We start from the raw sequence: 810,505 nt of genomic DNA on the forward strand, positions 1-810,505 counted from the left end.
AGAAGGCACACCAGTGGATAAAGTTTCCATCAGATTTACAAACTATAAATGAGGTCAAATAGGTTGTGAAATACTTACAGTCATCAATGTATTAGACTGCATTAACATACAAATTTAAAACTTTTGGTGTTTAGTGATGATTATGTAAACTGAAAATGTTTTCCAAGCATGTCTGGAAATGTACATGATTCTGGGATCTGCAAACAGAATTCCATATATAAGACCATTGCAAGATTCCAGGGTAATTACTGCTTACTTGGAGAAAGCAGATATGGAATCGCCCCATGGTTATTTCATTTAAAATCCCCATGGCCGAAAGTGAGAATTATTCAACATAATGCACTCAAAGAAGAGAGTCCTAATTGAAAGAGTATTTTGACAACTCAACAAAGATTTCCCATTTAGGGTAGCAAAGTGTGAATACATTTAGAAAAGGTTCCAAAAAGAATTGTATGCTGTGCAGTTTTACACAACATTATCTATTTTTTACAAGATGACTTGGAGTTTACAGAGAAAAGTTTAGAAGACAGCTGCGAAGAATACCCAGGTGGAATCGAAACACCACGAAACACGTCGCTGTAATGAAATAATGATAATACTTGGTTCTCAGTACACTTAAAATGAAGGAACTGTCAGTGTAATTACCTTGAATTATGTCATAATATACCTTAATATAGTTTATGTATTCATGCAATGCAGTAATAATAATTAGACCGAGCTCGATAGCTGCAGTCATTTAAGTGCGGCCAGTATCCACTATTCGGGAGATAGTAGGTTTGAACCCCACTGTCGGCAGCCCTGAAAATGGTTTTCCGTGATTTCCCATTTTCACACCAGGCAAATGCCGGGGCTGTACCTTAATTAAGACCACGACCGCTTCCTTCCCACTCCTAGCCCTTCCCTGTCCCATCATTACCATAAGACCTATCTGTGTCGGTGCGACGTAAAGCAACTAGCAAAAAAAATAATTAATAATTAGAAGTAGTGTACTACCAATTACATTAAAACAAAATATGTTTTACAGAGAGTATGTAATAAAATAAAGTACCCTGCAGGTCAAAAGTATATTGTAACATGAAAACATTAAAAAACACATTTGAACAAAAAATAAACAGTATAAAAATCGAAATAAAATTAAAAATTATAACATTACCTAAATGTGTATATACGAGTGTGCAAGCATGCATGTCTTTGGGATACTAGGCTGGTACTCTACGCACATAGACGTTTTCTCTCTCACAGACATATGCTTCTTTACGTGGTTGTTATTTTTAGCATTTTTAATTGTTTAATTTTTCTTTCTTGCTGAGGTAGAGACTGCTATTTTTTAAAATTTAAATACAGGGTACTAGTACTTCATATTTTTGATACATAAGGGAAAACTCTCTAATTGTATTTGCCAAAAGAAATTTCTAAACAGTACAATAAATAAAACAAAGTCAGAGTAAATTGGCATAAAAAAGACAGTTACTATTGTTAACATAAATCTTTCAGGTTGACGAATTCTTGTAGGTCTGTAAGTATGCCAGAATCCAGTCGTGTCTCACAATTTATTGCTGATGGATCTAAAGGTTGTGATAGAGCAGTATGTACTTGTATCATCTATAATCTAGCAAGATGTAATTGTTCTAGTAGAACAAGATGCTGCAGTTCTTGGGTTGATAATTTTTCAATTTCTTCTATTTCCAACTTGAATTTCTTCCTTAATGGTCGCTTGTTTTTCTATTCAGTGCTTGCAGTTGGAGAAAGTTGTGAGAATGTCCCTTCTTCTGAGTTTCCTGGAATACTGTTCTCTTCTATATATCCAGAACCAACAGCACAAGCACCTGGAATTCTCTTGAAAACTGGATTGCTTCCAAGATGTAGAAGTTCTAAAAGTCGTTTCGCCCACTCACGTAACTTAATTTTTTTGTTTCCTGTTTCATTTTTAGATCATCTGGTTCAAAAGTGCGACAACTAAAAAATTGTAAATTTTGTAAATTTTTTAGGCGCTGTCTGATTGAGTACCTACTGCAGTATGTCTTATCACTAGTCTAAACCAAACTAAACCAGAAAAATTACTATAGAAATGTCCTCAATTTTTGTGTTTCGAACTGGAACTATAATTGTCATTTTTATTCAGTGGCTCAGAAGGATAAAACGATAAGAAGCTACCAAAAATGTCTGATTTTATAGACACACTTACAATTTTAGTCTCATGTAACTCAGAACTAATTTTTTTTTTTTTTTAGATGGTTTACTTTTGAATCAGACGATCTTGTACTTTATATTGTATTATGAAAGAAAGGTTGGTACTAGTTTCGACGCTCATTGCGCGCCATCATCAGCCAACAAATCAATTGAGCAAAATGCAACTTATCGAATAGCAATATATAACACATGATAGCACCTAAAAGACAAATGTTAAACTATGACTAGTTGAAATATAAAACACATGACAGCAAATACAAGGATTAATGTTGAAAGCTAAATTGTCAAAAGTTAAAACAATGAAATCAAAACAGAGAAGATAACAATAGTTAGGGTATGATACCGGAAGTAGTCCAGCTTGAGGTTTGTAGAACATAAGTCGTATCTATACACAACATTTAAATGCGCCGCGTAGTACCACTATGTTGGGTACCAAATAGGTTTGTGATTACTAGCAAACGAGAGCGCGACGGCTTTTACAGTACCTGTGATTAGTAGCACTATATGAGCGACACCATGAGATGAGGGAACCCATGGTTCTGGCTTGCCTATGATTAGTACCCACTATATAAGGAATACCATGGGATAGTACCCTTATGTGACGAACACCATAGGTTTGTGTTGCCTGTAAATGGTGCCGCAATCTGCGAAACAGTGTAGGTCTCTAATACATGTGCGAATTTCATTACCCAGAGTAGTACCATAATGATAATGTGTGGAATACCGCGAGTCTACACTACTCTTGATTAGTACCGCAACATGACATATACCATGGTTCTACTTTCCTAGCGATAAGTACCACCATCAGGGGCCGCTGACTTGGATTTTGGACCCCTTTTGACTACAAGTATCAATGATTCATTATTGTGCTATCGAATCTGTCCTTTGGCCAATAACACTCTTGTTCTACGCCAGCTTCTGTGCATGTGAGGCACTGTGGGTCAGTTACACTGATCGTTTTAAATTCATATCCATCCATTCATTCATTCATTCCTTGTCCTCACGTTTTGAATTGTGGTCAGTGGATGTTTTTGGGCTTTTAATTTGTCATTTCATTTCGTCTCATTTTGTACCATTAGGGGCCGTTGACCTCAATGTTAGGCCCCTTTAAACAACAAGCATCATCATCATCATCATCATCCTTCCTTCATTTTCCTTCTGAGTTGCTCTGGTACGGTACATGTTACGTGTAATCTAGTACGCTGTGAATCCCCAGCAGCTTATCAGTGTTGAAGAGAAGTCATTATGTATTTATTTATGAGTGTATTCTAATATTCTTGTACTGTACAGCAGTTGTTACTTAAGATTTTGATCATGTGGTGTGCAGCGATACATCACAGCGTGACTTGTACTGATACAGAAATTCACTATGATGTTTATCTGTGCTTGGTTTTGTTATTTAGCTTTTGTTTCTTAAGCGCATTTTATTTTTGCCACATTTTTACCACTTTTTCACAAGCACATTTAATTGTTACCATTCTTTTCATGAGACAATGTGACGACACAGTAGTACCTGGCATTGCCTGGGCAAATTTATTAAATGCAATTAATTGCATCCCCACCCCGAACCTATAAAAATTATCTGTTGTCTATTTTTTCCCAGTTTGCCTTGAATTTCAATACTAAGGTTTTGTATGTGCAGTAGTTTATCCATGTTGCTGTAAAAACTGAAATAAGCCCCCCACCCCCCTTAAAACCCCTGTACCCTGTATTTCAAAAAAATAATTTGCAGCTTACTTTATTCCTTCTTTTTATTTTGAACTCAAGTACAGAGTTTCACCAGTATATATACCACAGTTTTCCAGTAATGCTCTTGAGCAGAACCGTTCGATATGGCAACCTTGTTGTCATAAGAGCAATACTGTTTCTTAACATGCAATAAGCTATAGTAAGAAATGTAATTAAATAGTTTATATGGGTACTGTATTTAATTGTATCTTCTTTCAATTAAACTATGTAATTTTATATGGTTTTACTGTAACATCTTCAAATTTATATATGATTTTACTGTAATATCTCAAATTTATATATGATATTATTGTAATAACTTCACATTTATGAACAGTAAAATTATAACTTATGAATTATTTAATTTTTATAAGATTTTACAAAATTATTGTGGTGATATTTGTGAATAAATTTTGGGAAATTAGCTGAATGAAGTGAAATATGTCAGTATTTGTTATAACAAAATTGTCATTGCTTTATGTGATGACTTAAATGTATGTATAGGAATAAGGTTTTTATTGTTACATCTGTGAATGCCAATGTGCTTTAAAATGAAGTACTATTTGTCCATAGTAAAATCTGTATAGATAAATTTAGTTCCATTTATGATAAGTAGAATTAGAAATTAAATCCTGCTAAGAGGTACTTTTTGTACACATTTTATTACCTCAGTATGATTTTATACAGTACTTACCACTGGTTTGTCACCAAGACAGCTCATTTCAGATATCTCCCTATGCATCTGGGAATCTTGACATGAAGAAATCACATCCTTATGTTTTGAATTCCATGTTAAGGTAGAGGTTCTATGTTTGTAATCATCGTTATTAACAGTTGGGTAAAAGTAAAAATGTTATTTTTCCTTTGTTTTTATACGAGGGTGTACCTGAAAAAATGGAATTATTTTTTAAAAGCAATATATTTTCAAACTTTTTACAAAACCACCTTATTCCCTTCAAAATACTCTCTATTACAACTATTACATTTGTCCCACCGGTGTTTCCACTGTTCGAAACATTTTTTAGTAATCTTTAGAAATGGCTGACAGCTTCTCCCTCATTTTTTTATTGGCCTCTTCAATGTTGTCAAATTGGTGTCCTTTCATGCCCCTTTTTATGTGTGGGAATAAGAAAAAGTTGCACGGAGCCAGATCAGTCATGGGGCAGCAGAACCACGCCATTTTTAGCCGAAAACTGTCTCATAGAGATGGCCGTGTGTGCAGGTGCGTTGTCGTGGTGGACGAACCAGTCTCCTGTCTGCCACAAATTGGGTCTCTTTTGACGAACACTGTTGCGCAATCTTCTTAAAACTTTCCAATAAAAGGTTTGCATGTTGTTCATTTAAACTTGCCATCATAAAAAATGAAACTAGATCAAAACAGCGCTAGCAAAACCCATCACTGCAGATGAATAGAACAAGCCAGGTCAACAACACAGGCGGCACTGAACTGGCAATGAGTTGCAATATACACGCCTAGCAGCACAAGTTTCACCCATGGCAATGTTATTCCTGTTATTTTTGGGTACCCCCTCATACACTGGCAAACTTCAAGCATGATTACTTCGCTGATTAACTACGTTTATTCATTTTACATTGCTCTGCTTAGATTTTAGTGTCCAATGCAGCTATTATTCTGTAAGCTTCTTTCCTAGTTTTGAAAATTATTATCCCGAGGAAATAATGTTCGTGCAAAGGCGGAATACATCTTCAAATAAATGTCTCATTTTCAGAGTTTTAAATTAATATAAATAAGTTGCCTACATTTATTGCCAAGTGACCTGAGTCATTAAGAAGCTGAGTGATTTGAACTAGGGCTATTGCTATGAATGTGGATTTCTACACTTAACTCTCAATAATATGGAGATAGTTCCTTTACATTCTAAAATTTCTGTCCCACTCCAAAACCAAATTATGGTGACTGCTCACACTTCCATGCATACCACTCCAAAACCAAATTATGATGACTGCTCACACTTCCATGCACATCACAATAATTTAAGTTGTTTGCAAGTTTTCATACTTCTGGTCATTCCTTCTGTTGTCAAATGGACCTTGTCACTTCCTAGTCAATCTTTTTTCAAGTGTGTCTCTGGTTAGTCATGTGGATCATTTCCAAATGTACCATATGTTCTTATACATCAGTGTAAATTGTTGTAAAAAATAGTTTTTAAGAATAGTTTTTAGTACTCCTATATATGCTGAAAGAATGTGTAGATGTTTTGATTTCCTCTTGACTTCATTTGCCATCCCAGTATCACCATTATGCGAGTTGATTTGATGTGAACATGAGTAGGACGTCCCATTAGAACTTTAAGACAGATTCGGCCAGTTCGCTCCAAATATGACCATGATGTTCTTGTCATCAGTGCAAATTGTTGTAAAAAAAAATATTAATTTTTGGGAATAGTTTTAGTATAACATCCACTCAGAGCTCTGACTTGGAGTTGAGAATTTAGGGCTGATGATGCCTGCAATGACAGGTGAAACATGTACCATGCTTAAACTTGAATATAATGATTGTATCATAGTCTTAAAGACTTAAAAGTATTGAATAGGTGATTTTCAATAAAGTAATTGATAAACATTTTTAATATAATACAACTTGTAAAACAAAATGTTCGGCAACCTGTTTTGTTCGTAGCAGCTCATTCAGTTTTGGCTAAAAGGTTCATTTTCATTTGAAGGTCAGTACTGCCTTGTTTATGTTTTGCCACCACTAACATTGAAATCTGTGTCACTACAGTTTTAATTACAAATGTCTGCAAGCACTAACAAATTTATCTGCACACAAAGGTACAAAAATCCTTTCCTAACACTTTATCAAATTACAGTACACTGCCACAGAACTGAATCTTCATATCTCCAACTGGGAAAGAACTAAAAAGTAAACTTGTGTCCTCATCCCGTGGTGGTGCAGCTCTTTTCAGACAACACCCCCCTTTGGAGGTGAGCTGCATGTACCATTTCAACCACATACCAGCCCTCCTTCCATTCTTAAATTTCTACCAATACCGGGAATCGAACCCAGGCCCCCAAGGACGGCAGCTAATAATGTTAACCGTTATGACATGGACACTGGGAAAGAACTGACTTACATGTAAGGAGAGCGACTCATTAGATATTTACTGGCTGCAATATAGGCACATCCGTTACTGGACCATTTATATTGGTATCGAGAAGGAAGCAAATCTCACAGGTGTTCTCCATGTATACATGCTAAAATTAAATCTTCTCACCAGCAGTAACTTTTCTCTTGCTGGTTCTGTAAAAGAAAGGCTTAAGTTAAAGGACTGCTGCGCTTGTTCAAAGTTATGAATTTTGTGTTAACCAAATGAACTTCCATAAGGATGTGTTCCAACTGGGACCAAAGTTTATGTTGAAGTTCATGTTAAGCAAGTACATGTTAATGAGGGTTTACTGTATTTAAATTTCTTTCTTCCACTTCAGATAAAGAATATTTGCAATAAAAATAAAAAGAGCTTAAATGGTATGTTACACTGTTTGATAAATTGAAGTTTTATGTAATCCTCGGAATTTATATTGAACTTTTCAGTGCAAGAACAGCCATTTCTTGGTTTAATTGAGTGAAAATAACATAAAGAAATTTAGGAAAATTTTGGAATAGTTCCAATGGCTGCCAGATATTAATCTCTAGTGTGTATTTCTTTTTGAAGTATCCTGCTTTCAATTCATGTATTTTTTTCTTCTCATGGTCAGCTTCTTGTGGCTGTTCAGAGTTTATTTCAAATCATATGGTTCGATCGATTATGAAACTCAGCTTGTTTTTTTCTTGTGGAATGCAGTGATGTCCACTCTTCTTGTAATCCCATTGTCACCAATGCAGTAGACTTCCTCAAATACTTCATAATTCTTTTCAGAAAGAGAAACTACTATCTTGCTCCTAATTTGAAGGTGACATTTTGTTAAGAAGGAAACCATAAAGTATGAAGGCTTTCACGGCCAGTGTCAATATAATAAAAATCTTCCGGGCTATTATGGCGTGGTCCACTCCTCGCATTTCGCCCAGACGTTTCGACTACTACTGCAGTAGTCGTCTTCTGTGGCGTTGTGTAGATACTTTCTCCTGTATCCCTCTGGCGACTGCATTGGTTGCTTGAGAAGCAGCTGTATTTATATGCGAGTGTGTGCGGCCTCCAATTGGTTCGCGCCGTGCAATCTGACGTCTGATTGAATATCTGAAAGCAGACCTCTGATTGGGTCGCGCGGAGTCTGACGTTTGGTTGGGTCTCTGAGCACAAGACCTGTGATTGGTTCGCTCCGTGCAGTCTGTCATCAGGTTGAATATATGAGGGCATGAATTCTGATTGGGTCGCGCCGAGCAGTCTGAAATCAGATTGGATCTCGGAGTGCACGACCTCCGATTGGGTCGCGCCGAGCGATGGATCCTCTGGTTGGTTGACTGTGATGTCCCTGATCTTATTTAGTTTAGGCTGTAACTTATGTAAGGGGGTGTACCAGGCCTTGCTGAGCTTCAATCCTTCCTCCTTTCTATTAAAGTTATCCGGATGTTTGTGTATTTCAATTGCTTCCCTGTAGAAAGGGGCGTGGAAGTGGGATGTTGTGGCCAGTATGTCAGTATCCTCGTAATGGATCTCATGCTTTCCATCAAGCAGTGCATGCTCCTCTACTGCTGACTTGTCGTATTGCCCCAAGCAACAGTTCCTTTTGTGCTCCGTCAGGCGAGTATTGACACTTCTGCCAATCATCCAATATAAAAAGCTCCACAGCTGCACGGTATCCTATAGACCCCAGTAGATGTTAGAGGGTCACGTGGATCATTGGCAGAATGTAACATGTTTCATAGCTGTCAGGTCAGGTGAAAAATGGCCTTAACATCGTGTTGTTTGAGGAGCCTTCCAATACGATCCGTGACGTCCCGAACATACGGCAAAAAAAAAAAAAGTTCTAGTTTTCTGTTAGCGGGCTGTCTGCTGGGATGGATTGCCCTCCTGACCTCTTGTACCATGTAGCCATTGGTTTGTAAGGCTAGATCAAGATGCCATAGTTCTTTCTCCAGGTACTCTGGTTCACAGACACGAAGGGCGCGATCCACCAAGGTCTTCATCATGGCGCACTTCTGGCCAGGATGGTGATTGGAATTTTTGTTTAAGTATTGGTCTGTGTGTGTTGGTTTTCGACATACGTGATGCCCTAGGGATCCATCCTTCTTCCTCTTCACCAGCACGTCCAGGAAAGCTAATTTCCCATCCTTTTCCTTCTCCACAGTGAATTGTATACGAGGATGAATGCTATTCAGATGTGTAAGAAAGCTGTCAAGTGCCTCCTCTCCATGTCCTCATATCACAAAAGTGTCATCCACATAGCGGAACTAACAGCTGGGTTTATTTACCGTAGTCTGCAGAGCTTCCTCTTCAAAAAACTCCACATAAAAATTAGCAATAGCAGGGCTAAGTGGGCTTCCCATGGCAACACCGTCAGTCTGTTCGTAAAATTCATGTTTCCGTTGAAAAAATGTTGTCGTAAGTACATGTTAAAATAAAACTATTGTCTCCTCTGAAAAGAGATGTTGAATATGTTCTAGAGTATCCTTGATTGGTACCAAAGTGAACAGCGAGATGGCATCAAAACTAACAAGTATATCCCCCGGTTGTACTCGCAAGTGTCGCAATCTGTTTATGAAATTATCAGAGTCTCTGATGTGAGAGTCCTTAGTCCCTACGTAAGGTTGCAATTTACTGCAACATGGGTCTTGTTTTGCTTCATCAATCATAAGTCTTTCTTTCTGTTCTCTGAACAGTTTTTTTTCTATGGTATCTGTATCTTTATATTCCCTTCGTAGCCTTGTGTAATGTTCTAACAGTTGTTTTGTCCGCTGCATTTTTACCTCATGCAAGGCTTCTAGGGCATTTTTCCTTGCTCTAAAGCATGCAGCTGTGACCCAAGGTTTTGCTGTTCTGTGACTGGAAATTACTGGTAGTACAGCCTTCTTATTAACCTCTTCTTGTTTTGCTGCAGCATCAGATTCTGCTATGTTTCAAGAATTGTCTGGTTGTCTTGTTTCTTCTATCAGACACAAATCTATTAACCTGCTTACTTTAAATGGTTATATTTCTTTACTGGAAATGATGTTGATAAGTTTAAATCTTGTTTCCACTGTTAAGTGTTTCTCATCAATTTCTAACCTTTTGGCTGATCAGAATTAATTTGGAGTTCATAAATACAAGATCTATTGTACTCATGTAACATATGTCCTCTGTTCCTTATTATTAACTAGCTGAAGACCCTCTTCTTCCAGATAACTCATAACTTCTTCTGTTTTCTGATGTACAATGTTAACACGGCAATTATGATATCTTGCAAGAATGATGGCATCCTCTTTATTCGCCACGTTCAAGCAAAGGCTGAGTTCTTCTATGATATCTGTTGATATGCCGGCCCTGCTGTGTAGGGGTAGCGTGCATGGCTCTCACCCAGAGGCCCCAGGTTTGATTCCCGGCCAGGTCAGGGATTTTTACCTGTATCTGAGGGCTGATTTGAGGTCCACTCAGCCTACACGATTGGAATTGAGGAGCTGTATGATGGTGAGATGGCGGCTCGGTCTAGAAAGCTAAGAATAACGACCAAGAGGATTCATCCTGCTGACCACAACACCTCATAACCTGCAGGCCTTTGGGCTGAGCAGCGGTCGCTTGGTAGGCAATTGTCCTTTGTGGCTTTTGCACCATGGTTTTTTTTTTACCTTTTTTATATATTGATATTGTATCTGGTTGAAAATATTCATAAACAAGTACACAGTCTAGTTCATACTACAAGAGCATTCTTAGACTTGCACAGAACAATGAAATGTGAAAATTTCTCATTGAAGAAACATATGATACCCCCTTTTGGTCTTCTACTTGGCCCTTGATCTGCCAGGACATGTACTGAGTAATGACTGTTAACATTCCACTCTGATATCAAGAACAAATATTGCAACTTCGCATGCTTCCACTGTAGTTCGAACAGAATGCGCAATTCCTAAAAGTCCTCCGATGTTCCAAGACAGCAGATAATTTGTAAGTAAACTCGTATCCTCATCCCGAGGTGGTGCAGCTCTTTTCAGCCACACCCCCATTGGAGGTGAGCTGCATGTACCATTTCAACCACATACCAGCCCTCCTGCCATTCTTAAATTTCTGGCAGTACCGGGAATCGAACCCAGGCCCCCAAGGACGGCAGCTAATAACACTAACCGTTACGCTACGGAGGCGGACAGCAGATAATTTGTGAAGGGGTAAGTTGTCTTGTTGATCAATTGCGGTTGAAATGAGACTCATCGACTCCTGTAGCGGGGCGAAAAGAAAATCGCCTAACTAGAACATTTTTAGGCCAGTTGTTTTTTTTTTTTTTTTTTTAAGCTAGTGGCTTTACGTCACACCGACACAGATATGTCTTATGGCAATGATGGGATAGGAAAGGCCTAGGAGTTGGAAGGAAGCGGCCGTGGTCTTAATTAAGGTACAGCCCCAGCATTTGCCTGGTGTGAAAATGAGAAACCACGGAAAAATCATCTTCAGGGCTGCCACTCACTATCTCCCGGATGCAAGCTCACAGCCGCGTGCCCCTAACCGCATGGCCAACAGTGGTTTTTTAGGCCAGAATTCTGATCAGTTGATGGTGGTCAGATGATTAAAATTAATACCCACTCTGCAAGCATTGTTGATACATTTGGTATTGAGTTGGGCACAGGAAATGTCACCTGTAATTCCATTGTAATTGAGAAACTTACAATGACCTCTGTTCCTATCATTGGATGAAGACTGCCTACATATAGCCAAGCTACCTTGTCTGCCACTCTGAGATTGGCACCTTGAGTTTATTTAAATCCTCTAATAATTTGTCTTCTAGGGAGGCTGTATTCGACTACTTCTGTCCAGACTTCTCCCACCTTATCTGAACTAACATTCACATCAGCTATTCTATCACTGATATCTGGAGCAATGGGCTTGAGTTCATATTCAATTTCTTGAAATTGGTCTGATTTATTTCTGTACTCTTCAATAAACCTATCTTGATCATTAGATATTTGATTTCTTGACTTCATATTTGGCTTTTTTTTTTTTTTTTACAAGTTGCTTTATGTTGCACCGACACAGACAGGTCTTACGGTGATGATTAGACAGGAATGAGCTAGGAGCGGAAAGGAAGCGGCTGTGGCCTTAATTAAGGTACAGCCCCAGCATTTGCTTGGTGTGAAAATGGGAAACCACGGAAAACCATCTTCAGGGCTGTCGACAGTGGGGTTCGAACCCACTATCTCCTGAATACTGGATACTGGCCGCACTTAAGCGACTGCAACTATCGAGCTCGGTATTTGGCGGTTTAGAGGCCCGTTTTGTCTTAATCATCCTCCCTCCCTCTTTTTCTTTCTCTAACTTATAGAAGACATTTGATGACATCGGAAGTTTACTTGCTTCATCCTGCTCTGAATATGGTAGAACTTTTCTAATTTCATCCACTACAGTCATTTTTATAACATCTTTCAAATTTCTTATTTCCTTCCAGATTGCCTTTAACTCATCACACTCCTTGCATAGCCAAATGAGTGAACAACCAGTCTTCTTGATTGTCGCAAACTCGCCTGCACTGATTCCTGCACTGTCTGTACGGTACCGTTGCTTGCAAGAGCCGTCACATTCGATCGCTACGTGACCTAATTCCTACAATCTCTTTACAGTATGGTAGTATCTAACCGAACAGCTTCTTTACCTGACATTTCGAACATGGAAACTTTCATAGAGTAATGTTGATATCAAAGGTGGTCCATTATTTACACATGACAATCTTTGTTACCCATTGAAGCTTGGTTATTTGAACAAGACCATAAAAATGGCTATTTCACATTGCATCACACTTGAGTTTTCTAACAGATTCTATTACACAAAGACCACATTATATTTTCTGTAAATAACACTACTTAAAGTACTGATTGCATGCCAAAAGCCTGGATTAAATTCCAAACCTCTCTACAGTGCTCATAGGGAGTGAAGGCATATGATTCTGTTGATGGTGATTTATCTGCCGGATGGGAATGTTAAGCCTTCAGCAGATCCTTTGGTGCTATTCGGCAGGACTAGCCTATGTACTGGAACCGGGTTTCACCCTCTCCCTTCCTACTATCATACATCACGTCATTGATTTCATTTCATTAACTCCTCTGATGAGGTTGACGTCATGAAGGGCATCCAGTCATAAAAACCCACCAAGACAGATTCATCTCACCTCATACCCAACCCTGTAGTGAAACAGGACAAGGGTTGGATAAACAACACTGCTTGAAGTATGTCACTTTATACAGATAGTAATAGAATCAGTATACTGACACAACACTCAATAATTCCCAATTAATTATAATAGAACACAATATATACCATCAACCTTATTATGTTATTCATTTAATGCCATATTATCATAGTTGGAATAGTAGTCTGTTGTAATATACACTTTTTCAATAAGATTGTACTTCAGCAGTGCACTATTTGAAAACCTTAAACAAGATTCTCACATTTTAAGTGCAGTCAAATTTAAGAACAGGCTCTGCTAACAAGATGCAAGATACAGTAACATTATGCAAATCTGTACTTGGTTAAAAGAAGTAAACTTTTCTTAAAATATATTGCAATAGTTAGAGTTAAGTTTGATGGAAACTGACTGAGAATTTGCTTACAGTATACCTTGTTTTCATCAGTTAGTAAATGATAGATTTTTGAGACTAAATTTCTGATTCTATTGCTTTGGCAGTTCTAATTCTTTTGGATGTCAGTCAAGTATAATTGATTAAATGTTGTAATGTTTCTTAATATAACATTAAATGACTTATTAATTTCAACTGTTAACAGAATCCCTTAGCAGGATTGAGTTTTGGTGATGTAATGGTACAGTGCCAGAAAGAGGAGTAGCTTTGTACATGTTCCATGTGGGCTGGCCCCCAATAAAAAAAAAATTTAAAAAAATCAAAAAAATATTTGAATAGCCTTTGAAGGAAGACTGCATATGTTTGTTACAGCATTGTTTATTTGCTTTTATTAAAAATAAAAAAGATCCTACTATGTAATAAGGTTGTGACATATATTTCTATGCACTTTTATGTGTATAAAATGTTAATGATGTATTAACTTCTAACCAAAAAGGAAAATAAATATTTTTTTGTTTGTTTCATCAATGTAAAGGATTGTGTGATCCTTCACTCCACCTTTTTCATTACATTACATGTTATTAATATTATTTACTTTGCAAGTTCATTGCCTATGTTCTTTATTGCTTTATTTAGTGTATGGTTTCTAGTGCTGGAAGAGTCCGAGAACATGTTCAGCTTGCCTGGTTCAGGTCTTTATATTTGTTGCTCATGGGTGATCTGCACGCCTGGGTGTGAGATGATGATGATGATGATGAGGAGGTTGAAAGAAAGTGAAACCTGGTGCTGACACATAGCCTACTCCTGTTGAATATCACCAAGAGTTTTGTTCAAGGCTTAATGTTGTCATCCAGCGGACGAGTTGCCATCAACAGTGTGATTAGAAATTGTATAGCATCACCTCTCTATCCCACCAGTCAGCATTCTGATAGTGAATTTGTTTCCCCACCAATGGGGCTCGAACCGTCTAACCATGGTGTCAAACCATATAGACGTAAAACCTTCAGGATAATGGCCTTCAGGCAGGCTATTTGTTGATCATGTTATGGTACTGTACCGTTCCCGTCTAAAGTACAGTCTTCCAGCGCCGTCGGAGAGCTGCATGTTCGGTTCGTAAAAATATGATCAGGGCTAAAATAAAACAAATATCTCAGGATAAATTATACCATGGGTATGTGAACGGGAAACAGTAACATAATTCTGAAATAAAATTCAAAATAGGTGGTAAGATAGATTTATTATCTAAGAAACATTATTGAAATCCGCAAAATAAACAAATTAATATGTTAAACGATTAAAAATATGGCTCAAAAAAGTGCCAAAAATTCCAATATGTGCTGTGCACATAGTTACACAAAAGTTAATACATGTCACAAAAGACGGGCAATGTCCCGTGTTAATATGTAAATACAGTAGAAGTCCGTTATAGCGAGTAAATTTTTACAGTTGCGAATTCTCGCTATAACGGATTGTCGTTATATCCGATTTTTGTATAAAAGTCGGAAAACCCTTCATGCACTTTAAAATCGGTATGAAACGGCAATTCGTTTGTTCAAAACTTGCGTTTCCGCAGATGATATCCACACTGCGGCTTACTTGTTTGTTATTTTTCGTAATCCGATACTACGTGAAAATATTTGTTTAATTTCATTCAGAAAAAAAATATAGTTCCGTATTTCTCCGAATCCAAGATGAACCCCACTTTTTCCTTTAAAAAATTTAAATCAGGCTCAAAAAGAAGTTTGTAAAATCATACAGGCCTACGCATTTTTAGACTATTTTTAGACGCCGAACATTAACTTGCGTCACGCCGTATTTCTTTTTTTTGCGGCTGCACAATTATTCTTTATTTCCGCGGGTTAAAGGACCATTAACTTAACATTGGCATCATAATGTCGAAGAGAACTCGTAGAAAATTTTCCGGCAATAACTATTCCATGCATCTCTACAATACAACGATCCATCGAGAAATTATTCTTGCTGTCCATAAAACTGTTACTTTTACGCACCGTCAGATATAACCGGCTACCGCTACACGCACGTCTCACTCGTCGGGTGCGGCCACATTCAACGGCTAGCGATGTATAGGCCTAATCGCGAACGTTGAAAGTCAACGAACGAGTTTATTGCGCCACGGTATGGCCAACCGCCCTTGCGTTTTTCGTGCTCATACCTCACAATTACATCATCGACTTCTTTAAAGCGTCCTTGTTGCGGACCACTGAATGCATTTTCGTACAGTACGCATTTTTTTGCCTTTTTGTCTTCACGATAACTCCAAACATTAGCTTTAGTTAGGCCTTTGCCGTATTTTCTTGCGGCTGCACAATTTTTCTACATTTCCGAGTGTTTAGTAAACATTAACTTAAAATTGGCACCATAATATCGACTAGAATCCGTTGAAAATTTGCCAGCAATACCTTTTCCACGTATCTTTACAATACCACTATCCATCACGAAAATATTCCTGCTCTCTATAAACCTTAATTTTACTAAGCGTCAAGTACAATAGACGCGTTATGACTGCCACTGAGTAGACATGGGGCCTGTTACACGAACAAACTTTGCAACTTTTCAACTTTGCACTTTTCACTTTTCAAATTTTGCAAAGTCTTTCTGTTCCACCATGGTTGTACTTTTCAATTTTTTCGCAAAGTGAAAAGTCTTTGCGAATGAGTGATACGATCGAGTTTATTCCATGAGCAAACTGTATAGTCCTAATACTCTACGATTTTAATGTTTTACTTTTCGCGGCGAATTTGACGGTATAATTGTCGTACAGTTTACGTTTTTATCATGGGAAAAAAGGTTATTACAAGTAGCTGGCTGTGCTGGAAGTTGTCAAGGAGAAACGTGACATACTTTTTCGACAACTTTAAAGATAACCTCTCAAATTATGACACATCAATATTAACGAGAGTAGGCTGCCGTCAACACATTCACACACAGAAGGAAATTCACCCTTCATTAGAAATGCCGTCGCTATATTGAGTGGATTATCAGGCCAACGTACTGTTAGGAAATATTACATTTACTATAACATCTACGACTTTGGTAACAGTTCGCAAATAATTGTTTTGATGTCACATGCATTGGTGTTACACCGTGCAGCTGGGCACCATTTACTAACCAATGTAAGCATATAAGAATTTGTTCTTTTCCGGAAAGGGATTGACTTCTTTTTGTTACATGTTTCAATAAATGTCCGATCATTTCAAGAATATAATGAGCCTGTGTTGGGGTAATACGAAATCACTCGCGAAAGTCCGTCGAAGTGAGGTTATGAAAATTAATCTCGTCTTTGTACGTTCTCTTATTGTATTCTTCATCACTGCCCTCACTTGATGCTAATAAAAGCTCACGTCGTAACGTGTTTATATCACTAAACCAAATTCTACGCCGAGAAACTAGTGTACATACTTGTTAATTAACATATGAAAAGGGAATCATCTCTTTGCAAGATTTAAGAAAACTTTTCACTTCATTTCTTTGCACTTTGCATTTCTGTACCAATGGAGGAACATAACAGGCTTGAAAAGTGAAAAGATTCCTAACTTTTCACTTTTCACTTTGCAAGTTAAATCTGAAAAGTGATGGTGGAACAAAATCTGAACTGAAAAGTGAAAAGTGAAAAGTTGCAAAGTTCGTTCGTGGAATAGGCCCATGGTTTTTCTAAGAATTCGAAGGGTCGCATGTTTTGATGCCATTTATTTAATTTATTGAACATCTCCCTTGGAATAAATTTCCAATTTCTTTGAAGTCATTTAGGAAAAGGCTAGGAAAGCAACAGATAGGGAATCTGCCACCTGGGCGACTGCCCTAAATACAGATCAGGATTGATTGATTCATTGATTGATTGATTGATTGATTGATTGATTGATTGACAGACACTGTACACTGTACAACCGGTAGCGATGTGTAGTAAAGAGGCGGTCGTTTATTGTCAATGAGTTCTGTGCGCGTGTGAAAAGAAGCAGCGTGGTTACCGCGGTAGTTGCCAGTGGTATCCATTAACTTACTGTTAGGCCGCGAATGCAACAACCCTTGAGTTCTCGCATGAGATTCTGAGGGGAAAAAAGTCTTGGATTCGGAGAAATACGGTATCACTCCAGAGATTTCTGTGGCAAACACCTCAGCTTTCTTCTTCAAACAGCGTCACCTAACCTAACTTAACCTAACCGTGTATGTAGCCTATCATGAAAACATATTTGAAACGCATGTAGAGAAATAACCTCCTCGCGAAAAATTTACATGTAAATAGCCGTAACTAGACGCGAGAAGATATGAAATATTCTCTGAAATCAGTGATGTACTCTGCCATATCTTGAGGTGTATGACATTCTCAGGTAATTTTCGTATATAACACTAAAATTAAGATATCGTTTATTCAGTCTTTATTTTTACGAGTTAAGAACTGCTATCGGCCACGTTATTTGCGCATTTATTACGAAAACGTGTTATACTCTTTCATTTCGAATTTTCTTTAGAGAACAGCACTCGATGGGTATTACTAATCAACTCCATCGCCTTTGAATGTTAACGAGAGAGCTCGCAAATGCACAAAGTGAGAAAACTATACCGTACCGAAGATGATCGATCGCATTTTGTTGCAAACGCTTCAGTTTTCTTATTCAAACAGCGTCACGTATCCTCACTTTACCGTACTATACGTATGATGAAAACACACTTCAAGCGCCGGTAGAGAAATTATACCTTTCTCGTTATATATTTTCATAATAGCCTTTCCGTAATTTAACCAGACGCGACAAAATACAAACTAACCTATGAAATCAATTAAGCACTCTGCCATATCTCGAGGTGTATCCCATTCTTACTTAATTGCAGTATTTAGCCTCAAAATTAAACGGTCGTTTAGTCAGCCTTCATTTTTAACGAGTTAAGAACCGTTATCGGGCACGTTATTTACGCATTTATTAGGAAAATATGTTCTCTTTCATTTCGAATTTTCTTTACGGAACAGCTGTCGACGGATATTACTAATCGACTCCGACATCGCCTTCGAATGTCGATGAGAGAAATCGCTTGTGCACATAGCAAGACCAACTACAACCTATCAGACCTTAATGCAGAATCCAACATGGCGGAAACATTGGGCTCACTGTCTGCTGTGGGAAACAGCTAGGCATTAATTCCTAACTAATAAAATTAACGCCGATACCGTTCATAATTCATAATCGTAAAGAAGAATTAGTACATGAAATATAAATCATGTTTCCATAGTTATAAAACACGAAACGGTTTAAAATAATATACCAAAATCGAAATAAGTATTCAACTTACATAACCCTACAATGACAAAATGTAAGTACCGTAATTAATATTTGTTGGTAAAACAACCACGCACAACACATTACAAAAAACTTCATAAGAGTGAAATGACACACTGTGCTTAGTAAATAAGATATTTAGCAACCAGGTCAACTTTAAATATCACAAGACTCAGTAACATAACCCTGCAACACTTGAAATTGACAACATTTAATAAATATTTGTTGGTAAAACACAACAGTGCACACGCAACACATTACAAGAGACAAAACTCATAGTACTGAAATAGTGTACCGTACTCAGAAAATAAGAAATTCAGCAGCAAAGTCTACTTTAAATACTCACATGACTCACTAACATAACCCTACAGCCAGTACACTTGAAAATGACAGAATTAAAGCAGCATTTGTTGGTAAATCACATCAATACACAACACGTACGTATGTTAAGTGCTCAGAACTGGAGGCTGGTTTGATCCTCCCAGTTCCACCATCAGCTGTCAGAGGTGGCCTAGGGAAAGTGAAGTAGCTCTCCGTCGCTTTCCTCGTTGAGCCAAAAGTTGCTATTATATATCAGTCTGCCAAGCCCACTAAAATGAACGCACGGACTGACCCTATGAGCAATATTTTCACACCGTCCATCACAGAGACTGGCTGCATAAGAAATGGCATTGCTAGCATCACTCATACCTCGGTCACTTTCATGTTAATACCAATATTCTTGGTCTGTTATAGGACATAATAAATTCTGCAGCTAACTCATTCCTGGTTGCCAACGTTTTGCCCCAGTGTGCTTAGTTGGGCTCACCAGTTGGTGAATAGCACACCTACCAAGACGCATGGCTAGTGCATACCGTGGAGGTCACTGCGTAGGCTACTGGAGCCACTGGCAGTGCCAATGCACTATGAGAGACTTTGTCTCATTTTCAAAAATTGATGCCTGCCAGGCCATCATGTTCCCTATGGGAATCGACATCTATATCACTTTCATGTTGTCAAAGCCAAGGATGAGACTGAGACAGGTTAATGGAAGTAACAAAATTGCTCTAGTCCATACCAGAAGACATTGTGCACTGAGAACACTAGGTCTTGCCAGCAAAGGCATATTACATGAAAAATACAAATTAACCAGGACAGTGAAATAACATGCTCTACAAATACACATTCACCAGCTACATTGTACTTTAAATATGGAATTAAAGGTATATTTATAAGAACATCAGGTTATTTTCAATTACACTAATCGAGATTAGAGACAAACTTAACTGATACATTTAAAAAAGCTTTTCAATTTGTCGAGCACACAAGTTAAATATAGGCTAAATATTGCACTACAAGATACCTGTAAAAAAAAACAAATTATTAAACAAAGAATGACTTGTAAACTGGTGTAGCTAGCAATGCACACTAAAATCCGCAGTGTTTCAAGGGGAACCGTGATGTGAACTACTTCTTCTAATGCAGACTCTAATGCATCTAAATTATCAATAATTCCATCATGGCTATTGTTATGGACATTATGGGCAAAGTCTTTCAAAGAAAATTCACCAAGTTTTGCAGACCTCATCTTCAATACTCCTAACACTTTGAGCTTTCTTTCAGACTCAAGAATTTGTTCCACAGAAACATTATAAGTGCAACCACTCAATCTTCTGTAGGCACCAAATCTTCCCTCTAAACTGTCTATCTGCAATTTGGCAGTAAGCACATAAGACCAGTGGTACTTCCTGAAAATATATTTTCACAGTTCTACCACTGTGGTAAGAGTATGTGTCAAAGCAGTATACGTTTCACTTGTTAATCTTCCTTCTGTTTGTGACATGTGCCATATGTCTATGTATGTTTTTAAACATGTAAGAAATGAAAGTTTCTTGTCATCAGGCCCAATAATTGGACTAGCCTCTTCATTCCTGGTATATGTACCTTTCATGGGATGCTGTACATTACAGATTGACCACCACTTTTGAATTAATTTTACAAACTGGATTGTGCCATCAGAAACATCCACACCTTGACTTTTAAGCAATTCCAAAGCAGCAATATTCTTAGGATCAAAGATTTTTACTGCTAACGATACATTTTGTCTCTCTATTGGTGTTGGATACAGAGCCTTTCTAGATAAATTTGGAGCCATTTTTAACAACAATCTTTTCTCTGAGTGAAACAACTCTCTGAGGTCTGAAAATTTGGCCTCAGTAGTTGTAAATTTACAGACTGACTCTGTACCAACATCAACGTTCACCATTTCACTTAAAACAGCAAATGTCTCATCAACGTTTGGTATAATGAAGGTTTCATCTGATCTGTTCAACCAATTATTTCTAATGCACTTTAGAATATGTACACTGTCAAAAAGAAGAAACAAGGACTTACATGGATCTGCTGGATTTTGAATACAAGGTTATTACTACCACATAAAAGTTCAAACATTTTCCTGTTGGTGCGATGGTTGTCAGCAATCAAGCAGACAACATCAAAACCTAATTCAACCATGACTTTTAAAACCTTAAGTGTGAGATCATGCAGTGTTTCAGAGTTCATATTCTTCACCGGAAAAAGACCAATTACATCTTTATTACCAGAATGCAATGATGAAGCCATAAATACTTGCATGGTAGATGCTGCATCATACTCTGAACTATTTTCAGCCATTCCTACTAATTTACCAGCTTTATATGAGATTTTTGAGTTTACATGAACCTCGTCAAGCATTACTGACACAAACTTTTCATTCTCCTTCAAAAGTTTGCTTTTTTCTCTCAAAAAAGCTACCTGTGCAGGACCTATTCCTGGACTGCTGGGGCCTATTTTTGATAAAAAAAAACTGTCTTAAATATACATGATGAGGCAATGTCATTACATTTGTTTTACGCAAAAAATTGTATGCACCAGGGTACGAATAAGAGAAAGTCGCAGCCCATATCAGTAGTTCTGGGGAGTATCGTATTTGATTGTTTATAGAGAGCTCTAATTGTTCCAAGACAAAATGTATTTTACTAGTTCTCTCTTTACTAATCTCACAGTCTAACTCAAGTGCATTTTTCACAAGCTTCATCAAAAAAGAAAGTTTATCAGTGAAACCAATATTATCATCAGAATAACTTGCGAGGTGACTTACCAAAGTGTCCAACTTTGTCCATCTGTCACACTTCAGGTCTTCACAACCATCAGATTTCAATATAAATCTAAAATGCTCTGTCGGCAAACACACATTTTTGTAAAACACTTGAACTGTAAAAGAACTGGAAACCTTAAAGCTCACTGAAATGAATGGAACGTTAGTAAATGACTCATCATCCACCTTCACAAACAACACGTAATCTTCCTTCACTATTGCAGTGAATGGTTTAACACATTTTTTCTCGACTTCACAGATGAATGTGCTAAAATCAGTAATTTTGTCATTTTCTCACCACTTATTAAAATTCTCCTCATCTCTCCTAATAAGCTCTTGGACCCTGTCTTCGGGATTTGTCCTTTGTTTTGAAACACCAACAGTGTGATAAGAGGGCTGATTAGGAAATATAGTGGGGTATGCATCAGAAGTGAGTTTTGGTATTTTTCTGGGCACTCTAATGGGATCACCGTTGAGCACAGGAAAAACATCTTCACTTAAAATAAACTTAGGGTCAAAATGTTTAATGCATACCGAAGTATTATCAGTAACCTCAAAATGGTCACGATGAATATTCCTAACCCATTTGTCTCGTAAAACTATGTCCTTAGGAAACCTAAAAGTTGTAGTATTGGAAGATCCATAATTTGATCGACAACCAGGCACAGAACATTTACGACCCATTGTACTTATCTAACACATTTATACACTCCACCAGACCAAACTCACCGAAGCAGCAGCAAATAATATACGGCACTAATAAACTCTAAAATACTAAAAGTAATTCCACTCCACCAGATCAAACTCACTGAATCACCAACACATTACATACGGCCGTAATAACCTCTGAATACAACTAAAAACATCATTAGCACTTTAAAAAATAACTAGATAACAAATAAAAGGACACTGAAACATTACTTAACACACAAACATATTCGGTGGATAATTAATTTGGGAATTCCAGTAGCAAGATAACCTCAACGAACTAGACACGTGCTGAGCTTACACCAAACTGAATGTAAACATGGCCCTACATGCCGGATACGCGTAGCCCAATGGGGCGGCCATTTTGTGACGTATCGATATGTGCCTTCAGGTCTGATAATATTGTAGTTGGTCTTGCACATAGCGAGGAAACTATGCCGAAGGTAATCGATCGCATGCAATATCATCGCTGGGGTGAATAAATATCGGTAACGGAAAAAATCGCGCGTGCTTAATCGCTCGTAATAACGAATGCGCCACTGTTAGTGTTCTCGCTGTAACCGAAAGCCGATACACAGTTTAATATAGGAATTTTGAAGGGACAGAAAATGTCGTCGCTATAACGGAGTTCTCGCTATATGCCGTACTCGCTATAGCGGACTTCCACTGTATTTGCAAAATAAAACATGGGGGAAAATAACACTCTTCGCATCAAGTCAATGCAGTTAAATTTATGTTATTGATTCCTGACGGACATCATTCAATTAACGTTTATAGGACATACCGTGGCAGAATAAAAGTATGCTAAATCCGATCCATAATAACAATATGTACAACACTTATCAACAAATCGATGTTTCAGGGTACCTGACATATATACACTGAGTTTACTAACAGACCGTTCTGTTGCAAATTGGATGGCTCGAAAGTCTACTTCCCAATAAAGTGAACTCCGGACTCATATTTAAGAACAAGTCTTTATCAACGATGACAATGACATAATCAGCAAAAATACATGTAACACAATTCAATATAAACAAAACACTTCAAAGAAACCTGTAAAATTCATGCAAATAAAATAAACAAAACATCTGTGTATCCATTATCTGAAATACAAGTAACAAGATGCTAAACTCCTTCTATAAAAGAAACTCGGAACTTCTGGCTCGGCTACACATGTTCTTGGTCATTCACCTAGCCCCCCGTATTATAAATCAACTGACATTTCTAATAATCCAGCTATGAGACATCCTGCCTCGCAAGAGAAGACACTAACTAATTGGATTTGTAATTCCTGCCTGAGAGATTCTAATATATCGGGGAACACATATTAACGCTGCAAATCACTTCTCTGTTCATTAAACTAACAATAGGCCTCGAATTCAACTTGAGGCTTCTCAATACACATTTTACGGCCTTAAATACACATTTCAATTTAACACGACTACTACATGTGACATACGGCACATTCAAGGCAAATCAAGCCTCTCTCTCACCACGCAGTTAACGCCGTTATATTTTCCCCTTTATTCATTACTAGGCATCAACGTTCTGTATTAACACACATTGTATAATCTCAGTATCAGGCTAATCTTGCCTTTTTCTCATAATTTCACAACACAATACCAATTAGCTGGTCCTCTTTGTCGATCTAAAAGACACTAGTTCAACGGTATACTTTCACGCTGGTTACATCTGCCATGCACACCTGTAAACATGCTGCATGCTTTAAAAAACTGTTCCCTGCTGAAATTTATTCCCAAACAAGCTTTAGGCTGTGCAGCCTTCTTAATGAAAGAGTCTACATTTTATTACAAAAATTGGAATACACAGTTACCTCTTGACATACATATATCCTCAATTACACCTAACATTTCCCTCTTTCCCATCTAATTAAAATTTAATAATAAACAAACATCAGAGCTGAAACATGCATCTTCCCTGAAACATGACATAAAAAGAAAACATAGCTCATTCACAAAAGGACTCACATTTACATTTAACATATCAGATGTGAGGCTTTTCAGGCGTTTGCTCTATTAACCAGCATTTCGTCTTAGGTCTGCCACTAGACTCGTCAGAGTGGGATATGTCAGACCCTACACACTGACGCTGGGTGTATGCATGTGAGCTTGCTTGCTTGAGAGGTTTTCATTCCCCGTCCGAAGGCAGGGCGGGTCGCCGAGATCGTGTCGCGATCTCTCGGGCCGGGAGAAGGGAAAAGAAGTAGGAGGTGTGGTAGAAGAAGAAGAAGAAGATGGGTATTATCTAGCGTTGGAGGTGGTTGGTGGAAGAAACTAGGTGGGGAAAGGCGTGGGCAGACGGGTGTACTAGGTTGAAAAGGAGGGGCAGGGCGGGGGCGGCAATATGGTGGGTTGAAATGTTGGCGAATAGGTTGAGGTGGGGAGAGAGAGGGCTCAACTTTATGATGATGGCGATAGACGTAAGCTCCATTGGCAATAGGTCGTTGGACATCTTCGGCAGTTGGAAGGTGTACGCGGACCATATACGTCGGGCCGGAAGAGTTCTTGATCCGAAAGACGCGACGGGCTGGGACGCCTTCGGCATGAAGTTCCTGGAGAATTGTTCGAGCTGAGATAGCAGGATCCACTCCGCGTATCACACAACTGTACATGGTGTGACAGGTCGAGGAGGACTGCGTGGATGGTTGTGCGGCAGAGGCTGCTGCGTCGGCGGCGTGCGTAGATGGTGGTGACGAAGGCAGTGCTGCAGCTGTAGACGGAGATGTATCAGTGAGCTGGTTTGGGTGTTGAGGTCCTTCAGGGGTAGGGCAGACAGGGAGGGAAGAAGTCATGAGAGGAGAAGGATGGCATGTTATAACAGTTGTGACTGGGACAGAAGGATAGAGAGGGATGGAGGGCATGGTGGCCGTTGTGGTGATGGTGGTGGTAATGGGAGTTGTGTAGAATTGTGAGGAAGATGGTTGGGACGGAGTCCACTGTGGTGGTGCCTCATCGGCAAAGTACGAAGGATAAGACGTCACTCGATGGATCTGGCGGTCCAAGTAGATTCCGCTGGCGAGAAAATTTGAAACGGCGTCAGCTGAGTGGAGATGTAGCAAGACCCGATGTGTAGGAACGAAGTCTTGCAGTATCCTTGAGACGCCTCGGGCTGGGACGTGTGCCAGTTGGAGTTTGGCAAGTAAGTCCTGGTCAGAGAGGGCGGGATCGATGTTATGGAGCACGCAGCGAGAAATGGTGCTGGGAAGGCTGACTACCAACTAGGTGTCTGCCCAATATGCTGATTGAATCGGCGGGTAGCTAAGTTATAGATGGTGAGCCACCCGGCCGAGCAAAGATGATTTGAAGGTGTGACGGAGTTCGGTGCAATCCAAGTCAGAGCGCATGTGAGCTGTGTCTGTCGAGAAGTTTTCATTCCCCGTCCGTCGGACGGGGCGGGCCCCCTAGATCGATACGCGATCTCTCGGGCCGAGAGAAGTGAGAAGATCTGGGAGGTGTGAGAAATGAAGAAGGTGGGTAATGCGAATCGATATTAGGTGGAGAAGTGATGAGGGTCTCTTGGTTGAGGAGATGTTAGGAGTTAGCTTGGCTGGGGAGATGAAAGAAGTGAGGATTTATACAGGAGTATCGACATGGAAGTTGCGAGAGGAAATAAGGTGGTGTAGTGTAGAAGCTATGTGGGAAAGGACAGTCGTGAGTTGTCTTAGATGGTCTAGTAGAGGTGGGGGGAGTGAGATATGAACAAAGGGGGGTAAGTGGACTGACGTGTTGCGTACGGTGAAAAGGAGGAGGATCGAGCCGGGTGGGACGGCGAGATGTGGATTGAGGATTTCGAGCGTGGGGAAGGGAACGAGAAGGTTCAACATTATGGCGACGGCCGTAGAGATTGACACCATGGGAGATGAGGTGGTCAACTGCTGCTGCGCTGGTGAGCTGGAGACGGATTAGATAGGTGGGGCCGTGGGTGTTAAAGATGCGAAACGCCCTCCAGATGGGTATGCCTTGACGACGAAGTTGATGGTGAACTTCCGCTGGCGAGGTGACGGGGTCGACGCCGCGAACGACGCAACTGAACAGTGCGGGTGGAGTGGATGTCGATGGCGTTGAGCGGTTGGCAGCTGCTGCAGGAGCGGTTGAAGATGGTGGTAACACTGTTGAATGCGGTAACGCAGGTTGACGGGCTGTTGCTGGTGACGCTGTGGATGGCGGCAACAAAACTTGATTGGCTGCTGTTGGTGCGGCTGAAGATGGTGGTGACCTAGTTGATGCCGATACAGATGGAGTTGGCGTAGACAGTCGGTAGATGCGATGGGGGTCGGGGAGGAAGGTTGACATAACAAGCGATGGATGGGACGATGTAGTAGTGGTGAGGGAATGAGAAGAATAGGTATGATAACAGAAGTATATGGTGGTGGTGATTGTGGTTGTAGGCATGGTGGGGCAAGGTTTAGGGAGGCTAACGTCCAACGAGGAGTCGGCCTATATGCTTTGTTGGCTCGGCGCGAGCGGATTGTAAAGATGTGTAGCCACCCGGCCGATCAAAAATAGCAGGAGAGTCTTCTGCGACGAGTTCTGTAGTCCACCTTAGAGACGTCCCTCGTTTTGAAGGGAAACCAGAGCTGGCATGTGAGCTTATCAGAAGCCTATATATGAGGCACAGTCTGATAACTGCATACAGGAGATAAATCTCCACAATGGAATTATTGCCCGCCTAGCAATATCGAAGGGAAAATTCTAAATTCCCATGGAGGGAATTAGATATTTTTCACCAATAGAGCATGTCAAAAACATATCAGATGTAAGGCTTTTCAGGCGTTTGCTCTATTAACCAGCGTTTCGTCTTAGGTCTGACACTAGACTCGTCAGAGTGGGATGTGTCACACTAAGACCAACTACAATTACATCAGTCCCTAATGCAGAAAAAACATGGCGGACATCTGCGTGCGATATGAGAGGTTGAGGGAAAGGTTATGCATGTTTATTCCTGGTCACCTAAAGAAAATATCACAAGTCGAACCTCATGAAATGCAACTCACTAACTCAAAATATGAATAATTAAACACCATAAGTAGCGTTATCGCTTATTGCAAGTCTAAATGAAATTTCACAGGGGAAAAACGAATGGGGGATTCCATCGTTAGACACGTGGGGAAAGTGTGTGGAGGAAAGGGAACCAGGGTAGAATGTTATCCAGGAATTAGATTGAAGCAGATGTTGAGGAAAGTAGAAGAGAGGGAGGAGGGGAAGGAGAAGGTGGTAGTGTTTCACGTTGGTACCAACAACGTAAGGCAAGCTGATATAAGTACCAACATAGTTGGAGATGTGTGGGATCTGGTAAATGCAGCACGGGTGAAGTTTAAGAAAGCGGAGATTGTTATTAGTGGAATACTGTGTAGGAGGGATACTGACTGGAGGGTGATTGGGGATTTAAATGAAACTATGGAGTGGGTATGTGGGAAACTGGGAGTGAGATTTCTAGATCCTAATGGGTGGGTAGGAGATAGGGATCTGCGCTCGGATGGCCTTCATTTAAACCGCAGTGGTACGTATACGTTAGGAAATTTGTTTGGAAGGGTAATAGGGAGGTACATTCAGGGAAACGGGATGGCCTAGGGAGCGGTGATAAGGGAACAGGGAACTGGAAATCAAGTAGGGATGACATAAAATTGTTAGTGTTGAACTGTAGAAGTATTGTAAAGAAAGGAATAGAATTAAGTAATTTAATAGATATATATTTACCAGATATTGTAATAGGAGTTGAATCATGGCTGAGAAATGATATAATGGATGCAGAAATTTTCTCACGGCACTGGAGTGTGTATCGTAGAGATAGGATAGGAAAGGTGGGAGGGGGAGTTTTCATTCTGGTGAAAGAAGAATTTGTAAGCTACGAAAAAGTTAAAGATGAGACACATGAAATTCTAGGTGTAAGGCTGATTTCTAAAGATAATAGGCAACTTGATATATTTGGAGTGTACAGATCGGGAAAGGGTAGCACTGATGCGGATTCGGAATTATTTGATAGGATAGTCAGCTATGTGGGAAACGACATGGAAAGAAATGTGATTGTAGCGGGAGATCTGAATTTGCCAGATGTCAATTGGGAAGGAAATGCGAACGACAGGAAGCATGACCAACAAATGGCAAATAAGTTAATATGGGAAGGACAGCTGATTCAGAAAGTGATGGAACCAACCAGAGGGAAAAATATCCTGGATGTGGTGCTGATAAAACCAGATGAGCTCTATAGGGAAACTGAAGTAATAGATGGTATTAGTGATCATGAAGCTGTTTTTGTGGTAGTTAAAAATAAATGCGATAGAAAGGAAGGTCTTAAAAGTAGGACTGTTAGGCAGTACCATATGGCTGATAAAGCAGGTATGAGGCAGTTTCTAAAAAGTAACTATGATCGGTGGAAAACGGTAAATAAAAATGTAAACAGACTCTGGGATGGGTTTAAAGAAATTGTTGAGGAATGCGAAAACAGGTTTGTACCTTTAAGGGTGGTAAGGAATGGTGTTGCTCCACCACTATATCCCAGACCTTAACCGACCTATCGAAACTGTCCATAATGGCGGCAGCTGGAGTGCTAGCATGCGTTTGTTTTGATTTGTGTAAGCCGTGTTGTTACCAAATATTTATGGAAACTTTGATATTATTAATCGTACATGATATTTATTTATGGTCTTACGAAGATTATAGATCCTCTTTCAGTGCCGTAAGAAGCTGTTTGTTCCCAAAGAGCTTCTTTATTCTAACAATGTCGGTGGTGATTAGGTTAATTTGATTCGCGTGTTCTTCTCCGAAAGTACTTTCTTTATTTTTAGTTATCTATGCAATATGTTTATAGTTCAATATGCTGTGTGCCTGGATGTAAGTAAGAGCTCAGTGTTCCCGTTTCCAATAGACCTAGTATTAAGGCAAAATTGGGTTAAGAGCATTCAATCAATCAATCAATACTGATCTGCATTTAGGGCAGTCGCCCAGGTGGCAGATTCCCTATCTGTTGCTTTCCTAGCCCTTTCCGAAATGATTTCAAAGAAATTGGAAATTTATTGAACATCTCCCTTGGTAAGTTATTCCAATCCCTAACTCCCCTTCATATAAATGAATATTTGCCCCAGTTTGTCCTCTTGAATTCCAACTTTATCTTCATATTGTGATCTTTCCTACTTTTATAAACGCCATTCAAACCTATTCGTCTACTAATGTCATTCCACGCCATCTCTCCGCTGACAGCTCGGAACATACCACTTAGTCGAGCAGCTCTTCTTCTTTCTCTTCGAATGATTCCTCTTTCCTTGATATGAGCCTTCGGATCAGAGGGTCCCGCGTTCGATTTCCGGCCGGTTGGGGATTTTAATCGCTTCTGATTAATTCTCCTGGCTCGGGGACTGGGTGTTTGTGTCCGTCCCAACACTCTCCTCTTCATATTCATACAACACACTACACTATCCGGGAGATAGTGGATTCGAATCCCACTGTCGGCAGCCCTGAAGATGGCTTTCCGTGAGTTCCCATTTTCACACCAGGCAAATGCCGGGGCTATACCTTAATTAAGGCCGCAGCCGCTTCCTTCCACTTCCTACGCCTTTCCTATCTCATCGTCGCCTAAAACCTATCTGTGTCGGTGCGACGTAAAGCAAGAAAAGTACTGCTTACATGCCGCCGCTATTCTTCGACCTTCGCACAACTTCTAAAGACTACACTCGGTTTTGTTCCTTTGCACAGTCATGTGTTGCAATGATAAATGTCAAAACGGAGGGTGTATTTTGTTCATTGCGTTCATTGTTTAGCTAGAACAGAATGACGTTCTGTCTGATGATTTGCTTCGGGTGCATACATCATATTCCGGACTTCTAATCTTAATACCCTATTTTATACCTGCCGAAAGTATGATGTATGTATAAACTATTCACCTGTCCACTTTGTGCTGTATATTTAATCTTTGTATTGTTTTGTATACGTTACCATACGCTAATAATAATCTGTCCACTCGGACGATTGTAGGCATACCGTGACAGTAAAAAAAACAAAAAAACATGGTGTATGGCTTTTAGTGCCGGGAGATCCCAAGACGGGTTCGGCTCGCCAGGTGCAGGTCTTTTGATTTGACTCCCGTAGGCGACCTGCGCGTCGTGATGAGGATGAAATTATGATGAAGCAAGACATACACCCAGCCCCGTGCCAGGGAAATTAACCAATGATGGTTAAAATTCCCGACCCTGCCGGGAATCGAACCCGGGACCCCTGTGATCATATCAAACACTCTAACAATTTAGCCATGGAGCCGGGCACCGTGACAGTGATTTTAAATAATAATAATAATAATAATAATAATAACAATAATAATAATGTTATGAGTTGGATCCCTTCCTTTTTTCTCTCTGATTAGTGTTATATTGTACCGGTAACGGCGGTACAGACTAAGTCCCCGTTATGAAAATCGTAAACTTACGTGTTATGCTCCGGACCGCTTACGAAGAACTGACTAGAGAGCGAGCAACAGCTGCGCGCGTGTGACGTAGCGAGCGGGTGACGTCACAGCATGCCTCGCTGCACTACAAAGCCTGGATTGATGTAGAATGTTCTACGAGTTTCGGATCAAATATAAATACGTGCCGCTTCGCTCGGCAGATCAGTGAGTGTGAGTGTGTTGCAGCATGTTATAGTGAGCAGCAGTGCGCTGCAGAATGTGATACCAGTTTGTGGCCGGAATTTCTATAAGCACACTAGACTGTAGTATTCGCACCGTCAGTTCGCGGGTGCGGTAATCGAGCGTGAAGCCGCTGCTAAGTTTCAAGTTCGTGGACTTTAATATAGTCACGTTGAATGTGGACTTATTCAGATTTCCTTATATTGTGACAACCTTTTACTCCGATAGGACGTGAGGTGAATTGTGTATCGTCTGGACATTATTTTTTGACTGTTACTCTATACGAGTGTCCGAGACCCGCAAACATTTTCGAGTGTTCGAAATTGAAATTTTATGGACTTGAATCTGATTGCTCCTTGCCGAGGACTCGATACTTTAAGTTATCAACTGTGTTTAATCCAAATTTAATTTACCAATCCGTAAACTGTGGTCATGAACTGTGAACTGTGCAGGTGTGAACAGCGCATCTCTATTTTAATGAACAGTGCATTTCCATTCTAATGAACAGTGTACATTTAGTTTACGAACAGTCAAAACCAAGGACTGTCAGTACTCAGTTAATTTCGTCTTTTGGTTTCAACACGTGAACGAGTTTGATTCACGAACGGAACATCTTTATTTCATTTAAATTGAACAGTGCTTCAATGAACTTACTTCACGTTGTAATAGGTGCAACAAACTTTCAGTAACTTTAAATCAGTTCCGAGTGGACTTTATTTTGTGAATGTTTCTTTCACTTGACACGTGATAAAGTTAAGTGACATTTCACCGAGACATTTGTGTTTGGACTTTGTCAAAAGCTTTTATAAACACTCTATCATCTGTGCAGAAGCAGCCTTTGCACTAACTCGCCCCAGAGCTGAACGATGTTCATTCATGTTCACCATTTACAAGGACTACCTCGACGCCATAGATCTTCAAAGCACCGAATAGATCTTCTAGAACTTCCATCGGGGGACGAATGGTGGTTCGCTGCTATGGAAAATGGAGCTGCCGGAATCCAAGGACATCGCCAGCCATAGGACGAGGAACTTTTTCGACTGTATACGCTGTACAGAGGTGATATTGATCTCAATTTTTTAATAAACTCTGAAACAAAGTTTTTAAGATTTCTTTTAAACAAACCCTCTCCCTCTGTATGCACTTCAGCGACTGGTACACGCCCTGCGTCTTATCTCTACCGAAGTACCAAATTTACTGTTACAATATAGAGGATGGTTGCCTAGTTCTACTTCCTCTTTAAACAATAATCACCACCACCACCACTTTTACGTCCAACTACGTACATTTTTATGGTTTTCGGAGATGCCGAGGTGCCGGAATTTAGTCACCCAGGAGTTCTTTCATGTGCCAGCAATGCTACTGACACGAGGCTGACGTATCTGAGCACCTTCAAATACCACCGGACTAAACCAGTATCGAAATTGCCAAGTTGGGCTGAAGGCCAAAGAAGCTATGCTATCATTATTAGAATATAGGGCATATTCAGTGGAGTGGGTGAGAGACGCCGTGAACGGATATTTTCATACTTTATTATGCGTATATAGTTGTAGTATTATCTTTCGCAAGTCATCATCAAATTCAGATTATTTATTTATTTTCTCACTCGGTAAGAATATTTATATCGTACCGGTCCATCGCAATCCCACAAAACCTCGGCGACCACTTGTACATATGCTCCATCCATCCAAGAGCGGGCGAAAGAGCGAACGTGTGACGTCATGCTGTCATCGAGTCTTCGCAAGCGAAACGAGCCCGAGCCTGGACTCGAAAGGGTCGAGTACCGCGATTCCAGGCATCACTCGCGCACATCACTACTACCCACTGACGCTGGGTGTATGCAGGTGATTATTCTTTATTCAAATAGTTGTTTCATTCTCCTCGTGAGGGGAGCGGGCCACCAGTCCAACAAAGGGACACTTTGGCCGATTACATGTACAATAAATTGGTGTGAAATGTTTTATATGAGTGTGTGCTAATAGCACACGTTTTACGAAAGTAAAAAAAGTAAAAAAAAAAGAGTCTTCTTTTGTAAAACACATCATCAGAAACAAAAGTATGTTTCTTGAAGTACGATGCACTACAAACTTAACATAAGAACAGTTAACATTGTTTTCTTGAAGAGAAAGAATATGGAATGAAATGATAAACAAGAGCGGAATTTAAACGTACAAGCAATGACATAATAGTATTAACCGATTCTTGTCCAAGTGAAAAAGCCAAGTCGTCATAAGTTCTGAGAGGTCACACATATACTGAATACAAATGTAATCAGAGATGGCGGTGGTATCGCCTTTAATTCCACTAAATGTGTAAGGTGGCAATGGAAAAATAACCGGAATAAGAACCTCAGTCAGAATTGTGCGATCTGTAGTGGTCCATAACTTTATGTGCGTTTAGCGTTAGTTGCGGGCTGAGGTCGATGGTGGAAAGAGGTGTTTGATATGAGGTGTTGGTTGGTTTTTAAGGATGGTGGTGGCGAGAGGAGAAAGGCTAATTGCTTCTAAAGGTTCAGATGAGCTGCGGGAGACAGCATTCTGTAAATAGCGAAGACGAATAGAATGTAGATGGGAAAGGATTGTTGGGAATGTATAAAGATGATTTACTACTTCGAGTCTAGTTTCTGGTCTGAGACGATAAGCCAGTCGGATGGCGTGACGGTCTAGTTTTAATATGTCGAGGTATCGGAGAAGGGAGGCGGAGATCCAGGTTAAGGAGGCGTACGTGATAACAGGCCGAACAAAAGCTTTGTACGTATTAATAATCTGTGTTGCTTTTAATCCCCAGGTTTGACCTAACAACCAGCGGAGGAGGTGAAACCTGCGGGATGCCTTTTTGTAAATCTGGTCCAAATGTATATTCAATTTTAAATTATTTTGAAAAGTGATGCCTAGGTAGGTAAGAGTGGTGGTTTCGGTAAGGAGTTGATCATGTAAGGATAGGTAAATTTGGTTAGTAGGACGGCAACTACGTTTACGATTGCGGAAAATTATAAATTGTGTTTTACCTACATTGATTTTGATGTGCCAAAGATTCAGGCATTGTTCGAGCTCATTTAAGTAGGTTTTTAATCGGGATTGCAGGTATCGGTTATTAGTTCCTAGAGCCAGTATTGCTATGTCATCAGCAAATTGATATAATCTGAGTGGAGGAAGAGGTTGGGGAATATCGATACAAAACAAGATATACAAAAGCGGTGACAATGGACTACCTTATAGGACTCCTGCTTTAATAGGAAAGGTGTAGGATAATGTATTATGGATATTGATTTGGGCTGTGTGAGATTTAAGAAAGTTGGCGAGGAAACGGATGATCATCAGAGGTAACGGGAGGTGGCGAAGTTTAAATATCAGTCCGTCGATAGCCTACATACCTTGTCAAAGGCTTTCTCAACGTCTAGACTGATAAGGGCTGCGCTGTTTTGGGGAGGTAAATATTTTGTGAGGGATGCCGTGAACTGAAAGAGGTGGTCATGTGTGGAGTGCTGAGGACGGAAACCGGCTTGAGATTGAGGTATGAGATGGAGGGAGTTGAGATAGGAATATATACGGCGTGCGAGGATGGTTTCTAAGATTTTAGAATACACTGTTAGAAGGCTTATAGGACGATATGACTTTAGGAGGGATGGTAGTTTTTTAGGTTTTAAAAATAACAAAATATTAGCATGTCTCCAATGGGCAGGAAAGAATCCGGTATGGAGAATGGTAGTATATACTGCACTTAGGAGTTGTAGGAAGGGATGTGGAGCTTCTTTGATGTGTCGATAAGTGATCTGATCTAGACCAGGGGCAGTGTTCTTTTTGGTCCTGAGTACGTCTTTTATGTCTTGTACTGTAATAGGAGCATGTAGGGGATGTTGGGAATCAAAGGCGGAAGGAGGTTCAAAGCTAGGTCGAAGAGGAGGTTTAGTGATATCCGCATATTCGGTTATTACGGCGTGGTCAGGATGATAGAAATGGGGGTCGGAAGACGGCGAGAATATTACTCTATAATGATCTGCGAAAATATCGGCCTTTGCTTTAGGATCACTGGGAGCGGATTTGTTATGTATTATTGGATAATGGGGGTAGGATTTCTTTATGTGTGTCAGTTGTTTTAATTTGGTCCAGTATTTGCGAGTATCGGTCGTGTTGGAAAATTCAGTACAGGTATTTGCCCAGGCTTTTCTTTTCATAGCTTTGATGAATGAACGAGCATGTCTAAGTGTAGTTCTATGTTCGCGAAGGGTATTTGGGTAACGGGTGCGGAGATATGCCTTGTAAAGGTCATGGGAATATTTTAATAGCTGGAGTGCTTTAGGTGGGAGGGGAGGTTTGGAGGGATGGGAGGTGTGGCGAGGAATATGGAGTCTGTCGGCAGTAATTAGTGCGGATTCTAATGTCTTAATTACGTCCTGTAATTCATGCGGTGATGTAGATGGGTCAGTATTGCGTATTATGTCTGTTATTGTTTGCCTGTATGCTGCCCAATCTGTTCGATTATACTGTCTGACTGGTGGAGTACGTCGGGTATGTTGGTATGGATTAGTTAGGACATTTGTGACGGTTAATAGGGCAGGAACATGGTCACTGCCAATTGAAGGAAGCATAGTAATGTCACAGTTCGTTGCTAGGTTAGGGGAGATTATTAGAATGTCGGGGGTCGTTTGTGATATAGGGCGGGTGGGGGAGGGGAAGGGTAAGTCAACACCCCGGATATCATGTAATAGTTGGTCGTAAATGGTTTGTTGTTGCTGCGTATATGACGTAATGTTAAAATCTGCGATAATAATGTACGTACTGTATTTACGATCGATGTATTCCACAAATTTTGTTGGTGGGGAAGAACCTGGAGGTATATAAATTGTTGCTAGAGCTATTATTTGATATCCAATCATGATTTATGTAATTAAGTTTTCAGATGGATATTCATTTAGATAATGATAATGTTGTGAGGGAATGGATTGATGAATACTAATAGCTACCCATCCGCGGCCTCTGGTGGGGCGATCGGAGCGGTAAAAAGTATGGTTTTTAAATTTGGACTTTGTTTCTTTGTTTAAAAAATGTTTCATTAAAAATTATGATATCCGGTTTGTGTTGATCTATCTGCAGATCCAGCAGCGGGCGCTTGGCCCTCAAAGAACATACATTATCGTAATAAATTTTCATTTACTACATTAGTGGACTAGGATCAAGGGGAAAGAATGCACAGTGCATTCTTGTTCCAGAGAACGTTGCGTCCAAGTGAGTCTGGAAGATCAATCGCGCCGCTAACTGGACCTGATATAGAATATTAGGACGTTGGAAGGGTAGAAAATTCTGGAGCACCATAGTGATGAATCGCAGAATGTTCTCAGTGGAGGGAGGGGGAAGAGTGGAAGAGGAAGGCGGGGTAGGAAGGTCAATAGGAGTGATAATAGGTAGGACGGTTTCTGATTGAGTGGGGGAAGGTAGAGGTTTACCCTTGCATTTAACTGAAAATGTTGGATGAGCTTCCCCGCAGGTGCTGCATTTGGGTGATCCCTTATTCATGCAAGCATGTGAGGCGTGTTGACCACTACAAATCGCACATACCTGATCGAGAAAGCACGGTGCAGTAGTAGGATGATCGTAGGATTGACAGCGATCGCAGCGCCGGCGCTGTGTTGGAGATGAGCGGGAGGCCTCCACACAATGTCGCTTCGCGTAGATCAGCACACCATCCCTCAGTAGCTGCTCCAATGTTGCGGTATCCCGGGACAGGATACGCATCAGCGAGGTCGGTCCGTTGGCATTCCGGATACGAATGACCCGGAAGATTTGATGTCCCTGCTGCTGGAGTTGGGCAGCGACCTCGTCCTCAGTATAACTGCGATCGACCCCGAATGCCACCACTGACAAGGTGGGGGCTGGACACGAAGGTGGTTGTTGAGCCAGGTTCTGTGCTGCACCGTGGGTTCCAAAGTGCGCCATTCTTATGGAGTTGACTAGGACTGGGTAGAATGGTCTAGAAGTTTTGATATTGTAGCCGTCTTTGCTCCATTGAATTTCTAGATTGTATTCATGTATGGCGTTGGGCAGAAACTTGGTGATAATATGGTAGATTGCTTTCGGATGGTTGATGTCCGGGTTCAGATGCCTCAACTTCACAATGTAGAATGGGGCAGGTAGACCAGTGCTTTTTGCTGTGCCACTTCGCTGTCGTACTTGGTAGGGAAGTGCAGGATTTTTTGCTGCCCCTGCACAACTTCTAATATTTGATGGCATAAATTCCGGAAACTGGTTCCCAGGTGGCAAATGGAACTGTGCTATAATATCACTCTCTTTGATGTTTAGAAGTGATATGCCGCTTGGAGATGCTTCGGGATTGGCTGACTGTGTTGTATAGGTACTGCCAGTCGATGCACGGGACCTGTCATTCTCAGGAGGAATGGCGATCTTTTTACGATGAGTGGGACTCGGAGAATCGTTGGATTCAAGACTCCTTGCTTGTTTTATTGTTTCCTCGTCCATCACGGTTTGTTGTCCTCGTGGTGGTGGTGTAGAACTTCCGGACGCCATGAATGTTGCTTTACCCGCAGGTGGTATATTTTCGACGGATGTTGCCCTCTGTTGATCTGCTGCTGATATACAGGTGTTGCCATTCGTTGCTGTTGCCATACGGTACACAAGTAGCTGAATGTGATGCAGGTGAGCTTATCAGAAGCCTATATATGAGACACAGTCTGATAACTGCATAGGGAGATAAATCTCCACAATGGAATTATTGCCCGCCTAGCAATTCCGAATGGAAAATTCTAAATTCCCATGGAGGGAATTAGATATTTTTCACCAACAGAGCATGTCAAAAACATGTCAGATGTAAGGCTTTTCAGGCGTTTGCTCTATTAACCAGCGTTTAAACTACAATAGGATCGAATTAGCTTAATTTTTTCTGTCTAAGCATGCCTATAACTTTTAAGATAAACTTAACTGGTGTCTCAGCATTCTTGTTGGTCCCAGGCCACTACGTCTGCGTAAATTACGCCATTATTGCAACAAACTGCAAGGCGTTACAAAATACATTGCTGGTCTTTTCTTCCATCGTCTTTGAGATATGGTGCTCTGCACACACCATTAAGTTTTACCGAAACGATAAACTATGATTCGCACTCGTTCTTCGCGATACCGGACGCGAAACGATCACAGTATTTGCATTACATGGATGCAAATTACATACACGGGTTTGGAGATATCGATAATAATAAATACGATATCGTCTTAATTATTGACAATACCGTGCCAAAATCGCACTCTGGCATACTGCAACATCATACGTGATCTTATTTATAGCAAAGGTAATTGCTTTGTTAACTGTGCAATACACTTTCGTAATTACATTATATCACTTGCATTTAAGCAATGCATATTCTCATAAAATAACGTTTCAGCTTTCACACTAAGTATGTCTACTTGGTTGATAATATCGTCACTGTTAAAGTTACTATCATATAACACTATCTTAATATAACGCAACGTTAAAGCAGAGTGATCGTCCCATCTCCTGAAGCTACTGCGTTCACCAGACTTCCGGTATTAGTAATACTATCGGGGATTTCACTGATGTGATACGCCATGGATCAACCGCTTGCTCGGTAAAAGCGCTGACACAATAGAAACATATTTATTACCTTATTAGTTCAGAATTAAATACTGCAACTCTCTACAGGTAGTTTTTAATATATAACTTACTTCTATTTCATATCAAAAACGTGGAGTATGGCGTTATAACAGATTGCCTAATTAAATCAAGAATAGTGCAGCACTGTAAATCTCGAAGTTGGTAGTTCTGACTTCGTTTGTTCTGAATATCCCTTCATCCCGCAATTTCGCTTCCAGGGCTGTAATTGGTCTCTTTTGAATGGATCGCTTTCAAACACACTCGTAAATTCCCCGATTGAATTATAAGGAATACCCGAGTTGCTCGCTGTTACTATGGAAGATAACAAGTTATTTCTGATGTCACGCGCTGCCGAGATCTTGTATTAAGCAACTTCCTTATTGCACCAGAACTCCCTTCGTGTATTAAATGCACAATATTACACCATATTACCTACTTTACTATTTGGGGAATATATGATATGGCACAGTACAATGCTGAAAAGAGATTTAAAAATTAATATTTACAGTGAACATGGGTGGCTCTTAACGATTCCAGAAATACAGGTATCTAAGATAAGCTTAGTTTTTGGAGTTCAGAGATTCAAATCTTGGCATTGAGATGAGCTACCTTGAGGCTGGAAGTAAAACACCCTTGTTATGGGATACTATTCTTAGTCTGTTATTTACCATTGAACAGATTTCACAAAAACATTGGTTTTCAATTCTCTGCTTTCATGTGAACAATTCATGCATGGGGTAACCAACTAAATTGAGCGACAAGGTAGGACATGATCCAGTGTACACTATAAGGGAAAATAATTCATAAATAATTTCTTTTCCAGTTTTTTTATTTTCTTTAACTTAATCCAGATATTTCTAGGATCCCTGGAGACACCCAGGTAATAATTTTTAATTTTTCAATTTAAGTTTTTGTACTCAAACTAATGACTAAAAATGAAGTAATGTCTGTGATGAAATTTCACGAATAACAACACATCAGCAAAACAGAGTTACAAAGTTCCAATCTCCATATTAAGTGCAACCCAACAGCAATTTCAATTTTCATAACAAAATATGAAAATTCGACAAGCTTTTTCAAATTACTGTTTGCAAGTACTGAATGGAACAGTTGTACATAATTTACTGTTGTAATTGACAAGAAAGTGCTATATGAATGAAAGTGTTTTCACAGACAGCCTATTTCTTTTGCCGAGTGAGTGGTTGTGCGGCTTGTGTCACGTAACTCTCAGATTGCATTTGGGAAATAGTGGGTTTGAACCCCACTTTCAGCAGCCCTGAAGATGATTTTCCATTGTTTTTCATTTTCACACCAGGCAAATTGTGGGGCTGTAGCTTCATTAAGACCACAGCTGCTTCCTTCCCACTCCTAGCCCTTTCCTAACCCATCGTCACCATAAGACCTATCTATGTTGGTGTGACGTAAAGAAAATTGTCAAGAAAAATAGTTTAAACTCCATTTCTTTCATCTCTCCACTGAATGTTTATAAGGGAAAGTAAGCATTCATCACTTGCATTGGTGAAAACAAGGACAGAAATTCTCCAATGAACTCTACCTGGTATTTACGACTAATAAATGTATATATGAAAGCGTATATAATACAGAATTGACAATAAAACTGAAGGAGATGTATCGAGAACTATGTGGGTAACAGAAGTATGACTTTGTAGCAATTAAGTAGGACAATCAGGAAGTACCTGTATATCATGAAGTATGACTGTCCTACCTAAACACTTGGTAACCGTATATGGGGCTGATGACCAAAATTGTTTTAAGTAAATGAACAATGCCATCCCACCACCTATATATTACTACGCGTTTGAGAGAATGGCTGAACCGATTGACATCGTAAAGCATTCTGATGATGGCTCTTGGCCTGCAGATTTCCAGTGTGTCTTTAAAAGCATAAACATTTCTTGTATATTTTTAAATTGTTAAAGAAAATGTAGTATTCTGATTGGCCAAATCCCTTGCCAGTACACTAAGGCCACCTGCTGGTCCCCTGCTGGCCATGTGTGATAGGAATTCAAAAGGGTGCATACGCATTCGTCATCTAGTATGATGTCTCCTCGCTGTAGTCTGCTTAGCTGAGCGGTCAGTCGTGGACTCGTTATTTGTCAAGAGTATTTCACGTTGACTACACAAACGTTTATCATCAATTTTCAGCTCCATTCTCCCAGGTGTGGTGTACAAACGCTCACTAATTCTATCGGTCAGAGTCGAGTTTCTGTTCCTCTACATCTTCCCACCCTCAACCGAGGAGACAATGGAGATTTATGCAGTCATTGTCATGGATGGTGATGATGAAAAATAAGAAAACGACAAAACTGTGGATAATTGAAGGTAGTTGACCGAAAGAAGGGCAAGCAGTTGTCCTGATTTTGTTGCGCTATCAATCCACACAATGGCACTATTGCAGTGGAACTGCAATAGATATAACAATCGACTAGCTGAGATATTACATGTTACAAATCTCATGACAGGTAAATATCGAAATGTACATTAATTCAACAATGATACAAAATTTTATTGACATCTACCTGTTCAATACACATTGGGTTCTTAAGATTTACGTCTTGTCATACTAATTTAACGTTACATGTTTCGCTCATTGTATGGGCATCATCAGCCGTAATCTCATGCCTAAAAGATAAAGATCAGGATCCTGATTACTCTAGTCAAAATGTTACATAGAGAAACAAGTTTGTTATAAAAATGAGGTAAACTTGTTGTGAGTTCCTAAATGACAATTTACACAATTAAAACATGTTTAAAAATATGTATGAGAAAAATGAGTAATGTTGGTGCAATCTTACATTGAAATCTTTAAAACATTTTAAAGATAGCCAAGCTGTCCTTATTTACATGAACGGTAAGAAAGTCTACGGCTAAAATTATGGCCTTGAGGTACAAGATCAGAATGAATGGAATCTGGTTAAAGACAACCCAATTTGAAGTCGTAGAATGGTTACAATGAACCTCAGTGGCTTAATCATATGTAGAAGACATTAAATATTCTTGTAGAAAGCTTAGAGTATTATCATAGAGTATGCAGCTGTGTGACTGATGGAGTTGTTGTTGTTGTTGTTGTTATTGTTATTAAACCCGTATTTGTGAGGTGATTTTTGTTGAAAAAATTATAAAAGGTTCACGGCTTAGTGTTGCCGTGTGTGTCTTACAATCAAGACACAAACTCACGAATTTCTATAGTAAAATGTGAACGCTCATGCTTGATGTTGGCTATAGCTTGAATGTTGAGAACGACTATTGATGGATGTGTGAAGATTCTATAATGAGAGGAGGGTAGAAATATTTAAGTTTAAAGAAAAGATGGCTGTATTTGGCAAGAAACGCTGTGTATACATTTACTTAACCTCTCGATTTTTGTGGTATGAACTAGTTGCCTTTGTAGGTCAGAACGAGTGACACTTGCATTTCCTGTATTGTATCTGTGTGGAATTGAGGGAAAGGGGTGTGGTGCTGGAGAGGAGATGGGCAGGGCATTAAGCTCATCCTACCAGTATGTATGTTTCCTAAACTTGTTCTTCTTTTTACATTTAGAGAGTGAAATGCATTCTCGTGTTAGCTTTCAATTATGTAAATTTAACGTACAGTGATGCTTTCTTTTTGTTGCTGGTATTCCATGTGTTCTAACTTTCGGACATCGCTGGTTTTGAGGGGAAAATGCATTGAAAGTGTTTTTATTTTGTGTTTTGTACCCACTGCTTTTATTTTGTGTTCCGTATATTGAGACTGGGTTGGTAAGTAGCATTTCTTACAGCACTTCATGATGTCTGTGCGTGACTATTTTGATTTTTGTATTTAAAAGTAACATTCTGTGAACTAAATGCCTCTTTTCGTTAGCTGCCGAATTTGTGACAAACCTTTGACCAGAATATACAATTTAAAATGACAAATTCCTAACGTTCATCGTGGAATGGAATATAATCCACGAGAAAGTATAATAAACCCACCAGCGCCAGTAATAATCCATTTAGTTGTCAAGTTGGTGACAAATCCTTCCACACAGGTTTCAATTTAAAACGATACATTTCTAAAATTCAACCTGGAGGTGAATACAATCCACTAGAAACTGTATCGTGCCGTTGTAGGTGTGCAATTTTTCAGCAAGATTATTAAGACCTTGACAGTTACAAGGACGATGTGTGTGAGGCCTAGGGTATTACAATCAAGACACAAACTCACGAATTTCTATAGGAATTGGAATTTTACACGTGGAAACAAACAGTTGAGTATAAAGACAGTTCATCCTTTGTGATACATAGACAGGGCATGACTCTATGCAATAATTCTTTCGTTGTAACACTTTACTTCCATCGATCGGGGAAGTATAATACAAATGTTTTGTCAGAAAGTAGATAAAGAGAATTAGAAACACCGGGAACTTCAAAAACAGATGCGGAACAAATATCCAGCATCTCTGGAAATCTTGAGAGCCCGTAGTGGGGAAAATATCTTCTATTAAGTTATCTCTTAACTACACCACAAATAAAATTTGAGATGCGTTATTCCGGACTGCAGGTTGACTATATACCTGTGTTAATTTCTTGTTCCCAGAAAACTTTGTACACAGCAGTCATCAGGTTCTAGCCTCATATTGTTGAAAGTACTCATCCAAGTATACTCTCCCCTTTAGACAGTTGTGGAGAAAAAGAAAATTGAGGACCAACTCAATATAACAGCCAGAGTTCATGGTCTCTTGAAAACGAGTGCCCTATTAACGACACACCGAACACCAATAATATTGGTGAAGTAGAGTGTCATGAATTAATCATGGTTTTCGCAGGACCAATACTGATTATATTATGCATTCAAACACTTGTTCAAATGTAATCACGCCGCATCAGAAAATATTACCAATGCTGGATTTAAATCACCACTGACTACTGACTGATGGGACCAATGGTAGTTGTTCATTCTGGCGCAGGATCTCCCCGGGACAATTTTTGCACATTTGCTGCTTAATACTAAAGAGACTCCATTGAGAAAGTCTGCTTTCTTGGCTAACAGGAGGAGATGTTTAATGGTGGGAATCACACCGTCCTCTGCCCCTGGGAGGGAGTATATAACTGCCGATACTTATTACTATCAAGAGCATATGGTGCCTGCTAATGCAAGAATGGGACTCAGATATAGAAATTGAAACCAGCATGTCGGGATATTTGATGTTTTGGTGTTGGTCATGTTCTATTGTGAAGCGTAATTGTAACCTTAAGAACAAAAAAAGAAGTGAAGAATGATCAGTCCTTGTAAAAATTGTAGTATTCCCGAGTCTAAGTATTGCATTAAATGGATTGAGATACCTAATTATTACACGACATATATGATATGTTCAAACATTAACATCTGGCGACCGTGAAAGGACAGTTCTGGTCTTGTAATACCGGTAATTCTATGAAGGTAAAATAAGAGAAAACTTGCTTCGCGGTACACCTTTCGATTTCCACCGACGTAAGGACATGGCTGCTTTAAATGTATTATTGAAAGCAAGAACACAGTTACGTCATTTATTTACAAGAGCGTTTAACGTATTCCAGAACAAGATTGCTGAGAGAAATGTGGCAGAGGGAGATGTTTTCACCAGTTTTAAGGTACTCGAAGATAAGGCCGATCGACTGTTTACACTTGATGAGAGAATCCATGAAGCTTGGCATACCAATGAAGGCACGGACGAAGTTGTAGCTGTGGAATATGAAGAAGTCGAATCATATCGAGATAAGTGGACAACAGTGAAATGTAAGTACGAGAAATTCAATGAATGTCAAATAACTGTAATGCTTCTTCCATAAGCTCGAGTATTTCTCAGACTAGTAGATTGGTTAGTAAATTGTCGAAGTTATCGCTTGTCAAGTTCTCGGGAGATATTAAGACGTGGTTATCATTTTGGGCACAGTTCAAAAGAATACACGAAAGTAGCGAGCTGGATGATGCAGAAAAGATTCTCTATCTAAGAGAATCTATGACCCCTGGGACAAGGGCTTATGAATTTGTGAATGGTTTTCCACCTATTCCTGAAAATTATAGTAATGCTGTTCAGTTGTTAAAACACGTTATGGTCGAAAGGATTTATTAATAGAGCTTTACGTAAGACACATTATAAATCTAGTGGCTGAAAATCCTTCCCCGTCAATGTTGTATGATCGAATTGAGGTTAATGTTAGGTCGCTAGAATCAATGGGTCTAACCACTAACTGCTATGCTGCATTATTATTTCCTCTCGTGGAGTCTTGCTTCACTGACGAATTGATCCGAGTATGGCAGAGGAGAGGAGATAGTATGCAAGAAGCTGGGTTACAAGAAAAGCTCAAAGGACTGTTAGAATTTCTGAAATCTGAAGTAGAAAATGAAGAATACTTGCAGCTAACTAGGAAGATCAGTGATATTAGTGTGGGTAAAGCTCAAACATCAAAACTTTTGAGAAAATCGTATGTTCCAACTGCTCAAGGTTTAGTTTACGCTGGTGGTGTAGGTAATGCATGTGCTTTCTGCAAAGTGGGGACTCATGCTTCATCGCAATACCAGCAGGTAAAAAGTATGACTCTCGAAGAAAAGAAAGCTAGACTCTCCCAGAACGGTGCATGCTTCAAGTGCTTCAAAGTTGGACATGTTGCAAGAAAATGTTACGCTCGCCTCTCCTGCAATGTGTGTAAGCAGCAACATTATCCGATCTTTCAGAGAGGAAAGTTGAGAAAGAGTCACAGGCTTCAACTCAGTCTAGGTCAGTAACTAATTTATGCATTACCTGTAATTCCTCGTGTGTCTATCTTTAAACTGTCTTGGTTAAAATAGTGCATGGATATAATCAGGAACTTGTGCGTATCCTTCTGGACACTGCTTCGCAGCGTTCTTGCGTGAAAGAAGAACTGACAGAGAGATTAAGTCTTCAGGATATTAGAAAAGTGACTATAAGCCATGCTGTGTTTGGCGGTACTATTGTGTCTCCTGTAGAACATCGTGTATTTGAACTTGTTCTTCAGAATCTTGATAATTGCAATCAGTTGAGACTGACTGCTCTTAGCCAGCCTGTTATTTGCAGTCATGTTCCTCACCTTACAGCAGAACACGTGATGCAACTAGAACTGTCACACCTAGATGTGGGGAGAGGTAAAGAAATAGAGATCCTAATCGGAGCAGATTTCCTAAGTTCAATACTCTTGAATGAGCGTAGAATAGTGGGAGATTTGACGGCATGTTCACTACATTCGGCAGAAATCAGCGCTCAGGTTGTGATGAGAGGGAAGCGACACCTATTCTGCTGAATATAGAGAAAGTGAGTGACGTGTGGGAACTGGACGTTTTGGGGATAGAAGATCCTATCTCAGATAAGAAGAAATGTCAACTGGAAGAAGAAGCAAGACTAGATTTCCTGGAAACCGTACAGATAAATGAAGGTGGTAGGTACGAAGTTCGACTTCCATGGCCAAAAGATCATCTGCCCTTAGGTCCATCATACGAGACAGCAGAAAAGCGGCTAGAAATTACAAAGAGAAAGCTTGACAGCAACGGGCTCTTAGAAGAATATGATAAAGTTTTTCAAGGCTGGCTTGATGAAGGGATAATTGAAGAAATTCCGGATGAGCAGGCTGGAATCTGTGGGCATTATCTTCCTCATCGACCTGTTATCAAGAATTCTGCATTAACACCAGTGAGGCCAGTCTTTGATGCTTCCGCGAGGAGAGATAACAATCCTTCCCTCAACGATTGTCTAGAAAAGGGTCCCACTCTCATCAAACGAATTCCTTCTCTCCTCCTACATTTCCGAAAGAGGTCAGTTGGGGTTATTGCTGATATCCGTAACGCGTTTCTACAAATTTTAATAGCACCAGAAGATAGAGATTTTTTGAGATTCCTGTGGGGAAAGGAAGAAGTGAAAACCTATAGGCGCAATCGAGTAGTTTTTGGAGTGACATCGAGCCCTTCTTTACTGGCAGCGGTGATTGACCACCTTCTAGACCAAGCCTTGCTAGATGCTCAAGTTGAAAATAAAGTGGCTGTTGGTATTATTAGACAGCTTAAGGACAGCTTTTATGTTGATAATTTTGTGACAAACGTCTCAAATGAGGAGGAGCTGGAACTATTTGTCAGTACTGCTCAAGAGTTTTTTCCAACACAAGTTTGAGCTCAGAGGTTGGGAGAGCACTGATCCTTTGCTGGAAGATGATGGTAAGTTGTCACCTGTCCTTGGAATAATGTGGAATCGCAAGAAGGATGTGCTTCGTTTGAATTGTGAGCCTCTGGAAAATATCTCACAAGAGAAGATAACTAAAAGGATAGTGCTGTCTACTGTCCATCGGATTTATGATCCAATAGGATTTTCGGTACTCATTATGCTGCCGCCGAAGCTTTTACTACAGAAAACAAATGAGGTCTCTTGGGACACGGAAATACTTTCGAAAATGAAAACCATATTTGGAAAATGTCTTTGAGAACTTCGACAATAACATCAGTTGGAGATCCCCAGAAAATTCCCTGAGGTATATATAGAACGAAGCCTTCACGTCTTCTGCGATGCGAGTCGAGATGCATATGCCGCAGTGGTATTTTTACGTACGCATACGGAGTCAGGAGTTTACGTCCAGCTCCTTCAAGCAAAATCAAGAGTAGCTCCTTTACCGTAGCCGACCATTCCTCGACTCGAGCCCATGGGAGCAACAATAAGTGCTCAATTGTTGTCAACTGTGAATTTTTTTTGACGCTGAGTCAGTTTACTTGTGGACAGATTCTACGACAGTGTTGACATGGATACAGCGTGAGATCCTTTGGTCAGTCTTCGTTGAGAACAAGGTAAGGGAAATAAGACACCTGACTCAAAAGGAATCTTGGAGGCATGTGCCTGGTATAGTGAATCCTGCTGATCTGCCTACTCGAGGATGTGGGACAAGAGAACTTGTAACCTCCAGATGGTGGGAGGGTCCATCCTGGTTGTACCTTCCAGCGGGAGAATGGCCTTCAGATTGCAGCGTCAGGAATGAAGATGAAATTATGCAAGAAAGAAGAAAGACTACCACAAGCCTCGTCGTCAAAAAGGTCCATTAAGGTCAGACTGGTACTACAAATATTTTTATCGATTTCACAAGATAGTGAGATTGATTGGTTGGATCAAACGGTTTATTTTTAACTGTAAGTCTAAAAGGAGAAAAGTGGAGAGCTGAGTTGTTCAGAATTGGAAGACTGCGAAAGAACAGTTATTAAACTTATCCAGAATGAGAGTTTTCGAGGACCTGACGATCAAAAGCTAATTTCAGTAGTACCAATCCTGGACGAACATAGTATTTTGCGAGTGAATACAAGAGTATCAGAGAGGGAGGATTAATTTGAGTTTCGTCAGCCCGCTGTATTGCCAGGAGATCTACCTGCTGTTCAGCGTCTTATTCATGGTACTCATGTTCAGAATTGTCATGTAGGCCCACAGACTCTGTTAGGTATCTTCAGAGAAAGATTCTGGATCTTGAATGGAAGAAGAGTGTGAGATCATGTGTGCGAAAATGTGTTATTTACAAGAGATATAAGAAAGAGAGACTACACCACCTCTACCTAACGATCGTGTGAGAGATGCCAAGATTTTCGAAGTAGTTAGTGTTTACTTGGCTGGCCCGTTGATTGTGAGAGGTAATCAGAAGATGTGGGTATGTTTGTTCGCATGCGCTGTGTACCGAGCAGTACATTTGGAACTGCTCGCATCGCTATCTACAGACTCTTTTCTTCAAGGACTATGATTTATATCACGTAGAGGAAGGCCTTCGACAATTTATAATGACAACAGAACAAATTTTAGAAGTGCGAGTAACATTATGGCTAAGCTTAACTGGCAGCAGATGGAGTCTTATTGTAGCATTCGAAGAATTGCATGGAAACTCAACCCTCCCACAGCCTTGTGGTAGGGTGGTTGGTGGGAGAGATTGATCGGACTGATGAAAGACCTGCTTCGTAAAGTTCTGGGAAAATCTTCCCTGGCATCTGAAGAATTAATGACTGTTTTATGCGAGTGTGAAGCGGTTATCAATAGCCGCCTCTTGACTTCAGACACAGAAAATCCTGATGACTTGAGACCAATCACACCAGCGATGTTTTTGCAAGAAGCCCATGAGATAGGTGTACCGGGTCTGGATGCGATAGGTGGATCTCAACTGAGGAAGAGAGCAGCCTATCGACTGCTATTGAGAAATGCACTTCGTCAGAGATTTCGAAAGGAGTACCTTGGCCAACTTCAGTTGAAACAGAAGCAGCATAACAAATTTAGCAAAGGAGATGTTGCGCTCATTGAGATGGACAATCTTAATAAACTAGAGTGGCCGCTGGGCATTATCGAAGATCTGTTACCTGGGAAGGACGGTCGTGTAAGAGTTGTGAGGCTTCGTTCGAAGAGAGGAGTAGTCATGCGTCTTGTCCAACGTCTGATCTCGTTAGAATGTTCCCTGTCATCAGTTGAAGAGTCCGAACACACAATTGATGCCTCGAAGAGAGAGGTAGACCTAGAGGTAGACCGTACTAGATGTGGAAGAGTGGTGAAGCGACCTGCACGGTTTATGTAATGAATGACTGATTGTTGCAATTTTGTTGAATGGCTGAAAATTGCAAGGTGTGAGATTGTCGGGATATTTGATGTTTTGGTGTTGGTCATGTTTTATTGTGAAGTGTAATTGTAACCTTAAAAACAAAAAAAGAAGTGAAGATCGATCAGTCCTTGTAAAAATTGTAGTATTCGCGAGTCTAAGTATTGCATTAAAAGAAATGAAATACCTAATTATTACACGACATATGATATGATATGTTCAAACATTAACACAGCATTAACACTGCAAGAAGAGTATTCCTTGGGTGCGAACGTTACCTCCGATTTTAAAATTGTTGGGGAGTTGTGAATTGTTGATTTACCTGTAATGCTTTACAGTATGGAAATGTGAACCGACTCTAATTTAGTTGTAGCAAAGAATAGTGGAGATTCTTCGTTATGCTTGGAAATAATGTGCATTCTCTAAACTCGCAAAACTTAAGAAATATGTCGGTACAGAAGGGACAGATGCGCACGGGCAGGGAAGATCACACTGGGCAGGACCTTCTGTGAGTAGTTCGACGTCTCCGATAAGATATCCCTTGAGGCATATGAGTCTGAATACATTTGGTATACTGTGACGTTTAAAGAAACCACTTCTTTGAGACATGGCATCTGGCAAGGGATTAACTTCCTTGCAAACCACTCCTCTACACCATCTTTATAGTGTAAATTGTTTTTATTTTTGACAACAGGAATTTAAATTTGTTACTGATTAAGAAGCGTGTGTTTTTGTTTTGTTTTCCAGATGAAGCATAAAATTCATTTTTTTCACCACACACAGGCTAACAGGCAGTGAAACGTTTGTTACTGACAGGGACCCATACTGTATCCTACATTACTTTCTTATCTGTCTTCCTCTTTAAGTGATCATCTTCCTGCTCAGTGTTAAATGTGAACCCTTTGAAACTATTTGTCCTCTTGTACCAATTACATTGAAGTCCAACTCCATACAGATAACAATAATCATAACAATGATCTTCTTTCAGCTTTCTTGTTTTCCCTGGTAGGGACCGATAAATTGTTATGAGCCCTGGTTGAAAATGTAATTCTTTAAACTATATGTGACCAGTTGGCTCTCTTCAACACTCGAAGGCCTTATATGAGGAGACCTAATTGAAGGAGATGAGAGAGTTTGTATTGCTACGGTGATAATTGTCAGAATTATTTTCTTACATTTGCTATTGGATCTCCCATCTGTGATGACCAATTCTTCATGGGTTTTAACCCCTTCATTCCTGAATTTCTTCTCTATATTGATATTTCATTGCACCTAAAAATTGTATCAGCTCTTCGTACGTCAAGATTTACATTTCAGACTTTGCATATGGTTAGTATCGCCAGAGTATGGGAAATAATTTTACCCTATTTAAGTACATTTCCTTTCAGGTGCCGGCGATTTTCCAACTGTCGCCTCGACAAACAAAGTATTGCTGCTGGGTGAAAAAGGTATTTTGGTATTTGGCAACTCGATTGATCACTGGCAAAAAAGTTCGTTCTGTACACTGATATATTTATGACTTTCCAGTGTACATTTCAGTTTTGAACACATGTGTGTGAAATCTAAACATATAAAACGTGTACTTCGTTGTGCGGTTAACTTTTTCTTTTTCTGATATATTTATGACTTTCCAGTGTACATTTCAGTTTTGAACACATGTGTGTGAAATCTAAATATATAAACCGTGTACTTCGTTGTGCGGTTAACTTATTCTTTTTCCATTACCATTAGTGTGATGAGGAGAGATTGACCCACGAAATTTGGTCGTGTAAACCGCGTAGCATTGGGGTTTCCGTAATTATATGTAAACTGACCAGGCATCGCAGACAACACACAACAATCCTGTGTTTGGACATTTTGTCCTTTCGATGAAGATAAAGGTTTGCTTCACAATTGCTGAGGCCTCGTTTTCAAATATCACTGCTCTGACGATGGCTGTCAAATAAATCAGTTATTTCTTGTTCTTGAGCAGTTCAGTCGCATGAATGCATATTTTGTTCTACTGCGTACAGTCGGTCTGAGGTCAATTTACCAAGCGAGTTGACCATGCAGTTAGGGTCGCGAAGCTGTGAGCTTGCATTCGGGATATGGTGGGTTCGAACCACACTGTCGGCAGCTCTGAGGCAGGTTTTCCGTAGTTTCCCATTTTCACACCAGGAAAATGTTGGGGCTGAATATTAACTTAGGCCACGGCCACTTCTCCCACGTTTAGACCTTTCCTATCCCATCGTCGCTATAAGACTACTCTGTGTAAGTGCGATATCAAATAATTGTGAAGAAAAGAAAATTGTATGCAGTAAATTGCTTTTCGGTTGAAAGGATTTTCTCCCACATGAACAAAGTGTTTATTATACCTAAAGATTTGTGCTAAAATACAACTCTTAAATTTTAGAAACTAGATCTTGGCTCTTTTGTTTTCAAGCAATTGTTTGATAGTATTCGCAATTGTTATACAGCATCAAGTTTGAACATCCTTTCTTTACAATTTGCTACATGTCCCCCTGATATAAGTTAGGTCTTAGGGCGATGATAGGATAGGAAATATCTTGGGGTGGGAAGGAAGTGCCTGTAGCCGTAATTAAGGTGAAAGCCGAGCATTTTTCTGGTATAAAAGTGGGAAACCACGGAAAACTTACTTTGAGGCTGCTGAGAGTGGGGTTCAAATTCACTATATCCCGAATGTGAGCTGACTTCTAGATGACGCAAACCACTCAGCCACTAGTTCTGATAAGTTTGAATCATAGACAATCTTTAAAATTCAGGATTAAAAATGGGTAAAAATAACATATACGTATTTGTATGTGATTTGTGCCAATATTCAACCTCTGAATTTTTAAACTGTCTCAGTTTGTCCCTCCAAAAGTTGTCAGTTGGTAGCTATCATCTACTTTGGGTTTTCCAAAATACTTAATTCTGTTTTATATGATTGTTACTGCCATGTTCATTAATCGAAGATTGCATTACTGCATTAGAGATTTGTCTCTAGGCGGAAAATTCAAGTAAAATGGTAAAGTTGAAAGGATGATAAAGACTCTTGTAAAGGAAGTATTATCAATGTATAGCAAAGCAAAGCAAAGCAAAGTCATCTCCCTACAGGCCATGAAGGCCCTTGGAGTGGTGGAAGGTAAAGGCTTCCACTATCCATAACCTCGACACTTGATGGGGTGGAGTGGTTAGCTCTACGCCCGGCCACCTTTGCCCCCAGGAATTAACCTGTACTCATTTTTGGTGTACGCTGAGTGAACCTCAGGGTCATATGCACCTCCAGATGTGGAAATCCCGTTTCTTAAATTTTACGACTGTTGTCACCTAAGTCCAATACACGACTTGTCATAAACAGAGTTCCAACACACGCAAAATTTTAAACTTCAACTTAACTGATTATCTCAATTTCCATTATAAAGACCTTGTTATACATTAGAGTTCACACGCGCACAGTTTATAACTTCAACACGACTGTCAGAGTTTAAGTCCCACATGAAGAATTTGAATATTCGAAGATGGCCTCGGTCAGCTCTCCGACGAACAACAACACTGTAGTGTGGAGAGTCAGGCTGGCCTCCCAGCTACGACTGTCTGATCTGGGTAAAGTGAGCACTCCTTATATTCAGATTGGGGCTCCTACGTCATCACAAAACGTGATCTCTTTGAAGCTGTTAACGGGGAACATTAGCATACATAGTAATATCAAAAGAATGAAGAGTGTGGTGTTTGGATAAATTAAAGTGTTTAATATTGTTGCAAGATTCTATGGAGTTATTTACTGATGTATTGGCTTGAAAACTATAGTGTGACTTGAGGAACTTGTGAATGAACCGAGATACCTCATAGGGGTGGACTGTTTCTGAAATTGATAATGGGTCTTATGGGTATTTTGCTTTATGGATCTTGGGTAGCGCTTTAGCTGTGGGAAGCTTCAGATTCATGATAATCATTTTGGATTTTTCAAGGTCATTAAACAGAAATGAAACGTTCTTAATGATGGTTTTTAGGTCTCTTTGTATTGTATTAGTTGGATCTTTTTAGAAGTTATGAAGTTGTTGTCTGCAAAAAACGTGTGTGTTTTATTAAAATAGTCACTTTTGTCCATGGTTACGGTAGCGTTCCGTTTGTCGGCTTTTGTTATTATTAAGTTATTATTAGGTCGTTTTTGAAAGAGCATTTCATTTTTTCATTTTTCATTTTTGTCAAGTGTGTTCTGTTTCGTTAATAAAGTGAGGTTAAGTTTGTTAGAGACCTGTAATTGAAAAGACGTCCATTCGAGGGGGTAAAGGGGAGTGGAAACTTCTAAATGAGTTTCATGTAGTTTGTGGTTCAGAAGAGATTTCTTTTTGTTGAGAAATTTGATTTCATCTTTAATCCAGATTTTATCAGTTTTAAGCTGAGTCGCGCGGGTTTTTCTGTGTTCCTATGATTTTTTGGTAAATTTTTTGAAAATTGGGGGTTATGTTATTGATCAAGCATTTTTTCAGAAAACGTAAGTCTTGTTCCAATTTGGCAAAATTTACTTTGGGATTGCAAAAAAGGTAGATTTCTTGCCTGCTTGGGTGGCATTTCCATTACAAGATGTTAGTATCATTCCGTATTGACGGTTTTCACTTACAAAGGTGAAAAAATGAGTGTATCCTCCTAATTCAGTACATATATATTCCATCATTAGACGGAAAAAACAAATTCAAACATGTTTCGGCTCGTTTGAGCCATCTTCTGTAAAAATGAGGTTCTCGAGAGCATCCACATTGATTTAGATCTATTTATGAACCCCTCTCACAATTCAAATACAGTCAACGAGAAAAAGAACATTCTACTTGAAACATTCATTGCATATATTTGTCAGAACATCCATAATACAAACAAACCCCGCCTCCACCTCTCCAACTCTCCAACTCACCACAACTCCCCCTTCCCACATCAGTTCTACACCGACACGCCCCTCCCCCCACGGTCCTTCCATCATCTCAAACACAGCCGAACCAACAATGGATTCGATCGCGCGAACTAAACCGTTACTTTGAGAAGGCCAGGCCATTTGAGAGGACAACCACCTGCTAAACATCGTAAGTTTAAGCTTTCTACACACTTCTCATACAACCTCATATTTTTACATTACAGATTGGAACTTCATTGACGGTTTCCACTAGGTCACTTACAGTTTACCAGGTATCTGTCATCTCCCTAACACAGCTTCTCAATTTTATGTCCCCGTCCTTCCGAACTTTTGCAACCAGGCAAACCAACCAGCCAACATTATGAAACGATAATCAAGAAAGAGACCGCTAGATTGAGAAGATATTGAGAATGCTGCTGTTCTAAAGCTTTAAATTCCATCTGTGTCTTTCCTTGTCACATGCTTTTCGCCTGCACGTTATATGAGGCTTGGTTTCTCAAACTTTTTCGCTCCCGCTCCCCTCCTAGCCAATTTGATGTGGTGGGTTTCTACAAAGATAGATTTTCTGCCTGAATTTTCGACAGTGATTTCAATCTGTTTTGTTATTGTTACAAAACCAATATTTTGTAAACTATGATGTCCACAACCTCATTATGTACACTTATTGTTCTTTTCCATCTGTATCATTTGTTTTCATTTCTTTTTTCCTTAGGTAGCACAGTTTTTAGTTTCAATTATTGTTTTGTATTAACACCTCTTTCACAGAATTTTTTCGCAGTGAGTTGTTTTTTGCTCCACACAATGATGTAGATATTGTGTATTGTGCTAATTTTATTTTGTTTCCGTCGAGGCTCTCTTTTGTTTTTTCATTTGTTCCTTCATTATGTTTTGGCAGTTTTAACTTGTATTATGTAAATTACTTCAATGCCCTCATTTTTCACTGAAGACGGGTCAAACGAGCCGAAACTTTTTTGAATTTGTTTACTGCGTCTAATGATGGAATATATTATGTATAGAATTACGAGGATACACTCATTTTTTCACCTTTGTAGTTCAACACTGGTGTCCGACAGGATGATGGACCGTCCCACATACTGTTCAAATTTGCCCTATAGAAGGTAGTCTTAGAAAGGGATAAGACAACTAGTGGTGGACTTCAAATGGGATCGGTACACAAGGGTATCAATATCAAATGTTTAGCTTTCGCAGGCGGCACGGCCTTACTAGCTGAGACGTGAGATGAAGTCAAGGAGCAGTCCATCGAACTGCTGAAGCAAACAGAGCAGTTAGGTCTCAAAATTGCTCTTGGAAAGACCAAAATAACAACCTATATTAAAATCCTCCAAAATATTTGAAAATGGGGGAACAAAAAAGTAGAGATCGTCAAGGATGGCAAATACCTTGGTGAATGTATCAGTTGGAATGGTCTTGAGATGAAAGCAATGGAATCTCGACGACCCAAAATGCCTTCTAGCTTACGAAAGACACTTGGAATTCTAAGATCAGACATTATAATACAGTATTCAATCCTGGAGCCCTGTAAGGTGCAGAAAAACTGTCTATAACTACATGTGGTCCAATGGAAGAACTGGAGAACAAGGAAAGGAAAATACGACACAAAATTCTAGGCCCCATATTCCATAATAGCGAACTTTCACACATCGGCAGTAAAGCCCTTTACAGGAAAACAGAAAGTATTTCCGACACAATATTGAACCCGTGTGATAGGGGTCGTAATTTAATAATGATTTGATATCCGAAGTAAAATATGGTACGCGTATTGAAATGAAGAAAATTGGTTGAGAATATTAAGACCTAGGTAATGTTGAAATACTAGCTGTGTACGTGACATAAAGGAGCCGTGAGGATTAAGCCTGTCCCAAAGGGTAGAGTGCTGTCTCGGCAGGGGGCCTATTCATTTAGCGACCAGAAGATACGGATGTCCACAAATATGTTTCGTACGAGAAGGGAAAGGCAAGCCAGAAACCAATGGGGCGGTTGCAACATTAGCGCTGCGAAGGTATATGTATGTCGAGCAGAAACTGTCCGTGACGTCATGTATTCTCGGAATTGGAGAATGGGCCTCAGGGCATATGTTGTCAAGTTGTTACAAGGGAAAATTCAAATGAATCGCTTGTTCTAGTCCAACTACAAAATTAATTTGGCCAGCCAGGAGTACCATCTTGAAAGATATGAAATAAAGGGTCAATTCATTTCGAATGTAATCATTAATCAATTATTGCAACTATATAAATCAAATTAAGGGGATGTTTAGATGTCATGCGTAGACGAATAATAAATAATAAGCTTCAAATTAAATAAAATGAAGCCTGAATTTCTTTGAAACAGGGGATCTCAAATGCTATTGGCCGAAAGATGACCGTGAGAGACACTACGAGACCCGGGAAATATTGTGGAGCGATATCAGTCCATATCTCCGAAATCTGCGATCATTAGATGATATTAACAAGGTGTATGTTCCAGATGAGGGGATTAATTTGATATCAGTTATAATTTCCAGTTCGGAATGCAAGTGCCAATTTGAGAAATCCACCACCCTCGCTCCAAGACATGACGTCAGCTAAGCCACCAGGAAGGCCTTCATCAATAAATACGAGCGCAAGGAACACTCACTCCATTATTCTGAAATAATTTTGACGCTAACTCGTCGTGCGACGCTGATACAACATTCATTTTTACGGACGACTGCAGGTACTACATAATGTGCTCACGCTCGGGCGAAGTTACTTGTGATATTTAAATCAGGTCGTTATGTTCCAGTCAGTCAAGTAAAGTTAGATGCTCCAGATCATGTTACGATCTAAGCTTCCGAGTTATGTGTAATATGAAGTCAAGTAAATAGACAGTATTTGCAAGGAGTGAGAAATATAATTCGTCTTTTAAAACAGTAAACGCAGAGGCACGATACTGTGTGACGAACAGTACAAGGGAATAACAGTAATTAATTGAGCCTGTACTTTAGGCAGTCGAACCGCCGTCATAATGAACGCTTCAAGAGTGCGACGTGATTCGGACGTGCCGTATTGGACGATCAAATCGAAACTCCGCCGTTTGTGTCCATTCCTTTTGTGCGGGAAAGGGACGAAGATAAAATAGTGTAAATAAATTAATTTGGGTCTAGGGTGCTTAAGTGTTATTATATTATTCAAGTAAATATCAATGTATCATTGTTAATATCTGCAATAGTAAATCAGTGTTGTAATTATTTAATCGGGGTAATAATGGCGGAACGAAGGGAAATCAAATGTGAAATGAAGCCAGCCGTTATGGAGGAGTAAGCAGCAAGGGCCAAATAAGTCCCTCGTCAGCTAAGCCCGCCAAGGATTTCAACTACAAGATGAGTACCGCTATGTAAATATATTTGGGAAATGTTACCGTGATTAAGGGAAGGGAAGTCGTTTGAATTTTGAATTTATTACGTCATGTAACAAAATGGATCGCTTCCCGATGCCATTCTAAATTTGTATAACGGACGGGATTAAATGATAATAACGTAAATGTCGGGTCGAATAATTTATTCATTTTGTTGTACATATAATCCGTTAGTGAGTTAAGTCAAGCATGTATTATCATATTCGATAATCGAGATTTATCGGCATTTGATTTTGCGTAATGTTCAATTCGACCCGGAGTTTGCTTTTATGTCAGTCATTTGAGGACAAGTTATATAATAAAGTTTATGGAAAATCCAGCCATGTGTCATGCCAGCTGTGGTTGTGTTGTGTTAATATTCTCTAATTGACGTTGTCAAAATTTGTAGGAAATGTCACAAACTAATAATGATACTAATAATAATTCATGAGATATCGTCTTTCTATGTGAACAGTGGGTAATATTAAATTTTGAAGGGATGATATGTTGAGATTTTCGGGAATCGTTAATGACGGTATAGTTTTCTAATTCGGACTTAAAAGGTGATAATTTAAATCGGTGAATTAATAATCATGAGAAATAATATCGGTGCTAATAAACCTTAAATATTAATAAACGTATTGTTTCAAATACGGTCCAATATTTTATAAATAATTGTCAGATATCTAATTTGCAAGTATTAGCCGGAACACGTGGGACTAACATTTACGTGATCATGATTATGAAGTTTGGCGAACATTACTTCGGGCTGTTCCGATTATTTGTGGAGAATGACCTCAGAAGTAAATTAGATCTGAAGAGAGATGTTATAAAGATCACGCAGTCAGGATGTAAAATGTCGTACGATGTCGTCGATGAGCAAATAAGTCAGTTGAAAACTCTGTGATTGATAAACGAATAAAATAATGTTGAGAGAGGAAGAGAGATAAATTCCGTATGGGAACACTTACCGTATAATGAAGCTGTGTTGAAATATAATGTGATACGAAGAAAGGTACGAAATTAATGATAAACACAGAGGAATGTGTGTACAAGTACGGGCAATGTAACAGAGAAAAATTGAATTACGTAGACTTCGTTGAAATACTACGGACCTAAGGATAACGAGAGGTTCAGATTTCACCTAAATGATCGTATGTTGTGATAGTTAAGAATGACGAGTGATGATAATCATGATACCGTAATAATAATAATAATAATAATAATAATAATAATAATAATAATAATAATAATAATAATAATAATAATAATAATAATAATAATAATAATAATAAATATTGCAGATCAAAAGTTGGACCGTGTTAAATAAATGGACGATGATAAATGTGTTAAAAGGGAATGTGACTGATGATGTGAAACCGATAATAATAATAATAATAATAATAATAATAATAATAATAATAATAATAATAATGTTAGGACGTAATAAATCGTCGTGGTCAGAATAATAATTATTATTCTCATAATAATAATAGTAATGGCAATCTTCTTGTTGATCATTGAATATTTGTAAACGCGACCGTTATATTGAGGCGTTTGCGGACGTGACCAACTCATAAATAATAATAATAATAATAATAATAATAAAATAATAATAATAATAATAATAATAATAATAATAATAATAATAATAATAATAATAATAATAATAATAATAATAATATCAGAATAATATTAATAATAAATCACATGAGTGATATCATTATAATAATGACAGTAATAACATTTGTATTTTGCATCCCTTAATAATATTGATCATAATCAAAACGTGGCAGTGTCAGGAATAGTAGAATATAATAATAATGATAATAATAATATTCGAATAATAATAATGATGATAATTTCGTTGAGGAAGGATTATTCTAATAATAATGAATTGAATTATTGACGACGACATCCCTCAGTTTGAGATTTGAATGGGAATAATAATCATATGTTGTCTTGAAACTAGCCGGCTCAGCGCTCAGGTTACCGTAATACCCTGTTTGTTTATTTTGTTCGCGGGGTGAGAAGAGGTTTTCGGCCGGGATTTCCGTTACATCATTTGTTGTGGCAGATTTACAGTAACCTACTGAGACCATGTTGTCGAGCTGGCAGTAATTTAGATCACGTGTAAATAATTTGTAGATGATGGTTCCAGGGGCATGGCATCAGCTTGATGTATAATATAGGATCCGTTCGTGAATGGCACTTTCCTAAAGTAATCGTAACTTTACCCATACCGAGTGCCGACCTAGGGAAATGTAGATAGTCGGAGGTACTCAATCTAATTTGAGTCGAGAAGCCGACGATAAACCTGGTTTATGCTCGGGCTCTCGATCTGAAGAAGGCTCGCCCTTGTGGACCATCAGGTCATACGGACACGGGTTCGATCCTAACGTGAACGATCAGTGAATTATAACCCACAGTTGTATTTCCTTTCCAGGATGAACATTATAAACGCACTGTCACCACTTGCGGTGAAGTGACCTGTCGATTTAATGTGTTGTCAAATCAATTGTTTTTATCAAGTGTATAAAAATTCAGCGCGCCGGATGGCGCAATAAATTGCTCCTTCTAGCAATTATATCAAAGGAAACCATTCTCATAATATTTTTCTTGTAGTTATGCCCTTTTGAAAGTTAAATTTCACTTCCTAGTCCTATCATGGAGTCCTTAAATTCATGCTTATAATTGAGCTTTCCCCACCTTTTATTTTTATATGCCCCGTTCATCCGTGTGTTCGCTGATGCCTCTATATTTATATTTTGATGACTTAAAAATGAACCGGCACCCCTGAGATAAATGCTAGTCTGGGACTCAGAGGCTGGACGGGTGCAATATGGAGAAGGAAAATTGACTTCTATGGCCACATCTTAAGAATGGACCCGAAAAGGGTAGCTAAAAAATCTTCGACTATTTCCGCAATAAGAAAACCAAGCCGAACTGGTTTAATGAAACTGAAAAGGACCTACGAGAACTCCAAATTACAGAAGAGGTGCTTGTAGATGGATACACAAAGAAAATAACCGAAGATAATATAAAGAGTTTTCAGGACAGGGTGAAGCCGAATGACTATACCGAATTTCTGAAGAAGAGAGGAAGGCTAGATCTGAAAGAATGAAAAAGTACAGGGAGGACAGGAAAACACCACTCAGTAACGATTGCTTGATATATCGTACGCCAAAGTGGGTGAAACGGACAACAGTAGAGATAAAGGAAACCTATATTGGTTTATTTCCTTCTTACAACAGGCCTATCCTCTTTCCTGACTACATTTATAATTGTGCAATTGTTTGCATATATCAAGTAAAGAATATATTTTACACGGCATATTTATTTCTTTTACTTATTTTATTTATTTTTATTTTATTTTATTTATTCTTAAGTATATTTTTAATGTCATTTATGTAGAGAGTAAAAAGTAAGGGTGTAAAATGAGACCCTTGGGGAACTCCACTGGTAACAATAATAGGCGCAGAAAAGTGATTCCTTATTTATAACAATCTGCAGGCGATTTTTAAGGTACGATTCGATCCATGAGAGGAGAGGCCCATTAATTCCGTAGCCTGTTAGTTTTTGCAGCAAGATATAGTGGTCGACAGTGTCAAAAGCATTTGAGAAGTCTGTATAAATGCAGTCCACTTGGGAGTGGTTCTCTATTGCATCCAATAGGAACTGATAGAATAAAAGAAGATTGCTACAGGTTGACCGTCCTGAAAATAATCCATGTTGTTCATCAATGATGATGTTTCTAAAGAGAGGTGTGATTTTGTCAAGAATTATTAAGTCAAAAATTTCGGAAATATGAGAAGAGATTATAACCGGTCTATATTGTTTTACGTCAGTTTTATCACCATTTTGAAACCGGACTAACAAATCCTTTCTTCCATTCCTCTGGAAAAACTTAATGAAAAGTTGAACAGATAAAGGAGTGCTACACAGCAGTACTTGAGCAGGTAAGTTGAAACACCATCAGATCCTACAGTTTTCTTTAATTTCAGAGATATCAGTTTGTTGTAAATTTCTGCCTTACTAATGTTTATAACTGATAGATTGACAGAGAAAGGATAATCATATGACATACTACTACCATTCTGATAATAAGAATAAACAGATGAAAAGTGGTTAGCAAAAAGGTTGACAATATTTTCTCCAGTATCTGCAGTAACTTTCTAAAGATGCATTGTTGAAGTAATATTATCACATGACCTTTTAGAACTGAGATATTCAAAATCAAATAAAATCAAAATCTCTTTATTTGCAAATGAGGTGTCTACCTCGGAGGCAAATGGTACACTAAAATACATTATTGTCAAGCACTAAATATTAAATTAACAAGAAGAAAATTTTCCTATAATACAATATAATACATTTTACGCTAACAATTTTTTCTATTAAACACACAGCTCATCCTTAATAAATTCTACTTATACTATCTCCTGTACTACTTCCAAATATAGTCAACTGATATACAGTATGTGGAATTACTTCAAATGATACTATACAACTGGTATAAGATTGAAATTTATATTGCATTCATTATTATTATTATTATTATTATTATTATTATTATTATTATTATTATTATTATTATTATTATTATTTACCCATTCTGGAACCTAAGTATCATAACAACCTGTTGCGTCTTAACCAGAGCTCTTTTTGCCACCACTTTTCAGGGTTCCTGAAGGGCCATCACAGCTACCGTAGCGGTCCCAGGGCCCTCGAAGTCCCCACTATACTTCACCCCTACATGCAGTCCCCTACCTTGGCTGTCCAAATTCCTTATACCAGGGGATGGAATTAATTTCTTCACACACAATTTTATTTACATTAAACTGCACTGGTCGAATACCCACTAACATTTCTTTTATTTTCTCTGTTCCTGTTAATTCTCTTCTTGAATATCTGTACAGATTTTGGAAAAGGATCAAACACTACCCCTGGTAAACTGTTCCACTCCTTCACACCCTTCCCAATGAAAGAAAATTTACCACAATCCCTTCTGCTAAATTTCCTTCTAATTTTATATTTTTCGTCAGTCCTGCCGATATAATTATTTTCCAACTGAAGCCTCTCACGGATATCTCCCCGTGCTTCTTCTCCTGTATAGGCTCTATATAATCCTATGGGTCTAGTTTTCTCCCTTCTCTTACTAAATTTTCCCACCCAAGTTCCTTTAACATTTCTGATACACTACTCTTTCTCCTGAAATCCCCTGTTACAAATCTTGCTGCTTTCCCCTGCACACTAACTATTTCTTTTATTAGGTATTCTTGGTGAGGATCCTAAACACTGTTTGCATATTCCAATAATCGACGAACCATACTTAAGTCACTTTTCTCTTTTAATTCTTTGTTGCATCCTTTAAGTAGCCTCATTATGACATGTAATGATCTGTATGCTTTCCCAACAATGACGCCCACATGACCCTTCCAGTGCAAATTACTTTCAAATCTCACACCTAAGTATTTGCACTTGCCATCTTTTGGGATAATTACCTCATCCAAAGTATATTCAAATTCAGTTCTAAACTCCTGTTTGTAAATGTTCTAACAGTTGATTTACCACCATTAACCTTAATATTATTCTCTTTAACCCATTGTTGGATACTCTCAAGGTCCTTTTGTAATTCTAAACAATCCTCAATGTTATTTATTTCCCTATAAACAATTATGTCATCTGCATACAATCTTATTTTTGATGTTATATTATTCCACAATCATTTACGAATATTAAGAAAAGTAACGGACCGATTATACTACCCTGTGCAATTCCCTTCCAAACTTTCTCTTCCTGCGATACATTATTTCCTACTTTGACTTTCTGAAACCTTGAATTTAGAAATGTTTTTATCCAACGTGTAACCCTTACGTCCAATCTTATTCCCTCCAATTTCTTTAATAATATTCCATGTTCCACTCTATGAAAGGCTTTGGAAAGATCTATGGCCATGCAATCTAACTGGCCTCCTGAATCCAGTTGATCTGATATATCCTGCTGAAATCCCACCAGTTGTGCCCTCACAAGAAAATTTCTTTCTAAATCCATACTGGCTCCTCATGAACCAATTTTTATCATCACATATTCCTCTGATGTACTCTGATATTAAACTCTCCAGTATTTTACAAACTATACTGGTCAGGCTGATTGGTCTGTAGTCCTCTGATTTCCTTTTATTACCTTTTCCTTTATAAATTGGTATTATTATAGATTCCTTCCATTCCTTTGGTATTACACTATTATTTATGACATAGTCAAAGAGAAATTTTAGATAAGGCACTATGTAGCACCCCATTGTCTTTAACACCTCCCCAGTAATTTGATCACTTTCTGCTGCTTTTCCTTGCTGAAGCAGTTGGATTTCTCTGAAAATATCTTCATTTGTGAATGAGAAGCTTCTTGTTTCCATCTGTGTCTCTCCCTCTCTATCTTCTGTTTCAGTTTCCAACTCCTGACAATCATCTACTGAATCTCGAAATTCCCTACTAAGTAGGTTTGCTTTCTCAGTATCTGTTAAATAGTGTTCACCCCTTCTCCCACCATTGTAGGTATTTGGATTCCTTTTCCTTTTGATTCCTGATATAAGAATACAGCCTTTTCCTTTTCCCTTTGTGATCATTACCCTCTTGAAGTATGCCATTCATATAATTCTCTTTTGCAACCTGTTTCACTCTATTAAGTTTCCTCATTAGCTGTTTTCTAGTTTCTCTACTCTCCCTACCCTCTCTGATTTTCCTGTTTACTATTCTAAATTTTCTTTTTATTTTTCGTATTTCCGTTGTATAATAAACAGGGTCTGAGTTCATTTTATCCTTAACAGGTACAAATCTCTTCTCTCCTTCCCAAATGATTCCTTTAAATTTAGCCCAAAGTGTATCCACATTACTCCCTTCACTTATTCAACAATAGAATTGTGATTTAAGGAAAGTCCCAAATTCATCAACTTTAGTTTCTCTGTACAATTTCTTGTCTTGTGTGATTCTCTTATTAAGTCTTTTTGATACCAGTCCTACATCTATTATTACAGCCTTATGGTCACCTATTCCTTCAATTACCTCAGTTTTATCAACAATTTCCCATGGTTTAACCAAGAACACATCTAGTAAGTTATTGAGACGAGTTGGTTCTTGTACTACCTGTGTAAATGCTCCCTCCTAAATTAACTTATTTGCCAGTTTCTGCTCATGAGCTTCACTTGCAGCTCCATTCCATTCCACTTCAGGCAAGTTTAGAGCTCCCCCAATTATTACCATATCATTATTATTGCTTTTATGTGTATAATCTATTTTTTCTCAAATATTTCCATGTCTCTTTCCTCTTTTCCAGGCCTGTATATTCCTATAATTCCCACCTCCTTCGTATTATCACAAACTAATTTTATCCCTAATATTTCATTCCTTTCATCGGTAAACCATTCATGTGAACAATAAGTTTGCTTCACCAGAATAAACTACCCCATACCTATTTATATCCTCGGTCTCGACGATAGACTGTGTACACTTCTGGAAATACTTCTCTATTACCCACCCCTTCTCTCAACCACGATTCCACTCCTATCACCACATCAGTCTCATAAGATTCCATTAATGTACTGAATTTTAATTGTTTATTTACTACAATCTGACAGTTTACCAAGAGCAATCTCAGACCTCCTTCCTCCCTAAAACTTGACTGTTGCAATTGGGTAACTTGAAATTCCTTACTTTTCTGAGTTTCATTTTCCAGTTGACTGAGCCAGCATGAAGTACCGCTGGCTCTTTCTACTAGTTTTCCTGGTCAGTATTATAACTCAAGGGAGTTGCCTTATTTTTAGTACATATCTTAAGATTAATAAAATTTGGAACAATTTTTGCTATCTTTCGTTTACGTGAATTGTTTAGATGAAGGCCATGCTTTGTGTAACAGTGTCTCTCAAAACTGTTGCTATCAATTACCTGTGTATTACGAAAATGTTTACAAATTTTAGCCACATCTGTATTAACTTTGTCCACTTCAATATTCACACACGAGTCTCTAATCATATCATGCCTGTGGGGCACGTTCACTACAAAGATGTTAGTGTGAGTCAGCTTACCCCTTTCAGACCGAGTACGCACAATTGTGCGGGTTCTTATTTTAGTTATCCCTGACCGTATTTGATGTTTTTTCGGCGCTACACCGGACTGCAGTGATTGTGCAGGACACGTGGCGTGTATTTCAATTGATTTTAGTATGCGCTTGACCGCTAGGGCGAAGGAAGAAGAGTTTAAAAAGCACAGTTGATCGGCGAGATGGCAGGAAGCAGTAGTGCCGAAAGTAAGTATTTATTTACTGCGTTTATGTTAATCTAGAAGCTTTACTGAATACCGGAATATATTCAATGAAGTGTGTACATTGGTTAGTGAACGTAAATTTTGAAGCTACACCATCGTACGTGATACAACGAGGTTTTGAATTTTGATACGCACAATTGTGTGGGTCCTGTTTTTCGGATGTTAGTTTTTATTTTGTAAAATAAACTATTAATATGTGTATTGAGGAGCATTTTAGTCAGTTCTTGACGTACAAACAAAAATTCACACCTCCAGTTTTCTTTCAGGTCTGAAAGGGATATCTAAAGTACATTTAAGTTGAGAAATGACATTCTTAGCGTCGTTGTGAGCTACGTCGATCGTCCCGCCGACGATCACTACTGCATGACGACCTCCGAGATTTCTTGCTGCCTGTTCGTTTATTTCCAATACCTTCTTGATTGGGGCCCCAGGATAGATGACGGCGATGCTGCAAATTCTTCATTGTTCATTTTCTCCGCAATTCCCCTCGCCTGGCTATCACCAAATATAACAATTTTCGACTCTTTCGCCGGTGCACTGTGTGGGATTGTAGGCCTAACTTTGCCGCTTCTCGTAACGGATTTTGCGCTATACGTTTGACTGCTCCCCATATGGATAAGCCCTTGCGTATCGCTTACTTCCCTCAGGGCTGAACATCTATTTTTAGTGTCATTTACAAAGTTGTCCTTATTTAATTGTACACTTTTCCTTCTAGAATCTGAAGCAACTTGACACCGCGCGCTAGAATTCACGGAGCCACCTCTGTTCTGAGTGTTTATTGGTACCGGTATTTTCGATTCCAGTAAACGTACCTTCTCCTTCAAAATCTCATTCTCCGCTTTTAATGCTCGTAAATCCTGTTGCAATGAAGAGAGAATTACAGGTACATTATCATTACCTCCATCCTTCAAGTAATGAGACGCCAGCGATCTGTTGACCGTTGTAGGCCTAGGTTTGTTACCGCTATTAAAATTGCTCTCGCTACAGCTCACACAGGTCCACGTATCTTCATTGTTAGCGAAACCAGCACTACATATACACTCAAAATGGTACCAAATTTAACACTTTTCACACTGGATACCATTCTTCACTCGTTTCTTATTCACGCCACACTTATTCCCGATTATTTCGCATGAGAACTGGGAGATATTTTCACTTACATCCTTCGCTGACGCCATCTTGGAAGAAAAAAATAATTTCTGTGGATTGGAAGTAATACTTCGTTCACAGTTGGAGACATACATTGTAGAGCAAGATTTAATTCAGACTTGCATTCATTTCTTAATTTCGAGAAATGCTGATAATCACTATTGAGACCTGATACTTTGTATCGCTTGTGTGCTTTCTTCTTTTCAATAATCACGGACTTCAATTTATGAATAAAAACACTTTGGGAATTTGGGAGTCTTAAAATTCCGTATAGGGATGTAAAGATCCATGCCATAATGTAGTACTGAATAGAAGATTTCTACTGCTTTATCAACTGAAAAATTTGGATCATCTCCTTCCAGCTGAACTGTGACAGATAATAATTTAGTCCATTATAGTCACCATTTAAAAAGTCAAAATAAAAACAATCAGCAGGCAAGTAATTGTATAGCTCATTTATAGGTAAAGAAATCTCTAATGCTGGGTGGTGTCTATCGAGGGGGACAATGCTTTCATTACTAGATTTTACTTCAAAGGAACTGGAGTTACTGAAAACCAAATCAAGAAAGTGTTTCAGAAAATTTTGGATAGCATTAAACTGATTTAAACAGAGATAAGAAAAAGTGTCTATAACTAAACTGGACTGCACAGTGTGGTTACCTACTGACATAAGGCCAGAAGACGTTTCTTCATTTACTATCCAATTATGATGTGGTAGACTGTAGTCACCAACAATGAGCAATAAATGGCTGTCAAGATTTGACATAATTTTTTCAACAGCACTGCAATGTTCGAAATATTTTTGGACAGGAGACTTGAGTGGAATGTATACAGCCCCAATGATTAATTTTCTGGTGTTAAAAGTCAGGGACCCAAACAACTGTTCAACTCTGTTAATGCACGGTATCAGAGTAGGTTTAAACCTCTTGTTAATACAGATAATTACCCCCGCATGAGATGCCTTCGTACTCGTTAAAGAAGACCTATCACATCTGAAAATTGAATACGTTTCGAGTCCGAGTTCCGCAGCACTAATTTCATCATTTAAGTTTGTTTCGGTTAATACCATAAAGTCATAGTCAGCTAAACGTGAAGAAATTTTAAGTTCAGTTAGTTTGCTTCGAAGTCCATTTCCATTTTGATAATATCCTCTAAAGTGTTCAACTAACCTTTTGATTGATGTCTTTGGTGCTTTCTTAGTATAGTGTATCTGATCTCTATGAAATGATTCCCTATCTACATTTTGTATTGTATTGCTGATATAAGCTGTACTTTCAAAATCATTTTCTGTATCACTTAAGTTTTTGCCATTAGGATTAGCATCCCCCTCATTTTCTTAATTAGTTTCCCGAGAGCATTCTACTAGATATTCTATTGAGAAGTTTACCAAACTTAGAGGTTCCTTTTCTGTTAAGGTGTAGCCCATCATTTCTAAAATCACTACCTCTAAGCCAACTATTACCATCGACAAAAAGGACATTTCCATTTCGGCATAACCAGTCAAGAGTGGTGTTTACAGCATCTATATAGCGATAATCAACATCATGCCGATATAAAACGCCATTGAGACAAATTATAATCATGTGATTAGAAAAGGGGATACTAAAAAAAGAAATGTGGAAGGCAGTTAAGCTGATACTTGGTAGAACTAATAGTAAACCAAAAGTTACAGAACTTTAGTATGAAAATGTTCAACACACTTCTAGTCAAGATATTTGTAAAGCTTTTAGCACATTTTTTGTTAATGTAGTTGAAAACTTGGTTATTAAAGATCATGGTCCATGTAACCCACCTTTGCTGTCTAATCGCACGATCTGCAACTCTCTGTACTTTAGGCCAACAGGTGTTATAAAAGTTAAACAAATCATAGAAGCACTAGCCAACAAGAATAACTACACAGATGACGAAATAAATAACATACTTTTCAAGAGGTGTGTAAATCATCTGGTCCCCTAGCTCACTGAGATAATTAATTTGTCATTGCAAACAGGAGTAATACCAGTTAAATGTAAAATTGCAAGAGTTGTACCAGTTCTTAAGAAAGGAACACAGTCTGAACCCAATAATTACAGGCCACTATGTTTGGTATCTTCACTAGAAAAAGTACTTGAAGTAGTAATAAAACAAGTTTTGAATTTCCTAATAAAAACACATTTCTTCTGCAAATTTCCGTATGGCTTCCTACCCAAACATAGCAAACTTTGAGTTGCTTTTGATATAGTGTCCCTTATACAGAATGCATTAGATAATAATTGCAACCCGACAAAGATAATAACAGGAATGATAAAAATCCCCATAAATATAACCAAATGTGCACAAGAAGCAAAATACTTACCATCGAGCAGGAGCAGTATTAACAAAACCAGCGTGGAGGGCACAGAACATAAGGGAAAGGACAGGATCGAGCTAACTACTTGAGGGGTTGCCAGGTCAAGATTGCTAAATGAAAGCAAGATTAATGTTTAAATAACTTGAACTTTACTACTTAAAATTAGGAAAAATATAAACAGAATTTAGGAATGAAAACTGCAGAGCAAAAAAAAATAAATCTGTAAATAATGTCTTTAAATTATAGATAAAAATCAATTTTCAAAGCAAAATATACTATGAGTGCGCACTCGGATAACAACGTAAAATAATTTTTATGTAGTAATAAATAAGTAAATAGAAGAAAGATAAAAATTGTAATAATTTAACTCATTAAATTAGGAGACAAATGTCTATTTTTTAGGATAAATAAAATCGTGAAAACACACTCAGATTACAAGCTACACTTTGCCTTAGAATAAATGAATGACAAATGTTAAAACGGATCCGTGCATTAAATGTTAATTACATAACTGGCCAGCTTTTCTTGGTGAGTAAGTATACTACAATTAATCACAATAAACTGGAATTTGCTTCCGGAACCAGTACACAAGGATTTCAATCACCCCGAAACACGGAAACACACTCAATATTTAAGCCAACGATAGCAGACCCAAAAAAAAATTCCACACGAAAATAATTGAAAGGACACAAGAAAAAATCGCACGAACCCGAATAAAATATGTCTCAAATAAACTACAAATTAGGAAGGGAAACACTTAAAATTTCACAGACAACAAAACAATGGTACACACGAAGCATACAGCTTCCCAAAACCGAAGCCAACATCCAACTAAAGAGACAATAGGCAAAGCCCACACAAAATTAGCGTACCGGAGATAAGATAAAAACATGGCACGCAATAATGAAAGAAGAAGGAAAGAAAAACGGACCCGAATAATCTGAGGAGGGCAAAGTATCATCAAGAAATAGGGAACAAATTCCAGTTTATTATAACCAGAATATTACAATAATTATGTATAGTCTTTTAAATTTAACATTTCTTCCAACCAAAATATTAATAGAGGATTTAAATGCCGGTTACACAATTTTAATTTTAGGAGGCCTTGGAAAACGGTAATGGCCGAATAAGACCAGAAACAAACCATCCCATTTAGTAATTAAACAATGAGCCATTACGAAAACAATACTAGTACATAACGTCTTTCCAAAACGTTGTCAACAGTCCATCGGATGCCACAAATATGAACCAAGAAATGTAAAAAGTAATCCACCAACAAAATTAATAATAATAATAACTTTAAGAAACAGAAAAAGGCAGCACAACGATAATCTCAGTTAAATTAAAGTAATGGAATAATAGGTCTCTCACCCGCGCATATACCATGTTCCAGAATTACTTCATAAGAATAATTTGGATATAGAACATTACCAAAATCACGTTAAGTTACATTTTAATATTTAGCAGATACAATTTATATCATTAAAATGTCCGATGAAGAAGAAAGTCCAGCTTAATTTAATGCATAAACGGTGGTCACCAGGTCCATAAACTATAGGCCTAATTTCAATTACAGTAGCGGAGTAGAGACGAAGTAATATTAACAGCGTTGCCAAAACATTTCTTCTAATATAATAGTTGTCGCAGATAGCTTGATACACACGTTCTTCTCCAAATAATCCGGCAGCAGAACAGTTTCGAAACAATTAAGTAGATACTTGTACTTACATTTTTGGGTGTCCAATTTAATATACTGTAATCCAATAGCTTACATTCTAGCTCATTTTGTAATGAAGAACCCTCCTTCAGATAGTTCGGTCACACTAATTTTAAAAAAACAGTAAATATGAAACACACAACATTATTTCGCTATAATTAAGGCAATGCCTTAATTAACGAGGCTATTAGCCTGGTTTATCAAACTCCACTCCAACAACTTTCAATCGCATTTTGTACACAACTTCTCCAAACGCGTCCATCTTGGCGAGCTGCTGGTAACCGACTGGCGTGCAGGCCGGACAAGCCGCGCGTCGCACAGTTGAAGCTCGACACTGCGCACACTCAAGTCTAAAATTTGGTTATTGAGCCAATCAGAATTTCGAAGCAACCGACGTAACAATGGCAAGAAAATACATTTTAAATCGCCACAGTTTCAGGCACATAATTTAACGGCAATGCAAACAATGGCCGAGAATTGCAGATTAAAGTCCCCAAACACAAATGTATATGTCCAACAATGAGGGTATCGTAAATTATTGTCTCAATAATAAAATAGCACCTGGAATTCTCATAGATCTTGTAAAGACATTTGGCACAGTTAACCATATCCTACTACTTAATAAACTAGCAAATGCAGGGATTAGAATAATAGCCTTTGAGTGTTTTAAAAATTACTTCACTTATAGGAAGCAATATCTTAATATCGATGAAACTAAAGGGCCCGTCTACAATGTTAAACATGGTGTCTCACAAGGGTCAGTGCTGGGACCATTTTTGTTTCTAATATTTATTAATGATATAGGTTATCTTGTGTTTACTTGTAAGATATTCCTGTTTGCAGATGATATATTTATATTTTATGACAGCAGTTGCGAACAGAAGATTATGGAGTATGTGCAAAAAGATCTGGAGGTACTAACATCATGGCTGAACAAAAATAATCTAGTAATAAGCACCTCAAAAACAAAATACATGATATTCCATAAACCAATACAAATTATCAATGCCTGTAATGTAGTAAAAATTGACAATGAGCCCATTGAAAGAGTAAAGCAGTTTTCATATTTAGGCCTGGCTTTAGACAATAATTTAAGATGGAATGAGCATATATTAAATCTGAAGAAAAAATTATTGGTGTACTTGGAGTACTAAAAATATTGAAATAGTGTGGAATAAACAACCAACATTTAAGGAACATATATACCTCCCTCATACATTCACTCCTTATGTACATAAATATAATATGGGGAAATTGTACACAGGAAGCTGTAAAGGAACTAGAAATACTCCAAAAGAGAGCTTTAAAAATTATGTATGGATATGATTTTCTAAAAACTTCTGTGGATGTTTTTCAGGAAACAAACATATTACCAGTACAATGTCAGATTAAATACTCTCAAGCTTCATTTATGTTCATGTATAAAAATGATATGATTTCTGTTAATACAGAACTACCATACAGCAAAGATATTCACACCCATAACACAAGATCAGCAAACCAGTTTTACAAAGATTCCGAAAACACTACCAAATATGGCGTTAAAAGTATTTCTTCTTCAGCAAGCACAGCCTTTAACAAGCTACCTCCAAAATTGAAACAAATCAATAAGTTGTACAGATTTTGAAAAGAAGTACGCAGATACTTCCTTAAACAACATGTTGGAGAATAAATCGGTAATCACTCTGTACCTATTTTTCCACCTACGTTTTGTTTATTTTGAGTATCTTCGTTTTCACATGTAAAGTAATGATATTATTATGTAAAACAATGTTCGTAGAACATTCCTTGTTGTATGTGTAGGCCTATCCCTCACCTTGTAAAGGCCAGTCCTTCCTAGAGCCAATAGCTCATTCGGACATTCTGTAATAAATAAATAAATAAATAAATAAATAAATAAATAAATAAATAAATAAATAAATAAATAAATAAATAAATAAATAAATAAATAAATAGGGTCATAGGTATCAACCTAGGAGGGATATTCACTGCCCTGGTAAATGGGAGTGAAATGCGTCGTTGCGACCATCTGCAACAATAAACTATTGGTTTCAGCAAGAGAATCGAACTAGCCTCTTTCACTCCAACTCCAGCACGTAACCTGAAAGAGGCGCCACTGTTTAGCCGAGCAACCCAGTGGAAGGTTGGGTAACCAATCCCAGCGGGAAACTGGGTCGGTGAACCGATCAGTGCTGGGGGCTCCAAGGCTTACAACCTTGGTAGTACCTTGGTCGGTGCGAAATATCACCGACCCCAGTCTACAGTTTTTCAATTGTGAAAAAACATGGATGAAATTTCAGCTAAAGCTACTACCCCAGGTGGTAACCAATCCGTCGTGTTGTACGACGTTAGCGGGCCTTCGGATTCTGGGGAGCCTGCACCGACATGCACGGAGGTATCGGAAACTCTACGAAAGATCAAACATAGAGCCAAGAATTTGTTTGCTACCTTTAATGCCAATTCTATCCAGAAGGTAGGAAAACTGAAACAGCTCACAGATATGCTATCGGAACAGCAAAATTTGATTGTAGCAATTCAGGAAACGAGATTTACAGATGAGCAGGTCTTTGAATCTGAAAGTTACAGGATCTTCAAGGGTAAACCTGGTAAACGTGTCCCTCACCTCGGCACAGGATTTTCAGTCAACAAAATGATTCTGGTCTCGATAACAAATTTCACCTCTGTGAATAGCAGAGTCTCGACTCTGCCCTTTCGAAGCACAAACAAAATGTATACTATTGTGGACGTCCATGCGCCGATCAACCATGCAAACAAGAGAGACCCAGAGGGAACTGATAGATTCTGGGAAGAACTGGAGAAGATTTTATCCAAGATTCCAGACAAACATACTCGTGCTTGAAGATTTCAGTGGCCAGGTAGGAAAAGAGAGAAAGTTCCGAAACATCGTTGGAAACTATCCTGCTCACCAGAGAACAAATCGTAATGGAGAAAGGCTAATAGAGCTGTGTAAGACATTTAATCTCGTAATGAATTCTACTGCTTTTAAACACCTGCCCAAGAAACAGAAGACCTGGAAATCCCCAAAGCACCACTTTGGTGAATTCCAGATTGATCATGTCGCGATCGCACGGATGGCTCAAAGAGAAATTCATAATGTGAAAGTTCTAAGACAAGAAAAACTGGACTCAGATCATTATCTATCCAAGATAAAAATAAAACTGCTCCCAAGCAGCACAAGGAGAGTTCGATCCGAAAGGATTGAAAGATTTGATAGAGAAAAACTAGGATTTAACCACGAGTTCACTCAGAAACTACAATCGGTTGATATAGAGAACTGGCAACAACTGCGCGAGGCACTGGTCAAAACAGCTAAAGGGACGTTTCAGCTTACTAAGCACAGGAAGCGTGGTTGGTGGAACAGTGAATGCGATGCAGTGATGAGGCAAAGACAGTTCGCCTGACTGAAATGGAACCCGCTAAAAAACCAAATCAACTGGACAAACTTCTGAAATGAGAGAAAGTGTGCAGCAAAAAACATCCGCAGCGTTAAACGTACTTTTGATAAACACCAGTTGGCTCAAATTGAGCAGGATTTCAAGAAGAACAATACACGAGACTTTTATAAAACATTTAAAGGCAACTTGAGGAAATACGACCTACCGACCCTACAGTTCAGGGATTCCAATGGAAAACTAGCCCATAACGACAAGGAAAACTGCCGGATCCTTGCAAAATACTTCGAATCTCTTCTTAACTACAAGGCCCCAATGTCCAGATTCACATTTGAACATAAAACAATAGTCCACCGAGATTCAGCTCCACCTACGAAAGAGAAAGTCAGACAGATTATCCAATCCTTGAAGAATAATAAAGCGCCGGGTGAAGATTCGATAATAGCCCATAACGACAAGGAAATTTGCTGGATCCTTGCAAAATACTTCGAATCTCTTCTTAACTGCAAGGCCCCAATGTCCAGATTCACATTTGAACATAAAACAACAGTCCACCGAGATTCAGCTCCACTTACGAAAGAGAAAGTCCGACAGATTATCCAATCCGTGAAGAAGAATAAAGCGCCGGGTGAAGATTCGATAATAGCTGAATTGTTGAAGTTTGCTAGTGACAATGCAGTGGAGAAATTAACGGACATCATACATGAAATCTGGAATACTGAAAGACTTCCAAGTGACTGGACATCTGCCCTAATCCACCCACTTCATAAGAAAGGCGACAAGTCGGATGTTAACAACTATCGCGGTAACTCCCTCCTACTTATAACCTACAAAAATCTCTCGAAAGCTCTTCAAATCAGGGCAGAAGAACAGGTAGATCCAGAGCTGGGTGATTACCAAGGAGGTTTCAGGAAAGGACGGTCATGTGTGGAGCAGATTATGAATCTGAAATATGTCCTTTCATATCTTAAGCTAAGGAGCAAGCTTTTGTAGTAACGTTCATCGACTTTAAGAAGGCATATGATTCAATTGATAGAACTTCCCTACCTCAGATCATAAAGAATTTGGCTTGAACGGTAAAACAATAGTGATCATCCAACACACTTCCTTCAACACCATCTCAAAAGTGAAGTTTAGAGGAGAGACTTCAGATGCCTTTGAAATACGTGAAAGGAGTTAGGCAAGGAGGTGGTTTCTCACCTCTGTTGTTCAACTGTGTTCTTGAGAATGTGATCCGTGAATGGCGCAGAGAAATGAGTTATGAAGGAGTCGAAAGCGGAGTCAGACTAGGCCACAAGTACAAGAACCTTTCAATTGACTGTCTACCATTTGCAGACGATCTCGCAATTTTCGCTGATTTCTTGGATGTAGCCACGAAACAGATCAACCAGCTTCAAACACAAGCTCAAAAGGCGGGGCTCCAAATCTCCTTTGAGAAAACGAAATTCATTACAATTATCAAACTGGCGCCAAGTGAGCTAGAAGGGGCTCACGGAGAAGTCAAGCGAGTTGAAAAATTTAAGTATCTTGGTGAATGGATAGAACCTAACATGTCCGAAAATGAAGCCTTTTCTTCACGCATGAATAAAATGGAAATGGCTTACCATCTGACTAAAAATGTCTATAACAAAAGATCTATATCTCTGAAAGAAAAAATCAAATACTATTGCACTGTCATCCGGCCAGAGGCTCTATATGCAGCAGGATGCGTCGCCATGAACAAATAGGCATGATGGAGAAATTGGAGGCCAAGGAAAGAAAGATTTTGAGAAAAATCTTAGGTCCAGTCAAAGACAACGGCGAGTTTAGGAGACGGCACAACCAGGAGTACTACTCGCACGTGGAGAAAATAACCGATGTGATGCGAAAAAGGAGGATTACTTTTTATGGACACATGGTCCGAATGAATTCAACACGGCTAACCAACCATATTCTCACTTTCCTCCCAGAGAAAAAGGCAATGGAGGTATGGCTCAGTGAGGTACAGAATGATCTGCAGGAGATTGGGATCTCATTTGAAGATATCCAGGAGCGTGTCCCACTTAAAAAAAACTCCAAGAATGAATAAATGAATAAATAAACAAAGAAAGAAAGCAAGCAAGCAAGCTCTATGTGTTGTTGACATATACTGGCATTAATTTTTTCTGAAAGGTCAGCTCAGCATTATTTCGAACATTGGACGTTCACCATGTGACTGATGAAGAATGGGAGATAGTCTCAGGGTTCAATTAGTTAAACTTATATGTCATATGTATTACTAAATTAGACTTGGCTCTGGTCAAGAAGTAGGGCACTGTAATAATAATATTCTTGCATTGACCACTGCCTAAGACTTAAGTCATACGGTCAGTCTTACTACACAGAAGTAACTCAGAGAAGTGCAAGTGGTTTCAGGCAACACATTAATAATATTTTAATTTTTAAGGGACTGTGATCGTGTGTAAACCGGTGTAAACTGTTCATCATTCAACATGGTGATGTTGAGCAAACAGTGTAAATATGTATGATAGGGAATCTGCGATACTTATATTGCTCTTGTTGTTATTGACATTATTCAGGGGATTAGGTTGTTTATCAGTCAATTTCCGTTTATAATTATAGTGGACAAATCCGTTTACGTAATGTTGACACGTGTTTTGCCGTACAGAATTGCGCCCACGGATGGTCCAGATTGGTTGCGCAGTAGATGTTGATTTTCCCTCGTCCTGCTCGTGACGTCATCACAGGAGCACCGTGACTGTGTAGCATACAACCGCTCGTGTATCTCATTTCGTAGTTTATATATGTCTGACTTATAAAGAAAGGATTTCCACGTAATAACTATACGTAATTTCATTCCGTATATTACTGTTGGTTTATATAGTGGCCTACTGTATTTTGCGTAGTGTATGTGTCGTAGTTCGTTTCTGTGAGATCTCTGTTAAGTTCCTGTGTTTCGTGCAGTGAGGTGCACTTATTTTCTTTTCGTTAGTTGCGTGAACAGTGTAATAGTAACTGGAGTGAAATTTATGTGTTAATTGTACAGTATCATTGCGATAGAAACCTGTGCCGTTAATGATTCACCGACGGAGCTCGATAGCTCCAGTCTCTCAATTGCGGCCAGTATCCAGTATTCGGGAGATAGTGGGTTCGAACCCACTTTCCCATTTTCACACCAGGAAAATGCTGGGGCTGTACCTTAATTAAGGCCACGGACGGTTCCTTCCCATTCCTAGGCCTTTCCTATCTCATCGTCGCCATAAGACCTATCTTTGTCGGTGCGACGTAAAGCAAAAAAGAAGAAAAGATTCACTGCAATCTACAGCGACACCTGATTGTTCAGCAGAGGGATTTCGGTACCTCGCCGGCTACATCGCCGACCGTGAAAGAAAATTTGACAGGCCAGTGCGAAGTCCCACTGGGGAAATGCCTTCCATTTCTTCTGGTACAGTCCCTGTGGGATGGATATAAATGTTATATCGGGGAGGTCTACTCGTTCCATCTTTAGAATGGTAAACCAAATAAAAATATTTGAGATAATTTTCAGGGACACTCACGGACGTGCTGAACTGTGACGCATACCCAACAGTATACGCAAAGTGTGTCAAATAATTAGCAGTATATTGTGCCATTTCACTGTTATAAGAAGTTCCGTTCGTAAGAAGGACAAAGATGGAGCCCAGGTATCTTAGAATAATTAATGTCAAAATGTCTGACCACACCGCAAGCGAAGGCAAAAGTATTCACCTCAGGCGCTAGAGAAAGGAATTTAGATCCAGAAGGCAGTGAAAAAGAACGAATGTGAAGATTGTTACTAACAATTATTGAGGAAAAATTAGAAAAACGAGATTGAATTGCTACTTTAAAAATCCGAGTTGAAGACGAAAGCAACTACGTCAGAGTTTAAAGAGGGTATCGACAAAAGATCAGCTCAGCGGAAACAAAGAACAGACTTTTAGAAGCTACGTCGCAAATTAAGCAGAAGATTAGTAATTTCGTTCCGCGAACTTCAAGATACGTGGGAAGTTGAGAATAAACTTCGACAAGCTTGCGTCACGGCAGTCTCTGCTGACGTATTACTCGATATCACCAAAGTTAAAGAGTTACAGAAGTGGGAATCCTGTAATAACTCCGGGATAGATAGAAGAAAGAAAATCTGTTTGTTTCAAATCATAGAAATATACTACCCCAAAAATAATATTTGACAAGTAGATCAGCTCTTTCGAAAGAAACAATCTTTCGCATTAGACAGTTTATCACAGTTGTTCATGATGGAAATGCTAATTGATCTTGTTTGCTATTCTATTCCAACTAGTCCAGAGATGAGCAAGGTGTTCTAAGAAGATGAAAGGCCAGACTGCCCAAATGGGTGCCGTCGGATTACGTTGCCTGCCGAGAGATGACTAAGCCCAGAGGAGAATTATGCCAATATTTCCCATTCACCTAGGGAAATAAAAGGAGGTGTATCCGTATGTCCTGTCAGCTGGACATATGCCGACGTCTGGAGCTGCTGAATTCAGACAAGCCTTACTTTTAAATTAGTGTAGTATTGTTTATATATTCATATGTAAGTGTAATATGATTTGTTAATTGGTTCCGTGCGAAATAATGAAGCGACGAAAGTGGTGTATTGAATTAGAGCAAAGGTGGATAGGTAATCTTCATATATGAATGTCAAATCCATAGATAGGTAGTCAATCAGTGAAGAAAGCCTACGTTCGAGATGTGATCCATGTAGTGTGAAATACTGAGTTTGTTAAGGTGACAATGAATTGTATGTTATATCAAAGAGAGATTTAGGTACGTGTGTACATTGGTTATGACCAATGAATGTCAGGTTAGGAACCAGCAGTAGGATGTGCTTCCTAAATAGACAAATGTGTTTACGATAATTGAAGGTTATGATGGAATGAACGTCATAATATCGTGAAATATGTCCATGGACCGTGATTTAAATAATAAGGGCCACGATTGAAGGAAGTGGACATGTATTTAGTAAAGGAGACGGAATATATGTTTGAAAGTATAATAATGATTATTTTAAGAGAAGTTGATATGAGATTGATAATTTAGAATGGTGATAGTTATTGATTCTTCGCGAATGTGAGCACGGTGACGTAGTAGTGGACTTAATGGTTTTCATGTTGAGTTTTTCTAAAAGGGAAATGAATATGTAGCAGATTCATGTAATATTTCTCTTACGAGCAAGCATAAAAGTTCAAGTAAGATTGGAGTGACACCTGTTGGTTAGCGTGCACACTTGGTAGTGTCAACGAAATCTCACTTAGGAGGATGAATTAAACACATGCACTGTGTCATGGATGTCTTCTAATTTTGATCTATTCTCAGGCGAAAGGAAATGTAATAACTTCTTAGGCAACATCCTATCACTGATGACTGACTGAAAATGTAGGAATTATATTTGTTGGTCAAGTCTTCACACAATGCAGACCACATTAGCTAGTATATTTCAGATGAAACTATTAGAGTAGTCGTTAGAATATATAATGTCGCACGTATGTTCAACTTAAATGATGAGAAGATTCAGATCTTAGAATGGTATGTGGATCTTAGTGGTACTTATTGAACCATTTATAAGAATTACATTAATTTAAAAGAGGACTTATCAATATTCACGCAGAAGAAGAAGAGGCAATAAGGAGTATGAATATTCAGAATTGTAAACCAAACCAGTTACTTGTAGAAATATTAGGGAACTATCCTCCCAGGTTGATATTTATAGGTATATATTGATATGTTGCGAGAGATAGGAATAACTATATGTCAAACTTCATAGGCAATAGATGAGAATTCCAATTCATGAGATATGGTTTTAGGCCTAAAATGCGTACTGTATATCTTGAAACCACCCTCAGTCTACACTCTAGCTTGTAAGGACTCATGTTGTAAATTTTTTTTTTCTTTGCTAGGGTGCACCCAGATAAGTTTTAGTTACTCAATATGTTTTAATTACTCATACAAGTTTTAACTCCTCAAATATGTTCTAAACTATTTCACAAATTTTAATTATCCAAACATATTTAACTTAATCGTTTCAATCTATTAATTTTACACTTTATTTCGATTTGATCATTTCTTTAAAGGTCTAAGATGGTGAATTTGACATTTTGGACTCATGATTTTTAAGTTGTTAATTACGGGCTGGATGATAATAATGTTCATCTGAATAATTGGTTATACGGACTTCAATAATTTACCGTATATTACATTCTATCCTTGATTTTTGGGCAATCAAGATTTAAACACTTAGTGCAATGGATTTCAGTAGATTTAGATTAAAGGATGACTAAATCGAGCAACATTTCATTTTTAATGCATAGTGGGTGCCGGACGGGTCAATTACCGGCAGATTCTAGATAAACATCGCTTGCATATATTTTACCCGATACTGACATTTCTTCGATTTCTTCTTACGCCAGAAGTGTGGAAGTATTGAGTGAAAGGGTAACATGGAGAAGCTAGAAAAGGAAAGAAAATGATTAATTATGTATTCGAGTAAAAGTAATAGGTAGACCTAAGAAATTGAGGCCATGTTTGCTAGAAATGGACGAAATAGTCAGATGAACATGCAGTTTCCTCTATCAGATTTTTTTAGGGAGGATAGATTAACATTCGACCTTTGGATTGGAACAATTATATAATAAACAAGATATGTAAAAATTTAAACAGTTCTTTCAATGTGTTTCGTAGCGTAGAGACTTAGATTTAAGTGGATGAATGCTGCAACAACTTGGTAGCGTAAGAAATAAAATAGGCAACATATTAAAGTTGTTTCTATGTGTAATTTAAGTTTTCTTTGGCTCCGTATGGTATGTCTTTCTCTTATCCGGAACTCATAGCCCAAATGATAGAATTATGTTAGTCGGAAGGATCGTAATTATGCTAGCCTGGATCTTATGCGTCCCCTCAGGGAGCCGGGAACGGCGCAATATATATTAAAAATGTATGTTAGAACGAGAATATTTATACGCATACGACAAATGAACATTCGGACAAGAAATGAAAAATCTATCTCAGCTCATCGGCGAAAGGCACGACAGTGGATTCCATGACATCTAATAACACAGGTAGAACTGTGTTCTAATGAAGTTTTTCCTGTTCTTTTAATTGTTTAATTTTTTAAAAGTAGACTATATATGCGGAGCCTCCGTGGCTCAGACGGCAGCGCGTCGGCTTCTCACCACTGGATACCGTGGTCCAAATCGCGGTCACTCCATGTGAGATTTGTGCTTGTCAAAGCGGATGCGGGACAGGTTTTTCTCCGGGTACTCCGGTTTTCCCTGTCATCTTTCATTCCAGCAACACTCTCCATTATCATTTCATAGCATTTATCAGTCATCAATAAATCACTTTGTGAGTGGCGGCCCCATTGTAATAATAGCCTATATATGGTTCATTCATTACATCTCTGACCCGGTCAAAGACTGGAAAACAGGTTGTAGGTTTTCCAGGACTATCTATGCATGGTTTCATATATGAACTTACTTCTGTTGCTGTTATAATATGTGTTAAGCTTTAAACTCGATACCTGCGGAAGTGAGTCAGTATATCGTATGTTAACATACGGTAGTTCCATAACGGAATTTCTGCTGTAAAGATTTAATATGACAAAGATTTCATATCTCTAAATATTTATGTTTACAGATTCGAAAGCGCGTAACCTTCCTCAAACTAAATAGAGGAACCTGGAAATGTTAACAAATTTCAATCGTTGGTCAGTGTGCCGTCACGTTACATTTACGCCTTATTCGTAATGGAAATAATGAAAAGTTACTATGCTGTACTCTTTTTCAATCCTATAACAGCAGTAATCTTTATGTCTGGTCTGCAATTAGTTCCGAGAAACTGTAATGTTTGCTGATATGAGATTCTTACTGATTTGCGCGCTCTGGGCTTTGCTTTGCTCGTACTGGACGTGATTTCGTTAACCAATAGCAGCTTGTCTCGCGTTGGGCCCAATTTTTAGTAGTGTTTAAGAACCTTGAATTGTGCCATTGCCGGCTCTACCAACACCTCCTAGATAATATCTATAATATCTATAATTATCTAGGAGGTGTTGGCTCCACTCGTGTGAGTTGAGTCTGCTCGGAGTATATATAATACATCATACCTTAATTTTCTCTGATGGGCTGAAAGTGTATTATGTTGCCCAACCTACCATTTGCGAGCAATGGATTTATTCCATGGGTTGTTATTACGGTTGTTATGTACTATGTAGTTCTGTCATCTTGTGTTCTTCGCGTAGCAGTTGCATAGTTATCTAGTTGTAGAACGGATTATCATTCGTTGCTATGGATGAAAATATAAAGATGTTTTAAACCATATATATTCGTATTTATCTGAATAAAATGGCGAGCAACAGTGAACCCTGGAAAGAGTGTGCAGAATGGTTAATAAGATGTGAAGTGTTGAGGCCTGATCATAAAGCAAATTGGCCTGATGCCTCAGTTGCAGATTTGGCTTACACTTTGAGGGATGGAGTTTTGTTGTGTAACTTGTTAAACTTATTAGATCCAGGCTGTATTGATATGAAGGACGTCAACCAGAAACCACAAATGGCCCGGGTAAGATCCCTATGGTCCCTAGTTCCTTAATGTCTTGTTTTTCTAGTTTAATGTAGAATGTGGAGTGTGCCTTCTAATAGAATTATATGTTCAGTATTGGCTGTTCCATTTCAGTTTGGTGCAGCTGTATTAACCCCTTACAAATGCACCATCTTGATACAACCTCTTTATTTTGTTTCTTAAAATAATGAAGGAAAGGGGTGGGTGCACTTTGTGGCTGGGTGGGGGTGAGGGTTTAGAGGGAGGGAGATCACTGCAATGTGAATGATGGTATCATTAGCTAGTAAGGTTCTTCAGTAGGCCTATATGCCGTGTATATGTTATGCTATGTATAATATTCTAAATCATCCATTTACACTGTTTCGACCCTAGTTAAAAACATTTGGTTGAATTCTTGGTTGATGAGAGAGTGTTGAATATCGTGATGGCTATTGAGTAATGGAATCATCAAAGCTATGACTGACTTCATGTGGAATATAAAGGTCAGATGTGCTGACTACCGAACCATATGCTTACGGTACTGGCAATGAGCCATGTCTTAAAATTATCCTTGTTAAATATTTCACTCACAGATGTTCTGCAAAATTGGAGAACATTTAAACAATATGTAAACCATCTTGGTGTAAGAGATGCTCTTTAATGTCTGACAGGTTATACTTAAGATTTAACAGTATTGACATTACCACTGGCATCTCCTTCAAGCAATTAGTTCTCCCTGAGAAATTGAAAGTTACAAAGTACTAATGAAATGTGTGTCCGTATACCTCCAGTGCACTGGTACAACTGTCATAGATTCTGGCACATAATACTTCACTGCCTGGACATTCCTAGAAAAACATCATGACGTGGAAGTCTTCCCACCTCCAAAAAGTGCACCGACTGCTCCAGTCTTCATTCTCTATGTACCTGAAGGAGAGGTCCAGGAATTAAGGTCCTAAACTGTATGTTTAAATTTCATCTGTTAGTGTTTAGCCTGATACTTTCAAAGTCAATGAAGCACATAAATCTTGTGAACGACATCTGTACACTGTAAATATACTTCAAGTACCTACTAGTGTAGCCTAACTGTTCGGAAAAGATATGTCCGAAGCAGGAGTTGCTTCTAAGCTTGCTAAGAATTCTGCCCCAAAATGAGGGTAGTCCTACTTCCAACCAATAAATGAAGCCTGCTCAAGCGAGGACTGCTGAACTGGTGCAACAGGGGAAGTAGTTTCCATCCTCGCAAAGATAGGCAAAACTCTGCTGGCAGGAGATTCTGCCCACCAAAATGCATCCCGGGTATATATGGCCGTCCTTTCATCTTCAGATACCTTGTTCATTGATGAGGTAATGGAGGTAGAGGGATCGTCTCTGTCCTTTAATGGAGATTGACATTGTGGGGGTCAGTAGACAGCCTGGTACAGAAATCCTAGTAAAAGTCAGGGAGAGTCCACATTATGGCACTGTTACAGTGGAACAGAAATGGTTGTGGTGGGTATAACTTAGTCTGTGTGCAAAAAATACATTTCTGACCAGATCATCTTACAGTGTTAAAAGATTTCAGAATTTACTGAGAAAGGAGGGGGATAACACCAACTAGGTATATTCAGCTAAGTCAAGCTGGAAGCAGTAGTGGTTTGTGTTTCCTTGCCTGTTAATGACTACAGTTCGTAATGTATCCAATTGAACCTTTTATGTTACTGATCTACTCCCCACCCTCTTCCTCATTTTGGGTTATTTTAATGTCCATCACCCATCATAGGGCTACCACAAAAAATACCTTGCCCTAGAGGAAGTTGCAGAAGCTGATAGGACATCTAGATGTATGTGTATTGGGAACCCATTTATTGTATAGTGCATGGGACATTTTCCTTAATGATGTTAGTCTGTGCTCTGCAGTATAAGCAATAAACTTCAATTTTGAGGCCCTTATTGATAGATATGACTTTATTTATTTAGAAAGGATTTTATTTTCCACCTAATCAATATGTTGATATTGTTGCTTGTCATTAATTTAAAAGAAAAATGTTTTGGACTAGTTTCAATCAGTTATACCTTCAGCAGTTTTTTTTTTTCCGAGATAAAATCTGAGAGAGAGATATAACAGTGTTATATATAACTTAAAATGTCCAATTATAAAGTCAAGTAAGAACATGAAAACTTTCAAAGGTTTTATACACTGAGTCAAAAATGATATACATTTGATTAAAATCTTGATGTATATAGGCCTATAGTGTATGATTATTTTCTTGATGAATCCGGGAGATAGTGGGTTCGAATCCCATTGTCGGCAGCCCTGATGATGATTTTCCGTGGTTTCCCATTTTCACACCAGGCTTTACCTTAATTGAGGCCATGGCTTCTTCCTTCCCTCTCCTAGGCCTTTCCTGTCCCATCGCCACTGTGTTGGTGCAACGTAAAGCAAATTAAAAAAAAGAAAGAAAAAAAGAATCTTGTTGAATCATTAATGATAAAAATAACAACTCTAACACTCAATTAATCCACTGGACAAGTATAAAACTGTGCCCAGGCACATGCAATTTGTGGATATGCAAAGAGGCAGTCTTTTTGAAAGTACAATGCTGCTGCATTGGGGGGGGGGGGGATGAGGCCCTTTTTTAAATCAAGGAACACCATCACCATACTTCTTACACATTCCCAATGTTTTTTCATTAACTGGCTCATACTGAAGATAGGGTTTAATGTCGATCTTCCATTTCGAAAGCCGTATTGCTCTTCTTGTAATTGTCCTCCAACCTTCCTTCTCATTCTCTTTTCAAGTACCCTTTCAAATATTTGTGTTATCTGAGATATGAGTATAATTCTCCTGTAATTGTGTATCAATCACTACTCATCTGCCCAGGTGGCGAATTACCTATCTGTTGTTTTCCTAGCCTTTTCCTAAATGATCGTAAAGAAATTGGAAATTTATTGAACATCTCCGTTGGTAAGTTATTCCAATCCCTAACTCCCTTGCCTATAAATGAAAATTTGCCCCAATTTGTCCTCTTGAATTCCAGCTATATCTTCATATTGTGATCTTTCCTACTTTTAAAGACATCACTCAAACATATTCGTCTATTGATGTCATTCCATGTAACATATCATCTTTCACTTCTTTACTCCAGTCTTTAGGTTCCGTTTTTTCTTTACAAACTAATTAGCCTGATACATTGTAGACCAATGGGTCCTGCCACTTTTATCATTTCCACACACAATTTACCCAGTCCCACTTTTTTTCCCACTTCCATTTGACAGCAGTTTCCACCTCTTCCATTGTATAATTTCACTCTCAGATTCTGTCTCTTCACACTTCACGTCTGTCATCTTGTATGTTATTTATTTATACCTTTATAAGTGGCAAAGTTCAGGCACTTGGTCCCCTCTTACACTTAACTATCTTCTAATAATAATGTTACTGGCTTTACGTCTCACTAACTACTTTCTTGTATGGTTTTCGGAGACGCTGAGGTGCCAGAATTTAGTCCTGCAGGAGTTCTTTTACGTGCCAATAAATCTATTGACATGGGGCTGACATATTTGAGCACCTTCAAATACTGTACCACTGAACAGAGTCAGGATCGAACGTGCAAAAACTGCCTCTATGCTAAAGGTTAAATTGTTTTCCTTAGTAATTAATAAGATGATGATGATTAAGACAACGATGATGATGTGGGAGAGCAGCTATTAACAAACAATCTGCTGTGAAAAAAAGTGATATGTGATAACATTTTGTGTGTAACTAGATGACAATGGGTAATAATGATGATTCTAATGATATTTAAAAACCAGCAAGTAAGTTATAATATACACCACTGGTTCTAGAGTTAGGTAGGAAATAAAGTTCACGTGACTTAGTGCATCTTAATACAAGTAACTTATGAGTTTATGTAAATGCTGTAGTTAAGTACTATCTCCTTCATTCTCACATTCACCCATGCATTCATACAACCTGGCTGTGCATGTAGGAGGATATCCTGGTAAGATCTTCTAAAAGAGGCTAATGTCATGTGGTTCCTAACTCTCAATGGTAGAGAATTCCATAGCATGGTACCAGATACCTGGAATGAATGGTTATATGCTGATGTACGATTTATGGGTATAGTAAGAGGGGAGTTAGATCGAGTGTAATGCTGATGGTTGGAGGAGAGGTAGCGAAGATCTGAGGTGAGGTACTCTGGGGTTGCTTCATTTAAAGTTGGAAAATGAGTGTAGCAATGTGTAAATATCGCATTGGCTTAATCTTTAACCAACCGAGTGTGTCTTCACCCCTTCTCACATTCACAAATTCATCATAGTAATCCTTTCGTCTTTTCCGTACCTCCTCTGGTTGTGTTATTATCCCTCCTTCCCCCCCCCCCCCCCTTTCACCTGCTTTATGTAGAATCTTTGTTTCCTCTTCCTTCTTGCAAGTCTTTTTGAGCCTTGTCTTCAATTATTACTTTTTTTTTTGCATCTTCTTTTCATTTCCCACCGGTGAGTTGGCCGTGCGGTTAGGAGCGCGCGGCTGTGAGCTCGCATCCGGGAGATAGTGGGTTCGAACCCCACTGTCGGCAGCCCTGAAGATGGTTTTCCATGGTTTCCCATTTTCACACCAGGCAAATGCTGGGGCTGTACCTTAATTAAGGCCATGGCCGCTTCCTTCCCATTCCTAGGCCTTTCCTGTCCCATTGTCACCATAAGACCTATCTGTGTTGGTGCGACGTAAAACAACTAGCAAAAATATTTTCATTTCCTGATAATTTCTTCTGATTTATTGTTGCTGCATACTTACCATGCTCCTTATTTTTCACTGTTTCCTTTATCCTCTCCTTCCATCATGGGGTCTCTTACACGCTTTCAGGTATTCTGCCACAATGCTCTCTGCACAATTTGCAAATTCCCTCTTGAAAATGTCCTATTCAACTTCCATACTTATACATGCAATTAAAATCTTGATGTAGATATAGTGGATGATTATGTTCAGTCTTGAATCTTGATGAATCCGAGAGATAATGGGTTTGAATCCCATTGTCGGCAGCCCTGAAGATGGTTTCCCATTTCCGCACCAGGCAAATGCTGGGGCTGTACCTTAATTAAGGCCATGGCCTCTTCCTTCCCACTCCTAGGCCTTTCCTGTCCCATCGTGCGACATAAAGCATCATCTCCATCAAAGGCTACTTCTACCAATGCTGTTACATCTAATAACTAACAATTTAACAACTGTCTTCGATTTGCTCTTTCCGCTAAGAAGTAGTCAGTTACTTTGTCCTTCTGTTTCTCCATCTATATCTTGTAATCTTTCTACTATTCTTCTTCCTGAACCATGTATCTCCTAAATTTAACCCATTTCTCACACAAAAATCCAGCAAACTTTCTCCCTCTTCATTCTGCTTTCCGTATCCAAAGGTCCAGTGACTTCTTCCATTCATTTTCTGCCACATCCCACCATTGCATTAAAGTTTTCCATGACAGCCATTTTTACATTCTTTATTTCTCTCTCGAATGTCTGCAGGAATTTGTCCATGTCTTGTTATTTGCATCCAGTCCGTGATGAATACACTTGGATGAAATCATTTACTGTATTCTGTGACAATGTGCAACCCAAAGTTTGTAACATTATAAGGAAGTGGAAATCATGCAATTCTTACTTGAAATTGCTTGTAGAGGAGAGATGTGTTAATTGCGATGTCTAGGAACCCACCATCCCACCTCCAGGAGTACATTTACTTTTATAGGCCTAACCTAAAGAAGAGCAGCACCTGCCATTGTCCATTGCTTTAGTAGCTACTTGTAATCCTATTGGCCAACGTGAAAAGAATGTGATGTCATTGCCATCAACAGTGATAATTAGATTGCGTTACCAATCCCGGCTGAATAAAAGCACAAATGAAAACACCATGTAAAGGAAAAATATGAAATACAAAACAGCAATAATTTCATGTGAAACTTATCTTTAATGCAGTGGTGGATACACGGCTGCGGCAACCTTAAGGAATTCATGTACCTCATGTCTAAAGGGGAAGAAGATCTTAAATAGGGATTCGCCTGTCGCCTTAGGTAAAATAAAATGCGCTCTTAAAACCCTACAGAATGCTAGAGACCTAAAAGCCGCTTCACGGCCCTAACCTGGGGCTTACGCCCCCAGACCCCATTTGCTTGGTCACAGTCCAATGGTTTTGTCACTAACCGGACCTAACCAACCCAAACCAGTGGTTTTGTCACTAGCCGGACTTGACCAATCCAGACCAATCGCTTTCTCACTGACCCCAAATATAATTAATCCAACTTTTCCACACTGTCCAACATAGCACTGCTATCGCCCTACAGAATGCTAGAGACCTAAAAGCTGCTTTGTGGCCCTAACAACGATGTTATCTGTTTTACATTTTTTTTTTTTTTTTTTTTTGAAACCAGAGTATCGAAGTTTCCGTCTGGCTCCTGCATAACAAGAAATAATTTAGGGAACAAAGAGCCATCCATACTGATTGTTTTCTTTGTGATATAAGAATGTGTGAGTGAACTAAGCGATTGGGCTATTGTGTGTATGCGTTTCTCACCTACAAAAGATAATTCCTTTTTGACCACATTTCGCATGGAGAAATCGCTCTCGAGTTGCCTCTAGCCTTATTCTTTTGTTTTTCGTCCTGAATATGCAAACGGGATACAAATTTAGCAATTTCCAATGGCCATAGGCTTAAATCTTCACCACATTTCACCTTCCCCTTCTTGCCCCCTGGAAGGAAATGAGAATAGAGTTTTTCATACATATTTTTTTTTTTTGATGTTCAATCAAACTTGCCAACATACCCGCATTTTCCAACTGTTTCTTTCACAAGTAAAGATTTCACTCTGACTTCACTAAAGTAAAGTATTTGCGGACATGTGAAAGTGATGATCGCTTTTTACCACCTTCGTTAAGCCAGAATTCTTTTCCCTCCTCTTGTACTCCATACTGATGTTTCCTTGCTCACTGTTTATGGGACTAGGAACATAAGCAGAACTGGACAATTTGCATGGTGACAAACTTGTTGCATTACTAGATTCCGGGGAGTCATATTCTAGTTTTGAAGTTGGACCCTGAACTTCGCTTGTGATTGGCAAAAGGTTTTGAGAAATGGAATCACTGTAGTCGCTTTCACTGTCATCACTGTGTACATCAAGATAAACCTCTTCAATACGCTGCACTCCTCTGTGATTATTTTTCATCATATCAATCAGATATTATCCCATTTCTTTTTCTTTTGAGCTAATTTCTCCAGAAAATGAATACCCCTTTTCGCAGAAATAACATTACAAACTCTGTTAATAGGATGTTAATGTTAATAGGATTTAAAATGTCATCCTCCAAGGAACTTATTTTCACATCTTGCTTTCTTTAAAACGACCATCATTATGTTACGCAGTGAAACACCTCACAGTTGACTAGCACATGGGGCTCTGTTTATCACTGGCCTTGTGTATCTGGGCCAACAGGGTTGTCCACTCCAACTAACATGCACAGTACTCGTGCTACTTCTCATTGATCTATTTGAGAGATTTGCCCCATGATTTTGGAGACGTGCAGTTACATCTGGAGGCTGATTTTCCGCACGATGTCCCCTTATAGTACAATGATTATGTCAAGATTTCAAGATGGGTTTCAACCTTTCTTACCTGTTACTTCCCTTGTCAGCAAATTGTTCAGTAATTATCTTTATTGTGTAATCTGATCTACAATAGACCTGAAAGCTGCTTGTTCTTGGCAGTCTCTCCTATAAACAGCATTGCTTATTCTTTTCCGTATGACTTTTGGCATCACTTTTCCCCCTCATGAAAGCAGCGTTATTCCTTTCCACATACCGTATTACAATCTGAGAGGTCACTTTTTTTTTTTTTTTGGTGTCTCAATGAGGACTTCCTCCTTCCATTCCTCAGGAAGGTATTCTTTGTTCCATATTAGTGTTAGAAGTGGCCCTATGATTTCTGCTGTTAGATCTGGATCTGCCTTTAGGGCTTCTGGGACATTGTTACCTTCACTGAGTGCTTTGCCACTCTTCATTTGTCTGTTTGTGCATTCTGTTGTCATGTTGATGGTTCTACCAAGATATCTGGGTCCTCCAACATGGTTTCACTTTTTTCAGTTCTTGTTTTGTCACTGAGATTATTGAGTATTTCTATGAAGTGCTGTCTCCATCTTTCTGGTTGCTGTGTATCAGATGTCAAGGCTATACCAGTAGATGCTAATGGAAGAGATCAAAACTGCATATCTAAGAAAAAGGGAGAAATAATAATAGAAATAGTTTCTTGTGTTTTGGTATTGTTGGAGGAAACAAATCAAATTATATACATTACTAAATTTGTACCCCGTTTGCATATTCAGGACGAAAAAGAAAAGAATAAGGCTAGAGGCAACTCGAGAGCGATTTCTCCATGCGAAATGGGGTCAAAAAGGAATTATCTTTTGTGGGTGAGAAACGCATACACACAATAGCCCAATCGGTTAGTTCACTCACACATTCTTATATCACAAAGAAAACAATCAGTATGGATGGTTCTTTGTTCCCTAAATTATTTCTTGTTATGCAGGAGCCAAACGGAAACTTCGATACTCTGGTTTCAAAAAAAAAAAAAAAAAAAAAAAGAAATGTAAAACAGATAACATCGTTGTTAGGGCCACAAAGCGGCTTTTAGGTCTCTAGCATTCTGTAGGGTGATAGCAGTACTATGTTGGACAGTGTGGAAAAGTTGGATTATTTTATATTTGGGGTCAGTGAGAAAGCGATTGGTCTGGATTGGAACACATAATAGGACAAACAAAATGGCAGTGTTGTATGGGAAGAGCGAGCACAGAAGGAGGAGACAAGGACAAACAAAAAGACAAAAGAGCAAGGGGACAATCTCCACATCTTCATACATTGCAGTCTTCAGATATATAGACTCTCTTCTCTTCAATCCCAGTTTTTGTACATCCATTTCTTCTCAGATCCCCAACAAGCAGGTTTCTGCTTTCCACGTTCATCAGGAGAGCAGGCAACAACACTCATTGAGGGGCTATCTTGACAGATCTTCAATCTTGACACGGGAAGTGTACAATGAGAAGAAAGCCATATAAATACAGGAAAATGGAAGAAAGATGATAGTGGTTATAATAATAATAATAATAATAATAATAATAATAATAATAATAGATTTATTGCTGCTAATAACCATTAATAAAAATTGAAAAAACAAAAACAAAATGATTGTAGTAAAAATGAAAAGGTTATTCACCACATAAGACTTACGAGACCCCTGTATCCTACTACACCACTCAACGTGATATCGTTCAATTTCTGTCCATGTAGTTCACAGGTGGACTGTAAGGCTTTGGTTTTACTCACTTGAAAGTGGAATCCGTGCACTAAGAATCGAGTACCAAATGTCGAAGATTATAGTCGGGCACTTTTTAGTCTGAAGATGTCATGGCTTCAGTTGCATAGAATTCAGACCATATTTCTTTCTTGTTAGCTTGTAGCTCTGTTAGCAGGTCTTGGTAGGCGGCTGTGGATGGTAGGCACATCTGTAGTCTTGTATCCTCTATAGAAAAGGATTCTCTGGCTAATTCATAAGTTAGTCTGGATGGGGCATATCGTTATTAATACAATGGGCTGATTGCAGAAACGATGACTGTTTTTAAGCCTTAGACAACGTCTACCTAAACAACGTCAAAGTCAAGCACGATCTTCCTTTGCATAAGCAATGTTCAGCCTGTGTTTAGCTAGACGGTGTTTAAAGTTTCAATATTGGTTCGAAAGTGGAAATAGAAGTATCTTCCATGCAACTTTTTGAATGTCGCAACCAATGAAATTTGTCCGTGCGTGCGCCAAACGTTAGTCAGCTGTCATCTTCCTACAAATTACTCGGATACGGCTAACCATGAGTGTGATGCATTCTAGAGAGATCATACGTTCGAAACGCACCATCAGCAGCCCTGAAGATTATTTTCTGTAGTTTCCCCATTTTTACATCAGACAAATACTGGGGCTGTTTTTATGGCTACAGCTCTTCCTTCCCAGTCCTTGCATATTCCTATCTCATAGTTGCCAAAAACTTGAATTAGCGTGATGATTGTCCGCAAAAAGGAATCCACACACAACCTGCTTTTTAGTGCCCCTATTATGTGTGCTTATTTTGCAGTAAATGTAGTGACTGAATCCCTCCCAGTTGATATATGTGACAGCTCTCTGACAATCGGGGCACATTATTCTGAAATGGGTGTAATCGAAGTGACCTATAATTCCGGGGAAATTGTCCCAAATATAATAAAATATATTGGTTGCCAAGAATTGTAGTCAAGTTGGCAGTTACTGGACTGTCTCTTGTGTCATATGTTTCATGCTACAAAATCTCTGATTGCGATTCATTCCTAAAATTTGAGGTTAAACAGTGTTCTTGGCAGTGTTTAAACATGGCCGGTTGAACATCAGTTTTAGACAGTGTCTAAGTGATAAAATAATGTCTTTGCAATGCGGCAGCCATACTTTGACATTGTTTAACCGTAAACATTGTCTAAATACTGTTTCTGCAATTGGCCCAACATCTTCAGAAAAGTTACCTTTGTTTTTTTCAATTTCTTTAAGGTTCTTCTTGGTGAGATGGGGCCAGATGAGTTGTATCTCATAAGTAGCGATGTGATTAAAGATGATCTTCATAGCCATGTCAGTTGATAGTCTTTGTAGCAGTTTGATGTAGCTTATTGTTATTACTGCTGCTGTCACCCTCATTATTATATGTTTCATGAAGGAGCTTCGGGAGGTCTGCAAGGTTACACCAAGATAGTTGAAAACATTAACAATTTTAGGATGCCTTGTTCATAGGACAGTTGATCTGTGGCGGCAACTCTGCCACTCCTCCTGAATATCATGTGAACCGTTTTGTCCATGTTTAGCTGGAATTTGTTTCCTTTTGCCCAGGATACCAATAAATCCCAGCATTTCTGTAAGTCTTCTAAATTGGAAGAGCCAAGGGCCATGACATCTGTACAGGTATGTAGAGAGATTTGCCCTTCAAATCCCTTCAGTATTTCCACGATGTGTGCAGTAATGAGGTTAAATAAGAACAGACTAATTGGGTCATCCTGTAGAACACCCCTCGTCTGGATGTTAGGTTGTGAAGATTGAAGATTGTCTCTTAGAGTGACTGTACTATCCTGTAAGATGTTTGTCAGATAATTTCCTTCACCTAACATTTGTCCATTCAGTAAGAATCTGTTGATCTAGCAGGTCGAAAACCTTTATGTAGTCTATAAGGATGACACGGTATTTGCCTCTTTTATGTCTCAGAGCTTCTCCGATGTCTTCCAGTAAGTTCTGTATCGCGTGTAAAGTTGACCTGCCTTTCCCAAACCCATATTGTTGATCGGGGATAATTTCATTAGTTAGCTAGGTGAGCCTATCCATTAGGATCTTGGAAAATACTTCCAAGATTGCATTTTCTAACTCAATACCTCTATACAAGCACAAAAGGAGCTAAATGGATCCCAAAAGGATAACATCAGAATTGGGAATGAACAAACAAGGGTGTCAAATCAAGTCATGTGTAGAGAGAAAGAGAGAGAGGAAGGCAAACAAAATTACCCAAGAATATGCAGTTGTTGGCAGTTTTCAGTTTTTCATTGCTAATGCTCAAAATTCTCTTTCTGAACTTTTTACTCATTCTTTAACCCTCGTGGAGCCAGGATCGACTGTTCACCATCAGCTGGAAGAAGCCGGGGCTCTGCCTCCACTCTACTACTGTAAAGTGCCACACCGTTTTTAGTGGAAATAGATGTGCACTTCAAGATTCACATATATCTATCGATGCATGGCAAATACCCACAAGAAATTTTCTATATGTCGACTACATAGAATAAACTAACCTGTTGCAGAGAATTGCATCTCTTATCATTTACATACCCGCTAATGGAGTGTACGTGTGACATCCAAACATTTCTTCTGGGTGCTTCAACATTTTTTGTCAGGCAGTGTATTTATGCCTAACACAACTTTAAGAACATCAGAGTATTTTGTTGAAATAGGTTTAACTTTATTTTGTTGAAATAGGTTTAACTTTATTTTGTTCATTTAGGGCACTTAAGTGCTGCACATATACACTCATGTTCATAAAAATCAGAAAGGCTTGAGGTAGGAAGTTCATATTCACAGGACATGTGCATTAGTATGTTCTGAAGAAATGATTAGCATTTGAACCATGTCGGCCCTCAGGTTCAAGGTCCACATCGATATCTCTGTGCACCACCACCGATTGGTAAAATCTGCCTGCGACTCTCGTTGTCGCTATAAACCGAAGGTAATGGATCAGTGTGACTTGAGCAGACGTACAGGATGCCTCACAGACGTATGCAAGAACCGTACTGTCAAATGAGTTTGAAAGAGGGTACATTATTGGCATGAGAGAACGTGATGCATCCATATGGGAAATTGCTGCTCGTGTGAGACGAATAGTGTCGGCAGTGCAATGGGTGTGCACAGAATGGTTCATAGAAGGCTGTAGAACACGACAATATGGGTCTGTTTGCACCATCCAGACAAACCCCCTAGAAGATCGACACCTCATCCAAATACCATTGCAGGACAGACCTGCGTCCTCCTCGGCTCTGGCGCAACAGTGGAACTGTGTAATACAGAGTGACAGTCCGTTGCTGTTTATTACGGTCTGGGTTACCGGCCGTCGTCCACTTCTCCGCGTACCTTTGACTAATGTACATAAACATGCTAGACTGCAATGTTGTATGGAACAACATCACTGGGAACAGGAATGGTAGCAGATAGTATTTTCAGATGAATCCAGGTTCTGTTTGTTTGAAAATGATGGTCGGATATTGGTTCACCCCTGACAGGGGGAGAGGCATCACATAGTTTGTATTCGCACAAGACATACAGCACCAACTCAAGGCCTTATGGTGTGGGGTGCTTTTGGGTACAACCATAAATCACAGTTGGTGCGTGTCCAGGGCACTGTGACCAGTTTGACCTACGTGAATGACATCCTGCGACCCGTAGCCATACTCTTTCTGCACGACACCCCATGCCATATTTCAGCGGGACAATGTGCGACCACATGTTGCTGCATGAACACATGCCTTCTTGTCGTCATAGGATGTCAGACTGTTGCCCTGGCCCACCTGATCACCGGACGTGTCACCAGTCGAAAATGTGTGGGATATAGTGAAACGACGGGTGCGGCGCTGTCACCCAATGGCAACCACCAAAGATGACCTGTGGAACCAGGTGAATGCAGTATGGGTGGCTATACCCCAGGATGCCATTCATGCCTTATGCACGTCGATGCCATCATGCATGGAACAAGTTATCAGTGCCCATGGAGGACCCAATGCCTACTAGGCAACAGGACACATGCTGAACCTAGGTGACTGAAATGCTAATCATTTCTGCAGAACATACTAACGAACATGTCCTGTGAATATAAACTTCGTATCTCTAGTCTTTCAAGGTGTTCTGTTTTTTATCTACATGAGTGTAGTATGCAGGCCTTTCTTTATTACTCTTGGCACGCACAGTTCTCAAACTCTTCCTTTGTTACAGAGAGCCACATACAATGCACTGTCTTTCTAATTTACCAGGCAAAAGTTTTATGCCATACACAGGAATAATCATGTTAATTTTTTGTCTGTTCTCAAACCATTCAACATTCAGAGATTCAATTATACTGGAATAGAAGTGGAGCCTGGTCACTTTCTTCCCGTTACACAGCTTTCTAAATAGAACAAATACGACTATTCTTGAAATTAAAGGCTACTCTTTTTCCAGAAATTCAAATGCCTACATTCATGTAAATAAAAGTACACCATCATGTTATTTGTATTAATGCCCCCATATAATGATAGTAATTCAAGATGAAATTAGGCCTTCTTGGGTTGATTTTTTGTTTCTAGCAGTTGCGATTACTTCTGTTTCTGTTGTAACTCCACGTAGCCTATTTGACTCCCTATATCCCCATTAATTTTTTTAATGCTTATCTTCAGACCGTTTCCCTTTGCTTTTATGTTAATAAACTTAATTCATTTAAATTGACCTCTGGTCTGTGTTATTGTCCCTCTGTTTTGGGGACATGCCTTTTACACTTTGTTCATTAGTCTTAGAGGCCCGGATTCAGCTCCTGGGAGTTCTTAGCCAGTTTCGACCGATCCATAAAAGGTAGGTAGTGGCACTTCGTCACTGAAGATGTCAGAGCAGACTAGGGTACAAACGCCTTCCACAGCTACTCTGTCTTTAAAGTAAAGACTATATCCTCTCATGGTAGTGTCGTGTCCAGGTCTCAAACAAGACTCCTGTAGACAGGCTATTGAGGCTGCAGAGAAGGATATTGATGTAACTCAACTAGATGACAGTGATAAATAGTGCTATTGTGTGGATAGGTAGCGCAACAAAATTAGGACAATTGCTTGCCCTTTGTTGAGATCACTACCTGCCAGTTTCTGCCATCCTTGTCGGTATTGTCATCACTGTCCACGATAATGGGTGGTTCAGTCTCGATGGTTTCCTCAGAAGAGGGAGACGCGGTGACTGAGCACTCCACGGACTGTGATCTCACTGATTGGGAGCGGTGGGCCTTCTTCCTGGGAGAACTAGGCTCCCCAGAAAGTACCCACCATTCCCAAACTTTTTGGAGGAGAGCTGGCAGATGATTTGCCAGATTTCTTTGGTGATCCCAGAACCCCCAGTCTCGGTGGAGAAGTTTTCTTCTCTAACCGTGTAGGGGAGCATTAGGGCTTCCCCTTCTCCTCATTCAGTCATGAATCACTACTGATCTGCATTTAGGGCAGTCACCCAGATGACAGATTCCCTGTCTGTTGTTTCCCTAGCCTTTGCTTAAATGATTACAAAGAAATTGGAAATTTATTGAACATCTCCCTTCGTAAGTTATTCCATTCCGTAACTCCCCTTCCTATAAAGTTGAAGGAGGGCTGGAAGGAGATTATCCAGCCCGTGCCGAAGAAGTCTTCTCCCCTCACCTTTGTATGAGAAGACTTGCCAGACGTATGTGTCTGGGAAGAGTATCCAGTAATCGGGAGATAGTGGGTTCGAGCCCCACTGTCGGCAGCCCTGAAGATGGTTTTTCATGGTTTCCCATTTTCACACCAGGCAAATGCCGGGGCTGTACCTTAATTAAGGCCACGGCCGCTTCCTTCCAATTCCTAGGCCTTTCCTATGAGAACTATGTCTCATTTTCAAAAATAGTGCATTGGCACTGCTGGTGGCTTCAAATAGCCTATGCAGTGGCCTCCACGGTATGCACTAGCCTTGCGTCTTGGGTGGTGTGCTAAGTCCCAACTGACGAGCCTAACTTGGCACACGAGGGCGAAACGCAGGCAACCAAGAATGAGTTAGCTGGAAAATTTATAATGTCCAATAACGGACCGTTATATTGGTATTATAAATTTACTCATTCAGGACAAATATTTTAGGTTCCCTATGGGAATCAACATCTACATCCATCTCCATAGTGAATTTTATTGAAGGATGTTGCTGATTTAGGTGGTTTAGAAATAGATGAAGTTTCTCAGGACCTTCTGTCCAGACCACAAATGTATCATCAACATACCTCTACCATATCATAGGTTTGACGGGCGCCGAAGCAATAGCATCCTCCTCAAAATGCTCCATAAAGAAATTAGCCACTATGGGCAAAGGTTGACTTCCCATAGCCACTCTGTCCATCTGTTCGTAAAAATTCCCACCCCACAAGAAATAGCTGGAGGTCATGCATTGGTAAAATAGCATAACAGGCATAATCCCTGGCATCATGGTATGGGGAGCCAAAGGATATGCGTTCAGGTCACCTCTAGGGAACAGGTGTTCAATGAGACACATGACCGAGTCAATTGGCACTTTAGTGAACAAGGGCTCCACATCGAAACTCATCAAAAGTGCATTAGGTTGAAGGGTTATGGTTGACAGCTTGTTGATGAAATACCGAGAATCCCTGTCGTATGATTCAGTACGTCCTATGTGTGGCTGAAGCAATTTGCGATGGCACCATCCTGTTGTTGATAAATGGGTTACCAGTCAACTGCTGTGAGTCAGACAGTTAAGCAAGACGTGCAGAGAGGACCACGTACAGTACGAAGCACCCGCAAGGTCTCGCAGACGTGTTAGACAGCCTATTCACCAATTGACAGCATTTGACAGAGGCCACATTGTGGGACTGCACGAGGCTGGTTGGTTGTATTGTGCAATTGCGAGGCTTGTGGGCCATTCAGATGTCACAATGGCCCGATGTTGGACTCGATGGGTACATGAGGGCACCTAATCATGTCATGCAGGTTTGGGTCGACCAAGAAACACCACCCCGAGGGAAGACCGTCGTATGGTGCACTAAGCATTGCAGGATCCCGTAACTTCGGCACCCGCCATCCGCGAGCATGTACTGGAGACTCTTCAACATCCTCTGAGTTCCCGCACAGTGTCTCGGCGACTCGAATCCGCCGGATTGGAGTCCTGCGTTGGTTGCCATTAATACCAGAATACTAACGCCTGCGTTTGAAGTGGTGCCTTGCCCGGGAGGCATGGACAGAGGACGGCTGGCTTCTCCATAACCTCCAATGACCATCATTTGCAGGTTTGGCGGTGTCGAGGGCAGATCCTGCCCATATTGTGGAAAGACACACAGGCATAATCCCTGGCATCATGGTATGGGGAGCCAAAGGATATGCGTTCAAGTCACCTCTAGTAGTGCTTCAGCAGACTTTGACGGCACAGTGATACGTCCGCACGTCCTACTCCTTATGGCACAACACCCTGTGACAGTGTTCCAACAAGATAATGCATGTCCACACACAGCACATGTGTCTGTAGACTGCCTAGAGCATGTTGAGGCCCTCCTGTGGCCAGCAGTATCCCCGGATCTCCCCATCATTGGATCCGTGTGGGATGACATTGGAAAGGGACTCTATCTCAGTACCAACCTGCGGGATCTGGAGAGATAGCTGCAACAACTGTGGACGAACTTGTCTCAGGAGAGGATCTAAAGGCTGTTTCACACCATTCTGAACTGCATAAGGGCACACATTGAGGCCAGGAGCGATGGGGGTGCGACACCATACTGACCTGGCACCAACATTCCACGTGTAACTGCCAACGGCCTTGTCTCTTTCATCCCATATTGTAATCAGTTCAATAAAGGCACATGGTCTTTCAGCATGTAGTTACATTCACTTTTCAACCACTCGTGGGTTCGTAACTTCTTTTGTCAGGCAGTGTATCTTAATACTGTTCTAAGAAACTTGTAAATTGTGAAATGTAAATAGCGAAGTTGAAAACTGTCGTCCACAACATCAAATTGTACAATTTTTTAAATGTATTAACCCATTAGTGTATAAAGTTAATTTGCTGTGTTTTATTTCAATTTATATACATTTCCACTCTTAATAATTCCAGAAACACGTTCCAGCAATCAGAAAGTTCATACAAGTGATAGTTTTATTTACACAGGCCATCCGATATATCGGACGCTATGCACTCAGGTCAGTACAACACTAGTTACTCAGCATTATATTGTACAATAATGTTGCAAGCTAGGTAGTGTTAGAGAGTTTCATTATCATATCCAATTTACGCTGTAAAGTAGATCTACAATTTCCACTAAAGACTTATCACAATATTGTATATGCTATTTACGGTTATGTATTTACTGATTATGATATCCACAGAAGCATTTCAGGTGAAGTCCAAACTGGTCAAGCTGATCCCCTCTTCGGATGCCACTGTAGAACTTCAACAGCTTTCATTGCAATACAGACACTTTGCATACTTTTTAACGCTTTACCACCTTGATTTACATCTCTATCTGTTTGTAGTTCGTACAGCAGTGACAACACGGTTGTCATTACAGTGCACTAGCAACGCACCACCAAAACTCCTGCAATCGTATAATCCCTTTCTTCTTTTCCCCGTCTGCCTTACTTTGAAAGGGGCACTTCTCTGTCTGGTTTTCTAGAAATGTCCCTGTTGCACTTATTCCCTTTGAAGCTAGATGTCTTACCAATTTCAGGAACGTAAAATAGTTGTCAAAGAATATTGTATGCCCCATGTTTGATTCAGTTCCACCTGCATCAGTGAGGGGTAGGACTTCACTTCCTGCAAGTCCAAATTATTTCAGCCTTTCATTTTACATTGCTGTATACACTTGGAAAGGTGGAAAGGTATCCTATAGCCACTGGCGGAGAAAGAAGTCTAGCGGAATTTCACTATTTCGCACATCATCTGATTGTGGAGGAGGCGGGAAGACAGGAAAACAGTCAGTCGCCAAATGAGATGTAGATTGTGATCTTGTCCACTTTGGAGTTGCTGCTTTTGTCTTACAATTTGACCTACTAATGCTTTTGAATTTTCTATCAGGGGTATCGGAAACAGGGGAACTGTTCCGATCTTCTGTATGACTATTTTCGTATGACAGATTCCTTTTGCACGGTTTTCTGGTTTTTTCAGTTCCATTTAGCCTTCCCTTTTTCGTTCTTTTTTCAAGCAACTCGCCCTTCACATTTACTCATCTGTAGGTTTTGACCAAGTAATTTAGATTACCCTCATACTCATCTCTATACTCATCTGTAGGTTTTACCAAGTAATTTAGATTACCCTTGTATTCATCTGTAGGTTTTACCAAATAATTTAGATTGCCCTCATACTCATCTATAGGTTTTACCAAGTAATTTAGATCACCCTCACACTCATCTGTAGGTTTTACCAAGTAATTTAGATACCCTTGTACTCATCTGTATGTTTTACCAAATAATTTAGATTACCGTCATACTCATCTATAGGTTTTACCAAGTAATTTAGATCACCCTCATACTCATCTGTAGGTTTTACCAAGTAATTTAGATCACCCTCATACTCATCTGTAGGTTTTACCAAGTAATTTCACCCCCATACTCATCTGTAGGTTTTACCAAGTAATTTAGATCACCCTCATACTCATCTGTGGGTTTTACCAAGTAATTTAGATTAGCCTTGTACTCATCTATAGGTTTTACCAAATAATTTAGATTACCCTCATACTCATCTATAGGTTTTACCAAAGTAATTTAGATCACCCTCATACTCATCTGTAGGTTTTACCAAGTAATTTAGATCACCCTCATACTCATCTGTAGGTTTTACTAAGTAATTTAGATTACCCTTGTACTCATCTGTAGGTTTTACCATATAATTTAGATTGCCCTCATATTCATCTGTAGGTTTTACCAAGTAATTTAGATTACCCTTGTACTCATCTGTAGGTTTTACCAAATAATTTAGATTACCCTCATACTCATCTGTAGGTTTTACCAAGTAATTTAGATAACCCTCATACTCATCTGTAGGTTTTACTAAGTAATTTAGCTTACCTTTGTACTAATCTGTCATTATCAACTTTTTCACATCCATCACCAGGTTTGATGTGCTGCTCCCCTCCAAATGTCAGTTTTTCCTCCAAAACTTCCAATATTTCACTCACCATCAAACTAGTAAGAGTATGCAAGTGTCTGAGACAGTAGGACTCCCTGTGCATAGCATCCGATTTTCAGGACAGCTATATTTACAAGCCTCTGTCACGTCAATAATAAGACATAATTGACATCTTTGTGTGTCAGCAGATTCATAGGAGTGTCAACATTATGGTCCATACCAAAGTTTACAATTATTGGAAATATTTGCTGATTCATAAATAAAAAATTTTGACTGTTGAACAAAACTCTGTACTATCTTGCCGCCATGCTCCCAATAAGTGTGATTCAACAATAAATGGTAAGGATAAAGAATGATGTATTCTTGGCTCTTGTTAGCTAAGGCCTTTCTGAAGCACAAGAAAGTATTGCGGGCTTGAACCATGCATCAATCTCTCACAATTTTTTTTTTTACGATGTCCGATTTTTTGCGTGCTATACACTAATAGGTTAATCTGTCATGTTAAAGGATTATTAAACATTATTTATCTACCTATCTAAAAATATGATACAAGGAACAACCCATAATTTACAAGACATCCTTATTGTACTTTCTGTGCTTATGCACATGCCTAGGAGTTTCGTATGCTGTCAACATACGAAAATAAATTCCTCCAGAATACATTATATTTCACTTTACAATAACAGCTCTGTTAAAATAATAAATTTAATAGCAAAAGAGATTCTATTTTGATTCATGTAATTTACATTTGAGTTATTTTTATGCCGGTAATACTTTATTTATGATAGGTTTTCTCTATGCTGAAACGTTCGTAATTAAAATTATTTTTTCTTCTATTTACCCAGAGGGATCCAAAAAAATGTAGACACACTTTCATAGTCAGTATCAGTGGAACAAAATGACATACAGTTGCAGTTCTTGTAGGGGGGAAGGTTATTTTGTGTGTTCAAAGTGACCCCCATTAGCAACCAAACATCGTCGATGTCGCTGAACTGCTCACCGAACTATGGCTGTCAGTGTTACCGGTGTGATAGCTGTACAGGGCGCCTCGATAGTTTCCTGTAGCTTGTTCAGTTTATTGTCGATAAACTTAATTTTTCAACGTCCCCCATAGGTAGAAGTCAAGAAGTGTAAGGTCTGGAGACCGTGGTGGGTACTCAACAGCTCCTCTTCGACCTATCCATCGTCCAGGTAGATTTTCATCCAAGTAGGCTCTGGCATCTCTGTGGTAGTGAGGCGGAGCGCTACCTTGTTGTCGATAAAATCTTTCATTTCCAAACACCTCTCAGATGACAGATACAATCGATGTTTGCACCAGTTACAGTACCTTCAAAGAAGAATGGTCCAATCAAACAGCACGATGACAGATCACACCTCGCATCAACACCGGGTAAATTAACATGTTTGTCCATGTGAACGTGAGGATTTTCAGGTGCCCAGTACAAGCACTTGTGGTGGTTTACAGTACCGTTCAGTGTGAATTGCACCTTGTCAGACCAGATAACCATCCCTGCAAACCGTTCATCCTTGCAAAGCATGCCTTCAAACCACTCGCAGTACTTCATCCTTTGATCCGGGTCGTCCTCTTTTATAGCGTGTACCAAGCTCGATAGCTGCAGTCGCTTAAGTGCGGCCAGTATCCAGTATTCGGGAGATAATAGGTTCGAACCGCACTCTCAGCAGCCCTGAAATTGGTTTTCCATGGTTTCCCATTTTCACACCAGGCAAATGCTGGGGGCTGTACGTTAATTAAGGCTACGGCTGCTTCCTTCCCACTCCTAACTCTTTCTTGTCCCATCGTCTCCATAAGACCCGTGTGTGTCTGTGCAACGTGAAAGCAACTAGCTTTTATAGCGTGTAGTGATCTTGTAATGCACACTTTCCACTTTGCAGCCTTCAGAATTCATCATACGGTTGATCGGCTTACCCCGCTTTCACGTGCACTCTGATTCACAGATTTTTGAGGTGACCTAGTAAAATGTTGCAACACAGCAGTGCTGGAAGCTGGACTTGTTGATGTTTTTGGTCAGCCAGACCTTTTCTTATGCATGTCCTGAACAGTACTCTCGGCTTTATATTTACCCCAAATACAATAAATTGTTGTACTTGTTGTTGGATGAGTTCCGTACATACACTGTTGCCGTTGTATCTCCATGTTTTCGTACTTCCAATACCACTTCAATATGGCCTTGCGTTGCTCAAACGACAATCTTACTTCATTCATTGCTGCACTGTCATCTGCTGGAAAATGCGCGCCAAGATTTTCGCGCTATTCACATGACCATCATCTGTTCAGAAAACAGTGCATTATGCTACCATGCAAGAATTGCATTTCTACATTTTTCTGGACCCATTTGTATAGTGTGGTCTTGATTATTATTTAAAATGGCAATAACGTTAATATCAAAGCAGAAATCACCCATACTTACCAAGATCCCCACCATTACCTAACCTCATTCTCTTGTTCAACTGAGGTCGATAAATCATACAGAGTGTCAAGGGATTGTTTGTTATTACTGGAGACGAGAATTATAGGCACTAAAAAAGTTAAAATAGGCAGGCATATAGGCTCTTAAGTTAGCCAAAGTAGGCATTTAAATAGGCACTAACGTGTAAGATAGGCAACAAAATAGGCATGAAAAAATTACTTATAATTTAATAACACACTCAATTACTATAAAAGGAATTTACAAGCAATGTTTCAATGTTTTCCGGTAACAACCTTGTACTCCTTTCATGCATAATGTTTTTGTACTGAGAGAAATATCTCTCAACATCACATAAAACTTCACTGAAGTCACTTCATCGGGTTTTATTTCGCCGACAGCGGCTGCCTTCTCAGAGGTTCGGACAAAACTTCCCCTGACTTCTTCCACAATCCTAAATGAATCCACCAGGGGCATGCCACTCTTCTCCAACTTGTTGATTGCTCTTGGTAGCTTGTTGAAATTTGAAGATGCTCCGGTTTATGCAGTGGCATATTAGCTCCCAACATTGCTGTGCATAGTTCTGAAGAAAATGGTTGTTGGTCGCTGCACAAAGTGGACTAGTAGAAAGGCTGCGTTGATGTAGATTTCTGTACTCGTATCAGATGCATCGCAGTATTTATAAGTTAATCTATCTGGTATTTTTCTCACATTTGATCTGAAAAAGAATAAAATTGAAATAAATTACATTGCCCTTATATCTTAAATTTTTATGGTTGGGCTAATTGGCAATAATGCTTAGTATATATCAGGGGTGGCCACTAACGTTACTTCTGGGAGCCGCAAATTTAGGAGACAAAAAATTGGGAGCATGTTTTGAAAATGGTTTGTAAAATGAAGACATGTTTTTCATTTTATAACAAATGAAGGAACATTTATTTTCTACACTACACATAACATTATTTTTCAGGTACACATCAAGGAATGAGATTTTACTTTTGAGAATTGCTTTTTCTGAGTGTTCATTTTTGCTGTTAGTTTTTTGAAATCTGGCTGATAGTTGGTAAGCGCAGTTCGCACAATTTCACTTAAATGTTCATGAGTTCATTTAGATCGATATGTAGATTTAATGAATTTAATCGTTGAGTACAGTGATTCACACACATAAGTAGTCCCAAAGATTGAGATTAGTCTATTGGCACACTGTTTTGTTAGTGCATATTTTTCTTCTGGAACATTCTTCCAAAATTCTATGGTAGAAATGCCACTTCGTTTGAGTCCTTTTAATCCCTTGCAGTTCTTGTAGCTCCAACTCTACAGCTGCTGTATCCTTTGTTATTGGTGATGAAACAGGACTGCCATCGCTCACAACATCAACAGAAAAAGGATTTTCCAGGAATGATCTCAAATCATTAAATCTGCCATTGATTTCTTCAGCACAGCACACGACTGCCTATACGTGAACGCGACTGCTTCACCTCACGACACTGGCTCACTGACACACACTCCCGCTCAAAGCACTATCAAATGGAAGGCGCCGGAACTATCTTCACCTCCCATGTCTTACCACTGACCTACAGCGCTAATAACGTTAAGCCGCACATCACTGCTATTGACTGACACCAGCCGCGAGATGTCGTTAGATTCCATTAATTATATGATTTAATTTAACTCTAAGGTTGGTGTTAAGAGCCGCACAAGACTGACTCAAGAGCCGCATGCGTTGTGGCCAGCCCTGGTATATATCATGCATTTGTTTCATAAAAAAAAGACTATTAGAGATGATGTTTCTAGAAGTACAAAACTTTAAAGTAGGAGCAAGAGAATTAGTAATTTACATGGAAATATGTCCTCAAGGACCTTCAGTTATAATTTGGCAGTATCATGTGAAGTTCACGGGTGAAAAATATAATAAAAATTACGTGAAATGATACCGGAGTAGCCTAGAGGAGAGATCTGTCGTTTATGCTTGCCAAGGACCTACCAAGCTGGCCCTAGTAGTATTCTTACTTATATAGAAGAGAGCCTGACAATGAATAAAAAGGGTGAGCTTCAACATCTCAAAAAAGAAAAGGAGAGGAGAGTCTTAAGGAAAATTTTAGGACCACAGAAAAATGCCGATGGGGAGTGGAGGAATAGAAAAAATGATGATTTCTACAAATACACCGAAAAAAATCTGTCACCATGCAAAAGCGAAGGCTAAAATTCTATGGATGAGAATGGATGAGAAACGGCTAACTGAGAAAAAGTGGACTTACAATGGATATGATTCACAATAGAAAATAATTTAGAAGCCGAGTGTACACCATCAAAACATTCCAGGAGAAACCACCAAAATATAGACCCAAATTGGTCATATCTGAGAAAGAAAGGAAGATTAGAAGTGAAAGGATGAAGAGGTTCTGGGAGGAGGAGAAGAAGAAGAAGAAGAGGAGGAGAGTAGTAATAATAATAATAATAAGAAGAAGCCGTAGGTTCAGTGCGGTCCATAGGTGGCCAATTTCGAAAACAAGAAGAAGAAGAATGAAAACGGAGGCACTATAAGTCTCAGATTTGTGAATATTTTATTTGTTTCTATTCGCCAGCTTTGGTCAGCCAGGTCAGCTGTCATGATGACTATTTTCTGTTGCCTGCAATAGATCCTGCATCATGTGTGCCCACAAAGCCGCCACCCTCGTTGAAAATTAAAAACCGCGTAATTTGAAATTGTTGTGATGTGCCCATAACCTTATTTTTGTCACAATTTAGTAAGACTCTAGAGGGGATGCTAGAGGCTTGTTAACCTGGGAGCTTACACCCTCAGACTCTCTTTGATTCCCCCTCCACCGAGCTTGATAGCTGCAGTCGCTTAAGTGCGGCCAGTGTCCAGTATTCGGGAGATAGTGTGTTCGAACCCCACTGTCGGCAGCCGTGAAGATGGTTTTCCGTGGTTTCCCATTTTCACACCAGGCAAATGCTGGGGCTGTACCTAAGTTAAGGCCACGGAAGGCAGCTTCCTTCCAACTCCTGGCCCCTTCCTGTCCCTTTGCCCCGCCATAAGACGTATCTGAGTCAGTGCAACGTAAAGCAACTTGTAAAAATATATATATATATATATATATATTCCCCCCCAGGCACAAAGGTTACTAACTGGACCTCACCAATCCAGATCAACGTTTTCGCTGGCCTGGTCTTGTAAAGATAGTCTTGGCAACCTCGTAAAGCACGCTGTGGCATCGTCCTAGCCGGGCTACATTGGATCTGCAATCTGTGTTTCACGAAGGCTTAGCAGAAGTGTAATAGAATTCCCGATTTTTTTGTTTTTTTTTTTGTTTTTTTGGCAAGTTGCTTTACGTCGCACCGACACAAATAGGTCTTATGACGACGATGGGGCAGGAAAGGGCTAGGAGTGGTTAGGAAGCGGCAGTGGCATTAAGGTACAGCCCCTGGTGCGAAAACGGAAAACCACGGAAAACTATCATCAAGGCTGCCAACATTGGGGTTCGAACCCACTATCTCCCGAATAATGGGTACTGCCCACACTTAAGCAACTGCAGCTATCGAGCTTGGTTCACAATTTTTAAAGGGAGTTTTAAAAATTTTATTTCACTTGTAAATCTCTATTTTCACAGGAAATGAATCACAGTTCAAAATACCGATTTAATTTTCATCCATTCTGTGACAGACTACCGGCATTGTAACTCCTCGTTCAGTAATTTAATGATTATTTACATTTTAGCAATATAAAAGAATAATTGAATGATCACGACGAATACAACATTGCGACAAAACAACTTTCCACAATACATAAATTAATAGGCCTATATATGCTACAATGAAATGCGATCATAGTTCCCAATCACAAAAACGATAAAAGGAACAAACGAACTTACCTCCTTACTGCAAGGTTGACAGACTACCCTTCCATCCGTACTGAAATTGGGATCCCTTGGATCCACTGCTTCAGCCAGTAGGACTTCGACGATTTTTCTTTGGACATTGCTGCAAACACACTTTTTTTTCTTTTCTTCCACTTCACAATAAATCACAACACGTTCTGAACATGAAACATACGTGTACAACAGTTCACATCGAAAGGGAGGTAGTGGGCATAGGGGTTGTGCAAATAGTTCGACATTGACTGGTTCTCGCATATGTCTTAGAAGGTTAGAGGGGTTGAAGGCTTTGAGATCAAATTGTTCCTTGTTTCTCCAGATGGAAATTTCCCTAGAACTATTTCTGGTGACTTCTGAGAATTGCCATTTTTGTTCGTGGGGTAAACAGATAATGAAAAAGGAGAAGATAATTCACTGGTAGAAAATTGGCTTTTTTAAAATATAGTCAAAAAGCATCAAATAGGCATCAAAAGGCCTACCATCAGTCACAATCAAGTTGGGGAGTTTTCATTATAATGGCATTCACTTACTCTCCACCTGCCTTTTTACACCCTCAAAAACTGTCTTAGTGGTTTTCCCAACTGAAATCAACATGGGTATTTGCAATGACGCCAGTAGGAATGTCACGATTAAAAGCAATTCTATCACATGAAATACTCAATACTCTAAATAGGCACAAACCCGTGAAATAGGCATTTATAGGCACAATAAAACCAATGAAATATAGCTAAAAAGACCCTGAAAGGATTTATATCTCAAAAGCCTACGTTTCTGAACACAGGAATAAAATAGGCAAATAGGCAAATTTCCGTATCTAGTTATTACATACTAGCTGATGTACTTGTGTTTTGCTATGGAATTCTACATTGTATACAGAATTGTAGGTTAGGTAGTATACACGTTGTGTGTAAGATTGTATTAAATTGCATAGCTCTTAACGTTACCCTAGAAACACGACGAGGGAGTCTCCAAACGTCTTTTCTTATCTGAAGATTTTGTTAGGAAATTTTCATTGTAATGTTAGTCCCTCTTGCCTACCATCAGTCACAATCAAGCTGGGGAGTTTTCATTATAATGGCAGTCACTTACTCTCCACCTGCCTTTTTACACCCTCAAAAAGACTGTCTTAGTGGTTTTCCCAACTGAAATTGCAATGACGCCAGTAGGAATGGCACAATTAAAAGCAATTCTATCACATGAAATACTCAATCAAATGAAAAACCACACATTTTCTCACTTTTAACGAACGGTACTACACTGTCGATCTAAGAGTCCAAAGTTTCAGAGCTGACCAGGCCACAGACAGCCATGAGCCATGAACACTTCAATTTCGGTGGGGGATAGTGTAGAGCCCCAGGGCAAAAGCTATGTCTTTTACTCATCTGTTTAATAGGAGTACCCGATGAGTCTGAAAATATCAATTCATTACTCTGGCGGGGAAAAAAGACCCTGTCTGACTTGGAGGCAAAATTTTTCCTTCTAGCCAGAGGAGATACCCTTTCTTTGCTGCTAATTTGGAATAAAATGAATGTAGAATTTAATAAAAGTGAAGAGGAAGAAGCTTTTCTTAAGAAACGGCTCTTTTCAGTGTCGAATTTTGAGTTATTTAGTGAACTGTGGTGCTATAATTTGGAATAGGCTGAAATGGTAATTCTAAATCAGATCATAAGTGAGCCTCTGCCTATGGCTGGAATACTATGATGAACCAGTGTGTTATGTACCAGCAGTATTAGAAAATGTATGAACCAGAGGAATGGCGTGCTAAAGGCTGTTTCCAGCCAATATTCAGGTAGGCTGTTTATACTCTGTACGCAGCAGTAATCCCATCTATTGGAGTTGAGTGGCAGCATAAGAGACAAAGAATATCGCAACAAACAATGGTCAATATAATGTTATTGTTGATCAATTTTGTGAGCTTCCGATATTGTAGGCCTTCACATTTAGTTTTCTTCTGACTCTGAACTACCACTCTTATCATAGTCAGTACGGTAAAACTGAATAAAACGATCGGTCCAGGGTGAATAAAATTGTTTATAGCTTAGACTTTAGTTTCTTATTCCCCGACTCTATATACCGATTTTCATTAAATCATTAAGCGTTGATATGGACTTAGCAACAAAAATACAAATTATGAATATCTGTGTTATCATAGCCGGTACGGTAAAAATGTATAAGGCATAAATGATTGGTAAATTAATTCTATATAACTTTAGTTATGTAGTATTTATCGTTAGGACCACTAACAACATAAATATTTGAGAATTAAATGTTAGGCCTTCCCCTACACTACCATTTCACTCAGCGTGAATAAAATGATTTATAGCCTAGATTGTAATGGCTCATTCCCCGACTTTACATACCGATTTTCATTAAATTCTCTTCAGCCGTTTTCTTGTGATGCACGTTCATACATACATACATACAGACAGACAGAAATAACGGAAAAGTAATAAGTGTACTTCCTTGTTACTGTGGTCATGACCGATAGAAAAATACCATTCTTTTAAAATTCTGAGCAATGTACAGACAAAACTATTATTTTATATATATATATATATATATATATATATATATATAAAGGCAGAGATTATACTCAGCTCAAAAAAGAAGGGACCAATGAAAGAACTTTAGGCGCCATGACGACCTGGCGCGCAGGATTCATCGTGCCCTGCACTACACTCAAATCCTCACTATTATTATTCATGTCAGAAGCACTTACAATGATTGAAGTTAATTGGTAATAATAATAATAATAATGCGTAATATGTACATGATACAATATAACATTGAATTGAAAGTTTGTTTACACTTTTGCCGCCCAAAAATTAGCAGCATCGATTGCATTTGGTGTAGCACTAATCAGGTCCTCCAGAGTACATGATGCCGGACACAGACTACACTGGAGCAGATGGGAGAATGTCTGCACCTCGCCACACTCACATAGCGGCGACTCCGTATGGAAACCCCAATTCACCAAGTAGAATAAAAAATCATGAATACCACACTAATGAATCATCAAACATAACTTCTATGAACGTGGGTGAAGTACTATAGGTCGCTTAACAAGAGAAGCCCTCCTTGGTAGACAAATACTGTATTTCTGTCGCCGGACAATTCTACAGTAGAATAACAACTCGGAGATATTCGCTCCTTATGCAGCTAAATCAATCTAGGATTCCACGGCAGCCTGGTCATCGTAAGGTTGGCACATTCTCAATGTTCATTACCATTAAATCCAATCTAGCAGCCATCTCCATTATACGCCGCTCTCTAGAGTCCAGTCGAGGCATGCTCCATTCCACCGGCTGGGCATTGAAATCGTCAGCAACTACTAAGTTATTGTTTATTCCTTGTAAAGCATCCTCAAGTTCATCAAATTTCATCTGGAAGTCTAATATGGTCTCATTTGGTGTAAATTAACAGTTCACAAAGATGACCTTACCAATTTTAACTCAAATGAATCCATTTCCACATCTTTGATCTATAACTGGACATTTTCCAAGATCTGGTATCCAAATTGCAGCTGTCCCCAAATTGTCCGCAAACCATCCTAAGTGATCGTTATCTTGATACTGTTCACTCATAAGAAGAATATCTGCTCCAAACTCGTAGGTCATCTGTGTCTATAGGTCATTGGCAGTATGACTCCTATGCACATTTGCCTGTATGATGTTCATCATTTACTGCTGTTTTTGACCTTTTCAAGAGCTTCACGAAACACAACGCACTCGCCCGAGCCAGAAACATGTTTTCGTTTCACTTCTTCAAGCTCCTTGTCTGCACAAAGTATGCATTGTGTATTTACATTACAGCCTACTGCCTTGTACCTAGCTTCTCCACACCTAAAGCAAAGCTTACTTCTGTCCGCACCTTTACAATTTCGTGCATAATGGCCATATGATAAACATCAAAAACAACGGGACGCTACAGTAGTTCTCCGCACTCTACAGTATATTCATCCTATTTTAATGCTGCCTACATCCAAGAGTTTCTGAGCATCTCTGTCTGCTATGTCTACAAATTAGCAAGTTTCTGCCCCCTGCTGTTTGGGTTTAATATTGGGATTTTCAATTCTACGTTCTGAAGATGTTTTTCTGTAGTTTCCCATTTTCACACCAGGCAAATGCTGGGGCTGTACCTTGATTTTTCTTTTTTTTTTTTTTTTTTTTTGCTAGTTGCTTTACGTCGCACCGACACAGATAGGTCTTATGGCGACGATGGGACAGGAAAGGGCTAGGAGAGGGAAGGAAGCGGCCGTGGCCTTAATTAAGGTGCAGCCCCAGCATTTGCCTGGTGTGAAAATTGGAAACCACGGAAAACCATTTTCAGGGCTGCCGACAGTGGGGTTCGAACCTACTATCTCCCGAATACTGGATACTGGCCACACTTAAGCGACTGCAGCTATCGAGCTCGGTGTACCTTGATTAAGGCCACGGCCACTTCCTCCCAACTTCTAGCCCCTTCCTGTCCCATCGTCGCCATAGGACCTATCTGTGTCGGTGCGACATAAAGCAAGTAGCAAAAAATAAAAAATAAATAAAAATAAAAAATTCTACATTAGCACTACCAAGATCTTGCCTTACAGCTTCTTCTACATCTATAACTGTGGTACAGTCCATATCCCAAATTTCTAGTGAAGTACAAGAAATTAAAGCCATCACATCACCGTCCTCTCCAATGGCATCTCTAAAAAGATTTATTAAAATTTTCCCTATTCCTTTTTTGCGTGGTTTTATTGAATTCAAGACGAATTGCTCCAGCTGCAGTTTTCCGAATTGATCGAATGTCTGTCCCACTATCTTCTGGCTTTACCGTACTCCGGATATCTTTCAAAACATCAAAGTAGGTCTTACCAGTCCTAGGTTTAATAAGTAGTGCTTCTGGACAACTTGATACTCCCATCATTTTGTTTCTCATACACTTTTATACTGTCAGTAACCTCTGTTTCTCTTGAATCGAATCCATCCTGCTGAGTTGAAATTTCTTCAAGCTGCTTCTTCTTCTCCTCTCTCTTAGTCTTCTTAGACATAGCCTGCATCCATCCTTTCTCATCAGCATTTTCTTCCTAATACCAGTAACACTTACTGAATAAACAGAGGCATGGTTGCCATTACTAAATGGCCTTAATGGCAAAAAAAAATAAGGTTGATTGTAACCAGCCGTAAACAAAATGCAAGGAGGCAAAACTCCTGTGCACTCCTTTCAGAAATAGTTAAAATCCTAAGTGGGCTTATGGCCCAAAGATACGGAGGCTAGTCCTATACTACACTGGGGTGACTAAATGAGAAACATTAATACCAGATAAGTATTTAGAGGTTTGGAAACTTTAGTCACCCCATGTCAAGTTGAATGGGAACCAACAGAGGGTAATCACTCTTTGTTCTCTTACATTACGTATTTCCCGGTAGGGAACAGAATAGAGTCCTCAGACTTGCTGAAAATTCTACATTTAAACTACCAAATTTAGAAATTTTCATTAAATAAAAGAGCTCAAACTATCTGCAGGAGCTATCACATTTTTATGAAAATTCTGCCATTACCTTGAGTCTCTGGGCCTTTCTCATGCCAGCCGCGTCCCTGCCTCCTGGTTCACGTCAATTCACCCTCCTCACACTGGAGTAATTCAGACAATACGGCCCTATAGTGCCCAGCTTTTATAGTATTTTTAAGGGCAAGCTTCCGGAACTCTTTCTGATAGGTTGGATTCCTGTACACACCCCCCAATTTTAATTGGCTAGAGAAAATACAAGTTTCTGACAGGTTGATTACTATTGAAGAAAGAACTAGCTGAAGTGTTGACAACTGTGATACATAAACAAAACAATCCTCCAAACCTAAGGTTTTCCGACTGCAAAAATAAATATTCGTGTGTAATGTAATTAGAGTTTGTCCTGCTAGAGGGAGCAGTTAAAGTGATGCTAGAGACATCTAACAGTTGAATACAAAAGTATCTTGTAGTCCACCAGTTCAAGTTATAGATGGCCTTAAAGAAGGCACATGCTTTAACTGGCAGGGGAAGGTGTACTCAATGAAGACCATCCAAATAAAATAAACTGACAATAAAGGGCAATCATTCCCCATATGCACTGCCATATGGCCATGATCAACCCTTACTAGTGATCCATAGACCTTGGCATGCAATGGGCATAAACGATTAAAGAAAAACAGGGTAAATAAACAAAATAATAATAATAATAATAATAATAATAATAATAATAATAATAATAATAATAATAATAGTAAAAATAAAAATAATAATCAAGGAAAAGGAAACATGATTCTCCTTGGACATGGCATGAGGTCCTTCGGATACTTCGGATACTCCAAGATGCAGGTCACCACAGTAGTCATCTTCTGCCCCTCATGGCATGTCCAATGTCAGCAACCTTCTTGTCCGTCCTGTCTTGTCACGCAAACCTTTGCACATTTCATTCTTCACTTGACCCAGTCTGTCTAGCTGAGTCAAGACTTACATCACCAGCCACTTATGTTGCAATTTAATCCTTACACTAGTACTCTTTGTTACAGTTATCATATCTCATCATGCTTAATCTCATTTAAATACCCAGCCATTCTCCACATTATATTTGCCATTACCAACTCCATAAAATAAACACAATCACGCTTCCTATAAACAAGCACCACTTATCAAATCTCCTCCCTCTCAGCACTTAAATTCTGCCATTATGTATTCCACCACTTCTCCATAAACATTTCAACTTATTCCCTCCATACAGATAGCATTATTTATATCACTAACATACTCTCTCCAACATTTACCGACTCAATAATATATACCTCCTGCTCCACCTCATCCTCACCCTCTCTCTCTCACAATGACACACATCAAAAACACATTTCACCAATACTTTCACCTGGCAACAATTTCATCATACTTCCCAAACACATTTCATTCATATTTTCACCATAAACCACCAGTCACTTACCAAATACAGCTTACTCAAAATACCAACACCTACCTCCACAAACCATCAGTTCTGCCTCATTCTCATCCTCTCGCTAACCCTAAACACATTTCACCAACAATTTCATCATATCCACTATACTCAAACTACAAACACCTACCTCCATCAACAATTTCATCATAATCACTCCTCCAAAACATATTCCCTCCATACTAATATCATCAACTCACCATTACTTCTAAATCACAATTTCCATCCATGTGCCACTCTAAGCACACCTGCAGAGCACATTTCACCAACAACTCATCCTACTTTCACCATAAACCACCGATCACATACCAAATACATCTTATCCACTGTAGTCACATCATCATATCCACTATAATCTCTCCTCCAAACGTATTAACTACAACTACTTTCTAATATTATTAGAGTTTTTGCTTCTTGTTACAATACCCGCATCATTTCTTTTTATTCCCCATAGGTCCCTTAAGCTCTTGTTCCTTCCTAAGCCCAACTTGCTTCCTCTGCTCAAACAGTTCATTTCTCTGCGTGGGTACCTCTGCGTTGTCCTTTTCACTCTGCACATCTCTTACTTCACTGCATTCACTTCTCTGATTTTCCTCTTCACTTGCTGTGCCCGTAGCTGTATCCCTAAACCTTCCTATTCCCACCCCATTGTCCACTGCTCTTCCCTTTTCACTATTCACGATCACACTTTCACTAGGCTCCACTCTCTGTCTTTCTTCATTCACCTTCCTGTTTTTCTTGGTATTTTCCTTATCGCCTTGTCCATCTTCTCCAACATTGCTGTGTATAACTTGCCTTTCTACCACTCCGTTCCCCATAATTATCTCCTTATCTTCCTTCTGTGTCGTCTTTTCCTCCAGGTCCAGTAATTTGGTCACGGTCCAAATCCTTTTCCAGCAACCATTTGTCACTACAAGTTCCTGCCCCCTGATAGAAGCTCCTAAACCTTGGTGTCTGGCCCGAATCATATGCTTCTTAAGAATTTTGGCATTCCTGATCCCTTCACTTCCCATATCTCTCCTGATCCATGTTTTTTCCCTCTGTATATTACCCACATTCCCATCACTATATCTTCCATCAAAGTGGAAAACAGTTGCACTTTAATCGGCCTATTTCCTTTTACTCTCCCTATTCTCGCCACATCGTCTATGTCTACTTCACTGAAATTAATTTTCATTTTCCCTTGAATTAGTTCCACCACTTTATAAATTGTAAGCAGTTTGTCCTCCCTCTTCTCCTCGGGCACATCATTTTTAAATAGGCATTTCTTTCTATGATTTTGTGAACTGATTTCTACTTCTGATTTCAGCTTCAGCGTTTCCTCTTCTAGTCTTCTTATTTTCTCCCTTAATGATGCCACTTCTTTGGTGTTGTTTCCCACTTTGGCTGTTGTGTCATCTGCCTTCTCTCGAAACCATTTCTTCATTTTCTCGAACTCCTTCGTTTGCTCTTGAATCAAATTTTTAAGTTGCTCAAATGGGCACACCTCTTCAACCACCTCTTTTACAACTCTTTTGATTAGCTCCAAGTCTTCCCAACTCATACTTCCGCTGGAGTTCGGCCCGGGGTTCAATTCAACTCCTCCGATCCATAATATTACTATAATCACCGCCGCTGTCAGCATCATCTCTCCCTTCATTTCCAATACCATTCTACTCCCTCCTAATTTCACTTCTTCTTTCTTCTTTCTCCCCAGCCATCTTCCTATTACTGCCCTGTATTGTTCAACACCAATCATCATCTTAAAACTCCTCACTTCTTTCTTACACTCCCCTCCTTCACTACCGGGACCGTCTCCTCAATACATCCTCGCTTTTCGAGTGCTCAGGCTATACTGGGGAAGGTGTACTCCTGGTACATTTTTCACTGACATGAAGATGAGATTGAATTAGGAGATGTATATTAACAAATTAAAAATTAAAGAATGGTAATCAGGGTAAAATTAAACTTGCCATATAATTGTCCATCCAATTCTGCACAAAGAGAAATATATATTTTCCATGTGTAGATTCTCTGTGGCTAAATTTGCTGCCATTTTCATTTGTATGTTTACTTCATCATCAAAGAGTATTAGGACAGACAATTCTTCTGATAAACACCACATATGGTCACTAAATTTCTTTAGAGCTGCTTTGAAAATTGTGGAATTTATCCTTTCATATGATTTTTGAACTTTCAAGAAGCAGATATATTGATAAGGAACCTTTAAAGTTGTACTGCACTGAAGCCATGGTTTGACATAAACATTTACAATGAACACAGAGACATCTCATAAGGCATTTTCATTTACACTGGATAATTTAAGTTGTGATCTTAGCAGAAACATTTTTAAATAATAAATAGCTCTTGTCATCCATCCAGCTTGATGCAGTACCCCAGGAGGGCATATTTTTTAAGTTTTTTTTTCCAAAGTGTCCTCCCAAAAACATTTTAGAGAGCTCTATGAGTTCATGATAATCGCTTCTCAGTGTTAGTTTATGTTATTGACAGATATATCTTAGTTGGGAAATATTCCAGTGGCAGTGATCACTTACAGTAGTATGATAATGAAGTAAATTTAAAACTAGCTTAACATTACAACTCTGTCATATACAAATTCACACATACCTTAAGTATTTCAAATTTTTTACACTAACTATTATTTTACCTTTGTAAATACAACACTTTCATATACAAGTTCACACATACCTTAAATAATTTAGATGCTTTAATATCTTAATACTACGATTTACAGTGGATTGAGCATTACATTAAAATATGATACCATCACATAGAAATTTACACACAATTTACAGAATCTATTCTTGAAGCATCTTAAATTAATTTTTGGCAAAAGGCTCTAAGTCAGCTGCAGGTAATGAATTCCAATCATCAATTTCCCGATTTACGAACAAATATTTACCATAGTTAGTTTTCTGCAATCTACCTTCCTTCTTCTTCTTCTTCTTTGTTTTCTTCTTCATTTAGGCCTACAATGGACCACGTGGTTCTTAACTCTGGTGAGCTTTTTTTCTTCTTAGTCCAGTAATTCTTCATTGTAGCACTATGGATGTCTTTTCTTTCTTGAGTCCATTTCACTCCTACTCCTGGACGCAGTGATTTAGCTGTAAGTGATTGGAGAGAGTCAGATGTCTTGATTAACTTTCTGAACTTTTCTCGGTTGTAAATGTCAATGTGATCAATGTTTATGTATTGTAGGTCTTTCTGAACTAAATTCGTCCATTTGGCATTTGTTGCTTTCCATCTAGATACAATGTTGAAGATCCTTGAAGTGTCTCACCCCCTGTGGGTGGGGGACGCAGACGAAGAATACACCCACGGTATCCCCTGCCTGTCGTAAGAGGCGACTAAAAGGGGCGACCTAGGCGCGGACATGGCTTGCGGTTTGATATAATGTGTTGGACCTCCTGTGGATGGGAGAGGCTGAATACATCCACAGATAATCCCTGCCTGTCATAGAAGGTGACTAAAAGGGTCATATGGCCATGGTCCCCTCTTTATTTTCTATTGTTTTTCCGAGGGTCAGTTGTAGACCATTTTCAAATTTTTTATGTGCGTGCTGTTCAGCGATGGAGCTCCTACGTGTGTGACTACGCTCGAAAGCCCATGTCAGTAACCACCCAGGAAGCCACGGGTGGGAGTGTCGTACCCGGGCAGTAGTATCCGCCTGACAACACAGGTCCCCGCACAGCTGAATGCCAGAAGAACATATTATTAATTATATTTATTTTTCCCTATATTTAGTGCTCTGTACACGCTATGGGGTATATGCTATTGCGGGTGACTGGAGGAAGGGAGTCCTATTGCTCATTGCCTCAGTCCTCCTGTATTAGGCATCGTCCAACATCGGACCCCGGGCAGTACCGGCTATGACCAGGTGGGTATTGCCTTGGCTGCTTGGTTCAGCTAGAGACCCCTGATTGGAGTGGGTGGCATTCGGGGAGGATGATTTTGGGCATGGCGTCGAAACAACTTCTGCCTGCCACCTCTGGTAGTTCGCAACCCGAGTATTTAACTTTTGATTCCCTAAAGGGGGTAACTCCTTGGGAACAAGCGCAGCGTATTAGTCTGGGTTCCAGCTTCCCTAGGTTCCTGGTTGCTACCAGAACCGATGGGCAAGATTTCAAGCTGGTTAAATCGATACTTTTCAGTCGACACATCGAAGGTGTATATGGTGAACTTGAGGATCTAAAGAAAATGCGCATTGGTGGTTTGCTTCTGAGGATGAGCATTGCGCTCCAAGCCGATCAGTTGCTTAAGTGCGATTACTTTGGCGACATCCCCGTCAAAGTGGAAGAGCATAAAACCTAGAATCTGGTTCGTGGAGTTATTTTCCATGGTGATCTTATTTTGAACACTGACGATGAATTGATGGAAGACATGAAGCACCATGGCGTGACACACGTCCGGCGCATTAAGTGCAAAGTCAACGGTGAAGACGTTGCCACGGGTGCGTTCATAGTCTCCTTCAAATTGTCAGTATTGCCAGAGAAAGTCAAGGTAACAAACTATCGTTGCGATGTGAGGCCGTACATCCCGCCTCCTATGCGGTGCTATCAATGTCAGAGATTCTGACATATGGTATCTCATTCGAATCAGTCTGTGTGTGGTACATGTGGGAAAGTAGCTCCCGGCACGGAGGACTGCACACCTCCGTACAAGTGCACTAACTGCTCTGGTGTTCATTCTCCTTGGATCGGAACTGTCCGACATATCTGCATGAGAAGAAGATCCAGGAGATGAAGACCCTGGATGGTCTTTCCTACCAGGAAGTACACCGTAAGTTTAATTCTCTGAATGCACTGGCCAAGACACTAGACTTCAGCATGATAGCACAGTCTCTCCCAGGTTCGTCATTTTCAACTGGAACACCTTTCCAGAAGATCGCTGCGACCAAGGCGGCAGTTGCTCCTGTGAACAACGCCGCAAAGAGAATGAGCTCGAAGGCGGGTCCATCCCGGCCTTCAACCACCAATAAGCCTGTGCCGGTTAAGAAACATACGCCGGCACAGAAGGGGAAGAAGGCAATGTCTCCAGGGCTGAGAAATCATCTCCCAGCCCGTCTAAACAAGAATCTATGGCAGGGAAGAAGAGCACCCTTACCAGGCGTTCTTCCACATCTCCAAATGCGGCCTCATGCCCTCCACCTGGAGGGCCTGATTCTGCGCCAGCGGGTCATCCTCCTGGAAAACCTGCGCACTCCCCTCGTAGGAAGAAACCCCCTCCCCTGGACTACGTCAAAGAAATTCAAGGCATGCATCACCTCGTCTGGTGATGAGGTGATGCACATGGAGCAGTTATCTCCATCTTTGGATGTGGATGTGAGTGTAGGTTAGGTTAGGTAGCATTATGCTGCTCCTAACCTAAACCTCAGAAGTCCACACCCACAATATGGCACTGTTACAATGGAATTGTAATGGTTATGATAGGCATCTTGCTGAGTTGCGCCAGCTCATTAGCGAGTATTCGTCGAGTATAGTCTGTATTCAGGAAACAAATTTCAGACCAGGTCATCATACGGTCTTGAGACATTTTCGACTATACTCGACAGAACGATATTATGCTCACCGGGCTTCCGGTGGCGTTGGCATTCTTGTTTGTTCTGATACCTACAGCGAAAAGGTTCCATTAAGAATTCCGTTGGAGGCTGTAGCTGTTCGTGTTCCGCTGCCTGTCATAGCAACAGTGTGTAATGTTTATTTTCCACCAGGCCAGCCTCTTAATATAAATGATGTCACTGATCTTATAGATCAGCTTCCACCTCCCTTTCTCTTATTGGGCGATTTTAATGCCCATCACCCCATATGGGGCTCTGAGACGCCTTGCCCCTGGGGAAGAGAGCTGGAAACATTAGTAACAGAGCTGGATTTATGTATTTTGAACACAGGGGAACCAACTCACTTTAGTGTACGTTATGGCACATATTCTCGTATAGACGTAAGTCTTTGCTGCCGAACATTGGTTCCGCTGTTTCGGTGGAATACACACGACGATCTTTGTGACAGTGACCATTTTCCCATCATCCTTACTTTGATGAAATAAAAATCCGTCGAGGCTCCCCCTCGATGGATTCTTAAACATGCTGATTGGCCAAAGTTCACATCCCTAGTTGTCTTTAACGACGATATCAGGCAGAGCGTCGGCGAGGAAATAACATACATCATCCAAGTTATTCTTGCTGCTGCTGAGGAGTCCATCCTGTCCTTCTCGGGGACTCCTCGCCGAAAACTTGTTCCTTGGTGGAACGAAGAAATTGTAGAAGCTATCAAAGAACGCCGGTGTGCCCATAAATGTTATCATAGGCAGCCTACTGTGGCCAACTTGGTAACATTTAGGAAACTCCATGCTAAGGCGCGAGTTCTTATTCGTCAAAGTAAGAAAGCTTCGTGGGAGAGTCATGTGTCGTCTATGACGTCACATACTCCATCATCTCAAGTGCGGACTAAATTTTGACGTATTTCGGGTATCCAAGGATCATCTTCTGTACCGGGAATTTCCATTGCAGGAAATATCGTCACTGAACCGCTCTCGATTGCTAACCATCTAGCTCGCCATTTTGCGGATGTGTCTGGCTCCGAGAATTACCATCGTGATTTCCTCGCTCTGAAGCAGGAGGCAGAACGTCATCACCTCAGTTTTGCCACTCAAGCTTCAGAAGACTATAACGTGTCCTTTATGGAGCGGGAACTCTGCAGCGCCTTAGCGCTCTGCATTGACACGTCTCATGGACCAGACAGTATCCATAACCAGATGTTGAAACACCTTAGTGAGGATAGTCTATTATATCTCCTTTGTGTGTTCAACCGAGTCTGGATAGAGGGTGATTTTCCGTCTCAGTGGTGAGAGGGCATAGTTATTCCAGTCCTCAAGCCTGACAAAGATCCTAAGAATGCAGGAAGTTACAGACTGATTTGTCTTACAAACTGCCTTTGTAAGCTATTTGAGAGGATGGTAAATTGCCGACTTGTGTGGTGTCTGGAGAAACATGGTCTCTTGTCCGAGTACCAGTGTGGTTTTCGAGCTGCTCGCTCGACCACTGACCTCTTGGTACGACTGGAGAGCTCTATCCAGGATGTGTTTCTCCGCAAACAGCATTTGGTAGCAGTTTTCTTTCACTCAGAAAAGGCCTATGACACCACCTGGTGATACGGTATCCTTTCAGTCCTGCATCAGTGGAGATTCCGAGGTCACTTGCCGGTATCTGTTGCGAATTTCTTGGCCTTCCGTCTATTCCGTGTCCGAGTAGGGAGGACATATTCGCAATACCACGTTCAGGAAAATTGAGTCCCATAGGGATCGATCGGTTCTTAGTGTCACTCTGTTCACGATTGCCATAAACGGTATTGTTGCTGCTGCTGGTTCAGCAGTCATACTGTCACTGTATGTGGACGATTTTGCTCTGCACTATAGCTCGCATAATATGGCAGTCGCAGAGCGACAATTACAGCAAGCTATTTGGAGAGTGGAGCAGTGGACCTTCGAACATGGCTTTCGGTTTTCCACCACAAAGACCTGTGTTGTCCACTTTTGTCGACAATGTTCTCTTCACCCTCCTCCTGAACTTTATTTAGGAAATGTAGCTATTCCTGTAGTTGATACTTACCGATCTCTTAGGCTCCTTTTCGATAGCAAATTATCATGCGAGCCAAATGTGCGGCAGTTAAAAGTGCAATGCAGTAAGAAGCTGAATATCATGAAGTTTCCTAGTAGCACTAATTGGGGGGCTGACCGCATGGTGCTCTTACGATTCTATAGGCCACATATTTTATCACGGCTAGACTACGGTAGTGCAGCATATGGCTCAGCAAGACCAAGCGTCCTTGCGAAGTTGAACATCATCCACCACAGTGGGGTTAGGTTGGCGACGGGAGCTTTTCGTACAAGGCCCATTAGAATGGAAGATAGGAAAAGCCCCATTAGTAGCCTGCTTTGTGAATTTGGTGTTCTGCCTTTACAACTGAGATGCCAGCAAATGCTTCTATCGTATGCTGTAAATTTGCAACAGATGCCACTTCATCCAAGCTATCCTTGCGTATTCAACAATGGAAACAGTCGGCTGTACGCTGCTTGTCCTCAAGCAACATGGCCGGTTGGAATACGCTTGGATAGCAGTCACAGATTGTTTCATGTATCTTTGGTTCCTTGCCTTGTCAGTCAACCAAGTGGGGGTACCTCCGTGGGTAGTGTGACAACCTGAAATACTCCTGGATCTGCACACTGGCCTGAAGGAAAACATGAACCCTTCGATTTATTGAAGGCTCTTCCTGTCCGTTGTTGGCAGCTATCGAGGTTTGGTCGTCATTTACATGGGTGGCTCGAGAACAGACACGACAGTGGATTGTGCGTTCGTTGTGGACAATGATAGGTTTCTTTTTGCTCTCCCGGAAACTTGTAGTGTGTACACAGCGGAGCTCTATGCCATCTGTGAAGCTCTGCGGTACGCACTGTCCGATGAGTGCCGACACTTTTTTCTGTGTGGTATTATGTCGTCTTCGGATTGGCCACGGTATCCTGACTCCTTGAGCTCGCTACAGTCTATTGATACCTGTTTCCCTCGGCACCCTCTGGTGCAGCGGGTCCAGGACCTGCTGGCCGGGTGTTCGGATGCCAGCACCAGAATTACGTTTATGTGGCTCCCAAGTCACATGGGTGTAGAGGGCAATGAATTAACAGATAAGGCTGCCAAGGAGGCAGTTATACTGCCTAACTGCCTCCGTTGCCTTTCAAGGTTCCAGCAAGTGATATTCGCACTCAGCGGAGATGTCTGGTTATGTCCCATTGGGAGATGGAGTGGCAGGCCATCCCACTTCCAAATAAGCTGAAAGCAATAAAAGGAACAACGAAGGTATGGAGGACTTCCCTTTGGGCTTCGCAGAGTTAAGCAGTGGTATTATGTCGTCTTCGGATCGGCCACGGTATCCTGACTCACTCCCGTCTATTGAAAGGAGAGCCCTCTCAATTGTGTACTTGCAGCGATAATCTTACCGTGGTACACCTCCTTACGGAGTGTGTGGACCTGGTCGATCTGCGCCGTGGTCTTAACCTCCCGAGTACTATCTCCCTTATCCTGTGAGATGACGAGCAGTCAGTAGATCTCGTCATCTGCTTTATGAGGGATAGTGGTCTTTTTTATTGTGTGTAATGATGTCCTTTGTCCTAGTGTCTTTATGTTAATTGCGCTTTTATCCCATTGATCTCATTTTAGTTTGTGTTGTGTATTTTAATGTGTTATTTTAACATCTAACGTAAATTATATATATATATATGTACTTCCATGCAATGCCTTATTCCTTTGTTTCCTGTATTTTCTCTTATTTTATTGGATAATAAGGCACTGCAAATTAGATCCACTGATTGTTTTAATCTCATACTCATTTTTCTTCATCACCATTTTTTAAAAACCCTAGTCAGTTGATAAATTTTAAAATTTTAACGATCATCTATCATGTCGTCCATCTCGTTCCATTAGGGGCCGATAACCTTCAATGTTAGGCCCCTTAAAACAACAAGCATAATCATCATCATCGAAGTGAGTCTCTGGTCCATCCTGACTATGTGACCATAGAACATTAGTCTTCTCGTCCTCATAGCTGTTGTAACGCTTTCTATTTTACTGTACAGTTCTTTGTTGTGTCTGATTCTGTACCCATGTCTTTCTTTAATGGGTCCCATAATCTTTCTGAGGATCTTTCGCTCTTTCAGTTCCAGTTTTTTGAACTGTACTTTCCGGGTCGTGTTTAGGCATTCTGAGGTATACAGTACAGATGGTCTTGCTATGGTGTTGTAGTGTGTAAGTTTGAGATTCAAGGAGAGGGATTTAGACTTGTATATGTTCTTACAAATATGATAAGCTCTTTCTAATTTAAAGCATCTACTCTTCATTGCAAGGTCCTCATTTATATTTGGGGTTATCCATTCTCCAAGATATTTGTGTGAGTTGGCCTTTTGTATTATTTAGTCCCCCAAAGAAATGAAGTTGGGTGCTTTTCTGATGTTGGTCAGCGATCTTCAGTCCTACTTTAGCTGCTATGCATTCGAGGGAGGATAGCTGGTACGAAGCTTCTTCCATACCTGAAGCTAAGAGTGTGATGTCATCTGCGAAGGCTAAGCAAGTGACTGTTAACTTGTCTTTTTTGTAGCCGATTTTTAATCCAGAGTTGTCAGCTAGTGTATTTGTCCATTCCCAAATGACCTTCTCCAGCAGACAGTTAAACTGTATGGGGGACAAACCATCTCCTTGTCTAACATCTGTTTTGATCTCGAAGCTTTTTGATAATACCCCTCATGATAGATGAAAGACGAAAGGTGCTCTCTTACTTTGGGTTATAGTATTTATTCATTCACCCACCTTCTCTTGTCACTTTATCCTTAATCAAGGACCAAGTCCCACCTCGTTCAGTCATTTTTAAACATTAGTGTGACACTATGATTTCATTGGGTTTAATTTAGTGTGTTGATTTCACTCAATTTAGACACTCATTGTCTGCACCAATCATCTTAGGTTCCTCCCACACTTGCCTCATGTTAGGCGTCAGGTAGTGCGTCCCTTAGTGTTTCTATTGTCTTTCTAGGTTTCTCACTGGCTTCAAATATAACATTGTTGAGGGCATTCTGGCATGAGACAATGGCTGGCATTCCTTTCTCTCATAACAGAAAATCACTTGCTTAACATTCCTTCCAAACAGCCAGCACCATGAGCACCCGGTCTAGTTGCCACATATGTCATAGAATGAAATATAAAATTATGCGGGCTATTATTTTAATGTATCTGTTATTTATCCTACAGTTTTACCATAGTAATTGGCCTGAGTATTGAATAAGAGCTCAATATAATGTCATTTTAGCTTTCAATGTTACTTATTTATCCCACAGCCGTTGCCTTACTTGGTGGTAAAATTGAGTTGCCTTGCTAATTCAACTGTCCACCTCATGTTTTGCAAGGTTCTATTTTGATACTGTAGTACCCAGGTACTTAAACTTTGTAACACTGTCCAGTTTTGTGTCATTTGGTCTAATTTATGGTTTGCCATCTCCCTTCTGTAATTTCATCACTACTGTCTTAGACTTGTTGATATTTAAATCATGTCTCTTAAACTCTTGGCTCCATTGCTGCAGCTTTTCCTGCAAATCATATGTTTCTTATAGTGCATACATATACATTCGTTAAATGATTATTATTAAACAGAAATCTTCTATGCTGTTTTTTGGTACAGTATTGCTGAGGACGAGGCACTCACCATTGCTCAGGTTGGAGCTGGCTGGGAATTTAAGACCTTGTATCTGCTCAGGAGTAATCTTGTCATATAGGATGGAATAGACCATGTAGCCAGTGACCCAACGTTGAGCATTAGGTGGCTTGTAAGTATCCTAACAATTCATTCAAGGCGAACAGTTTCAGGAAGTGGAACCTCATTCAAGGTCATGATGGGTCTAGCTGTGGAAAGCTGTAGAAATGCTGCTGGAATCCATAACTGAAAGCATCTGATCCAGAGGGGGCTGTAGGAAATTACTTTTTGATAGTGGGGTGGTCAGCAAACTTTGAAAAGACCGTGAGGTGTTGTACAGTGAAGAGGATATAGGCAATATGGAAGACTACTTGGAAGAGTGAAGTCGGGTTCATGAAGCCAGGAACGGTCCACCAGTATCTTGGAATGATTTAGGTGTTGCACTCTTAAACCTCTGTGACATTACAGCAACTGGTACAGGTAATATTCCTGCGGAAATCATGAGATATATAGGTATATGAATGAAGGCACAACTTTCTGAAATTCTTACAGTATGTTATGAAGGAGCGATACCATGTGATTTTGTTCAGAACCTGATAGTCATGCTGCAAAAGGAAGAAAATGCCTTGGATAATCCTAGTTACACAATTTTATCTCTGCTTTCCCGTACTTTGAAAATACTGCTGGACGTGTTAACAAATAGAATAAAAGGAAGGGTTGAGCAGTATTTGGATGATGAGCAGTTTGGCTTCAGTGCTGACAAAGGGCATCAGATAATACAGATATTGATTCAGATGGGAATTGATTCCTAGCAGGCTGGTGGAGAAGGTGTGATGATCTGGGCAATGTTTTTGTGGGACACACTGGGGTCTTTTATTGGGGACCAAGTCCATCTGTTCATGTCAACAGTGTTCCCCGATGGCGATGGCCACTTTCAACAGGAAAATGCTCCGTGCCATACACACTGCCAGGATCGTGAAGGACTTATTTGAGGAATGTGATGATGAATTAGCTTCAATGCCATGACCCCCATGTAGCCCCAGTATGAACCCAATTGAACTTATTGAGGTTTGACTTGGGAGAAGGAATAGGTGACCATAAGGCTGTAACAATGGATGTAGGACTGGTACCAAAAAGGCTTAATAAGAGGGTCACACAAGACAAGAAATTGTACAGAAAAACTAAAGTTGATGAATTTGGGACTTACCTTAAATCACAATTCAGTTGTTGGATAAGTGGAGTATGTGGATACACTTTGGGCTAAATTTAAAGCAATCATTTCAGAAGGAGAGAAGAGATTTGTACCCATTAAAAAGGGTAAAATGACCTCAGACCCTGTTTATTCTACAAGGGAAATAAGAAAATTAAAAAAAAAGTAGCATAGTAAACAGGAAAATCAAAGACAGTAGGGAGACAGCTAATGAGGGAACTGAATAGAGTGAAAAAGGAAGGAAAAGAGAATTATATGAATGGCATACTTCAGGAGGGTAATGACCACACAGGGAAATGGAAAAAGCTGTATTCATATATTAGGAATCAAAAAGGAAAAGGAATCCAAATTCCTACAATGGTGGAGAGAGGGAGAGACACATAGGGAAACAAGAAGCTTCTCATTCACAAATGAAGATATTTTCAGAGAAATCCAACTGCTTCAGCAAGGAAAAGCAGCAGGAAGTGATCAGATTACTGGGGAGGTGTTAAAGACAATGGGGTGGTGCATAATGCCTTATTTAAAATTTCTCTTTGATTATGTCATAAATAATAGTGTAATACTAAAGGAATGGAAGGAATCTATAATAATACCAATTTATAAAGGAAAGGGTGATAAAAGGAAACAGAACTACAGACCAATCAGCCTGACCAGTATAGTTTATAAAATACTGGAGAGTTTAATAGTAAAGTACATCAGAGGGATATGTGATATACCGAGCTCGATAGCTGCAGTCGCTTAAGTGTGGTCAGTATCCAGTAATCGGGAGATCGTGGGTTCGAGCCCCACTGTCGGCAGCCCTGAAGGTGGTTTTCCGTGGTTTCCCATTTTCACACCAGGCAAATGCTGGGGCTGTACCTTAATTAAGGCCACGGATGCTTCCTTCCAATTCCTAGGCCTTTCCTACCCCATCGTCGCCGTAAGACCTATCTGTGTCGGTGCGACGTAAAAAAAAAAAAAAAAAGAGGATATGTGATGATAAAAATTGGTTCATGAGTAGCCAGTATGTAGAAAGAATTTTTCTTGTGTGGCACAACTGGTGGGATTTCAGCAGGACATATCAGATCAGTTGGATTCAGGAGGCCAGTTAGATTGCATAGCCATAGATCTTTCCAAAGCCTTTGATAGAGTGGAACATGGAATATTATTAAAGAAATTGGAGGGAATAGGATTCGATGTAAGGGTTACACGTTGGATAAGAACATTTCTAAATTCAAGGGTTCAGAAAGTCAAAGTAGGAAATAATGTGTCACAGGAAAAGAAAGTTTGGAAGGGAATTGCACAGGGTAGTATAATCGGTCCGTTACTTTTCTTAATACAGTATACACAAATGATTTAGGGAACAATATAACATCAAAAATAAGATTTTATGGAGACGACATAATTGTTTATAGGGAAATAAATAATGTTGATAATTGTTCAGAATTACAAAGGGACCTTGAGAGTATCCAACAATGGGTTGAAGAAAATAATATGAAGGTTAATGGAGACAAATCAACTGTTACAACATTTACAAACAGGAGTTTTAAAACTGAATTTGAAAATACTTTGAATGAGGTAGTTATTCCAGAAGATGGCGAGTGCAAATACTTAGGTGTGAGATTTGAAAGTAATTTGCACTGGAAGGGTCATGTTGATGACATTGTTGGGAAAGCATACATATCGTTACATGTCATAAAGAGGCTGCTTAACACATTGGAGACGGCCATATTTGAATGTGCTACCCTCCAGAAATCGCAAGATTTTTAATGGTTTTTGAACATTTTTCAGTGCTAGGGTAATCCATGATTATAACTACTTTTGGAATGTATAGAAAGATCACACTTTCTTGTACAGAAAAATGAGTTTTAATTATCATAAAAGTGCAGCAATTTTTAAATATAAATTTATGAATATAATAAGTTCTACAAACGAAAAAAAATCTGACGCAGCTATGGATGCCAGTTCGGTGAATATTTCGAAATTTGTCTTTGTGGGCACATCTACTAAAACACACTAATACAGATTCTAACCTAATTGGTAAATTGGCACCGGTATCCTTGTTTACAACGAGGAAATTACATTCCCACTGTTCTTTGTTTGATAACGGGGTGGCATCGAGTTGCTGCAGGTACATGGGAAACACCCACATTTTTAGGAAGTGGTGTAAAACAGTATTACATAACCCACTTCAAGGAAGCGATATAAAACTACCTTTCACTTCACATCAATTTGAAATTAGCTCATTTTCTACATTTACTAGCCTGAAGCGCCAGAATCATCATGTTTACTTAGTGTGTAATTGTTGTCCTCATCCTCATTTTCAGAAGTTGTCTTCCATAAGAACATCTATTATGGATTCATTGTCGAAATTTCGTACACTTGAATTAGACATGCTATATATTCACAAGAATTACACAAACAAGCCTGCCTCTCGAACACACACTCTTCCTGTCTACATGTAGCATACGTACTTTCCCGCCCATTTCACAGCTGAGAGTCAATGATGACGCAGCCTTAGGTTATGTAGGAACGTGGCTGTGCTATCAATGCCTTGAAGGAAGAGCTCTCGACTTATAACTAGTATATTTTATGCATATAGAAGTATTCAACAGTATCCTAGTGAGGTCACAGCTCGCTGAAACGGCGGCTACAATTTTTTAGCTACAGTGAAATCGTGCCCGTAGATTCTCCGAGCTCCGTCAGCATCAATGAATTAGCGCGCCCGTAGTTTCTACAAGCGGTTTCTCCAATGTGCTAAAGGATGCAACAAAGAATTAAAAGAGAAAAGTTACGTAAGTATTGTTCGTCCATTATTGGAATATGCAAACAGTGTTTGGGATCCTCACCAAGAATACCTAATAAAAGAAATACATAGTATGCAGAGGAAAGCAGCAAGATTTGTAACAGGGGATGTCAGGAGAAAAACTAGTGTATCAGAAATGTTAGATGAACTTGGGTGGGAAACTTTAAGTAAGAGAAGGGAAAAAACTAGACTTAGGATAATATAGAGCATATACAGGAGAAGAAGCATGGGGAGAAATCCATGAGAGGCTTCAGTTGGAAATTAATTATATTGGCAGGATTGACCACACGTATAAAATTAGAAGGAATTTCAGCAGATGTGATCGGGGTAAATTTTCATTCATTGGGAAGGGCGTGAAGGAGTGGAACAGTTTACCAGGGGGTAGTGTCTGATGCTTTTCCAAAATCTGTATAGACATTCAAGAAAAGAATAAACAGCAACAGAGAAAATAAATGAAATGTTAGAGGGCATTCGACCAGTGCAGGTTATTGTACATAAAAAATGTGTGTGAATAAATTAATTCCATCCCCTGGTCTAAGGAGTTTGGACAGCTGAAGTATGGGACTGCCTGTAGGGATGAAGTACAGATGGGACTTCGAGGGTCCTGGGACCGCTACGGTAGCTGCGAAGGCCCTTCAGGAACTCTGAAAAGTGGTGGCAAAAGGGGCTCTGGTTAAGACGCAGCAGGTCGTTATACTACTTAGGTTCCAAAATGGGTAAAAAATAAATAAATAAATTCAATGTAAATTTTAATCTTATACCAGTTGTATAGTATTATTTGAAGTAATTCCACATACTGTATACGAGTTTACCATGTTTGTAAGTACAGGAGATATTATAAGTAGAATTTTTTAAACAATATATATTTATTAAGGATGAGCTGTGTGTTTAATAGAAAAAATTGTTAGCATAAATTGTATAATATTGTATTCTAGGAAAATTTTCTTCTTGTTAATTTAAAATTTAGTGCTCAACAATAATGTATTTTAGTGTATCATTTGCCACCGAGGTAGCCACCTCATTTGCAAATAGAGATTTTGATTTGATTTGAAGTGGGTTTGTGCTACATCACCACCGCCCTGTGTTACACCAACTGGAGGACCTACTGTTGTGCTTGTGGTACCATCTTGTTGAATTAGTGCTTTGCTGAGTGGCCGCAATTCTGCTAATTATGTAGGTGCTATAAAATTCATTTTTGTTCTATTGAAGTGCAGTTATAAGAAATAAATTGACAATTGACCTTTTCAATACTAGATATATATATAGTCATTGGACTATAACTTTCCTTCTGAATATTTTTATTCACCCCACAGGTGTTGGAAAAACAGTAGGAAAAGAAGAAGAAGCAGCAGAAGAAGAGTTGATTTAGATACATTGGTTAAACGAACAACATGGAATAGTATACTATAAATGTAATATGGCCTAGAGAAATCTGTTGTAGCCTGACCATGTCATTGTAGATACTATCCAAAGAAGGCAGCCGTTGGTCAGCTGAACTGCCACAGAGTTTTTTTTTATGGAGGGGGTGGGGGTGGGTGTGGGTGTGTTTTTTTTTTTTTTTTAATTTTCCTTGTGCATATTCCAGGTATTTGTGGGATAACTGGAGCCACTGGGAGAGAAGAATGCACTGCCTAATACGTGACTTTTCGGGTGAAAATTCCAGGCTGGGATCAGCCGGGATTCGTACCTCTGTCATCTGGATAAAAACCCAGCAGCTAAGCTGCTGTGCTAATAATGTCCTCCTTGGGTCTAGAAAGTTTTTGCAATTTAAGATGAGTAAATGTACTGTGAAAACAAACCAACCAATCAATTTATCCTAGTAATCTTTTGATGAGTTCTGTAGTTTAGTAAAGTTAAGCCCATTAGGAAGATCCAGCACATTATTCTAGCCCAACTTCAAGATGACAGTTACTAATATCTGTTTTATAGGGATTGTTTGAAAAGTCATTGGATAATGGGAATTACTGGAAGTAGCATTGTTGTGTATAGGTTGTCTGCTATGGGCAGTAGTATGTGGAATGTGCAAAATGTAATTTATGGGTAAAGTTATTCAGGGAGATTATAATGAAATGGCCTTGAAGTTGATTTTCCATGGTTTTCCATTTCCACACCAGGTAAATGCTGGGGCTGTACCTTAATTAAGGCCACGGCCACTTCCTTCCCACTCCTAGCCCTTCCTGTCCCATCATCGCCTTACCACTTATCTGTGTCAATGCAACACGTAAAGCCAGTTTAAAAAAATTAAATAATTAATGAATTGCTTGTCTTCCACTCCAGGTGTGACAGCAAGATAAAAATATTTGGAAGGAAAGTTATAGTCCATTGACTTACCTCGTACATATTTAGGAAGGGACTGTCAGAGTTGATGCATTTAGAAACTCTTCATATTCAGATTTATGGAATCATATGTAGTTGAGTAAATCAGTTGTTTAAGGAATGAATGTGTGCAATATTACAAAATCTCTTCTTTTGAATCAAAGGATTTGTTTTCTCAGTGAAGTATAAAACTGCTGAGTGTTTTTGTACAGTTTTGTAAGAAGTTAATTATTTCTGTATTTTTTTTATTTTTTTTATTTCATTGCCTTATTCAAGCTCTATCCAGCTTATTACAATTTAATTTTTATTGAATTTTTTTCTTGTTCCAGTTTCTATGCCTTCGGAACATTAAAACTTTCTTACAGACATGTCAAGATATTTTTGGTCTGAAGGAAAGTGAATTATTTGAGCCGTCCATGCTATTTGACCTATCTGACTTCTACTGGGTCCTTAATACTCTATCCAAGTTATCTAACTGTCCAAAAGTCCAGAGGAGAAAGATTCCGTAAGTCATGCTTCTGAATTCATTTTCATGTAAGAAAGGTAATTTTGGAAGTCAAAATACATTCATATTTCATGTTTCAGTGGATTTTTCATTTTCATGTAAGAAAGGTAATTTTGGAAGTCAAAATACATTCATATTTCATGTTTCAGTGGATTTTCTGTTCACAAGAATCGAAGTGTGTCTCAGGAAGACATTTACAGAAAATTGAATTCCAAGTAAGTACTTACAGTATTGCTTTACTGAGTCAGTATCATATATGACATTTTTGGATGCTGCAGTAATAGGGTATTTTTGAGGAATTATATTTGTTTTAGACATTAATTATAATTACATATCACATGGTTATGTGTTAATGAGGCATTGTAAAGATTAAGCTATATTTAATATTTGAAAGATAATATTTTGATTTATCACCGAGCTTGATAGCTGCAGTTGCTTAAGTGAGACCAGTATCCAGTATTCGGGAGATAGTGGGTCCAAACCCCACTGTCGGCAGTTCTGAAGATGGTTTTCTGTGGTTTTGCATTTTCACATCAGGCAAATGCTGGGGCTGTACCTTAATTAAGGCCATGGTCGCTTCCTTCCCACTCCTAGCCCCCTCCTGTCCCATCATCGCCATAAGAGCTATCTGTGTCGGTGCAACGTAAAGCAACTTGTAAAAAAAAAATTTGATTTATCAGTTGCTGCTTGGAATCCTGAATTTGACAGTCTTTTGTGTTTGAAATTAGATTAACTGCCTAGAAATCTTGACATTTCATCAAGATCTTTGCCTTCACTCTTAAATTTGGAATCAGTTTCTTTTTTACCAAACTGGGTAGCTCAGGCGGTTGGGCACTGGCCTTCTGAGCTGAAGTTGACGGGTTCGATCCTGGTTCAGTCCGGTAGTATTTGAAGGGGCTCATATATGTCAGCCCTGTGTTGGTAGATTTACTAGCATGTTAATGAACTCCTGCAGGACAAAATTTTTGTAACTGCTTCTCCAAAAACTGCAGAAGTTGTTGGTGTGATATGAAACCAATAACATTGTTATTAGTTTCTTTGTTATCGAGCTCGATAGCTGCAGTCGCTTAAGTGCGGCCACTAGTCAGTGTTCGGGAGGTATTGGATTCGAACCCCACTGTCGGCAGTCCTGAAGATAGTTTTCCGTGGTTTCCCATTTTCACACCAGGCAAATGCTGGGGCTGGACCTTAATTGTGGCCATGACCGTTTCCTTCCCACTCCTTGTCCTTTCCTGTCCCATCATCACCGTAAGACCTGTCTTTGTTGGTGCGACGTAAAGCAGCTTGTAAAAATATAAAACAAAAATTATTTGTTGGTCATTTGATGAAGAGATACTCTATATACTCATTATAGATGATCACTATACTGTTGGAAAGAAACAAACAGGTGTCAGTTCAAGTCATGTAGAATTTAATCATAAACTTCGTCTAGCCACTTCCAGATATCGCGTGTTCACATTTGTACATTTCTTTTTAACATATATATGAAACTTACCATCTAAACAAATTGAGATTTATGCACAATAACGTCTAGATGATACTTAACAAACTCCACAAGTTGTACACCCGATGTATGCGATTTTATAAAATTTTAAACGTAGTGATTGGTGTTTACTTGGAACGGACTCTTGACTTTACATACCTTCACGGTTTTTCTAAATTCTGCGAATTGTGGCAACCTTCATTGATAATGTCAAGATATTGTTTACAAGAAGGACAAAGGTACATTTTGCAAAAAACCAAATGTGTAAGTTGCGTAATATCTGTGTAATATAGTTAAAGGCGATCGTCGCGTGTTTACTTGACAGCGTCGCGGGATTACACATGCGAATCAGTGCCATGGTGACACGGCTTGAGGGGCTAATAAATCTTAAACTCTGCATCAAATACGATCACTGAATGATAAAATATATGTTTAATGTTGCAGTAAGTAATAATAAAGAAGGGGTGTGATGGCGTAGCGGTCAAGCTGTTTGGAACCATCAAGAAGGACTGGGTTCGAGTCCTGATGAATGCATGTGTGATTTTTGAGGTGAAAGTCGTGTCCGGTGGTTTGGATTTTGCGTAAAAAATGAGTTCCTGTGGCTTATGATACTGAAATTATCGCTCACATAAAACTTCATTCCTCCTTCTGAAAATGAAACTGAAAAAAATTAAAATCCACAGCCTGTTTCCAGTCATTCGATCGGCTCAGGAATGGAAATAATAAATGTGAGAAATTTAGTTTAACCTCAACCTATTCAATAGAGTACAAGATGTTAACGTGTTAGTTAAACATCATTGAAATAGTTGAGACATGTTTCGCCCCTTTTGTGGGGCATCATCAGTCATATCAATACCTCAATGTTCTATCGGACATCTGGTTAGAAAATTGTAAAAAGTTGCATAAGTGAATACATTAAAAAACTGTACAATATTCTATCATTAACAAATATCAATTGATTAAAAATATGTTGCACATGATTGTGAATTTTCACATAAACAAGGCTGTCATATGTGTAGTAAGTGACAATAGTGATAGTCTAAAATTTTATGCGATGCTAAAGTTCGAAGACAGTTTAAAATTTATGTACAAATATTGGGAATGAATACAGAATACATACATTTACAAATACTATACACGTATTTTACATGTGAAATGATGTGGAAAAGCATTCCAAATTCGTGCTAATTTCACTTAAATTTGATCTTAATATTACGTTCATGATGTGGTCTAATGGAAATAGCTTCAAGATGTGAAAGTTTGTTTGTGATTTATAACCAGCTCATGTGAAAGCGTTGCATTATGCCAAGTTGTTTCCGAGGAGTCCCTCACCTGTCAAATGGGAGTGGGACTCCGTTACTCCCATAAGTCCGCAGCTTGCTTAAAATTTTTCTGAGCTTGGTAAATTCATGAAGTAGGATGTCACCCTACTTTCACATAATCCAAGTGAGGATCTCTCCTCTAACGGGTTATGGACCACTGGTGGTTTGTATAGTCCTAGCCGCCTGAGTACAAGGAGGGTGATGACTCGGAATATGTCTGAGATGCCTACTCCCATTCGATAGCAACTGGTATTCCGGCTCTCAGGATGACTTACTAGGCCACTCAGCCATTGCCCATGGTTCACGAACTAGGACGTGACTACGGTATGACTTACTAGGCCACTCAGCCGTTGCCCATGGTTCACGAACTAGGACGTGACTACAGTAACCCACACCATGAACCATAATCTCATTCTAGTATAGGAGAAATCACACATCTAGGTGCATTGAATGACAAGAATTTCTATGGCGATTGCCAGTTCAAAATAGTTTCCTGGGGAAGGATTTAAGGGCGTTACCCTGTAGCAGTCCTCTCCCCCCGAAACTCACAATATTCACTAATATAGTTCCTTGTTTAGGTTAGTGGTCAAGAAACAAACTAAATTTCAAATCATGTTCACATTAGATAATGACCACTAATAGCTACTTCGTTTACCCATAACTACAGCATGTCAAATTCATGGTAGTTGTGGCTTGAATTTTTAAGTAACCAGTCACTTTTCACTGATCATCTACGAAGGATACATAGGTAAATTCACACTTGTTTTAAGGAGTTCCTTTCATTGATGTTCATGACAGATAGTGTTAATTGAATTCATACTCTTTAGGCGTCATGCCTCTTAAGTTTTGTTGTATACTACAGTTCTAACGATCAGGTTTCCATACCAAAGAAGTCCGTAGTGTAGTTCCTTTTCAGTAGACAAATTAGCATAAACAGGATAACATGAACCCGAAGGTGCAAAGGAAGACCCCAAGAAAAAGGTTTGAATTGGTGAATAAAAATCTATGGATTATCAAAATCCATATTTAGTTGAGTTACACTCGATTGAGCCAGGGCCAAAGTATACCACTCAAAAATGTAGAGAACCAAATGTACACTTACAAGAGCAGTGCGTAAGAGGAAGCGTAAGAAATACATAGGGTTACCTACAAAACTGGAAAGAGCACAATCAATATAAGTGCATAACTCCAAAGGTCTAAAGAAAATCGTAATGTCAACACCCAGTTATTCATCAATAAATGAGCATCAAACATTACCTAAAATATCATGAACGCGGAGTTAAATAACGACACCACACAGAAAGCCTAACTTGGTAGACACGGTAAAGCAAAGCATACTTCTCACGTACATCAAAAGCCTGGTCATAAACTGACCACAACAAGATAAACATATCACAAACAGATGTAGATCAAGAGAGAACATTTCCAGACCAGAAACACATTACACTGGCAGAATCCCAGGAAGCAGGATTAAATTCAAAATTTTAGAACATAACAGGCTCAAAACTATGACTTGGTGAGGAATAAATCTTCAAAAATTTCTAAAATACACTAACAAAGTTATTAAATAAATTTTCAACTTACACTGGTTCAACTTTCCATATCATGCCATACATAATCTAATTGAAAAAGAATAAGGATGAGAAACAGTTACACGAATTAATCAATAACACATACCATTTACAAGGTTTAGTAAAATATTGATATCCTATAGCTCATTCCAAGTTAAGAAAACAGTATTGCACTTACAGATCTACAAGGAGTGAACACACCCCGTCTGAGACACCCATAATTTCTCGTGATTAAGGGATATTATACTGTACTTTGTAATGTATTATGAAAGATAGATAGAAAGGATGAGGCAATTTTGCTCTGAGTTATTTTAATAACTAGCCAGCCCCACGGTGTTGGGGTAGCGTGCCTACCTCTTACCCGGAGGCCTCGGGTTCGATTCCCGGCCTGGTCAGGGATTTTTACCTGGACCTGAGGGCTGGTTCGAGGTCCACTCAGCCTACGTGATTAGAATTGAGGAGTTATCTGACGGTGAGATAGCGGCCCTGGTCTAGAAAGCCAAGAATAATGGCCAATAGGATTCGTCGTTCTGACCACACGACACCTCGTAATCTGCAGGCCTTCGGGCTAAGCAGCAGTCACTTGGTAGGCTAAGGCCCTTCAAGGGCTGTAGTGCCATGGGGTTTATTTTAATAACTACATAAAATTTTCTTTTTCATAAATACATTTGTAGGGAGGAAGAACAATAGCAAGAACAGCCATCGCTTCGTTGCCTTTCTTCATTTTCCTTCTGTGTTGCTCTGGTACAAGCCTCGTGTAGTCCCTCACTCTGTGAACCGCCAGCAGCTCACTTCTGTAATGAAGTAATCTACAGTATTTACTTGTTGCATAAATTCTAGGCTTTAAATCAGTGAGTAATTGTATTGCATTGAGTGAGAGTTATGCGATAGGCCTACGTGTATGATTTCTTTCTTTAACATTAATACTCTGATCTTTTAGAGTCATCTACAGTATTTATTTGTTACGTCTGTTTTCTAGCCTTCATTGCCTGGATAAATTTATTAAATGCAATTAAATACATCCCTCACCCCTCAAGCCTATAAAAATTGATTGTCTCTTTTCTCCTAAATTTGTCTTACGCTTCAGTGCTGAGGTTTTTATTTGGTTAGTTTACCTCTGATTCTGTACAAACCAAAAATACCTCTTGTTAACCCCCCGTCCCCTTTAGTTCATAAAAATAATTTGTAGCTTAGTTTCTTCCACTTTTTGTCTTGAACTTAAATACTGAACTTCACACATTTATGTGCCGCCATTTTCCCGTGAAGTTGTTGAGCAGAGCCATTCGATATGGCAACCCTGTTGTCATAAGAGCAATACTGTTTTCTTAACATGGAATGAGCTATAGGGTTTGAGTTAATTATATTCAAGACAAGGATAACATTGGCAGCTACAGTTAGAGACTTCTAGTTCATCAGATGGTGGGTACGCTTTTAAGTTTGTCATCGACAACCGAACTAGCAGCAATACCAGGCCAAGAATAATACAAGGTTGGAGAACAATAAATTCATAATAACAACTTCATTACCACTATAGGAATAATGGGACAAAAATGGTTAAAAGGAAATTCAGGTGGGTGAAATTAATCTGAAGTCACATAACCCCCAACTTCACAGAATTACCAAAAGTATACCTTCAGACAGCACATCCGATTAAATTAAAAGAAAAGGCGATAGCATACACCTCCAACCAGATGACCAACAGGAAATTAGGAGCAATGAACCACACAACATAATCTACCTTTTGCCAGTCAAGGTCTCGGCATTATCCGGTCTATTAATAAGTTATATCTCCATCACCCTGTAGCTTCACGGCTAGACAGGTACCTCCTCCTTTCCCCCAGGAGACCAGGTAAATAAAATATAAGTAGTAGATAATGAGGCAGGATGATAGAAAATGCTCAAAAGACAAGGAAGAAGGAAGGAACACAACCAAGAGACCCCATAATCCCTCAGCTAGTCGACTTCAGTACCGTCTAGAGAATGGTAGCTAATCCCATACTTAACTAGTAAACCCACAGATCGGTAAGATGACCAATCAACCATGTCAACAGACACTAAGAGATCCACTCAGGAAATAAAGAACACCATAAAGTGGTAGATAAACATTAAACAAGCTTTACAGTAATACAAATGTAATACAAGACGTCAGACCAACAGGTAATGCAGGGAGATAGAAAATGAAGAAATCAGGACACACGAAACCAACAAGTTCCTTAACACAAGATAAAGTTATTCCCTCAGAGTTATAGACCCATGCAAGTGTTTATTCCCAAATCTACTGGGACACACAGGTAAATTAAAGGCAACACCGCCCATACCGAAGTGCCATAACCACCCAATTACACAACACAATAATAACAACACAACCATAATGAACCTCAATAGACACGTGTCAGCCCAAAAGGAATTAAAGGACCACTCACTATCCTCAACAACTTGCAATGAAGCCATCATGCCACCCAAAATATAACCCCAAAAACGAACCCACGGTACCATAACAACACCACCCAACACAGGACCAGAACCATACCTGCTAAGTTTAAAAGGAGCTGCTCTCCTCAGGTTAAGGACCTTTCTTGCATAATGCAACACCACAACAACAAGTAGATAAGGTAGGGATAGATGGAATCCACAACTCAAAATGGAACCAGACCAAATATAGGTTAACAGAATTTTTCACATTTCCCATTTTCACACCAGGCATATGTTGGGGCTGTACCTTAATTAAGGCCACGCTCGCTTCCTTTGCATTCCTAGGCCTTTCCTATCCCATTGTCGCCATAAGACCTATCTGTGTTGGTGTGACATAAAGCAAATAGCAGAATTTTTCAGAAGAAATATTCCAGGTACATGATGACTACGGCAGTGAACAAAACCAAGTATGCAGAGAACAATGAGTCACAAGAAATATCAATACATCAACCAACACTTACACCAAGAGGACAACAGAATAAATATTTCAGGATAGACAAGTTAGGTTAATTGATCACCACCAGAAAATTAATGAGCAGGAAAACTTGAGGCAGCCCACTCACCAGATGAATACTCTACAACCAGGTGACTGATCACACTAAGAAAAGGGCACACGACACATTAGAAATAGGTAAACACAAGCAACCAATAGTTTAAACAATCAGTCAATACTGATCTGCATTTAGGGCAGTCGCCCAGGTGGCAGATTCGCTATCTGTTGTGTTCCTAACCTTTTCTCAAATGATTTCAAACAAATTGGAAATTTATTTAACATCTCCCTTGGTAAGTTATTCCAATCCCTAACTCCCCTTCGTATAAACAAATATTTGCCCCAATTTGTCCTCTTGTATTCCAACTTCATCTTCATATTGTGATATTTCCTACTTTTGAAGACGCCACTCTAATTCATCTACTAATGTCATTCCATGCCATCTCTCCGCTGACAGCTCAGAACATACTACTTAATTGAAATAATATCAATAGGTTATTAATTTGACCTTATCAATACAGTAAATTTTTTCTTTGTTGAATTACATTGACATCTTAATTAAAATTAAACATACAAATTTACATTTACATATAAATATTTATATGTAAATCAGGTGCCTGATTTTATTTCAAGGTTAAACCCATGGCTGATGATGCCTATATGTAAGGCAAAACGTGTACCACTTTAATGAACATGTCAATGTAATTCATGCCTAAATGTAAGGCGAAACATGTACCATTTTAATTAACATGTCAGTGTAATTCAACAAAGACAAGCTTTATTGTATTGATTAGGTGGTCAAATTAATAAAATAACTTATTGTTATTATTTCAATCAAATATCATCAATACGTGTCAAAAATTATATTTATCACATGTAACATACAACTTATTATAACAGCTCACCTTCTTTCTCCCTATTATTCCCAGCCAAGACTTTGCAACATTTTTGTAACGCTACTCTTTTGTCGGAAATTACTCAGAACAAATCAAGCTGCTTTTCTTTGGATTTTTCCAGTTCTTGAATCAAGTAATCCTGGTGAGGGTTCCATACACTGCAACCATACTCTAGTTGAGGTCTTACCAGAGACTTATGTGCCCTCCCCTTTACATCCTTATTAGAACCCCTAAACACCGTCATAACCATGTGCAGTGATCTGTACCCTTTATTTACATTCCCATTTATGTGATGACTCCAATGAAGATCTTTCCTTATATTAAGACCTAGATACTTACAATGAACCCCAAAAGGAACTTTTACCCCATCAACGCAGTAATTAAAACTTAGAGGACTTTTCCTATTTGTGAAACTCACAACCTGACTTTTAACCCCGTTTATCAACATACCATTGCCTGCTGTCCATCTCACAACATTATCGAGGTCACGTTGCAGTTGCTCACAATCTTGTAACTTATTTATTACTCTATACAGAATAACATCATCTGCAAAAAGCCTTACCTCTGATTCCACTTCTTTACTCATATCATTTATATATATAAGAAAACATGAAGGTCCAATAATACTGCCTTGAGGAATTCCCCTCTTAATTATTACAGGGTCAGAAAAAGCTTTGCCTACTCTAATTATCTGAGATCTATTTTCTAGAAATATAGCAACCCATTCAGTCACTCTTTTGTCTAGTCCAATTGCACTCATTTTTGCCAGTAGTCTCCCATAATCTACCCTATCAAATGCTTTAGACAGGTCAATCGCAATACAGTCCATTTGACTTCCTGAATCCAAGGTATCTGCTATATCTTGCTGGAATCCTACTACTTGAGTTTCAGTGGAATAGCCTTTCCTAAAACCGAACTGCCTTCTATCGAACCAGTTATTAATTTTGCAAACATGTCTAATATAATCAGAAAGATAGCCTTCCCAAAGCTTACAGGCAATGCATGTCAAACTTACTGGCCTGTAATTTTCAGCTTTATGTCCATCACCCTTTCCGTTATACACAGGGGCTACTATAGCAACTCTCCACTCATTTGGTATAGCTCTTCCATGCACTCAGTAATCAAATAAGTACTTCAGATATGGTACTATATCCCAACCCATTGCCCTTAGTATTTCTCCAGAAATCTTATCAATTCCAGCCACTTTTCTAGTTTACAACTTTTGTATCTGATTGTAAATGTTATCATATGTTCATTTTAATACTTTTTTAGCATTAGTCTTCTCCTCTGTCTGGACATTATACTTGTAACCAACAGTACATAGTGCTGACTGAATACTTCTGCCTTTTGAAGATCCTCACATACACACTCCCCTTGTTCAGTAATGATTCGTGGAATGTCCTCTTTGGAACCTGTTTCTGCCTTAAAGTACCTATACATACCCTTTAATTTTTCACTAAAATTTGTATGACTGCCAGTTATGCTTGCCATCATGTTATCCTTAGCTGCCTTCTTTGCTAGATTCAATTTCGTAGTAAGTTCCTTCAATTTTTTCTTACTTCCACAGCCATTTCTAACTCTATTTCTTTCCAATCTGCACCTCCTTCTTAGTCTCTTCATTTCTCTATTATAATAAGGTGGGTCTTTACCATTCCTTACCACCTTTAAAGGTACAAACCTGTTTTCACATTCCTCAACATTTGCTTTAAACCCATTCCAGAGTCTGTTTACATTTTTATTTACCGTTTTCCACCGATCATAGTTACTTTTTAAAAACTGCCTCATGCCTGCTTTATCAGCTGTATGGTACGCCTAATAGTCCTATTTTTAAGACTTTCCTTTCTATCACATTTATTTTTAACTATGACTAAAACAGCTTCATGATCACTAATTCCATCTATTACTTCGGTATCTCTATAGAGCTCATCTGGTTTTACCAGCATCACATCCAGGATATTTTTTCCTCTAGTTGGTTCCATCGCTTTCTGAATCAGCTGTCCTTTCTGTACTAGTTTATTTGCCATTTGTTGGACATGCTTCCTGTCGTTCACATTTCTTTCCCAATTTACATCTGTTAAATTCAGATCTCCCGCTACAATCGCATTCTTTTCCATGTCTTTTCTCAGTTAGAACAGGGAGAACCAGTAAAGACTCAAAAGTCCAAGCACAAGGCCAACCGGTCACCCATTCTAATACCGATTAACAGTGCTCAACCATAACCAATAACCACCCAACAAATAGGTGACATAGGTGAAATGCCTCCAACTACCACCTAGCAACACACCAACACTCACTAATTATAAGAACAGGGTAAAAATGGGAAACCATTCATGCAATACGCACACACCAGCCTCAGAATCAGCACTGGTGAGCAATTCTACAGCAGAAATAGGAACACATCACTAGCGATAGGTCATAGAATATCAGTATTAATCACCGACAGGTTGATATAAGTTCAACACTTTGTTAAGATTTCACACCAATAAATAAATAACGTTTTTGAGCCACGAGTTACTGCAGTGGAATTAATAAGCTTTAGCAATTCAGGAATAGCCACAGGTCAAAGGTTGCTAAAACATCATGGTCCACATTTATTTCATAACCTGCTTAAATAATTCACAAGTATTATACATTTAGAAAAACCAGAACTAGCATGAAAGCAATACTGAATTAGGCCATAAGTTAGTAGCAGCAATTAAATATACATGTACAACACAGGTAAAATGATCACACACCAACCACATAAAACCATCAAAAGTTAAAAGAGAGGGTCTCGGATAGTAACAATGGGAGGGTGTAACGAATCGTGGGAGAGTGTAACGAATCGCTATATAGTTCAGTACCGAATCACATACTCACAGAAACAGACAGAAGATGGTATGCCTAAGATTAGATTAAGCATCGATAAGGTTCACACACCAGTAGCAACGGAGTAGAAAATATTAGAGACGGTAGGTTCTCATGTAATAATTTAGCACATACACTGCCCTAGTGCGAAGGCAAGAAATAATAACAACAGCAAGACTGAGAACCAATACTAAACACCAGGACCATAAATAAGGTATTCCCAGAGTGCAGGTCATTAATCGTAATTCAATTCACCAAATGAACTTTACATGTAATGTAAATGCTCAAATCAAGTAACTCAATAAAAATAGAATGAATTCGCACACCAAGATGATTTTCAAATACACTGGTAGGCAGTAAAACATAGGATAGATTATCTGCACAAAAATACAGTGGTACACTTCTGGCCCTGTTCTAATCGGTCAGTACTCAGCTATTAGTAGTTCAATAATTTCAAACTCAACAACCATAATATCAAACTGGGAATAATTAATGACATGCAAGACTCACCAATTTAGGAAGATGCAATAGAGGATAAGATGCAGGGCACCTGAAAACAGCAAGGCAGGAAGGAAGTGTACACAGCAACATACCATCAACTTTGACACCCCAGATAGTTGATACTTAAGTTAACACAGTTTTGCGCAAGGACAAGATGACATGAAATAGTTAATCAAAATGTTAAACCAGAGAATGCACTTCTTTTCACAACCTGCACATACAATTAGTATACTGATTCTTCTCTCACATCTCTGCAATTCAACGCTATTTCCCGAATGATTATCTATGAAAAGGGGGAGAAATATGACAGAACATGGTTAGCAGCAAGCCCAACAAAAAAATTAAACCGATCTCCTGCTACGACTAACTAATCCGCCAGCGCAGTTATCACCACCACACTAATGGTTAGCAACAAATGCACTGGGCGGTACTACCTCTAAGCCGGTGGGAAAAGCAACAAGGAAGGAAGTTAGAAAAACCAACCACAAAGGTAAGAACAAACACAGAACAGGTACTTACCTAACAATAGGCCCATTAAAAAACCCAGAGGAAGTGGAGAAAGTTTACTTGCTTCACCGTTGAATTACGCAAGATTATGAAAGAAAACTTGTGTTTCAATCAAAATAAGATTTTAATCCAAGAAAGAGAAAAAGAAATTTATCATGATAACCCAAAATGAACATCGTCCCATTTAAGAAAACAATAACTGAATTAAGTGAACTGTAAACAATAGGTTAATAGCTGAAAAACACGGGCCCGTCTACTTGATTTACTTAAATAAGTTAAAATAAAAGGAAACCTTGGGATTAACCATTACTAAACAACCTTCCAGTGAAAATTTTTAGTGAGTATTCCAAAGAGCATTGAATTCTAGCCCAACAAATTAATTACAGGGGCTCAAATAATTTACAAATTACGGAAAACACATAGGGAAAACAGAAAATACGTAAATGTGAGAGATAGAAAGAACTGGGAAATGCTTCACAAGATCTAAATTTATGAACAGTCATAGGTCACACAACCAACTCGCAAAAACAACAGGGCCACACCCACTTCAGAAAAAAATCATTGCCATAGCAACAAATAGCATTAAATTGCTAGAAAAACAGATTTAAAGGAAAGTTTAAAAGACCAAATAAATTAAAGGAAACTAGAATTTTCATGCCCCTGCAGAACCTCACATAGTTTTTAAACCACAGTATACGAAAATATTGATTTAAATTTACATCATCAGTAATAGACTTTTAACTGGTGAAAAATGATAACTAGAAAATTAATACATTTCCTACTTGAAAGAAATAACATGTCTATCAATTTGGCATATTTTTGGAATAAATCTCACAACAATCAATTACTACCTTTAAATATTATTAAACATTCAATAGCCACGACGTGAAGAAGGTTGATTCCAAAACACTTAGGATCACACAGATTTTCTTGTAGTTAATTTCCCAAACGAATTTTCCGTTTCATGATCACAGAAGATAAGTTTGAAGCACTTACATGGGCAAATCCAGTGCTCAGCCATGGTGAGTCAGATTGTTGAATACTTACAAATGAATTTGTTTTCCCAGGTCACCATTAAATAAGAACATCATACTAGTAGATAGATAGATATGATTTATTTTAACTGGCAAAGTTAGGGACACGTGTCCCTGTCTTACACTTAACCAGTGAAATACATAATTAACATAAAAATATATAACATACTGAATAAATGAAAAAAGAGACTGAAACAAATTACTACGGTACTATGCTATCCTGCTGTACATAAAAATAACTATTATAATACACAATATAAATTAACATTTTGCTTTGTACGAAGAAATTAACATACAACAAAGAACGAATTACAATTTTAATAATAATAATAATAATAATATAGATAAACCTACTAATATTTACAATTAATTTGTCCAATTCCAGAAGTATATCACATTGACGAATGTTCAGTTTTCATGTGTTTATTGTGGGTGAAAAACATTGCCAAATGGGGATAGGGATAACTATGCTGGAAACCACAGCTGAGTACTTTCTAACACTATTGAATAATAATAATAATAATAATAATAATAATAATAATAATAATAATAATAATAATAATAATAATAGTAATAAGACAAAGAAGAAGAAGAAGAAGAAGAAGAATGACCATGAGAAGAAGAAGAAGAAGAAGAAGATCGTCACACTACGAGCTCGTTTCATAGAGATATTTTGAACACATACTTTTAAATCTTCCGTGGTTTGATATCCCTCTGAACTCCTGCAGAAGGAAGTTCCATTCACGGCTGGCCACAACAGTGAAGGAATTGTTGTAGGTTGAGGATTTATGCTTAGGAATAGCGAGCAATGTCGAGCTCAGCGCTCTGGTGTTTTTAACATGGTATTCAGAAAGGCTATGAAATCGTTCATACAGGTAAGATGGGGATTGTAAGGTAAGAATTCGGTGCAATGAAGTCAGGGTATGCAGCTTGTGTCTGTCTTCAAGGCGTAGCCATCCGATGTCGACGTAAGACTGGGTAACATGATCTGAAAATTTCAGATTACATATAAATCTTACACAGGCATTCTGTGCACGTTGTAGTTTGTCTCGAAGCTCGGTTTTCACATCTTTGTAAACTACGTCACAATAATCGAATATTGGAAGAACGAGGGTTTCAACTAGTTTCTTCTTTAAACTGAACGGAAAAGTAAATTTGAAATTGTTTAATGTGTGCAACGTAGCAAAAACTCATCTACTCACAGATATTATCTGATCCGTCCACGAGAGGTGCTGGTCAATGGTTACTCCGAGATTTTTTACGCTCTTGCAAAAGGGCAACACTTGATTTTGAAGTTTTACGTCGGGAATGGACATGCGGAAATTGTCGGAAATAAGTCTTGGGTGGGCAATTACTATAGTTTGGGACTTTTTTGGGTTCAAAATAAGTCCATGCTGGTAAGACCATTTACTTATGGCCTCTAGATCCGTGTTAATTTTCTCGATTGCTGTCAAAACGTCTGTTGGTTTTGCATGGATGTAAAATTGTACGTCATCAGCATAGATGTGACGTTTACAATGTGTCAGCTGTTTAGCTAGGTCGTTGATATAGACAGAAAATAGCAAAGGAGCAAGGGTTGACCCTTGTGGGACACCTCCTTTTACATATTGCCACGAAGAAAATGCACCGTGATTGATGACACGTTGTTGACGTTCCTGTAAATAAGCTCCCAACCATCTCAGAATACTGTAGGAGAACCCTAGGTGATAAAGTTTGGATAGGAGCAACTCATGGTCTACAGAGTCAAATGCTTTGCTGAAGTCCAATAATACTAGGATAGTCAGTTTTTGCTCATCAATGGCCTGTCTTATATCGTCAGGGCGATGTCAAATGAAAATAGGTTTTAAAACCCATGGTTCAAGACCCTTATCCTGAGTCTATATTCCAGTCGGACGCTGGCATCTGGAGAGACCACCAAATGCATCCACACGCCACGGCTTCCTCAGACCAAGTCAACTCGCATCATGGCCATGCTGGCTCTCGAGCGATGTGGCCGTGCTTCCATTGGTCGAAGAGTCGTAGGAGGGACGACCTGTTTAGATAGCTAGCGCAAGATCGCAGCACTCTGCAGATGGCGCATGAAACAACCAGTTCAATTAATACAAATATGTAAGAATCCTAGGAGTTTGCTATGAGTCCACAATCTGAAACATAACTAATGTGAGACGAGTATCTCTAAAATCATATTGTAGTACAGGAGAAATCGCACATCTAGGTGCATTGAATGACAAGAATTTCTACGGTGATTGCCAGTTCAAAATAGTTTTTTGGGGTAGGTTTTAAGCACGTTACTCCGTAACAGATTGTGTCGTCCGTGAGCTGCCTTTTTTCTTCTACAATACTGTTGATCACAACCACGAGCTCAATGCATTAGTTTTGCTGCACAGTGATTCTCACCACTATCCTTGGTGAATGTACTATATGTCCTAAGTACTTGAATTGATCTACCCGTTCCAGTTTTGTATCCTCAACCTGACATTCAGTTCTCTTCCCTACGGGCATCACTTTCGTCTTGGAAATGCTTTCATATCATACTCACTGCACACATTTTCAAGTTCCAAGATAATAGATTGCAGGTTTTCAACACAGTCTGCCATTAAGACCAAGTCATCGGCATAGGCCAAACTGCTTACTACATTTCCACCTTACTGAACCCAACCCTCCCACTTTACACCTTTTACTGCTACCATCAGTTGTCGCTGAAGTCCGATTGTCAAGATAAATGCCTTTGATTGCTTTAAGAAATCTACCCTTAATCCCATAATCTGCAGTATGGTTAGCATCTTTTTCCTTGGTACTCTTTAATATGTCTTCTAGACATCTACAAAACATAAGCATAACTGTCTGTTCCTCTGGTAGCAAATTTCAATTATTTGGCTCATACTGAAAATCTGATCTTGACAGCCCCTCTGTAGTTTGAAACCAAACTGGTTTTTATTCAGCTTGATGCAAGTGTAATGGACGAGTATAACTTGGGAACAATTCTCTAAACCCATGAGAAAATAGTAGAAATAACGAGCTTGATTAGTAGGTGGTGTTGTTGCTGTTGTTATTATTATTATTATTGTTATTATTATTATTATTATTATTATTATTATTATTATTATTATTATTATTATTATTATTATTATTATTATTATTACTTGTGAGGTGTGACTATGACATTGCTTATGTCTATTATTATTATTATTATTATTATTATTATTATTATTTACGTAGTTGTGTATGGACTGTGTTTGGTATAAATCGTGGTCGTATCATTTATTATTATATGATCTGTCTTGTGTAACAAAACAAGTGAGGTTATGTCACGACACGTCTGCTGTATGTATATTAATATGACTTTATTAATGTAAGAACACGTAATTAATAGTATATAATTTATTATTACCTGTAAATATGATATATAAATGTAATGTTGTGCAACACATGCATCTTTATCACTAGAGGTTTGTAGAATGTTCAGTCCATTTGTACATAGGTTATTGGAGACTCGAGAAGATTTGAGAAAAACGTGTTGGGTCATACTTTTCTTGAAGCCTGGCCAGGCAATTTATATAAAGAGACAGTCTTGGGAGATGGTGTAGAGTTGTTAGCGAGAGTTGTTAGTGAAAGTAGTTAGTCGAGAGTGTGAAATCATGGTGTGATTTTGTTATGTTGGTAATTGGTTGACATGCTAATGTAGCAGTCAAATGTTTGTCAAGATGGCGGTTCATTAATATAATTGGCAAATAAAATATTGTACACAATTGACAGCATCTCGTGTGTGCGTTTTTGTGATTAGAACAGTGGCGACCGTGACAGGATTTGAGAATAATTTCCCGGTAGTGAATAAGAATGTGAGTGGAAATCAGATTAAAATGCAAGTGATACTGGAAAATATGTCTGTAAAACAACTTCAAGACGAAGTCGCAAAACAAAATCTTACAGTGAATGGTGGTAAGAGTGTATTGAAGACATGGATAGAAGAAGACCTCGTTAAAAACAGCGAAGATCCTGAAAGGTTTCCCGTCGAGGTGGACGAACATCCGGACTTGTAATCGGAAGAGGAGGTAAATATGACAACAGTGTGTTCCAACTTAAGGAGCATGATACAGGCACTCAATAGTAAGATCTCCGAAGGTAATTCTATCTTAACAGAACAGATTTCACAAGTTAATTCCGCCACTTAAAAAAAAAAGAAAGGTAAAAATAAATAAATAAATAAATAATGGACAGATTTCCGACAACATTCTGAAAGTAAATGACAGAAGTTCAGACGTCAATTTCGCCTTAACAGAACACATTTCCAAACAAATATTGAAGGTAGGTGACAAGATTTCTCAAGCTAATATGGTTTTAACTAGAGAAATATGTCAACTGTGTACACAGGTTTACTAAGTAGAACAGTGTCTAGATCAAACATTTCAACCATAGATGATATAATTTAATCCCAAATTAGCAACGTCACCAACCAATTGACACAGGAGATATCGGACGTCAGGTGAAAACTGGGTCAGGTTGAGCAGATCAGTAGTACGGTAAGCCAGCTGGAAGGGGAGGGACATCTCGAACCTCAAGGAGGAGGTGGAAACTCAGGTTTCTGACATCAAACAACAGGTTGAGGGGAGAATTTCTACCGTCGAGGGAGATTTGGAAGCCGTATATCTGCCGTTGAGGGAAATTTTGGGAGCTCTATTTCTGCCATTGAAGCAGTGATTCAGAATCGAATACCTGACATTATATTAGGTCATGACTGTTTGGTAGAATACAAGTTGTTCGTAGACTCTGCAGCTCATGAAATCTTTTTGGAAAAAGATGTTTGAAGGTCGCCTGGCGCGATGGAAATATCCGAACTCACAATGACGTGGAAGTCGACATAGACCTTGGAGATATCCAGTTAAGGATCTTCAACCAAGTGAAGAAGAGAAGCTGGGACACATTTTGAAGGACTTCCCAGAAGTCATCACCAATAAAATAGGCCGGACTACCACTGTAACGCACACCTTTGAATGCAGCATTTCCCCACTCATCAAGCAACACCCATATACAATCTACCCAGATAAGCGCAACTTCTTTATTCAGAAGATTCAACAGATGGAAGGGCAAGGTCTCATCGAACCCTCTACATCCTGTTGTGCTTCGCCTATCGTCCTACCAAAGAAGAGGAAGAAGAATTGGGAGTAACGACTGTGTGTGTACTTCCGCAAGTTGATCGAGAAGACCGTTAGTGACGCCTACCCCACGTCTGACCTGAAAGACTCGCTGAAACAAGTGGATCTAGGGTTTTCAGCACACTGAATCTCAACGCTGGATACTGGCAAGTGGAGGTCGAGGAAAGTTCTGGGCCACTGACCGCCTTCGTGACACGGAGGGGATTGTACCAGTTTACAGTAATGCCGTTTGGACTGAAGAATGCTCCTGCAACTTTCATGCGACTGATGGATAAGGTATTGTCAGGATATGTTGGAGATTTCTGCCAAGTGTATCTCGACGGCATCTTAACCCACAGCAAGAATTTTCAAGAACACCTTGTGCATCTGAAGAAAGTGCTGGAACGGCTGAAGATTCATGGACTGACTTGCCAACTGGAGAAGTACCACTTCGCCTCGTTCCACATAGAATATCTTGACCATGTTCTAACATCTGAAGGTTTAGAAGGCAACCAGAGAAGAATCGAGCTATTGAGCGGACCAAGCGACAAGTACGTTAGTTCCTTGGCTTGTGTGGATGGTATAGCAGCTTCGTGCCACACTTTGAAGAGAAGGCATTTCCACTCACTGATCTACTCCATAAGGCAATTCCGATGGACCAGCAAGGAAGAGGCAGCATTCCAAGGCATTAAGGCTGCGATATGGAACGCTCCCGGTCTAGCCCATCCCGACCCTCAATGGAAGATGTGCCTGCAGACGGATGCCAGCGACTCCGGCTTAGGAGCAATGTTATTCCAGGAGAGGAGTGACGGTGGAAGGGACATTGGGTATGCTAGCAGAAAGCTATCTCTCACCGACAATGTTACTGCACTGCCGAGAAGGAAGCCTTAGCGGTGGTGTGGGCCATGGGAAAATTCAGAGGCTACTTGGAGGGAAGGAAGTTCCAGCTCTACACCGATAACGCAGCTCTCAAATGGTTGAACTCAGTCTCTGGTTCAAAATCTAAACTGATGCGATGTTCTCTAATCGCAGAATTTGATTTCAATGTGTTTCACGTCCCAGGATGGACGAACATAGGAGCAGACAGTTTATCCAGGCACCCGGTGATGGAACCTGAAGTTAGGTGCACTATTGTCGAGACGGAGTTTCCACAAAAAAACTCAGAGTGAACCCAGTGAACCTATTCTTATGACCATCAAGAAGGATCTTGATCTGGGAGTAATCAAGCAATGGCAAGAACAGGACAAGCCCTGTAAGACCATGATGCAGTGGATTAGAAGACAGAACACCGACAGTCGACTCGTCCAGAGGGAATTCAAGATGTGCTACAAGAACTTCCGGCTTGACGGAGGACTCTTGATGTACACATCTCACCTCTCCAACAGTCCTGCAGTAGTGGTGATCCCTAGACAGCACACGATGGACATCCTCGAGAAATTCCATGACAGCACTGCAGCCTGACATTCAGGATGTGAAGAGACATATCAGTCTATTTGATGAAGATTCTTCTGGGTCAATCAACATGCGGAAAGGCATCCTCAACTATGTGAGAGGGTGCTACATCTACGCCTACACCAAGGCGAGCAACAAGAAGGCAGATTCCAGCCAACGAAGAAGATGGCCACAACGCCTGTAGGAGGTCATAGCCCTGGACTTAATGGGTCCTTACCCTAGAACACCACGGGGTAAAACAGGACTCCTAGTAATCACCGACCTCTTCACAAGATGGATTGAGGCCTTTGCGATACCTGAAGCCACGACTGGACACATCACCAGCCTGCTACAAGACGAGGTATTCAGCCGCTACGGTTATTCAGGGTGCATTCTGTCAGACAACGGGAGTCAGTTCACGTCAACGAAGTGGCAGCAAATGATGACAGAATGGAGTGTGGAGCACTGGACCACCCCTATCTACAACCCAAGATCCAATCGAACGGAACGACAGAACCAAGAGCTAAAAAGGATGCTACGGGTCCACCTAATAGACAAGGAACATAGACCGTGAGACCATCGGATACGGCAGTCACTCTTTGCCCTGCGACGACGCGTCAGCCGTGTCACTGGTCATTGCCCAGTGGTGCTGTTCCTTGGTCGACAGCTATACGGCAACGGGGATTGGGAAATTCGTCCACCACCCACTTGGGGTCAAGATGAAGCAGCTGTTTCCCTAGCCGATTGACAGCATAAGCAGCAGCAGGAAATCAAGGAAAAGCAAGCTTTGGCCAAGAAGAGATACCTTACCCAGGCCAAGGCTCAAGATGTCGAAGAGACCCAGATCTTCCTACGAGGCCAACAAGGACTGCGACGTAACCACCCAGTCAGTAATAAGATTGGATTTCATGCAGGTCTCACACCTAAGTGAGTTGGTCCCATCAAGGTCGATAAGCAGCTGGGTCATTGGATCTACTTACTAAAGACCAACCCTCTTGTAAAGGTCCACACATCGTGGTTGCAGTGAGTCACTCAACCGCTGCGAATACAGCGTAAGCCTGGTACTGCCTCGGGTCCACCTGGAGGAGAGGCTACTATTGACACAGCACAATCTGGTCATTGGGAGGAGAATCCATCGACTACCACCGAGGAAGAGGCTGGCAGCAAGGTGACACCGACACCCGACATGGCACGATCCATTCAAGAGGAGGAGAGCATGTCCAGCGATGTCAAGGAAGGGTGAAGATATAATCTACGACCAAGGCAAAGTCGATGAGTGTGATAGACTGTTGAAATTGTTTCAAGTTATAGGGGGGATATTTATGCATGTGTAATGGACTAGTATAACTTGGAAACAGTTCTCTGAACCCATGGGTATATAGTAGAAATATCAAGCTCGGTTAGTAGATATTATTATTATTATTATTATTATTATTATTATTATTATTATTATTATTATTATTAATAATATTGCGTTAGAGCCTACTAGGGACCACATTCTGATTTCAATTCTTCTTCTTTTGTTGTTGTTCCTTCCTTTTCCAATATTCCTTCATTTTTTCACTATGTTTCTTTTTTCTTTTTTCAGACCACTTTGTGCCGGTTTTCTTTGCCTCCCTCCCTTGAATCCTGTCATCTTTAAAACTGCTTCCTGAAAAAATCCCTTTCCGTTACTTCTTCTCTGATGTTGTTTCTTTCCAAGTCTTTTTTGATCTCTTGAATCCAGGTAGTTGTTGACGTTTTCTTCCAACGATACATGAAGATCTTTTTGGTTAGTCTATTGTCGTCCATTCTGTATATATGTCCAAAAAATAGCAGTCTCCTCTTCCGTACTGTTATAGATATGATTTCTATGTTCTGATAAATTTCGTTATTACTTCTTAACTTCCAAAATTCTGTAGTTTTAGAGGGCGTAATATTTTTCTTATAATTCTTCTTTCTAGTACTTCCAATCGTTCAAGTTTATAATTGAGTACTAAGCATTCACTGGCATATAAGCATTATGGTATCACTAAACATGTTTTGTTGTATGTATTTTATGTTATACCATATGATCTTTCAATTTTGTGTATCCTTGCCTCTGTAGTATATTTTTCCAAACCATTTTCTTGGATTAATTCCCCCAAATATTTGAATTGCTTTATCCTTTCAATTGAACCAACTCTGTTCCTAGCAGTTTTGGAGCATTTTTTATATTTGTCATGAATGTTGTTTTCTCTGCCAAAATTATTAAGCCTGCCATGTTGGCTGTCTCTTTCAGAAGATTTACTTGTATTGCTGCATTAGTCAGGTTTTCAGAGAATATGGCAAAATCATCTGCAAATGCTAGGCAATTTATTGCAACACTTTTGTTCTTTCTCCCCAGCATAAGTGGTATATTATGGTGCTTCAGTTTTTCGTTCCAAATTCTCACAACTTTTTCCAAGATACAGTTGAAAAGGAGTGGAGATAAGCTATCACCTTGTCTGACACCTGTTTTGATTTTAAAAGGTCACGATATCGCACCCATAAATTTAACTTTTGAGACTGTGTCTGTAAGGGTTTTGTTGATCAGGTTTGTCAATTTGGTTTTAACTCCAAACTCACGTATGGTTTTATCTAAGATTTCTCTATCACCAGAGTCAAAAGCTTTTTTAAAATTGATGAATATAATGACTATATCTTTAAAGTTCATTTGTCTATGACAAATTACTGACTTCAAGTTGAATATCTGTTCAGAGCAGGACCTGCCCTTTGTAAATTCAGCTTGATATTCACCCAGTTGACTGTCAAGTGTATGTTGTACTCTGTTGAGTAATATCGTTGTGCATACTTTATAAGCAACTGGTAGAAGAGAAATACCTCTATAGTTGTCGACATCTTGTTGTTACCCTTCTTGTGTAATGGGTTTTTTAGAGCCACTTTCCATTCTTCTGGTATCTTTTCTGTTTTCCAAATTTCTTCAAAAATTATTTGTAAATCTTCAATGATTTTTGGTTCTGACCATTTCAAAAGTTCAGGTGTTATGGAATCTTGCCCACTAGCTTTATACGTAGATGCTTTGAAAAGTTCTCGGAATTTACTAGAATTAAGTGTCTTACCTTGGTGGAACTGCTTTTATTTTTCAACATAGTCTCCCTGTAGACTAATGCATTTGGTCCAGCGATGTTCCAATGCCTTGATCCCATCTCGAAAATGAGATTCCTCCAGGCCTGCAAAATACCTCTCTAATTCGGCTGTCAGTTCTTCCCTTGTAGAAAATCTCCGTCCACCGAGGAAAATTTTCAGCTTGGGGAATAGATGAAAGACTGATAGTGCCAAATCAGGTGAATAAGGTGGATGTGGCAACAATTCGTACCCCAGTTCATGAAGTTTTGCCATGGCAATAACACTTGTGTGTTGCGGAGCGATGTCCTGATGAAAGATGACCTTTTTCCTTGCCAAACCAGGCCTTGTTTCGCATATCTTTTCCTGTAGTTGGTCTAGGAGGTTTGCATAGTATTGCCCCGTAATTGTTTGGCCAGTAGGAAGATAATCTATTAACAGAATGCCTTTTGCATCCCAGAAAACTGAGGCCATGACCTTTCCGGCCGAATGCACTGCCTTTGCTTTCTTTGGTGGTGGTGAATCAGCATGTTTCCACTGCTTTGACTGTTGTTTTGTCTCTGGGGTATAGTAGTGGATCCAAGTTTCATCTGTAGTCACAAACTGGTGCAAAAAATCTTGTTGGTTACACTGAAAACAGGCTAGACTTTGTTCGGACATTTCCAGTCTGGTGCGTTTATTGTCCAATGTCAAGAGCTGCGGCACCCATCTTACGTATAATTTTTTCATACCCAATTCTTCGGTTAAAATATAATATACCCATTCAGAAGACATCCCTACAGCCTCAGCAATCTCCCACACTTTCAGTCGACGATCCTCCATGACCATTTTATGCACTTTTGTGATAAATTCTGGGGTTGTAACACTTTTTGGCCGTCCACTACGCAGATCATCATCCAAGCTCTCCTGACCAAATTTAAACTCACTGGTCCACTTGGCAACAGTTGAAAATGAAGGAGCAGAGTCCCCCAGTGTGTTCTGAAAGTTGGCATGAATTTCCTTTGCTTTCATACCTTTCTTTACAAAGTATTTAAGCACTGCTCGAATCTCAGTTTTTTCCATTGTCACAAATCACTATGTGGAAACAACAAGAAAGAGTTGTCACTACCACACTCCTGCAGCTAGAGCACTGACGCGCCACGTGTTCACTCACAAAGGATGTGTGATTATTGCGCGGGAACCTCGTTGCTCTAGCACTGACATCTAGCGGTGATTTTAAGATATTACCAAAATTTATTAGGATCAACCTATTCAACACAATAGAATTTACAAAGTTAGGACTTACATCCTATTAAACTAAAATTTGAAGGGACATGTTTCGCCCTTTAAAAGGACATCATCAGCCTTTTTACACATACTCAAAGATAAAAATCAGGATCCTGATTGTCATGGTAAAAAATATAAAATGAGAATATAAGATTAGAGTGAAATTATACAATGTGAGAAATTGTTATGAGTTCTTAAATAACATGTAACATGTAAATCAAGTTGCTTCCAGCCGAATTTCACTCAAACTTTGATACGGCAACTTTAGCCATAGACCTTCTTGTTATTATGTGGTTAAGGCCTAGTTAGTCTAATTTATAAAATCATTTTTAAAATTACTAGTGTAATATCATACCAACTTCAACTTTTTCTTTGCAAACATTTTAAATGAAGTTTTAATTGTAAATTATTATTTAAGAACTCATAACAATTTCTCACATTGTATAATTTCACTCTAATCTTATATTCTAATTTTATATTTTTTACCATGACAATCAGGATCCTGATTTTTATCTTTGAGTATGAGTGTAAAAAGGCTGATGATGCCCTTTTAAAGGGCGAAACATGTCCCTTCAAATTTTAGTTTAATAGGATGTAAGTCCTAACTTTGTAAATTCTATTGTATTGAATAGGTTGATCCTAATAAATTTTGTTGATATCTTAAAATATACATTTCAATACAGACCAAATATGAAATTTGTAACATGTAATCTAGCGGTGATTCCAAGAAATTTTCAAACCATCCTCGTATTTGTTAGAGATTTAATTGCATGTTTAATCTCTTCGACAGTTGGTGGCAAATTGGATTATAGGTTTTCATGAATCTCTGCAAATTTTAATTTGTGGTTTGGTTACAGAGAGTACAGAATGTTTTCAAAGTGTTTTGCCAGTATTTCACAGTTTCCTGCATTGTTAAAGCCAGTTTTACCATTTTCATCTCTGAAACAAATACTCGGAGCTTGATAGCCCTTCAAGTTATTCTTGAAAGTTTGGTATAAGTTTCATGAATTATTTTGTATGAAATTATCCTGTATTTCCAGTAGCTGTGATTTTTCATAGGATCTTTTGACACTCCTTATAATTCTTGCTCTTTCCTTCCTTTGTAGTTTAAATAACTCATAATGTTTATTCTTTCTAGAACATTTCCATATTCTCCATGTTTTTGTTCTTTCCGTTAGCACTTCGTCGCAAGTGTCATTCCACCAGACCTTTTTTGTTTTAGCTGACCCAAATATCTTTCTTGCTGCATTGTTAATTTGTTTTGACACTTCTTGCCAATTACCATGTTGAGTTATTTTTATTTCTTTTTGAAAATTCTTAATTGCTTCTTGGGAAATGTTGAATTTATCTGTATTATATTTCTATGTCATTATTTATTTATTTATTTATTTATTTATTTATTTTGTGTGTTTTGGCTGGTAACAGTTTTAGCTTAATTTTTGAAGGATAGTGGTCAGAGTCAAAATCCCCACTTCTTATTACTTTAACATTGTTTTGAAAAATTTGTACATGGTCTAATTGGAATTCGCCTAACATCGGATTTGGAGATCTCCGGGTTTTAGCTTTTCTTGAGAGTTTCTTGAAGAAGGTCGACATTAACTTAAGTTGGAACGATTTACACAGATTAATAAGCCTCAGGGCCCTTTCACATGATCCACTGCTTTCCACGCCACTCCACTCCACTCCACTCCACTCCACTCCACTCCACCAGAGGTGTAGAGAAAGGCCGGTAGCATTCACACGAGACACTTCGTGTAGCGCAACCTCCGTCCACTCTCGTCAACAGCAGGCTTATGTCAATCGGCCTGAAGTGTCTTCTACTCTGGTTGACCGGAAGCTCACTAAATCAGATTAGCTCGTTCAGACGGTCAACATATGAGTTACAAGTTCGAAGATTTCGTTTCAAAATGTCGGTTCCATTCATAGTGAAAAGTTAATAATGGAAATACAAAATCGTCCTTGTCTGTGAGATTAATAAACGACAGACTATTCAAATAAAATTAAAGACTTCAAATGTGGAATGAAGTTTCCCATGAAGTGATTCCAGATTTTGCCAAATTGGACAACTCCAAAGAGAGAGAAGTTGATAACTACAGTAATAGGCTATATGTGTTATATGTTAGCTATTTATTAGATATTACAATTACCATAACATGGGTCATTGAAAAATTATTAATCAATGTTTTTTGGCAGTCTTTATTTCAAAAGAACTGCTTCCAATTAAATTACATAATAACATTTTCTTATTCGGACAGAGCACGAAAGCTGCAGTCGCTTAAGTGCGGCCATTATCCAGTATTCGGGAGATAGTGGATTCGAACCCAACTGTCTGCAGCCCTGAGGACAGTTTTCCACGGTTTCCAGTTTTCACATCCAGGCAAATGCCGAGGCTGTACCTTAATTCAGGCCACGGCCGTTTCCTTCCCACTCCTAGCCCTTTCCTGTCCCATCGTCGCCATAAGACCTATCTGTGTCGGTGCGATGTACAGCAACTTAAAAAAAAAAAATCTTATTTGTGAGAACTAACAGTGTTTTATTTACAGTAGTTAGGTGTAGGTAGCAAGGCCATACTGGTAGCTCACTAAACCAGTCGTTCAAACGGTCAACATTGTGTGAGTCACAAGTTCGAAGTTTTTGTTTCAAAATATCAGTGGAATACATTTTCTCATGTTGGTGTCCTGACGCTGTAAACTTGCTTCAAGGATTGGCAACAATTCAAACAAATTCCCACTCATATGAAAGCAATTAAAGAAAATTTTTGGATCACTGGTACGTTCATCTTGAAGAACGATGAGCTCCTCAATCTAGGTGATATGAAGTCAATGGATGGAGCCAATGAACCTTAGTTCTCTTCTTTCACATCAACCTTCTTTTCGTAAGAATAAAAATCCTGGTCCATGGACCAGATTCAAACCGAGACACAAAATATGTGGTGGGGACTAGAAGTTGCTGGCAAGTTGACGAAAGTGGAAAGTGGACAGTGGACAGCAAGTGTCTGAGAAGTGGCGTGGCGTGGCGTGGCATGGCATGGCATGGAAAGCAAGTGGACCGTGTGAAAGGAGCCTTATACCATTCATGTTGGTTTCATGTTGGTTCTTCTGTGTCCTGGATGTTCCCCTACAGTTTTTCTGAAGATCTTTCCTCTGCCTAATTGAGCATTAAAATTATTATTATTATTATTATTATTATTGTTATTGTTATTGTTATTGTTATTATTATTATTATTATTATTATTATTATTATTATTATTATTATTATTATTATTATTATTATTTATGTAGTTATGTATGGACTATATTTGGTATACATCGTGGTCATATCATTTATTATTTGTGTGTTGTATGATCTGTCTTGTGTAACAAAACCTGTGAGGTTATGTCATGACACGTCTGCTGTATGTATATTAATATGACTTTATTTAATGTAAGAACATGTAATTAATAGTATATAATTTATTATTACCTGTATATATAATCTGTAAATCCAATGTAATGTTGTGCAACACAGGGCAATAGTCCAGAACAATGTATCTTTGTCTCTAGAGGTTTATAGAATGTTCGATCCATTTTGTACATAAGTTATTGGAGACTAGAAGATTAGAGAAAAACATGTTGGGTCATACTTTTCTAGAAGTCTGGCCAGTCAATGCATATAAAGGGGAAGTCTTGGGAGACGGTGTAGAATTGTTAGCGAGACTTGTTAGTGAAAGTCGTTAGTCGAGTGTGTGAACTCATGTTGTGATTTTGTTGTGTTGGTAATCGGTTGACATGCTAATGTAGCAGTCAGATGTTTGTCAAAATGGCAGTTCATTAATGTGTGTGTGTAATGCGTATGTAATTTGTAAATAAAATAGTGTACACAATTGATAGCATTTCGTGTATATCTTTGTGGTTACAACAAGCTTACTCTCAACCATTGATCACACCTCCATTCCAAAAAGCCAGTCAATCTGCCTGGTATACTCGTCACTGAAATACCTCAATAGTTATTGCAATCCTTCCTTGCTTATGGATAGGTGTAATTACTGCTTTTGTCCAATCTTTACTAACATTCCATGCTAATCTCATTAATCTTTGAAACAATTTTATCCCTGCCTTCTTGCTATATTTCACGATTTCCAGTCTAATTACATCTATTCCTACTGCTTCCTCAAGTGTAATTTCACTAACATTATTGTCCCCCCTTATGAACTTTAGTGTTTGTGATGTAAACAGAAATATTTCCTTTTACATTAGAATATCCCTTCGACCTGTTCTGTGATTCCCTGGGATCTATATGAGTTCACCTGATTTATCAAAACACTATTCAATTCCTTTTTCCCTGCAAGGTTCATTATTACTATTCAGAAAGGCTTCCCTGCAACTTGACCAAGCCTTTCCAGGTTATTAACAAAATCTTCCCATGACACCTTGGATTAAACAATTCTTTGTTTTGTTTCTTTCATCTATGAACACTTTCTTGTCTGCATCAATCCTTTGATGTATCCACAAAGATGCGCACACAAAATGCTGTCAATTGTGTACAGTTTTTTAATTTACAAGTTATTTACACATATTTTATACACACACTAATAAACTGCCATTTTGAAACAAACACTACTACGAAGAATAAGAATAAGACTGCTCCATGAGCACGTCAACAGAATCGCAGCACGAGTTTACGACTTCCATACAAGTCTCTTAAAACCAAAGAGAATATTAAAACAACTCAACTCTAGCCTGACATTGCCTGGCCAGGCTTCTAGAAGAATATATCACAACATGTTTTGTTGTAATTTTGAGAGTCTCCAATAGCCTATTTACGATGTAAAGATTTTTCTACAAAATTCCAGTCGCACATTATGTTGTACTAGACTGTTACAGTGTGTTGCACAATATTGCAGTGAATTATACATAATATAAAAATTATATGCTCCAGAGGGCATACTATATCGTTTTACACTTCATTTTTTCCTACCCAAATGGAGTACATAATACATCAGTTGTTACGTTCACCTTCTCAACGTAATCTCCTTGTAACTGTATGCACTTTTGCCATCGAGGTGTCAGTCTCTAGAGCTTCCTGAAACCATTCTTTCGGAGTGTTGCATTCCCATGCCTTGACAGCTATGTCCAGTGCTGCAAAATCCGCAAAACTGTGACCACGCAGAGGTTTCTTCATGTTCCCGAACAGGTGATAATCACTTGGTGCCAAGTCAGATGAGTATGGTGGGTGTGGCATTATTGCATCGATTGTTGTTTTGTTTGTGGCTCATGGTAATGGAGCCATGTCTCATCATCAGTGACAAGCCTAGCCATGAAGTCAGCTGGATGTTGATCATGGCATTGCAAAAGTTCTCTGCACATGTCCACATGCCTCTGCTTTTCGTCTGGAGACAAGAGTCTAGGTGCATACATGGATGACACCTTTCCCAACTGTATGTGGCCTTGCATGATCCGCTGCAGGGTGTTTCAGCTAATTCCCGTGGCTGCCTCCATTTCCGTAAATGTGATGTATTCGTTTCCTTGGATGGCCTGTTCGACCTGGGCATTGTTGGCTGGTGTTGAAACTGTCACATTCCTTGCAGAACTGGTTCCCTTGTCCACAGATGTGCTCCCGGTTTTCCAACCTTCCACCCAGTTGTAAACTGTTTTCTGCGATGGTCCATGTTCTCCACAGACTGCCACCAAGCGCCGATGAATTTCAGCAGTGGTCATGCCTTCTTTCCATAGGAGCGAGGTGTTATAGCGCTGTCCCTGACGGTTGCTTGCCATGTTATCTGCTCCTACGCTGGCAGTGTTGTTATGAAATGGCTATGACGAGTGCATTCGTTGGCCCCTGTGTAAGTGCTGCTACCAAACGGTAGAACAAGACTGGTTACACGTCATCACCTTCAAAAGTGCAATGTGAAGCATACCTAGACATACAAAAAATAAAGTGTAAGACAGTATAGTACGCCTCTCAAATTAATTACGTGTTCTTACATTAAATAAACTCATATTCACCCTCTTAATGTCGGCTCCCTTACTGCCGTGGTTGCTAAGAATGCCGGAGAGAAAATGACTATTATGCAGCACCGAAGATAAAAGCATATCCTATCCTTATTTTTCAAGATATCTCATTGTAGTTTACATTTTCTTGTAGCTAAGTGATCCCTCTCTTCACTCATTATATTAACATCACGAAAATAATTCATACTTCCAAGCAAAAAAATTAAATTGGTTCATGCAATTTTTGAAAAATTTTAAAATTCAAATTTGGATCTCAGTACATCCTAGTATTTTGATCGTACTCACCTAAATTTAATATTCCTGTGCAAATTGATGCATTGTTTACTAGTTTGTAAAATATCAGTGTTTTAAGAATAATAGTTCTTGTAAAAATGGATTAAAATACTGACTTGGTCGAGCATCAGGAAGAGGTGCACGTTTAGGACCAGACGCCTCAAGGAATGCAGAAGAGGGCTAAAATTGCCCGTCGTGATCGGACTGAATTTTACGGAAATCGGGAATCTGGCCAGCATCGTCATTACTGTCTCCGTCAATTCCATCATTATTCCTGTCATTATCATTACCGTCTTTATCGAAAATTTCATGCATCACTGTCACACTAGTAAGTCGGATAACATAACCACTATCGTCATTGTTTGAAACGTTACCGGCATTATTATTACTTTACATGTAACTAATCTCATGATTGGACTATATTGTAAGTATTATTATTACTCTCAGTATCATCTGAATCATCACCTCACTCGATATAATCAGAGTAATCACTCAATTAATCAATATACTGTACCAAATCGTCATCAATTTCAAAAACAATAAGAGAACTAGTCGCCATTATTACGAACACATGGTCTATAGGTACGCGCCAAACAGCTGAAATAGAAAAATCATAACATCAACACGACATGTCGCACAGAGATTCTGGTGGTAGATTTAGAAACTACGTAGTATCTACTACAGAGTGATGCCGACTGGAGCTGCCATCTGTCAGATATGTGCAAGCTGTTACGACTTACATAGACAGCTGCAACATGGAGCACGATCACACTCCTGGCACTTTTCGCTAGGCTACAGAGGAGCACGATTGCACTCGCTGGCACTCTGAGTTAATATACAGTATATACAGCAGATGTTTCATGACATAACCTCACAAATAATACGATCACGATTTATACCAAATAAAGTTCGTACACAACAACGTAAATAATAATAATAATAATAATAGATGTAAACAACTTAGCCATACCTTGCAAGTCGTAGTAATAACAACAACAACAACAAGTCCTCTATATTTGCATTATTTACCCATAGGTAAAAAAATGATATTTCCAAGTTATACTCATCTATTACACTTGCATCACCTTGTTTGGAGCCATTTCTGATACACCATCTTTTTATGCTTACAAGCTACCCTCACTTCATTATTCATCATTCCACTAAAATGTTCGCTGTTTCCCATCTTTACACACCGTTGTTTCTAGCTTCAGCTATAGCATCCCTGTATGCCACCCTTCCTCTTTCTATATCCTGAACTTGCTTGCTGTCTATTGTTTGGCTCTTTTCATTAATCATGTCTATGTACGTCTGTCTAATTTCCTCGTCCTGGAGATTTTCTACCCTTATTTATTTGCAGACAGATTTCACTTTTTCTATTCTAGGCCTAGAAATACTTAATTCACTACAGATCTGCATCATCAAAACATTCCTGGAATACCCACGTATTCATAACTGATTTAGGGAATTCAGAGTCGGTTTTATGCAGTAGTCTATTATGTATCTGGTGCCCCTACCCTCCTGTGTGTAGTTGTGAATAGCCTTATGGTTGAAGAATGTACTTGTAATATTGAAACCTTTTAGATGATCCTCATATAAAAATGGACATGCAAAAGCCTAATGTTGATATATAATAATTTAAAAATATGAAGCCTAATATGTAATGGGACATCAATTAAGCATATTATTTCTGCTTACCTACTATTTTGAATAATGTTCGACTTAATCTAATGAATTTAACCTATGTTATCACATCTATAGGACTTTCAACATATCATTCTTATAACTACTAACATATTTTTAATTAGATGAACGTATTTTATGGCAACAAGAAGATATTTATATGTGGATCGGACCAAACCTCATGTAATGAATGAAACCTTAATTTATCTTCATAATTATCCATTTGCTTCTATATTATATTTAGACTACTTCAAGTGAATAAAAAAAAAAAATGGTTTCTTAGGGAAACTTGGACCTATCATTTATTAATTAATTTATTTATTAATGAGCACAATTTGTACAAAATAAAATTACAAGTACACATCTCTGTTAAATTATGTGCAAAAGATAAGATACACTTCAGTTTATGCAGTAGTCTATGATAGGTTTTTATCGATTCCTACACTTAAGAACGTGATAGCATTCACAAATTCTGTCACACAGCTCACAGACACAAGTCGAGTTTGGATTGTGATATAATTTTGTCCTGTGCGTTTTATGATGGAAGCCGTGCACAGCTAAAGAGGTCACAAAGTGACGTAAGTCCTAATTTGTGTCCATCCATGCTTTGTTCATTATGGCCTCGGTCAAGTAGAACTCGATCAAAATTTCTCTTCTTTTCAATGTCCTTTCTTCCAGCACCCTCTGCCAGTTCATGAATCAAGAATCTTTTATTTGCCATTGACCATATACAATGAAATAGGCTCAGTCAACTGATAATAATTTAGTTCTTAATATTAACAAGACTAAATATAGAAACACCTTTTATTAAAACTTCATTATCCATTTCTAACAATTCAGAGGTAATATAAGATGGATTTTCTATTAACCAATCATACAATTTCCTTTTAAAATTCCTTATAGCAATGGACCATGCAGAATGGGGTAATTTATTAAATAATCTTAAACAGCTGATTGTATATGAGTGAGCAGTTTTTGACAGTCCATGAATTGGGATGTCAATGTCTGCTTTGCCCCGAGTATCTCGAAGGTGAATGTTTTCTCTAGTACTGAATTCATTTATGTTGTTTCTAACATATGTATTAGAATATTATATACGTAAGAAGAATGCCTCAATAATACTAGCCCATAAGTAATGTGTGACTGGAAGAGATCAAAATATGCCATCGTTAGGTATTCACTGCTAACTAAATCTCTCAATTTCCATATCAAATAGGTTGCTTTTGATTTTCTTTTACAAACATGATCAATATGTGTTTCCCAGTTTAATTTGGCATCAATATGAAAACTCAAAAGTTTGACTGACTGACTTTCAATATCTTTGGACAAACTTAGTGTGTTAAATTGAGTTTTATCCTAGTTGCACAACAGCCTATCAGATGAAAACCAATGCATTGTAGTTGCAAGAGCTTCCTGCAACATTGATTCAAACCTGAGATGCTGTGGTGTTTTGTAACTAACATTGTATCATCTACATAGGATATAAGAGCTGTGACATTTTGCGATAAATCATTGACTGCCGGAATGAATAAAAATGGACTGAGGACAGAGCCTTGTGAACACCAGTTGTAACTTTTTTCAAAGTGGAATACCTATTTTTAATCGAGACAAACTGGTATCTGTTATTTAAGTATGACTTAATTAAGTACAGTGAGTGATACTTGAGACTATACATCTCAAGCTTTGCAAGTAAAATTTGATGATTAATACAATCAAAAGTTTTGCTTAGGTCGCATAACACCAAAGAGATGGCCTGCTTGTTTTCAAAAGCTGTTAATGTCTGATTAACAATTCAAGAACAGCAGTAGTAGTACATTTACCTTGTCGAAACCCAGACTGACTGTTGGATAGGAGATTGTGAGTTTCAAAATAGTTGCCAAGTTGAATGTACAAAAGTGATTTGAATATTTTAGAAATTATTGGAACAATTGAGACTGCACAGTAGTTCTGAGGAAATTGTTTGTCCCTGATTTTTACTGGAATAATTTCAGAAATTCTAAACAAATCAGGAAAAATTCCAAACTCTAAACACTCATTTTAAATAAAACTAGAGGTTCAGAAGTCAAATATATTATTCTTTTGATGATGTAATTAGACAACTGACAACAATCCATATTCTCAGAATTTGATAATTTTAAGCTACCTTTAATTACTTCATCAGGTGTGATTTATTTATTTATTTATTTATTTATTTATTTATTTATTTTATTTATTTATTTATTTATTTATTTATTTATTTATTTATTTATTTATTTTTTACTGCCAACAGACTAATTAACAAATGTAAACTTTCATAATAAAATATAACAAACATAACTAAAGATAACAAGATCAGGTACACAGCCTATTAATAACTGTCCAAATCGAAAACCATGAAAAAATCCATGTTCTTAGCCAAGTCATCGTGGGTCAAGATGGCAGTGTAACCACTTCATATCATCTTATCCTTAAGAGACTATTCACACCCCTCTCAAATATACTTTTATTGATGAACTTAACCATAAGAGGTATTTTTTTGATCCTGTATTGACTTGTCTGAATCTATTAAAGATACTATTCAAAATAGTTCATGTTGGGTCCACGTTGTCAGTACACTTTTAATGATTGAAAATTATTTATTTTATCATACATGTTCGAGGAAAAATATCCATTCCCTTCATCAGTGATGTCAATTCAAGGAATAAAACAATATAACACTATATTTGGTTTTTCTTACAATTTGAAGGAGTATTGTATCCTAATTCACCATATCAATGAATAAAGAAACTAATGAAATATAATGAAAATGATCGTTACATAAAATTTAATATTTTAATGAATTGAAATGAGAATACTTAAATAAATTTAAGATCTTCAAGTTTTCTTTTTTTCTTTAAATGATCAAACACTAGTCTATACAATGAGTTCTCTTCTGTACTTCTTTCATTTAAACTTGATTCAAAGCATGATAAATTTCTAAACATTCCAAAACATTCATGAATTTTCCCTTTTTCTCCAAATGTATTAACTCCATGTCATTAGAAATGTCTGTAAATTTGTAATTCTTTTCAACCATATGCCCTTCCATTGCCAAATATCTTTTATGTGTGACTGCATTAACATGTTCTTTGTACCTTATAGCCAAACTTCTTCCAGACTGTCCTATGTATCGTTGTCTCTATGTTTGGCATGTCAGTTTGTAAATTCCTGATTTATTAAATATACATTTATTCTATATTTTATCTGAATTGAAAATTATCGTATTAGTATCATTATCAGTTTTGTATGTGACATTGATATTCCTTTTTCTGAAAATTTTAAAAGAGTGCTTATTTCGAAAAGTTAGAACTGCGAATTTCTTTTTCTCCTTTGCTCTTTAATTAAAGTTGTTTTTGGATCATTTTTCATTTTATTTATTGTTCCATTAATAAATTTCTAGAGTATCTATTGTTACGAGCAATTTGGTGGATTATATTATATGCAATGGCGTGTGATGCAAAACTATGCAGAGTGGCCAGGTTTGTTAGACAAGAGCCACCTGGTAGAAAGCCATGCTGATTGAGATATAGGGCGAGGTGAATGCAAGGAGACGCTTGTTGTATTTTTTTTTTTTCAAAGATAAAGGATAGTGTGAGGAGAATAAAAATTGGTCGTTAAAATTAAATATTAAATTTGTTGCCTGGTTTGAGTAGTGGGAGAATATTTGCCTGTTTCCAGGTCATAGTGCCGGCCCCGTGGTGTAGGGGTAGCATGCCTGCCTCTCGCCCGGAGGCCCCGGGTTCTATTCCCGGCCAGGTCAGGGATTTTTCTTTTAGCCTGAGGGCTGGTTTGAGGTCCACTCAGCCTACCTGATTAGAATTGAGGAGCTACCTGATGGTGAGATGGTAGCCTCGGTCTCGAAAGCCCAGAATAACGGCTGAGAGGATGCATCGTGCTGACCACACGGCCCCTCGTAATCTGCAGGCCTTCGGGCTGAGCAGCGGTCGCTGGGCAGGCCAAAGCCCTTTCAAGGGCGTTAAGTGCCGTGGATTTTTTTCAGGTCATAGGAAAATAGCCCGCAGCGGAACATCTGCAAAATAATTTAGAGAGGGGAACGCAAAGGCTGTTGGCAGTGTTTTTCAAGAAAAGAAGTCCTACAGTGTTAGGACCAGTAGCTTTGTTGGTACGAAGAGTTTGAAGAAGGTTATGAACTTCACTTGGTGTGGTAGTTAGGCTTGATAGTTCTGTTTGAAACTGTACCTATGCAAGGGAACGGTTCTTTTTGTGAGGGAGGGGAGAAGTTGGAGAAGAAATACCTGTTGAACAGTTGTTTGTAATCGGCGCCGTCTGCTGTTGCATCGTTATGCTTCACTTGGGTCCATTCTCAATATATTTTTTTGCAAGTTAAAGTTTTGGCATGGATTAGTTTTCTTTTGTATAACTTGTTTACAACTAAGATAAGCTTTATACACACCATTCTGCTCGGGTCCTCCTTGACAAGCGTTTTTATAAATTCTGTACAGCAGAAGCATTCTTTTTCTATATTGACTCAATTCATCATTATACCAGTTAAACATTTTGCTTTTAAGTTTACCATTATAACTAATTTTTACCAGTGGTGAACATATATGCCACAATTCAACCAACTTATCTAAAAAGTTTCTGGCTGGTTAAGATATAATGATATTAGCAAAACCCCCACCAACAAGGCTAAGTTTATACATATCTCTTGAAAAATTTACAATAATATTATCCAAGCATCATTATTATGTGTAGGTAGCTTGTTTGTGCAAGTTAAATTTACAGTTCTTAGCAGGTTCAGAAGAATTTGCCATCTCTATATTAAAATCCCTCACAAACAGCAACTTTTGCTTTAAACTTTTAACATTTTTTCCATTCACTAACCAAAATTCTTAAGAAATACATAAGCATCTGCATTTGGAGATCTATACAAACTAACAGTTATAAAATTCTAATCGCCGAGCTGAGTGGCTCAAATGGTTGAGGCACTGGCCTTCTGACCCCAGCTTGGCAGGTTCGATCCTGACTCAGTCTGGTGGTATTTGAAGGTGCTCAAATACGTCAGCCTTGTGTCAGTAGATTTACTGGCACATTAGAGAACTCCTGCGGGACAAAATTCTGGCACCTCGGCGTCTCCGAAAACCGTAAAAGTAGTTAATGGGACGTAAAGCAAATAACATTATTATTAAAATTCTAATCAGCCAGCTTTATGCAATTAATTCTCCTTTAAAAGCCTTTGAGTTAGATTAATCTTTACAAATTTAAAACACTTTCTCACCAACATCCCAGCTCCCTGATTTTTCTCATTACTCCTACAAAATATATGTGCAACAGTATATCCACAGGGCACAAAATATTGTACTTGTTTCAGAAAGCCAATGTTCTGATACACAAATCAGATCAACTTTCTCAGTTTTGCAAAAGTGTTCTAATTTTAGCAAATTATTTCTAAAGCAGTAAATTGAAAGATTTACCCTTGCTATCCTTCTTTTGGATGTTATTTTACCTCTCAGCAACTACTTTTTGTATCACTCATTAATGGTGCAGATTTCTAACCTGATGTTTCATGTACCATTATTTTATGAATTGGAGAATAACATAGCTCAGTTTGGCTACTTATTAACTATAGAAGGCAAAACAAACTTGAATCTGAAGTCCTCCATTAAGAAGGGATTCCGAATGAGCTCGTATACTAACCTTGAGATACACCAAGGGCAGCCTTCGAGTACCTAGCTTCATTGTTCGAAAATCTCCAATGTTTAACTTATCTCAAATTACTTCTATGCCATACGTGAGTATTGGAACGATTTTGGCATCAAAGAGGGCCATAGCAGACATCAGGGACGATCTTGTAATGGCTCTGATATAAAATATAGCCTTTGTAGCTGCTGTCATTCACTGTTTTATATGGATATGGAAAAGTTCAATGTCATTTGTAAGGTTACACTTGGATATTTATAATATACTAGTAGCTTCCCGCTGGCTCCGCCCGCAATGTACAAAGTATGGTGTTGTTCGTTACTATCCTCACGGATGTATTTGCAAAGTTTCTAGTTAATAAAATAAAGCACATGATCTGCTGTGGTAATAGAATGTAATATTATGTTAACAAAACACTTGAAAATACATCACACAATGAAATTGAATTAAACGTTCCTTGGAACAACACTACGCGCCGAACTGTTAAAAAGTCCTTCAAAGGTCTTCGTCATGGAGACAAATGTACTGATAACTTTTCTCAGAATATACTAATTTAAGTAGTTATTACCTCAAAAGAAAGCGCTTTATCCACTGAATGTTTTTAGATCAAAACAAACTGCGTACCTCAATTAGAACGAAAGATATGATTGCTTCAATGAGAAAAAATGTTGAGGAAATGAGACGTCAAATTGGATGTGCACTCATAACTTTAATCAGAATCAACCAATTTGAATAGTTAAGAGCTGAAATGAAAGAGCTTGATCCATTGAGTGTTCTTAGGCCAAAATGAACCCCGTATCTCAATTAGAATCAAAGATATGATTGCTTCAAAGAGACAAAAATTGAAAAAATTGAGTAATTTGAGGAAGGCGGTAGTTAAGTGATTTCCAGTACCTGATGACAAATCTGCGCATGAGTACTTTTCAGTTAAAAAAAGAATGAAGGAAATCGACCAAATAGAATGGCCGGACTGACAGACTTTAGTTTTCTTAAATATAATATAGATGAATTTATTGCAACTTATGTTAAGCATTAAACCAGTTCAACACACCCTTCAGATAAGATAATCTCTTTACCGATGGTCATGTCTAATCTGATACCAGCACAGAAGTTCAATAAACACTTCCCGTTTATGTTAGCTTCCATTTCTTCCCCACATTTACCCATTACCTTGTTATATCCTTCAGTTCTATTTCCAAATCTTGCATTGAATTAGCCCATTAACAGTATTGTATCCATTTGTTAATCCTGACTATGATATTCCTCAGTGCTTCATAAAACTTGTCAACTTCATTTTCATCTACACCCCTATATAGGGAATACATTGAGACAATTCTCGTCCTAGGACAATTCCAACAATCCATTGTAGAAAGAAATGTTTTTAATAAAAGTTGCTTAGTTTGTTGAGGAAAACAAGAATATCAAACTTTTAAAAAATCATATTTAAAATACTAACGCTCTTTTCCCCCTCCCTGGAACTCACGCACGAGTGCGCATGTGTGAGAGAAGAAGCGGGCACCCGTTGAGGCTAGCCCAGTGTGGCTGAGCAGGCTTGACGTCACTGCACCCAGCTTTTGCGTTAAGTGTATGTCACAGTGAAGCGAGAGAGTGAACATATTACATAAAATCAGCTTCATGGTCCGTATCGCACTTCAATAGATTCACAATTAAGTATTTATTTATTTTCCACCTAGTCGATACAATGATTGCTTAAGGCAATAACTTAAGTTATTTGTTTGTTTTAATGTTGTAAATCTTATGTTAATTTTAAGGACACTTCCTCTAAAGCATTACTTTGTCAATTTATATATTTTTCATCTAAACAGTGCTCGAAACATGTACCATTTTTAAGCATTAAAAATTGCCTTAAGCAATCATTGTATCGACTAGGTGGAAAATAAATAAATACTTAATTGTGAAAAAGCGAACATATTCGATATGGCAAAGGAGGAGTGCCGTTCGATTGTGACCGCAGAACTTTCCTCGCACCATTTTCAACGAAGTGTTGCTTGAAGTACAGCATAGAGAAAGACACTATAACCACAATAAAAAAACCTTTTTTTTTTTAAATATTCGTATGTGATTTATACTGTGTTCAGTATTAACAGACATGGTTTTATTTTTCTGTATTTACACATTCAAAGAAAACGTAACACGTTACAATGTACTGCACCTGTCCAGGGTTCTGGTGCATGACAATTTATATTAATTGGCTTATGAAGTGACTGAAAGGATTTATTTGACGAGACCCTTTAACAATCCCTGGAATCGAAGACCATCACCCCTACTTGAGTCTTTCCTCGGCTTGCTCAAGAGCTTGGGTACGTGGTATGTCCGGAAAGGGGCTTAAACTGTTTAATTCCAAGTAGGGGGAAAGAGTCTCGGACATCATAAGAATACGAGTATATCAAATAAGAAGGGAGATAATATATATATTTGCAAAAACATTTTTTTATTATCTAAGGAAACACTTGTATAGTACGCTACACACACATATGCCGGGATATTTATATATGCCATAACATTAATTCCTAAATTAGGTTTGAGTTTGAATGTCCATTTCTGTCCTTTCAGATTTGCATTTTACACCTCATAACCTTCAAAATTTATTGAAAATACATCGAAAGGGCGTCCCCTTCCAGAACCATTTAACACACGAAGACCTTATCAGCTAACACATTAAAACATTTTATACATATTTCACCAAGACATACCTCCCTTATGATATGAATCATTTCATTCAATTTTATCCTTCAATTTATATATCATGTTAGCTGAGGTTCACTACGAAATTTCTTGAGCGCATTTAAACCACATGACAGCTATGTCACATTCTCTACGTTAATAACCTCCTCTAATTTATCATACAGAGTATTAACTCCTCATAACACCTGCTTCATACGGATTATCTATACACTAATATGACATACGACCTTTCGAATTCAACGGTGTCCTTAAAATAACAGGCATACCAATCGACAACCAATAGATTACATCATAAACATATAATACATTCACTGGAAGAAATAACACAATACCCTGCCTGGCTTCTCCATGTAAAAAAAAAAAAAAAAAAAAAAAAAAAAAAAAACCCAGGATCTTGGCACGGCCCATCTCAGTGGCCACAGATGGGCAACAATCTCCTTCGGAATCTGGGGTCTCGAACCCAGGACTTACACATGTGGGGTGTAAAAACCTGAAAGCCCTATAACGGTTTTTATTTTTAATAAAGAAAATAACAAAGATGGGAGGGTTTCATTCATTTGTCAAACCTGAGATATGTACGAAGATGTCAATTTCTTGATTTATGCATGTCTTCGTTCTACTACGGAAAGAAAGAATGAACTGAATGCATCCCCTTACAGAGTGGCCAGCAAACTTCGTTCGCGCCCCACTGGGCCATAAAACTGTCAGACGAGTCGGCTCTTCCATTCCCTTTTTTTCTTTTTCCTTCCCCACAAAGCAGATCTTTTCACGTTACTTGCTATTTTTAAATACTCATATTATCGCAAAGACATTCTTTCTCTTCAACACACTGCCCACAGCGTAGCATTAAATATTAGCCTACCTTTGGCTTCAATTATTTTACTTACGAGGCGGCATTATACATCGCCATACATATACATTCAACAGGGGAATTTACATATTTAATCACCACTGTATATTCACATTTACCGGCCTACCAATCACATACTGTCCTCTCAATCCTCATATCCCCGGGGACATGCATATTTAAAGAAAGGACTCTAACCTTCAGGATAAAGAAAATTCATAGTTAACCGCGATCTATGTTATTGTGTTACACCCTACACTTGGCTCTTTGTCGTCTTGGAGTACGCAGCCTTAAATCTATACAGGAGGAATTTCTACCATTTTTGGTGACGTGCCATCCAGAATAACTAATTGGAAATTCTTGTGATGAATCATGGCATTTACACTTAGCCTTGGATGATCAGATCATATTACGAAACTTTATTCCTTTTCATTTACGTCACGTCACCTGTAAATTATACTAGGGCCTTATTTACTACCATGCACTATATTCCCTAATTAATGAAATGAGTGGTTCAAGCCACAAATCAATCAATCAATTCTGATCTGCATTTAGGGCAGTCGCCCAGGTGGCAGATTCCCTATCTGTTGCTTTCCTAGCCTTTTCCTAAGTGATTTCAAAGAAATTGGAAATTTATTGAACGTCTCCCTTGGTAAGTTATTCCAATTCCTAACTCCCCTTCCTATAAATGAATATTTGCCCCAGTTTGTTCTCTTGAATTCCAACTTAATCTTCATATTGTGATCTTTCCTACTTTTATAAACGCCATTCAAACTTATTTGTCTACTAATGTCATTCCACGCCAACACTCCGCTGACAGCTCGGAACATACCACTTAGTCGAGCAGCTCTTCTTCTTTCTCTCAATTCTTCCCAACCCAAACATTGCAACATTTTTGTAACGCTACTCTTTTGTCGGAAATCACCCAGAAGAAATCGAGCTGCTTTTCTTTGGATTTTTTCCAGTTCTTGAATCAGGTAATCCTGGTGAGGGTCCCATACACTGGAACCATACTCTAGTTGGGGTCTTACCAGAGACTTATATGCCCTCTCCTTTACATCCTTACTACAACCCCTAAACACCCTCATAACCATGTGCAGAGATCTGTACCCTTTATTTACAATCCCATTTATGTTATTACCCCAATGAAGATCTTTCCTTATATTAACACCTAGATACTTACAATGATCCCCAAAAGGAACTTTCACCCCATCAACACAGTAATTAAAACTGAGAGGACTTTTCCTATTTGTGAAACTCACAACCTGACTTTTAACCCCGTTTATCATCATACCATTGCCTGCTGTCCATCTCACAACATTTTCGAGGTCATGCTGCAGTTGCTCACAATCTTGTAACTTATTTATCACTCTATAGAGAATAACATCATCCGCAAAAAGCCTTACCTCCGATTCCACTCCTTTACTCATATCATTTACATATATAAGAAAACATAAAGGTCCGATAATACTGCCTTGAGGAATTCCCCTCTTAATTATTACAGAGTCAGATAAAGCTTCACCTACCCTAATTCTCTGAGATCTATTTTCTAGAAATATAGCAACCCATTCAGTCACTCTTTTGTCTAGTCCAACTGCACTCATTTTTGCCAGTAGTCTCCCATGATCAACCCTATTAAATGCTTTAGACAGGTCAATCGCGATACAGTCCATTTGACCTCCAGAATCCAAGATATCTGCTATATCTTGCTGGAATCCTACAAGTTGAGCTTCAGTGGAATAACCTTTCCTAAAACCGAATTGCCTTCTATCCCATAGGAAAATCTTACAAACTATAATCTCTTGAAACTTGTGTTGTGCTCAAATAATATTCAAAGTATTTACATGCAAGCCATTTATCTATATGAATGTGACTTTAACTGTCATGCCAAAGAAATTCAAATGTACTCATCACTCATGGTATCTGCAACCAGCTTTCCTCAGGGAATACAGCTATCAGCTTAGGCTCTCATTAGGGCGTTCTCACTTGCGAAGGTTTCCACAGTCGTTCTATGTCGGTTCGCCTGCATGCTGGTTGAATCCTCGGCTGGCGTCAGAAGGTCCAGAGTATCCCTGATGCGTTGGTGTGACTGTACAGCGGACCGCTAACCAGGTCTCTTCAAACCTGAAGTTCTCGGAGGTCAAATATGCAAATGAGGAAGAGCGGATTTGTTATAAATGCACTAATTGTGTCATGCACTATAACTTTGATATGACTAAGGATACTCATAAATTTAAGCACCGTAGCCCCATATCAGAGTTTGTTCTGCAGCCAATATCGATACCCTCATTTCCATACAATAGTTCTCCACAATTTGTTCGATCTCGGAGTACCACACACAGACCGGTCGCACTCACAGGAAATGAATATTAGGTTTTATATATTTTTTTTATCGGTCATCAATTGACCCACTCCACTTCACCAATCATCAATACAATGTACAACTCACTGCGTTAGAGAGAATACGGAGGACGCTGCCTGGTCTACAAAATGATGTCTGATAAACCGCTCACTGTTAGCGTTGGTTCAGGTAGTACTGTAACACTGTGATCGAACTATCTCTTTATTGGATTACTTCCTTCATTTAACCTCGTTTATATATATCTCGTATAATGCGACACAGTCCACTATATTCACTTAGATCAGTTTCATAACTGTGCACGTTACAATTTACTTCAACCGAGCACCTCTTTTTACCACCCCGCGCCTCTCTGACACGTAATCACAGTAAAATTCCTTTCACATCCAGATCGTAGCAAACTGCCTTAAGGAATTAATAAATATTTAGTACGCAGCGCACTATAATTCACTGAGTATTGTCATTTACCAACACATAACACTGTTCTATAAGGAATCTTCACACTGTAAAACACTGAATATTAAACTGACTGTTCACTAACGAATAGGTCTGCTGATTAGACCGAATGCACTGGATGTACTGGAATACACTGGCTTCTTGCCTCTAGCCTATATAGCAGAAAGACTTATTTTCTGGAGGGGGAATCAGTCCACGCCCCCTTGTCAAACATCACTCCACTGGCAGGTGTATTTACACTTTGAATTTAATATCAAATTAAAGCCTGTACATCCCACTTTCCACTGATCAATTTTTGTTTCGAATCCTTCACAGGTTTGACTGTAATCATCAAAGCGTCAGTATCAATTCCCAGTAGGAGGAGCCTTACTCCGGGGATTTTTTAGTTTTCCTGGTCCTGTCAGAGCCGGGCATCTGGTTTTACTCACTTCAGGATATTCACTACCTGCGCACTTCCCATTATTCTTATTATGTAGAATAGTTCTCTGCATGATAAATCCGCATAAAATCTCCTCATTCATCGAAGCTATAACTCGAAATTATCTGTCAAGTATTTCCGAGTTATTAATGTTAATACCCTCGAAACAGTTGACAGCCGCACATTGGTGCCACTTGATATTTAGGGGAATACATGGGGGGATATCGTCTCGTATGTTGAGACGACTTCTTTGAGGCTGTTTCGTGACCTTACTTCTTAGTCATGTGACATCTTGCTAGCTCCAGCTCTCTCGCTCAGAGAAAGACCGAACTCCACTTACAGGCGCTTGTACTCCCTGTTTTCCCAATTGCGCGCAATGAGAGGAGGGGCGCGCGACTCTACGGGGAGCGACTCGAGTCCCAGAACCATCAAGAGTATCCTCGTTTTGCGGCTATTTGACGTAGAACTGCGCGGAAAACGGCATATTCTCTATACAGGATGTCTTTATATACATATGACGAGGTCATGAACGGTCACAGTACAGTCACTCAGAAAGAGAATGAGCACATGGTATGTTATGTTCCTTGCACTTAATATTTTATCAGACTTAATTTTTATCATTAAATTCACATTCCGTGCAGATAAAAGCCCTGTGGATACCCAAAACAAACATTATATCTACAGGTTAAATTGTTTCTGAAAAAATGTACCTGCAAGGAACGTTTACGACCCCATACACTCTTTTTCTTTTTTGAGCGACTGTACAAAGATACATTGTTGAAGCGTGCAAGCTTTGATTTACAATTTCTTAGATGAGAATGACAGAATTTCCAATATGAAAAGTAAAATCCCTATTATTCACTCACTAGAAAGTAATATGCAAGTCAAAAAGTTTTATGCTTGATTTTGCGCAGTATTCTAGTGTTTTGTGATTTTTCCTGTTTGTCAAGTTTCAGAACATAGTATTTAAAATCTGTGTTACCAGGCGAGTTGGCCGTGCGCGTAGAGGCGCGCGGCTGTGAGCTTGCATCCGGGAGATAGTAGGTTCGAATCCCACTATCGGCAGCCCTGAAGATGGTTTTCTGTGGTTTCCCATTTTCACACCAGGCAAATGCTGGGGCTGTACCTTAATTAAGGCCACGGCCGCTTCCTTCCAACTCCTAGGCCTTTCCTATCCCACGTCGCCATAAGACCTATCTGTGTCGGTGCGATGTAAAGCCCCTAGCAAGAAAAAAAAAATCTGTGTTCACTTATTTTTATTCGAACATCCCATACAACACTAACATGGAAATGAGCATATTTCACTTTGTAGCGGTTTTCTACATTATACCTTTTCAATGTAGCAGACTGCCCTCACAATAGGCGTTTTACATGATTTACAAATCTGTTCTTCCCACTGGGTCTCCTGCAGAGAGATTCGGCAAGGCCCTTTCTTTTTCATAATTTTCTGTCGCTGTTTCGAATTTGGGTATCGCTGCAGTATTAGAGTCTGACTGGCAGGTCTTCGCCTGGCACTAACCATCACGACCTCTGACACAACCGCAATGTCACTATGGCCGAATAGCCTACACTCATCGATCGTCTGCCCGTTTACAATGCTGTGTGCCAAGGAGAGCAATAAAACTTTGATTTCCACCTATTTAGTACATTAAATACATTATTTTATTGTTCTCCTTTAACAGACCTTTTTTTTTTTTGCTTTACGTCGCATCGACACAGTTAGGTCTTATGGCAACGATGGGACAGGAAAGGGCTAGGAATGGGAAGGAAGCGGCCATGGCCTTAATTAAGGTGTGAAAATGGGAAACCATGGAAAACCATCTTCAGGGCTGCTGACAGTGGGGTTCGAACCCACTATCTCCCGAATACTGGATACTGACCGCACTTAAGTGACTGCAGCTATCGAGCTCGGTTAACAGACTTTCAATACGGAAAAATGAGGATAGTCTCTTGCAGTGCTGTGCGCCTTGCGGGACAAAATGCCCAGCATGAGCACCTCTTGTATAGACTAATAAATAAGTTACAGGAATGTGAGCGACTGCAAAAAGACGTTGGTAATGCGAGATGAACCAGCAGGCAATAGTAGGATGGTAAATGGGGTGAAAAGTCAGGTTGGATGGAAGTTTTACTAAGAGGAAAATTCCTCTCGGTTTGAATTGGGACGTTCTCTACTAGTAGCTTTACGTCGCACCAACACAGATAGGTTGTATGGCGACGATGGGATAGGATAGGCCTAGGAGTTGGAAGGAAGCGGCCATGGCCTTAATTAAGGTGCCTGGTGTAAAAATGGGAAACTGCGGAAAACCATCTTTAGGGCTGACGACAGTGGGATTCGAATCCACTATCTCCCGGATGCAAGCTCACAGCTGCGCGCCTCTAACTGCACGCCCAACTCGCCCGGTGAATTGGGATGTTGATGGGGGAAATTACCTCATGGAGATCACTGTAAGTTCCTAGGTGCAAATATAAGGAAAGATGAGGGCTGTAAATTAAGTAGTGGGAATGCTGATAGAATGCAATATAATGAACTATCAAGTACAATTGCATTACATTCCTTCAATGTAGTCACCTGCAAAGTCTGTTACCTTTTGCCAAACGTTGGGAAGCTGTTGGGGACTGTTGGCAAGGCGTTCTCTGTTGCACCCTTCTGCGTGGAGTACAGATGCCACATTAGGAAATTGGCGACCCCAGAGGGGTTCCTTCATCTTTGGAAACAGGTCGAAGTCACTAAGACTCATGTCTGTTGAGTATGGAGGGTGTTTAAAGTCCTCCCATTGTCACTGTTGCAATAAGAGCTTGACATTGTTTGCAACATGACAATGTGCGTTGACATGCAACATGATAGTGTGATCATCTCGCAATAAACATGGATATTGGGCCGATGACCTCGATGTTAGTCCCCTTTAAACAACAAGCAAGCAAGCTCATCAAACATGGATGTGTGCGCCGCATAGCACGACGCAGATGTTGCTCCAGAAATCGGCAGTAGTAGTCACTGTTGACGATTTGTCTTTCAGGCACAGCATGCATAAGAATAACACCCTTGTAGTCATAGCTTCACCCGACCGGGTTTCTGTCAAACTTTCTGTAGACGTGGCGAACGTGGATGACGCCATTCATTCCATCGATTCTTTAATTCAGGCTCGTAGGCTCATGCCCATGTCTCATGATGACGGCAATACACTGTAGAAATGCGTCTTATTCTTAGCAGAATCTGTCCAGGTGGATGCCAGCCAGTGCATACTGGTGCCATTTCTGTACGTCAGTGAGTTGATGTGGAACCCAATGGGATGCAATTTTCCTCATGTTAAGACATTTTGTTAGTATGTGCCACCCCGTTTGATGACTGAGACCAACCTCTACATATAATTCCCGGACAGTCCATCGATGGTCTATGGAAACAAGACTACTCACAATGTCAATCCAATTTTGAGGAATGGATGGCCGACCTGTGCGATGCAAATCCGCAGTCTCATCCCAACTTGAACGAAATGTCTTGAGTCATCGTGCAACCGTCCTATACGGTAATGTATTCTTGCCACAGGCTTCACGTAATCCTCGATAACAGTCTGATGCATTTTTGCCATGGGCAACCATGATTTTAATCCATGAACGCTGATCACCTTTTGAAAACATGCTTTAGAACAGTGAAATCGACACTCTTCACTTCGTTGCAAGTGATAAATATCATTATGGATCCGTATTGAAGATGCTATACTGTAAGTTGCTAATTAGTTTATTATTCAATACATTAATTCAATACATTAAATGTATTGAATAGGTGATATTATTAATAAACTAACTCTTCACTTCAACGCCACACAGTAACAACACTCTGAACTGGCTGCCTATCAGATGCACACTACACAGCGCCACCTGACCGCTCCCATTTCCTGTTTGCCCATGTCCGATCTCCTGCAAGTGTCCCATGCGGACAGATGTTTAGCCTCCTCTTTTGGAATTGAAGACTGCCTTAATAGCTTCATGGTGGCATTGGACACACGAGTGGTGGGGTCACGTGAGCTCAGGCTGTAAACAGCATACAGTGATGCATTTGTCACTGAGCTGTAAACAGCATACAGTGATGCATTTGTTACTGAGCTCACGTGACCCCACCACTCGTGTGTCCAACGCCACCGTGAAGCTCTTAAGGCAATCTTCAGTTCCAAAAGAGGAGGCTAAACATCTGTCCCTGGGGGATGCAGTGCCACCTAGATTATATGGACTGCCTAAAATCCATTAAAAAGTTGCTCCCCTCAGACCTATTATTAGTGCGATAGGTTCTCCCACGTATGCTCTGGCTAAATACCTAAGCAAATTGCTTCAGCCACACATAGGACGTACTGAATCATACGTGAGGGACTCTCCGTATTTCGTTAACAAACTGTCAATCATAACCCTTCAACCTAATGCACTTTTGGTGAGTTTCGATGTGGAGTCCTTGTTCACTAAAGTGTCGATTGACTCGGTCATGTCTCTCATTGAACACCTGTTCCCTGATAACATTACTAAGCTATTTAACACTGCATGACTTCCAGCTATTTCTTGTGGGGTGGGAATTTTTACGAACAGACGGACGGAGTGGCTATGGGAAGTCCGTTTTTGCCCATAGTGGCTAATTTCTTTATGGACCATTTTGAGGAGGATGCTATTGCTTCGGCGCCCGTCAAACCTATGATATGGTGGAGGTATGTTGATGATACATTTGTGGTCTGGACAGAAGGTCCTGAGAAACTTCATCTATTTCTAAACCACCTAAATCAGCAACATCCTTCAATAAAATTCACTATGGAGATGGAGTCAGACGGATGCCTTCCTTTCTAGGATATTCTAGTAAGAAAGAAACCGGACGGCTCCTTAGGACATACCGTCTATCGTAAGCTTACCCACACAAATCGCTATCTTCATGCAGATTCTCACCACCATCCAGCACAAAAACAAGGCATTCTCACGACACTCGCCAAGAGGGTGAGACAAATTTGTGAGGTATCAAATATCCAGGTGGAGATGAACACGCCCAAAGTCACGTTCAAGGGTAATGTTTACAGTGAATTGCAGATTCATAGAGCCCTGCATCCCAGAGAAACGACCAAGCAAAGCTCACAGAAGGAAGAAGTGAAGGGAACTGCCTACTTGCCTTACATTCACAACACCACAGATCGAATTGCCAAGGTCCTCCACAAACACAATATAAAAACTGTGTTTGGCACCGCCACTAAAATTGCTCACGGCCTGGGTAAAACCAAAGGCTAATTGTCCCCACTTTCACGTCTTGGGGTGGACGAAATTCACTGTACTTGTGGTAAGGTATTGTAACCGTTCGTGGGTGGTTAAACTAAGGGTTCGAAATAATGTAGATGCGCCTCGGCTGGTGTCAACAGAGTTTCATGAGATTCCACTCACGGGCATGGACATTCGACGAGCACTGGTTACAATCCATTTCTATTCAACATCAGGCTGTTACTAATATAATGAGAATCCATTCCACTTAACTATGTAAGGCTATGTTGATTCTTAACTTCAGCATAGAAGTTTTGCAGGTCACAGGCATCAGATAGTCTTTGCAGTTCTTCAGCTTTTTGTTGCCACCAGTTATTCTTCATTTCCGTAATTTGTGCCTGTCATTTTCCATTAAGTTCCAAGAAATGTAGACATTTTTTTTAGAATATCGAGAATTTTAGTTTCTTTGGAAGGATATCCCAATTTAATTAAACATTTGTAAAACAAATATAACAACAATAATGTTTGACATTACAACATGATTGGAAAATAAGAAAATTAAATTAACATTATATGCTTTGTTGGTTTTGCTCATCATAAAATTAATAATATGTTGGCAATTGAACCAACTTTAACTCTTAATTTCTATAGTTTATAAATCCAATATGAAACTTGCTGAAGGCTTGATTATCAAGAAAATTTAAATTATTATGTTATTCTTTTACTGTCTGCCAATAACAAAATAATAAACATTTAAATTGTTCACTCATATTTGTCACTCATTAATCCAAGATCTTGTCCTCCCATATTCCATCAATATTATAATTCATCACCTGAATTAATTATCGATTTGACAACTTGAGTATCCCATAATAATCTATGTCCAACGTTGTCGCTTCTTAATAATGTAATCATATGCTATTCAAAGAAACTGTAGTTAATTCCAACAAATAAATTCAATCATATGGCAGAAACAGCACACTACTGGAATCCTATGCTCTGCCGCACCTGAATATACAACACATAGCTACTAACATCATTAATGGATAAGAAGATTTTGAACTGATTCCACAGCATCTGGCCTCATCCATAGATTTTCCTGAAAAGTATGATGATCTACTACTGCCTTTATTGTTTATTATTCTTGTCTATACATCTACTACTGTCTACGAATTTCAAATACTACAAAGCAACTACTCAAAATAAATGAATCCTCTAGATTCAAAATGCTCTATATCCACTTCTATAAATTGTTCACCGGGCGAGTTGGCCGTGCGCGTAGAGGCGTGCGGCTGTGAGCTTGCATCCGGGAGATAGTAGGTTCGAATCCCACTATCGGCAGCCCTGAAGATGGTTTTCCGTGGTTTCCCGTTTTCACACCAGGCAAATGCTGGGGCTGTACCTTAATTAAGGCCACGGCCGATTCCTTTCAGCTCCTAGGCCTTTCCTACCCCATCGTCGCCATAAGACGTATCTGTGTCGGTGCGACGTAAAGCCCCTAGCAAAAATATAAATTGTTCAGGAAGAGACATTTTCTTTGACAGGTTATTCTTGAAATGTTATTGAACAATTTATGTTATCTAAACATGCAAAGAGGATCCAGAAGCAATTATAAGTTATATAAAATGCATTAAGAGATATTAATATGCAGTAAAATCAGTGTTAAATATGAATGTAGGGGGTTTTGAATCTCAAATACTAACATAGGGGATTTTGAAACTCATAATCATGAATACTACTGGATATGGAGCACTTTGAAACTAACTCACTTTACTTCAGCTCTTGTCACGAAAATGATGTTAAACAATATAAGATCACTGAATCACATTTTATACAACTGTTTTGCATTCTTGGCCTAGTGATCATGAATAAAAACTTCTAAATCACAGTCAACAATGTAACTATAAGCACTTCAATAATACTTTAATCGCTAAATATTATTCACCTTTCTCGCTTTTCCCTAGACCTTTTCCAAGTATCCACCTGCCGCAACCTTTTTCGCCCTCTTCCTGGAGTTGCTTTAGCAACAAGAAAAGTTTCGTCCCTCATTTTTCAATAAATGATGCCAAGGAAATGGACAACAAATCGCTTTCTCCTTAATGCACTAGGTAGCCACCTACTATCAGAGTAACGCATATTGCCAACATACTGCTTTAGAATTCTCCTATCCGAGGTAGAAAGAACGGACAACTTGTCCTTTCTCCAGTGAATAAGCCTTTTACTCTAATCAAAATTCCCGTGAATACGTTCAAATTATCCTCTGACAGTCGCACTGTTTTGTCTTCATTCGGGTCCATTAGTATACGAAAATCTGTACTTAAGAGAAGATCGCAAGAGTTGGCTGCACTGCTAAACAAGTGACGTAATTCTTATTCCTCAATATATCTGAAATTTCTCATTGGTTGATACACATTGAGGCTTTTGAACGTAACTGTTGGTGGATATAGAGGATTTTGAATTTAAGAGTGATTTTCAAGTAGCTCGTTCTATGTAACTTACCGAGTTTTGAGATTCAGAGGTTCACCAACCGATCGAATTCATCCTTGGAAATCTACTACTATGCTTATCTCAATTTTTAAAAAAATGGTCTTTAGGGGGTTTTGAAACTAGAGGATTCAAATATATGTTATGCACTGCTTCAGGTGACAATAACATCGTTTAAATATGAAACATCTCATTACTTCACATTAGTGTTGTTTTGTATCGAAGATCATCTAACAATGATCATCCACATAAATGGGTAAAATTTGCCTCCTTACCGTGCCATGCATTAACATTCTGACGACTGTTCACACGTTTCAATACTCATAGTTTTCGGAATATCTTTTAAAATATTATCATCCAATCTTAGCACTTGTCTACTTTCAGTACCATTCAAAAACATCGCATGATGAACATCATTCTTATCTAACTAATCTCAACCTTAAATTCATTGAAATTCTCAAAGACTACACTACGTTTCCATAATGCTTATTTTCTATGAACCACACTATTATAACAACAGCATTTATCAACATAATATTCTATCTATGATCCTATCATTTATAATTCTTTATCACCTTACATGCGCACCATGCCTTTCATAATCATCCATCCAAAAATATACAAGCACATGTCCAAAGAAACTATCTCATAACCAAATACGTGTCAGAACCATTAACATTAGCCTGGCAAACATAATCATATCTCATAAAATCATACACGTCACACAGAAATTATCCTATAAGAAAACCTCAATGCCGACATATGTTAATAATTTCTCATCATTTCACAAGAATTAACCATAGTAACTAGTATGTCACCTCAGTTACGAAGACAGTATCTCTTGAACATACGGACAATCTGTAGAAAATCCGAAGTAATTACCGCTATTGCATGCCTATTACTAGTTGAATAGCTTCAACATCTCCATATCAAGAAATTTACTATTCACAGACATTATGAAATATTTGCGATGATCACATTATGTTATTCAAGTTGTAGCTCAACCTTATGACAACATTAAGAAAATCTACACTGCTACAATGCATTCTGCATGATAGAATAGAGGAAAGACAATATCTCGGGGTACTTATCGTTGATGGATTCTTGTAGATCATCTCCATCTTCTCAATTGCTCGAATCTCAGATATTACTTTCATCCCACATAATTCCAGGCCTGTTAGGACACTAATCATGATTGAGCCTGCATGATTGTCTTAATTGAAGTATTACAATGACAATCTTTCACCTTCGTAGACATTCTGACCTGAAACTTGTACAGTTGGAATTCATACAATATTATATAATACACACAATATTCCAGTGTTAATCCACAACACTCGCCTTGTTCCCTTATGTTAAATGCTAGATTTTATGTTAATGCAATTCTTTCCTTATTCTCATACAATAATTCCTCAATTCTTATAATTTAGATCAGCTTCCTTCTTAACGTGTAGCAGTTTCTCTGTTATATGATCTTCAATCTCTATTTTTACCATGTCATTGTTCATATAAAACAAAATCCTACTTTTAATATTTCAAAAATAACATTGGTTCGCATTTTCATAATTCCTAACAAATCGCTGGTCTGCAATTTCTTTTCCATCTGTTTTTGACATTTGAGGAATGATATCTGTGACAAGATTACTCCCTTAACTGAGAATTCATGCAAAGGAACACGCTTAATCATTCACTTTATCTTCTTAACATGTACAATCGATTATTTCATAAAGCCTTCTTGATCACTGAATTTGCATCATTCAAACCATTCCATGGTCTCCGCCGTATATGTCATTGCTGGACCTGAATGTCGCATATAAAGAGTTGCTTTATTCTCCCGCTGATATGTGATCTTTTCATTTACTGGTTTTCACTTGAATTCTAGATAATATGCTTCTGGACATAATTATAAAAAAACCATGGGGTTCTGAGCTTATGAATTTATGCATTCATCCCATTGCCATCAACATTTCTCTTCAAATGAGCGAGTTAGCTCGGCCTACAGGCATAGCTGGGCGTATGGTGACTGGACGTATAACAGCTGGATGTATACTTTCGTATAATTTCTGTCGATTTCCTCCAACCTTCAATGGTTCCTCTATCTCTGATCCGGAGACCATTGGAAGGTTATAGTATATATCGGCCAAACATGTCGGTCCATTGGTACCTGTATCAAGGAACGTGAACATAATATTCGTCTCAACCAACTAGACAAATCAGCAATAGCTGAGCACGCTCTATCATCGGGTCATGATGTCATGTTCCAAGATGCTCGAGCTCCTACCCATACTAGACACTACAGGTCCAGGATTATATCGGAAGCTGTGGAAATATGTAGAAATCATAAGAATTTCAACAGGGACACTGGCTGTCAATTAAGTAATACCTGGTTGCCAGCCATTAAGGATTTACGTATGTAGTTCCCTTCCCTGTCCCTTCACTTTGTTATTTCCTCTCGGTGTTTTCCAAATTCATACGTTCCTCATCGCCAGATGTTTCATTCTAGGCTTGTGTCAATGTCATACACCTGTCAGTGTCATATGTTACGTACACATGTTATGCAACCCTCTTAGACTGATTCTGATGGTTCCGTCAGCTTCTGCTTTGAACGCTAGCGCTGTACCGTGTCCGGGGAGCCATCTGGTGACGAATGAATGTACCATTTCCACTTCTATTATAACGTTTAAATTTCAAAGCTCATTGTTTAAGAAGCCTTTCTCGTGGACAGTCGAAATTTTCTTCTGATGACGCAGAGCACAGTTCTCTGCGAAACGTAAAGAATTTCACCCAAAAGCTGTATATCATGTCTATCAGTACGGGCTGTGAAAGCATCAAAGGCAACGAATGTAGACTTGTTGAAGAATATTCTGCAAGACTGCAGCCAAACAAGCCATCTGTAGTTGTGCTTATAGCAAGAGTTGGATGTTGTTATAATTTAGTGTAGCTGTTACTAACCTGGTGCATCCATTATAAGCCAGACCATCCAGTAAAGGTGGGTAGAATCTTCCATGCATAGAATACTGCGTGTTAGTGTGGTGTAGAGTAATGTTGTGAGGGAGTTAAAGGAATTTTTGAGACACCACAGGAGCCCAATCTCCGAGTCAAGAGAATTAAATGTTCATTATTAAAATGTCACAACCTGGGCAGGAAATGAGCCCAGCCAAGGCCAGAAGACCAGTCTTTGACTTTGATGACATTGGCTTTAATATCTTTTATTCTTAACTTACAACAAATGAATTTTATTTTGTAAATATTGCTATAGCCATTTGAGTGTTGTGTTGTATATGCACCAAATAGTCTAAATCCTTTCTGGTCATTATACATTAATTTTATATTCAGGCTCAAACTGTTATGATTGTTGACCAGTGTGGTTTTAATTTTTGTGGTATGTATTTTTAATTTAGTCTATTGATTGCATAAAGGATCACAATTACAGAACAATACTTTGGTCTCCTTCTTTGAAAGTAGCTTTCCATCCACACAAAATATTTCCTACTTCTGTTTCATAATACTAAATGTGGGATTGCTTTTATGTCACATTGACATTAAAGCAAAGTTGTACAGAAAAATAATGATGTGTATAGATGTAGATACGGAGTTAATTAATGACTGATGTGCTAATATTGCCTCATTATTGGCTCATCCCTGAACTGATGGTATCTTTATTCTGCACATGATGTAATCATCTTCCTTTCAGCAATGGATCCCTTTTTCCATTAAATCAAAATCTGAATTGGGATTGCAATGACCGTAGTTGGATGCACTTTACCATAAAATGTCCATGGTTTGAAGATCGAGAAGAAGAGATATATGAAGATCTTTGTTATGTTACCTTCTCTTCTTCCCCTCCAGAGGTACTTTGTGGTCTGATCAGCCTTGTAGAGAGTTGTTCTTAGTTGGCTCCCAGCTTGTTTGTTGAATGTATATCTGCACCTTTAATTTTGATTATTTTTCATGTTTGCCTTTTTATTAATCACAAGTTAAGATATGGAAAACCATTTACTGCGTTAGAAAATAGATATGTGTGAAATATTTTGTAATATAATTGCATTGAGGGTGCTGAGACAAGATGCTTAGTGTGTCCTCTATGCTAAGGTTACCAGATGTTCCCATTTGCTGCTTTTTGTCCCCGGAGGAAATTTGTTGCTGGATTCATTCATTCCATTCCTGACCCGGTCGAATGACTGGAAACAGGCTGTTGATTTTCATTTTCATTCTCCCTGAATTTAACCACTTGTCCTCAGAAATCCTTGGATTTTTGGTGTTCATTATTAGTGTGGTTTTAGGTAAACAGTAGCATTCTATATAACTTTTTAATTTATAATTTTGACCCCCTGTGGGTGGTGGACGGAGATGAAGAATACACCTAAGGTATCCCTTGCCTGTCGTAAGAGGCGACTAAAATGGGCGACCAAGGGATGATGGATCTTGCAATTAGTACCGCTATGTGAGGAACACTGTGGGTCTGTGATTAGTATCATTGTGGGTGGATCACTATGGGTTTACAGTACACGTGATTAGTACCACTACAGTATATGCTGAATGCCATGGGTTTATGTTACCTGGGATCAGTACCACTATATGAGGAACACCACAGGTCTGGATGGTGCCTGTGATTAGCACCACTATGTGAGGAACACCATGGGTGTACGTTACCTGTGATTAGTACCATTATGTGAGAATCACCACAGGTCTGGGCATTGCCTGTGATTAGTAGCACTATATGAGCAACACCATTGGTCTGCATTGCCTATGATTAGTACCACTATGTGAGGTACATCACAGTTCTGGGCGGCTCCTGGATTAGTACCACTATGTGAACAACACCATGGGTCAGGGTTGCCTATGAGTGGTGCCATTATGTGAGGTCTGCGTCACCTGTGAGAAGTACATTCCCTGTGATTAGTACCACTATGTGAGGGACACCGTGAGTTTATGTTACTTGTGATTAGTACAGCTACATGAGGAACACCATTGTTCTACTTAACAAGTGATTAGTACCGTTATGAGGGGCCGGTGACCTGGATTTTGGACCCCTTTAGACAACAAGCATCATTGATTTAGGATTTTGTTTTGGAAGCAGTATCTTGTTCAGTTTATACCATTGTTTTAAGTTATTTTATGGGAAGGAAAGGCATAGCGGGTCGGTTCCATTGATTGTTTCAAGTTCATAATCCTTGTTCATCGTCTTTTAGAATTCTAGCCAGTGGATGGATTTTGAAATTATTTTAACTTTCAATATTGAGTTGGATCTGCTGATTATTTTACATTCAAATTCATTCATTCATCATCATGTTTTGAATTCTGATCAGTGGGTGGATTTTGGAATTTTAATTATTGTTGCATTTTGTCTCATCTTGTACCATTAGGGGTTGATGACCTAGATGTTAGGCCCCTTTGAACAACAAGCATCATCATCAGCATCATCACTCGTCATTTTTATAAAAAAAGATACACAAGTAGTATTTATGGTTTCCCTTCTGTGTTCTGTCTGGTTGCAATCTCTTTGATCTACTCCTTGCACTCATGTGCAGTTCCGTAGTGTGTAACTTCTGCTTAGTTTGCAGCAGTTTGCAATCTCTGTTATCATATCATGCACCTGCATGGCAATGAATGTTATATTAATTTATACAGTTCGCAAATATCTAAAGAAATGATAGTGTTCAGTAAATGATTCGATGCTGAAGGAGTTTCCTTTTCCCCATCGAGGTGTAAATGAATCTGCTGCCCTTCGTTCCTTATGCCAAATAACTTTTAGTTGTAGAACATGTGGGAACAGAAACATATGAAAATGCTTTGAGTGGTGATTGTGCTGACATGCAGTAAATAAGTAAGTAGTATGTAAGTAGAAAATATTTTTAGAATGTAAGTAGAATGAGTATTTTTATCCTGTAGAAACTATACAAAGCAATGTAACTGAATGGCACACTAACCTACAGCACAGTACAAAAGTAGTTTTTACTTGTGTTTATAAATGTCACCAGAAATTGTGAAAAAGATCTGGTAACCTTATTCTATGTAAATCTAGTCCAGGATTGGCTGTGTTCTACTTATATAGAATTAAAAGGAGGGAGTGGGGGGGGGGACCTCTTTTAAGGTGAAGAAGAGAAATTCAGCCTACATCTTCATGGTGCACCATGAATTTTGTTAATTAAGGTGTGTAAGATATTTCTTTTTGTGCTGTCCTCCTTTGTGCTCTTTCCTATTCTTTAATCCTCAACTGTGTAAATAATTTTTTTTTTAAAATACTAGTAATAGATTTTTATGCTTACCAGCAGTCAGCTGGCAAAATGTTTCCATAGCCTCTTTCTACAGCTAGTTTAGCCATACACCTCTTACATCTTTATAAAAAGTGTGAGATCCTTTTGCTGTCTTCACTTCATTCTGTTAGTTTCTGATGTTTTGAACCCCACTGTTGGCAGCCCTGAAGATGGTTTTCCGTGGTTTCCCATTTTCACACCTGGCAAATGCTGGGGCTGTACCTTAATTAAGGCCATGGCCGCTTCCTTCCCACTCCTAGCCCTTCCCTGTCCCATCGTCGCGATAAGACCTATCTGTTACAAGTAACTATTCTCATTTTGGCTCCGTATTGAAGTTGACGTATGTCTCAAATATTATCCAAGAAATACAAGAATTGTATTGAACAGGTGGACTTAAAAATATTGTAATAATATTTGAGACATAAGACCTATCTGTGTCGGTGCGACGTAAAGCCACTAGCAAAAAAAAAAAGTTTCTGATGTCATCTTTGTACATACCTTTACATCACCCTGCTTATTACTAAATTGACTTGTATGGGGAGTTTCAATCAGTATGTTAATTTCCGCCCGTAATTGCCCTTTCACCGAGCTCGATAGCTGCAGTCGCTTAATTGCGGCCAGTATCCAGTATTCGGGAGATAGTAGGTTCGAACCCCACTGTCGGCAGCCCTGAAAATGTTTTTCCGTGGTTTCCCATTTTCACACCAGGCAAATGCTCATACAGTATATGTGAAAATCTTTTGGGATTTTGTTATGTCAAAGAGATTACATTTCACAGACACTTTGCTCCACGTCTTCAGAAGAGAAAACATCTCTGTCCATGAGGAAGACTTCTCTCCCATTATCCTGTCTATCCGTACAGGCCCTGAAAACATCAGTATAAATATTAGGGATGTTCACATTGGGTGAAGCTGTTCATATGATCTGGCTTCAGTGGGGAGATCTGTGAGGCAAATGGAGGAGGATAGCTTACCTAAGAGACTAACAGAATCAACCATGGAGAGTAAGTGAAGCTGAGATACCAAGGAAATGATGATTTGTTTTTAATGAAATAAAGCGACATGGAAGCAAATGAGACCACAGTAAAAGAGAAAAGAGAAAAAACCTAACCTATAGCCCATACAGTTCCTTCAAGGATTTGAGTGTATAAAGGTGACTTGCTTAGCCAGATGACCTGCTGATGAAATGAAATTGCGTATGGCTTTTAGTGCCGAGAGTGTCCGAGGACAAGTTTGGCTCGCCTGATGCAGGTATTTTGATTTGACACCCATGGGCGACCTGCGCGTCGTGATGAGGATGAAATGATGATGAAGACGACACATACATCCAGCCCCCGAATCAGCGAAATTAACCAATTAAGGTTAAAATTCCCGACCCTGCTGGGAATCGAACCTGGAACCCCTGGTGCCAAAGGCCAGCACGCTAACTATTTAGCCATGGAACTGGACGACCTGCTGATATTAGGGTGCTATGTGCTCAGCATGATGACCTCAGCTGGCTTTCTTGCCTGGGGTCACTGCCTTTCATATCAAACAATTTCTCAGTTGACCAAGTGAATCTGGTTCTGACCCTCAGCCCAAGATCAACATACGTGTATAAGCTGTGAATGTAACTGGAGCCTCTGAGTAAGAGATAGATACACTGCCCTTACAGTGTCAGGCTGGCTTATGTGACTGCTGAGCTAGTTGCAAATAGAGGATAATTGAAGTATTTAGTTCATGCACAGTAACCTCTTATACCCCCCCCCCCCCCCCCGTCCACAATCCTTCTAACTGATGGTACTAGGATGGTCTGATAATAAAGATAGAGGAGTTAGTTATTAATAACTTGTGCACAACCTTGTTGGTCAAACCTGTTATAGAATACACTACAACATTTTAAGACATGAGAGGTGAAGTAAAAATGGCTATTAAACACAGAATGACCGAGCTTGATAGCTGCAGTCGCTTAAGTGCGACCAGTATCCAGTTTCGGGAGATAGTGGGTTCGAACCCCACTTTCGGCAGCCGTGAAGATGGTGTTCCGTGGTTTCCCATTTTCACACCAGGCAAATGCTGGGGCTGTACCTTAATTAAGGCCACGGCCGCTCCTTCCCACTCCTAGCCCTTTCCTGTCCCATCGTCGCCATAAGACCTATCTGTGTCGGTGCGACGTAAAGCCAATAGAAAAAAAAAAAACAAAAAACAACACAGGATGGCTTGTTTCGTCCAATCAGTTACTCAGCCTCAAATTCCTCAAATCACATCTGTGTGTAACCATACATACATACTGTGCCTGTACTAGTCAGCAGATCGCAAGCGAGTTCACCAGAGGTGGTAAGTCCGTGTGTCTTTTGAGCGTATGAGAATAGGGAAGGGGATTCTCAAGGAACACCTATTCTTGTGAATGCAATTATATACAAATAATTAACAATAAGTAAAAATAAATAAAACTTTATTCACAGTCAGAACATGGAAAGGAAATTGTCAACTGATGTTAATTAAGCAGAATATGAAATAAATCACCTAAATTCTTCATAAGACTCTCATGTAAAAATCATTCTGGTGAATCGTCTAAGTTCCCAGAATTAACGTCTCTTCTACCTGTTATTTCTGAATACTTTACAAATCTACATTAATCAGTTATGAAAGTTATCTCACAACAAATTGAATGTGACACAAACAAATCCTTCCATTATTCATTTAAATAAGCATTGGATTTAACACTTCTGGCATAATTTTTTGACATGTGGCTACTGGATTAACCATAAACTAACATCTTACAAGAACATTGAACTTGCTGTAAATACTTCTTGAAATATTATTACACTCATACCCAAAAAATTCCACAATTCTTCCTCTTTCATATCCTGTTATCAGTTTTGCCTTAATGCCATTTTTAAAGCTGTAAATGTTGGATTTAAAGGGTAGTGGTGTGGCCTGTGTAGAGCAAGATCACGTCCTTTTCTCTCACACTGTCAGACAATATTGGCTTCAAAATTTTTCGGACTATCATTTCAATGATACCGCTGGAATATATTTACCTTGTAGTAGGTGTACGGTGTGCATAAGAGGAGAAAGAAATCCAAGGGAGTAACTGTTAGTCCATAACAGTTTTAAAGCAAATAAGTTTCCTAAAACTTTCAGTTGCATTTTTCTAGCTTAAAACATTTTCAACTCTTTGCCATGTATAAAAAGAGTTCTTATTGGATTTACCTGAAATTCTCAGAGAATGTTTCAGAATGTAAATTACAAGTAGTTCTGCATTTTATTATCAGTTGGATATTACCTTCATATTTTTGCTCCTACAATAGCACCAAACTAGATTTTTGTCTATTGTATGAATATTAAAAAATAGAAAAACTTATATCTCCAGTAGTTTATACCTGACTGCTAAACCCAGAGTTATTATTAAGTATATACGAGTATTTTTTACAAATGTGCCACATTGTAGCCAATAAATAAATAAAACTGTGCTGCAAGGAGCATTTTCTATGCAACATAATTAAACATTATTTGTTAATAATCTTGCAACAAATTAATCCCTCCATATGGGGTTGGCAACAGGAAGGGCATCCAGCCGTAAAACAGGACCAAATCCACATGTGCGTCACGGTTCGTACCCGCGGCCCCACAGGTGTGGGAAAAGCGGTAGAAAAAGAAGAAGAACCTTGCATCAAATATAACCAGTGAATGCCAAATTTTGTGTGGTGCTATATCGTATTAATATATGCTTGTGTTTGATTGTGATAAGTGGTAAATTGTAGAATTTCCAGATTTCAGTCATGACTCATCTTAATTTGAACACTGTTTAATTCAAACACTATTGTTTAGGCATCCTATCAACATAGTGGTGATCTTGCCTGTATGCACACAATATTTCATGCTGAAAGAATCTAAAATAATACCATCTTAAACTAATCTTATTTCTGGAAAGCAAGTATCATCACTGTTGGACAAATACCAAAGAGATGCATAAAATGCAGTCAGCACAAGTCATTACAGAAAATGACTCTCAAATACTCGAGAATTAATAATAATGTTATTTGCTTTACGTCCCACTAATTACTTTTACGGTTTTTGGAGACGCCGAGGTGCTGGAATTTAGTCCCGCAGGAGTTCTTTTACGTACCAGTAAATCTACTGACATGAGGCTGACGTATTTGACCTTCAAATACCACCAGACTGAGCCAGGATCGAACCTGCCAAGTTGGAGTCAGAAGGCCAGCGCCTCAACTGTCTGAGCCACTCATCCCGGCAGTCAAGAATTATTATGATGGGCTGAAAAATAAACATGCTTAAAATAACATAGCTCACTGCAAAATCCAATCACCAAGGATCCTGGTTATTTAAATCCTGGTTTATGTAATGCAAAATACAATTATTATTATTATTATTATTATTATTATTATTATTATTATTATTATTATTATTATTATTATTATTATTGTTGTTGTTGTTGTTGTTGTTGTTGTTGTTGTTGTTATTATTAATTTCTACAATGAGTTAAGGAAATATCCTCTCTGAAGACATTGAACAGGGTTAAGCTAGATTATACACATAATTTGTGATGAAAAACCAACCAGTCTAAATCAAACTACTAGAGATAAGTGGAAATAGGGAGAGAAATATGTGGAGCAGATCCAGAATGTTCTAATACACTACAACTACAAAGAATGAAAGCGAGAACAAAATTACAAATTAGAAGGTGATATAAAAGTAACTTTTCTACTTATGATAGATGTTTTTATTTCAACACATGGTCTCTTCTGCTCCTCCGTGGGTTTTCACTTTCAGGCTAGGGCATTGCATCGACTTTAGCCATACATCTCTATTCCAAAGGTGTAAATGCAGTTAATAGTTCAACCACATCTCCATTGACAGAAGATGCGTAGATTTAGAATGCTCTAACATTTCTCCTTTAACCGGGCGAGTTGGCCGTGCACGTAGAGGCGCGCGGCTATGAGCTTGCATCCGGGAGATAGTAGGTTTGAATCCCACTATCCCTGAAAATGGTTTTCCGTGGTTTCCCATTTTCACACCAGGCAAATGCTGGGGCTGTACCTTAATTAAGGCCACGGCCGCTTCCTTCCAACTCCTAGGCCTTTCCTATCCCATCGTCGCCATAAGACCTATCTGTGTCGGTGCGACGTAAAGCCCCTAGCAAAAAAAAAAAAAAAAAAAGTTCTCCTTTGGTTGCCTGAAACTAAGACAACTAGGCCCTATCAGATTATGTCCTTCTTCTCATATCTTAACCTTTTGAGCCCAATGAAAAAAAGCTAAAGTTGAAAATTTATTTTATTCTCAAAATGACTATACAATAGGTACACAGAATCATAAAGCACACTCAGTTTGTTCGTCACAAATACAGGGTGTCCATACCAGGTGTGGTTTCATCAGGAAACCACTGGGAAGATAGTGCACTTTTTCACTTCTTATGATTCTCGCCAAAAGAGTTTCTTTCATTGTTCAGGCACAAACCTACGTCACATACAAGACATGCCCATTTGGTTCGGTGGGGATTTGATGTAGTACTGCAATGATCACAGCGTCGTGATGTACACTTAGTTGGCATGTGGTTGGCTTTGTCAAATCACATTTCTGGTGCCACGTACTTCTTGAATTTGTTCTCCACGCGTGGGGTTTTCTTGCCTCTAGTTGAGTTGATCCGGCACCAATCATTCGCGCAACCACTGACATTCGGAAATCTTTCAGAGTTAGTGTGGCACCACCTTCACTTCTCTCCTTGAATAGGATGTAAGCATTCACAATCCATACATCAATGAAGTCCCAGAATATGCGCAACTACCATCTCTTACCTTGACGGAACGACTTCAACATGTCAGCCTTGTCCACAAACCCCATGTTCGAGTTATAATCTGAAACCATTACCGGACAATTGACAGTAACTTTTGTTCCATCTTTCATTTTTCGTGAAACGGTAGTTTGCTGCGACAGGTCATCAAAGTTTGAAAGAAAAAGGATTCCTTTCTTGCCCTTCCAAATAAGTGTCACAGTACCACTACTAGTACATCTAAAATCGGAAGCACCGCGTTCCAGTTGTTTTTCGTTTATTAAATCTTTTGGCATTTGTACTCTGCCCTTCCTCACCGTACCACAAGCAAAAACTTTTTTTTTTCTTGCAGAGTTTGCATTAGTGCTTCGGAGGTGAAATAATTGTCAAAATAGACCTGGTGGTTACGTCCTTCGAGTTTAGCAGTGAGATCTTCAACTACACGTTTACCCAAATTTCGTTCAGTATCCGGACCAGTTTTTCCTGTGTGTATTTGAAATTCAGACATATAACCATTTGCATTACCCCTGACCCACACTTTGTACGCTCTTTTTATTTGTTTTTGAGGCACATACTGACGGATAGATGAACATCCTTTGAAACGAATCATTGATTCATCAACTGATTGGCACTTGGTGGGTTTATAACATTCAAGGAACATTTTAGAAAGTACATCCAAGAAGGACCTAACATTGTACAATTTGTCGAACTCTGGACTCTCCCTCAATGGTTGGTGGCTATTATCATTGACATGTAAGTAACTAAGGTACCACTCAAATCGATTTCTTAGCATAATAGAAGAAATATATTCATCCCTAATCATAGGATTAGATGACCAGCAGTTCTTGTAACTGGAAAAGTTTCTTTAAACCCATGAGAATGTTTATTGCTAAAAATTGTCATCTCCTTTGTAGTGGCTTTTGTGAAATTCAAACCCCCTCCTTGTTTCTGAGTGGCTTAAAGATTTGTTTGATGTGTCAAATGTTCCAATTAGATCCTCAGGAAACAAACAATGTAGAACATCAATAGGAGATTCACAATTTTCACTAATATTTGGTCCAACGTCTTCTGTGAAAACTTGTGCTGCTGCTGGTGTATAATGTGTATTCCAATTGACATCTGTTCTAATACGTTTTGCAAGTGTCCCTGGTAACACAGTGACAGTTGAAGATAAAGCCTCTTCATCATCAGAATCACTGTCATCCTCTAACACAACTGAATTGTCATCACTTGGAATCTCATCTAGTATAGTAAGTATATACTCAGGGTTGTTACAAGCTTCCATGATCTGCAAGCATACACTGTGATATTTGTAGTCACATTCCCAAAATGTAAACAATGAACATAACCTGCAAAAATGCAGATGTGTGGTGAAAAAACAGAAAATAAATAATAATAATAAGAAGAAAAATGCAGTTAACCGTACATTTTTCATTTATAAAAACGTAAACTATGTTATATATGCATTACAATTACAAAAGGTTTTACATATAATCTATAGAGACGATCTGAGTAAAAATATTGCGTATGTTCCCACTGGTTTCAGGTTGAAACCACGTATATTTCACATAGAAATAGAAAATATTTCTATAATTATAAACTGAAATACCCACAAACTTGTTAATTAGGATTTTAGCAATTAAAAAATGAACAAATACTTACGGTTCACTAGTACACAAGTTGTTATATATAATCGTAATGAAGAGCAAGTAGGCAAGGCGCCATTACATGAACACCTCCATGAACTAAACACTGTGTGCCAACTGCAAAACAACTTCAGCTCCCTTATTAATTTCTGCAATGAGTTAAGGAAATATCCGCTCTAAAGTCATTGAATAGGGTTAAGCTAGATTACACGTAATTTGTGATAAAAAACCAACCAGTCTACATCAAACTACTAGAGATGAGTGGAAATAGGGAGAGAAATATGTGGAGCCGATCCAGAATGTTCTAATACACTACAACTACAAAGAATGAAAGCGAGAACAAAATTACAAATTAGAAGGTGATATAAAAGTAACTTTTCTACTTATGATAGATGTCTTTATTTCAACACATGGTCTCCTCCACTCCTCCGTGGGGTTTCGCTTTCAGGCTAGGGCATCACATCGACTTTAGCCATACATCTCTATTCCAAAGGTGTAAATGCAGTTAATAGTTCAACCACATCTCCATTGACAGAAGATCGTCTTCTGCGTAGCTTTAGAACGCTCTAACAGTTCTCCTTTGGTCGCCTGGAACTAAGACAACTATCAGATTATGTCCTTCTTCTCATAGTTTAATATCTTTCAACAGAGCGGCTACTTAACTTGGAGCTCTCACTAGCTAGCAAAGTAAAGAGTGAGAGCGATCCCATCGCCCAACTCACTGAAGTTCGTCATCCTATGTGACGTAATTAGCAGAAGAAATCTTACCATTGGTTATTGAAGGCATCATGCATAATAGTTCAGAAGCTTATAATTTCTACTCAGAATTTACCTATCTTTTCTAATAAAACATGCACACACAGTGTCTTCCTTCTCGATATGGGAGGAGCTTTTATCTTCTTTTTATTTTACAACACACCGATAAAACCGACGAGATGTCGCAGGTGTTGCATGGCCTTGCCACTAGAGGCTCCTTCGAGTTCTCAGTGTCTAAAGCACTTCTGATGACAGAGGTTATACTTGCAAACAATGATCGCTTGCCCCTTCTTAAGACTAAGACACCGAGCTCGATAGCTGCAGTCGCTTAAGTGGGGCCAGTATCCAGTATTCGGGAGATAGTAGGTTCGAACCCCACTGTCGGCAGCCCTGAAGATGGTTTTCCGTGGTTTCCCATTTTCACACCAGGCAAATGCTGGGGTTGTACCTTAATTAAGGCCACGGCCGCTTCCTTCCCACTCCTAGCCCTAACCTGTCCCATCGTCGCCATAAGACCTATCTGTGTCGGTGCGACGTAAAGCAACTACCAAAAAAAAGACTAAGACAGGGACAATTTTCTTTTCAAGCATAATTCTCTTACCATATGTTTTCTTTTTTCAGATAGTTTACACATTTATTTATTCAAAAGTAGTTTAAGCAGACTGATGAACCTAACAGTTATGAATTAACTGAATCAAAACTGACGTGATAAGGATTCAGATATCGCAGGAAAAAAAAAGAGAGAATCCTTCATCTTCGGCATAGATAGTTACGCGTTCGAGAATTTTGGTCTGCTAGTCTCTGTGAATGAACTAAGCACAGCTACAATTCCCAGTTTGCAACTTGCTCTGTGACTTTAAGTTCTACACTTCTTACCATGAAATCATTAAAAACTGTGCCTAATCATAATCTCATTGGTTTCCTTGTGCTTCTCTTACCCTCCATGGCCAGGTCCATAATAGAGAACATGCATAATTTTCAAAAATATTTTTTTTGAAAAGTACACCAATGAAATAGTACGTAAACATATTACACTGTGGTAAGTTGCCTTGTTTTCTACCATTAAAAAAATATTTAAAAGTCCCTTTCCGCAAGGCGAGTAAAACGTTCTCTGACGTAAGCGGCGCGCTGTGACGTCACGATTCAGTACCGCATGCAGCTCTACCAGCCATTGTGCATCTGCTGTTACTAAAAGCCGATTGTTTATTATTCGTGATAGCGAATAACTTCCAAATGACAGAAGTAGAATTCTAAACAACACAGTTGGACATTCTACCATGTGTAGATGTTATCATTCTTGAAAAATAGTGACTATTGTGGCCGCAGAGATTCGCAGATCAAAAGCAAATTGGTAAGTGGCATCTTTTATATATGTGTAATGTATTGTAACTCATAGTATTAGGATAACAACGAACCTGGATATAAATCACATCACTTTGAACATTTCCTTCTAGACTGATTTCCATATTAAAGAATAACATTAGTAATGCTGAAAGCCCGAAAATGTAAAGTAACAAATCGGATTTCAGCACTAACATAAACATATAGGTAGCATTATAGTACTAGCCCGCCTCTGTGGTTTAGTGGATAATGTGATTAGCTGCCACCCCCGGAGGCCCGGTTTTGATTACCGGCTCTGCTATGAAAGTTGAAAACAAATAGTACGAGGGCTGGAAAGGGGTCTACTCAGCCTTGGGAGGTCAACTGAGTAGAAGGTTTCAATTCCCACCTCAGCCATCCTTGAAGTGGTTTTCCGTAGTTTCCCACTTCTCCAGGCACCTAACATAAGGCCACGGCAGTTTCCTTCCCTCTTCCTTGTTTATTGCTTCCGATCTTCCCATCCTCCCACAAGGCCTCTGTTGAGCATAGCAGGTGAGGCCGCCTGGGTGAGGTTCTGGCCCTCCTCACCAGTTGTATCACCATACTCAACGTCTCACGCTCCAGGACACTGCCCTTGAAGCGATACAGGTGGAATCCCTCGCTGAGTCCGAGGGAAAAACCAACCCTGGAGGGTAAACTGATAAAGAAAGAAAGAAAGAAAGAAAGAAAGAAAGATCATAGTACTATAGGTCTATAATCTATCATTCCTGAAAAAGATATACAGTATAGTTATGGTTGGGGCAACTGGTGTACCCACTTCCGAGGCCCATGAAAGAGAAACATTAAATATCTTGGTTGAGGAAAGAAGTTAAATATGATAAAGATAAATACATGACTTCAACTGGTTTTCACAAGTTGTACTGAGTGGTTCAGACAGTTGAGGCGCTGGACTTCTCACCCCAACTTGGCAGGTTAGATCCTGGTTCAGTCCAGTGGTAGTTGAAGGTGCTCAAATACGTCAGCCTCGTGTCGGTAGATTTACTGGCATGTAAAAGAACTCCTGCGGGACTAAATTCCTGCACCTTGGCTTCTCCGAAAACCGTAGAAGTAGTTAGTGGGGCGTAATGCCAATAACGTTAATTACATTTGGCTTTTAACAAGCTGAGCCTATCAAGCAAGAAAAGTGTCTTGGTGCCCTTTTGGTCGTTCAATATAGGAATGTCTTTCAGTGCTATGATTTTTACCCTTTGGTTTATTGACTTGGCTTGTATAACCTAAAATTTAGGCTAAGTTTGGATAATATTTTAAACACCAACATCACTGTTATTTTTAGTACGAGTAATCTATTTTCACTTGTGCGCAATTATGTTATTTATTTCATAAATATTATCATAATTATTATAATTGAGCATAGTTAACTTATAAAACTGAGACCACTCCAACCAACAAACATTGGTTTTGTGTAGAGATATATATTTGTTAAATTCACGTTGTTTCCTTTCATGACGTACATGCCTACCTTTTTGTTATATTGTAGAGTATTTAACTATAGACTAAATTTGTTTACAAATGTAAGCTCTTCAATAAGGACATAAATAACTGTCGCATGCCTGGATAAATGGGTATAATTAGAGCTGTCAATATGGTTCATAACCCCTGTGATTCATTACCTTGACATGGATCACCCAGAACTTAGGTTAGGTTTGGAGAATATAATAATCAGCATTAATTAATGCACTGTACTTTCATATTCCAAGATGTAATTGAAGCATTTAATTAAAGCATCATACATTAAAATTTAATGTTTTACCACTAGAACAGCTGACATGGAAAAGTGATTGAAAATTCAAACAAATTCAACTTCGTTAAAATGATCTTCAAAGAAATAAACTGTAGACTTTTCCATTATATCACCAGCATTTCTCCAGCGAGCCAGAATCCATTTCTCCCTAGTTTTAGCATCCTTTGGAACATTTATAAACAATTTGTTTGATGTGGTATTTGATGTGCTATTGCTCTGGAACTATACACCATTTATAAGTTTTCTGCCTCACCTGTCTGCGCAGGATTCATTTGAAGTCCAAAATATACTACTCAGATTATTACCCAATGTATAGACCTCGAATTTAACTATACCAGACACTAACATAAAGTAGAAATACGCGAAGTGTATCCTGTTTCTCACAGCACACTATGTGTTATTTCGTCTGCTAATTCAGTCAATTTGTACGATGACGTCAGACCAATGAGATCGCGTACTTGCATCATGTGACATTTTCTTACTTTAATTTAGATTTTTATCATGTTTGGAGTTATTATTTGTACATTCTGATCACATTTTTGAATTCTGCATGAAATTTTGATAGGGTATTTTTAATTAAAACCCCGGATCATGCATGTTCCCTATTCTCTTGGGTAACTTATCCTCCTCCATTCACTTCTCATCACCCCACCACTGAGTTTGTTTATTCACACATCATTCATTGAATTAATTGATAACTGTGTCTGTATCTGCTTGTTGCAAGTGCCCTTCAACCAGTATTTCCCATGTTTGTACCCGCAGAGGGTGTGATAACGGAGTGATACTGTCAGTGGCTTCTCTCCAATATGTTCAATGCTAGTGGCATTTTTGAAATAAAATGTCATTTCCTTGCAGTTTCCATAGCTGATCTTATCACTGTGTGAACAATCGCTTGCTTGCTTGCCTGCTTGTACCAACAATCATTCTGGCTACTTTCTAGTCTGCTACTTCGAGCTTATGGATAAGATATCCAGAGTCCATCCAGCTTTCACTTCTGAAAATCTGCTAAAAATCATTGTGATGTAAGGATAATTTTGTCTAGGAGCTCATTTCTTTCTTTTTTAATTACAGAATACTGCTGACTGCAACTGCAAGTTTACTGCATTAGGTTCATTAAATCTTTCTTGATTCAATTAACTACTTAAATACTTAAAAAGATCCACTCGTTTTGTGTTCTATACTCAACATTCAATAAAAAAAAAAATTATTTATGAGTTGCTTTAAGTCGCACTGACACAGATAGGTCTTATGGCTACGATGGGACGGGTAAGGGTTAGGAGTGGGAAGGTAGCGGACTTGGCCTTAATTAAGGTTCAGCTCCAGCATTTGCCTGGTGTGAAAGTGGGGAAACCACAGAAAACAATCTTCAGGGCTGCCGACAGTGGGATTCAAACCCACTATCTCCAAAATACTGGATACTGCAGCTATCAAGCTCAGTGCACATTCAGTTTTAGGACTTTTCCCAACTTATCTTAGTCTTGAAAATGCTAATTTTCAGATCATACTCACTGCATAGCTTTTCAAGATCCAGTACACTTTTACCATTATGGCCAAGTCATTTGTATTGGCTTAATACATTTCCACCCACCTGAATCCCTCCTGGCCATTTTATTCCTTTCAGTAAATAATCCATGTAAACTGTAAACAATGTGGTGAATGATTATACCTTGTCTAACCCCTGTAACTACTGTGAACCAAGAAATCATTCTGCAGTCAATTCTCATTGCAGCTTAATTGTCAACATAAATGCCTTTGATTTATTGAAAATAAAACTTAATTTTGGACAATATATACAAGTGTTACTTACATACAAATGTGTTTATGAATTATAACATTCAAATAACGTATTTAATGTCTGTAGTAGAGATGCTGTGGTATTTACTCATTCTGATAAGTTTTAAATGTAGTTTTTACCATAAATTACTCCAATTCTTTTTAACCATAAAAAAATAAAATATGATTAAGTTGTTGTTAGATGTGAATGTGTGTGATGGAATACTTATTCTGCAGTTCCTCTTGTGTATTTTCTCATACCGGGCGAGTTGGCTGTGCGGTTAGGGGTGCGCAGCTGTGAGCTTGCACCCGGGAGATAGCGGGTTCGAACTCCATTGTCGGCAGCCCTGAAGATGGTTTTCTGTGTTTTCCCATTTTCACAACAGACAAATGCTGGGGCTGTACCTTAATCAAGGCCACGGCCGCTTCCTTTCCACTCCGAGGCCTTTCCTATCCTATCGTCACAATGAGACCAATCTGTGTCGGTATGATGTAAAAACAAACAAAAACCGATATCTTCTCGTGTACCTATACGCAAGTGTCTATAAGCCACTTTGAAAATGGCATGTGACTTGAAATATCCTCTTAGAGCACAACTCAAGAAATATCCTCTTGAAGCACAACTCAAACAGCAAGCAACATAATCCAATCACCATGGCTAACCTTTCAATTCCTATTACTTCTTGACTGTACTCATTGCCCACTAAATTATGGAGATCTAACCCCAGGATAACCCCCAGAAGGATAGATTAGTGATCTGTGATGTGGTTTACAAAAGCAAGTAAACTTTGTGTTTTATATGAATGTTGACATGTTCATTGCCATGGAACCTCCAGTGGAACCCAAATCGCAAGGACATGACCTTAGATTTGAAAAACCCACATGCTTTGGCTGGTATTCACACCATGGTCACCTTGGGGAGAAGCTAGTGATTGATTGCAAAATCATTCCATGGAAAGGATATGCCCACTGCTGTTCCTGAAACCAATAAACTGCGTGAACATTATTTCCTTTCAATATAAAATATTCTACAGTGGAGAGATTTCCAGGGATGTGTGCTCATTATTAAGGTTAGCCGAGTTATTTTTATGTATTAACTGAATTTTTATGGATTCTTTGATGTTTAAATATTTGCTATTATTCTTGAAATAATTTCTTAGATGCTAATGAGCTGGTGCAGATTATTATATATGTGGTTGCAGAACGTTGAGTGCTAACCTTAATTTTTATTGTATTATTTGTACTCAGTGCAAAATTTCTGCATTCTACATTATATAGCAGTGCAGTTAGACTCTTGGCACTTTAGTTCATATATTCTTGATTTTGAAATAGAATCTTTTGTGTGTGTGTGTTTTTTGTTACCTTTGTTTTCGTGTTTCTGTAATGTATTCATTGTTCTGAAACCTACTTTTAATCCTTGTTTTTTGAACTCCTTTTGCACTGTTTGTATATTGTTCCCCTTCTTGCAAACTAATGGAAATGCAAATTGTCAGTAAATCAGGAGAGTTGAAACAAATTGTGATTTCTGATGTTAAATTCATTTTTATGTTTAGTTTTGTGTGTTAGCTATTCAGAATGTGATGCAGATGCAAGACTTATCCAGAGGCTGGGTCTTATATCAGTCACCTTCACTAGTTTGCCAGAGGTGGACAATGTATTTTTGTTCATGCTATGAGCCCTGTTTGTAGAGGTAGCATATTTACCATTTACCTGGAGGACCTGGTTTTGATTCTTGGCCAGTCCAAGGATCTTACTTCTGGACAGGGTTGGAACAGGGCTCATTCAGAATCGTGAGATCAGCTGAGGTGGTGTCTGATATGAGAGGCAACAGACCCGGTCACAAAAGCCAAGCAGTACGACTGAGATTGTCATCAGATGACCACACTCAAGTACCTGCAGGCCATGTGATTGGGCAGCAGTTATCGCGGCAAGCCAAGCTGAAAAATGGGCTGTATTTGTCATGGTTTTTGCTCACGCAGTTATGTCGGTAATTACTGGCAATTTCTGTAGTGGGAGTTGAGTTTGTATTTCAAAGTAGTTACTGGGGTCATGAAATAATGATTGTTGTTTTAACTCTCAGAACTGTTCCAAATAAAATTTTAGTTTGTTTGACTGGCAAAAGATGGTTTACACGGTTCTTACAAGTTACTTAAAACAGATTAAGGAGCTTCCCAAATGGAATATACCCTTTCAATGTCAAGGAAATCTGTAAGAGAGAAAAATAAATTGATACTTTCATTCAGTTATTTGTAAACATGTATGGTGCTAGTGAGCAGGATATTTTGTAGAAGCTTGAATGAAACCATGATGATGATTACTCTATATTGGAGGAAAGCAGTGTTTACAGTGAGGATGGTTCACCTGAAATTAACTTCAGTGAGAGTTGTGGCATAACTGATTACCCCTTCTTGGAGAGAATGGTATAGAAGTAGTAACTGTGATATGTTGTTAACAAACCTTTTCTGATACTTCTATAAAAATATTTAATTTACCATACTTTGGTTTACTATGAAGGACAAAATCACATTTTCTGTACATTAAAAACTGATCTGTGCAAAAAGCAGTTTTGTAAATAACAGTATACATGTCAGAAAATGTTCTGCACCACCTGATTGCTGGCCCAATGGCAAGTATGGGAGAAATATACACATTTTCTGTAATGGCTAACATTATTGTGTTGAATAAACACAAATCTAGAAAAAACACAGTGCATTGTTTGGCAACGTGCATTCATCTATCAAACCTAGAAATCACAGTTTGCATCTTAGTGTGGTGTTAATCTACCCTGTATGTTCAGGTATGCTTTGATTATTTCTGGCATACTGTCCACCTGGTGGTTGATTCTGTCCAGCTATACTCTGTCCGACTCTTCGACAGCAGTCCTCTGGAGGTTGTCCGGGGTGAGAGGTGGGTTCTTATGTTTCCACTTCGCCTGTTTCAGCTGGTCCCAGGCATATTCAATTGAATTCGTGCCATCGGACATCACAGGCCATTTTATCCAATTGATCAGTGATACATGAATCATTATACCAGGTTTCCATACAAGTGTCTCCTTATCCATCTGAACTTGGTATCACGGTGCTGGAGTCTGTGTAAGGTTGTCCGCTAAGGAATTCTGAAGTATAGGTAGGCTCTGTTGAGAAGCTGTCGGATTGTCTGCGTATGTACTGCCCCTCCAGTTACCATCACCCCCTGTGGGTGGGGGACGCAGGCAAAGAATATACTCACGGTATCCCCTGCCTGTCGTGAGAGGTGACTAAAAGAGTAACACCCCTTGCGGGTGGGGGGCGCAGATGTAGAATACACCCCCGGTATTCCTTGCCTGTCGTAAGAGGCAACTAAAAGGGGCGACCTAGGCACGGACATGGATTGCGGTTTGGTATCATGTGTTGGACCCCCTCTGGATGGGAGGGGCTGAATACATGCACAGGTAATCTCTGCCTGTCGTAGAAGGTGACTGAAAGGGTCATGTGGCCATCGGTCCCCTATTAATTTTTTCTGAGGGTTAGTTGTTGACCAATTCAAAATTCTTGATTGCGTGCTGCTCGGAGATGAGCCTCTTACATGTGCCATGATGCTCGAAAGGCTGCTCATGACCCAGGGAAGCCTGTAGGTGGGAGTGCCATGTACCCATGCAGTAGTATCCACCTGACAAAACAGGTCCCCGCACAGCCGAATGCTAGGACATATTATTATTAATTGTTTATTATTTTTTTCTCTATATTTATTACTCTGTACATGCTATGGGGTACATGCTATTGCGTGTGATTGGAGGAAGGGAATCCTAGTGCTCATTGCCTCAGTCATTCCGTATTAGGCATTGTCTAACATCGGACCCTGGGAAATACCTGCTACGACCAGGTGGGTATTGCCTTGGCTGCTTGGTTCGGTTACAGAAGCCCCTGATCGGAGTGGGTGGCATTCGGGGAGGATGATTTCAGGCATGGTGTCGAAACCACTTCTGCTTGCCTCGGTCTTTAACATTTGATTCCCTAAGGGTGGCAACCCCTTGGGAACAAGCGCAGCGTATTAGTCTGGGTTCCAGCTTCCCTAGGTTCCTGGTTCAAATCAATCCTTTTCAGTCGACATATCGAAGGTGTATATGGCAAAGTTGAGGATCTTAAGAACATGCGCAATGGTGATTTGCTTCTTAAGACGAGCACTTCGATCCAAGCAGATCGATTGCCTAAGTGCAACCACTTAGGTGAAATCCGTGTCAAAGTGGAGAGCACAAAACCTTCAATCTGGTTCGTGGAGTTATCTTCCACCGTGACCTTGTTCTGAACACTTACGATGAATTGATGGAAGACATGAAGTACCGTGGCGTGACACATGTCCGGCACATCATGCACAAAGTTAACGGTGAAGATGTTGCCACGAGTGCATTCATAGTCTCCTTCAAATTGTCAGTGTTGCCAAAGAAAGTCAAGGTAACAACCTATCGTTGCGATGTGAGACCGTACATCCCGCCTTCTATGCAATGCTATCAATGCCAGATATTCGGACACATGGTATCTCATTGTTCGAATCCATCTATGTGTGGTACGTGTGGAAGAGAAGCTCATGGTGCGGAAGAGTGCACAACTCCATATAGGTGCGCTAACTGCCTTGGTCTTCATTCTCCTCGAGATCGGAACTGTCCGGCATACCTGAGTGAGAGGATGATCTAGGAGATCAAGACCCTGGATGGTCTTTCCTACCAGGAAGCATGCCGTAAGTTTAATTCTCTGAATAGCCCAGCCAAGACACTAGACTGATAGCACAGTCTCTCCCAGGTTAATCATTTACAACTGGAACACCTTCCCAGAAGATTGCTGCGCCCAAGGCGGCAGTTTCTCCTGTGTGCAACGCCATTAAGAGAAAAAGCTCGAAGGCGGGTCCATCCTAGCCTTCGACCACAAACAAGTCTGTGCCAGCTAAGAAAGCTATGCCGGCACAGCAGGGCAATATGACAACTTCTCCTTCCCTCAAGAGGTCGGCAAAAGCCGTGCCTATGCCGGTGGAGGCTGTCTAAGCAAGAATCGCTGGCGGGAAAGAAGATCACCCTTACAAGGCATTATTACACACCTCCTATGAATGAGGTCTCACGCCCTCCACCTGGAGTCGGGAAAACATGCGCACTCCCCTCGTAGGAAGAACTCCGCCCCCGGAATATGTTGAAGAAGTTCAAGGCATACATCATCTCGTCTTGACGAGGTGATGCACATGGAGCATTTAGCTCCATCTTCGGATGGGGATGTGATTGTAGGTTAGGTAACATCTCGCTGCTTCTAACCTAAACCTCTGTTACAGTGGAATTGTAACGGTTATGATAGGCATCTTGCTGAGCTGCACCAGCTCATTAGTGAGTATTCGGCGAGTATAGTCTGCATTCAGGAAACAAATCTCAGACCAGGTCATAATACGGTCTTGAGAAATTTTTCACTATACTCGACAGAACAACATTATACTGACTGGGCTTCCGGTGGCGTTGGCATTTTTGTTCGTTCTGATACCTACAGTGGAGAGGTCCCACTAAGAACCCCGGTGGAGTCTGTAGCAGTTCACGTTCTGCTGCCTGTCTTAGCAACAGTGTATAATGTTTATTTTCCACCAGGCTAGCCTCTTAATATAAATGATGTCACTGATCTTATAGATCAGCTTCCACCTCCCTTACTCTTATTGGGCAATTTCAACACCCATCACCCTATATGGAGCTCTGAAATGTCTTGCCCCAGGGGAAGGGAGTTGGAAACATTAGTAAGAGGGCTGGATTTATGCATTTTGAATACAGGAGAACCAACTCATTTCAGTGTACATTGCAGCATATACTCTCGCATAGATCTAAGTCAACGCAGCCGAATATTGGTTCCTCTGTTTCGGTGGAATATACATGATGATTTCTGTGACAGTGACCATTTTCCCATTGTTCTTACTTGGTTGAAACCTAAATCTGTCGGGGCTCCTCCTTGATGGATTCTTAAACATGTTGCTTGGTCAAAGTTCACATCACTAGCTGTCTTGAACTACGTGACCAGGCGTTCTGTATACGGCGATATAACTTACATTACACAAGTTATTCTTGCTGCTGCTGAGGAGTCCATTCCATCATTTTCAGGGACTCTCGCCGAAAACTCATTCCTTGGTGGAACGAAGAAATTTGAGCAGCTATCAAAGAACGCCGTTGCGCTCATAAACACTATCGTAGGCAGCCTACTGTAGCCAATTTTGTAACATTTAAGAAACTCCGTGTTCAGATGCGAGTTCTTATTTGACAGAGTAAGAAAGCTTCATGGGAGAGATATGTGTCATCTGTGACGTCACATACTCCGTCATCTCAAGTGTGGACTAAACTTCGACGTATTTCAGGTAATATAGATGTTCATTCCCACAGGGAACCTGAAATATTTGTCCCAAATGAGTAAATGTATAGTACCAACATAAATGGTCCGTTATTGGACATTATAAATTTTCCAGCTAACTCATTCCTGGTTGCCGGCGTTTTGCCCCAGTGTGCTAAGTTGGGCTCATCAGTTGGTAAATAGCACACCCACCAAGACGCATGGCTAGTGCATAACTTTGAGGCCACTGCATAGGCTACTTGAATCCACCGGCAGTGAAAATAAGACAGTCACATTTATGTGGCTCCCAAGCCACATGGGTATAGAGGGAAACGAGTTAGCTGATAAGGCTCCCAAGGAGGCAGTTGTATTTCCCCCGTTGTCTTACAAGGTTCCAGCAAGTGATATTCGCTGTCAGCTGAGACATTTGGTTATGTCCCTTTGGGAGGTGGAGTGGCAGGCCACTCCACTTCCAAATAAGCTGAGAGCGATAAAAGGTACAACGAAGGTGTGGAGGACTTCCCTTCGGCCTTTGCAGAGGGAAGCAGTGGTACTATGTTGTCTTTGGATCTGCCACAGTATAGTAACGCACTCCTATTTATTGCAAGGAGAACCCTATCCGGTGTGTACTTACGGCGATCATCTTACCGTGGTATACATCCTTATGGAGTGCGTGGACCTGGTTGATCTGTACCGTAGTATAAAACTCCTGAGTACCATCTCCCTCATCCTGCAGTCAGCAGACCTCGTCATCCATTTTATGAGGGGATAGTGGTTTGTTTTGTTAGATATAAATGTAGTGTTTCGTATTAGTCTTTGTATTATTGTTCATTATGTTTTATTAATTTGACTCTGTTTTAGGTTGTGTTTGTATATTTTAATGTGTTTAAAAAAATAATAATTTGCATATACTATTGAATTTTAAGGCAATGTCTTATTCTACCATAACCTATCATCTTTCATTTTACCAAAAATAAGGCATTGCAAATTAGATCCACTGATTATTTTAAATTCACCATCATTATTCATCTTTATTTGTTTTAAATTCTACTTGGTGGTTACATTTAAAAATTTTAATTATCATGTCGTTCATATCATACCATTAGGGCCGATGACCTTAGATGTTAGGCCCCTTTAAACAAACATCACTATCATCATTCAGTTACCATCAGGAAAGTATTAGGTAGCCCTGTCTCAGAGTCTTTTCGGTTCCTGCAAGCCAAGATTTGCAAATAGCGGTCATCAGCTTTTGTTGTTGACTGCAGGCAACCATTATGAGAATGATCTTCAACATTTTGTGTCACATGATAGCTGTTTTACATCCTGACATCACTATAGTGTTCACAAACCAGGTGGACAATTTTCCTCACGTGGAGGTATTGCTAGTAAGTAAATTCATGTCCTTGTCCTGAGGTGGTGCAGCTCTTTTTAGGCATACCCCCAATGGAAGTGAGCTGCATGTGCTACTTCAACCACATGCCAGTCCTACTGCCAATCTTAAATTTCTGGTAGTACTGGGAATTGAAACACCCTCTGCAAATGGGAGCCAATAAAGCTGTTACTTTAAGGAGGTGGATTAGGAATTGCTGACACAGTGTAACAATGTGTGTATTGTTATATGCAGTAATGACTCATCGAGTCATGTTTTTACACTAAACTGTTCACAAACTGCAGTCTGTGCAAGTTGTGTCCAAGGGTTCCAGTTACGGTTCTGAGATTGGGTGTCATATTTCCACGTACCACAATCGGTTATTGTGGTTCCACTACAACCACATAACCATTGACAGTGCCATTTGAGTATTCAACCAGCCTTCAGGCTGATGATGGTAACAGACAGACTTCCACATACTCGTAACAGGTTTCGTTACATTTAATGAGCCTACTGTCTCAGCAGACATCATTCAGTTGCCTCCAAAATACATTGGTGCAAAACTATTTTGAGCTGTGTATGTCCTTTTAATGTAATGTAATGTAATGTATGTATGTATGTATGTATGTATGTATGTATTGTGACCGTTCGTGGACGCCGTGGTTTGTAGATAACCATGAACTATCAAATTATTTGCCGACTAGTATTCAGAAGGTTCGCATGATACTCCACTCAGGGCATGGCCCTTCGAAGAGTATTCGGTCACATTCAGATAACGACGACTGAGCTATAGATACTGCCAATCATAAAATGTAAATTCTACACTAAGGCAAAGTTTTCAAATAAATCGCAACAGAAATTGGAAGGATCACATTTTAATAAAAAAAAAAAAATCAATTGATTGAATATGAACAACTGAAATGAACAACGTAAAATAAATCATATGCATTCATTAACATTAAATAAGGACCGAGTCCATCTTGCATTGTCCGTCATAAACCGGAAATAATTATTTAACACAAATTCACAGAAATGTAGAATCTTATGGATATACCAAAGTCTATCGGGTCATATTATGTCATTCACTCGCCGTCGCAAATGTTAATTGTACCTGTCTACTCCGCCTTGCCTTTCATAGTTATCATTGTTCCTATCTGACTAACTAAATATCGGTTAACTTGAACCCCCCCAACAGATTTCAGCATTTATAAATGATCACACATGGCAACACAATACACATAAATGAGTAAAATGCACGTCGTTTCCACCCATCGAGCTGCTGGGCTGCACCTGAAATGAATCTTTATCTACTGGCATGAAAATATAAGTTGGTGCCGTCTGGACTGCGTCGAGGTCTGCCTTCACCGTCAGCTGAAATGCTACTACAGCATGAATCTACTATAAGCATCTACTACATGTACATCGATCGCAATAGGTGACTCTGATCTTAAACATAACTATCACTGAATTGCATTTTAAGACCCTAATCGTGCGCATATTCCAACATTTCATTACTTGCAACTACGAATCTTAATTTATTAATTCATGTACTTGATGACTCTCTTCAATACCAATGCCTAACGCTGGACTAGCTTGTCAATCATCTCACAAAATATGCGGCGGAAATTCTATTAACAACACCATTAACAACTTAACACGCCTCGAAACTCAATATAATTCGACACGCAAACCATAAAAATCAACCTAAATTATCTCGTGTCCGCCACGCTTTATGACGACCCTACGCTCGTCATCTCATTGTATACCGCACAAAATCATCACATCCTAACTGCACAAGCAATATTAAGGAAGAGTCTTATTAACATTATACATGAACATTACCTAATACACCTTAATGAACATCCATATCACATCATGGAATTATACCAAGATCACGCACCAATATTTCACACACACTGTCACACTGCAACTTACCTGTAGTAAATGATATTATTCTTGTTTCACAGCGATAAATAATACGGACACAACGCAGTAAAACGTCTCATCCACGGTAATTGACGGCATACAATATTTACCCACGTATGATCAATCGCAACCCGACAAATACAACCGAAAATCTGTTAGATCGTTCAAGTTAACACCCCCTTGTCACCTACGTGACATTGACAAAAGGACTAACGCTACTAAAGCATTCTAGGAAAGCAAAAGATAGACAAGTACAATAACTTATCTGGCTTCTTCATGGTAATTCCGCAGCGGTTTAATCATCATTTTTGTAATTCCGTCCATTCCGGCAGAGGCCCGAGTCCGCCAGGGCACTATATTGGTTTAGCACTTCATGTTGTTCATTTACATTCCCTGGTCAGATAGTGATTTAACATCTCCGGCCGCCACCTGAAACTTGTACAATATAATTAGGAATACAATTTCACACTAATTGTATCTTCACTATTCCAGTTTGATACTGGCCTGAGGAAACATATAATTCGAGGTTTGCAAATGATTTTGGCTATTATATAACTTATATCTGGGCTTATTCTTTATGTTTATCAATTACAGAACCAGATCTTTCAGCTTGCTTCAATTATCTTCCTTCATACAGTAATCAGTAAGTAAAAAACGAACTCCTTCCATTATTATTTACAATAATAATAAGTTGCTTTCCATAAGCAGAGAAATCCTATGCTAGCTATACATGTGTTTTTGACATTTGAGGAACTGAATAACAACTCTAACCTTCATCATAGAAGTTGCTAAAGGAAAACACACACTATTGTTCTTCTTCTTACTATGAAACACGTCAGCACGGGCCCATTAGATGATTTGCCATATGAAGTTTCATGCTAATCCATGGCCCCCTTTACAACTTCAAACTAGATATCATGTCTAGCCACATTCTTCTCCGCTGATGCTGACATTGTACTGAGCTCTTGCTTGTAGATAAAGCTGATCTTGACGTAATTCGACATATACCACGGGGTCTTGAGTTCGATCCACCGGCTCTCATCCATTATGTCTATTCTACACTTACGAGTTGTATCGGTTCTTTTATAAATATGCGCGTAAGCCGCACATTGACACGTTACACCTTTTTCCAAGTCATTGATACACATTTCATTTCACTTATGACTTTCAATGACCGGCCGACATATTGCTACAGGTCATTGAAAGGTCATAGTATGTATGTATGTATGTATGTATGTATGTATGTTGAGTATTTGACCTAAAGTTTGTTGGATCCTCACAAGCTTCTGCATCAGTTCTTATCAGGTGTCACTGAAGAGGTGTACAAGAGAAATGAGGAGTGAGTTAATTTCCCATTCTCTTCCTCGCTGAGGCAGAAGTTGTTATATCATCCCGCCAACTCCGGGTTATGTGCCAACACCGGGTTTCATCCTCTCCCTACGTCATCATCATCACACGCAGATCATGGGCGTCAGCTAGAAAGATCTGAACCAGTCCTCTCCGGAGACCACACAACATCACATCACTGAAATGCTCCCACCAACTGACCCTATGAGCAACATTTTCACACTATTCATAACAGGGATTAGCTGCGTAAGGAATGGCATGACTAGTATCGCTCATAATTAGTCACTTTCATATTGTTAAAGCCAAGGATAAGACTGTGACAGGTCAGTTGAAAGTAGGCGATTTATTCCAGCCCATACCAGACATAATGTCAGCAAAGGCGTATATGAGCCCTTAACTGCAGAAGTGGTGTAAGTCAAAAATGTCAATTTGTAAGTAATGAGGGAAGAAGTAAAAGTTCAGTAAAGGTCAGAATAATAACAAAGCTTAAATTTCCTTTGTACAGTCTTTTTTTTTTTTTTTCAAACTAATAATATTCATTTTTACATGAAATGTAGGAAAATGTGTTGTTTGTCACATATTATTTTGACTTCCACAACTTCTGGGATTTTGGAATTTTTTTTTCTTCTCATAATGACTTAAATCAGATTTACATGCATCACTATTGGGTTTCTTAAAAGAAAGAACACACTTAATAACTTTAGATATACATTTTTCTTTAATTTATTGTGATTCATGAAATGAATAAAGCACAGTGGATATTCAGTTAACACCAAAAAAGAAACCAATTGAACAAAAAAGTATCTCAAGTGCAAGATTGGGGAATGAAAAGAAGTATTAAAGGCACAACTTCAAAAGAACTAATATTGATGATAAAACTCTTCGTCCATCAATGTTCAGTCATCGTCATGGTTGTCAGTGCATCAAGAGGTCCATTATCTTCAGTGCCTTTTGCTGTCTTCAAAGAAGCAAAAGTAGTGGTGCTCAGGAGGAATGTAGTAGAGCAAATTCAGCATGTCCTTCTTCTTGCCTGCTATTATTATCCTAGGTGCGTTGTAAAGAGCCAGTTCAATGGAAAACCCTCTTCATTTATTTTTCCTCTTATCACAGTTTTTTTAAGTTGTCCCGTCAATTTAGTCTTCTTGCCATATTGCATGAACTTGAAATCTATCTAATTTTTCTTTGAGCATTCTGAATTGTTTCATACCAATCTGATTGTATTTAATGGACCTTTTTCCTGGCAGCAGATTCAATATTATCAAAGTAAGGGTCATTTTTTGTGAATGAATGACCCAACACTAAGATTTTATTATCAATCGTGGAAATGCTGTTGGTATGGTCCATTCAAATTTTCATCCATGTTATTGCTATTTGAAATTATCATTCTGGTCTTTACAACTGTCACTTTATGCCGTAATGTGCCATTTCCTGGGATTTTTTCGAGGCCACAGTTTTATCCCACTCATACATCCAAACGACGTTCATCGCTAAGTTATAGGTAGTAGCAATCATGTAACAGTAGCAGTCTGTAGTATGCAACAGACATTGTTAGAGTAGGAAAAGGTAATGTCTTCTGGAGATCAAATGAAATGATGTAGTATTCCTCATTCTCTGCTACTGACGCAGAATCATCCTTTATGGCCTGTGTAGATTTTCCTGCTGCCGTTATATGAAGTTTATGTTGGGCTCTTAAAGAAGTTTCCTCTGGTTCAGCAGAAGGATGAATGGTGAACCTGAATATATCACGTTGCCGGCATGTATCTTTTTGGGGTCTATGAAAGTGTAAGTTTTGGTCACTGTATACTCTCTCACTGACAGGGGATGATCCATTTACAACACAACGTTCCATTTGTAGGTGGTACAGTTTTCTAATGTTTAGACTACTGATGGTTGAGGGTATGAGTCTTTGTGTAGCCGGGAAACTATTAATGTGGTTATTTACTTCATCTACTCGGCTGTGTTCTGTATTCTTTACACTTGATCCCCTTCCTCTCAAGTCTTCTATCATTCTGCCATCCAATGTCTACTACCATCACATTTCCATCTATTCATTATTTGTTTTCATTTTATAAGACCACAGATGTACTTATTTCTAAAATGGGTCAAAAATTGTTTTTCACTGCCTTTCACTTACTTTCTTGTAGTGCGCTGTGTGGCATTTGCAATGGTTATTCTCAAAAGTCTTGCAACTCCCAGAATTTGTTTTGGTCTCTTAATGTTTATTTTCCATTGTGATTCATATCTGCTTTTCCTCTTTGTTGTGTCTTAAAAATTTCCCTCGTTTCTTGTTTCACGAACTGTTGCACTACACTGTCGTCATTGCTTTCACCCCCCCAAAAGTTGAAACATTTATGTTTTAAAATTGGCAGGTTATGTGTAGAATGAAGTTACAAAACTTTCATGATTTAAAGCCGTGTTGTTGATTTTAGTTTATAATGAAATTGGAACTAAAGATTGTAAAATTTTAGGTACTAGTAATGTTCTTATTGATGGTGTTATCAAAATTAAAATTAAGTAATTTACCCAAATTAGTCGCTGGAATATTATTGGGAACATTACAGCCTGAAATTTTAAGTAATATCAAAGTGCGAAATATGTTCATTAAAAGTAAATATCAGTGAAATTCACACATACATATTGTACGCGCACATTTTAGTGATAGAATTTTGTAGTTGGTTGTGGAGTAAGGAGGGAGCACTGCTGGTTCCAGTAATACTGCCAAATAATGGAAATGAAATCTGAATTGAATCGATACGCCAACAACTGTATAACATTTCTCGATGCAAAACTTGTTCCTAGCATGAATTCTATAGTTTGGCTTCGCTGTGTAAACAACAACAGTACGAGTACATAAAGTGTACACAAGATGTTGCACAGCGATCATAAGCGATTCTTAGTTTGTGTTTCATAGGTTGCCAATACGAATCTCGAAGATAACCGAAGTTGACCGATTCAGCACTAGGGCGTAAATCTATTGCTAAAAAGTGTGCAGATAATATATACATACATAATCATTATAGACTGTTATGCCTTTCAGCATTCAGTCTGCAAGCCTCTGTGAATTTACTAAACATCGCCACAATCCTCTGTTTGCAACTAGTGATGTGGCGTCATTTAGTTCTATACCTCTTATGTTTAAATTGCTAGAAACTGAGTCTAACCGTCATTGTCTTGGTCTACCTCTACTTCTCTTACCCTCCATAAGAGAGTCTATTATTCTCCTAGGTAACCTATCCTCCTTCATTTGCCTCACATGACACCACCACTGAAGCCGGTTCATGCGTACAGCTTCATCCATCGAGTTCATTCCTAAATTAGACTATATTTCCTCATTCTGAGTACCCTCCTGCCATTGATCCCACCTGCTTGTACCAGCAATCATTCTCGCTTCTTTCTTGTCTGTTACTTCTAACTTGTGAATAAGATATCCTGAGTCCACCCAGGTTTCACTCCCGTAAAGCAAAGTTGGTCTGAAAACAGACCGATGTAAAGATAGTTTCATCTGGGAGCTGACTTCTTCCTTCTTACGGAATACTGTTGATCACAACTGCTAGCTTACTGTATTAGCTTTACTACACCTTTATTCAATCTCACTTACTATATTACCATCCTGGGAGAACACACAACCTAAATACTTTAAATTATCGACCTGTTCTAGCTTTGTATCACCAATCTGACATTCAGTTCTGTTGAATTTCTTATCTACTGACATCAATTTCGTCTTTGAAAGGCTAATTTTCTTACCATACTCATTGCACCTATTTTCAAGTTCCAAGATATTTGACTGTAAGCTTTCGGCACAATCTGCCAATAAGACCAAGTCGTCAGCATAGGCCAGACTACTTACTATATTTCCACCTAACTGAATCACTCCCTGCCATTTTAAACCTTTCAGAAGATGATCCATGTAAACTACGAATAGCAAGGTGAAAGATTACAGCCTTGTCTAACCCTTGTAAGTACCCTGAACCAAGAACTCATTCTACCATCAATTCTCACTGAATCCGAATTGCCAGCATAAATGCCTTTGATTGATTTTAATAATCTACCTTTAATTCCATAGTTCTTCAGTATGGCGAACATATTTTCCCTCGGTACCTTGTCATATGCTTTCTCTAGATCTACGAAACATGAACACAACTGCCTATTCCTCTCGTACCTTTTTTCAATTACCTGGCGCATACTGAAAATCTGATCCTGACAGCCCCTCTGTGGTCTGAAACCACACTGGTTTTCATCCAACTTCCTCTCAACTACTGATCGCACCCTCCCTTCCAAGATGCCAGTGAATACTTTGCCTGGTATACTAATCAGTGAGATACCTTGATAGTTGTTGCAATCCTTCCTGTTCTCTTGCTTATAGATAGGTGCAATTATTGCTTTTGTCCAATCCAAAGGTACCTTACCAATACTCCATGCTAATCTTACTAATTTATGAAGCCATTTCATCCCTGCCTTCCCACTATAATTCACCATTTCAGGTCTTAATTTCATCTATTCCTGCTGCTTTATGATAATAGAGTTTATTTACCATCCTTTCCACTTCCTCAAGCGCAATTTCACCAACATCGTTTTCCTCCTCCTCATGAGCTTGGCTGTTTGCAACACCACCAGGAAGATTTCGTTTTACGTTGAGAAGATGTTCTAAATATTCCCTTCACCTCTCCAGTGATTCCCTGGGATCTATTATGAGTTCACCTGAATTACTCAAAACACTGTTCATTTCCTTTTTCCCTCCCTTCCTAAGATTCTTTATTACTGTCCAGAAAGGTTTCTCTGCTGCTTGAAATAGTCTTTCGAGGTTATTACCAAAATCTTCCCAAGACTTCTTTATGGATTCAACAACGATTTGTTTTGCTCTGTTTCTTTCATCTACGTACAAATCCCTGTCTGCCTCAGCCCTTGTTTGATGCCATTTCTGATAAGCCTTATTTTTACGTTTAAAAGCTGCTCTCACTTCATCATTCCACCAAGATGTTCGCCTTTTCCCTTCTTTACAAAAAGTTGTTCCTAGGCATTCCCTTGCTGTTTCTACTACAGCATCCCTGTATGCCACTCATTCTCTTTCTATATTCTGAACCTGCTTACTGTCTACTGTTCGAAACTTCTCACCAGTCATATCCATGTACTTCCGTCCAATTTCCTCGTCCTGGAGATTTTCTACCCTTATTCGTTTGCAGACAGATTTCACTTTTTCAACCCTAGGCCTAGAGATACTTAGTTCACTATAGATCAGGGTGTTCTGTATCATAAAAAAAATCCCCGGAAAACTTGTACATTCCTAACAGAATTCCTGAATTCAAAGTCGGTTAAGATATAGTCTATTTTGGATCTGGTACCCCTGGCCTCCCATGTTTAGCGGTGAATAGCCTTATGCTTGAAGAATGTATTTGTAACTGCTAAACCCATACTAGCACAGAAGTCCAGCAAACGCTTCCCATTTCCATTAGCTTCCATATCTTCCCCACATTTACCAATCACCCTTTCGTATCCTTCAGTTCTATTACCAATTCTCGCATTGAAATCGCCCATTAGCTCTATTCTGTCCTTGCTGTTGACCCTGACCACGATGTCGCCCAATGCTTCATAAACCTTGTCAACTTCATCCTCATCTGCACCCTCACATGGTGAGTACACTGAGACAATTCTCGTCCTACTTGCTCTAATTGCCAAATCTACCCACATCATTCGCTCATTTATGTGCCTAACAGAAACTATGTTACGTGCGATGGTATTCCTGATAAACAGCCCTACCCCATACTCTGCCTTTCCCTTTTTAACACCCGTCGAGTAAACTTTATAATCTCCCCTTACCCGAAAATAGCTTACTCCTAGCACATCCAGAAGCATCCTCTTTGCTGACTCAGCCAGTTCTGCTTTCTTTCTTCCATTTATAAGCCCCATTAATATTGATAGCTCCCCATCGAATTCCATTTCATTCGCCAAGTTGTTTCCAAGGAGTCCCTCGCCTGTTAAATTGGAGTTGGACTCTGTTGCTCCTATAGGTCCAAAGCTTGCTTAAAATGTTCTGAGCTCGGTAAATTCATGAAGCAGGATTCTACCCTACTTACACATAGTCCAAGTGAGGTTATGGACCACCGGTGGATTGTATAGTCCTAGCCGCCTGAGCACAAGGAGGGCCATGGCTCAGAGTATATCCGAGATGCTCACTCCCATCCCATAGCAACTAGTATCCTGACTCTCAGGACCACTTACTCAGCCGTTGCCCTTGGTTCACAAACTAGGACATGACTACAATAACCCATATGTAAAAGGAATATAATATGTACTATTAATGCATTAAATTTACAAAAATGTTCTCGTATTCCTTTTATTATGACACAGTTAGGATATGAGATGGTAAAAGTGTTTTAAATACCTCCATATTTTTCAGCGTTGTTACTGTTATTGCTTTAGATAATTTACATAGTCTACTGGTCTCTAATTTTGGCAGTAATTATAGTTACTTATTAAATGATAAAATTATAGGCATAAATAAATAATTCAAAAACATAAAAAGCCTGTACTTTAAATCATGGAGTGTATCTCCAATCCTCGTTCGTTTCTGTATTGGTTCATGTATGAAGTGAGATGATTCGTTATAGTGAGTTTTTATGCCCAGATGCCCCTCCTGATATCAACCTCATCAGAGGAGTTAATGAGATAAAATGAATGGCGTGGTATATGATATAGCCAATCCTTGTTCGTTTCTGTATTGGTTCATGTATGAAGTGAGATGATTCGTTATAGTGAGTTTTTATGCCCAGATGCCCCTCCTGATATCAACCTCATCAGAGGAGTTAATGAGATAAAATGAATGGCGTGGTATATGATATAGGAATGGAGAGGGTGAACCTTGTTGCAGGCATATAGCCTATGCAAGTGATAAATATCAATGTTATCCGTATTGAAGGTACTATATGTAGGATGCTAAAGGGTTTGTTGTGTCACCTATTCAATACATTTAATTTTTTAAAAAAATATTTAGGAATTTATTACCATTTCCATTTGAGACATGTTTCGCCCCTCTTTGAGGGCATCGTCAGTCATAGTACCACCTCAAGGCGTAAATCAGGTACCTGATTAGTAATTAAAATGGAAATGCTAAGATACAAGCTAAACATATTACAATGGAAAAAAACAAAGCAATGTTGAGTGATGATATTGATAAACATATATTGCCCTCAAAGAAGGGCAAAACATGTCTCAAATGGAAATGGTAATAAATTCCTAATTAAAAAAAAAAATTAATGTATTGAATAGGTGACACAATAAACCCTTTAGCATCCTACATATAGCATATCCTGTCAAATAGCACCAAAGGGCCTGCTCAAGGTTTAACGTCGCCTTTCAATGGACGATTACCATAAACATCATCATATGCCTTCACTCCATATGAACACTGAGGAGAGGTGTGGAATTGAATCCAGGCTTTAAGGACACAATTTAGTGATTAGAAATTGTATACCACCACCTCTCCTACTGGCCAACATTCTGATGGTGAAGAATTTTCGACCAGTGGACTTGTACCGGCTAACCACGGTGTCAGACAATATAGAGTTGATGCCTTAACGATGATGGCCATTGCAAGCTGTTGTAATCTCTTGGCAAAATTGAAAATACTAAATGGATAAATGGCCACTAGAATAAAGTATAAATAACGAAACTGGGTGCCACCTGCAAAAAATTACAGGAAGAATTAACTCGGTAGAGCAACAAGAAACTCCCTCTTCCAAGGCGATGATCATCAGGCTGACGAGGCTCCAGACTTGCTTTATAACCTTACCTGTAACTGTTTACCCCTGAAATTAAATTTGGGTAACATGCCAGGTTCATCCTTACTCCACCGATAAAAGATTTACTGCAAGTTTCATTCCATGACTTTACTCCCAAAATAAAAAAATTACGAACACCAACAATAATCATAATTTGATGAGACCAACTCGTCTTTGCCGTTTACAAAAGGCAAATATACAAACAACTACAAACCAACAAAAATCATCACTTGATGAGACCAACTCGTGTTTGCCGTTTACAAAAGGCAAAAATACAAACACCTGCAAACCACCAATAAAAATTATTTTCACTATATACATTATAACATACCTTCAAGTAACAGTCCCACTGCACTGCCTACTGCTACAGAAGAAAAACCCTTTTCTAGTAAAGATAAGTACGACGACTTTCTCTACGTACGGATACACCCTTCTTTACAAAGAGCATCCCTAACCTTATTTACACTCCTCTTCATCGATGTCTTGATTCATTTCCAGCTTCCAGCACAGGTTAGTGTGAACCCTCACGTTTCTCTAACTGAAGTACTTCATACTCGGTCGACGATTTCCTTTAGCAAGAATTAGCTCTGTGCACAACCACACATCCTCTCCAGAAAGTAAATTCAGTATGCACCACCACACCCACTGTACATTATCTCATAGAAGAAGAATACAGAGTTTGATAACAAATAAATGCTTAGTGGTGTCTTTTACAGAATGCCCACCTGAAACTTGTAAGCATCTGTAATTTATTATAGAATGCTCTCTCTGTAACGGATACTGAAGAACAATAGAATAACGCATCGAAACCTGCACGAAGTAGATCCTGCGCACCGGTCCGAATGAGAATCAGAATGCTTGGTGCACACGCGTACACACTTATATATACTATCAAATTAAAATGAGATATAAAATGGTTCAACCTTTCAATACTATTAAAATAAGAAATGTAAGTTTACATTCCTATTTAATTAAAATTGGTATCGGTTTTGACCAGTATTCTTGGTCATCATCAGCCGATCACAAGTAAGTGTAAAACAATGCACAGATAAATAAAATGCGAAGTTAAAATAATTCTGTTCGTTGCTGTTAGTGAAGCAGTAAAATCTTTAGGGAGCACTGTGCGTTGAAGTTTAGTCAAACACAAAATAAGAAGCACAGGTAAAAATGTGAAGTTAAGATGAAACCATCAGATGCAGTTAACGAAGCACTATAACACACTATGAAGCACTGTTAGTTGAGCTTTCAATGCTAAGAAGAAGTCTAAAAATCAAATACGTATTCTGCAGTTTCAGTTCAAGATAATCCGGCTCCATGGCTAAATGGTTAGCGTACTGGCCTTTGGTCACAGGGGTCCCGGGTTCGATTTCCGGCAGGGTCGGAAATTTTAACCATCATTGTTTAATTTCCCTGCCGTGGGGGCTGGGTGTATGTGTTGTCTTCATCATCATTTCATCCTCATCACGATGGTCAGGTCGCCTACGGTCGTCAGATCAAAAAGACCTGCACCTGCCGAGCTGAACTTGTCCTCGGACACTCCTGGCACTAAAAGCCATACGCCATTTTTTTTTTTTTTTTTAAGTTCAAGATACACAGTATAATTTTAAGGATCAGCACTACGTGTTGATAGTTCTAAAAATCGTGAAGAATTCGTAGATCAAATACGTTAGTAAGACGTGTTAGAGAGCACTGTGCGTGAAGAAGTCTAGAATCAAATAAGAATTTAAGTGTAGTACGGAGCAAGTTCTTGAAGAGTTCAGTTGTAGTTCATAAAGCACTGTTTAAATTTAGGAATCAACACTGTGTGTCGATATTTCCAAAAATCATAAAGAATTTCTAGATCAAATACGTAAATGTAGTATGGAGCAAGTCCTTGAAGAGTAGCAAGACATGTGTCGATCGGCACTGTGCTTCCAGAAATTAGTGGAGATCTGATGAAAATTAAAAAAAAAAAAAAAAAAAAGATAAAGTATCAAGCTTTAAATGCTGATATGACTGAAATAGTACAATATAGTTATATATTATTTGTCGAAAGGGATACAACTAGTTTAAGAAATTCATGGCATATGACAGAGAAAGAACAATTGTGCAGAGAAAAACAAATACTAAAAAGCGCAATATTGAAACAGTTGAGGAGCGTAATGACATAGCGTGATATATCTTGGAAGTAAAAGTTGAGGTCGATCTTAGAATAGCGTGACCAAGCTCAATAGTTGGAGTCGCTTAAGTGCGGCCAGTATTTGGGAGATAGTGGGTTCGAACCCCATTGTTGGCAGCCCTGAAGATGGTTTTCCGTGGTTTCCCATGTTCACACCAGGAAAATGCTGGGGCTGTACCTTAATTAAGGCTACGGCCGCTTCTTTCCCATTCCTAGCCCTTTCCTGTCCCATTGTCGCCATAAAACCTATCTGTGTCAGTGCGACGTAAAGCCAATAGCAAAAAATAGAATAGCTTGAAGTATAAATTTGGAAGTTAGAGTGGTCTAAAACATTAGATGTGTTAGAAAATGTAATTCAAATAGGAGAATAAAAAAAGAAGGTAACAAGGAAAGAAAAAGTTGAAATAGAATGAATAAAATAAAGGAAAGAATAAGGAAATAAATGAGAAGGTGAAGTACTTCAAGGTGGATCAGGAGGATGGGTTATAGGAAGTGGTAAATGTTGGTATGAACTATACAAAGATTGGAAAATTTAATTTGGGTTTGGAAATTTAGCATTTTTGAAAAAGCAGATAAGGAAGTCAAATAAAATATTAAGTTTTTTCAGAAATGTCATTTAAATTCAAATTGAGGTTGAAGTATTGGTCGAGATGAATAAAACAATTTTCAGTAGTGTTTAGAAGGAGGCCTTTGTTAATAACTTTAAGTATTTTGATATCTTTATAAATACTGGTGAAATTATTAGAATCTTGTATGTGTTGTCCTACAGCAGAAAATCTGTTGTATTTTATGGCGTTGATGTGTTCAGGGTATCTGATATTAAAGTTACATCCTGTCTGTCCAATATACGAAGAGCTACAGTTATTGCATTGGAATCTGTGCACTCCATATTTAGAAAAATTAGATTTATTAACTGAGTTAAGAGTTGTGTAATAAATTACGATTTCTCTTATTGGTTCTGAAAGAAATTTTCATGTTGTGTTTTTTAAGAATGTTGGTGATTTCATAAGCATTTTGAGAGAAAGTAAATGTGGAAAATGCAGTGGGTTTGGTTTTATCTTTTGTTAATGTAGATTTGGGGCGGTGTTTGAATTCATTAATAATACGGTTTATGAAAGAGTTGTTAAAGTCATTTAATTTTGCAATAGTACGGATGATGTTTAGTTCATAATTTAAATCTTTTTTAGACATGGAGTGTTAAGAGCACGAAAAATTAGGCTGTTATAGGAAGCTTGTTTATGTGCTTGTGGGTGAATAGAATCTTGCCGAATAGAGGTTGCTGTTTGGGTTGGTTTTCTGAAAATTTTATAAGTTAAAGAAAAAGGATGTCTGGTGATAGTTAAGTCAAGAAAATTAACGGTTTTGTTATGTTCAGATTCAAGGGTAAATTTAATGTTAAGGTCAATGTTGTTAAGAAGAAGAATAAAGAGTGGCATCAGCACTGGATGATTCTTCATTGTATCTTGAACTGAAATTGTAGAATATGTATTTGATTTTAGACTTCTTCTTAGCATTGAAAACTCAACTAACAGTGCTCCATACTGTGTTATAGTGCTTTGTTAACTGCGTTTGACGGTTTCATCTTAACTTTACATTTTGACCTGTGCTTCTTATTTGTATTTGACAAAACTTCAACGTACAGTGCTTCCTAAAGATTTTAGTGCTTCACTAACAGCAACTAACAGAATTATTTTAACTTTGCATTTTATTTACCTGTGCATTGTTTTACACTTACTTGTGATCGCCTGATGATGACCAAGAATACTGGTTGAAACCGGTAACAATTTTAATTAAATAGGAATGTAAACTTACATTTCTTATTTTAATGGTATTGAAAGGCAGAACCATTTTATGTCTTCTTTTAATAGTGAACTCACTTCAATACGGAACACTATGGAATTCTTATCTCTTAACACTTTTATATATAGGCTTGCTACATGTGGTTATAGCGTCCCAAAAAGTTTACAGGTAGCAACGCCCTCACAGGCACATCTTCACTCATCACGCAGTCAACCAAACCGTGCTTGAAACAAAGCCCTTGTATTGGCTATCGAGTGGCTGATTTGACATAGAATGTCCACTCATGTACATACACATTTACTAATTCCAAATCTTCAGCCTACACTACCTGACCGTACCCCGGTTTCCCAAGCTTCTTTGTTGCAACACTTCGAACTGACTTCAACTGTCTTTCCTGATATAGCCACTGTTTTCCGTGTTGCACAATTCTTGAGCTACCTACACTGCCATGCCATGTGCAGACTTTTAAACAAATTAAAGTTACACCAATATAAAGATACACAGATACAAAATTCCCTACCGTACTACAAGTTCTTATTATAATATTACGTTTTTACATTATAAATGAACAAAATTACATGATTTTCATGGCTTTAATTTTACAAATTATTTTACAAAACTTTCCTAACCTAAAAGTTGGGGATCATACACTTGTACATTTATGCTATAAATTTCATTTTTGTTCCGTATTGAAGTGCAATCATAAGAGTAAATTGACAGGAGGGTGTACCTTTTCAATACACCATGATATATTGTATTGAAAATGTGGACCTTCCTGTCAATTTATTCTTATGATGACCATCGGGCAGGTTGCACTGTAAATCACAGAGTATTTTATTGTTGTAGGTAATTTCCTGTTGTCCTCATGTCCTGAAAATGAAACAAATAAACATGACCAATAAAGTTAATATTAAATCAAAAATAAGGTTTCTAGAAAGTAATCTTAATTTCATCGATTGCAAAAGTTAAAACATTTCAGCTCTTTAGGCTTTTTCAATCATTAAATTACTAGCGTTTTGTCCCAGTGTAGCAGTGGGCTCATCAGTCTCAACAACGCACTAGCCGCCAGCGTCTTGGAAAGGCATAGCAACCAACTGACGAGCCCACTGCTACACGGGGGCAAAATTGGTAATTTCACAATTGAAAAAGCCTAAAGAGCTTAAATGTTTTGTTAATATTGTTTATATGTACAGAAATATTACATTCTTCACATAATATGTAAAATACATAATATTACTAAGAATAACTACAAATATTCAAAATGAAAGCCATAACCATATCAGAACTGCAGTTCGTGAACATTTTTCGTTTTTGGTTGTCTGCAAGTAAAGAGAGGGAATATTTAATTACATAAGAATTTGGGCACTAATAATAATAATAATAATAATAATAATAATAATAATAATAATAATAATAATAATGATAATAATGATAATAATAATAGTAATAATAATAATAATAATAATAATAATTTTTTTACGAGGGATTGTGGAAAATCTTCAAAAGACACTTGTGAAGGGTCCGCACTCCACAAGTGTGTGGGATTCTTACCCACTAAAAACCAAACACCCTTTTCCCACGATGTGTATCATCACCCCAGAACCGCTCTCGCATTACTTCAGGGTGATATCGTGCTTTGTCTTTCAGACGTCTTCTTTCTTCATTTCTCCTTTACGAACGTTCGTATGCTTCCAAATCCTTCTTCTTCTGACGAAGGACGTTCTCCATGTACACTGCCACGCGATCCCAGGATTCCTGGTTTCGCAGCATCACCGAAATAATATTATCTGCTGTCAATTCTCCTAGTTCAGTTTCCACACATCTTCTCTGAATCATCCAGTGGCCGCATACAAAAAAGGTGTGAAATACGTCATCAGTGTCATCACAATATATGCATGCTGCGTCATTCGCTCTGCCCACTTTATGCAGGAATTTCCAGAAATATCCATGCCCTGTTAGAAGCTGCGTGAGGTAGTAATTTACTTCACCATGGGCCCTTTCAACCCAGATATCCAAGCGTGGTATCAGTCGCTTGGTCCATTTGTCTCGAGGGTCACTTTCCCATCTGAGTTGCTATCGCCTCATCCGTTGACTGAAGGCATGCTTCTTTGCACATTTCTTTCCCAGCTCTCCTTGGGTACGCCAGATTTCATGTCGCTCCAATGCAAGTAGGTCTATTGGGGCTATTGCTGCCACTGTGAGGATTGCAGGTTCGGAAACCGTGCGGTATGCGCATGCAATACGTAAAGCTGCTCTCCATTGTACGGCAGCTATCCTTCTCCGATACCAAGCGAATCTCAAGGATTCAGCCCAGATTTCAGAGCCATATAGGAGCACTGACTGAACCGTCGACATGAGAAGACGTCGTTTGCTGGATTTCGGACCTTTAATATTTCCCATTAGTCTGCTAAGTGCAGTCATGTATTTTACTGCCTTGTCTGTCGCTCTCTGAATATGATTCCAGAATGTGAGCTTGGAGTGAAGTGTCACTCCTAGATATTTTGTGCTCGCAGATGTTTCAATCACTAACTTTCCAACAGTCATTGGTACAAGAGTTTCGATCCTTTTCCTCGTGAGAAGAACTATCTCAGTTTTGTGTTCGGCTAATGTTAGACTGTGGTTCATCATCCATTCTTTTATGTGCCGCATCACCTGGTTCAGTTTGATTTGAGCCATTTCAACATTACAAGCTACTATCAAGGCGGCCACATCATCAGCGTAGCCCACAAGCTTCGTGTCCTCTGGCATCTCCAAACGTAACAAGCCATCATACATTATGTTCCAAAGATCTGGACCAAGGATCAATCCCTGCGCTGCACCAGCTGTCAGGCGTTTTGTCTTTTCTCCATCTTACGTATCATACAACAGAGTGCGATCTTTGAAGTAATCTCTCATTATGCGCATAAGATATTGTGGTAGCTTGAAAGTTTCCTCAAGAGCTACCAACATGTCGCTCCATCTTGCCGAATTGAAGGCATTCTTCACATCCAGGGTCACAAGAAGTGTCAATTTACGGGAATGATGGTTGCCCATTTGTGCCCTTTCTGGTGTATTCCCCACCTCCCACACTGCGTCTAGCGTCGAGTGCCCTCTCCGAAATCTATGTTGGCGAACAGATAGATCCCCTGCTAGTTAAACTGCTGAGAGGATTCTGGGCTGCAGAAGTTTCTCCAGGCCTTTTCCGGCTGTGTCCAGCATACATAAAGGTCTATAACCGCCAAGTTTTCCTTTGCTGATCAGAACCAAACGAGCCATTTTCCATCGGGGACTAAAAACACCCGTTTGCAGGCAATGATTGTACATATTCAGCAACAGTTCTGGACATAGTTCTGCTATTATCTTTAACATTTCTGTAGGTATACCATCTGGTCCTGGAGATTTCTCGTTTCTAAGATATTCAGCTCTTCTACAGTGAAGAGGGGGTATATCATCCAGTTCTTTTTCGTCATCACAGTCAATCCTCTCTGGATGGTCTGGGAATAGTGTATCCGCAATTTGTTTAATTGTTTGCGGATCCGCACTCGGGGTTGAAAATGTCCCGAGTTTCTTCCTTACAATCTTATAATCTTGTCCCCATGGATCATCTTCTACTTCTTTAGCCAGTGCCCACCATTTATCGGCTTTACTTTTTCTGATTGCATTACGGAGTTCCTTCTTCGCTGACTTGTACTCCGCTGTGACTGAGGTATTCTCTTGACTGCCTCTCATCCTCTGAGCCCTGCGTCGAAGTCGCAGACAATTCTTTCTCAGTTCAGCAATCTCTTCGGTCCACCAGTACGCTGGGCGCTTGCTATTTCGCGGTCTCCTTCGGGGCATTGAGGCGTTGCATGCTTGATGTATTATTATTATTATTATTATTATTATTATTATTTGATTAATAATAATAATAATAATAATGATGATAATAATAATAATAATAATAATAATAATAATAATAATAATAATATGCCCTCAGCTCCTGCAATCATTTTAATTTGACACCATCTGGTTGCTTGATTGTCAGTTTATGTTCTGTTTTTATTCTAGGTCTGCTAGATGGTAGAGTAAACCAAATCTCTCTTGGGTTAGGCTAAAACACACACAACCTCTGTATATCAACAACCATCATGCTGGAATATAATACATAGAGTGGATATCATGCCTCCATCTTTGAAGAAAGTTGATCTGGCGGCCGCCATGTCTTAAATGTACCTCAGTAGGCGGAGCGCTGTGTAAGCGAGTGTGGAACAGAACAGAAAAGTGAGACATTTTCACACAGATCTTATTAATTTGGTATAACAGTTGGAAATTATTTGAGTCGATGATGAAAATATTGGACGGAAAGCATAACTATTTGATGCGTATAAGTTATTGTTAAGCAGAGGTCTGCTACAGAATATCGCGTTATCCGTTTCTCGAAGAAACAATTTCCCGGATCAACCGACCACAAATTTCAGTCCCATCAATGCTAAATACTCGATCAAGCGTTTTTCAAGAAAAGGTATCTCACGAAAAGACGGCTACGACATACCTATGGATTTTGATGTTAACATCCCGTCATTGCGATAATTAGAGCAAGTACTGTACTGGGAAAGCATTCGGCGGTGAACTTGCTTAAGGGCCATCTTATCATCGCATTCAACTGGTATTATTTAGGGAATCCTCGGAAATCATAGAGCAGAGTGACCACAACAATTGGAAGGAGATGGAGCGTATTTTGACAGGTCTGCTTGAAGACTGAACGAGTTTTGTCCAGTGTTCGTACTTATAAGACATATAAATTATATGTCCAGGGTTAGATGTTTATTTTTGACTTTTTTCTATCGTATTGTCGAACAGGTTTTCGGCACCTCCCACATGGCACAATATAATGTAGTCACTGGGCTTTCAGACAGGAATTGAAATTGCTCCTTCCTAACACGAAGCTAGTATTTGAATATGGCCGGATACGATTGTGTTCTCGAGACCATATTCTTGAGTTCAACATAAAAGTCGCTGTAGGCCTAATTTACGCGGTGCAAGATTTCCAGAAACTTACTACAAACAGTATAACCAAATTAGATTGGAAGATTAAAAAAAAGGGATTTCACCATCATGTTGGGCGCTTTTGTTTCTGATGTGCTTTATTAGATTAAAGAATTAAAAACTACTTGTGATCGATTGTTGTTCGGCTTGGCGTTATTTATTAGATATTTCGATGAGCCTGGCTGATCAAACTTGCTGACATGAAATAAGTTTTCAAGAGAAACTGACAATGTTTCCCCGGTAAAAGTGAATTTAAAGTATCAAGATTTTTAACTCATGTAATTAATGTTTGAATGTGGCCTGCCTCTCACGCGTAGGCCCCAGGTTTGATTCCCGGCCACTTCACGCTTGTTTCCTGGATATGAGGGCTGGTTCTAGGCCCGCCAGTTTATGTGATTACCGTTAATTGAGGAGCAATCTAACGGTGAGATGGCCACACTGGTCTAGAGAGCCAGGAATAACGGCCGAGTGGATCTGTCACACTGACCATGTGTCACCTCGGGCTGAACAGCGTTTGTTTGGTACGCCAAGGCCCATTAGGGCTGCAGTTTGTTTTGTTTTATGGGTGTTTCTTAGATTATAATTATATGCATTTAATTATTGTGAAATTTAGCCAAATTGTTGATGGTTTTAATTCGTTCCTGGATTTTCTGTTTTCTCGTATCTTACGGTTTTCCCCTCGTGTTCCCCCCCCCCCCCCAACAGGGAATTGAGGTTCCACTGTATAGACGGTTCACATTGAAGTATGAAATAGCCTTTGGTAGATTATAAGTTTAGGTGTACTTCAATGTGTTTATTCTACAAGGAGATAAGCATTGGTGATTTTTCCAGAGGTTTCCTCTGTATCATTCCATTAGCAGATAATAGTAGGGATATGTATGTTTATCTGTAAGTCATCCTGTACTAGCTTTCATCATTGAAAGTTAGAAACTTCATTCTGTTCTGTACTGAACTGGGATTACAGTAAAATGAAAATGGTTAAAGGTCCACCTTTTCAATACAATTTAGCTTTCATCACTTTATAACAAGGATGTAAAATCCATCTCTCTATATGTTTGTGATCAGTAAACAGTTTGGCCTATGCTGACGACTTGGTCTTAAGCCACAATCACTCGTGCTATCAGGTTCAATCTAACATTTTTATAAATTTTGCTTCAATTCGTTTGTCCTTAGCTTTGAATCACACTGTCTGTTTGAAACTACCTCATTCGATCCTTTGAGCACGGCAGGGTGTAGGTATTTGTGTAGTAGCTCTGGTATTGTGGAGGGGAGGAAAGAGCGCATAACGCATGGTGTTAGTTGCTATCTCACAGCACGAGTGGTCGTGTGTGTGTGTGTGTGTAACCAGTGAGTTGCATTAGGGGAGACCTAACGGCGCGAGTGATAGTGTGTGTGTGTGTGTGATTTTCTACAGTATGACTGATTTTTATTGTTATCGCCAGCAATATGAGTTTAAGTCAATGCCAGCAAATTATTAGCTGGTTGTTAGGCGAAGAATGTATCAAGGAACCATCTCCATTGTCTGACACAGATGATGTTAGTGAACACAGTGAACACGACACAGCCTTAGAACAGTCAGATGAAAGTGAAAGTGAAATATCTCCTGAGAATATTCAGGTTGAAGCTGAATGGCGGAGAATAACTAATGCTTTTTGTACTGACAAAGATGGAACCCAATGGAACATTCACAAATGTCCCTCCAAGAAAAACAGTGTGACAAAACCTGGTAAAGCAATTGCCAAGTGCAGCTTGAGAATTTCGGGATCATAAAAATGTATTAGATTGCTGAAAGGTTTTCTTCCTGATAATTTGATTATGGACATTGTTGTTTCTACAGACCAGCAACTACATGTAATGTGTTCACAATATATTCTTGAACGAGACTGTCCAGATACTGTCCTTCAAGAAATAAATGCTTTCTTAGGGCTTCTATATTTAATAGGTGTTAAGAAAGGTCAACACCTGAACACAGATGAATTGTGGATCACTGATGGAACAGCTCCAGATATATTTGTTTCAACAATGTCTAAAGAAAAATTCAATACCTTACTGCAAGCAATTCTGTTTGATGACAAAGAAACAAGAATTGAAAGAAGAAATTTTGATAATATTGCTCCTATTCATGGCATATTTAAAACTTTTGTAAGCTTCTGTAAAGAGAGCTATAACATTGGTGAATATGCAATGATTGATGGGTTGCTTGAACCTTTTAGAGGTAAATGCAAATTCTGGCAGTTCATTGCAAATAAACCTGCCAAATACAAAGTAAAAATATATGCATTTGAGGACTCGGACATCTTTTACTAATAACATGGAGATATATATACTGGGAAACAACCTGATGGTCCATATAAAATACCTAATAATGCAAGCAGTGGTGTGAAAAGGTTGATAAGTGTTGACAACTGTGGGCATAACAACAATGGACAACTACTACACTAGTGTTCCTCTTTCAAATGACTGGTACACAAATCACGACCTGACAGTGGTGGGCATAGTACGTAAAAACAAACCACAGATTCCACCAGAGCTACTAACTATAAAAGAGTGACCTCACTGCAGCAGCATGTTTGCATCTGAGAAAGATCCTAACAAGTGTACTTTAGTATCGTACATGCCAAGGAAGAAGTTGAAGAAGAATGATTTACTTGTCTCAACAATGCATGCAGATGACAAAATTGATGAGGAATCAGGAGACAACAGTAAGTCAGTAATAATAACATTCTACAACATGACTGAAGGAGGAGTTGAGGTTGATAGGATGAAAAGCTAGTACAGTGTCACCCGAGTTAGTATTTGACGGCCATTTACTATTTGCTGTCGTGGTTACTGAATGTTGGAGCAACAACTGTCCAGATAATCTACAAAGCAAACACAAATGTAATGATGCTAAGAAGAAAGTTCTTGACTGATCTAGCCAAGAAACTGGTAAAGCCTCACATGATTCGTTGATCTTCCATTGAAACTCTACCTACAGCACTGCGCCAAAAAATAAAGCAACGAACAGGACTTGAGCTCGTCCTCCAGAACAAAACCACGGAGAGCAAACAAGGTGTTCTCTGTCTACTAAGGAAAAACCGATTCACCATGCATATGTACAGTGGCTGCAATAGGCATATCTGCTATGAACATACTGATTCAACCACTCACATATGCCAGACGTGTGCTGTACAACCAGATTCAGGCGAATAAACAATGACAGTGATTCAACAAAATGTTGATAAAAATTTAGTCTTCTTTTATTTTCATGCTATTTCATTTTCTGGTATTGTTTGTTTGTTTGTTTGTTTGTTTGGGAACAACTATGATTCAGGTTGAATGAAATTTACGTTGATCACATGAGTTTTGCTGGGAATAATTATGCGTAGCTTGTGTGAAGATGCTGAAAAGAACATCTATACCATAGGATAAAGTAACCTAACTTATAGACCGTAAACCAGTATAGACTTCATACTCCAAATTGTATTTGTGATTTAGTAAGTTGATAATTTATGGGCTACTTTTATCAGTTTTGCTATTTAATTTGAAATAAATGTAATGTTTAACTGTAAGTTGTATTCAATAGAAATGTAAAACAAGTAAAAATTATCAGTAGGAAATAAAATTTTAAAAATAAATAAAAGCGAAAAACATACAAAATGATGTTATAAGAGAAATACAGATGTTAGGTTTCGCATGACTTGCCGATGCGCTAGTGATCACGGGTTAATGACAGATTGTGCCGAAAGCCTGCAGTCTAATATCTTGGAACTTGACAATAGGGGCAATGAGTATGGTATGAAAATTAGCCATTCGAAGGCTAAATTGATGTCAGTAGGTAAGAAATTCAACAGAATTGAATGTTTGATTAGTGATACAAAACTGGAACAGGTAGATAATTTCAAGTATTTAGGATGTATGTTCTCCCAGGGTAGTAATATATCGTGAGATTAAGTCAAGGTGTAGTAAAGCTAATGCAGTGAGATCGCCGCTGCGATCAACAGTATTCTCTAAAGAGGGAAGTCAGCACCCGGACGAAACTATCTTTACACCGGCCTGTTTTCAGACCAACTTTGCTTTACGGGAGTGAAACCTGGGTGGACTCCGGATATCTTATTCACAAGTTAGAAGTAACAGACATGAAAGTAGCAAGAATGATTGCTGGTACAGACCAGGTGGGGACAATGGCAGGAGGGTACTCGGAATGAGGAGATAAAGACTAAGTTAGGAATGAACTCGATGGATGAAGCTGTACGCATAAACCGGCTTCGGTGGTGGGGTCATGTGAGGCGAATGGAGGAAGGTAGGTTACCTAGGAGAATAATGGACTCTGTTATGGAGGGTAAGAGAATTAGAGGGAGACCAAGGCAATGATGGTTAGACTCAGTTTCTAAAGATTTAAAGAGGTATAGAACTAAATGAGGCCACAGCACTAGTTGCAAATAGAGGATTGTTGCGACGTTTAGTAAATTCACAGAGGCTTGCGGACTGAACACTGAAAGGCATAACAGTCTATAATGATGATGTATGTATGCATGTATCTTAACAAAAGGAGTGGTGGATTTTTACTCCAGTATTGCTGTAAATTCTCAGAGTACTCTGGGATCCCTATATCATGAAACATTATGATGTTATGAAAGTTTCAGAACTCTGTGGTGTAGAGAGTGTATTTGAATGTATGATAAAGTTTTGTTGTTATGTAAAAATATTCCTCATTCATTGTGATTTTTCCTATCCTATCTGAAATTAGATATGTAGTTGTCTATTAGTGTTTTAACCTCTAAGAATTGAAAAAAGGGAGTGTGTTTGCAACGCCCTCAAACAATACAAGAAAATGACAAGCGTCATTGGGACGTGCGCATACAAGATAAACAGTAAACAACATAATCAAAGGCAAAAATGGAAGAGTGCGGGACTTAACCCAAAAGAACATAAGATTAGAGGATGGGATCATTAGGAATTGCGACAGACATCGCCCAAATAACACCAACATAAATTTTAGATTAAATTTATACTTAAAAGAAATTTCATTTTTACATATTATTTAGAAAAAAAAAAAAAAATCATTAGACCCCAATTAATATAATAAACTAGATCAAATTAAATTATATTATTTTTGGCATCCCTGAAAATAAGTCAGATAAATAATCCAAATATAAATAAAATTAATATTATTTAAAATAAGTTTCTTCTTTTGTAAAATAAATTTCTGGTGCACCAGACAGCAAAACTAAATAAATTACTATTAAGTGTTCGTGAACAAACATAAAATTTTAATAAAATTTATAACAAATTATTTAATAGAGGGCTTCCGACACATCCCAGTGGAAGGATCATTCCCCACAAACTTACATAACGTAAACCAAACAATGCATGAAAATAAAGGGTCATTACACTACAACCGACCAATATGAAAACACATATCGTACAGTAGTTAAAACAAAATCAACACTAATACATTATAAATAAAATCACTCCACATAGTAGATGTGGTAAACAGTAACAACACGACCTGAAATGTACAATTTAATGAGGCGGAACCCACATTACAAGATAGAAAAACACACGATCTTGCCTCAATGCCGCAAAACAAAACATCATACTGATTACAGCGGCCCACAACAGCGGATGCTAATGCCCACAAGACAATAATGACCAATGACAGTTGCGTAACTGCCACACGGCGATAAGATAAGCAACAATACAGAGAAGAGTAGATAAGCCCCAAGCAACAACCACTCCACACTAGGGGTGCCCAAAACCCTCAATTTAATCTTCAAACTTTTACATTGTTAAAGAATTTCATCGTTGTAATAAATGTAGTTATCCTGATATTATTGGGCAATAATAAAACAAAACCACCCGCAGAAATGCAAGAAATATACAATCCTATTCCCTAGTCATACGTATGAATCAAATAAGAATCAATGAAAAATCCAACTAATAATAATAATAATAATAATGCCCTTTAAGAGAAATGGATGGCATTCAGTGCAATCGCAGTAGTTGGGTCGTAACACGAGTAACGGAAGGCCGAATCACACGAACCGAATCACAAAACAATAGTATGGGAATAAAATATCAGAGAGAACAGACGATAGTGTACACCACAATAAACACGGCAATATGAAGATGCAATTTATCAAAAGAAACAGCACACGAATCAAATAATTCACGAAAACACACGTAGATACACCAGAAACAAGAATTAACAAAGGGAATCACAAATTTAGAAAAGGCAGAAACGAATTGTGACTGTTACCTAGAGCAAACACTGCACTTCGCCGTTACGCAGCACACACTTCAAATATGAGCACCATCATCAAGCCGTAACTTAATTCACTTACAATAAATACACTTATAGAATACAGAAAACTACACCAAAACGATATATACACAGTAATAAGACCTAAAGGCGAACTTTTGTGGTGATCAGTAATGCCCAGGTAACATCCTCGTGCTATAACCAACTACCACGGCACTTCACAAATAAGAATTTTTAAGAATGACTTACATACTAAAAGCGAATATACTTAAATACTGTACAACACATTTAGACTTCCTCGTTAGGCGAGGTGTACTCTCCTTTATCACCCGATACCTACAGCTTCCATAATCATTACTTTAGTTACAGAGTAGCCGTTAAACATGGCTTAGCTTCCAGTCACGAGCGCGGCCAGTCACAAGCGAGTCCAACAGCTTAAAAGCGTCTTTCACACATTGTCACTAGGCGCGACACAGTCTCAACCCCGCTACACGCTCTGGCGGAGACTGCTGAACCACCAAGATAAGTTGCTAGCCACTCTCACAGATGGCGTAGGCGTCCATGTATCTTTCCACTATGTGATAATATCTCTTAGCAGTATTACCAAGCAACAAACAGTGTTCCGAAAAGTCACAATTGCCACGTTTAGACAGAAAACATGCCCAATATTCCAACAGTTCATAGCGCTCATGCTTTAAAATAACCAAGTCTACCAGACTCAAGGTTTTAGTCTTTCCATAGAGTAGAATAACAGTTCCATAAGAACGGGAAAATCACGGCTCAGTACAGTACTTAGCCCGTGAACATAATGTCCGTAGAGGAATTAGTTAATTTACCAAAATACCAGTTCCGATGAGAGACACCATATAAATATATGTCGCGTAGACAGTAGATAGTTCACATATATATATATATATATGTCACAGGTAGCGTATTTGTTAATAACGCTACATGTTTCATGATTGTACCTTGTTTTTGTAACATTGACTAACAGTGAGGAGTATGCTTGGATTGCATCCATAAAATAATATTGCTAGGTGATAGAATAATTTTCATGTTTATCAAACACAAGTATATAATAATCAGGTAACACTATTTAGGGAAAAGTTCGCTTTCTCACTAGGATTTTGATTATTTGATAGAATTAGAACTATAACCTTATAGATGAGGAGTGTCATTGTTTGGTTATTTGACTATTAAAAATGTGTATCAATCAATCAATCCAATCAATCAATCAATCATTGATATGCAGTTCAGGCTGTAGCCGATGTAGGCCATTTACCTACTTCTTTTTTTTTTTAATATTCAAAGGACTTTGAAATTTATAGAACATTTCCCTTGATAAATTATTCAAGTCCCTAATTCCTCTTTCTATAAATTAATATTTCCCCAGTTTGACGTCTTGAATACAATTTTATTTTCATGTGATCTTTCCTTCTCGTCACCATAAGACCTATCTGTGTTGGTGCGACGTAAAACAACTAGCGAAAAAAAAAAATCTTTCCTTCTGTTAAAAGCTCCGTTCAGGCTTATTTGTCTCCTATTGCCATTCCACGCCATATCTCCACCAACAGTTTGGAACATACCGCTTACAAGTAACTATTCCCTTTGGTTCCATATTGACGTTGACGTATGTCTCAAATATTATTACAATATTTATAAGTCCACCTGTTCAATACAATACATTGTATTGGATTTGTCACACTTTTGTCTAGTCCAGTAGCCCTCATTTTGTGAGTAATCTCTCATGATCTACCCTATCCAAAGGCCTGGGATAGGTCAATAGCAATACAGTCCATTGTATTGTATTGAACAGGTGGACTTATAAATATTGTAATAATATTTGAGACATACATACCGCTTAGTCGAGCAGCTCATCTCTGTCCTCCCAAACCTTCCCGGCCCAATGTTAGCAACATTTTTGTAACACTACTCTTGTCAGAAATTACCCAGAACAAATCATGCTGTTTTCCATTGAATCTTTTTCCAGTTCACTTATCAAGAACCATACTCTAATTGTGTTCTTCCCAGAGACTTACCAGAGATTATGCTCTCTCCTTTATATCATTACTACAATCCCTAAATATCCTCATAACTTATGAAGAGATCTATCTGTAACCTTTATTTCCAACCTCATTGACGTGATTACCCCAATGAAGATCTTTCCTTATATTAATACCTTAGTATTAGTATTAGGTACATTCACCCTATCAAGACAGTAATTAAAACCGAGAGGACTTTTACTCTTGGTGAAGCTTACAAACTGACTTCTCACCCCGTTTACCATCATACCATTGTCTGCTGTCCAACTCACAACGTTGCTGAGGTCTTGTTGGAGTCGCTCACAATCATGTAACTTATTTACTACTCTGTACAATGTAACGTCATTTGCAAAAAGCCTTATCTGTGATGCCTCATATCATTTAATACATAAGAAGACATAATAATACTGTCATGTAGATCCCCCTCTCTGAATCACTGCAGGAGCAGATAATGCTTCAACTACTCTGATTCTCTGAGTTATACTTTATATAAATGCAACCATCCATTTGTCACACTTTTTTTTAGTCCAGTAGCCCTCATTTTGTGAGTAATCTCTCATGATCTACCCTATCCAAAAGCCTGGGATAGGTCAATAGCAATACAGTCCATTTGATCTTGTGAATACAAACTCTTACAAATGATAGGTGTGTACTTTAATTAAAGCCACAGCTGCTATATTTCCCATCCATGTGACTCCAAAAATTTACAAGATATTAAAATCTCCAAATCAACACCACTCCTCCCTCCCCCTCTTCCCACAAGCTCAACACCTCCCTCCCCTTCTCCCTTCACTCCTCCCATCCTCATAAACACAGCTGAGCCAGCAATAGACACGATCAGTGAAAGCGGGACCACTAAATTGAGAAGGTCAGGTCATTTGAGAGGGCAACTATTTAAAAGTAAGTTTAAGTTATCTTCAAGAGCTTCCGTGGCTCAGGAGGCAGTACGCCGGCCAATCACCGCTGGGTTCCGTGGTTCAAATCCTAGTCACTCCATGTGAGATTTGTGCTGGACAAAGTGGAGGCGGGACAGGTTTTTCTCTGGGTACTCCAGTTTTGCCTGTCATATTTTATTCCTGCAATACTCTCCAATATCATTTCATTTCATCTGTCAGTCATTAATCATTGCCCCAGAGGAGTGCGGCAGGCTTCGGCAGCCGGCACAATTCCTATCCTCGCTGCTAGATGGGGGCTTCATTCATTCCATTCCTGACCCGGTCGAATTGTATTGTAGTGTTGTAGTCGTACATTAATTACCTTATTGTTGTGTGATCTTTGAGTACTATCCCAGACAATATATCCCTCCATTCATTTATTTTTTGCAAATAAGTTATTTTATTTTTAATTTCATTTTTTTCCATAAAGAATGGCTAAGGAGCGTGAGTGTACGAACTGTGGGTGTGGCGAGGCATTGAGGGGTATGAGGGAGGAGTTGGAAAGTTGAGGGAGATAATTAGGATTCTCACAGAAGACAGGAAGGAAGATAGGACTCCCTCAAACAATGTACAGATTACAGTAGTTGTACAAGAGGGATGGGAAGGAAGGAAAGGGGGGAGTTGTGGAAGACAGGTGGACTGATGTTCTAAGGGGAAGGAGATTGCAGGCTAAGGGCTCTATTCAGGATCAGAATTCAGGACAGGTGTTGTGCGAAATCGGTACAAGTCACTCCAGGTAGAACAACAGAGGAAAGATGAGGGACAGGGAACTGTTAGTGAGATGTGTGGAAGTAGGAAGAAGGGAAAAGGTAGGAAAGGGAAATGTAGAGTAGAGGATAGGAAAAGACAGGTGGAACAGGGTCATGGGTAGGAGAAAAAGGAGGAGGAAGTAGCTTCTGCAGCTATCAGAAAAGATAGGGCTGACCAGGAGGGGAGGGGATCAAATGAGGTGGGTAGGGTTGAGGCTCTGGTCATGGGGGATTCCATCGTTAGACACGTGGGGAAAGTGTGTGGAGGAAAGGGAACCAGGGTAGAATGTTGTCCAGGAATTAGGTTGAGGCAGATGTTGAGGAAAGTAGAAGAGAGGGAGGAGGGGAAGGAGAAAGTGGTAGTGTTTCACGTTGGTACCAACAACGTAAGGCAAGCTGATATAAGTACCAACATAGTTGGAGATGTGTGGGATCTGGTAAATGCAGCACGGGTGAAGTTTAAGAAAGCAGAGATTGTTATTAGTGGAATACTGTGTAGGAGGGATACTGACTGGAAGGGGATTGGGGATTTAAATGAGACTATGGAGTGGGTATGTGGGAAACTGGGAGTGAAATTTCTAGATCCTAATGGGTGGGTAGGAGGTAGGGTTCTGCTCTCGGATGGCCTTCATTTAAACTGCAGTGGTACATATAAGTTAGGAAATTTGTTTGGAAGGGTAATAGGGAGGTACTTTCAGGGAAACGGGATGGCCTAGGGAGCGGTGATAAGGGAACAGGGAACTGGAAATCAAGTAGGGATGACATAAAATTGTTAGTGTTGAACTGTAGAAGTATTGTAAAGAAAGGAATAGAATTAAGTAATTTAATAGATATATATTTACCAGATATTGTAATAGGAGTTGAATCATGGCTGAGAAATGATATAATGGATGCAGAAATTTTCTCACGGCACTGGAGTGTGTATCGTAGAGATAGGATAGGAATGGTGGGAGGGGGAGTGTTCATTCTGGTGAAAGAAGAATTTGTAAGCTACGAAAAAGTTAAAGATGAGACACATGAAATTCTAGGTGTAAGGTTCATTTCTAAAGATAATAGGCAACTTGATATATTTGGAGTGTGCAGAGTGCAGATCGGGAAAGGGTAGCACTGACGCGGATTCGGAATTATTTGATAGGATAGTCGGCTATGTGGGAAACGACATGGAAAGAAATGTGATTGTAGCGGGAGATCTGAATTTGCCAGATGTCAGTTGGGAAGGAAATGCGAACGACAGGAAGCATGACCAACAAATGGCAAATAAGTTAATATGGGAAGGACAGCTGATTCAGAAAGCGATGGAACCAACCAGAGGTAAAAATATCCTGGATGTGGTGCTGATAAAACCAGATGAGCTCTATAGCAAAACTGAAGTAATAGATGGTATTAGTGATCATGAAGCTGTTTTTGTGGTAGTTAAAAATAAATGTGATAGAAAGGAAGGTCTTAAAAGTAGGACTATTAGGCAGTACCATATGGCTGATAAAGCAGGCATGAGGCAGTTTCTAAAAAGTAACTATGATTGGTGGAAAACAGTAAATAAAAATGTAAACAGACTCTGGGATGGGTTTAAAGAAATTGTTGAGGAATGCAAAAACAGGTTTGTACCTTTAAGGGTGGTAAGGAATGGTAAAGACCCACCTTATTATAATAGAGAAATAAAGAGACTAAGAAGGAGGTGCAGACTGCAAAGAAATAGTTAGAAATGGCTGTGGAAGAAAGGAGAAATTGAAGGAATTTACTAGAAAATTGAATCTAGCAAAGAAGGCAGCTAAGGATAACATGATGGCAAGCATAATTGGCAGTCATACAAATTTTAGTGAAAAATGGAAGGGTATGTACAGGTATTTTAAGGTAGAAACAGGTTCCAAGAAGGACATTCCAGGAATAATTAATGAACAAGGGGAGTGTGTATGTGAGGATCTTCAAAAGGCAGAAGTATTCAGTCAGCAGTATGTAAAGATGGTTGGTTTCAAGGATAATGTCAAGATAGAGGAGGAGACTAAGGCCAAAGAAGTAATAAAATTTACATACGATAACAATGACGTGTACAATAAGTTACAAAAGTTGAAAACTAGAAAAGCAGCTGGAATTGATCAGATTTCTGGGGATATATTAAAGACAATGGGTTGGGATATAGTACCATATCTGAAGTACTTATTTGATTATTGTTTGGTTGGAGGAGCTATACCAGATGAATGGAGAGTTGCTATAGTAGCCCCTGTGTATAAAGGAAAGGGTGATAGACATAAAGCTGAAAATTATAAGCCAGTAAGTTTGACATGCATTGTATGTAAGCTTTGGGAAGGCATTCTTTCTGATTATATTAGGCATGTTTGTGAAATTAATAACTGGTTCGATAGAAGGCAATTCGGTTTTAGGAAAGGTTATTCCACTGAAGCTCAACTTGTAGGATTCTAGCAAGATATAGCAGATATCTTGGATTCTGGAGGTCAAATGGACTGTAATGTGATTGACCTGTCTAAAGCATTTGATAGAGTGGATCATGGGAGACTACTGGCAAAAATGAGTGCAATTGGATTAGACAAAAGAGTGACTGAATGGGTTGCTATATTTCTAGAAAATAGATCTAAGAGAATTAGAGTAGGTGAAGCTTTATCTGACCCTGTAATAATTAAGAGGGGAATTCCTCAAGGCAGTATTATCGGACCTTTATGTTTTCTTATATATATAAATGATATGAGTAAAGGAGTGGAATCGGAGGTACGGCTTTTTGCGGATGATGTTATTCTCTATAGAGTGATAAATAAGTTACAAGATTGTGAGCAACTGCAACGTGACCTCGAAAATGTTGTGAGATGGACAGCAGGCAATGGTATGTTGATAAACAGGGTTAAAAGTCAGGTTGTGAGTTTCACAAATAGGAAAAGTCCTGTCAGTTTTAATTACTGCGTTGATGGGGTGAAAGTTCCTTTTGGGGATCATTGTAAGTATCTAGGTGTTAATATAAGGAAAGATCTTCATTGGGGTAATCACATAAATATGATTGTAAATAAAGGGTATAGATCTCTGCACATGGTTCTGAGGGTGTTTAGGGGTTGTAGTAAGGATGGAAAGGAGTATGGTTCCAGTGTATGGGACCCTCACCAGGGTTACCTGATTCAAGAACTGGAAAAAATCCAAAGAAAAGCAGCTCGATTTGTTCTGGGTGATTTCCGACAAAAGAGTAGCGTTACAAAAATGTTGCAAAGTTTGGGTTGGGAAGAATGGAGAGAAAGGAGAAGAGCTGCTTGACTAAGGTGTATGTTCCGAGCTGTCAGCGGAGAGATGGCGTGGAATGACATTAGTTGACGAATAAGTTTGAATGGCAAGGTCACATGGTTCGCAGGAGAGGACCTTAACATACCCACACAAAAAACAATAAGACTAATAAAATAAAATTTTAAAAAATCACGGTAATCTAAGCATCCTTGAAATAGATGAGTTCATTAATTTACTTGAATTTGCCCTAAATAATATTTACTTTAGATTCCACGACACTATCTACAAACAGCAAGGTCTTCCCATGGGTTCACCAGCTTCAGGAATACTAGCTGAGATCTACATAGACTCCTTAGAACACTCAGAAATTAGCAAAATTAACAATATATCTTTCTGGTGCAGATTTGTAGACAATATCTTCATTGTTATAGACTGCAGATCCACAAATGAGAACAACATACTTGAACAACTAAACAAAATAGATCCACATATAAAATTTACTATGGAAACTGAAAAAGATCACACTCTGAACTCCCTTGACTTATCTGTCACTAAAACTGAAGGCCACTTAACATACAGAATCTACAGGAAACCTACACAAACCTCTAACACAATAACAGTTGATTCCACTCACCCAAATGCACACAAAAAAAGCAGCATACTACAGCATGATTTACAGAGCTTTCAACATACCTCTCTCTCAGGAAGAATTGAAAAAAGAACTGAACATTATTCACGAAATAGTGGAGCATAATTGATACAACAGAAACATGATTAACAAAATCATCCACAAAATAAAGCATCAACTGAAATCCAAATTAAGCAGAAACAGTGAAACTAAGAAAGACTATGCACGTTTTAGATTCAACAACACCCACATCCACCCTATAGCCAATATTTTCAAAAACACAATCTAAGAATAGCTTACAGAACCACACGTAATAATGCTTCTATTTTACACAACAGTAAATCAGTCAATGACAATAAAAAATACAGCCACTCAGGAGTATACCGCATAAAACGCAACAATTGTGAAGCCAGCTATATTGGACGCTCCGGCAGATGTTTTTCTATTCGATTCAACAAACATATCAACGCAGATGACTGTGCCATTACCACTCAAGACACCTGCTTTGACGCAATTGAGGAGAAATTATCTATTGCACTTTCAGTGCTGTCTACTTACTACAAGGAGAATCAGCTGAGACCGAACCCCAGTAAAACCCAGACTTGTGCCTTCCACCTCAAAAATAAAATGGCAAACAGAACTCTCAAAATCACTTGGGAAGGAACCACATTAGAACATTGCAGCACACCAAAATATCTTGGAGTTACCCTTGATCGTGCTCTAACTTACCAGAAACATTGCTCGAACACCAAGCAAAAAGTGGCAGCCAGAAACAATATTATAAGGAAGATAACAGGTACTACCTGGGGGGCACATCCCAATACTGTGAGAACCTCTTCCATTGCTCTATGTTACTCTGCAGTGGAATATGCATCCCCAGTATGGTACAAGTCAAGTCATGCCAGGAAGGTAGATGTTGCTCTAAACGATACCTGTCGCATCATTACCGGCTGTCTAAAACCAACTCCGTTGAACAAATTGTATAGTCTTGCTGGTATTGCCCCTCCTGATATCCGTCGAGAGGTTGCAGCAAAAAACGAGAGGAAGAAGGCGGAAACTTCTGAAGCCCACCCTCTGTATGGATACAGGCCAGTTACTTCAAGACTCAAATCAAGGAAAAGTTTCCTCAGAACAACAGAGGCTCTTAATGGGACACCTCAGCAATCCCGAACTGATATGTGGCGCGCAAGCTGCACTCGCTCTGAAGAATGGTTGACACCAAGTGAAGAATTACCACCTGGTCACATGGAGAAATGGAGTACCTGGAGATCACTGAACAGATTACGGGCAGGCGTGACTAGATGTAAAAGCAACCTGCAGAAGTGGGGTTTCAACATCGAGTCATCATTGTGTGAGTGTGGTGCAATCCAGACGACATCTCATTTGTTGCAGTGTAGTAAGTGCCCTAAAACATGCACAGTACAAGATCTACTTCAGGCAACAGAAAATGCACTGGATGTCGCCAATTTCTGGGCAAAAGTAGTATAGACCTTTGTTTTTTGATAAGTGTGACTTTGTGTATAATGTATATAATTCAGTAAGAGTATATATGTATATGCATTTATAGTATTAATGCTTCTGATACGAATAAATAAATAAATAAATATAATCACGTTTCATCCATAGGGCAACATGTTCAGGAACACAAGCATAAATTCACTAATATCGAGAATGACATGGAAATTTTAAATGTGAACCCCGCAGGCCCATTGCTCAATATAACAGAAGATTTTTACATCAACATGGACCAATACGCTAATCTTAACTTCAACTTAAATGAAATCACAGACAAAACAATCATTCTTTTCAACACAGCCATACTCATTCTAAAAGACACATATTTAAAAAGAATCAACAAACACAAACCCACTCACACCCCAGCAGACGAACCCCACCCCACACTACCCCCTCCACAAGCTGCTCCCCCCTCCCCACCACCTCTCTTTCTTAACACTACGACAGCCACAAGACGTACATACAAGAATGTGCAACACGCTCCCAACTATGCTCGAGGACATATCCACCTCACACGTAAGTAACACACACTCACACACACCATGTAAACAACCTATTTAAGAGGGACACTCTATCAGTTATTCTAATACCTACCTTCCTTTTCTTCTTTCTCAGATTTTTAAAATTTACCTGAGGGAACGCAAGTATGAAGAGGGGAGCACCCACAACACACTTTCATTGATTTCAATATGTCGCACACAGCAACGTAAACCTCAACAAAGAAGTTTATTATTTATTATTTACATATTTTACGCCCACATTGGAGCACTGAAATCAATACATTTGAGTTAATTTCTTCTTCTTCTTCTCCCAGAACTTTTTCATCCTCTCCGACCTGGAAGCCCTTTGTGTGTCCGATATAGTATATTGTTTCCGTTCAACTGCTTTTAGTTTGAGACTTATGCTTTTGTTCTTCAAAATCCTCTTCTCTTTTCTGTCTTTGATTTGTTGCCGAGTTATACCCAATTCTTCCAAATCGTCCTGAACTTCTTTGAACCAATTATTATTGATTTTATTCTTCAAAAAGTAATCGAATAGTTGTTTCAATATCCTGGTGTCTGCTAATCTTGATATGTGACAGAAAAAGGAAATTCTTCTTTTACGCATTGTAGATATTATTGATTCACATTCACGATAGACAATGTTGTTAGGCAACAATCTCCACTGTCCATCAACTTGGTGTTTTTTATTAATAATTGTTCTAAGAATTCTTCTCTCAGTTTTCTGTAATTTGTCTGTTGTAGATTTTACATTTAATTTGAATAAAGTTTCACTAGCATAGGTTGCCTCTGGTTTAACTATGGAATTATAGTGTTTCAGCTTAGCGTTTATCGAAAGAGATTTTTTTTTATAGGTTGGCCAGGTAAGTCTTTGTGCTTGTTTAAATTTAGTTGTTCTGTGTTCTATTGCTTCTTTTTCATTTGTGTTCCATGTTATTATTTCCCCAAGATATTTGAATTTCTGAACAATTTTAATCTCTTTATTACTGTTCAGCTGAATAACTGGTAAATCAACTTTAAAAGTTGGCATCATTTCTGTTTTTTCAAATGAAATTTGTAATCCCATTTTTTTAGCTATAATTTCTAGTTGTTCAATTTGAAATTTAGCCTCTTCTATTGTATTTGCAAGTAATGCTAAATCGTCCGCAAAAGCAAGGCAGTTGAGTTTAATATTTCTACCGATCTTGATAGTTGGTTGGCATTTCTTGTTCCATTCACGCATAACCTTCTCCAATGCACAATTAAATAACAATGGTGAAAGTCCGTCTCCTTGTCGAAGTCCAGTTCTTATAGTGAATGATTCTGAAGTTTAATATAGACTAGCATGTTTTTCAGCATTGATTTAGACAGAGTGAGCTATGTACATGTAAACAGGTTACTAAACCTCTTATTCTAATTCTCATAAAACCGTTGGCATTTAAAGTGTTGGCATTTAACATTAGATATCTGAGCCTGACACCAGAATGTCAGTGATTCTTCATAAACTCTAGGAATCATATCCATTTCCAACCTCAACAAATTTTTGAAATATGTAGAAATCATGGGGCCAGAATACAGCCCTTTAATCCCAAGACTGTACCATATCTATATATCTTAACGTTAAGTTTTTTAGTATATTGGCATTCACTAACATGTTTTTCAGCATTGATATAGTCTGAGAATAAGCTATGTATCTGCAAACAGGTTACTGAACCTGTTATTCTAATGAATACGACGTCCCCGCATATTTGCTGCCCAACAATGCACTTGGAAACATCTCATAAAACCGTTGGACATAGTGTTGGCATTTAACATAGATATTCGAACTTTACACCAGAATGTCAGTGATTCTTGATATATCCTTAGAATTGTATCCAACTTCAGCAAAATAATTTTTGAAATATGTATAAATCATGGGGCCAGGGAAAAAGCCCTCTAACCCCCAAAACTGTACCATATGATCTTAACCTTAAGTATTTTTTACAATAGTGTCATTCGTGTTTATTTTAATGGTATTCTTGTTTAATTTTAATTTTAATTTTAGTAATATTTACTCTGTTCAGTCGCTATTAAGCTGGTTCTTCAACAGCTGAAGATGGCCTATTTACAGGTTGAAAGTGGTACTGTCCTTTTATGTAAATAATATTGACACTAAGGAAAATAAAGTATTGATTAGGCGGAGAACTCATCCTTCATACTAGTGTGCTTGAACTATCAATACGGACTATGAAGCTAATAGATTATAGTATCTCAAAAGTCTTTATGTGTGCTGCCTTCATTTAATTTTGCCTCCACACACTGTTTTTCATTGTTCTTCATGTCTAGCCACTTTCCGAAATACCTGAAAGTTTCAACCTTTTGAATATCGCCCTGTGTTGTTTTTATCTTAAAAGGACTGTTCTTAATATTGGCCATATATATTATCTTTTCATTTGAGACTTTGAGGCCTATTTTGCCTGCCTGATGCATGTTTCTCAATCTTTCGCTCAGCTGCTTCAACGGATGGTGCTGGGATTGTAAGATCATCTGCAAAAGCCAGGCAGTCTATATGAAGTTTAATTTTAGATCCTTAAAACTGAGTCCACATTGAACTTCCTTTCCTTCTAGGGCTTTTCTCCATTCCCTAACAACCTTTTCTAAGGCACAATTGAAATAATAATCATCATTTTTTTGCGCACAGTGTGCATAAAGGATCACAATTAGATATAATAACGTGACGACTAATGTGCTCTGTATAAGTGTTCGTCCGTGATGAACTCGCTAATCGATTGGGACCTCGAGGAACATTTCTGGATGTGATATCTTTCACATACTTGGTCACATAGCCTACACACACACAGTTTATTTGGTTCATGTGACACTCGTTGGAGATATCAAGTAATGTTTGTGAAGTGTCCAGATTTGGCGGTGACTTGTGTGGTGTTGTAGTGTGTTAACGGAAGAAGCAAGTGTAAAAGTGTAGTGATGTTGGTGTTTATCTGGTGGTGAACGTGTTAACCATACTGGGGGCTATTAGCCAGTGCATAACAAGCCAAAAAGTGGTTAGCATGTGCTTCCTTTCAGGGACCGCCATCTTTAAACCGCAAAGAGAAGAAACAATCGGTGTTCTCGGGACACTAAATTTTACAATATTTAAAATTCTTCCACCGTTTTGATACTTTTTTGCCTTTTGGCAATTTTTTATTTGTCAACAGTACATGTTTCGTTCCTTATTTAGGAACATCCTCAGCTGTTATTGTAGCTTAGGTGAATTGCTAAGATTTTAAACACGTTAATTTGCAGGTACATTGATTCACTTAAAAACTACTAAAAATACCAATTAAATTAAATGAGATTAAAAACAATGTAGGGGTTAGTGTGTTAATGATATGAGAACGGATGATTACATAGTTGGTCAGCTTAAAAACTATGTCTATTCATCTGAATAGTTGTTAAAAATTTCATTTTGTTACATTAAAATGTCTGTTTGCGGTTAAAAGTTTTAAAAAATGTTTGACTTCGTAACACTGTTCAAATTATTGGATGTTTTATCTTCTGTTCCTTCCAGGTAAGTTGTTATATATTATGAGTTTGCTTATGGTGCCTTTGATTGAGTCTAATGTGGAACTTTGAAGCTGATTGCTGATCAGTTTTTGTGAAGGGAGCTTCGTTTCAATTTCTGAAATGAAATAAAATAAGGAAATGGGAATTTGTTTAAAAAACATGTGTCTTTACGTGATTGTTGTTGTTGTTGTTATTAGTCGTTTAGTCGCTTTCGACTCTCCGTGACCCCATAGACCAAAGTGCGCCATTTCTTCCTGTCGTATACAATTTTCCGAAGTCTTTCTAAATTGAGAGCCGTGGCTTCCTTGATGTCATCAATCCACCTCATCCGTTGTCGCCCTCTTCTCCTGTTACCACCAGTCTTCCCCAGCATTAAGGTCTTTTCCAGTGAATCATGTTTTCTCATGATATGACCGAAGTACTTTAGTTTTTGCCTGAGTATTTGACCTTCCAGTGATAACTAAATGTATAAAAAAGTTCTTTACCTTGCTATTGTTAGACTCCAATTCTACTGTGACCCTGGAGGGACGTTCGTTGCTGCTTTGCGTCTTGTATAGTAATGGTGTGTGCGTTCCGTTGTATGCTCCTCCTTACGGGGAGGCAAGGTTGCGGAGAGGGGAGGGGGCGTGTCGGTTAATGTCACGGCATCAACTTTAGAAGGTCTAGGGAGAGGGGATGTACAAAATGGCAGAGTTTTGGTCTTATTTATCCTTTTACTATTTGTATTGCGTCTTTTGCCTAAAATTTCAAGACTTGATAGTGTCCCTTCAAATATAGGGTTTCTAATGTCAATAGTTTCATTTAGGTTATTGTCCTGATTGCCTTTTTGTTCTACATAAATGTATAGATTTTCTAATGTATTAAGGAGAGCTCCTTTGTTTATTTTATGCAATATAGTTAAATCCTGCTCTATGGTTGTGAATTGATGTCCGATTGAACTCATGTGTTGGCCCATCGCAGAATTTTTTTTATGTCTTTCAGCGTTGACATGCTCCTGGTATATTACAGTAAAACTGCGCCCTGTTTGTCCGACATAACTTTTTTTTTTTTACATTGGTGACACTTCAATTTATAAACTCCTGATTCAGAATGTTTGTTTTTTCCTACAGAATTAACACTATTGTAATTAAATAATTTATGCTTTGTGTTATTGCTGGTTGAATATGCGATCTTATAATGATATTTTCTAAACAAATTGGTTACTGTGTATAAGTTAGGGTTATTGAACGTGAACTTGGCGTATTTGTCTTTCTTTTTTGTTTCGGGTTTTAGGTTAGTTTGTAATTTCTGTTTGAATTTACCGATTATTTTGTTTATTATTTTTGGTTCAAAACCGTTGTATTGGGCTTGTTTGTGAATAAAGAGCAGTTCTTTTTCTCTTTCTGTGTGTGTAAGGTGTATATTAAACGCTCTATATATGTAACTGTAATAAGCTGACCTTTTTTGCGATTCTGGGTGCAATGAGTAGTTCTTTATTGTAATGGGAGTAAAAGTGGGTTTTCTTGTATCTTGAAGACAAACTCTTCCTTTTTCCGTGTTACATTTATGTCTAAAAAGTTAATGGAGCTTTCTTTTTCTTTCTCTAATGTAAACTTTATTCTGGAATCAAGTGTATTTAATTTATTGAGGATATCATAACTGTTATTCTCTCTTCGATCTATTACGGCAAAAGTGTCGTCCACAAAGCGTATCCATAAATTGAGACCTTCTATTTGTCCTATTATTTTGGTATGTTCGAGGTAATCAAGATAAATATTGGCTAAAATGCCCGAAGCGGGAGCACCCATTGGTAGGCCTTCTTATCTATATATTTTATTATTGAAAGTGATGCCGTGACAGTAACCGACACGCCCCCTCCCCTCTCCGCAACCTTGCCTCCCCGTAAGGAGGAGCATACAACGGAACGCACACACCATTACTATACAAGACGCAAAGCAGCAACAAACGTTCCTCCAGGGTCACAGTAGAATTGGAGTCTAACAATAGCAAGGTAAAGAACTTTTTTATACATTTAGTTATCACGTAAAGACACATGTTTTTTAAACAAATTCCCATTTCCTTATTTTATTTCATTTCAGAAATTGAAACGAAGCTCCCTTCACAAAAACTGATCAGCAATCAGCTTCAAAGTTCCACATTAGACTCAATCAAAGGCACCATAAGCAAACTCATAATATATAACAACTTACCTGGAAGGAACAGAAGATAAAACATCCAATAATTTGAACAGTGTTACGAAGTCAAACATTTTTTAAAACTTTTAACCGCAAACAGACATTTTAATGTAACAAAATGAAATTTTTAACAACTATTCAGATGAATAGACATAGTTTTTAAGCTGACCAACTATGTAATCATCCGTTCTCATATCATTAACACACTAACCCCTACATTGTTTTTAATCTCATTTAATTTAATTGGTATTTTTAGTAGTTTTTAAGTGAATCAATGTACCTGCAAATTAACGTGTTTAAAATCTTAGCAATTCACCTAAGCTACAATAACAGCTGAGGATGTTCCTAAATAAGGAACGAAACATGTACTGTTGACAAATAAAAAATTGCCAAAAGGCAAAAAAGTATCAAAACGGTGGAAGAATTTTAAATATTGTAAAACTTAGTGATTAAATTTTGGTACAGAAAATGAAGTTGATTACTTGCAGTTCTCGGGACATGCGGAATTTCCACGGCTTACTGACAGATATATTAATAATGCTGCAACTGAAAGCAAAGAGGAAGTGAATGGGAAAGGTTACAATAATAATGGGTAAGCATCAGATACACATCTAGGCATCCATAAAATGACAGGGAACAGAGAGCATGACGACCACTATCAGTGTGACATTTGTAGCAGGGCAGTTGAAGGTAATGAGAACGCAGTGCAATGTGAAGCTTGCGACAAAAATGGCAACACATGGATTGCTGCGGCACATCTAAAGGCGAATGTGATACTATCAGACGAAGACACTGCAAACTAATATGGTTGTGCGCAGAATTTAAACCAGCTATTTTGAAAAGAACAGGCAACGAAGACAAATTAGAAAAGATAATGGCAAGGCTGAAGGACATGCTAGTTAACATGGAGAAAATAATGGAAAATAAATTGGAAGAAATTAAAACGATGATACCAACGGAGATAGAAAGGTATGTGGAAAAGCAAATGACATCATCTAGACAAATGGCAAACAAACAGAAAGCACCTCAGCCCCCTGCCTCAGAGCAAGGAAGAGAAATAACACACAACCAGGAACGTTCTACAGTGATAACCAAGAAGCTTACCCCATTGAAGGAGGTGATGCAGAGCGAAGTAGTAGTTCCAAATGACAACAGGATACTAGCGGCCAAAGACTCGAGGATTAATCATGGACAAAGAAGGAAGGGAAGTAATGCAAGAACGAGAACACAGAGATTACCAAAAAGAAAATGAGAGTAACTATAATATGTACAAGCAGAAAAGGAGAGACAAAAGAGGAGAGAGGAAAACTGACTACTCCTGATGGTATTCATGATGCAACCACCCAACGAAGCACACCAATAATAGGAGCGAGAAAAGGCGAGAGCAAGGTAAGGGCAGCAGAGGCAAACGCATGGCTATATGTAAGAAGATTGGAACCAAATACAACCAAGGAAGACATCTGCTATTATCTCAAGGAAAACAACATAGACGGCAAGGTGTTTTGTGATATAGTCAGCGAGAGGCCAACCGGCACAGCATTCAAAATTGGAATCTCGTACAAAGACCTAGAACGAGTGCATGACAGTTCGTTCTGGCCCGCCTGTGTAGTATGCCGTCATTTTCGGAAACCTTGGAAATTTCGTAGTACACAACAATGACAGGGTTAGAGCCATGACTAGGAATGTAGAGGGGTTGAGAGGTGCATTAAATCTAATATCAAATACATACCAGAGGAATTTGATATATGTGTATTACCAGAAACATTCATCAGGGAAAACTCAGTAATAAATGTACAAGGTTTCTGCAACTACTATGTGTGTGCCAATCAACTCGAGGAAAGGGGACGACCATCAAGAGGGGTATCAGTACTCGTCAAACCTCATCTAACCCCACATAAACAACTGTTGAGAGGTGAAAACCTATTGATTTTACGAACAAAAATGTTAGTGATCATGGCAGTATACTTAAGCCCTGAACACACTGTAGAAGGCATTGTCGATACACTTGGGTATGCATTGAATATGATGGATAAAGAAGAAAAGGTTTAATTGCTGGTGACCTGAACTGTTCAGTAGATAAACACCGCTGGAAAACTGAAGAAGGTATGGACTACCTGAGATTCAGTGGATTCGTGCTGTTAAAGAAGAAACAGGAATGGACATGTGTAGGACCAAATGGTGGCAGCACAATAGATTTAATGCTTTCAAGGGGACTCAAAACATCGACAACAACAAAGCTGGCCCTGTGATGTATCCACAAAGATGCACGTGAAATGCTGTCAGTTGGTACAGTTATTTATTCACATCTCTTTACAAATTAAACACACACACATAACCTTAATCACTGCTGTGACAAACAGAATACACACGTCGACAAGCCGCCATTTTAACAACTGCCCATCGCAAATTCCTGGAGGTTTCAACCTTGAAACATAGTTGAAACAGTTTACTGCTTACAAGCATGTCACAACAACACGAGGTCACAAGTATACTCCTGCTACACCATAGCTCTTACTAAACAATTACTCGTTTCTATCGTCAAGAATGCCTCCTTATATATGTCCTGGCCAGGCTTCTAGAAAGATACGTTACAGGAAAATACCTTGTTACATACTATCCACTTCATATCCGTATCGACAATATGATCCAATTAATTGAAGGAACAAGAATCCACCTGATCGGTACTTTCACTTTTATTTAGCCTTAGGCTATTTCAATAGACATTAGATTAAAAGTTCAGAACATGTTTCGAATGCATTGCATTCATCATCAGCTGCTTACATTTGGCAAAAGTAAAATTAGCTAAGAACAGTCTCACAATTTTCTTAAAACCTTAAAAACAAGTGTTAGTAGTGCATGTGTGAATGGATGTGGGGAGGTGGGGGGTAGAGGGGGGATGCATCAAAGGCAATTGTTAGTTAAACTATGACTTATTATTAAAAATCTTAATGTTAAAAACACTGATGGACTAAAATATAGTTCACTATAAGTCTTGTGAATTTTCCATAAGTTCGTTGATTGCTGAAGAACTTGTATGCACTATGTGAAGTATTTCTGTTGAGCTATTGGTAAAAAGTTTCCTTAAGAAGGCATCTGGTGTTTTCACGTCTCTTATCTCCTATTGGATGGAGAGGTGTCGCTTGTTTCGAATATGAAGTTTGCTATTTGTAGTTTGAATTGAAAAAAGTTGGATCGTCTGTATCACGACCTGTAACCGGCAGGAAAAATGCGGCTATTAGTTGAAGTTTAAAAAGACGTAACGGATAATAAGTCTTTGAGTGTTGGAAAGTATGGAAGTATGAACTTACCCTTGTCTTGCGTGTTTGTTTAACTTCCCGTGCTACGGGAGTGGGTTTAATCCGGCTGCCTTCAACCTTGTATTGTAACTGTGTGCTGTAGTTCATGAGTTAGCCTGGTTAGGAGGGAGGGGAAATGGGGACGTGTCGTCATTTGCTATATCGGGCGGGGAGGAGGTTTCTGCTTGTGATGTGTCGGCCTTGTGATTGCTTGAAGTGTGCGCTGGGCGTGTTTGCTTCCTTCGTAACAACTCAATATATCTCAATATGCATTCAAATAAGGGGTTTCTCTGTTCGTTTACTTCATTCAAATTCTTGTCCTTATTAAATGACTTGTCTAGAAGTATATGAATATTTTCTAGACTGTTCATTAACCTTCCCTTGTTTAGCCTATTGAGAATTGCTAGGTCTTGTTTAATGTCTGTGAATCTATGGCCTGTTTCACTCATGTGTACTCCCATTGCAGAGAATCTTTTATGTTTCTCCGCATTGACGTGTTCTAAATACCTTATTGTGAAGTTACGTCCAGATTGCCCTATGTATGTGGCCTTGCACTGATTGCATGTCAGTTTATAAACACCTGAATCCTGGAACCGCTCCTCGCTATTTTGATTGACCATATTGTGGTTGAAAAACTTACGTCTTGTATTGTTGTTCGTTGAGAACGCTATTTTGATGTCATGCTTCTTGAATAAATTGGTAATTGAATAAATGTTGGGATTGTTAAAGGTGAACCTTACGTACTTTTTTGTTTGCTCTGATTGTTTTGTTAAGTTTGTTTGTAGTTTATGCTTGCGTTTGGCAATTAATCCGTTAATGCTTTTTAAATTAAAACCATTAATAAGGGCCTGCTGTCGAATGAAGGCTAGTTCTTTATTTCTCTCTTTGTTGTTTAACGGGATTTCAAAAGCTCTATTGATAAAATTGTGGTACGCTGATTTTTTGTGTGAATCGGGGTGTAGGGAGTTACTATGAATGGTTGTTGGGGTGAATGTAGGTTTTCTATAAATTCCAAAGTGAAATTGGTTGTCTAATGTCTATTGAAATAGCCTAAGGCTAAATAAAAGTGAAAGTATCGATCAGGTGGATTCTTGTTCCTTCAATTAATTGGAGAAAATACCTTCTCGTAAATTCTCGAATGCCTAACAACATAGATATAGTGTACAGAATATTCTCCATCATTCTCGTCTACCCAGTACCACTCTGGATGATACAGTGTGTTTCAAAATACTGTAGTGGATTACAAATTATATATACAGGTAAGAATAAATTAATTACATGTTTAAAATATAAATGTCTGTATACAGTACATGCTTCATGACATAACCTCACACACAATGCGATCATTCGACTACATACATAATAATAATACTACTACTAATTGGATGTAAACACTTCATAGCCATACATTACAAGTAGTAAATATAATAATAATAATAATAATAATAATAATAATAATAATAATAATAATAATAATAATAATAATAATAATAATAATAACGACGACGGCAACAACAACAACAATTGCGGCAGTTGTTAGAAAGCACTTACCAGTGAACGCAGATATCATCACGGAGAAAGAAGCAGCAGCTGAACCAAAAGAAAGAGTCAAAATCAGAAATAATATAGACATAAACAAAGTGAAAGCAAAGACAATCCAAATCGATCAGGTGAAGAAAATGATAGATGAAGGTGAAATAGATTCTGCAGCATGGTGTATAGGAAATTGCTATGAAGAAGGGGCCCCGTTAAAAGCCTGGGGACAAGAAAGTCAAAACCTTAGTTTGGCAAACATTGTTATGAGGCAAGGAGAAGCACCTTAGAAAAACTGAACACAGCAAGAGAAAGAAGGAACATGGAAAACCTGGAAGAGTACTGGCAACAGAGGGCACAGTACAAGGAGCTCCTGAAGAGGAAAAAGAGTACATGGATGAACAACAGAAAAGGATAATAGAAGAAGCAAAATTTGACTCATACAAGGCTCTACGACTGAAAAGGAGCAAAATACATTCTAACATTGACATGGAAGCATGGAAATCACATCTCAGCAAAACAATTGCTTTGAGAAACACGAGACTAGCACTCAAGTATCCAGAACACAGAGAACCATCAGATATAATGGAAGATGATATTGTTTAGGCCATCAACGAAGAAAGAAGCAATAGAACACCAGGACCAGATGGAGTCAGAAATGATCATCTAAAGAGACAGTGAGGGAAATGTTACAGGTGTGGAGTGTCTTACTGAACAAATATCTTGAAACTGGAAGAGTACCAACAGACTGGAGGAAGGTAACAATCCGAGTGCTGTATAAGGGGAAAGGAGATGCAGATGACCCGAATGCTTACAGAGAGATCGCGATGGAGCAAACAGGTTTGAAACTCCTGATGAGGATCCTAACGAAGAGAGTGATGAATAAATTGGATCCACTGTTACCAGAGGAGATCTACAACGATGACACTGGAGAATTTACTGAGTCACATTTGTCTTGATCTAGAAATGCCAAGAAGAAAATTATTTGTGGCATTAATTGACTGTTCCAAGGCATTTTACTGGGTAAACAGAAGTTTGCTCATAGATAAGCTGAAGTTAATTGGAACATCTAATGTCACAACACTCATCAAACCTGCTAGCTGAGAATTATATACAGGTGGATGATGGCACTGGGTCGTCAGACTGGATGCCACAGACTATAGGAGTTCTTCAAGGTGATCCACTCAGCCCTATATTATTTAACACTTTCACTTCAGATGTAGTGTCAGAGATAAAAGAAAAAAACAACACAGAAATGTACTTTTATGCTGATGACATGGCAGTAGCGGCTGAAGACATAACTACAACATGCAATGAACTTGCTAGCTGACTTGGCAAACAGGAATGAAATGAAAATTAATGAGGAGGAGACTAAACTAGTCGTATTTAGGAAAGGAGGTAAACGAAAGGAAGCAGAGCACATATCGTGTAATAACATCCACCTTCTCAGAGTTTGCAGTTTCAGATACCTAGGTGTAACGTTGCAGACCACATGCAGCAGTTTCACAGTAATGGCTAGAATGATTGCAGCTCTGAAAGCGATGAATGACATTGAGAACATCGCACAAATTGCGGTAGAGACAGCCATGGTGCTCTTTCGAGTAAAAGTGCTACCAGTGTTAACCTACGGGCTTGAGACCATAGGAGAATTTCTGAGTGTGAAGCAATTAGAAGATCTGGAAAAGATAAAATACAGGTATCTGAAGCGAGTCCTGATTGTATCAAAGACTACAAGATCTCGACTTGTATATGAGCTCGCGAGAGAAACTTTCCTGATTGAGGACCTGAGATACAATCTTATTTTACCAGAAGGCACAGCATATGTTAAACTGATCCATAAACTAAGAGAAAAGAAAAGGGGACATTTGGGAAGGCTTCTACTCAACGGAGGCTATGACGGATTGGATATGGATGGAAACGGGCTACCAACTGAGACATATAGTTATGAGATTGGATCTTCATGGATACCACGTCAAGGTGTGTAAAAACAAAGGCACAATTAAAAAGAATAGGTGATAAATCATCCTCTTACCAGACTTCAGTTTTGATGTCAAAGGGTTCTGAAATTTCACCTAGAAACTTGACCTTCAATTTTATGTCATCCATTTCCATGGATAAATGGTTACCCCGCTAGCTTTTGGTGGAAGGGGTCTCCGGTTTGATTCCCTGTCAGGTCAGGAATTTCAACATCCTTGTTAATCCCTATGGCTCGGGGACTGGGTTTTTGTGCAGTCTTCAGCATTAGATTTCATCTTAGGTAGGGCCCCATACTTACAGACGCACAGGTCGCCTATATGGCATCAACTCGGAAGACATGCACCAGGCCTCTCCGAGGAAAAAGACATTATATTAGCTTGAAGACCACAGCAAAATATTTTGACTATGATGATGATACCACTCTGTCTCTTTCATTCACCAACCATTATTTTTACCCTTGGATTGGGTGTGGTAGAATAACATCCATGGTATTCCCTAACTCTGAAGCAACTAAAGGGGGTCTCAGGGGGGCTCTTAAATGATTTAAGAAAAGACTAGGTAAACAACTCATAGGCAATCTGCCACCTGGGCATCTGCCTATATGTAGGTAGATAGATAGATTGATTGATTGATTGATTGATTGATTGATTGAGCTAGTAAGCATGGGTTGGCAACTGCGGAGCCCTTAGCTGAGTCCAGGCATTGCTTACACTCACATGTGCCAGGCTCCTTACTTTTATCTATCCTAATCGACCTTCCTTAACCAACTCTTGTTCTTTTCTGACCTCGTTAGTATTAGGTTTTCGAGGCCTAGGGAATCTTTCACTTTCATGCCCCTTCCTGGCGTATGTCTTTCTTTATTCGAAGTGTTGGACACCTTTCATTTTTTCCCACCACCACCACCACTAAAACCATTTTCTTCACTGTTTTCAATACTTATTGATTTGTACTGACCAGTTACACATTTTCTTGGCTAGACAAAGAATCACTGTCATAAATCATCATCAGTTTTTCCTACTCTGGTGATCTGGAGTCTTTTTGAAGTCATTTAACAACAGAATTTCAAGGATAGTGACTTGCTACTTCACCATATTTTAGAGAAAATTCTGATGAATGTTAATTATATGACTTGATAAATTTGGTGAGCCAAGTAGTCAGCGCTGTAGCATTGTGCTTTGCATAACTGCGTGGGCGCATGATGCAATATATTAATCTATGCATTTTAAGTAATGGCATCTGAGTGCATGATCTGTGTAAAGCATGAGTTCATATTATTCTCGGAAGGCTTATCAGAGACCGTTTGTCCTATCCACACTCTTCCTGTGAAGGAATGGAGATAGGTAATTTTGATTTTCCTTTGATGAGATTGATAAGTTGATGGCAACATTTGATTACTTTTCATTCAGTTATTTTGAAAGTATTCACTATTCAATTGCCCCATTCATTCAGATGGAATTTTGAGTGAATAATTGAAGAAATAATCGAATAACCAAAAAATAATCAAATGAAGAATAGTTGAATAAAATGAAATAATCAAATACGGTGATTATTTTGTATTGATTATCCCATCACTGACCACACCATACCTCTTATTTCTCTGTTTGAAAGCCTTTCTTTCCTTATTGACATGTTTTGGGTAATTTGAGAGAATTCCAATAATGTTCTTGTAGTCTTACATTTTGCCATAATCATCTGCTTCTCAATATCTTTCACTCTAATTATTACTTTCTTTCTGAATTTATTATCTTTGTTCTGCATCTCTGTACCCCAGTAGTCTCCTATTCCTATTCTGTCAAGCTCCTTTCCACTTTCATTAACCAATAATCATCATTTAAATGTTTCATCTGGTGTGCTAAATTCAATATTTCCTTCCCATTTTCTGGTATGGTGTGGTTTTCATTTGATTATTTTTTTCAGTTATTCAATTATTCTTTCCATCCGATTATTTTTTCTGTTATTCATTCAAGTGGTTCATGGTGTGGGTTACTGTAGTCACGTCCTAGTTCATGAACCATGGGCAATGGCTGAGTGGCCTAGTAAGTGGTCCTGAGATTCAGGATACCAGTTGCTACACAATGGGAGTGGGCATTTCGGACATATTCTGAGTCATGGCCTTCCTTGTGCTCAGGCGACTAGGGCTATACAATCCACCGTGGCCCCTAACCCGTTAGAAGAGAGATCCTCACTTGGGCTATGTGTAAGTAGGGTAGCATCCTGCTTCATGAATTTACCGAGTTCAGAACATTTTAAGCAAGCCTCATACCTATGGGAGTAACGGAGTCCCACTCCCATTTGACAGGCGAGGGACTCCTTGGAAACAACTTGGCGAACAAAGAGGAATTCGATGTGGTGCTATCAGTATTAATGGAGCTTATGGAAGAATGAAAGTAGAACTGCCTGAGTCAGCAAAGAGGATGCATTTGGATGTACTAGGAGTAAGTGATATTCGGGTAAGGGGAGATAAAGAGGAAGAGATTATAAAGTATACTTGATGGGTGTTAAAAAGGGTAGGGCAGAGTCTGGGGTAGGGCTGTTCATCAGGAATATTATTGCACACAACACAGTTTCTGTTAGGCATGTGAATGAGCGAATGATGTGGGTAAATTTGGCAGTTTGAGGAATTAGGACGAGAATTGTCTCAGTGAATTCACCATGTGAGGGTGCAGTTGAGGATCAAATTGACAAGTTTTATGAAGGAGTGACATCGTAGTCAGGGTCTACAGCAAGGATAGGATAGTGCTAATGGGCGATTTCAATGCGAGAGTTGGAAATAGAACTGAAAGATATGAAAGGGTGATTGGTAAATGTGGGGAAGATATGGAAGCTAGTGGGAATGGAAAGCTTTTGCTGGACGTCTGTGCTAGTATGGGTTTAGCAGTTACGAATACATTCTTCAAGCATAAGGCTATTCACCGCTACACATGGGAGACTAGGGGTACCAGATCCATAATAGATTATATCTTAACCGGCTTCGATTCAGGAAATCTGTTAGGAATGTACGGGTTTTTCGGAGATTTTTTGATGAAACAGACCCCTATCTGATCGGTAGTGAACTAAGTATCTCTAGGCCTATGATAGAGAAAGTGAAATCTGTCTGCAAACGAATAAGGGTAGAAAATCTCCAGGACGACATGGAAATAATTAGTAGGAAGTTCCGAACATTGGACAGTAAGCAGGTTCAGGATATAGAAAGAGAATGGGTGGCATACGGTGCTATAATAGCAACAACAATGGAATGCCTAGGAACAACTGTGTGTAAAGATGGGAAAAAGTGAACATCTGGGTGGAATGATGAAGTGAGAGCAGCTTGCAACATAAAAAGAAGGCTTATCAGAAATGCCTCCAAACAAGGACTGATGCAGACAGGGAATTGTACATAGATGAAAGAAACAGAGCGAAACAGATATTTGCTGAATCCAAAAAAAAGAAAAAAAAAGACGTGGGAAGATTATGGTAATAACCTGGAAAGGCTAGATCAAGCAGCAGGGAAACCTTTCTGGACAGTAATAAAGAATCTTAGGAAGGGAGGGAAAAAGGAAATGAACAGTGTTTTTGGTAATTCAGGTGAACTCATAATAGATCCCAGGGAATCACTGGACAGGTGGAGGGAATACAGGTAAACCCCGTCATATGCGGATTCGTTATCTGCGATTTCGCATATACACGATTTTAGTTTTAAGTCTAGTGCTGCCATCTGCTAACATTACATGGAAGCTGTAATGCCTTGAGGCAGGTACAGGCATGCGTGCCGAACTCTATGACGTACACTACATCGCACGCCAAGGTTCAACGGAACAAGCGCATCTTCTGTCGTGTTTGTCGAGACGTGAATCTTCAGTTCCGGTCAATAGAGCTGTGAAGTTGCACTTGACAGGTTTCATACTTAAAACGCCCGGGTAAAAGGAAATAAAGTGTGCCTCTCGAAGGAAAGAAGTGTGTACCAAAATTGTATTCGTTAGAAACAAATTTAGAAGTTTTAAATTGCTATGAGAAAGGTGAGCGTAATTTTGACATTGAGCGTGCTTTGGGACTTACGTGAATCCACTGTGAGAACTATTCATGACAATGTGGAATCAGTTTGAAATACTGCTCAATCTTCTACTAACTTAAGTGTGACTAAAGTGACCAAATCCCACTCGGAAGCGATGGAAGGAATAGACTGGATTGAGCATCACAACCAACAACACATTCCCCTCTCTGGAGCTGCTATTCAAGCTAATGCCAAGAGCTTGTATGCAGAGTTTAGTTTATTATTGTGTGTTTCAGTACTAAATTTTTAAGTGCATAAATTTTGCATTAAAATGAGTTTCAGAAATATGATAATGGTTATTTTTTGTGAAAATAATGAGAATATCTGCTATTTTATTTTTAAACTTAATATTTGAGCAAACAGAAGCCTAACCCTATATTCTACATATAAAATGACTCTCGATTTATGCGAATTCGGTATGCGCGGTAATTCTGCAGAATGTAACTATCGTGTATAACGAGGTCTACCTGTATTTTGAAAATCTTCTCAACGTAAAATGAAATCTTCATAGTGGTGTCGCTAACATTGGGGCTCATGGGTAGGAGGAAAATGATATTGGTGAAATTACGCTTGAGGAAGTGGAAAGAATGGTAAATAAACTCCATTGTCATAGAGCAGCAGGAATAGATGAAATTAGACCTGAATTGATGTAGTATATTGGGAATGCAAGGATGAAATGGCTTTGTAGTATAATAAGATGGAGTGTTGGGAAGGTACCTTCAGATTGGAGAAAAGTAGTACTTGCACCTATTTTGCATCACTTAGGAGCCAGATGACTGTGCATATTAGTTCAAAAATACATAATATTAAACAATTCAATTCTTCATTAAGGATGATTTATTCATTTCACTCTGTGAAAAGTTATGAAAAGAATCCTTTCCTTGGTCAAACAAAGAAAAATTTCACAATTTTGACAGTGCTATATAGGGCAAACTTTCCACCACCAGTCTGTAGAGTCCTCTAGTTTCTCCAAGTTGTTGACACAATGTAACAAATTTCTGAGTTTGAAGAAGCTATTTCCAGGCATTTCTCTACAAATTTGTTAAACTTTGAAGTGGAATGTATTTTCAAAATAAAGTATTGGAGAGGATATTTACTCATGTCTCAATATACTCATCCCATTGTGGTATATTAAACTCAAATGTGGCATTGTGAATACCACTGACTATTTGCTTTAGGTGTGAGATTTATCAAGCATACTCATCTTCTAGTAAGACTTCAGTAGGATCATCAGTTTAAACATTACCTTCTAAGCTTGTATCATCTGTATCTGAACCTCCATCCTTCTCTCGTAATGAAAGAAAATTGGCAACCTACAACCTGTTTTCCAGTCATTGACCGGGTCAGGGATGTAATGAATGAATCATATATAGGCTATTAGTACGATGGGGTCGCCACTCCCAAAGTGATTTATATTAATGACTGATAGATGCTATGAAATGAGAATGGAGAGTGTTGCTAGAATGAAAGATGACAGGGAGAACCGGAGTACCCAGAGAAAAACCTGTCCCGCCTCCGCTTTGTCCAGCACAAATCTCACACGGAGTGACCGCGATTTGAACCACGGTATCCAGCGGTGAGAGGCCGATGCGCTGCCGTCTGAGCCACGGAGGCTCTTTTTACACAAGTTATTGCATGTAATTTACTATTTGACTTCCAAAAACCTATAGTTTATGTCTTATTGATGCATACCATCATCATACTTTTCAAGCTTATCATATTCTCTCTCTCTCTCTCTTCTTCACATCTAAATCATCAATTTCAGATACGTCTTTGTTCTGTATTAGATGAATAATACATATACTATCCACTCACCATTCTACTTGCTAGAGAAGGCAGCCATATCTAAATTTTTAATGCTCTGTTTCTGTCGGCAGCCCTGAAGATGGTTTTCCGTGGTTTCCCATTTTCACACCAGGCAAATGCCGGGGCTGTACCTTAATTAAGGCCACGGCCGCTTCCTTCCACTTCCTAGGCCTTTCCCATCCCATCGTCGCCATAAGACCTATATGTGTCGGTGCGACGTAAAGCAAATAGCAAAAAAAAAAAAAAAATGCTCTGTTTCATAGTTGGTCCAGGAATGAAACAAGGAAGTTCAGAAGAATGAGATATCACATGTTGCCTAAGAATTCCAGGTAGTTAAAAGTGTACAAAAGTATACTTAGTGAGCTCCATTTTTTAATAAGACTAAGAGCTCTGGCAATGTATTCACTTTTAATTTGCTCTTACATTTTTTAAACTGCCTGCTTTCAGATAAGCTAGCATAATTATACACAGCCTGTAATAATCTGGAAGAAATAAGCATTTTGATGGCAAAAGAAGACTGAGATTTGTTGAATGGTTCCCAAGATTACCCGCCACATATAAAAAAACTCACAAACATTCTATACAAATGCAAAGAATTCTAAAGTTCGACCTTTTCAATACAACAAATTCTTTGTAATAATACATAATACAAGTATTAATACAAACAACTTCCTCCATGAGGAGGCTGCCACAAGGACAAAGTATGTTGACTACACAGTATTGTGTCTTCTAAGTTTGCTAGTATGCCAGATATCACATATATTTGGAACAAATTTGAAATGTGGCATGATGTATGGTTCTTCAAATGTTATATAGATGGTTGCAGAGTATGGTTACCGAACCTCGTGTTGCGGCGATAGCGATGTTGTGAAGTCATGTCCGGTTGAGTCCGAGAGAATCCCATACCTGTACAAGAAATTTAGGGAAATATTGTCTAGGTGATATAAGTCCTTATAGTAGTTCACAGTTGGCTGGTAAATCGACTTCTTCTCGGCGTCCACCTCTTCAGCCTGGCCAACGTGCGACTTGAAGCGCATTGTATGATCTAAGATTAGTCCTTGCTTGCTAGCTGGTTGAAAGGCTATCACGTCAATATGCGTGTTACTCCCACTGGTAGCTAGGCCAGAAACCTCTTCGTGCATCGTGAAACCGTGATCTCTCAGCGAGGTCGTGATCATGTGTCATTTTGTATGATGGCGGGAATATATAGTTGATGTCAATATGGAACTCATTATGAAACTCATTGTATGTAATTAAACTTTCTCTCTTTATATTAATTTATATGCTCAGATGGTATATCTTTGGTAGAAAGAAGAGTTTTAAATCACAGTATATGTGAGTTGTTAGTCAGTATTTAAATAGTAACTGAAGAATCCATTGTGAATGGACTAATAATCTAATTTTAAATCCTAAAGTAGTGCTGGTCTATCACATACTGTAACAAAAATATAACAGTAAACTACATAAGAGCAAATATGTTTATATTTCATGAACTCTTCTGGTAGAATAAAGTTATGGAGTTCCTCTCACCAACGGTCACCAAGGAATATTGATGAAGAGTGAGGATAAATGAACAAACAGTAGGCTTGCTATCCCCCTACCTCATCTCCAGGATTCTCTGTCCATACTTCATCTTCACTATGTTTCCATCTAGTCTAATGTTCAAGGTACACCGTCTACTCTCTTATTATCATTCATCATACCAAAGATTGAATAAGACATAAGTAATTGGAAATCACTTTTCCTTCCTCCCCCTTTTATCATCAACGACTTTGTGAGATTGATGGTACCAATGGGTAAAGTAAGGGGTCCGAGAATTCATTTTTTTTAACCCTTGTCAGATGAATAAGTTTGATTGTTTACTAGTATTTACTTTTCTGGAAGAGTGAAGGTGTATTCTTGTCTATTCTTAAGGCTAAACAGATTTTGCACTAATATAAAGCTGAAATTAGATTTGCAGTATATAATTAGTTAAATTTACAGAGAAAATAACGTTGTGTATTTAGATGAAATTGGCTACATTCAAATGCTTTTGATCTTTTAATAATCATGATATCGTCCCCCCTCTGGCAAACTAACAAATCTGCAAATTGTCACAAAATTAGGAGAGCTGAAAGACGTGATTACCCATGTAAAATCAATTTTTTATATTTAATGATTAGTTTTATGTGTTAGCCATACAGAATGAGCTGCAGATGTGAGACTTTGTCAGAGAGTAGACATTATACAGTAAATAATAAAATCTAGACCAAAACTTTAGAACTACAGGTTCCCTTACTAGTCACTTTCGCTAGTTTGCCATAGTGGGGATGATATGACAGAAAATAAACTGGTTTATTTTGTAACTGGTGAACCATAAAAGTAATCACAAGTAACTTGTATCAGCACTTAGAGATGCTCCTTTCTTGAACTGAATTATAGGCAAAGAAAATTTCTGCTGCCAGAAAAAAAGCAGTTACTCTCTATGGAGTCAGGCATCACTAAATTAATTAATTATTTTAATGAATTCATTACTGTGCTTGTCTTTAATTTTATTAATGTGATCCTAGTTATGATGAAAGTTTCATGTCTGATATTTTGTATTATTATTTGGAATGTTGTTTTAGGATGCATGTATGTGCGTGTGTTGTTGTGTGAAGCTATTTGCATGCCTGTGGCATCTTCTTTTTTTTTTTTTTTAAAGCAGCAGCATTGTGTGTGCATGTGTTGTAGTGATGATGATGAACCTTCGCGTGAACTGAGTGAGGAGGTGGAGTACAGCAGTTACTACTCGCGCATCCGAAATGAGGAGATCTACCAGGATCTCTGCTCCATTAACAGGCAGCATCCACTTCCGCAGGTGAATTTTATTTAGTAGTTAAGTTGTGCCCGATATCAGGTGATTACTTTTGTTTTGTTCACAGGTTTAAAAATTTTGGTATTGATAGACTAAGATTTATGTCTTTTGATTTTAAGAAATGCTAATTTTTTGGGGATATTTACATAATTGGATTGACTTGCAGTTTGGAAACATATTTTATTTCATTAATAACTTATGAACCCACACTTTCAGTGTCTCCTAATAGTAATTCAGAAGATTTTGCTTATTATCTGTTATCTCAAAATTAATGTCTACACAAGACGTGTGGCATAATTGAACACTTCAGATGGATAAAATTTGATTTGCTTCCACTTGAGTATATATATAAAACATCAGAGACATTCAGAAGTAGAGTCCATTTAGTTTCTCTTTACTTAAAAAGAAAAAAAAAAAATGTTTACATGTTTTTGCACCATATTTTTGAACGTAATAAAAATGGAGATCATTTCATAAAGTTAAGTCAAATGGAATATGGAATAAAAGTGCACACTTCGGGTATCAGTAATGACTGCTCAGAGTCAGATGCAAGTGGACAGTAATAACATATTGCACAAAGATAGACTGTTAACAAAGCCAGTAACAAAGCAACTCAAAAAGAAGTGAATTGTAAGCCTAACGATTGTTGTACACTTACCAGGTTCACTGTAGATGTTGAAAATGTTTACCACAAAGTTCCAAGCATAGGGCAATGCATTTGCACATACTGTTAGAAACTTTCACCAGTGCTTCACTACTCATGAAGTTCACTAAATTTGTTTAACTCATCAACTGTTCTGAAAGTAGACCAGTAAACTGAGAACTTGACAGCACCCCAGACAAAAAAGTCAGGATGCGACAAATTGGGATTATGTGGTGGCCAGAGCCCTCATCAAATCGTTTGTTCCCTCAATATATCACATAAACATTGAACAGAACAATTAGAGGCATGAGCTGTGTCTCCAGCTTGTTGAAAAAGAAGCTCGAGATTTCTGTTTTTTTCAGTTCCACAATGAACGGGTGCAAGATTTCATTATGATAAATTTCTGAATCTACTGTACAGTTATCATCATCATCATCATCATCATCATCTTGAACTAGCTCCAGTTTCCTGGGTGTGGTGAGTGAGCGCTCTCCTCTTATTTCTGTCCATGTAGTTGTCTTCTTCCATAACCAACTGCAAATCCGGACCTTCCCAGCTTGATTCTTTCTAATCTGATCGATCCATTTCTTTTTTAGCTGACCTCTTGATCATTTGCCTTTGAGTTCCTTCTCAAACCACACTCTAGCTGTTCTTTGTGGGCCCATTCTTTTGAGATGACCAAACCATTTCAGCCGGGCTTCGACACAGATCTCACTAAGGGGTTGTTTCACTTGAACAAAATGGTGTATCTTTTAAGAACATTTCCACTGTTAGTAGTTTGTTGATATTTCTGTTGGTTGTTTGGAATTATACATTACATTCAGATCATTAGCTTCTGCCCCTCGCTAAACAGCTTTGCCATTTTCATCAGTTCATAACAGTGGAACCTTGATAATTCAAAATCGAATAAGATAGAATTTGAGGGTTGTTCCACCATTCAACACATTGTAAAAATACATTAAATTATAAGAAGACCAGTTTCGACTCCCTTGGAGTATGGCCAACCAGGTACACAAATACACTTACAAATATTTGAAATTTTCAACAGGAACTGATGATGACTCCAAGGGAGTCGAAACTGGTCTTCTTATAATTTAATGTATTTTTACAATGTGTTGAATGGTGGAACATCCCTCAAACTCTATCTTATTAATTAAACGTCAACATGGAAATGAAGATCATAACCTACGAATTCAAAATCGGTTAATTAAGAAACCTGCCTAATTCGAAGAAGCTATCGTTCCCGGAAACATGAGGTACAGTTGTTAATTAAATTGTTTAATTCAAAATACGGATAATTCGTAATTTGAAGAACAATGTCGTTCCCATAACTGAAATTCAGTCTTTTAATTCAAAACTGCCTTTACTTTTGTAAAAAAAAAAATTAGTATTTTAGAAAGTAATATAATTCAAAATTTATCTACTTCTTGATAGAACTCGTCTTCCGGAATGTGCAGGGGTAGCTTTCCACACTTTCATTCAGTTTGGTGTGTCTACAGGGTGCTTCATATTTGCTAAGTTCGATCGAAATCTTCATTCTTTTGTATTCAGCGTTTAAAGGAACGCCACAAGATCATGTAGCAGGCAGTCTGCGGAGAAGCAGAAATCGAAAACATTGGCAATGCCAACAGTTTATGAAAAAGCGTGGCTCATACAATCAATTCGTACGGATGAAACTGCATTTTTTTTAATGCCGAGCTCACTTATGGTTGTAAAGGAGAGAAGTGCCAGCCAGGAAATCGTACACGGGTGGGGGTCATTGTACTGTGTTACAATGCACACTGAAGCGAGAGACTTCCTCCCGTCGTCATAGGAAATTTTGATAAACCACGATGTTTTAAGGGTGTCGGACACTTTCCGTTCAAGCACAAGGCATCTAGAAAATGCAAACAGTACAGTAATTAAAAAAAATAAAGCATCTGCACAGGTCAGTCAGCATAATTTGTCCTCATCTTTGAATCGTGTGTTTTTTTTCTTTCATTGCGTGAGGTTATGTTTGCCAGTAATTTATTCAAGTGCATTATTTGAATACTGTAAATGCACCTTGTTGGGTACATTTTGGAAATAGTCCTTTTCCATAGCATTTGAAAGGTTTAAACTGTGAATCAAGGTAATTGAATGCAGTAACGGGTCTTAGAATATTTTGTGACGCAACAGGAGTTGGCATTTGTGAATTGCGAGTTGTGTCCCAATAACTTTGAATTAATAAGGTTTTACTGCATATCCCCATCTCAAACTGCGACTGTTTGTAGTCACCTACAATAATCTTTGCATCCTGGTTGTTGAAATTTGCACCTTTTGAGATCGTTTGTAGAGATATGTTACAGTGGCGCCTTTGATTTCTGCTGTCAGAATTTCAATATTTCACTCTTCTCTGATGCATGTGGAGAAGATGGTCAATTCAGGTCTGCAGGAGACGGCACTACCATAAAAACTTTTGGAGCAATCAACAGCCTAACTTGTTCCTGGAACAGCTGGTGGTCACTGATCGACAGCATGGTGGATTTGCTGAGCGCAAAGGATGTGACACTTAGTTTTTGAGCACAAATCAGCCAATACTCCAGCTTTAGTTGATGAGAAACCTTCCACATTTAGTGACACTATTATAAGACCCGATTCTTCATTGACATGCTTCCTGGTCTTAAACATTTGACTTATATTATTGTACTGTAAGAAATAGAAATAAAGTATGTAAATACACTTATTTCCTATCCTCAAAGGGTGAACTGCAAAGGTCAAAACCTGAAAACAGTAGCCGTAGAAAGTACAGTCCCTGGCCATATTATTTAGTCACACCAGGTGCTTTTTTGTTTGTTTGTTTGTTTGTTTCTGGCGTCTGGTTTAATAAACTGGCTCACCTTTCATTGCTTAATGGGTTGAATATTATAAAACAGCTATTATTTAATGAAATGAACTCATTTGTTGTGCAGTATCATTTTTGTGAGAGCTGATTATTGATGAACAAGTATCAGTTGCAGTCTTGAGAACAACAAGAGCTGACGTGTTTGAAGTGTGAGTGCATTATTAACATCTAGTATTGTTGGTTTTCTGGTTTATTTAATGATAAAGTTTTCTGAATACTGAGAGATTTTAAATACATTACGAAAAACTGTGGGTAAAGTAAGGGATTTAATGCCTCGAAAGATTGTGGATGTAAAAGCACTGATTGCCACAAACATGTATTCAAATCGGGAGATTTCTTGAATATTGGGTAGGCCTATATATCCGAGTCATTTGTAAGGCGTGTAAAGAAGAAAATTGATTTTGATGGTGAATTAGTCCCTCAAAGGAAGAACAAGTGTGGCAGAAGGTCAATATTTTTACCAAGGTCTGAGTGCTCCTTAAAGAAGATATTCCATGAGAACTGGTTTGCTTCTACAAAAGAAATTGAAATGAAACTGGAACACAGTAGTGTCATTGAGTCTCAAAGAACTGTTAGGCGCAAACTTTCACAGATAAACTTCAAGGCTCGCAGGCCTGCCGAAAAGTAAAAATTAACTGCTGCTATGATGTCAAAACGTCTTGCATGGACAAACTAGCACGGGCATAAAATTTGGACTTCCAGAAATCGATGAGTGTCATTAAAGTGTACAGTTTTTGCTTACATACTGAACCACCCATATCCACTAATTATATAGATCTCTACTACGATAAATTCCCATGAAGATATAATGATACACCCGATCCAGGAGAAACATGATCATGAAGATTAGAGTGTGCAGTGGAAATTACGTTCCATAACAATAATCATGATACCAAAGGTTGGGTTTGGACCGTGACTGGAAATGACCAGCGAATGAGTCATGAACTGGAGATGGGCTTCCTAGGCCATAGAAAACAAGCATAAGAGGCTAGTCTACATACAATACAAACCAAGATATATTTAAAAGGAAGGTTTATTTTAAAAATCAGGATAAAAGGATAATGACTCAAAATAGAAAAGGACAAACATTTGAATGTACATATGGTTCTTACTCACATCAGACTTTGTTCTCATATCACCTTTACCTAGACCATGTTTATATGGTGAGAGCCTACTCATAATACAATAGCTTTACTTACATAGTAGTTGTGTATTACTTTCATCTCAATACAACAATAACCCATGACTTGGATTATAAATCCCGAAAAGGGGAGTAAATCTTTGCAACAGATATTCATCACATACATAAAACCCAACTCAAATCTTACCTCACACACACAGGAAAAAAAAATATCAAGGAGTAGTTAGATAATAATCGTCAAAGCCAATCACGGAAAGGTAATTAGTGGGCCAAGTATTAAGCATGCGGAGAATGCATGAATGTTAAAGGGAACAAGAATTAAGGCAAACCTGCTTGCCATCTTTTACTTCAAATACCAAAAAAATTATGGAAGGAGGTTAGGGGATGGGGTGATCACGCCAACAATAAGGAGGAAATAAAAATAAAAATCTAGGAAAATCCCACAGTTGATATACACCCCATTAAACTACTCATTTACACCATTCACGCACTTGTACATATGCCAAAAGAGCGAAGGAAAACTTTGATATAGATGTTTGTCCCGAATGAGTAAGTTTATAATATTATAGTAAATTTATAATATTATAATATTATATTATTATATTATAAATTTACTCATTCAGGACAAATATTTCAGATTCCCTATGGGAATCAACATCTATATCATCTGATGGCCAAGCAGGCATCACTTTTTGGTAAAGAGAGAAAGACTCTCATAGGGCATTGGCACTGCCGATGGCTCCAAGTTGCCTACGCAGTGGCCTCCACGGTATGCACTAGCCAGCGTCTTCGTAGGTGTGCTAAGTACCAACTGATGACCCCAACCTGGCACACGAGGGCGAAATGCTGGCAACCAGAAATGAGTTAGCTGGAAAATTTATAATGTCCAATAACGGATCATTTATATTGGAAAACGTTTGTCGCGCACATTCACCTACGGCCTCAAGAGCACAGCCTCAAACAAGAGTAGTTCACAATCAGATGCTCAAATGAATAGATTCAAAAGGGGTACGATATATGTAAATATCGGCATCCCTTCCGAAATAGGAGTAATAATCACCTTCAAACTTCAATCGTGTCTATCCCATACAATGCATGCTAGTAAAGCCCAGCACTGACATGGATAATGAATGGCAGAGAAGGGGAAAATCCACACAAGGAACACACGTGCATAATAAATGTATGGACCACTCTATTGTAGTATAAAACATCGATTACATATAACCGAGAGGACATGTACAAATACGTATGTAGAATAACAAGGCGCATATCAAATACAATCCAATAACTCAATCAAATCACCCATCTTATCAAGAGATCTAGAAATATAAAGGTAAATAGAGAACATCCAGAATACAAATGTGGGAAGCACAAATAATAAAAGTAACAAAAACATACAAGGGAACTGGTAGCAGAAAGAAAATCAAATACCTAAATTATAGGTTCAAAGGATACCATTGTTACCTTGAATGACTCAAAGATAAAAACAATAATTAATCTCTCAAAAGTGCGAGAGGTATTAACAACATCTTTTAAAGCATTTAAAAACATGTTTATAAGTAAAAAATGCTGTGTCAAAACGTATTGGTTCCATTTTCCAATAAGTTATCAACAAGTGCTTTTCTCAAGGAGGAAACTTTCCATGGCTGATGTGGTGCAAGGCCAAGTTGAAGACTGAATTGACAACAGCAGGAGTCATATTCATAGAATGAAGCCATCAGTTATGGCTCTATACAGTAGTGATAAATATATTTTCAGAGTTCAAGGCCATTCCTAAAATACAGTAGAAGTCCGCTATAGCGATTACGGCATGTAACGAGAACTCCGCTATAGCGACGACATTTTTCTGTCCCTTCAAAATTCCGATATTAAACTGTGTATCGTCCTTCGGTTACAGCATCCGTTATTACGAGCGATTAAGCGTGCGCACAATTTTTTCCGATACCGATATTTATGCACCCCAGCGATGATATTGCATGCGATCTATTACCTTCGGCATCGTTTCCTCACTATGTGCACTAGCGATTTCTCTCGTTGACATTCGAAGGCAATGTTGGAGTCGATTAGTAATATCCATCGACAGTTGTTCCGTAAAGAAAATTCGAAATGAAAGAGAACATATTTTCGTAATAAATGCATGAATAACGTGTCCGATAACGATTGTTAACTCGTTAAAATTAAGGCTGACTAAACGACCGGTTAATTTTGAGGCTAAATACTGCAATTAAGTAAGAATGGGATACATCTTGAGATATGGCAGAGTGCTTAATTGATTTCAGAGGTTAGTTTATATTTTGTCGCATTTGGTTAAATTATGGAAAGGGTATTATGAAAATTTATAGCGAGAAAGGTATAATTTCTCTACTGGTGCTTGCAGTGTGTTTTCATCATACGTATTGTACGTTTAAGTTAAGATACGTGAGGCTGTTTGAATAAGAAGACTGAAACGTTTGCAACAAAATGCTATCGATCATCTTCGGTACGGTATAGTTTTCTCACTTTGTGCATTTGCTAGCTCTCTCGTTGACATTCAGAGGCGATGTTGGAGTTTATTAGTAATACCCATTGACTGCTGTTCTCTAAAGAAAATTCGAAATGAAATAGGAAAACACGTTTTCGTAATAAATGCGTAAATAACGTGACCGATAGCAGTTGTTAACTCGTTAAAAATAAAGACTGAAGTAAACGATATCGTAATTTTAATGTTATATACGGAAATTAAGTAAGAATATGATACCACCTCAAGATATGGCAGAGTACATCACTGATTTCAGAGGATATTTCATATCTTCTCGCGTCTAGTCATGGCTATTTACATTTAAATTTTTCGCGAGGAGGTTTTTTCTCTACATGCGTTTCTAATATGTTTTCATGATAGGCTACATATACTGTTAGGTTAGGTGACGCTGTTTGAAGAAGAAAGCTGAGGTGTTTGCCACAGAAATCTCTGTAGTGATACCGTATTTCTCCGAATCCAAGATTTTTTTCCTCAGAATATCATGCGAAAACTCAAGGGTTGTTGCATTCGCGGCCTAACAGTAAGTTAATGGATACCACTGGCAACTACCGCGGTAACCACGCTGCTTCTTTTCACACAATTAAAATATCAAGTAAGGTTCAACCTTTTCAATACAACCTTTTCACACGCGCACAGAACTCGTTGACAATAAATGACCGCCTCTTTACTACACATCACTAGCCGCGACTCGTTGGAATTCAGGAAGTGATGGAACCAACCAGAGGGAAAAATATCCTGTATGTTGCGCTGATAAAACCAGATGAGCTCTATAGCGAAACTGAAGTAATAGATGGTATTAGTGATCATGAAGCTGTTTTTGTGGTAGTTAAAAATAAATGTGATAGAAAGGAAGGTCTTAAAAGTAGGACTATTAGGCAGTACCATATGGCTGATAAAGCAGGCATGAGGCAGTTTCTAAAAAGTAACTATGATCGGTGGAAAACGGTAAATAAAAATGTAAACAGACTCTGGGATGGGTTTAAAGAAATTGTTGAGGAATGCGAAAACAGGTTTGTACCATTATGGGTGGTAAGGAATGGTAAAGACCCACCTTATTATAATAGAGAAATAAAGAGACTAAGAAGGAGGTGCAGACTGGAAAGAAATAGAGTTAGAAATGGCTGTGGAAGTAAGGAGAAATTGAAGGAACTTACTAGAAAATTGAATCTAGCAAAGAAGGCAGCTAAGGATAACATGATGGCAAGCATAATTGGCAGTCGTACAAATTTTAGTGAAAAATGGAAGGGTATGTATTGGTATTTTAAGGCAGAAACAGGTTCCAAGAAGGACATTCCAGGAATAATTAATGAACAAGGGGAGTGTGTATGTGAGGATCTTCAAAAGGCAGAAGTATTCAGTCAGCAGTATGTAAAGATTGTTGGTTACAAGGATAATGTCGAGATAGAGGAGGAGACTAAGGCCAAAGAAGTAATAAAATTTACATATGATAACAATGCCATTTACAATAAGATACAAAAGTTGAAAACTAGAAAAGCGGCTGGAATTGATCAGATTTCTGGGGATATACTAAAGACAATGGGTTGGGATATAGTACCATATCTGAAGTACTTATTTGATTATTGTTTGGTTGGAGGAGCTATACCAGATGAATGGAGAGTTGCTATAGTAGCCCCTGTGTATAAAGGAAAGGGTGATAGACATAAAGCTGAAAATTACAGGCCAGTAAGTTTGACATGCATTGTATGTAAGCTTTGGGAAGGCATTCTTTCTAATTATATTAGACATGTTTGTGAAATTTATAACTGGTTCGATAGAAGGGAATTCGGTTTTGGATTCTGGAGGTCAAATGGACTGTAATGTGATTGACCTGTCTAAAGCATTTGATAGAGTGTATCATGGGAGACTACTGGCAAAAATGAGTGCAATTGGACTAGACAAAAGAGTGACTGAATGGGCTGCTATATTTCTAGAAAATAGATCTCAGAGAATTAGAGTAGGTGAAGCTTTATCTGACCCTGTAATAATTAAGAGGGGAATTCCTCAAGGCAGTATTATCGGACCTTTATGTTTTCTTATATATATAAATGATATGAGTAAAGGAGTGGAATCGGAGGTAAGGCTTTTTGCGGATGATGTTATTCTCTATAGAGTGATAAATAAGTTACAAGATTTTGAGCAACTGCAACGTGACCTCGAATATGTTGTGAGATGGACAGCAGGCAAAATGGTATGTTGATAAACGGGGTTAAAAGTCAGGTTGTGAGTTTCACAAATAGGAAAATTCCTCTCAGTTTTAATTACTGTGTTGATGGGGTGAAAGTTCCTTTTGGGGATCATTGTAAGTATCTAGGTGTTAATATAAGGAAAGATCTTCATTGGGGTAATCACATAAATGGGATTGTAAATAACGGGTACAGATCTCTGCACATGGTTATCAGGGTGTTATGGGTTGTAGTAAGGATGTAAAGGAGAGTGCATATAAGTCTCTGGTAAGACCCCAACTAGAGTATGGTTCCAGTGTATGGGACCCTCACCAGGATTACCTGATTCAAGAACTGGAAAAAATCCAAAGAAAAGCAGCTCGATATGTTCTGGGTGATTTCCGACAAAAGAGTAGCGTTACGAAAATGTTGCAATGTTTGGGTTGGGAAGAATTGAGAGAAAGAAGAAGAGCTGCTCGACTAAGTGGTATGTAATACCAATATAAATGGTCCGTTATTGGACATTATAAATTTTCCAACTAACTCATTCCTGGTTGTCAGTGTTTAGTCATTCGGAACAAATATTACAGATTCCCTATGGGAATCAACATCTGTATTATATAAGTGGTATGTTCCGAGCTGTCAGCGGAGAGATGGCGTGGAATGACATTAGTAGACGAATAAGTTTGAATGGCGTTTATAAAAGTAGGAAAGATCACAATATGAAGATAAAGTTGGAATTCAAGAGGACAAACTGGGGCAAATATTCATTTATAGGAAGGGGAGTTAGGGATTGGAATAACTTACCAAGGGAGATGTTCAATAAATTTCCAATTTCTTTGAAATCACTTAGGAAAAGGCTAGGAAAGCAACAGATAGGGAATCTGCCACCTGGGCGACTGCCCTAAATGCAGATCAGTATTGATTGATTGATTGATTGATTGAATTCTTAGAAAAGCCATGGCTACTCAGTGGCAGAGTCATAACGCGTCTATTGTACTTGACGCTTAGTAAAATCAAATACAGTAGAGATAATACGCGACACTTACAGATTTCGCCTTGCTAAAATGGGAGACAATTCGACGGTGGCGCTCCTAGTTACTTGACCTGAACAAATCGCACTAAATTCAAATATCAATGGAAATGTATATACGGAAATGGATAAATTACGTCTGGAAAGAAAGTGTTATTGAGGTATTAACTTCGAAGTTGCTAAAGCAATTCTGGATAAATGAATGAAGAATTATTTAAAAGGTTATTATTCAAAGACTGAAATTAGACATATAAACAAGAAGTGAAATGGACTGGTGTGAAATTGCTTGATCTTTTATTTATGCATTACTTTTTTAGCTTTAGCATTCCTGCCTGAACTCTTACGGTTGGAATTGTCTCAGCCCGGCGAATTAACATTTAATAGCTGGACAATTTTCCTCCTAACATGAAGTCTACTAACAGAAAGATAATGTATAAAATCCCGGCTTTAATCTGAGAAGAGGGATAAAGAAAGAAAAGTATGAAAATGTTGTCGATATTGATGCTTTAAGGAATATTTACGTACAATTAGAGCAAAAATGTAACATACCCTTGGCTGGATTGTCGAGGATTTCTAAAGTCGCCTGCCTGGAAGTGATCTGAACAGATCTTATAATTCTTAGATAAGCGTAACGTTCCTTCTTTCTTGTACACCTTATCCAAATCGCTTCTGTGACATTTCAAAACCCACAGATCACACCTACAACAACACATCGGTATTGAAGGTTAACTGCTGCACTATAGAATAAAATATGCGTATTACATTTTATGCCAGTTAAAATATGGGTCGAGCAGGTCAGAAGATTATGAAGTACTATAAAAATCTCTGTCACTGGAAGAATATATATTCAAACACAATATTACTTACATGTTACATGTTACATATTACATAAAAGAAATAGATAGTGTGCAGAGGAAAGTAGCAAGATTTGTAACAGGGGATTTCAGGAGAAAGAGTAGTGTATCAGAAATGTTAAAGGAACTTGGGTGGGAAACTTTAAGTAAGAGAAGGGAGAAAACTAGACTTATAGGATTATATAGAGCCTATACAAGAGAAGAAGCATGGGGAGATATCCATGAGAGGCTTCAGTTGGAAAATAATTATATCGGCAGGACAGACCACAAATAAAAAATTAGAAGGAATTTTAGCAGAAGCGATTGGGGTAAATTTTCATTCATTGGGAAGGGTGTGAAGGCAGTGGAACAGTTCACCAGGGGTAGTGTTTGATCCTTTTCCAAAATCTGTACAGATATTCAAGAAGAGAATACACAGCAACAGAAAAAATAAATGAAGTGTTAGAGGGCATTCGACCAGTGCAGGTTATTGTAAATTTAAAAAAAATTTAAAAAATAAAAAAAAATATGTGTGTGATTAAATTAATTCCATCCCCTGGTCTAAGGAGTTGGACAGCCAAAGTAGGGGACTGCCTGTAGGGGTGAAGTACAGTGGGGACTTCGAGGGCCCTGGGACCGCTACAGTAGCTGTGAAGGCCCTTCTGGAACTCTGAAAATTGGTGGCAAAAGGGGCTCTGGTTAAGACGCAGCAGGTCGTTATTCTACTTAGGTTCCAGAATGGGTTAAAAAAACAGTAAATAAATGCAATGTAAAGTTTAATCTTATACCAGTTGTATAGTATCATTGGAAGTAATTCCACATACTGTATATCAGTTGACTATATTTGTAAGTAGTACAGGAGATATTATAAGTAGAATTATGTAAACAATATAAATTTATTAAGAATGAGCTGTGTGTTTAATAGAAAAAATTGTTAGCGTAAATTGTATAATATTGTATTATAGGAAAATTTTCTTCTCTTGTTAATTTAATATTTAGTGCTTGACAATAATGTATTTTAGTGTACCATTTACCACCGAGGTAGACACCTCATTTGCAAATAAAGAGATTTTGATTTGATTTTTTAATGTTCTTGTCACGAGGGAACCTGAAGAACGACCGCACATTTTTCTCTACTTCGTAATTACTGCAGCCAAACACAGCACATACCTTTCCCCTCATGTTGAGAGAAGATATCAAGGAATGACACACACTACTATTTATTTATGTCAACTCACTGAAAACGCATAAATAACACCAAAAACTTCACACAAAAATACACGTGCTCTTATGAGAGAATCAGTACTGTTCAGGTCTATCTGCTAGAGTGAGCTCCAGTAGCTGTCCTTCGATATCTCGCTCAGTGTCGCGTATTATCTCTACTTTATTTGGTAAAATTAAGGTTTATAGACAGCAGGAATATTTTCGTGATGGATAGTCGTATTGTAAAGATACGTGGAAAAGGTATTGCCGGCAAATTTTCAACGGGTTCTAGTCGATATTATGATGCCAATTATAAGTTAATGTTTATTAAACACATGGAAATGTAGAATAATTGTGCAGCCGCAAGAAAATACAGCATAGGCCTAACTAAAGCCAATATTTGGCGTTAGCGTGAAGACAAAGAGCTAAAACAATGCGTACTGTACAAAAAATGCATTCAGTGGTCCGCAACAAGGACGCTTTAAAGAAGTCGAAGATGAAATTGTGAGGTATGTGCACGAAAAGCGCAAGGGCGGAATTCCCATACCGTGGCGCAATAAACTCGTTCATTGACGTTCAACGTTCGCGATTAGGCCAATACATCACTAGCCGCTGAATTTGGCCGAACCCAGCAAGCTAGACGTGCGTGTAGCGGCAGCCGGTTATATCTGACGCTATGTAACAGTTTTATAGACAGCAAGAATAATTTTCTGATGGATCGTTGTATTGTAGAGACGCTTGGAATAGGTATTGCTGCAGCCGCCAAAAATAAAGAAATACGGCGTGACGAAAGTCAATGTTCGGCGTCTAAAAATAGTCTAAAAATGCATAGGCCTACTGTAAGACAAGGCATTCATATGATTTTACAAACTTCTTTTTGAGCATGATTTAAATTTTTTAAAGGAAAAATTGGGGTTCATCTTGGATTCGGAGATATACGGTACTATATTTTTTTCAGAATGAAATTAAACATACACTTTCACGTACTATCGGTTTACGAAAAATAACAAACAAGTAAGCCGTAGTGTGGATATCATCTACGGAAACGCAAGTTTTGAACAAACTGATTGTCGTTTCATACCGATTTTAAAGTGCATGAAGACGAAGGTACCCTGGTGACAAGTATCAGCCTGATTGTGTTGTGTAGACTGTGAAACATCCCACCGAAATCATAGTTTGGTCGGTCATCATTGAGAAAGGCACTGGACGTCTGTACATGGTTGAGGGAACAGTGTGACAATACCAGTTCATGGAGGTGTTAAGGAGGAGGCTCCTACCTGAAATATAAGAATGGTTCCCTAATGGATAATCATTTGTGTTTAAGCAACGCGGAGCTTCATGCCACACAGTGCGATCAGTAAAAACCTTTTTGCAGCAAGAAAATGTCCTTTGTTACCCTGGCCAGAAAATCCGCCAGGTTCGAACCTAATAGAAGATGTTTGTGAATTGGTGAAAAGGGAAGTGGCAAAGGAAAAAATCATTGCAAAAATTAGTCTCAGTGAAAAGATTTAAGTCTGGTATCATAATTCACAGATGCAAGATTAATGGTGTCCCAACATAAACAATCAACACTGCACTACTCCAGTACTGAAAAGGAGGGGAGGGAGTGAAGGGGTAGTGTTTAAGGTTACTCCAGTACAAAATAGGAGGGAAACATTACTTCACAAGTGAAAATACATGTAATTTTAATGTCCAAGCGTAATACGGAACATATTTCGTCTTACTGCAAGATTTCTTCAGTTGCAGCGTCTTATTAAAAATCATAACTTAAAAGTAAAATTACATTGAATATCATTGAATACATTGAATACTATTGAATACATCAACTTGTCTTCTGTGGACTCTTAATTTGAGTTTCAGTGTTCTGATTGTGTGTTTGTTGTGCCATAGCTCAGGAGGTGGAAGAGAAAAGGGACCTCACTGACAGTTGGTTTTGTCAAATTGTCTTGAGTGTCGGAAGCTTTAGAACAGAAATCTGATCAATAACAACGCCTGGAAAGAAAATAATACCTTGTTGATTTTGAGTGCTGAAGTGAATCATATTTTTCTTGATGAGAAAATATTGAAACTTAAAACTGTATTTGTACTCCTCCCTTTGGCTGACTGCCTCTCAAGCTAAGCATTAGCTTGTTCTTTACAGTACTGCTGCACATATTGCACTTGTGTGTTCTTGTGCCCGGAGGTAACTGACTTGGAGGGGGCAGGGAAGCGTTGTTGGCAGGGAAAGGGGAAAATATTCCACTTGTGCACAAATCCAGTGGGAGGGGTGTTCATTTGTAAGGAGGTAACTTCAACCTGTTGATTTTCTTTGACGTTAAGATAAAAGGTATTAGTTCGTATAATGGATTTTTGTTGTCTTGAATATCATTCAGATTGTTATACTTATTGAAAACCTAGTTCAATCCTATAGATATACTGATATATGCTCATCAGATTCCCTTATTTTTTCTTTTAAGTATAATTAAGTCTTTGTTTATATTAGTGTATTTGTGGCCAGATTCTCCCATGTGTACGCTGTTGTAACCACAAAGATGCACACACGAAATGCTGTCAGTTGTGTACAGTTTTATTTACAAATTATATACACATTGTAAACACACACCAATAAACTGCCATCTTGACAAAACACTGCTACGAAGGAGTAGAAGAAGAAGACCTGCTCCATTAGCATGTCGACCGATTACCAACACAACAGAATCACAAAATGGGTTCACACACTCGGCTAACGACTTCCACTACAAGTCTCACTAACAACTCAAACTCAACTCTCAAGACTGCCTCTTTATATACATTGCCTGGCCAGGCTTCTGAAAAAGTACGACACAACATATTCTTCACAACTAAGTATTTTTTTAAAATTTTCCACCTTGTTGATACATTAAGTGCTGAAGGCAACTTGTTAGTTAAAAGTGGTACATGTTTTGTATTTTAGTAACATCTTCAGCTACATAAAATTCATATAATGACAAAGTAGCAATGCTTTGAGAGAAAGTGTCCTTAAAAATAGCATAAGAAGATCAAATGACAACATTAAAAACAAAATACTCATGAAAAAATATATACATTTTATTTTTACAATTGAAAGCCTTTGTCAAGGAAACACTTGTACAATAGTTCATAGAGAATATGTCCTGATGAATATTCTTTTCTTAAAAAGTTAAAGGTTTAAAAAAATGTTTAAGCTAATTAGTAATTAAAAAATATACATTTGTTAGTAATTGTCGAAATGAAGAATTCTAGGTTTCGTAATGTGGCTCCTATTACTATTGGGGATGATAATGTCACTAATTCCTAGTCGTCAATTCTTTTTAATCCTGCTCTCCTCTTGAACAGTTTTAATCCTGCTCTCCTCTTGAACAGTATCTCTTGTCTTTTTTACGGTCCTTTGTCTGGTGTAGTAGTGATGTGTTCTTTCTTGTTCACGTACGTGAGGAGGTGGAGGCGGAGGATATTGGTGTGTCATTAACTTCCTTGTTGTTACCTTCTGCTTCAAAGGGTGATGAACACGGCGTAGGGCTATCTGGAGGTGGAGAGATTCCAATTCTTTCCAGGAGTAACTGCATTACATAACTAAGAAACCTTTGATGAATATCTGCAAGCTCCTGAGAAACAAAACAATAAACATATCCCAATTTTCATCAAATAAAGAATACATCTAAAACTGTCATAATGGGAAAGAGATTTAAAAAAAGAACGAATTAGATGTGTAAGGACAGACTATTACAGTACTTTGCTACAAGTGAACATATCATCTGTCATATGTTAAGGACGATGAAAATATAATAATATTATCTGAAAGGAATTTAGCACATGGGCAAGGAAGCGAAGGAAGGTTGAAATAGACAGAGCAAAAGAGTAGTTGACATTTCTGATTAAAATAAGGATAATGCTCTAGTTTAAAAAAAGACAAAGGGAATTAAAAGACAAAATTATCCACCAGTTTCATTATCAGAATACTGTATTCACACAGGTGTTTGCACTTTGTTCTGCCCGATTTGTGAACAGTATTGGCTCATTAACAGAATAAATGAAGTTAATTCTGACATTTGTAAATGTATTTGTTGTATTCGTACAAAGCCTGAACCAACATTTCATATCATGGGACACCTTCCTGCTTTTGGGTCTGAACCTCAGGTTGGAGAAGCTGGTTCAAGATACTGTTAAATGAGGAGTTCAAAAGGAAGAAAATATATTTCTGTCCCCGGTGAATAAGCTGATAAGTCATAAAATGATATGTTAACCTATCTGGTTAAACAATCAGATCTGGTTAAACAATCAGATATACCAAATTGTAGATATGAACGTATTCACATTCTCTGTTTGCGACAAGGAGACAGGTCAGTACTTACCTGTTTATGCATGAATGCAGAGGATGTATAGGAGAATAAATTGGTGTAGATATCTAATTTTTGTTAGTAAATAGGACTTATCAGCTATAGCCTTAGCCAAATCAGCTGACACTGCTAAAATTACTTCCGAAGAATTTGAGAAAGCAGATAAAAAAAGCATTAGAGCCCAATGTGATTGCAACTGAACTATGGAAGTAGTGACATTTTGCAGTGAGATTTTGCAGATTCTGTTCAACATGTTCAAGACCAGTGAAACAATGCCTGATGTGTTTTGGGAAACCCACCCAATGCAGTGTGTGATTTTAAAATGAATAGCCACGTCCCTGTAGTTCGGATTCGACGTAAAACATGGAGGTTCCTTGGCTGTGGTCACAATATCAATAGTCACATAAAATGACAAACTTATTTGCTTTTAGTTTGATGATGATGATGCTTGTTGTTTAAAGGGGCCTAACATCGAAGGTCATCGGCCCTACTTTTGGTTTGAGAAAGTTTCTTGTGTTAATCTAAAAGAATACAGGAGACTTGGCAAACTGAGAGAGCTATAGAGACATTAAGCTCTTGCCATACACCCTAATAAAAGAGAGGGAGTGGTTGTGAATTGTTGAATAGCAAAGTCCACTAAGACAACGATATGTGGAAATCAGTGTGGTTTTGGCATAAGCAAGTCAACTGCTGATGCAGTGCTGATTGAGAAGCATGAGATGCCAAAAAGTATCTGGACATAGTATTCATCATTCAGGAAAAGGCATTGGACAGACTGCTGAGAGATTTGATTCAGGCAGCTTTACGAGTCTATGGTGTTCCCGAAGCTAATGATCGGCTGATCCAAGACATGTACAAAGACACAATCACCCATATGGGATACATTATAACCTTTACCAGTCAAGGTTTGAGTCCACCAGGGCATGTTCTTTCTTCTATTCATCATCTCATTGTTATGAATTTCCTGACTTGTGTTATCTCAAGTGTCTTACTCAAGAAGTTACTTTTTGCAGATTATGTTGCTTTGATAGATATCAGTGTGGTATTGCTTCAAGAGGCATTTGATGAATGATAAAAATTGCTGGAAGACAATGGGCTGAAAGTGAGCCACTTAAAGACTGAACATTTTGCTCGAATCCCAACTACTGCCAGAATGTGATAACTATTAAGTACTTTAGCTCCATGATATATAGACAACCAGTGGATGCAATGAGGGTGTAAATCACAGGATCAGTGTTGGATGGCTGTAGGGACAACAGAACCCACAAATGTTCTGTGATAAGAGAATGCCACCAAAGTTTAAAGGCAAGCTGTACATGACAGTGGTGAGATTTGTATTGTCCTATTGTTTGAATGGCTGGACATTATGTGAACACTATTAGTGTCTTTTCACCATTATTGATATGGAGATACATAGGATGTCAGCAAGAGTTCAGAAGAATAGGATTCCATCTGAAAGCATCATTAGCACGGTTCGTGTAAAGGAGATGATCATGGAGAAAGTTCAGCACGAGATATTATAATGCATAGTTCAATCAATTACCAATGATTAAGTTATGTAGCTGGGGTAGACGGGACTCCTTAGTCGTGGTGAAAACAACCTGTCTAGGAGTAGGATGCTCCAAAATCAATGTCCCCAGCCAGTGGATAGGGTTGAGTGTGGGGTTAACGCTTCAGCTTGTAAGAAAAGCATTGTTCTGAAGACTTCGACGAGAAAACTGGGCGGAAATCAAAGACTACAAAAGCATAGGAAAAGGACACGAGTAAGAAAATCTGATATAAACATGGTGACATGGAATGTAAGAACAATGTTGAAACCAGGAGAAATGCAAGAAATAGTAAATGAAACAAAAAGATTTGGATACGACTTAGTAGCGATTCAAGAAATAAGATAGAAAGGGCAGGATGTATTGAAAAGAAAGATTATAACTTCTATTACATTGGGCCAGAAGAAAGAACAGGACAGTTCTGTACAGGATTTGTAGTAAATGGGAAACTGAAGAAGAGTGTAATAGGATTTGAAGCTATTTCAGATAGAATATTTAAGCTTCGGATTAAGGGGAAGTCTGTTATATCGGCACATGCACCAATTGAAGATGTAGATGAGGAAAGGAAGGAACAATTTTAGAGTTAGTACAAACTGTTGAAGAGGGACCAAGCAAGATGTGACATGATTATTATTTTAGGAGATTTTAATGCCAAAGTGGGAAAGGAAGAGTGTATGAGACCAATAGCACTACATGAAGAATCAAATGAGAATGGTTTTCATTTGGGACAGTTTGCAACTACGAGTGGTCTTATAATTAAAAACACCTGCTTCTATCATAAGAAAATACATAAAAGAACGTGGAAGATGCCAGGAAGCTCAGTGGTGAATCAAATAGATCATGTACTAGTGACTGCGAGGCATGCGGCATCCATTATTGACGTAAGGACATGCAGAGGGCCAAACTGTTATTCTGATCATTATTTAGTAAAAGCAATAGTGAGACAAAAATTGGCAATAGGACAGAGGAGACAGCCTTCAGAAAGAAGGAAATGAAATTTGGAAAAACTACAACAGCCAGAAGGAAAACAAGAATTCCAGTCAAAAATGAACAATACAGATGATTGGACAAGTATCTGGAATAGAGGAAAGGTGGGCAAAAGTTTAAAGGTGCATACAAAATGCGGCACAAGAAACACTGGGTATAGCTAAAAAGAAAATAAATATTTGGTTTGATATGGAGTGTGATGAAGCGATTGGAAGGAAGAATGCAGCAAGAGCAAAAATGTTACATTGAGATACAAGGTCAAATAGGGAAGAGTATGAGAAATGTAGACGTGAAGCTAATAACATCTGTAAGAGGAAGAAAAGGGAGATGCTTAAGAAGAAACTAGAGAGTATAGAGAGACAAACCGAGCTCGATAGCTGCAGTCGCTTAAGTGCGGCCAGTATCCAGTATGATATACTAACAATTTGTTAGTATATCATAGCATAGTTCAATACGGGTCTAATAATGAGATTAGTTACATGTAAATACAGTATCCAGTATTCGGGAGATAGTAGGTTCGAACCCCACTGTCGGCAGCCCTGAAAATGGTTTTCCGTGGTTTCCCATTTCCACACCAGGCAAATGCTGGGGCTGTACCTTAATTAAGGCCACGGCCGCTTCCTTCCCACTCCTAGCCCTTTCCTGTCCCATCGTCGCCATAAGACCTATCTGTGTCGGTGCGATGTAAAACAACTAGCAAAAAAAAAAAAAAAAATAATAGAGACACAAAAGGATACAGAAGAGGACAAAGGAATTCTATAGTGAAATTAATTATTTCAGGAAAGGGTATAAGTCAAGATTGAATGGCTGTAAGAATAAAGAAATAAGCTACTACAGAATGAAGAGGAAATAAGTGAAAGATATACCGAATACTTCCGAGAGCTCTTTTACAAGGAAAGAGAAGAAGTAGAAGAAAGTGAAAGGCATATGGAGCAGATTGGGCGAGAACAGTGGATAAATGCCCCCACATTGAAAGATGTAGAAAATGATATTGCAAAATTAAATAACCATAAAGCAGCAGGAGAAGACAGAATAACAAGTGAACTGATAAAAATTGTAGCAAAGGAATGCTGCAAGAGATACATGAACTGATTATTAGGATTTGGGAGGAAGAACAGATACCTGATGAGTGGAATACAGGAATAATTTCCCCAATATATAAGGAGGGAAATAAATACAAATGCACTAATTATAGGGGAATTACACTACTGAATATCATCTATAAAGTATTTTCAAATATCCTATTACAATATCTGACTCCATATGCTGAAGAGAGCTTGGATGAAGCACAATGTGGCTTCAGGCGAAATAGGAGCACAGTAGATCAAATATTCGTTGTACATCATCAGACAATGGAAAAATGCTATGAGCATAATATAGATCTACATATGTTGTTTGTAGATTTTAGACAAGCATTTGACAGTATATACAAGGGTAAGCTTTATGAATATATGGAGACAATAGGAATACCACAGAAACTGATTAATATGTTCAGAATCACTTTGGGAGAAGTAAGGGCAAAGGTGATGGTGGATGGAAGAATTGGAAATGAGTTTGCTCTTAATATAGGAGTCAGACAAGGTGATGCACTCTCAGCTACTTTGTTCAATCTGGCAGTTATCCAAGTCCTTGAAAAAATTATGGATAACGGGAATATTGTATATAAATCTAAACAAATTTGTGCGTATGCAGATGATGTAGTGTTAATGGCTGGGAATGATAGATATTTGAAGGAAATGTTTCTTGAAATGGAGGAAGCAGGAAAACTGATGGGGTTGGAGGTGAATGGCAGTAAATCCAAGTATATGCATGTGACTGTTATAGAGGGCAGAAGAAATCAAGATAATTTGACAATAAATGGGCATAGGTTTGAGAATGTATGTAGTTTTGAGTATTTGGGAACCATGTTGACAAACAATAATAGAATAAATGAGGAGATACATCGTAGAATAATAACTGGAAACAGGGCCTATTATGCAAATCGTACGTTATTTAAATCTCGTCTATTGTCTAAAACTACAAAACTCAAAATATATAAGACCGTTGTTAGATCTGTAGTGACATATGGCTCAGAAGCCTGGAACCTTTTAGTTGATAATGCAGATAAATTAAGAATATTTGAAAGAAAGATTATTAGATGAATATATGGCCCAATTCAAGACCAAAATGGTTGGAGGATAAGGATGAATGCTGAAATACAGAGCATAATAGACCAGGAGGATATAGTTAGATTTATTAAGGCACAGAGACTGCGATGGCTTGGCCATGTGGAAAGAATGGAGGAAGATCGAATGCCAAGAAAAGTACTTAAATCCTGAATTGATAAAAGGACGGCGACAAGGAAGGCCCCGTAATAGGTGGAGCGATGAAGTTGAAGCCAACCTGAGGGCAATGAACATCCGTCCATGGAGACCAGCCGCTCAGGATTGAAGTAGATGGTGGACTATTGTAGAAGAGGCCAAGGCTCACACAGGGCTGTAGCGCTGGATAAGTAAGTAAGTAAGTAAGTAAGTAAGTAAGTAAGTAAGTAAGTAAAGTCATGTAGCTTCAGTTACTTGCCATGAAGATAAGATCTTAAAACAGCCGGGCCTTATAGATGAAGCAACAAGTACAGTGTATCTGGGCTCTCATAATTTTGAGAAACTAGAAATTTCCGATAAGAGATTACAGATATCTTCTGCTAACCCAAGAGGATCTTGTAGCAGTGGCTCCACAATGAGGAAGTCATCAGTGCTAAGAGGTAGGCTCACTACCCCTAGAATGCACATGTGGTATGAGAAGATAAAATAGTTTATGGCAGTTTACTTGCACATAACTGCAGGCACACAATTACATACCCTCAAATACCCTATGCACTTTGTAATTGTACTTAAATAAAATGCAAATATGAGCATTGAGAAACGTTTGCTAACAACTTCAGAAATGAATGAATGCTTGTGTAAAATCTCTTTAAGTCCTAAGATTATCACTGCGTTGATTGTCAGCAGCAGAAAAGTCATACCTGTTGTACATGAGGAAGGAAACAATTGATGCTGTATGAATCTTAATACAAGTAGGTATTTTAAATCTGCAAATTAATTCGTTTGAATTCTCAATTAAGGCTAGTCATGTGAGTTATGCACTTGGTTAGGCACTTTCCTCCTGAGCTCATGATCATGAGACTGAATCTTTCCACAGTCAGTTGGCATTGAAGAGTTTACATTTAGCGACCTTTGCCAATAGATTTACTGATATGTTAAGGAATCCTGTCTTTCTTTAAAGAAAAATTCTTGCTCCAAAGATCAGTTGGACCATGTTATGCATCACTAGAACAAGCGCCAAAACACCATTCTGAGATAATTGAACTCAAAGTTTCCAGTCGATTAAAAATCCATTTATTGTTCAATTTTCCCAATTTTTTGCAATAAGTAAGAATTATTATTGTTGAACTCCTTTTCAAAACCTCAACTTATCAAACAACGCTAAAAATAAATAAAATGGCGGTTAGTCTATTTACGTTTATTTTTTGATTGTGCATTTTGGTTTTGCATCAACAGACTAAGTGACTTGTAAGTCCTTTGGTCGCATTATGCATAACTAAACAGTGCATTAGGACTAGTCTGTGATAAAGCATAAGTAAACTACACAACATTTCTGAAATTTACAGTTCAAGAAATAAATAATCATTTCACTATATTGGACACATAATCGTAAATGAAGTTGTAAATTACATTACCTAAGAAACAAAACATTTGTGAAATCTACATTGTAATGTTATGGAATTATGAAATAAGTCTGTTATTTTTGCTCTCAAGACTGTTTTGTAGAAAGTACTTTTCTTACCGGTAGTGTGAGGGAATAGCAATAATGCGCACAATTTTGCAATAAAAAGTACTTCATTCTTGACTAATTGGCACAAAACATAGTAATGTAATGTAAAACAACTGAATAAGAATGGAAATAATAAAGCTTACAAGACAACAACAAATCCAAAATGAACCCTGACATTATGTATTTTATACTTTAAAGCTTTTTATTACCTGGCTTGAATCACAATACTGTAAAAATGAATTATAGTGGAAGATACTTGATGAATCTTATAAATATAAACAAAACCCCTAAAATTAAAAGGTGTCATTGGAAGTCTTTTTCACTAATTAGCAAGAAACACAATACTGCTCAGTAACTAAACAAAATTTAAGAAAGAAACCTAAATGAAATAAAAATCTGTCATTATTCACTTTTTATTTCAAAGTCAAGTTGTCCATTGAACCCATCGATGTTGTCTTCCACACTATTATCGGTGTAAAAAGGCCGATACATTGGTCTGGCATCTTCTGGAACCAGCGGCAGAAGAGACTTCAAGTCTTCAAGTTAGGTTTTGAAATTGGTTTTCCTCCTGGCCACAGTTGAATTAAGTGTTCACTCAAATGAACTGGTTGCGCAGAAGGTCTTCCTTTCCTTCCTTTTCTTTGAATACTTAATTCATTTCCAGTGTCCTGGTCAAAGTCACTCTTCATGAAAATACTTAGAGGTTTGTCTTTTCTGATTTCAAGTTCTCTCGTTTTCAGCCAGTTTATTTTGCGATTTTCGATGTCAACTTTACGGTTTGTTATCTGTTTTTCCAGCATTTGTGTTCCATAGAAGTCTTTCTGTTCTATTCTTTGAACAACCAAAGCATTCTTTCTATGACATACTTTCATCACATTCATACAGTCATTCACAGTGTACAACCGTTGTTGTAGCTTCAGCGCACACTCTATGTCTCCAAAATCGCTGTGGTTGGGCAAGAAACTGTGCCCTGGGAGAACATACCACAAAGTAATCTTTTCTAGTGTGGGGTGAGTTTCCAAAATCGTTGTAAGTATTAAAACTATTTTTATGTTTCGATTTTGGACCCCATATGAGTCCCACCAAAGAATAAGTTCCTTTGCAGAAGTTAGATTAACTTGGATGTGTTTCTTAAGGCAGCTGCAAACCTCCTGAGCTCCGCGACCTGCTTCACTCTCAATCCAGATGTAGCAGTAGCCTTTGTTGTCCTTGCCACTGTGAATACCTAGATTATAGACACACAACTGCCTTTTTAATATACAATGCTAGTAGGAATCTTAGGTAGGGGCAAAGTTTCCTCTAAAAAGGGAACATCGGCAATGGTTAAGTCGCCAATCGCGATGAAACGTGGAAAATACATTGAGGTACATGTAAAAACAATGTCTGCATCAATTTTGGGTGCCAACATTCATTAGGGCGTTAACTACGGGGCCTAAAAGTTGCAACATTTCAAATTCTGCGTGATCAGCGATGAATACCTGCTGTCAATGCTAAGCCGACACGCCTCTGCACCTCCTCCCCACCCCACTCCAGCTGGTTCGCCACCGCACGTTTCCCTTCTCCCTGCACATGCCGGCTGCTTAGCTGTTGAACGGGACCGGCTCTGTACTTTGCTTCTTTTCGTACTATAATTATTGAAATCCTTTAACCCTTTGGTGCCTGAATAGTGAAAAATAATAAGTATACTTGATTTTTTCACCTTATTCTAATGGAAAATGTTCAAATAGTAAATGCTAATACTTTCAAATCATAATTTTTGGTACGTTTTTGGGGCCTGGTACTTTTAAGTACCGTCAGGCATATAGGAGGCTTCATATTCGGGTAGATACTGTGCCCTTTTTAAGGCAACAACTGCGGTGATCTCTTCTTTCTTCTGTGCTCCGGCTGCTCCTGTAATAAATGACATGTAAATAATACTCACCGCTGCATGTAGACTCTTCTTTCTCAGTCGTGCCCGTCCGTTATCCCCGGAGAGGCCACCCGCTGATCAAGGAGTGAGGGAATGAAAAGAGGGGGTAAACTAACTAAAATGACGGTACCCAAGACTGAATTAAAATTTAAAATAAAGGACTGATTTATTAAAATAAACGCAAAATGCTAAAAATGAACGTAAACTGAACTAGTGAAAAAATGTAAACAAATGAAATAAATGTGACTAATAAAATATCAAAGAGTAAGGATCTGCCTTACAAAAAATAATCATAATCTGCCTAAATAACTGACTGAAGGTCAAAACACCTTAATTAAATATAATCCCAACTCTGTTGACATGTCTTCAAGTTAATGACATGAATCAGTTTAAAACTCCGGTCAGAAAGACCACCTTCTTGAAATACAAAATTACATTACGGAGAAAATATCTCTCAAAATAAATTAAAAGTAGTAAACTCACAATAAAGTAAATTAAATTTGTTACGTCATCAAATCCACTGACTTATAAGAGTTATTAAATGTTTAAACACATGTGGTTCTTTTGGTAAAATACCCAAATTTAAATAATCATGGACTGCACTAAGCAAGTGTATCACTTAAGGAATAATTCGAAGAAAACAGGACAGCCATGAACATCACACTTCATTTCCGACATAACCATTGTCTTATTCAAACACCTCATGGTTAAACAAAAGTAATTATCGAAACATCACTCTGAGTGTATCCAACCACTCATCTAAATTTTAAACTTCATTTGCATGTCTGTGGTAGACTGGACCGCTTAAAAATAAACCAAACATTTAGGCCAAGTGCCTGATGTTAACATTATCGAATGATAGCGATCCTTGTACATTAAAATTTCTATTGACTTTGTCGCTAACTGCATTTCATTATCAACTCATAGATTTTGTGGTACCACCACTAGATGGAGGCAGACACTATCTTGTTTACCATTCATTGCGGCAGTTTTATACAATTGGTTTATTTAAAGATCGCTTCATTTCTAAATAAAAATGTAGTGGATTTTAAAGGAAAGTTTGGTAATTACTTAAATGCCTGGTATGAGCATACCACTACTATTGTTTCGACCGTGACATAATCGATGATTCATAAACCTAACATCTGAAATCTTATTTACAACATTACATTAATTAACGGAGAAACACCGCTCCGATAAAGAAAATACAGAAATTTAAAAAAAACTAGCCTAGCTACACTTATCTATTTACAAACAAATCAAATATAAATAATTCACATACGCTTGCGTCCTACAAATAAACGGTAAAAGTACAATCAAAGAAAGACAAATAAGCAAAACTAGATCCCACCATCGCGGCCTACTGGAAATTAACAAGGGTGAAATGCGTAAAACAAACTCGGAGTCTCCAGAAAAATATACCCCGCTGCGAGTAGCAAAATATAACTATTGCGAATTTGACGGCAATCTCTCACCTCAGACGATAAATGTCTGGACATGATACTATTTAACCTTGATGGACAAATTACTGTTATTTCACGTCATCCGTGACTCTACATAATTATTCAAAACACATTGACTCGTCGCTCTGTTCACATTGTACACTGGCTAGCATTATCTTTCGAGCATCTACTCTCCCTGGAATTATTTAAACACATACAGGCTCCTGCCTGTAGTATCATAACCCATGTCGTAACACATTTAACACTCGTGGTTAAATTCTTCATTCCACAACTCTATTTACTCATTAATTCTCGACGTCATTATTATTCATTAATCTCACAATACAGCCTCGCTCGTATCCGGCGGGCAAATATCTGTCGTGCACATTACGGCTTCTTACGACAATTCAAGACATGGTCCAAATATCATATTTCCATCATCAACGTAGATCATCAGGGATATTAATCATCTAGCTCGATCTCTCGATCATTCTTTGCTTAACGTATCACAAAAATCTCAGAGCTGACTCATCAATGGCGCTCACTGTTTCTTAAAAAAAAAATGACGAGATTGCCTCTCAAAACACAGATGTTGAAACATGCGTAACCGCAACTACACAGAAATAAATACTCGCGTCTACCCCAAAATCGTCGCAAAAATACGCGGGATCAGTACCATCAAAACCGGTCATCTGAAGGATGATTCCGCGACACAAAACAAGCTGAAATGCGCAAAATAGCAAAAATAAACATTGAAAACATCGCGACGGCGTCTACAACATCAAAATTCCAACAAAATATGACTCAAAAACCAACGATCTAAAACATGATGAATAATAATAATAAACTGGCATTACACTCATAGATCAAAAATCATAGCTGCCTAACTGTCAAAGTGATATACTACAGAAATCAACCAACAACACGCAAACAAACATCTACCTAAACAAAGTGCACAAATAAGCCTAGCTGAAAGTGCAACATAAACACTATTATTATTATTATAATTATTATTATATTATTATTATATTATTATTATTATTATTATTATTATTATATCAGTATTATAAAACTGTGAATTATTTACAACCCTACCTAGTACTCTAAACTACATTGATCATCGATTTGCCACGGTCCTACATATTTATTTACATTATTTAATGATGCTCATACCTGTGATGGTGGAGGCAGGTCGGCTCACCCTCCGGCCCCGGTCATGGTGGAAATTAGAATTCCATCTTCAAGCTGATGTGGTATTCCAGATTTTTACACACGCAAATTTGACACATTCTTGCCATGCCGTGACACACGTTTATATTAGCATAAAACACTCGCATTTCTCTCACTCCAGTGAAAGTTAGAAGATGCCACTGCAGACTCCTGTTGTGAAGCTGGACGGTCGCCTCGCTATCTACCTGTAAATCACCTGCTGGCCTGCTCGCCTCTCTCAGCTTTGTTTACCTTGCCAGCTTACAGAACATTAACCCCACTGGGACATAACTGTTTCCTCAAGGTTTACTATTGCGGCCTTCATTGAAGAAAGACATACTCCTCCCTATCTGTCTTTAGTAGTTTCTGCCCGTAAATATCTCGCTTGCCAAACAGTTTATTGAATGGTAGAAGCAAGCTAAAATACAGTTTATGTTGTGGAGGAAACTTTATGCTGATAACACATGTGAAACTACCAGTTGGTTAGAAATGTTTTTATGTAAATATGCTGAAAACATGGATTTGTTCCTCTCGACTAGTAATGTGAGTTCATTTAAGTTGAAAGTGTAGCTCTTGCCTACTCCCCCTGCATTTACAGTAAAGGTCTGTTAAAGTGTTCATTTTTTTGAAATGCTATTCTCCCAAGCAAATAATACAAGGCTTTCTAAAATGCCTACAAGTGTCTGATCGCTTTCTTACCAGCCAAAATAAAGCTGACTAAATGCATTTGCTGACACACTCTGTCACTCTGTCAAAACGTAGATTCACTGAGAATACTAAAGTAACACTAAGAGTACTCAAGACAATAACTGAGAACTGAGAACGACTGAGAACTTGGAATGACTGAGAATTCGACCCTCTGGTCGCTGGTTTTTGTGAAGATTCCTCCCACCACCTGGAAAATAGTTCCGTGGAAGGGATGTGGCGTAATAATCTAGTCCTCGGGAGCGCTTTCTCGTACTTCCGTAGGTTATAGTTTTCAAAATTCATATGCAAAACTTCCTAAATTTTGTCCGACTCACATGTGATATTGCGCCGTGAGAAATGATCACAGGATGATCCACACGACGGCGCGCGTCACTGGTGTTATTTTCTTCCGGTGGATGGCTTCATCCTGCCATGACAGCTCCATCTTCTGGATCCTATTACTCCTCCGTGTGAAGTTGAATTTTAATAATTAGGCACTAATTTACCACAGATTCGCACTGATAATTCACCAAATATTATAAGGAAGTCAGGACACTGTTTTTCACTACCACACCAGGCTTCAGATCGCGAGATACTGACTGTAGATTTCCCGCTGTGACAGTTCATTCAAATTTAGAATTTTCTGATTGGCTGAGACTTTCGCGCTCTTCCAAACGTGGTTGCTTCCATTTCCTCCCAAGGATTGGCGGTTATTGTCGTTGTCCCCTATTGTCCTAGCTAAGTAGGTCAGGCTTCAACGCGTGCTTTTCTCGTGAGAACGAACAGCAAGTCGCCCCTCCTAGGCGGTGTCATAAAATTTATTGGAAGGAACCCTAAGGATGGTTTACAAGTTGGTCGTGCTTAGAGAAGAGTTTCATGGATTCTCCTCGCCGTCAGGCTGGCGCCAGAAAGTTCCTTTGTGACTGCTAGTTTCACAGCCTCACTGTGGTATCTCATATGTGAAATATTCAATTTTAAATTGTAAATTGATTAGGCAAATTCGCTTATGGGTGCAATACGAATGTTCACATTTTGGAATTATATCACATTTACTGTCTCAAAATATTAGTAGAACATGTTTTTCATACGTAAAACTGTTACAAAAATGTAAAAGTAAAATTTAAAGCAAATATGTGTAATAAGAGTGAAGTTTCATAATATTATTGTTCATATGTAGAACATCTTGCATACATCCTATACAACTGACACATTATGATACTCTGTAAAGCAGTTATTTTTTTCATTGCAGCAAAGAAAAACACTACATGTAGTACACTTTGAATGCGGTCTTGACTCCATCTTCTTTCTCGAACACACCTCACATCGACCATGGTCTTTTACAAAAACAACAAAATGATTTCCACGATTACTTAGTCTGACATCACTGGGCACAGAATATTCTGTTTTCCTCCTTTTTGGTAGACAAGTTTGCTCTGGTGACTTTGGTGACTTCATATCACGTGAAAGTTTTCCTGGTAGAGGAATTTCTTTCTGGTTCATCAGTTCTAGGGTCACATTACACCGGAATACCATTAAAGGGACTTTTTCATGCAGAGTAAATGATGTAGGCATTGACAAATGCTATCTCAGTCATTCCCCAAAATAATCAATGCCACCATTTTTTGGATCGACGGTCTAAACCATATACGCCTTGAAGTCTGTCAGCATAGTCCACTCCACCTATGTATGCATTGTAGTCTTGCACAACAACCGGGCAATCAACAGTAACATTACTTCCATCCTTCTGTTTCCTAGAAACAGTTGTGGCTTCTGTTCCATGAAAATTGGATGCTAAGCACACACCTTTACTCTTTTTTCCATAGAAAAACACTGATGTCCATCGGATAAATTCTATCATCATAACACCCCCTTTTCATTTCTTTTTCTGGCATAAAATTCTGTGAGATTTCCTTTCTAGTCATTCTAATGGTTCCACATGCTCGAGTATTTTCCTCTTTCAACCTTTCAAGAAGTGGGAGAGAAGTAAAATAGTTATCGAAGTACAATTTTCTGTGTTGTCCCCAGAATGGCTTTGATGGACTCAACACAATTCTTTCCCCAAGCCCATAATTCTGGAATTCTCGTTTTAGGGCCTGATTCTTCCCTTGATAGATGTCAAATTTCACTGATGTGAAATGCACCACAGTTTATAACCCCTTTTTATTGGTTTCATAGGATTGTACTGCTTGATACTACTCCTCCCCGTGAACAAAAACATTGACTCATCAATGATATCATCATCAGTCAACCTGGCTGCTTCGTTACACATATTGCAAACCTGTAATGTAATAGATACTAGTACTTTTATTTAATATTTGGAGAAATATTCTTAAATTATTGAAGAAAACTTCATAAATGCCAAATATTTTATATCAGTAAAGCATTACGTTCGGTTCTGGATATGACTGACATGAGACCCTCCATATGGCCTGACGGTACTTCTAAGTACCTCGCCATTTACTTGCTATATATCCACACCAATTGCAAATTTCATCAGTTAGAGTATTTTATTGTATTACAGAAGCACTTACATGCACTAAGATCACTTGCAGGTCAAATGTAAAAATAGGAGCTAAGAAATAATCAATCAAAATGTCATTTGTTTACAGTGGAAACACTATGACTACACTCCTACTAATAAAACGATCTCCCACGTTTTTCATCAATACCAACCTCAAAAAGGAAATATCTCTGTTTCAAGAATTAGGTACTTGAAAGTACCATGAGGAAAATACAAGGGTAGGATTTACTGAATAATTCCAAAGCCATGAAATATGAGATGATATTTTAAAGTACCGTCAGGCAACAAAGGGTTAAGTAACGTTTCGTTTCACACATAATGATAATAAATAACCTAAACTAATATACCCATATTTTATTGAAATGTTATATTTTCATTCCTGCTAATTCCTGTGAGTTGTCACATTCGTGGGTACAACTCCGAGTTAAGTACCACCGGGCATGGTCAAGCGTGGGTTGGGGTACCGCGTCCTACCTACGCTTAAATTATTATTTACTTCTAAAACGCCTTAATGGTGTCGGTAGTGTCCTTTAGAGTGGACATACATATGGAATTAATTAAATTAAATCACCTATCACTAAATAAATCTCCCACCTTTAAACAACGTTAAATACCTTTTTATGTAAAGAAATTATGTGCCCGGGTAGAGGATCTCAATGAATGTAATGAGATTCGGTACCTCGGGATATCAAAACCTGGTTATAGGTCCAGATTTTTTTATGTCCCCTTCCCCCACCCATTTTGTGTACGCTATCAGTTGTGTCATAACGAAACAACATCGCAGACGACAACAACAACAGTTATAAACTCTGAGTTTCAAACTACCGGTATTTTCCGTATTGCATACTCTGGTATAAGGAATAGGCCTATAGGTAGAATGTTTTTATTTGTGCTTGTACTGAATGATTTATTTATGTTTTGCAGTGACAGGCACAACACATTTCAATGGCAGCAATGGTTGTCAAATATAAATAAATTTAATGCATAAGCAACTTTGATATGAGTATGGCATGGAATGTAGTAAAGGTTGACGTAATAAGAAAAGCCTTGAAAAATAAAGATGATGTGCATTTATATATGCAGTAGATATACAGTAATCACAGGCAGACCTGTAGTCTTACTGTACCGGTACTTTTGCGTTATAGCTGATGAAGGTCTATGTATTCAACAAGTACCGATATTAAAGTATCACACTACAGTCTTCTGGGTATAATGACAGTTATATACGCAAAATGTTACATGGCTATTGTACGAACTGGTACAACAACAAACAATTACAAGGCAACACAATAAATGATTCCGTATACATTACATCGGGCAAACTCCCCGTCAATAACTGATAGTAAACAAAAACAATCTTTAGTCTATTCAAAACATTAAAAAATAGTGAAAAGAAAACCGAAACAAAACACAATTAACAACAGGCACCATACTTTTTTTGCCAATTGCTTAACGTCGCACCAACACAGATGGGTCTTATGGCGACGATGGGATAGGAAAGGCCTAGGAGTTGGAAGGAAGCCACCGTGGCCTTAATTAAGGTACAACCCCAGCATTTGCCTGGTGTGAAAATGGGAAACCGCGGAAAACCATCTTCAGAGCTGCCGACAGTGGGATTCGAACCTACTATCTCCCAGATGCAAACTCACAGCCGCGCGCCTCTAACCGCACAGCCAACTCGCCCGGTGCAAACGTTTTCATAAACATGGCAGAAAACATAAACTGACTAATACAATGTGGAAATTACAAAGGAGATATATGAGGAAGGTTGATAGAGTACGCAAAGTGTAGCACCAGTTCTCTTCGATAGCTAAGCAGACAGGCAGGCGCGGGGAGAAGGAAAACGTGCGGTGGCGAACCAGAAGGAGGAGCGGGGGTGTGTAGGGGAGGAGGTGCAGAGGCGTGTCTCCAGGCACGCAGTGTGCCGGCTTATCATTGGCCAGCAGGTATTCATCGCTGATCGTGCTTAATTTGAAATGTTGCAACTTTTAGGCCCCTTAGTTAATGCCCTAATGAATGTTGGCACCCAAAATTGATGCCAACATCGTTTTACATGTACCTCAATGTGTTTTTCAAGTTGCATCGTGATCGGCAACTTAACCATTGCCGATGTTCCCTTGTAAGTTAAAACACAAGGTTTCCATATCAGGCTGATCCTTGGCTGCAAGCTTGTCTTCCTTCCTCTTTGCCTGTGCCTTTTGTGCCTTTTCCAAATGTAAATTTTTTTCTTCTTTCAAAGTTTGCAGCTTTATGTTATTTGCACAATGCTTAATTTCAACTTCTAATCGATCGCACATATTACACATATCTTTCTTCAGTATTTTTCTACGCAACTTGAATTTGATAATAAAAAAAATTTTAATAAGAAGACAAACTTACTGGTTTAGTTACTTCTTCACCGTACAAGTTATGCATTTTTTCCACTGTTGTATCTTCTGAAAGAAATTCTCTCTCTGTATTTGCTCTTCTGTAATGAGACTTATATTTTGGAAATTTCTTAATATGTTTTATTATCTCTTGTACACGCGTAACATCAAGTTTATTTTGTTCGCCACCTATTCCTTGACAATCATGAACTCCTTCTGGGCGTTTCATATGTTTCAAAGCATTATTCACTTTACAACTTGAAATCCTCAATGTATGTAAAAAGAAGGTTTTACACACAACCACCCCACACGGTTTGTACAACCTACTACATTTTCTTTCGGTTGATGTTTTTACTCTTTTTCTTCTTATTTCAAACTCTTGAACCGTTGAGCAAATCACTGCATGCTGGGCATCATGTAATTCGACACTGTAAAATGTTACATACAATTTACAAAATATTCGTTTAATGTTAACCTAGTCAATACTTACAATACCACATTTTGTGGTTAAATAATTATAAAAAATAGAAAGATCATGAACATGTTTCGCCCTTCTTAATGGGCATCATCAGCACAATGAATAACCTTAAAACAAATAATTACAATTAAGACTGTTTACACTTATTGGTCATATAAAATTGGAATGAGACGTTGTGATGTTAAAAGTTATTTTCAATATCATGATTAAAAAGTTTGACGTGAATGTTACAAACACAAGTTAAAACTATTGTAGTACAATTTTACAATATTGTCTAAAAATATTTATATTTATATTGGTGAGAAGTTTTTTTAATCGGCATTCGTCTGGAATTGAAATGGATGCTGTTCTTTTAACTTTTTGGTGAAAGTCAATATTATTGTTGTGTTAACCACCAAGTAGATTTGAAGAATAAAATATGTATAAAACATATGTTCCTATTGTAGAAAATAAGATCAGGAATGAACATTTGGTGTTTCTTCTTGAGTTGAATTGGTTAAAACACATTCAGGTGAGAATACGTTAAAATGGAATATACGTTGAAAATTTTTCCAATGTGCTAGTTGGAATATTTATCACTATATCAGTAGTCTTCCCATTTGTTGTGTAAATCTCAATGGTTAGAATGTTGATAAACTGCAAAGAAATATAAAAACACATTTAATGTGTATGTATAAATAATGGATATATATCCATAATGGATTAAATGCGTTACTTCTATTTGTTTCAATAAGAGGAGTACTTGTCTCAACAGGTTACGAGTCACTGCAGGTAGAACAATCGAGGGAAGATGAGGAACAAGGAACTGTTGCTGAGAGTGTGGAAGTAGGAGAAAGGGAAGAGGTTTGGAAAGGGATATGTGGATTAGCGGATAGGAAAAGACAGGTGGAACAGGGTCATGGGATGGAGAATAGGGAGGAGGAGGTAGCTTCTGCAGCTGTCAGGAAAGATAAGGCTGACCAGGAGGGGAGGGCTTCAAATGAGGTGGGTAGGGTTGAGGCTCTGGTCATGGGGGTTTCCATCATTAGATATGTCGGGAAAGTGTGTGGAGGAAAGGATACCAGGGTAGAGTGTTATCCAGGAATTTGGTTAAGGCAGATGTTGAGGAAAGTAGAAGGAAGAGGGAAAGGAGAAGGTGGTAGTGTATCATTTTGGTACTAACAACGTAAGACAAGCAGGTATAAGTACCAACATAGTTGGTGATGTGTGGGACCTGGTAAATGTAGCATGGGCGAAGTTTAAGGATAAAAATTTCATAATGTTCTGTATTGAACTGTATAACAATTAAATTGAAATAAGAAATTAAGTGGTTCAACCCATTCAATACAAGTAAATAAGAAATGTAGTGTTACATTCTTATTTGGTTAAAAGTGGTACCGGTTTCGACCACCAGTCTGGGTCATCATCAGCCGATTAAAAATACAAAAACAATGCATAGGAAAACAAAGAATTAAAGGATAAGTCTTTCACAAAAGCAGTTCAAGAAGCAATATAAGACAATAGGGGTTAGCACTGCACGATTTTAAATCATAAAATCCAGAAGAAGTCGAGGATCAGTCACTTATATGTAGCGGGGCGCAAGTCCCTGAAGAGTAGCTAAACTTAATGGGTTTAAGAACTCTTTCATAAACTGTATCATCAACAAATTCAAACACTGTCCTAAAACCACGTTAACAAAAGACAAAACCAAACCCACAGCATTTTCCACTTTTACTTTCCCTCAAGATGCTTATAAAATAACCAGTGTTCTTAAAAAACACGACATGAAAATTTCTTTTAGAACCAGTAACAGAATTCTTGATATATTACACAACTCTAAATCATTAAATAAATCTAATGCCTTTTCTAAATCTGGAGTATACAGATTCAAATGTACATTGGACAGACTGGAGTATCATCAGATACTCTTGAACATATCAATGCCATTAAATACAACAGATTATCTGCTATAGGACAACACATACAAGACTCCAAACATAATTTCACCAATATTGAAAAAGACATAAAAATACTTAAAATCATTAACAAAGATCCCCTTCTAAACACTACTGAAAATTGTTTTATTCACCTTGACCAATACTTCAACACTAATTTCAATTTAAACGACACTTCTAAAAAACCGAATATTCTATTAGACTTCCTAATTCTTCTCAAAAATGCTAAATTTCTAAATCCGAATTCGATGTTCCATGCCTTAAACAGTTCCCCCCTTCTAAACACTACTGAAAATTGTTTTATTCACCTTGACCAATACTTCAACACTAATTTCAATTTAAACGACACTTCTAAAAAACCCAATATTCTATTAGACTTCCTAATTCTTCTCAAAAATGCTAAATTTCTAAATCCGAATTCGATGTTCCATGCCTTAAACAGTTCCTACCTATGTTTTCTACCTCAAATAACCCTCCTCCTAACCCACCCTAAACTACCCCTCCTTTATTTCCTATCCTTTCCCATCTTCTTTTAACTTCCTGTTCTACTTTAATCTTTTATCTACTAATCCTCCTCCTTTATTACCTTATCCCATCTTTTCTTATCTTTTCTTTTCACCTCTCCTCTCGATTTAAAAAAAAAGATTTTCCGAATTGAACTGTATACTATAATTCCACCTACAATTCAGATCATTACAACATTCGAATTTAAATTCATACCTTACAGTACCTTATGCTACCTCAAGTACGACCCGAATTCTTATCTTCAAGAAATAACACCCTATGCGTATACGTTTTTCATTTGTTTCCAATATTGCGCTTTTTAACATTTTTCTCCTCAGAATTGTTTTTTACATCAACTGTTCTGCCTTTTTAAAGAATCTACAAGATCCTATTAACATTGATATATACTTCAATTATATTAACTTGTAGTATATATTTTCGCGACTGAAGCATTTGCAGGCTTGTTCATTAAACTATTCACCGAGTTTCGTTGGCATTTAAAAGCACAGTGCCGGACATTGCGTATGTTGCCCTGATCTTCAGGAGCTAGCATCTTACTTTATTAAAGCGACTTGTCTTTGACTTCTACAAAATTTTCGGACTTCAAATTTATTAAATCGTGTTGTGACTTTGCGCCTGCTAGGGTTTGTAAGCTTGTTTAATGAACTGTTCACCTCTTCTCGTAAACATTTTAAGACACAGTGCCGGACATTGCGTGTGTTGTGCTACTCTTCAGGGACTTGTGCCTTGCTACATATAAGTGACTGATCCTCGACTTCTTCTGGATTTTATGATTTAAAATCACATAGTAATAACCCCTTTTGTCTTATATTGCTTCTTGAACTGCTTTTGTGAAAGACTTATCTTTTAATTCTTTGTTTTCCTATGCATTGTTTTTGTATTTTTAATCGGCTGATGATGACCCAGATTGGTGGTTGAAACAGGTATCGCTTTTAACCAAATAAGAATGTAACACTACATTTCTTATTTACTTGTATTGAATAGGTTGAACCACTTAATTTCTTATTTCAATTTAATTGCGAAGTTTAAGGAAGTGGAGATTGTTATCAGTGGAATACTGTGTAGGAGGGATACTGACTGGAAGGTGATTGGGGATTTAAATGAGACTATTGAGTGGGTATGTGGGAAACTGGGAGTGAGATTTCTAGATCCTAATGGATGGATAGGAGATAGGGATCTGCGTTCAGATGGCCTTCACTTAAACCGCAGTGGTACATATAAGTTAGGAAATTTGTTTAGAAGGGTTATAGGGAGGTACATTCAGCGAAACGGGGTGGCCTAGGGAGCAGTGTCAAGGGAACAGTGAACTGGAAATCAAGTAGGGATGACATAAAAGTGTTAATGCTCAACTGTAGAAGTATTGTAAAGAAAGGAATATAATTAATTTAATAGATATATACTTACCAGGTATTGTAATAGGAGTTGAATCATGACTGAGAAATGTTATAATGGATGCAGAAATTTTCTCACGGAACTGGAGGGTGTATCTTAGGATAGGAATGCTAGGAGGGGGGAGTATTTATTCTGGTGAAACAAGAATTTGTAAGCTACGAAAATGTTAAAGTTGACAAACGCGAAATTCTAGGGGTAAGGCTCATCTCTAAAAATAGGCAACTTGATGTCTTTGGAGTGTACAGACCAGGAAAGGGTAGCGCAGACGCTGATTCAGAATTATTTGATAAGATAATCAGCTACATGGGAAACGATAAGGAAAGGAACGTGATTGTAGCGGGTGATCTCAATTTACCAAACGTCAATTGGGAAGGTAATGCTAACGACAGGAAGCATGACCAACAAATGGCAAATAAGTTAATATGGGTAGGGCATCTGATTCAGAAAGTGATGGAACCAACTAGAGGGAAGAATATTCTGGATGTGGTGCTGGTAAAACCAGATGAGCTCTATAGAGATACCGAAGTAATAGATTGTAGCCTATTAGTGATCACGAAGCTGTTTTTGTGGTAGTTAAAAATAAATGTGAAAGAAAGGAAGATATTAAAATCAGAACTATTAGGCAGTACCATATAGCTGATAAAACAGGCATGAGGGAGTTTAAAAAAAAAAGTAACTATGATCGGTGGAAAACGATAAATAAAAATGTAAACAGACTCTGGGATTGGTTTAAAGCAATTGTTGAGGAATGTGAAAATAGGTTTGTACCTTTAAAGGTGGTAAGGAATGTTAAAGATCTACTATATTATAACGGAGAAATAAAGAGACTAAGAAGGAGGTGCAGGTTGGAAAGAAATAGTTAGAAATGGCTGTGGAAGTAAGGAGAAATTGAAGGAACTTACTAGGAAATTGAATCTAGCAAAGAAGTCAGCTAAGGATAACATGATGGCAAGCATAATTGGCAGTCATACATTTTAGTGAAAAATGGAAGGGTATGTATAGGTACTTCAAGGCAGAAACAGGTTCCAAGAAGGACATTCCGGGAATCATTAATGAACAGTCCGAGTGTGTATGTGAGTATCTTCAAAAGGCAGAAGTATTCAGTCAGCAGTATGTAAAGATTGTTGGTTACAAGGATAATGTCCAAATACAGGAGGTGACAAATGCTAAAGAAGTATTAAAATTTACCTATGATAACAATGACATTTACAATAAAATACAGAAGTTGAAAACTAGAAAAGTGGTTGGAATTGATTAGATTTCTAGGGATATACGAAAGACAGTGGGTTGGGATATAGTACCATATCTGAAGTATTTATTTGATTATTTTTTGCATGAAGGAGCTATACCAAATGAATAGAGAGATGCTATAGTAGCCCCTGTGTATAAAGGAAAGGGTGATAAATATAAAGTTGAAAATTACAGGTCAGTCAGTTTGACATGCATTGCATGTAAGCTTTGAAAAGCATTCTTTCTGATTATATAAGACATGTTTGTGAAATTAATAACTGGTTTGATAGAAGGTATTTTTTTTTTAGAAAAGGTTATTTCACTGAAGCTCAACTTGTAGGATTCCAGCAAGATACAGCAGATATCTTGGATTCAGGAGGTCAATTGGATTGTATTGCAATTGATCTGTCTAAGGCATTTGATAGGGTAGATCATGGGAGACTACTGGCAAAAATGTGTGCAATTGGACTTGACAAAAGAGTGACTGAATGGGTGGCTCTAATTCTAGAAAATAGAACTCAGAGAATTATAGTAGGCGACGTTTTATCTGTCCCGGTAATAATTAAGAGGGGAATTCCTCAAGGCAGTATTATTGGACATTTATGTTTTCTTATATATATATATATCAATTATAAGTGTAAAGAATGGAATAACTGCTGAGAAATTTCTAAATGCAGTATAGTTGTAGGTTCAAAAACAATTTTTTTCTGTAATGGATTTTGATTTCATCCTTCAGCCATATTTCATTCGCCTTGTTTTGTAAGTGTACTAAGTTTTGTGTTGATAAATTACGTCTTTGTGTAGGCTTTAAAAATGTTGGTATTTGTCTTTTAAACATTTCTTCAAAAACCATGTATCTTTCGAGATCTTACCTATTTTAACCTTTTAATGTATTGAATAGGTGGAAATCAAAGTTTTATTGTTCTCCTTTTAAGTGGTATGTTCCAAGCTGTCAGTGGAGAGATGACGTGATAGGACATCAGTAGACGAATAAGTTTGAGTGGTGTCTTGAAAAGTAGGAAAGATCACAATATAAAGATATAGTTGGAATTCAAGAGGACAAATTGGGGCAAATATTTGTTTATAGGTAGGGGAGGGATTGGAATAGCTTACCAAGGGAGATGTTCAGTAAATTTCCAATTTCTTTGCAATCATTTAAGAAATGGTTAGAAAAACAACAGATAGGGAATTTGCCACATGGGCGACTGCCCGAAATGCAGGTCAGTAGTGTCTGATTGATGTGTAACTGTTCCGAATACAGTTCAGTAATTTCACACTGTTCAGTTTCACTGCAGTTGTCTTGATTGTATAAACAATTATATTGCTCAGTATGAGTTTCATTATTGGATAATAAACCTAACTTATTACCTTCTGAATTGATACTCATATCACGTGCACTCAGTTCGCTGTTATTCAAGTAGCTGTGCACGCTAAATTTGTCACATACAGCTGACGACCAATCTTGCGATGTGTCATTAGAAAGAGATGAAAACTGCTCAGCGCACCTGACAAAAGTGATCCCATAGTAAGAGGCACTAGTTCAGCAAGGTCCATATTATCGTTTGAATATAAGACATCTTTCGTTAGAATATCCAAGTTTGAAGATGAACAATTACCTTTACTTCTGCATTCCAATACTTGAGAAGATACGCTGTCATTGTGTAACAATATCTGATCTCTTTTCTGGCAATCAAAAGAAACATGAAATACATAAGAATTTACATACAAATAAAAGAAAGTGTTTTAATTTCAGTTAAATCATTTTAATAAAACACTTTATTATAAATCCAATACGTGCTATTATTCGGAACTACTAGAACTATGACCTAGGTTATGTGTACTTTCTTTTAACTGACTTATACACCTTAAACTTGATACATTTTCATCCCTTCACCACTACACATTAAAAGGATTGACTGCTAATTAATTACTTCAACCATTAAATTAACAACAAATCTATAAATAACGTTTTTGTTTGTAAAGTTGTTCGGAGGTTAACATAGAATGGAAACGTTCGTTTTCTTACCTGTAAAACCTCACAGTTATTAGAAATCCTTATTGCATTTGTAACAATCCATTTGGTTCTTGCTCTGATAGCCTCCATTACTGGTACCACAATGTAGGAAATACGACAGCACAATCGTTTACCATGTAAACATGCACAGTAACAACATACTAGGTTAGTAAAGACTACACAGCTGATGTTGTCTGGTCTGTTGTGAACCAGTGCAGCCACCTGTTTCGTTTAGCATCACTAGACCACAGACTGGTAAAAGGCGCTTGGTCTACTGTTGCATAACTAAACATTGGCTTATTGTTTTTGGTTTCGTGATGCAGAGCGCAAAATCAAACATAGGTAAATTGGCACTTAGATTTTTCATATATTTTAAGGCAACAGTTACTAGGACATGTACGGTGATTTTTGTCCATTTAAGTTATATTGTTTCTCAACAGAATGCGCACAAATACTGATTTTTACGAAATGGCACTTGGTCTAGTGATGCATAACATGGTCCAGTTAAAATAGTTGAAAAGTTATTGAACACACAATATTATTCACTTTTGTAAAGGACAAGATGAGTAAATCTTATGTCACTCTGCAGAGTTTATGCTCTTATCATGTTACACTTTTATTACAAAATTATTTACTGAAAATGCAAAAAATAAATTTAAATTCTCGTTGGCAGCTTAAAGCAGAAATTTTGGCTTAGGAAGCGAAGAGTGAACTTAAGAACTGCTAACTGAAGCTGCAGTGAGATGGGATCAGACTATAGACATATTTTTTATTGACTTGTGATTGTAATATTCTTAAATAACTTTTTATGTTTCAAATGTGTTATTAACATGAGCACTCTTGGTGATGTATATGTGTTATGTATTTTAGATCCCATCCACCATCACTCACAGTCTGGAGAAGAGAGACTATGTTATCAACGAATTGGTAGAAACAGAAAAGAACTATGTGGATGTGTTGATGACAGTACAGAAATGCTTCATGCGACCACTCAGCAGTATGCTCAGAGAAGATGATATCAAAGTCATCTTCAGTGGTATGAAGGTTAGTACAGGGATTGCACTTTATACATCAACTGTCTCCTCTGAATTTGGTATATTTTAATTTCTTTATTCATTGTTGTTAAATTGATATCAGACTGTTCCTGAATGAATGCAGTGTTATGAAAAGTTAACATTCCATAGGAATTATTGAAAATAACAATTTAAGAATCAATGTGAGTTGTATGTTATACCAAAAGCCCAAAAAATTGTATATAGATTTCAGAACTGGTGTTATTTTCTTCAGAATATTATCATGATATGTTTTATGACTCAATTTAAAGTTTACTGATATCTAAGTTGAATTTCTTTGTTCACTCTAGACTGTGTCAAGGTACTGTGAATGTATGGACAATGATGTCTGGTGGTATTTGGAACACATAGCAGTGTCCATTATCTTTGACATGATTAATGCTATTTTGTTCACCTAATAGCTTTTAAGACGAGTGAGAATTTTCTTCATCCAAAGATGAAGACAGACGGGTGTCGGCAGGTCTTTAGGTCTTGTTACAGTTAGTAAATTGTCACTTTTCTTTCAGTCAGAGTTTATGTATCTAGGTTATGTGTGCCTGGAAATGAACCATCTCACAGGTAGTTCAAGAAAAGACATATTCTCGAATTATAAGCTAAAAGTGTATATTTGTGTGTTTTATATAAACAGCAAGTTCATTGAACTGCTTTTCCGTGGGTTATTAAGCACAATAAATGCAAGTACTTTGATAGTTCTATCTGCAGCTTGCTGTTGGGAATTCTACTTTTAGCACTTGCTGGTGATGATCAGCTGAATATTTGTTTAAAGGAAACCTGCCTTAACTTCTACTACAAGAATTATTATGTTCTTAAGAGCTCACTTATGAACTTAAAAGTTGTTTTATGCGATGTGCATTAGAACTTTGTTTGCCAAATTAGGTCTGGGCTTGATTCTTCGTTCAACACAGAGATGTAATTTTCCAACAAAGATGAGTGACTTGTCTTTAAATTTAATCTATGGCTCTTTGTGAAAATATGACCTAGCAGGAAACTGGGTAAATATTGTGAAGGCCATTCCATACACAGTTCAAATACTGTCCATTATCGGCTATAGTTCTGTCCTTAAACAAATTGAAAGTACACCTCATAGATTTCTGAAAAACTATATGTCTTATTTATCCCACAACTGAACAAAATGACATGGTTGCTGTATGAAGTGACTTGAATGTAAGTCATTTAGCCTGGGCTTCTAATGGTATCAAGCCAAACCCCAGGATGCTCCAGCTCTGCTGAGTCTTGGCCTACCAAGTGACGTTATGCAGCCCAAAGGCTTGCATATTAAGAGGTGATGCATGATCATCCAACAAATCCTCCCAGCCATTATTCTTGGATTTCTGGTCTGGGGTCGCTGTTTCACTGTCAGATAGCTCCTCAATTGTTTTCTCATCGGCTGAGTGGACTATAAACCAGCCCTTAGACCTATGCCTCTTCTCTCTTCTCCAGGTCGTCTTTAAACTGGTCTTGCCATCTCCTACGACATTCAAATGGTCTCAGGCCTGGTTTGTTCTTTTCCAAGTATTATTATGGTATTTGGAAATAATTACACCAAAAAATAGGACTGATTATTTGGGAGATGGGTTTATGGATGGAAAAGGCATGGGCATACCAGGTGATGGGATGTAGTGGAATGAAAACCATTCATTCAGTTAACAAATTTTAATGTTAATAATAACAAAAGTTTTAAATACCAATCTGAATCAAATATCTGGCAAAAATTACAAGTTAGAGAAAAGGGGGGGGGGGGGTATAAAATACAAAGGTCAAGTTAATAGAAAAAGGAAAAAAAATGAACAATAATAACAAGGTGGGCAAGGGGAAATGTAACAAGTAATTAGGAATTCATATCCTGTATGAAAAAGGTAACCTTGAAAGAGGTTTAAAGCTGCAGAAAAGCAGAAAATTTGCTATGATTAGATTGTACTTGATTTGACTCTGTAAAGTTCCTGTTACAGACAACACAAATTCATGGAAACAAAATTTGAAACTGTAAGTCCAGTCATTGGCTTACTCAAGAGACTTTGGGGCAGGGAGATCCACACAGCGCTCCCCGAGTGCTAGCGCTCTGGCCGCGCTCTAAGCCAGTGCTCCGAGCGCTTTAGTGGAAGGTAGTTTTGGTAGTGGTGGGAAGAGCTTGGCTGGCTGAGCACTTGGTCTGCCGGCCGCACCAAAGTGAGCAGCTGATCCATCAGTCGCTAGTCTTGTCCAATGCGTTTTGTTGACAGTGTGTAACTAAATCAGTTTCACAGTTGTCATGACTGAAAATCATACAAGAAAAGGAGGAGTAGTGAAGCAGCAGCCTTTAAAGCAGAATGGGAAATTTCATTTTTCTCTACATCTTAGAAAGTGTATGCCAAATGTTTAGTGTGCCACCAAGACTTAATGTGTTAAAAAAAAAAAAAAAATAATGGAATGGCACTATAGGGATGCTAACAGTGATTTGACGAACGCCAGTTGAAAATTGAAGTTGGAAGAATTGAAAGAAAATTTCAAGCAGCACTATTCTGTAAGTATTGTTGTTTGAATTTTAAAATGCTTGTTTACAAACGGGAATGGAGAAATGGTTTAGTTATCTGAAGAACACTAAAATTGTAACTTGCCGTATTTTTGTCTGATAGGAGATAGAGGAGAGTGAGGTTGGTGGACCCATTTTACGAGCTAGCTACAAATGTTCGACGTGAATTGCCAAAGCTGGGAAACCCTTTGCGGAAGGGAATTTAATCAAGGAGTGCCTAATGGACGTGGCGGCGTATATTTGTCCTATGGAGCTAGTTTGAGAAATTTGACAAAATCTCTGTTTCTCCTCAAACTGTCGCTCGCAGAATAGACGATATGGCCGTTGATATGGAACAGCAATTAATGGAGAAGGCAGCAAATTTTGTATCATTTTCCGTCGCTCTTGACGAATTAAATGTCACTGCGGACACAGCATTATTTTCATTCGAGGGGCGGATGATGATCTTTGGGTCACAAGGTTAAAATGTGCCCAATGTGGGTTCACATATTTTGGACAAACCGGGAGGAGCTTTTACACGAGGTATCTGGAACATTACAATGCTTCCAAGCATAATAAGTATTCGGCCATGAGCCAGCATATGACTGAAACAGGCCATAAGTTCACCTCTATAGAAAATGATTTGACGGTCATTAAAAACCTAAGCAAAGGGAAATTATTGAACGAAACGGAAAACTTGTACATTTATTTGGACCAATCTTATAACAAAAATAATAATCTTCACGATGCCATCGATAACAAAAATCCGTTATATGAAACAACTCCGAGGTTAATCCAGACCGTAAATCAGAATAAAGTTCCCAGTATGTTTAAGTCACAGAACGCATGCGCTCCAATAGCCACACCTAATGCCAGGCCCGCCCAGTCCAATTCAAGTAACGTCTCTCAAGCAACAATACAGACGCACAATTTGAATATCACGCCCCCTTCCCCACCAGGCTCCACCCCTCCGCTTCAGCATCGATACTGCACTAGGAGCAAGCTTAGCCATTTAGACACAACCGGAACAATGGATCCCAGCTAACGTCGACAAGACAAGTTCATACAATAAACACTCACTCTACTTTATTACCGTATTGGGTTCCACATTCATCATTCTAATTCCCCGTTTTTTCTCTTATCCAGTTACAGACAACTCATATTCCTCCCAGATTGAATATGCACCAATGGGAAGTTTATCCACAAGAATGACGGAATATTTTTATTCCGATAAACAATGATTGAAATCAACAATATGTATCCTACTTACACGCTTCAACCTTAAAACATAACCATGCTTCTTTCTAAAGGAATATTCAAACTGTTTCAAACCCTAACATGAACGACTTTAACCAAGGTTCCGGTATTGTTAAAATTTCTTACGACTCAGGCGACCATATCTGCTGATGAAACCCCAACTCACGCAGTGATAAATTCTAGTCAATACATTTTGAGAAACCCCTATTCACGCGTGACCAATCCAATCCACAATTGGAATTCTAGTTATTATAAAATAAGTTAATTCAAATTTCATTGTTCATAATACGAATAAAATTCAGAATAAGGTCAACGAGATTTGGATAAGAAATGTAATTAAAGCAACGTACAAAAGATAGCCCTCTTAAATTACAATTATATAAATTTCATTTATTTTTGGCCCAAATGTTGTCTTCGTTTGAATGGATTTCATTTCCAACTAAATTGAATATTAACGATTTTATCCAAGATTCCGGTGTTGTAAAAATTCTTATGACTCAGGCGACTATAACAGCTGAAGAAACCCCAACTCACGCAGTGATAAATTCTAGTCAATACTATTGAGAAGCCCCAATTCAAGTTGTGATCAATCCAATCTGCAATTGGAGGTCTGGTCATTATAAAAAATGTAATTCATTGTTCATAAATTCTGGCAAAGTTAATGCACTTATTGTACATACTGTACATATTGTAAACTGTGTAAATAGCATAAGACAATTGTATTTAGTCTAAAGTTAGTTTACTATAAGTTTCAATGTTTATATTTTTAATTCTTGACCTAAGGATTAATATAGGCTGAAGATGCCCATAACTAGGGCGAAACCTGTCCCTAACTGGTGTGTTTCATTCATGTAGAATTTAACCACTAAAAGTATATATTTGTATTGAAAAGGTAGACACAATAATTTTAATCTTGAAAGAGTTTACTTATTGATCTTTGGGTCACCGAGGATTTCCTAGACTTGGTAGCTCTCAAAGGCACCACTACCGGTTTCGATATTTTCCAAGCTGTGGAGGGTGTTTTTGAGTCACTGGGATTAAAATGGGAGCGGTTGATGAGTGTAATGATGGTTGGTGCTCCTGCTTTACATGGTCTACGCACGGAGTTCCTCAGCTATGTAAAATTAAAAATGGCTGAGAGTGGTAGTACCGTAATGATGGTGATCCATTGTTTGATACACCAGGACACAATCTGTGCAAAAGTCCCTAAGCTTAAAGACATAATGGGAACAGTTGTGCGAATAGTAAATTATCTTCGCTCCCATGGACTCGCGCACCGTCAATTCAAAGAGTTCTTGGATGACATCGAAGCGGAGTATCCAGATATCTCGTACCGTGCAGAAGTAAGATGGCTGAACAAGGCGAAGGTGCTTCATCGTGTTTTTTTGCTTGTGGAACCCAGTAGATACCTTTTGTGACATGAAAGGCCGGCCCAAAGTTTTTTTGCGTGATTCTAAGTGGGTGGCTGACTTGGCATTTTTAAGTGACATTACTGCCCATCTGAATAGTTTGAACACTTCGCATCAGGGCAAAAAGCACAATATCTGCGATTTGGTGGAAAAATTCAAGCGTTCAGAAGAAAATTGATTTTGTGGGAAAACCAGTTGCGTGCAAGGAACATAGGATATTTTCCATTGCTTGAAACAGTAAAAGAAGTTGTCGACTTTGATGAGTACTTGCAGGTAATTTGCCAATTACAAGAAGAGTTTGGAAAGAGATTTTCAGAATTATTAGAACTCCAAGTGGTGTTAGGTATTCGTTCGACCATTTTCTCTTAGTGCAGACAGTGTTCCACAGCTATTTCAATTAGAGTTGATTGAACTGCAGTGCAATGTTCATCTTAAGAGACCGCTTTCTAATGTCACGAAGTTTAGAAGAATTTTACAGCGGCTTTCTGCAAGAAGAATACCCCCTTTTGTATAAACATGTATGTAAAGTTCTGTCAATGTTCGGTTCAACGTACATTTGTGAGCGTTTCTTTTTGGTTCTTAAGCTTACCAAAAGTAAACATCATGCAACGATGAGCGATAGAAACTTGCACAATTTTTTAAGAATAGCTGTGTCCAGAAATATTGTACCCAATTTAGAGAAGATTGTTTGTTCCAAAACTAAAAGCTCATACAAACGACTGAGCAAATTCATTCAAGTTCTGTACTATTTGTTCATATTGGTAAAGTTTTGTTTAATTTTCCTCTCAAATATGTTGAAATTTCAGTTTTGAATAAATCACATTATTCTTTTCTTAACACTTGAGTTTTGTTTCCTGCACAATCCATACATTGGAGTACCATTGGATTTGTATATGCTGTATATTTGTTATGGCAAAACAGCGCTATCCATATGATGTCAATAATCCCACAAAAGCTGTCACTCGCATGACTGTACATACACATCTAGTCAGCGCGGTCCAAATATCGTCCGCTTGTCTCAGGTTTCCTCGCTGCCACAGTGTAGTGGTGGTAGGGGAAGGAGCGCTAGTCTGAGTTCCCAGTGCTCCCCGAGCGCGCCACGCTCTCCAAGTACAATGACTGGATGACCCTGCATTAGGGTAACATTGAAAAATGGTAAATCGAAATCAGTTCACTTGAAGTTACAGGGAATAATCCAAATCCAGGCATAATTTTGGTAACATTACTTAAGTTCACTGAAGTTTAGATTGATGCTTTCATGACCCGTGATTATAAGCATGATAATTAGCTTTTGGGCTTTTGCCATGTCAAAAAAACAAGGTGAAATTAGAGAAGTAAGAGTGAAAGGATTCTGATGTTCAGACCCAAAAGCAGGAAGGTCTCCCATAATATGAAATGTTGGTTCAGGCTTTGTACGAATGGAACAAATACATTTACACACTGAAGAATTAACTTCATTTATTCTGTTAATGACTCAATATTGTTCACAAATTGGGAAGAACAAAGTACAAACACCTGCGCGAATATTCTGATAATGGAACTTGTGGATAATTAATGCAGTTACATGATATTTGGATGGAAGAATGATGGGATATTTCTTTTATTCAGGAAGATTGGAGAAGAAAGTCTTCCTACCACCTTGAGGTGACCATCATGGTCCAAAAAGGGGGACAATGAAACATTTACTACTTTGGTGTACAGAAATTCCCTTTAAGTTCATCAGAAAAGGCTTCCTGTTGAGTTAAAGACAACATCCTAATAGTCAATAGATTTAATTCAACATTGGTCATATGAACTCTAGGAATGAGTGGTTGGGCAAGAACGAAATAAAATTCCAACAAAGAACATAAGCCATTATCCTTCTAAGTTTGAAAAATATAAAGAAACATTGAAGTAAAGGGTAAGAAACGGTAGTCATATGAGCAATAACGGTTGTATTACAGACTTTCAGGTGGCTCATATATTTTACTAGAAGGAGAATGAGACCACCGAGAGTAGGTTTATACTAACTAATACAGTACAAAGAAAGATTTAATTAACAGGTTAGGAGGACAACCTCTAGATATGATGTCAGCAGGATTTTCTTTGCCTGAAACATGTCACCATTGCTGAATAGAGGATTGTTCTTGAGTTTTTGAAACATGGTTGACCACAAATGTTTGCCAATAAAAAGAAAGTTTAGCAAGCCATGTTAAAATGATACAAGAATTGGTCCAGAACAATACATTTTTAAGTTTGAGTTTCAAAATGTGCTATAATTTACCAGCCAACTCTCTAGCTAAAAGAGCTACACAGAAATGAAGCATAGGGGAAAGGAAACCCAAAATTAGGAGGCCCAAATACCAAATTAGAACTATGAACATTCTGTCACTAACTGGAAAGATATAAGAACGGATGATGGTGATGGTGATGATGATGATGCTTGTTGTTTAAAGGGCCTAAAATCTGGGTCACCAGCCCGACATGAGAACTCCTAGACATGATGGACAGAGGTAAAATATCTATATTGGGTTTAAGTGAGACCAACTGGAGAAGGGTAGGAATTAAGACTTTTTGGGGAGGGTACAAATTGTACTGGAATGGACAGGAGAAGGAAGCAAAGAATGGTGCTGGACTCTTAGTTAGTGAATGTTACAGCAGAAGTTATGTACGAAAGTGATAGAATCATAAAAATGTCCATGCAGTTGTAGATTACTAAGTACACAGTCATACAAGTACATGTCCCACAGACAGGTTGCAGTGAGGAAGAAAAGGAGAAATTTCATTAAGACCTGGAAGGTAGAGTTAATTAGGAAAACATTATTATTGGAGATTTGATTGCACAAGTAGGAGTAAACATACATGGATACGAGAACATCATTGGCCCACATTGATTTGGAGAAAGGTCCCTGGAGGAGAACAGTTGTTAGATTTGTGCAGAAGAAATGGTCTTGTCATCAAAAATACATTCTTTAAAAAAAAGAGAGCCATAAAGTAATACAATTCAGTTGGGATGGCCATTACAGTGATCGACTACGTGATCGTGAATAAAGATGGAGACAGATATATCACAGACGTTAAGGTCTTCCATAGTGAAAGTGTGGACAGTGACCATAGAGTGTTGGTAGTAGACTTCAAATATACGACCATGAAACTCAGAAAATGATTTTAAAAACACCAAGGGTAAAAACGTGGAAATTGGAAGAAGTTCAATAAAGGAAGAATACAAACTAAGAATTCAACAGAATCTATTGAAGGGTGAAGTGACCAGCGTTAATGAAGAGTGGGAGTCCTTCACAGAAAACTTTGTGGGAGAAGCCAAAAACCTATGTGGAGGTTACAAATTATGTCAAAAGGAAAAAAAGATACACTGTGGTGGAATGATAGTTAGAACAGCTGTGAAAGAAAGAAACCAAATAAAGAAGGCACTAGACAAGGAAAAACAAAAACAGTGGCTAGAACGCAATGAACAAGAGATACTAAGACTCCAAGGAATGTACAGGACCAAGAAACTTGCTGTTAAGAACATAGTGAGAGAAGAAAAAGAGAAAGAAATGGAATGAGTTTGCTACATAAAATGGTGAAAAACAAGAGAAGGGATCAAGAGGCATTAAAAGAAATACGTTCTCTCACATGACACTCCACCAGCCTGTGAGGTGAGTAGACATTCAATTTTCAATATACAAACTAGATTTTTCATTCTTCCGATTACATAAATATTTAGAGGATTTTGTCCAGGACTACTTCTAATACAGTATAAAGAATATTTGTTAGACATCATTTTAATCCTGTACTAACTGTGGTACATACAAGACAATGTTTACACAAAGATCCTATTTTTAAAACAAACGATTTTGGCAGATGGAGCTAATATTTTATACAAGATTTTAATGTCATTTCATCATATTTTAATCTGTACTGTCCAGAACGGATGTCTTACATTAAGTTATCTTACTAGAGACCTAACAGACATACATTTTTAAGTATATCAGTATCATATTGTTATATTTTATTCTTTAGTAATACCCATTTTATGTCTTTCCAGTGCTGATGATAGCTCAATTGAGCCGAAACATGTACACTTTTAAATATAATGTTGATTATATAATCTATAAGATTATAATGTGAAGTAGTGAACAGGTGGAAATCTTAAACTTTAATTTAGATACTACAGTCAGTACAGAACTTGAAATATGAATTTCATTTCTTGCAATAATAATGCCAATCAGGCTTCAAGAATGGCAAATTCTAAACTTAAAATTGGAAAAATTAGAAAAGGCATAACATTCTTAAAAACTTGGCTCAATAATGATTAGATTCACAAATTTCTTAAAGCAAATCAAATGAAACTCCCATTTGACTCAAAAAACTCAGAAGAAGAACAACGGCATATGCCTTAAGAATGAAATTAAATTTTATACAAAAAAGAAAGCTTTTCTAAACAATAAAATATATGAGGCTGAATTAAATGTCGCTCACCTCATGGTCTTATTGGAATGGAAGTCATTCCAAGTACAGAGGACGCCGCTTATTATAATCACTCTGGGACAAAGATGATTGATAACATAAACCGATTGATAACAGTAGCCGAAAAATAAAAATTGATAGATAGCCTACTGTATTTACTCATAGTGTACATAATAATGTTATTTGTTTTACGTCCCACTAACTACTCTTTTAAGGTTTTTGGAGACGCCGAGGTGCCGGAATTTAGTCCAGCAGGAGTTCTTTTACGTGCCAGTAAATCTACCGACACGAGGCTGACGTATTTGAGCACCTTCAAATACCACCGGACTGAGCCAGGATCGAACCTGCCAAGTTTGGGTCAGAAGGCCAGCGCCTTAACCGTCTGAGCCACTCAGCCCGGCCATAGTGTACATGCACTACAATGAAACAGATACCGGTACACAGCACTGAAATACAGTCAAGTGTCAGCTATTTAAAGTAGTCTCTAATTGTTGTTTTCTTCTGGTTGTCTCTCAAAAGACCATTAATGAATCTATCGAATTCATAATGTTATCACCGACATAATGGACCAACACAAAATTCTTATCATGGGATTACAGGACATTAGAAACACTGACCAGGATGTCTTGGAATCTCAAGGGTACAGACTTTATATATGTATACCCAGGAGGAGAGTGATGAAGAATGTCCCACAATTTGGAACAGGACTTTTGGTCAGCCTTAAAATAATAAACTCAATTCAAGAATTCAAATCACAGTCTCCACGGCTCTCACAAGGGAACTTCCACAATGGTGAAGTCGCCGATCGCGATGAAACTTAGCAAACACATTGAGGTACATGTAAAAACAATGACAGCATCAAATTTAGGCACCGGCATTCATTAGCTTGTTAACTAAGGGGCCTAAAAGTTGCGACATTTCAAGTTCTGCGCGAACAGCAATGAATTCCTCCTGACCAATGCTTAACCGGAACACTGCTTTGTGCCACACCTCTGCTCCTCCTCCCCTCTGCCCCGCCTGGTTCAGCACCACTCGTTTCCCTCTCCCCGCGCTGCCGTCTGCTTAGCTGTCGAACAGAACCTGTGCTACACTGCGTACGCTATCAGCCTTCCTCATAGCTCTCCCTTGGAATTTCCACATTGTATAGGCAGTTTACATTGTTGTACCAGTTCGTACAATAGCCATGTACACTTTTAGGTATGTAACTGCCATTGTACCCAGAAGACTGTAGTGTGATACTTTAATATGGCTACTTGTTGAATATATAGACCTCTGTCAGCTATAGCGCAAAAGTACGAGTAAGTAGGACTACAGCTCTGCCTGTGATTACGGTATATCTACTGCATATATAAACGCACATCTTTATTTCTTTTTAAAGACTTTGCTTATTACGTCAATCATTCCATGTCATACTCATATAAAAGTTGTCTATGCATTTAATTGATTTTTGTTCAACAACCATGGTTGCAATTGAAATGTGTTGTGCCTTTCACTGCAAAACATAAATACATCGTTCAATACAAGCACAAATAAAAACATTCTATCTAGATTCCTTATACCAGAGTACGTAATACGGGAAATACCAGCAGTTTCTAACTCGGAGTTTATAATTGCTGTTGTTCGCGATTTCGTTTCGTTATGACACAACTGATAGCGTACACAAAATGGGGGTAGGGGAGTGGACATGAAAAGAAGGTCTGGACCTGTAACCATATTATGATATCCCGAGGTACATCATCTCATTACATTCATTGAGATCCTCTACCCGGGCACGTAATTTCTTTAAATAAAAGGATATTTAACGTTGTTTCAAGGTGGGTGATTTATTTTAATAAATTTCATATGTATGTCCACTCTAAATGACACTACCGACAGCTTCAAGGTGTTTCAGACGTAAATAATAATTTAAGCCTAGGTCGGACGCGGTACCTTATACCACGTTTGTCCACGCCCGATGGTGCTTAACTTGGGGTTGTACCCACGAATTGACAACCCACCGGAATTAGCAGGAATGAAAATATAACATTTGCATAAATTATGAGTAAATACGTTTAGGTTATTTATTGTCATTATGTGTGAAACGGAACGTGATTTAAAGGATTTCAATAATTATAGTACCTAAAGAAGCAAAATATAGCGCTGGTCTCGTTCCACAGCCAAGCAGCCGACAAGCGCGAGGAGAAGGGAGGGGAATGTGCCGGGGAGAACCACTTGGAGGGTAAAAGGCGGTGCAGAGGGTGTGTCTCCAGACGGGAAGTGTGTGTGCCGGCTTAGCATTGGCCAGCAGGTATTCATCGCTGATTGGGCGGAACTTGAAATGTCGCAACTTTTAGGCCCCTTAGTTAACGCGCTAATGAATGTTGGCGCCTAAAATTGATGCTGGCATTGTTTTTACATGTACCTCAATGTGTTTGCTAAGTTTCATCGCGATCGGCGACTTCACCATTGTGGATGTTCCCTTGTCAGCGCTCGCCTTAAAGGCATCTAATAAAATCTATACTATAATAAATGCCCATGCTCCCACTAATGATAAAAGCAACTCCTCAAAAGACCATGAGGAAACAGAAGAATTTTGGGACCTATTGGACCAGACCATAGATAACATCCCCAAACACCACGTAAAATTATTAATAGGCGACTTCAACGCTCAACTAGGCAGAGAAAGAAAATACTGTGACATCATTGGAAAATGGCCACCACACAAGAAAACAAATAAAAATGGAGAGAGACTAGTTGACCTGTGTAGAAACCATAATTTAATCTCAAAATCTACATGTTTTAAGAAGAAACCTAAAAAACTCAAAACATGGAAACACCCTGACTACACTAAAGGAGAATGGCAACTGGATCACATCTGCATGGACAAATACCACCAGAAAGAGATCTATTACGTCAACGTCCTCCGAGGAATAGACTCGGGTTCAGATCACTATGTAGTTAAAATTACAATTAAACTTGCTCCCCAGAGGAGACAGCAAAAGCAAGCCCTTAAAACTAAAAGATAAATAGATCCTACTCAGCTAATCAACAACAAAAATTACCAGAAAGCAACTGAAGAAATAAAAATCACAGATAAACTTGAAAACTTAGTACACAACCTTAAACAAATTGCACGTAAAAAACACCAATGGTGGAACAGTGAATGTGATGAAACAGTGGAGTAAAGACATCAGGCATGGCTATTACATCAGTCCCAAAAAACAGAAATATCCTATCAAAATCTAGTAAAACAGGGAAAATATACTACCCAAGTCTTAAGAAGAATAAAAAGACAACATCATAAGGACACACTGCAGTTAATTGAAGAACAATTCAATAAAACTCGATCAAGGGACTACTACAAAACCTTCAGAAAGCAGCTCCAAAAATATGAACCCCCGACCCTACTGATGAAGGATGAAATGGGTAAGCTGGCTTATAGCAATAAAGGCAATGCAGAAATTCTGGCTAAATATTTTAACAAGCTTTTAAATTGTGAGGAACTTCTTCATTTGGACACCAACACCCCGATAGAAACACCACCAGAGAACATCAATCCCCCCCCCGCACAATAATGGAAGTCTACCAAGCTCTGAATAAATTTAAAAACTACAAAATGCCAGGAGATCAGACCTTTGCGGAAATCTGGAAATATGCAGGAACATCAGCAAAAGTTGCCCTCCATCAACAACTTGTCTCTATCTGGATTAAAGAAGAACTACCAGAACAGTGGATAACAGCCCTCATTCACCCACTGCACAAAAAAGGAGACAAAACTGACCCTAATAACTACAGGGGAATCTTGCTCCTAGACATAACATACAAAATATTTTCAATAACCATCCTTAATACGATAAGTGTACAACTTGAGAAAGAACTAGGAGAATATCAAGGAGGTTTCAGACCCTGGATAAGCTGTCCTGATCAGATCATGAGTCTTAAGTTGATAATGGACTATAACAGGAGAAGAAACAGAGATATGCTGATAACATTTGTAGATTACAAGAAAGCTTATGATTGCATCCATAGAGAATCTCAGTTTAAAATTTCAAGACACCTTGGACTATACCCCAAATTAATAAACATGATAAAATTGACTCTCACTAACACCAAATTAAAAGTGAAGTTTAGAGGTGAAGCATCAGAGACATTTGAAATTAAAACTGGACTACGGCAGGGAGATGGGCTCTCACCACTATTATTTAATTGTGCTCTAGAAATTGTAATGAGGGAATGGTTTAGGAAATGTCCCCCAAAATAAAGATTGGTCAAAAAATCAAAACAAATTGCCTGGTTTTCGTTGATGATTTAGCATTACTAGCAGTGGACATAAAAGAAGCAAAAACGCAGATAAAAGAACTTCAAAACATTGCAAATAAAATTGGCCTCCAAATATTGTTTGAAAAAACAGAAATTATGCCCCAAAAATAAAACAACTCAAAGAAGTTACCATAAATGGTAATAAAGTCAAAATAGTAACTCAATTTAAATATCTTGGAGAAGTAATAACACATAATCTAAATGAAAAAATCTCAATCCAAACAAGAACAAATAGATTACATAAAACACAAATATTAACATGGGATATCTACAAAAAGAAATGTCTATCGATAAATGCAAAAATAAAACACTACAACACAGTTATAAAACCGGAAGCTACATATGCAGCAGAAACACTTTTTCACCTGAGTAAACAATCAAAGACTGACAGACTTCAGAATATTGAAAGGAGGATTGTAAGAACCTGCATCAACAAAAAATACCAGAAAGATGGACAGTGGCGGTAAATACCTAACAAAGTCGTGTACAAGTAGCTAGAACCCATTACAGATACTATGCGTAAGAGGAGACTGGGATTCTTTGGACATATCATGAGGGTGCAGGATTCGAGACTTCTGAAACAACTAGTACAACACAATCTCGTCTCAAAAAGTATCACAACAGGATGTAAATGGATCAGAGAAGTAAGAGAGGATCTGAAGGAAATAGGCCTTACAACAGAAGACACCACAAATAAGATAAAATTGAATACAAAACTCAAGAATACAAACATCCGCTTAGGCCTTACAACAGAAGACACCACAAATAAGATAAAATTTAATACAAAACTCAAGAATACAAACCTCCGCTTTACCCTTACACAAAACAAACCAACAACACGCATATTTTCAACTGAGGAAAGGGCACGAAGATTGGAGCGTTTGAAGAAGTACTGGGAGGACCACAAAACCTGAACAATCCCTTCAAAGAGACCTGAACGACGGACTGACTAAAGTGATCCTATGTGGTCATAAAAGAAGAAGAAGAAGAAGAAGAAGAAGAAGAAGAAGAAGAAGAAGAAGAATGATGTTGTTGGAAGTCCTCAGACTTACGCTGAACACCTCGCCGCAAGATATCTAGCGCCTGTCGCATTTCAGCATTCGTTGGTTTTCGAGAAGTTTCGGCAACATCGTCATCATCAGCATCGCTATCTTCTGCTCCGTGCTCTTTACCTCTCATATCTCATTCTGCGGAAGTAACTGACTCTCATGTCGTCTTCTGTCTGCATTATAATTTATGAGTTTCATATTCCGTATTGATTGGATTCAATGTAATAGACAAGAAAAGTGTTCCACCGATCAATACTTATTTATTGTGAATGAATTATTGCACTAGTACCGGTTTCGGCCTCTCTTGGCCATCATCAGGTAGCACACAATATTTACAGTCATTAGACAAAATTACAAAGATGTTACGTTAGAGCATCCGGATGTCTAATGAAAAATGGAAGTAAAATATGTTGCAGTATGTTGCGTTAAAATATCTCTGATTAAAGGTGGTGATGGTTATAATAAACTAAAACCTATTGAGTGTGCATGGATATGAGTACATAAACACATTAAAATATATAGGCCACATCATAAAACACTAAAAAATATAGCACATTAAACACATAAAAACATAGTATATTTTAAAAACGTCTATTAAAATTTGTCTTCTGTCTGTTTCGCATCAGTAATGATGCCCTCATCAATGTTCATCCATTCCTGAAATTCAATTTCCGTTAAGCCTGTTGGACAAAATTCAACGTTCTCCTCTCCTTCTGGTAACTCTCTTGTATGCACTGTACAAGCATACTTGAGAAGGAAATCCTTGAAAGCAAATGTGAAAACATAAACCGAATTCATGATCACAATAAACGGAAGATTTTCAATGTTTTCGTATTTGTCCGTATGGGACTTGATAAAAGTGATCATATAATATGGTTGATAACATTTTCCGTGACTACAATAAATGGCATCCACTGTATATGTTATCAACAAAATTAATCCTTTCACAATAAACAAACAAAATACACTTTAGAAAATAAACTGGCCAATCTTAATTCAACTAACCACAGAAATTTCCCCAAAAATGAATCTGTTACTAGGACAGACCAGTAACAGGATAGTCACATTTTTCATCCCCACTTAAAAATCTTTCAGATGTCTCTTTTGACAAAGCGGAACATGCAATACTGAACAGAGGACCAAAATACAATTGGTCTGCATATAACCAGAAAGACCCAATTAACAACGTAGCAGAAATAGAACAAGCAGTCTCACTCCTTCCTATTGATAAACAAGATGAGCTCAGATTTGATATAAAGAAAAAACTTTTTTTTAAAAGATGTTGTACGAAGGTAATGTCACCATAATAATGGATAAAGCAGATGTCAAAAGAACACAATCCTTTTTCAATTCTTTTTGATGATAAAAAAAAATCTCCCACCAGCAAAAAAAAAAAAAAAGTAAGAAATCTGAAAAATTCAGATTTTTTATTAAACGAACAAGAGCATTCACAGCCGATCAGTATGAATCCTCAACTATCTACAGCCAGAGCAGCAACCAAAATTAACAGTGAATATACCAAAATTACCAATAAAGTGTCCGGCTCCATGGCTAAATGGTTAGCGTGCTGGCCTTTGGTCACAGGGGTCCTGGGTTCAATTCCCGGTGGGGTCGGGAATTTTAACCATCATTGGTTAATTTTGCTGGCACGGGGGCTGGATGTATGTGTCGTCTTCATCATCATTTCATCCTCATCACGATGCACAGGTCGCCTACGTGTGTTAAATAAAAAGACCTGCACCTGGCGAGCCAAACATGTCCTCGGACACTCTCGGCACTAAAAGCCATACGCCATTTCATTTCACCAATAAAGTTAAATGTATACAGGGTGATATACCTAAGCTGTCCACCTCAAATATCTTCTGATTCGTTAAGGATATAGATATTACAGTATGTTTTCAAATTCTTAAATTGCATTAACAGGCTCATAAGTCCTGTCCTATTCCTGTTGGTTACATAGATAATTACAGAGAAGCAGTTAGCAACTTTGCTTTTTGAAATAGGAATATACTTATTTTACCCTATAGAACAATTAAAAATCAAGTGACAAATTCAGTGATGTGCTTACTTTGCAAATCACATGAGTACTTCTTGTAGATATTGAAGGGTTTCAAATGTGTGGGTATTAGACCGAAAGCAATATGCCACTCGCTGTGATTTCGAGTGTATTGTCTTCCTGCATGACTCACGCTTTGCTGAAAAACAATCATACTGAACGTATTCCATGCATAGCATATTGTGATATGGTCAGCCATACTTGTAAGAATAAAATGAGAAGAGATGTTCACAACAAACTGATGCAAGTGTGATAAACTGTAAAACCTGAAAACAATATTCTCTCACCCATGGGTAAATAATGCAAGTATGAAGCTTGAATTATTATTATTATTATTATTATTATTATTATTATTATTATTATTATTATTATTATTATTATTCTTTCGAATGGGCCACCAGAGGACCACGTGCCAATTTCAATTCCTTCTTCTTTGTTCTTTCCTTTTCTTCCAGTACGCTTTCATCTGTTCACTATGTTTCTTCTTTCTGTCTTCAGACCACTTTGAACCAGTGTTTTTTACTTTCCTACCTTGGAATCCCTCTATTTTCAATACTTTTTCCCGAAAGCCTTCTCTATTATTTATTTCTTCTGTTGTTATATTGTTTTTCTTCTAAATCCTTTCTTGCTTCATTGACCCAGCTTGTCGTTGATTTCTTACCCCACAAATATCTGAAAATCTTACTGGTTAATCTACTATCTTGCATTCGATATAAATGTCCAAAAAACATAAGTCTCCTTTTCCTCATTACATCTGATATATTTTCTATTTTTTTATATATTTCAGCATTACTTCGTAATTTCCAACCTTCTGCTGTGTTTTGTGGGCCTAATATTTTCCTCATGATTCGCCTTTCTAGTATTTCTAGTTTATCTAAATCATAGTTTAATGCCAGACATTTGCTTGCATATAGGCATTCTGGCTTCACTACTGTGTTGTAATGCCTTATTTTTGCGTTTTTGGATAGGCATCTTTTATTGTAGATACCTTTGGTGACATCATAAGCTCTCTCCATTTTATGTACCCTCTCCTCTACTGTAGATTTTTCTAAACCATTTTCTTGGATTATTTCCCCTAGATATTTGAATTTTTTTTCCCCTCTCTATTTGGCCAATATCTGTTTTCAGAAATTTTGGTGCAACCCAAATATTTGTTAAAAATTTTGTTTTTTCTGCAGAAATTCTTAAGCCAGTTCTGCTGGCGATTCTTTCCGAGACATTTACTTGGGTTATAGCAGATGTCACATTTTCAGAAAGTATTGCAAAGTCATCTGCAAATGCAAGACAATTTATTTCGATCCTTTTGTTTCCTCTTCCTAACCTTATCTGTGAAATGTTGAGTTCAATAAGTTTTTCATTCCAAATTCTCACTATTTTCTCTAGGACACAATTAAAAAGAATTGGGGATAGTCCGTCGCCTTGTCGTACACCAGTTTTTATTTTGAAAGGCTGTAATATCTCTCCCAGAAATTTCACTTTAGAGACTGTGTCTGTAAGTGTTTCATGGATTAGATTTGCCAGTTTAGACTTTATGCCAAATTCTAGAATTATTTTATATATAGTTTCTATGTCAACAGAATCAAAAGCCTTTTTTGAAATCTACAAACATGACTACAATGTCCTTTGAATTAAGTAACCTGTGGCGAATTATTGACTTCAGATTAAATATTTGTTCTGAGCATGATCTTCCTTTCCTGAAACCACCTTGATATTCACCTAAATGATTGTCTAGTGTTGTTTCTACTCTGTTTAATAAAATCTTGGAAAATATTTTATATGCCACTGCTAATAAAGATATTCCTCTGTAGTTATTAACGTCCTGTTTATTACCTTTTTTGTGGAGTGGATGTATCAAGGCTACTTTCCATTCCTCAGGAATTTTTTCAGTTTTCCAGATTTCTTCAAAGAGTAATTGTAGCTCATTTGCTATATTTGGCAAGGACCAGTTCAAAAGTTCCGCTGTTATAGAATCTTCTCCGCTAGCTTTGTTGTTTTTGAGGGTTTTAATTACTCCTTCAATTTCTTTTATAGTTGGTGGTATGTCTTCTTCCAAATTTTCATCAATATCTTGAAATTCTAATTTATGACTTGGTTCAGGACAGTTCAAAAGTTGATCAAAATATCTTGCTAATATCTCACAATTTTCAGTATTGCTTAGTCCAATTCTTCCGTTTTCATCCTTGAAACTAACATTTGTAGTTTGGTACCCCTTTAATTCATTCTTAAAAGTCTGATAAAAGTCACGGGTGTTATTTTTTATAAAGTTTTTGTCCATTTCTATAAGTTTCTCCTTTTGAAAGGCTCGTTTAGTACTTCTGATTATCCTTGCTGTTTCCTTCCTTTGTTGTTTAAACTGATCAAAATCTTCAATTTTCTTTGAGCATTTCCATTTTTTCCATGTTTTAGCCATCTCTGTTAAAGCTTCTTCACATATTTCATTCCACCATATTTTCCTTTTATTTTTTATTGGCCCAAATGTTTTCTGTGCTGCATAATTAATTGCTTTGGATATTTCTTGCCAGTTGCCTTGTTTAGTCACTTCAATTTTGTCTTGGTAGTTCTTAATTGATTCATTTGTTATAGTAAGTCTGTCTACATTATATTTTATTAACCTCTGTGGCTTTCTTTGTTCTTTGTTAGGTAGGAGTTTGGCTTTAATTTTAGAGAGATAATGGTCAGAATCAAATTCACCATTCCTTACTACTTTCACACTCATAATTTCTGTTGTACTTTTTTTGAAACAGCCACATGATCTAACTGAAATTCTCCTAACATTGGGTTTAGAGATCTCCACGTTTTAGCTTTTCTGGGGAGTTTTCTAAAGAAGGTTGACATTAGTTTCAGGTGATAACTTTGACACAAACTGATTAGCCTAATACCATTTGTATTTGTTCTTCTGTGGGCTGGGTAATGTCCTACTACATTTCTAAATTTCTTTTCTCTATCTATTTGTGCATTGAAGTCGCCTAATAGTAATATGGTGTTCATTTTCGGAATTTTGGATATTTCATTTTCCAAACGAACCCAGAATTCCTCTGTTTTTTGAGGGTTTTTCCTATTGTCTTCATTTATTGGTGCATGGCAATTAACAAGTGTGTACGTTTTGTTTTTGCATTTAATTGATAGGAGAGATATTCTTTCTGAGTTGGATTTAAATTCTGTTACATTTCCTATTATACTTTTATGAATGTAGAAAGCTGTACCAAGTAGTGGCATCCCCTTCATAATTTTGATTGCTGGTTTGCCTTTAAAGATCCTGTAGTTACAAGTGTCTATTACATTTTCATCTAGGAATCTAGTTTCTTGAACTGCCAAAATTTGAATTTTGTTTTTCTCTAGAAGTATTTCTAGTTCTTTTTGTTTACCAGTCTTGAGTAGAGAATTTACATTTAAAGTGCCAAAAAAGAATTCCTTTTTGAATTTTATTTTAGAAGGATTCCAAGGTTGCTCCGACTCAACCTTCTGATTGCAGTTGTTGGGACTCCCCAGAACCTTTAGTCCCAATGCATTGCGTGACGCAATGGTGGATTTCTCTTTCGAGTTACCACCTGGGGTAGTGCCTTCATTCAGCGGACTTTCCATACTGCAATTGAAATGGTATAAAATACAAAGTGAGGAATTAGATTCCAGGATAAGATCGGATTGTTAGTCCGAAATTTGATTTTTGTTCGTGGTTCACTCCACTAGGCTCTTCTGCTCTCTCCACCGTTCGGAACTAAAGCAGAGTTCCTCTTCCGCCTTCAAGACCGTTGGCCAGGTTTCACCTGTAACCCTAGGCAGGGGCCCTTACTGGGTGCTACAACCCGGAGCCAGATGGACCCAGGTTTTTTAACGAGGTTGTTATTCCTCCCCCTCCTCACTTCCCCGTCTCTTGATAGACGAGGCCCCGGGCTTGGGACCGGTAATAGCGGAGTTGTTGTTGTTGTTGTTGTTGTTATTATTATTATTATTATTATTATTATTATTATTATTATTATTATTATTATTATTATTATTATTATTCACGCAAGATGGTTCATGTTTGTGGGTTACTGTAGTCACGTCCTAGTTCGTGAACCATGGACAACGGCTGAGTGGCCTAGTAAGTCATCCTGAGAGTCGGGATACCATTTGCTATGGAATGGGAGTGGGATCTCGGACATATTCTGAATCGTGGCCCTCCTTGTGTTCAGGTGGCTAGGACTATACAATTCGCCGGTGGTCCATAACCCGTTAGACGAGAGATCCTCACTTGGACTATGTGCAAGTAGGGTAGCATCCTGCTTCATGAATTTACCGAGCTCAGAACATTTCAAGCAAGCCTCGGACCTATGGGAGTAATGGAGTCCCACTCCCATTTGACAGGCAAGGGACTCCTTGGAAACAACTTGGCGAACGAAATGGAATTCGATGGGGAGCTATCAATATTAATGGGGCTTATGGAAGAAAGAAGGTAGAACTGACTGAGTCAGCAAAGAGGATGCATCTGGATGTGCTTGGAGTAAGTGATATTCGGTAAGGGGAGATTATGAGGAAGAGATAGGAGATTATAAAGTGTACTTGACAGGTGTTAGAAAGGGAAGGGCAGAGTCTGGGGTAGGGCTCTTTATCAGGAATACCATTGCACGCACCATAGTTTCTGTTAGGCACGTAAATGAGCGAATGATGTAGGTAGATCTGTCAGTTGGAGGAATTAGGACAAGAATTGTGTCTGTGTATTCACCATGTGAGGGTGCAGATGAGGATGAAGTTGACAAGTTTTATGAAGCATTGAGTGACATCGTGGTCAGGGTCAGCAGCAAGGATAGAAAAGTGCTAATGGGCGATTTCAATGCGAGTGTTGGGAATAGAACTGACGGATAATACGAAAGGGTGATTGGTAAATGTGGAGAAGATATGGAAGCTAATGGGAATGGGAAGCGTTTGCTGGACTTCTGTGCTAGTATGGGTTTAGCTGTTATGAATACATTCTTCAATCATAAGGCTATTCACCGCTAAACATGGGAGGCTAGGGGTACCAGATCCATAATAGACTATATCTTAACAGACTTTGAATTCAGGAAATCTGTTAGGAATATACGAGTTTTTCGCGGATTTTTTGAAGGTGCAGACCACTATCTGATCTGTAGTGAACAAAGTATCTCTAGGCCTAGGGTAAAGAAAGTGAAATCTGTCTGCAAACGAATAAGGGTAGTAAATCTCCAGGACGAGGAAATCAGACAGAAGTACATGGATATGATTAGTGAGAAGTTTCGAACAGTAGACAGTAAGCAGGTTCAGGATATAGAAAGTGAATGGGTGGCATACGGGGATGCTGTAGTAGAAACAGCAGGGGAATGCCTAGGAGCAACTGTGTGTAAAGATGGGAAAAGGCGAACATCTTAGTGGAATGATGAAGTGAGAGCAGCCTGTAAACGTAAAAAGAAGGCTTATCAGAAATGGCTCCAAACAAGGGCCGAGGCAAACAGGGATTGGTACGTAGATGAAAGAAACAGAGCGAAACAAATCGTTGTTGAATCCAAAAATAAGTTATGGGAAGATTTTGGTAATAACCTGGAAAGGCTAGGTCAAGCAGCAGGGAAACCTTTCTGGACAGTAATAATGAATCTTAGGAAGGGAGGGAAAAAGGAAATGAACAGTGTTTTGAGTAATTCAGGTGAAGTCATATTAGATCCCAGGGAATCACTGGAGAGGTGGAGGGAATATTTTGAACATCTTCTCAATGTAAAAGGAAATCATCCTGCTGGTGTTGCAAACAGCCAAGCTCATGGGGAGGAGGAAAAGGATGTTGGTGAAATTATGCTTGAGGAAGTGGAAAGGATGGTAAGGAAACTCCATTGTCATAAGGCAGCAGGAATAGATGAAATTAGACCTGAAATGGTGAAGTATAGTGGGAAGGCAGGGATGAAATGGCTTCATAGAGTAGTAAAATTAGCATGGAGTGTTGGTAAGGTACCTTCAGATTGGACAAAAGCAGTAATTGCACCTATCTATAAGCAAGGGAACAGGAAGGATTGGAACAATTATCGAGGTATCTCATTGATTAGTATACCAGGCAAAGTATTCACTGGCATCTTGGAAGGGAGGGTTTGGTCAATTGTTGAGAGGAAGTTGGGTGAAAACCAGTGTGGTTTCAGACCACAGAGAGGCTGTCAGGTTCAGATTTTCAGTATGCGCCAGGTAATTGAAAAATGCTACGAGAGGGATAGGCAGTTGTGTTTATGTTTCATAGATCTAGAGAAAGCATACAACAGGGTACCGAGGGAAAAGATGTTCGCCATACTGGGGGACTATGGAATTAAAGGTAGATTATTACAATCAATGAAAGGCATTTATGTTGACAATTGGGCTTCAGTGAGAATTGATGGTAGAATGAGTTCTTGGTTCAGGGTACTTACAGGAGTTAGACAAGGCTGTAATCTTTCACCTTTGCTGTTTGTAGTTTACATGGATCATCTGCTGAAAGGTTTAAAATGGCAGGGAGGGATTCAGTTAGGTGGAAATGTAGTAAGCAGTTTGGCTTATGCTGACAACTTGGTCTTAATGGCAGACTGTGCCAAAAGCCTGCAGTCTAATATCTTGGAACTTGAAAATAGGTGCAATGAGTATGGTATGAAAATTAGCCTCTCGAAAACTAAATTGATGTCAGATTAGTGATACAAAGCTAGAACAGGTGGATAATTTCAAGTATTTAGGTTGTGTGTTCTTCCAGGATGGTAATATACTAAGTGAGATTGAATCAAGGTGTAGTAAAGCTAATGCAGTGAACTCGCTGTTGCGATCAGCAGTATTCTGTAAGAAGGAAGTCAGCTCCCAGACGAAACTCTCTTTACATCGGTCTGTTTTCAGACCAACATTGCTTTACAGGAGTGAAAGTTGGGTGGACTAGGGATATCTTATTCATAAGTTAGAAGTAACAGACATGAAAGTAGCAAGAATGATTGCTGGTACAAACAGGTGGGAACAATGGCAGGAGGGTACTCAGAATAAGGAAATAAAGGCTAATTTAGGAATGAACTCGATGGATGAAGCTGTACGCATAAACCGGCTTCGGTGGTGGGGTCATGTGAGGCGAATGGAGGAGGATAGGTTACCTAGGAGAATAATGGACTCTGCTATGGAGGGTAGGAGAAGTAGAGATAGACCAAGACGACGATGGTTAGACTCGGTTTCTAACGATTTAAAGATAAGAGGTATGGAACTAAATGAGGCCACAACACTAGTTGCAAATCGAGGATTGTGGCGACGTTTAGTAAATTCTCAGAGGCTTGCAGGCTGAACGCTGAAAGGCATAACAGTCTATAATGTTAATGTATGTATGTATGTATGTATGTATGTATGTATGTATGTATGTATGTATGTATGTATGTATGTATGTATGTATGTATGTGTGTGTGTACATATGTTCACGCAAGTGTGATAAACTGATACAACTCGGAAACAATATTCTCTCATCCATGGATAAATAATGCAAGCATCGAGCTTGAATTATTATTATTATTATTATTATTATTATTATTATTATTATTATTATTATTATTATTATTATTATTATTATTATTATTATTATTATTTACGTAGTCGGATGATCACATTGTTTGTTAGGTTTTGTCATTTAACATGTACTGTATATAGACATTTATATGAGTTCAATTAATGTAAGAATCTGTATATAATTTATTATTACCTGTATATGTGATATGTAATCCACTACAGTAGTGTGTAACACACTGTAACTTCCAGAACGGCACTAGGTCAGGCGAGAATTCTGGAGAATATTCTTTATGTTATATCTGGGCTTTAAGCCCTCTAGAAATTACGAGAAGGTATTTTGTAACGTATCGTTATAGAAGCCTGGCCAGTCACCTATATAAGGAAGCGGTCTTGATTATAGAGACGAGTTACTGTTTAGTTGGAGTTATGGTTTAACAGGAGTTGTACTTGTGACCTCGTAACCGACATGTTTGTAAACAGTCAGCAGTCAATTGTTTTAAGGTTGCAATCTCCATGTGCCATGTGTTTAGTGATGGGCAGTTGTTAAAAAGGTGGTTTGTTGATGTTTTCGGAGTGAAGAGTTTTGTTGTGACGGCAGTGATTTAGGTTATGTGTATTAAATTTGTAAATAATTTTGTGTGCATCTTTGTGGCTACTTCAATTGGCGGCCATGGGACAGGACATAAGAATTTGAGTGAATACAAGTGTAGTGCGAAATAGAACAAGATGCAAGGGGCACTAGGAAGTATTCATTGTATAGACAATGTATAGAATTAGACAAATTCATGAGTTGTTATTGTGTTAGACATCCGGGGCGAAACATGTCCCCATAATATTTAGATTTTCTATGTATAATTGACCACGTAATGTTGTACTGATTGCATTGAATATGCTGTAATGGCTGAAAACTAATCATGTGCTAGCTGATGATGGCCGTTAAGGGCCGAAACCTGTACTAGTGTAATCTATTTACAATAAATCATGTATTGATTGGTGGAAAAACACATTTCTTGTCTATACATTGAATCTATCAACACGGAAAATGAAATTTATAAACAATAATACTAGGAAGTATGTCGGTACAACAACTGAAAGACGAATTCACCAAGAGAAATCTCCATGCTGGTTGAAGTTGCTTTGAGACGAGTTTTTTTTTTTCGAGTATTAGACAGGTTATGTTTGATTTTCATGTGAAAATGTAGTCCTTCTAGAAGATGTGGAACATCGATGAATAGAATGTGGTTATACTGCAAAAGAATAAAAAGACGTGTTTGACGTGTGTGTTTAAATCATATGTTAGTGTCCAAGAATTGTGTATTATGTAAAGTGGGTACTTACTCATGTGCCGTATGTATATCTATCTTACTGTATTAGCAGCGTTGGTCTGTCTGGAGTTTCTACTTTGTGTGTTGTAACGATGTGATAGAGGAAGAGGGGCATGCTGAGGGGAAGCGGAGGTGGGTGGAGCATTACATGTCGATGTTAATGTGGGAGGGAGATTGTTTGGAAGGACAATTGCAGGCTTGGTATTCGGTGGTATAAGGGTAATTTTTGATTTAAAGAATTTAAATATTCGTGGGACTTAGTTTTGTTTTGGATTGACTGTTTTCAATAGCTTAGGCATTAACGTACATAAGGGACTGTTGACTTCCGTATCATCGTTAAGGTTGCGATCCTTATTAAGTGTTTTGTCCAAAAAAATAAATATTCTCTAATTCATCTAGGAGTTCGATCGTGTCCATGTAAATATCAGTTAGGATGCCCGAAATTGGGTCTCCCATCGCTAGACCGTTCTGTTTATGGATTTGGTTATTAAAAGTGAAATAATTGTTGTCTAAAACAAAATTTAATAGTGTCATGAATTCGCCGATCTCCATTTTACTGAGGCCACCATGTTTACAGATGTTATTATAGATGATGTTGATAGTGTATCTGGTCGGAATGTTTGAGTACATGTTAACCACGTTAAAGGAGCATATTTTGTGATAAGGTTGTAGGTCGAACTTATTTAGGATCTCGCAAAAATCAATGGAATTCTTTACAGGTTGCTTGTAATTAAATGTGTAATGTCTCTTAAGGAAACCATGAATATACTTAGAAATTTTATAGGTTGGACTGTTTCGGCAGTTGATGATGGGACATATTGGGATGTCATTCTTATGTAGTTTAGGAAGGGCTCTTGCTATAGGGATGTTGGGATTCATGTTTGTTTGTGAGTCTTTGCTGATCTTGATCGTTGAAAAGAAATGTAGATTTCTTTAGTAATGTCTTTAAATTACGTTGTATTTTTGCTATCGGGTCCTTATTAACCACCGTGTAACTATTATTATTTAAAAAATCTTCTGTTTTTTGAATATATGTTTCTCTATCTAGTAGAACTATTGACCCCCTTTGTAGGCTTTAGTTACAACGATGTTGTTGTTTTCTATCTTGGTTTTCAAGTTTTGTATTAATGTGTGTTGATCAGGATCAAATTTAATATTCAGATCTTCTGCTAATCTTGTAAGTTTTTTCTTTAATTCTGTTTTTATGTCATTTTGTATTTCATAAGGTAGTTTAGAAGCGTTGGTTTCTATTTTGGCTACTGTGTTTATGATGTCTACCTCTTTATTCTTGTTAGGCCAATTATACTTGGGACCCTTGTTCAAAAGCTATCTCTCTATCACAAAAGTGTGTGTCCGTCAAATTTTCTACTGTGGGAATGTTGGTATGTAATGGATTTATCTTCTGTTTGTCTGTATTTTGCTTAGAATGTTGTGTTTGAGATATTCTTAATTGCATTAGTTTTTTGTCTAGTGTCACTTGTTTCTTATCCATCAAATGCGTCAATTTGTTGTCTACATGTTGTTGGAACGATTTCTATTCGACAAATTCATGACATTAATAAATTTTGTTTTAGACAACAATTAATAACAAAATCTATAAACAGAACGGTCTAGCGATGGGAGACCCAATTTCGGGCACCCTAGCTGATATTTACATGGACATGATTGAACACACAAAAATCAGAACAATATAAAAGGGATTTGTTTATGGCTGAGGTACGTAGATGACACGTTCGTAATAATTGATAGGAATGTCACTAATAGCAGCGAAGTATTAGAAAGCTTAAATAATATCAACCCTACTGTAAATTTCACTAAGGAAGATGAAGACAAATGCTCCTTAAATTTCCTAGACATAAAGTTCACCCGAACTAATTACACCTTTGAGTTTCAGATTCACAGAAAGCCTACACACTAGTCCGTAACCATAAATAATTCTTCACTACACCCCGGTTCTCAGAAACAGGCATCATTTTATAGTTTGGTACATAGAGCTTTAAGAATCCCATTATCCCCTACAAGCTTAAAAACAGAATTAAATTACATAAGGAAGCTTGCCAAAATGAATGGTTATAAGATCGAAATGGTTAACCGCTTACTTCATAAGATTAAAAACAAGTTATCCACAAACCTTATACCAGACAAACCTAAATGAACTGAATACGCCACTTTTACATATAGTAACCCAGTTGTCCACCAAATTGCTAACACTTTCAACAAATATAATATGAACAATAAACACAACACAAAATATATTTTTCAATTATAATGAAATCAATAATAATAACAATAAATATTCAGCCTCAGGAGTCTACAGGTTAACATGTTCCTAGTGTGGAATTTCATATGTTGGACAGACTGGACGAAGCTCCTTTATAAGATACATGGAACACTTCAACGCAGAAAAGCACAATAAATATTCGGCAATGAGCACGCACATGAAGGAAACAGGTCACCGTTTTACTTCAATAGAAAAGGATCTCACAATAATCAGGAATACAAATAAAGGTAAACTAAATGAATTAGAGAATATATATATTTTTGGACAAAACACTTAATAAGGATCACAACCTTAACGACGATACGGAAGTCAAGAGTCCCTTATATATGTTAACGCCTAAGCTATTAAAAACAGTCGATCCAAAACAAAACTAAGTCCCACGAATATTTAAATTCTTCAAATCAAAAACTCCCCGTATCCCACCGAATACTAAGCCTGTACTTGCCCCTCCAAACAATCTCCCTCCCACATTAACATCGACATGTAATGCTCCGCTCACCTCCGCTTCCCCTCAGCATGCCCCTCTTCCTCTATCACATCGTTACAACGCAGCTGATATCAGATATCGGGTCAACTCTGGGACAGATTGAACAGATCGATAGTAGGGTAAGCACGCTGGAAGGGGACATCCCAAACCTCAAGGAGGAGGTGGAAATCCGGTTTCCGGCATAAGGCTACAGGTGGAAAGCCGTATCTCTGCCGTCGAGGGAAATTTCGGGAGCTGTATTTCTGGTGTTGAAGGAAGTTTAGAAAACTGGTTTTTGACCATCAAGGGAGTTGTGCAGAATATAAGGGAAAGCATCCTTCACACGGTAGAAGATAGATTAACTCAAACAGGACGTATCGCCATACCTCTAACCTCCTCAAATACAGGGCACCTAGACCCGAAGGTGATTATAAAGACCCTTCCGGAATACCATGGATGACTGGAAGAGAACCCGACTAGCTTTGTCGAGGGAAGGACTAATCTACCAGAGGACATCTTTGTGCAACTCATCACACCGTGATTAAGGGGGCAAGCCGCTACTTGGTGGAATAACTTGAAGGGTTCAAATTTAAACTGGACGGACTTCAAGAGGGAATTCCTGACTAGGTTTAATTCCGAAGGGGTGAAGAGCTCCGTGAAAAGGAAGCTACTGACTGAGGCACAACCTACTGGCATGAGAGCTAGCACCTTCATCTTACAGAAGTACCAACTCTTCAAGCGTCTGCACCCTGATGGAAGCAAAAATGAGATCTTACCGGACATCACAGAGCTACTCCACGATAGGATTCGACCCCGAGTGAAAGTAACCGGGATCCTTTGATGATGTACACAGAATCATCGCCCAGCTGGAGGAGGAACACAAGAGCAAAGCTACGGAAGACATCAGCGCAGTTAGGAAGTGCTACCAGTGTGGAAGAACGGGACACCTGAAGAACAAGTGCCCAGCCCTGACATCGGAGGACTAGGTCCAGCCCATTCTGGATTGCAGGGGGATGGGACCGGGAACAGGAATGCGCCTCAGGACATGACGGACAAGCAACTCTGGTCAAGTAGGAGAGGAATTGGTCAGATTGTGAGTAGAACTGGCCAACCCTGCCCAGCTATCATCTTAAGGATAGGCAATGAGAATTTTTCAGCCATACTCAACAGCCAAGCAAGCCATTCATTTGTCAAGGGGTCTGTCACCAGATTACTATCGCTTATGAAGTCTCACCATCTCGGAAGGGTAGTGGGAGCAGCGGACAGTGTAACCTATTCCATTCAATTATAGACTAACCTAACCGCTAAATGTATGAACGTGACTATTGTAATTGATGTTGCAGTGATTCAGAACCTGATACTTGACATCATATTAGGTTATAACTTTCTGGTGGAATACATGGTGATCTTAGCCTATGCTGCTCTTTAAGTCTTTTTGCGAAAAGGCAGATGTCTGAGGGTCGCCTGGCACGATGGAAATTTCCGGATTCGCAAGGATACGGAAGTCGTCGTAGACCTGGGAGATATCCAATTAACTCTTACAGTGCGAAGATGCCGATGCATCGGCACTTACATCCTCTACGAAAAATGCCAGGATGCCGATTCCATCGGCACCCTCTTATAAGTGGTGTAGTGATGTAGTAAGGCGCTAGATTGTGCCACAAATCAAGTAGAAAGAAGGTAGAATGTTTGTAATTCCTTCTTATGTCATTAGATGGCACTGACATAGCTTCATTTTCGCTAGTTTACTCATCGATTGTGAGTGTATGATCTGTGAGCGCTTGACATCTATGATCCAATATGGCAGCCTCCTTGTCTGTTTATGTCCGCTTGTTGTGACTTGTTTTCAATAATTTTACATTCTAATTGACATATTTGAGTTATTTATCATAATATATTAAGTTTATTATTATTTCTACTGCAGTTATAATTACCTAGCAATTTATTTAGGTCGTAGTAAAGTTGTAAATAGTACATTTATCACAACAAGGCCTAATTCGGGAGAAGAAATTGAGGAACTTTTGGGTTGCTTTGAAGATGTAAGCGACTCCAATTTTATCAAAAGTGATGATTATGATGTTTTTGGGGTCTTCAGATATCGCACCAGAGAATGATGGAGCCGTGCTATTGGCTAATGGGCTTACAACATTTTGTGCACTGTCAAAGTGTTATAGTGACAGTGCTAATGAAAATGACAGTGACAGTGAATTAGATGATTCTTGGACTGAATGCATATTCCCTGAAAGTAATATTGTCCATCCCCATCATTTTTATGAAATGCCAGGGCCTAAACACGTAGGTCTACCTCAACCTGATGCTCCGCCCATAGAATATTTCAATCTGTTCTTTACACTTTCATTCCTGACACTATTAGTTGATTTTGTATGTTGTTCTGATCTTCTGAACTGTTCTGTAGTAACAAATAATGCTACTAGACACAGTTCTCTCAAATGATTACTATTACTCTCCCAAAATTCATAAAATATTCAATCGTTGACAGGGTACACTGTTTGTGTCTTTCTCTCCACATGTTCAATGTTTTTGGAAATTAGTTTATAAATTGGAAAGTAGACCTACATTAACAATATAAATTGGTATATATGATCCTAGATATGAGTTAAGATTAAATATCTTCACTTAGTCATTTTGAGTTTAGTGTAAAATGTGCTAATTAATTTTAAATTATGTTTTTACTTTTTTAAATAAAAAAATAATAATATTTTTGTGCACATTATTCCACGAAATTTTGTTTTTTGAAATGCAAGTCACATGTTTATATTCCTTGGAGTGTATCAAGCTCACATACCAAATTTTACCTCCAAATAAAGTATTTTATACAGTGATGCAAAATTCATTGAAACAGGCTTGGCATTCTATGCATATGATGACCTATTATGGGTCGGCATCCAAAGGGTTAAAGCATCTTTGACTGAGTGAAGAAGAGAAGCCGAGACACACCTTAAAGGACTTTCCGGAAGTCATCACCAATAAAATAGGACGGACTACCACGGTAACGCACACCATTAAATGCAGCGCTTCTTCACCCATCAAGCAACGTCCATATCCAATCACCCGGATAAGCATAACTTCGTCATCCAGAAGATTCAAGAGATGGAAGGGCAAGGTCTCATCGAACCCTCTACATCCTGTTGGGCTTCACCTGTCGTCCTATCAAAGAAGAAGAAAAAGAAGGGGAAGAAGAATGGGGAGTATCGACTGTGTGTGGACTTCTGCAGGTTGAACGAGAAAATCATGAAGTGACGCCTACCCTATGCCTGACCTGAAGGACTCGCTGAAACAAGTAAGTGGGTCTAGGATTTTCAGCACGCTGGATCTCAACTCCGGATACTGGCAAGTGTAGGTCGAGGAAATTTCTAGACCACTGACCGCCTTCATGACACCTAGAGGATTGTACCAGTTTGCAGTAATGCCTTTTGGATTGAAGAATGCTCGTGCCACCTTCATGTGACTGATGGACAAGGTACATGTTGGAGATTTTTGCCAAGTGTATCTCGACAACATTTTAATTTATAGCAAGAATCTTTAAGAACACCTTGTACATCTCAGGAAAGTACTGGAACGACTGAAGTTTCATGGACTGACTTGCCAACTGGAGAAGTGCCACTTCGCCCAGTCCTGCGTAGAATATATTGGCCATGTTGTAACATCTGACAGCTTAGAAAGGCAACCGGAGAAGAATCGAGCTATTGAAGGTGCTGAATGCTCGCGGACCAAGCGACAAGTATGTCAGTTCCTTGGCTTGTGTGGATGGTATAGCAGCTTCGTGCCACACTTAGAAGAGAAGGTAATACTACTCACCGATCTACTCCATAACAGCCGGTCGTTCCAATGGACCAGCAAGGAAGATGCAGCATTTCAAGACATTAAGGCCGCGATATGCAATGCTCCCAGTCTAGCTCATCCTGACCCTCAACACAAGATGTGCCTGCAGGCAGATGCCAGCGACTCTGGCGTAGCAGCAGTGTTATTACAGGAGAAGAGAGACGCGGAAGGGACATCATCGAGTATGCCAGCAGAAAGCTATCTTCCACCGAACAACGCTACTGCACTGCCGAGAAGGAAGCCTTAGCCGTGGTTAGGGCCATGGGCAAATTCAGAGACTACTTGGAGGGAAGGAAATTCCAGCTCTACACCGATAACACCGTTCCCAAATAGTTGAACTCGGTCTCTGGCTCAAAATATAAATTGATGCATTGGGCTCTGTTAATCGCAGAATTTGATTTTGATCTGTGTCACGTCCCAGGACCGATGAACATAGGAGCAGGCAGCTTATCTAAGCACCCAGTGATGGAACGTGAAGCTAGGAGCACCATTGTCGAGAGGGAGTTCCCAAGAAAACATCAGAGTGAGTTTAAGGAAACTGTCCTTATGACCATGAGGAAGGAACTTGATCTAGGAGTAATCACAGAGCAGCAAGAACAAGACAAGCCCTGTAGGACCATGACGCAGTGGATTAGGAGACAGAACACTGATAGTCGACTCGTCCCTAGGGAATTCAAGATGTGCTACAAGAACTTCTGGGTTGACGGACAACACTTGATGTTCAGATCTCGCCTCTCCGACATGCCTGCAGCAGTGCTGATCCCCAGACAGCACACGATGGACATCCTCGAGAAGTTCCACGACAGAACTGAGGCTGGACATCCAGGAGGCGAAGAGATGTATCAGTCTATCTGACAAACATTCTTCTGGGTCAACATGCTGAAAGACAGCCTGGACTATGTGAAGGGGTGCTACATCTGGGCCTGCAGCAAGGGGAGCAACAGGAAGGCAGATTCCAATCAGCGAGGAAGACGGCCGCAACACCCTTTGAAGGTCATAGCCCTGGACTTGATGGTTCCTTACCCTAGAACACCACGGGGTAAAACAGGACTCCTAGTATTTACCGACCTCTTCAAAAGATTGATTTAGGCTTTCCCGATACCAGAAGCTACAATGGGACGCATCACCAGCCTTCTAGGTATTCAGCCGCTATGGTTATCCACTGTGCATTCTGTCCAACAAAGGGAGTCAGTTCACGTCAAGCAAATGGTAGCAAATGATGACCACCCATATCTACAACTGAAGAGACAATGCAACGAAACGACAGAACCAGGTGCTGAGAAGGATGCTACGGGTCCACCTGACAGACAAAGAACATGGATTGTGGGACCGTCAGACACTGCAGTCAATCTTTGCCCTGCGACGATGCATCAACCGGGTCACCAGCTATTCCCCAGCGGAGCTGTTCCTGGGTCGACACGTTTATGGCACCGGGGATTGGGAGATTCGTCCACCACCCACTTCTGGTCAAGATGATGCAGCTGTTTCCCTGGCAGAGTGGCAGCAGCAGCAGCAACACAACATCAAGGATAAGCAAGCTTTGGCTGAGAAGAGATCCCTTACTCAGGCCAAGGCTCAAGGTGTCGAAGAGACCTAGATCTTCCCACCAGGCCAACAAGTACTGCGACGTAACCACCCAGTCAGTAATAAGATTGGAGTGTTTCACGCAGGTCTGGCACCTAAGTGGGTTGGTCCCGTAGAGGTGGATAAGCACCTGGGCCATGGGGCCTGCTTTCTAAAGACCAACCTTCCAGTCAAGGTCCACGCATCGGAGTTGCGGCAAGTCACCTGACCGCTGCGCGTACAGAGTAATTCTGGTATTACCATGGGTCTACCTGGAGGAGAGGCTTTTAACGACACAGCACAATCTGGTCATGAGGAGGATGCATCGACTATCATCGAGGAAGAGGCTTGCAGCGAGGCAACCCCGAACCCGTACCGGGCATGAATCGGTCAAGAGGAGGAGAGCACATCCAGCGATGTTGAGGAAGAGAGAAGATACAATCTACGACCGCGGCAAAGTCGACGAGTGTGTTAGACTGTTGAAATTGTTAAGTTATAGGGGGGATGTTGATGTTACCCATGGGTAAATAATGCCAATATCGAGCTCAAACTACTACTACTACTACTACTACTACTACTACTACTACTACTACTACTACTACTACTACTACTACTACTACTACTACTACTACTACTACTACTACTACTACTACTACTACTACTACTACTACTACTACTACTACTACTACTACTACTACTACTACTACTACTACTACTACTACTACTACTACTACTACTACTACTAAGGTATGGCTATGAAGTGTTTACATCCATTTATTATTATTATTATTTACGTAGTTAGGTGCGGACGATTGGACTATTTGTGAGGTGATGTCATGAAACATGTGCTGTATATATACTTATGAGTTTAGTTAATGTAAGAACCCCGTAATTAATAGTATATAATTTATTATTACCTGTATGTGTGATGTATAATCCAAAGTAACATTGTGCAAAACACTGTAACATCCAGAATAACGTCTCTTCGGCACCAGATGGTTGTAGAAAGTTCTTTACGTTATAATTAGGCTATAAGGCACTGTAGATTTTACGAGAAGATATGTTGTGACATGTTGTTTTAGAAGCCTGGCCAGGCAACGTATATAAAGAGACAGTCTCGATGGAGGAGTTGAGTTATTGTTTAACAGGAGTTGTTTTGACGAGACTTGTGTAGAAGTCGTGCCAGCGAGTGTTTTGTGAATTGGTTTGTAGAGTTGGTAGTTGACATGCCCCTGGTGCAGTCTTCTTCTCATTCTTCGTGATAGGCAGTTGTTCAAAAAGTGGGTTTAATGATGTGTGTGCGACAAAACTGTAATGGTTTGTAATAAAATTAGGGTGTACAACTGACAGCATTTTGTGTGCGTCTTTGTGGATTCATCAACCCCAACCTGGAAGGTTCGATCCTGGCTCAGTCTGGAGGTATTGGAAGGTGCTCAAATACTACAACCTGATGTCAGTAGATTTACTGGCATATAAAGGAACTTTTACAGGACTAAATTCTGGCACCTTGGTGCCTCCAAAAACTGTAAAAGTAGTTAGTCAGGCATAAGGCCAATAACATTATTAAAAGTAAATTATTAAATAGATTCATACATACATTATCATTATAGACTGTTATGCCTTTCAGTGTTCAGTCTGCAAGCCTTTGTGAATTTACTAAACGTTGCCACAATCCTCTATTTGCAACTAGTGCTGTGGTACCAATATAATGGTCCGTTATTGGACATTATAAATTTTCCTGGTAACTCATTCTTGGTTGCCTGCATTTCGCCCTTGTGTGCTAAGTTGGGCTCATCAGTTGGGACTTAGCACACCTCCCAAGACGCAAGGCTAGTACATTCCGGGGAGGCCACTGCATAGGCTACTTGAAGCCACCAACAGTGCCAATGCACTATGAGAACTAGGTCTCATTTCCAAAAATTGATGCCTGCCTGGCCATCAGATGATATAGATGTTGATTCCCATAGGGAACTTAAAATATTTGTCCTCTACGGTATGCACTGGCCTTGCGTCTTGGGAGGTGTGCTAAGTCCCAACTGACGGGCCCAACTTAACACACGAGGGCGAAACGCAGGCAACCAAGAATGAGTTAGCCGGATAATTTATAATGTCCAATAACGGACCATTATATTGGTATTATAAATTTATTCATTCACGACAAATATTTTAAGTTCCCTATGGGAATCAACATCTATATCATAGTGCTGTGGTCTCATTTAGTTCTGTACCTCTTATCTTTAAATCATTAGAAACTGAGTCTAACCATCATTGTCTTGGTCTCCCTCTACTTCTCTTACCCTCTATAACAGAGTCCATTATTCTCTTTGGTAACATATCCTCCTCCATTCGCCTCACATGACCCCACCAACAAAGCCGGTTTATGCGTACAGCTTCATTCATCAAGTTCATTCGTAAATTAGCCTTTATCTCCTTATTCCAAGTACCCTCCTGCTGTTGTTCCCACCTATTTGTACCATGAATCATTATCGCTACTTTCATGTCTGTTCTAACTTATGAATAAGATATCCTGAGTCCACCCTGCTTTAGCTCCCGTAAAGCAAAGTTGGTCTGAAAACAGACTTATGTAAAGATAGTTTTGTCTGGGAGCTGACTTCCTTCTTACAGAATACGTTGATCGCAACTGCGAGCTCACTGCATTAGCTTTACTACACCTTGATTCAATCTCACTTACTATATTACCATCCTGGAAGAACACACAGCCTAAATACTTTAAATTATCGATCTGTTCTAGCTTTGTAAATTACGTATCTGACATTCAGTTCTGTTGAATTTCTTACGTACTGACATCAATTTAGTCTTCGAAAGGCTAATGTTCATACCATACTCATTGCACCTCTTTTCAAGTTCCAAGATATTTGATTGCAGGCTTTCGACACAATCTGCCATTAAGACCAAGTCGTCAGCATAGGCCAAACTGCTTACTACATTTCCACCTAACTGAATCCCTCCCTGCCAAATTATACCTTTCAGCAGATGATCCATGTAAACTACAAACAGCAAAGGTGAAAGATTACAGCCTTGTCTAACTCCTGTAAGTACCCTGAACCAAGAACTCATTCTACCATCAATTCTCACTGAAGCCCAATTGTCAACATAAATGCCTTTGATGGATTTTAATAATCTACCTTTAATTCCATAGTCCCCCAGTATGGCGAACATCTTTTCCCTTGGTACCCTGTCATATGCTTTCTCTAGATCTATGAAACATAAACACAACTGCCTATTCCTCTCGTAGCATTTTTCAATTACCTGGCTCATACTGAAAATCTGATCCTGACAGCCTCTCTGTGGTCTGAAACCACACTGGGTTTCATCCAACTTCCTCTCAACGACTGATCGCACCCTCCCTTCCAAGATGCCAGTGAATACTTTGCCTGGTATACTAATCAGTGAGATACCTCGATAGTTGTTGCAATCCTTCCTGTTCCCTTGCTCATAGATAGGTGAAATTACTGCTTTTGCCCTCCAATCTGAAGGTACCTTACCAATACTCCATGCTAATCTTAGTATTCTATGAAGCCATTTAATCCCTGCCTCTCCCACTATACTTCACCATTTCAGGTCTAATTTTATCTATTTGTGCTGCTTTATGACAATGGAGTTTATAAACAAGTATGAAGTTTGAAGCTTCCACTTAATCAGTACATATATTTATATATTATTTTTCTACAGTACCGGTTTCAACCTTGTGAAGGTCATCTGCAGCCAACAATCATAACATACAGTTAAAACATCACAATAAGAATGTCACATGATATGGGTAAAAAAATTGTCATTACAAATGTTCTTCTTTAAATAATCGTGTACATTAACTGATATAATAATTAAAACTTGACATTACTATATGTACATGAATGAGGTAGTCTATGTTAAAATACATTTTTCTTAAATTATAAAGGTGTCACATAGTATGGGTAAAAACGTTATCAATTTGCAAATGTTTTTCACCTTATCTTCGTCTACGTTAATCGGTATGAGAGTTAAAATTTTGCAATACTATTATGTGCGCAGGTGATATATGTTGAAAGTACAGTATTATTAAATTGTGAAGTGTTCACTGTTCCACATTAAAACGTGTGACTAGATGAATAAAACATTTTGAAGTACAGATTAATTCTTGCGGCGTGTTGTATATGCGACTATGTTATGATATATGATCAGCCGTGTTCGTCTACTGGTATGAGTTTCTTGAAGTAATATGAACACTTATGTTGAAATCAGGTAGTTGTCCGGTGTTTAGTGCGGGTCAGCCAGTCTTAACATAAACTGTAAGCTTTGTGTATATATCGACGAAGTCAACATTAGGTAGCAGGTAGGGACCCTTTTCGGAGGCAGCATTACCCAGGGAGTGGCGCCCCTGCCTATGTGAGTCCCAGAGCACACTGACCCGGTGTGTAACATCTGGGAAGGGTCCCAGCTCAGAGTTACGAGTGAAGACCTCAACAACTTCTACAGCGGAGAAGGTGGACTTTGGTACGGTGGAGATGGCGGAAGAGGCTGCCCTGTATTCAGGGATTAATATGTGTACAACCTGCTGCCTTGTAGGTTGAGGTGACTGGACACCAAAGGCTAAGGGAGAAAACCCTGAAAAAAAAATCTCCATCTGTGTTAGGCTTTCAAGAATAATACGAGCCTCAGATGTAGGAATTCACGACGACAACATCAATTTGGTGTGAATAACGGTTTGCAGCCCAATGTTACACCAGCTACCCTAACCAAATGAAGACAAAGTATCAGAGTGGGAACATTACATATCCTGACATTGACAAACAAAACTGAAGAGCTGGTTGACCTCATGGAGAGGAGGAAACTTCTGATTATGGGCCTGAGTGAAACAAAGTGGAAGAAAACTGGGGAAATGAATATTAGATTGGACTATAGTCTCTAGCTGGAAACGAAGTAGAGTCTAAGAATGGAATAGGATTCTTAATACATAAAGACATAGATGCTTGTAGTGAAGTTGAGTTTGTTAGTGAAAGGATAATTACGTTATCTGTGAACTTAGGAGGGAAAAAGTACAATGTGATCCAATTCTATGCTTCACAGGTAGGATGCTCAAAAGAGGAAAAGGACAACTTCCTTCATAACTTGGAAGAACACACTGATTATGACAATCTAATGGAAGAACACACTGTTTATGACAATCTAATTGCAATGGGTGATTTTAATTCACAAGTTGGCTCACAACGAACAGGATATGAATCCATACTGGGCCCTCATGGAATGGGAAACAGAAATGAAGAGGGAGAATATATGCTAGATCTATGCATGAGAAACAACCTGATGGTGAGTAACACTTGGTTCAAGAAAAGAGACTCCCATAAAATCACAAGATACAGCTGGGATGATAAAATAGATACAGTAATGGATTATATTCTGATAGATCAAAATGTATGGAAAAATGTCAATGATGTTAAGGTCATTCCAAGTGAAGACCTTGGTGGAGACCATAGACTGTTGGTTGCAGTTATTGCAGAGGACCTTCCAAAGTCTGTAACAAAAGGGTCCCAAAAATAAAAACTTGGCGACTAACCGAGCCAAGTGTAAAGGAAGAATTCAGGGAAGGTGTCCGCAGGTTGTTGCCAAGAGAAGAACTGAAATTTGTAGATGAAGAATGGGATACTCTAAAGAAGGTTGTGGTTGGTACAGCAGAAAAAGTATGTGGATGACAGAGTCAAATAAGGAAACTTAAAGAAACTGCCTGGTGGAATGATGATATTAAAAAGGCTATCAATGACAGAAACCATGCAAGAAGATCCTTATATCAAGCAAGAACGCGGGGAGATCAACACAAAATAGAGGAGAAATTGTCACTTTACAGAAAGAAAAATTACAGGTCAAACAGTTGGTTGTAGCTGAAAAGTAGAAATGCAAGGAAGATCTGGCTACTAAAATCAGGATGGAAATAAAAAAAACTGTTATACAGTATTGTTAAGAATAGAAGAACTCAAAATGAATCTTTCCAATCTGTAGAACTTCCTAATGGTGAGGTGACTAGGGATATGACCAAAATATTACAGGAGTTCCAAAGGCACTTTGAAACTTTGCTGAACTGTTATGAAAATGTCACCCCATTAGACAACGAACCTTATGATTTTGGCAACACAAATACCACTAATCTGACATGGTTGGAAGTAGAGACAGCAATATCTAAGCTGAAAAACAACACATCAATTGGATCAGATGAATTAAGTGTTGAGATGATCAAAGCACTAGGAGAGGTACGATACAGTGGTTGCAGGGTACAGGGTACTAAATAGAATCTGGAAAGCGAATGTAATACTCAATGACTGAAAGCAAGAAGTCATCATCCCATTGTTGAAAAAAGGTGATAGAAAGAAATGTACCAACTACAGAGGTATAACTCTGCTGTCACATGGCCTCAAAATCTACGAATCTTTCCTTGAGAGCAGCATTACAAAATATGTTGAACCTACACTTGAGGAGGAACAACATGGATTTAGACCTCATTTTTGCCACCAGAATGCTCTATGAGAAGTATTGGGAGAAAGGTAAAACACTTATAACCGCTTTTCTGGATATCGAGAAAGCATATGACCATGTACCACGCAGGCATATATGGGAATGTTTGAGACATAAGAAAGTGCCCGATGACATCATAGCACGAATACAACAATTATATGATGAAACCAAGTGTTGTGTCCAGGTCCAGGATGGAAGGTCAGGTTGGTTTGAAACGAAGAGTGGGGTACAGCAAGGAAGTTGTCTTTCACCACTTCTCTTCATAATCATAATGGATGTTTTAAAAGTGATTAAGAGAAAGGATCCAACAACTAATGCCCTGGTTTTTGCTGATGATGTAATGGTATGGGGTGAGTCCGAAGCAGAAGTACAAACTAGAGTAGATCTCTGGCATGAAGCTTTTACAACCTTAGGTCTCAAAATCAGCAAAACTAAGACAGTTGGCTTGGTGATGAGTAGAAACTCTCCAACTGTTCATCTAAGAATTGGAGATGAGGAGATGGTTATTGTAGACAACTTCCAGTATTTAGGTAGTGTTCTGTCATCAGACTATACCGTACATCAAGAGATTAGTAACAGAATACAGAAAGCTTCCAAATTCTATCATGCTGTACGTCAAATACTTTGGGATGAAACATTTCCATTAGTTTGCAAGATCAGCTTGTACAAAATATATCTAGTACCTATATTGACGTATGGCCTGGAAGCAGCAACACTTACTGGACCAACAAAGAGTCATCTTCAGGCAACAGAAATGAAGTTTCTCTGTTCTTGTCTACAAAAAACAAAAATGGATAAAATAAGGAATGTGGATATCCGACAACAGCTTGGATTGGAAAGAAGTTTGCTGGAGACTCTAGAAGTGAAGAGATTGCAATGGTACGGTCACATGAAAAGAATGAACCCTCACAGGACTCCTCGAACATACTTTGACCACAATGTTCCTGGGAAGAGACCAAGAGGAAGACCTTGTGATGTTTGGGAAAAAACAGATAGTGAAGGACCTTGAAATTAGAGATGTGAACTGGTGTCGCATGTATGAGCAGCATCTGTGGATGGATAGAACAAAATGGAGGAGGCTCGTACACAACCGCACCCAGCTTGCTGGAGCGAAGAAATGATGGTGATGTTTTTACAACATATATCACCTGCGCACATAATAGTATTGCAAAGTTTTAACTCTCATACCAATTAACGTCAACGAAGATAAGACTAAAAACATTTGCAAATTGATAAAGTTTTTACCCATACTATGTGACACCTACATAATTTTAGAAAAATGTATTTTAACATAGACTACATCATTCATGTACATATAGTAATGCCAAGTTTTAATTATTATATCAGTCAATGTAGACGATTATTTAAAGTAGGACATTTGTAAAGACAATGTTATTACCCATATCATGTGACATTCTTATTGTGATGTTTTAATTGTATGTTATGATTGTCGGCTGAAGATGACTTTCAAAATGTCGAAATCGGTACTGTAGAACAATAATATATAAATATATGTATTGATAAAGTGGAAGCTTCAAACTTCATATTTGTGAATATAATCAATACAGAAATGAAACTTATAGATTATGATAATGGAGTTTATTTACTATCCTTTCCACTTCCTCAAGCATAATTTCACCAACATCATTTTCCTCCTCCCTATGAGCTTGGCTGTTCGCAACACTACCAGGAAGATTTCCCTTTACATTGAGAAGATGTTCGAAATATTCCCTCTACCTCTCCAGTGATTCCCTGGGATCTATTATGAGTTCACCTGAATTACTCAAAACACTGTTCATTTCCTTTATCCCTCCCTTTCTAAGATTCTTTATTACTGTCCAGAAAGGTTTCCCTGCTGCTTGACCTAGCCCTTCCAGGTTATTACCAAAATCTTCCCATGACTTCTTTTTGGATTCCACAACTATTTGTTTCGCTCTGTTTCTTTCATCTGCGTACCAATCCCTGTCTGCCTTGGCCCTTGTTTGGAGCCATTTCTGATAAGCCTTCTTTTTACGTTTACAGGCTGCTCTCACTTCATCATTCCACCAGGATGTTCGCCTTTTCCCATCTTTACACACAGCTGTTCCTAGGCATTCCCTTCCTGTTTCTACTACAGCATCCCTGTATGCCACCCATTCACTTTCTATATCCTGAACCTGCTTACTGTCTACTGTTCGAAACTTCTCACTAATCATATCTGTGTACTTCTGTCTAATTTTCTCATCCTGGAGACTTTCTACCCTTATTCGTTTGCAGACAGATTTCACTTTCTCTACCCTAGGCCTAGAGATACTTAGTTCACTACAGATCAGATAGTGGTCTGTATCATCGAAAAATCCGCGAAAAACTCGTACATTCCTAACAGATTTCCTGAATTCGAAGTCGGTTAAGATATAGTCTATTATGGATCTGGTACCCCTAGCCTCCCATGTGTAGCAGTGAATAGACTTATGCTTGAAGAATGTATTTGTAACAGCTAAACCCATACTAGCACAGAAGGCCAACAAACGCTTCCCATTTACATTAGCTTCCATATCTTCCCCACATTTACCAGTCACCCTTTCGTATTATCCGTCAGTTCTATTTCCAACTCTCGCATTGAAATCGCCTATTAGCACTGTTCTATCCTTGCTGTTGACCCTGACCAGGATGTCACTCAATGCTTCATAAAACTTGTCAACTTCATCCTCATCTGCACCTTCACATGGTGAATACAATGAGACAATTCTGATCCTAATTCCTCCAATTGCCAAATCTACCCACATCATTCACTCATTTACATGTCTAACAGAAACTGTGTTGCGTGCAAAGGTATTCCTGACAAACAGCCCTAACCCATTCTCTGCCCTTCCCTTTTTAACACCCATCAAGTACACTTTATAATCTCCTATCTCTTCCTCGTTATCTCCCCTTACCCAAATATCACTTACTCCTAGCACATCCAGATGCTTCCTCTTTGTTGACTCAGCCAGTTCTACTTTCTTTCTTCCATTTATAAGCCCCATTAATATTGATAGCTCCCCATCGAATTCCATTTTGTTCGCCAAGTTGTTTCCAAGAAGTCCCTCGCCTGTCAAATGGGAGTGGGACTCCGTTACTCCAATAGGTCCGAGTCTTGCTTAAAATATTCTGAGCTCGGTAAATTCATGAAGCAGGATGCTACCCTACTTACACATAGTCCAAGTGAGGATCTCTCCTCTAACGAGTTATGGACCACCGGTGGATTGTATAGTCTTAGCTGCCTGAGCTCAAGGAGTGCCATGACTCAGAAATGTCCGAGATGCCCACTCCCATTCCATAGCAACTGGTATCCTGACTCTCAGGACCACTTACTAGGCCACTCAGTCGTTGCTCATGGTTCACGAACTAGGACATGACTACAGTAACCCACACCATGAACCATAAATTATTGAATATTTACAAAAATATTTATATTGAAAAGAACAAAAAAAAAAAAAAAAAGCAATTATAATCTGAAAGAATTAATATTCTTCTAAAAGAAACCTACAGTTATAATTTTATACTGAACATAACTTGATTTCTTTCTTCAGTATAAGGCATTTAATGGAAAACTATTGATAATATTGAAGAGATATGGTGATGACATTCCTTGATTTAGAAAAGGCTTATGATAGTGTACTCAGAACAAGGGTATGGGAAGTAAAGCAACAGAACAGACTTGGAAAACAAATGATAAAATATGTGCAATGTACAAAAATTGTAGCAGTAGTGCCAAGACACATGTGGGAAGGACAGATTGGTTTTGGACTGAAACTGGTCTACAGCAATAATGGTTATGGACAAAATTGTGAAGGAGACAAAGGTAAAATATGGTGACAGGGAGCTGAAGGTAATGCTCTTCACAGATGCTATTATGGTGTGGGGAGCAAACAGAGAGAAACTACAAGGGCAACTCGACATGTTGAGTGAAATTGATAAAATTATGGATTGAAAATCAGCATGGTAAAGAGTCGGACGATGATGGAGAAGAGAAAGGGAAGGGAAAGGAATTATAAAAATAAACTGACTTAACTTTGAAATTGTGGAGAGCTTCAAGTAATTGTGAAGTGAACAGTTGCAGGATGCAGGGCTGGACATGGAGATTAGTAAAAGGTTTCAAGGTTTCTCACAGAGTGGAAAAGCTTTACGACAGAATAAACGGACAGACAGAATTAGTGAATCAGTTCAAATACCTGGGCGTAACATTGCGGACTACTTAACGAGAGTCCTGTGTGTCTCAAAATACTCCCTGGCAAGATTGGTTTCCGAGATGGCAAGGGAGTTTTTCTTCATTGAAGAATTAAGATATAAAATTATATTGCCATATACTCGGCAAAAGCAATGCTCTATTGCAGATGCTGTATGATGGGTGGACGGATGGAGGGATGGACAGATGGATGGGCATATCATTCGAGACTACTTAAAGAGAGTCCTTTGTGTCTCAAAATATTCTCTGGCAAGATTGGTTTACGAGATGGCAAGGGAGTCTTTTTTCATTGAAGAATTAAGATATGAAATTGCATTGCCATACACTCGGCAAAGCAACACTCTGTTGCATATGTTGTATGAAAAAATGAGGAACATTCCTATAGACTTCTAAGCCACATAGGCTATGACATCAGACAAATGAAAAAGTACAAACTATGAATTGAGACACACAATTACTTGTTTCGCGGTGCATGGTTTTCACTTTAAAGTGTGTACAAATAAGAAATTCCACGATCTGACCTCAGACTGCAAGTGTGAATGGTGTGGAAGGCCATGTGACAGATACCATTCTCTAGTTTGTAATAAAAGGACTATTTCAATACAGCAAGTTTGCAGTGAATGACAGTTTAAAAATTGTAATTATATGTAACAGGCACATTGTGCACTTTTCTGTTTAATAATTTACCATAAAATTTAAATTGGAACAAATAGACCGAATATAAAGATATACTTTGTGATGTAAAATTAGTCACGTCCTAGTTCGTGAACCATGGGAAACGGCTGTGTGGCCTAGTAAGTGGTCCTGAGAGTCGGGATACCAGCTGCTATGGAATGGGAGTGGGCATCTCGGACATATTCTGAGTCGTGGCCCTCCTTGTGCTCAGGCGGCTAGGACTATACAATTCACCGGTGGTCCATAACTCGTTAGAGGAGAGATCCTCACTTGGACTATGTGCAAGTAGGGCAGCATCCTGCTTCATGAATTTACCGAGCTCAGAACACTTTAAGCAAGCCTCGGACCTATGGGAGTAACGGAGTCCCACTCCCATTTGACAGGCGAGGGACTTCTTGGAAACAACTTGGCGAACAAAATGGAATTCGATGGGGAGCTATCAATATTAATGGGGCTTATAAATGGAAGAAAGAAAGTAGAACTGGCTGAGTCAACAAAGAGGAAGCATCTGGATGTGCTAGGAGTAAGTGATATTTGGGTAAGGGGAGATAACGAGGAAGAGATAGGAGATTATAAAGTGTACTTGATGGGTGTTAAAAAGGGAAGGGCAGAGAATGGGTTAGGGCTGTTTGTCAGGAATACCTTTGCACGCAACACAGTTTCTGTTAGACATGTAAATGAGTGAATGATGTGGGTAGATTTGGCAATTGGAGGAATTAGGATCAGAATTGTCTCATTGTATTCACCATGTGAAGGTGCAGATGAGGATGAAGTTGACAAGTTTTATGAAGCATTGAGTGACATCCTGGTCAGGGTCAACAGCAAGGATAGAACAGTGCTAATAGGCGATTTCAATGCGAGAGTTGGAAATAGAACTGACGGATAATACGAAAGGGTGACTGGTAAATGTGGGGAAGATATGGAAGCTAATGTAAATGGGAAGCGTTTGTTGGCCTTCTGTGCTAGTATGGGTTTAGCTGTTACGAATACATTCTTCAAGCATAAGTCTATTCACTGCTACACATGGGAGGCTAGGGGTACCAGATCCATAATAGACTATATCTTAACCGACTTCGAATTCAGGAAATCTGTTAGGAATGTACGAGTTTTTCGCAGATTTTTCGATGATACAGACCACTATCTGATCTGTAGTGAACTAAGTATCTCTAGGCCTAGGGTAGAGAAAGTGAAATCTGTCTGCAAACGAATAAGGGTAGAAAGTCTCCAGGATGAGAAAATTAGACAGAAGTACATAGATATGATTAGTGAGAAGTTTCGAACAGTAGACAGTAAGCAGGTTCAGGATATAGAAAGTGAATGGGTGGCATACAGGGATGCTGTAGTAGAAACAGGAAGGGAATGCCTAGGAACAACTGTGTGTAAAGATGGGAAAAGGCGAACATCCTGGTGGAATGATGAAGTGAGAGCAGCCTGTAAACGTAAAAAGAAGGCTTATCAGAAATGGCTCCAAACAAGGGCCAGGGCAGACAGGGATTGATACGCAGATGAAAGAAACAGAGCGAAACAAATAGTTGTGGAATCCAAAAAGAAGTCATGGGAAGATTTTGGTAATAACCTGGAAAGGCTAGGTCAAGCAGCAGGGAAACCTTTCTGGACAGTAATAAAGAATCTTAGAAAGGGAGGGATAAAGGAAATGAACAGTGTTTTGAGTAATTCAGGTGAACTCATAATAGATCCCAGGGAATCACTGGAGAGGTAGAGGGAATATTTCGAACATCATCTCAATGTAAAGGGAAATCTTCCTGGTAGTGTTGCGAACAGCCAAGCTCATAGGGAGGAGGAAAATGATGTTGGTGAAATTATGCTTGAGGAAGTGGAAAGGATAGTAAATAAACTCCATTTTCATAAGGCAGCAGGAATAGATGAAATTAGACCTGAAATGGTGAAGTACAGTGGGAAGGCAGGGATGAAATGGCTTCATAGAGTAGTAAAATTAGCGTGGAGTGTTGGTAAGGTACCTTCAGATTGGACAAAAGCAGTAATTGCACCTATCTATAAGCAAGGGAACAGGAAGGATTGCAACAACTATCGAGGTATCTCACTGATTAGTATACCAGGCAAAGTATTCACTGGCATCTTGGAAGGGAGGGTGCGATCAGTCGTTGAGAGGAAGTTGGATGAAACCCAGTGTGGTTTCAGACCACAGAGAGGCTGTCAGGATCAGATTTTCAGTATGAGCCAGGTAATTGAAAAATGCTACGAGAGGAATAGGCAGTTGTGTTTATATTTCATAGATCTAGAGAAAGCATATGACAGGGTACCAAGGGAAAAGATGTTCGCCATACTGGGGGACTATGGAATTAAAGGTAGATTATTACAATCAATGAAAGGCATTTATGTTGACAATTGGGCTTCAGTGAGAATTGATGGTAGAATGAGTTCTTGGTTCAGGGTACTTACAGGAGTTAGACAAGGCTGTAATCTTTCACCTTTGCTGTTTGTAGTTTTCATGGATCATCTGCTGAAAGGTATAATTTGGCAGGGAGGGATTCAGTTAGGTGGAAATGTAGTAAGCAGTTTGGCCTATGCTGACGACTTGGTCTTAATGGCAGATTGTGCCGAAAGCCTGCAGTCTAATATCTTGGAACTTGAAAAGAGGTGCAATGAGTATGGTATGAATATTAGCCTCTCGAAGACTAAATTGATGTCAGTAGGTAAGAAATTCAACAGAATTGATTGTCAGATTGGTGATACAAAGCTAGAACAGGTCGATAATTTCAAATATTTAGGTTGTGTGTTCTTCCAGGATGGTAATATAGTAAGTGAGATTGAATCAAGGTGTAGTAAAACTAATGCAGTGAGCTCGCAGTTGCGATCAGCAGTATTCTGTAAGATGGAAGTCAGCTCCCAGACGAAACTATCTTTACATCGGTCTGTTTTCAGACCAACTTTGCTTTACGGGAGCAAAAGCTGGGTGGACTCAGGATATCTTATTCATAAGTTAGAAGTAACAGACTTGAAAGTAGCGAGAATGATTGCTGGTACAAACAGGTGGGAACAATGGCAGGAGGGTACTCGGAATGAGGAGATAAAGGCTAATTTAGGAATGTACTCGATGGATGAAGCTGTACGCATAAACCGGCTTCGGTGGTGGGGTCATGTGAGGCGAATGGAGGAGGATAGGTTACTTAGGAGAATAATGGACTCTGTTATGGAGGGTAAGAGAAGTAGAGGGAGACCAAGACGGCGATGGTTAGACTCGGTTTCTAACAATTTAAAGATAAGAGGTATAGAACTAAATGAGGCACAACACTAGTTGCAAATCGAGGATTGTGGCGACGTTTAGTAAATTCCCAGAGGCTTGCAGACTGAACGCTGAAAGGCATAACAGTCTATAATGATAATGTATGTATGTATGTAAAAAATTTAAAATGTACTGTACATTTGACCATGAAGGTTAAATACCTAGTCGTAAAACTATGTCCTGTCTGTCCCATGTATGTGGAATTGCATTCGTTGCACTTGAATCTGTAGATTCCAGACTTTGAATAATAATTTTTATTGTGATCACAGTTCAATACGGATCAAAACCATGAAGTTTCTATCCTTTGAAAAAGTGTTGGATTCATTAACTGATGGGGAATTGTGCACACTTCTGGAATTCCTGTTATTCGGAGCATGTCAACGCTATAAAATATAATAGGTTTTCAGCAGTAGGTCAATACATTTTTGATTCCAACCACAAGTTTACAGACATTGAACATGATTTAGAGATCCTTCAAATGGCTAATAAAGGGCCGCTCATGAATGTAATTGAAAATTGTTTTATCCATTTTCATCCTAACTTCAACTTTAATGAAATTTCTGAGAAGCGTGACGTCCTTTTCGATTTCCTATTTAACTGGTTTTAAAAAATATCAAATTCCTAACACGAGTGCGATCTTTCAAGCCATGCGCAATACGCATCCCTGTCATTTATCCCCACTTCCTCATCCCGCCGCTCCACCGTAGCCCCACTCCCCTGCTTTGGATCCTCCTCTTTTCCCCCACCCTTCTTTCCCCTTACTCTCCCTTCCCCTCCGCTACTCGGCCTCTATTATTGCTCTCTTCAGTAGCCCAGCTCTACTCCTTTCAACAACTGCGCCAACATGCTGCTCAAGGTGAGTTCGTCTCCTTTTCCTTGACTTTCTTTTCGTCTATGTTAATTTTTATCATGCCTAATTTGGCTTTCAATCTTTTCGTCAGGTCTCCACGATTCCATATCGAACTGGCAATCATGACATTGGTTCAAAATAAGATCTTCACATGACCACATTGTTTGCTTTGGAACCACCTGAGTTAAGCCTTTTGATTACCACAGATTTGTCCGGCTCCATGGCTAAATGGTTAGCACGCTGGCCTTTGGCCGCAGGGGTCCCAGGTTCGATTCCTGGCAGGGTCGGGAATTTTAACCATCATTGGTTAATTTCGCTGACACGGGGGCTGGGCATATGTGTTGTCTTCATTATCATTTCATCCTCATCACGACACGCAGGTCGTCTACGGGTGTCAAATCGAAAGACCTGCACCTGGTGAGCCGAACATGTCCTCGGACACTCCCAGAATGCCATATGCCATTTCATTTCACCATAGATTTAGAGAACAAGATTTATTCTTCCCACGGATAACACATGTTTTACAGTTTCTTTTTAACAAGACTGAAGATACACCTTATGATCTAAATGCTTCAAGCTGGATTATTTCCTTTTGTATCAAGACTTCACAACTGGGTTACCTTCTTTTTTATAGAATTTTACTTTATGTGTCAGACGCACCATACTTTCATCATTTTAACTTGTTACGATTTTATATTTGTCATTGTAGGTGCTGTCATGCGTTTTACAAGATACACCTTGTGATCTATATGCCTCAAGCTGGACTATTTTCTTGTGTATCAAGACTTAACAACTGGTTCCCCCTATTGGTGGGGGCGGTAGAATAACACCCACTATATCCCCTGCCTGTCATAAGAGGCGACTGAAAGGGCCGCTGAGGCTCTGAACTTTGGGCGTGGGTTGGCGACCACGGGGCCCTTAGCTGAGTCCGGGCATTGCTTCCACTTACTTGTGCCAGGCTCCTCACTTTCATCTATCCTATCTGACCTCTCTTGGTCAACTCTTGTTCTTTATCGACCCCGACGGTACTATGTATGGAGGCCTAGGGTGTCTTTCATTTTCATGCCCTTCATGGTCCTTGTCTTCCTTTGCCTGTTGTGTCACTGACACGGCGCCGCCCACAGTCTCTACACAATTGAGCAAACAGTCCAATCTAGAATCGAACTGCGACCTCCCAGCACAAAGAGTAATGTAAAATAAGGGTCATAGAATCAAGGAAAGAAAATGCAATCTAGGTATATGACAAAGGATTAAAAGTGTTAGAGTAAAATAATTATATAAGGAAATAATTTTAAGATACATATTGGAAATGTAAGACAATGCAGTTCTGAAAAGTTGAAACCAACCACGCATGGTGAAACATTTAGGTATACAGAGGATGTTTGTGACTCCCTTATCACGATGTGTACACGGTCAAAAGGGCAACGGAGCAAACCTTAGAGAATGCACATAGAAGGGAAAATTTTGGCTTCTCAAGCTTCTAGAACAATTAAGAGATTATAACTTCATCAAGGAAGGGATATTACTGACCAATAGGAAAATGACAAATCAGAATCACAAGGAGTACAAAGTCGACAGGGCACGGTAGTTTCGAGAACACCAAAGGTGACTTAAGGAGGTACCAAAAAGATCAGGTAATTAGTTGGAAGTGGGGAGCAGAGTTGGGAACAGAAATCGGGAGCAGAAAGGACAGGGAAGTCCAGTAGTACAGTAAGCCGGTCAGGCCGCACGACAGTAATCAAGTAAGAGCTCGGAGTCAGAAACTAACAGTCGAAGCATCAGTGATCACCAGTCACTATTAACAAGTATTCTTAGGCAGTTTGCCGGGAATTAATCTACACTTGGATGATAGAGTAGAGGGTCGGAGCAACACTTGAGCGGGTTAGTTAAAGCCGCGAGTACGACAGGAAAGCCCTTCAGGTAGCAACAGGCGACCAGGGAACAGTACAAGTATTTGGGCAAGGATCTGATCCTCATAATCTTATAACTGCAATAAAGACACTTAATTAGGGGAAGAGACTGTAAGGGACATTGGCTGTACCTTTTTAAAGATAAGTGAAGGTCTCTGGAGGAGCCCACCGAGTAATCACTAATCTTTACGAAAGATGTTCAAGGGAAATCTCACATCAGAGGAGTGGAGTATTCATGTCATAGACTCGAGCCGTGACAAAGATTTTACCGATATCAGAGCGGACAGTTGGGAAGAGGTAACCACGGAAGAAGTAGATCCAGTACGCCTACAGAGTCCAACACCAGGAGAATCATACAGACATTAGCAATTAAGAGGTGATAGAACTGCATTCTCTTGGGTAAATGTGAGTGAAATAAGTGAAACTAGTGAGTGTTAAAGTGAGCGAGTGATCACATAGCTTGAAGAAAGAAGACATCGTGGAAGCCATCGTTCCTCTTGGAAGATAAGTTTCACTAGTAATAATTGAGTAAAGATAGGGAACCAAAGACTGCTTAATCAGCTCAAATGTGTGTAGAGTAGGAAGTTCCCTAGCAGCAAGACGAATCTTACCACTTGTATAAAATTGTATATATATGTAAATTTGTACACAGTGTTCTCATTAATATTTCAATATAGTTGATTCGGCATTAAGCCACTCTTAATTGGTGTTATTACTGTAGTCGCACTAGTGCATTAGAACCTTTCCCAGTCCCTAGCCTGTCAATTCGTAGGATATGACAGGCCGGTACCTTCATTTTTTGAAGTGTCAGACCCCTTCCATTTTTTCTGTCTGATTAGTGTTATATAGAGGATGGTTGCCCAGTTGTACTTCCTCTTAAAACAATAATCACCACCACCACCACCACTTAACAACTGGGGTTTACCTTCTCAGATATTATATAATTTTACTTTATGGTCAGATGCACCTTACTGTCATCATTTTAACTTGTTACAATTTAACATTTGTCGTTGTTGGTGCTGTCATGTGTTTTATATTTTAACTTGTTACAATTTAACATTTGTCATTGTAGGTGCTGTCATGTGTTTTATATTTTAACTTGTTACAATTTAACATTTGTCATTTAGGTGCTGTCATATGTTTTATATTGTTTTTTGGTTAGTTATGATTTGCTCAATTGATTCATTGGCGCTGATGACGACGACGCGCAATAGGCGTTGAAACTAGTACCAATCCTGTATAAACATGTGGTCCAACTCACACCAGTAAACTGTCATTGTATTGAAAAGGTGGATCCTTAACTTTTCAGTTTATTAATCCCAGTTCAATACAAAACTTAATGAAGTTTCTAACTTTTAAAGACACATGGCGAACTTGAGGATATCAAGAAAATGTGCAACAGTGGTTTGCTTTTTGAAGACTCTTACAACAGTCCAGTTTATTTTTCCCTGGGATTCACTGCTATCGATTTTAATTTCGTGGTCAATTCTTCGAGTGATTTGGTATTGACAGATCCGTCCCCTGTTTTTTTGTAATACTCCATACTTTTTATTAATGCAGTTAAGTCGAATTTTCTCTTATTTTTGTTTGGAGGCTTTTTTCTTTACCATTGGGTTTAATTTTATTTTGATCTCTACTGCGTAGTGGTCTGATCCTGAGTCTACTCCCTTTAGGATTTCGACATTGTGGATTTTTCTGTGGTAATATTTATGATGTGGTCCAGGTACCATTCCCCTTTTCTGAAGTCAGGTTTTTAATTTATAGGGTTTCCTTTTAAAGCATGCTGATTTTGAGAGAAGGTTGTGGTTTCTACAGATTTCAATCAATCTTTGATTGTTTTTCTGTTTGTCTACGTGCTGGCCATTTTCCAATGATATATTGGTATCTTCTTTCTTGTCCCAGTTGTGCTTTGAAATAGCCGAGGAGAATTTTAATGTTTGTTGGAGAGGTATTGATTAAGGTTTGATGCAGGAGATCCCACAATATTTCTGTTTCTTCTCTGCCCTTTAGTGTTATTTTTTCAATTGGTGAGAAAATATGCGTTAATTTTGTGGGTCTTATTTGCAGATTTCAGAGTTAGGATTGTAAGTCTGGGGGATTCCTTTATAAAGTTGGTATCCTTGTGATTCCATAGGGTCTTGATCGCTGTTCCTAATTTCTAGAATTGCCATGTGTAGAATTTTGTGTATGTTCATAATGCCAGTGATGATATTAAATTTTGCAGTTTGAACCAGGGAGTTAACATTACTGTATGTGTCAAGAAAAATGAGATTTGTTTAGGTTTCATTTTTTATAGTTTTAGTGTGTGCATTGGCTGGTGGGTTTTCGGATGATCCGACCCCTCATAATCTTCTGAATGACAGCCCAGTGAATCTGAATGCTGTCTTCTCTCCAATTTATTGTTGCAGATGGTGGAATTCTTCTTTAAACGACCTTTCATTGTCGACTGTCTAAGGTGTCGCCTTGAGATGAGGATAAATCTTCAAATTACAATTCTGAATGTTATTCAGAAAGATGAATTATACTAGGCCGCTTCCAACATGGAGTACAGATGCCTGTTGCAGCCGTTTTTGACATGGAGTACAAACACTGCATAGTGGATTTCAGTGCAACCCAAAAGACCTCATCTGCCCGAAGCTAGTGCCTCCTTTGGGGAGCAAAATTAGTTATTGCCGCCCGACATTTGGCATAAAAATGCTGGCTTTATGGCCTACTCCATTACCGTAGCAGACTGAACCGGCCTGACTGTAACCTGGCTTTATTATTTAAACATTTGTGAATTGTTAATAGATGTGGTTTATTTTTTAATAAATATATGTATTTTGTCTTGTAGTTCCCTTTGTCTTTTTTTAAACTAGACCATTATCCTTATTTTCATCAGAAATGTCAACTACTCTTTTGCTCTGTCCATTTCGACCTTCTTTCACTTCCTTGCCCATGTGCTAAATTCCTTTCAGATAATATTATATTTTCATCACCCTTAACATATGACAGATGATATGTTCACTTGTAGCAAAGTACTGTAGTAGTCTGTCCTTACACATCTAATTCGTTCTTTTCTTTATCTCTTTCCCATTATGACAGTTTTAGATGTATTCTTTATTTGATGAAAATTGAGATATGTTTGTTATTTTGTTTCTCAGGAGCTTGCAGAGATTCATCAAGGATTTCTTAGTCAGTTACGTAAGGCAGTTACTCCTGGAAGCTTAGTGCGTTTAAGTGAAGTGTTTCTTAATTGTCGAGAGAAGTTTCTTATTTATGGAGAATACTGTGCCAATCTTACCAATGCTCAAGCCCTTATACAAGATGTTTGTCTTCGCAATGAACTGGTTAACCAAGAAGTAATAGTAAGTATCATTTTGTCCTGAATTCGGCCATAGCCTTAGTTTTAACTAAAAAAGGAAAAGTGAAATGCAATATTTTTTAAACACTTCCATATGCAGATAGATGATAGATTTTATTTATTTAACTATTTTTTGGCATTGCAGGTTGCCTTAAGGCAAAGAATACCATCTGCAATAAAAAGAAGTTATAACTTTATTTACTTGATAAACTGTTTCATAAATTGAATTTTTCTGTATTCACACCTAGTTATTCTTCATAAATAATATAAATTACTCCATGTAATTTGTATTGACCGTATCAATGTGAGATTAGCCACTTCTTGCTATGTATAAATTGGAAATAACTTGCAGAAATTTAGAAAGTATCTTAGAATAGCTCCATGGCTGCCGATCATTAAGCCAAAGATAGAGACATTCTCCCATGCAGATATCTGTTTGAAATATTTTGCTGTTGGTTCATATATATATTTATTCTCACAGTCAACTTCTTGTGACTGTTCAGAGTCTGTTTGAAATCTTACGGTTGGGTCATTTATGAAAACTGACTTGTTCAACTTTTGCTGTTTATTGACTGTTCTGATCCTTGCAAGGAAAAGTAAAATTCCAACAAGTGAAAATGAAACTTTGCCAGTACTGCAACAATCTAGGATTAGTGATCTCCCCAAGAAATCTTCATCATCTGGGTGGCACAAATGAGTAGCCGGGCAGGGAATTCTATTTAAAAATGAATATGATAAAATCTCAACTTATCCTCCTCAGGGCATCAACAATAATTAACATTAACATTAAACATCAACTGCAAAATTGAACTATTTTAGTGTTATTATTACAAACAAGACATTAGAGTATTTTGAACTAGTGGTCTACCGCTCGTTCATAATCATGTAACTCTGGGGCTTACCACTCGGTTGCTGTGGAGTGCTATACGAATTTGTAGAATCATAATCAATATAAGAAAATATTTCCACCTAATCGATACCTTTCTTTTATTTTGCCGTTGGCAATTTATAAAATTATTAAGAATAACAGGACATGTTTCGATCGCTTAGCGATCATCGTCAGCTGCATACACAAAACAGCATAAAGCAGTCACACAGTTAAATCTTTGTTGACTTTAAAAACTAATGTTAGTAAAGGGCGTATGGGTAGGAGGGGGGGGGAGATGTAGTGCGCGATGGGGGGGGGGGGGCGGTTGTTAAGGACGTTAAACTTAAAAATGAATTAAAATACTATCTATGAGCTAAAATGTCATTGGTATCATTTTAGGTCCTGAAAGCTTAATAAAATCACTTGTTTAAAAACTAAAAATTTTTTGGTGTTGTGATCCTGAAGAAATGCTTTTTGCTGAAATATGCTTCTTCTTTACTTGACTTCTAGTTTTCTTCCTCGTCACTTTGTACTGTACTAAAAAGGCTGATCTTCTTGTTTATCCTTTTCTAAGTGTAAAGGGTGTATTTGCTGTTGGTTGAATTAAGAATTGTATTCATAAACATATCAGGTTGGATAGCCTGTTACACAATCTATAACCGGAAGAAAGAAATGTGCGTCTATTAGTTGAAATCACCTGTGGAAGTGTTGTCTAAGGAAATTATTTAGAATAATGGAAATTGATTGAGAAATTTTGATCTTACCCCTGTCCAATTCACTTCATTTACTTCCCGTAATTACGGGTGTGGGTCTGATTCTACTGTCCGCAACCTTGTGTAATAGCGCTGTGATGTGGTTTGTATGTTAGCTTGATTCGGAGGGGGGAGGGGAAGCGAGGACGTGTCGTCATTTGTTGTTTCTCGCGAGGAGGTGGCTTCTGTCTGTGACGTAGGGCTCTCGTGCTTGCTTGTTACAATTGCTGGGTGTGTTTGATTCCTACCTAATGAATCCATGTATCTCAATATATGTTCGTATAAAAGCCGGTCTCCACTGATTAACACTTAACACCAACATGTTAAATTTAACATGTTACAATTGACATGTATATTGTGATTGTGTCTTCCAATTGACTTTGCATGTTAACTCAGAATGTTGAGGTTAACACTTTTAACATGTTGGCGTGTTTCCCGCTCCAAGTGGAAAACATGTCGAGTCAGTTCGTTGTTCGTGAGATGTTGGCACAGCTTCGGCAACTTCCTTGCCGTTTCCACGTCAACAGATAGGCAAACAACGCAAACGATGTGCTCCTCGTGAAGTAGGATTATAATTGCAAGACTCCGCAACACTCATTCTCTTTGTTATAACTTATAAGCTACAAATACAGTACCGGTACCGGCACGCGCACGTGTGTTGTTCTCTCTGCACTATACTAAAATTTATAGTCAGAAATGGAGTGGAGCAAGATTACTTTGTACTTAATTAACGATATAATAGAAAGACCTCGTTTGTGGGATGTCTCATCAAAGGAATACAGAGATGAAGCGAAGAAAGCCGACAGTTTCCAGGAGCTCTAAATTATCTATAATTGCTCCCGCGAGTGCATTGAAAAACCTAGCGTCCCTCCGCTCCCAGTACAGTCGAATATTGCAAAAAATCAGAAGTCGGGTGCGGGAGCGGATGAAGTTTATACTTCAAAGTGGTTTGCTTTTGAAGCAATGAGCAGGATTAGGGGAAGAAATGTGCCTAATAAAACTGCATTTCTAACAAGAAGCAACAGTGGCAATAACAAAGGGCCAAATCCTCTTCATCTGAGTTCATTGTCCTTATTTGAAAATACTAGACACCACCTAAATGTATTACCACAAATTATATAGGCCTATATAGGCCTATAAACAAAGAAAGTCAAGTTCAACATGTTTATTAAGTGTGGACACAATGTTAAATGAAACAGTATTCAACATTTAACATTGAACATGTTGATGGTGTCACCAGTTACCATTTAACATTTTTAACACTTAACATAATGTTAAATGTTAATCAGTGGAGACCGGCCTTAAGGGATTTCTTTGTTCATTCATCTCATTTAAGTTCTTGTCCTTATTAATTAACTTATCCAGAAAAATATGAATATTTTCTAAACTATTCATCAGTCTACCTTTATTTATTCTATTAATAATTACAAGGTCTTGTTTGATATTTGTAAATTTATGACCCATGTCTTTCATATGTACTCCCATTGTGAAAAACCTTCTATATTTTTCCGCATTCACGTGCCAAGCAAACATCAATTTTTGATAATGAGTCAAAGTCCCTCATAGTGTATTGGCAGTGCCGGTGGCTCCAAATAGCCTACGCAATGGCCTCCACGGTATGCACTAGCCATGTGTCTTGGTGGGTGTGCTAAGTACCAACTTAGCACATGGGAGCTAAACGCTGGCAACCAGGAATGAGTTAGCTGGAAAATTTATTATGTCCAATAACGGACCATTTATATTGGTATTATATCGGGACAAACATTTCAGGTTCCCTATGGGAATCAACATCTGTATCATAGAATTTGTCGTCGCCGATTATCGGCTGTGGCAGGGAAGGGGTTCTGAGCCTAGATGTCTTCTCCGTGCATGACTAATAAGCATTGTTTATTATTTTCTGCGCATGTGGTTTTCTTTTCTTTATTACGTGTTTACAATTGTTATTTACTGCCCAAGGCTGTTGGCGAAAAACATATTACACATAGTAGGATCAATGAAAATAAAACATACCTATCAGTCATTGCACTTTTAAGGGCCGCATGATAACACCGAGCAGCTAATAAGAATAAGTCATGGCATATTTATATATTTTATTTTTTTTTTTTTTTTTTTTTTTTTTTTTTTTTTTTTTTTTTTTTTTTGTAGCAAGGTGGATTTACAAGAGAAGAAATGGATAAGAAACTTACTCAAAAAATTCAAGATGAATCAGATGTTTTAGGTTTGTCAGATGAACATGATGTTTTAGAATTGAGTCACCACCCTTCAGAAAGCAAACAATCTGGTAGGGAACTTGTCATCATTTCAATTTTCGACATAAACAGGGGTGGAGGGGGATTTATGCTTGGTAAGAGATGACCTCTTATCAGTCTTCTTTGCCTTCATAAGTACTAGAAAATAAACATTACATAGATACATACATTATCATTATAGACTGTTATGCCTTTCAGCGTTCAGTCTGCAAGTCTCTGTGAATTCACTAAACGTCGCCACAATCCTCGATTTGCAAATAGTGTTGTGGCCTCATTTAGTTCTATACCTCTTACCTTTAAATCGTTAGAAACTGAGTCTAACCATCATCGTGGACTCTGACCACAACTTGTTGGTCATGAAATGCCATCTGAAGTTGAAGAATTTGAAGAAAGGGAAGAATGCAAAAAGATGGGATCTAGACAAGTTGAAAGAAAAGAGTGTGAGGGATTGTTTCAAGGAACATGTTGCACAAGGACTAAATGAAAAGGCTGAAGGAAACACTATAGAGGAAGAGTGGAGAGTCATGAAAAATGAAGTCGGTAGGGCTGCTGAATAAATGTTAGGAAGGAAGAAAAGATCAACTAAGAATCAGTGGATAACTCAGGAGATACTAGAGCTGATTGATGAACGACGAAAATACAAGAATGCTAGAAATGAAGATGGCAGAAAAGAATACTGGCAATTAAAGAATCAAGTAGATAGAAAGTGCAAGGTAGCTAAGGAAGAATGGCTGAAGGAGAAGTGCAAGGATGTCGATGGCTGTATGGTCCTGGGAAAGGTAGATGCTGCGTACAGGAAAATCAAGGAAACCTTTGGAGAAAGGAAATCTTAAGTGTATGAATATTAAGAGCTCAGATGGAAAGCCACTTCTAGGGAAAGAAGACAAAACAGAAAGATGGCAGGAGCATATCCAACAGTTGTATCAAGGTAAAGATGTAGATTTGATTCTGGAACAAGAAGAGGCTGTTGATGCTGATGAAATGGGAGACCCAATTTTGAGGTCAGAGTATGACAGAGCTGTGAGTGTCCTAAATAAGAACAAGGCACCTGGAATTGATGACATTCCCTCTGAATTACTGACTGCCTTAGGAGAAACCAGCATGGTAAGGTTATTTCATTTAGTGTGCAAGATGTATGAGACAGGAGAAGTCCCATCTGATTTTCGGCAGAATGTTGTTATACCTGTTCCCAAGAAAGCCGGTGCTGACAGGTGTGAAAACTACCGCACCATTAGTTTAGTATCTCATGCCTGCAAATTTTTAACACGTATTATTTATGGAAGAAAGGAAAAACAAGTTGAAGCTGAGTTGGGAGAAGATCAGTTTGGCTTTAGAAGAAATGTAGGAACACGTGAAGCAATCCTGACTGTACGTCTGATCTTAGAATCAAGAAGGACAAGCCCACGTTCATCACATTCATAGATCTACAAAAGGCATTCGATAATGTTGATTGGACCAAGCTATTTATGATTCTGAAGATGATAGGTATCAGATACCGAGAACGAAGAATTATCTACAATCTGTATAAAAATCAGTCTGCAGTAATAAGAATCGAGGGCTTTGAAAAAGAAGCAGCAATCCAGAAAGGAGTGAGGCAAGGCTGCAGTTTGTCCCCTCTCCTTTTCAATGTTTACATAGAACAGGCAGTAAAGGAAATCAAAGAGGAATTTGGAAAGGGAATCACAGTCCAAGGAGAGGAAATCAAAACCTTGAGATTTGCAGATGATATTGTTATTTTATCTGTGACTGCAGAAGATCTCGAGAAGTTGCTGAATGGTATGGATGAAGTCTTGGGTAAGGAATACAAGATGAAAATAAATAAGTCCAAAACAAAAGTAATGGAGTGCAGTCGAATGAAGGCAGGTGATGCAGGAAATATTAGATTAGGAAATTAAGTCTTAAACGAAATAGATGAATATTGTTATTTGGGTACTAAAATAACTAATGATGGCATAAGTAAGGAGGACATAAATTGCAGACTAGCACAAGGAAGGAAGAGCTTTCATAAGAAAAGAAATTTGCTCACTTCAAACATTGATATCGGAATTAGAAAGATGTTTTTGAAGACTTTTGTGTTCAGCGCGGCATTGTATGGAAGTGAAACATGGATGACAACTAGCACAGAAAGAAAGAGAATAGAAGCTTTTGAAATGTGGTGTTACAGAAGAATGCTGAAGGTGAGATGGATAGATCGAATCACGAATGAAGAGATACTGAATCGAATTGGTGAGATGAGATCGATTTGGCTAAATTTGACTAGAAGAAGAGATAGAATAATAGGACACATCTGAAGACACCCAGGACTTGTTCAGTTGGTTTTTGAAGGAAGTGTAGGTGGTAAGAATGGTAGGGATAGACCAAGGTATGAATATGACAAGCAGATTAGAGCAAATGTAGGATGCAATAGTTACATAGAAATGAAAAGGTTAGCACAGGATAGGGTGGCATGGAGGGCTGCATCAAACCAGTCTATGGACTGATGACTCAAACAACAACAACCCTGTCATATGCTTTCTCTAGATCTACAAAACATAAACACAACTGCCTATTCCTCTAGTAGCATTTTTCAATTACCTGGCACATATTGAAAATCTGATCCTGACAGCCTCTCTGTGGTCTGAAACCACACTGGTTTTCATCCAACTTCCTCTCAACCACTGATCGCACCCTCCTTTCCAAGATGCCAGTGAATAATTTGCCTGGTGTACTAATCAATGAGATACCTCGATAGTTGGTGCAATCCTTCCTGTTCCCTTGCTTATAGATCAGTGCAGTTGCTGCTTTTGTCCAATCTGAAGGTACCTTACCAACACCGCAACCTTACCAACACTTCATGCTAATTTTACTACTCTATGAAGCCATTTCATCCCTGCCTTCCCACTATACTTCACCATTTCAGGTCTTAATTTCATCTATTCCTGCTGCTTTATGATAATAGAGTTTATTTACCATCCTTTCCACTTCCTCAAGCGCAATTTCACCAACATCGTTTTCCTCCTCCTCATGTGCCTGGCTGTTCGCAACACCACCAGGAAGATTTCCTTTTACGTTGAGAAGATGTTCAAAATATTCCCTCCACCTCTCCAGTGATTCCCTGGGATCTATTATGAGTTCACCTGAATTACTCAAAACACTGTTCATTTCCTTTTTCCCTCCCTTCCTAAGATTCTTTATTACTGTCCAGAAAGGTCTCCCTGCTGCTTTACCTAGCCTTTCCAGGTTATTACCAAAATCTTCTCATGACTTCTTTTTGAATTCAGCAGCTATTTGTTTAGCTCTGTTTCTTTCATCTACGTACAAATCCCTGTCTGCCTCGGCCCTTGTTTGGAGCCATTTCTGATAAGCCGTCTTTTTATGTTTACAAGCTGCTCTCACTTCATCATTCCACCAAGATGTTCGCCTTTTCCCATCTTTACACACAGTTGTTCCTAGGCATTCACTTGCTGTTTCTACTACAGCATCCCTATATGCCACCCATTCACTTTCTATATCCTGAACCTGCTTACTATCTACTGTTCAAAACTTTTCACCAATCATATCCATGTACTTTTGTCTAATTTCCTCGTCCTGGAGATTTTCTGCCCTTATTCGTTTGCAGACAGAGTTCACTTTCTCTACCCTAGGCCTAGAGATACTTAGTTCACTACAGATCAGATAGTGGTCTGTATCATCGAAAAATCCCCGGAAAACTCATACATTCCTAACAGATTTCCTGAATTCGAAGTCGGTTATGATATAGTCTATTATGGATCTGGTACCCCTAGCCTCCCATGTGTAATGGTAAATAGCCTTATGCTTAAAGAATGTATTTGTAACTGCTAAACCCATACTAGCACAGAAGTCCAGCAAACGCTTCCCATTCCCATTAGCTTCCATATCTTCCCAACATTTACCAATCACCCTTTCGTATCCTTCAATTGTATTCCAAACTCTCGCATTGAAATCGCCCATTAAAAATGGAGAAATAAACGTCTATATAATTTTCCTGGCAAGGTGAATATGTGACACAAACCGGGGAGGCACTTATGAAAAATTTTGTCTCATGAATTCTGCACAGATTATTGGAAGATGCAATACTTGTTACCCTACATTCCACGACAGCTGAAGGCAAAAATAAAACAACTTGCTGGAATTGAAGATGAACCACAGTGATCTGGAAACGCAGATCAAGAAGGTGGATGCTGCACTTTTGGTTCCTGCAAACAGAACAGATCTTCAAGTGTGTCGTGAATGTCGTGCCGAAGTTTCCTGTGCACAGAACATTGAGCGATGTACTGTGCGGATTGTGCAAACAATGGAGATTCTTAAGAAGACAAGAATTTCAATTAATGAAATGAAACACATTCATACGTGTGATGAACTTCAGTTCCATTTGGTGGAAAGGGCGTAATTATAAACATGACTGTATCATTGACCACGTTGTGGACATACGTGCGTTTTTTTTAAGTGCAGAAATTGTATCGTTCAATATTGGACACAAAGTTCAACAAATGTACGTAATTTTTAGTTTAATTTTTTATGCAGATGACTTCTTAGTTTTCTATTCTAAACTTAACTGATGAAAGTCATAGTATCTCTTGGCTAAATGAAACCTTGTGGAAGGGAAGAGGAGAAAAGAAACTAAAGGACGGATACAGACAGTTTTTCAATTGAGGACTAGGAACCAAGAATGAGCTAGGTGGAATTGTGAAGGGGGATGTTCAGAAATATGTGGAAGAAATAAAATATACAATGGGCAGAACCTAGGCTGCCTGCGTAAATTGTGGGCTCCTTCACTAATCAAGATGGCAAGTTCTTTCTTCCTCAACTTCATCACAAAGAACCAAATAACATTTGTACAAAGAGGGATATATATAATTTGGTATGGTTATTGCTAACATTTCTCAGTTCTTGTATTGCAGATACTCCAAGAAGGGTAGGCAGCATCTACCGCGTATGGAAAACTGCGTGTTGGAGGATAGTTTTGTGTGTGGGGTATGAGTTGCAGAAATATTGGGGACAACACAAACATCCAGTTACTGAAACAAGGGAATTAACCATTTGAGGTTAAAATCTCCAACCCAGCTGGAATTGAACCCAGAACCCTGTGAACCGAAAGCCACTGCTGACCATTCCGCCAAGGAGCCAGACAGTAATGGATACAGATATAAATATATAGTGACAATGTATAACGGGCAGTCCAATGAAAACCCAATACCTGGTACACTTGACCATGGTATGGTTTTATTCAAAAGTAATCACTAAAAGCATTAATACATTTATCCCACATGGAAACGAGACGATCAATTCCAGTTTTGTAGAAAGAGGTAGGTTGCTGATGGATTCACAACCGCACCCACTCTTTCACTTCCTCATCCGAATGAAACAGATGTCCACAAATGTCTTTCTTCAGGTCGGCAAAAATCACAAGGTGAAAGATCCGGGCTGTACATAGGATGATGAATTGTTTCCCAACCGAATCGCTGGAGTGTAGCCTACGCCACATTGGAAGAATAGGGGAGAGCATTATAATGCAACAGGATGACTCCGTCTGACAGCATTCGAGGGTGTTTTGACTTTATGGCGTGTCACAGTTTCTGCAAAGTGTCTTCATAGCGCTGTGCATTGATTGTGGTTCTATGGTCGAGGAAGTCTACAAGAAGAGGGCTCCTACAGTCAAAGGAGGTCTCCATCCATGACTTTACCAGAACTTATGTGAGGAGCTTTGGATTTCTTTGGCAGGGTAGAATTACAATGTTTCCATTGTTGGCTTTGCCGTTTGCTCTTGGGCTCGAAATGGTGGCACTACATTTCATTCCCTGTGACAATACGGGAGAGAAACACATACTCTTCCTCATGGTACACTGCAGAAGACTCAGACATGACGCCATTCTGTCAATCCTCTGTCCCTCTGTCAGTTGATATAGAACCCACTGTGCGCTAATTTTGCGGAAATGCAAGTGATCTTTGATAATGGCATGCACGGAGCCATGGCTAATGCTGACCTCAGCACTACTTTTTTCCCTTGTGATTCGTTGGTTTTCCCAGATAAGGCCATTAGTCTGCCCTATCACATCAGGAGTAATGGCTTGGTGGGCCTGTCGTTGGCACGTATCATCTTGCAGTGACGTGTGCATTCTCGGAATCTCCTGTCACTCATGAACACTTGTCATGGACATGCCCTCAGCCACCAGAAAACGAACCACACTTCTCTGCTCTTCTTTGCTTGCCTCCATTTCTACAGCTGGACGAACTCGCTAGGCCAGTCCGCACACCAACAAAGACATAACCGAACAACTGCATGCACCTGTGAGTTGTCACTATCCAGTTCTCGTACCACAGCGATGGAAGTATCGATACGTAATAGCAGTGTTTTCACCTTTTGTGTAGAATGTGTGTTATGGTGAGTGTTTGGTTTTCATTTGACTGCCCCTTATAGGCCAAGAGTACTGGTGGAAGCTACAATGCTGGCTCAGCAACAATGTGTACAGGACCAGCACTGAACAAAAGAATACTGCTGGGAAATTGTTGAGGTTTGTGTTAAGGAAGTGGCTGTGAAGAAGCTAGAAGCTGATTAACAATGGAAAAGTGCCCGGAATGATCTGGAAATGGAAAGTGTGAGAATCTTCTGTGGACCTATAAAGAGCGAAGCCAGCAAGGTGTCAGTTAGTCTTAGGATAGTTGTAAGTGAACCCAAGCAGTAATGAGACTGTCACCGGTGTGTGACAAGTCGTTCAGTGAGGATTGAATCTGTTACAGGACCATGTGGAGTTCTGGCCAGCTTGTTAGTTTTGAAGTGAACTGTTCTGGAACAAAATTGCACTGTAAGAAGCAGTATCAGAGAGCAGGAGTTTGTTGTGCCACACAGCTGTGTGTTTGACTATAATTGAGGGTACAGACTGTGTCGAATAGAAAACTGAAACGCGAGTGAACTTGTAAGTTCAGTAGTAGTTTAATGAATTTAGTTGGTAGAAAAATACGTTACCTGTCTGAGTAGTGATTTTAGTTTTAAGGACCCTGATAACCCACAACAACCAGTGTCGGAAGCGAGATGAAATAGGTAGCATGTTTTGTACGAGGAAATTTGTTGAATAATAGCCTAGATGGAGTCTGGCTTTAAGCGCCTCATAGATTAACTCTTTGAAATTAAAGTTAGCCATGATAGAACTTACAACAAAGTGTAAATTACAGTTTCAATCCAGCCAGGTTTAACTTAAAGGCTAGTGAGGATGAACTTGAGTCACATTTTAAAACCTATTAGGGTGAACTAAAGATGGAACTTCGAACAAGTAGAACGAACTTTGATGGTGTCCAGTGCAAGTTAAAGGAGGTGCTTTCTCTTGCTATAATATAAAAGTGACATTATCCAAGATATGAGTAAAATTGTAGAAAAAAGTTCAGATTGTGGAATCTAGTGTTCGAGACTTGAGGGGAGATATGAATGATATGATCAATAAATGCTTCCAGGCAATACCTTAGATTGTGGAGTCCTGTGTTTACGACTAGAAGCAAGATCTGGCTCGAGGGATACTATGGTGATCACAAGCTTAGCTGTCTACCACGTTCAACAGAAGAAAAGGACAGTATGCAGGCAAATCGCTGTGGAAATTTGCCTTGGGAGGTGGGGGTTAAAACGTTGTTCCAAAAAGGGGTGAGGTGGCTTACCACCAGAGTATATACAGCAGGAGGCTGCTATTCTTTCGTCAATGGACTTCACGACGTGGGGATTCACCAACACTTGTTGCTCAGTGGGGAGCATATCCTTGAGAATGAACCTTATCACCCTTTGACATTGTCAGTTAGAGTAAAAACAGTCAGGGGTGAAGGTCTTGCACATCATCAGTGGAGTGCTGCCGCCAGACTGCCAAGGCTCCAGAAGCATTATCTTCTGGCAATGCAGTCAGCCAGTCATCTGAGGAAGGATTGCCAGCAGCTTGTATGAGTCGTCAGGAATGAATAGAACAAGAAGGTGGCCGATGACCTAGTTGTTGTTAGGACCCTTTAAACTACAAGCATCTCATCATCGAACAAGGAGGTACGTTTGCTGGGATGTTAAGGCTCCAGGGGAATCATCTGCTAGCAATGTGGTGAGCGCATGAGTGCCAGCTGGAAGTAGCTCCCCGACTAGGGAAAACGAGAATGACAAGGAAACAACAAGAAGTGACGGTTAATCTCCACTGTTATTACCGTTCCCTTGCTTCGCAAAGAATCAAGTTGTTACAGATTTCATTGCAATCCGTATTGACAGTTATCAGTTACAAAGTATTTGATTAGGTTGACCTTAAATAACAAAATAGTTTGTAATGCAGGGTTCTCAAACCTTTCCAGTCAGGGAGCACCTTTGCCACTTGGTTTAGTTGAGGATCACCATTAAAAATTTGCCACTGCCCTGCCCCTAATTAGTATTTTCCATACCTCGTAATCCCATTTTGATTTACTGAGTAGAGTATGAAATGACATTTCAATACTATATTTACGTCTGGATGCCCTTGCTGATACCCCCCTGTTGGTGGGGGATGCAGACGAAGAATACGCTCATGGTATTTCCTACCTTTTATTATAATTTGGGTCCACCTTATTCAATACATAAAAATTGCTGCTTAGATTACAACATATATTTCAATTAGAACTAGTCTCGACGCCCCTCTGCGTCATCATCAGCTGATATAAGTTTGTGGAAAAATCTACAATCATATAAGTTTATCTACATCAAATTAATCACAATTTAAAGCCATATTAACAACATGAAACTGTGTTAAAATTATACTGTCTCTAAGTCCATATTTTCTACAAGTCCAAGACTTGCGAGTCTTAAGCCATAAACTGATAAAAAAATATGCAAACCGGTTTGCCCACTTATTAAATAACATGGATTTAAAAGAACAACAACTTAAAAATAAAATAGTCTTGAAGTACTTTGTGCTTTAATGGAGCAATCCTAGTGAGGTGGAAATGAGCAATAAGTCCTTTGAGATGTTATCAAGGACAACGTTCCCAGTTCAACGCGGACCTGTAATTCTATTATTCTATTATTACAAGGCCGCTTTGAACTGGGAGCTTTGTCCTTGTTAACATCTCAAAGGACTTATTGCTCGTTTCCACCTCACTAGGATTGCTCCATTAAAGGGACACTGTAGTTTTTATTGAATCATTTCTACTGTGATTCTACGTCAAGTTTAAAGAAGCACGATAAATTAAGCACAAAGTACTTCAAGACTATTTTGTTTTTAAGTTGTTGTTCTTTTAAATCCACATTATTTCATAAGTGAGCAAACTGGTTTGCATATGTTTTTGTCAGTTTATGGCTTAAGACTCGCAATCAGATCAAAAATTAGATGTATGGCTTTTCAGGCGTTTGCTCTATTAACCAACATTTTGTCCTAGGTCTGACACTAGACACTTCAGAGTGGCGTGTGTCAGACCCTACCCACTGACGCTGGGGTGTATGCAGGTGAACTTATCAGAAGCCTATTTAAGAGGCACAGTCTGCATATGGGAGATAAAACTCCACAATGGAATTAATGCCTGCCTAGTAATTCCAAATGGAAATTCTAAGTTCCCATGGAGGAAATTAGATATTTTTCCACCAATAGAGCATATCAGAAATCAGATCAAAAATTAGATGTATGGCTTTTCAGGCATTTGCTCTATTAACCAGCGTTTTCTCTTAGGTCTGACACTAGACTCTTCAGAGTGGGATGTGTCAGACCCTACCCACTGACGCTGGGGTGTATGCAGGTGAACTTATCAGAAGTCTATTTAAGAGGCACATTCTGATAACTACATACGGGAGATAAAACTCCACATCCCACTCTGAAGAGTCTAGTGTCAGACCTAAGACGAAACGCTGGTTAATAGAGCAAACGCCTGAAAAGCCATACATATAATTTTTGATCTGATTTTTGATAGGCTGTATTGGTGGAAAAATATCTAATTCCCTTCATGGGAACTTAGAATTTCCATTAAGACTCGCAAGTCTTGGACTTGTAGAAAATATGGACTTAGATACAGTATAATTTTAACACAGTTTCATGTTGTTAATATGGTTTTAAATTGTGATCAATTTGACGTAGATAAACTTATATGATTGTCGATTTTTCCACTAACGTATATCAGCTGATGATGACTCAGAGGGGCGTCAAAACTAGTTCTGATTGAAATATATATTGTAATTACATCTAAGCAACAATTTTTATGTATTGAATAAGGTGGACCCAAATTATAATAAAAGTTGTCATCTTGGTTCAATACGGACAAACAATGAAGTTTATTATATTTATTTCCTACCTGTCGTAAGAGGCATGTAAAAGGGGCGACCAAGGGGTGATGGAATTGGAACCATGAGATTACTTGTGATTAATACCATTAAGTCGGGAACACCATGGGTCGACGTTACTTGCAATTAGTACCATTATGTGTGGACCACCATGGGTCTGGACGTTGCCTGTGATTGGTACCATCTTGTGCATTCCACCGAGGTGGGGGAGCGGGCGCGCAGCTGCTGTGCAGAATTGGGTTGCTTCCCCTGTATTCAGAATGGGTCTATGTTACCTATGAGTAGTACCACTATATGAGGAGCACCATGGGTGTGCGTTGCCTGTGATTGATACCACTGTGTGAGGAACAACACAGGATTGTGCATTGTCCATGATTAGTACCAATATGTGTGGACCACCATGGGTTTTCATTGCCTGTAAATAGTACCTTTATGTGAGGAACACCATCGGTCCATGTCACCTCTTGGTTGTACTATAATGTGTGATATACTGTGGGTCTACATTGCCTATGATTAGTACCACTATGTGAGTATTACCATGAATATACATTACCTGTGATTAGTCCCACTAAGTGAGGAACACCATGGTCTGCATTGCTTGGGAGTAGCACCCTTATGTGAGGAACACCATGAATCTGTGTTACCTGTGAGTGGTGCCATTATGTATGACATACCATGAGTCTACGTTACCTGTGATCAGTACCACAGTACCACTATAGGAGAAACACCATGGTTCTGCTATACCAGTGGTTAGTACAATTATGAGGGGCCTGTGATGTGGATTTTGGAGCCCTTTCGACAACAAGCATCATCTCAGAATATGGGGCATTGTGAATGGTGTGGTTTACTGCAATCATGTCCTAGTTCATGAACCATAACAGATGTGCCAACTGCCCTGATTTAAGCTGGAGACTCCCGATTCTTGATCCTTCCTCCCTCTCTCCTGATCGCAGAGGCTTATCTCCCGATTTTGAGAGCTGATTTATCATTCCTTTATTGTTTAAAAATCCCACATTTTTCCTCGTTGAAATAGCTGGAGAGAACTGGTGTTCAGTGGGCACTGGCAGGGCAATCAGCTTTGGTGATCTTAAATATGATAGAATCTCTAACGTAATGCATTTTTTAATCATTTTCATGTTGCAATGCCGACAATGAGACATTATTTTTAGCACATGTACAAGGACAAAAACACATCCCGATAAAGAATTCTGACAAAACTTTTATCCTTAAAATCTATTCAGCAAGCCAAGTGCCTTGAGTATAAATTTAGTTGATAATATCTGAAGATTCCTTGCCTCTGACAGGCAACGTTTTGTCAGGTTGATGATTGTCCATGAGGTAGCCAGGGTAGGCATAATCTTAGGCGCAGGACAATTCTCCTTATATCACTTGAACTTCTTCTCCATTCCACTGTGAGCTTCGCTGCTATCGAAGTCAGTCGGAACCCTTGATAATGCCTAACGCAGTCTTTGGTGAATCATCAGGACCATCACATGCTCCTGGACCATGGCCTACAAGCTCAGATGATTTGTAATGCCGGTCATGAAAGCCTCAATTGCTATATGATGTGAGAGGAGCTTGTAAACGTAAAAAGAAGGTGTATCACAAATGGTGCCAAACAAGGACTAATGCAGACAGGGAATTATATGTACTGGAAAGAAACAGAGCGAAACAAATAGTTGTTGAATCCAAGAAGAAGTCATGGGAAGATTTTGGTAATAACTTGGGAAGGCTAGGTCAAGCAGCAGGGAAACCTTTCTGGTCAGTAATAAAGAATCTTGGGAAGAGAGGGGAAAAGGAAATGAACAGTGTTTTGGGTAATTCAGGTGAACTCATAATAGATCCCAGGGAATCACTAGAGAGGTGGAAGGAATATTTTGAAAAATGTTTTCAACGTAAAAGGGCATCTTCCTTGTGATAACGCAAACAACCGAGCTCATGGGGAGGAGGATGTTGCTGAAATTACACTTGATGAAGTGGAGAGGGTGGTAAATAAACTCCATTGCCATAAAGCAGCAGGAATAGATGAAATTAGACCTGAAATGGTGAAGTACAGTTGGAAAGCAGGGATAAAATGGCTTCATAGAGCTATAAGATTAGCATGGAGTGTTAGTAAAGCACCTTCAGATTAGACAAAAGTAGTGATTGCAACAACTATCGCAGTATCTCATTAATCAGTATACCAGGCAAAGTGTTCACTGGTATATCTTGGAAGGAAGGTTGCGATCAGTGGTTAGAGGAAGTTGGATGGAAACCAGTGTGGTTTCAGACCATGGAGGGGCTGTCAATATCAGATTTTCAGTATGCGGAAGGTAATTGAAAAATGCTACGAGAGGAATAGATATTTATGTTCTGTAGATCTATAGAAGACACATGGCAGAGTACTGAGGGAAAAGATGTTCGCCATACTGGGTGACTGTGGGATTAAGTGTAGATTATTAAAATCAATCAAAGGCATTTATGTTGACAATTGGGCTGCAGTGAGCATTGACAGTAGAATGAGTTCAGAGTTCATGGTATTTACAGGGGTTAGACAAGGCTGTAATCTTTCACCTTTCTTGTTCATAGTTTGCATGCATCATCTGCTGGAAGGTATTAAGTGGCAGGGAGGGATTCAGTTAGGTGAAAATTTAGTAAGCAGTCTGGCCTATGCTGACGACCTGCTTTTAATGGCAGATTATGTTGAAAGCCTGCAGTCTAATAGGTTGGAACTTGGAAGTAGGTGCAATGAGTATGGTAAGAAAATTAGCCTTTCTAAGACTAAATTGATGTCAGTAGGTAAGAAATCCAAGAGAATGTCAGATTGGGAATACAAAGCTGGAAGAGGTAGATAATTTCAAGCATTTAGGATGTATTTTCTCCCAGGATGGTAGTATAGTAAATGAGATTGATTCAAGGTGCAGTAAAGCTAATGCAGTGAGCTTGCAGTTGCAATCAACAGTATTCTGTAAGAAGGAAGTTAGCTCCCCGACGAAACTATATTTACATTGATCTGTTTGCAGACCAACTTTGCATTAGTGATTATTGTAGACAAGGAGAACAGAAAATCAATTTAGCACGTTGGTAAGAGAAGATCCACTAGAAATGGAAGAAGCAAACACATTGATTAGTCTATTTTTTCTTTAATCATATAATTTTCACCATTGCTTAATTTATTTTTCATTGTCACCGACATCCAGCATTTTATTAACATACAATATAATTTAGATATTATATTCTTTAATGGTGCTATGCAACCTGTTTACCTTTGTTTTATAACATAATGAAGTAAGATCTAATTTGACATCAGTCTATTCTATTTTAATTTTTCACCGATTGCTTTTAATTTTATACAAGTGTTCAATAAATTATTTATAGATCTTTTATTTATTTATTTATTTATTTATTTATTTATTTATTTGTGTGTTTATTTATTTATTTGTTTGTTTGTATTTATTTATTTATTTATTTATTTATTTATTTATTTATTTATTTATTTATTTATTTATTTATTTAGTTATTTAGTTATTTATTTATTTATTTATTTAATTCGGTGGGGCCATCAAGGACCACGTTAAGTCTTGTTGCATTTGACACTGAACTTGGCCTTCTTTAGAGCCCAAATTTCCCTCATTCTTTGTGAGTGGGCCTGCTTACGCTCCTCTGTCCAAGGGGCACCGTGTCTTCTCTTCGGTTGCTCGTCTCGGTTTAGCCCGTTCGTCAATATTTTCTTGCGGAAGAGATCTCTGTTAAGGGCATCTTCAGCTGAGATATGTAGCATTTGCAGGTCTTCTTTGGTATTTCTAAACCAGGGAATTGTGGTTTTGGGATTTGAATCAAAAAGTGAAAGATTTCTTTAGTTAACTTTCTTCCGTCCATTCTTTTCAGGTGACCGTAAAATCGTGCCCGTCTTTTTCTGATTGTGTTGGTAATTTTCTCTATTTTGCTGTAGACTTCCTTGTTGGATCTCTCTTGATGGATTCCATTTCTGTACTCTGATCCCAAGATTCCTCTCACAATTTTGCGTTCTCTTTTCTCCAGTTCTTCAAGGAGTCCTTTGTTGGCATTTAGAGACAGGGTTTCGGCTGCATATAGAACTACTGGCTTCAGAACTGTTTCATAGTGACGTATCTTGGTGTTTTGGGAAAGGCATTTTTTGTTGTAGATTGTGCGGGATGTTTGGTAGGCTATTTCCAGTTTGCGTACTCGCTCCTGAAGTGCTTCTTTGTCCAGTCCATTTTTCATGATGATCTCACCCAGGTATTTGAATTTGTCTACTCGGGTGATGTCCCCGTATTTTGTATGGAGTTTTGGTGGAGCCTCTTTGATGTTAGTCATTACTTCTGTTTTCTCAAACGATATCTGCAAACCAGTTTGTTCGGCAATTTCCTTTAAAATTTCAACTTGAGCTCTAGCGGTTTCTATGTCGTTTGAGAGAACAGCAATATCATCGGCAAATGCTAAGCAGTCTGTTGCGATCCCCTTAGATTTTGTTCCTATTCTCAATGGACTGTAGTTGGTTTCCTGTAATCTCACCCGCCAGGTTCTGATGATCTTTTCAAGAACACAGTTGAAGAGTATCGGGGATAGCCCATCACCTTGTCGGACTCCTGTTTTGATGTCAAAGGAATGCGAGAGACATCCGTGGAACTTCACCTTGGATTTTGTATCGGTCAGGGGGGCTCTAATTAATGCCAGCAGTTTCAATTCAACTCCAAATTCATTTAAGATGTTTAGCAGGACTTCAAAATCAAATCAAATCAAAATCTCTTTATTTGCAAATGAGGTGTCTACCTCGGTGGCAAATGGTACACTAAAATACATTATTGTCAAGCACTAAATATTAAATTAACAAGAGAAGAAAATTTTTCCTATAATACAATATTATACAATTTACGCTAACAATGTTTTCTATTAAACACACAGCTCGTCCTTAATAAATTTATATTGTTTACAAAATTCTACTTATAATATCTCCTGTACTACTTACAAATATAGTCAACTGATATACAGTATGTGGAATTACTTCAAATGATACTATACAACTGGTATAAGATTAATATTTACATTGCATTTATTTATTTACTTTTTTTTTTTTTTTTTTTACCCGTTCTGGATCCTAAGTAGCATAACGACCGGCTGCGTTTTAACCAGAGCCCCTTTTGCCACCACTTTTCAGAGTTCCTGAAGGGCCTTCACAGCTACCGTAGCGGCCCCAGGGCCCTCGAAGTCCCCACTGTACTTCACCCCTACAGGCAGTCCCCTACTTTGGCTGTCCAAACTCCTTAGACCAGGGGATGGAATTAATTTATTCACACACATTTTTTTATTTACAATAACCTGCACTGGTCGAATGCCCTCTAACACTTCATTTATTTTCTCTGTTGCTGTTTATTCTCTTCTTGAATATCTGTACAGATTTTGGAAAAGGATCAAACACTACCCCTGGTAAACTGTTCCACTCCTTCACACCCTTCCCAATGAATGAAAATTTACCCCAATCGCTTCTGCTAAAATTCCTTCTAATTTTATATTTGTGGTCAGTCCTGCCGATATAATTATTTTCCAACTGAAGCCTCTCACGGATATCTCCCCATGCTTCTTCTCCTGTATAGGCTCTATATAATCCTGTAAGTCTAGTTTTCTCCCTTCTCTTACTTAAAGTTTCCCACCCAAGTTCCTTTAACATTTCTGATACACTACTCTTTCTCCTGAAATCCCCTGTTACAAATCTTGCTGCTTTCCTCTGCACACTATCTATTTCTTTTATTAGGTATTCATGGTGAGGATCCCAAACACTGTTTGCATATTCCAATAATGGACGAACCATACTCAAGTAACTTTTTTCTTTTAATTCTTTGTTGCATCCTTTAAGTAGCCTCATTATGACATGTAATGATCTGTATGCTTTCCCAACAATGTCATCAATATGATCCTTCCAGTGCAAATTACTTTCAAATCTCACACCTAAGTATTTGCATTTGCCATCTTTTGGGATAACTACCTCATCCAAAGTATATTCAAATTCAGTTTTAAAGCTCCTGTTTGTAAAAGTTGTAACAGTTGATTTGCCTCCATTAACCTTCATATTATTTTCTTCAACCCATTGTTGGATACTTTCAAGGTCCCTTTGCAATTCTGAACAATCCTCAGTGTTATTTATTTCTCTATAAACAATTATGTCATCTGCATACAATCTTATTTTTGATGTTATATTGTTCCCTAAATCATTTGCGTATATTAAGAAAAGTAACGGACCGATTATACTACCCTGTGCAATTCCCTTCCAAACTTTCTCTTCCTGAGATACATTATTTCCTACTTTGACTTTCTGAACCCTTGAATTTAGAAATGCTTTTATCCAACGTGTAACCCTTACGTCCAATCCTATTCCCTCCAATTTCTTTAATAATATTCCATGTTCCACTCTATCAAAGGCTTTGGAAAGATCTATGGCTATGCAATCTAACTGACCTCCTGAATCCAACTGATCTGATATGTCCTGCTGAAATCCCACCAGTTGTGCCTCACAAGAAAATTTCTTTCTAAATCCATACTGGCTCCTCATGAACCAATTTTTATCATCACATATCCCTCTGATGTACTTTGATATTAAACTCTCCAGAATTTTACAAACTATACTGGTCAGGCTGATTGGTCTGTAGTTCTCTGGTTTCCTTTTATCACCCTTTCCTTTATAAATTGGTATTATTATAGATTCCTTCCATTCCTTTGGTATTACACTATTATTTATGACATAGTCAAAGAGAAATTTTAAATAAGGCACTATGTACCACCCCATTGTCTTTAATACCTCCCCAGTAATTTGATCACTTCCTGCTGCTTTTCCTTGCTGAAGCAGTTGGATTTCTCTGAAAATATCTTCGTTTGTGAATGAGAAGCTTCTTGTTTCCCTCTGTCTCTCTCCCTCTCTATCTTCTGTTTCGGTTTCCAACTCTTGACAATCATCTACTGAATCTCTAAATTCCCTACTAAATAGGTTTGCTTTCTCAGTATCTGTTAAATAGTGTTCAGCCCCTTCTCCCACCATTGTAGGAATTTGGATTCCTTTTCCTTTTTGATTCCTGATATATGAATACAGCTTTTTCCATTTCCCTTTGTGGTCATTACCCTCTTGAAGTATGCCATTCATATAATTCTCTTTTGCTTCCTTTTTCACTCTATTCAGTTCCCTCATTAGCTGTTTTCTAGTTTCTCTACTCTCCCTACACTCTTTGATTTTCCTGTTTACTATTCTACATTTTCTTTTTAATTTTCTTATTTCCCTTGTATAATAAACAGGGTCTGAGGTCATTTTACCCTTCTTAACGGGTACAAATCTCTTCTCTCCTTCCCAAATAATTCCTTTAAATTTAGCCCAAAGTGTATCCACGTTACTCCCTTCACTTATCCAATAACTGAATTGTGATTTAAGGTAAGTCCCAAATTCATCAACTTTAGTTTTTCTGTACAATTTCTTGTCTTGTGTAACCCTCTTATTAAGCCTTTTTGGTACGAGTCCTACATCCATTATTACAGCCTTATGGTCTCCTATTCCTTCAATTACCTCAGTTTTATCAACAATTTCCCAAGGTTTAACCAAGAATACATCTAGTAAGTTATTGAGACGAGTCGGTTCTTGTACTACTTGTGTAAATCCTAAATGATCTGAGGCCACATTGATGCCTTTCTTTACCTTGACATTCATAATCTCAGGGCTGTTTCTCCTGGAGATTGCAACATGATCAATTTGGAACTCTCCGAGAGCTTGGACGGGAGAACGCCAAGTCATTTGCTTTCTGGGTAGATGGCGAAAGTGGGTCGACATGACCTGCAGGTTGTGATTTTCGCAAATGGACACCAGTCTTTTGTTGTTGGGATTGGTTCTTTTGTGAGCAGGGTAATTTCCTATAACTTTCTTGTACTTCTGTTCATGACCTAGTTGCGCATTGAAGTCACCCAAAAGAAGCTTGACATGGTGTTTGGGGATTTTGTTTAATTTTTCATCCAGTAGGTCCCAGAAATTATCAACTTCGTCTGGATCAGACTTGTTCTTATCGTTTGTAGGAGCATGTGTGTTAACTAGGGCGTAGGTTTTGTTCGCGCATTTAATTGTGATTATAGACAATCTGTCATTCACAGGTACGAAATTTGCAACCGATTTAAGGATCTTGGTTCTAACAGCAAACGCGGTTCCAAGCATCACAGCTCCATTGAGGATTCCTCTTTGCGCTTTGCTCTTGAAAAATCGGTAGCCTTCGGATTAAAAAATCTGTTCATCTGGGTACCTTGTTTCCTGTAGGGCCATTATGGATATCTGATTTTCGTGAAGAGCTTTGGTGAGGGTTTTCAGCTTGCCAGTTTGTGTAAGTGAATTTATGTTGAAAGTTGCTAGAAAGGTTTTAGATTTTGGCCCGAGTTTTTGACTGTTCGGAGTACACCGAGACGCTCCAACTCGTCTCTTGCATGATGTCGAGTCTCCCCCAGAATCCGAACGAGTCTCGTGCGCCGTGGCGTTCACGACGAGGGATTTATCCGAAGATTTACCCCCTGGGGTATGTTTCTTGAAATGTTGTGCCATCATGCTTTTTGACTTGACTTTGCTTTGGACGGGTACCCATCCTTTTACAACTAGGGTTGTTAGCCCTAGAGGTTGCCTCAAGATGTTTTCTGGCTTCTGGTCATTTACCAGTCTTCGTTGTAACCCTGGCAAGGGACCAGTTTTTTTTTTTCACTGTGGTATTTTATTTCCCTACTACCCTCTGACTCTGCTGGTGGCAGAGCCAGCGAGCTTCCCCAATTCCAATGGGACGTGCCCGATGGAGGTAACCAGTAAATCCCCACACGGGTTTATTTATTTGTTTGTTTGTTTGTTTATTTATTTATTTATTTATTTATTTATTTATTTATTTATTTATTTATTTATTTATTTATTTATTTATTTATTTATTTATTTATTTATTTATTTATTTATTTATTTATTTATTTATTTATTTATTTATTTATTTATTTCAACAGATCATAAGGATTTTCAAGTGTTGGTGTTATATCATCATGACAGTGACTTATTTTAGTGGATATTGAATATTAGATCAGAAATATTTTCAGTGATTATGCCATCTATTTTTGTTATATGTATTAGATTTTTAAGTGTTTTATTGTCTTATGGCTGATGATGGCCTATTATCAATAGGCCAAAACTAGTACCATGGTTAAAATAAATTGAAGTACTAATTTTATATTGTATTGATTAGGTGGATTACCTCATTTGTTTACCGTAATTACACTCAAGTTCATGAAAAGCAACCAAACACCTTGAAAGACTAGAGATAGGAAGTTCATATTCACAGTACATGTTCATTAGTATGTTCTGCAGGTAAGATTAGCATTTCAGTCACCTAATTTCAGCTTGTGTTCTGTTGCTAGTAGCCATTGCGTCCTCCATGGGCACTGATAATTTGTTCTGTGCGTGATGGCAGCAACGCGTATAAGGCACAAATGGCGTCCAGAGGTGTAGCCATCTATGCTGCATTCACTTGGTTCTACAGTTCATCTTTGGTGGTTAGCATTGGCTTACAGCAACGCACCCGTCGTTTCACCATATCCCACACAGTTTTGATTGCTGACAAGTCCGGTGATTGGCCGTGCTAGGGCAACAGTCTGACATCCTGTGTCAACAAGAAGGCACGTGTTCATGCAGCGACATGTGGTCGCGCATTGCCCTGCTGAAATATGGCATCTGGGGTGTCATGCAGAAAGGGTATGGCCACGGGTCGCAGGATGTTATTCTCGTAGGTCAAACTGGTCACAGTGCCCTGGACACGCACCAACTGTGATTTGTAGTTGTACCCAAAAGCACCCCCACACATAAGGCCTTGAGTTGGCACTGTATGTCTTGTGCGAATACAGTCAATGTGATGCTCTCCCTCTGTCTGCGGCGAGCCAATATGCGACCATCATTTTCAAACAAACAGTACCTGGATTCGTCTGAAAATACTATCTGCTTCCATTCCTGTTTCCAGTGACGTCGTTCCATATAACATTGCAGTCTAGCATGTTTATGTACATCAATCAAAGGTACGCGGAGAAGTGGACGACGAGCCGGTAACCCAGACCGTAATAAACGGCGACGGACTCTCACTCCGTATTACACAGTTGCACTGTTGCGCCAGAGCCAAGGAGGACGCAGATCTGTCCTGCAATGCCATTCAGATTAGGTGTTGATCTTCTGGTGGGGGGGTAGTCTGGGTGGTGCGACCAGTCCCGTCTCGTCATGGTCTACAGCCTTCTGTGAACTATTCTGTACCCATCCGTTGCACTGTCGACACACTTTGTCCCATATGAGCAGCAATTTCCCAGATGGATTCATCACGTTCTCTCATGCCAATAATGCGCCTTCTTTCAAACTCTCTCATTTGACAGTATGGTTCTCACATATGTCTGCGAGGCATCCTGCATGTCTGCCCAAGTCATCTGATCCATTACCTTCGGTTTATAGTAACAAGGAGAGCCGCGGGCAAATTTTTCCAGTCATTGGTGGTGCACCGAGATATCGATGTGGACCTTGAACCTGAGGGCCGACATGGTTCAAATGCTAGTAATTTCTACAGAACATTCTAATGCACATGTCCTGTGAATATGAACTTCCTATTGCACCACCTGGGTACATTTATGTATCGTGCGCATTCAATCAATCTTCTTCATTCACACCGGCCAATAATTCAATACGCTGCGTTGGGCGATCAAATAAATACATCAATTTTCCGCAATCTCCAAGACGTCACGCATATGGGGATCAAAAATAAATGTGTCAACCTAAATCTGCGACCTCGCATTAATATTAACACCTATGTTTGCCGCTTCATTTGTATATTTCATCCCGTCAAAGGTAAGTACTCTTTTGCAGACACATATTTTTGCTTATTCTGATAAATTCCCTTTCCACATTATATTATTGATGTCAAATAAGTGTTAATTTGCTGCACGATACCTTTCAGGGATAATTACTGTAACTAAAAAAATATTTTTTTACGTGGAATCAACTGAAGAAGTGCACAGCCTTTTTTAAAAATTCATCCGCATATCCATTTCCACTTAACTGTTGCCGAGAAATAAATAAAACCTGAAATTCATCCATTGATCATCTTATAAGAATTCCACTTAATATCTCTTCCGATAATGAAATGAATAAGTAGCAAAAATTCCAATTTAAATCCTTAACTCCTAGTTTATTCAAAATATCATTGTACTTGGAACGAAATATAATACTATAGTTAACATCTTCAATCATATTCATTGTATTCCGATTCAAAATAAAATATAGTTGAACGAGTTATTGATTGAGATTAAGTCTTTACCTCGTAGAAAGAAAATGAAATAATCGTAAAAATTTGTTATGTCACAGTAGTAGAAAGTCAGTTAACATATTTTATGAATCGTGTTAAGTATTGACATAAATATATAAGTGAAATATATTTGAAATGTACATGAAGATATATGAAATATCAAGAATGTCCTTTGTAACTTGCACGTATCATCTTTCTTTATCTTGCTTTCTCAAATTTCCATTATAACGTGAGCTATATAAGTCAGTTCCACATAACATGGCTTATAATGGCCATGCTATAACATACCAACAAAAATCAAATTAAAAATAAAATATCAATTAATTATCTCTATCAATTGGAAAAATAAATCCATAATATCTCCTGAAAATATGTGGGAGTAACCTAACGTAACGTACATATGTTCATAAGCAGGTCAACCATCTGGCAGTGTCAAATTTTCATTCAAATACAATCACCTATTTGCGAAATTTCCCCCAAAAAATCGTAGATGATAATTATTTACTTGCGAACAGTAGTCATTTAAATTATGAAGATGCTTCCTTCAATAAATCATATCTTCGACATAAATTAACTTGGACTTAACATAACATGCGAAATTCCTCTAGAAAAATATCAAGTTTCAATCGTAAATAAATTATTTTAGGATAATCTTTTGATGACTGTACGCCAATAATAGCCTGTTAACTCAATAACCATACCTCATCCTATGCATGTCAGTTAACCCGACATCGTACGCTACTATAATTCACGTCACAATTACAACAACTATAACCTATCAATTAGTACGTTTACATGGGGATTGAGATCGATTTGAGTACACTTGCCGTATTGAATACAATCCCCGTTTACATGTAGTATTTGAGTACCGTATCGTATTGAATCCGCCAGGCAACTTCGACGTATACAGACGACGCAGAATTGTAGTAAAATCGATATCACCTCTTAGAATTTAAAAACGCCAAATGAAGTAGAAGCCTAGGAGATAACTTTCAGTTTTGAAAGTATGTGTGGTATTCCAAATGTAATTGGTGCAATAGATAGAACGCACATTCCAATTTTGCCCCAAAGAGAAGGATATCGTGAATTTCTTAATCGCCAGGGCTGGCCGTCTTATAATATGATTGCAGTTGCTGATCATTTATACAGGTAAATATATTTACTGGCTTATTATATTTGTTATTTCGACAGGACTTTAATGATGATGATTTTGTGAGAACAAACATGGAGTGTGTGCGCAGTTGTTTTCAAGACGATCTCAGTACGATCCGCGTTTACATGGAACTGAATTCGAACTGAGCACGGTACGATCCCAGATTTTACCGTATCGACCTTGAGACTCAATCCGAACTGAGTCCCCGTTTACATGGCGTTTTCAATACGGAAAGTGTACTCAGATCGATCTGAATCCTGCATGTGCTAATTAGCATTATTTTGCATAAATACCACCAATTACTCAAACATATTCATATTTCATCGTATACACTCCATAACTAACATGATTCCTCATTAATCATATCATTCCACATATCCAACATAATATTCATGCCTATAATCTCATTATTCCGTTGTTCATATCATCAATTCTATATAAGAAAATCAATCGTTGCTTTCCTAGCAGTGCAATGTACGAATAATCCACTATCATAATATCATGGAACATTATGGGTTTGTTATAATTCGTAACACAAGCAATTATACATTTTCTGTAAAAGAAAGCATGTGTTAATATATCAGGCTCTTATCTACTTATGTTTGGTGACGATTTAACGTTGTATCATGTTTTACTGTTCTAGAAGACGATCTTATTTCATGTCGCATCGTATTTGAATTGATTTACATATTGAAAGACACATTTCTCTAGCACTAAGTCGAAGATCCCGTTTTCAAAGCTTTCCACAAATGAAAATAAACATTCCTACACATTGAATATAAACTTAAGTTGAAGAAGACTACCTGGGTCCGTGTTTTTAAAACAATTATATGGATTCCTTTTTGAAGACATTATACATTGAACTTAGATCTCAAAGAATTAAATATTGACCTTGCTATAACCACATTTTAAATTAAACACACACTATGATTCACTCAAATATGAATAATTTAACTATCTAAAAATACATGGAACTTGACTTATCTTTGCTCTCGCTATTCATCTGGGTTGGATTTCATTATGGATCTTCCTTGGCCATCGGCTCGAGTTCAAGAATGCGTCACCACTGGGCAATGGTCTCCAGTCTCGGATGTGCAGAATCAGCTGGTAAGTTCTCCGCCTCAATTCAACCCCATGGTCTTGATTTACTCAGTCATGATAGCGCCGTTGTTTACATGCGATGGAAACATATTGAAGAATGACATTAGTTGCATTATTCAATCACAAAATAAATTATCTTGTGTCTATTTTCTATCTCTCTAGCAAATTATTCTTCCAAAAGACAATGTTAAAACAGTACTTAAAGTACTTTCTGTTTTGATGCAAATTTAAAATAAATTGGCGAACTCTAATTTCTCTAAGTAGTTCTGGTTAAAAATTTACGGGTTTCGATTGACGACTTCTACCAGTTAATCTCTTCTTTTCTCAGTCTTCTTTTACGCCTGATAGTGTCTATTTATATTCAAGAGTTGGCGTAATTTCTTTATATTCAACATTGTTGTTATTATTATTCAGCAACTCTTCTTCCGTCATCAATTTCTTCTTTCTTTGCGTCCAGAATCTTGCATGTAACTTCGTTCCGATGTTCAATATCTCAAGTGATTGTTCATCTGCCTGGGATAACAATTAAATTTTCTTAATCACGGCCGCATGGATTCCTTAGGTCTGATCGTCGTAATTTTAACTCATAGCTTACTTGATTCGTTATGTCTGCACTTTTCTTGACATGTTCACTGCTTCTTTAATTCTATGGGTCTGTACCTTTACTTTATCATAATCACAGCTTATTTAATTCCGCTTGTCTGTATATTTTCTTATAATATACTTTTCTATTACGTAATCCCCGTCATTTTTACTGTGATGCATGGCAAATGTTAGTGTCGTAATTTCCCGTCTTTTTTACGCACTCAGGTCAATGAAACTGTACACTATCTATAGTCTTTCACAGTGTTCTGTTTTATATGAACATAAGTGTACATTGTCATCTGTATGGAACATGAAAATTATAAACTTCGATCATTAGTGATGTTGAAAGGGATAGCCAAGTACCTTTGTTTTAGATGGCAAAAAAATATGACTTGGCACCCTCTATGCTGTTTGGCATCATGAAACAGAAAAAAGCTATTCTGACCGCAGAAGTGGAGTGCAGTTCTGGGCCAAAAAAAAGGAAGAAGATTTGTTCTTTGCCATACGAGGAACTTGAAAACATTGTAATGAAATCGTTTGAGGGAAAAAGGAGTCAGATCGCTCCAATTTATGGGAACATACTTGAAGAGGAAGTTCGAGAAGTTGCACTTAAGCTGGGTTTGGTCGATTTTCATGCTTCTATTGGCTGATTTGATCGTTTTAAAAAACAGCACAATCTTTCGTTCCATTACGTGCAACGAGAGTAGAAGTTATTGACGATACAGTTGTGTACTGGAAAAAGAATATGTTGCCTTGACTTCTTGGAGGATGTGATGCTAAAAACTATTTTTAATGGTGATGAAACGGAAGTGTTTTACAATTTGCTCCTGTCCGAGACATATGCTGTTCGCGGAGAAAAATACCATGAAGGCAAAAAAAGGTAAAGAAAGACCAACAGTGTAGTTATGTGTTAACAGTGATGGGAGTGAAAAATTACCCCTAATAATTGGAAAATTTAAGAATCCAAGGTGTTTCAATAACACTCGTACACTGCTGTGTAAATATGATTTTAACAAAAATGCGTGGATGACATCAGAAAAAATTCTAAAAATTTTACAAAGCTTGGTTGCTCAGATGGGATCGGCATGAAGGAAGATAGTGCGGGTGATAGAAGTCCAGCTTATCCTTCAAGTACATCTTTCCTGAAGAATATCAAAGTGGATTTCTTTCCTCCTAACTGCACCAGTCACCTGCAATCTTTTTACCTTGGCATCATTCATTCTGTGAAAGTAAAGTAGAAAAAGAGAACATTCTACTTGGAACATTCATTCCATATATTTGTCAGAACTTCTATGTATATAAAATAAGAGTTTTGTCTGTACATTGCTCAGAATTTGAAAAGAATGGTATTTCTGTATCGGTCATGTCCACAGTAACAAGAAAATGCATTTTTTACTTCTCCGTAATTTCTGTCTGTCTGTCTGTCTGTATGTATGTATGTACACACATAACGAGAAAACGGCTGAAGAGAATTTAATGAAAATCGAAATGTAAAGTCGGGTGATGAACTGCTACAATCTAGGCTATAAATTATTTTAATCACGCTGAGTGAAATGGTAGTTTAGGGGAAGGCCTGAAATTTAATTCTCAAATATTTATGTTATTAGTGGTTGTGTCTTAATGAAAATCGCTAGACAAAGATGGGAAATAATTCACTACAATATAGGCTATACAGCTGAGAAAAATGGTAGTTTAGGGGAAGGCCTAAAATTTAATTGTCAAATATTTATTTTATTAGTGGTCGTATCTTCACGAAAATTGGTATGCAAAGTTGGGGAATAGGTCGCTATAATCTAGGCTATCAATAATGTTATTCGCACTGAGTAAAATGGTAGTTTAGGGGAAGGCCTGAAATGTAATCTATATATAAAAAAAAGTGTTTTGCCTGTGCATGGCTCAGAATTTGAAATGAATGATATTTCCTATAAATGAATATTTGCCCCAGTTTGTCCTCTTGAATTCCAACTTTATCTTCATATTGTGATCTTTCCTACTTTTATAGACGCCATTCAAACCTATTCGTCTACTAATGTCATTCCACGCCATCTCTCCGCTGACAGCTCGGAACATACCACTGAACAGTTCAACAATAATAAAGGTGTAACAACTATAAGTGAAAATATAAGTATTGAATAGGTGGAATAAATTGAAACACCTTTATTATTGTTGAACTGTTAAAAAGTTTTCAATACGGACCTAAAATGAGGTTTATGACATGTAACATACCACTTAGTCGAGCAGCTCTTCTTCTTTCTCTCAAACATTGCAACATTTTTGTAACGCTACTCTTTTGTCGGAAATCACCCAGAAGAAATCGAGCTGCTTTTCTTTGGATTTTTTCCAGTTCTTGAATCAGGTAATCCTGGTGAGGGTCCCATACACTGGAACCATACTCTAGTTGGGGTCTTACCAGAGACTTATATGCACTCTCCTTTACATCCTTACTACAACCCCTAAACACCCTCATAACCATGTGCAGAGATCGGTACCCTTTATTTACAATCCCATTTATGTGATTACCCCAGTGAATATCTTTCCTTATATTAACACCTAGATACTTACAATGATCCCCAAAAGGAACTTTCACCCCATCAACGCAGTAATTAAAACTGAGAGGACTTTTCCTATTTGTAAAACTCACAACCTGACTTTTAGCCCCGTTTATCAACATACCATTGCCTGCTGTCCATCTCACAATATTTTCGAGGTCACGTTGCAGTTGCTCAATACTTCTACAGTGGAGCACTAACAGTTTGTTTCATCCCTACTTGATTTCCAGTTCCCTGTTCCTTTAACACCGCTCCCTAGGCCACTCTGTTTCCCTGAATGTACCTCCCTATAACCGTTCTAAACAAATTTTCTAACTTATATGTACCACTGCGGTTTGAGTGAAGGCCATCTGACCGCAGATCCCTATTTCCTACCCACCCATTAGGATCTAGAAATTTCAGTCCCAGTTTCCCACATATCCACTCCATAGTCTCATTTAAATCCCCAATCACCCTCCAGTCAGTATGCCTCCTACACAGAATTCCACTGATAACAATCTCCGCTTTCTTAAATTTTGTCCGTGTTGCATTTACCAGATCCCACACATCCCCAACTATGTTGGTACTTATACCTGCTTGTCTTACGTTGTTAGAACCAGTGTGAAATACTACCACCTTCTCCTTTCCCTCCTCCTTCTACTTTCCTCAACATCTGCCGTAACCTAATTCCTGGATAACGCTCTACTCTGGTACCCTTTCCTCCACACACTTTCCCGACATGTCTAATGATAGAATCTCCCATGACCAGAGCCTCAACCCTACCCACCTCATTTGATCCCCTCCCCTCCTGGTCAGTCCTATCTTTCCTGATAGCTGCAGAAGCTACTTCCTCCTCCCTTTTCTCCATCCCATGACCCTGTTCCACCTGTCTTTTCCTATCCACTACTCCGCATTTCCCTTTCCTACCTCTTCCCTTCTCCTGCTTCCAAACCTCTCAGCAACAGTTCCGTGTTCTTCATCTTCCCTCGGTTATTCTACCTGCAGTGACTCGTAACGATTTCTCACCGACACCTGTCTTGAATTTTGATCCTGAATGGAGCCCTTAGCCTGCAGTCTCCTTCCCCTTAAAACATTAGACCATCTGTCTTCCACAATTCCCCCCTTTCCTTCCAATCCCTCTATTACACCTACTGTATCCTGTACATTGTTTTGAGGCCTACTTTCCTTCCTGTCCTCTGAGAGAATCCTAATTATCTCCCTCAAGCTTTCCAACTCCTCCCTCATACTCCTTAATGCCTGGCCACCTCCACAGTCCCTACACTCGCACTGCTTATCCATTTTTTACTAAATAATGAAAAGGTAAAATAAGATAACTTATTCTGAGCAAAATAAAAATGAAAGGAAAGAACTATTGTCTAGGTTAGTTCACAAAGATCACACGGCAGTAAGTTATTTAATATAGGCTACTACTACACTACTATACTACTTAGTTGTACTATTTTTATTCCTACGACATGCTAACACGATGAAAATTGCTGTTAATTACTGGAAAAAGAATAATACACAAGAATTACACAATTCTTAACTGCAGTTAAGTCTATCCTAATTACAACAACGGAATTTTATTAAGAGAGTTTCTACAGATACCACAGAAAAGGTACTATACTATACAAATATTTACAGTAATAGAATAAACACACTACTTTCTAATAAGATGCTATAATACACTACAATCATTTTAAACTACGTTCAGACTAAGTACAGATACTACAATACACTACAATAATTTTAAACTGTGTATTCTAATTACAACAGGTTATTGTTATTGTAGCAATGTATTATTTATCATTGAAATGCAATTAAAATTTCTTTCTCTCACAGAAATTCCTATATTCAACAAGATCTGAAATCTTCTACCATGGCAAAACATGTGAAGTTCAGGTATCCGAACTGTGAACAATGGCAAATGTAACAATAAAACATGCAAAAATTAGCACACAAATTTCATACAGACACACACATGCAAGTATGTGTATATTAACAGAGTACTTACATGGTCACTAATTTCTCTGATTTTTATTTATTTTTATTATTAGCATAGCATATCTTACAGATGACGAAGGGTGCCCGTGCCCGGGGACGAGGGGGCTCGCGGCCACCCCCTATCTCTCAGGAAAAGGAAAACATCTAATGTAGTCAGGTGTTTTTCTTTCAAGAAAATGATTTAAAAATAGGTATTACGTAGAAGTGGTAGTACCGCTCCCACCAACAGGCAGGGGATACTTTGGGTGTTATTCTACCGCGGAATACAGTTCACCATTCATCTTCCAGAATATTAAAAATACTACATTCCTCCAGTTCTAGCCCCCGCCCCCCATACAATCTGCCATATGGGCACCCATGCAGATGACTGTACATTTTGCTTACCTTACTAGATTATACTGTACATTTTGCTTACCTTACTAGATTATTTTGACAAAAATCTGTTGTTACTGAGTTATAGATATCACTTTTTTGAACCAGGCTTCGAATCTCAAATACCATCTGATCAAAAATTAGATGTTGGCTTTTCCGGCGTTTGCTCTATTAACCATACCATGGCGTAGGGATTTATTAAAAGAAAATCAATCTTCTATCATTTATCATTATACAATTCCTTAGGATTAAATACCTTAATATGTATACTCGTTGAGCAACCTACAGAATGGTTGTTATATTTAAATAGGTAACGTTGCCGGGCTGAGTGGCTCAAACAATTGAGGCGTTGGCCTTCTGACCCCAACTTGGCAGGTTCAATCCTGGCTCAGTCCGGTGGTATTTGAAAGTGCTCAAATACGTCAGCCTCGTGTCGGTAGATTTACTGGCACGTAAAAGAACTCCTGCGGGACTAAATTCTGGCACCTCGTCTCCGAAAACTGTGAAAGTAGTTAGTTGGATGTAAAGCAAATAACATTATTATTATTATTATTATTATTATTATTATTATTATTATTATTATTATTATTATTATTATTATTAGCTAACGTTTGCTCACAGTGGCAACACGCTCTCACATAGTCTCATTCCTTTCAATAATATTTGGCTCCTAATTCTCAAATTGACTCTGCCATTCCACCTACTATGGGAATTGAGCACTTTTCGTATCTTAGTAAATCATTACTAATAAATGTTGTTGTTTGTCCAACCCTTGTCCCGTTTCCCTACGGGGTCGGGTATGAGGTGAGATGAATTTGTCGTGGCGGTTTTTTTTATGACCGGATGCCCTTCCTGACGTCAACCTCATCAGAGGAGTTAATGAGAGATGAAATGAATGACGTGATATATGATAATAGGGAGAGGGTGAAACCCGGTGCCGGCACATAGCCTACTCCTGTCGAATAGCACCAAGGGGTCTGCTCAAGGCTTAACGTCCCCATCCGACGGACGAATCACCATCAACAGCGTCATATGCCCTCACTCCATATGAGCACTGCGGAGAGGTTTGGAATTTAATCCAGGCTTTTGGCACGCAATCTAGTGATTAGAAATTGTATACCACCACCTCCCCTACCCTGCCGGCCAACATTCTGATGGTGAAAATTTTTTCGACCAACGGGACTCGAACCGGCTAACCTCGGTGTTAGACCGTTTTTAGACTTCAGCGCCTTAACGATCATGGCCACCAGGCGGGCTAAATCATTACTAATAAATACATTCATTTAATAGCTGATAAATATAATTTACTCACAAGGTTCATGGTATCCTCCATTAGACTATCATTTTATTATTAAGTTTACTACTACTACTACTACTACTACTACTACTACTACTACTACTACTACTTTTTATTTGATACTTCCTGGTCGTGGTTGATTACGTCATGGCTCCTGTTCAATCTGCTTTATGGTCTCAGCTGCTTATTTACATTTAGACGGTTATTCTTGAGGCACTATCCCAAGAGATAGGTTCCAATTGTAGTATGAATGCTCCAGTGGATTGGAACATGGTATTCCCTCGATGGTGTTGGTTACAGCAGACGGCGTTTACAAGGTTTAGTATGTTCAAAGCTGAAACTAACTAAGAATTTAAATATTCGCACACAACCAGATTATAATACGATATTGATGATGCTTGTTGTTTTAAGGGGCCTAACATTGAAGGTCATCGGCCCCCATAATACGATATTGAGTGTTTGTTGGATAATATTCAACTTATAACTTCTGAATCAGATGTCAAGTTGTATAATTTCTCTACAAAATCCTATAGCATTTTAGAATATTATCTTCTTGACTAACACACGTTTAAAGTTTCATGATGTCTTCACGAGTTAAAGTCGTTACTCATAGAAATATTACGAATATGTTGGCTTCGTAAGTTGTAGAATGTTCTCCAACATCTTCCTTGAAAGTGTTTCCAAGTAAAAGTAGGCTTCCAACGTAGCAAAAGTCCGTAAGTTAGCGTAAATGTTCAAATAGTTGAGCTGCAATGTAGTAAAGTAGCTTAGCATAGAGAGCGATTCTCGTCTACACATGTCTGTTATTAATTACATTACTGGGAGGCGTGAATGCTAATTGTTCATGGGGAGCGATGTAGAGGAGAGGGGCGGGGTAAGTTGGGGATGGTGGAGGGAAGAAGAGGTGGGAGAAGAGGTATTTGTAAGAGGAGGTGTTGGTCTTTTGTGCTGAGGGCAGGGCTTTTCTTTACTATGGGGCTGTTTACAAATAACTGGAAAGAAGGTTTCCAATAATTTTCTTTTTTTGTTAATTTCATTTAGGTTATAAGAGGGGTTCTTTTGTTGATCAATATTAATGTAGATATTTTCCAGAATATAATGGGCCCTTTTGTTCATGACACAGAATCTTGGTCTATTGTCATGTAATTATGGTTGGAGTCTTTATGGTGGGCACTCATGGCTGAGAAATTATTATGTTTTGTGGCATTACGATGTTCTGTGTATCTTGTTATGAAAATTCTACCTGATTATCTGACATACGAGGATTCACATGCTTGGCACTCTAATTTCAATCAATCAATCAATCAATCAATCAATCAATCAATCAATCAATCAATCAATCAGTCACTACTGATCTGCATTTAGGGCAGTCACCCAGGTGGCAGATTCCCTATCTGTTGTTTGCATATCCTTTTCTTAACTGATTGCAAAGAAATTGGAAATTTATTGAACATCTCCCGTGGTAAGTTTTTCCAATCCCTAGCTCTCCTGTAAACGAATATTTATCCCAATTTGTCCTCTTGAATTCCAACTTTATCTTCATATTGTGATCTTTCCTACTTTTAAAGACACCACTCAAAACAATTCGTCTACTGCTGTCATTCCACGCCAACTCTCCACTGACAGCTCGGAACATACCACTTAGTTTAATGACTGAATTCGAAAACACCTATATCTCTTTAGACCAGCACTTCAATAATAATCAAAATCTAAATAACATTAGAGACAGCGAGCCCGTTCACTGAGAAAATTAACTTATTGTCATCTCTTAACATAAACAATAACAATTTTTTAAGTATCTTCAACTATAAATCCAGCATTAATACCCCTATATCAACAGCAGCTAATGTCCGATCGCCTGGCCACACCCCTTCCCCTACGCGCACCAACAGCGATCTTAACACCCAGCCCACCCCTCTTCACCCGACACACTCCCCGCCAATAATGACACATCGCTAAAATACAAGGAGTAGAGGTAAAGTGACTGTCAGACCACCACACACAAGCAACGTTGCCGGACATCTCTCTTAAAGTCTAAAAGGTGAGTGTTAAGAAGATTAATTCCACTAGTGAGCAATCCCAATTATAACAACTCATGCACTTTTTCGTCTTATTTCACAGACTTCGACACACACCACAAGCTGATTCATTACACCTAAGAATCCAGTTGAACTCCTCTTCAGACTTACATGGATGCTAACTTCATAAGCTTCACGACCTAGGCAGCATACTGTATATTTAAAGAGAAGCTGGAATAATCTGTTATATGAATGAGACTCGATCAAACATCCTCTACTAGCTATCTTGCCATCTAACCAGCATCTTCACTTCGAATGTTATTAATAAAGACTCTCGTTTTAATAAAGAAAAGATTTAATCTATAGAAGATTTTAACTAATCCATAAATCATTTTAAGCTGAACATATTGATTTCTTGTATATACTGAAAAATCTGTGTAAATATTTTGATTTCCTTTTGACTTCAATTGCCAACCCAGTATCAACATTATGAGTGTTAATATTATTATTTTATATTATCTCCATTAGATGGGAACACAATTATGATATCCCATTAGATCTTTACAACAGGATTAACCACTTCAATCCAAATAGACCATAATATTCTTATACACCAATGTAAATTATTGTAAATAATTAGTTTTTAAGAATAGTTTTGATGTAACATCTACTTCAGAGCTCTGACTTAGAGTATAGAATTTATAGCTGATGATGCCTGCAATGACAGGTGAAACATGTACCATTACAACCTTAATAGAATGATTATGCCATAGTCCTAAAGGCTTTAAAGTATTGAATAGGTGGTTTTCAATAAATTAATGTAAAAATAAACATACCACTTAGTCGAGCAGCTCATCTCCTTTCTCCCAGGTCTTCCCAGCCCAAACTTTGCAACATTTTTGTAACGCTACTCTTTTGTCAGAAATCACCAGAACAAATCTAGCTGCTTTTCTTTGCATTTTTTCCAGTTCATGAATCAAGTAATCCTGGTGAGGGTCCCATATACTGGAACCATACTCTAGTTGGTGTCTTACCAGAGACTTATATGCCCTCTTCTTTACATCCTTACTACAACCCCTAAGTACCCTCATAACCATGTGCAGAGATCTGTACCCTTTATTTACAATCCCATTTATGTGATTAACCCCAATGAAGATCTTTCCTTATGTTAATACCTAGGTATTTACAATGATCCCCAAAGGGAACTTTCACCCCATCAACGCAGTAATTAAAACTGAGAGGACTCTTCCTATTTGTGAAACTCACAGCCTGACATTTATCCCCGTTTATCAACATACCATTGCCTACCGTCCATCTCACAACATTATAGAGGTCATTTTGCAGTTGCTCACAATCTTGTAACTCATTTATTACTCTGTACAGAATAACATCATCTGTGAAAAGCCTTATCTCTGATTCCACTTCTTTACACTTATCATTTATATATATAAGAAAACATAAAGGTCCAATAATACTGCCTTGAGGAATTCCCCTCTTAATTATTACAGGGACAGATAAAGCTTCGCCTACTTTAATTCTTGGAGTACCGGGCGAGTTGGCCGTGCGGTTAGGGTTATTCAGCTGTGAGCTTGCATCTGGGAGATAATGGGTTCGAACCTCACTGTCGACAGCCCTGAAGATTGTTTTCCATGGTTTCCCATTTTCACACCAGGCTGTAGCTTAATTAAGGCCTCGCCCACTCCCTTCCCACTCCTAGGCCTTTCCTATCCCATCATCGCCATAAGACCTATCTGTGTTGGTGCAACGTAAAGCTAATAGCAAAAAATTCTTGGGAGTTCTATTTTCTATAAACATAGTCACCCATTCAGTAACTCTTTTGTCAAGTCCAATTGAACTCATTTTTGCCAGTGGTAGTCTCCCATGATCTACCCTATCAAATGCCTTAGATAGGTCATTCGCAGTACAGACCAATTGACCTCCTTAACCCAGGATATCGGCTATATCTTGCTGGTATCCTACAAGTTGAGCTTCAGTGGAATAACCTTTCCTAAACCCAAACTGCCTTCTATCAAACCACTTATTAATTTTGCAAACATGCCTAATATAATCAGAAAGAATGCTTTCCCAAAGCTTACATGCAATGCATGTCAAACTGACTGGCCTGTAATTTTCAGCGTTATGTCTATCACCCTTTCCTTTATACACAGGGGTTACTACAGCAACTCTCCATTCATTTGGTTTAGCTCCTTCATGCAAACAAGAATCAAATAATTACTTCAGATATAGTACTCTATCCCAACCCATTGTCTTTGGTATATCCCCCAAAACCTTATCAATTCCAGCTGCTTTTCTAGTTGTCAACTTTTGTATCTTACTGTAAATGTCATTGTAGTCATAGGTAAATTTTAATACTTCTTTAGTATTAGTCACCTTCTCTATCAAAATCTCTTTATTTGTAAATGAGGTGTCTACCTCGGTGGCAATGGTACACTAAAACACATTATTCTCAAGCACTAGATATTAAATTAACAAGAGAAGAGTATTTTCCCAAAATACAATATTATACAATTTATGCTAACAATTTTTTCTATTAAACACACAGCTCATCCTTAATAAATTTATATTGTTTACAAAATTTTACTTATAATATCTCCTGTACTACTACAACTATAGTTAACTGATTTACAGTATGTGGAATTACTTCAAATGATACTATACAACTGGTATAAGATTAAAATTTACATTGCATTTGTTTACTTATTTATTTTTTTACCCATTCTGGAATGTAAGTAGCATAACGACCTGCTGCATCTTAACCAGAGCCCCTTTTGCCACCACTTTTCAGAGTTCCTGAAGGGCCTTCACAGCTACCGTAGCGGTCCCAGGGCTCTCAAGTCCCCACTGTACTTCACCCCTACAGGCAGTCCCCTACTTTGGCTGTCCAAACTCCTTAGACCAGGGGATGGAGTTAATTTATTCACACACATTTTTTATTTACATTAACCTGCACTGGTCAAATGCCCTCTAACATTTCATTTATTTTCTCTGTTGCTGTTTATTCTCTTCTTGAATATCTGTACAGATTTTGGAAAAGGATCAAACACTACCCCTGGTAAACTGTTCCACTCCTTCACACTCTTTCCAATGAATGAAAATTTACCCCAATCGCTTCTGCTAAAATTCCTGGTCAGTCCTGCCGATATAATTATTTTCCAACTGAAGCCTCTCACGGATATCTCCCCATGCTTCTTCTCCTGTATAGGCTCTATATAATCCTATAAGTCTAGTTTTCTCCCTTCTCTTACTTATAGTTTCCCACCCAAGTTCCTTTAACATTTCTGATACACTACTCTTTCTCCTGAAATCCCCTGTTACAAATCTTGCTGCTTTCCTCTGTACACTATCTATTTCTTTTATTAGGTATTCTTGGTGAGGATCCGTAACACTGTTTGCATATTCCAATAATGGACGAACCATACTTAAGTAACTTTTTTCTTTTAAATCTTTGTTGCATCCTTTAAGTAGCCTCATTATGACATGTAACGATCTGTATGCTTTCCAACAATGCAATCCACATGACCCTTCCAGTGCAAATTACTTTCAAATCTTACACCTAAATATTTGCATTTGCCATCTTTTGGGATAACTACCTCATCCAAAGTATACTCAAATTCAGTTTTAAAACTCCTGTTTGTAAATGTTGGAACAGTTGATTTGCCTCCATTAACCTTCATATTATTCTCTTCAACCCATTGCTGAATACTCTCAAGGTCCCTTTGTAATTCTGAACAATCCTCAATATTATTTATTTCCCTATAAACAATTATGTCACCTGCGTACAATCTTATTTTTGATGTTATATTGTTCCCTAAATCATTTACATATATTAAGAAAAGTAACGGACCGACTATACTACCCTGTGCAATTCCCTTCCAAACTTTCTCTTCCCGTGATACATTATTTCCTACTTTGACTTTCTGAACCCTTGAATTTAGAAATGTTCTTATCCGGTGTGTAACCCTTACGTCCAATCCTATTCCCTCCAATTTCTTTAATAATATTCCATGTTCCACTCTGTCAAAGGCTATCTGGACATTATACTTGTAACCAACAATCTTTACATAGTGCTGACTGAATACTTCTGCCTTTTGAAGATCCTTACGTACACACTCCCCTTGTTCATTAATGATTCTTGGAATACCCTTCTTGGAATCTGTTTCTGCCTTAAAGCCTATACATACTCTACCATTTCAAGTTATGAATCTCATTCCATATTGACGGTTATCACTTTACAAAAGAAAATATTTATAAAATCTTCCTATCAATACAAGTCAAGTCATCTGTTAGATGAAGCTCATCTGCGAACAGGTCATTAATAAAAAAGAGTTTCACTACCGACATTCTAGAACAAGACCCGCCCTTCCATCAACTACCTCCTTCCGCAAATCACAACGTCCCTCCCTCCCTGCCCCGCCCCCTCCATTACCCCTCCCAACCACATCGACACAGATACACAGTAAGCCACACACAGGCTTAGTTGTCAATGTGACTTGAGACTGACAAGGTCATCTCCATTCGAGACGACAACTTTTAGTTACAAGTAAGTCATATGAGTTTTCTTTTCGTACATCATTTTTAACTTGTTCTTCATCCACTCATATATTTCTTTTTTCTCATTGCAGATGTTATACACGTTTTATTCGTAGTATTGACGGTTTCACTACACTCCTCAGCATAGTGTTTTTATTTAACAGTCAGCAAGATCTGTTAGACGAGAGGACTTCGTACCTCAATGTGTTTTTAACTCACTAACCATGATCACTGTCACTTCACATCATTACGATTTTTAATTTATTTGTATATTATGTAATCATTGTTTTACTACTGAAGATGGCCTTGAGATTAGGCTGAAACATGTATAGACTTTGCTTCATCTAACAGATGACTTGACTTGTATTGATAAGAGGATTTTATAAATATTTTATTTTGTAAAGTGATAACCGTCAATACGGAATGAGATTTATAACTTGCAATGGTAACGCCATCCAGGCTAGTAAGAAAGCAAACCTATATTGTAATTTGAAGATAAAGGTTGCCAAATTACGTAAAGATTTATGTTTTTTAAGAAAATGGTTAACTAATGACGTCACACCTAATTTCTTAAAATTTACTACGAAAACTCATAGAGACATGGCTGAAACCCACGCGACTCAACGAAAAACGGATAAAATTTGGATAAGAGAGGAAATTAATACTCTTTACGACACTCGTTTAGAAGTTTCGACCTTATTATGTCCTCTCGAATGGACTTCTTTTCAGGCTCACGTCACCAATAGACTTGATAAGGTTTTATCGAAAAAACAAAGCACTCTTGACAAGAAGTGGAATAACTTAATAAAAGCTTCCCACAATACCCCAAACACGCAGAATCACGCGGAATCTAACGTTTTTCACCCGCCGGTAGTGAACCTCAGTCAAGTTGACTTTGATCCTAAGGACCTCAAGGTATTAAATAAGGGACCAAAACATAACTGGGACACGTCCTTCAACCACGACGATTTAATCATTACGTTGGCTGAATCTGAATTAGCGGTTAATAGGTTACCTACAGACGTTCAAAATGGGGTTTAGATATGAAGTTAAGCGAAAGTTACTTTCATCTTTCGATCAGAAACATACCGGTTCTGGCAAACCCAATAAAGAACAAGTCACCAACATACGCAATCTCAAAAAGAAAATTAAAGATAACGAATTAATAGTAACTAAAGCAGATAAAGGTAATGCTACTGTAGTTATGGAGAAAAGTGACTACGTAAATAAAGCACAATTCTTCTTTACTAACAATAACTTTAACGCAGTAAAAAAAGATCCTACTAATGGAATACAAAGAGAGCTGAAAGCTTTAATTAAGAACTTTTTATTTTTGTTTAATGACGTAGAAAAATCAAAACTGATCATCATGAATCCCAAGTTACCTACGGCGAATGCGTTACCGAAGATTCACAAGGCGGATGTCCCCATAAAGCCCGTTATTAACTTCAGAAATGGTCCGACGTACAAAATATCCCAATTTATGCACAATTTTCTTAAAAAACATTATTCCTTTCAAGCTAACACGTCAGTTAAAAATTACCTGGAATTCTGCAATAGAATAAAAAATCTCACGTTACCAAAACATTACACCCTTCACTCCTTTGACATAGTAAATATGTACGTGAATGTACCCGTCAATAAAACCATCGAAGTAGTAAAAAACAATCTTTCCAAATTCAGTAAATTGACTATAGGGGAGATAGAAGAGTTTATTCAGATTCTCAAGTTTACATTAAATAATGGCTTCTTTACTTTTAATAACATCATATACCAACAGAAGGGGCTTCCTATGGGGTCACCGGCCTTGGGAATCCTCGCTGATATTTACGTAGATTTCCTCGAATACACTCACATTATAGGTAAAATTAATGGGATCAAACATTGGACTCGGTATGTGGATGATACTTTTATTATCCTGGATTCTCACATTACTGACAGCAACACCGTTCTTGAATTAGTTAATAACCTGGATCCTCACATAAAGTTTACGATAGAATCCGAGAACAACAATTCCCTTAATTATCTCGATTTAACTATTACTCGCAATCAGAATAAAACCATTTCTTTTAATATTTACAGGAAGCCCACTCACACAATAAACACAATCCACCAAACTTCTCTACACCCAGGGACACAGAAGAAGACAGCTTACAATAGTATGATTTTCAGAGCTCTTAATGTTCCTTTATCCCGTAAGAATTTTAGAAAGGAAATCAACACCATTTATGCAATAGCCGAAGGTAATGGTTTCAGTAAAACTTTCATGAATAAAATTCTCAATAAATTTAGAAATAAACCCAAGACCACCTTAGAAAAACAATCTTCCCATAAAGAGAAGTTCACCACATTTACCTTTAATAATAATAATAATAATATATATCCTATTACAAACATCTTTAAAAAGCACAAGTTAAAAGTAGCCTTCAAGACCGTTCACACCAATACAAAAATGTTTTTTAATTCTCACACTGTCAACAGCAAAAAATTTTCTAACTCTGGAATATACAAATTAAAATGCCAATCATGTCTTTCAACGTATATTGGGCAAACAGGCCGCAGTTTCAATATAAGATACTCCGAACACCTTAATGCCCTAAAGTATAATCGCTACTCAGCCATGAGTGAACATTGTAGAGAGAAAAATCATAAATACACAACAATTGATCAAGATTTAAAGATCCTGCATTACGAACAGAAAGGTCCCTTACTTAATATACTAGAGAATATATATATAGATATCGACCAATATAACAATTCCGTCTATAACTTAAATGAAATCAACGAAAAGAAAAATATTTTATTGGAAACCTTTGTCCCGCTCATCTGCGAACAGTTCATTAATCAAAAAGAGTTTCACTACCGACATTCTAGAACAAGACCCGCCCTTCCATCAACACCCTCCTTCCGCGAATCACAACGTCCCTCCCTCCCTCCCTGCCCCTCTCCCTCCATTACCCCTCCCAACCACATCGACACAGATAAACAGTAAGCCACACACAGGCTTAGTTGTCAATGTGACTTGAGACCGACAAGGTCATCTCCATTCGAGACGACAACTTTTAGTTACAAGTAAGTCATATAAGTTTTCTTTTCGTACATCATTTTTAACTTGTTCTTCATCCACTCATATATTTCTTTTTTTCTCATTACAGATGTTATACACGTTTTATTCGTAGTATTGACGGTCTCACTACACCCCTCAGCATAGTGTTTTTATTTAACAGTTAGCAAGATCTATTAGACAAGAGGACTTTATACCTCAATGTGTTTTTAACTCACTAACCATGATCACTGTCACTTCACATCATTACGATTTTTAATTTATTTGTATATTATGTAATCATTGTTTTACTACTGAGGCCCCGTGGTGTAGGGGTAGCGTGCCTGCCTCTCACCCGGAGGCCCCGGGTTCGATTCCCGGCCAGGTCAGGGATTTTTACCTGGACCTGAGGGCTGGTTCGAGGTCCACTCAGCCTACGTGATTAGAATTGAGGAGCTATCTGACGGTGAGATAGCGGCCCCGGTCTAGAAAACCAAGAATAACGGCCGAGAGGATTCGTCGTGCTGACCCCACGACACCTCGTAATCTGCAGGCCTTCGGGCTGAGCAGCGGTCGCTTCGTAGGCCATGGCCCTTCAAGGGCTATAGTGCCATGGGGTTTTAGATGGCCTTGAGATTAGGCTGAAACATGTATAGACTTTGCTTCATCTAACAGATGACTTGACTTATATTGATAGGAGGATTTTATAAATATTTTCTTTTGTAAAGTACTCTACCATTTTTCACTAAAATTTGTATGACTGCCAATTGTGCTTGCTATCATGTTATCCTTAGCTGACTGCTTTGCTAATTTCAATTTCCTAGTGAGTTCCTTCAATTTCTCCTTACTTTCACAGCCATTTCTAACTCTATTTCTTTCCAGCTTGCACCTCCTTCTTAGTCTCTTTACTTCTATGTAATAATATAGTGGATCTTTACCATTCCTTACTACCTTTAAAGGTACAAACCCATATTCACATTCCTCGACAATTTCTTTAAACCCATCCCAGAGTCTGTGTACATTTTTATTTACCGTTTTCCACCGATAATAGTTACTTTTAATAAACTGCTTCATGCCTGTTTTACCAGCCATATGGTACTGCCTAATAGTCCTAATTTTAATATCTTCCTTTCTTTCAAATTTATTTTTAACTACCACAAAAACAGCTTCGTGATCACTAATACCATCTATTACTTTGGTTTCTCTATAGAGCTCATCTGGTTTTACCAGCACCACATCCAGAATATTCTTCCCTCTAGTTGGTTCCATCGCTTTCTGAATCAGATGTCCTTCCCATATTAACTTATTTGTCATTTATTGGTTATGCTTCCTGTCGTTCGCATTACCTTCCCAATTGACATGTGGTAAATTGCGATCACCCGCTACAATAACATTCCTTTCCTTATCGTTTCCCACATAATTGATTATCTTATCAAATTATTCTGAATCAGCGTCTGCACTACCCCTTCTCAGTCTATACACTCCAAGTTGCCTATTTTCTTTAAAGATGAGCCTTACACCTAGAATTTAATGTTTGTCATCTTTAACATTGTCATAGCTTACAAATTCTTCTTTCACCAGAATGAATACTCCCCAACCTACCATTCCTATTCTATCTCTACGATACACACTCCAGTTCCACGAGAAAATTTCTGCATCCATTATATCATTTCTCAGCCATGATTCAACTCCTATTACAATATGTTGTTAGTATATATCTATTGAATTACTTAATTCTGTTCTTTTCTTTACAATACTTCTACAGTTGAGCACTAACATTTTTATGTCATCCCTACTTGATCCAGTTCCCTGTTCCCTTATCACTGCTCCCTAGGCCACCCCATTTCCCTGAATGTACCTCCCTATAACCATTCCAAACAAATTTTCTAACTTATATGTACCACTGCAGTTTAAGGGGGCTGTCAACGCTGGATCTATCGAATGACTGTGATCATATATATTCACAATATTTTAAAGTTACATGGAACTAGTTTCGACCATCTAGGGGTCATCATCAGCCACATCAAAGCAAAGATCACTCTTGACGAAATCCTAAGAACATGCAAACCGGTAGAAACTTCAATATCAGATACCACGAGCACACTAACGCAATAAAATACAACAAGTTTTTAGCCATCGGCCAACACATGCAAACAAACCTACCGAGGGCAGTGGCACCAGTCACGCAGCATCGATCTTCAGCAATCAACTACGAGCGATTTAGATCAACTGGTTTGTGAAAACAAATGTGTCCGTTTTTTTAGTCGCAGTCGTTCAATAATGGCGGACGCAACATTGTGGTCTGTTGATGAAATCGAAACATGAATTTGCCTAGTGTATGAAAACAAAGTGGTATATAATCCTAGACTCCCTGGATATAGTAATAGGGAGACTGTGAATTTTGTATGGCATTGTATAGCGTCGAGAATTGGGACGAAAACTGGTAAGTAATTATTAGAATTATCATTATGTTATGAGTAGTGTTATATTAATTATTGATAAAATATATTATACAGAATAGATTGGTAAAGAAAGTTACACTAGGAGAAGTAGTAATTATCATTCTTATGACTTGATTGAAGAAATGTTTGGAAAACATAAGCAGTGCTTTCGTAACCTCTATCTTGCACCTAATGAAATGAACACCATTGTTTGCTTTAATGACAAATATGTGTATGCCATAAGTACTACATGTATATTTTCTTTGTCACAATATTCTAATTCATTGTTTCAGGAAAAAGTTGTGCCACCAGGCAAGTTGGCCATCTGGTTTGGACCGCACAGCTGTGAGCTTGCATCCGGGAGATAGTGGGTTCGAACCCCACTGTCGGCAGCCCTGAAGATGGTTTTCCATGGTTTCCCATTTTCACACCAGGCAAATACTTTGGCTGTACCGTAGGTAAGGCCACAGTTGCTTCCTTACCACTCCTAGGCCTTTCCTATCCCATCGTCGCCATAAGACCTATCTGTGTCGATGTGACTTAAAGGAAAAAGAAAAAAATAGAAAAAAAGGTTGTGCCAAAATATCGTAATTTCTGAGGGCAGGGTATCGAACTTGGAGAGATAAAATCCACCCTCTCCTCCCAGGTTCTGCTGTACAGAAAGCAAAAAAATGGGTCTACTTCAATGCCCTCAACTTTCTAGAACCCTTCATTGCTGGAAGAAGGTACAATTCTGTAATATTTATTTTTAAAAGTCGGCCTATACTACAGACCAGTGTTCTAGTTGTGAAAGAGTGAGGGTAAAATTCAGTCTGTAGCCCATAAGTTCTACCCATCTGTCCATTAATGTATCAGATATAACTGAAAGTATCTAACCTAACAATCATCTTACTAAAATAATTATTGATACTAATCATTTCTTAAACAGAAGGCTTGTGTGCAGACTAAAATGTAGATCCAGTTTAGAAGAATTGCATTAATATGTTGTTCATTTTTTTCAGTTCTATAACAAACACACCTATGGAAGTGGCACGTGGTGTAGGAGAGCCTTCTCACCAAGCTGAAATGGAGGAGGAGGAGGAGGAGGAGGAGGAGGAGGCAGAAATAATTTGTGTTGTAGGGGTCTAACTCCTGCAGTTCAGAAATTATTGAAGGGGCTTCAACTTCCAGTCCAGTGACTTCTGCTTCTACGAACAGCTCTGTCAGCAGTTTAAAAAAATAAAAGAAACAGAAATATGAAAGTGACAGTGATGTGTTAAATATTTAGAAAAGATACCTAAAACTGAAACAAAAACACAATCAATGTTATTTTTAGTGTCTTCATGATGACATAGAAAGACTGAGTGAACTAGGTCGAAAGGTTTTCAGAGTTAAAATTCAGGAACTGTTTTATACAATGTTAGATCAAGAAGGAATCTAATAAAATTTATGCCCTTGAAAAATGATCTACTTTTTTTAATTAAATTATTTTTTCTTCTTCTTATCTATCAATATTTATTGCAATCCTCAGTGAGTTATGTGTATTAGCACCTGATGGGAAAGTAACCTTAACTCCAATTTTTATTAATTATTAGCATTATTACAACATCTTAATTTGTATATGAATATGGTTTACAACAAAACGAGTATTTTGAAATACTGGTAGTAGGTCCTTTCTGTGTGTATGTAGTAAGCAGTTGTACAGCACCGTGGTCTGAAACCAGATTGGTGTATAGATACAAGTAGTTTTGTCCAGGAGCTGACTGCCTTCTTACAGAATACTTTTAATAGCATATTCAAGCTCATTGCATTAGGTTTACTGCACCTATATTAAATGTTGCTTACTATACTGCCATCCTGGGAGAATACACATCCTAAATACCTATTTGAAATTATCTACCTGTTCCAGTGTTGTATTCCCAACCTGACACACATACTAAATACCTATTTTAAATTATCTACCTGTTCCAGTTTTGTATTCCCAACCTGATATTCATTTCTCTTTTTTAGGTGTCTTCCTTATGCCATCACCCTCTGGAAAAGACTAATTTTCATATCTTGTTCATTGCATCTTTTTTAAAGTTGCAAGATATTAGATTGCACGGTTTCAGTAGACCAAGTCGTTCGCAGAGGACAAACTTCTTACTACAGTTATACCTGACTGAATCCCTCCCTGCCACCTTATAGCTTTGTAACTTAGCCTTTCTCTCCTCATTCCAAGTACTCTCCTGCCATTGATACCGGTTTGCACCAGCAATCATTCTCACTAATTTCATGTTTGTTACTTATAACTTATTAATAACTTATAGACCTACTGAGGGCATCAAGGTAGACCCATTTTTTATTTCTTGTGCTGTAGATCCATGTAAACAATGAAAAACAAAGGTGAAAAATTCATTTTAAACTATTTTGACAGGTGTTTCTACCAAAGTTTTATAGATTTTAATCTACAAAATAAAAAAACTGTATTTTGTGTGATGTGATATTAAGGGGACATTATGGCAGAAAATGTACATATTGATAAAAAAATATTTATATGACAGTTACATGCTTGTAATGAAAGATTAAGTAGATTAATTACCCTGTAAGTTAATCCAAGATCTTACAAGAGCCATGCACCCTACTCTGTCAAATATTATTATATATAATCAGGCAAAGTTTTCATTTCCCTTCAACTGATTCATAAGGAAAGTATTTCAGGATGTATATATAGGCTTGGTAGTGTTCACATCAGTAAAGAAGATACATTTGAACAATATACAGAAAGGCAAAATCAACATTGAAGTAAGAAAGAGAGTCCTCCCAGACTTTTGTGGAAAAAGTTGTCACTCTATACCAAGGAGTTTACCAGTAACTTGGTTGAAAGTGCAGGATTTAGATTAATAGGTTTATTATTGCCAAGTGAGTAATTAGATCAGTTTGCCAGTGAAAAGTTTGGGGAGACAGTACTTTATGCATAATGATGAGGGTAATAAACAAGACCGTGTGTGTAATTTACATGTAGTTGTGACAAGTATCAGTCTATTACACTGTCAACTTATTCATTAGGACATTATTCCAGAAGCTATTCCTAGTAGCTAGTGTACAGATCACTGGCCTCACCTGAACTCCTAAAAAAATATACACATATGTGAATACACAGAACCCTAACGAGAATTTTTTTTTTTTTTTTTACTTTGGAAGAGATATCCACAGACAACCTTTCTTCACAGCCATTTGATAAAATTAGCTGGTTTTGAAGCTGCTGTAGTCTTCAGTGATATAAATGAAGGCAGGATTGTCATTCTTGCAACGTTTGGATTTGGACCTGGATTCTTTGCACAAAAGACAGTACAGAAATTCATTAACATGCTTGTCATGAAAGCAATATGCTACTATTCTGAACATGGCACAATAACGAAGAAGAAGAGAGGCAACAAGAGATTTGTAGAGGATCATGAGGGAGAAACAGTGTAAGGTACTCCATTACTTTTTCTTGTTTTTCTCATTTTCACAATACTCAGATCATATGTGCATTTTTCTCTTTCAAAATTATTTACAGGATTGTAATGAAACTTGACACACTGTTTCTACATTAGGTAATGCAAATTTTGACTGGAAGCATTTCTTGATATGTCTATTATTTTTGTAGGTGGGGTCTCACCAAGTGGTATGAAATGAAAAAAAAAAAAAAAAAAAAAATTAAAAGCTGTTAACCTCCATCTAATATACACCTCAAAATTCATTTGAAAAGATAGCAATTATGTCCCAAGAACCAGCATCATTAAAAAATAAGCATAAATGGTATTGGCCTTATATTTGAAGTACAATAAGCCATTGATATGAGGCTTTTGTTGCAATTTTCACCCTGTCAATAATTCTGGCTGTAGTGCTCTATGAATGGCATCGCATATAATAGGAACAAATCCACTGATGTATTGTGAGCAATCCCAAATATGTAAGATGCAGACATGTATGTGTCACCAATTGTCCAGAAACCTGTAGGCCTAAATAAATATATTTACACTCTTAATTGTAGTACCCTCATATTATGAATTCAAATTGATGTACTATATATATATGCATCCATTGTTTTCAGTCCTTTTTTATCAATACTTTATTAGCAACCTGTAGAATGCAAAGAAATGTATAGTCCGGGCACTTAGCAATATTTCTTTGTTCGTGGTTGAGGAGTAAGGAGGGAGCTCTCCCAGTTCCAGTAATACCGCCAACTTAATGGAAATGAAATCTGAATTGAATTGATAATATGATCGATCGATATGAATTTTCTAAACCTTTATTATCTTAAGCCAACAACTGTGTCATACACACATTATATAACATTTCTCGATGCGAATCTTGTTCCTAGCGTGAATTCTGTAGTTTGGCTTTGCTGTGTAAACAACAGCACTACTAGTACGTAAAGTGTACGCCAGATGCCGCACAGCGATGCGTAAGCGAATCATAGTTTGTGTTTCAAAGGTTGCCAATACGAATCTCGAAGTTACCTGAGGTCGACTGATTCAGCACTAGGGTGTCCATGTATCGCTAAAAGGTGCGCGTACTATACCTGCCACTAACCTTTTATTTGGTATATTTTGCCATGGACATAGTTGTTTCACAGGTGAACATCGCTTCTGACTTTAAACCTTAAAAAATCGTTTCGAATGTTGAATTTAACGATACTGTCAGCCTTTCCTCAAAACTTATACTCTTCCTGTAATTTGTTTGCCTGATGTCTATTAGTGACTTCATTTTTTCCACTAATTCCTTATAATTATTAATGGGCATTCGGTACTAGTTCCTGAATTTTTCTTCATCATTCCACAACGAATGCACACATTGTTGGAATTCTTCATGGCTCTTTGCCTAGTCCACTGCGATCGTCTTGATTCTTTCCTGTCTCCTAATGTATTCATACGTTAGAATAATATCTTCACCTGAATTACCGCTTTTACAACACATTCTTTTCCGCTCATGAATATGAATACGTCTGTAGCCTGTATGGTACTGGGCGGGAGTATCAGCTGTTTCCATGTAGTTGATCCCTCTCGATTGATGACCAGTGTGACAGGGTAAATGAATTTAGTAGTTAGTACTCGATGGCAGTTGGTTGCTCTTGATCGTTCGATGCTCTGTGTGACAGGGGGCTAACTGAAGGCCATCTGAGCGCAGATCCCTATCTCCTATCCACCCATTAGGATCTAGAAATCTTACGCCCAGTTTCCCACATACCCACTCCATAGTCTCATTTAAATCCCCTATCACCTTCCAGTCAGTATCCCTCCTACACAGTATTCCACCGATAACAGTCTCCGCTTCCTTAAACTCCACCCGTGCTGCATTTACGTGGTCCCACATATCCCCAACTATGTTGGTACTTATACCTGCTTGTCCTATGTTGTTAGTACCAACGTGAAACACTACCACCTTCTCCTTTCCCTCCTCCTCCTCTTCTGCTTTCCTCAACATCTGCCTCAACCTAATTCCTGGATAACACTGTACGCTGGTACCCTTTCCCCCACATACTTTCCCAACATGTCTTACAATGGAATCCCCCACTACCAGAGCCTCAACCCTACCCACCTCATTTGATCCCCTCTCCTCCTGGTCAGTCCTATCTCTACTGACAGCTGCAGAAGCTACTTGCTCCTCCCTTTTCTACATTCCCTGACCCTGTTCCGCCTATCTTTTCCTACCGACTACTCCAGATTTCTCTTTCTTACCTTTTTCCTTTCTCCTATTTCCATACTTCTCAGCAATAGTTCCCTATTCCTCATCTTCCCTCAATTGTTCTACCTGCAAAATCTCATACTGATTTCTCACAGACACCTGTCTTGAATTCTGATCCTGAAGAGAGCCCTTAGCCTGCAATCTCCTTCCCCTTAAAACATTAGACCACCTGTCTTCTACAATTCCCCCCTTTCCTTCCCATCCCTCTTTTACACCTACTGTATCCTGTACATTGTTTGAGGAAGGCCTACTTTCCTTCTTGTCCTCTGAGAGAATCCTAATTATCTCCTTCAAACTCCCCAACTCCTCCCTCATATTCCTTAATGCCTGGCCACACTCACAGTGTTCCTACACTTGCACTCCTTAGCCATTCTTTACTGAATAATGAAAGGAAAAGGAAAAATAAGATTACTTATTCCGTGCAAAGTAAAAATGAAAGGAAAGAAATATTGTCTAGGATCGTTCACAAAGATCACATGACAATAAGGTAATTTATATAGGCTACTACTACACTACAATACTACTTAGTTGTACGATTTTTTTTCCTACAACACCCTAACAAGATGAAAATTGCTGTTAATTGCTGAAAACAGAGAATAATACACAAGAATTACACAATTCTAAACTGCAATTCTACCCTAATTACTACAACAGAATTCTAGTAAGAGAGTTGCTACAGATATGGTACTATACTACACAAATATTTCACAGTAATAGAATAAACACACCATTTGCTAATAAGATACTATAATACACTACAATAATTTTAAACTATGTTTAGACGTGTTCTAATTACAACAGGTTATTACTAAGCACAAACAGAAGTGAAAATTACAATTAAAGTTCAAAATTCGCATGACTACTCAAAATAATAGATAAAGCACTCTAATTTTTAATAAGTTACTATAATACACTACAATAGTTTTTAAACTATGTTCAGACGTATCGTAATTACAATAGGTTATTACTAAGCACAAATAGAAATTAAAATTCCAATTAGGCCTAAAGTTAAAAATTCGCAAGACCTATCAGTACTGAAGGATTACCAACAAAGTTAAACGCATGGACAGATTAAAATTAGTACTACTTTATCCTACTATGGTGTAATAGAAATGAAACCTCTTGTTTGCACAAAAATACAAACGATTATAACAGGCAGGATACTAATATACCGTATCCACACTACAGTTCTCAGCTGAAATGTGGTTATGTGATTTTTACAGATGGTGGATTAGTATTATTTTTGCTACTCTGCGGAATGGAGAATAAAAGTGTCCTTATATGCTGAAAAATATGAGGTTGATTACAATAATTTCTCAAAAGTATTTTTGTCTAAACTATGCCAGGGACTTGAATTGCAATTATTGGGATCATCATTATCATTCCGTGTCCGGTCTGCACTTCGAAAATGTAGCAACTCCGATGGCCTTGTTGTTCGCCTCGATCAGGTCCTGTGTAGTGCAGGGTTGTTCTAGTAGAGAACAGATGAGCAGGTGATTCGGATCTTGTGTTACACCACACTTGCAGGTTGCGTCTCCCATCAGCTGGAAGTATGCCCCATTTTTGCATGTTGGTCTTGCAAAGAGGGACGCCCACCTTAAGACGATTAAGTGATCTCCAAATAGGGTAGGGCAGGTCATTCCCTGGAGCTAGTTCTTCCTTTGCAGGGGTATCAGATAGCAGCATGCTCTTCCACCTGGTGATGCAGTTAAACTCCGATGTTCCTATCAGTGGTTGAGTCCTGGTGATGAAGCTCTTTCTTGACTTCAGTCGACAGACTACAGCCTGGTGATCATGCAGTGGATGGCGAAAATCATTAGTCTGCTTCGTCCTCTCTGCATCAGCAGCAACAGCCCTTCTGATAGTTGGGGGAGATATTCCAACAATCGGGTAGAGTTTGTCAACTGGAGATGGCTTCACACATCTTGACAAGATTCGTACGGTCTCGTTGATTGCAATGTCAACCTGCTTGGTGCGAGTGGATGCACTCCACACAGGTGAAGCGTACTCTGCAGCAGACGCACACAGAGCAAGAGCAGAGGTTCTCAGGACGCGAGGGCTTGCTCCCCAGGTGGTGGCTGTGAGCTTCCTCAAAATATTGTTCCGTGAACTGACTTTTAGCCTGGTGTTGTGGCAATGTTTCTTGAAGGACAGTGTTCGGTCAAGAGTAACATCTAGATACACAGGTGTCGGACAATGTTCAAGGCGTTTGCCTTGCCATGTAATGTCCAGTTACCGCCGAGCTTCTCTATTCCTTAAGTGAAATGCTCACACCTGAATCTTGTTGGGATTTGGCTTTAGATGATTGCCTACATAGTAAGAGCCAAGAGTATTTAGTGCAGAAGTCAACTTTCCCTCCACCTCTTCAAATATCTTTCCTTGGGCAGCTACTGCATCCATTATGGACTGATCATTAGTGTAAATATTAAAGAGCACAGGGGCTAGCACACTGCCTTGAGGTAAACAGTTCTTTTGTATGCGCCATCTGCTCTTCTTACCATGGAGAGAGACTTGGAATCTTCTATTCTGCAGGAGAATGCCAATAAGAAATGTTAGCTGAAAGTCATTAGTGAGCTGGTAAATTTTCCTCAGCAATTTTCTGTGGTTGATGGTGTCGTAGGCAGCTGTTAAATCAGCAAAGATAACTCCTGTTACCTTACGCTGTTCAAAACCATCCTCAATGTGTTGAGTAAGGTTCAATATCTGATTGCAGCATGACTTTCCAGGTCAAAAACCAGCTTGCTGAGGAATGAACTTTCCTTCGAGGATGCCACTAATTTGGTTAAGGATAAGGCGCTCCAAGATCTTGAAACAGTGACATAACAGTGATACTGGGCGAAAGGTTTTAGGATCGTTTGGCTCCTTACCTGGCTTAAGTAGTGCAACCACTCGAGCTTTCCTCCAGAGCTTGGGAATATTAAGCTTAGATACACACTCATTAATCATTGTAAGCAGCCATTGCAGAGTGCTCCGGCCGAACTTGATCTGTTCTACTATTAGATCATCAATGCCAGCAGCTGTATTTAATTTCAAGGTGGAGATGGCAGACTCTAGTTCATTCAAGGTGAAGGGTTCTCAGAGATTATGGTTGTCACTTCCTTGGGTTCGTTCCAGTTGCTCCCGTGTACTCCGACCTTTAGTCTTCCCGTTAATGAGTAATTGGGTTGCAATCTGGTCTGCTGTTATTGTGGTGAAGTTTCTAGGTTTTGTTGGGTCACCGCTGAGGTTTTTCAGGAGATTCCAGGCTCGCCTGCTGTTCAACTTCATGTCCAGATTCTCTATCAGTGAGGTCCACTTAACTTTATGATTTGCTGAGATAGTTTGCAGCAATTCCTCACCAACCTGGATAGTGTCATCAGCAAATGGGTCAGCCTCAAAAATATCTTTGTAATGGTTCATCAGTTGTTTGCTGTCATCAGTCAGTCCTGGTATGTAACTTGTTCTACAACCTCTTGGAATGGTCCTTCTAGAGGCTGTCTGGATGCATTTGACAAATGCCTTGTACATCTCAGGTTGCGGTGGGATCTTGGCAACTTCTGTATCAAGCTCATTGGTGAATCTTTCCCAACTGGCCTTCTGAAAATTAAACCTTCGCTTGAAAGGTACCTCCTCTGGCACTACCGTGGCATTCACTTTGCAGATTACAGGTCTATGTTGGGTAGATGGGATGGACTTACCCATCATCTTCATGCAACTCGCAGCAACTTTTGATGACACGATAATATTGTCAGGGTTGTAGCCTCTTTTCCATCGACCACTACTGAAGGATGCTGGTAGCTTTGGATCATGAATTAGATGAAGATCATGATTCTCTGCCCAGGTTTCCAGTTTATCTCCATTGGTATCTGAATCTGTGCTTCGGCATTTGTTAATCGCCAAGGATGAAATTTACACCCTGATACTTAAAGTTAGTAGGTTCTACAAACGTGAAGTCAACATTACGAGGCTTGTATATAGAAGTAATGCTAAAGTGTGGCGTACATACAGAAAGAATCTCAATGTCATCCCTTTCAGTCAGCGAGGTTGCTGTGATATTTAGGTTTGGTCTAGTGAAAATGGCATTACTGTATTTATCATGGGGCCTTTCCAGAACAAACTCCATGCCTGTGATTTTGGGTCGATGGCTGTTGTAGCCCCGGTGAGTCTCTTGCACTAGAAGGATGTCACATTTATATTCCTTACATAAATCAGCCAATAAGGTCTCTTTGGCACATGAAAAGCCCTTGATATTTATCGAGACTAAAACAAGTGGTCTTAAAAAAGGCTGTTTTGGAGGATTACTACTGTGTTGACCGGCAGTGGAAGAATCCGCCTCTGCTAATTTGCAATGTTGCCCAGGGTGCGCCCGATTGTACTGATTTTTCATAGCGTAATTTATACAATCTTCAAGGAGGCTTCTTCCGTGCACCCCATTATTGGGATATAAGAACTTCATTACTAGCTAACCACTCAGAAATACTGAAAGATGAAGGGTGTGAAATATAAATTATGGATACTTTAACTGCCTACTCAGAACTACAAATGATCGGAATACAAGAATCAGCTGATTTTTATTATGTTGATACACTACATCCTTCGTTCATGACTGTAGTCAACAAATGCCAATATTTGAATACGAAGAGTGACAATAATCAATAACAATACGACGACTGTTAACTATTTTGCTAGTGAGATACTGTATATTCTGTTGAAATCCTTCTTTACACAAAATTTACAACATTATTGTATTATTTAAAGAAGTTATTACCTTCGTGATAGGTGGAACCGTTGAACTGCTATTTGAAATGCCCCGTCAAATGCTTGAACTAATAGACTATAACCGCTGCTGAATTACAACTCTTTTTAGTATCCCATCTTCAAAAGTATTTTATCAACAAACCTACTGATATTTTAATAATAATATTAAAAAGGAAGGTATATATTTCTTCTTTCACGCAGTCCTGAATTACAGGTTGTAATCTAGCGAACGCGTATGGAACTACTCAGTGTGAAAATTGTAAATAAATACCACTAATTGCAGATTACTACGAACAAACACTAAACACCAATATTTGTGGAACTAAATGTAAAAAACACACACACACATTGCTAAATTTGTACAACTATTAAATACTTTATCATGGAGACAATATAGAACTCTTGGAACAGCTAACCACTCGCTAGCGCATCCGACAATGGAATTGGTAGCCTTCAAAAACTATTTCATCTTATACATTGAGCTCTTTCATCACACGAAATCCATTTGATGGTTACTCGTGCCCGAATAAATACTACAACATAGCAACTAACTACAAAATAATAAAAACCTACCGTTATAGCAAATGAACTGTAACCAATGGATCAACACATCTAACAGGTTATAACCTTGACAATGGAAGGAATTGAAGATTACAGCATATAGACAAGAAGCTATAATTCACAACACTGTTTTATTCTTATACACGTATTTGTATGCCTTATTGAGCTTACACAAAGATGGAATTATTTAGATAATTTTAAGATCTATGAATTTTTTAGCAGTGTACTCTGTAAACATAGTAATATTTTGTAATGTTTTAATGTAAAATAACCACTAAGGATGACTGAAATGAATTCAAAACATGCTTGGGTAGAATAAAACTTCATCTCAGGAGGATATAATAAATATTCATATTATTGTAAAAGTTTAACCGTCAATACAGAATGAAGTTTATAACCTGTAATAAAGAAACCCTTCACAGTTTTACATCATTCAGTTTAAAAAATGTAACCTAGAGTGAACAAAGAGAAAACTAACTATACGTTGGTTCTAAATAGTAGAACCTGCCATTCACAACTAAAATAATTGATCTCAACTCTAAAAATTTTTTTTTTTTTTTGCTATTTGCTTTACATCGCACTGACACAGATAGGTCTTATGGCGACGATAATCTAAACTTTTAGAGAGTCCTAAGTTTTGTCTACCTAGGCTCTTTGGTGACTGAAACCTCTGCGATAGTGACCATTTCTCATATTCTTGAATCAAAGACAGTCAGAAGTCCTGAAGCGCTGGTTACTTCAATGGGAAAATTGACCAAAGTTTTCAAAATGTGCAGTGATGTCCGATGAAGTGCTGGGATCTGTTAACAAGTTGAACAAGATCCAATATAGCTATTCTTTTCATAGTTTATTTCTTCTCTCTGCTTCACAGAATATTAACATCTTGTAGTTCACAATTTTCCATCCAGTCAGAACAGGATTTTGCCATTATATGTCCAGTAAGACTTCTTATTCTTATTCTTCTTCTTCTTCTTCTTCTTCTTCTTCTTCTTCTTCTTCTTCTAATGTCCAGTATAAAAGGATTGCAATTGATTTACTGATTTGATTAACTGATCAATCCCACTGCACTAATTTGGAAATGCATTGGAAAATATTTGAATTTTTCTTTTTACTGTCATGTAAAAACTCCATCCATAGTGTTTTTTAATATGGGCCAGCATTCTTTTTATTTTGGGACTAATGGCAAATTGTTGGTGAAACAAAAAATATTGTGCTGCTGTTTTTTATCCTGATTTTCATTATTATGAAACATGAATGTAACAGGCTGTTCAATTGTACTGACCTCTGACATGTACCTATCATGTGAGTCTCTTCTACACTTGATATGAAGCGCTTGACATGTTCTGGTTACTGTTGTACGTTGAATCCTATGTTTCTGAATAAAATATGTAACTTCTGTTTTTTTAGATATTTTATTCATACCAAGCATTTTCTTTTTCAGAAATGTCAGCAAGAAGCCAACAATGGCAAATTCAAACTCCGTGACATTCTGTCTGTACCTATGCAGCGTATTCTTAAATACCATTTACTCTTGGATAAATTAATCAGTGAGACTCAACCAGTGAGTAACTTTGATTATAGTATGTGGCATTGTAAAGTAATGTATGCAGTGAATAATACTGAAATTCTGATTCTATAACCAGAACCATGAAGATTATCGCGGGCTAGAGCGAGCAAAAGAAGCAATGGTAGATGTCGCTCAGTATATAAATGAAGTGAAAAGAGACAGCGATATGTTACAACTTATGCAGGCTATTCAGGTGAGACTGTTATCATTGCAGTAATAAATAAATTTTTTATTGCTTTGAAGTTACATGATCGAATATGATCATTAATCATTATTTAGGAACTATGGAGCTAATTTAAAAGGAAGGAGAGGGTGCGCTTATAAGAAAATGTTCATTATTGGCTGATCCAATTTCTTCCTGACTTTGTATGTTTGAATTGATATTATATAGCCATTGTGAAAGTCAGGATTACCACAAACTTTGTAAGACTTACAAAAAATTTAAATTGTTTGAGTAGTTTTTTAAAACCATTTTTGTATTATTGCCATTGTACAAAGCTTGTAAGTATATCAATATATTTCTTTGCATGTTTAATTATTGCAGGTTGAGAATGTCACGTGTATGAATAATATTGATGAAACAATAAACTCGTGTCTTAGACACCCCTGGCTTTTCGAGACAAAGAAAATGAAAAAAATACATCTCGCATACAAGAACCCTCAATGTAATTCATCAGAGAACAACAATGATTCCACTTCAAAGCGGGTACAAGCCTTACTGCAGCTCTGATGACATCGCACAAATTGGTGAATAGTTTCATCCGTACGACCCAAGCAATGAAAACACTTGTCGAAATCATGCAGTACATCTGTATTTTGTATTTAATAAATGTCTGCCTCTGTAGTGTAGGCCTACTGCAGCTCTGATGGCGTCGTACAAATAGGTGAATAGTTTCGTGTCCGACCCGCACATTGCAAGCACGCCGTCATTCATGTATATGTATCAGTGTTTTGTAGTTAAGAATGTCCACCAGCATAATGGTTTATATAATAGGAATTAATTGAGAGATGTTCCATCATTCAACACAATATATAATATCTAATATTTATTAGGTAAAAACCGGTTTCGATTCCCTTGGAATCATCATCAATTCGCAGTAAAATAAATAAATAAAAGGATCTTAACAACAGTCAACATGAGATCTGCCTATAAATACATTTAAAATGGTTGACATGGGTTATATGACATAAAAAATTAAAATTTAAAGAACGTCCTAAGATTTAGGTCACAGATAACTGCAGTGCATTTGTACAATGTTGAACAGAGCTTCAAGATAATATATAAAAACTTGGAGTTGAGGGATACTGTGAGGTTCTTATTTGTTACTATGGATATAAAGAAATATGTTTAAAATGTTCAAATATCTGTGTTGAATCGTTGAAGGATAAAAACGTGTGTCAAAATTGACAATCTTGTACAGTGCCGATGTTAAGACAATTGGAAGTTAAAACGATTACCTGAGGAGTTGGGGGTACATCCTTAGTTGTTTTTCAACATCTGCTTTGTTGTTGAAAATGTTGCTGTTATTGTTGTTGAAGTAAAAGTTGAATGATGGTATGGCCTGGTTGTACAGCACAGTATCGTAAAAGGTGGATGTCTGTGGAAGAAAAAGAAGAAAGAAAAGAAATGAGAACTAATGTGTGTATTGGATTTAATTATTGGAAAGAGGTTTGATAGTACTTAGTCTCTCATTCCTCACTCTTGTTAACCTGCCACCAGAAAAGTAGGAGGTGCACTGCTCGTCCGTGTCTGCCTCGAACTTATTGCTGGCTTTGAGAGGGGAGGGGGTCGGTGACTTGTTTTGGATTGTGGAGGGGATGCGAGAGAGTGGGGAGTGATCCGTTGTCGCGCTGTTCTGCCTAGATACGTCTTGAGAAGAAGGGGATGGATGGCCTCTTAAAGTATGTTTGTTTTCTCGATGGATTCATTCAGATTGTGATTAAAATTGACTCGTTGATCCAACGATACATAAAACATTTCCATGATATTGAGCAGAGGTCCCTTTTCCATAATTTATAATTTGTAAGTCCTTGTCTGTATCGGAAAAATTGTCATTGGATTCATGCATATGTATTCCCATGGCAGAATGCCTGTTATATTTGACTGCATTAATAAGTTTGATGTACCTAGTGTTAAAGCTTCTCCCTCTCTGTCCTATATAGCTTGCTAAACAAGACTGGCACTGTAATCTGTAAATACCTGATTTACTAAACTTGTCAGATTTATTCACTGTCCCTCGATTGTGGAAGTGAGATAGATTGTTGTTGGTTGTCCTGAACGCTATTGTTACCCCATGTTTTTTAAACAAGTTTGTTATTTGGTATACAAAAATCATTGTTGAAGGTGAAAACTGAATAAGAGTCCTTCGGTTTCCTTTCTTTAATAACAGTAGGTTTTGGTTGATTTAGAATTTTAGATATTATTTGGTCGATGAACCTTCTGTTATACCCATTAGAATAAGCTATTGCCCTGATGGTATCCAGTTCCTTTTTTAGGTTGGGATGAGATAATGGTACATTGAATGCCCTGTGGACCAAGCTGTAAAAAGTGGCTTTTTTAAAATGGGAATTAGGGTGGACTGAAAATTGTTTGATAGTATTGTTGGCTTCCTGTATATGTCATAAGAAAGGAAGTGTTAACTTCTTGTGACTGTTAATTCTAGAAAATTTAGAGAACGGTTGGATTTTTCCAGTGTGATCTGTATATGGGGATTCAACTTGTTTGACTCAACCGGTATGGTTATGCTGTTGGTATGTCTTCCATTTAAAATTGTGAAGGTGTCATTGATAAATCTTGTCCAGAAGAAAATGTGCTCCATTTTGCTGATGTGTGTATGCTCCAGATGGTCTAAATAAATGTCTGCCATAATGCCCGATGCCGGAAATCCCATTGGAAGGCCGTTTTGTTGATATATTATCCCGTTAAAAACAAAATAATAATTATTGAACAGTGTTCTGAGGGTGTTTGTTACTTGTGTCCGCTATATTTCGGTACCAAGGCGGTGCAATGGTAAAACGATGGGTGCGGCGCTGTGACCCAATGCCAAACCACCAAGAATGAACTGTAGAACCAGGTGAATGCAGCATGAATGGATACACCTCAGGATGCCATTCGCGCCTTATACACGTCAATGCCATCCCTCATGGAACAAGTTATAAGTGCCCATCTAGGACTCGATGCCTACTAGGCAACAGGACACATGCTGAACCTATGTGACTGAAATGCTAATCGTTTCTGTAGAACATACTAATGAACATGTCCTATAAATATGAACTTCCTATGTCTAGTCTTTGAAGGTGTTCTTTTGCGACGTAAAGCCACTAGCAAAAAAAAAAAAAAAAAAAAAAAAAAAAAAATGAACATGAGTGTATCTTTCTGAATATCTTCCTCTCCCACCATAACAGCCACTGTTCTTCTCTAGTGGTCATTACCCAACATTCTGAGCCACACATCACTATAGGTCGTGGTACTCTTGTGTATATTTACGTATTCCTGATAACATTTCTTGATTTAAACATACAAGGTATTTTGCAAAGCCTAAAAGCATCAGTTCCTACTTGTTATCCTTTCCTGCATTTTCACAGCAGTTTGATTGTCCACTGTTATTATTGAGCCTAGATATTTGAAAGTTGTAACCCTTTGATATTCCTTTCCATGTAATCTTACTGTGGTCCTTCCTCTTGCTCACTCTGTATCTCCTGTCATCATATACTTTGTTTTATATATATTCACTTTATATTCCCAAGTGAAAGCCTCGATAGTGACCATTGGCTACTAACTGCCACTTTGCAAAACATTCCTGTGGGAAGGGCAAAACCAAGTGTACACCAAAGACAAAGGTTTGGGATCTAGAATATCCTGAGAAAAAGGAAGCATACCAGCAGAAAATCAAAGACAACCTATCACATGATGAATTGAGACCAGGCCAAGAATATTGGAACAGGTTTAAAGAAATAATTATGGGCACTGCAGTCTATATAGTTAGAAAAACAAGCACCAAAGTAAAGGAGAATGAAACCCCCTGGTGGAATGCTACTATCTAGAAAGCGATAAAGGAAAGGAATATGGCTAGGAAAGATAAGAACAAGGAGAACCAGAAGGGTTTAAGAAAAAATGAAATCAGACTGAGAGAATTAGATCAGAAGTACCAAGACTTGAAACTTAAAGCTAAGATTAATCAATTTGGAGAAAGAAAAATGTTGGTTGGATTTCACTGCCAAATTAGAAAAGGACAGCAAAACAAACAAGAAGCTCTTGTACAGCATTGTGAAAAATAGAAAAAAACCATACATACCAGTGAAAGCTGTAGAAAATGAGGGTGGAACGGTTGTATGGAAATAGACAGACAAAAGACAAGTGATGAACTATTTTGCACAGTTAATAATGGAAAAGATGCAATGGAGAAGGAAGGAGAAGGTTCAGAAGCTGAGAGTGAGAGGAGTAAAAGTGAGCCTCCTCTGACCGGTTCAGAAGATGAAAACGCTTTAAAGAATATGCAGAAAGGCAAGTTACCTGGCATCAATGAAGTGAGTATTAACGTGATAAAGGCTGCGGGAATTCCTGGACTTCATTATTGTTCAGAGTTATGAATGCCATCTGGAAGGAAGATAATGTTCCAGAAGATTGGAAAAAGGGGATTATAGTTCCCCTCTTCAAAAAGGGAAGCAGATGTCAATGTAGCAACTACAGAGGAATCACATTCCTGTCTCATGAATTAAAGCTTACAGATAAAATTATTGATAAACGGCTCAGGAAGATCATTGAACCTCGGCTAGAAGAAGAACAATGTGGATTGAGGGGTGATAGAACAACCACTGACCTCATCTTTGCTGTTAGGATGATTATAGAGAAATACTGGGAGAAAGGAAGAGAGATCATCTTTATCTTCTTGGATTTCAAAAAGACTGATGACATGGTGCTTATGGACAAAGTCTGGGATTGTCTGTCAAGAAGAAACATATTATGTTTAAAGGTTCCACCTTTTCAATACAACACAATTCTGTTGCACAAAATTATGTCACAACATATTTATTACGGTACCAGTTTTGATACATTCTTAGTGTCATGATCAGCCAATCTGATTAAGTGAGCAAGAAAACAAAATAAATACAACAGTATACACACACATGGTACAAGAACATATATCGAATATTCCACTTAAAAGAAAGTTCTAGATAAAAAATAGAAAACAAAGTTTAAAAACATGAAACTTCTAGTTGTAATGGGTTAACAACATAATATTCTTCATTAATCTTGATGTGAAGATTAAAGTCACTCATTCTAATGCTGAGTTTTTGATTAAGTGTAAGTTAAAAATTTGAATAACATATTAAAATCTTGATGATTGTCTTGTTATAAAATATGTCTCAAAGGAGAGAATGAACTGTATAGTGTTGTTGTTTTGCTGGGCCTCAAAATATTTCATTGTGATTCTCAGTTCAATACGGAACAACCATGAAGTTTTTAACTTTGAATCTCTAAGGGAATGCAACAAGACATTGCATGGTCCCTGCTGCTATTCATCTCTGTAATGGATGAAATCATAAAGAGGGTGAAACAACAGTGTGTTAGTACCGATTTCAAGACATTGGCTTTAGCAGATAATATGGTGATTTGGGGTTGCACAGAGGATGAAGTACAGCAGAAACTGGATGCCTGGAACAACCAATTTAAGGAGTTTGGCCTAAAAATTAGCCCTACGAAGATGGTGGCCATAAAGATTAGCAGGCAAAGAAGTAGTATGAATATTATGCTGGATGGAAAGAAGGTAGCAGAAGTTGATCAGTTCCAATACCTTGGCATTATTGTAACTCAAGATGGCTGTTGCTCAAATGAAATCACCAATAGGATTCAGAAAAGAGTTCATTTGTACCATCAAGTCAGGAACCTTCCCTGAGACAGCCAAATTCCTTTAATATCTAAGAAAACTTTGTGTCAGACCTACTTTGTAACTTACCAATAGCAACATATGGTCCAGAAACTTGCACCATCAACAAAACGATAACAGCAGACTCCAGGCTTGTGGAATTGAAATTCCTAAGGTCAATTCTGCAGAAACAAGACGGGATAAGATCTGGAATGAAAAGGCCCCGAAGACATACAAGTGAAAGCACTCAACGAAATTCTATCAACATCAAGATTGAGATGGTTTGGTCAGTTGAAGAGGATGGATCTGAAGAGGGTAGCATGAAAATGGTTTGACAAAGCCTGGTGGGAAAGCGACCTAGGGGCAGACCACGGACAAGTTGGATCTCCCAAATAAAAGATGATCTGCAAGGAAGAGAGGAGTGGAACTATGTAAAGTTGAAGAAGTAGAAGTGTACTTGCATAGACATAAGTGGAGAGCACTCTTGCACTGCATCCACCAAACTGGAGATGGTTAAATGGTGGTGATGATGATGATGATGACGACGACAACGATGATGATGTTGATGATGATGACTTTTAGTCCTAGATCCCGTGCTTTCTCTTCTAACCAAGCATAGTTCTCTTCAAGGGCTGTTTCATTTCTTGCAATAATTGCCACATCGTCAGCATATGCTATCACTTGTACTAATCTGTTCAGAATGGTTCCCCCCCCCGGGTTGATGGATAGTTGTTGAATGACTTTTTCCAGTGCTAAATTGAAGAGCAGTGTGGACAGCACATTTCCCTGCCTCCGCCCTGTCTCCACTAAAAAGGCCTCTGACAGATCCTGTTCCACTCTCACCTTGCATGGTGTGGTTTTCAAGGTCATTTTTGTCAACTTAATCAATTTCCTCAGGATTTCAAACTCTCTCATAGTTTTGTAAATTTTACCTGTATCTAGACTGTTTAAAATTCGACACATAGCTGATGAAGCTGCTCATCGTACTCATGAAACTTTTCCAGTGTTTGTCATAATGTAAATACCTGGGTGAGTGTAGAGCGAATTTTCCTAAAGCTGTGTGGTAATACCCTAGTATTCTTTCCATCCAGCAAAGTGATCCCTCAGTCCCGTTTCTCTACGGAGTCAGGTATGAGATGAGATGAATCTTTTATTATTGTTTATGAATTTCATTTTCCGTATTGATAGATTCAATGTATAGACAAGAAATGTGTTTTTCAACCAATCAGTACATGATTTATTATAAATAGATTACACTAGTACCGGTTTCGGCCCTTAACGGCCATCATCAGCTAGTACATGATTAGTTTCCAGCCATTAGACAAATCACAAGTTGTTGTTGTGTTAGACATCCGGATGTCTAATGGGGGATGGAAATGCATTTTAACACCCTCAACATTGTGCTTTGCCTTTCTTCTTACTTTATCAGTTCTTGCCAAGTCTATTTTTTGTCTGTACTTGATTCTAATAAGATAGTGGTCTGAGTCAGCATCAGCACCTCTATAGCTTCTGACATCCATGATGTCTGATGCATGCTGCTTATCTATAATAACATGGTGTGTTTGGTTTTTTGTCACTCCATTTCGTGATATCCATGTCTCCTTCCCTATGTTTTTCCAAGGATACCAAGTACTTTTGATTATCATCTGTTTTCTAATTGTAAAGTCAATCAGTCTCGATCCATTATCGTTACTGACTTTGTGCAGGCTTTCTTTTCCTACTATGTGTTTATGCACCTCTTCTCTTCCGATCTTTGCCTTTAGATCTCCAAGGATCATTTTCATGTCATTTCTTCAAACTTTGTTGATTTCTTCCTCCAGTTTGGTATAAAATGCATCTTTCTTCTCATCTTCTGCCTCCTCTGTAGGGGCATACACGTGGGAACTGTGAGATTGAAGAATTTTGCCTGAAGTCTCACAGAGCAAATCCTATCATTGATTGCAGTAAACTTAATCATGCTTTGCTTTACAGACATTTGTATGAGAAATCCTGCACCATTACTGTCTTCTCCCAATCCATCAGGATATGTTGTCCAGCCACTAACTTCACTCCAGTACTTATCCAATTAATTCCTTAATTCCTTCTACTTGCCAGGTCTCTTCATGTCCTCACATTCCAAGTTGCTAAGACAATATCAGTTTTCCTTCTTTTTAGCCTATTTTCTTGCCGAGTCATTACCTAGTTATCCAATTTTACTGTACTGGTAGGTCTTGCGAATTTTTAACTTTAGGCCTAATTAGAATTTTCATTTCTATTTCTATCTGTGCTTAGTAATAACCTTCAGCTCAGAGGGTCCCGGGTTCAATTCCCGGCCGGGTCGGGGATTTTAACCTTCATTGGTTAATTCCAATGGCCCGGGGACTGGGTGTTTGTGCCGTCTCCAACATCCCTGCAACTCACACAGCACACATAACACATCTTCCACCACACTAACACGCAGTTACCTACGCATGGCAGATGCCGCCCACTCTCATAGGAGGGTCTGCCTTACAAGGGCTGCACTCGGCTAGAAATAGCCACACAAAATTATTATTATTATTATTATTATTATTATTATTATTATTATTATTATTATTATTATTATTATTATTATTATTATTATTATTATTATTATTATTATTATTATTATTATATTTCAGTTGTTTCCAGAGTTGCTTACACATGGATGTTACGTTAAACATGAGTGCTAGGGAGAGGGTGGTGTACAGTGTTGTGATAAAAGGAGGAGATGTTAACCAGGGATGCGAGTAGAAGGCGGAGAAAGTCAGATCTGCGTGGGGGTGGATAGGAAGGGTTATGTGGACTAGGTAGTTGGGGCTGGGGGGCAGGCTGCGGACGGCTACGAGATGCCGTAGGGCGGGTGAGAGGTTGCAGAGGGGAGTGAGACGGTACGGTTCAACTCGGTGATGGCGGCCGAAGAGCTGTATCCACACATGCCCCTTGTAGGTGGGGGATGCAGGCGAAGAATATACCCATGGTATCCCCTGCCTGTCGTAAGAGAGAGACAGAAACATGCGCACGCGCACACACACAACTAAAAGGGGCGACCAAGGGTTGATCGAATTAGAACCATGAGACTGCTTGTAATTAGGACCACCACGCGGGGAACACCATGGGTCGCCTTTACTTGCGCATAGTACCACTATGTTAGGTACGCAATAGGTTTGTGTTTAGTAGCGACAATATGTGAATCAGGGTTGGTTTTACAGTACCTGTGATTGGTACCACTATATGAGCGACACCATGGGTCTGCCTTCCCTATAATTAGTATCCTCTTTGTGAGGAACACAACGGGATAGTACGGGTACCCTGTGATTAGTACACCTATGTGAGGAACACCATAGTTTGCGTTGCCTGTAAATGGCGTCGTAATATGAGAAACACCATAGGTCTGTGTTACATGTGCATAATGTGTGGAATACCATGAGTGCACTACTTTTTATTAGTACCGCAACCGGACAGATACCATGGTTCTACTTTCCTAGTGATAAGTACCATTATGAGGGGCTGATGACCTGGATTTTGAACTCCTTTAATCAAGAAGCATCCTCGATTCAGGATTGTGCTTCAGAAGCAGTCTCTTGGTCAGTAATACTATTGTATATGATAGTTTCTGGGAATGTGGGGCATTGCAGGTCGGATCCCCTGATTGTTTTAAATTCATATCCATCCTTTTATTCTTCGCCATCATGTTTTGAATTCTGGTCAGTGGATGATTTTGGACTTTTACATTGTCATTACATTTCATCTTGTTTCATACCATTAGGGGCCGATGACCTGGATGTTAGGTCCCTTTAAACAACAAATCATCATCATCATCATCAACAAATTGTAGCATGAAGTCACATGCTGAAATTATCCTTTTCTATTGGTTGATTGTATAAGGTGAGTTTTGGAACAAAAAGAGCCATGGATAACGTGAGTTATGGAACAATAGCTTAACCTTGATTACATATTTCTGTGGGAAAAGGCAACTTCTGACACCTACTTTCATGATAGAATTACTACAAACCAAGCCAAGAAGGCAATGCTACCACTAATTCATATTTTTTAAAATTGGATGAGTTTTGGAGTGGACTGCCACAATTGGACAGCATGAATCTGAAAGGAACCGATCATCGAGAGCAAAACCAAAAAATGCTGGGCTGAGTGGCTCAGACGTTTGAAGCGCTGGCCTTCTGTCCTGAACTTGGCAGGTTCGATCCTGGCTCAGGCTGGTGGTATTTGAAGGAGCTCGAATACGCCAGCCTTGTGTCGGTAGATTTACTGGCATGTAAAAGAACTCCCGAGGGACAAAAATTCCAGCACCTTGGCGACTCCGAAAACTGTCCAATATAGTTAGTGGGCATAAAGGCAATAAAATTATTTATTATTAAACCAAAAAAAAAAAGAAAACAAGCAAAGTCATCTTACAGGCTATGAAGTCCCTGGGACTGATGAAAGGTAAAAACTACCACCATCTGCAACCTTGGTACTTGGTGGAATAGAGTGGTTGGCTCTACATTGCTCGCCTGGGACTAATTTTTGGTGTAGGCTGAGTGAACTGCAAGACCTCTGCACCTCCAGAAGTTGAAATCTCATTTCCTCAGTTTTTCTCCTGACTGGAAACTGAAGCAAAAGTTAAACCAGTGAATCTTTTGTACTGAAATTAAATATAAAAGATCCACTGGCTACTGGTTGATTATAAATCTGAAAGTGGTGACTACCTGAATATTCATAATGAGACATTGTTTAATAATGAATGAATTTATGACTGGTTTCTTTTGCTGAAAATAGGAGATAGTAAACCATACTAAAAAATTGCCACTAACTAGTTTTTTTTTTTTTTTTTTTTCATTTTTATAGTTCCTTTCTGCTTAATTTTGTTCACTTCTCAGCCTTGTTGTGACACCTTACAGAACCTCTGACAGACCATCAAAGTTAGATGACCAGGAAAACTGTCAGAGTGTGCTTATAATCCACAATCACACATGCTGTCAATGCAGCTGTTGATACTCTTGAGCCCCTTGTAGGTGGGGGACGCAGATGAAGAATACACCCACTGTATCCCCTGCCTATCGTAAGAGGCGACTAAAAGGGGCAACCAAGGGATGATCAAATTAGAACCATGAGACTACTTGTAATTAGTACAATCACGCAGAGAACACCATGGGTCGCTTTTACTTGCGCGTAATTCTACTGTGTTAGGTACAAAATAGGTTTGTGATTAGTAGCAACAGAGTGCACTTCCAGCTTTTACAGTACCTGTGATTAGTACCTCTATATGAGCGACACCATGGGTGAACAACACCATGGTTGTGGCTTGCCTATGATTAGTAACCACTATATGAGGAACACCACGGGATAGTACGAGTCCCTGTGGTTAGTACACTTCTGTGATGAACACCATTGGTTTGCGTTGCCTGTAAATGGCGCCACAATGTGCGAAACATCATCGGTCTGTATTACATGTGCAAATTTCATTACCTGTGAGTAGTACCATAATGCGTGGAATACCGCGAGTCTACACTACTTTTGATTAGTACCACAACATGACAAATACCATGGTTCTACTTTCCTAGCGATAAGTACTATTATGAGGGGACGATGACTTGGATTTTGGACCCCTTTAGACTGTAAGCATCATCAATTCAGTATTATGCTATAGAAGCAGTCCCTTGGCCAGTAACACTCTTGTTTTACATCAGTTTCTGTGAATGTGAGGCATTGCAGGTCAGATGCACTGATTGTTTTAAATTCATTTCCATCCACTCATTCTTCGTCCTCACGTTTTGAATTCTGGTCAGTGGAGGATTTTGTACTTTTAATTTGTCATTACTGCACCGTTTCCCGAGTCCAAGTCTCTTGATGTCAAAGAAAAATCCACGGTTAGGGTTGGTAGACATCTCAGGATTTGTAACAAATAATATGTAATTTTTTTTACGTGAAGTCAGAGAGGATTATTCAACGCAGCGCTCCATTCACCCAAGATAAATCTGATAGACGTCTCTATTGCTTATCAACTGCGGTATCGGTTTATATCTTAACACTGCCTTAAACATAACTTACATACTGTAGGGATCTGTACTCAAATGGCCTTCACTTGAACCGCAGTGGTACATATAAGTTAGAAGGGTTATAGAGAGATGCATTTCAGGAAACAGGGTTGATTAGGGAGTGGTGATAAGATTACAGGGCATTGGAAGTCAGTTAAGGTCGGCATAAACATTTTAGTGTTAAACCGTAGAAGTATTGTAAAGAAAGGAATGGAATTAAGTAATTTAATATTTCCTTTATTTATTCACGAAGCACAAGATACAGCTACACTGAGCAAATTTCACTTGCACTGTCAACAGACTATTTAACAAACGTAAACTTTCATAATAAAATATAACAAACATAACAAAATATAACAAGATCAGGTACACATCCTACTAATAACTGTGCAAATCGAAAACCATGAGTATGTTCATGTTCATAGCCAAGTCGTCGTGGGTCAAGATGGCGGTATAATCCCTTCACATCAACTTATCTTTAAGATACTATTTACACGCCTCTCGAATACACTTTTATTTGATGCTATATCAAGCTCTTGTCTTCTATTAATATTGTTAAAGAGTGTTGGGAGGCTGATTAGGAAAGATCGTTGAAGTATTGAGTGCTGAGTGTGGTGAATGTGGAGAAGGTCTTTGGTTCTGGTGAAGCGGGAAGGAACGCGGAGAGAGAAGAGTGAGACAAGATGTTCCAAGCGGTAGTGTCCATTTAAGATCCCGTGGAGGAAACTCATGTCAGCTACCTGTCGCCTGATGTGCAGCGGTGACACATTAATTGCCATTAATACCTGCTGCGTAGACAGATTTCTGAGCTTGGGGTTTCTGTTCCTTACAATTGCAGCAAAGAAGGACACTGCTCTGTCTAACTGCTTAGTATTGGAGGGGGCGGCTGTTGTCCAAATCGGAGAGCAGTAGTTTAAGAGAGGTTGAATGATCGTGAGGAAGAAGTGACGAAGAGCAATGGGGTCAGAAATTTCTGTGAAGTGATAGAGAATGCCTAGTAATTTCATAGCCTTGGTTGTATATGTACTGTATATACTGTATTTACCAAATATAGTATTAGGAGTTGAATTGTGGCTGAGAAGTAATTGGCTATTATTAATGCAGAAATTTTCTTGCAGAACTGGAATGTTTATCATAGAGACAGGATAGTAACATTGGGAGGGGAGTATTCATATTGGTGAAAGAAGAATTTGTAAGTTACCATAAAGTTAAGGATGAGTAACATAAAATTCTAGGTGTAATGCTCATCTCTGAAGATAATAGGCAACTAGATGTTTTTGGAGTGTACAGACTTGGAAAGGGTGTCGCAGGCACTAATTTGGAATCACAGTTAAAGGGAGGAAAATAAAAGCAATCACATGGTACCTCAAACACTACACACACTGAACATCTGATGAACTGTGCAGAAAACAACACAAGTAAATATCAGTGGCAACTTGACGATAATAAACAAGGAACGTGGAAAGGAGACTGGGGAACTTTACCAAAGGCCATGGTGATGCGAAGGTTGTGGTTCTTCGAAAAATCAACAGTCATCTCTTGTTTTTAAAATATAATTTTCAAAATTCGACAATACATATTAAACTTCCTAAACAAATTCAACTGTACAGAAAATCTAGATACACACGACACACAAATTAGACGCTCTTTGACAAATACAAATTAAATGTTCCTTGACAAGAGCTTTGTCTTAAGTCCAAAGAGTTAATCAAATACATATCAGCACAAATATAAATCTACAAGTACATTCTTGAAGGTAAGAGTAAACACCATATGCTATTACAATTTAGAGTGAAACTAAACATGTTTTTCACAACATTTAATCGACAGAGTGGCGATTAGGGCAATCTCCTATGTGATACACCAACGAAAATTAAATGCAAATTAAAACAGGACAAACAACAACAGTGCTTACCCTAAGGCAGCCATGCTGACAGCAAGGAGGCGACAACGACGTCAAAACTTCGGCAGACGAGAGAACAAATCAACAGACCAAAGACCAACGACTTAAAGACCGACGAGACGAAATGCTGCCTTGCTCCCTTTTAAAGGGAAATCTGGCCTTGGAGTAGCCAATCAGAACGCAGGAGCTTGCCTGTCGCCACCCAGATTTACCAATCACAACTTTTTCTGCGGTCGCGATCTTTACACAAGTTTCTCGAACACGTATGCAGACCTCAATCGCGAACCTTCCATATTCCAGAATAGAAAGGACATATGTCTAGAACCATAACTGAACAAAGGCCGACACACCCTGTTCCAAAGGTTGGCATCACAACCTTTCTGGACTGTTCCAGTAAATATAGCACTATAATCTAGTAGTTACAAATACAATATGCTACAACAATATTATACACTGTACAGTTAGGTAGCTAAAAGGAATGCGAATAAATTATTCTAGCACAACACTCCAGATCATACGGAAAGCATTACTTAAAAAGATTTACAAATAAAATCTTCTACAAACACATTCCACCTCCAAGAGATTCTACACATATCTCAGAAAGAGTAAACTTACCTGTGCTGTTTTCCTAGTACATATGCTAAGTGTGGTACACCTAAGAACATTCTTCTAAGTGAAGTGCTATACCATACCTTTCTCTTCTTTTATCCTGGCTGTAGCACACAGCACACCTTTTTTGTGACTTCTTCATAGTATTTACCTTCTGGACCTTCATAGTCTCGTGGAATTCTGGTCAGATGTTTTGCTTGAAAATAATTTTTTCACGACCATTTTATTTATCTACGGAGTGGTTTGGGTCTCATAGCTATAAATGTGGTATTGGGAGACAGGGGTTCCATCCCCTCTGTTAGCATCCATGAAGGTGGTTTTCTGCAATGTCCCATCAATTTTCACTCATTGGTTTATGTCCATGGTCGTTTTGTTTCCAGTCCTAGCTTTTTCGTATCCCATCACCATAAGAGACCTGTCTGCATCAGTGCGACATAAAACAAATAGCAATATACCGGTACATAATTTATCTCTTTTGTTATTATACAAGTTTCTGCATTCTCCCCACACATGGCTTGTACTTCATTTACACTTAGATATTTCCTTCGGAGACGACTTACACAGGACATCCTAATGAGGAAAGACTGTGAAAGCATTAACATACATGCCCTGTTAAATGAAAGTAAGGATCATGATGAATATGGAGCTGAGAAAATATAAAGTTGTGAAGGGTGAGTTATAACATCATGAAAAGTACGTTTTTGTGTATTATCAAAAATGGAATTTTTCAATTTTAGGTAAATTTTTCTCTGGAACCATAAGAGCTATATCTTGTTCCAACAGTATTGCTCTTATGGACCTATAGGGAGTGAACACACCCTGTCTAAGACAGTCATAGTTCCTCATGATTAAGGAATATTATAATGTACTTGATATTGTTTTATGAAAGAAAGAAAATGGATGAGACGTGTTTTTGCCCATGAGTTACTAAAATAACTACTTAACATTCTATGTTTAATAAATACATTCGCAGGGAGGAAGCAAAATGGTGTGAACAGTCATCGCTTTGTTGCCTTCCTTTATTTTCCTTCTGAGCTGCTCTGGTATGGTACATGTTACGCGTAATCCTTTACACAGTAAATCGCCGGCAGCTTATCACTGTCCAAGAAGAGTCATCTGTTTATTTGTGTGTGTGTTCTAATATTCTTGTACTGTACAGCAGTTGTTACTGAAGATTACAGCAGTTGTTACTGAAGATTTTGATGCTGTGGTGTGCAGCGATACATCACGGCATGACTTGTACTGATACAGAAATTCACCATGATGATTATCTGTGCTTGGTTTTGTTATTTGGCTTTTGTTTCTTTAGCGCATTTTATTTTTTGCCACCTTTTTACCACTTTTTCACAAGCGCATTTAATTGTTACCATTCTTTTTATAGAGCGATGTGACGGCACAGTACCATCTGGCATTGCCTGGGCAAATTTATTAAATGAAATTAACTGCATCCTCAACCCCGAGCCTATACAAATTATTCATTGTCTATTTTCTCCCAGTTTGCCTTCAACTTTAATTTTAATACTGAGGTTTTTTATGTGCATTAGTTTACCCTTGTTGCTGTAAAAATCTAAATACCCCCTCTCCCGCTCCCTTTACAACACATGTACCTTAGATTTTTAAGAATTGCAGCTTTGTTTTTTCCCTTCTTTTATTTTGAATTAAGTACTGAGTTTCACCAATATATAGGCCTATGCCATGGTTTTTCCGTGATGCTAAGCAGGGCTGTTCGATATGGCAACCCTGTTGTCGTAAGAACAATACTGTTTTCTTAACGTGGAATGACCTATAGTGTTAATAGAGGATGGTTGCCTTGTTGTACTTCCCCTTAAAACAATAATCACCACCACCACTCTCACCATTCGATGGCACCTTAATTGTTCTCACATAGGCTGACTGGATGTAGAACCTACCCCCACACCCGGGTTAAAATCCCCAACCAGGATCCTCCTGTTAAGAGCCACTTAGACTGTGGTACCAGCATAAAATAGCTATGTTTAGCAAAAAGGTAGCATTTCTCTATGATGTTCAAATGTAAATTTTTATATCAGAAGGGATGGCAGTTAAAAATATATTATTTCCCGGCAAAGTTGGAGTACTATTAATCTCATTGAATGGCCCTTACAGTGGAACAGCCAGTTTCTCGGCTTCCTTTGTTCTTCCAATTTTTCCTCCTCCAATTCAGCGCTTTCATCATGAACGACTAGTTCTTCCACTTCAGAAAAACCTCTCACCTCATTATAGCAGAACTTTACAATCTTCTTGGCATGTTTCACTTCATTTCTCCTCATCTCTGCTGTCAGCTGGCTTGCTTGTTTCCCCAATGAAATCAACAGTGGTCAAGGTCAACTTTATTTCCATATGTACAAACAGACTATTCAGTAAGTCTTTTGTAAGTTTGTCAAAATAAATCAGAGTAGTTTCTTGGTGTCAGGATTTCTTTTTATTTCATAGTGAAGTGAAAGGCTAGCTTACCAACAAGAGATTGTTCGAGGACAGGTGATCGTAGATGGAAGAAGCCACCACATTTTAATGTAGACATAAACCTTGAGTTGAAAGATTTTAGTAGTTTTTTAACCCTGGAGGAGATTTTAGACTGGTTCTGGAAAAACTCAGCACAAATTAAGCAAAAACTATTTTTAATGTTACAAAACTGGTAAATAATTTCAAACCAACTTGTAAATAATGTCGGAAGGTATTTTAACAATACAAAAATTGGATGTTAAACAATTGACGTCCATTCTGCATCATCACTTGATTCTTGACTTTCCGTACCGCACCGAACACATGTCACTGCTGAGTGTTCTTCGCAGATATGTCGCTGGCATACACGGCATCTACTGTATTCTTGTTTTTCTGTTCTTTTCTGCTGTTGCAAGTCCTAGTTTTTGTAGAGCTGTAGAGGGCTACTTTTCTTCAGGCAATCTGAACATTTGGCAAATGTTCCTTTTCTAAAAGTTTTTTGGTTTCTCTTTCCCTATTTCTACCCATGATGTGCTGGACCTCAGTACATACGAAGGCACTATTTTACATGAAAAAGAAACAAAACTGATACATTCTTACTATATTAACTGAAAACATCAAATAAAACTCATATAAACGCATACGTCATGGACTGCACCAGGAGTTTTAGACCGGGTCCGTTGTACAATGCACTCAGGCTGAAACTGAGGAGCGTGAGTGGTGAATTGTTTATGCATACTAATAGTGGACGAGTCAGGGGAAAGGTACTGAGAGGATAGACGCTAGTGGCCCGCTACGCTAAGAACTAAAACATTTATCTCTGAACCCAGTCGAAAAGACTGTGAAGTGCTCTCTCCAGAGTTAAGTGAAAGAGACACTTATTTTTAAGAAAATTTGGTTATATGTTAGTTTTAAATTTTGAGTTAGTAGACAAGGCTGGTATTTTAAGAGAATTGTATGTAGAAGAGTGTAGATTAGAGTTTATTGATTGGCATATATTGTATTTGAATTTTGAATTGTAATACAAACGTTTTTACATGTTATAAGAGGACATGTCATGAAATTGATTGATGTTAAGTATGAGGTAATAGGTAGGTCAAAGAAATATTTGGTAGTTTTGGAGCCGCTGAGGAAGAGAATTAAAATGTTCTCAAAACATGTACGTGTTTAATGATGGAAATAAATAAATAAAAGAATTTTAAAGTATTGACAGGGCTGATTTTGAAATATAACAGTGCATATTTGTACATAGATTGAAGTCAGTGTGGGCCAGTACAAATCAAACCGCAATGGTTAAGTTAATACATTCAAAAGCTCAGCTGTACACTTCTGTCAATTTCGGGTTGTGCATCCTGATCCAGAGCTCCGCTTGCAAAACAGTGTCCTACCAGTTGTAGACACCTGCAGGTTCCTTGGTCTCCAGTTTGATAACTAATTAACATGGCAGCCCCACATCCATTAGTTGAAGGTTACCTGCATGAATAGACCTAACATGCTTAACTTTCTCAGCGGCTCTTCAAGAGAGGCTGACCGTGCGGTGTTGTTGTTACGTTTTTACGCGGCCACGGTTCTACCGTGAATGGACTATTGTAGTGTGGCATATGGTTCAGTATCAGAAACTGTGCTAAACCTTTTAGATAGTGTACACCGTAGTTGAGTTAGGCTGGCAACCGGAGCTTTCCATACTAGCTCTCGCTGAATCGGGAGTTCCATCTTTACAAAGAAGACGGCAGCAGATACTGCTCACATATGCTGCCAGAATTTGTGAAATGCCACAAAGTCCAAGCTATCAATGTCTCTTTAACACATAATACCAACAGAGATACGAAATCCCGCCAAATGTCACACAACTGGGTAGGGTTCGAATTGATAGCTTGCATGCTTGCATCGTGGGTTATACAGCTGGATGTACTCCATGGATCCAAGGTGAACACGGATGCCTCTGTTCATTGGAGGTATTACCAGGACTTTGTTCACCAGTATCCAGATGTCTGACATGTCCTCAGCGATGGTTGGACAATATATTGGATGATCTTTCATCTCCGATAATGTTACCACGAAGATCTCGCTTCCCATTGTCTGTAGTGTATGTACTGCAGAGCGCTTCGTCATCTTAGAAGCTCTGCAATTTGCACTGAGTGACCAAATAGATCACTTTCTTGTGTGTACCCACTTGTTAAGTTCTCTGCAGTATATTGATACCTGTTTCTCACAACACCCAGTGGTGCAGCAGATTCATGAACTTACAGCCTCGTTGTGTGATGCTGGCACCAGAATCACTTTCATGTGGCTTCCAAGCCACGTTGGGATTGCGGGAAATGAATTTTTGGATCATGCTGCAAGAGAAGGGATACTTTTACTACCCAGACCTGTTTACGTGCCTGCTCTGGATATTTCTGAGCTATGTCGAACCATCTTCGCATTCCTGGGAACTGGAATGGCTCACTACCCAAACTGCCAACATGCTGAGGGCAATTAAGGAGGCAACTGCCGTGTGGCAGTCCTCTTTCTGGCCTTCTCAGGGGCATACAAGATCTACGCACTCTTACCTCCTAAAGAGGGAAGACCCCCAGTGCGTTCTTGTGGTGCTGAATTCACTGTGCACCACATCCTCACAGTGTTTGTCGATCTCTCTGGCCTGAGACAGAACCTCGGCCTGCATGAGGCACTCAACCTCATACTAGCCGATTGAGAATACTGCTGACCTTGTCATTCGCTTTATGTGTGAGAGTGGGTTTATCAAGGGCTTCTAAATTTCAAGTTTTCCGTGTCTTTTTCGGCTTCATTTTGAAATTTGTTTTGAAATTCCTCCATGTAAGAAATAGTTTTTGTTATTATTATTGTTATTATTATTATTATTATTATTATTATTATTATTATTATTATTATTATTATTATTATTATTATTATTATTATTATTATCATCAACTTAATTTGTTCAGAGTGGATGGTTGGCTAGTTGTACTTCTTAAAACGAAAATCACCACCCTTCCACTTGACCGGAAATCAAACCCGGGGACCTGAAGATCAATGGCCAAGATGCTGACCTCTGTCACCTTAATTTTTTTTCATGACATCTTAGGAAATCGTAGATCTCAGCTTATGGTTTGTTAAATTAACCGTAACATCACCCTGTTCTCAACTTTTTATTTCTCTATTTCTTTTGACTGGAAGCATATTGTTCCCCTGTGGGTGGGGGAAACAGGCAAAGAATACACCCACGGTATCCCCCGCCTGTTGTAAGAGGCGACTAAAAGGGGCAACCAAAGTATAATGGAATTAGAACCATGGGACTACTTGTAATTAGTACCATCATATAGGGAACACCATGAGTCGCTTTTACTTGCGCGTAGTGCCACTATCACAATGTTGAAAAGAGAGTTAATAGGTTCGACCTATTCAGTACGCTGATGTACAGTTGCACAAACTTATTGGGACCTTTCCCACCATCCCCCATAGCTCATGGTACCATGTGCCAACAAAGAGGTGACCCTGTCGGGTCATGAACACATGGCACCATGCTCGACGGAAGGCGATGGTCAAGGGACCTTTTCGGCCTGTGACGATTCCCTCTCATTGGGATTGAATAAGTAATCCACTCACATGAGAGGTCAACGCCCTACGGCCCAGCAAGGTCGCTGCTAACTCTCCCATTCCTAAGATCTGAACCCCCGGCTACTCAGAGTCGCAGACCGTCCGCGGCGATAAAAATAAAATATCTTACAACTAACTTAAAGACATAACGTGAACGGAAGAGGTTCTGGATGCTAAATATCGGCAAAAATTAGGCACGAATAAATTTTCTGAATATTTAATTCACTCCCGTTGAACATATTTACAATCTACAACCTTGAACATCAAAGTTAACTTACATCCATTGAATTTTAATACCAGCAACGGACAACCATGTCCGGGCTATCACCCAAGTGAAAATTAGATCCACATCATTATGAGAGTCTTTATATGGTCTATTGACATTACGCTGTTGAATATTAGAACACAAAACAATCACCTACTCAGATCAAGCACCTGGGTGTTCACATATAGCTTCAAACAACTCGGAGAAATTTGAGTTGCGTTTACTACAATCTTCGTTGTTAAGCTTGGTTTCGAATTTAAGGACACGATTATTTTACATGTTGAGTACAGTATACAGTCTGATAATGAACCTAACTTTTTACAGGAAAAAAAAAAAAAAGAAAACTATGACCTTACGGATATAAATATTCCCGGGATTAATTCCCAAATTACATATTTAAAACACAGCAAGTTACACTAATTTACCCTAAGATTAGAGTGGCCACCTACATCGAACATAACACAAGAAATACAATATTTAAAGAATTTTAAAAATCATAAAATGATAAACAACTTCACGGCATTACAACCTCTTGCAAAAACATGAAATGCACACAATTCTAGTTACTGCTAATCACCTCATTTGAGTACTAACTATACACATCATAGGGCCTGAACCCTCCACTCAAAAACGAACTACCAAAGGATTTTTCACGAAGTCTCAATTAAACAAATCAATTAGCATCAAAACAACATCCTATTTACACTATTATCACACCTGGAAGAGAAAACACATATTATAACATTTCCCATACATGGTAGCTGCATCTGGTTTACCATTAGCCGTCGTTTGTGTGACATGACTCCCTTTTGTCATGTCCGAGGTACGAACGGGAGACCAACAGGTCTCTCGAGTCGGGGAACCTGAAAAATCAAGACCCTATCTATCGCTTCTACATGTGTATGAATTAAGTGTTCCTGCATTCACCCAACTTAGCCTTATTAGAATGTGGTAATCGATTAACATAAAACATTTTACTTGCAGAGCAAAAGAGGGTTCGAGGAACACCACTTCCTTGAGGAAGACGGCCATACATTTGCCTTTTAGCAGGCCTGGTTTGACACGACAAGCGAGCTCCGACCCTCCCGGGGTGGGATGCCATAAATTTCCTTGTCAACCGCCCGCACAGCGGCCACGTTCTCTTTAAACCCAACATTAGTGCGTTTACAAAAGCCTATTCAGTGGGCCAATTTATTCACGCGAACAAAAATAACAAATACAAACAGGTGCATAGAATTATGCTCTAACCCGCTCAGGTATTCTTCATCTGACCAATCTCTCAACTTTTGGGCCGTTACTTTATTTTACTCTCTCTCTCTCTCTCTCTCTCTTTTATAGGAGTCCGGAGTTCCATCCTCGTGCCTCTCATAGTTAAACTACCACAATCCACGGGCTAGCAAACTAGAGTTTAATAATATCACAGAATTTACTAATAACAATAGTCATAATAATCACAATAATTTTAATAACAATAATAATAATAATAATAATAATAATAATAATAATAATAATAATATACCTAAACTGAATCTATACTATCTTCATTATATCGGCATAAAATTATCCGACCAACTGAATTTGTTGAAATAAAATAAAATGAATGGACAAATAGGTATTTAAACTATCACAACAAGCAGATTTTCTTTAACAGGGGCCCTATCTAGTGTTGGTGGGGCGGACATTTGTACCTCGGCGCCATGACTCTTCACACACATATGATGCAGCAATGCCTTAAGTTACCATGCATAAAATACAACTACTTTACATCAAATCGAGTACTTCATCTATCCAACTTTATCTGGTTCACAGGACATATGGCAAAGATTCTTGCGTCATCTTAACCTGACTTCTTTCATATATCCAAGAACGAAGGCTCCTTTATTACCTCAACGAAATTAATTAGCCTTCCCCCCACCCGTCTCCTCTGACAGTACTCATAAAACAAGGATACAAAGACAACTAGATAGGAAATTCATACTCTATTCCTAATTTGTTTCCCTCCCGAACAATTTTAAATGATTGAAATTAAAAGAAAAATACCGACCACTCCAATCTTACTACTTTAATTATTCAATATAAAATCATCCCATGCTATTCCTATATTCTGATATGATTTATCTACAGGGAATATCAATATCATAAAATCATAATTTTGTACTCAACAATGCTGGTCCGTTGTCCATCGTACGCCGTTCGAGCCCAGAGGGAGGGCTCCCTTGAAGGTCTTAGCCCATCATGTTGAAGTGGGAGATCGCTGGTTCAGGACGTTCCATGATGCTCCTGGAATAATCCATAGCGTTGGGGTTTGAACACTGAAATGACACTGTTTACACTGTTTTCACAAAACTTCCTCCACTCACGTTACAGGCAAATTTTCCTTTCTTCTAACCAGAATGAAAGTTATGAATGTATACAATACCCTGGTACAGGACGCACCTAGCCTACCCTAATCTAACATATGCAATTCCGAGCTCACAGTTTCATTACCGGAACAGTTTAACCTCCCGCATTACCCCAAGGTGGGCTGCTATGTTTATTCTCAACCCTGTCTTGTATGCTTTGTTCAGCGCGCTCCTCAAATTACGCTGTTCTGAAGCACGATAAACATTGATACAATTTTGTTTATGTGATAACCACTAATTCTTCGTACTATCACTATTCACTCGCCTGCCGTTTACGCAGTTTCTAACATAGATTATAATTAAGAGGCTCTCTGCCTCCACTACGGGATACTGATTGAAAAATAACGTTCCACGTTCGACAGACGGCAATTCATTGTTTCACAGTTCTCGGTGCGAATTTATGTCACTCGCGTTCCTTCGTGTCGCACCGCGATCAAACTATAGATGCGCACGTCATGTTTACACGGTTCAGATTTTTACTGCAGATTCGCACTGAAATCCGACTTTTCACACTCCTGCTTACAGAAAATTTACCATACAGAGAGAGGGAAATCAGACCAAAAATCGACCGTGTGGTCACCTCGTAGGCTCCTCGAAGACTGGTGTCCACCCTTACATGTGCAGGCAAATATAATTGCTCCCTAGGGTGGGGGATGATTGGGAGACATCTCCCTCCAACAAATTTCAGTTTTCCAGATCCACAAGGCATACTAATCTGAGCGATGCGGCAACTTGTGTGGCCAACTACTCCGAAATACAAGATGTGATGCGGAACTCAGGATGATCGGTGGATTTGTAGTAATTAATTCCAATAAAATCGGGGTGGGGGTAGTACTCGCTATTAGGATTTGGCGACACTGTGAGCGTGGGTACGCCGAGGCGGTTACGTAATCTTATGAAGATGCATTTTCGTAGGTGAGATTATTTTACCTTGATTTTCAATTTTGCCATTCATCCAATATTCCTCTTATTACTCTGACGTATGTTTTCTGGTTAGTTTAGCCTTGATTGAGCTGAAAACACCCCTGAAATCACCCCATCGCTTTGGCATCGCTGTGCGTTGGCGTTTGTTTTCAAGATGGAGTCAGCAAAATTGTGTTCTTCTTTCCCTTTTTCCATGATACACGCGCAGTTCGGGAGTTTTTCTGAGCCACCCACTGGGAGCTCTAGGCGCCTCTATGTCGCGAAGTGTTATGCAATATGACGCTACTGCCAGCATCCACACAAAGGAAGCTACAAGCCTACTAATTTCTTAGATATATACTTCGAAATAATTATTCATGTGACTGTACGGTCACATTATGTTACAGCATGTTTAATTCGGGACCGGTTACGACACACAATTTGTGTACTTTTAGGTTAAGTCAATATTCCACCTTTACAATACCATAAGTTTATTGTCTATTTATTTAAACAACATTATTAACTATGACGGGACATGTTTCGTCTAACTTGTAGACATCATCAGCCATAAGATATTTAAGAAAAAGCACAAAAAAGAAAAGGACAGAACAACGCATTAAAATAAATCGGGTTGCCGAACACGTCAACCAAAATAGCCGAGTTTGTTCCAGATTGTTCCAAGTACACACATTCAAAAGCTGTTAATGAACAAAATTAAAATCATACACATGAGACGATACAGTAAAGCTTGTTGTTAAAGTTCTTCTTGAGGGTGCCGTTGACATGCAGCATTCAGGTGCGTTGGCAAAGGCTGATAATGAAGTGCAGAATGTTATTTGTAGCAGAAAAAAGACGATCAACGAGCATGTGTAGGGAATTCAGTGAGAAGATGTAAAGAACGTTGTGACAGTATGTAATTCCGGCTGGGTTTTACAGCACCTGTGATTAGTACCACTGTATGAGCGACACCATGGGTCTGCCTTGCCTATGATTAGTACCCACTGTGTGAGGAACACCACGGGATAGTTTGAGTCCCTGTGGTTAGTACACTTATGTGAGGAACACCATAGGCTTGCATTGCCTGTAAATGGTGCCGCAATGTGAGAAACACCATAGGTCTGTGTTACATGTGCGCATTACATTACCTGTGAGTGGTACCATAATGTCTACGCTACTTATGATTAGTGCCGCAACATGACAAATACCATGGTTCGACTTTCCTAATGATAAGTACCATTATGAGTGGCCGATGACCTGGATTTTGGACCCCTTTAGACTACAAGCATCACTGATTCAGTATTGTGCTTTAGAAGCAGTCCCTTGGTCTGTAATACTATTGTTTAACGCTAGTTTCTGGGAATGTGGGGCATTGCAGGTCGGATCCACTGATTGTTTTAAATTCATATCCAACCATACATTCTTCATCCTCTCGTTTTGAATTCTGGTCGGTGGAGGATTTTGGAGTTTTAAATTGTCATTACATTTTGTCTCATTTCGTACTATTAGGGGCCGATGACTTAGATGTTAGGCCCCTTTAAACAACAAGTATCATCATTATCATCAACGAAGCATGTTGAACATTAGGGTGTCCCTTATTTTTCAAAGTTCTAATATTGCAATGCATAGGTTATTGTTTTATTCATTTGGGCCTAAAACACCCGAAAACCATTTTTTTCCTTATTTGGAACAGTGCAACCTGTGCCGACTCGCGCTCAAACATATCCATACAAGTTGCATCACAAGAGTGGCGCGCTCTCATTGTCCTTGTCACTAGTTTTCGCTTATCGGGTAGCTATCATGGATTGTTTTATATTTCGAAGATGTCAGTGGAACTAAGGAGCAATAAAAAAAGCATTTTCTTGGTTGGTGAAGTAAATCACCAAATAACAGGCGGAAAATTACCATCTAATCGTCAAGTTCTTGCAGTTCTATTTTTCAGCATACGTGAGGTTAAGTTGACTGTTAGTGAAAGCGCAAATCTTTTCTTTCGGGAGTGCAATATATTCTGGGAAAAGGCTAGAATACCTACCAGAGCTGTGCCTAATTGTGTTAAGAAGTTAGTGGATCTTTATCAGGTTTGCCAAGAACCGCAAAAAAATAGCAAGAAGATTCAGTATTTACATAAGCGCCACGAAGAGAACTTTCAACTTGAATTAGATAATTTATTTGATATCGCACATGCTGATGCTCTTGAAAGAATAAAAAAGGTTGGCTGATATTGAAGAAAGGGCCAGGCTGAGAAAACTCGCAGAAGAAAAAAAGAGACTGAAGCAAATGCCTTCCGCGAGCTCATTGGAATCTGCAACTTTACAGACTTTTGATACAAATGAAGACGTAGAAGAACAATCCACAAGTTCTGAAGAAAGCCTGGATGAATCTCTGCCATCCACATCTCAATCTGTAACTTCTTTAGCTACGTCGACAAAAAAAAAGAAAAAAAGATTTTATCACATCTAAATTAGTTGCAACTTTAGACAGATGTCAACTAAGCATCAGAGATTCTGTTTATATAATTCAGTCTGTAGTAGAAGCACTAGGTCTTAGTTCTGACAATTACCCGATCAACAGATCTTCTATTCAACGCATTCGAACACAAATGAGAAAAGATAGAGCGAGATCCATTAAATCCGATTTTCAGAATAACGTTCCCGAAGTAGTTACTGTTCATTGGGATGGAACATTGTTACCTGCTCTGGACGTAAGAAGTTCTAAAGAAGAACGCCTACCAATTATTATTTCATATGACGAGGAAGAACAACTTCTTGCTGTGCCGAAGTTAGACAACTCTTACGGCAAAGAGCAAGCAAAAGCAGTGTCAAATGCCCTTCATGACCGGAACCTGGATGATAAGGTACAAGTAATGCACTGTGATACAACAGCGTTTAATACAGGACGCTTGAACGGAGCTTGTGTGCTTTTAGAGCAAAAACTAGAAAGAGAGTTGTTACTCTTTCCTTGCCGCCAGCATATTTACGAACTGGTGCTCAAAAGTGTGTTTGAATCAAAGATCCAACAAATTACTAGCAGTCCTGATATTCCGCTGTTCAAAAAGTTTAGAAACAACTGGAAGAATATTAATCCTAGTGCCATTGAGCCATGCACTGATTTTGTCCAACAACATCTCTGTGAGGCAAATATTATTGAATTGGTGACTTTTTTAACAATGAGCTGGCAAAATCGACTGTACGAGATGATTATCGCGAGCTCATTGAGCTCGCTATTGTTTTTCTGGGTGGCGACATTAAAAATAAAATAAAAATCTGACCTCCTGGTGCAATGCATCAAGCACGATGGATGGCAAGAGCTATTTACTCCTTAAAAATGTGTTTACTGAAGTCCCAGTTCAAAATGAGCGTTAAGGACAAACAAGCTTTACAAGATGTTTGTTTATTCATTGTGGCAGTTTACGTGAAGCCCTGGTTTGGATGTAGTTTGGAGATAAAAGCGCCGAATCAAGATTTTTGTTTTTTAAATACCTTGAAAGGTTACGAGAAAGTTGACAAGTTGATTTCCAATGCGGCTTTAAACAAGTTCAGTCAACATTTGTGGTACTTGTCAGAGGAAATAGCCATCCTTTCAATTTTTGATAATGAAGTTGATGAGCAGACTAAAGGAAACATTGTAGAAAACTTACAAAAAAGAAAGCTTTGGTGATTCCGGAGAGAGATATGTTCCATCGAAAGAAGAGATGTCTGGCTCTCTATATGGTACGTAGTAGACTAGTAGTGTTTAATCTGGTATTTAATTTAGAATTTATTTGTTTTATTTATAAGCACTAAAAGTATTTTTTATCTTGTTTCAGGGAAATCGTTGAGTGATTTTGTTTCTGTCAAGAGTAAAGATTTATTGTCACAACTGAAACTTGACAGCAATTTCCTTCAAGAAATTGTATCTTCATGGAAAGACAACGTGGCGTTTGTGGAAGCTAAAAAGAAGTTTTCTACCTTAAAAGCAGTTAATAACACAGCTGAAAGAGCTGTTAAAGTAATGGCAGACTTTTATGGTTTGATTACCGCAGATGAAGAACAGAAGCTGTTCTTATTACATTGTGTCCAAGAACAAAGAAAAATTTACCCAGACTGTAAAAAAGAGACTTTGAAGAGGAAATATCCAAATGAATAACTATAAAAATTGTATCTTTTTTGTTACAAGAAGAGCATTATATAAATTTCTGTTTTCATTTATATTTCTCTTAAATAATTGTTTTGAGTGATCATCTACAACTACATTTAAGAGACCCTTTAAGCAGCTATTTTCTAAAACTTTTAGGCCCCATCGGCACGGGTTAAAATTAATGTAGGAAGTTGAAATTCTGTACTTGGGTAACCAATAGACTAATAAACACAATAACAGGGTATGCGTTCCAATAAATGAAAAAAAAAATATTTTTTTTCCCTTTTAAGGGACACCCTATTGAACATGCATTGATGACGACTGCCAATCCCAGTATTTTAGTCCTTCCAGACAAATGGCTTCTAAACTAGATTTTTTTAAAAAAATACATTGTTCAGTTTAAACAGATCCATTGTGCATGCTTTAGATTTTATTACTGATTGGTTCGTGGTGTGGGTTACTATAGTCGCATCCTAGTTTGTGAATCATGGGCAACGGCTGAGTTGCCTCATAAGTGCTCCTGAGAGTCAGGATACCAGTTGCTATTGAACGGAAGTGGATATCTCGTACAGATTCTGAGTCACAGCTCTCCTTGTGTTAAGACGGCTAGCACTATAAAATCCACTGGTGGTCCCTAACCTGTTAGAGGAGAGATCCTTTCTGGAACTATATTTAAGTAGGGTAGCATCCTGCTTCAAAGAATATTCACCCAGCACGTTCAGAATGTGTGGGAGTAAAGGAGTCACACTTACATTTGACAGGCGAGGGACTCCCTGGTAACAACTTGGTGAACAAAATGGAAGTTGATGGGAAGCTAGCAGTATTAATGGGGTTTACAGAAGAAAGAAAAAACCTGGTGAGTCAGCATAGGGGATGCATCTGAATGGGTCAGGAGTTAAAGATATTCGGGTAAGGAGAGATATCGAGGAAGTGAAGGCTATTATAAAGTGTTCTGATGGGTGTTAAAGGGAAGGGCAGAGTTTGGGGTAGGACTGTTCTTCTGGAAAACTATTGTATACAACATAGTTCTGTTAGGAATGTAAATGAGTGAATCCTGTGGGTAGATTTGGCAGTTGGAGGAATTAGGACAAGAATTGTCTCGGTGTATTCACCTTGTGAGGGTGCAGATGGGGAGGATGCTGACAGGTTTTATGAAGCATTGAGTGATGTGGTAGTCAAGATGAACAGCAAGGATAGGATAGCACTAATGGGTGATTTCAATCGAGAGTTGGGAATAGAACTGAAGGATAAGAGAAAGTGATGGGTAAGTATGGGCAAGATGTGGAAGCTAATAGGAATGGGAAACATTTACTGGACTTCTGTGCTAGTATGGGATTAGCAGTTATGAATACATTCTTCAAGCAGAAGGCTATTCACCACTACACATGGAAGGGTAGGGGCACCAGATCTATAATAGAATATTCTGTCCTTTAGTCATAATGTTTATACTGGCCATTTAATTGAAGTGGCAGTATTTTATTGTATTGAACATGTGGACAATATATGTAAATTCTTTCTAAGAATGTTTAAATATGTCTTAACTAACTTTGAATTCAGGAAATCTGTTAGGAACGTGCAGGTTTTCTAGAAATTTTTCAGTGATTCAAACCACTATCTGATTTGTAGGCCTAGGATAGAGAATGTGAAACCTGTCAGTAGACGAATAAGGGTAGAAAATCTCCAGGACGAGGAAATTAGACTAAAGTACATAGATATGATCAGTGAAAAGTTCCAAACAATGGACAATAAGCAGGTTCATGATATGGAAAGAGAATGGGTGGCATACAGGGATGATGTAATAAAAACAACTGTTTGTAAAGATGGGAAAAGTGAACATCTTGGTGGAATGATGAAGTGAGAGGAGCTTGTAAATGTAAAAGGAAGGCATATCAGAAATGGCTTCATGCAAGGACTGATGCGACAGGGAAGTGTAGGTGGATGAAAGAAACAGAGCCAAGCAAAAATGTCGTTGAATCCAAGAAGTCGTGGGAAGATTTCGTTAGTAACCTGGAAAGCATAGATCAAGCAGCTGAGAAACCTTTCTGGACAGTAAAAAAGAATCTTAGAAATGGTGGAGAAAAGGAAATGACTAGTGTTTTGGAGGGAAATTACGCATGAGGAAGTGGGAAGTATGGTAAATAAACTTCATTCTCATAAGTCAGCAGGAAGAGAAGAAATTAGACCTGAAATGGTGAGATATAGTGGGTAGGCGGGGATGATATGGCTTTATAGAGTAATATAAGATTATGATGGAATGTTAATAAAGTACCTTCTGTTACCATTGATGCTTTCACCGCTCGTACTTATAGACATGATATAGGCTTTTTGGGCTTATACCTGTTGTAACCACAAAGGCGCACACACGAAATGCTGCCAATTGTGTACACTGTTTTATTTACAGATTATATACACACACACACACACACACACACACACACACACACACACACACACACACACACACACACACACACACACACACACACACACACACACACACACTAATAAACTGCCATCTTGAACAAAACACTGCTATGAAGAAAAATAATAATAATAAGAAGAAGAATCGAGGAACTACCAATGCAACAAAATCACAACATGAATTCACATATTATAATCTATTAGCCTCATTTCCGTATTGATTGGTATCACAGTATAAAGATAATTTAAAAGTCACCACCTTATCAATACACAGATTTATTTACTTCAAAATTGGTAAATTAGGTCAAGACCAGTTTCGATCCCTAAGGGATCATCTTCAGTTGACATACATATAAAAAAGATATTTACAAAAACATCACATGTAAAATATTAATCTTTTAGTTAATTCAATTGAGACAAAACATTTTTTTTGTATTTAGAATGTTGGTGGGTACATCTTAGTTTGAAAACATGTGTGTGAGATTTATAGGCTCACTATGTCTAAATTATTGCATATATAGGTCCTATACTTCTTTACATACGGTGTCAAAATTATTGCATTCAATATAATTTATCTATTTGATGAAAACACTGGCAAATTGCTTACTGAAATGGTAAAGTGTGTACATTTTTTAGTTTAAAAGTACATGTTGTTTTTTACATGTTGTCATATTACAATTTATATTACAAAGTATAGAATAAAATTATTCTTGCTATTGTGCACATTGATAATAGTGAGACTATTGTAGGGTCTTCAAAAATATACCATTGTTTGAGGTATGTCACTGTATATCTGCTTTTTTGAAATGTCAATAGCCTAATTACATTGTTATATATAAGTTATGAAATTTCACTTTTTATAGTTCGGTCAAATGGAAGAAACATAGAATAACTTTGTTAATTTAGATTCTTCATGACTAAAATACTGGTATATAGTACATTATTAAAATAGATCCTTGATACTAAAATACAAGTATGTGGTACCTTCTGTACTTGTTTTATATATTAAAATGGGGTTTACATTTATTGACATTAGTTCTATGGTTTGTTACCATTTGTAAAGTTGTGGTCTAATATGAAGGCCAGTTGGAAATGTTTAAAGTTAGTTTGATGGGAAAGGGTTCAATCCCTTGTTTATATCGTTTATTTTTGCCGCTTGTTAGGTACAAGCATGGGATGATCTAGTTAAAATGAACTCTTCATAACTAAAATATTGGTATATGGTCGCTTATTAAAATAAATTCTTTACATTAAAAGTGCTAATATGTAGTACAATATGTGCACATTTTTCAAACGTAAGATAGGGTTAACATAGGTTAACAACAGTACTATGGGTTGTTACCGTTTGTGAGATTGTAATCTGATATAACTGGTCAGTTAGAAATGTATGAAATGTTTACATAAATAGGACCGAATACATATTTATACTATGTTGCTTTGCCTATTGACATTTCAAAAAAGCAGATATACAGTGACATACCTCAAACAACAGTATATTTTTGAAGACCCTACAATAGTCTCACTATTATCAATGTGCACAATAGCAAGAATAATTTTATTCTATACTTTGTAATATAAATTGTAATATGACAACATGTAAAAAACAACATGTACTTTTAAACTAAAAAATGTACACACTTTACCATTTCAGTAAGCAATTTGCCAGTGTTTTCATCAAATAGATAAATTATATTGAATGTAATAATTTTGACACCGTATATAAAGAAGTATAGGACCTATATATGCAATAATTTAGACATAGTGAGCCTATAAATCTCACACACATGTTTTCAAACTAAGATGTACCCACCAACATTCTACATAAAAAAATTTTTTTTTGACTCAATTGAATTAACTAAAAGATTAATATTTTACATGTGATGTTTTTGTAAATATCTTTTTTATATGTATGTCAACTGAAGATGATCCCTTAGGGATCGAAACCGGTCTTGACCTAATTTACCAATTTTGAAGTAAATAAATCTGTGTATTGATAAGGTGGTGACTTTTAAATTATCTTTATACTATGAATTCACATACTCGATTAACGACTTGCACTCACAACTCTCACTTCAACTCGCAAGACTGCCTCTTTATATACATTGCCTGGCCAGACTTCTTGAAGAATATGACACAGTACGTTTTCTCGTAATTTTGAGGGTCTCCAATAACCTATTTGGAATTTTCTGTAACTCTCTAGTGACAAAGATACGTTGTTCTGGACTGGACTATTATCGCGTGTTGCACAACATTGCATTGGTTTTATACCTGATATAACAGGTAAATAAATTATATACTATTAATTACATGTTCTTTTATTAAATAAACTCTTATTAATATACATACAGCAGACGTAATAATAATAATGGTAATAAGGATAATAAACCCCAAAAGAAAATCCTCAATTACGTTAGGCCTAGCAAGCCAGTAAAATAGCTTATTTGTTGTTGCTTTCAAAACACATAAGAGCCTCGGAATGCATTTATCAACTAAATTAAATTGGGCCAATGACCCCGATGTTAGGCCCCTTTAAACAACAAGCATCATCATCATCACTAAATTAAGACGCCAGCATGAGCAGACTCACGTCAGGGATGATGGTTTATGGCATGATGATAGACAGGGTCTTGCAAAAATACAAAAAAAATCCCGGAGGAGACTGACATGGATTGGGATCATCAGCGTACTCAGTCTCACAGGAAAATATGAAGAACTAGCGGACCTCATAGAAAGGAGGAAATTAATGATACTGGGGCTGAGTGAAACCAAATGAAGAGGGGAAGGAATGAAGAAATTAAGAAAACAGTATACACTGAATTGGCATAGAAATGACAAAGAGATGAGGAATGGTGTTGGTTTCTTCATGAGTAATGATCTAGAAGGAGTTGCTGACATTCAGTATGTTAGTGCGAGAATAATAAAGGTGACTGTACATTTAGGGAAAGAAATACTAACTTTGGTATAGGTGTACGCACCTCAAACTGGATGTTGTCAAGAGGATAAAAACCCGTTTCTTGATGATTTGGAAAAAGTTATTAGTAAAGAGAGAGTAATTATTATAGGAGACCTGAATGCACAGATTGGGACAGATAGAACAGGACATGAGAACGTAATGGGACCTCATGGATATGGTGGACGAAATATAGAGGGTGAAAATCTCCTTGACTTCTGTATGAGGAATGGGGTGGTAGTGAAAAATAGTTGGTTCAAGAAGAGACAGAGCCATAAGACAACACGATACAGTTGGGATGGACTACAAAAGACTGTAATTGATTATGTTATCTCCGATGAAGAAAGGAGCAGAATGGTAACAGATCATCATCATCATCATCATTTCCCAACTCCAGTTTCCCGGGTGTGGTGTACAAGCGCTCTCCATCTGCTTCAGTCTTCATACATCTTCTGATCCAGTACATCCTCCCATTTGTATCCTCTCCCCTCCACATCTGATCTTACAGTCTCTATCCAACGTTTTCTTGGTCTTCCCTGTCGTCTTCTTCCTACGGAATTAAGGTCGAAATATTTTCTGGCAGGTCTTTCCCTGTTCATTCTCTTTATGTGCCCATACCACTGAAGTCTTCGTTTCTTTATGACACTGATAATATGAACCTCAATACCAGCTACTTTCCTATTCACTTCATTTCTGATCTTGTCCTTTCTGGTTGTTTGGGTCATGGTTCTAATGAATCTCATTTCAGTTGCTTGGATTCTATAGAAGTCTTTGTTTAGTAGGGTACATGTCTCTAAACCGTACGTGAGGATTGGTACGAAGTAAGTGTGGTACATGATTGTTTTCACTTTCTGTGGTATTTTGCGGTCCCAGAGGAGATTTCTGACTTGACTGTAGAAGTTCGATGCTTTCTGTGTCCTGCTAAGTATTTCCTGCCTAACAGTGTTGTCTTTCGATATTGTGCTTCCAAGGTACTTGAAATGGGAGGCTGATTCGATTTTATCTCCTTCCAGAAATATATTTGAGCTTGTTCCTTCCCTGTTGGTCACTTCCAATGTCTTTGTTTTGCTCATCTTCAGTCCAAAATTTTTGAATGTGTTGTTCCATTCAAATCATAATCTCTTTATTTGCAAATGAGGTGTCTACCTCGGTGGCAAATGGTACACTAAAATACATTATTTTCAAGCACTAAATATTAAATTAACAAGAGAAGAAAATTTTCCTATAATACAATATTATACAATTTACGCTAACAATTTTTTTCTATTAAACACACAGCTCATCCTTAATAAATTTATATTGTTTACAAAATTCTACTTACAATGTCTCCTGTACTACTTACAGACATAGTCAACTGATATACAGTATGTGGAATTACTTCAAATGATACTATACAACTGGTAGAAGATTAAACTTTACATTGCATTTATTTTTATTATTTTTATATTTTTTACCCATTCTGGAACCTAAGTAGCATAACAACCTGCTGCGTCTTAACCAGAGCCCCTTTTGCCACCACTTTTCAGAGTTCCTGAAGGGCCTTCACAGCTACCGTAGCGGTCCCAGGGCCCTCGAAGTCCCCACTGTACTTCACCCCTACAGGCAGTCCCCTACTTTGGCTGTCCAAACTCCTTAGACCAGGGGATGGAATTAATTTATTCACAAACATTTTTTTATTTACAATAACCTGCACTGGTCGTATGCCCTCTAGCACTTCATTTATTTTCTCTGTTGATGTTTTTTCTCTTCTTGAATATCTGTACAGATTTTGGAAAAGGATCAAACACTACCCCTGGTAAACTGTTCCACTCCTTCACATCCTTCCCAATGAATGAAAATTTACCCCAATCGCTTCTGCTAAAATTCCTGGTCAGTCCTGCCGATATAATTATTTTCCAACTGAAGCCTCTCACGGATATCTCCCCATGCTTCTTCTCCTGTATAGGCTCTATATAATCCTATAAGTCTAGTTTTTTCCCTTCTCTTACTTAAAGGTTCCCAACCAAGTTCCTGTTACAAATCTTGCTGCTTACCTCTGTACACCATCTATTTCTTTCATTAGGTATTCTTGGTGAGGATCCCAAACACTGTTTGCATATTCCAATAATGGACGAACCATACTTATGTAACTTTTTTCTTTTAATTCGTTATTGCATCCTTTAAGTAGCCTCATTATGACATGTAACGACCTGTATGCTTTCCCAACAATGTCATCAACATGACCCTTCCAGTGCAAATTACTTTCAAATCTCACACCTAAGTATTTGCACTTGCCATCTTTTGGGATAACTACCTCATCCAAAGTATACTCAAATTCAGTTTTAAAGCTCCTGTTTGTAAAAGTTGTAACAGTTGATTTGCCTCCATTAACCTTCATATTATTTTCTTCAACCCATTGTTGGATAAGTTTCTTCTGAACTTCAGCTTCTGTCTCTCCCCATAAAAGCACATCATCAGCAAATACCAGGGCGTTTGGTTCACTGTCCATTTTCTTGATAGATTTGATGACCTTGTCCATTACTATTATGAACAGGAGTGGTGACAGAGCACTTCCTTGTTGGACACCTTTGTTTCAAACCATTTTGATCGTCCGTTGCCTATCTGGACACAGCTGTAGCACTTCTGATATAGCATCTTGACTTTGTCAATTAAGTACTTTGACACCTTTAGGTCTTCCAGACATTTCCCCCTGTAGGTGGGGGCGGTAGAATAACACTCACGGTATCCCCTGCCTGTCGTAAGAGGTGACTGAAAGGGGCCCCAGGTGCTCTGAACTTTGGAGCGTGGGTTAGCGACCACGGGGCTCTCAGCTGAGTCCTGGCATTGCTTCCACTTACTTGTGCCAGGCTCCTCACTTTCATCTATCCTATCCGACCTCTCTTGGTCAACTCTTGTGCTTTTCCGACCCCGACGCTATTAGGTTTGCGAGGGCTAGGGAGTCTTTCATTTTCACGCCCTTCGTGGCCCTTGTCTTCCTTTGGCCGATACCTTCATTTTTCGAAGTGTCGGACCCCTTCCATATTTTCTCTCTGATTAGTGTTATATAGAGGATGGTTGCCTAGTTGTACTTCCTCTTAAAACAATAATCACCACCACCACTCTTCCAGACATTTTCCATATCTTGTTTCGAGAAACACTATCATATGCTTTTTCAATGTCCACAAATGCAATCAGAAGATTTCTTCCGTATTCCCAGTACTTTTCTATCAGCATCTTTACTGCAAAGATAAGATCCACAGTACTTCGACCTTTCCTGAACCCGTGTTGTTCTTCCTCAAGCAAAGGTTCCACTATCTTCCTATGTCTTGTTTCTATGATCTTTTCCAGCAGCTTCAGTGAGTGTGACAACAGCGTGATGCCTCTGTAATTTCCACATTTCCGTCGGTTGCCCTTTTTGAACAGTGGGATGATGACTCCTTTACTCCAATCTTCTGGAATTTTGTTACTTTCCCAAATGGTAACAGATATCAGAGTAATAGCCAGCGAGAGCCTTGACAGTGACCATTGTCAATTAATAGCGAACCTGAGAAATTTCTATGTGCCAAATTACAGAACATTAAAATGCCAAAAATCAAAGTATGGGAACTCCAGAAAACAGATAAGTGAACTGAGTATCAGAACCAGATAAAAACCCTGTTGCCAAGACAGGGAAACACCTTGGTGAAATGAATGAGTGAGAGCAGCAATCAGGAAAAGAAATCTCTTGCGGAAAGAAAGGGATTGGGAGAAAAATTAACCGGATCTTACTAGAGACAAGGCAAAGATTAGAAATCTCGAACAGTTATACCAGAACAAGAAACTGGACGTTAAAAGAACAGTTACAGAAGGAAAGACCAAGGCACGGAATATGTTCACTCAGAAACTGGAGGAAGACAGTAGAGGCAATAAGAAACTACTGTATAGTGTTATCAGAGGTAAAAGGAAATCATTGAATACCATAAAGGTACTTGAAGATGAAAATGGAAATCTGGTTAGGACAGAAAGTGACATGAGAGAAGTCCCGAAGAAATATTTTGACCACCTACCGAATAGACTAGTTCAAGAACGAAATACAGAACTGGAAATCTGAGCCTACAATGAAGAAACTCCCATCACCTGGACAGAAACTGAGACAGCCTTAAAATCTATGCCTAAAGGAAAATCTTCAGGTGCAGATGAAATGAATGCGGAGATGAAAAAGGCAGCAAGCATCCTGGGTATACAGTGGCTGCACAGAGTACTAATTGCCATATGGACAGACAACAAAATACCTGCAGATTGGAGCAAGGGCGTTATAATTCCCCTGCTTAAGAAAGGCAGCAGACGGAAACCCACTAACTATATAGAAATAATACTGCTATCTCACGGGCTAAAAATTCTAGAGAAGATCATAGAAAGGAGATTGAGAACCATCATTGAACCACAGGGAGGAGCAATATGGATCCAGAAGTAACAGATCAACAATGGATCTAATTTTTAGCACCTGCGTGCTGATGGAAAAGTATTGGGAGAAAGGCAAGAACCTGGTCATTGTATTCCTGGATATAGAAAAGGCCTATGATAGTGTTATAAGAGATAAGATCTGGGAGTGCCTGAGGAAAAGAAATGTGCCTGAAGGACTGGTAAGGAAAATTCAGATGTTGTATAAAGACTGTACTAGATGTGTACAAATTGGGGAAGGTCGATCATCATGGTTTGAGACCAAGAGTGGAGTTCAGCAAGGAAGTGCACTGTCCCCACTACTGTTCATCACTGTTATGGACAATATAATGAAGAACGTAAAGGAAAATTTAGGTGAACTGAATGCAGCGGCCTTTCCTGATGATATCGTGAATTGGGGTGAAACAGAAGAGGAAGTACAGACCAGACTCAACATATGGAAATCCCATTTCCAGGAATATAACCTCAACATCAGTGAGACTAAGACAGTGGTGATGGCAGTCAACAGAGAAGAGCATCCAGCAAGTGTAAAACTGAGAGACCACCACCTAGAGTTTGTGGATAATTTTCTTTACCTTGGAAGTGTATGCCTAATCTCTAGTGATAATTTGGTCAGAAAATAAATTACAAACGAGTGCAAAAGGGATCAGAATTCTACCAACAAGTAAGAACACTTTTGTGGGATGACATGATTCCAAAACTGGCCAAACTGATTAAGTTTAAGCCATTAAGTGGAGATGTCATAAATGAGAAATTCCTGCATAGTGGGGAATCATTTTCAGTAAAATTTTTCTTTAAAAAAGTTTTTGCCAACCTATACCCACTTAAATATTATATTAAACTTAGCATAAAATTATACGTTGCAGTATATGGAAATCCCATTTCTAGGAATATAACCTCAACATTGCATTATTACTTGCAATTAAAAGGATTTTTCAATTCATCCAGTGTCAGTGCAAAAATTGCATATGTGCCATTTCATATTTACTCCGATTCGTAGTATTATTTGTGTTGCTTATATTAATTCATCGTTGAAGGTTATTGCAATAACCTTCGTGGACTTTTAAAAAGCTTACGACTGTATCCATAGACCTTCAGTGTTGAAAATCTTAAGAAATTCTTGGCTCCATCCAAAATTAATCAAATTGATAGAACGCACCTTGTCTGTCTGTTAGGTCATCAGTCCAGAGGCTGGTTGGATCCTCAAATAGCACCACCAAAGGTTATGCGGTTATAAGGAAACCCAAGAAACCAATGGCACCTCCAAAATGAGGCGTACTAGGCAAGATGAGGAGTGAGGTAGTTTGCCATTGCTTTCCTCACCGGGTCAGAAAGTACTATTGCAGCACGACTGACCCTATGAGCAGCACCTTTCATAACACCCAGATGCACTAGTCGTTCTCCGAATGTCATTACTCAGCACTATCCATACCCCAGCAGCTTCCATATTGTCACAGCCATGGATGTTGACTGGGACTTGGGTGGAAGCTACACTTTACTCTGGCCTGTGTCAAGAGATGAATGCAAAAGTACTGTAACCATCAAGAAATGACAGCAGGCAGGGAACTCACCTCAACCAACACTAAATCAAAAGTTAAGTTCAGAGGGGAATCCTCTGAGCCATTCATAAAATAAAATAAAAAACAGGCTTAAGACAAGGAGATTGCTTGTCACCACTGCTGTTCAACTGTGCCTTGGAATATATAATGAGGGAATGGTACAAGAGTAACCCAAAGAACATCCGAATTGGAAGATCCAAAGACAAGATAAGTTTAAATTGCCTAGGATTTGCCGATGACCTTGCTCTCTTGTCCAACAATATTCAGGAAACCAGACAACAAGTTATATCACTACAGGAAATAGCACAGAAAATTGGTCTTGGAATATCTTTTGAAAAGACAGTAATCAGATGATATAGATGTTGATTCCCATAAGGAATCTGAAATATTCGAGGACAAATATTTCAGATTCCTTATGGGAATCAACATCTATATCATCTGATGGCCAAGCAGGCATCAATTTTTAGTGATGAGACAAAGTCTCTTAGTGCATTGGCACTGCCGGTGGCTCCAGTTAGCCTACGCAGTGGCCTTCACGGTATGCACTAGCCAGCGTATTGGTAGGTGTGCTAGGTACCAACTGATGAGCCCACCCTAGCACACGAGGGCGAAACGCTGGCAACCAAGAATGAGCTAGCTGGAAAATTTATAATGTCCAATAACGGACCATTTATATTGGTATTAAGACAGTAATCATGTTTACTGACCGACCACTCGTAAACAAACTTGCCATAGGAAACCAAGAAATAAAAATTGTAGATAAATTTAAATATCTGGGAGAAATCATAACATATAACCTCAATGAAAAGCCAGCATGGCATAACAGAATAAATAAACTGACTAGAGCACAATATGTCACCAAGAATACCTACTACAAAAAGGGCCTGTCAATAGCAACAAAATTGAAACATTACAAAACAGTCACTCAATCAGAAATAACATACGCAAGCGAAACCATCTTCAAAACAACTAACACTGCACAAATAGACAAAATACTAAAGATAGAGAGAAGAATCATTAGAACGTCCATCAACAAATCATACCAAAAAGATGGACACTGGAGAGTAGCTTCTAATGAAACAGTCTACAAGGAAATAGAACCAGTAATGAGCACAATCAGGAAGAAACGCATTTCAGTTTTTGGACATCTAATCAGGACACCAGAGAACAGGTTCATGAGGAGAATAGTAGAAAAATTATGGAATAGTAAGTGCAACATTAAGTGGATTACAGAAATCAAGGAAGATATAGATGAACTACAAATTACAGTGGAAGACCTAAGAAACAAAACTGACAAAATCAAGCAACTCACAGACAAGCAAACCAGACTGCAAATCAGAATCAACAAACAGACAATAGGAAGGGTGATTTCTGATGAAGAAAGAAGGATAAGATCAGAGAGAATGAAGAAGTACTGGGCTAACAGGAAACTGAAAAATTCTTTGTATAAAGTTGGCTAGAGTGGTCCTGTGAAGGTCATAAAATGTAAATAATAATAATAATTCATCGTTGAAATGAGTAACACACAAATGAAAAATTATCAAATACTCCAAATAATAGAGACACATTCACTCAAATATCACATTTTCCTGAAATAAAATAGAAACATGTACTCACCACGTAGGCCTATAAATTGCCATTGTAGAGGGCAGCGAGTAATCCATGAGTTCATTTGTTACAATTTTGTCACCACATTACACAAAATTACACGACACTGAACACTATTTGCATTAATTATTTACACTCAATAGCTATAACAGATGGCCAAAGAAAAAATTGAAAAAACTATGTCAGGATGGTCACTGGTAGTTGCTGGCGCACAGATTGTAGAGCGGTCACCGAGTGTAGACTAGAGCTTCTCAAATTCCCCGAGTATGGAACCTGAGACTTGCTGGCATATTTGCAATGCTCATACTTCAGCTGTATGGTATAGCCTGAAGCAAGGAGAGGGGCACAAAGCAACATTGCATATTACACAACAGTACTGAGTGTCCCACCACTGGCCTTTTGCCATGCAAACAACACATCTCTTATTTGCGTGCAGTCTTGATTTTGTGGCTGGATTGAAATCTGGAAAATGTCTTCCGGAGAATCGAGTTGACATGTCAACGGGTGCGGGTCTCGCTAATCGAATTGGCAAGGCTGCATTAGGGGTAGCGTTCACATACTTCTGAAATAGTTTCTGCACAATTTGAATACAAAACTCCAGGTGAGTGAATTTACCGCCGTGTTTCTTGTATATCACGAAAGCATTGAACACTGTTGTGTCCAGTAGGTGTCTAAAAATCTTGTAGTAATATTTCTTCATTCTTTTTCTCGCCGTACTGTATGGCATGATACATTGGTCCGATAAGTCCACCCCTTCCAGTGAGTCATTGTATTCAATACATACAACCGGCTTCTCTTTGGTTTCTCCTTTCTTGTTTAGAACAGTGCACATTTTGGCGTCGTGAATACTTCTCAGCATGCAACCATCTCTCTTCTCTCACCACTTCAAGGTTATGAGTTTGTTTCTATAGGCAAAAGCCACCTCCCCTTTTTTCAACTTTTTCCCCTTGACGTCCTTGGGAGTATTTTATGTTAGATTTTAGAGTACCGACAGCATCTGTCTGAAACTCATTGAGATGATTTAAGAGTTCCGGGCTACTGTAATAATTATCTACAGTTACGAGGTATCCCTTATTTAGAAGAGGTTCGGCTAGAGCAAACACAACTTTCGAGGGCTTGATATACTGAGAAATATTTACCCCACAAACCTCATTTACTAGCTCAGTTTCCTTGCCTGTGTACCACAGGATATTCCACACATATCCTGTTTTAGCCCTACGTAATTTAAAAGATTCCATCCCGAAACAAGCTTTCTTCTTCGGCATGTACATTTTCCACCCCAAGTGACCTTTCCAAAGGAGTATACTTTCATCAATTTTAAATTTTAAATTTTGATACACGAATGTCTAAAACTGAATTCACTTTGTAGATTTTTGGGGATACTTGCCGATCGTAAGCCTCATTATCTGAGAAATGTAAAAATTTCAGGAGAAGGAAAAAAGGTTTCTCGGACATGGTCTCATAAAACATGGGCGTAGCAAGCAATTTATTACATGAAAAATAATGAGATAGCTTCGGCTTTTGAATTATACCCTGAAGAGAAAAGATCCCATATAGAAGTTTTATTTCTTCTTTGTTAGTTGGAACCCAATCCCTCTCCCTGCTTCTTCTTTTCATTTTAGCTGTTCCTATACTAGCTTGTATTGACTGCTGAGCATACAGATTAGTTTGCTGTGCAATAAGTTCCCACTGTTCATCACAATGAAATGCTCATATATTTCGCCCGGTTCTTTTTTATTTAAAAGTTTACCCTGAATTCCACTTTGGTATGTAGCTGGATATCGAGGGCTCTCCTACATCCCCTTACACCCAGTCACTAGGCGGAGTAGGAGGCAGATCGCTCTCACTTTCTGACTCGCTACTCTCATCGGAGCTCGAACTCAACACCTGTCCACGGCATCTAGGCAGCAGACCTACTCCGACAGAAGCACTCGTGCTTGGAGCATCTAATAGCTGGATAATTTCACCATTACTATCTAAACTAGAATCACTGCAACTATCTTTCTCACTGAATTTGTGAATATCGCGTATATCATCACTTGGAAGATCAACAATTCTTTTGGACATGTTCACAACAGATAGGAAACGCTACATGTAGAATTAAAACAATAAATCACAAGAGATATTTATATACCAACAAACCAGCTTATGAGAGCTGAAAACATTCACACCATGACGCGCAATACTACGCTCCACGCAGTACACTGACTGATCTTCCGCCAAGCACTACGTAGGTTGTTCTTGCGCTACACAGCTATGTAGCAGATAACAAGGGGATTCCCAGACGAGAACTGCTTAGATACACGAAGGTGAAAAAATTTCTGTCAGATGGCAGCACCTCTCGGAACATACGGAGAAAGTTTCAAATCTACCGCTTGTTTCGTAACGGAGATTAAAAAAAAAAAAAACTTTCCACACTTCACATGACGCGCGCTCACCAGCGGGCTCGCTCCGGCCGCGTCACCTGAAGCAAGCCCCACTCTACGGGTTAACAGCTATTCCATACCAATATTGACCTATGGTATTGAAGTGTGCACCCTCACAAAAAGAGATTCGTTAAGACTTCAAGCAACAGAGAGGACATTTTTTAGATCCACCATCCAGAAGACCAAGATGGACAAGTTAAGAAATGAGGAGGTGAGGAAAGAAGTCGAATTAAAGACATCCCTATTGGAGCTAATCGGCACATCCAGACTACGGTGGTAAGGGATGAGGATGGAGCCTACAACAACAGCCAGAATAAATTTGGAAAAACAGGTGGATGGGAAAAGACCTGTAGGAAGACCTGAAACCCGATGGATGGACATGATCGAGGTTGATCTAGTTACCAGAGGATGGTCAGTGGATGATGTTCTCCATGACAAGTTTTATATGGACAGGAAGAAGTGGAAGAGGCTCATTAACAGTACCCGGAAAACTGGAACTGTACAGTGATGGTGATGGAGAGTAAGAGAAGTTGAGGGAGACCAACACGGCAGTGTTTAGACTCGGTTTCTAATGATTGAAGATAAGAGGTATAGAAATGAGGCCGCAGAACTAGTTACAAATTTAGAATATAGATGGATCCAAAAGTAGGCCTGCTGCCTAGATGCCGTGGACAGGTGTTGACAGGGGCTTACAGACTGAACACTGAAGGGCGTAACAGTCTATAATGTATATATGTATGCAACGTACTGATGCTATTTACTTGTCATGGCAATAATGTAATTCATAAAATTTTAAAGCTCAAATGAACTAAGAATTTTATTGAAAATGCTTGTCCTAAAATTGTCTATTTTATGAGTCTTATTTTTAATTCTGTTAGTAATTATTATTTATATTTCCTTTGATATTCTTGTAGGCAAGTATATCAGACTGGAACATGCCCGAGAACACAGAATTGAAGGATTATGGCCGTTTGCTCAAGGATGATGAGCTTCGAATAAAAGCTCATGACGATCAAAAGATCAAAGTTAGGTAAGTGCTGAATGAAATTTGTGATAAAATATCTCACTTGAATATGCCATCTCTCAAGCAGTCATCATAAATTTCCTTTACACATTCATTTCTTTTTTCAGATATGTGTTCATATTTGACCAAGTTATGTTGATGTGTAAATCAATGAAGGTGAGCCCCACTTACTAAATCTTTTGTACAAGAGAAATATCTAACAGTTTGTATTATTCATTCTTCTCCACCGGAATGTTGCTCATAACTTTTAATTTTCAGGGTGATTTATACAGCTATCGAGAGTCTCTAAACCTCTCTGAGTACAGGGTAGAGGATCCCATCACTCGACCTGTGATGCGAAGGGATTCACGATGGAGTTATCAGTGGTACTTGATCAGGAAAACAGAGCGCACAGCATATACTATGTATGCACGAACAGAAGATCTGAAGCGCAAGTGGATTAAAGCCATTCAGGATGCACTGTAAGTTTGAATGTATGCTGTAAATGAATTTCCATTATTATATGAATTTTATTATTCTCTATTATCTTCCTATTGAAAAAATAATTGTTCTGTTATATTGAGATGATTATCTTGATAATAATTATTTGGTTAAGAGTTCAGAAATTGAGTAAATCCTCTCTGTAGGAACTTTCAAAAATTATTGAAGATGTTCTGTGTATTTCTGTCAGTGTATGGTTTTCTGAAAAGGGATACCTACTGGCCAATATACATACATTTTGTTTTGGATCCATCTATATTCTAAATTTGCTACTCAGTACTTTCTACATGTCTGACCAGGACATCCTGCTACGGTAAAGGAGTAGACTGTATATCCACTGACTCAACTATGATTAAAGTCAAAGAAATATTAATGTTTATTTTATTCCACATATTCAATACATGAAGAGTGATTTTAATTGAGAATTAAATCTTATGAAGAAAATTATAGGAACATGTTTTACCCTTTATTTAAGGGCATCTTCAGCCTTAATCCCAAACCTGAAAGATAATAACATGATTGTTCTTAATTGTAGTTTTTTTAAGATAAATTACAAATGATAAAAGTGAAGATGATGTAGGTATATGCATCAAAAGATGAGCAAGAGAGATAACAGTAGTTAAGATATTCTTATAATAAAGCCTTACAAACAGTTGTAATTTATATACTTTTTTGAATGTCCTTGCCTAAAAAAGTGGTAACAAGTTGCATATTACTAGTTCTATGAGAACACAAATTGCTGCGTAGAATCTTGTTAAACAGCGCCCTGTATTGCTTGAAGGCGTTAGAAATATGTTTGGTGCCTAAACAATTCAAACTTTGGAATAATGACAAGTTTAAATACATTTTAAAGCTAGTGATGAGACATTTCTGCCACTCTCTCAAATTACGCTATAAGGGTGAGGGAAATGTTTGATAGTAAGTAGCCACACTATAAAATTCTATGAGAACACAGTTAATTCTACTAAAAGGAGAAGGTTGTGAGCGTAAGATCAAATTAGAGCTTAAACAGTTTGATCTTTAGAATAATGACGAAGAAAAGTATTTCTGATCACTTCAAGTGGGGTTTATAATAAAATTTAAAGTTGTTACTTTGTTGTTAATCTTGTGTGAAGAGATAAGTCTGCAGTCTTCTTAAAGCACGTATGAGTGAGGAAGTGTGCTTGATGGTAAATAGCTGTGTTAATATTAGCTGGAAGTTGCGACTGTAGCTTCTTATATAGAGTCGAAAGGGAAATTTGGTTTAAAGTCTGTAACAATAGGAGATTTACGTATTAAGGAATGAAACTGAAGGAAATGTGACTTCAAAGAAAAAACCATGTGTGTAAATTCATTTACCTCTTTATTAATTATGATGTTAAAATGGTGAACATAAAGTTGAGTTAAAGAAAAAATGTTGTATGTAATTTCATTTATCTTTTCGACGGTTATGGTGTTAATCAGTTGCTATGGTAGCATTGAAATGATTGACACTAGTGCTACTCGTGTTATAACGATGTGAGAATTGGGGGAGGTGGGGGATTAGGCGGGGAGTTAAGTTTATGTGTTATTGGTTGTGGTGGGTAGTGAGAAATGAGTTTGGAGCCTAAACAGTTCAATCTTTAGAATAATGACAAAGAAAAATGTTACCGATTACTCCAAGTGGAGTTCAAATAAAATATTAAAGCTAGTAAGTAGTTAATCTTTTGTGATGAGGTATTTTTGCTGCCCTCCCAAATTACGTTGTACCGAGCTCAATAGCTGCAGTCGCTTAAGTGCGGCCAGTATCCAGTAATCGGGAGATAGTGGGTTCGAGCCCCACTGTCGGCAGCCCTGAAGATGGCTTTCCATGGTTTCCCATTTTCACACCGGGCAAATGCCGGGGCTGTACCTTAATTAATGCCACGGCCACTTCCTTCCAATTCCCAGGCCTTTCCTATCCCATCGTCGCCATAAGACATATCTGTGTCGGTGCGACGTAAAACAAATAGCAAAAAAATAATAATAAAGTTACGTTGTAGGAGCGAGGGAAATGCTTGATAGTAAGTAGCTACAACTATGAAGTTCTATGAAAACACAGTTAATTCTACTAAAAGGTGTCCTGTAAAGGATTGAGGGTGTAAGAAATCAAATTAGAGCTTAAACAGTTTGAACTTTAGAATAATGAAGAAGAAAAGATTTTCTGATCACTCCAAGTGGGCTTTAAAATAAAAATTTAAAGTTGTTAGTTTGTTAATTTCAAGAGATGAGATAAGTCTGTAGTCTTCTTAAAACACTTACAAGTGAGGAAGAGTCCTCGATGGTAAATGTTTATAAGTAGCCACAACTATAAAATTCTATGGGAACACAGTTAATTCTACTAAAAGGATTGAGAGCGTAAGAAATTAAATTAGAGCTTAAATAGTTTGAACTTTAGAATAATGATGAAGAAAAGATTTTCTGATCACTCCAAGTAGGGTTTTAAATAAAATTTAAAGTTGTTAATTTTTTGTTGATCTCGTGTGAAGAGATAAGTCTGTAGTCTTCTTAAAGCACGTACGAATGAGAAAGAGTGCTCGATGGTAAGTACCTGTGTTTGTATTAGCTGAAAGGTACGACTGGCTTCTTATATAGTGAGTCGAAAGGGAAAATATGGTTTAAAGCCTTTTAGTTGAATTAACTGTGTTCGCATAGAACTTTATAGTTGTGGCTACTTATAAACACGTCTACTTACCATCGAGCACTCTTCCTCACTTGTAAGTGCTTTAAAGCCGGGTATCGACTGCGCGTGGCAATGTTCGTTGCTTTGCCTCGCGAAGTCTATAACTTGGTGCCTCGCGCGGCAAGGTGAACACTGCCGCGCTCGAACTTGGCGCGGGTCGAGCCAAATCGGAACGGTCTTTAGTCCCGCGGCAAAGGGATTTCAGTGGGCTGTGTTCATTCAGTTGAGACGGCTGTTGAGGTGGTTCTACCACGGCAAAATGGAGAATGAAATTTGTATAGCTCTGATACAGCTGTATAACTGTAAAGAGATCTTGTGAAATCCTAAAAGTGCTAGTTATCACATCAATGATGATGATGATGATGATGATGATGATGATGATGCTTGTTTAGAGGGGCCTAACATCTAGGTCATCGGCCCCTAATAGTACGAAACGAGACGAAGTGCAATGACAATTTAAAAGTACAAAATTCAGCCACTGACCAGAATTCAAAATGTGAAGATGAAGAATGAAGGAATGAATATGTATTTAAAACAATCAGTGGATCCGACCCGCAGTGCCTCACCTGACCAGAAACAATATTACGGACCAAGGGACTGTTTCCAAAGCACAATCCTGCTGTCTAAAGGAGTTCAATATCCATGTCAACGGTACCTCATAATGGCACTTATCGCTAGTAAAGGAGAACCATAGTATTTCTCAGGTTGCGGTACTAATCAAAGGTAGCATAAACTCACGGTGTTCCAAAGATTATGGTACTACTCCCAAGTATTGTACGTCGTACAGGTAACGCAGACCTCGGGTGTTCCTCACATAAGAGCGAATCTCATAGGCAACGCAAACCCATAGTGTTCCTCACCTAGGTGTACTAAGCACGGGCGCTGGTATTCCCGTGGTGTTGCGCATGTAGTGGGTACTAATCATAGGCAACGAAGATCCACGGTGTCGCTCATAGTGTGTTACTAATCACAGGCAACGCCCAGACCTGTGGTGTTTCTCACTTAATGGTACTAATCACGGGCAACGTATGACCATGGTGTTCAGCATTTAGTGGTACTAATTACAGGTACTGGAAACCCACAGTGAACCCCTTTCTACTGCTACGAATCACAAAACTATTGAATACCTAACAGAGTGGTACTACTCGCAAGTAAAGGCGACCCATGATGTTCCCCGCATGATGGTACTAATCACAAGGAGTTTCATGGTTCTGATGCAATCATCCCTTGGTCACCCCTTTTAGTCTGCTCTTACAACGGGCAGGGGATACCGTGGGTATATTCTTCGTCTGTGTTGCCCACCCACAGGAGGTAGACAAAGAGAAAAAAGAAGAAAAAGTAAGGATCCGTCACTTCCAAAAATGAAGTAACGGACGAAGAGAGGCAAGGACCACGAAGGGGGGTGAAAATGAAAGACTCCTTAGGCCTCGAATGCCCTAATACCGTCGGGGTCTGAAAAGAACAAGAGTTAACAAAGAGAGGTTAGACAGGATAGATGAATGTTAGGAGCCTTTCACAAGTAAGTGGAAGCAATGCCAGGACTCAACTAAGGGCCCCGTGGTCGCCAACACACGCTCCTTTTAGTCGCCTCTTATGACAGGTAGGGGATACCGTGGGTGTATTCTTCATCTACGTCCCCCACCCACAGGGATAGTTACCACAACAAAAGTATGCACAAGGATGCATGAAAGGACATTAGTGAGGAAGTGAAAATGCCAGTTCAAGAGTAAAGAAGAAAATGACAACTTTATTGGCGTCATACAGAAAAGTCCCGGATTAAGAAGTCTCTCATTATTTACAGACTAGCTGGTGTACCCATGCTTCACAATGGAATTCTCAGAAAGAATGTCTTTGTGGTTTTCCTAACTGAAGTCAAATGAGGCCATCACAAAAACGTCAGTTGGAAAGTAGCGATTAAAAGCAATGTTACCATTTATGAAATACTCGCTCACTTTTTATGAACAGTTCTACGGTTCCGATCTAACAGTCCAAAGTTCTAGAGCTGGAATGACCAGGCCGCAGACAGCTGTGAACACTCCTCTGCCATTATTCTGTTAAATATGCACACTGTTCATCCAATCAGGGTCTCAGAATAGGGATTGAATAGCCCTAATGCTATGATGAACCAGTTTGTTAGGTACCGGTACCAGTAGTATCAGAAAATTTATGAACCAGAAGAACTCCATACTAAAGAAGAAAGTTATCCAACTCCCCAGCTACTTCCCTCCAACATTTAGGCAGGCTGTTATACTCGGTACGACCGGGCGAGTTGGCCGTGCGGTTAGGGGAGCGCCGCTGAGAGCTTGCATCCGGGAGTTAGTGCGTTCGAACCCCACTGTCGACAGGCCTGAAGATGGTTTTCCGTGTTTTCCCATTTTCACACCTGGCAAATGCTGGGGCTGAAACGTAATGAAGGCCAGGGTCGCTTCCTTCCCACTCCTAGCCCTTTCTATCCCAACGTCGCCATGTGTCCCATCTCTGCCGGTGCGACGTAAAGCAAATTTAAAAAAAAATCGGTATACAGCAGTAATCTGATCTATCGGAGATGAGTGGCAACAGAGAAACAAAGCACATCACAACAAACAATGGTCAATGTGATGTTATTGTTGATCAATGTTTTGAGCTTTCTGTATTGTAGTCCTTCACACTTAGTTTTCTTTAGACTCTGCAATATTAGGGCATCGTACAAAATTAATTATAGCGAAGACTGAAGTTCCTTATTCCCTGACTTTACATACCGATTTTCATTAAATTCTGTTTACCCGTTTTCTTGTGACTCGGCGCTGATATGGACTTAGCAACAAAAATCCAAATTCATGAATATCTCTTGGTATCATAGCCGGTGCGGTAAAAATGTATAATGCCTGTTGCTCACTGTAAAATGTTTCGTAAAATTTGTTGTACAATAAATTTTATAAAAATTTGATGAAAACAAGTTGTGTTGCTCACGGTAAAATTAATTTATAAAATCCGTGGAAACATCAATATGGCCATCTATGAACTAACTTCTGAACTAAGAAGTGTATGTGCTTCCATCTATCGATAAACTTTGCAGAATCAGCTGTTCAACTTACAGTGTGTTTGAGAGTATGACTCCAACAAACAAAGCAAAACCCAATCAGTCGCTACTGATCTGCATTTAGGGCAGTCGCCCAGGTGGCAGATTCCCTATCTGTTGTTTTCATAGCCTTTTCTTAAATGATTGCAAAGAAATTGGAAATTTCTTGAACATCTCCCTTGGTAAGTTATTCCAATCCCTAACTCCACTTCCTATAAACGAATATTTGCCCCAATTTGTCCTCTTGAATTCCAACTTTATCTTCATATTGTGATCTTTCCTACTTTTAAAGACACCATCCAAAATTATTCGTCTACTGATGTCCTCCCACGCCATCTCTCCACTGACAGCTCGGAACATACCACTTACTATAATCTATCAGTTTCATTGTCCATATTGATGAATTAAGAATGCAAGTATGAAGAATGAGATTTCCACCTAATCAATACTTTATTACAAAATGTTTGAAGTTATCTACATTGAAACAGTACCGGTTTCGACCTGTAAAAAGGTCATCATCAGCTGTTGGTGAACCTGCTTAATAGCAATAGTACGTAAAACATTACTAAAACTAATTTAACAAGAATGCCTTATTCTAATATAATATTACTTAAGGTATATACATATGGTACAATATGGGGCTTGGACTCATTGGAGTTCCATTCAAAAATCTGTGCTGTTGCCAACATTATGTCAAACAATATACATATGTACATATGGTGCAATAAAGGGCTTGGCTTGCTGGAGTCCCTTGAATGCCACACACTCCAAAAATTGTATAACAGAGGTTGAAAATACAGTTCCTATAGGATAGAGGATCACTGAGGTTTCGGTGTTAAGTTGAAACGTCTTTGCAGCATGTCGGCACTGAGACCAACTGTTGTGAATACACAATCAAGGTGTCTGCAGACACAAAACCCACACAAAACCCAAAAGACACAACCCACTTCACCCCACCCCCTCCAGAAGCTGCTTCCCCCTCCCCACCACCTATCAATCTGAACACTACGACAGCAACACGACGCACACGCAACAAGGTGCAGCACACTCCCGGCTACACTTGAAGACATATCCAGTCCACACGTAAGTAACACACACTCCTTAGCACACAAACCATTTAGCAGGCACTCTCTATCAGTTATTCTAATTCCTACTTCCATTTAGCAGGCACTCTCTATCAGTTATTCTAATTCCACTTCCTTTTTCTTTCTCAGATTTTGAATTTACCTGAGCACAAATGCAAGTGTGAAGAGGGGACTCTATCAACCTTTCTTTAATTTCAAAACTTCATCCATAGCATGACATACCTCAACAAGGAACCTGGAAATTAGTATTTATAAGCAACATCATACAATAAGAATGAACAACCTACAGAACCTCAGTCGATTACGCTCCCCGCAAAATTGCGGCCCAACAAAGCACCTTGATTGTGTATTGACAACGGTTGGTCTCAGTGCCGACATGCTGCAAAGACGTTTCAACTTAACACCGAAACCTCAGTGATCCTCTATCCTATAGGAACTGTATTTTCAACCTCTGTTATACAATTTTTGGAGTGTGTGGCATTCAAGGGACTCCAGCAAGCCAAGCCCTTTATTGCACCATATGTACATATGTATATTGTTTGACATAATGTTGGCAACAGCACAGATTTTTGAATGGAACTCCAATGAGTCCAAGCCCCATATTGTACCATATGTATATACCTTAAGTAATATTATATTAGAATAAGGCATTCTTGTTAAATTAGTTTTAGTAATGTTTTACGTACTATTGCTATTAAGCAGGTTCACCAACAGCTGATGATGACCTTTTTACAGATCGAAACTGGTACTGTTTCAATGTAGATAACTTCAAACATTTTGTAATAAAGTATTGATTAGGTGGAAATCTCATTCTTCATACTTGCATTCACATACCGCTTAGTCGAGCAGCTCGTCTCCTTTCTCCCAAGTCTTCCCAGCCCAAACTTTGCAACATTTTTGTAACGCTACTCTTTTCTCGGAAATCGCTCAGAACAAATCGAGCTGCTTTTCTTTGGATTTTTTCCAGTTCCTGAATCAAGTAATCCTGGTAAGGGTCCCATACACTGGAACCATACTCAAGTTGAGGTCTCACCAGAGACAAATATGCTCTCTCCTTTACATCCTTACTACAACCCCTAAATACTCTCATAACCATGTGCAGAGATCTGTACCCTTTATTTACAATCATATTTATGTGATTACCCCAATGAAGATCTTTCCTTATATTTGTACCTAGGTATTTACAATGATCCCCAAAGGGAACTTTCACCCAATCAACACAGTAATTAAAACTGAGAGGACTTTTCCTATTTGTGAAACTTACAACCTAACTTTTATCCCCGTTTATCATCATACCATTGCCTACTGTCCATCTCACAACATTATCGAGGTCATTTTGCAGTTGCTCACAATCTTGTAACTTATTCATTACTCTGTACAGAATAACATCATCTGCAAACAGCCTTATCTCTGATTCCACTTCTTTACGCATATCATTGATATATATAAGAAAACATAAAGGTCCAATAATACTGCCTTGAGGAATTCCCCTCTTAATTTTTACAGGGACAGATAAAGCTTCACCTACTCTAATTCTCTGAGTTCTATTTTCTAGAAACAGAGCCACCCATTCAGTCACACTTTTGTCTAGTCCAATTACACTCATTTTTGCCAGTAGTCTCCCATGATCTACCCTATCAAATGCCTTAGACAAGACAATCGCAATACAGCCCAATTGACCTCCTGAATCCAGGATATCTGCTATATCTTGCTGGAATCCTGCAAGTTGGGCTTCAGTAGAATAACCTTTCCTAAACCCAAACTGCCTTCTGTCATACCATTTATTAATTTTGCAAACATGTCTTATATAATCAGAAAGAATGCTTTCCCAAAGCTTACATACAATGCATGTCAAACTGACTGGCCTGTAATTTTCAGCTTTATGCCTATCACCCTTTCCTTTATATACAGGGGCCACTATAGCAACTCTCCATTCATTTGGTAAAGTTCCTTCATGCAAACAATAATCAAACAAGTACTTCAGATATGGTACTATATCCCAAGCCATTGTCTTTAGTATATCCCCTGAAACCTTATCAATTCCAGGTGCTTTTCTAGTTTTCAACTTTTGTGTCTTACTCTAAATGCCATTGCTGTCATGGGTAAATTTTAATACTTCTTTAGTATTAGTCACCTCCCCTATCTGGACATTATCCTTGTAACCAACAATCTTTACATACTGCTGACGGAATATTTCTGCCTTTTGAAGATCCTCGCATACGCACTCCCCTTGTTCATTAATTATTCCTAGAATGTCCTTCTTGGAACCTGTTTCTGCCTTAAAGTACCTATACATACTCTTCCATTTTTCACTAAAATTAGTGTGGCCACCAATTATGCTTGCCATCATGTTATCCTTAGCTGACTTCTTTGCTAGATTCAATTTCCTAGTAAGTTCCTTCAATTTCTCCTTACTTCCACAGCTATTTCTAACTATTTCTTCACCGGGCGAGTTGGCCGTGCGCGTAGAGGCGCGCGGCTGTGAGCTTGCATCCGGGAGATAGTAGGTTTGAATCCCACTATCGGCAGCCCTGAAGATGGTTTTCCGTGGTTTCCCATTTTCACACCAGACAAATGCTGGGGCTGTACCTTAATTAAGGCCACGGCCGCTTCCTTCCAACTCCTAGGCCTTTCCTATCCCATCGTCGCCATAAGACCTATCTGTGTCGGTGCGACGAAAAGCCTCTAGCAAAAACTATTTCTTTCCAACCTGCACATCCTTCTTAGTCTCTTTACTTCCCTGTTATAATATAGTGGATCTTTACCATTCCTTACCACCTTTAAAGATACAAACCTATTTTCACATTCCTCAACAATTGCTTTAAACCCATCCCAGAGTCTGTTTACATTTTTATTTACTGTTTTTCACCGATCATAGTTGCTTATCCCTTTCAGACCTGAAAGAAAACTGGAGGTGTGAATTTTTGTTTGTACGTCAAGAACTGACTAAAATGCTCCTCAATACACATATTAATAGTTTATTTTACAAAATAAAAACTAACATCCGAAAAACAGGACGCACACAATTGTGCGTATCAAAATTCAAAACCTCGTTGTATCACGTACGATGGTGTAGCTTCAAAATTTACGTTCACTAACCAATGTACACACTTCATTGAATATATTCCGGTATTCAGTAAAGCTTCTAGATTAATATAAACGCAGTAAATAAATACTTACTTTCGGCACTACTGCTTCCTGCCATCTCGCCGATCAACTGTGCTTTTTAAACTCTTCTTCCTTCGCCCTGGCGGTCAAGCGCATACTAAAATCAATTGAAATACACGCCACGTGTCCTGCACAATCACTGCAGTCCGGTGTAGCTCCGAAAAAACATCAAATACGGTCAGGGATAACTAAAATACGAACCCGCACAATTGTGCGTACTCGGTCTGAAAGGGTTATTAAAAACTCCCTCATGACTGTTTTATCAGGCATATGGTACTGCCTAACAGTCCTAATTTTAATCTCTTCCTTTCTTTCACATTTATTTTTAATTACCACAAAAACAGCTTCGTGATCACTAATCCCATCTATTACTTGCGGCTTTAGCTGCAATTATATGTTGTACAGTGGTAAAAAGGAAGAAAAGAAATGCCAGGAAATGCTGGACTCGGGATTGGATAAAAAGAAGAGAAGAAGGTAGAGGATTGCTGTCCTTGGTTGAAAATGAGTAGAGGTTAGAATACCAGCATTCATATAGGAATTTTCTAAGAATGGAGGATGGCAGTTTTAAAAAACTTCTGGATCTTGTTGGTCCCAAAATTATTCGACAAGACACTAACATGAGGCAAGCTATTTCTCTTGAAATGAGATTGCAAGTGACACTCCGATTTCTGGCCACTGGAGAAAGTTACACCAACTTGATGTATTCAACTAGAATACCATTTGGAACTCTAGCACGTATTATTCCTGAAACATGTAGGGAAATATATTCTTCACTGAAGTAAAAGTACATGAAGGTAAATATTTGAATTTATTTAAACAACATAATAATTAAAAAATATTACATAAATATGTACAATATCGTCTTTTAGGCTGTGGGAACATCTTTCCTAGTCTGTATTTAGTAGGCCTAATACTACCAACTGAGCATCCATTATTGCTTTTTGAATTTTATGTTTGGTAAGAATTTTAATTTTTGTGTCAGTAAGAGCTCTCAGTTCTGAGGCAATAAATTTGCCAAATTCGTCATCTGCATCTTTAGTATTTGACACTGAGTGAAGCACCTTTGAAGCCTGAAGGAGGACATCGTCTTCAATCGACCCCTTCTTCCGTTTTCATGATGTGCCTGGAAATAATAATAATAATAATAATAATAATAATAATAATAATAATAATAATAATAATAATAATAATAATGATAATAATGATAATAATAATAATAATGATAATAATAATAATAATCTAATTCACAGTGATTGCATAAATAATATGCATGTTTATGAATTAACGTCACTGCATAATATCATGTGAGTAATTACCCTACTACAGTATACCATTAATAAGTTCTGAAAACCATTAACTAGAAATTCGAGAAGGAAAATTTATCACCAGAAAATTGTCGATTTTCTTTTTGAACTCAATTACCTACAGTGTATTTTAGTTGCCTCAACAAATTGTTTAAAATATTATGTTTTGATATTTCTATAAACATATATGAGCTACCTGATGTACTTGCTGCAGGCTGTGATGTACATGACTGATTGTCAGTATTTTCTTCTTCATATACAGTCAGCATCCCATTGTCATCGAATTTTACAGAGTCATCAGGCAGAGTAACCTTTAAAACAAACACAACTTTTTTCAGGTTCCAGATACTGTGACTGGATGGCTTGAGATTGCACATTAATTTGAAGAGAAATGGAATTTCCCTAATTGTTTGGGTGCATTGGATGGGAAGCATAACAGTTTGCAGCTCCTAGATCAAGTGGTTCTCACTATTATAATTATAAGGGTACTAACAGCATTGTTTTGCTTGGTCTGGTGGATGCCCATTATAAATTCATATACATTGATGTTGGGACCAATGGACGAGCAAGTGATGGAGGTGTCTACCAAAACAGCACCTTGTTTGCATCAGTCCAAAATAAAACACTGAACATTCCTCCCCATCGCAAACCTCCTGAAACTGAGTGTGAAGTGCCATATGTAATGATTGCAGATGATGCTTTTCCCCTCTCTTCCAACCTAATGAAGCCTTTTGGGTACAGAGGGCTGACAAGAGAGCAGAAAATTTTAAACTACAGATTAAGTAGGGCCAGATGTGTAGTTGAAAATGCATTTGGCATCATGGCAAATGTTTTTAGGGAATTATTGAGTAAAGGACACTCTCTGTTGACAAAGTGGAATCCATTGTCCTTGCTACCTGTGTATTGCACAACTTCCTTTTGGAAGAGAACAGGGGAGTTTATATGCCACCTCACAGTGTGGATGAAGAAAATGTACAAGGAGGCAGTGTGCAATTAGGGGCGTGAAGAAGGGATCTCATCATGGGAGAAATCCAGAGGCAAGGTGGAAACAGAGTTTCGCAAACAACACTAAGTATCAGGAACACATTGAAAGACTACTTTAATGGTGTAGGCAAAGTATCATGGCAAGATCACTGTGTGGATAAATTTCGATTCTAGTTATTTATAACAAACATGTTAATTGTATTTCTCTGTGACTGTCATTTACAATATTGTGTTAAAATGGACCCTTCTTATAAATGTAGGTGTACAGTAGAGTTTCACATTTTAAAAAATAATTTAAGACCATAATAGTATAGTGAATAGATACTTAGTTACCACTCTTTGAGATGAAAGTTTAAATTCAATTTTCTTTCTTACTTTTGAAATTGAGTTAATTTTAATTTGTAAGGGTGTAGTTTTAATTAGACAAGTATGTTTGGAATGATGTTTATCACAGTTGTTCCTCTTAAGGTTGGCCAAATATTTAGCTACTATTCTTGTAGATTAACATGTCTGTGTCTGTTAGGTCAACAGCCCAGAGGCTGGTTGGATCCTCAAATAGCATCACCAAAGGCTATGCAGTTATAGGGAAACCACAAAAATCAATGGCAGTACCAAAATGAGGCATACTAGGCAAGATGAGGAGTGAGGTAGTTTGCCATTGCTATCCTCACTGGGCCAGACAGTGCCAATGTAGCACAACTAACCCTATGAGCAACACCTTTCATGACACTCAGACACACTGGTTGTGCTCTGAATGTCATTAATCATCACCACCCATACCCCAGCAGCTTCCATATTGTCACAGCCATGGATGAGACTGGGACTTCAGTGGAAGCTACACTTTGCTCTGGCCTGTGCCACGAGATGGATGCAAAAGTACTGTAACCATCAAGAAATGACAGCAGGCAGTAGATTAACATAATTTGTAATATACCAGTATTAGCCCTTGTAGAATGTTTCAACACCCTGTACTTTGCACAGCCATCGCTCAGTTTTCAAATAGTATAGTACATGACATAATAAAAGTGGTATGGAATTAAATTGAATTAGTGCAGGAATTCATATATTAAGTTATTGAGTGTTTACAGGTATTTTAATTTATGGTGCTGTCTATCATTAAATTATGATTTAAAGTAATCCGCCTAAGCCTAGTTGTCTTTACTGCATTACAGCCTACATGAATGCTCAGTAATTAAATTGTGTACAGGTTCTGTATTGACTATTATGATCAAAATAAGTATCTATATGTCCACCTGTTCAATACTTTTATAATTTAATAGTATCCTTAGATTATTTCACATGGTCCATGGTTACTGGTTACCGTGTAAAATAATTTAAAGAGACTATTAAATTATGGTCCATGGCTACCATGTAAATAATCTACAGAGATCATTAAATTTTAAAAGTATTAGATAGGTGGACATATATTTCTATTGATACAGAATATTCCTCTTACACATACTCCCTACCTTCACAGCTTATGAAGGAATACAATTTGGCTAACCCTGAATTTTACATATGCATGGATGCAAGAGGTGTGTCTCCCATGTCTCAGAAATATTCAGACATAACCTTGCATCCCCCATTGATAGAGTTATTGATGTTTGATTAACTCTGACTGTCAGTATCCTCCATTGAAATGAATACATTTATCCCACCACCTACTAGAAGAGTCAATCATACCATGCTGGAAAATTTGTGGGTCAGGAAGACAGATAGCAAAACAAAAGGTGGAGTTTCACATTCAAAGAACATCACTCTCCTACTCACAAAAAAAAATTTAACTTTCATATTTAAATTTGGTTGTTGCACAGGTCACATGTGACATGACTATCTTGTAATCTATGAAATCTAGATTTAGAAATAAGCTTTACCTGACTGTCATCACTGCTACAAGTTGTATTCATATCCAAATTTGATTTGCTGCTCCTGGTAGCAATATGTGGAATAAGGAACAGCATACGGTCATACCAAGCAAATGTTGGTTTGTATACTTCATTGCCACCCATTCCACTGTGTAAACATTTCATAACCTTATTCCTGAAAACAAACAATTGAATGTAATCTACTACAGTAAACTTGCAGATTTAAATAAGTCAGTCACGTTTTAATATACAATGAAGAACAAAAAACCTGTTTATTGGTACACAGTAGGCTGTACATTAATAATTACTGCATTTAAATTTTTGACAGGTTACCAAGTCAACCGTGAATGCATGAAAACAACTAGCTTTACTATCTGCCATATTATAAACTTCATATCAAATTTAAAGAAAAATCAATCAATCTCAAATAATTACGATTGATCAAATTCAGTACTAACCTCTCATTAGTGAATTGAATATGAAGCCCGTTTATCTTTGACTTCACATCAGCCGGGCTTGTATTCGGCCGAACTTGTGACACAATTTCGGCGATTGTGTTTTCTGCCTCTCTTCTTGCATTTCTGTTGGGGTAAAGTGGCGTTTTAACCTCGTACAAACATGGATATTTCTGGTATTCGTCCAGTAAAACACTAACAGCTTCCTTAGTCCACCCGGAACCTGCCATTTTAGAAAGAAGTGTATGTTTACAATCGAGCTTCGCAATCTTCTCACGACGTAGCGCCAGCATCATCATGATGTCAGCTTCGCTGATTGGTTCATTTCGTAAAATTAATTTTACGGAATAGAACATGTCCTATTTTATGAAAGTTTTGTCAAAGGTTTTATAAAACTTAAATTTGACCATGAGCAACAGAAATTTTATAAAATTAAATTATTGTACAATAAATTTGACAGAAAATTTTACCGTGAGCAACAGGCATAAGACATAAATGATCGGAAATTTAATACTATATATTACAATACGTGCAGTACTCACAGTATTCGCGCGAGAACTGAGGAACCAGTGTCGATCATCTGCCACGCTCGACTCTGGCATCACAAACATGGTGTTACGCGTAACACAAACGAAAGAGTTTGACGCGCGCAGTTGATACCCGGCTTAAGAAGACTACAGACTTATCTCATATCACGAGATTAACAACAAACAAACGACTTTAAATTTTTATTTTAAACCCCACTTGGAGTGATCAGAAAATCTTTTCTTTGTCATTATTCTAAAGTTCAAACTGTTTAAGCTCTAGTTTGATTTCTTACACGCTCAGTCCTTTACAGGATGCCTTTTAGTAGAATTAACTGTGTTCTCATAGAACTTTATACTTGTAGCTACTTACTATCAAACATTTCCCTCACTCCTGCAACGTAATTTGGGAGGGCAGCAAAAATCACAAAAGATTAACTACTTACTAGCTTTAATATTTTATTTGAACTCCACTTGGAGTAATCGGTAACATTTTCCTTTGTCATTATTCTAAAGATTGAACTGCTTAGGCTCCAAACTAATTTCTCACTACCCACCGCAACCAATAACACATAAACTTAACGCCCCGCCTAATACCCCACCTCCCCCAATTCTCACATCGTTATAACACCAGTAGCACAAGTGTCAATCATTTCATCGCTACCATAGCAACTGATTAACACTATAACCGTCGAAAAGATAAATGAAATTACATACAACATTTTTTTCTTTAACTCAACTTTATGTTCACCATTTTAACATCATAATTAATAAAGAGGTAAATGAATTTACACACATGGTTTTTTCTTTGAAGTCACCTTTCCTTCAGTTTCATTCCTTAATACGTAAATCTCCTATTGTTACAGGCTTTAAACCAAATTTCCCTTTCGACTCTATATAAGAAGCTACAGTCTCACCCTCCAGCTAATATTAACACAGCTCTTTACCATTGAGCACTCTTCCTCACTCGTATGTGCTTTAAGAAGACTGCAGACTTATCTCTTCACACCAGATTAACAACAAACTAACAACTTTAAATTTTATTATAAACCCCACTTGAAGTGATCAGAAATACTTTTCTTTGTCATTATTCTAAAGATCAAACTGTTTAAGCTCTAATTTGATCTTATGCCCTCAACCTTCTCCTTTTAGTAGAATTAACTGTGCTCTCATAGAACTTTATAGTTGTGGCTACATACTATCAAACATTTCCCTCACCCCTACAGCGTAATTTGAGAGAGCGGCAGAAATGTCTCATCACTAGCTTTAAAATGTATTTAAATTCCACATGGAGTAATCAATAACATTCTTATTCATCATTATTTCAAAGTTTGAACTGTTTAGGCTCCAACCATATTTCTAACGTCCTGAACCAATACAGGGTGCCGTTTAACAAGATTCGACGCAGCAATTTGTGTTCTTATAGAACTAGTAATATGCAACTTGTTACCACATTTTTAGGCAAGGACATTCAAAAAAGTATATAAATTACGACTCTTTGTAATTCTTTATTATAAGAATATCTTAACTACTGTCATCCCTCTTGCTCATCTTTTGATGCATACAGTATACCTACATCATCCTCACTTTTATTATTTGTAATTTATCTTAAAAAACTACAATTAAGAACAATCAGGATTCTGATTTATTATCTTTCAGGTTTGAGATTAAGGCTGACGATGCCCTTAAATAAAGGGCGAAGCATGTCCCTATAATTTTCTTCATAAGATTTAATTCTTAATTAAAATCACTCTTTATGTACTGAATATGTGGAATAAAATAAACATTAATATTTCTTTGACTAATGTACAATTCAATACGGACCCAAATATGAGAATTATAATGTGCAACTATGATTGTCAAGCAGTAGTAAATAACTTTACTCCCTAAAAGGACCAATGACTTTGGGCAGATGAGTCCCTTTAGGTGGGGATGATCGTCTCCAGGACGAAAGAAATGACACCCAAATGCATAAAGCAGCACCTGTTCTCGGTGTTAGGAGTGACTACTCTTTATTATCACCAGGAAAATTGTATGGAAAATCTGTCATTTGTTTCAAAAATAGTACCCATTGGTAGACTCCCAGGCCAGTAAGTACCCAATATGCTGCTGGGGGAAGAACAACAGTCATTTACAAGTAACCTTGGACTGAATGATGCAAATGGTGTAAATCCTTCTGGAGGGCCACTTGCCAATGTTGTTCTTGATAAAAGGAAAGATCTACACTGCATGCAAACATACCCTATTGCAACATGGAATTTTCAAGGAATGAGTCGCAGGGAACGTATTATTGTTAAGAAAGAAATGCTTAAATTACATACTGATCTGCTTGGATTTAGCAAGCTACACTAGACAAGGAAAGACTGCTTGTAAGGATGGTGGGAGCAGGTTTTGGGGAAACTGGAAGCTTCTAGTCTGGACCTGCACGTTGGTGATAGATGTGAAGATGTGTGATGGTCGCCTTCCTGAGAACTTGTGACTACTCAGGGATCCGGTCCTGCATCTATGACTGGGTAGGCCTATTTGGGATCACCGCTGCCCACCTCGAAGGGGGAAGGCCCTAGAAAATGTGGGCTAAACAGCGGTAGTCACATTCAAAGCTGTTTGGGAAACTGCACTCAGAGGGTCGCTCCAATTCATGTGGTCAAAATCAGTTGAAAATGAAGGACACAATTTTAACTGTAGGCATGTGGAATGTCAGAACGCGACTTGACCTGAAGGACAATAATAGGCCCAAAAGGAGGACAGCTCTTATTACCCATGAGCTAGCAAGTCTAAACATTGACATCGCTGCTCTGAGCTAAACAAGACTATCATGTGAAGGACAAATCAGTGAAGCAAGTACTGGATACACCATCTTTTGGAAAGGAAGGGAGGAAGAAGAAAATCGTATCCGTTGTGTTGGTTTTGCGATGAAGGCAAAGTTAGTGTATGGGCATCAACTCACACCAGTTGCAGTAAATGAAAGGCTTATGACTCTGCGTGTGCCTCTTTCTAAGGATAGCGCCATTACATTTATTTCCGCCTATGCTCCTACTCTAAAAGATGAGGAAGATACAATCAGTTCTACCAACATCTGAACACAGTTCTCACCAAGATACTTGCAACAGATAAGATCTTATTGCTTAGTGACTTCAATGCTAGAGTGGGTAATGATAACTGACTATGGGAAGATGTAATGGGAAATCAAGGTGTTGGGAATCACAATTCAAATGGTCTATTACTACTTGGCCCGTGAGCTGAACATGAACTGTATACACAGACCCACTGTTTTATAAATCCTCAGATCATATGGCATTCATCCTAAATTAACAATAATTATTGAACTAACTTTAACCAACACAATTTCAAAGGTAAAGTTCAGGGGAGAACAATGTCAAATGCTTTTACAATAAATACAGGCCTCAGACAAAGTTACGGATTATTCCTGTTGCTCTTCAATGTGGCTCTTGATTACATCATGAAAATTCGGCAAAAAGAAAATCCACCTAAAATCCAAATTGGAGAAAAACCCTCAATAAGGACAAACTGCCTAGGGTTTGCGGATGATTTAGCTCTTTTATCCCTTGACATGGAAGAAGTCCATACTCAGATCACTAGTCTCCAGAAAATTGCATTAAAAATAGGATTACAAATATCCTTTGAGAAAACTGAGATGCCAATGAAACCCCATGACATATACGAAGTCATCATAAATGATCCAAATATAATTAACATGGTCCTACAATTTAAATACCTTGGAGAAATCATTATGCTCAAGTTAGGCGAGAAAGACACATGAATAAATAGAACCAACAAAATGAAAAAAAGCACAATTTCTAACCTGGTCAACTTATATAACAAAAAATACTTGTCAATAGACACTAAGATCCAACACTACAAAACTGTAACTTTGCCCATAGCCATTTACGCTTGCAAAACCTTGTTCCAAATTAAAAATGAAAGAAGAACTGATCAGCTCCTCAAAACTGAAAGGAGAATTATTAGAACTTGCATAAATAAAAAGTACCAGATTGAAGGAGTCTGGAGAATCCCCAATGAAACTGTCTATCAAGAAATTGAGGATTATCAGAAAACAGGATTTTATGACAACTGGTAATGAGAAATCTGGGAAATGGGTAGGCAAGCACACAGATACAACACACACAGCAACGGGCATAAATTTAACAGACCCCCTTGAACGGCTAATGTCTCCGCTCAACGCTCATCCAACATAAGAGATTTCAGTTCACGCACTTGCATCTTATTTTTTTCCATTTTGGTCTTGAACTCCCAGCAAAAATGAAGCGGCTTCAGGCGTGATCAATCCTGTTTGAAGTGTTACTACTCCATGTCTGCTACAACATATGATTTCTCTCGCCCGTTCTCACGTATCTATACAAGAGTGGGATTTAATTATTTCTTCACTTAAAAGAATATAACCATCATGTTTTGTTATATATAAACATTCTTATTAACTGACTGGCAGCCATGAGTTGATATTACACTGCCAGCTCTATGTTGTACCTTATGTTTATACCTATGGCAACACGATTCTCAGCCATGATGAACACTCTTATATATTTTCACGCTTGTTTTTATGTTTGAACATTCTGATTGACTGACTAGTAACAGTGATATCCTAATGATTTTAATTATTTCACTACCAGCTCTGTATTGTAGCCTACTTTCTGTTCTTATCCTCTGTCTCAACTCGATTGTGTTTTTTCTCTTAGCCATGTTGTAACATTCCATGTTTTTTCACACTAGTTTTAAGCCTATTTTCATTTTATAAATATAAATGTTGATTCTTAGGGTGCCATATATGTTAAGGACACTAGGTTCAGGGCCCTGACCTAACTTTAGGCTAAGATTTATTTTCGGCTGATGATGCTTACGACTGTTAAGCGAAACATGTCCCATCTTACAACGCCTGTTGTAATGTTTATTTCCTAAATATAGGAAAGATAAGTATTGGAAAGGTGGTGTTAACTATTATTCTTGTTTTAATGTCCATATCTGATGTCCAATATGGTCTACAATGAGATTTATTACTTGTAATGTAACCGCCAACCAGGCAAAAGCAAAGTTAAGGTCACTAGAATTTCCAGGGACATTACGTTTTTAAAAGAGTGCTTAAGATATGGATTGGTTCCCAGATTCTTGCAACATTTACAACGAAAGAACATTTCATCCCCAAATATACAACCCACCCAAGAAAAAGTTAATTCTATTTGGCTGAAAAATGAAATCAAAACACTCTACAGGAAAAAGTCACTCCTAAACTTACAGCTTTACAAAGTTCATCTAAAAACTTCGTCCAACATGTCGCCTTTAGAATGGGACTCCTTTTCTAAATTTGCTAACGACAAGGTGTCAATCGCGGCAAATAAAAAACAAGAAGTTTTAGACAAAAAATTTACTTTTCTTAAAGAATCAAAAACTAAATCCGTCAAATCTTTCAAAACCACGGGAACACCCTCTCCTCAAATCAAAGTTGTTCCAAACACTGTAAATTTATCCATCACTAACTTTTCAAACAGTGAAATGGATCTTTTGAACAAGGGTTTCAAATTCAACTGGCCCAACCCCAATAAAATTGACGATCTGGTGACCAACATTGCCGAAATCGAATCAAATATTTCAAAACTTCCTATAGAACACCGTTATGATGTTAAATACGAAATTAAAAAGAAGCTCACGTTACTAACCAGTGAAATAAATTCCAAGCCTTCTTTAAATCTTAACAAGCAAATAATTGAAGTAAAGAACAAAATCAGGAACAATAATGTTGTGCCCGTTCGCATCTCGTAGACCATTTACAAAATGGCGGCGTAGGAAGGTATGGCCCATGCGATCTATTAAGGCAATGAACTTCTTATTAATACAGCATATAGGAGACCATGCACGTCACGGAACGGACTGATTTGGAAGACACTGCAGGACAGTAGAGGCTCATTTTGAATTGTTTTGAAAAAAATATAGCAGCGGAATGATTGTTTAAAAATATACTCTAAAAATTTCAACTGCAGAAGTAAGACGCAAATACAAGTGAAGCTTTACATCTGAAGATTATCCTAAACTCCTGAGGAAGATATTGACTGTTTACAATTGGCGATAACATCCGATAAAATAATTCACCTACGTGTGTTATAAAGAGACGAGATATCATAGAAATAAATAATTTGTGGAGATACGTCTGACTTGGGTCTGGTGAGCAACCACTCTGCGATTGAAGAATAAGGACTCACCATATTGCAGAACCGACAATTTCGTATGAGAAGAAAGTTACCCCTGTGGTTATAAACTTAATATCTATATACAGAGAACTTGTTCCAACCGAAGAAAACTTCGTCGTTTAGAATAGCAGTAGAACTATGGAATATATAATGACTGATTGCTCCGCAAAAGGAATTTTCTACGCTGTCTGCAGATTTGGAATGATGACTGTTTGCTAAATCTACATGATGGACTGAACTGGGGATATGCACCGGCGAGCCAGAGGACCAGCTGATGATGATTAGACCGGCCAGCCAGAGGACCGGATGATGAGGATTGGACCGACCAGCCATATGACCAGCTGATGACCGGGAAGACGTTATCCAACCGGAGATCCAGATCCTAACAGAGGGTCTAACCACAACCTAGGAATGGAGCGACAACCAGACCAAACGTAGCATCTGATGAGCTAAGTCCATACATTTTTTTAGTAGAGTAGTTTCTTGTAATCTACATCCTCACTCTAACTTCGGCATGTGCTGAATAATTGGTGATATTTATGAATTAATTAAGAACGTGTGTGAAACATAAAGTGAAGTGTGAGATATTTAAGGCTATAAGATAAGATGGCAGTGTAGAATTAGAATTCTATTATATCATATACAGGCTACCGCACTTGCATACATACAGTAGAAACTAGCATGAGTAAATGAAAGAAGTGTTTCTTGTAAAGACCTAATAGCTATGAGTCTATATAACTAGTGAAACTTCGATTAATCTCGTTTTACTTGTCCAAAGATTATGTCACGAATTTACCTGCGCGACACAGATGAATATAGTTAAGTTACGTATTCCTTTCTTCATAGAAAGAGGGCATTGAACTCAAACTGCTGTTTTTAAGATAAGAGGTTGTTAAAATGCGTTTATTACAAGGCAATTCTAAAATGTTTGGCATATAGCTTTGGGTGTAATCTGCTATATGCATACCGCAATAAGTATGCCGGTGGTATGATACTGTATATTGGAATGGTGTTGAAATGTGGTTATTTCTTGGAGCATATTAAGGAATACTTGAAATACAGATGTTTGTTTATATTCTGCGGTAAGAGAAAGAATTGCTATTCGCCGAGGAAACGTTGTGTTAGATTTACATGAGGTGAGTTTCTGTGCCATATGGAAAGAATATGTCAAAGTGTGAACATCGCGCAGATGATCATTTTAAGGTAAGATTGACATGTATTATGGTAGAATTGTGAATCGTGACAGTTTTTATCCGACATTGGTAAATGGCATGTACCGAGTATAAGAGAGTTCTTTAATATACGGTTTACTAGGCTCATGACTAAGTATACATGTGATATTCTTTGGTGTGGTGATGTTTCAATATATACGTATTAATTTCATTCTGTACTGTCCATACGAGTTGAGTAGCTCGTACACATGAGAGATATCGAGTTATAGAAGATAGCTAAAGCACATTGAGCCGTTGATGGAGGAGTGTGTGGATCGGAAACTACTTGAATAGTTAGATAGATGTTCATTTCTTTTCACGCAGATATGATTTCAACTGAAGTGTTTTAAATATAAAGAATAGGATAATGGTTAGTTAGGAGCCATATGTCGTAGGCTCTAGGAAGGTATTGTCTTAGCCCGTAAGTTGTTATTTATGCGTATTCGAGATAAGTGACCAAATAATCAGAGTTCAGATTTATGAATGGGAAATTTTGAGAGCAGTTTTACGATTTAATACTCACGCAAGAGTTTGTTTGGGAGATACATACATAAAGATATGATCAGATTTACATTCGCAATCTGACTTTATCCCATTTAATTTTATTACGTTTCAATTTAGCAAACCATCCATTTTTATCACAGTGAGATGACTTAAATGTGGTGAGAATAATTTATATAATTAGCATGACGGTATTCACAACGAGTATTTATATGGAGACCGTGATTGCTCAGTGATCTCTTGAATATAATTAGAGAAAATCAAATACATTTCGGAACATGGCTACGAATATAGAAGTAAATAACTAATATGAACTTGAACATTAAATGAGAAAGAATGTAAATAATTTAAAGCTTAATTATTTTACTTTTATTTTTGAGCCAGCGCTGACTCTAATCCTTTATGCTTAAATATTATTAAGATAATACTACCCAGAATTCACATTAACTTACATTGAACATGATTTATTCAATAAATTTTCTTATATTTTTCTTTTAGAAAGTGACTGTGTTTTGAGTTCCTTTTGGGTAACGGCTAGTTTGTAAGTTAGCCTAATAAGTTTTGTAGATATAAGTAATTGATGAGTTTGACAAAAAAAAGTGATTCTTTTTGAGGTTTTCGGCCACAGGTCTTTACTTGAGCGTATAGGTATTCCCATGATGTGCATCTCAACAGACCGAGTCTCTTCCGAAACCACGTAAAAAAACAAACCCATATAAAATCACAGATTTTATGAGCGATAGATAGAATACCCTGAGAAGAAATTGAGTTACCGGGAGAACTTGGCACTGACCGCTCGATAGGCGGGTGCAATGTAATAGTCGCAAAAGCCGACAAAGGCTCTACTACTGTATTATTGAACAAAAATGAATATATTAGTAAAACTGAAGATTTCTTTTCCGTCAATAGCTACAAACTAATTGACAAGGATCCCACTTTAAAAATCCAGCGTGGTTTAAAGAACTTGCTGAGAAATTCATCTTTTCTATTTCAAGAGCATGAACAACAAAAACTCGCCATTATGATATATACTAACCGGAATACCGGAATAAGATGGGAGGTTGGAGGAGAGTGCAGATCAAACCATGAAAGGATTAAATTTACATACCAGGTAGATTAATAACTGTAAAATAAATAAATCATAAACAAAATTCCCCAAAAGAGGGTGGAAACCGGGATAAACCCCGGAAAAATACAGAAGACTACATGTCACGTCTGTCTCGTAGAAAGATCAGGCAATAACAACCAGCATGGCTACCCCCAACACTCACCAAGGCCATCCGCATCCGCTCAGCCATACCAAGAAGGGGAGGGGATAGAGCCATACGTGCAGAGCACATTACAGGACTACACGGACAAAGGTCCATACAGTTCTGTTTACATGTTGAGAGGGACTTGGATTAAGAAATTCATATGTTAAATTATCCTCACAAATGTTTTCTTGCATTAGTCATCATACGATGATTTTTATTTACTCAATATAAGATAATTTTAATCCGTTCGCCTTCTTTCTGGCCAAGTATTTTTAGCTCCTGTGTTTTTCATATAAGAAACAGTATTCACCATTCTTGTCTACTGAAGTCTATAATCCAATCCCCAAGCGATAAGTATGTTCAAACTTTATACGAAGAGGATCCATTTCAGTGTCGGACATGTGTTATTTTTAGAATCAATATGACACAAAATTCTTTTCTTTTTAGACGAACATTTTAAATTGTTTAAAGAAATTTTAGAATGTGTTGTACTTGTTATGTTTCAATATTTTTATTTTGTACAATAACTATTCCGCAGTGTCAATACTTTTAAGAAATCAACAGTTCAATTTTTATAATTAATAAGGTCCTCATACCAAAGCTTGTTTTAAGATTAAATAAGGCTGATGATGCCCAATAAAAGAAGGGCAAAACATGTCCCTTTAAACGTAGTAATTTCTATGTTCATTTAAACCACATAACCATGGAATTAATTGTATTGAATGGCTGGGGTAATTGAAATACTCTTTTTATATACTTAGTGTCATAGCTGTTTTCAGTACGGAACAAGGATGAAAGTAATGGTTTGTAATATAGTAGCCAACCAGGCAAGATGTCAATTGAATAGATTCCTCAATCTTAAAACAAAAATATGTAAATTAATCAAGGATATAGTATTCCTAAAAATTTGTCTGCAACTGAAATTGATCCCAAAATTCTTGAAGTCAACACAAAGAAAAAACTTAGTTATATTATGAGCCGGCCCCGTGGTGTAGGGGTAGCGTGCCTGCCTCTCACCCGGAGGCCCCGGGTTCGATTCCCGGCCAGGTCAGGGATTTTTACCTGGACCTGAGGGCTGGTTCGAGGTCCACTCAGCCTACGTGATTAGAATTGAGGAGCTATCTGACGGTGAGATAGCGGCCCCGGTCTAGAAAGCCAAGAATAACGGCCAAGAGGATTCGTCGTGCTGACCACACGACACCTCGTAATCTGCAGGCCTTCGGGCTGAGCAGCGGTCGCTTGGTAGGCCAAGGCCCTTCAAGGGCTGTAGTGCCATGGGGTTTGGTTTTGGTTTTTAGGTTTTAGTTATATTATGAACAAAGTTCAAAATAAAGTAAGTGATATTTGGTTAAAGAATGAAATTAAAATAATGTACAAAAAGAAAGCCCAGTTGAACTTACAATTATATAAAACACATTTAATAGCCGCCCAGATATTGGCCCCATTAGAATGGAAATCGTTCCAACTACACTTAGATAACAAATTGACGCACTTGTTAGATAAGAAACAGGCAACACTGGATAGAAAACTAATGCAGTTAAGAGTATCTCAAATGCAACATGTTACGCAGAATATAGATAGACAGAATGTAAACCCTTTAGGTATCAACACTCCTACAATAGTAAATCTGACTGATGCATATTTTTCGGATAAAGAGATAGAGCTCTTGAATAAAGATCCTAAAAATATAATTGGCCTAACAAGAATAAAGAAGTAGTCATCATAAACGCAGTGGCCAGTTTCCGAACTCCCATATGAAATACCGAACGACATAAAAACAGAATTAAAGAAAAAACTTCCAAGGTTAGCAGAAGATCTGAATACTAAATTTGATCCTACTCAACACACATTAATACAAAACTTGAAAACTAATATGGAAAACAACAACATCGTAGTAACTAAAGCTGACAAGGGGGGGTCAATAGTTCTATTAGACAAAGAAATTTACATCCAAAAAAGAGAAGATTTTTTAAATAGTAATAGTCACACGGTTGTTAATAAGGACCCATTAGTAAAAATACAGCATAATTTCAAGACAATAATAAAGAAATCTACATTTCTTTTTAATGAATTTATAATCAGTCTATTCATTACTCTCAAGTTGTTCAAAATTGACAGAATAATAGTATTAAGATGTATTTAATTAGTTTTGTTTTATGAATGATTATGTTGATCATATTGATTTTATACTTAAATAGCTTATATTGGAGCACAACACTGAAGATGTTGGAGAAGTTGATTTTTAAGTATTTATAAATATGAATAATATATTATTTATACAATGAAAATGTATTGTTTTACTTAAACTATATAAATTGAGAAATGTTAATGGAATTTAATTTGATCAACACATTTCTTTAATTGGAAATAAATTTAAATAATATTATTAACAGTAATATACCTTTGTTTTTGTTTCAATTAAAAGTAAATAAGGATGTAATCATCTAAGATCAGGTCGAAACTGATTGCAATATATCGCTTCTTATTTAAGGTAGATGGAAAAATCAATAATTTTTGAGTGCCAATCAAATGTTATAATTAACTACTACCCTAATATGCACATTCTAAGGCACCTTGATTTCATTTATGATGTAATCCTAGTAATAAAATAAATAAGAAGAATGTACTAATAATTGAACATGATATAATATTTGATCAGTTTATAATAATAATAACTGGAAGAAGTAGGGCAATTTCTACATCAAAGATGAGAAATATTACAACAATTAAGAAAAATTGTAAAGAGAAGGGGAGCCACACTGAACTTTTAGGGTCAAATCCACATTCAAAAGGGGATCTTTTTTTCTCGATCATTAATGTTTTTTTTTTTAGATAGGATTGAAGCTAAATCCATTACAATTGATGTTAAGATAATTGTAAATAGTGAGACAATAAATATAATTCAGATTATTTATTTTGAATTAATCAATTTTTGATTGGAATTCAAATTAACTTATATACTAAATAATTAATAATTATACGTCAACAAAGTGTCAATATCATGCGGCAGCTTCAAATTAACTTATATACTAAATAATTAATAATAATAGAAAAATGACATATTTAAATTACATAAAATCAGCTTCATGGCCCATATCGCACTTAAGCAATCATTGTATCGACTAGGTGGAAAATAAATAAATACTTAATTGTGAACATATTTAAATGTCGTAATAAACAAGTTAAAAGGAATGTAGTACCAATAATTACATGTAGACCATGGAATCCTGTTGCTATGAAGAAAGTTGATCCATATACAGCATCACTAATGGTAAAAGGGGCTTCATGTATTCATAAGCTTGTAGAATAGTAAATACCCAATAAGATTGTAAAAAATAATCTTTGAGTAGCTTGGCTGTAGTTTCCCTCTATTAGACTGTGGTGTGCTCAAGTAACGGTTACCCCTGAGGCGAGAAGAATTGTGGTATTAAGAAGGGGAATTTGAAGGGGGTTAAAAGGTTGAATACCTAAAGGAGGTCAAAGTCTACCTAATTCAATACTAGGTGAAAGGCTTGTGTGGAAAAAAGCTCAGAAGAAAGAGATGAAGAAAATTACTTCAGAAATAATAAATAAAATAATACCTCATCGTAATCCCTTACTTACCGGTAAGGTGTGAAGGCCTTGATAAGTTCCTTCTCGTGTAATGTCATGTCATCATTGAATTATAGTTAAGGTAATTAGAGTTTGCCCTAAAAATAGGAGGGAATTATCATATTGATGGAATCATTTAATTATTCCTATAGTTGTTGCTATAGCTCCAATACCACCAGTTAAAGGTCAAAGTCTTGGATTAACTAGATGATATGGATGATTTGAATGTGTTACCATAATTTATTTCTCTAGAATAAAGAGTGGCTAAAATAGCAAAAACGTATGATTGAATAATTGCTACTGCTGATTCTAATGTTATTAAAAGTATTTGAGCAATACGTAGGATAGAAAGTGTTGAGAATACCAAAGAAGGCCCAGTGTTTCCTCATAAAGTGATGAGGAGTTGACCTGCAATTATATTAGTGACTAAACGAACAACTAATGTTCCTGGGCGAATAATATTACTAATTGTTTCAATACAAACTATAAAAATTATAACCGAGCTCGATAGCTGCAGTCGCTTAAGTGCGGCCAGTATCCAGTATTCGGGAGATAGTAGGTTCGAATCCCACTGTCGGCAGCCCTGAAAATGGTTTTCCGTGGTTTCCCATTTTTACACCAGGCAAATGCTGGGGCTGTACCTTAAGGCCACGGCTGCTCCCTTCACAACCCATAGCCCTTTCCCATCCCATCGTCGCCGTAAGACCTATCTGTGTCGGTGCGACGTAAGAAACAATTAACAAAAAAAAAAAAAAAAAAAAAAAGTATAAGGACTGGGGGTGTTCCCTGTGGAACCATATGAGCAAACATCTGGGTTGTGTGATTAATTCATCCATATAATATAAATGATAATCACAGTTGGAGTGCTAATGCAAATGTTAGAACTAAGTGTCTAGAACTTGTAAAAATATAAGGGAATAACCCTAAAACATTATTGAATAGAATAAGTGAGAATAATGAAATAAAGATGAAAGTTCTTCCGTTATGACTGGTTGGTCCAATAAGGGTTTTAAATTCATTATGAAGGGTTTGTGCAATTGAAAATCAGGTAATAGTAATACATGATGGGATTAATCAGTAAAGTAGGAGAAGTATTAGAAGCCCAAGGAATGTTCTTAGTCAGTTGAGTGATAAAGTTATAATACTAGATGTGGGATCAAAAATTGAGAAGAGATTATTTATCATTTTCAAATTATAGGTTTTGTATTTAGTAAAATTTTATTGGTTGGTGTGGGAATATTATAGTTTAAAATATAATAGTTTATAATGGCAAATAAAATAAGGGTAGTTGAGAATATAAAAAAATGAAACAATTTATAGGTATTATCTGAGGAATAAAGAAATATTAAAGTTTTTAATTATTTTAGTATGACATACTAATGTTATATATTAACTAATTGCTTCATCAGAAGTAGGTGTTAATTACTATCAAATGGTTTAATAAACTAGTACTTACTTTGTCATCTGATGATGAGTTTATCATATCATTAATTCATTTAATAAATGAGTTGATATTAATTCTTTCAATTACAATAGGCTGGGTAGGTTTATAAAAAATGTGTCTGGTTAGTCGACCTGGTGTAGCATCAACTTTTACACCTAAAGCTGGGACAGTTTAGGAATGAAGAACATCTGCAGCAGTTACTAATATTCAAGTAGGTGTTTTTATAGGGAGGACAGTTCGATTATCTACACCTAATAACCGAAAACCGACTGTATTTCGTTGTAAGGAAGTATGTATCAAATTCATATGTGGTGGTAAAGTCTGTATATTTATAACTTCAATAACATTGATGTCCAACAGCTTTTACTGTAATAAGTGGATCTATAGATTCATCAAGGAGGTACAGAAGTCAGAGAGATGGTAGAGCAATAAAAATGATTGTAACTGCAGGTAAGATTGTTCAAATTACTTCAATTGTTTGTCCTTCAAGTAGATAATGATGTGTAAATTTATTAAATATTAAACTTCCTATAATATAAGCTACTAGAATGGTAATTATTAATAAAATAAAAAGTGTAAGTAAGTAAGTAAGTAAGTAAGTAAGTAAGTAAGTAAGTAAGTAAGTAAGTAATTCGTCTTTATTCGTGGCGAAGTTAGGGCTCAAGGCCCTCTCTTACACTTAACCACAATATTTAAAATAATTAACATACATACAGTATAATATTTAAATACAACAATTTTTTAAAAATAATATAGTACTAATAGAAAATGTGGAGATTGTAATAAGAACCATTATAGAATGTACAACACGACAATGTAAATGTATATGATAATAAACATAAAACTAACACTAGTGATAATAAGAGACGTAAACCCAGTAAAAACCTATAACTAGCGAATATAATTCTACTTTTTATGAAAATATGCTCATACACGCACTCATTCACACTACACACATCGAAAAGTCAGCTAGAAGTATTCAGAAAGTGATTTCGGCAATCCATCTTAAATCTCCTACGAGAACGCAAATCCCTAATGGTAGCAGGTAGGGTATTCCATAGCCTCGCGCCAGTGACTACAAAGGAGCGGTTGTAGGTCCTGGAGTGACTGAGAGATATTGTTAAACAGGAGCCAGATCCTGTATCGTGGTTATGATAGGAGGAGAGGTAATTAAATTTTGAAGAGAGATAATTGGGTACACCTGTGTTTAGAACTCCATGCAGAAGGGACAACATGTGGAGACTGCGACGCTCATGAACACGAAGCCATGACAACTCCCTTTAATAAGGTGAAATGTGAGAACCATATCACAGCTTAAATATGAATCGAATACAGGTGTTTAAACTCCGTTCAAGCATCTTGTTACTGTCATGAGATATGTCCGTAAGTACAGTGTCGCAGTAGTCCAGAATTGGTAAGATTAGGGATTTTACCAGTTGTATTTTAAGATGTTTTGGAAATATAGTAGAGTAGCGTTTGAGAGGAAAAAGGGATTTCTGCACTTTACGGCAAGTATTTGTCACTTGTTCAGTCCAATTTAGTGTCTCAGTCATTATAACACCTAAGTTTCTTACTGACGTACAATAGGGCACGACAGTATAATTTAAAATAATTGGGGGTACATGTCTACTTTTTAACGAGTTAAGGTTTCTTTTGGTACCAAATATAATAGTCTGAGTTTTGTTAGGATTTATTAACAAGCTGTTATTTTTGGCATAGTCATTCCGTCGTCGTAAGTCAAAATTTACTCTGTCAATGGCTACATCTATGTCTTGTGGATATGAGTGATAATAAATCTGAAGATCATCTGCATAGATATGGTACTTGCTATATTTCAATGCGTCCCCTATGTCATTCACACTAACAACAAATAAAAGTGGGCCCAAAACCGACCCCTGCGGGACACCTATTGACTTGTTGTGCCATCCTGAGTACATTGTTCCCACTGATACTCGTTGCCGATGGTCAGTGAGGTACGAGCTAAAAAATTTAAGAGATGTCATATTAAAGTTGAGACTTCGGAGTTACAGCAGTAGTCACCCGGGGCTGACTGTGTCAAAGGCGCTGCTTAGGTCTAGTAGTGTTGCTACAGTCACATATCATTGGTCTATCGCTTGTCTGATATCGTCCGTAACTCGCAGTAATGCTGTCGCGGTACTATGTCCTTTTTTAAAGCCGCATTGAAAAGGATCAAGGAGGGAATTTTGGGTCAGATATACAGTGATTTGTGCATGAATCAGGCGTTCGAGTGCTTTTGCGAGGGGTGGCAGGATGGACACAGGGCGGTAATCTGATGGAGAATCCAAGGTATTGTTTTTCGGGATAGGCCTTATTAGTGCGTCTTTCCAAACGTTCGGGAATACTCCATTGGTCAGGCAGTAGTTGAATATGTGAGTCAGTATTGGTAGTACAGCCTCAATGATGTTTTTAATTAATTTTATCGAGATACCGTCATTACCTGTCGCATCAGAAGTGATAGAGTACAGCACACGTTTAACATCATTTGCGCTAACGGCGTGGAAAGAGAACTGGTCGCGCTCGGAACGGCATGCTAAGTTTGTGGGATTAGCCGGTAATGGAACTGGTCCGACTTTAGGCTGAGAAAAGTAATCATTTAAGGTATCTAGAGATATGGTGGGAATGTGCTCTTCTACGGCTTTGCCTATGCCAAAAGATCGTAACTTCTTCCAGGTTTGGTTTAAATTATTATTTCCTGCTAACTGTTGAAAGTAGTGGCATTTACTGTTTCTAATTAACTGTTTAACTTTGTTTCTAAGTATCCTGTATTGCTCAAAGTCATCTTTGTCACGTGTTCGTCTGAATTGTCTGTACCAACGGTCACGGCTAGCCATAACAGACCTTATCTCGGTCGTCAGCCAGGGAGAAGGGGGGCGGGTAAATCTTAACTGCCTCTCCGGAGCATGTTTGTCATACAAGTTCAGCACTAATGAGTTGAATCTGTTGACCTTTGAGTCAATGTCATGAAAATTACGTATGTCATCCCACGGTAAGTTATATGCGTCATTGCGTAGGTCATCTAATTCAATATGTTTTAAGTCTCTTAAAATAACGTAGCGTGCTTTATACTTCGGTCCTCGGATAGAGTAACATAAATACAATAAGTCGTGAGTTGAAATCCCAGGGGCTGGTATCTGTCCGTGCTTAATGACTTTCTTGGGTTGATTTGAAATTATAAGGTCAATTAAAGTGTGAGTTGAGTGGTCAGGGTAGTAGACGTGGTTCGTAGCGTTAAGTGGTAGGATTTCCATGTTCAGAGCATGGAATATGTGACACAACTTACCCGATTCACTGGTTTGTTTTAACAAGTCAGTATTAAAATCCCCCATGACTACAACATCTTCGTAGACCGAGATAAGATCAGTTAAAGCTGCTTCGAATTCCTCCATTTGTCTAATATTAGGTGGCTTATATACAATTCCTATTAATATTTTCTTATTACAGTCGAGTTCAACAAACATATACTGTACTCAGGTCGCAGGGGGAGGCTTGGGTCTGAGGTGCAGATAATCTTACATTTTAAATCATTCCTGTAGTAAAAGGCTACTCCACCACCTCGTCTGTCAGTACGGTCATGTCGTAAGAGCGAGTATCCATCGAGATTTACAGCACATGACGGCAAATCTCTACGTAACCAGCTTTCTGATATGCCAATACAATGCACCTTATTATTTTCGAAAATTGCCTGTAGTTCTTCTAGGTGAGCTGCAATGGTTAGTGAATTTAGGTGACAACACGAGAGAGCTCTCGGGTGATTCATCAGCAGTCTCCTTAGAATGGATCCCGTTGCCTCAGGGTATGGGAGGGGTGAGGGTTGAGTTAAGAAGGGAGGCAAGGAATGCGGGTCGTTGACACAAGGGATAGATTCGTCTACCAACATATCAGGAAAACTAATAGTAGGTACATGAAATAAGATGAGCTTACCTGAGAACAGCACTGAATACATCCACTGACTATTACATGCACACACTCACTCACACACAAACGTAAACTACTGAAAACACACATAATAAAACTGAACAGTCCACTCGTTCATCCTACACAGCTAAGGCATTTAGTTGCGCAATCGTGCATATTTGAAACTTTGTGTTATCTTTCAAAACACATATTCTTCCGTCCTGAGTCCAACAGTTTCTTGGTCCCCAAAAGTCCCTGGCACGATTTAATATACTTTTCCTCACACTTGTGAGGGACTCTGTGAGAAGAAGTCCACTCCCCTTGAGTGCATGCTTGGCTCGCCACACACGATCTCGATCGTGATAGCGCAGGAATTTAATTATAATCGGGCGATTTCCTTGCGCAACCACTTGTGCAGATGTCCGGCTTCGGCGCCCCAGCTGGTGACAGCGGTCAACGTCGCTCATTGAGAGTTCAATCGATAATTTATTTTTTATTATATCCAAAGACTTATTATACACATCTTCAGACGGTTCTTCCGGGACACCGTGTAGCAGTAGGCAATTTCGGCGACTATATTGCTCTGCCTCATCTAACGCCTCATCCTGCTTCTGAATTTTGTCCTCAGTCGCGCTTAGTTGTTTCTTCAGGTCACCAATTGCTGTTGTTACTTGCGACTTGAATGCCTGGAAATCGCCGTCCAGCGTTTGAAGCACAGTCGGAGGGTTGGCAGCACTTACAGCGGAGTCCAAGCGAGCTTGAAAGTCCTTCATCACTTCTTCAAATTCACTTATTTTCCTAGTTGCTTCTTTCAGAGCCATGTCGGGAGTGTAAAACTGACTTGTCAATTTATGTTCCACAACTATGCACAGATCAAACGCTTTCTGCAACTTATTATGCGAATCGAGTAGGATGTTTACGGACCGAAATTACTCACTCATCACACTAGTTGCCATCTTAAAACACAGTGTATGATCATGGAAGAAAATTAGTTGTTCTATTAAAGGAGAGGCGCTATTTTGTAAATGTAGATTTGATCAGGTTGCCATGTTCTAATAAAAGGGTGACCTTTATATGTAGAGCTCAAATCTACCTCACTATTCTGCCATATTAGAACTTAGTTAATATAGGCAACTCAGAGTATGAATGTTCAGCTGGAGGTTGAGATTGATATCATTCTAGTGAACTTACTATATTTATAGGAAATAATACAGTTCGATTTGAGATCATACAGGAAAATAATTCCAATAAATGAAATAGTTGATCCTAGTCTTGAAACAACATTTTAAGAAGTATAACTATTTGGATCTTCGGAATAGCGATGTGGTATGCCTGCTAGTCCTAAGAAGTGTTGGGGGAAGAATGTGTAGTTTACTCCTACACATATAGTTGTAAATTGAATTTTTAATCATTTACATTCAGTATTAATCCTGTAAATAAAGGGTATCATTGAATAAATCCAACTATAATTGCAAATACTGCCCCATAGATAGTACATAATGGAAGTGATTAACTACATAATATGTATCATGTAAAATAATACCCAAAGTAAGGCTGGGCTATAAGTTAACTGAGTTCCATGGAGGGTGGTGAGTCAACTAAAAATCTTAATTCCTGTAGGAACAGCAATAATCATAGTGGCAGAAGTGAAGGGATCAGATCTCGATTCCGACCATTACTCCACAGAATTTTCATTGAACACCGTTCCAGGAAAGAGAAATTTCACTTTGAAAGCTCCATACCGTAAATGTGATGTGTAAAATATAAAAGATTATTACAAATTTACAAAAGAAACACAAAACTTAAACCCACAAAATAAGCAACAGCTGCAAGAAGCTTATTAAAGGAGCAGAACACACAGCACTACAAACAAGAACACAAAAACATCCATGGTTGACAGCCGAATGTGCTGTACTCTTAAAACTCAGAATACAGGCATGGCACAATATTGGTCTTGGATCAGAAAATCAGAAGATCTCAAGGACATCAGAAAGACTGTCATAAAATTGATAACAATTTGAAAATAATATGACAGAAAATTATAAGAAATAGAAGATGACTTCACGTAACACAATTCTTGAAACTACTACAGAAAATTGAAGAGTATTAACTAAATACTCCCCCCATTTCTTCAATTAAAAAATGAACCCAGAAAACTTGCCCACAGCAACACTGAAAACTGTTTAATTCTTGTGAAATATTTTTCTAAATTGCTCAGTTGTACAAAGCCCCTAGAAATATTTGAGTTTCACCACAAACAAAACCCAGACTCCAAACCACCAAATGCACAGGAAATAAAGAAGATAATTGAATCATTAAAAAATAACAAAGCACCAGGGGAAGACCAAATCATTGCAGAATTATGGACAAATGCAATTATAGAAGAAATCTGGCAAACCAAAAGAATTCCTGCAGATTGGAAGACGGCTATCGAACATCCACTGCACAAAAAAGGAAACAAGGTGCACCCCAACAACTACCGTGAAATTTCATTAATCTCAATACGGGGCGAGTTGGCCGTGAGCTTGCATCCGGGAGATAGTGGGTTTGAACCCCACTGTCAGCAGTCCTGAAGATGGTTTTCCATGGTTTCCCATTTTCACATGAGGCAAATGCTCAGGCTGTACCTTAATTAAGGTCACAGCTGCTTCCTTCCCACTCCTAGGCCTTTCTTATTGCATCGTCGTCATAAGACCTACCTGTGTCAGTGCAACGTAAAGCAGTAAAATTTTTAAAAACTTAGTCTCTATAACTTACAAAGTTCTGTCCCAAGCCCTCCTGAACCATCCAGAACCTGAATTGGATCCAGAAATTGGGGAATACCAAGGTTGATTCAGAAAAGGCTGATCATGCGTAGAACAAATTATTAACCTGAAAAACTTTATTAAATATTTCCACCATACGTCAAACAAATGTTATGTCATCACATTTGTTGACTTCAAAAGAGCATATGACAGCATAAAACAAGAATCCCTTTTAGAAATACAAAGCATGTTTTTTAAGTACCGTTTTAAGTATGGCCTTTGCAACACTTTGGTAGGCATTCAAAGCATGCGTGCTCAGTACGTACATCTGCAGGCTAGCCACAAACTCCATTACGGAAGCATTCGCCCATATTTATGTTTGTTTGTGTGAATTAAAAATGCCTCTGACAATTAACGGTAAAGGTAACTTTCTGACTTTTGACCTTAAGGTGACCTACAGGCTGATGATGCCCTTAACAAGGGGCGAAACATGTTCCTAAGAAGTGTACATAGTATTATGTAAATTTCACCCACATAGCACGTGGCTTGTATTGAATAGGTGGTACAATAGAATAAATTATTTTGTGATAATTTGCTCATATGGCTAATCGAACCCAAGACCTCATCGCTTCATTTGGTTGGAAACAATTTGATCACTCTCCATATCATGACCTAGTGACTACCACTTGTTCCTGGACTTGAAAAGGCATTTAAGACGTCAGTGCCACGACGATGACGACGACCTAAAAACGACCGTGCGGCAGTGGCTGACACATCAGGCAGCAGATATCTGCGAGGATGGAATTCAGGACAGAAGTGATATGACAAGTGCCTTAATATGCTTGTAACTTATGTTGAGAAGTAGTTTAAGGTACAGGCTTTAATGTAAAAAGAATTATTATTTAAACAATTGCATCACTTTTTTTCTGTATCAAAAAGGCACTTACTTAAAAAACACGCTTCCTATTAACAGAATATGGACTAGATCAAAAGACAACAAATATCATTAAACAAACCATAGGGAGAAAATCAAATACAGTAGAGACAATACACGAGACACTGTGAGATATCGAGGGACAGCGATTAGAGGTCTGTCTAGCGGAGTGACCTGGAGTTACTGATTCTGTCATAAGAGCACGTGTATTTGTTTGTGAAGTTTTTGGCGTTATTTATGTGTTTGCATTAAGTTGACATAAGTAAATAGTAGCGTATATCTCCTGTCAATATGAGTGGAAAGATATGTGCTGCGTTTGGCTGCAATAACTATGAAGTGCAGAGGGATTTGCGGTCTTTCTACCGTTTCCCTCGTGACAAGAAAATGTAAGTAAATACTGTGTTTGCATACATATTCTTCCAGTTACAAAGATATTTTTATAGTACTTCCTAAACTCTGACCTGCGCGACCCATATTTTAACTGGCTTAAAATATAATAAGGTTATTTTATTGTATTAGTGCAGCAGATAACCTACAATACTGATGTGTTGTTGTAGGTGTGATCTGGGGGTTTTGATTTAATTTAGGAAAATACATATGCATATGTGTGTGGCTGGTTGTATTCCATGTTACGCCATTTGGAATGCTGTAATGTGTTGTCAATCAGTGAAGAAAATGTGGGTGATTTAAGAAATATACATATTTGGTTGAAACAATATGATGATGCAAATTTGCTTTACCCTAATGTAATGGCAAGTATTGCTTATAAGGAAATTTTGAATGTTTTTGTGGCTAAATTTATAGATTTTCCTTCTGTTAGTAGGCTTCAAGTTAAAAGGAAAATTGTCCAGCTCTTAAATGTAAATTCATTGAATCATGTGTGTAAGGAATGTGCCGATATTTTTGTTGACAAGTGTTCTAATGTGGTGTACAATCCTTTTAACTGAGAAAAAAAGACATATCTAGCTGTAGCTAGTCCACTTCACATCTTGATTATATGTCTAATTTCAGTCTTTAAATAATAACCTGTTAAAAAATTCTTCATTCATTTATCCAAAATTGCTTTAGCAACTTTGAAGTTAATATTTTAGTAACACTTTCTTTGTAGACATAATTTATTTATCCATTTCCGTATATACATTTCCATTGATATTTGAATTTAGCGCAAATTTCCAGGTCACACCACTAGGAGCGCCGCTTGCGAATTGTCTCCCATTTTAACAAAGCTAAATCCGGAAGTGTCGCGTATTGTCTCTACTGTATTTGACCAAACCTAACATAACATTTGTGGGAGAATTGAACAGAGAACAGGAGTATAACAAGGAGATGGATTATCTCCATTACTCTTTAATTGTGTGCTTGAAAACGTTGTAAGAGAATGGCAAATAGTAGGTGCACCAATATACCTACTTGGACCAAACTGTAAAGACATAGAATTGTACTGTTTGTCATTTGCAGACAACATGACATTAATTGCCCAGGACATCCCCGATGAACAAAACCAACTTGAACTCCTGCAAGAACAAGCAGCAAAAATTGGGTTACAAATTTCATTTGAAAAACAAAATTTATGCTGGACATCAAAACTGCCCTACCTGAACTACAAATTGGCTCCAACCACATCTCTCAAGTAAAAGTGTTTAAATATTTAGGTGAATGGCTTACTGAAAATCGCAATGAAAAGAAATCTATTGAGTCATGACTCCAGAAAATGGAGACTGCATTTCAGTTAACAAAAATTACAACAAAAAATGTCTCCTGGAACTGCAAAATCAGACATTATTCTACAGTAATCAAACCCAAAGCTGTCTACACATCAGAAACTCTCAATCTCCAACACAAAACACTAAAAGGACAGTTAGATGTGAAAGAATATAAAATAATGAGAAAAATTCTAAGACCGAGAATCAGAGATGGAGTACATTTTCAAAAACCAAACGCGGAAATATATAAAAGAATCTCCAGAATCACATACACAATGCGCATGCAGAGAATACAATTCATGGAGCACCTACAAATAATGGACTCAAACAGACTGACTCGCAGAATACACACATTCTTAAAGAATAAAACCACTAGATCAAATTGGTACAAACAGACAGAGAAAGACATGAAGGAATTAGGATCACCAAATCTACTGGACAGAGACGAAATCAGAAAAATCACACACAGGGTTTTGAGGATTATGAGTGAAAGACTAACCGACATGTATGGTCCTTGCAACGAAAATGCCTATTCGCTACGTATAAAAGAGTACTGGCCTGAAAGAAAAAAGCCAACAAATGTTGAGTCCACATGGTCCTAAGTGACCCATTTGCAATGAAGAAGAAGAAGTTAAACTAAGGCTACTATAACAATTGTAACATCGACATCTTAAAATGTAAGCCAAGGAGAGTAGTAAATTTTAACAGAAGACACTGCTAAAAAGTTCAGATTTAATATATTGTGTTGAAACTGTTTATTGGTTTCCTGAACAGTAGATAATTCACATTTGTTAGTTTAATGTGCTAGTTTAATGTGCTGATTTTGTAAATAAGTGTGTAGGTAATCTGGAAAATGATCCACTGACAAGCCAGTTGAACTTATGAATAAAGTGTGAAAATTTATTCTTAGATTTATCAAACAGAGAATCTAAACAATGAAATTCCTAAATGGAAACATGTTTAACAACAAGAACTCTTTGAAAGTTAGAAACTTGATTTTGTTCTATATTGAACTGGGATTACAGTACAGTAATATGAAAATGTTAAATCTCCACCTTTTCAATACCATGGTATTGTAACAAGAACTCTGTTAAATTGAAGGAATATCAGAACATTCTCCTAAGAAGTCTCAATGCACGGGTAACAAGTATGTCATATTATAATCCTATAAATCATACTAAACATTTTAAAACTCATACCTTAAATAGTCCTTAAGAGGGAATGGTACAAAAGGTGGACGGTGAATTTCAATTTTATTTTTACGTATTTATGAAGGTCGTTTTAAGCTGAAACAAGTTGGTGGGGATCTAATTTTTAACTAATTTTTTTAAGGGAACTTTTGGGAGTTCTAATTTAGTGGTCTGTGCCTTGAATAGTATTGTACTTGCTAGTATATGTCAGCACTCACAGCCAGTGGGCTGTCTTGCTTCGCCTTCCCCCTCTGCACATTCTGTTTTCTTTGTGGCCCACCACTTGTTCTATTGATGATTCTGTTGAGGAAGGTTCTACTGAACCCATTGTATTCTGCAATGCTGTGAATGGTGTTTATTTCTTTTTTGTATTTTTTGCGAGATAAGGGAATATTCATGCTATTGGCTTTACGTCGCAACGACACAGATAGGCCTTATGGCGACTATGGAACAGGAAAGGCTACAGCCCCAGTATTTGCCTGGTGTGAAGGTTGGAGGCCACGGAAAACCATCTTCAGGGGTTCGAACCCACTGTCTCCCGAATACTGGATACTGGCTGCACTTAAGCAACTGCAGCTATCGAGCTCTAAGTACCATACTATTGTAAGCCGCTTTCTTAAGTATGTCTGGGTGTAGAGAAGTTTGTTGAATGGTGTCAATACCGAGCTCGATAGCTGCAGTCGCTTAAGTGCGGCCAGTATCCAGTATTCGGGAGATAGTAGGTTCGAACCCCACTGTCGGCAGCCATGAAAATGGTTTTCTGTGGTTTCCCATTTTCACACCAGGCAAATGCTGGGGCTGTACCTTAATTTAGGCCACGGCCACTTCCTTTCCATTCTCAGCCCTTCCCTGTCCCATCGTCGCTGTAAGACCTATCTGTGTTGGTGCGACGTAAATCAACTAGCAAAAAAAAAAAAAATTTAAAAATGGTGTTAATAGTGTGTGGGTTTTCTATATATATATTAAAGGACAGAATGTTATAGTTGTGCCTAGTGGTTAAATCCAGGTAATTAAGTGTGTTAATTGTTTTCTGACTCTATGGTGAATGTTATATATTTATCAATGAAGTTCGAGTACTGTGCTGCTGTTAGTAATGTGAGAATCTAAAATGGCAAATGTGTCACCTACGTAGCATGTCCGGTGTTGAATGCCGTTAATCTTACCAATAATATGAGAATATTCTAAATGATTGATGTAAGTATCTGCAAGGATCCCTGAAGCCAGTGCCCCCATAGGAAGACCCATTTGTTTGTAAATGACATTATTTAAAGTGAAGAAATTGCTATTCAATGTGAAATTCAGAATCTGAATAAATTCTTCTATTTCACCTTTGCTTAATTTGCTGAACTTGGAAAGATTGTTTTAACTAACTCTGTGGTGTTGTTAATGGGCACATTAGCATACAAATTAGTAATATCAAAAGAATGAAGTGTATGGTGTTTAGATAAATTAATATCCTTGATTTTATTACAAAATTCTAAGGAATTTTTCACTGTCAAATAGCTTGAAAATGGTAGTGTGATTTTAGGAATTTGTGAATGAACTGAGATACTTTATAGGTCGGGCTATTTCTAAAATTGATAAAGGGTCTAATGGGAACTTCGGCTTTGTGGATCTTGGGTAGCTGTGGGAAGCTTCGGGTTTATGACGATCACTTTAGATTTCTCAAAGTTATTAAGCAAAAATGAAAAATTCTTAATGATGGCTTTTGAGTCTCTTTGTATTTTATTAGTAGGGTCTTTTTTCAGTTGATATGAAGTATTTTCAACAAAAACCATTTGGTTTTTTATGTAATCACTTTTATCTTTTGGATACTGGCTATGTGTTCAGTGTTAGGTTTGATGGCTTGTTGTAGGTTAAGAATGGAAGATAGTTTCTGTTTGACTTCATATCAGACTTCTTCTTATATGTTTAATGTTTATTAATGGCTAATTCTGATTCAGCTATGGTGGAAATTAAATTATCATGGTTTGAAGGGTTAGCCCAATTATGTTTACATCCCTTGCTTAGCACTTTGAGGTCATTGGCATCGAGATTGATTTTACGCATGTTTACAACAGGTTGGTGAAAATCATTTGGTTTTATGTTGTTTGAAATATTGCGTTGGGTGTGGGTTGATTTTGAAAGAACATTCTAGTTTTTGTCAAGTGTGTTTTGTTTCTTTTACAAAATGTTATCAAGTTTGTGACTGACATATAATTGAAAGGATGTCCATTCAAGTGGGCAAAGAAAATTAGAAACTTCTAAATGAGTTTCATATAGTTTGTAGTTCAACAGAGATTTCTTTTTATAAGGAATTTGATTTCATCTTTTCTCCAAATTTTATCAGTTTTAAGTTGAGTTGCATGAGTTTTTGCTGTATTCCTATGAGTTTTCTTAGTGAATTCAAAAAATTTGGGAGTTAAATTATTGGTCGAACATTTTTTCAAAAAACTTACTTTATACCTTTCCCTAATTTAGCAACCTTTAATTTTAAGTTGCAGTAAAGGTTAGCTTTCTTATTTGCCTGGATGGCATTTTGTGAAAACCGTCCATACATTACATGTTATAATTCTCATGTTAGGTCCGTATTGAAATGTACGTAAATACAAAGTATGTTACAAGTGTTTATTTATATATCCACCTATTCAATACAGAGAGATCTTTTTAGAAATTAAATATTATTATAAAATGTTAAGGGACATGTTTTGCCCATATTAAGGGCATCATCAGCCTCAAATTCAAACCTGTATGGTGAAAAAATCAGGATCCTGATTGCTCTTACAAGCCATAAAAAGAGGATATCATTATAGGTGTCAGTCTAAACATACAAAATATTAGAATGTCCTTGGCTAAAATTGCAGTATCAAGCTGCATGTCATAAGTTCACATGAATATACTTTCCGGAGCGTTGAAAAACTTGTTGGGGTAGGGCAGTAAACAGCTCAGTCTTTATAATGAAACAGAAATGTGCCTCCTTGAAGATGATAAGAAAAAGCAAAGCTGATACACTGTTACAGATGTCAATATCGTATGTTGTGATACGACAACAGATCTCTTAAATGGCTGTTCAGCTGCCTATAGTCTATTTAACTGGCTGAAGGTGTGAAAGTCGAATGTGTTATGATAAGATAACAGACTTCCTTACGTAATTGTGGGAGCAAGGAAAAAGCATTCGGTTGTCTATAGATGTATTTATCTTATTTGAAGGACGAAAGTCGAAGGTTTATCGACGTTGATTCACATCTTCACAGACGAAAGGGTAAGTGTTTTTATACATTTTCCATGTTTTACCTTTCTTTAAACCCACATTCTCTTCAAAAATACCTTCCTAAGCATTCACTCCCCTCTTGTTACAGACTTCACACCAAAGAGCTCTATCAACGTCGATAAACCTTCGACTTTCGTCCTTCAAATAAGATAAATACATCTATAGACAACCGAATGCTTTTTCCTTGCTCCCACAATTACGTAAGGAAGACTGTTATCTTATCATAACACATTCGACTTTCACTCCTTCAGCCAGTTAAATAGACTATAGGCAGCTGAACAGCCATTTAAGAGATCTGTTGTCTTATCACAACATACGATATTGACATCTGTAACAGTGTATCAGCTTTGCTTTTTCTTATCATCTTCAAGGAGGCACATTTCTGTTTCATTATAAAGACTGAGCTGTTTACTGCCCTACCCCAACAAGTTTTTCAACGCTCCGGAAAGTATATTCATGTGAACTTATGACATGCAGCTTGATACTGCAATTTTAGCCAAGGACATTCTAATATTTTGTATGTTTAGACTGACACCTATAATGATATCCTCTTTTTATGGCTTGTAAGAGCAATCAGGATCCTGATTTTTCACCATACAGGTTTGAATTTGAGGCTGATGATGCCCTTAATATGAGCAAAACATGTCCCTTAACATTTTATAATAATATTTAATTTCTAAAAAGATCTCTTTGTATTGAATAGGTGGATATATAAATAAACACTTGTAACTAACTTTGTATAACCGTCAATACTACGGAATGATTTCAATATCCTATAATGGTACACTGTTTAGACTAGCTGCTACCAAGATATGAACAGTGATCAACCTCCTCCATTGTTTTGTCTAAGATGGATATACTGAACTCAGGAAGAGTCAATCCTGGGGCAGGTTGTGCAAGTACTTTTTTTTTTTTTGCATTAATGGCAGGATCAAAGAGATCACATGCAGTTTTAAAGCAGTTGCCTGACTGTTGTAGTTCTGCAGGTGTTAGAGCAGGAGATGTGGTGTTATCGGCATACTGCAGTTCTGTCACCCTGGTAAACAGAGTACGTCTTCGTCAGCGAAGTCTAGTCAGATTGAATAGGTTTTCATCGAAACGAAACTTAAACTCCATGCCAAAGTTGTGTAGGAGCAAGCACACAGCCTTGTTTCAATCCATGAGTGATAGGGAACGAATCTATTAATAAAGATTTTACTGCAGCCAATGGCCATTAAAATAAGTTTACATGACTAATTACATCTAACAGAATTTGGTTAGTCCCATCTGTCTTTTAGTACACGTCATCACATGATATAAGTCGCAAGTTTTCTCGCACAGAACACATATACATTCCTTTCTCGGGGTGTGGAAAGTTTTGTTAGCACACACACGATGATGAAAACCGTGTGTTGCTAATCTAGTCACTATTTGTCTGAGTTCATAGTTTGCTTTCATCCAATCCGTACTGGTCATAGCCTCTGTGGTGTAAAATGTTTCCCATATATCTCCCTTCTTGGTTTGTAGCTCTGTTTATAACTGGTTGAACGCATCTGTAGACAGCAATATTAGTTTGTGACGTAGTTCTTCTGTATAGAAGAGTTCTCTTGTCAGCTCGTAACATAATATTGAAGGAGTGAATTTGGACAAACCTAATACCTTTTTCTTGTAGATTGCTTTTACACTTTCAATGTCTCGAATATTTCCTTTAGTGAGATGTTCCCATATCAATTCTAGTCCATACGTCATTATTGGAGATATTTTTGCATGGAACAATTTCATAGCGACTTCAACCGAAAGTTTGCATAAGATCAAGATGTCATTCATTGCTATTACGGCCGCAGCCACTCTATCCTTGATGTGTCTGGTATAAGTAGTTCCTGACGTTTGTAATGTAATGCCCAAATATTTAAAGTTGTTTATTATTGGCATAGTTTCTCCTCCATTTTCATACTGAATTTTCTCTTTTAGTGCTGTGTTAGAGATGCTGTGTTAATGGAGGGAACGAATCTGATACTGAGTTACCATGAAGAACCTGTCCAGACATGCCATAATGAAGAGCTTGAACCAATTCCACATAACATTCAGGACATTCAAAATGTCTCAATACTTTCCACATAGCAGATCTTGATACTGAATCAAAGGCTTTTTCCAGATCATAGAAAACAAAATACGGAGGCTGCTGTTGCTTTCTGCATTTTTCTTGGAGCTGTCTAGCACAGAAGATCATATCTGTTGTGCCTCTGGAGGTTCAGAAACCACATTGAGTCTCAGGCAAAATCCTCTCCGAGATAACTTGGAGCCAGTATAATAGAATTCTTGCAAGAATTGTATTCGCAATTGACAAAAGCGATATACTACGGTAGTTCCCACATACGCTACGATCGCCTTTCTTGAAGATAGTGATGATGGTAGCATTCTTCAAGTCATCAGGTACTTCTCGAGTTTCCCAAATCAAGAGAATGAGTGTGAAAAGTCTAGTCTTCAAGGGTATACCTGCATGTTGTATCAGTTCCTGAGGAATGTTATCAGGACCAGTAGCTTTTCTTGGTTTGACGCAAGTGTAATAGACTAATATAACTTGGAAACAGTATTCTTTAACCCATGGATAAATAATGCAAATATTGATTGTTGTTGTTATTATTATTATTATTATTATTATTATTATTATTATTATTATTATTATTATTATTATTATTATTATTATTATTATTATTATTATTATTGGTAGTGTTTCACGTTGGTACTAACAACGGAAGACAAGCAGGTATAAGTACCGACATAGTTGGGGATGTGTGGGATCTGGTAAATGCAGCCCGGGTGCAGGTTAAGAAAGCGGAGATTGTTATCAGTGGAATATTGTGTTGGAGAGATACTGACTGAAAGGTGATTGGGGATTTAAATGAGACTATGGAGTTGGTATGTGGGAAACTGGGAGTGAGATTTCTAGATCCTAATGGGTGGGTAGCAGATAGGGATCTGTGCTCAGATGGCCTTCACATCAAGCGCAGTGGTACATTTAAGTTAGGACATTTGTGTAGAAGGGTCATAGGGAGGTACATTCAGGGAAATGGGGTGGTCTAGGGAGCAGTGATACAGGAACAGGAAACTGGAAGTTAAGTAGGGATGACATCAAAATGTTAGTGCTTAACTGTAGAAGTATTGTAAAGAAAGGAATAGAATTAAGTAATTTAATAGGTATATATTTACCAGATATTGTAACAGGAATTTAATCATGGCTGAGAAATGATATAATGGATGCAGAAATTTTCTCAAAGGACTGGAGTGTGTATCGTAGAGATAGGATAGGGATGGTAGGAGGGGGAGTATTCATTCTGGTGAAAGAAGAATTTGTAAGCTACGAAAAAGTTAAAAATGACAAACACGAAATTCTAAGTGTAAGGCTCATCTCTAAAATTAATAGGCAACTTGATGTCTTGATGTGTACAGACCGGGAAATGGTAGCGCTGACGCTGATTCAGAATTTTTTGATAACATAATCAGCTATGTGGGAAACGATAAGGAAAGGAACGTGATTGTAGCGGGTGATCTCAATTTACCAAATGTCAATTAGGAAGGTAATGCGAACGACAGGAAGCATGACCAACAAATGGCAAGCAAATTAATATGGGAAGGGCATCTGATTCAGAAAGTGATGGAACCAACCAGAGGGAAGAATATTCTGGATGTGATGTTGGTAAAACCAGATGAGGTCTATAGAGAAACTGAAGTAATAGACGGTATTAGTGATCACGAAGCTTTTTTGTGGTAGTTAAAAATAAATGTGAAAGAAAGGACTATTATACAGTACCATATGGCTGATAAAACAGGCGTGAGGGAGTTTCTAAAAAGTAACTATGATCAGTGGAAAATGGTAAATAAAAATTTAAACAGACTCTGGGATGGGTTTAAAGAAATTGTTGAGGAATGTGAAAATAGGTTTTTACGTTTAAAGGTGGTATGTGTAACCCGTTGGGGGTTATATACATATATTATATATTATAATAATAGTGCCAAGGGAAGATCACAATGTATCGATGAGACCGAGTTGTTTTAAATCAGTAGGTTGTAATATTCACGCCATGCAGTATATGCCGAATTGAGAATAGAGGCCGTGGTGATAGAGATTCGCAACTATCAAGATGACAGCATTCCAAAGGAACTAACACATAGCGCAGTGGAAACTGCGTAAGAACATTAGAAAATTAAGGCGAGTGTGAAATGAAATTAGGAACATGACGGGTGAAAAATAGATAAGAAACCATAATAAAGTTTAGAAACAGATATATTGAAATAACTAAACCAAAATTCTAGAAATTTACATCAAAAGAAGAATATACAAATGTGGTACTTTCCCAACCAGTTATACAAAATTCGAATCTTTGCACAAAAATAAAATATCAAAGAGAAAGAGAGCAAATGAAAGAAAGTAAAGGAGGAATGGAAAGGGACAAACAAGGAAAAGGATAAATACGCCTATTAGAAGAGAAACCCAGAGTAACAAGAAGTATAAGAAAAGGATGTACACAATTACAAAATCAGAGTATACCAGCTAGAAATCTTCAAAGTAAAGTCCAAATATCAAGGGTTATGAATTTCATGTTCTTGGTCCATATTGAACTGAGAATAACATATGAATAATAACACAGTAAAGGTTTCCACCTATTCAGTACTAATATGTAAATATTGTAAATACATATATGCAAATATGCAAGTCATAACCACTTCTGTTACCCCACGAATTGACACCAAGTAAAGTTATTATGCAAGCCGAAATCACAATGTTGATCAAATGAACCAGTTTCAAGACATTCACAAACACAAATGGCGAAGCACTGATTAGGTACGAGTGTGTGTAGGACTCACAGAGTTCCGCATACACCACACGCACACCTCGAAACAGAGTAGTGACTAAGTTGGTCAATGGAAGCTTGAAATATTTAAAAGCCGAGTGGAATCTTGTTCTGGAAATGCCATGCTCCCTGTCAGAATTTCAAAGGAAAGTAGTTCCAGTGCAACTAGAAGTATTTATGGAAAATAAATAACTGTTTGTCATACCTCATCATGAAACACGTAGTACTGCCCGAAAATGGAGACTCCTGGGCACATGTCCCTAAGGACGGAGATGACGTTAGATGTTCCTCCCTCCACACAGGCCAAAGTCCATCTCAAAATGTCCAGAGAGAGGCCAGGTAATTATACGGAAGAGTAGAGGGGAAATAGTGAGAAGAAATACGTCTGGAAGATTCCAGAGGTTACTGGAGCATGCGCAACAAACCAGGCGATGACGTATGACGTCAGCAGGCGAGAAAGTAGTCAGTTTATAGCAGATCGTAGAGATGGATAGAGCGGAGTTCATGCAAAGTATGTGATGTCCAAATTCACTGAAGTATGTAAGTCCCAGTTGCAGAGAAAGTACGGTTCATATCAAGATGAGGGTAAGTCCATATTAATAGTAGAAAAAAAGTTATGTGCATGGCGAATTTCACGGCAGTAGGTGCCGGTGAAGTGAGGAGTCCGTTACATAAGGAATGGTAAAGATCCACTATATTATAACACAGAAGTAAAGAGAATAAGAAAGAGGTGCAGTTAGAAATGGCTGTGGAAGTAAGGAGAAATTGAAGGAACTTACTAGGAAATTGAGTCTAGCAAAGAAGTCAGCTAAGGATAACATGATGGCAACCATAATTGGGGGTCATATAAATTTTAGTGTAAAATGGAAGCGTATGTATAGGTACTTTAAGGTAGAAACAGGTTCCAAGAAGGACGTTCCAGGAACCATTAATAAACAAGGGGAGTGTTTATGTGAGGTTCTTCAAAAGGCAGAAGTTTTCAGTCAGCAGTGTGTAAAGATTGTTGGTTACAAGGATATAGTCCAGATAGAGGAGGTGACTAATACTAAAGAAGTATTAAAATTTACCTATGACAACAATGACATTTACAGTACAATACAAAAGTTGAAAACTAGAAAAGCAGCTGGAATTCATAAGGTTTCGGGGGGTATACTAAAGAGTTTGCAAAATTAATAACTAGTTTAATAGAAGGCAGTTTGGGTTTAGGAAAGGTTATTCTACTGAAGTTCGACTTGTAGGATTCTGGCAAGATATAGCAGATATCCTGAATTCAGGAGGTCAAATGGACTGTATTGCGATTGACCTTTGTAAAACATTTGATAGGGTAGATCATAAGAGACTCGTGGCAAAAATGAGTGCAGTTGGACTTGACAAAAGAGTGAATCAGTGATATGTGTAAAGATGTGGAATCTGAGATAAGGCATTTTGCAGATGATGTTATTCTGTACAAAGTAATAAATAAGTTACAAGATTGTTAGCAACTGCAAAATGACCTTGATAATGTTGTGAGATGGACAGTATGCAATGGTATGATGATAAACGGGGTTAAAAGTCAGGTTGTGAGTTTCACAAATAGGAAAAGTCCTCTTAGTTTTAATTACTGCATTGATGGGGTGAAAGTTCCTTTTAGGGATCATTGTAAGTACCTAGGTGTTAATATAAGGAAAGATCTTTATTGGGATAATCACATAAATAGGATTAGGGTACAGATCTCTGCACATGGTTATGAGGGTGTTTAGGGTTTGTAGTAAGGATTTAAAGGAGTGGGCATATAAGTCTGTGGTAAAACCCCAACTAGAATATGGTTCCAGTGTATGGGACCCTCACCATGATTACTTGATTCAAGAACTGGAAAAAATCAAAAGAAAAGCAACTCGATTTGTTCTGGGTGATTTCCGAAAAGAGAGTAGCGTTACCAAAATGTTGCTAAGTTTGGGCTGGGAAGACTTGAGAGAAAGGAGACGAGCTGCACGACTAAGTGGTATGTTACATGTGATGAAATTCATTTTTGGGTCCGTATTGAAAGTATTTGTATTAAATAACACAATTATGTTTTTATTGTTCAGCCACCTATTCAATACAGTACAATCTTAAACATTAGGGCTTTGTTCATATCAAAATTGTTAACTTAAAATTAATACAACCGAGCTCAATAGCTGCAGTCGCCTTAGTGAGGCCAGTATCCAGTATTCGGGAGATAGTGGGTTCGAACCCCACTGTCAGCAGCCCTGAAGATGGTTTTCCATGGTTTCCCATGGTTTCCCATTTTCACACCAAGCAAATGCGGGGGCTGTACCTTAATTAAGGCCACGGCCGCTTCCTTCCCAGTCCTAGCCCTATCCTTTCCCATTGTCGCTGTAAGACCTATCTGTGTCGGTGCAATATAAAGCCAATTGCAAAAAAAAAAAATATGAATACATTGGATGGTACAGGTTTCGCCTATCAATAGTAGGCATCATCAGCTATATTTTTTTTTACCTTAGGAATAGATCAGGTACCTGATTGGAAATGACTTATGAATACTGTTAAAAACTAGTATGTCTTGTAAAATGGATTAGAGATCGTTAATCAACTATTTAAAATGTAGTATACTATTACTTAACAATATTTGTGTTAATATTTGGTTCTAAAAACATGACAGTTATTTGAGGATTATGACATAGGTGGGTGGTTCTTTATATTAAAAGATATTACAATAAATATAAAATCAGAAAGCACATTCTATTTAATTGTCAAATGGTGGGTTGTTAAAAACTTGAGGAAAGTTGAGCATTGGTGATGGTCTTTGGTTCTTGAAGTTAATAAGTATTGATTTTCATTTATATGCTTATACATTTTGAAGAATTTTCATATGGCCTGGTTCTTTTTGAGATAATATTAGTTGGAAATGCTGGTGCCGTAGGCTATGTTGAAGTTTGTATAGACGTCATTAGGCCATTTTCTTTGATGTAGTATTTGTTGGAAGAGTTTTTAATAGGTGTGGCTCTTTGTTGTTAGACATGTTGAGGTGAGCGTACTAATCGAAAGGGAATGTTGTTGTCAATCAGTGGGTAGCCAACTGTATGATGAAATTCCCTTCAACCGCTGAGATGTTAACTTATTAATATTCAGGAATCCACAGAGCTTTCTGATAAAGAGCAAATCATATATACACAGATAAAGACAACATTTAATACAATTCTAGAGAAAAAATGCAAACTTGTTCAGGAGGCAGAAGCCATTTTTGTTGATTCAGAAGAGGAAGATGGCATCGGGGAGGGTACATCACCATCACAAGAGCTTTAACACAAAGATGATTTTAACAAAGTTACATGTTTTGTGATGGCCAAGAGCAAACTTGTAAATCAGTAGAAGATTATGATTCTGAATCATTATTGGACATATATCAATAAGTAAAGATACGAGAATCTATGTACATTGTAGAGAAATTTAAAAAGACTGGGAGACAAATTTATGGAGTCGTCAACCGTTTTTAACATAATGGGAAATAAGAAAATGTGCAATGGTTCAAGTTAATGTTGAACAGTTGATGAAGGCAAGGAAGCATTATTTATATCTCTCAAAATCAGACATTGAGCGTTGGATTTGTGAGGGTAGACAGTTGTTTTGCCCCAAAACAATTTCTCTAGAATGGCTCCGATTTGACAAAACTTAAATGGTGTTTCAAAATTTGGTTCTGTGAAGTAAACCAAACCAGTCAGTAATTTTTTTTTTTTTGCCAGGGGGCTTTGCGTCGCACCGACACAGATAGGTCTTATGGCGACGATGGGATAGGAAAGGCCTAGGAGTTGGAAGGAAGCGGCCGTGGCCTTAATTAAGGTACAGCCCCAGCATTTGCCTGGTGTGAAAATGGGAAACCAAGGAAAACCATCTTCAGGGCTGCCGATAGTGGGATTCGAACCTACTATCTCCCGGATGCAAAAACCAGTCAGTAAAACATTAAATAAGAGACAAAGTACATAACATAAAGAGGCTAAAGATTTTGTTAATTTCATGAATGAATGCAAGAAAAGAAAGAGATCATAGATGCGAATATGTGGAATTCAGACCATTTCCATTGCAAGTATGAAATGGCAACACAGAAAAGTTATGACTGTTGTGATACAAAACTTATTCTTGCTACGCTTGTTTGCCAAAATAGTTTTACATACTCCCACACAGTGGTTTCACATTTCTAAAGGTGGAGAAATGGGACTTTTGTTCTTTGATCATTTTCCAAAAAATTGATGAAAAGTTTGGACCTAGGACCTAAGATAAAACGCTGGTTAATAGACCAAACGCCTGAAAAGCCTTACATCTTATATGTTTTTGACACAAAAAATGTCAGCGCATACATGCATGCCTTCAAATATGTCATCATTGATAGTTCATCTTCCGGGAAGATGGAGAAAGTGCACATACATGACTGGTTTAAAACATTTTACACCCCCTGTGGGTGGGAGACACAGACAAAGAATATGCCCACGGCATCCCCTGCCTGTCGTAGGACTCAACTAAAAGGGGCGACCAAGGGCTTTAGAACCATGGGACTATTTGTGATTAGCACAATTATGTGAGGAACACTATGGGTCGACGTTACTTGCGACTAGTATCCCATGTGAGGAACACCATGGATCTATATTACCTAGGACATACCTGCCAACCCTTCTGATTTACCCAGAAACTTCCCGTTTTTTAACTCGTCTTTCAATTTTCCAATTTATTTTTTAATTCTTCCTATTTTTGACCAATATAACCTTCAATACAGTCAGTACTCTTCCCTTAGGATAAAGGATAAATGCTTATGTGTGTTTGCCGGGCTGAGTGGCTCAGATGGTTAAGGCGCAGGCCTTCTGACCCCAACTTGGCAGGTTCGATCCTGGCTCAGTCCGGTGGTATTTGAAGGTGCTCAAATACGTCAGCCTCATGTCGGTAGATTTACTGGCACAAAAAAGAACTCCCGCGGGACTAAACTTCAGCACCTCGGCATCTCTGAAAACCGTAAAAATAATTAGTGGGACATACAGCATATAACATTATTGTTATTATTATTATTATTATTATTATTATTATTATTATTATTTCTTACGTGCTTGTGTAATTTACCAAACCTCATTTTCAAGCGTTTTTATTTGATGCTTTATTTCATGAGTGTATCATCCGTCGCCTTCGTGTATCGTGTTTCCTGCTGCTTTGTGGCTGGGGATTCAAGACGGCAATCGTCCTACAAGCAAGAGAGGCTAGCGAGTGCTAGCGACTCAGTTAATCGGGATGAAAGAATGAGTTTCTTATTGTGTGGTTCGCGCTCTATTAAAATCGTTTATGTGCGTAATTTCATTGGAATTGTATGCCACGTGTTTTTTCTAACAGTTCTGTGCTTTTCCCACTTCAAAGTCATATGTTAATAACCCCTATTGGATTGGGAGAAACAATGACCCAGCCAACTGAGACCTACTTATATAATCCCACTATCTCGTATTTGTGACAGTAATACTAAGATCGTGAAGACCTGCTCACAGCAACAATTGTTCTTCCTCATGGTCACTCGAAGAACACGATTTTAACATGCTCATCAAGGTTTTAATGTGTACATCTGACTTTTAATATCATATTTAACCATATCTTGGTTCCATTACTAGTGATGTGATATTAATTGCTCATAACCACACAAGACTATTATGCTATAACGTGTTGTAAGAGAACAAGTGCTACATATTTTATATTATTTTAACCTAATATGTGATTTTATAACGTGTTGCACCATTTGCAAATATTGTAAAGATAATTACAGTACTGTATGTTCTTTTGCTTAGTTGTAATTTTAGGCTGATGATGACACCATATATACACTATGTGATCAAAAGTATCCGGACACCTGGCTGAACATGATGTACAAGTTCATGGTGCCCTCCATCGGTAATGCTGGAATTCAATATGGTGTTGGCCCACCCTTAGCCTTGATGACAGCTTCCACTCTCGCATGCATATGTTCAATCAGGTGCTGGGAGGTTGCTTGGGGAATGGCAGCCTATTCTTCATGGAGCGCTGCACTGAGGAGAGGTAGCGATGTCAGTCGGTGAGGCCTGGTAAAGTCGGCGTTCCAAAACATCCCAAAGGTGTTCTATAGGATACAGCTCGGGACTCTGTGCAGGCCAGTCCATTACAAGGATGTTATTGTCGTGTAGTCTGACTCGTTGGCTGAATGGTCAGCGTACTGGCCTTCGGTTCAGAGTGTCCTGGGTTCAATTCCAGGCTGTGTTGGGGATTTTAACCTTCATTGGTTAATTCCAGTAGCCTAGGGGCTGGGTGTTTGTGATGTCCCCAACATCCCTGCAACTCACACACCACATGTAACACTATCCTCCATCACAATAACACGCAGTTACCTACACAGCAGATGCCGCCCACCCTCATTGGAGAGTCTGTCTTACAAGGGCTGCACTCGGTTAGAAATAGCCACACAAAATTATTATTGTCATGTAACCACTCCGCCACAGGCCGTGCGTTATGAACAGATGCTCGATCGTGTTGAAAGATGCAATCGCCATCCCTGAAGTGTTCTTCAACAGTGGGAAGCAAGAAGGTGCTTAAAACATCAATGTAGGCCTGTGCTGTGATAGTGTCACACAAAACAACAAGGGGTCCAAGCCCCCTCCATGAAAAGCACGACCACACCGTAACACCACCGCCTCCAAATTTTACTGTTGGCACTACACACGCTGGCAGATGACATTCACTGGGCATTTGCCATACCCACACCCTGCCATCGGATCGCCACATTCTATATCGTGATTCGTCACTCCACACAGCGTTTTCCCACTGTTCAATCGTCCAATGTTTACACTCCTTACACCAAGCGAGGCATCGTGCCTCACCTGCGTGATGTGTGGCTTATGGGCATCCTCTCGACCATGAAATCCAAGTTTTCTCACCTCCCGCCGAACTGTCATAGTACTTGGAGTGGATCCTAATGCAGTTTGGAATTCCTGTGTGATGGTCTGGATAGATGCCTGCCTATTGCACTTGATGACCCTCTTCAACTGTCAGCGGTCTCTGTCAGTCAACAGACGAGGTTGGCTTTTGTGCTGTACATGTCCCTTCACGCTTCCACTTCACTATCACATCAGAAACAGTGGACCTAGGGATGTTTAGGAGTGTGGAAATATTGCGTACAGACTTCTGACACAAGTGACACCCAATCACCTGACCACATTCGAAGTCCATGAGTTCCACAGAGCGTCCCATTCTGCTCTCTCACGATGTCGAATGACTACTGAGGTCGCTGCTATAGAGTACCTGGCAGTAGGTGGCAGCACAATGAACGCAAGACAAAAAAAACTTATGTTTTTAGGGGTGTCCGGATACTTTTGATCACATAGTGTAAGTTTCGGAACCGGTACCTTAAAATATGTTGTAGATAACATTCTTATACAACATGCATTGTATCGAAAAGGTTGAACTTTTACCCAAAATTTTGGCATTGTAATAATGTATGAGACATACCGATCTGTTTTGTATGTGGTAGTTCCGCGTATTTCAGTGAAGTTTTGTTTATTCTTCATAATTTTAATGAGTTGAATGTATTTCAGGGAATTGTGTCGGTGACAGTTTCTGGTATTTTCTCTTCATGTTATGGCCAAAAAAACGTAACAAACGTTATCTCTAAGTATTCAGAGATACCTATAAAATTAAATTTCCGTTCATTTTACAGTCTAATAAAGGAAACTATTATGCAAAATACCTCGGGAGATAAATTTTATTTCGAGTTATCGAAATTTCAAGATATGGAGAATACAATTTTTGAGCATGTATAGCACATAATTGAATCATATCTATCTAAGTGTTTTTATTGAATACATTATGTTTAACGGTACTTAATATACAAAGAAACTCTATTTTACGGCATTACTTTAATTATAACACTTATTATAGTAACTTTTTAGAAGACATGATACAGTACATAACAGTAGTGAAACAAGAAACATAGCTCCGTTAACACGTTCGGAAAAATTATGTTAGTCTCTTCTGTTTGTTACGGTTACCCTTTCCTCCCTTCGTGAAACTTCTTGTCGGTACCACACAGCCGAGTGCCGGTAATGGAGCTTGTCATCCGCGACTTCTGGGCTTGCTTTCGTACGTGACCGGTAATTAATTGACACCCGAGAAACGGCGAGGATTTGCCGATCACTAGAAGTTCTAGTGTTTCGGTTGCCGTTATATTAGTTTCCAGCTTCACTGGAACCCTTTCTTTACTTGTTAACTGTTCCGCACAAACCACAAATGCCGTATTGCACAGTTAATGTCGCACAGAATTCGAGTTACAGAGTATTTTTTGCTTCAACAGAGGATATGTTTGCTTCGAGAAATCGAGAAATTCGCATAACCAAATTTTGAGAATAGGGAAATAAATACACGTGAAGAATAGGACAAACGGCCAGAAAATCTATGTTAGTTCGAGGTACTGAAAATTAGAGTAATGGAGGTTCAAGATATTGAAGTATGACTTTATTATTATTCGTATGTATGTGTCTTAAATGAGAGTGATTAGGTACATTTTCTTGTAACCATTTTAATGTTTTTTTAGTTTAAGGTTTTAAATTTAATGGCCAATTCACATTGTAACTGTAGATATGTATGCCTTTTATCCTGTCCTTTTTCCACTTAGACCGTGGCGCAATATATGTGATGAAATCCAAGAATTAAAAAATCTTCCTATTTTTGATTACTGAAAGTTGGCAGCTATACTAGGATTAGTACCTTATGTGAGGAACACTACGGGTCTGGGCGTCGGCTTTGGTTAGTGCCATTGTGTGCATCCCATCAAACGGCCTTATGTGAGGAACACTACGGGTCTGGGCGTCGCCTTTGGTTAGTGCCATTGTGTGCATCCCATCAAGGCGAGGGCTGCGCTGACTAGTGTCCATGCAAGAAAAGGTGCTGTATGCTGCACTGGAATGTGTTGGTTCTCCTGTATTCTGAATGGTACCACTATACGAAGAACACCATGGGTCTACGTTGCCTGTGATTAGTACCACTACATGAGGAACACCACGGGTTTGGCTGTTGCCCATGATTAGTACTTCTGTGTGGTGTACAACATGGGTCTGCATTGCCTGAGAGTGGTACCATTATGTGAGGAACACTATGGGTCTGTGTTGCCTGCAGGAAGTACCATAATGTGTGATACACATTTGGGTTTGCATTGCCTATGATTAGTACCACTATGTGAGCAACAGCATAAGTATACATGGCATGTGATTACTAGTAGTTCCACTACGTTAGGAACACCATGGGAATGCTGGTGCCCGTGATTAGTCCCTCTATGTGAGGAACACCATGAGTCTACGTTACCTGTAATTAGTATCACTATAGGAGGAACACCATGGTTCTGCTTTAGCAGCGATTAGTACTGTTATGAAGGACCGGTGACCTGGATTTTGGACCCCTTTGAACAACAAGCATCATCTCAGAAAATAAAGTATTGTGAATTGGATCCACTGATTATTTTGGATTCATGGTCATTTTTTCATCATCATTCATTTTAGGTTTTAGTCAGCAGATACATTTTGAAGTTTTAATTTTCATTTTATTTTGTTGTACCTCATACCATTAGGGGTCAATGACCTAGCTGTTAGGCCCCTTTAAACAACAAACATCATTATTATCATCAATTCAATGACCCAAGTACACAGGAAATGAACACAATCAAAACAACAAAAAACATCATCAGAGCACAAAGTTACTTACTCTTGGGTGCAGCAGCTTACGAACATAAAACGTGGAAGGGGCCCAGACAAAATGAGAGATTAAGAGGGCAGGATCTTAAATTTTTACTTGATCAGTTGCTAGGTCAATGTGCCTATGTATACCAAATGAAAACACCAATTTAAAATTGGAGTGAAATGTTTAATTTAAAATTAATTATTCATGAATAATTACACTACCAAATACTGAAAAGCTTATAATGAATTGAAACATAAGGGAAATGGAGAAATTGATACTTATAAATAAACTAATCATTAATATTAAATAAAACCTTTCTTGAAAAATTAAAATACTGTTCAGTAAGGTACAATTAATCTAATTCAATTAAAATTTATTTCAATTGATTTTCACGTAAATCTTTAAAGAACAATCAAGGTAATATGGTCAGGTACACCAACTCAAAATTATGACCAAAATAGCAAAAATATTACACTGAAAAATAATAAATGAATGGAATGATAAACTAATAAATAGCAGAAAAATTCCCTTAAACGATCACAAAATAATAAAGGGAAAATATATTAAAGTTCCACAAATTGTACAGAACAACTTCACATGAACAGGAAAATGCTGTTTGCCAAGCCAAGCTGTCAATAGATAAAATGAAATCCCCCCCCCCCCCCGAAAATAATCCCAAAAAATTAGGAGTAGAAAATTAAAGCAACGATAATCTCAATAAAATTAAACAAACAGAACAAACATGCTTGGAAAGTATCTAGGTGGTTGTGTACAATTACAGTACTGACAATACACCAAAATTTTATACTGTCTCGTAAACTCTAATTTTTTGACTGATAAAAAGTGAGCTGGAAATGATTGTACTAATTTCTCATTTATAAGGTGCACACATTGTTCTCTGGTGATTATATTCTGTAACACCGTGGTTTATAGTAAATTGAAACCTGTTTCTCATATTTCTTAAATCTTTCTTTGGTTTATACTCACCTGACTTATTCATATCCGTGTTTTGTTTTTTCTTCACATTATTTCTTGCGTCACTTATCTGTACCCATTAATTTAGCCGCCTTTGGCTGTGTGTTAAGTAGTGTTTTTTAAACCATTATTTATCGTTTATTCATTCCTTAAAGGTATAACCTTTATAAATAAAATATTCCAAATTATGTCAGACTGTCTTAACTCGCCATCATGTATACACAATTGTAGGTAGCCGTACGTGGTGGGGCATTGTAGGTAGCCGTACGTGGTGGGGCACACTGGAGAATGGAGTATGCGGAGAAGGAAGTCAAGGCAAGACAGTCACTGGCTGTGAGTGCTTATGTGTACCAGCATGTACTGTACTGTGCAGTGTGTGGAATACAAATTTGGAGCTCCTAAATTCCCCATTAAAAAGGACTAGTGAAAAATTGACCCCCACCACCTGTTTCAGCTTAAAAAGCCTTCATGAATATGTAAAAATAAAATTGAAATTCTTTGTCTGACTCCATATTGTTCCCTCATTAGTCCCCAAATATTATAACTGGGTGACAGTGTGAGTCAATTGAAATTTTGTTATGTTGCCAATAGTAATGTCAGTTGATTGTTAATTTTCTTGGGTGAAGTATAACAGTGAGCTTCCCCATCTGCAAGCAACTCCACATATTCTACACATTTCTTGTCCTGTAACTTGTGACAGCTTGCCATGTGTGCTTATATCATGAATATCCGGATTGTTCTCGACATAGAACACTCTATCCCCCCCTCTCCCTTCCCCCACTGCTCTCATATTGCATACATCAACTTGCTATCCTTGGGTTTTCGGTGTTGTATATTGTCAGTCAGCAGGTAAGGCCAGAAGAGCAAAGAAAAAGGGGAGCTTCTTCCCTTTTAAGAGAATCATACTACTACTACTACTACTACTGCTGCTGCTGCTGCTACTACTACTACTACTACTACTACTACTACTACTACTACTACTACTACTACTACTATGCCACCATGGACCTTGCAAGGCAAAGTAGCCTTTAAAAAAACCTACCTACTAAAAGTTTTCATTCCCTACCCTGATGGATTACAGTGGGCCTTCTAGAGGATGATGCCCTCCCTCAGCCCAGGAGATGTGTTGTGGTGATTTCAGGTGTGAAGAAGGGCAAGAGGGGAGCGAAACTGTTCCGACATTTGCCTTCTCAGGACAGCGACTACCCCACTGCCTTCCAAATGCAGAGCTTTTCAGCCAGAACAACTCTGCTCAGTGAAGAAAATCTACCATAGTATCAACTGTAATTTTACTGACAGTGATGATTCATTTCCTGCGAGTTGTCTAAATGTAATGTACTTTCATTTCAGGGATAACATAGAACCAAATGGCTGCCGTAATACTGATCACAAATTTGCTATGCATACATTTGAGAAGCCCACAACATGTAATCATTGCAGCAAGTTTTTAAAGGGGCTGATTTTTCAGGTAATTAAAAAAAAAACTTGAAATAGAGCAGAATATAATATTTGTATTGATCTTCAAATGTGTAATACTCCTTTCTATTTTTATCTTTTCCAGGGTTATCGATGTACAAAATGCCAGATCTCAATGCATAAAACATGTATTCCATATTCTGGACGGTGTGGTATGAAACAACCTCCAGAGCTTCCACCACGACCTCCCATGAGTAAGCCAGTTCTACCATTACAGAATGGTGAAGTTACCACATGGTCAGACCATAGGTTTCTAGGAGAATATTTATGGTAAGCATTCTCTGTAATTGATTTGAGGGGGAAATCATTGCCGTCAGTTATTTTCAGTGCACAGTCAGACGTTTTAGAACTCATAACTATGAATGATTGCAATATTATTTACAGACAAATAAGAGCATATAAGATATCTTGGTGTTAATTTCTATGAAGAAATTTTACATGCATACATCTTTATTATAGACTTATGTCATTCAGTGTCCTGTTTGCAAGCCCCTGTGAATTTACTAACCCAGCCACAATCCTCTGTTTCTAACTAGTTCTGTGGCCTTGTTTTGTTCTATACCTCTTATCTTTAAATTGTTAAAAACTGAGTCTAGCCATCGTCATCTTGGTCTCCCTCTACTTCTCTTACCCTCCATAACTGAGTTCATTATTCTCCTTGGTAAGCTATCCTCCTCCATTGGCCCCACATGACCCCACTACCAAAGCCGGTTCAACTTCTTCCATCGAGTACATTCCCAACTTAGCCTTTATCTCCTCGGTCCGAGTATCCTCCTGCCATTGTTCCCACCTCTTTGTATCAGCAATCATTCTCGCTACGTTCATGTCTGTTACTTCTAAATTATGAATAAAATGTCGTGAGTCCACCCAGCTTTTGCTCCCATAAAGCAAATGTAAAGATAGTTTTGTCTGGGTGCTGACTTCCTTCTTACAGAATACTGTTGTTACTAACTATGAACTCTCTGCATTAGCTTTGCTGCATAGTGATTCAGCCTCACATATGCTACTTTTATTATAATTTGGATCCACCTTATTCAATACATAAAAACTGTTGTTTAGATGAAATTACAACATATATTTCAATCAGAACTAGTTTCGACACCATTTTTGCGTCATCATCAGCTGATATAGGTTCTTGGAAAAATTGGCAATCACATAAGTTTATCTACGTCAAATTGAACACAATTTAAAACCTTATTAACAACCTAAAACTGTGTTACGATTATACTGTCTCGAAGTCCATATTTTCTACAAGTCCGAGACTTGCGAGTCTTAAACCTTAAATTGATGAAAACATATGTAAACCGGTTTGCTCACTAATAAAATAATGTGGATTTAAAATAAAAAAATAAAATAGTCTTGAAGAAACATTAGCTTAATTTAATACACTTCTTAAAAGGTGACGTAGAATCGTATTAAAATACTACAATAAAATCTTCAGAGTCGCTTTAATGGAGCAATCCTAGTGAGGTGGAAACGAGGAGTCGGTCCTTTAAAATGTTAACAAGTACAATGTTCCCAGTTCAATGCGGACCTGAAATAATAGGAATGTAATAAACTATCACTTAACTGACGAAGCAATATGTAAAATTACGTCTTATAACGTAAATATTTTTACGTGACTCACCTCAAAAGATCGCTGCCCATGCGAAGCACAATGAAGCCTAGCGAGCAGTGTTGTGTTAGTAATCAAGTGTCCAAGGTTGGTCGGGACCGAAGGGGGGAAATAGGGGAAAATGGGAGGAGCAACTGAGGAGTGGCAACTTGTTGAAGCTCCGGAGGGTGTGGTCGTAAAAAGCAACTGGTAAAGGTATTACACATAATATGAAACGCCACGGTAAACCACCTTCAAGGCTGCTGACAATGGAGTTCGAACCCACTATCTCCCGAATGTAAGCCCATGGCTGTGAGCCTCTAATTGCATGGCCAACTTGCCCCGTTTATCTAATATAAGAGGCTTTACACTGGGCGTGAAAATCTTTTCTTATTATAATTGATACTGTTGTAATTAAAAAGCATTCTTCGATTGTTATTATTCATTGAAAAAGAAACTTGAAAATAGTATTTTTTAAAACAGATTTGTTATTTAAAATATCCTGAGAATCTTAAAAGTAAAAGTAGCCAGTTATGATTTTTTACGTATTTCTGAGACCAATTTTGAAACTTGCTCTTTACTAATTTTTCCTATGTATCTATTAATGGTACTAATATTAAGCCATTAAAATGATCAATTTTCTTTAATGGACTGTAACTCTGTATTCTGTTCTAAATTTGATAGCGGTAAGTTAAAGTCGTGATAAATTAAACTGTCGTTGGCCGCCCTTTTATGGGCAGTTGGGTGTAAAGAACTATTTTTAGTAGTAATGGAAAAACACATTGACTTCTGTAAACTTTGTAAATGAAGTTATTATGCTCCCATGTAATAGTAACATCTAAGATATTGAGAAAGTCATTTATCTCATCTTCCACTATAAATTTTATGTTCTTGTCTAATGAATTCAGAAACTGGAGGATATTAGAACTGCTGTTCAGCCGTCTATCTATTATAATGAATGTATCATCAACATTCAACATTAAAAACTTCATATCTGGTCCGTATTGAAAGGAGATAACATACAATAGAGGGAAATTTTGATTGATCCACCTTTTCTCAATACATAATATGTTAATATAATCACAACATTTTTTATTCAGTACCAGTTTCGGTGTCTATGAACACCATCATCAGCTGAAAGAGGTGGTATGAACAAGGATATACAAGTATGTACTGCATATAATAGACCCTTAGTAAGAAGTAACATTAATAGGATGAGGTAAAAATACAATGCTTAAAAGAATATAAACAAGTTATGTGCTTGTTGGTCAAAGTATAAAATGAAAGTGAAGATATTAACAAATGTTTAAAGACTTGATCACTTTGGAATGGTTAAAAAGTCTCAAGCATAGCACTGCTAAACACTAGGTGAAAATGAAACATGCACATCCAAAAAACTGACGTTGTATGCAGTCCTTCCACAGAGTATTGATAATAAAGTACCGAACTGCCGGTTCCAGGGTTAAGTTTATTCTGTTGAGCTAAATGAATCTGTGTTACATCCAGTGTTTTCTAGAACTTGTCATTTGAAATAGCGCACTATTTTCTAGTCAGGTCAATTCTTATGGTGTGCCTGGACTTTGTAATTTAAGTGTTGATCTTTAATTCATTCTCATATTCTGTTGTTTATCCCATCTTCCCTAATGTTTACTTATTTCACATTGTACAGTTGGTTGGGAACATCTGTTCTGTTAAATGTGTGTGTTTGAGTCATCAGTCCATAGACTGGTTTGATGCAGCTCTCCATGCCACCCTATCATGTGCTAACCTTTTCATTTCTACGTAGCTACTGCATCCTACATCTGCTCTAATCTGCTTGTCATATTCATACCTTGGTCTACCCCTACCCGGTCAGGTCAGGAATATCCTGCTACCGTATATGACAGTAGACGGTACAACCTGCGACTGTCTGGCCGAGGGTCAGGCGGCCATTACCAAACCTGACAACCAGAAGGGGGGCCAATGGCTACGGGCGGAGGAGTTCCTCTTTTGGAGCCCAGATGAAGCCTTTGTGCAGGAAATGGCACATAAATTCATCAGAAGTTGGCAGTCAGTGGCTACGAAGGCGGAAGAAGGAACCTTGTAAACACCTCAACGACAGAGTAGCCAGAGGAACTGCGAACCACAAACTGCTGCCTTGCAGATAGGGAGTGGACCCCAAAGGCTGAGGGAAGATACCCTGACAGAAAACGGGCTGGCATGACAGCTAAGAGGGCAGCCCCCTCATCATGCTAGCTTCCGTAGGGCTAATAACCCATGGTGAGCGAAATTAACTATTCAGAGAAACATGAGAGTAGCCGGACGGATAACAAGGGAACAACCTGGCGCGAAAAGGTATATGAGAATTGGTACTTGGAATGAGACCTCTCTGTCAGGGAAGGAGGTAGAAATAGTCGAAGAAATGGAAAAGTACAAGCTTGCCATACTTGGAGTCAGTGAAACCAAGAGAAAAGGTAATGACTAAATAAATTTGGATAAGGGATATGAAATGAGATACTCAGGAGTCAGCAGGAATGAACGGGCAAAAGAAGGTGTGGCCATCATTATGTCCGAAGCAGTGGAAAACAAAGTGACAGGATGGGAACCTATTAACTCTAGACTTATCACAGTGGATGTGGAACTAGAAGAAAGTATTATGCTAGTGCAGAACTATGACCCACTGAAGATGTGCAAGAAGTAGATGAGGAGCAATTTTATGTTCAGATGCAAAAAGCTATAGACAAAGCCAGGGAAAGAAGTAGACATGTTTTTGTGATGGGTGACTGGAATGCTAGGATCGGAAATAGGTTACGTTGAGGACATGGATGTATGGGCCAACATGGAGTAGAACGAACCATCAATACCAGTGGTGAAAGAATGCTGGGATTCTGTATTGATAATGAGTTAAGGATTGGCAACACCTTCTTCCCCCATAAAAGTATCCATAAAATAACTTTTGAGGCAGTAGGCCGAGGAGCAAAGAGTTGCATTGACTACTTTTGTTACACTAAGAACATGACTTATGCAGCACTAGATGTAAGGGTCTTCCGCAGTGCAGAAATGAGTACAGAACATCGGCTTCTGGTTATGAAAACAAGGTTCAAGTTTACACCCACACCCTCTCATCTTCGATTTGAGAAAATAAGATTTCTGCATTTAGAGAGGAAGAGGTAAGGCAGAATTATGTTCAGAAGTTGGGGGAAATACTTCAGCAAACAGAATGAGAAGAACCTGAGAGAGGTTGGAACTTAGAAGAGAGATGGAGTGAATGTTATCAAAGTAGCAGAAGAGGTCTGTGTGAAAACTACAGTAAACACACGAAGGAAACGAACAAAGTGGTGGATTGAGGAAGTCAAGGAAGTTGTAAGGAGCAAAAAGGTAGCTTGGAAGGAGTACATGAGAACAAGAAGGGTAGAGGACTGGAGGAACTATGTTGAAGCACATAATGAAGCAAAGCGGCAAGTGCAAGAGGCAAAATAAAGGGACTGGCAGGAATTTGGTGAGGAAATAGAATTAGAATATAGAAATAATCAGAAGAAGTTTTGGAAGATACTAAGATTCCTCCAAGGCAAAACCGGAAAGAGAATCAGGAACATTAAAGACAGGAACCAAAAGATCCAAACGAGGCCACAGGACATCCTTGATACATGGAGCACGTACTATGAGGATGTGTTCCGCGCAGACCAGAATTTACAAGACGACACCGGTAAGGGGGCAGAAGAAGAACTAGAAGAAGGGGAAGACAGTTATGCAGAGTGAAGTAAGAGAGGCTATCACTGAAATGAAGGTGAGCAAGGCAGGTGGTTGGGATGGAATTTCACTGGAATTGATGAAGTATGGAGGAGAGGCTGTGGTGAAATGGATGACAATGATATGCCAACAAGCATGCAACATTCAGAAGATTCCAAAGGATTGGGAGAAGAACATTATTGTTCCTATCCATAAGAAGGGCAGCACTCTGGACTGTGCAAACTATCGAGCAATTTGTCTTTCCAGTGTGGCCGGAAAGATATACTCTCGCATATTGGAGAGGAATGATGTAGATGTTGATTCCCATAGGGAACCTAAAATATTTGTCCTGAATGAGTAAATTTATAATACCAATATAATGGTCTGTTATTGGACATTATAAATTTTCCAGCTAACTCATTCTTGGTTGCCTGCGTTTCGCCCTTGTGTGCTAAGTTAGGCTCATCAGCTGGGACTTAGCACACCACCCAAGACGCAAGGCTAGTGCATACTGTGGAGGCCACTGCATAGGCTATTTGAAGCCACCAGCAGTGCCAGTGCACTATGAGAGCTATGTCTCATTTCCAAAAAATAGATGCCTGCCTGGCCATCAAATGATGTAGATGTTGATTCCCATAGGGAACCTAAAATATTTGCCTTGAATGAGTAAATCTATAACACCAATATAATGGTCCGTTATTGGACATTATAAATTTTCCAGCTAACTCATTCTTGGTTGCCTGCGTTTCGCCCTCGTGTGCCAAGTTAGGCTCGTCAGTTGGGACTTAGCACACCACCCAAGACGCAAGGCTAGTGCAGACTGTGGAGGCCACTGCATAGGCTATTTGAAGCCACCAGCAGTGCCAATGCACTATGAGAGCTATGTCTCATTTCCAAAAAATAGATGCCTGCCTGGCCATCAAATGATGTAGATGTTGATTCCCATAGGGAACCTAAAATATTTGTCCTGAATGAGTAAATTTATAATACCAATATAATGGTCCGTTATTATACATTTTAAATTTTCCAGCTAACTCATTCTTGGTTGCCTGCGTTTCGCCCTCATGTGCTAAGTTAGGCTCGTCAGTTGGGACTTAGCACACCACCCAATACGCAATCAACATCTACATCATTTGATGGCCAGGCAGGCATCTATTTTTTGGAAATGAGACATAGCTCTCATAGTGCATTGGCACTGCTGGTGGCTTCAAATAGCCTATGCAGTGGCCTCCACATATGCACTAGCCTTGCGTCTTGGGTGGTGTGCTGTCTCAACTGACGAGCCTAACTTAGCACACGAGGGCGAAACGCAGGCAACCAAGAATGAGTTAGCTGGAAAATTTATAATGTCCAATAACGGACCATTATATTGGTATTATTATTGGAGAGGAGGCGGAGACAAGAAGTAGAGGAAAAGTTGGAAGAAGAACAGTGTGCTTTCAGGCCAAGTCGACAAACACACGACCATATATACACACTAAAAACTGTTACAGAGAAACGACTCAGTCGAGCGAAGGATGTTCTAGCTGCATTTGTCGACCTAAAGGCCGCATTTGACTCGGTCCTCAGATAACAGCTTTGGGCTGCACTTGAAGACGAAAAGGTAACCAAGACTCTCTTATGCCGCATTAGGAGCATGTACAGTAGAATCCAAGGAGTGGTGAGAATAGCTGGTGAATGCCCTAGGGAATTCGAAATGGTGAAGGGAGTAAAGCAGGGTGACAGCTTGAGTCCTCTTTTTGTGATTTTCATATACCAAGTCATTAAGCAGTGTAAAAGAAGAACTAAAAGAATTAAGGTTGGCAACTGGAACATGAGACCAATATATGTCCGATCCCTAGCCTATGCAGACGACATTCTGATTTTGGCTGGGAAAGAGGAGGATCTCCAACAAGTTCTTACTGAATGGGACCGTGGGATGGAAGTGAATGCGATCAAAACCAAGGTCATGCAGTTCACCAAAGGAGAAAAAGTACAGCTTCAAATCAAGTGGAACAATGAGGATATTGAGCAAGTAGAACAAATTGAGTATCTGGGCACCATTTTCAGAGAGGACGGAAAATTAGAGGCAGAAATAAACAACAGAATTAGAAAAGCTAATCAAGTTTACTATGGTATAAACAACACAATCATAGGGAAGAAAGAAATTATTAGAAACACAAAAATGCGGGTATATCATGCTGTGTACCTGCCAACCCTCCTGTATGGTGCAGAGAGTTGGACAGTGCATAAAAAACTGGAGAACCGTCTGTTTGCCACTGAGATGAGATATTTACGGAAAGTTGCCAGGAAAACTCGAAGAGACCATATTAGAAACACCACAGTAAGAGTTGAGCTTCAGCAGGAGCCAATAATGGATGTCATTGAGAGGAGAGGATTGGGCTGGATTGGTCACCTAGAAAGAATAGAAGATGAAAGAAAAGTGAAGCAGGTGTGGCGAGCCAGACCAACAGGAAGAAGAACACGAGGGAGGCCATGGATTGAATGGGAGGAGTACATCTTGGGACTGATCAGGAAGCGAGGGAAGACCCCGGGTAATAATAATTTCGATTTGACGCCATCTAGCTGTCTGCTCGTCAATTTCGACGTTCCGTTTTACTCTAGGTCCGATAGATGGCAGACAGAGTAAACTGGATCTCTCTTGTTCGTCTATGGCTGAGATTTAATTAATTTTGTCGGGTAAATACCAAATGTATCACCAGAGATCTTTTACATGCCGACATCGTACGACATGGAGTGTCGAATGGACTTTTTTTCCGCCCTTCAAAAATCCGACTACCTCTGCCGGGTTTGAACCCGCTATCTTGGGATCCGGAGGCCGACACTCTAACACTCTACCAGCTAGACCCTGGGTAAGGTTCAGAGAATGGCGCACGACAGAAGAAACTTTAGTAAATGGCTGAAATGTCCCGACGCCTAACGGCACAAAGGGAAAGAAGAAGAAGAAGGAGGTCTACCCCTACCGTTCTTACCACCTACACTTCCTTCAAAAACCAAAAACCAAATGTATGTAATTATAAATGTTATTCAGATGAAATGCAAATCGTCCCTATCACCGATCTTTGTAATATTTCCTTTTGTGATTTGTTGTATCTTTCGATATTTTTGGTGCTGTACTATTCCTAACTTGTTGTGTCTCACATTTAAATACATCTATTTTGTTCATCCGAGGTTGACAGTAGGCCTACTTATTCATCCCCTAGTGTCCTAATATCTTCCTAACTACTTGTACATTGCTATTTATATCTTCCCCATTTGTACCATCCATGGTATACCTCTCGTTGCCCAGCACTGAGTATGTCTGTTCCACAATCACTTTTTATATTTCATAAAATAATATAATAATCTACCCACCACATTCTTATCTGCCAATTTGAGTTTTTTGTATAACTTTATAAAGAAATATCGACCAGTTTGTTGACTGAAGCAGTTAACGAGGTGCATGGCATCAGGGAAACAATCCACTCATTGATTTTAATCACGAATGAAAAGATACTGATTGGAATTGTTGAGGGGAGAACGATTTGGCAAATTTTAACCAGAAGAAAAGATAGAATAATAGGACACATCTTAAGGCAACCAGGACTTGTTCCATTATTTTTTTTTTAGGAAAGTGTAGGCAGTAGGAATGCTAGCAGTAGACCAAGGCATGAATATGGCAAACTGATAAGAATAGTAGCAGCATGTAATATTTATCATGAAATGAAAAGTGAGTGCAGAATAGTGTGGCATGGAGGGCTGCATCAAACCAGTCTATGTATGGACTGGTGACCCTAATAGTAACATCCCCTTGTGGGTGAGGCCCTTAGAATAACACCCACAGTACCCCTGTCTATCATAAGAGGCAACTCTAAGGAGCCCCAGGGGCTCTTAACTTGGGAGCATGGTTTGGCAACCACAGGGCCTTAGCTGCATCCTGGAATTGCTTCCACTTGTGCCAGGATTCTCACTTTGATCTAATGTATCCAACCTCCCTTACTCAACTCTTGTTCTTTTCTGATCCCAACGCTATTAGGTTTCGTTATTAGGGAGTCTTTCATTTTCACACCCTTCGTGGTCCTTGTCTTTCTTTGGCCGGTACCTTCATTTTTTGAAGTGTAGGATCCCTTCCATTTTTCCTCTCTGGTTAATTTTATATAGAGAATGATTGCATACTTTCTCTTAAAACAATAATTACCATCATCACCAGCAAATAACAATAATATTGAAAAGACCCTAAACAGAAATTTAAAAATGCATTTCAAGATTCTTTTTATTTATGTGTAAAGTTGGTGGGTTTGAGAAGGGCGTGAAGATGTGATTAAAATTGAAAATTGTATCACCGACATTCCTTTGATGTAAAAATATGCAAGACTATCTTCTCGTAAGTAAATGGTCCTTCACCTGGAATCGTGCAATATTCCAAGGGAACTGACATTGATTTCCAAGGAAAGCTTTGAGAAAGTCTTCATTGTTCACTGCAACGGCGAACTGTTGTAACCCATCACTGTCTTGATATATCGCAAGTGATTTTTTAAATAATCCATACTTCAAATTTTGTAATATTCAAAACAAATTACTATTTACTTTTACTGTATAATAATATGTATACATATTTTTCAGTTTCTTATTTCATAAGAAAAGAAATATTTCCCAAGATTTTCGAGAACATAAAATTCTGTTCCAGTTATCATATTCTTCTTTTTCACTGCACATTATATTTTAAAAGCCCTTCTCCATCATCATCATCATTATCTTATTTATTTGTAAGAATGGCCAATCTAACCTATAACACAGAATGTGGTTAAGTGTAAGAGAGGGCCAATAACCTTAACTTCACCACTTGTAAAGGCATAAATAAATAAATATGTTTGAACCTGAGCTCAAACTTCAGTTTCCTTTTGAAGTGCTATTGAATCATTTCATGAAGTTTCAAATCATCAGCAAATAATAAAGTATGGTACTGCTCTGTGATATAACATCATGAGATCGTTGAGCAGCAACAAAAATAGTAGTGATCATAGGTTTGAGCCTTATGCTATGCCAGAAGAATGATTCATACTACATCCATTTCTGAAGATAAGAACAGAACAGCACAAGTAAAGGTCTTGAAAATTCAAGCATATATAATTTTTTAAATAATTTCATGATATGGTTCATGGTGTGGGTTACTGTAGTCACGTTCTACTTCGTGAACCATGGGCAGTGGCTGAGTAGCCTAGTAAGTGGTCCTGAAAATCGGGACACCAGTTGCTACGGAATGGGGGTGGGCATCTCGGACATGTTCTGAGTCATGGCCTTCCTTGTGCTCAGGCAGCTAGGGCTGTACAATCCACCAGTGGTCCCTAATCCGTTAGAGGAAATATCCTCACTTGGACTATGTGTAAGTAGGGTAGCATCCTGCTTCATGAATTTACTGAGCTCAGAACATTTTAAGCAAGCCTTGGACCTATGGGAGTAATGGAGTCCCACTCCCATTTGACAGCCGAGGGACTCCTTGGAAACAACTTGAACGAAATGGAGTTTGATAAGGAGCTATCAATATTAATAATAATAATAATAATAATCGTATGGCCTCAGCTACCGTGTGCAGACATTTCGATCTGACGCCATCTGGCTGTCTGCTCGTCAATTTCGACGTTCCGTTTTACTCTAGGTCCGCTAGATGGCAGACAGAGTAAACCGGATCTCTCTTGGGCGTCTATGGCTGAGATTTAATTAATTTTGTCGGGTAAATACCAAATGTATCACCAGAGATCTTTTACATGCCGACATCGTACGACATGGAGTGTCGAATGGACTTTTTTCCGCCCTTCAAAAACTCGACTACCTCTGCTGGGTTTGAACCCGCTATCTTGGGATTCGGAGGCCGATACTCTACCACGGATCCACAGAGGCAGCTATCAATATTAATGGGACTTACGGAAGAAAGAAAGCAGAACTGGCTGAGTCAGCAAAGAGGATGCATCTGGATGTGCTAGGAGTAAGTGATATTCGGGTAAGGGGAGATAAAGAGGAAGAGCTGGGAGATTATAAAGTGTACTTGACGGGTGTTAAAAAGGGAAGGTCAGAGTCTGGGGTAGTGCTGTTCATCAGGAATACTATTGCACACAACATAGTTTCTGTTAGGCATGTAAACGAGCGAATGATGTGGATAGATTTGGCAGTTGAAGGAATTAGCATGAGAATCGTCTCAGTGAGGATGCAGATGAGGATGAAATTGACAAGTTTTATGAAGCATTGAGTGACATCGTAGTCAGGGTCAACAGCAAGGATAGGATAGTGCTAATGGGCTACTTCCATGTGGGAGTTGGAAATAGAACTGAAAGATACGAAAGGGTGATTGGTAAATGTGTGGAAGATATGGAAGCTAGTGGGAATGGGAAGCGTTTGATGGACTTTTGTGCTAGTATGGGTTTATCAGTTACGAATATATTCTTCAAGCATAAGGCTATTCACCATTACATATGGGAGGCTAGGGGTACCAGATCCATATATCTTAACCAACTTCAAATTCAGGAAATCTGTTAGGAATGTACAGTGCCGAGCTCGATAGCTGCAGTCGCTTAAGTGCAGCCAGTATCCAGTATTCGGGAGATAGTGGGTTTGAACCCCACAGTAGGCAGGCCTGAAGATGGTTTTCCGTGGTTTCCCATTTTCACACCAGGCAAATGCTGGGGCTGTACCTTAATTAAGGCCACGGGCGCTTCCTTCCCACTCCTAGCCCTTTCCTATCCCATCGTCGCCATAAGACCTATCTGTGTCGGTGCGACGTTAAGCAGCTTGCAAAAAAAAAAAAAAAAAGGAATGTATGGGGGTTTTTTGGGGATTTTTTGATGAAACAGACCACTTTCTGATCTGTAGTGAACTAAGTATCTCTAGGCCTAGGATAGAGAAAGTGAAATCTCTCTGTAAATGAATAAGGATGGAAAATCTCCAGGATGAGGAAATTAGGCAGAAGTACATGGATATAATTAGTAGGAAGTTCCAAATAATGGACAGTAAGCAGGTTCAGGATATAGAAAGAATGGGTGGCATACAGGGATGCTGTAGTAGCAACAGCAAAGGAATGCCTGGGAACAACTGTGTGTAAAGATGGGAAAAAGCTAACCTTGGTGGAATGATGAAGTGAGAGCAGCTTGTAAACGTAAAAAGAAGCCTTATCAGAAATGGCTCCAAACAAGGGCTGATGCAGACAGGGAATTGTACATAGATGAAAGAAACAGAGCGAAACATATAGTTGCTTAATCCAAAAAGAAGTCGTGAGAAGATTATTTTGGTAATAACCTGGAAAGACCAGGTCTCTTTTTTTGTTATGGGCTTTATGTCGCACCGAAACAGATAGGTCTTATGGCGACAATGGGACAGGAAAGGGCTAGAAGTGGGAAGGAATCGTCCGTGGCCTTAATTAAGGTACAGCCTGGTGTGAAAATGGGAAACCACGGAAAACCATCTTTAGGGCTGCCGACAGTGGGGTTCGAACCGACTATCTCCCAAATACGTGATACTGGCCACACTTACGGGACTGCAGCGATCGACCTCAGTAAGGCTAGGTCAAGCAGTAGGGAAACCTTTCTGGACAGTAATAAAGAATCTTAGGAAGGGGGTGAAAAGGGAAATGAACAGTGTTTTGGGTCATTCAGGTGAACTCATAATAGATCCCAGGGAATCACTGGACAGGTGGAGGGAATATTTTGAAAATCTTCTCAACAAAAAAGGAAATCTTCATGGTGGTGTCACGAGCAATGGAGTTCATGGGGAGGAGGAAAATTATGTTGGTGAAATTACGCCTGAGGAAGTGGAAAGGATGGTAAATAAACTCCATTGTCATAAAGCAGCAGGAATAGATGAAATTAGACCTGAAATGGTGAAGTATAGTGGGAAGGCAGGGATGAAATGGCTTCATAGAATAATATTAGCATGGAGTGTTGGCAAGGTTTCTTTAGATTAGAGAAAAGCAGTAATTGCACCTATCTATAAGCAAGGGAACAGGAAGAACTGCAAAAAATATCGAGGTGTCTCGTTGATTAGTGTACCAGGCAAAGTATTCACTGGCATCTTGGAAGGGAGGGAAATTGGTTGAAAACCAGTGTGGTTTACAGGAAGTTTAAAAAAACTTTTTACTTCCTAACCAAATAAGACATGTCAAAATTCTAAATGGTAAAATCTAGGTATTGAGGTTATGTTCCCGAATCAGTCATGATTCAAATCATTTCCCAATACATGAAGGCGTAATTCTAATCATAAAATTTTACTTAATACGTTTTGAATAAATTCACTGAACAAAATAAGTTTTGATACAACCTTTTATTCACATAATACGATTTGAAACGTTCATTTGATTACAAAGATTTTTATTGACTTTATTGTTAGCTACAGCGCATCATGTACAGTAAATTAAGTTATTATTAACACATTGTTAATGCTGTATGTTTACAGTCTTGCAACAATCCTTCTTCCTCATGCAAACAGTTACAGTCGTCATCATGAGTTGGCCTACCAGTATCTGACGTACAGTTTTTGAAGTTAAAAGGCTTTGACTTCCTAGAGTCCCATGAATGCCACAATTCCAAAAATTATATTTGCTATAATGTTAATAGGATACAATTCTTACAGTCTAAAGAGTCACTGACATCCTGGTTTCAAGTTCAAATATCTTATGCTGTAATGCCAACATTATGTCCAATGGTTGTATAGGGTAGATTCAAAAGTGCATTGTTGGGCCACAAATATGCGGGGAACATTGTGTTCAGTAAAATATAAGGTTCTGTACTTGTTTTACAGGTACTATGCTCATTCTCAGTGTATATCATCGCTGATAAACATGCTAGTTTTTACTAGACTTGTTGAGGCATAAGTTTCTGTGTATGACGTATTGAAATCAATGAAAGTAAGTGTGAGTGCTCCCCTCTTCATACTTGCATTCCACTCAGGTAAAGTCAAAAAATCTGAGAAAGAAGAAAAGGAAAGTAGGAATTAGAATAATTGATAGAGAATGCCTGCTAAATGGGTTGTGAACTATTGTGAACTATTGTGTGTGTGTTACGTGCGAGCTGGATGTGTCCTCGAGCATGGTTGCGTGTACGTCGTGTTGCTGTTGTAGCATTAAGATCGAGAGGTAGTGGGGAAGGGGAAGCAGCTTGTGGAGTGAGTGGGGTGTGTCTTGTGGGGTGTGTGTGGGATTGCGTTTGCTGATTCTTTTTAGATATGTGTCTTTTAGAATGGGAATGGCTGTGTTGAAAGGAATGTTTGTTTTATCTGTGATTTCGTTTAAGTTGAAGTTAGGATTGGCATATTGGTCCATACTGATGTAGAAATCTTCCAATATATTGAGCAATGGGCCTGTGGGGTTCATATTTAAAATTTCCATGTCATTCTCGATATTAGTGGACTTATGCTTGTGATCCTCAACATGTCCTATGGATGAAAAATTATTATATTTAGTGTCATTGATATGTTCGTTGTAGCGAATAGAAAAACATCTGCCAGTGCGCCCGATGTAGCTGGCTATTATAGATAGATAGGTTATGGATAGATTATAGTAGATTATTAGAATCAATCAAAGGCATTTATGTTGACAATTGGGCTGCAGTGAGAATTGATGGTAGAATGAGTTCTTGGTTCAGGGTACTTTCAGGGGTTAGACAAGGTTGTAATCTTTCACCTTTGTTGTTTGTAGTTTACATGGATCATCTGTTGAAAGGTATAAAGTGGCAGCGAGGGATTCAGTTAGGTGGAAATGTAGTAAGCAGTCTGGCCTATGCTGACGACTTGGTCTTAATGGCAGATTGCGCCAAAAGCATACAGTCTAATATCTTGTAACTTGAAAATAGGTGCAAGCAGTATGGTATGAAAATTAGCCTTGTGAAGACTAAATTGATGTCAGTAGATAAGAAATCCAAGAGAATTGAATGTCAGATTGGTGATACAAAGCTGCAACAGGTAGATAATTTCAAGTATTTAGGATGTGTGTTCTCCCAGAATGGTACAGTATAGATTGAGATTGGATCAAGGTGCAGTAAAGCTAATGCAGTGAGCTCCTTGCGATCAACAGTATTCTGTAAGAAGAAAGTCAGCTCCCTGACCAAATTATTTTTACATCGGTCTGTTTTCCAACTTTCCTTTACAGGAACGAAAGCTGGGTGGACTCGGGATATGTTATTCATAAGTTAGAACAGACATGAAAGTAGCGAGAATGATTGCCATTACAAACAGGTGGGTACAATAGCAGGAGGGTACTCAAAATGAGGAGATACAGGCTAAGTTAGGAATGAACTCGATGGATGAAGCTGTACTCATAAACCGGCTTCGGTGATGGTGTCATGTGAGGCGAATGGAGGAGAATAGGTTACCTAGGTGAATAATGGACTCAGTTATGGAGGGTAAGAGAAGTAGAGGGAGACCAAGACGACTATGTTAGACTCAGTTTCTTACGATTTAAAGATTTATAGAACTAAATTAGGCCACAGCACTAGTTGCAAATAGAGGATTGTGGCGATATTTAGTAAATTCACAGAGGCTTGCAGACTGGATGCTGAAAGGCATAACGTTCTATCATGATGATGATATATGTATGTAATTTCATAATTCACTTTATTTAACACTTTTGCAAAACCTGTATATGCAACATCAACCCTGTCGTTCATATCTAGACTGTTGTGCAAGTCCTGTGTGAAACCAGCAAATTCATAACAGTGGATCTATGTAGAATGAAACCATGCTAAGCAGAGTAACTGAACTGTAATCAAAAATCCTTGTTAAAAGAATGTATTCAAAAACTTTTGCTATTGCATTAATAATGCATATAGGTTGATAATTGCTAATCTCCTCTGGCTTTCCTGACTTAAAAGATCAGTGTTATTGAGGATTCCTTCCATTTCTCCAGAAAGCAATAGGTTTTTAGATTAAAACTGAATATAAAAGGTAATTGGTCATATAATATATCTACACAGCCTTTTAATAGATATCGAAGGATTCCTTCGGACCTGGCACTTTGTTATACCGTAAGTTTTTTGTTAATGACATGATGTCTTCTGATATGTGGGTTATATTCAGTATATCTAGCATGGAAGAAATGTTCATAGTGCCAAAATATTTTGTGTTCAACATCGTAACAGAATGTGGAATTGTCGTAGACCAAGTAAAAGTACTGAGCGAATTGTTTAGAAATGTTCCCCCTACTGAATTTTATTCTGTGATTGGTCTATGTAAATTGCGTTAACTTTATATGCATTTTACTTTTGAAATTTGAATTTGTCTAAATTTATCATTGTAATATGTAGGAAACTTTCTCTCTTTTGGCACATCATCTCTTTAACTGTATATTTTGAATTATGTTACAATTATATTGATGGGATACTTTGATGTCTTATTAACTTATCATTTTGGGGGACAGTCTTCTAAACACTTATAGAGTGACTAATAAAAGTATTCAGTAGCAATGTTAATATTCTCAGTAGTGTACAGGAAGTTCCAGTCAAATTCATGTATGCAAATGTGTTTAATGTGTTTAATATCGGCTTTCATTAAGGTTAAAATACTCATGTGTTGAGATAGTATAAAATGTGTGATATATCAAACACATGGTGGTGTAAGTCTTCAGAAACTAGTGGAAAATCATCAAGTTAAAGTGGCATATTGCACAAAACTAAAGCCAGAGTTCTTTAATTGGAATTCAAAACTTTGTTATAAGATGTTAGTTGTAAAAGCAACACCCAAGAGGACATAATATTGCTGTTCCCTTCATAAGATTATCATTTACACCAATTGTACAGTTTGAATCAATTGCCTGATTATTATTCTGATTGAAATCAGAATAAACTTCAATAAATAGAAAGAACAGAAGACGGAGTTATGTAAACTTCAGTAATCAATATTTCACCTTGAGTACCATATAAACAAACTGTAAGTAACTCACATCGAGATTATTATTATTATTATTATTATTATTATTATTATTATTATTATTATTATTATTATTTTCGTTTCAGCCATCTATGGGCTGCGATTACGCAACTTCCATTGCTTTCTCAAGTTCTTTCTCCTTTCTCTTTCACCAGTATTCCTTCATCCGTTGGCTTGCTCGTGCTCGTTCTTCTGCCAAGAATCCTCTATTCTTCCTCATTTTCTCATCAGCTAGATCCTTCACCTCCGCAACTCTCTGCCTGAAGATTTTTCTGTTTGTTATATCTTCTGCCGTCATCCCACATTTTTCTAAATCTCGGTGAACTTCTTTTACCCATGGGACTTATGTCTTCCTATTCTCCTGGAAGGTGAGGATCCTGTTAGCGAGTCTCTCCGATCCCATCCTTTTAATATGTCCGTGGAACGTCACTCTCCTCTTTTTCAATGTGGTGATGATGTTTTTAAATTGTTGGTATAGTTCTTGGTTTGGTCTCATGCGAAACATAAACTTGTCTGATGATTTTATGGGTCCAAGAATCTTTCTAAGGAACCTCCTTTCTTTCTTTCTTTCTTTTCCAAATCTGAGAGTCCCTTCGTGGCTATTGTCTCAGCTGCGTATAAACATTCAGATTTGACTATCGTGCTGTAGTGCTTAAATTTGGCCTGGTAGGAGAGTGACTTAGATTTGTAGGTGTTCTGACATAATCTAAATGCAGTTTCCATCTTTCTTGCACGTTCTTGAATTGCTGCTTTCTCATTCATGTTTGGAGTCAAAATCTCTCCCAGGTACTTGAATTTTGTAGCTCTTTTGATGTCACCGTACTTCATCCTCATTGTCCAGGTTGGGTCAGTGGTATTTATGTTCATGTACTCCATCTTCTCAAAAGATATTTGCAATCCTGTTTTGTCTGCTGTTTCTTTTGCGGACTTCAATCTGCTTAATTGCAATTTGCAAATTCTCTGCAGAAAAAGACTATATCATCTGCAAATGCGAGGCATTCAAATTTAAGACCAGTTCTCTTGTGACCTAATCTAATTCCATTTGGAAAGTTGAATTTGCTCATTTCTTTTCGCCATTCCCTGATAACTTTCTCTAAAACACAGTTGAACAAAATTGGAGAGGGGCCATCTCCTTGTCTCAAGCCTGTTTTGATTTCAAAGGGCTCTAACAGTTCTCCTAAAAATTTTACCTGCGATCGTGTGTTTTTTAGTATTTGATGAATCAAGATTGTTGTCTTATTGGCTATTCCAAATTCCTTAAGCACTTTAGTGTGTCTCCACGAAGGTCATTATCACTTTCTTATCTGCTGCTAATGTCTTAGTTTTGATTAAGGTCTTAATGGTAAAAATCTGTTCCGCACATGACCGCCCCTTTCGAAAGCCAGCTTGATATTCTCCTAATTGTTTATCTATATGTCCTTCTATCCTACGCTTGAGTGCTATAGAAAGTATCTTGTAGGCTACTGGCAAAAGTGATATCCCTCTATAGTTATTGACATTTGTTCTGTCTCCTTTCTTGTGCAGGGGGTGGATGATAGCCTCCCTCCATTCTTCTGGGATCTCTCCTGTGGACCAGATCTGTTGAAAGAGTGTTTCAAGCTGTTCCAGAAAGTTATCCACTGCATATTTCAGAAGTTCGGCAACAATTGAGTCCTTGCCAGATGCTTTGTTATTTTTCAAGCTTATGATGATCTCCTTTATTTTGTTCTTATCTGGCAGGGTTGATTCATGCAGTGTACTTTCTGGTTTCTGGAACGTCAGTTTTTCTTGAGGTGGATCACAGTTGAGCAGTTCTTTGAAATATTTATACAAGTGTTCACAGTTCTGTTTGTTGCTCAAAATCAGCTTACCTTGATCATTTTTGAAACAAATTTTGGGTGACGAGTAACTTCGAAGTTTTGTCTTAAACATCTGATAGAAGTTCCTGGTGTTGTTTTTCTTGAAATTCTCTTCTATCTCTCTCAGCTGGTCTCTTTCGAATCTTCTTTTGGCACTCTTGAACACCTTTGCTGTCCTTTACCTTTGGATCTTAAATTTTTCAAAGTTCTGTTTGTTGGAGTTCCACTTGTTCCAAGCTTCTGATCGTCTTCGTAGAGCATCTTCACACTCATCATTCCACCATGGATGTTTTTTCTTCTTCTTAGCAAGAAAAATTGTTTGTTTTGCTGCTTCCTGAATCTTTCGAGCCATTTTGTCCCACTCATAGGACTCCAACGTGTCTAGTTCTTTCTGATATTTCACTACTATTTCTTCGCTGACTTTGAGTTCTTCAATTCTGTACTTCTGTATTCTGAGGGGTTTCTTCCTACGATTACAAAGTGTGGGCTTCACTTTTATCCTTGTTAGATAGTGGTCGGAATCTAAATTAGCACCTTTTTGCACTCTGACATTCATTATTTCCTTCGGGCTGTTGGTCGCTACATGGTCAATTTGGAATTCTCCTAACATGGAGTTAGGTGATCGCCATGTCATCATCCCCTTGGGAGCTCTCTTGAATTGAGTGGACATTATTTTCATACCAAATTATTCACAAACATCTATCGGTCTTTCACCATTTCTGTTTGTCCTTTGGTGAGCCGTGTATGTTCCAACGATGTTTTGAAATATTTTCTCTTTTCCAATCTGAGCATTAAAATCTCCCATCAAGATCTTGACACGTTCTTCTGGGGTTCTGAATAGTTCTTCTTCAAGTTGTGACCAAAATTCTTCTACTTTTTCTGGATTTTTTTGTGTTATCTTCATTAATTGGAGCATGAACATTGAAGATTGAGTACAATTTGTTTCCACTTTTGAGAGTTAGTACAGACAGTCTGGGAGATGGAGATCTGAAGTCTACTATAGATTCTGTTATAGAGTTGTGAATAAAGAAAGCTGTCCCGAGTATTAACACTGGATTCTTGGTTTTCTCTGACTTCTTATCTTTGATAGCTGGCCGTCCTTTCAGTATTCTGTAGTTTTCAATTGCCGACACTTCATCAGAAATAAATCTTGTTTCTTGGACCGCTAGAACTTCGATCTTATATTCATCAAGTACTTTGATCAGTTCCTTTTGTTTACCAACTTTCAAAAGGGTGTTTACATTGAGTGTTCCAAAGAAATGCTTTTCTTTCATTCTGAGTTTGCAGGGTGATCAATCCTCCGACTGATCCAAATATGATGGTGTAGGGTCCCCAGAATCCTTTGCCCTACTTGAACCAGAACTTTGGCCCCGGATTTTACCGGTTGGGTTACTAGACTCCGTACGTTTTGTCATCATGTTAGTTGTGTGGTTTTTGGTTTGGGGGATAGGGTAGAACCCCATCCAAAAGGTAAAACCAAGTTGATGAGACCTGGAGTTTTAGAACAGCCGTCCCTAACATGGAATCCGACGCTGACCAGGAAGCCACCCGATTCGGGAACAGTCGCGCTTGGGTTTAAGTCGCTTTTCTGTTCGGGGTGTGCTCCCTTAGGTTCTTCCACTCTCTGTGCCGTTGGGAAATAGATTCCTCTTCCGCCGCTGATACCGTTGACCAGTTTCACCTAGTAACCCTAGGTAGGGGCCCTAAAACAGAGTGCTACCATCCGGAGCCAAATGGATCCTGGTATTTTTACGAGGTTGATACTCCTCCCGCTCCTCCTTCCTCATCACTTGCAAAATGAGGCCCCGGGCTTGCGACCGGCATTGGCGGAATTATTATTATTATTATTATTATTATTATTATTATTATTATTATTATTATTATTATTTATGGCAAAATAAGAATACATTGGAAATGTACATATTACATAAGCTATATACAGTATTTACAGATCAGGTAAATTAAAATATAATGTTCAGTGTATTCAACCAGTTCACAACTTCATCGGTGGCACTGTGTATATCCTGAATAGTTCCTTCAAATCTTCTTCTTGGGCACTCCGTAGCAACATGAGGATGATTGAGGGTTTGAAGAAGACCATTGTTCTTTCCAAGTCTGATCAGGATTAAAATGTGATTCAGCAAGCCTTTCTCCTAATTTCCATGATGGGTTCCTTGATTTCAATCTCACTGGTTTCTGAAATTTGCAGTCCTGATGTAAGGGTAGTTAAGGGTTGCTGCAACATTTCTTCCATTCTCTTACCAGAGCTGCTTCCCTTCGTATGTAAGGGGGATGGGGGTTGGATAACACAGGTAACCATTATAGGGGTGTTGATTTGATAGTGCCAGATATTGTCTTCATTGTGTCATTTAGTTGGATATCAACTTTTTCAGTATGTGCGCTGTTAAGCCACACAGGACAGCAGTATTCAGCCACTGGTTAAACTAAAGCGAGGGCTGGAGTTCATAGAACCGATGCATTTGCACCCCAAGCTGTTCCACTGAGCTTATGCAAGATGTTGTTTCTTGTTTTTATATTTTCTGTAGTATTGTCCGGTCCGTTGTGATGCTCGGATAGTTTGGGCAAGGATTATATTTTAATCGTTGGCCTTTGAATTCCACTTTAGTTGTGTAGTTGGCTCTTTTATAGTCTAGATGAAAACAGCTACACACACCGATCAGCTTGACCTTGATCCATTTGTTTATGGCTACAAGTATCAATCAGTCAATCAATCAATCAATCAATCAATCAATCAATCAATCAATCACCTCTCCATGTTTGGACTTCCCTCTTCTTGATATATCTCTGTAATTTTTTAACACAAAGTACCGGTCATCAAAATTTTCACAATCCTTTTAATATCAGAGGCCAAGAATGCATTTGTTAAAATAATCCCATCATAAGATGAACAAAGCAAATTATATAGAAATAAATCGGTCTTAGTTCTAAGTCATTTTGACATTCTGATAATAAATTGTTAACTCATGATCAAGCCACCTTGTTAACAGATTCATGGTTTTCAAAATACATTTTCAACATATTAGACCGTGTTCAGTCCATATAGTACATATCGAAGGGATGTTAAGTACAGAATGAAAATAGCTAACTGAGCTCAATAGCTGCAGTCGCTTAAGTGCAGCCAGTATCCAGTATTTGGGAGATAGTGGGTTCGAACCCCACTGCCGGCAGCCCTGAAGATGGTTTTCCGTGGTTTCCCATTTTCACACCAGGCAAATGCTGGGGCTGTACCCTAAATAAGGCCACGGCTGCTTCCTTCTAAAACCTATCTGTGTTGGTGGGACGTAAAGCAACTTGAAAAAAAAAGCTAACCACACACCAGGGGGATCCAAACCCACAAACCTTCTGATTTTGCATCAGATGCTGTTACAAGTTGAATTATGGTGGTCTCGGTCATATTTGTTCATTTGGAAATGATCTGAGCTTACTATCTGGCCACTATTGCCATCCCAACTGGTAGAATGTGCACAAATCACCCGTTGTGGGCCAGTTCAATGAATATTTCATTTTTCATGACAGCATTGTACTTGAAATAAACTTTCAACATATTACGTCATCTTCAGCGCTGGTAAGAGCATCTGACATGAAATCGGAAGATTGTGGGTTCGGATCCCATTGGTCCGCCATTTTTGTTCCGTACTTAACATATCTTTGATATGTACTGAACATTACATGAAAATTAAACATTTGTAGAAATGCATTTTATTTAATTCCCAGTACTACAAATAGTGATGACTTGTCTCAAATCTTCTTTTTTTCTTATTAATTCTACCCATATTGAAGCGTGCTTGCTTTTTGTTTAAAGGGACCTAACATCGAAGGTCATCGGCCCCTCTACCCATATTATCAACCCACAAGAGCTTGCAATACTCAAGGTCATCCTACTTGAAATTTAAGTCGCTAATTGATTCAAGTAGATGCTTATTTTCACTCGTCAAGTTCCCAATATGCACTTGTTGGTGACTTGTAATCATTTGATGCTTTTCTGATACCTTTATATTTTTGTCTAGCTTGTCATGACAAACACTAACTTACCCAGTTCTCGTTCTTCTGGGTTGGACTTTCTTTCTTAAATTGCTCACTACATCCTTTAACAAGAGCAAATCCTTCAAAGAAGGGGCCGATGCTTCATGGATGGAGTAACTCAACATGCTGCTGTCTGACACACACACTACACAGTATCATAGTAGGTTAAAAGATTTCATACACCACTTTCTTTCAACAGAACAATTCTGCTGCTGTAAAACCAGTTCTGGCAATATTGACACTGAATTTTTGCGAGGATATCCTGCCTGGGTATCAAACACTCGGAGCAGACACTAATTTTTTACAAAAATAACTGGAAATTGAATACGATCTCTTCTGCTTCATATGCCTGATATAAACATAGATATAGATATATGCTCAAAATATCTGTCTTTATAAAATATATTTTTATACAAATGATTGTAAATTTCTAAAATCCAATTAGGAAGTATGTTTTAGGACATTTTGACTTGCATTGTTATCACATTTTCTTTGGGTAGTTTTTGTTATTGCCTCTATTGAGATAGTAATGAATCTATTGACTGGTCTGATTTGATTCTGGTATAAATCCTACACTTGTACTGTTCATCATGATAGCTGTATGGTAATCATTATTCTTCTTTGTGTTGCATGAAGGTTTGTGGGTCAAATGGGTCGAAATCAAGCCACAAATCTCCTAGAAAGACGTGTAAATGGCACTTACCTCCTGAGAATTAGGCCTCAGGGGCCCTCAAATCCTAATGAGACAGCTTATGCCCTCAGTCTCAAGTAAGTATTTTGTTGGTATGGTAGAAATTGAATAGCATCCAATGAGATAAAATATATAGCTGTATGAATAATTGTAAATATCTAAAATAAAATCAGGTGTTCTGGGGCATTTTGACTTGCATTGTTATCTCATTTTCCTTTGGTAGTTATTTTATTGTCTCTATTGAGGTAAAAATGAATCAATCAACTCCTTTTTATTTGGTCATACATTTCTTTGCAGGACTGATGACAAAGTGAAACATATGAAGGTGTATGAGAAAACAATGGATGGAGTTACACAGTACTACCTCTCGGAGTCACGATTTTTCAAGAGCATTGTAGAACTTGTTCACTGCTATGAACGATCCAGTTTAGGAGAAAACTTTGTAGGGTGAGTCCCAAGTTATATAATTTTTGATAATTCATGGTTACTTCTTGATAATGGTCTGGAACTGGCATACAAGGTAATAAAAAATCTTCTAAATGTTAGATTTAAATTCTTGTGAAAAAGGACATGATCCCCTCCAGTATTTTACTTTTTCTCCTGGAGTTACTGAGTATGATCAGGATATCAAATGGAAATATCTAGCATAACTAAAATGTTTCTGTCGATCCATATTGCCACTACATTTAGAAGAATAGGAGGGGAAAGGTGGATGATACCCCTCCTATTCTCCTAAATAGTTCCTGCTTGTAGAATTGTTTGTACAGTGCTTAAGGGAAATCCCTCCTCAGTAAAGTGTGACCAGCACTCATCCTGTTAAGTGGCTTTAAGTTGGCAGGTTGTCTCACCTTGAAACTTACCATACCCTAGCTAAGAACTTAATATACTCTCTGAATGGCCATGAATTATTATGTGCGAAGTAACTATGAAAATACGCATTCACTGACAGTGAAAATAATAATAATCATTTTCTGGTGTCATCTGATTACAGAAGATTGCTGACCATCATGGAGTATTATTTTTCTCTTTTGTATTTCCTAAATCTCAGTTGCTGTATCGTTGATGTCAATCCACTGTTGAAGATTACGCGTTAAGGATAATTTTATCTGCCCGTATCTATTTTTCCTTTCTATCTTGCTTTCTGTGATCAGTTGTGCAACTTACTGTATGTTGACACTGGTTTCATGTTAAAATTAGCCTGTTTAGTCTTCAGAAGCATATCCATAAACTAAATGATTAAAGGGAACATTGCTGGAGTAATATGTATACTCGGGCACGAATCGCAGCCGATGAAAATGGCGAATAGATGGAATAATTGTGCAAATATTTTCTTTACTGAAATTCCATCTCTTACGAATTTATACCTCTAATCCAATCGGGTGCCCCTGAAAAGATTAATAAATTATGGAATATTGGGCATCTTACTAATGTGGTAAGAATTTAGGACATGCATTCATTTTTTTTTCTCCTTGCAATTATGAGAGGGTTGATTGTATACTAAATGCAAAGACATTATCCATCTCTTTTCATTTTGACTGTCTGTTGGTCTGGTTCATGGTGTGGGTTACTGTAGTCATGTCCTAGCTTGTGAACCATGTGCAACGTCTGAATGGCCTAGTAAGTGGTCCTGAGAGTCGGGATACCAGTTGCTACGGAATGAGAGTGGGCATCTCAGACATATTCTCAGTCATGGCCCTCTTTGTGCTCAGGCGGCTAGGACTATACAATCCACTGTAGTCCCTAACCCTTTAGACGAGAGATCCTCACTTGGACTATGTGTAAGTAGGGTAGCATCCTGCTTCACGAATTTACCAAGCTTAGACCTTTTTAAGCAAGCCTCGGACCTGCGGGAGTAACGGATTCTCACTCTCATTTGACAGGCGAGGGACTCCTTCGAAACAACTTGGCAAATGACATGGAATTAGATGGGGAACTGTCAATATTAATGGGGCGTATGGAAGAAAAAAAGTAGAACTGGCTGAGTCAGGAAAGACGATGCATCTGGATGTGCTAGGAGTAAGTGATATTAGGTAAGGGGAGATAACGAGGAAGAGAGAGGAAATTATAAATTGTACTTGATGGGTATTAGAAAGGGAAGGGCAGGGTATGGGGTAGGGCAGTTCATCATTAATACTATTGCACGCAACATAGTTTCTGTTAGGCATGTAAATGAGCGAATGATTTGGGTAGATTTGGCAGTTGAAGGAATTAGGACGACAATTGTCTCAGGGGTGTATTCACCATGTGATGGTGCAGATGAGGATGAAGTTAACAAGTTATATGAAGCATTCAGTGATGTTGTAGTCAGAGTCAACACAACGATAGGATAGTACTAATGGGCGATCAATGCGAGAGTAAGAAATAGAACTGAAAGATACAAAACAGTGATTGGTAAATGTGGCGAGATATGAGGGCTAACAGGAATGGGAAGCATTTGCTGGACTTCTGTGCTACTATGGGTTTATCTGTTACAAATACATTCTTCAAGCATAAGGCTATTTGCTGCTACACATGGGAGGAGAGGGGTACCAGATCCATAATAGACTAGATATTAACCACTTCAGAGATTTTTCAATGATACAGACCACTGTCTGATCTCTTGTGAACTAAGTATCTCTAGGCCTAGGATAGAGAAAGTGTAATCTGTCTACAAATGAATAAGGGTAGAAAATCTCCAGGACGAGGAAATTAGACAGAAGTGCATGGATATGATTAGTGAGAAATTCCGAACAGTAGACAGTAAGCAGGTTCAGGATCTAGAAAGAGAATAGGTGGCATACAGAGATGCTGTAGTAGAAGCAGCAAGGGAATGCCTAGGAACACCTGTGTGTATAGATGGGAAAAAGCGAACATCTTGGTGGAATGATGAAGTGAGAGCAGCTTGTAAATGTAAAAACCAGGCTTATCAGAAATGGCTCCAAATAAGGGTTGATGCAGACAGGGAATTGTATGTAGATGAAATAAAGAAACAGAGTGAAACAAATAGTTGTTGAATCCAAAAAGAAGTCGTAGGAATATTTTGGTAGTAACCTGGAAAGGCTAGGTCAAGCAGCAGGGAAACCTTTCCGAACAGTAACAAAGAATCTTATGAAGGTAGTGAAAAGGAAAATGAACAGTGTTTTGGGTCATTCAGGTGAACTCATAATAGATCCCAGGGAATCACTGGACAGGTGGAGGGAATATTTCAAACATCTACTCAACGTAAAAGGAAACCTTTCTGGTGGTGGCATGAGCAACCGAGCTCATGGGGAGGAGGAAAATTATGTTGGTGAAATTACGCTTGAGGAAGTGGAAAAGGATGGTAAACAAACTCCATTGTCATAAAGCAGCAGGAGTAGATGTAAATTAGACCTGAAATGGTGAAGTATAGTGTGAAGGCAGGGATGAAATGGTTTCATGGACTAATAAAATTAGCATGGAGTGTTGGTAAGGTACCTTCAGATGGGACAAAAGTAGTAATTGCACCTATCTATAACCAAGGGAACAGGAAGAATTGCAACAACTATCGAGGTATCTCATTGATTAGTATACCAGGCAAAGTATTCACTGACATCTTGGAAGGGAGGATTTTCAGTATGTGGCAGGTAATTGAAAAATGCTACAAGGGGAATAGACAGTTATGTTTGTTTCGTATATCTAGAGAAAGCAGATGACAGGGTACTGAAGGAAAAGATGTTTGCCATGCTGGGAGACTATAGAATTAAGGGTAGATTGTTAAAATCAGTCAAAGGCATTTATGTTGATAATTGGGCAGCGATTAGATAGAATGAGTTCTCAACTTCATTCAGGGTACTTAAAGGGGTTAGGCAAGGCTGTAATCTTTCATCACCTTTGTTGTTTGTAGTTTACATGGATCATCTGCTGAAAGGTATAAAGTGACAGGGAGGGATTCATTTAGGTGGAAAAGGAGTAAACAGCCTTACCTATGCTGACACTTGGTCTTAATGCCGGATTGTGCCGAAAGCCTGGAGTGTAATATCTCAGATCTTGAAGATAGGTGCAATGAGTATGGTATGAAAATCAGCCTTTCCAAGTAGGTAAGAAATCCAACAGAATTGAATGTCACATTGGTGATACAAAAATGGAACAGGTAGTTAATTTCAAGTATTTAGGATTTGTGTTCTCCCAGGTTATAATATAGTAAGTGAGATTGAATCAAGGTGCAGTAAAGCTAATGCGTTGAGCTCGCAGTTGTGATCAACAGAAGGAAGTCAGCTCCCTGACAAAGCTATCTTTACATAGATCTGTTTTCAGACCAACTTTGCTTTACGGGCGTAAAAGCTGGATGGACTCACGATATCTTATTCGTAAGTTAGAGGTAACAGACATGAAAGTAGCAAGAATGATTGCTGGTACAATCAGTGGGAACAATGGCAGGAGGGTACTCAGAATGAGGGGATACAGGCTAAGTTAGGAATGAACTTGATGGGTTAAGCTGTACACATAAACCAGCTTTGGTGTTGGGGTCATGTGAGGCGAGTGGAGGAGCATAGGTTACCTAGTAGAATAATGGATTCTGCCCTTCAAATCACATTCGCCTTTCACTATGGAGGTAAGAGAAGTAGAGAGAGACCAAGGCAATGTTAGTTAGACTCGGTTTCTAATGATTTAAAGATAAGAGGTATAGAAATAAATGAGTCCACACCCATAGTTGCAAATAGAGGATTGTAGTGACGTTTATTAAATTCACAGAGGCTTGCAGACTGTACGCCGAAAGGCATAACAGTCTGTAATGATTATGTATGTATGTATGTATGTATGTATGTTGGTCTGTTTAGATTGATTAAACACAAAAATCTTCCCTATATTCAAGTAGACACATCCAGATTTTCCTCCATGTGGTATTCTCAATCCATTAAGTAGAAGATGAGAAATGACATTATTACCTTGTCAGCCTGTGAGGAGTGAACATTGAGTTTAGCAACTTCTGTTGTGAGCCACTGTTATCATGCCCATGTCCACTATTGTTAATTTCTTGCTAAGAGTAGTGGTTGTGTTTGGTACTTCTTGCATTCTGCTCACTATATGGAATGCAATGCCATTTGAACTTTACTCTTTGCCGTCCTTCACATGTGCACTAGCTGGGAGATTTTGGTTTTTGATGTAGGTACTGAGATATTTGAATTTAATTATTTAGGCTTGTAAATCGTTTGCCACAATTACTGTTGTGAGACTTCTGTTTTGAAGTTTTACTGGTGTACCACTTTCTTGCTAACCATGGTGTTTTGTGGTGGTGGTGGTGATTATTGTTTTAAGAGGAGGTACGATGAGGCAACCATCTTCTGTAGTATGCAGCAAAACATACAACACTGAAATTATGGTTCATGTGATGTTCACGTTTTCCTAGCAACAGAGTATTTATTTCAGTATATACAGAGTGTCCGAGAAGTCTCCGTACCCCTAGTTTCATATTATTATTTTGTTATAATATGGACTATTGTGGAGCCTCCGTGGGTCAGAGGCAGCGCGTTGGCCTCTCACCGCTGGATACCGTGGTTCAAATCCCAGTCACTCCACGTGAGATTTGTGCTGGACAAAGCGGAGACGGGACAGGTTTTTCTCCGGGTACTCTGGTTTTCCCTGTCATCTTTCATTCCAGCAACGCTCTCCATTCTCATTTCATAGCATCTATCAGTCATTAATATATCACTTTTGGAGTGGCGACCCCATCATACTAACAGCGTGTATATGCTTCATTCATTACATCCCTGACCCGGTCAATGACTGGAAAACAGGTTGTAGGTTTTCATTTTCATGGACTATTGAGTTTGTATAATTGGGGATTAAATTGTTGTTGTATTGGTATCCCTGCTTTTTAGCTCTCAGAAAGCGTAGTTGTCAGTCTTATTTCAGTTGTGAAGCCATGGTTGATGTGAGCGGACACAGTTACACTGCCTAGGAGCGATTAGTGGCATGTGTGTGGGTACACGAACAACCACAGACAAGACAAACAATGACAGAGATAATGAGTGCCATTTTGCACCCTTTAGTTGTGTTTAGAGCCCCCATCTCATAAAGCTACTCTGCTCGATTTGTTGACAGGAGACTGATCCTGTATGATGGAACTTTTGAATGACTGCTCTGTTATTCGGTACCTCCTTATTACACCGCTCCTCAAACTGTTATTTAATGTCAAGCAAATTTGGTCCATTCTGACGCTCCACTCTGTATGAGCGGAATTTATGTTCTGCGATAAATACCTTCTCCTCAAGTGTGAGATCCATAACTATAAAAAACCAACACTGAATTCACAGTATGTCAAACTACTGTACAGGATGTCCGAGAAGTCCCCGTACCCTTATGTCAAAACATTATATTGTATAGTGGAGTACTTACATATAAAAACTATGTATTCAGGGGAACTGTATATGTACCATTGTGTGCTGTACAACTGCTTATTACATACACACAGAAAGGACGTGCTGCCAGTATTTCAAAATACTCCTTTTCTTGTAAACCATACATGTTCTACCATACTGTATAAAACATACAACTTAAGCTGTTGTAATAATATTATTATCTAATAATTAATAAAAATTGGAGTTAAGGTTATGTTTCCCATCAGGTGCTAATATAGGCCTACGTAACTCACTGAGGATTCCAATAAATATTGATAGATAAATAGAAGGTAATGAGATGTAATTAAAAAAGTAGAACATTTTTCAAGGGCTTATATTTTATTAGATTCTTTCTTGATCTAGTATTGTATAAAACAGTTCCTGAACTTTAACTCAGAAAACCCTTTGACCTAGTTCACTCACTCTGTCTTTCCATGTCATCTTGAAGACACTCTAAAAATTTCATTGATTTCATTTCAGTTTTCAGTATCTTTTCTAAATATTTACTTAACACATCACTGTCACCTTCACTTTTTTGAACTGCTGACAGAGCTTTTTGTAGAATCAGAAGTCACTGGACTGGAAGTTTAAGTCCCTTCAATAATATCTGAACTGCAGGAGTTAGACCCCTCCAGCACAAACTCTATTTCTGCCTCCTTATCCTTCATTTCAGCTTGGTGCCAGGTGCCACCAACATATTAATGCAATTCTTTTAAATTGGAGCTAAATTTTAGTCTGCACACAAGACTTCTGTTTAAGAAATGATTAGTTTTAATAATTATGCTAGTAAGATGATCGTTAGGTTAGATTATATTATACCGGTATTAGTTTCAGGTATATCTGATACATTAATGAACAGATGGGTAGAACTTATGGCCTACAGACTGCATTTTTCTCTCACTTTTTCACAACTAGAACACTGGTCTGTAGTTATTTATCGTATGGTGAACGTATGTATATGTAGTTTCAGGATAAATGTGCGAAGTCACAAGTCCGTACAATACTACAACTCTAGGTCTAGTATTTTGACCCAGTCAACTGTTTCATCCGATGTGCGGTGAATGTCCATTAGCTTTTCTTTGAAAGCTTAAATTGGGCAGTCAGCAACAATGTGGTGGATTGACTGAGAAGGGGGACCACAATCACAATCTGCAGAGCTACTCCAGGTTTTGAGTTTTCACTTCATTAAGGAGAAAACCATTCATTTTAAACCATGATTTAGCTTCTTGTGATATGTGTTTGGAGAACAAAAATGGTTTCTGTAGCTTTCTACACGAGGTAAAAGTAGAGTCATCTGGATAGGGCAGTCTTTGTGTGTACATTCTCATCCAAGTCATTTATCACCATCAGAAAGAGAAAGGGACCAAGGAAGGATCAATCAGTCACCCCGTATGTCACCTCAGATTCTTTCGAGGACACCCCATTTACCTCAATATGCTGGGTTTGACCAGATATGGATGATCTAAAAATTTTAAGTTCATTTCTAGAAATTCCATAATTGCTAATTTTTTCAAGCAGAATATCATGCGGTACACAAAGGCCCTAATAAGGTCACACAGGGAAACCTTAACAAAATTTCCTTCCTCAAATTTACTCAGTATATAACTAATAACATCATCCACTGCATTTATTGTTGATTTTCCTGGTATAAAGCCATACTGAAATTTTGACAGAAGTTTATTATACCAATAGAATATAAATGGTCCATTATTGGACCCAGTGTGCTAAGCTGGGCTCATCAGTTGGTAAATAGCACACCCACCAAGAAACATGGTTAGTGCATACTGTTGAGTTTATTCAGGGGGGTGGGGGCTGAAGCCCGCCCTCCCCGCGTGACCCATCGACTCAATCTACATGGCCTCCAAGATGCTATTAATTTCTAAGAAGAAAGAGACAGTAGGAAAGATTGGGAATTGATACAAGGAGTATCTGGCGGTTTCCGTGCAGTTGGCACACACCGGCGCCTCCTTAAGTGCTGCGCGCAGGCCGTATAGTGGTGATCACCCCCACAACGGTTGCACCTCACTGGGAGCCCACACCTCTCCTGCCAGTGGCCCCACCTCAAACAGTGGAAACAATGCAAGAGCTGTTGAGGTGGACGTTTCGATCTTACCTGATTGCCGCTACCTGCTGAGGTCCTCTCCTGATTGGCTCCTCGGTCGGCTGCTGTCCTGGGTTGTGGCTGGGCGGCCCTGTCCTGGTGGGCCGGTGTCTTCTTCTTCCTCCTCCTGGTCCGAGGGCGGCATCATCTTCCCGGGGATCTCTTCTTGGCAGGGGAAGAGGCCTCTTCCTGGTGGCCCTCCTCCCGGCCTGGTGATCCCGGGGTAGTGGGTGGCTTTGTTGCGTCGCCGTCTTCTTCCTCCTCCTGGCTGGCGGCGGTGGCGTCGGTTGGTGCTAACACTCTACTGCGTTCCCTGTCCTGTGGGGTGCACATCGATGTCTGCAGCTCAACAGACACACTGGCAGGCTGGGCCTGGACAGCAGCCTCTGAACGCCAGGGGGCGTCCTCCTCCGCTGCTGTGCCGCCGTCCTTCGTCACGGGCGCTTTCCTGGATTGCGCCCGGGTGACAGGCCCTTCCTGGTAGGCCTGGGTCTGTGTCCACTTCGCCTTGACAGGTGGTCAACGTTCCTGGTTGGCGGCCTTGTTGGTCTGCGTGTACTTGGTGAAGTACAGTGGTCCAACAGGGGTCGCGGCACCGTCATCCTCGATCCTCGGCTCCGTCTGGGTGGCTGCATCCTCCGGGCTGCCCGTGACATCCAGCTTCTCCCTGAGTCCTGGTAGCTGCACAACCTGGTAATGCTGGGACATCAGTTCCTGGTAGACGTTGAGGCGGATTGCGTCCTTAGGGTAGATCATGACTGCCCAGCCCGGGATCAGCTCGCCGATGAGTTGTGTGATCTCCTCCCCAAGGAAATCCGCGTCCGCTGTGAGGAGATCGATTAATCTTATCGTCCCCTGGTATAAGTGCGCCCCCCAATGGTTGTACACCATCAGCGTCGGGAGTCTAACATAGGGGTGGGGCACCAATCTCATCCTGGCTTGGAGCTCCTCCGTGGCTGCCTTGTAGTCATAGCCGGCCGGTCTCAGTGGGACGGATAGCTTCTCCATCCTGCTCCTCCTGAAAAAGAAATTCTGAAAGAGAAACAGAAAGCGAGCACTGAAAAGTGCTCAGCCCTGACAAATGCTCTTTCGAAATTGTACTAACAAGTACAGCTGCCGGAGTAGCACTTAGAAAGTACAGATCGCCTGGCGAGGAGAGAGACAGCAGAGCGAAAGGCACATACGTCCTTCCGTTTCAACAGTCAAGCTCATTCTCATCATACCATTGAGGCCACTGCATAGGCTACTTGGAGCCACCGGCAGTGCCAATGGACTACGAGTGACTTTGTCTCATTACAAAAAATTGATGCCTGCCTGGCCATCAGATGATATAGATGTTGATTCCCATAAAGAACCTGAAATATTTGTCCCGAATGGGTAAATTTATAATACCAATATAGTTGGTTCGTTATTGGACATTATAAATTTTTCAGCTTACTCATTCCTGGTTGCCAGCGTTTTGCCCCAGTGTGCTAAGTTAGACTATTAGTTTATTAGACACAAACTATTCATAAATTTGTATTAGCATCACATTTTGAAACATTTTTGCGAGAATTGGAATAATAGAGACTGAATGATAACTGCTACATTTTCTTGTACACTGGAACTATCCTAGAATTTTTTAGTTGCTCTGGAAAGTAACCAATTTGAAGACATCCATTCATGATCTTTGTCAAGGTATAGAGATAGAACTAATGACCAATTTTAAAATGTTGTTGGTAAAGCCATAGTGATCTTTGCTGTTTGAAGGTTTCATATTCTTAACAACATTTTCCACTTCTCCACAGTTAACCATTCTCCATTTAAAATGTAAGTTACATGGGGTCAATGTGAAATTTAAGCTTGCCAGCTTTTCAGTAGCCATACTACTTGGTTGTTGAAATTTAGAGGTCTTCGACTGAATGAATGAAGTAATTATTAAAATAATTTGGGTAATTTATAACGACAGGTTTTGTATTAGAAGATGTGACACCCTTAATTACTGACCAAGCTATTTTACACAAATTCTTAGAATTACCTATAAAATCAATATTTTTAGAAATTTTAGCTTGTATAAGTGCACTTCATATTTGTTCGTTATGCAATCACATGCCTTTATGGTACTTATCATATTCTGGATATTACATAGTGAATAGAATATCATAACTTAATCTCTTTTTTTTTAACTTCATGGTCAGCAGTATACTATTTTACCTAATGTTTAGTTTTCTGATCGTCAGTAGATTTCTTAGTCCATATAAGGGGGCAATAATAGTTAAACGCTTCAATAATGATATTGAAAAACATATTACAACATTCTAGAGTAGAATATTGTTCTTTAGCCCAGTTTTCTAAAAACACATACACTAAATAACTCTTAAATAACTCAATATTCTGTTTGTTATTTTTCTAATATTGATTAAAACCAGTGAGTTGGTATTTTGCTTTGTTTTACCAGGTTGAAGTAACTTTTATTATAAGGTTCAAGTAAATTAAACATTACCCCAGCATGATCAGATAGACAAGGATTAATAATTCTTACTTAAGAGCACTGAGGGCTAAAAGCAGTGAAAATACTATCTAAGTAGGACTGGCCATGTCCTGATTCATTGCCAGTTTGATATAGTCCATAACATTTAAAAAGATTACAAACCATGCAACTTTCTCTTTAAGAAAATCTGAAATGCACTTTTTTAGGCCTAGACTTAAATATCTTATTATTAAGTAATGCTTCCATATTTTCAAGGAAGATATTTATACTGCCAGAAGGGGAATGGTAAAAGCCTATCAGGACTATGTTGACTTCAGCAAGCAAAATAGATAGAACAGAAAACTGAGATACATCAGTTTCATATACGGGTAGATCTCATTATACGCGATAGTTACGTTCTGCGGATTTGCCGCGCAAACCGATTTTGCGGACATCGAGAGTCATTTTATATGTAAAATATAGGGTTTGGTTTCCATTTACTCACATATTAAGTTTAAAATAGCAGTGATTCTTAGTATTTTTTTTTTTTTACAAAAAATAACCATTATCATGTTTTTGTAACGCATTTTAATACAAAATTTGTACACTTAAAAATTTAACATTGAAAAAACACACAATAATAAACTAAACTCTGCATACAAGCTCTTGGCCTTAGCTTGAATAGCAGCTCCAGAAAGAGGCATGTGATGCTCAAACCAATCCATTCTTTCCATCGCTTCCGAGCGAGATTTGGTCACTCTAGTCACACATAAGTTAGTAGAGATTGAGCAGCTTTTCGAATTGATTCCACATTGTCACGAGTACTTTTCACAGTGGATTCACTAAGTCCCAAAGCATGCTGAATGTCAACAATACGTTCACCTTTCTCATAGCGACCCAAAACTTCTAACTTTGTTTCTAATGAATACGACTTTAGTAAACCCTTCTTTCCTTCCGACAGCCACTCTGACTTTCCCTTTATCCAGCATTTTAAATACGAAACCTGTCAAATGCAACTTCACAGCTCTACTGGAACTGACGATTCACATCTCAAGAAACAAGACAAAAGATGCGCGTAGAGGTTCGGCACGTATGTCTGTACCCGCCTTAAGGCATTGCAGCTTCCACATACTGTTAACGGATGGCAGCACTAGACTTGAAACCAAAATCGCGTATATGCGAAATCACGGATAACGAATCCGCGTATAACGGGGTTTGCCTGTACCAGATCACAGGATACATATACAGCACACCCTCCAGCCTGATTGATTTAACAAAATATGTTGGCTAGTATAAAACCATTAAGATGAATAAATTTGATCTTTCTCTTATCCAACCAAAGTTCATTAATACACAGTACTGTATAGCAAAATTATAATCCCTTAGGAATCCATTTAGTTTTGTAGTACGCGAACCTTTTCGTGAGCCCTGAGCTCCATAGTGCTGAATGGGAACTAGGGCTCAAGAAAAGGTTTTATTTCTTAAGCTACAGATATATAGATGAAAAATGCTTAAACTTACAGTTGTTTCACTGTGTTTAAATTTGTTTCCCATACTTTTACTGGATTCCTCACAGTTAGTTTTGTTTAAGTAGTAGTAGTAGTAGTAGTAGTAGTTTAAGTTATGTTATCTGTATCATCATGAACTATATTATTATCCTGAGGAATATCTACTGGTGCACTTAACCTATGAGTTGTCTCAGAATAGGTGGTTGTGTTTGTCTTCACTTGTCCACCAGTCTGCTGAAATGTGATAATCCCCTTCTATTGAAATGCAGGCTATCTCTTCCAATATCACCATCTTCTATCCATGAAGTACTATTAATAAATAGCAAGTCCATCCCCACACAAGGCACAAATTTAAAAAAAAAAAAAATCAAAATCCCTTTATTTGCAAATGAGGTGTCTACCTCGGTGGCAAATGGTACACTAAAATACATTATTGTCAAGCACTAAATATTAAATTAACAAGAGAATAAAATTTTCCTATAATACAATATTATATAATTTACGCTAACAATTTTTTCTATTAAACACACAGCTCATCCTTAATAAATTTACATTGTTACAAAATTCTACTTATAATATCTCCTGTACTACTTACAAATATAGTCAACTGATATACAGTATGTGGAATTACTTCAAATGATACTGTACAACTGGTATAAGATTAAAATTTACATTGCATTTATTTACTTTTTCTTTTTTTTACCCATTCTGGAACCTAAGTAGCATAACGACCTGCTGCGTCTTAACCAGAGCCCCTTTTACCACCACTTTTCAGAGTTCCAGAAGGGCCTTCACAGCTACCGTAGCAGTCCCAGGGCCCTCGAAGTCCCCATTGTACTTCACCCCTACAGGCAGTCCCCTACTTTGACTGTCAAACTCCTTAGACCAGGGGATGGAATGAATTTATTCACACACATTTTTTATTTACATTGACCTGCACTGGTCGAATGCCCTCTAACATTTCATTTATTTTCTCTGTTGCTGTTTATTCTCTTTTTGAATATCTGTACAGATTTTGGAAAAGGATCAAACACTACCCCTGGTAATCGCACTAATGTATCTGTAGTCTATATCATGTCTATATATCACTCCACTTTACACACTTTTGACCCTACAAGCTGTTTCATGTCTTCCATTATGAGTGATTGTGTTGGAGAGCTGTTAATATTATTTGTATCCATATGAATAACTATAATATTCAGTTCTTCTTTTACATCACCAACTTTTTGAGTAATTTGACTAACCTGGGTCCCTGCATAACAGTACACAATTTAATTCTTCATATTCCTACACACATACCTGACCAATGAGTCTTCAAGTACAACAGCTTAAGTTTTATGCTTAACCTCCTCTGGTTTACTCTGTTTGTTAGAAATCTCTCCCGTACATTCAACTATATATTATCTTCTTCCAAATTCGCAAGACTTTCAAATTGATTTGCTTTTTCTATGGGCAATTGGGGCTGCTTTCACTTTTGGTACTTCATGAAATATCTGGTATTCTTCTTCACCCTTCATAGCAAGCTCCGACTTGATTTGGCATAGTATCGATGTGCTCGCCAGACACTTACTTGAAGGTCCCTTGTCCATCATGTTTTTGCTTCTTAGACTGCACAATTATCCCATTCTCATTATTTTTCTGGACATTGCAGGCATAACACATGTCCATTCATATCACTAACTTGCCTCTGTTTACACTTCACACACTTAAGTTCACCACAATTTTCTCCAGCTACTACTACACAGCCAACTTCACGGTCCGCCATCTTGTCAGGTATACTGTGGAGTGACGACAGAAGTGTTTGATAGTAGATGGATGGTATGTCCAACCAAGGAATAATTGAGTCTGTAATGCTAACAGAAGAATAAAATCAAAGACATTGATTCATCATTATGAGAAAACGGTAAAAGTATACATTTTTGTATAGGCTATATAGACTGAGTAAGTGTTGGAATGGAAAAATCATATCTAGTAATGCAATGGTATTTAATTTTTAATAATACTGTATCTATAAGTAAATTCTCTCAGCTTCAGCTTCTTTCTTTCTTTCTTTCTTACTTTCTTTCTTTCTTTCTTTCTTTCTTTCTTTCCCTCTCTCTCTTTTTTAAAACTTTGAATTAAACATTTTGTTTCTCAGGTTGGATGAAACTCTGAAGTTGCCATTCCGTCAGATTGTAGCCATTGCGGAGTTTGACTACAATCCTGCTGAGGCCAACCAGCTAACATTACGTAAGGGATGCCAGGTTATTGTTCTCAGCAAGGAAGGAGATTTAAAGGGCTGGTGGAAGGGCAAGATTCAAGATAAGGTAAGGATGAAATTGTTCATTCGTAGTATGAAGATGATCTTTGTCTTTTATGCCTAAATCCTATATTTTGTTTAAGCCATTTCACTGAAAATGCTAAATACTTTGCCTCCATTATGATTCTCCATCACAGTCTCTGTTTAAAATTTTGTAGTCATAAAATGCTTGCTGAAATTGGAGGAAGGATGTAAAGCTTAGAAATAGGAATTAGAATCGAAGGGAAGAGAAGTTAGGGGAAATTTTGAAGAGAGTATTGTACAAGGTCTAACTGAAGAAGTAGAAATGTAATAGATGTGAAGTCCTCGGTCCTGAGAGACTAGATACGTAGAGCTGCAGACGAAAAGATGGGAATAAAGATAAGCCCTATCAGAAACCACAGAAGTTACTAGAACAGAACAAGAACAGAATTTATTGTCATTAACCTCTTAACCAGAGAGTTTCCAGTGAGAAACAAACATTCCTAGCGGGAATATATTTTGACTGGAAACGAGTTAACTGGTCACGCCCATTATAATGATGTGGATGACGAGTTATCACGTCACGCCCATTATGCTTCCGCAAATGACAAAGTAACTTGCCCCGCTCATTATGTGGTTCTGCGAATGACAAAGGAACTCGGTCCACCCATTACACGTGCATGCCTTCACGGAAGACGAGTTATCTAGTCTCCTGTTTTGACATAAATATGTCTTATGGCTGGTTGTCTGAAAATTTGCATGTCGGAAGTTAGCGTCACAAAAATGTGTGACGGAAGTGCATCCCTTGCAGACTGTGATGTAAAGTGTGGATCAATGGTCATACAGTGTTACCTAGCAACCGTGCAGGCTATGTCTTATGGCTGGTGGCCATCTAAAATTAGAAGCTGATGATGGATGGCCATGACTGAGAGACATATTTATGATTATTTGATTTTCGCAAAGGGAAAAGTGGTTTCTTTTGATCTGCATTTGTTTTAATTCTAACTACAATTCAGTATTTGATTCGACTTCTTGCAACTACATTATGAGATTACGTCTGACACTAAGTAACAACCAATAAAATGATTCTACTGTTGTAATGAAGTACATTATTGTTACACCACATGAATTTGTCTTATAACATGATAGCCAGAAAAAAGCAGTGAAAAATAAAATTGAAGGACTGTACTGTACATGATGTTACAAAAAAAATTGTAAGACAATAATTTTCAAAATCATTTTTCTTCAACAAGTTGCTACTTGCAGTGATACGCCTTGAAACATGGAGCTACACAAAGTCCAACCTTGCAATCTGGGCACCAATACAGACTTTCTTTCCTAACACCTTTATCACAACACACTTTGCACCTCCTTGTCACAGTCTGGGTAATGCCTCTCTATAAATCGTGTTCATGCAGATTTCATTGATGGCCTTCCTAGTTATGGGCTTCTCATTCCATTGGCTGCTTTTCAAGATTCGCTTGAACTATCTGTTCGCCCAGCTCAGTCATAAAGTGCAACCTGTCTTTCGTTCCTCCATTATTCTTATACAGCTGAAAAGCATTGAAACAAACAATGTCCAGCAGATGCATGAAGAGTTTGAAGTAGTAATCTTTCTCGTGCAATAGGATATGCTTCCATTTGTCCAACACTCTTATCTATTCCACCATATCCTTATTGTAGTCCACTGCTAGCTTGGGTTTTCATTCCACTCTGTTCCCTTTCTCAACGTCTATGAAGGTCTCATCGTGAATCGTACTAATCATAGTAACTTCCCTCTTATCTCTCTCTTTTCCTTATATCTGGCAGTGTACCCCAAGACGATTTATATGCATCGTTCCCACCATACCAGTGTCCATACTACATAAAGTTTCAGGTAACTGGACACTGGATTATCAGTTATCTAGATACACTATGTTTAGTAGTTCATGTGACAGTTCCAGGACTACTCTACTTGTTATAGGAGTATTGGGATACAAGTTCCCAAAGTCTGTATCCTTCCCAGTGTATATAATAAATAGACCTGGGATTTTAAGGCAAATGCCTATTTCGCTCCTTACAAAATAACATGATTTTTAAAAAATATGTTGACATTTCATGATAAATCCCTTAAATAGAGTTTTATACTGCCCTAAAATGCCTATTTGGACCTTTAGAGCCTATTTTACTATTTTAGTGCCTAAAAATGCCTATTTTCTACATTTAAAATAAAATTCAACTTCTTTAATTTTTACAATCACACACTGGACATCCGTGGAATGAGCAGAACAGCAGAGGGTGGGTTTTTCACAGAAATGTGCTCTTGCCAGACAACTGTCACCAAAGGAATGCTGAGTGAAGGGTGGAGGTGGAGGTGGAGGATTAGCTCAGAAGAACAACGAGCAGGTAGTAAAGGATGTACTGTGTCGAGTGACGGGGTGAGGGGGAGGACTATCTAGGAAGAACAAGGAGCAGGTAGTAAGAAGGGACATACTGTGTCAAGTTGCCAGTGAAAGAACATCTGTTTAAGTGAATATAGTTCATCATGCCTAAAACGAAATCATCTAAGAGTGCGCTTATACAACAATGGCTTGTACAATTTCCAGGGATGACTTTTGATGGCAAGATTATTTTCTGCCAGTACTGCAATAAACAGGTATATGGATATATCTTAAATTTCATATTAATCTAAAACTAAGGTTTTGATATTGGCTCCTCTAATTAATTGTAGGGACCTAGTCCAGGCGACCTGGGTTCGATTTCCAGTACCGGCAGTAATTTAGAAGTCTATGAGGTCTGAAACGCTGTTGACCCAGCATTGTGAGGACAATTGAGGAGCTACAGTGGGCAGGAGTCACGGAGGCAAGGCAATATGGCTGAGGGATATACACCAAGCAGCACATCCCATCAGCATCTACATTAAATAAAAACTACTTAGATATGTGTTACAATGAGGTCATTTTGTCAGTCAGGGAGGACATTGGGGAGTCTTGCATATTGTTGTGTGTGGACGAAACCACCGACTCTGTGGGCAGGTACATTGCTAACCTTATAGTAGGAAAACTGGAACCCAATCTGGCATCTACTGCTCACCTTCTTTGCTCCAAACAGCTTGAGAAAGTCAATAGTCAAAGCACTGCATACTTCTTCAACAAGGGGTTGCAATTGTTGTATCCTGGGAGTGTTGATGATTCTAAAGACCTGCTCCTTGTCTCCGATGCTGCTTCCTACATGATTGCCACTGCACGTCTCCTCAAAACTTTCTATCCTTCTTTAATTCATGTTACTTGCACGGCCCATGCCTTGCATAGACTCGCAGAAACAGTTAGGGCCGAGTTTCCTGCAGTAAATACTCTCATTTCAACAATGAAGAAAGTGTTCTGTAAGGCTCCATCAAGAATAGCCATCTTTCGAGAGAAACGCGCCTTCCATGTACTTCCATCACAGCCAATCATCACCCGTTGGGGTTCCTGGATGGAAGCTCTCCCTGTATTATGCAGAACATCTTGAGGAAATCATGACTGTGACAGACAATTTGCCTTTAACGGACAACATCTGCATGTGTGTTGTCTGTCAAAGAGCTGTTAAATGATTGTTCCAGTGTTCAGAGAGACATTGCGTATATTCAGGCAAATGTTTCATTTCTTCCAGTCATCATTACAAAAATGGAGGAAAAAGGAAACAGTCTCAAACAGCAATTTTCTGTAATTGAGGAAGCTGAGAATAACATACAAAGTGCTAGGGGCAAGGTAGGGGATAAAATAAGAGACAAGTAGTCTAATGTACTGCAGAAGAACCCAGGTTATTCAGTGCTGAAAAGGGTACATCAGGTAATGGATGGGGAAAAGGTAGACTTACTAAGTGAAATTGAATTGAAAAATATAGGTAAATTTTCCTGTGCCCCTCTAACATCTGTGAGTGTGGAGCACTCTTTTTCTGCTTTCAGAATGATTGTAATAGACAAAAGACACAGCCTGACTGTGGAAAATTTGGAGAAGATTATGGTTATATACTGTAAAGCAAACTATGAATGAAAGTACAGTAGGAATGTTCCTCACAAATAATAAACACATACTCCATTCACGTTTACACCATTATCGGATGCCTACAGTGCTGTAATTGTGTACAGTGATTTTAGTATTAAGGTATTAGATCAGTACTGATAATGATATATATCATATAATCCATAACTTTTTTGATATGACTTTTTTATATTGTTTTTGATAAATGTCTTTTTTATTCTGTCTTAATTTTGCAGTTATTTCGGTTAAGAATAGGGATACCACGTTTGTTAAAGTAAAAAAGGATCATGTTACAGTTTAAGTGTATATTGTAATATTTTAAAGTCTATTTCCTGCCTATCCACACATTTTTAAAACATATTTTAAGTGCCTATTTTCTCTTTTAAAAGCCTACTTACTTGTTTTAAAAGCCTATTTTAAGCACCTAAAACTAATTTTTATAGAGCTTAAAATCCCAGGTCTAATAATAAAATTTCAAATGTACCCTGAACCACTCTCACAAAGAACAAATAATTTGAAACCAAGGCAACTCCTTTTCGATGGTATGAATTGCTTCCACTGCAGCCCTCCTTTCTACAGCATTAGCGATCTACAGCATTAGCGATTCTTCCACAGAAATGTTTTCCTGTGGTGTGTACAATTCTTGGCACTTCTTGCAAATTGGATTCAAAACAGGCAAGATTTTGAACAACTTCCCACTCATATTGGCATTGTAAGTCTTGCTGTCAACAGAATGACAAAATTTCAACAGTAATGAAAACCATTTCTCACTCATCACTTCGTTGAAGATTGGTGTCGAGATGGAATCCCGGTGACTAAAGTACAGTTCGTAAGTAGGCTTCTTTCCTTGAAAAATGAGATGGATAGGAATAACTTTATCTCTCGTGTGGTAGTTAGAGTCCAATTCCGAGCTCGTGACCGAGGTTTTGGTACCGTGTACACTTTGAAAAACTGTTCTGTTTATTTATTTGTCTGCTCACATATTAGCTTGATTAGATCCTCCTCTATAATCTGGCTAAAATAGTACAGTGGGCTCGCTTTGTTAGAACTACTTACATCAATATTTTACTGTCTGATACAAACATAAAAGGAGCACGAGGATTACCTTGGCTATGCCAGTGCGAAGTAGCTGCATCACTTGTTGTAGACAAGCTAGTATCTTCTCCCTCTTTTTCATTTTCATGAGCTGGTTCAGCACGATTGCTTGTCTGAAATTCCCTGTATGCACCTGATTGCTTTCCTTTGCCACATAAAGACATCCTGAGCCCCGTGGAATTCCCCCATATTGTTCCATACTGTATATGTGAATGAAAGAAAGCATAATAAGCAGATATTATTTGAGGTTTGCTGACACATTTCTTCAATTTTTGCAATAAAAATATCAGTACAATTTACAATACAAAAAGTTTAAAATCTTTGTTGAAAAATTCTACGTTCATCCTCAATGAAGACGAAATTCAAAAGATGATAAAATATGAACTCCAGGTTGCCTACAGCTAGAGCGTTGCCCAAAATCCACAAAGTGGGAGTACCTGTTAGACCTGTAATTAACTGCAAAAACAGTCCATCATATAAAATCTCAAAATTTATACACAGACTTCTTTCTAACAACTATGTTACACTATAAGTCAATAATAAGAAATTTGGTAGATTTTTGTAAAAGTCTAGAAGGTTTCAAGCTTATGCCCCGTCATTACTTATGTTCATTTAACATAACTAATATGTACACAAATATCCTGGTCAGTAAAACAATAGATATTATTAGAACGAATTTAACCAGTCAAGGTCCTGTAGGGAAGTTAGGGATTGAACAATTCATGAAAATTCTAGAGTTCTTCACAAACAACTATTTTATGTTCAACAACACCATTTATAATCAAGAGGGATTACCGATGGGAGCTCCTAGCTCGGGTATGTTAGCCAATATTTATTTAGACCATCTAGAACACCACAAAATAATAGGACAGATTCCAGGTTTGGATTTTTGGACACGTTTCGTGGATGATACCTTTGTAATAATAGATAAGCTTTGTAACAATAGTAACAATATCTTACAGTTTTTAAATTCATTAGATGAAAGAATAAAATTCACACCTCAAAACAAGAAGGACAATGCTTTGAATTTCTTGTATGTAACCGTTAAGAGGGAACCAGGCAAGTTCTCCTATAAAGTATACAGAAAGGATACGTTTACTCCAGTGACCATTAAAAATTATTCTTTACATCCTGGGAGTCATAAGAGGGCTGCCTATTTCAGGATGGTTTATCGAGCCTTCAATTTACCTTATCTCATACAGAAAGAGAAAAAGAATTACGATACATAAAGAAGATAGTCATTATGAATGGGTTCAGTGTTAATACCATCAATAAAATTAAAGTAAAGTAAAGTAAAAAGAAAGAACAACATAAGATTAACACCAGAGAATCCCAAGAGTTCAAAATACGCAAATTTTACTTTTCTAAACCCAGGGATTTTTTAAATCACAAAACTATTTAAGAAACACGACTATCAAGTCTCATTTTTGACTAAGAACAATAATGGTCATATATTTCATAACCATAATATTGTAAATTACAATAAAGAGGATTTCTTAGATTCAGGAACCTATAAACTTAAGTGTGATCAATGCTTCGTCATGTACGTGGGGCAAACAGGTAGGAGTTTTCAAACTAAATATCTCGAACATGTCAGTGCCAACAGACACAGCAAGTATTCTGCAATGTGTCCATATGGGAGATACTGGTCATCAATGTACTGACATAAATAAAGACTTGACCATTTTAAAGAAAGTGAGCAAAGAGAACCTGATGAGCAATTACGAAAATATTTATATAGGTTTGGAACAGTGTATTAATGCAAACCAAAATTTAAATGACGTACAAGAGATCAAAAATCTGTTATATGAACAGATACCATCGCTTCTATCATCACGAAGAATTAATAATTTGAAGTCACCTCCTCTAATTCAAACTTCCTCCCTCCCGCTTCCACTATAGGCTGAACTATTTCCCCTTCCCCCACTAATAGCACTGGTCACCCCCCGCCCCTTCTGCCACTAGCCAAGTTCCGCCGGGCGAAAGAAAATACAACTCTAACACACCCAGTAGTTTGGCGAGAAGCAAGTCAGTAAACCAGCTATAGGGAGTTTCATCCAATTTGAGGGTAAGCTTTTACATCATACATTCGTGACGAAATCTCTTTTCTTAGAAATCTGAGGGAGGGCTTTAAACCTGATTTTTATATCTCTTTCTTTCCAGACCTTGTCTTTTTTTAAAGGAATATTTCTTAAGATTTAAGCCACGAATATGGTGGCCATGCAGCGCTGATCTTTGCCATACGACAGGCGATCACATAAAGCTCAGATTTCTTCTACCAGAATAGCTCAATTTGAAAATATTCCTTACAAGTTAAAGTTTTTAAATGTTCTGATGTGGATTTGTACCAATCCCCTTTCTGAGGCCAGAATTTCAATCTCCCCAGTCAACACACTGAAACTACCAGATTCCAACAATGCTTGCAACATTTTCAAGTAAGGTCGTTCATATTTAACACTGCAGAGAGATTGTTTGCAAGAAGTGTTAAACTACCTCATTAAATATGTGTATTTTTGTTCTCCAGTGTTTTCTCAACAGTTCATACAGGAACTTCCATTTTAAATACAGACGGCAACAATGGACATTGTATTCTGCATGAGATGTTATGGCAGGCATGTCGCATTTCAAGTTATATTTCAATTTTAATATTGAAGACAACAAAAGATTTTGCAAGAAGTGAGGTCACTTTGTGTAAATAATGTAGATAAATTTATATATCTTTTGCGTTTCTTAAATAATCCCTGAAAAGGCATTGTGTTTTTCCACTTGTTTCAGTTTCTGATGAGTTTTTGTAATCACCACATGATTTTATGACTGATGAAGTCTCAAATAGAGACAAAATGCTCCTAATATGTAATATGTTTTTTAATTAAATAGTTTTTCACTTGTAAAGTGATGTGTATTAATTGGGTGGGCCAAAACCTAACATTATTTCTTAGTTATAAAAATATCACTCGGGACAGTTTCTTACATAGTTGTATATGAACATTTCAGCTCAGTTTTGAGTCTAAATGGAATCCTAACATTTTCACTGACTTGTTGCTGTCCTCCCTAGTCATATCACTTAGTGCAATTTAAGACCAATTTTTTCCCCCTTGACCATATCAGTGACTCCTGAAACCTCTCCCTGTTTTGATTAACTACATTTTCTAATTTTTTATCTGCTGTTATGAGAATAATGGTCATCTGCATAGAGTACAGACTTGCCTGATAAGTTTCCAGGAAATTCATTAATATATACAGTAGAAGTCCATTATAACGAGAAATCATAACTGTGAAAATTTTACTCGTTATAGCGGACTGTCGTTATATCCGATTTCTTGTAAAAGTCGGGAAAACCCCCATACTCATTAAATTCAGTATGAAATGGCAATCAGTTTGTTCAAAATTTGGGTTTTCGCAGATAATATCCACACTGCGGCTTACTTGTTTATTGTTTTTCGAAATCCGATACTATGTGAGTGTGTGATTAATTGCATTCTGAAGAAATAAATATTACGGTATTTCTGCGAATCCAAGACGACCCCCTACCCCCACTTTTTCCTTCAAAAAATTTTAATCAGGCTTAAAAAGTGCTTTGTAAAATCATATGAATGTCTTTCTAATACAGTACGCACTTTTAGACTGTAGACGCCGAACATTGGCTTTAGTTATGCCGTATTTTTGCGGCTGTAAAATTATTCTTTATTTCAGCGGGTTTAATAACCATTAACTTAAAACTGGCATCATAATATCAAAGAGAACTCGTTGAAAATTTGCCGGCAATACACATTCCACGCGTCTCTACAATACGACGACGATCCATCAGGAAAATATTCTTGCTTACTATAAAACTCTTACTTTCACTCAGCGTCAGATATAACTGGCTGCCGCTACACGCACGTCTTGCTTGCCAGATTCGACCAACTTCAGTGGCTAGCGATGTATAGGTCTTAATCGCGGACTTTGAAAGTCAACGAGCGAGTTTATTGCGCCGCGGTATGGCAATTCCGCCCATGCGGGCCACTGAATGCATTTTTGTGCAGTACGCATTTTCAAGCTATCTTTGTATTCACGGTAACGCTGAATATTGGCTTCAGTTACACCTATGCCGTATTTTCTTGCGGCTGCACAATTATTATACATTTCCGAGTGTTTAATAGCCATTAACTTAGAATTGGCATCATAACATCGACGAGAACCCGTTGAATATTTGCCTGCAATACCTGTACCACGATTTTTACAATACGACGATCCATCACGAAAATATTCCTGCTGTCTATTTTACTAAGCGTCAAAGGTAAGCAGACGCGTTATAACTCTGCTACTGTGTACCTGTGGCCTTTCTAAGAATTCGAAGGCTCGAATGTTTTGATGCTATTCTGCAGATTTGAGAAACGTATTTGTGGAGGATAATAGAATTTCATTCTCTCTTCACTATTTCCCGAGATCCTAAGGCTCTATAAGATGGGTATGCTTAGCCGCCATTTTGGTTCATACAAGCGCAATGGGTCATGTGATCAAACTCTAGTTTCTCCTACGAGCGCTAGCTTCGTCTCATTGAACGTATTGCTTTAATCACCGCGTGCAGGGACAGAATAGTGCTATATTTCTGTAGATATTTTTTACATAATGGTGGGTTGTTCTGCTCCTCATTGTAGTAATGTCTCTACTGCGGGATACAGGCTGTTTAGATTCCCTTCTGGTCTGCATTATACCTTCACTGCCTCTGCTACACCTTCTACTTCAACTGCTGACTTAAACCTGCATCCTGCTCCCACTGACATTACTACACCCCGTAATTCAGTCACATTGATCATTCAATATTCAGTTCTGCCCCCAAAGTCCAGCAACAGGAGTTCAAAATCCAAACACCACAGTTACAATATTTGTCAAAACTAACTTCATATGACAGAAATAATTTGTTTAACGTTGGTGGTAGCACAACAAATACATTTTTGTAAACCAAGATCTGTGGTAGGCCTATATGCAGACAGGTTTTAAGACTATAAGCTTTCTGACTCAAGCTCTGAAATAATCAGTTCTTTATTAAATTGGGGTGATCTAAAGAAACCAAACTGTGAAGGTAATTTGTAACTGTGAGGCCTTCTATAGGGACTATAAGAAATATATAACGCAAAATGGTGCAAATGTTGTAACGGAGAAAATTTTGAGTGATGAACATAACGGTATATGTTCTTCAACATGCTGTAATTTAAAAGAATGTGTGACACTCCTTCAAAATTCGATCCTATATTGTTGTTGACATCAACAAAATGTACGGAAATGACGTAAAATGTATGGAACTGCTTCGGAAAAGAAGAGAAAAATGTAAGCAAGGAATGGAATGTGATTGTTTTGTAAATACTGTAACAAAAGGAAACGGTAAATTTGTAAAATATACTTAAATATATATTTTTTAATGTGCTGCCTGAGCAAGTTCACCAATGTTGCAACCCTTTGAAGTTTAATAAGGTGAGTCGTGTTGAGAAATCATACTACTACTCCCCAAAGCAGAGGAATCTCTGTAAAAATAAAAAAGTACTGTTAACTTTGCCAAAATCAAACATTTTCAATATTCTCCACAGCTCGTGGGTCACTCTCCTTACATGTCACTGGTAACTGATTATCAGTGCAATACTTCAGGCTGGGAGAGAAGATTCAGCTATAGAAGTATTACTGTATTCCTATTTTCTTTCCGAATGTAATTTATAATAACATAATATTTGTTTCATGAATGTTCAGTTGAACAAACTAAAATCATCTGTTCATTACAACTGCATTAGCTGATGAGGTTCATAACACTCACCAAAACCAAGCTTGATAGCTGCAGTCGCTTAAGTGCGGCCAGTATCCGGTATTCGGGAGATAGTGAGTTCGAACCCCTCTGTCGGCAGCCCTGAAGATGGTTTTCCGCTGCCTTCCATTTTCACACCAAGCAAATGCTGGGGCTGTGCCTTAAGGCCACGGCTGCTTGCTTACCACTCCCAGCCCTTCGCTGTCCAATCGTCGCCATAAGACCTATCTGTGTCGGTGCGACGTAAAGCAAGTTGTAAAAACACCCCTCGCCAAAAATTAAGTTTATTTTGTACATGGAATGTTTTTAAAATACTGGTAAATAAGAAAAGTGAATAAATTTTAGAAGAATGAAACTTAAAGAATCCCAGTTACATTACTTTGGTGTGTTCATCTTCGCAGATCACATTTCAGAGTTATTTTTGTTCGAAGAATATTATTATTATTTCGACATCATTGAAAATAGCGCTGAATCAGTTTTACACAACTGTGAAATACCGACTGAGATCATATGGTATCAAAATATTCTATCGCAATTTATACATCTTCGACACTGACCGATTACCACGTCAAATTCCACGATTTAAGAATGACAGTAATCTATATCAATACCACGGTGTCTCATTTCATTAGACGGTACCGCGACCCATAGCTTACGAACAACCTATCTACTTAATAATACAATAATTAAAAAAACTATTTATTAGCAAGCTATTTTTTCTAATATTTCTCCAGTGAGAGTACATGCCTATTTTGTTGGTTTATTAAAAGGCAAATTATCAACGACCTTGCTTTTACAATCACCGTCTCGAGTAAAAATTACACAATAATGTACGAAATATATTAATATTTATGTTGAGTAACCGTTTGAGTAATTCTGAAAAAGATTATTTATACAGTATGTTAGTTTAGCATCATTTTCTAGCGCCAAAAACAGTAAAAAAGAGAGATATATAAGGCTGGGGCGGTCAACTGCCTTACCAACGTAGTGCAGGAATGAACCATAATGGCGGGCGAGCATACCTAGTCTTTACAGAGCCCTAGAGATCCAGTGACGTTACACATAGGCTCTGTACGACAGGTCGCCGCGGCTAGCGATGTAGGCCTATGAAAAAGAGGCGGTCATTTATTGTCAACGAGTTTTGTGTGCGCGGGCGCGGGGGTGAAAAGAAACAGCCTGGTTATTGCGGTAGTTGCCAGTGGTGTTCATTACTATCAGACCACGAATGCAAAACGACCCTTGATTTTTCACATGAGATTCTGAAGAAAAAACGTCGTCTTGGATTCGGAGAAAAAAGGTATCACTCCAGAGGCCTCTGTGGCAAACATTTCAGTTTTTTCCTACAAACGGCATCACCTAACCTAACCGTATATGTACCACGAAAACCTATTTGAAACGCATATAGAGAAATGATAACCTCCTCGCTAAAAATTAACATGGGAATAGCTTTCCGAAATTTAACTAGATGCGAGAAAATATAAACTATCCTCTGAAATCTGTGATGTAGGTACCGGTACCCTGCCATATCTTGAGGTGTATCACTTTCTTACTTAATTTCAGTATACTGTATACCTCCATTAAAATTAAGAGATCGTTTACTTCAGCCTTTATTTTTAACGAGTAACAACTGCTATCGGCCACGTTATTTACGCATTTATTACGAAAAAGTGCCATCCTCTTTCATTTGGATTTCGAATTTTCTCTTGAGAACAGCAGTCAACGGGTATTACTAATCGACTCCAATGCCGCCTTCGAATGTTGACGAGAGAGCTCGCAAATGCACATAGCGCGAAAACTATACCGTACCGAAGATAATCGCTCGTATTTTGTGGCAAACGTTTCAGTTTTGTTATTCAAGTAAGTACTGTCACATATCCTAACTTCTCTGTACTATATGTATGTATGAAAACATACTTCAAGCGGAAGTAGAAAAATTATAACCTTCTTGCTATAAATTTACATGATAATAGCCTTTCCGTAATTTAACGCACGCGAGAAAATATAAACTAACCTCGTAATTAATGACGCACTCTGCCATATCTTGAGGTGTAGGCCTATCCCATTCTTACCTAATTGCGGTATTTAACATTAAAATTAAGCGATCGTTTATTCAGCGTTTATCTTTAACAAATTAACAACAGTTATTGGACACGTTATTTACGCATTAATTTCATTTTCCTTGCGTAAGAGCAGTCGATGGGTATTACTAATTGACTCCGACATTGCCTTCGAATGTCGACGAGAGAGCTTGCTGGTGAGCATAGCGAGAAAACAATACGATATCGAAGATGATCGTTCGCATGCAGTATAATGACTGGGTGCATGAATATCGGCAACGGAAAAAATTGAGCGCGCATAATCGCTCGTAATAACGGATGCGTCAGTGATAGGGTTCTCGCTGTAACCGAAGAATAAAACACAGTTTAATATAGGAATTTTGAAGGGACGGACAAAAGTTACCGCTATAGCGGGGTTCTCGTTATATGCCGTACTCGCTATAGCGGGCTTCTACGGTATATACAAAAAAAAAGGAATGGCCCATCTACTGACTGTTGGACTACTCCTGTTGTTACTTGGAGTAACTCCGAGTGGTGACTGTCAACCATTACCATTTTTGGCTTCTATTTGTGAGGAGAAATTTAATTCATAATTGTTCAAGACCTTTAACACCAAAATGCTTACATATAGAAATTGGTATCTCATGTGATACTGTATCAAAAGCTATACTAAGATCAATAAATGTGGCACCAGTAATTGTGTAGGACTCCAAATTATTTATTATTTCTGAGATTACACATTCTATGGCTTTAGTGGTTGATTTTCCTGCCCTGAAACAAAAACAGTGGCAATGAAAGTTAGCAGGACAAATACACCTTATAACCTCACCTTTGAGGGAGAGAAGATAGAATGTGTGAATACCTTTAAATATCTTGGGGGGGAAGTACAATATCAAATTATGGAAATGCCAAGAACAAAGTGTTGAACAGGGTGCAAAAAGAATCCAACTTGTTCCATAAAGTACGGAACATAGTATGGGACAAGGAAGTTCCTCAAAGGGCTAAACAGACCATGTTTAAGACTTATCTCCTGTCCATCATGGCATATAGTCTGGAGAGTTGCACCATACTTAAAAGAAAAGTAAGTCAACTGCAAGCTTGTGAAATGAGGTTCCTTAGATCAGTTGTACAGAAAACAAGCAAGGACAGAATTAGGAATGATCAGATACGAAGAGGCCTGCAGATCAGCCTGTCCATGGAAGAAAGGCTGAGTGTTGCAAGGTTGAAGTGGCTAGGACACATATAGTGGATGCAGGCAACTCGAACTCCAAAGAAGTATTTTGAAAAGATCGTTCCGGGACGAAGACCAATTCGACACCCTAGAAATGGGTTGTTAGACCAGATAAGAGAAGACCTAAAGGAGAGAGGAGAAACATGGGATGCCCTAGAGAGAGGAGAATCATACCAAGACTGTACTAAATGGAGGTACCGGTACATCATTCTAAACCATCCCACCCGGCTCGCTGGAAGGAATTCTTGATGAGGATGATGATGATTATTCATGTAAGTTTACCGGTATTTAACAGAACCTGTCTGACATGGAAACTGAAGGAAACTTTACGACAATAACGAAAAAATTATTCAAATTTCCTTTCTAACCCTTTTCAGTACATGTGTATTGTAGGAATATGGAAAGACTGAAACTTGAAGCAGGAAATTCAGGGGCCTCCTTCAACCCTTATCTAATTTTGTCACCATGTGAGTGTAACCTTAATGAGTTGTTGACTAACGGAACTCAGGAATTTGGGATGGTGGATACACTACCTGCTTAACAACGCAATGCAGGTTTCCTCAAAAAGTCACAGATTTAGTGTGATTACAGTTAGAAATGGTGGAACTTTATGCTGTAGTTACAGTGTAATTTTAAATGTGATGGAAGGAATGAAACATGTGAGAAAACTAATTGTCTGTTAAGTGGATCGTAGCAGTTTAAGATTGGAAAAATGCAAGTCTACGACATTCTTAAGAAAAAGGTGGAATTAAATGAAGAATGGTTACAGGGAAATGGGGCAGTAAAACGAAAGCTGAGAGTAGTTAGGAATGAGGAAATAAACAAAATTGTTTGGGAATGGTTTGTTAGTGCAAGAGGAAGGAATTTCGCCCGTATCAGGGAGAATGCTACAACACCATTCACCAGGCGAGTTGGCCGTGCAGTTAGGGGCATGCAGCTGTGAGCTTGCATCCAGGAGATAGTGGGTTCGAACCCCACTGTCGACAGCCCTAAAGATGGTTCTCCGTGTTTTCCCATTTTCACACCAGGCAAATGCTGGGGCTGTACCTTAATTAAGGCAATGGCCGCTTCCTTCCCATTCCTAGGCCTTTCCTATCCCATCACCGCCATAAGACCTATCTGTGTCGTTGTGACGTAAAGCAACTAAGAAAAAAAAAACACCATTCAAGAGAAGTTGCAGAAGAGATTGGAAAGGAAGTTTTTCCAATGGGTGGTTGGAAAATTTTAAAAGACGCCATCAAATATTGTGGAAGGAGGTCTGCGGAGAGGTTGGAAATGTCGCTGTGGAAACATTGGCAGATTGAGCTTCAGAAATTGGCTCTCTAATAAATTAAAGGCTATGGACCCCTGGATAGCTAATGGTGATGAAACTGGACTGTTTTCTGAACACTACCTAGCAAAACATTATCTCTGAAAGGGAAAAGATGTACACGAGGGAAATTTTCCAAAGAGAGATTGACAGCTTTTTTATGTTTTTTCTGGGAAACTTGAAAAGCCATTCATTATAGAAAAAGCAACAAAACACAGATGCTTCAAAAACATTTGTTGTTGATAGGAGATCCAATAAGATGGCATGGATGATGTCACACTTAAAGGAAGAATGGTTAGTGTCATTCAACTAGAAAATGAAGCAACAAAACAAACGCCATTGTATTTCTCGATAATGCTACATGCCATCCAGCAATAAAGCTTTCTAACAATGAGCTTGCACGATTCACTCCAAATATTTCTAGTGTAACTTAGCCAATGGACCAGGGTGTCATTAATTGTTTTAAGATTAACTACAGAAAACTAATAATGGCATCATTGCTTGCGAACATGGAATCAGTGGTCTCTGCCACCGAACTGAGTAAGTCTGTCTCTGTGCTCAATGGTGTAATTTGGATCCCAGAAGCAGTGAGAGAAATGTCACCAAATATGGTTCATTCAATGCTTTCTCAAAGCCAAGATTGTTTCACACCCTGACAAAGGAACATAATAAACGAAAATACCCATGTGCTACAACAAACTCTCGAGCAGTGTAATTATGGTGACGTCAGTACATAAGATTACATGGCCATTGGTCTAGAAATTGAAACAGAGGTGGCATTAGAAAACATTGAAGAGTTCGAAACCCAGCACCTCCAAGAAAAGAAAACAGAACTTGATGGTGATGATGACGAGAATGAAGACGATGAAGAAGATAGTTTATGTAACCTGAAGTCCTACCGACATGTCCTGTCAGCTGTTAAGGACATTCAGTCTAGTGAAAAATGACAATACTAAGAAGAAAATATAGAGGTTCCAACTTTTCAATACACTATTATTAAGTGAAAAGGTTGAACCTCTATATTTTCTTCTTAGTGATTCTCAGTTCAGTACGGAACAATTATGAAGTTTTTAACTTTAAATAAGTGAAAAATGATGCAGAATTATTCAACATTATTTGCCATGCCCGCATTTTAATTGAGGTGCAGCCAGAAGTAGGTGTGTCCAGTGTGCAGTTCTGGATTACTGGAAGAAGTAAATGACTACTGTACAGTATTACTATTGGTTTTATTTCTATAAAACATGTAACGTCCATTAAGTAAGTGTGTGTACTGTACTACTGTGCACTGTGAGGAATTTCTAAGCAAGAACAGATCTGTGTTAGTGCTGATGAACCAGTATATACTGTACCGTATAACTGTGCAATTAGTGTCATTATTATACTGTATCTACGTCCTCATAAAATCATATTAATCTGCTGCTGGATTATTTAATGGAGGGATGTACGATTTTTATTTAATTTTTTTAACCACCTTTATGAACAGGAATCCTGCATACTGCGAGGAAAAATTTCTGGTCGCTTGGATTTCTGCTGAGGACAGGTTTTACTCTACTATCACTTAAATAAGGAAGTTGAGGGAAGTGTACCAACTAAACGGGGATATCCTGTTGTCACACTGCCTTAAGATGATGATAATAATAATAATAATAATAATAATAATAATAATAATAATAATAATTCATATATAGAGAAGAGAGTATGAGCAATTTGAAGAACAACATGGTTTCTGATGCAACAGAGGGATAATTGATCTTATCACTAAGTTTTATACTCATCCTATTTTAGAACTATATTGACCTATGCTTCAGCAGCCTGGAGCCTGACTAAGCAAAACCAAAGTAAGATTCAAGGAGCCAAAACGAGGTTTTTGAGGAGCATACCAAGGAAAACCTGATGTGATAGAATACAAATTGAGGATATAAGTAGAAGAGTGATAATTTGTAAACTTCAAGAAGAGATTGAGATAACGAAACTGAAATGGTTTGGACGCATCATGAGAATGTCAGGGGAGAGAATTCCAAAGAGAACATTCATGTTTACAGATACTGCGAAGAGGCCTACGGGATGGCCTAAAATGAGATGGAGGAGCTCTGTAATGGATTGTATTGAAAATAGGGGTGTCTATATCAATATAGTGCTGGAAGAGTAGTGGTGGAAAGATTGAGCAAGGTGGAGAACTTTGGTACAATACCCTACCCAGAGAGCATGTGAAAAAGGGAGTGGATGAATAATCAAGAAACATCCTTTCCTGACCATTCTGTGATAAATAAATTGTACAGTTCCACCCCTTAGCTTATTTTCACAGCCTAGTTTTCCTTTGTCAGTATCTTGTGTTGATGTCAAACCGTCGCACTCCAGAGGATATGCCCAGCTATTTAAATTTTGTTAATTTAATGCTTTTTAATATTTTAATGTACAGTACCTTAATTTGTAAGATGGGATCTATGGAGTCATTTTAATGATATGCAATGAAAACAGCATGTTTTCTGTTGTATTTAAGGCTGAGAATGACTTTGCATAAAGCCAAAACTTAAGTCTCTGCATTGGAGTAATTTGTGGTAAAAGCTACATCTAAAACCTAACATATCTGCTACAGCCATTAAATATTAAAAGGTTTTTTTAATAAGGAATATACCCAAGTTAATAAGTGGATTTAAAATCACCGAGGCCTCATCCACAGTAAATTGTGTGATGCTCTCAAGATGGTTGATTGAAAAGTATTGGATATTCTTGGCAGGATCTATGACAGTAACCATTGTTGACATTGTTGCTTTTTTTTTTCTTTTTGCTAGTGGTTTTACGTCGCACCAACACAGATAGGTCTTATAGCGATGCTGGAATAGGAAAGGCCTAGGAGTTGGAAGGAAGCGGCTGTGGCCTTAATTAAGGTACAGCCCCAGCATTTGCCTGGTGTGAAAATTGGAAACCATGGAAAACCATCTTCAGGGCTGCTGACAGTGGGATTCAAACCCATTATCTCCTGGATGCAAGCTCACAGCCGCGCGCCTCTAACCGCATGGCCATCTTGCCCGGTAACATTGTTGCAATGAGATCAAAATCCTCCCTCACATCTTAGGTCACTGCACATACAATGAAACTCTAGGTGCTAGACATCACAGCAATCATTCCATCCTGACCTTCGGGCATGGCTGTCCATGAAAAGTTCTTAGCATCTCGATACCTACCAGTGCTCATTGAATAGCAATCATCACCTTCGATGAAAATAAGTGGGTATATAATTGATCCAACAGTGAGATTTGAGACTGATGTGACACAGCCAGCAGAAGTCAATGACGAGGAAAAAAAAAAGAATACCATAGATACAATCTATGTATTTCTTACTGTATTAATGCATACAACATCAAGAACCTTGAAGTTGTGGGACTTATGGCCGGAGCCAGAGGCATGATTACATTCTTCTTTGTTGATTTTTGCAACAAACTTGGAATCAGCAAGGATGTCTTCCACACCGTCATCCTCAGCATTGAAAGGATCCACTATGACATCATCTACATTCATCCTCATGTTAATGCACTCAATGCACTGCTAATCACAAATCTTTCTGTTTGATATGTATATTTCAAATCCTTAATTCATAACTGCTGTAGGCTATTAAATTATAAACTTTATAGTATTATGGACCCGTGCAGTCAACTGTAATTTCAGATAGATTAACAAATATAAAATTTAAGCTTCATCAGGAAGTCAACTGCTTATCTTTCAAAGTGATTTGTTTTCTTTTTCAGGTTGGGTTCTTTCCAAAGAATTATGTACGGGAGTTATCAGATACTTTTAGTCTGATGAATTTAGACTGAAGAGAAAGTGAATAGTCAAATACTTTCTTTCCTATTTGCATAGACTGTGATAATCATATATCTTCAAACTCAAGTCAAGCTGCCACATTGTTGAAAGATGCCATTGGTCACTAAGAAGGGAAAATATAATGACAACTTGTAAAAGAGTACATGTAGCTGTAGTTATGTAATATAGATTGAATGTTTTTTTTTTTTTTTTAGACTGAATGTGTTACAGTTTAACAAAGTTCTGTATGAAAAGAGTGTTGATCTACTATTCATGTAAGTATGTGTGCTTTGCTTAATGGCAAGTTGGTCTAATAGTTAATACAAAGTAATATGAAGTTGGTTAATCGTTGTCATCATGTGCTTGCTTCATTATTGAATTAAGAATTTTATGCATTTGTAATCACGGTAAGAAAGTTTTCCACAGAAGCTTTCCAGCAGGTGTAAGTATAAAGAAAATAATTTAGGATATTATCCTGTAATATCTATATATATAAAATAAGAGTTTTGTCTGTACATTGCTCAGAATTTTAAAAAGATGGTATTTCTGTATCAGTCGTGCCCACAGTAACAAGGAAATGCACTTTTTACTTTTCCGTAATTTCTGTCTGTCTGTCTGTCTGTGTCTGTCTGTCTGTCTGTCTGTCTGTATGTATGTATGTATGTATGTATGTATGTATGTATGTATGTATACGCATCACGAGAAAACAGCTGAAGAAAATTTAATGAAAATCGGTATACAAAGTCAGGTAATAAGTCGCTACAATCTAGGCTATAAATAATTTTATTCACGCTGGCTGAAATGGTATTTTAGGGGAAGGCCTAAAATTTAATTCTCAAATATTTATGTTATTAGTGGTCATATCTTAATGAAGATCGGTATACAAAGTGGGGGAATAAGTCGCTATAATCTAGGCCATAAATAATTTTACTCACGCTGAGTGAAATGGTAGTTTAGGGGAAGGTCTAAAATTTAATTCTCAAATATTTGTTATTAATGAACGTACCTTAGCGATAATCGGTAGGGGATGTCAACGGGTAAGTCGCTACAATCTCGGCCATAAATAATTGTATTCATGCTGAAGAAAACGGTAGCTTAGGGGACGACCTACAATGGAATTCTCGAATATTTGTTATTAGTGGTGCTATCTTAATGAAGATTGGTATGCAAAATCGGGGAATAAGTCGGTATAATCTAGGCCATAAATAATTTTATTCATGCTGAATGAAATGGTAGTTTAGGAGTAGGCCTAAAATTAATTCCCAAATAATTCTGTTATTAGTGGTCGTATCGATAAATACTACATAACTAAAGTTATATAGTATTATATTTCCGATCATTTATTTCTTATACATTGTTACCATACCGGCTATGATCAGAGATATTTATAAATTTGAATTTTTGTTACTAAGTCCTTATCAGCGTCGAGTCACGAGAAAATGGGTAGACAGGCTTTAATGAAAATCGTTATGTAAAGTCGGAGATTAAGGAACTACAGTCTACGCTATAAATAATTTTATAAGACGCCCTAAGATCACAGAGTCGAAGGAAAACTAAATGTGAATGCCTACAACAGAGAAAGCTTATAAAATTGATCAGCAATAACATTACATTGATCATTGTTTGTTGTGATGTGCTTTGTCTTCTGCTGCCACTCATCTCCGATAGATGGGATTAATGCTGCGTACCGAGTATTTTTTTTTAATTTGCCTTACGTCGCACTGACACAGTTAGGTCTTATGGCGACAATGGTATAGGAAAGGGCTACGAGTGTGAAGGAAGCGGCCTTGGCCTTAATTAAGGTATAGCCCCAGCATTTGCCTGGTGTGAAAATGGGAATCCACGGAATAACATCTTCAAGGCTCAAGAAGTTAGTAAAATAACCACCTAATCGATTAGGTAGTTATTTTACTAACTTCTTGATTATATTCACCGATACGGTCATGAAATGGACAACTTGTAATCTTCAAGGCTGTCACTGTGGGGTTCGAATCCACTATCTCCCGGATGCAAGTCCACAGCTGCGTGCCCCTAACCACACAGCCAACTCGTCCAGTCATACGAGTGTAACAGTCTGCCTAATTATTGGCGGAAAGTGGCTGGGGAGTTAGGTAACTTTCTTCTTTAGCTTGCCATTCCCCTGTTTCATAAATTTTCCGATGCTACTGGTACGTAACACACTGGTTCATCATAGCATTTGAGCTATTCAATCCCTGCTCTGAGGCACTGACTGGAATGAGAAGTGTGCATATTTAACGGAATAATGGCAGGTTCACGGTTGTCTGCGGCCTGGTCATTCCAGCTCTGGAACTTTGGACTGTTGGACTGGCACCGTAGTACTGTTCGTTAAAAGTGAGAAAGTGTGCAGCATTTCATTTGATCAAGTATTTTATATGATAACATAGCTTATTATCGCTACATTCCTACTGAAGTTTTTGTACTGACTTATACTGACTTCAGATAGGAAAACCACAAAGTCAGTCTTTCTGAGAATCCCGTCGTGAAGCACGGGTACATCAGCTAGTCCTATAATATGTATATCAGGATGTATTGATTCTTATCTGTGATTTTCATAAAAGTACCAAACACTTCCTACGCACATAGATCCATAAACTGTAATTAAGTAATTGGTTTTTTTTTTTTTTAAATAGGTGAGAACATACTCATACTAAACAGCACATTCCCTAAAGAGCAGATCTTAGCACTAATAGAAATGAACAGAAATTGGTCAATGTTTGCAAGATAGGAGAAATGGTAGTTCATGTTGCAACTATTTTTGGAAGTAGAAATTGCTTTAAATTGAAAATCAAATATAAAATTAACACAATATGATACACAAGGTCCTGAGAACATCTATTTCTTCTTCTTCTTCTTCTTCTTTTCCTACACCTGTGGGGTAATGGGTGTAAATTGTGTCACACATATGTGGATTTTGCCCTGTTTTATGGCTGGATGCCCTTCCTGATGCTAACTCGGTGTGCAGGGATATAATCACTATTGTGTGTTTCTGTGGTGGTTGGTAGTGAATATAAAGAGGAAAGTGTTGGGACAAACACAAACACCCAGTCCCTGAGCCAGAAGAATTAAGCAGACATGATTAATATCTCTGACCCGGCTGGGAATCGAACCCGCAACCCTCTGAACCGAAGGCCTCAACGCTGACCATTCGGCCAAGGAGTCGCATACGCATACACACAATCCTATTCAAGCAGAATGACCACACTCGCTAATTACTGCCTATTTACAAGTCTTCATCCTCTTAACAAGTAGGAAGTCCAGCTCGTTGGTATTACTTGAGAGGGCTATAATCCTTATTGACAGGCTCATCTTGCTTCCACTTCTCCTCAAAGTCCAGACACTCGACACAGCAGCTGCGTGCAGACAGCTAGGTTTGAACACAAGGCCACTGGCCACACAACACATGATGACTGTTCCTTGGTTCAACTTGAGAGAGAGTCCAGTAATTTACACAGTCAAATATAGTGAGTTACTTAAAACTGACAACCAAACAGCAACAATTCAACAGTGCTAGCAGCATGTTAATACTCCTCACCAACAGCGACCATTACCATTGTTCCAATTACAGTCATTACAGCTGCCCCCACACACTGACTCGATGATGGTCCTCAGTCCACGGAAGTACACACACATACATACATACATACATACATACATACATACATACATATACTACTCCAAGGCAGTATATAGTATCCTAGAAATTCTGGTCATTTCGATTTTCAAATTTTCAGGAAGGCTACTCAGACAGATGCTATTACCAGAAATGACTCCAATCATCCAGGGCAACATTTTACAGCTTAATTAATAGAGCTATGAACATACCTAAGAAGAATTATAATAGGAAGATAAATGTAATCCACCAAATTGCTCGTAACAACGGATACTCCATAAAACTTATTAATAGAATGATAAATAAAAAGAAAAATGAACCCAAAACAACTTTAGTTAAAGATCGATAGGGAGAAGAAAAATTTGCAATTCTAACTTTTTGAAATAAGCGCACTTATCAACTGGCTAAAATTTTCAGAAAAGGAACATCAATGTTACTTACAAAACTGTAAATAATACCAATAAGATCATTTTCAATTCAGATAAAATTGAGAATAAATGTATATTTCATAAGTCAGGAATCTACAAATTGACATGCCAAACATGTAAGCAGCGATACATATGACAGTCTGGAAGAAGTTTGGCTATAAGGTATATTTATTTATTTATTTATTTATTTATTTATTTATTTATTTATTTATTTATTTATTTATTTATTTATTTATTGTATGGCATATATACATATATACAGAAACAAGAAAGCAAGTACATTATATTTTAATGTCTAAAGATGTTATCCATTCTAGAGCCTCTGTATTGGCCTCTATAAAATCAAACCAATCTCCAGGGTAGGCTCTTCTGCTACACTCCTTTACAATGTGTTCGACGGTTTGAAAAGGAGCACCACAGTCACACTCGGGGGATTGTATCTTTCCCCATTTATACAGGGACGCAGCACAGACACCATGACCACATCGAATCCTATTAAGGATGGTCCAAGTTCTTCTTGGGAGATCAGACCTCGAATTAGGTGGGAAGAAAGGCCAGAGATGTTCACCTGTTTCTGAGATCCAATCTTCCTTCCATTGGGCGTAGGGGTTGAAATTGTCTTCTGTGAGCTTCTGAGCGAACTTAACTGGCGGATGTCTAGATTTTAACCGGTTCCTCTGAAGGTCAGGAATATTGGAGTGGATGGGCAAGTCAGGGTTCCCATTCATCTTGGGAGTATTCTCTCAACAGTGCTTGTGCTCTGCGGAATGAAGGAGGCATGATGTTGCTCAAGACAGGAAGCCAATGGGTAGGAGTTGATCTTGTTACACCTGAAATAATCCTCATTGTTATAAGGTATAAAGAACATGTTAATGCAGTCAAACATAAAAGATATTCACCAATGGGAGAGCATATGCTTGAAAAGAATCATAAATTTACAGACATTTCTAATGGCTTGGAATTAATACATTTGGTCAAAAAGGGAAAATTAATGAATGTTTTAGAAAGTTTAGAAATTTATCTTGCTCCAGAAAAATGACCTTGAATCATTTAAGGAAGAAAAAGAAAAAAAACTTGAAGATCTTAAGTTTATTTAGGCATTCTCATTCAACATCATAAAAAAATAAAAAAATTTATATAATGGTGCACCCTTCTGGCGTCCAAGTACGACACACGTAAAAATATCCCGGTAGCTGGTGTTCTCTTCAAGGTAAATCTTCATAAAAATGGTTTAGATTAACGTGGATTCAGAGAAAAGACTTGGATTGCACGCGACATATATATATCTCCGGATGAACGTTTCCATCCTATCGCATTTTTTAGTCAATCAGTCAATCACCGCAGGTCTTGTGGTAAAATCGCATGAACAACAAGTTAGAAACTAAGTCAACATACATCTAATATCTAAAAATCAGATACTCACTCATTTAAAGTAATTTCATAAGAAGAAATTTATTAAGCTAACTGAATATGAAAGAAAAGAGAATGTAGAATATACTGATACTCTTCCAAAAATGTCATAAAATTGATTATTATATACATGTATTTCATTTTAGTCGGCGCTGGCTTTCAAAAGAAAATTGGATTTAATTCCTGACATGAGCTAACTTCTTAATACATTTCATCTGGTATGAAAATCATTCAATTAATCAATTACATTATTAAACTAATTATTAAACTGAAAGAAAGTTTATCATTCATGTCTCTGACTATCATAATATTATATTCGTTTCCAAACATTTAAAAAAATCTGACTATGCGAGTTACTTTCGTATTGGTCGCTTGTATATAGATGTTTTTGTTGAATGACGTGCTAAGGTTACTACCCGTACTGCCTTCCAAAATCTCGGCACCTATCATCCAGGTCTATCATATTTACGTATATAAATAAATCATGAATCATCTTTCAAAATATAAAATAATCTACATCACATTTCTAACTAAAGTAATTCTTAATTAACCTTAATTTCTTCTTATGAATTTACGAATTATCCGTATTTCGAATTAAATGATTTAAATAACATGCAAAAGTGTTTCCAGGAACGAGAGCTTCTTCGAATTAGGCTAGATTTTGAATTAACCGATTTCGAATTAACAAGGTTCTACTGTACACAGATCTGGCCACAGAGATAAAAACCATGTGGAAACTCAACAATGTTATCATAATTCCAGTAGTGATTGGATGTAATGGTATTATACCAAAAACACTACACAGGAGCATTGAAGATCTTAATCTCCGCCCTCTCACTTACAGAGAACTATGAAAAGCTGCAATCCTGGCCACTTGCCATATAGTAAGGAAGTTTATTGGCATGAACCATCCACCATGTACACACCATATACAAAGGACTAATGAAATTTGCCGATGTTATTTTATCTGAGTTTGCAGAAGATCAGGAGAAATTACTGAATGTTGTATGGAATGGATGCAGTCTTGAAGAAAGAGTAGAAGATGCAAATAAACAAGTCCAAAACAAAAGTAATGGAGTGCTGTCAAAGTCAGGTGATGCAGGAAATATTAGATTAAGAAATTAAGTTTTAAAGGAAGTAGATGAATATTGTTACTTGGGTAGTAGAATAAAGAATGATGGTAGAAGTAAGGAGGATATAAAATGCAGACTAGCACAAGCAAGGAAGGGCTTTCTTAAGAAAAGAAATTTTCTCACTTTGAACGTTGATCAAGAAATTAGAAAAGCATTTTTGAAGACTTCAGTCTGGAGCACAGCTTTGTATGGAAGTGAAACATGGACGATAACTCACTCAGAAAGAAAGAGAATGGAAGCTTTTGAAATCTTGCTCTGAAAAGGGAAGAATAAAAAATCATCACTAGGGGTGGAATTGTGTGTTGTTTATTTGGCCTTCATTTTGGTGCTTATTTCATGGAAATACCAGTTACAACACAACAAATTGTATTATGCAGTGCAAATATTACAATAGCAAAACATGCTTACTAACCTTTATTATTGCATTTTAAATACACATATATAGTGTGGCAGAATGGTGTTTGTTACAGCATAGCAATATTATGACAAATTATTCTTATTATCACGATATAGAAAAGATAAATAAGGGATCGTGGAAGCAATATAATACAAAAGCTGGGCTATCCAGAGGTAATCCGAAGATGGTACCAGAGGGGAAATAGCAATGTATATACAGGGAGGAAGTTTACAAGGACGCTAGGAGAAAAATCAGAATTGCCAACGTTAAATGAACAACACTGAATGTATTGAAAACCTAAGACACAAATGGTAGAAAATGGCATGGAATCAAGAAAGTCAATGAGTAGAACATAGTTTACAAAAAAGGGCCAAATTTATGATTACATCAGAACAGCATTTTCACAAAAACCACAAGAACAGAACAAATGATTCCCAACCAACTGCACAAAATACGTAAGAGAATAGGAAAAGTGGAGAAGACCAAAAAGTAGGGAAATGAATAATAAGGAGAGCATTACAAAATTTAAAATCCGGGTATTCAGAAATAATAGACCTGGCTTAGAAAGTAGAATGCAATTTCCAAATATAGTTCCAAATACACTGAGTGTAAGACCAGTGCATATTTGCCCAGTAAGATAGAGGTGAACAAAGTCCAGGGGCAGGCCATTTAAACAGCAGAAGAATACAGAGTAATTTGAAGAACCAGAAATTTTTCGAAAGTATCGACACTCAGAAAGTTCATAGTCACTTAAATCAAAACAGCAGTTACTTCAAAATAAAGGAATTAGATATCCAGCTGCCGCGTAATCGATACATAATCGAGTACAACACTCGAAAGAAAGTAAAGCAGAGTTCAGAATACAGTACCTCATGGTCAGAAATTAAGTCCCATACAGATGTGAAACTGCAGTCGCTTAAGTGAGGCCAGTATCCAGTATTCGGGAGATAGTGGGTTCGAACCCCACTGTCGGCAGCCCTGAAGATCGTTTTCCATAGTTTCCCATTTTCATACCAGGCAGATGCTGGGGCTGTACCTTAATTAAGGCCACGGCCGCTTCCTTCTCACTCCTAGCCCTTTCATATCCCATCGTCACCATAAGACTTATGTGTGTTGGTGCAACGTAAAGCAGATTATAAAAAAGATACAAATAATTATAATTATTGCTCTATTTGACATATTCCAGTCAGGACAATTAAGAGTTAATAATGATGATATTATTTGTGGTGGCATGTGTTGTAGTAGTAGTAGTAGTAGTAGTAGTAGTAGTAGTAGTCGTCCCTCAGAAATATTTAATTTTGCAGCTAAACTTCAGTTTGGTATGCAATCTAAGTACTCTCTCTCTCTCTTAAAGTTCTGTTGATTTGGCATAGCCCATTTTAAGAGTTACTGTATTGTGATATTTTTATGGCACATGATGGCAACAAAACCTTCTGAAAAATGTCCTCTCTCTAATGAGAAGCAACTTGCATAAAATAAAAAAGGCCTATGTTATTGCTCCTATGTACTATTTGAACAGGTATGTAGTTATGTTAAGATTGTATAGATATTACTAGAAAGAAAAGTAATAATGTTGTTAAAAGTTATAAATGTATATTATTTTTAAAGACAAGGTAAATTTTAAATGAACAGAGTTTGGGGGAAATGCTTATATTTATCTATCCTTTTTACAGGATAAACAGGATACCTATATAGTTATTGGGAAACCATGTTAAATTATGATTTTGGATAGCTTTCAACTTTTAATTATGTTTAGGTGGAAGCTCCTTTTCATTAGTTAACCTTCTTCCAATTATTACAGGTTTTGAAGCTTTTGATTATGTACTATATAATTGTCATTGTTGACAGATAAAAGATCCTGTAATTAAGAATATCAACAGTGACCTTGTGTGTATCTGGAATGTACCTTTGAATTTAGTAGAAGAGACTACAGAAGTTATTTTCCATAGTGCCATGATATCATGACATTTAGAGAATAGTTAACAAATAGGACATGAGAATATTGTAGGAGGGTTAACCAGTGAAAATGTGTTTCAGAAACTTTAAAAATAATGTAAAGAATCAATATTGTACAAAACTCCCTTGACCTTTCAGTAGACATGTCCCTTTTCTCTTTTGAAACGTATATTCATGTGGGTGATTTGTATGTAAAGTTAGTAGTATACATGATAATTGAACCAGAAAGTTTTCTTCTGTGCCTAAGATATTTATATTGGCTCATAAAGAATATTTGTGAAAGATTTCTGGTTTTATTGTCATTGTGTAAATGTGTTTAGCTTTTATGTTTGTGATCTAACATATGTGTTATATCTTTACCGTGTAAGGGAATAAAATTTACTGACATGTGCCAAACAGGTATTTTGAATGATAGAATTGTATATTTATATTATGTGCAAAATATGTATTATACTGTGTTTATCATCACTGTGTCAATTACTTTGGGAGGTAATCTTGTACTGACATAATTTTTATTAAAAGTTATACTGAGTGTTTTTGAGCAGAAGTCGACATAAAAATCTCTCTCATGATAGAGATAGTAAAACACTTTCTATTCTGTTAGTGTGTTATCATGTATCTGCATATATATGAGAACATTTGTATCATTTGAACTACTACCTCTTTTATTACTCTCGAAGTTGCATGCGAATGAAATCAGTTCAGAATTAAATACAGATTTTAACAGGTTTTTTTTTAGTCATTAAGAAAGTTAGCAAAGGGAATACACTATGCAACTTTTAAAATGAAAAAGGAATCTATGTATTTTTAAATGTTCATGACTGGAAGGAATTATTTATTGCTTATTATACCAGTATTCAGAAAACAGTTTTTACAACTCTGTTCTTAACACGAAAATTTTATTTGTAGTTGAATATGTAAATTAAGAAGTTGATTTATGGTTTAAATTGTATATAGAGTAACTCAATTAATCACTTTTTGTATTTTAGGCATAAGAAAACATAAATGGAGGGTTTCTCTATTTGATTTGGACATTGTGTGATTTGCATACCATAAAATAGGGTGAATCCGATCATTTACCTATTTTTCAACAGTAGGAAATGTTGACATGTTACCATAACAACAGTCCCATAGCTGATCACTATTTTGAGTTCTAGATGAACTGGTCTGCGATAATGGTTTGTAGTTCATGGGACTAACAGTTACCATTGTGAACAGGTGTTTCTTATGTGTGCTGCACTCATGAAGTAAAGACATCACTTAAATAACTTCTGTTGCCGGCAAGTATCTCAGTTGCAGAATTGTTAGGTTATGATATCTTTACTCTCATATGAAAATACTGTTGTTCATTTTCATTGCCATATTTAACACCGTTTTGACACCATCCATCATCATCATCATCATCATAGAACCCCTCCAGCATGCCGGGTAGGCTGGTGTTGAACAAGTCTTTGCCATCGTTGTTTGTCCAGAAATAACTTCTCTACCAATTCCCTCCTCTTCTCTCCACATCCGCTCTCAGCTGGTGTAGCCATCTCTTCCTAGGTCTCCCCACTGGCCTTCTTCCTTCAATCCTTCTTTCTAGGCATACACGTGGTGTTCTTGTGCCAGGCATTTGCTTTACATGTCCATACCATGTTAGTCCTGAAGTCCTTAACTTCTCTTCTATCGAGTCCACTTCCAGTTCCATTCTGATGTTATCATTCCTTACATGATCATTGCATGATTTTGGAGCGTAGTTCATAGAAACGTCACTTCACGTGCTTGTAATTTACTTACTTCTCTCTCTTCTGGTGTACATGTTTCTAGACCGTATGTGAGGATAGGCACAAAGCAATTTTGCTGGGTGAATCCGATCATGCAAGTTTATAAGAAGATTCTTGGACGAACTCGAAAATGAATATCCTAGCACAACCATTTGAATATCATGCTTTTTCTGCCTCAGGTGCATGTTCCTTTTCCAGCAAGACAAAGTAAACTTTGCTATCAATAACTCCCTTCAACAGAGGTTGTGATGAACTTATCTTAGACAGGCATGAATCAAGATTTCCAACATTTAGTAAACTCTCTGGCAGTGCATTGCTATCACTATAGTGTTCAGTTTAGCTCCACTACCAATGTGGCAGCTTCCTCTGTGGATCAGTGGTAGAGTGTCGGCCTCCAGATCCCAAGATAGCAGGTTCAAACCTGGCAGAGGTAGTCGGATTTTTGAAGGGCGGAAAAAAGTCTATTTGACACTCCATGTCATACAATGTCAGCATATAAAAGATCTCTGGTGACACATTTGGTGTTTACCCGACAAAATTCACACCCGAGAGAGTTTTGGTTTACTCGGTCTGCCATCTAGTAGGCCTAGAGTAAAATGGAACGTCAAAATTGACAAGCAGACAGCCAGATGGCATTAAATTGAAATGTCCGCACTTGGTGGCTGAGGCCATACGATTATTATTATTATTATTATTATTATTATTATTATTATTATTATTATTATTATTATTATTACCAATGTGGCGGATAGGTTATTATAATTATTTACAAAAGATAAAAGGTGATAACATAAGAAACAGGATATGTTCAATATGCTTTTATATTAAATAGTTTTCACTTGTAAAGTGAGGTGTATTGATTGGGTGGACCATTGAACCTAACATTGTTCCTTATTTTAAACTGTATCAATACAGATCTATATGATGAAGTTCGTAAATTGTACTAATGAAGCCAACCAGACTTAAAAAGTTTTAAATAAGTTTATGAATCTCAAAATCAGAGACCAGGATATATTTAATATGTTTTTATATTAAATAGTTTTCAGTTGTAAAGTGAGGTGTATTGTTTGGGTGGACCATTGAACCTAACATTGTTTCTTATTTTTTGTAACTTGTACCAGATAAAAGGTGATCGTGGAAGAGACATATTCAAGTGCTGGGCAATGAGAGGTATACCGTGGATGGTACAAAGGGGAAGATATAAATAGCAGTGTACAAGCAGTTAAGAAAATACAAGGACACTAGGGGATGAACAAGAATTTGCAGCTTGGGATGAACAAAATAGATGTATTCAAATGCAAGACACAAGAAGTTAGGAATAGTAAAGCACCAAAAATACAAAGATACAACAAATCACGAAAGGATATATTACAAAGAATGGTGATGGTGACAGTTTGGTTTTCATCCAAATAACCTTTGCAATTACATTAAACAGAACAGATTTTCCCAACTAACTGAACAACATGAAATAAGAAACATTAGGGAAGATAGGAAAAACATAGAATAGGAGAATGAATTAAAGATGAGCATTTTAAGATACAAAGTCTGGGCATACCGTAAAAATTGACCTCACTAAAAAAGATACGCTGTTTTCAAAATATCAAGTTCTAGAAAACAGTGAGTATAACACAGATGCATTTAGCCCAACATGATAAACATAAACAAGTTCAAGATAAAACTTTTAAGCAGTAGAAAAATGCAAATAAGAAGTTTTCAAGAGCATTGACAAATAGAAAGTTCATTTTCGCATAGGTTCATTCCAACAGTGTTCCAAATAAAGGACTTAGATATCTAGCTGCTCCCTTATGGATACATATGCAATCGAATACAACCACTCAAGACGATAGTCATGTGCAGTTTACAATACCTCATGGTCGAATACTCAGATCCCATACTGAGGTAAAAATATCCACCAGCATAGAACGAAGATGTTGCCCTCTCTCCAATAGCCAAAGAGTGCCTCAAAGAAGCAGGCAAAGAGAGTTGGTTATATAGGCCAGTTGGAGAGGTGAGGTACAGGCACTAGAAATACCGAGAACATCCAGGAAGAGAGTAGAGTCTAGAGCCAATGATATCATCAGAGTCTGAGACAGGCGATCGGCTGGCAGTAGTCCTGTAGCTGTAACGCTGTACAGAGGTAGAATGCCAGGAAGAAAGCAGCGGAAAATGACGAATACGGCGGAGGTGAGTTGACAATATGACATAGTGGAAGATACCACATTCTCAAATATCAAAAAAGAGACAAACCAGTTATCCAGTGTATCAAGGATTAAAACTGTAATAATGTACTTGCACAGTTTGTACACATTTCATCATTAATGATAATAATAATAAGAAGAACTCTTATTTTTATAGAGAATTCTACAGTGGTGAAATCATATACTTTTAATTCTGCACTCTCTTTATCATCATCATCTTAGTGTTTGTACCGCAGTAGAGCAGTGTCCACTGTTCTGCAAGCCAATCTTCACTTGATTCTCTCTTTGTCATGCTCCTTTATTTTCTTTTGCCTCATGTTCCTCTGTATCACAGTTAGGTAAAGTGAAGGGCGAAGACGTCTTATATATATTCTATTTAATGCCATAAATTATTATTATGATGGGTCAAACATCCTTTTACCACTTGGAAATAATTCCGTTTGGAATTGTTTGGGAATTATTCGTAATTCAAATGTTTTGTATAGCATTACTCGTAGTATTAAGTTTATTGTACTATCCTTACAAACTAAGAGTGTAATAAAATTTGATACATTGTTATAAATAATTAACATACTTTTTAAAACACAAGATAGTGATCAGATTCCCACATTGTAGACTGATTATGTTCTTATAAGCAAAATAAGTTAATGATTGGATTCACCCCCATCTTGTAAGGTGAAACCAATCAACAATTAAATAAAATTTATTTTTACATTGTGATCTAACTGCAATGAATAGAATAAAAAAATTTAAATCCCAATTTTTGATTGGATTCACCCCATTTTATGGTATAGAATAAAACAAAAAATATTTTTTTGAAATTACAATATTACTTGCTGCTTACTTGCCACTGAGAGAACGGAGTTGTCTTATTACTGTTACCGTCCAACTGAGCTTTTCTCTACCATGAAGAATATTGTATGAGTGAGTTGAATTCATCAGCACCTATGTTAAATGCCACAAAAATTGGCAGTGGATACCATAAAATTTCTTTATGAAAGCTTCTAAGCATTATAAATTAACACTGGAATGGCCAAACTTTCCTCATACCTATAAAGGCCGCAGGCATTCATTTTGACCGCTGTCACTTACTGATATATATATCCAGCATCCAGGGTCGGGGAAACATGAATATTCACTATTTTATTTTAAAACAACATAGTTAACCATTGGAATGTATTGTATAGAGGTCAATCCATTGTTAAATATTGATAATTGTTTATTTTCTTTCACTTCCAATAGGTAATAATGAAATATTTTGACATACTTATTATTGAACCTCTTTGTGAAAACTTATGAGATGATAAAAATAACAGTTTCTATCTGTTTACAGACCTATTCAAGCACATGATAAGCAATTTATGCTAGCAATTACCTCCTTACACGAACATTTTCTGCAGACTACTTTGTTGCACGAAGAACATGTGTCAGAGGTTTTGTTCTGTTTACAATTGGAGTTCACTTGAGATAGTCATCCCTTTCGACTGGCACATTGGACCTGAGGCTGACGCTCAAGCTGAAGTGTATGGAGTTCAATCAACCGGAATCTTGTTTTCACAAAATAAGATATTAGTTCTTGTATTACTTAAAGAATATAATCATATCGAGAGATTCTCTGTTCCGTAACTTCCTGGTAGATCATTCGTGAATTTATTCTGCTAGATCAAGTACATTGAAAAATAAATGTACTTGCCACCTTTGGCATCCAGCCCTAGCGGTATATTTATGCGCCATTTGATCAACTGCGTCCACATCCTACTTAGTTCCATTGTAAAATTCAGTAGTACTAAGGAGTTTCTTGTTTTCTTCACTGACTTGAATGCTCTGGTGAAGAGTGCTTAGCAGAAGCACATTCTTTTTCACTTTCTCTTGATATACTGTGAGAGTAGTGTGATTTTCCTTCTGAAGTATGACAGTCTTGTACAGAACCATGCACGATTCTTTTTATTCCTAACTTGATTGATTGTTCCAATAATACTAGTTTTCTTCTCTTTCAGCCAACTTTACCAATGTAAAGAAGTTATCAGTGGTCACGTTACATCCTTTCAATAAGTACGGGTCCATAAGTTTCGCTACAACATTTTCAGGCAGTGACTCATTGGCAGGTCACATTTAGTCTTTCCCAAGATAAGGAAACCCATTGCACACATGCTTAGAATCAACGTCTACCAGTAGCCAGAATTTTGTGCCAAATTTATCTGGCTTTTTGGCCATGAACAGCATGAACCTGCACTGAGCTTTTCTGGGGAAGAGTTGTTCATCAGATGTGACATTTGCTCCTGGTTTTCTCACTGCTGTCAATAGCAGTCCAAATAGTTGTTCCATGTTCCACATAACTGATCCCTTGGTACAAATGAAGGAGGCTTTAGCAGTTCGTGACCTCTCCCACCTCATCCCCTTCCTCTTCAAACAGACTGCCCACTGCTAAGGGATCATCCTCTGCTGCAAAATTGATCATGGCTAGTTGAAAGAGTAACTGCATCTATTGTAGATACAAAGTCCACTTTGTATATATTTTCATTAGCCGAATCACTCTCACTATCCAACATATTACCACACTGTTGAAGTATAATAAAATCCTTATCATCACTCATTACATCTATTTCTGATGGTGTATCTTCTCACCTGATTCATCATCTCCAAACTTTTCAAGTTCTGCTAATAACTGAACAGGAGTAAGTTTTTGCCGCCGAGCCATTATTATGCACTATAATACACACGAGACGGGGGGGCCACCAACTCGTCCATTCGTGACCACTGCTAGAGGCATACTATTTAGTTACAACATACCCTCCTATAACAACGCTTGTAAATATATCACAGGAAGCAAGCAGTGAGCAGAATAGAGCTCTCCCTATCAAGGAAGTGAAGCGGTGACCACTTATGGTCTTCCTAGGTATAACGGACAATATTGGTGTTCCCCTATCATCTACTGATGTAATTTTTGTGTGAATATGCATAACTGTAAAAGATTAAACGTCTCAAAAGCACAACCTCGTGAAAAAAAAGAACCAAGTTTGGAATTACCTTGAAATTGGCTAATGGTCAAAATGACCTCTCTGTTCATTCTAGTGTTAATCGTTCATTGATATCCATTAATTCACAAAGTTTTAGAGGAAGGTATTGATCGAAGGAAAATTGACTGTTGGGATCTGTAAATGATAAATGTATTCATTTGCATGCCGAGTTTAGTTGAATTGCATTGAGAAGAAATGCAGTTTTAGTTCAAAATTAGGAAAGAAGTCTATAAAGATAAATTCATCTTTCTAAATGGCATTTGCTAAGTAGTAGCTGATCAGAGGATTGACTTTCCCCATATATACGAAGACTGCATTCGTAGAAAGCATTGATACCCATTGAATACCCAGTAAAAATGATTGTAATGAGATAAAGCCTTTTCACTGTCTGAAGCTTTTGCTTCATTTATCAGCAACATCAGTGCTTAGACATTGAAATTAATTCATAGCTGAAATTTAAGTACCTATTATGTTCATTATAGCCTGTGTCACATCGTCAATTTTTCTGTCACATATGCTTGACTGAAATATCGATCAAAGATAATTTTCCTTGGAAATGTCACTGCTGTTGATAGTTGTATCAAATTTTATAGCATACCCAAGAATTCAGGTGCTTTTTAGAAAAGTATCTTCATTTGCAAAACAAAAATGCAGGCAACCAGGAAATTGACATAGTAATGAGAATTATTTTTCTATTAATGTTTACTTGTTCTCAGAGCCTGTTGGAAATCCTAGTGACCAACATAAAGAAATCTCCATGCATGGTACAGTACGCTTTTTCTTTGCTCTTACCAAGCATGTGTCTGCGCAGTTTGGGTCATGTAACTATCAACTTACATTCAGGAGATAGTGGGTTCGAACCCCACTTTGGCAGCCCTGAAGATCGTTTTCTGTAGTTTACCATTTTCAATTAATTAATTAAAGCCACAGTCATTTTCTTCCTACTCCTAGCCCATCGTCGCCATAAGATGTATCTGCATCGATGCAGTGTAAAATAAATTATAAAAACATTATTTATACTTTTACAACTTCTTTTCTGGTGGTGTAGAACAAAACATTCTGAATTCAGGGACAATATTAGGTATTTCCCCCTTTTACCGGAAGTCAGCCGGCGGACACAAGGTACACATTGTGGAGCGTTCATGTGCAAGGCCACTGCAAAATTTCAGAGGCATTAAAAGGGAAGAAAACATTTGGCAAATGACACACACAAATAATTCATTAATAACAATACAAGAAATATTAAAATTACAAATAAAATAAAATAAAAGATAATTCATGATGATTGGTCTTGGTAGTCAAAGTCTTTTGAATCTTAGATACTCGCGTACATCTCTTTGCAAATGATGACATTACAATTGTTCTCTTTCTCTAGTACAAATGATGACATTAATGATAAACTGAAATTAGAGGTAAATTAAATAATTAATTCCTTATCCAGAAGCAGTAAAACAAATAAAAGTAACCTCCCTAAACTGACATTATAAATAACACTCTTAATTGCATCTAATTAATTTTACACATAATGAATGACTTAATTGTGCTCAGCTAGGCTCAACTCAAGTCAATAATACTTTGTTATTAAAAATTGGCTTATTCTGAAATAACATTGCCATAAATGTTCTTTCTACCTTGAACCAAGTTTAATTCAAATACGTGACTGTCCAATTCTCAAATCGGACCATTTTAAACCTACACAATTATGAAATTCACATTAATCATTCACCTACATTGTATCTAAACCTATTTAAAGCTTATAAATAACTATTTACAACTTAGATGACATTGGTAATTTCATCTTTAGTTTCTTTTTCTGTATTATCTGAGGATTAATTAATTATTCCTACTAATTTCTTGTATCATTCCCCTATTGAACTCATTATTGAGCCTATTATACAGTAACACTGGCTTAATCTTAATTTATTACACTTAATTCTGTCTTATTCAGCTTTGTTTGGTCAATTCTAATCATTTCAGACGTTCTACCCACATATAACAATTCATCCAACCTCTATCTGATTTTTATAATTTCCTATTGTTATTTCATTCATTTTTAACATTCAATTGGTTTCTTTTCATTTTGTTGGTTTGCATATCTTCTGAAAATATATTACAATCATTACATAAATGTCCTATCTTTAACTCATTAAAAATCATTTCTACTCTTAAATTCATCATCATAAAATTCTAAAAATTCCTTTTCACAACATCAGAAATTCTAATTTTCAATGATGAAATAATCCTTCCACCGTGACAGATCACGGGAGCTGGGCTGAGTGACTCAGACAGTTAAGGCACTGGCTTTCTGAGCCCAAGCTGGCAGATTCAATCCTGGCTCTGGTGGTATTTGAAGGTGCTCAGATATGTCAGTCTCATGTTGGTACATTTACTGGCATGTAAAAGAACTCCGGCAGGATGAAATCCATCATCTTGGCGCCTCCAAAAATCATAAAAGTAGTTAGCGGAACGTAAATCCATCATTATTATTATTATTATTATTATTATTATTATTATTATTATTATTTTATTAGAACACGAGAAGATCAGAATATACAGCAACAACACATAGTGCAAGAAGACATTGAAATACACAGCAGCAATAGACAAACATATCACACGCAAGGCACATGATTATTATCTGATTTATGCACTTATTAGCCTCATTTATTTTTAATACTGATTTTTATTTAGTCTGTGACCCTATTTGACTTGTCAAAGACCGTATCACAATCAATACCTCTTGAAAATTTACCCCCTCTCATTATTAGACTTGTGATCAATTAATTTATTTATTTAATTGCCAGTTTACAACAGGGTAATAAAACCCAATTACAGTAAACCTAAAAATCTTTAAAATACTTATTAAATTATATTGACAACTAAAAATACAATTGTTAATAACTAGATTATTAATTAAATTACATTGGTAAAAGTCTTATATCTTAATAACTAAAAATACAATTCTTAATAACTAAATTATTCATTCAATTACATTGATACAAGTCTTAGATTTTAATAACTAAGAATAAACTTCTTAAAAAATAAATCATTCAGTACCTACAATAACTTTCTGACAGCTTTCAGTGGGATGTTAATTCTTAGTGTTGTGGCAGTGTAGCTGCAAAACATTTTATGAATTTGGATATTGATGTGTATGTTAACAGCTTCATTATAGTTGTTACATAACCCATAGAGTGGTGAATGGTTGTGGGCGGTCGTCAGAGCTCTTTCACTCCTAAACGTGCTGCGTTCTCTTAAGTGCAATTAATTCATTAAGTGTCAAAGAGGTCATTGATTTTTGGTTGCACTATACTTAATCCACAATGTTGCATGTGAATTCATTGAAATAGATGATCTCAACTATCACACTGTTCATTTCAAGACTACCACAGTTATACACAAATCTACCATCACCTAAGTAAAATTTGAAGTGGAAAGAAAACTATAAATGCTTCTAAATACTGTATTTACACGAATAATACCCGCATATTTTTTAAAATTTGAGGCACAAAATTGGGGTGCGGGTTTTATTTGCGTCAGTGTTGGCATTTTTTTTTTTTCAAAATAAACCTTCCTAAAGTTAAGGTGCAGGGATTATTCGTGTAAATACGGTAATAGAAAATATTACTATTAGAAGAGAGATCATTCTATGGAAAAGAAAGGTAAAATTTACAAATATGTACCTAAACTTAACAGATGAGCATAGGTTCCCATGTCTGGTCATCTATTCCTCCAGATGATCTGCCTTTAGAGTCATGGCTGCATCTTCATTCAGCTGTTCATTGTAGTGGAAAAGTCCCTCGTTGAAAACCTTTGCATCATTGAATTATTTCCACTGGAAGCTGGCATAAGGATGTTCTGCTGAATGCTGTCCTCATGCTCCAGTAAATGTCCTCTTCATAAACTGAAATTAACACAACACATTAAAAAGTGCTCCAACCAGATTATTTAATGTCTTAGCGAGCAGCGTGAAAAATACTTAACTCGTCTTTGCAGGTTCACAAACTAAGTAAAGAGCGAAACTGATTGCAGTTTTCTTATATTGCTTCATATCTTGGGAGGTGTGATATGCTGGAGATCAATCATTGGATGTCACATTTCCTATCTTGGCAATCATTGGTTTGTCACTCATTCAGTAAAATGTTCGAGATTGCACTCGCGGTGTCCTGGTCAGCCTCGAGTCGTCCCTCTCTTGTTCATGTGTTAAGGCTCTCCCCTCAATTTAAGCCAAATAAGAAGGATAAGAAAGAAAGGTGACAGGAATATATGTAACAATTATCGAGGCATTACATTGTCACAAGTAGCCAAAATATTAGAGAGAATAATGGAAAGGAGGATGAGAGGAAGGGTGGAAAGAAATTTAGAAGAAGAGCAGTATGGATTTCAACAGGGTAGGTCAATGATAGACCCTATATTTACCATGAGATTACTGATGGAAAAAACGTGGGAATACGGAAAAGATCTGGTGATGGTATTCCTTGATCCAGAAAAGGCATACAGTAGTGTTAATAGAGAAGAGGTGTGGGAAACGCTGGAAAGAAAAGGGTGTGGAAGGCAATCAAGGGAACTGGTGAAAGCAGTTTATAAGAATTGTTCCAGTTGTGGCCAGACTCCATTGGGGAGAACAGATTGGTTTAGAAACCAAACTGGTCTAAGACAAGGAAGTGTATTGTCTCCACTTATGTTTATAATGGTTATAGATGAAATTCTAAATGAAACAAAGGCAAGATATGGAGGGGATGACATAGTGATCTGGGGAGTCAACAATACAGAAGTTCAAATCCAACTAGAGGCTTTAAAGGACAATATTGAGAAATATGGTATGTGGAGAAGAGAAAAGCAGTGAAGCTGACAAGAGGAGAAAGAGAAGGAGAAGGAATTGTTAGTATCAAGGGCAAAGCCTTGAGGTTGTTGAATACTTCCAATATTTGGGAAGTGAAATAATGCAAGATGCAAGGTTGGATAAAGAGATGAGCAGCAGGGTACAAGTGGGAAATACGTTCTACCGGGATGTAAGGAACCTGGTATGGAACAGAAAGTTGCTATGAAATATAAAGAGATAATGTACAAGATGTACTATACCCCTATATTAATACATGCTTCAGAGACTTGGACAGCAAGAAATGAGAGTAAAATTCAGGCCAGTGAGATGAAGTTCCTGAGGAGTATGGTAGGAAAGTCAAGGAGACAGGGTAAGAAATGTTGGGATCAGAAAAGAGATATGGGGTAGAAAACTGAGTGATAGGATGAAGAAAAATAAATTGAGATGGTTTGGACATGTTATGAGGATGGAAGAGGAAAGGATACCAAAACAAGTGTCGGAGGGTAAGATAGAAGGAAAGAGGGAAGGGGGGGCCTAGAGCAAGATGGATAGACTCTGTCAAGATCAGTATTAAAAAAGAGGACTGGACTGGAATACAATTACTGAAGAGGAGTGGTGGAAGTAGAGGCAACAGTGGAGAAGTGCCATCAACACCCTGACCTGGCAGGAGCTGGAAAGGGGAAATGAAAATGCTGATGAAGGATATACTCATAACTTTCCTATAAACTGATACATTTCACCTGCCAGAACTCTTCTCTTCTTCACACATTTATACTCGTATATTGATGGGAACAGTATATATTCTTTTGTTTCAAAGATTATTTTGCAAACTGCCTTAAACTTTTTGGCACACCTTGTGTATAGGAGGGGAGTATTTTTGTTTTTTCGTGATGAAATTGTTATTACCTCAGAAAAGACTTTGATTTTCATGACTCTTTCCTATCCTATCTTAGATCAGAATAAAATATGTAAAATGACCTGTTTGACAACTTATTATCATCATCATCCTGACAGATTTTTGAATTTATTGAGAAAATAACAGATGCTTCAAAATCTGAAACAAGGAGAATCAAACCAGTTTTGGACAACTCGCGAACAGGTCTTCATTAACCATTAACTGCTGAATGTTGGCCTCTTCTGTATTTTTCCAAGCATTACTGTACTCTCTTTAGGCACTTGGTACCATTGTGTTCCAATAATTGCCAGCTTACAGAGCAAATTAACTGTGTGGTATGGACTGTATAGCTGTAAGCTTGCATTGGGAGACAGTGGGTTCATATTCCATCCTAATCATGGTTTTTCCATTTTCACACCAGGCAAATGTTGGGAGTGAATCTTAATTAAGGCCGCAGTTGCCTCCTTCCCAGTCCTAGCCCTTACCGGTCCCATTGTTGCCAAGAACCTATCTGAGTTAGAGTGACATTAAACCACTAGCAAAAATGGAAATAAAAGTTGCTAGCTTGATGTCACTCAGTCATCTTTTCTGGAGTCTTCTAGCATTCCTTTTTTATATTCGTATGGTCTATTATGAACATATCTTGGGGGCTTGTTGGGCCACATGTCTAACCCACTGTCGTTTTATATTTGGCAACTCTATACAGGAAAAACCCTAAACTGTTCATTAATTCATGTGTGTCCGGCCCTTGTCAGTACTTGCCGCTGAAGAGCATGGGAAAAGCATGATAAACTATTCATAACTATAAAATTCATATCTCTACTTGTTCCAAGTGTTTTCAACAAGGTCCGAATGTCCAGAAGCATTAAAGACAGATTTCTTCAGTTTAGGCGCTCAGAATAATAACTGCAGACCTCAGCCGATCTCAAAATTTTTAGATCGAAGTATGACATACTCCTGCCATCTACCTTGTGTAAGATGAAGTATCAGATTAATTGGGATATGCCACAACTCTCATTCCACCTTTAATATGTATCCATAGTGAAAAATGAACATATTCTCAGTGAATAAATGACATATCCGAACTGTGTGTGCTTTTGTTCATATCCACTATGAGTTCATGGCATTGTAGACCATATGGCAGCGTCTGTGCCTGACTGTGTTATTATTCCAGAATCTCCAAAAATTCTTTCACTATTAATAAAATGAACAGAGAAGATTTTGTATTACTTCAAACTTTGCAAACAGGAAAAGAGATATTGATGGTGCTTCTCGGCTTTTATGTACAGTAAGGTTACATCCATTATTGTGAAACATGATTATCCTGATATTGTTAAATTTAGTTTAGCTTTATCTAACATTAAAGTGCACCAAAAATTCAATTTTAGGAAAGGCAGTCAAACTTCAGATGTTTCATTGTTCAAGTTATAGCAGGAGTACAGTGAATAGATAAAGATAAAGAAAGCTAAATACAATGACATGTTGAAAATATTGAAATATATACCATCCATCAATCATGATTTTTATAAAAATCTTTTTCATAATAGTGTTGAAATGAAATGGTGTATGGCTTTTAGTGCTGCGATATCCCAGGATGGGTTCGGCTCGCCAGGTGCAGGTCTTTTGATTTGACGCCCGTAGGCGACCTGCACTTCGTGATGAGGATGAAATGATGATGACAACACATACACGCAGCCCCCGTGCCAGGGAAATTAACCAATGATGGTTAAAATTCCCGACCCTGCCGGGAATCGAACCTGGGACCTCTGTGACCAAAGGCCAGCACACTAACCAGTCAGGCATGGAGCCGAACGTGATGGTGTTGATGTTGATAAAGAATGTGAAAGTCTGGAAATGGAGTTGGATTAGTTATTATGTTAAATAAAGGAAAACTCAATTTTACATAATTTTTTTCACCTCTCTATATTTTTCCTAGTAAACAGCACAAAATCAGAGAAACTATTAACCACACTGGTTCAAGGATTTGCAGAAAAACTTCAAAAACCATATTTTAAAGATCTTGAAAAATTAAATAATGTTAAAAATTTGCTGAGTTTTGAAAAAAATAGATAATGTTTTTCTCAAAATGAACTTTGCTGGGCATCTGCCATTATTATTCTAAATGCTTTGTTATATAATTAGTCAGTGGCATGGTAGCCAAGTGACATACTCATTGGCTTCTTACCACACCAGCTGTGATTCAATTCCTAGCCAGTGGATGTGAGATTTTTTAAATGAAAATTCAATGTGTTTGTAGTTCAGATTGCACCTAGTACTGGAGGTCCTGTGGCTGCGCTCACAAAATCAGCAGTCGTGTGCAACTGCAAACTTGCTTTGCTTGATGTACAAGTATTTTTTGTCTCTGTGCTTTTGGTTTACAAACAAACATACTGTAATGCACTTGACCATGACTGTACTTTATTTGAATTGTTTTACAATAGGAATATTTCTGAATAGCTACTGTATATTTCACAGTTTCATCAAGTTTCAATATGGCTGACCACCTTCACTGGTGTGGTCATACTTAATTTTTGTTGAATGTAAGGATGCAAATGATAAGTCGTCTTCTTCTTCCTGATACATTTCTGCTTATGCAGGTCGCTCACAGAGCCTCTTCCAATCTTCTCTTTTTTCCCCACATTCTATCGTTCACCACTGTCTGCCACTGTCGTCCTCTCCGATTTAAGTCACCCTCCACCTGATCCCTCCATCTTGTTCGTGGTCTTCCAATTGGTCTTCTTCCAGATTCTATCCATTCCAGAACTCTTCTTGGTAATCTTTCTTGTCCCATTCTTTTGACGTGGCCAAACCATTTCAGCCTATTTCTCTCCATAGTTTCTTTTAGAGTGTTGATCTGTAGCATGTTTTGTATGGTTTCATTTCTTATCTTGTCCCTCCTTGTTTTACCCAAGATCCCTCGCAGAAAGCGCATCTCTGTCGCATGTAATCTACTCAGATCTTTTTTTGTCCAAGTCCAACATTCTGCTCCATAGGTCAATATTGGCAAATAATGCGATTTATATATCATAATGTTTGCTTTGGTAGGTCCTTTCTAATTTCTAATTATGTGTGATACACAGTAATAAAATTTTGAGCAGTTTCCTATCCTCTCCAAAATTTCTTCCTCAATGTTTCCTTTCCCAGTTAACTTACTTCCTAGGTATTTAAAAGCATCTACTTCTTTAAGAAATTTTCCATTACACCTAACATCCTTCATTTTGTTGTGTTCTCTACTGATTTTCATTACCTCATTCTTCATTAAACTTATTTACATGCCTGCTTCTTCAATTGACCTCTGCTGGGTATTTAGTTGTTCTTCTCATATCGTTACATCATCTGCATATGCTATGACTTTCATATCATTTGCTGTTCACCCTTGGCAAACTTTCCTCATAATGTTGTCCATCACTATATTAAAGAGCACTGGTGAAAGTACACTTCCTTATTGAACTCCTCTGCCTGTTCTTAATCATTCTGATTTTTTGCCATCTATTATAACACAGTTCAGACATTTGTTATACATGTTGCTAATTCTGAATTGCATTTCTCTTGACAATTCCATTCTATACAGCCCTTGCTGTACCTCTTCTCTTCTAACCGTGTCATAAGCCTTGTGTATATCTATGAATGCAACTGCGATGTCTTTCCCAAATTCCCATTTCTTTTCTATTACTTGTCTAGCTGTAAACATGGCATCAATAGTTGATCTTCCAGGTCTAAATCCTTGTTGTTCTTCTCTTAATTGTGAATCTATCTTGTTCTTGATTTTTTTGTAAGATTATTTTTTCATAAATCTTCATGCAGTGACACAGTAATACTATTCCTCTGTAGTTCTCACAAAGTGCCTTATTACCTTTTTTAAAAATAGCTACAATAATTGACCTTGTCCAATCATCAGGACTCTCTCCATCAGTCCATACTATCTTCATTATTCTATACAGCTACTGCGTTCCAATAGGTCCTGCAGCTTTAATCATTTCCACTGTGATGTCATCTATTCAAGGAGCTTTGCCAGTTTTCATTTCTAATATAGCTTTTTCTACATCCGACATTTTTAGTAGATCTTCTCTTCCTATTTCATCTGATCATTTATTCGTCCCTTCTACTGGAATGGTGATATTTATTTTATCTTCATCTATTTCCTTGGGTTCATTTGTTTCATTTTGTCCTTCATATAGATTTTGGAAGTATTCTTTCCATACTTTCAAAACTTATTTTTCTTCCCACATAGTTTTTCCATCTTTGTTGATGACTTTGATGTATTTTCTTTTGCTTCCTTCAGTTACCTAATATGCAGCATAATATTTTCTTGTCATTCTTATAATTCTCTTCTATCTCCTTTGTAAATTTTTCCCAGGACATCTTCTAGTCAATGCTATCATTTTCCTTGCTGCTCTGCTTAGTCATTTCCATTTGTCTCTATTATGTTCCGTTCTGTTTCTGAACCATTCTCTCCATGCATTATTCTTCTTGACTGCATCTGCAATTCTCTCATTCCACCATGGAGTTTCTTTGTGTCTGACTTTTGTTGATGCCCTTCCACAGGTTTCTTTTGCTGCTTTGACTAAAGCCTGTTTGAACCTTCTTCATTCTTCCTCAACATTCTTCCTCTCATCTTTAGGAAGTTGAGTTTTAATCGTTTTCCTATATATCTTCTGGATTTCTCTTAGTTTCCAGCATTTGATTTTTGCCTGTCTTTTCCCCCATATTTACCCCACCAATAGTCTGTGGTCACCGTCAAGATTAACGCTTGGTATCACTTTCACATCTGTCAAACATCTTCTGATTTCTTCTGTTATTATTATATAATCCATTATGGATTTCTGTTGCAAGTTCCAACTGTATCTGGTAAACTTGTGACTATCTCTTTTCTTATACCATCCATTACCAATGATTCATTTATTTCTCAGACATGTCTAATAACATCTCCCCTTCATCATTTCTGTGATCTTCTCTGTGGCTTCCTCTAACTGTTTCATATCCTCCTCTATCATTCCCAACTCTAGCATTGAAGTCTCTTGTAATCACAGTCTTGTTAGATGTTATGGTATCCTCCAGTTTAGTGATAAACTCTTCCTTTTCATCTATTTCACAACCTATTTGAGGAGCATAAACCTGGATTATTCTGTTGCAAACATAATCCACATTGAATACTTCGTTGGCCAGTTCTTTAGCCACTATTATTGCAACACCATTTCTTCTTTTGTCTCTTCCTGATGATCACATTTTATATCCCCTCTCCAGCACCTTACTATCCCTTTTTTTCTTCCTTATTTCACTTAGTCCCATTATTGGTATGTTTCTCTCTGTCATTATCCGTGTGATTTCTTGAATTCTTGCATCCTTTTGTAAGGATACTACATTAATAGTCCCAATTCTTATATTTTTCTTTGAACAGATTTGTCTATCATCGGAACCATTTTGACCGTCATACCTGACAAATCTGCACAAAGGCTTTGTCACTTTTAGTATTGGTTTTACATTTGATCCGAGGCTCGTTTGATTGTTGAAAGTGATGTTAATATGATAAGTAATCCTTGGAAATATGTAAATTATTATTATTATTATTATTATTATTATTATTATTATTATTATTATTATTATTATTATTATTATTATTATTATTATTATTACTCAACCCTTTTTTCTACACCCTGATGGGGTTGCAGGTGCGAACTGTGTGTGTCACATATGTGGACTTGGCAATGTTGTGTGGCTGGATGCCTTTCCTGACACCAACCCTTTGAGGGATCTTCTCACTATTGTGTGTTTATGCAGTGGTTATCCAATGGTTTGGAATCCACATAAAACTTGAGACCAGATAGCTACGATCATGATATCAACGATCATGTAAAACTAAAACCTAGCTTGCTTGCTTATTTAATTATTATTTATTTATTTATTTAATTTGTGTCCAGATACACTGCTAAATAATATTTTTCCAGTATTCAGCTACAAGAACAGCATTATCATTGGCCTGCAGAACATAAATGTTCTTTGATTTTGATCATGGCAGCAAGGATCATATGCAATCAGTGTGTTATAATTCTTTACCTGCAATGTTGAATTTTGACAGAAACTTAATGAAAGTGTGAACATGTCAGAAAATGCATTTTGACATAGTCTTTGACAAATAACAGAAAATTTGAAAGTGTGTCAAGAAGTTTAAGCCTTATCTTGCAATCTGAAATGTTGAAAACATATTGATTTTACTGTTACTGACTGGATTAGCTGCATAAATTGTTTTGTAGCTGTTATTGATTATTAGATTTTTAAAAATCTAAAGTTAGTTATTGTAGAAGTTTAGACATGTTATTTCATTAAAAATTCTTATGTTGATATTCTGGCTTTTTCCAAATGTTATTGTTATATGTTCATTTCTTTCCTTTGTTTGTACTATTTTACTTCCTGTATGAAAGTCATAATCCAAGGAAGTGTATGAACAGCATTTCCATTATGGATAGTGACTATATTTACTGGATTAGTTTGGCTGCATACTTGGTACCTTATTTTAAAAATTAATTTGGTCCTTTGCCTGACTGCATAAACATTTAGTCCTAAAATGATAACTTGTGTTTTGCAATTGTATAGTTAAAGACACACTTGTTCATGGCATAGGAGCTGCAGCCTATATGTGAACCTTATTTTGTCTTGTGGTGTTACAGCCATTTGGTGTACTTCCATTACTTTGAACCTTTAACATCTCTGATAAGAACATAATATATGTTTAGGAAATGGACGATGAGCAGCAGAAGAAGCCAGTACTCAGGTTTGGAAAACCATGTGGCCATAATATTAGATCACTTCCCATATCTTTTGATCAACTGATCTTATTTGCCTTTCTCTTTTTCTCTTGAACATATGCCAACAGTATCCAGGTACTGAACCATATGGAAAGCAGCTCTCCTCCTGCCCCTTTTGATGAAGGTTGTGTCAAACAAATAGTTCTTTGTAAAGATTCTACCTGGCAAATTTCTACACCCTTTTTCCTTAATGTATGTTATATTGTTCTGTTTCCTTCCACCCTATTGTAAAGCAAATAACAGTTATTCCCTTGCAGTTTAATATTGTAATTGCATATCTTGTTCACTGCATTAAGTCTCAATTTACAGCCAGTATTTTTGGTTTGGTTTTAATTTTTATTCCTCTTTTGGCCCATCATGTGGACAAAGTGCCATTAAATGAGTTTGAGTTGTGTGCTTAGTGCAGATAGTTTACTTCATCTGACAGGACATAAACCACTAATCTGTTGATAGTAGAAGTATCATTCTATGTATGTCTGAAGTAGAATTGATGCCGTTTTTAGTCCTTATATATTGACATAGGGCAGTTTGTACATAACAATAAGTGGTATAATTAATGTAAATGGGTATTATGGATATCCTGGATCTTCATTGCTGATGCTAGTCGGTTTAATCACAAGTTTCTGTGGGTTTGGTTGAAGACAAGCTGTATCCTCATGTATTAAATAGAGTTTAATGAATTACATAACTTGTGTATTGTTCAACAAAATCAAATTCATAACCTTTGTTTTAAATTTCTTTAAAAAACTTAAAACAAACCAATTCAATGCTTGTTAATTAACCTAAATTGTATGTGAAATAAATTTTAATGCAAAACACCAAGATATGAATGTAGATAAAAATGGAAGACAGAATTACAATATCTTATGATGCAAAGAATTAATTTCCTCTTTTTTATGAGGACAGTACCTGGTTTACACTGTGAAGAAACGAAATAAAAGAATCAAATGCATTCTTTCATATTAAAAGTTTGCTTGCCCTAACAGCTGGTATTTTCTATCGGAGAGGATGCGAGGTGCTTTTGCTTTACCCGCTCTTGTGAAAGTTTCTTGTTTGTTCTATACAAGCCAGACTACTTATGAAATAGAACCTACTAGTGTCTCAGATTTATAAAAAGACTACCTAAAGTACCCATTATTGTCAGGATAATTACTCAGCATGTGCATGATTATTTTTCCACCCCTCATGTTGTTCCCAAGATTCTAGGTACATAGGGGGACTCGTCTCTCCATCAGCGGCTTGTCGTGATGTACTCGCTTCATTGCTCTCTGTGGACCTTTGCAGTTTCATATTGGTTTGTATTATTGCTGATCTTGATTTGATTTCTTCCTTCCGGTATGAAAGAAAGCCATGTATCGGGTTCTGGATATCGTAGGCCTTCACATCTAGTTTTCTTTTGACTGTGATATTAGGATCTAATGTAAAGGTATCCTTACCCTCATTTCGTTATGTTCCTTCGCAACTTTTTCTCATTTCAGTAGTCATCTTTACAATCCTAGACTGTAGTGCCTTATTCTCCGACGTTGCATATTGTTTTTAATTCAATTCTGTTCACGTGAATATTCAGTTCACTATGGAAATTGAGGTAGATAGAAAATCACCATTCCTGGATATCCTAGTAAAACATAACACTCATCGGACTCTAAGTAACGCAGTATACAGGAAACCCACACCCCACTTGCACGCCTCTTCTCACCACCACCTTTCACAAAAGCAGGCTGTTCTAAAATCACTGATTAACAGGGCCATAGAGATATCAGAAGCAGAATACCTCAAAGAAGGGAAAGAACATCTCGTGGGAACCCTTACGAGAAATGACTACTCACTCAATAACATCTGATGAGTTTTTAGAATATTAGAAGAAAACAAATAGGAGAAAGAACTGATCCACCCAAAAACAGCGATACTTTCTTACATTAGAAACACCAAAGACCATCTATAAACCACACCGGAAGTTAACGCGTCATCTACCACCAGTAAAAGACATAATAGAAATACAGGCTCCTGGAGTCTACCACAATGAATGTAGCTGAGGAATATGTTACGCTGGGGAACGAAATGTCTGATTTCTGCCCAACTTAAAGAACAAATCCGGCACACCAAGAACCTAGACACAGATATTTCAGCTGCAGCCAAGCATTCCCACGAAACAAAACATGAAATATCATTTGATAGGACCGAGATTTTACCAGCTATCCCCTGGAATCTCAAAAAGAAAATTCGTGAGGCTATCAAAATTAAGAAACACCCGAACAATATGAATTTAGAAGAAGGATATTAAATGAGCAGTTCTTGGATGCCTATCATACATAGATTAAGAGCTTCAGACGACAACATAAACACACAGAACGGGCAGTTCCTATCACCTGGCTATGACACATAACATTCAGAATTCTTACGAGACAGCCAGGGAGTACAGCCAGGGAGCTTATGTCAGCCAGAGAGAGTAGGATATATAAGGCCAAGGTCAGTAACTAAGCTCGTAGTTTGATTGCTCCCTGGGAGACTGATTACCTAGGATCGAGCAGGGGTATTTCAAGTCACCTTGCCTTGACAAAGAATGCTCCAATGTATTCAAAATATCAGCAAACTGTACAGAATGTACAAAAAACAACAACACAGTACAACCCAGAAAAAGAACTAAATAACTCTAAACTTTGGAAGCTTCACTAAGACCTTGAAAATTTATTGAACATTTCCCTTCATAAGTTATTACCATCCCTTACTCCACATCCTATAAATGAATATTTTCCCCAATTTGTCCTCTTGAATTCCAACTTTTTGAAGCCATCTCTCCACTGACAGCTTGGAACATACCACTTAGTCGAGAAGCTTGTCTCCTTGCTCCCAAGTTTTCTGAGCCCAAAGTTTGCAATAGTTTTGGCACACTACTCTTTTGTTGGAAATAACCAAGAACAAATCACGCTGCTTTCTTTTGGATGTTTTCCAGTTCTCGTGTCAAGACTGGTGTGGGTCCCACACACTGGAGCCGTACTCTAATCAGGGTCTTACCAGAGTTGTATATGCCCTCTCCTTTATATCCTTACTACAACCCCTAAGTACCCTCATAACAAGGGCAGGGCATTTAATGACCTATGAAATCACAATATATGCAAAATAAAAATGCAATTTTGACCTAAAAATAGTAGGTACAAAATTGCCAAACTATTTTTAAAAATTACAAACATTAGAATTATAAAACTGTTATTTTATTTGTGAATAATTGAGTTTATTATTAATAATTTATTATTAAAATATATTGTGTTGGCTGTGCGGTTAGGGGCGCGCAGCTGTGAGCCTGCATCTGGGAGATTGTGGGTTCGAATTCCACTGTCGGCAGCCTTGAAGATGGTTTTCCATGGTTTCCCATTTTCACACCGGGTAAATGCTGGGGCTGTACGTTAATTAAGGCCACGGCCGCTTCCTTCCCACTCGTAGGCCTTTCTTATCCCATCATTACCATCAGACCTATCTGTGTCGGTGTGACGTAAAACAAATTCTAAAAAATATATATTTATATTATAACTTGAATTAATTTCATAGAATAAATGAAATTCAATTAATAGCAAGTAAGAAAGATGTATACTGAAGTGTCTATGATATTTATACAACGTATATGAATTACTGTGAATTACTGTGTACAATGAAAACTTGGCAGAAATTCTCAAAGAAAATGATTATTTGTTGTGTGCTAGTACAGACTTACACACAGAAAAACTTATCTCCACTACAACAGAAACTATTGTAGCATACTCAAAGCATGCAGTGTCTCCTGGACTTAACTCACAGTCAAAAAGAGAAAAATTTTCACCTGACAAAGCTTTGCCAATGAACATGTTATTTTGTAACCACATTTCTTCTCTAATATCTTCAGTTTCAGTGCAGTTGATTCACTAGTTCCACTTGCAATTTTTAAGAGCACTTATGGCATCAGGAAGGAACCCAAAATTTGTTTTGATGTAGGAAAGCGTACCCACAATTTCTTTATCAGCCAGCAGTTCTTGTGATGTTTTGACTGTAGCAGAAGCAGTGTTGCCAAAGGAATCAGTTATTGTTCACAACATCAAAGTTCTTGTAATAATAATTCCAGGCATCAATTCACGTTTCTCATGTTGTCAGAACAGGTGAAAATTGTAATAGAATGTCTGGTGCTTCTGTTTTCAATGCTTGAACCTGGGAGGGAGCTTTAAAACTTTAAAACTTTCTTTGTAGGTGCAATCAGTCTGTCAACTTCAGGAAAATTGCAAGCACCTTCTCTGCAGTTCTGTGAATGCATGTCTCAAACATGTCAACATGCACCATTTTACATAGAATGCATTTAAACAGCCAAGCAGCCTTGATCATGTAGGGTGCTGCATTTGTTACAAACAGCAGCACTTTGTTTTTAATTCCATCGAGACACAGTATTCTCAATGACTGGTCAAAAACTCTGCAGAATATTGAGTGTCAGCTTTATCTAGCTGTTCTCCAGGGCTCCCTGCTTCCAAAATTCCAACCACAACATTTGCTGTGTAACGTCCTAAAGAGTCTAATGTTTCATCCACTGAAATCCATATGGTTTTTCTCTAACTTTCTTCCTTACTTCTTGTATAGTTTGGTCATAGTTCCTACCGACGTAAGTTTGTCTCAAGTGTTTTGGGATCTGGTCTTGATTTTCCGGTCTCCTCTTCTAAGAAGCTGTGCAGCTTTGGATGATTCAACTCATGCAGTGGAATATCGGCACATAAAAATGCTCTACATAATTTCTCATAAAAAAGTGAAAATGTTGCACTTGCTTCCCCAAGAAGCATCTGCTGTAGGCTTCTGTTATCCTTATCTTGAATTCTCTGCAGACCACGTTTATGTTTCTCTCATGACATGTGTTGTTCTACTGTAAATTCTTTTTCAGCAGCTACTGAAATATCACATCCCTGCAAAACAATATTTGACCATCAGTATAGGAAAAGCCTTTTCCCCTTACTGTGAAGTAAGTCTATTCAATTTAGCACGTTGATTTTCCTTCACTTTAGGCATCTGAATAAACTCACTGAAATAACTGAAAACTCATACATCTACTCTCTTGCTGAACCACTGCATCCTGGAAAATTCCTGGTATGTGTGGGGAGGAGCATGAGCAGGCAAGTCCATATTGCACAACCTTTGAGAAATAGGGTAGTAGCTATTGCTATAGATATGCCTGTTTCCTTGAAATGTGTTCCCTTGAAATAGATACTCTTGAATTGAAAAAAAAAAAAACCTTCAAATGTATTGCAGCTTTTTTAAATGCTAAAAATGACCAAAAACATAGCAGAAAATTATATTGTTTTGAAAAAAAAAAAAACCCTAACAAAATGCCTTAATTTACTGTGGTTTAAGTGATAAATACATTAAAGTATGTGGAAGTTCCTTTTAAGCTTTTAAATAAAAGACATGCAAAATCACCGAATGCCTTGCCCTACTTATCACCATATGAAGAGATCTGTAACCTTCCTTTACAACCTCATTAATGTGATTACCTCAGTGAAAATCATTTCTTATATTAACACCTAGGTGCTTACAGTGATCCTCATGAGGTCCCATCACTCCATCAGCACAGTAATTAATATTAAGAGGACTTTTCCTCCTGGTGAAACTTACAACATGATATTCCACCTCGTTTACCATCGTACCATTGTCTGCTGTCAATCTCACAACATTGTCTAGGTTTTTTTTGGAGTTGTTCACAATCCTGTATAATACACTGACTGACAGAGCAAATCCAACACCAAGAAGGAGTGGTCAGAACTTTATGCCAATTGCAGGGTAGACTGACGTCACTGAGGTATGCTCATGATGTGAAATGCGCCGCTGTGCTGCGCACGTAGCGAACGATAAATGGGACACGGCGTTGGCGAATGGCCCACTTTGTACCGTGATTTCTCAGCCGACAGTCGTTGTAGAACGTGTTGTCGTGTGCCACAGGACACGTGTATAGCTAAGAATGCCAGGCCGCCGTCAACGGAGGCATTTCCAGCAGACAGACGACTTTACGAGGGGTATGGTGATCGGGCTGAGAAGGGCAGGTTGGTCGCTTCGTCAAATCGCAGCCGATACCCATAGGGATGTGTCCACGGTGCAGCGCCTGTGGCGAAGATGGTTGGCGCAGGGACATGTGGCACGTACGAGGGGTCCAGGCGCAGCCCGAGTGACGTCAGCACGCGAGGATCGGCGCATCCGCCCCCAAGCGGTGGCAGCCCCGCACGCCACGTCAACCGCCATTCTTCAGCATGTGCAAGACACCCTGGCTGTTCCAATATCGACCAGAACAATTTCCCGTCGATTGGTTGAAGGAGGCCTGCACTCCCGGCGTCCGCTCAGAAGACTACCATTGACTCCACAGCATAGACGTGCAAGCCTGGCATGGTGCCGGGCTAGAGCGACTTGGATGAGGGAATGGCGGAACGTCGTGTTCTCCGATGAGTCACGCTTCTGTTCTGTCAGTGATAGTCACCGCAGACGAGTGTGGCGTCGGCGTGGAGAAAGGTCAAATCCGGCAGTAACTGTGGAGCGCCCTACCGCTAGACAACGCGGCATCATGGTTTGGGGCGCTATTGCGTATGATTCCACGTCACCTCTAGTGCATATTCAAGGCACGTTAAATGCCCACCGCTACATGCAGCATGTGCTGCGGCCGGTGGCACTCCCGTACCTTCAGGGGCTGCCCAATGCTCTGTTTCAGCAGGATAATGCCCGCCCACACACTGCTCGCATCTCCCAACAGGCTCTACGAGGTGTACAGATGCTTCCTTGGCCAGCGTACTCTCCGGATCTCTCACCAATCGAACACGTGTGGGATCTCATTGGACGCCGTTTGCAAACTCTGCCCCAGCCTCGTACGGACAACCAACTGTGGCAAATGGTTGACAGAGAATGGAGAACCATCCCTCAGGACACCATCCGCACTCTTATTGACTCTGTACCTCGGCGTGTTTCTGCGTGCATCGCTGCTCGCGGTGGTCCTACATCCTACTGAGTCGATGCCGTGCGCATTGTGTAACCTGCATATCGGTTTGAAATAAACATCAATTATTCGTCCGTGCCGTCTCTGTTTTTTCCCCAACTTTCATCCCTTTCGAACCACTCCTTCTTGGTGTTGCATTTGCTCTGTCAGTCAGTGTATCATCTGCAAATAGTCTTATTTGTGATTCTAGTTTATACTCATATCATTTTTTAATATGTAATATCATAAAGGATCAAGCAGTGTTGGGCCTGCCTCTTAATCATTACAGGATCAGATAACACTTCACCTACTCTACTTCTTTGAGTGCTATTTTCTAGAAATGTAGCCACCCATTCATCCACTCTTTTATCTAGTCCAGTAACCTTCATTTTCGTCAGTAATCTCCCATGATCTAGCTTATCAAAAGCTCAAAAACTTAACTAGTTTAAAGACGTGAAAATTAGTATTTGGAATCTCCTTTAAAAATTAAGGAAACACATATTTTTTTGTTTTTAGAAAATCCTCTTAAGCGGGGTGAAAAAAGGTTAAAAATGGGTTGAACACCTTTAATGAGGATACTTATATCTCAAAAACTGAAGATGTTACAGACATGAAAATTGGTATTTGGAATCTCCATTATTATTATTATTATTATTATTATTATTATTATTATTATTATTATTATTATATATAATTCGCTGGGGCCATCAAGGACCACGTTAAGTCTTGTTGCATTTGACACTGAACTTGGCCTTCTTTAGAGCCCAAATTTCCCTCATTCTTTGCGAGTGGGCCTGCTTACGCTCCTCTGTCCAAGGGGCACCGTGTCTTCTCTTCGGTTGCTCGTCTCGGTTTAGCCCGTTCGTCAATATTTTCTTGCGGAAGAGATCTCTGTTAAGGGCGTCTTCAGCTGAGATATGTAGCATTTGAAGGTCTTCTTTGGTATTTCTAAACCAGGGAATTGTGGTTTTGGGGTTTGAATCAAAAAAGTGAAATATTTCTTTGGTTAACTTTCTTCCGTCCATTCTTTTCAGATGACCGTAAAATCGTGCCCGTCTTTTTCTGATTGTGTCGGTAATTTTCTCTATTTTGCTGTAAACTTCCTTGTTGGATCTCTTTTGATGGACTCCGTTTCTGTACTTTGATCCCAAGATTCCTCTCACAATTTTGCGTTCTCTTTTCTCCAGTTCTTCAAGGAGTCCTTTGTTGGCATTTAGAGACAGGGTTTCAGCTGCATATAGAACTACTGGCTTCAGAACTGTTTCATAGTGACGTATCTTGGTGTTTTGGGAAAGGCATTTTTTGTTCTAGATTGTACAGGATGTTTGGTAGGCTATTTCCAGTTTGCGTACTCGCTCCTGAAGTGCTTCTTTGTCCAGTCCATTTTTCATGATGATCTCACCCAGGTATATGAATTTGTCTACTCGGGTGATGTCCCCATATTTTGTATGGAGTTTTGGTGGAGCCTTTTTGATGTTAGTCATTACTTCTGTTTTCTCAAACGATATCAGCAAACCAGTTTGTTCGGCAATTTCCTTTAAAATTTCAACTTGAGCTCTAGCAGTTTCTATGTCGTTTGAGAGAACAGCAATATCATCGGCAAATGCTAAGCAGTCTGTTGTGATCCCCTTATATTTGGTTCCTATTCTCAATGGACTGTAGTTGGTTTCCTGTAATCTCACCCGCCAGGTTCTGATGATCTTTTCAAGAACACAGTTGAAGAGTATCGGGGATAGCCCATCACCTTGTCGGACTCCTGTTTTGATGTCAAAGGAATGCGAGAGACATCCGTGGAACTTCACCTTGGATTTTGTATCGGTCAGGGTGGCTCTAATTAATGCCAGCAGTTTCAAATCAACTCCAAATTCGTTTAAGATGTTTAGCAGGACTTCCCGGTCAGTGGAGTCGTACGCTTTCTTAAAGTCCACAAAAACAGACACATACTGCTTGGACCTTAGTGTACAATATCTGATGATCGTTTTGAGATTTTGTATCTGATCAGCTGCTGAGCGACCTTTTCTGAACCCTCCTTGGTATTCACCTATTTGATGTTCGACTTGTACTTCCAAACGCTCCAGGATGGCAAGTGATAGAATTTTGTAAGTCACGGGTAGCGAGGATATTCCTCTGTAGTTGTTGATGTTCTTCATGTTGCCTTTTTTGTGTAATGGATGGATCAAAGCTATTTTCCAATCTTCGGGTAGGGTCTCCTTGTTCCAAATTTCTTCTATTTGCTTTTGCAAGATACCAAGTGTTTCCTCTGGGGCATATTTCCATAGTTCTGCTACTACTGAGTCTTCTCCCGGCACTTTGTTATTTTTGAGACGGGCAATGTGGCGCTTGATTTCATCTCTGTCGGGTGGTCTGGAATCTGGGTTCCTGAGTAAGGGTTCCGCGGTTTCAATGGGGCTTTGCGGTTTAGAGCAATTAAGTAAATTCTTGAAGTAGTCTGCCAGAATGCTGCAATTTTCTTCATTTGACGTCGCCAGTGAGCCGTCCTTTCGCTCAAAGCATAGAGATGGTGGTTTATAGCCAGTGAGTTTGCGTTTGAAGGCTCTGTAGTACTCTCTGCTTTCATTCTTCCTAAGGTTTTGTTCTATCTTTTCAATGAGAGATTTTTCGTATTTACGTTTCTCAGTTCTGAACACCCTAGCTGCTTGGGCACATTGGGTTTTGTAGGTTTCCCAATCATTTTCTGATTTCGTAGAGTAGTACTGTTTCCACGCATTGAGTCTTTCTTGGAGGACTGATTCGCAGGTACCATTCCACCAGGCATGCTTTTTGCTTCTTTTGATTTCTGCAACGTCTTTGGCGGCCTCAACAAGGAGACTTTTGGCGTTGTTAAAGTCACAGTCATTTGGTCTAGCCTTCTCCTGGAACTCCTGGACCCTTTGCCGAAGCGTATGATCTGTTTGGTTGTCTTCCTTGTGTTTGCGGGAATTGGTTTGAATTTGATAAGAGATATATAATGATCTGAGTCCACAATGATGCCTTTCTTTACCTTGACATTCATAATCTCAGGGCTGTTTCTCCTGGAGATTGCAACATGATCAATTTGGAACTCTCCGAGAGCTTGGACGGGAGAACGCCAAGTCATTTGCTTTCTGGGTAGATGGCGAAAGTGGGTCGACATGACCTGCAGGTTGTGATTTTCGCAAATGGACACCGGTCTTTTGCCGTTGGGATTGATTCTTTTGTGAGCAGGGTAATTTCCTATAACTTTCTTGTACTTCTGTTCACGACCTAGTTGGGCATTGAAGTCACCCAAAAGAAGCTTGACATGGTGTTTGGGGATTTTGTTTAATTTTTCATCCAGTAGGTCCCAGAAATTATCAACTTCATCTGGATCAGACTTGTTCATATCGTTTGTAGGAGCATGTGCGTTAACTAGGGCGTAGGTTTTGTTCACGCATTTAATTGTGAGTATAAACAATCTGTCATTCACAGGTTCGAAATTTGCAACCGATTTAAGGATCTTGGTTCTAACAGCAAACGCGGTTCCAAGCATCACGGCTCCATTGAGGATTCCTCTTTGCTCTTGAAAAATCGGTAGCCTTCGGATTCAAAAATCTCTTCATCTGGGTACCTTGTTTCCTGTAGGGACATTATGGATATCTGATTTTCGTGAAGAGCTGTGGTGAGGGTTTTCAGCTTGCCAGTTTGTGTAAGTGAATTTATGTTTAAAGTTGCTAGAAAGGTTTTAGATTTTGGCCTGAGTTTTTGACTCTTCGGGATACACCGAGACGCTCCGACTCGTCTCTTGCATGATGTCGAGTCTCCCCCAGAATCCGAACGAGACTCGTGCGCCGTGGCGTTCACGACGAGGGATTTATCCGAAGATTTACCCCCTGGGGTATGTTTCTTGAAATGTTGTGCCATCATGCTTTTTGACTTGACTTTGCTTTGGACGGGTACCCATCCTTTTACAACTAGGATTGTTAGCCCTAGAGGTTGCCTCAAGATGTTTTCTGGCTTCTGGTCATTTTCCAGTCTTCGCTGTAACCCTGGCAAGGGATCAGTTTTTTTTTTTCACGGTGGTATTTTATTTCCCTACTACCCTCTGACTCTGCTGGCGGCAGAGCCAGCGAGCTTCCCCAATTCCAATGGGACGCGCCCGATGGAGGTAACCGGTAAATCCCCACTCGGGATATTATTATTATTATTATTATTATTATTATTATTATTATTATTATTATTATTATTATTATTATTATTATTATTATTGGCTACATTGGACCACTTGAGTCTTCTATATACACTTTTTCTTTGAAGGATATACTGTTTGATTCTTCTTATCTGCCCAGTACTTCTTCATTCATTCTGATCGCAGTGTTCTTAATTCATCTGAAATCTCTACAGGCCTTCTGTGCATCATTTCAGCTGAAAATTTGTGTTTCTTATGAAGGGTGGTAATTTTATTCTTGTTCTCTGCATCTGTAATTTCGAGTCCAACTGTTTTGAGATCCTCTTGAATTTCTTTGATCATGTGCCCTCTTGTCTTCTTTTCCGATTTCTCATCACTAGTTGTGGTAAAATCTTGTTTTCTGGAAATCGTAAGATGTGAAAGAAATAAGAGATTCTTTTCTTCTTCTTCATCCTGGTAACTGGATCAATCTCTCGATAGACAGTCTCATTGGGGAGGATTCTCCAGACTCCTTCAACCTGGTACTTTTTATTTGTGCAAGTTTTAATAATTATTCTTTCAGTTTTGAGGAGCTGATCAGTTCTTCTTTCATTTTAAATTTGGAACAAGGTTTTGCAAGCGTAAGTGGCTTCGGGCAAAGTTACAGTTTTGTAGTGTTGGATTTTAGTGTCTGTTGACAAGCATTTTTTGTATAAGTTGACCAGGTTAGAAATTGTGCTTTTTTCATTTTGTTGGTTCTATTTATCCACGTTGCTTTCTCGTTTAAATTGTGCATAATGATTTCTCCAAGGTATTGTAGGACTATGTTAATTTTTTGATCATTTATGATGACTTCATTTGTCAAGGGGTATTTTTTGTTTTTTGGAAAATCCGATTTGGGGGGGGGGGGGTGAACAGTAATGACAAAGGTGTTGAATTTAAAAAAAACCTATATCTACACTATATCTCAGAATCTTCACATGTTACAGACGTGGAAATTGGTAGTTTCAATCTCTTTTAAAAATAAACAAACATATCTTTTTGTTTTTGGAAAAAACACAATGGGGTGGGGGCTAAAAAGGACTGAAAACAGAGTTGAATTATTTTTATTAAGATACTGATATATCCAAAACTGAAAATGTTACAGGTGTGAAAATTGGTATTTCTGTAACGCACTCTTTGTGGGGGAAATCAACGTAACGGTGGGGGCAGGGGCTGAAAAAGGAGTTTAATTCTTTTCATGAGGATACTTACATCTCAGAAACTGAAGATGTCACATACGTCAATTTTTTTTTTTTTTTTTTTGAAAATCCACGTAAGGAGGTGAAAAGAATTTTAAAAGCAGGTGAAGTTTTAAAATGAGTACTAGTATATGTCAAAAATATAACAGACGTTAAAGACATGAAACTTGGTATTTGGGAGTTCTCTAAAAATACAGGAACATGTATTCATTTTTGTTTTCGGAAAAGGCACTTAACGAGGGAGGTGGGGTGAAAAGAAGTGAAAAAACAGAGTTGAATAATTTTTACGAGGATACTTATATCTCAAAAACTGAAGATGTTACAGATGTGAAAATTGGTATTTGGAATCTCCTTTAAAAATAAAGAAACAAGCCTTTTTTTAATTCTTGGACAAACCACTTAGGTGGGGTGGGTTAAGGATTGATCAACATCATCAATGTCCCACTCCAGTCACCTGGGTGTGGTTAACAAGCCTCCTCCAATCCAGCTTCTCATCATCATCTGCAGTTTCCAGCTGTTGGCCGGGTCTGTTTAATCCAGCTTCTCTAATGTTGAATTATTTTTATGGGGATACTTATCTCTTAAAAACCTAAGATACAGTATTACAGACACAAAAATAGGTATTTGGAATCTCCTTTAGAAATAAAGAAACATGTAAAAAATGTTTTCGACTTGAGAGAAAACTGTTTCTCACATGTACAGTTCTATGTCACATGGTCATCTTAACCCCAAAAGGCAATACCACAAACATGGTTTACAAGACTTTCTGGGGCAAATGAAACTCAGTTTTTCAGTGAGTTTTAGGGATTTTCAGATAATGTCTTAGTATAGTACCGAGGAACAATTACTTTTATCATATTAATGAAATCCATGTGAGCGAAGCTGCGGGTAACTGCTAGTCTGCTATTTCTTCTGGAATTGTACAAGTTGAGCCTCACTGGAATAACCTTTCCCAAACCCGAAACTGCCTTCTTTCAAACCAGTTAGTAATTTTGCAAACATTTATTTATTTAATCGTGTCAGAAACATACATTATTATCTTACAATAATATCAGGACAATAACAAATCTGGTACTATAGCCATTAATCATTTCTGATGATGGCAGGTAACCATGTGATTAAGCTCTACATAAATACAAATTTAATTAAATGTGGTGTGACCAATATGCAGCTAATTCACATGCTTCCTTGGTAGTGTCGATCACATTCTGGAGAGAGCAAGTAGTTGAACACAAGTTACAAACAAGAAGATGGCTCATTGTCTGTTCTTCACCACATTCACATAGAGTGGAGTCACAGACAAAACCCCACGTTCTCGTGTTGGTCTTTGTTCTTTCAACTCCTGAACGCAACCTTTTGAGCGTCTTCCATGTTGACCAACTCTGCTCGTGGCCTGAAGGATTTGCCTAGTTCCTTCATATAAATTAACATATATTAAATATCTTACACTTTTATATACTAATTTTATCATTATTATAATTACATTTATGTTATGCAACTCACTCCAATATTCAACTTAATATTATTATAAAATTATATTATAATAAAATAACTTATAACATTATTCAACTGATGGCTAATTTAAAGCCTACAATTCTTTACAACTCTTATAATAATTATAATCTCTATTCTAAAGCTTATTCCTTAAAATATTATATTCATTTAACAGTTAATATATCAATATAAAAACTACCATTAAATACTGAATTAAATTCATTTCTTGGAGAACCAGATATCTTAAAAACCGACTAATATTTCATTACAAATTCGTTATTCTTGATAATAATATTACATTAACCAACATAACAAATTAGCTCTTTTTAATTCAGGAAAAATAAATCTCTATTCCAGTTTTAATAAACCCTGATACACAAGGTTAAAAATTTATTTTCAACCTTTTTCAATTTTCCTTCACAGTACTACTACACTATAAATAAATAAATAAATAAATAAATTTGTTCTATTTCTATACTAAAACATATATAATTAATGTTATTTCAATTAAGCAAGCTCTCCCATTCACTAATCTTAAATTGATATTTTTCAAAATAATTTGAATCGCACAAACATCCTCTCAGTGTAAATGAGATGCTTCACTTTAAGCTTTATTTTGCATTCTAGATAAACTTTCCAGTACATCTACTATGTTACGACTTATCTCACCTTATAATGAGAGCGACGGGCGATGTGTACATGTTTTAGAGCTAAAATCACATTATCATAATATAACAATATTACTTTCAAATCCACCTTCAATAGGGATGTAGGCAGAGAAAGTTCGCTCCAGATAGCACACGTGTACTACTGGGTACGCGCAAGGCGATCGTCTTATGTTTCTCCCTGTCAGCTGCGAGTAATGTATAGAATGTGACCGAGTTTTCTGAGCTAAAGCCGATTGTATCTTCTCTAATTTTACTCCAAGACAATATTAATTAATTGTATAGGTATATCCCCTAGTATATTACGGACGATTTTCAGCGCTTAAGCCTTAAACAGCTGCAATATGAGCTACGGACCAGAAACGCTAAAACTAGCGGGAGAAAGGAAGATTTAGTACAGCGGTAATTAGAAAATTCTAACACGCTTTATTATCCAAATAATGAATAGGAGTCAGCATGCCTTTGAGTAATGCGCGTTGATAAATATATGTACATCCACAAGACTGAAATCATAAATAGATATTTAAACACGTATTTGCTTCCCTTGCTTATAAACTTGGATTCATGTATTTTTTTTTTAAGGTTGATGGCTTACATGAAACTGCAGATACAGCCTTTGTCCACCACCAAAAGCATGTGAATATTCTTGAGTTTCCCAGTGCCGGTTCCTATGAATATTTGACCATCAGCCATAAGGTGAAGATCACTATCACAAATTTCCATCTGATGGATTATTTCGTATTTAGAAAATCAGAAATAGATGGAGCACCTGTTTCCAACTACAAATCATTGTGTTATGCTGGATACAGACTTTTCAGTGAAAAGTTTGTTTTGTTCATAAAAGGTTAATTTCAGTCGGGTGAAATTTTAAAATGCAGTGCTGTGAAATCCGATTACACAAAACATAAGACCTATAATGTGAAGCTTATTTTAGGAGTACCTGGTGACGTTATAGGAGGGAATGTGAACGTTTTGCTGGAGCAGGCCCCAAGGCATGTTATAGGCCTAAGCACATTGCTACTGTAAGCTACGCATTAGAGCACTTCCCCAAGACTGGTATTATTCAGTGTTCAAAAACATGCAGCCAAAATTTATAAGCCTTTCAGCATCCCCCTACCAAACGGTTGAGGCCAGTTAGCCGTATGAAAGTGGAATGTTTGCCCTTGGAGCAAGTTTTGCTATTATAATCTCAGTTGCACCAGTTATAACTCTAGTCGAGGGGTATTTCTGTCTGAAAGCAAGGGGGCTGTTTTCAAGGGCATTTTCTCTATCAGGCCAAATGTTCAATTCTTTAAATTGGCAATACATGAAATTGATCCAAACATGAAATAATGTATTCCGAAGTTAAGGCCTAGTTCTTTGTCAGATTTGTTGGTCCTTAGCTTCATAACTGTCAAGAAGAAACACAGTCTGGGTTCAAGAGGGAATATCTGTAAATTGTATCTGTTTTCTCTCAGAACAGCAAACACCAAATTACAATGTCGGACGTCTACAAATCCTGTATAAAGCAATATGGCATCAGGATTACGCATTGTTTGCTCAACAACCAAATTACCTGTAGTATTTTTTGAGTGCTGATGTCTTTGAAAATGAGACCCACAAAAATGTAACATTCACTTCTTCCGGTATATTCACGATTTCTTCTCGTACTTCAAAGGAGGTGATTTCTGCATATTCCGATATTGTAGGCTTATCGTGGTAATCCAGCAATTTTCTGGTGTATGGCCTCTTCCTTGTTTTTGTTGTGTTCGTGGTCCACGGAAAAAGCGATGGAACAGCGCCCGGTTTTAATCTTGATCTCTCACCTTTAAATACAAACGCATAAATTCGGTGGTGGTTATCAAAATGCCTAATCAGTTTGTAGGTAGAAAATAGGAATTATTTCCCTTCGTAAATCGCACTTACCCAACAAAGTTTTCGTGAAGTCACCGGGTTGAAAATAATGGGAACACACTTTAATATTTTCGGTCAGATTCTTCTCAGCAAAATGTTTCCTTCTAATAGCATGTAACCATTTCTTCCTCATTTCTTTATTTTGTGGAAACTGGTGAAACGAAAATGAGCTTCCCTGATTTTTCAAAGAGGAACACTGCAATAGCTCGGCATTGTCACGAAAATAACAATTTAAGCAACTTAAATTCGTGGATATTTAGCGGCATGAGTACACAGAAGACAAATGAAGAGCGCATTGCGCTTACCCAGTACAACAGCAGTGCGCTCTATCGGTGCTAGTTCTATACATCCCTAATGCACTACTTTTCAATGCAAGATCCATTTAAATTTTTGAACGGTATATTCCCCTCTCTCTTCAGGAATCGCTCACGCTGGTGCTTCTGTTGATTTAGCAATTTTCTCCCTCCACTTAGCAGGGGTCTCTTCAATTCTATGTGCCGTTGATTTTATTACCACAACTATTAATTTACGAGCTCCTGGAATATCACTAGATCAAACACCTTTATTTGTATGAGCTGTAGCTATTACTGCTCTCCTCCTCCTCCTCTCCTTACCTGTATTAGCAGGTGCTATTACTATACTACTCACTGACCGAAACTTAAATACCTCATTCTTTGATCCTGCTGGTGGGGGGGATCCTATTCTTTATCAACACCTCTTTTGATTTTTTGGGCACCCTGAAGTTAATATTTTAATTCTCCCAGGATTTGGGATGGTCTCTCACATTATTAGTCAAGAAAGAGGAAAAAAGGAAGCTTTTGGTACTTTAGGTATAATTTATGCAATAATAGCAATTGGTCTTCTCGGATTTGTTGTATGAGCACACCATATATTTACTGTAGGAATAGACGTAGATACTCGAGCCTACTTTACATCCGCCACTATAATCATTGCTGTTCCTACAGGAATTAAAATTTTTAGTTGATTAGCTACACTTCATAGAACTCAATTAACTTATAGTCCAGCTTTACTTTGAGTATTAGGATTTGTCTTCCTCTTCACTATCGGTGGATTAACAGGAGTTGTATTAGCCAATTCCTCAATTGATATTATTTTACATGACACATATTATGTTGTCGCCCATTTCCACTATGTTTTATCTATAGGAGCAGTATTTGCAGTTATCATCATCATCATCATCACCACCAGTTTTCCACTCCAGTTGCTCGGGTGTGGTTTACGAGCACTCTCCACTTCTGTCTGTCCATGTACCACTCTTCTCTCAAGACGACATCCCAGCTGACTCCTCTTGTTCCTATGTCCTCTTTCACTTGGTCCAGCCATCTCTTCCTAGGTCTTCCTACCGGTCATTTTCCGGCCACGACTGTGTGTAGCCATTGTTTTGCTGTCCTTCCATCGTCCAATCGTTTGACATGGCCAAACCATTTCAAACGGGCCTTTGTCACTTTTTCATTCAGGGACGGGTACACACCAGCTTCCTCCCTTATTCTTTCATTCCTTACCCTGTCCCTTTTTGTCTTCTGTACCATAGTACGCAGGAACTTCATTTCTGCGGCTTGTAGTTTGCTATCCACTTGTTGGGTTGTTGTGCAGGTTTCTAGACCATATGTTAGTATGGGGGTGAAGTATGATTGGAATAGAATGTGCTTTGATCTTAAGGGAACTTGTTCGTTCCAGAGGATGTTCCGAACTTGATGGTAAAACTGAGCTGATTTTTTAATGCGGTTGTTAATCTCGTGCTATATTCTGTTATCACTTGAAATGATGCACCTAAGATATTTATATTGGTCTACTGTTTCCAGCTGTGTACCTTCCAGCATTATTTTTCCTTTCTTCTTCTGCCTGTTGACAGACATAGTAACAGTTTTCGATTTATTTATTGTTAATCCGTGTGCTTTCAAATGTTCATTCCAGGTGTTCAGCCTCTCTTGGACTTCCTTCTCTGTATTTCCCCAAATTACTACATCATCTGCAAATGCAAATGCATTGATGTCCATATTGTTCTTCTGCTTAATTTCTTTCATGACTTCATCCATGACAGTGATAAAAAGTAAGGGTGAAAGGGTACTGCCTTGTTGCACTCCTTTAGTAGTTTGGAACCAATCAGAATTACCGTTTCCTATCTGTACGCAACTGCAGCAGTCTTCGTAAAGCATTTTAACTTTCTGGATAAGACCTTTGGGTACATTTTTCTTTCTTAAGCATTCCCATATAGTCTTCCTTCATCATCATCATCTTCCTTCCAAGTATTGGGCCATGTGACCCGTTACGGTCTTGCATTTTACTTTTTGTAAGACTTGAAAGCAATCAAATGTCCTTCCGACGGGTTGCTAGCCTGAAGGAAGTAAGACCATTGGTGGGGTTGCCACCTCTCAGCTAATGGACTAGCTGAAATCACAGCATTTCCTCCATAATGGATGTAACGGTTATACCGTCATGACTCTGTCAACCGGGCTGGGAACAGGTTTTTTCATCTCGGGAAGGTGAGGTTGGCCTTTGGGCAGGAGAGGTTATGTCATAATCATCATCAACATCCTTCCAAGTACTGGGCCATGTGGCCTGTTACGGTCTTGCATTTTCTTTCCATCGCTTCATTGGACATCCTATAGATCTCTGTCCTCTTGGTTGATAGCGTAGGATCTCCTTTGGTAGTCTTCCAGAGTCCGTCCTTTGAACATGACGTTTCCAGTTTTCTTGGTAATCATAGATGTAATTGATTACTGATTTCACATTCAGTCCCTTAAGCACATCTTCATTTCTTACACGATCCCATTTCGTATAGCCTGCTGTTCTGCGCATGAATGTCATTTCACGTGCTGTAATTCTGGAAATGTCTTGAGTTCTTATTGTCCATGCCTCACTGCCGTAGCAAAGCGTTGGTCTGGCTAAAGTGTTATAAAGACGTAAGCGAGTGTGTTTTTGGACAAGAGATGGCTTCATGATATGATTTATGATTCCTGTTGTTCTGGTAAATTTGGTTATTTTTGCAGAGATATCAATTTCCCCTTGGTAAGATAAATTGTATCCCAGATAATTGAATTCGTTGACCTTCTCCCAATGCTTTTCTAACAGAATTCTAAGTGCAAATATGAGATCGGTAGTTGATCGGTGTTCTCTGAATCCATATTGTTCTTCCTGTAGTTGTGGTTCTATTATGTTCCTTAGCCTTTTTTCAAGTATTTTCTCAAATATTTTCAAACCATGAGACAATAAAGTGATCTCTCTATAATTGCTACATTTCTTCCGGCTTCCTTTTTTGAAGAGAGGTATTATTATTCCCTTTTTCCAATCATCTGGGAATTTCCTATCCTTCCATATTACATTAATTACTCTATGAAGCCACTGTATTCCTATTGCACCAGTTGCTTTGATCATATCTGCACTGACTTCATCAAATCCTGTTGATCTTTCTTTGGACATACTATTAAGGGCAGACTCTACTTCCTTCCATGTTGGCAGGCTCTCTTGGTCAGCCTTATCATTGCAGCTTAAACTGACCTGCATGGTTACATCATTGGAGTCTTTCCCAGTACAGTTGTATAAATTATCAAAATAGGATTTCATGATCTTCCTTATTTCTGTCTCTTCCTTGGCTATGTTGCCATCTGGTTCCTCTATTGCTGTTATGTATTCATTGTCTCTTCTTATATTTCGTATTGTTCGGTAAAGTAGTTTAGAATTAGCTTTGCTGTCTTGCTCTAGTTTATCTGTGAAATCACTCCAAGCTTTGTTTTCCTTCGGCCACAATTTTCTTTACTCATAGCTTCTGATCTCTGTATTTCTGCTGCAGTTCGTTTACTCTAGATTCATTCCTTTGACTTCCTCTTTGCATTTCTTCATCTCTGGCTTTCCTGGTTTCAATTTTCGCTTTCACTGCAATCTTCACCCGATCGTTCCACCAAGGAGTTTCTTTTGCCTTCATTTTGCTATTAGTTTTACCACAAACTTCTACTGCAGCTCCGACAATGCTTTCTCAGAATCTAGTCCACTCGATGTTGCCTTTTTGTAATGCATCTGATGGTAATTTATTGGTCACTTTTTTTTGTGTATTCAGCTTGTTTCTCTCCCTTCTTTAGCTCCTATGTCTTGATTTTTGGTTTCCTGTATTTCTGAGGTCTGTAAATTTTAATGTACTTTATTGTTGCGAGGAGAAGTCTGTGGTCACTGTCCAGGCTTTCACTTGGTATAACTCTGACATCACATATGGTCTTTCCTGCTTCATTGTCTGATATAAAACAATCTATCAGAGTTTTAGTATCTCCATTCCAACTGTATCTTGTTAGTTTATGACTTAGCTGCTTCTGAAACCAACTGTTGTTTATTCTCAAGCCATTCCTTACACATACACCTAGAAGACTTTCTCCTTCTGGGTTCCTGTCTCCATAACCATGTGGACCTAGTACATTTTCATATCCAAGCCTGTCTGATCCAACTTGAGCATTTAGATCTCCCATTACTATGATATTTTCCTCTCTTTCTATAGCTTCTTCTAAATCAGTTTGGAATTGTTCTTTTTTCTCTTTGTTACAGCCAGTCTGTGGGGCATACACCTGGACTACTGTTAGCACACTCTTGTTAAGAGAGATGTTCAACTTAATAATTCTTTCATTAACATATATTACCTCACTGATGACATCAATGTCCTCTCTTAATATAAAACTACACCATTGTTGGCTTCTGTTTTGTTTCCATTCCAATGTAGTTTGTATCCTTTTCTTAGCTTTCTTGTTCCTCTTCCCTTCCACTTTGCCTCACTCAGGCCAAGAATACAGAGTTCCTCCTTTCCATCATATCTATCAGCTTCTCGCTTCTGCCAGTGAGGGTCAGGATATTTAATGTTCCAATTCTGTGTTTTGGACTCTTTCTTTTGGGCTTCTTCTCAAAACATCGTACTTGAACATCAGCCTTACGGACATCATACGTTGCAGATGTTTGAGAAGATGTGTCTATCCGGTATTTGTTTTGCGATCCGAGGCTCGTTTTGTAGTTGAAAGTAATCGATATAAACCTTCAGCTGACTTGCTAAGCCTAACACTGCTAGGGATTTGCTGTCAGGGGTATTCTCCCTTAGCCTTTGGCAGTCCCCTACCTCACTGCAAGGCAGCAGCTGATGAATTTATGTGTCATTTCCTACACAAGGGTCACATCAAACCTTCTAGGGGAAACTCCTCCACTCGTAGCTCTTGCTCTTCCCCTAGTTTGTCGGGTTTGGTATCAGCCGCCCAACCCTCGGCCAGACAATCGCAGGTAGTACCATCTACTGTCGCATACGGTAGCAGGATCTCTCCTGACCTGACAAAATTATTTGCAATTATAGCTGGATTAATTCAATGATATCCATTATTTACAGGGTGAACATTAAATCCTAAATGATTAAAAATTCAATTTACAACTATATTTGTAGGAGTAAATCTAACATTCTTCCCCCAACACTTTTTAGGATTAGCTGGTATGCCATGTCGATATTATGATTATCCAGACAGTTATACATCCTGAAATGTTGTCTCAAGACTAGGGTCAACTATCTCATTTATTGGAATTATCTTCCTTATTTTCATTATTTGAGAAAGTATAATCTCAAATCGAACTGTATTATTTCCTATAAACATGGTAAGTTCATTAGAATGATATCAATCCTATCCTCCTGCTGAACATTCATATTCCGAGTTACCTGTATTAACTAATTTCTAATATGGCAGAATAGTGCGGTAGATTTAACACTTTCAACACTACCATATTTTAACATGGATCCTGGCCGTGAACTGGGTCTTTTTGCTAATTTTTAACGCGTTATTATTGAACAGCGAAACATATTACATGCCTAATTTTTGTATCATATGAAGGTGTCAACCGTCCAAAATGAAGATGTTAATCAACAAGTGAATATCTGAAGTAATTTAATTATACTAGTCTTATGAAAAACATGAAGAAAATAGTAGAGAAAAAGTTTTTTACATTGAGGTTATACCAATAAGCTTGCTCAAACAATAAAAAATAATCATTTAATGCGACTACTTAGGCCACAAATAAACACAAATGCAGTGGAATAAAATATTTACCTATTTTAGGAATAGTTTGTTTTCGTATGGTAGTCCTGAAAACATTGGACTATACACAGTCCTACTTTGCACTCCTTGCACCACCATCTACTCTCTTTTCTGACGTGCTTACCACTTTCCTTCTTGCCCCTGTCTGAGCATAGCTTGCAATAACGAGTAGCTTTCACACATATGCAAAATTGTTGCAAAAAACCAATAAATTTTGTGAAGTTTTACTGCAGACCACCGGTGCCACATGGAATTTTCCTTCAGTTTGCCCTGACGTTTCATTGCCGCAATTGTACCTGCATATCTGTTAGTTTCTGTTTTTATATTTTTGATCACATCGTCACTAAAAAAATTACTGAAACAATCCATTTCGCCACTCCCCGCGCAAAACTGAGTAGAACCAGATGCCGACTGGATGACAGGTGGCTGTAGTTGGTCATCTGTTTCTGACCATTCATCATCAGATTCAGATGATCTAGCAGATGTTCCCGGCACAGGTGAATCATCAGCCTGCGTCTCTTCATCTAAACGAAAAAGATAAACCCAAATTTCTAGGCGAAGTATTTCTATCGTTTGTATTCGGAGTAAAATAATACAGCTAAATACTTACGTTCCAAAGTGACGTAATAAATAAAAATCTTACTTGAACTATCGCTTGATACGTTATCCGGTTCGTAAGCAGGGTCGTAATCACTTTCATCCATCTCTGAACCCGCTTCTCCCGATAAAATATCACTATCATTGAGCTGGCGTGAAGACATGTTTACACAGTAACACAGCTGACAGCGTGACAGATTTGGCGCGCGCAGCACTCGGCACACCGAGTGCTTCGGTAGAGGTCACGGCAAGGAGAAAATACCCTGTTTATCGTTTCATTTCGAAATTCCCGAAAACTGCTGCATTCTAGTGGTCACTAGATGAACTATTACCTCCAACCAAGGGACGGGAACCATATGTGATACGTGCAGCTGGATATGAACACACGAGAAAATCACGCCCTTATCATATACGGGCGCCGTCCAGAAGCAGGAAAGCAGCGCGCCCGTATCCCGTACGGGCATAGTGTTGAAAGTGTTAAGCTCTTCATATAAAGTTCATCCTTATTAGAACATGGCAACCTGATCAAATTTAAATCTACAAAATAGTGCCTCTCCTTTAATAGAACAATTAATTTTCTTCCATGATCATACACTTTTTATGTTATTGATCATTTGTGAAGTTTTACTGCAGACCACCGGTGCCACATGGAATTTTCCTTCAGTTTGCCCTGACGTTTCATTGCCGCAATTGTACCTGCATATCTGTTAGTTTCTGTTTTTATATTTTTGATCACATCGTCACTAAAAAAATTACTGAAACAATCCATTTCGCCACTCCCCGCGCAAAACTGAGTAGAACCAGATGCCGACTGGATGACAGGTGGCTGTAGTTGGTCATCTGTTTCTAGTAGAGGAGTTTCTAGTAGCTTATATCATAGGAAGTTTATTATTTAATAAATTCACACATCGTTACTTACTTGAAGGACAAACAATCGAAGTAATCTGAACAATTCTCCCTGCAACTACACTTATTTTCACCGCTCTACCGTTACTCTGACTTCTTTATCTTCTTGATGAATCAATAGACCCCCTTATCACAGTAAAAACTGTGCACCATCAATGATATTGAAGTTATGACTATACAGACTTCACTACTCCTTATGAATTTGACTCATACATACTTCCTTATAACAAAATACCTGTAGACGGTTTTCGGTTATTAGATGTAGATAATCGAACTGTACTTCCTACAAATACGCCTATTCGAGTTTTAGTTACCGCCGCTGATGTCCTCCATTCTTGAACAGTCCCAGCCTTGGGGGTAAAGGTTGATGTTACTCCAGGTCGATTAAACCAAACAAGTTTTTTTATAAACCGACCTGGGTTATTTTATGGCCAATGTTCAGAGATCTGTGGGGCCACCCACAGATTTATACCTATTATAATCGAAAGAATTAACATTAACTCATTTATTAAAAGAATCAATAACATGATAAATTCATCATCAGATGACTGAAAGTAAGTACTGGTCTCTTAAACCATTTTATAGTAATTAACACCTACTTCTGATGAAGAAATTAGTTAATTCATAACCTTAGTATGTCATACTAAAATAATTAAGAACTTCAATATTTCTTTATCCCTCAGGTAATACCTATAAATTGATTAATTTTATTCTTTATATTTTCATCCACCCTTATCCTATAATAATATGTTGTTGTTTGAGTCATCAGTCCATAGACTGGTTTGATGCAGCTCTCCATGCCACCCTATCCTGTGCTAACCTTTTCATTTCTACGTAACTATTGCATCCTACATCTGCTCTAATCTGCTTGTCATATTCATACCTTGGTCTAGCCCTACCGTTCTTACCACCTACACTTCCTTCAAAAACCAACTGAACAAGTCCTGGGTGTCTTAAGATGTGTCCCATCATTCTATCTCTTCTTCTCGTCAAATTTAGCCAAATCGATCTCCTCTCACCAATTCGATTCAGTATATCTTCATTCGTGATTCGAGCTATCCATCTCACCTTCAGCATTCTTCTGTGGCACCACATTACAAAAGCTTCTATTCTCTTTCTTTCTGAGCTAGTTATCGTCCATGTTTCACTTCCATACAATGCCACGCTCCACACAAAAGTCTTAGAAAACATCTTTCTAATTCCGATATCAATATTTGAAGTGAGCAAATTTCTTTTCTTAAGAAAGCTCTTCCTTGCTTGTGCTAGTCTGCATTTTATGTCCTCCTTACTTCTGCCATCGTTAGTTATTTTACTACCCAAGTAACAATATTCATCTACTTCCGTTAAGACCATTTCCTAATCTAATATTTCCTGCATCACCTGCCTTTGTTCAACTGCACACCATTACTTTTGTTTTGGACTTATTTATTTTCATCTTATACTCCTTACCCAAGACTTCATCCATACCATTCAGCGACTTCTCGAGATCTTCTGCAGTCTCAGATAAAATAACAATATCATTGGCAAATCTCAAGGTTTTGATTTCCTCTCCATGGACTGTGATTCCCTTTCCAAATTTCTCTTTGATTTCCTTTACTGCCTGTTCTATGTAAACACTGAAAAGGAGAAGGGACAAACTGCAGCCTTGCCTCACTCCTTTCTGGATTGCTGCTTCTTTTCAAAGCCCTCGATTCTTATCACTGCAAACTTATTTTTATACAGATTGTAGATAATTCTTCGTTCTCAGTATCTGATCCCTATCATCTTCAGAATCATAAATTGCTTGGTCCAATCAACATTATCGAATGCCTTTTCTAGATCTACGAATGCCATGTACGTGGGCTTGTCCTTCTTGATTCAATCCTCTAAGATCAGACGTAAAGTCAAGATTGCTTCACGTGTTCCTAAATTTCTTCTGAAGCCAAACTGATCTTCTCCCAACTCAGCTTCAACTTGTTTTTCCATTCTCCTGTAAATAATACGTGTTAAAATTTTGCAGGCATGAGATACTAAACTAATGGTGCGGTAGTTTTCACACCTGTCAGCACCGGCTTTCTTGGGAATAGGTATAACAACATTCTTCTGAAAATCGGATGGGACTTCTCCTGTCTCATATATCTTGCACACTAAATGAAATAACCTTACCATGCTGGTTTCTCCTAAGGTAGTCAGTAATTCAGAGGGAATGTCATCAATTCCAGGTGCATTGTTCCTATTGAGATCACTCACAGCTCTGTCAAACTCTGACCTCAAAATTGGGTCTCCCATTTCATCGGCATCAACAGCCTCTTCATGTTCCAGAACCAAATTATCTACATCTTTACCTTGATACAATTGTTGGATATGCTCCTGCCATCTTTCTGTTTTGTCTTCTTTCCCTAGAAGTGGCTTTCCATCTGAGCTCTTAATATTCATACACCTAGATTTCCTTTCTGCAAAGGTTTCCTTGATTTTCCTGTATGCAGCATCTACCTTTCCCAGGACCATACAGCCTTCAACATCCTTGCTTCTCCTTCAGCCATTCTTCCTTAGCTACCTTGCACTTTCTATCCACTTGATTCTTTAATCGCGTGTATTCTTTTCTGCCCTCTTAATTTCTAGCATTCTTGTATTTTCGTCGTTCATCAATCAGGTCTAGTATCTCCTGAGTTATCCACTGATTCTTAGTTGATCTTTTCTTCCTTCCTAACATTTCTTCAGCAGCCCTACTGACTTAATTTTTCATGACTCTCCACTCTTCCTCTATAGTGTTTTCTTCAGCCTTTTCATTTAGTCCATGTGCAACATGTTCCTTGAAACAATCCCTCACACTCTTTTCTTTCAACTTGTCTAGATCCCATCTTTTTGCATTCTTTCCTTTCTTAAATTTCTTCAACTTCAGATGGCATTTCATGACCAACAAGTTGTGGTCAGATTCCACGTCTGCTCCTGGGAAAGTTTTGCAATCCAACACCTGGTTTCTGAATCTCTGCCTAATCATAATGAAGTCTATTTGATACCTTCCAGTGTCTCCAGGTCTCGTCCACATATACAGCCGTCGTTTGTGGTGATTGAACCAAGTATTGGCAAGGACTAAATTATGATCAGTGCAGAATTCAACCAGCCGACTTCCTCTTTCGTTCCTTTGTCCCAATCCAAATTCTCCTACTGTACTACCTTCTCTTCCTTGGCCTACCACTGCATTCCAGTCTCCCATCACAATTAGATTCTCGTCACCTTTTACATATTGTATTCAGTCTTCTATCTCCTCATACATTCTTTCGATTTCTTCATTATCTGCTGAACTAGTAGGCATATAGACCTGCACTATTGTGGTGGGCATTGGTTTGGTGTCTATCTTGACAACAATAATTCTTTCACTATGCTGGTCATAGTAGCTTACCCGCTGCCCTACTTTCTTATTCATTATTAAACCAACTCCTGCATTTCCCCTGTTTGATTTTGTGTTGATAATTCAGTAGTCACCTGACCAAAAATCTTGTTCTTCCTGCCAACATACTTCACCTATACCAACTACATCTAACTTTAGCCTATCCATCTCCCTTTTCAGATTCTCTAAGCTACCACAACGATTCAAACTTCTAACATTCCATGCTCCGACTCGCAGAATGTCAGTATCCATCTTCCTGATGATCGCCCCCTCTCGTGTAGTCCCCACCCGGAGATCCGTATGGGGGACTAGTTTACCTCCGGAATATTTTACCCGGGAGGAAGCCATCATCAGTACATCATTCATACAGAGAGAGCTGCATGTCCTTGGGAGTTAGTTACGGCTGTAGTTTCCTGTTCCTTTCAGCCGTGTAGCAGTATCAACACAGCTAAGCCATGTTGAGTATTATTACAAGGCTGTATCAGTCAATCATCTAGACTGCCGCCCTTGCAACTACCGAAAGGTTGCTACCTCCCTTTCGATGAACCATTCGTTAGTCTGGTCTCTCAACAGATACCCATCCGATATGGTTGCACCTGCGGCTCGGCTATCTGCATCATTGGGACACGCAAGCCTCCCCACCGCGGCAAGGTCACATGGTTCGCAGAGGAGGATAATAATATATATAATATAAACATATGCTAACCTGGTTATCCCTGGACAGCTGGATATCAATACTGACACGTTGTGTGATAGATTTCAAAGCAGAGAAAATCGCTCATCCAACATAATATTAGGAATGGAAGGTGTTTCAGTGAGATGTTTTCTACTGAAATATAGCTTTATGCTAGATTTCTGAACAATGCCCATCAATATAAGAAGTGCAAGATACACCCTTACCTCATTGGAATTAGTGGGTGCCCAGTTTGACAGCCGGGATTTCGTCAGTAATTGGAGGCATAACCGATGTTGCTGCAAGTATTTATCAGCATACGCATTGGTTTCACGAAGGATTAGATCTATCAAAACATCGTGTACAAACATTTCGTGAAAGCCAAGTGGTGTTCCTTCAGCGGGGTCCATTTTATTTTCACACGCACAGTCAGAATCAAAAGGTATTGGCGGGTTTATATCACAGTCACCACATGTGTTTGTATTTCTCGGCATATTATCACGAATTACATTGTCAGCATCAGTATCTTCGCTGGACATTATCGCGATCACATCCTCTAAATCACTGTCGCACTCTGAAGTACTTTCACTGCCACTGTTAACCAGTAAATTAATTATTTCCGCATCCCAAATTGCTCCGCTTGGACCTGCCATGTTTACAAACAAACTCGCGGTCGTTTAGCGTGAAACACATGTGCAGAGCTCTACGAACTGATAAGATATGCGACATCTGTCAGGAGTAATTATTAGCTCTGAGTGTAGCTAAAAGCTGCCTCTTCCTGCCATCTTACAGTGAAGCAGATAATTGTTACAAAATCCATGTAGCAGGCATTTCAAAGGTCACGGCGCACAATTGCGCCGTACACACTGTGACCGTAACAAACCAGTGGGCGCACCATTGCGCCGCACACACTGGGGGGGGGGGGGGAACCCATCCAATAGGCTGTTTACATTTTCATTTACCATTTTCCATTGATCATAAATGCTTTTTTAAACTTTCCTCATGCCTGTTATCAACCATACGAATGGAAACCTACAACCTGTTTTCCAGTCATTGACCGGGTCAGGGATGTAATGAATGAATCACATATAGGCTATTAGTATGATGGGGTCGCCACTCCCAAAGTGATTTATTAATGACTGATAGATGCTATGAAATGAGAATGGAGAGTGTTGCTGGAATAAAGATGACAGGGAAAACCGGAGTACCCAGAGAAAAACCTGTCCCACCTCCACTTTGTCCAGCACAAATCTCACATGGAGTGACCGGGATTTGAACTACGGTATCCAGAGGTGAGGGGCCGATGCGCTGCCATCTGAGCCATTGAGGTTCCTGTTATCAACCAATTGTTTAATAGTCTTACTTTTGCAACCTTCCTTTCTATCGCATTTAATTTTAACACCTGTCCTTCCCATATGAATTTATTCACCATTTACGAGTGGCAATTGAAGGGATGATAAAAGGAAAATGAAGAAGGGGAAGGAGATGATATCACTTATTAGATAACATTCAGAAAAGAAAGGAAGATTATGCAGAAGTGAAGAAAAGGGCACAAGATCGAGAGATATGGAGGTCACAGCCATGATTGGACCTGGCGGATGGCAGAACAACCTATGATGATGATGATGATGGTCATGCTTTCTCTCATTTGCATTCCCTTCTCAGATAACATTTGGTAAATTGAGATCACCTGATACAATAACATTCCTCTCTGGGTCATTCCTCACATAGTTAATTATTTTATCAAATAATTCAGCATCAGCACCAGCCTTGCCAGGTCTATACACCCCAAAAAAACATAAAGTTGCCCATTATCTGTAGAGGTAAGTCTTACACATAGAATATCATGTTTCTCGTGCAGTTCAGGGAAAAATATTCTGCAACCTTAACATCACTTCTCAGGCATAATTCATTTCCTATCACAATATCTGGTAAATATATATCTTAGTAAATTATTTAATTCTATTCATTAAAGTCAGTAGCAAAAAAATAATGTGCATGCATTGTGTCGTACGGGTGCCGGATGTCAGCTTGTGGGATGGAGTTCCATGCCCATTGCACTTGGTCGGTCAATAGAGGGACTGTTAATGCCAGTTGTGGATGACACTGGAGTTGTCGTCCAATGATGTCCCATATGTGCTCGATTGGGGACAGATCTGGGGATCGAGCAGGCCAAGGCAAGATGTCGACTCTGTAGAGTACGTTGGGTTACAACAACGGCATGGGGACGTGCATTATCCTATTGGAAAACACCCCCAGGAATGCTGTGCATGAATGGAAACACAACATGTTGAATCACCAAACGGACATACACATCTGCAGACAGGGTGCGTTGGATAACCACAAGAGTGCTCCTGCTCTCATAGGAAATTGGTCCCCAGACCAGAACTCCCAGTGTAGTTCCAATGTTTCGACGCCACAGACTGGTGGAATGCAGGTGTTCACCTGCCCTCCTCCTGACCAACAAACGGTCATCGCTGGCACCAAGGTAGAACCGCCCTTCGTCGGAAAACACAGCACACCTCCACTCCATCCTCCAATGAGCTCTGGCTTGACACCACTGAAGTCATAGACAGCAGTGGTTTGGGGTAAGTGAAATGCACGCCACAAGGCATCTAGCTCGGAGCAGTCCTTCAAGTAACCAATTTCAAACAGTCCGTTGCTTCACTGTGGTGCCAACTGCTGCTTGAATTGCTTCTGCATATGCAGACCTCTGCGCCACAGACATATGTCAAATACAGTGGTCCTCCCTCTCGCTGGTGCCACAGGGAAGTCCGGAACCCGGTCTTCTTGCGAGCATACCTTCTCCACTTTTACGTAGCCTTATTGCATGGCCTCGTTCAAACGCAGTGAGCTGTTGATACTGGCCTTTTCATCGTCGTAAAAACATTCTTGACCCACTCACAGTCACTCCATCCAATCTCACGGGTAACTAACGCTCTCGCACAGTACAGCCCTTATTTAAAGCAAACCTAATGTGCAATGTCATGGGCCCGCTACTAGCACCACACTAATACGGTTTGCGGGAAATTTGAATCAACGTCATCTTTCAGATGTATAAACATACCATCCAAAGTTCGTTAATCTAGCACACCCCCTTCTTGGTGTTTGGATATTTTTTTCCACCAATGTGTTAATAAATTATTCATCAAGATTGAAGATTCATACATAGACGACACATAGTACTGAACAATTCCACTGTATGTGTGTTCCTTTTAAGTGTGTTTATAACTTCTGAAGATTTATGGCCCTTGTTGACCTTTTAATAAGACACTTTATAACTTCAAAATTGATTGCTATGTCCTTAGATTCTGTCTTGTCAAAAAAGTGGCTGAAGATGACCGGTTCAGCGGTCAAAACTAGTCGTAGGTGAATTAATGACAATTGATTTCTGTCAATGTATTGATTAGGTGGATAATAAAAATGCTTTTAAGAAGAAAAATAAGTTGTACCCATTAGTGTGTAGGACCATATTGAGGTGGCTGAGCTCCTCATTTTAAGTGCTGTGGTTGACAAATTCTCCTAGCATGGTCAGTTAGATTCTTAATAACTCCATATTTTTGTCATGGGTGGTGGTTGGACGTCTTCTGAAGATAGCGGTCTGTATGGGTCAGCTTGCAGTGCACTGTGTCTTCCTTACCAGAACATTGAAGAAAAGGAGTTTTCCTTCATTTTCTGTCTCCATAGTGAACTGAATATTGGTGTTAATGCTGTTCAGATGCTGTAGAAACAGCTGTAGTTGTTCTTATCCGTTGCTCGAGATTACAAAGGTGTCATCTACATAGCGAAGCCACATCTTAGGTTTCAGTGGTGCGGTCTCGACTGTTGTTTGGTTGAACTTTTTCATAAATAAATTTGTGATCACTGAACTCAGATGACTGCCCATGGCAACTTAATTTGTTCATAGAAACTGTCATTCCACAAGAAGTAGCTTGTGGTGAGGCAATGGTTGAACAACTTTGACGTCACAAACACCCAGTCCCCAGGCCAGGGATATTAATCATTACAGTTAAGAACCCCTGACCCGGGCAGGAATTGAACCCAGGGCTGCCGGGTGACAGGCAGACGCATTGCCTCCTACACCGCGGGGCCGGACATTATGCCACCTTATTAATGCATTGCACTCCATGGAAAATTTTACTGTCTTAAATACCACTTGTGCCAGGCCAAAATATTTTTCATAATAATGCTACTTACTTTACGTCCCACTAACTACTTTTATGGTTTTCGGGGCGCCGAGTTGTCTGAATTTAGTCCTGGAGTTCTTTTATGTGCCAGTAAATGTACCAATGCAAGGTTGACGTGTTTGAGCACCTTCAAATACCACTGGACTGAGCCAAGGCCGCACTAGATAGACAGGCCACAAGGCTCGGACCGTGACGTCACGAGAGTGGCTGGTGTACAGCATGGCAGTGTAGGGTCCGCTCTCACTTTCACCATGATATTGTTCATTTATTCAACCTTAACGATATAATTGAACACTCCTTCAATTGTGGCATTACTTAGGCTTGTATACTACATGAGTTTTATACAGGAAGAAAACTGGCTGGGCAGTATATGTACATCTCTTTACGTATAATTATGCTGACATCTGTCACTTGTAACTGAACACGGTATCATGTAAAAGATTAGAACGCATAATACGTATACAAATAGTTGTAATGTTACTAAGAAAATACATGATGGCAATTCACAACAATAGTCTGAAACCTTTCTTAGATATTAAGGTGCAACTTAAAACTTACCTAACAATTCCTAAGGTTTCAGTTTATACATTTTTATTTTCCTGAGGATTTCTTCTTCTTAGCAATGAGTTTGTCTACGGTAACTTTTCTATTGTTATTCAATAATATATTACAAAAGATGTATATACATTTGTCAACGAAATGTTTAAAACTATTTATTTAATCACTGCATGTTTAAACATGTTTTCGTTTTCCAGAACATTGTTGACAAGCGAAATCAGAATTTTTCTCTGAGAATCCTCATGTAAAAACATTAGTACTGTATACAGGTTTAAATTTTGTAGCTCTAAAAGAGTCTGGTACAACACCTTTTTGTCCAGGGCAGGAGCAAGCCAAGGCCGCACTATATAGACTCAGATAGACCTTTTTTGTCTGACTCGGAGTTGTCAAAGTCAGGATAAGTTGTCAGCTTGATTAAGCCAGTTATTTATTAAGATTTTAAATAAATGACCAGTATCAAACAATTTTTGTGTGTGTGTGTGTGTTTTGTCAAATGGGTTTTGAAAAAAGGTTTGTAAATTGCTTTTGCACAGCTTTTCAAACATTTTCCTACTAACACTGTTATTATTAGAAATTATGCATGCTACCTAATAAACTATAGGCCTATCTGTTAATACTTTAAAGACTTGCAAAGTTAGTTCTAAGAAATGTCACGTTAGGTTCTTACATGGAAACAAATCAACAACGTCTTTATTTTTTTAAAGAGTGGATGACAACATAAAAGTTTGTGCAGTTGTAGCTAATGTAGTGTTATTTTCTCTGCTTTTACTACTAAGAGCAACTCCATCTACCTTTCCTCCTAGTGGGCGATTTGGCCGTGCAGTTAGGGGCGTGCGGCTGTGAACTTGCATCGGGAGATAGTGGGCTCGAATCCCACTGTCGGCAGCCCTGAAGATGGTTTACCGTAGTTTCCCATTTTCACACCAAGCAAATGCTGGGGCTGTACCTTAATTAAGGCCACGGCCGCTTCCTTCCAGCTGTTAGACTTCTCCTATCCCATCGTCGCCATAAGACCTATCTGTGTCAGTGCGACGTAAAGCCACTAGCAAAAACAAAAATAAAACCTTTCGTCCTTTATAGTTCAGCTCACGTTTTACGTAGACTTCATCCAACAAGTTGCAAAATTTTTCATGCTCCTTTAACAATTTTAGTGTCTTTTTCAAGTAATTCGAATGTGAATCATCAATACCCGAATTTCCCATGCCTTTTTTTTTTTTGCAGTAAAAGACTGTGAATAACCGGGTGAGGCATTGTAAGAAACGTTGACTGTCTTATCTTCTTTTATGCCCCAGGGAATGCGAAAAATATTGAAGTGAACCATGTTATTAGTATACAGGAGTAAGATACTTTCTTTGCAAAGGCTATATTTAACTGTTCCTTACAAAATTATATTTTATCAGTAATGATACACTCATCAACTTCACTTTCAATTTCATCAATTATTTTGTGTACCTTTGCTGGCAGGATGTAGTGTTTACAGTGCATGGGCTAGAGTAAATTTGTTACTTTCATTGGCCTGTCTCAATCTCATCCTTGGCTTTGACAATATGAAAGTGACCGAGGTATGAGCGATGCCAGTTATGCCATTCCTTATGCAGCCAGTCCCTGTTATGAATGGTGTGAAAATACCGCTCATAGGGTCGGTTGGTGCATGCATTTCAGTGGGCTTGGCAGACTGATATGTAATAGCAACTTCTGGCTCAGTGAGGAAAGCAACGGGAAACTACCTCACTCCTCACTTCCCTAGTATGCCTCTTCAGTGACACCTAGGCCATCTATGGCTGCTATTGGTGGAGCTGTAGAGGATCAAACTAGCGTTCGGGCTGAATGCCCAACATACATACACACAGATTCTATTTTGTCGTGGACAGTCACTTTTGAGTTACAAGCAGGTCTAAACAGGAAGTTACAAATATTATTCTAATTTGACCATTTTAATATCTTGCCCCCGTCACCTAATGCACGTATATCAGGGTTATCACTCATGAAAATATCATGTTTAATGGATTTAAAATCAAGAGCCCCGTTTAATGTTAAGGAAGTATCAATTTTCGGAATATTTTCCTCAGTCGTATACATTTTGAAAATACAGAGACTTTGGCTGTTAAAATTGACGGAAACTTTGTCCAAATCTAATTTGCATTTAATACTGAAATTACGCTGAACCTCATCGAAGTCCTTGATCCTGTCATATTCTTCCTCAGCTTTCTTTCTTTCTTTCCTTCCTCTTCCCGTTTTTCAATTTCTTCTTGTCTTTGAATAGGATTTTTGCTCGGTGTTGGAAGATTTTTAGACAGATAGGCAGGCACATTTTCAAACTTAGGAATAGCGTATTTGAGAGTTTTAAATGGTTAGGTTTTACAGTTAAAATAAACTCATCAGGTCTTTTAACAGAATCGTCCCTAATTACAAAACTTCGTCGAAGTGTTTTATGCACACAACTAAGCTTGCTGAAGGGACGAATTTGGTTCGTTGGATGGCTATGATCCACTTTTGTTTCCGAAACAAGCCAGTAGGAAATTTAAACACTGAAATATTAGGCTGTTTTGAACTGTAGTTGATTCTACAACCAGGTATACAACACGACATGGCCATAATTCACAATGTTCACACATGTTTAAATCATTCAACACCATCGATAGCCTCACTCCTACGAGGTTCATATCAGCCTACAAGTCACTGGCGAGAAGTGAAGCGGCTGGCGACTTGTGTGACGTGGCGCCCAAAGTGGAGGAGGAGCCTTATGGCCTGTCTATCTAGTTGGCCTTGACTGAGCCAGGATCAAACCTGCCAAGTTGGGGTCAGAAGGCCAGCAGCTCAACCATCTGATACACCCAGCCTGGCAAAATATTTTTTCTTCATAAAATAACATAAACAACTTCCCATCTGAAAGAGACTACAGTAGCTTTGATCTGTTTCAGGAATATAAATTAACTAATAACAATAAAAGATATATTGTTTAGTTTTTATAACACATAACTTGTAGATTTAATCTTAAGTGCAGAAGTCAGTTAGTATTGGCTGCATAGTGTGAGTGGTTTAGAGAGTGATTAAGAAACGACCATATCAATAGATTTATTGGGACATTCAAACCTCCCTTTCCTGGCCAAAATTCTAGCGTTCCATAGTGTCTTAACCCATTCGGCCCAGATTTTTATTTATTTATTTATTTATTTATTTTATAATTATTCTCCCTGCAATAATGTAAGCACAACTATGAAACTCTGATAGTATATCTATGGCCATTGTTCATTATCTTCTTTATTCATTTTTCTAAAGGCGGCTAATGGGTCACTCTCCTCTGAGAGTAGCGAACATTTTTCCGCTGTCACAATTCCCTAATGATATACGTTATTCTGATGTTAACATTACAACCTTGGTACTGAAATTCAGCAATTAGACTGCAATTATGCCTAGTGTAGGGCGAGAACTGAAAGTTTTCGATTGTTCTATTACAGCAGTAGAAAATGCGATAGGAAAAGCTGGAAGAAAGAAGGGACGCATCAACACAACCCTCCCAGGACCAAGTAATATGTTACTAGGTACAGATGGCATCACGGAGTGGACTGTAGGAGAGTTTGTGAAGACTACACCTGGCAGGATGGCTTGTCACAACATCTTGAAAGAAAATCCAGGACCTACTCCATACTCAAAGCGGTATGTTTCTGACGACAGTGTAGCGCGTGCATGGCGTCTGTTTATTGATGAATCTATATTGAAACACATCAGACACTCTACGGAAACTGAAGCAAAACGCATATTAGGAGATAAATTGTGGAGTGTAAGTTTAGAAAACTGGAGGCATTCATTGGCTTAGTGTATGTTCGTGGTGTACTTGGAGCCAGTAGCACTGTACCTAATGAACTCTGGTCTAAAAAGTGGGAGCCACCATTCTTCAGTGAAACAATGGGGAGGCATTTTTGTAGTGAAATCCACAGATTTTTGCGTTTCAACATCAGAATTACAAGATTAGAACGTTTGAAAACTGGTAAATTTGCGTTAGTATCAAAAGTATGGAACAAATTCATTGAAAATTGTCAATTGTCTTATATTCCAGGTGAAAATCTGCCTGCTGATGAGCAGCTTTTTCCAAGCAAAACAAGGTGTCCATTCTTACAGTACATGCCCAACAAACCAGATAAAGCTGGAATTAAATTTTGGCTTTTTGTGGACGTTGACTCAAAGTTTCCGTGCAATGGGTTTCCTTACCTAGGAAAAGACGATCTCAGACCACGTGATGAGGCTCTACCCGAAAGTGTAGTAATGAAGTTGGTGGAGCCGTTTCAAAAGAAGGGGCGAAAAGTGACTACAGATAACTTTCTTTGCAACAGTGAAACTTGGTAAGGAGTTGAAAAGTAATGGTTTCAATATTGTTGGAACCATTAGACGATCAAGGAGAGAAATTCCTAAAGCTGTGAAGGCTATGACAGCTAGTCTTCACGACTCAACTCTCCTGAAACATTCCAATGACACACTTACTGTTTATCAAGGAAAACGAAACAAGAACGTCCTTCTGTACAGTACTTAGCACTCAGAAGTTGAACTTCAAGCTAATCCCAAAAGGATTCCCGAAACAGAAGACTTCTACTACAATACAAAATATGACGTGGACATAGTAGATCAAATGGGAAGAAAATATACTGTTCGATCCGTTACACGAAGATGGCCTGTTCATGTATTTCATAATATTCTTGACTTGGCAGCTATCAACTCCTGGATGTCTGGCTCCATGGCTAAAAGGTTAGCATGTTGGCCTTTGGTCATAGGGGTCCCGGGTTCGATTCCTGGCTGGATCGGGAATTTTAACCGAAATTGTTTAAATCCCCTGGCACGGGGACTAGGTACATGTGTCGTCTTCATCATGTGTCCTCGGACACATCCCGGCACTAAAAGCCATACGCCATTTCATTTCAACTCCTACATCATTTTCAAACACTGACAAGGAAGAAGATCAGTCGCCGAAATGAAATCCTGAAAATAGCAGTGGAGCTTCGTGTGGGGTACATGGAATCGAAACCTAAGTCTGTGGATACAGAACCCGAATTTAGGAAACCTGTGGAAGGAAATGTACAGAATAGGCAATGCCAAATGAGGAAATGCAGGAATAAGACAAGTTTTACCTGCAGAAAGTGCAAACAGCGAGTGTGTGGTTCTTGCTCAAAGGCCATAACTAAGGTCGTGGTATGTAGTTCCTGCTTCTACAGACGCAGGATTGCATCAGCGTGTGCAAGTACACTGAAGGAAAAGGAGACAAATATGTTGTGGTACGTGGATTTGGCAAACAAGTTTCAGGTCATAAATTGCACTAAATGGAATGTTACAGTAATTCTATTTTCTGATAATGAGAAATAACTATTTTTACCGTTTATACTAAAAGAATTTGAAGTAAAAACAATGTTTGTTTTTTAGATAAGTGTGTTTTATAGAAACGATTTTGTGTTTGTAATAAATTAGGAAAATATTACGTTTGCAAAACTATTAAATATTTTGAATCTTTTCCGTGTTAGATCCCATAATTAATGTTTTATAAACTTAGTAATACATATTTGAAACGATGATAATGAGTGAGCATAAAAATAATAATTAGAATACAGCGGTCATTAGGTATACAGTATGTTCCGGCGGTCCTAGTGTTATATTGCTGAAACAATTGAATGAGATGTTTGAATTAACAGTTTCTGAGGAATAATCGAATTAACAATGATTTTTCCAGTTGTCAAGAAAATGATTGTTAAATTAATTGACTGAAATTGACTGTTTGCGGGAGCGTGTTAGCTCAGTGACATAATCGCTGCCTCCCCGCAAAGACGGACTGGGTTCGATTGCCGTTCAGTGCATATTGCTGTTATTTTCGAAGTCCATGTAAAATACTTTGACTCATTGAACAGAGTCTTCAATCACTCTCCTCCCAGTTTTGAAATAAGTAAAGTTGAATTTGAATTTAAAAATAGCTAATACTGCAGAATATCGTTTCAAAATTATATTGTCTTGTCGTTACAGCAACACGTTACAAAATGCTACCTAATATCAATTTTTCAAATTAAAAATATGTTTAGTTTACATGGATCATCTGCTGAAAGGTATAAAATGGCAGGGAGTGATTCAGTTAGGTGGAAATGTAATAAGCAGTCTGGCCTATGCTGACGACTTGGTCTTAATGGCAGATTGTGCCGAAAGCCTGGTGTCTAATATCTTGGAACTTGAAAATAGATGCAATGAGTATGGTATGAAAATTAGCCTTTCGAAGACTAAATTGATGACAATAGGTAAGAAATTCAACAGAATTGAATGTCAGATTGGTGATACAAAGCTAGAACAGGTCGATAATTTCAAGTATTTAGGTTGTGTGTTCTCCCAGGATGGTAATATAGTAGGTGAGATTGAATCAAGGTGTCGTAAAGCTAATGCAGTGAGCTCGCAGTTGCGATCAACAGTATTCTGTAAGAAGGAAGTCAGCTCCCAGACGAAACTATCTTTACATCGGTCTGTTTTCAGACCAACTTTGCTTTACGGGAGCGAAAGCTGGGTGGACTCAGGATATCTTATTCATAAGTTAGAAGTAACAGACATGAAAGTAGCAAGAATGATTGCTGGTACAAACAGGTGGGAACAATGGCAGGATGGTACTCGGAATGAGGAGATAAAGGCTAATTTAGGAATGAACTCGATGGATGAAGCTGTACGCATAAACCGGCTTCGGTGGTGGGGTCATGTGAGGCGAATGGAGGAGGATAGGTTACCTAGGAGAATAATGAACTCTGCTATGGAGGGTAAGAGAAGTAGAGGTAGACCAAGACGACGATGGTTAGACTCGGTTTCTAATGATTTAAGGATAAGAGGTATAGAACTAAATGAGGCCACAACACTAGTTGCAAATCGAAGATTGTGGCGACGTTTAGTAAATTTACAGAGGCTTGCAGACTGAACGCTGAAAGGCACAACAATCTATAATGATAATGTATGTATGTAAAAATATGTTTTTACTTAATTGTGAATATCTGCCTTTCGTTTCCCTACCATTAATTGCTTTATAAAATATATATGAAATTTTTAACAAATAGAAATCAAAGAATCAAAAATGCTGTTATACAAATTCACAGAAACATTAAAAAAATACCATATACATTTTCACATGAAATTACCAAAAACCTGTCAAAATAAACTCTATAAACTTATACTTACACACCCACTTGAAACTTAATGATGTGTAACCCAAATTTTAAAACTACCTATATCTTGGTCCAAACACTTCTGTATGAAAACTGTAGATGGTATTAATCAGAAAATAAAAATGACCGAAGAGCTACAAATTCTGGCCTATCCAAAACAATAAAACAAGGCACGCACTTCTGTAAAATTAACCATAAAACATTTTTAAAAATACACTATTAGGAACTTGTAAATATAAACAAATATGCACATGATTTTCATTCAACCATACCAAAGCTAAGGAACCAATTTATGCACCTGAAAATATAAATTTAACATTCATTTGATATATAATAGAAAAAAGGAATTAAATATATATATATCATTGTAGAAATAACTTCAGTATCAGAACATTAGCTTCACATCCATTGTAACTCCACAAGAACATTCATGGGGAACTTGAAACTATACAAGCACTAGAAACTTAATAAAAACCCCAGCAAAATGAAACAGTATGTTTCTGATCAAAATATTAACATGTCAATAAATGTGGCAAATACCTACTATAAAACACTCTGCTTCTTAAACTTCTTAAGGAACATTTGAAAATGGGGTCCTACCTAAGATCAAGTCTAAGGGTGAAGACGGCACAAACACCCAGTCCCCAAGCCACAGGAATTAACTAATGAAAGTTATATCCTCGACCTGACCGCAAATCAAACCCGGGGCCCCTTGGACCAAAGGCCAGAATGCTAACCATTTATCCATGAACTCAGAAGACATAAAATTAAAGTAGGTATATTGCATGCTGATAGTTAAAAGAAATAGTCAATTGGTAGTACTGGGGCTTATTGTGTGGTCAGAAGACAGCATTTACTTAAATAAGGAACTATATTTTACAGATGTTGTTAAGACAGTTAATTCACTCATATAGTTTCAACATTTGGAGATATGTTTGGAAAAAAAGGTGTACTTCTGTTTTTTGTATGAGTTCATCTATTTACTTATATCAATTGATTATCCATCCAACACACTTAAACCAAAAAAATTATTTATGACACATCTGATTATTCTATGTGATACAGCTGAATGATATTTGAAACTTATTTGATTATTTAATTATTGATTACACTGGCAGAAAAATATATCCAAACACCATTGAAATAAGGAATGTAGAATATGGAAATTTTGGCATTATATTTGTTGAGGTAACATATTTAATTGATTAAAGGTACAAGACTACAGGTTGATATACATACGCGAAAAGTTATCGCAAACATGCCATGCTGGTCTATTAATAACTGGTGTAATCGCCTGACTGTTGAATGCAGGCATGGAAATGTGCATTCATTGTGTCGTACAGGTGCCAGATGTCAGCTTGTGGGATGGATTTCCATGCCTGTTGTACTTGGTCGGTCAATACAGGGACGGTTAATGCCGGTTGTGGATGATGCTGGAGTTGTCGTCCAATGATGTCCCATACGTGCTTGATTGGGGACAGATCGGGGATCGACAGGCCAAGGCAACATGTCGACACGTTGGGTTACAACAATAGTACGGGGGCCTGCATTATTCTGTTGGAAAACACCCCCAGGAATGCTGTTCATGAATGGCAGCACAACAGGTCGGATCACCAGAAGGACATACACATCTGCAGTTAGTGTGCGTGGAATGACCACGAGAGTGCTCCTGCTCTCATAGGAAATTGCTCCCCAGACCAGAACTCTCGGTGTAGGTTCAGTGTGTCGGCGTCGCAGACAGGTGGAATGCAGGCACTCACCTAGGCCTCCTCCTAACCAACACACGGCCATCACTGGCACCAAGGCAGAACTGCCTTTCATCGGAAAACACAACAGACCTCCACTCCATCCTCCAATGAGCTCTGGCTTGACACTACTGAAGTCGCAGATGGTGGTAGTTTGGGTAAGTGGAATGCGTGCCGCAGGGCGTCTGGCTTGGAGCTGTCTTTCAAGTAACCGATTTTGAACAGTTCGTTGCATCACTGTGGTGCCAACTGCCACTTGAATTGCCACTTCAGGCACAGTCTGCTTCACCACTACCATACGAAGAATACAGCGGTCCTCCCTCTCGTGCCTCGGGTACGTCCGGAGCCCGGTCTTCTTGCAAGCGTATCTTCTTGGGACCACTGCTGCCAGCACGCATGCAGAGTGGAGATATTCCTGCCAAGTCATTCTGTATTAGGGCGGAAGGAAAATCCACCTTGCCGCAGCCCTATTATACGGCCTCGTTCAACCGCAGTGAGCTGTTGATACTGGCCTCTTCATCGTCATAAAGGCATTCTTGACCTACTCCCAGTCACTTCATCCAATCTCACAAGTAATTAACACACTCGCACAGTACAGCCCATGTTTAAAGCAAACCTTATGTGCAACGTCATGTGGCTGCTACTAATGCCACGCTAATACAATTTGCGGGAAATTTGAATCGGTGTCATCTTTCTGATTTATAAACACACCTACCAACGTTCGTTAATCTAGCACAACCCCTTCTTGGAGTTTGGATATTAATTTCTGCCAATGTATTTAAATAATCTGATGGAAGTTATTTGATTATTAAAGGTATTCAATTATCACTACCTTGAAGCAGTTGGTATGTTTGGTCAAACATAAGTGAACATCATATTTTCACACTTTTTGTTTCTGACCGTTGACTACACATTTCTTTCTTGCATCTTCCTTGATTGTTAACTGTTGTTGCCCAGTGACACCGGTCTTACCATCTTCATCAGTTTCTTTTTGTAAGAAACAGTGACAGGGGATTCAGTGCTCAGTCCTCCACTCTCGGGATTCAGTACTGGAACACAAACTTTAACTAAACCCTCAACAGTATAAAAAGAAAATTGTAGCAGTCCCTTCTGTTCCCATTTGGAGACAAGTTTAATCTCCACATCTTGTTTATATTCTAGCCAACCGTTGCAGGATTTATAAAGTGGAGTATAACTCTCAAAGTCCATTTGCATGACTAAATGAAGATCATGTAGAGTCGAACCAAGAAGTCAGTTTTATCTAAACCCTCCATTGAAGAGTTGTAGCATCTTATCGCTTCAGGCCAGATCACTGGTATAAACACCTTCTCAATTTTGCTTCATCATTCAACACTGTCTGGCTGTCCCTTTCCCACTAAAGTCAATGCCGTAATCACTCGCTTGATGTCATTCCACTGAGTAATTTCTATTTTGTCATCACCATTTACAATTTCCTGTATGACACCACGTTTTTCAATTTTCTTTGTAGCAACTGGACAGTGTTTCATTCAGTTTTTTCCTAATTGTTCCGGAGTAGAAGATACCTTTCTCCAGAAGATACCTATAATTTGGATGGAAGGAAAGTAATTACCAGCATACACTTTCTGGTTTTTTGTAAAGTGGTATTCTTTCATGCAACTGTACTACTGACACTCCAGTTATACCAAAATCTTCAGTCAGTTCAGATTTGAGAGATGTTGCTTTGCTTTGGTAGACAATGAAATCACTGCACAAAAGTAAGCTTTTACTCCCCAAAGATAGTTTACCTGTTGTGTATTGCATGATGTTATTCTTTGAAAGGAATAATTTGCTCATTTGTGTATAAATTCTCTTCAAGGTGGAGATTATGGCATCTTAATTTCACACAGACGGTGATAGGTCTAACCTCTCATAGTCTGTCATTACTGGTCTACTGTTTGCTTTGTCAGTAGCTAAATGTGTATTGTTATATAATTTTTCAAACCAGTTGCACAACTTCAAATCAGCTATCGAAGGAATACATGTCTGGTTCTAAAACAATCTCAACCCAGTAAAATTCATAACATCTATCAACAGGGCTCGAAAAATTTTCTTCTATAGTTAAAATTTCTTGACCAGAATTTACATTTATTGTCCACCTATTCAGTACAAAAAATATACACCTTTTAAATTAAATGGTCTGTACAGTCATTATATCTAAAGGACATTGTTTTGATTTGTGTCCAGGTCTTCGTCAGCTTTTTATACAAATGATAAGACACACACAGAAAAAACATTACATTCAAATGAATAAAACTAGTGAGAAAGAAAGCATTTTACATATACAGTAAAAGATTAATTTTACGAGGAAGAAAATTTAAAATATTGAACATAGTTTTAAAATCTTGCTATGATTGGTGTTGATTTAACTAACACTCCAGTTGAATAAAAACTGCTTGGCTGGAGGAGTATCATTGATATCATTGGTCTATATAATGGAATGTCTGAAGATCAGTCACCAGTGTCAGAACAGAGTGTGAAATTTAAATTCAGTTTGTTCTTTCTCAGTGCTAAGGTCAGCATCAACCCACATTGAACAACTTACCTATGGGGCTGAGGAGAGAGTGAATACAAGCTCAACATATTTATTCTTCATTGAAGAAAAAAAACGTGTATTAAAAGCTGAAGATGACCTTAACATAGATCAGAACATGTCCTTTAGATATAAGGACTTCACAGGCCATTAAATTTAAGTGGTATATATTTTTGTACTGAATAGATGGACAATATATGTAAATTCTTTCCAGGAATTTTTAACTATATTAAGTCAATAAAGAACTGTAGATGAAATTTATCACATGTAATAAATTTTCTTCTGACCTAGAAGCCCATTCTGAAAACCAGGCACCAAAGTAATATAAATACAATGTGATGCATATACCTACACATTTTGGCCTTAAATTATAGTTGCTCATATAAAACGTATAAACTTAGTGTACAGGCTATCCTTTGAAGATTACATAAATGAAAGCAATTTATTGTGATTTATGTCCATGCATATGTCTTGTAGTTTGAGTACTGAAATATAATTTTTTCACTGTTCTGGATGGATCAAAATTCTCTAATGATGGGCCATTCATGTTAATAAACATTAAATTATTAAGGCCATCCAACCCCATTGATGACCTCAGATTTTTATTTATTAGATTCTTTAAATTAAACCATCTCTCACAAGAAATACTTAACACAGATAAAACTGACACAATATGGAGCAACTTGCCTAAAATCAGAAGTCAGTCTCTTCTTTGATACAACTTTGCTCAGAAGCTCCCTTAAAGTCTTCCTCTGGCCGAATACTTTGAACTCATATCAATCGTATAGAGGACTGTACTTTCTCAAGGTCTATGATAGAACCCACAAGTTGGTTCTTAAAATGCTGTGCCAATCTTTCAATCATGTTTTCTCCAAAATTTTCTAGTTCCTTCCCTTCTGGCCAGATGAAAGTATCAAATACCCTGGTGCAGATTTTAATGCTATGTTCACTCTCGACAAACCTTTCCTCGAGGTGTTTTGCTCCACTTCACACCAAAGTTTCTCTGTCAGCTTGAAGAGAAGAACTGGTATTCATATTCTACCCTTCTAATTAAATATGTTCGAGGTAAATCTGAAACTTTGAACTTTATTGAGCGGAAAATTCATTAAAATTTATTTTTAACCCATCCATCCACATAAAAATCAAATCTCCTGAGTCCAGTATATTTTAAAGCTAATAGTGTTGATTGTAGAAATGTAGATAGGGATGATTGAATGGACATAGATAAATACAGAAATAAATATACTCAATTGTTTATTATTATTATTAACATACTAACTGGAACAGCATATTAAAATTGAATGTAACTCTTTTATTGTGTATTCCTTAAAAAGAATCACTTGAAAAAATTTCCATGTGTGCTAAATGTTTCAAGAATTTGTTGCATCTTTGTTGTACTTAAATGAATAAATTATAGTAAACCATAAATATGTGTTTTATGAATGGTAACAAGATGTTAATCTACCATGTAAGCTTTCCTTCCTTTGTAAATTTTAGTGTGTGTAATCTCCATGATGGGAGTTAATAAATAAAGTAATTAAGGATGAAATGTACCTAGTGGTATGAGATAATCAATAAGAAGCCTAAGAGGAAATATTTTAAAATCATTTAAAGATAAATAAATAGAAATATCACAAATTTCTAAACAAAAATATATATTTAGCATACATTTTAAAATTCAGTTAAAATCCTATTAAACAAATTAGGTTTCGATAGCTGCGGTCGCTTAAGTGCGGCCAGTATCCAGTATTCGGGAGATAGTAGGTTCGAATCCCACTGTCGGCAGCCCTGAAAATGGTTTTCCGTGGTTTCCCATTTTCACACCAGGCAAATGCTGGGGCTGTACCTTAATTAAGGCCACGGCCGCTTCCTTCCCACTCCTAGCCCTTTCCTGTCCCATCGTCGCCATAAGACCTATCTGTGTCGGTGCGACGTAAAGCAACTAGCAAAAAAAAAAAAACAAAACAAAAAAAAAAAAAACAAATTAGGAGCATTTACTTGATCGACTGAAGTAATTTTGGTTCAATTGAGTCATGTCTGTTTATTGACAAAGAAAGTAAAATCCAAATGATTATACCAATTTTCCTGTTCCCAAATGTTCATTTTAATCAATATTTTATACATGATAATTTTTTAGGATTTTTTTTTTTTTTTTTCCCATTTGCTTTATGTCGCACCGACACAGATAGGTCTTATGGCCTAGGAGTGGAAAGGAAATGGCTGTGGCCTTAATTAAGGTACACCCCCAGCATTTGCCTGGAATGAAAATGGGAAACTGCAGAAAACCATCTTCAGAGCTGCCGACAGTGGGATTCAAACCCACTATCTCCTGGATGCAAGCTCACAGCTGCGCGGCCCTAACTGCACAGCCAACTCACCTGTTTTTTTTTTAGGATATTAGGAATCATCTGCATGAAGTACTGACACATCTTAAAAATTACAATAATACATGTATAATTATTTTCGTATGAAAAGTTTCAACATATGAGTATTACCATGAACTATTTTTAACACATTACCAAAATAGCAAGCAGCCATGCTTGAAGTTTTACATGGCTGTTATATCATGATTATAGTCACAAGATCTCCAGTTTTATGTAGAATCCGACACAGGGATATAGATCTATCGTTTCAGAAATTCCACATACCTTTAATATTCAAATCGCAACACATTTAGTGGGATGTCGTTGATTTTGCCACTTTGATATCACGCCCCCATACACTACTACGGTAGAATGTTTCTTCTGGGATTGTCCATCGTGGTCATAAGCAATGTGCTTACATTTAACAAAATAGGCAATTAATATGTTATCCCTGATAAATCACTCTACAACATTACTGCAATATGAGGTCATACAGTGTTCTCATTTAATGAGGAAACTTCTGCATCATTCTGCTGCTGGTCAGTGTCCACTCCCCCCAACCACATGTTGTGGTTGCAAAGGGAAGTATGTTCCATTACTACTGGCAAAACAAGCCTTTATCACCTACAGAATAAAATAAACCCACAAATTGAAATATTATTATTAAAAATACTGTACATGAATACAAGTTTATTTCAGGTACTGTTGAAAAATACCTTCTTCCACAGTAAGACATGCCTTACATCATTTAAACAAACTATTAGCCACTTTCCATACAGGGTAGTGACTTGTCACGTCAAAATTAAGCTTTAGCTGTAAGACTGGACCTGAACAAAATGATCAAGCGAGACTGATATGTAGGCAGGTCATGAGATATATATACAGCAAGTAGTACTTTGAGAGAGAGGTAGATAGATAGATGATAGATACAGACAGAGTGAGCACATTCAATAGTGAAGGAGAGTGAATGAAGAAGATAGACATACTTGCACTAACCGCTCAAAGATGGCAGTACACAAAGCATGTAACGTTATTCCAGGTCTTTACTTTGATAGTAAAATTAAAATGTTAAATTAAATGTTCATAGATAATAACATTTCTTCATAAACATGTAATTTCCTTGTTATCGTTTAACCAAACCTGTACATTGCTCAGAATTTGAAAATAATGGTATTTCTGTATCAGTCATGTCCACAGTAACAAGAAAATGCACTTTTTACTTTTTCGTAATTTCTGTCTGTATGTATGTATGTATGTATGTATGTACACGCATCATGAGAAAACGGCTGAAGAGAATTTCATGAAAATCGGTATGTAGAGTCGGGGAAGAAGAAACAATAGTCTAAGCTATAAACAATTTTACTGACCCTGGATGAACTGGTAGTTTAGGGGTAGGCGCCTAAAATTTAATTTTTAAACACCTATGTTATTGATCCTATAGGAAAGTACCGGTACTACATAATAAAAGTTATAGAGAATACAATTTCTGACCATTTATGTTTTATTCAGTTTTACCGTACCGACTATGATAAGAGTAGTTTTTCAGAGTTGAAAGAAAACTAAATGTGAAGGCCTACAATATCGAAAGCGGATAACATTGATCAACAATAACATTACATTGGCCATTGTTTGTTGTGATGTTCTTTGCCTCTTATGGTGCCCTCATCTCCGATAGATGGGATTACTGTTGCGTACCGAATATAATAGCCTGACTGAATGTTGGTGGGAAATAGCTGGGGAATTAGAAAACATTTTTCTTTAGCATCCCATTCCTCTGTATCATACATTGTCTGATACTGCTGGTACGTAACACACTGGTTCACCATAGTATTCCAGCATTCGATCCCTACTCTGATGCGCAGTTTTGAATGAGCAGCGAGCACATTTCGCAGAGGATCACATAGTAATAGTAGTACGACCTGGTTTAGAATTACAATTTAGGCCTATTCCAAATTATAGCACCACAATTCACTAAATAAGTCAAAAGTCAACCCTGAAAAGAGCCGTTTCTTAAAAAGTGTCTTCATCTTCACTTTTAATAAATTATACATTCATTTTATTCCAAATTAGCAGTGAAGAGGGGTTTTCTTCTCTGGCTTGGAGGAAAAATTTGCCTCCAAGTCAGATTTTTCCGCCGCCAGTGTAGTGAATTGAGATTTTCCGACTCATCGGGTACTCCTAGGAAACAGATTAGTAAAAGGGCATAGATTTTCCCTGGGACTCTCTACTATTTGACCTCCCCCTTCCCCTTCCACCGAAAAAGGACAAAGAGTGTTCACGGATTACGGCTGTCTGCGGCTTGGTCATTCCAGCTCTGGATATTTGGACTGTTAAATGAGAAAATACATGGTTTTTCATTTGATCGAGTATTTCATAAGTTATTGCTTTTAATCACGCCATTCCTACTGACGTCATTGTAATGACCTATGTTCATTTCACTTGGGAAACCACTAAGACAGTCTTTCTGAGGATGTAAAAAAGCAGGTGGAGAGTGAGTGTCTGCTGTCATGAAAACTCCCCAACCTGATTGTGACTATTGGTAGGCAAAAGGGCCTACCATTACAATAAAAATTCCCTATGCAGTCTTCATATGAGAAAAGACGTTTTGTGACTTCCCCGTCATGTTTCTAGGGTAACGTTAAGAGCTGCGATATAATACAGCCTTGCTCACAAGGTGTACACTACCTAACCTAGAATTCTGTTTAACTTAACAATGTAGAATTCCGTAGTGAAGCACGGGTACGTCAACTAGTATTATTATAAATTTAAAAAAACAATAGCTCTTATCTTCTTAATGTTCCTTTTAGAATGCTCAGAGTTTTTAAAGCTACCCATGTAATTTACATAATGTAGAGATGCTTACTATTATGGATCAAACATAATTATTACAAATTTTTCCTCACTATTAGGGATAAATTATTGTGGAAAAGCAAAATTATCTCAGAAAAAGAATTGTTCATAGAAAGGAATGTGTCCATTGTGCGTCTTTTTTCCACACTAGTCGACCAGCATACGTATTTGAATGACATTTGCTACAGTAACTGGGATCGTTTTTTTTTTTTGCTTTACGTCGCACCGACACAGATAGGTCTTATGGCGACGATGGGACAGGGAAGGACTAGGAGTGGGAAGGAAGCGGCCGTGGCCTTAATTAAGGTACAGCTCCAGCATTTGGCTGGTGTGAAAATGGGAAACCACGGAAAACCATTTTCAGGGCTGCCGACAGTGGGGTTCGAACCTACTATCTCCCGAATACTGGATACTGGCCGCACTTAAGCGACTACAGCTATCGAGCTCAGTAACTGGGATCTTATTCCTTTCTTTGTGAACACTAAAACATATGTTCCTGTTACGAGTGTGTTTAGAAGCTGGCATGGTCACTCACGCCAATTTCAAGAATAAGGTTCCTAACAAACACAGGCGTTAATTTCAAGAGTGACTGACTGATGGCTTGCTGTGAACAGTGTACTTCATTTTTGTTGGTTGTAGTGTTTCTTGTAGTGGCTGTTGACAATGGGATTACTGATTACCCACTTCACAGATTGGCATTTTATGATAAGGTATTTAGATATTTTATTCTTCCACCATCAAGTACAGAAAATGTACACTAGGTATTGTCAGTATTAATAAAAATAATCTATATACAATATCTTAGTAACTATGCCTGAGTCATTAGAAAAATTATTTTAGCTACCTATATTAGGTCAGTTTTTGAAATACCACATTCTAGATACTCTTCTACACTATAAAATGCCTTTTTCCTTAAGAATTGTGACAGTACCCTGTTAAATGCACTATTATCTAATGTTCGAATAGGTAGTGGAAGCTTATTGTACATCTTAAGCTGTTGATAACAGTGGCTGTTTGTGCTTTTACTAAGCCTGGAGTAAGGAGTATCCAGATCATTCTTGTATCTTGTGTCGTGCATGTGAACTGTAGATCTTTCTTTAAATTCGGAAAGATTCTCTTTCACATGCATAATATTTGTAAGAATATATAAACAGGGAACTCATAATTTTTAGGCTCACAAAGGAAGTTTTACAGGAGTCTCTAAATTCTAATCCAGCAATTAGATGGACTGCCTTTTTCTGCCATATAAATACATTATTTGATGTGGGACAATTTCCCCATAACCTGATCCCATACAGTATATGAGGGTGAAAGAAAGCATGATAGGATGCAAGTAGCATATCCCGACTGATGCAGGTTTTCAGTTTCCGCAACAGATACCACACCCTGGCTAATCTCTTACAGAGTTCTGATGTATGTATTTCCCATGTAAGTCTTGTATCTACATGTAGGCCTAATAATTTAACAGAATTACGGCAGCCATTATTTACAGTGTGGTCCAAGGTAAATATGATATTTTCTGTTTTAGTGACGTTAATAGTTAATTTATTGTGATGAAACCAGTTTTCAGCAATTTTAACAGATGTGTTGACTTGGTTTTGTAGTGTTGTGATATCAACATTACTGTTTACGAAAGTTGTATCATCAGCATATAGAACTGATGTGCAGGGAACATTACATGCTAGGTCATTGATATAGACCAAAAACAGGAAAGGTCCCAAAACAGACCCTTGTGGGACACCTGTTTTAACCGTTTCCATACCAGATTTTTTATCACTTATTACCACCATCTGTCTCCTTTGATGGAGATAGGATGCCATTAATTTCAGTTCATGACCCCTTACTCCATAATAACCAAGCTTGTGAATTAGGATTTCGTGCGAGACACAATCAAAAGCTTTTGTCAGGTCAATTAATGTAGCACCTGTGACTGTTTTATTCTCAAAATTATTTAATATGTCTTTGATGACACATTCAACTGCTTTTATCGTTGAATGACCCTTTCTGAATCCAAACTGTTTGTTGTAAAGCAAATTATTTTTGAAAAAGTACTCGTCGAGTTGTATAAATATACAGGATTCAATAATTTTGCTCAGAATGGGTACTATTGTTATAGGGCGGTAATTTGATGGGCACATTCTATCCCCCTTTTTAAAGATAGGTATCACTTTAGACATCTTTAAACACTCAGGAAAAACACATTGTCTAAGCATTAAATTTATTTAAAATGTCAATGGCATTGATATCATGTCAATAACTGCTTTGATTGTATTGTTAGAGAGACCATAAATGTCTTGGGTACTAGATGAATTCAAATTTGTGACAATACTTCTGACTGTTTGCAGATTTACTTCCACCCACCTAAAATCATTATTCAATACATTTGAGGGAAGATCAAAGTTATGCAACCAGTCTGAGAAATTATGTTTACTTGCATCCCCATCTGATGAAATGCTATTATCCTGATCACATGTGCTTTCATGTGCATTGATAAAATACCTATTACACTGATCAGGTTCTAGAGGAATCACATCTTGGTTATTTAAAGTATGACTAGCACTTCTTATGATAGACCATGCAGCTTTGCATTTATTGTTCGCACTTTGGATATACCTGTCATTTGCTGCAAGTTTAGCCTCATGTATATGTTTTTTATATAATTTCCTGTAGTTTTTGAATATTTCTTTATCCTTTAAATTATTATTCAATTTATACTTATTATAATAAGCTAACATAATCCTACGCATTTTACCCAAATTAGGCGTAAACCAGTTTTTAACTCTATTTCTTGGTTTAGAGCTGTTGGCCTTTACAGTTACAACTTTTTCAGGGAAGGCTGAATTAAAATATATCATTATCGTGTTAATGAAATAAGAAATTGCAAGGTTGACATCATTCATGGCATAAAGGCTAGTCCAGTCTGTTCTTATTAATTTGTCTTGGAATTCATTAACCCCTTTAACTGATATGACACATCTGATGCATTTTAATTCTTTTGATGACTTGATAACTCTTCTCTTACAGTTAACTTTAAATTCAACCCAAATACCACCATGGTCTGACAATACATCTTGTCCTAGAAATGAACATTTGTAAAATGATTTGTGTACATTGGTTACAACATTATCTAGGCATGCATTATTTCTTGTGGGTTCACCATGTGTACAATATAAGTCATGCGATCTTAACATATTAAGGAAGTTTTGAGTATTTTGTGATACCTCTAAGATATTTACATTAAAGTCACCAGCTATAGCAATCTTTTGATCATATTTACAAGTTAAATAAGAAATCAACTTCTCTAACTGTGATATAAATAATTTTACGTTGGTGTTAGGGGCACGATACACAGATACTACAACAAAACCATATTCACACAATCAAATAGCTACTGATTCACATAGGTTATTAATGCAAAAGGAGGAAACATCTATTACTTCAAATTTAAGTGATTTCTTAACATATATTGCAGCTCCACCATGTGTTAGTGGGAAGTCTCTAGTAAAAATACTTCCTAATTCAAAATCATGAGGTATCCTAGATTGGTCTCATCTCTAGTCAGCCAGTGCTCATTTACACACAAGACATCAGTAGGCATTTTATTGAGTATTACATCTAATTCATCCAATTTATTTCTAATTGACTGTAAGTTACTGTGAAAAATAACTATGTTGCTCATGACTGTTTCTACTGGTTCATTGATTTTAGTGATCTGATGAGAACCTAACCTAGTCTGTCTACCTTGCACATTTTTTTTCTTTCTTGATATTTGGTTGGGCTCTGTATGTAACTAACACCCAGTTCCAATACCTTGCACATTAATTCTTCTTCTGCTTTGTTTGTTCTTGGACTCTGCGCAGCGCACTACGTCCAGTCACTGGGGTGTTTTAAACTTCACCAATCAAAGTGTCTGTTACAAAAAGGGATAGACTTGAGGGTAGTGGGAAACGGAAGTACACACTAGTGTATTGGGAGAGGTTGTGTAGGAAAGAGACATGAGGAATAGTCGAGGCGTCTAATACTACAGATATGTACAACAGAACAAGTTGACATGTGTTAGGTTGCAGGGATTTAGCACGGGGACAGGGTTCTACATCTTCACGCCAGTGTGATCTATCACGGCGATTTACTACTATAGACATACATGACCAGATCACAAATAAGGGAGGCAGGATCGTACAGATTAAATTAGGATATTACATGCGTGAAAAAAGTGAGTCAGTAACTCAGCTAAGCGAACTGTCGGATGGTATACCAAACAAGAAATAGTGAGAGGAAGTTGAAATCCGAGTGATAGTAAAGTGGAAATGAGATGTTGTTGCTGTCGGGGATATTTCTCACATTGAAACAAAATATGATTTATAGTGCCGACATAGTGACCACAATTACACAAGTTGTTTTCCTTAATCTTTAAACGATACAGATGTTCCGGTGTACAGGCATGATTCAAGCGAAGTCTGACTAGAGTAGTGATATGACGGCGAGTGTACTTGCCTTTTGCGAACCATGGTTTAATAGCAATGTTATTTTGAATATTGTAGAAATGTGTACCTTTAAATTGTGCAGATTGACGCCAATGTTCGTTCCACTTTTCTCGGAGAAATTTCTGACAAATTTTCCATACATCATTGTGTGGGAGTGCAATATGGTAGCGTAGTCCTTGTCCATCAGCTGCCTCATTGGCCAGTTTATCGGCCATGACATTGCCTGTTATGCCAGAATGTCCTGGCACCCATGTAAATAATACGGAACGATTGAGTATAGTTAGATCATACAATAGTTGTCGTAGATTTTCTATATACCAATTGTCCGCCTTTGTAGGATTTTCTAATGCTTGAAGAACACTGAGAGAATCTGTACAGATGAGAGCCTTTTGGATCGTAGAATGTTTAATATATATTAACACTTGACGAACTGCAAATATTTCAGCTGTGTAGATGGATGCGTATTGGGGTAAGATGAATTGTTTAGATAATTGCAGCATAGGGGAATAAAAAGCAGCTCCTACGTCGGATGTGTCTTGATGTTTTGATCCATCAGTATAAAATGGAATGTATTGATTATATTGATCTATAATAATTTTGAATGACTTAGTTGCTATCAGTCTGTTTAAATTCTCGGAGATACTGGAATCATCGAATTTTGTACGGATGATAGTAGGTAACTGTATAGTCGCAGGAAACATGATAGAGTACTTAGGGTGCGTTCTTGTTTGAACAACGTGAGGTCGGAGATATATAAACTGAACATAAGCCCACAGGAGTGCCGGATATTTGTGTTGTACTACAGGTCCATTTCCAAAATATTCAGATAATAACTGCAGCTTGGGAAGAATCGGATGATTATATCGGGCCATTTTCTTGAGAATATATTTAGTAGCTACATGTTTGCGTCGTAAATGTAACGGTGGTTCGGTAATTTCAGCTAGTAAAGCATTTGTAGGAGTCGAATTCATTGAACCTGTAATCAGTCGAGCAGCTTTGTACTGTACTTTGTCTAATCGCTGTTTTTGATCCAACGAAGCCATATCTATAAACTGACTACCATAGTCAAAAACAGACCTGATAATGTTTTTATATACAGTTAAAAGGGTAGCTGGGTCAGCTCCCCAGGTTCTGTTCGTTAAGGATCTTAATACATGGAGCTTTTGTTCCGTTTTGCGACAGATCTCTGCAATATGATTTTTCCACGATAGTTTATTATCAATCGTTACCCCTAGATACTTAACGGTTTCTTTGACGGAGATTTCCTGTTCACCGCATCTAATGGGAGACTTATCATATATACGTTTGTGGGTAAATATGAGAATTGAACTTTTTGCCGGTGCTATCTCTAAACCATTTTGTATCATCCACGTCTGCAGGAATTCTAAAGTCTTCTCTAGAGTAAGACGACATTCTTCTATGGTATTTTGAGTGCAGTAGATTACTATATCATCGGCATATTGCAGTATCCGAGCCGTTTTTACAATTTCCTTTTCAAGATCCGCAGTATACAACATATACATAAGCGGACTTAAAATGTCCCCTTGTGGAAGCCCAACGGATACAGAGCGGCAATTGCTTTGATGAGCGATTTGAGGGAGACTTACACGTCGATACGTATATAATTGTCCTAAGATATTAAGCAACGTGGAAGGAAAATCCATAGTACTTAGTTTCTGGAGTAGGATGGGAATATGAACATTGTCATAAGCACCTTTAATATCTAAAAAGGCAGCCATAACGTGGTGTTTTCTGGATTTTGCTAACAATATATCGACTAATAAGATATTCAAGGCATCTGTCGTGCTGCGGTCTTTGAGGAATGCAAACTGTTGCACATTAATACTATTCTCCAATACAGTTTTAGTAGTAGTCACTGCCTGCTCGATCTGCATCCGATGGCTGCTTATACTGCCTGCTCATTACAACATTTTAACATAGCACTAAATGAAACACTCCGTTTACAAATACCCACAGCAGGTGGCAGCACTAACCGGCTCCAGACCTGTCGGAATGAAATAGCGGGAAATAGGATAGACTGTACTTGTTTTCAGTGAAAATGGTGTGTTGCTGCGTGCCTTTCTGCAAATCAAAGAAAGGGAAACCAGAATGCCGTGATATTTCATTCCATGATATACCTTCAAGTACACAATTGCGTCGAAAGTGGTTAAGTATTATATCCAGGGAAGGAAACAGCAAGGGAAGTAAATGGATTCCTTCTGATTATTCCGTGGTTTGCAGTCTACATTTCGTAAATGACGATTTCAAAGTGACCAGCAAAACACGAAAATTAAAAACAGGATCTGTACCCAGCCCTTTCCCTGATTATCCAGCTTATAAACAACCGCTAATTTCAGCGATGATTAAGAGAAGGGATTCAAGCACAGAGACGTCTAACAAGAGCTCTTCAAACACCATTGCAGAAAATGGTAAGCGTAAGGTTTGAAGTATTACATACTAAGTAATATAATATCTGGGGACACTGTACTGTTAATGTGAAGGTACAAAACAGAATAATATGCTGTCATAGATTCCATTGTCCGCCTCTGTGGTGTAGTGGTTAGTGTGATTAGCTGCTAACGCCGGAGGCCCGGGTTCGATTCCCGACTCTGCTACGAAATTTGAAAAGTGGTACGAGGGCTGGAACGGGGTCCACTCAGCCTCGGGAGGTCAACTGAGTAGAGGTGGGTTCAATTCCCACCTCAGCCATCCTGGAAGTGGTTTTCCGTGGTTTCCCACTTCTCCTCCAGGCAAATGCCGGGAGCTTCCTTCACCCTTTCAAGGCCCCTGTTCAGCATAGCAGGTGAGGCCGCCTGGGCGAGGTACTGGTCATCCTCCCCAGTTTCATCCGCCCGACCCAGAGTCTGAAGCTCCAGGACACTGCCCTTGAGGCGGTAGAGGTGGGATCCTTCGCTGAGTCCGACGGAAAAGCCAACCCTGGAGGGTAAGCAGATTAAGATTCCATTACGAGTCTTTTGCTAGCAGTATAATATCGTGTCAATATACTGCTCTTTTTATTACTATTATTATTTACGCAAGTAGGGCCTATTCAGTTAATTAGTTAATTCGAGTGGCTCGGGGGCTGGGGTGTGTATGGCATCTTCAGCATTAGAAATCATTCTAGGTAGGGCTTTCATCTTCACAGATATGCAAGTCGCCTAATAGGCCGTGTATTATTATTATTCCCTGAGTATGTACTTGATTTACTGGAAGATTTTCGTGAGCCCCCTGAGTCAGTGTGTGTCACTTCGGAAACTGCTTACCGGGGACTAGTGTGTGGTTATTTAGTGCGTGTAATCGAAGAAAAAACAATGCAGCACGTGCCTGAATAACGTTTCTACCTCATTTAATTCATCCCCATTGATAGCTGCGCTAGCCCTAGCAACGATTTATTGGCCTAATTATGAGGCTTCAGAAATTTGTTGAGGCGGCTCTACCGTACTGCAAGAAATCTGCAAGTCTGCTCCAGATTATAAAAAACTATGTTCTACCTTCCTTGTGCCAATGTAAGTTTTTAAAGTGTTTTAGTAACAATAAGCACCAGGAACTTTTGTCAGAAACTGTGGTGGCCAAAGTCGTGAAACCTCTACTTAGTAATGTAGGGAAGTACCTACCATACAGACAAGTTTCCAGGTTTTCTTGTTCGTCGAAACTTCTTTCTCGAAAAGTGCTGAAACTATAACTCTCTAGAGCACCACTTTATACGTAAAATTCTTTAATATTTCTCTTACTTTTAGATTTTAAATTTTGCTGGTATGCTTATCTAGTTGTATTCACGCGGTAAATGGGTACGTTTGCTGCTGCCATCTAGCGGCAGATTGTTTGTAAGGCGTGTTACACGTTTGAGTATGGAATGAGCAGGCAGTTTAAGCAGCCATCGGATGCAGATCGAGCAGGCAGTGGTAGTAGTATAGAATTTCGCACAATGTGCATGGAGTAGTTAATTTTCACAGAACTTTCTTAGAGAGGAGCCGCGTCGATTACACCACAGTACGTGATATCTGTCACATGGCCGACCGCATAGTTCACACAGACACTGTATATCCGGAACGTGGAACTTCTTCATGCTGCACACTCTATGGTGAAACCCATGTACTGCAAGACGGGTAACTATATGTCGAAGCTCGTAGTTCGAGTCCATCCAGTCAGTTGACATCATTGCTTCGGTCGCATAGAAATCGTCCCATATTTCCTTCCGTTTCTCTTGCAGCTCGTGTAATAATTGTTGATAGGCCTCAGTAGATGGCAGATGCAACTGCATGCGAAGTTCTTCCATGTAGTATTCCTGCCGAGCCAGAACATACACCAGGCGGGAAGGGGTGAATTTTGAAAGATTCATAGCCTTTTTCAGATACCTTGCTTTGACACTTTCTAATAGTTTCAGGTCTTTCTTCTTCAGGTGGTCCCATATACATTCCAGAGCATACGTCAAGACGGGTGTCACTTTCAGCTTAAATAGGTCCATAGCCGTTTTGAGCGAAAGTTTACTGATATTCTTCACTTCGCTCATTGCAGCCACTGCAGACGCTACCTTCTCCTTTATATGTATGGAGAAGACATCGCCATGGGTTTGGAATGTCAGACCCAGATACTTGAAATTGTTCACTATTTGCAGGTTTGACCCTTCTAATGTAATAACTTGGTTTGCAGCTAGTCTTCCTCCCTTTCTGAAGGTCATCATGACCGTTTTCACTTTATTCATACTTAGCCCATTCTCTTTAGACCATTTCAGTAATTTGTCGAAAGCTACTTGTAACTGCTCAATCGATTCCGAAGTTAGAACCATGTCGTCCGCATACATATAGATCGCGACGTTGTTCATGCTAACTACTTGTACTACATCCAAGACAGCTATGTTGAACAGTAGGGGGCTTAGTGGGTCGCCCTGCAATATACCGTTCGTTTGTTCTTACGGATCTGTTGTCGTCGATCTGGACCACGTTGTTCGCAAGAATACTCCTTATAAGCATTGATATGTAGTTTTGAGGTCCAATTAGGGATTCAAGCTTCTCTATTATAAGCTTTCTGCTCACCAGGTCGAAGGCCTTGCAATAGTCAATAAATATGGCATGTAATTTGCCACCTTTCAGTCTCAATGATCTCTCGATATCATTTTGTAGGCATTTTATGCCGTCGATTGTTGAACGACCCTTCCGGAAACCAAGTTGTTCCTCAGGTAATCTTCTGTCCACTCTGATAGTCTTTTCGTCAATAATCTTGTCAGAATTTTAAAGCCTGCACATTCTAAAGCAATGCCCCTATATGAGTTAGGGTCACCTATGTCTCCTTTTCCCTTGTATAACACCTTTAGTAATGAGCTTCTCCACTTGTCTGGCACGTTGCACTCTAGTAGGCAGTTATTAAGCAAGTGTGTCCAGTCTTCTGTCAGTACATTTGTGCTCTCTGTTATGTGTTCGTTGAAAATCTGGTCAGGGCCGCATGCTTTTTCCTTCTTCAGCTTTTTTTAATGCTGTTTCGACTTCCTTTGCAGTAAACAGTTCTACGTTTACGCTGCTCTTGTGATCTTCAACTGGTGCCGGTCGTGTTTCTTCCTTCTGTAGCACATCTTTGAAATGCGCTTCCCAGATCTCCATGGGTATATCCCTGGGGAATTGAGGTTGTTTTGCTTTCAGGGCTTTATATGGATGTGCCTTGGCTTCTTCTATTAGCTTCTTTTCTTCATCCAGCAGAGAATCTTTCCTTGTAGCTCTCAATATGGTTTTGTATTCTCTATTTTTCTTTGTATATTCCTGTAGATCAGACTGAGACTGGGATTTTCTGAATATGTGCAGCGCTTGGAGCGCTTCCTTACGGGCTTTGTAGCATAGCTTATTAAACCATGGCTTTGTACGTCTGGGGTTAACTAATGGTCGTTCGGCAGCTATTTTGATAATGCTCTCAAGATAATCCAGTATCTGATTCAGATCTCGCCCATCTGTGGGATTTATGTCTTCGCGTGCCTTTTTAAGAATCTCTTGATTTATTTTCCTGGAGTATGGATTTCTGGCTTCGGTCTTCTTCGGTGACATTCGTTCTACACAGAGTGTGATTTCTACTGGTAAATGTTTTCTGATGACCACATCATCCCTTACTCTGCCGCCTGTTATTGTGCACGTTTTCATGTTTGTAAAAACAAGGTCTATTGTGCTGCTCCCATTGCTGCATATATACGTCATGCGGTGAGGATCATTTACAAGGGACAGTCCTTTCCCTTGTATAAAACTGAGTATTCTGTCTGTTTTCTTGTTAACTCGGTCCAACCGACAGTTCAAGTCTCCTGCTAGTATAACTGTCTCACTACTGTGAATTTTAGCTAGCGTTGTGCCTATGTCGTCTATTATTTCTTCCTCTTTGCATTCTGGTTGGAAGTATGCTCCTATAATTACACATGAGTTTGTTCTCACTGCCAATACATTGTCAGTATTATATATAGTCCTGATCGGGGCTAGTCTCGGACTCACCAAGCATGTTATGCCGCCTTTCGGTCTGCCTTTCTCTCCTTGTATAGCAAGAACATGCGCTGCATACACGTTATTTGGACACCACTCCTTTGTCAAAAATGTCTCCACTAAAATAACTATGTCGTAATCTACGAGTATATCTTTAGGCATCATATTCATGGCATTTACTAGACCCTCAATATTCCACGACAGACATTTGACGGTTATGTTCGTCTCTTCCCCTAAATCTCCGAGGGGCACGAAAAGTACGACAGATTACATTTTCCGGCCAGAACTTGCTGTTATATACCTTCTCGAGGTCTTTCAGGGGCACGCCAATTTTGAATGCTCGACTAGAAGGTCTGGAGCTCACTAGCTTTCTTTTAGGTATTCCTCGAGGTCCTCATTCGTTGTGTCAGCATTGAGCCTTCCGATGTATAACCAGCCCTTGCCCTCAGCTGCTTTGATCTTGCTCTCTCCTTGCTTACTGCCACGCAATAGCTCCCTTTTCTCATGAGGCCCGGGTCTCTGGAGTTGGCTTCCCTGTTTTGTCAGCCCTTCTTCCGTGGTTCCCGTTAATTGTGTATGCCTTCTACGGCTACGCTGCATTTCCCATGCTGCCGGTTTGTTGTGTTTCCATTTGTATATGTTGTGCTGGACGGTCTCCCTCGCTAGAGCTTCTTGGTCTTTGGATGATGATACTGCCAGGTTCTGTTTCTTTTCTTTCTTTCGCCGACAGGTCTGTGCGTCGTTCCGTTACATTCCTTATTACAGTCTCCCTCTTGAGCGTCCTATTTTCATCTTCCATTGCTCTTTTAATTTCCTCTTTGAATTTTTCCTGTAGATTCGATTCCAGAAACTTGAGAATTGCATCTACTTTCAAAGTTAGGTTGGCTATGGCTTCATTGTCTGGTTCGGCTGTCGTTTGAATTTTCAGAACAGTCGATTTACATGCGACACATAGCCATGTCAACTTGCAGGTTCGTCTTTTAATAATATCGTATTCACCTTTATTTAGCTTTATACAGTCAGCGTGTTGCCAAATTCTGCAACGTTCGCATTCAACTGCTTTTTCGTTCTCTCTCACAATCTCCGTACAGATATTACAAACATCACCCATTTCAACCCCTCTGATTTCTGTATCCGGTAGCATTGCTGTTCTTTACTCTTACACGCTTGGAACAAAGATGGCGCACTCACTCGCTTGACTATGTACTTACTTCCGCACTGTTTATTCTGTGATTAGTAGAGCTACATAGATTCTCACTCCTAATGCACAGCAGTTGGCTACACTGAACAATGTTTATAATTCTTGGTTAGGATGCACGTGCACACTATTATCGCTTAGTATTTAAATTAGAGGCACAAGATCACATAAATAATTATCTTAGACGGATTAGCACAGATTTCACTTTGAAACTATAACACTTTCACTCTTAGGTTGGCGATAAAACTATCACTTTTCCATCAAAATACGGAGCTTACACATATCACATGATAATACAGTTTTAAAAGTACCTAACCTGTCTAGACTACCATAAGCATAAGGTGTAGCTTGTTTGACTAATGATACATTTATTTCAAGTTCTTTATGCCATTGTAAGTGTTCATGCAAAATATGTTTCAAGATAATGATTCTAGAGTAAGATAAACATACCTGAGCATTTCTCTTATCTACCATGCTCCACTGAATTTAATGCAGGAAAAACTGGAATATTGTAGGGAAAATACAGGGAAAACAGATTTCAGTTACTAGTGAGGACCCTGAAGTATTTCCAATTCAGTAATAGAATGTTGTTAATAATGTTACTTGTTTTACGTCCCACTAATTACTTTTACAGTTTTTTGAGACGCTAAGTGTCGGAATCGCTTCTTGCAGGTGTTCCTTTATATGCCAATAAATCTACCAACATGAGCTGACATATTTCAGCACCTACAAATATCACCAGATTGAGCCAGATTTGAACCTGCCAACTTGGGCTCAGAAAGCCAGCGCCTTAAGAGCGTGAGCCACTCAGCCCGACACCAGTAGACTGTATTGCATGTGTTATTTCAGCCTTCAGTTCTTCTATAGTATGTGGATTATTTCAGTAAATTTTGCCCTCTGAATATAATACTTAAACTTAATAACGTAGTGTAGTTCACCAATAAGCACTGATTCATTGTATATTTCACAACTTATCACTTCACTTAAATACAAACACTTTACATGATTACAGTACAAAGGGATGAAGATGTCGTGCTCATTTTTAGTCTCTGTCCATACTGCCAACCTTAACAAAAAATACCAAAAAGGACATGTTTACCACATCTGTCCCTCATAAAGACAAACTTCCGATATCTTGTCCATCTTCCTCCCCCGTTAAATCTGTCAGCATCAACCACTCATCTGTGGGAAGTGGTACTAATTTTCTCAAAGAATATTTTGAAATTCCCTTGGAAGTTTTATCATCCACTGCACGAACAAGTCCATTGTCATTCTTCATGAGCATAACAGCACTAATAGGAATATTGGGTTGCAGAGTTTTTCATTTTTGGCTATGCTGAAGGCTGCTCTTCCACTTTTGCTGTAAGAAATACTGTAGATTCTCCCATCTCTTTAGCTGGGGCAAAGAGACATTACTTAAGTCTGGCTCCAGAAAAGAAACAAGTGGGGAAGTGTCCTAGTATTAAGGGGAGGAAGTCGTCAGGATTACTTAGACAACACAGTTAAAGGCCTTGAATTCAAACAAGCTTCTGACTGTTCACATGTGTACCTAGTGTACGACTAAGGTGATATTTCAAACACTTGATGTTCGGTTTCCAGAAGCCTCCAAAATGTGGAGAACCTGGAGGTATAAAATGCCACTTGAACTGTTCACTAGTTGCAAAGCTTTCCAAGTTTTCCTTCAATGATACAGAAGATAACAGTTTATGAAGCTCCTGCAGTTCCTTACTAGCTTTATCAATATCACTCCCATTATTGGAATATACACTGCAGCATTTGCCTTTACGAGCTGTAAATTGTTTCATGGTGGCTATAAATGCACTTGATGTCAGACTACTAACCAGCTCAATACATACCACCTTAGTGCACATACATACAAAGAGTGCAACATGACACCTTTGGGTTGCCTTACTTCAAGCAGAGCCAAGTTTCATCATTAAAAGTCCAGTGAAGTCTACACCAACATTCGTAAAGGGACGAGAAGGCTGGACACGAACATCCCATTAACTGTATCCTTGCTTCTTCTTTCAGGTTAATATACTGCAAGCACCTGTGAAGAAGGTATCTGACTATCTGGAATCCTTGAAATTCAGTACAGCCATTGCAAACTGAAGACAATAAGTTCAAATCCTGCATCAGCAGATGAAGGTGTTCTGCTCTTATAACAAGCATAGTCCAGGATACAAGATCATTTGATGTTTTATTTCATAAGGTAACGCTGACTGATTCAATCTTCACCCTACTCTTAAAACTTCTTCATCCAGAAATGGATGGAGACTGAGAAAACTGTTGCTCAGTGAGGTCGGTTCCTTCTTTATCAGTGTTTCAATCTCCTCCTTATAAATAGATTGTTGTGCAGTCTTGACACAGGTCCTCAATGATATCCTTAATTCCTCAGTATCCATAGAACCAATCTTTTTGTCAGAATGCCTGGAGTTATAGATGAATCTCCGACAGTAGGCCATAATCTAATGAGCTTACCAAGAGTTGAATAATGCTCAATAACTGTATCACAGTCTGTAATGATATCAAGGTTTTCATTGTGGAAATATGTTCTTCTGACATAGACTCCTTAGAGCTGATGCAAATTTTCTCAGGCCAGTCTGATTGAGGTTGCTTGAACCGTGAAGCACCATATCACCATCATTTGGATTGCTGAAGAGGTTTCACCTTCAAACTTTGTTATATTAAATCTATGGGTTTATCATGAGACAAGAATTTTAAGGGAAATCCAGCATTCAAAAGAACCTGAACCAAACCTTGCTGTAATCTTAGTGGCTTATTAACATTTCTCGCTCCTGTCAGTACCTTGTCCATGTAAAAATCTTCCTTCAGTATCCATGACATAGGAGGGTTTCATGCTTTTCCTTCATATGTTAGCTGTAGCAGACATCTTTTTACTAGAAAGGAGTTTGGTACCATTCCTTACATCAGTATTCTCAGCTGGTATATGCAAATAGGCACCTTGGGATTTGATTGCCACAAGATATGTTGAAAACATGTATGATTCATGCATACTAATATATTCCTGTACATCTTCTCTACATCGGCCATGAAGACGACTGGATGAGTCCTAAATCTTAGAACTAAGGAGTACAAATCTTGTTGAAGTGTAGGTAGCAGCAAATCATTGAGAGAAAACCACTAGTAGTTTTACTTGAGCAATCAAAAACTACTCTTAACTTAGTTGTGCTTGACTCCTTAACTACAGTATGGTGAGGAATGTAATAAGTGGTTCATATATCTCCAGTTTGAACCTCCTTTTTTCCCCCATGTGACTTCACCTTTCATACTATATCATGAATTCCATATATCTTCAGCAAGAACTGATTGCCTTGCCAAACACTTCTCAATAAGATAAAGGCGATTGAATGCAACCTGTAAAGACTCTCCAAGGTTACTCGGGTCTTGCTTAAAGGGGAAACTGACTACAAATCGTCCATCTGTATCACGTGATGTAGTTTCCTGGAAATGCCTCACATAAATGTCGTGCTCGGATCTCTTAAAATCATTGGGGATATCCTCCTGTTCCCAGAATCTTGTTAACTGACGATCAAGTTCAGTTTCATTGCATAGAAAGAAGTTTTAAGATGATTCATGCACATGTGAAGGAAATGGCCGATATCGATCAGCCAGGGTGTAACTCAAATGTGTTTTCTGTAGAACTCGTCAGTCACCTGGGCTGGACCTACGATCATTCTTCATGATTTTGTAGAACACTTCTGTCCCTAAAGAGATATCACCATTTCATGGGATGTGAAATTCAGGATCAGTCAGCTGAATGACCTCAGGAAGATTCCATTCTGATGTGTCTGTTTCCCTTGCAGGCAAACAATTAGGTATTTTACTTAATGTCAATGAATAAACAATGAATATCAGCATCAAACTCGGAAATCCTTGACTTAATTGATGTTACACAGTACTTCGAATGATGGCTAATTCTGCTTATTCCCTCAGTTGGGATGATATTTCTTGATCTTAAATTCAGTCTCGGGCCAATGACCTTCGATGTTAGGCCCCTTAAAACAACAAACAGCAAGCAAGCAAATTCAGTCTCTGATCAAATCATTCGGTAATATAATTGGATTGGCTTATGCATTTCTCCTCTTGAATCAAGGACATAAATAATTGCTGTTGCCAACAAAACACAAACATTTCCTTGGATCTTAAATGAGCAATAACTTCCAGTTCTCATCTCTGATGACCTAATGATTTAATTTGCAGAATCGCAATGGGGTTGTGATTCATTGGGCGCATAACCTTCGTTAACGTCACCATTAACAGCATGTAGCAATGTATGATGTTTTCTCTTACGCATATGATAAGATCTACCCTTACATTTGGGAGACTTATGATCATCTGCAACAGGGGAAAAGAAACTAGGGCAGAAATAAGAACTGCTGTGAGCTTGCATCCTGGAGCTAGTGGGTTCAAACCCCACTGTCGGCAGCCCTGCATATGTTTTTCTGTGGTTTCCCATTTTTACACCAGGAAAATGCTGGGGCTGTACCTTAATTAAGGCCATGGCCACTTCCTTCCCACTCCTAGCCCTTTCCTATCCCGTCATCGCCGTAAGACCTCTCTGTGTCGGTTGCGACGTAAAGCAAATTAAAAAAAGAACTTTTAAAGAATGTTTTATTTGTTTATTGCCTATAAAATTACATTTCTAGTAATAATTAAACTGCATATAAGAAAAATAAATTGAATTGTACATAAGAATGAAAATGAAGTGTAGTCTATATATATATAAAATAAGAGTTTTGTCTGTACATTGCTCAGAATTTGAAAAGAATGGTATTTCTGTATCGATCATGTCCACAGTAACAAGAAAATGCAATTTTTACTTTTCCGTAATTTCTGCCTGTCTGTCTGTATGTATGTACACGCATCACGAGAGATCGGCTGAAGAGAATTTAATAAAAAACGGTATGTAGAGTCGGGGGGTGAGCCGCTACAATCTAGGCTGTAAATTATTTTATTCACGCTGAGTGAAATGGTAGTTTAGGGGAAGCCCTAAAATTCAATTCTCAAATATTTATATTGTTAGTGGTCATATCGATAAATACTATACTACATAACTAAGTTATGTATAATTAAATTTCTGATCATTTACGTCTTATGCATTTTTACCGTACCGGCTATGATAACAGAGATATTCATGAATTTGGATTGTTGTTGCTAAGTCCATATCAACGCCGAGCCCCGACAAAATGGGTAAACAGAATTTAATGAAAATCGGTATATAGAGTCGGGGAATAAGAAACTACAGTTTAAGATATAAACAATGTTATTCACCCTGGGTGAAATGGTAGTTTATGGGAGGGCACCTAAAATTTAATTTTGAAATACCTATGTTCTTGGTCCTATGGAAAAGTACTGCATAACAAAAGTTATAGAGAATATAATTTCCGATCATTTATGTTTTATTCAGTTTTACTGTACTGACTATGATAAGAGTGCTATTTCAGAACCAGAAGACAATTAATAATGTGACGGCCTACAATATCGAAAGCGCGTAACATAGATCAACAATAACATTACACTGACCGTTGTTTGTTGTAATGTTCTTTGTCTCTTATGCTGACATTCAACTCCGATAGATGGGATTACTGCTGCGTACTGAGTAAAATAGCCTAACTGAATTTTGGCAGGAAATAGCTGAGGAGTTAGATAACTTTCTTCTTTAGCATGCCAATCCTCTGGATCATACATTTTCTGATACTGCTGGTACGTAACACACTGGTTCATCATAGTATGCCAGCTATTCGATACCTACTCTGACGCGCTGTTTTGAATGAGCAGTGTGTGCACTTAAGTCTGAGGCTTACTTAGGAGTAGTAGTATGAACTGGTCTGGAATTACAATTTAGCTCTATTCCAAATTATAGTACCAGAATTCACTAAATAACTCAAAATTCACCCTGGGCGAAAAGAGCCATTTCTTAGGAAAAGCTTCTTCCTCTTCACTTTCATTAAATCTACATTAATTTTATTCCAAATTAGCAGCGAAGGTGTGGTTTCTTCTCTGGCTTGGAGGAAAAATTGCCTCTACGTCAGATAGTTCTTTCCCCCGCCAGTGTAGTGAATTGAGATTTTCTGACTCATCGGGTACTCCCAGGAAACCGATAAGTAAACGGGCATAGTTTTTGCCCTGGCACTACCCACTATTTGAACACCACCCTCCCCCGCCGAAAAAAAAGGACGAAGATTGTTCATGGATCATGGATGTCTGCGTCTTGGTCATTCTAGCTCTGTAGCTTTGGACTGTTAGTTCGGCAGCATAGTACTGTTCGTTAAAAGTGAAAAAAGTGTGGTTTTTCATTTGATCGAGTATTTCATATGAAGGCATTGTTTTTAATCACGCCATTCCTACCGACGTCATTGTAATGACGCATGTTCATTTCAGTTGGGAAAACCACTAAGAGAGTCTTTCTGAGAATCTATAAAGGCAGGCAGAGAGGGAGTGTCTGCCATTATAATGAAAACTCCCCAACCTGATTGTGACTGACGGTAGGCAAGGTGGCCTACCATTACAATGAAAATTCCCTAACCCAGTCTTGATATGAGAAAAGACGTTGGTGACTTGCCCGTCGTGCTTCTAGGGCAACGTTAAGAGCTATGCAACTTAATACAATCTTGCTCACAACGTTTTCACTACCTAACCTAGAATTCTGTATAAAATTTAGAATTCCGTAGCGAAGCACGGGTACATCAGCTAGTTATTAATAAATTACAAATGTAAGAATTTATTTTTTATCAGACATATTAACTTTAATGAGAAAATGTCGTTCTTTTTGGGCATCAACAAGTTTTTTAATATTGGGAGAGTAGGTAGTGGCTGCCATTCGAATACAGTTGCTCAACTGTTTGTTAGTCAGTCAGTCTGTTTCTGTACTTGTTTTTTTTATATATTTCATACTGGAGAAAGAAACCTCACACAAATGTGCAGAGCTGAACATTGCCTTCACTTTGAGAGCAACATGGACCAAAATTGGGTATTTTACTTTAGGAACAAGAGGCCAAATATTTTCAAAGCTTGAGGAAAGTGATTTTACAGATAAATCATTTTCAAGATCAGTCAGTTCCAACTCCACTGCAGCACTGTCTTTTTGAAAATCATAATGCTTCATGACACAAATGGAGAACTCTTCAGCACCAATATAAAAGGTGATTTAACAAACTGAACTGTGCAACAATTGAAATGCTTTTGAAATCTTATGAAGCATTTGTTGAATTGACGTCACAAATCTGGAAGAATTTGTATGTGTTGTTTGATGTTGTAAGGCGGCATTGAAGAGCCTTGCTTTCCAAACAGGAAAAGTGTTTATATTCACCCTGGTTGAGATTTCCCCCACACACAGTTCCAGCTTTTTTGAGAATGAAGCAACATCTGAAATTGTTCTGCCAATATCTTTATCCTCACCTTGAAGCTGCATGTTACGGATATTTAACTTTTTGGTGATGTCTGCAAGAAAAGCAAAATCCCGCAGCCAAACCGGATCTTCTACTTCATGGAAGAATTTGCCTCATTCTTTCAAAAATTCTACTAAGGCAGGAAGCAACTCTTTAAAACGTTGTAATACTCTGCTTGTACTAAGCCAACGAAGTTACGTTTGAAGCAGTGGATTACCATACTGGCAATCTAGGTCATCAGCCAGTGCTCTGAACAAACGTCTCTGAATTGCACGTGTTCTAACTTTATTCACTACTGTACTTTTATGACTGTTTTCTTTACATTATTCATACTTAAAAACTTTCCACACAGTAACTGCTGGTGTATTACACAGTGGTAAGACAGAAATTTTCGGAAAGCTGTTGTCTTTACGATACAAGGCTATGAATCCCTTCTCTCCGCCTATCATTGCACCACCATCTTCTTTACAGGAATATTTTCAGAGTTGATAAGATCTTTAACTGATAAAAATACGCCCGATCCTGTTATTGGTATAATCTTTATCAGCGCCTCTCTTATTTCAAAATTATCAAAAACCATTCTCGCAAAAATGGCCAACTGAGCTGTATCAACTATATCAGTCGATTCGTCATGTTGTAGGGAAAAATAGCTGCAGCGATCAAAGTCAGTTTTAAGTTATGAAGTAACATCAGAACTCATAACCTCAACCCCTCTCATTACTGTATTTGCAGAAAGCTGCACAGATTTAATAGCAGAATTATCTCAGTTTAATTTTTGAAACTATCAAGTAATGAATGTGCAGGTTTTATTAATTCGTCTTCATACGGTTTCCTATTCTGTGCAATAATTTTTGAAACTCAGTGACACCTCAGTTGCTGCTTTGTTCTTGTCTAATGGTTTAAAAAAAAGTTGACTGTTGAGCAGTAAGTTTGTTTTTAGCTGCCTTACCTTTTACTTCCTTAGAGTAGAATCCAGTGGGAAAACCTTTTCAATCCCCGAGTGAACAGTTTTGAAGTGACGTTTGACGTTCCCTTTCTTCTGAACTGATGCACTTGCACAACACAGTAAACACACGTTTGTCCTTTACCGGGTAAAGAAGTACTCGGTTTCCCATTCCGAATAAAAGTTATAAGTTTTTGCTTTTTGCTTGAACACGCCATTATTAGAATAAACCTAGCTTAGTATCAATGTGTAAATCAAACTATCCGCGTTAGCAAATGTCTGATACACTCACGAAAAACATAACGTTCACAACCTCATGCATACACAGTCAACTATGAGTCTGACAATGCAGTATTCTTGACTGACAATGGCAGTTGTGTGGTTGAACTCGGTGGAACAACTCCAGGTTAACCAATCTGAGCGTTACCGCGATCTACAAGGAGACAATTGAAACACAGATTCTTAGACTTTACAAATTCTAAATGCTGTGATACAGCTAAAGGCTCAAATTTGTCTCAGTGATATAAAACATATGCCTGATTACAATATTTACATTGCTTGTCCATGCTACAATAAGCCTAGGTAAGTTTGTGGGTTCAATTGAAATTAGTTAATTGTGAGTTCACATTGACTATTTCCAGTGCCTGACACCCGGTTTCTAAGAATATGTCCTTTCAGTCACAACTTTTTCTTGAGTCAGAAAGTACTTCGAAATTCCTTCTTAGTCCTACTATCAACATTATTTAGCAGTAATTGTGTAAGTATCAATTCAAATAAAGCAACTTCAAGCCTCCTAACGCATTCTCATTACTTTCCATGTGATTTAATAAGCCCCTGAACTCGAACGATGAGTCTTCGCTAACACTTGGGGGAGAGAGTAGCTCATGAATATGTCTTACAGCTATTAGTCTAGGATTGTCATATCTAAAAGTTATTAAATCCTTTGTTACAAAAAAAATTGTCATTTGAGATAGGCATATTCTGGACCAACTGTCTTGCCTTACCCCTTAGGGCCAAAAACAAATAATGTAGTCTTTGAACTTCAATAAGAGACAGATTATTTATAACTAAACTTTCAAAGGAATCCTTGAAACTAATTCAATCGGAAAACTGTGAAACTGATATTTTTGGCAACTGTACACTGCTGGCCTTGCCACCAGTATTGTTTGACATTGTACTTGTAGGACGGCCTGCAACTTGAGAAACCTGAATTGATCTAGCTAAAGCTAGTAATACATCTTCAGATTTCTCTCTACCGATTGAATGGTCTTGTTATCATCATCATTTAATTCAAGTATTTCTTGTATTCTTTCAAAATCCTTTCTGGATCATAGTTGTCTAAAAATGTTTGCGTGCATGTTAGAGATGTAATAGAAATTCCTCGTTGCTTTATCTAGGTCGTACACTGTGTTAGGATCCATGATGATAATGAATGGAGCTAGGATAATAATAGGATGGACTTAGCCTAGAGCAGATACTGATCACCTGGAACAGCTGTTTCCCATATTAATTCCAATCTGCTGTACTGCTTTGGTGAATACAAGATGGAGGCAGCCATGATAGATTTAAAAAAAATTAATTCAATATTCCATATAAGTTGGTAGAATTGGACAGTTCAGCCACATCCTATAGGATTGCTCTGCTAAGTTAAGCTATGCTAACCTCACACCTTGGTTAAGTTCAGCTATGCTAACCTCACACCGTGTTTAAGTTAAGCTAAACTAACCTCACACTTTGGCAAGGGCTTAACCTCATGATTGTTAAGGACTTAACTTCACATCCAGCTAAGAGTATGGGCTTAACCTCATGCTAGATCAGGGATTAACTTCACACTCTGGCAGAGCTTAACCTCACACTTTGCAGGGGCTTAACCTCATGCTGACTACGTGTTAACAAAACCTAATCCAACCCAGCCTACTTAACGATAGCCAAGAGTTTGGAGTTAACTTCACTGGCTGTTTCTTGCACCCACTGCCCTTCTTGACAGGGCTTAACCTCATAACGGCTGAGGTGGGAGCTGAGGCTGAAGCTAATGCTGACGTAACTAACTGCTCAAAAAGTACTTAACATGTGCAGAGATATCCCCACTGGCTCTTTTTTTACATCAGGCTGCCCTTCTCTACAATGTTTTTCAAGTTTTGAAGTAAAAATGAAGTTGAGAGTAAAAAAAAATAGGTCAGGGGTGAAAATAACACTTAACTTAAAATTTAATAACTCCTAAAGTGATGTTACTAGAAAATTTATTTTTAGCTTAAAATTCACAAACAAATATCCTCTAACTGGTAAAAGTGATCAACTCACCCCTGACTATTTCTTTCCAAAGTTTTGGGTAAAAACGACTTTTGACATTACAAAAGTGTTGGAGGATACTTCAGATTACTTTTAGAGTAAAAATTAGGTAGGGGTGAAAACAAACCTTAAATTACAAATTTAATCATGCTAGAAAATGGATATTTAGCTTAAAATTCATCAAAATGTATCCTCTATCTGGTGATAGTTATCAGCTCATCCCCAAATATTTCTTTCCAAACTTTTGGGGTAAAAATGACTTTTGATGTTAAAAAAAGTGTTGTATGATACTTTAAATGACTTTTAGAGTAAAAATTAATTAGGGGATGAAAACAAACTTTAAATTACAAATTTAATAACTCCTAAACCGATAGTCCTAGAAAATGGATATTTAGCTTAAAATTCATCAAAATGTATCCTCTATCTGGTGATAGTTACCAGCTCATCCCCGAATATTTCTTTCCAAACTTTTGGGGTAAAATTATTTTTGACATTAAAAAAAGTGTCAGAGGATAGATAGGCCTACTTTAAATGTTTTTTTAGAGTAAACATTAGCTAGGGGGTGAAAACAACCTTCAGTTTTAAATTTAATAACTCCTAAACGATTGTCCTAGAAATTTGATTTTAGCTTAAAATTTATCAAAAATTATCCTCAAACCAGTGATATAGATCAACTTACCCCTGACTTAAGTTTTTAGGATAAGAATTAATAACGCACACAGAACTGCATTGAAAATGGATAAAACAATTCTTTGATAAGTAAAACAAAGCAGACATTAATAATTAGTTTATTAAGTATCATTGTTGCTCACCCGATCCACTAAGGAGCTTTTAGCCTAAGGATTACTTGCTTCTGACTTGGGGGATCATCTGCTTAAACTATTATCGGAACTGCATTGAAGATAGATAAAACAATTTCTTGATAAGTAAAGTTTAATATGATACAGACAATAATAATGTTTATTAAGTAGCACCTACTCTTCACCTGATGTACTGAGGATTACTTGCTTCTGACATAAAGATCACCTGCATATACTGAGGATCGCTTTGGTGACCTAACACCTTGGCTAGGAGTGGGACTTAAACTTTGGCTAAGGCTGTGGGCTTAACCTTATCGCTCGCCTATGTGTTCGACAGGAGCTTTGATGACTTTACAGCCCGTCTAAGAGTAGGGCATTACACCTTGGCTGAAAGTAGAGGCTGCTATGAGTAGGGTGCTTAACCCTGGCTAAGAGTGAGACTTTATACCGTGGCTGTGAGCAGGGGCTTAACCTGACTAGCTACTTTACTTACACTAGGGTTGCCTTTCTCTACAAAAGTCTGGGTAACCTTAGGAGCTGAGCTAGGGTGTAGGCTTAACTTTATGCTGACCTAACAGGTGCAAGTCTGGGTAACCTTAGAGCTGAGCTACAGTATAAACTTAACCTCATGCTAACTGACTGCTTTTGGCATAAGTCTGTGTAACCTTAGAGTTTTAGAGGAGAAGGTAGGCTTGATCTAACTAGCTGCTTTTTCAGCCTACATGTGTATGGGATTAATTTACCAGCTGCTCTTAATTTGTTTGAGGCATTGACCCCAGGCTCGGTCTTAGCTCAGATCAAATATGACAAGCTTGTGTTTTGAGCACATAAAAGAACTAAGTGCTGGAATAGCATACTTAGAGTAGCAGAGGTAGAATTTGCTAAGCTATTTTAGGCGGAGATGACACTCAAAACTTTGGTGAGGCAGATCACGTGGACATGTTCGTTAGCTCTCTAGAATATCTTGTGCAAAGTTTAAAAGATGTAACTAATAACTGCTACTTGAGCCAAGGACGTGAACAAAGCACAGTGCTAGAAGTGTATTACAGTGATGACTAGGAATAAAAGCCATAATAAGTGGAATGCTTTTAACATTTAATGAAATATTGATTTCACATTTCACATTGAATGTAGCTGCGGAGCTTGTTATGCAGGTGAGACAAAACGTCTGATCTCCACCCGCCTAAAAGAACATATCCGTCACACCAAGAACCAAAACACAGATATTTCAGCGGTAGCCAAGCATTCCTATGAAACTAGGCATGGAATATCATTTGACAAGACCAAGATCCTAGCAGCTATCCCTTGGAATCTGGAAAGGAGAATCCGCGAGGCTATCGAAATCAAGAAACATCCGAACAACATAAATTTAGAAGAAGGATACAAAATCAGTAATTCTTGGATGCCTATCATTCATAGTTTAAGACATACAGACCACAACATAAACACACGGGCCGCAACCCCATTACATAATAGCGCGGGCAAGCCCCCACTACCTGGCTGTGACATATACTTTCCAGAAGTCTCGCGAGACAGCCAGGGCTTACGTCAGCCAGAAAGGCTAGGATATAAAAGGCCAAGATCAAGGCCACTCTAGTAGTGTAATTTCTGCCTGGGAGACTGATTACCTCGGATCGAGTAGGGGTATTTCAGTCGCCTTGACAAAGAATACTGCAATGTATTCAAAACGTCGGCAAACTGTACGTGATATGCGTACAAGTACAACATGGTTCAACCCGGAAATTAAATTAAATATTGATTTGTTTAATTACTACAGTCGTTATGTCATACTCATTGACATCATCAATCTGCTGAAGATTACTAACTCGATATTTTGAAGATTACTCTATTGTAACCAGCTCAGTAAAATCTACTCCTCTTTTCTGGTTGCCAGTGCTCAGCCACATAGAACCTCCTAGAATTAGAAAATTGAATAACTTGGTCAGAGAATACAACAAGATATTAACCAATCCTGATCTCCCCATCCATGAAGATGTTAACGTCAGATTCAGCCGCCTCAAATCAAGATCTCCTCCTATTCAAATAGCACAAGAACTTGTTAGTAGGGATTTCAATCCAAAAACTGATTGGCAACAAGAGTGGAACAGCGTAGCTCCGACTCAATGGCAGACACTGTTCAATTATAAGAATCTTCCAGCTGGCTTTGATTTGCCCCGTAAGACATGGGTAGCCCTCAACAGAGTCCGTACTAACCACGGGAGATGTGGATCAATAATGTTTAAATGGGGTACGAGATCTTCTCCAGCCTGTGACTGTGGTGCAGTTAAGCAGACTATCGACCATATTGTCACCGAATGCAATGGAAGGGCATTTGCTGGATCCAGCCAGGACTTTGTGGTGGCATCTGCTGAGGCCATACATTGGCTTGATAATTTAGATCTAACTCTTTGAACCCTTTTGCTTGCATTATTGTTTTCAATGTTATAATGTGTATATCTTGTAATTTTGTATTTAATAGTTTGTGCTTACTGTTCATGTATACTTAATCTTTGTATTGTTTTGTATACGTTACCATACTCTAATAATAACCAGTTCCTTACATGCTGAGGATCAACTAGAGGCGGACATGACACACAAACTTTACTGAAGCAGATCAGAGATCATGTTTAGACTTGCGAAGCTGAGGGGGTGGCTAAGGCAGAAGAAGAAGAAGTTGAGCTGATCACGTAGACATGTTCAGAATAACAAAGTTGAGAAGGTGAAGGTTGAGGAGGAGGTTAAGGCTCAGGATAAGGCTGAGGAAGGAGGAGGAGAATAAGACTGAGAAGGAGGAGGTGGCTCAAACTAAAGCTGAGGAGGAAGAGGAGGAGGCTAAGGCTGCGTAGATCCTCACTAGATCTTCAGCAAATTGAGGTGCAAGTTAAGGTGCAAATCCTCAGCCTTAACCTCCTCCTCCTCTGCCTCATCCTCATCAGACTCCTCCTTCTGCTCCTCCTCCTTAGCCTCATCTTCCTTAGCTTTGTTAGTCTTAAATGATCTCTGATCTACCTCACTGATGTTTTGTATGTTAGTACTACAGACCTGTCAACCCTTCCGATTTACCCAGAAACTCTCCGTTTTTTAACTCGTCTTCCAATTACCCGCTTGATTTTTAGTTCTTCCTATTTTTGACCAATATAACCTCGGTACGGTCAATAATCTTTCCCTAGGATAAATTATTGTACGCGCGTGTGTAATTTACGCAATCTCATTTTCAAGTGTATTTATTTGGCAAGTGTATCGTCCGTTATCTTCGTGTTTCCCATTCATTACATCATCGTGCGTGTTTTAAAGCTGGAAATTCGGGATGGCAATCGCCCTACAAGCGAGAGAGGCTAGCATGCGCTAGCAACTCCGTTAATCGGGATGAGAGATTTTCTTGTTCGCGCGCCGTTAACATTGTTTCTGTGCGTAGTTCAGTTAGAGTTGTAGGCCACGTGACTTTTCTTGCGGTTCTATGCTTTTCCCCCTGTCGAAGTCTTGCTAATAATGTATGAAACATATTGATCTCTTTTGTATATGGTAGTTCTGCGTATTTTAGTGCATGTGTGCTTAGTTCATAATTCGAACGAGTTGAATGTAATTCAGAGAGCTGTATCGGTGACAGTTTTTGGTATTTTCTTTTCACATTATATCCACAAAACATAACATACGTTATCTCCAAGTGTTGAGAAATACTTATAAAATTGCATTTCCTTTAGTGTTACAGTCTAATAAAGGAAACTATTATGCATTTTGTTCCATGTTTGTTACGTTTTCTTGTAACCATTTTTATGTTTTCTTAGTTTAAGATGTTAAATTTAATGGTCAATTTGCCTTGTAACTGTAGGCCTTTATTAATCAAGACCATGGCGCATTATACACGATAAAGTCCAAGAATTAAAAAATCTTCCTATTTTTTATTTCTGAAAGCTGGCAAGTATGGTATTACTACAAGCACGTGATCCTCAAAAACAGGTCATCCTCAAGTTAAAAGCATGTAATCCTCAGAGCAAGTGATCTACACGTCTGAAGCAGGAAATCCTCAAGTTAGAAGCTGGAAGAGGCTACAGCTAAGGAGGATGACAAGTTTAAGGTGGAGGATTTGCACCTCAACTTCACCTCAGCATGCACCTCAATTTGCTGAAGATCTAGTGAAGATCAGGTGAGGATCTAGTGACGATCTGTTCAGCCTCAGCCTCCTCCTCCTTAGCCTTAGAATGAGCCTCCTTCTCTTCCTATTTCTCAGACATAGCCTTATCCTTCTCAGCCTTAGCCCCCTCCTCCGCCTTAGCCTGAGTCTTAGTTTTCACTTCCTCAGCTTTGTTATTACGAACATGTCTATATGATCTGATCCTCTTCTTCTTTTTATCCAGCCTTGGCCTCCTCCTTCTCAGCCTTATCCTCAGCTTTAGCCTCCTCCTCAGCTTCGCAAGTCTAAACATAATTTCTGATTTGCCTGAGTAAAGTTTGTGTGTCATCTCCACCTTTAGTTGATCCTCAGCATGTAAGGAGCTGGTAACGATACAGTAACCCTCAAAATATTGAGACAAAAGCACTTGATTTTTAAAAAATTGGACTAGTAATCCTCAGCAGATTGATCATGTTAAAGAGTATGACCTTAACAACTGTAGTAATTAAACAAATACATATTTCATTAAATGTTAAAAATGTTCTACTTATTATACCTTTTTTTCCTGGTCATCACTGTAAGACACTTCTAGTACTATGCTTTGTTCACTTCCTTGGCTCAAGTAGCATTGATAAGTTACATCGTTCAAACTTTGCACAAGATAGTCTAGAATCTAGATGATGTAATGGTGTGTAACGTGGTTAGTTTCTATGCATGCGTGATGTAGGTAGTTGAAACAATGGTAGTTGAAAGTATAGTGGTGTGGATTGTTTACCTATATGAAACCTTAAGAACAATTATAGTAGTCTATCTTACACTTCAGCACAGACGTCATCATTAGAGAGCCGATGTTACTTGCTCCGCTCAGGACGGCTGCCTGTCACGTGACAAGAGAGCAGCGGACAGGCGAGTTACATACCGTGGCCATACTGAACTTATCACTCGGAAATGTTACCATATGAATAACAGCAATAATAATAATAATAATAATAATAATAATAATAATAATAATAATAATAATAATAATAATAATAATAATAATAATAATTTGGAGCATGGATCATACGAGATGAGTAGGACACAGATTACAGAGTATAACAGGCGAGAAAATGATTCATTCACAAAGGAAATAAACAGCAGTGTGCAACATGTCCTGAATAAATACATTTTCATGATATGTAACTGCTCTGGGACACGTACATTTAGTGAAATAAAATACAATGTCTGTGATTTGAACACATTTGTTGCACTCTCATTAACATACATTTCAATATTTGTATGGCATTTATGACTATCACAATTAAAATTAATAAAATTATGTAATGATTCCACCTTTTCAATACATAGTAATGTAAGGTTACATCACAAGTTGATCATAAACAATACCGGTTTTGACCCTGAATGCTGGGTAATCATTAGCCGGTCGTTTAAAAACAGAAAAAACAATACACAGATAAATAACCAGTAATGTAGAAGATATAGTTTTTTCACCAGACGTAAGTTCGTGTGGAGCAGTATAACACGTGACTGTAGCACTGTGTTTTAGAAGTTTTTATAATCTTGAAGAGAAGAATAAATAGCTTGAGGAAACAATCTTGTAATCGTTACTAGATGTAAGTTCAATCAATCAATACTGATATGCATTTAGGGTAGTCGCCCAGGTGGCAGATTCCCTACCTGTTGTTATCCTAGCTTTTCTTAAATGATTTCAAGGAAGTTGGAAATTTATTGAACATACCCTTGGTAAGTTATTCCAATCCCTAACTCCCCTTCCTATAAATGAATATTTACCCCCAATTTGTCCTCTTGAATTCCAACTTAATCATATTGTGATCTTTCCTACTTTTAAGGACGCCACTCAAACTTATTCGTCTACTAATGTCATTACATGTTATAATTCTCATATTATGTTCCGTATTGAAATGTACTTAAAATCAACTAATAATATTAGTTTAAAAATTCCACCTGTTCAATACATAAGTGTTTTTTATTTAAATTTAAGATACAGTTCTTAAGATATTACATACAGGGACATGTTTCACCCATGTTGAGGGCATCATCAGCCTAAAAATCTCAAACCTAAAAGAAAGATAGATCAGGATCCTGATTGTTTTTATACTTAAGTAAGAGGTACAATTTGTATAGATTTTTGCGAATGTCTTGTTTTTTAAAAATGTGGTAACAAGTGGTTAGTTAGAAGTTTAAAAGTAAAACGTAAAATTGCTGCGCTGAATTAAAATTTGGTAAAATATGGTGCCTCATTCTGGAGATGGCATAAGTAGCTTATAGTAGCCTAATAAATTAGGAATAAAAACACTCTTAGTGGTAGTAAGTTGTTCAAGTGCTTAGGAGCTAACCTGTCTTCGCTCAACGCAATAATTAACACTGAGAGGACTTTTGCTATTTGTAAAACTCACAACCTGACTTTTAACCCTGTTTATCATGATACCATTGCCTGCTGTCCATCCCACAACATTATCGAGGTCACGTTGCAGTTGCTCACAATCTTGTAATTTATTTATTAGTCTGTACAGAATAACATCACCCGAAAAAGCCCTACCTCTGATTCCACTCCTTTACATACCGTATATCATTGATATATATAAGAAAACATAAAGGTCCAAAAATACTGCCTTGAGGAATTCCCCTCTTAATTATTACAGGGTCAGATAAAGCTTTGTCTACTCTAATTCTCTGAGATCTATTATCTAGAAATATAGCAACCCATTCAGTCACTCTTTTGTGTAGCCCAATCAAATACAGTAGAGACAATACACGACACTGAGCGAGATATCGAGGGACAGCTATTGGAGCACACTCTAGCGGATAGACCTGAACGGTACTGATTCTGTCATAAGAGCACGTGTATTTTTGTGTGAAGTTTTTGGTGTTATTTATGCGTTTTCAGTGAGTTGACATAATTAAATAGTAGCGTGTGCCATTCCTTGATATCTCCTCTCAACGTGAGGGGAAAGGTATGTGCTGTGTTTGGCTGCAGTAATTACAAAGTAGAGAAAAATGCGCGCTCGTTCTTCAGGTTCCCTCGTGACAAGAACATGTAAGTAATATTGTGTTTGCATATATATTCTTCCAGTGACAGAGATTTTTATAGTACTTCATAATCTTCTGACCTGCTCGACCCATGTTTTAACGGGCTTAAAATATAATACGCATATTTTATTGTATAGTGCAGCAGTTAACCTTCAATACCGATGTGTTGTTGTAGGTGTGATCTGTGGGTTTTGAAATGTCACAGAAGTGATTTGGATAAAGTGTACAAGAAAGAAGGGACGTTACGCTTGTATATAAATTATAAGATCTGTTCAGATCATTTCCAGGTCAGCGACTTTAAAAATCCTCGACTGTAAGCCAAGGGTATGTTACATTTTTACTCTAATTGTACGTAAATATTCCTCAAAGCATCACTATCGACAACATTTTCAAACTTTTCTTTCTTTTATCCCTCTTCTCAGATTAAAGCCGGGATTTTATAGATTTTCTTTCTGTTAGTAGGCTTCATGTTAAGAGGAAAATTGTCCAGCTATTAAATGTTAATTCATTGCATCATATGTGTAAGGAATGTGCCGATATTTTTTTTTAACAAATGTCTTAATATGATGATACATTGTTTTTAAATGAGGAAAAAAAGACAAATCCAACCGTAAGATTTCAGGCAGGTATGCTAAAGCTAAAAAAGTAATGAATAAATGAAAGATCAAGTCATTTCACAGCAGTCCATTTCACTCCTTGTTTATATGTCTAATTTCAGTCTTTGAATAATAACCTTTTAAATAATTCTTCATTCATTTATCCAGAATTGCTTTAGCAACTTCGAAGTTAATATCTCAATAATACTTTCTTTCTAGACGTAATTTATTTATCCATTTCCGTATATACATTTCCATTGATATTTGAATTTAGCGCGATTTGTTCAGGTCAAGTCACTAGGAGCGCCACCGTCGAATTGTCTCCCATTTTAGCAAGGCGAAATCCGTAAGTGTCGTGTATTGTCTCACTGTATTTGGCCCAATTGCACTCATTTTTGCCAGTATTCTCCCATGATCCACCCTATCAAATGTTTTAGACAGGTCAATCGCGATACAGTCCATTTAACCTCCTGAATCAAAGATATCTGCTATATCTTGCTGGAATGCTACAAATTGAGCTTCAAGTTTGTGTGGAGCAGTATAACTCATGTGAATGTAGCACAATTTTTTAAAAGTTTTTAAATCTTTAAGATTAGAAGAATAAATAGCTCGAGGATCAATCTTGTAATCGTTGCCAGACGTAAGTTCGTATGGAACAGTATAACACATGTGACTGGAGCACTGTTTTAAAAGCTTTTGAAATCTTGAAGAGAAGAAAAGAAAAATAAAAGGTTGAGGATCAGTATTGTAATCGTATGCTTGATGCAAAGAGAGTGGATTGATGTATGAAGATGCAGATGATTAGTCTTGCAATTAGTGATGTGCGCGAGTGACGCTTGGACTCGCGAGAATCAAGTCTGGCGTAGTGACGGGACTATCGAATGAAAACTGCCGAATCATTCGATAGTCGTTAACTACCGTTACGACCGATTGTTTCCGTTTGCATTCGGTTTTTCATTCGGATCGCAAATTCCAATTGTTTCCACTAGTCAGCGCTGAAATCGGCCTCCTCTTTTGTTACGGAGTAAAGTTAGTCATCTATCTTCTATATAAATAAAATCGTAATGACCATGTGTCTGTACATTGATTATTTTGGCGAAATTTCCGTACAGTTATCTGTTTCAGGTGTAATAATGACCATCTGCATCATTTTTAGCTTTGGTGTCTGTCTGTCCTTCTATAACTTGAAAACTACTGGATATATTTCCACCAAACTTCATATTTAGAATCCACCTGTCCTTGGGTAGGTTTTAGCGCAAATATTGTTTCTAAATCCCTAAACTGAGTGGGGATTTTTACGAAACCGAAACCGTGATTTTGCACTCCCTCAAAGTATACACAACTGAACTTAATGGAAATCTACCTGCCTTAATGAAAATTAAATTCTAAACCTTTTTTTTCTCATGTGCATCATTTCGATAATAGGATTTAATAAAGGAGATATCATTAACGGACCTTTTTTCGGTACAAATCCCAGCGGACTTAACGCAATAGCGGGTGCGTGTAAAGCGTATTTCTTACAACTTGAAAACTACTGAAGATATTTGAACCAAACTTTATATATAGCATCCATCTGTCCAAGGGTAGGTTTCCTTGCTGTCAGTTAGTTAGTTAGTTAGTTAGTTAGTTAGTTAGTTAGTTTGTTTGTTTGTTTGTTTCTTTGTTTGTCTATTGGTCTGTTTGTCTTTCTATAACTTGAAAAGTACCGGATATATTTCCACCAAACTTCACATTTAGAATCCACCTGTCCTTGGGTAGGTTTTAGGGCAAATATTGTTTCTAAATCCCTGAAATAATTGGGGATTTATACGAAACCGAAACCGTGATTTTTCACTCCCTCAACATATAGACAACCAAACTTAATGGAAATCTACCTGCCTTAATGGAAATTAATTTCTAAACCTTTTTTTCTCATGTGCATCATTTCGATACCAGGATTAATAACGGAGATATCATAACGGACCGTATTTCGGTACAAGTCCCACCGGACTTAACGCAAGAGCGGGTACGCGTAAAGCGTATTTCTTACAACTTGAAAACTACTGAGATATTTGAACCAAACTTTCTATTTAGCATCCACCCCTCCATGGGTAGGTTTTAAGGTTTATACCATTTCAAATTCCCGGAATGGACTGGGGTTTTATAGGGGACCGAAATGGTGATTTTTACTCTCCCACAATATTTAAAGTACAAGACCAACCTGACTGGAAATCGATCAAACTGTTTGGAAATCCAATTCTAATTTCTTTTTCTCATGTGCATTTTTCAACGGGAGGATTTATAAGGGAGATAACATGAAAGGTCGGTATTCAGGCTAAGTCTAGCGGACATATCCCAAAAGGTGTTATACGTGGAGCAGATTTCTTATCTGTCTAGATAAGTCATATCGTAACGACCGTGTGTCTGTGCATTGACTATTTTGACGAAATGTTCGTACAGCTTTCCGTTTAAGGGGTAATAATGACCACCTACATATTTTTAGCTACAGTTTCCTGAAAGTCCTAATTTTTACCCCCCGCCCTCGCCCAAAATCAAGATTGCCTCACAATCTGCCACACGAGCTGAAAAATTGAAACTAAGCAAATTTATACGTTTTAGCCGGTAACCTACGGAAAACTTCCAAGATCTTTAAATATTTCACCTTTTATGCCGAATAATATCGAAATATAGGCAATTTAATGACGGTGCAGACCTTCGTTTCGAGGTATTTCGCGGCTAAACGGTAAGTCCTATCACAAAACGGATGGCACGATCTCCGTTGAATTTCGAGTGATCTACAACTTTGGTCCTGTGATATTTTGTCGTATCACTCTCTCTCTCCCTTATAGGGTAGATTTGGCTGTATATTTCGATGGTTCGTAAATTTTGTGCTTTTTACACGTGTATTAATTAGTTTGACACACTTATAGGAAAGGTAGAGTCATCGAATTTGGCACGCACATGACACGACCAACGGCTATATGCGAACCCAATTTCATGATTCTAGCTGTGCAGATTTCACCCCATTCAAATATCGTAACTCAATCGAACCCATAAATATGTGAGATACGAGAAAATGTTTTAACACCAAACATGTAGAGCGATAAAAGGGACGTCTAAGGGTGCAAACCGTTTGTTAGTATGATATAGCGTTTAGGAGCAGTAAATCTCGAAATGAAAGTTTGCACTTTCAAACGTGCCCATGCTTATCTGTCATTTATATAAATATAATGGCAACGACAGTCTGTCTATACATTGGCTATTTTGGCGGAATTTCCGTACAGTTAACCATTTCAGTTGTAATAATGACCATCTGCATATTTCTTAACTTCGGTGTCTGTTTGTCGGTTTAATTGTATGGGTTTTTATAACTTGAAAACTACTGAATATATTTCTACCAAACTTGATATTTAGAATCCACCTGTCCTTGTGTAGGTTTAAGGCCAATATTATTTCTGAATACCTAAATTTACTGGGGGTTTATCCGAAACCGGAACCATGATTTTGCACTTCCTCAAAATATGCACATCCGAAATTAATCGAAATCTACAATCCTTAACGGAAATCCATTTCTAAAACTTTTGTTCCCATGTGAATTTTTCGACAGGAGGATTAATAAGTGAGATATCATGAACGGTTGGTTTTGCGGGTTAAGTCCAGCAGACGTAGCCAAAATGTGTTGTACGTGGAGCAGATTCCTTATCTATCTATATAAATAAAATCGTAACGACTGTGCGTGCCTGTACATTGACTATTTTGGTGAAATTTTCGTACAGATACCCGTTTGAAGGGTAATAATTATCGTCTGCCTACTTTTTGGTTTAATTTCTTGAAAGTCATAATTTTTACCCCTCACCCAAAATCCAGATTGCAGCATAACCTGCCAGACAAGCAAGAAAATTGAAATTTGGCAAAATTATACGTTTCAGCCTGTAACGAACGAAAAACTTCACAGGTCTTTAATTTTTTCATTTTTTATCCCTGAAGAATATCGAAATATGGAAGCAATTTTAATGATGGTGCAGACCTTCGTTTCGAGGTATTTCGTGGGATAAACGGGAAGTCCTATCACATAACGGATGGCACAATCTTCGTTGAATTAGGAGTGATCTTCAACCTTGGTCTTATGATTTTCGTCGTATCTGTATCGCTTATACGTTAGATTCGTCTCTATTTCTCGATTTTAAGTAAATTTGGACTCTTTACCTATAAAATTCATACTTTCAATCACTTACAAGAAAGATAGTATGATCAAACTCTACACGAACATTGGCCCACCCAGTACCCATATATGAGCCAAATGCTATGTCACATAATTATCCGAAAAGTAATGCAATGTAAGATAATCTTACACAAATTTCAACCTATTCAACGTTTCTGACTCAATCTGACCCATGAATAGATGAGATGCGAGGAAATATCATAGGACCAGCCATTTAGATCGCTAAATACTGCGCCTTACGGTACAATCCTTTGTCAATATGACGTACCGTTTGGCAGCAGTTAATCTGTAAATGAAGGTCTGCAATATTGTAAACATGCATATACTTCCGTATGTCCATCTATATATATTCATTGATGTCGATTTGTAGCGATCGAGAAAGTGTGTGTCTACTATTGTAATCAGTACTCCCTGTCCGACTCGTTGGCTGAACGGTCAGCGTACTGGCCTTCGGTTCAGAGGGTCCCGGGTTCGATTCCCGGCCGGGTCGGGGATTTTAACCTTAATTGGTTAATTCCATACATATGGTTAATCCCAATGGCACGGGGCTGGGTGTATGTGTTGTCTTTATCATAATTTCATCCTCATTACGACGCGCAGGTCGCCTACGGGAGTCAAATAGAAAGACCTGCACCTGGCGAGCCGAACCCGTCCTGGGATATCCCGGCACTAAAAGCCATACGACATTTCATTCATCAGTACTCCCTACACCGACTTTGACTGCTGGCAGTAGGAATGGGGTCCTTCTCCAACTCCTGTGTAACTGGCATTAGTAAGAAGAGCCTACCATTTTAATGAATAATTCACTTCTCGATTTGTCTTGCAGAAGGCAAGGGATCATGGAGTTTTGTTCGAAAGTCCCCTACCCTATTGTGTTTGGCTCTAGGCCAGGGTGCCCGCCATTATAAACAAATGTTCCAATCTAAAATTTGACTATCATTAGGCATAGTGGCCTGCTATTTTCATGGAAACTCACTAATTCTGTGTGACTGGCAGTAAGCTGGCTGGCAGCAGTAAAAAGGGCCTGCCATTATAATGATAACTGCACAACTCAATTTTGACTGTTGGTAGGGAAGTTGCCTGCTATTATAATAAAAACTCCTCAACTGTAGTCTGTCTGAAAGTAGGAAATGACCGAGCTCGATAGCTGCAGCCGCTTAAGTGCGGCCAGTATCCAGTTTTCGGGAGATAGGTGGTTCGAACCCCACTGTCGACAGCCCTGAAGATGGTTTTCCGTGGTGTCCCATTTTCACACCAGGCAAATGCTGGGGCTGTACCTTAATTAAGGCCACGGCCGCTTCTTTCCCAGTCCTAGCTCTTTCCTGTCCCATCGTCGCCATAAGACCTATCTGTGTCGGTGCGACGTAAAGCCAATAGCAAAAAAAAAGAAAGTAGGAAATGGGTCTGCCATTGTAACTAAAACTCCCCAAATCGATTGTGACCGCGAAGTAGGCAATGGGGCCTGCAATTATAATGTAAACTTGCCAACTCGATTGTGAATGGCAGTAGGCAAGTGAGCCTGCCGTTATCATCACAACTCCGCAACCCTCGCTTTACATTGTAAACAACGTATGGGGACCTCCCCGTGCTATTTCTCGGATAAGGCTAAGAGACATGCAATTTTAAAACAATCTCATTTACTGCACGCACAGTATTTACGTCGATATCCGTATACAATGTAGAATACCGTAGCGAAGCACGGGTACATTTGCTAGTTTATTATAAATTAATAGATATCTGACTCAAAGTTGTATAATGATAAATGCAATTATATTACGGTATTGTGAACTTGAACATGATTACCGGTATATATTGTTATAGTTTTTATAAATACACTGACTGACAGAGCAAATGCAACACCAAGGAGTGGTCAGAACTTTATGCCAATTGCAGGGTAGACTGACGTCACTGAGGTATGCTCATGATGTGAAATGCGCCGCTGTGCTGCGCACGTAGCGAACGATAAATGGGGCACGGCGTTGGCGAATGGCCCACTTCGTACCGTGATTTCTCAGCCGACAGTCATTGTAGAACGTGTTGTCGTGTGCCACAGGACACGTGTATAGCTAAGAATGCCAGGCCGCCGTCAACGGAGGCATTTCCAGCAGACAGACGACTTTACGAGGGGTATGGTGATCGGGCTGAGAAGGACAGGTTGGTCGCTTCGTCAAATCGCAGCCGATACCCATAGGGATGTGTCCACGGTGCAGTGCCTGTGGCGAAGATGGTTGGCGCAGGGACATGTGGCACGTGCGAGGGGTCCAGGCGCAGCCCGAGTGACGTCAGCACGCGAGGATCGGCGCATCCGCCGCCAAGCGGTGGGAGCCCCGCACGCCACGTCAACCGCCATTCTTCAGCATGTGCAAGACACCCTGGCTGTTCCAATATCGACCAGAACAATTTCCCGTCGATTGGTTGAAGGAGGCCTTCACTCCCGGCGTCCGCTCAGAAGACTACCATTGACTCCACAGCATAGACGTGCACGCCTGGCATGGTGCCGGGCTAGAGCGACTTGGATGAGGGAATGGCGGAACGTCGTGTTCTCCGATGAGTCACGCTTCTGTTCTGTCAGTGATAGTCACCGCAGACGAGTGTGGCGTCGGCGTGGAGAAAGGTCAAATCCGGCAGTAACTGTGGAGCGCCCTACCGCTAGACAACGCGGCATCATGGTTTGGGGCGCTATTGTGTATGATTCCACGTCACCTCTAGTGCGTATTCAAGACACGTTAAATGCCCACCGCTACGTGCATCATGTGCTGCGGTCGGTGGCACTCCCGTACCTTCAGGGGCTGCCCAATGCTCTGTTTCAGCAGGATAATGCCCGCCCACACACTGCTCGCATCTCCCAACAGGCTCTACGAGGTGTACAGATGCTTCCGTGGCCAGCGTACTCTCCGGATCTCTCACCAATCGAACACGTGTGGGATCTCATTGGACGCCGTTTGCAAACTCTGCCCCAGCCTCGTACGGACGACCAACTGTGGCAAATGGTTGACAGAGCTTGGAGAACCATCCCTCAGGACACCATCCGCACTCTTATTGACTCTGTACCTCGACGTGTTTCTGCGTGCATCGCCGCTCGCGGTGGTCCTACATCCTACTGAGTCGATGCCGTGCGCATTGTGTAACCTGCATATCGGTTTGAAATAAACATCAATTATTCTTCCGTACCGACTCTGTTTTTTCCCCAACTTTCATCCCTTTCGAACCACTCCTCCTTGGTGTTGCATTGTCACTGTCAGTCAGTGTACTTTCTATATACTAACCATGAACCTCTGATTGAACATTAACCTTAAATGAATGGAATTAGTTTTAAATTAATATATGCACTACTACTTGGTCCTGAGAAAATACGTTGTTTTTTCATTTAGTTAAGTTATTCACATTACTTAAATATGTGGGGTCATTACAATAAGGTGTCTGAAATTGTCTAACATTTGTTATTTTATGAACAGACGATATTACATCCATTAACTTGTGGTTAGAGACAAAAATGCATTTTATTTAAAATGAAACGTAATGACCACAATTACTTTAATCGGGACATTTTGTCTTATTTTATAGACCAGCGGAGGTATTTCAGTTTTCAATCACTTCACTCGAACATTGTGTAACTAGTCTCAATATTTCCGCTTATATCACCACCAATAAAAGAAACACGCTATACAAATCGGTAGTATAAAATAACAATCCACATTTCGGTGGTTAGTAGCTACCGGTAATGAATTATTACTAGTTACTACCACTATCGCAGTACAAATCGTATTATTACTTTATAACAGATTTCAAACCGAATGAAAACTATCGAATGTTTTCATTCGATAGTCACGCTTCACAATCGGTAGTCTACCGATAATTTAAAACATTCGATATTGCCATCACTAGTCTGGCGAGTCCAAGCCTCGCCGAGTAACCCGTGCGAAGTACTCGAGTCTCCACTGTGAGTCACGATCCGTAACTGCGACCTGTTGCCGAGCAGTCGGAAGAAATGCCCCAATCTTGAAGTACTATTACAACAGCTACGTAAATGATGACCATAACGTGAAACACGCGAGTGTAAGACCGTAACATATTTGTTTCGAAATGTCATTCGTTTAGTTTGTCACACAATGACATTCTTCCTTTTCTCCTTCGTCTATATTTAGTTGCCTAGACAGACCTTGGTTGGGCTCGTTCGTTACAGCGCCTCTGTAGCGTAACGGGTAGTGTTATTAACTCCCATCCTTGGAAGCCTGGGTTCGATTCTCAGTACCGCCAGAAATTTTAGAATGTCAGGAAGGCTGGTATGTGATTGAAATGGTACATGCAGCTCACCTGCAATGGGGGTTTTCCCGAAAGGAGCTGCACCACCTCGGGATGAGGATATGAGTTTGCATATTTGCATTATATCGGCCAGGAGGTTAGCCTTTGGTAACTTGAGATACGGAGTGAGGATTAGGAACATAATTTAACTATTCGTTGTAGGCTTCCTTCCCTCTTCCTTGTCTATCCCTTCCAATCTTCCCACCCCCCACCAAGGCCCCTGTTCAGCATAGCAGGTGAGGCCGCCTGGGCAAGGTACTGGTCATTCTCCCCAGTTGTATCCCACGACCCAATGTCTCACGCTCCAGGACACTGCCCATGAGACGGTAGAGGTGGAATCCCTGGCTGAGTCCGAGGGAGAAACGAACCCTGGAGGGTAAACAGACTAAGAAAGAGAGATTACAATCTAGCTGTATCGCTATATCACATTAAAAATATCTTAACACAGTCGCTAGTTACGTAGATTCATCTGAACACACTGCAGACAATTGCCTGTGCGAGACGCAAGGTTCGGTAAGGGGCGCAATGTTCACACAATATTGTAGAGATCAGATATACCACACATAGCTTTAAAAGCTTTGCGGTCAGGTATTCTTTGTATAGTCACGAGCGTAAAATAATGCCCTTTGTAATATAAATAGATTAGTCGAAAATGTACTTCTGTCCTGCCTGATCTCTACAATTTCACACTGTGCGCCGGTAAAATGAAATGGCGTATGGCTTTTAGTGTCAGGAGTGTCCGAGGACATGTTCGGCTCGCCAGATGCAGGTCCTTCGATTTGACACCCGTAGGCGCCCTGCGCGTCATAATGAGGATGAAATGATGATGATGATGATGACAACGCACACAACCAGCCCCCGTGTTGGCAAAATTAACCAATGATGGTTAAAATTCGCGACCCTGCCGCGTATCGAACCCTCGACCCCTGTGACCAAAGGACAGTACGCTAACCATTTAGCCATGGAGGCGGACTGTGGTTCATAAGCACCTGTGTCCACACGTTCCTTAGTTTACGTTACCGGTACAATATGGTTTTGTTGTGTAGGCCTATACATTCATGTAAATACGGCATAATGTACATGTTCGGCTGTATATATTGTTGTGCAGTAGAACAACGAATGCCCAAGTTAAACGTCCACAACGTTCAATTGATTGAAGGAATGCTCTGGGCATTTGGTGAGGTATCCAAGAATAACGATTATATTGTTTCCAACTCCGGTATTTTATTCTGCCGTATAATATCGTACTTATTTTTTCGGTAAGGTTCTGTGTGTATGCTTCGGGATTAACGACTGTTTCAAAGGGTGACTGTGTATACACTTCTTTAAAGTGATGTTAAGTATCGCATCGCAACATCAGTTTGTACATTATATCACTGTGCATTATTGGGAAACGGACCCAATACTTGTCCTTGGCCTACCTACAATATTAAGCATCGTGTTGTTTCCATACACGGCTCGCAGATAACGCTGCCAGCGTCCTCGGCCTCGAGTCCGGACTCGAGTACCTCGAGTTTTACGATCCCAGACTCGAATCTTCGCGAGTTCATTCGCAGCCCACTACTACTTGTAATGCAGAACAGTTGACATTAAAAAACAAATGCGAAGAGAAATAAGTAAAAAAAAGTGCAGTATTAGAACAATTGAGAATCACAATTGACAAGTGAAGGTTTCTTGAAGATGAGTGCTCAGGCAGTTCTTGAGGTGGCAAAGAGAATAAATTAGAAGGTTACATTGATCTGAACCAAAAGTAAAATTTTAATTCCCAATCCAATGCAGAAAAAGAAAGAAATTAAGAGGTTAATAGAAGCCAAAATAAGTGGGGATATACTTTAAAATGCAAAGAAATGGGTAAAAGAAAATAGTATGTAATACGTATTTAGTAAGGGGTTGAATTTGGAAATGAATAATAGAGCGGAAAGTGTAATGGAGAGTGAAAAGGGGAAAGGAGGGAAGAGAGAAATAAGGGAGGAGTAGTAGATTTAAGGCGGGGCAGGTGGGTGAGGTATAGATGATAAAAGATGTGGGTAGGAACTATGCAAGGCGTGAAAAATCGAGTTTGAGTTTAATTTTTTTTAAATTAGGATGAAAAAATCAAAAAGAATGTTAGATTTGTCAGAAATGTTGTTTGAATTGAAATTAGAGTTAGAATACTGGTCACCGGGCGAGTTGGCCGTGCGCGTAGAGGCGCGCGGCTGTGAGCTTGCATCCGGGAGATAGTAGGTTCGAATCCCACTATCGGCAGCCCTGAAAATGGTTTTCCGTGGTTTCCCATTTTCACACCAGGCAAATGCTGGGGCTGAACCTTAATTAAGGCCACGGCCGCTTCCTTCCAACTCCTTGTCCTTTCCTATCCCATCGTCGCCATAAGACCTATCTGTGTCGGTGCGACGTAAAGCCCCTAGCCAAAAAAAAGAATACTGGTCAAGGTGAATGAAACATTTTTCAGTTGTGTTAAGTAGGGGGCCTTTGTTAATTATTTCAAGAATTTGGATGTCCTGTTCTATTTTGGTGATGATAGAGTCATGTATATGTTGTCCTACTGCAGAGAATCTGTTGTATTTTAAAGCGTTGACATGTTTGGAATATCTGACGGTAAAGTTATGTCCGGCTTGTCCAACATACGAAAAACTGCAGTTGTTGCATTTTAATCTGTAGACTCCGGATTTTGAAAAAACATTAGATTTGTTTACCAAGTTAGAGTTGTGTAAGATGTCTATATTTCTGTTATTGGTTCTAAAAGCTATTGTTACGTTGTGCTTTTTAACTATGTTGGTAACTTTATAAACGTCTTTGTTGAAGGTGAAAGTGGAAAATACAAGATTTTCTCTTTTGTTAATGTGGTCTTGGGACGGTGCTTGAATTTGTTAATTACTCAGTCTATAAAAGAGTTGTTAAAACCGTTAAATTTAGCGATAGTACGGATGGTGTTCAATTCATTATTTAAGTCTTTCTTAAACAGTGGAGTATTAAAGGCACGAAAGACTAGGCTGTTATAAGTAGCACATTTGTGTGCTTGTGGATGCGATGAGTCTTGTCGAATGGTGGTTGCTGTTTGAGTTGGTTTTCTAAAAACATTTGTAGGATAAAGAAGAAGGATGTCTGGTAATGGTTAAATCAGAAAAATTAATAGTTTTGGTACTTTCAGATTCGAGGCTAAATTTAATATGAGAATCAATGTTGGAGAAGTGTAGAAACTGTGTTAGTGATTTCTTCATTCATAATACACTAACTAAAGTGTCATCGACGTATCTGGCCCAACAAAGGATATTATTGAAACAATAAATATTATTATTGATTTTTGTGTATTCCAAGAAATCAAGATAGATCTCAGCTAAGATGTCTGAGGCTGGCGAACCCATAGCTAAACCACCCTGTTGATATATAGTATTATCAAAGGTGAAAACTTATTGTTGACGACTGGTACACTGTATGCGCTTGTCGATCGTCATTTGTTCCTCTATTTTTTATGGAAGTTGTCTAGTTAATTGATGAAGTTAAAGTTTTAATATGTCGCAATGGCAGAAAAGAAAACAAGAAAATTGTTTTGCCTGACTATTGCACGATTTCAATGTTACAAAATTAAGGTCAATCATATTCATACCATCAGTTTCCGAAGGAGGAGCCCTTCCGTAAAAAGTGGTTGCATGCGCTTCGTAGACAGGTCCTAAGAAATAAAAGTGTGGCATATCAGTGTCTGCTCGAAGCATTTTGCAGTTGAAGATATTGTCATTGCTGAAAGGAGTGAATGATATAATTCTAATTAAGCAATAATTTTATAATAAGTTATTGACGTTCTCGGACGGTAGAGCGCTGGCCTTCTGAGCACAACTTCGAATGTTTGATCCTGGCTCAGTTCGGTGGTATTTGAAGGTGCTCAAATACGTCAGCCTCACGTTGGTAGATTTACTGGCACGTAAAAGAACTCCTGCGGGACAAAATACTGTTTCTCCGTGTACTCCGGTTTTCCCTGTCATCGTTCATTCAAGTAACACTCTCCAATTTCATTTCATTTCTTCTGTCAGCCATTAATTATTGCCCCAGAGGACTGTGATAGGCTTCAGCAGCCGGCACAGTGTCTATCTTTGCCGCTAGATAGTATTATTCCATAATTTTAGGTGAAATAAGAAGACTTAAGGAGAACGCTGTGCCTTCGATGTTTAATGGAGTGGCATCAGCACCTTAGATATAATCCAGAGAGCAAGAATATTTAGAAGTAGGGAAGCAGCCATAACATTTTGTGCGGTGTTGTACCATGAATAACAGAGTGACCTATAATTGACACTGGAGCACCATCAATTCCAGACTTCCTGAATACGAAATAATCTATCAATTCCAAATTTAAAATATTTATAACTGCCTTATGACTTGAAACAAGGTCTGGAAATGTGTGCGCTGTAAGGAAATTCAGTTCGGAAGAACTGGATGTAGCCTCTGGTAGTGCAGTTGTACAAATATTGTGCTTTATGTACACCTCTAAACTAATATATATACTACTTATGTTTTCAAAACAATTAAAGAATTCAATCTTAACAAAAATTCTAAAAGAAAAGGTTGTTACTTTTAGCAAAAAAACAGTAGAGACAATACGCGACACTCTGCGAGATATCGAGGGACAGCGATTAGAGCTCTGTCTAGTGGAGTGACCTGGGAGTTACTGATTCTGCCATAAGAGCACGTGTATTTGTTTGTGAAGTTTTTGGCGTTATTTATGCGTTTGCATTAAGTTGACATAAGTAAATAGTAGCGTGTGTCATTCCTTTATATCTCCTCTCAGTATGAGTGGAAAGATATATGCTATGTTTGGCTGCAATGACCATGAAGTGCAGAAGGGTTCACGGCCTTTCTTCCGTTTCCCTCGTGAAAAGAAAATGTAAGTGAATATTGTGTTTGCATAGATATTCTTCAAGTTACAAAGAGATTTGTATAGTATTTCCAACTTGCTTATAGGGATTTTTTTAATGTTCTTGAGAGTAAATTACAGATTTTCTTTCTGTTAGTAGGCTTCAAGTTAAAAGAAAATTGTCCAGCTCTTAAATACAAATTCATTGGATGATGTGTGTGAGGAATGTGCCGATAATTTTATTGACAAGTGTCTTAATGTGATGATACGATGCTTTTAAATGAGAAAAAAGACACAACTAGCCGTGAAAGTTCAGGTAGGAATACTAAAACTAAAAAGTGATGCATAAATGAAAGATCACAGCAGTAGAGACAATACGCGACACTTTCGGATTTAGCCGTAATAGGAGACAATTCGCAAGTGGCGCTCCTAGTGGCGTGCCCTGAAAATTAGCACTAAATTCAAATATCACAGCAGTCCATTTCACATCTTGGTTATATGTATAATTTCAGTCTTTAAATAATAACCTGTTATATAAATTTTCATTTTAATTGCTTTAGCAACTTTGAAGTTAATATCTTAGTAACACTTTCTTTCTAGACGTAATTTATTTATCCATTTCCGTATATGCATTTCCATTGATATTTGAATTTAGCGCTAATTTTCAGGGCACGCCACTAGGAGCACCACTTGCGAATTTTCTCCCATTTTTAACAAGGCTAAATCCGGAAGTGTCGCGTATTGTCTCTACTGTATTTGCTTTTAGTCATTCCCTTTCAGTCAACTTGCTTTTTTCCGATTAATTTTCAGATCGTTTTCTTCAGTTCCGTCTTCAAATCCGCAAGTGTCATTGCACTTGTATATTTTTCCCATCTCTTCGAAACATCAGCAGAATATGGTAACTTCATTTTCATGCATTTCAAGTAAAGCCCCATTCACAATGCAAACGTAACGTAACGTAAACTTAAAATTAACGTTAACTTAGAAGTTAGCTGCCATCTTATCTAATGGAACCATTCTCAATGCGCCGACGTAAACTTAACTGCGAGTCCGTAAAATTAAGGGATTGCAAACTCCAAGCTCTTGCGGTTAATTTTACGTTAACTTAAAGAACCAGCCAATCAGAGCAGAGGTAAACATTGTATGTTGTCCACGATATAATAACTTCTTTCGACGAAACACTTGTACTTCTCTTTCAAAATAATCTTTGTATGTATTTATGATATAAGGAAAAATAATTACAAATACGCTGTACCGAAAAATAATAGGTAGAAATAAATATCTTGTAGCAATGCAATCTGATGGTAAATGGGCGGGGGAGACAAGCTCGTAGCGCTGGCGAGCGGACGAGACAATCCCTGTCATAAATAAAACAGTGTCCCTGTACATTTCTTAACGTTATGACGGACTACTAGTTTATGAAGACGATATCATGCAAACAAATAGATCCAAACATCTCAACGGGGTGTGATAGATAGGGTCATAGATGTCGGTAAAGGAGACCTTAAATTTCTTTTTATTAGAAAGGGGGAAGCGAATCGTACGAAAGGCAAACAGTTCAGGTTTCATCCGCATGTCCAAAATGAACTGACGAGGGTCATTTCTTACAGTAGATTATCGAAAACGCCATGAGATAAACTCGTTTGATTCAAGGAATGAACCCATTTTCTGCGCCGTTGTTTAGATCGCCTTTTTCAGGTACCGTAGGCCTACACAGCCCCCAGGAGCAAAGCAATAGATGTTTGAAGTAATATGAATTGATTCCAACGAGGTATTGAAATATAAAACTGCGAGATAGCCCTAAACTCGACATGGCAGTGTTTTGATTGGCTGCTGTGTACTCTTTACGTTAATGTTCCTCCATTGTGAATGCCACAAATTTTACGTTAATTTTGCGGTTACGTTACGTCGTTAAGTTTACGGTTACGTTTGCATTGTGAATGAGGCTTAACAGTTTCGTTTCGATTATCATAAATTTAGAAATACTCCGCATAAGTCTCGTGTAAAACAATCAAGAAGCGGGAAGCGCATACCGGGTATTACCATTACGCTGCCTAGCGAACAAGTTTTGCGTGATACGTCCCTAATAAAATTATGTAATGGTTCCACCTTTACAATACATAGTAATGTAAGATTACATCACTAGTTGATCATAAACGGTACCGATTTCGACCCGAAATTCCGGGTCATCAAAAGCCGATCATTTAAAAACAGAATAATAATGCACAGATAAATAACCAGTAATGTAGAAGATATAGTTTTTTCACCAGACGTAAGCTCGTGTGGAGCAGTATAACACTTCTTCTTCTTCTTCTTCTTCTTCTTCTTCTTGAAATGTGAATGGGCTTGTTATATCACCCAGTTCCAATACTTGTAATAAATCACACTGTAAAGGCCCCATACACGCTCAGACTTAGCCGGAGGTAAGCTTCTAGCAGTGCTTGAATTCAGACGGAGACTTCACGACGGAAGCGCCCTGTTATAGGTGGCGGCAGAAAGTAAAAACGTAATAACATACGAAGATGAAACTGCGATCAATCGTCGTATTTATTTGTTGGCGTACTATTGATGTTGATTGAGGTTAAGGTCCGCTGTTTAGATAGTGATTTGCTTGCTAGTGCTTTGTGACTTGGTTTTTATTACCGATGGCTGAAGCAACCTGTTCCGCTGACATGAGAAATTACTCTCATGAGTTCATTGTGCAATTCATTGAATTGTATAAGTCGTTTCCATGTCTGTGGAAAGTTAAAAGTAAGGTTTATTCCAATAAAGTAATGAAGCAGGAAGCTTATGAAGTTCTCGTTAAAAAATTAAGAGAGGTAGATGTTAACGCGGACAAACACACAGTCATTAAAAGGATTAACAATTTAAGGTCTTGCTATAGGAAGGAGCCAACGGCCGTAGCCGTGTTGAAACACCGGATCCCGTGAGATCTCCGAAGTTAAGCAACATTGGGCGTGGTCAGGAGTTGGAAGGGTTGCCACGCGCTATTGGTGGGGGTAAGGGAATGGAGGAGCGGAAAGGAACTGGCCACCCTACCGCACGTAAACTCCGACTCAGGAACACCTCTGCGGAGGTTCGGACCTGCCTTCGGGCAGAATAACCCTTACCTTACTATAGGAAGGAGGCAAAGAAAGTGAAAAAGTCCATGCTAAGTGGAAGCAGTGTGGACAACATTTATATACCTAAACTGTGGTACTATAAATATCTCCATTTCCTTTACGACCAAGAGCTCCCTTCTACAAGCACTGAAAATATGAGTGAAAATCAGGAACAGAATAGAGACGTAAGTACACAGCTTTATTACACTTTATCTTTTTATTCTCATAAGTAGGCCTAGATGGCTTGTTTACATTGGGTGATCAAGGAAGTACTGTAGAAAAAGGTTCCTTATATTCCTTGCATCGTCTTTATGATTTCTGTTGTGCCCTCTTTCTAGTGGCATTAACATTTCTCTAGTCTCTCCTAAATCACATGTGTCAGGAGAATATGTGTTACAGCACTTCCTTCGCAAAAAGTTATACAGAACACATGAGGCAAGAACAATACTTCTCAGATTACACGGTGCTACACCTATTTCTGTATGAAAGATACGGAATCTACTGGCCATGATTCCGAAAGCATTCTCCACTACACGCCTTGCACGACTGAGTCTAGCGTTGAAAATTTTCCTCTCGGGTGTTAATTCACGTTCACTGAACGGCTTTATGAAGTCAGGCCTGAGTGTAAAAGCCTCATCCCCCACAAAGACGTACGGAAGATTGTTATCTTCGTCAATAGGCGGCAGTTTCAGTTGTCCCTCCAGCAATCTGTCGTAAAACTGAGTGTTTTCAATTGCCCCTCCATATGACACCCTTGCATTGGTGCCAAAATCGAACATTATAAATTCATAGTCTGCATTCACCACAGCCACTAACACCATACCGTGGAACCCTTTATAATTGAATAAAATGAATCACTGTTGGGCGGTGGTCTTATTCGCACATGTTTCTCATCTACGGCTCCTAAACAGTTAAGGAATTACCACTGCATCTCAAACTGTTTGCCAATTTTCTTCCATTGTTCTTCTGAAGCAGGAAACTGAAACAAGAAGAGATGTGTGTTAATAATAATAATAATAATAATAATAATAATCTAATTATTTTAATTCTTTTTTCAGGATGACGATGAAAGAGAAAGCATGTCCCCCTTAAGTGACGATCAACCCACACCCTCATGCAGCCGCTCTGCAGGGAATTTGGTGCGGAAGAGGAAAGCAACGAGCAAGCAGGATCAGATACTCGACTTAATTGCAAAGAAAATCACCACATCCAGTGAGGAATCTGCCACCTGGGCGACTGCCCTAAATGCAGATCAGTATTGATTGATTGATTGATTGATTGATTGATTGATTGATTGATTGATTGATTGATTGATTGATTGATTTGAAACATCACGGATTTGGACTTCATGTTGTTGAAAGTTTAAGAGATATGGACCCTGAAATTGCAATTTATTGCAAGAGAGTAATAAATGAAGCTCTTTTTCAAGGTCAGGTAGGGAGGCTAACAAGACACTCTGCAATTGTACACTCCTCAATAGAGGAAATTTCAGGGTTTATGGTGCCGAGTAAACTATGTTTACTTTTTATTGTATTGTAAATTAAAATAATTGTAATAAAAATAACTATCTTTGGAAACTTACCTTGCAATATTCCTTCCGTAGAACCATGAAAATAGCCTTACAGACTCGAGGAATTATTCTTCCTAATACTTGTGCAGATATGATGGTGGAGAATTTATGAACCTCGTAATTTTGGCCAGTAGCAAGAACCCTTAACGTTGCAGATAATTGTTCGTGAGGTGGAATCGATTCTCATTACAATGTTTTCTTTCCTGATAATTTGTGCTACCATCTGAAGGAGTACAAAATATGCTTCCTCGTCCATTCTTAAATAATTATTCCAATCACTGGGTTCGAATTGTAGCTCACATAGCAAGTTCACATGCGAGTGTTTTCTTCTTCCCAGCAACCAATTTCTGGTCCATTTAAGTCTTTTCTTGCTAGGCGCTTGTGCATAGCGCAGCGACAACGCCAAGTAGCATATCTTCTTCCATATTGACTAATTATACAACAAAATTATACGATTTCAATATGTTTTTACAACCAGGCAAGCGAAGTTTATACTCTTAATAGAAAACAGCTGAGCGCGTATTCAGCATATAGAACAGCTGAGTGCGTATTTAGCTACCCCCAGCGGCTTTGTAGCAATCAAAAGTCTGAGCGTGTATGGGCAGTTACGTACATCCGACTTACCTCTCGGAGGCAAGTATGTACAGATAAGTCTCCCGGAAGTCTGCACGTGTATGGGGCCCTTAACACACATATATATCAAAATACACAACTGTGGGGAGAATTGTAGTTTAACATATCCTTAATGCCAACCATTGTCTAAAGATGGTTGGATAGAGTGTAAGTTATCAACCATTATATTGTTGACGTGGATCACACGGGAGGAGTTTACTTTGTAGCCTGTATCATCTAAAACTGTAATTGAGAACAATAAATTATCACATGTTCTGAATACAAATGAAAAAACATACAGGGACACAATGTTCTAATCTTTACGCCTATGTGATCCACCACGGCGTCTTACTACCAGTCGAACAAGACCGGATCAACATTTAAGGTGTAACGGACGGTTATTACAGTTACGATTAGGTTAGGTTAATGATCACTGTGACGTTCGACTTTATATATATAAAATATGGGATCAAATTCAACACTGTGATGCTGCGCTTGTACTGGGGGAGTAATAATACATACCAGTGTGCTAAGTGGCACACGTTTATACATGGGGAGTTATAAATACATCAAATAATGGCAGTAATCCGCAGCACATAGGACACCCAATTAAGTATAGACACAGTAACGTAGTAACAAGCGGCACCAAATAAGTATAATCAAATAATGGCACAACGACCAACTGGGTGACGAACACAACTCAAGCAGAAGTAAGGGGCTCAGAGCACAGAAATCTTTCAAGCCCCAATCTTACAGAGTCACTCCACAGAAACACTGTGATGTGCTGTTATACAAGGGCGAGTTATAATAAAAACAACATAATCCCGTGCCGTGCCGAGTTGCAAGTTAACTTAAAAACACTGTGACATATGAATCACTCAATTAAAAATACAACACAAACACACTAGCCCAGAAAATTAAAATCAAGATATCACGATGGCTAGGTAAGTAAAAATAAGATATCCATTTCTAGTTTCAGGTTAGGTTAAGAATGACACACCATACACTTACACCCACAACACAATTTCCGCAGTGGTGTCGTCAAGCACAAGGTAATTTAAACGGCAGTATTAAATTAACATGAAAAAACAACTTACCTCAATGGGTAAATTAGTGGAGAGCGAGCTAGGAGTGGATCTTGCAACGTGACCTTAGTATCAGTACCAACTTACCAGTTTCAGAGTATAATTACCAACGTTGTCTCAAAGGATAACACAGTATTAGTAGCATAAAATTTAATAAAGGTATATGAAGGTTACAAGGTTAAATGATCTGCGTTGTCTTTTTTGAAAAGTATTTGATAAGGAAAGGAACAAGTAATAGGTACAATGATCAGGGAAATGAGGAGAGAAATGAAACCAGAACCTTAGTACGGAACAAATACCTTTGAAGTATCACAGGAGCTGGAATCCGTACCAGGAAGTGAGGGCGGAATTCCCGAAACTAATTAAAGAAATCCGATGATTAAACAAGGACTGATCATATAGTCATTGACACCAAAGCACAAGGCCATGCAATGGAGTGAAGATTCCAAATTACTAAACTACGTATTATTTCAAAATCAGCAGAATCAAAGACTTGACACAAAAGGTCAACCAGAGAGGTGATATCGAATATCAACGGTATCACCTAAACATCTCCAGGCCGAAGTTCACAGGGAGTAGAACACACTCCCTAATTCAATATTTTCATACGTAGAAGGTAAAGTTTATAACAGAGATTATCGCAGATAATCCGGAACCAAACTAGGATGAAAATAGTAACAGCAATTAAATATCAAACTAGCTTATGCAGGGTGGATCTCACATGAAATCGAGACCTACGTGTCACACCACCAAATCCAATCAGTCCCAACTTCTTTTCTTAAACAAAACATCAAACAATAGTCACCAAGGGGACCCCAAAAAACATAAAACATGTGACAAATCACCGCAATAAAGGTGGTTTCATTTTTCTCTTTACATACCGGTACTTCTTTACATTAAATGGTAATCATTTCCAAGGTTAGCTTCCCCAACAGATGGGTAAAATACATGAAACCCCGTTCAGTATTTAAAGTGAAGATGAAATAATTCAATCTAAGAATTGGGCAAGATTTCCCATAAAACATGATATAATACGAGTGGTATCTGACATAAGCAGAATTAAAACCTGCGAAATTAAAGATGCACAGTTACAATGGTAAGGTACAAGTTTGAAAGCCTTCTAAACGGAAAGGTGTACAGAAATTTACTAACCTTGGTAAATTTTTAAATCCACAAACCAGAAGGAAAAGGAGTTTTAGAAAAGGGTCAGTAATGAAATTAAGAAAAGTACACATCTAAGAATATGATATATACTTACCGGAATACCAGAATAGGATGGGAGGTTGGAGGAGAATGCAGATCAAACCATAAAATGATAAAATGTACATACCAGCTAGTTAAATAATGGTAAAAATAAAACTTTAACAAAATTCTCCCCAAAAGGGGGTGGAAACCGGGATAAACCCCGGAAAAAATACCGGAGACTACATTGCACGTCTGTCTCGTATAAAGATCAGGCAATAACTACCAACATGGCTACCCCCAACACTCACTAAGACCATCCGCATCCGCTCAGCCATACCAAGAAGGGGAGGGGATAGAGCCATACGTGCAGAGCACATTACAGGACTACACGGACAAAGGTCCATAAAGTTCTGTTTACATGTTGAGAGGGACTTGAATTAAGATATTCATATGTTCAATTATCCTCACAACTCTCCCTCCCCCCAAAGCCCCCCCCACCGGGGAATGCAAAGAGTATACCAGAGTAACATTAATTCAAACATATGCAGCCTCCGAAGTCGGTACATTATGTGGCCAAAGTTTCTATCACACACAGTCATACAGATGAAGAAACAAGGAAGATGTTGACTTCCACAAGAAAACAGATGTGGTGTACCATGGTCAAAGTCTCTTAGTATGGCAAACGTAGAGCTCCAGAGCAACTCTGAAACAAAAGTGGAAGGCCACAGCACCACCTGAACAACCATAATCCAACTACAGCACAATTATCTAGAAATACAATACGCCATTACAGGAGGCACCAGTATCCCGTTACAAATATTTGCAAGGATAATTTTAGAAGGAGCAAGAAATAGGTTTACATAATTTAGTACACGCCCACAAATGAAGGATTTTTTTTATCTTTCAGTTTTCAAAGCAAGGTTATCTGTCATGAGGTCAGTCAATTAAACAGTACATTCCCTCTTAGAAGGTTGCATTCTATAATAATATTTACCAAGGGTAACCCCTGCATGGAACAATTTAAATAAATTTCACGACAGCATGGAGTAGGTTTGGCTGACGTAAGTTCAGAGCCAACAATAGCCAAACATATTTAATCATACACAACAATCTTGCAAGTCTGTGTCTTCGCAACATCTTATGCACAACCACAAAATATTTTAGGAATACTTCACATGCAAGTCCACACTGTATGGATCTCACCAAGTGCATAATCGAACAAGGCCCAACAGACGGGCCTCACAAGAATACGGAGACCAGAACAAAGCACACTTCACAGGAATAGTAGAATATGTGAGAAGGTAATTGGACAAGATTACATAAGTGATGACAGAAGGAGACATGCACTCATACTATACACATGACATGACACAATCTGAGCCTCAACATGGCACAACATTTTAAGAGAACCCCTAAAATTGCACAATAACAATCAATTTTTTTAAACAAAGTTCAAATCCACATCATGAACACAACGCTTACTCTAAGAACCCCAAAGAGATCAGAGGTGGCAAACCACACCATCCCACACATAACATACTTAAGAACATATCACTTCACCATGCCTTACCCCCAAAACAATGAACAATCAGAAGAGACGTTACACTATTGTTTTAAAAGGACATCGAATCCTCAGGACAACTCCCCCTAATACATAAAATACCAACTAGGGTAAGGAAACTACCAATCACACACAAGAACACATAAGGAATACCTCAAAGTTGGGGCAACCCCAAAGAAAAAATTAGGGTAATCATGAAGTAAGTAGTACATCAAGGATATACACAATGGAAAATTCGAAGAATATCACCAAATTACACATGCCATGTAACCCAGAAATAGACATCACCAGCAGTCGTTTTAAAAAATATCAGCTATAACCTGCATCAGAACATTCCAGATCCCAAAAATAGGATGAAAATACCAACTACATACCATAAGTGATAATACCAGGATGCCAAAAATTTGATCAAATTTTACCAGAATGAATATCCAAGAGACAATAATATGCAAATACAAGTTTCACGGAGATAGATCAGTAGTACAGGGTAAATGAGATATTTCTTACCTATTGGCATGAGTTCGGTAGAAACAACTTTACCATGGCATATTTTCACAGATAATTGTGATTGGTACACGCCAATGGTGGTTAGAAAGGGTGTAAGAAAAAGGAAGAGCATTTACAACAGCAATTGGTAGGAGAAAAACAATATTAAGTCCATAGGTAAGCAGTGTACATCAAATTATGTCCAGGAAGGAAAACAGAAGGAGATTAGGTGGGGATATTTGGAATTCCATAGGTGTACAAGAGAGCTCAAAGGTTAATCCGCACGAAACCTACTACAACTATTACCAATCCGAGAAATAAGGATGAAAATCTTTACTTGAATAAGATACCACAGACAGGCCAGGTTTAAGGAATACAGTAGCTATTAACCCACAGAGAAACCGGACAAGCAGAAACAGCGAAGGGTATTAAACCGAGGTTCAGATTGAAAATGAAGGAAATGGATGGGTTGATATTCTCCTAGCTAAATTGAAAGAACTAAGTGACTATATTAAAAACCAGGCGATCCGATACAATTTAAGAAAGAACATAATGTTCCATACCAGAACACACCAAATTCGAAATGAAGTCAGAGGCAATGCATACCCAAGAAACGACAAATGCCCTAAGAGGGACACGGGGGAAACCCTGGACTAAAAATAAAGTGAATTACCTCGCATACGAGACGTCCCATACCGCCCGTAATAACCTTGCCTAACACAAGGCATCAAGGTTAGATAAAATATACCAGCCGTGACATGGGTAAATGATGACAAATGGCAAGACAAGGAAAAATATCAGTCAGTAATGAAGATCCCATAATCGACAGGACTAACATCAACCGAACCCTCCCCCTGCCAAGGTGCACACCAGACAATATTAAACATCCCAAAAAAACACATCTTGTAGCATGATGTCTGTCTGTTAGGTCATCAGCCCAGAGGCTGGTTGGATCCTCAAATAGCACCACCAAAGGTTATTCAGTTATAAGGAAACCGCAAAAACCAATGGCAGCACCAAAATGAGGCGTACTAGGCAAGACGAGGAGTGAGGTAGTTTGCCATTGCTTTCCTCACTGGGTCAGAAAGTGCTATTGCAGCACGACTGACCCTAAGAGCAACACCTTTCATAACACTCAGATGCACTAGTCGTGCTCTGAATGTCATTACTCAGCGCCACCCATACCCCAGCAGCTTCCATATTGTCACAGCCATGGATGAGATTGGGACTTCGGTGAAAGCTACACTTTACTCTGGCCTGTGCCAAGGGATGGATACAAAATGAAATTAAATTTAAATAACCCAACACAATGTTGTTTACGTGTCAGAAGGGGAGTGCGGAACAGAAAAACTAGGCAGGTAGAACACTTTACTGAGCACCAGAACGTTAAGAGAAGAAAATTTAAGACACCATAAGCAATAGAAACTACTACCACCAAGACAAGGATATCAGGCAAATTTTCAAAGATTGTCATAACTCATGACCATGTCCGGGCAAGGACATCGCCAAACATAGTACAATTAAGGCTGGGTCAATCACCAATAACACTACCACCAAATACCAGTAACGGATAATTATAATAAATGTTTAAAATTAAATTTAGGATAACAGACCAAAGATAAAAATCAAAGCAAAAAAATTCACAGGGGCATGAGCAAAATTTTTACCTAGAACCAGACCCAAAATAATAATAATAATAATAATAATAATAATAATAATAATAATAATAATAATAATACATGAAATAGTTAACAAGGACAATTTCAGGTCACTACAAGATTACACACCTATACATGCAACCAATCAACCAGGTACCTTACCAACATGACACATGAGGTAAGAAAAAGTAATAAAACACACCAGAGTGTCAGACGCATCACCCACAATAAAAACAAAAACGGCAAATAACCAACAGTAACATTAGGAAGATGTATCAAACCATTCACAGGTAAAAGAGTAATTATCCTCAATACATTCCCCTAACAGACTTAAAACCAAGGTCTACCAATATATAGATGCAGAAGTTAAGGGTAGGTTCAAACCACAACCTCATAACACAAGGCGTAACTAGCAGGACACTTAAAATGGTGTATTTTGCATAAGGTATCACGATTCAAGGACAACGTTTACAAGGAGAGGAAAAAGAATATAAATTTACCAAAACAAAATAAGCAGGGATCAAAATGCTGAAACAAATGCCATGGTAAATAAATTAAATTAGTAAAGGCATCTCGACATAAATTCAGGCAGCTGCTAAGGAAATATAATGTGAGTTTAGGTCAAGACAAAACATTATGATATACTTCAATAAGAGAGATATTTCCAAGATGTTCACCAGACTGCATCGCTGACATCAAGCTGGTAAAATAGAGGAATAATATGGGTTAGATCCACATAGTGTTGCAATAATAAAAACACCTAAACAAGGTTAAGGTAACAAGGAGGTAAAAAACACAAATTACCAATTTAATACTAATAATAAATTAAGAGCACAGACTTACTTGTTGTCATTTCTGCAGGCCAAGGAAGAATCAAATTTAATAGCAAACCCTTTCAACATGTGATGTCCACCAAACCAACTCCAGAAAAATTAAATCAAGATAGCACCAATAAATCATCATAAATACTCAATGCATTGTGTTAGTAGGTGGAGAACCCAAGACACGACATGAAAATAAAACAAATAGCATTAATAGAATGCACCAACCAGGATCACAAATAAATAAAATACATTAATAAATAAGGAATTTAGAATTTACAATACACCCATAAATGATGATAGAAATTAATAAAATTTAAACGATTAGATGCATATACTAAAGTTAACATTCACAATCATGAATTTTTTATTTGAGAAAGGTGAAATCTGCTAATCCGGTTATTCTCATCATCCCTGACCAAAACAGATACAGGGGAGAGAAATTCCAAAATGGTACAAGGTCCTCGGTAACGAGGTGATAGCTTAGCAGAAAAATTATTAAGAGCAGAATTTTGGTAGTATGTTTTAACATAAACTTGGTGGCTCTTCGTCCTTTATTATATTGTTTTTCAACTCTGTCATATGAAACCTTTAATGCTTTCCTAACTTGCTTCCACACCTTGCGGATCTCATCACCATCGATCTTTTCAGGAAGAAGATCATTAATAGACCACAAATTGGTGAGAGGCGTATTAGGAGAAAAGGTAAACATTAATGAAAAGGGGGTCTTCTTATGGGACTCATGTATAGCAGAATTGAAAGCAAAGGCCAGCCAATGTAAGGACGTATCCCATTTAGCTTGGTCAAAATGATGATATGCAATCAAGGCAGCTTTAAGTTTCCGATTGACACGTTCAGAAAATGAAGCATTGGGATAATATGGAATGGTAGTAATGTGAGCAATAGATAAGTCAAAGCATAATTTGCGAAATAATTGACTTTTGAAACATTTGGCACTATCAGAGACCAAAAACTTACAGGTGCCAAAGGAGGAAAAAATTTGTTGGAGACAGTTGATTGTAGTTTGGTAGTTAACAACCCGAGGAGCGAAAATCCAGGTAAAACGGGTAAATCCGTCAACACATACAAGTGCAAATCTGGAACCGCGTGAACTACGGGGGAATTGACCCACATAATCAATAAACAACTTTTCCATAGGTCGTTGAGCTTGAGATGATGATAAGAGGCCAATGTGTTTATTCAGGGAAGGTTTGCTAATGGAACACATTTTACAATTCTTAATCCTTTCTCTAATTTCACTATCCATTTCTTTCCAATTGAAATGCTTTCTGATCCTTTCTCTAGTTTTGAAAACTCCAGAATGAGCACCTAAAACAGATTCATGGTAGTACTTAAATAATGCAGGTACTAAAATAGCAGGGACTACAATTTTGAACTTGTTATCTGCTCTAGCCTTACAACACAAGACCTGATCTCTAACCACATACGGTTTGATGACTTCACCATTATTAATCCTATCAATGAGGATTTTCAATTCCTGATCTTCTAGTTGATTCTTAGCAATATCGTTAAAAAGGAACGGGCAGTGTTAATATAGCATTGGTGAAATTATCTAATGAAGACCCTAACTTCAGGCTATCTGTAGGAGGCAGATTGACAGGATTATTTTATTTAGGGATATCCTCAGAGGATGGGCCTAGATGATGATTAATATTTCTAGAGGAAAACATTCTGCTTAGTCCATCCGCAATTATATTGTCAGTGCCTTTGATATGTTTGGCTTGAAATTTAAATGCTAAAATTCTTACAGCCCATCTAGCAATGCGACCAGTTTTCCTAGGCTTACTTAGTACCCAACTAAGAGCTTTATTGTCAGTTTCCAAAATGAAAGGAACATGTGCAAGGTAAAGCCTAAACTTTTCAGTCCAAATAAAACAGCAAGTGCCTCAAGTTCATATACAGAAAATTTACATTCAGTATCAGAGAGTTCTTGATGCATAACTAATGGCACGTCCACCAAGTTCACTATCTTGCAGTAATACAGCACCAATAGCATTGTGAGAAGCATCAGTTTGTAAAATAAATTCCTTATTGAAATCAGGCATAGCCAGTTTCAGATCATCAAAGGCTTCCTGTTGGGTACACCCCATTGAAATTTTACTTTCTTGTGTCTTAAGGAATTTAATGCAGCAACTCTCTCTGCAAACTTAGGGACAAACTTCCTGAAGAAGTTTACCATGCCAATGAATCGGGCAACGCCTTTGACATCTTTAGGAGGTGGAAATTGCTGAATAGCAATAGTCCGACTCTGATCAATAGAAACCCCATTTCCAGAAATAATATGACCTAAGAAGGGAATTTCAGAAGATGCAAATTTAACCTTAGAGGTTTTAACAGTTAACCCAGCCTTGCGATGTCTGGTCAATACTTCCTTGAGGTGTATCAAGTGATCCTCAAATGATTCGCTATATATAACGAGATCATCAAGATAGTGGTAAATGTATTTGAATTTAATGTCACTAAAGATGTTGTCTAACAGCCTTATCAAAACAGCTGCTTCCGAGGAGACACAAAACGGCAAACGATTGAATTCATAGAGGTTCCAATCAGTAGTGAAGGCTGAGATTCTTCCTCTAAAGGAACTTGGAAATAAGCTTGATTTAAATCGAAGGAAGAATAAACCTTAGCATTAACAAACATGCGAAGCATGAATGAATGTCAGGGAGAGGGATAGACTGAATGCTTATCTTCTGGTTCACAGGTCTGTTATCAACTACATTTGGAAATCCCCCTCGAGCTTTGGGAACCAAGAAAATAGGCGAAGAATAAGAAGAGGTGGATTTCCTGATAACTCCTTCCTCTAGCATTTTGTCAATAATTTCCCTTAATGCTTTCATTTTAGGTGGGGATAGACGGTATGGAGGAGATCTCACAGGGGTTGGGTCAGTTAATTCGATTTTGTATTTAATTACATCCGTAACCCCTAACCTATTTGTAAGGACATCTGGAAACTCACTACATAATTCCCTGATTTGCTTACCTTGAAGGTCATTGAGATGTTCGAGATTAAATGAAAGAGGATCAGCCTTTTCATCCTCATCAAAATAGTCCTCACTGGGTACCTTATCTTGATCAAAATATATATTTTCAACTTTAAGAGAATCAGAAATTACATGGTCAGGACTAGTCAAATTGTTTTCAAGGGGCATCTGACCCTGATTATAATTAAAATTCTTAGTAGTAACTAAAGCAGAAATTACATTTTCATGGTTAACAAGATTGTTTTCATGAGTCATGTTATACTTAACATGTTGACAAAGAGGAAAATGAACCGAAGGAGAAAATTTAAAAAAGATATATTGATCTTGGATGTATAACACCAAACCAGTATGATACAAAAAATTATGACCTAGTATACCATCACAGGGTAAGTGACTAGCAACCAAAAAACCGAACTTCCGAGTATATGTTCCTATTCTAACTTTTACTTCAACTGATCCCAAGATTTCCAAAGCAGTAGAATTTGCAGACCGAAATGAAGATACAACCTTCTTAATATCAGAAAACTTGCATATGGACTTAAATTTTAAATACCAGGAATGGATCAACACATAAATACGACTGCCAGAATCAAGTAACATGCATACAGGGACTTCATTGATGTGTGCACATACATAAGGCAAGGTAGATGATGGTTTAGGAAAATCTTTCAAACATAACTCATTAACAGAATTATTTGCAGGATAATTTTGATCAACCTTAGAATTATTCTCATGCTTGTTAACCATAGTAACTTTTAGTAGATTCATGAGTTCTTCTAGCTTGTTTTTTTTCTAGGACAATTCCTCCTTAAATGATTATTTGAGCCACAGTTGGACATGGTGGGAGGTAGATGGTAAGGAGTTTAAAGGAGGAGGTGTGTTAAATTGTCTAGAATAATCAGCATACTTCACACTCTCAGCAGTTACAGAAATTTCCTGCAATTCTTTAATAGAATTTGGTTTATTAACAAAACATAGGTACGACCGATATGCAGGCGAGATTCCTTCAATGATATTACTTACTAGGTTTCTTTCAGAAATATCTAATTGGAAAACTTTGGTATACAGTTGTGCCCGTTGCATTTTCCAGACGTTTTCAAAAATGGTGCCGGAGGAAGGTATGGCCCACTCAAGCTAAAAAAGAATACACAATGAAGTCATGATATCGAGATATAATAGGAGGCCATGTCTAACTGGGAACGAATGTATTCCGAAAGCGGTGCAGAGCAGTGCAAGGTCAAGTAGATTGTTTAAAAAATAGAATAGAAGAGATTATGATAAAAATACACTTGAAAAATTGAACTCACAAAGACAAAACTTGGAGATTGCAATCGCGCTATGAAAAGGACGAAGTTTGACTAGATTTCAGCGGAAATTCATAAAGAAAACGCTAGATTGATCAAGAAAACGGAATAATCAACCCATAGAAACACTGTGAATAGATAAAATACGTCCAGATAAGCGGAGTTTAAATCAAATACGCATATTGGGAACTTAAGGCGCAAGATCAACGATACTGCAGGGAAGTATTGTACGAACTGCAAGAGGAGAAAAGAATTAAGAAAAAGTTATTTTATTGGTGGAGAAGCTGAGAAGGAAGAAATAATTCCGAAGAAAAATTAAGCTGAATTTAAAGATTTTCTTGGAACAAGATAAAATATATTATACGCAATTATAAAGAGTTAGCCAAATATAACGCAGAAGAAGGTTAAGAAGAATAATCTGAGAGAAATATTATTCTGATAAGAATTTTAAAATGACTATGTACTCTTCGGAAATGTTAACTTTGTTGGCAGCTTTATGAAGAAGTTGATGAACTGCTAAGCATTCAAGATGGACCGACCTGGAGAGAGGTTTCATCCGGACAGATGACCTACCAGAGATGAGAGATGGATATTGCATACCTAGACCAATTCTGAATAAGTGGAGGAGTCCAGCCCAACCTCAGATCCAGACCGAAAAACTAGCCATGTGACGGGCCGAAGGAGAACAACTGACGTCGGAGTAACGAGAGACGAGCTAAGTGCTTACAATTAGTATCATAATTCTTAATTAATATTTTTTGGCATATGCAGTGGAATTGAATATATGTTAGAAATGATAATATTTAAGTGTGCAAGTGATATTATGCAGTGAAGTGTGTGATATTTAAGATATTAATGCTATATTAAGACAGTGTAGAATTATATGTATATCTCGCTCTTGGATCACCATGTTTGAGCAAATAATTCAATGAAGTAGTCGAGAATACGATTAGGAATGACGCAACATGACAGCTGATTGCAAAGAATTGTCATAAGATTACGTCACAGATGGACCGCGCGTCAGAATAGAATAATTGAAATCAAGTACTCCTTGAAGAGCGATATTATTATTAGCAGCACTAGTAACATATGTAAGGTTACGCATTGTGATTTTTATTGAAAGGAATTGAATATGGGAAACACGTATTGGCGTATTTAAGAAAGCTATATATCAGTAATTGCAAGGTATGTGTTGAAGGTTATGTGAAGTACGAATTGACATTGTGTAGTTGAGATAATAATAATTAATCGTCGGACAAGGAAATAAGAAGTTGTATGAAGTGATATGAAGCATTATATTGCGTTTTATGATAATTACGAGATATATATAGGAGGTAGATAAACGTTATATGTGAAAGGTATGGATCTAATTAAACGATGCGAATAATTAAGAGGAAGTACACCGCGGTATTGACCAGATATAAGGTATGGATTGTGAATATTTATATTTATCCGAGATTTAGAAGGTGATATAATGTGAAGACAGCTGTTATGATGGAAATATGTGAGTTGTGTTACTTTTCTCGAAACGTATGAAATACGAGATAAATGATATATTATACATATATGGTTAAGTAGACGCAAAGCATAGTATTGAGATATTCATACTGCAGATACGAATTAAATAACTTGCACAATGGGATTTTGATTAGAACGTGACGTATGAATGCATACTGATCCAAAAATATATGAATTAAGAATTATGTGGATAGAATAGAAAGATTAATTATAGTAAGTATGGAATCGTTGAATTAGAATTTTATGAAAGGTTACTAAATAAGATGATAGATTAGGAGCCGAATTTAGCGGGCACTAGGTGTATGAAGCCTTAGCACGTCAATCGTTCCTGATTTACAAAATGATATGCGTTTGATTGAGTTCAGAATTTTCATAATGATGTAATGATTGCAGCTGGAGAACGTATACCAGTGATACATTATCTTTGTTTATAATAAGCCAGCGCTGACTTTAACTTACGATTTTTGAATAACTTATTCCATGTAGCGATAATTGTAGCTCATTCCCAAAATAGTTCTCATTTCTTTTAGGCATTTCTCTAGTTAAATAAATCTGATTCTTTATTTCTTTTTATATAATTCAGTGAGTGTTAATTTTTAGTGATAGTTAATTCTTAATCATAGTTTGTAAGTTGATTCAGTGATAGATTGCGTATATATGAATGCGGACAGCGGTGACGTTTTGACATTAGCATTGGATGTAGACGACCGTTCGAATACTATTGCGTATGGCTGAACCATTTTCTATCTGATCTCACGTAAAGCGAAACCATATGAAAAATGTTGAGAGTTTTCTGATTGAACGATATACCCTGGGATTACACCGAGCTGTCGGGAGTTATTTGGGACCCATTCGGACCCGAGTAGGGTGCACAGTAGTATGTCCTGGATATAGTCAGCAAGATTCTCATTCATTCCTTGAACTCGACAGTGATATTTCCGCAGTAGGAAAGGCAATGCCCTTTATGGGATGTAGTTAGTTAATATTTCAGAATGAAAACTCTCAACAGCTTTATTCTTGGACATGGCATCAAGAATCAGGTTTGATAAAATGCCAGTCGAATAAGGATAAATAATTTGGAATAATAGTTTACATAAGAAATTGAACACCTTAGCCACATCCCAAAATTCAGTTAAAAATCTTAGAAAGGAAACAATTTCTTCCAAGGAACTAATAGATAACTTAGAAATATTTTTGTGAAGCATTGAAATTGGGTGAGGTAAATTTCAGAATGTCTGTTGACCAATACACAAGTTTTGAAATCCACCTACTAAATAATAGGGAACAGTTTCAGACTTATCTGCATTCCCAACGAAGTTGCACCATGGTCATTGACCTTAGGAAGAGCCCCAGAAAAATCTTGGCGATCTGAAATTACTTGACTGACAGGATTACAAGCCGGAGAATCAGAATTAATGTGCTGACTGATACTTTTAGCACTAACATCAGGGGTAGAGTGGTCAGACTTACCAGTGTCATTAGTTGCTCTGTCTAAGAAATCATTAATATCACACAACAAGGTAATGGACTTGTTTAAAACACGATTACAGCCATCTTTAAGATGGGAATGAAGATCAAATGTCAAAAGATCTCTGGTTCGATCAACAAAATGTTTAAGGCGGTTATTAACACGTCTAAATTGAATACCAGAAGATTCACCTTGTTTAAGAAAGTTTAAAATCAAGGACAATGACTCACCTGCAGTCTTCTCAATACTATCAGGTATCATCATGGATACATCCTCTAAATCCTTTAACAGTTATATATCACCAGCCACAGTTCCATTAGAAGAGTGATTTCTGATGCAAATTTCATACTCAAGCTCCACTTTACGAAGGAAACTTAAAATTGGTAATCTCCGGGCACCCATGGTAAAGGTAAGAGAACAACAGGATTAGCAATTCAGAAAATAAAGGTCACAAATCAATTAACAGAAATAATTAATTAATAAATCACTGTGAGGTCACGAGGTCACGATTACAATTTTCTGCTACCACTGTGACGGACGGTTATTACAGTTACGGTTAGGTTACTTTAATGATCACTGTGACGTTCGATTTTATATATATATATAATATGGGATCAAATTCAACAGTGTGATGCTGCGCTTGTACTGGGGAGTAATAATACATACCAATGTGCTAAGTGGCACACGTTTATACATGGGGAGTTATAGATACATCAAATAATGGCACAACGACCAGCTGGGTGACGAACACAACTCAAGCAGAAGTAAGGGGCTCAGAGCACAGAAATCTTTCAAGCCCCAATCTTACAGAGTTACTCCACAGAAACACTGTGACGTGCTGTTATACAAGGGCGAATTAGAATAAAAACAACATAATCCTGTGACGTGCCGAGTTGCAAGTTAACTTAAAAACACTGTGACATATGGATCACTCAATTAAAAATACAACACAAACACTCTAGCCCCAGAAAATTAAAATCAAGATATCACGATAGCTAGATAAGTAAAGATGCTCATTTCTAGTTTCAGGTTAGGTTAATAATGACACACCATACACTTACACCCACAACACAATTTCCGCAGTGGTGTCGTCAAGCACAAGATAATTTAAACGGCAGTATTAAATTAACATGAAAAAACAACTTACCTCAATGGGTACATTAGTGGAGAGCGAGCTAGGAGTGGATCTTGCAACGTGACCTTAGTATCAGTACCAACTTACCAATTTCAGAGTATAATTACCAACGTTGTCTCAAAGGATAACACAGTATTAGTAGCATAAAATTTAATAAAGGTATATGAAGGTTACAAGGTTAAATGATCTGCGTTGTCTTTTTTTTGAAAAGTATTTGATAAGGAAAGGAAAAGGTAATAGGTACAATGATCAGAGAAATGAGGAGAGAAATGAAACCAGAACCTTAGTACGGAGCAAATACCTTTAAAGTTTGTTAAAAATGAAGCCATGTTTTCCAGTGTTAACTTAGTTAAATGTAACAAAGGCTTTTCAGTCTGACAAACACACAGCAAATATAATGTAAATTTAAACACTATAAACATATCTGTAAAACACACACTAATATACAAAGAATGACATGTTTCGTTCTACAAGAACATCCTCAGATTCTATCAAATCACTTAAAAACAAGCTTATATGTGTACAGTATTGTTTACTTAGCGTAAACTTGTCAATGATAGAGAGATTAATGATATCATGAAACAGTAATGGCAAAAAATAAAATATATACAATTATTAATATAATGAAAAACTTACGTATTTATCCAGACTGCCGATGTTAAGTCCGTTGTCACCAAACACTATTTCAGGACTGTGGTCATGGAAAGTTTGTGGTGAGCCACGTTGCGCGTGGAGAAATGAGGGCAAGAAAGGGAGGGGCCTTGTAGAGCGATGTGGATCTCTCCTATTGGATGATTAAATCGAGTAGACTATACAGTGGAGAGGGGAGGGAGATGTAGGGCGGAGCGGCTGGAGCGCTGTGGAACCTTCCATCAACATTGGAGAGGGGAAAGATGTTATTGACCTATTTCATGTTAATTGTACCTTTATGTAATATGGATGAATGCAAATTAATAATTTTTAAAATTATTGTTTATTTATAGGTGAATAAAGTAAGGAACATTATTACTATTATTATTATTATTATTATTAAAAAGCAATTTACCTTCTATCAATATTGGAGAGGGGAGAGATGTTATTGACCTTTTCCATGTTAAATGTACCTTTATGTAATATGGATGAATGCAAATTAATAAGTTTTAGGTGAATAAAGTAAGGGACGTTATTATTATTATTATTATTATTATTATTATTATTATTATTATTATTATTATTATTATTATTATTATTATTATTATTATTATTATGAAAAAAGCAATTTACCTTCCATCAACATTGGAGAGGGGAGAGATGTTATTGACCTTTTCCATGTTAAATGTACTTTTATGTAATATGGATGAATGCAAATAAATAATTTTTTAGGTGAAAAAGTAAGGGACGTTATTATTATGATTATGATGATTATTATTACGATAGAAGCAATTTAATGAGTAGGTGTTGTCAGATATTATGTGAGTAGAGCGAATAGGGGGAATTATTTAAATGTGTATGCTCAATGGCATTAGCATTTTTTGCGACGTAAATTTCTATTGCTTCCTTTATATTCAAAGATTTACTTTTTACCAAACGATGCTATTTTCTACAGCCATATTCAAGATTTAAACACGTCCATACAACAACTAGAACAAAATTTGAGTGGTTTTACTAAAACTTGGTCCTCACTAGAGCTCACAGAAAATGAACTTATTATGGCAGGCAGGGTAATAAGAGGTTTAGGTGAACCTGCAGAGCCAAACGATGCTGTTACTAAGCGCTATCTGAAAGAGTACAGTGCTTGTATCGATGATTTTAAAATGTTGTTTGATAAACATCAAATGTTAGCGTCATATGTAGAAATACTTCAATCTGATATGCGAAACAACATTAAAAATACCAATAAGTGTCGTTTTATCCCCGTTAAAAATGGTATTACATTCAACACAACCCGTTTAATGGATGTAGCAGACCCCGTTGACTCACAAGATGTTGTAACTAAAGCGTTTTTCGAAACCCACCATGCAGCAAGCAAAGAAAATATAAACTGCTTAGAAGAAAGAGTAAAATAACTATTTAATGAGTTTCACAACTCTTTAACTGCCTCAAAACAAGATTTAGAAACTCGTCTAACAGTTAAACTCTGTGCCCTTGAAACAGAACTTCATACTCAAACAGCAATAATTGATTCAACGACTGTTGAAGTTGCGTTAAATTTCAAGCATAAAAGAGTAAGCAATCTTGGAGAAGCTAAAGGTGTTTCTGATGCCATCTATAAGGGGCATTTAGAAAGTTATGCTGTGAGCAAAACTGTGTATACGGCTCAAATAAAAGCACTACAGTTGCAAGCAGTAAATATGTTACGAATGTTAGAACAGCATGTGGCTGAGTATTACAATTTAAAAACTATGTTCGACGAAACTCTAACCGTTCTTCAATAAAGCGCTGATGATACACTTAAAAAGTACAAACAGTTGAATCCCAACTCCAGCCGTATGTTAATTTGTTGGAGGTAAATAGCGATGTAATTAACGTAAGAAAATAAACGGTTAGGCTATCTGCATGAGTCTCAAGAAGATGATGATGCTGTTACTATAAAATATTTTCATCATGTTACACATCCTCTTGTTAAGCAATTAGATAACATGAATGAACAATTACATGCTCTGCATAAGTTAGAGCGCTTCTCTACCACTATAGATGTGTATCTCGATGATAAGATTGATGTAAAAAATAAATAAAAAACTCATTCATCTTGCCCGTGGAAGTGATAACGGAGATGCTGTCACGTTCGGTCAGTTTCAAGAACACGTTTCAGCATCTAAATCATCTCTTACAATCACTGGTGAACTGTTAAACAAGTGTGTAAATTTGTTAGCAAGTTTCCACAGCTTCCAGCAAGAAAAACTAAAAACAATTGAAAAACGCATTTTAGAAACACAAAGAGAGCGGGGATATTGTTTTATTTTACGCATCGATAGCATACCACCTCAAGATGATACGCTAACTTCTGTTTTATACAAACTCCACAATGGTGCTTCTCAATACCTCCTACCATATGATGGGGAAATTAAGCTCTTTAACATGTCGCCACTGCCCGAAGACATTACGTGTACGCTTAATGGTGAAACAATTACTCTTTCAAGTACACAGTCACATAGCATTCGTGCATGGGATGTCTTAGAATTCATGATTAGTAATAAGATGCTAAAAGAAAGAGCAGCAATTACTCCTAGCGAACTGCCTCTGCATATTGAGTTTAATTATACAGCATCTTATTAACACGTGTGTGGTCATATCGAGAGAGACTACAAGAACTATGCAGGAGATGTCTTAAAAAGAAAGACTGGTAATTACTCCTACCGAGCTGCTAATGCGTATTGAATTTCATTCTGTTAACATGTGTGCACAGCAAAGAACTGTGTATGACAAAGCTGTAAACAAATAAAGCCTTTAGCACGTGCTGGTAGAGAATACCACACACACACACACACACACACACACACACACACACACACACACACACACACACACACACACAGAGAGAGAGAGAGAGAACCTCCCACACAGCTCTATGGTTCTATAAAAGAAGACACAGTATTTTGAAATGCATTAGTCAGAGCAACCAACATGGCTGAATACAGATCAACACTACACCGTATTTATTCTTTAATTGCGATGTGTCTTGCCGCATCGCAATTAAATTGTGACTGTATCGTAGATTCAATCACCGAAGCCATCACTCCCGAAGTGATGGCTCTTTCGGCAGAACAGTGTGTTGACTTTTTGTACGACCTGAATAATGCACATCCGTTTGATGTAAACGGCATTATATGCATTCTCTTGCGAGGTATCACCAGGCAAGACATGTATAAAACGTATAGAATTGCGTGTTCACGCATAGAAGAAGTACAGGAACAACAACAGCAGCAGCAACAGCAGCTGTCACCACCACTACCACCACCACCACCACCACCACCACCACCACAAGGACTTCCGCTGACGCGGCAGATGCGTGAGCATTTGTTACAACAACAACAACAACAACAACAACAACAGCAACAGAAGCAACAATAACAACGATAGCAGCAACAACAAGAAGAGCAACAAGACCAAATGTGTGAAGGAAGGCATGTTTGTGACAATATACTAACTTGCCAATGTGAATAAATGTATATAATTTTTAAAAAGTAAATATTGTGTGTGTGTGTGTGTACAAAAGTGAACTAAAACAGACTATAAACTTATAAAAAGTGTAAATGTTTTGTGCTTAAAAGTGTGAATATTTGTGTGTGTGTGTGTTTCTATAAAATAAAAATAACAAAAATTATTTTTTATTTCTTTTATTTCTATAAGAAAGAGGTTTCACATTCTGTTTTGAAATCCATGAATTATGTTCATTTCCAAATCCCAACCATTTTACTAACATCTTATTTTCTTTGCGACGAACAACCTTCTCCACAAGAAAATCATTCGGATTGTTGGTGCGCTGAAGTTCTTCCGTGTAGAAGCCGCCTGCTACAGGATTCTGCTGATAATCTCGTAATAGGTAAGTTATTGGGTTTGTCTGACGAACTCGATCAATGGTAAAGAGTTCCGTTGTCCAACTAGGGGTGAAACCTTTTTTAAACTGGTGTTTGAATTTAGAAATTCGCACTATGTCTCCTACTTTAAACTTTTTCTTCCTTGTGTCCGTCCGTTTCATTCTATTATAGACCGTAGTGAGCAGATGATTATCCTTTACATCTTTAGGTTTCATTTTAATAGTACGATGGTAAGTATTATTATAGTCTTTCACCAATTGTTGAAGTTGTGCTACCCATTCGTATGAACCTTGTGCTGTAAACTTCTTCCACATACGGTGACGTAATGTACGATTAAATCGTTCCACAACACTAGCTTTTACACTACTAAAGGTACTGTAATGGTTAATGTGATGCTTGGCTAACCATTGTTTCACGTGAGTATTATAAAACTCTGTTCCTCGATCTGTTTGCATATTTTTCGGATAGCGTCTGCTTGCCTTATACATTTTATCCAACACCTGGACTACCTCCTTCCCTTGTTTACTCTTCAAAGGTTGACCCCATGCAAAGTTTGAGTAAACATCAATGCAGGTAAGAAGATATTTAAAACCTTGATTTTCTTTTGTATACGGAATCATTTCTACCAGGTCCACCATGTGTAAGTCATCTAAACCTCGAGTAATAACATGACGACGAAGGTAGTGACGTCGTGCTTGCCGGTAAAGTTCAGAAGCAATCTTCTCGCTGATTGTAGCCATCTTTCTCTGTCAACGGAATAGAAAAGAATGCACTATTTATACCACAAATTTAAGGAAGAAATTACGCAATAATGCCAGCCTCTCGTAACTCTTCTTCAATATACATTATTTCGTTGTGATGATTATTATGACCAGCCGATGTAGATGCTATAAGTAATTTTAATCGGTCTACTAATTCATTCGGATCATTCCAAAACACATGGTCAACACCACGCTTATTATATCTCGTCAGCACCATACCACGACCTGTCCTCTTCGACTCAGAAGGCGTCTTTTGAAAGAGTTGTTTTATTATGTACTTGTATTTATAACTCCTAATCGCTTTCAAACGACCTCTCCGATTGTTTCTCTGTCTATGAGCATTGGTTTGATTCAAAATATTTTTATAGGTTTCCAGATCTTTTCGTCAATAAAGCTTTCTTGGTGAATCCGTTTAAACAACAGTTCGTACAGACCACGTGAACCTAAATACTGCACACCACCTTTAAAATCAACCGTTTTGTTGCCCATTTTATAACCATTATTTACACGTCGAACCCCCTTACACACTATCTAGTACTCTTTTGGTTATAGAGGGGGAATTAAACATAGCCAAGTAATCTTCTAACTCTTGAGCATTATCTGTATCAATATTATCTTCATCTACATCTTCTTCTAATACTTCAACATCATTTTCTCCTTCTTCTTCCTTCACTTCATGTCCACTTTTGTTAGCATTCAACCCCGATGTCGTGCGCTCCTTTTCAACAGCTACTAGCTCCTTCAAAGTTTCTGTTAGAGGTTTAAATGTCTTCTGCAACAGTGATTCTTACCTCCTCTGACCAGAATGAAGGGCTTGAAATTTAGCTTTCACACTATTTATTGCCGCTACAAGTTTATCTTTGTCCTTCGCTTTGCGTTTTACATCTAAAAGTGTGTTAGACACAGACACAGACGCAGGTTCGACATGCTGCTCACGTTTTAATGATAAAGGTTTACCTTTAGGACGACGGCGACGACGATTACCAGGCTTTTTAATTCGATGGGTAACCAAGTTCTTTGTTGCACGCATCGTCTGCTAGGATTAAACACCACGTTCAACTATTCCGTTTGCATGTTTGACCATTCCTTTTATTATTCTCACCATCGATTTTTTTCCTTACCTCACTACACACCTCTCTCAGTTACACCCAACTCATAAATAACAACTCTGAAGAATTAATCCACCACCACCGCCATCTATTGTTTTCCTGATCTTCAGAACCTTAAGATCTCCTACTTATCACCCACACCTTGTTCGCCTCCTTAGCTCGAACGGATAAGAAGCTGCGGTTACTGGCATAAAGCACTCTGCGTGAAGTTCGAATCCCCCTAGTAGATACGAAACAGAAATAAAAATAGCTTAATTAAATAATGCACACAGCATACATAAATTTCGAATCTGTCGAACTCAGGAGGCGAATATTTTATTTACCAAACGAACACGTGCTGCTCTTGTTTACCATCAACTGTCTCTCTCCCTCTTGGAAGACGGCATGACCACCACCGCCTTTGCCCCTTCTCCGAGTCCAAGAGAGTATGGCCGCCGTTCCCCCTTCTCCGATTCCAAGACAGTATGGCCGCCGCCAAGGCTTATTAACATAATTCATGCGACAAAACTGTCAACCATCAATCATCCTCCCCCACAACACTCACAAATGTCATCCAGCCATTACTCAGGCTCCTCCCAACCTAACCATATATAACACCAGCTCCCACCAAGCCAAACCCCCGACCCCCACACCCACCTTCCACACACAGCTCCACCCACACGCCATATATGGACATAACCACACCCACACACCATCCCCACACCCATGACGTCACACAAATCCTGCGCTCTCATCGGCCCACACACCCATGACGTCACACAAATCCTGCCCAACCTGGGCGAACATCAACTATACCCTAAATAACAATAATAATGCAATAGTGGGCCCTCCTCCCAGTGACCATCGCGGTTGGGGTCGTGGTAATCACCCGCTATTCGACTATTATCAGAAATACACGAGGCTGCTCGTGAATATGGGAGGGAATTGGCATAGAAAGGTAATTGCTCCCCCTGCAGCGTAAACTGCTGGCTGGAGCCTGAGGAATTAGCCAAAAATTCGTGAGGTTGTTCACGAAGGTGTTATAAACTTTAGTATTAAGGGCTAATTGCTCCCCCCCAGAAGTGCTGACTGCTGTCTGGGGCCTGAAGAATGACAAAAGGATAGCTATAGAAGGGTTAGTAGGACCTCCACGCCAAGATCACTGTGCGTTGGAGACAGGCGAATATCCTATAATTAACAGTTGCCAAAGGCTGCCTGCGCTAATAGAAATGGCAACTCAGCACAAGGAGGTTTAGCGACCTCCTCCTCTCTTCTGGCCGAATCATGCGAACTGTACATTCCGTAAATACTACCTCACACACTCGCTGACCTACTGCCAGTTCGCTGAATCAGCCAAGGTATTACATAAACCTGTTGCGATAGTGCGCCGTACATTATACGTGCAATGAATAACAATATTCAATTTACTTTTCCCAGTTATAACCACCAAACTATCCATCAGCCGAGATAACTTCACATCATCACTACCTCTCTTACCAATCAAGTGGTACACATATTAGACCAGAAAAATACCTCATGTCGAACATATTCCGTTCATAATCACGTTATCATCTCCTTGAACATAACTATCAGTCAAAATAACTCCACCTCATCACCACCTCTCATGTCAGTCAAACGCCCTTAAATTACAAACACATATCCATCTATTATTGCCGTACTATCTCTATAAAATAGCCACTCTTTTCTCTCCCATGCCACCAAACCTACCTCTTACAGATAACCTTAATCAGTTCAGATACAATTACCTCTTACCTTATGAATCAAACATATTTGATCAAGACTATTCAAATACAATTACCTAATACCATCACACTTTTCTGCACCATACTACAAAATCTACCTAATAGTACACTTACTGCAACAATTCAATTACACCACTCCCAAACTCCACTTTGAATTACAATTAAATGGCTTCCTCACTCTTAGCGCGCTTACAATTATATATCACCTTGTATCATTTTTCATTATTTCCTAGCTTACTTACTAATACTGTTTGACTTTTTGCTTCTCGTTAATATGCCTTCATCATTTTTGCCTCTTGGTTTATATATACAGAACACACGACAATTCAAATACGATTACCTAATATCATCACTCTTTTCTCTTCCATACCACCAAATCTACCTAATAATACACTTACCGTCCACCATATCATCACTAACACTCTTAATGCTCATTCATCTTTATACTATATATACAAGACACTAGACATTTTAAACACAATTACCTCTTTCCAAACATATACCCTTCGAAATCACGTTCATCATCTCTCTAAGCATATGCATATACCACCACTTACCCTAATCGGTCACATATCGCCGAATCTACCCCTTAGGCTGCTCGTCCACTGGAAGCGACTACGCGCGATTACGAGGTCAGGCGACTACGTGCGTACTAGCGCGACTGATCCCAAAGCGAAGATTGTAACGGAACCGCGTCCACTGCAAGCGATCTCGAGCGGCCGACTCACGCGATTATAGGCGATAACAGGCGACAAGCGATGGATCCCACTCGAATGGGATTTGCCGCGTGTAGTCGCTTGTACTCCACGGTTCGTGCAAGCATCCGGTTAGCTGTCGTCGTCATACGCAACATTATTTTTATCAGTGCTACATTTGTCATGGATGTAGATGGTGAAAAGTTGATAAGTGCGGTTTGTGAAAGAACACCACTATGGAATATGAAAGATAAACGCTATCATTCTCGAGATATACAGCGCAAAGTATGGTCGAAGTTTGCAGAGGAAGTGGGTGTTGATTATGTTAAGTAAAAAGCAAAGTCACCTCCGTACAGGCCATGAAGGCCCTTGGGGGAGTGGAAGGTAAAGGCTTCCAACATCGTTAACTTCGGCACGTGTTGGGGGGTAGAGTGGTTGGCTCTACGCCCGGCCGCCTTTGCCCCCAGGAATTAACCTGGTACTCATTTTTGGTGTAGGCTGAGTGAACCTCAGGGCCATATGCACCTCCGGAAGTGGAAATCTCGTTCCTTAAATTTTACGACTTCCTGACGGGGATTCGAACCCACGTCCTTCCGGGAGAACCGAGCACGCCTTTACCGCCTCGGCCAGGCAGCCCCTGATTATGTTAAATACCCTTATTTATTTATTTATTTATTTATTTATTTATTTATTTATTTATTTATTTATTTATTTATTTATTTATTTATTTATTTATTTATTTACTAGCTGATGTATCCGTGCTTCGCTACGGGATTCTCAGAAAGATTGATTTTATGGCTTTCCTAACTGAAGTCCATTACAAAAACATCAGTAGGAAAGTAGCGATTAAAAGCAATGTAATAATATAAAATATTCGATCAAATGAAAAACCGTACATATTCTCACTTTTAACAATTAGTAGCTACTACGGTGCCCATCTAACAGACCAAAGTTCCAGAGCTGGAAAGACCAGGCCGCAGACAGCCGTGATAACTCCTTTGCCATTTTTCTGTTAAATATGCACACTGCTCATTCCAATCAGTGCCTCAGAGTAGGGATTGAATAGCTCGAATGCTATGATGAACCAGTGTGTTATGTACGAGTAGTATCAGAAAATTTATGAACCAGAGGAATGGCATGCTAAAGAACAAAGTTGTCTAGCTCCCAACTACTTCCTGCCAATATTCAAGCAGACTGTTACACTCGGTACGACCGGGCGTGTTGGCCGTATGGTTAGGGGCACGCAGTTGTGAGCTTGCATCCGTGAGATAGTGGATTCGAACCCACTGCCGGCAGCCCTGAAAATAGTACTCCGTGGTTTCCCATTTTCACACCAGGCAAATGCTGGCCAAGACCGCTTCCTTCACACTCCTCGCCCTTTCTTATCCCATCGTCGCCATAAGACTTCTGTGTTGGTGCGAAGTAAGGCAAATTAAAAGAAAATACTCGGTACGAAGCAGTTATCCTATGTGTCGGAGATGAGTGACAACAGAAGAAACAAAGTACATCACAACAAAAAATGGTCAAGGTAATGTTATTTTTGATAAATTTTATGAGCTTTCTGTATTGCAGGCCCTCACATTTAGTTTTCTTCCGACTCTGTGATATTAGGGCGCCTTATAAAATCATTTATAGCGTAGATTCTAGTACCTTATTCTCCGACTTTACATACGGATTTTCATTAAATCCTGTTTACCCATTTTCTCGTGACTCGGCGCTGATATGGACTTAGTAACAAAAATCCAAATTCATGAATATCTGTGCGATTATAATCGGTACGGTAACAATGTATAAGACGTAAATGATCGGAAATTTAATACCGGTACTATATAACTTTAGTTATGTAGTATTTATCGATACGACCACTAATGACATAATTATTTGGCAATTAAATGTTAGGTCTTTTCCTAAACTACCATTCCACTCAGCGCGAATAAAATTATTTATGGCCTAGATTATTGCGAGTTATTCCCCGACTTTGCATACCGATTTTCATTAAGATAGGACCACTAATAACAAATATTTGAGAATTCCATTTTTGTCCTTCCACTAAACTATCATTTCTCTCAGCCTGAATACAATTGTTCATGGCCTAGATTGTAGCGACTTATTCTCCGACTTCACCTATCGATTTTCGTTAAGGTACAATCATTAATAACATAAATATTTGAGAATTAAATTTTAGGCCTTCCCCTAAACTGCCATTTCACTCTTCGTGAATAACGACCACTAATAACATAAATATTTGAGAATTAAATTTTAGGCCTGCCCCTAAACTACCATTTCAGTCAGCGTGAATAAAATTATTTATGGCCTAGATTGTAGCGACTTTGCATACCGATTTTTATTAAAATCTCTTCAGCCGGTTCCTCGTGATGCGTGTACAGACAGACAGACAGACAGACAGACAGACAGACAGACAGACAGACAGACAGACAGACAGACAGACAGACAGACAGACAGACAGACAGACAGACAGACAGACATTATGGAAAAGTAAAAAGTGCATTTCCTTGTTACTGTGGACACGACTGATGCAGAAATACCATCTTTTTCAAATTCTGAACAATGTACAGACAAAACTCTTATTTTATATATATATATATATATATATATATATATATATATATATATATATATATTTATTTATTTATTTATTTATTCATTTATTTATTTATATAATATGCCGGACTGAGTAGCTCAGACGGTAGAGCGCTGGCCTTCCGAGCCCAACTTGACAGGTTCGATCCTGGCTCAGTCCTGTGGTATTTCAAGGTGCTCAAATACGTCAGCCTCGTGTTGGTAGATTTACTGGCACGTAAAATAATTCGTGGAGGACAAAATTCCCGTACCTCGGCGTCTCAAAAATCATAAAAATGTAGTTAGCGTTACATTAAACAAATAACTTTATTACTGAAAATCCACAGCCTGTTTCCAGTAATTCGACCGGGTCAGGAATGGAATGAATGAAGCCCCCACCTAGCGGCGAGGATAGATGTTGTGCCGGCTGTCGAAGCCTGTTACACTCCTCTGGGGCAATGATTAATGAATGACAGGTGAAATGAAATGATATTGGAGAGTATTGCTGGAATGAAATATGATAGGGAAAACTGGAGTACCCGGAGAAAAACCTGTCCCGCCTCCGCTTTGTGCAGCACAAATCTCACATGGAGTGACCGGGATTTGAACCATGGAACCCAGCGGTAAGAGGCCGGTGCGCTGCCACCTGAGCAACGGAGGCTCTTATAACTTTATTATTATTTATAATTTATAATATTTTATGATTTCAATAGGGGAACATGTGCAGTTCCTGTTGTAATATAAAATGAAAAAAAAAATGAAAAAAGGAAATTTAAGGGGAAACAGTACTTAAGAGAGTATGATTGAAAACAACATTTAGAGTCTTTTCAAATTAGATTTAAAGGTTTTGTATTTCTGTTTAACCCTTTTTAATTTTTTTTCTTATGGATTGTGTGCTTTTCTCTCGATTTTGTGTTTTACACTGATAAATTAAATTGTGTACTTATCGTAATTCGATCTTTGATTCCTTAATAAATAAATATAAAAATATCAACACTTTTTAATAACTATGCATATCACTTACCTTAGAGTCTCAGTTAAACGTTCCAGAGGTGTTATTGTCCACCTGAAGTTTGACGTTGTGACTATGTTTTGGCTCCATTGCATTCAAAATATAATGAAACGTTTCTAGACGCATCCGGCAATAATCAAAGAACTTCTGGGGGTCTTTGTCCGGTTCATTGTGCAGATAATGGCATTCTCCCGTTGGCTTCATTTTAGCTAGTATTGGGTTTACCCAGCACCGATGTCTTCTTTTGCGATTTTTCCTCCGACGCCTCGTCAGGTAAGGACTCTCCAGAATGTAAACTAAATCCTCATCATCCTCTCACAGAATATTTAATACGTTTAATAACTTGACAACCTCCACTACGGAAACACACACAGACCTGTACGGAGTACAGATGCCGCGCGAAATCGCCTGCAGTGGACGACCCCAGTCACGTGTAATCGCATGAATCAAAGTCGCCTGTAGTCGCCTCATCTCGTAATCGCGTGTAGTCGCTTCCAGTGGACGAGCAGCCTTATGCATAACAATCTAATTACACTACTCCCAAACTCCACATTCAATTACAATGACATGACTTCCTCACTCTTAGTTCACAAATCCATCAATTATTACCGTACCATCTCTATAAAACAGACTCTATTTTCTCCACCATACCACCAAACCTACCTCTTTCAAATAGCCTACCTCAGACAGATTCCATACTTACATTCCAACCACATATTCATAATCATAATCACTATTAGATCCACTCATCCTAATAATAAATTATACCCTCACATTTTGTCATCAACAGCCAACCTCCTCACCTCACCAAATATACAGTCACTCTGTTATTCTGCATTCACTAGACCTTCCAATTCTCTTCCCTCTCATGCCACCACTTCTTCTTTCACACAAATTTAACACTCCCAAATCAGCTTCAAAATACCTTAGTTACACTCGCTACACTAATCACTTCAAAAGCAAACCATATTACTTACGAGAGGCAAAAAGACAAGTAGCAATAGTAATTATTTCGTTAGTTTTGCACTTTTTACCCCATAGCTCCTTTAAACTCATGGTTCTCCCTTTAGCCAAGGCACCTCTTACTTCTGCTTCTTCCCTCAAACCATTATTTTCGTTTCGTTTATGCCCACTCATCATTTCCTGTGTCTCTTATCCCATCTCCCCTTCCTGTATATTCCTTTCTTCTCTCGCGCTGACCTCCTTCACTAGTTCACTTATTACTTTCCTGACTTCTTCCATCCTCCTTCCATTTACTTTTTCCTCAACTCGTTTTACGATCGCTTCGTAGGAATCACTTCTGCACGGTGCTCCTCTCTTGATGATATGCCCATTTCCCACGTGCACACCCTCATCTGCACTCGTTTCGACTTTATTTAAATCTTCCTCCATAGATAAAAGTTTCGTCACTCCCCACTTTCGAGACCATTTTTCATCGGACTCCACCAGCACTTGGCCTCTAATATAAGCTCTCAACTCTTGCATTCTTGCCCTAATCATATGTTTCGAAATTTCTATTTCCATCTCCAACCCAGTCTCTCTTTATCCACATTTTTCTTCCTGTACGTTTGCGGCATTTCTGAGTACCATGTCTGCTGTCAGTGAGGTAGCAACGTGACCTTTATAGATCTGCACTCCCTCAGCCTTCCTATCCGCTCGTAATTTCGCTGAAGTTGATTTTCATTTTTTGTTGTATTACATCTACGACCTTGTATAATATGTCCACTTTAAACTCATTCTTCTCTTCTTGTACTCCATAAATAAAAGTGTCTTTCTTCATGCTTTCATGTCTGTGGGCTTCAACTACTTTCTTCAAAGTCTCCACCTCTCTTCCATGTTTTTTCCTTTAGAGGAATTACCTCTCTCTCACTCACTGCTTTCCATTTTGCCTTTGACTTCATTAGTGCTTTCCTGAATCCACCGTCTCGTCTTTTCATGCTCCTTGCCTTGTTCTTGTATCATCCGTTTTAAATGCTCAAACGGAGAGAGTTCTTCTATAACCTCCTTAACCACTTCCCTTATTATTTCCACGTCCTCCCAATTCATGTTGCCACTGCCCTGTGGGTCTGGGTTTACTTCCACATCCTCAGTAACCAGTAGGACAGTGACCACCGCTGCCACCAACAGCATCTCGCCTTTTAGTCTCTTCCCTAAGCTGGCTTTACTATTTTTAGTTGTAGCATTTTCCTTACTTCCCTGCCATCTACCAATGATGGCCCTATATTGCTCAACGCTAATCATCTTTCTTGTAGCACACAACTCGTCCTGTCCGCACCTCACTCCTACTCCACTCACCTGGCACACTTCGCACTACACGTCCGTACACTCCACTCGCCTTGGTTAGACTGTATATATTTAGTAGCTTACCTTAAAACACATTGTTTTCAGTTGAGCTGCACCTATCTAAGTGCAGACATGCCGTGCATTATGCTCTGTCAATATTCTCACAACCGTTAACTCGAGTTTTAAATTTCAACTTACTGTACTCTGCAGAACAAACTTGGCTCAAGGCTGTAGTGCACTGCTAGCACATGCTTAAAGCTGTGTGTGTACCGGTGTCTTGTCGGCAGGCAGATATCCTTGTTCTATTATCCTGTCTTAACAAATTCTACTACTAGTATGCTATTTCTATTTAGTCCTGCAAGAATTGAAGGAGTCGGGGCAAAAGAGTGCCAAGCAACATTGTCTTAATTTTAAGAGAGAGCAGTTAGAAAGTTTGTTAAAATCGTGAAATCGTACATTTCACGGGAATTATGTATTAATAGCTTTGAAAGTTTCAGTAATATTCATTGTATGCGATTTGCAGGCATAATTTATTTTGGGCTGCTATTTGTAGGGATCAAAAGTCAGTAATTTTAATACCACGTCACAGAATACTGTGGCTTGGCACTTTATTGCCCCAATGGGAGTGACACTTATCTTAGGAATATTATTTTATGATAATGAAACAATGTCTGATATTTCAACTATTTTAATAAAAAATGAAACCTAACACCAAACTTCAATTAAAATAACATTTCCACCAATAATATTTAAATTGTTAGCAGTGGAAATCGGGGTAGAACTGGCAACTGAAAATAAATTTAAATCAACATAAATCCGTCACGGAAAAAGGTCTGTTTGTATCTTTTAACTATGTTGTTCTTTTCAAAATGTGGAATTTAGGAACTTATAACTGCGCATGCATAACATTAAAACTAACAGATCAGCTGCTCCTTTCTTACACTTCTTCAACTTCATTAGTGTCTTCAGAATCAGGAATCAAGCTCTGAGATAAAACTGGTGATGGACAGGTGGGACATAGACCAGGAGTTTCAACACATCTTGCAGTTTGTTTTTCTTTATTTTCGCACAGTAGTGTACTTTCGTTTCAAGCTCAACGTTGTGGTGTTGCCTCTTTCTCGCACGCTACAGTCTTCAGAATCCATATTCACTCTTGTTTCTAGTTTGATAAACCATGGATTACTTGCTTCAAATGTGATCAAATTAAGTCTGTGAATTTAAATTCCATGCCACTTACACATGTTCTTCTTACTGGCATTCAGGAGTCCAACTTTTAGTGCTGTCAGGTCATAAAAGTCGTCTTGTTTCATGTCTGTTACACTAAACTACTTCTTTCTCCCACATTCTTGAATGAAAAGTTTCTAGTCGGCAGCGTCGTACACATGCGGTTGATTTCGTTGGTACTTCTCAATTTTGGCAATGTCTCTATCTGATGGTAAGAATGTGTGGCCAGATGTTAAAAACCAGTGTTTGATCTCATTAAATCGTTTAGTATGAATTAAATAAGGCCAGAGTGCCATTATATTCCAGTCTTTATTCTGGCTCCCACAGTTATCAGAAAAAAATCACAAGCTTTTTAGCATCGACGGCGTTTGTTTTCAGATACTTCAAAACTATACTACCAATTTCGTCACTGCCTCTTCCTGCAATACTCTCATCCCACAAAAACATGCACCCTAAGTCTTTACCACAGTCATGAATGCCTACATTGTATGTCCACAATTTCCGTAGCTTGGCTCTCCTTCAGGTGTCCCGTATCTGCGTTTTACAGGAATAGCTTCAATACATCCAAATAAATAAGCATTTTGCTTTTCAAAATCAGCGAGATCCCAAAACCCATTAAATATTGACAATATCTGTTGTTCTTCAAATTCAAAACATCTCAGGGGACAGCGATATAGCTCTCCAACTTTTGTTCCTGGAACAACTTTTCCGGTCGTACGCGCTACATATTCTCTTCCTTTCTATTCCTAGATTTCGGATCTTTCTCAGGCGAATATAACGGTGTCCTTGAATGATCCAGGATATCCTAAACAGTGCAAAACACCAAGTCTTAGTACGAGAAATGCCCATGTTGTATCCTCTGTTATGTAACTAATAACGATTACTTTAACAAGAGTGCTGCAAAATTATGCACTAGTCTTTCTGTTAACTTGTATAAATCTCTGGTCACAAGTGACAATGTAACCTTTCTTGTGAAAAATGATGACTGACAGCAACAGATTTAAAATTGGAACAATATAGTGCCAAGCCACACAATGCATATTTACGAATGTTGATCAACAAAGGCCTTAAACTAACCAGAGTAAACTTTGAACTGAAAAAGCCACTTACTATAGATCCAAGAGTGTGTTATAACGTTTCCTAAAACATAACCTAATGACTTAATAAGTTGCATAACCACACCAACAACGGCGGAAACTTTAGTTATGGTCAAAATAATGCCAAGCAACACTTACCTCACTTCCACTTTGAGAGGAAATTTCACCTGCTATGTGAGGAAGATAGTCAGGGTCTACATCAGGATCACTGAGATATTCTTCAGCATCACTCGAACACACAAGCTTCCTCCTACAATCCATGGTAATCTGGGTCTCCTGGTTGCTTGACACTGTTTTGCTCCGAGTGTTTCTAAGAACTGTTGGGGGCAACAAGATGAAAGTCACATGCAGTGCCACTTGAATGTGTTTCTATGCAAGTTTCCAGTGTTTACTGATAGCTTATCATAATCCTCAACAAATGGCACCGAGAGCTGCGTTTTGTCAAAAATGTTGCTTGGCACTCTTTTGCCCCGACCCTTTCAATTCTTTCACGTGCCCGTCTGTCACACTACGTGACTACGCGACTTAACCTGCCGGGCGAGTTGGCCGTGCGGTTAAGGTCGCACAGCTGTGTGCTTGCATCCGGAGGTAGTGGGTTCGAACTCCTCTATTGGCAACCCTGAAGTTGGTTTTCCATGGTTTCCCATTTTCACACACGGCAAATCCTGGGGATGTACCTTAATTAAGGCCGCTTCCTTCCCACTCCTAGTCCTTTCCTGTCCCATCGTCGTCATAAGACCTATCTGTGTCGGTGCGACGTAAAGCAAACAGCAAAAAAATAGGACTGAACCTAGAGAGCCAGCGCCTCAACCATCTGAACCACGCAGCCTGGCTGCAAGCAAAGTAAATGTTACAGCCAGTAAACTGCTACATTAAGCCCATGCACAATAGTAGTTAATCTCATAGATTTACCTTATTGCCTAGTTAAGCCTGACTGTCCTTTTAGGTGCCAGTATTCCACCACTCCCCACGTTAGGTTAGTGAGAAGTTAAACCTGCAGTCTTAGGCAGGTTATAAGCCCCACCAGGGGATATGCGCTCCCCAAAATTATCCAAGGCGTGAGCCCCGCCAAGGTTCGAGCCCAAACTTAGTCAATGTGTGAGCCGCGCCAGTGTGTGAGCCCCAAACTTAGCCAAGCTGTTGACGCAAGTGTGATAAACAGATATAACTTGAAAAAAGTATTCTCTCTCCCATGGGTAAATAACATGTTTCGAGCTGGAATTATTATTATTATTATTATTATTATTATTATTATTATTATTATTATTATTATTATTATTATTATTATTACGATACGATCGCGTTGTTTGCGAGGTTATGTCATGAAACATGTGATGTGCATAAATATTCAGTTAATGTAATGTAAATGTTAATGTTAATGTAATGTTAATGTAAATACCTGTCAGTCAATTTTTCCTAATTTATTCTTACCTGTATATATAATTTGTAATCCACTACGGTATTCTGAAACACGCTGTCACTTCCAGTAAGGCACTAGAACGATGTAGAATATTCTGCACAATATATCTATGTATTAAGCACTCTAGAATTTTCGAGAAGGTATTTTTTTGTAATGTAGCTTTCTAGAAGCCTGGCCAGTCACGTATATAAGAAGATGGTGTTGATGGTAACGACGAGTTATTGTTCAGTAGAGATATGGTGTAGCAAGAATATACTTGTGACCTCGTGTTGACATGCAGTGGTTGCAGTCTCCATGTTGAAGTGAACGGCAGTTGTCTAAAATGCGGGCTTTGTTGATGTTCTCGGAGCGAAGTGTTTTGTTTGTGATATTGTGATTAAGTTTATGAGTCTGTTAATTTGTGAATAGATATAAATAAATAACTGTACCAACTGACAGCCTTTCGTGTGCGTCTTTGCGGATACGTTAACAGGCGATCGTGACAGGACGTAAAAATTTACGAGCGAATACCAGTGTAGTAGATCAAAGTGCAAGTAATACTAGAGAATAAGTCGCTGAAATAGCTCAAAGACGAACTTAACAAGGGGAACATCCCGACGAACGGGAAGAAAAAATCTCTACAGGCGCGGCTACGGGAAGATCACGTGGAAAAGGGAGAAGATCCCGAAAAGTTTTTCATCGAAGTCAACGAAGATGCCGACGAAACATCGCAAGATGAGGCAACTATTCCCAAAATGTGTTCTAACATAATGACCATGATGCAGGCACTCAATGACAAAATCTCAGACGTTGATTCACGAGTTAACTCCACCGTAACGAATCAGAATGACAAACTTGCTGATCAAATTTCAAACGTAAATAACAAAATTTCAGACGTAAATGACAAACTTTCAGGCGAAATTTCTCAAGCTAAGTCAGTTTTAACCGGACAAATATCACAAGTGTACACGCAGGTTTACAAAGTTGAAAATGGCCCAGAATCGAAAATTTCAACCGTAAATGACGAAATTGCATCGCAAATTAGCGACGTCACCAATCGATTAACGCAGCAGATATCGGACATCAGGTCAAAACTGGGACAGGTTGACCAGATCGTTAGTAGAGTAAGCCAGCTGGAAGGGGATATCTTGTACCTCAAGGAGGGGGTGAAAATCCAGGTTTCCGGCATAAAATAACAGGTTGAGGGGAAGATTTCTAACATCGAGTGAAATTTTGAAAGTCGTATCTCTGCCGTTGAGGCAAATCTTGGGAGTCGTATTTCTGGTGTTGAAGGAAGGTTAGACAACCAGTTTTCGACCATCAAGGGAGATATACAGAATATAAGGGAAAACATCCTTCACGCAGTAAAATATAGAATAAAGAAAACAGGACATATCACCAAACCTCGAAACCCCTCAAACCTCACCGGCAATACAGCACACCTAGACCCGACGGTGATAATAGAGAGCATTCCAGAATACCACGGACGACTGGAGGAGAAGCCGACTCATCGTCCAGCTGGAGGAAGAACACACAAGAGCAAAACTACAGAAAAGCCCAGCGCAGTTAGGAAGTACTACCAGTGTGGAAGAAAGGGACACCTGAAGAACAAGTGCCCAGCCTAGACGTCGGAAAACTAGGTCCGTCCCATTCTGGACTGAGGGGGATGTGACCGGGTACAGCAATGCGCCTCAATAACAGACAGATAAGCAACCCTGGTCAAGTAGGAGAGAGATTGATCAGGTTGTGAGCAGAACAGGTCAACCCCCCAGCTATCATCTCTATCATCTTAAGGACTGGCAACGAGCATTTTTCAGCCATACTCTACAGCCCAGCAAGCCATTCATTTGTCAACGGGAATGTTGCCAGATTTCTACCGCCTATGAAGTCTTATCTCCACGGAATGGTAGTGGGAGCAGCGGACGGGGTATCCATCCAAGGAGAGACAAACCTAACCGCTAAATGCAACTACATGCCTATTGTAATTGGTATTGCAGTGATTCAGAATTTGATACCTACGATATTAGGTCATGACTTTCTGGTGGAATACAAGGTGATCCTAGACTATGCAGCTCATGAAGTATTTTTGGGAAAAGACAGACGTCTGAGGGTCGCATGGTACGATGGAAATCTCCGGACTCCCAAGGATACGGATGTCGACGTAAACCTGGGAGATATCCAGGTAACACATCTTCGACCGAGTGAACGACCAAGTACAAAAGCGTTCTGCTAACCCTGTATCAGCGCGAAGTGCAGTAAGCACCTTTGAAACGGCAATTTCTAAAGTAAAGGACAATGTTGACAACATTGTTGTGGAGGAAAATGTACAAGACAACAGAAGGAAAAGAAGATGCGAAAATAGTTACTACTCGAGGAACATTGCGGCAAAGGAGGTATGTGACGTGATTATAAATCACAGCAAAGAGAGTTTCAACTTCTCTAACCATTTACTGGCCTCTAGCTTCTTTGATCACCAATTCTTCCCATCCTTTCCCAGAGGAGAATCTTACGTATATTATACAATCCTATCCTTTTCTTGACAAACATAAACTTAAAACCGAACTGCAAGTGATTTTAAAGAAATGAACAATGCAACTGACTTACCTGTTTTTGTTATAAAACAATCTCAAGGAACCTTTCGAAGAAGTGATGAAACTTTCGAAATTAATTATTACTGTCCCCATGACTACTTCTGAAGCAGAAAGATCTTTTTCCACTTTAGAGCGGATTAAGACATTCTTAAGGAGTACAATGGGTGAAGAAAGACTGTCTGCTCTTGCTACGTTGTCCATCGAGAAGGAGATGACCCATAAATTAGTCGATTTTAATGAGAAGGTAATGGACTTATTTGCCGCCAGGAAGGAAAGGAGGATGGATTTCCTGTACATACAGACCACAGCTGTTATACCAACGCCAGCAACGTCTTCAACATTAGACGAAACTGGATCAACTTAAGGTAATTACACTTTATATTCTCTGCCTTTCATTATTCGTTCTGGTAACTTCTTCGAGCTGCAGCCGTGTGCATTCAAACGAAAGTCACCTTTTTAGTCAAACAATGTCACTATTTTACATCTATGTAAATATCAAGTAACATTAAATTTGGACACGTTATTTTTCAAAGTAATGAACCCCCAGATGTTTTATCCACGCGCTGCCACTGCTACAAACCTAATATTGTAGTGTCTCAGCACATTTCTTTTAATAACAGCACAATGTAACTTTCTGAAATACCTAAACTAACACTTAAAATTGCGATAAATGATCTCAATCCTACTCTCATAATATATACAGATGGATCCAAACAAAATGTAGGCACGGGGGCCGCATATTACACGTCTGTGATCAATACACACTTCCAAACTATGCCTCAATATTTACTGCTGAGGCTTTCGCTATACGACAAGCATTGCTATACTTAAAAAGTAACCACGTCTCCAAGGCGATTATTCTTACAGATTCCTTAAGTGCGCTTCAAAGTTTAATGCCACATAAATCCTATACAAATTGGTGCATCTGCAATATTCGACGCCTTTTATTTGAACTCGATGAAAATGGTGCTGATATAACTTTAACATTGATAAAAGGACATTCGAACAACGCCGGTAATGATCATGCTGATAAAACGGCAAAACAAGCTGCATTCGGAACCGGCATCAGTGTTTCCATAGCCCTTCCCTACACAGATTTCACGCCGATTATTAAACTTGCTATTCAACAAAAATGGCAGCACAACTGGATACAATCGGCGAAACTCAAAGGAAAATATTACTATCCGCAACCAAGTATTGCCAGTCACCCATGGTTTTCAACAACAACAAATATTCACGCAGACATATTACAACAATTATCAGATGACGCTTTAATCACACTCTGACTTCGGCTCATAAATTCAAACTGAAGTTAGCGGATTCACCCATGTGTTCATGTAATAATAGTATGGCCGACATTAATCACATATTCTTTCAATGTTCCCATTTCGCCCTACATAGAAAACGTTTTTTCCACACTTTACGCTCGCAAAAATCCAAGTACCCACAACAGTCGCTCGCCTCGTTCAACAACCTACACCTTCACATGTTCTTGCTATTCAAGAATTTTTGGATAATTGTAACATTAAGCTCTAAATTCTTTTGACTAGTGAGTCTTATGAGTTGCTTAACTCGCATCCTCCTCTATATAACTGTAACCCAATCTCTTTGCTGTAACATATGATGACATCACGTTTTTGACCTGTAATCCTAGTGTTTCTACAAGTGTTGAACAACTCTATCCATCATACGAAAAACTGTTTCTCTTGAAGATTTGTGACAATAAGTGTTGTAACTGAGTAATGGCTTTTCAGCAGCGCCCAAGAAAATCCTAAGAGAAGAAGAAGAAGAAGGTTGTAATGAATATGTTCTGCGAAACGCAATTGTTAAAATGGTGGCTATTGATGTTCTTGGAGTGAAGTGTTTTGTTTGTGATATGTGATTAAGGTTATATATGTGTTAATTTGTAAATAGATGTAAATAAATAACTGTACCAACTGACAGCATTTCGTGTGCGTCTTTGTGGATACATTCAATCAATGAATCAATACTGATCTGCATTTAGGGCAGACACCCAGATGGCAGATTCCCTATCTGTTGTTTTCCTAGCCTTTTCTTAAATGATTTCAATAAGATTAGAAATTTATTGAACATCTCCCTTGGTAACTTATTCCATTCCCTAACTCCCCTTCCTATAAATTAATAATTGCCCCAATTTGTCCTCTTGAATTCCAACTTTATCTTCATATTGTGATCTTTCCTACTTTTAAAGACACCACTCAAATTTATTCATCTACTAATGTCATTCCACCCCATCTCTCCGCTGACAGCTCGGAATTTACTCATTCGGGACAAATGTTTCAGATTCCCCATGGGAATCAACATCTATAACATACCACATAGTCGAGCGGCTCGTCTTCTTTCTCCCAGTTCTTCCCAGCCCAAACTTTCCAACATTTTTGTAACACTACTTTTTTGTCAGAAATCACCCAGAACAAATCGAGCTGCTTTCCTTTGGATTTTTCCAGTTTTTGAATCAAGTAATCCTGGTGAGGGTCCCATACACTGGAACCATGCTCTAGTTGGGGCTTTATGAGAGATTTATATGCCCTCTCCTTTACATCCTTACTAAAACCCTAAATACCCTCATAACCATGTGCAGAGATCTGTATCCTTTATTTACAATCATATTTATGTGATTACCCCAATGAAGATCTTTCCTTATGTTAACACCCAGATACTTAAAATAATCCCCAAATGGAACTTTCACCCAATAATATAATTATAATTTCGTGTGGCTATTTCTAGCCGAGTGCAGCCTTTGTAAGGCAGACCCTCCGATGAGGGTGGGCGGCATCTGCCATGTGTAGGGAACTGCGTGTTATTGTGGTAGAGGCCCCGAGCCATTGGAATTAACCAATGAAGGTTAAATCCCCGACCCGGCCGGGAATCGAACCCGGGACCCTCTGAACCGAAGGCCGGTACGCTGACAATTCAGCCAACGGGTCGGACACTTCCACCCAATCAACGCAGTAATTAAAACTGAGAGAACGTTTCCTATTTTTGAATTTCACAACCTGACTTTTAACCCAAGTTATCATCCCATTGACTGCTATCCATCTCACAACATTATCGCAAGGCCCTACACCGTTGGCTGCGCAGTAACGTGTGACTGGGGAAGAGCTGTCCATACGCGTATCGCCATGTTGCGGGCACTCCACAGCTCGTCGAAGAGATCGTAGTATGGAATTCATGCATTAACTTCAATTACGCACGAACGAAAACACTTCTCGACAGGTTATTTTTATTCCTGCGATACATGATAACACGGTAAGAAAAGATGTTCATTAGATACATCCAAAATAAAATGTTAAAAAGGTGCCGATTTAAAAAACAGAAGATCCATACGGAAATGTTGCATTCCAGCATCAGAGAAACTTAGCTATTCCCAGGTCCTAATTCATTAATAATAAATGGCACAGCCTACACCGAATAACGTGAATATACGCAATAAATATACAAGAATCAAGACCGTAATAACACGGAAGTGATACTTATGCATACAAACTGAACACATTTGCATTGTTATTGAACAAATCTCCGCAAATCATTTGGATAGCTGGCCTATAAGTAACAGACGTAATAAAACAAAATTTAGAAAACTGGATAAGAGGACTTCAAAATACACTAGTAATGATAGTAAATATATACATACGTAGATAAACACATGTCTTAAATTTAGAGAACACTCTCCAAAAACAGAAAAACCTTGTATACCAGTACATCACATTAATAATCTTCAGGAAAGAATATGTAGTTCACATTAGGCCTACTGTAATGACCATGTTATTAACTGATTTGTTTGCATATTCGGAAAAGACACATGCAGTTAAATTCTAGACTCAGCAATTAAGCTCATGAAAATACCAAGACATTTTCAGATCACAGCAGTTTATAACTTCACTATGATTTACAGATCATGAGGAGAAAAACAATCTTTTTACCTGTGACTTAGGAGACTGGAGAACATCAATAATCCATCAATTCTTTCAATATTTACAGTATTTACAAACAGTTGTATCAAAGCAAGAATCTGTAATATTGGCACAAAAAAACCTGTGAAATAGAATGTTTTCTAGGGGCCGATATCCTAAATGTTAGGCCCCTTTAAACAACAAGCATCAACATCAAGAATGTTTTCTATGAAAGTCACATAGCAGATCTTTTCTTTCTGATGAGTAAATACAGCAGGTATTATTCAGTACTATGAACAGATTGTTGAAAATGTACATGACTGCAGAAATCGGTAAAAAAGTAAATAAAGCTATGCCCAGTGTTCACTACAAGTAACTTTACTTACTTTACTAATTTCCATCTGAATGAAATTATTCTTTTTATATTTCCAGGATATGAAATAGTATATCAGGATGAGTATACCTTCAATTGTGATTTCTATATGGTTTGGAAAATAGCTGTCTAAAATCTACTGAGGCCCGGTTTCGCCAACTGTATGTTAAATTTTACTTAACAAATGTTAACTAACAATTGTTATTAATTTAACACTTTGTTTAAAAGTGCCCTGTTTCACGGACACATTTCCAATATTTGTTACGAAACAATTGTTAAAGACAAATTAACACATTTCAGTGAGATTTCCGAACGCGTTTGGCAGTGAGCGTCTCTTGATTCTTTACATAAAGCGCTCCTAGTGGTGTGTTGAAGTAGTATTTTGACACACAGACACATGGTTGACATTATTATAGATTATGGTTAGCGGAAACCGATAAGATGTAAACATGTCAAGTAAGAGGCAACAAAAGCGTTATGATGAATGCGAGTTTTTATTTCATTTTATTTCATTTACTTGTAATTTAAAATTATGCGACTGTGCTTAAAAATGAAAGTACGGGCTGTTATATCACATTTGATATAGCCTATTCTTATATTCTTAACACCGGGAAAATGTGATAATTTATGTGTTTTGAATGTTTTTCGAGCATTATTTTATTGCGGGGAAAATAATGTAATGCCTTATTAATGCTGCAGTGGCAGCAGGAATCCTTTGCAGGATTCTACACACTTTTTCTTACACTCGTGAACATAGTCGCCTACAATTACATGAAAAGTGTCTCAAGCAAGTATAGCCCAGACCCTGCGGTCAACCGATTTCACCGAGCTTCAATGTACCTGTGGGGAGATACTCACTGGTAACTCGTGTATAAGGGTTTAAGTCAAAACGCTTTCGTTTTCGAAAAAATGAGGTCAGATGTCATTATACAGAATCCGCTTCGGACAAAGAAGAGGTGGTAGAACAAATTTTATTTAAACATGTCAGGTCCGCAACCTAATAACTTCTGAAAAATTGATGAATCCCCGATTCCAATGCAAGGCATATATACTTGGGAGTTACATCACAGCGGAGCGGAGTGGTGGCCAAGTGGTCACCGTATTTGTCTGCGAACCTCGTAGACGTGAATTTGAGTCTCGTAGCAGCTATGATTTTTGCACAAAATAAATTAATATGTCCGCCTCTGTGGTGTAGTGGTTAGTGTGGTAAGCTACCACCCCTGGAGGCCCGGAGTGGATTTCCGGCTCTGCCACGAACTTTGAAGAGAGGTACGAGGGCTGGAACGGGGTCCACTTAGCCTCCGGAGGTCAACTGATTAGAAGTGGGTTCGATTCCCACCTCGGCCATCCCGCAAGTGGTTTTCCGTGGTTTCCCACTTCTCCTCCTAACTTAAGGCCACGGCCGCTTCCTTCCCTCTCCCTTCCAATCTTCCCATCCCCCAGCAAGGCCCCTGTTCAGCATAGCAGGTGAGGCTGTCTGGGCGAGGTACTGGTCATCCTCCCCGGTTGTATCCCCGACACAGAGTCTGAAGCTCCAGGACACTGGAGGGTAAACAGATAAATAAGAATAAGAAGACGATTAAATTAATATTTGAAGGAACGTTAAGACAAAAATATTACAGAAATTGCAGTACAGTTTATTTTCCACCTGAAATTCATATAGGCCTAAACGTTCTCACAGTTACTGCTGGATCTCTTTCTATATATATCTGGATCTCTTTCTATTAATTTTAGGTAGAAAATAAAGTTCGACTGCAATTTGATTATTCATATTATTCACATTTTACCTTCACATTCCCTGAAACAATGATTTCACTTGTATAAAAAATGTGTATGTATGGCTGGACTCGAACTCACGTCGTCGCGATTAGGAGACAAGTACGATGACCACTCGTCCACTGCTCTACTTGCCGTGGTTGCAACTCTTCAAATATATAGGTATTGTATTAGAATAGGGGGATTCATACATTTTTCGGAAATTATTAGGTTGCAGACCTGACAAGTTTGAGTAAAATATATTCGCATTTTAGTGTTCTATCACCTCCATGTGGTCCGAAGCGGATCCTGCCTCATGATATTTGTCCTCACTGTTGGAAATTCTAACGTATTTTCAATATCGTCTAGTATCTTGTTCATTATGGCTTTGGTAATTAGAAATATATCTTCTGACAACTCTAGAAAGTAGTTATTTTTTAGTATGGGTCGTCCTTTGCCTTCTTGAGCTTATAAATAGTCTTCATACAGCAGTAAAGCTTCAAACTTACATCTTATACATGCCTCCATTTTGAAATTTTAGCAGTTGTTAAGAGGTTTAACCGTTGCCTACGTTATAATACAGCGCCTCCTAGAGAACAAGGCCTGGCAATACGAATGAGAGTAGCTGATGACGTATGTTGAAGTTGGCCCATGCCAGTAACTCAGCTTGTTGCTGCTTGGTGTATGAGGACGCGTTTCCCTATTATGTGTGTTTTTCATCGATTATATTAATGTTAATCGAGTCTTGTGTGTTAACACTCGCTTAATATTCCTATTAGTGTAAGTTCAGTTAAAGGTGATAGTACTTATAAATTGTTAATATTGATAAATTGTGTTTAAAGTGCCGGCATGGCCACCACGTGAGGTTAGAACTGAGTTTATTTTTAATGGTGTGTTGTGAATTGCGATCACTGTTTTTCAAATTATGAATAACGATGCCTCAAAAATGCAGTGTTCCAAACTGTAAGGGCAATTATCGCACTGGCCCTAAAGTGAATGTTTTCTCGTTTCCAACTGACGACTCGGAGAGAGCTAGTGGTTACGAGCTATTCGCCGGGATGATTTCGTTCCTTCCAAAACTGCAGAGGTAAGTCTTAGTTATTAGTGTATTATATATGATTTCAATCATTCAATCACTTAAGTTGTGGAATGGTCCTTGAAATGGAGCCCTGTGTTGTAGGTGTGCGAGCTCCATTTCAAAACTCATGAGGTTGAAAAGACGACCAGCATGTATGATGAGAGAAATGGGAAATTATTGACTGCACCTTTATCTCATCCAAGGCTTGTGAAAGGTTTGTGGATAGGTCTCTTATATCTTCGCTATTAATGAATGAAATAGTAGATTTTTTAGGGTGACTTTTATTTCTTACCGATTTAAGCATTTGATGTATTGAATTGACCAGTTATTACATTTAGTTTGGAATGTGCTGAGTATTCACATTACTTCATAGGACTACTGTTGTGGGTATAGTGATATTCTGGGAAAACTTATAGGGCCTAAATTATGAAGGTATGTAAGGTATTGGCTTTCAAGTATTCCTTCTGTGCTGCACCCTTAACTGCAAGTGAGGGAAAATACCACTTAGTGTGGGTTCATATTTTTAGTTCAGGCTAGACAGCAATGTTATTGTGTTTATTGCAACTATGTTAGGTTCTGTATAATTATTATAAGTTAAATGATTTTTCTCTGTCTCCTTTTATATTTTATATTTTATATTAAAATCAACCAGATATATCTAAGACATGACATGGTCCTGTGAAGTAAGTGGTGCCATGAATTAATAGACGAGCGCATTTATATCTAGGCGAATGCATTCTAACTTGGTCTAAACGTTTCAGGAGCTGTTCCTTCTCAGTTTCCAAACTGCCCAGAGTACTTGTCTGATAACACATTTGCCCACCGAGAAGCTCCAGACGATAGGCGTTGTCGAGTAGACAATGAAAGTTTGGCCAAGGCTCTTGCTCAAAGTTTAGAGACCTATGAAGCTCATGTCAGTACTGTTTCTGACAAGAACTTCCAGGAATTTGAAGAAAAATTAAGTTCAATATCTGTAAAACAAGACTGGAACTGCTCTGAAAAGGAACAAATTTAGTAGCTCTATTTTCCATAGTAGTTTCTTTAGAAGAGAATACAGTAATAACACAAGAGCACTTTTATTTTATCATATTTATTGCCAGGTGTTATGTTTTCAGGGAGTGATATTACATTTGAGAGGGCACCTTTTATGTTAAACAGGTATTTTGTCATTTAACAAATACGGTTCATTACCTTGGTGACACATATCCTACAAAATCATTAACCATCCTTTCCTTTTGTCTATGGTAAGCTGAGGCTTTCTAATTTTTTTTAGTACATTACTATTATTAATCACTGAGTTGATGAACCTCTATGAATTCCATTCAAAGGGAATGTGTAAACTCTGAATTCAGGGCTAATCACTGTAAGTTCCTTCAGTAGTAAACATTCCTGTTTGAGTAATTGTGAATTCAATTATGAATTTCCTCTTCCAGCATTATAGCCTATTCACACTCTGGTTATGAATTTCCTCTTGGAGAAAGTACTCCTTCCAGCTTTTGTTATGTAATGAATCTAACATGCATCTGTGAAAAAATGGGGATTAATTAATTGATCTCATGTGTGTCATATCTATATAATGCAGCTGGTTCATAAAGCGTGAAATGAGTAGTTCAGTGTGTGTTCTGCTACTTTTTTATTAATGTAATGGCAGGGATGCAAGTTCTTAATATGGTTTTTTAGGATTTTAACAATTACTGTTCATAGAGATTTCCTTTTATATTTTCTTATATAATGTTCACCTCATGTCCATTTCAATTTTAAGCAACCTGGTGAAGTTAAATTGAAAACAATTTCAGAAAATGTCTGGCTGAAGGTCAGTTCAAATGTAATAAGAATTGGCATGCTACTTTTCAAATTTAAGAATTTCAATTTTTTTCCTGTTCTGGTTATTTGAATCAGGGTCCAAAATCATATAAGTACATTTATTTACACTAGGGAATGCGAATATAATTTTGATGACTTGATGAACAAACTATTGTTGGCATGTACTATAATCATTCTCTTTGCATAACAGCCAAATTGTGTGGGCTCTTCACGCCCTTAATTTATGTGAGGCTTCTATTGTAAAAAAAAAATGTTTACCTGTTTTCATGACCGACAACACTGAGCATTACAGCTTGCATGTTCCTGGACTGCTACTAATATACTGTAAGTAAGGTAGTTTATACGTTATTATTCTTATTTAATAGCTTTTTCTGAACTTACATGTTGTTTTTTATCTTTCATCAGCAAGTTCAGTTCTGTAAAAGCTTGCTTTTTCTTTTTTTGCGTCGCACCGACAGAGACAGGTCTTATGGCGAGTTTTGTAAGAGGAACTGATCATTTTTGACTCTTAAATATACGTAAGAAAGTGTCATATAAACATATTATTAAAGTTGTTCAGTATTAAGACTCTTAAAAAATTCTTCTTTGCATTTTTAATTGTTCTTTCTAATTATTACGGTATATTAGTCATTTCGCTTCCGATATGCGCGTCTACGAGAAAGAATATTCGTAGAATGCACTTTAACCAGCGTATTTTTCAATTTTAGTAAGGAATTAGCTTCATCTACTATCCACTCGCACTGAGCCGTGGTGGTCACGGCTGAGCCCAGTCGCGTGACGTCACGAATCGTATTGCCAGGCCTTGTTCTCTAGGAGGCGCTGGTTATAATACAAGGCCTGGAAAGAGAGCCCGTAAAACTCTATCGAAGTGGTCACACTGAAGTTCAGTGCCGGGCCGCTAGGGTCGCTTCCTTGCCCTATCTACCAGGTTCGCGCCTATAAACGTGCTTATTAACTGACTTGGTTGTGAATGTATTATGCATTCGTCTGATGTTAAGCATTCGCAGTTCCAGTCATGGTTTATTCACGAGAAATTAAAGGTAGTGGAATTCCGTTTCAAAAGTTTCCAGTGAATGCTCAATGTTCGAAACACTATACAGAGGAAGTATTGCGCATGAGGTACGACTTCCACCTGATGAAATTAGGTTCCTAAGTTTTGATCCGAGTTACGTCATAAGAATCGGGCGATCCCAAAATTTGTCACTGGACTTCTTTGTAAACATTGTTACCGTGACCGGCGATCATTTAAGAGACCTCTTCAAACTCAGAAATTTTAAATGAGGAAACCAACCAGAAAAATAATTATTTGCCCAACAAATTTGGAGAAAATGAATGTAGCAAGAGCTAAAAATACCGTGTTGTATTTCCCCCCGGGACTATCTGTGGTTTGAAACGTATGGAGGTGGTTTGTCTCGAGTGCATTAAATACAGTTTAAAACAAATCATTTGTTTTATAGAGCATTTTATGAAATTACTCGTACGGGTTATCAGGAACTGGCTTTAGTTACTCATAATATCGGTGTGACTGACTTCATTAGATATTTATATCACTGGTGTATTTACTTAAGTACGTAGAAATTATTTGTCATGTTTGGAATTATGGTGTATCTTCTTCTTCTTTTCTCCATGGGGCCTCTAAATATTAGTTCCTAATTATCGTCGACCTCTAAGATCTTTTGCTACCATGTTTTTCCTACATTCCCACCTGCTCCCTTCACAAAGCTGCAGGTTTAGTGTAAGTATACTTCCGCTAGATGGTACCACAAATATAAATATAATTGAATGTATTTGTTTGATCTGACATTTCGTAACTATTACAAATCAAGGAAATATGCGATGCGTAAAAGAAACTACTATAATTATCGAGAATTATAAATCTCAGGGCTTGTCACTAATGTCGCACATCATATAATGAATCTGAGTATAAATGTTGAGAAACTTTTTCAAATCATGGGCGCACCATCTTGACAATTGTGTACAGTATATAGGTTGTTTTCATGATTAGAATGATCATCTCTCACTAAACTCGGGTTCAACCAAACACACCTGTATTTTTTCGGCTGGGGTGCCCTCACCTCTATTTGCAACTCAGTCGGCCCAAGAAAGCATAAATAGGCAGACGCCTAGTTGGCTGTCGCCTCCCCACAACATGTATTCCTGCCTCCTCACAGATGTAGACACCGATCTCACAGAACATGTTATCCGGACCTAGCTTCGAAAGGGCGGCTACCGAATCCACGATGTGCGCAGACTCATGGATCGTACAACTTCCCAGCCTTCAACGCAGGTCCTGGCGTACCTACGTGACGATGCCGATGCAGCAGTCCTAGAAGCCGGCGGAGCGAAGATCAACAACAGGCAATATACAGTGGTGCCAACCCCAGAATATATTCTGCAGCAAATGTGTGATAACCCTAACACTCTCCCCACTGTTATTGAATATCAACCTAAAACAACCCAGAAGCCTCCTCCGCCCCCTCCACCAGATCGTCCATATCAATTACTACTACAACTACCACCATCACCACCTCGGCCTTCACTCCTCCCTATAGTTCTATCATCACCACCACGACCACCCATCCCTCTCCCATAATGTCAATACCCATTACCTCCCTAAGCTCCTCACCACCTAGTACCCAGCAACCCCATGCCAACCAAGCAGACGCAACCAGCACAGCCCAGCCACACAAGAAGAAGCAACCGCCACAACACCAGCACCTCCGCAGCCACCAGCGCCGAGCTGTGTCATTCGGGGTATTGACCCAGCCATAACAACAAGAGACATCCTGGAAGAACTCCAAACAGCAGGCATCCCAGCCCTCCGAGCGTACCGTATCTACAACAGGAACGGCCCGACATACATGGTACGAATTCAACTTCCCTCCGAAGAAGAAGCACACCATCTCATAACCACCGGCGTCCGAATCCACAGCCAGCACCACCGACTAGAGCACTCCCGCTCTCCACCCCCCAACTACGCGCTCACCTTCCAACAACTCTCACCGGCACCCCCGCCCAACCCCCACACTTCCGCCAATCATACACCCACCCATTCCCCAAACCAGCTTCCTCCTACCACCCCTCCCAATACTAGACCTTCTCCGTCTCCTAGCTACATTCATCACCAACATTACAACAATGCTCCACTTCCTAACAGCCCAACTCTACCTCAGCACCCCGTACTAAACCACCACGTTTAACTGGCAACTGTACCATCACTATCAAAGACTTTAATATTACTTATCTAGACTCACAGAGCGCGCTGATGCTATGCGGAATATTGAACACTTTCCCGCATCGCCATGTTGCGGGCGCTTCAGCTTCGAATGCATGGTTAGCACATGGTAATGTTTACAATCTCTTGCATGTTTTCGATTTGAATCATGTCTGTTAGTGGATCTGTTGTAGTATTATGTGACGCAGTGATACTATATTGTCAAATATCTTCAAGGAATGTGAGAGCTTGTACGACGCGCTAGTTACATTTTCGGCAATATTAAAGGGAAGTAAGTTAGGCCTTACGTGTGGAATGGAAAAGTACCGTATTCACCAGGGTGAATTCGTGTGCAACCTTTATTTGTACCGATCGCTATCAGATTGGATCTGGTATTTCTTTTCACATGTGAGTAGAAATTGAACTGTTAAAAAATGACTTTCAAAGACCATATCAAAAACTAAACAGGTTACGAGGGGTTGATTCAGACAACGTATGGACTTTAAATTTAGAATTTTTAGGCTTCTTTTTCCTCTTTGCCTCTTTCCAATTCATCGGGGATAATTTTTTAGAACTAAACAGCTGTTCTGAAAAAGCATACATATTTTTCGTACAGACTGTGTACCGGTATTACAAATTTGATAAACTTGGGGCTAGAATCCGTAAGATATGACTGATAAAGCTTGATGAAACCCTCTTATTATTAGGGTAAGGTATTGCTTCAAATTATTATCAATTATCTGAAAAATGATTTATTGGTATCGTAACTTATCTCTTAGGTTCTCCTAAATCCAAATCACACAGAAATGATCATTTAAGTTCTACTCATACCATTACGTTATACCATATATAAACCAAACCAAACGAAAGGCCATGGCCTACCAAGCGAGAGCTGCTCATCCTGAAGGCCTGCAGATTACGAGGTGTCATGTGGTCAGCACGACGAAACCTCTCGGCCGTTGTTCTTGGCTTTCTAGACCGGGGCCGCTATCTCACCCGCAGATAGCTCCACAGTTGTAATCACGTAGGCTGAGTGGACCTCGAACTAGCCCTAAGATCCAGGTAAAATCTCCTAACCTGGGCGGGGACTGAACCCGGGGCCTCCGGGTAAGTAGTAGGCACGCTATCCCTACACCGCGGAGCCGGTATTTCATACTCAGAAAATGATAAATGTATCTGATATTTTAGAAAGATTTTCGCAGTTATGTGCTTTTTAAACAAACTGTTCAGAGACTTGAGTAAAATTTGCTGTAATGACTTATCAGAGAGGAATGATAAGCTATGTACCGTTCATAGAAATATTTTATTTCACAGGTTTTGTTGATACTGAAGATTATTGTTATCGGTACAGGAGTTTGTAAATATTTAACGAATGTGTTCTCCAGTCTGCTGAGAGATGGGCAATTTTTCTCTCGCGATATGTAATCGTACTTAAGTTGTAAACCGCTGTCATTTGAACATGTATTCGTATTTTCAATAAAGCTATATATAGCCTAGGTTTCAATTACATGTATCTGTTCCGAATGTTCAAACATATCAGTTACAAACATGACCCTTGTATTAAAATGAGCGACATGATTTTGTTTAAGTACCGCTAGGCCTATATACTAGTTTTTTCTGTTTTCGGGGACTGAATTTCAAATGGGAGATATGTATATTTATTTTTGTTAGTAGTGTACTTTTCAGTCTTCTTATTCAGTCTGCTAAAGGTTTTCTTATTTTTAAATTTTATTTTATGTCCGCCACCTATACGCTACCCAAAGGATTTGTGTAGATTGTTCAGTACAATGCAAAATGTGTTCAGTTTTTGTGCACAAGTATTTTTTAATTTTACCACAGTCTTGATATTATGTATATATATATTGCGTGTGTACATGGTAGTCTGTGTAGGCTGTCATTAATTTACCAGGGCAGGTGTTTTCATATGTGCGAAATGTAAGTTAATGCATGAATTCCATACTACGGTCTCCTCGGCGAGCTGTGGAGTGCCCGTAACATGGCGGTACGCGCATGGACATATCTTCCCCAGTCACACGCTTCTGCGCAGCCAGCGGTGTGGGGCCTTGATCACTGTATGTATTGTAAAACTGTATTGTAAACCCTATATGTATTTATCAGAAATAAATTCGGGCACAACTCTCAATAATATAATTGATTAGAAAAATTTATTAAAACATTCTGTCTCAACTCAACTCTACACTCAACAACACACTGCGCCATTACTCAGCACAAGTAAAAACAAAAGAATCACAGTTTTAGTCACAGAATAAATATAAATTTAGCGCAGTTTCGGTGTGATAAGGTTGGCGACACAATCTCTGAAAAAAACAGTCGAATAATCAAAAACACTACCAGATAAGAAAAATACTATACACACTACGAACTATTTTTCTCATCATGTCAAATTTTAAATGACACTCAATACAGAAGAAAATTATTAATTCAAATACCTCCCCTTGTCATAAAAATTTGACCACAAACACAAATAAGAAAAAATAAGCAACACACGTAGATAAACATGTGAACACTAATCAAAAAGTCCTAACAAGTTCCTAAATTTAGAAGTTCCCTCCCCTGACAATGCCTTTGTGAAAACGTCTGCCATGTTTTCATCTGATGGTACATACACAAACTTTACCAATCCCTTAGCCACAATGTCCTTAACAAACAAATAGCGAACATGCATATGTTTAGTTTTTCAGACACAACATGAGCTGAGCTCACATGTATAGCACCTTGATTATCACAAAGAATTTGAATTGGCACTTTAAAGTATTTACAATAATCAAATTCATTGAAAAAAGTACACAACCACAACATTTCCTTTGTGCACATCACCATTGATACAAACTCAGTCTCCACAGTTGAAGTAGCAACAATTTGTTGTTTCTTACTAGACCATATAACAGAGCAACCAGCAAATTTGCACACATACCCAGAAATAGATTTCCTGTCGTCAGAGTTAGCATAATCAGCATCGCAATAAACACTAATTGAATCATCACTAGCTTTGTAGCATAATTTCACACCTCTTGTTTTCTTCAGATATCTAAATACCTTCTTTATTCTTTGCCAATCTTTTACGCTAGTGTTCTGAGAGTACTGCCTCAACTTGCAGACCGCAAAGGATAGGCTATGTCCGGTCTTGTATTGTTGGCTATATAAAGTGATTGCCTACAGCTTCTTGATACAAAGTCTGATTCCAACTATCAGCCTCCCCTGAAATCGTCTTGTCTCCTACATCCAACGGAGCAACACATCCTTTGGCATTTTCTAGGTTATACTCATGTATCAGATTATCAATGTATTTGCACTGATCAACATACACCGCATCTTTAGTTACAGTCACAGACATTGATAAGAAAACTCTTAATTTGCCCATGATCCTTGAAGTCTAGATAGTGACACTCCAAAACTTCAACAATACCAATAACTATCATATCATCAACATACACTCCAAATAGCATATTTTTACCGAAGTACACACATGGTTCACAAACAGATCTTTTAAGACCGACTGACTTCAAAACACCATCAAAACAAATGTTCCAGTCCTTTGAACTTTGGTGTAAACCATACATGCTTTTCTTTAACTTGTAGACACAGCTGGGTTTTCTCTCAAAACCACTTGGTTGCTTCACAAACACTTCCTCCTTAATGTTGCTCTTTAGAAATGCCTCATCTACATCATAATGTTCAATATTCCAACCTTTGACAACCGCAAGAGCAATCAAGATTCTGACAGTCTGACGCCTCAAAACAGGACTGTAAGTACCATTATAATCAACACCTTTTAACTGCTTATAACCTAAAGCTACAAGCCTAGCCCTGTAAATGTTCTCATTGCAATCAAGTCCTTCTTTAATTCTGAACACCCATTTTGTCCCAATAATATTCTTTCCCTTTGGTCTCTCTACCAATTCCCAACACTTATTTTTCTCAAAATTACTTAGTTCCTTCTCCATTGCTGATTTCCATTTTTCACATTCAGGACCAGTCAAAGCTTCCTTGACACTCTTTGGTAAACTGTCAGTTACAGCAGACACAACATGAAAATTACATCCAGTGCAATCCACACACTCTCGTCTGTTTCTGATTCTCTGCGACCTACGTAGTTCAGGAATTATGGGTTCTTCCTGCACTTTAGTATTGGTGTTATTCACACTGATTTCAGGACCTATTTCTGGCTTATCTGTTACTTGCTCATCAGTTCTGCACACCAAGTCAGATTCATTATCAGAGTCAAACAAACTTAAATCTACGACCAATGGTTTCTCAATGACTTAACAGGTAACACAGTAGCAGGTCCTTCCTTAGTTTTCATGGGAAACACTCTTTCCTCAAAGACTACATTTCTGGACAAAACCATACACTTGTTTTCCAAGTCCCACAGCCTATAACCTCTTCTATTGTCAGGATAGCCCAAAAAGACATATTCGTTTGCTCTAGACTCTAATTTCTCAGCTTTGTTATGTTCTTCATAAGCCCAGGCATGACATCCAAATACTCTCATTCTACAAATTTCCTCATCAGACAATTTTTGTTAAACCACAACTCATAGGGTACACTGTTTTCAATAGCAGATGCTATACACCTATTCTCAATGTAACAGGCAGTATAGATCGCCTCACCCCAAAAATTAAAAGGCATACCTGCATTCAATAACATGCACCGAACTAAAGTCAGAAGCTGTTGATTCAGCCTCTCTGCCACTCCCATTTGCTGGTGTTCGCCTGGTAAAGACAGCCTGTGAACAATACCATTGTCAACAAAGAACTGTTTCAAGTCATTATTACAATATTCTCCTCCCCCATCTGTTTGAACACTTTTCAGTTTTTTATCTTGAGTATTCTCTGCTTTTTTCACGAATGTAATTATTTTTTCACAAGCCTCACTTTTATGCTTTAACACACTCACTTCACTGTATCTGGAATAGTCATCTGTCAAGGTTAGGAAATATTTCCCCCTTCCAAGGTTTCAGGCTTTACATAACAAACGTCAGAGTAAACAAGTTCTAAGGGAGCTGGTGATTTCACTACTATATCTGGGAAAGGAGCCCTTTTAGCTTTGCCTTTCATGCACACTTCACACTTCTCACTACCTTCCTGTTTGCTAATCAAATCACTGTCAGTCAAATTTTCAGCATGCCCAAAACGGCCATGCCAAATTTCTCTTGTTACCATCTTGCAAGCAACTGAACACACAGATTCCTGTTCACCATCACTATCTTGACAGTCAGATTTCTCTAGTTCATACCAATCACATTTGATGATATACACGTAATCTTCTTCTCTCGCATAGGCACTGAACAATTCTTCATCTCCATTCCCTTTGTCATAATCAGTCAGCTTTCCATTGTCTATCTCAAAACGCACATTAGTTTTCTCAAGTTGCCTCACTGACAAAATATTATCAGATGCATCTGGAACCCACAGCACTTTGGTTAGTTTCAAAGTCCATCCACCACACTGATCACTTATTTTCAGTACTATGGACCCACTGCCTTTCACATCACATACGACACTTTTCTTTCCCACCTGCACTGAACCTGACACATTTCTTGTAAAGTTGTTCAACAACTTACGGTGAGGTGTAATGTGATGGTTACAACCATTGTCCACAATCCAAGAGTTTGCATCACTTGACTTTTCGTCCTGGTTACATTCTTTGTCCTCAGGTCCTCTCATCAAATGCACAGCATATTTCACTTTCACAGTGCTATTTCCAATCTTCTTTTCTTCTGACTCTGGTTCTTTCTTCTCTTCATAAGTGGCAACTTTATTCTTGAATTCTCTCTGTGGCTTATTGCTGTCATGGACATTCCCGTCTGAGCCCCTATTGTCACATGTACTAGCTTCAGAGTTTCTACACTTAAACGAAGGATGTCCCTCCTTGCCACAAGAGTAACAAATCACATTTCCTCTTGACTTGGCTTCTCTTACTTTTGGACACTCTCTTGCAAAATGCCCAAGTTGACCACAACAGTGACAGGATCTATCAGAAGAGCTGAATTTTTCACCAGAAAAATTGTATTTCTTCTCAAAACCATGGAATTTTCCTTTGTTCTTCATAACATAGCTTCTCAATTCTTGATTTTTCTTCTCACGTTCATCCTTCTCTCTCTCTAGTCTATCTTCTTCCAGCAGCAATTTACTCTTCACATTTTCTGACGATAGTTTTTCTTCATTTAACTCCATCACGTGGGCAATGCGTTTGTAATTTTCCTGCTTCAAACCTCTCAGCATGTAGGCCGCCAAGTCTTGATCATTGATGTTGGATCCATGATTTCTCAGTTTTTCCACTAACCGCTCAACTCGATTCAGATATTCCAAAACAGGTTCATCATGTTTCTTGATGCAGCTTGCCAGTTCGTCCATGGTACTCACAAATTGAAAAGGAGAAATCTTGAAATGGATTGCTTTAAGTCTGTTCCAGGCATGCTTTGCTCGTTCATGTCTGGTTACATCATTCAAGTAACAGTCCTCTACCAACTCCGTCAAGTAACTAAGTGCAGTGGCATTTAGCTCATCTTCGTCTGTAGTTAAATCTTCATCATCATCGTAACCGGGATCGATGGCTGTCCAGCATTTATTTCTTATTCGGAAAGCCTTCACTCGCTTGCACCACACCACATAGTTTTTCGGCCCAAGTCTCTCAATCTTCGGCGTATCCGCAACTGATGCCATTTTTTACTCACGACTTACTGACGCTCTGGGCCCATAACCTATCAGAAATAAATTCGGGCACAACTCTCAATAATATAATTGATTAGAAAAATTTATTAAAACATTCTGTCTCAACTCAACTCTACACTCAACAACACATTGCGCCATTACTCAGCACAAGTAAAAAGAAAAGAATCACAGTTTTAGTCACAGAGTAAATATAAATTTAGCGCAGTTTCGGTGTGATAAGGTTGGCGACACAAACTCTGAAAAAAGAAACCAGTTGAATAATCAAAAACACTACCAGATATGAAAAATACTATACACACTACGAACTATTTTTCTCATCATGTCAAATTTTAAATGACATTCAATACAGAAGAAAATTATTAATTCCAGTAGTATTTGTAAAACAGTATTGTAAACCCCGTATGTAACTAAACGCAACTCAATATGTAACTCATGGAAATTCTCAATAAAAAGCACGAGAACAGAGTTGCACTCCTTAGCCAAGAGGCCAAACCTTCACCACAACTCTAAAATACATCATCCAACTCCTACAAATCCTCCAAACCCGCCAAATCTCCTGGCCAGAGAGATGGCGTTACATTCCCCTTGGTCCTTGGTTACAATGATCGTAAAAGTGGACCAAAATATCGGCACTTATAACATCAATGATCCTACTACTCCATGATTTGATAGAAAATATTTTAAGCTATAGGTAACAGACTCCGCAAAATTCTAAAACCTAAGCCAGTATGTAAAAACGGAGGGTCGTCGGCAACCGCTGGTCGCTGTACTACGGAGATCTCCGGGACTATTATTTTTATATTTCACTTCCTTTCCTACCCCGCCCAAAGGAGTGCTATGAGCATCTTACACAACAATTTATTTTTTCCAGATAGTAAGTCATATGTGTATCAATTTTTTTTGGCAGCTATGCCCAAACGTACATGCATAATCTAACTGCTGTAGAATCCTGGAGCTGACGTTGCCATGGTTACGGCCGTTCGTTTCTTTATCCGATTCCTAGAGAAAGGGTAGTGTGGTTCCAATATCTCCGTAACGGTTGGTTTTAGGGCCTTAAAACATGGTTTTCGGGCCCGAAGTGTTTACCGAGTTTTGTTCTTAGCGTCAAGGTGCTTAAAATGAGCTTTGCCTCGTCCTTGTACGACAAATTCGATTTCGCCTATATTAGCCTATTATTTTAATGTTTTTATATCTCCCCCGTCACCCCCCCTTCCACCGAATTGTTTTGAAAATAAAATACAGCCCATGTTACTCACTGGCAATGTAGCTTTCTATAGGGGAAGTCACTTTTAAAATCGGTTCAGTAGTTTTTGTGTCTATCGGTTACAAACAAATATACAAATTTTTCCTCTTTATAATATTAGTATAGATTACATCCCTACACATACAGTTGCCGTGAGGAAGGGCGTCCATACGTAAATCAGGGTCAAATCCACATGTGCGACACAATTCGCACCCGCAACCCCACAAGCGTGGGTAAAGCGATAGAAGAAGATACTCATTTTAAAAATTCACCCACTTTTTAATTGTTTTCACCCCCTTAAGTGGATTTTCCAAAAAGAGTGTGTTCATTTTTAAAGGAGATTCCAAGTAGCAACTTTAAAGTCTATAACATCTTCATTTTTTGAGATATATGTATCCTCGTATAAATAATTCAACTCCTTCCTCACTTCTTTTCACCCCCGCCCCTAAGTGGATTTTCTGAAAGCGAATTTGTGTGTTCCTTTATTTTAAAGGGGATTCCAAATAACAATTTTCATATCTGTAACATGTTAGGTTTTTGTGATTTATTGTAGATAATTTCGCTGCTCTGGAATCCTGGAGCTGACGTTGCCATGGTTACGGCAGTTCATTACTTTATCCGATTCCTAGAGCAGGGGTAGTGTGGTGTCAATATTTTCGGGCCCGTAGGGCTTACCGAGTTTTGTTCTTTGCGTCAAGAGGATTAAATTGAGCTTTGTATCGCCCTTATACGACAAATTCTATATTTTGCCTATATTAGCCTATCTCCCCCCTGTGTCCCCCACCTCGAATTGCTTTGAAAATAAAATGTAGCTCATATTACTCACTGGCAATGTAGCTTTCTATAGGTGAAGTAATTTTAAAAATTGTTTCAGTAGTTTTTGAGCCTATTCGTTACAAACAAACAAATTTTTCCTCTTTATAATATTAGTATAGATGACGTCTGCAACACCTCACATGGGACATATTCCAGGAATGGGAACAAACGAGCATCTTTTAGAACTGAAGATGAACGCCTCAGTTGGTTAATTACTGATTTCCTGTCATATATTAAGGAGCCGGCCCCGTGGTGTAGGGGTAGCGTACCTGCCTCTTACCCGAAGGACCCGGGTTCGATTCCCGGCCAGGTCAGGGATTTTTACTTGGACCTGAGTGCTTGTTCGAGGTCCACTCATCCTACGTGATATGAATTGAGGAGCTATCTGACGGTGAAATGGCGGCCCCCGTCTAGAAAGCCCAGAATAACGGCAGAGAGGATTCGTCGTGTTGACCACGCGACACCTCGTAATCTGCAGGCCTTCTGGCTGAGCAGCGGTCACTTGGTAGGCCAAGTCCCTTCAAGGGCTGTAGCGCCATGGGGTTTGGTTTTTGGTTTGTCATTATATTAAGAAAATTCAAATGCATTCAGAGAAGTAAAAAAGATTCATGAGGGAAAAGTATCAGGCATAGATCTTGACTACACAATCCACTGTGGCCTACGTAAAATACCTCATAAGTATACATTTGCATTATGCATTGACGAGGAACCTAACAAGCGATGGCATCGAGCTCTTCTTCAGCTACCTAAGACGCCAAGCGGAATACAATGGCATTATGGTTCGTGTGGCGAAAGAACAAATAGACTGTAAAGGCTGTTTAGAACATATCTCTTCTCCAGCTATTCAAAGTCCATCATTGGGTCTTATTCGTTTTCAAGATCGAGGAGCCCTCAGATACCGAAAATCATCGTCTGTGGCACTTCTGCAGTGAACGACGGAATTTGTCACCTCCGCTACACAGTAGGCCTACTTGCCCCGAAGAGAGTTACTAAAAAGTGTACGTTTTTTTTTCGAAAGACATTTTCAACAGTGAAATTAAGTGTATAAAGAGTAAACACGACAAACCAGCTGTTTTTCTACAATGAAAATTTCTGAGACCTCTATTAGACAACATTGCTTCGAGCCACTCAAGTAGAAGAGGGAAAGTTTTGAAACTTGATAAGGAGCCCCTCAAAAGGAAAGTTTTGAAACTTCAATGACATATCCAAGCCAATGCAGCACCGCTCTATAAATAAAGTACTGTCAATATCGCAAAAACATTCAGCTCTTTTTATTTAGAATATAATTTACTTATTGACATATACGGCCATGCGAATACAAGGGGGCAAGAACGCGATCCTAGAGGCTGAATGATGAACTAGGATGCTACCCGTTTCCATGAGTGCATTTCAAGGCCATGTATTATAGCGTAGGCAACGGGTTTAACACAGGGCTGCTGCCAGGTTAATTTAACACAAGTATTAACATTTGTCAGAGTTAACAATTCTTGATGAGACGACCATTTTGTTAAATTATGTGTTAAGTCTCCTTAACAGCTGAGTTAACACTTAACATTCGTTGAAGAAACCGGGCCTGAGATATACTGAGATTTTTATATGTTTTGTGGGGCTTTCTGCACTAAAATAATTATGCTCAGATGAAATGCACTTTGTAACAGCACTGACTGAACTGCTACATGGACTGGGATCTATGGTGTTATTCTGTTGATTTGTCCCTCCAAAATCTAACTTCCTTTTTAAAATCCTATGGGGAGCTTTGTCAGTCTGAACAAATAATAATATATAGGCCTATTGGGTCCACCATAAGCAAAGCCCTATCATTGATAAAGAAATAAAAATAAAATGAAGTAATGCAATATCTAATCCGAATTACTTGACCTACAAGTACCTTTTTTAGATGATTTGGAAAGTTAAATAGTGTTGGCACTGCATCATCTTTCAGAATTTTGTTCACTTCAGACTGCCAAAAACTTGTTTCAGTGAAGTAAATTGAACATAGTCTATGGGAATAAGTTGGAACACACTTGTCTCTTTTAACAGCAACAAGCCACTTCGACAGAAGTCCAGGCTTATTCAATGGAAAACTGTAAACAATATGTCTAAAGAAATAGCCATGTATTCGAAATCAAAGGTATATATTTCTATCTCCCTTTTTCTCAACCATTCCTGGTACAATGACAGAATATTCTCCCATCGATTTATCACAAAATATTCTTCTGCTTCATAAATAGAACCTCATGTGATATATTTCAGAACAGAGTGGTGGAGCCAGCCATCATTCACATTTCACTAAATTATTTTACATTTTGAAAATATTCTTCCTAAACTCATTACATTAGTGCTATTCTACCTCATAATTCTAAATGTACCGTATCTAACAATGAAAAGAATACCTAGCTTAGTTTAAGTTTCTGTGAGTTAAATATATTTTTACCAGCTGGTTAAATTTAAGAGAGGAAAAATGTACCATTTAGGATGCAAAATTCCCTCTCCTACTATTCTCATATTGAATACCAATATTAGGCCTACTGATTTTAACAACTCGAACTGAAAGATTTTCTGAGCACAAATTAAAATTGAAAATGTGTTCTAACTTTTATATTACAGGAATATTATGATTCACATAAGGAAGAAGATAAAGGAGCTTGAATATTAAGCATATATGAATATAACAGTTAAACAGGTAGATTGATTAGTGTTTTCTAGTGCAAAGTAGGAGTCAGCCTAGTCAAACTTCTCTGGAACAGCATATTTATCAATTCTTTTATTATAAAGGAGATGTAAAAACATGGATAATGGTGTCAATAAATCATTTTTCTGATAATTGTTAATAATCTGAAGTCATAATTTGACTTAAATAGATGGGTTTACCAAGCTTTATCAATCATATTTTACGGATTTTAGGCCCGTGTTTATAGAAATTTTCAGAATAGCTGGTTAGTTCTTAAGAACTGTCCTTAATGAAATGAAAAACGCCAAGGAAAAGCAGCCTAAATATTGAGAATGCCACGTCCATACATCCCTGAATCCACCAATCTGTATCCCATTCTCGATTATGATATTTTTATAACATTTCAATTTCTACTCACTTGTGAAAAGAAATACCAAATACTAATACCGCCTGTGCAATTGAAAGCTGCACACGAGGTCACTATCGTGAATAGTTCTCCACTCCCCACTTACGGCTTAGCTTAGGCCTACTCTCCTTTAACACCGCCGATCAATGTAGGCTCGCACTTATCACTAGAATAGTTGCCAATACTATAAATTATCACTTTATCACATAACACAACCACAGATCCGCTAACCGACAGGAATCACCGTGAAAAACCCACAAGAAACTGTAAACATCACCACATGTTAACCATGCATTCAAAACTGAAGTGTCCGCAACATGGCGATGCGCGAAGATGTTCAATTTTCTGCATAGCACCAGCACGACCTGTGAGCCTAGATAAGTAATATTAAAGTCTTTGCATTATCGAGGCCATGTTGGAGTTGCTCACAATCTTGTAACTTATTTATTACTCTATACAGAATAACATCATCCGCAAAAATGCTTACCTCTGATTCCACTCCTTTACTCATATCTTTTATATATGTAAGAAAACATAAAGGTCCAATAACACTGTTGAGGTATTCCCCTCTTAATTATTACAGGGTCAGGTAAAGCTTCACCTACTCTAATTCTCGAAGATCTATTTTCTAGAAATATAGGAACCCATTCAGTCACTCTTTTGTCTAGTCCAATTGCACTCATTTTTGCCAGTAGTCTCCCATGATCCACCCTGTCACATGCTTCAGACAGGTCAATCGCGATAGAGTCCATTTGACCTCCTGAATCCAAGGTATCTGCTATATCTTGCTGGAAGCCTACAAGTTGAGCTTCAGTGGAATAACCTTTCCTAAAACCGAACTCCCTTCTATCGAACCAGTTATTTTGCACACATATGTAATATAACAGAAAGAATGCCTTCCCAATGCTTACATGCAACGCAAGTCAAACTTACTGGCCTGTAATTTTCAGCTTTATGTCTATCACCCTTTCCTTTATACACAGGGGCTACTATAGCAACTCTTCATTCATGGGTATAGCTCCCTCAACCCAACAATAATCAGATAAGTATTTCAGATATGGTACGATATTCCAACCCTTTGTCCTTAGTATATCCCCAGAAATGTTATCAATTCCAGCCTATTTTCTAGTTTTCAACCTTTGTATCTCATTGTAAATGTACATTTTAATACTTCTTTAGCATTAGCCTCTTCCTCTATCTGGACATTATCGTTGTAAACAACGATCTTTACATACTGCTGACTGTATACTTCTGCCTTTTGAAGATTCTCACATACACACTCCCCAATTACCTGGAATGTCCTCCTTGGAACCTGTTTCTGCCTTAAAATACCTATACATACCCTTCCATTTTTCACTAAAATGTGTATGACTGCCAATTATGCTCGCCATCATGTTATCCTTAGGTGCCATCTTTATTAGATTCAATTTCCTAGTAAGTTCCTTCAATTTCTCCTTACTGTTAGAGGTATTTCTTTCTTTCTTTCTTTCTTTCTTTCTTTCTTTCTTTCTTTCTTTCTTTCTTTCTTTCTTTCTTTCTTTCTCCTTCTTTGTCTCTTTATTTCTCTATTCATTTGCAGCTGGTGCTGAAAATCAGTTGTGTGCTGTAACCCAACTCCCACCCCCTCCAAAAATAAAAATATTTAGAAGCATATGCGGTTTTCAAGAGGCTCTCCACTGAGTTTTCAATACTGAACAAATACGCAAACAACCCCAACACATATACACATTACTCATACAAATCTAATTAAACACACAATAACACCTGCAATGACAAAACATTCACGAACTCGGAAACTCTTGGTGTGAGTGCACAAAATTCAATGTTACCAAAATCATTGAAATAAAACCAGCAACACTGTAATGCAAAATTATATGTTATGTTCTTACAGTGAAATTTATAAACTAGACATTTTTAATTAAAAAATCAAAATATCAAGTCCTTATTTTGACAACGTAAAAAGTACAATTTTAAAGATCATTGATTTACAACTGTGGGCATGAAATAGGCAAGTTTGGAGTATTAAAAGTCCTGACAGGAACAGTTGATGGCTTTCTCTACAGTATTATGTTTTCCCTTTTGCTTTGAACGAACCCCTCTTAATACTACCTCTGAGCCACGTTCTTATTTCGGTCGAAATGCAAGCGTGACCAGTGCCGCCTCTCTGTGGTCGAACGATGACTCGCTGTGAAATGATACCTTGGTGGTCGTTTCTACAGCACATGGGAAAAGTTGGGCACGCATGTGCAAAAGGCAGAGTTCCTGCTTTCTGGCTAAAAGATGAACAATCCAGGCTTTTTGCCCAAATTCATGTTCCCATTACAAAAAACAAAAAATAAACAAATAAACTAAGTCTGTTATGTGGTCACTCACATGGGCAGAAAACCTGGGCCACATGTAACCTCTATAACTACCTTAAATCTAAAATCCTAACTTAATTTTGTAATCACTCACACAGGTGGAAACCAGACCACATGTGAGAAGCCACCCTTGTCTACTATGAGGTCATTCACATGGGCGGAAAACCGGGCCACATGTGAGCGCTACCCCTATAACAATCAAATAAGGATAAGCTAACAACCTACTACTACCGGCCGTGTCATCACTCCTGGTGAGAAGAAGGCCGCCCTCCCAGTGATGACACGACTAACCCTATCCTTGGGGCCCATAAGAAGACTCCAACAACCCTACCAGATGACAGTGCATCTTTCTCACCATTCCACTGCGGCCGGCCACGTGAGGCTGAAACCGCTCTCCTCCCGTACGCCGCCTGTCTCATATCTCCATTCTTTTACATATTCGGGGTAGGACCGTCCTACCCATCCTCTTACGCGTAAGTTCTGCTCTCCCTTGCTCATCACTCCTTGCCATCTCCTACTATGCGTAAATTGTGAGAAAACAGCACATGGCCAAATATATACAATTAAGTACCATGATGCTAACTTACTACGAATAATAATACAATTATAATACTCGTAATCTGCTGAGGCTACGTAACAAACCAGTATAAATGTTAAAGTTAGAACAAAGATAGTAAAAGAGCAAGATGGCACAACCATGTAAGACCTACTTCTGCATCCTCCTCTGTCAGCATGTCTAGTAGAGTTACCATTACACGCAGACGTTGTCATAACATTTAAAGTGCTGAGTGTCAATCACCTACTGTCCTACTAATGCTGGCTATTCCACTACTTACTTTCCAGGTTATTACATCATATACTACCTCGCACTTTCTTTAGACATTGTTTTTTTACTGCGCATAAGAACTTATTCAGGCCGCTGTCGTTTCTCCACTGGTTCGCTATCCATACAGTAATTACTTGCTAATCTTTTTGCCTACACATTTTTTGCTGCTTTGCATTTGGAAACTTTGCCCTTAGTTTCTCTGTCCCTATACAATCACAAAGTAAATGTAGATCATCATACTTAGCCTCACATAGTATGCACTTTGCTCCTGATCCATCCGCTTTTTCTATGCAACACCATCAGCCACCAAAATATCTCACCCTTTAATCTTCCATCTCCGAACATTATACTTAAGTTGGAAATCTGATAGACCTTATAGAATAGGCTAGGCGAAAGCCTTTCTCTATTTTCTTCCAAACAATTCTGCATCTGAATATCCTTAATTCTCATTGACAGGGCCCTTTGCATTCTGCTATTATTCCCCTTCCATCCCTTCCGCCAAATATATCCCATACCCAAATTCTCTACATAACTTTTAATTTTTACTGGCCAACACTCATCATACATTCCTTCCAGTTCATATCTATATGCTTCCTGGATCAAAATATCGCCTGCACCCTGTCTTAATCTAGACCAATAATTTAATACCATTTTAATGCAAATTCTTGTTGGTATTAAGTTATAATAACTGGTGTTTTTTCATTTAACGTTATTAATACTAAGTACTAAATTATTATCAGTTGACAAAGCCTATTTCATTGTATATGGCAAATAAAGGTTCTTGACTCTTGAATAATACATTCTTTTGACGTCTTTCAGCCTTCCTCCGTTCTAACTGAAGCCTGGTTTTTCACTAGGTCTGTTAAACCTTTCTTCCCATGATGTATATATCACTTATATAGTGGTTCAACATGCTCATTGAGGATAATTTAAACAAATTGTTTCTAGCAAAGTTGTACCCTTTAGGTGAAATCAATTCCCATATTGCACATTGTTTTAAAGAATGTTCTCACCATCTGGACGAGTTTTAAAATTAAAGTTCACAATTTGATCTAAAATGAACATTTTATGATGGAACAGTTACTTTAATTAATTTTTAGCACAGATTTTAAACATGCATGTTACTGGTTGTCATATTGGTGCAACTGCCTCTTCTGAGATTCTAACTCCATTTCTAATTTTTAAAATGATACTTGCATGTCATAATTTTATTCTTGTTGCTGTTTGGGTCAACAGTCCATAGACTCATTTGATGCAGCTCTCCATGTCATGCTATCCTATACATTCAAACCTCTAACATTCCATGCTCCAACTCACAGAATGTTGGTGTTCATCTTCCTGATGGTTGACTTCTCTTGTGTAATTACCGCACCGAGATCTGAATGAGTGACTACAAATAATTTCCAGTAACGTACTTACATAATTATTGTGAGCATTATTTTCTGTCTGAACTTTATTGAACTTGCTCTTATGATGGGTTTAATTGGTTCATTGAGCATCATTTTCCTCACATCTTCCTGTTTCTGCCATAGCAGTTACGCCATTATTGCCTTAAACCATGTATTTATCATCTAACTTCCTCTTTCTTCCATGGTTCACATAATGTTTTACGATTATTGTTCTCCTTTCTGGTGTTATTTTAGGTGATTTACATGCAGGATAATCTTCAAACCCAGTGGGGGAAAACATCAATCCAAAGCAAAAGGCCACTCAGTTGCTTCTTAGTTCTGTGAATTCTGCTCAGCTTTGACATAACCTTGAGTTAGGAAGATATGTCTATACTTAATATTATAAAGAGGAAAAATTTGTTTGTTTGTAACGAATAGGCTCAAAAACTACTGAAACGATTTTAAAAATGTCTTCACCTATAGAAAGATACATTGCCAGTGAGTAACATGGGCTGTATTTTATTTTCAAAACAATTCTATGTGGGGGGAACGGGGGAGAAATATAAAAATAATAGGCCAATATAGGAAAAATATCGAAATTGTCGTATAAGGACGAGACAAAGCTCAATTTAATCCTCTTGACGCAAAGAACAAAACTCGGTAAGCCCTACGGGCCCGAAAACCATATTTTAAGGCCCTAAAACCAACCGTTACGGAGATATTGGCACCACACTACCCCTGCTCTAGGAATCGGATAAAGAAATGAACTGCCATAACCATGGCAACGTCAGCTCCAGGATTCTAGAGCAGTGAGATTATATATGTACATTTGGGCATAGCTGCCAACGAAAATTGGTACAAATAAGACTTAATATCTGGAAAAAATATACTGTTGTGTAAGGCACTCATTGGACGCTTTTGGGTGGGGATGGAAAGGGGGTGAAGTACGAGTATAAAAATCTTACTATATATAGAAATGGAAGTGTGTGTGTGTTTGTTTGTGTGTGTGTGTGTGTGTGTGTAAATGACACTTCTCCTCCTAAACCACTGGAGCAATTTCAACCAAACATGGTACACGTATTACTTACTATAGGGAGACGATCACTGTAGGGGGTAAGCCATCCCTAGCGCCCTTAAGGGAGGGGGTCAGGGGGTAGTTTTAATAATAATCGAGAATAGTGTCGAATTCATAGTTTTCGGGGTCGCTGAGTTGAAAAGAAATACTCTAGAATTTTTTAAAGTCCAAGTCAGCTCCCTTTTAGGTGGGGAGCAAGGGGGGGTGAGATATAGAACTAATTAAAAACGGTTTCGAATCCATAGATTTCAGGGTCCCTGAGATGAATATCTACAACAAATCACAGAAACATATCATGTTACAGACATGAAAATTGATATTTGGAATCCCCTTTAAAAATGAAAGAACAGAAAGATTCGTTTTCAGAAAATGCACTTAATGGCGTGGGGGGGGGGGTGAAAAGAAGTGAGGAAGGAGTTGAATTATTTATATGATGATACATACTGTATATCTCAAAAAATGAAGAAGTTACAGACGTTAAAATTGGTACTTGCAATTTCCTTTAAAAATGAACACACTCTTTTTGGAAAATCCACTTAAGGGGGTGAAAAGAATAAAAAAAAGCGGGTGAATTTTTAAAATTGGTATCTTCTTCTTCTATCGCTTTACCCACACCTGTGGGTTTGCGTGTGCGAAGTGTGTCGCATATGTTGATTTGAGCCTGTCTTACGGCTGGATGCCCTTCCTGACGGCAACCGTATGAGTAGAGACGTAATCTATACTTCTATACTAATATATAAAGAGGAACAATTTGTATATTTGTTTGTATATTTGTTTGCCAGTGAGTAACATGGGCTGTATTTTATTTTCAAAACAATTCGAGGGGGGCGACGGGGGTGATATCAAAATATTAAAATAATAGGCTAATATAGGCGAAATCGAATTTGCCGTACAAGGACGAGACAAAGCTCATTTTATGCCCCTTGACGCTAAGAACAAAACTCGGTAAACACTTCGGGCCCGAAAACCATGTTTTAAGGCCCTAAAACCAACCGTAATGAAAATATTAGAACCACACTACCCCTGCTTTAGGAATCGGATAAAGAAACGAACGGCCGTAACCATGGCAACGTCAGCTCCAGGATTCTACAGCAGCTAGGTTATGCATGTACGTTTGGGCATAGCTGCCAACCAAAATTTATACACATATGACTTACTATCTGGAAAAAATAAATTGCTGTGTAAGACGCTCATAGCACTCCTTTGGGCGGGGTAGGAAAGGGAGTGAAGTATAAAAATAATAGCCCCGGAGATCTCCGTAATACAGCGACCAGCGGTTGCCGACGGGCCTCCGTGTTTACGTACTGGCTTAGGTTTCAGCATTTAGCGGAGTCTGTTAGCTATAGTTTAAACTATTTTCTATCAAATCATGGAGTAGTAGGATCACTGATGTTATTAGTGCCGATATTTTTGTCCACTTTTACGATCATCGTAACCATGAAAACAACCTATATATTGTACCCAATTGTCAACATTTATATTCAGATTCTTTATATGATGTGCGACATAAGTGACAAGCCCAGAGAGTTACAGTTCTCGATAATTATAGTCGTTTCTTTTATGCATCGCGTATTTCCTTGATCATTTGTAATAGTTACGAAATATCGGATCAAACAAATACATTCAATAATATTTATATTTGTGGTACTATCTAGCGGAAATATACTTACACTAAACCTGCAGCTTTGTGAAGGGAACAGGTATATCTAGGTGGGATTGAAGGAAAAACATGGTAGCAAAAGATTTTAGAGGTCGACGCTAATTAGGAACTAATATTTAGAGGCCCCATGAAGAAAAGAAGAAGATACACTATAATTCCAAACATGACAAATAATTTCTATGTACTTAATAAATACACCGGTGATATAAATATCTAATGAAGTCAGTCACACTGATAGTATGAGTAACTAAAGCCAGTTTCTGATAACAAGAACGGGTACTTCTGCTAGTCACAAATAACAAGGATAAACCAATTGGCATTCAACCACAGTTTCCATTGTAATCTCATTGGCGATTTGTACAATATTTTGGAGGTTCTCCCCCCCCCCCCCCGTCTTAGTATACTGATAATTAGGTCCCAGATTTTTATGTAATATCAAAGTACAAAATCTCACTCTCTATATATAAATGCCATTGTATGTATGTATTACATCTCCTCCTAAAACACTGGAGCGATTTACACCAAACTTGGTACACTTACGACTTAGTATCAAGAGACAAACTGCGTGGGGGTAAGACACCCCAAGTACCCATAGGAGCGTAGGGGGAGAGGGGGTCACATATAAAAATATACGAAAATAGTGTCGAATCCATCGTTTTCAGATTCGCTGAGATGAATAGTGATACTACGGAATTTTTCCAAGTCCAAATTCAACCCCCTTTTGGGTTGAGGCGAGGGGGAAGTGATCTAGCAAAGTAATAGGAAATAGTATCGAATCCATCCTTTTCGGGGTCGCTGGGATGAATAGTGACACGCCGGATTACTTTTGACAAACCGTATCCATACCCGTTGAGGCGGGGGGGGGGGCGAGGGGGTGTCATATAAAATATTCGAAAAAAGTGTCGAATCCATACTTTTCGTGGTCGCTGGGATGAATAGTGACATTGTGGATTTTTTTAAATTTCAAGTTCAGCCCCCTTTGGAGTGGGGGGCGAGGGGGGAGTGATATATGAAAATCATCGAAAACAGTGTCGAATCCATACTTGTCGGGGTAGCTAAGGTTAATAGTGACATTCCGGATTTTTTAAAGTCCAAGTTAAGCTCCCTTTGGGGTGGGGGCGAGGGGGGAGTGATATATCAAAATGACCGAGAATAGTGTCGAATCCATTCTTTTTGGGGTCACTGAGATGAATATTGACACTCCGGATTTCTCATGACAAACCGCGTGATGGGTAAGACACCCAGCGTACCCATTGAGGCACGGGGGGGGGGAGGGGAGTGACATATAAAAATATTCGAAAATAGTGTCGAATCCATACTTTTCGTGGTCGCTGAGATGAATAGTGACACTGTGGAAATTTTGTGAAGTCCAAGTTCTGCCCTCTTCGGGGTGGGTGGCGAGGGGGGAGTTATATATCAATATTACCGAAAATGGTGTCAAATCCATGCTTTTCGGGGTCGCTGGGATGAATAGTGACACTCTGGATTTCTCACGACAAACCCCGTGATGGGTAAGACACCCCACGTACCCCTTGAGCCGGGAGGGGCGTGGGGGTGACCTATAAAATATTCGAAAATATTGTCGAATCCATACTTTTCATGGTCCCTGAGATGAATAGTGACACTCTAGAATTTTGTAAAGTCCATGTTCAGCCCCCTCTGGGGTGGGGGCGACGGGGAAGTGATATATCAAAATAACCGAAAATGGTGTCGAATCCATCCTTTTCGGGGTCGCTGAGAGGAATAGTGACACTCCGGATTTCTCATGACAAACCGCGTGATGGGTAAAACACCCCATGCACACACACTGAGGCGTGGGGGTGGGGCGAGGGTGTGACATATAAAATATTCGAAAACGTGTCGAATCCATACTTTTCGTGGTCGCTGAGATGAAGGGTGACACTCTGGAATTTTTTAAAGTCCAAGTTCAGTCCTCTTTGGGGGGGGGGGGTGAGGGGGGAGTGATATAAGAAAATTATCGAAAATATTGTCGAATCCATACTTTTTGGAGTCGCTAAGATTAATAGTGACACTCTGGATTTCTCACGACAAACCCCGTGATGGGTAAGATACCCCACGTACCCCTTGAGCCGGGAGGGGCGTGGGGATGACCTATAAAATATTCGAAAATATTGTCGAATCCATACTTTTCATGGTCCCTGAGATGAATAGTGACACTCTAGAATTTTGTAAAGTCCATGTTCAGCCCCCTCTGGGGTGGGGGCGACGGGGAAGTGATATATCAAAATAACCGAAAATGGTGTCGAATCCATCCTTTTCGGGGTCGCTGAGAGGAATAGTGACACTCCGGATTTCTCATGACAAACCGCGTGATGGGTAAAACACCCCATGCACACACACTGAGGCGTGGGGGTGGGGCGAGGGTGTGACATATAAAATATTCGAAAACGTGTCGAATCCATACTTTTCGTGGTCGCTGAGATGAAGGGTGACACTCTGGAATTTTTTAAAGTCCAAGTTCAGTCCTCTTTGGGGGGGGGGTGAGGGGGGAGTGATATAAGAAAATTATCGAAAATATTGTCGAATCCATACTTTTTGGAGTCGCTAAGATTAATAGTGACTCTCCGGAATTTTTAAAGTCCACCTTTTGGGGTGGGGGCGAAGGGAGAGTGATATGTCAAAATGACCAAAAATAGTGTAGAATGCATCCTTTTCGGGGTCGCTGAGATGAATAGTGACACGCCGGATTTCTTTTGACAAACGGCGTGGGGGTAAGACACCCCATGTACTCATTGTTTTAAAGTCCAAGTTCAGCCCCCTTTGGGATGGGGGCGAGAGGGGAGTGATATATCGAAATGGTCGAAAATAATGTCGAATCCATACTTTTTGGGGTCGCTGAGATGAGTAGTGACACTCCGGATTTCTTCTGACAATCCTCGTGGGGGTAAGACACCCCATGTACCCATTTGGGCGGGGGGGCGAGGGGGAGACATATAAAATATTCGAAAATAGATAAATCCATACATTTTTGGTCGCTGAGATGAATAGTGACACTCTGGATTTCTTTTGACAAAATGCGTGGGGGTAAGACTCCCCTGGCACCCTCAGGGTTGGAGGTGGAGAGAGGTGAGGTATAAAAATAATCGAAAGTATTGTCGAATCCGTACTTTTCGTGGTCACTGATATGAACAGTGACACTCCAGAATTTTATAAACCAAGTTCAGCGCCCTTCGGAGTGGGGGAGGGGCTCTAAGACAGGTATACAAAAAGAATCGAAAATAGTGTCGAATCCATAGTTTTCGGTGTCACTGAGGTGAATAGTAGTAGTATAATGGGAGAGTTCGGCCGCCGCCACCGCCACCGGGCTCCCAGAGGCCACCTCCACCACCACCACAGCCAGAGGCCTCCCAGATGCCTCCTCCACCACCACCACAGCCAGAGGCCTCCCAGAGGCCTCCTCCACCACCCGCGGGAAATTTGAATTTGTAAACAAAGCCACGTGCTTTTTGACAGCTGTCATCGACAACAACGCATCGCTAACCTCAGTACTGCCATCTTGACTGGCCTAAACCTCAGTAGTGCCAACTTAACCTAACTAGCGCGAGGTAAACAAAGCCACGTGTTTTTTGACAGCCACGTGCTTTTTGACAGACAACAACGCATCGCTAACCTCAGTACTGCCATCTTGACGGGCCTAAAACTCAGTAGCACCAACTTAACCTAACTAGGGCGTGGTAAAAAAAGCCACGTGCTTTTTGATAGCCACGTGCTTTTTTGACAGCTGTCATCCGCCATCTTTAAACCACAGAGCACTGTGCTGCCCTCTTTATCGTAGTAGATGTCAATTCGTCACCTGTCATCGGCAGTGCTGCCATCTTGGCGGGCCTAAACCTTAGTGCTACCAACTTAACCTAACTAGCGCGTGGTAAACAAAGCCACGTGCTTTTTGACAGCCACGTGCTTTTTTGACAGTTGTCATCCGCCATCTTTAAACCACAGAGCACTGTGCTGCCCTCTTTATCGTAGTAGATGTAAATTCGTCACTTGTCATCGGCAGTGCTGCCATCTTGGCGGGCCTAAACCTTAGTGCTACCAACTTAACTTCATTAGCGCGAGATTAGAATCGGTAAACAAATCCACGTGCTTTTTTGACAGCTGTCATCCGCCATCTTTAATCTATAGAGCACAGTGGTGCTCTCCTTAGCTACTTACCTTTGAAATGTGGTGGCGGATAATTTGCAAAATGCTTTTTGACAGCAGCCATCTTTAATCTAGAGAGCACCGTGCTGCCCCCTTTAGCTAGATACCTTTGAAATGTGGTGGCAGGCAATTCCACATGACAGCAGCCATCTTTGAGCACCGTGCTGCCCTCTATGTGGTGGCGGCAAATTCTACATGCTCTTGTTTGGAAACAAACTCACGCGCTTTTTTGACAGCCGTCATCCGCCATCTTTAATCAACAGAGCACAGTGCTGCACTCTTTAGCTAGATACCTTTGAAATGTGGTGGCGGCAATTTGAAAAATTCTATGTGCTCTTGTTTGGAAACAAAGCCACGTGCTTTTTTGACAGCTGTCATCCACCATCTTTAATCAACAGAGCACTGTGCTGCTATCATGCGGACAATTTCGTCAGCTGTCATCCGCCATCTTTAATCCACAGAACACCGTGCTGCCCTCTTTATGACATGTAGTAGCGGGCAATTTGAAAAGTTCTGTTAGCTGTCATCCGCCATCTTTAATCAAGAGTGCACCGTGCTGCCATCTTTAGCTAGATACCTTTGAAATGTGGTGGCGGCAAATTGAAAATTTCCACGTGCTCCTGTTTAGTAAACAAACTCACGCGCTTTTTTGTCAGCTGTCATCCGCCATCTTACATCGCAAACCTCAGTGCTACACTCTTTAGTTGAAATATGGTGGCGGATAATTTAAAAAAGAAAAATTCTACAGCAGCCATCTCTCGACGCAAATTGCACAAGATGGTGGCTATACATGACTCCTTAAAGGTGCTTATGCAAGATGGCCGCTATACATAGGTTCTTATGAGACTCCCTTGGGATGCTTGCGCAAGATGGCGGTTATACATGGCTCCTTATGAGATGCCCTAGGGTTGCTTGCGCAAGATGGCGGTTGCTCTTATGTGGCGGCTTAAGGGTCCTTGCAAAAGATGGCTAGAGACGCCCTAAGAATGCTTGCGCAAGATGGCGGACACAAGATGGCGGCTATACACGTCTCCTTATGAGACGCCTTAAGGGTGCTTGCGTAAGATGGCTGCTGCTCTTATGAAGAAAGCTAGCTTAGAGGCTAACGTGTCGTGCTAGTTCGATTCATTAAATTTGGGGCTTAAATGCAAAATGTTAAATATCTCGAAAGCGGTGCATCGTAGAGCAAAACGGACAAAAATTTTCTGCCCACTACCTCGGTTCGCAGTACGAGGAACAAGGAAAACATAGTCTAATGATGAGATCAACGGTTCGGTTCCTACTTAGGCCCTTTGGCTTTCGCTCTGTTTTAGCTTGTATTGAAGCAAGTCCTCGTAACATGATCAGGTTTAGCTATGGTAGAGAGTATAACGTGCCGTGCAGGTTCGATTAATTAAATTTGGGGCTTAAATGCAAAATGTTAAATATCTCGAAAACGGTGCATCGTAGAGCAAAACCTGATACCTAGGTTTGCAGTATCAGGAACAAGAAAAAAACATAGTCTAATGATGAGATCGACGGTTCGATCCCTACTTAGGCCCTTTGGCATTGGCAGCTATCTAATTCTACAAGATGGGGGCTATACATAGCTTCTTATGAGGCAGCTTAAGAGCGCTTGCACAAGATGGCTGCTGCTCTTATGAGACGCCCTAGGGGTGCTTGCGCAAGGTAGCAGCGACAAGACGGTGACTATACACAGCTCCTTATGATACGGTCTAGAGGTGCTCACACAAGATGGTGGCTGCTCTGATGAAGAAAGATAGGTTTGCATCGTGCAGGTATCTTTACAGCACTAAACCTCATACCTTTGAAATGTGGTGGCGGGTAATTTGAAAAATTCTACGTGCCTTTTCTTAACACCAGCTATCTTTAAACAATAGCGGCTATACATAAGCTGTTAAGGCCTCCTCTTATGTCAAGGCATAGCTCTATCGAACAAGTTTAAACCTGCATCGGGATAGCTAGAGTAAGCACGTGCTGCAGTGACGACGTCATTATGCATGTTTAGACTTGCAAATCACTAAAGAAACATAACAAGACTAGAATCGAACACTGCACTCTATGCCGTTAACTTTATCATGTGATCGGAACATTGATTGAGGTGTTTAGAACACTAAATAAGTAGAACCGAACACTGTACTCGATACGACATGTGTTTAGAACATGTCAGGGGATACCTTTGTTCTAAGAAGATTAGATTACCGCAGATTCCTTGTAGGGCTAATAGGCTAAAGGGCTAATGGGCTAAAGGGCTAAAGGGCTAATGGGCTAAAGGGCTAATGGGCTAGAGGGCTAGGGTGCCTCTCCTCTCTTTATCCGGGCTTGAGACCGGCTCTACAACTAGAGGCGGAGTTAACACCCTAAGGAAGGGAGAATGTAGGGAAATAATCTATACGAATATAGCTATTCGATCGACTATATACTACAGATGGATGACTTAGGTGAGGGTAAGCGCTTACTGAATAATACCTACACGACGTAATTCATACTCTATTTCAAAAATATCTTCTTTGTACTGTGTGTAACCAGCATCATGATAGGCTCTTAGCAGTTGTAAACGTTTTACGAGTACGTTGGGTTCTTTACAGTAGCTTATCTACATAGGGTAACAGAGGCTTGTTGTGAACTTTGAGTCTATATGCAGACAGTTGATGTGCAGGGACTTGTTTTGATGTAATACGTGCTTCAGCAGTAGCGTTTCTAGGTACAAACTTAACTTGTTTCGAGAGTGATGAAGCGTTAAAATTTCCTTCTTCTTTACCTTGCATCTCTTCTTGAGATGTTTGCACTGCGACAGAACGTGTAGTAGGCTTAGGAAATGAAGTAAAATCATCAAGCTGTAATAGCAATGAAACATTAAGATTTTCTTCTTCTTCTACTTTCCCTTTACTACTGTTTTATCAACATCATTATCCTTATTATCATAATCATGAACTTGCCTCTCTTTATCTTGAAGTTTGTGCTTAGTAACAGAACTTGCAGCAGGCCTAGACAACAAGGGAGAATTAAAAATCTCTCGCAGAGGTGTACTTTTCAAACATAAATCAGTGTTCGCTGGAATATGGTTGAGCTCTTTGTATTTTGTTCCCGATGAAGCTACATTACACGCGGCTTCATGACGTTGAGCGTTGTATGCGTTCTTGAACTCTCTTCTACAATGTTTGCATTGAAAAATTGTCCTACATGATATCTCATGACGTCTCCTGTGATAGCTTCGGGAAAATGCTTTTCCACACTCTTCGCAAATATACCTAGACATAGGTTTTTCCATGACGGACTTTTATCATCTGCTAACAGATTCTTCTTTAAATCTACTCGACATTTGTTACTCTCTACTTCGATGATGCGAACAGCTTAGCGATTAACAGTAAACTAACACAAAAGCGTATAACCAAGGTAGCAACAGTAAGGTTTAAGCCCATCAAGATGGCAAGAGTGAGGTTAGCGACGTTCTGCTGTTGGATTTTCAATTCCGCGCTATAACATGCATAAGGTGGCAGCCTTGAGGTTTACCGCCGTAAAGATGGCAGCAGTGAGGTTAGCGACGCTCTATTGTCCTTCAAAGTGAGGTTAGGGTTCGTCAAGAAGACAGCTGTCAAAAAAGCACGTGGCTATGTTTACCAAACAAGAGCACGTGGTCGTGACGTCACGGTCACGTAGTATGCTGCTTCAGCATGCAAAGTTCAATGTCTACACCTACGTAGTTAACACTCTGCTATGTTCACAAGATTTTTTTCACATAGTTATTCTTTATGCTTTAAGTTCGTGCACATAGGTTATGTTAATATAGCAGCACATGTACAAGCGATGGTCGCACGCTCGTGTAGAAGATGTATGCATTATCAAAAGGTGATATGTACACGCTTGTAAACCTTGCTATTCTTACTGCTACTATGTTCGCCAGATTTTCAAACATCGCTATTCTTTGTGCTTTAAGTTCATTCGCATAGGTCATGCTAAAATAGCAGCGCAAACACATGTGAACCTTGTACATCCTAGCAGGATGTGTTTAGTACGATAGTTGATGCATGCAAAATCAATAGGTGTTGTGTACACACTTTGAAACTTAACTATTCTTCGTGCTTTAAATCCGTGCACATAGGTTATGCTAAGATAGCAGCAAACTCTAGCGGGAGAAGTTTTGTACTCTAGTTGATGCATGTACAATCGATAGGCAATGCATTGCTATTCTTACTGCTGCTGCTATGTTCACAAGATTTTTATACATCGCTATTCTTTATGCTTTAAGTTCATGCGTATGAGTTATACTAAGTTAAGTTAGCAGCATACTTATAAGGTTGTTGCACGCTCTATTGGAAAAACTTTAGTAAGAAAGACGATGCATGCAAAATCGATAGGTGATGTGTACATGCTTTGAACTTGGCTATTCTTTGTGCTTTAAGTTCGTGCACATAGGTTATGTTAAGATTGCAGCATGCACAAGCAATGATCGCACGCTCCAGTAGATGAAGTTTAGTACAAGAGTTAATGCGTGCAAAATTGACAGGTGTTGTGTACACGCTATTCTTTGTGTTTTAAGTTCACGCACATAGGTAGCAGCACACAATTGCGAACGTTGTACACTCTAGCGGTAGAAGTTTAGTACGATAGTCGATGCATGCAAAATCGATAGGTGATGTGTACACGCTTTGAACTTGGCTATTCTTTGTGCTTTAACTTTATACACATACGTTAGCAATACACATATGCGATCGTTGTACACTCTGGTGGTAAAAAATAGTCGATGCATGCAAAATCAATAGGTGATGTGTACACGCTGTTAAACATCGTTATTTTTTGTGCTTTAAGTTCGTGCGTATAGGCTATGCTAAGATAGGAGTACAATCTAGCGGAAGAAGTTCAGGGTGATGTGTACACGCTTTGAAACATGGTTATTCTTTGTACTTTAAGTTCATGCACATAGGTTATGCTAAGATAGCAGCACAATCTAGAGGAAGAAGTTTAGTACGAGAGTCGATGCTTGCAAAATCGATAAGTAATATGTACACGCTTTGAAACATGGCTATTCTTTGTACTTTAAGTTCGTGCGTATAGGTTATGCTAAGGTAGCAGCACAATCTAGAGGAAGAATTTTAGTACGATAGCTGATGCATGCAAAATCGATAGATGATGTGTACACGCTGTGAAACATGGCTATTCTTTGTACTTTAAGTTTGTGCGTATAGGTTATGCTAAGATAGCAGTATAATCTAGCGGAAGAAGTTTAGTACGATAGCTGATGCATGCAAATCGATAGGTAATGTGTACACGCTATGAAACATGGCTATTCTTTGTACTTTAAGTTCGTGCGTATAGGTTATGCTAAGATAGCAGCACAATCTAGTAGAAGAAGTTTAGTGTGATAGTTAATGTGTGCAAAATCGATAGGTGATGTGTACACGCTGTGAACTCAGCTATTCTTTGTAGTTTAAGTTCATGCTTATAGGTTATGCTAAGATAACAGCACAATCTAAGGGAAGAAGTTTAGTATGATAGTCGATTCATGTAAAATCAATAGGTAATGTGGACACGCTTTGAAACATGGCTATTCTTTGTACTTTTAAGTTCATGTGTATAAGTTATGCTAAGATACCAGCACAATCTAGCGGAAGAAGTACAGTACGAGATTCGATGAATGCAAAATCAATAAGTAATGTGTACACGCTTTGAAACATGGCTATTCTTTGTACTTTAAGTTCATGTGTATAAGTTATGCTAAGATAGCAGCACAATATAGCGGATGAAGTTTAGTATGATAGTCGATGCATGCAAAATCGATAGGTGATGTGTACACGCTTTGAAACATAGCTATTCTTTGTACCTTAAGGTCATGCGTATAGGTTATGCTAAGATAGCAGCACAATCTAGCGGAAGAAGTTTAGTACGAGAGTTGATACATGCAAAATCGATAGGTAATATGTACACGCTTTGAAACATGGCTATTCTTTATACTTTAAGTTCATACGTATAGGTTATGCTAAGATAGCAGCACGATCTAACGGAAGAAGATTAGTGCGATATTTGATGCATGTAAAATCGATAGGTGATGTCTACACGCTTTAAAACATGGCTATTCATACTGCTGCTCTGTTCCTAAGATTTTTAAACATAGCTAATCCTAATGCTGCTCTTAACGACGTAGAGCTAAGGATTGATTACGTGACCGTGACGTCACGAACACGTGCTCTTGTTTGGTAAACATAGCCACGTGCTTTTTTGACAGCTGTCTTCTTGACGAACCCTAACCTCACTTTGAAGGACAATAGAGCGTCGCTAACCTCACTGCTGCCATCTTTACGGCGGTAGTAGTATAATAGGAGAGTTCGGCCGCCGCCACCGCCACCGGGCTCCCAGAGGCCATCTCCACCACCACCACAGCCAGAGGCCTCCCAGATGCCTCCTCCACCACCACCACAGCCAGAGGCCTCCCAGAGGCCTCCTCCACCACCCGCGGGAAATTTGAATTTGTAAACAAAGCCACGTGCTTTTTGACTGCTGTCATCGACAACAACGCATCGCTAACCTCAGTACTGTCATCTTGACGGGCCTAAACCTCAGTAGTGCCAACTTAACCTAACTAGCGCGAGATAAACAAAGCCACGTGTTTTTTGACAGCCACGTGCTTTTTGACAGACAACTACGCATCGCTAACCACAGTACTGCCATCTTGACGGGCCTGAACCTCAGTAGTGCCAACTTAACCTAACTAGCGAGAGATAAACAAAGCCACGTGTTTTTTGACAGCCACGTGCTTTTTGACAGACAACAACGCATCGCTAACCACAGTACTGCCAACTTGACGGGCTTAAACCTCAGTAGTACCAACGTAACCTAACTAGCGCGTGGTAAACAAAGCCACGTGCTTTTTGACAACTATGTGCTTTTTTGACAGCTGTCATCCGCCATCTTTAAACTACAGAGCACTGTGCTGCCCCCTTTATCGTAGTAGATGTAAAATTCGTCACCTGTCATCGGCAGTGCTGCCATCTTGGCGGGCCTAAACCTTAGTGCTACCAACTTAACCTCACTAGCGTGAGATAAAAAATCCACGTGCAGCTGACATCCGCCATCTTTAATCTATAGAGCACAGTGCTGCCCTCTTTAGCTACTTACCTTCCACGTGCAGCTGTCATCCGCCATCTTTAATCTATAGAGCACAGTGCTGCCCTCTTTAGCTACTTACCTTTGAAATGTGGTGGCGGATAATTTGAAAAATGCTTTTTGACAGCAGCCATCTTTGAACACCGTGCTGCCCTCTTTAGCTAGATACCTGTGGTGGTAGACAATTCCACGTGACAGCAGTCATCTTTGAGCACCGTGTTGCCCTCTATGTGGTGGCGGCAAATTCTACATGCTCTTGTTTGGAAACAAACTCACGCGCTTTTTTGACAGCTGTCAACCGCCATCTTTAATCACCGTGCTGCCCCTCTTTACCTACTCACCTTTGAAATGTGGTGGTGGTAAATTCCACGTGCTCTTGTTTGGAAACAAAGCCATGTGCTTTTTGACAGCTGTCATCCGCCATCTTTAATCAACAGAGCACCGTGCTGCTATCATGCGGGCAATTTCATCAGCTGTCATCCGCCATCTTTAATCTACAGACACCGTGCTGCCCTCTTTATGGCTACTACCTTAAGCACGTAGTAACGGGCAATTTGAAAAGTTCTGTTAGCTATCATCCGCCATCTTTAATCAAGAGAGCACAGTGCTGCCCTCTTGAGCTAGATACCTTTGAAATGTGGTGGTGGTAAATTCCACGTGCTCTTGTTTGGAAACAAAGCCATGTGCTTTTTTGACAGCTGTCATCCGCCATCTTTAATCAACAGAGCACCGTGCTGCTATCATGCGGGCAATTTCATCAGCTGTCATCCGCCATCTTTAATCTACAGAACACCATGCTGCCCTCTTTATGGCTACTACCTTAAGCACGTAGTAGCGGGCAATTTGACAAGTTCTGTTAGCTATCATCCGCTATCTTTAATCAAGAGAGCACAGTGCTGCCCTCTTTAGCTAGATATCTTTGAAATGTAGCGGCGGCAAATTCTACATTCTCTTGTTTGGAAACAAACCTATGCGCTGTCATCCACCATCTTTAAACTACAGAACACCGTGCTGCCCTCTTGCGTCAGCTGTCATCCGCCATCTTTAAACTATAGAGCACCGTGCCGCACTCTCGCGTCAGCTGTCATCCGCCCAGCAATTCTCTTTCTATATAATAATTTCGTGTGGCTATTTCTAGCTAAGTGCAGTCTAAAAAAATAAATCCTAGTCTTGTTGTATCAGGAAGGGTAACTGGCTAAATCCCGGTCTTTCAGCGTCAATAAGGGCAACCGGCCATACCGTGAAACAATAGTGTATGATGTAAGAGGCTATATACTGCTTTTTAAAATCTAAGAAGAGCATCCAGCTGTAAAACCCCGATTCTCGTGTTAAAAAGAGCATCTAGTTGTAAAACAGATTCTTAATCCCAGTTCTTTGACGTCAGGAAGAGCAACCAGTCGAAAACAATAGTGTATGATGTAAGATGCTAGATACTGCCAGTTTTGCGTCAGGAAGGGCAACTAGTCTTAAAACAAATTCTCCTGATTTAAAATCTTAGTTTTGCGTCAGGAAGGGCATCCGGCTGTAAAACAATAATTCGTGATACAGCGATTTAAAATCTAAGAAGTGCATCTAGCTGTAAATCCCCGATTCTCGTGTTAAAAGAGCATCTAGTTGTAAAACAGATTCTTAATCCCAGTTCTTTGACGTCAGGAAGAGCAACCAGTCGAAAACAATAGTGTATGATGTAAGAGGCTAGATACTGCCAGTTTTGCGTCAGGAAGGGCAACTAGTCTTAAAACAAATTCTTCTGATTTAAAATCTTTGTTTTGCGTCAGGAAGAGCATCCGGCTGTAAAACAATAGTTCGTGATACAGCGATTTAAAATCTAAGAAGAGCATCTAGCTGTAAATCCCCGATTCTCGTGTTAAAAAGAGCATCTAGTTGTAAAACAGATTCTTAATCCGAGTTCTTTGACGTCAGGGAGGGCAACCGGTCGAAAACAATAGTGTATGATGTAAGAGGCTAGATACTGCCAGTTTTGCGTCAGGAAGGGCAACTAGGCTTAAAACAAATTCTTGCGATTTAAAATCTTAGTTTTGCGTCAGGAAGGGCATCCGGCTGTAAAACAATAGTTCATGATTCAGCGATTTAAAATCTAAGAAGTGCATCTAGCTGTAAAACACCGATTCTCGTGTTAAAAAGAGCATCAAGTTGTAAAACAGGTTCTTAATCCCAGTTCTTTAACGTCAGGAAGGGCAACCGGTCGAAAACAATTGTGTATGATGTAAGAGGCTAGATACTGCCAGTTTTGCGTCAGGAAGGGCAACTAGTCTTAAAACAAATTCTTGCGATTTAAAATCTTAGTTTTGCGTCAGGAAGGGCATCCGACAGTAAAACAATAGTTCGTGATACACCGATTTAAAATCTTAGTTCCTGCACTAAGAAGAGCATCTAGCTGTAAAACCCCGATTCTCGTGTTAAAAAGAGCATCTAGTTGTAAAACAGTTTCTTCATCCCAGTTCTTTGACGTCAGGAAGGGCAACCGGTCGAAAACAATACTGTATGATGTAAGAGGCTAGATACTGCTATTTAAAATCCTAGGAGAGCATCCAGTTGTAAGACAGATTCTTGTGATTTAAAATCTCGCGTCAGGAAGGGCAACCGGTCGTACCGTAAAACAATAGTGTATGATGTAAGAGGCTAGATACTGCTTTTTAAAATCCTAGAAGGGGGTCCTGTTGTAAAACGGATTCTTGTGATTTAAAATCTCACGTCAGGAAGGGCAACCGGTCGTAAAACAAATTCTTGCGATTGAAACTCCTGCGTCAGGAGGAGGCACTCGGCTTTAAAACATATTTTTAATCCCGGCCCTGCTACGTTAGGAACCACATCTAGCTGTAAAAACAGGAGCTTCAAACATTTAGAGTTTTAAGCTTTAGGAACGGGTTATGGGTTATATTTTTTGTTCTAGTGCATAGAACACTATCTTTGAAGTTGTATCGGCACAGTCATTCAGAGCGAGGTGCGAAATGTATGTGTCTGCTGAAATTGTACACTCATATTCCGGCTGTAGTAACCTTGAACGAAGACACTGTGTGCTGATAAGCCACTTGTAACTCACGTAGCTCGTGTAAGTTCCTAACATAAAATATCATGATTGTACGGAGAGGTTAAAACACAGTGCCAGCATATAGCCCACTAATTTCGAAAGAGCCTGCACGACGCCGGCATGTAGGCTACTCCTGTTGAAGGAGCCTGTACAAGGTTTAACACCCCTCCATCAACAGCCCTTACTTAACGCTGGCTTTTTGCACGCCCTCGAAACTACCTAAGAATGTAATATACTACCGTAGGGAGAGGGTAAAACCCGGTGCCGGCACATAGACTACTCCTACCGAAGAAGCCTGCACAAGGCTTAACGCCTCCATCCGACAGATAAATCACCCTCAACATCTTATACTCATAATCATTTTCGAAGGAGTCTGCACAAGGTTTAACGCCCCCATCAACAGCCCTTACTTAATGCTGGCTTTTTGCATGCCCTCGAAACTACCTAAGAATGTAATATACAATAGTAGGGAGAGGTAAAACCCGGTACCGGCACATAGCCTACTCCTACCGAAGAAGCCTGCACATAGCTTAACACCTCCATCCGACAAATGAATCACCCTCAACACTCTTGTACTCACAATCATTTTCGAAGGAGTCTGCATAAGGTTTAACGTCCCCATCATCAGCCCTTACTTAATGCTAGCTTTTTTGGACACCCCGCCTCTTAGATCATACACCATAGTTTTACGACCGGTTACCCTTCCTGACTAGGATTTTAAATCGCAGTATACGCGATAAATTTGTTGTAGCGGGTTTTATAACTAGATGTCCCGGTACCGGCACATAGCCTACTCCTACCGAAGAAGCCTGCACACAGCTTAACGCCTCCATCCAACAAATGAATCACCCTCAAACACTCCAGTACTCGCAATCATTCTCGCTGCTTCGGAAGATAGCGGGTTCGAACTCCTACTGCTGGAAGCCGTAAAAAATAGCAAATGCTAGGCGAGGGGCCTGCGCGATCGTCATAACGTGTAATTACATGATCTAGCTAAATGTAGTTTTAGCTCAATACCTTTAAGTGCCTACAGGTAAGGAATACCGCGGATGTAGCTTAGTACCCTCCCGTTTAAGTCCAGAATTCGAGGATCGCGTGCTAACTTTCCAAGGCTCGATCCGCGGCAGAACTCTTAAATTCTGACACCTCGGCAACAACAGCAGGTTCGATCCCGGCTTAAATATGTCAGCCTGCGGGACTCAGTGTAAGACCTTCAGGAGAGCTCTTGTTGCATAAACATTTAGTTCCGACTGTACTGCAGTTGTCAGCGATTTTCACATCCGCTTGGTAACAAGCAGCATATTGACTCGCTACAGTCTGCGGGAAGCGCTCACATTTCTCTGTATGCGTTTATTACGTACACATCTCCCGTCTAAGTACTGTCTGCTGTGAATATTATTCTTCAGCCTTTACTTAAGGTAAGCTAGAACTGTTAGTTACTGTTTGCAAAACAACTTCTACGCTATGTAATAGACATCTACATTCATATATGTTTGTTCTTTTCTTTTTTTAGGTACCGTTCGAGTTACAGGCTTCAAAGTACGCATTTTATTCATTCGAGTAACAGTCTGCAGCACGTGCATTTTTAAGGTATGTTTTCGAACTTTGAGTTGTAAAGATAGCTAGGCTAGCTGATGCACCCTACACTACATTCATATATGTTTGTTCTTTTCTTTTAGGTACGACCAGAATATTATCATTCGAGTTTCAGGCTTGAACGCACGCATTTTATTCATCCGAGTAACAGTTTAGAGCGCGAAGATTTTAAGGTATGTCTGACCTCTATTCGTTGAAACTTGGTTTCTTCCGAACATCGTAACTTTAAGCTAATCATAAATAGTTGTTCTCTTCAATCCTCATGCTATAGACGAGGTTAAATTTATAATTTCAAACACGCACATATCTATGTCTGTCCTCAACAGGCTAAAACTTGGTTTCTTCTAAAACATCGTAACTTTAGTCTATTGATAAATAGTCGTTCTCTTCAATCCTCATGCTATAGACGAGGTTAATTTTATAATTTCAAACACACACATAGCTATGTCTGACCTCAACAGGCTAAAACTTGGTTTCTTCAAAAACATCGTAACTTTAGTCTATTGATAAATATTTGTTCTCTTCAATCCTCATGCTATAGACGAGGTTAATCTTATAATTTCAAACTCACAGCAATGTCCGACCTCTATACGTTGAAACTTGGTTTCTTCCGAACATCTTAACTTTAAGCTAATCATAAATAGTTGTTCTCTTCAATCCTCATGCTATAGACGAGGTTAATCTTATAATTTCAAACTGACAGCAATGTCCGACATCTATACGTTGAAACTTGGTTTCTTCTAAAACATCATAACTTGAGTCTATTGATAAATAGTCGTTCTCTTCAATCCTCATGCTATAGACGAGCTTAATTTTATAATTTCAAACACACATAGCTATGTCTGACCTCAACAGGCTGAAACTTGGTTTCTTCTAAAACATAGTAACTTTAGTCTATAAATAGTTATTTTCTTTAATCTGCATGTCATAGACGAGGTTAACCTTATAATTTCAAACTCACAGCAATGTCCGACCTCTATACGTTGAAACTTGGTTTCTTCCGAACATCGTAACTTTAGTCTATTGATAAATAGTTGTTCTCTTCAATCCTCATGCTATAGACGAGGTTAATCTTATAATTTCAAACTCACAGCTATGTCCGACCTCTATACGTTGAAACTTGGTTTCTTCCGAACATCTTAACTTTAAGCTAATCATAAATAGTTGTTCTCTTCAATCCTCATGCTATAGACAAGGTTAATCTTATAATTTTCAACTCACAGCAATGTCCGACCTCTATACGTTGAAACTTGGTTTCTTCTAAAACATCGTAACTTGAGTCTATTGATAAATAGTCGTTCTCTTCAATCCTCATGCTATAGACGAGCTTAATTTTATAATTTCAAACACACACATAGCTGTGTCTGACCTCAACAGGCTGAAACTTGGTTTCTTCTAAAACATCGTAACTTTAGTCTATAAATAGTTATTTTCTTTAATCTGCATGTCATAGACGAGGTTAATCTTATAATTTCAAACTCACAGCAATGTCCGACCTCTATACATTGAAACTTGGTTTCTTCCGAACATCGTAACTTTAGTCTATTGATAAATAGTTGTTCTCTTCAATCCTCATGCTATAGACGAGGTTAATCTTATAATTTCAAACTCACAGCTATGTCCGAACTCTATACGTTGAAACTTGGTTTCTTCCGAACATCGTAACTTTCACCTAATCTCTATTGGTTGTTCTCTTTTCAGATGTTCCCCTGCTCGCAGTGCGATGTAACTTTTACAAGACGAGATACCCTCACGCGTCATGTAAAATCGAAACATCGTGTGGCGTCTGATACGTTCACCTGCGAGCAGTGTGAGGCATCGTTTACGAGGGTAGATGCCCTTACGCGACATAAAAAAGTAAAACACCCTAGCATAACATCCGCTTTATGTGAAGTTTGTGGGGTGTATTTCGCTAATGTAGAGCAATACCAGGCTCACTTAGTAGAGGTACATCAAATATCTACTTGCCCTCAGGTAGTAGTAGGGAAAAAGCGTGCAGCTACCGATGTAGCTGTAGAAAGTACTAGTAGTAAAAACCTAGGAAAAATGAACTTCAAACTATTCACTGCGAGCACTGTAACACCGATGTACCATCTTCGCATTTTCAGGGACACTTACGGAGTAATGCGCATAAAAATAATGCGTGTAGAAGTGGTAGTAACGCAAACATCGAGGAAATTAATACAGCATTTAAAAGTAGGATTGCTAGTTACCGAATTCGCACCAGTCAAAAGTTTCAGAGCACTTCAAACTTTTTAAATTGTGTTCAACCGGATGTACAACAGCTTCTTGTTAAATCTTTGTCCAATCGTAGTTTATTTAAAGTTAATTTTGAACTTTTCGCCTTATACATTAAAAGCACGGATGAATCCGAAATAACGGACATTAAATCATTTAATACGAAGAATTTTGTCATAAGTGAGTCGACTAAGTTTGGTGATGTACTTAGGGATGTCTCTAACATTATTTCAACTAAGAGCGAGGAATTTCAAGAAAAGGAATCAGGGTGGGCTTTAGTTGAAATAATGTATCTAGAAGTTAACATCAATAAGTACAATCCTATGCGAGGATCTTCACACATCGAGCTGCCGACATGGATTCAGCGAAAAGAAGCTGTTGTAAACATCCAAAACAATGACGAAGCATGTTTTGCATGGGCGGTGATGTCGGCTTTAAATCCTGCTAAATCGAATGTAGCGAATAGAACATCATCGTATCCACACTATTCAACGCAGCTAAATTTCGATAGTATAGAATTTCCTGTGCAGATAAAGGATATTAAGCGCTTTGAGGAACTAAATAACATTAGCATTAATGTGTATGGTGTAGAGAAAAAGTCTGTAGTAGGTCCTCTGTATTATACATGTCATAAGAAGAGTACTCATGTTAACTTACTCTATATTGAAAACAGTGAGAATAGCCACTTTTGCTGGATTAAAAATCTGAGTAGACTTGTCGGTAGTCAGTTGTCAAAACGTAATGGTAAAACGTGGCTATGTGATGGATGCTTGCAGTATTTTAGAACTGAAGATCAGTTAACGAAGCATTCCAAGAATGACTGCAATCATGTACGTACAGAGATACCTACTACAGGCAATAATGTTTTAAAATTTACAAATTTTCACAAGCAGATGTGGGTACCGTTCGTGATTTATGCAGACTTTGAAGCTATCCTCACGCCATGCAACACATGCTTACCTAATCCTGACAACTCTTTCACTAATACTACGCACATGCATGTCCCGTATAGCTTCGCGTATTACATCAAGTGTAGTTACGATAGTACGCTTAACAAGTTAGAGCTGTATCGAGGACATGATGCTGCTAAAGTATTTTTAGAAAGACTTGAAAGTGATGCAGTTCGTCTTGGTCGTATTCTAAATAGTAATATTCCTATGAAGCCACTCACCGAAATTCAGTTAAATGATCATGAACGTGCTACAAAGTGTAGCATTTGTGATGGGGAATTTTCCGAAAATGACCCTAAAGTTTTTGATCATGATCATTTAACTGGTTTCTACAGATGTGCCGCTCATTATAGCTGTAATCTTAAGTATAGAGTTCCTAAATTTATCCCTGTAATTTTTCATAACTTATCTGGTTACGACTCTCATTTCATCATTTCACAATTTGGAGCTTCAGATGAAAAAGTAGATATAATCCCTCAGAATAAAGAGCGGTACATTGCGTTTGCAAAGTCTGTAAAAGTAGATGCTGAGCATTCTATAAAACTGAGATTCCTTGACTCGTTTCGCTTTATGGCGAGTAGCCTCGATAAACTTTCTAGTCATTTACAGCCTGAACAATTTACGGAAATTCGACGCGTTTTTCCCGAAGAAGCGCAGTTTAATTTACTTTGGCGTAAGGGTGTTTTTGTTATGAATATCTCGACTGCTTAGAACGCCTCGAAGAACGTGACTTACCATCGAAACAATCATTTTACAGCTCGCTGAATTCAGCAGATATTAGTGATGATGACTATTTACATGCACAACATATCTGGGAGCAGTTCCACATTCAAATGCTGGGTGAATACTCCGATTTATATTTAAAGACAGATGTACTTTTGTTAGCTGATGTTTTTGAAAATTTTCGCTGTGTTTGCAAGAAAACCTACAGCCTTGACCCATGTCAGTATTTTACTGCGCCTGGGTTAAGTTGGGACGCGATGTTAAAATACACGCAGGTGAATTTGGAACTGCTAACTGATATTGATATGGTGCACTTTATAAAATCATCTATTCGAGGCGGTCTAAGTCAGTGCAGCGGGCGGTATTCCAAGGCAAATAATAAGTACATGCCGAGTTTCGATTCTAGTCAGGAATCTCAGTATATCGTTTATCTCGATGCTAATAATCAGTATGGGTGGGCGATGAGTCAGCATCTACCGGTGAGTGGTTTCCGCTGGCTAACGCAGTGCGAAATTGATGCTTTACAGCTGCACGCCCTAGGCGATGAAGCTGATAAAGGCTATTTCCTCGAAGTTGACTTACAGTATCCTAAAGAGTTACACACTTCTCATAATGACCTACCGTTCTGTCCTGAAAATATGAAGCCCCCGTACATCGCATCAACGACGAAAATGCTAATTGCTAATTTATGCGATAAATCTAAGTATATCATTCATTACCGAAATTTAAAACAGTGTTTGCAGCATGGTTTGAAGTTATCCAAAATTCATCGCGTACTAGAATTTAATCAGTCACCGTGGCTAAAGCCATATATCGATCTGAACAATAATTTAAGAACGAATGCGGTTAACAAATTTGAAAAAGATTTCTACAAGCTCATGAATAACAGTGTGTTTGGTAAGACTATGGAAAATGTTGACAAACGCGTTGATGTAAAATTGATTACAAACTGGGAAAATATTAAGAAAAGGTATGGTGCTAACTATTTAATAAGTAAACCAAATTTCCACAGCTGCACCATCATACATGAGAATTTAGTTACTATACAGATGAATCGTGTTAAGGTTAAGTATGACAAACCTACCTACGTCGGCTTTGCAGTACTTGAATTGGCTAAAACACTCATGTATGAATTCCATTACGATTATATGATGAAGAAGTACGCGCATAATGCGCAACTGCTCTACACAGATACCGATTCGTTTATTTATCAAATCAAAACTGATGACTATTACAATGATATAAAGCCAGACTTGGGTAGGTTTGATACAAGTAACTATCCTGTAAATAATCAATATCATCTACCGCTAGTGAACAAAAAGGTTCTAGGTAAAATGAAAGATGAATGTGCTGGGAATATTATCGATTCATTTGTAGGTACTAAATCCAAGTCATATTGCATAAAACTCTTAAATGAATTACAAATAAAGAGATTGAAGGGGATTAAAAAGAATGTCGTTCAGAATCAGCTAAGTTTTGAAAACTATAACAATTGCATTAACAGTAATCCACCTGTTTTGCATAAGCAAATGTCTGTCATTAGAAGCAAGAAGCACCAGTTGTACACTCATTTAATTAGTAAGGTAGCCCTTAATAATGTTGATTGCAAACGGTTTGTCATTCCAAATTCTACCAACACTCTAGCCTGGGGGCATAGTAGTATTGATCGGTACTACTTTACATAAAGCAGATGTGTGTGTAAACATTATGTTAGAGGTGTGTACTTACGTTACGCTGTCTTACATCACAATTCACTGTACATATTGTAGGAAGAGGTACGTTGAGAGCGTAGTACGGCAAGTTTAAATTTGTACATTCAAGAATTGCATCGAGAAGTACGCAAACATCACTACGGTAAAACGATTCGAGATAAAACTTGTACATACAAGATGTAAATAAATAATGTATAATTGGCATATTCTTTTATTTTACATTAGGTATTACCTTCTCCTCCTACTCCTCCCTCTCGAAGAAGAATAAGAGCAAGAAAGAAGATGTTGATTAAATTAGTAAGTATGTTATCGTCTAGTTCGGTAAGTATGTCGAGAACAGAATTGTTTTTCCTCAAAAGTGTTTGATTCTAGTCTTGCAATGCAGTGTTCTACAATATCGAGCTATGAACAGCAGTATGTGTTCAAGTATAAACATGCAGGTACGCGATATGTGCAAGATTGCGTTCGATAAAGCCATGCCTTAGCAAAGTAAAGGACGTTATAAGAGTTGCTATTGTGCCATTTCACTGTTCTATAGTTGCTGTATTAGGAACAAAAATGGCGCTCCGGCTATTAACGGATCAGAATAAAGGCAATTAACAGCGGTACGAGCTAAAGAGACAATAAATTCAACCGGCAATCACGGAAAGAACCACTTTTAGAAGGCGGTGCGAAAGAATGATGAGAGCGGATTATTTAAATCGATTATTTGAAAAAAAAGTCTTCCATTAGAAAAAATCTCAATTGAGCACTGCATCGAAGAAAGACGGAATCGCGTAAAGAAACCAACTATTTATCGGAGTTTTTAATCAACTGTTGGAGATAAGATCAAATCTACGATAACCCGCAAAACATCAGCTGTGATTGACATATACGTGAGATTAAAGACCAGCTGATAAGAAACGTCAAGTTGGAGCTGTACTACGTCACGGTTGGGCTCGGAACATTTGATTTGCCCGATACTGCACAACGTCAAGAGAGCTGAATTAAACGGAAAATAGAGTGCAATTCTAAAAGCACGTAAATTTCACAACGTTTCGGCGAGCAAGGCAGTTTGAAATAAGACGATATTTAGAGTCTTATAGGCAAATTAGACGGACCAGAAAACAAATATATTTTTCGCATTAGCACTACTAAACAGATTACAGCATGTACAAATCAACCAATGCCTTGTGTTATTCTGTCCTTGATGCAATGAAGACCACCATGATGTTCTAAGAAGCTGAGGCAAAGACTACTCTGGCTATGGTGACGCTTGACGAGATGGATGATCCAGGAGGACAGTAGTCAGCTGTGATGACGAGATGAACCCTATTACTTAAGCCGAACCATGGAGCGAGGCATACCATCCCATGACGATCAACAGCGAGATGGAAGTCAAAATCCAATAAGCAAAGATAAGTCCCCATTTGAGTCGTGTCGTAAGTAGAAAACCTTATTCTTTTGGTTAATATATAATGTGCATTATGACATTGTGTGTGCGTAGTTAATATACGAGTGTGCTTACAAGGAAATAGGTATTCATCCAAAGTTACCATAAATTCCAGACATAGGCGTTAAAATACCAGTGAATGCCGTTCGTAAGTTTGTCAATATGGTAGTGGAGAAGTGATTGATATTTTTCCTTAATTCGTTGTCAGTGAAGTGTTAGAGTATTAAGAGGAAGCTAATATTTATATGCATGATGGCTTTAACAAATAACGTGCGTAAAGATCGTATTTAGGGAGTGTTACAATTAAATATAGTGGCACAATTTTAAGGTTACGATGTGCTGTTCTTTGATACTATGACAGTAATGATAATGATTTATATGTGTGTAGGTTATGGCACATATGTTGCGTATTTTGATGAAACGAGTGCTTCGATTATAAATGCTACGCGATAATGGTAGTGTTAAATGGTGAATGTAATTAGCATATGAGTTGCTAGTATATTTTGATGGTGATAATTATTGTTATTTAGGAAGTTGGTCATAGTATTTCTTCGAGAGATGGTAGTATGTGTAGGTTGCACATGCTAAGGTATAGGTATTGAAACGTACTGTTTCTGATTGCTATTTTATTCCCTAATATATATATGATACAGATTAGGATACGATCTTAATGCCATCACTATAGAATTAATTGAGTAAGTAGGATCTTCAGAAGAGCCGAGAGGCCACTTACGTCAATATTTAGGCCTTCACTGACATATCTACGATTATTTTCATGTATTCTCACTTACGGCAATTCAACTTATGATTTTATGGGAGCAGTATAAGACATCACTGGTAACTTAGTCTTTCATATGTGGATTTTAGATGGAGATAGAGCCTTCCTATATGTCAAATTTTCCACCCATGGTATTATTCGTTGGAATATTAATTGAATACACTTGGTAATGTTATGTTAAGTCATATACGCACTTTAACTGAATTTTAACCATGAATTAAAATAATAATTGAATGATTTAGCCTTATAAGCCTTACGATGGAATTGATTTAAGATTGCTTACGACTTAAAGTGGACTTAGATTTGCTTATATGGAGGCCAACTAGCATGAAATATGAAACGTTGAATAACTTGGAACCTCAAATAGAGAAAATCCCTAATGGTCAGACATTAATCTTCTCACACGATTTTTCTACTGTGCGTGGACATTGATGTGAAGTGTTTCAACCGAGTGATATGCATTTCTGTAATTGCATGTGAATTTAGGTTCAGACGATTGAATTTTGGTAATTTTGAGAAGCAACCTAGCTTAATGTTGAAAGATTCCAGATCTTAATTAATTAATTAATTAATTAATTGATTGATTAATTATTGGCCATTCTTTGCGTTTTCTCATTTTCAATTGAACTTTAACTTAAACATTGTATATAGTAGGGATATAGCTTATTTTACTTAAATCTTTTGGATGCATCCAATCATTACAATCATTATAATTATTACAATTATTACAATTATCCAACTTTCACAATTATGTTGAATAATTTTACTTGATTATATAATTTATTTCTTTTCATTTGAATCCCTTGGATACTACTTAATTATAATACAATTCTTTGACAGGCCAGGACTATGATTCAGATGAATGAGGCCTAAGTTCATTTATTTATTTATTTATTAGAGGTTTTCCTAAAACTATTTTCTTCAAGGCAACATCATTACATTATTTAGATGCTGATTGCGTAGGAAACCAGCCATAATGTATAAATAATTTTTCAAGATAATCTGCGCTTATTTCAACTCATACTTAGACCAATTTATGAATAAAAACTGAGTAGTGAAAACATTAAATTCTTTCAATGTCTACTTAGAATAAGTACTAGATATAAGCTTATAATGACTAATTGATTGCGATTATGATGATGACATGTACTGAATTCTTGACAAGCCACGATAATCTGAATTTTACGATAAAATGCGGAATTATACATATACGGTAACCGACTCATAGCGTGTTGAAGACGTTCATCTACGTAGGTTGGGATTTACCGTAAGCCATCGGTGTTCTTTCTCACGCGGAACTCACAACCCAGGAATATTTGGCAGATGAAATTATTATTAAGAGCTAGTCTGGAAACTCGTGTATCTCACCTGGACGCGGGATGGTGCATGTAGTTAAATTGTCGCCCATACGTGTGGCAAATAGAGAAAGACACCGTGGGAGCAAAGTGTCGCCAAAACTTGTAGTTAATTGGCGCCACAACAGTAGGGCGATTCAAGAGAAAGACACCGTGGGAGTAAAGCGTCGCCAAAACATGTAGTAATTGATGCCGCAACAGTGGAGCAATTCAAGAGAAAAACACCGTGGGAGAGAGACGTTGGTCATCAGACCATATACATGTGATGCTACGTCATATTCATAATGAAGAGAAAGGCATTAAGGTCAAGAAATGGAGTTGTCGAGTCTTGTAGAATTACGCAAACATGTGGCAGTTTTAAAAATTTTATTGAGAGAGCCTTGATAAGAAGGAAAGGTATATTTTAGGAGTTGATTGACAGAGGATTTTGAACGTATGGACCAGATGATGGAGTGAAAATGGAGGTATCGTGCAAAACTTGGTTATATCTGGTAAAAGAAGTTGTCGTTTGACCAGATAAATTTTTATATTGGGATCGAAGAAAGCACAGGAGGACAATGGACTGTGAAGTCGAGTAGATGCCCAATAATAATAATAATCAGAAATAAGAGAGAAGAGAAACGGATGGATGAGATGAAGAAGATATCTCAGGACGGCTGGAAATAGTCGAATTTCTGTCTAGAGGAAACTGAGGTAGAATATGAGGACTTTATAATTGTAAATATAAACATTGTAAGTGAATTTAAGGGATGATGTTAATATGTTAGTCATAATTTATTATGAAATAACTTAGATGTAGGAAGTAGATGGTAAGAAATTGAGTTATTTGAACCTTTTTAATTATTTATGCCAGAATTAAGATTTGGAATCTTAGTCATTAGGGTAAATGTTTCATATTTCATGGAGTGATTGGGTCATCCTCGTAAGCAAAGCCTAGTCAGAGTGGTTAAGCCTATATTTAAGCATTGTATCAGTACAGTTGAGTGAGTAAGGATAAGAATATTTGTGAATATTGAACTATATAGAGAAGTTAGGGCAGAATTAGAGTATTATCTGAAATAATAGAGAACTCGGAAATAATACGTAAAAGTAAAGATGTCAACGTTAAGCCAATTAAAAGCACAATTTGAAGAGTACCAGAAGGTACAGGAGGAGAAGCAAGAAGAGAAGGAAAGAAAGCAGAAAGAAGAACAACAGGGAATGTTCGAAATCTTAAAAGGAATGATGGAAAAGCAACAGCAAATGATGGAAGAAAACCGAAAGCGCGATAAGGAAGAACAGGAAGAAAAGGAGAAGAGGCAAGAAGAGAAGGAGAGAAAACAGAAGGAAGAACAGGAAGAGAAGGAGAGAAAACAGAAGGAAGAACAGGAAGAAAAGGAGAAGAGGCAGGAAGAAGAGAGGAAGAAAGAGAAGCAAGAATCGGAAGAGAAATATCAAAGACTCGTGGAAGAAATGAGAAAGGAAAGGAGAGAAG

General features: G+C 38.4%; 1 protein-coding gene across 3 annotated transcripts; it reads left to right on the top strand.

Moving 5' to 3' along the window:
* Positions 1-82,905: 82,905 nt before the first annotated feature.
* On the top strand, positions 82,906-715,390 carry Vav (Vav guanine nucleotide exchange factor). Of its 3 annotated transcripts, XR_010858641.2 has the most exons (18): positions 82,906-83,265; positions 133,776-133,951; positions 134,101-134,166; positions 270,006-270,132; positions 311,781-311,954; positions 366,493-366,696; positions 425,664-425,783; positions 425,866-425,982; positions 470,238-470,353; positions 470,455-470,503; positions 470,606-470,808; positions 530,764-530,881; positions 530,975-531,159; positions 554,593-554,724; positions 554,945-555,094; positions 569,181-569,349; positions 680,603-680,783; positions 715,279-715,390. XR_010858641.2 is itself a non-coding variant. In XM_067138057.2 (17 exons), exons 1-17 carry the CDS (start codon positions 83,050-83,052, stop codon positions 680,681-680,683), a joined length of 2,403 nt encoding a protein of 800 aa, XP_066994158.1. In that variant the 5' UTR covers positions 82,906-83,049; the 3' UTR covers positions 680,684-680,898. The 3 variants fall into 3 exon arrangements, 2 of the variants coding, with proteins under 2 accessions (XP_066994158.1, XP_066994159.1); XM_067138057.2 differs by lacking the exon at positions 715,279-715,390 and having other exon boundaries at positions 680,603-680,898; XM_067138058.2 differs by lacking the exons at positions 680,603-680,783; positions 715,279-715,390 and adding an exon at positions 588,519-589,072.
* The last annotated feature ends 95,115 nt before the right edge of the window (positions 715,391-810,505 follow it).

This window comes from Anabrus simplex, chromosome 1 (genome assembly GCF_040414725.1).
Source record: "Anabrus simplex isolate iqAnaSimp1 chromosome 1, ASM4041472v1, whole genome shotgun sequence".
Taxonomy (NCBI): Eukaryota; Metazoa; Arthropoda; class Insecta; order Orthoptera; family Tettigoniidae; genus Anabrus; species Anabrus simplex.

What these genes read in the sequence shown, in the direction of transcription:
- Vav (XM_067138057.2), top strand. Translation starts at nt 83,050, where the DNA reads ATGGCGAGCAACAGTGAACCCTGGAAAGAGTGTGCAGAATGGTTAATA. An exon ending in TAATCAGTGAGACTCAACCA is followed by an intron (nt 425,784 to 425,865) that starts GTGAGTAACTTT and finishes TTCTATAACCAG; the next exon opens with AACCATGAAGATTATCGCGG. An exon ending in AACTTATGCAGGCTATTCAG is followed by an intron (nt 425,983 to 470,237) that starts GTGAGACTGTTA and finishes ATATTCTTGTAG; the next exon opens with GCAAGTATATCAGACTGGAA.